Here is a 1,153,433-nt window from a genome sequence, read left to right as displayed (position 1 = left end):
GAAGGAGAAAACTTCAATTATGTTTATATTGTGGCAGGGCAGGTCACTTTGCCAGAGAATGTCCAGTAAAGCCTAAAACTCCACGAAAGGGTGCTGTTTCCTCCACCTCCTCAACTGAATCGGGAAACGATTAAGCTCGACAAGGGGAGAGGTTACTTGTTCGAGAAAACATCTTAATCAAACCTCTAATGCTGCAGCCTTCATGGTAACGTACATACCTAGACATTTCATAATTCAGGTCGTTTTAATTGTTACTACCCAAGTGAGGCATTCTCTCCCTGTCCTACTGGACTCAGGCGCGACAGGAAATTTTGTGGATAATAAGTTAGCTGAAAATTTAGGACTTCCTATGTGCCTAAAGCCTTGTCCAGAAGCAGTATGTGCAGTGGATGGGTCAGAATTGACCTCTGGATTAATCACAAAACAAACAAGTCCACTTGTTATGGTCTGTCAGAACGGGCACACAGAGGTGATTAGCTTTGATCTGATAGATACTCCTAATTTTGGTTTGAGTCTTGGGTTACCCTGGTTAACAACTCATAACCCAAAAATTGATTGGGTGAATAGAACTGTTACTTTGGATTCCTCTTTCTGTAGAACCAATTGCTATCAAGAAGCAGGTACAGAACAGAGCACAGTATTACACTGTGCTAGTCTTACACAAGATGAACCAAGTCTCCCTCCTGAATATTCTGACTTTAAAGACATCTTTGATCCAGTAAAGGCTAGTGTGCTGCCCCCACATCGGTCTTATGACTGTCGTATAGATCTTATCCCAGGGGCCCCTTTACCTAATAACAGAGTATATGCTTTGACTGACGAAGAAACCAAATACTTAAGAACCTACCTAGATGACCTACTACAGTCTGGGTTCATCCGTCATTCCACATCTCCGGTGTCATCTCCACTCTTTTTTATCCCGAAGCCGGATAAATCCCTGCGCGCGTGTATCGATTATAGAGGACTAAATAAGGCTACAATAAAGAATAAATATCCTCTTCCTCTAATACCTGTGTTGTTGGATCAGTTAAGACATTCTACTGTATACACTAAACTAGATCTGCGGGGAGCTTACCACCTGGTCCGAGTAAAAGAGGGGGATGAGTGGAAGACAGCTTTCAAGACAAAGTTTGGTTTATTTGAGTACACAGTAATGCCTTTTGGGTTATGTAATGCCCCTGAGGCCTTTCAGTTCTTTATAAATGAGGTCCTACACGAATTCCTGGACGTTTGTGTCATAGTATACATAGACGACATCCTCATTTACTCTAAGAACTCAGAAGAACATACCCAACATGTTTTTTGCAGTATTATCAAAGTTAAAAGAAAATCATCTTTTTGCTAGGTTAGAAAAGTGTACTTTTAATGTCAGCAAGGTGGACTTTTTAGGATACTGCCTGTTACCTCAAGGAATAACTATGGATGTAAAGAAAATCAGTGCTATTGCTGATTGGCCAGAACCATCCTCTGTAAAAGATATTCAGAAATTTCTGGGTTTCGCCAATTTTTATAGGAGGTTTATTGCACATTTTGCAGACATTGCGGCCCCAATAACTACCTTGTTGCGGAAAGGGCAACGATTTCTTTGGACTGATGAGGCGGCACACGCCTTTCAACTCCTAAAACAAAAATTCACTTCAGCCCCAATTCTGAAACATCCTGATCCTGACTTGCCCTTTTTTGTTGAAGCGGATGCTTCACAAGTAGCTTTAGGAGGAGTTCTCTCTCAACGAGATAAAGTAGATGGCCAGTTACATCCTATAGCCTTCTATTCCAAAAAGTTATTACCAGCTGAACAAAATTACACTGTGGCTGAAAGGGAACTACTAGCTATCAAAGTAGCCTTTTCAGAATGGAGGCAGCATTTAATGGGAGCCAAGTACCCAGTTACAATCTTTTCTGACCATAGGAATCTACAGTTTTATGGATCACTTAAAGCACTAACACCACGTCAGATGCGCTGGTTAAATTTTTTGAGCACATTTGACTTTGTAATAACCTATAGACCAGGTGCACAACAAATTCAATCTGATGTGTTATCTAGATACGGACATACCTCAGACATGAAACAAGATAAAATAGGAGAACCCATTATTCCTCCCCAAAAGTTTTTGGCACCAGTACAACAGAAGGATTTCATCACAGATCTATATAATGCACACATGCAAATAGCACCTCAGGATTGGTTAAAGGATTCCCATAACACAATACAACGAGGTTTATTGTATCATGACAACATGCTGTTAGTGCCCACCTCTGAATTACAAACACAGGTGATAATGTGGCATCACGCCTCACCGTTGGCAGGTCATCCTGGTTGGGTAAAAACCCTGGAAAATGTGCAAAAACACTTTTGGTGGGACACTATAAGAAAGGACATTAAGCAATTTGTCACTACCTGTCCAATTTGTGCAAGACATAAATCTTCTCATAAGGCCCCTGACGGCTTGTTAATACCAATGCCAACACCCAAACAACCTTGGCAAACTGTGAGCGTAGACTTTATTGTAGGTTTACCACCTGTAAAATCTTTCACAACAGTGTTGGTTATAGTGGATTTTTGATCTAAAATGGCACATTTTGTACCATTACGGAAATTACCCACGGCAGCAGAATTTGACGATATTTTTATAAGGGAAATTGTGCGTTTACATGGTTTGCCAAGCAAAGTGGTGTCAGACCGAGGGAGCCAGTTCAACTCTAGATTTTGGAAAAAATGATGTGAAAAACTGAAAATAGATGTGGCATTATCCACTGCTTTCCACCCAGAGACAGATGGACAGACTGAACGACTGAACCAAACCTTACTTCAAACGCTACGTTGTTTATTGGCTGATTATTCTAGTGAATGGTTGGAAGCTCTCCCTGTAGCAGAGTTTGTTTATAATAATACTGAGCATTCAGCTCTACTTTGCTCACCACTCTATTTCTTGCAGTGGTATCATCCAAGAGCTATACCCATTTTGTTAGAAGATTCCCTGTTACCTACAGTAACGGATAGACTAACGAGGTTAGGTGACATACAAGACAAAGCCAGGAAACATTTATTAAAGTACAAGGAAAGCATGAAAAGGCAAGCAGACAAACACAGATCTGAGGCCCCAATGTATAAAATTGGTGACAAGGTATGGCTCTCCACAAAGAACCTAAACATAGAGGGATCCCGAAAGCTGCAACCACGTTTCATTGGACCCTTTAGTATAACTGCCATAGTAAACCCGGTAACAGTAAAATTAGATTTACCAAAAGAATATCCAGTACATACTACATTCCATGTGTCCTTGCTTAAGCCGTACAACCCAAAAACCCGACCTGAACCACCACCTCCACCCATACCAATTAAGGGAAATCTAGAATATGAAGTGAAAAGCATAAAAGACTCAAAAAGAATTAGTGGACGTCTGTTTTATTTAGTAGAATGGAAAGGATATGATGAATCTGAGAATTCATGGGAACCAGCATCATATGTACATGCCCCACAGCTGATTAGACGGTTTTATTTAAAAAATCCAGGAAAACCCCGTCCTGTAGGAGGGCCTTTGAGGGGGGCAACTGTTAGGGTTTGTGCACAGCAAAGAGCATGTCCCCTCTCACTGCACTAGTGGGTTCTGTAATAGCGCCCTTTTAAACTTACTATGAAAAGCCTTTCTTGTTATCTCACCTTCCCCCCCCCAGGCTTCTGTGTATGTTGTTTAATATGCTGTTTTGTTTACACATTGGGCCTTGCTCTTACCAAGGCTTCTTTAAAACACTCCTCCCTAGGCCATGTGTTAATTCAACTCATTTGTATAATAACTGAAACTCTGCACACCTTTCAAGAACATGTGCAGCATGTGAGGACCACACCCAGCTCTTCAAACCACACCCAGCTCTGCACACCTTTCAAGAACATGTGCAGCATGTGAGGACCACACCCAGCCCTTCAAACCACACCCAGCTCTTCGAACCACACCCAGCCCTGTCTATAAAAGGCAGCCCCCGAACCTCACCCAGTGCTTGTGCTCGTCTACCTCCCGCTTACCTGAGACCAGATCCCTCGGCGCTGGCACTCCTGCTCTCTACAGACTTTCATTGGCTTCAATGGGTGCAGCTGCTGGCTCTTCTTTCCTCCGGTTTCCGGTTCCTCCTTGCCTCAGCCTCTCTCCTACAAGCAACCTGCAAAAGAGAAAGAAGACAAGGTTAGACTGATCAGTATCTCTTGTCAGCAACAAGTAAGTGCAAAACTTTTATTACCTGAAAGAACTTTGACAACAATTTCTGGATTCGTGTATAGACAATTTGAAACAAGATACCTTCCACGAACATTGTGATTCAAACTCTTTGTTACAAGAATACTTTATGGAACTTTTAAGAATCGAACAGTGGAAACCATTAACAGCAAGACAAACAGTAAATCAAGGACTTGCACAAATTACATGCTGTATTTTGATGTAAAAGTACAGTATTTGTTTTATAAAAGATTCTGGAAATATGGGAAAAGTGAGTCTGCTATTGGGAGTTTAGGCTTTAGTTATATTAAGAGGAATGTTTGATATTGGTAATTCTGATAACGGTATTTGTTTAATGTTTTAGAAGCTTTACAGCAATAGAAAGCACATCCCAGAGCAGTAACACATTCCAAACCTGGAAACTAGAGACCAGGATCCAAGAGGTACTTTTAGAAGAGAATTTCTAATAAAAAAAGGGATAGTCAGGAACCCATTTAGGAATAGGTTGTACTTATCTGTTCTTTGTTTATGTTTCATTAGGCACCAGTTTCTACAGAAGTCAGAAAGGGCCGCAGATTTGTGCAGCATTTCAACAGTGGAAACGCAAGAACGGTGTTGTCTCTCTTTTTTATTTTATCCACTTCCCCCCTTCCCTTGAGCTTCTGTTCTTAGTGCACTGTTTTAAAAACTAGTGTGCTGGAACAAGCAGTTTCAGGGTGGGGTCGGATTGTCTTCAACCTTCATCAGAACTGAACAAGGACTCAGGTGAGCTGGGCTTTGACACTGCGTCCGTTGTTGTTGTTCAACAAGACAGAGGAGTGTTGCACTCCAGGCTCAGCAAGTCGTTGGGGTCTAAACCTGGGTCTGCTCCACACTTCCCCAATTTTTGAGCAGCAACCCCCACCCAGCTGAAGGAATTTTATGAGGTCATGCACCTCATTTTTGGGCAGCCAGGCCCATCTGGAGTGGCTTTGGCCCCATGGGTGTGGTAGGAGCCCTCACTGGAACCATGCAGATGGGTTCATACTTATCCCTTGCTGGATCCAGAGCAGAGCTGCTGGTGAGACCAAAGCCTTCCTCTGCACCTGCTCCAGTGCCAATACCCCCAACACCGCTGGAACCCCTAAGCAGTGCCATCCCCATTGTCACGCCCAACTCCAACACTGACAGACCAGCAGTCAGGTCAGCCCACAATACTCCCAATACCTCTCTCCCCATCAGCCTTTGCCTCCAAACCCAGTGGGTGGAGGGATACACCATCACCTTCTCCACTTGTGAACAGTAGCATCAGACCGTTGGGTACTACAGACACTCCAAAGGGGCATCTCCCTCCCATTTGTGACAACCCCTCAACCATCCCACTAGTTTAGGATTGGTTGATGGAGGAACATCTTGCCTTGCTCTGTCAAGAAGTGTAGGCTGTCTTGGCCAAGGGAACCATAGAGAGGGTGAGTGCGTTAGATGTAGATTGTGGTTACTATCCCTGCTACTTTCTGGTGTCAAAAAAGGACAGAGTCCATCGTCCTATCCTAGATCTGTGCCTTCTCAACCTCTTCTTGAAGAAGGAGAAATTCAAAATGTTCATGGTTTGCCCAAGTTTTGTCTATCCTGGATCCAGGAGACTATACAGTAGCATTGGACTTATTTTAACATTCCCGTCCTTCCAGGCCACAAACACTATGGGCGGGTCACGGTGGGCTGCATGTACTTTCAGTTTGCTGTGTTGCTCCGGCCTTACTATTGCCCTTCGGATGTTTACCAGGGTGATGGAGGTGATCACAGCTCATCTGCAGAGGTCAGGGATTTCGGTCTTCCCCTACCTTAATGCCTGGCTGTTTAAGGTGTACTTGTCCCAGGAAGTCGTCACCCACCTTTAGACTATGGCAGACCTCCTGCACTCACTGGATTTTACTATCAACATGCCAACGTCACACCTGAGTTCCTCTCAGATACTCCCTTTCATCATAACTTTTCGGGACATGTGCAGTTTCGGGCCTATCCTTGCGAGTCCCAAGTTCAGAATATTCAGGCTGTGATACTGATGTTGGCCAAGAAACAGGTCCTTGAGGGCTTGTGGGTTCACTGTACAAGAGCTAAGGCCGTGACCACTGCACTAGCATGCATGCAGCGTTCCTCTCCTGGGTATCTGTCAGTTAGCAACCTAGGCTTCCCTGCACATGTTCACAAAAAATGACTGCCTGGACAGTAAGATCCGTTGTGACAGGCACTTTGCCCATTCGGTCCTGCAGGACTTCTTGATTTAATCAGATTCCAAAACCTACCTACGGGGAGGTATTGCTTGGGTAGCTATTGAAAGGTAAGGAATCTGCGACCAGAAGTCTTTATCAGATGAACAAGTTATTTACCTTCAGGAAAACCTCATCTGGTAGAGACTCTTATCAAGCCCCAGATTTCTTACTGATCCTCCCATCCTTCCCACTCTGCGAGCTGGTTGAGGTATAAGGATAGCCTTTTCAGGACCTTAGTCATTTCCAGACCAGTGTTTAGTTCTCATTGTGGCTCTGTGCTCCTGGTGTGGAAAGTTGTGAAAGTAACTGATGTCAGCTCACCAAGGTAGTGCCTATATATATACAGCACACATCACTTGTTGCGGATGAAGACGCTGATGGAGAGCCGAATGATGACACCTACCAGCACAGAGAAGTACTGCTTGAAAATCTTCTAACTCTAGTCTGATGACTGTAGATATTTAAGGATAAGAAATCTGCAACTAGATAGAGGACCTGACTTAGATTTTGGTGGAGAGAAATACTCCGTCACAGACATAACAGATATTCCGTAATCCATATTACAATCACTGTAGGCTATAATGGGATCACAATACAGCGGACAGAATATCAGTCACATTAGTGACGGAGTATTTCCCTCCGCCATTATCTAAATCAGGAGGCCCTACCAGATAAGGTGTTACCAAAAGTGAGTAATTTGTTCATTAGGAAGACAAGCCATCTCTTTGTATAGACCTGTCTTTGTAAATTATGATCCTCGCCAAATTGGATTAGCATCCTCCAAATAGACTATTGCTCGTTCGTTGGATTGTATCCTGTATAACGCACTGTTTTCAGTTGCCAAGTAAACCTATATCTGAAAAATCTAAAGCTCATTCCACTAGAGAAAAAATGTTGTCTGCTGCTTGAGCCAATAATTTTCCTTTTCAGAAAAATGTAACTCAGCACCTTGGAAACCAATTCATACGTTTTCTAGACATTACTGTCAAACAGAAGATTCCCAATCCGATAATCTGGGGGATCAGGCAACTGTGTGTAATTTGTTTAATTAGTTTAGCCAGAGCATATTTCATTTTTCTAAATGAATTAATTGTATATAATTGTATTTCTAATATTGACAACATCAAAGCTGAAATATGCTTGTGTTCTATTCTATATTTATGACTATAAATGACAATCCTACAATGCAGCTAGAGCAGGTTTCTAGAAAGCTATTTATTATATGGTAAATTTCTACACTAAGGGGAATATTTATACTTGCTTTGTGCTGAATTAGCATAATTTTTTTACGGTGATTCAGCGCAAACTGAACTCCATTTTATATTTTGACGCTAGACATGTCTAACTACAAAATATTGGAGTTAAAGTAATTTTTTGGATGCGTGAAACCACCTTGCATCAATAAGATGCAAGGAAGGCATTCCCGTCCAAAAAATGACTCCAAGCTCCTAGCGCCTTATTTATCCTCCAGTGCAAAAAAGGTGCTCCGGAGGGAGGCAGGCCTAAATAATGGCCTCAGCCTGCTTAGCGCCAATTTTTAACGCCTGGGTCAGGGCAGGCATTCGGGGACCTGGGGACCCATTTCCATGGACATACACCATGGAATGGGTCCACAGGTGCCCTCCCAAGCCCCATGAACACCCACACCAGAGGGACACCAGAGGATGGGGGACCCCATCCCAGGTAAGTAGGGTAAGTAGAGGTAAGTATTTTCTTCATTTTTTTAAAGTGCCATTGGGGCCCCCTACATAGCACATGGTGCAATGGCCATGCCCAGGGGACCCCTGTCCCCTGTGGTGATCATTGGGGTGGTGGGCATGACTCTTGTCTTTACAAGACAGGAGTCATATGGTATGGATGGTTTTGCGTCAGGAAATGACTCTAGCCCGGTTAAAGGCATTTTTTTTGCCTCTAACCAGCCTAATGTCATTTTTTTGTGCAAAACCCCTTCCCCCATAACGCCACCCCCACCCAGCTAACGTCATTTTCCTAGACGCTAGCCCACCCTTTGCGCCGGCTTGCGGGATTGCATTAATTTGGTACCCAGCTGGCACTCTGGAATGTCACAAGCCGGCGCTATATTTTTTGACGCATAACTGCATTTGCTCAGTTTTGCGTCAAAAAGTATAAATATCGGCTTAAATACTGCAATGCGGTTCAGAATTAGAAAATAATCTGTAATTTCTTCAAAACATGGCCAGGCACAGACATATGGAGATGACACCAAACTGTTTAACACTGAAGCAGTTACCTCCAAACTCAGAAGAATATTCCTAAAACAAGTGTACTAGGGTCCCTTAAGGCAGACAGAACAATTCTGTGTTTAAGACTTCAGTGAGAATACCTACAATAGAGAACTAGGATTACAAATAAGTAAAAATGTCCTTCTCTAGATTGATTCTAGTCAAAATAGGAGCTAAACATGAACCTAAATACAAAATGATCACATTTACTCATATGGTCTGCATGAAGAATTTAGCAGTGGCTCACCACTTGTTCATAGAAAAAATAAAGTTTGTTCAGAGTTAAATAGACTCTTTAGTATTTATATAAATATCCATACAGTCATATTTTCTCAATAAGTTACTAAGATGTTTGCCATTATTCGGAGCTCGGAAGTGTGGAGGGCACGGCCAATCACTCCTTCGCTGTCCTATGAGTCCAACCGCCCCTCTTGTAAATTATAAAAGGTGGTATAGAGTTCCCTGTCTTAGGGGATGTTAGACTTTTCATCCTTGGCGTGGTCTCCCTTAACTTTTTTGCCTCTGTTCCCCAGGTCATGATGTGTGCTGGACTCTGGTTTTGCTGTTTTTGTTACTCTGGGCACTTTACCACTGCTAACCAGTGCTAAAGTGCAAGTGCTCCTTTACAAAATGTGTATGTAATTGGCTTATCCATGATTGGCATATTTGGTTTACTAGTAAGTCCCTAGTAAAGTGCACTAGAGGTGCCAGGGCCTGTAACTCAAATGCTACTAGTAGGCCTGCAGCACTGGTTGTGCCACCCACATAAGTAGCTCTGTAATCATGCCTCAGACCTGCCATTGCAGTGTCTGTGTGTGCAGTTTTTACTGTAAATTCGACTTGGCAAGTGGACCCACTTGCAAGACCTAAACCTTGCCTTTTCTTACATGTAAGGCACCCCTAAGGTAGGCCCTAGGTAGCCCCAAGGGCAGGGTGCAGTGTATGGTTAAGGTAGGGCATATAGTAATGTGTTTTATATGTCCTGACAGTGAAATATTGCTAAATTTGTTTTTCACTGTTGCAAGGCCTGTCCCTCTCATGGGTTAACATGGGGGCTACCTTTAAATCTGATTAAAATGTAGATTCCCTTTGGGAGCGGATGGAGATTTGGAGTTTGGGGCCTGTTATCTCACAATTTAAAAATACATAATTTTATAGAGTTGATTTTAAGATTTTGTGTTTGAAAATGCCACTTTTAGAAAGTGAACATTTTCTTGCTTATACCATTTCTGTGACTCTGCCTGTTTGTGGATTCCCTGTCTGGGTCAGTTTGACAGTTGGGCTGGTTGCACCTCACACTAGACAGTGACACAAAGGGAGCTGGGGTGTAGTCTGCATTTCCTGATGAGCCATCTGTGCTAGGAGGGAGGGGAGGAGTGGTCACTTACACCTGAAAGGGCTGTGCCTGTCCTCACACAATGCTGTCTCCGACCCCCTGGTGAGCATCTGGGGCCTGGCCTGGGCAAGGCAGGATTTCACATTCCAAAGAGACTTTACTTTGAAGTAGGCCTACTTCAAAGGAGAAATTGGGTATAAGAAGGGCACCCAAATCCACAGACTTTAGAACACTTCTGGAAACAAGAGGAACCTCTCCCTGGAGAAGAGCTGAAGAGCTGAGGAGAAGTGCTGTCCTGCCTGTGACTGTGCTTTGTGGAGCAATCCTGCAGTTGCTGCTTCTGCCAGAGTAAGAGGGCAAAGACTGGACTTTGTGTGCCTTCCATCTTGTGAAGAAATCTCCAAGGGCTTGATTTAGAGCTTGCCTCCTGTTGTTTGAAGTCTTAGGGACTTCTCTCTGCCAGCACCTGGAGTCTCTGGAGAGACTCCTGCTCTGACAAGTGGTGCCCTATCCAGTTCCTGGGCCCCTGGAAGGAAAGCTGGTGGAAATCCAAGAAAATCGACTTCGGACGACTTTGGACCAACGCCGCTGCCGAATCTGGTGACACCGCCTTCGACCGACTCTGTGATCTTCGCTGGAACGCGGCAATCTTCGCAGGCCCGATGCCGCTGCAGCCCCGCTGAAGTCCGCGACTCCGTGAAAGTCACCGCACCACGTCGTGACCGACGCCGCTCGAAATGCGCGGATTCAATGTTTCGCACCGAGGCCGCGATCCCCGACTTCCCACATCGACTCGTTTTCACTCTTCACCAAAGGTACTTCACTTGGGGGTCTACGCGACTCCGTGTCCGGCGCCGCTGGTGTCGGCTTGTTGGGAACGACTCCGTCACAACGCCGTGTTAACACCTCATGGAAGCATTTTGTGTTTCTAAGCGCTATTTTTGAGTTTAATCTTCAAAAATTCATAACTTGACTTGTGTATGTAGGATTTTTGTCGCTCTGGTCTTGTTTTGTTTCGACAAATATTTCCTATTTTTCTAAAGTGGTGTTGTGTCATTTTGTAGTGTTTTCATTAAGTGACTGTGTGTGTTGGTACAAATACTTTACACCTAGCACTCTGAAGTTAAGCCTACTACTCTGCCAAGCTACCAAGGGGGTAAGCAGGTGTTAGTTGAGGGTGATTCTCTTTTACCCTGACTAGAGTGAGGGTCCTTGGTGAACAGGGGGTAACCTGACTGTCAACCAAAGACCCCATTTCTAACAGGGGAAAAAGATGGGTGAGGGAGAGAAGGATAGAAACTCTCCTGCAGGTTGGTTGTCAAAATATTTGGACTGGATTACACACAGCACAAGACAACGGATCACAAGTTAGAGCTGACCAAGTCTTTACTTATTGGTGAGAGGACAAACATCAGTAAAGTGTTCATGCTGGAGGAATCAGAAAATATACACTCAGGCAATGTGTATATATAGACTTTACCTAGTGCGACCAGTGTTGAGAGTCCTATTCAGGAACGGAACCAGGTTGGAACGTCACTGCAGCACTAGGAAGGAAGAAGCTTGGCAGAGTGAGGACAACTGACATATGCAGGCCAAAATGCAGGAAATGAGTAAATCGGCAATCAGGGAAACACAAGGGGACCGAGGGAACTGAACAAGGAGAAAACATTAACGATGATGGCAGCAAAATAGCCGGTTACATACTATAGGGAGTGTCGGATTAGTTACAACAGTCAATTTTGCTAGACAACTTGCCCCACTACCTGTGTGGTTTTATTTACTCTGTGTGCCACTACAACCTGTAAGTCAACCTTTCTGATGTTTACTTCTACCTGCAGGTTCCCCACTTTCCGAATTTCCTAGGCACCAGTCTAAATCTGAAAACTTTTTGATAGCTCTCCCACGCTGGAAGTAGCTCTATCACAGCTAGTCACTGTAGCGCTAATGTGATCCCAACTGCGTGTTAACGTAATTTCCTTTTTTTCCACATAATTTCTGCATTCCAGAGCTGGTATCCTCTCCTTAGAACTCTGTAGTTTTTTAAGTTTTCTCTTTTACCATTTCACTAAGATGCAGTTGTCTTTCATGATGTCACTGCTGAAAAGGTCCAGATTGAAAGCCTAGCAAGAATGTGACGGTTAAATGCCAATCACTTGTAGTGAATCCTAGTTCATGTTAATGGGATAACAGGAGTTAGCTTAGCCTCTGGCTTGCAAACATCGTGCCCCTGTCACCTAGTGACGTTTAACCTACTTAGCTTGCTCTGTCTTAGCCCATTTAATTATTTATTTCTTCTAAGATGGCTGCCTTGTTTGTAGATAGGCCACTTGTTATGGGTAACATTATCAGTGTGACCGCGCCAAGGCGTCAAGATCAAGCACCAAAGACAAACAAACAGTAGGTGTTCACACTTGGGGATTTTCCCTCTCTATACTTTGGAGGGATTGTTTATATTAATTGCCGTCCCACACATGTCTGTTATCTATTGTTTAGGAACACACCTACATCAGGGGTCCTTGTAGATCTGTATAAATACATCACACTTTAGAAAGATAATCAGAGGGATTCCGACCAGAGGGCATCGCCACCATCGCTGATATCGATGCTGCAGTTGTCTTGACGCTGACCCAGTCTTCGTGTCCCTGCGGAGTCTGAGATAGAGACCTCATTCCAAGGTAACGAGGGTTGGGGGCTCCTCTCATGGGCATGGCCTTGGCAGATTAGGATTAACAAACCCAGCTCTCCTTTAGGTAGGTGGTTAGGACTTACACATTAGGGTATTAGGGTATATTACATCTAATATATTTTTTTTTACGTATTGAAAGATGGTGGGGGTCTTTGTAATAATGACTCTCGCTTTCACAATTCTGTTTCTTGCATTATTCATTATCCTAATCTTTGCAGCCCATGCAACGTATCTCAAATTGCAATTATGTTAAATAAAAACTATTGAAACTCTACTGCATCTTTGTCATTGCCTGTGTTTGTATGAGACATGATATATCTGTGAGAAAGGGGTAATCTCCGTTTAACCACGACACTCCCTGAGATATCTTATTCTCGAGTCCATGCGTAACGGCTGCCATAAATCACCTTTTACTATTGCGTTTCTGGTGAGGTGCTGCTAGTGAGCCGGTAAGGTTGGGACAACAGTTGTGACTTGTTGTAGGAAAGGCGTAGTTGCCTACAAAGAAAAGCACTGTCATCCTTAATCCAGCAGTCTTTCCCGGTCGTGGACAGTCGATCTTCAGCCTGCAACAGAAGAATCAAGGAATCTCCCTTGAAGTGAAGGAGTCACTTCCCTGCTTCAGCAGCCACCCCTCTGCAGCGACGACCTGTGGCTTGGGTCCCCTCTCCTGAAAAAGTACATGGATCCAGCAGCACAGGTGGGGGCTGAAGTGGTCCCGATGGTCCTGAGGTCCAGCTGTCCAATTTTGGTGGCGGTAGGAGCTTGCCTCCCCACGCAAGACAGTACCCCCATGCACTGTGTTTTTGCAGTTGCCAAGGCTCGTTGGCATCCATCCACGAAGTTCTTCATGTACCGTGCATCTCTGGCCACCAGAACTCTATCCTACGATGCACAGCTTCCTGAGTGGTTCTCCAGCAGAATGGGATCCCTTTGTTGCAGTGCTGCGTGGGTCTCCTTTTGCACCTTCTTTGTCCCCATGCTGTGGGACTCCTGTGTGTGCTGCCTGGTCTTCTGAGGGCTCTCTGAGTTTCTGAAAGCCCCCTCTATTTCTCCCCCCGGGTAGATGCCACCAGGTCCCTCCTGGTCCCAGGCAACACCATTTTCCTCTAACCGTGACCTTTGCGTGTGCTAAGGCTTGTTGGCGGAATCCAGGCTTGTTGGCTTGTTGACTACAATCATCCATCCGGTGTGGGACATCATCTGCACCAACCAGGAACCTGCATCCGTCTTCTTGGGCGCAGTACTGACTGTTCTTCAGCGGTGGTTTCTCTTTTGCACCTTCATCCGGGTTAGCATGGGCTCCTGTTCTCCCTGGACTCTTCAGTGCTTCTTGGACTTGGTCCCCTTATTCCACAGGTCTTGAGGTCCAGGAATCCATTGTTGGTGTCTTGCATTCTCTTCTGGGTCTTGAAAAATCTTCTATCACATGTTCTTTTGTGTTCTAGGATAGTTACTGTGATTTACTCCTGCTTTCCTGGGCTCTGGGGTGGGTTCTATTACTTACCTTTGGTGTTTTCTTACACTCCCAGCGCCCCTCTACACAGTACTCTTGCCTATGTGGGAAACCGACTTTCTAATTCCACTATTTTAGTATATGGTTTGTGTTCCCCCAGGCCCATTTCTAACTATTTTGATTTTCACTTTTTGCATTGTTTTCTAACTATTTTAACAGCTATTACTGCATTCTAGTGTATATACTGTGTATATTACGGGCCTCCTAGGGGAGTATAGTCTCTAAGGTATTTTTGGCATTTGTGTCACCAAAATAAAGTCCCTTTATTTTTGTAACACTGAGTATTTTCTTTCATGTGTGTGAGTATTGTGTGCTTACAGTGGTATTGCATGAGTTTTGCATGTCTCCTAGTTAGGCTTTGGCTGCTTATCCACGCTACCCCTAGAAACCCTGGCTTCTAGACACTGTCTACATTTCACTAATAAGGATAACTGGACCTGGTATAAGGTGTAGGTACCTTAGGTACCCACTACAAACCAGGCCAGCCTCCTACAGGCAAACAAAAAGATTCAGCAAAAACATGAGGCAAGTAGGCAAAAAGTTTGGGGAGGACCACCCTAAGGCTGACAGGTCTTCAATCAAAACAGAGTAGTTGTAAGGAGACAGACCTCTTTTCTACACAATGTTGTGTCAGATTTTTAAATAAATCAAACTATTTCTATTCCTGTATTTTTCCCAATCATTCCTCTCTAGCAAAGAGATTTCTTAATTTATAAGATTTAAAAAGTACTGAAGTTTTAATTAGGTAAAACAAAAACTATCTGATAGATACTTCTAGCCACAGATTCCTTACTTTTGAAAATCCCCGGGCGTCAGATTGCAGCCAGAGGGTTTTCGAGCAGCACTCCTGCGCACTGTAGGTGGTGTCATTCGGCTCTGTGCTGTCTGCGCTGTAAGTGACACCTCGGCGTGCAAACACTAGTACTTTCCTTTCCACGCCATATACCGCTGACCTGGATTGAGCTACCCCTCATTTATTTTCTGACTGCACCTTTTTGAATTTTTGTTGGCTTTTTTCCAAGATTTCATTTCCTGGTGTGATGATGTCAGCCAAGAAACCAGCTGGTTTCAAACCATGTGAGGCCTGTCACTGGCAAATGTCGGTGACAGACCCTCTATTGGTGTGTTTGATGTGCCTGGAGCCAAGACACAACTCCAAGGTGTGTGAGGACTTCGACGCCAATCAATCAATCAATCAATCACGATATTTATAAAGCGCGCTATGTACCCGTCAGGGTTTCGAGGCGCTGGGGGGAAGGGGGGGGGGTGGAGGTGTGCTGCAGTTAGCGGTCGAAGAGCCAGGTTTTGAGGAGTCTCCTGAAGGCGAGGAGGTCCTGGGTCTGGCGTAGAGATGTGGGGAGAGAGTTCCAGGACTTGGCGGTGAGGAAGGAGAAGGATCTGCCGCCGCAGGTCTTGCGCTGGATTCGGGGGACGACGGCGAGGGCGAGGTTGGCGGATCGAAGTTGACGTGTGGGAGCGTAGAAATTGAGTCTGGAGTTGAGGTAGGAGGGTCCGGCGTTGTGAAGTGCCTTGTGAGCGTGGGTGAGGAGTTTAAAGGTGATCCTCTTCTCCACCGGGAGCCAGTGGAGTTCCCTCAGGTGAGGGGAGATGTGACATCGGCGGGGTATGTCGAGGATCAGTCGGGCGGAGGCATTTTGGATACGCTGGAGTCGTTTGATGTCTTTGGTTGGGATGCCTGTGTAGAGTGCGTCATGCACCCGAAGGTACTGAGGGAGCGATCCCTCAAGCTCCTTGCCATCTAATGTCAGTCGAATCCGCAATGTTCCAAGTCTCATTCAAGTGAGAGGAGCAGGGACTGTTCACAGATACCCTCAATACATTGAAGAAGTACAGTCACTCTTTGACCTCCCTGCGTCCGTTGTTGTTGTTCAACAAGACAGAGGAGTGTTGCACTCCAGGCTCAGCAAGTCGTTGGGGTCTAAACCTGGGTCTGCTCCTCATTTCCCCAATTTTTGAGCAGCAACCCCCACCCAGCTGAGGGAATTTTATGAGGTCATGCACCTCATTTTTGGGCAGCCAGGCCCATCTGGAGTGGCTTGGCCCCATGGGTGTGGTAGGAGCCCTCACTGGAACCATGCAGATGGGTTCATACTTATCCCTTGCTGGATCCAGAGCAGAGCTGCTGGTGAGACCAAAGCCTTCCTGTGCACCTGCTCCAGTGCCAATACCCCCAACACCGCTGGAACCCCTAAGCAGTGCCATCCCCATTGTCACGCCCAACTCCAACACTGACAGACCAGCAGTCAGGTCAGCCCACAATACTCCCAATACCTCTCTCCCCATCAGCCTCTGCCTCCAAACCCAGTGGGTGGAGGGATACACCATCACCTTCTCCACTTGTGAACAGTAGCATCAGACCGTTGGGTACTACAGACACTCCAAAGGGGCATCTCCCTCCCATTTGTGACAACCCCTCAACCATCCTACTAGTTTAGGATTGGTTGATGGAGGAACATCTTGCCTTGCTCTGTCAAGAAGTGTAGGCTGTCTTGGCCAAGGGAACCATAGAGAGGGTGCCTGCGTTAGATGTAGATTGTGGTTACTATCCCTGCTACTTTCTGGTGTCAAAAAAGGACAGAGTCCATCTTCCTATCCTAGATCTGTGCCTTCTCAACCTCTTCTTGAAGAAGGAGAAATTCAAAATGTTCATAGTTTGCCCAAGTTTTGTCTATCCTGGATCCAGGAGACTATACGGTAGCATTGGACTCAAATTTAACATTCCCGTCTTTCCAGGCCACAAACACTATGGGCGGGTCACGGTGGGCTGCATGTACTTTCAGTTTGCTGTGCTCCTCCGGCCTTACTATTGCCCTTCGGATGTTTACCAGGGTGATGGAGGTGATCACAGCTCATCTGCAGAGGTCAGGGATTTCGGTCTTCCCCTACCTTAATGCCTGGCTGTTTAAGGTGGGCTTGTCCCAGGAAGTCGTCACCCACCATTAGACTATGGCAGACCTCCTGCACTCACTGGGTTTTACTATCAACATGCCAACGTCACACCTGAGTCCCTCTCAGACACTCCCTTTCATCATAACTTTTCGGGACATGTGCAGTTTCGGGCCTATCCTTGCGAGTCCCAAGTTCAGAATATTCAGGCTGTGATACTGATGTTGGCCAAGAAACAGGTCCTTGAGGGCTTGTGGGTTCACTGTACAAGAGCTAAGGCCGTGACCACTGCACTAGCATGCATGCAGCGTTCCTCTCCTGGGTATCTGTCAGGTAGCAACCTAGGCTTCCCTGCACATGTTCACAAAATATGACTGCCTGGACAGTAAGATCCGTTGTGACAGGCACTTTGCCCATTCGGTCCTGCAGGACTTCTTGATTTAATCAGATTCCAAGACCTACCTACGGGGAGGTATTGCTTGGGTAGCTATTGAAAGGTAAGGAATCTGCGACCAGAAGTCTTTATCAGACGAACAAGTTATTTACCTTCAGGAAAACCTCATCTGGTAGAGACTCTTATCAAGCCCCAGATTTATTACTGATCCTCCCATCCTTCCCACTCTGCGAGCTGGTTGAGGTATAAGGATAGCCTTTTCAGAACCTTAGTCATTTCCAGACCAGTGTTTAGTTCAGATTGTGGCTCTGTGCTCATGGTGTGGAAAGTTGTGAAAGTAACTGATGTCAGCTCACCAAGGTAGTGCCTATATAAATACAGCACACATCACTTGTTGCGGATGAAGACGCTGATGGAGAGCCGAATGATGACACCTACCAGCACAGAGAACTACTGCTTGAAAATCTTCTAACTCTAGTCTGATGACTGTAGATATTTAAGGATAAGAAATGTGCAACTAGATAGAGGACCTGACTTAGATTTTGGTGGAGAGAAATACTCCGTCACAGACATAACAGATATTCCGTAATCCATATTACAATCACTGTAGGCTATAATGGGATCGCAATACAGCGGACAGAATATCAGTCACATTAGTGACGGAGTATTCCCCTCCGCCATTATCTAAATCAGGAGGCCCTACCAGATAAGGTGTTACCAAAAGTGAAGAATTTGTTCATTAGGAAGACAACCATCTCTTTGTATAGACCTGTCTTTGTAAATTATGATCCTCGCCAAACTGGATTACCATCCTCCAAATAGACTTTTGCTCGTACGTTGGATTGTATCCTGTATAACGCACTGTTTTCAGTTGCCAAGTAAACCTATATCTGAAAAATCTAAAGCTCATTCCACTAGAGAAAAAATGTTGTCTGCTGCTTGAGCCAATAATTTTCCTTTTCAGAAAAATGTAACTCAGCAGCTTGGAAACCAATTCATACGTTTTCTAGACATTACTGTCAAACAGAAGATTCCCAGTCCAATAATCCGGGGGATCAGGCAACTGTGTGTAATTTGTTTAATTAGTTTAGCCACAGCATATTTCATTTTTCTAAATGAATTACTTGTATATAATTGTATTTCTAATATTGAGAACATCAAAGCTGAAATATGCTTGTGTTCTATTCTATATTTATGACAATAAATGACAATCCTACAATGCAGCTAGAGCAGGTTTCTAGAAAGCTATTTATTATATGGTAAATTTCTACACTAAGGGGAATATTTATACTTGCTTTGTGCTGAATTAGCATCATTTTTTTACGCTGATTCAGCGCAAACTGAACTCCATATTTATATTTTGACGCTAGACATGTCTAACGTCAAAATATTGGAGTTAAAGTAATTTTTTGGATGCGTGAAACCACCTTGTGTCAATAAGATGCAAGGTAGGCATTCCCGTCCAAAAAATGACTCCAAGCCCCTAGCGCCTTATTTATCCTCCCGTGCAAAAACGGTGCTCCGGAGGGAGGCAGGCCTAAATAATGGCCTCAGCCTGCTTAGCGCCATTTTTTAACGCCTGGGTCAGGGCAGGCATTTGTGGACCTGGGGACCCATTTCCATGGACATACAACATGGAATGGGTCAACAGGTGCCCTCCCAAGCCCCATGAACACCCACACCAGAGGGACACCAGAGGATGGGGGACCCCATCCCAGGTAAGTAGGGTAAGTAGAGGTAAGTATTTTCTTCATTTTTTTAAAGTGCCATTGGGGCCCCCTACATGGCACATGGTGCAATGGCCATGCCCAGGGGACCCCTGTCCCCTGTGGTGATCATTGGGGTGGTGGGCATGACTCTTGTCTTTTACAAGACAGGAGTCATATGGTATGGATGGTTTTGCGTCAGGAAATGACTCTAGCCCGGTTAAAGGCATTTTTTTTTGCCTCTAACCAGCCTAATGTCATTTTTTGTGCAAAACCCCTTCCCCTATACCGCCACCCCCACCCAGCTAACGCCATTTTCCTAGACGCTAGCCCACCCTTTGCGCCGGTTTGCGGGATTGCATTAATTTGGCACCCAGCTGGCACTCTGGAATGTCACAAGCCGGCGCAATATTTTTGGATGCATAACTGCATTTGTGCAGTTTTGCATCAAAAAGCATAAATATCGGCTTAAATACTGCAATGCGGTTCAGAATTAGAAAATAATCTGTAGTTTCTTCAAAACATGGCCAGGCACAGACATATGGAGATGACACCAAACTGTTTAACACTGAAGCAGTTACCTCCAAACTCAGAAGAATATTCATAAAACAAGTATACTCGGGTCCCTTAAGGCAGACAGAACAATTCTGCGTTTAAGACTTCAGTGAGAATACCTACAATAGAGAACTAAGATTACAAATAAGTAAAAATGTCCTTCTCTAGATTGGTTCTAGTCAAAATAGGAGCTAAACATGCAACTAAATAAAAAATGATCACATTTACTCATATGGTCTGCATGAAGAATTTAGCAGTGGCTCACCACTTGTTCATAGAAAAAATAAAGTTTGTTCAGAGTTAAATAGACTCTTTAGTATTTACATAAATATTCATACAGTCATATTTTCTCAATAAGTTACTGAGATGTTTGCCATTATTCGGAGCTCTGAAGTGTGGAGGGCACGGCCAATCAGTCCTTCACTGTCCTATGAGTCCAACCGCCCCTCTTGTAAATTATAAAAGGTGGTAAAGAGTTCCCTGTCTTAGGGGATGTTAGACTTTTCATCCTTGGCGTGGTCTCCCTTAACTTTTTTGCCTCTGTTCCCCAGGTCATGATGTGTGCTGGACTCTTGTTTTGCTGTTTTTGTTACTCTGGGCACTTTACCACTGCTAACCAGTGCTAAAGTGCAAGTGCTCCTTTACAAAATGTGTATGTAATTGGCTTATCCATGATTGGCATATTTGGTTTACTAGTAAGTCCCTAGTAAAGTGCACTAGAGGTGCCAGGGCCTGTAAATCAAATGCTACTAGTAGGCCTGCAGCACTGGTTGTGCCACCCACATAAGTAGCTCTGTAATCATGTCTCAGACCTGCCATTGCAGTGTCTGTGTGTGCAGTGTTTACTGTAAATTTGACTTGACAAGTGTACCCACTTGCCAGACCTAAACCTTGCCTTTTCTTACATGTAAGGCACCTCTAAGGTAGGCCCTAGGTAGCCCCAAGGGCAGGGTGCAGTGTATGGTTAAGGTAGGGCATATAGTAATGTGTTTTACATGTCCTGACAGTGAAATATTGCTAAATTCGTTTTTCACTGTTGCAAGGCCTGTCCCTCTCATATGTTAACATGGGGGCTACCTTTAAATCTGATTAAAGTGTAGATTCCCTTTGGGAGCGGATGGACATTTGGAGTTTGGGGCCTCTTATCTCACAATTTAAAAATACATAATTTAATAAAGTTGATTTTAATATTTTGTGTTTGAAAATGCCACTTTTAAAAAGTGAGCATTTTCTCGCTTATACCATTTCTGTGACTCTGCCTGTTTGTGGATTCCCTGTCTGGGTCAGTTTGACAGTTGGGCTGGTTGCACCTCACACTAGACAGTGACACAAAGGGAGCTGGGGTGTAGAATGCATTTCCTGATGAGCCATCTGTGCTAGGAGGGAGGGGAGGAGTGGTCACTTACACCTGAAAGGGCTGTGCCTGTCCTCACACAATGCTGTCTCCGACCCCCTGGTGAGCATCTGGGGCCTGGCCTGGGCAAGGCAGGATTTCACATTCCAAAGAGACTTTACTTTGAAGTAGGCCTACTTCAAAGGAGAAATTGGGTATAAGAAGGGCACCCAAAACCACAGACTTTAGAACACTTCTGGAAACAAGAGGAACCTCTCCCTGGAGAAGAGCTGAAGAGCTGAGGAGAAGTGCTGTCCTGCCTGTGACTGTGCTTTGTGGAGCAATCCTGCAGTTGCTACTTCTGCCAGAGTAAGAGGGCAAAGACTGGACTTTGTGTGCCTTCCATCTTGTGAAGAAATCTCCAAGGGCTTGATTTAGAGCTTGCCTCCTGTTGTTTGAAGTCTCAGGGACTTCTCTCTGCCAGCACCTGGAGTCTCTGGAGATACTCCTGCTCTGACAATTGGTGCCCTATCCAGTTCCTGGGCCCCTGGAAGGAAAGCTGGTGGAAATCCAAGAAAGTCGACTTCGGACGACTTTGGACCGACGCCGCTGCCAAATCTGGTGACACCGCCTTCAACCGACTCTGTGATCTTCGCTGGAACGCGGCAATCTTTGCAGGCCCGACGCCGCTGCAGCCCCGCTGAAGTCCACGACTTCGTGAAAGTCACTGCACCACGTCGTGACCGACGCCGCTCGAAGTGCGTGGATTCAATGTTTCGCACTGAGGCCGCGATCCCCGACTTCCCACATCGACTTGTTTTCACTCTTCACCAAAGGTACTGTACTTGGGGGTCTACGCGACTCCGTGTCCGGCGCCGCTGGTGTCGGCTTGTTGGGAACGACTCCGTCACAACGCTGTGTTAACACCTCATTGAAGCATTTTTATGTTTCTAAGCGCTATTGTTGAGTTTAATCTTCAAACATTCAGAACTTGACTTGTGTATGTAGGATTTTTGTCGCTTTGGTCTTGTTTTGTTTCAACAAATATTTCCTATTTTTCTAAAGTGGCGTTGTGTCATTTTGTAGTGTTTTCATTAAGTTACTGTGTGTGTTGGTACAAATACTTTACACCTAGCACTCTGAAGTTAAGCCTACTGCTCTGCCAAGCTACCAAGGGGGTAAGCAGGTGTTAGTTGAGGGTGGTTCTCTTTTACCCTGACTAGAGTGAGGGTCCTTGGTGAACAGGGGGTAACCTGACTGTCAACCAAAGACCCCATTTCTAACAGGGGAAAAAGATGGGTGAGGGAGAGAAGGATAGAAACTCTCCTGCAGGTTGGTTGTCAAAATATTTGGACTGGATTACACACAGCACAAGACAACGGATCACAAGTTAGAGCTGACCAAGTCTTTACTCATTGGTGAGAGGACAAACATCAGTAAAGGGTTCATGCTGGAGGAATCAGAAAATATACACTCAGGCAATGTGTATATATAGTCTTTACCTAGTGCGAGCAGTGTTGAGAGCCCCATTCAGGAACGGAACCAGGTTGGAACGTCACTGCAGCACTAGGAAGGAAGAAGCTTGGCAGAGTGAGGACAACTGACATATGCAGGCCAAAATGCAGGAAATGAGTAAATCGGCAAGCAGGGAAACACAAGGGGACCGAGGGAACTGAACAAGGAGAAAACATTACCGATAATGGCAGCAAAATAGCCGGTTACATACTATAGGGAGTGTCGGATTAGTTACAACAGTCAATTTTGCTAGACAACTTGCCCCACTACCTGAGTGGTCTTATTTACTCTGTGTGCCACTACAACCTGTAAGTCAACCTTTCTGATGTTTACTTCTACCTGCAGGTTCCCCACTTTCCGAATATCCTAGGCACCAGTCTAAATCTGAAAACTTTTTTATTGCTCTCCCACGCTGGAAGTAGCTCTATCACAGCTAGTCACTGTAGCGCTAATGTGATCCCAACTGCGTGTTAACGCCAGTTCCTTTTTTTCCTCATAATTTCTGCATTCCAGAGCTGGTTGCCTCTCCTTAGAACTCTGTAGTTTTTTAAGTTTTCTCTTTTACCATTTCACTAAGATGCAGTTGTCTTTCATGATGTCACTGCTGAAAAGGTCCGGATTGAAAGCCTAGCAAGAATGTGACGGTTAAATGCCAATCACTTGTATTGAATCCTAGTTCTTGTTAATGGGATAACAGGAGTTAGCTTAGCCTCTGGCTTGCAGACTCGTGCCCCCGTCACCTAGTGACGTTTAACCTACTTAGCTTGCTCTGTCTTAGCCCATTTAATTATTTATTTCTTCTAAGATGGCTGCCTTGTTTGTAGATAGGCCACTTGTTATGTGTAACATTATCAGTGTCATCGCAGAAGATCAAGCACCAAAGACAAAGAAACAGTAGGTGTTCACACTTGGGGATTTTCCCTCTCTATACTTTGGAGGGATTGTTTATATTAATTGCCGTCCCACGCATGTCTGTTATCTATTGTTTAGGAACACACCGACTTCAGGGGTCCTTGTAGATCTGTATAAATACATCACACTTTAGACAGATAACCAGAGGGATTCCGACCAGAGGTCATCGCCACCATCGCTGATACCTATGCTGCAGTCGTCTTGATGCTGACCCAGTCTTCGTGTCCCTGCGGAGTCTGAGATAGAGACCTCATTCCAAGGTAACGAGGGTTGGGGGCTCCTCTCATGGGCATGGCCTTGGCAGATTAGGATTAACAAACCCAGCTCTCCTTTAGGTAGGAGGTTAGGACTTACACATTAGGGTATTAGGGCATATTACATCTAATATATCTTTTTTACGTATTGAATGATGGTGGGGGTCTTTGTAATAATGACTCTCGTCTTCACAATTCTGTTTCTTGCATTGTTCATTATCCTAATCATTGCATCCCATGCAACTTATTGCAAATTGCAGTTATGTTAAATAAAAACTATTGAAACTCTACTGCATCTTTGTCATTGCCTGTGTTTGTATGAGACATGATATATCTGTGAGAAAGGGGTAATCTCCATTTAACCACGACACTCCCTGAGATATCTTATTCTCGAGTCCATGCGTAACGGCTGCCATAAATCACCTTTTACTATTGTGTTTCTGGTGAGGTGCTGCTAGTGAGCCGGTAAGGTTGGGACAACAGTTGCGACTTGTTGTAGGAAAGGCGTAGTCGCCTACAAACAAAAGTACTGTCATCCTTAATCCAGCAGTCTTGCTCAGAGCAAGAGTCCAAACTACGACACAGTGATACTTATGAAATGTGTCTCTGGTGCATTGGATCCAACCATGAGGTTGATGCATGTCAAAATTGTCAGACGATGCATCCCAAAGCTCTAGATATTTATGGCTAGAACTCTAGATTATAGTCAGAGGTGCAGGAATCCACAACCAAGATCCAGGTCTCATTCTTCACCTTTGTCAAAGTCATGTTAAAGGTAATATAAGAAGAAGAAGAGGCATGAATCCCATTGTCATTCTTTGAAGGATAAGTCACTAAAGCATTCCACTTCACAGCTGATGTCAGACCAGGAGCATAAAGAGGTTTACCCAACACCAATACCATCGACTCCAGCAAGACCACCTCCCCCAGCTCCTGCTGACCTGATTCTGCATGAGTAAATGTGAACATTTTGCATTCAGTTCAGGAACCCCTCGTCTTGCTAAATATCTCTATATAGGTTTTTAATCTTTAATTGTTTCCTTAGTGGTTAAATTACTTATTTAACTCATGTAGCCTGCAATCTGTGAAGATTCTACAGACTTCCAGTGTCTCAATATACACCTTTTCCTTCTGACAATAAATTTTTGATCCTTCAGCTTTCTGGAGTCATTTGTAGTGCATTATCAAGTCTGTTGTACATAATAATAAGTGCACTTCTACCAGGAATCAGCTGACCTAATGCTAGCTCCAGATCCAAATCCTCCTGTGGTACTGTCTTCTTGGCCCCAGAATGATCAGCCGTACCCAGAACTCCTAGCAAATGGAACAGATCTGACTCAATTCCTAAATGGAATGTTCAGTATTGTTAATAGAGCTATTTGGTGCGCCGCCTGGTCCCGTGGTACCTCTGGCCTAGTCTCTGGTCAGCTTTCCAACACATTTCACTCCATTTCTGCAAACTCTACACTTAAACTAGATGACTCCGGGCCTGATTTAGATATTAGCGGATGGGTTACTCTGTCACAACGGTGATGGATTTAAAATTCGCCGAAATCTAAATCCCATTAGCTATAATGGGATTTAGAATTTTGTCAGACAGGAAATCCATCACCATTGTGACAGAGTAACCCATCCGCTAGTAACTTGTCTGCCAATATCTAACCTGACACCAGTGAAGCCAAAGGCGCTGATGCTGAAGATGATGCTGTCGCTATTGGTACTTCCCTGTTTTACTTCCGCACCAGAATTAACAGCCTCTTCGGTGCCCCAACCAACACTACAGACAGTGCCACAGATGTCTCCAATGACTTCTTGACTCCTCAAACAGCACCAATATGCCTAGTACCTTAGGATCCCCTTCCTTTGATGCCTCAATGATCCCGATGAAAAGCGCAAAGATTGAGAATGGAGGAAAGGTTTTTAATCTGGTATATTGATCCTCCTGAGGAAGCAAAGAATATCATGGGTCAGCATAAAATGAACCGTGACTTTGAAGGCTTAAGACAAGCCAGTGGCCTGGACACATCTCCCCAATAGGAATTGGTATCCCCTATTTGTCTCCCTTTGCCAGTTGCAATGTCTAACCACATACTAATAAGTAAAGCAGCAAAGATGTTAGACCTGTCTCTACCATGAACTGAAGTGAAGTTAGTTATTCTCTCTGAAGTGCTTCACTCTGCTTCCCATTCCTTAGGACCCCTTCTCCTTTTTAATGAGGCCCTGACAGAACTCATCTTGCCCATTTGAGAACAGTCAACTACTTCTAGGGCAGATTCACAACCTATTGTTCACTATTCTTGTAGTGCAGGTGTATTGCTCCCCAAACCTTACTCTGGGTTCTTTTCCATCCATACCATAAGACAAGGACTCTAAAAATATGGATCAGAGTGCCAAAGAGATGTTCCTAGCTGGCAGTATGGCTCTTAAGTATGTCAGTGCTACATGCTCCCTTGGCAGGTATTTTTATACCTTAAGGGATTATGCTTAATCAGTCATCCCTGAATGTCCTACGGACATGCTTAATTACTGAATTGTTGGTGTTGCTCAAGCTGCAGCACTGCACATAATTGCATCTGGCCTTCATACAGGAGAATTTGTTGCAAGAGCAATGGGCACATAAATTCATACTTCACTCCAGATGTCTAGGATAGTAACACCACAGCTAGGTCTCTTGGTCTGCAGTTCAAACCCAAAGACTATAGGCAGTTTAAAAAGTTTTGTGGCTTCGTAGAGGCTTCTTTCAAAGGTGTCAACAAAATGTTGCTCAACAACAGTAACAGTAGCAACAAGCAAATCACATTTACAAGAACTATACGGGCTATGGCAGAGGAAGACAAGAAGCTCTCCCAGTTTCTCCCTCTTCCTCCTCCTCCTCTTCTCCAGTTTACCAGGGGAGCACTCTTGCTTCTAACTTGTTGGAACACACTCTACTCATTGGAGAAAAGATATCCTCCTTTCCACAAGTCTGGAGGACCATTACTTTGGACCTTTTGTTTTTCCAATTTGTGGAAAAGGCTTTTGTCCTGCCCTTTCAGCAAACATCAGCTCCCTTCCCTTCAGCCACATGCACTGCCACAAGATCATCTGTGTCAACAATATGTTCACCAACAATAGTAACAGTAGCAATGAGCAAATTCCATATACAAGATCTACAGAGGATGTGGGTGAGGCAGACACAAGCCCTAACAAGCCCTCCCACTTTCTCCCTCCTTTTCCTTACCTTCTTATGCCACAGCCAGGATGCCGCTACAGCCTTAGTTCCACCTTGTTGGAAGACACATTAGCTGTTGGAGAATAAGTAACCTCCTGTCCACATCTCTGGAGGACCATAACTTCAGACCTTTAGGTTTTGCAATTGTGACAAGGGGATATGCTCAACCTTTGCAGCAATCACTTGCTCCCTTCCCCCCAGTCACACACACTGCCGCAAGACAGCCTTCTTGTCCTGCAACTGGAAGTCCAGTCCTTACTCCTCAAGGGCACAGTGGAGTTGGTTCTGGAACAGGAACCGTGTCAAAGATATTTGATAGAGACTTCTAGCCACAGGTTCCTTATCTTAGAATTATCCCCAGGCATCAGACTGGATCGTGAAAATCTAGGACTGTACCCTTGCATGCTGGTAGATGGCATTGTTCGAATCTGCACCAGATGTGATGGGCTGGGTGTCTATATTTGTATTTTGTATTTGTATTTAGTATTTGTAAAGTGCATTCCAGCCGAGGCATCGAAGTGCTAGCAAAGGTAAAGGGCACGTTTTCTGGGAGTGAGAGAAAGTCGAAGACAGCAGTTAACGTGGAAATAGCCAAGTTTTGACTAACTTCCTAAAAATTAAGAAATTATGGCCCTCATTCCAACCCTGGCGGTCATAGACCGCCAGGGTGGCGAATGACGGAAGCACCGCCAACAGGCTGGCGGTGCTTCACACGTCATTCCGACCGCGGCGGTACAGCCGCGGTCGCCCAGCCGGGTCCGGCGGTTTCCTGCCGGATTAGCCCCGGCTGGGAGAATCCTCCATGGCGGCGCTGCAAGCAGCGCCGCCATGGGGATTCCGACCCCCTTCCCGCCAGCCTGTTTCTGGCGGTTTTCACTGCCAGAAAAGGATGGCGGGAACGGGTGTCCTGGGGCATGGGCATGGGCAGTGCAGGGGCCCAGTATGCTTTTCACTGTCTGCTTAACAGACAGTGAAAAGCGCGACGGGTGCAACTGTACCTGTCGCACACCTGCAACACCGCCGGCTCCATTCGGAGCCGGCTTCTGTGTTGCAGGCCCTTTCCCGCTGGGCCGGCGGGTGCTCCCTTGGCGGGCACCCGCCGACCCAGCGGGAAAGTCAGAATGGCCTCCGCGGTCTTTTAACCGCGGAGCGGCCAATTGCTGGTTCCCGCCCGCCTAAGTTAGAATGACCCCCTATGTTCCTTCCTGATTGTTATGGGAAGCGAGTTCAAACATTTTGCTGCGGCTGCCGGAAAGGCTTTATCTCCCCATTTTGCTTTGCTAGTGCGGGGAGCCTGAATTCTTCAGGCTCCTGATGAACGAAGAGACCGTTTGGGAGTATACCAGCAAAGTTTAGAAACCAGATAATTGGAACCGATTCTGTGAACTGCTTTATGAGTCAGGCAAAGAGTTTTGAAAATATTACGATGGGCCACTGGAAGCCAGTGTAGTTGTTTTAAAGTGGCACTGGCCGAAGTTGAGCAAGGGAGGTTTAGGATAGCTGTAGCCACTGTATTCTGGATCAGCTGTAGCTTGTTCAGAGAGGATTTGTCCATGTTAAACAGCAGGGCATTGCAGTAGTCCATTTCGGACATCACCAGTGCCAGCGTTACTGTAATTCTCCATTCCCTTTGAAGGTAGGGGAAGATTTTCTTTAGCATTTTTAGGGTCCAAAAGCACGTTTTCATAATATGGTTGACATGTGGTTTAAAAGAGAGACAATTGTCAAAGATGACCCCTAAATTCCTTGTGGCAGTAATAGGGACTGGGATGGTGCCACAATCTGATGGTCACCAACGAGAATTCCACTGTTCACTTCCTAATCCAAAGCAAAGTATTTCAGTTTTGTCACCGTTTAATTTGAGCCAGTTTGATTTCATCCAACTGTAAACTGCCTGCATGCTATTATTGAAATGATCCGCCACTTCCTCCCAGTTTTTATTGACTGGGATGATCAATTTGGTGTTGTTTGCCAGGGAAGTAGGTCTGAAACCAAACGATCAAATCAAATTGGCTAACGGGGCAGCATACAGAGCTCTGAGGGACACCAAGGGTAGAAGGTAGGCTGGGGACCTGAGGTCTCCACAGCTGACCGTGGTCCACCTGTTTGTCAAGAAAGATTCCAGTAACTTAAGAGCCTGCTCTCTAATGTCTGCTTGATATAGACGGGCTAGCATAATTTGCGGAGAGATAGTATCGTAAGCCGCGGACAGGTCTAGTAGGATCAAAATAGCCCCTTGCCCTTCGTCCACAATTCTCCTAATGGAGCCCGAGGAAGTAATGAGGGCTGACTCTGTGCTATGTGCCTTTCTGTAGGCTTCTAGTCCACCAGATTCTAATAGGAAGTTTACTAATTCCCTGTTAATGTGTTTTTCAAAAATCTTCGCCAGAAAGGGAAGAAGGGCAATGGGACGCAAGTTATTAAGGTCCTGCCTGTTTCCATTTTGCTTCTTTTTCAGAGGAATAACTGTAGCCTCCTTCCAAGATGCTGGATAGACCCCAGAAGTAAGGGCCTCCTGAAAGATTGGAGCTAGGGCTGAGGAAACAAAATCAGGGGCCAATTTATAATAGAAGGGGGCAGGGGTCCAAGGGAGAGTCTGATTTGATTTAAAAAATCAGCTTATGTATTATGTCTGGGAGAAGAGGTTAAAAGTTGGATAGAATGGGGTGGCTGGCACTGGAGTCCATGTGAGCCATAACAGGTTGGTCCACTTTTTCCTCGCAGGGGATAAAGTTAGCATAAATTTGCAGGATTTTGCTTTCAAAATGCATGGCTACTTTATTGTAGAATTCCTGTGAATTCTCCAGTTCAGTTAATATTGGAAGAGAAGTTAGCGCATTAATCACCTTAAAATGTTCTTTAGGGGCATTAGAGGCCTCTTTAATTTTTTAGGTAAAGAATTCCGATTTGGCTTTGGTACTTGCTTCTTTATTGTTTTTTAGGGCAATATTTAATTTGTCTTTCTCCATTAAGGATGGATTCAATTTCCAGCGTCGCTCTTGTTGGCAGTACTTGATGTAGTGTGAATCATAGATCTTAAGGGGGGCCAATTGGTTCATAGCAATGGATATTCCCTGATTAAAACTGTCCAAAGGTGCCAGGGACAGCGGGACAGCTAGTTGGCCCTATACTATCCTTCTCCAGAGGGGGCACTAACTGCTCTTTTTTAAACACGCTGCCAGTGCCTGATCAATTTGCTATTGTGTTTAGGTACCTGGGGGAGCTGGCCAGTCATAAATGTAAAAGTCAATAAAGAATGATCAGTCCGGCTTAAAGGGGCATTCTGTAATGCCAGACGGTCCTTAATGCGGGCATAAATCCCCTCTATTAAATGTCCCGCTGAATGTGTGGCTGAGGATACCTTTAGTTCCCAATCTAGGGCCAACATGAGATTTATAAATTCTATGACAAAAGGATTATGAGTCTCATCAAAGTGAATATTGAAGTCACCTAATATGATGGCCTTAGTGGACATAACCATGGGTTCTAACAGATCTGTCCAATTCTGAAAAAAATTGGAAGGCGGTCCGGGTGGACGGTATATTAGTAAGCCTTCAAGGAGTAGCAAGTTATGCTGAGAGATTTTGAAGGACATTGCATCACATGTCTCCGAAGGGGGATTAGTACCATTCCATTGGCACTTGAAGTCTGACATGCAGATAATTGCCAATCCTCCTCTCCTACCAGTAGTCCTATCTAATCTATAGAAGTCATATCCTGAGTGAGTGGCCTCGATGAAATCAGGGTTAGAGTCCAGTTTAGCCCAAGTTTCCGTAATAAAAAGGCAGTGAATGTTGTGAGAGTCAATCATCTCCCTAATCTCCAATATGTGTTTTGGAAGAGAGCGGGCATTTATCAGGGCATAGGTTAAAGGCTTTCTGCTGACCGCCTTGTCCCGTACATGTAAGCTTCTTAACTTAGAAATCCCAGAGTTCTCAGCTCGGGTGTCCTCTAAGGTTTGGGTAGCTTGAATCTCCCAATTACAGTGCCTGCAGTTCCAAGTTGTGGAGCAGTCAGAGGCCACCTTGTGTTGGCAGGGTTTGCCTGCAAACGAGCAAAGGTATTTGCAGGCAAACCCTGGGAGAGGGCGCCAATGTTAGGTGATTGGGCATAGTCCCCGGCCCCTGGCCCCGGTCGGGCACAGACGGGCGCAGACAGGCTTGCCTTAGGCGTGCCATCGGCGCGCCGGCTGTGCAGCAGCATTAAGCGGGAATAAATGGTGCCGGGTCGTGAGCGCAAAGCTCACGTGACCCCCTGTAGGAAAGTGCCATCTTGCCTGGCATGTACCCCCATTTCTTACTTGTATGTATGTTGTTTTTGACTGAGTCACTGGGATCCTGCTAGCCAGGACCCCAGCGCTCATAAAGTGTGCCCTCTATGTGTTCCCTGTGTGGTGCCTAACTGTATCACTGAGGCTCCGCTAACCAGAACCTCAATGTTTATGCTCTCTCTAGTTTTAAAATTATCACTGCAGGCTAGTGACTAATTTTACCAATTCTCATTGGTGTAGGAGGCTGGCCTGGCTTGTAGTGGATACCAAAGGTACTTACACCTTGTGCCAGTTCCAGTTATCCCTTATTAGTAGAACAATACGCAGGCTGATAGAAGGTAGCTATGGCAAAGCAGCTTAGGCTGAACTAGGAGACATGCAAAGCTCCTACTATACCACTTATATCATATGCACAATATCATAAGAAAACACAATACACACAGTTACTAAAAATAAAGGTACTTTATTTTTATGACAGTATGCCACAAGTATCTCAGTGAGTACCCTCAGTAAGAAGGTAAGTAATATACACAAGTTATATGTACACAAACCAAAAATAGGTAAGTAAGAGTCAGAAAAGTAATGCAAACAGTGTAGAATTACAATAGGTTATAATAGGTGAACATAGGTCTAGGGGCAACACAAACCATATACTCCAAAAGTGGAATGCGATTCAAGAATGGACCCCAGACCTATGGGAGCTTGTAGAGGGTCGCTGGGACTGTAAGAAAACAGTCAGGATGTCCAAGATACCCCACCCCAAGACCCTGAAAAGTAGGAGTAAAGTACACCTACTACCCCAAAAGGACACAATAGTCGTGATAGAGGGATTCTGCAAGAACAACAAACACCAGCAGTGCACTGAAATGGATTCCTGGACCTGAGGACCTGCAAAGCAAGGGGACCAAGTCCAATAGTCGCGACAGTGTCCGGGGGGCGCAGGAGCCCAGAAAACCCCGGATGAAGGTGCAAGGAAGCTGCCTTTGGATGGAAGAAGCTTGGAGTTCTGCAAGAAAGAAGAGGTCTAGGAACTTCTCCTTTGGACAGAATATGTCCCACGTTACGATGAACCTTGCAGAGGTGTTCCCATGCAGAAATATTGCAAACAAGCCTTGCTAGCTGCAAGGTCGCAGTAGAGGTTTTTGGGTGCTGCTGAGGACCAGGAAGAACCAGGGTGTCGCCTTTTGGAGGAGGAGACAGTGGGGGTGCTCAGCAACTCAGAGAGCCCTCACAGAAGAAGGCAGCACCCACAGAAGTACCTGAACAGGCACTTGGAAGATTTGTGAACCGGAGTCCACGCAGAGTTACAAAAGAGGGTCCCACGATGTCGGAGGCCAACTCAGCGGGTTGAGCACTGCAGGACGGAGTGCTGGGGATCCAGGCTAGGCTGTGCACAAAGGAAATCCTGGAAGAGTGCACAGAAGCCTGAGCAGCTGCAAATCATGCAGTACCCAGGTTTGCAGTCTAGCGTAGGGAGGCAAGGACTTACCTCCACCAAACTTGGACTGAAGGATCACTGGACTGTAGGAGTCACTTGGATAGAGTTCCTGTGTTCCAGGGACCATGCTCGTAAGGATGAGAGGGGACCCAGAGGACCAGTGATGCAGTCTTTTGGTGTCTGTGTTAGCAGGGGGAAGATTCCGTAGACCCACAGGAGATTTCTTCTGCGCTTCTGGTGCAGGGTGAAGGCAGGCAACCCCCAGAGCATGCACCATCTGGAAACAGTCGAGAAATCCGGCAGGATTAGGCGCTACAATGTTGCTGGTAGTTGTCTTGCTACTTTGTTGCGGTTTTGCTTGCATCCTTGGAGCAGTCTTTGGTTGATCCTTGGTAGAAGTCGAAGAGGGAGATGCAGAGGAACTCATGTGAGCTCTTGCATTCTTTATCTGATAACTCCAAACTTGGCCATGTAACATGTCTAGGATCATGGAGTTGTCACCCCAATACCATTCTGGTTTTGGGGGGACAATTCCATGCATCCCCGGGGCTCCAGCATAGAGCCCGGGTACTGCCAAACTAACTCTCCAGGGGTTTCTCTTCAGCAACCTTCAGACAGGTTTCTGCCCCCCTGGGGCCTGGGCAGACCAGTCCCAGGAGGGCAGAATAAAGGATTTCCACCGAGAGAGGGTGATACACCCTCTCCCTTTGGAAATAGTTGTGAAGGGCCTGAGAGGAGTAGCCTCTTCTGGCTTCTGGCTTTGAAGGGCACAGATGGTGCCTTCCTTGCATAAGCCACCGGTTCAGGGATCCCCCAAGCCCTGCTCTGACGCGAAACTAGACAAAGGAAAGGGGAGTGACCACTCCCCTGACCAGCACATTGCCAGCAGGTGTCCTCAGAGACCCCTCCTGATAGGCTCTTACCTGGTTAGGTAGCCAATCCTCCTCTGAGGGCTATTTAGGGTCTCTCTTGTGGGTTTCTCGTCAGATAACTAATGCAAGAGCTCACCAGAGTTCCTTTGCACTTCACTCTTCGACTTCTGCCAAGGATGGATCGCTGACTGCTTCAAGACGCCTGCAAAACCGCAAAAAAGTAGCAAGAAGACTACCAGCAACATTGTAGCGCCTCGTCCTGCCGGCTTTCTCAACTGTGTCCTCATGTTGCATGCTCTGAGGGCTGTCTGCCTTCACGTGCACTGGAAGCCAAGAAGAAGTCTCCTGTGGGTCGACGGAATCTTCCCCCTGCTAACGCAGGCACCAAACTTCTGCATCACTGGTCCTCCGTGTCCCTTCTCATCTTGATGAGCGAGGTCCCTGAAACACAGGAGCTGGATTCAAGTGTCTCTGACAGTCCAGTGGCCCTTCTGTCCAAATTTGGTGGAGGTAAGTCCTTGCCTCCCCACGCCAGACAGTAATCCTGTGTACTGCATGAACTGCAGCTGCTAGGGCTTCTGTGCACTTTTGCAAGACTTCCTTTATGCACAACCTAGCCCAGGTCCCCAGCACTCTGTCCTGCATTGCCCAACTCGCTGAGTTGGACTCCGACTTCGTGGGACCCTCTTTTGTTGTGCTGAGACGACCGCCGTGCTCAGATCTTCTGAACACCTGTTCAGGTGCTTCTGCGGGTGCTGCCTGCTTCTGTGTGGGCTCTCTGTTTTGCTGAGCGCCCCCCTCTGTCTCCTCCTCCAAGGGGCGACCTCCTGGTCCTTCCTGGGCCCTGGCAGCACCCAAAACCTTCAACTGCAACTCTTGCAGCTAGCAAGGCTTGTTTGCAGTATTTCTGCGTGGAAACAACTCTGCATCCTCCAGCACACTGTGGGACATATTCTGACCAAACAAGAAGCTCCTGGCACCTTTTGTTGTTGCAGAATCTTCAGCTTCTTCCATCCAAAGGCAGCCCTTTTTCACCTTCATCTGGGGTTTAATGGGCTCCTGCCCCCCTGGACTCTTGTGTGACTCTTGGACTTCGTCCCCTTCCTTTACAGGTCATCAGGTCCAGGAATTCATCTTCAGTGCTTTGCAGTCAGTTGTTGTCTTTGAGAATCCCCTACCTCGACTTTACTGTCTTTCTGGGGTAGTAGGGTAACTTTACTCTTACTTTTCAGGGTCTTGGGGGTGGGCTATCTTGGGCACCCTTAGTGTTTTCTTACACTCCCAGCGACCCTCTACACACTACACTAGGCCTGGGGTCCATTCGTGGTTGGCATTCCACTTTTTGAGTATATGGTTTGTGTTGCCCCTCGGCCTATTGTCTCCTATTGCATTCTATTGTGTTCTACAGTGTTTGCACTACTTTTCTAACTGTTTACATACCTGATTTTGGGTTGTGTGTATATTTTTTGTATATTAATTACCTCGTAAGGGAGCATATCCTCTGAGATACTTTTGGCATATTGGTGGTCATTACAACCCTGGCGGACGGTGTTAAAGATGAGGTAATACCGCAAACAGTCAGACGGACAAAAAAAGGGAATTATGACCCTGGCGGAAACCGCCAACAAAGACAGCCACTTGAACACACGGCGGTACAGACAAGCAGCACGGCGGTCACCGCCAACAGACAGGCGGGAGACAATGTACCACCCACAGTATCACAATAGGCCAATTCGCCACCTTTTCCGGGGCGGATTCACCGTGGATAAAAACACGGCGGAAACAGCTTTTGCTATGGGAAAACGCTCACCTTCTACACATCCCACGAGGAACGACGACTCCATGGAGCCGGAACTCCAAATACTACCTGCCCTTGTCTTTCTGCTCCTTCACGACCAACAGCGACGTAGGCGCAGAAGATACCAGTGAGTACTGCACCTACGACACGGGGAGGGTGGAGGCAAAAGTTAGAGGGACACCCACCAAACACCCCCACCCCCACCCTCGCATAGTACAACATACACACCAATGCAGTCACAAAAAGAACAGTAACAACCCACAATCCCCCCGGAAGAATGCAAAGACAATGCGAATTTCGGGCAAACATTATAATGTGCCAATATACATGTCATACAAAAATATACAAATATATGTATTCCAAAATCACTCATATTTACATAAATAATCCGATAAGTATTGCAGATATGTACACAACAATGTCCGTGCACAAACAGTCCAAAAATGCATGGGCGAGGCCCACAATAGATACTTGACCAAAATCTGAGAGAACACTGCCGGGGCATCAGATAGAAACACTACAGGCACCTCAGGGGGAAGGGAAGGGGGTGCACCTCAGCCACATGAATGCAAAGCCAGATCCACGACGGGGCTCCATGCCCACTGTGCCATCCTGGGGAGTGCAAAGCCACAGTCTCTCAAGTCTCTACACTGGGTGGCTTGCCCACTGTGCCATCCTGGGGAGTGCAAAGCCACAGTCTCTCAAGTCTCTACAGTGGGTGGGTTGCCCACTGTTCAATCCTGGGGAGGGCAAAGCCACAGTCTCTCAAGTCTCTACAGTGGGTGGCTTGCCCACTGTGCCATCCTGGGGAGTGCAAAGCCACAGTCTCTCAAGTCTCTACAGTGGGTGGGTTGCCCACTGTTACATCCTGGGGAGTGCAAAGCCACAGTCTCTCAATTCGATGCAGGTCCATACTGGTACTGGGGGGTGACTGGTGCCCAGACTGGATGAGTCTCCCTGTGAAAGGTAGTGTCCTGTCACTGTCCCAGCTGCACATGGGATAAGGATGCCTGATGTGGTGGGCCATTCATTCCTACCCGGTGCATTGCCCTGTTCAGCGGTGCTTTGCCATGGCGGTCTCTGGACTGTTCAGCGGTGGTTTGCCATGGCGGTCTTTGCCCTGTTCAGCGGTGCTTTGACATGGCGGTCTCTGGACTGTTCAGCGGTGCTTTGCCATGGCGGTCTTTGCCCTGCTCATCGGTGCTTTGCCATGGCGGTCTCTGGACTGTTCAGCGGTGCTTTGCCATGGCGGTCTTTGCCCTGTTCAGCGGTGCTTTGCCATGGCAGTCTCTGGACTGTGCAGCGGTGCTTTCCCATGGCGGTCTTTGCCCTGTTCAGCAGTGCTTTGCCATGGCGGTCTCTGGACTGTTCAGCGGTGCTTTGCCATGGCGGTCTCTGGACTGTTCAGCGGTGCTTTGCCATGGCGGTCTTTGCCCTGTTCAGCGGTGCTTTGCCATGGCGGTCTCTGGACTGTTAAGCGGTGCTTTGACATGGTGGTTCTGATACGGACGTTGGTGTGTGGCATGACGATCTCCACACTGGACATTGGTGTGTGGCATGACGATCTCCATACTGGACATTGGTGTGTGGCATGACTATCTCCACACTGGACATTGGTGTGTGGCATGACGATTTCCACAATGGACATTGGTGTGTGGCATGACGATCTCCACACTGGACATTGGTGTGTGGCATGATGATTTCCACACTGGACATTGGTGTGTGGCATGACGATCTCCACACTGGACATTGGTGTGTGGCATGACGATTTCCACACTGGACATTGGTGTGTGGCATGACGAACTCCACACTGGAAATTGGTGTGTGGCATGACGATTTCCACACTGGACATTGGTGTGTGGACATTGGTGTGTGGCATGACGATCTCCATACTGGACATTGGTGTGTGGCATGACGATCTCCATACTGGACATTGGTGTGTGGCATGACGTTTCATCATTGCCCAGCGGGGCTGTGGCCTCCTGGCCCCGCCTGGGCTGTGTCTTGTGTGGTGGTCTCAGGACCAGTGACGATACTTGGGCCCTCCTGGGCTGTGTCTTGTGCGGTGGTCTCAGGACCAGTGACGATACTTGGGCCCTCCTGGGCTGTGTCTTGTGCGGTGGTCTCTGGACCAGTGACAATACTTGGGCCCTCCTGGGCTGTGTCTTGTGCGGTGGTCTCTGGACCTGTGACGATACTTGGACCCTCCTGGGCTGTGTCTTGTGCGGTGGTCTCTGGACCTGTGACGATACTTGGGCCCTCCTGGGCTGTGTCTTGTGCGGTGGTCTCTGGACCTGTGACGATACTTGGGCCCTCCTGGGCACTGACTCTGGCGGTGGGCTCTGTACCCGTTACGATACTTGGTCCCTCCTGGGCACTGACTCTGGCGGTGGGCTCTGGAACAGTGACGACGGTGCTGGCGGTTGTGTCTGGACCGCCGGAAATGATGGTGCACAACAGGCTGGGCAGACTTCCTCTGGACCTTCCCCACCTTTTTTGGAGTTACAGCTGACTCACCAATCGCCTTCGATCCCATTTCACTTGTTGTCCCACCAGGAGTCTTGACACGGTCCCGTCGTCCACTCCACAATTTCGGAGCCTTTACAGGGGGTGGGCTGCAAGTGCCTTGGCTCCGGGTCCTACTGCCTGCCCTAGTGGACGGTGCACTCCAAAAACCTGGAACACGCACCACTGGTACTTTTTGAAGCGCTACGACGGAACTGATGAATTGGAGGGGGGGTGGGGGAAAAAAGGTCAATTTGACAGAGGGACAGTTTCTGACGAACACTGGGATGGGTAGCTGGAGGGGGTCTGGGAGTGGAGGAAGAGGAGGTGGTTGTAGGAGGTGTCACTTTAGCTGTTTTGGGTGCAGGTGCAGGTACTGGAGGCTGTCGTGAGGTGGATGCATGTTGGGTGAGTGATTGCCGGTGTTTGGGTACTTTGGGAGGGGGCGTCACAGACACACTGGGAGAGGACACAGGGGACGTGTAAATGGTAGTGGGGGTGGTGAGTGCAGGTGAGTGGCGTGTGGTGCTAGGTGTCCTGGTGAGAGTCCGAGTGCCTGTAGATGTGGTGCATGCAGGTGTGTGTGTAGACGAGACTGGGAGGGAGGAGGGAGAAGAGGAGGAGGGGGACACAGTGGAGACAGTGGATGTTGCTGTGTCTGTATGGGTGTGATGCTTGTGTGAGTGCCTGTGGGATGTGTGGTGCCATTGTTTGCCAGAGCTACTTTTGTGTGTTGACTTGTGTGCATGCTGGTCTGTAGGTGTGCTTGGGATGGGCTGGGGTACAAGGGATTGGGTCTGGGTGGAGGAAGTTGGAGGGGGGAGGCTGGACACAGGGACAATTGCTGCCATCAGTGCTGAAGCCAGAGATTGCAGGGTTCGCTGAAGGACAGCCTGACCAGAATGAATGCCCTCCAGGAATGCATTACCGTGTTGCAATGCCCTTTCTACACCCTGGATGGCAATTACAATGGTAGACTGCCCAACAGTGAGTGACCTGAGGAGGTCAATGGCCTCCTCACTGAGGGCAGCAGGGGTGACTGGGCAAGGCCTGAGGTGCCTGGGGCGAAGGTGATGCCCACCCTCCTGGGTGAGCGGGCACGGGGCGAACGCTGAGGGGCTGCTGGGAGGGCGGTGCTGGTAGGGGGGGTGGCGCTGTACATGTAGAAGTGGGGTGCGCAGATGGTGCCGCCACCACAGAGGTGCTCACATCGGCGGACGAGTCTGTGTCGCTGGTTGGTGATCCGGTGGCCGACGTGAAGCTCCCCTCGCCCTCCGTCCCACTGGTGTATTCAGAGTCTGTGGTGTGGCCCTCCATGACCATGTGGGATGCAGCTCCCTCGTGCTCCGGTGCCACTGTACCTCCGCCTGTTGATGCTGATGCACAAAAGGACAGGGAGAGGAGGAAAAGGGGGGGGAGACAGAACAAAGAGAGTTTTAGTGCATGGCATACCGCTACCGTTGGCGGACAAGACAGATGCAGCAGCCCCATGCACAACGCTGCGCTCCTGCCCTCTGCACATGCAATTTCTGGGATATGGCCTACATGGCATTGGTGGAAATCTGCGCACATGGATGCCACAGGGGCAACTATACCTCAACTTGATAATTTACTGAGGTGGGATAGAGTGCCACATGGCCTACATTACGGAGGGGCCTTGCCTACCTAACTCACCCTGGCCTAGGGACACCCAGAGCCCACCTTCCCCACCCAGACACCTCCACTGCACGCAAAGTCTGCAGAATGAGAGTGTACTCACCCCCTTGTGTCTGCTGTGATGTCCTTAAGCGCCCATCCAACTCCGGGTAGGCCACCGCCAGGATCCGGAACATCAGGGGGGTCATGGTACGATGGGCACCCCTCCCACGTTGGGAGGCCATCCCCAGCTGAGCCTCCGCCGTCTTCTTGCTGCAGCGGCGAATGTCCTCCCATCTCTTACGGCAGTGGGTGCCCCGTCTCTGGTGGGCCCCCAGGGTCCGAACCTCCTTGGCGATGGCACGCCAAATGTCCCTCTTCTGGTGGTTGTGGACCTACATGACATGCACAAGGAAGGAGGAACAGTCATTACCAACTGCACCATCAATGTGAGTGGCCCCCTCCCTACTCTGACCATGTGGCCCATTTATTCCCATGCTTTACTGTAGTATGACTTCTGCCCCCTTCCCTCTTCCACCCAGCCCTGTCCACCCAGGCCTAGCCCCTACAACGTGCTCCCTGTGTACTAACCTGTTGGTCTGGAGGACCGTAGAGTAGCATGTACTGGGGGAGGACCCCATCCACAAGTTTCTCCAAATCTTGTGCAGTGAAGGCAGGGGCCCTTTCCCCAGACACAGCAGCCATCGTCGTTTCCAGACCGAGGTCACAGCAGCACTAGCAGTGTAGGTCCTCTCCTGTCGAATGTCAGGTATCTAGTGATTGAACAGATAGAAAATGGTGGTGACGTACGCGGCTGTGACATCCGCGGCAGGCCGCATCATCACCGCTGGCGCACCTGTTCATTGGCTCCTGGGACCCATAGGGTCCAATGTTAACCAATGCAGCATTGCGCCGCAGTCTACGACCGCCTACCGCGACGGTGTGCAACGCCAGCGCTGTTACCCCACAATCCCATTGTCCCAGTTTAGAGGTCAGGCAGCCGCCATTTCAGGGCCCCACATGGATTCATTTTCAACTGCGTCACACATACTGAGGCCTACACTCAACACACATACAGGAAGGGTTTTGTGCCTGCTGTAGTCTTGTGTGTAACTGTGGGTACATACCTGGAGGAATAGTGACTGGTTCTTCGCTGTTGTCCTTCTTAGGCACCGTCAGCTGGGACATATGAGAAGATGGCGGAATCCTCCGGTGTACCGACCGCTGGTGGACCTGTTGACAATGGAAGAGAGACATTTAATCGTGACCTACTGGTTTGACCGTGCTACAATCCAGGAACTATGTACCCAGTTGGAGCCAGACCTGATGTCACCAATCCGCCATCCGACTGGAATCCCCCCTGACGTGCAGGTGCTGTCAGTCATACAGCAATATTTCCAGTGAGACACAGGTGAGAACATTTTCATTTTTACCATTACATTAACTTTCACACATCTACCTCTATCCTGTACCGACATTTCACTCACAGTTTGTTAACTGAGTTGTCCCCTTCCATTTCAGTTTCACAAATGTGGTAACCTACGTGTCAACTGTTTGCATCCTTGAAGGGCTTGTGATGTGTGACATAGGTATGTCAGCCTTCCAGGTGCTATCAGTGCTCCATTTCCTTGCAAGTGGGTCATTTCAAACAACAGTGGCCATGGCATCAGGGATGTCCCAGCCTATGTTTTCCAACGTGTTGTCCAGAGTGTTGTCTGCCCTGCTGAAACACGTAAGGAGATACATCATATTCCCTGAGGTGGAGGATTTGCCTACAGTGAAATGTGACTTCTATGCCCTTGGACATATCCCCAACGCCATAGGTGCCATTGATGGGACCCATGTAGCTCTGGTCCCCCCCGCGGGACTGAACAGGTGTACAGGAACAGGAAGAGTTATCATTCCATGAATGTACAGATGGTCTGTTTGGCAGACCAGTACATCCCGCAGGTAAATGCTATGTTCCCTGGCTCAGTGCATGACGCCTACATCCTGCGGAATAGCAGCATCCCTGATATGATGGGTGAACTCCAGAGGCACCGTGTATGGCTATTGGGGGACTCTGGTTACCCCAACCTTTCCTGGCTATTGACCCCAGTGAGGAATCCCAGGACCAGGGCAGAGGAACACTACAATGAGGCCCATGGGCGGACTAGGAGGGTTATCGAACGCACCTTCGGCCTCCTTAAGGCCAGGTTCCGGTGCCTCCATATGACAGGTGGGTCCCTATTCTACTCACCGAAGAAGGTGTACGACATCATCATCGCCTGCTCCATGCTCCATAACTTGGCATTGCGACGCCAGGTGCCTTTTCTGCAGGCGGATGATACAGATGACGGTGTTGTGGCAGCTGTGGAGCCTGTGGACAGTGATGAGGATGAAGCTGAGGAAGACGAAAACGACAACAGGGAGTCAGTCATACAGCAATATTTCCAGTGAGACAGAGGTGAGAACATTTTCATTTTTACCATTACATTAACTTTCACACATCTACCTCTATCCTGTACCGACATTTCACTCACAATTTGTTAACTGAGTTGTCCCCTTCCATTTCAGTTTCACAAATGTGGTAACCTACGTGTCAACTGTTTGCATCCTTGAAGGGCTTGTGATGTGTGACATAGGTATGTTAGCCTTCCAATGGGTAACCCATTATGAAACTGTAATTGATAATACAGATTTACAAATCATAGACTGACTCCATTTGTTTTTAGTGTTTCAAGGGTGTTTATTTAAGTGCTAAAAAAATTATGGGGGGTTGTAAACTGGTGATGGGTGATGGTGGAGGAATGTCCATGGCAGAGTCCAGTCTATTAGTCTCACAGGTACATTGCACATCTGGGCATTGGAAGTGGAGCTAGGTCAGTTCCGATTTGGACAGGGTAACAAAGTGGGACAGTGGGAGGACAATCAGGGTGGTCTTATTTCCTGGCGGGGGTCTTGCCATCTTGCTCTGTCCTGTGCCTGGATCTCAAAGCCCGCTTGCGTGGTGGTTGTCCGTCTGCAGGGGATGGGGTGCTGGTGTGTTGGTCCTGTGGCGGGGCGTCCTGTCCACTAGCACCGGCGGAGGTGGTGGGCATTTCATCGTCCTGGCTAGTGTCAGGGTCCCCTTGGAGTGCCATGGTGTCCCTCAAGGTCATTTTAATGTCCGTCAGCACCCTTACGATGGTCCTGAGCTCCTCCCTGAACCCCAAATATTGTTCCTCCTGCAGACGCAGGGGCCCATATTTATACTTTTTGACGCTAAACTGCGCTAACGCAGTTTAGCGTCAAAAAGTTTTGCGCCGTCTAACGCCATTCTGAAGCGCCATGCGGGCGCCGTATTTATGGAATGGCGTTAGACGGCGCAATCAGACCGGCGCTGCCTGGTTTGCGTGGGAAAAAACCACGTAGACCAGACAGCGCCGGCGTAGGGGGAAAATGGCGCATTGGCGTCTTAAAATGGGGCAAGTCAGGTTACGTCGAAAAAATCGTCTTAACCCGACTTGCGCCATTTTTTAACGACGCCCATCCCCCATCAACATGACTCCTATCATTGTAAAGATAGGAGTCATGCCCCCTTGCCCAATGGCCATGCCCAGGGGACTTCTGTCCCCTGGGCATGGTCATTGGGCATAGTGGCATGTAGGGGGGCACAAATCAGGCCCCCCTATGCCACAAAATATTATTTAAAAAAAAAAAAAAAAAACTTACCTGAACTTACCTGAATGTCCCTGGGGTGGGTCCCTCCAGCCTTGGGTGTCCTCCTGGGGTGGGCAAGGGTGGCAGGGGGGGTCCCTGGGGGCAGGGGAGGGCACTCTGGGCTCATTTTGAGCCCACTTGTCCCTTAACGCCATGCCTGACCCAGGCGTTAAAAAGCGGCGCAAATGCGCCGTTTTTAGCCACGCCCACTCCCGGGCGTCTCTTTTGCCCGGGAGTATAAATACCACGTAAAGGCCTGGGAGTCATTTTTTAGACGGGAACGCCTCCCTTGCATATCATTAACGCAAGGAAGGGGTTCACGCTAAAAAATGACGCACATTCCGGGAACTTTGGCGCTATTCGCCTCTAACGCCATAGTATAAATATGGCGTTAGTTGGCGTTAGTTTAGCGTCGAATTTGCGTCGAAAAAAACGACGCAAATTCGGCGCAAACGGAGTATAAATACGGCCCAGGGTCTCCTGCAACTTGTCCAGGACCGTTGCCATCGTCTCCTGGGAGTGGTGGTATGCTCCCATGATGGAGGAGAGGGCCTTGTTGAGAGTTGGTTTCCTTGGCCTGTCCTCCCTCTGTCGCACAGCAGCCCTCCCAGTTCCCCTGTGTTCCTGTGCCTCCGTCCCCTGGACCGTGTGCCCACTACAACTGCCCCCAGGTCCCTGTTGTTGTTGGGGTGGTGGGTTTGCCTGGGTACCCTGTAGTGGTGGACACACCGCTGATTGACATGTCCTGGGTAGGGAGGTTTGGGCCCACTGGGTGGGTGCTGTGCTGGTGTTACCAGAGGGTGTAAGCTTGGTGTTGGGCTGTGGCTGGGCAAGGGGAACCGACTGTCCTGAGGCCCACGATGGTCCGGCCTGGTCATCAAGATCCAGTGGGGCAGAGCTGCTGTCGTCACTGTGGGCCTCTTCTGGGGTGGAGTGGTGTTGTCTGGACCCCCTGGTGTGGTGACGTTCCTTCGGGTTCCTGCGGGGGTATGAGTACATGATTATTGCATGTGTGTGTTTCATGGTGTGCAATGGTTGGGTGTTCGTGAACCCCAGTGCAGGCATTCCTGTGGGGGGGGCTTGTGTGCTGATGGTTTGGGGGTGTTGTGGGTCTGTGCAGTGGGCATGCTTTGGTGATGGGTGTCCATGCTTAGTTATGTCATGCAGGTCTTGGGGTTGGGATGGGTGGTTGGTGTCATGGGTAGATAGGTGAGGATTTGGGGTGATAGGGGAGGGTGTGATGGTGGGGGTGCGTGATATCATGCAGGTAGGGTGGAGGGTATGATGGTTAAGATTAGAATTACCAGTGTCCGTTCCTCCAACAACTCCTCCGAGGCCCTCAGGATGCAAGATGGACAAGACTTGCTCCTCCCATGTTGTTAGTTGTGGGGGAGGAGGTGGGGGTCCGCTGCCAGTCCGCTGTACCGCGATGTGGTGCCTGGATACCGTGGAACGCACCTTCCCCCGTAGGTCGTTCCACCTCTTCCTGATGTCCTCCCTATTTCTTGGGTGCTGTCCCACAGCGTTGACCCTGTCCACTATTCTTTGCCATAGCTCCATCTTCCTGGCTATGGATGTGTGCTGTACCTGTGAGCCAAATAGCTGTGGCTCTACCCGGATGATTTCCTCCACCATGACCCTGAGCTCCTCCTCGGAGAAGCGGGGGTGTCTTTGGCGTGCCATGGGGTGGTGTAGGTGATGTGTGGGGTGGTGTATGTGTTGATGAGTGTGGTGAGTGTAGTGGTATGTGGTGTTTTGTGCTTGGATGTTGCGGGGATGATGGTGTTGTGTGCCTCTGTGTGATGGGGTTGTCTGTTCTGTGCTGTCTCTCTGGCTTTCTCTCTGAATTTTTGGTAGTAGGGGTTTGTGGGTGATGTGGGTGTCAGTTTTATATAGTATTGGGTGTGTGGGAGTGGTGTGTGTATGTGTGTCAGGTGTGTGTATTTCAAATTGTCCAATGTGGCGGTGTTTTGGAGCTGTGTGTGTATTTTGAGCGCAGCGGTGTGTACCGCCAATGGAATACCGCGGTTGAAAGACCGCCGCGTGGATTCGTGGGCCGTAATGGCATGGGCGTGTTTCTGTTGGCGTGGAGGTGGAGGATGTGTTTTCGCATGTTTATCTCTGACCTTTGGTGTGGCGGTATTGTGTGGGTGTCTGAATTTCGGCGGATTCCGTGTTGTGTGTCATAATAGCTGTGGCGGTCTACCGCGGCCGCGGCAGTGTATTGGCGGTCTTCTGCACGGCGGTAAGCGCCTTATACTGCCAATATTGTAATGACCCCCATTGTCACTAAAATAAAGTACCTTTATTTTTAGTAACTCTGAGTATTGCGTTTTCTTGTGATATAGTGCTATATAATATAAGTGGTATAGTAGGAGCTTTGCATGTCTCCTAGTTCAGCCTAAGCTGCTCTGCTATAGCTACCTCTATCAGCATAGGCTGCAAGAACACTTCTAATCTACTAATAAGGGATAACTGGACCTGGCACAAGGAGTAAGTACCACAAGGTACCCACTATAAGCCAGGCCAGCCTCCTACACCCTCGGCGTCTGGGCCGCTGACCCAAGAGTTGGTGGTCCGAACCGGAAGTAGGGCTCTAACCGGCCCTACCTTCTGAGGAAAAAACAAGAAGAAAAGGAAAGCCCACGTAAAGCTCCCGTAGCAGAGGTCCGCCCCCACCAGAAAAGGTAAGTTTAAAAGTGCAAAGCTTCAAATTCAGTATCCAGCCAGTTAAAAAATATACGTTTCAAATTCAATTTCAATATGACACTGTTGAAAAAGATGAAAGTGCACAATAATAGCGTCCACGGCAAATGCGCTCACCTTTGCAGCGCGGCCGCATGAACACAGGAATAAATGGTGCCGGGTCGTTAGCACAAAGCTCACGTGACCCCCGGCGTCTGGACCGCTGACCCAAGAGTTGGTGGTGCAAACCGGAAGTAGGGCTCTAACCGACCCTAACTTCTGAGGTAAAACCAAGAATTAACGGAAAACTCACGTAAAGCTCCTGTAGCAGAGGTCCGCCCCCACCAGAAAAGGTAAGTTTAAAAGTGCAAAGCTTCAAATTCAATATCCAGCCAGTTAAAAAATACACGTTTCGTATTCAATTTCAATAGGACACTGTTTAAAAAGATAAAAAGTGCACAATAATAGCACCCGCGGCAAATGCGCGCACCTTTGCAGCGCGGCCGCATGAACACGGGAATAAATGGTGCTGGGTCGTGAGCGCAAAGCTCATGTTCCCCCAGCATCTGGACCGCTGACCCAAGAGTTGGTGGTCCAAGCTGGAAGTAGGGCTCTAACCGGCCCTACCTTCTGAGGAAAAACCAAGAAGAAAAGGAAAACCCACGTAAAGCTCCCATGGCAGAGGTCCGCCCCCACCAGAAAAGGTAAGTTTAAAAGTGCAAAGCTTCAAATTCAATATACAGCCAGTTAAAAAATACATGTTTCAAATTCAATTTTAATATGACACTGTTTAAAAAGATAAAAGTGCACAATAATAGCGCCCGCTGCAAACGCGCTCACCTTTGCTATATATGTATATAGGTGCCTCCCCAGCTCGTTGACATCAGTTCTTTTCTTTCTGCACCAGTCACTGCATATCCAAAGAGAGAGCGTTCTAAGTCCTCACACAAGGCATGGGTACAACAACCCCACTCAAGTCCTCACTCAACGCGGAGCCTGTGCCTGGGTCTGCTCCGTGCCTTCCAGAATCTCCTGGAGCCGGAGCAACACTTATCCAATTCTAAGAGTTTCATGAGGCCATACACCTCATATTTGGGCAGCCCGACTCCTCTGCAGCGCCTTCGGGCTCCATTGGTTCATGAGGGCCCCCTTCTGTATTCCCACCGGCAGGTCCACCCTCTGCCCTAGTTCGGCCCCATTGATCCAGCACTAGATCCAGAGCGAATCTGCCCACGAGGCCGCCACCTTCCACAAAGCCTTCTCCTGTTCCGCCGTGGGACTGAGCCCTTCATCATCCCCAACTCCTATAATGAGTTGGTTTGACATTGCATGACTCTGAATCCGGCCAGTACCATGTCTTCAGAGTCAGAACCAATGCCTTTTTCTTTGGATAGGCCTGGAGAGGGGAAGATTGGGAGGGGTCTGAGGACATTTATGCATTCCACCATCCCCTTGACAAATCAGAGGACAATGGGTATGAGGAACTGGTAGATGGAAGTGGGTTAGACACTTCACCTGACACTGGCTTGATCTCTCCTCCTGTGGTGGCTACAGAGGAGGGATCCTTTTTTGCACTGGTGGTTCAGAGGATGGCTGAGGTCTTGACCTTGCGCTGGCTTAGGTGGCAGTCAAGACGAATGTCTTGACGGAGGTACTTCAGCCGGGAGCCCGTGCACAGAACATCTCCTGCTATTTCATGAGTCCTTCACAGATGTCCTGCTTGGGGGCTGGTTCAAGCCCTGCACAGGGTTCCTGTACAGGACAAGTGCCACTACCATTGCCCTGCTCCTGCGGACTCCAGTTTCCTCTAATAGCATCCCATCCCAGAGAGTGATCCAAACCTGCATCTCCCGAAACCCTGGCACAGTCCTTACCACTTCACTGATTAGGGACTACAAAAGGCTGGATACTTTTGATAAAAGGATGCTCTCTTCCGTCAGCCAGCCTGGCACTGCAGTTGCCTTTTGGGATGATACATCCACACTGTCTGGTATTTGGTTGTGCTAGTGCTGCTCATAGTTTCGGAAGAGACCCAAACTTTACTCACCCAAGCCATTTCTGACTGGTGAGATGCAGCGAAGTTCATCATCGGATGTGGACTAGACACCACCGACTCACTAGGCAGAGTAATTGTGTTGTCAGTGGCACTCAGGTGCCACACCTGGTTGAGAACCACTGACTTTTTAGGGTATGTCAGACTTCCCTCATGGTCATGCCTTTTGAAGGCTCTCGCCTATAAGACAGCAGGGCCACAGCTACATTTTTGGGACTATCAATGTCTCCCCACCAGTCCTAGTCTGCGTTTTGCCTCTTCTGTGGCTACTGTAGGGGCTTCCAACCATGTCCTTTCTGACACAGCCACCAAGGTCAGCCAGCTTCCTTTCCTTTTTGGGGCAGTGGATGTGGTTCCCAGAGACCATGTGGGACCACCAGACACCAGGCAGAGGTCAGGCTAATCTACTGCCCCCAGGGCATAGACGGTAAATTGAACAACAAGTGCCCTAGGTACATTAAGAATACATTGATAATCACATTGGCAATCATCATTAGAAGCACCCTCTACACTGTTTAGCACAGCACGGGGAAGTTTGGTAAACGGATGCGAGTGCGAGCGATAGCAGCCTGCCCGGCTTGTCCCAGAGCTCTATACACAAACAGTGGGGTCAGTGAAGAACTGCAGCTGAGCATAAAATGAGGTCAGGACGGGAAAGACAAACAAATATAAGAATCAACAAGAGACTGGTGGGACTGACAGCAAAAAAGTAAAGGCAAATGCCGAAAGAGAAAATGTATCCTTAATATCACCCATCACAAGAATGTTTGATAAAGATTTTAAAGTGCCAGAAAAATGTGACTTTTTTAAGGACCCTCTAGGGATCATTTTCTCCAGCCCAAAGGAGACAAATCTACTCTCAGTACCAATTACACCAATAAAATCTAGCCCTGCACAAATGAACGAACAAGGGGGCGACGCGAGAAAGATCTGCCAGGGAAATGGTTCAAATACTGGCTTTAAGAACCAAGGAGATAAGATCAAAGAGGGCAACGTCGATAGTGTGATGCTGGGGTGGGGCTCGGTGAGTGACACCGACCTTTTATCAGTTATGCCAGAGTCACCGCCAGAGCAAAATAATAATATTAAGAACAAAACACACCAGTTGAAGAATGGACAATCAATGCCCCTATAAGTTACTGTGGAGATTATAGGGAATAAGGCAGGTGAAGTAAAGACTCAATTTATAAAATCAGATGAGATGAATAAAATGGAGAAAGTTGAAAGAAGATCAGAGGGTAACAGTCCAGTAAGTAAAAAGATTGAGTTACCCCAAAATAACTTGCTAGCAAAACAAATAGGACATTTAAAATAGGCCACACAATGCACCCTGGAAGAGATAACAGATAAACAAAATGAAAGTGGAGCTGCAGCGAATATAGTGAATGTGTGGGAAGATATATTTAAAACAGCACAATTGACTCCAATAAAATGAATGTCCAGATAGACTTACTGAACATAATGGCAACCTCAATAGCAGGCACTGATGAGAAACTGGCAGATCTAAACTCCTTGATTGTGCCGGCACAAACCCTGACAGCGACAGCAAATATAGAGTGCACATGTGCCCCAGTAGTGGACATATTAAAACAAATCCCAAATGTAATAAGTACTATTATAGAGGATATAAAATCGAATAATCTGTTAGGAAACAGAAAAACACAAACAAGTGTTGGAACCCTACAAGGGAGGTACAAACATCATGAAGATTTTGAAATAAAAGACAAGTATAAGGAAGCAGCAAGAGAAGATAGAAAAAAATGCTTCCAAAAATGATTTTTCTAAACACGAAACAAAGGGTGGAAAAAATGGTGAGAGGACACCAGCAAAGGTGCGAGTGGAGAAAGAATGTATAAAAGTCTTTCCAATATTTCAAAAGCACAAGAGAAATAACGATGATAATGCTGCAAAATCTGTAAAAGTAAAATCAACGGAAGAAACATATTGGGCAGACAGTCCAACGAAGGAAAATCAGTCCCTAACAGTTACAAACTTAGAAAAGCATAGACATTTTGGGAAAGAAATAACGAAAGTAGATCAGCAGCAAAACATAAAAAACCCAAATGACGGGGAGGGCATAAGCTCCACACAGAAGCCTAGGGACCAAAGAAGGCAACAAGTTGAAGTCTCCTTCAGTGGAGGATCCTCAAAAACCATAGAGAGCAATTGTCAATACTAGCAGACAAATAGTGATGTGAATAACAAGAAAGTGATGATGAAACACCAGGACACAAAGGTCTGTGTAACACAATTACAGAGCAGAATAGGGAAAGATATGATGTGCTGAGAAATGGTATATGATGAGGAATGATCTGGGAAGGAATATAAAGGAACAGGGAGGAACGGTCAAGAGACAAAATCAATATTAAGCGACGATCGGACGGTCTCACTGAGAGTCCAAATTTATTAAGCAAAATAATTTTTCCCCCTGTATATAAGTCTAGAGGCTCACATGACATCTTAAATCGGGGGGAACATATTAAACTTATTACATGCAATTCCAACCCTGTCCGAACTTATCTCCAACGACATAGTGTCAATTGAGTTTCTGGGTCATATTGAAGGGAGGACGCAGGAAGCCACCATGGTCTCCTTCCAAAATAACTTGTTAGTACAATCTGTAATGAGAGAAAAAGCTACATTGGCTCCCTGGGGAATTAAATGATCACCCCCCCCCTCCCAAGGTATGCATCCAGAACCATTTGAGAGGGCTAAATCCAAAATAGACATGGCAACACATGAGAAGAGGGACTAATTATATTCAACCCCTAGTTCCGCAAGAGGAAGGCCAGAAATGGTGGAGGAGATGCTGCATCCTTCAGGCCCAGAAACAAAGGAGAAAGCCAGAAAAATAAATATAGGATGGCTAACAGAGGCATTACATGGGAAATGCAGGATATGACCTGTGGAGTCTAATGCTATTAATAAACAGTCTGATGTACTAACCTTTAGTTCTTGGAACATTAATGAACCACATACAAAGTCGCCAAAGAAAGATTTTCTGTGTTGCTAAAAGGGAGTCAAATAATATGCCTCCAGGAAACATGGGCGATAGAAGCCTTTGACATAGTAGGGTATTCTGGTCATTACAGTCCTGTAGTTAAAACAAAAAATCAGGACCGGACAATAGAGGATTAGCAATTTTTATTGAAATAGCATCAAAAATTGAGGCAACAATAGTACCCATAGGTAACAATAACATTTTGGTGCTAAAATGTACTAACTGGATGGAGGACATAAACATGTCTTTATACATAATAAATGTGTATATTCCTTCAAATGCAAAAATAAAGAATTCAATACTAGGGCCCTCATTATGAACCTGGCGGTAAACACAGTCGACTGCCGTGGCGACGACCAACAGACGACTGCCATCGTGGGTGAACAGAAACCCGCCATATAATGAAACAAAATTCTGAATCCAACAAAAATCACCCTTCCACCTGTCACTGCCAGGACCCTGTCGGCGGAAATGCTGGACCTCCCACCCCGCCTCCGCCGAGCACACAAACACCCCACCCTCCAAATAATGATGCACAAATCACTGCGCGGTCAGTCGAAGGTGAACAACGATTGGCGGTGCAGACTGCCACGGGCAGCAAGTGGACCCAACAGTAAGAAGTGCACACATTGGATAAGTTAGAAACCCACACACCTGACACACATCCACAACACTATAAAACACTCACAGACATACCCCACAATCCTTTGCAACGAAAGTAGGCCAACAAAGACAGAGAACAGCAGAAGCAGACACCGAACGCCACAATCCACGATACTTACACCCAGTCACACAAGAGCACCCTCACCTAGATCCACATAAGACACCATTCACAACACTCACCATGGCACCCCCAAACACCCACGATTCACAGAAAGGGAGCTAAGGACAATGGTGGATGAGATCCTTAAGGTCGAGCCACAACTATTCGGGGCACAGATGCAGCACACACCCATCGCCAGGAAGGTGGAGCTAGGGAAGACAATAGTCAACAGGGTCAATGCAGTGGGACACCATCCACGCACCAGGGACGACATCCGCAAGAGATAGAACGACCTGCGGGGGAAGGTCAGGGCCATGGCATCTAGGCACCACATTGCTGTCCAGAAAACTGGAGGAGGACCCCCACTAACACCACCTGACTACACTGACTGGGAGGAAAAGGTACTGGCCATCCTGCACCCTGATGGCCTCAGTGGACTCACTGGAGGAATGGACTCGGGTAAGTCATCTACAATTACCCCATACCCATCACACCTGTAATGCATGCACCACCCCACCCCTCCAACGCCCACCAGGACCACTACCCCACCCAGCCCACAAGCACTTAATCCACTCCCCCTGCATGCCCACAAACCCACTAACAGATCCACATACCCCCCCCTGTGCAACCCAACCCTGCAAGGAAACACAATGCCTATAACACCCACAATGCACCTCCACATCCTAAGCTAAAAGCAATGCTAACCTCACCAAAGCATCCTGCATGGCCCCAAAGTGTGTAAGCTGCACAAACCCGCCCAGGCCTCTGTACCCCATCCGACCATACTAAGGTAACAGACATGTCCATTTCCCCCAACAGGCACCACCACCCATGCCACCCTGACGGACTGGACAAGGAGTGGCAGTGCCTCACAGGGAGACAGAGGCACCTCACAGGACACTGGATATGGAATCCTGGACACTGACGATCGGGCTGGCCCCTCACACAGTCCTGGAATGTCACCATCCAGCAGCCCCTCCCAGGATACCACTGACACCCCTACCACCCAGCCAATAACATCAGCCCACAGCAACCATCCCCACACCTGTGTAACTGTGTAACTGTGCCACAGACTGGTGGAACACAAGTACAGAGGCCACAGTCACTCCCTACCAACAGGCAGGAAGACAATGGCCCCAGTACAAGTGCCACCGCCAGACCTGTGCAGGGGACACTGGCACAGAGGGCTAGGCCCAGTGGGAGGGCATCAGTGGCACAAGGAGGAGGCCACAGGATGGATGCTGCAGCCCAGGACGTGATTTCGGAGGTCCTGGAAGCCTACCACCATACCCAGGACAGATTGGCCCAGATAGTACCCACCATGGAGCAAAGTTAGAGGATGGAGCAAGCACACCACCAAGAGGCCATGGAGCAGTGGAAACTGCACAATGCCACAATGGTCAGCATAGCAGATGTGCTGCTGCAGCTTTTCCAAACACAGCCTGAGGCCCACACAGAACAGGAAGCCCCCACTACAGCGCAGGATACAGACCGGACAACAAGAGAATCAGCATCAACTTCACATGTACTACTTTCTGAGGACACACAGGGGACATCCATCTCAACCCCTACAGGCCAACAACAGGTGCCCAAATGGACCCTCAGGCGAAGATATGGCACAGGAACACCTGCCAAGAACAAGGCCCCCTCTTAGAAGTGACACTGCAAAATGAGTGTCCCACTCAATCAACCACCAAACAGTGCCAGAAATAATACAAACTCATGTAAGTAAGGATGGACCTACCAATACTGCCAACAATGCTGCCACCATGTTGCCATTTTTGATAAACACCATTAGCCCACCCCCATCACTGTAATCTGCATGATTTTATCCCTGCACCAAATAAAATACATTTTCAACTGTTACAATGTCCCCTGTCATTAAGTTTGAACAAAGTGAAGTATGGATGCAACTGGCTGATAACTCCGTTTTTTTGTATCTGAGTAGCATGAAAAGCACCACATGCCTTACATGTTGTTGTGCCTAAATGTGTGTTGAAATAATAGACTAAATTGTAATCTGTCCTATGCAGAGATGGTCATAGTGACAATTAGTATTGACCCAACACCCCAGTAGATGACAAGGCTCCCTGACAGTATGATGCACAGACAACAATCTCATCCGATTGTCCCACTTAGTTACTGGAAGTAGAGTTGTATCAGTTGGGTCTTGGAATTTACATCTTCCCCTTCCTCATCATCAACATCACTCTCATCCACTGTCTGAGGAAGCTGGTCTGGGTATACAGCACCCTCCTCCTCCATGAGGGGGGTAGAATTTTCTACAGCCACATTGTGCAGCATGCAGCAGACCACCACTATTCTACACACCTTTTCAGGCCCACGGGCCAGTGAAACCGCCAGAGATATGTAGACAACAAAATCTAGCCTTCAGGAGACCGATTGTGCGCTCTATCACCCTCCTAGTACATCCATGGGCCTCATTGTAATTCCTCTCTACATCTGTTCCAAGATTCCTCACTGGTGTCAGGAGCCAACACAAGTTGGGATAGCTAGAATCACCTAGAAAAAGGTGCACAACACAACTTTAAATGACAATCCTCAGAGGCAGACAGCCTGGCTGTCTGCTAGATGGCAATAAGTGACAGAAACACCTACCTATGATCCACTCTCTGTCCTCTTGTAGTTGTTCCATCTTGTGTGGCACATTACTGTTCCTCAGCACAAATGAATCATGGACTGAACCAGGGGACATGGCATTCACATGTATGATGTACTTGTCTGCAGTACACACCAATTGAATGTTCATGGAATGAAAGTTCTTCCTGTTTCTGTACACCTGTTCACTGACTCTTGGGGGGATGATAGCTATGTGTGTGCCATCAATGGCACCTATCACATGGAGTATGTTGGCAAACGCATAGAAGTCCGACTTCATGGCAGGGAGGTCAGCACTTTGGGAAACCTCACATAGGACTGCAGGTGTTGTACTAATGCATTCAGGAATCTTGACAGTATAATACTAAACATTGGCTGTGAAAAACCTGCACCCATGCCGACTGTCACTTGAAATGAGCCCCTGGCCAGGAAATGGAGTGCAGAGAGCACCTGCACTTCAGTAGGGATGGCATGCTGATTACTATTTGCCGGAGACAGTGCGGGATCCAGTAATGCACAAATTTCAAGAATAGTTGCACGAGTGAGTCTGTAATTGATAATGATGTGATGCTCCACCATGGTCCGCAAATCCACAAGGGGTCTGTACACCGATGGGACACTTTCTCGCCACAAGGGTCTGTACCGAGGAGGAGTAGAAAACACATGTGAGGAACACACATAAATCGGCACACATTGGTAGTCATTCACCACTGCTGGCATGATTGTCATCAACACTAATGCATAGTGTGTGTGACATAACAGCAACTTGACCACAATGATAGATCAGGGTTGGTCAGGTGAGGTAATGTTAATTGTCACATGGCTATGGGTGTTTGGGGAACAATAGGGCCTGCATTGTGCAGATGGGAGTTTTTCAAATGCGTAGTTTTAGCCAAAATGTCTGCCCCATGAAATCCTGAACTGTCGTTGTGGAAGTGACCTTATACCGCTAGCGGTTGACGTAACAGTGTAAGGCCGTGTTTACCGCTGTGTACGAATTTGTTGGTTAACATGGATGTCAATGGGGAATCTTAGCATATCATGATCTCTGCCGGTGGTGACAGTGCACACCACCGCGGTGCGTACGCAAACTCTTCACTCCAACTTCACTTGACTCCCTGATCTTGTGCAAGCAGGTACTCCACTGAGTGTACTGCTGTGTCCTGCCTCTGGTCAAGGAAGTGTCACGTGTTGCAGGGGAAAGGGCCCCGGCCTTAACCCAAGAGGAATTGGAGAGGCTTGTGGACGGGGTCCTGCCCCTGTGTACCAAGCTCTATGGACGGCCATAGGTATTGGTGAATAGGAGGATTGGGGGCCATGGATGTGTGTAATGGTTGGTGTTGGCTGCATACATGTGCGCACCTCTGACACTGGATGGGCCAGGGTTCCTTACATGCTGCGTATGTATGTGCTGTTAGTCGGTTTGTACTGCCCGTCCCATAGTGGACGTATAGCCAGCTGTATATGATTGGCCAGTGCCTGACCTCTGTGTTACATTTCTGTCTGTCCCTTTTAGGTAAGCGCCCACCAGAAGAGGGGACTTTGGCATGCCATCGCCAAGGAGGTGCGGACCCTGGGGGTCTACAACCGGCAGAGCACCCACTGAAGGAAGAGGCCCAGCTGGGGAAGTCCTCCCAATGAGGATGGGGTGCCCGTTGGGGCACTAACCCCCCCTTATGCAATGCATCCTGGCAGTGGCTTACCCGGACCTGGATGGGCACTTGAAGGCTGCACAGCAGTTACAAGGGGGTGAGTACACATACCATATTTTTGACCCTTGATGCATGTGTGTGTGTGCATTTGGATATATGCTGCCTAGTTGCAGGGACTATGACTGATGTCCATCTATATTATGGCCCCGTGGGGAGTAGGGGGTGTTTTGGTCAGGTCTAATACACATCAGGTCCTTAAGTTATTTGGGGAATGGCTGTAGAGCAGGGTTTTGGGCACTAGTCAGGGGCATTGCCATGGGTATAGTGGTAGGTGCTGCCTGTTGGAGGGTCTTCTGGGTCGGTGTATGTGAACCACTATTGTACCTCCATTCAGCTATTTACAAGTGCCTCTCCTGTTTTGTCGCCCCATCCCTGTTGTCTTGGGTTGTCTGTGTACATCAGCATCATCTGGCGAGGGAGCTGAGGCACCAGGGAGTGGGGATGCAGCGGCCCTCGGATCCTCGGAGGAAGAGTCGGCCGATGCCAAGGGGACCATTGGGTTGGAGGGTGAGGGGAGTACCACGGGGGAGGCAACTACCACTGGAGGTAGTGACTCCGATACCTCCTCCGATGGGAGCTCCCTGGCGGTGGCAGACCCTAGGGGGCCCACATCTACCGTGTCATCTTCCGCCAACCCCCCATACCATCACCGCCCTCCCATTTCCTCCCCACTGAGTTGCCTGTGCCCGCTCACCCGGAAGGGCGGGCATCTCCTTCGCCCCAGGCACCTCTTCCCCTGCCCCAGTCAGCCCTGCTGCCGTCACGGAGGAGGCTATTGACCTCCTGAGAACCATCTCTATAGGGCAGACAACCATTGTCAATGCCATCCAGGGGCTAGCATCAGAGATGCAGCAGATCAATGCCTTTCTGGATGGCATTCATGGTGCCGTGTCTGGCCTACAGGGATCTTTTCAGGCTCTGGCCTCCTCTTGGACAGCAGCCAGTGTCCCTGGTCATTCCACCCCCCTCCAACCTCCTCTACCCCTTCCACCACCCCACTCCCTTCACCCGTCCTCAACACACAAGAAGTATATTTCAAAACACAAGCACCATACCTCCCACCACAAGCATACACACAGCCAACATACACATGCACACACACCAACATCCACTTCCCCCAGTGTGCCCACCTCTTCCGCCTCCCTGTCTATAGCCTCTACATACACACCCCCAGGTACTGCACCTTCATTCACTGTTGTTGAGCCTAATCCTGCAGTCACCACAATAGCACACATCCATACATGCACCCCAGACACCACACCTGCACTCACCACAACTACTTTAGTTGACACATGCAGCACACTCACCAGACTTGCAGACACACAGATAACATACATTCACACTGGCAGCCTGTCTTGTCCCACTGTGTCCACCCCCCCATCTCCCAAGACACTCAAATGCACCAAAACACCCACCCATCACACATCCACCACACCTCAGCATACTGTCCAGTCACCTGCACCAACATCACGCACACCTACACCACTTATGACCACCCCCTCTACCTCCACCCCCACACCCTCCTCCAGGTCCAACCCAATTGCACCAAAGAAACTTTTCCTCTCCTGTGCTGACCTATTCCAACCCACTGGCCAACCCCGCCTCGTCCCTAAACGTGCACACTGTCTTGCCCTGTCCACTCCTTCCACGTCACAGCCCGCCCCTGTCCGCCCTTCACATTCCCGTGCCCCTTCCCCAGAGAGAAAGAAGCCCTGTGCTGAGCCTGTTCCATCTGCCTCCACCCGGTCCAAGCACACTCCCCCACCTTCCAAGGCCAAACCCCCTCCACCTTCCGAACAAAAATCTAAGCCCCACCCTGGTTGTACATCCCCACCCCCACCACCCCTTTCCCCTGTTCCCTGAGGTGCCTGGATGCCGTATTATTGCCCCTATGAGGTGAGTACCGTAGCACTTGTGGGAGTCAGGTTGGGGCCATTGTGGCCCATCAGACTTGTCTTTAGACAGAGTGGCCATTGGCCTTATATCCACTTTGGTTGCTCAGTGAGCATAATAAAGGTTAATGTGTGGTCTGTGTTTATGGAGGCACATTCTAGATCCGTAGTCTCTCGTTTCATTGTTTGTGTGTGTGGGGCACATGTATGTACTTTGGACAGGATGGATTCGCCTTGTGTCGGGTAAGTACCTCTTGCTGTGGGGTGTATGGCTTGTGCTGCTGTGAAGGGTTGTGGGAGCGTGGCATGGTGGGTGAAGTGGGTGGGTATGTAACTGAGCCTTTTCTTGCCTTGTTTCGTAGGTTGCGATACTTTCCGTCGCCATCTTCGTCGGCGGTCTCGGTCGTGGAGGTATATGGCAAGGAGCAGGGCTGGCATGATCTGCAGCTCTTTATCCATGTCTGCTTCGGCGTGTTGTGTGGGCCACGGTGAGTGTTTCCTTATATTTGGTTATTTTCCGCCTGGCTTTGCATGGCTGTGGTTCCCGTCCCGGAACTGGCGGCGGTCTAGTGCTTCATTATTTGATTGGCGGGTAGGGCCTTTCCTTCGACCTGTGGTCGGGCTCTGCCATCGTTATCGGCACTCCTCTGCTGGCGGTGAGTGGTTTTCAGGATGCCTGTGTTTCAGATGGTTCATTATTTGGTGGTCCGGACCGCACGTCTAATGGCGTTTTTTACCACCAGCGGTGCGGTGTTTACTGCTGTGTTCATAATGAGGGCCTATGTGAGCTAAGCGAGGTGATAATGGCCTGCCAGAAGGAACCAAACGCACCAGATATATTAGTAACTGGGGACTTTATTATGGACCTTATGTGCCATTATGAGCGGGAAGAACAGGTAATCCAGCATGACCTCATATGGTCAATCCCCACCCAAATGACTAGGTCCCCTAAGAGAAGAATATATGACGAAAAGGCAAATTCATTAGTAAAGGACATGGAGGACTTAGGACTAAGAGTGCTAAATGGGAGGTTTCAATCAGATACTCCACTGGGGTGGACCTATCACTCAGTCACTCGGCCAAAATTGACTACACAATGGTTACGCTAACTCTCTGGGATAGGGTAAAATCTTTTAGTATAAATAAAACCCATAACAGCAACCATGGGCAGCAAAGAATCGTGCTTTCAGTGCAAGTTCAACAGTATAAACAGGCTCCCTTTTTGTTTGGGGAAGACACTACACTTAACTATTGCAGGCTAATATGGTCCAGTAACTTGGATGTCCAAAGAAAGGAACTAGCAGAAAGATTAGTTAGAGGGCATGGAAATAAAGTAAAAGAATGGGAGAATTTCCTTAATAAAATTACGGAGGAAGGAGCAGCACAGAGGGCCTGTAAATGTCCTCGAAAAAAAGGTTGATGCAGAGAATCAGGGGTAGAATAAAACTCTCCATTTCTACCCAGAAGCTACAGAAAAAGCGGAAAGAGCTGTACAAGGATATTAGGAAAGACCCACAAAATAGACACCTAAGCGATACCCTCACCAAATTAAAAAGGACCCTGTACAGACAGGTCTGGGTGGAAAAAAGGGAGGTAAATGAACATTTTTGGACCAAAGTGCTATACTTATCAAAACAAAAGAACGCAAGGCAGTTCTGGAAAGTTGTAAATAGAATAAATCGTCCAGAAAGACTAGTAGTTAATTCTAATATACCAGAACAGAGATGGGTAACATTTTTAAAGAATTATTTAGATCATCAGCAATTAGGCCGCAGGAAGGTGAACTTAACATTGAGAACATCAGGAAGGGGGCTATGGGAATAGATGCTTCTGATATAGAGAGATTCCCAGAGAAGCAGATAAGGGATATAGGCCATCATTATGACTTTGGCGGTAAATCCCACTTACAACTTCGGTGACGGCCGCCAACATACCGTCATGGAGGCAAACATCTGTTCGCCACGTTATGACACACACACACACAGTAAAACAACAGAATACTGCCACAAACACATATCCGCCAGACCAAAGGTTAATTTTAAAGTGTTGGTATGAGCTACCATACCGTCACGCCAACAAAACAACACCCTCCACATTATGACTCACGAATCACCACAGTGGACATTCAATGTTGGTAAACCATTGGCGGTAGACACCGGCGCAGTCAGAATGGCCACTCAAATATAAGACAACACAAAATTGGCCAGTACTAGAAACACACACCTGACACTGATACACACACCACATCCACCCACCCACCCACAGCACTATAAAACACACACCGACATTACCCACAACCCTTTTCCGAACATGAAAATTAGCCAAGAGATAGCCACCCAAATCATAGACACAACTACACAGACACCACAAACACCTATTCATCCGTCACGCACCCCACACCCCACCATATTACTCAACAGCCACTGCACAACACACACCACACAGCACCCATGTTCCCACAAAGGCACCCCCGTTTCACTGTTGAGGATTGCCGGTCATGGTGGAGGAAATCATCAGGGTAGAGCCACATCTGTTTGGAGCATAGGTACAGCAAATCTCCATTGCAAGGAAGATGGAGTTATGGCGGAGAATCCTGGACTGGGTGAACGCCGTGGGACAGCATCAACGAACGAGTGACGACATCAGGAAGAGGTAGAACAACCTACAGGGGAAGGTACGTTCCATGGCAGCAAGGCACCAGGTCGCCATCCAGAGGACTGGCGGTGGACCCCCACCTCCTCCCCCACAGCTGATAGCATGGGAGGAGCAAGTCTTGACAATACTGCCAAGCCCTGCATGCCATACCCACTGCAATATCCCTCCCAGCCCTGCATGTACACCCACCACCAATGCATGCACAGCATGGAGAACTAACAATCCTACAATACATCACCATTCACAAACAAAGGTGGCAGGGTAATAACAACGATATTGTCGCGCCGCTGTGCGCGGCATAAGCCGAACATTCGGCTCGGGCCGTAGCACACGTTTCTCTGACGCGACGCGCCCCCAGTCTGCTGTGTGCTTGCAGAGGCCCCAAATTGGGCATGGGACCTCGTTCTTTTTCTGTGCACCGCTTTTTTAGGTAGGTCTGACCCCCCACTCACCTGTTCTTTTCTTCTATTCTTCTTTTCTTGGACATCTGGTTGTGCCTTCCTTTATGTTTTTTACTCCTTCCCATGTTCCCTTTCTCTTCCAGTATTCCTTGTTCCCTATTCTCTATGGTTCCTAGTCCATTCTGTTCTATGTGCTTTTCCCTATCTAAGATCGTGTCCTTTTACTTCCTGTTGGTCTTTTCCTGTATGTTGGCATTTAAGGGCTGTGATTCTTTCTCTCCTTGCGCTGCAACACTTTCTGTTTGGATGGTGTCTTCGCTCCTGCTTCCTCGTATTCCTGTGCTAGTCCTCGTCAGTTCAGAATACTTTTTCCTGTATTTGCTCTTGTTGATATCTCTTCGTTTTTGTTCCTGTTTTAGGAACATTCTTTGTGGAGGTTTTTTCCCCTTTCAGCGTTTTGTCCCTCTGGCGCTACTTCTGAGGGGCACGGCCTGCTCTTGGCGTACCCATTGCCTGCAGCACCGTGGCTACCAGAAAGAGTCGCCACTACTTGGGCCAAGGCCGAACCTTCAAGAACAGGATCCACGCCACTCGCTCTGCGGCCTCTAGGGTAAAGCAGCACGTAAGTCGTGACAGATATAGGGGAAGCTAGGGATGTAGAATATGTCACAGACATGTAGCATAATACACAACTTACATCACCACAGGTGCCCCAGTCAATCCCAGTGACGAGGAGCTGCCATGGCTACCCGGTCCCCCACCAGAAGATGCCCCCAGTGATGGCAGTAACTTTGGACTTCTGGATCTGGATGAACTCCCTAGCCCATTAGGGACCACTGGTCAGTGGATACCCCAGGCCACACCCAGTTCACCACAGAGCCTTCCCCCTCAGTATCCAACACCAGCGAAGCCACCCAACATCCCCAGACCTCTGTACCCAGGACACGTCAATCAGCAGTGTGCCCACCTGCATAGGGACCTCAGTCTACACCTCACAGCCAAGACAATCAGGGTCCTGGGGTCAGTGGCAGTGGGCACACCGTTCAGGGGACACAGGCACAGGGGGGCAGGGACACTCAGAGGACAGCTGTGCGCCAGTTGGAAGACAGGTCCAGGGAACCGACTGGCCAGGAGGCACTCACTAATGTCCTGGGGGCTTACCAACAATCCCAGGACCAGATGGGTCAGGTGATAGAAATCATGCAGGAGAACCAGTGGCTGCAGGAGGAACACCACCAGGAGATCAGGCCCTCAACACCACAATGGTCTCCATAGCAGGGGTGCTGGGTGATATGGCCAACATCATGAGGGAGTACACATCACACCAGCGGGCCCCTTCCACTAGCCAGTCGACTCAACAGCCCTCCACATCTGCTGCAGCTAAATGACAGGTGGCCCTGCCACAGGACCCAGAGGCCATCAGCCCCCCTCCCCTTGCAGAAGGTGAACCACCCCGCAAACATTCCCTGCGACCCAGACAGATGGCAGAGACACTTGACAAGACCAAGACCACCACCAGGAAATGAGCCCATCCTGAATAACCCCCTTGTTTTCTACTGTGTCACCTTGTCCACTTTGAACTGCCATTGCTCCCCTTCCTATGGACCCTTGGACACTGGACCTGTGCTACAAACAGACTGGACTAATACCCTGGACTTTCCTCTACCGTCACCCCATTCCATTGCACTATTCCTTCTATATTTTTCACTTCAATAAATACCCTTGAACCCAACTTGAGTGATAGTGCTTTATGTGCTTAATAATTTTAACTGTTTTATCTTGTGCAATACTCCTGAACTTTGTGCTTCCAAACAAAAAATGGCCTGTAGCAGTTTGTAGTCATCACATCAGTACACAGTTGAAACCACACCAACATCTGCAAAATGGGATGGCATAGGTGACAGTTAGTTGGGATGCTAAGGAGGTGACTGACATCTTGCTACAGCCACACAGGAAAAAAAATAATCAGAGGAATGGTCAGTTCCACTGACTTACCTGTGTGTCATTGGAAGTTCTGCCGTATGACTGATGTCCTGTTGTCCACATCCTCATCCTCTGCCTCCTCATCCTCACTGTCCTCAGGGTCCACTGCTGCCACAGGAGCATTTTCACCCTCCTCCCCCTGCAGATAGGGTACATGTCGTATGATGGCCAGGTTGTGCAACATGCAGCACACAACAACTATCTGGCAGACCTTCTCAGGAGAGTAGCACAGGGATCCACCTGTAAGATGGAAACATCTGAACCTGGCCTTCAGGAGACCGAAGGTCCTCTCAATTATTCTCCTGGTTCTCCCATGAGCATCATTATACCTATTCTCAGCCCCTGCCCTGGCATTCCATACAGGGGCCAAGAGCCACAAAAGGTTTGGGTAGCCAGAGTCACCTGCAAGAAGTGAGGGACAAACGTTAGCCTTGCACAACGGTATGGAGGATGACTCCTGAAGCCATACATTCGGTGGGGACTCAGGCTCACCTATTTGCCATACCCTGTGCCTCTGTAGTTGTGCCATCACACGTGGGATGCTGCCATTCCTCAAGACGAAGGCATGATGCCCTGACCCCGGATACATGGCCGTGACGCTGGAGATGTACTGGTCAGCCAGGCACACCATTTGCACATTGAGTGAATGGAAATACTTCCGATTCCTGAACACCTGTTCATTGTGCCGGGGGGGGGGTGGGGCACATGTTATTGTGTTCCATCAATGGCCCCAATAACATTTGGAATGTGTCCCATTGCATAGAAACCATATTCGCATTGGCCAAATCATCCACTTGGGGGAAAGCGATGTTGGTGCACATGTGTTTGAGGAGGGCAGCCAAAACCCTTTCCAGCACTATTGAAAACATTGGCTGTGACATTCTTGCAGCCAAGCCCACTGTCACTTGGAAAGAGCCTGTTGCCAGGAAATGGAGCACTGATAAGACCTGCACAAGAGGGGGAATCCCAGTGTGTTGACGGATAGCAGATATCAGATCAGGTATCAGATCAGGCTCTAATTGTGCACACAGCTCTGAGATTTCGGCCCTGTCCAGTCTATAGGTGAGTATAATGTGCCTATCCTCTAGTGTAGCCAAGTCCACAAAGGGTCTGTACATGGGGGCTTGCCTCCTCCTCCTTTTCCTCCACAGTGGTAGGTACCTAAGGGACACAAGAGTGAGAAGGGAGTGACAAACTGAACAATGGAACCATCACTTTAGTGTACATTGACCATGTATGTAACTGGACTATGTAAATGGCAATGTATGTACAATTGACAACAATGATGCATTTTTCAATTTAAGAATGTTGACCTGCATCATAAAATGGCGTTCGCCTGTCCTGTATGTAGGGACAGGTGGAACTGATGTAACTCTGCCGGCGTTGGGCGTCATGACGGAAGGCAGTCTTGCACCGCCATACTATTCCTCATTGGCTCACATGGGGCTCTATGGAGCACAGTGTCCAATGAGGATCACTGGCGGCGGTGACGGTGTACACCACCCATTGGCGGATGTGACCGCCATTTTCTGACTATAACCTCACTTGATTCCTGACTTTCCACAGTGTGCTGCTGTGACCTGAGTATGGAACCTGCCATGGCCAGTGTGACAGAGGAAAGGGCCCCTGCCTTCACTTCAGAGGAGTTGGAGCGCCTGGTGGATGGGGTCCTAACCCTGTATGGACAGCTGTACGGGCCTCCAGACCAACAGGTGAGTACACCATGGGGACAATGCATGCAACAAGGTTGCATGGACATATGTGTGTGCTGGCAGTGTGTCATTTGGGTGGGGGGTATGGCTGGTGGTAGTGTACAGGCAGGGCTCCGGATGATATGTGTGCCATTTAAGGGGAAATGGTTTTTGTGGGCCATAAATGTAACAGGCTGGATTGTATGGTTAATGGTGTCCTCCTGTCTGTGTTCCCTCTGCAGTTCAGCACCCATCAGAAGCAGGGATTGTGGCATGCCATTGCCAAGGATGTGCGGACCCTGGGGGTCTCTAGCAGGCGGAGCACCCACTGCAGGAAATGGTGGGAGAACCTGAACGCTGGGCCCGGAAGACTGTCGAGGCCCAGCTGAGGATGGCCTCCCAACGAGGGAGGGGCGCCCGTCAGAACCTGGCCCCCCTGATGGTGTGCATACTGAAGGTGGCCTACCCAGAGCTGGATGGGCGCTTGAGGGCAGCACAGCGGCCAGAAGAGGAAGAGTACAGTCTGTGTAATACTCATCTTTGATGTCTGGCGAAGGATGCTGGTGGTGGGTTTTAGTCAGTGGGTCCCCCTTAACGGCAGCTCATATATTGCTGCATGGTCCAGATCAGGGTAAGCGGGTGAACAGCAACATCTTGTTAGCTAGCTAGGTGACATTCCAACAGGGCCTAGTAGGTCCCAAGAGAGGTGCAGATAGTGGTGGTTAGCTCTCATCTTGCTGTGGTACCTAACCAATGGAATGCCAGTGCAGTGCATAGTGCTCAATCTTGGTCCCTGTGTGTGATGGTAATGTATATGCCTTCTGTGATGTTGGTGCTGTAATTGACCCAGTGCTCCCTTTCTCTCCCCCCCTATTTTCTTCTGTCATCCTGTCCATGTGTGCATTAGCATCATATGGCGGAGGAGTAGGGGCACCGGCGAGTGAGGGAGCTGCAGCCCACGGGACCCAGGAGGCAAAGTCCACCGATGCAACCAGTAGGATGGAGGGCGAGGGGAGCACCACGGCGGGCCCGGGAAGTGACAACACTGACTCTGAATCCTCCTCCATTGGGAGCTCCCTGGTGGTGGCAGACACCTCTAGAACCACCCAAACTACAGGTACAGCTGCCACCCTCATACCAGCACTGCCCTCCCAGTAGCCACCCACTGAGTTAGCAATGTCTGCTCACCCAGGAAGGTGGGCATCTCCTTCGCCCCAGGCACCTCAGGCCCTGCCCCAGTGAGACCTGCTGCCCTCAGTGAGGAGGCTATTGACCTCCTGAGATCCATCTCTGTAGGACAGTCAACCATAGTGAATGCCAACCAGGGGCTGGCATCTCAGATGCAGCTATGCAGTGCCTACCTGGAGGGCATCCACGGTGGGTTGGCGGCCGTACAGAGATCGTTTCAGACTCTGGCCTTCTCTCTGATGGCAGCCAGTGTCCCTGGTCCTACCGTCCTCCCTCCAACTACACTTCCCAGTCCCAGTCTCCTCAACCCCAACCCATGCATACATACAGACAAGCATGCATATAAAACTTCACACAGGAGTGGCACAGCACAAGCAGCAAACTTCAAGCCACAAGCACTCACACAAACAACAGACAGTTGCACACACAAAATTGTACTACTTCCACTGTCTCCCCCTACTCCTCCTTCCTCACAGTCACATCCACACTCACACCTACATGCACTGCATCAACAGACACCACCAACATCACCACATCATGCAGCACACCCACCGCACTTGCAGACACCTCCACAACATCCATCCACATGTTCTGTTTGTCCTCTTCCACCCTGTCTGCCCCCCAAGAGACACAAACGGTTACACTCAGACACCCAACAGCCATCCACCTCACACACGCACACTGCCCATGCACCTGCACCCAAGTCCAGCAAACCTACAACCACCCCCTCTACCTCCACTCCCACCCCTCCTCCCGCCCCAAAGTCTCTTAGAAGCTTTTCCTTGCCCATCTTCACCTCTTCCCTGCCTCCACCCCCCATCCTACCCATAAGAGAAGGGTCCCAACGACCCAGCCCAGCACCTCAGCCAAACAGTCTGCTACTGCTCCCACCAAAACATCTGCTGCTGGCACTATGGGGCCCCTGAGTGTGAATGCAGCCACTCCTAGTAAGTCCACACCTCCACCTCAGAAAGGGAGGACTAGGGTGGCAACACCTAAGGGACAGAAGACCGGGTCAGTGGAGGCACCTCCTAGACCTGGAGGCAAGGACAAACAGAGCCAAGGAACCCAAAGAGCCCCCTCCACCAGCAGAGGGCAAGGAGCGCCCTCCACCGGCAGAGGGACCCAAAGAGCCCCCTCCACCAGCTGAGGGCAAGGATCCCCCTCTACCAGCTGAGGGCAAGGAACCCCTTCCACCAGCTGAGGGCAAGGAGCCCCTCCACCAGCAGAGGAACCCAAAGAGCCCCCTCCACCAGCTGAGGGCAAGGAGCCCCCTCCACCAGCAGAGTAACCGAAAGAGCCCTCTCCACCAGCTGAGGCAAAGGAGCCCCCTCCACCAGCAGAGGGCAAGGAGCCCCCTCCACTAGGAGAGGAACCCAAAGAGCCCCTCCACCATCTGAGGGCATGTAGCCCACCCTCCAGAGGCTGTGGCCTTTAACTCCCCTCCAGAGACTGTTGGGCAAGGAACCCCCTCCAGAACCAGTGGGCATATTACCCACTCCAGAGACTGTGGCCTTTCACTCCCCTCAGCCCCCTCCAGAACCAGTGGGCATGAAACCAACTCTAGCTGAGGTGTTCTCCCACTCCCCTTCCCCCTGAGGTGTCTGCCCATTTCCAACATGATGCCACTGAACATTGGAGTCCGGATATTGTCAGGAGTCAAGTTGGGGCTTGAACTATGCCCTGTGGCCATGTGGCCATGTGGCTTTTGGTACTTTGGACTGGCCAGTGGTCCAATCTGTACATTGCCATCTGCATTTTGATTTCATGATTCATTATGGTGGCTGTTGGCAGCAAATTGCAGTGTTCATACTTTAGAATTGTTGTCCTTGCATTATTTGCTTGTGGGCCCTGTGACAGTCGTTTTACTGTGCAGGCGGTTCTGTGTATAGTGTGTGTATGTATGTTGTGTGTTGTGCGTGTGTGTCACTCTCCTTTTCCCCCTCTCCCTCCCTTGTGGTCGTGGTAAAGCATCAGGAAAACTTAAAGTTCCGGTTCCATGGCGGCCGCAAAGTACTATGGGCCAGATGTAGCAAAATAAAAAATTGCGACTCGCATTTTGCGAGTTGATGCGACTCGCAAAATGCGAGTCGCAATATGTAATGCAAGAAAAAAAACTATCCGAAATAGCGACTCGCAGCCGGACTCGCAACGCAGTGTGCGTGTCCGCAGATTGCGAGGTCGCTTTTTGCGAGTATGCAAAAAACGAACTTGCAATTAGCGAGTAGGTGTCGCAAATTGCGATTACCTTGAAAATTGCTTACAGGTGCAGCAGAACACTCCAGAAACCACACCAGAACACTCTGGAAACACTTCCTGGCACATGATGATGACATCACAGCCAGGAAGTTTACCAATACACCTGGGAGGAGGGAGGACCACACCCTTTTATAACTGCCGGTTTTCACACAGCACAAACAGCAGCTGCCATGGAGGAAACCCCAAGAAAGAGGAAGCTCACATTTTCTGAGAGGGAGCTGGAGGTGCTGACAGAGGAATGCTGTCAGCACTATGATGACTTGTTTGGGAGAGCAGCCCACAATGTTCCTGAGGCCACAAAAAAACAACTCTGGCAGGACATTCAGGACAAGATCAATTCCCTGGGGGTGAGCCATAGGACCATCGAGGACATCAAGAAGAGGTGGTATGACCTCCGCTCCCGTACCAAGGAGAGGGTGGCTGAAAGGCTCCGGGAGATGAGAGGCACAGGAGGGGGACCATCGTCTGTGCCACCACCCACACCCCTGGAAGAAAGGGTGGAAGAAACATTGGAGCAGCAGGCAGTGTCTGGATTTGGGGACCTGGACACTTCAGAGCCCAGCACATCAACCGGTGAGTACCATGTGATATGCCTGTACCCCTATCAATGCCATACCCCCACCCACCATGTACACAGGGGCATGCACAACCAAAATAGCTCCATTTCAGGGTAGCAAATGCCAGAATGATGCATTATGGGAAATGTAGTCAAGTAGGCAGTTCATAGGCAAATGTTTATTAGGAAGTGTGCAATAGATAGTAGACACTGACAGTCTGTTCCCCATGTCCCACAGGTCTCCAGCAAGACACCACCAACACCCCAAGCACCCAGGCCCATGAGGACACCCCAGGACCCGCCAGCACCCCCACCTGCACGGTCAGCAGCATCCCTGCAGTAGCCACACCTGCTGCAACAATTCCGCAAGAGGCTGCCCCAGCAACATGCAGGGAGGAGACAGGTGGAAGCACAGGGCAGCCACCGCTGCGCAGGCGTCGCAGGTCAAGACCATCTGGGCTGCAGTCTGCATCCGGGATACTTCCTCCAACCACCAGTGAGGCACATCTGCTGCGTGGTCAGCGCCTGCAGAACAGAATTTTGGGCAGAATTTGTGGTGTGCTGCACCGCTTTGTGCAAAACAACCATGCCAGCATGCAGCACCTCAACACACGTATGGACATGATCTGCCAGAACACTGGGGACCTTGCCCTTGCCATGAGGGAACTGGCGGGAGGACTGCTGGCCCAGGCAGAGGGTGTGCGGCGCAGAGATTGGCAGATAATGCACAGACTGGACAGGATGGCCACATCCATCGGCAGGCTCGCCATGAATACCACAGGCCTGTCGAGGAGGACAGTTGGGCTGCAAGTGGAGATGGGCCATTTCGCTGGGGATGTGGCTAGGGGCCTGGGACGTCTCACCCACATCATCGAACTGATGGAGACACAGGAAATGTCGAGGGCCACAGGGGAAACACCCCAAGACAGTGAGGAGGGCTCAACAGTGAGCAGTGTCTCTGCCACTGACAGCAGGGTGCTCAGGAGTGGTAGGCAGAGCACCACGGAAGCAGCAGGGACCAGCCAGGCTTGCAGGAGGGGCAGAAGATCATAGAGATCACCCAGGACCATTAAATGTGGCACATGGCGTTAATGTGCCACATGACTGGTTGGCATTTTCCTGCCCATGGACAATCTCTACTTGTAAATAGTTTCTTTATTACACTAATTAAACAGTTATTTTTGTTCCACTTAACAAATGGAGTTTTTGGTTAATAGGTGAGTATGGTGTGAGTTGACACGTACCGTCCAAAATATTGTGTTGCAATGTGGTCCCGTCTCAGTCTGCCTTGATTAGCTATACTCCGATCCCCATGATGGCGATGTGGTTGTTCTTGCTCTTCATCATCATGATCTGGGTCTGCAGGGGTGAGACGTAGCCCACGTCGGGTGGCTATGTTGTGGAGGATGGCGCATGCGACCACAATTTTGAATGCGGTAATGGGGGTGTATTGGAGGGCACCTCCACTGCGGTGGAGGCATCTGAATCTTGCCTTCAGGAGTCCGAAGGTGTGCTCTATCAGGTTCCTGGTCCTCTTATGTGCACTGTTGTATTGCCTCTCTGATTCAGTGCTGGGTGTTAAGAACAGAGTCATGATCCAAGGCCTGAGAGCATATGCACTGTCACCTGTTGGGCACAAAAGTACACGGTTAGGAAGTCCAGATTGTCGTGCACAGTGACCTGTGTGTATGTCTGCAAGTGTCTGTGGCTCTACCTAGGAGGTAACCGTCTCCGAATTCCCCACGTTCCAGGCGTTGATGTATCCCACTATGCCTAAAAATGTATGAGTCATGGGTACTGCCTGGAAACTTAGCTACAATGTCGGTAATGCCATAATGGGCGTCACAAACAACCTGTATATTGAGTGAGTGGGTACACTTTCTGTTGCGGAAAATGTGTTCCAGATTTGCAGGGGGGCATATTTGAATGTTTGTCCCATCTACACACCCTATGACATGGGGAAAGTGGGCAATGCGGTAAAAGTCCAGCTTGGTGCTGTTCATTTCTGCCTCATTCCTTGGTAAGTATATGAAGTGAGACATGTGCGTGACTAAGGCATCTAGGAAGGCCCTGAGGAACCTTGACACTGCACTTTGGGATACCCCACCTGCCACAGCAATGACCCCCTGATAGCTCCCTGAGGCCAAGAGGTGCAGTGAGCATAGTACTTGCACATGCGTAGGGATGGCGCAGCCACGCAGAGTCTGGTGTTCTAGCTGTGGTTTGAGTAAATCTATTAATTCTAGTATGGCTGCGCTGCTAAGGCGGTATTTGTCATAGATCTCCTCTTCAGTTTGCTGAAAAAGAGTCTGCCTGGTTCTATATGTCTTCTCCTGTCTGTGGCCCCTCCTCCTCCTCTGCTGGGCTGCGTAGACTCTCCTCCTCACTGCTATCAGGTATATCTCCGCCATTTTGAGTAACCCAGATGCCTTCTGGGTCTCCTTTTATACTTTGCTAATGGTTACCACCTGCTCTGAGTTAGTGGTAAATGGGACATGCAAACTGGGCTTTTTGCGACTAGTCGCAATTTGAGAGTTGCAATTGCATATGGTTTGCGACTCGCAAATTGCGACTTGCTATTTGCGGGTCGCAAAATAGGGTCGCAACGGATGCGACTCGCAAACGGGTCCCATCGCTTTTTGCGAGTCGGAAATGGGCTTTTTGCATCCCATTTCCGATTTTGCACTGTCGCAAATTGCGATTCTGCCCGTTTGCGAGTCGCAAACCTTTGCTACATCTGGCCCTAAGTGTCCCTGATGGTGAGTCTTTTGTTTTCTGTACTGTGTTTCTGCTAGGATTTTGATGACTGCTCCTGGAGGGGGCTCCATGCCCACAGCGATGTCCTGGGGAGTGCAAGGCCACAATCTCTCTAGTGGGTGGTTTGCCCACTGCTGGCGGTGCTGGCTGTGGTGCAGGTGCCGGTGCTGCCAGTGGTGGAAGGAGGCTCCAGCCCTTCTCCTGCAGCCTCGGACGGCTGCCCACTGGGGATGCTCCTGCTGACAGTAGTGGTGCTAGCGGTGGTGCAGGTGGCAGTGCAGGTGGCGGTGCTTGCAGCGGGGCTGCTGGCGGTGCTGCCTACGGTGCAGGTGGCAGGGCTGGCGGTTGTGCTGGCGGGCACCTGGCCATCACCTGCAGCCTCTGACAGCTGAAGTGCCTTGTCTTGGGTTTTCTGCCCCTTCCTCACCTTGGCAGATGCTGTTGTGACCTTGGCTCTGGCAACTAGAGTTTTGGAGGAGGCCTTGCTGGGTGGGTCGTGCTCCTTACCCTTGCTGCATGCTCTCCCCTTCTTCACCTTGGCAGGTGGTGGAATGGCTTTTTCCTTTGCAGGGGTTGGTGGCACACTGGCTGGGCTGATGGCTGCCCCTTTTGAGCCTCTGTGAGTTGCAGGTACCACAGTGGACGCCATCTAGGTGTCTGAGGTGCTGGCCTGGGTTCTGGATACCCTGTCCAGAGGGGAAGAACGGGGTAAGGGACAGGTAGGGAAGAGGTCAATGTTTGCCAGGAAAAATCTTTTTAGACACACTGGGGTGGGAAGAGGGAGAAGGTTTGGGAGTGGAGGAAGAGTGAGTGGTTGTAGGAGGTGTCTGTCTGCTGAGTTTGGGTGAAGGTGCATGGGATGGATGCTGTTGTGAGGTGGATGGCTGCTGGGTGGGTGGCTGCTTTGCTTGCATTTGTGTACTTTGGGATGAGGGGTCACAGACACACTGGGAAAGGACATGTGCATGGATGTGGGGGTGGTGACTGCCAGTGATGGGTGAGTAGTGATGGGCGTGCTGGTGATGGAGGTAGTGGATAGGGATGTAGTGCATGCAGGTGTGAGTGGAGACGATACTGGGAGGGAGGTGGACGAGGAGGAGGAGGGGGACACAGTGGAGGCAGTGGATGTTGGTGTGTCTGCATGGGGATGGTGCTTGTTTGAGTGCCTGTGGGATGATGTGTGGTGCTTGTGTTTGCCTGAGCCACTTCTGTGTGTTGATTTGAGTGAATGCTGGTCTGAAGGTGTGCTTGGGATAGGCTGGGGCTGAGGGGATTGGAACTGGGCAGAGGAAGTTGGAGGGGGGAGGCTAGAGACAGGGACAATGGCTGCCATCAGTGCAGAGGCAAGAGCCTGCAATGCTCTCTGTTGGGCAGCCACGCTAGAGTGAATGCCCTCCAGGTATGCATTTGTTGGTTGCAAATGCCTCTCGACACCCTGGATGGCATTCAGAATGGTTGACTGCCCAACAGTAAGGGATCTCAGGAGATCAATAGCCTCCGCACTGAGGGCAGCAGGGCTGACTGGGGCAGGGCCTGAGGTGTCTGGGGCGAAGGAGATGCCCACCCTCCTGGGTGAGCGGGCACGGGAAACACGCTGAGGGGCTGCTGGGAAGGCGGGGCTGGCTGACGGCTGTACCTGTTGTTGGGGTGGGCACAGAGGTGTCCGCCACCACCAGGGAGCTTCCATCAGAGGAGGAGTCGCTGTCTGTGGTCTCCCCTCCTGTCCCCGTCGTGGTGCTCCCCTCGCCCTCTGTCCCACTGGTGCCCTCACCGTCGGTGGATTTAGCCTCCAGGCCCATGTGGGATGCAGCTCTCTCCATCACCGGTGCCTCTGATCCTCTGCCAGATGATGCTAATGCACACAAGGACAGGGTGACAACACAAAAAGGGGGGGGAGGGAGAGGATACACTTGGTCAATGCCAGCAACACCACTACCGTTGACGTACACAATACATAGGCCATGCCCAGCCATTTACTAAGATAGTTACCAGCCCATGGGGTTCAATGCCTAACGCTATTAGCTGCACACCTGAAACCTACAAGACCCTGCCCAGTAGTAGATGCCCACTAACACTATTGGGGTAGGAGTGCTTCAGAGCCTGCCCAACAAGGGACCGACCCTGCCATCTTCGCCCTGGTCTAGGGGCACCCATAGCCCTGATCCCCCACTCAGGTACCTCTTAACGTGTGCAAAGTCAGGATTCAGAATCTCTACTCACCCCCTTGTGGCTGCTGTGATGCCTTCAAGCGCCCATCCAACTTCAGATAGGCCACCGCCAGGCTGCGGAACATATGTGGGTCCTGCTGCGACGGGCACCCCTTCCTCGTTGGGAGGCCAGCCCCAGCTGGGACTTCTCCACCTTCTTCTTTGCCCAGCAGTGCAGGCCCTCCACCTCTTGCAGCAGTGGGTGCTCCGCCTGTCAAAGACCCCCAGGGTCTGCACCTCCTTGACAATGGCACGCCAAATACCCTTTTTCTGGTGGGCGCTGACCTGCATGGAAAAGACAGCAGAAAAAGGAATTAGTCAACCGTCCGGACCGTCACACTCATGGCCCACCATATCCCTCCCATTCCTTGACGCACATACATTGACCACCTTACATGCAGCACTCTGGCCAGGACGCCTCTGCCCCCCCTACATGTGGCTTACATACACAGCACTCCATACATTCATGGCCCACGCATCATGCTCACAGTGTACTCACAGTGTACTCACCTCTTTGTCTGGAGGACCATAGAGTAACGTGTACTGGGGTAGGACCCCATCCACCAGTTTCTCCAACTCCTCTGCAGTGAAGGCAGGGGCCCTTTCCCCAGACACATGAACCATTGTCGCTTCCAGACACAGGTCACAGCAGCACTTGCAGTGTAGGTCCTCTCCTGTTGAAGGTCAGGTAGCAAGTGAGTGAACAGATAGAAAATGATGGTGCGTACACGTCTCCGCCGGCGTAGATCACCATTGGTTCCTGGAACCCACAGGGCCCAATGATAACCGATGCGTAGTTGCCTACCACGACGGGGCACAATGTCAGCGCAATTACCTCATTTCCACTTGTCCCTCCTCACAGGTCAGGCAGCCGCCATTTCAGGGGGGCACAAGGCATGGCACCTAACTGCGTCACAGCAGGCATTGGCACAGCAACTGATTGTTGGAATCACATCTTGTTTCTGTAAAGTAAACAAATCATCATTAGTGCAATAGATGTGGGAATATGACCCTCTGCTCACCGTTTTCTTCCATAGGCATCAACCGCTGAGGCTGAATATGAGATGGCGGCATCCTCCCGCGTACAGACCCCGGTGTACCTTGCGACAATGGAGGACAGACACATTATCATACCCAACAGACTTAATTGTGCAACGATCATACAACTATGTGCACAATTGGAGCCAGCCCTGATGTCAGCTATCCTCCAGCCCACAGGTATCCCCCCTCTAGTGCAGGTCCTGTCAGTGTTCCATTACCTGGCTAGTGGTTCCTTCCAAACAACAGTGGCCATGGCATCAGGGATGTCCCAGCAAATGCTCTCCAATGTGTTGACCAGAGTGTTGTAAGCCCTGCTGCAACACATGCGCAGCTACATCGTGTTACCCCAGGTGGAGGATTTGGCCACAGTGAAAGCTGACTTTTATGCCCTGGGACATATCCCCAACATCATTGGTGCCATTGATGGTACACATGTGGCATTTCTCCCCACCCCGGAGAAATGAACAAGTTTTCAGGAATAGAAAAAGCTATCACTCTATGAATGTGCAGATGGTGTGTTTGGCGGACCAGTACATCTCCCATGTGAATGCCAAATATCCCCGCTCTGTGCATGACGCCTTTATCTAGAGGAATAGCAGCATCCCATATGTGATGGGCCAACTCCAGAGGCACTGAGTGAGGCTAATAGGTGAGCCCAAGGTCTCCACACAGTATGAGTAGGTGTCTGGGAATGGGGTTGTCCCTAAGGGTTAGAGTATGTCTGACAGTTGTCCCTTGATATTTGCAGGTGACTCTGGTTACCCCAACCTCTCATGACTACTGACCCCTGTGAGGAATGCCAGGACAAGGGCACAATGCCAGCGCAATTACCTCATTTCCACTTGTCCCTCCTCACAGGTCAGGTAGCCGCCATTTCAGGGGGGCACAGGGCATGGCACCTAACTGCGTCACAGCAGACATTGGCACAGCAACTGATTGTCGGATTCACATCTTGTTTCTGTAAAGTAAAAAAATCATCATTAGTGCAATAGATGTGGGAATATGACCTTCTGCTAACCGTTTTCTTCCATAGGCTTCAACCGCTGAGGCTGAATATGAGATGGCGGCATCCTCCCGTGTACAGACCCCTGGTGGACCTTGTGACAATGTAGGACAGACACATTATCATAATCTACAGACTTAATTGTGCCACAATCATAGAACTGTGTTCACAATTGGAGCCAGACCTGATGTCAGCTATCCAGCAGCCCACAGGTATCCCCCCTCTGGTGCAGGTCCTGTCAGTGCTCCATTTCCTGGCTAGTGGTTCCTTCCAAACAACAGTGGCCATGGCATCAGGGATGTCCCAGCCAATGTTCTCCAATGTGTTGACCGGACTGTTGTTAGCCCTGCTGAAACACATGCTCAGCTACATCGTGTTCCCCCAGGTGGAGGATTTGGCCACAGTGAGAGCTGACTTTTATGCCCTGGGACATATCCCCAACATCATTGGTGCCATTGATGGTACACATGTGGGATTTGCCCCCCCCCCCCCGAGAAATGAACAAGTTTTCAGGAATAGAAAAAGCTATCACTCTATGAATGTGCAGATGGTGTGTTTGGCGCACCAGTACATCTCCCATGTGAATGCCAAATATCCCGCTCTCTGCGTGACGCCTTTATCTTGAGGAATAGCAGCATACCATATGTGATGGGCCAACTCCAGAGGCACTGGGTGTGGCTAATAGGTGAGCCCAAGGTCCCTACATAGTATGAGTAGGTGTCTGGGTATGGGGTTGTCCCTAATGGTTAGAGTGTGTCTAGCAGTTGTCCCTTGATATTTGCAGGTGACTCTGGTTACCCCAACCTCTCATGGCTACTGACCCCTGTGAGGAATGCCAGGACAAGGGCAGAGGAATGTTACAATGAGGCACATGGGTATACAAGCAAGATTATTGAAAGGACCTTTGGCCTCCTGAAGACCAGGTTCCGGTGCCTCCATCTGACAGGTGGCTCCCTGTACTACTCACCCAAGAAGGTGTGCCAGATCATCGTTGCATGTTGCATGTTGCACAACCTGGCCTTGAGACGCCAGGTGTCTTTTCTGCAGGAGGATGTAGCTGTAGATGGTCTTGTGGCAGCGGTGGAGCCTGTGAACAGTGAGGAAGAGGAGGCAGAGGAAGAAGATGCTGACAACAGAAGGAATATAATTGAGCAGTAGTTCCAATGACACACAGGTAAGACACTGTAAGTTCACTTTACATTACAGTTTTCTGTTGGACATTGTACATGGCAGCCTGTTTATCTATGTCTATGGCCACTGACTGTACACTTTGGCATCTCTATTTTAACATTTCTGTGCCCCACTCTGGCTCCTGCTATGTGTACTTCTGCCCACCAAAGGTCATTCCAAAGTATATTTCACTGAACATTATGAGTTGCAATGCTTTGATAATGTTGTACTAATACATGTGTGAATCATTTGACAGACTCCAGATTAGTATTTGTTCCAAGAGTGTTTATTTAAGTGCTCATAAGTAGAGGGGGATGTGCAATGGGCTGGGCAATTGGTGGAGGAAAGTCCATTGTGGAGTCCAGTCTCTTGGTATCACAGGTGCATTGTCCAATGGGGCATAGGAAGGGGAGTAATGGCAGTTCAAGGTGGACAGGGTGACAGAGTGGGACAGAAGGATGACAATCAGGATAGTCTTATTTCCTGGTGGGTATCTTGGCAATGTTCTCTGGCTTCTGCCTGGATCGCAGGGAACATTTACAGGGTGGTTCTCCTTCTGCAGGGGGTGGGATGTTGGTGGCCTGTTGTTCCTGTGGCAGGGCCTCCTGTCCACTAGCGCCGGTGGAGGTGGAAGGCTGTTCATCGGCTTGGCTAGTGTCAGGCGCCCGTTGTTGTGCCACTGCCTCCCTCATGGTCTTGCCCATGCCAGCCAGCACACCTGCAATGGTGACCAGGATGGTGTAGATGTTTTTTAGGTCATCCCTGATCCCCAGGTACTGTCTCTCCTGCAGCCGCTGGGTCTCCTGCAACTTGGCCAGTATTTGGCCCATCGTCTCCTGGAAATGGTGGTATGCTCCCAGGATGTTGGAGAGTGCCTCGTGGAGAGTGGGTTCCCTGGGCCTGTCCTCCCCCTGTTGCACAGCAGTCCTCCCAGCTTCCCTGTTGTCCTGTGCCTCTGTCCCCTGAACCGTGTGCCCACTGCCACTCACCCCAGGTCCCTGATCGTCCTGGGTTTGTGGGGTTGCCTGGTGTCCCTGTAGTGGTGGACGGACTGCTGATTGACATGTCCTGGGGACAGTGGCATGGGCCCGCTGGGTGGGTGCTGTGTTGGTGTTTCCTGACGGGGGAGGCTCTGTGGTGGGTTGGGACTGTGGCAGGGGAACCGACTGTCCAGAGGTCCCGGATGGGCCAGGTTGGTCATCGTGATCCAGGCGTGCAGAGCTGCTGTTGTCACTGTCAGCCTCTTCAAGGGGGGGACTGGATGTAGCTGGTACCTTCTCTCCGGTGACGTTGAGTATGGGTCCTCTGGGGTTGCACATGCAGTATTATTGTATCTGCATGTGCCATCTTGTACAAGGGTGTGTTTCCCTGTATGATTGTGATTTCTCTGTCAGCTTGGCCTTGTGTGAGTGGTGATTTTGTGGGCTGGGTGAGTCTCTCTACTGGGCATGCTGTGGTGATGGGTGTCCATGCAGGTCTGTGTTGGGGGTCCATGCATTGGTGTTACATGCAGGGCTTGGTATTGGGATGGGTGGGTTGTGATGGTGGGGTATGTGTGAGATGGTGGAGTGATGGGGTGAGGATAGGGGTAGCAGTTTGTGATGGCATGCAGGTAGGGTGGGGGGGATAAAGTAGTAAAGATTTGACTTACCAGAGTCCAGTCCTCCTGCTACTCCTGCGAGGCCCTCAGGATGCATTATTGCCAAGACTTGCTCCTCCCAGGTTGTTAGCTGTGGGGGAGGAGGTGGGGGTCCACCGCCAGTCCTCTGTACTGCTACCTGTTGTCTTGCAACCACGGAATGCACCTTCCCCCGTAGGTCGTTCCACCTCTTTCTGATGTCATCCCTTGTTCTGGGTGCTGTCCCACAGCGTTGACCCTGACCACAATTCTCCGCCATAGCTCCATCTTCCTAGCGATGGACGTCTGCTGCATCTGTGATCCGAATAGCTGTGGTTCTACCCGGATGATTTCCTCCACCATGACCCTTAGCTTCTCCTCTGAAAATATGGGGTGTCTTTGGGGTGCCATGGATGTGGTGTGAGTGATATGTGTGAGGATGTGTGGGGTGATGTGTGGGGTGATGTGTTGGGGTGTATGCTGTGATGTGAGTGGATGGTGTATGGGTGATGGTGTTCTGTGCCTCTGATTGAGTGGGTGCTCCTGGCTAGTGTCTCTTTGTGTTGGCATTCTTGTTTTTCCTTGAAAGGGTTTTGGGTAATGTGGGTGTGTGTTTTATAGTGGTGTGAGTGTGTGGTGTGTGTGTATGTATCAGGTGTGTGTAGTTTGTCCAATGTGGTGGTGTTTTGTAAATGTGTGTGTATTTTGAGCATAGCGGTGTGTGCCGCCAATGGTTTACTGCGTTCGAAAGACTGGTGATTCGTAAGTCGTGATACTGTGGGTATATTCCTATTGGCGTAACCATGTGGGTTTTGCTAATGCCAGTTTATCACTGACCTTTGGGCTGGAGGACTTGTGTCGGTGTCTGTATAGTGGCAGAATTCTCAGTGTGCGTCATAATAGCCGCAGCGGAATATCGCCGTGGGCACAGTATGTTGGCGCCCGTCAGCACAGTGGTAGGCGGCATTTACCGCCAGTGTTGTAATGAGGGCCTTTGTGTCTCTGGACATAGCCAGAACATCAAAGCATTTTCCTGATAGTACAACATCAGGTGGGTTCACTGAACACCAGGAAAGACAAACTCTGTAGTCGATGCCTACTGGATCAAGAATGGCATCTCCATCTAGAGTTGGTACAAAGTCTCTTCTAAGACTAGGGGGAACCTTAGTTAGATCTGTTCGCCACTGCCGGGAACATACACTGGAGATTCTGAGGTGGTTATCTCTTAGAGACACTTGATTTTGAGTGGAGCTCAAGCCTCCTGTATGCCTTTCCACCAATACCACTCCTGCTCAGAGTTCGAGAACGACCAGACATGACTTACTCTTGTGGCTCCAGAATGGGCACAGAGAATTTGGTTTCCCAAACTTCTGAGCATGAGCATCGGTCCTCCGATCAGGCTGCCCCTTCAGGAAGATCTTCTGTTGCAGCAGCAGGGTCTTGAACCCGAGCCTGGGCACCCTCTGCCTTCATTGGTGGAGAATGAGCAGTGGCATTTGACAGCTTTTAACCTTCCCCCCCGAAATCTGTGTCAGCCAGGCGTCCCTCCGCCAAAATGGTATACTCCTCCTGTTGGGACATATTTGTGACAGGGGTACATCCAAGAACACTGAATCTCTTTCTTCACTCTTATAGCAAGTTTTATTGTTTTTTCTTTCTCTGGCCCAGAAAGGCTCTGCTCTGGGCATTGTTAATGGGTATTTGTCAGGCAATTAAGCTTTCTTGGGGTTGCCGGACTTACCTTTTTTTTTTCAAGCTACATGTGGCGACTCGTTTCCTTAAGGGACTAAAAAGCTGTTTCCCCCAAGGCCATTCCTTGTGCCCTAATGCAAAGGTCTTCAAACTGTGGGGCAAGCCACCTTGGAGGGGTCGTGGCTATGTTCCCAGGGAGGCACTAATGCCTTTAAGTATTTGTAAATTAAATTGTCCTAAAAAGAAGACGTTGATTTTTTGTCACTTAACATGGCTATCCCCATTTACATCCAGGGTTAGATCTGCATTAAAAAAGCATGGCAATTGTAATCCTGAACTCTGTGGTGAAAGAGGTTGCACCAATGTTTAAGTGAAAAATAGGTGCAAATTAGGATAATGGGAGAGGCACTCTTATGTAATGAAATCTCAGTTGGTTAATGCTATCACTCCAAATATCGGTCTGTGAGACCATATAGTCACAGAATTCACAGTCACAGGGCAGCTGGAATTATGTGGCAGAGGAAGACCAAATTATTAGGCAGGGTTGACTGAATTAAAGGGCAAGAAAAGGCAAATTATGTGTCATAATGCAGCACAGTTTGTGATAGTATTTTACTTTTTTGTAATTTTTTATACATTCTAGCACTGCCGGGGCACAGATTTTACCTACTCTCCGTGCACCCTCCTGTAGGAAAGTACCATCTTGCCTGGCATGTTACCCCCATTTTCACTGTATGTATATTTTTTTTTGCCCATGTGTCACTGGGATCCTGCTAGGCAGGACTCCAGTGCTCATAATTTATGCCCTGTATGTGTTCCCTGTGTGGTGCATAACTGTATCACTGAGACTCTGCTAACCAGGACCTCAGTGTTTATGCTCTCTCTGCTTTCTAAAATTGCCACTGCAGGATAGTGACTAATTTTACCAATTCTCATTGGCACACTGGAACACCCTCATAATTCCATTGTTTATGGTACCTAGGTACCCAGGGTATTGGGGTTCCAGGAGATCCCTATGGGCTGCAGCATTTTTTTTGCCACCCATAGGGAGCTCAGACATTTCTTACACAGGACTGCCACTACAGCCTGTGTGAAATAACGTCCACGTTATTTCACAGCCATTTTTCACTGCACATAAGTAACTTATAAGTCACCTATATGTCTAACCCTCACTTGGTGAAGGTTACGTGCCAAGTTACTTAGTGTGTGGGCACCCTGGCACTAGCCAAGGTGCCCCCACATTGTTCAGGGAAAAGTCCCTGAGCTTTGTGAGTGCAGGGACACCATTACACGTGTGCACTACATATAGGTCACTACCTATGTGTAGCCTCACCATAGTAACTCCGAACATGGCCATGTGACATGTCTGGGATCATGGAATTGTCACCCCAATACCATTCTGGTATTGGGGGGACAATTCCATGCACCCCCGGGTCTCTAGCACAAAACCCGGGTACTGCCAAACTGCCTTTCCGGGGTCTCCACTGCAGCTGCTGCTGCTGCCAACCCCTCAGACAGGTTTCTGCCACCCTGGGGCCTGGGCAACCCAGTCCCAGGAAGGCAGAACAAAGGATTTCCTCTGAGAGAGGATGTTACACCCTCTCCCTTTGGAAATAGGTGTGAAGTGCTGGGGAGGAGTAGCCTCCCCCATCCTCTGGAAATGCTTTGATGGGCACAGATGGTGCCCATCTCTGCATAAGCCAGTCTACACCGGTTCAGGGATCTCCAGCCCTGCTCTGGTGCGAAACTGGACAAAGGAAAGGGGAGTGACCACTCCCCTGACCTGCACCTCCCAGGGGAGGTGCCCAGAGCTCCTCCAGTGTGTCCCAGACCTCTGCCATCTTGGAAACAGAGGTGTTTGTGGCCTACTGGACTGCTAAGAGTGGCCAGTGCCAGCAGGTGACATCAGAGGCTCCTTCTGATAGGCTCTTGCCTCTCTTGGTAGCCAATCCTCCTTCCTATGTAGCCAAACCTCCTTTTCTGGCTATTTAGGGTCTCTGCTTTGGGGATCTCACCAGATAACAAATGCAAGAGCTCATCAGAGTTCCTCTGCATCTCCCTCTTCACCTTCTGCCAAAGGATCGACTGCTGACTGCTCAGGACGCCTGCCAAACCGCAACAAAGTAGCAAGACGACTACTAACAACCTTGTATCGCTTCATCCTGCCGGCTTTCTTGACTGTTTCCAGGTGGTGCATGCTCTTGGGGTAGCCTGCCTCCTCTCTGCACCAGGAGCTCTGAAGAAATCTCCAGTGGGTCGACGGAATCTTCCCCCTGCAACCGCAGGCAACAAAAGACTACATCACCAGTCCTCTGGATCCCCTCTTAGCACGACAAGCGTGGTCCCTGGAACTCAGCAACTCTGTCCAAGTGACTCCCACAGTCCAGTGACTCTTCAGTCCAAGTTTGGTGGAGGTAAGTCCTTGCCTCCCCATGCTAGACTGAATTGCTGGGTACCGCGTGATTTGCAGCTGCTCCGGCTCCTGTGCACTTTTCCAGGATTTCCTTCGTGCACAGCCAAGCCTGGGTCCCCGACACTCTAACCTGCATTGCCCAACTTGCTGAGTTGTACTCCGACGTCATGGGACCCTCCTTTGTGACTCTGAGCCGACCGCAGTCATCAGATCTTCTAAGTGCCTGTTCAGGTACTTCTGCGGGTGCTGTCTGCTTCTGTGAGTGCTCCCTACATTGCAGGGCACCTCTCTGTCTCCTCACCCAAGTGGCGACATCCTGGTCCCTCCTGGGCCACAGCAGCATCCAAAGACCCTAACTGCGACCCTAGCATCTAGCAAGATTTGTTTGCGGTCTTTCTGCGTGGGAACACCTCTGCAAGCTTCTTCACGACGTGGGACATCCATCCACCAAAGGGGAAGTTCCTAGTCCCCTTCGTTCTTGCAGAACACCAAGCGTCTTCCAACAGGTGGCAGCTTCCTTGCACCCTCAGCTGGCATTTCCTGGGCTCCTGCCCACTCTCGACACTGTCGCGACTCTTGGACTTGGTCCCCTTGTCTTACAGGTACTCAGGTCCGGAAATCCACTGTTGTTGCATTGCTGGTGTTTGTTCTTCCTGCAGAATCTCCCTATCACGACTTCTGTGCTCTCTGGGGGTAGTAGGTGCACTTTACACCTACCTTTCAGGGTCTTGTGGTGGGCTATTTTTCTAACCCTCACTGTTTTCTTACAGTCCCAGCGACCCTCTACAAGCTCACATAGGTTTGGGGTCCATTCGTGGTTCGCATTCCACTTTTGGAGTATATGGTTTGTGTTGCCCCTAGGCCTATTTCTACCTATGGCATCCTATTGTGATTCTACATTGTTTGCACTACTTTTCTTACTGTTACTTACCTGTTTTGGGTTTGTGTACATATGACTTGTGTATATTACTTACCTTCTAACTGAGGATACTCACTGAGATACGTTTGGCATATTGTCATAAAAATAAAGTACCTTTATTTTTAGTAACTCTGAGCATTGTGTTTTTTTATGATATTGTGCTATATGATATAAGTGGCATAGTAGTAGCTTTGCATGTCTCTTAGTTCAGCCTAAGCTGCTTTGCCATAGCTACCTTCTATCAGCCTAAGCTGCTAGAAACACCTCTATGCTACTAATAAGGGATGACTGGACCTGGCACAGGGTGTAAGTACCACAAGGTACCCACTATAAGCCAGGCCAGCCTCCTACACAGCTGCTCCGGCTTCTGTGCACTTTTCCAGGAATTCCTTAGTGTACAGCCTAGCCTGGGTCCCCAGCACTCCGTCCTCCGACGTCGTGGGACCCTCCTTTGTGACTCTGAGTCGACCGCTGTCCTCAGATCTTCCAAATGCCTGCTCTGGTACTTCTGTGTGTGCTGCCTGCTTCTGTGGGGGCTCTCTGAGTTGCTGAGCGCCCCCTCTGTCTCCTCCTTCAAAGGGAGACATCCTGGTCCTTCCTGGTCCCCAGCAGCACCCAAAAACCTCTACCGCGACCCTTGCAGCTAACAAGCCTTGTTTGCTGTATTTCTGCGTGGAAACACTTCTGCAACATCCAGCACGCCGTGGGACATCTTCCATCCAAAGGACAAGTTACTAGCCCTTTTCGTTGTTGTAGAATCTTCGGCTTCTTCCAACCGGAGGAAGGCCTTTTGCACATTTTTCTGGGGTTTCCTGGGCTCCTGCCCCCCCTGGACATTATCGCAACTCTTGGACTTGGTCCCCTTGCCTTGCAGGTCCTCAGGTCCAGGAATACGTCTTCAGTGCTTTACTGGTGTTTGTGATTCTTGCAGAATCCCCCTATCACGACTATTGGGACCTTTTGGGGTAGTAGGGGAACTTTACTCCTACTTTTCAGGGTCTTGGGGTGGAGTATCTGGGACACCCTGACTGGTTTCTTACAGTCCCAGCGACCCTCTACAAGCTCCCATAGGTCTAGGGTCCATTCGTGATTCGCATTCCACTTTTGGAGTATATGGTTTGTGTTGCTCCTGGACCTATGTTCATCTGTTGCATCCTATTGTGATTCTACATTGTTTACACTACTTTTCTTACTGTTACTTACCTGTTTTGGGTTTGTGTACATATAACTTGTGTATATTACTTACCTTCTAACAGAGGGTACTCACTGAGATACGTTTGGCATATTGTCATAAAAATAAAATACCTTTATTTTTAGTAACTTTGAGTATTGTGTTTTCTTATGATATTGTGCTATCTGATATAAGTGGTATAGTAGGAGCTTTGCATGTCTCCTAGTTCAGCCTAAGATGCTTTGCCATAGCTACCTTCTATCAGCCTAATCTGCTAGAAACACCTCTATTCTACTAATAAGGGATAACTGGACATGGCACAGGGTGTAAGTACCACAAGGTACCCACTATAAGCCAGGCCAGCCTCCTACAACTGGCCCACCCTGATCAACACCTACTTGGTCAGCAGTATCAAGTGACTGATGCTCATAACAACATCTCAACTGGGGGTGGGGGGTTACTGGTCCAAAGAAAGTTGTGTTAGCCACTGAATTACCTGGAGATTGCTTACTGGGCAATGATTTGGAAACATCAGCTTGGGCAGAAGTGGAGTTGGAGGCTCATGCAGCAATGCTGGGCATTCCTGGGCATATTTTTGCTTTGACAAGGGGCTCAGGACAAGATGCAAAAAGGACAGGGAAACTTGGATCCTGGAACAATGGGCCAAGTGATCCCAACAAATAGGGGTAGAAAGGGTAAACCCTGCCCACTGTCTTTCCCTCTACAGATGATTCCCCTTTTGAGGAACAGGAATCCTCTCCCTGTGCAGAACCTACACCAGTGGAGCTGGCAGCAGACACTGCTGAACGTTTGGGTGCAGGGGGGCCTGCCAGGGAATAGCTGAGTGTGGCACAGCAGACCTGTCCCACCATAGAGGGTTGAAGACAGCAAGCTGTCAAACAGCAGAATGGGGATGTCAGTGATAGCCATAGGGTGTATTGGGAAAATAACCTCTTGTACACAGAGTCAAGGGACCCTAAGCCTGGAGCTGCCAGGAGATTGGTAAATCCCTTGCAGTACAGATAGTTTTGTCTTACCCTGGCACATGAAATTCCTTTGGCTGGTCATTTGCGCCAGACGAAAACTTGGGAAAGACTTGTCCCCTTGTTTCACTGGCCTCATATGTCAGAGGACACAAAAGTGTTTTGTCACTCTTGTGTGACCTGCCAAGCCAGTGGCAAGACTGGCAGCACTCCCAAGGCCCCTCTAATTCCACTTCCAGTGGTTGGGGTGCCATTATAAAGGGTAGGGGTTGACATAGTTGGCCCCCTTGACCTTCCAATGGCTTCAGGCAATAGATTCATCCTTGTGGTAGTGGACCATGCCACTAGGTATCATGAAGCCATCCTCTTAAGGACCACCTCAGCTCCTGAAGTGGCAAAGGCCCTCCTGGGAATCTTTTCCAGGGTGGGTTTTCCTAAGGAAGTGGTGTCAGACAGAGGTAGTAACTTCATGTCTGCATACCTAAAAGCAATGTGGAAGGAGTGCGGTGTAACCTACAAGTTCACCACCCCCTACCATCCACAAAACAATGGTCTGGTTGAGAGGTTTAATACAACTCTCAAAGGTGTGATAATGTGACTCCCTGAAAAACTCAGAGGGAGATGGGATGTCCTGTTACCTTGCCTCCTTTTTGGTTACAGGGAGGTACCCCAAAAAGGAGTGGGCTTCAGCCCCTTTGAACTCCTCTTTGGACACCCTATAAGAGGTCCACTTGCTCTTGTGAAAGAGGGTTGGGAACAACCTTTAAAAGCTCCTAAACAGGACATAGTAGACTATGTACTTGGCCTAAGATCCAGAATGGCTGAGTATATGAAAAAGGCCATTAAAAACCTTCAGGGCAGCCAGGAGCTGCAAAAGCAATGGCATGACCAGAAGGCTGTCCTGACTCAGTACCACCCAGGACAGAAGGTGTGGGTATTTGAACCTGTGGCCCCAAGTGCACTCCAGGACAAATGGAGTGGACCCCATCTAATTGTTGAAAAGAAGGGTGACGTTACCTATTTGGTAGACCTAGGCACTGCCAGGAGTCCCCTTAGGGTGATTCATGTCAATCACCTAAAACCCTACTATGACAGGGCTGATCTCACCCTGCTCATGGCAACAGATGAGGGACAGGAAGAAGAGAGTGACCCTCTCCCTGATCTCTTCTCCACCACTGAAGCTGATGGCTAAGTGGAGGGAGTAGTCTTAGCAGATTGTCTTACTGCAGAACAGAAAGACAACTGTGTCAATCTCATAAGTCAGTTTTCTGACCTCTTTTCACTTGTACCAGGTACAACTTCCTGGTGTGCACATACAATTGATACTGGAGACAGCCTGCCTGTCAAAAATAAAATTTATAGGCAGCCTGACAATGTCAGGAACTGCATTAAACAAGAGGTGCAGAAAATGTTGGACTTAGGGGTGATTGAGCCTTCAGAAAGCCCCTTTGCTAGCCCAGTTGTGCTTGTACCAAAACCTCACACCAAAGATGGAAAGAGGGAGATGAGGTTTTGTGTTGATTATAGAGGGCTCAATCAAGTAACCAAGACAGATGCTCACCCTATACCCAGGGCAGATGAGCTCATAGATACACTGGCTTCTGCCAAGTATCTAAGCACTTTTGATCTAAATGCAGGGTATTGGCAGATTAGGTTATCAGAAGATGCTAAACCCAAGACTGCATTTTCTACTATTGGATGGCACTACCAATTCACAGTAATGCCCTTTGGTTTGAAAAATGCACCTGCCACTTTTCAGAGGTTGGTGAACACAGTCCTGCAAGGGTTGGGAGCTTTTAGTGCAGCATGTCTAGATGATATTGCTGTCTTTAGCTCAACCTGGGATGATCGCCTGGTCCACCTATGGAAGGTTTTGGAGGTCCTGCAAAAGGCAGGCCTCACTATCAAGGCCTCAAAGTGCCAGATAGGGCAGGGGAAAGTGGTTTATCTGGGCCACCTGGTTGGTGGAGAACAGATTGCACCACTACGGAGGAAAATCCAAACTATCATGGATTGGGTGTCCCCTACAACTCAAACCCAGGTGAGACCCTTGTTAGGCCTCACAGGGTACTATAGGACATTAATCAAGAATTATGGCTCCATAGCAGCCCCTCTTAAGGATCTCACTAGCAAGAAAATGCCTAAGAAGGTATTGTGGACAGCCAGCTGTCAGAAAGTTTTCGAGGAGCTCAAACAGGCCATGTGCTCTGCACCTGTCCTAAAAAGCCCTTGTTACTCCAAGAAATTAATTGTTCAAACTGATGCATCTGAATTAGTGGTTGTGGCAGTACTATCACAACTGAATTGTGAGGGCCAGGATCAACCAGTTGCTTTTATCAGCAGAAGGTTGGACCCTAGAGAAAAGCGTTGGTCTGCCATAGAGAGGGAGGCCTTTGCTGTGGTCTGGGCACTGAAAAAGTTGAGACCATACCTGTTTGGTACTCACTTTATTGTTCAGACAGACCACAAACCTCTACTTTGGCTAAAACAAATGAAAGGTGAAAACCCTAAATTGTTGAGGTGGTCCATATTCCTACAGGTAATGGACTATACAGTGGAACATAGACCTGGGAGTACCCACTCCAATGCAGATGGACTCTCCAGATATTTCCCCTTAGACAATGAAGACTCATCTTATCAAGGTTAGCCTTATTGTCCTTCGTTTGGGGGGGGTTGTATAGGAAAGTACCATCTTGCCTGGCATGGTACCCCCATTTTCACTGTATGTATGTTTGTTTTTGCCCATGTGTCACTTGGGTCCTGCTAGGCAGGACCCCAGTGCTCATAATGTATGCCCTGGACGCCTAATCAGTGCTGCAGGACTTTTGGTCTAATCTTTTTGCAGTCCTACCTCCAGGGAGGTATAGTTTGGGTATCTATTCTAATGTACGCAATCTGCGACTAAAAGTCTATCAGATAAACAAGTTACTTACCTTTGGTAATGCGTTATTAGGTAGAGACCCTATCTAGCCGCAGATTCCTTACTCACCCTCCCATATTCCCTGCTCTGCGAACAGATTTTATCATAGGGTCAGTCTTATGATGACCGTAGTGATGCCCCCAAGTTCACCAGCATTCTTTGTGGCTCTGTGCTTCTGGTGTGGAAATGCCCCGAACACAAAATGATGTTGGAGCGTGGGGTGGCACCTATATAGACACTGCGCATGTCATAACTGGCGCTGTCAACACCAACATGGAGCTGAACAATGCCAACTACAAGTGCGCATGGCTACTGCTCAATAATTATGGATCCAGTCTGCACCTAGGGATAATTCTAAGATAAGAAATATGCGGCTACATAGTCTCTACTGGATAAGGTGTTACCGTAGGTAAGTAGCTTGTTCTTTAGTACTAGGAAGACAGGAGATAGAAAGGGAGCTAACGCAGAGAAAGATGTGGAAAATCAGACCGTGCACCACTCATAAAAGAACTCGAATGGGGAGCGATAAAACCAATATGGACCTCACATTGCACTTTAAAAAAGACCTATTACAAGATCAATTAGGAAGAAATAAGAGCACAAATAAAGTGGTATCTCTCTCCCACTTAGGTCAGTCTGTCACTCTTTATACTTTTTATATTTCTCCACATCCAACCATAAAAAGGAGGACAGACTTCATCGCCTTGATCCCAAAAGAGTGGTCAGTTTCTACATTGACAACATGTGAGCTCAGACAGGATGATCAGGACTTTTTGGGCTGCATCAAATGAAAGGTAAAGCAGTCTACAAGCAGACACTCTTAAAATGGATTATCCTGTGCAACAGAATCTGCTACACCATGGCACACAAAGGGCATCAAAAAGGTAGATGCATTAATTCTACCAGAACCATCTATTCTGCCTCATCACCGCCAAGAGGAGTAACTCTGGCATATATTTGCAATGCTGAGACTTGGGTGGTCATTATGGACATGGCGATAAACACTGCACCGCCAGCGGTGGCGGTGACTACCGCCAACAGGCAGGCGGTCCGGACAGCCAAATAATGAAGCACATGAAAAACAAGTAGTGGTCCATCCACACACCTCCTTCTTTGTAGTCCCAACGATGAGGGAGGAGGCCGCCCAAGGGCCGGCGGAAACCTTCTACCTGCCCCCAAGTAATGAAACACAAGACCGCCATCAGTTCTGGGGCAGGAAACACGGGCAGGCAAAGTGTAGCGGAAACTAACAATATAAAAGGACAAACTCACCGGAGGTACACAGAATACGCAGACGCAGACATGGACAAAGAGTTGGAAATAATGCCAGTGCTACTCCTTGACATATAACTCCAGGACTGTGACCGACGATGAAGACGATGACGTTAATTACCGCAGCCTAGTACACATGGGAAGAAAGGGCACAGTTACACAGCCATCCCACCCACCCTGCAACACACTCCCAACCCCTCCTACATCCCAAGCCAAACATACCATAACAAAATGTACTTACCAGACACAAGCCAACAAAGACCTGCACCAAAGTACACACATTTGCACATCACCTCTCCACAGTTAAATGCAGTACACCATCATCATTTTGTGCCAACAGCACTACTGGGCACAGAAACTTTATTTACAAAGACATTACGTCAGGTCCAAATAAGGCCATTGGCCAGTCCAGTACAAATAGCCCGAAGGGCCTAAACAGGCCGAACTTGACTCACACATGTGCAAAGGGTGCTCCACTTGAAAGGGGCATCAATGGGGCAGCCAGGCACCTCAGGGAACAGGGGTAGTGGGTGGCAGGGGTGGGGACTTACGCCTGGAAGAGAGGGCTTGGGCTTAGGTTTGGGAGGTGGAGGGGATTTGGGCTTACACTTGAAAGGAGAGGGAGTGGGTTTGGAGCGGGCGTGGCAGAGGGACCAGAAGCAACATGGGGCTTCTTCTTCCCTGGGGAAGGGGCACGGGGATGGGAAGGGCGGACTGGGGCATACTTGGATGTGGGAGGATTGGACTGGGCAAGGACATGGGCACATTTAGGGACAAGACGCGGTGGGCCAGTGGGTTCGAACAGGTCAACACGAGAGAGGAAAAGCTTCTTAGGTGCAGTTGGAGGGGATTTTGAGGCAGATCTCGGAGTGGAGGTTGAGGGAGTGCTTGTACCAGGTGTAGGTGTGCCGGACGTGGATGCAGGCGCCTGTAAAGTATGCTGATGTGTGGTGGATGTGTGTGGTGTGGATGTCTGTGAATGTTTGAGTGTTTTGGGAGGGGGGTGGACACAGTGGGAGAAGACAGGCTGCCAGTGTACATGGATGTTGTTTGGGTGTCTGCAGGTCTGGTGAGTGTGCTGCAAGTGTCTGATGATGTAGTTGTGGTGAGTGCAGGTGTGGTGTCTGGGGTGCATGTCTGGATGTCAGCTTTTATAGTGACTGCATGAATGGGGCAGCAGCAGTGACTGTGGGTGCAGCGCGTGTGGGTGTGCATGGTGAGGTGACAGACAGGGTGGTGGGGGAGGTTGACGCACTGGGGGAAATGGATGTTGTTGTGTGTGTTTTGGTATGTTGGGTGTGTGCATGTTTGTGGTGGGAAGTGTGCTGCTTGTGTTTCTCAGTGTGCTTTTTGTCTGTTGATCTGTGGGTATGGCTCTCTGTATGTGTGCTTGGGATGGGTGAAGGGAGTGGGGTGCTGGAAGGGGTAGAGGTGGTGGTAGAGGGGACAGAAAGACCAGAGACACTGGCTGCTGGTCAAAGAGGAGGCCAGAGCCTGAAAAGATCTCTGTAGGCCAGACAAGGCTCATGAATGCCTTCCAGGTATGCATTGCATTGCTGCATCTGGGATGCTAGCCCCTGAATGGCATTCATGATGGTTGTCTGCCTTACAGAGATGGTCCTCAGGAGGTCAATAGCCTCCTCCGTCAGCGCAGCAGGGCTGACTGAGGCAGGGGATGAGGTGCCTGGGGCGAAGGTGACACCCACCCTCCTGGGTGAACGGGCACAGACAACTGGGTGGGGAGCAACTGGCAGGGCGGTGATGGTGTGGGGGTGGCGGAAGATGGTATGGAATGAGTGTGCCTAGTAGGGCCTAACACCACCAGGGAGCGCCGATCGGAGCAGGTATCAGAGTCATTACCTCCAGTGGTAGTTGCCTCCCCTGTGGTACTCCCATCACCCTCCAACCCACTGGTCCCCTTGGCGTCCGTCAACTCTGGCTCCTTGGAACTGTTGGCTGCTGCATCCCACTCGCTGGTGCCACTGCTCCCTCGCCAGATGATGCTGATGTACACAAAGGACAGAAGAGAACGGAGTGGAGAGATTCAATAAGGGAGAACTTTATCAAAACCTGAATATATGTACAGGTCTGGCTCACACACACTTCCATCCAGGTCACACACTTACACCTACAACATACGTCATGATTGTGCCCCTGACTAGTGGCCATTACCCCAGATGACAACACATAACCCATATGAAACACGGACCTGATACACTGTGTGGAGTACACCCATGACAGACCATGCCCAGCCAATGCACTTACCAATCCATGAGGCCACAAGGCATACCAGATGACAGAAAGGGGACCCCTCGTGGGCCTATGGAGACTGCCCAAATTAGCCCTCACACCATCCCAGGGACTTTGAGGGGGGGCAGGACTGCAGGAACACACCTGTCCAAGTGCCTGGCACCAGAATGCATACATACTACAGTACCAACTTACAGCCATCAAAGCAGTATCACAACAGTGTTGGTACTCACCCTCTTGTGGCTGCTGTGCTGCCTTCAAGCACCCATCCAAATCCGGATAGGCCACCGCCAGAATGCGTGACATTAGGGGGCTCAAGGTCCAACGGGCACCTCTTCCTCGATGGGAGGCCTTCCCCAGCTGGGCCTCTCCAGTCTTCTGGGCCCAGCGCCTCAGGTCCTCCCACTGCTTCCTGAAGTGGGTGCTCTGCCGGTTGTAGAGCCCCAGTGTCCGCACCTCCTTGGCGATGGCTTGCCACAGGCCTTTCTTTTGATGCACACTGACCTGCATGGGACACACAGAGAAAAGAAACAGACATCAGTATGTGTGCACCGAATACAGATGACATGTCATTCCCTATGGAACGGCCATTGTTGAAAGGCATCCCTTCAACTCACAGGTATTAGAAATAGGGTCTTTGGTTGGCAGCCAGGTTACCCCCTGTCCAAGCAAGGACCCTCACTCTAGTCAGGGTAAGTCACACACAAACCAAATTATCCTGTGTCCACCCTCTGGTAACTTGGCACTGACTGACCAGTCAGGCTTAACTTAGAAGGCAATGTGTAAAGTATTCGTGCAATAACTCATACAATAACACAATATAGCACCACAAAAATACAACACACACAGGGGGTCATTCTGACCCTGGCGGCCGGTGACCGCCAGGGTCACCGACCACGGGAGCACCGCCAACAGGCTGGCGGTGCTCCCGAGGGCATTCTGACCGCGGCGGTTCAGCCGCGGCCAGAAAGGGTAAACCGGCGGTCTCCCGCCGGTTTACCACTGCCCTTGTGAATCCTCCATGGCTGCGGAGCGCTCTCCGCAGCCATGGGGATTCTGACACCCCCTACCGCCATCCTGTTCCTGGCGGGTCTCCCGCCAGGAACAGGATGGCGGTAGGGGGTGCCGCGGGGCCCCTGGGGGCCCCTGCAGTGCCCATGCCCATGGCATGGGCACTGCAGGTGCCCCCGTTAGAGGGCCCCGCAAAGTATTTCAGTGTCTGCTAAGCAGACACTGAAATACGCGACGGGTGCAACTGCACCCGTCGCACCCCTGCAACTACGCCGGCTCAATTCTGAGCCGGCGTCCTCGTTGCAGGGGCATTTCCTCTGGGCCGGCGGGCGCTCTTTTGGAGAGCGCCCGCCGGCCCAGAGGAAATATCTGAATGGCCGCCGCGGTCTTTTGACCGCGGTGCGGTCATTCAGCGGCGGTACCTTGGAGGACGGCCTCCGCCGTCCGCCAAGGTCAAAATCACCCCCACAGTGTTTAGAAAAATATATAATATTTATCTGGATATTTGCAGGTCAAAATGATCAAAGATGCAATAAGTAAATGTAGAGATATCACTGAAAAGTGATATAAAGTGTCTTAAGTCTTTTAAAAGCAAACAAAGTCTCTTTTTAGCACAAAGTACCTGGTTTGTGTGAAAAATGTCCGCAATGGGCCGCAGAGGAGGAGAAGCATGGAAACAAAGGGGCTGTGCATCTATTTCTCGGGCCGCACACAGTGATGCATCATTTAGTTTTCACGCAGGGACAGCTGTGCGTCGATTTCCAGCGCTCGGTCAAGGATCCTCTTCGGGTTGCGGGGTTTTTGAGATGCCCCGGGGTCTGTGTGTGGAATCCTGGTGCGGAGTCATAAGCTCTGCGTCGTTCCAGTGGGCGTTGCATGGAAATTTCTTCCACACGGCAGGCACTGCATCGATTTCCCCTCTGGAAGTGGGGCCGTGTTGCCCCAGGTCGGCTGTGCGTCGATCCGGTGGGCTGAGCGTTGAAGTTCCGGTTGCAACGCAGGGACCGTGTCGATCTTCTCCTTGCGAAGTCAGGCTGCATCGTTCCGGTTCGGCGTGCAGTGAATTTTTCACTGCGGGGCAGGCTGTGCGTCGTTTTTAGCAAGCTGTGTGTCTAATTTTCACTGCACAAGGAGTCCAGTTGAAAAAGAGAAGTCTTTTTGTTCCTGAGACTTCAGGGAACAGGAGGCAAGCTCTATCCAAGCCCTTGGAGAGCACTTCTTCACCACAGCCAAGGAGCAGCAAGGCAGCAGGGCAACAGCAAGGCAGCAGTCCTTTACAGAAAGCAGTCAGGTGAGTCCTTTGGGCAGCCAGGCAGTTCTTCTTGGCAGGATGCAGGTTCTGGTTACAATTTTCTTCTCCAAGACGTGTCTGAGTTTGGAAGGGGCAGAGGCGCTGTTTACTGTATATACCCAAATGTGCCTTTGAAGTGGGGGAGACTTCAAAGAGTGGCTTAGAAGTGCACCAGGTCCCCTTTCAGTTCAATCCTGTCTGCCAGGGTCCCAGTAGGGGGTGTGGTAGTCCTTTGTGTGAGAGCAGGCCCTCCACCCTCCCAGCCCAGGAAGACCCATTCAAAATGCAGATGTATGCAAGTGAGGCTGAGTACCTTGTGTTTGTGGTGTGTGAGTGCACAAGGAGCTGTCAACTAAACCCAGCCAGACGTGGATTGTAAGGCACAGAAAGATTTAAGTGCAGAGAAATGCTCACTTTCTAAAAGTGACATTTCTAAAATAGTAATATTAAATCCAACTTCACCAGTCAACAGGATTTTATATCACCATTCTGGTCATAATAAATACGATCTTCCTACTCCTTTCAGATCAGCAGCTATCACTCAAACAATATATGAGGACACCCCCAATGTTAGCCTATGAAGGAAGCAGGCCTCACAGCAGTGTACAAACGAATTTGGGAGTTTTACACTACCAGGACATGTAAACTACATAGGTACATGTCCTGCCTTTTGCCTACACACCACCCTGCCCTATGAGTTACCCAGGGCATACCTTAGGGGTGTCTTATATGTAGAAAAAGGGAAGTTTTTAGGCTTGGCAAGTACTTTTAAATGCCAAGTCGAATTGGCAGAGAAACTGCACACACAGGCCTTGCAATGGCAGGCCTGAGACAAGGATAATGGGCTACTTAAGTGGGTGGCACAACCAGTGCTGCAGGCCCACTAGTAGCATTTAATTTACATGCCCTGGGCACACATAGTGCATAGTACTAGGGACTTATAAGTACATTAAATAGTTCAATTGGGTATGATCCAATGTCACCATGTTTAAAGGGAGGGTATATGCACTTTAGCACTGGTTAGCAGTGATAAAGTGTGCAGAGTCTATAAACCAGCAGAAACAGTGTCCAAAAAGTGGAGGGAGGCAGGCAAAAGGTTAGGGGTGACCACCCTAAGGCTGTCAGGTCTAACAACAGGCAGTACATGCCAGACAATCTATGGCTGGGCAGTTACACATCTAACCCACATGCATACAAGCATCTGCCACAATCATACACATCTTAGGATGACAGATGCCAACTCACCTGCTCCTCTGGTCGCCCATACAAGTTCGCATACAGGGGTAGGACCCCATCCACCAGCTTCCCCAGCACCTCCACGGTGAAGGCTGCAACCCGTTCCCCTGTAACTCTTGCCATCTCAGGGACCAGAGTCAGGACACAGCAGCACACGCAGTGGAGTACTATCATGTACGGGAATCAGGAGTCAAGGGTCTGACAGAATGGCATATGTACCGTGGCAGTGTGCACTGTCACTGCCAGCGATGATCATGATTGGCCCAGGGTCCACATTGACAAGCATGTAACCCAATGATCAGGTGCACAGCGATGAACACCGCCTACCGCCATGACGACTAATGCCAGTGGAATTAAGTTACTTCCACTCTACCATACCTGGATGGCAGGCATGGTGGTATGCTCACAGGACCTTAGATATCACCTCCTGGGCTGCTGCATTCATCCTTTGGCCACCCCCCTGGGCCACTGATGCCCTCCCACTGGCTCTAGCCCCCTGTGCCTGTGTTCCCTGCACAGGTCTGGCAGTCCCACTTGCAGTTGGTCCTTCATCATCCTACCTGTTGGTGGGTGGAGACTCTGGGCTCTGTACATGTGGGCCGCCAGCCCGTGCCCAGGAGACACTGGTGTGGGATCATTGGCCAGGGCTGATGATTGTGGCTGGGTGGTAGGGGTGTCAGTGGTATCCTGGGTGGGGCTGCTGGAAGTTGATAGTCCAGGACTATGTGATGGGCCAGGGAGTTCCTCTATTTCCAGACATCACTCTGCACTCTGGGTGGGGCCTCTGTCTTCAGGAGGGGCGCTGGCACTCCTTCACGTCTCCGTCCGTGGCATGGGTGGTGGTGCCTGTGTGGGGAAATAGACATGTGGCTGTCAGGTACTTTTCGTCAATTGCTGCACTGCTCTGCCCTGTTCGATGGTTACATTTCCCTGTTGTGACATACAAGGTCCCTTTATGTGCATTTAGTTGCATTTTATCTGGGGGGGTGGAGGTGCATTGTGGGTGCTGTAGTGCCACTGGGAATTCATGCAGGGGTAGGTGACTGTGCACAGGGGGCTGGATGGAGGTCCATATGTGGGATTGTGGGCATGCAGGGGAGTTGGATGTCGGTGTGTCGCGTAGGCTCTCATTATCCTAAGGAGACTACTGGATTTTGAGCAGCAAGATCGTCCACTATGTGGGGGACTGAGTCTGACCCACGGTGTATGACGCTTGTCACTCCAAATCGGGGTTTTGCTCCGGCTAACTAGCAGTGCCTCATCTCTCCCAAATGGTAGAGACAATTGGGCAGCTGAGCGCATGACTTATCAGTACTTCTCTGGGAAGTCGTGGCCACTCAGGTCATAACCGGTTCTCTCATACACAGTACGGTCTCATATATAAATGACTATAGAGGCAGTATAAGTTTTAAAGATTGGTTTAATAAATCGACTGCATTTTGGATAGCAAAGCGTGAACTGCAATAACCAGAACTACACAACACAGTAATATTAAAATAGTGACGATGAGAGTGAAGCACAAGAATAAGGCTATCATAGTGCCGTTAGTATCAATGGATTATTCCCTCTCTAAATTATATTTCGAGCACAGCATGTTAAGCTCTAAGCCTGCCTTTCGGGTTCCCCGGGGAAGACATCAACTATCATACCTGAGCAAAGGCCTGTACTCTGCATCAGCATCTGCAACGGGGCATTCAGCATACAGTTGTGGTTCCCTGGCTGGAATCTTCCTCTTGACGTGTACTAGGACTCGAAAGCATTTTTATAACTAACACAGAAAATGTTCTAAGAAAATGTCCCTACATAAGGATGTGTATTTTCTACAAATGTTGGAGACTAAACTTCTACCACGTTTACCGGAAATGTACCAGACTGTAGCCTTGACTGAAGCACAGTGCGATCAAGAATGCATCGTTTGAGAAAACAGTGCTGAACGAAGCTAAACAGTGTGATAGAAGAAATTAAAACAAGACTGTAGAAACTGGTTATTGTAAAATAAGAGTATGAATAAAATATATCTAGGGCAACGTGCACAGCGGCCTAGTATGTTAAACTAATGTGCATGGAGCTATACTCAAAATGGCTACACAACAGGTGATGTGGCCTGGGTAGGGGATGGGGTCCTGGTGGTAGTGAGAGGGTCGGGTGATACATGCATTATAGGCGGGTGACTGTTAAAGTATTGTAGTTGACTTACCCGAGTCCATTCCCTCAGTGAGTCTGGTGAGGCCCTCCGGGTGCAGGATAGTCAGGACCTTCTCTTCCCAGTCAGTGTATTTGGGGGAGTAGGTGGGGGGCCACCACCAGTCTTCAGTACGGCGATGTTGTGCCTGGATGCCATTGACCGAACCTTCCTGCGCAGGTCGTTCCATCTGTTCCGGATGTCATCCCTTGTGCGTGGATGGTATCCTGCTGTGTTGACCTTGTTTACTATTCGTCGCCATGGCTCCATCTTCCTGGCCATGGGTGTATGCTACACCTGTGCCCCAAATAGTTGTGGCTCGACCCTAAGTATTTCATCCACCATGGTCCTTAGTTCCCTCTCTGTGAAGCGGGGGAGCTTACGGGGTGCCATGGTGTGTGTTGTGGGTGTATTGGTGAGGGTGCTGTTGTGTGGTTGCGTGTGTGGCTTGTAATTGTGTTTGGGGTATGTATCTGTTTTGGGGAGAATTTGTGTGTGTGACTTGTGTGATGTTGGCTTCAGTGTATGTGTGTTGTGTTGTCAATGTCTATCTTGCTATTGGCGATGCAAAGGATTGTGGGGTATGTGTGTGAGTGTTTTCTAGTGTTGTAGATGTCAGGTGTGTGGGTTTCAAAGTTGCCAATGTGTTCTTTTGTTTTTGGTGGGTCCCATTGATGGCCGTGGCTGTCCGTACCGCTAATGGTCATTCGGCATTCACTATCAACATGCTGATTTGGGCATCATTATTTGGGGGGTGGAGGATGTGTCTGCATGGTGGTGGCGGGGTGGGGTGGACTGCCTTTCCACCATCATAGGCCCTGGCGATGGGTGAAGTTTGCAGGATTTTTGGAGGTTTGACTTTTTGGCAACATTATTCGGCGGTGTGTAGTCTACACCACTGGCGGTCTTCTGTTCACCGTCGACACGCCAGTCGGCGGTGATTACCGCCAAGTACATAGTGAGGGCCTTGGTCTTCCTTTCACACTTTTGCGAAACACTGTTGCTTAGATTCCAAAGTGCCGAGGTATGGTCAATTTACTTGGTATTCAGTCATGCACCCACCTCCAGGTTTGGGACTGCTTGGCCAATCTAATCAAATGTGCAGGAATCTGCAGGTAGAAATATCCATCATAATCATGTGTAATCTTCATCTCAATGAAAAATGCAGCTATATCTTTGATGTTAGTTTCATCCTTATGGCAAAAAAATTGTAAGGTAACTGACATCAAAACACAAATGGTGGAGCTTTATGGCTCCAGTGAAGTCACGCAGCCTACATGCATAGCCGTAATGGAGCCAATGTCCCCCTACCAATGTGGTGGATCTGTTGAAAAGTTTCTGGATCTATATAGGTGCCTGGGATATTGAAAAGATGAGGAATCTGCAGAAAGATACACTATGCACCAAAAAAAGTATTGCCGAAGGTAACTAACTTGTTCATATGGAACATTCCTACTATGGGCTCTTATGCTGTCATTTTTCTGGTGAGAAGGCAGTATCCCAAATGATCCTCTTCCCTCTGCAGTTTGGGCTTGGGTGGGAACTTTCTGTGAAGTTCAGTGACCTATCATGGAGTATGAATAAAAGGGGCTGGCTCCCAAGAGTAACCAGAGGCTTCAGACCCTCTCAAAGCAATCAGATACTGCAGCAGACCACTGTGCTGCTTAGAGTCCGAAATGGACTGTACCTATCACTCCGGGGTTCTCTCCACTATGGTGGGAGGGAGGTAGTGGTAATTAAGAAATGTGCTTTCTTAATTTGAGAGACATAGAGACATGGAACACAGGATGCATCCTCCTATGATTGGGAAGTCTCAGACTTACAGCTTCTAGTTCAGTGACCTTAATAATGGGAAAAAGCACTAAGAATTTAGGAGCAAACATTGGATGTGTACAAGGAAGACCGTTAGTATGTAGACAACCATTTTCTCTTATTCTAAAGGTTGGGCCAGATGTGTGGTGTTTATGAGGAAAAGACATGTCTTGCTTTTGGAAGTCTGCAGTGATTTTGAAACTGATGTAACTATAGATTATATTGTATTCTAATTTCATTTATATACCAATTACTGTCCCTGACGAGGCATTAAAGCGCTCTGTGACAGGCAGCATGCTGTTCTGGAACACAAGGATAGTGGTTTATCCATTTGTTATTATGCTTAATTGTGTGCTGTTAAGAAAACTTTTCCATTCATGTAAGTTAATGCAGATAGTTGGCGGGATAAACAGATGAGATAGAGGAGATTTTATATTGTTAGCTTGTAAATATGACTTCGGAAGAACCAGAGGTTATTGAATGACTTTTTCAAACAAAATGAGGACAATTGGCATAATTTTAACAGAAAAGATCAATGCAAACGTGTAGGCTGTGTTCAGAAAGAGGAGGCATGCAGAAGAGAGAAAGTAAGACGAAAGTCAATTGAAAGAAGGGGAGAGGAGAGTTTTTCATGAAGGATTTTGAGAATGCACAGGGGTGTTTTTTTTAGAAAGCATGTAATCTGAAGGTTAAAAAACTGTAGAAACAAACAACCTTATTTGCAAGTCAAAGCGCTGTAATTGGTACGTAAATAGACACTAGAATATGCGAACCAGTTACCACTCGACCTCTGACTTCACAAAGACAGCTAATTAGCTCAGGGACTGGAAGCATAAGTTAATGTCCGGACGTACATGTAGGAAACTATCAAGAGCTTTTGACTGAGCTTGCAGGAAGCAATATTCTAGCAATGTGCGAGAATATCATCGCAATGTGAGAGAATATACAAGGCAAATAATGCAAACACCGAAAAGGAGATTCCGCAAATAGTTGAGCGGGTACCTTCTGATACTTACCCTTAACCTTTGGCTTAGGAATGATTAGAAGAGTAAAATGGGATCCTTTTATATGTCCTGGTTTAGCATGGCACACAATGGGGTGATAACAGCTTCCCCAGAGTGTGGAAGTGCCTAACTTGCATCTGGTGACTTAAGGATGAAGATCCAGACATTCAAATTCTTTGAACACTTTCTTAACAAGGGACTGTTGATTAGACTTCCTGATTCTCCCCGAATCTCTGCCCTCTGGTATGGCTGAGGAGCTGAACTTCAGATTATGTTGTGCAACCTGTAGGGGGGCCTTTAGGTAAGCCCAACCTTTTATTGCCCTTAATTATACTTTCTGCTTGACTGATTATAGAAGTGCAGAAACCCCATACCTCTTTGTGTCTCTGTTGCGGGTGTTTCAGACGGGAGACTACCCTGATGTGAAGGGCATCACCACACAAAGGATGTGTCTAGAGAGAAGCCTGGAATGAACAGTATAAAAGAAAGGCTGCCAGGGGTGTGCCTAGCTCAGGTTTACACAGAAACATCAGCAACAATATTCTGGTTCCTTGTGCAAATGCCAGTAAGACATGAAACTCCACATGATGCAAAGCTCCCTTCTCTGGTCTATCAAGAGACATCCCCAGAACCAAGTGGAAGGATATTGCCTTGCTTTGCTTTCAACATTTGTTACCTGCATCACACTGATGAACTATAAACTGGATTAAATTAATCAGTGATGGTTGCGCATATTTGGAAGATGCCTGTCTTTGACTGACAAAGTCACATTTAAAGTGGCAATGCCTATAATTTGCTAAGTTATAAGGGGTATTTGCTTGGATTTGGGCCCATATTTATATTTTTTGATGTAAAACTGCGCGGACGTAATTTTGCGTCAAAAATTTCACCGCCGGCTAACACCATTTATTTGCCATGCTCGGGCGGCAAATTTATACTTTGACGCATGGCGGTGCAAACCACAGGTGTTAGTCATTTGTTTTTTACTCAAACCAATGCGTCACATCGTAAAGAAAAACAACGTTAACGCGGCAAAAATGGTTGTGAGCCGGTTCACAATGTCGCAAACCGGATATGCACAGTTTTTTGACGCAAAAGCGTCAAAAAGCGGCACAAACACTGCAAAATGTTCTAAGGAGAGCCAAAATGGATCCCAGAGGCTTGGAGAGACCCCAGGAAGATGACAACAGACCAGGAACCAGCCAGGAGGACCCACTCTAGACCCAGGAGAGGGAGAAGAAGAAAAGAAAGTGTCGCTTCAGTGCAAAGGAGCAGAAAAGTCTGGTGAAAGAGGTGATGGAACTCCAGCACCAACTTTTTCTCACCTTAAAGTTGCCAATCAAAAGGAGAGAGGCAATATGGCAACAAATTGTTGACAAGATAAACAGTGTGGCAGAAGTACTGCGAAGTCATCAAGTGCAAGAAATGCTGGCATGACTGCAAGCGCAGGTCCAAGGAAAAGATGGCCAGGAACAGGAAGACAGCACTGCAGACTGGAGGTGGGAGTCCAGCACCGCAGGAGGCCCTGGACTACATGGAGGAGATGGTGGCAGCTCTCATCCCTGAGGAGATCGTCACAGGGATTCAAGGACAGGACAGCGCAGACTACCAGGAGACAACACAGATGCAGGGTAAGTGGCATGGGAATTAAAATGCACAAATGTTAACTGCAAGCGGGGGTGGAACATACCTACTTCACAATGCATGGAAGTCATGATATTCAGGGAGTGGCATGGGTAAAGGGGCACAGCACAGGGGCATGGGCTGTTCAGAGGAAACCTGGGGCACAGTACTACACTGCACCAACAACATTTGCATGGGGGTATGCTGCCATGCAAGGATGTTGAAAAGGTAAAGCCAGTCCAGGAGGGTAGTGTACAACGTACAACTGGCCTGCGGTCACACGGCAGCTGGTATTCTCCCTACATGAACTAGGGCTCAATTAACAGTCTCAGGCTATATCTGCAAGTGGAATTTAACATTGACAACAGTTGCCACTACCACCTCTGCTGTGTGTGCAGGTCAAGTAGATAATGGCAGTAACGTCCCCATGGATCAAACACCCTAATTAGAGGGTTCAGGATGACAACTTTATCAATCCCCTGTAATCAATAAAAGAGTTCTAATCCTGTCAAATGTGATTGTCCATAGTTGCTACAAACATCAGTCATTGTCATAAACATTATGAAGTACACAGCACTAATGTCATACCCATGCTGCATATGTCAGAGTCCACCCTGTGCCTGGGTCACAATAGGTCCAGTGACACCATGCAATCCCCCAAATGTCATACTGCTCAGACAACAGGAGTGAGGGGAAGGAAATATGTCACCGGATAGTGAAATTCACCCTCACAGTCAGAGGAGGAACTGGAACACTGCTAGGACCATCAGTGCAATCCAATGGAGCACACATTCCCCCACATCAACATTACACACTACCAATGCTGACATCTGTAGTGTGCCATGCCAATGCTATACATAGTATATGCTAGGTCTCAGAAACATATAGCAGGATGTGAAATATCTGAGACTGGGGTAGTACCACATTGTTAAGTGTGGTGCAAGTGCCATCAGAACAACCACAGCCAGTGCAAGGCCTCACCATGAGAATGGAAGTAGATGGAGGGTTGAGTAGGACAAGAAGGTGGCAATATACAATTTGGCCAGAACCAGCACCTAGAGGATGTGATGCTGACAAGTCCCCAAACTGACCACACTACATGTGACATGCAGGTGGGGCATAGGCCTGGGAGAATGCTAATATTAAAGACAGGATTAATTAACAGGAACCAAGATCACAATGTGCAACAAATAGGAAGGCAGGCACATCATATTACAAATCCCACAACACAGACACACTAATTGTAAAATATCTCATTGCAGAGGACCATGGCTCTTCTGGGGATATGCCTGTCCTGGACTACCCTGATGACATGGATGACGAGCTGACAAACATCAGCCTGCAGTCCCTCCAAGATGTCCTTGAGACCCTTCAGGCCCCACCTTCAGTAGCTAGGAGGAGCACAGATACAGCAGCCATCACAGAGGACCCACCCACCCCCACAATTGTACAATCTGCCAGCTCCAACCCAGCTGAGGACTCTGACGACACTGGCACCAGCTTGGAGAGAACTGTAGTTGGAGTACAGCGGGAGCTGGCCAAGGAGGTGCGGTGGGGATGCAAAATATGGCATCCAGTCTAGCGGTGGTGCGTTTGTGCATGATGTCAACTGCAGAACAGGCAGCAGCCATGCAAGGGCGAATATCAATCTTGCATGAACTTGAAAAAAGTGTGAAGGAAATCAGCACAGCTGTAAGTGCTGTGGACACTCAAAAGCGTTGAGGTTTTTTTCTTATGCATCTAAATATTCTAACGCTTACAGTCTGTGCGTCATTTTGTTTTGACGCACATGATTCGAAATTACCCCGCATCCATATTTTCAGATATTTTTCATAGTTTACCAATTTCGTGGGGTACAGTGTGGGAATTACTGCTCAGGGCCAGTGGATGTGTCATGGCAGTGAGCAGCATTTGTTGACGCATATGCATCTTTTTTTACGCGGATGCATCAACATTTCTGTCTTTTACTGGGTTTAGGTCATTTCTCAAATTTTATAGTACATTGTGCATTCCGGTGTATGGGCACATGTGGAAGATCATACTACTGCGGACCATGATCCTCTAGTCGTTGTACTGGATTTGCACTCTTCACTGACGCAATAGATCCCCAAACGTGTGGAATACAATTTTCTATTATCCAGTTTGAGCAGGTTGTGCGTCAATAGAGGATAGCAAGGCTACGCAACTAAATACAGTAACTCATTGCCTGTGTGTCAATGTGTGTGAATTGGCTCTTACAAATTTAGTTGTCCCACTGTGTGAACATCACAAGATGTGTTTTCATAAATGTGCTTGTATACATGCATGTGTTGTCAATGTGGCGAACCATCAGATGCTATTCAGTGTGGAAATGAGAAAGGAAATGTGTTTGTCATACACAAATCAACAAATGCTGTGTGAACTTCCCAGATTTTTTAGGACATAAGCATCTCCAACGATAAACCATGCACAGGATAGATAGAAGACGGTTGATCATGGCAATGTTCCAAGACTAAGCCATCACATGTCCTGGAATGTTGGGTACCACTTCTTGGTCACTTGTTTGTATACTACCCATGAGTCAGGCATTGGAAAATGCTATGTGGGTATGGTGTTTGTGACACCGAGTCCCAAAACCAATCCACAAATGTAATGTAACTCCACAGTTTGAGTCGTATAAATGACCTATGTTTCTCCTGTGGCAGTGGAGGACCAGCAGACCAAGCAGCACGTGTTCACATATTTCCAGTGGTTACTTGCACAAAGGGGTCCAGTTCAAGTGTGTGGGCCCATGTATAGCCTGTATCATTATTGGGGTCCATGTTATCACAGTTACGTGCAGGTCTAGTCATGAGTCTGTGGAGCCACTCCCTGCATTAACAAAAGTATCCTTCACAGCTGAATTGAACGAAAGCCAAAGAGGAATTGAGAACACACATGGGAATAGTCTAGCTATGGCACTGCCGATCTTTTCTGAGACTGACAACAGGGCAACCTTGGTGTGCTGACAAAGTTAATGGATCAGGAATTTTAAACCAGCAGGTTTCCTCACAACATTTGTACACAGGGTGGCCTCTAAAATTCCCACTGCGTCTGGGAACATCAGTGCCTCTGTGCTGATTAATCCCACAGCTATTCACCACGCAAGCCCCATCAATATTTTGGGGGCAATGTGAATCAGTTTGTGGACCGTCAGGGTACAAACATGTGTTGACATTTCATGCACATTATCTAACGTTGTTTGTTGTGCTGGAGGCACCATACCCAATCCATGCATACAGCCATGGTACACTGTCACTATTTGTCACTCATGCATACATGAAACCCAGACAAGGGATGGGCCATGATTAGGCTATTTGAAGACAAGTTCTACCCCATGATATGATAAGTAAACTGATTATGCTATACAATGTATTTGAGTATTCATTGTAGACCTACCTGGCACAATACCCCAGGAGGAGAGTGAGGGCATGGAAAGCAACTATGAGACAAATGTAGCCACAGGGAACCTTTATGGTAACACAAAGACAGGAACCAGTCAGGCTAACAGGATGCAGGGTCAATCAGGAACAAAAATGAACAAGGCAAATACACAGTGAGCATACTGAGACTGGTCAAAGCTGGAATAACACTGTGGAAAATGTAAACTGTTTTTGTCCTGTGTGCTGCAACGTTACACAATAACCCAAGACCTGTATTACACAAGTGATTTATACGGCAATGGATAACAGTGATATACATATAATGGCAGTTTCTATGCTGTTCCAGGCAGCTGCAAGGGCAGTGCATGTTCAAATGGCTGGTCTGCATGGAGGTGCTCACAGGTGTGTGCAGCTTCAGGCTCTCACAAGTCCTGTAGGTGAGAATCAAGTTCTAAGGGCCAATAGTACTTTTCACATGGGAAGCAATGGACAGGTGATTACAGGTCCTACAGACTACAAGGCAGTGCATTATGCGACCAGAAGTCCATGCAGACAAATGAACAATGACTATGGCATACCATACTAAAGAGGGAAACACCCAGGAGTCAGAATGTGAGTCTGGGTTTGTGTAGATGAGGGATTATCTTGGTACAAATAGTCCATTTCCAAGGCCCCCTCGAGAAGGGTGGAGAGAGACAGAGAACATGGCAGTGGCAGGACTTATGACCTGCGATGGCATGTGCAGGGGATGTCTTGTGAGCAATGCTAGTCATACCTGGGGCACTCGTGCTTTCCATTTGCTGCTTACATGTATTTCTTGTCACACATACTCCTTGCAAAGAAAGCTGATGTCACACTTCCTGTTGTCAAGGGTCTGGTCATACCTTCCTGTTACCAATGCAATAGCACATCCACTGCCTCATGTATGAGGCATTTTGGGCCATATGTACGAACACTTTTTCCTATAGACACAGAATGGGTAAAAACCTTTGCTACATCTGGCCCTTTGTTCCTTAGTGAATGATGGTGTCTTAGTTGTGTGCCATATGCTGCAATGAACCATGTTGTCAACATGTATGTGTGAAATAGATGTGGTCCTCTGCTATTGCCCTTCAAATGTGAAATGGACAGGATATATGTCATTTGCAGTGTGTGTGAAGTTGGCTGTACATTCATACCCATCAAATGTGACGTGGATTTTTCAGGGTCCTAATATGTATTTCTGCAATGCTCCATGAGGCTACACTATGATTATGAATATTAGTAATAATGTGATGCAAAAATGATTACCCAGACCATGATATAGTGATTAGAATAGGTGTTTAATGACATATAGTAAGACAGTGGTGATGGTGACTATAGTTAAAAGAGGTTTTGGGCAATGTGTTGTCTCCGACGCAACCCGGCTGCTGTGTTTCGATGGTCCCCCTCATGTTGATGGACAACGTCCTCCTCTTCCTCCCCTTCAGGCATTTTTGGGTCTGGTTCATAGAGGGGAATGTTCCTACTTACACAAATGTTGTGCAGGATGGCACAGGTCAAAATGATCTTGCAGACCATTTCTGGTGAATATAGGAGGCTGTCTCCGGTGATGTCGAGGCACCTGAATCTTGACTTCAGGATGCCAAACGTTCTCTCGACTATGGTGCGTGTCCTCCGATGTGTCTCATTATAGGCACGCTCTGATGCTGTGATTGGGGTTGCAAATGGGGTCATGATCCATGGCTGGATCCCATACCCCTGATCAGCTGAAAGAGCAAATGAGTGAGAAAAGTTTGATGTTGCTAGCACCATGATTATCACTTTGCATGGCAGTTGTTATCTTGTGTTGTCTGTGACTCATCTATGTTTGTGTTATTGTGTGGAATCCTAGGCATCTAGGATGTACCATCAGCATTGGGTTGTTTCATTATCTGAACTGGTGTTTGGCTGATTGACCGGATGTCAGCTTTATTTTTTTAGAGTTGCAGTACATTGTGTACTCCCTTGCATTATGTCATGTGAAAGAGGTGTCCATGTGTCTTAACTGGGGGGTGACATGATACTTCCATACACAGAATCAATTCCACAGTGGTGGTAACACGGTTGCATCTACATGGCCTGGACATCCCATCCAATTTAACATATGCTATAGAATTTGTTAAACATCAGTGAGGCCTTTTGATTTGGCTAGGTGACAATGTACAATACATCTCCATAAGTTGTCAGCACTGACATGTTTCCAATTGACAATGCATAAATATCCCGTGTGTGACAAGTTCTCTGCAGACCTATTTCTCTGCCCTTGCCGAGTTGACTCATGTTCAAACGTGTACCTATACTACTGAACCTGGTCCAGTTCAGCTGGCTAACATGGTTGTGAGGTTGACGTTTTGAGTTTCAGAAGGTCCATATGCCTGTACATCTGTTGTGTGTGTGTGAAATTGTCTCAATCCATATGTGTAGGAATGTGCACTTTCAATATTGTCACATCAGTATGTGTTCTTAGCACAGTCCACTTGCTTATTGGTAGTGGGCAATGTCAGACCAGGAGTGATGTGAGATATTGATACAGCCTCAATGATTCCTTGTCACCTTCATTAGAGTCATCACCATCATGCCATGTGTCTCATGGTGTTTGACCTGCAGCAAAACACATTGCACACCCCTTACACAGTACTTATTGCTTGGATGGGTGTTTGATTGAGTGTTATTGATGCAATATTGAAAGATTAATCTTCCAAGTTGTACTGCCAGTTAAGGCCATGTCATTGGCATTGTGTTGTTTTAAATTGTTCCCTTGTGTCTGTGTAGTGGCATCTGTTGTTATTTAGAACTGTCATTTGTCCATAGTTGTGTATCCCATTGGGTGAGGATATAAAACATGCCTAGCAGTGTCACAACCTCAGTGACTTCCTGGCCACGTGTCAATGTAGTGGTGTAAGTGTATTGTATCCTACAGGGTTGCTATGTAGTGTGTATATAAGAAGGTTTCTGTACTTACCAACAAGTAGGCCATTTCCATATTGTCCATCCTGGAAGTATTGATTGATGGTGCAGTGGCGGAAGATGAATGAATCATGTACACTCCCAGGATACTTTGCCACGATGTTGGTGATCAATCCCCGGTGATCGACAATGACCTGCACATTGATGGAGTGTGTGCGCTTCCTGTTGCGTTATAGATGTTTGGTTGCAGCAGGTGGCACAATGTGTACATGTGTGCAGTCAATGGCACCAAGCATGTATGGGAAGCCGTTAATTTGATAGAAGCCCTGTTTGGTCTCCTGCTGCTTCTGCTGTGTGTTGGGGAAGCTGATGTGGCGGGGTGTGAGGGAGATGATGGCATCCAATACCTTGGGTAGGAAGGCAGAGAATGAGGGATGTGAGATCCCAGCAACAGGGCACCAGTGGTTTGAAATGAGCCACTTGCCAACATGTGGAGGACAGCTAGCAGCTTGGTTTCTGGTGGAATGGTGTGGGGTGTCTGCAAGTTGGGTGCCGACTGTGGCTCAATGTTGCGCAGCAGCTGCTGAATGGATTGCCAGTTAAGTCTGTACTTCTGGATGATGTCTTGTTGCCGGAGCCCCAGAAGGGTTGTCCTGGTGCGGAATATTCTCTCCTGTCTTCTGCGTTGCCTTGCTGATGTTGTGGAAGCTGCTATTGTTGGTCCTGTGCTCTGCGTCTGCGGGCATGCTGCATGAAAAGCACCTCCATGTCTTCCTTTTTGAGCTCTGCTGTTGCTTCTGTGTGCTTTCCTTAAGTAGTGGTGTGTTTGACCCATTTTAACGCCTGCCCTGACCATGCATTCTTTTTTTATGCAAATCGGGCTGTGCGCCATTTTCCGACTCCTCCTCCCAGCCGTGCGGGATTTTTGCGCGGTAGCATAAATATGGCACATGGGTGTTTAAGTCATTTTTTGGATGGGAACGCCTACCTTGCATGTCATTAACGCAAGGCTGTTTCCCGCATCCAGAAAATGACGCACACGGCGGAATTTTGACGTTCGCGGGCTCGGGCGTCATTGTATAAATATGGTGCAAGGTTTGCGCTAAATGTGCGTCAACATTTTTGACGCACATTCTGTGCAGACACATTATATATATGCCCCTAGGAATCCAATCGAGTTTCCACCAGAAAGATCATGGCCGCAGGGTGTTCCTTAAACAATCTGACCAATAACCTACCAGTTATTTCAGCTTCCGAATGTTGCCTGGTGATGCATTCTCAGTAACCATGTAAATGCGACCAGTTCAATGTTTCAATACGTTATTTCAGTATTTTGAAGTACGACTGCATTCATTACGGTTGAACAACCACTTTTTTTTTCAACATGTGTCATTGTGGTGAGATGATCAAGGCAAAAGAGAACTGTAAAAGACTTATTTTAATATGAGGCTGCAGAAATGGACAAAAGATTTGTGAAACTTCTCAGCATCGAGTGAGATGAGCTGAGTTAAACTTTAAGGCACACTTTATTAGTCCCTAAATTTAGTCCTACATCCAACAGCAAATGCAGTTTTATTACTAACTTTCTCAATGATGTTAAGAGATTATAGAGTAGCTTAGTACGTTGGAATGTTCTCTAGGTCGGATTTAAATGGCTGTAGTATTACATATGTTAATGTGGATTTGATTGGATGCATTGTTACTAGACGTTGCTTTTCTGATAAAAGAAAATAATTGACTAAGCACTTTAAATGTCAGGTTTTAAACTTGTAGCTAAGGTCTGTGAAATACGGATGGAAAGATGTAAACAGATTGATAATGTGCAATCCAAAAAAAGGTTTGAAACATATGTATTCCAAAAAGAGGTTTGAAATCAGATCTTTTATTAACCATGTTTCTGATTATGTATTAAATGCAGTGATTTGCTCCTGTGATCTAAAATTATGCTGTACAGTACAAACAAAGAAACTACATATCATGGAACATTTACTGGCTAAAGGCTATTAAACGTACATACAGCTTGCCCTGTTCCTCTGGACTATGCTGAGGAACATGCAACAGATTTTAATGCTATTTGAGTGATTAGACTATGTAATGCAATGACACCAAAAGAGAACAAGCATTTGCAATGCAATAGGTCTCGCATTTGCGAGAGTTAAGGTTATTGGCTTTGTAAAGACAATGGGCCTCATTTACAAGAATCTGATGCATTGGCTATGATGCGTCAGATTTCTTGAGCTGCCTTTCAACTCCTCAACGACACCATGGATGCACTGTTTTAACAACACTTCATGGCTCAGGTTTTCACAGATGCATCAGAAATTCTGACACATCTCTGGGGCTAAAGGCACTCATTGCTGGACTAGCGTTAAAAAAATTACGCTACTTCGGCAATGAGAGGGGGCCCCCATAGACAAAAGCCCTGCATCACTTATACTGCCTTCTCTGAGCAGGTGGTAAACTTCTGACGTGGTCAAGGCGCAGAATGACGCAGCAGTTCTGTGTGGCTTTTTGCCTTAGAATGCTTTTCTTGCATATCATTGCCGGTAGCTGCTGCCTAGAACTGAAAAGTGAAGCTGGAGGACTATAGTGTCACTTTGTAGAATTAGGGTTGTTTTAGCGCTGCTGCAGCATTAAAAATGAATTTATGCTGGGGTGGCGCAAGGGCCTTGAAAATAAGGGCCAATGTTTTTTACCCATGTGTTTTGGTTTGGAGTGGAGTAAATGTATGTGGTATGGAATGGAATTATGTGTATTGGATTGGAATTGTTAATTGTGGAATTGTGTGTGGTTGAATTGTGTGGTGTGTAGTCTATTTGTGTCGTGGAATTATGTGGCATAGTGATTAAATAGGGGTGAGAGCTGTACAGAATAGTTAGAAAGGAAGATGGAGAGGGAGAGGTAGTTTGTTCATGAAGCAGTGAATAAACTCAAGATAGGAGAGCAGAAAGAGTGTGTGAGGAAAAGAGAAAGAAGAGGAAAGCAGGGCACAGATGCATAAAGAAAAGAGCACCTGTGTATGCAGCAGATACAGCAGGAGAGAATGTGTTTGAGGGAGGGAAATCTTGAAAAAAGCAAAAGAAAGAAACTGTGCTCAAAGACCTGAAGTGAACCACAGAGAGAGACAGGAAGAGTGTGTGAGTTAGCGAAAGAGAGGGGTATGAGATGATATGAGAGAGAGAGGTATAGAGACGGACAAGTGGGAGGGACACCTGGGGGGAGGGGAGAGGAGCGGATATCATGTACAGTGCAGGTCTTAATCATGTCTCCTTAAAGTTGCTTGCACATCAGATTCAGGTTAGCCTGAAAGGGCATCAATGACAGACTTATTTGCTATGCAAATTCTTGTGCTGGCGTCAATGGCCCTATGTAGGAAAGTAGCCTCTTTTTAGCATGGTTACTCCCACTTTTTCTCTCATTACACATACAGAGAGTCAGGGAGAGAACAAATAGAACAGACCAGAAGGAATCAACCCAAACTTTCACCCTATATATAAAACCAGAAACACAAAAAGAGTATGTGGTTCTCCTATACTAAGGAGCTGCACACAAGGGAAGGTTCCCTGGTGCTCCTTAAACTCACTTAATGAGTTGATTGTGTTAAGTGCTGTGGAAGGTCGTGTAGTGATGGTGAGGGGTGTTTCCTTTACAGACTAGGTGGTCTCACACACTATGTAGTGTCATGCTTCATCATTTGACCACCTTGACCCACCCAGGTAGGACAGTGCCACCTGGGTGGACTCAACCTCACCATTAAAAGAACAGGAGGGAGTGCGTACTATTTCACTGTCTGGAAAATGTGGGATCCAGCTAAACTAGGGTAAATATAAAAACACCGAGGCAGTCACCTGTGTGAAAGTATACTTTTAATAGTGGTGTCTGCTGGTGTGATTAAGATCAGGGATGGGACACCTCTGTGAGAGTAAAGACTCTCTATAGTCACACACTAAGGATAAAGGAAAAGGGTAAAATAGGAAGGCAGTAAGTATAGAAATTACTTTTTACAATGTCATAATGAGGGGGCAGTTGTCTGGCCAAAAACAACTCTCACTAAAGAGTGAGCCAGCAATAAACTGTGCCAGGTAGCATTACCTATAGTCCCAAGAAAAAGAGAGCGGTCTATACCAAACCTGTGGACAACACACTCAGAAATCACACATAAATCACAAGTTTACATGGACTGAGCAGCCGGTTAGAGTAAAGTAAATTAAATAAATAAAATAAAATGAACCCCGCGGTGGAGGGCAAGCGGCCTGCATGGGAAATAGAAATTGAAAAGATCTTATCTGTTCCGAAGCAGGTGGCCGCCGTGTATGGAAGGAAGATTCCTGACTCACAACTCCAAAGGAGGCGCTCACTGTGCACCTAATCCGTCCCCCTCACTGGAACGCTTGAGGTAAATGGTTCAGTGTGGCGGCGGTATTTAAAGGCCAGAAAATAAGATTGATGGCGGCGAGCAGATCGCGCGTTCACCGCCGCCGGCCCGGACTGGATCCCGGGAACTGGGGCGTGGCAGGTGGTACAACATCAGCGTGCTAGAATCCCGCGACGCTGCTACGCGTACCCTGCTCTATCATAATATTCTCAGCCTGGTACCTGCTTATTCAGCTCTCCCTCATGTTTTTCTGCTTTACCTGACGAGAAGAGCAAAAACAGTTTAACAAGCTCTACACAGAAAAATACCTGCGCCACCAATGTGACGTTGTTTGAAGCTAAGCTAAGCACAAAATGGAGTCAGTGGTCAAGATGGAGCTGGTGGTTAAATACAGCTAGCATTACACCTATCTATGCTCTTTTTTTTAAAAAAGAACCAAACTTGAACCACAACCAGTCAGGTGATAGCACCCTCTAGAACACTCCCAGCAGGCAGAATTCCTCAGATTTTCTACCTCACGTTGTGTGAAGGGAGTATCTCTGAGCTCTGCTCAAATCTCCACTTTTTTTCAGTAATCTGGCACCAGATTAGTTACCAGTTTTCAGTACCTATATATTTTATCTGGACAATATGTCCCACCACACAAAAAAGGACTTTTCAGAACCTGTGACACATGTGGGAAGAAAAGGCTTCATACTGATGACCCACACAATAAATGTATATATTGCCTCCATCCGGAAAAACAAGGTGAGAGACTGTAAGATCTGTTGCACCTTTTCACATAATACTCTAAAGGACAGGGAAGGCATACTTTCACTGTGGCTGCAGAAACAAAAAAAAAGAGAGCGCCCCTCTTCTAAGGATAGTGATGCCTCTTCACAGGCTTCTCATTCCCTGAAGAGGCCTAAAGTCAAAGACAAGATTGCCTCAGAACCACCTGCAAAGGCGGCCAGCCTTCTGGACTCTTCGTCAGCAGCAAATTCTTTGTTCAATATGCAAAACTCGTCCACGTACTCCCAGGTGCCCCTGACGAGGGACCCGTAGATGATGGACCCGTTGAAGATGGCCTCGTCAAAGATGACACCGGCAGCAACACCCTCGTCAACGACACCACTGATGATACCTTTGATGACACTACTGTCGACGATGTCATCAACTACGTCTTTACTGTCATCAAAGAAACCATATGCAGGTGAACAAGACAAATTGGAAAAGATCAGGTTTCCTCCATTATTTTTTATTTCACTAAAGGGAAAATCGACATCAAAAATCTTACCAATCCATACCTTTCCAAGTAAAGTAATATCATACCTTCCTGCACACCTCTTGGATGAGGATGAAGTTGAGGGTCCTTTTGGCCAGCAGTACATCTCTGTTCCAAATTAAATGGCAAGACTTAGACGAAGATGAAGAGGAGGATCAATATCAGGATGAATACTACTCTGCGAGGGAGCATGCAGAGCCTTTTCTTCCACAGTGTATTGAACAAGATCCCTCTGTCCCAATGCCAATGTCTTTTGTGACAAACTTACAAAATATGCTTCAGGATTATTATCATAGGTTTCCACCCTCTACTTCTGCAATGACTATGACTCAAACATGTATGCCAGTTACTACTTCAAACCCTTACATCTGTACAGTCAAAGGTTATAGACACGCCGTCTGCCCCGGTACTGGAGGTAACACCTCTCTTTGCTCAACATCACTCTACAGATGACGACAGGGAGGAGGGAGAGACACATGATACTACCTCACAATCTAATGAGTGGGACGATTATTTAATATCCATCCCATCCCCACCTGTAGTTGTGCAGGTGAATTCTCTGCCAGAATACATAGGCACACAGACTGTTTTCTTTACGACTTTAAAAAGCCAGCTAAAAAGTCAGTGAGAGCTATCCTGATTGTAGAATTCATATGGCAGGAGGGACTTAAAGCCATGAAAAACCCAGCTACGGTATCCACACAGATTCCACGTTTGAGAAAAAATATAAAGCTGTTGTTTGATCAGACACCCAAAACCAGACTCCATTGTGTCACAAGTGGCGCAACGTCGCTCAAAGAATCCCTCCACTAATTTCCTCTCCCTGACAGGGATGGATATCGACTCAACAACAGTGTAAAAAATATTCCACTATGGCAGCCATGACAGTTAAGGCAGCAAATTCGCTCTCCATATTAGACCATTACGACCACCAAATGTGGTCCAATGTTTCCATATATATAGACCTGCTACCTGAAGGGGCTAAATTGGAGGCTAGGCAGATACTCCAGGAAGGGGACCGGATCGCCACCAATATCTCAACAATGGGATTCAGGCAACTTGCAGGGGCAGCAGTTCTCTGTAGACAGAGATACAAAGCAAAATACTAGATATGTCATTTGACAGTGAATCCCTCTTTGGTAAACATGTGGATGAGGCCTTACAGTCCTTCAAGGCGGACATGGATACAGCAAAATCTCTTGGCACATTACAATACAGAAAGCAGCCCTTTCAAGAAGTTAGAGGGAGAGGCACTTACTCATTTGGAGGTGGCTGTCAATCCTACAGGCAGCAATTTCAATCAGTTCAGACATCCTATCACCCGTCATATGTGCAACAGTACAGGTTACCACTAGCGGTGGTGTACAAGCACCCCACAAGAGGAAAACTTTCTACCCATAGCAGAGATGCAAATAGAAAGCAATGACCACAAAATGGAACAACCCATCCCTTCTTCCATAACTGTAATTGGAGGCCGCACTGTAAACCACTTCCATCAAAGGCCCACAACAACATCTGGCAAGTGGGTTCTAGATGTGATGTCTAGAGTGCACACCCTGGAATTCCTCCAAAAACCTCCAAATACCCCTCCAACAGGATCAACCCTCCACGGTTAACACAATTCCTCAAGGAGGTGTCTAGCATGCTAAAAAAGAAGCAATAGAGTTAGTTTTACCACTTCAGAAGGGCCTGGGGTTCTACTCCTGTTTCTTACTGGTAAGGAAACCATCGGGGAATTGGCATCCCATTCTAGACTTGCAAACATTAAACAAGTTTCTTAAGAAACAAGCATTCCGGAGGTCATATGATGTGCTGGACCTCCAAGATGTATAATTCCATATCCTAATACATGGAAACCATTGAAAAGTTTGCTGCTTCCAGGTAGCCGGTACCCATCTACAATTCAAGGTTCTGTCATTTGGAATGAAATCGGCACCAGAATATTTACCAAGATGCTGGTGCCAGTGGCAGCTCATCTAACACAGCCAGGAATCAAAGTTTTTCAGTACTTGGATAATTGGCTTATAAAGGCTTCAACACACCAACAAGCAGCAATGGACACGTCCATCTGCTTTTCGCTGTTTGAAAACCTGGGCCTCATGATCAACTATCAGAAATCACATTACCACCCCACAACAAAGCTGACGTTGTTGGGGAGGTTCTGGATATGATACAAAACAAAGCATTTCTCTCCCAGGAGAGATAACTGAAAATTCGAAAGAAAGTGCATTTTAGTACAGACCTGTAAGTCACTCATGGGAATGATTTCTTCCTACATTTCACTGATCCAAAACTGCAGCCTACAGATGTGTCCTCTTTAAGAAGAACTAGAAAAACAGTGGTTCCAAGTGCCCAGCTCTTTTGAGGATTGCATTCAGATAACATTAGAAATTAAAACAGCCATGTCCTGTTGGACAATACAGTCAAATTTATCCAAGGGGCTCTCGTATCATCAACAAAGTCCTAATTTCATCATAATGACAGATGCATCCCTGGAAGGTTGGGGTACCCACCTTCAAGATTTGCAGATTAGCGGTAAGTGGAGTCCTTCAGAAATTAAGCTTCACATCAATCAGCTAGAGCTATTTTACCCAAGATACAGAAATCAGCAGTCCTCTTACGAATAGACAATACCACCAGTATGTTCTATATCAACAAAAAGATAGGAACGAGATAATTTGCTCTATCTCATCAGACACAGCCCATTTGGAATTGGGCCTACAAAATCAAACTTCACCCAAAGCTAAACAGGTTCCGGGTGTAGGAAAGTACCCTCTTTTGCCATGGTTACCCCCATTTTCTGCCTGATGTCAGTGTGCTTGATTGTGTTCACCGGGATCCTGCTAACCAGGACCCCAGTGATTATGATCTCTGTCCCCTCTAAATTTACTCACTGCATACTGGTAACCCAGTATTTCACCCAAAATTGAGATACTAGAGCACCCTGGTAAGTATGTGGTTGCCAGGTACCCAGGACATTGAGGTTCCAAGGGATCCCTATGGGCTGAAGCATTTCTTTGGCCACCCATAGGGTGCCCATGCAAAGACTTCTACGGGACTGTCATTGCAGCCTGTGTGAAAAGGTGCATGCTCCCTTTCACTGCAATTTACACTGCACCAGGTCACTTATTAGTCACCCCTGTAGCAGGCCCTCCAGCCCTGAGGGTAGGGTGCAGAGTACCCATGTGTGAGAGCACCCCTGCACTAGCAGAGGAGCCCCCACAACCTCCAGGGCCATTTTCCCAGACTTCATCAGTGCGGGATGGCATTTTGTGCGTGTACTGGACATAGGTCACTACCTATGTTCAGCTACATAATGCTAACTCCAAATTGGTATCACACATGATGGAATCATACCCCAAGGCTTTTGCAAGCATTGGTTGTATGATTCCATGCACTCTGGGGGCTCCTTAGAGGACCACCAGTTTTGCCATTCCAGCCTTCTGAGCTTTACCAGGCAGTCCCAGCTGCTGCCACCTCTCAGACAGGTTTCTGCCCTCCTGTTGCTTGAGCAGCTCAAGCCCAGGAAGGCAGAACAAAGGATTTCCTTTGGGAGAGGGGTGTTACACCCTCTCCCTTTGGAAATAGGTGTTACAGGCTCTGGAGGGGGAGCCTCCCCAAGCCATTGGAAATGCTTTGAAGGGCATATTTGGTGCCCTCCTTGCAAAATCCAGTCTACACCAGTTCAAGGACCCCCAGTCCCTGCTCTGGCATGAAAGAGGACAAAGGAAAGGAGAGTTATCAATCCCCTGTCCATCACCACCCCAGGGGTGGTACTCAGAGCTCCTCCAGAGGGTCCCTGGGTTTTTCCATCTTGGATTTCAAGTTAGCAGGGAACTCTGGGAGCATCTGAGTGGCCAGTGCCAGCAGGTGACGTCAGAGCCCTCCCCTGATAGGTGCTTACCTGTTTAGCTGACCAATCCCCCTTTCAGGGCTATTCAGGGTCTCTCTCTTGGGTGGTTCTTCAGATTAGGATTGCAAGACTCCAGCAGGAATCCTCTGCATTCTTTACTTCACATTCTTACCAGAGAAACTGCATATGGAACCTCCAGGAACTCTACCAACTGCAACAAAGAAGCAAAGATGACTTCTGCAACATTGTATCTTCAGCTCCTGCCAGCAACTTCAACTGTTTCCTGGTTTTGCATCCTCAGAGGGTAGCCTGTCATCAGCCTGCACCAAAAGAACGAAGGAATCTCCCTTGGAGTGAAGGAGTCACTCCCCTGCTTCAGCAGCCACCTCTCTGCAACATCGACTGGTGGCGTGGGTCCCCTCTCCTGATAAGCTGTGTGGATCCTGCCTCCCGGGTGGTAGACTGAAGTGGCCCCGATGGGCCTGGCGTCCTACTGTCCAACTTTGGTGGAGGTAAGAGCTTGCCTCCCCACCCAAGACAGTACCTCTGTGAACCACGTGTTTTGCAGTTGTGCAGGCTTGTTGGCATCCTTCCATGAAGTTCTTCATGCTCCAGCCCCCAGCACTCTATCCTGCGATGCACAGCTTCCTTCGTGGGTCTCTGGCGGCGTGGGACCCTTTGTTGTGGTGCTGAATGGGCCTTCTTTTCCACCATCTTTGTCCCCGTGCTGTGGGACTCCTGTATGCACTGCCTGGTCTTCTTAGGGCTCTCTGAATTGCTGAGAGCCTCCCCTGAATCCTCCTCCTGGATAGAGTCCACCAAGTCCATCCTGGTTCCAGGCAGCGCCATTTTCCTCTAACCACAAGCTTTGCATGTGCCAATGCTTGTTGGCAGAATCCAGCGAAGCAAACCAGACTCCAATCATCCATCCGGCGTGGGACATTACTCCAGGAACCCGACTTCGTCTTCTTGGGTGCAGTAGTGACTGATCTTCTTCACTGGTGATTCTTATTTTGCACCTTCATCCGGGTTAGCAGGGGCTCCTGCTCTTCTTGGACTTTTCTGTGCTTTTTGGACTTGGTCCCCTTCTTCCACAGGTCCTCTGGTCCAGGAATCCACTGTTGGTGTCTTGCAGTTTCTTCTAGCGTTTGCACAATTCTTCTTCTAGTTTCTGTGTGTGTTCTGGGTAAATTACTGCATTTACTCCAGATTTCCTGGTCACTGGGGTGGATTCTGGTACTTACCTTTGGCATTTTCTAGTACTCCCAGCTCCCCTCTACACATTACACTTGCCTAGGTGGGAGACTGACGTTCGCATTCCAATTTCTTAGTATATGGTTTGTTCTCCCCCTAGGCCCATTTCTAACTATTGTGATGCACTGTTTTCTAACTGTTTTTACATCTGTTTCTGCATACTAGTGTATATAATTTGTGTATTACTTACCGCCTAAGGGAGTATAGTCTCTAATGTATGTTTGGTATTTGTGTCACCAAAATAAAGTACCTTTATTTTTGCAACACAGAGGCCCTCATTACAACCCTGGCGGTTGGTGATAAAGTGGCGGTAATAACACCAACAGGCTGGCGATAAATACCACCAAATTATGACCATGGCGGAAAGAGCTCAGACAGACAGCTAGTTTAACACACCAACCGCCAGGGTGGAATCAACAGGCACCACGGCGGTAACCGCCTACAGCCAAGCCGAAGCCAATGTTCCACCCACTGTATTAAGACACAGGAAACCACCACCTTTTCCGGGGCGGTACCAACAACATCAAAAGCCTGGCAGAAACAGATCTCAGAAGTCAAAGGACTCACCTGTGGAGACTCAGGGAAGAACCACGCCGCCATGGAGCCCGAGCTGCACATATTCCCAATGTTGATTTGCCTCCTGCTCCACTACGAACACCAACGACGGCGAAGACAACCACGGTGAGTACAGCCGCCTATGACACAGAGGAGGGGGGAGGAAAAAGAGAGTGACACACACACACAACACGCAACAACCCCACCCTCAACACCAGATACACAAGCAGATGCAGCAACATAACATATTTGCCCCTCAGGAATAATGCAACTCCTCAATAAATAAAAGTGAGTGTAATAAGATAAAATAGTAGCAATACGTGCATCCATATACATATGTACAAATGAAGGGACACTGCCCAGTCCTCAATGTTCGTGGGCCACAGGGGCACATTACAAAGTCCAAGGCCCCACTTTACTCCTGCAACAACACAGAGAAAACACTGCAGGGGCATCAGTTTGAAAATAGGCAGGCACCTCAGGGGGACGTGGAACGGGGGGCCCCTCAGCCGGAAGATGGTACAACGCCACTGGTCCTGGAGGGGGCAACATGCCCATTGCTTTGTCTTGGGGAGTGCAAGGCCACAGTCTCTCAAGTGGGTGACTTGCCCACTGGCTCTGGAAGGGGCAACATGTCCTGTGCTTTGTCCTGTGGAGTGCAAGGCCACAGTCTCTCAAGTGGGTGACTTGCCCTGTGGCTCCGGAGGAGGCAACATGCCCATTGCTTTTGTAGTGTGGTCAGTTTTACGTATAATTTGCGCATTAGCTTCAGGGCTTAGGCCTCTGTGCACTTTGCCCTAAATATATTTTATTCATTTGCTAACAGCTTAGAGCCTCTGTGCACTTTACTCTAAATGCTTTCTATTAGGCTTCGTACTGTTATTTTACAGAATAGCCAGTTCTACGGTGTTGTTTTTTATTCATATCACACTGTTTTGCCTACTTCAGCACTGGAGTTCTTCATAACATATTCACTCTGTGCTTTAGTCAAGGATACAGTCTGGTACATTGCCGATAGACGTGGTAGGAGTCTAGACTTGCCATTCCTGCGCAGGAACATTTTGTGATCACGATGACATGTTAGTTATAAAATCACTTCCTTGTCCCAATACATCAAGAGGGAGATTCCGACCAGGGAACCACAACTAGACGCTGACTGCCTCGTTGCAGATGCTGAACCAGATCACAGGCCTTTGCTCAGGTATGAGTGTGTCCGTCTCCCTAGTGATACAGAAAGGCAAGCTGAAAGCTTAACATGCTGTGCTCTAAATAGAACAAGCAGAGGGAGAGTAGAAACGGTTAGGAATTATGATAGCTTTATTTCTAGGTTTTACTCTCCTGGTTACTATATCAATCCTACTATGTTGTATTGTTCTGGTTATTGCGGCTCACGCCTTAATATCTAAAATACAGTTGTTTTATTAAAACATTATATAAAACGTATACTGTCTTTGTCATTTGTATATGAGACCATATTGTGAATGAGAGAGTTGGTTTGGATCTGAGTGACCACGACTTCCCTGAGAAGTTCCAAAGATGTCATGCGCTCGGCTGCCCAATCATTTCTTCCCCGTGGGAGAAATGAGGCACTGCTAGTTAGCCGGAGCAACAACCGGATTTAGGGTGACAGAGTTCCTTACACGTGGGTCAGACTCAGTCCCCCACACCGTTATCGATACTGCTGCCTAGAAATCCAGTAGTCTCATTTAGGATAATGAGAGCCCACGCGACATGGCGCCGACAACGTTTGGTCTGGCTCTAATGTTTGGGTCCGACTGACTCTCTCGGTCTCGTATATATTTTGACTCCTCGGTTCCGTATGCGGAGACGTCCGTGGGGCTGAGGGTTTCCGCCACCACAGGTTGGGTACATCCTATTACTTAGTGGTTGGTTGTTCAAGCTTGAACTTTGAAAGGAAATACCCCGATATTGGTGTGCCTTCTCTGTCCTAGAGCTATTATTGTTATACTAATGGCGAATCCAGTTGTAGTAGATATACCGCTTAATATGCGATTTCCGCTCACGGGTCATCTGATAGCACATGGACTGACGGTCCAGGGGGGTCCGGTCACTTTTGTGGTGGACGCCCATGCAGCCTATAGATCAGAACTTTTTTATTCTTGGGTCGTATTTCCAGCAGCTGATGGGGGTACAAATACTTTTCACAAATATACTGTTGCGAATGTCCCTGGACAATACAGGGCTTATGCATACTTAGAAATACCTTTATCTTATCAAGAACACCATAATTGGCTTGATGGCGCCCTCCCACATTCAGTAACACCAGTACGGTTAGGTCCGTTGAGTAATGATGGTCCGACCTGGCCTTTATTGGCTACATATACACCATATCCTGGAGTGGCAAATGTGGCAGTGGCTGAAGTGCGTCGTTTATATGTGGAATTAACTGCAACGTACAGACGATTAGTTCAGTTTGTGATGCAGACATTAAATACTAATGCAGCGCGTGCTGCTCCAGCTCATCCACATGCGGTGGTGCCGGGAATAAATCCGGCCACTGTACACTCTGTAATGGGCAAAGTACCGGCTAAACGTGAGGAGACTCCATTTTGGCTGGCGCAAAAAATTAATACGCTGGAAGCAGTATTTCCCCATACGGGACCTCAGGATAAGCATAGAATTTTGACGATGTGTTTGCCGTATGGGATGGTTCCTACGGTGGATCTTTGTAATACTTGGGGCACGGTGTTTGCCGCTCTCTATACTACAGCACACGGCACACCGACTTTGGCTAATTTGCCGGAGGTGCTTAAACAAATTCAGGATGAATATGGGGCTGCCCCTGCCTTGGATTTAGTCATGCAATTGATGGGTAATTTTGACGCGGTTTCTTCTATTATTTTGAGTAATCTCAAGGGGGAGGCTGTAGCACTACCAGCGCGAATGCGTCTTCGGGACGTTCCGCAGATTAATCAGGAGCGGGAACTTCCGAGAATAATAGCTGAAACATATTCTAGTATTGGTCGTGATAGCCTAGGGGCTCGACCGCAGAAACCACAATTGCAGGGTAAAAATAATAAGGATAATTCTAAGCAACAGCAACCGGAGGGTGCGAAAAAGCGCTGGGATAAGAAACAGCAAACACCTAAGAAAGATGGTGGGCAGTCTCCGCAACCGGAGACCCCACAAAATAAGTATAATCTCAGGAATAGGGATACTTTGAAGACACCTGATAGATATCAATATACTGATACGCGCCAATCTCGTTCCTTTCAGGATTCCTCGGAGAAAAGAAGTGAGAGAGGTGGGCGGTCAGAGCGGAGGACGGAGTACGTGAAACCGAGACAGGATTCACAACGCTCAGCGGAGGTTTCTATTAAACAAGAAGAGAAACCGCTGCAACAAAAACAGCAGTTTAAAAAGAAGAAAGTGGCAGCAGTCTCAGTTAGACATGCCGCTCAAGAAGAGAGTTCTCTTGACGAACAAGACATGGGCGTTAGCGCTGTTAGACAGTGCGGCAGAGGTCACAATAGTTCGCCGGAGTCTTCTAGAGCATCTGGAGGCGAAAGCAACTGATGACTTCATACAAGTCGAGACGGCGGATATGCGAGTCTCTGATCCTGATCAAGTATATCTTGTGACTCTACGATTAGAAGGGGACATTGACCGCGTTGTACACGCCATCTTTTGGGTCCATATGGTGAAATCATATGATGTCCTGTTGGCCGAACAAGATTGGCCACCTGACTTTGTTCGCGACTGTCCAGTTGGGGAGGAGGTTATTGCGCCTTCCTTTTCACCACTTGTTCCGAGAGAACTAGCGGAGTCATATGGTAAATCATGGGCTCTAGCACAAGCCCCCGCCCTATATAGAAATAATGTGGGGTGGGATAAACAATCACCTTATCATGTCATTCCCATTAAAGGAGAACCTCAGCCACAGCCGCAATATCCTATTAAATTTGAAGCAAGGGCATCGGTTCGGAAAATTCTTACAAAATTGGAGTACCAAGGTGTGATTGAGCCTTGTGTCTCGCCGATGAATAATCCCTTATTTCCGGTTGCTAAACCGGACCATTCCTATAGGATAGTGGAGGATTACAGACATTTGAATAGTCATACACGCACATATGCTATACAGAATTCACATAGCGCTGCGCTTATGAATAATATAGTGCGTAAAAAATACAAAACAACATTGGATATCTCGAATGGATTTTTCTGCCAGAATATAGCACCCGAAAGTCGGGACTATACCGGTTTCAGTGCGTTTGGCTCTCAGAAAAAGTTTTGTCGTTTACCTCAGGGGTATAAGAATAGCCCAGGACTGTTCTCGGCTCGTGTGACTGAACTTCTGCACGAGTTGGACCCTGAGGCGTTATCATATGTTGATGACATTTATTTGACGGACAATGAGATTCTACAACATCTCAGTCGCGTATCGCGCATTGTTGTGGGTTTTGCTGATATTGGTTATAAGTTTAATTTTAAGAAATCGAAGATTGCCTTCCTCAGTGTTATTTTCCTGGGATATGAGTTATCGAGTGAGGGCAAGAGCCTGGCGCCACATTTTTTGGAGAAATGTGCTTTACTGCAGCCTCCTAATACGGTTCGGAAGCTCCAGTCTTTGTTGGGGTTTCTGAATTTTGGCAGAACTTACATTCCTGATTATGCTACACGTATAAAACCCTTATATGAACTGATTCGCCCGAATTTTTCAAGTAGATTTTGGACAATTGAGCATACACACATACTGCGAGAGCTTCAGAATGATCTCTTAGCAGTTAAACATTTACACACGCGGGACAATAAAACTCATTTGGTCATCAGGGTGATTCCTGGGGCTCTTGGATTTACGTATGTCACCTTTAATGAAGGGGAGATAGTCCCGATAGCATACAAGTCCCACTTGTATTCTGCTGCAGAACAACGTTTTGCACAGACTGAGAAAATTCTCACTGCAGTACAGATGGCTATGATCAAAGAAAGACCGCTAGCCCAGGGCCAACGCATTATTGTCGTTTCCCCAATTCCAGCCTTGGAGGCTGTTACAAAAGCGAGTGTTCCTAATTCGAAAGCTTTACACCCGCGGTGGATACAATGGGCTACGTCTTTGACGGCCACTGATGTGGATTACATATTTGACCCTAAGCTGCAGACTCAAGAATTTCTTCAATATGAAATAGAGTACCCGGTTCCTGCTGGCACATTACCTATTGACCAATATGAAGTGGTCATGTATACCGATGGCTCTGTGCAACCGGCGGTTGGGACTAAACAACAGTATTCTGCTGCTTGTGCGGTGGTGAGCGGGACTATGGAGGGGGAAGTTTTCTGCCCCCGACATACTTATACTAAAACATTGGGAGATTGCACGGCACAGCTGGCTGAGCTCAAAGCTCTTTTGTTAGCGTTGGAGCATGCAGAGCCGGCGATATTGACCTTGCTGGTCTGTGACTCCTACTACTGTGTGCAATCCTTCAATGAATATCTGCATTATTGGAAAATGAATGGGTTCAGAGATTCTAAAGGCAACACCATTAAACATAAATTGTTGTGGGGTAAGGTTGCGGGTCTGAAAGAGACGCTTCCTAAAGTCCATGTTGTACATACACTTGGACACCAGCGGGTTGGAATACACGTTGCTGGGAATACTTTGGCTGATGAGGCTGCAAAGGCGGCAGTGACTATCGCCACTGTAGCCGCGGTAACTCGTTCGAGTTCAAAACCAGACATAGAGATTTCGGCTGCCATAAAAGCTACGGCTGATGGCACGCCATTTCCTAATGGATTCCCTTCTAAATATAGTTACTGCTTGAGTGGTGCACTAAATGCTGTTGTTAATATTCCAGGCGTTGGTGTACGTGAGTTACCGAATAAGATTGAGAGACCTCGATTAATTTCTGCAGCGCATGAAGGGGTGGCATCTGCGCATGCTGGTGTGGCTGCCACGATTTCGCTTTTACAGGCCCGTTATTGGTGGCCTGGTCTCTATAAGGAGACAAAGCAGTATGTCCTTTGTTGTGACGTCTGTCAACAAATTAAAGCATCGTCGTCTAGACGCCCGCAGCAGACTCCTCTTCTGATATCAAATAGACCATTACAGTGTGTGTACTTGGACCATTGTGGTCCACTGACACCAGATAGTGCATACAAATACATATTGGTTGCTGTAGATTCGTGCTCCAGATTTGTGTGGGTCTGGCCACAGCGCTCGACTGACGCTCGGACTGTTATTAAAGATTTGCGTATCTTTGTCGATACATTTGCAGTTGCGGCTTTTCATTCGGACCAGGGCCCTGCTTTTGCCTCTAAGGCATTCAGGGACACCATGGCTTCATTGGGGGTCCAACTCCAATTCTCGTCTCCATTTCATCCCGAGGGAAATTCTGTGGTGGAGCGTTTAAATCGTGATTTAAAGCAATCCCTAACAGCCAGGGTTATAGGTACGGGTCGTAGTTGGCTAGCCCACCTGTATGGAGTACAGAGAGCACTTAATAACTTGCCTAGAAGGTCACTGGGGGGTCGTACTTCATATGAGTGCCTGTTCGGAACACGAATGTATGTTCCTGATCTAGATGGTCCTGATGTGGAGGCGGCAGATACGCCCTTTGACATAAATGATCGTGTCACTGTTTTGCAGGATTTACAACAATTCCGTGAAGTTAACTCTTCTGCAAGTGCTGCCTCCTCTGGAATTAAGGATGAGCCAGTAACACCTACTGGTTGGATACCCAGGATTGAAGATCTAGTGCGTGAAAAGGTCGCAGTAAAGAAAGAATTTGGTCCTTCTTATCGAGCACCTGTCCAGGTGTTGGGGGTGAGCGGCACGAGAACTGTGATTTTGCCGCCGCTGCAAGGGGCCAAAGGAAATCGTTTTGTTTCCATTGATAATGTCAAGTTACAACATGTGGCCGATTCTGCACAGCAGACCAAGAGGGACACCCAGTAGTTCCGGCATCCCTCTCACTACTGGGGAAGAAGTCCCGCTGCAGGTGATTAGCACCGACCATGTTTCCTCTCCGAGCTTGGGGAGGGTGGAAGATGATCTTGCGATTGTTCCACAGTCAACAATTGATATCGATTCTTTTTCTCAAGTTGCTGTACGTTCTACTGATGTTTCTGAACATGTGATTTATAGTGTGCCTAGGAGAGAACCTCCATCAGCTTCCTTGTTCACTGTTGCACCTTTTGCAAGAACTGACTCTGGCTGCTTCAACGACGCGGATGCGGCTGTATCCAGCTCTTCGTCTTCGCTGTCTTCAATCCGAGGTCCACGTAAGCTACTAAGTTGGCTTAAACGTACATATTTTGTTGTTCCTTGGAACTATTTGTGGCTTTTTATGGCTGTACTGACTATTTTTTTATGGTTGGGATTTGTGGTTACCTTTTTTCTGGTAATACATGGTCATTTTCTTCCGGATCGATCAGACATTGAGCACGTGGAGACTGTGTTGAGACCACATTTTTCGTCTTATATGGTTCGAAGAGACTTATCCCATGTGAACATTTCTGCAATACCAATTCCGGATGGAATTGTGTGGGATAAAGTAATGTTTGAAATATATGGTCCCACTGAATTGATTCAAATACCGTATGTTCTTAAGTTATCAATGAATGATATTGTTATTCCAGGCATTGTTTCTGATGATTGGGATGTGAAGACAGTAGATGCTATGCTAAAAGATTTGCAATATTATACTGTCTATGACGATGAAGATGCTTACCAATTTAGAGATAATCATGGTGATATGTTTTGCTACACCTATTATGGACACCACTTTATTCACAAAGCGAGTAGCCCTAAGTCCATCTTTAATTATGTACAATGGGAACATTGCTCGACTCCTCCACAAGGGAGTTCGAAAACGTATATTGATAAATTTGCATATTTTTCTGGGCATGATCAGCGAAGCGCTAAGTCTTACTATTTTAAAGTGACACCGTATTCTAATAAGCAGATTTTGTTGACCGATACTAAATTACTGTATTCTAATTCGTTTGTCTCTAAACTTTCGGTCGAAGGATATGAATACTGGTTGAAGACTGTTGACTTGAAAAGTGTTTGGGGTACGAAAAATTGGCAGATGCAAGGCACAGATACATTATTTCGAGCATGCATTATCCCTGTGCAAATGATTTTCCTCAATGACACAGTACAACAGACTAGTTGTTTGGGCTTGGCGTCGATTAGAGAATTGACTTTGCCTAGCATACCTGTCCCTTCTAAATTAAATAACTGGCAGCACTATGTGAATGCTACTTTTAGTGAATTTACGCATTGGGTCCAGAATGGTACGCTTAACGCTTCATCGTTACATCCGGGCGGGTGGTTATTGTGGCCTGTAGACACTAATCAGTGTCATCAACGTTTTGTTACCTCTTCTGGGGGGTTCAGGACTAGTAGGGCAGACCCTCGTTACATTTCACCAGAACATGCAGATATAATAACTACATACAGTGTGGGGAAACTTTGTCAACAATGGTTGAAGTACTCCACGCTGGGTGCAGTTAAGTCACACCTCAAGTTACTGTCTAATGGTACTGATTTACAAGATTTCTTGTCAGGTCCCAAGGTGCCCCGGAGAAAAAGGTTCTTATACGAAGTGTATAATGAGTTTTGGAAACTTTCCCAGCAGGAGGCTGCAGCCAGGTTAAGACAGATTGATCGAGAAAATCTGCTGCAGACTTTGGGCCTGATTCTAACTTTGGAGGACGGTGTTAAACCGTCCCAAAAGTGGCGGATATACCACCTACCGTATTACGAGTTCCATAGGATATAATGGACTCGTAATACGGTAGGTGGTATATCCGCCACTTTTGGGACGGTTTAACACCGTCCTCCAAAGTTAGAATCAGGCCCTTTGTCTGTTGTTGATAATGGCATGCATACCCTTTCTGACCGTGTTTACACGATTGACAGCATTGTCTCTTCTGCTATTGACATTATAAAATCAGACATGTCTTCTTTATATCATGGGCAGAGTCAGACACGATCTATCATGCAGCTGGGTTGGACTCTTCAGACCTTGAAGGCGGGTCGCGTTCCATGGCAGCACATTCGTGCCAGAGAGATCTTTATCTCCTTTAATTTAACTCGTCAACAACAATTGATGGCTAAGAAGGAAGTGACGTATGTTATGTTAAATATTGAAAAATTGGAGAAACTGCCTTTTACGGTGGCTGAGATTCCGTCAGCTGAGTGGTTGATTCATGGGGTTATTAATTTGCCTATCTCCACTCTGCAATTTACTTCTTGTTTGAAGCACATTCCGGTGGGAAGATATGAACTATTGGGTGACAGTTACATACACGAGGTGTGGGAGCTTCCTTTTCAGTACAGATGTGTTAACTTCTGTTAGCCATTCCATGGTTTGTAAACAGCTGTCCTTGCACGGAGCGTGTAATGCTTCGATTGCTAACTTAGCTTGTTATCTGAAGGGAGTTCCGGTCCCGGTAATTAAAAACACTTTCCAGGTGCTTTCTAACGGCAGTTACATTGTTCTTAACAGCGAACGCTGCTGTGGCATGCGTGCCGGAATAGTTTACATCGTCGTTGTTAACAAGGCCGTTACGTGCTGCGGGAATGTGTTGTTTCCCCCTACTGAATTTAGGGAGGTAGCGGACATCTGGCCTCATATTGCTACTTCCAAGGTTGATTTCGACAAGTTGAGTCGGCTGAAAGCTTTATTGTTTCAAAAGCATGTGGCCCTTACATCTGCTAGCGAGACCTACGCACTTCAAGTGGCAAGGTCATCGGCGGAGATACAGTCCCTTTTGAATACTAACTTTCCGAGTCACTTCGGTGAACTTGTGGGACGTATATTTAATGCATCCAGCACTGCTGGTATTGCTCATTTTTTCAAAGCCGTTGGTGTTGGTTTCGTTCACACCTTCCCTTCCATATTCGGTTTGATACCTTCGGCTATACACTCTATTTTCGGAAGCATTTTTGGGGGTTTCCCAATTACTTTGGCTTTATTGGCTGGAGTTTTGCTATTGTTGCTATTTTTTCGCAATGGCTGTCCCGCCGCAACGAGATCCTGTATTGCTGCTCCCGTCAGCGCAGCTGTGTCGTGAACGCATGATGCAGTGTTTTGGAGCAACACTTGGAGTGTGACTGGTCTTTGTCGTTCCGACCGGTTTTGGATTGTGTGCAACCCGTGTTTCGATGCCTTTGGTGCTCGTTTGAACATGCACTGGCTTTCTGTCTCTCACTGCAGCGCTCTCCAGTGGTTGATCTTGATCTGTTGATGTTCCCGATTATGGCTCATTCCCAGACTTGTGCACTACGGTTGCGTTTGCTTCGTGAAGCGGATTATGAGATTCCCTTCCTGGAGGAAGATGGTTTTGTCTCTTTCCTTGGCACTACACGGGGTGCCGCCCTGAATGGTTTTGGGGCTTTGGAACACACCTGCTCCATGGTACTTTGTGGCGTGGATCTTCCGATATTGACATATCTCGAAGTGGAGGAGCTTCTACGTTCTATTGCTTCTGTCTGACAATTGGATTTTTTTTCTCTCTCTCCCGACTAAATTGACACTATATTGCAATTCGCTCTCTCGTCACATGTTTCCTAAATTTATGACTTTGCTGTCTTCTCATCTTGTCGAAATGTTGGGTTTAAATTTAGGTCATGTTTTTTTTTATGTTGTTAGAACCACTTGCTACCGACAAGGGGAGGGTGTAGTGTGGTCAGTTTTACGTATAATTTGCGCATTAGCTTCAGGCCTTAGGCCTCTGTGCACTTTGCCCTAAATATATTTTATTCATTTGCTAACAGCTTAGAGCCTCTGTGCACTTTACTCTAAATGCTTTCTATTAGGCTTCGTACTGTTATTTTACAGAATAGCCAGTTCTACGGTGTTGTTTTTTATTCATATCACACTGTTTTGCCTACTTCAGCACTGGAGTTCTTCATAACATATTCACTCTGTGCTTTAGTCAAGGATACAGTCTGGTACATTGCCGATAGACGTGGTAGGAGTCTAGACTTGCCATTCCTGCGCAGGAACATTTTGTGATCACGATGACATGTTAGTTATAAAATCACTTCCTTGTCCCAATACATCAAGAGGGAGATTCCGACCAGGGAACCACAACTAGACGCTGACTGCCTCGTTGCAGATGCTGAACCAGATCACAGGCCTTTGCTCAGGTATGAGTGTGTCCGTCTCCCTAGTGATACAGAAAGGCAAGCTGAAAGCTTAACATGCTGTGCTCTAAATAGAACAAGCAGAGGGAGAGTAGAAACGGTTAGGAATTATGATAGCTTTATTTCTATGTTTTACTCACCTGGTTACTATATCAATCCTACTATGTTGTATTGTTCTGGTTATTGCGGCTCACGCCTTAATATCTAAAATACAGTTGTTTTATTAAAACATTATATAAAACTTATACTGTCTTTGTCATTTGTATATGAGACCATATTGTGAATGAGAGAGTTGGTTTGGATATGAGTGACCACGACTTCCCTGAGAAGTTCCAAAGATGTCATGCGCTCGGCTGCCCAATCATTTCTTCCCCGTGGGAGAAATGAGGCACTGCTAGTTAGCCGGAGCAACAACCGGATTTAGGGTGACAGAGTTCCTTACACGTGGGTCAGACTCAGTCCCCCACACCGTTATCGATCCTGCTGCCTAGAAATCCAGTAGTCTCATTTAGGATAATGAGAGCCCACGCGACACTTTGTCCTCTGGAGTGCAAGGCCACAGTCTCTCAAGTGGATGGCTTCTCCACTGGTCCTGGACAGGGAATCGTGCCCTGCGATCTTTATCTTGGGGAGGATGGGGTGAGTGGGTGTCATCCCCACTGGTTCTGGAGGGGGCATCGTGCCCTGTGATCTTCATCTTGGGGAGGATGGGGTGAGTGGATGGCATCTCCACTGGTTCTGGAGGGGGGATTGTGCCCTGTGATCTTCATCCTGGGGGGGTTGGACTCAGTGAATGGCATCTCTACTGGTTCTGGAGGGGGCATCGTGCCCTGTGATGCAGATCTTGGGGAGTGCAAGGTCACAGTCTCTCAGGTGGGTGTCATACCCACAGGATTTGCAGGGGGCAGGCCGCACAACAGCCCATGGAGGCAGGTCTACAGAATATCCTCTGGCGGTGACGGCTGTTTAATGGTGGGAGTAGTGCTGCTGCTGCTGGCAGTGGTGGGGGAGGCCCCAGCTCATCCCCTGCAGCCTTGGGCGGCTGCTCACTGGGGCTGCTGGTGGTGGTGCTGGTGGTGGTGCTGTTGGAGGAGCTGGTGGTGGGGGAGGCTCCAGCCCATCCCCTGCAGCCTCGGACGGCTGCCCACTGGGGCTGCTGCTGCTGGTGCTAGTTGTGGGGGGGAGGCCCTAGCCCATCCCCTGCAGCCTCGAACGGCTGCCCATTGGTGCTGCTGCTGCTGGTGGGGGTGCTGGTGCTGATGGCGGAGCTGATGGTGGGGGGGAGGCTCTAGCCCATCCCCCATAGCCTCAGACGGCTGCCCACAGGTGCTGCTGCTGCTGGTGCTATTTGTGGGGGGAGGGCCCAGCCCATCCCCTGCAGCCTCGGACGGCTGCCCACTAGTGCTGCTGCTGCTGGTAGTGCGGTTGGCGGAGCTGGTGGTGGGGGAGGTTCCAGCCCATCCCCTGCAGCCTCGGACGGCTGCCCACTGGTGCTGCTGCTGCTGGGGGTGGGGCTGGTGGTGGTGCTGCTGGCAGAACTGGTGGTGGTGGTGGGGGGAAGCTCCAGCCCATCCCCTGCAGCCTTGGACGGATGCACTACCATGGTTGGTGGTGTGGGCTCTGACAGAGTCCTAGTACCAGGCCCCTTGTCCTTAATGCCTGCTGGTGCAGGCCCCTTGCCCTTCCTGCCAGCAGATGGGGATGGCTCCTTGCTCCTTTTGGCAGCAGCTGGGGGTGGCTCCTTCCCCTTCCTTCCTGCAGTTGGGGCTGGTTCCTTGCCCTTCCTTGAAGCACTTGGGGCAGGCACCCTTTCCGTCTGGCTGGCTGGTGGCTGGGATCCTTTCCCACCTGGAGTTGATGGGGACCCTACTGTGCCCGTGGACTGGGTGGCTGAGGTGCTTGTCTGGGTTTTGACCACCCTAGCCAGACATGAAGTACAGGGGGGATGAGGGGTATGGAAGAGATCAACGGTAGAGAGGAAAAGCTTCTTAGGGACATCGGGGTGGCAAGAGGGAGAAGGTGTGGGTTTGGAGGAAGAGAGAGTGGTTGTAGGAGGTGTCAGTCTGCTGTGTTTGGGTACGGGCGCATGGGTTGGATGCTGTTGTGAGGTGGATGGCTGTTGGATGTCTGAGTGCCTGCGTTTGTGTACTTTGGCAGGAGGGGCACAGACACAGTGGGAGAGGACACAGGGGACGCATGCATGGATGTAGGGGTGGTGACTGCCAGTGAGGTGTGTGTTCTGATGAGTGTGCTATGATGGTGGTAGTGGATGGGGATGTAGTGCATGCAGGTGTGAGGGAGGTGGAGGATGAGGAGGAGGAGGGGCACTATTTTTTTCTTTTTCCTCTCCGCTTCGCGCTCGTGGCAGTATGTTGTTTCTTCCTCTGGCATCTTGCTGTTTCTTTGTAGTGCACCCGACCACAAGCTGGAGGGGGATTCTTTTTTATCTATTTATATGGCTCCAACTCGACTGGAAGACTGGAGTGCTTTACATGAGCACCGGTTAAATTTTCAGCCCCATTCCTAAATTCTTCCCAAGCTTAGCAGTTGAAAGGCATACAAACAGGTGCCTTTTAAATAGGAAAAACACAACGGAAAACCTGAACACGGCTCTCCCTGGCACAGCGAGAGAGCCAATACTTCAGTATTCACTGAACACATTTTTGCCCATAACTCAGCCTGTGGTGTTCCTAGGACAATGGGACCACCACCAAAATATTCAGCACGATGTGCTCTTCTGGGTCCTCACACTAGGTTGGAGGGAGCAAAATCATACCCTCTCCCACCATTCAATGTATTTTTAAGCTCTCTCATGGTTGGAGCTTTTGCTTTACAGCTGGGTGTAGTTTGTGTTCTAAGGGTCGTGTTTGTAATAACATTCTAGAAGGCCTGCTAGGCCTGAAATGTGTAATGCACTATGATCTCTAGGGGGTGAATATATGGTTACACTGCAAGGTTCTCTGCCCTTCCTATTTCATGTGATTATGCCCCCCAGAGTACGATCCTTCGCCTACACTGCAGCAAAGAGCTGGAGCATCCTCCCCCTGCACCTCAGACAAAGCCCTTCGCTCACCATCTTCAGGAAGAACCTCAAGACGTGGCTCTTCGGATGAGACCCATCCCCGCCCCCCTAACCATCTTGAGACCCTCACGAGTGAGTAGCCGTGCTTTACCAATAAAATTTAAGTAAAGAATAGTTTATCAGCAAAAGCAGTAATCAAACAAGCATTTGCAATGCAATAGGTCTTGCATTTGATTGAGTTACAGCTATCTGCACTGTAAATTCATAACTGGACTTTTCTTGCCAAATAAATTGCTCAATCCTGCCTTTTGTCTTTTCCAGCCACATAATTCTAGTGGCCAATGATATAACTAAAGCACTTCCATTTACCTTCTTCCTCTATCAGCAGCCAAAAACGAAAATGCTTCCATCAGCATCCTAATATAAATCTGCCATGTTAATTACAATAGAATACCACTTTCACCGCTACACCATCAGAGTTGCTGGCTGGCAAACAGAATTCCCCAGAAAAAGACAAGACAGCCACAGAAGAGTAATAAGAAAAATGAACTAGAAGGGTCACTCAAACATTTCAGCAGTTTTCAAACAGTCATTGTGTAATAAGGATATTAAATTGACCTGAATCATGGTCATAAAAGGAGAGATTATTAAAACATATGCAATTATCATATAAACCCTGTCTCAGAAAAAAAAAACTTTGGCATCAGACTGTAATGCTGAAGGCAGCACCATAACAATAATATTGTTTGGAAGAAACACGGTCATGTAACCATATTGTGAGCCCCTAGAAGGGATAACCCTATGAAAATGAGCATTTGCAATGCATTAGGTCTCACACTTCTTGAGTAAGAGCTGTTGGCATTGTAAATTCATAACTGGACTTTTCTTGCCACATAAATTGGTCAACCCTGCCTCATCGTTTCATCTTTACCTGTCATAAAATTACAGTAGCCCTGCATTTAACTAAAGCACTTCCATTTACCTTCTTCCCCTAACTGCAACAAAAAATGAAAATGTTACTATTTAGAATTCTAATTCAAATCTGCCATGCTAATTCCAATAGAATACCACTTTCACCACAGCCACCATCAGAGTTGCTGGATGGCTAACGCAATTCCCCCAAAAAAGACACAAGACAGCTACAGAGGATAAATAAACTAGAAGAGTCACCCAAACATATCAAGAGTGTTCAAACAGTCAAAGTGTAATAAGGATGTTAAGTTGGCCTGAACATGGGCATGGTTAAAAGCCCACAATACTTACAACAGGTCAAAGAGTTGTGCGTTCGACCTAAAAAAGAGGAGATATAATGAGTCTTTATGGGGATGTCGATGTATAGGTGTGAAATATGTGTCTGTATATCTATTTGGGCAGTGCCGTGAACTCTAAGTAGAAGGCACAATAAGTGTTACAGGACGGACTATACTTAACACGAAGGAGCATTATATGCAGTGCAGTACTTGACGTGGACATATTGGTGTAGGCACCCAAACTATTCTGGTGTGCCAGTTTGCTGCTAAGAACTGCAACTAGCATTCCATTAACAGTACTGCACTCTTAATGGTAAGTAGCGGAAGATGCCCATTTAGAACGTTGAGAAGGTTGTCTGTGCATGGCTGTCTCTGAACAGCTGCCTCTAACAAACGTCTCTGGGGTAATGTGCCTGCTCAGATGCACAGCTGAATTTACACAGCAGTAAAGCTGATTGTGGCGGTTGTTGGTGGATGTATGTCTTGGCACATGAGTAAGGGACACTACGTGTCAGTGTAATGCTGTCAGAACATGGGTAGTTAATAACCATTGGGAAAGGGGAGTGCTGCACGTCTGTCTCCACGAGGAACCGATGGCCATGTGCCAGTGCAGAGATGTTTGAGAGTAGGGCATGTGCGTGCACTATCAAGGCCATTTCTGAGAATGGGCGGTGCTAATGTATGGCTCTGAGTGGTCGGCTGCCATATTAGTCTGGATAGAGAGACGGCTGTGTTACACTCTGAGCATTGGGTTGGGGGCATAGCGTGCTCTGTCGATTGTGCCATGCCTATGCTGCAGTGCAGAGCGAGCCAGCCTTCTGTTATGCAGCGCAGCTGTTGTACTTGTGCCAGGTGCCGTCTCTTGTGGCACCGGGTGTTGCAGAGCACACCGTTTGGGGAGGGAGGCGATGCCTGCAGCGAGAACACCGCTTTGGTACTCACAGTGGGAGGCCTCCAGGTCCCGTAACTGTAACAGTGGGGCACCTGTGTTTAACAGATGGGTCAGCACTGCGAACCCGCCAACAACTGTAGGCCTCATGGAACTAGCAATGCGGGAAGTTGCCTCTTGTTATATACCTAGAGAGATGTAATTAACCAACACCCGGCTACTTTTAGGGCTTTGGTACTCCATAGAAGTGTAACAAATGCCTTTAGTCACCTACCGCCTATGCCCCACTACCTTATTTTCAGGACAAACACGAGGAGAGACAAAAGAAAGAGTTTGCCCACTCTCAAGTATATCGGCAATCGTGTAATAATCCATGTAACAGGGGCAGTCCGCAAGGCGTGACAAAAAAAGCCTAAAGGCGGGACAAACATAAAGCATTTACCAATGACATCAAGCTATTTTTGAAAGGCAAGCCCACAAACTAGTGAAAGTGATGGGCGTGCGGTGGGCGTGGATAAAAGCCGACAATACTTGCAACAGGTCAAAGCGTTTGCGCACTCAACCTAAAAATGACAAAATAACAAAGTAATACTTTCATTAAAAAGTGCTGCACTACGCTGCAAAATTTGGCTTTTTTGCCACATTATTTACTCAACCCTGCCACATAATTTGGCCCTCCCCTACAAAATAATTGCAGCTGACCTGGTCTTACTGCAGAATGTGAGTAGGGGAATCTGAAGGCCTGATTTAGAGTACAGCAGAGAGGCTTACTTAATCACAAACGGATATCCTGCTCACCATATTAAGATCCCATTATAGCCCATGGAGATCCTAATACGGAGGACAGGATGTCTGTCACGTTTGTGGCAGACTAAGCCATCTGTCAAACTCTGAAAAAGGCCCAGTGTCTCCCATATCTTAGAGATATAAATTGGCTTTGGGTTGAGGGCCTCTTGAAAGGTTGGCGACTCACTGGGCTGCAGTGTCCTGCCCTACGACCTTTCTGCAGTCTTTTTTATAACTGCTTCGAAAAATAGTACATCAGGAGTGGAGAATCTACTGTAGGTAGAAAAGTAAAATTGTCACATAGCTGTAAAAATTGACGCTTTTAAAAAATTTCTGGCTTCTGATTGTCTCCTCAGGCTGCTTATTTTGAGCGAAGTCCCTATTGTTTCATTAAAATGGTCAAAAGAAACATTTTTCACACTGCGCACATTTTACACATGCACTCTTAATTTTTTCTCCCTTAGCACATCAGCCTTCACCAGCACTGAATTAATCATTTCAGGTTAGAAAATAACTGAGAATTGCAATATTATAAATGTTAATGCTGTCTCTGCTAATGCCATTAACTGAAGAGAGCGGTGCCCATTGCACCTGGTTTTTTACGCACCAGTTTAAGTCAGCGTCCAAGCTGCTGAGCCCATGCTGTGGAGAGTTTTCTTCAACGAAAAACAAGGTAAATGATAAGGAAAAAAAAGTAAGAATATTGTACTAGTTCAGCACAGGAATAAAACGAATATGTCAAACTGAAAATGATTTCAGACACCTAAAATCAGAGTTAAAGCAGATAGACATAAGCTGTATTTATCAGACTCTAGGCATAAATGAGGCCTGAGGGGCACTAAGCTAAACTTCCGGAAGTTGAAAAGTAATTCATTGCTTGACGGTTAAGGTGAAGCAGCTTAACGGCTTCTATTTTCAGCCGCTAACTGCACCGAGAGCACCTAAGGATTTGTTTTTAACTGAATGAAAAGCAGTTCTCTTCTCCTCTTCCCCAACCCTTTCTCCTCTTGCAGCCTGATTGGTTGTTTTCCAGCACTTTGCATATGAATCAGTGCTTTAAATGGGCCGGTACTGTCCGTACTGAGTACCGGCACTTTTTTTATTTTGCGAGGGAGAGTTCCTGCACTTTTCAAGACAAACGTAATACTTTCCATTGGAGAGTACCGACACTTCTCAAGAACAAGCAGTTACTCTGATACAGAGTACCTGCACTTCTATTTTCTCATTTCGAGCACTGCTCTACTTCACCCGAAATCTACTAAACAGCCAGTGTAAAGCAGACCCCAGTACACCCTCTCCTGATTTCCAAAGGCATATGCCCTAGATGTGCCAGGCTGAGGACTCGGCGCCAGAGCCAGGCACTGAGGACAGGAGGACTGCAAAGCTCAGCACCACCAGCAAGAGGCAGTGCTCATTAGTTACCGCTGACGGATGTGGCCGCGCGCCCTGGCACAGAAATGCCATCTTTCAAAGTGCACTCATCTCTCTTCCAGACACTCGACAGAAGCAATCCCGCCACAGCCCTGAGTGTTACATGAGCAGCTGCAAACAGGACGCGAACCAAATACAGAATGAATGATATCATAATGCATTTCTCAGAGGCAACAGCTGAAAAGCTGTAAACCTGATCACATAGTTGCGGGATAAAAAATGTCGCAGTGGTCAATCTTTTACAGTCTGTGTATGACCATATTTCACATACAGTGAGTGTGTACTGCTTGCAGCGCCGTCGCTACGTCATTTTATTTATTTCAGTAGGGTATAGTCCCATGGCAATCAGTAAAACATCTCAAGGGGATGGCGGTGGTGGCGTGAATAGGGACGGGGAAAATTACATTTAAAAAAAAAAAAAACACAAGCGAGATCGCGCTGTGTGAAACCATGAATTCGCAAAGGAGCGCTTGCATAAACAATAGAATAGAGTGGTAGTCATGCTTCCATTTTCTTACGATAATGGCATTACTCCTAGTCCTACTCCCTCGCCTTCCTTTTAACCAATGAGGCCTCCCGCCTCCCCCTAGACCCTCCCTTCCCCTTTCAAAAACCCCCCCCCACCCTTATCCCCTCCTGTACAAAAACCAAGCCCAAGCCGCAACTCGGACAGTCCGTACTGGGAGGGTGGGAGGGAACGGAAAAGGAAGGCGAGGGAGTAGGACTAGGAGTAATGCCATTATCGTAAGAAAATGGAAGCATTACCTCCCGTCCCTCCCTCGCCTTCCTTTTAACCAATGAGACATAGCAAGAAAACACACAGGAGACGGACACCGAGTTGCAAGACCTTTATTTAATATCCTGCACCAAGAACATCCCCCAACATTATCTCATAGAGGATAAGACCCGGTGACCTAGCACCGACTCCAAACTACCCAAGTCAGACAGCCTATAATGACGCACAAACGTCGAAGGAGAAGCCCAAGTGGCGGCCCTGCAAATTTCCACCACCGAAGTCCCCTGAAGCTCTGCCACCGTAGCCGCCATGCCTCTGGTAGATCTCCCCTGAATCCCTAGAGGAGGAACCACCTCTCTCAAGGAATAGGCCAACAGAATTAAAGATCGAACCCACCGACTCAAGGAAGCCGAGGAAGGCTTCTCACCTTTGCGAGCCGGACCAAAATTAACAAACAGTGAATCCCCTTTACGAAAAGGAGCCACCACCCGCAGATACTCCAACAAAACTCTACGTACATCCAACGAATGCAAACGGACCTCCTCCCTTGATGAGGGATTCGGACAAAATGAAGGAAGAATGACCTCCTGCCGGGAATGGAACGAAGAATTGACTTTAGGAATAAAAGACGGAACCGGAACCAGAACCACCCTATCGGGAAAAATCTTACAAAAAGGAAAGGAACACACCAATGCCCCCAATTCCCCCAACCGACGAGCCGAAGTAATGGCTACCAAAAAGAACGCCTTCAAAGATAGATGTTGCAAATCACAGTCCCCCAACGGTTCAAAAGGGGCCTCCGTCAACACATCCAAAACCAAGGACAGATCCCATGAAGGAAAAGAACTTACCGGGTGAGGAAATAAATTAACAAGCCCTTGAAAAAATCTAGGCATCAATCGCCCTTCATCCTGAAGATTACGCCATGGTCCTCTGAATGCCTGAATAGCCGCCCACTGTACCCGAAGAGATGCCACTGACAACCCTAAATGAGCACCATCCTGCAGGAACTGCATCACCTCAAAGATAGAAGCGCAGGTAGGATCCAACTTACGACTTAAGCACCAAGACGAAAGCACCTTCCACTGCCTACCATAAGAAAGCAAAGTGGAACGTCTCCTTGACGCCAGCAAGGTAGAACTCAAAGCCACCGGCACCCCTAGACCTGTCAACCCCCTCCGTTCAACTTCCAGGCCGTCAAGTGTAACCTCCTCAATGACCCCACTGGGAGGCAGGGAAACTACAGGGGAGACGGACAAAGAGGCAGAGGCCACATCCTCCCCTCTGCCATCAGCATCAACAATGGGAACCAATTCGCTCTCGGCCAAAGAGGCGCAATTAGGATTAACCTGGACCCCAGATCCCTTACTCGTAACAGAAATGCCCTGAGTAGTTGAAAAGGAGGGAACGCATACAAAAGGCCCTGCGGCCAAGGACATGACATCCCGTCCACCTCCCATGCTTGGGGACACCGAAACCGGGAGCAGAAGCGCTCCACTTTCGCATTCCCTACTGACGCAAACACATCCAGCACTGGAAGACCCCAAAGCCGAACCAGATGCTGAAATAGAGACTTCCAGAGAGAGAAAAGTTGGGAGGAAGGAATCACTCTGCTCAGCAGATCCGCTCGAACATTTACCACCCCCGAATGTACGTAGCCCTGAGAGAAGGAACCCACTCCTGAGCCCACACAAAAATCTCCCTGACTAGATTGAACAGAGCCCTCGACCTGGTCCCCCCTTGCCGATTGACATAAGCCTTGGCCACTAAGTTGTCCGTGCGAACCAGAACCGCGGACCCCCTCAGGGAATCCTGGAAATGGACCAGAGCCAGGAATACTGCCTGCAATTCGCGTCAATTCGAAGACCGACTCGCCTCCCGAGGGAACCAAAACCCCTGAATCTGAGCCGACTCCATCCATGCCCCCCATCCTGAGAGGCTGGCATCCGTCGTTACCACCACGGGTCTCAGAGGTGATAAAGAAACCCCTACCCTCAGGTGGGCTGCCTCCAACCACCATTGCAACTCCCTGCGAATCAATCCGGACCCTGGAACCCTGTCCTTCAGAGAACTGGACCCTGGTGCCCACCTTCTCAAGAACCAAGTCATCAAGCACAGGAGATGGAAACGTGCCCAAGGCACCAGAAAGATCACCGACGCCAAATGACCCTGCAGACGCAACCATAGAAGAGCTCGGGGAGCAGACAGTAACAATACCTTCTGTACCAAAGCCTGGAGTACACCCAACCTTTTTTCTGACACAGTCACCAACCCTAGAAGAGTCTGAAACTGAGCCCCCAGAAAAACCAGATCCTGGGACGGCACTAAGTTTGACTTCTCCCAATTGATTAAAAACCCGTGGTTTTGCAGGACCGCCAGAACTTGGACCACCTGCCTCTGCAAAAGGTCTCGTGATGGGGCATGAATCAAAATGTCGTCTAGATAAGGATGCAGAAACACCCCTTCTGAATGAAGCAAAGCCACTAGAGGAGCCAGCACCTTTGTGAAAATTCGAGGAGAAGATTTTAGACCGAAAGGCAGAACGCAAAACTGATAATGGTCCCGACCCACAGCAAACCTCAGGAACTTTTGAGAGGATCTTGCCACAGGCACGTGTAGGTAAGCATCCTGCAGATCCATTGACACCAGAAAGTCCCCTTGCCTGACCAATGGAAAAATAGTCTGAATGGACAGCATGCGGAAATGCACTGTCCTGATCCAGGTATTCACCTCCTTTAGATTGAGCACTGGTCGAAATCCCCCTGAAACCTTCTGCACAAGAAACAAGACCGAATAAGTGCCCTGACCCCGTTCGTCTAGCGGAACGTGGGAAATGGCCCCCTTGACCAGTAAGTCTCGCACTCCGTCCAATAATGCCCTTCTCCGTGACCCCTCTGAAGGCAGAGGAGTGGGACGAACCCCTGAATCTGGAGGAACCACAACAAAATCTATGACATAACCATTGGACACAATGGCCCTCATTCTGACCTTGGCGGGCGGCGGAGGCCGCCCGCCAAAGTCCCGCCGTCAGGTTACCGTTCCGCGGTCGAAAGACCGCGGCGGTAATTCTGACTTTCCCGCTGGGCTGGCGGGCGGTCGCCTTCAGGCCGCCCGCCAGCCCAGCGGGAAAGAGGCTTCCACGATGAAGCCGGCTCGGAATCGAGCCGGCGGAGTGGAAGCTGTGCGACGGGTGCAGTTGCACCCGTCGCGTATTTCACTGTCTGCGCAGCAGACAGTGAAATACATTTAGGGGCCCTCTTACGGGGGCCCCTGCAATGCCCATGCCAGTAGCATGGGCACTGCAGGGGCCCCCAGGGGCCCCGCAACCCCCCCTACCGCCATCCGGTTCCCGGCGGTCGGACCGCCGGGATCTGGATGGCGGTAGGGGGGGTCGGAATCCCCTCGGCGGCGCAGCAAGCTGCGCCGCCTTGGAGGATTCAATGGGGCGGCGGTACACTGGCGGGAGACCGCCAGTGGTGCCGGTCATCCGCGGCTTTACCGCCGCGGTCAGAATCCCCATTGGAGCACCGCCGGCCTGTCGGCGGTGCTCCCGCGGTCCTCCGCCCTGGCGGTCTTTGACCGCCAGGGTCAGAATGACCGCCAATGTCTGGTACCCAATGATCGGTTACACTGTCCTCCCAAGCTGAAAGAAAGTGACTCAATCTTCCCCCAACCGGCCCTCTGCCAGGCCCACAGTGATTGTCAGGACCCCTTCTTGAAACCACCCCGGGTCGCAGGAGCAGACTTCTTAGGCGAAAAACGCGACTGAAAACGCCGTTTCCTAAATGAAAAGGATTTAGCATCCCTAGAAGGAGAAGATCTGGAACGCTTCTTCCACCCTTTACTCGAAGAAGAGCCCCCTTTATAAGGTAAGGCATGCTTCCTCTCCTTAAATGCCTTGGAAAGCATGGATGGTAATTGATCTCCAAACAGGTTACGGCCCTCAAACGGCAGTCTCAACAAGGCCGCCTTTTCCCCTGGATCAGCCTTCCAGGAACGCAACCAGAGGGATCTACGAGCCCCAATCAAAGACCCGGATGCCAGAGCCGAAGTACGGACCACATCTGAAGACACATCAGCCAACAATCTGGCCTGCTGCTCCATGCCAGCCAGGAGCTCAGAACACTCCGCCCCTTCCTGTACAGCTACTGCCAGTTTATCAAAGTCTTGAACCAATGAGTGTGACGCATAAGCAGAATAAATCCCTGCCTTCAGCGCTAGATTCTCCGCAGCAAAAGCCCTCTTAAGACCCGAATCCACTTTACGGTCAATGGCATCCGTAGGCACACAATCCTCCGGATTGACTGCCGTCTTGCCAATCAGAGTAGCCAAAATAGAGTCCAGGCGAATAGAAGGAGGCAAAACCTCCTCACCCTCAAGTAAGTAAAGTTTCTGAAGGAATCGAGGAACCTGAGCCTTCTCCACATCCTTCCACTCACGAAACACCATATCCTTCACAGGTCCCTGGAAAGGCATGGCAAACTTCGAAGGTGTCTGATATTGAGGAAATAAATGAGAATCCGAGTTTGTAGGTTGAAACACTGGGAAACCCAAATTGTCCCGAACATGTGCCATCACATCCCACATTTCTTCTCTGGAAACATATTTTCCCCCAGATGACGTCGATGGGGCCTCATCCTCACTCTCTGATGAGGATTTCCTTGCCGCTACCGATGAGAGCGCACGCTTAGCCTGACCAGACCTGGCCACGCCAGTTTGCAGTGCCCTGGTAACAGCTACCTCAATCATATCCTGCACTTCCTCTCTAGACATGAGGGGAGTACCTCTGTCAGGAACCTGAGGGTTCTCAGGAAGAGCCATGCTATCCTCACCTCCCTCCTCCGAGGAGGAAGAAGAGACAATCCTACGTCTCTTTGCTGCAGCTTTCGGCATGGTAAACCACAAAATCACACTGACTTCATTCCCAAAAAACTGCCTATATATGGGACCATGGTCCTCCCCCCAACAGGGCTCCACCAATCCCTAAAACGGCAACATCCTTCTAAAATCCATAAAAAACCACGGGCCGAACGCCCGTCCTACCTGCATCACACACATGAAGGTCCTCGGTTCCTCGCGGCTCCGCGGCGCGGAAAACCGGAAACCAACGCCCCAGCCACAGAGGGCCGGCTGACCCCGTCAGCCGGCCCCCAGAACACGCCTCTCCAGCAGCCATGCTGCTCGTACAAGCCGCGCCCCATCCGTAGCACTCCTCGCGGAGCTCCGCGTCCCGAGGAGTGCCTCCTTCGATGACCTCCAGGCCCCGCCGTGCAGGTGAGAAAGGAAAAAGAAATACGTCTAGCGTGGGCTAGACAAAAGAACAGGAGGGGATAAGGGTGGGGGGGGGTTTTGAAAGGGGAAGGGAGGGTCTAGGGGGAGGCGGGAGGCCTCATTGGTTAAAAGGAAGGCGAGGGAGGGACGGGAGGTAATGCAAAAGCGCTCGATTACTGCCCTGCGAGATTGCACTGTGTCAGAAATAAAAACGAAAAGTAGTCCACAAACCAAGTACAAAAACATGAAATCTCGAATGTTTTCAGTACTTGGCTGTGCGCTTGAAGAGGGCTAAACACCGGAAAAGGCATGACCTATGCATGCCTTTCACTTATGAAATAAAGCGAATTGCGAATTTTAAAAGGCAAGCCCACTGACCAACGAACGTGTTGGGTGTGACACAAGCGTAGTTACAAGCCCAGCTACATACCAACACTCGGAAAAGCAGCGCTTGCGCGCTGCCATGCTCAACCTAAAAAGGAGAAAGTAATGCAGTGTAACCATGTAGTTAGCCCTTTCAAATGTAGGTTCCCTCACGCTGGCTAGAGAATCTAGGGTATGCACAGAGTCCGTTCTAAGTATAGCGCATGTCCTAAGAATTCAGTTTTCATTGTTTGAGGAGCGCAAGAGGCAATGTGTAATGGTGGTCTTTGTCACCATTACAGACTTCTGCCTCAAAGCTCGTTATATCGGCGTAGAACAGAGGTCTTTAAACATTTTAATGCTGCACCCCGCCCCCTATGAATTTAGTAATGGTGGTTGAGAGGGTATTTGAAAATCAGCAACAGGGAGGAGAGGATATAGCTGCTGGCTTTGGATCTGAGGCAGTGGGTTTGAGTTTGTGGCATCGACTAAGTTGAGTTTGCACTATAAGCCTCTGAAAAAAAAAAATCTTGGTGGCCGCCGTACTTAAAGATAAGCACGGGTGCTGTGCTGTAACAATTGAAAACTAGCCTATTCAAAGTGCCGCCGTGAGACCGGAGGAGAGACACAAAAGGGAAAAGAAGTTTGCTTGCAGTCAAAGTTATGGCAAACGTGATTATCCATGTAACAGGGGCAGTGGTCAAGGCGGTAACAAAACTGCCCAAAGGAGGGAAAAAAGTAAAGCATTTACCACCGAAAACAAATGATTTTTGAAGGGCAAGCCCATGAATGAGTGGTAGTGATGGGCATGAGGTGGGTGTGGTTAAAAGTCCAGATACATACTAACACGTCGGAAAAGCAGTGCTTGCATGCTGCCATGCTCAACCTAAACAAGGCAACTTTGTTTAAAGAACTAAGCCGTCAGTGGGAGCGTCGTACAGCTCCTGTGGTGCTCGGACTGGCACTAGCCGGGCTGCCTCTGCAAACTGACCCTGCATACATTAATCAGCTGTTATCGGAGGTTAGTTCCTGCAGCGGGATTCAGAAAGCATAAAAAAACAGACAGGTTAGTGGGAGGGAGGAGAAGAAATAGTACCTCTATCACTGTGCAAGCAGCAGACGGACACTAACTAAGTTTAATTAATCTATCCTTGGTCCCTGCTCCACTGCCAGAACTGGAAGAGACATTTGGCCAGTACTGGTCAATTAAGAAGGCTGCAGAGAAGAGGGATACTGCAGCCAACAAATGGGAAGCATCAGGCGGGCTCCAAGCTCTTTTCTAACTACGACAATGTCTCTCTAGCGATACATATGGGCTATCGCAGGCTCGACCCTAAAAAAGGAGGCGATAGAGAGCTACTCCTATTATGGATGGAATTACAAAAAAGGAGTAATCCCAGTAACCATTGGACCTGGGTATTTAACTATATTATAATAAATTCTTGGTCCTTTAGGGGGAAGTGTAGCCCTTAACTTCCACGGCAATGTTTCTGTTAATCTTTCAACACAATAAGATTGTTATCCATGCCATTTATTACAGTTCCATATTGGTTCAAAATAGGAACGTATTTCGTTTATTAAATTCTCTACAAATAACTGTGCAGTGAAAGTGATTGCTATTCCATATTCACTTATTGGTGATAAATATCAAAGTGGTAACAGTTGAAATTAGTGGTTCTCCATTGATAGCAATTGTGGAAAGAAGATAAGAAATTCTTTTTTGCCTTTAATTGGCATATCCAATAAATGAATACATAATAGCAATTTGACATCAACGAAGTGAAGAAAAATACATGTTGAAAGATACGTTCATTACACGAAGCCTGTTATATGGTTGTCTCATTCTAGGTGCTTCCTACTAAAATACCTTGTTCTGATAATGACCTGTTGTTAGAAATGGGGTCTTTGGTTGGCAGTCAAGTTGCCCCCTGTCCAAGCAAGGACCCTCACTCTAGTCAAGGAAAAGGAGAATAACACTCAGTTAACCCCTGCTCACCCCCTTGGTAGCTTGGCACGAGCAGGCAGGCTTAACTTGAGACAAGTTAAGTATTTATACCATCACACACAGTAATACAGTGAACCACAACAAAATGACACAACACAGGTTTAGAAAAATAGTAAATGTTTTATCTAAATAAAGAAGATTAAATACGATAGAAAATCCTCAATAAACCATTAAAAATATGCTCTTAGCACTTAAAAACACAAAAATAGTGCCCAGAGGCACAAATGCTGCAATTTGGTATTAAGCGGCGTCATGACATAGTCGTTTCCCGCAATGCGATGCTGCTGGCGCAGTTTACGGAGTTGTACGGACCCCCCAGGTACAGTACCTTTATAAAGCAAGTAGAAAACAGGCCGGTGCACAGAGTCGGGAGCGAGGCGTCGCTAGATCCAAGGTGGCGTTGGTTCCGGTGCTACGGGGCAGAAGAGCAGAGGCGTTGCAGAGCTGCATCCAGTCCTTACTGAAGAGAGGTGATGCAGCGTTAGTTGCGAGGTGTTGGTCCCTTGGCACCCCCGACAGATATGAAGTCCGGAAAAGTCATGATACTGCGGGGCAACCTCATGGGGTTGTGATGATGTCACAGGGCTGCAGGTGCTGCAATGGCGTCAGATGTCACGGACATCGGACTTACGACTCTCCGATTTCAGCGAGGTCACGCGGGATCAGCGGCTGCGGTGACGCAAGGCCTGCAGAGTCGTTGGGGTCGTTGCACTTCTGCGAAGTCTACAGCTTCAGGGCAGGCGGCGTTGCATGTTCCATGCAGCGGCGTCCTTAGCGTAGTCACACAGCTTCGGCCGGTGTCATTAGACAGATTTTCTCCAGAAATTCACTTCTCGGGTCCAGGAAATGGAATAGCACCCTCTGCCAAGCTAGAATCAACAGCATGTAGACTCAAAACTGGATGGTAAAGCCTTTGCTGTCCCTGAGGCTTGAAAACAGGAGGCAAGCTCTACTCCAAGCCCTTGGAGATTCTTGCCCTAGCCCGCTTACCTGACCGGGTCCTCTCCCGATACACTCCCCCTTTTTCTCTACCTCAACCACGCATTTGCGTTGTTCAGCAAATGCGTGGTTGAGGCAGAGAAAAATGGAGTCGTTATTAACGCAAGCGTGGTACCACTTGCATTAACAAAGTAATCGTTCCATAGTGGTTTTCTGGACGTTTCCTCTCTTGGAGCCTCCACTACCCACAGTGTTTTGTACTGGCAGTTGCTTCAAGGAGTTAGTCCTTTTTTTTGCCTCGTGACTGGGATACTGGAAACACACTTGTTAGAAGTTGGGGCTCTCATTTACGAGTAAATGACACAGTGTGGCACTGTAAGCCAGCTTGCTGAGCTGCACTAAGTCATTTTGAAAGTGCAGGGATGCATTGTATTGACAGAAATATGACGTATCCCTTTACTTTCCTCAGGGCTGGTACACAAACTGCTGCCTAGCACTAACACAGGCACCCTTGCACCATGGTGCAAAGGTGCCTGCATTGAAGGTATGATTGTTTATGTGCTGGAAGGGACACCTGCACATAAACAATCAATGGTGTTTTCCTTTATCTATGTGTTTTCCTCCTTCTATGTGTGCAGCACACATAGAAAGAGGACATAACAGAGAGAAACAATGTTATTTCTCCCCATTGCACCACTTTGACACCACCCCTGAGGTAGCGTAGGAATCTGACGGATTCCCAGCCTTGTAAATCAGGGAGTGCTGTTCCCACATCTCAGCCTAAGGAGTCTTTGCTGTGGCAATTTTTTTAAATGAGGCCAGGTGGGAAAAAAGTGACTGTGAAATACGTCATATAAAAAATATGCAAAAAGGAGTTCAGTGGGGCAGCCAGAACAAGCACTACAGCTTGATTACCACAGCTATGCACCCTCAATACCTTGCTCAAGCTGAGTTAGCCCGTGCTACAGAGCTTGATAATTCCCCAGAAGCATCCACGCCTTTCCAACCTGGTAACAATGTGCCTGTCCACGAATTCAACACTCAAGTAGATAACAACTTTGCTTATTTAAATATAGCCCTTTTTTGCTGCAAATTATTTTTACTGCTGAGACAAGCAGGGCTGCACAGGATAAGTTTGTCCAAGATCATAAATGCCCACCTAAGCAGTATTATTATATTTTTACATTTTTTCTAGTTTTTTTCTTCCCTTTGTTTTGAAAGAAATGTTGTTGTTTTTTTAATCCCAGTTTCTTAGATTTGTTGTGTCCTATTCAAAAAAATACAAAAAAGTTACACATGTTAAAAAAACACGAAAAAAGACACTTGTTCAAAAATGTTTATTAAAAAAGCTCTTTTCTAAGCTACCCTTTATTGTTAGAAAAGGGAGTCTGTAGTTGGCAGTGGTTTGCACCCTGTCCAAGTAGGGACTATTCTTCCTATTCAGGGTAAGGTAGTCACACACCTAAGATAACCCCTGCTCACTCCCTTGGTAGCTTGGCACAAGCAGTCAGGCTTATCTCAGAGGCAATGTGTAAAGGATTTGCACATAACACATAGTAATACAGTAAAACACTACAAAAGGACACTAAACTGGTTTTAGAACAATAGCCAATATTTATCTGTGTAAAACTATACCAAAATGAGAAACTTCCAATGTAAGATAATAAAGATATTAATTTTTCAAGATTTACTTAAAAATACAGCTCCTTGATGTCAATAGTTCAGTCTTGGTCTATTACGGCGTCATGAACAACAAATCCAACAGTTCAGGCTAACCGCAAGATCGTGGGCCAGCTTGGGTGTTGGGAAGACACGCAAACAGTACCTTGGAAATGCAGGGCGTTGTGGTTCTTGCGATGAGATCCAAAGTGCAGAGCCTCTGGTGTTGGTTCCAGAGGTCGGTGCAGGGGTCGTTGTGCCCCTGCAGTCACACGCATTGCAGATCAAGCTCCATTCTGATGCTGAAGTCAGGAGTGCTGGTGTTGATGGCATTGGGGCTGCGGTGCGAATACGGAAGATGCGACATGCAACGCCCACAGGTCACAGTGCAGACAGTGACACGGTGACAGTGTCCTGCGGCGTTGGTGAGACCAGAGATACAATGTGAAGTGGGGCAGTGCAACGTGCGGTGTCTTCAGGTCGCCATGCAGGCAATGGCGTAATTGTTGCTAAAGCACTGTCGTCAGTAGGCTCAAGGCTGCGTGTGACACGGGGTGGGCTCCTTGCGGCACCCACGGGTCATGGTGCAAACAGTGGTATCTGTTGACGATGGTGGAGTCAATGGCGCTCGCGTTGGTGGACCAGGGCTGTGGTGCGGGACAGGACAATGGCTTGTGAACCTCATGAGCGGTGCCTACAGGCAACAGTGCAGGCAGCAGTGTCAGTGTCAGCATAGAGTGTCATGGGGGATACCAGGGCTGCAGTGTGAAGTGAGGCGATGCAACATGTGGGGCCCACAGGTCATGGTGCAAGCAGCGGCTCAGTGGTGAAGTCAGGTACAATCATAGGTGACACCAGGGTAGGGGTGCTAAGCGGGGCAAGGCTCCTTTCTGTGCCGTCAAGTCACAGGGCAGGCAACAGCGCTGTTGACTGCATCGTGGTGTTTTTTGTTCTGCATTGCAGTACAAAACACACAGTTCCAAGGGCTCTAGGCAGATGAATTTGAAGTCTTTGATTTCCCTGAGACTTCCTACAGGAGGCAAACTCTACTTCAAGCCCTTGGTGAAACTTCACAAGCAGGATACACAGCAAAGTCCAGTCTTTGTCCTCTCAACAGCAGAAGCAGCAACTTCAGGCCAACCCAGTAAATCACATACAGCAAAGGGGCAGTACTCCTCCTCACAGCTCTTCTCCTTGGCAGAGGTTCCTCTTGATCCAGAAGTGTTCTAAAAGTCTGAGGTTTTGGGTTCACTACTTATACTAATTTCTGCCTTTGAAGTAGGCAAACCTCACAGGAAAGTCGCTGTTGTTCATAAGATCCTTCTTTGCCCAGGTCTGGCTCCAGGTGAACTACAGGTGTGTGTGGACAGGCACAGCCCTTTCAGGTGCAGGTTTCAGCTCCTCCCTCCCACTCTAGCCTAGGAAGACCCATCATATTCAGGACACACCTCAGCTCTCTTTGTGTCACTGTCTAGAGTGGATTCACAACCAGCCTAACTGTCAGTGTGACCCAGACATGGATGAATCAGCCAAGCAGAGGCACATGATGGTTAAGCAAGAAAATGCCCACTTTCTGAAAGTGGCATATTCAGACGGACAATCTAAAAAACAACTTCACTAAAAGATGTATTTTTAAGTTGTGAGTTCAGAGATCCCAAACTCCATATTTCTATCTGCTCTCAATGGGAAATTTTACTTAAGAGGAATTTAAATGTAATTCCCATGTTAACATATGGGAGAGATAGGCCTTTCCATAGTGAAAAATACATTTGGCAGTATTTCACTATCAGGATATGTAAAACACACTAACCTACCTTTTAAATGCACTGCACCCTGCCCATGGGGCTGCTTTGGGCCTACCTTAGGTGTTTCTTACATGTACAAAAAGGGAAGGGTTGGGCCTGAAAAGTGGGTGCACTTTCCTGGTCGACATGGTAATTCAAAACTGCACACACATACACTGCAGGTCAGAGACATGTTTACAGGGCTACCCATGTGGGTGGCACAATCAGTGCTGTAGACCCACTAGCAGCATTTGTTTACAGGCCCTGGGCACACATGGTGCACTTTACTAAGGACCTACTAGTAAATCAAATATGCCAATCATGGATAAACCACTCACCAATACAATTTAGACACATAGCATATGCATCTTAGCACTGGTTAGCAGTGGCAAAGTGCCCAGAGTCCTAAAGCCAACATAAACAGATTAGAGAAAATAGGAGGAAGGAGGCAAAAAGTTTGCGGATGACCCTGCAAAAAGGGCGAGGTCCAACACAACCCCACCAGCCTAAAGCCAGGGGAGACTAATCAATACCTTCATGGACTTCCCTGATTGGGGCAATAGTACAGGGACCCCGCAACACCAGGGGCATGTTCCAGTTCTACACCTTTCTGAACCCAGTTGGATCCTTCTGTCCATACTCTCAGGGCTCACTAAGCTTACACATGGAGGACCCCTCTCCTCACCTGCAGATACTATCTGTGCAGCACCTAACTTTGCTCACAGATGTATACCAGTGGACAGACAGTACCACCATGGCTGGCACAGTGGAATGGTCTCTCTTCTATCAGAGTTCCCTCTACTACAGCATGCACAAAAACGAATCTTAGTAAGTAATCCTACTGTTGCATGAGAAGTAACCATAGCTGCATAGCAAACTAATTGGGTTTTCCATTAACACATCTCTGTAGGATAGTGCAATTGACATACATGCATTTGTAGTATAATATTTACAGCCCCTCTATATGGAACTGTCAGTTTTACTGAGTATTTCAATAGTATAATAAACTTTAAATTAAAATAAGTATTGAGGAAAGTATCCAAAGTAACTTTAAACCTTTTTAACAATTTAACAATACAAAACTACAACAACTATATTAACAAACTATATGAACAACTATAATACAAAGAAAACAAACAACTTTAAAATACATAACATTTTTTCAAGTGCTCATAAGCAGCTGCTATACACACACCCTTTTTTAGATTTCGCCTGCACAGTGCTTGTATTTTTTTATATAAATCTTGAAAGGGGCTTACATCCTGCACTTGCTTATCATTGGTTCCTGTGCTTGCCACTTACTGTTCCTCTGTTTCCATCAGCTGTAGCATACTATTTCCTTATGTTAATTTTGTGATTTCTTTTGTGTTCTTATCAGTGTCCCATGGTCCAAGGACTCATTTCCGTCCGCTTTTGTGGAATTTATTTTGTTTTGTTTTGGCTGCATAGCGCTTGCACTGTGCTTTACCTAATATCCCCGTGGCTGCATGCATTTGAGGCGGGCTTGTCAGCTGCATGTTTTTCCCTCTTCTTTACCCTGTCCTCCTCTCGCTGTTACTCCTCCCTCTTTTCCAATGGTGACAGCAGCAGAGGGATTCACAAAATGGTGAGGAGAGGCAGCGTTGGGTTCCATTCTTTGTTAGGGGGCGACATCAGGCCCCCTTTCTCTGTCAGGCTGTGAGCTGGCCTGATTTTTAAGGTATCGCCACAGACTTGTTAGACTCGCACATTTGATATGATTTCCTGTGGTTGTTATTGGGACATGTTTTTTCTGTATCCCTTTGCTTTTCGTGCGGGCTTGTAAGCAAGGGCACATGGACAGATGCAGATAATTGCTTGGACATAGATCAAACAGCACCATCTAGTGGTCTTTCAAAGTAAAGCCTCTGGCAGCCAGTATCACTTAGAACGGGGTGCAACTTTCATCACGGCGAGGGAAGAGGCTTTCAGATGCAATGGTACGTTTAATAATTTGCTCAGCCTCACTGTAGAATAGATTACCTTTGCTTTAGCGGCGATAGCAGGATCATCACAGTGCGGCCATCTGTGTATACATTATTTATTAAGTGGACTGTTATAAACAGTTCCATTTTTAGGGTCGAGCCTGCGTTGCATGCCCTCGCGCATGCGTATCACAGCGAGACGCTTTAGTGCTTAGAAAAGGGCTTGGAGCCCTGTCAACGTCACATCAGTGTTTTTTATTGGTTCGTGGGCTTGCCTAATAAAATCTGTTTGCTTTCATTAGTCGAAGGCACTCATACGTCATGCCTTTTCCGGTGGCTAGCCCTCCTCTAGCGCAGCGACCAAGTACAGAAAACATGCAAGGCTTGCTGTTTTCCATCGGGCTCGTGGACTTCTTTTTCTCTAATTTACGAGCGCGATCTCGCTTGGCAGAAGTCGAGCGCTTTACATAGTTAATTGCACTTTTGCCAATAGGTTTCACTGTGAGCGTGATCGCGCTCCTTTTTAGGTCGAGCATTCGAGACCTCTTGTATATACTTTAGTATATAATTCTATACTTCTTTGTGGGGTCTCTGCTTTTTCACTGGTTTGTTTCAGTGTCCTTAAAAAATCCTTGCTTGCTAGTGGTCAATCCTTGCTCTTTGTCCCACCTTTTCCACAGTTGTACACTCCCCTGGAGCATGGCCCTAGTACTTGTACCCTTCCACTTGTGCTTATGTAGCATGTGGTTAGGGATTACTTTGTTCAAAGGCTAATAGCATTCGACCACAGCGCTGGATGCTTCAGTGGCCCCAGTCTGTTTCTGTTAATAGGGCTCTAGTCTATTACTTACTTTTCATCTGCAGTGATGTGTGACTTTGTTTATTCCATTCATTACTGTCCCTCTCGCACATTTTCTGTTCTTGCATTACAAATGCTTGTTCCTTTTGTCTGTCTCTGCAAGCTCTTAGCAGCACTTTGAACCGGCTGCTTATGTCAACTGTTTTACTTTTTATTTTCAGTTTGTGGCAAGAAAACGCTAATAGCTGAAACTCGAGCGAACACAAGACCAATTGCAGTTCAAATGCTTTGTTATTTTCAGCCTGTGTGACAATAAAAGTCCAGTCAGTAATTTACAACGCTATGAGCTCTAACTTGAGCAAACACAAGACTATTGCATTCCAAATGCTGTTAATCTTTTTTCGCAGCGCGATCTCGCTTGGCAGAAGTCAAGCGCTTTCCATGAGATCGACACTGTTACATAGTTAATTGCACTCATTATGGCTGAAGTGTGCACATAAAAAGCACAGACTGTAAATTGTTTTGTTTTTAGATTTTAGGGGACTCGAAGTCCCTCCCTCAGCTCAGCTCAGGTTACCAGGGAGTGTTTTTCTGAAGCGTATTTCGATGGTTGCCGCGCACAGGGAAGGACGCTCCGGCAGAGCTGTGCGAGGAGCAGCTTCCAAGCATCTGTTCACTAATATGAGTTTTCTTGGACTGTTACGACTCGGTCGTCCCATTTCCAGGGGGCGCTGTAAGGGGACTGTCAGAAGCCTGGGAATCACCTTGAACACCTATCTAGAGTCCCTTGCTGACTCCTGTTTGTTTCTCTTTTCTCCATGGTACACTTGTGTAGGACTACATTTGCTTCTTGGGACTGCAAATCCCATAATGCACAGCTTGGTAGTCAGGAAAACCCGGATTCTGTTTCCCATTGTTTTCAATGGGAGAAGTCCAGTTGCTCCTTTTCACTGGATCCTCTCCTCCAGGACTTGCAAGTGTCCGAAACCACACACACCTGAAACCTCTCCTGTGCAGCCCAGCTTGGAACTGCTTATAAGCAGCCATTTCCTCAAGCTCCCCATCGTGCATCGGACTTCAATTCCTTTGTGTTACAGACCCCTTGTCGGATGGTGTTCCAGTTTTGTTCCTGTTCTGTTCCAGCCTGATCCTGTTTCCTGTTTCTCTGCCCTGCTCCTGATTGTTCCAGCCAGAGTCTGCTCCCTACTTCTTAGCCTTGTACCTGTTTGTTTCTTCCAAAGCCTGCTCCCTGTTTCTCTGCCCTGCTCCTGCCTTGTTTCAGCCTGAACCTTCTCTCTGTTTCCCAGTCCTGTTTACTGCTCATTTCCTACTCCCTGTATTCCAGTCCTGTCCTTGCCTGTTCCAGCCAGAGCCTGTTCTCAGTTTCCCAGTCCTGTCTCTGTCTGTCCCAGCCAGAAGTTTGCGCCCTGTTTTCAAGTCCTAGTCCCGCCTTTGCTTCAGCCTGAGCCTGTTCCTAGTTCTTGCCTCTGCCTCTTTGTTTGTTCCCTTCTGTTTCTGTTTCTTCTTGGTTCTTTGTGTCTGGTAAGTGTTCTATCAGTCTTCACCAGTGTATACGTGTCCTCCTGTGTACTGGGGTTGGCTCCTGGTTTCCAGGAGGCAATTCCAGCCCCCATCCTTGTCCAGTGTTATACGTTGTATTTTGTGCCTAACAGTGACAGTGTGCTATTGCTGTTTTCTCAGGAATCGCCACTGTGTTTCCAGCTGGACCCACAAGAGCGTGTCCTGTGTATGTAAGTACTATCCTTGTTTGTGCTCTAGGGTCCAGAGACAGAATCACTTCTGCTGCCTCCTTTCTATGGGGCTGGCAGGGTGACTATCTGTAAGAGCAAACTGCACAGAGGCATTGAGATTCCCTGTCACTGTGGGAGGTTCTGCGCCTTACTCTGTGTACAACCCCAGCGTGTTTGTCCACTGGTAATCCGTTTCCTGTTTGTTCACACAAGGGTTGCTCTGCTTTTACTTTCCTGTTTCCTGTGCCTATCCATAGCTGTCCTTTCCGTGTATGCCTTTAGCTGCTCTTCTGCCCCAGTACACTACCTCTGTAGGATATTCGGTGACCTCAAGGGGTGTCCCAACCAAAGTCCTGATCAGCCCTGCCCGAAACCGTGACAGAATGCACGACCCAAACATTTCAAGCTCCCCAGGCAGCAAAGGCACACACAGACCTAAAATGTTTTCCTATCATGTTAAGACACCCCTTTCTAAGCCTATACATTCTCTGAAATCCTCTATAAAAGACCTTAGTTTAAAGGATAGACTTGTTAAAGAAAACCATAACTTGCAAGTTCAGTACTATACTGAGTGGCTTGCTAATCTTTCAATGATAGACTATTATGTTATTTGTGGCTATGACCCCCAGTCCCTGTCTGTAGAAGAATTACAAGGACGTAATGAGTTTTTGCAGTATCTATTAGCTGAAGCCAGTAAGAATGTTCATAACCGTGGAAGTGCTTTTGCTACCTCTGCACAAGACATTTACTCTCAAGAAAAGATGGTTAATTCCTCGCCTCATGCTAGTGCATCCCAAATTCACTTCCAGGACTCCGTCAAAACAAAGAACCCTGACACTGTTCAAGAAGCCACACTAGGGATTCCCTTGTTTTCTGTTGAGTGCTTCAGCCCATCTAGGCCAGTTTCTCAGAATTCAAAGTGCAGTGCTGACTCTTATAAAGACCTATCAGTCCCTCAGAGCTTTCAAGTCAGCAGGCTAGACCCTGTATCTAAGGGATCAGTAAAGACTGTGGGATTCCTTAGTTCAACTGAAATGGCTTGTGCTCCCAAATTGGATGACAGCACATCAGTCTCAATTCCTAAGTGTTGTGCTGACTCGTGTAAAGATCTACCAGTCCCTCAGTGCTTTCAAGTGAGCAGGATAGAACCTGTATCAAAGGGATCAGTAAAGACTGTGGGATTCCTTAGTTCAATTCAAAAAGCTTGTGCTCTTCCCAAACTGGATGATAATATACCAGTCTCAATCCCTAAAATCTCTGCTAAACCCTTTTCTATTCTGAGTGGGTTTGATAACAATATGGACATACACAGACTAAAAGAGCAGTTTTGGCAGATTAAAAGGCAGATATCAGACTTCTATGATGAATATGTTGTAACATACACAAGAAATCTTGCACATGGGCTCTTTTCATCAATGCATATTTCACTGTTGGCAGAACCAGACATTCTGTTTATCTGTAAGGTAGAAGAAGTAACAGAGCAGCTGATGGAAACTACTGCAAGGCAATTTGAAAACATGAAAAAAGAAAATGATCACCAGCTTTTGCTTAAAGAACAGTATGCTACCTCATGTGCCTCTCCAAAGACTGCTATAAAGCAGATTTTCCCTGCTATGAATGAATGTCAAGAGACTGCTCCAGTTATAAATATATCAGCCTCTTCTTCAGACTCTCTCTCAGCTTGCAGTTTTCCAGAGAATATCCCTGTGCAGTTGACTGAATCTCTGACATCTCTGAGAGATTTGACACCTCTTGATTCAAAGGATGGATCACAGTCTACAGAAGGAAGTGTCTCAGCCCCTCTATCAGAACAAATAAAGCCAAAGGAAGAAGAGAGTTCTGATGCAGACTCCAATAGCTGCATCTTAAGAAACCAAGATATGACTTTACTGGAGGTTTATGGCAAGTTGTGCAACAGTGTTGAAGAATCTGAATCTAATGATGACAGTGGTTCCTGCCTTGCCGTGAACAAACCTGCAGATAGTGCTGTTCAAATGGCGCACACACCAGAATTTTCAGATTGTGGGGATACTCCTGCCCTGTCAAACAATATCATAGAATTTTTAGACAATAAAGAGACAGTTCCTGTTTCAAGTGAACTAATGGATTTTTCTGACCATGAAGAAATACCCGCAATTACTAAGAATGTAATGGACTTCTCAGAAAGTTTAAAAATCTCTTCTGTGTCAAAGCAAACCGTGGAGAATTCAGACAAGGAAGAAAGCCAGCTATCTGAAACTAAACAGCCTGTCATAAGAAATGAGAGCCTTCTCCTAGAACTGGACACAGTTGCAGCCTCAACCATTGACTCTGACTTGCTGTTCCTTGCCACTGCGTTGCCTGTTTCCAGCTCAACGGTTAGTGAAGAACAGATCTCTGATCTACCGGTATCTGATTTTGATGTAAAATCAGCCACACCAACGCCACCTGCTGTGTCCCTGAAACTAAAGACTCCTGAAAACCAGCAATCTGAAACCGAAGCTCAAGTGCTGAAAGATGTAATATTTCCCACTAAAACTAAAGACTTGAATTTGAATCTTGTATTAGAAGATCTGATGATAAGTACTGTTCTTAGTGTTTTATTGCAAGAAACCATCATCAATTCAAAGGCTAGAGCTGAAAAGTTAGGTAACAGTGTAAAGGTGATTTCTGAAGAGACTCCAGTTCTATTTCTTTCCAAAGAACAACCTTTCAATGTTAACAGAGTTGAAGATGAACTACCTGTAGTAGAAACGCCTTGCAAAGAAACCATTTCTGATACCACGAACACACCACAGAGCACTTGCAATGAAGAAATCTCAGTCTTGTCAGAAGATCACCCTAAAGAATTAGTTTGTGGAACTTCTACATTTTCATATGTTAATCCAGTCTCTAAAGACATGAAAACTCTTGTTGCTCCTGAATTTGATACTCCGAAGTCATCCAAGATGAAAGAAAATTCTGACCTTTTCATGGTTACTTTGAGAACACCAGTTACCCATGTTTCCCAAGTCTCTATGCTTTGCAAGCCTCAGACCACAATCAATGTAAATACTGCTGCAGAAACAGACAAATCCTGCTTGTCAGAAGGTGTTACAGACCTGACAGTTACTAATACGCCAATTATCTCCTCCAAAGAAGACAGTACTGAACAGGGAACTAATGTCCTAAAGAATACTGCCCATGATGCAATTCCAGATCTCCTTGCTCCTGAATCCACTTCACCAGAAACCAACTCCATGCACTCCTCCCGTATCACTCGAACAATAAAGAGGAAAGACATTGGAGCCCATATGGGTATTAATACATGCTTTGCTCATTGGATGATTCATCTGTGGCAGGACTGTAAACTTATCAACCAAGGTTGGTGTTGGATTTTCTTGCTTTGGCTTTTCCTCTTCAACTTTTTTCAGCCAAAGGATCACCTTCTCTACTTGAGCGGACTGGTGGGAGGGGGTATACTGTTACGACTCGGTCGTCCCATTTCCAGGGGGCGCTGTAAGGGGACTGTCAGAAGCCTGGGAATCACCTTGAACACCTATCTAGAGTCCCTTGCTGACTCCTGTTTGTTTCTCTTTTCTCCATGGTATACTTGTGTAGGACTACATTTGCTTCTTGGGACTGCAAATCCCATAATGCACAGCTTGGTAGTCAGGAAAACCCGGATTCTGTTTCCCATTGTTTTCAATGGGAGAAGTCCAGTTGCTCCTTTTCACTGGATCCTCTCCTCCAGGACTTGCAAGTGTCCGAAACCACACACACCTGAAACCTCTCCTGTGCAGCCCAGCTTGGAACTGCTTATAAGCAGCCATTTCCTCAAGCTCCCCGTCGTGCATCGGACTTCAATTCCTTTGTGTTACAGACTCCTTGTCGGATGGTGTTCCAGTTTTGTTCCTGTTCTGTTCCAGCCTGATCCTGTTTCCTGTTTCTCTGCCCTGCTCCTGATTGTTCCAGCCAGAGTCTGCTCCCTACTTCTTAGCCTTGTACCTGTTTGTTTCTTCCAAAGCCTGCTCCCTGTTTCTCTGCCCTGCTCCTGCCTTGTTTCAGCCTGAACCTTCTCTCTGTTTCCCAGTCCTGTTTACTGCTCATTTCCTACTCCCTGTATTCCAGTCCTGTCCTTGCCTGTTCCAGCCAGAGCCTGTTCTCAGTTTCCCAGTCCTGTCTCTGTCTGTCCCAGCCAGAAGTTTGCGCCCTGTTTTCAAGTCCTAGTCCCGCCTTTGCTTCAGCCTGAGCCTGTTCCTAGTTCTTGCCTCTGCCTCTTTGTTTGTTCCCTTCTGTTTCTGTTTCTTCTTGGTTCTTTGTGTCTGGTAAGTGTTCTATCAGTCTTCACCAGTGTATACGTGTCCTCCTGTGTACTGGGGTTGGCTCCTGGTTTCCAGGAGGCAATTCCAGCCCCCATCCTTGTCCAGTGTTATACGTTGTATTTTGTGCCTAACAGTGACAGTGTGCTATTGCTGTTTTCTCAGGAATCGCCACTGTGTTTCCAGCTGGACCCACAAGAGCGTGTCCTGTGTATGTAAGTACTATCCTTGTTTGTGCTCTAGGGTCCAGAGACAGAATCACTTCTGCTGCCTCCTTTCTATGGGGCTGGCAGGGTGACTATCTGTAAGAGCAAACTGCACAGAGGCATTGAGATTCCCTGTCACTGTGGGAGGTTCTGCGCCTTACTCTGTGTACAACCCCAGCGTGTTTGTCCACTGGTAATCCGTTTCCTGTTTGTTCACACAAGGGTTGCTCTGCTTTTACTTTCCTGTTTCCTGTGCCTATCCATAGCTGTCCTTTCCGTGTATGCCTTTAGCTGCTCTTCTGCCCCAGTACACTACCTCTGTAGGATATTCGGTGACCTCAAGGGGTGTCCCAACCAAAGTCCTGATCAGCCCTGCCCGAAACCGTGACATGGACGCTTGCAAGGGAGGCGGCGCAGAGATGCTCCCCACCCTCCTGCGTGAGGGCACTCTGCCACTCCTCTTCTCCCCTCCCCCCATCCTCCCAAGGAGCAGGAATGAGAAAAGGAAGTCCATGCAGTGCTGGGCCCAGGTGCGCCGGTCTCCCGAGAGGAAAGGAGCAGACACCACTACTTTAAAATTGGGACGAGCACTTCCCATCAGTGGTCGTGTTTTGTTTTCATCCTCAATGCGTTTGTGCTTCACGATCAGTGCTCTTTACCTGGCAGCATTGTGGCAGTTTTGTGAGGCGTTCTTACTCTCGGTTGAATAAGTAACATACTTTTAAACATACCGGGGCATATTTATACTCCGTTTGCGCCGAATTTGCGTCGTTTTATTCGACGCAAATTTGACGCAAAACTAACGGCATATTTATACTTTGGCGTTAGACGCGTCTAGCGCCAAAGTTCATGGAGTCAGCGTCATTTTTTGGCGTGAACACCTTCCTTGCGTTAATGAGATGCAAGGTAGGCGTTCCCGTCTAAAATAATGACTGCGACGCAAATGCGTCGTATTTATACTCCTGGGCAAAAATCACGCCCGGGAGTGGGCGGGGCAGAAAACCCTGCATTTGCGCCTCTTTTTAACGCCTGGGTCAGGGCAGGCGCTAAGGGACCTGCGGGCTCAAAATGAGCCCACAGCTGCCCTCCCATGCCCCAGGGACCCCCCCTGCCACCCTTGCCCACCCCAGGAGGACACCCAAGGCTGGAGGGACCCATCCCAGGGACATTCAGGTAAGTTCAGGTAAGTATAATTATTTTTTTTTTATTTATTTTTTTTGGCATAGGGGGGCCTGATTTGTGCCCCCCTACATGCCACAATGCCCAATGACCATGCCCAGGGGACATAAGTCCCCTGGGCATGGCCATTGGGCTAGGGGGCATGACTCCTGTCTTTACTAAGACAGGAGTCATGTAAATGGCGTCTGGGCGTCGTTAAAAATGGCGCAAATCGGGTGGAGGCGATTTTTTTGCCTCAACCTGACTTGCCCCATTTTAAGACGCCCTAACGCCATTTTCCCCAACGCCGGCGCTGCCTGGTGTACGTGGTTTTTTTCCACGCACACCAGGCAGCACCGGTCTGCTAGCGCCGGCTAACGCCATTCAATAAATATGGCGCCCGCATGGCGCTTCAGAATGGCGCTAGCCGGCGCTAATCTTTTTGGCGCAAAACTGCGATAGCGCAGTTTTGCGTCAAAAAGTATAAATATGGCCCACAGTATCATGTCCCTTGTGAAAATGAGCGATATTTATGTTTGAGGTTCGTACATAGCACTTCCTTCATTTTTTCCCCTTGTGATTTCATTTCAACCTGCAGCATAATAGCACTTTTGGGAGGACTTTTTACTAGTCGCTTTCGCTTAGATAAATTGCTTTTTCAGCACTTTAATTTACTAACCAGGTGTGAAAGGAGCGCTATTTAATTATTGTGCATAGCCCCAACGTAATTTATTTTCCTGTGTGATTTAAAATCTTTGATGTGTTTTGTTTTCATCCCCAACCTGGCATCTGCTTTGCGACCACTGCGCTTTATCTGGCAGCATGGCAGTATGGGGACGTGTTCTTACTGTTGGTTGAATTAGTATCATACTTTGAAACAAGCAACGGTACTGTTAGAGAAATTGATTTTTCAGCACTTTAATTTACTAATTACCTGTGCGGAGTGCAATTTAATTTTTGTACACAGGGCCAGCTTTATTTTTTTCCCATGTTATTTCAAATCTTTGTTGTTTTTTCCTATAGAAAGGAAATCTCACAAACTAGGTGAACGCTTCACGAAAGCAGCCCTTTATCTTTTAGCATTGTGGCTGTTTTGGAAAGTGCTTTCATGTTCGGAAAAGAAATCAACATATTAAAACAATAACAGTCACAAACTACAGCATCATGTTTTGAGTGGAAAGGAGCGCAATTTACTTTTATAGGAACCGCTTGATTTCTTTTTGGTGTGATTACATTTCATCTTTGAACAACATTTCATCAATGCGCCTCATTAAACTACCTTGTTTTCGCTTCTGTGGGCATACGCCCACTTCTGCTTTTCTGATGCTTTCAGGGGTCTTCTGGCTCTGCCGATCTTGCTTCTCCCATCTAGAGCTGCATACCAATGTAATTTTTAAGGTCGAGCCTAAATCGCACTTTTTGTGGGGACATGTGTCTTTACTCTGTGTTTTCCCATTATTTTGTTGTCCTCATCCTCCTGCTGGGTTTCAAAACTGCCACTTTCATAAAATACATTACAGAGCATAGTAGCTGTGATACCGAATAACAAACAAAGGACATAAAATACCATTTACCTATATGCAGTGCCTAATTTGTGCTTGTTGTTTCTGGTGCAGAGCACCAGCACTTATTTTTGAGGCTGGCACTTATTTTTTTGCCTCAAGCATTTGCTGTGAGCAAAAGACACATATGGGAAAGACAAATGAAGAGAAAAATGAAAAAGCGTAAGAGAGGGAGAAATCGGAAAGCTGCAAGAGTGAGCTGAAGGAGCAGCGAGTGGCTGTAAATGGATTGAAGAGGCCTGAGATGGCTTCAGGATTACGCTGCCTCAGTATTCCGTGTTCGTACATTTAATTGCAGCAGATGACTGTTTCAGAGGGGGGCTTTGGGCCCTGACACCTTTTTTATTTAGAAATTAAGCACTGCATATATGAGGAGCACAACAGAGGCATTCTTTATTTAAACTTTACCAAATGGAAAGCTTTGTATGATGTGTTAAATATTGTAGAGGCCTTTTCTTTCAAATACATTCTATTTTTCGGTACCCTAAAAACAATATAACTCTCTCCCGCCAGACTACTTGTTGCTAATTTACTGTTGTTCAGGGTAAAAAAAAAATCTTTCCACAGATGGCTCTAAAGGTCAAATGTGTTCTTTTTCATGCCTTTAGGCTACCTTTACAATGAAAACCAATGCCCATGCACTCACATCTGTTTAGAAAGCGATATCTACCCTACATGAAAGAGCAAATGAGCCTAGCTGTAAAGGTCTGTATTGCTCCTCACATTTGGAAATGTTTTGTTGCTGTGTAAACATGGCATGAATTGCCCTGAATCACTAGCTCTAAAACTTCACAAAGAGACTGGAACGGAGTTGGCAACCTACCAAATTATATGATATACATTTCAAGCTACATTTTCTGTAACTGTGGTGGCTCTGGCGCTTAAGCAAAAATAAAACTGTCTTAAACAGAATAGCAATTGGTCCCATGTATATATAGCGCAAAACATCTTCAATGGTGTTTGTAAACTTCCTCTCTCTGTTTGCTACTTGGCTTTACTTTCTAAAAAGAAATTTAAAGTGAGAGAACCCGTCTTGGAAGGGTGCATTTGTCACTTTTTATGACACCAAACTATCTTATGTTTCTTAGAAGAAAAGCTTACAACGAGCATCATCACAATATCCGTCTTTCTCTCCAGAATACATTCTGCCCTTCTGCTTTTCTGCAACTTTCATGCTACTTACACACTACTTCTGACTGTCACAAAAAGTTAGGACCTGCTTTGCCAAGCTGCCGTTGGGTAACAGGCAGGCTTCACAGCACTTAGATTGTATATCAGTGCCTTTCCTTGCTATTTACATGAATGTGTAACCCCACTGACACCACTCATTATCCATATTTCGTTCCTGTCTTGTGTTTGCCAGCGTACATGACGGTGTAAGTGTTTTATACGTTTTTTTTCTCTTGGAATTGTGTTAGCCAGCAACTCTGATGGTGGGGTTATGAAAGTGGTTTTGTATTGAAATTAGCATGGCAAATGCTAAATGCTAAATTACAACATGTTTATTTTTTTGCTACAGATAGAAGAAGAAGGTTAATGGGAGTGCTTTACTTATATGCAGGGCCACTTGAACTCTGTGGCAGAAGAGGACTAAATTATATTTCAATAGAAGTTCAAATTAAGCATTTACAACACCAATAGCTCTAACTCTGGCAAAGGCGAGCCCTATTGCTTTGCAAATGCTTGTTTCCATTTAATGTGGCAAGAAAAGTCCGGTTGGGAGTTTAAAACTGCTAGTAGCTCTAACTGGGAGAAATGCGAGACCCGTTGCATTGTTCGCGTGAGCTAGTCTTTCAACTCGCACCCTTCTTTATTTCCCGTGCACACACCACCATATACCACCTTGCCTCAGCTTGCCATGCAGGTTTCATTCCTAGTTTTTTTATTTTCAACACTTAACAGGAGTGCTTGTGTTTTCCGCCACTCCGCGTTCCAGCGTGCAGTTTCTGCACATATACAATCTGTAAAAGAATAGAGTGGTGCTTTTGTTGCGACCACTGGCTTTACAGTATTCATTTACACATAGGGCATTCTTGGGAGTGCGTGAATGCCAGTATTCCTTTCAGCTTTGCTGTTGCTCTTACCTTCTGCCTGGGCTCATTATCTTGTAATCTCTGTTGCTCTCTGTGCTCTCACTTGTCTTTATCTAATCTCACTTCCTGGCTTCTCTTTCCTACTCCCACTTTTGTGTTGTTTCGTCAGTGTGGTCTCCCGGTCTCTTTCTGTTATCGCTCCCTTTATCTTGCATAATTTGGCACAAACCGCGACCCTTCCCCAATCCTTCCCCGTCAGCAGCGGTTTCCACTTTTTGTTCTCCACTTCATCCCTCCCCAATTTCGGTTTCAATCTCTTCTGCTACCACCGTAGTTTGTGGGACTCGCCTTTCTGTGCACCCACTGCCTACTTTATGCGCTATTTTAAAGGGACCCCTCCTAGCTTCTCTTGTTTGTCTTTGTGGTGCATCTTGACATCCATAGGAAATTGTAACATCTCTTATTTAGAGCGCTTAGAAAAGGTAAACGTGTCGTATTCAGCGCTATAAAAGTACACGTTATCATCACATTATTCATACCCTTAATCAGGTGCTTCGAAAATGAGACCCACCCCTTTCTCTAAACATTGGAACTTCTGCGGCCTGGAGCCTTTGAGAGAAACTTGTGGCGACCTGGACTTGACATTTTCGGTATTAGAAGTCTGTTTTCAATTAAGTGATGACTAATCAAATTAGCCTCAAACGCAGCGCGCACAGATGTCTTTTCTGTAGAATTGTATGATTCTGTTTAGCAGATATGTTGTTTAATCTGTACTACATGTCATGAATGTTTTCTTGAACTGCCTCTGTAAGGCTTGTAGAGCTGAGGAGCGGTTGGTCACAGAGTTGCCCCATATCACTTCTCAGACCAGCACTCATTCCTGGACTTAAGGCCAGCAGCACTTCAGTTGCTGAGAATTTGGAGCATACGATTATAATGGGGACACTCTAAACTACAAGTTCCGGAATGCCGAGCTCTGCTGGCTAAAAAGCCCAGAAAGGCTCAAGTTAGAACAGGTGACCATAGTCAGATTGACAGGTGGGCGGACACGCATTAGGATCATGTCTGGATAAGGAAATAGCTTGCCACGTGCCTATTTGGGGATATTTACATTCTTTTATCAATTACGTACTTGACCATGCATTATATCCTTTGTATAATGGTAGTTTTCCTGTGGCTTCTAAGGATAACGTTTAAATAAGTTGTGGTTCACATTTTGTGAGCAATTAGCCATTGCATGCAATTTATGTGTGGTTCTTGAGTACATCTAGCTTGTGGTGAAATTGCAGCACCACTATGGACCTGGCAATATAAAATCAATGTAAGTATGTCATTTTCTTTTCAGACTTCTAGTAACATCAATTGAAAGATAATTTAAAGCCTCACAATCCAGTGCTTATGTTCTCAACATTCTTGAAAAATAAAAATACACGGATTGATGTGTATTTTCTATGAGTATAATAAATGTTTGTAACATTGTAAAGTCTCCTTAGAGAATCAGCTGCCTCCTTTGGTGCCTGGACTCACGTTATTGGTGTTTCTCTCGGTTGAATGGGATTTCGTTCAGTTTCTCTGGTTGTTTTTTGTATCCTGTTTACTCATTTTTAGCTCAGTACAAGTGCAATTCAGATATGGGTTTCTCTGGTGAACTCTTTCGATGCATGAGGTCCAAACAGCTTCAGCTATGCATTCCACATTGACAATGTCAATAGCTCAGGCATTGCTGAGACTGTTTGGCATTCCTAATGCTTGTTTTAGGGGTGAGCGCAAAGCGCTCCGTCCACTGATGTAATCTCTCTTTGGGCTTCTAACCACACCCCTATCACACCAATCCCCTGCATTGGTTCGTGGGCTTGCCTTTTAAAATCTGCTTGCTTTTATTAGTGTAAGGCATGCATACGTCGTGCCTTTTCCGGTGTTTAGCCCTCCTTGAGCGCACCAAGCAACTACTGGAAACATATGAGGCTCCATGTTTTCTGTATAGTTTTTGGACTACTTTTTCTCTTTATTTCCCAGCGCGATCGTGCTCATTTTTTTCCCCATTTAATGTGGCAAGAAAAGTCTGGTTAGGAGTTTACAACGCTAATAGCTCTAACTCAACAAAACGTGAGACCCGTTGCATTGCAAATGCTTTTTTTATGAGCGAGCGCAAATCGCTCCGTCCCATGCTGTAATCTCTCTTTGGGCTTTTAACCACGCCAATGTCACATCAGTCACTTTCACTGGTTGCCTTTTAAAATCCGCTTGCTTTCATTTGTGAAAAGCATGCCTACGCCATTGCCTGTTCTGGTGTTTAACCCACCTACACAGCACCGGTAAACTACTGAAACCATTCGAGGCCCGATGATTTCAGCATGGTTTCCAGACTTCTTTGTCTGTTTATTTTCCATGCAGCACGATCGCTCTGGGTATTACATAGCGCAATCGTTTTTTCTGTTTTCAATTTCAGCGCAATCACACTGCATTTTACATAGTGGGATTGCGCTGTGTTTTTTTAATTGTCTCTTTTATCTCTACCCTTTGCCCTCACTGTGGCCATGGTGCTCACAGCGCCAACTCGAGCGGTGGTATCAAAGTGCTGTGTTTTCTTTTTGTTTAGGTATGTACCGTTTAATAGCTTATTATCAAAAATATGTCAACAATAAACACAGTGGCAACTAAAGATGATATCCTTTTTTTAGCATATTTGAGAGACTTGTCGTTTGTATGTGCATACAATGTACAGGTTCCATTCTCCTCACACACACTGTGACATTAATTCCTAATATTTTGTGAGATTGTTTTCGTTCTTATCTTTTTGCTGTATTTGTATCGTTATTATCAGGGCGTTTTCCCTGCCACAAGCGTTTTACTGAGGAAGGTCATCTGCTTTTAATGGACACTCTCCCAATCGCCTGTGTAAACCCCATCCAACCCAAAAGTCTAGTGTACACCTTAAAATAGAACCCTCTCTCTAAACCTCGCTTCTAGCCTACAAGCACTTTGCTTTGTGTATGTTCATCATTTTGCCAACTTGCGGTCAGGTTCCATCATGAAGGTCGGGGCAGCACCTCTTTGTGTCGGTGGTGTTGGCGTTCTGCCGTTTCTTACAGATTTTGGAACAGATTGCTGGTTGCTCGCAATGGAAGACTGTGGGATCCTTGCATCTGAACAGCTCAACTCATCCTGCCTTCTGGAAAGGTGAATCAAAACTTCAGTATCATGGCTACAATGCCGCTATGGACGGTTTTAATCTTTTAAACAAATATAGTCCGCACTGCTGAGAAATGTACACTACGTTCTTTGATGAGCTCAATATTTACATTTAGACCAGCCTACCGTGAGAAGAGGCATCCTGCAGGATTAGGATGCAGACAGCTGTGAAGGAGCTGATAGATTTTATTTATTTTATCTTGAAAGCATTTTTTCATCGCCGCCTATGTTTGTCATTTTTTTGCAATCGTATCTTTTAATTAATGGAAATTCAGGATTTTTCAGCATCTTGATTTTCAGCAGTTTCCTAATGTTCTCAAGATTAATGGAAAAATGCGCGCACGTTTAAAACAGTGCGAAACGACCTGTTAGGTCACACAAGCAAACGCATACTTTTTGAAGATTCGATCTCGGCTGATTTGTGTTTAATGTCTTTCCAACAAAGGAGGTGGAGGCGGTGTCCCGTATTTTCAGGACAGGAGCCCTTTAAACTGAACTCGCGCTCCAGCTACCGCAGGAAGCGCGTTGGCGCAGGTGGAGGCGGCGTCCCGTATTTTCAGGGCAGGAGCCCTTTAAACTGAACTCGTGCACCCGCTACCACGGGAAGCGCATTGGTGCAGGTGGAGGCGGCGTCCCGTATTTTCAGGGCAGGAGCCCTTTAAATTGAACTCGCGCACCCGCTACAGCAGGAAGCGTGTTGGCGTAGGTGGAGGCGGCGTCCCGTATTTTCAGGGCAGGAGCCCTTTAAATTGAACTTGCGCTCCTGCTACCGTGGGACGCGCGCGGGTGGCGCACAAGCAAAGCCCGGGCAAAGGGCGGGCCCCTCTTGCGCCCGTTATCGCCCGTCAGAGGCTGGGCTGGGCCACCCCTCTTTCATCTTCAGTGGAGGGTGACTATATCCACTGATATTTGGAGTATATTTTGAAGTTTTTTAGTGGGTTTTTTAATAGTTTTAATCTCTTATTTATTAGTCTGTTTTGTTTCCTTTTTTTTGCTGAAAACTTTTATAAATGGGCAAGAAAAGAGGCCCGATAACTGGTCCATTGGGGAGTGTTGGGGGTGGTAGTAGACAGGGAAGTGGCACCACTACATTGGATTCCTTCCTCGCAAGAGCTGTCAGGGTTGTAACTAAGGACATTTATCTGGCAGAGAGGAGGTTATCTATGGAACTGGAGGACTGGCGTCAGGCCCCAATAGATAGTGGTCCCCATGAGGTCGTGGATGTGGAAGTGGCTTATCTGGGGTGGTGCAAGGTGCTGTTATGGCTGCTGCTGAGCCTGCCCAGACTGAGCCAACAGAGATAATAGAGGGTTCTTGTGGCCAAGGCCCCTCCATAAGAAGTAAAAGACTTTTATTATCCTCTCCCCCGGCCTGCTCCATGGATAAATGTAGCCCTCCCCCGAGGAATAAAAAGGCCTTAAAGAAATTGATGCCCAAAACGAAAACACCTCTCTTGGGACTCCCTAAGGGTACGAGCAGTGACCCTGCACCTTGCCAGCATCTGGGTTGTGATGTTACTATTTTATTTTCAAAACTTCGCGAAATGATCCAGGAGATTGTATCCCCCGTTGTGGCAAAACTATCGGCCATAGAAAAAGCAGTTTCCCTGTTATCTGTGCAAGGTAGTCAAGGGAGGCACTGTGTAAGTGGATATGTGGCCCGACCAGGCAATCCCATCCCAGTGAGGAGTTGCTCCAGCCGGATGAAGCTGCGGGGCCGCTGTGGCCTCTGGGGAAAACTTCTCAGTCATTGGTTAATCCTGGAAATTCTGGTAATTATATGGGATCGTGTTGAGATTGCTCCGGCTGCACCTACTCCCCTATCAAGGGTAGATAGGACTGCCTATAGGCCTAGTTGTAGTAGGCAGCCTGATCCTGATTCTGTGGCAGCTGGGGGGTCGTCCAACAGCTGGTTGGGAACGACAATCTGAATCCGTCAACGACCAGGCCTTCATTGGCCTGTTTAGATCTCCCCCCAGCCTGTGCCCCTTACGTGGTGGTGCTGACGAATGTACCTGCTCTTGCTTCTGGGGCAACCAAGTCTACGGCCCAACTCATAAATAAGGCTGGATATTGGTTGAGTAAGAACTGTGATTTTCCACGTAAGGATTTCAAGGATATTCTGTTTGCCAGAAGAATTGGCTGGGTCGGGCCCAAAAATAAGGTGGGGAATGAAGATTGTATTATCATAAATGTTAGATATCCTGCCCTGGCTCAAAGGCTCCTCGCTACTTATTGTCCTGCTGTTCTTAGAGTTGGTACAATAGGTGTGGTCCCTCTGTGTTATTTTTATGACCACATGCAACTGAGTGCCGTGGTGTCTCTTGGCTTTGGTAGGGATCCCCCCATGGGTCAAAATAGCCTGCAGGCAACTAGCAGAAGAACTGTTACCAACAGTAATTTATCCTTGGAAGGGGTGGACTGACTATGCGCCGAGACCCTGGCTTTACGGGAAGAGGTGCCCCCACAGTTTAATCTTATTTCATGGAATATTGCGGGCTAAGTTATTTGATCAGGCGTGGGTTAGGTGTGTGGTTAACTATGATGTCATCATGCTTCAGGAAACCTGGTCAGAGGGGTTGTCTGTGTGGGACGGGTACGACAGATTTGCAATTCCAGCTGTGCAGTCTCTTGGTGGCTACTCAAAAGGTGGCCTGGTTACCCTAATTCGCCTCTCTAAGATAGTGGGTGCTTTTCAAATTAATTGCAACCACCAAGGTATATTACTGGTATGGGTGATTTTTTCTAATAATTTCAATATTTTGCTGGTAAACTTCTATAACACTGTGTGGGCTGAGGGGTGCTAAATTGGGGCCCTGTTCTCCGTTCTTCAGGTTCTGAAATATAGAATGGAGGAGGTGGGGCTAGAATTCTGTGCTATTGTCTCTGGAGATTTTAATGCTAAATTGGGAAGGCTCAGTACTGTGGTTAATCCCCTTATCTGGGGCTGCGAGGATTATTTAGAGGATGGTCTGCAGGACTCCAGAGGCAGGGTTCTAATTAAGGAACTCAGGAAGATGGGCCTTCTGAATTTTTGTGATATAGAAGCAGTAGGCACTCATCAACTTCCAACCTATGTGGGAAGAGGATTTGGATCCACTATTGATTATATTTTTGTGTCTCCACTTATGAAAGACCTGGTGATTGGGGGTGAGGTGCTAGGGGAGTGTTTCAGTGATCATAATCCCCTTATAGTGTCCTTTAAACTCCCTGGGGCTCTACGTAAATTAGGACGAGGTAGGCCTGTAGCAGTAAAGATAAAGGACCAGGGTAGGAGGCTTGGGTGGAAGCAAGTGGATCCCCAAAAAGTTGTAGGAAGGGTGGTGGGGGAAAAGTTACATTTATTTATGGATATACTCTTGACAGAGGCCCCTAATCCTAAGGCTGTTATGGATGCAATAACAATAGTAAATGCAGCAGTGAGAGACTGCCTTCTTTCAATAGGCAGCCACCCCAGTAAACGTAAATGTGGCTGGTATGATAAGGCCTGCTATGATGCAAGGGAAAACTTGAAGATGGCCACTAAGAAACATCCTAGAGATTGGGTCCTCGTAAATGAAGCTAGAATGAAGTACAAAAGGGTCCTGAGGGATGGCAAGCTAAAACAAAAAGATAAAGCTTGGGAAGAGTTACAGCGTGCCACAGCTCTGAAGGATCCTGGTCTGTTCTGGAAGGTGGTGAATAGAGGTGCCTTTGGAACAGTAACTTCTGCGGGCCTTGGCTGTAACATCGTCCTGGAGGCATGGGTAACTCACTTTTGTAGAATTTTTTAGGGTACTCCCCTAAGAAATAACCGGGAGAACGAGTATGATATGGCTCTGAATCTAGCAATTAGGTTTTCGCTCCAGGAGGTTATGGATGCGATACAGAGTAGTGCGAGTAGTAAAGCTCCGGGGCCGGATTTGATCCCTATTGATCTGTATAAAGCTAACCCCCAGTTACGGGCACCTATTCTCTTAAATGTCCTTAATACAGCAGTTACTGTGGGCATTCCTGCTTCTTGGAGACTGGCATGTATTGTCCCAGTGTTTAAAAAGGGCGACCGAAATGATCCTAAGTCTTATCGCCCTATTTCTCTCCTGGACTCTTCTGCGAAGATTTTGGGACGGATTATTTTAAGGCATCTGGAGGCCTGGATGATAGGAAATGATATTCTAAGCCGGGACCAGTATGGGTTTAGGGAAGGCCTCGGTACGCGAGAACAATGTCTCAACCTATTAATGATGATTGGTAAATATACGCAGGCCAGGAAAGGTACTTCTATCTTGCTTTTATGGACCTTAGCTGTGCCTTTGATAAGGTGAACCGGTCCATTCTATGGGAGAGGTTAAATCAATTAGGGTTGGATCCTAATATTGTAGAGCTGCTCCGATATCTCCATTCTGGGACGATTGCAAATGTGAGGGTGGGGCCAAATGGGGAATGCTCAGAGGCTTTTAAGCTTTCAAGGGGTGTTCGCCAGGGGTATGTTCTGGCTCCTACTTTGTTCCTCCTATATACAAATGGACTGTCTGTATTTTTGATGGAACATTGTAGGGATGTCCCAAAGGTGAATGGTATTGATATCCCTGTGCTGACGTACGCTGATGATGCGGTCCTCATGGCCCCCACTATGAATGGTCTCCGGGAAATAGTTAGAGTTTATGCCTCCTTTATGTCAGCTTTGGGGTTAGAGGTCAATTTTAAGAAATCACATTTTATGGTTTGTGGAAGACCCTTAAGCAGGGTGGGGGAGATAAGGGTGGAGGATCAAATTATTAGCAGGGTCCATGAGTTTTTATACTTAGGAGTCATTTTTGATGAGAAAGGATCTTAGAAACCCTGTATTGCCAGAAGGGGGGTACTTTTTCATGCAACAGTTGGTGCGACTTTTGACTTTGCTGTAAGGGTAGGTAGTAAACCTATCAAGCCTTTGCTTGAAATCTATAGGCGGAAATGCCTCCCTGTCCTGCTGTATGGTGCGGCACTGTGGGGGTATAGGGATACCCGAGCCCTTACGGTGGAAGAAAATCAGTTCTGTAGAAGGCTTTTGGGAGTTGGACAAAATATCCCTGGTTTTTGCCTTCATCTGGAATTGGATCTTGAGTGTGTGCAGGACACTATCCAGTTGGCTCCCCTTCTGCTATGGATCTCAATCTGGAGTAACGAACATGCCACTCTTACTAGGGATATCTTAAGGGATTGTTTGGCTTGCGATAATGCAAAGAATATTCCCTGGTTGACGCATATAAGGAAGATGGCTCATGATCTGGGGCAGCCTGATTTGTTTGACTACCCTGAGGGCCTGACTAGCTGTGATAAGAAATGGGCTAAGGACAATTTTTTGAGAATCCAGGAGACCAAGAGGGAGGGGGAGGCCTTAGGGAAAAAATAGATTTTAAAAAGGGATTTTATCATGTTGAAGAGGTGGGTGGGTCCTGAGCGCTATCTCTTAGAGATAAAGGATGTGAGGGAAAGGTCTCTTATAACTCGATTCCGTTTGGGGATCATTAGAAGTAATCTGTGCTTCCCACTAGGTCAGTATGGGGAAAAATCTATTAGACCTTGCCCCTGTGATAGGGTGTCCGAACAGACCCTGTCCCATTTTACATTGTTTTGTATTTTGTATGTACTGTTTAGAACTCGATTTCAATTACCTCTCCTAAGGCCCAAGGGTTTCGTGCAATATCGTCCCGCTTTTATGTGGTTGCAAATGGCCTCTGATGTATTGGTGTGGAAGGGCCTGGGATCATTCCTGAAGGGAGCTATTACCTGGCGTAACAATGTAGAGTTTTTACAATGATTTTACTGTTTTCTATGAATGAGGTTTTATATGTTTATATTTTTGATGGATGTTTTTACATTATATGGTTTTACTGTTATATTAACAATTGTATTGGTGTTTATTTGTTGTAATGGATGAATTTTTTTCATACCGAATAAAAGTCTTCTTCTTCTTTCCATTTCAGTTCACAGAGGGAAAGCAATGTGTACATTTGTACGAATTCAAAATTCATAAAAGTTTAATTTACGTCCATAAATCTAAGTTACTTGCACAGAATATTAAGGCAGCGTTTTGTAAAGTTGCTTCCAAGGGTGGAAAGTGACATTCAAGTGCACAAAATATATTTTTGGCGACGTAGGAAAAAATGTTCACCCACAGGGGTTAATATTTTACATGTGTGAAAAAGTTTGCATGTGCAAAATCCGTGTTACTAAATGTTTACTTCATCTCATGCAATGTACATTTACACATGTTCAAATTCTTATGTGTTTGAACACTCTTGATATGTTTGGGTGACCATTTTATTTTATTTCTCCTCTGTGGCTGTCTTGTTTTGGGAATTGTGTTAGCCAGACAGCGACTCTGATGGTGGGGTGGTGAAAGTAGTATTCTATTGGAATTAAGGTGGCAGATTTAAATGAGGATGCTAAATGGCAAGATTTTCATTTTGGCTGCAGATAGACAAAGAAGGTAAATGGAAGTGCTTTAACCCCTTCGCTGCCAGGCTTTTTCCCCCTCCTGTGCCAGGCCTTTTTTTGGCTATCTGGGGCAGTTTGCGCTTAGGCCCTCATAACTTTTTGTCCACATAAGCTAGCCAAGCCAAATTTGCGTCCATTTTTTCCAACATCCTATGGATTCTAGAGGTACCCAGACTTTGTGAGTTCCCCTGAAGGAGGCCAAGAAATTAGCCAAAATAGAGTGAAAATTTCGTTTTTGTTTTAAAAATGGGAAAAATTGGCTGCAGAAGAAGGCTTGTGTTTTTTTCCCTGACAATGGCATCAACAAAGGGTTTGCGGTGCTAAAATCACCAGCTTCCCAGCTTTCAGGAACAGGCAGACTTGAATCCGAAAACCCAATTTTTCAACACAAATTTCGCATTTTACTGGGACATACCCCATTTTTATGATTTTTTGTGCTTTCAGCCTCCTTCCAGTCAGTGACAGAAATGGGAATGAAACCAATGCTGGATCCCAGAAACCCAACCATTTCTGAAAAGTAGACAAAATTCTGAATTCAGCAAGGGGTCATCTGTGTAGATCCTACAAGGGTTTCCTACAGAAAATAACAACTGAAAAATATTGAAATTGAGGTGAAAAAAACAGCAATTTTTCTCTACGTTTTACTCTGTAACTTTTTCCTGCAATGTCAGAATTTTTTAAAGCAATATACTGTTACGTTTGCTGAACTCTTCTGGTTGCGGGGATATATAGGGCTTGTAGGTTCATCAAGAACCCCAGGTACCCAGAGCCAATAAATGAGCTGCACCCTGCAGTGCGTTTTCATTCTATACCGGGTATACAGCTATTCATTTGCTGAAATATAAAGAGTGAAAAATAGCTATCAAGAAAACCTTTGTATTTCCAAAATGGGCCCAAGATAAGGTGTTGAGGAGCAGTGGTTATTTGCACATCTCTGAATTCCGGAGTGACCATACTGCATGTGAATTACAGGGCATTTCTCAAATAGACGTCTTTTTTACACACTCTCTTATATTTGGAAGGAAAAAATTTAGGGAAAGACAAGGGGCAATAACACTTGTTTTGCTATTCTATGTTCCCCCAAGTCTCCCGATAAAAATGATACCTCACTTGTGTGGGTAGGCCTAGCACCCCCGACAGGAAATGCCCCAAAACACAACGTGGACACATCACATTTTTTCACAGAAAACAGAGGTGTTTTTTGCAAAGTGCCTACCTGTGGATTTTGGCCTCTAGCTCAGCCGGCCGGGGGGGGGGGTCAGAAATGGCCTAAAATAAATTTGCCCCCCCCCGGAGCGACCATTGCCTACGAGGTCGCTTCCCTTACGTGACATTGGCGCAAAAAAAAAAATCCCCGGGCCCAGTGGTTTCTGCCCCCTTGGGGGCAGATTGACCGGAAATCGGCCAATCTGCCACCAGAAATGGTCTAAATACAATTTACCCCCCTGGGGAGCGACCCTTGCCTAATGGGTAGCTCCCCATCTCTAAAAGAACAAAAAAAAAAAAAAAAATACACAAAAATGACATTTGCCCTGGCGCCTAGAGGTTTTGGTCTCAAATAAATTTGTCCCCCCCCACCCCCGGGAGCGACCCATTGCCTAATGGGTCGCTCCCCCTGCATGACATTGGCGCCAAAAAATAATACCCAGTGCCTAGTGGTTGCTGCCCCCTTGGGGGCAGATTGACCTAAAATCGTCCGATCTGCCCCCAAGGGGGGCAGAAATGGTCTAAATACAATTTGCCCCCCAGTGGAGCGACATTTGCCTAATGGGTCGCTCCCCATCTCTAAAAAAACAAACAAACCAAAAAAAACACAAAAACAAAATTTGCCCTGGCGCCTAGAGGTTTCTGCTTCCCCAGAGGGGGCAGAATTGGCTTGAAATAAATTCCCCCCCACCCCCTCAACCCCCCCCGGAGCGGCCCTTGCCTACGGAGTCACTCCCTCTGTGTGACATTGGTGCAAAAAAAAAAAAATCCCCGGTGCCTAGTGGTTTCTGCCCCCCTTGGGGGCAGATTGGCGTAGCACAAATCGGCCGATCTGCCCCCAAAGGGGGCAGAAATGGCCTAAATACCATTTTCACCTCCAGTGGAGCAATCCTTGTCCAAGGGGTCGCTCCCCATTTGTAAAAAAAAAAAAAAAAAAAAAAAATCCCCGGTGCCTAGTGGTTTCTGCCCCCCTTGGGGGCAGATTGGCGTAGCACAAATCGGCCGATCTGCCCCCAAAGGGGGCAGAAATGGCCTAAATACCATTTTCACCTCCAGTGGAGCAATCCTTGTCCAAGGGGTCGCTCCCCATTTGTAAAAAAAAAAAAAAAAAAAAAAAAAATCCCCGGTGCCTAGTGGCTTCTTCCTCCCTTGGGGGCAGATCGACCTAATCAAAATAGGCTGATATGTATTTTCCCCCCAGGGGAGCGACCCTTGCCTAAGGGGTCGCTCCCCTTGCGTGAAATTCACGTAAAAAAAACAACTCCCTGGTGTCTAGTGGTTTCTGTCCCCCATGGGAGCAGATTGGCCTCATAAAAATAGGCCAATCTTCCGCCAAGGGGGCGACCCTTGCCTAAGGGGTCGCTCCCCACCTCCAAAAAAAACAAAACAAACAAAAAAAATATATCCCTGGTGCCTAGAGGTTTCTGCCCCCCCGGGGGCAGATCGGCCTAATAATAGGCCGATCTGCCCCAGAAAAGGCCTTCCAAAAAAATGCCCCCCCGGGAGCGACCCTTGCCCAAGGGGTCGCTCCCTTATGCCAGTTTCATAAAAAAAAAAGAAAATCCCTGGTGTCTAGTGGGCGTTTCAAAAGCCGGATTGCAAGCAATCCGGCTTTTGAAACGCTCTGAGAGACTTCAAAGGGAAGGAAATTCCTTTCCTTCCCTTTGAAGCCTCTCTGGGCCTCCCCCACGTGATCGAAAGAGAAATGCTTTGCCCTTCCATCCCTGCCTTGGGGGGGGTGGGTGGGGAGCACATGGGGGGAGCGCCAGCGCTCCCCCCAGTTCCCGGGTGGAAGACGAGGTGATCTCGTCCAAGGCACCCGGGAACTGGTGCCCTGGACGAGATCACCTCGTCCAGGGCACTGTAGGGGTTAATTATATGCAGGGCCACTAGAATTATATGGCAGGAAAAGACCAATTTATGTGGCAAGAAAAGTCCAGTTATGAATTTACAACACCAATAGCTGTAACTCAAGCAAATGCGAGACCCACTGCATTGCAAATGCTTGTTATACCTCAGGGTCATTAGGGGCTTAAATACTGCAGGCCTCAATGCCAGATGTTCCAACTGAACCTTTTTAATTTTTTTATTGGGTAAGTTGTTATTATGAGGTTCATGGTGGGGTATTGTGACCACCTGAAAGTGTGCAAAACAAAATAAAGGAATTCCCTGGGTTGTTGTTTCACATCATCTGGTTAAATGCCATATAACAGTCAGGTATTACATTAAGGTGCTTGTCAGGTCAAGCTCGCAAGTACTTTGACCTGTTGTAATTGTAAGTATTGTGGGCTTTTAGCCACGCCACGTCACGCCCATGACTTTCACTTGTTCGTGGCCTTGCCTTTCAAAAATCACTTTATGTCATTGGTAAATGCTTTTGTTTGTCCAACATTGAGGCTGTTTTTGTCATGCCTTGCAGACTGCCCCTGTTACATGGATTATTGCACAATTGCTAACATACTTAAGTGTGTGTGAACTATTGCTTTTGTCTATCCCCTTCATACTGCATGACGGCCATGGCGCTCACAGCGTGAACAGGCACAATGGCGTGAACTTGATCAGGGGTATTCAAGCCCTGTTCATATTGTTCACAGTTACCTAATCAGAGTCAGTTCTTATGGCTCTCACCTTTAAAACACTTTCTTTTTCTTTCTTAGGCTTTATTTCAGTAATAAAAATACCATAAAAGCATAGCATACAATGCACACATTAAAAAATATATAGAAGTAATAATGTAAAACCCTCTAACTGGGTAATATTAAAAATAGGCAATTAAAATGCAAGATACAAGATTCTAAAACATGATCAAATATTGTAAAAAATCACTAGTATAAGAGTGCAATAATATAAAATCCTTCAGCTAACAAACTTAAAATGCAAAGTAAGAATACAGTATAGCAGCATTAAAATTATAGTCAAATATACAAGGAGGTCACTAAATAGTCCATAATTTCCTATAAGTACAACATATTCAATTATGTCTTCAGACTTAGACTTACTTTAGTATGATACATTGCAAACTGCCCCCAACCGTTTTGCACTAATGTGCCAAATTGCATCTAAGAATCTTGCCAATGCACATACCACAATCCCATGAGTATTTGTTTTGCAGATCCCGAGAGCTGAGAGCCGGTTGTTAATGCCCATGGATCTGCAGAGTAGTATAATCCATTTAGCCCGTTGTTTGGCATATGCGGGACAATGGAATAACACGTGAGCAATACATTCAGATGACCCACAGCCCATTGGCCATAGATCTTGTTGGTTATCCTGTTGGGACCACCTGCAAGTAAAACCGCCACTTCTCCACCAACCGCCAGGGTCGTAAATAGGGCCTATGTTCTTCAGCCGCTCCATATATAGTTACTCTGCATTATTTATTGACATTTTCTTTTTGTATGGTTATGCCCTCTAAGGGCTAACTATATAGTTACGTGGCCATGTTTCTTACAAATCCTATTTTCACTGTGGGGTCCTCTAGGGGCTGTTCTAAGCATTGCAGTCATATTAACATATTCAAATATTTGAATGCTTTGCAGGGCATTACTTTTACAAAACATTTGTGCTAATAGCTCAACCTGTGGTGGTCCTAGGACAATGGGACCACCTTCAAAACATTGATCACAGTGTGCTGTGTTAGCAAGCCAGCAACTCTGATGGTGGGGTGGTGAAAGTGGTATTCTATTGGAATTTACATGGCAGATTTTAACTAGGCTAACTGGCAACATTTTCATTTTTTGCTGCAGATAGAGGAAGGAGGTAAATGGAAATGATTTAGTTAGATGCTGGCCAACTGGAATTATATGGTAGGAAAAGACAAATTATGAGGCAGAGTTGACCAAAGTCCAGTTATGTATTTACAATGCCAATAGCTCCAATTCAAGCAAATGTGAGACCTATTGCTTTGCAAATGTTTGTTTTTACTTTTACAAATGCACTCTCTAGCAGTGCATGGGTCTGCAGCCTGTTCACCAAAGCCATCTGTCTGTGCTTTTCCAGACTCCCTCCTACCACCTCTAGTTTTGCCCAAAGTTCCCTCCCCCACACCCCTTCTTGTATTTCTTCCCTGTCCACGCCTACTTCTCCCTCCCGCTGTACCCCAGCCCCCATGAGTCCTCTAGTCCTCCCGTCCACCAAACTTGCACTGTAAAGGAGAATAGATGCTGCTGCCGTAGAGGTAGTTTCTCTAATGTGTCCTTCTGAAGTTAGGCTTGTCTGCAGTTCATAAATGTCATGCACACCACTAGACTACTGCTTCTAGTTAGTTGTTCCCACTTTGTGCAAGGACCTTTATCAAAAAAAGTTTTTTAACAGAAATCTGATTAAAGGGGGTCTGCACTTAATGTTGATCTCCAGATAGCCTACAACAGCCATTCAGTTTGTCTGTGGCTGATCTGAATATCTGTGTCATGTGATCATTTACAGCCACTCAGTTTCCGTGTAAACATGCCCGTTAGTCAGCTCCTGGCAATGAGTTTACACCAGTGCTCTGTAAAGTAGTATAAGCAAGCACAGAAAATGGAGCAAAGTGGGGTTACAAGAACTGATGAAAAGGGTGTACCTTGCTTTATATAGCGCTTCACCGCACTAATGCAATTTCTAAGCTCTGTGTCACACTCTCAGCTATCACCTCTCATCAAATCTCAGCTGTTTGTGTGTAAGGAACATGCATTTACATTGGAACCAGCAGACTGCTGTTGAGTCAGATAAACACACAAACAACTCTGAAACTGCTGTTCTTTCTAGAAGTTTATCTGTGGAGTTCAAACCCACAGGCATTACACGTCCCGATCTTCCTGCTACACCAACCCTCTTGCAGGATGTCCACAATCCATACCATGAAACCATAAACATTCTTAGAACATTCAACCCCTAACATTCTTAAAACCCCAGTTTAGGAAAGTACCCTCTTTTTGGCGTGGTTACCCCCACTTTGTGCCTGCTATCAGTGTGCTTGAACTGTTTCCACTCGGATCCTACTAACCAGAACCCCATTGATTGTGCTCTCTCCCTCTAAAATTGGTTGCCTAGCACTTTGAACACCCCATGATTGGCATACTGGTGCCCTCATATAAGTCCCTGGTATATTGTACTTAGGTACCCAGGGCATTACGACACCAGGGGTTCCCCATCGGCTGCAGCATGTATTGTGCTATCCCTGGGAGCCCATGCAAAATGTGTCTGCAGGCCTGCCATTGCAGCCTGCAGGAAAAGTTGCATGCGCCCTTTTACCACAGGTTACTGCACCATGTCACTGTAAGTCACCCCTACGGTAGGCCCTTCTAGCCCAGAGGGCAGAGTGCAGGTCCGTGTGTGAGGGCACCCCTGCATAAGCCAAGGTGTCCCTACAAACTCCAGTTCCATTGCACTGGACTTCGTAAGTGAGGGGAAGCCATTTTACCTGTGTACTGCTAAATGATGGTGACTCCAAACTTGGGCATGTTTGGTATCAAACATGTCAGAATAATTCCCCAATACTGTTGCAAGTATTGGTTGCATGAATCCATGCACTCTGGGAGCTCCTTAGATGACCCCCAGTATTGCTCCCACCAGTCTTCTGGGGTTATCTGGGCAGGCCGCACTTCTGCCACCCCTCAGACAGGTTTCTGCCCCCCTGCTGCTTGACCAGCTCAGACAGTGGAAGGCAGAACAAGGGATTTCCTTTGGGAAAGGGAGGCAACACCTTCTCCCTTGGAAACAGGTGTTGCATGGCTTGGGAGAGGTAGCCTCCCCAAGCCACTGGTATGCTTTGAAGGGCACTTTTGGAGCCCTCCTTTCATAAACTGGTTTGCACTGGTCCAGGGACCCCCAGTCTCTGCCCTGGTGCGAAACTGGACAAAGAAAAAGGGAGTGACCACTCCCCTGTCCAGCACCACCCCAGGGGTGGTGCCCAGAGATCCCCCAAGTGGTCACTTGCTTCTGCCATCTTGAAACCAAGATGTGCAAAGACCCCTGGGAACACATGAGTGGCCAGGTCAGGCAGGTGATGTCACCGACCCCTCCTGATAGGTAGTCACCTTACTAGGTGACCAAACCCCCTTTTAGGGTGATTTAGGGACTCTCTTGCAGAGGACTCCTCTGCATCACTTACTTCATCTTCTGGCCACTGGAACTGCAACTGGACTTTTCAGAAACTGTCAATCTGCAACTTCAGTGACGGTTCCGCTTTGCAACATTGTTTCTCTGCCTCCTTCCAGCAACTGCAACATTTCCACAGCTGTGCATCCTCTGAGGTCGGCGAGACTTCAGCCTGCACCAAGAAGCAAGCAGGAATCGCCCTTGAAATCACCAATTGCAATGACGATCAGCTGCATGGCTGTACTGTCCTCTGAAACCGCATGGATCCTGCATCACAGGTGGTGGTATGGAGTGGTCCCCTTGGTCCTCTCTGCCAGCTTTCTATCTTGGGAGATGGTAAGCCCTTGCCTGTCTTTGCAGGACAGTACCCCTGTGCACCGCAACTCTTGCAGCTACCAAGGCTTTTTTGTGCCGGGTCCAAGAAATCTTCAGGCTCTGAGTAGCCCCAAACCCCAGCACTTCTTCCTGCAAAGCACAGTCTCCTCTCTGCTGCTCCCGTGATGTAGGACTCCTCATCGGCTCTGCTGATTGGGCCTCACTGCAACTTTGTGTGCCTGCTGCCAGTGGGTTGCCTGTGGGGACTGTGACTGCTTCTGTTGTCTTTCCCGACTGCTGAGGGTCATCTTAGACTTCCTTGGGTCGAGTCCCCTGGGCCTTGCTGGTCGTCTTCAGCCTTGCAACTCTTATTTTGCTCCTCTTGTATTTGCGAAGGCTTGTTGGTGGTTCTCCTACACCACTGACCATCTGTGACCCGACAACCGACGTAGGACACCATCTGCACTGCTCCAAGGACTCCTCTAGGCTCCTGGGCTCCACAGCTGGTCTTCTTCCCTCGTCGACCTAGTCCTGCATCCACAGATGGTTGGATAGTGGCTCCTGCCACAACCGGACACTCCGACACGAACTGGACCTGGTCCCATTCTCTTGCATGTCCTCCTCTATCGGAATCCACTTTGGGTTTCTTCCAGTCTGGTCTGGGTCTTGCACAATCTTTTTTCTAAGTCCTTTTGTTAGTCCTTGGGAAAACTAGAAACTTCCCTTTGCTCTCCTGGTCGCTGGGGGTCACTCTGGTACTCACCTCTTGGGATTTCTAGTTCCTCTAGCTCCCTTCTAAGAACTCCTCATCCTTGGGTGGGGAACTGTATCTGGCATTCCATGTGCTTGGTAAATGGTTTGCCCCTCCGCTAGGGCCCTCACTATTTTCACTAAGCATTACCAATGCTTGTTGTTTCAATGCTAGTTATTGATTGTTATTGTGTAAATATATATATATATATATATATATATATATATATATATATATATATATATGTCCCTTTATTATCGTAACACTGTGTGGTTCTTTCATGTGTGATAGTACTGTGTGACTATAGTGGTATTGCATACGCTTTGCATGTGTCCTAGATAAGTCTTGGCTGCTCATCCACAGCTACCTCTGGAGAGCCCTGGTTTCCTAGTGTAGTAAAGTACCCTCTTTTTGCCATGGTTTCCCCAATTTTGTGTCTGCTTTCAGGGTGTTTTGACTGCTAACCAGGACCCCAGTGACTGTGCTCTCTCCAACTTCTCGTCTTTGCCAAGGCTTGTTAGTGTTTTTTTCAAACCATTGACAGACTGCGACTCTTTTTCTGATGTGGGACATCGACTGCATCACTTCTGGAACTCTTCTTCTGCTCCTGTGCTGCATAGCCGACTCGTGGTCTTCACTCTCGACCTGGTCCTCCATCTCCAGAAGGGTGGGTAGTGGCTCCTTCCCCAACCGGACACTCCAACTGGAACTGGACTTGGTCCCCTTCATTTGCAGGTCCTCCTCTATCTGGATCCATCTACTGTTTCTTCCAGTCTTGCTTGGGTCTTGCACAGTCCTTTTTACAAAGTTTCTCTGTGGGCTGGCAAAAAACAGGTACTTACCTTTTCTCCCCTGGTTGGTGGGGGGCGCCCAGGTACTTACCTTTTGGGGTTCCTAGTTCCTCCAGCTCCACTCTACAGATTCCTGTTACCTGGGTGGGAGTCTGACTTTTGCATTCCATTTTTTTGGTATATGGTTTGGTCTCCTCCTATGGTCTTTATTGTTTACTGTTATTTCATTGTTTTATATTGCTTTCTATGCCCATTCCTGATTACTAAGGTGTATATAATAGTGTGCTTACTCACCTGCCAATATAGTATTGCCTATATAGTATTTTAGTATTTGTGTCACTAAAATAAAGGGCCATATTTATACTTTTTGACGCAAAACTGCGCGGGCATTATTTTTGACGCACACTGCAGCGTCAAGTCGTAAAGCAAAACGACGTTAACGCGGCGGAAATGACTGTGGGTCGATTTACGACCCCGCAAACCGGATATGCGCCGTTTTTTGAAGCAATAGCGTCAAAAAATCCAGCGAACACTGCCATTTCACCAGAGGAGAGCCAAAATGGATCCCAGATGCCACTACAGACCCCAGAAAGATGACAACAGACCAGGAACCAGCCAGGAGGAGCCACACAAGAACCAGGACACTTATAAGAAGAAAGGAAAGTGTTGCTTCAGTGCAGAGGAGCAAGAAATTCTGGTTAAAGAGGTGACGGAACACCAGCACCAACTGTTTGTCACCTCAAAGTTGCCAATTAGTAGGAGAGAGGCTATATGGCAACAAACTGTTGACAAGATTAACAGTGTGGCTGAAGTACGCAGAACAGTCATTGAGTGCAAGAAACGATGGCATGACTGCAAGCGCAGAACCAAGTAAAAGATGGCCAGGAACAGGAAGGCAGCACTGCAGGCTGGAGGTGGGAGTCCAGCACGCCAGGAGGCCATGGACCACCTGGAGGAGATGGTTGCAGCCGTCATCCCTGAGGAGATCGTCACAGGGTTTCAAGGACAGGACAGCGCAGACTACCAGGAGACAACACACATGCAGGGTAAGTCGCATGGGGAATCCAAATGCACTAATGTTAACCGTAAGCAGGGGGGATACCGACCACAAAATGCATGGAAGTCATCAAATACATGGAGTGGCATGGGTAAAGGGGTATGGCATGGGGACATGGCCTGCACAAACAGAAGCTGGGGCACACCATTACACTACACCAACAACAGTCCCATGGGGGCATGCTGTCATGCCAACGATGGAGCAAAGGGAAATCCACGCCAGGAGGGAAGGCCACAACGTCAAACTGACATCCTGGCACACGTCAGCCACCATACCCCTACATTAACTAGCGCCCTCTTAACAACCTCTAGCCATACCGACACCTGGAATGTAACTGCGACAACAGTTGCCACTACCACCTCTGCTCTTTGTGCAGCTCAAGTAGCCAATGGCAGTAACCTCCCCATGGATCATACACACCTAAATTAGGGGGTTGAGGATGACAACTTCAACAATCCCCTGAAACAAGACAAAGGCCCCAGTACTGTCAAATGTCAATGCCCATAGTTGTTGCAAACATCAGCCAATGTAAACAACAATAGGAGCTACAAGGCACTAAGGACATACCCATGCTGCACAAGTCAGTGTCCACCCTGTGCCTCGGTCACAATGTAACATCCCAAATGTCATACTGCTCAGACAACAGCATTGGGGGGGGGCACATGTAACTGGTCACTGAAATACACCTGCACAGTCAGAGGAGGAAATAGGACACTGCTACGACAATCAGGGCAATCCAATGTACCACACATTCCCCAACATCAGCAGTACACATTACCAATGCCAACATCCATATCGTGTCATAACATTGCTATGCATAGGATATGCCACATGACAAATACATTTAAGTGGATGTGAAAGATCAGAGATTGGGGCAGGTCCAGATTGTTAAGTGTGCTGCCAGTGCCATCATAACACCCACAGCCAGTGAAAGGGCTCACCATGAGAATGGATGTAGACGGAGGCTTGAATAGGACAAGAAGGTGGCAATTCACTATTTGGCCAAAATCAACACCTAGAAGAGATGATGCCGACAAGTCTAATAACTCAATAACATCCATGAGAAATGCAGGTGGGCCATAGGCCTGGGAGAATGCCCATCTGAAGGACTGGAGCAATGAACACGAAACAAGATCACAATGTGAATTCATCACAAGGCAGGCATGTCACATCACTCATGCCACAACAGAGACACACTAATTGTCCCCTGTTTCATTGCAGAGGAAGATGGATCTCCTGCGGATATGCCTGTCCCAGATTACCCTGATGACATGGATGACGAGCCGATTAACATTCCCCAGGAGACTATCCAAAAGGTCCTTGAAACCCTCCAGACCCCACCTTCAGTCACAAGGAGGAACACAGAACAAGCAGCCATCGCAGAGGATCCACCCACCACCTCAATTGTAAGACCTGCCAGCTACAATACAGCTGAGGACTAAGACGGCACTGGCACCAGCTTTGAGAGAACTGTAGTTGGAGTACAGAGGGAGCTGGCCAAGGAGGTGCGGGTGGGGATGCAACCTATGGCAGCCAGCCTTAAGGGGGTGCGTTCGTTTATGATGTCATCTGCAGGTCAGGCAGCAGCTATGCAAGCCCTAACATCTATCTTGCAGGAACAGCAAAAAACCCAGAAGGAAATCAGCACACCTGTAATACAGTTGACCCAACAACTACAACAGCAATCCTGTCAACGCGTACACGAATGCAAAATTGAACCTCTCAGGGCCGACCTGGCTGCCTACCATCGTGATGTGGCTGCTATTCTCAAAAAACAGCAGATCCTCCTTGCTGCAGTACTGCCCTTAAGACCTTCACAGGGAGCAGCGACCGGGATGTCTGACTCCACGTCTTCTAACACTGAGGTGTGTGTTGCCCCTTCTCAACCACCAACAACAAGGACAGAGGAGGCAACACACACATCAGAAGAAGAAGACATGGAGCAGATTACATTCACCGGGAAAAGTACCCGGAAGCACTAGTCCCTGCCACATTGCCAACTATTACCAAGGTCCTGCGCTTTGTAACATGCCAGTCTTGCAACAACTCTACTTAATGACTGTTCTGCTTACCACTGTATATATCTTGTCAGCCTGCCCAGTGATTGTCTCTCTCCTACTGTGGGAGGCTGGCCTGGCTTGTAGTGGGTACCAGAGGTACATACAACTTGTGCCAGGTCCAGTTATCCATTAATAGTGTAGAAGAGGTGTTTCTAGCAGCTTAGGCTGATAGAAGGTAGCTATGGCAAAGCAGCTTGGCTGAACTAGGAGACATGTAAAGCTCCTACTATACCACTGGTGTCATATGCACTATATCATAAGAAAACACAATACACAGAAGTACTAAAAATAAAGGTACTTTATTTTTATGACAATATGCCAAAAGTATCTCAGTGAGTACCCTCAGTATGAGGATAAGTTATATACACAAGATAGATGTACACAAATCAACATTATGCAGGTAATAGCAAGAAAAGTAATGCAAGCAGTGCAAAAAAACTACAGTAGATTACAATAGGAGCACATAGGTATAGGGCCAACACAAACCATATACTCCAAAAGTGGAATGCGAACCACGAATGGATCCCAAACCTATGTGAGTTTGTAGAGGGTCGCTGGGACTGTAAGAAAACAGTGAGGGTTAGAAAAATAGCCCACCCCAAGGCACTGTAAGGTAGGTGTAAAGTGCACCTGCAACCCCCATAGAGCACAGAAGTTGTGATAGGGGGATTCTGTAGGAAGAACAAACACCAGCTACGCAACAACAGTGGATTTCCGGACCTGAGTACCTGTAAGACAAGGGGACCAAGTCCAATAGTCGCGACAGTGTCAAGAGTGGGCAGGAGCCCAGAAAATGCCAGCTGAGGGTGCAAGGAAGCTGCCACCTGTTGGAAGAAGCTTGGAGTTCTTCAAGAAAGAAGAGACCTAGGAACTTCTCCTTTGGAGGATGGATGTCCCACGTCACAATGAAGCTTGCAGAGGTATTCCCACACAGAAAGACCACAAACAAGCCTTGCTAGCTGCAATGGTTGTGTAGAGGTTTTTGGGTGCTGCTGTGGCCCAGGAGGGACCAGAATATCGCCACTTGGAGGAGGAAACAGAGGAGGCACCCAGCAAGTCAGGGAGTCCTCACAGAAACAGGCAGCACCTGCAGAAGTACCTGAACAGGCACTTGTAAGAAGAGTGAACCGGAGTCCACACGAAGTCACAAAAGGGATTCCCACGACGCCGGACGACAACTCAGAGGGTTGTGTACTGCAGGTTAGAGTGTCGGGGACCCAGGCTTGGCTGTGCATGAAAGAAATCCTGGAAGAGTGCACAGGAGCCGGAGCAGCTGCAAATCACGTGGTACCCAGCAATGCAGTCTAGCGTGGGGAGGCAAGGACTTACCTCCACCAAACTTGGACTGAAGAGTCACTGGACTGTGGGAGTCACTTGGACAGAGTTGCTGAGTTCCAGGGACCACGCTTGTTGTGCTGAGAGGGGACCCAGAGGACCAGTGATTCAGTCTTTTGGTGCTTGCGGTTGCAGGGGAAAGATTCCGTCGACCCACGGGAGATTGCTTCAGAGCTCCTGGTGCAGAGAGGAGGCAGGCTACTCCCAGAGCATGCACCACCTGGAAACAGTCGAGAAAGCCGGCAGGATGAAGCGATACAAGGTTGCTAGTAGTCGTCTTGCTACTTTGTTGCAGTTTTGCAGGCATCCTGAGCATTTAGCGGTCGATCCTTTGGTAGAAGGTGAAGAGGGAGATGCAGAGGAACTCTGGTGAGCTCTTGAATTCGTTATCTGGTGAGATCCCCAAAGCAGAGACCCTAAATAGCCAGAAAAGGAGGTTTGGCTACCTAGGAAGGAGGATTGGCTACCAAGAGAGGTAAGGTCCTATCAGAAGGAGCCTCTGACGTCACCTGCTGGCACTGGCCACTCAGAGCAGTCCAGTGTGCCACAGACACCTCTGTTTCTAAAATGGCAGAGGTCTGGGACACACTGGAGGAGCTCTGGGCACCTCCCCTGGGAGGTGCAGGTCAGGGGAGTGGTCACTCCCCTTTCCTTTGTCCAGTTTCGCGCCAGGGCATGGCTGGGGGATCCCTAAATCGGTGTAGACTGGCTTATGCTGAGATGGGCACCATCTGTGCCCATCAAAGCATTTCCAGAGGCTGGGGGAGGCTATTCCTCCCCAGCATTCACACCTATTTCCAAAGGGATAGAGTTTAACACCCTCTCTCAGAGGAAATCCTTTGTTCTGCCTTCCTGAGCCAGGGCTGCCTGGACCCCAGGAGGGCAGCAACCTGTCTGAGGGGTTGGCAGCAGCAGCAGCTGCAGTGGAGACCCCGGAAAGGCAGTTTGGCAGTACCCGGGTTCTGTGCTAGAGAACCGGGGGATCATGGAATTGTTCCCCCAATGCCAGAATGGCATTGGGGTGACAATTCCATGATCTTAGACATGTTACATGGCCATGTTCGGAGTTACCATTGTGACGTTGTACATAGGTAGTGACCTATGTACAGTGCACGTGTGCAATGGTGTCCCCGCACTCACAAGGTCCGGGGAATTTGCCCTGAACGATGTGTGGGCACCTTGGCTAGTGCCAGGGTTCCCACACACTAAGTAACATTGCACCCAACCTTCACCAGGTGAAGGTTAGACATATAGGTGACTTATAAGTTACTTAAGTGCAGTGGTAAATGGCTGTGAAATAACGGGTACGTTATTTCACTCAGGCTGCACTGGCAGGCCTGTGTACGAATTGTCAGCGCTCCCTATGGGTGGCAAAAGAAATGCTGCCGCCCATAGAGATCTCCTGGAACCCCAATACCCTGGGTACCTCAGTACCATATCCTAGGGAATTATAAGGGTGTCCCAGTATGCCAATGTGAATTGGTGAAATTGGTCACTAGCCTGTTAGTGACAATTTGGAAAGCAGAGAGAGCATAACCACTGAGATTCTGGTTAGCAGAGCCTCAGTGAGACAGTTAGGCATCACACAGGGAACACATACATATAGGCCACAAACTTATGAGCACTGGGGTCCTGGCTAGCAGGGTCCCAGTGATACATACCAAAAACACTGACAACATAGGGTTTTCACTATGAGCACTGGGCCCTGGCTAGCAGGATCCCAGTGAGACAGTGAAAACACCCTGACATATACTCACAGACAGGCCAAAAGTGGGGGTGACAAGGCTAGAAAGAGGCTACTTTCTCACAGTCATTCAAGCATAAATGAGACCCAGACAAGGGATGGGCCATGAATTTTGCTTTTCACAGAGGATTTTACTCAAATGGTACAGTTAAAAGGCAGATGATGCTATACATTGTATTTGGGTATGCATTGAAGAAGCCCATGCCCAATACCCCTTGATGAATGAGAGGTTTGCTAACGCAAGTGTGGTACATATGTAGACACAGGGATAATTTAGTGTGACACACAGACAGATGCCAGCCAGGCTGACAGAATGCAGGGTGATTCAGGATCCAACAATTTGACAAGTTACATAATCAGTGGTCTGACTCAGACTGTTTGGAGGACGAACTAGACAGTTGACATGTCAAACTGTGTATGTCCTGTGTTTTTGAAGGTGACAAATGAACCCAAGGGTTGTGTTACACGGCTTAATTAGTATCAATGCTTAACAGTGTATTTGACATAATGGCAAGTCCTATGGTGTTCCAGGCATCAGCAGGGGCAGTGCTTGTTGAAATGGGTGGTGTGCGTGGAGGTGATCACAGGTGCGGGCTACATCTGTTTCTCACAAGTCCTGTAGGTGAGATTTGCATTCTAATGGCCATCAGACTTTTTCACACGGGAAGCAATCTACAGGTGCTAACAGGGCTTAGAAACTAGAAGCCAGTGTATTAATTGACCTGACGTCCATGCAGTCAGATGTTCTATGACAATAGCATACCATAGGAAAAGGTGTAGCACACTGGATTGCTATTGTTAGTCTGTGTGTGTAGAGGAGGGAATATCAGGGTACACATCTTAGTATTCCAGGGACCTCTTCAGACAGGTGGGTTGTGATCAGGTGCATGGGTGTGTCAGGAGTTAGGAAATGGGCTGACATGTACATGGAATGTCATGTGCGCAATGCTGCTCATATGAGTGGCACATGTGTTGTCTATGTTCTGCTTCTATGGAACTCTGGTCACAGATAGTCCTTGCAAATATTGGATGCAGTTGGACTTGCTGCTGTCAAGAGTCTTGTCAGACATTCCTGTTACTGATGCAAAAGCACATCGACTGCCTCATGTATGAGGATTGTTTTCCCCTTATTGAGTGATGGTGTCTTAGTTGTGTGCCATATGCTGCGTTGGACCTTGATTTCAACATGTATGTGTGAAATAGGTGTGGTCCTTTGCCATTGGCCTTCAAAGGAGAAATTTACATGATATATGTAATTTACAGTGTGTGTGTGTATGTAACCATTGTATGTTACGCATCACATTAGCTCTGGGATTTTCAGTGTTCTAATCAGTATATCAGCAATGCTTCATGAGGCAACACTCTTATTCGGATAAGTGGAGATGAAGGTGTGCAAAAATGATTAGCCAGACCATGATATGGTGATTATTATAGGTGTTTATTTAAATTAGTTCATTAAAGTGGTGATGGTGATTATATTTAAAAGAATTGTTGACAATATGTTGCCGCCTGCGCATACCAACGGCCGTGTTCTGTAGTTCCCCCTCATGTTGCAGGCCAGCATCCTCCTCTTCCTCCTCTTCAGGCATGTGTGGCTCTGGTTCCAGGAGGGGAATGTTCCTTTTGATGCAAATGTTGTGCAATATTGCACATGTTAGGATGATATCACAGACCATCTCCGGGGAATATAGGAGGCTACCACCAGTGATGTCGAGGCACCAGAACCTTGACTTGAGGATGCCGAAGGTCCTCTCGACTATGGTGCGTGTCCTCATATGTGCCTCATTGTAGGCACGCTCTGCTGCAGTACTCGGGTTGCCAATAGGTGTCATTATCCATGGCTGGATGCCATACCCAAGATCAGATGCAAGAGAAAATTAATGGGATCATGTTGATGTAGCTGGCCCTATTAAAATTACTTTTCATGGCAGTAGTTGTCTTGTGTTGTCTGTGACTCTTTTGTGCTATAATGTTGCATCCTAGGCTTCTCGGATGTACCATCTGCATTGTGTTGTTTCCTTGGCTGAACGAGTGTTTGTCTGCTGACCGTTTGTCAGCAGTATGTTTTGAGGATTTGCAGTACAGTGTGCCCTCCCTAGCATTGTGACTTGTGATACAGGTGTCCCTGTGTCTTCACTGGGGGTGAGATGATAGTTCCATAAACAGGTTACATTTGACAGTGTTGTTAACACGTTCATATCAATGTACCCTGGACATCCCATACCTTTAAGACTTATGCAATGGATTAATGTAAACGTCATTGGGACACTTACAATTTGCAAGGTGACATTTAGGCAACCCACTCCACACGTTGTGATCATTGACCTCTTAACATTAGACTGTACACTAATTTCAGATGTGTGACAGGTTCACTGCAGACCTATGAAACATGGCTAGTAATGTCATGACCTCAGTGTGTTCCTGTTCACATGTTGCTGTTGTGGTGTATGTGTTGTGTGTCCTAGAGGGTTGCTGTGCAGTGTATATATAAGTAGGTTTTTGTACTTACCAACAAGTAGTTCATTGCCATACCGTCCATCCTGGAAGTGTTCATTGATGGTGCAGTGACGGAAGATGAATGAGTCATGGACACTCCCAGGATATTTAGCCACGATGTGTGTGATCAATCCCTGGTGATCGACAATGGCCTGCACATTGATGGAATGTGTGTGCTTCCTGTTGCGGTAGAGGTGTTCAGTTGGAGCAGGTGGCACAAGGCATACATATGTGCAGTCGATTGCACCAAGGACGTGTGGGAAGCCACTAATGAGGTTGAACCCCTGTTTTGTTTCCTGCTGCTTCTGCAGTGTGTTAGGGAAGCAGATGTGACGGGGTGTAAGTCCAATGATGGCATCCAGTACTTTGGGCAAAAAGGCAGAGAATGATGGTTGTGATATTCCAGCAACCAGGGCACCAGTTGTTTGAAAAGAGCCACTTGCCAGCATGTGAAGTACGGCAAGCAGCTTTGTTTCTGTTGCGATGGTGAGGGGTGTCAGCAAAGTGGGTGTCAACTGCTGTTCAATGTTTCGCAGCAGCTGCTGAATGGCCTGCCAGTTCAACCTGTACCTCTGGATGATGTTGTGTTCCCTGAGGCCATGAAGGGTTGTTTTGGGGCGGAATATCCTCTCCTGCCTTCTGCGCTGCCTATGGGGTCCCTGCTGGTGTTGTTGCAGATGCTGTTGTTGTTGCTGGGCTCTGCGTTTGTGTGCACGCTGGATAAGAATCACCTCCATGTCTACCTTTTGCTGCTCTGCTGCTGTGCTGTTGCTTCTGTGTGTTCTGATTAAATACAGGTGTGTTTGCCCCATTTTAACGCCTGCCCTGACCCAGGCGTTAAATTTTGATGCAAATCGGGCTATGCGCCATTTTCGGGCTCCGCCTCCCGGCCGTGCGTCATTTTTGCCCGAAAGCATAAATACGATGCACGGCCGTTTAAGTCATGTTTTGGACGGGAACGCCTACCTTGCATATCATTAACGCAAGGCGGTTTGCCGCATCAAAAAAATGACGCACATGGCGGAATTTTGTCATCCGCGGGCTCTGGCGTCAAAGTTTAAATACGGGGCAATGTTTGCGCTGAATGTGTATCAAAATTTTTGACGCACATTCGGCGCAGACAGAGTATAAATATGCCCCAAAGTACCTTTCTTTTTGTAACTGTGTGGTTCTTTCATGTGTGTAAGTGCTGTCTGACTATAAGTGGTATTGCATGAGCTTTGCATGTCTCCTAGATAAGCCTTGACTGCTCATCCACAGCTACCCCTAGAGAGCCTGGCTTCCTAGACACTGACTACACCTCACTAATAGTGGATACCTGAACCTGGTATAACCCCATAGCTGCTCACCACACACCAGGCCAGATTCCTACATATAGGTGCTTCCTACACGTAGGCACTGCCTACATTTCACTAATAGGGGATACATGTACCTGGTATAAGGGGATAACACCATAGGTGCCCATCACCCACCAGGCCAGCTTCCTGTGCCTAGAACATTCCTATTTCAAACCAAACAACATCCACTTCATTCATCTGTTATTTTTAGGTGGACCACCAACAACAGCACATAAAATCAAAGGAAGAAGAGACCTTTCTAAGCCTCCTTAAATTCTGGTGAGAAAAGTTTGGGTTAACCGAGTGTGTGAACAATGTGCATCATTGCTTACACAATAAAGGCATACTGGAAACATATATTTCAATATTGTTCAAAATTATTTTGTGTTTGTAAAACAAATTAAATAAACTTTTCAGTTTTGAGAGCCAGTAGGTGGTGTATTTGCTACTGGTGTGTTTTTAAGTAATATGTATCCATAGGAGTGGGGGATTTGTGGATACACTTTCTGGTATTCATCTAACAGCAGACTGCTTTTATTAAATATTTAGGTTTTTGTTACCTTTTTAGGTAGAACCTCACTAGACATAGGCTGTTGATTCAACTACACCATGTTGTCTTGATTATTTAATAGCGCTGCTATGCTTGACTGGTCACTGGACACGCTAGTGAGGAAATCATTTTCTAGGCGTCAATGTACCAGAATTAAATATGTTAATTCACTTCTGTGACATAATTCCTGAGAAAAGCAGATCTAGCATGTGGAATGCCAATGAAAGAGTGTAGGCCCAATTTTAAGAAAAGTGGAACTGTATTATATGCAGTGCCACTTTTCTTGCACCCATCTGCACCCACTAAAGCCACCAAGTGTGCGCCGTATTAAACATGCGTAGGTTAGGGGCAATAGCTAATGTAGTACATTGCAGGATTCGTGCCAAAAATGTTGGCGCTAATTCTTCAAGGTACATTATGGCCCATTATAATTAATGGTGTGCCCCCTTTTAGCGCCTGTTCTGTGCAGACGTTAAAAATAGCCGATAAAAATGGTGCAGTGGAATCTTATAGATTTCACTGTGCCTTTTTTACGGTCCACCTAATGGAGGAAAATCCCCTCCCTTGCATACATTATGCCTAGCGCAGGCATAATGTGGTGCAAGGGGTTACAAAGTGGCACAATGCATGCATTGCTCCACTTTGTAAATATGGTGCAGCGAATTCGACCTCGTTGGGCCACATTAATGTCCGAAAAAATGACGCTAATGTGGTGGAAGGAAGTGCTACGTCCTCTTAAATTTGGCCCGTAGACTTTTAGATGTCCTGTATGCCTTATTTTAATATGTACCCGTGCCTTAAAAGCATGTCATAGTCTGAGTAGATGCTGCCCATCTGTGATTACAACAATCTGCCTTCTCTTTGATTGAAGTCTATGGAAATGAAGTGTGGCCTAAAAATTGCAATTTTTTGTTTTTGGTATGTATTTCCTGTATTAAGTGATAGAATTACCCACTGGGATGAATACTAAAGACTAAATATGCAAAAAGAATTCAGAGGAAATGCTTTATTTTTAAGATGCAACATAAATGCTTAATTTGATTACTATATTAATAACACTCCTAAACACTGCAGCCCAGATTCTCAATGGGTTAACGTTGGTTTAGTGTCGCTTTTTTATCACTAAACCAATGCAAAACCTTTTTAGGCATTCACAAACCACCGCAAATAGGTATTTGCATTGGTTTGTGTGGCAAAGTAACACAAAGCAGCACAAAACGCTGCTTTGTGTTAGTTTTCGTCAACGGGGCGTTACATGGGTGGTACATGGGCGTACACGTGCTACCACCTTGGCTTTTTGACGCTAAACCCTATTCTGAAAGATCAGAAGAAAGGGTTTAGCACCAAAAATTAACGCCTTTTAAAAGGAGGCATAAAACAGAGAAATATTTTAATTTCTCCCTGTTTTTCCAACTTTGCATGTGTGCTGCACTGTAGAGCACACATACAAAGTGGGTTAAGCATTTGCATTTGTCTAGGCATAGCATTTTGTACAGGTAGGATACCCTTCCTGTACAAAACCTATGCTAGAGTCATACACACACCTTAGCACTATTGTGCTAAGGTGTGTGGGTGGTACACAGCAGCTGAAATCAGCGCCGGACCTAGGGAAAGTGGAGGAGAGTGTCATTTCTATGTGAAAATGGCACGCTCCTGCTCTCTCCTTGTCATGCAGCACAGATTTTTTGGATGCTGCACTTTGCTGTGTGACACCTACCAGAATCTGGGCCTTCATGTCTAACATTTCCGAGCGCTGTAGATAACATGTCACCATAAACATTGCAATGTGTATTTCTCTTCTGTCACAATAAGTACCCCAGCACACAGAGATAATGGGAACAGTGTCCCAGTTGCGCATGCTAGGTTGAATGCCTTAAATTCAAGACAGCTGGATCAGGGACACACCATGCCAGCACAGAGGTCCCAAATGCTGCTCACAATTTTTTTGTCCTAGCGAGTGACTATTGCTATATGTATTCATTCAAATTTATATGTGCCATCAAGAGGAGCCATTATGTCTTTGATAACTTCCTGCCTATTTGTTATGAATTAGTTTTTGCTTTCCTATCTATTCACGTACCCTCTCTACATACTTTCTCTTCCACCTCTCTGCTCTTCTACAGTGATCCGTGTTTTATTTCCCACCCCTCCTCCTCCGGCTGACTGTCCTCCTCCTCCTCTATTGTGTTGCTTGTTTATTTAGTTTGCATTTTTACACAGCGTGAAATCGACCTGAAGGTATCAGAGAGCTTTGCATAAGCACCAGTTGCATTACACAAGGTCACGTTGCCCTGAAGCCAGCGGGGAGAGGCTTTTCTTTTGTTTACTGTTTTACACAGCACGAAGTTGACCCAAGCTCGTCAGACCGGCATCTCGAATGATGTCCTCTAAAGCCAATTGGCTTGACGAGTGCAGCCACCGAGGGCTACTGGAGGAAAGCTCGCCCTCATCCTGAAGCAGTACTTGTTAAACCAATGTTAGCCTGCGCCTCTTTCTTCCCAGCCAACCCAAAACAAACATTTCCAATGCAATGGGTCTCGTGTTTGCTCGAGTTAGAGCTATTAGCATTGTAAATTCCTAAGTGGACTTTTCTTGCCACATAAATTGAAATTAAAAAAACAAAACAGTCGATATACGCAAGCCGATTCAAAGCACCACGGCTACCATGAGCAAGAGCTCGAAGGAGAGACACAAAAGGAAAAAAAAGTTTGCTCGCAGTCAAACGTATCGACAATCTTACAATTATTAATGTAACAGGGTCAGTGGCCAAGGCAGTAACAAAACTACCCCAAGGAGGGACAAATGTAAAGTATTTACCAATGATGACAAAGGATTGTTGAAAGGCAAGCCTGTGAGAGGAGGTCTCTTTTTGCATGGTTAGCCTCCACTTTTTGCCTCGTGTTGATGTGTACTAGAAGTTGTAGTGCCCAGGGCATCCTGCTAACCAGGTTCCCTGGGCCAGAATTATTTCCCTAAATCTGTTGTGATGCTTGGCACAATTGGATACACTCTTACATATCACTGTAAGTCCCTAGTAAATGGGTACCCTAGTACCCAGGGCATGGGATATTAAAGGTAGGCTCCTGAAGGCAGCCGCTCTGATTGTGCCACCCTCTAGGACCCTGCACCCAGATGCACCCAGCACTGCCATAGCAGGCTGAGTGTACTAATGTTATGGGTAAGCCGCCCCTTGCTAGGCAGGGTGCACCATACTATATATGAGAGCATAATTGCAAGAGCAATATGCCCCTACTGTGTCCTTGCCAAAATTGGGACATGGTGTGTGAAAAGAGCAGCTATTTTAAGAACATGTATGGGACACTGGTCAAACACAAATTCTCCAGTTACATGATGACCACTATGCACCCTGGGTTGTTTGGTATCAAACATCTCAGAATAATAAATCCAAACTGATATCAGTATTGGATTTATCCCTAACTGAACCCAGGGGTCACCTTAGAGGTGCCCCCTGCAAAAGCTAACCTAACTGGCATGGTTGCTGAGTGTTTCTATCCAGCATGCCACCTCCAGACAGCCAATATACAAACCTGGGGGAGAGCCCTGGCTCTCTGGTGTGTAAAACAATGCCCTTCCTGGGTGGAAGAGCTAACACCCCCTCCCTCAGGAATGTGCACTCTCCTGGCGGTGGGCTTCAAAGGGCTACCACCCTTGAAACTCAAGCCCCCAGGCCTGCTTCTAGCAGCAGATGGCTTCCCCCTTGGTCAAACCCCACTTTTGGTGGAAGCAAAGGCAGGAAACCACACAAAGGGTAGGAGGAGGAGTCTTCAAACGAAACACGTGTTGGCTGTTTTGCTGTATGGACTTATTGTTACATTCGAACATCCTATTGTAACTTTGACCATTTATCACCATCTGGCTGCTCTGGACACATGGTCATTTTGTACAACGCAGTCTTTTGATTGAGATTTCTACTTTCTACCTGCACTTATTATAAATATCTACACATCATCTTCCAAGAACGAACTTTCTATTTATTCTTGAACATTATCAGGATCAGGATTCATGCTATTGGTGTGCCCTGGCCACTCTTCTTTCAATATTTAGGCAACCACCCACTCTTCAGTGTGTGGCCCTCCGACACCTGTGGTGGAAGGTGTTCGGTCTAGCCTGGCACCCAACACCATATTGTTAAAATTTTATGACTTTGCTCGGATTTTACTATTGACATACGCTTTGCAGATGTGCAAGCACTCTCTGGCATCCGCCACCTTCTTCGCCTGACTTATTTTATTTTTTCTGTTAATGCTTTAGTTGGTTATCCAAAAAGGGGAATCTTAAATTCTGAAAAGGTCCCAACTTTAGTAGGATAAAGATGTCAGAAGTAGAGTCCAGAACACAGGAGCTCAACCTGGAACCTTATGAGGCATACAGCTATGACCAATTGAGGAGACTCTGCAAGCTATACAAGATTGAAACTGGAAAAAAACCCAACACAGAGAAACTTATGTTTCGGGTGGCCCAGTATGAAAAAGAGCATCCCCCAGCTGATAATGATGATGAGACATCTGAGGTGGATGAAGATCTTGTGGATAATGGGGATGAGGGTAGCTCCTCTTCTCTCAGAAGTTCTAGAGCACCCACAGACACAAACCTGGACATTACCAGGCTGACCAAAAGACTGGCTTTAGAGAGCAAGCTTTTGAAGATAAAGAAACAAGAAAAGAGTTGGGTTTGGCACCCATCTCTGGTGGCAGGATAGGTTTTGGAAGAGAAAGCTTTCAACATCAAACTCCCAAAAGGAGTTGTCTCTCCCTTCACTGAGGGGATGACATAGTGAAATGGTTTTCTACCTTTGAAAGAGTGCAGAGGTGCCCTCACGCACAGGTACTTTGCACCATGCTTTCAGGGCTGGAGGGCCTGTCAGAGGGGTGACTTATAAGTGACCTGTGCAGTGTAAATGGCAGTGAAAAGGTGCAGGCACCTTTTCATGCAGGCTGCAATGGCAGTCCTGGAGAAGCCTTTGCATGGGCTCCCTATGGGTGGCAAAATATATGCTGCAGCCCCTAGGGATACCCTAGAACCCCAATGCCCTGCATATCTAGGTACCATATACTAGGGACTTATAAGGGGGCACCAATATGCCAATTGAGAGTGAAATACAGAACTTTAGGAGAGAGAGCATAATGTCTTGGGTCCTGGTTAGAAGGATCCCAGTGAACACAGTCAAGCACACTAACATCAGGCAGAAATTGGGGGATGTAGGAGGCTGGACTGGCTTGTAGTGAGTACCAAGGGGTACTTGCACCTTGCACCAGGCCCAGTTATCCCTTATTAGTGTATAGGGTGTCTAGCAGCTTAGGCTGATAGATAATGGTAGCTTAGCAGAGCAGCTTAGGCTGAACTAGGAGACGTGTGAAGCTACTACAGTACCACTTAGTGTCATATGCACAATATCATAAGAAAACACAATACACAGTTATACTAAAAATAAAGGTACTTTATTTTTATGGCAATATGCCAAAGTATCTTAGAGTGTACCCTCAGTGAGAGGATAGGAAATATACACAAGATATATATACACAATAGCAAAAATATGCAGTATAGTCTTAGAAAACAGTGCAAACAATGTATAGTTACAATAGGATGCAATGGGGAAACATAGGGATAGGGGCAACACAAACCATATACTCCAAAAGTGGAATGCGAACCACGAATGGACCCCAAACCTATGTGACCTTGTAGAGGGTCGCTGGGACTATTAGAAAATAGTGAGAGTTAGAAAAATAACCCTCCCCAAGACCCTGAAAAGTGAGTGCAAAGTGCACTAAAGTTCCCCTAAGGACAAAGAAGTCGTGTTAGAGGAATAATGCAGGAAAGACACAAACCAGCAATGCAACAACTGTGGATTTCCAATCTAGGGTACCTGTGGAACAAGGGGACCAAGTCCAAAAGTCACAAGCAAGTCGGAGATGGGCAGATGCCCAGAAAATGCCAGCTGCGGGTGCAAAGAAGCTTCAACTGGACAGAAGAAGCTGAGGTTTCTGCAGGAACGAAAAGGGCTAGAGACTTCTTCTTTGGTGGACGGATCCCTCTCGCCATGGAGAGTTGTGCAGAAGTGTTTTCCCGCCGAAAGAACGCCAACAAGCCTTGCTAGCTGCAAATAGTGCAGTTAGTGTTTTTGGATGCTGCTGAGGCCAAGGAGGGAGCAGGAGGTCGCAAATTGGACCAGCAGAGAGAGGGGACGTCGAGCAAGACAAGGAGCCCTCTCTGAAGCAGGTAGCACCCGGAGAAGTGCCAGAAACAGGCACTACAAGGATGCGTGAAACGGTGCTTGCCGAAGTTGCACAAAGGAGTCCCACGTCGCCGGAGACCAACTTAGAAAGTCGTGCAATGCAGGTTAGAGTGCCGTGGACCCAGGCTTGGCTGTGCACAAAGGATTTCCGCCGGAAGTGCACAGGGGCCGGAGTAGCTGCAAAGTCGCGGTTCCCAGCAATGCAGCCCAGCGAGGTGAGGCAAGGACTTACCTCCACCAAACTTGGACTGAAGAGTCACTGGACTGTGGGGGTCACTTGGACAGAGTCGCTGGATTCGAGGGACCTCGCTCATCGTGCTGAGAGGAGACCCAAGGGACCGGTAATGCAGCTTTTTGGTGCCTGCGGTTGCAGGGGGAAGATTCCGTCGACCCACGGGAGATTTCTTCGGAGCTTCTGGTACAGAGAGGAGGCAGACTACCCCCACAGCATGCACAAGCAGGAAAACAGTCGAGAAGGCGGCAGGATCAGTTTTACAGAGTTGCAGTAGTCGTCTTTGCTACTATGTTGCAGGTTTGCAGGCTTCCAGCGCGGTCAGCAGTCGATTCCTTATCAGAAGGTGAAGAGAGAGATGCATAGGAACTCGGCTGAGCTCATGCATTCGTTATCTAAAGTTTCCCCAGAGACAGAGACCCTAAATAGCCAGAAAAGAGGGTTTGGCTACCTAGGAGAGAGGATAGGCTAGCAACACCTGAAGGAGCCTATCACAAGGAGTCTCTGACGTCACCTGGTGGCACTGGCCACTCAGAGCAGTCCAGTGTGCCAGCAGCACCTCTGTTTCCAAGATGGCAGAGGTCTGGAGCACACTGAAGGAGCTCTGGACACCTCCCAGGGGAGGTGCAGGTCAGGGGAGTGGTCACTCCCCTTTCCTTTGTCCAGTTTCGCGCCAGAGCAGGGGCTAAGGGGTCCCTGAACCGGTGTAGACTGGCTTATGCAGAATTGGGCACCTCTGTGCCCAACAAAGCATTTCCAGAGGCTGGGGGAGGCTACTCCTCCCCTGCCTTCACACCATTTTCCAAAGGGAGAGGGTGTCACACCCTCTCTCAGAGGAAGTTCTTTGTTCTGCCATCCTGGGCCAGGCCTGGCTGGACCCCAGGAGGGCAGATGCCTGTCTGAGGGGTTGGCAGCAGCAGCAGCTGCAGTGAAACCCCAGGAAGGGCAGTTTGGCAGTACCAGGGTCTGTGCTACAGACCACTGGGATCATGGGATTGTGCCAACTATGCCAGGATGGCATAGAGGGGGCAATTCCATGATCATAGACATGTTACATGGCCATATTCGGAGTTACCATTGTGAAGCTACATATAGGTAGTGACCTATATGTAGTGCACGCGTGTAATGGTGTCCCCGCACTCACAAAGTTCAGGGAATTGGCTCTGAACAATGTGGGGGCACCTTGGCTAGTGCCAGGGTGCCCTCACACTAAGTAACTTTGCACCTAACCTTTACCAGGTAAAGGTTAGACATATAGGTGACTTATAAGTTACTTAAGTGCAGTGTAAAATGGCTGTGAAATAACGTGGACGTTATTTCACTCAGGCTGCAGTGGCAGGCCTGTGTAAGAATTGTCAGAGCTCCCTATGGGTGGCAAAAGAAATGCTGCAGCCCATAGGGATCTCCTGGAACCCCAATACCCTGGGTACCTCAGTATCATATACTAGGGAATTATAAGGGTGTTCAAGTAAGCCAATGTAAATTGGTAAATTGGTCACTAGCCTGTTAGTGACAATTTGTAAAGAGAGAGCATAACCACTGAGGTTCTGGTTAGCAGAGCCTCAGTGAGACAGTTAGGCATCACACAGGGAACACATACATATAGGCCACAAACTTATGAGCACTGGGGTCCTGACTAGCAGGGTCCCAGTGACACATAACAAACATACTGAAAACATAGGGTTTTCACTATGAGCACTGGGCCCTGGCTAGCAGGATCCCAGTGAGACAGTGAAAACACCCTGACATACACTCACAAACAGGCCAAAAGTGGGGGTAACAAGGCTAGAAAGAGGCTACTTTCTCACAGGGGTAACCATACCCAGAAAGAGGGTACTTTCCCACACAGGCCTCCCCTCCCCCAGATGAGGGACAATAAGGCTAAACTGGCCCAGATGATTCTTTATTGTCTATGTGGAAATATCTGGAGAGTCCATCTGCATTGGAGTGGTTACTCCCAAGTCTATGTTCCACTGTAAAGTCTATACCCTGTACGGAAATGGACCACCTCAGCAATTTTGGGTTTTGTCCTTTCATCTGCTTGAGCCATAACAGAGGTTTGTGGTCTGTCTGAACAATTAAGTGAGTACCAAAGAGGTATGGTCTCAACTTCTTCAAGGCCCAGACCACACAGCAAAGGCCCCCCTCTCGGTGGCTGACCAACTCTTTTCTCTGGGGGTCAAACTTCTGTTGATGAAAGCTACTGGTTGATCCTGGACCTCTGTATTAGGCTGTGAAAGAACTGCCCCTACCTCTGAAGCATCAGACTGAACTATGAACTTCTTAAAGTAGTTTGGGCATTTTAGGGCAGGTGCAGAAGACATGGTCTGTTTAAGTTCCTCAAAAGCTTTTTGACAGCTGGCGTTCCATAATACCTTCTTAGAAATCTTCTTTGAGGTGAGGTCCTTAAGAGGGGCAACAATGGAGCCATAGTTCTTATTGAACCTCCTATAATACCCAGTGAGACCTAGAAAGGCTCTGACCTGGGTCTGTGTGGTAGGGTGAGTCCAATCTAAAATAGTTAAGATTTTCCCCTGCAGTGGCTGAATCTGTTCTCCACCTACTATGTGTCCCAGATAATCCACCTTCCCCTGCCCTAACTGGCACTGTGAAGCCTTGATAGGAAGGCCTGCTTTTTGCAGAGCCTCCAAAACTTTTCATAGGTGGCCCAGGTGGTCATCCCAGGTGGTCATCCCAGGTGGAGCTAAAGACAGCTACATTATCTAGATATGCTTTACTGGAGGCTTCCAAACCTTGGAGGACTGTATTCACCAACCTCTGAAAAGTGGCAGGTGCATTTTTCAAACCAAAGAGCATAACATTAAATTGATAATGCCCTCTAATGGTTGAGAATGCTGTTTTTGGTTTTGCATCCTGTGACAATTTGGTCTGCCAATACCCTGCAGTCAAGTCAAAGTGCTTAGATACTTGGCAGATGCCAGTGTATCTATTAGCTCATCTGCCCTAGGTATACGGTGAGCATCAGTCTTAGTGACTGTATTGAGCCCTTTATAATCTACACAGAACTTCATCTCCTTTTTCCATTTTGTGGGTGAGGTTTTGGTACCAGCACCACTGGGCTAGCCCAGTGGCTGTCAGAGTGCTCAATCACTCCTAGGCCAAGTATCTTCTTCACCTCTGCTTTGTTGGAATCCCTTACATGATCAGGTTGCCTGTAGATTTTACTCTTAACAGGCAGGCTGTCTCCTGTATCAATGGTGTGTTCACACCATTTGGTTTGTCCGGGTGTAAGAGAAAACAGTTCTGAGAACTGTTCTAGGAGATTTCTGTAGTCTTCTCTTTGAGAATGAGAAAGGCAATCTGCTAAGACCACTCCCTCAACTGAACCATCAGCTGCAGAATTAGAAAAGAGGTCAGGGAGAGGGTCGCTCTCTTCTTCCTGTCCCTCATCAGTGGCCATAAGCAGGGTAAAGCCAACCCTGTCATAGTAGGGTTTTAGGCGGTTCACATGAAGTACTCTGAGAGGACTTCTTAGAGTGCCAAGGTCAACTAAATAAGTGACCTCCCCCTTTTTCTCCACTATGATGTGTGGTCCACTCCATTTGTCTTGGAGTGATCTTGGTGCCACAGGCTCTGGGACCTACACTTTTTGCCATGGTTGGTACACTGTCATGACAGCCTTCTGCTCATGCCATTGTTTTTGCAATTCTTGGCTTGTCTGAAGGTTCTTACTGGCTTTCTTCATATACTCAGCCATCCTTGATCTGAGGCCAAGTACATAGTCCGCTATGTCTTGTATAGGGAGCTTCAGGAGCTGCACCCAATCCTCCTTCACAAGAGCCAATGGACCCCTAACAGGGTGACCAAAGAGAAGTTCAAAGGGGCTGTAGCCCACTCCTTTTTTGGGGTATCTCCCTGTAGGCAAAAAGGGACATGGTAACAGGACAACCCATTTCCTTCTGAGTTTTTCAGAGAGTCTCATAATCATGCCTTCGAGTGTTTAGTTAAAACGCTCAACCAACCCATTTGTCTGTGGATGAAAAGGTGTAGTGAATTTATATGTTACACCACACTCTTTCCACATTGCTTTTAAGTATGCAGGCATGAAGTTTCTACCCCTGTCTGATAAAACCTCTTTAGGGAAACCCACACTGGAAAAGATTGCCAGTAAGGCTTTGGCCACTGCAGGCACTGTAGTGGTCCTAAGAGGTATGGTTTCTGGATACCTGGTGGCACGGTCCACCACTACCAGAATAAATCTGTTTCCAGAAGCTGTGGGAGGTTCAAGGGGCCCAACAATATAATCCCTTACCCTTTCAAAAGGTAACCCAACCACTGGCAGTGGGAATAAGGGGGCCTTTGGAGTGCCACCTATCTTGCCACTGGCTTGACAGGTGACACAGGAGCTATAAAACTCCTTGGTATCTTCAGACATGTGAGGCCAGTGAAACTGAGGGACCAGTCTGTCCCATGTCTTACTTTGCCCCAGATGTCCAGAAAGGGGAATGTCATGTGCCAAGGTCAACAACAATTCTCTGTATTGCAAAGGGGTGACCAATCTCCTGGTGGCACCAGGTTTGGGTTCCCTTGATTCTGAATACAAGAGATTGTTTTCCCAGTACACCCTGTGGGTGCCACTGACATCCCCTGCTTCTTCTTTGATAGCTTGCTGGCTCAAACCCTCAAGCGCGGGGCATGTCTGCTATGCCACACTTAACTCCTCCCTGGCAGGCCCCTCTGCTCCTAAGAGTTTTTCAGGTGTAGGTTCTGTCCAGGGAGTTGACTCCTCCTCCTCAAAGGGGGAATCATGAGTGAAGGGAGGGATAGGGGATAATTTCTTACCCTTTCTAGCCCTGCTTTTGGGAAATTCTTGGTCCATAGTTTCGGGATCCAAGTTTCCCTGTTCTCTTTGCTTCTTGGCCTGAGCCCTGGTTAAAGCAAAGATATGCCCAGGAATGCCCAGCATTGCTGCATGGGCCTCCAGCTCCACTTCAGCCCAAGTTGACATCTCCAAGTCGTTCCCCAGTAGACACTCTACAGGTAGGTCTGTGGACACCACAACATTTTTAGGACCAGTAACTCCCCCCCACCAGTTGAGATCAACGTCTGCCATGGTCCATATGGGCGTCAGTCACTTAGTACTGATGACCAAGCAGGTGTTGCTCAGGGGCCACCAGTTGTTTAGTCACCAAGTTGACACTGGCACCTGTGTCCCAGTAGGCCTCAACCTGAACACTATTTATTAGGGGTTGTTGCTTGTATTTAAGCATATTAAGGGGAGAAGCAATAAGGGTGGCAAGGTCAATGCCACCATCAGAGACTAAAACAGCCTCAGTGATTTCCCTAACTAAACCAACCCCCACTACATTTCCCAGAGTGAGCCCCGCCACACCCTTGGACTGACTATTTGTAGTATTAGTTTTCCTACCACCACTGCTATTGCTAGGGGAACTAGTTGTAGCAGTGGGGGTAGTGGTGGTGGGAGGTTTGGTGTTTTTCTTAGGACAAGAGCTGTCTCCTGCCCTATGGCCTTTGTGTCTACAAATATAGCACCAAGACTTTTTGTTCTGATTGTGGTGAAAAGAGGATTTAGACCCACCCCCAGAAGAGTTTTATGGGCCTGATGAAGACTCTTTGTTATTATCTTTGTCATGTGACTTACCATCCTTCTTCTTGTCCTTGTCACTCCCTGTTTGAGCTTTTCTCTTCACCCTTGTTCTGACCCATTTGTTTGCCTTCTTTCCCAATTCTTAGGGAGTGGTCAAATCTGAACCTACCAAGTATTGGTGCAACAAGTCAGACACACAATTATTTAAAATATGCTCTCTCAGCAACAGATTATACAAGCCCTCATATTCAGACACTTTGCTGCCATGTAACCAGCCTTCTAAAGCTTTAACAGAACAGTCCACAAAGTCAACCCAATCCTGTGAGGCCTCTTTTCTGGTCTCCCTGAACTTAATCCTATATTGTTCAGTGCTGAAACCAAAACCTTGTAAGAGTGCTGTTTTGAAAATACTGTAGTTGTCTGCATCCTCTTCTCTGACAGTGAGAAGTCTATGCCTCCCCTTGTCAGAGAAAGACAACCAGAAAATAGCAGCCCACATCCTTTGAGGGGCTCTCTGAACTTTGCAGGCCCTCTCAAGTGCAGCAAACCACTTGCATATATCTCATCCCCCACGTTGTATGAGGGAACACGTTTGTGCAGGTTTCTGGAATATTTGGCGTCCTCCTTGACTCTATAATCCCTGACACTGCTGCCACCATGGGGTGCTAACCCCAACCCCTGCCTCTCCCTCTTCATTGCCAAGGCCTCCCTATCTAGGGCTAGCTGTTTCTGCTGCAGCCTTAGCCTGGCCTCCTCCAGTCTCAGCTTTCTCAGCTCTATAGAGGCATCCCCTGGAGTTGTGCAGTGTGAGACCTCAGACACTGAAGTGACATGAGAATGGGCAGAAGTGGATCTTTCCCTTGTCTAGGTAACTCTAGCTACCTCTCCTCTGGGTGTAAAGGGAGACCTACCTGAGTGACGTCCACTCCCACTACCAGCTACATTAGTTTGTCTACTAGGTACTAGATCCTTGGAAGAACCTTCTCCTGAACCTGGAAAATTATCGTCTAACTCAAGAGGGTTAGAATCTCCCTCCTCATCCTCCTCCTGGCTACCAGCATGTTCTTGGTCATCCTGAAGAAGGAGGCTCAAAGGAAACTCTTGTTAGGATTCTTCCCCATGTCTAGCTTCCTCTCTTAACACATCCCCTTCAATTCCTTGAAGGTCATGCCCTCATACAAAGAGTCCATGACCTCAGAGCTAGGTCTAGCTGCAGCCATAGTGTGTGTTTGTTAGGGTAGTGTAGGTTGTACCTAACCTACCTAACCTCTAGTCTCTTAGAAAGAAGTTTAGAGACTAGATTCCTGCACTCAGTACTATGTATTGTCTCTAGGTACAGAGCAGGCTTTCCTGTGGAAGTCACCAGGTGACAGAGTGCTAAGGCAATTGCAAGTACTTATCCCACCTCTGCACCATCAATGTAGGAGGCCGGCCTGGTATGTAGTGGGTACCTATGGTACTTACACCTTATACCAGGTCCAGTTATCCATTATTAGTGAAATGTAGGCAGCGTTTAGAAGCCAGATTCTCCAGAGGTAGCTGTGGATGAGAAGCCAATGCTTATCTAGGAGACAAGCAAAGCTCATGCAACACCACTGTAGTTACACAGTACTCACACACATGAAAGAAAGTACTCAGAGTAACAAAAATAAAGGTACTTTATTTCGGTGACACAGATACCAAAAATACCATAGAGACTATACTGCCTTAGGAGATGAGTAATACACAAATTATATACACTAGTATGCAGAAATAGGCATAAAAACAGTCAGAAAACAGTGCAAGGAGTGAAAATCACAATAGTTAGAAATGGGCCTCGGGGAGCACAAACCATATACTAAGGAAGTGGAATGGGAAAGTCAGTCCCCCACCCAGGCAAGTGTAGTGTGTAGATGGGAACTGGGAGTACTAGAAAACTCCAAAGGTACTAGAACCAACCTAGGGACCAGGAAAGCAGGAGTAAATCACAGTACATTTCCTAGAACACACACAGAAACTAGAAGAATTATTCAATACCCAGAAGAGACTGCAAGACACCAACAGTGGATTCCTAGTCAAAAAGACCTGTGGAAGAAGGGGACCAAGTAGCACAGAAGAGTCCAGGAAGAACAGGAGCCCCTGCTGTCCTGGATGAAGGTACAAAAGAAGAACCACCGGTGAAGAAGAACAGTCAGTACCGCATCCAAGAAGATGAAGTCGGGTTCCTGGGGGATGCAAGTGATGTTCCATGCTGGGTGGTGGATTGCAGTTGGGTTTGCCTCGTTGGAGTCCGCAAACAAGCCTTAGCACAAGCAAAGCTCACGGTTAGTGGAAAATGGCACTGCCTGTGACCAAGAAGGACCATCTGGACTCTACCCAGGAGGAAGAGTCAGAGGGGGCTCTAAGCAACTCAGAGAGCCCACAGAAGACCAGGCAGCGCACACAGGAGTCCCACAGCACATGGACAAGAAAGTTGCAGATGAGCCCCACGCAGCGCTACGGCAATGGCTACCAGGCCGCTGGAGAACCACTCAGGAAGCTGTGTGTCGCGGGATAGAGTGCTGGGGGCCAGAGCTACTTAGAGAAAGGATGCCAACAAGCCTTGGCAAATGCAAAACACTAAGGCCCTCATTCTAACTCTGGCGGGCGGCGGTTGCCGCCCGCCAGGCCGGAAGCGCCATTTGGCCGCCACACGGCCAAAATAACGCTTCCCGCATTCTGACATTCCTGCTGGGCCGGTGGGAATGAGGGCCGCAACACAGGAGCCGGCTCCGAATGGAGCAGGCGGTGTTGCGGCAGTGCAACGGGTGCAGTTGCACCCGTCGCGCTTTTCACTGTCTGCTAAGCAGACAGTGAAAAGCCGCCCTGGGCCCTGTTAGGGGGCCCCTGCACTGCCCATGCCAGTGGCGTGGGCAGTGCAGGGGCCCCCAGGGGCCCCAGGACACCCGTTCCCGCCAGCCCCTTCCTGGTGGTGAAAACCACCAGAAACAGGCTGGCGGGAAGGGGGTCAGAATCCCCAAGGCAGCACTGCTTGCAGCGCTGCCCTGGCGGATTCGCCCAGCCGGGGGTAAACCGGCGGGAAACCGCCGGCCCTGGGTGGGCTAGGAAGCATCGCCAGCCTATTGGCGGTGCTTCCATCATTCGCGAAAGACCGCCAGGGTCGGAATGACCCCCTAAGTGCACAGGGGTACTGTCTTGCATGGGGAGGCAAGCTCTTACCTCCACTGAAGTTGGACAGTTAGACGCGAGGACCATCGGGACCACTTCAGTCCACCACCTATGATGCAGGATCCATGCAGCTCAGCAGGAGAGGAGATCCAAGGAGCTGGTTGTTGTTGCAGTTGGTGCCTGCAGAAGCATGGGAGTGACTCCTTCACCCCAAGGGAGATTCCTTCGCTCTTCTGGTGCAAGCTGAAGATGGGCTGTCCTCAGAGGATGCACGACCAGGAAACAGTTGCAGTTGCTGGCAGGAGCCAGAGATACAATGTTTCAGAAGGCATCTTGCTTCTTTGTTGCAGCTTGTAGAATTCCTTGAAGGTCCAGATGCAGTTTCTTCAGTGAGAAGTCGAAGTGGAGGATGCAGAGGATTCCTGCTGGAGTCTTGCAATCTGAATCTGAGGAACCACCCAAAGGAGAGACCTTAAATAGCCCTGAAAGGGGGATTGGTCACCTAACCAAGTAAGCACCTATCTGTGGAGGAGTGTGACGTCACCTGCTGGCAGTGGCCATTCAGATGTTCCCAGAGTTCCCTGCCAACCTTGAATCCAAGATGGGAAAACCCAGGGACCCTCTGGAGGAGCTCTGAATACCACCCATGGGTGGTGATGGACTTGGGAGTGGCCACTCCCCTTTCCTTTGTCCAGTTTTGCACAAGAGTAGGGACTGGGGGTCCCTGAATCAGTATAGTCTGGTTGATGCAAGGAGAGCACCAAATGTGCCCTTCAAAGCATTTCCAGTGGTTTGGGGAGGCTACCCCTCACAAGTCTGCAATACCTATTTCCGAAGGGAGAGGGTGTAACACCCCTCTCCCAAAGGAAATCCTTTATTCTGCCTTCCTGGGCTCGAGCTTTTCAAGCAACAGTAGGGCAGAAATCTCTCTGTGAGAGTGGCAGCAGCTGGAGCTGCCTAGAAAACGCCAGAAGGCTGGAATAGCAATACTGGGGGTCCTCTAAGGAGCCCCCACAGTGCATGGAATCAAACAACCAATGCTTGCAAAAGCCTTGGGGTATGATTCCAATGTGTTTGATACCAAACATGGCTATGTTCGGAGTTACCATTATGTAGCTGGACATAGATAGTGACCTATGTCCAGTATAAGCGTAAAATGACGTCTCCACACTCATGAAGTAGGGAAACATGGTCCTGGAGGTCATGGGGGCACCTCTGCTAGTGCAGGGGTGCCCACACACCCAGGTACTTTGCACCCTGCTTTCAGGGCTGGAGATCTGCCACATGGGTGACTTATAAGTGACCTGAGCAGGGTAAATGGCAGTGAAAAGGTACGTGCACCTTTTCATGCAGGCTGCAATGGCAGTCCTGCAGAAGCCTTTGCATGGGCTCCCTATGGATGTCAAAATATATGCTGCAGCCCATAGGGATTCCCTGGAACCCGAATGCCCTGGGTTCCTAGGTACCATATACTAGGGACTTATAAGGGTGCACCAGTATGCCAATCGATAGTGAAATACAGTATTTTGGGAGAGAGGGAGCATAATCACTGGGGTCCTGGTTAGCAGGATCCCAGTGAACACAGTCAAGCACACTGACATCAGGCAGAAAATGGGGATAACCATGCAAAGAAAGAGGGTTCTTTCCTACTCTCATGAAGAGTACCCTGATTTACGGCTTTAGATTTACAACTGAAGAGTACAAGATAAAGTTCTCGAAGGCTTGAAAATCCCAGAGCCAGACCTGGGTTGACTTTGTGGACTATTCAGTGAAAATGCTGGGTGGTTGGTTAACTGGGAACAAGGCACAAGATTATGATGGGCTGCGCAAGTTGTTTGTGAAAGAGCATCTGCTGAGTAAATGTTCCAATGATAGGCTACATCAACATCTGGAAGACCTGGGTCAATTTTCCTCTCAAGAGTTGGGGAGGAAGACAGACCAAGGGTGACCAAAGCTACCACTGGTGGGGGAGACCAAAAGAAAGAGGCCAAAAAGCCCCCCCCCCACAAGGAAAGATGGGAGCCAGGGTAAAACAAAGAATCTTCTCAAGGCTCCAAAATCAAAAATCTGCACAGGAGGGTGGGCCCAGAGGCTACTCACAGTCCAGGGGTGGGTTCAAAGGGAAAGACTTTACCCCCAGCAAGGCTTGGTGCCAAGATTGCAGGACCAAAGGGCACCAAACTGGGGACTCTGGTTGTAAAAACAAAAAGAATGCCTCTAGTCAACCTGCAGTAAATGCAGGATCCAATATCCGGATGGGGCCAGCGGTGTGGCTTGACCATGTCAGTGTCCCCACAGAGGCAACATTAGTCACTGAGCGTGGGGTAGATTTATCCTGTACTGCCCGACCAAGTAACATAAAAAATAACAGGCAGCACCCTCTGATTCATGGGGAGAAAACAGAAGCCTTGAGCGTTACAGGGGCTAGTATCACTATGGTATCTCAGCACCTGGTTCCCTCAATTCAGTTCCTTGTAGGGAGGTCTTATCATGTCACCATACTGACAATGAAACCAAGCTCCACCCCATGGCTATGGTAAATTTTGAATGGGGAGAAAGAAGTGCTTGTTTCTTCATCCATCCTTGTAGATTGCCTATTTAGTAATGACCTGGAACATTCCCTCTGGGCTGAGGTAGGGCTAAAGACCCATGCAGCACTGCTTGGGATCCTTGACTGGGCTTGTGTCAAGTCTAGGGCACAGAGCAAACTTCAGAGAGAAAAAGGAGAGGTGGATCCTGAAATAGTAGACCAGCCTCCCAAGAGAAAAGGCAAATAGGCTGTGGAGCCAGCTTCAAAACAGATCCCAAGAAAGAACCCCTCCTCTCAGGAGGAGGAGTCACCCATCTTAGAGGGAACCGAGCCTGCAGAGCTTGGGCCTTACCACCCAGAGCTCCTGGGCCCAGGGGGACCCTTTAGGGAAGATCTGTGCCAGGGACAAAGAGAGTGTCCTACTCTTGAAGGCCTGAGACAGCAAGCTTCTCAGGAGGGGTTAGGCAATGTCAGTGGTACCCTTAGGGTCTACTGAGAGGAGGGGCTCCTGTTCACTGAGGCCAGAGACCTCACGCCTGGTGCAACCAGGAGCGTGGTAGTGCCACAGACATTCAGGGACTTCCTTCTCACTTTAGCCCATGACATACCCCTAGCAGGGCATCTGGGCCAGAATAAGACATGGAGTAGGTTGGTTAACCACTTCTACTGGCCAGGTATGTCTCAAAAAGTGAAGGACTTTTGTCAGTTCTGTTCCTCCTGCCACGCCAGCGGCAAGGCAGGTGGGCACCCAAAGGTCCCTTTAATACCACTATCTATGGTTGGTGTGCCCTTTTAAAGGGTAGGGGTTGACATTGTTGTCACCCAACAGTATCAGAACATAGATATATCTTAGTGGTAGTGGATCATGCCGCTAGGGCCCCTATTTATACCTTGATTGCAATTAATTAGCGTAATTTTTGTTTTTAAGCTAATTTAGCACAAACGTAACTCCTTATTTATATTTAACTTCTTAGTCTAACGTCCAAATAATGGAGCTAAAGTCATTTTTTGAATGCGTGAACCCACCTTGCGTCAATGAGATGCAGGGTGGGCGTTCCCATCCAAAAAATGACACCAAAGCCCTAGAGCTTTATGTATCCTCCCTTGCAAAAATTGTGCACAGGACAGAGGCAGGCCTAAATAATGGTGGTAAGCCTGCTTAGCAGCATAATTTAATGCATGGGTCTTAGCAGGGGACCTGTGAACCCATATCCATGGTCAAACACCAAGGAAAGAGGCCACAGGTAACCTCTCCAAACCCCAGGAACACCACCACCCACACCAGAGGGACACCACAGGATGGTATAGGTGAATAGAGGAAAGTATTTTACTTTTTTTTAAAGTGCCATTAGGGGCCCTGAAATAGGCCCCCCTACATGGCACAGGGTGCATTGGCCATGCCCAGGGGACCCTTGCCCCCAGTGCTGGCTGTTGGGGTGGTGGCCATGACTTCTGTCCTTTCTAAGACAGGAGTCATGTGGTATGGATGGTTTTGCGTCAAGAAATTATGCTAGGCTGGTTAGAGTCATCTTTTTTTACTTTGACCAGCCCAACGTAATTTTTTGATGCAAAACCCCGTTCTCGCATACTGCCACCCCCACCCGGCTAACATCAATTTCCATTACGTTAGCCCACCCTTTGCGCCAGATTGCGCCATTCCATAGATTTGGTGCCTAGCTGGTGTCCTGGAATGGCTCAAGCCGGAACTATACTTTTTCACACAAAACTGCGTTTGCACAGTTTTGCATCAAAAAGTTTAAATCTGGGCCTAGCCATCCTAAGGCTATTCTCCTTAGGACAATCACTGCACCTGCAGTTGCAAAAGCCCTCCTGAGTATTTTTACCAGGTCTGGGTTCCCTCACGAGATAGTATCAGACAAGAGGTCAAACCTCATGTATGCATACTTAAAACACATATGGCAGGAGTGTGGAGTGACTTATAAATTCCCTACCCCTTACTATCCACAAACCAATGGACTGGTAGAAAGGTTCAACCAGACCCTAAAAGCCATGATTGGAACACTCCCTAAAAAACTCAGAAGGCGATAGGATGTCCTACTTCCTTGCCTGCTTTTTGCCTACAGGGAAGTGCCACAAAAGGGAGTAGGTTTTTCTCCTTTTTAACTTTTGTTTGGTCACCCTGTTAAGGGACCACTGAATCTTGTCATGGAAGGCTGAGAGAGACCTCTCAAATAGCCCAAACAGGATATTGTGGACTATGTTCTTGGCCTACGTTGTAGAATGGCTGAGTACATGGAGAAAGTCAGTGTAGGAAAGTAGCCTCTTTCTACCTTGTTACCTCCAATTTTCTGCCTGTTTTCAGTGTGTTTGACTGTGTTCACTGGGATCCTGCTAACCAGGACCGAAGTGACTATGCTCTCCCCTCTAACTGTGGTTGCTACTAACTTTTTCTCCCCACAATTGGCATACTGGTGCACCCATCTAAGTCCCTAGTATGTGGTACCTAGGAACCCAGGGCATTGGGGTTCCAGGAAATCTCTATGGACTGTAGCAGTTATTCTGCCACCTACAGGGAGCCCATGCAAAGGGTTCTGCAGGCCTGCCATTGCAGTCTGTGTGAACCGGGTGCACGCACCCGGTTTCACTAAAGGTCACTGCACCAGGTCATTGTAAGTCACCCATGTGGAAGGCCCTCTCAGTCCAGAGGGCAGGGTGCAGGTACCCTGTGTTTGAGGGAACCTCTGCACTAGCAGAGTTGCTCCTACAAACTCCAGTCCCATTTTACGGGACTTCGTCAGTGCAGGGATGCCGTTTTATATGTGTACCGGACATAGGTCACTACCTATATCCAACTACAAAATGGTAACTCCAAACCTGGGCATGTTTGGTATCAAACATGTTAAAATCATACCCCAATACTGTTGCAAATATTGGAAGTACGATTCCATGCACTCTGGGGGCTCCTTAGAGGACCCCCAGCATTGCTACCACCAGTCTTACAGGGCTTTCCGGGCAGCCCAGCTGCTGCCACCCCTCAGACAGATTTATGCTTTCCTGCAGCTTGATCAAGCCCAGGAAGGCAGAACAAAGGATTTCCTTTGGGAGAGGGAGGCAACACCCTCTCCCTTTGCATATAGGTGTGATTGGCTTGGGAGAGGTAGCCTCCCAAAGCCACTGGTTTGCTTTGAAGGGCACATTTGGTGCCCTCCGTGCATAAACCAGTCTGTACCAGTTCAGGGACCCCCAGTCCCTGTTCTGGGGTGAAACTGGACAATGGAAAGGGGTGTGAGCACTCCCCTATCCATCACCAGCCCAGGGGTAGTGCCCAGAGCTCCTCCAGAGGGTCTATGGGTTCTGCCTTCTTGATTCAAAGGTTGGCAGGGAACTCTGGGAGCATCTGAGTGGCCAGGCCAGGAAGGTGATGTCAGAGGCACCCTCTGATAGGTAATTACATGGTTAGGTGACCAAGCCCCCTCTTTGGGCTATATAGGGTCTTCCTCTGCGGTGGGTCCTCAGATTCGGCTTGCAAGCTTCCAGGAGGACTCCTCTCCAACCTCTGCTTCAACTTCTGGCCTCTGGAAACCTGACTGGACCCTCCAGAAACATATTAGCTGCAGATCCACGAGGACAACTCTTCTGCAACATTGTATCCAGACTTCCTGCCATCTTTGCAACATTTCCCCGGCCATGCATCCTCGGAAGACAGCTACTCTTCAGCCTGCACAAGAAGAAGAAGGAATCTCCCTAGGGGTGAAGGCATCACTCCCCTGTAACCATAGGTACCTGGCTGCAGTGATGGCTGGCTGCATGGCTCTCCCCTCATCCTGAATGGCGTGGGTCCTACGTGACGGGTTGTGGTCCAGAGAGTCTCCCTTGGCCTCTCTACTAGCTGTCGCACTTTGGTGGTTGTAAGTCCTTTCCACTCCACGCAAGACAGCACCCCGTGCACCACGTCATTTGCAGCTGCCAATGCTTGTTTGCTTCACCTCTAAGGGGAACTTCAGGCAACGTGTAGCTCCAGCCCCCAGCGCTCTCTCCTGCAAATCCTGGGCCTCTGCATGGTTCTCCGGCGACGTGGGAGAAACCTCTGTGTCCCTGTCCTGTGGGACACTTGTGGGTGCTGCCTCTGCTCCTGTCGGCCTTCTGTGACGCGGAGAGTCCCCTGCGACTCCCCCTCCTGGGTAGAGTCCTCCTGGGCCTTGCTGGTCCCCCTGAAGCACCTCTTTTCCCCCAACTGCAAATTTCCCTTTACCAGAGCTTGTTGGTGGGAATCCTTTACCGACACCCATCTGCAATCCAGCTTCCATTGTGGGAGAACTTTTGCATGCATCAGGAACTCTTCCAGTGCTGACCTGTCTTCCTTCCTCGTCGACTCAACTCCAAAAAGTACCTCTGGGTGGGTAGTATCTCCTACTCCCCCTGAACTCCACAGACACTTCTGGACTTGGTCCCCTCTCTCCACAGGTCCTCATCTTCGGTAATCCATCACTGATTTCTTGCAGGATGTTCTGGGTGTCTTCTTTTTCTTCTTTTCATCCTTTGGGGTGGTTTTGGGGAAATCCATTGTTTTACTCCTACATTCCTTGTCGCAGGGGTGTTCTGCATTACTTACCTGTGTGGTTTCCTAGTACCCCCAGCTCCAACCACACGATTTAATTACCCAGCATTCCACTTTCTTAGTAGATGGTTTGGGATCCCCTAAACCCTTTTTATGAGCTGATGTGACCATGCTCATGGTTACAGATGAGGGACAGGAAGATGAGAGTTAGCCTCTTCCTGATCTCTCCAGCAATACCCAATATGGTTCCGTATATGAAGCGGTCTTTTCAGACACCCTTTCAGGACAACAGCAGACTGATTGCACGCAAGTCTTCAACCAGTATGCTGGGCTATTTTCTCTGATTCCTTGGAATACAAATTGGTGTACCCATGATGTGGACACTGGTGACAGCCTGCCTGTCAAAAACAAAATCTACAGGCAGTCTGACCATGTTAGAGAAAGCATAGAAGCTGAAGTCAAGAAAATGTTGGCTTGGGTGGCATTGACCCCCCAAGGAGCCCCTGGGCTAGCCCAGTAGTGTTAGTCCCCAAACCTCACTCCAAGGGTGACAAGAAAGAAATTAGGTTTTGTGTGGACTACAGGGGCCTCAACTCAGTGACCAAGACAGATGCACACCCAATCCCAAGAGCTGATGAGCTCATTGACATATTAGGGGCAGCCAAGTACCTGAGTACTTTTGATTTAACATCAGGATACTGACAGATTGACCCAATGACACACTAATGACAGCCCAGATGAGTCCTACAAGTGTGCCAACTTTGGTGGCCCAGCACCCTCCCATGGCTGAGTTATGCCAATACCCCAGCTGTCAGTGCACATCAGACACCACTAAAAACAGCTCACGTAGAGCTGCAACTGGACCAGGAGCAAGCCCCAGTCGAGGGACTTCAGAGACACCCAGACCTCCCACTTGAGTGCCCTCGTTGTTCTGCCGGGCCCCCAAAAGAAGACTTTGTAGGAGGCTGGCCTGGCTTATAGTGGGTACCTTATGGTACTTACACCTTGTGCCAGGTCCAGTTATCCCTTATTAGTAGATTAGTAGTGTTCTAGCAGCTTAGGCTGATAGAGGTAGCTATAGCAGAGCAGCTTAGGCTGAACTAGGAGACATGCAAAGCTCCCACTATACCACTTATATCATATAGCACTATATCATAAGAAACACAATACAAAGGTACTTTATTTTAGTGACAATGTGCCAAAAATATTTCAGAGGATATACTCCTTTAGGAGGTAAGTAAAATACACAAAATATACACCAACCAAAATCAGGTAAGTAAACAGTTAGAACAGTGGTGCAAACACTGTAGAATACAATAGGATGCAATAGGAGACAATACACCTAGGGGCAACACAAACCATATACTCCAAAAGTGGAATGTGAACCACAAATGGACCCCAGGCATAGTGTAGTGTGCAGAGGGTCGCTGGGACATGCATGCATAGACATACTGACAGATGTAGACAGATGTGCATATGCACAAAGAGAGACATACTGCTTCATATATAGACAAATAGCTACACACGAGGCAATAAAACACTAAGGGTGTCCAAGATACCCCACCCCAAGACCCTGAAAAGTAGGAGTAAAGTTACCCTACTACCCCAGAAACACAGTAAAGTTGTGATAGGGGATTCTGCAACAACTGACTGCAAAGTACTGAAGACAGATTCCTGGACCTGAGGACCTGCAAAGGAAGGGGGCCAAGTCCAAGAGTCACGCAAGTGTCCAGTGGGGGCAGGAGCCCACTAAACCCTGTAAACCCTGGATGAAGGTGCAAAAGGGCTGCCTCTGAGTGGAAGAAGCTGAAGATTCTGCAACAACGGAAGATGCCAGGAACTTCTCCTTTGCACAGAAGATGTCCCACGGCATGCTGGAGAATGCAGAGTTGTTTCCACACAGAAAGACTGCAAACAGGCCTTTCTAGCTGCAAGAGTTGCAGTTAAAGAAAATGGGTGCTGCCCGGGCCCAGGAAGGACCAGGAGGTTGCCCCTTGGAAGAGGAGACAGAGGGACCACTCAGCAGCGCAGAGAGCCCACGCAGAAGCAGGCAGCACCCACAGAAGCACTTGAGCAGGCATTCAAGAAATCTGAGCACAGTGGTTGTCTCAACACAACAAAGGAGGGTCCCACGAAGTCGGTGGTAAACTCAGAGAGTTGAGCAATGCAGGATGGAGTGATGGGCACCTGGGCTATGCTGTGCATGAAGGATTCCTTGCAAAAGTGAACAGAAGCCCTAGCAGCTGCAGATCACGCAGTACACAGGATTACTGTCTGGCATGGGGAGGCAAGGACTTACCTCCACCAAATTTGGACAGAAGGACCACTGGACTGTCAGGGTTACTTGGATCGAGCTCCTGTGTTCCAGGGACCACGCTCGTCAAGATGAGAGGGGACCCAGAGGATTGGTGATGCAGAAGTTTGGTGCCTGCATTAGCAGGGGGAAGATTCCGTCGACCCACAGGAGATTTCTTCTTGGCTTCCAGTTCAGGGTGAAGGGAGACAGCCCTCAGAGCATGCACCACCAGGAAACAGTTGAGAAAGCCGGCAGGATTAGGCGCAACAGTGTTGCTGGTAGTCATCTTGCTACTTTGTTGCGGTTTTGCAGGCGTCCTGGAGCAGTCAGCGGTCGATCCTTGGCAGACGTTGAAGGTCTGGTGAGCTCTTGCATTCGTTATCTGAAAAGAAACCCACAGGAGAGACCCTAAATAGCCCTCAGAGGAGGATTGGCCACCTAACCAGGTAAGCACCTATCTATCAGGAGGGGTCTCTGACATCACCTGCTGGCACAAGCCACTCAGAGGCCTCCATTGTGCCCTCACATCTCTGCATTCAAGATTGCGGAGGTCTGGGACACACTGGAGGAGCTCTGGGCACCTGGGGTGGTGATGGACAGGGGAGTGGTCACTCCCCTTTCCTTTGTCCAGTTTCGCGCTAGAGCAGGGGCTGGGGGATTTCTGAACCGGTGTAGACTGGCTTAATCATGGAGGGCGCCATCTGTGCCCTTCAAAGCAGTTCCAGAGACTAGGGGAGGCTACTTCTCCCCAGCCCTTAACACCTAGTTCCAAAGGGAGAGGGTGTAACACCCTCTCTCAGAGGAAATCCTTTGTTCTGCCTTCCTGGGACTGGGCTGCCCAGACCCCAGAAGGGCAGAAACCTGTCTGAGCTAGTTTGGCAGTAACGGGGTCCATGCTGGAGCCCCAGGGATGCATGGGATTGGCACCCCAAAGCCAGACTTGGCATGGGGGGACAATTCCATGATCTTAGACTTGTTACATGGCCATATTCGGAGTTACCATTGTGAAGTTACATATAGGTATTGACCTATATGTAGTGGACGCGTGTAATGGTGTCCCCGCACTCACAAAGTCCGGGGAAATTGTCCTAAACAATGTGGGGGAGCTTGGCTAGTGCCAGGGTGCCCTCACACTTAGATACATAGGTGACTTATAAGTTACTTAAGTGCAGTGTAAAATGGCTGTGAAATAACGTGGACGTCATTTCACTCAGGCTGCAGTGGCAGTCCTGTGTAAGAATTGTCTGAGCTCCCTATGGGTGGCAAAAGAAATGCTGCAGCCCATAGGGATCTCCTGGAACCCCAATACCCTGGGTACCTAGGTACCATATACTAGGGAATTATAAGGGTGTTCCAGTGTGCCAATCATAATTGGTGAAAATGGTCACTAGCCTGCAGTGACAATTTTAAAAGCAGAGAGAGCATTAACACTGAGGTTCTGGTTAGCACAGCCTCAGTGATACAGTTAGGCACCACACAGGGATCACATACAGGGCATACTTTATGAGCACTGGGGTCCTGGCTAGCAGGATCCCAGTGACACAGGCAAAAACAAACATACATACAGTAAAAATGAGGGTAACATGCCAGGCAAGATGGTACTTTCCTACAGACACTTACAAGTCTAAGTTCATGGGCATAGGCAGCCCACCGTTGGGGGTTCAAGGCAACCCCAAAGTTACCACACCAGCAGATCAGGGCCAGTCAGGTGCAGAGGTCAAAGAGGTGCCCAAAACATGTAGGCGCTTATGAAGAACAGGGGTGCTCTGGTTCCAGTCTGCCAGCAGGTAAGTACTGGCGTCCTCGGAGGACAGACCAGGGGGGTTTTGTAGAGCACCGGGGGGGGGGGGGGCACAAGCAGGCACACAAAACAAACCCTCAGCGGCATAGGGGCGGCCGAGTGCAGTGTGCAAAGTAGGCGTCAGGTTTTGTATTAGAATCAATGGAGGGACCATGGGGTCACTATAGCGGTGCAGGCAGGGCACAGGGGGGCTTCTCGGGCCAGCCATTGACTGGGCTAGGCAGAGGGTGGCCTGGTGGTCACTCCTGCACTGAAGTTTGGTTCCTTCTGGTCCTGGGGGCTGCGGGTGCAGTGTTTGGTCCAGGCTTCGGGTTCCTTGTTACAGGCGGTCGCGGTGAGGGGGAGCCTCAGGATTCTCTCTGCATGCGTCATTGTGGGGGTCCAGGGAGGTCGTCTCGGGTTACTCACGAGGTTGTAGTCGCCTGGGAGTCCTCCATGTAGTGTTAGTTCTCTGGAGCTTGAGCCAGGGCGTCGGGTGCAGAGGGTGAAGTCTCACGCTTCCGGTGGGAAGAGTGAGGTCTTTAAAAGTTGTAAGAAAGTTGCAAAGTTGTTGCTGTTGTTGAACAGAGCCGCTGTTGAACCGAACCTCAGTGCAGGAGTCACCCCCAGTTGGTGGCTGGCCGGAGAAGCCCCCCTGTGCCCTGCCTGCACTGCCAGAGTGACGCCCGGGTCCCTCCATTGATTCTAATACAAAGCCCGATGCCTGCTTTGCATTTGCACACTGCACTCGGCCGCTCCTGTGCTGCTGAGGGTGTGTTTTGTGTGCCTACTTGTGTCCCCCCCAGTGCTCTACAAAAAAACCCTGGTCTGCCCTCCGATGACACGGGTACCTACCTGCTGGCAGACTGGAACCGGAGCACCCCTGTTCTCCTTAGGCGCCTATGTGTTTTGGGCACCTCTTTGACCTCTGCACCTGACCGGCCCTGAGCTGCTGGTGTGGTAACTTTGGAGTTGCCTTGAACCCCCAATGGTGGGCTGCCTATGCCCAGGAACTTAGACTTGTAAGTGTCTTACTTACCTGACAAAGTAACCATTACTTACCTAACCCCAGGAACTGTTGATTTTTCCACTGTGTCTACTTTTAAAAGAGATTATTGCCATTTTAACAAAGACTGTACATGATATTGCTTTTATTCAATGTTCTTACCTGTGTGAAGTACCTTGCATTTTATGTGTTTACTTCAAATCTTGAACCTGTGGTTCTTTAAATAAATTAAGAAAATATATTTTTCTATATAAAAACCTATTGGCCTGGAGTAAGTCTTTGAGTGTGTGTTCCTCATTTATTGACTGTGTGTGTACAACAAATGCTTAACACTACCCTCTGAGAAGCCTACTGCTCGACCACACTACCACAAAATAGAGCATTAGAATAGTCTAATTTTGCCACTATCTTACCTCTAAGGGGAACCCTTGGACTCTGTACACACCATTTCTTACTTTGAAATAGTGTATACAGAGCCAACTTCCTACACCGTGATTTACTTTTTTCACATTGTTTGATTTTTGTGTGCATCTATTGCTTAAATATAGAGTTAAATATTCAAATTAAGAAGTTTAGGAAGTGTTCTAGTTATATACAGGGCCACTGGAATTATATGGCAGGAAAGGGGGAAATTATGAGGAAGGGTTGACCAGTTTATGTGGCAAGAAAAGTCCAGTTCTGAATTTACAATGCCAATAGCTCTAACTCAAGCAAATGCAAGACCTATTGCATTGCAAATGCTTTTGTTTAAACTCCTCCATATACGATCTTGCGAGACTCCAGCAGAAATGTAAAATACCCCATGGCAGGCCTCGTAATTTTCCATGCGAATCTCGTGAGAGGTTTGCAGGATCGTAAACACCTTGTGGGAGTCTCACGGTATGCTCGTGAGATCTAATGAATCCCATAAAAAATACCCATCTGCTCAACCCAGTAACTATCTCTAACACACTTTCTCTCAAAACAAAATAAGCACCTCAATATGCATTTCTGCTAATGGAGTATACTGAGAACTCATCTATTTCTTTTTGCTATTCGCAAGATCGTAAAAATGGGTTAAAAACAATATACATTTATTTTCTTCACAGTAGTTAGCCCTTGTACACCTTCTCTATAAATTTAGGGGGACAGCATGCCTTTCTGATACGCTTTATATAGCTTTTTTATTTTATTTCCAAAACACCTCCTATTTTTCACATTTAATAGTAATGACAGCCATTTCATTTCTAACATTCCAACAGCCAGCCAATCAGAGTGCTCACTCTTGCGGGAGGCTTCCGCGAGAGTGTGAAAGCTCACGGGAAAACAAGCCTCTCAACCAAACACAGGGCTCCATTTTTCAGATTGCACTCTCACAGGAGGCTCTCTGGACTCTAGCGAGCCCAACCATCGAAATCTGCAATTATTGTTAACCGTTAATTTCTTGAAAACTACAGAACGTATTTAGACCGAAACACAAAAAGCACAATCTCTGGACCAACATCTAGCTTCCTGACGAATGTGGTGTATATCCCTTCAGCAGTTTTGGGCTGTAACTGTGTCTAAAGAAGCCTGTAGAAAATGCATGGAGATTTTACATTTTGGGGATCCCCGTTTTTTCTTGGCCCTCGTTTGACGGATCACCCCAAATGTTCTCAGGAAGGAACTGAGGTGAATGAACAACTTTTTTTGGAAAGTTTCTTGAAGGATCTTCAAACAGGGCTGAAGTTATTACCATACCAAAAAATTATCCTTATATGGAAGGGCAGACAATACTATAACTACCTACTGGAGACTGAAACTATGTAATACACCTGCTAACCAATATAGTTGTTTTTAATTTTTTTTATAGTACAATGTTTTTTTAGCTAGTTGTAGGAAAGTACCCTTTTTCTGGCATGGTTACCCACACCTTTTGCCAACTGTCAGGGTGTTTTGACTGTGTTCACTGCGATCGTGTTAACCAGAACCCCAGTGATTGTGCTCTTTCCCTCTAAATTTGGTTGCTTAGGACTTTACAAACCCCACAATTGGCATACTGGTGCCCCATATAAGCCCCTAGTATATGGTACCTAGGTACCGAGGGCATTAGGGCACTAGGGGTTCCCCACGGGCTGCAGCATGTATTGTGCACCCATGGGAGCCCATACAAAATGTGTAGGCCTGCCATGGCAACCTGCATGAAAAGGTGCATGCACCCTTTCACTACAGGTCACCAGGTCACTGTAAGTCAGCCCTATGGCAGACCCTCCTAGCCCAGAGGGCAGGGTGCAGGTACCTGTGTGTGATGGCACCCCTGCATGAGCAGAGATGCCCGTATAAACTCCAGCTCAATTTTCCTGGACTTCGTAAGTGAAGGGAAGCCATTTTACCTGTGTACTGGAAACAGGTCACTCACTATCTGTGGTCTAGCTACATAGTGGTAACTCTGAATCTGGGCATGTTTGGTATCAAACATGTCAAAATCATACCCCAATACTGTTGGCAGTACTGGTTATATGATTCCATGCATTCTGGGTGCTCCTTAGAGGACCCCCAGCATTGCTCCTACCAGCCTTATGGGGTTTGCTGGGCAGCCTCCTGCTGCGACCCCTCAGATAGGTTTATGCCCTCCTGCTGCTTGACCAGCTGAAGCAGAGGAAGGCAGAACAAAGGAATTCCTTTGAGATACGGAGGCAACACCCTCTCCCTTTGGAAATAGGTATTACAAGGCTTAGGAGGGGTAGCCTCCCCAAGCCACTGGTATACTTTGAAGGGCACATTTGGTGCCTTCCTTGCATAAACTGGTCCCTGCTCTGGCATGAAACTGGACAATGGAAATGAGAGTGACACTCCCCCGTCCATCACCACCCCAGGGGTGGAGACCGGAGCTCCTCCAGGTGACCACTTGATTCTGCCATCTTGAATCCAAGGTGGGCAGGGACCCCTGGGAGCATCTTTTTTTTGATAAAGACATTTTTATTGATTTGCATAGAATTAAAACATTGATATTTACATACATGAAACTGGGTGGCAACGGGCACTTAACGGGTGGTCAACCCCAATGTCTCGGCCAACACAGTAGAACAGGAATTTGCACTGTTTTGTTAGAGTGGTCCGGCGGGTGACCCTCACCGGCTAGGGGGGAAGGATAGGCCCACGCCAACCCTCCCCGATGTAATATTGTTCGGGGATGTGGGAAGGATTCACACTGCGGTCTCCCACTTCCCCCAAACCCTATTATATTTGTTCAGGCAGTCTCTGGCTTCATACACCAGTTTTTCGCGCTGTGCACACCAGTCCACCCCTCATCGCCATTTAGTCAAAGCTGGTGGGCCTCTGGCTTTCCAGTCAGCTGCTATATCTCTTTTGGCCACTAGGCAAGACACCCCAGGGAAAATTCGGTCTGGTCTCATCAACCCAATATCTCCCATGATCCCCAGCAAGGAAGGCCCATGCGCAATCTCTATGTTTTTCTGCAAGACCCCGGAGATTTCTAGGATGACCGCCCTCCAGTAGGCTGCTATAACTGGGCACATATAGACCATGTGATAGAAATCGGCTTCCGGATTTGTGCATCGGGGGCAGTTGGCTGTGGGCCGAAGACCCGCTCTGTACAATGTGGTAGGTGTAAGGTAAGCTGTATGGAGGTAGTAGGTTTGTATCAAGCGGAAGCGAGAAGCCATTGTTAAGGTTCGTGGTGCCATTAGAGCCTCCTCCCAGTCCCCATCTCCCATAGAACCCATCCATCCCTCCCACTTCCTACGAAGCCCCTCCAAGGAACAAGCAGTATTGGCCACCAAGGTGCGGTATATCTGGGAGACACCCCCCTTGCCCAGGTTCCCCATCAGTGCCTTAGCCTCCATAGGGCTGTACTCAGGTATATTGTCCCCTGCTTGGACATGTACTAGTAAGGCGTGGCGAAGCTGGAGATATTTGTGAAATTGTGTCTTGTTTAGTGAAAAGAGTTTCTGGAGGTCCTCAGAGGATCGAAGATGTGACCCGTCCCAAACGTCACCCAGTGTGGAAATACCTATGTTGTCCCATTTCTGGAATCCCTCTAGTCTCGCCACCTCCACCAAGTGTCTCCCGTGCCAAAGCGGGGTCTGCCGGGTGAGGCGTCCCCACCACCTCAACACCCTCTGGGCCGCACGCCATCCTAGGAAAATTACCTTGGTCTCATCTGGGACCTCTCAGGAAATTGGGCCTCCGTACAGGGTATCAAAGATCCGAGGGTAGCTCAACGTCTGGAGCTCTAGTCGAAATGCCGGGTCCGACCATCCACCCCCCATCCAGTCATTAATCACGAGCAGGTGCATGGCAAGGTAATAATAATGGATGTTGGACTTGCCTAGTCCCCCGTCGTAGACATCTCTCTGGCAGGTTTTAAGTGCCAGCCGGGGGCGGGTGCCGTTCCATATGAATTGGCGCGCTGATGAATCTACCTCCCTGAAACACCTCATGGGGATAGGATGTGGGAAGTTTTGTAATAAGTAAAGGAGCCTGGGAAGGATCATCATCCTATAGAGTGCTATTCTTCCAAGCAAGTTGAGGGGGAGGGTCCTCCACCGCTGGAGGTCGTTCTTGATTCTTCTAGTTAGTGGTGTGATGTTGAGTTTCCATGCTAAATCAGGGAGTAGTGAAACGTGTATACCCAAGTATTTAAAACTATTCCTGCGTACCGGGATGTTTTGTTGCCAGTCCACACAGTCTCTGGAGTGGTGGAGGGGGACCAATAAGGACTTGCTGGGGTTCAGGACCAGGCCCGAGGCCTCCGCGAAGAGGCCCAGGATCTGAAGAGTGCGGGGGCCACTCTTGGCTGGGTTAGAGATGTACAGTAGGACATCATCTGCGTATAATGCCACACGATCCTCTGGGCAGGCAGGCCAGGACCAGCCCTCAATCACGGGGTCTCCTCGCAGAAGTATCGCCAAGGGTTCTATTGTGAGTGCGAAGAGTAGAGGGGATATCGGGCATCCCTGTCGGGTGCCACGGCCAATGGAGAAGGGGTCAGAGACCAACCCATTCACCTGAACCCGAGCCATCGGATTAGAGTAGAGTAGCCTCACCAGACCTCGGAATTTAGGCCCAAGTCCGTTTTTTTGTAGCACGAGTTCAAGGTAGGACCAATCTACTGTGTCAAAAGCTTTTTCGAAATCGAGTAGGAGCAGAGCCAGGGGGGTACGGGACAGGGTCTTGTGGTGTGCCAAGGCCAAATGTAGTCGCCTAATGCAATGCCTAGTGCTGCGGGTGGGCATGAAGCCAAATTGGTCAGGATGCACCAGTGTGGGCATTGCCTCCCTCAGTCGGGAGGCAAGGATTAAGGACAGGACCTTGATCTCGGTGTTTAGAAGTGAGATGGGCCGATATGTCGAACAGTGTCGCGATGGGGGTTGGGTCTTGGGGATCACTACAATTGTAGCCTGGTCAATCCCAGAGGGGAAGCGGCCTTGTCGCTCAGCTTCCTCGTACATAGTGAGCAGGTAGAGACCCAGAATATCACTGCATTTATTGTATAATTCTGCTGGCAATCCATCCGGCCCTGGAGTCTTGCCCGAGGCCAGGCTGGTAATTGTGCTGGCGATTTCCGCGAGGCTGATAGATTTGTCCAACCTGTTCCTAGTCGCTTGGGAAACTCTGGGAAGGGTTATATCATTTCGAAAGGGGGATTCCCTTTCAACGGTGGGTCGGGGTGCTCCGCGTATAAGTGTGCGTAGTAGGAAGCAAAGCTTTGTGCGATTTCGATGGGAGTTTTGGAAAGGGAACCAGAGACCTCTATGATTTCAGGTATAATTCTATTAGCCAGAGCATGGGTGGCCAGCCAATGTAAAGGTTTCCCATTTTTATCCCCCCATCCATATACTCGGGCAGCTGAGGCCCTCCACATAGGCTTCGTAGACTCTAGCACTAGTTGCTTGATTTCTTCTCTAACAATGTCTCAGGTTAGAGGCCGACGTTGAGGTCGTTTGCTGGTGCTCCAGGTTTAGCGCCCTAGCCTCCAAGTCAGATACTCATGAATTTCGAGCACGTTCATGCGAGCGGAGGAGATATTTGGCGTGTCCCCTGAGAGTGGCCTTGCAGGCGGCCCATACTGTACCTGGAGAGTGGACCGATCCCAGATTTAATTCAAAATATTGAGTAAGGTGGTCCCTAACCTTGCGGGTGTACTCATCGTCCTGTAGGTACCATGCGTTCAGGCGCCACACTGGGCGCCTGGTGGGATCCGCCCCGCCCAGCCGGACTTGCACCGGTGCATGGTCTGAGAACACCCGGGGTAGTATCTCCGCCCCGGTGACATTGATGATGTCTAGGGCGGGCATAAAGACGAGGTCAATTCTGGAATGTGACAGATGGGCAGCAGATGTGTGTGTATATTGGCGTTTCCCAGGATGCCAGGCCCTCCACACCTCCCATACTGTACCTGGAGAGTGGACCGATCCCAGATTTAATTCAAAATATTGAGTAAGGTGGTCCCTAACCTTGCGGGTGTACTCATCGTCCTGTAGGTACCATGCGTTCAGGCGCCACACTGGGCGCCTGGTGGGATCCACCCCGCCCAGCCGGACTTGCACCGGTGCATGGTCTGAGAACCCCCGGGGTAGTATCTCCGCCCCGGTGACATTGATGATGTCTAGGGCGGGCATAAAGACGAGGTCAATTCTGGAATGTGACAGATGGGCAGCAGATGTGTGTGTATATTGGCGTTTCCCAGGATGCCAGGCCCTCCACACCTCCCATAGGCCAAGACCCTCGGCCCAATTACCAAGACTCGAGGCCCGGCTGGATCTACCAGTAGTAACATCGCCAGATACATCAAGTCTGGGGTTGAGAACGGCGTTGAAATCCCCTCCTACCAGGGTGGTTCCCTGGGGGAGTCCCGCAACTACCTGGCAGAACGAGTGTAAGAAGGTATCAAGTCCCGCTGGGGGGGGCGTATGCGCATTCAAGATTTAGCAGCGATCCATGGAGTAGCCCTGTGACCACCACAAATCTGCCCTGTGCGTCGGACTGCGTGGCTGTGATCACCATGGGTAGGGAGCGGTGAAGTAGAATGGCCACCCCCCCAGAGCCTCTGGAGAAGCCTGTGTGGTAAACCCTGTCGTATCCCCCTCGCGCGAGCATAGGGCATCTAGACCCAAGGAGGTGGGTTTCTTGAAGTAGGACCAGTGATGGGGAATATCTACAGAGAGTACTGAATACTGCAGATCTCTTAATCTTATCCAACAGGCCATTTACATTCCATGAGATGATCTATGTCAATGAGGGCCTGGCGTGGGTAATGTGGGCGTTACAGATTGCCAAGTGTTTGCCAGTGGACATAGGGATGACCATTTTGAACATAACCATGAGATGTTAAAATAACACAAACAAATTATCAACACATTACTATCTAACCCCCCAACCACCCTCCTCCCCATACTCCCACCCAGGAAGCATCTGTCGCCCAAATACCCAACCAGAACAGGACAGCCAGAAGGACTGTCATTGGAGTGGAGTGGTGGACCCCTCCTTTGAGTCGGATCATCTGCAATCAACGGTCAAAAATCAAGCCATGAGTGGCAAACGTTAAAGAGGCGCCGAGACACCAGTGGGGCACCCACTGGGAACCGCAGGTGCGAACCAGGCGGCCACAGTCACCTCCAGTACACCCCCCCAACGGGGGCCGTGTGTCTTATCTCAGCCGAGCACCGGGGATTGACTCAGGCGATTGTCATCTGCGGGTCGTGCCAGGTCCTGCTCCTCCGGGGACCCGCCGGGGGACCCCTCCATCCGGGAACCAGTGTCCCCAGTCACCTCTCTGTCCATAAGAGTGTCTGGGTCTTTCCTCATTCACCCTCTGAGATCTAGTACGCCTCCGGCTCCTCCGGGGGCTCCCTAAGGGGAGGGAGACCGTCACGGGAGGGTTCTCCTGTGTGCCTCTGGGGGCCCCTCCGAGCTCCAACGCCCTCCTCGGTCACCCAGTCCCATGCTTCCTCCGGGGAATCAAAGAAAAACGCCTTTCCAGCCATAAGGACTTTGAGCTGTGCGGTAAAGAGGAGCATGTATGAGAGTTGCATTGCTCTAAGCTTTTGTTTGACATGTTCATATGACCGGCGACGGATTTGGACTTCGCGGGTGTAGTCCGGGAATATTAAGATCTTATGATTCTCCCATTGAAGATCTTCAGAGCGCCTGGCTTCCTTGAGGATGTTGTCACAGTCTTTGAAGTTGAAGAAGCGTGCAATCACTGGGCGATTTGGCCCACCCGCCGGGGGCGCGGAGCAAGGGCCCTATGGGCATGTTCAACTGCGAACCAAGGTGAAAGAATACGATCTGGCATCCAAGATTTGATCCAACCCTCCAAGAATTCAGAGGGCTTGTTGTCTTCTGCGCCCTCCGGGAATCCAATAAAGCGCAGGTTGTCACGTCTTGATATGTTTTCTGCATCCTCCGCACGGCGGTGCAGCTCACCAGTACGAGTCTGCAACTGGGCCACCTTGGTTCTAAGGTCTGCTAAATAGTCTTCAGTTTGGGAGACCCGGCTCTCCACCTTGGTAATTCGGTTCACAGCATTTCTGAGATCTTGCCTAATAAGGCCCACATCCTCTCGGACCTCCCCAATCCTGGTCTCCACGGCGGATTGTGAAGATTGAATTGCTTGTAGGATGGCACCCCCATTAGCCGCGTCTCCCTCTTCCCTGGGGCCTGCCGGCGTCGTGAACTGGTCGATTTTTTGCTGGGAGGCCGGGGGTTGTTTGTGTGCTCTGTCCTTCCCCATCTTGTCCCACGGAGCAGGGGTAGACTTGTGTTGTCCTCTGTGGCGATCCTGCTCAAGCTCTGGTGATTCAAGCACTCACGCGCCACCGGGGACCCGAGGGGAGGGGGGTATCTCAGAGGAAGGCCGTCGAAGGTCCCAAATCTCCCCTTGGAACCGGAGGGAGGGGAGTCCCTGGAAGGCCACCCAGGTCTGTGCAGGACTCCGTCTGGAGCTACTCGTTCAGGCTCACCAGGGGTCCCCGGATGTCAGGGGAGGAAAGACGAGGGACGGGGTGCCCCTTTTCGCCGGTGCCCCACCAGCTTGGTCTGGCGCACGGGAATCCAGCTCCCTACCTCCTCTGGACCAGGTGTGCCCCCCTTAGGCCCGCACTCATCTCCATCAGGTCACAGATCATTTCAGTTAGAGTTGGTGCTCAGTCAATCCTCTCTCTAATGGGCTGGGCCAAGGGCGGCACCACGTCCAGAGCCCAGCCGCAATAATAGTCAGGAGCAAGTCTCGTCGGTAGGGGAATCAGGGCCACCAGACCCACTTAACCCGTCTTCCTTCTGATGTCCGAGGGTGCCAGATTTCCTCTGTTTGCTTCTTTCCTCCTCCTCACCCCTCCTCCTCACTCAAGGGGGGGGTCCTTGCGCTCACCCGGAGAGCCTCCCTGCTCCGATCAGCGCGATGCAGCCCGATGAACTGGGTCGCTCCCGGCGCCGGGTGCGCCTCCAGTGCGCTGTCCACGCCGACCCGAACACAGGGGGCCAGCGGCCGTAGGCACGCGTGCCCTCTGCGCAGCCGCCTCGCCGCCTGCTTGAAGCCAGGGAGTCCCCTCTCTAGGTGGCCTGCGGACCGCCTCTCTCCCTCAGCCAGCTGCAGCAGAACCTCTGCACCCGGCACCCCGGGATGGGAGGGCAGAGACGGCCCGGCCGCCGGAGATCCCGCCCCGCGGGTCGAGGCCGCGCCGCCTCCCCAGACCACGGGGGCTCACGCCTCAGCGCGCAATGTTGGCTCCTTCTGTGCCGTCCATGGCGTCTCGGGTCTCGGGCGGCAGCCTCAGAGGGCCAGGGGCATAGCCTCAGCACGGCCGCCACGTTAGCTCCTGGGCCTATCGCGCACCGACTGGCACCCTGGGCACACCTCTCGCCGCCAAACCCCTCAATAGTATCTGCAGGGGGCAGGGAGTCCACGGGGACAACTAGCGCAGCGCCACCAGGATGAAGGACCGCAATTTCTTTGGGCGCATGATGGAGGGGTCCAGAGCACTCTCAGACTGCGACCGCCATCTTGACGCCCAAAGCCACCCCCCCCGGAGCATCTTAGTGGCCAGGTCAGGAAGGTGATGTCACAGCTCCCTCCTGATAGGTGGTCACCCTGCTAGGTGACCAATCCCGCTTCCTGGGCTATTGAGGGTCTTCCTCGCAGGTGGGTCTTCGTATTTGGCATGCACGATTCCAGCAGGACTTCTCTGCATCGTTTACTTAATCATCTGGCCACTGGGACTGCATCTGGATCCTCCTGGAACCGACAGTCTTCAACTCCAGAGATGACCCTGCTCTGCAACATTGTTTCTTCAGCTACTTCCAGCATCTGCAACATTTCCTTGACTGTGCATCCTCTGAGGGAGACGAGTCTTCAGCCTGCTCAAGAAGCAAGAAGGAATCTCCCTTGGAGTGAAGGAGTCACTCTCCTGCATCCACAGGAATTAACTGCAATGACGACCGGCTGCATGGATCCTCCCTCCTCCAGAACTGCGTGGATATTGCGTCACAGGTGGTTATCTGGAATGGTCTCCTTGGTCCTCTCTACCAGCTGTTCAAGATCGTAAGCCCTTGCCTCTCCTCGTAGGACAGTACCCATGTGCACCACAACACTTGCAGCTACCAAGGCTTGTTCAGTCCTCCTCCAGAGGAGCTTCAAGCTCCTTGTAGCCCCGGCCTCCAGCACTCTTACCTGCAAAGCACAGTCTCCTGCTTGCTACTCCAGCGACGTCGGACTCCAATCGAGGTGTGCTGAGTGGGCCTCACAGCAACTCATATGCCTGATGCCTGTAGGTTGCCTCCTCTTCTTGTGACTCTCCCAAATGCTGAGGGTCACCTCGGACTCCCTGCCTTGGGTCGAGTCCCCTGGGCCTTGCTGGTCCTCTTCAGCCTTGCAAAAAACCTTCTTCTAAGACTCTTGCATTGGCCAAGGCTTGTTGGTGGTTTTCCAGCACCACTGACTGACTGCAACACGGCCGCTGATGCGGGATATCACTTGCATCACTTCTAGAACTCCTCTTCTGCTCCTGTGCTGCAATGCTGACTTTCTTTATCCACTGTCGATCTGGTCTTGCATCCACAGAAGGGTGGGTAGCGGCTCCTGCCACAGCCGGACTCTCCAACTCTAACTAGACATGATTTCCTTCTTTTGCAGGTCCTCTTCTGTCAGGATACGCCTTTGGCTTCTTCCAGTGTTGTCTGGGTCTTGCACAGTCCTTTTTCAAAGTTCTCCTGTGGGTGTGGGTAAAAAACAGGTATTTACCTCTTCTCTCTGGGTCACTAGGGGCACCTTACCTTTTGGGGTTCCTGGTTCCTTCAGCTCCCCTCTACTGATTTCACTTCCTTGGGTGGGGGACTGCCTTTCACATTCCACTTACTTAGTATATGGTTTGGTCTCCCCCTAGGGCCATCATTATTTTCTATTGTCTTATGATTTGCTATTGCTTTCTATGCTAATCACTGACTTCTTATGTGAATACAATACGGTGTTTAGGCTGGTTTATTCAAAGTAGCCCTAACAACAGAAACCTTTTGGAATTAAGAACTTTAGGTTTGATTTAACTTTCATAATTAGATTATTGGTAAAAGAGGGAACAAGGATGTGGGCCAATGCAATGGATTTATGTAATTCTGTGGCAACAGTGATAAACGAAAAAGTATGGATGTACTGCATTTGACTAAACAGGGCAGGGAGTTCGTCATTATGGACTAGCAACTCATTGGTGGATGACTACCAGGTTTTCTAATATGAAATATTATATGGTGAAACTTCATTTTTGATTCCGTGCTTTGGAATGTAGTTGATTTACCTAGAAGCTTGCACCTCTTCGCATGGCTGCCAAGATACATTCAGTATCCACCTCCTCTGATGCACTACAAAAATAAAGGCATAGCACAATTATGATACACAGAACTTTGGTCTGAATGCCAAAGTAACAAATGCTACTAATGTATTAATCCTTACATTGACAAGTTGTTACACAGAGATTTACATAAGTAAGTATATTTATGAAAGAAACAGCACAAGAGAACCTGTCATAGAGCGCTGTAACTTTGTCATTTGTTTTGCAGCAGTTCATTGAGTCTTATCAATTTAAGTTCCGATACACCCAAAAGGGACCCCGGATGGATATCGGCAGGTAAGTATGCTCTTTGTGGAATTTTGTCACAGAAGGGAATAAAAAGCATAGAAAACATGAGAAAGGTGTATATGTGCTATCTTAAGAGGGGGAAGAGTTCTTGCTGAAATGTAATCTTTTGTTTGTGTTCATCTTGATAAGTGAAAATGCAATGGCGTTGTGAATGTTTTGTAAATTCATATGTTTCCTAATGTTGTGATATAGCTAATTTGTGTAATGCATTGTAAAAACGAACAAACTTCAGACAAGACAAATGATTAACCGAAGCACCAGATTTACACAAAAGTTGTTAATAACGTTATAGGTCTTGTTTCTAACAGAAAGTGTTTGGATGCTTCCTTCCATTCAGTATTCACCCACCAGTCTACGCGCACCGATGCGCATTTGTACATTCAGTCACTCATCCATTCACTTTTATCATTCACCATTCAAATTGGCTTCTTGTTTTCACCCACCTGCCCTTACAACATAACACACATAAAAACTGACAAATCAATGAAGATGCTTTTTCAGTGGGGAGCCGGGGTTTTTGCTTACTTTTTTGCTACTTTTTGAGGAGTATTAGGGGGGCACCCGTAGTGAATGACTGCCAGCTATTAGGTTTGTGTTTTTATTGCCAGTCCCTGCCTACTAATCTCTGAGTGTTGCACGAGTGCTTCTGGTAGAGTATGACTAGTTTCTGAGGGTGGTGAGGGTATTGTTGGTGGTGTAAGACTGCTGTTGTTATGTTTGACTGCTAGTGTTCGAACAATTAGGTATATAAATCCCTAGCCCCACCTTGCGTCACATTTGCGTCATTTTTTTTATGCAAATGTAGGGTTAAGGTGGCATTTGCCCTGTGCCATGTTTACAATCACGCCTGCGCCAGGCATAATGTGTGCAAGGCGGGGCCTTCCGGCACTAGGAGGCCTAAAAAAATGGCGCAGTGAAATTTAACAGATTTCACTGTGCCATTTTTTCCATCATTTTTAACGGCTACTCAGAGAAGGTGTTAAAATAGCACACCGATTAAAATCAATGGGCATCCTTGCAGTTTGCTACAATAGAACCAAAACCTTTGACGCCAGTTTAGCAAAGTGCCACAGTAGCATCAAAAATGTTGACACTATTGTTCTAACTACCACTATGGTGCGCCGTATATTGAATACGGTGCAACCATTGTGTTGTTAGGTGCTGGTAGGGGGGCGCAGAGATAGTGGCACATCAGAGCTGATGCGCCACTTTTTCATAAATCTGGGCCAATGTGAGAATGGTGTCTTTAGTGGGAGATTCATAGATTTTGTGGAGTATAAGAGTGCTGTCAGTAGAGTGAGAGAATTAGTCTGTGGGGTCCTTGGAGCCACATGGGTCAGATTTATAACTCTCTGATGCAAGGATTTAGGGGCACATGTACGTACAATTTTGCATGTCACAAATGGCGAATCAGGCCATTTGCGACATGCAAAATGCACTGTCCCAACCATTTTTGTGATTCAGTAAACATTTTACTGAATCGCAAAAAGGGATTGCGACTCACAATTAGAAAGGGGTGTTCCCTTCCTAATTTGCTACTCTCAGTCCCATGTAAGATTGTTTTGTGACCGCGGTCGCAAAACAATCGCAGTTAGCACCAGTGTCACACTGGTGCTAACCCATTCTGAAACAGGAAGGGGCCCCGGCCCGCATGGGACCCCTTCCCCTTTGTGAATGTCAGTCAAAACATATTTTCAAAGCAGGTAGTGGTCCTACAGACCACTGCCTGCTCTGAAAAATTGAAACGAAAACGTTTCATTTTTTACTTTTGAAATGCATCCCGTTTTCAGAAAAACGGACTGCATTTGAAAAGAAAAAAAAACACTGCTTCATTTAAAAGCAATCACATACATGGTGGTCTGCTGTGCTCTGACTCGCAATTTGCAAGTTGCAAGACCGAAGGTGGATACATGTAGCCCTTAGTTCACTGCTTCAACATTGAATTAGAAAGTCAGTTGGACTAAAGCACTAAGGGGCATATTTATAATGCCCTGGCACCACTTTGCGCCACATTAACGTCAATATTTTTTACATTAATGTGGCCCAACGAGGCTGAAATCCCCACAACGTATTTACAGGGTGGCGCAATGCATGCCTTGTGCCACTCTGTTACTCCCTAAGCCAGGCATAATGTATGCAAAGGGGGTATTCCCCCATTAGAGGAGCCGGAAAAATGGCTTAAGGAAATCTATGAGATTTTTTTCCCCCATTTTTTACAGCATTTTTAAAAGGGGGCCTCCATTCTTAGAATAGGACCGTATGTACTCTGCAGGACTAGTGCCAGTATTTTGGTGCTACTCCTGCAGAGTATCAATAGCGTCATGAGAAGTGACGCTATTGCCCCCTACGCTGCACCATGGTGCACCATATTTTAAATATGGCGCACACATGGTTGCGGTAAGGAGGTGCTAAGGGGCGCAGGGAAAGTGGCGCTGCACTCAGTGCAGCGCCATTTTCCATAAATCTGCCCCTAAATACAACCTGCTGAACGATCCTGCACATGCAGAGTTTTCAGCTCCCTCAGATGCCTTCATAGACAGAGTGGAAATCCATGCAATCTTTCCTTTGTGAATAACATTCAAAGATAGTGCTAGGACACTGAGATATGTTGTTTAAATTGTGTATTGTAAAATCCTCACTCTAGTGCATAAAATACAGTAACCACACAGAAGGCAAAAGTAAAAGCATGTAACAGTCAGCAAAAAAAAGAAAAATGTTTCATTGTTAGCAAATTTCTGACATCCTACTGCCTTAAAACCATTTCAGATGCTACACTAAACCTTAGCTAAACTATTAAATAACAAATCTGCCATGCGAGTTTCTTTGGATGAATAGCACAGCATTCTTTTGAATAGCTGACTGCATCTATACCTCATCAGACTACTGCTGCAGAAGCATAATAATGTGCTTACCTGAAAGACACCTTCTACACAGCTTCTGGAATTAACTCTGGCCTGATCGCTGGCAATAATTCTGGTGCAAAGACCTTCAATCAATGGTCAAATCCTATGATTTATTACAAAAGAAAACAGGTTTTTGAGATCCAAAGGCTGCTGGCAGACTAAATAAACATGGGACAAAACGCTGACACATATTCACATTAAGCATCTTTGTAGACAATCATTTTACACTGTAAGGGGCCATATTGTGAGGGCTGCACCCATTAACGTAAACAAAATAATGTCAGAGTTGCCGGCCATTATGAGATCAGTATTTTTTGGATATGTCTTACGAACATCACCCTTTCTTTTTAAATACGGCACACACCTGGTGGTGGTAAGGGGGCGTTAAGGGGTGCAGGGAAAGCGGCGCTGCACTGAGTGCAGCGCCGCTTTCTATAAATCTGCCCCTAAAGTTTTGAATGTCCATCTGTCACTGGAAAACCTAGTGATGCAAGTGTGATCCTGCTCCAAGCAGAACCCTGTCTCAAACTCTACAGTGTCTCTGGACTGTAAGTCTAAAAGGAAGAAGTCAGTGGGAAAAAGTCCTCCTCTGGGAATCTCACTCTCCTCTCTTGTCATCCATTGTGAATTGTGTCCTTGCATGATATTCTCATGCTTCATGATAAAAGGGATAGATCATTGTGCCTATAATCATTGATCACTTGAGGGTTCATTTAGCTGCTCAATTAAGATACATACAGGATAAGGCCAAACAATTGGGCACGAATTTGACGCAGTTTAGTAAGTGGCGTGATTAATGGGCTCATCTGTCGCCACCCGGTGTTATGCTTGGGTCACACCGCTGGATTTTCAGGACAGTTCCAGGCCAACTGTGTTGAAATATCATTGAATAGTTCCCGCTTGCTTGGAAAGAAGACTGACTCACTTTTGGAAAGGTTAAAGCAGGAACAGGCTATGGATTGTTCATCGGGGCTGGCATCGCCTGCCTGACAATTCCACAGACATTACTGCAAATTTAGTGGGTTTCCAAAGTTAAAACCACCCATACATCAGCCAAACTAATTTCTGCACCAGCACAGATGGTATGGTGGCTGAAAATCACTAGGTCCTTCATTTGTATGAATTCTTCTTTCCAATCACTTCAAACTCTTCCGAAATATCGCATGAGCATGCATTCTGGCTCCGTCAGGATTTTCTGACAGTGATTCATGCTATAATCTGGGGCGAAGGACATTTCTATCTACGTGGCCACTTGATGAGCTTTTTATGCTGTTGTTCACAGATCTTATCTGATATGGGGAATTTTTGATTTCTAACATAACATATCCTGTGTGCATCAATATGTTAGTCTTAGACTCAATAACTTAAACAGACATACGTCAGTTCTGACTACATTGTTTATGTTATTAGTGTGAGCTGATCTTGAAATATAGATAGCAAAATGCTTGTCCCAGACTGGTGTCACATTAGGGCGCTGATTTATACTTTTTGGTGCAAAACTGCACTAATGCAGTTTTGCACCAAAATGTTTAGCACCAGCAAAGGGTAGGCTAGCGTCACAAAAAATGACGTTAGCCGGTGGGGCTGGCAGTATGAAAGAAGGATGTTTTGCACCAAAAAATGACGTTAGGCAAGTAGGGAGACATATTTTTACTCTGTTTGCGCCGGATTTGCATCATTTGTTTTCACGCAAATCCGGGGCAAACTTAACTCCATATTTATATTTTGATGCTAGACATGTACCCTTCCCTACCCCCAGGGCCACCCACACCGATCCACACCTGGAGGACACCATCCCAGGTAAGTCCAGGTTTCAGGGCCCTCAATGGCACTTTAAAAAATTATACATATATATACTTACCTGTACTTACCTATACTTACCTGGGATGGGGTCCCCCATCTTCTGCTGTACCTCATGTGTGGGTGGGGGTGTCCCTGGGTCCTGGGGAGGGCACCTGTGGGCTTATTCCATGGTGTGTCACCATGGAAATAGGCCCACAAGTCCCCTAACGCCTGCCCTGACCCAGGCATTGAATAATGGTGCAAAGCAAGCTTTGCATCATTATTTGACCCCTCCTCCCCGTGCATGATTTTAGCACGGGGTAAATATGGCGCTTAAACCCATTGTCATTTTTGGCACAGGAACGCCTACTTTGCATCTCATTGATGCAAAGTAGGTTTACACATCCTAAAAATTACTTTAACTCCATAACTTTAGCACTAGACAGGTCCAGCGGCAAAGTATAAATATGGAGTTAGTTTTGCACCGAATTTGTGTAAAACAAATGACGTAAATTTGGCACAAAACAAGTATACATATGCCCCTAGGTATCTTATCAATGTCACTGTCTGGATAACTTGACACCTTTACAGGTTTCTTTGGAAAGATAAGGACTAAGGGAATCTATATCAAAGGTAGACATGTCGATGATCAGCCAGAAAATAGAGTCTCTGCCTGTTCAAAATGGAGTCTGACCGTAGGATTATTACGTTGTTCCTGGCTTGCATGTCTGAATATGATGTATTTGGAGCGATTACATGATTTTATTTGCTTTTCTATAAATAATCCAGGTTTTCAAAAAAGAAAGACATACAATTCTATATCTAAGATAGTTTTCATAACACTCAACATAAACATTAAGGGCCAGATGTATAATGCTTTTTTCTGGTCGCAAATGGCCTGATTCGCAGATTCCAGCCTTCTGCAACCAGAAAAAAAGCATTTCTGGATGTACAGACCCCATTTTGTAATCCATTACCGAACCACAAAATGTTTTTGTGAGTTGATATTAAGATGGGGCATGCCAAGGTCGTCCCTTCCTAATATCAAGTCGCAGGGCCATCTAAGATTGTTTTGCGGCTATGTATGTGGTTTGCAAACAATTGCAGTTACCACCAACTTCAAGTTAGTAGTAACCCAGGCGCAAACGGGAAGGGGTCCACACAGGACTCCTTAGCCTTTGTGAATGCAAGCAAAAATATTTTTTCAGAGCAGGTAGTGGTCCCACAGACCAATGCCTCCTCTGAAAAAATAAAAAGACAACTTTACATTTTTTTGTTTGAAATGCATCCAGTTTTCCTTTAAGGAAAACAGGCTGCATTTAAAAACAAAATGCTTTATTGAAAAAGCAGTCACAGACATGGTGGTCTGCTGTCCCCAGCAGGCCACCGTCCCTGTGATTGTGGCCATTCCCAATGGTGTTACCAGTTTCAACCTACCTCATGAATATTAATGAGGTAGGTCATTTGTCACCCCTTTGGGACTCGCTAAATGTGTCTCAGACACACTTGTACATTTCATTTTGCGAGACTCGCAAAATGAAATGGTCGTACATCTGGCCCTAAATGCATATATGTAAAATGTCATAAAAGATATGATAGCATAAAATGTCATAAAATATTGCCATATGATTTGCATGAATCATTTTCTCATGCTTTACATGTTTCAGGTGACAAGAAGAGATATTTGAAACGTTACAGTGTATAAAAGATATTATAAAATATATTATTAAATAAGTATAATATACCTTGATGGCTATTAAGAGAAATGTGTTTATTGATTAAAAAGGTCAGAAATGGTAATGAATATGCAAAATTAGATAAAAAAATGTGGAACAAAATTATTTTGTCGAAATTCTCTTGCTTCACGGCACAGTCTTTGTACTATATACAAGATCCTGTGCATATTTCCTGTTGAATCATGAGTTACTCCTTAAGTCATCTGAGGATATTTCAATAACACACGCAAGGTACATGTGTTCATGGAGCAAAGCAGCAAATATGTTCATGTTGCTGTTAGCTCATGAACTGGATGGACCCGGAAGCACTTGTGGTTCTGAGGCTGGTGAGAGTACTTAGGGCCTGATTTATACTTTTTTAGCACCGCATTTGTGTCATTTTTTGACTCAAAATCGGTGCAAACGTACAAAATTAAATTATATTTTGTAAGTTTGCGCTGCATTTGCATAAAAAAATTACACAACTACGGCACTAAAAAGTATAAATCAGGCCCTTAGTTTAGAGGCTTGAACCTAGCAATGATGCTAGTCAATCTTCAGGAAGCTTATCAAAGAGTGAAACCGGTGATATTGATCCATCATAACGAGCATCTTGCAGTAGTGACAGATTCATTTCTAGACATTGTCTCTGGTGAGATTCTAACAGTTGCAGGAGCATTTCCACATCTAGGAAAGCCACTGGGGCTGCTCTAGATGTAGATCCAAAATTATTTCAGCTGGACAGTTCATCCATTTCACATAAAAACAACATCCAGTTTTCTCTATTTGGAAAGCCAAGCATGTCCCAGACAGCATGATGTGGTTTCTCAACACTTTAGTTCAGACCTATATGTTACTCCATAATGTGATGTCCTTGTCGGATCAGGAGAAAAATGGCAATCCCACAACCGATGAGCAGAAGGATGGTCAGAAATCCTCCATAAAGTATGGAGAACAAAGAGAGAAAAAGTAATGGTATCAGTCCAATCACAGCTTTAAATTCAAACACCAAACCAGATCCGATATTCTTAAAAAAGTGCACAATACGAGATGATGTAGATGCATTGAAGATTGCATAAATTATATTAGTTGTTAGAAGTTGGTTGGGTAATGTGTTTGCAACAGCCTCAGATCTCTGAATCATTTCTGATTGTCTGTAAGTTATAGTTCTTTGCTGCAGAAGTCAAAGGGACTTCTGTTTGTAGTAACACTGCAACAAATTTGCTAAGTTGGTAAAAATGCAAACCCCACAAATCAATGCTAGGATTTCATATTGGGTCTACAAGGTTCTTCCACAACACTGTATTACACTGTATTACATTAGAAGTGTTAATCTCATATGGTTTGCCAAGTTCCAAACCACAGCAACTAATGTTAGTTAACATTAAATAAGAACTGTTGCTCAACAGTTCATGGTGAGCGGGATGGATGAGATGGGAGTAGCGGGTAGGACACAAATCATTCCAGGCATCAAAGCATTACACATGCCATGCAACAAAATTGAATCACACAGTAGTGCAGCTGGAAACACCTATAAACACAGGGTTGTCTTCATTTAAACACATTTAAGAAAGGGGAATTTTCCACAAATGGAATCAATTTGAAATGTACATTTGTTAGTAACAACACAAAGAAGTATACTTCTGACAATCATAAAATTAATAAGTTTCAATTGGCAGGGAAATGACTGTTCATGATAGGTGGATTTCCACGGACTAAAAATGGTGTTTCTTCCATTTCTTTAATACTTAATAATGTGCATGTGATTTTTTTAGCCATTGTTTTCTGTGTCAGTGTTAAATTGTAAGACTCAAAAATTTGGGGGCAGATTTAAGAAATGTTGAGCTGCATCCAATGCAGTGCCACTTTTCTTGTGCCCACTTGCGCCACCCTTACGCCACTATGTGCGCCATATCTAAGATACAGCGCACCATGGTGGTAGTTAGGGAACAAGCTTCAAAAATGTTTACGCTAGTTTGGCGCTATGCAGGATTAGCATAAAAAATGTTGACGCTAATCCTGCAAAGCACATTGAGGCCCATTATAAATAATGGTGTGCCTCCAATTAAACCCTGCTATGTGCAGGTGTTAAAAATGCAGCAAAAAATAGCGCAAATAAATCTTTTAGATTTCTTATGCCTTTTTTTCGTCCCCCCTAATGGCCAGGCTTAATGTGGTGCATAAGGGTTACAAAGTGATGCAATGCGTACGTTGCGCCACTTTGTAAATCTGGTGCTGCAATTTTGGCCTCTTTGGGCCACATTAGCATGAAAAAAAATGAAGCTAATGTGGCCCAAGGAGGCGCTAGGCCCTCTTAAATCTGGGCCCTGATGTTTAATTTAGAAGTCACCAGGGCAAATAACCAGATTGCAGATTTTGTAATGCCCAACTTTATTGTATAATAGCTCTTAAATGAGCATGGCCATGTTGTAAAAAGACCTAGGTCTCCTTTAATAAGGTCTCAGGCTGAAGACATGATGTCATTTAGAGAATACATTATTTTGGATACTATTGTTGACAGCTTTAACAACTTTCTGAAGGTTTTCTTTATCTATTTGTGAAATTATATCTTCAGCTTGTTGTTCTGAGTATGTATTCCATTCATTCTAATTAGCATATATTCCTGTTGCTATAAATCGTTTACTTCTATTGTGGCCTGGTCCCTGGAGAAAATCGGAAAAATCCATGTTCTCCTTAATTAAGGAAAAATCCTCCATCACAGCCTGAAAACTGGAATGTTGTGAGAAACCAGTACTTTTTGCAGTGTCACCACACTTTTTGCCCCCATTTTTGACTATTAGATGCTGGTTTTCTGACTTTGAGGGTGTCTGATCAAATGTATATGGTAATAACTTGTAATTGCAATTGGCATGACAACCTACCTGTAAGTCTGTAGTATATGGAAGGGCATGTAGGTTTAGAGGCCCAGTAGTTTTAATGCACTTAAGTGTGCACTGCAGTGGTGCCTGCTGTCATTTTAAAAGTAGCCCTGCTTTGCAGGTTGCTTTTATAATTAAATTATATGTAAATTCAACTTTTAAGTTAAAGGTACTTTCAAAGTCTTAAACTACCTTATTTGTACATATAAAGTACACCTAAAGTCTCCCCTAGGTGCCCCACAGGTAGGGTACCATGTAACTATAAAAAGGGATATTATAAAATAAGGAGCATATTTATACTCTGTTTGTGCTGGATTTGCATCATTTGTTTTACACAAATCTGGCGGAAACTCAACTCCATATTTATACTTTAGCGCTAGCCCCGTCTAGCGCCAAAATCCATGGAGTTTGAGTAATTTTTTAGTGTGGACACCTACCTTGCGCTAATGATATGCAAGGTAGGCGTTCCCGCCCAAAAATGACTCTAAGGCCTGTGCGCCTTATTTATCCTCCCGCGTCATTTTGCTGTATGGGAGGAGGTGGGCCTTAAAAAATGGCTCCCAGCCGGATTTGCACCTGGGTCAGGGCGGTCGTTAAGGGACCTGTGGGCTCATTTCCATGGTCTCCGACCATGGAAGCAGTCCACAGGTGCCCTTCCCTGCACCCGAGGACACCCCCTGCCACCCTAGCCCACCCCTGGAGGACGCCCATGGATGGGGAGACCCTTCCATGGTGAGTGCAGATAAGTGCAGGTAAGAATATTTTTGTTAATTTCTTTTTAGTGGCTTGGGGGGGGCCTAACCTGGGCCTCCTATATGCCACTGTACCGAATGGCCATGCCCAGGGGACAAAAGTCCCCTGGGCATGGGCATTGGGCATGGGGGCATGACTTTTGTCTTTGCATTTCAATATTTTTGACTCTAACCTGACTTGCACCATTTTTTGATGCACAACCCCCAGTCTTCCCTACGCCTCCGCTGCCCGGTCAGCGTCATTTATTTTGACACTGACCGGGCCGCTGCGCAGGCTACTGTCATTCCTTAATTATGACGCCTGGCTGGCGCATTGGAATGGCGGTAGCCGGCATTAATATTTTTATGCAAACCAGCGCTGGCGCAGGTTTGCGTCAAAAAGTATAAATATGGGCCTAAGTTTTATATGGCATGGTGAGGGAAAAACTGACAATTGTGTTTTTCCCCGTTGTAGTACATTAGCCACATAGGCTAACATGGGACTAATTTATTAAAGTATAACTATTGATAGGAATCGACTAAAATTTTATTCAAAGACTTAACATGCTAGTTAGAATAAATCCAACAACTTGCCACTTCAGATTTATTATAACTATCACAGAAAATAAATTATAGAATTTGCTTTTCTTTTGAGCCAAAATGCAGTCTTCCGGTAGCCCTTCTCTGAGTGCCCAGCCTCTGCCAGGCTGAGCCAAGCTAGCTTAAAGAGGTGTGAAGTGACCTGCATTGAGACAAAGGGACATCTGATGGGAGGAGATCTGCAAACTGGAGGGGGGGCTGCGTAGCCAAACTGGGCTTCAAAGAGGGAATGACAGGACAGGGCATAGGCTCACCCCCACTTCCTGCCACCCCAGCCAAATGGGAGCCCCAGTAAATAGATTAGCAGAGAGGCTGGAAGGGAAGTGTTAAGGAAATCTAACCACACCAGTCGGATGGCTTAACCAGATCTTAACCTCCGGGACAGAGTTTCTCCATTTTGGATCTGAGGCAAAAATATGCCACACTTTGAAGAAAGTTGTCATGCTTCTGGGTGTCACCCTGCACCCCATTAGTCAGTGTTGTCCCCCTGCTTGTCACCCAAAACACCAGATAAATATGGTAGAGTTGCACAGCAACTCAGATACCTACTTGTTACAAGAAGAACAAGAAAAAGGACTACCCTGTTGAACCCCTGATCTACATCAATAAGGACTACACTCACAAGGACTGCACCTGCTGCACACTTGTTGCTTCGCAAAAGAGGACTTTGCCTGGCTTCTAAAGGATTCAGGAGTGGACTCCCTGTAAGTGTAAAGAAGCAACCAAGAGTCATCTGCATCAAGTCCTGCCAGAAGAGCCTGGCTGGAGTATTCAGTGGACTTTTAAGGATCTAGCCAGGTGCATTGTGGGAATTAGAATCCCAACATTCCAAGGAGCAACTCAGAGATTCTGGAATTTGGACAAAGACCCAGAAGAAACACCTGGAGAGCAAGGACTGCTCTGCTGGACTCTTGGGCTGCACAAGAGAGGACTGCTGTCATAAGGATTGCACCTGCTGTACCTACAAGGCTTCACAACAAACAGACTTTGCCTGTCTTAAAGGATAAGGAGTGGACTCCCTGATCAGCAACAGGTAGAAAAGACCTGGAAGAGCTACCTGCAACATCAAAATGAGTGCAAGTCCAGCTGAGAAGCATCATCTGGATTTTATTTGAAAAAAACAGGTGCATTGTGGGAGTTTTAGTCCCAGACCCCAAGAGGCAAACCAGAGCTTGAATGGTGCTGTGGGCTACTTTTCTGCATCACAAAATACTTTTGTAAGTAAGTGTAAAAGTGTTACATTGTGGGTGGCCTGAACTTTTCACTTTGCCCCAGTCCACCACAACATTTTGTAACCCTTTGAGTGCTATGTTCTTCCAAGCACTAGTTTTTCTTTTAGGCCCAGTGCTAGACCTGGCATCCTTGCATGGTCTCCCTGTCTTTTTTGCCTCTGCTTCCCATGCTTAGACTGTGTGCTAGACTCTGCTTTTGCTGTTTTTGGTACTCTGGGCACTTTACCACTGCTGACCAGTGCTAAAGGGCAAGCACTCATGTGTAAATTGCATGTGTAATTGGCTTTTCCATGATTGGCATATTTGATTTACCAGTAAGCCCCTAGTAAGGTGCACCAGAGGTGCCCAGGACAGGTAAATCAAGTGCTACAAGTGGGCCTGCAGCACTGGTTGTGCCACCCACGAGTAGCCCTGTAAGTATGGCTCAGATTTGCCACTGCAGTGTGTGTGTGCAGTTTAACCTGTCAATTCGACCTGGCAAGTGAACCCACTTGCCAGGCCCAAACATTCCCATTTTGTATATGTAAGGCACCCATAATGTAGGCCCTAGGTAGCCCCATGGGCAGGGTGCAATGTGTGTTAAAGGTAGGACATTTAATGATGTGTTTTACATGTCCTAATAGTGAAATACTGCCAAATTCGTTTTTCACTGCTGCAAGGCCTATCTCTTTCATAGGTTAACATGGGGGCTGCCTTTAAATATCCTTAAAGTGCAGTTTCCTTTTGAGAGCAGACAGAGGAATGGACTTTGGGGTCTGTGGACTCACAATTTGAAAATACACCTTTTGGTAAAGTTGTTTTTTAAATTGTTTGTTTGAAAATGCCACTTTTAGAAAGTGGGCATTTCCTTGTTTAAACCATTCTGTGACTCTACCTGCTTCTGTCTTCTATGTCTGGGTCAGACTGACAGTTGGGTTGTTTGTGAATCCCCTCTAGACAGTGACACAAAGGGAGCTGGGATGTACCCTGCATATCCTGATGAGCCATCTGAGCTAGAGTGGAGGGAGGACTGGTCACTTACACCTGAATGGGCTGTGCCTGCTCTCACACAATGCAGCCTCCAACCCCCTGGTGTGTGTCTGGGGCCATTCCTGGGCAAGGCAGGGTCTTGTTAACAGTGGAGACTTTCCTTTAAAGTTTGTCTGATTCAAAGGCAGAAAGGAGTATGAGTACCCCAAAACCCAGATTTTTAGATTACTTCCGGAACTAAGAGGAATCTTGCCAAGGAGAAGAGCTGAGGAGTGCTGCCTGTGAGTGTGTTTTGTTGGGCTATCCTGCAGTTGCTGCTTCTGCCTGTGAAAGGGTGCAAAGACAGGACTTCAGAAGAATCCCCAAGGGCTTGGATTGAGCTTTCCTCCTGTTTTGTCTCCTGTTTTGAAGTCTCAGGGCCATCAAAGACTTCTTCTGCCAGCACCTGGAATCTCTGCTGAGACTCCTACCCTGCAAAGTGGTGCCCCATCCAGTCCCTTGGCCCTTGAAAGGTGAAGGTGGTAGAAAAGGGACGGAAATCCACGCACAGGAAGCCGTGGGGGGGAAATTTAATGCTTCACCTGCAGCACGGCTGAAAGTGACGCCCCACCTGCATCGCAGCTGGAAATCAATGCATTGCGGCTGGAGAAACGACGCAACACCTGCTTGCGACTGCTGATAACGACGCAAACCCTACACAGCGCGGTTTCCCAACAATGTACAACCGAATTTCCCATGCATCATTGCTGGGCTTCAAAGTCATTGTGACCCTGTGTTGATCTGAGGTGCCCTGTCCAGAAATCGACACATCATTCTCTTGCAGGAGAGGAAAACGACTCAGTGCCTACCCGACTGAAGAAGAAACAACGCACTGCCTCACTTACGAGTAAAGAATTGACACACGCTCTCCCATGCGGCTTTATTTTTGACGCAAACCAGGTACTTTGTGTAAAATCAATGTTTCCATCGTGTTTTTTATGGAGTAAGGCTCTTTTTACTTGGAATCTTCATATCTTGACTTGTGTATGTTGGATTTTTCCCATTTTGGTCTTGTTTGACTTCAAGAAATATTACCTATGTTTCTAAACTGATGTGGTGTCCATTTTGTAGCGCTTTCACTATTACTGTGTGTTTCGGCACAAATACTATACACACTGTTTTTGAGATAAGCCTGACTGATTGTGTCAAGCTACCGAAGGGGTGAGCAGGAGTTATTTAAGTGTGTATCTCCTTTGCCCTGACTATAATGAGGGTCCCTACTTGGACGGAGTGCAAACTGACTGCCAACCAGAGACCCTATTTCTAACACCCTGATTCTGGTAGGTGACATGCAACACAGCACAACACCCAAAGTTGCTGTGCTGCGTTGCCTGACAAGGAGAGAGCAGAAGAGTGCCATATTCTCATAGAAATGGCACTCTGCTCAACTTTCCCTAGCACCAGAGCTGTTTCAGCTGCTGTGCGCCAGACACACCTTAGCATCATAGTGCTATGGTGCATGTGTGCAGTGCAGCATACATGCAAAGTTTGAAAACCAGGGAGAAATGAAACATTTCTCTGTTTTGGATTGTCTTTTCGAAGAAGTTAACTATTGGCGCTAAACCCTTTCTTCTGATGTTTCAGAATCAGGTTTACTGTCAAAATGCATGGGTGGTAGCACAGGTACGCCCATGTACCACCCATCTAACACGCCCCTGCCTCTGCACAAACACATATTTGCATTTCTTTGTGTATGCCATAAAAAAGTTTAGCAACGGTTTAGTGTTAAAAAAGTAATGCTAAAACTTTGAGAATCTAGGCCCTAATCTTTAAAGAATCATATCTCTGGTTCCCAACATTTTCCTTTTTTTCATTTCGTGTCATTTTACTCATAAAGATATTTCCTATTTGTATAACTTGGTGTTGGATTTTTATTGTGTATTATGTCGTACTTTCTTTTTTGTGTTGTAATTTTTTATTACGTAAAGTAGCAGGTAAAATACAGTATAAAATACAGTATAACACAGCCTCATGGGGCAAATAAATAAGCCATAAGGATAAGGCTAACAAACAGCAGTTCTTGCACAACAACGCAAGAATATTGCCTGAGGTGAGACTGTAAAAACATGGCATATGCATTATTATCAATATAACTAAACAGGGTCGGGGAAAGAGAAAGAAAAGAATATCAGAGGGAAATGACAGGGATGGGGGCGACCAACGACAGGGAACGGATTGGTCAGTACTAAGAGACGGGAGGGGGAAGGAAACGACTGGCTGAGGGAGGTGAGCGGGGGATGCAAGCCTTTCAGAAATCTGCTGACAAAGAAGGGGGGGGGAGGAGATCAGCCAAAAGATTTGGACAGTATTCTGAAATGTATCCGTCGCACATGGTCCCTACATCTCTGTGTATCATCTCCTCCTTCATTAAGGATTGATGTGAGTAAATATGCATGCACTTGTTGCAAGCAGAATCCGTCTTGCAGCAGAGGCTATCGGACAGGGCATATGTGGGGACAAGGGAAGCCCTCCATGACAGTTGGACATTTCGAAAGCAAGAGTTGCGGAGGCAGGTGTGGTAGACGGGTAGGATATCCAGGTCTTGCAGAGTTAATCGGTAGATGGATAGAGAGGAGAAAAGAGCAGGGGAAAAAGGAAGGAAAGGGAACTGGTGTCGAAGAAAAAGAGAAAAGGGAGAACATTGAATTAGAAATACATATAGGTGGGAGGGGAGGGGTGGGGGAGGAGTGAGGGCGGAGAGAGAAACCAGACGGCCAAGTGCAGTGGTCCTAGGGCTAGGAGAACAAAGAAAGGGAAGGTATGAAGAGGGAAAAAGATGGAGGGGGGGAATGGGTGGGAAGGGGGGAAGGGAGAGGAAAGTGAGAAAGAGAAAAGAGAAGGTGCATGAGGTTAGCTGGGGGCAGCAGTGGTGAAAATGGTATAGTCTAGACATCAGTGAGGAAGTGAGGAAGGGAGCTCATACCTGAGCAAAAATGGCGGTCTGGTCCTGAAGGTTATAAATGACTCTCTCATGTGTGGCTATGCTAATCATAGCCACAATCCATTCCTCAGGCGTAGGGGAGTTTCGGATCTCCAGTGCCGTAGAATACATATTTTTGCAGTTGCCAAGGCTATATGCAAAAGTCTTTTTTGCAGTCATGATAAAGCCATGAGGGAGGCCGTACCATGCAGCATGACTAATGAAGGAGGTGTAGGAGGCTGGCCTGGCTTATAGTGGGTACCTTGTGGTACTTAGTTATCCCTTATTAGTAGATTAGTAGTGTTCTGGCAGCTTAGACTAATAGAGGTAGCTATAGCAGAGCAGCTTAGGCTGAACTCAGAGACATGCAATGCTCCTACTATACCACTTGTATCACTTAGCAATGTATCATAAGAAACACAATACTCAGAGTTACCAAATATAAAAGTACTTTATTTTAGTGACAATATGCCAAAAGTAGCTCAGAGGATATACTCCCTTAGGAGGTAAGTAATATACACAAAATATACACACAAACCAAAATCAGGTAAGTAAACAGTTAGAAAAGTAGTGGGAACACTGTAGAACACAATAGAATGTAAAAGGAGACAACAGGCTTAGGGGCAACACAATCCATATACTCCAAAAGTGCATTGCAAACCACAAATGGACCCCAGGCATAGTGTAGTGTGTAGAGGGTCGCTGGGAGTGTAAGAAAACACTAAGGGTGTCCAAGATACCCCACCCCAAGACCCTGAAAAGTAGGAGTAAAGTTACCCTACTATCCCATAAAGACAGTAAAGTCAAGATAGGGGATTCTGCAAAGACAACAACTGACTGCAAAGCACTGAAGATGGATTCCTGGGCCTGAGGACCTGTAAAGAAAGGGGACCAAGTCCAAGAGTCGTGCAAGTGTCCGGGGGGCCAGGAGCCCACTAAACCCTGGATGAAGGTGCAAAAGGGCTGCCTCTGGGAGGAAGAAGCCAAAGATTCTGCAGCAACGGAGGGTGCCAGGAACTTCTCCTTTGGTCAGAAGATGTCCCATGGCATGCTGGAGGAGGCAGAGTTGTTTCCACGCAGACAGACCGCAAACAAGCCGTGATAGCTGCAAGAGTCGCGGTTGAGGATTTTGGGTGCTGCCAGGGCCCCGGAAAGACCAGGAGGTTGCCCCTTGGAGGAGGGGACAGAGGGGGCACTCAGCAAAAGCAAGAGCCCATGCAGAAGCAGGCAGCACCCGCAGAAGCACCTGAACATGCATTCAGAAGATCTGAGCATGGCGGTTGTCTCAGCACAACAAAAGAGGGTCCCACGAAGTCGGAGATCAACTCAGCGAGTTGGGCAATGCAGGACGGAGTGCTGGGGACCTGGGCTGTGTTCATGCAGTACACAGGATTACTGTCTGGCGTGGGGAGGCAAGGACTTATCTCCACCAAATTTGTACAGAAGAGCCACTGGAATGTCGGGGACACTTGGATCCTGCTCCTGTGTTACAGGGAACATGCTCATCAAGATGAGAGGGGAACCAGAGGACCGGTGATGCAGTAATTTGGTGCCTGCATTGGCGGTAGATTTCTTCTTGGCTTCCAGTGCGGGTGGAGGCAGACAGCCCTCAGAGCATGCACCACAAGGAAACAGTTGAGAAAGCCGGCAGGATTAGGCGCTACAATGTTGCTGGTAGTCTTCTTGCTACTTTGTTGCGGTGTTGCAGGCGTCCTGGAGCAGTCGGCGGTCGATCCTTGGCAGAAGTCGAAGAGAGAAGTGCAGAGGAACTCTGGTGAGCTCTTGCATTCGTTATCTGGTGAGAAACCCACAGGAGATACCCTCAGAGGAGGAGTGGCTGCCTAACCAGGTAAGAGCATATCAGGAGGGTTCTCTGACGTCACCTGCTGGCACTGGCCACTCAGAGGTCTCCATTGTGCCCTCACACCTCTGCATTCAAGATGGCAGAGGTCTGGGACGCACTGGAGGATCTCTGGGCACCACCCCTGGCGTGGTGATGGACAGGGGAGTGGTAACTCCCCTTTCCTTTGTCCAGTTTCGTGCCAGAGCAGTGGTTGGGGGATTCTCCTCTCAACTGACCCTAAAGATGGCTCAGCAGACGGAGTTGTCTACTCTAACACCCTCTCTGACCAAAAGCAAGCTGACTGCAGGAAGGTCCTCCAGCAGTTTGCTGACCTCTTTCCTTTGACCCCTGGCCAGACACACCTGTGTACCCATGATGTGGACACAGGATACAGTTTACCTGCCAAGAATAAAATATTCAGACAGTCTGACCAAGTCAAGGAAAGCATCAAAGTGGAAGTCCACACAATGCTGGAATGGGGAGTGATAGTGCACTCTGATAGTACCTGTGCTAGCCCAGTGGTCTTGCTCCCCAAACCTCACACCAAGGATGGAAAGAGAGAGATGGCGTTTTGTGTGGCCTACAGAGGGCTCAACTCTGTCACCAAGACAGATGGTCACCCCATACCAAGGGAAGATGAATTGATTGACAAATTAGGTGCAGCCAAATTCTTAAGTAGCTTTGACTTGACAGCAGGGTACTGGCCATTCAAAATGGCACCTGGAGCAAAATTAAATACAGCATTCTCTACACCTGATGGGCATTATCAGTTTACTGTTATGCCTTTTGGCTTAAAGAATGCCCCTGCCACTTTCCAAAGGTTAGTGAATCAAGTCCTTGCTAGCTTGGAGTCCTTTAGTGCAGCATTTCTAGATGATATTGCTGTCTTTAGCTCCAACTGGCAGGATCACCTGTTCTACCTGAAGAAGGTTTTGCAAGTCCTGCAAGCAGCAGGCCTCTTTATCAAGGCATCTAACTGTCAGATAGGGCAAGGTACAGTGGTTTACTTGGGACACCTTGTAGGTGGTGGACAAGTTCAGCTACTCCAATCCAAGATCCGGGCTATCTCTATTCTGGACTGGGAAGCTCCAAAAACCCAGACTCAAGCCAGGACATTCCTTGGCTTGACTGGCTACTACAGGTGGTTTGTGAAGTGATATGGATCCATAGTGACACCCCTCACAAAACGTACCTCCTAGGAAATGGAAAGAAAAGTTACCTGGACCTTGGACTGTCAAAAGGCCTTTGACACCCTGAAAGAAGCTATGTGCTCAACACCAGTTTTGAAAGCTCCAGATTATTCAAAGCAGTTAATTGTGCAGACTGATGCCTCTGAGCATTGGATAGGAGCAGTCCTATCCCAAATCAATGATGATGGCCTTGACCAGCCTGTTGCTTTTATTAGCAGGAGGCTATTCCCCAGGGAGCAGCGTTGGAGTGCCATTAAGAGGGAGGCCTTTGCTGTGGTTTGGTCCCTGAAGAAGTTTAGACCATAACTGTTTGGTACTCACTTCAAAGTTCAAACTGACCACAGAACTCTCAGATGGCTTATGCATATGGAAGGAGAAAACCCTAAACTGTTGAGGTGGTCCATATCCCTACAAGGAATGGACTTTGTTGTGGAACCTGGGACTGCCCATGCCGATGCAGATGGCCTTTCCAGGTTCCTACACTTAGAAAATGAAGACTCTCCTGGGAAAGGTTAGTCTCATCCTCTTTCGTTTGGGGAGAGGGGGTTTGTAGGAAAATGCCTCTCATGGCATGGTTAACCCCTAACCTTTTGCCTTTTGTTGATGCTAGTTATGATTGAAAGTGTGTTGGGACCCTGCTAACCAGGCCCCAGCACCAGTGTTCTTTTCCTAAACTGTACCTTTGACTTCACAATTGGCACAGCCCTGGCACACAGATAAGTCCCTTGTAAGTGGTACTCCTGGTACCAAGGGCCCTGTGGCCAAGGAAGGTCTCTAAGGGCTGCAGCATGTATTATGCTACCCTGGGGACCCCTCACTCAGCACATGCACACTGCCTCACAGCTTGTGTGTGCTGGTGAGCGAGATTCATAACTCCCGACACATTACTCTGTGTCAATATTCCATTCCGGTAAGCGGGGTATTCTACATCTGCTAGTTAGCTGTGGATACTCACGATAGTATTCTTACAATTATTATATATATATATATATATTTCTCTGTCACTCTTATTTTAGATGCTTTAAAGGGTATATTTCCTCACACGCCTTAAGGTGATTACACAATGAAACAGGGAGTGCAGTACTAAACTCCCGATACAGACTTTCAGTCTTTTCATGTTGGTAGGTTGAATTTTAGATCTTTTGTAGCAGATTGAGTGATAAACCGATAGGCTTCACACTTGTAACTAAACTTAGTGGTTACTAATTTTTTCAGACTATTTTCAACAGAACCTTTGGGAAGTATAAAAATTAAATACTTTCACACCGTTATCTGTGATCGACCATAAATCGTTATCTGAGGTATGACTCACCACAACTTCATTTAACCTCTTTTGTCACTTGGGATCCGACTGCCTTAAATCTTGAGGCAGTTGGGAGCATGGCTCTATTTGATATTTGGTTATTATCTTGGATTGTGGTGTTTTCTCTTTCATTATCTGACCTATTATATCCAATTCATATTCCTTTTCACGTGCGTATCATGACCGGCTATTTTATATAGATTCATACTTGACAATCTCGATAATATTGAGACACTTTTTGCATATTTACATTATTCTGGTTTACATTCATAACTCATGAGTGTGGCTCCATGCACTGATGACAGTCTTAGTGTTGTCACATTTTTCAATTTGGGTATTTATATAATACTGTTCACTACAAATGTCACTTGGTGTTGGTGATGGAGTTTGGCTATTAAACTTGCCAAATGCTAATTATCAGTATAACATGGGAAATATGCTTGTAAATTGGTCATAATTATATCTTTCACAGCCCTGAAGAAGTCAATGAGATTATTCTCTCAAAAGACGAAACACGTGTTGGCTGTTGTTCTGTTGACCATTCATGAAAAAATAATTTCAAGAATAAAGCAAACATGGATGCAAAGCACTGACTTTGGACAACGTGACTTACAGTGAAACTGAATAATTGAAGAAACCAACTCTATCATACTTAAATATGAACTTTTGAGTATACATCATTCCACAAGTGCCTTGGTTTTTGGAATTGTACTTTGTACACTGCCCCCAGCCTCCCCTGTGCCGCTGAGGGTACATTTTGTGTGCCTGTTTGAGACCCCACCAGTGCTCCACAAAACCCCCCTGGTCTGCTCCCCGAGGATGCAGGTACTTACCTGCTAGCAGACTGGAACCGGAGCACCCCTGTCCTCCATAGGCGCCTATGCTATTTGTGCCCTAGTTTGACCACTGCATCTGACCGGCCCTGTGTTGCTGGTGCTGGAAGTTTGGGGTTGACTTGAACCCCCAACGGTGGGCTGCCTATGCCCAGGAGACTGAACTTTTAACTGCTTTACACACCGGAGAAACTAACCAACACTTACCTCCCCCAGGAACTGTTGATTTTTGCACTGTGTCCACTTTTAAAATAGCTTATTACCATTTTTGCCAAAAGCGTGTACATTACTGTTTTAATTCAAAGTTCCATACTTACCTGTGTGAAGGACCTTTCAATTTATGTACTTACTAGAATTCTGAATCTTGTGGTTCTAAAATAAATTAAGAAAATAATATTTTTCTATATAAAAACCTATTGGCCTGGAGTTAAGCCTATGAGTGTGTGTTCTCATTTATTGCCTGTGTGTGTACAACAAATGCTTAACACTACCCTCTGATAAGCCTACTGCTCAACCACACTACCACAAAAGAGAGCATTAGTATTGTCTAATTTTGCCACTATCAACCGCTAAGGGTAACCCTTGGACTCTGTGCACGCTATCTCTCACTTTGAGATAGTTTATACAGAGCCAACTTCCTACAACAGACAACTAACCCGCTTCCCCGAGGAGAACAGCACCCTGGACCCTTCCCAATCGAGATTCCCCAGCAAGCGCAGTACCGAAACTGCCCTCATCACTGCCACTGATGGCATCAGAAGCATACTGGACAACGGCAAAACTGTGCCCCTCATCCTCCTGGTCTTCATGGCCACGTTCGACACCGTCTGCCACCACACGCTATGCACACGCCTCAGCAATGCAGGAATCTGCGACAGAGCCATGGACTGGGTCACCTCCTTTCTCACTGGCAGAACCCAGAGAGTCCGCTTCCCCCCTTTCAGCTCCAAAGCCACCAAAATCATCTGCGGCATACCTCAGGGTTCGTTCCTCAACTCGACGTCTACATGGCCCGCTCGCTAACATCGGCCGATCCCACAACCTCGACATCATCTCATACGCCGATGACACCCAGCTGATCCTCTCCCTCACCAAGGACTCCGCCAAGACCAACCTCCACAAAGGAATGAAGGCCATCACCAAATGGATGAAGAACAGCTGCCTCAAACTCAATTCTGAGAAGATGGAAGTCCTCATCTTCGGTTCCACCCCCCTCCGCATGGGATGACTCCTGGTGGCCTGCCACTCTCGGATCCGCTCCGATTCCCACCGACCACGCACGCAACCTAGGATTCATCTTGGACTCCTCATTATCCATGCCCCAGCAAGTCAGCACCATCTCCTCCTCCTGCTTCAACACCTTCCGCATGCTCTGAAACATCTACAAATGGATCCCCACTGAAACCAGAAGAACAGTCACCCAAGCCCTCATAAGCAGCACACTGGACTACGGCAATGCCCTCTACGCTGGAACCACACCAAACTCCAAAAGAGGCTGCAACGCATACAGAATGCCTCCCCACGCCTCATCCTGGACATCTCCCGCCACTGCCACATCACAAGCGATCTGAGAGACCTGCACTGGCTCCCAGTCAACAAGAGAATCACCTTCAAACTCCTTACCCACGCTCACAAAGGACTGCACAACACCAGACCAGAATACCTCAACAAACGGCTCTCCTTCTAAACACAGACCCGGCATCTCCGTTCCGCTGACCTCACCCTAGCAACCGTCCTACACATCCGCAGAACTACAACCGGCTGCAGATCATTCTCACACCTCGCCGCCAAGACGTGGACCACTCTTCCCACCCACCTGCGTCAGACCAAAGACCTCCTTACCTTCAGGAGACTTCTCAAGACCTGGCTGTTCAAGCACTAGCAGCACCTCGCCCCTCGTAGGCACCTTGAGACCCTCACTGGTGAGTAGTATGCTTTACAATTCCTGATTGATTGATTGCGTTCTTAAACAAGACACTTCTTTCACTCTGTGCTTTTCTCAAGGCTGCATTAAGATAGGTTGCCGGTAAATGTTGTAACGCTTTGTCTCTAGTGTTCATAGAAACATACACATTCTTACGTAGGGACATATCCTCAGAACATCAGCTGTTTTATTACAAAATCACTTCTCTGTCCTATACATGTTAGAGGGAGAATCCAGCCAGATGACCACAACTGTATGCTGACTGCTGAACGCTTCGCTACAGCTGCTTATGTACACTATAGGCTACAGACTGTTGCTCAGGTATGAGGGATGATGTCTTCCCAGGGGAACCTGAAGGGCAGAACTAGATCTTAACATGCTGTGCTCTAACATAGCTTAGGTAGGAATTATTTTAACAATTTTACGGCCAGATGTAGGTATATTCCAATTTGCGACTTGCAAATTGCGAGTCAGAGCGACTTGCAATTTGCGAGTCGCAAATTAGAATGTAGGATGGTGTACCTGACACCATCTGCGACTCGCAAAGGGGTCACAAAGGCCCACCTCACTAATATTAATGAGGTGGGTCGCAATTTGCGATCCCCTTGCGAGTGGTGGCATTCACATAGATGGTGGCCTGCTGCGGACAGCAGACCACAATGTCTGTGACTGCTTTTTAATAAACAGTTTTTTTTTGTAATGCAGCCCCTTTTCATTAAAGGAAAACGAGATGCATTACAAAAGCGAAAAATGAAACGTTTTCGGTAAATTTTTTCAGAGCAGGCCTGAAATGGGTGCAAACTGCGATTGCTTTGCGACTGCGTTCGCGGTCACAAAGCAATCTGGCATTGCACTGCGACTCGCAATTAGGAAGGGGACTCCCCGTCCTAATTGCGACTCACAAACTTGTTTTGCGATTCGGTAACCAGGTTACCAAATCGCAAAATGGGTTTTGTGCATTGCAAAGTGCAGTTTGCACGTCGCAAACAGAAAAATTCGCTGTTTGCGACGTGCAAACTGTTATGCTACATCTGGCCCTTAGTGACAATATGGTAGCGTTATTTTTATGCTTTACTCTCCTCGTCACAATTTTAATCATGTCATGCTTTAACATCCTGGTTATTGCAGTACATGTTTTATTACCTAAGATGCAGTTGCTTCATTAAAACCTTATTGAAACATCTACTACCTCTGATTGTCCTTGTATATGCAAGACTAATGCAACTGAAAGAAACGGATGCGATCTGAGTAACCATGATTTCCCTGAGGAATCAATTGTGTCATGTGCTCGGCTGCCCAATCATCCTTGCTCTTGGGTGGAGATAAGGCACTGCTAGTTAGCGGGAGCAAAACCCAGATTAGGCCGACAGGTGTCACCTGTAGTGGGTTAGACTCAGTCCCCACAGTGCAGGTGATTCTGTCGCCTAAATCCAGTTGTCTCATTAGAATAATGAGAGCCTGCGCGACATGGCGCTGCCAACGTTGCTCTAATTTTGGGGTCCTCCTGAGTATCTCTGTCTCACTACATACAAAGACACCTCAGTACTATATACGGAGACGTCCGTGGTATTGAGGATTTTCCTCCTCAGCTAAGTAGGGAGTACCTAACAAACGCTGTAGGTTGTTCAAACTTGAACCATTAAAGGATAATCCCCATTTGGTGTGCATATCTCTGAACAAAATTTACCATTCATTATGGCGAACCCGCAACGGGTAGGAATTGCAGTTAATATGCAACCACCCCTTACTGCACATTTATTGGCACAAGGCCTAACGGCCCAGGGGGGTCCAGTCACATTTGTTGTTGAGGCTCATCCAGCCTATAGAACCAAATTCTTTTATTCTTGGGTCACATTGCCAGCAGTTGATGGGAACACAAATACATTTCACCACTATACACCTGTAAATATACCTGCACAATAGAGAGAATATGCATATCTAGAAATACCTCTATGTTATCAAGAACATAATAATTGGCTTGATGGTGCCCTACCCCATGCAATTCTACATGTTAGGTTAGGTCCTCTAAGTAATGATGGTCCTACATGGCCTTTATTGGCCGCATATACACCGCACCCTGATGCAGCAACCTTGACGGTAGCTGAAGTCTGCCGCTTATACGCTGAGCTGATGGAAATATATAGACGATTAGTACAGTTTGTAATGCAAACATTAAATACAAACACAGCACGTGCTGCTCCAGAGAAGAGTGCCAAAGTCTACAACCAAACCAAAATATGTATCGGATTTGAATTGGCTTGGTGTATACCATTGGTACTCATGATGCCCATTGGATTGACCGCCATGAGTACCAGCTTCAGGAAATGGTAACTGCCTGTCCTGTATGCAGGACAGGTGGAAGTGACCTCGCTCCCCCGCAGTTTGGCATGATGGCGTGGGGCGGTCTGTGTCGCCGTGCAACTTCTCATTGGTTAACATGGAAGTCTATGGAGCACAGGGGTCAATTATGATCACCGGCCGCAGTGACAGAGTTCACCGGCACGGACGTGACGGCCATTTTCTGTATCCCACTTCACTTGATTTCTAACTCTCACCATAATAAAACCTCCACTGCGTGTGCTGCTATGTCCTGTGACTGGAACCCACAATGGCCCATGCTACAGGGGATGGGGCCCCAGCCTTCACATCTGAAGAACTTGAGAAGCTTGTGGATGGGGGTCCTACCCGTGTAAGGACAGTTGCATGGGCCTCCAGATCAACAGGTGAGCACCTTTTGGGTACCTTGAATGTGAGATGGCTGTATGTAGATGTATGTGTGTGCATGCTGTATGTCATTTGGGGAGTGTATTTATGCTGCATGCAGTGTGTACGCAGAGGTACGAGTAATGTGTAAGGTTAATGTGGGAGCTATGCAGTATGTATGCTGTTGCTGTAACAGTATGAAGTGTGGCATTCATGGTGTCCTTCTGCCTGTGTTCCCAGCGCCCAGCAGGAGAAAGGGTTTTGCATTCCATTGCCAAGGACTTGTGGACCCTGGGGATCCAATCTGGCGGAGCAACCACTCAAGAAAGAGGTGAGAGGACCTGCGACTCTGGGCCCGGAAGACCGCAACAGCCCAGCTGGGGACCCAACATGGGAGGGGTGCCCGTCCGACCCTGACCCCCTAATGGCCCAGATACTGACAGTGGCCAATCCGGAGTTGGATGGGCGCTTGCAGGCAGCACAGCAAGCACAAGGGGTGAGTACACACTGTGTTGACCTCTTTACTGCTATCTGCCATGGTGCTTGGGGGAAAGGTTGTAGTCAGTGCATGGCCCTAAATGCCTGTGTCGCTAATCTTGTTGAATCCTGCTTGGCAATGGCTAGTGGTATATACATTTGGTATTGGCAATTGGCTGGTAATCCATCTTCATCTGAGGCCTACATCCTGGCTCACCGGTGTTTTTGTGATGTTCTGATGTGGACTGCCTAGGTGGTGTGACCTGGCAATTGCACGTTGTGCAGTCACTTGGTCGGAATTGTGAGGCTGTGCCTTTGTTAACAGACAGGCATGGCTTAGTGAGTCCCAGTAGGTGTGCAGATGGTAGTGTTTGAGTACATTTCAGCTGTTGTGCCCAGATAATGGTTTGGTATTATGGTTGTTATTGCACAGTGTTAGTTCCAGTGAGTCATTGTGATGTGTATGCCATATGTGCTGTTATTGCTGTGATTGACCGTGTGCTCCCTTTCTTTCTCCCCCACCCACTGTCCTTTTCTTCTTCTGTTCTTGTGTGCATTAGCATCAGTTGGCGAAGGAGCAGGGGCACCGGCGAGTGGGGGAGGTGTAGCCCACAGGACCCAGGAGGCTGTGTCAACCGACGTCGAGGGGACCAATGGGTTGGACAGCGAGGTGAGCACCACAGGGGAGACAGGAGATACAATTACTGACTCAGATACCTCCTCTGATCGAAGCTCCTTGGTGGTGGCGGACCCCTCTGGGACCACTCCAGATACATCATCTTCCACCACCCTGTACCAGCACTGCCCTCCCATTAGCCCCGCACCCAGTTGCCCATGGCCACTTGCCCAAGAAGGTGGGCGTCTCCTTCGCCGCAGGCACCTCAGCCCCTGCCCCAGTCAGGCCTGCTGCCCTTACTGAGGAGGCTATTGACCTCCTGAGATTCATCTGTGTAGGGCAGTCAACCATAGTGAATGTCATCCAGGGGCTGGCATCCCAGATGCAGCAATGCAATGCCTACCTGGAGGGCATTCACTTTGGCTTGGCTGCCCTACAGCGATCGTTTCAGGCTCTGGCCTCCTCTTTGACAGCAGCCAGTGTCCCTGGTTCTTCCACCCCCCTTCCAGCTACTTGTTCCCAGTCCCAAAGCCCTCTCCCCCAACCATTCCAAGCACACATTCAGAACAGCATGCAACCAGGATAACAGACAGAACTCGCAAAGACAAACACAAGCACCACAGATCACACCACAAGCATACACACGACCAACACACAGAAGCACACACAACAACAGCCACTGTCTCCCCCTCCTCCTCCTCCCTCACAGTCACATAGGCACTCACACCTGCAAGCACTGCATCCTCAGTCCCAGATCCTGCGATCTGTACAGCCTTGCCCGCAGTCACCACAACAGCAGACATGCAGACTAGCACCCCATTCACCACATGCGCAGTCACCACCACCACCATCACAACCACACGCAGAACACCTACCTCACTTGTAGACACTACCATAACATACATGCACACAACCTGTTTGTCCTCTCCCAACCTGTCTGACCCCCTCCAAAGAAACATAAATGCTCTCACTCAGACACTCAACAGCCATCCACCTCACACACACAGACACAGTACATGCACCAGCCACCCAGTCCAGCATACCTACTCCTCCTACAACCACTCCCTCTACCTCCACGCTTAAACCTCCTCCTATAGTCTGCCCCACCGTACCGAAGAAGATTTTCCTTGCCCGCAATGACCTCTTTCCTCCTCCTGACCCACCCTGTCTTGTGCGGAAAAGGAAGGTCTTGCTCCCCTAACCCAGTACCTCCCGCTTAGAATCCCCTCATGGCCCCCTGGTGTGACATATGTCCCTCCCCCGCTGAGATACCTCCCACTACAAGCCACAGGACAGCCACTCCGACCCCCTGCTCCAAGCACACTCCTCCAGCCCCTAAACAGAGGAGCAAAGGCCCCCCTCTCCCAAACTCAAATCCAAGGACCACCCTTCCAAGAAAAGCCCCCTGCCTCCTAAGGTGCTTGCCTTCAACGTCGGTGTCCCTGCCCAGTGGAGTCATTTGGGCTGTCAGGAGTCAAGTTAGGCCTCGCATGGTGCCATGTGTAGTGGCATGGACACTTTTCGACTGGCCAATGGCCCTTTGTGTATATAGCTCGATTTACTAATTGTGATCGTGGGTCCCACCGAATTACAATGGTTTGACCAAAGATATTTGTCCTGGTATCTTTTTCTTTTTTTTTACTTGTATTGCTGTTGTTCTTTTCAGCTGATTGTTTTTCATGTGTGGTATGTGTATGTGGTGTGTGTTTTGCATGTAGGTGTGTCACTCTCCCCTCTCTTCCTTGTGTGCTAGGCGGTTGTACTCATAGGGGGTCATTACAACCCTGGCGGACGGTGTTAAAGCAGTGGTAATACCTCAAACAGGAGGGCTGAAAAAAAAAGGAAATTATGACCGTGGCGGAAACCGCCAACATAGACAGCCACTTTAACACTCCGACCGCCACGGCGGTACAGACAAGCAGCGCGGCGGTCACCGCCAACAGACAGACGGAAGACAAAGTACCGCCCACAGTATTACAACAGGCCAATCCGCCACCTTTTCCGGGGCGGATTCACCGTGGATAAAAACACGGCGGAAACAGCCATTTCAATGGGAAAACGCTCACCTTAACACACTCCACGAGGAAGGAGGGCACCATGGAGCCGGAACTCCAAATACTCCCTGCGATAGTGTTCCTGCTCCTCTACGAACATCAGCAATGCCGACGTCGAAGACAACGATGAGTACTGCACCTACGACATAAGGGAGGGGGGAGGCAAAAGTCAGGGACACACACATGCAACACCCCCACCCCGACCCTCGCACACTACAACACACACACCAATGCATTTCCAAACATCACAGTAACAACCCCCCCGGAAGAATGCAAAGACAAAGGGAAATGAGTACAACCATTGTAATGTATCAAAATACAGTAAGCTAATATATACAGAAATATATACACATTCCAAAAATATACATCACGATTAGTAGTGCAGGTATGCACCATTCAATTTCCGTGGACCTCTGGGCCCAAAATGCATGGGTGAGGCCCACACACAATACCTGTACAGAAACGGAGAGAACACTGCAGGGGCATTAGATAGAAATACAACAGGCACCTCAGGGGGAAGGAAAGGGGGGGCACCTCAGCCGGATGACAGCACCACGCCAGATCCACGATAGGGCTCCATGCCCATTGATGTATCCTGGGGAGTGCAAAGCCACAGTCTCACAAGTCTTTGCAGTGGGTGGTTTGCCCACTGTACCATCCTGGGGAGTGCAAAGCCACAGTCTCACAAGTCTTTGCAGTGGGTGGTTTGCCCACTGTACCATCCTGGGGAGTGCAAAGCCACAGACTCTCAAGTGGATAACAGTCTCCACTGGTTCTGTAGGGGGACTGGTGCCCAGAGTGCTTCATCCTGTTAAGAACTGAGGTAGTGGATGCTGCTCTCCACTGGTTCTGGAGGGGGACTGGTGCCCAGAGTGCTTCACCCTGTTAAGGACTGAGGTAGTGGATGCTGTTCTCCTCCACTGGTTCTGGAGAGGGACTGGTGCCCAGAGTGCTTCATCCTGTTAAGGACTGAGGTAGTGGATGCTGTTCTCCACTGGTTCTGGAGTGGGACTGGTGCCCAGAGTGCATCACTCTCCCCGTGACGGTCCCAGTTCCATCACTGCCCCTGCCGCACATGGGCTAACGATGCTTGCCATGGCGGTCTTTGCCCAAGTTGAGCGGTGCTTGCCATGTTCAGCAGTGCTTGCCATGGCGGTCTTTGCCCTGTTCAGCGGTGCTTGCCATGGCGGTCTTTGCCCTGTTCAGCGGTGCTTGACTTTGCTGTCTCTGACCTGTGCAGCAGTGTGTGCCATGGCGGTCCCTCATTGCCCAGCGGGGCTGTGGCTGCCGGGGCCCTCCTGGGCACTGACTCTGGTGGTGGTCTCCTGACCAGTGACGATTGTGCTGCCCTCCTGGGCACTGACTCTGGCGGTGGTCTCCGGACCACTGACGATGGGGCTGGTGGTGGCGTCCTGGGCAGCGGGGATGATGGCGGCTTTCTCCGCCGTGCTGCTCTTCCCAGACTTTGGCGACTTCTTCTGCCCCTTCCCCACCTTGGAAGGAGTCACAGCTGACTCGACAATCCCCCGTGACCCTTGTGAGCGGCTTTGCCGGCAGGAGTCTTCACCCTCTCCCGTTGGGCACTGTCCAACTTCTGGTTCTTGACAGGGGGGGGACTGGCTGTGTTTTGGCTCCGTGTCACACTGGCTGCCCTGGTGCCCGGTGCACTCCACATACCTCTAACAGGCACCACTGGTACAGGACGTTTTTTGGCTGAGGTGCTACTACGGGACCTATGAATTGGAGGGGGGTAGTGGGAAAGAGGTCAACATTGCTCAGGAAAAGTTTCTGACGAACACTGGGACGGGTAGCTGGAGGGGGTCTGGGAGTGGAGGAAGAGGAGGTGGTTGTAGGAGGTGTAACTTTTGTTGATTTGGGTGCAGGTGCATGTTCTGGAGGCTGCCGTGAGGTGGATGGATGTTGGGTGTGTGTGTGCCCGCGTTTGTGTACATTGGGAGGGGGCGTCACAAACACTCTGGGAGAGGACACAGGGGACGTGTAAATGGTAGTGGAGGTGGTGAGTGCAGGTGAGCGGGGTGTGGTGCTGGGTGTTCTGGTGCGAGTCCTAGTGGCTGTAGTGATAGTGCATGCAGGTGAGAGTGTAAATGAGACTGGGAGGGAGGAGGGAGACGACGAGGAGGGGGACACAGTGGAGGCAGTGGATGTTGCTGTGTCCGTATGTGGGTGATGCTTGTGTGAGTGCCTGTGGGATGTGTGGTGCCTATGTTTGTCTGAGCTGCCCTTGTGTGTTGACGTGTGTGCAGGCTGGTCTGATGGTGTGCTTGGGATAGGCTGAGGTACAGGGGATTGGGTCTCGGTGGAGGAAGTTGGAGGGGGGAGGCTAGACACAGGGACGATGGCTGCCATCAGTGCTGAGGCCAGAGATTGCAGGGTTCGATGATGGGCAGCCTGACCAGAACGAATGCCCTCCAGGAATGCATTAGTGTGTTGCAACTCCCTTTCTACACCCTGGATGGCATTCACAATGGTAGACTGCCCAACAGTGAGTGACCTGAGGAGCTTAATGGCCTCCTCACTGAGGGCAGAAGGGGTGGCAGGGGCTGAGGTGCCTGGGGCGAAGGTGATGCCCACACTCCTGGATGAGCGGGCACGGGGCGAAGGCTGAGGGCGGTGCTGGTAGGGGGTGGCAGCTGTACCTGTAGAAGTGGGGGGCACAGATGGTGCCGTCACCACAAGGGAGCTCCCATCAGAGGACGAGTCCGTGTCGCTGTTTGCTGATCCGGTGACCGCCGTGAAGCTCCCCTCGCCCTCCGTCCCACTGGTGTATTCAGAGTCCGTGGTGTGGCCCTCCATGGCCATGTGGGATGCAGCCCCCTCGTGCTCCGGTGCCACTGTACCTCCGCCTGATGATGCTGATGAACAAAAGAACAGGGAGAACACAAAAAGGGGTGGGGAAACAGAAGAAAGACAGGTTGAGTGCATGGCTTACCGCTACCGTTGGCGGACAATACAGACACAGCAGCCCCTTGCACTACGCCGCGCTCTTGGGCTCTACAGATGGAGTTCCTGGGATATGGCCTACATGGCTATGGTGGACATCTGCACACATAAATGACACAGGGGCATGTATACCTGTACTTGGCACTCTACAGAGGTGGCGTGGAGTGGCACATGGCCTGCATTACGGAGAGGCCTAGCCTACGGAACTCGCCCTGGCCTAGGGAAACCCACAGCCATCCTCCCCCACCCAGACCCCTCCACTGCGCGCAAAGTCAGCAGAATTAGAGTGTACTCACCCCCTTGTGTCTGCTGCGATGCCCTCATGCGCCCATCCAACTCAGAGTAGGCCACCACCAGGATCCGGAACATCAGGGGGGTCATGGTGCGACGGGCACCCCTCCCACATTGGGAGGCCATCCCCAGCTGATCCTCCGCCGTCTTCTTGCTCCAGCAGCAAATGTCCTCCCATCTTTTACGGCAGTGAGTGCTCCATCTCTGGTGGACCCCCAGGGTCCGGATGTCCTTGGCGATGGCACGCCAAATATCCTTCTTCTGGTGGGCGCTGACCTACATGACATGTACAGAGGAAGAAGAGAAGTCATTACCAACTGCACCGTCGAAATGAGTGGCCCACATCCCCGCCCTTGCCATGTGGCACATGCATTCACACTACTTCATGCTCGCAGAACTCTGCCCCCTTCCTTCTTACATCCAGCCCTCTCCACCCAGGCATAGCCCATACAACTTGCACCCTATGTACTCACCTGTAGAGTAGCGTGTACTGGGGGAGGACCCCGTCCACGAGCTTTTCCAGCTCCTGTGCAGTGAAGGCAGGGGCCCTTTCCCCAGACGCACGTGCCATTGTCTCTTCCAGACCGAGGTCACAGCAGCACTTGCAGTGTAGGTCCTCTCTTGTCGAAGATCAGGTATCGAGTGATTGAACAGATAGAAAATGGCGGTCACGTCCGCAGCGGTGACGTCCGTGGTGGTGCATATCATCGTCATTCGTCATTGGCTCCTGGGACCCATAGGGTCCAATGTTAACCAATGCAGCATTGCGCTGCGGTCTACGACCGCCTACCGCGACGGTATACAACGCCAGCGCAGTTACCTCACATCCCATTGTCCAAGTTTACAGGTCAGGCAGCCGCCATTTCAGGGGCCCACATGGCTTCATTTTCAACTGCGTCACACATACCTAGGCCTGGACTCAACACACTTACAGACAACTTTTTGGATTTTGTTTTGTGTTCTCTGTAGCTGTGGGTATATACCTCTGAATTGCTTGACTGTGTGGTCGCTGTTGTCCTTCCTAGGCACCGTCAGCTGGGACATGTGAGGAGATGGCGGAATCCTCCGGTGTACCGACCGCTGGTGGACCTGTTAACAATGGAGGAGCAACATTTAATCATCACCTACAGGTTTGACCGTGCCACAATCCAGGAACTGTGTACCCAGTTGGAGCCAGACCTGATGTCACCAATCCGCCATCCCACAGGAATCCCCCCTCAAGTGCAGGTGCTATCAGTGCTCCATTTCCTATCAAGTGGGTCATTTCAAACAACAGTGGCCATAGCATCAAGGATGTCCCAGCCTATGTTTTCCAACGTGTTGTCCAGAGTGTTGTCTGCCCTGCTGCACATGAGGAGCTACATCGTTTTCCCTCAGGTGGAGGATTTGGCTACAGTTAAAGGTGACTTCTATGCCCTGGGACATATCCCTAACATCATAGGTGCCATTGATGGGACCCATGTAGCTCTGGTCCCCCCCACAGGAGTGAACAGGTGTACAGGAACCGTAAGAGTTATCATTTGATGAATGTACAGATGGTATGTTTGGCAGACCAGTACATCTCGCAGGTAAATGCTATGTTCCCTGGCTCAGTGCATGACGCCTACATCCTGTGGAATAGCAGCATCCCTTATGTGATGGGTGAACTCCAGAGGCACCGGGTGTGGCTATTAGGGGACTCTGGTTACCCCAACCTATCATGGTTATTGACCCCAGTGAGGAATCCCAGGACCAGGGCAGAGGAACTCTACAATGAGGCCCATGGGCGGTCTAGGAGGGTGATCGAACGCACCTTCGCCTCCTGAAGGCCAGGTTCAGGTGCCTCCATATGACAGGTGGTTCCCTATTCTACTCACCAAGGAAGGTGTGCCAGATCATCATCGCCTGCTCTATGCTTCACAATCTTGCTTTGCGATGCCAGGTGCCTTTTCTGCAGGAGGATGGTCCAGATGACGGTGTTGTGGCAGCTGTGGAGCCTGTGGTAAGTGATGAGGAGGAAGCAAAGGAAGAAGACATTGACAACAGGGACTCAGTCATACAGCAATATTTCCAGTGACACACAGGTGAGAACACTTTCTTTCCTAGTACATTTACTTTCACACTTCTACCTCTATCCTGTCTGTCAATTTGAAGCAGTATTTGGTAACTGAGTTGTACATTTCCATTACGGTTTCTCAGGTGTGGTTACCAACGTGTGTCATCTGCTTGCATCCTTCATGGACTTGTGATGTGTGACATAGGTATGTTGACATTACATTTTCGAACAGATTTTGTCATTGTCATAGCTAATACACATTTTAAAAATCACAGACTGACTCCAGATTGTTATGTGGTTCAAGGGTGTTTATTGAAGTGCTAATTATTGGAGGGGGTGGCAAAATGGTGATGGGTGATGGTGGAGGAATGTCCATGGCAGAGTCCAGTCTATTAGTCTCACAGGTGCATTGCCCATATGGGCATAGGAAGTGGAGCTGGGGCAGTTCCAATATGGACAGGGTTACAAAGTGGGACAGTGGGATGACAATGAGGGTGGTCTCATTTCTTGGCGAGGGTCTTGCCATCGTGCTCTGTCCTGTTCCTGGATCTCAGGTACCGCTGGTGGTTCTCCGTCTGCAGGGGGTGGGGTGCTGGTGTGGTGGTCCTGTGGCGGGGCGTCCTATCCACTAGCGCCGGCGGAGGTGGTGGGCAGTTCATCATCCAGGCTAGTGTCAGGGGCCCCTTGGAGTGCCACGGTGTCCCTCATGGTGTTCTGTATGTCCTTCAGCACCCCTACGATGGTGCCCAGGGCGGAGCTGATGGTTCGGAGTTCCTCCCTGAACCCCAAATACTGTTCCTCCTGCAGGCGCTGGGTCTCCTGAACCTTGGCCAGGACCATAGCCATCATCTACTGGGAGTGGTGGTATGCTCCCATGATGGAGGAGAGGGCCTCGTGGAGAGTGAGTTTCCTTGGCCTGTCCGCCCCCTGTCACACAGCAGCCCTCCCAGTTCCCCTGTGTTCCTGTGCCTCTGTCCCCTGGACCGTGTGCCCACTACCACTGCCCCCAGGTCCCTGTTGTTGTTGGGGTGGTGGGTTATCCTGGGTTCCCTCTAGTGGTGGACACACAGCTGATTGACATGTCCTGGGGACAGAGGTATGGGCCCGCTGGGTGGGTGCTGTGCTGGTGTTACCAGAGGGTGGAAGGTCAGTGTTGGGCTGTGCCTGTGCGAGGGGAACCGACTGTCCCGAGGCCCACGATGGTCCGGGCTGGTCATCTGGATCCAGTTGGCCAGAACTGTCATCACTGTGGGCCTCTTCTGTGGGTGGGGTAGAGGTGTATGGACCCTCCTGTCTGGTGATGTTAGGTAGTGGTCCTGCAGGGGTATAAAAGCATGATTATTGCATCTGTGTGTGTCATGGTGTGCAATGGGTGGGTGAGCGTGTACCCCAGTGCTAGCATTCCTGTGTGGGGGTTTGTGTGGTGATGATTAGGGGTTGTTATGGGTATGTGTAGTGGGCATGCTTTAGTGCTGGGTGTCCATGCTTTGTTGTGTCATGCAGGGCTTGGTGTTGGGATGGGTGGTTTGTGTTATTAGTTCATTAGTGAGGAGTTGGAGTGATAGGGGAGGGGGTGAGGGTGGGGGTGTGTGATAGCATGCAGGTAGGGTGGGGGATATGATAGTTAAGATTTGACTTACCAGTGTCTATTCCTCCACCGACTCCTCCGAGGCCCTCAGGATGCATAATGGTCAAGACCTGCTCCTCCCATGTTTTTAGTTGTGGGGAAGAGGTGGGGGTCCGCCACCAGTCCGCTGAACCGCGATGTTGTGTCTGGAGACCACGGAACGCACTTTCCCCGGTAGGTCGTTCCACCTCTTCCTGATGTCCTCCTGATTTCTTGGGTGCTGTCCCACTGCGTTGACCCTGTCCACGATTCTCCGCCATAGCTCCATCTTCCTAGCTATAGAGGTGTGCTGCACCTGTGATCCAAAAAGCTGTGGCTCTACCAGTACGATTTCCTCCACCATGACCCTGAGCTCCTCCTCCGAAAACCTGGGGTGTTTTTGGCGTGCCATGTGGTGGTGTAGGTGATGTGTGGGGTGGTGTATGTGGTGATAAGTGTGGTGATGTGTAGTGGTGTGGGGTGGTTTGTGCGTGGATGTTGTGTGGGTGATGGTGTTGTGTGCCTCTGTGTGGTGGGGTTGTCTATTGCTGTGCTCTTCCTCTCGCCTTCGTCTCAAATTTTTTGTCGTAGGGGTTTATGGGTGATGTGGGTGTGTGTTTTATATTGTGTTGGGTGTGTGGGAGTGGTATTTGTATGTGTATCAGGTGTGTGTATTTTGAATTGTCCAATGTGGCGGTGTTTTGGAGATGTGTGTGTATTTTGAGCGCAGCGGTGTGTACCGCCAATGGAATACCGCGGTTGAAAGACCGCCGTGTGGATTCGTGGGTCGTAATAGCATGGGCGTGTTTCTGTTGGCATGACAGTGGAGGTTTTGTTTTCGCCAGTTTATCACTGACCTTTGGCGTAGCGGACTTGTGTGGGTGTCTGAATTTTGGCGGATTCCGAGATGTGGGTCATAATAGCTGTGGCGGAATTCCGCGGCCGCGGCGGTGTATTGGCGGTCTTCTGCACGGCAGTAAACGGCTTTTACCGCCAATGTTGTAATGACCCCCATAGTCTTCATCTTTGTTAGCGCTGCTGCTCCTGTACTCCCATTGCATGGTACAGCACCAGCAAGGCTTCCAGTTCGGGTTCCATGACAGCTGCGGACTCCTCTGTGTCCCTGGAGGTGACTGTCCCCTTTTATAAAGGCCGTTTCCGCCAGGCTTTTCGTGGCAGTGGCCCCACCCTGGAAATCTTGGCCGTCTGCCTTGTCATAATATGGTGGGCGGTGAATGGGTACCTCCGGCCTGGAGATGGCAACCGCCGTGGTCGGTGGGCGGATGGCACTGGCGGTTGAGGCGGTGCATTGGCTGTATATGGGAGGGGTCACCGCCGTGGTCATAATATGGTGGTTGTCCCCACCAGCCAGCGACGGTAATACCGCCATCACTGGTGTGGCGGTCAGAGGGCCACAGTGAGCAAGGCACGGGTAGCTGTAGGTGTCCGATCTTATCGCTGAATCAGCCCCCAGCAGTGTACATTCAATAGGCAGCAGGCAAAGGCTACATGAAACAGTCCCCTTCTTAATTGAAATAAACATTTCCCATCTCCCAAACCCCAGGACAAACAGCGTGACCCATTCGCCCAAACAATCCAACAAGCAATGATCACACATGTCCGTGCCGCTAACGCTCAGGCTACAATCTGCGGGGGGTAAGTCAAGCAGTCTGCGGCCTCGGGCCCCTGACATCTCAGATGCCTGCCCGACTCCCAAAATCATGTATCATAGAAAAACCAATATTAATCATGCCATAAGAGACATATTATTACATTAGAAGAATCAGGTCATTTGGAAACAGGCTTTTCCACCAACTCCATTGTTTCCGGGTAGGTGCCCACAGTGGCACTGGAGCAGACTACTACATGAGCTCATTAGCAGTTCCCTAGGTGACCACCAGGAGAATCATATTGGAAGGCAGCGAGGTAAGTGATTCTCTGTCTGACTCAGATCCTTCCTCATTTGCTTCTTGTGATGGGGACATGGGGTCTGGCAACGACTGACCCAGGAATGCAGCTGCAGCTATCACCTTCCGATGCTCTCTCTCCAGACCTCCTCCTCAGTGGGTGGCGCAGCCGGTCTCCTTCGATGAGAATGGGGTCGGCATTTCCTTTTCTGTGTCTGGGGTAGGTCGCTCGGGCCTTGTTAGGTTGCCTCTCCGTTCAGGCCCATTCATCCTGAGGGGCAGAAAAGAACTGTACCCCTGTCTGTGTCACCACTTGAAGTCGTGCATGGAACTGCATGGAATACGCTAGCCCCAGTTCCCAGAGTTTTCTCTTCACAGTACTGAATGCGGGCCTTTGGAGCTGCACCGCCCTGGAAAAGTCTGAAAATAATTGAACTTTATTCTCCACCACATGGTTTCTGCGTATCCGAGCCTACTGCAGAATGTAATCTCGGTCCTTAAGGTGAAGTAACCTTGCCACCACCAGCCTTGGGGGTGCCCAGGGGAAAGGGCCAAGCTAGCACCTTTGGGCTCGCTCCAGGGCAAAGAAGGGGGAGAGACCCTCCAGGGCCACCTCACTCCTGAGCCAGTCTTCCAAGTAGCGCACTATGTTCGATCCCTCAATTTGTTTTGCGGAGCCCCACCACTGTAATAGAGTTGTGGCGTGAACAGTTCTCTGCATCTTCCTCTCTACTCTCTAGGGCCAGGAGGCGAGATTCCACTGAGTCCATGAGTCCCCCCACCGCAGCCAATGCGGGGGTCGTCTCAGATATCGCCCTCTTAGTCGCGGTGACCCTCTCTATCAACCGGTGGTGGTTGTCGTACAGTAGTCCCAAATCAATGCTTAGCGTATCAATTTTGACCTCTAGGGCCTCTCTGGATGCCTCTATGGCTTGTAGTACATCTTGAAGTGTGGGGGTAAACGACACTGCCACCATCATTGCAGCAATGTTTGCTCCAAACACCTGCCAGCATCCCTTATGTGCTGGGAGCCCCCCAGGTCTCCGTCCTTCTTTTTGAGGACCTTACCCATGTTGCCCTCTTGTCACTTGTAGCTTAGTTTTGGGTGTTCCAGATTTTTCTGATGTGAGCAATCACTATATTTCAGACACCACTCACTTCTGACACCGGCTCATCCTCTTGGTCCCCGATAGGCAGACGGATCTAGCTGATGATCTTAGGATCATTTCAAATTGTTTCTGCATGTTCCTATTCAAGCAAATGCATTCAGTTGGCCCCTCTACTGTTGTTCCCCTCAGCAGCCGCTCGGGGTAACTATGTGATGGAAATGGCACCCTATCAACTGCTGGTAGGCCGCTGTACCAGAGAGCTGCTCGCTGGACATATAGAGTTTGTTGCCACCAGGGCCCTCACCTCGACCCCGGTATATCTGGTGCTGCTTGTGTCCGCACTGGTCGTGGTTAGTTGTTTCTGCTACTGTAGGCAGCTATTGGGCCACCGCAAGGTATTTTGTGTTAGGCGGAAGCATGGCCATCGTCCAAGGCAGTCTGTTGCTGTTCAGTCTCTTCCTGTGTTCGGACGTCGGGGACTGCCAGGTTTTCGAAGGGTTGCAGGTTTGTCAGTGCTCTGCCCCAGCACTTGGCAGAATGCTCCCGGGTGGGCTGTTGCGGATGTCAGGCTGAGCTGATCTACAGTCTGAGACCTCCTATAATGTAAAGTTTCTTTAACTGGGGTCCATAGCGGGCAGCAGGTAATCAGTACTTAAGGATTAATATTGATTCCAAGCCCCAAGATCAGGAGTTCTCAATGTATGCGTCTGTCATTGCTGGCTGTTAGCCACGCCCCCCCATGTTTAAATGCTCTTACAGTGTCTACAGTATGAAAGCTAATTTCACTGTAGGAAGTCTGACTGGCCCATAGAAAAAACACTGGAAAGCAATACTAAATTCTAATACTGAATCTCGGGAATGGAACCAGCTAGACAAATAATGAATCAGCTATTTTAAACAATTATTTTAAAAAAACAAATGATGCTGAAATTGGATTTTTAATCAATTTTAAGAAGAAATAACTTTTATAAAATTGCCCCTTTTCCCTGCCTGAAGTCCCTGGAGCTAATTTGGTTAGGCTCTCTAGCTTCTCCTGGCCAATAATTAGCCTTAAATAAGTGTAAATATGTGTGAAATGCCTAACAGGAGCAAACAATAGGCTGACCTCAATGGGCAGAGAGAACTACTCTGAACTCCACAGAATATGCAGGGTGGGGCTTGTAGACATCCTTTCTGACACTACAGTGTCAAATCCTGATTTAAATGTATCTTGGGTTCACACATAACACTTAAGGCTCACTTGAAAAGTGAAAGGACCGGATGTCAAGGCAATTATTGTACATGCACTGTCTGGGTGCTGAATGAACTCTGCTTTTGTCCTACCAGACTACTGTCTCTGGGTTTATTGTGAGTACAGAGGCTGCCTCAAACTGGGTTTTAGTGTTAGAAGTTGTCAGACGTCAAACTTCAGAGATACAACAAGTTACAAAAGCCCTTTTCCTTGAAGTGCTCAGATGAACAATGGCACCTGGAACTTGACTGGACCTAGCTGTTGGCCTTTACTTGACACACCGCAAGTCTGTTAAGTACCTCCGCTGAAGTCATTGGAATCTTTACACGTAAATGAATAAGGGACGAGTTTGGCAAATAGAATTTGTGCTTCCACCATGGCAGCATACTTTACTCCTGCCACGATGAGGGTACTCTGCCCATCAAATTTACAGCTGTCCTCCAGCCTAGCGGACATTTCTTTAATGTCCTGGAACCCTTATCATGGCAGTGTCTGAAAATGCATTAAAAGTTAAGTCCCAAAGCAAGATTTTGTTTTAGAAAATAAAAAAAATGACCTTCCCCCTCACCAGTCATGGAAATTTTCTCACATAGCAGCGGGGTCATTTTTCCTTTTTCATTGGTGCTTACTCCCAGGTTTAATCTGGCAGTGCAGGACAGTGAAAACCTGCCATTTGTCCATCTGGTGGGCCATTGGAGTTATATATCAGCGGTGGAGATGGAGTAGTCTTTGCCAACGACTTACTGAAGTTCCACTTGACTTTAAATGATGCAGGCAGACCCTCAGTTAGGCAGAGTTGGTACTCTGGCACCGTTGGAATGGAGTACCCCCTTCCAAACTCTAAATTGGGCTCTAAGTCAGAAGGTAAAATCTTTGACCAGGACCCACCTGGTTGGTATATCTGACCCTTATCAAATGCGGTTAGCCTCATATTACACCTAGGTCTTTGTCTACCACAACCACTGACTATTGTTAGAAACAGGGACCCTCACTGTAGTCAGGGCAAGGGAGTCACACAGTTAAGATAACCCCTGTTCGCCCCCTTGGTAGCTTGGCACAAGCAGTCAGGCTTATCTCAGAGGCAATGTGTAAAGTATTTGTACCCACACACAGAGTAACACTGTGAAAATGCTACAAAAGGACTCTACACCAGTTTAGAAAACTAGCCAATACGTTTCTGAATAAAACAAGACTAAACTGACAAAAACCCAACATACACAAGCAAAAACACACATTTTTAAAGATTAAATCTTAGTATAGCTCCAACTGGGGCTATCTGACGTCTTGTCAGAGTTGTTCCCAACAGTCCGACGCCACTTGTGAGGGAGTGCGGGCAGGTCATGGAGCCGCATGGACCCCAGGTACAGTACCTTCGGAGAATGAGGAAGCAAAGATGTTGCACAGAGTTAGAGAGGTGAGGCATCGCTGGAGCCGGTCCAGCATCGGTTCCTTACTGCTGCTGGGGAGGTGAGGCGTTGGTTCCTTACTGTTGCAGGGGAGGTGAGGCATAGGTCCCTTACGGTTCCAGGGAAGGTGATGCAGTGTCTGTGGCAAGGCGTTGTTTCCTTACGATCCAGCAGTCTTTGAATCCAGCAGGACAAGATGTGAGGTGTTGACTTTGTGATGTTACGTTCACACCATAGGGCCTCAGGTGCTGTGGCGGACTCAAGCGTCACAGACGTTGGTGACATGGCATTTTGGTCTCACGATGTGGTGGGACTTCAGAGGTGCTGTGGCAGCGTCGGGCCTATAGCATCGGTCGCCCTCGTTGCACTCAGTAGGGACCACAGCTCCTCATGCAGGCAGCGGCGCTGAGACGGATAGCAGCACCAGTTCCGAAGTCGCTGAGGAGCCAATGTGCTTATTTCTTCTTGGTTACACCAGAACTCACTCCTAATGGACTAGGAACTACATTTTGCACCATTTGGCAAGTCAGGGTCTCAGCAAGAGCACACAGGAGCTGGCTTATGAAGTCTTTGATGTCCCTGAGACTTCTAACAGGAGGCAAGCTCAGTCCAAGCACTTGGATAACCTTTGGAAGCAGGATGTAGACAGCATAGTCCAGTCTTTTCACCCCCAGGACAGAAGAAGCAAGTAGCAGGCCAGCACAGCAAAGCAACAGGCAAAGTGGCAGTTCCTCCTACAGCATACAGCTCTTCTTCCTTGTCAGTCCAGAAGGATTTATCTTTGTGGGGTCAGGGTCCAGTACTTATACCCATTTCTAACTTTGAATTAGGCAAACTTAAAAGAAAAGTCTTTGTAATGCACAAGACCCTGCCTTTCCTGCCCTGTCCCTAGACACACTTCAGGTGGTTAGAGACTGCTTTGTGTAAGGAAAGGCACAGCCCTATTCAGGTACAAGTGTCAGCTCCTCCCACCACTCTAGCCCAGGAAAACCCACCAGGATATGCAAGGCACACCTCAGCTCCCATTGTGTGACTGTCTAGAGTGAATTCACTCCCCCAAATGTTATCCTGACCCAGACGTGGATTCCACAGCCAGGTAGAGACACAGACTGAGTAAGCAAAAAAATGCCCACTATCAGGACATGTAAAACACACTAGTACATGTCCTACCTTTTAAATATACTGCACCCTGCACTTTGGGCCCACCTTAGGGGTGAGTTACATGTAGTAAAAGGGAAGGTTTGGGCCTGGCAAGTAGGTGCACTTTCCAGGTTGAACTGACAGTTCAAAACTGCACACACAGACACTGCAGTGGCAAGTCTGAGACAGACTTACAGGGCTACCCGTGTGGGTGGCACAATCAGTGCTACAGGCCCACTGGTAGCATTTGGTCGACAGGCCCAGGGCACACATGGTGCATTATACTAGGGATTTACTTGTAAATCAAATATGCCAATCATGGATAAATCAGTCACTAATACCATTTATACAGAGAACACATGCACTTTAGCACTGGTCAGTAGTGGCAAAGTGCCCAGAGTTCTAAAGTCAGCAACAATGAAATTCAGCACAGGATCAACAACAGGAGGTCAGAAGTCAAATATATTGGGGAAACTACGCCAAGAGGTGACAGGTCTAACAACTACCATTGACGTTTTGTGCTTTTTCAGGGTTACTTCTTCTATAAGACATTCTCTGGTTCACCTTATTGCAATTTTGACATTTCTGAGTCATTCTGGTTATTAAATTTTACTTTGTTGTTCTAATCCATAATTTTGTTTGGTATTCTCATTATTTTACATTTTGACTCTATTGTTGTTTTATTACTGCATAAATACATTACACTTTTCCCTGTCTGCTCCTGTGCCATAGATACTAGGAGACTGAGCGCAGATTAATTTCAGTGACTAAGAGGGTTCACTAGGGCAAGAGTTGTGAGTATACCTTGAGATTGGTAGCAACCCACCCTAAATAATATTCCAATTTCTTACAGTCATATCTAAACTAAAGTGTTTGACATGGTGACCTATTAACCCTAATACAGAGATGTCAGTGGTGTTAGGGATTGTATTCTCCTCAGGGGTATAGAAAACACCCACATTTGTCTGTAGGTTGTTCAGGCTTAAACCTTAAAAGGATACAACACTTTAGTAATTTCCTTCTCTGAATTCCTTTATTAAAAATAGAAAATGTGGTTGATATTCCTGTCAATTGCAGACATGCTGTTACACAACATTTACTTCAAAATGGAATAGTTAATAAGGGTGGAGATGTTACCTTTGTAGTTGAGGCACATGATGTGTACAAAACTGAAATTGTTTATTCTTGGTTACTTTTCCTGCAGTCGATACAAATACATTGCATACATACACAGTGGCCAACCCACCAGGCCAATACAGAACATACCATCATTTAGAAATAGCCTTAATATGTCAGGAACACGAAAACTGGTTCAAAGTCACCCTACAACATGTTGTAGACAACTTTAGATTGGGTTCCTTCTGCAATTACAGGGACACATGGACAATTGTAACTGCACAACATATCCAAACATACAAAATTTAGCAGCAGGCAATCTTCGCCATTTACATAATAATCTAGTTTGAGTATACAGGTGTAACACACTTTGTTAGGCATACCGTAACAACTGCCCCAGTGAGGGCTGCTCAAGCTGTCCAAACACAGTTGGCTACCCATGGAAATAAACCCAGTAACAATTAATGCTATTATGGGTAAAGTACTCACCAGACAGGAGAAGATTCCGCTCTGAATTGCTCAAAAAACAAATCAGCTTGAAGCAGTGTTTCCCTAATCAGGACCCCAAGATAAACATAGAATCCTCACAATGTGCTTTCCAGTTGGAATGGTACCCTCAATTAACGACTGTGCCACATAGGGTACAGTCTTTGCTGCAATACACACCATAACCCATGGTACACCATCTCTTGCTGTTTTACCCGATATGTTAAACAGATACAAAAAGCATACAAGGCTTTCCTGGACCTGTCCTCGGGGATGAAACTAATTGGCAACTTTGCCATAGTCTCCTCAATGACTGTAAACATTATTAAAGGGGAAGCAGCAGTACTGATGGTTTACCAAGCCCACACACAGGTTCTATTAATAGCCCCAAAATTATTGCTAAAACCTATCCATCTAAAGGTTCTGATAATCTATGGGCCAGACCAAACAAGCCACAGTTTAAAGGTTATCCTGAAAAGGATAATACTAAAAAAAGCACCAGAGTCATCTAAAAAACCATTGGATAAACAAAGAAATAATAAAGAAAAAACAAAATTACAGGGAGAATCTCTGCAGTCAGAGAGCTCTGAAAAATGTTATACTTTATACAACTGTGATACTTTGAAACAACCTGATAGATGTCAGTACACTGATACACACCCTTCTCGTTCCTTTCAGGACTCATCTGACAAATGGGCTGAGAGAGCGGGTCAGTACGACTTATTCAACGATGGTCAAATAAAAACCTACGAGGCACTGGATGCCGCTCACAACCCAGGGCGAGGCGACTTCGTAACGTTTGGAGCGGTGCGACAATTAATACGGGCTACATGGAATTGCGGTAACAAAGAGCCCGCAGTGGCCCCAATCCTACATGAACTATTAAATAGCCCGCAAAACCCATTGAATATCTCAGGAACATATAGAATCTTGACCACACAATTTACACAAGGCCAAGAACAAGCTAAAAACAAATGGGACCAGACACTCGCCAACACTCTCTCACAACACGAGTGGAATCAGGCTGTAACATTGACACACACAGGGCCATATTTATACTTTTTGACGCAAAACTGCGCTAACGCAGTTTTGCGCCAAAAAAATTAGCGCCGGCTAACGCCATTCTGAAGCGCCATGCGGGCGCCGTATTTATTGAATGGCGTTAGCCGGCGTTAGCCGACCGGCGCTGCCTGGTGTGCGTGAAAAAAAACACGTACACCAGGCAGCGCCGGCGTAGGGAAAAATGGCGTTTGGGCGTCCAAAAATGGGGCAAGTCAGGCTGAGGCAAAAAAATCGTCTTAACCCGATTTGCGCCATTTTTTTTGGGCGCCCAGACGCCATTAACATGACTCCTGTCTTAGCAAAGACAGGAGTCATGCCCCCTTGCCCAATGGCCATGCCCAGGGGACTTATGTCCCCGGGCATGGTCATTGGGCATAGTGGCATGTAGGGGGGCACAAATCAGGCCCCCCTATGCCACAAAAAAAAATAAATAATAATACTTACCTGGACTTACCTTAATGTCCCTGGGGTGGGTCCCTCCAGCCTTGGGTGTCCTCCTGGGGTGGGCAAGGGTGGCAGGGGGTGTCCCTGGGGGCAGGGGAGGGCACCTCTGGGCTCATTCTGAGCCCACAGGTCCCTTAACGCCTGCCCTGACCCAGGCGCTAAAATCCGGCGCCAATGCGGGTTTTTAGACCCGCCCACTCCCGGGCGTCATTTTTGCCCGGGAGTATAAATCCGACACATATGCATCGGAGTAATTTTTTAAGACGGGAACGCCTACCTTGCATATCATTAACGCAAGGAAGGTGTTCACGCAAAAAAATGACGCTAATTCCATGAACTTTGGCGCTAGACGCGTCTAACGCCAAAGTATAAATATGGAGTTAGTTTTGCATCGAATTTGCGTCGAAAAAAACGACGCAAATTTGGCGCAAACGGAGTATAAATATGCCCCACAGTATCACGCAACCCCAGGCTACGATATACACAGCTCAACTATTTACATCAGACAGCTATCACCACACCGACTCGCACGAATGTTCCCTCAATCAACTCAGAAATGCCCAAGATGCAGAACCATTGAAGCCACCTTCTATCACATGACCTGGGAATGTCCCCCGATCTTGAATGCTTGGAGCGACATAATATCTCAAATAACTGAATGGCTTGATACTCCATTGTCTTCCAGCCCAGCGCTATGTTTACTGGGAATAAGAGAAAGACCTAAAGGCAAAAAGCAAATACACAAATGCATAGATTTAGCGTTAGTCTTGTACAGACGATTAATAGTTATGCACTGGAAGGCCCCCAACTTACCAGGGATGACACTTTGGCGCACGGAACTATTGCGCTGGCATATACACTGCAGTCGCTGCAGGACAGAGGGATCAAAGTGAAGGGCGCAGTAACCTGGAACTACTTTGTCACAACACTTGAAAGTAAAGACGATAAGCGCCCCCCGCTGAGTACAAAATCATTCAACATTGAACAAGTAAATAATAACAGAAACAGCAAGCAGTGCATAGCCTACACAAATCACGAAACACACCCCGCACACCCACTAACCAAAAGAAATCAAAAGAACACCGCTGATAACACTGGAGCTGAGCCACTAGGCTCCCTATATCTGCCCCTTTCCTAGTATTCTCCCACTATTGAACTTAGGGCCATATTTATACTTTTTGATGTAAAACTGCGCTAACGCAGTTTTGCGCCAAAAAAATTAGCGCCGGCTAACGCCATTCTAAAGCGCCATGCGGGCGCCGTATTTATTCAATGACGTTAGCCGGCGTTAGCCGCCGGCGCTGTCTGGTGTGCGTTAAAATAAAACGACGTACACCAGGCAGCGCCGGCGTAGGGGGAAAATGGCGTATGGGCGTCCACAAATGGTGCAAGTCAGGCTGAGGCAAAAAAATCGCCTCAACCCGATTTGCGCCATTTTTTTACGACGCCCAACCCCCATTGAAATGACTCCTGTCTTAGCAAAGACAGGAGTCATGCCCCCTTGCCCAATGGCCATGCCCAGGGGACTTCTGTCCACAATTTTTTTTTTTTTTTAAATGCTTACCTGGACTTACCTTAATGTCCCTGGGGTGGGTCCCTCCATCCTTGGGTGTCCTCCTGGGGTGGGCAAGGGTGGCAGGGGGTGTCCCTGGGGGCAGGGGAGGGCACCTCTGGGCTCACAGGTCCCTTAACGCCTGCCCTGACCCAGGCGCTAAAATCCGGCGCTAATGCAGGTTTTTTAGACCCGCCCACTCCCGGGCGTCATTTTTGCCCGGGAGTATAAATACGACGCATATGCATCGGAGTAATTTTTTAAGACGGGAACGCCTACCTTGCATATCATTAACGCAAGGAAGGTGTTCACGCAAAAAAATGACGCTAACTCCATGAACTTTGGCGCTAGACGCGTCTAACGCCAAAGTATAAATATGGAGTTAGTTTTGCGTCGAATTTGCGTCGAAAAAACGACGCAACTTCGGCGCAAACGGAGTATAAATATGCCCCTTAATGTCTCTCTTTCAGCTCCTATCTTCTTCTTTTTATTCAAACTATCTCCAAGAATACCAGCAGTAAGCGCCAAATTAGCCATTAGTATAAGATAGCAGATCACAAGGACGTGACTGCAACATTGGTGCAATACATAAGTGTGCACTTTTTAGAGGTATTCACATTGTGTATGGAGCTCGTTTCTCTTTTTGCTATTTTGCCTATCCCTGAGTGTAATGTTAAATAAATACAAATAAAAAGATGTTAAAAAAAAGAGAGCGGGTCAGTCAGAGTGCAGACAATAAGAGTGCATGAAACTGAAAAAGCACTCACAGCACTCGTCTGACATCATCATGAAAAAGGAAGAGAAGCTTCCACAACAAAAAACGGAATTTAAAAAGAAGACAGTTTCAGGAATTCGGTAAAATATAGCGTCCATACTGAGAACATTACTTCAGAAAAGGACATGGGCAGTGACTCTGCTGGACAATAGATAGAGATCACAATAGTTCACCTGAACCTTCGATAGTTTGTGGATGCAAAAGCAACTAGCGACTACTTTGAAGTCAAAACCCCAGATCGGGGAGTAGCTCCTCTAGCCTGTGTTTATACATTGAACATACAGATTGAGGGGGACATAAAATGCAGAACTCAAGTAATCTTCTTAGAAACATTAACACTCAGGCCCTCATTACAAGTTTGGCGCTCTTTTCAGAAGACCGCCATAGTGACAGGCGCCAAAAGACCGCCAGTGTTGGCAGTATTCTGACCACCATATCACGAGTCAAATACAGAAGACTGCGCACAAACAGTCACAAATCTGAGACCAACAGGCTGACCAAGGGCGGGGGAGAGGCGGTCCTACCACTAGCCCCACCACGCTGACAATGTCCTGCCCTCCATATTACGACCCACATATCAGCACAGCGGTTATTGCACAACGGAAAACCATTGGTGGTGCGAACCACCACGCTCAAATTGTCACCTCCACCAGAACCCAACACAACATTTGACAGTATGAATACCCCACACCTGACACATATAGCCACACTACACACTCCCACACCCACCACTATAAAACACCCCCCACACAACCCACAATCCTTTGCAAACAAAACCACAGACAGGCAGCGAGGAGCCACAAACCCATCACCTATCACTTATACTTCATAGGCAGATATAGACTATACAAATCATGCAGCATACATCACACAACTGCAACATGAATACCATACACACAGCACAACTGCACACAAACACCACAACACAGAGCACACCAAACTAAGCACCCCCACACCCCTTCAAGCCCCAAACACCCCACCCTTGCACATGACACCCCCCAAATCATATGACAACCACCATGTCCCCTCAAAAGCACCCGCGATTCACAGACGAAGAGTTGAGGGTCATGGTAGATGAAATCGTCAGGGTACAGCTGCAACTGTTGGGAGCACACACCTAGCAAACATCCATAGCCAGGAAAATGGAGCTATGGGGGAGGATAGTTGACAGGGTCAACTCAGTGGGCACCCATCCCTGCACAAGGGAGGACATCAGGAATATGTGAAAGGACCTGCGGGGAAGGTGCGTTCCATGGCTTCACAACACCAGATTGCCATCAACAAGACTGGCGGTGGACCCCCACCTCCTCCCTCAGAGTTCACATTGTGAGAGGAGAAGATCTTAGACATCATGCATCCAGAGGGCCTGACAGGGGACTGGACTCTGGTAAGTCAACAACCCTCCTCTGGCACCTACGACTCCTGTACAGCATGCGTCCCCACCACCCTATCACTCCCCAATTCACCCAAACTCACATTTCTGCACCCCCCCTTTCACCTTATGCCCCTCCCCTGCATGCCACCCCACTCCACTGCCACTGTCCCCACACAGTCCCTCCCTTGTGCACGGACAACACTCACAATGGCAAGCACTACAACTCCCACAGTGCCTTACTCCCTACACATGAAAAGCTGCAATACCCACTTCACAATGGAACACCTGCACATAAAACCATTGCACCAGCTACACCAACTGGATGTGTCGACTGCATGCTATTACATGGCAATGACAGCGATGCTATACACTATCCACAACCCTCAATGGAACATGGAACCAATGTCACAATCTTTTACCCACAAACAATGTCTGCAGTACTGCATCTGTCATTGCCGTCACTAGGAAGCAAGTCAAACCACTGTATGCACCACACTATGTAAGAACAAAGTACACCTCCACAATGTAACTCTCTTCTTCTCCACCTACAGGTACCCCTCCCACTGCCACCCTGCAGAGGATGCCAGAGGCAGCCATCCCTCTCCAGGATGAAGGCCCCAGTGGTTGTCTGGACTATGACGACTTACCTGGCCCATCTGGGACAACTGGTCAGTCAACCACCACCAGACCCACCCTAACCACATCTGAGTCCCCTACCCAAGTGGCAACAACAGCACAGCCAACCCCTCATCTCCAAACCTGTGTTCTAAAGACTGGTCAATCAGCAGTGTGCCCCACAGTACAGGGACCATAGTCAACCCCTCACACCCAAGACAATGAAGGTCTTGGTGTAACTGGGAGTGGGTACACTGTGCCAGGGGCACAGGCAAAGGATTCCAGGGGCAGTTGGAGGGCACCTGTGGGCCAGGGAATGGGGCCCCTAAGGAAAACAACTGGCCAGAAGGTAATTTCCAAAGTCCTGGGAACATACCAGCAATCCCATGGCAAGATGGGCCAGATCCTCTCAACCTTGCAAGAGAACCAGAGGCTGCAGAGGGAATACCACCAAAAGGCCATGCTGCAGTGACAGGCTCACAATGCCACCATGACCTCAGATGCAGGGGGGCTTAAGGAACTTACTACCATCCTGCGTGCGTCCTCCACCTACCAGCAGGCCCGTTCCACTAGCCACATACCAACTGAGCCATCCACTTCTGCCGCAGCTAGTGAAATGGAGACCCTGCCAGAGGATCCACAGGCCACTAGCGCCCCTCCCTCGGTAGCTGTGGAACCCCCCACGCAAATGAGGTTGTCCATCCATACATCCTGTAGGACCTGATGCCAAGACCAAAACTACTGCCAGGAAGTGGCCTTCTTATGAATATTCTCCCTTGTGTGCCAATGAGCCGCCCTCTTGACTGTCCTGTCTCCATGTTCCCATGGCCCCCTGGCCCCTTGGATACTGGAACTGGACTAATCATAGCTGGTCCTACTATTCTGAGGATGTCATCCACCATGACCCCACTTATCACCCATTGCACTTGTGTATCACAATAAACAGCATTAAGCACAGCTAATGCTTACCTGTCTTTATTGTAACAAGTAAGATTGACTGTTGTACAAAATGTAATTACATTGAACACATTGACCATTAAAAGTCTAGAAGATGGACAGAAGGGGGTGCAATGTGCAGGGAGTATGACAGTAGAACAGACATATTCTGAAATCTTGTGTCAATAGAGCTACCAGTCAAGCTAGGAACCAGAGTAGCACCACCCAAAAGACCTGCAAATAGACCAATACAGGGACAACCATCACAATAGGAGTTAATGTTGCAACCAACACAAATGCAGTACATTGTCGAGCTCCCTAGTGCGGATAGGGAAGTGGAATGTTAACACATATTACAATGGCAGACCCACATGTTCCAGACATGCATTCCCAATGGTAAATTCCTCACAGCTGACATTACTCCACTAAAGGCAAGTCCCACTGTCAGTAAAGGTGATGTTCCATAAACGTCTATTGTGTACAGTGAGGATAGGTAGCAATACTGATACCTACAATATGTGTGGCAGTCCAATTGCAGTGGGGATAGCAATATAGGGAACATACAACATGCTGAAGTCATTGCAGATGTGTTGCTAGACTACAGCATAGTAAAAATAGCTCTGACAACAGAACAGTAACACCTCTCCTGATGGCCAACATGTTGTCTCCAACCCCACCAAGTAGGATAGCTGCACGTGACACCTCCACCGATGGCACAAATCAGGAGGAGCAATGTCACAAGGCAGACAGCAGTACAGTACACATATAACAGAATAAACACATACCTATATGTCATAGGAAGTATTGTTGGATCAATTCTGTTCTAGTGTCAGCTGCATCCTCATCAGACGCCTCCTCATCACTATCTATGTCACCATCATCAGCCACTGGTCCAGCTGCCACCTCCTCAACATACAGTAATTGGATGTGATGTCTCATGGCGAGATTGTGAAGCACCCAGCAGGTAACAAGTATCTGCCAGGCTTTTAGTGGTCTGTATTCACCGGAATCTGGCCTTCAGTAGCCCAGTGGTCCTCTCGATGACACACCTCGTCCTGCCGTGGGCATCATTGAAACGGTCTTTCTCATCTTTGGTTGGGTATCTCACTGGTGTCAGCAGCCACGGCACGTTAGGATGGCCAGAGTCACCTGTGTGCACAAAGATTGGACACATCACAACACTGGTAAAGACAGAGGGCAGAATATGAAGAGAAGTTAGATAAGAGATGCACATATACAATTGGATACATACCAATGTGCAAGTCTCTCTCTCTGTAGTTCTGCCTTCATGTGTGGGTCATTGCTGTTCCTCAGAATTAAGGAGTCATGCACAGAACCAGGAAACCTGACCATCACCTGGGAGATATACTGGTCAACGAGACACCCCACCTGGACATTTATGGAGTAAACATTTTTCTCTGTTCCTGTGCACTTGTTCATTGGCCGAGGGAGGAACCAAAGCAATGTAGGTGCCATCTATGGCCCTTATCATGGGAGGGACATGGGCCATATCATGGAAGTCAGCTTCAACAGTGGGCAAATCTGCACGTTGGGTGAACCTGATGTAGCTGTCCAGATTTTGGAGTAAAGCACACAGTACATCCTTCAACACATGACTGAACATGGGTTGTGACATTGTAGGAGGCTGGCCTGGCTTGTAGTGGGTACCAGAGGTACTTCAGTTCACACAAGCTTTATTCGGTCTGAATAACCATCAAAGCAATAACTTACAACAATAAAATCATGATCTGTACATAATAAATATATAACAACAAAGTTAAAAGGTAGGTAGTAAGGATAAGATAAAAATACTATAAAATGAGGGATCTGCAAATGTACAAAGAGAAACAATTAAAATAAATCTTCTCATATGTATCCAGTCCTATAAGTAAGGGGGAAATGTCAAAGTTCCTTTTGTTGGCTGCTTTTAACTTCCTCATCGGTAATTTGTAATAAATTAAATGAATAAAACAATTGGGTAGAATAAGGTAAAATCAGGGATCAATTAATATCAAATCACTATAATCCTTTGTTAAAAAGTGTGTACGTATATGCCAAGCGGACGCAAGAAACTTGCTGACCGCACAAGTTAGGAGAGAGGAGCAATCTCTCAACATCAGCCTGAGGGCATCTCTACACGTTCTCAACCCCATGTTTCTACAAACGGGACGAAGCCATTTCCGCCGGACAATGCCATAAGCAGGACAAATAAACATAAAGTGCACTACAGTTTCCACAGAACCATTACAGCAAGGGCATTTATCGGATAGCAGGGTGGAGCTCCATGAACTAGAAAAGGACTTCAGAGGGAGGCATCCATACCTAAATCGAGCATACAAACTTTTACTTAGTTGATCGGTAATTAAGTCCAGGAAGGGTTCGAAGTGGGGAAACCACTTATAATCGAGGAAAAGAGACGTCAACCTACCATGTGAGGTACAGAGCAGATATTTTTCCCTAACATGGGACCAATAAACAGATTTCAGGTGGTCCTTGTGAGCCCTCCTTAAATTATTGGGCTGGCCCCAAAAGTGACTGAGTCCCAAGGTATGGAACCATTCTGAAATGTGCTTGAACCAAGGGATAGAAAGTACGTTTGGTCTATCCAATAAGTCTTGCAAAGATTCCTTGTAAGTGACTAATTCAGGGATAGTCCAGATACAAACCCCAAAAATTAAAGGCCTTAAAGCTATTACATCAGAAATGCGAGGGAACCCTAGATCCAAAAACACTGGAACGAGGGGCGTACTACGAGGGCGTGCCAAGAGTGATCTTGCAAAATTAATTTCCCCCACAGATAACTTGCTAGATTTAGAGCAACCCCAGACCTCAGCACCGTAGACCGCGGCACTCTGAGCCTTAGCTAGATCAATTTTAATAGCTGGGGAAACAACTTTCTCGATATTAGACATTTGAAGACGCAAAATTGCCCCTGACCTATGTGCTAGGAGGGCTGAGCTTTTCCCTACCTGGGCCTGCCAGTTCATATCATTGCTGATTCTCACCCCTAAATAATCAATAGAGCATACCTTGCTCAAGGGAACCTCATTATACAGAATGTTACATTGTTTTGAGCTACCAGGACCAAAGATAATAAGTTTTGTTTTACTAGAGTTAAGTTCAAATCCATGATCAGCACAAAACACACTAAACCTATCCAGGAGGACCTGAAGGCCCATAGGTGTTTTAGAGATCAAGAGGGAGTCATCAGCAAATAAGAGAATTGGAACTTTTGAATTATTCAAGGAAGGGGCATCGTTTTGGCAGTCAGTTGCAACTTGCACTACTTCATTGATAAACAACGAGAAGAGAGTAGGTGCCAGGACACAGCCCTGGCGTACTCCCAGCCTGATATTAATGCGATCAGTAAGTTCCCCCTGACTGCCCCATCTTACTCGAGCATAAGTGTTCTTGTGTAATCTTTGGATTAGATGCACCAAGTTCATCGGGACACCAATTTTCTTTAGGACTTCCCACAATTTCTGCCTTGGAACAATATCGAACACGGACTTAAGGTCAACAAAAGCAACACACAAGTTTTGTTTGGCCAAGGTAGCATATTTCCAAAGTAACAAAAAAAATCTAAAAACTTGGTCCATAGTGCTAATTTTTTAATGAAACCCAGCCTGAAGGGGAGATACAACCTGGTTAGCTTGGACCCAGTCCATTAGCCTGTCTAGAACTTGCTTAGAAAAAATCTTTTGAAGATTATCAATGAGGCTAATCGGACGGTAATTGGCTGGCAGTCCCACATCTCCTTTTTTGTGAATAGGGATAATTTCGGCTCTGAGCCAAGAGTCCGGAATGGGGCTACCTGCTGCGATGGCATTTGATAAAGTATTAATGTACCACACTCAAATAACGGGTTCAGACTTAAACAGGTCCCCCGGTATCTTATGGGGACCAGGAGCCTTAGCGGGTATCAAAGAATTAATAGCTGCTGTGGTTTTAGCAATTGTAAAAACAATGCCCTCCATGGGACCCTCAATGAGAGGTCTGCATTTGCCACCCGCATAGGCCTCGTGATACTGTTGCACAGATGAGGCATAAATCTCGGAAAAATGAGCCACCCATCTTTCAGGCTGGATGTGAAAATTAGGAATAGCATTACCCTCTCTTTGCCTGTGAGTCAACAACCTCCAAAAAGAGCCCTCGTCTCGATTTTCGACTGCCTCCAGCAACTTCTGCCAGATCTCAAATTCCCAGTTTTTCTTCGCTAGATTCAGGGCCTTAGTGTAGCTAACTCTAGCGGTCCTGATCTCCTCCTGTGAGTGCTTGCGGAGGGCCAATTTAAGATTGAGCCTAGCAAGGTTGCAGTCATTGTTGAACCATTCCTTGGATCGGATAGCATCTGGAACATGTCTCACAGTGGTTTCTTTATAAAAAATATTCTGTAGAAAATTTATCAATTCAGCAGGAATTTTCATGATTGGAAGACTATCAACCTCTTGCTTTTCAAGACCGGAGAACAGCTGTAGAAAGGAAGAATAAATTAGTTTAACCAGAAGTGGGTTGGATATAACTTTTGGCCAGCTAACACAAGTTTGCCTGGAGTTTAGGGAAGGGATCGGAACATTAGTGATCTCTAGGTGTTGAGTTCTCCCAAATGCTTTATTGAATAGAGTAAGACATAGAGGGTAGTGATCACTATCATGACGGAGTTCAACCTTCATGTCCAGAATGTGTGACCAAAGCCTGATGTCAACAAAAAAATAATCAATAGTGCTGGACGAACACCCCCGCTTAAAAGTGGGGGCATGATTAAGATCAGATCTAGTCCGACCGTTACATTCCCTGAGTCCATGGCGTAGGCAAAGGGAAGCCATCTGTGTAGCGGCACAAGAACCAATGCTAAGAGAATCATCCTTCACTTGGGGAATACCCTAGGAGTCATCTTCTTCAGTTGTTAAATTGCCTACGAGGTTATTGAATACAAAAGAACAGTTTATATCGCCCCCTATCACCAGAAGGTTAGAGGGATGCAAAGATTCCATATGCTCAACTAGCTGGGCAAGTAACCTTGATTCCATATTGGGGGGACGAACCTCGCGTACACGTTGACCAAGGTCACTGTGAAACCAGGGTGAAATATAAGTCTGACACCCATTAGATATAATGAGTTAAGGGGTAATACAGAGTGGTCGCATTGCAGTTTCTTATTTACTAAAATCATGAGCCCACCCATAGGCCTACCAGAGCCTCCAGAGGCAGGCTGAGCTCCGACAGAATAAGTTGTAAACCCCTCAACATATATTAGTTCTTCCGCCCAGGTTTCCTGAAAGAGGCATAAGTCTTGCTTAGAGATGAAGTTAACCCATCCAGGATCTCCCATCTTTTTCCTTATTCCAGCCACATTCCAAGATAAAATGTTAAGTATAGAGGGCACAGGTGTGGGTCTAGCTCTCTGGGATATGATTGAGTTCAGAACCCTTGATCGTTTACCTCTATAAAGCATAGCAACTGAGGTGGGGAACACTGAGGGAGAGACGTTGTTTAGTCAATCTAAATCAGATAACCGGGGGGAGCGGATCTTGGTCAAAGCTGATCGATTGCTATTTAGTGGACCTAGAGCCCTTCCCTCATGAGTATTGGAAGGTCTATCAGTCCTCCGTGACTCCCCCCCGGGAGAATACGTGCAGAGGTACTTACACCTTGTGCCAGGTCCAGTTATCCCTTATTAGTGTAGAAGAGATGTTTCTAGCAGCTTAGGCTGATAGAAGGTAGCTATGGCAAAGCAGCTTAGGCTGAACTAGGAGACATGTAAAGCTCCTACTATACCACTGGTGTCATATGCACAATATTGTAAGAAAACACAATACACCGAAGTACTAAACATAAAGGTACTTTATTTTAATGACAATATGCCAAAAGTATCTCAGTGAGTACCCTCAGTATGAGGATAAGATATATACACAAGATATATGTACACAAACCAAAATTATGCAGATAATAGCAGACAAAGTAATGCAATCAATGTAAAGTTACAGTAGACTGCAATAGGAGCACATCGGTATTGGGGCAACACAAACCATATACTTCAAAAGTGGAATGCGAACCACGAATGGACCCCAAACCTATGTGAGCTTGTAGAGGGTCGCTGGGACTGTAAGAAAACAGTGAGGGTTAGAAAAATAGCCCACCCCAAGACCCTGAAAGGTAGGTGTAAAGTGCACCTACAACCCCCAGAGAGCACAGAAGTCATCATAGGGGGATTCTGCAGGAAGAACAAACACCAGCAATGCAACAACAGTGGATTTCCGGACCTGAGTACCTGTAAGACAAGGGGACCAAGTCCAATAGTCGCAACATAGTCGAGAGTGGGCAGGAGCCCAGGAAATGCCAGCTGAGGGTGCAAGGAAGCTGCCACCTGTTGAAAGAAGCTTGGAGTTCTGCAAGAAAGAAGAGAGCTAGTAACTTCTCCATTGGATGGAAGATGTCCCACGTCACGATGAAGGTTGCAGAAATGTTCCCATTCAGAAATACCACAAACAAGCCTTGCTAGCTGCAAGCGTCGCAGTAGAGGTTTTTGGGCGCTGCTGAAGACCAGGAAGGACCAGGATGGTCCCCCTTGGAGGAGGAGACAGAGGGGGCGCTCAGCATTGAGCCCCCCCCAGAAGCAGGCATCACCCAAAGAAGTACCCAAAAAGGCACTTAGAAGATTTGTGAACCGGAGCTGGCTCAGAGTCACAAAAGAGAGTCCCAGGATGCTGGAGGACAACTCAGAAGGTTGTGCACTGCAGGAAGGAGTGCTGGGGACCCAGGCTTGGCTGTGCATGAAGGAAATCCTGGAAGAGTGCACAGGAGCCGGAGCAGCTGCAAATTACGTGGTACCCAGCAATGCAGTCTAGTGTGGGGAGGCAAGGACTTACCTCCACCAAACTTGGACTGAAGAGTCACTGGACTGTGGGAGTCTCTTGGACAGAGTTGCTGAGTTCCAGGGACCACGCTTGTCGTGCTGAGAGGGGACCCAGAGGACCGGTGATGAAGTCATTTGTTGCCTGCGGTTGCAGGGGGAGATTCTGTCGACCCACAGGAGATATCTTCAGAGCTCCTGGTGCAGAGAGGAGGCAGGCTACCCCCACAGCTTGCACCACCTGGAAACAGTCGAGAAAGCCAGCAGGATGAAGCGATACAAGGTTGCTAGTAGTCGTCTTGCTACTTTGTTGCGGTTTTGCAGACGTCCTGAGCAGTCAGCGGTCGATCCTTGGCAGAAGGTGAAGAGGGAGATGCAGAGGAACTCTGGTGAGCTCTTGCATTCGTTATCTGAAGAATTCCCCAAAGCAGAGACCCTAAATAGCCAGAAAAGGAGGTTTGGCTACCAAGGAAGGAGGATTGGCTACCAAGAGAGGTAAGAGCCTAACAGAAGGAGCCTCTGACGTCACCTGCTGGCACTGGCCACTGAGTACCCGAGTTCTGTGCTAGAGACCCGGGGGATCATGGAATTGTCCCCCCAATGCCAGAATGGCATTGGGGGGACAATTCCATGATCTTAGACATGTTACATGGCCATGTTCGGAGTTACCATTGTGACGCTGTACATAGGTAGTGACCTATGTACAGTGCATGCGTGTAATGGTGTCCCCGCACTCAAAAAGTCCATTGAATTTGCCCTGAACGATGTGGGGGCACCTTGGCTAGTGCCAGGGTGCCCTCACACTAAGTAACTTTGCACCCAACCTTCACCATGTGAAGGTTAGACATATAGGTGACTTGTAAGTTACTTAAGTGCAGTGGTAAATGGCTGTGAAATAACATGGACGTTATTTCACGCAGGCTGCAGTGGCAGGCCTGTGTAAGAATTGTCAGAGCTCCCTATGGGTGGCAAAATAAATGCTGCAGCCCATAGGGATCTCCTGGAACCCCAATACCCTGGGTACCTCAGTACCATATACTAGGGAATTATATGGGTGTACCAGTATGCCAATGTGAATTGGTAAATTTAGCCACTAGCCTGTTAGTGACAAATCTGGAAAGCAGAGAGAGCATAACCACTGAGTTTCTGGTTAGCAGAGCCTCAGTGAGACAGTTAGGCATCACACAGGGAACACATACAGGGCACATACTTATGAGCACTGGGGCCCTGCTTGGCAGGGTCCCAGTGACACATAGACTAAAACAACATATATACAGTGAAATATGGGGGTAACATGCCAGGCAAGATGGTATTTTCCTACACCTCCTAAGGGAGTATATCCTCTGAGATACTTTTGGCATATTGTCACTGTAAGGAAATGCCTCCTTGGCCTGGTTACCTCCTGACTTTTTGCCTTTGCTGATGCCAAGTCATGATTTGAAAGTGTGCTGGGACCCTGCTAACCAGGCCCCAGCACCAGTGTTCTTTCCCTCAACTGTACCTTTGTCTTCACAATTGGCACAACCCTGGCACCCAGGTAAGTTCCTTGTAACTGGTACCCCTGGTACGAAGGGCCCTGATGCCAGGGAAGGTCTCTAAGGGCTGCAGCATGTTTTATGCCACCCTGGGGACCCCTCACTCAGCACATATACACTACTTGCCAGCTTGTGTGTGCTGGTGGGGAGAAGATTACTAAGTCGACATGGCACTCCCCTCAGAGTGCCATGCCAACCTCACACTGCCTGTGGCATAGGTAAGTCACCCCTCTAGCAGGCCTTACAGCCCTAAGGCAGGGTGCACTATACCACAGGTGAGGGCAAATGTGCATGAGCACTATGCCCCTACAGTGTCTAAGCAAAACCTTAGACATTGTAAGTGCAGGGCAGCCATAAGAGTATATGGTCTCGGAGTCTGTCAAACACGAACTCCACAGCACCATAATGGCTACACTGAAACCTGGGAAGTTTGGTATCAAACGTCTCAGCACAATAAATGCACACTGATGCCAGTGTGCACTTTATTGTAAAAATACACCCAGAGGGCATCTTAGAGATGCCCCCTGAAAACATACCCGACTTCCAGTGTGGGCTGACTAGTTTTTGCCAGCCTGCCACACACCAGACATGTTGCTGGCCACATGGGGAGAGTGCCTTTGTCACTCTGTGGCCAGGAACAAAGCCTGTACTGGGTGGAGGTGCTTCTCACCTCCCCCTTCAGGAACTGTCACACCTGGCGGTGAGCCTCAAAGGCTCACCCCTTTGTTACAGCACCACAGGGCATCCCAGCTAGTGGAGATGCCCGCCACTCCGGCCACTGCCCCCACTTTTGGCGGCAAGGCTGGAGGAGATAATGAGAAAAACAAGGAGGAGTCTCCAAAGGCTTGCGTAGTTTTCCCGGGTCTGAGAGGAGGGGGAACACTTTTCTAAGGGTGGCTCAGGGCTTCAGAGAATTAGATTCTTTTCTGCCTGACTTCGGACTGTAACTTGGCGCCAGTTGCCAGTCTCCCGTGTGGGTAGATAAATCTCTTTCTCGCAGTTGACAGGAGTCATCAACTTGCAGATCCCAGAAAGATGAAGCTGTAAACAGTTTCTCACACGGTGAAGTATTTGTTTTGCTTTGCATTCAATATCTTATAAATATAACCTGCTGTGTACATTGCAAATATATTTTGTTTTCATTGAACGTATGCTTGAAATCTATTAATTCGTCTCTCACGAACTTGTGGGTGGGGAAGAATTAACAACAATAAAAGTCTTCTTTGAACTCAGAAGTGCATTCCTGATATGTTCTGTAAGCTCTGAAAACGAGATAAGAAGGAAAGCAGGACACCCCCCAGTCAGGACAGCCAAAAGTGGGGGAGGTAAGTAAATGTTAAGTTCACAGGTAAATAAAACACTTACAGGGTTCAAAGTTAGGTCCAAGGTAGACTACCGTTGGGGGTTCAAGGCAACCCCAAAGTTACCACACCAGCAACTCAGGGCCGGTCAGGTGCAGAGGTCAAAGTGGTGCCCAAAACACATAAGCTTCAATGGAAATAGGGGTGCCCTGGTTCCAGTCTGCCAGCAGGTAAGTACCCGCGTCCTCGGAGGGCAGACCAGGGGGGTTTTGTAGGGCACTGGGGGGGACACAAGCAGGCACAGAAAGTACACCCTCAGCGGCACAAGGGCGGCCGGATGCAGAGTGCAAACAGGCGTCGGGTTTTAGAGAGGAATCAATGGGGAGATCCGGGGGTCTCTTCAACGATGCAGGCAGGCACAGGGGGGGCTCCTCGGGGTAGCCACCACCTGGGCTAGGCAGAGGGTCGCCTGGGGATCGCACCTGCACTGGAGTTCGGTTCCTTCAGGTCCTGGGGGATGCAGGTGCAGTGCTGGTTCCAGGCGCTGGGTTCCTTGTTAAAGGCAGTGTAAAAAATGAAAGTGTCCACTTTTAAAATAGCTTATTGCCATTTTTGTCAAAACTGTACATGCTATTGTAATTATTCAAAGTTCCTAGAATACCTGAGTGAAATACCTTTCATTTAAAGTATTACCTGTAAATCTTGAACCTATGGTTCTTAAAATTAACTAAGAAAATATATTTTTCTATATAAAAACCTATTGGCCTGGATTAAGTCTTTGAGTGTGTTTTCCTCATTTATTGCCTGTGTGTGTACAACCAATGTTTAACACTACCCTCTGATAAGCCTACTGCTCGACCACACTACCACAAAATAGAGCATTAGAATTATCTCTTTTTGCCACTATCTTACCTCTAAGGGGAACCCTTGGACTCTGTGCACACTATTTCTTACTTTGAAATAGTATATAAAGAGCCAACGTCCTACAGTCACTAAAACAAAGTAACTTTATTTTTAGTAACTCTGAGTATTGTGTCTTCTAATGATATAGTGATATAAGTGGCATAGTAGGAGCTTTACATGTCTCCTACTTCAGCCTAAGCTGCTCTGCTATAGCTACCTCCATAGCCTAAGCTGCTAGAACACCTCTAATCTACTAATAAGGGATAACTGGACCTGGCACAAGGTGTAAGTACCCCAAGGTACCCACTATAAACCAGGCCAGCCTCCTACAACCACACACGACAAGATCGTCCTGTCCCAGTCTTTCATTTTTCACATACACCTATGCGGTGCTGAGACCTAGCACCACACCATGCATGCAATTTCCATGAGACAATGCACGTGTTACCATTGGTAGTTTTGCATGTTGATGTTTGAGTATGTGTGCTACATTGCATTGCACTGATGGACCTGGCAGAGTTCAGTTTCCTCTTGTGACCGTGCGGGTGTGTTTGCCTTCCTACACACATATATCCTCCCACTCAATGCAGTTGTCTTTGCACTATGATACCTGAGATGTTGCATGGTGGCATTGCCGCTATTGTGACACAGGCACAGGGGTAAACTCAGGGATGGCCAGCATGAGATTACTGATGTGTACATTTTTATGTATGTGACAGTGCCTGATGGTTACCAGTTGACAGGAGTTGCACTTGGAAAGGGATTGATGTGGATTGATCATGTAGTCATACTTAACCCTCATTTCGAGTGTGTTTGTTCCATGGGCACCTAACTGGCATTTCCTTATTGACCAGCACACACAGCACAGGTAGGTGTGGCAAATGGGGAATGCCGTTTGAGCCAATGGCCTGAGAATGGGCATTGTCCTCTAGTTTACATTCTGACAATACCAGCTGTCTTGTGACACCGGACCAGTTTTACATTCTACCCTAGCCTCCTGGTCTGCTTCAGCATTTCCACCAGCTTTGGCATGGCAGTGTATCCCCATGCAAAGGTCGTAGGTGTTGTGTTGTGTTGTGCCCCTGGATGTCCCTGCTCAGCCCATGCACCTGGCATGGGCAGTGCAGGGAGCCCCATGCCCTGCCTCTTTGCCCTTTCCACTGCCTGATTTGCAGGGCTGACATACTTTGTGCATTAGGTATGGGCCTCCCAATTCTTGACTTGACATTTTGGCATTTTGGTCCCCCATGCAACTTACCCTGCATATGTGTTGTTTCCTGTTAGTCTATGCTGTCCTGCCCTGCGATACCAGTGTCGATTTCCTCGAGGATGACGGCTGCAGCCATCTCCTCCATCTCGTCCAGGTCCTCTTGTGGTGCTGGACTCCCACCTCTGGTCTGCAGTGCTGCCTTCCTGTTCCTTGCAATTTTCTCCTTTGTCCTTCGCTTGCAGTCATGCCAGTGTTTCTTGCACTCAGTAACAGTTCTCCTGACCCCTGCCACACTGTTAATTTTGTTCACAATCTGTTGCCGAATTGCCTCTCTCCTTCCAATTGACAATTTAGAGGTGATGAAGAGTTGATTCTGGTGCTCTGTCACCTCTCTCACCAGTATTTCATGCTCCTCTGCGCTAAAGCGACACTTCCTCTTCTTCTTTTCTCTCCCCTGGGTCTTGTCTGTGTCCTCCTGGATGGTTCCTGGTTGTCTGGGGTCTCCCTGGGGTCTCTCCCTGTTTTGTGGATCCATCTTGCCTCTCCTTTGCGCTGTCTCCTCCGTTTGCGTTGCTTTTTGACAGTATTGCAGGCAAAAATTGCACATTTCTGTTTTGCGATGTGTTTACATATCATAAACCGGATTAGAGTCATTTTTCCTGCGTTAACATAATTTTGCCTTACAAGAAGGCGCAATGGTGAGCGTCAGGAATAATGACTCTAACCTATTCTTAGCGCCACCCAACGTCATAGTATAAATATGACGCACGGGTGGCATTAAGAAATGGCGCTAGACAGCGCTAAACTTTTTGACACAAAACTGCGTTAGCGCAGTTTTGCGTAAAAAAGTATGAATCTGGCCCTTGGTGGGGCATTTTTGCCAACATAGCTGCACATTAACGTAAAAAAATGACACTTCTTAAATTTGGGCCTAAAGGAGAAGGTCCTAGAGCTTTAAGATTATGAACAGAGTTCCTCACTATTTAGCATCCAGCTCATAAAAAGAACTATTCTTTAAGAGTGCCTTCCCACACACAAGTTACAAAAATTCAGCTGTATGTGTAACCACTGATTTCTCCAGAATACACGTTTTTAAGTTACACAGTAGTGGAGGTTGTGGGGTGTTTAGAGTACTACATAGCCAGAAATGAAAATATTTGCTCTGTAAATCATACAACAAACATCATGCGAAATCTGAAAAAAGTCTCTTTAGTGAACTGAGAGGCAAAGCAGCTATCGTGCACACCATGCACACGGCCCAGATTATTATAGAACAACATTATAGGCTATTAAATTCAACACAATAGATTATAATACAACTGATAGTGTGAAATCATAATTGAAAGCACCTGCATACCCGACAATGAAGAAAGCAGTCTTGGTGACATAAAATATTGCTCAAACTGGAGAAACGCTACAGACTAGTGCAGAGTGAGGAGCTAGTCGCATGGTGTGTGGAACACTATGGTAACAGATGCGTGCCTTTACTGGCAAAGAGACGTGGCTATGTCTCAGCCTTTGTGCCACCGTTCCTCGGTGCCATTTTCTAGCACAGCAGAAGGCAAAACGCAACCGAAGGACAAAAATAATCCCTGCATGTTATGTGTTTTTCTAAGCATTTGGATTGTGGGAACTCACTCCTTACCCATGTTTGGAAGGCTTTCATTGTCTCGCCATTATTTCGGTTTATCGAGGGTTGGTCTGCGTATTTAGGGGCATATTTATACTCCGTTTGCGCCGAATTTGCGTCGTTTTTTTCGACGCAAATTCGACGCAAAACTAACTCCATATTTATACTTTGGCGTTAGACGCGTCTAGCGCCAAAGTTCATAGAGTTAGCGTCATTTTTTGCCGTGAACACCTTCCTTGCGTTAATGAGATGCAAGGTAGGCGTTCCCGTCTTAAAAAATGACTCCCAGGCATGTGCGTGGTATTTATACTCCCGGGCAAAAATGACGCCCGGGAGTGGGCGGGGCAAAAAACCCCGCATTTGCGCCTCTTTTTAACGCCTGGGTCAGGGCAGGAGTTAAGGGACCTGTGGGCTCAGAATGAGCCCAGAGGTGCCCTCCCCTGCCCCCAGGGACACCCCCTGCCACCCTTGCTCACCCCAGGAGGACACCCAAGGATGGAGGGACCCATCCCAGGGAAGAAAAGGTAAGTTGTGGTAAGTATTTTTTTTAATTTTTTTTTGTGGCATAGGGGGGCCTGATTTGTGCCCCCCTACATGCCACTATGCCCAATGACCATGCCCAGGGGACAGAAGTCCCCTGGGCATGGCCATTGGGCAAGGGGGCATGACTACTGTCTTTGCTAAGACAGGAGTCATGTTAATGGCGTCTGGGCGCCCCAAAAAAATGGCGCAAATCGGGTTAAGACGGTTTTTTTTGCCTCAGCCTGACTTGCCCCATTTTTGGACGCCCAAACGCCATTTTTCCCTACGCCGGCGCTGCCTGGTGTAAGTGGGTTTTTTTCACGCACACCAGGCAGCGCCGGTCGGCTAACGCCATTCAATAAATACGGTGCCCGCATGGTGCTTCAGAATGGCGTTAGCCGGCGCTAATTTTTTTGGCGCAAAACTGCGTTAGCGCAGTTTTGCGTCAAAAAGTATAAATATGGCCCTTAATTTTAATAACAATGCCCAACCTCAAGTAGTTCCCCCTACTAGCGTGAAAAGCTGGTCGTTTAAAATAAACGGATATCATTAGGGTACGTGACTCATATGTGAGCCTCGGTGTTCTGCTTGAACTGTTAGTTGGCTGGCTCGATGCGAAAGTGTGCTGTTGAAACAACATGCTGCAGATTCTTTCGCACATGAAATATAGTAAAAGTAAAAATTTTAAAGGCCAGTTTCACTGTTTGACAATGCTATTTAGTAAGGTGAAGTTCCATGATTTATTCCACAATTTAGAAACAAAAGCTCGCAATCAATATAGCACTCTGTTGGTACACTGGAGAGCGTTTCTATGTTTTAAGCAACAAGAGTTCGAGATTTGGGAGCATACCAGTAAAAAACACACTTGTAATATAGTTATTAATAGCTAGCTATTTATATATTTATTCATCTTCTTCTTAGTGATATGTTACTTATTATCATAGTATGCCCCTACTCCCCTTTTCCCCCAATGTGTTAGTGCATTCCAGGAGTTCAGAAGCTTGTGTTAGAATGTTGAGGTGGGGCATTGTCTGTGAGAAGATGGAGCAGGGGAAATGGAAAAGGAGCTGTATGTTGGAGACCTTATTCATTATAATTTTAATACTGGTGACGAGTTGAAGTGTGTAAGGGGACAATTCCATCTCTACCCCTTTCTTATATTCTATTTCCTTTTGCGGAAGTGTTCTACACGAACTAAGAAAAAGGTATTGTACTATTTTATTGCCTTGATTTCCCTGCGCATTTAAGCGTCCTCACTCTTTAAAATTTTTCACGCCTTCGGTGTTAACTTCATTTTCCATCTGCCCGATAATGCGAAGTTTCCTAGCTAACGTGAAGGAAAGTTTCAATTCTATTAAGGACACGGAGGCGAGGATCATGTAGATCTTTCTTCACTCTTTATTATACAGCAGTTCAAAGTTCAACAGAAAACGAAAACTGAACTACAAATCCCATGAGCGTTTCCACGACGACCGTAGAACACCGGCTCCATTAACATATGTGTATAAAATGTCTATTGCACGTCACATCCCCCTCGACTTCACTGCGAAGGGACCTCCAACTCTTCACGTGGACGCTGCCTCCATTCCTATAATAAACATACCAACGTAAGTCATGAAGCCACAAAATAATAACAGGTAAAACTGTCCTGAATCAATGTAAGCAAAACTGCAGTTATGAGAAACAACAATGAAACATTGTCAGAGCATCAAACACAACAAGTGCAATACAATACACAAGAGCATGAATATACCAGTACAAAGAGTAACAATCAGTACATGAGCATGCATATATAAATAATAAGAATACCACCATTGTGCCGAATCCAAACCATAGCTTCTGAGTGGGTAGTACATGGAATACGTGTAGGGAGGGATAATCCTCGCCTCCGTGTCCTTAATAAAATTTAAACTTTTCTTCACGTTAGCTAGGAAATTTCGCATTCTATGGCAGGACAGGAGGTGAGGATTATGCAAGTTCAACGCTTACTCACCACCAAGGAAGCCGCTTCATGGATCGGTTTGAAGTAAAATCTTTTAAAAACTGACTCCGAGGACCAATCTGCCGCATTCATGATGTCCTCCAACCTACTTCCAATTTGGACCGCTTTGGAGGCCATGGCCCCCCTTGTCGAATGGGCACCAAAACACATATGTCAATACCTGCCTCTGCTAGGATTCATTGGACCCATCGTGCAATGGTTAGGGAAGAGACCACTTTAAAGGGCTTCTTGATCGCAATCAACAATTGGTCTTCGCCCACGGGACGGAAACCCACAGTCACCTCCTCATATGCCTTCAAGCAACGTACAACGCACAGTTTAGGAGCAAAAGGGAACGCCGGATAAGATTCCGACCTGGTATTACATTTGGTCCTACGGGCCACTTTAAAGGTTACGCCCAGAGCCCAGACATCTGAAACCCTTTTGCAAGAAATTAGGCAGAGTGACATCGCCAGTTTAGCTGACAATTCCTTCTGGGACAGAAGATGATTATCCTGCCATGATGAAAATAGACGTAAAACCAGATTGACATCCCATAATTCCGAATACCTTGGTTCCGGAAGACGGTAAAGCCTAATACATTTAAGAAGTTTACACACCCAGGGATGAGCTCCCACCGGCTGATTGTCCAGAAGGGGGTGACCCGCCGAAATAGCCGATCAACAAGAATTCACTGTGCAATAAGATAGACCAGCTGCAGCCAGTTCCGCTAGGAAATTTAGGATGTCAGTAACGTGGGCCCCCATGGGATCTGTATGCCGGTCCATACACCAGCGAGCCCATCGAGCCCAAGCCGATCTGTATCGCTTGCCAGTCCCTGGAGCCCAGGCCTGGGCGATGAAACTCTGAGCTTCCTGCGAAAGTCTGCGATCAAGCTAGCAAGACCTGAAATCTTCCAGGCCACCAGATGCAGATGTCCCTGGAGAACCAGAGGATGGAACTGGCCCAGCGGATCCCGAAGGATTGCAGAAGAAGTTGGAAGCCGAAGAGGAAAGTCGCACGAGAGTTCCAGAAGAATGGTGAACCAAGCCTGGGAGCGCCATAGGGGCGTCAGTAGAATCACGGTCGCTGCCTGGCGATGGACTTGGGCTGACACCCTAGAAATCAGCAGGAAGGGGGGAAAGGCATAACCCCGAATCTAGCTCCAGTCCTGAAGGAACGTGTCCACTGCCTCCGCCCCCCGGCTCTAAACGCCAGCTGACGTACCGGGGAAGTTGAGTGTTCCACCTGGACACAAAGAGATCCCGAAGGAGTCTGGAGTTCCAATACGCAAGAGCGTTTTGGGAGCCAGGCAGATACTCCGCCGTCACCGCGATCTGGTTTGGGAGGCAAAAATTGCAAAAATCCATCGCCAGATCCTCTAGGGCCCTCGACCAAGTGCCCCCCAGACGATTGATATACTGGACCACCGATACGTTGTCCATCCGAAGGAGAACCACACAGGAGACCCGGTCCCGGGTCAAGGATTTGATTGCAAATGAGCCCACTAACAGCTCTAGGCAATTGATATGCATATCGAGTTCCTGCGGGGTCCAACGTCCCCCAAAGGACACATCCCTATGCAGCGGGCTCCCCAACCATGATGGCTGGCATTCGACTCTCTGACTAGGTCGGGGCATGACCCGAAGATGGCCCTGCCATTCCATGCCTCCATGTGGTCCAACCACCATTGTAACTCCGTCTGTGCCTCCGAATTGAGAAAAATCAGTTCTGAATGCGTCAGCCCTTGGCGCAGGTGATGAGCCTTGAGCCGCTGCAAAGCTCTGTAATGAAGGGGGCCTGGAAAAATGGCCTGGATCGACGAGGAAAGTAACCCCAACACTCGGGCTAATTGACGTAGTGAAATTCTGTTGCGCCTCAGGACTATCTGTAACTCCTTCTTGATCTTGGAGATATTTTGCAGTGGAAGACTGAGGGATGCGGCCTGGGAGTCTATGAGAAACCCCAAGGAGCTGACGATAGACCGAACGGGAGAGAGGTGAATTTGAACACCTGACCCCTCCAAAGAAACTGCGGAAATCTGCGATGAGGGGGAAAAATGGGATCCGTTAGATACACATCCTTGAGGTCCAGATGGACCATCCAATCCCCCAGCAGGAGGATATCCCGAAGCATGTGTATACCCTCCATCTTGAAGTGCCGATAAACAACCGAATCGTTGAAAGAACGAAGGTTGATCACCGGATGAAAACCTTTGTCTTTTTTCTCCACGACAAACAGGTTGCTGATGAACCATCTGGGGTGAAGAGAGGAAAGATAAATGGCCCCTTTGCTCAGAAACTCCTGAACCTCTGCGTCTATAAGATCGGCGTCTGAAACTGAAAAACTTAAGGGTCTGGGGAGATCCTGCTGTACCAGAGTTCCCCAAAACTTTATGTGGAAACCCGATACTGTCTGTAGCACCCACGCGTCAGATGTAATGAGTTCCCAGTTCTGTATGAAAAGGCGCGGCCTCCCTCCCAATTCTAGAGGGGAAAAAGGAGTACTCCTTACCCGCAGTGCCTCCTGGTGCATTGGAAGCTCCTCTGGCGATCCTGCTCGCTCTGCCTCTCCCTTTTCCCCTGTTGGGGAAGAAGGTTCCATGGTGGCCATCTTGCCATCCTGACTGTCTGTAGGATGTAGGGACTTGTTGGGACTGGCTGCCGGAAGAGCGACCCTTGCCTCGTCCGGCCCGCCAAAAACCTTGCCTGGGAAAATCTTTTTTATGGAGGACTGAGCCTTATCCAGGGCCGAAAAAGTGCCCACAAATTTCCCGAGCTCCTTCACAAAAGGATCTCCAAACAACTGGCCTTGAGCCACTGCCCCTACTCCGAGAGTTCCCGTAGCTTAGGGTCTATCTTAATCAGCAAGGAGCAGCGCCTCTCCGCCAAGATGGCACACTTGGCGTTGCCAAGAAGAGAAAATAGCCCTCTGTGCCCATCCTGCCACAACCTCGGTTTGTCGCGTTCCACCAACTGAATGATTTGGGTCAGAGGCCCTACCACGTCCAGGAGCTTGTCCTGGCATGCCCGCCAGAAACGGTCTATCCCCTTCTTAGGATCCCTCATATATTTAGCAAAAAAGGTGCACATCTTGGGATCAAGCTCCGGGGTGGCTGCCACCTTGTCAGGCAGGGTAGGACGAGGACACTCGGCCTTCAACCTGGCCTCAACCTCCTTATCCAAAGGCTGGCGGATCTTGCTCGCCACAGAGTCTGCCACCTTGCTATCCAAGCACCATTCTGAGGAGCGATGGTGATAGCTCCCTTCCGGCTCAAACATATCAGAATCCGAATCACCTGGATCCTGAGTATCCGGTAATGAGGCCACGTACGCCAGGGACGGCCAGATTCCACTTCCTCAACGGAGGAAGAGTCTCCCTCAGAATCCCCTGCTAAGCTCGGTTGTGACCCCACAAGGAGGCCCAATTTATGGTGGAGCTTCCCACCGTTTTCTCCAGGTAGAGAACCCTCCCGGCAGGGTAGTAGTCTGCGCTTGCACACTCTTGAAGGGTAGCTCAAAAAGGGGGTCAGGATCCCCAAGCTGTCCCGAGGCACGCTTGCGTGATACCTTGGAAGAAGCACCAGGTGCAACCCCCGTTGTCCCAAACATGCCCGGCCCTCTGGAAACTTGCTCCGCAAGCTGCGCCTTGCTCTCCTTGATGGGAGCGAGAGCCAGCGCAATAGCTTGCGACAGCAACACGTCCACCCCAGGGGGTAGGACGCGATGAGAAGGGCCTTCACCAGGGGACATGATAGGGAAAGAGTCATGCTCTTGTGCGGGCTGCATACTGGGACCCCGAAGATAAGGAAAGAACACACCCAAGAATAATAGGGTAGCCCTCCCCAAGTCTGTCCAATAAGCCCACTAGGTCCAAGACCTTAAAATATATGTAAATAGATATATCGGGCCCTCTCAGCACGTGAGAAATTATTGACAGGAGCGTCTTTCCACTCCGGGGTGCAGTCAGACGGCAACGCGGTGTTGATTGGGGGCTTGGAGGGGATAAAAAAGAGCCTGAGCCCTAAAAACCCCTAGTGCACAAAAATCCAGAAGCGGCGGGCGCAAAGCGACCCGTGCACAAAGAAAATGCGTAGAAAAAGAACGCGCGCCCTTTAGAGGGCCCGACGCACCACCGCACTCAAGCGCTGGAGTTTCAAAGCCTCCCACGCGCGGTAACATGTCTTAGCAACAAGGTTGCTAAGAAGATACTGCCGCTGAACAGCGCGATCGAAAAACACACGAATCCAGTAAAAAAAACCACACTTCAAACACAAGCATGCAGAGCAGAAAAGGCACTTATCTGTCCTTTGAGCAGTGAAGAAAGAGCGGGATGTGACGTGCGATGGACATTTTATACACATATGTTAATGGAGCCGGTGTTCTACGGTCGTCATGGAAACGCTCATGGGATTTGTAGTTCAGTTTTCGTTTTCTCATGAACTTTAAACTGCTGTATAATAAAGAGCGAAGAAAAATCTGCTTAATCCTCGCCTCCGGTCCTGCCATACAACACAATCTTCAAGCGATTCTTTCTTTCAAGAAGCCTAAGTAACTATTGGTGCTGCAATAGGTGACTTCGCAGTGGCAGGCACATCAAGAGTTGTCAGAAAGCATTCTTCTGCTACCAGGCACAGAATTTATTGACACAGAATCGTTCCTACCTGCTTAAGTCCAACATTTCTGGAGTATAGGAGATTTTGTCAGTCTTCCCAGGCATAGGTCAGTTCCCCAGTGAGCGGCGGTGTGGCAGACATTCCACAATTTCTGAACAGCAGTCTGACAGGCACAGCCTCTCCCGAGCCTGTCATTTTCCAAGCGAGTGGTGCAGCAGCGCTGACAGACTCAGCCTCTCACTAGCCTGTCAGTGTTACGTGTGTCTCCACTGACAGGCACAGCTTGTTCGATGACCTGTAATTCACCAGCGTTCGCCGATCAGATGTTCAGTAAATTCCTGTCAGGGAGTTTTGTCTTCGCGCTGACGGGCACAGCATTTCAGGATCTGTTTTTTAACGGTTTGTTCCCTCACTGCACCCCTCTCCCACTTTATCGCCCTCATTACGACTGCCGCCCGCCAAGGTCTGACCGCCGGGCGGCCGCAAATGCAGCCGTACTCCCGCCGCGGCCATGAGGAGATCCCCGCTGGGCTGGCAGGCGGGCCCTGCGACTCCCTGTACCGCCAGCCTTTTCCTGGCGGTTCAAACTGCCAGGATAAGGCTGGCAGTAGGAGGACTCGTAATCCCCTGGGCAGCGCAGCAAGCAGCTCTGCCCTGGCGGATTAAAACCGCCGGGACCACTGTGGCGCTTCTGCCGCGGTCGTAATTCCCTTTGAAGCACCGCCAGCCTGGTGGCGGTCCTTCCTCCGAAACAGCCCTGGCGGTCATGGACCACCAGGGATGTAATGACCCCGTATGTTTGCTTGACTGAAATGTTACGCTGACAGGCACAGCTTGTTCGAGGGCCTGTCATTTCTTGTTTCTATTAGTTTTTCGCACAACTGGCCCCTTCTGGACTCTTTCTCATTATATAAAAAGAAAAAGAAAAAAAAAAAAAAGCTAGACTGTGTTTACAAGGCAATTTACTTTCAACTATTTTGTGCATTTATTACTTGGTCAAGTTGATGGTGTTCTAAACATTTCTTGAATCTATTTTGTTATAGTTGTCCTGTTCCCATGCAATCCCTAACTATATTTATGGGCATTATCTAATTATTTATGAGTGTAACTGTGTGTTCGTAGGCACCCTCTTAGAGTTTCCAGTGTTGTAATTGTTCTCATTTACTTTTTTTCTCATATGAATGTACTTATTTGCTAAAAGTGTTCTCAATTTACATAACTTTTTCTTTTATTTGATGTTTTCTACATAGTCCTAAATAGTAGCATTGGCATTTGCATTCATTATGGCTGCTGCTGGGATTTCTCAACCTATTCCATTTTTTAAAGAAATAGGGGAGCCAAATATTCCTTGGAAGGAGTGGGTGAACATTTTTTAGTCCAACCTCATAGCTATAGGAGGGGGCAAATTTAGCCCTGTTAGAAAACAACACATTTTATTACACAACTTAGGGACTCTTGGCAGGAAAATGTATGAATCCTTACCAGAACCGGAACTTCCAGAAGGTAATCATGATGAATATTCTGTCACATATACTGTATTAAATTGGATAAACAATTTGGTGATGGAATAAATATCGTTTTAGAATGTCATAAATGTTTCGGTTGCACGCAGGGCAAACAAGAAAGTGTAACCAATTACATAGGTGCATCAAGAGGTTCGACCACTTTGTGTAACTTTGGGGATCCTAATGATTCTCTCATCCACATTCAATTAGTGAGATGTACTAATAACACAAAAATACAAGAAAAATTGTTACAAAAACAACCCGGTTTACAAAAGGCTATTGAGATTGCAAAATCTATTGAACATACTGTTCTTTGTTTACAAGAAATCAGATCACCGCCCTCCTGTGAACAAGGTTCCGAAATTAAAGAAAATAAGGCAGATGTCAGTGTGTTCAAAATAAAGAATATTGACAAGTTACACCAAAGAAATGACAATTCCAATGTTAATTTAAAATGCTATTGTTGCAGAAGCAGTAATCATCTTGATATTTCGATCTCCTGCGAGCCAGAACTGACACATGTATAAAATTCAGTAAAAAAGGTCACTTTGCAAGGGTATGCAGGGATTTGACCAGAACTGATAAACCATTTGACAGTAAGAAAATAGAAGAGAACCCTCAAGAAGTTAAGAGGATTGTTTTACAAATAAAAAACAAAGAGGCCTCTTCCTCTCAATACCCTGAGTGTACAATATACATTGATGATAAGCCTGTCAAAGTATTTGCTGACTCTTGTTCTCCTTTTACCCTCTTAAATGTGTCAGATTTTAGAAAAATGGTTGACTTGGAGTCTTTAAAGTTACTCGATCGTGACATCAAGTCCAAGGGATACAATAAATACTCCATACCGCTCAAAGGGATGTTTAAATCTCTTGTAAAATTCAGAAAACGTACCATAGGGGCGTGGCTTGGCTGCCATCGAACATGGCTGCCTAGAAGAGGAGCTCCGTGCCGTAGCGAAGCGAGGGCTACGGGAGCGGACTCCATTGACAAGGGGGCTGTTGCGGGGGTTCCTTAAGTGTGCTGACCAAGACACCAGGCCGTGGGGGGGCTCTCTAGCCGCGAGGAAGCACCGACAGGACCGCGAAGGAGACGTGGCCTGTCCCGGCACATGAGGTGCCGGAGAGCATTGGAGCGCTTCGCACGGTACAGCGGATTGCCCCGTCAGCGGGGGGTGAATGTTCTACGTCCAGTTCAGGAGGAGCACAGAGGATGAGGTGAGGGCCCCTGCAGCTCCAGAGGGGCCCAAAGCGGGAGAAGTGACCAGGAGGGCGCACTGGGGCGCGGTATCCGTTGGGGAGGCGTGCCCCACCGGTGGGGTAGGGCGTCCGGCGTCCGCCCGGGTGGGGTTGGGGACCACTTCCCCCCCATAGCCATGCAGAGGGTGCGGTGAGGAACCCTACAGCACTCGAGGGGCCGGATAGAAGCGAGGAGACCAGGTGGGAGCACTGGGGCACGGTGGGCAATGAGGAGGCTTGCCCGGTCAGCGGGAGGGAGTGATCGGCATCCCGCCCAGAAGGACTGAGAACCCCTTCCACCCATGGCCAACCAAAACATGCTGTGAGGACTTCTGCGGCTCCCGGGGAGCCCAGAGAGAGGAGACTAGACCAGGAAGGCCCACGAGGAACTGCTGGGTGAAGAGGTCCCCCTAGTCCAGGTCCCTTCACCGTTACTTGGGACCCTGATACCAACACTGGGACCAGTTGCACGCACAGCGGTGCACCCGACCTGACTCTGGTCTTCTGCCCTCACGTTGTAACATGGACGGCGTGGAGGATTGTGGATCCAGTGAGTGACATCTCCCCTCTATCCGTCAGGCTACGCGTCTTATATTCTGGAATCCTAGCCGAGCAGGCTGCATCGTGGAAGAGCGCCGGTCCCCCTATATGCCACATTGTCAAGTGGGGTGGTCTGGAACGGGGAAAGGACTCTCCCAAACAGAGGAGTTATCCCGCAACCGCAACCTGGAGCAGTCCAATCTCTCTGTGTGGATCGTATACCCTCAGGCGGCAAAGAGACATAAGCCTGGGTGACACTGGTACGGCTGCCTCCCGGCCCGGGACGACGACCATCCTCTTTGGAGCTGTGTGGCTGGGCCTCCCTGCCAGTCCCACACCCCCGGATAGCCTCTGATGGTGACAGAGCAGGCATCTTGGCTCACAGGCAGCAGGTATAACTTCACCGCCAACAAACTCTGGCCTGATCCCTCTAGGATTCTCCATCATCGACGGCAATGCCCAGTGGAAAACCTTCAGGCAAGCACTCCCATCAATTGCTCTTCTCCGAGGCCATAGCCCAGCCTAAGGTCATGGCTGCCCAGCAGTCCTCCTCCAACCAAGCGCCTGTCTCCACGGAATCTCGAACACTGGATGCCTCTGACTGAATTTTGCAGGAGAGTACGGCAGTCGGACGGCGCCTGGAAGCGATGGACTTGAAGATTACTGAATTTTCTGGGCCTCTGCTTCCATCAGGACAGATATAGCCTGCTTCAGTGAGAAGGTAGCGGATCTGGATCAACGCCTCTCAACTGTAGAGGACCACATTGGGATGCTGCCAGAGCACGATGCTGAGCTACAATCTCTGAGGGAAAAGATCACTGATCTAAAAGACCGAAGTCGTAGAGACAACGTCCGCTTCTTTGGCATACCAGAAAAAAGGGAAAGCACCGATATCAAACTATTCCTTCAAATTCTACTGCCTGGCCTAACCGGTCTGACCTTCTCGCCACCACTCAAATTTCAGAGAGTACACAGGGTCGGCCCTCCTCGCTCCATATCCTCGGGGCAGCCCAGCCCGATCATTGTGTGCTTCCTTCGGCATGAGCAGGCTTGGCAGGTCCTCCTGAAAGCACGGTCCCAGGGCCCATTCCTGTTGGAGGATCAAGAGATCAGAGTGGCAGCAAATTTTTCCAAGGTCACAAATGAAAAGTGCAAGGTGTTTTTGGCTCTTCGGCCCCAACTTCGTAAGCTAGACATTAAATTTGGACTATTAGAACCAGCAAGAATGTGGATCACATACAACGGCAAGCAAAGGGATTTCCTGGAGCCCATAATTCTTGGCTCATTCCTGGACAACATTGCACAGCGATCCGTGGACTGCACTCCTGCACCCTCGGGCCTGGATCCCCTTGATGGGAGAGACACCTCTCTGGCCCCCACTGCTTTCTCTCATCCTCCTGCTGTCTCGCAGAAGAGAGGACGGGTGTACGATCGACCACCTAAAGTGCAGCATGGGCGGGATCATGCACTGCAAGCAGTGATTGCATACACGCAGGACCAGGGCAGAGACAAGTCTCAATCCCCCCTTAAAACCGGTGACCGTTGACCACACCTGATGTTCTCATGGCGCTTTTGTGGTTCAATTAGAACTGGGGTCTTCAGACGAGACCATCTGCGATGGACAGCTAAGTGATCTGGATATTGACCTTTCTTGTGTTTCCTTAACTACTGGGGGAGGGCAAGCGGGGGGTTATACACGTTATGGTATTAATGTTTCAGTGTGCTGGTAATGTTTTAGTGTTACCTCTGGAGATTGCTGGGTTTATCTTTGGGCCGTCTACTTGTAGGCCCCGGGGGACACATAATGAGGGTGGTTCCCTTGCTCTAACATGTTTCCTTGTTCAGCGATAGACCCACATGCTCCATTGCCTCGATCCGATCGATCCTTTGCACTCTTCTTCCCCACGGTCACTGTCCAGCTGGGTCTTCCCACCTCTAATTTGATACTCGATGCATGACCATACCATCTTCTTGTCCCTTGGCTTTTGCCGTGTAGGGTGATGGCCACCCCGCTCTGCACTCTCCCTCCCCTTTCTCCCATTTTGTTCCCTGCACTATCAATGTACCGCGTACCCAGTAACCCCCTCACAGGGGTTATCAGACGGCCCATATCAATGAATCATACTCCTTTACTTGTCCACCCCGCCCATCTGCGTTAGCTCGGCGTGCGGACCATGTCGGCGCCGACCCGCGGTTTAACAGCACTTCTGGAGGCGAGGACACTTTCCGTACTTTTCACAGGTATTGCCTTGTGATTTGTGCCTCCTTTTTTCTTAATATATATATATATATATGTATATATATATATATATATATATATATATATATATATATATATATATATTTTTTTTTTTTCTTCTGGTATCTGTTAGTTTCTTTCATCGCTCTCCTTCGGCCTTTCTTCTCTATTGGTTGGATCTCCTCCTCTTCTCCGGCCGAGGACCCTCCATACATCTTTCCTCCCCCTCTTTCGATAGACCCTTACTGCAGCACTCATCTCCGGTGTCTTAGATCGCTTTCCCTATATTCTCTTCAGTGAGCATATTCCCCACCCAGCGATTCTGCATATCTTCACACAGCTGCGCCCTTGATACCTACCAATAAGCTCCACTACACCACTAAAGATTCTTTCCTGAAATGTCCACGGTGTGACCCATTATATTAGGCGACAGAAGATTCTGTCCTATCTCAGATCCAAACACGCTGATATGGCTCTTTTGCAGGAAACTCACCTATCCTCCTTGGAATCAGACAAGCTGTGTAGGGACTGGGTGGGTCGGGTGCTTCACAGTGGATCACCATCGGCACGAGATGGCATACAGGGCACAGGTCGTAAGTGTGGTGTGGCGTTTCTCATTCGTCAATCATTGCCGTTTAGACTCCTCAGGACGTGGAGCGACTCAGAAGGATGCTATGTCCTTGGCAAGTTAGTCCCGGGCTCCTCTATGGTATGCGTAGGATCTAGCTATGCCCCAACAGGCTCTAAACGCTCCTTCTTCCTATCTCTCTATAGAATACTGACCAAGATTGGTGTAGGAGGCTGGCCTGGCTTATAGTGGGTACCTTGTGGTACTTACACCCTGTGCCAGGTCCAGTTATCCCTTATTAGTAGAATAGAGGTGTTTCTAGCAGCTTAGGCTGTTAGAGGTAGCTATGCCAAAGCAGCTTAGGCTGAACTAGGAGACATGCAAAGCTCCTACTATACCACTTATATCACATAGCACAATATCATAAGAAAACACAATACTCAGAGTTACTAAAAATAAAGGTACTTTATTTTAGTGACTGTAGGAAGGTAGCCTCTTTTTAGCCTTGTTACCCCTACTTTTGGCCTGTTTTTGAGTATATGTCAGGGTGTTTTTACTGTCTCACTGGGATCCTGCTAGCCAGGGCCCAGTGCTCATAGTGAAAATCCTACGTTTTCAGTGTGTTTGATATGTGTCACTGGGATCCTGCTAGCCAGGACCCCAGTGCTCATATGTTTGTGGCCTATATGTGTTCCCTGTGTGGTGCCTAACTATATCACTGAGGCTCTGCTAACCAGAACCTCAGTGTTTATGCTCTCTCTGCTTTCTAAAATTGTCACTGCAGGCTAGTGATTAATTTTACCAATTCTCATTGGCACACTGGTACACCCATATAATTCCCTTGCATATGGTACTTAGGTACCCAAGGTATTGGGGTTCCAGGAGATCCCTATGGGCTGCAGCATTTCTTTTTCCACCCATAGGGAGCTCAGACAATTTTTACACAGGACTGCCACTGCAGCCTGAGTGAAATAACGTCCACGTTATTTCACAGCCATTTTCACTGCACATAAGTAACTTATAAGTCACCTATATGTCTAACCCTCACTTAGTGAAGGTTAGGTGCCAAGTTACTTAGTGTGTGGGCACCCTAGCACTAGCCAAGGTGCCCCCACATCGTTCAGGGCAAATTCCCCAGACTTTGTGAGTGCGGGGACACCATTACACGCGTGCACTATACATAGGTCACTATATATACACTATGTATAGCGTCACAATGGTAACTCCGAACATGGCCATGTAACATGTCTATGATCATGGAATTGTCACCCCAATACCAGAATGGTATTGGGGTGACAATTCCATGATCCCCCGGGTCTCTAGCACAGAACACGGGTACTGCCAAACTGCCTTTCCGGGCTTTCCACTGCAGCTGCTGTTGATGCCAACCCCTCAGACAGGATTCTGCCCTCCTGGGGTCTGGGCAGCCCAGTCCCAGGAAGGAAGAACAAAGGATTTCCTCTGAGAGAGGGTGTTACACCCTCTCCCTTTGGAAATAGGTGTGAAGTACTGGGGAGGAGTAGCCTCCGCCAGCCTCTGGAAATGCTTTGATGGCCACAGATGGTGCCCATCTCTGCATAAGCCAGTCTACACCGGTTCAGGGAACCCCCAGCCCTGCTCTGGCGTGAAACTGGACAAAGGAAAGGGGAGTGACCACTCCCCTGACCAGTACCTCTCAGGGGAGGTGCCCAGAGCTCCTCCAGTGTGTCCCAGACCTCTGCCATCTTGGATACAGAGGTGTTGGGGCACAATGGACAGCTTTGAGTGGCCAGTGCCAGCAGGTGAAGTCAGAGACCCCTCATTATTGGTGCATTCCTTTTTCGGTAGCCAATCCTCATCCGTGGGATATGTAGGGCCTCCCCTTTGGGCTATTTCTCAAATAACGAATGCACGAGCTCACCAGAGTTCCTCTGCACTTCCCTCTTCGACTTCTGCTAAGGATCGACTGCTGACTGCTCCAGGACGCCTGCAAAACTGCAACAAAGTAGCAAGACGTCTACCAGCAACATTGAGCGCCTCATCCTGCCGGCTTTCTCAACTGTTTCCAGGTGGTGCATGCTCTGAGGGCTGTCTACCTTCACCCTGCACTGGAAGCCAAGAAGAAATCTCCTGTGGGTCGACAAAATCTTCCCCCTGCTAACGCAGCCAACAAACTTCTGCATCACCGGTCCCCTGGGTCCCCTCTCATCCTGACGAGCATGGTCCCTGGAACACAGGAGCTGGGCCCAGGTGTCTCCCACAGTCCAGTGGCCCTTCTGTCCAAATTTGGTTTGGTTTGCCTCCCCACGCCAGACAGTAATCCTTTGTACTACGTGATCTGCAGCTTCTTCCTTTGTGCACAGCCTAGCCCAGGTCCCCAGCACTCCGTCCTGCATTGCCCAACTCGCTGAGTTGAACTCCAACATCGTGGGACCCTCCTTTGTGACTCTGAGTCGACTGCTGTCCTCAGATATTCTAAGTGCCTGTTCTGGTACTTTTGTGGGTACTCTGAGTTGCTGAGCGCCCTTTCTGTCTCCTCCTCCAAGGGGCGACCTCCTGGTCCTTCCTGGGCCCTAGCAGCAGCGAAAAACTTCAACTGCAACTCTTGCAGCTAGCAAGGTGTGTTTGCAATCTTTCTGTGTGGAAACAACACTGCATCCTCCAACATACCGTGGGACATCTTCTGACCAAAGGAGAAGTTCCTGGCACCTTCTGTTGTTGCAGAATCTTTGGCTTCTTTCACCCAGAGTCAGCCCTTTTGCACCTTCATCTGGGGTTTAGTGGGCTCCTGCCCCCCCTGGACACTTGTGTGACTCTTGGACTTGGTCCTCTTCCTTTAAAGATCTGCAGGTCCAGGAATCCATCTTCAGTGTCTTGCTGGCAGTTGTTGTTCTTGCAGAATCCCCTATCTCAAATTTACTGTCTTTCTGGGGTAGTAGGGTAACTTTGCTCCTACTTTTCAGGGTCTTGGGGTGGGGTTTCTTGGACACCCTTAGTGTTTTCTGACACTCCCAGCGACCCTCTACAACCTACACAAGGCCTGGGGTCCATTCGTGGTTCGCATTCCACTTTTGGAGTATATGGTTTGTGTTGCCCCAGGCCTATTTCTACCTATGGCATCCGATTGTGATTTTACATTGTTTGCACTACTTTTCTTACTGTTACTTACCTAATTTTGGTTTGTGTACATATAATTTGTGTATATTACTTACCTCCTAAGGGAGGGTATCCTCTGAGATAATTTTGGCATATTGTCACTAAAATAAAGTACCTTTATTTAGGTAATTCTGAGTATTGTGTTTTCTTATGATATAGTGCTATATGTTATAAGTGGTATAGTAGGAGCTTTGCATGTCTCCTAGTTCAGCGCCTAAGCTGCTCTGCTATAGCTACCTCTATCAGCCTAAGCTGCTAGAACACCTCTATTCTACTAATAAGGGATAACTGGACCTGGCACAAGGTGTAAGTACCACAAGGTACCCACTATAAGCCAGGCCAGCCTCCTACAGAGTAAAGTACTACTTTTTCCCCAGAAACACACTAGAGTCATGATAAAGGATTTTGCAAAGACCGCAACAGACTGCAAAGCACTGAGGATGGATTCCTGGACCTGAGGACCTGCAAAGGAAGGGGACCAAGTCCAAGAGTCGCAAAAGTGTCCAGGGGGAGCAGAAGCCCACTAAATTCCAGATGAAGGTGCAAAATGGCTGCCTCTGGATGGAAGAAGCTGAACCTTCTGCAACAACGGAAGCGGCTAGGCACTTCTCCTTTGTGAAGAGGATGTCCCTCGGAGTGCTGGAGCATGTAGAGTTCTTTCTTTGGCAAAAGACTGCAAACAAGCCTTGCTAGTAGCAAGAGTCACGGTTGAAGAAAAAGGCTGCTGCCTGGGCCCAGGAAGGACCAGGATGTCGCCACTTGGAAGAGGAGACAGAGCGGGCCCTCAGCAACGTAGAGAGCCCATGAACAAGAACGTAGCCCCCACATAAGTAGTTGAACATGGGTTCAAGACGTCTGAACATGGTAGTCATCTCAACACTGCAAAAGAAGGTCCCACAAAGCCGGAGATCAACTTAGGGAGCTGAGCATCATAGGATAGAGTGATGGGGACCTAGGCTTGGCTGTGCAGGAAGAATTTCATGGAAATGTGCACAGAAGCCCTAGCAGCTGCAGTTCACACAGTGCACGGGATTACTGTCTGGAGAGGGCAGGCAAGGATTTACTTCCTCCAAATTTGGACATTTGGACCACTGGACAGTCTGGGTCACTTGGGTCTACCACCTGTATTCCAGGGGCCACGCTCACCAGGATGAGAGGGGTACCAGAGTACTGGTGACACTGAAGTTTGTTGCCTGCTGAAGCAGGGGGAAGATTCCGTCGACCCACAGGAGTTTTCTTCGTGGCTTCCAGTGCAGGATGAAGGCAGACAGCCCCCAAAGCATGCACCACCAGGAAACAGACGAGAAAGCCAGCAGGATTAGGCGTTTCAATGTCACTGGTAGTCTTCTTGCTACTTTGTTGCCATTTTGCAGGCGTCCTGTAGCAGTCAGCGGTCGATCCTTGGCAGAAGTCGAAGCTAGAGGAGCAGAGGAACTCTGGTGAATTCTTGCAAGTCGTTATCTGAGGAAAAGCCCACAGGAGAGACTCTAAATAGCCCTCAGAGGAGGATTGGCCACCTAGTCAGGTAAGCACCTATCAGGAGATGTCTCTGACGTCACTTGCTGGCACTGGCCACTCAGAGGTCTCCAGAGTGCCCTCACACCTTTGGATTCAAGATGGTAGAGGTCTGGGACACACTGGAGGAGCCCTGGCACCACCCGTGGGGTGGTGATGGACAGGGGAGTGGTCACTCCCCTTTCCTTTGTCCAGTTTCGCACCAGACCAGTGACTGGTGGTTTCCTAAACTGGTGTAGACTGACTTATGCAACAAGGGCACCATCTCTGCCCTTCAAAGCATTTCGAGAGGCTGGGGGAGGCTACCCCTCCCCAGCCTTTAACACCTATTTCCAAAGGGAGAGGGAAATTCTTTGTTTTGCCTTCATGGGACTGGGCTGCCCAGACCCCAGGAGGGCAGAACCTTGTCTGTGGGGTGGCAGCAGCGGTAGCTGCGGAGAAGACCCCAGAGAGATGGTTTGGCAGTACCCGGGGTCCATAGTGGAGCCCAGGGGATGCATGGGATTGGCACCTCAATTCCATATTTGCCATGGGGGGACAATTCCATGTTCTTAGACATGTTACATGGCCATATTCGGAGTTACCATTGGGTAGCTACATATAGGTATTGACCTATATGTAGTGCATGCATGTAATGGTGTCCCCACACTTACAAAGACCGGGGAAATGGCCCTGAAATATGTGGGGGCACCTTTGCTAGTGCAAGGGTGCCCGCACACTTAGTAAGTTTGCACCTAACCTTCAGCAAGTGAAGGTTAGACCTATAGGTGACTTATAAGTTACCTAAGTGCAGTGAAAATGGCTGTGAAATAACATGTGCATTATTTCACTCAGGCTGCAGTGGCAGTCCTGTATGAAGGTTTGTCTGAGCTCCCTATGGGTGGCAAAAGAAATGCTGCAGCCCATAGGGATCTCCTGGAACCCCAATACCCTGGGTACCTAGGTACCATATACTATGGAATTATAAGGGCGTTCCAGTGTGCCAAATGAAATTGATAAAAGTGGTCACTAGCCTATAGTGACAAATTTAAAGGCAGAGAGAGCATAAGTGTAGGAGGCTGGCCTGGCTTATAGTGGGTACCTTGTAGTACTTACACCTTGTGCCAGGTCCAGTTATCCCTTATTAGTAGAATAGAAGTGTTCTAGCAGCTTAGGCTGATAAGGGTAGCTATAGCAGAGCAGCTTAGGCTGAACTAGGAGACATGCAAAGCTCCTATTATACCACTTCTATCATATAGCACTGTATCACAAGAAAACACAATACTCAGAGTTACTAAAAATAAAGATACCCTATTTTAGTGACAATATGCCAAAAGTATCTCAGGGGATACCCTCACTTAGGAGGTAAGTAATATACACAAATTATATGCACACAAACCAAAATCAGGTAGGTAACAGTAAGAAAAGTAGTGCAAACAATGTAGAATCACAATAGAATGTAATAGGTAGGAATAGGCCTAGGGGCAACACAAACCATATACTCCAAAAGTGGAATGCGAATCACAAATGGACCCCAGGCCTATGGTTGGTTGTAGAGGGTCACTGGGACTGTTAGAAAACACTAAGGGTGGCCAAGATACCCCAGAAAGACAGTAAAGGCGAGATAGGGGATTCTGCAAGGACAAGAACTGCCAGCAAAACAATGAAGACGGATTCCTGGCCCTGAGGACCTGTAAAGGAAGGGGACCAAGTCCAAGAGTCATGCAAGTGTCCAGGGGGGGCAGGAGCCCACTAAACCACGGATGAAGGTGCAAAAGGGCTCCTTCCAGGTGGAAGAAGCCAAAGATTCTGCAACAACAGAAGGTGCCAGGAACTTCTCCTTTGTGAAGAAGATGTCCCACGGCGTGCTGAGGATGCAGAGTTGTTTCTACGCAGAAAGGCCGCAAACAAACCTTGCTAGCTGCAAGCGCCACGGTTAAGGATTTTGGCTGCTGCTGGGGACCAGGAAGGACCAGGATGTCACCCCTTGGAGGAGGAGACCGAGGGGGCGCTCAGCAATTCTGAGAGCGCCCGCAGAATCAGGCAGCACCCGCAGAAGTACCGGAACAAGCACTTAGAAGATCTGGGGACAGCGGTCGACTCAGAGTCACAAAAGAGGGTCCCACGACGTCGGAGTTCATCTCAGCGAGTTGGGCAGTGCAGGACAGAGTGCTGGGGACCTGGGCTAGGCTGTGCACAAAGGAAGCCTTGGAAAAGTGCACTGAAGCCCAAGCAGCTGCAGTTCACGCAGTACACAGGATTACTGTCTGGCATGGGAAGGCAAGGATTTACCTCCACCAAATTTGGACAGAAGGGACACTGGACTGTGGGAGACACCGGGACCCAGCTTCTGTGTTCTAGGGACCATACTCGTCAGGATGAGAGGGGAGCCAGAGGACCGGTGATGCAGAAGTTTGGTGCCTGCATTGGCAGGGGGAAGATTCTGTTGACCCACCGGAGATTTCTTCTTGGCTTCCAGTGCAGCGTGAAGGCTGACAGCCCTCAGAGAATGAACCACCTGGAAACAGTTGAGAAAGCCGGCAGGATGAGGCGCTACAATTTTTCTGGTAGTCGTCTTGTTACTTTGTTGCGGTTTTGCAGGCGTCGTGGAACAGTCAGCGTTCGATCCTTGGCAGAAGTCGAAGAGGGAAGTGCAGAGGAACTCTGGTGAGCTCTTGCATTTGTTATCTGAGGAATATCCCAGAGGAGAGACCCTAAATAGCCAGAAAAGGAGGTTTGGCTACCAAGAAAGGAGGTTTGGCTACCAAGAGAGGTACAAACCTATCAGGAGGGGTCTCTGACGTCACCTGCTTGCACTGGCCACTCAGAGCAGTCCAGTGTGCCCCCAACAACTCTGAATCCAAGATGGATTTCCTTTGTCCAGTTTCACGCCAGAGCAGGGATGGGGGATCCCTGAACCGGTGTAGACTGGCTTATGCAGAGAGGGCACAATCTGTGCCCATCAAAACATTTCCAGAGGCTGGGGAGGCTACTCCTCCCCAGCCCTTCACACCTATTTCCAAAGGGAGAGGGTGTAACACCCTCTCTAAGAGGAAATTCTTTGTTCTTGTCAGAGTCACCAGATGCTCGGGGTCTGTGCACGTTCCCAGCACTTCCACCACAAGACAATCCAATACTCTGATTAGATTTGTCACAGAGTCTAAGAGAGTCCAAGTGGGGAAAAGGGGATTAGGAAGGGAACAGCTGGGAAGGAGACCTGTAGGAAGCAAAAGGTTAAAACACACAACATCAAAATTACATCTCATGAAATCAATACTAGGCTATGACTCTAAGCATTGTAATTCTGAAAACATGAAGAACCTAAGAATAGACTTAAAATGACTAGGCTTCAAGATGACTGGATACCTGTGAGGGAATCAAAAGAGGTTAAATGAAACTTTCAAATTCAAGTACTTTCCTTTGCATGAGAATCAGGAAAACCATCTGAATAAGTACTGAACCATCATATGAATCCTTTTTGAGAACCCATATTAGGAACACACAACATTACATCTTAAAAACACTAGCCTTTTGTTTCTCTCAAAATGTTGGAACATGAATTGCGCAAATTGCAGATTTTCACATAGTAGTAAACACCATAGAAGCATTGTGCACCATGAATAACACAACGTATATTCAAGGAATAAATCATCCGACTTGTCATCTCGAGCACTACCAAGTAAATGCCTTAGAATGGTAGCGCACAATGAAGAACATGAATTAAGTACGGGGAAAGAATCGCGCGTCTTGCCGATTCGATTGCCACCATGTACCTGTCAAGAAATGGTAGCGCACAATGAATATCAAGGGTTAAACATGAGAAAACGAATTGCGCATCTTGCCGATTCGAAGGTCTCCATGTAACTGTCAAGAAATGGTAGCGCACAATGAATGTCAAGGGTTAAACACGAGAAAACGTATCACGCGTCTTGCCGACTCTAGTAATAGCGTGCAAATGCCACAAAAACGCCCAAGCACACATTCACACGTGCAAGAGTAATTTGTTTATCATGCAAGAATTAGGCCCAAGAGTTCGAGCGTCCTCGAATAACGGGGTCGAGGGACCAGCCCAACCTCCGACTTACTGCCCTGATTAAGGATCACCAATGTACTAAGAAGGGCAGAGGCCTGGAAGATCAAAGTAGGCCACTGGAACAGGAGCTCAGGAAGCTGCTGCTGGTCTGCACCGGGACCTCTGAATAGTGAGCACATGGAGCTGGCTGGCTCCCTTTTATAGAGTATTGGCCCAGCCCACAACCACACCCAGGCATTCTGCCGGGAAAGCTTCTAGAAGGCCCTGGAAAGGGACCACACCCTGACACACTGAAAGCCTGCAGCAATACATTGCAAATGAACAGTATTTATAAGCACCTTAAAAATAAGTCTTCAGGATTGAACTCTGCAATGCAAAAGGTTAAATAACAACATATCAGCAAAATGCATAAATTACGTTATCTTGAGAGTGCTAGGTTTTTGCATTCTAGTCGCCCGTAGAGCGAGCACTGCCCATGTGTTGACAGTTCTGCCTTTCTGGGACCAGGCTGCCCAGGCCCCAGGGGGACAGAAACCAGTCTGAGTGGTTGGCAGCAGCAGCAGCTGCAGTGGAGACCCCGGAAAGCAAGTTTGACAGTACCCGGGTTCTGTGTTAGAGACCCGGGGATGCATGGAATTGTCCCCCCAATACAAGAATGGTATTGGGGTGACAATTCCATGATCCTAGACATGTTACATGGCTATGTTCGGAGTTACCATGATGACGCTACATATAGGTATTGACCTATATGTAGTGCACATGTGTAATGGTGTCCCCGCACTCACAAAGTCCGGGGAAATTGCACTGAACAATGTGGGGGTACCTTGGCTAGTGCCAGGGTGCCCACAGACTAAATAACTTGCCACCTAACCTTCACCAAGTGAGGGTTAGACATATAGGTGCCTTATAAGTTACTTATGTGCAGTGTAAAATGGCTGTGAAATAACGTGGACGTTATTTCACTCAGGCTGCAGTGGCAGTCCTGTGTGAGAATTGTCTGAGCTCCCTATGGGTGGCAAAAGAAATGCTGCAGCCCATAGGGATCTCCTGGAACCCCAATACCCTGGGTACCTAGGTACCACATACAAGGGAATTATAAGGGTGTTCCAGTGTGCCAATGAGAATTGATAAAATTAGTCACTAGCCTGTAGTGACAATTTAAAAAGCAGAGAGAGCATAAACACTGAGATTCTGGTTAGCAGAGCCTCAGTGATACAGTTAGGCACCACACAGGGAACACATATAGGCCACAAACTTATGATCACTAAGGTCCTGGCTAGCAGGATCCCAGTGATACATATCAAACACACTGACAATATAGGGCTTTCACTATGAGCCCTGGGCCCTGGCTAGCAGGATCCCAGTCAGACAGTAAAAACACTCTGACATATACTCACAAACAGACCAAAAGTGGGGGTAACAAGGCTAGAAAGAGGCTACCTTCCCACATACTCCTACTTTCCAGGGTCTTCGGGTGGGGTATCTTGGACACCCTTAGTGTTTTCTTGCATTCCCAGTGGCCCTCTACACACTACACTAGCCTAGGGGTCCATTTGTGGATCGCATTCCACTTTCATGGTATATGGTTTGTGTTGCCCCTAGGCCAATTGCATCCTATTGTATTCTACAGTGTTTGCACTATTTGCTAACTGCTTTACTTACCTGATTTTGGTTTATGTATTTTGTGTATTTTACTTACCTCCTAAGGGAGTATATCCCCTGAGATATTTTGGCACATTAGGCCAGATGTAGCAAAAAGCCAATTTGCGAGTTGCAAATTGCGAGTCCCTGCGACTCGCAATTTGCAACTCGCAAATTGGTATGCAGAACGGTGTCTCAGACACCGTCTGCGAGTCGCTATGGGGTCACAATGACCCACCTCATTAATATTAATGAGGTGGGTCGCAAATTGCGGCCCCATAGCGAGTCTAGGCACTCGCAAACATGGAGGCCTGCTGTAGTCAGCAGACCTCCATGTTCGTGACTGCTTTTAAATAAAGCAGTTTTCTTTTTTTTAAGTGTAGCCCGTTTTCCTTAAAGGAAAACGAGCTGCACTTTAAAAAAAAAACGAAACCTTTAGTTTCGGTATTTTTTCAGGGCAGGTAGTGGTCCCTTCGACCACTACCTGCCCTGAAAAAATAGTTTTGGGTCCATTCACAAAGTGGAAGGGGTCCCATGGGGACCCCTTCCAATTTGCGAGTGGGTTACCATCCACTTGAAGTGGATGGTAACTGCGACACCATTTGCGACCGCATATGCGGTCGCAAATGGTATTGCATACCACTCCGAATCGCAAATAGGAAGGGAACACCCCTTCCTATTTGCGATTCTGAAATGCATATTGTGAGTCGGTCCCGACTCGCAATATGCATTTCTGCATTGGAAACTTGAATTTGCGACTCGCAAACGGCATTTTTTGCCGTTTGCGACTTGCAAATAGTTTCCTGCATCCGGCCCATTGTTACTAAAATAAAGTACCTTTATTTTTAGTAACTCTGAGTGTTGTCTTTCTTATGATATAGTACCTATATGATAGAATTGGTATAGTAAGGGCTTTGCATGTCTCCTAGTTCAGCCTAAGCTGCTCTGCTATAGCTACCTCTCTCAGCCTAAGCTGCTAGAACACTACTAATCTAATAATAAGGGATAACTGGACCTGGCACAAGGTGTAAGTCCCATTGGTACCCACTATAAGCCAGGCCAGCCTCCTACACCTGTGGAGTGGCATCTGCTGCAGCGGTGTTTCAAAAAATCATGCAGCGCATCTTAAGTGGGGCTCCCAAAACTCCATCGTTCCAATATGATATTCTAATTTATGGAGCCACAGTAAAAGAACACGAAATGTATTTTAAAACTGTCCTAAACAATTTGAAAGCAGGACTCGCGTTAAAGAAAGAAAAATTTCAAATTGGAGTGAGTACGATGGAATGTTTAGGGCACACCATTTCTAAAGATCAGTTCAAACCAAAATTTTGCTTGCTGGAGGCAGTCAGAAAAGCGAATGTACCCATGAACAAAGATGAACTCAAGTCATTTTTGGGTCTAGCTGAGTTCATGTCAAAATATGTCAAGAACTTTTCTGAACGAATGCACAATTTAAGAGACCTACTTAAAAGTCACATTCCTTATAAGTGGTCAGTAGCCCATCAAGCTACTTTCCAAAATGTAAAATTTTATCAGCTCTGTACCTTTGCAGCCTTGATCACAAAAGGAAAAGTATCCTTACTACAGATGCTAGCAGCAAGGGATTAGGTGCCATCCTATATCAAATCATAGGGGTTAAGGAAAGAGTTGTGGCTTTTGCCTCCAGATCCCTCAGTAAAGCAGAATTCAATTACTATGTGGTAGAAAAAGAAGCGTTAGCTTGTTTTTGGGCGGTTAAACACTACAAATTCTTTCTTTGGGGCATACAATTTGACATTTGTACAGACCACAAACCACTGGTATACATGTTTTCCACAGAAGGGTCTTACACTAGCACTCTAAGTATCGCCAGATGGATCCTGGGTCTGGAAAGTTATTGTTTCAAAGTATAATATGTTCCTGGTAATGATAACACAGCAGCTGACTTTTTATCCAGAGCTCCTTTAGATATAAAGGAAGATTACGAAACACCAGAGTATCACATCATGATTGTGAGTACAGCTTCTATCACTAAGGAGGAATGGGATTCTGCTAATCTGCAAGATGAATCGCTGTCCATGCTGAAAAGGTATGCCTAACGTGGTTGGCCTATCTCTAGAAATTAAGCTGAAGATCTCATTAAATGCTACTGGGAGAAAAGATTTGAAATCAATAAAAACAACAATTTCGTGTACAGGAATTACAAAATCATACCTCCTTTTAATTTATGAAATAAAAACATTGAGCTTGCCCACGAGGGTCATCTCGGGAGAAGCATGACCAAATAACGTGTTAGAGAACAGTACTGGTTCCCTAATATGGATTCAATGATTGAAGCCAAGGTCAAGAATTGCTCAAATGTGCAAAGAATGACAGATCTAAAGTAGCTCGCAAAGTCCCTATTTCACCAGTGTCCATTTAGGATAAACTCTGGGAAAAGTTAGGCCTTGATATAATTCGGCCTATTAATTTGTCAGGAGTGGTAAAACGCTTTGCATTTGTGACTTCCATTCACACTGGGTTACCGTAAAAATGATTAATCAAATAACAAGTGAGTCTCTCATCATTTTTCTAAAAGACATTTTTGCAACTGAGGGCATACCTGCCACTTTAGTTACTGACAACAGTGTTCAATTAACGTAATCAGCAATGGCTGATTTTCTCACTCACCTCAACATTACTCACCTTACCACTGCTTTGTATTGCCCACAGGCTGGTCTAGTTGGAAGAGTTAACTGCATGGTCAAGGAGTGTATTCAACTAGGCAGCATAAATCATATAAATGTAGAGAATGTGATTAGAAACATGCTATTGGCTTACTGCACCACTCCTAACTCCATAACTAAAATATGCTTGCTCTAAAAGGCAGGAAACCCAGCACCAAAATGTTTCCCTCTTGGTTAGGTGGAGGGCATAGAATGGTGTGTAGTTTTCCCCTTACAAAAGATAAAATCGCATTACATCAAAATAGATATAAAAGATATTGGGCCAGATGTATGAAAGCATTTTGCATTTGCAAAGGGTGCGAATGCAAAATGCCATTTCAGAATGTATGAAATACATTCTGAACACAATTTTAAGGAATCGCTTAAAAAGCGATTCCTTAAAATTGCGACCCTGTTTAGAGAGTCGCAAATTGTGACTCTCTAAATTAGAAATCGCAGATAAGGATTCCTTATTTGCGATTCCTTAGCACATGTACGAAGCAATTCCTAAATGCGATTATGGCATTTAGGAATCGCTAATTACCACCAAGTTGAACTTGGTGGTAACCATGTGCAAAATTTAAAAATGCATTTAAAATGCATTTTTAAATTGTACATTTAAAGCACACATGCCGTTTTGGCATGTGTGCAACTTACATATCCCCCAAAAAAAATTGGGGTGCAGCAGAGGGGGCCTGGGGTTTTGCATTTCCAAAATTGCGATTTCTGGTTAAGAAATCGTAATTTTGGAAATGCAAAAAATTTGCAGATATAGGCCTACAGGCCCATAGGTGCGAATGGGGACAGATTATCTATTTGCAATTTGGTAATAGCATTTGCGATTTTTAAGAAATTGCTATTACCGAATCGCAAAAATCGTACATACCTTTTTGCATTTCTGAAATAACGATTTCTTAAAAATCGCTATTTGAGAATCGCAAATCGGTTGTAAGATACATCTGGCCCATTATGACTTAAAATTTGGCACAAAATGTCAACAGTGGTAAGTGTGGGAGAGGGTATATGTAAAAAAAGCAGTGGGGAAGGCAGAAACTGGTACAAATTATTTGGGACCTATACGTAGTGCCAATGTCAAACATAGGTGGTCATAACAACCCTGGCGGACGGTGTTAAAGCGGCGGTAAGACCACCAACAGGCCGGCGGTAAAAAAATTGCAATTACGACCGTGGCGGAAATCACAAACAAAGACAGCCACTTTAACACTCAGACCCCCACGGCGGTACAGACAAACAGCGAGCGGGCACCGCCAACAGACAGGCGGGAGACAATGTACCGCCCACACTATTATGAAAGGCCAATCCGCCACCTTTTCCGGAGCGGATTCACCGCGGATAAAAACACGGCAGAAACAGGAATTTCGAAGGGATAACGCTCACCTCTACACACTCCACGAGGAACGAGGACACCATGGAACCGGAACTCCAAATTCTCCCTGCGATAGTCTTCCTGCTCCTCTACCAGGAGCACGAACGCCGGTGGCGAAGACCACGGTGAGTACAGCACCTACGACACAGGGGAGGGGGAAGGCAAAAAACAGGGACACACACATGCAACAGCCCCACCCTCACCCACCACAACACACACACTAATGCATATCAATACATCACCGTTATACCCCCCAAACCCCCCTGGAAGAATGCAAAGACCAAAGAAAATGAGTGTAACCATCAGAATATATTAAAAACAAGTAGGCAGAACTATATATATATATATATATATATATATATATATATATATATATATATATATATATATATATATATACACAATGTACAAAATAAATACCAGGCATAGTAGTCCCGGTATTGCACAAAGAAAGTCCGTGGAACACTGGGACCACACGGTATGGGCGAGGCCCACACAAGATCCCCGACCATGACAGAGAACACTGCAGGGGCATCAGATAGCAAGAAAACAGGCACCTCAGGGGGAGGGAAAGGTGGGGCACCTCAGCCGCTTGAGTGCACGACGCCAAATCCACGAGGGGGCCACATGCCCTCTGTTCAATCCTGGGGAGTGCAAAGCCACAGTCTCTCAAGTCTCTACAGTGGGTGGCTTGCCCACTGTTCAATCCTGGGGAGTGCAAAGCCACAGTCTCTCAAGTCTCTACAGTGGGTGGCTTGCCCACTGCCATATACTGGGGAGTGCAAAGCCACAGTCTCACAAGTCTCTACAGTGGGTGGCTTGCCCACTGCCATATCCTGGGGAGTGCAAAGCCACAGTCTCTCAAGTTTTTACAGTGGGTGGCTTGCCCACTGTTCAATCCTGGGGAGTGCAAAGCCACAGTCTTTCAAGTGGATGACAGTCTCCACTGGTTCTGGAGGGGGACTGGTGCCCAGAGTGCTTCATCCTGTTAAGGACAGAGGTAGTGGATGACAGTCTCCACTGGTTCTGGAGGGGGACTGGTGCCCAGAGTGGTTCATCCTGTGAAGGACAGAGGTAGTGGATGACAGTCTCCACTGGTTCTGGAGGGGGACTGATGCCCAGAGTGCATCACTCGCCCCTGCCGCTCATGGGCTACTGGTGCTTGAGATGGCGGTGCCCTGTGCAGCGGTGCTTGAGATGGTGGTGCCCTGTTCAGCGGTGCTTCAGATGGCAGTGCCCTGTTCAGCGGTGCTTCGGATTGCGGTCTACATTGCAGGGTCTCAGCTGCTGGCGGTCCTTCATGGCCCAGTGGGGCTTGTGCTGGTGGTCCTTCATGGCCCAGTGGGGCTGCTGCTGGCGGTGGCCTCCTGGGCAGCTGGGCTGGGGCTGGCGTTGGCATCCTGGGCAGCTGGGCTGGGGCTGGCGGTGGCCTCCTGGGCAGCTGGGCTGGGGCTGGATGTGGCCTCCTGGGCAGTTGGGCTAGGGCTGGCGGTAGCCTCCTGGGCAGCTGGGCTGGGGCTGGCGGTGGCCTCCTGGGCAGCTGGGCTGGCGATGGCCTCCTGGGCACCGGGGATGATGGCGGTCTTCTCCCCGCCGTGCTGCTCTTCCCAGACTTGCCGGGTTTCTTGTGGCCCTTCCCCACCTTTGAAGGTGTCACAGCTGACTCCACACTCCCAACGGGACACCTGGGAGCGGCTTTGGTGGCTGGAGTCTTCCCCATCTCCTACCGGGCACTGGCCAACTTCTGATGCTTCACAGGTGGGGGACTGTCTGTGCTGTGGCTCCGTGCCACACTGGCTGTCCTGGTGGCCGGTGCACTCCACATACCGGTGATTACAGGCACCACTGGTCCCAGGGATGTTGTGGCTGAGGTGCTACTTCAGGACCTATTAGATGGACGGGGGTGGTGGAGGTGTGGGAAAAAGTTCAAGGGTGGACAGGAAATGTTTTTTGGACACACTGGGACGGGTAGCTGGAGGGGGTTTGGGAGTGGAGGAAGAGGTGGTGGTAGTAGGAGGTGTACGTTTGGTGACTTTGGGTGAAGGTGTATGCGCTGGAGGCTGTCGTGATGTGGATGGCTGTTGGGTGGGTGTGAGCCTGCATTTGTGTATCTTGGGAGGGGGCGTCACAGACACACTGGGAGAGGACGCGGGGACGTGTGAATGGTAGTGGGGGTGGTGACGTGAGCGGGGCATGCTGGTGGGTGTGCTGTTGAGGGACGTAGTGGCTGTAGAGGTAGTGCATGCAGGTGTGAGTGTAGACGAGACTGGGAGGGAGGAGGGAGACGAGGAGGAGGGGGACACAGTGGAGGCAGTGGATGTTGGTGTGTCTGCATGTGTGTGTTGCTTGCGTGAGTGCCTGTGGGATGTGTGGTGCTTATGTTTGCCTGAGCTTCCCTTGTGTGTTGAGGTGTGTGCAGGCTGTTCTGATGGTGTGCTTGGGATAGGCAGAGGTACAGGGAATTGGGTCTGGGTGGAGGAAGTTGGAGGGGGGAGGCTAGAGACGGGGACAAGGCTGCCATCAGTGCTGAGGCCAGAGTCTGAAAAGCTCGGTGAAGGGCCGCCTGACCAGAATGAATGCCCTCCAGGAATGCATTTGTTTGTTGCAACTGCCTTTCTACACCCTGGATGGAATTCAAAATGGTAGACTGCCCAACAGTGAGGGACCTGAGGAGGTCAATGGCCTCATCACTGAGGGCAGCAGGGGTGACTGGCGCAGGGCCTGAGGTGCCTGGGGCAAAGGTGATGCCCACCCTCCTGGTTGAGCGGGCACGGGGCAAAGCCTGAGGGGCTGCTGGGAGGGTGGTGCTGGTAGGGGGGGTGGCAGCTGTACCTGTAGATGCAGGGGCACAGATGTTGCCGCCACCACAGGGGAACTCCAATCAGAGGACGAGTCCGTGTCGCTGGTCTTAGCTCCTGTCCCCGCCGTGGAGCTCCCCTTGCCCTCCGTCCCACTAGTGAATTGAGACTCCGTAGTGTCGCCCTCCATGGCCATGTGGGATGCAGCTCCCTCGTGCTCCGGTGCCACTGCTCCTCAGCCTGATGATGCTAATGCACACAAGAACAGGGAGACCACAAAAAGGGGGGGGAAACAGAAGAAAGACATGTTGAGTGCATGGATTACCGCTACCATTGGCGGACACGACAGACACAGAAGCCCCATGCACTACGCCGCGCTCTTGGGCTCCACTGTTCAATTCCTGGGAAATGGCCTACAAGGCTATGGACGACATCTGCACACATGGATGACACAGGGGCATGAATAGCTGTATGTGGCACTCTACAGAGGTGGGGTGGGGTGCCACATGGCCTGCCTTACGGAGGGGCCTTGCCTACGGAACTCGCCCTGGCCTAGGGAAACCCACAGCCCTCCTCCCCCACCCAGACACCTCCACTGCGCGCAAAGTCAGCAGAATGAGAGTGTACTCACCCCCTTGTGTCTGCTGTGATGCCCTCAAGCGCCCATCCAACTCCTGGTAGGCCACCCCCAGGATCCTGAACATCAGGGGGGTCATCCCCAGCTGAGCCTCCGCCGTCTTCTTGCTCCAGCGGCGAATGTCCTCCCATCTTTTCCGGCATTGGGTGCTCCGTCTGTGGTAGACCCCCAGGGTCCGGACGTCCTTGGCGATGGCACGCCAAATATCTTTCTTCTGGTGGGCGCTGACCTACATGAAATGTACAGGGGAAAAAGAAAAGTCATTACCAACTGCACCGTCAAAGTGATTGGCCCCCATCCCTACCCTTGCCATGTGGCACATGCATTCACCGTCTTTCATGCACGCAGCACTCTGCCCCCTTCCTTCTTACATCCAGCCCTCTCCACACAGGCATAGCCCATACAACATACTCCCTGTGTACTTACCTGTTTGTCTGGAGGACCATAGAGTAGCTGGTACTGGGGGAGAACCCCGTCCACGAGTTTCTCCAACTCCTCCGATGTGAAGGCAGGGGCCCTTTCCCCAGACGCACGAGCCATTGTCTCTTCCAGACCAAGGTCTCAGCAGCACTTGCAGTGTAGGTCCTCTCCTGTCGAAGATCAGGTATCTAGTGATTGAACAGATAGAAAATGGCGGTCACATCCGCAGCGGTGCATACCGTCACCGGCGGCGTACATCGCCATTGGCTCCTGGGACCCATAGGGTCCAATGTTAACCAATGCAGCACTGCGCCGCGGTCTTTGACCGCCTACCGCGACGGTGTGCAACGCCAGTGCAGTTACCTCACATCCCATTGTCCCACTTTAGAGGTCAGGCAGCCGCCATTTCAGGGGCCCACATGGCTTCATTTTCAACTGCGTCACACAGACCTAGGCCTAGACTCAACACACATACAGGCCACCTTTTGTGTATGGATGGTGTTCTATGTAAACTGTGGGTACGTACCTCTGAGTTTGTTGACTCTATGCTCGCTGTTGTCCTTCATAGGCACCGTCCGCTGGTACATGTGAGGAGATGGCGGCATCCTCCGGTGTACCGACCGCTGGTGGACCTGTCGACAATGGAGGAGCGACATTTGATTATCACCTACAGGCTTGACCGTGCCACAATCCAGGAACTGTTTACCCAGTTGGAGCCAGACCTGATGTCAGCAATCCCCACCCCACAGGAATCCCCTCTCAAGTGCAGGTGCTGTCAGTGCTCCATTTCCTTGCAAGTGGCTCATTTCAAACAACTGTGGCCATGGCATTGTCTGCCCTTCTGAAACACATGCAGAGCTACATAGTTTTCCCTCAGGTGGAGGATTTACCCACAGTGAAAGGTGATTTCTATGCCCTGGCACATATCCCCAACATCATAGGTGCCATTGATGGGACCCATGTGGCTTTGGTCCCCCCCCACAGGAGTGAACAGGTGTACAGAAACCGGAAGAGTTATTATTCTATAAATGTACAGATGGTATGTTTGGCAGACCAGTACATCTCCCATGTGAATGCCATGTTCCCTGGCTCAGTGCATGGCGCCTACATCCTGCGGAATAGCAGCATCCCTTATGTGATGGGTCAACTCCAGAGGCACCGTGTGTGGCTATTACGTGAGCACCTGGAAGCAAGTCATTGGGAATGGTTGTCTGGGTCTGGGGTTATCCCTACAGGCTAGTGTCTGTCTAACAGATGTCCCTCGCCATTTTCAGGTGATTCTGGTTACCCCAACCTTTCATGGCTACTGACCCCAGTGAGGAATCCCAGGACAAGGGCAGAGGAACGCTACAATGAGGCCCAAGGGCGAACTAGGAGGGTGATCGAGCGGACCTTCGGCCTCCTGAAGGCCAGGTTCAGGTGCCTCCATATGACAGGTGGATCCCTATTCTACTCACCAAAGAAGGTGTGCCAGATCATCGTGGCCTGCTGCATGCTTCACAACTTGGCTTTGCGACGATCGGTGCCTTTTCTGCAGGAGGATGGTCCAGATGGCGGTGTTGTGGCAGCTGTGGATCCTGTGGACAGTGATGAGGAGGAACCAGAGGAAGAAGACATGCACGACAGGGACTCAGCGATCCTGCAATATTTCCAGTGAGACACAGGTAGGAATACAAACCTGCCTACTACATGTACTTTAACACTACTACCTCTCTCCTGTCTGTCGTTTTCACCCAGTGTATGGTCACTGAGTTGTCACTTTCCCTTACGATTTCACAGATGTGGGTCCCACTGTGTGACATCTGCTTAGATTCCTCATGGACTAGAGCTGTGTGACATAGGTATGTTGACATTACTATTTGAAAAACATTTTAGCACTGTAATTGCTAATACACTATTTCGAAATCACAGACAGACTCCAGATTGTTTTGTCCTTTCGGTGTGTTTATTTAAATGCTCAATAATGGAGGGGGTAGTGAAATGGTGAGGGGTAATGGCGGAGGAGTGTCCATGGCAGAGTCCAGTCTATTAGTCTTACAGGTGCATTGCCCATATGGGCATAGGAAGTGGAGCTGTGGCAGTTTAATTATAGACAGGGTGACAAAGTGGGACAGTAGGATGACAATCAGGGTGGTCTCATTTCTTGGCGGGGTCTTGGCATCGTGCTCTGTCTTTGTCCTGGATCTCAGGGACCGCTTGCGGGGTGGTTCTCCCTCTGCAGGGGGTGGGGTGCTGGTGTGGTGGTCCTGTGGCAGGGCGTCCTGTCCACTAGCGCCGGCGGAGGTGGTGGGCAGTTCATCGTCCATGCTAGTGTCAGGGGCCCCTTGTAGTGCCACAGTTTCCCTCCTGGTGTTGAGTAGTTCCTTCAGCACCCCTACGATGGTGCCCAGGGTGGAGCTGATGGTTTTGAGTTCCTCCCTGAAGCCCACATACTGTTCCTCCTGCATGCGCTGGGTCTCCTGAAACTTGGCCAGTACCCTTGCCATCGTCTCCTGGGAGTGGTGGTAGGCTCCCATGATGGAGGAGAGGGCCTTGTGGAGAGTGGGTTCCTTGGCCTGTCCGCCCCCTGTCGCACAGCAGCCCTCCCAGTTCCCCTGTGTTCTTGGGCCTCCAACCCCTGAACGGTGTGCCCACTACCACTGCCCCCAGGTCCCTGTTGTTGGGGTGGTGGGTTATCCTGGGTTCCCTGTAGTGGTGGTCACACTGCTGATTGACGTGTCCTGGGGACGGAGGTATGGGCCCGCTGGGTGGGTGCTATGCTGGTGTTTCCAGAGGGGGGAAGGTCTGTGGTGGCCTGTGCCTGTGTGAGTGGAACCGACTGTCCAGAGGTCCCCGATGGTCCGGGCTGGTCATCTAGATCCAGTTGGACAGAGGTGCTGTCATCACTGTGGGCCTCTTCTGTTGGTGGTGTGGACCCTCCTGTCCGGTGACGTTGGGTAGGGGTCCTTCAGGGGTATAAAAGGATGTTTATTAAATCTGTGTGTGTAATGGTGTGCAATGGGTGGGTGACCATGTACCCCAGCATTCCTCTGGGGGAGTTTGTGTGATGATAGTTTAGGGGGGTGGATGGGTATGTGCAGTGGGCACGCTTTGGTGATGGGTGTCCATGCTTTGTTGTTGCATGCAGGGCTTGGTGTTGGGATGGGTGGTTTGTGATTTTGGGACATATGTGAGGAGTTGGGGTGCTGGGGGTGAGAGTGGGGGTATGTGATAGCATGCAGGTAGGGTGGGGGATGTAATAGTAAAGCTTTGACTTACCAGAGTCCATTCGTCCACCTACTCCTGCGAGGCTCTCAGGATGCAGAATCGCCAAGACCTGCTCCTCCCATGTTGTTAGTTGAGGGGGTCCGCCGCCAGTCCGCTGAACCGCCAGCTGGTGTCTTGAGACCACGGAACGCACCTTCCCCCGTAGGTCGTTCCACCTCTTCCTGATGTCCTCACGATTTCTTAGGTGCTATCCTACTGCATTGACCCTGTCCACTATTCTTCGCTATAGCTCCATCTTCCTTGCAATTGAGGTGTGCTGCACCTGTGATCCGAATAGCTGTGGCTCTACCCGGACGATTTCCTCCACCATGACCATGAGCTCCTCCTCCGAGAACCTGGTGTGTCTTTGCCGTGCCATGGGGTGGTGTAGGTGATGTGTGGGGTGGAGTGTGTGGTGATAAGTGTGGTGATATGTAGTGGTGTGTTGTGTGAGGTGCATGGAAGTTGTGTGGGTGATGGTGTTGTGTGCCTGTGGATGCTGTTGTTCTTGCTGGTGGTGTCTCTCTCTGGCCTTCTTTTGGAATTTTTTGTTGTGGGGGTTTGTGGGTGATGTGGGTGTGTGTTTTATATTGTATTGGGTGTGTGGGAGTGGTGTGTGTATGTGTATCAGGTGTGTGTATTTTGAATTGTCCAATGTTGTTGTGTTTTGTAAGCGTGCGTGTATTTTAAGCGCGGCGGTGTGTACCGCCAATGGAATACCGCGGTTGAAAGACCGCCGCGTAGATTCGTGTTTTGTGATAGTGTGGGCGTATTTCTGTTGGCGTGACGGTGTCGGTTTTGTTTTCGCCAGTTTATCACTGACCTTTGGTGTGACGGACTTGTGTGGTTGTCTGACTTTTGGAGGATTCCGAAATGTGGGTCATAATAGCTGTGGTGGATTTCTGCAGCCGCGGCGGTGTGTTGGCAGTCTTCTGCACGGCAGTAAGCGGCTTTTACCGCCAATTTTGTAATGACCGCCATAATGTAGTTGTCTTGAACAATGGGCATTGCTGGGGTATGGATAGACTGTTCAACCACAAACCTCCTTCTAACCCGAATGGAGTAGACACCGCTGGAAACCGATATGGAAAGGAAGACACATCCAAACAAAGAAATGAAGGAGTCTGTTTTAAAATTTAAAAGAACAAGTGGTTGACAAATCCGTGCTCTCTTCTGGCATGAGGACTTTGACATGGGTATGTAAACCTTAGGAGTACAATTGTAAAACTGTTGAAAGACCAATTCTTGCTACTATGTTAATTTCGTTTTTGATATTGCAGTAAAGGATACACTTTATCTAATGAAATCTTTATTATTATTTAGGTGGGAAGATGTGTTGTAATATAATTAATAATAGCTCATTATTTATATTTATATTTTTATTTATCTTCTTATTAGTGATAAGTTGTTATTTATAATCATAGTATGCCACTACTCCCCTTTTCCCTCAATGTGTTAGTACACTCCAGGGGTTGAGGAGCTTGTGTTAGAATGTTGAGGTGGGGCATTGTCTGTGAGAAGATAGAGCAGAAATAAAGGTTTCTTCTTGAAGGAGCTGTATGTTGGAGACCTTATTCATTATAACTTTAACAACACTCCTTTCCCTTCTGATCATCTATGGAGTCTGCAGCAGTTTTTAAATCTCATATTTTCAGATTTGCCCATTTCGATTGCCAGAACTGACAGAAAGAGATTGCAGAAATTGGGGCCAGATTTACAAGGCCCCAGCCCCTCTTAGCGCCACATTAGCGCCATTTTTTTGCACTAATGTGGTGTTAAGGAGGCCATTCTTCTTCGCCATATTTACAAAGTGGTGCAATGCTTGCATTGGGCCACTTTGCGCCCCCTTGCACCACATTACGCCTGCACCAGCATAATGTATGCATAAGGGGCTTTCTGGTGCAGGGAGGCTCGTAAAAATCTGTCCCTTATCCCTTTCTTCTCTGACCTGTGTTACGTATTCATGCTATACAATCTAATAAATTACTTTCTGTAGTTCATCCTTTTGCTATAATATTTAGAGAAGTGACATTTAGCAAGTTATATGTCATTTACTGACAAAGATGAACAAGTTTGCGACGAGCGAAGTTAGGAAAAACCAAAAATGATGGATATTGGTTGTTGCAGTCATTTCAATTAAACTTAAACAACACATTTAAATTTGTTATTGAAACATACCTAGTAAAAATAGGCAGTAGCAAGACACTGACTTTTCAAATATGGGACACATATCAGAGATTTGTTAAGAGGTGTTGAAACACTTACTTGTACCATGACATCATGTGAACAATTGATAGAGATTGAAACCTGTAATCTTAACTTCACATAATATACTCTCCTACACACAAACACTGTAGCAAAAAATGTTAATCATGGAGGTAAAAAACACATAGGGGGTTATTCTAACTTTGGAGGAGGTGTTAATCCGTCCCAAAAGTGACGGAAAAGTGACGGATTTACCACCAGCCGTATTACGAGTCCATTATATCCTATGGAACTCGTAATACGGCTGGTGGTATATCCGTCACTTTACCGTCACTTTTGGGACGGATTAACACTCCTCCAAAGTTAGAATAACCCCCATAGAGCCTCATTACGAGTTTGCTGATCTTTCGACAAGGCCACTGATGTGGTGGCTGCCAAAAGATCACCATGTTGGTGGTAATCTGATTGCCGTATTAAGAATCACACTGTGAAGACCACCAAATAACAGCCAAGACACTAGAGGGCGGGAAAGAGGCAGTCCAGCACCGCCAGCCTGACAAAAATCCACTCACCAGAATACGAGCCACAAATCACCACAGCGGAACTTCCATGGCGGAAAACTATTGGTGGTGCGAACCACTGTGGTCACAATTAACTGCTGTCAGAACACCACACCACATTGGATATTTCGAATACCCCACATCTGACACACATCCATGCACTTGACACAGCTACTCATTGCACTATATAACACACTCCCACACAACCCACAATCCTTTGCAACCAAAACGCCAATCAAAGACACTGAGAGCAGGCACTAATATTGAGATAGCACTCACACACTTATTGAGATAGCACTCATACACTATAGGCACACATACACATCACACTGAGCACACACCACACACCAGCACAACTAACACACTACACACGTAACGAGCACACACAATCTACAACAACCATCTTGCCCTCATAAAGCAGCACCTACACCACACCAGTCACCCAACACTGCACCCTTACACTCTCAGCACCCCCACACACTGTATACATAACCACTACCGTGTTCCCTCAAAAACACCCACGTTTCACTGACGACGAGTTGGTGGATGTCCAGCAAACATCGATTGCCAGGAAAATGGAGCTGTTCCAAAGGATAGTCGTCAGTTCAGTAGGCAGCCATCCATGCACAAAGGATGTCATCAGAAAGAGGTGGAACAACCTACGGGGAAAGGTGCGTTCTATGACATCATGCCACCAGATTGCCGTGCAGAAGACTGGCATTGGGCCCTCACCTCCTCCCCCAGAGTTCTCATCTTGGGAGGCAAAGGTCTTGGACATACTGCATCCAAAGGGCCTGACTGGAATACCTGGGGGACTGGAGTCTGGTAAGTACCCACAACATCCATGTCAAATATTTGTCTTGTCCTGCATGCTTCCTCACCACCCAAACACACCCTAATTAACTGAATGTCCCACTACACCTACCACCTAATCACCCAATGCACCCTCTTCTGCATTCCACCACCCCACTCATCCAACTGCCCACACAGCCCTCGGCAAAGGCACGTCAACTACTGGCTAATCATATCACTACGACTCCCAGAATGCACTAACCCATCGATGTGAAAGCCTGGCATGGGCACAACACATCACATGTAATGCATGTACGACTAAAGTATGAGCCATATCATCTAGATTATTCTAGTAAGGCCCAGTACATGGAAATGACAGCAAAGCAATGGCACACTCACAATAGCAACCAAGGCAAAACACAGCTACAGCTCAGTGACCATTCCTAATGGCCACAGATTCATATCCCCAAGCCTGAAATAGACTGACCTGGTCTAGAAATTAAGATGTCAGACTCGATGCACATGCACAACATACAGAGACAGGGCTATTACACTTGCTTGCTCACATACTGTGTTCCCACTAGGACACCATTGTGCAATGTGCAGCTATAATGTTTGACATCTACCAAGCCTGATTATTCACTAGGTAACAGAGCTAAACAGGCATGTCAAGTGTCAAACAAAACCAGAACCCATCCACAGTGCTATATGTATCAAACTTGAATGACACCTCCCAACATGGACTATGGAAATCAAGTCATAGAGTTGTATGTACAACAAAGGTATGCTGTGCAGCATCAGTCAATGTAATTGCAGGGAATCATGTTAATCTACTGTCTCCATCTCACAAAGAGCTAACCAAACACACTTTCTAACCTGAACTCTCTCCACAGGTAACCCTGCCATTGCCACCATGGAGAGGAAACCAAAGATTGCCAGTCCCCTCAGAATAAAGGTCCTGTGAGGAGAGCACACCTGTGTGTCTGGACAGTGATGAACAACCTGGCCTATCTGGGACACCTGATCAGTCAAAGACTCCCTGCCTCACCCTGCCCACAACAACACCTCCCACCACTGGGGCATCCACATCACAGCCAACCATTTGCCCCACACCTGTGTCCCAAGGACTGTTCAATTAATAGTGTGCGCCTCAGTACAGGGACCTGAGTCGAACCTTGACACCCCAGACAATGAGGGGCCTGCTACCACTAGAAGTGGGCACACTGTGCCAGGGGCACAGGCACCTAGGGGCAGAGTGCATTGGAGGGATGCTGTGGGCCAGAGGTTGGGGCCGCCAAGGGACTCCACTGACCAGTAAACCATCTCTCAAGTCTTGGGAGCATACCAAAGTTACCAGGACAGGATGGGCCAAATTATCACATGTTGGGGGAAAATCAAAGGCTGCAGAGGGAATACCACCATGAAGTCATGCAGCAGTGGCAGGCCCAAAATGCCCTATGGCTACCGTTGCAGGGGCACTGAGGGATATCAACACCACCATGTGTGGTTTCTCAATACACTCTTAGGTCCCTTCCACTAGCAATGTAACATCTGCCCCATCTACATCAGTGGCAGCTATTGGAATAGAGGTGCTGCCAGGGGAACCACATGCCCCAGGCACCCCTCCCTCTGTAGCTGAAGAACCACCTCACAAACATGGTCATCTACCCAGACATCTGGCTGGAGCAGATGCCAAGACCACACCCACTGCCAGGAAGTTAACTTCTCCTGATTTGTCACCCTTGTGTGCCACTGAGATACTCTGTTGACTGTTTTGATTCATAACTCCATTTTCCATTGTACAAGGACACAGGACCTGTGTGACCAACATTTGTAGCAGCTACTCTGATGAATCCATCTACCATGGCTTCACTCATCACCTTTTTGTTCATTTATTCACCTTTAATGTACTCTTTTCTATTCTGAAATGCACAATAAATCACATTTGGAAACATCACCTGTATATGTGCCTTTAATGATACAACAACAATAGAGATGCTTGCCAACTGTGGCCTGTTAATGCCTCCCTGAATCTAACAGGCACATGTTGGGGACATGTTTTGTTGGTATTGTGTGGTGTTTGTGTTGACATGTGTTATTTGCTGTGTTGTGTGCCTTTGTGTGGTTGTACTGTGGGCATGAGTGTGCTTAGGGATTGGTATGTCTGATCAGTTTTAATGTCTGTTTGCCCGGTATGTGGTATGGCTCCTTAGGATGTGTGATTGTGTGTGTTTGTTCTCTGGTGTTATTAAGTTGTGTATGATTTGTCAAGTGGAGGTGTGCATTGTGGGTGCTTAACGATATTCTGTGGTGTTGCGGTTGTGGTGTAGTTGTGTCATTTGGTGATGTTGTGTGTGACCATGGCGGTGATGTGTATCAGGGGGTTAGTGTGTGTTTTTGCGTGTGTGATGACTACATTGTGTGCACTGTGTATGTGTGTGTGTGTGTGTGTGTATGCGGCTGTGTGTGTGTGCCTGTTTAAGGAAATGCCTCCTTGGCATGGTTACCCCCTGACTTTTTTGCCTTTGCTGATGCCAAGTTATGATTTGAAAGTGTGCTGAGGCCTGCTAACCAGACCCTAGCACCAGTGTTATTTCCCTAACCTGTACCTTTGTTTCCACAATTGGCACACCCTGGCATCCAGGTAAGTCCCTTGTAACTGGTACCCCTGGTACCAAGGGCCCTGATGCCAGGGAAGGTCTCTAAGGGCTGCAGCATGTCTTATGCCACCCTAGGGAACCTTCACTCAGCACACACACACTGCTAGCCAGCTTCTGTGTGCTGTTGGGGAGAAAATGACTAAGTCGACATGGCACTCTCCTCAGAGTGCCATGCCAACCTCACACTGCCTATGGCATAGATAAGTCACCCCTCTAGCAGGCCTTACAGCCCTAAGACAGGGTGCACTATACCGTAGGTGAGGGCATAAGTGCATGAGCACTATGTCCCTACAGTGTCTAAACAAAACCTTAGACATTGTAAGTGCAGGGTAGCCATAAGAGTATATGGTCTGGGAGTCTGCATACACAAACTCCACAGCACCATAATGGCTACACTGAAGACTGGGAAGTTTGGTATCAAACGTCTCAGCACAATAAATGCACACTGATGCCAGTGTAAATCTTATTGTAAAATACACTCCAGAGGGCATCTTAGAGATGCCCCCTGAAAACATACCTGACTTCCAGTGTGAGCTGACTAGTTTTACCAGCCTGCCACACACCAGACATGTTGCTGGCCACATGGGGAGAGTGCCATTGTCACTCTGTGGCTAGTAAAAAAACTGTAACCGGTGGAGGTGCTGCTCACCTCCCCCTGCAGGAACTGTAACACCTGGCGGTAACCCTCAAAGGCTCACCAGTATTTAGGGCCCCCCAGAACCTAGGAAACTAGATTCCTGCAACCCAAGACGAAGAAGGACTGCTGACCTGAAAGCCCTGCAGAGAAGGCAGAGATACCAACTGCTTTGGCCCCAGCACTACCGGCCTGTCTCCCCACTTCAAGAAAAACTGCAACAGCGACGCGTCCCTCAGGGTCCAGCGACCTCTGAAGCCTCAGAGGACTACCATGCATCTAAAAGGACCAAGAACTCCAGAGGACAGCGGCTGTGCTCCAAAGAAGATACAACTTTGCAACAAAGGAACAACTTTTAAAGGACTGAACATTTCCCGCCGGAAGCGTGAGACTTTCCACTCTGCACCCGACGCCCCCAGCTCGACCTGCGGAGAACCAACACTACAGGGAGGACAACCCGGCGACTGAGACCCTGTGAGTAGCCAGAGTTGACCCCCCTGAGCCCCCCCAGCGACGCCTGCAGAGGGAATCCAGAGGCTCCCCCGGACCGCTACTGCCTGCTTCTAAGAACCGGATGCCTGGCAAAGACACTGCACCCGCAGCCACCAGGACCTGAAGGATCCGACCTCCAGTGCAGAAGCGACCCCCAGGTGGCCCTCTCCCTTGCCCAGGTGGTGGCTACCCCGAGGAGTCCCCCCCCCCTTGCCTGCCTGCTTCACTGAAGAGACCCCTGGGTCTCCCATTGAACTCTATTGCAAACCCGACGCCTGTTTGCACTCTGCACCCGGCCGCACCGTGCCGCTGAGTGTGTACTTTTTGTGCTGACTTGTGTCTCCCCCCGGTGCCCTACAAAACCCCCTGGTCTGCCCTCCGAAGTCGCGGATACTTACCTGCTGGCAGACTGGAACCGGGGAACCCCCTTCTCCATTGAAGCCTATGCATTTTGGGCACCACTTTGACCTCTGCACCTGACTGGCCCTGAGCTGCTGGTGTGGTAACTTTGGGGTTGCCCTGAACCCCCAACGGTGGGCTACCTTGGACCCAGCTTTGAACCCTGTAGATGGTTTACTTACCTGAAAAACTAACAAATACTTACCTCCCCCAGGAACTGTTGAAATTTGCACTGTCTAGTTTTAAAATAGCTTATTGCCATTTTTGTCAGAACTGTGCATGCTAATTTGATGATTCAAAGTTCCTATGATACCTGAGTGAAATACCTTTCATTTAAATTTCATTGATTGTAAATCTTGAACCTGTGGTTCTTAAAATAAACTAAGAAAATATATATTTTTCTATATAAAAACCTATTGGCCTGGAATTGTCTTTGAGTGTGTGTTCCTCATTTATTGCCTGTGTGTGTACAACAAATGCTTAACACTACCCTCTGATAAGCCTACTGCTCGAGCACACTACCACAAAATAGAGCATTAGAATTATCTCTTTTTGCCACTATCTTACCTCTAAGGGGAACCCTTGGACTCTGTGCATGATATTTCTTACTTTGAAATAGTATATACAGAGCCAACTTCCTACATTGGTGGATCAGCGGTGGGGTACAAGACTTTGCATTTTCTGGACTACTCAGCCAATACCTGATCACACAACTAAATTCCAAAAATTGTCATCAGAAACTGATTTTTGAAATTTGAGCTATTTTTCTAAATTTTTAAAAGTCCTGCTAGGGCCTTGTGTTAGTCCCTGTTAGCATTTCTTTTAGAGTTTAAAAGTTTTGTAAAAGTTTGAATTAAGTTCTAGAGATAGTTTTAGAGTCCTAAAAAGTATTCCAACTTTTAGAAACATAGGGGCTCATTACAACATTGGCGGTAAAAGGCGCTTACCGCTGTGCAGAAGACCGCCAATACACCGCTGTGGCAGCGGAAATCCGCGACAGCTATTATGACACACATCCCGAAATCCGCCAAAATTCAGACACCCACACAAGTCCGCCACACCAAAGGTCAGTGATAAACTGGCGAAAACAAAACCGACACCGTCACACCAACAGAAATACGCCAATGCTATCACGACCCACGAATCCACGCGGCGGTCTTTCAACCGCCGTATTCCATTGGCGGTACACACCGCCGCACTCAAAATACACACACATCTCCAAAACACCACCACATTGGACAATTCAAAATACACACACCTGATACACATACACACACCACTCCCACACAATCAATACTATATAAAACACACACCCACATCACCCACAAACCCCTACGACCAAATATTCTGAAAGAAGGCCAGAGAGAGACAGCACCAGCAAGACCAACAGCATCCACAGGCACACAACACCATCACCCACACTACTTCCACGCACAAAACACCACACACCACTACATATCACCACACTTATCACCACATACACCACTCCACACATCACCTACACCACCACATGGCACGGCAAAGACACCCCAGGTTCTTGGAGGAGGAGCTCAGGGTCATGGTGGAGGAACTCGTACGGGTAGAGCCACAGCTATTTGGATCACAGGTGCAGCACACCTCCATAGCTAGGAAGATGGAGCTATGGCAAAGAATAGTCGACAGGGTCAACACAGTGGGACAGCACTCTAGAAATCAGGACGACATCAGGAAGAGGTGGAACGACCTACGGGGGAAGGTGCGTTCCATGGTCTCCAGACACAACATCGCGGTACAGCGGACTGGCGGCGGACCCCCACCTCCTCCCCCACAACTAACAACATGGGAGGAGCAGGTCTTGACTATTATGCACCCTGAGGGCCTCGCAGGAGTCGGTGGAAGAATGGACTCTGGTAAGTCAAATCTTAACTATCATATCCCCCACCCTACCTGCAAGCTATCACAGACCCCACCCTCACCCCCTCCCCTATCACTCCAACTCCTCACATATGTACTACTAACACAAACCACCCATCCCAACACCAACCCGTGCATGACACAACAAAGCATGGACACCCATCACTAAAGCATGCCCACTGCACATACCCATAACACCCCCCTCAACCATCATCACACAAGCCCCCACACAGGAATGCTAGCACTGGGGTACACGGTCATCCACCCATTGCACACCATGACACACACAGATGCAATAATCATGCTTTTACACCCCTGCAGGACCACTACCCAATGTCACCAGACAGGAGGGTCCAGACATCTCTACCCCACCCACAGAAGATGCCCACAGTGATGACAGCAGCTCTGTCCAACTGGATCCAAATGATAAGCCCGGACCATCGTGGGCCTCGGGACAGTCGGTTCCCCACACCCAGTCACAGGCCACCACAGACCTTCCACCCTCTGGTAACACCAGCACAGAACCCACCCAGCGGGCCCATACCTCCGTACCCAGGACACGTCAATCAGCTGTGTGTCCACCACTACAGGGAACCCAGGATAACCCACCACCCCAACAACAACAGGGACCTGTGGGCAGTGGCAGCGGGCACATGGTCCAGGGGACGGAGGCCCAGGAACACAGGGGAACTGGGAGGGCTGCTATGCGACAGGGGGTGGACAGGCCTAGGGAACCCACTCTCCACGAGGCCCTCTCCTCTATCATGGGAGCATACCACCACTCCCAGGAGACGATGGCAACGGTCCTGGCCAAGTTTCAGGAGGCCCAGCGGCTGCAGGAGGAACAGTATTTGGGGTTCAGTGAGGAACTCAGAACCATCAGCACCACCCTGGGCACCATCGTAGGGGTGCTGAGGGAGATACTTAACACCAGGAGGGACACCATGGCACTCCAAGGGGCCCCTGAAACTAGCAAGGACGATGAACTTCCCACCACCTCCGCCAGCACTAGTGGACAGGAGGCACCGCCACAGGACCACCACACCAGCACCCCCCCGCAGAGGGAGAACCACCCCGCAAGCGGTCCCTGAGATCCAGGAACAGGACAGAGCACGATGCCGATACCCCGCCAAGAAATGAGACCACCCTGATTGTCATCCCACTGTCCCACATTGTAACCCTGTCCATATTGGAACTGCCCCAACTCCACTTCCTATGCCCATATGGGCAGTGCATCTGTGAGACTAATAGGTGGTCATTCTGACCTCGGTGGTAAAAGGCGCTTACCGCCAGTCAGAAGACCGCCATAACACCACCGCGGTCGCGGTAAACCGCCACGGTCATTCTGACCCACTACTTTAAAACCTCCAAAAACCCGACATCCACAAAAGTCCGCCACACCAAAGGTCAGCGAAAAAATGGCGATGACCAAACCTCCACCGTCACGCCAACAGAAATACGCCCATGCCATTCCGACCCACGAATCCACGCGGCGGTCTTTCAACCGCGGTATTCCATTGGCGGTACACACCGCCGCGCTCAAAATACACACACCCTTACAAAACACAACCACATTGGACATTTTGAAATACACACACCTGATACACATACACACACCTGATACACATACACACACCACTCCCACACACCCAATACAATATAAAACACACACCCACATCACCCACAAACACCTACGACCACAATTGCGAATCAAGGACAGAGAGAGACAGCACTGCTTAGAGTAGACCATCACACAGAGGCAAATCACAACATCACCCACACAAATACCACGCACAAAACACCATACACCACCACACACATCACACTCTACAACACATACAACATCCCTCACCTCATCCACACCACCCCATGGCACCCCAAAGACACCCCAGGTTCTCTGACGCAGAACTCAGGGTCATGGTGGAGGAAATAGTTCGTGTAGAGCCCCAGCTCTTCGGGGCACAGGTGCAGCACACCACAATTGCTAGGAAGATGGAGCTATGGCAAAGGATAGTGGACAGGGTCAACGCGGTGGGACAGCATCCACGCAATCGGGAGGACATCAGGAAGCGATGGAACGACCTACGGGGGAAGGTGAGTTCCATGGTATCAAGGCACAACATCGCGGTGCAGAAGACTGGCGGCGGACCCCCACCTACTCCCCCAGAATTTACAGCATGGGAGGAGCAAGTCTTGCACATCCTGCATCCTGACGGCCTCGCAGGAGTATCTGGAGGAATGGACTCTGGTAAGTCAATTCTTAACTACTACTTCCCACCTGCATGCCAGCACATACCCCCACCCTCACCCCCACCCCCATCACACCAACTCCTTGCAAATGGCTCACCATCACAACCCACCCATCCCAACACCAAGCCCTGCATGCAACCACAAAGCATGGACACCCATCACCAAAGCATGCCCACTGCACACACACATCACCCCCACAAGCCACCCTCACAAAAGCCCCCACAAGGGAATGCCTGCACTTGGGTACACGGCCACCCACCCATCACACGAAATGCCACACACAGAAGCAATAACCATACCCTTATACCCCTGCAGGACCCGAACGCCACCACACCGCCACGGAGGGTACAGAGATGTCCATCCCACCCCCAGAAGAGGCCCCCAGCGATGACAGCAGCTCTGTCTCCCTGGACCCAGATGACCAGCCCGGCCCATCGGGGACCTCTGGACAGTCGGTTCCCCACAGACAGCCACAGGCTACAGCAGACCTAACCCCCTCTGGGAACACCAGCACAGCTCCCACCCATCGGGCCCATGCCTCTGTCTCCAGGACACGTCAATCAGCGGTGTGTCCGCCACTACAGGGCACCCAGGTTGACCCACCACCCCAACAACAACAGGGACCTGGGGGCAGTGGTAGTGGGCACACCGTCCAGGGGACAGAGGCCCAGGAACACAGGGGAACTGGGAGGGCTGCTGTGCAACAGGGGGGGGACAGGCCCAGGGAACCCACTCTCCAAGAGGCCCTCACCACCATCATGGGAGCCTACCACCACTCCCAGGAGACGATGGCTACGGTACTGGCCAGGTTCCAGGAGATCCAGGCACAGCAGGAGGAACGGTACATGGGGTTCAGAGAGGAACTGAGGAACATTGGTTCCGCAATGGGGACCATCGTCCTGGCCCTTAACCAGATAGTCACCACATTGCGGGACCATGTGGCACCCCAAAGGGTCCCTGTTACTAACCCAGACCAGGAACAGCCTACCACCTCCGCCGGCGCTAGTGGACAGGAGGCCCCCACACAACGACAGGCCACCAGAACCCCACCTCCTGCTGAAGAAGAACCACCCCGCAAGCGGAACCTGAGATCTCACAAGAAGACAGAGTAGGATGCCAAGACCCCCGCCAGCATAAGATACCCCCTGATGTCATCCCACTGTCCCACATTGTCACCCTGTCCAACCTCTAACTGCCCCTGCTCCATCCTTCCACAGGCATATGGACAATGCACCTGTGAGACTGAGAACTGGACTCTGCCATGGACATTACTCTACCCCCACCCATCACCCTTTTACAATCATGTACCTATATGTAGCACTTAAAATAAATCACTTATTGCACTTAAAATAACAGGAGTCTGCTTGTATTCTTAACAAATGTATTACCCATAACGGTGCAATAATGTTCAGTTATATTGTGATGACAACATACCAATGTCAATAAGCTTTAGTCCATGGGCAAACAAAGCAGAAGTCACGCAGTGGGTCATACAGCTCTGAAAAGGGAAGGGAAAGTCACAATTCAGTTAAAAGGAACTGGGGGGAAACACAGACAGTAGAGACGCAGGAGGCCTTAAGTAAATGTTAAATGGCGTGGGTGATTCTTACCTGTGTGCTACTGAAAATATTGTTGTATGACTGTATCCCTGTTGTCCGTGTTGTCCCCGTCGTCTTCCTCCTCTTCACTCTCCACAGGCTCCACAGCTGCTACAACACCACCATCTGGACCATCCTCCTGCACAAAAGGCACCTGGCGTCGCAAAGCAAGATTGTGAAGCATACAGCAGGCCACGATGATATGGCACACTTTTTTTGGTGAGTACATTAGGGATCCACCTGTCATATGCAGGCACCTAAACCTGGCTTTCAGGAGGCCGAAGGTCCTTTCTATTTACCTCCTAGTCCGCCCATGGGCCTCATTGTACCGTTCCTCTGCCCTGGTCCGGGGATTCCTCACTGGGGTCAATAGCCAGGAGAGGTTGGGGTAACCAGAGTCACCTAATAACCACACACGGTGTCTCTGTAGCTGTTCCATCACATAAGGGATGCTGCTATTTCGCATAACATACGCGTCATGCACTGACCCAGGGAACTTGGCATTTACATGGGAGATGTACTGGTCAGCCAAACAGACCACCTGGACATTCATAGAATGATAACTTTTTCTGTTTCTGTACACCTGCTCACTTTCTTTGGGGGGAACCAAAGCCACATGGGTCCCATCAATGGCACCAATGATGTTGGGGATATGTCCAAGGGCATAAAAATCACCCTTCACTGTAGCCAAATCCTCCACCTCAGGGAAAACAATGTAGCTCCGCATGTATTTCATCAGGGCAGACAACACTCTGGACAAAACCTTAGAAAACAGAGGCTGAGACATTCCTGATGACATGGCCACTGTTGTCTGAAAAGACCCACTTGCCAAAAAATGGAGTACTGACAGAACCTGCACCAGAGGTGGAATCCCTGTGGGTTGGCGGATGGGGGACATCAGGTCTGGCTCCAGCTGGGCACACAGTTCCTGTATAGTGGCTCTGTCAAGCCTGTATCTAAGTATAATATGTCGTTCTTCCATTGTCGACAGGTCCACCAGCGGTCGGTACACGGGAGGATTAATCCTTCTCCTCGCAAGTCCCAGCGGACGGTGCCTAGGAAGGACAACATGGAGCAGAAAGTCAAGCAAACCACAGGTTCGTTCACACAGCTTGCACAGTAAAAGAATTGCAATGCATTGAAAGGCATGTCTGAGTGGCAATGCACGGCCTAGGCCTGTGTGAGGCAGTTGAAAGTATGCCATGTGGGGCCTTGAAATGGCGGCTGCCTGACCTGTGAAGTCTGACAGTGGGATGTGAGGTCAATGCGCTGGCGTGGCACACCGTGGCGGTAGGCGGTCGAAGACCGCGGTGCAAAGCCGCATTGGTTAACATTGCACCCTATGGGTTTCAGGAGGCAATGACGATGTGCGCCGGTGGTCGCGGTACGCACCGCCGCGGTACCCACCGCCGCGGACGTGACCGCCATTTTCTATCTGATAAATCACTCGAGACCTGATCATCCACAGGAGAGGACCTATACTGCAAGTGCTGCTGTGACCTCGTCTGGGAGATACAATGGCTGCTGCGACTGGGGAAAGGGCCCCTGCCTTCACATCTGAGGAATTGGAGAAACTTGTTGATGGGGTCCTCCCCCAGTATGCGCTCCTCTACGGTCCTCCAGACCAACAGGTTAGTACACAGGGTGCACGTTGAATGGGCTATGCCTGTGTTGAGTGGGGTGGATGTAAGATGGTGGGGAGGGGAGCGAATGAGGAGTGCAACGCACGACAGATGAGAGCATGTGCCACAGGGCAAGGTTGGGGAGGGGGGGCCACTCACATCTACCATGCAGAAAAGTGATGATATTTCCTTTCCCACCCTGTACATGTCACATAGGTCAGCGCCCATCAGAAGATCGACATTTGGCGTGCCATCGCCAAGGTCGTCCGGGCCCTGGGGGTCCACAACAGACGGGGCACCCACTGCCGAAAGAGGTGGGAGGACATCCTCCGCAGGACCAGAAAGACCGCCGAGTCTCTGCTGGGGATGGCCTCCCAACGTAGGAGGGGTGCCAGCCGCCAATTGACCCCCCTGATGTCCCGGATCCTGGCGGTGGCCTACCCCGATTTGGATGGGCGCGTGAGGACATCACAGCAGCCACAAGGGGGTGAGTATCAGCACATTCTGCTATCTTTGCGCGCAGTGGAGGTGTCTGGGTTGGGGAGGAGGGCTGTGGGTATCTCTAGGCCAGGGCGATTTCGGTAGGATAGTCCCCTCCGTTAGGCATGGCCCTGTGCCCCCGCCCCCCACCTCTGTATGGTGCCAAGTACAGCTATCCATGGTCCTGCCTCACCCATGTGTGCATTTGTCGTCCATAGACCTGTAGGCCTAGTCACAAGAACTGAGTAGTGTACCCCGATTGCGCGGCCTAGTGCTGGGGGCTTCTGTGTCTGTCCTCTCCGACAACGGTGTTGCCAATGCATGCACTCAACCTGTCTTCATTTCTCCCCCCACCCATTTTCTTTTTCTTCCTGTTCATGTGTGCATTAGCATCATCAAGCGGAGGAGAATTGGCTTCGGCGCACGAGGGAGCTGCATCTCACATGGCCCCGGAGGGCCATGCAACAGACTCCGAGTACACCAGTGAGACGGAGGGCGAGGGAAGCTCCACAACGGGGACCCGTGGAGACGTCAGCGACACCGACACGTCCTCGGAAGGGAGCTCCCTTGCGGTGGCGGCAACATCCGTGCCCACCGCCACAACAGGTACAGCCGCCACCCAGCGCACCAGCCCCGCCCTCCCAGCAGCCCCTCAGCCTTCGCTCCGTGCCCCCTCGGCCAGGAAGCCAGCCATCTCCTTCGCCCCAGGCACCTCAGGCCCTGCCCCAGTTACCCCTGCTGCCCTCAGTGAGGAGGTCATTGACCTCCTGAGGACCATCATTGTTGGGCAGTCTACCCTTTTGAATGCCATCCAGGGGGTAGAAAGGGAGGTGCATCGTAGCAATGCATACCTGGAGGGCATTCATTCGGGTCAGACTGCCCATCAGCGATCGTTCAACGCTCTGGCCTCAGCACTGACGGCAGCCATTGTCCCTGTCTCCAGCCTCCCTCTTCTAACTGCCTCCACCCAGTCCCAGTCTCCTGTTCCTCAGCCTATCCCATCTACACCATCAGACCAGCCTGCACACACCTCAACACCCAAGGGCAGCTCATCCAGACATAAGCACCACAGATCCCACAAGCATTCACCCAAGCAACATCCAGATGCAGACATGCCAACAGTCACTACCACCTCTGTGTCCCCCACCTCCTCGTCTCCCTCCTCCCTCCCTGTGACGTCTCCACTCACACCTGCATGCACACCACCATCAGCCAGTACTTCCATCACCAGCACACCCTCCAGTACAGTCCGCACACGTGCAGTCACCACCCCCACTGCCATTTACACGTCCCCTGTGTCCTCTCCCAGTGTGTCTGTCACCCCCTCTTCCAAACCACACAAACGCAGGCAGCCACCCACCCAACAGCCATCCACCTCACGACAGCCTCCGTCACAAGCACCTGCACCCAAAGACAGCACACTTGACTCTCCTACAACCAAATCCTCTTCCTCCACTCCCATACCCACTACACCTACCCGTCCCTGTCTTTCTAAATTGCTTTTCCTTTCCAACCTTGACCTCTTTCCAACCACTGACCCACCCCCTCCATCTGGTAAGAGTCCAAAGAGCACCTCAGCCACCACCAGCCCTGCTTCTACTATGACCATAGTGCAGGGCTATTGGAGTCCACCAGCTCCTAGGGCAGGAACATCGGCCAGCAGCAAGGGGACAGCCAGCCCACCCCCTGGGAAGAGGACAAAAAAAAATAAGGGCCGGTGCGACAAGCCTGAGACGGCTGCCACCAAGGACAGTAGCCTTGCCCCGTCACCTGCCACATCATCCAAGGGAGGCAAGGGCCACAGAGCTTCAGTGAAGGAGGGCAAGGGCAGCAGGATGGAGAAGTCAGGCAGCAGGCGAGCTGACCAGGAGGGCCCCACCAGCCCCATTCCGGGTGTGACGGACGACACCCACGGGCCCAAGACTTCATCACAGGAGGGCACCGCAAGGTCAGAAGGCGACTGAGCGGGAAGTCTTGGCCAGGTCTGGCTCCCTAGAAACACAGGACAAGCACCGCTGAACAGGGCCCCGCCGTGTCAAGCACCGCTGAACAGGGCCCCGCCGTGAGAAGCACAGCTGAACAGGGCCCCGCCGTGAGAAGCACCGCTGAACAGGGCCCGCCGTGTCAAGCACCGCTAACCAGGGCCCCGCCGTGAGAAGCACCGCTGAACAGGGCCCCGGCGTGAGAAGCACCGCTGAACAGGGCCCCGCCGTGTCAAGCACCGCTGAACAGGGCCCCGCCGTGAGAAGCACCGCTGAACAGGGCCCCGCCGTGAGAAGCACCGCTGAACAGGGCCCGCCGTGTCAAGCACTGCTGAACAGGGCCCCGCCGTGAGAAGCACCGCTCCGCTGGGCCCTTCCTGTCAAGCACCGCTCCGCTGGGCCCTGCCGTCTCAAGCACCGCTCCGCTGGGCCCTTCCTGTCAAGCACCGCTCCGCTGGGCCCCGCCGTCTCAAACACCGCTCTGCTGGGCCCTTCCTGTCAAGCACCGCTCCGCTGGGCCCTTCCTGTCAAGCACCGCTCCGCTGGGCCTCGCCGTCTCAAGCACCGCTCCGCTGGGCCCTTCCTGTCAAGCACCGCTCCGCTGGGCCCCGCCGTCTCAAGCACCGCTCCGCTGGGCCCTTCCTGTCAAGCACCGCTCCGCTGGGCCTCGGCGTCTCAAGCACCGCTCCGCTGGGCCCCGCCGTCTCAAGCACCGCTCCGCTGGGCCCTTCCTGTCAAGCACCGCTCCGCTGGGCCCTTCCTGTCAAGCACTGCTCCGCTGGTTCTCGCCGTCTCAAGCACCACTCCGCTGGGCCCTTCCTGTCAAGCACCGCTCCGCTGGGCCCTTCCTGTCAAGCACCGCTCCGCTGGGCCTCGCCTTCTCAAGCACCGCTCCGCTGGGCCCTTCCTGTCAAGCACCGCTCCGCTGGGCCCCGCCGTCTCAGGCACCGCTGGCCCATTGACAGTGCCGGTTCTGTGTCGAGCAGGTCTTCACAAAGCACTCTGGGCACCATGCCTCCTCCATTACCAGTGGAGTCGGTCATCCATCTGATGGACTGTGGCTTTGCACTCCCCAGGATGGCACAGTGGGCAACCTTCCCACTGTAGAGACTTGAGAGACTGTGGCTTTGCACTCCCCAGGATGGTCCAGTGGGCAACCCTCCCACTGTAGTGACTTGAGAGACTGTGGCTTTGCACTCCCCAGGATGGCACAGTGGGCAACCCTCCCACTGTAGAGACTTGAGCGACAGTGGCTTTGCACTCCCCAGGATGGTACAGTGGGCAACCCTCACACTGTAGAGACTTGAGAGACTGTGGCTTTGCACTCCCCAGGATGGTACAGTGGGCATGGAGGCCCCTCGTGGATCTGGCGTTGTGGACTCATGTGGCTGAGGTGCCCCCCCTTCCCTTTCCCCTGAGGTGCCTGTAGTTTTATCATCTGATGTCCCTGCAGTGTTCTCTCCAATGGTATCCGGTCTCCTGTGTGGGCTTTGCCCATGTGTTTGTACACATTGGCCCACGGACTATGGAAATTTAACTAAATGTGCAGGACTTATTGCCTATGTTTATATTTTTCACTATGTTCATTCTTTATTTTGTATATTTCATATTGCATATTTACCATGACTTCAATGAACCTCTTTTGGACATAAATTTGAACGTTCATTTTAATTATGTCTTTGCATTATTCCAGGGGGTTTGGGGGGGGTCACTCTGAGTTGTTGCTCTGCATTGGTGTGTAGGTATTTGGGGGGGGGTGGGTGTATGGCGTATGTGTGTGCCCGTAAGCTTTCCTCCTCCCCCCTCCCCTGTGTCGTAGGTGCAGTACTCACCGTTGTCGTCTGCGCCGGCGTTCGTACTCCTGGTAGATGAGCAGGTAGACATTAGCTGGTAGGATGTTTAATTCGGGTTCCATGCTGTCCTCCTTCCTCGTGGAGTGGGTTTCGATGAGCGTTTTCCCGTTTGTAGTCTGTTTCCGACGTGTTTTTATCGGCGGGGCTCCCGCCCCGGAAAAGGTGGCGGATTGGTGAGTTGTGATAGGGTGGGCGGTACATTGTCTGCCGCCTGCCTGTTGGCGGTGACCGCCAACCTGTTTGTCTGTCCCGCTGTGGCGGTCGGTGTGTTAAAGTGGCGGGCTGTGTTGGCGGTTCCCGCCAGGGTCAGAATTCCATTTTTTGGACCGCCTGCCTGTTGGCGGGTTGGCCGCCGCTTTATCACCGACCGCCAGGGTTGGAATCACCCCCATAGACTGGACTCTGCCATGGACATTCCTCCACCATCACCCCTCACCATTTTACCACCCCCCCTCCTATATTTAGCACTTCAATAAACACCCTTGAACCACAAAACAATCTGGAGTCAGTTTGTGATTTTGAAAATGTGTATTAGCAATGACTGTGACAAAATCCGTTCTCAAATGTAATGTCAACATACCTATGTCACACATCTCAAGTCCATGAGGAATGTAAGCAGATGACACACGTTGGTAACCACACCTGTGAAACCGTAATGGAAATGTACAACTCAGTTACCATATACTGGTTGAAATCGACGGACAGGATAGATGTAGAAGTGTGAAAGTACTTGTAGTAGGCAGGAATGTGTTCTCACCTGTGTGTCACTGGAAATATTGCTGGATAACTGAGTCCCTGTTGTCAATGTCTTCTTCCTCTGCTTCCTCCTCCTGTCCACAGGCTCCACAGCTGCCACAGCACCGTCATCTGGACCATCCTCCTGCAGAAAAGGAGGCCACTGCCAGAGTCTGTGCCCAGGAGGGCAGCCCGATCGTCACTGGCCAGGAGGCCACCGCCAGAGTCAGTGCCCAGGAGGGTAGCCCGATCGCCACTGGCCAGGAGGCTACCACCACAGCCCAGCTGCCCAGGAGGGCCCCGGCAGCCACAGCCCATCTGCCCAATGAAGGACCACCAGCCCCAGCCCAGCTGGGCAATGAACGACCGCCATGGCAAGCTCTGCTGAACAGGGCAATTACCGCCATGGCAAGCACCCCTGAACAGAGCAAGCACCGCTAAACAGGTCAGAAACTGCAACCTCAAGCACCGCTGAACAGGGCAAAGACCGACATGGCAAGCACCGCTGAACAGGGCAAGCACTGCTGAACAGGTCAGAAACTGCAAACTCAAGCACCGCTGAACAGGGCAAAGACCGCCATGGCAAGCACCGCTGAACTGGGCAAGCACCGCCATCGCAAGCACTGCTAGCCCATGGGCAGCAGGGGCACTGACGCAACTGGGACCGTCACGGGGTAAGTGATACACTCTGGGCACCAGTCCCCCTCCAGAACCAGTGGAGACATGCATCCACTCCATCTGTCCTTCACAGAATGAAGCACTCTGGGCACCAGTCCCCCTCCAGAACCAGTGGAGGCTGTCATCCACTCCATCTGTCCTTCACAGGATGAAGCACTCTGGGCACCAGTCCCCCTCCAGAACCAGTGGAGACTGTCATCCACTCCATCTGTCCTTCACAGGATGAAGCACTCTGGGCACCAGTCTCCCTCCAGAACCAGTGGAGACTGTTATCCACTTGAGAGACTGTGGCTTTTGCACTTCCCAGGATGGTAGAGTAGCCAACCCACCCACTGTAGAGACTTGAGAGACTGTGGCTTTTCGCTCCCCAGGACGGTACAGTGGGCAAACCACCCACTGTAGAGACTTGAGAGACTGTGGCTTTGCACTCCCCAGGATGGTAGAGTGGGCAAGCCACCCACTGTAGAGACTTGAGAGACTGTGGCTTTGCACTCCCCAGGATGGTACAGTGGGCAAACCACCCACTGTAGAGACTCGAGAGACTGTGGCTTTGCACTCCCCAGGATGGTACAGTGGGCAACCCATCCACTGTAGAGACTCGAGAGACTGTGGCTTTGCCCTCCCCAGGATGGTACAGTGGGCAACCCACCCACTGTAGCGACTCGAGAGACTGTGGCTTTGCACTCCCCAAGATGGTACAGTGGGCAACCCACCCACTGTAGAGACTTGAGAGACTGTGGCTTTGCACTCCCCAGGATACATCAATGGGCATGGAGCCCCCTCATGGATCTGGCGTGGTGCACTCATCCGGCTGAGGTGCCCCCCTTCCCTTCGCCCTGAGGTGTGGTGAATCCGCCGCGGATAAGGTGGCGGATTGGTAGGTTGTGATACTGTGGGCGGTACATTGTCTCCCGCCTGTCTGTTGGTGGTGACCTCCAAGCTGTTTGTACCGCCGTGGCGGTCGGAGTGTTATAGTGGCTGTCTTTGTTGGCGGTTTCCGCCACGGTCATAATTCCTATTTTTTTACCGCCGGCCTGTTGGCGGTCTTACCGCCGCTTTAACACCATCCGCCAGGGTTGTAATGACCCCCATAATGTCTACTACAGAAGAGATTGTGATGGAACTCAACCTCACCCCTTACCTGCATCTTAGGATGTCAGAGTTAAGGTCTCTCTGTAGAATCAAAAAGATAAAGACTGGTTCAAACCCTACCAAAGTACAGCTCCAGGAGCTCTTGGCAGAGTTTGTTAAAAACAACCCCTCTGATAATGCCCTCACAGAGAGGGACACTAGTGAGTTGGAGGAACTCCCACCTCCAATCCTAGATAGGGAGACCAGGGTTTCTCCAACCTTGACTCCAAATGTGATAGTCAGAGATGCTGCTTCTCTCATAGGAGAGTCCAGCAACTCTGGAAGCATTGAGGAAAGCCTCAATGAAGATGACCTCCTGCTAGCCAGGTTGGCCAAAAGATTGACTTTGGAAAGACAGATCCTAGCCTAGAAAGGGAAAGACAAGAGATGGGCTTAGGTCCCATCAATGGTGGCAGCAACATAAATAGGGTCAGTGATTCTCCTGACATGCTAAAATTCCCTAAAGGGATTGTAACTAAATATGAAGATGGTGATGACATCACCAAATGGTTCAGAGCTTTTAAGAGGGCTTGTGCAACCAGAAAAGTAAACAAGTCTCACTGGGGTGCTCTCCTTTGGGAACTTTTCACTGGAAAGTGTAGGGATAGACTCCTCACACTCTCTGGAAAAGATGCAGAATCCTATGACTTCATGAAGGCTACCCTGATTGAGCGATTTAGATTCTCCACTGAGGAGTATAGGATTAGGTTCAGGGGGGCTCAAAAATCCTCGAGCCAGACCTGGGTTGATTTTGTTGACTTCTCAGTCAAAACACTAGATGGTTGGGTAACTGGAAATGAAGTGCATGCTTTATAATTTGTTTATGAAAGAACACATTTTAAGTAACTGCTTCAATGAAAAGTTGCATCAGTATCTGGTAGACCTAGGTCCAATTTCTCCCCAAGAATTGGGAAAGAAGGCAGACCACTGGGTCAAGACTAGGGTAACCAAAACTTCCACTGGGGGTGACCAAAAGAAAGGGGTTACAAAGCCTCTCCAGGAGAAAGTGGGAGACACTAGAAAGAAAGAAAGAGTCCTCTGTAGGCCCCCAAAAACCAGACCAGGTGGGTGGGCCCCAAGACACAACCCAAAACAAAGGTGGGTACCATGGTAAGAACTGGGATGCCACTAAGGCATGGTGCCAAAACTGTAGACAGACAGGGCACCACACCAAGGACACTTCCTGTCCCAAAAACAAACCCCTTAGCAAAATCCCAGGGGTGACCAGTATAGCCATTGGGGATGACTCCTCAGATGAGGAGGTCTTCATAGCCTTCAACTGGAAAAAGGGCCCAACAGGTGAGTTGGAGATTCCAGAGGGAAGTAGACACTTCCACCACCTATTGGTGAATGGAATCCCAGCCACTGCCCTGAGAGACACTTGTGCCAGTCACACTACTGTGCATGACAGGCTGGTGTTCTCAAACCAGTACATCCCAGGTGAGACTGCCAGAGTAAGAGTTAGCCCAGACAGGGTCACTGATAGGCCTGTGGCTTTTGTGTCCATAGAAGTGGGTGGGACTTTTAGCTGGAGAAGGGTGGTAGTCAGTACAGACCTCCCCCTTGATTGTCTCCTTGAAAATGACTACCCAGAGGTTAGTCAGAGCCCAAGAGAGGAACTGGTCCAGTGCCAGTCCTCTCCCAGGGACTCTTGAGGTGCTACCCATGCAGTAACTGCAAGTAGGCCCCAGAAGAAAAAGAAAGGAAAACAGAGTAGGAAAGGTGGACAACCTTTAGCCAAAGTTCCAGCAAGCCAAGGAGATTCTGCTCCAGTAGGGGAGAACCCCAAAAATGGCACTGGTAAAGTCCAACCTGACCCACAAGAAGTCCTGGCTAGTCAGGCAACTGTTAAACCTGAGCGGGTGGCTCATCAGTTAATAGAAGAAATAGTGGATGAAGGGTTTTTACTACAAGATGTAGTGACCCCCCACTCTAACAAAGCAGACAGGCACCCTGAACCCAAAGAAGCCTGTAACATAGCCCCTTCCCTTGTAGGTGAAGAGCTAAAGGTGTGGTTCTGGGCATTGACAGCTGTCAGTTGCCTCTGCTGGGTGTTAGCCTTTATGGCTGCACTATCCTTGGCATGGTGGTCTGACCCCATGCCAAATAGCAAGTTAGGCCTCCTGACCCTATTCGTCATGGTGGGGTTACTCCAGCTCTGGGTAACCTCTTTGGGTAAGCTAGGGGTGACCCTGGCTAAGATAAGATTAGCAGAGGTGGATACCTCTAACCCCAAAATAGAGAGAATGGGTGAAGACATTAAAAGCACAGACAAGAGGCAATTCAGACTAGGTCCTATCACTGTGGAAGTGGGTCAGTTCCCCAGAGGGAATGACCTGAACAGGAGGATGTAAAGCAGAGTAGGACCGGCAACAAACCAGCCTATTTCCTCTACTCTTCCTCGCCTGACAGACTAGGAAGACTCTCCTAGCTTTGGCTGAGTCTCCTTGCCTGTGGGCTGGGGGGGGCTTGTGTAAGGAAATGGCTCCCTGTTACAATTACCCCCCACTTTTTGCCTGATACTGACGCTGACTTGACTGAGAAGTGTGCTGGGACCCTACTAACCAGGCCCCAGAACTAGTGTTCTTTCACCTAAAATGTACCATTCTCTCCACAATTGGCACAACCCTGGCACCCAGGTAAGTCCCTTGTAACTGGTACCCCTGGTACTAAGGGCCCTGATGCCAGGGAAGGTCTCTAAGGGCTGCAGCATGTCTTATGCCACCCTAGGGACCCCTCACTCAGCACAGACACACTGCTTAGCAGATTGTGTGTGTTGGTGGGGAGAAAAAGGCAAAGTCAACATGGCATCCCCCTCAGGATGCCATGCACACAAAATACTGCCTGTGGAAAAGTTAAGTCACCCCTATAGCAGACCTTACAGCCCTAAGACAGGGTGCACTATACCACAGGTGAGGGCATAGCTGTATGAGCAATATGCCCCTACAGTGTCTAGGCCTATTCTTAGACATTGTAAGTACAGCTGTGGCCATATTAAGTATATGGTCTGGGAGTTTGTCAAAAACGAACTCCACAGCTCCATAATGGCTACACTGAATACTGGGAAGTTTGGTATCAAACTTCTCAGAATAATAAACCCACACTGAAGCCAGTATTGGATTTATTAAAAAATGCACACAGAGGGCATCTTAGAGATGCCCCTTTTATTTTACCCAATTGTTCAGTGCAGGACCTACTAGTCTGTGCCAGCCTGCTGCTGAGAGACGAGTTTCTGACCCCATGTGGTGAGGGCCTTTGTGCTCTCGAAGGACAGAAACAAAAGCCTGCTCTGGGTGGAGGTGCTTCACACCTCCCCCCTGCAGGAACTGTAACACCTAGCAGTGAGCCTCAAAGGCTCAGGCTCGTGTTACAATGCCCCAGGGCACTCCAGCTAGTGGAGATGCCCACCCCTGGACACAGCCTCCACTTTTGACGGCAAGTAGAGGGGAGATAATGAGAAAAACAGGGAGGAGTCACCCACCAGTCAGGACAGACCCTAAGGTGTCCTGAGCTGAGGTGACCCCTGCCTCTAGAAATCCTCCATCTTGATTTTGGAGGATTCCCCCAATAGGAATTGGGAGGAGGAGGGAGGAGGCACAAAGAGGATGTAGCCACCCTCAAGGACAGTAGCCATTGGCTACTGCCCTCCCAGACCTAAACACACCCCTAAATGCAGTATTTAGGGGCTCCCTAGAACCTAGCAAACTAGATTCCTGCAACCTAAGACAAAGAAGGACTGCTGAGCTGAAAAACCTGCAGAGAAGAGGGAGACACCAACTGCTTTGGCCCCACCTCTACCAGCCTGTCTCCCCACTTCTAAAGAAACTGCTCCAGCGATGCGTTCCACAGGGTCCAGCGACCACTGAAGCCTCAGAGGACTACCCTGCATCTAGAAGGACCAAGAACTCCAGAGGACAGCTGCTCTGCTCCACAAAGACTGCAACTTTGCAACAAAGAAGCAACTTTGAAACAACACACGTTTCCCGCCGGAAGCGTGAGACTTTGCACTCTGCACCCGACTCCCCCGGCTCGACTTGTGGAGAACAAACACTACAGGGAGGACTCCCCGGTGACTGCGAGCCCGTGAGTAGCCAGAGTTGACCCCCCACAGCGACGCCTGCAGTGGGAATCCCGAGGCTCCCCCTGACCGCGACTGCCTGCTTCAAAGACCCGACGCCTGGTAAGGACACTGCTCCCGCAGCCCCCAGGACCTGAAGGATCCGACCTCCAGTGCACGAGCGACCCCCAGGTGGCCCTCTCCCTTGCCCAGGTGGTGGCTACCCCGAGGAGCACCCCCCCTTGCCTGCCTGCATTGTTGAAGAGCCCCCGTGCCGCTGAGGGTGTAATTTTTGTGCTGACTTGTGTCCCCCCGGTGCCCTTCAAAACCCCCCTGGTCTGCCCTCCGAAGTTGCGGGTACTTATCTGCTGGCAGACTGGAACCGGGGCACCCCCTTCTCCATTGAAGCCTATGCATTTTGGGCACCATTTTGGCCTCTGCACCTGACCGGCCCTGAGCTGCTGGTGTGGTAACTTTGGGGTTGCCCTGAACCCCCAACGGTGGGCTACCTTGGACCCAACTTTGAACCCTGTAGGTGGTTTACTTACCTGCAAAACTAACAAATACTTACCTCCCCCAGGAACTGTTGAAATTTGCACTGTCTAGTTTTAAAATAGCTTATTGCCATTTTTGCCAAAACTGTACATGCTATTTTGCTGATTCAAAGTTCCTATGATACCTGAGTGAAATACCTTTCATTTAAAGTATTGATTGTAAATCTTGAACCTGTGGTTCTTAAAATAAACTAAGAAAAGATATTTATTTCTATATAAAAACCTATTGGCCTGGAATTGTCTTTGAGTGTGTGTTCCTCATTTATTGCCTTTGTGTATACAACAAATGCTTAACACTACCCTCTGATAAGCCTACTGCTCGACCACACTACCACAAAATAGAGCATTATAATTTTCTCTTTTTGCCACTATCTTACCTCTAAGGGGAACCCTTGGACTCTGTGCATGCTATTTCTTACTTTGAAATAGTACATACAGAGCCAACTTCCTACAGCCTGTGAGTGTAAGGTTACATGTGTGTGTCGCCCTCATTACCCATCCCTGATGGGTATGTTGTGGGTGCATAGGTACATTGGCATTTTCCAACAGTGACAGATAGGTGTGTGTACTCACGGTTATTGTTGTCACCATCGTCGTTGCTGGTTCTGAAGTCGTTGGGCGAGCATGAGCAGAGGGAAGACATGAGGTTGAGGTTCCATGACAGCTCCAGACTGGTATGTATTCTTGAAGGTGGGTGTCTCCTTTCATAGAGTTGGTTTCTGCCAGGGTTTCCGTGGTGATGCGACCGCAGTGGAAACCTTAAAGGTGTGCAGCCTCGTAATCTGTCCAGTGGGAGCCTGGTCTCTGGTGGCCTGAAGGTGGCTGCTGTCATCCGTGGCGGACTGATTGCACTGGCGGTGCTGGCAGTGGATTGGCTATATTCTGTTGGAAAGACCACCATGGTCACAATTTGGCAGTCTTCTCTGCCTGCCTGTTGGTGGTACAACCACCACCACTAAACTTGTGATGACCCACATATTGAGAAAACATTTTTACTATCAGTTGAATAAGATAAACAACAATCATGCTACAAATTTCCTACATTAAGCAAAAAATATATTTATTTATAGTTTATATGTATGTAAAAGGTGGAAAACACATTATCCACAGCTAAATTAAATACAAAAACGAGATGTAGTTTTAGTGAGGCATTCAAAATATACCTTTCTGATGGATACAACTACCTGTGGATTCCTCACCTATAGAATTTCCCCCCACGCCCCAGCTTTCGACATATATTTTCTTCTAGCTCTGCACGTCGATGATGACATCACAATTGCCCGACTCCCATGCGACGCTGTATTATGTCATCCTGGCAATAAAAGGTCCTCGTCGATGTGCAGACGTCAGTTCCCTTTTTTCCGCCTTGAGTAACGTTTTTTTCTTCAAGGCTACCAGGGGCTACAGTTTCACTTCGGTGTAACAATGTCGCAGCCTAGGAAGTCAGGTTTTAAACCCTGTAAACAGTGGGGAGGTCGGATGTCGGTCATGGACCCACATGACAATTGCTTATGGTGTCTTAGTTCCGACCACGAAGTCGAGGCGTGTGGTTCATGTCAACGCACGAATCCAAAGGCCCTGAAAGAACGGGAGGCCAAGGTATTTCTGGCTCGGTCCAAGAAGAAGAAGGAGCAGCATCACCACAGAGAATCTTCTTCTAAATCCTACAGGTCTCATCGGCGTCATCTGGACTCTCGGCGCTGGCATGGATCACAGTGCTGCTCGAAATCACCATCGGCTCGGCGCCGACCGACGTGGGAGGTCAGCCCAACTGTTACGCCTCCACCTCCGATGACTCCAGCTTCACCGGCGTCTCCTCTGTCAGTGTATGAAGTTGATCCGCATCTGGAGCCGAGGACTTCTCTGGAGCAGGAGAGACCTGAGCCGACGCCGGCTTCACCCCAAGCACTGGCTCCTCAAGCTTATCCGGCGTTCCCGGGGCGGGGCACGGATCCGGCAGTATTTCTTACTGCTATGTTTAATATCTTCGCCACCATGGTGCCTGGAGGTGTGCATGCGGGGCCGTCAGGCCCTTTGGCCTTTGACATGGGTGTTCCGGCTTCTTACAGGCCGACACCCTTCATGCCCTTTCTTCCTTCGGGAAGTACTGCTTTGGTACTGATGCCTACGGCGTCGCCCAGAAGACCGGTGACGCCGACGACGCCCACTGTCCTGGCGCCTATGGATTCACCACGGATCCAATCCACCTTAAAGATGCCTGTGGCACTGAGGGATCCGGCGTCGGATGCCTCCATGGATCGACGCCATCCAAGGTCTTCGGCGTCGGCTGATACCTTATTGATGCCGGGCATCGAGTACAGGCTCCGCTCCAGAAGGTTGGCTCTGAGGCTGCTGGAAGAGCAGGAATATGAGAAGCAGCACTTGGAGGAAGGGGAGATCATGGAGCCGTCAGGAGATCTGCAGGGTTTGGACACAGCAAGCGGTCTAGACACTTCCCCGGAGTGGGACTTGGCTTCTCTGGGGGAGTATACAGAGGAGGCTGCCTCTTTTTATGCAGTGGTGCGGAAGACAGCAGACTTTTTGGACCTTCCTCTTCCAGCTGCGGAAGTTAAGACCAACATCCTTACTGAGGTGTTGCATCCGGCATCAGCTGTGGTGGAGCCGCTTCTTCCATTCAATGAGGCTCTTATGGACCCTATTAGGGAAGTTTGGAAGAAGCCGGTGACTTCGACTGCTGTGAACAGGTCGGTGGCGAGACGATATCGAGTGGCCCCAGGTGATCCAGGATTATTGTCCAAGCACCCGACTCTGGAGACCATTTCCTGGAGTTCCCGCGGATAGGGAGTCTAAGAGAATGGACAACTCAGCTAAAAAGGCCTTCTCGTCATGTAGCATGGCTTTGAAATCCACAAATGCTACTTGCATTTTAGGACGTTACATTTATGCCCTTATGGACGAGGCTAAGGGGCACCCTGGAGTGTCGCAGGAGGTGCAGAACCTTTTGCCGGACGCTCAGGCGGCGACCCAGGTGATTCAATCTGGGATGGATACCTCGGACTCGGTGGCCAGGGCTATGGGAACGTCCATACCGAAGAGGCGGCATGCCTGGCTTCGATCGTCAGGGTTTTCTCCTGATGTTCAGACCACACTGCTTTGATTTGCCATTTGATGGAGACAAACTTTTTGGATCGAAAGGCGACTCTGCCTTGGAGCGGTTTAAGGAGAGTAGAGCCACGGCAAGATCCATCGGACTGCAAGCAGCCACCTCCTCTTCTTTAAAATCATTTAGGAGGTTTAGAGGATTTGGTCGTGGTGCTTCCTTTCGTGGCAGGCTCCATGCGGCAGGACAGCAACCTTCAAGAGCTCTCCCTTTTAGATCCTTCAGGGGCAGGGGTAGAGTACGCACTAGAGGGGCCGCCCAGCAGCACTCTGCCTCTTCCTCTTCCTCCTGAGGGGTGCAGCAGGGAAAGCAACCTTAGTTCTCCATCACTCCCTGTTCACACTTCTCCTGTAGGGGGGATACTATCTTACTTTCTTCGCATGTGGGAGTCAATAACATCAGACTCCTGGGTCACCGATATTGTGGGGAAAGCTTATTCTCTTCCCTTTTGGAAGTTTCCTCCTCCCATCCCTCCCCGCCCATCCTTCTGATCGGAAGACCATCTTCTCTTACTGCAACAGGAGGTGATATCCCTTTTGTCGAAAGACCCAGTGGAGTTGGTCCCAGAGCAGGAGAGGGGTCAGGGCTGCTATTCAAGATACTTACTGATCCCCAAAAAGGATGGTCGGTTGAGGCCAATCCTGAACCTGAGGATTTTAAATTGGTTCTTCAAGCAGGAAAAGTTCAAGATGCTGACCCTGCCACAGGTTCTTTTGGCATTGAACGAAGGAGACTGGATGGTGTCCGTCGACTTTCAGGATGCCTACTTCCATATTCCGATCCTCAAGTCGCACAGGAAGTATCTCCGGTTTGTGGTGGGGTCGCAACACGATCAGTTTGCGGTCCTTCCATTTGGTCTTACTTCGGCACCTCGAGTCTTCACGAAGGTGATGGCGGTGGTTGCAGCGGAGCTCAGAAGGAAGGAAATAGCAGTATTTCCTTATCTAGACGATTGGTTGATCAAAGCCAAGTCTCCGGAGATCTTGCGGCATCACTTGCAGTCGACAACTCAGTTGTTGTTCGATCTGGGCTTTTCGGTGAACGTGCCCAAGTCTCACCTAGAGCCCTCTCAACGCCTCCTGTTCATAGGGGCAGTACTGGACACAACATTGAGTTGGGCCTTTCCTTCGCAGCGGATTCAGCACATTCAGGCGTTGATTCCAATGTTTCAAAATGGAGCGGTCGGTCCAGTCCTCAAGGTCCTTCGGCTGCTCGGTCTGTTCGCTTCTTGCATTCTGCTGGTCACTCATGCACGTTGGCACATGAGGGCTCTTCAGTGGTGCATCCGCAGGCAGTGGTTTCAACACAAAGGAGATCTCGAGGACTCGATAAGGATCTCCAGAGACGTTGCAGCGGATCTTCAATGGTGGGCTGCGGTCGGCAACCTTTCGCAAGGAAGGACGTTCTCGCTACCTCCTCCAGTGGCCACAGTGGTAACCACTCTAGGGTGGGGAGCTCATCTGGGGGACCTGGAGATCAAAGGTTGTTGATCTCCAGTGGAACAGAGTTTTCACATCAATCTGTTGGAAGTGCGAGCGATACGTCTGGCTCTCAAGGCCTTCCTCCCTTTCCTTCGCGGTCAGTGGGCTCAGGTCCTGACGGACAATACTACCGCAATGTGGTATATAAACAAGCAGGGAGGAGTGGGGTTGTATCTTCTCTGCAGAGAAGCTCTTCGGCTCTGGTCTTGGCTTCAGGACCATCGGATTTGCTTGGTAGCAAATCATTTGGCCGGAGTTCTGAACGTGCGTGCTGACAGTCTCAGTCGGCTCATCTCGACCGATCATGAGTGGCGTCTTCATCCAGATCTGGCACTTTACATCTTTCAGAGGTGGGGATATCCACAGATAGATTTGTTTGCCACTTGGGAGAACGCGCACTGCCCGTTGTTTTGCAGCCGCCAGTATCCGATGCAAGGAGCTTTAGGGGACGCGTTTCAGATGTCCTGGAAAGGTCAGATGCTTTACGCGTTTCCCCCCATACCCTTGATTCCTCGGGTTCTGAGGAAGATCCGCCAAGATCGGGCCCAAGTCATCTTAATAGCCCCGGATTGGCCAAGAAGGGTATGGTACTCGGATCTTCTCTAACTCTCTCTGCCCTCCGCTCCGTCTCCCGTACAGGGCAGACCTCCTCTCGCAGTCGCAGGGGCAGGTTCTACACCCCCACCTCCAGAGCCTGCACCTTCATGCCTGGAGATTGAACGGGGCAATCTGAGTTCCTTTTCTCTCCCGCCGGAGGTGGCGGAAGTTATTTTATCGGCCAGGCGACACTCCACCAAATCGATCTATGCAAGCAGGTGGGCCTGATTTGTGCGTTGGTGTGGTGAGAACAAAATTGATCCCTTGAGGGCCCATTTTTCTGACGTATTGTTTTTTGCTCTATCCTTGGCACAGAGGGATTGTACAGTTGCCACAGTTAAGGGTTTATTTATCAGCCCTTCGGCTTTTCTGTGCCTTCCAGATCAAAAATCCTTGTTTAAATCGCCCATTGTCTTAAGGTTCCTTAAGGGCCTCACTAATAAGTTTCCGCCCACTCCGTTTGTGATGCCACAGTGGGATCTTAACTTGGTACTGACCTTTCTTATGGGATCGCCATTTGAGCCAATGCACTCTTGTCCATTGAGGCTTCTAGTTTTGAAGACTGTTTTTCTGGTGGCCATAACATCGGCTAGGAGAGTGAGTGAGCTCCAGGCTCTTAGCGTAGAACCCCCTAATATATCCTTTTACAGGGACAAAGTGGTGTTAAGGACCAAGGCGTCTTTCCCTCCGAAGGTTGTTACACCCTTTCATTTGAGACAGTCCATTACTCCCTCTTCTTTCTATCCTCCACCTCATCCATCTAAGGAGGAAGAGAGGCTTCATCGGTTGGATCCACGAAGAGCGTTGAGCTTCTTCGTTGACAGGGCGAAGGAGTTCAGGGAAGATGATCAGTCTTCTTTGGTTACGTGGGGAAGAGGAGAGGCAAAGCTGTCCACAAGAGAACGCTGTCCAGGTGGGTCATTCTTTGCATCAAGTTATATTATTCTTTGGCAAAGAAGGAACCTCCTGTAGGGCTACGAGCCCATACTACTAAGGCTAAGGCTGTTTCTTCGGCCTTGGCTGGAGGTGTTCCTGTGGTTGACATCTGCAAGGTGGCAACTTGGGCATCCCTCCACACTTTTGCCAAGCATTATTGTTTGGACTCTAAGGTTAGGAGGGATGGCCATTTTGCACGCTCAGTGCTGCAGGATTTCTTGGTTTGACCATCCAGGCACCCACCCCTGGAGGTGGTACTGCTTTGGGACTCTATTCCTTAGGTGAGGAATCCACAGGTAATTGTATCCATCAGAAGAACAAGTTACTTACCTTCGGTAACGTGCTTTCTGGTGGATACACTGGCTACCTGTGGATTCCTCATGGTCCCACCCGCCTCCCCGTTGCCTGATTGGTCCTACCAAGAATTCCTTGGGTGACTGCCCGTATATTGTATATATGTTTAGGCTGATGCAAGTTTTGTGTATATATATAAAAGGAAACGTGTGCATTTGTATATATATTTATGCATATATTTCGTGTTGTTTATGTCTACTAGTTACTTTTCATATTATTGGAATAAAAGTTTCATTGATGTACACATCTGTAATGTCAATGTTCACCTGTTCGCCTCAAAGGCACATAAAAAAATATGATAACTGACGTCTGCACGTCGACGAGGACGTTTTCTTGCCTGGATGATGTCATATGGCGTAGCGTGGGAGTCGGGCCATTGTGATGTCATCGTCGACGTGCAGAGCAAGAAGAAAATTTCCGTCGAAATCTGGCACATTTGGGGAAAATTCTTTAGGTGTGGAAACCACAGGTAGCTAGTGTATCCACCAGAAAAGGTGTTACCGAAGGTAAGTAACTTGTCCGTCTCCACTCTACCAGGGATTACTGTCAAGCCTTCAAGATGTAGAATCTGCAAGACCCTCTCCAGCAAAATAGTTGTAAGGGAAGGCTGGGAGAACTACCACCAGTCCTTTGGGCCTCCAGTTGAGGCTTGGAGGTCAGGGAACGGGCTCTCCACAGCAGGTCATTCTGCCTAATTTCCTCCTGTGTGCACAGTTAGTTTGCTACAGCATTCACTCTGCCAACTATTCTGGTCCACATTTGTCTTTTCTGTGCTGTAGTTGTATTTTGAACTTGTGCTCCAAGAAACTCTGGCTCCACTGTAGGAATTTCATCCACCATGACTGACAGTTGTCTTTCTGTAAAACAGAGATTTGTCCTTCATGCCATTAGGAGTAAATAAATTAAATTAATTAAAGGACCTACAAGTTAAAGAACAAAAAAACACACAGATGAACAATAAGCAGATGCAGCAAAAAAACCTGACTTCTGTGTGGCAATTTGCACATCAAAATGGCGTGCTGGAGTGGAATGGCAAAAGAGCATGGTCTGAAATGTAGTGTGTTTTATAATGTGGTATGCAGGTAAAAACAATTAGCCAAAGCACATTAGGGGTGTGATGCCAGTATCTATCCAAAAGCCACAGGTATAGTACTATGTTCAGTGCGTCCCGCGATGAAATCCTGCCATCAGGAATCCACCTCTAGAACAACGGCAACACAACTGTGATATCTAAGTACGCTGAGTGCAATCCCGCCACCCTGACGGATACGGAGTAATATTCACCAGCAGAGGAGTCCATCGCGTCTGTAGCAGTGAGTCGCTTGCACAATGGAAAACACTCTGTTGAGGTGGAAGAAGATTCAGCCAGCACACATCTAAACACAGTGGGTGGGATTCTGTCAGCTTGGAAGAGTACTAGTAAACTCTGCCACTGAGGGACGATGGGAATCCCACGAACATCTAATTCGGAAGGTAAATATTTTCACAGTGGCTTCGTTCCATGGCTATCCAACAATGAAACTTCTTTCTTGTACATTTCCCCAGGCTTGCCCTGCTGAACGTCTACCTTCTCAGAAATCTTCTCTACCAAGTTTTTGTGCGAAGGTAATTGCTGACTGGGCCCAACCCACTTCTTATGTGTGAACCATGCTCCATCACGTTCGGCATTAATTCTTGATTTTTCTGCAGTTTAGTGTGACTAGATGTCTGTGGTTGGCACTTTTATCTTTTAGGCACTATTTTGAACCTTAAGTTTTAAAAATTAGTAACTCCGGTTCCACTGACTGGATTTTTGTCTTTTTGTTGTCAGATAATTACTAAGGTTTACTCTATTTTTCTAAATTGGTTTGGGATGTTTGTTGTGTTGTATTTTCACGTTATTATTGTTTTTGTTCTGTATACATACTTTACACATTGCCTCTAAGTTAAGCCTGAATGTTTTTGTGCCAAACTACCAAGGGTTAAGCACAGGTTAATTTTGGGACTTTTTGTAGTTCACCCTGCAAGGGATTGTGGCTATTGCTTTACCACTGCTCACACCCTAGTCAACCAAAAGCCACCTTTCTTGGCAGAAAGGATCCATACATAGGATCCCAACCTTGGAAATCAGAACTGGGTGTTATTCCTGTTATTTCCTAGTGCTAGAAAAAGGTGGAGGCCTTTACCCTATATTAGATCTTCAACCACTCAATTTCTTCCTGGAGAAGATACTCACCCTGGTCAAGGTTCTCTGTGCCCTGGATCTGAAAGAAACACCAAATTAAATCACATGTGGGCAAGAAAAGCATTATCTGTTAGGACTTTCATCCTAAATCTCCAAAGAGGTATTCTGGGTCCTAGCAATTTGAGCTTAAGAGTAAAGAACAACATGGAGTAGTTGAGAGAAGCTTGATACATTACAGGTCCAAATAACTCAGCGTCGTCTCTCCGACTCATCATATAGCCTACTCTACTTAGGGTAACATGCACATGTGAGTGATACACTTGACTGCTGGATTTGTATGTCTCCCAAATTTATTTTAAACAAAAATCTGTTGTAACATTTGTAATTGCTGCTTCCAAACCAGACTTCTGCCTCTGTCTGGGGATGTGTTTGTCCAGTTGCCAGTTCCCCACACTGTTAATAGTCTCTGGCCAAAATAAATCTAGCATCCACAAATAGAGAAGCAGCCTTCATTAGGGAAGTAAAAAATGTTTTATTGTCCGCATTTAAATATTCACTAGGCCTGTCTCCACACTATCTAAAATCCCAAATACAATGACATATCTCTGTTGCAAGTCCGTTATGTCCTCCTGTCATTTAAAGTGGACCACCAAAGCCATCCATGCCAAGACCCATCTTGAATAGTTAGAATAGCTTGGATCAAATACATGACCTCTCCAATTTTTTCCCAATAGTGTTATTTCATAATAAAGTATGTGGGTCTTTTGGAGAACAGCAATTTGAACCCTATATCATTTTCAATAGGAGTTAATGTTGTATCATTTAGGTAAGTCATTAAACATTCAAAGTTATTAGTGCTTTTTGAGTACTGCCCATCGTGTGTAAGGGCCAAAGTGCTAAACACTGCTGATACAATACATTATAGATTCCGTGGCATACTTACTTATATTTAACGCAACCCAGCAAGACAACTTGCTGTGCTGCCTCAAATTCAGAGAGCAGGAATGTGCCTTATCTACTAAAATATGGTGCATTCCTGGTCTCCCGCAGCGCGGGTGCACTTGTGACTGTTAAGAGCCTCTATAGGCACTCTTACACCATGGTGCAAGGGTGCCTGTGATGCATTCCCATGTTTACTAGTGTTAGTAAATCTGGGAATACCCCAAAAATGGATGCATGGTAACACCCAGGCTCCACCCATAGAATGCCTTCCCAGGTCAGATAGGCAGCAACCTGCGCTACCTTGCGTTACTCCAGATTTACTATGCCATGCAGAGCCACACAAGGCATAGTACATCTCTCATAATGGTGTGATTGCCCTTGCGTCACCTTGAAATCCCTTGATAAATCTGGGCCGCATTATGGGCCAGATGTATCAAAGATCCATTTTGCATTTTTTAAATAGCGAATTTTAAGAAATCGTTATTTAAGAAATGCAAAATGGGATGTATGAAATTTGCGATTCGGTAATAGCGATTTCTTTAAATTCGCAATCGCTATTACTGAAACGCAATTAGAAAATTGGGACTCCGTTCATCCCTATGGGCCTAGGTGCAAATGGTTTTCTATTTCCCAATTTGCGAATTCCAGTTAGGAATTCACAAATTAGGTAATACAAACCCCAGGGTACTGGGGGCTAAAGGCCCCTCTGATGCACCCCAAAATAATAATTGCGGACACGTGAAGCACACACATGCCCTAGGGGCATGTGTGTGCTACATGTCATTTTAAAAAATGCATTTATAATGCATTTTAAAAATTACACATGCTTCCCACCAAATTGGATTTGGTGGTAATTGCATTTCCTAATTGCCCAATTCCCATTTAGGAAATGCTTGATACATGTCCTTTGGAAATAGCAAATAATAATTCCCTATTTGCGATTCTTTAAATGGGGTCACAATTTTAAGGAATCACTATTTTAGCAATTCCTTAAAATTGCACAGCGAATGCCTTTCATACATCTTGAAAGGCATTTTTGCATTCGCAAACGGCTGAATTTTGCGATTCGCACCGTTTGCTAATGCAAAATTGCTTGATACATCTGGCCCTATGTATATGCTCAGCAGTGTAATACCTCTCATGACTGACGCTTTTTTGTGTGTCCATTCAGATGTTCTATAATACTTCCCAACCATATCCAATACCCCTATAGTAAACAAATTAACCTACCTAATTTCTCCCTCTGGGCAGTTGCAAAACAGTATCACTTTGCACCCACCCAGGTGTACTTGAGCCCCTGCAAACTACAAAGCAGCCATTTATAAGTACCCCAACCTTCAACAAAAAATAAGCCCACATTCTCTTCTAAACAATGCTCCAATCCATAGACAGCTTTCTTCCAGCCTAAAGATCAGTCCAAAAAAGATGGACCCCCAACTAGTGGAAGTCTACCAATGTTTCCACTTCCAAATGTCAGGTAGTATAGTCTGTAACCTCTTCCCCAAATTTCAAGACCCATTCTCAATGCAACATTACCTTCTGTTTTTGTGTTTCTTGTTTGTATTACATCATACTAAGTCTACTCCCAAAGTCAGAATGCCAAAGTTATATCAACATTCTTGCACCGCCAACATGTTTGTATTTTTGCTTGAAACCCCTGTAGAAGTTTCTTGGTGATACAATGCAGGTATATCATAATGTTATGATTTTCAAATTGTGACTTAATTGCCACTTTAGTAACCCTGAGGATACACTTCCTAGTTCTATACATAAATATTTGTGATAATGGTGGCGCTCCAGGTGCTGGTCGAGGGGTCAATGTCCTATGACCTCTTCCTACCCTTACAATGGCTCAAATATCTTGGGCCACAACTCATGTTGGATATATTCTTTCAGAAACTGAAATTCAGAGGAACCCTCTGCCTTCTCAGAACTCTTATTTATGACAATGGGGGACCTCAGTGTGCTCATCTGTATTTTCTAACATTTTGGACATCATTTTTATTTTGCCTATTTGCTCTTTAAGTGCAATCACCTCTGTCTGTAGTTCATTAATTGTGCCCTCTGCTGTGAGAACTCTATCCACCACTCTTCTATTTTTCCCTCAAGAGCTTTTTAAGAGCTCAGGATAGCAGCAACGAAATTCACTCTGGAGGGCTCTTCAATTAGGGTTTACGGGTCACCAGCCCATTTTGTGCTGATCTGTCCTATAGTCCCGTGGGACAGGCTCTGCAGGGTTGTATACTACATAACTGTGTTGCCCTATGAAGGCATGGAATCCTAGTCCTTGACCATTTCTCCTATCACTGTTTGTCTCTCCTGCACCTCCCCTTGCCTAGGCTTGTCATCCACCTGCTGCTCCTGCTCAGCAGGTGCCCACTCCTGTAAGCATACCCCACTGTAAATAGATTTTCACAGATGGTGCCGAACCCCATGGGCAACTCAAAAAGTAGGATCCCCACAGCAACCCTAGTGCTCAGGCAGCCCGAGTTTATGCCCACATTTCCTTACGCAGCCCAAGGTTCATTCACCACAACAGCACTCAACCCGCAGGCTCTCCGGGGCTTCACTCAGTCCTGCCTCAGAGAGTTCCCATCATCCTGGACCCCGATGGCCCAAACAGTTCCATTTAGCACCTTGCACCAGCACATTAACAAAGCGGGGTGAGGAGGGGCAGTATCTGCTCTTTTATCTTTCGGAGTGAACCTCTTCCCTTTCTCTACCTGGAACCACAGTGCAGACCAGCCTTGTCTCCACCTATCCATCTGCCTCACCATACAGTCTGCACCCCAGCTGGCCCCCTCCACTCCCATTTCTCATTGGAGTTTCAGCTAGGTGCTGCTTCTTTCCTCTAGTGCCCGGCCATACCACATGCAGGTAGAGGTAAGAGGGGTGCCATGCCATACCACACGAAGGAAGAGGTAAGAGGGTTACCATGCCAAGTCTCCCTTTCAGTCAGGCAAGTTCACTTACGCAGCTTTAGGCCTCAGCACTTCCCCAGGCTTTTGGCATGTTGCTGCTCTGGGTCACTGTAGGCTGAGGAGGCCGAAAGGCATACATGGTCGTATCCACCTTTCTCTTCCAGGGGATCCTCATCAAAGTCATAAACATTGAATATTCCCGCCCTTGTGCGGGGACCCCGGAGCATATATATATAAAATACATACATATTATCATGTGTAAAACAGCAATGCAGGCTATAATCATAAATAGGCTAAAATGCTTTATTTTATGCAACTTTTTTTTTTTTTTTTTTTTTTATTATAAAATCACAATAGATCATAAATATCTACCTAAGCCCCAAAAACTGGACTTAGGGAAGTAAACAGCAGTAAATATCAGAGAAAAATAGAAAAAAACACATTGAAAAACAATGAAGCATTCTTAGCCAATAGGCTGCATGCAGGTTAACACAGGAGAACCATAAAAACTTTGGCACCGTGCCTTTAAGACCCTGAGCACCTCCAGTATCCCACCATGCCTCAGGGGTGAAGGGAAGGTGACAGTTGGTTCACAGTTAGGTCAGTTCTTTTTTCCGGCTTCTTCTGAGAGGATCCTGGAGCATTGAGCTCTCAGTTTTTCTGACTTTTTCTTCAGAAAAATCCTTAAAAATAGTGTTTTTCCTATTTACTCGACAGATAACATCTTTTGTCTGAGTTTGGAAGTCTTTTTTGACAGAAAATGCCATCTCTTTTTGTAAAATGTCCTTCTTGTGGGAAGAAGAAAGCCCAGTCAGACCCACACTCTCTGTGTATTGTCTGCCTGCCACAGAGTCACTGTCCTGACACCTGCAAGTATTGTAAGAACATGTCAAGGAGGACTCTCAAAGACAGAGAGAAGATCAGGCTACATGGGCTTCAGGAGAGGAAAAAGTCAACATCCTCTTCACTTCCCAGACCTACAGCAGAAGGAATGGCCCGATCGACGTCGACAGGTAGGATTGTACCTGTTTGTTCTCCATCGACGTCATCGGCACCACCGTCTCACCGGCATAGATCGCCGTCGACGGCGACCAGACCGACGTCGAGGGACAAAACGTCGAAGCATGGACACAGGGGTACATCTCCGTCGACGGCAGGCCGCCGTTCGGCGTCGAGTCATCTCCGGCGCTCCCGTTCGCCGTTGAGAACGTCTCACCCCTTGGCGTCGAAGGACACGACACCAAAAACACCTCGACGGCATGAACATCCGCCGTCGACCACTCGCCACTCAACGTCGAGACACACGACGGCGAGTAGGTCCAGGTCCCGCGATAGGCGATCGGCGTCAAGACACTCGACGGCAAGACCTCCGACGTCAAGACCTTCGACGTCGAGAACAGATCAACCATCGCAACCTTCGACGTCGAGGATACAATCGACGTCGACACAACCTTCAGCTGTGTCACAGGCAGTAGAGCCAGCGGACAAAGCTCCCTCACCGGTGGTCTCTATAAGGAGTGCATCATCCCATTCCAGAGCATCGGGGCATGTTTCTCCCATCACAGCATCCCCGGATTCACAATACTCTAGGATGTATTCTCCTACTGCCTCATTACCGAGAACGCCATCGCCTACAGCTAGAGCAGGACGGGCTCGTTCTGCTTCTCGTCAGCCGACCACAAGACCTGCACACTCTGCTACAGCCTCTCGGAGCAGGTCCCGTTCCCGAAGGAGAACCAGGTCACGAACACCACGCAGAAGATCATCTTCTTGGTCTTCTTCAGGATCGTCTGTTGGGCGCTACTCCCCCACACTCACAGATTCTCCACCTGCTAGGATTTCCCCGGTGGATGATATCACCACTTTTAATGAGGTTCTTCTAAGGGGAGCGCAGAAGCTAAATATTGAGGTACCGGAGCCGGCCACCTCATCCTCAGTTATCTTTGAGACCCTACAACACAGATCAGTCTCGAGAAAACTGCTGCCACTAGTACCGGGTTTGCTGCAACCGACTATGGACACTTTTCTGTCTCCAGCCACTCTCAAGTCTGCCCCGGCTAGGATTCAAAAGAAATACAAAGCTCCGGAACAAGATCCTTTATTCCTGCGGAAGGATCCGCCACCGGACTCTGTGATCTTAGCCGCAGCCAGAAAAACACACTCTGTGGCATCATCTTCCACAGTCCCCCCGGATAAGGAGAGCAGACACCTAGACTCTCTGGGGAGAAAGATGTGTGGTACGGCGGCATCTGCTATGAAGGTCTCCAGCGCCTCAGCACTTCTGGGCAGATATGACCGCTCTCTGTGGGACTCACTCCACAGATTTACAGAAAAGTTGCCCAGGGAAGATAGACAGGACTTCCAGGAAATCTTGCAGGAAGGGGGCCTAGTATCTAACCAGGTCATCAGCGCGGCGGCGGACGGGGCGGATTTGGCTGCGCATGGGTATGCGCACGGAATCTGCGCTAGGAGGTCTTCCTGGCTACGGCTCACGGGTCTGAAACAGGAAGCACAGCAGCGCATTTTGAACCTCCCATTCAGCGGGAGTTCGTTGTTCGGTACCCACGCGGATGAAGAGATGGCCCGAATGAAAACGGAAGTCGACACGATGAGGGCAGTGGGCCTGGAACGTAAAAAAGACTTCAGGCGGAGGTACAGGCCGTATGACAGACGACCATTCCAGCAGAGGGTTCAAACCCCTCACTGGTCTCAAAGGCCACAACAACGACAGGGACGTCCCCTGTTTCAGGCACGTAGACCCACAAGAGACAGAGGGTCAAGTAGACCTCAACAGTCTACAGCAAAGACACCATCAAAGCAATGAGGCATTGCTTCCCTCAGCACTGTGCACCACTCCGGTGGGGGGAAGTGTTACGCATCATCTTCGCGAGTGGCACTCAATCACAAAAGACAAATGGGTGCTCAATATTGTCGAACATGGCTATTCTCTCCTTTTCAAAAAACCTCCTCCACACTTGCCGCCAGCAAGGTGTTTTCCTTCTCATCTCAGCCTGCTACGCAAGGAAGTTCTCGCACTCCTACAAAAGAAAGCTGTAGAAAAGGTTCCTCCGGCACAAAAAGGAAAAGGGGTGTACTCCCGTTACTTTCTGGTGGCGAAAAAAGGTCAACAGGGCCTCTTCAGACCAATTCTGGACTTACGGCTCCTGAACAAGTACATAAGAAAACAAAAGTTCAGGATGCTAGCCCTTCACCAGATTGTCCCGCAACTGCATCAGGGAGACTGGATGTGCTCCATCGACCTACAGGATGCATATTTTCACATCCCAATAGCAACCAAACATCGGAAATTTTTACGTTTCCAGATAGCGTCACAGCACTACCAATTCAGAGTCCTTCCATTCGGCCTGAAGTCTGCACCCCGAGTCTTTTCAAAATGTGTAGCAGTGGTAGCGGCACACCTTCGAAGACAAAAAATATTCGTCTACCCCTACCTGGACGACTGGCTAGTGAAGGCCTCATCTCCGGATCAGGCGAGAAAACATCGAGATATCGTTCTAAGAACTTTCGAGTCTCTAGGTCTTCAAATCAACCACGACAAGTCAACCTTGATTCCAACACAAAACCTCCACTACCTGGGAGCGATACTAAACACAGAGCTCCAAAGAGTGTATCCTTCGGAGGAACGACTTTTATCAATCCACAGGAAGTGTCAACATCTATTAACAGCCGATGCACCTACAGCTCGTCAGGTGACATCGCTTCTGGGCTCCATGGCTTCATGCATCTTCATTGTCCCGAATGCCAGGCTACGCATGAGGCCCCTTCAGGAGGCATTAGAGAACAATTGGAGCCAAAAGACTGGTCACTGGGAGGACAGAGTCCGACTACCAGCAGTGGCTTTTCAATCACTACAATGGTGGATGCACAGACCTCACCTGTCGATAGGTTCTCCGTTTCACCAGACAATTCCAGTCGACACTCTGGTAACGGATGCGTCTCTTCAGGGTTGGGGTGCTCATCTGGGTTCCTTCCAAGCTCAGGGTCTGTGGTCCGACAAGGAAAAGAACTATCACATAAATCTACTGGAACTCAGAGCAGTCCATCTGGCTCTCAAATCTTTCTCTCCATTGGTTCAGGGGAAATCTATCCTAATTCAGACAGACAATACAACCACAATGTATTACCTGAACAAACAGGGGGGAACAAGATCACTACCTCTGTCTCGAGAATCCCAAACGATATGGCATTGGCTCCTGGCCAGGGGAATGTCTATCACAGCGGTACACCTGCCAGGTCAGCAAAACGTAGAGGCAGATTTCCTGAGCAGACATCTGGAAGACGCGCACGACTGGGTGCTACACGACGAAGTCGTCGAGGACATCTTCGGTCAATGGGGTCGACCTCAGTTGGATCTCTTTGCAGACGAAACAAACAAGAAATGCCCAGACTTCGCATCCAGGTTCTGCCGTCCGGGATCTCAAGGGAATGCCCTGTTGATCAACTGGTCAGGGACTTTTCTCTACGCCTTTCCACCGATTCCCCTCATACCGGCAGTAATCAACAAATTTTACAACTCCAGAACCAGAATGATTCTGATAGCGCCACAATGGCCCCGCCAATTCTGGTACACGGACCTACTCAACTTATCGGAAAGACCTCACAGGAGGTTGCCGTGCAGACCGGATCTCCTGAGCAGAATGGAAGGCAGAATCCTACATCCCAACCTTCCCTCTCTGAGCTTGACAGCATGGCTCCTGAATTCCTACAGTATGGGCACCTAGGGCTCTCACAGGAGTGCATGAGCATCTTGAAAGAGTCAAAACGACCTTCCACGCGGCGTTCTTACGCTTTTAAGTGGAAGAGATTTTACATCTGGTGCTCTCAACAAGGTATAAATCCCATACGAGCTCAGGAGGACGTCATACTATCCTATTTACTTCATCTGGCGAAGTCTGGTCTGCAGGTATCTTCTATTAAGGTTCATTTGTCTGCAATTACAGCGTATCGTAAGTCGCCTTCTCAGGAATCCTTCTTTACGATACCTGTAGTCAAGGATTTTTTAGAAGGCTTGAAAAAGGTTTTTCCTCCCATTCGGAGACCTTCTCCTCCATGGGAACTGAATGTAGTCCTGTCAAAACTTATGGGCCCTCCTTTTGAACCTATCCACAAGGCCTCTTTACAGCACCTTACGTGGAAGACGGCTTTTTTGGTGGCCATTACTTCAGCGAGGAGGGTCAGCGAAATTCAGGCTCTGTCTTGCAGAGAACCGTACACGGTTTTTCACGATAATAGAGTGGTTCTGCGAACTCACCCATCTTTCCTTCCGAAGGTGGTGTCAGAATTCCATATCAATCAGACTATATCTTTACCGACTTTCTTTCTCAATCCGGAGACTCCGGCTGAGAAAGCATTGCATTCTTTAGACTTAAAAAGAGTGCTGAAATTCTATTTGGACAAAACAAAACCGATTAGACATTCTAACCATTTGTTTCTGAATTATGGTCATTTAAGAACAGGAGAGGCAGCGTCTAAACGAACGATATCAAGATGGATTGTGTCTTGTATTGTTAACACTTACCAACTGGCTAATAAGCAATTACTGGCTAGGCCAAAAGCGCATTCCACAAGGGGAAAAGCGGCTACTGCTGCCCTCCTTAACAATGTACCAATTTCCGAGATTTGTAAGGCTGCTACATGGAAGTCTGTGCATACCTTTACTAAGCATTACTGTTTAGACTCGGATGCAAGAGCGGATGCCCAGGTGGGGCAGGCCTCTCTTAGAAATCTATTTGCATGAATATGTATTCTTTCCTGCACTTCTTTCGGACAGTCCGCAGAGTTTAGGGATGGGCTTGCTAATCTATTCAATGTTTATGACTATTGATGAGGATCCCCTGGAAGAGAAGGATTAGTTACTTACCTGTAAATCCTAGTTCTCTTCCAGGGGTATCCTCATCAAAGTCATAAACAACCCACCCTCCTCCCCGGACTTAAGTCTCCTAGAAGTGCAGGACAGATTATCTTTCTGATCAGTTACACAGATTGTCACCGTAAAAAAGTACTGACCTAACTGTGAACCAACTGTCACCTTCCCTTCACCCCTGAGGCATGGTGGGATACTGGAGGTGCTCAGGGTCTTAAAGGCACGGTGCCAAAGTTTTTATGGTTCTCCTGTGTTAACCTGCATGCAGCCTATTGGCTAAGAATGCTTCATTGTTTTTCAATGTGTTTTTTTCTATTTTTCTCTGATATTTACTGCTGTTTACTTCCCTAAGTCCAGTTTTTGGGGCTTAGGTAGATATTTATGATCTATTGTGATTTTATAATAAAAAAAAAAAAAAAAAAAAAAACTTGCATAAAATAAAGCATTTTAGCCTATTTATGATTATAGCCTGCATTGCTGTTTTACACATGATAATATGTATGTATTTTATATATATATGCTCCGGGGTCCCCGCACAAGGGCGGGAATATTCAATGTTTATGACTTTGATGAGGATACCCCTGGAAGAGAACTAGGATTTACAGGTAAGTAACTAATCCTTCCTGCCTCCTCCCCGTGGATGAGTTTAGTTCTTTTGGCACTAGCTTCGTAATCAGCTCCACTCTCACCTTTCCATTCTTTCTGGTCAGTGTGTCCACAGGCTTCTTGTGAAAGGCTGCACTGTATCATGCACGTTTCAGTTCACCATCGTGCTTCCATTTCTTGCAAGGTCCAGAGGCGATCAATGGATTATGTAACCATCACTATGTTGAAGGATTTCATGGGACTTTGACCTGGCAGTCGGGAGCCCCTCAGCAATGCAAGCGGTTGCCAATGTTGCTGGGCCACACATCAGACTTCAGACGGCTTGACGGCCCATTCCAGCAGTGCCAAGACAGCTACCACTACGTCAGTATGTGAAGTTCTCATCCTGGATATTTGTCAGGCTGCAACGTACGCATCAGTGCACAAGTTAATTAATTGACCTACCACAGGCAGGTACTGGTTCAGTATCTATTCTAAATGTAAGGAAACTGCAGTTAGAAGTATCCATCGCTAATGCTATTCCTGGCTATACAGGCAGGTACTGGTTCAGTATCTATTCTAAAGGTAAGGAAACTGCAGTTAGAAGTATCCATCGCTAATGCTATTCCTGGTGGTACTCTATAAAACCGCACATTCCCCGCTGTCCTCCCACTTCCTTTCTATGGAATGGACTGTTTTATATCTAATAATTTCCCAAATTGGAGAGCTGACACAGACACAAAGAATTAATTTTTGGGCTCTTCTTCCAAGGGTGCTGATAATGAGCAGAAAGAAACAAACATCAGCACGTTTGGTTGCCGCCTATAAATGGCTCTAGTTGTAATGAATGCAACGTGATGACAGTTAGTGGCAAGCAAGGGCTATAATGCTAACTCTTCCAGCTCTAGTCTGGCACCTGTGGATATTCCAAAGATGAGGAATTTGTGGTTAGAGTAGCAACATAAAATAACATAAAATAACATTACCAGAGATACATAACTTGTTCTTTAACATTCCAGGAGGTTCTGCTACACCTTATGTCTTGTACTGGCTTATGGACTCCAACAGTCAGTTCTTTTTTTCTAGAAATTTCTCACAGTATGTAATCTTTCTTGTTTTCACTCAACTTATTTAAACACCTACTAGAATCTAAAACATTTTTCTAAATTTTTGTGGCTTTTTTCCCATTTAGTATGACATCTTTATTTTTCAAGTGTCATGTGGGAAGAAGAAAGCTGCTTCGTGTTCATCTAATATCTGTGGGTTGTAATTTCCCTTTTCTTACTCTGTGAAAGGGTGTGAATTTTGCCAAAAAGTGTAGAAAAGGACACTTTAGGACAGGGATCAAAAGCTCTGTGCAGTGCCTGACGCCTTTGGACCGAAACAATGGAAGAAGCAGGCGGCATCATTCCCCAGCCAGTTTAGGACAGCAGCACAGCAGGTGAAGCCAGGATTCTTTGTGGTAGTTGCATATGCTTCATAAAATAGACTCCACCCGGCAGGCCCAGGTGGGTCAAAGTCCGAGATTGGTAAAGCAAAAAGCTGCATGTAGAGGATTTTGCTACGAGCGTGGCCTGAGAGTGAATGATAGAAATTAGAGTGTGCCTTCGCCGGGGTGTAAGATGCATCCATCGCCTCAGTCATGGGGCTGGCATGAAGTCTTTTGGTGTCCAGATCAAATGAAGATCTTGTCACCTGCTTATTCATGGCTCGTTTCCAAGCCGAGAATGGTATTTCTTGGATGCGCAGGCTTTTGGCCTTGATCTTCAAACTGCTGATTACCTTTGCTAACTATATTTGCCAGCGAGAATCCACCTCCTCAGAGACTGTCTTCAAGTGGTATATGAGGCTGGTCTTTGGGTCTCGCCGGACCCTGAGCTAATATTTTATTGCATCCACCTGGCATGCAAGGTCTGGACTCCTGAGGCTCAGCTCCTGTTTCAGCCTTGATCTTTTGGTTTGCCGTGGAGTGAGCAGAACTTTCTTATACGTCTTCATCTGGGAGTTTATAGAAAATGTATCAGGGGCACCTGGAAAAGCCAAACAGCCATAGTTGAGAGCCAGGATTCATTTTGCTTTCAAGACAGTCAACATTGGCTCAGCAGATAAAGTATGTAGATGGTTGGTCAAACACTTCAGTGAATGGTCAAAACTGGTGGACTTAGATCTAAGGTGACTTAAGTGTACAGCTTGCTTGGCCCCTTTTGTTAACCAGACACCAAGATATTTGGAAGCTGGTGCTGTAGCTGTTTGTAGGGCTCCCAGCCATCAGTGAATCTGTGTTTTGTAGAGATACTTGTGAAAGACAACAGTCTTGATTTTACACTTGTTCACAAGCAAACTGTTTACCTGGTTGTAGTGATAGAGTGCTTTGAGGGCTCTCTGTAAACTGTTTCTGGTGTAGTCCATGGTTACAGTATCATCTGCGTACTGCAAGATGGGAAGACATGTTCTGCCCAGCTCTGACGTAACTAAGCAGGTGCCTCCCAAGCAGCTAACAGGTCCGCAGTGTAGAGATTAAAAGGAGGTGGGGCAACAATACAAAGCCCTGTTGGAGCCCATTGTAGGTCAACACTCTGGCAGTAACTGTGGCGGGGCTTGTTTTTACCCAAACCCATGTTTGCTCTGAGCAAGGATGATATTTCCCATGCTGTTAGCTTGCACCACAGGTTGCCTCATCCTAACTGCTCAGTAAGCGCATGTTTCTAATTCCGTCAAAAGGATGTGCATAGGCTTTGGCTTCGAGATCGAGCAGGGCAACAATCCAATCATTTGCTGGGTTGGAGCAATCATCTTTTTTACAAGTGGGGTATAAAATTGAACCACTCCAGGAGAGCAGTATTGTTGCAGTGGTAAATGTGTAATTAAAGAGTGGTGTAAGGATATTAGCCCACAAGTCTAGCTCTGTTTTAAATACAACAGCAGGAATCCTGTTGGGAGCTGGGGGCCCGCATTCCTCATTTTCTTGATTCTATCTCTTACTGCAGCTTCTCTAATGAGTGAGCTCTGCTGGACCCAAGGCTCTGGAAGAAGTGGGGGAGAGGAGGCGGTTGCTTCCACCTCTTGATCAGTTGTGTATAGCTTTTCAACATGGTTTATCCAATCCTTTTCCACCACTCCATTCTCCTTAGTCTGCCCTGGGTTGCCTAAACGAATAATGTGCCTCCACAGGCGAGAGAGATTTTTGTCTTTTAGTAGAGTGAAAATTCTAAGTCACCCCCCTTCAATGTGCTCTCTTTTGTGCTGCCATACTTCCTGCTTATAAGCTGCCCTAAGTGCAATGATAGATTGGTTGTCTGCTGCCTTGCTGCCTCTTCTGGATTCAGCTAGCAGTTGGTTAGCGGCCCTTTAATGAGCAGGGCTTGGAGGGTGTGCGATTTGATGGGAATTTCTGAGGCCACTATTTTTTGAGTGTGTTGAATGAAAATAGAAATCCCCCCAGACATCCGGCCAAATGTATTACGTTCTATGGCCATGGTGGGAAATTTGTAATAACCTACAAGCAGCATGGTTTCTGTGGCCCACGTCGCATGGAATATAGTATGTCGCCTTTGAAAAGGTAATTAAGAGCTGACTTTCCCCTAAGAGTTTCTTGAGACCTGCCATGTTCCAAGAGATAATTGTCAGTTGTTGACTGCAACCTTCCTCCTTATTGGAATTCCTTACTATCTGACTGAGCCCGATGTTAGGAGTGATGCCTGTTGGAGCTATGACCCACAGCGGAACCTGCCTTTGATGACCAAAAGCACGCAGTCCATTGGTTGACTGTACATGGTATTCTGGGAGCCAAGAGGGCCTTGAGCCATGTTGGGAGGGTTTGGGCACAGTAGCTGTTACTATTTGTGCCACGCAAGACTGATAGGACCCACTTATAAAGGAGTAAAGGAAGTGTGGGTATTTCTACAATCGAAGGATAGATGTCAACTCCCCATTCTGCTAATAATGGCACTTCCTTGAGCACTGCAAGTTGGAGATGCTGGCGGCGGAGACCCAACAAAGTTGATTCGCCATGGGAAGAGCTTTGAATCCCACCCACATAAGGTCATCTGAATGAATACTCACAAAGGATGGTGTATGTTTAAATAATAGAATGTTACTCCTGTTCAAAATATCTTGTGAGCCTTTAATGCAAAATCTGGGAGTGAACATTACCTCATACACGCAGGAAGCTTTGTTTGAGAATGGATACGCTCCTGAAATCAATTTAGTCGATTGGGGTGGAATTCGAGGGCTGATATCAGGTGGATCAGTCATGTGATTTCCATTTTATCTGATGGCCGTCAATTCTATGTCAAGATGCTGCCTATTAGGCAAGGAGGACGGTGAAGGCAAGCGTGGAGGGGTCCCTACTCATTGCTTAAGTGGTGCGTACTTTGGTCATATGGCAGAATAACCTGAGTGCTGGCAACCATATTTAACTCATTGGGCACATGTTCATGTGCGGGCTCAAGGGCGGGGTTTGCCTTGAATAGTGCAGTGCTTAAATAATTTGCCAGAATGGCCTGAGTGCTGGCAAGCGTCTTTGTTTTAGTGAGCACTTGTTCATTTGTGAGCTCAGGGACAGAGCTTGCCACAACGAGAGCCTTGGAGTCCTGTATGTCCATGCAAGGGAGAAGAGTCTTCGGGCTTTGAATAGAGTTCTGAATGGAGTACTCACACAATGAAAGTTTATTAGCGCTCAGTTTGGAGGTAAAGATTGGGTATAGCAGAGCAGTCTTTAACTCCCAATGTATAGCGGTTTGAGTGGAGTTACTGCTGCATCGCTCTTTTCAGTTTAATTTGTTATGCTGCTTCCTGAGCTTCTTATTGGCCCTCCGAAACAGAAGGGACCCTGAAAGTGCAGGGCTCGATGGTGACTCTTTATTCTTGATCCCTTTGAGCGCAACTCAGAATGGGAACTAGGGCCCATACTTATACTTTATTTTGCGCCGAATATGCGTCATTTTCCGATGCGAAAGCAGAGCTAACTTACAAAATACAATTATGGTCCATATTTATACTTTTTTTGCGCCGCATTTGCATAATGTTTTTACGCAAAAGCGGCGCAAACTTGAAAAATACTATTGTGTTTGTCAGTTTGCGCCATTTTTGTCTCAAAAAGCGGCGCAAATGCAGCGCTAGAAAAACTATAAATTTGGGCCTATATTTTGTAAGTTTGCACCGTTTTTGCATAAAAAAATGACGCAAATGCAGCACAAAAAAGTATACATATGGGCCTAGGTCCTGTTTGTGAATGATGCAAATTTGACCCAACAACAGAGGTCAGGGGACCCTGATTGGGCATGAAGTCATCTACTAGATTTATTTTTGTGTCGAGGGGTATACCCACCCTGCTTGCGTCATCAGGGATGAGACTACGATGGGCTCTTCGGCTAAGAGGTGCAAAAGTACAACACAGTTGCCGGGCTGCAGAGAGCCTGCACAGGCTCCCAATCTGCCTGGGTGCTCCAAGCCAATCCTGACGCTACTTTGAGCAGAGTCAGGATTGTCCGCAGGGCAGGCTGGGAGCCTGTGCCTGCGTTCAACCAGCCAGCAGGGAAGAGGAGTGGGGCGCAGGATGGCATCGAAAAGGTAAGTGGTGTTTTTATTTTATTTTAATTTATTTCAAAGTTTATTACCCCCCTGCACCTCGACCCCTCTCCCGCATGCCACACCGCCCCTTCCTCAACCCGTGAGCCGCTCCTGCCTTAAACATATACTGCGCCCTGCCCACACTGCACCCTCTCCATGCAGCTACCTAGGGACTACCTTAGGGGTGTCTAACATGTACAAAAAGGGAACGTTTAGGCATGGCAAGTGGGTACACTGGCCAAGTCGAATTGGCAGTTAAAACTGCACTCAGAGACACTGCAGTGGTAAGTCTGAGTCATGTTTACAGAGCTACTAATGTGGGTGGCACAACCAGTGTTGCAGGCCCACTAGTAGCAGTTGATCTGCAGGCCCAGGGCACCTCTAGTGCACTGTGCTGGGGACTTACCAGTAAATCAAATATGCCAATCATGGAAAGCCAATTACACATACATTTTACATAGGAGCACTTGCACTTTAGCACTGGATAGCATTGGTAAAGTGCCCAGAGTAACAAAAACAGCCAAAAGAGAGACCAGCACACATCAATTTAACAGGAAACAGAGGCACAAATTAAGGGGAGACTACGTCAAGGATGCCAAATCTAACAGTGGCAAGTTACCATTTCACCCAAATGAAGAAACAGCAGAAACTAGCAATTGAGCCAGTACTATCCCTCCTCAAAGGAAAGAGAATATAGTCATGGTACGTCCTCATCCAGAAAAAAGGCCTGAAGAGAAAATTTAAACCAATATTGGATCCACAAAATTTCAATAAATGGATTGAGAGTGAAATTTTGAATGCTGTCCATCCATCAGATCTTCCCTCATTTTAAGCACATACGCAATAGTTCTCCACCATGCATATTATAACATCACCATCAACAAACCTCACAGAAAATACGTGAGAATTATTGTAGGGAGAGTTCATTAGCAGTTTGCAGTTGGTGCCCTTTGGTCTGGAAAAATGCTAGAGAAAGGATAAAACTCCTAGGTGGATTCCAGTTAACTGGCACAGCCAGTGCTGGGACTGTAAGTGCTGTCACTGTCAGACTACCCACCACTGAGTCAGAGACAAACCAAAAGCAGCCCTTAAGGGTCCAGTGCATATGCATAATGCATGTGCGGAGATATTCGTCCTGACTGTAGAGTGTCCACAGTCGCAAACTTTCCATTAGATCCCCATTTTTTGAATACCAAAAAGGAGTAAACTCAAACAAACGTGTAAATTTACCTTTGTAAATCAGGCCCTGAAAGGTTAAGAAAGGTTGGGACGGTGAGGAATGATAGACTGCATAGCCAACCTGAGAGACCAGATTAGACTGGTGTGGTAAGACTGGGCACAGGGTTTGCTGGTTGCTGACCTAGACCCTGGAGCTTTTGTGCAGTCACTGGGCAAGCACAGAGTCATACTAAAAAATAAGAATAGCTCAACCGCTCTACAATTAGAAGGACATTTCATAAAGCACCCAGTCGAGGAGCACCAAGGGGCATATTTACAAGAATGTGGCACATCAATTCTGATGCACTACTTTTTTTGTATTGCCCTGCGCTCCCCTAGCGTCACTGTGGTAGCGCTGTTTTTAATATTCAGTGCACCATGGCACACATTAGCACAATATCGTAATTATTTATGATGCTATTGTGGTGCTTTGCTGAATTAGTGTCATAAATCATGGCACTAGTCTAGCAAAGCACAAGAAGGCCATAGGTTATCATGGGAGCATCACTTTAACGCCTGTCCTAAGCAGGCGTTAAAAATGACAGAAAAAATAGCAAAGTGAAATCTTGTAAATTTCACTGTGCCATTTTTTGTGCCTCCCTGCAAGGGAACAACCCCCCCTTGCATACAATATACCTGTTGCAGGTATTATGTGGAGCAAGGGGTTTCAAAGTGCTGCATTGCATGCTTTGTGTCACTTTTTAAATATAGGCTTGGTGGCAGCCTCCTTAACGCCTCCTTAGCGTAAAGAAATGACGCTAGGGCAGCACAAGGAGATGAAAGGGGCTTGTAAATATGCCCCCAAGTGACCCGACACTCATGGGCACTAATAACACAAAACACAAACAGCGGCCAGCAAGGCCTTTACAACCCAAAAGGACAAAAACTGAAACTCTGCAGGAGAATATTACTCCTACACCAAGCGCCTCACAACTGCCACAGTGCCTCAGCACTGCAGGGTTACAACACAAATGATGACTACAAGTAACAATAAGATTAATTTTTAATGACCTATTTAACAGGCCAATGCCAGCCTCATCGAAGCAAGCAACAAGAGGAGCCCCAAACAGAGACTCATCCTGCAACCTGCAATGCAAAGAGAAACAACCAATCATCAGACGATAACCAGAGGAGATATTTCATACTTCCCTGTATGCCAACCTGAGACAAGGTCTACAAGGTGTCAGGAAAAATATCATTGACGTTATGGGGACAGTCTTCAATTTAGAAGCAACTAAATATACTGCAAATATACACCAAAGCAAAGCCAGGAAGATTTCCTCTCCCACAGTCCAAATACTCAGAGTCTGCCTCAAGTAACCTCAGGCAGTGATGATATTAGGTGGGACGAGGCATCAATAGATTCATAAGGAAGGAAGCACAGTGATTCCTTCAGATAACTAATAAGATAGTGTGAGTACTAGAGAAAAGGTGAAAAGAGACTATTTACTCTTCTCTGCCTCCCATATTTCATGAGGCTGGCATCCCTGACAGTCTGAGGAGATTTGGTGGAATGTGATATGTAATACATGAGGCAAGGTGCTGTTGAAACCTGAAGCTGCCGCTCCCATTGCTCAGTCCAGGAGTAGGACACCAGGACCGTGAATCTAGCCACGAGGTGAAGTGAGATCAGGTCAGCTGTTCAGCGTGGGTCTCCGTTTATTGCCCACAAGTAAACCAGGCAACGTGGTTAACTCGGATCATTGATTTAAAAAAAATAAGTTTACCCACAAACAACAACCGTTGGCTGACCGCTGGTTGAGGGTGCTTACCATGTCATTCCAGTTTGGACCCAATCATATGCAAATCTGTCTTGACCCTGCTCCCCATTGGAACAGTCCAGCCCAAGCCCCTGCACTGAAAACAAGCACCCTGGGTCTGGTTTCAGATTATCATCCCTCATCAGCCAGGCTATCTTGAATCCAGTGGCACAGTGAGCCTAGGACCCTCATCTAGGCATATCTGGCACACTTAGGGCGTCAAATTAAAAATCAACAAGGTGATGGTTGGAATGCTTGAAGGAATTTCAGCCACTGGCAATAGCTCAGGGCCACATACCAATGCACTGTTTTTTGCCAACCGTGCCACCCGAGTTTAAACCTAGCCTAAACATGCTAATCTGTCTTGACCGTGCTCCCCATGAGAACCATCCAGACAGAACTGCCAGGCTATCATCTTTCTCATCATCATCATTATTATCATCTGTTCTTTTTGCATTTGTCGCCCGAAGTGGAGATGGTATGCCTAGGCATGGCTCCCCTGCTTTCTATGCCACCAGATTCAAGCTATTCTGGCTGATAAAGGGTGATACCCCAAAACCATCACCAGGATGTCTGCTTCTGGTCCAGGGAGGACCTGGCCTGGCAGTTTTGGCTGGACTGTTTCCATGGGGAGCAGGGCCAAGACTGATTTGCATATGACTGGGTCCAAACTGGAACGGAATCGCAAGCAAAAACAATGTATTTGATCCAGATCTGTGACGGGAGGTGAATGTTTGATTAGTTCAGCATTCTATCCATCATCTGTTCTTTTGGCATGATGGTTTTTAATGAGATCATCAGACTGCAGTGGATACCTCAATCCCAGCAGCTCATGGACACTGTCACGGTTTAGCTTCACACTGCTCATTCTGGCTCAGACTCACAGGGCTGAAGCCTGAAGCTAGCACTGGATCTTGAATGTCCGTTTTTCAGGGAACACTTTGTTTGGTTATCATGCTGATGATGAGATGTTTTACATGAAGTCATAACTCAAAGCTCTTTGTGTTGTAGGGCTGGAGAAAAAGAAGGAATGTAGAACACATTCATATAAGCCTTAGGACCCCAGATATTTCCAACAGAGTGTTGAAGCCTTGGTTTGGAAAGGAACTCCAACTGCAGCAGAAGCATCAACAGCAGAGGTGTCAGTCAAGAGGCAGAGGAGGTCCACAGCAAGCTTCCCATGCCACTAATTCAACATGTGGTGGAAAGCAATGAGTTTCTTCTTCCCCCTCCTTTTTTACCCACTCCGATAGGGGGAAGCATAGCCTCTTACCTGGAGGAGCGGAAAAATATAACCAGAGACGAATGGGTTCTGAATATTGTGGAAAACAGATACTGTCGCAGATACACGTGTCCTCCACTAACAATAGTACCAAATAAATCATCCCCATTCCACAGGGAAGAACTATGGCAAGAACTTTCCATCCTTTTTCAAAAACAAGCAGTTCCAAACTCCGGCCACAGAAATGGGAATTTACACCTGTTACTTTCCCGTGAAGAAGAAAGGGCCAAAAAAACAAGTTCAGACCCATTTCAGACCTGAAATAAAGTAAACAAGTGGGTTTGCAAAAAGAAGTTCAGTACATTGACTCTCCATCAACTCCATCAAGGGGCTTGGCTATGCTCAATAGATCTTCAAGAGGCCTATTTTCACATTCCGATAGCCGTTAAACATTGTAAGTTCCTGAGGTCCAATTAGGAAGCAACAGCTACCAATAGAAAGTTTTTCATTTTGCTCTCAAATCTGCACCACGGACCTTTCCCAAATGCATTGCAGTCATTACAGTTCACTTCAGGAAGTTGAATATATTTGTCTACTCATATTTAGATGACTGGCTCATCAAGGCATCTTCTTACCAACAAGCGTGTCACCATTATCAGATGACAGTTTTAACTCTCATTCGACTGGGACAACATGTAATTTATGAGACCAGTACCAGTTCAATCCCTACATTATCTGGGAGAGGTCTTAGGCACAATGCACACAAAAGTGCTTCCTTTGGAAGAGAGACAATTATCTATACTTCATAAATGTCACAGTTTGAGGAGAACGGCCCTTCCAACAGAGATGCAAATATCCTCTCTTCTAGGATCAGTGGGATCATGTATCTTTCTGGTCCCGACCACGCATCTCTACATGAGACCTCTGCAAAAGTGTCTGGAGTATCAGTTGGGTGAACTCAGGAAGATGGTAGGACAAATTGATTCTGACAACTCATGCGAAACAATCACGCAAGTAGTGGTCTCACCCAGAATTTTTTGTCAAGGGTATAAGTTTCCATCAAGACATAGTGACGGATGCCTCCCTTTTCTGGTTGAGTTTCTCACAAGGACAACTTCAGATTGAAGGCATATAGGCCCTGATTTATACTTTTTGACGCAAAAACTGCGCTCACGCAGTTTTGCATCAAAAAGGTTAGCGCTGACTAGCGCCATTTTTTAATGCCACTCGGGCGTCAAATTTATACTTTGACGCTGGGTGGCGCTAAAAAATGTTTAGAGTCATTTTTTCCCACGTTCACCATTGCGTCTTGTTGTAAAGCAAAATGACGTTAACGGAGGAAAAATGACTCTAATCCAGTTTACGACATGTAAACGTCGCAAAACAGAAATGCACCATTTCTGCCCACAATAGCTTCAAAAACAGACGCCAATGGAGCAAACAGCCCCAGAATGGATCCCAGAAGCCAGGAGAGACCTGAGTGAGACCCCATTCACCCAGGAACCAGCCAGCAGGACACAGACAAGACCCAGGGGAGGGAGAAGAAAAAGAGGAAGTGTCATTTCAGTGCAGAGGAGTATGAAATACTGATGAGAGAGGTGACAGAGCATCAAAATCAACTCTTTGTCACCTCTAAATTGCCAATTGGAAGGAGAGAGGCAATCTGGCAGCAGATTGTGGATAAGATCAACAGTGTGACAGAGGTCAGGAGAACTGTGACTGAGTGCAAGAAACACTGGCATGACTGCAAGAAAAGAACCAAGGAAAAAATGGCACGGAACAGGAAGGCTGCACTGCAAACAGGAGGTGAGAGTTCAGCACCGCAAGAAGACATGGATGAGATGGTTGCAGCGGTCATCCTGGAGGAAATCGTCACAGGGATACAAGGACAGGACAGCACAGAATACCAGGAAACATCACAAATGCAGGGTGAGTTGCAGGGGGGAAATATATGCTTACATATCAAGTGCAAGAAGGGGGAGGCACATAGGACTCACACAATGTATGACAAAGGAGCGCAGAGGGATACAATGCACACTAAGCAAGTTGCACCATGCCAACATAAGCTTACCCATGTACCTATGCCTTGGGAGTACCATGCACCACTGACACATACACAACCTGGACATATTAAGAACACGAGGCCTAAATACCTACATGTACAAATGCAGCACATAGGAAGGATGGCATGTATAAACACTGTGCCACTGGTTGTGACATTACAATATCCCTTGCATGTAGTCACATCAACACCACTAACACGACCAAGAACTCAGAGACCAGGTAGTCAGTCAACACAATTCTTCGGGTTACTACATAGTGGTGTCCCTTGCTGTAACATTTTGCAACAGCCTTGCCTCATAGCCCCAAAACATGTGTGCTGCATCTCACAGTCACACTAGTCATTGCAACTGTCCCAACAATACCCAGACATGTGCCGGCAGCACCACCACACCACACTTAGACAACACAGCCACATGAGGCAGCCATCCCTACATCACGCAGAGTGTCCCCTGGGTGCATGGAACAATTAACACAACAGGTGATGGGGGAAAAGCAGGCTGGACTGGTATCGTTGATAACATACCACTACCCAGACCAACTAAACTGAAATTGATGCTGAACTGAAATGTGCCACTACAGAAAATTTGTACCACAGATAGCAAACAGTAGGTCACAACAGTCACAGGCTGAGCCAACAACTATTTGGACACAACCATGTCAGACAAATGGGAATGGGGAAATAAACACACACATAAAACACATGGAGTATGGATGTCACATAATGGCGGTTAATTCCACATCAACGGGCGGGGGATGGTGCATGGGCAAGTCCGGTGTTGGTAAGACTGCCAGTGAGGTGTATCCATTGCACTTGGCAGTATGAGTCACATGTTGGGATGGTGGCTGGTAATATGTCTGCACATGGTACCTCTGTGGGGCACTCACAACACATTATAAATGGACCAAATAGAGTCAGTGCTTGGTTTGGCGTGCATTGGGTGTAACAGGACACAGTGCACTCAGCCCTGCAAATCAGGCAGTGGAAGGGGCAAAGGGCCAAGGTATGGAACACCCAGCATTGCCCATGCCAAGTGCATGGGCTGTGCAGGGGACCCCAGGAGCACACCACACCACTTCACCATCAACCATTTCATGGGGGTTACACCGCCATTCAAAGGCTGGAGAAAATGTGGAAACATATTTGGAGGGTAGTGTTGAACGTATGATGTCACAGGACAGATGCTATAGCCAGTCTGTAAGCTGCTGGTAACCTGCTATGTCCGGGCCATTGGCCCATGGGGCATTACACATTGACAACAGTTGCCACTACCACCTGTGCTGTAGGGGGTGAACAATTACACAGTAGCAGCCAGGCTCCCCTTGGATTGATGCACATGAAGTATGAACTTGCCTCAGGCCCTGACCTAAGTACAACTCCTGTGAATTGGCAATGTCCATAGACACATTTACCATCAGGCACTGTCACATACAGAATGATGTACATAGCAGAAACGTCATACACATATTGTCCATCCCTGGGTTCAACCCTGTGCTTTGGCACATGAGCTGTACTGTCACCATGCTGCACTCATGTATCATAGTGCAAGGAGGGCTGCATTGAGGGGTGGACTTAGGTGCTTAGTAAGGTAAACAACCTACACAGATAGGAGTTGAAACAGTGCTCTGCCAGGTCCATGAGTGCTATGCAAAGTAGCACACAAACACAAATGACAACATGAGGAGACATCAATGGCAACAAGAGCACAGTGTCCTGACTATGCCATCCCTGGGGTAGTGCTGCTGCCGTAGGCTCTCAATATCTTAACGAGACTACTGGATTTTGAGCAGCAAGATAATCCACAATGTGGGGGACTAAGTCTGTCCCACGGTGGATGACGCTTGTCACTCCAAATCCGGGGTTTGCTCCGGCTAACTAGCAGTGCCTCATCTCCCCCAAATGGCAGAGACAATTGGGCAGCCGAGCGCATGACATATCAGTACTTCTCAGGGAAGTCGTGGTCACTCAGGTCACAACCGGTTCTCTCATACTCAATGCGGTCTCATATATAAATGACAATAAAGGCAGTATAAGTTTTAAAGATTGGTTTAATAAAACAACTGCATTTTGGATACCAAAACGTGAGCTGCAATAACCAGAACTACACAACACAGTAATATTAAAATAGTGACTATGAGAGTGAAACACAAGAATGTGGCTATCGTGGTGCAACTATTTTATTCTCTCTCTAAGTTATATTTTGAGCACAGCACGTTAAGCTCTAAGCCTGCCTTTCAGGTTCCTCCGGGAGGACATCAACCCTCATACCCGAGCAAAGGCCTGTAATCTGCATCAGCATCTGCAACGGGGCACTCAGCATACAGTTGTGGTTCCCTGGCTGGAATCTCCCTCTTGACGTGTACTAGGACTAGAAAGTGTTTTTATAACTAACGCGCAGATGTTCTAAGAAAATGTCCCTATGTGAGGATGTGTATTTTCTACGAATGCTGGAAACTAAACTTCTACCACGTTTACCGGCAATGTACCAGACTGTAGCCTTGACTGAAGCACAGGGCGATCAAGAATGCATTATCTGAGAACACAGTGCTGAACTAAGCTAAACAGTGTGATAGAAGAAATTAAAACAAGACTGTAAAAACTAGTTATTGTAAAAGTGCAAAGATGAATAAAATATATCTAGGGCAAAGTGCACAGTGGCCTAGTATGTTAAACTAATGTGCATGGAGCTATATATAAAATGGCTACGCAACTGTGCACAGCATGGGTGTATGTGAAACATGTAAGATTGGGACAGGTGAAAATTGCCATGTGTAGTGCTGTGGCATGAGCACAGCAATACACATTGCAAGGCCTCACCATGCAAATTGATGCAAAGGGAGGGTAGAACAAGATAAGAGGGCATCAAGACACAATACCGATAGACAACACACTTAGAAGATATGACAAAGCCAAAAATGGCAACTAGGCTTCCATTCATGTGACATGCAGGTGGGTCATAGGGCTGTAGACTGCAGCTATGATGTACTGTACCAATCCTTTGGAACTAATGCATAATAGGCCCCTAGCACCACTGGAGCATCACTTCCAGTGATGCTCATGTGGCGCTAAGCACTGCACTGTATTGACAAGGTAGTGTTAAGCCACTTTTTGTGGCATTATGTCACCTTGTAAATACGTAGTCTCCTGATCATGACTGTGAATAGAAGGTGGTGCAATGGGTGTTGCTGTGGGCATGCCACAGCAACACATTATATTTAGATGCTGCCTCAGATAAATGGAATATTGTAAACTTGAGGTAGGGCCAAACTTATTATGTCAGCCCCAGGGGTGACATTAGCAGGGCGCAAACGAGGAGGAAAATATTAATACTGCCTTCATTTCTGTTTTTCCAACGTGTGCTGCATTCTCCATCAAACATAGCAAAATGCCAGAAATGATTGTTTATGAGCGTGAAAGTGTTCCTTCATGCACATAAATAGTCATATGTAAATGACGATTTGGCTCTTCTGAGAGTTCTGCATTCTACAGCTCACACAGAAGTGCCAAAGCACTATTGGTGATTCCTAATGTGCAGGAAGGGACACCATCACGCACATAAACAGTCACACCCCTCAATGCATACATCCTTGCACGATTGTGCAAGGATGCCTGCGATGATGCTGGCAGCTGAATCTTGCACCAGCATGGAAGACAACACAGGGGTGGCCTGTATTCACTTGCATATGGTGCATCCTTGTGTCATCAAAGTGAAGCAGTGTGGTGCTGATTATTTTTGCACAGCACCGTGCTGCACCACATTTACATCAATATGGGCCTTTTATGACAACGAGCCTCAAATATTAAGTCAGTGATGTGACTTGTCAACTGCCACAACACAGATAGACTGATTTTACACCATCTCATTGCAGAGGGTGATGGCTTTCCTGCGGATCTACCTGTACTGTAGTACCCTGATGACCTGGATACCCAGCTGGCAACGATCAGCCAAGAGACCCTCCAAGAATTCCTTGTGAACCGGCAGACATCCCACAGGCCCCACTTAGCACCCCAATAGTACAACCTGCCAGCACCGCCACAGCGGAGGACTACGAGGACGCAGGCACCAGCTTTGAGAGGACAGTGGTAGGAGTCCAGCGTGAGCTGGCCAAGGAGGTGCGGGTGGGGATGCAAACGATGGCAGCCAGCCTTGAGGGGATGCAGATGTGCATGGTCACGGCAACAGAACAGACTGCAGCCAACCGACGCACACACTCCCTAATAGGGGGAGTCTAAGAGTGTCTGAGGGACATAGCTGCTGCCATGAGGGAGAGGCCACAACAACTGCCCTCCCAAACTGGCAGCAGTGTTCCTGAGGACAATAAGGGCTCCATGCACTGGGAAATGGTCTCCCTCATGGGCAGACATGGCTGCCTACCACAGGGATGTTGCAGCTATACTTAAAACCCAGGAGCTTCTCTTTGCTGCAGTGATGCCATATGTAGTGCCACAGATGGCTGCTGCCAGGAATTGGGAGTCCACATCTGCAACCCCTGAGGTGTGTGTAGCCCCCTCTACCTCCCCACTACCACCATCGAGTTATAGGAGGCACCATACACATCGGAGGATGAAGATGTGGAACAGATCATCTTCACCCCCAGGAGTTACTGGTAGCACCAGCCTATGACACATGGGCAGTGTTTTCGTTAGTACGGTAGATGACATCATACCGGTGTTAGCACTCTGGCAGATATGCGCTCCTCCTCAACACAATGCTATTGTCCCTAACTTTCCATTTGGAAATTTATGTGCTCCTGTACTGAAAGACACTTTACCCAAACATGTCCCATGACATGTCCCTCCACCCTGGACTTGTGTTGTGTCCCAATTGGATGGTTTCAATGAATGGGGTCACAGACCTGGACATTGTATATACTTAGCATTGTTACACTTGTAAATAAACACCACCTACACAACCATCATGTTGTTTGTTGTAGCAGTTCTACTATGCCTAGTGTTTGTGATGTGTGTAACATGTCTCAAGTCACATAGGCCCTCAATAAGACATTGGCGGTAAATGCCACTTACTGCCACACTGATGGCTGCCAGCATACCGCCGCGGTGGCGAATATCCGTTCGCCATATTATGACACAGACACACCAATCCAACAGAATACTGTCACAGTGCAAAAGTGGCGGTCCCAACACCCATAGCGTTACACCAACAGAACAACACCCATCACATTATGACCCACGAATCACCACGGTGCACATTCATCAACGGTACACTATTGGCGGTACATACCGCTGCGCTCAGAATGGACTCCCACCTACAAAACAACACTACATTGGCCAATTCGAAAAGCACACACCTGACACTCATACATACACCACACCCACACCACTATAAAACAGACACCCACGTTACCCACAAACCTGTACGAATACAAATCACTGCACCAGCCCGACACCAAGACCACTTAGACAACTAGACACACACCACTTACACCCATACATCCCCCACATTATACACCCCACCACATTCTTCAACAAACTCTCACCAAAACACACCAACAAAACACCCATGTCCCCACAAAGGCAACCCAGTTTCACTGAGGAAGAGTTAAGGGTCATGGTGGAGGAAATTGTCAGGGTAGAGCCACAGCTGTTTGGAGCACAGGTACAGCAAATATCTATTGCAAGGAAGATGGAGCTATGGCGGAGAATCGTGGACAGGGTGATTGCCGTGGGACAGCATCCAAGAACAAGGGACCACATCAGGAAGAGGTGGAATGACCTACGGGGGAGGGACGTTCCATAGCATCAAGGCACCAGCACGCAATACAGAGGACTGGTGGAGGACCCCCACATCCTCCCCAATAGCTCACAGCATGGGAGGAGCAAGTTTTGGCAATACTGCATCCTGAGGGACTCACTGGAGTAGCCGGAGGACTGGATACTGGTAAGTCAACAATTAACCCTTACTAAGCCCCATACCTGCATGCCATCTCACACCCTCACCCTCACTCCCATCACTTCACTCCATCCCACACACCGCGCAAACACAGATGATTAACCGCAATGCCAAGCCCTGCATGCCATAGCAATGCATGGACAGCCCTCCCAGCCCTGCAGGGATGGATATCCATCACCAAAGCATGCACAACATAGAGGAACTAACAATCCCACAATACATCACCATACACAATCAAAGGTGGCAGGGCAAATGCAATCATAGAGGGGAGGATATAAATGTACAATATCTCACAGGCATGAAGCATAATACATCTCTTACATATCCACAGGTGCCCCAGCCTATCTCAGTGGAGAGGAGGTGCCACGACTATCCAGTCCCCCAACAGAAGATGCCCCCAGTGATGACAGTAACTCTGGACTTCAGGATTTGGACCAACAACCTTGCCCATCAGGGACCACTGGACAGTCGGTCAACCCAGCCCGCTCACAGACCACCACAGAGCCTCCCCCGTCAGGATCCAACACCACAGCACCCACCCATTGTATCCACACCTCTGTCCCCAGGACAGGCCAATCAGCAGTGTGCCCACCTGTACAGGGACCCCAGGCCACACCTCACCCCCAAGACAATCAGGGACCTGGGATCAGTGACAGTGGGCACATCGTTCAGGGGACAGAGGCACAGGCCAACAGGGAAACTGGGAGGACTGCTGTGCGCCGGGGGAAGGCAGGACTAGGGAACCGACTCTCCAGGAGGCACTCTCCGAGATCCTGGGAGCCTACCAACATTCCCAGGACACCATGGGCCAGATCCTTGACAACGTACAGGAGAACAGGCTGCTGCAGGAGGAACAGTGTCAGGGGATCAGGGAGGACTTGCAGGCCTTCAACACCACCTTGATCTCCATAGCAGGGGTGCTGGCAGACATGGCCAACATCATGAGGGAGGCAACAGCACAGCAGCGGGCCCCTACCACTAGCCAGTCCATTAACCAGCCCTCCACTTCTGCTGCCGCTAGTGGCAGGAGGCCCTGCCACAGGACCCACAGGCCACCAGCATCCCTCCCCCTGCAGAAGGTGAACCACCTTCCTTGTTACCCAGACAGAAGCCAGAGGCACTTGCCAAAACCCCCGGCAGGAAATTAGACTCTCCTGATTGTGCCCCTTGTGTCCCACTCATTCACCTTGCCCACTTTGAACTGCTGTTGCTCCCCTTCCTATGGCCCCTTGAACACTGGACCTGTGCTACAAACAGACTGGAACAATACCCTGGACTTTCCTGCATCATCACCTCATTCCATTGCACCTTCCCCTAAATTTCTTAGCATTACAATAAACACCTTTGAACACAACTCGACTACTTGTATGCCATGTGTTGAAAATGTGTATTTATGGAAACAGTTACATTCATTGCAAATGAACTATACATTGTGAGAGCATGGAAATAATGACCTGTAGCTGGCTGTAATCAGCACATCAGTACACAGTTGTGATATCACCAACATCTGTAAAATGACAAACCATAGGTGACAGTGAGTAGAGGTAAAAGGAAGTTAATGCTATCATGCCACAGCAACACAGAATACACCAATAGTCATAGGAATGTGCACTTGCACTGTCTCACCTGTGTGTCATTGGAAGTACTGACGGATAACTGATGTTCTGTTGTCCTCATCCTCATGCTCAGCCTTTTTATCCTCACTTTCATCAGGGTCTACTGCTGCCACAGGGGCATCTCCTGTCTCCTCCGCCTGCAGAAAGGGTACATGGCGAATGAGGGCAAGGTTGTGCAATATGTGGCATGCCACTACTATCTGGCAGACCTTCTCTGGTGAGTGGGACAGGGATCCACCTGTCATATGGAGGCACCTGAATCTGGCCTTCAGTAGGCAAAAGGTCCTCTTGATGATCCATGTGGTTTACCCATGTGCCTCATTATAACGTTCTTCAGCCCTTGTCCTGGCATTCCTCACAGGGGTCAGCAGTCACGATCGGTTTGGGTAGCCAGAGTTACCTGCAAGTATTGAGGGACAACGTTTAGCCACACACAATCCTATGGGGTTAACACCAGAGGCATACACCAACATGCAGGGGACCAAGGCTCACCTATTAGCCACATCATGTGCCTCTGTAGTTGGCCCATCACATTTGGGATGATGCTATTCCTCAGGACAAAGGAATCAAGCACTGACCCAGGATACTTAGCATTTCCGTGAGAGATGTACTGGTCCGCTAGGCACACCATATGCACATCCAGTGAGTGGAAACTCTTATGATTCGTGTACACCTGTTCATTCTGGTGGGTGGGGACAAACGCAATATGTGAACCGTCAATTGCCCCAATAAAACTGGGGATATGTCCCATTGCATAGAATCCGGCCTTCACAGTGGCCAAATCTTCCACCTGGGGGAAAGCAATGTAGCTGCACATGTGTTTTATCAGGGCAGCCAACACTCTTGCCAGCACGATTGAGAACATTGGCTGTGACAATCCTGCTGCCAAGCACACTGTCACTCAGAAAGAACCTGTTGCCAGGAAATGGAGCACTGATAGCACTTGCACAAGACGGGGGGATCCCAGTCGGATGACGGATAGATGAGATCAGGTCAGGCTCCAACTGGGCACACAGCTCTGTGATTGTGGCCCTGTCCAGTTTGTAGGTGAGTATAATGTGCCTGTCCTCCAGTGTAGCTAAGTCCACCAGGAGTATGTACACGGGTGTGTCTCCACCTCCTATTCATCTGCAGCAGTAGGTGTCTAAGGGACACAAGAGTGAGTAGGCTGTCACAATTGGAACAACAAAACCACAACTGCAGTCCACATGAGGCACTTGTGTAGTGGGACAGTGTGAATGGCAAAGTATGTGCCAATCTAATCTGTGATGCAGCAATTGTCGATATGCCTGTTTCCCCCTCCCTGAAATGGCGACCGCCTGTCCTGTATGTAGGGACAGGTGGAAGTGAGGTAATTTCGCTGACGTTGGCTGTTGTGGCGGAAGGCGGTCTTGCACCGCTGTGCAATACCTCATTGGATAATATTGAGCTCTATGGAGTACAGTGACCAATGGGGATCTATGCCGGCAGTGACAGTGTACACCGCCTCGGACTTGACTGCCATTTGCTATCTGATTCCTCACTTGTTTCCTGACCTTCAACAGGAGAAGACCTACAATGTGTGTGCTGCTGGGATCTGTGTCTGGAATGGTCTGTGTGACTGGGGAAAGGGCCCCAGCCTTCACTTCGGAGGAGCTGGAGCGACTGGTGGATGGGGTCCTACCCCAGTACCGACAGCTGTAGGAGCCTACAGACCTACAGGTGAGTACACTTTGGGCACGATGCATGTGTGAAGGATGCATGTAAGGGGTGGGGGAATGTCTTGTGGCGGTGTACATGGTGTGCACTGGGCTATGTGTGTGCCAATGGTGATGGAAATGGGTATGGTGGGCCATTTGTGTGACAGGATGGACTGTTTGTTTAATGGTGTTCTCCTGTCTTTATTGCCTCTGCAGGTAGGCGCCCATCAAAAGAAGGGAATATGGCGTGCCATCGCCAAGGACGTGTGGACCCTGGGGGTCTATGGCAGGCGGAGCACCCACTGTCAGAAACGGTGGAAGGACCTGAAACGATGGGCACGGGAGACCGTGGAGGCCCAGCTGGGGATGGCCTCCCAACGAGGAAGGGGTGACCGTCGGACCCTGACCCCCCTGATGGACTGCATACTGGCAGTGGCCTACCTTGAACTCAATGGGCGCTTGAGGAAATCACAGCAGCCACAAGGGGATGAGTACAGTGGGTATCATTACATATTTTGGCTGGTGGGGTGGTATCCTGGTGGTGGATGTGAGTTAGTTGGTGCCCCTAAGGCCAGGCCAGACATTGCAGCGTGGGTCATCTGAATGGTAAGGGGTGTATGGCAATTACAGATAACTTAGCTTTAGAAATCCATTTCAGCCAGGGCATCGTGGGTCCCGGGGGTGCTGTAGTTGGCGGTGTGTGGTCCTCATCTTGCCTTAGTGACTAGCCATATCCATGGTAGTGCAATGCACAGTGCTTAAGCCTGTTCCCTGTGTGTGACAGTGATGTGTATGCCAGTAGTGATGTTGGTGCAGTCATTGACCAAGTATATCCTTTGTTTCTCTTCCCCCTTTCTTGTTTTGTCATCCTGTCCTTGTGTGCATTAGCATCATCTGGCGGAGGAGCAGGGGCACCAGCGACAGATAGAGCTGCATTAAACAGGACCCAGAAGGCAGAGTCCACTGACGCCGAGGGAACCAGTGGGACGGAGGGCGAGGGGAGCACCATGGCAGACACTGGAGGAGACAACACAGGTTCAGATACCTCCTCCAATGGGAACTCCCTGGTGGTGGTGGACACCTCTGTGACCACCCCAGCTGGAGGTAAAGCCGTCACCCCTGTACCAGCACCACCCTCCCAGAAGCCCCTCAGCAACTTGCCCGTGCCTGCTCACCCAAGCTGGTGGGCATTCCTTCGCCCCACTCACCTCAGGCCCTGCCCCAGTAAGCCCTGCGGCCCTGAGTGAGGAGGCTTTTGACCTCCTAGGATCCATCTCTGTAGGGCCATCAACCATTCTGAATGCCATCCAGTGGCTGGCATCCCAAATGCAGCAATGCAATGCATTCCTAGAGGGCATTCACGGTGGATTGGCGGTCCAACAGAGATTGATTTAGTCTCTGGCCTCCTCTCTGATGGCAGCCATTGTCCCTGTTTCTACCATCCCTCCTCCAACTTCCACTTCCCAGTCCCATTGTCCTCAACCCCAACCCATCTCAGACATACATACAGATGAGCATGCACACAAGATTACACCCAAGAGTGTCACAGGCAAACACAAGCACCACACTTCATCCCACAAGCACTCACACAAACACCATACAGTTGCCGACACGACAACATCAACTGCCTCCACTGTCTCCCCCGCCTCCTCCACCTCCCTCCCAGTCACGTCCACACTCATACCTGCATGTACTACATCAACATCCACCACCAGCATCACCAAACCAAGCACAACGCACACCTCACTGGCAGATACCTCCAGAACAGCCATGCATGCGTCCCCTCTGTCTTCCCCCACCCTGTCTGCCCCCCCCAAAGGACACAAATGCAAGCACTCACACAGCCAACAGCAATCCACCTCACATCAGCATACAGCATACAGCCCATGCACCTGCACCCAAATCCAGCAGACATACACCTCCTACAACCACTCCCTCAACCTCCACTCCCATCACTCCTCCCTCCTCTTGCCCCACCGTCACTAAAAACTTTTCCTTTCCCAACTTGACCTCTTCCCTCCCCCTCACCCCTGTCCTGCCCTTATGAGCAGGGTCCTGCTGACCCAGCCCAGTACCTCAGCCAAACAGTCCACGGGAACAGTGGTAGCACCACCTACTCATGGTGGTAAGGATACCACACCTCCATCGAAGAAGGGGAATGAGGCTGCATCAGGCAAGAAGAGGAAGGAGCCTGCACCTGCATCCAAGAAGAGGAAAAGGCCATTCACCCCTGCAAGGAATGGTAAGGTATCCACGCCCCATGTAATGGATGAGATGAAGCCGTCTACTCCAGCGGAGGCTATCAGGGTGACACCTCCACCACCACCAGCTGTCATGGGGCCCCCACCGCCAGCTGATGAAGTGCAGCCATCAGCAATTGCAGAGGCTGCCCAGGAGGCGCCTCCATCCTCCACGACACTGCAGCCATCAGCAACTTCAGAGGCTGCCCAGGAAGCACCTCCATCTGCCGACACATTGCAGCTGGAACTGCCAGGGGATGCCATGTAGGGCACCCTCCAGGGGCTGGTGTACGAGTTGCCCCCTCCACATCCAGTGGGAAAGACACTCATTCCAGAGGCTGTGGTCTTGTACTCCCCAGGATAGAGCAATAGGCAAGTTCCCTCCCCCCCAGAACCAGTTGGAAAGTCACCCACCTGAGAGACTGTGGCCTTGCACTCCCAGGACAGAGCAATGGGCCAGTTGCCATCTCCAGAACCAGTGGGAAAGTCACCCACCTGAGAGACTGTAGCCTTGCACTCCACAGGACAGAGCAATGGGCAAGTTGCTATCACCAGAACCAGTGGGAAAGTCACCCACCTGAGAGACTGTGGCCTTGCACTCCCTAGGACAGAGCAATGGGCAAGTTGCCATCTCCAGAACCAGTGGGAAAGTCACCCACCTGAGAGACTGTGGTCTTCCACTCCCCAGGACAGAGAAATGGGCATGGAGCTCCATCCTAAACCAGTGGGGTTGTTCCCACATCCAGCTGAGGTGCCTCCCCCCATTCCCATGAGGTGCCTGCCCATTTGAAAACTGATGCCCCTGCAGAGTACTATCCGGATGAAATCAGGATTCGAGTTTGGCCTTAGACTGTGCCCTGTGTCCATGTGGGCCCTTTGAACATTGGACTGGGCAGTGTCCCTTTGTGTACATGTGTACATATCTGTTTCATCGACAAATCAATAAAGTTTTTTAGATATTGATTTGATTACAATCACTTTTGTCCATTCCTGTTGTCCTTGCATTATTCTGCTGTGTTTCGGGGAAAAGATGTTTTTCATGTGCAGCTGGTTGTGTGTATGGGGTGTGTGTTGGGTGTGTGTCGGGCATGTGTGTGTCACTCTCGTTTGACTCCCTCCCTCCCTCCCTTGTGTGTTAGGTGGCTATACTTACCACCGTCGTCTTCGTCAGCATTGGTGTTCCAGGTGGAGCATAAAGTAGAAGATCATCGGGAAAACCGGCAGTTCGGGTTCCATGGCGGCGTTGTTCTTCCCTGTGTCTCCGATGGTGAGTCCTTTCTCTTCTGTGATGCATTTCCGCCAGTGTTTTGATGGCGTTGGTCCTGTCGTGGAAAAGGTGCCAGATTGCAGTGTCAAAATATGGTGGGTGTTTCTTTGTCTTCCGCCTGGCAGTTGGCGCCACCGCTGTGGTGAGTGTTGTTTCCACCCTAGCTGTTGGTGTGGTACATTGGCTGTCTATAGGGGTTATCACCGCCATGGTCATAATTTGGCAGTACTTACCACCAGCCTGTTGGCGGCATTACGGCCACTTCATCACTCACCGCCAATGTCATAATGGGGGCCATAGGGTCAGTACAAGTTTGCATGAATATGTGGGCACATATTTATGCATATGGTACCTACATGTTGTACGTTGATGTTGTCCTCCTCTCCTACAAGCAATTCATTGAATATGTGATACATGTTGAACACATGTATGCTACACCCACTACATACTGCAAGAATGGGTGTGAAACAGTAATTGTGCAGTATCATCAGCTGGGAATACCAGTAGAACACATTGGTGTGAAACAGAGGGACTCAAACTCATCCATTATTGCCACTGGTCAGTTTAACAGGATAGGAATGATATGTAGGCAGTTGTAAAATGGCCCACAGTGCCCAGCATTCCAAAACAAAACCCATTCAATGTCAGCTGAATTCCCACACCTATCCTGTCCTATACATGGTCAACATATTCAGCTTGAATGGTGGGAACACTGAATGGCAGGTGCACAGGTAAGTAGATGTGTTGTATCTGCCAATGTGACAGCTGAGTTACGAGGAGGTGTTGAACATGTCAAGAGAGGGATATGGATGCAGGATGGAGTACAACCCACAATTTGCACTGTACACCCACAGCAAGACCCTGAGACCCAAGCATATGACACATGAAGTAGGGGAGTACCCAATAATATTTATTATGAAAAAACGAAATAAATTAAAAAAAATAGTTATTAACACCTATCCTAATCTAATCTATCCTAGCTATATATAACCCACAACAGACCTAACTACTCTATGTTACACTTACCTAACGCATTTAACGACATACTCTTAACATTCCCCTCCCCACCCTGCTTATATCACAGGACACATGCAGGACACAATACACTAAACTACACATTTACTAACTATGATTAAACAAATACATATATTTTTTTGTATTTTATCTTTTTATAATTGTTTGTATTTTTATTTTTTTATAAACATATAATAGCCCCAACATCGCCTCCCAACATAGTAAAACATTAGAAATAGAAAACCCACCGCCAAAGCTACTTATCCTAACTAACCCACTAACCTATTCTAACCTACAACTAACCCACACAAAAACTAGAAAAAAGAGAGGGGGGAGGGAAGGGAGTTAACTTGGGAGGAGTTACATAATGCCATTCAGAGGTTGGCCCTTTTTAGTCTTTTCTTAATGTTCTCGAGGGCCTTAGTATTCTTGGCCACCCCTTTTTCAATGGAGTCCAACTTTTAAAGGACCTGTTGTACATCCCCCTGTATATATGTTATGGCACTCATGTCCATGGCAGCAGATGTGGTTGGCTATGGGATGGTACTAGAGGGTGCAGCAGCTGGAGCAATATTTATGTTGGCAGCTGTGGGCCCCTGCACAGCTATGGTGCATGGTCCAGCCTGTGTGGGCAGTGTGGGTCCCCATTGGCTGAATGCCCGCCACTTACCAGTGGATCGCTCTGAGCAATAGCTGCGTGCCATCCTCCTGAACCCAGATTCCATTGCCAATATTTGCCTTTAGCACACTGCCCTCTTCTGAAAGGCATGGAGTTGGTCGTTATTCATGTTGGCAGCTGTTGAAATGACACAGGCAACCATCAGTGTCAGCACTATGTTGAGTATGTACAGTAAATTATCTTACTCTCTACAGCGAATTGCACATGCACTCCTACTCACAATCCGAATGATACAATGGATCTGATGGAGGAAAAGACAACACTGCCTTAGCACCACTTCCTTTACACCATAGCCACGCACAACAAGATTAGGTAACAAACAAAATTAGATCTGCTTAGACTTTGTACCATGTGTGACTATGCTAAGGCAGTGTCAAATTCACATTGATCAGGGCCACTGTTCCTCTTCATATGTATCAAATTGTGTAACATACATCAACTGAAACTTTTTTCTGTTATTGAGAGTATGGGATGCTGTTGTTAACCATAAGGGTTCAGTGTTGATAGGTACACATGCAAGCCTGATCAATATGACTGTTACCTACACTGTGAGCATCACATCTACCTACTATTTTGTTGTCCCCACCCCCTGTGCCTCAGGGGGTATGGCCATGTAGCATCTCACTGTTCAAGTCATCCACCAATGCATGCCCACTCATACATAGAGTCAGGGAGTGGACCATAAGTTAGGTGATGACAAAAATGAAGCTGGTATCCACAGGTCTATCACTTCTAAATTCATGTGTCCAGGTGTAGACACCCATCAATACCTGATCAGCAAATACTGTTCCTCACAGACCCATAACCATGCCAGCACACGATTGGCCTTGACCTGCATGCACATCTATTACATCCATATAAGTCTCACGTAAGTGGACCACTAAATTAATAGCACCATGCTGGGGGACAAATGCCCGCACAATTGTACATGTACATTACATCACAGGGATGCACCAATTTGTCTACAAAATGGTGCATCACTGTGTTGTGGTAATTATGGTGTGTTCCAGTGCCATTATATACACAACGGTGCACATCTAAGTCACAAATGGCACTACATGTGGCTTGTCATCATCTTGTTTACACAGTGCTGGCCATTGAGCGCCAGAAGCCTCTCAAGATATGACTCTCTGCACGTGCATGGTGAACCACTTAAATGTGACACAGTGTCACCATCCAGCCTACTTTAATTTATGGTCATTTTACAACTTATCACTTCCAGCATTGGGTGAAAACTCATGACTCACTCAACACTACACAGGACAGACAAAATCACACTAACTGGATGTAGGAGGCTGGACTGGCTTGTAGTGAGTACCAAGGGGTACTTGCACCTTGCACCAGGCCCAGTTATCCCTTATTAGTGTATAGGGTGTCTAGCAGCTTAGGCTGATAGATAATGGTAGCTTAGCAGAGCAGCTTAGGCTGAACTAGGAGACGTGTGAAGCTACTACAGTACCACTTAGTGTCATATGCACAATATCATAAGAAAACACAATACACAGTTATACTAAAAATAAAGGTACTTTATTTTTATGACAATATGCCAAAGTATCTTAGAGTGTACCCTCAGTGAGAGGATAGGAAATATACACAAGATATATATACACAATAGCAAAAATATGCAGTATAGTCTTAGAAAACAGTGCAAACCATGTATAGTTACAATAGGATGCAATGGGGAAACATAGGGATAGGGGCAACACAAACCATATACTCCAAAAGTGGAATGCGAACCACGAATGGACCCCAAACCTATGTGACCTTGTAGAGGGTCGCTGGGACTATTAGAAAATAGTGAGAGTTAGAAAAATAACCCTCCCCAAGACCCTGAAAAGTGAGTGCAAAGTGCACAAAAGTTCGCCTAAGAACAAAGTAGTCGTGTTAGAGGAATAATGCAGGAAAGACACAAACCAGGAATGCAACAACTGTGGATTTCCAATCTAGGGTACATGTGGAACAAGGGGACCAAGTCCAAAAGTCACAAGCAAGTCGGAGATGGGCAGATGCCCAGGAAATGCCAGCTGCGGGTGCAAAGAAGCTTCGACTGGACAGAAGAAGCTGAGGTTTCTGCAGGAACAAAACGGGCTAGAAACTTCCCCTTTGGTGGACGGATCCCGCTTGCCTTGGAGAGTCGTGCAAAAGTGTTTTCCCGCTGGAAGGACGCCAACAAGCCTTGCTAGATGCAAATCGTGCGTTTGGCGTTTTTGGACGCTGCTGGGGCCCAGAAGGGACCAGGAGGTCGCAAATTGGACCTGAAGAGAGAGGGGACGTCGAGCAAGACAAAGAGCCCTCACTGAAGCAGGTAGCGCCCGGAGAAGTGCCAGAAACAGGCACTACGAGGCTGCGTGAAATGGTGCTCGCCGAAGTTGCACAAAGGAGTCCCACGTCGCCGGAGACCAACTTAGAAAGTCGTGCAATGCAGGTTAGAGTGCCGTGGACCCAGGCTTGGCTGTGCACAAAGGATTTCCGCCGGAAGTGCACAGGGGCCGGAGTAGCTGCAAAGTCGCGGTTCCCAGCAATGCAGCCCAGCGAGGTGAGGCAAGGACTTACCTCCACCAAACTTGGGCTGAAGAGTCACTGGACTGTGGGGGTCACTTGGACAGCGTCGCTGGATTCAAGGGACCTCGCTCGTCGTGCTGAGAGGAGACCCAAGGGACCGGTAATGCAGCTTTTTGGTGCCTGCGGTTGCAGGGGGAAGATTCCGTCGACCCACAGGAGATTTCTTCGGAGCTTCTGGTGCAGAGAGGAGGCAGGCTACCCCCACAGCATGCACAAGCAGGAAAACAGTCGAGAAGGCGGCAGGATCAGCGTTACAGAGTTGCAGTAGTCGTCTTTGCTACTATGTTGCAGGTTTGCAGGCTTCCAGCGCGGTCAGCGGTCGTTTCCTTATCAGAAGGTGAAGAGAGAGATGCAGAGGAACTCGGATGAGCTCTTGCATTCGTTATCTAAAGTTTCCCCAGAGACAGAGACCCTAAATAGCCAGAAAAGAGGGTTTGGCTACCTAGGAGAGAGGATAGGCTACTAACACCTGAAGGAGCCTATCAGCAGGAGTCTCTGACGTCACCTGGTGGCACTGGCCACTCAGAGCAGTCCAGTGTGCCAGCAGCACCTCTGTTTCCAAGATGGCAGAGGTCTGGAGCACACTGGAGGAGCTCTGGACACCTCCCAGGGGAGGTGCAGGTCAGGGGAGTGGTCACTCCCCTTTCCTTTGTCCAGTTTCGCGCCAGAGCAGGGGCTAAGGGGTCCCTGAACCGGTGTAGACTGGCTTATGCAGAATTGGGCACCTCTGTGCCCAACAAAGCATTTCCAGAGGCTGGGGGAGGCTACTCCTCCCCTGCCTTCACACCATTTTCCAAAGGGAGAGGGTGTCACACCCTCTCTCAGAGGAAGTTCTTTGTTCTGCCATCCTGGGCCAGGCCTGGCTGGACCCCAGGAGGGCAGCTGCCTGTCTGAGGGGTTGGCAGCAGCAGCAGCTGCAGTGAAACCCCAGGAAGGGCAGTTTGGCAGTACCAGGGTCTGTGCTACAGACCACTGGGATCATGGGATTGTGCCAACTATGCCAGGATGGTATAGAGGGGGCAATTCCATGAACATAGACATGTTACATGGCCATATTCGGAGTTACCATGGTGAAGCTACATATAGGTAGTGACCTATATGTAGTGCACGCGTGTAATGGTGTCCCCGCACTCACAAAGTTCAGGGAATTGGCTCTGAACAATGTGGGGGCACCTTGGCTAGTGCCAGGGTGCCCTCACACTAAGTAACTTTGCACCTAACCTTTACCAGGTAAAGGTTAGACATATAGGTGACTTATAAGTTACTTAAGTGCAGTGTAAAATGGCTGTGAAATAACGTGGACGTTATTTCACTCAGGCTGCAGTGGCAGGCCTGTGTAAGAATTGTCAGAGCTCCCTATGGGTGGCAAAAGAAATGCTGCAGCCCATAGGGATCTCCTGGAACCCCAATACCCTGGGTACCTCAGTACCATATACTAGGGAATTATAAGGGTGTTCCAGTTAGCCAATGTAAATTGGTAAAAATGGTCACTAGCCTGTTAGTGACAATTTGGAAAGAAATGAGAGAGCATAACCACTGAGGTTCTGATTAGCAGAGCCCCAGTGAGACAGTTAGTCACTACACAGGTAACACATTCAGGCACACTTATGAGCACTGGGGCCCTGGGTTACCAGGGTCCCAGTGACACATACAACTAAAACAACATATATACAGTGAAAAATGGGGGTAACATGCCAGGCAAGATGGTACTTTCCTACACAACCCCCCCCAAACGAAGGACAATAAGACTAGCCATGACCTGATGAGTCTTCATTGTCTAAGTGGAAATATCTGGAGAGTCCATCTGCATTGGAGTGGCTACTCCCAGGTCTATGTTCCACTGTATAGTCCATTCCCTGTAGGGATATGGACCACCTCAACAATTTAGGATTTTCACCTTTCATTTGTTTTAGCCAAAGTAGAGGTTTGTGGTCTGTCTGAACAATGAAGTGAGTGCCAAACAGGTATGGCCTCAACTTCTTCAGAGCCCAGACCACAGCAAAGGCCTCCCTCTCAATGGCAGACCAACGCTTTTCTCTAGGGGTCAACCTCCTACTAATAAAAGCAACAGGTTGATCCTGGCCCTCAGAATTAAGTTGTGATAGGACTGCCCCTACTCCTAATTCAGATGCATCAGTTTGGACATAGAATTTTTTAGAGTAACAAGGGCTTTTCAGGACAGGTGCAGAGCACATGGCCTGCTTCAGCTCCTCAAAAGCTTTCTGACAGCTTGCTGTCCATAATACCTTTTTAGGCATTTTCTTGGAAGTGAGGTCATTAAGAGGGGCTGCAATGGAGCCATAGTTCTTAATGAACCTCCTGTAATACCCAGTGAGGCCTAGGAAGGCTCTCACCTGAGTCTGAGTGGTAGGGGGAACCCAATCAATAATAGTTTGGATTTTCCCCTGAAGTGGTGCAATCTGTTCCCTACCAACAAGGTGTCCCAGATAAACCACCTTACCCTGCCCTATCTGGCACTTTGAAGCCTTGATAGTGAGGCCTGCCTTTTGCAGGGCCTCCAAAACTTTCCATAGGTGGACCAGGTGATCATCCCAGCTGGAGCTAAAGACAGCTATATCGTCCAAATATGCTGCACTGAAAGCTTCCAGCCCTTGCAGGACTGTGTTCACCAACCTCTGAAAAGTGGCAGGTGCATTTTTCAAACCAAAAGGCATTACAGTAAACTGGTAATGTCCTCCAATGGTAGAAAATGCAGTCTTAGGTTTAGCATCTTCTGACAATTTGATCTGCCAATACCCTGCAGTCAAATCAAAAGTGCTTAGATACTTGGCAGATGCCAGTGTATCTATGAGCTCATCTGCCCTGGGTATAGGGTGAGCATCAGTTTTGGTTACCAAGTTGAGACCTCTATAGTCTACACAAAACCGCATTTCTTTCTTTCCATCTTTAGAATTGGGTTTTGGTACCAGTACCACAGGAGAAGCCCATGGACTGTCAGAGTGCTCAACCACTCCTAGTTCCAACATTTTCTGAACTTCATTCTTTATGCAGTCCCTGACATGGTCAGGCTGCCTATAGATCTTACTTTTGACAGGTAAACTGTCTCCAGTATCTATAGTGTGCTCACACCAAGAAGTGGTGCCTGGCACAGTAGAGAAGAGTTCTGAAAATTGTCCTAGGAGATTTATGCAATTGTCTTTCTGCTCAGCAGTAAGACAATCAGCCAAAACTACACCTTCCACAAGAGCATCTTGTTCTGTGGAAAAGAAGAGATCAGGTAGAGGATCACTGTCTTCTTCCTGTCCCTCATCAGTTGCCATGAGCAGGGTGAGATCAGCCCTGTCATAGTAGGGTTTCAGGCGGTTGACATGGAGCACCCTAAGGGGACTACTGGCAGTGCCTAAGTCAACCAAGTAGGTGACTTCACCCTTCTTTTCAACAATTGTGTGGGGTCCACTCCATTTATCTTGGAGTGCTCTTGGGGCCACAGGCTCCAAGACCCACACTTTCTGCCCTGGTTGGTACTGAACCAAAACAGCCTTCTGATCATGCCATTGCTTCTGGAGCTCTTGGCTGGCCTGAAGGTTTTTACTAGCCTTTTTCATGTACTCAGCCATCCTTGATCTGAGGCCAAGTACATAATCCACAATATCCTGCTTAGGAGCTTTTAAAGGTTGTTCCCAACCCTCCTTTACAAGTGTGAGTGGCCCCCTAACAGGGTGTCCAAAAAGAAGTTCAAAGGGGCTGAAGCCCACTCCTTTCTGGGGTACCTCCCTGTAGGCAAAAAGGAGGCATGGTAGAAGGATATCCCATCTCCTGCGGAGTTTTTCAGGGAGACCCATAATCATGCCTTTGAGAGTTTTATTAAATCTCTCCACCAGTCCATTTGTTTGTGGATGATAGGGTGTTGTGAACGTGTACGTTACACCACACTCCTTCCACATGGCCTTTAAGTATGCAGACATGAAATTGCTTCCTCTGTCTGATACTACTTCCTTTGGGAAGCCCACCCTGGAAAATATTCCCAGGAGGGCCTTTGCCACTGCAGGTGCTGTAGTGGTCCTTAAAGGAATAGCTTCAGGATATCTCGTGGCATGGTCCACTACCACTAAGATAAACCTATTGCCTGAAGCAGTAGGAGGGTCAAGGGGGCCAACTATGTCAACCCCTACCCTTTCAAAGGGAACCCCAACCACAGGCAGTGGAATAAGGGGTGCCTTTGGGGTGCCACCTGTCTTGCCACTGGCTTGACAGGTTTCACAGGACTTAGAAAATTCCTTTGTGTCCTCAGACATCCTAGGCCAATGAAACAGGGGAACAAGCCTGTCCCAAGTTTTCATTTGTCCTAGGTGCCCAGCTAAGGGAATGTCATGTGCCAGTGTTAGGAGGAACTTTCTGTACTGCTGAGGAATCACTAATCTCCTGGCAGCTCCAGGTTTAGGATCCCTATGCTCAGTGTACAAGAGGTTGTCCTCCCAGTAAACTCTGTGAGAGTCACTGACATCCCCATTAGCCTGTTTGACAGCTTGCTGTCTGAGACCCTCTAATGTGGGACAGGTTTGCTGTGCCACACTCAGCTCCTCTCTGGCAGGCCCCCCTTCACCCAAAAGCTCAGCAGTGTCTGCTTCCAGCTCCTCTGGTGTAGGCTCTGCACAGGGAGGGAATTCTTCTTCCTCAGAAGTAGAATCCACTGTAGAGGGAGGGATAGTAGGAAGTGGTTTGCTTCTACTAGCCCTAGCTTTAGGGAGCACTTGGTCCATTGTTCCAGGATCCAAGCTTCCCTGTCCTTTTTGCTTTTTGGCCTGAGCCCTTGTCAAAGCAAAAATATGCCCTGGGATGCCCAGCATTGCTGCATGGGCCTCCAACTCCACATCTGACCAAGCTGATGTCTCCAAATCATTCCCTAATAGACAGTCTACAGGTAAATCTGAAGCTACCACAACTTTCTTTGGACCAGTTACCCCCCCCCAGTTGAGATTTACAACAGCCATGGGGTGGCTTTGTGTTATGTTGTGAGCATCGGTTACTTGGTACTGGTGTCCAAGTATGTGTTGTTCAGGGTGCACCAGTTTCTCAATCACCATTGTGACACTGGCACCTGTGTCCCTGTAGGCCTGGACCTCAACACCATTTATTAGGGTTAGTTGCTTGTACTTCTCCAAGTTATGGGGGCAAGCAACCAAAGTGGCTAAATCAATAGCCCCTTCAGAGACTAAAGTAGCCTCTGTGGTCTCCCTAATCAGACCAACCCCAACTAAATTACCAAAAGTGAGCCCAGCTACTCCCTTGGATTGGCTATTAGTAGGTTTGCTCCCACCACCACTGCTATTAGTAGGGACACTAGGTGTAGCAGTAGGGGTTGTAGTGGTAGGAGCTGTGGTGCCTTTCTTTGGACAACTGGGATCTGTTGTCCAATGGCCTTTTATTTTACATAAATAGCACCATGGTTTCTTTTCCTTGTTCTGATTAAAGGAGGATTTGGACCCACCACCCCCACCAGAGTGTTTTTGTGGGCCTGATGAAGACTCATTTTTAGATTTGTCCCCACCCTTGTCAGAAGACTTACCATCCTTCTTTTTGTTGCCATCTTTGTCACCCCCTGTATGAACTTTTCTGTTCACTCTTGTTCTGACCCATTTGTCTGCCTTCTTTCCCAATTCTTGGGGAGAGGTCAGATCAGAGTCCACCAAGTACTGGTGCAACAAATCAGACACACAATTATTAAGAATATGCTCTCTCAGGATCAAGTTATACAGGCTGTCATAATCAGTAACTTTACTGCCATGTAACCACCCCTCCAAGGCCTTCACTGCCTGGTCAATGAAATCAACCCAGTCTTGTGAAGACTCCTTTTTGGTCTCTCTGAACTTTATCCTGTACTGTTCAGTGGTTAAGCCATAACCATCCAGGAGTGCATTCTTAAGAACTTGGAAATTATTAGCATCATTTTCTTTCACAGTAAGGAGCCTATCCCTACCTTTTCCACTAAATGATAGCCATAGGATAGCAGCCCACTGCCTTTGAGGGACATCCTGTACAACACAGGCCCTCTCAAGTGCAGCAAACCACTTGTTAATGTCATCCACCTCCTTATAAGGGGGAACTATCTTGTGCAGATTCCTGGAATCATGCTCTTTTGCAGGATGACTATGGGGAATACTGCTGCTGCCACCATGGGTATCTAAACCCAACTTCTGTCTTTCCTTCTCTAATTCAAAAGACTGTCTATCCAAATCCAGCTGTTGCTTTTTAAGCTTCAGTCTGGTTTGTTCCACCCTCAACTTATTGAGTTCCCTCTCTAACATTCTGTCATCAGGGTTGGTGGGAGGGACATTTCTAGAAACAGAGCTATGATGGGAATGAACAGAAGGAGACCTGTCCCTTACAGAAGCCAACTTAACAGCTTGGTTTACAGAAACATTACTACCAGTATCGTGAGAATAAATGCTTTTGCTATGATGTGAGACAACACTATTTATTTGGTGTGGCTCATCATCATTACCATCTATGCTAGATTGTCTAGTAATGGGCAGGCTAGGAAGTTTCTTTCCTGAATCTTTTCCTGGGGGAGTCCCTGAATCAGATTGGGAACTATTAGGTACTTTTTCAACAGATGGGGCACCTATGGCCTTATCCTGTTCTCTAAGCATGTTTAGTAACAGTTCCAAGGAAGGATTCTTCCCTACACTCAAACCTCTCTCTATACAGAGACTCCTTGCTCTTTTCCAGCTAAGGTTGTCATATGCAAGTTTGGACAGATCAACACTTTGGCCTGTGCCAGACATTTTTTAGAGAGAGTTAAAGTGATAGAAAAAGAGAAAAAAGTTTTCAGAACTTTTTGGAAAGACAGAAAAAAACTTTTTAAACTTTTAAGAACTTTTTGAAAGTTTAGGAGTACTTTTCAGCACTTAGAAAAGAGTGAAAAGAGGAAATGCAAAACTTTTTGGCTATGTGTATATACACTGACCTTGTTTTGTATATTTTTCTCTTATGAAAAGTACAATGACAAGAGTGGTAAGTAGTCTCAAGCACTTATCCCACCACTGCACAACCAATGTAGGAGGCTGGACTGGCTTGTAGTGAGTACCAAGGGGCACTTGCACCTTGCACCAGGCCCAGTTATCCCTTATTAGTGTATAGGGTGTCTAGCAGCTTAGGCTGATAGATAATGGTAGCTTAGCAGAGCAGCTTAGGCTGAACTAGGAGACGTGTGAAGCTACTACAGTACCACTTAGTGTCATATGCACAATATCATAAGAAAACACAATACACAGTTATACTAAAAATAAAGGTACTTTATTTTTATGACAATATGCCAAAGTATCTTAGAGTGTACCCTCAGTGAGAGGATAGGAAATATACACAAGATATATATACACAATAGCAAAAATATGCAGTATAGTCTTAGAAAACAGTGCAAACCATGTATAGTTACAATAGGATGCAATGGGGAAACATAGGGATAGGGGCAACACAAACCATATACTCCAAAAGTGGAATGCGAACCACGAATGGACCCCAAACCTATGTGACCTTGTAGAGGGTCGCTGGGACTATTAGAAAATAGTGAGAGTTAGAAAAATAACCCTCCCCAAGACCCTGAAAAGTGAGTGCAAAGTGCACAAAAGTTCCCCTAAGGACAAAGTAGTCGTGTTAGAGGAATAATGCAGGAAAGACACAAACCAACAATGCAACAACTGTGGATTTCCAATCTAGGGTACATGTGGAACAAGGGGACCAAGTCCAAAAGTCACAAGCAAGTCGGAGATGGGCAGATGCCCAGGAAATGCCAGCTGCGGGTGCAAAGAAGCTTCGACTGGACAGAAGAAGCTGAGGTTTCTGCAGGAACGAAAAGGGCTAGAGACTTCCCCTTTGGTGGACGGATCCCTCTCGCCTTGGAGAGTCGTGCAGAAGTGTTTTCCCGCCGGAAGGACGCCAACAAGCCTTGCTAGACGCAAATTGTGCATTTGGCGTTTTTGGACGCTGCTGGGGCCCAGGAGGGACCAGGAGGTCGCAAATTGGACCTGAAGAGAGAAGGGACGTCGAGCAAGACAAAGAGCCCTCACTGAAGCAGGTAGCACCCGGAGAAGTGCCAGAAACAGGCACTACAAGGATGCGTGAAACGGTGCTCGCCGAAGTTGCACAAAGGAGTCCCACGTCGCCGGAGACCAACTTAGAAAGTCGTGCAATGCAGGTTAGAGTGCCGTGGACCCAGGCTTGGCTGTGCACAAAGGATTTCCGCCGGAAGTGCACAGGGGCCGGAGTAGCTGCAAAGTCGCGGTTCCCAGCAATGCAGCCCAGCGAGGTGAGGCAAGGACTTACCTCCACCAAACTTGGGCTGAAGAGTCACTGGACTGTGGGGGTCACTTGGACAGCATCGCTGGATTCGAGGGACCTCGCTCGTCGTGCTGAGAGGAGACCCAAGGGACCGGTAATGCAGCTTTTTGGTGCCTGCGGTTGCAGGGGGAAGATTCCGTCGACCCACGGGAGATTTCTTCGGAGCTTCTGGTGCAGAGAGGAGGCAGGCTACCCCCACAGCATGCACAAGCAGGAAAACAGTCGAGAAGGCGGCAGGATCAGCGTTACAGAGTTGCAGTAGTCATCTTTGCTACTATGTTGCAGGTTTGCAGGCTTCCAGCGCGGTCAGCGGTCGTTTCCTTATCAGAAGGTGAAGAGAGAGATGCAGAGGAACTCGGATGAGCTCTTGCATTCGTTATCTAAAGTTTCCCCAGAGACAGAGACCCTAAATAGCCAGAAAAGAGGGTTTGGCTACCTAGGAGAGAGGATAGGCTACTAACACCTGAAGGAGCCTATCAGCAGGAGTCTCTGACGTCACCTGGTGGCACTGGCCACTCAGAGCAGTCCAGTGTGCCAGCAGCACCTCTGTTTCCAAGATGGCAGAGGTCTGGAGCACACTGGAGGAGCTCTGGACACCTCCCAGGGGAGGTGCAGGTCAGGGGAGTGGTCACTCCCCTTTCCTTTGTCCAGTTTCGCGCCAGAGCAGGGGCTAAGGGGTCCCTGAACCGGTGTAGACTGGCTTATGCAGAATTGGGCACCTCTGTGCCCAACAAAGCATTTCCAGAGGCTGGGGGAGGCTACTCCTCCCCTGCCTTCACACCATTTTCCAAAGGGAGAGGGTGTCACACCCTCTCTCAGAGGAAGTTCTTTGTTCTGCTATCCTGGGCCAGGCCTGGCTGGACCCCAGGAGGGCAGATGCCTGTCTGAGGGGTTGGCAGCAGCAGCAGCTGCAGTGAAACCCCAGGAAGGGCAGTTTGGCAGTACCAGGGTCTGTGCTACAGACCACTGGGATCTTTGGATTGTGCCAACTATGCCTGGATGGTATAGAGGGGGCAATTCCATGATCATAGACATGTTACATGGCCATATTCGGAGTTACCATGGTGAAGCTACATATAGGTAGTGACCTATATGTAGTGCACGCGTGTAATGGTGTCCCCGCACTCACAAAGTTCAGGGAATTGGCTCTGAACAATGTGGGGGCACCTTGGCTAGTGCCAGGGTGCCCTCACACTAAGTAACTTTGCACCTAACCTTTACCAGGTAAAGGTTAGACATATAGGTGACTTATAAGTTACTTAAGTGCAGTGTAAAATGGCTGTGAAATAACGTGGACGTTATTTCACTCAGGCTGCAGTGGCAGGCCTGTGTAAGAATTGTCAGAGCTCCCTATGGGTGGCAAAAGAAATGCTGCAGCCCATAGGGATCTCCTGGAACCCCAATACCCTGGGTACCTCAGTACCATATACTAGGGAATTATAAGGGTGTTCCAGTTAGCCAATGTAAATTGGTAAAAATGGTCACTAGCCTGTTAGTGACAATTTGGAAAGAAATGAGAGAGCATAACCACTGAGGTTCTGATTAGCAGAGCCTCAGTGAGACAGTTAGTCACTACACAGGTAACACATTCAGGCACACTTATGAGCACTGGGGCCCTGGGTTACCAGGGTCCCAGTGACACATACAACTAAAACAACAAATATACAGTGAAAAATGGGGGTAGCATGCCAGGCAAGATGGTACTTTCCTACACTGGATACATCTGTGTTTTCAAATCTTGCCACTTTGCCTATGGTGTAGGGGGGAGGTCCACCTGAAATGTATGGATGGAAAACCATGGTAAGTATCCAATCATTGTCACTACTAGTGTATAGCATATGGCAGTATGTACTATTTCAGAAGAGTGAGGTAATTATCCAGGTTGTGGACAGTGCAACAGACACACCACTGCATACTCACAATGAGACTGATACTCTGGTGAATGAGAGCCATACATCTGCACTCTTACACTGCACCTGAGACTCATATAGTGCTACACCCTGCAACAACCATGTGTGGCCAATCTGTAAAAGATGGAACTCCATGAAAATGAGGGGGAGTTGGGTGACAGATAAATGACACGATGTAATGTTTTGAGTATTGACCACTGATGTTGTGTCACACTGCTTTGCACCTGACTTAACTGCCTATTGGTTTAACGTGGTGTTAGACATTACATTTTGTATTCTGTTTAGCTGCCTATTGGCTTTAAAGTGGCATTAGACATTTTGTATTCAGTTTAGCTGCCTTTTGGCTTTAACGTGGCATTAGACATTTTGTATTCAGTTTAGCTGCCTATTGGCCTTATCGTGGCGTTAGACATTGCAGTTGAGACATTGCAGATGAGCTGTGTTTTTTCACATGGTAAACTAAGCTTGTGTTTTTCTCCCACCGAACACTAGCATGATAAGAAAGCACATATTTTGGTGGTCATTACAACCCTGGCGGCTGGTGTTAAAGCGGCGGTAAGACCGCCAACAGGCCGGCGCTAAAAAAATTTGCACTTAAGACCGTGGGGGAAACCGGCAACAAAGATAGCCACTTTAACACTCCGACCGCCACGGCGGTACAAACAAACAGAGCGGCGGTCACCGCCAACAGACAGGCGGGAGACAATGTACCGCCCACACTATTATGACAGGCCAATCCACCACCTTTTCCGGGGCGGATTCACCACGGATAAAAACACGGCGGAAACAGGAATCCCGAAGGAAAAACGCTCACCTCTACACACCCCACGAGGAACGAGGATGCCATGGACCCGGATCTCCAAATTCTCCCTGCAATAGTCTTCCTGCTCCTCTACCAGGAGCACAAACGCCGGCGGCGAAGACCACGGTGAGTACTGCACCTATGACACAGGGGAGGGAGGAGGCTAAAAACAGGGACACACACACGCAACACCCCCACCCCCACCCTCACCCACTACAAAACACACACTAATGCATATCAATACATCACAGTTACACCCCCCAAACCCCCAGAAGAATGCAAAGACAATAGAAAATTAGTGTAACCATTGTAATATATTAAAAGCAAGTAGGCAGAAATATATATATATATGTATACACCATGTACATAATATACTGTATACCAAGCATAGTAGCCCAGGTAGTGCACTAAGAAAGTCCGTGGAACACTGGGACCACCCGTTATGGGCGAGGCCCACACAAGATCCCCGTCCATGACGGAGAGAAAACTGCAGGGGCATCAGAGAGCAACTAAACAGGCACCTCAGGGGGAGGGAAAGGGGGGCACCTCAGCCGCTTGAGTGCACAACGCCAAATCCACGAGGGGGCCACATGCCCACTGTTCAATCCTGGTGAGTGCAAAGCCAGTCTCTCAAGTCTCTACAGTGGGTGGTTTGACCACTGCCATATCCTGGGGAGTGCAAAGCCACAGTCTCTCAAGTCTCTACAGTGGGTGGTTTGCCCACTGCCATATCCTGGGGAGTGCAAAGCCACAGTCTCTCAAGTCTCTACAGTGGGTGGGTTGCCCACTGCCATATCCTGGGCAGTGCAAAGCCACAGTCTCACAAGTGGATGACAGTCTCCACTGGGTCTGGAGGGGGCATGGTGCTCAGAGTGCTTCATCCTGCCAAGGATTGGGGTAGTGGATGCTATTCTCCACTGGTTCTGGAGGGGGCTTGGTGCCCAGAGTGCTTCATCCTGCCAAGGATTGGGGTAGTGGATGCTTTTCTCCACTGGGTCTGGAGGGGGCATGGTGCCCAGAGTGCTTCATCCTGCCAAGGATTGGGGTAGTGGATGCTTTTCTCCACTGGTTCTGGTGGGGAATTGGTGCCCAGAGCGCATCATTCACCCCGTGACGGACTCAGGTGCGTCAGTGCCCTTGCCGCTTATGGGCCAGCGGTGCTTGAGACGGCGGTGCCCTGTTCAGCGGTCCTTGAGATGGCGGTGCCCTGTGCATCGGTGCTTGAGATAGCGGTGCCCTGTGCAGCGGTGCTTTAGATGGCGGTCTCCATTGCAGGGTCTCAGCTGCTGGCGGTCCTTCATGGCCCAGCGGGGCTTTTGCTGGCAGTCCTTCATGGCCCAGCGGGGCTTTTGCTGGTGGTCCTTCATGGCCCAGCGGGGCTTTTGCTGGCGGTCCTTCATGGCCCAGCGGGGTTTTTGCTGGCGATACTTCAAGGCCCAGCGGGGCTAGTGCTGGCCTCCTGGGCAGGTGGGCTGGTGCTGGCGGTGGCCTCCTGGGCAGCTGGGCTGGTGCTGGCGGTGGCCTCCTGGGCAGCTGTGCTGGTGCTGGCCTCCTGGGCAGGTGGGCTGGTGCTGGCGGGGCCTCCTGGGCAGGTGGGCTGGTGCTGGCGGTGGCCTCCTGGGGAGCTGTGCTGGCGGGGGCCTCCTGGGCAGCTGGGCTGGTGCTGGTGGTGGGCTCCTGGGCAGCTGGGCTGGTGCTGGCCCCCTGGGCAGCTGGGCTAGTGCTGGCGGTCCTGTCCTGGGCAGCTGGGATTGTGCTGGAGGTGGGCTCCTGGGCATCGGGGATGATGGCGGTCTTCTCCGCCGTGCTGCTCTTCCCAGACTTGCCGGGTTTCTTGTGGCCCTTCCCCACCTTGGAAGGTGTCACAGCTGACTCCACACTCCCACCAGGACCCATGGGAGCGGCCTTGGTGGCTGGGGTCTTCCCCCTCTCCCGCCGGGCACTAGCCAACTTCTGATGCTTCACAGGTGGGGGACTGTCTGTGCTGTGGCTCCGTGCCACACTGGCTGCCCTGGTGGCCGGTGCCCTTCAGATTCCGGTGACTTCAGGCACCACTGGTCCCGGAGATGTTGTGGCTGAGGTGCTAGTTCGGGACCTATGAGACGGATGGGGTGGGGGAGGTGTGGGAAAGAGGTCAAGGTTGGACAGGAAAAGTTTTTTGGACACACTGGGATGGGTAGCTAGAGGGGGTTTGGGAGTGGAGGAAGAGGTGGTGGTTGTAGGAGGTGCACGTTTGGTGACTTTGGGTGAAGGTGCATACGCTGGAGGCTGTCGTGAGGTGGATGGCTGTTGGGTGGGTGTGTGCCTGCGTTTGTGTATCTTGGGAGGGGGCGTCACAGACACACTGGGAGAAGACACAGGGGACGTGTGAATGGTAGTGGGGGTGGTGACTCCACGTGAGCGGGGTGTGGTGGTGGGTGTGCTGGAGAGGGACGTAGTGGCTGTAGAGGTAGTGCATGCAGGTGTGAGTGTAGATGAGACTGGGAGGGAGGAGGGAGACGAGGAGGAGGGGTACACAGTGGAGGCAGTGGATGATGTTGTGTCTCCATGTGTGTGATGCTTGCGTGAGTGCCTGTGGGATGTGTGAAGCTTATGTTTGCCTGAGCTTCCCTTGTGTGTTGACGTGTGTGCATGTTGGTCTGTAGGTGTGCTTGGGTAGGCTGAGGTACAGGGGATCGGGTCGGGGTGGAGGAAGTTGGAGGGGGGAAGCTAGAGACGGGGACAATGGCTGCCATCAGTGCTGTGCCCAGAGTCTGAAAAGCTTGCTGAAGGGCCGCCTGACCAGAATGAATGCCCTCCAGGAATGCATTGGTTTGTTTCAACTGCCTCTCTACACCCTGGATGGCATTCAAAATGGGTGACTGCTCAGTGAGGGACCTGAGGAGGTCAATGGCCTCCTCACTGAGGGCAGCAGGGGTGACTGGGGCAGGGCCTGAGGTGCCTGGGGCGAAGGTGATGCCCACCCTCCTGAGTGAGTGGGCACGGGGCAAAGGCTGAGGGGCTGCTGGGAGGGCAATGCTGGTAGGGGGGGTGGCGGCTGTACCTGTAGATGCGGGGGGCAGAGATGTTGCCACCACCACAAGGGAGCTCCCATCAGAGGACGAGTCCGTGTCGCTTGTGTCAGCTCCTGTCTTCGCCGTGGAGCTCCCCTCGCCCTCCGTCCCACTGGTGAACTCTGAGTCTGTAGTCTCGCCCTCCAGGGCCATGTGGGATGCAGCTCCCTCGTGCTCCGGTGCCTCTGCTCCTCCGCCTGATGATGCTAATGCACACAAGAACAGGGAGACCACAAAAATGGGGGGGAAGAAGAAAGACATGTTGAGTGCATGCATTACCGCTACAGTTGGTGGACACGACAGACACAGAAGTCCCCTGCACTACGCTGCGCTCTTGGGCTCCACTGTTCAATTCCTGGGAAATGGCCTACAAGGCTACGGACGACATCTGCACACATAGATGACACAGGGGCATGACTAGGTGTACTTGGCACTCTACAGAGGTGGGGTGCCACATGGCCTGCCTTACGGAGGGGCCTTGCCTACGGACGTCGCCCTGGCCTAGGGATTCCCACAGCCTACCTCCCCCACCCAGACACCTCAACTGTGCGCAAAGTCACCAGAATGAGAGTAAACTCACCCCCTTGTGGCTGCTGTGATGCCCTCAAGCACCCATCCAACCCCCGGTAGGCCACCGCCAGGATCCTGAACATCAGGGGGGTCATGGTGCGACGGGCACCCCTCCCACATTGGGAGGCCATCCCCAGCTGAGCCTCCGCCGTCTTCTTGCTCCAGCGGCGAATGTCCTCTCATCTTTTCCGGCAGTGGGTGCTCAGTCTGTGGTAGACCCACACGGTCCGGACGTCCTTGGCACTGGCACGCCAAATATCTTTTTTCTGGTGGGCGCTGACCTACATGAAATGTACGGGGGAAAAAGAGAAGTTATTACTGCACCGTCAAAGTGATTGGCCCCCATCCCTACCCTTGCCATGTGGCACATGCATTCACCGTCTTTCATGCACGCAGCACTCTCCCCCCTTCCTTCTTACATCCAGCCCTCTCCACACAGCCATAGCCCATACAACATGCTCCCTGTGTACTTACCTGTTTGTCTGGAGGACCGTAGAGTAGCATGTACTGGGGGAGGACCCCATCGACAAGCTTCTCCAACTCCTTTGATGTGAAGGCAGGGGCCCTTTCCCCAGACACTCGAGCCATTGTCTCTTCCAGACCGAGGTCACAGCAGCACTTGCAGTGTAGGTCCTCTCCTGTCGAAGATCACGTATCGAGTGATTGAACAGATAGAAAATGGCGGTCACGTCCGCGGCGGTGCGTACCGTCACCGCCGGCGTACATCGTCATTGGCTCCTGGGACCCATAGGGTACAATGTTAACCAAACCAGCATTGCGCCGCGGTCTTCGACCGCCTACCGAGACAGTGTAGAATGCCAGCGCAGTTACCTCACATCCCATTGTCCCACTTTACAGGTCAGGCAGCCGCCATTTTAGGGGCCCACATGGCTTCATTTCCAACTGCGTCACAAATACCTAGGCCTAGACTCAACACACATACAGGCCACCTTTTGTGTATGATTGGTGTTCTGGGTAAACTGTGGGTACGTACCTCTGAGTTGTTTGACTCTGTACTCGCTGTTGTCCTTCATAGGCACCGTCCGCAGGTGAGGAGATGGCGGCATCCTCCGGTGTACCGACCGTTGGTGGACCTGTCAACAATGGAGGAGCAACATGTGATTATCACACACAGGCTTGACCATGCCACAATCCAGGAACTGTGTACCCAGTTGGATCCAGACCTGTTGTCAGCAATCCGCCATCCCACAGGAATCCCCCCTCAAGTGCAGGTGCTGTCAGTGCTCCATTTCCTTGCAAGTGGGTCATTTGAAACAACAGTGGCCATAGCTTCAGGGATGTCCCAGCCTATGTTTTCCAACGTATTGTCCAGAGTGTTGTCTGCCCTTCCGAAACACATGCGGAGCTACATCGTTTTCCCTCAGGTGGAGGATTTGCCTACAGTGAAAGGTGATTTCTATGCCCTGGGACACATCCCCAACATCATAGGTGCCATTTATGGGACCCATGTGGCTTTGGTTCCCCCACAGGAGTGAACAGGTGTACAGAAACCAGAAGAGTTTTCACTCTATGAATGTACAGATGGTATGTTTGGCAGACCAGTACATCTCCCATGTGAATGCCAAGTTCCCTGGCTCAGTGCATGACGTCTACATCCTGCAGAATAGCAGCATCCCTTATGTGATGGGTCCACTCCAGAGGCACCCATTGTGGCTATTAGGTGAGCACCTGGAGGCAAGTCAGTGGGAATGGTTCTCTGGGACTGGGGATATCCCTCCAGGTTAGTGCATGTCTAACAGTTGTCCCTCACCATTTGCAGGTGACTCTGGTTACCCCAACCTGTCATGGCTACTGACCCCAGTGAGGAATCCCAGGACAAGGGCAGAGGAACGCTACGATGAGGCCCATGGGTGAACTAGGAGGGTGATCGAGTGGACCTTCGGCCTCCTGAAGGCCAGGTTCAGGTGCCTCCATATGTCAGGTGCATCCCTATTCTACTCATCAAAGAAGGTGTGCCAGATCATCGTGGCCTGCTGTATGCTTTACAACTTGGCTTTGCGACGACAGGTGCCTTTTCTGCAGGAGGCTGATCCAGATGGCGGTGTTGTTGCAGCTGTGGAGCCTGTGGACAGTGAAGACGAGGAAGCAGAGGAAGAAGACATGAACAACAGGGACTCAGTGATCCAGCAATATTTCCAGTGAGACACAGGTAAGAGTACAGACCTGCCTACTACATGTACTTTAACACTACTACCTCTATACTGTCTGTCGTTTTCATACAGTGTATGGTCACTGAGTTGTCACTTTCCCTTACGATTTCACAGATGTGGGTCCCACTGTGTGACATCTGCTTAGATTCCTCATGGACTAGAGCTGTATGTTGACATTGTAATTGAAAGAGCATTTTGTCACTGCAATTGATAATACACTATTTCAAAATCACAGACAGACTCCAGATTGTTTTGTGCTTTAAGTGTGTTTATTTTAGTGCTCAATGTTGGAGGGGGTAGTGAAATGGTGAGGGGTGATGGCTGAGGAATGTCCATGGCAGAGTACAGTCTATTAGTCTCACAGGTGCATTGCCCAAATGGGCATAGGAAGTGGAGCTGGGGCAGTTTAAGGATGGACAGGGTGACAAAGTGGGACAGTAGGATGACAATTAGGGTAGTCTCATTTCTTGGCGGGGGTCTTGGCATCGTGCTCTGTCTTTGTCCTGGATCTCAGGGACCGCTTGCGGGGTGGTTATCCCTCTGCAGGGGGTGGGGTGCTGGTGTGGTGGTCCTGTGGCGGGGCGTCCTGTCCACTAGCGCCGGCAGAGGTGGTGGGCAGTTCATCGTCCATGCTAGTGTCAGGGGCCCCTTGTAGTGCCACAGTGTCCCTCCTGGTGTTGAGTACTTCCTTCAGTACCCCTACGATGGTGCCCAGGGTGGAGCTGATGGTTCTGAGTGCCTCCCTGAAGCCCAAATACTGTTCCTCCTGCAGGCGCTGGGTCTCCTGAAACTTGGCCAGTACCGTTGCCATCGTCTCCTAGGAGTGGTGGTAGGCTCCCATGATGGAGGAGAGGCCCTCGTGGAGAGTGGGTTCCCTTGGGCTGTCTGCCCCCTGTCGCACAGCAGCCCTCCCAGTTCCCCTGTGTTCCTGGGCCTCCGTCCCCTGGACCGTGTGCCCACTACCACTGTCCCCAGGTCCCTGTTGTTGTTGGGGTGGTGGGTTATCCTGGGTTCCCTGTAGTGGTTGACACACAGCTGATTGACGTGTCCTGGGGACGGAAGTATGGGCCCGCTGGGTGGGTGCTGTGCTGGTGTTTCCAGAGGGGGAAAGATCTGTGGTGGCCTGTGCCAGTGTGAGGGGAACCGACTGTCCTGAGGTCCCCGATGGGCCGGGCTGGTCATCTAGATCCAGTTCGACAGAGGTGCTGTCATCACTGTGGGCCTCTTCTCTTGGTGATGTGGACATGTGTGGACCCTCCTGTCTGGTGACGTTGGGTAGGGGTCCTGCAGGAGTATAAAAGGATGGTTATTACATCTGTGTGTGTCATGGTGTGCAATGGGTGGGTGACTGTGTAACCCAGTGTTTGCATTCCTGTGTGGGACCTTGTGTGATGATGATTTAGGGGGCATGCTTTAATGATGGGTGTCCATGCTTTGTTGTTGCATGCTGGGCTTGGTGTTGGGATGGGTGGTTTGTGATGTTGGGACATATGTGAGGATTTGGGGTGCTTGGGGTGAGGGTGAGGGTGGGGCTATGTGATAGCATGCAGGTAGGATGGGGGATGTAATAATTAAGATTTGTCTGTCCATTCCTCCAGCTACTCCTGCGAGGCCCTCAGGATGCGGAATCGCCAAGACCTGCTCCTCCCAGGTTGTTAGTTGTGTGGGAGGAGGTGGGGGTCCGCCGCCAGTCCGCTGACCCGGCAGGTGGTGTCCTGAGACCACGGAACGCACCTTCCCCCATAGGTCGTTCCACCCCTTCCTGATGTCCTCCCGATTTCTTGGGTGCTGTCCCACTGCGTTGACCCTGTCCACTATTCTTTGCCATAGCTCCATCTTCCTTGCAATTGAGGTGTGCTGCACTTGTACTCTGAATAGCTGTGGCTCTACCCAGACGATTTCCTCCACCATGACCCTGAGCTCCTCCTCGGAGAACCTGGGGTGTCTTTGCCGTGCCATGGAGTGGTGTAGGTAATGTGCGGGGTGATAAGTGTGCTGATATGTAGTGGGGTGTTGTGTGAGGTGCGTGTAAGTTCTGTGGGTGATGGTGTTGTGTGCCTGTGGATGCTGTTGTTCTTGCTGGTGGTGTCTCTCTCTGGCCTTCTTTCGGAATTTGTGGTTGTGGGGGTTTGTGGGTGATGTGGGTGTGTGTTTTATATTGTAATGGGTGTGTGGGAGTGGTGTGTGTATGTGTATCAGGTGTGTGTATTTTGAGTTGTCCAATGTGGCTGTGTTTTGTAAATGTGTGTGTATTTTGAGCGTGGCGGTGTGTACCGCCAATGGAATACCACGGATGAAAGACTGCTGCGTGGATTCATGTGTCGTGATAGTGTGGGCGAATTTCTGTTGGCGTGACGGTGTCGGTTTTGTTTTCGCTAGTTTATCACTGACCTTTGGTGGGGCGGACCTGTGTGGGTGTCTGAATTTTGGCAGATTCCGAAATGTGGGTCATAATAGCTGTGGCGGAATTCCACGGCCGCGGCGGTGTGTTGGCGGTCTTCTGCGCGGCAGTAAGCGGCTTTTAACGCCAATATTGTAATGACCGCCTTTGTGTTTTTCTTAAGTGCAGCCTTAGGAAAAACAAGCCTTGAGGACTTGGCCAACCTTTGACGCTTGTTTTCTTCCAACTCTGACCTACAGTAGCCAGCATTTTTTTAAATAATTCCCCCCTAAGAGGGAGGGCTTTCTAGAAAGTTCTCTCGTAATTATTCAAAGATATAAAAAGATGACTCTGTTCAGTAGCGATGAATTCCGAGACTTCAGTCAGGAGCGGAGGTCAGCTGCCTGACCTGTCCTGTGGGGGTGGAAAATCTCTTTCTCGCAGTTGAACAGGAGTTGTTCTTCTTGCTGGCATGAGAAAGATGAAGCATTTTGTGAGCCCTACTATGGTGATGAATTTTTATACATTATTTGCTTTGCATTGCATATGAATATATATCTATATACCAATATATAAGTGTTTGTATCATTGTATGTATATATTTGCTTTTTATAGATTGGAGACTTTTTATACATAGTCTCACGTTGTGGTTGCACATTTTGGAAGTACACTTTTTACTAATCAAACCTTCCTTCACGAACCTTGCAAAAAGCTATAATAAATGTCATCTTCAGTTTAAGAAGTGCATTCCAGAGAACCTTTTCGACTACTTTCAGTGTGCATATCTTGGCTCAGTCGAAAGTAGAGCAAAACACACGACCCTTGTGCTCTGCAAGACAACTGATTCAGGTATTCTGGTTTGTCCTTCAAGGCACACAGAGGCACTTTGTAGAGGATAAGCAGCTAAATAGACTGCAATTTCCATGCATTGAGTAATCCATGACTGATGTGCCACAGTTGGGTGATGGCATCAAATGGCCCATTGCCAGTGCCCCTTAAGGTAGGTATGCCCCCTTTGTACATAATGACTGGGATGATGTATGTGAAAATCTGACATTATTACAACATTCATGGAATGTCGTGCTTTGTCATCACAATCTACTTACAAATGGTATGCTGGCAGTGTCTTGGCTTGTCATACACGACACAATGCTGGGGCACAGATGTTGCCATGGCCCCTGAAATGTGTGACTTAGCGATGGATGTGCAAGACTCTCATAACATCTGATTTGCTTTGGTAAAATGGTAGGATATGTGAAGCCAATGTCTATACTGGCACAGCCACACTCCATTATGGTTGCATGCAACTTGTCCACAAGCATTGCATGCAGCACGGCGACACATCTGCTTCTATCATTCAAATGCAGTGAACAGTAATTAGTTAGCCAATGAGGTGCTCACCAAAGGGGCCACCAATCACCACACTAAGATGGTCCAGAAGATCCTGCTCCCTGGCCAAAAGATCAGCCCAGTGATGCTTCAGCTGATGGTTGTGGCGACTGCTGTGGTACACCCTCTTCGGGTGTTGGGGCACCTTGCCCCACTTCAGCCGCCTCACCTCCATATGGCAGCCAAATAAAGCCTCCCAGCTCCTCCTCCCCCAGTCTGGTCTGCCTCCCCCTGCCAGACATTGCACTGGGGTACAGGTTGAAAACATGTAAAATGTTGTATAAAGAAACAGAAATAATGTAAGGAAACTTAACACCCAAAAATTCTCGAACCCAACTAACCCACTTATAGAACTAACCCACACACACGCCATAGCACAGGTACAAGATAAAACACACTAGGCACACACATTCACAGACACTGGGACTAATAACAATCAAATACAACAGAAAACACAACAGGAGGAACACCACAAGATACAATAAAGAGCAAGAAGACGCCACCAACTCCAAAACACAACCACACAGTCAAAAGAGGAACAGACTGTAAAGAGAAAGTGAAAGTACACCCACTGTACCATGGCTGTAAACAGGATTTCCTATTACATCACTTCCTGTGCCCTTGTGTCATGATTTCTGGTATGAATGTATTTTTTTGATGCATGTGATATTTGCGTGAGTATTTCAGATGCATTACTTACGTGCGTCTTTTTATATTGATGCATTGCTCGTATGTGTTGAATTAACAGTAAATCGGCATTAAGATGAGTGAGGAGGTGGAAAATACGCTAAGGGCCCATGGGTCATGTACTTTACATTTGTGGATATTTTCTACGCATTTGAGTCATTTTTTTTACTCTATTCCTCATTGCGTGTTTTTTAAATTTTTTCATGTTTGCATCCTCTTTCAACATCCACATTGTAGGTGCTGGGCTGAAGTATGGCATTTTGTGTATGGCCACATGTGGTAGTCCATTGTACAATATGATTTGTGTGTGATTGGTGTATTACACCAATGTGTGTGTTACAGAATCAACAGCATGCAAATGTATTCACGTCATGCATATGGCTGTATGTGTGACAACAATGTATCCACATATGTATGGCACCCAGTACTATGCAAGAGTCATGGTATGTGATTGTGATTTGCGTTCACTTATGTGCTGTGTGTAGTTGTCTTACAGAGCGTCACAACATTGACAGCTCAGGCGTTGTTGATGATGGCTGATGAATGCAATCTGGCAAATGTTACCTGACAAATGTCTCCATATGTTGATCCTGAGTATTTGGATGACTTGTGTGTGGACTACATATATATCTGACATGTGTACATCTTTGCTACATACTGTGATTGACACGCTCTGCCTACATTCCAACCATATCATGTTTTGAACACAGTATACAGTTGAAAATCATAAATTGTGGTTTCTAATTACAATTACTTTGTGGCATTCCATAGACATGTCTGTGCAAAGTGTGAGGTCATGTGTACCATGTGACAGGATTGGTCCCCATGGCAGGGATAGAAGTGATTTCCAGGAATGTACTGTGCATGCTCCATATCTCACATCGCTTGTCATACCTGGGCTAATCATGTTGAGCATTGTCACTAGTGATGTCCCCACCTTGTCACACATGCTCCATGCAGCCTTTGCAACTCTCACACTCAGTTGTTTTAGTTGTCTGTTCAAACATTACAGTCTCACCATATTTTGACATCCAGTGCCTCATGTGTGGGCCCCTTATTTAGCTCATTTTTAGACATGTTGTTGTTGTGTGTGATGAGCTATTGTTATACAAGTTGGCAACATGGATGTAATTAACATGTTGTGGTACATAAACTGTGTCCTTCAGTTGTCACATTCAAGTGATGGGGCTAATTGTGATGTGTGTGATGGTAGCAGTTCAATCTTATGCTTCATCTGTGATGTTGCTACAGTACTCTTCAGATATATTTGTGACATGCTCCCTGAGGTTAGACTCATAATCCTAAAGTATATGTTTAAGAGATTGAAGACACTAAAGCTGGATTGTGTGAATAAGTGAGATGTTTATTGACTAAATGTCCAAGGTGAGTTACGTGATGATTATGTGAAGAAGTGCTGTACAATGTGCAGTCTGTGGCGTGTTCCAGCAGCTGTGTTGTGGTCTTCCACCTCATTTTCTTCTCCACCGTCCTCCTCCTCAGGCAGGTCATCAACCTGCTCATATAATGATACATTCATCCGTACACATATGTTGTGCAGGATAGCACAAGTCAATATGATCCTGCAGATCAGTTGTGGGGCATATAGGAGACTGCCTCCTGTGATGTCCAGGCACCTGAATCTGGACTTCAGGATGCCAAATGCCCTCTCCACAATGATCTTTGTCCTCCGATGTCCCTCATAATAAGCACGCTCTGCTGCTGTGCTTGGGTTGTGAAATGGAGTCATTATCCATGGCTGTATGCCATAACCCAGATCCGCTGCAAAAGATTACAGGAGTAATTTCTGTTAGGGCTTGCAACAGGTAAGTCATGTAGCATGGCACTTGATATCAGGAGCTGGTTGTGGCTCATATGTATTTGTGTTTTGGTGTGAGTTCCTATCCTTGTGTGATCTTTCCTCAGCACTAGGTTGTTGGACATGACAATCTTGTGTTTGGGTCAAGGACCTGGAACATTTGATTTGGATTCCACGCTGATAATCATTATGTATGTACCATGCGTTGTGTAGTGCACCTTTGTATAAGTGTGCTATCACTAGAGGGGACATGACACATCCTAACAACACAATGGGGTCAGATGTGGTGGCAACATGGTAGCACTAGTGTCTGGACATCCCTTTTAACATGTGTCATTGCAGATGAGATGTGACACTTAGGGGCTATGAAATTGGTTAGTGTGAATGTTTATATGTCTCCTAAATTGGCTTCTATGTCCTGCAACATTTCAACTATGCAAAAATGCCCCATGCGTGACATGTTACTTGGCAACCCTTTGTTGTCCCCTGCGCCAGTTGCTCATGTGTATTCGTGCACCAATGCTGCCTCCACTACACAAGGCTACTTGGCTATCTGCCTTGTGGAGGTGGATGTATCTGTGAAGGACGGTACACCGCCCTGGACATATGCTTTTTTGAGTTCATTGCACAGTCTACTTCCTTTTTGCAACCTGCATACTGCACCCCTGGAGTTGTATTTGTTGTTGGCACTTCCTCAGGTTGTAGGGGACAGCTACATGTGAGTCTGCACCATCATGCGATGTATCTTGTGGTGACAGACCTGCAGAGAGAAACATTGCACACCCCTTCCACGCTGCATACAGCATGGGAGGGTGGCCAATTTGCAATGTGGCTTCAAGTAATGATGAAATGGTCATCTGCCAAGATGTACATACAGTGCAGGCCATGACTATGGAACTGTGTATCCCATTGTCACAGGATGATCAACATCACTAGCAGTGTCTCTCCTATCTTCCAAAACATTAATGTGCATTTCTACTGTTGACACATGCACAGTGCAGGCTATGGGATGAAGCTCATCTACTTAGCAAATGTGTTCCTTGGCACAGTGCATGTGAGGTCAGTGATGTCCTGTTGTCTTCCCCCTTTTTCAGACTGAAAATACACCAGCCATGCAATATCTGAAAAAATAGTGAGAAATGAGACCCACACATCTGTCCCTGAAGGCACAAACAATCTGGAAATGGTTAGTCTCCAGGGATCTCAATATTACAGCTGTCCATCAACCATGCTCAAGTGGACACTCTGAGCAGAGCCATTCAAGAGAAGCATGAATAGATACAAAACAACACCACCTTCAGAGACATCTTTTGCAGCTGGGGCTTCCATCAGAAGACCTCCTTGCAGATGGAGAAAAAATGAAATTCCCAGACTTCGCCTTGTGGTTTTACCAGCAAGGCACATTGGGGAATACCCTACGGAACAATAGGCCAGGCAAGTTTCTTTAAGCTTTTTTTCTAATTCCTCTAATACCAACAGTAATTCTAATTGCCCCAACAATGGTGGTTCATAGACATTCTTTACTTCATGGAGCATTCGCACTGGAGGATGCCATGCAAAGCGGGCCTTCTTCACAAATTCTGAGGCCAGATTCTACACCCCAACCTTTAACCATTTTAACTCATGCAATATGCTTATCTAAACCTTCCTCAGGAGTGCGTGGACATTATGAGAAAGATCATATACTAGAAAATCCTATTCTTTTAAGTGTGCTCAAAATAATTGAATTCCTCTCCTCTGCTAGGAAGTGGCATTTCTCCATACCTTCTTGATTTGGCTAAAGTAAAGCTGCTCTGTTAAAGTCCATATTGCAGCAATCACGACCTATTGAAAATGTCCTTCACAATGTCATTTTTTCAAAATACCTATCATTAGCTATTTCTCTCAGGAAACCATTTCTTCCATGGCAGATGAATATTATTCTTTCTTGCCTTGTGGGTTCTCCCTGCATGTAGAGTTAACAAAATGCAGGCTCTCAGGCCCTGATTTATACTTTTTGGTGCAAAACTGCACTAACGCAGTTTTGCACCAAAAAGTTTAGCACCGGCTTGCACCATTTCTGTGCACCAGCCAGGCACCATATTTGTGGAATGGTGCAAGCCGGTGCAAGGGGTAGGCTAGATTAAAAAGAATAGGTGGGGGTGGCGGTATGGAAGAAGGGGGTTTTGCACCATAAAAATGACATTAGGCAGGTTAGAGTAAAATAAAAATGACTCTAACCTGCTTAGATTAATTTTCTGACGCAAAACCATCCATACCACATGACTCCTGTCTTAGAAAAGACTGGAGTCATGCCCACCACCCCAGTGGCCAGCACAGGAGACCAGGGTCCCCTGGGCATGGCCATTGTACCCTGTGCCATATATGGGGGCCCATTTCAGGGCCCCCTTTGGCACTTTAAAAAATAAAATAAAATACTTACCTGTACATACCTGGGATGGGATCCCCCATCCTCCGCTGTCCCTCTGTTGTGTGTGGGGGTGTTCCTGGGGCCTGGTGAAGGCACCTGTGGGCTTATTCCATGGTGTTCTACCCTGGAAATAGGCACACAGGTCCCCTAACGCCTGCCCTGACCCAGGTGTTAAAAACAAGCAAGCTTTGCACCATTTTTTTACCCCTCCTCCCTCCCGTGCACCATTTTTGCACAGGAGTATAAATATGGCGGTGAGGCCAAAGAGTAATTTTTTACACGGGAACGCCTACCTTGCATCTCATTAAGGCAAGGTAGAGTTCCATGTCTAAAAAATGTGCACCGAATTAGAGTAAAAAAAATGACGCTAATTCAGTGCAAACCGAGTATAAATATGCCCCTATGTTTCCACAAAACGTACACCGTATTTCACAGTAAAAGAGCAGGACAGTGATGAGGGCCCATACAAACTTTCTCCCTAAAGCAGTGTTTAGATTTTCATGTCGATCGAGCTCTATCTTTACCTACCTTTTTTCAAAACCTCACATCTGCAGGAGGTCTCTCGGTGCTGTTGATGTTTGGAGGGTGTTTAAGTTTTATCTAAATAAGACTAAGGTGGTCATTACAACCCTGGCAGTCGGTGTTAAAGCGGCGGTAAGACCGCCAACAGGCCAGCGGTAAAAAAATTGGTGGTGGAAACCGCCAACAAAGACAGCCATTTTAACACTCCGACCGCCACGGCGGTACAAACAAACAGCTTGGCGGTCACCGCCAACAGACAGGCGGGAGACAATGTACCGCCCACACTATTATGACAGGCCAATCCGCCCTGGAGTTTCCAGGGTGGATTCACCGCGGATAAAAACGCGACGGAAACAGGAATTTCAAAGGGAAAACGCTCACCTCTACACACCCCACGAAGAACGAGGACAGCATGGACCCGGAACTCCAAATTCTACCTGCAATAGTCTTCCTGCTCCTCTACCAGGAGCACGAACGCCGGCGGCGAAGACCACGGTGAGTACTGCACCTACGACACAGGGGAGGGGGGAGGCAAAAAACAGGGACACGCCACACGCAACACTCCCACCCTCACCCACTACAACACCCACAAATGCATATGAATACATCACAGTTACACCCCTCAAACCCCCCAAAAGAATGCAAAGACAATAGAAAATGAGTGTAACCATTGTAATATATTAAAAACAAGTAGGCAGAAATATATATAAACAGCATGTACAAAATATATACCAAGCATAGTAGTCCAGGTAGTGCACTAAGAAAGTCCGTGGAACACTGGGACCACACATTATGGGCGAGGCCCACACAAGATCCTCGACCCTGATGGAGAGAACACTGCAGGGGCATCAGATACCAATAAAACAGGCACCTCAGGGGGAGGGAAAGGGGGGGCACCTCAGCCGCTTGAGTACACGGCGCCAAATCCACGAGGGGGCCACATGCCCACTGTTCAATCCTGGAGAGTGCAAAGCCACAGTCTCTCAAGTCTCTACAGTGGGTGGCTTGCCCACTGTTCCAACCTGGGGAGTGCAAAGCCACAGTCTCACAAGTCTATACAGTGGGTGGCTTGCCCACTGTTCCATCCTGGGGCATGCAAAGCCACAGTCTCACAAGTCTCTACAGTGGGTGGGTTGCCCACTGTTCCATTCTGGGGAGTGCAAAGCCACAGTCTCACAAGTGGATGACAGTCTCCACGGCTTCTGGTGGGTTCATGGTGCCCAGAGTGCTTCATCCTCTTAAGGACAGAGGTAGTGGATGACAGTCTCCACTGGTTCTGGAGGGGGCATGGTGCCCAGAGTGCTTCATCCTGTTAAGGACAGAGGTAGTGGATGACAGTCTCCACTGGTTCTGGAGGGGGCATGGTGCCCAGAGTGCAGCATTCACCCTGTGACGGACTCAGTTGCGTCAGTGCCCCTGCCGCTCATGGGCTAGCGGTGCTTGAGATGGCGGTGCCCTGTGCAGCGGTGCTTGAGATGGCGGTGTCCTGTTCAGCGGTGCTTGAGATGGCGGTGCCCTGTTCAGCGGTGCTTGGGATGGCGGTGCCCTGTTCAGCGGTGTTTGAGATGGTGGTGCCCTGTTCAGCGGTGCTTGAGATGGCGGTGCCCTGTTCAGCGGTGTTTGAGATGGCGTGCCCTGTTCAGCGGTGCTTGAGATGGCGTGCCCTGTTCAGCGGTGTTTGAGATGGTGGTGCCCTGTTCAACGGTGCTTGAGATGGTGGTGCCCTGTTCAGCGGTCCTTGAGATGCCGGTCTCCATTGCAGGGTCTCAGCTGCTGGCGGTCCTTCATGGCACAGCGGGGCTGGTGCTGCCGGTCCTTCATGGCCCAGCGGGCCTTTTGCTGGCGGTCCTTCATGGCCCAGCAGGGTTGGTGCTGGAGGTGGCCTCCTGGGCAGCTGGGCTGGTGCTGGCGGTGGCCTCCTGGACAGCGGGGATGATGCTGGCGGTTGGCTCCTGGACAGCTGGGCTGGTGCTGGCGGTGGCCTCCTGGGCAGCTGGGCTGGTGCTGGCGGTGGCCTCCTGGGCAGCTGGGCTGGTGCTGGTGGTGGCCTCCTAGGCAGCGGGGATGATGGCAGTCTTCTCCGCCGTTCTGCTCTTCCCAGACTAGCCGGGTTTTTTGTGGCCCTTCCCCACCTTGGAAGGTGTCACAGCTGACTCCACACTCCCAACGGGACCCCTGGAAGCAGCTTTGGTGGCTGGAGTCTTCCCCCTCTCCCGCCGGGCACTGGCCAACTTCTGATGCTTCACAGGTGGGGGACTGTCTGTGCTGTGGCTCCGTGCCACACTGGCTGCCCTGGTGGCCGGTGCACTCCAGATTCCGGTGACTACAGGCACCACTGGTCCCGGAGATCTTGTGGCAGAGGTGCTAGTTCGGGACCTATGAGACGGACGTGGTGGGGGAGGTGTGGGAAAGAGGTCAAGGTTGGACAGGAAAAGTTTTTGGGACACACTGGGACGGGTAGCTGGAGGGGGTTTGGGAGTGGAGGAAGAGGTGGTGGTTGTAGGAGGTGTACGTTTGGTGACTTTGGGTGAAGGTGCATGTGCTGGAGGCTGTCGTGAGGTGGATGACTGTTGGGTGGGTGTGTGCCTGCGTTTGTGTATCTTAGGAGGGGGCGTTACAGACACACTGGGAGAGGACACAGGGGACGAGTGAATGGTAGTGGGGGTGGTGACTGCACGTGAGCGGGGTGTGGTGTTGGGTATGCTGGAGAGGGACGTAGTGGTTGTAGAGGTAGTGCATTCAGGTGTGAGTGTAGACAAGACTGGGAGGGAGGAGGGAGACGAGGAGGAGGGGGACACAGTGGAGGCAGTGGATGTTGGTGTGTCTGCATGTGTGTGATGCTTGCGTGAGTGTCTGTGGGATGTGTGGTGCTTATGTTTGCCTGAGCACCCCTTGGGTTTTGAGGTTTGTGCATGTTGGTCTGTAGGTGTGCTTGGAATAGGCTGAGGTACAGAGGATTGGGTCGGGGTGGAGGAAGTTGGAGGGGGGAGGCTAGAGACGTGGACAATGGCTGCCATCAGTGCTGAGGCCAGAGTCTGAAAAGCTTGCTGAAGGGCCGCCTGACCAGAATGAATGCCCTCCAGGAATCCATTGGTTTGTTGCTGCTGCCTCTCTACACCCTGGATGGCATTCAAAATGGTAGACTGCCCAACAGTGAGGGACCTGAGGAGATCAATGGCCTCCTCACTGAAGGCAGCAGGGGTGACTGGGGCAAGGCCTGAGGTGCCTGGGGCGAAGGTGATGCCCACCCCCCTGGGTGAGCGGGCACAGGGCAAAGACTGAGGGGCTGCTGGGAGGGAGGTGCTGGTAGGGGGCGTGGCGGTTGTACCTGTAGATGCAGGGGCACAGATCTTGCCGCCACCACAAGGGAGCTCCCATCTGAGGACGAGTCCGTGTCGCTGGTGTCAGCTCCTGTCCCCGCCGTGGAGCTCCCCTCGCCCTCCGTTCCACTGGTGAATTCAGACTCTGTAGTGTCGCCCTCCAAGGCCATGTGGGATGCAGCTCCCTCGTGCTCCGGTGCCACAGCTCCTCCGCCTGATGATGCTAATGCACACAAGAACAGGGAGACCACAAAAAGGGGGGGAAGACAGAAGAAAGACATGTTGAGTGCATGCATTACTGCTACTGTTGGCGGACACGACAGACACAGAAGCCCGCTGCACTACGCCGCGCTCTTGGGCTCCACTGTTCAATTTCTGGGAAATGGCCTACAAGGCTATGGACAACATCTGTACACATAGATGACACAGGGGCATGACTAGGTGTAATTGGCACTCTACAGAGGTGGGGTGCCACATGGCCTGCCTTACGTAGGGGCCTTGCCTACGGAACTCGCCCTGGCCTAGGGAAACACACAGCCCACCTCTCCCACCCAGACACCTCCACTGCGCGCAAAGTCAGCAGAATGAGAGTGTACTCACCACCTTGTGGCTGCTGTGATGCCCTCAAGCGCCCATTCAACTCCGGGTAGGCCACCGCCAGGATCCTAAACATCAGGGGGGTCATGGTGCGACGGGCACCCCTCCCACGTTGGGAGGCCATCCTCAGCTGAGCCTCCGCCGTCTTCTTGCTTCAACGGCGAATGTCCTCCCATCTTTTCCGGCAGTGGGTGCTCCATCTGTGGTAGACCCCCAGGGTCCGGACTTCCTTGGCGATCGCACGCCAAATATCTTTCTTCTGGTGGGCGCTGACCTACATGAAATGTACAGGGGAAAAAGAGAAGTTATTACCAACTGCACCGTCAAAGTGATTGGCCCCCATCCCTACCCTTGCCCTGTGGCACATGCATTCACCGTCTTTCATGCACGCAGCACTCTCCCCCTTTCCTTCTTACATCCAGCCCTCTCCACACGGGCATAGCCCATACAACATGCTCCCTGTGTACCTGTTTGTCTGGAGGAACGTGGAGTAGCGTGTACTGGGGGAGGACCCAATCCACGAGCTTCTCCAACTCCTCCGATGTGAAGGCAGGGGCCCTTTCCCCAGACACTCGAGCCATTGTCTCTTCCAGACCGAGGTCACAGCAGCACTTGCAGTGTAGGTCCTCTCCTGTCGAAGATCAGGTATCGAGTGATTGAAGAGATAGAAAATGGCGGTCACGTCCGCAGCAGTGCGTACCGTCATCGCCGGTGTACATCGCCATTGGCTCCTGGGACCCTTAGGGTCCATTGGTGACCAATACAGCATTGCGCCGCGGTCTTCGACCGCCTACCGCGACGGTGTACAACGCCAGCTCAGTTGCCTCACATCCCATTGTCCCACTTTACAGGTCAGTCAGCTGCCATTTCAGGGGCCCACATGGCTTCATTTCCAACTGCGTCACACATACCTAGCCCTAGACTCAACACACATACAGGCCACCTTTTGTGTATGATTGGTGTTCTGTGTAAACTGTGGGTACGTACCTCTGAGTTGTTTGACTCTGTGCTCGCCGTTGTCCTTCATAGGCACCATCCGCTGGGACATGTGAGGAGATGGCGGCATCCTCCGGTGTACTGACCGTTGGTGGACCTGTTGACAATGGAGGAGCAACATTTGATTATCACATACAGGCTTGACCGTGCCACAATCCAGGAACTGTGTACCCAGTTGGAGCCAGATCTGATGTCAGCAATCCGCCATTCCACAGGAATCCCCCTGCAGGTGCTGTCAGTGCTCCATTCCGTTGCAAGTGGGTCATTTCAAACAACAGTGGCCATAGCATCAGGGATGTCCCAGCCTATGTTTTCAAACGTATTGTCCAGAGTGTTGTCTGCCCTTCTGAAACACATTCGGAGCTACATCATTTTCCCTCAGGTGGAGGACTTGCCTACAGTGAAAGGGGATTTCTATGGCCTGGGACACATCCCCAACATCGTAGGTGCCATTGATGGGACACATGTGGCCTTGGTACCCCCCCACAGGAGTGAACAGGTTTACAGAAACCGGAAGAGTTATCATTCTATGAATTTACAGATGGTATGTTTGGCAGACCAGTACATCTCCCATGTGAATGCCAAGTTCTCTGGCTCAGTGCATGACGCCTAAATCCTGCGGAATAGCAGCATCCCTTATGTGATGGGTCAACTCCAGAGGCACCGTGTGTGGTTATTAGGTGAGCACCTGGAAGCAAGTCAGTGGGAATGGTTGTCTGGGTCTGGGGATATCCCTCCAGGTTAGTGCGTGTCTAACAGTTGTCCCTCACCATTTGCAGGTGACTCTGGTTACCCCAACCTGTCATGGCTACTGACCCCAGTGAGGAATCCCAGGACAAGGGCAGAGGAACGCTACAATGAGGCCCATTGGTGGATTAGGAGGGTGATCGAGCGGACATTTGGCATCCTTAAGGCCAGGTTCAGGTGCCTCCATATGACAGATGAATCCCTATTCTACTCACCAAAGAAGGTGTGCCAGATCATCGTGGCCTGCTGTCTGCTTCATAACTTGGCTTTGCGACGACAGGTGCCTTTTCTGCAGGAGGATGGTCCAGATGGCGGTGTTGTTGCAGCTGTGGAGCCTGTGGACAGTGAAGACGAGGAAGCAGAGGAAGAAGACATGCACAACAGGGTCTCAGTGATCCAGCAATATTTCCAGTGAGACACAGGTAAGAATATAGACCTGCCTACTACATGTACTTTAACACTACTACCTCTCTACCATCTGTCAATTTCACCCAGTGTATAGTCACTGAGTTGTCACTTTCCCTCTTTCCCTTACGATTTCACAGATGTGGGTCCCACTGTGTGACATCTGCTTAGATTCCTCATGGACTAGAGCTGTGTGACATAGGTATGTTGACATTCAACTTGAAAGAGCATATTCTCACTGTAATTGCTAATACACTATTTCGAAATCACAGACAGACTCCAGATTGTTTTGTGCTTTAAGGGTGTTTATTTAAGTGCTCAATATTGGAGGGGGTGGTGAAATGGTGAGGGTGATGGTGGAGGAATGTCCATGGCAGAGTCCAGTCTATTAGTCTCACAGGTGCATTGCCCAAATGGGCATTGGAAGTGGAGCTGTGGCAATTTAAGTATGGACAGAGTGACAAAGTGGGACAGTAGGATGACAATCAGGGTGGTCTCATTTCTTGGCGGGGGTCTTGGCATCGTGCTCTGTCTTTGTCCTGGATATCAGGGACCATTTGGGGGGTGGTTCTCCCTCTGCAGGGGGTGGGGTGCTGGTGTGATGGTCCTGTGACAGGGCGTCCTGTCCACTAGTGCCGACGGAGGTGGTGGGCAGTTCATCGTCCATGCTAGTGTCAGGGGCCCCTTGTAGTGCCACAGTGTCCCTCCTGGTGTTGTGTAGTTCCTTCAGCACCCCTACGATGGTGCCCAGGGTAGAGCTGATGGTTCTGAGTTCCTCCCTGAAGCCCATATACTGTTCCTCCTGCATGCGCTGGGTCTCCTGAAACTTGTCCAGTACCGTTGCCATTGTCTCCTGGGAGTAGTGGTAGGCTCCCATGATAGAGGAGAGGCCCTCGTGGAGAGTGGGTTCCCTTGGCCTGTCCGCCCCCTAGCGCACAGCAGCCCTCCCAGTTCCCCTGTGTTCCTGGTCCTCCGTCCCCTGGACTGTGTGCCCACTACCACTGCCCCCAGGTCCCCGTTGTTGTTGGGGTGGTGGGTTATCCTGGGTTCCCTGTAGTGGTGGACACACTGCTGATTGACATGTCCTGGGGACGGAGGTATGGGCCCGCTGGGTGGGTGCTGTGCTGGTGTTTCCAGAGGGTGGAAACTCTGTAGTGGCCTGTGACTGGGTGATGGGAACCGACTGTCCAGAGTTCCCAGATGGGCCGGGCTGGTCATCTAGATCCAGTTGGACAGAGGTGCTGTCATCACTATGGGCCTCTTCTGTTGGTGGTGTGGACATTTATGGATCCTCCTGTCCGGTGACATTGGGTAGGGATCCTGCTGGAGTATAAAAGGATGGTTATTACATCTGTGTGTGTAATGGTGTGCAATGGGTGGGTGACTGTGTACCCCAGTGTTTGCATTCTTGTGTGGGACCTTGTGTGAGGATGGTTTAGGGGGTTGGGATGGGTGGTTTGTGATGTTGGGACATATGTGAGGAGTTGGGGTGCTGGGGGTGAGGATGAGGGTGGGGGTATGTGATAGCATGCAGGTAGGGTGGGGCTGTAATAGCTAAGATTTGTCTTACCAGAGTCCATTCCTCCAGCTACTCCTGCGAGGCCCTCAGGATGCAGAATCGCCAAGACCTGCTCCTCCCATGTTGTTAGTTGTGGGGGAGGAGGTGGGGGTCCGCCTCCAGTCCTCTGAACCGCCAGTTGGTGTCTTGAGACCACGGAACGCACCTTCCCCGTAGGTCGTTCCACAGGTTCCTGATGTCCTCCCGATTTCTTGGGTGCTCTCCCACTGCGTTGACCCTGTCCACTATTCTTCGCCATAGCTCCATCTTCCTTGCAATTGAGGTGTGCTGCACCTGTGGTCCGAATAGCTGCGGCTCTACCCGGACGATTTCCTCCACCATGATCCTGAGCTCCTCCGACGAGAACCTCGGGTGTCTTTGCCGTGCCATGGGGTGGTGTAGGTGATGTGTGGGGTGGAATGTGTGGTGATATGTGGTGTGATATGTAGTGGTGTGTTGTGTGAGGTGCGTGGAAGTTCTGTGGGTGATGGTGTTGTGTGCCTGTGGATGCTGTTGTTCTTGCTGGTGCTCTCTCTCTGGCCTTCTTTCAGAATTTTTTGTCGTGGGGGTTTGTGGGTGATGTGGGTGTGTGTTTTATATTGTAAGGGGTGTGTGGGAGTGGTCTGTATGTGTATCAGGTGTGTGTATTTCGAATTGTCCAATGTGGCTGTGTTTTGTAAGAGTGTGTGTATTTTGAGCGCAGCGGTGTGTACCGCCAATGGAATACTGCGGTTGAAAGACCGCCGCGTGGATTCGTGTGTCATGATAGTGTGGGTGTATTTCTGTTGGTGTGACGGTGGAGGATTTGTTTTCACCAGTTTATCACTGACCTTTGGTGTGGCGGACTTGTATGGGTGTCTGAATTTTGGCAGATTCCGACATGTGGGTTATAATAGCTGTGGCAGAATTCCGCGGCGGTGTGTTGGCGGTCTTCTGCACGGCAAGCGGCTTTTACCGCCAATGTTGTAATGAGGGCCTAAATCTTTGAGAAAGTCAAAGCAATGGTTAGTAAACTATGGTCCTTTACTAACGAACAGGATTTGCCACCTCTAAATAATCCTTGTCTACATGAATATTCTCCTGCAATATCCTGTGGTACAACAAAGCCAGCAAAGCCTTACCTGGAAACCTAAAGCCCTTTTCACCACAGGTAAAGTGGCTACTGCTGCATTACTTAGAAATTTTGCAGCACCTAAAATCTGCAAAACTACATCTCGAATATCTGTTCACAGCTTTACAATAGGCTATTTTCTTGATTCGGAGATGAGAGCCCAAATAGGGAATCCCTCTCTAAGAAATCTCTTTGCTTAAAAATCATACCAAGTTTAATACTTCCCTCGTGGGTTCCATGGTGTGGTTTTCCCCCAAACTTTGTTCCCTCATGCCCCCTATTTTGCTGAATTTGTTTTTGTTGACCTTCGGACTCTGCACACTTTACCACTGCTAACCAGTGCTAAAGTGCTTGTGCTCTCTTTTTTAAACATTTTAATATTGACTTACACTCAATTGGGACATTTAATGTACTTATAACTCCCTAGTAAAGTGGCTACGGGTGGGCCTGAAGCACTCATTGCACCACACACTAAAGTAGCCTTTTAAAATATGTCTCAGGCCTACCATTGCTGCCTGTGTGCAGTTTTAAACCACCATTTCGACCTGGCAATATCAAACATTTGCTGGGCTTACACTTTCCTGTTTTAATACATATGAGTCATTCCTTGGGTAGACCCTACGTAGCCCATTGTGCAGGGTGCCGTTCATTTAAAAAGTTGGACATGTGCTGTTAAGTTTTACATCTCCTGAGAGTGAAAAACTCTTAAATCGTCTGCAAGGACTACCTCTCTCATAGGATGACATTGTGTTACCTTATTACATTTAGGGCCAGATGTAGCAAAGTCCCGAATTGCGACTTGCAATTTGCGAGTCCCTGCGACTCGCAAATTGCTAGTCGCAATTTGGGATGCAGAAAGGTGTCTCAGACACCTTCTGTGAGTCGCTATGGGGTCGCAAAGACTCACCTCATTAATATTAATGAGGTGGGTCGCAATTTGCGACCCCATAGCGATTCAGGGCACTCACAGGGATGGAGGCCTGCTGGGAACAGCAGACCTCCATGTCCGTGACTGCTTTTAAATAAAGCAGTTTTTTATTTTCAAAGTGCAACCCGTTTTCCTTAAAGGAAAACGAGCTGCACTTTGAAAAATAAACTGAAACCTTTTGTTTCGGTATTTTTCAGGGCAGGTAGTGGTCCATTGGACCACTGCCTGCTCTGAAAAAGTATTTTTTAGGCCAGACACAATGGGGAAGGGGTCCCATTGGGACCCCTTCCTGTTTGCGACTGGGTTACCATCCACTTCAAGTGGATGGTAACTGCGAGTCCATTTGCGACCGCTTTCGCGGTCGCAAATGGAATTGCATACCAGTGCGACTCGCAAATAGGAAGGGAACATCCTTTCCTATTTGCGACTCGGAAATGCATTTTGTGAGTCGGTTCCGACTCGCAAAATGCATTTCTACATACCAGATGGGCTTTAGCGACTCGCAACTGGCGTTTTTCGCCGTTTGCGAGTCGCTAAAGCTTTCCTACATCTGGCCCTTAATGTGTAACAACTTTTGTTTGGGAACAGATTGAAGTATCATGGTTTCACTACAATGAATTAGAATTCAACCCTCGTCTTTACTGGTAGTCAGATATTTTGTCACAATTCTGAAAAAGCCACATTGAAAAAGCTAGCATATTCTTGTTTTAACTATTTGGGCCCGTATTTATACTCCGTTTGCGCCGAATTAGCGTCGTTTTTTTCGACGCAAATTCGGCACAAAACTAACGCCATATTTATACTTTGGCGCTAGACGCGTCTAGCGCCAAAGTATGGGCAAATAGCGTCATTTTTTTGCGTGAACGCCTTCCTTGCGTTAATGAGATGCAAGGAAGGCGTTCCCGTCTAAAAAAATGACGGCGACGCAAATGCGTCGTATTTATACTCCCGGGCAAAAATCACGCCCGGGAGTTGGCGGGTCAAAAACCCCCGCATTTGCGCCACTATTTAACGCCTGGGTCAGGGTAGGCGTTAAGGGGCCTGTGGGCTCAAAATGAGCCCACAGGTGCCCTCCCCTGCCCCCAGGGACCCCCCCTGCCACCCCTGCCCACCCCAGGAGGACACCCAAGGATGGAGGGACCCACCCCAGGGACATTCAGGTAAGTTCAGGTAAGTATAATTTTTTATATTTTTAATTTTTTTTGGTGGCATAGGGGGGGCTTATTTGTGCCCCCCTACAATCCACTATGCCCAATGACCATGCCCAGGGGACATAAGTCCCCTGGGCATGGCCATTGGGCAAGGGGGCATGACTCCTGTCTTTACTAAGACAGGAGTCATTTAAATGGCATCTGGGCGTCGAAATAAATGGCGCAAATCGGGTTGAGGCGATTTTTTTGCCTCAACCTGACTTGACCCATTTTTAGACGATCTAACGCCATTTTCCCCCTACGCCGGCGCTGCCTGGTCTACGTGTTTTTTTTCCACGCACACCAGGCAGCGCCGGTCTGCTAACGCCGGCTAACGCCATTCCATAAATACGGCGCCCGCATGGCGCTTCAGAATGGCGTTAGACGGCGCTAAATTTTTTGACGCTAAACTGCGTTAGCGCAGTTTAGCGTCAAAAAGTATAAATATGGGCCTTGGTGTCTGCAGCTTGTATCCTGGGTCACATCACTGGGAGTCATCTTTGTGTATCCCCCATAGACAATGAGACAAAAAGGGGTTAGGTACTGTCAGGATGGGCTATCCTGTAAGGATGAAAGGACAGAGCTTTTCCCTGCCCTAGTTACATTTCACAGGGCCTGCCTCAGCATAGTTACAAAGTACTTCACACTAGTCTGCCATCACCCCAGACCTATTGGGAGCATGGCAGGAGAAGGAAGGAAATTCCAGAAGCACACTGTATTTTTACTAACTCTGAGTATTGTGTTTCTTATGATACAGTACCTATATGATATAAGTGGTATAGTAGGAGTTTTCATGTCTCCTAGTTCAGCCTAAGCTGCTCTGCTATAGCTACCTCTATTAGCCAAAGGTTCTAGAACACTACTAATCTACTAATAAGGGATAAATGGACCTGGCACAAGGTGTGAGAACCATCAGGTACCCACTATAAACAAGGCCAGCCTCCGACACCCCCCTCTTGTGCAAGTGCTATCAGTGCTCCATTTCCTGGTAACTGGCTCTTTCCAAGTGACAGTGGGCTTGGCAGCAGGAATGTCACAGCCTATGTTTTCAATAGTGCTGACCAGAGTGTTGTCTGCCCAGATAAAACACATGTGCAGCTACATCGTTTTCCCCCAGGTGGAGGATTTGGCCACAGTGAAAGCTGATTTCTATGCTATGGGACATATCCCCAACATTATTGGGGCTATTGATGGAACACATATTGTATTTCCCCCCCCCCCCGGCCAAATGAACATGTGTTCAGAAATCAAAAGAGCTTTCACTCCATGAATGTGCAGATGGTGTGCCTGGTGGACCAGTACATCTCCCACGTCAATGCAAAGTATCCTGGGTCTGTGCATGATGCCTTTATCCTGAGGAATAGCAGCAACCCAAATGTGATGGCTCAACTTCAGAGGCACAGGGTCTGGCTAATAGGTGAGCCATGGTTCCCACCCAGTGGATGCTGGTGTATGGGTATGGTGTGGGCCTAAGGGCTAGTGTGTGGCTAACAGTTGTCCCTCGATATTTGCAGATGACTCTGGTTACCCCAACCTCTCATGGCTACTGACCACTGTGAGGAATCCCAGGACAAGGGCTGAGGAACATTATAATGAGGCACATGGGTGAACAAGAAGAATTATAGAGGGGACCTTTGGCCTCCTGAAGGCCAGGTTTCGTTGCTTCCATCTAACTGGTGGATCCCTGTTCTACTCACCCAGGAAGGTCTCCCAGATCATTGTGGCATGCTGCATGTTGCACAACCTTGCCTTGCGTCGCCAGGTGCCTTTTCTGCAGGAGGAGGAGGATGGAGATGGTCGTGTGGCAGCAGTGGACCCTGTGGACAGTGAAGATGAGGAGGCAGAGGATGAGGATGAGGACAACAAAAGTGCAATTATTTGTCAATACTTCCAATGAGACACAGGTAAGACAGTGTTGATACACATATAATTGATGGTTTGATGTGGGACATTGTCACTGACAGGCTGTGTATTCCTACTTCTATACCCACTCTCTGTACCCCTTGGCATCTCTTTTTGCAGATATTGGTGCCCCACTATTGCTCCTGGTGTGTACAGTGCAGCCAACTACAGGTCTTTCCAATGTAAACATTACTGTACAGTTCAATTGCATTCTTTGAACCTTTCTTAAACGAATACATTTTGAAAAATCTGACATATGCCATACTTGTGTTATATGAAAGTGTGTTTATTGCATTGCTCTGAAGAAGAGGGGGTAGTGCAATGGGTTGGGGTGATGTTGGAGGAAAGTCCAGGATAGTGTACAGACTATTTGCATCACAGGTGCATTGTCCAAGGGGACATAGGAAGGGGAGCAATGGCAGTTCAAGGTCGACAGTGTGACAGAGTGGGACAGAAGGGTCACAATCAGGAAAGTCCCATTTCCTGGCAGGGGTATTGGCAATAGTCTCTGGCTTCTGCCTGGATCGCAGGGAATGTTTGCGGGGTGGTTATCCTTCTGCAGGGGGAGGGGTGCAGGTGGCCTGTTGGTCCTGTGGTGGGGCTATTCGGTGGTTTGGCTAGTGTCAGGGGCCGGGGGTGTGCCATTGTCTCTGCCAGCACCCCTGCAATGGTGACCAGGGTGCTGTTAATTTCCTTCAAGTCCTCCCTGACCCCCAGGTACTGTCCCTCCTGCAGCCGCATGTTCTCCTACAACTTGTCCAGTATCTGGCCAGCGTATCCTGGGAATGTTCGTATGCCCTCAGGATCGTGGTGAGTGCCTCCTGGAGGGTCGGTTCCCTGGGCCTTTCCTCCCCCAGTCGCACAGCAGTCCTCCCAGCTTCCCTGTTGTCCTGTGCCTCTCTCCCCTGGACCGTGTGCCCACTGCCACTGACCCCAGGTCCCTGATTGTCCTGTGTTTGTTGGGTGGCCTAGGGTCCCTGTAGTGGTGGACACACTGCTGATTGACGTGTCCTGGGAAGAGAGGTATGGGCCCGATGTGTGGGTGCTGTGCTGGTGTTTCCTGAGGGGGAGGCTCTGTGGTGGATTGTGACTGTGCCTGGGTAACAGACTGTCCGTAGGTCCCTTATGGGCCAGGTTGGTCATCCAGATCCAGGTGACCAGAGTTGCTGTCATCACTGTGGGCCTCTTCCGGGGGGGACTGGATGTTGCTGGTACCTCTTCTCAGGGGACATTGGCTGGGGTACCTGTGGGGAGGTAATAGCAGTGTTATTGCTTCTGTGTGTGACATTATGTGCATGGGTGTGTTGCCCTCTATGGTTGTTATTGGCTTGGCATCTTTGGCTTGTGTGAGTTGTTATTTGGTGGACTACGGGATTTTCCCTAGTGTGCATGTTGTGGTGTTGGGTGTCTATGCAGGTCTGTGATGGGTGTCCATGCACCGGTGTTGCATCCAGGGCTTGGTATTGGGATGAGTGGGTCGTGATGTTGGGGTATGTGGGAGGTGGTGGAGTGATGGGAATGAGGGTAGGAGTGGGAGTATGTGATGGCATGCAGGTCGGGGGTGATAGTAGTAAAGAGTTGTCTTACCAGAGTCATGTCCTCCTACTCCTGTCAGACCCTCAGGATGCACGATTGCCAAGACTTGCTCCTCCCATTTTGTTAGTTGTGGGGGAGGAGGTGGGGGTCCACCGCCAGACCTTTGTACAGTCAGTTGGTGTCTTGCTGCAATGGAACGTGCATTCCCCTATAGGTCGTTCCAACTCTTTATGATGTCATCCCTTGTTCTGGGGTGCTTTCCCTGGCGTTGACCCTGTCCATGATTCTCCGCCATAGCTCCATCTTCCTAGCAATAGATATCTGCTGCACCTATGATCCAAATAGCCTAGACTCTACCCAGAGGATTTCCTCCACCATGACCCTTCGCTCCTCCTCAGAGAATTTGGGGTGTTGTTGTGGTGCCATGGGAGTGGTGTGGGTGAGGGTGTGTAGGGTGATGTGTTGGGGTGTGTGATGTAAGGTGTGTGGGTGGTGTATGGGTGATGGTAATATGTGGCTCTGGTTGTGTGGGTGCTCTTGCTGACTCTCTGGTGGCAATTGTAGTCGTAAAGGGTTGTGGGTAATGTGGGTGTGTGTTTTATAGGGGTGTGAGTGTGTGGTGTGTGTATTTGTGTCAGGTTTGTGTAGTTTAAATCTACAAATTGTTGTTGTTTTGTTTGAGTGTGTGTATTTTGAACGCTGCAGTATGTACCACCAATGGTTTACCCCAACTGAATGTCCGCTGCAGTGATTCGTGGGTCATAATGTTGTGGGTGTTGTTCTGTTGGTGTAATGGTGTGGGTTTTGCTACCTTTGGGCTTGCGGACTTGTGTGTGTGGCTGTATAGTGACGGATTGGTATGTGTGTGTCATAATATGGTTGGCGGTTAACTGCTGTGGCGGTGTTATGTTGACGGCAGTCGGCAGTTGGCATGGCCGTAAGTGGGATTTACCGCCAATGTCATAATGAGGGCCTATATGTCCTACCTTAACCATACACTGTACCCTGCCCTTGGGGCTACCAAAGGCCTACCTTAGGGGTGTCTTACATGTAAGAAAAGCGAAGGTTCAGGCCTGGCAAGTGGGTACACTTGTCAAGTCGAATTTACAGTTAAAACTGCACACCCAGACACTGCATTGGCAGGTCTGAGACATGATTACAGGGCTACTTATGTGGGTGACACAACCAATGCTGCAGGCCCACTTTGATCATTTGATATACAGGCCCTGGGCACCTCTAGTGCACTTTGCTAGGGACTTACTAGTAAGTCAAATATGCAATCATGGATGAGCCAATTACATACACATTTTGTATAGGAGCACTTTCACTTTAGCACTGGTTAGCAGTGTTAAAGTGCCCAGAGCAACAAAAACAGCAAAAACATCAACAACTGGGGGAACAGAGGGAAAAAGTTAAGGGAGACCACGCCAAGGATGAAAAGTCTAACACATCTCCAAAATCAGCGGGAAACATGCTGGTTCAGTAAGCTCTTCATCTTCCAGGGAAAATGGTGGGGGAAGATGTTGCATATCACTAATGTCTATAGAGTGGGGCCAAAGGGGCAGGTTGTCTAAGTTTACATACTTGCAGTTTTTAAAAGTTTAGAACACAATCTATGGTCTCAGCAGCATATTACAAGAAAGAACCCGCTCTTCACAGACACTACATGAAACATTGTGCTTGAAAAAAGCAAGGATGCATACACCTTCATCAAGGATTACAGGGAAGTGTTTACTTTTAGGGGACAGAGGGGGAGACAATGAGAATTGGTAAAATTAGTCACTAGCCTGCAGTGACAATTTTAAAAGCAGAGAGAGCATAAACACTGAGGTTCTGGTTAGCAGAGCCTCAGTGATACAGTTAGGCACCACACAGGGAACACATACAGGGCATACTTTATGAGCACTGGGTTCCTGGCTAGCAGGATCCCAGTGACACAGGCAAAAACAAACATACACACAAGTAAAAATGGGGGTAACATGCCAGGCAAGATGGTACTTTCCTACAGTTTGTGTTGCCCCTAGGCCTTTTGCATCCTATTGTATACTACAGTGTTTGCACTACTTTCTGACTGTTTTACTTACCTGAGTTTTGTTTGTGTGTGTATATTTTGTGTATTTTACTTATCTCCTAAGGGAGTATATCCCCTGAGATATTGTTGGCACATTGTCACTAAAATAAAGTACCTTTATTTTTAGTAACCCTGATTGTTGTGTTTCTTATGATATAGTACCTATATGATATAAGTGGTATAGTAGGAGCTTTGCATGTCTCCTAGTTCAGCCTAAGCTGGTCTGCTATAGCTACCTCTATCAGCCTAAGCTGCTAGAACACTACTAATCTACTAATAAGGGATAACTAGACTTGGCACATGGTGTAAGTACCATCAGGTACCCACTATGAGCCAGGCCAGCCTCCTAGAATGGGGGACCAAAATGCCTAAATGTCAAGTGCAAGAAGGAGGAGGCACATACCTACTACACAATGCATGTCAGCCCCGCAAATCAGGCAGTGGAAAGGGAAACGGGGCACAGCACAGGACTCCTTGCACTGCCCATGCCAGGTACAATGGGTGTGCAGGTGCATCCAGAGCACAGCACAAGACAACACCAACAACCTTTGCATGGGGGTACACTGCCATGCCAGGGCTGCTGGAAATGCTGAAGCAGACCAGGAGGGTAGGGTAGAACGTAAAACTGGTCTGGTGTCACAGGACAGCTGGTATTTTCAGAATGTAAACTAGAGGACAATGTCCAGTCTTAGGCCATTTGCTCAAGCGGCATTCATCATTGACAACAGTTGCCACTACTACCTGTGCTGCATGCGCTGGTCAATTAGGAAATGTGTGTTAGGTACACATGGCACAAACACACTCAAAGTGAGGATTCAGTAGGACTGCGTGATCAATCCCCATCAATCCGTATCCAAGTGCAACTCCTGTCAACTGCTCATGTCCATAGATTCAATAACCATCAGGCACTGTCACATACATAGTGATGTACACAGCAGTAATCTCATACTCATTCTGCCCATTCCTGGGTTTACCCCTGTGCCTGTGTCACAATAGCTACAATGCCACCATGTAACATCTCAGGTGTCATAGTGCTAAGACAACTGCATTGAGGGGGAGGACATATGTGTGTAGGAAGGCAAACACACCTGCACAGTCAAAAGAGGAAATGGAACTCTGCCAGGTCCATCAGTGCAATGCAATGTAGCACACATACGCAAACATCAGCATGAGAAACTACCAATGGTAACACCTGTATTGTCTCATGGAAATGCCATACGTGGTGTGGTGCTAGGTCTCAGCACCGTAGAGGTGTGGGTAAAAAATGATAGACTGGGACAGGACCATATTGTCATGTGTGGTGCTGTGGCATCAGCACACCAACAATCATTGCAAGGCCTCACCATGCAAATGGAAGCAAAGGGAGGGTTGGTGAGGACAAACCACAATTTGGACAGAACCCACACCTAGAAGATGTGACACAGACTATCGCCCAAACTGCCCACGCTACATGTGACATGCAGATGGGGTATAGTGCTCAGAAACTGCAAACATTAATGACAAGAACAATGCATGGGAACCAAGATGACAATATACCACCAATAGGAAGTCAGTGATGTCACATTACAACTGGCAGAACACAGACACACTAATTGTACAATATCTAATTGCAGAAGACTATGGCTCTCCTATGTATCTGCCTGTCTTGGACTACCCTGATGACCTGGATGACCAACTGATAACCATCAGCCAGGAAAACCTCCAAGATGTCCTGGGCACCCTCCAGACACCACCTACAGTTGCAAGGAGGAGCATTCATGTAGCAGCCATCCCAGAGGACCCACCTACCATGCCAATAGTACGACCTGCCAGCTCAAACAAAGCTGAGGACTCTGATGACAGGGACCACCTTTGAAAGGACAGTAGTGGGAGTACAGCGGGAGCTGGCCAAGGAGGTGCGGGTGGGGATGTAAACTATGGCAGCCAGTCTTGAGGGGATGCGCATGTGCATGGTGACGTCCACAAAACAGAAAGCAGCCAAACAAGTCAGACAATCCCTACTGCATGGAGTTCAACAGTGTGTGAGGGACCTAACCACTGCTGTGAGGGAGTTGCCACAACACCTGCCCTCCCAATCTTGCTGCTGCATGCATGACAACAAGCAGGACTCCATGCACCAGTAACTGGCCTCCCTCTGGGCAGACATGGCTGCGTTCCACAGGGATGTTGCTGCCATACTTGAAAATTAGCAGCTCACTTTGCAGCATTTATGCCATATGTAGCTCCACAGATGGCAGCTGCCGCTAATTTGGTGTCCACTTGTCCATCCACTGAAGTGTGTGTTGTCCCCTCAAACCCACCAGCACCACCATCAGAGGATGAAGATGTGGAACAAGGTATCTACAAGATGAAATTCAATGCTGGCCACATCCCCTAAAAGCAAGTTATTGTGTATGTGACATTTCCTTTAAAACATACATGCCTTACCAACAACATACAGCAGGAATGGCTGGGTGTGTAAGAGTGTTTGGCCAATAATGTCAGCTGGGAGTACAAGTAAAACACATTGGCGTGACATTTTTATACTTGACCTCATCTAAAATTTGCACTACTCAGTTTAGCAGTGTTGACATGAACTTCAGGCTGCAGGCAGACGCCCCATAGTGCCCAACATCACAACACAGGATCAAAACAATTACAGCTTAAAAAGCACACCTACCTGTCCAATACATGGGGACCATGGTCAGGTTGAGTAGTGGGTACAAGGGATGGCAGATGTATTGAGATTTAGATTTGTTGTGTCTGCCAATGTGACAGCTCAGTTGGAAGTGGGAATTAACATGTCAAGAGAGGAATGTGGATGCAGGATGGAATCCACAGGCCAACAGACAATTGGCACTGTACACTCATGCAAAGACCCTGAGCCCCAAGCATATGACACATGCAGTGAGGGAGTACCTAAATCTTTAATAACTATGTATGAAACAGAACTTAAAACTATGTAACACACCTATATTAACCTAATCTATCCTAACTATAAATTACCCACAAGTGGCCCTAACTACCCTAAGCTTAGCTTACTTACCACATTTAAGAACACACTCTAAACATTTGCCCCCCCACCGCCTCTTATATGACGAAACACATGTAGGACAACATATACTAACCTAAACATATACTACCTAATGATCAACATCAGGACAGTGTGCCCTCTATGGGCAACAAAAATGCAAAAACACAGTCTTTAAGCAAGATCATAATTCTTGCATTGTGTTTCTATGCAGTTTGTTAACCTTTTGCATTGCAGAGTTTTACCTTGAAAATACTATTAATGATGTTTGCAATATCTTGTTCATTGGCAAGGTTTGGCTGCAGGATTCCTGGCATGGTTAGGGTGTGGTCCCTATTCTAAGACTTTCTAGAAGCCTTTCCTGCAGCATGGCTGGGTGTGGCTCGTGGGCGGGGTTTGACTTTGACTGACTGTTTTAACAGAGTCAGCCCAGCTCCGCATGCTAACTATTCAGAGGTCCCGGTGCAGAGCAGCAGCAATCTCCTGAGCTCCTGTCCCGGAGACCTTCCAAGATATTTCCAGGCCTGCCCTCATTCTTTTGGTGTTCCTTGAGCAGGGCGGTAAGGCGGCGGTCAGGTTAGGCCATCGACCCCTGTTTTTAGAGACATTCGATATTTGGGCCTAACTTGAAAATCTAGCGTGTGTGATTGTTTGTTCATGGCATTTGCATATTCATGTTCGAATCTGCAGTGTGCGCGATTCATTCCTAGCATTTGATTCTTGGCATTCGGATCAACAACAGTGTGCGCTATCATTTCATGGCATTTGCATATTCATGTTCGAATCGGCAGTGTGCACGATTCATTCCTAGCATTGGATTCTTGGCATTCGGATAGGCAACAGTGTGCGCGATCATTTCATGGCATTTAACCCTTGATGTGCAGTGTTGATTGAGGTGCACATAATTCCTGAGCTTTTGAATGTTGGAACAGTTAATCAGAGTGCGACATTTCAGTGCTATTCAAGCTTCTAGTACATTTCATGTTATGCAGAGAATAACCAGGATGCAATGACTATTCAAGAACTATTTGGAGAGCGATTATTGTTCTAAGTATGATATGTTATTTCTGAAATGTTCATATGAAAACTTTTGCATAACCTTTTCTTGACCTCCAGGCATTTAGATTCTTGAGGCCTAGTTATAGAAAAGCCTTAGGCCTTTTTCTGTTTTCAGTATTCTTGATCTTTGAATCTAAGTCTATTGAAAGTCATTGTGATTTTATCTTGCCATTGTGTTGTTTAACTCTTGCCTCCACAGGTCTCCTTCCCTGCTGTTCCCTACCTGTAACCCCATTCCCCCGCTTGGCCATACTGTAACTCTGTGCTATATTAACGGAGTATGGAACTTCCGAGAGGTAGACATATTGGGAACATGTGCGGACCCTGAGGATCTGGTCTCCCTGACACCTAATACCTTACAAATATATATTTTTTGTATTTTTTTTCAATTTTTTTTTTTAAATATACATAAGCCCCAACATTAAAGCCCCCAGCCAAAAACTAACATCTAACAATATGACACCCCAATCTACTTATCCTATATAAACAACTACCCTACTCTAACCTGTCACTAAACCCCTTAAACCCAATACAAAACAGGATGAGGAGGGAGGGGACTGAATTAGAGGTGAGGGGAGGCAAGAATTCATAGGTCTGCCCCCTCAGTGTCTTTTTAATTGTCTTCAGCCTCCGTGTATTTTTGTCCACATCCTTCTGTACTGTGTCAAGCTTTTTTAACACCTTCTTCATGTCCCTCTGGAGCTCAGCAATTGTGGCCATGTCCATTGCAGCAGGTGTGGTGGTCTGTGTTGCAGAGGTTGATGGCGGTGTATTCTCCTGTGGCTTGTACTCTCTGATAGTGTCTTGCCATCCTTTGGTACCCAGACTCCACATCCAAGATGAGTCTGTATCTCAATGCCCGCTTCTGGAAAGCCCTGTTTTTGGCTTTATCCATATTGGCAGCTGTAAAAATGAGACAGGCAACCATAAGTGTCATCACTGTGTGATGCATGTACAGATGATAATCTAACACTGTGCCTCAATTTGCACATGCAGTCCAAATCACAGTCCAGATGATACAATGTCCCTGATGAATGTAATGGCAACGCTGCCTACCCATCATGTCTTTTACACCACAGAAAAGCACAACAAGTCATGGACCAAATAAAGTGATTTGTACATTGATGTAGTGCAATGTGTCACAAGGCCAAGTCAGCAACTACTACACATAGGTCAGGCCGACTAATCTTTATCATCAGAGTCAACTTCAAGGCACACAAGACCAGTGATTTGCAGATGTAATTGGCAGGATGGTATGCAGTTGCTAATCATAAGGGGTCAGTGTTGTTTGGGACACATGCATGCTTGAATGAGATGACTCTCATCTACACTGTGACCATCACATCTACCTACATATATGTTGTTCCCCTACCCCTGTGCCTCAGAAGAAATGGGCATGCAATACATCATCACAACTGTTGAGGACAAATACGAAGGAATGTCCACTTGTACATTGATTTAGTGAGTGGAACACATGTGAGGAGGGCTGGCACCTAGGAATAAGGTATCCATAGGTCATTCACATCTACATTCATGTGTCCACCTGATCTTCCAACACAATTCCCAAAACACCCACATTGATGCCAGCACACGTCTGAAGTTGACCTGCATGCATGCCTAATGCATACCATATAAGTGTCAAGTAAATGGAGTACAACTTATGGGGCTAGATGCTGGGTGACAGCTACTCATACAGTCCTACATGTACAGGGATGCACAATTGTGTGCGAAAAAATGATGCATCACTGTGTTGTGTGAATGAGGGTATGACCCAGTGCAAATATACTGACACTGGAGCACTTCCAAGTCACATGTGGGCCTACATGTGGCTAATTATCACATTGTTCACATGCTGCTTCCTATTGCCCAGCACAAGACTCCCAAGATATGACTCTCTGCCTGTAAATGTCTAACCCTTTCACTGAACATTATGTCAACATACAGTGAAGTAATATATCAGATCACGTGCCAGCTCATCATATCTTGCAATGAGTGCAACACACAAGTCACTCACGCAACAGTTGCAATCACTACACAGGACAGACATTATCACACTTACTGGATATGTCTGGGTCCTTATATCGAGCCACTTCCCCGATGGTATGGGGGCAGGTCCACCTGTAAGGCATGGAAAGAAAATATATGCTCAATGTCAGATCACTGTACAAACGTGTGGACAACATATCACAGTGTGTAACATTTTACATGAGTGAGCTGGTGATCCTGCATGTAGACACTCCAACAGACATACCACTGCAAACTCACTTTGACACTGACACTCCAGTGAGTGATAGCCACATATCTGCACACATGCACTGGGCCTAACAATCATGTGGTGCAAAACCCTATGACAACCATATGTGGCTAATCCATTTTAGATGGTACTACATGGCATGATTTGTATTTGGGTGAAAATTTCAATGGTACTTCCATGGTGCACTGCAATAGAAGTGACCCAGGTATTGTGGTTTGTGCATCAAGGGGCACTGAGTGACAGTGTGATGGACATGTGGCTCAATTTTCAATCTGCAATTATCATGCATTCAGTGGTCAATGAACGATGTGACACAGTTGTATGTAGGTAACAAATGCCCCACTGACAGTGTCCCCTAAGCCAGTTATGCCCCCTTTGCTAACATAATGGCAGGAATCATGTGTGTGTAATGATGACAATGTAGCGTTAAACATGGATTGCCCACTTTGCTGTCCGGACACAGTGAAATGTGGTATACTGACGGTGTCTTACCTGATCATCATTGACAGAATGCCTGGGCACCGGTGTTGCTATAGCACCAGAAATGTGTGACTAAGGGCCACATGTACGAAGATCAGGTTTTGTGAGTCGCACATTGCGAGACTTAGCAACTCGCAATTTGCAAGTAGGATTATCTGATGTACAACACTGTCAATGACACTGTTTGTAAATCACAAATGGGGTAGCATATGACCTACCTCATGAATACTCATGAGGTAGGTCTCATTTTGCACACCCCTTGGGAATGGCGGCACTCCCAGGGATGCTGGCCTGATGGGATCAGCAGACCACCATGTCTGTGACTGCTTTCAAATAAATCTGTATTTTCTATTTTTAAATGCAGACTTATTTCATTAAGGGTAAACAGAAAGCACACCAAAAACAAATATTATAACTTTTATTTTTATTTTTTTCAAGCAGACAGTGGTCCGTGGGACCACTGCTTGCTCTGAAACAATGTTTTTGCATGCATTCACAAAGTGGAATGGGACCCTTTCCCTTTTGTGAATGGGTTAGCACCAGCTTGAACCTGGTGGTAACTGCAATTATTTTGTGATGGCATTCGCGATCACCAAACAATCATACATCGGACTGCGACTCACAAATAGGAAGGGAACACCCATTCTCTTTCTTGACGTAAACGCGCAAATTCAGAAAACTAAACAGTTTGTGACAATACAAAATACTTTTGTACCTGTGCCCCTAAGTTATAGTCGTACATGACTCAACAAACCTCAGGCCTGCATTGTTAACATGTATGGACATGTGGACTCCATATCTCAGTACTGGGACACTAACACTTTGTTCTGCTTGCATTCAGCCTGGCCACAAACATTGCATGTAGCACGTCAACACATCTGATACTGTCACTCAGGAGCATTCTAATGTACACATTAGTCAATGTGATACTCACCAACAGGGTCACCGATCACCACACCCAGGTGGTCCAACAGATCCTGCTCTCTGGCCTCCAGGTCAGCCCAGCGATGCTTTAGCTGGTGCTCATTCCTGCTTTTATGGTAGACCCTCTTGAGGCGGTAGAGCACCTTGCCCCACTGCAGCTGCCTCACCTCTGTGTGATACCCCTGTATCACCCGCCCACCCATCTCCAGTATCATGGGTAGGAAGTGGCACACCAGCCCCACAAAGCCCCCAAGCTCCTCCTCCCCCATGCGTGTCAGCCTCGCCCTTCCCGGCATGTCCCTGAACAACAAATCCAAACAGAAAATGTAGAAAAAAAGAGGGATTGAAATGGAAATAAAGGAAACTTACAGCCCAAACCTAAGAATCCCAACTAACCCAACTAATCTAACCCCCAGACAGACACCCGACAGTACAAATACAATATGAAAGACACTAAACTACACAAAATCACATGCACAGGCACAATAAACAAACAGAATTCACAAAAGACACAACAAGAAAGAATCCACAAGATACAATAAATGCAATCGAGATACGAGCAACACCGAGACACAGCAACACAGTCAAGAAATAACACAGACAGTAAAGTGAAAGTAGAAGTACACCCACTGTACATGCCTGTAATCAAGATTTCCTATTACATCACTTCCTGTCCCCTTTGCGGCCCGTTTTCCATCATGCGTGTATTTTTTTGATGCATACGTTGTTTGCGTGAATATTTTCAATGTTTTACCTATATGTGCTGCAAAATACCACACATTACCTCTATACTTCAATTTCAAAGGATATTTGCATGCATGTGGTGCACAGGTGGAATTGACGCTAGGGGCCCATGCATTGTTAGTTCGTGTTTGCGGGATTTTTTGACGTATTTGCGTCAACATTTTTGACTCTATCTGTAATTGCGTGATTTTCTAATATTTAACATGAATGCACCCTGTATCAACATGAAGGTAGGATGGTATGGCCTGCAGTGTGTATTATAGTGTTTGGCCACGTTTGGTAGAGCATGCAACTTTGTGTTTTGGGTGTGAAGGATCGGTAAGAATGATGTGTGTGTTTCTGAAGGAACGGCATGCAATACTTTGGACGTCATGCAAATGTATGAATGTGTTCCAAATGTGTATCTACAACTGATGGCAATCAGTTATCTACACAGTCATGGTATGTGATTGTAACATGGGTTGACTCATGTGATGTGTGTAGTTGTTTGACTTGGGGACATTACATTTCAAACGACAAACAAAACTCAAGGATCATTGAGGATGGCTGATAAGTGCTATGTAGGATATGTTACCCCTCATATGTCTGTAATTCTTGGTTACGACTTCAAGGTGACTTGTGTGTGGACTACACAAATGTCTGACATGTGTACATGTTTGGTACGTACTGTGTTTGAGACACTGCACCTTGATTCCACCCATAAAATGTTTGGTAAACGTCATTTTGACACATTACAATTACCTATGTTACTTGTGTTGCTGTGGTGGACCTGCTACCCTGGCTGCATGTGTTTGCATAATTACAGATGTGCATCCCACAGAAGTGTCCAGTTCAAATGTCTGGGCATGTGTACCCTGTGTCAGGATTGGGCTCATGGTGTCACAGTTTCGGGCGGTGTAGGAAGTTGGCTCTGTATATAGTATCTCAAAGTGAGAGATAGTGTGCACAGAGTCCAAGGGTTCCCCTTAGAAGTACAATAGTTGCAAAAATAGTTAATTTTAATGCTCTATTTTGTGGTCGAGCAGTAGGCTTATCAGATGGTAGTGTTAAGCATTTGTTGTACACACACAGGCAATAAATGAGGAACACACACTCAAAGACTTAACTTCAGGCCAATAGTTTTTCTATAGAAAAAAAAAATATTTTCTTAATTTATTTTTACACAGGTATGTTAGGAACTTTGAATTAGAGCAATAGCATACACAGTTTTAGTAAAAATGGCAATAAGCTATTTTAAAAGTGGACACAGTGCAAAACTCAACAGTTCCTGGGGGAGGTAAGTAATGGTTAGTTTGTCAGGTAAGTAAGACACTTACAAGTCTAAGTTCCTGAACATAGGCAGCCCACAGTTGGGGGTTCAAGGCAACCCCAAAGTTACCACACCAGCAGCACAGGGCCGGTCAGTTGCAGAGGTCAAACCGGTGCCCAAAACCCATAGGTGCCTATGGAGAACAGGGGTGCTCCGTTTCCAGTCTGCAAGCAGGTAAGTACCTGCGTCCTCGGAGGGCAGACCAGAGGGGTTTTGTAGAGCACTGGGGGAGAAACACGTTGGCACACAAAACACACCCTCAGCGGCATGGGGCGGCCGGGTGCAGTGTGCAATGCAGGTATTGAGTTTTGTATTAGATACAATGGAGGGACCCGGGGGTCACTCTAGCAGTGCAGGCAGGGCACAGGGGGACTTCTCGGGCGAGCCACCAACTGGGCTAGGCAGAGGGTCACCTGATGGTCACTCCTGCGCTGAGGTTCGGTTCCTTCTGGTCCTGGGGGCTGCAGGTGCAGTGCTTGGTCCAGGCGTCGGGTTCCTTGTTATAAGCAGTCGCGGCCAGGGGGGGGAGCTTCTGGATTCTCTCTGCATGCGTCTCTGTGGGGGCCTAGGGGGGTCTTGTCTGGTTACTCACGAGGTTGCAGTCACCTGGGAGTCCTCCCTGTAGTGTTGGTTCTCTGGAGCTCGAGTCGGGGGCATTGGGTGCAAAGGGTGAAGTCTCACGCTTCCGGCAGGAAGAGTGAGTTCTTTCAAAGTTGCTTCTTTGTTGCAAAGATGTTGCAGTGGGTGAACAGTGCCACTGTTCTCAGGAGTTTCTTGGCCCTTCAGGTTTCAGGGCAGTCCTCTGAGGCTTCAGAGGTCGCTGGTCCCTGTCGGATGCGTCGCAGTGCAGTTTTCTTTGAGTCAGGAGACAGGCTGGTAGGGCTGGGGCCACAGCAGTTGTCTTCTCCGTTTTCTCTGCAGGGATTTCTGATCAGCAGTCCTTCTTCTTGTTTCAGGTTGCAGGAATCTGATTTCCTGGGTTCTGGGGTGCCCCTAAATACTGAATTTAGGGGTGTTTTTAGGTCAGGAGGGCAGGAGCCAATGGCTACTGTCCTGGAGGATGGCTACACCTTCTTTGTGCCTCCTCCCTGAGGGGAGGTAGGACACATCCCTAATCCTATTGGGGGAATCCTCCAATCTCAAGAAGGAGGATTTCTGAAGGCAGGGGTCACCTCAGCTCAGGGCACCTTAGGGCTGTCCTGACTGGAGGGTGACTCCTCCTTGTTTTTCTCATTATTTCCTCCAGCCTTGATGCCAAAAGTGGGGTTAGTGGCCGGAGGGGCAGGCATCTCCACTAGCTGGGATGCCCTGGGGTGCTGTAACAAAAGGCACAAGCCTTTGAGGGTCACCGCCAGGTGTTACAGCTCCTGCAGGAGGAGGTGAGAATCACCTCCACCCAGTGCAGGCTTTGTTTCTGTCTTCAGAGAGCACAAAGGCTCTCACCCCAGGGGGGCAGAAACTCATCACAGTGGCAGGCTGGCACTGACCTGTCAGTCCTGCACTGAAGGATTGGGTAAAATACAGGGGGTATCTTCTAAGATGCCCTCTGTGTACATTTTGTAATAAATCCAACACTGGCATCAGTGTGGGTTTATTATTCCGAGAAGTTTGATACCAAACTTCCCAGTATTCAGTGCAGCCATTATGGAGCTGTGGAGTTTGTTTTGACAAACTCCCAGACCTTATACTTAATATGGCCACACTGTACTTACAATGTTCAAGAATAGACTTAGACACTGTAGGGACATATTGCTCATGCAGCTATGCCCTCACCTGTGGTATAGTGCACCCTGCCTTAGGGCTGTAAGGGCTGCTAGAGGGGTGACTTACCTAAGCCACAGGTAGTATTTTGTGGGCATGGCATCCTGAGGTGGATGCCATGCCGACTTTGCCTTTTTCTCCCCGCCAACAAACACAATCTGCAATGGCAGTGTGCATGTGTGAGGTGAGGGGTCCCTTAGGGTGGCACAACAGAGCCTGCAGCCCTCAGGGACCTTCCCTGGTCACAGGGCCCTTGGTACCACTGGTACCTTTAACAAGGGACTTATCTGTGTGCCAGGGATGTGCCATTTGTGGAACAATGGTACATTTTTTGTGAAAGAACATTGGTGCTGGGGTCTTGTTATCAGGGTCTCAGCACACTTCTCAGTCAAGTCAGCATCAATATCAGGTCAAAATTAGGGGTAACTGCAACAGGGAGCCATTTTCCTACAGGCGGGTCTAGTCAGGACTCTGTTAGGGGCACCCCTTGATTTCACAGATTATCTCACAAGGAGGTAGTGTACGAAAGCAGAAGAGCAGCCAAAGGCATACAAGGGGAAAGGACAGCTACGGTGAGCAGGGAAAACAGGAAAGTGAAGGCAGAGCAACCTTGGTGTGAACAAATATGGAACGGGTCAGTAATGGACAAACATGCTGGGGTTATCACTAAGGTTTACACAGGATAGGGCAAACAGGGAAAGTCAATGCCTCTGTGCAGATTACTCTTACAGATAGTCACCATGCAAGCTCCATAGAAAGGAGGCAGCAGAAGGGGTTCTGTCTCTGGACCCTTAGGGCAGAAACAAGGCTTGTACTTACATACACAAGACTGGCCCTTGTGGATCCAGCTGGAGACACAGTGGCAATTCCTGGGAAACAGCCCTAGCACACTGTCACTGACAGGCACTAAAGACTACATGCAACACTAGACAAAGAATGGGGGCTGGATTTGCCTCCGGAAACCAGGTGCCAACCCAAGTACAAAGGAAAACACTTTTTCACAGGTGAGGACTGATAGTACATTTACCAGACACGATAACCCAAGAGGAAACAGAAACAGAAGTAACAAACTAGGAGGCAAAGCCAGGAACAGGGAACAGGAACAGGCTCAGGCTGACGCAAAGGCAGGAACGTGGCTGGTAAACAGAAAGCAGGCTCTAGCTGAAACTAACAGGAGCAAGGCTGAGAAACAGGGAGCAGCCTCTGACTCGAACAAGCAGGAACAGGACTGGGAATACAGAGAGCAGGTTCAGGCTGCATCAGGACTGTAACACAATCCAATAAGGGTTCCAATGAACAATGAGGAGCTTCAGGGAATGGCAGCTTATAAGCTGTTCCAAGCAGCATCAAGGCCAGGGCAGAGTCACATGGCTGGGCTGCACAAGAGAGGTCACAGGTGTGTGCTTCTTCTGTCTCTCACAAGTCTTGGAGGAGAGAATGCAGTATAAAGGGACAACTGGACTTTTCCCATAGGAAGCAATGGACAGAAGATTACAGGTCCTACTGACTACCAAGCAGTGCTTTATGGGACCCGAAGTCCTTGGAAGCTAATGTAGTTCTTCTATAGCATGCCATATGGAAAAGGGAAGCAAACAGGAGTCAGAAAGGGACTCTGGGTGAGTGTTAACGATGTTTCCCAGGGTACAGATATTCTGTTTACAGTGCCCCCTAGAGATGGGAGGGCAGCAACGTAACACATGGCAGTGGCAGGATTGATTTCCAAGGATGGACTCCGCAGAGCATGTGTTGTGAACATTGTTTGTCATATCTGGGACAATCATGCTATTCATTTTGATGCCCCCATTGTCATACAAGGTCCTTGCAGAGATTGCAATTGTCACACTTACTAATGTCAGGGGTCTGTTCATACATGCCTGTTTACACTGATATTTCACATCCACTGCCTTATGCATGGGGCACTTATTTACCTTATGATTGGAAATGTCATAGTTGTGTGTCATGTGCTACAGTAGACCATGTTGGCAACGTGGATGTGAGTCATATGCTGTGGACCATTGATTTTGTCCTTCATATGTGAAATTCGAGAGATGAGTATTTTTTATGTGTGTGATGTTTGCTGTACAATCATACGCATCACATGTGATGTTGCATCAGAAGCAGTCAGATTTGTCTTTGTAACATGCTCCCTGAGATAATACTCACATTCCTAAGGAACATGTGATGGAGAATGAAGAAACCAGAGCAGGATTGTGTGATCAAGTAAGGTGCCACACATTCCTTCAGCTGTGTTCTGCTGTTCCCCCTCATTTTCCCTACCACCATCCTCCTCCTCCTCCTCCTCAGGCAGTTCATGGCCTGGCTCATATAATGGGATGTTCCTCCTCACACAAATGTTGTGCAGGATAGCACAGGTCAGTATAATTTTACACACAATGTGTGGGGCATATAGGAGTCGGCCTCCTATGATGTCCGGGCATCTGAATCTGGACTTCTGGATGTCAAAGGTCCTTTCCACATTGGTCCGTGACCTCCAATGTGCCTCATTATAGGCACACTCTGCTGCTGTGTTTGGGTTGGGTAATGGGGTCATGATCAATGGCTGGATCCTGTAACCCTGATCCGCAGCAAAAGACAATAGGAGTGAGTATTTTGTTAGTGCTTGAAACAGGAATGTCATGTAGCATAGCAGTTGATATCTTGTGTCGTCTGTGACTCATATGTGTTTGTAGTATTGTGTGAGACAACTGCTGGTCAGTATGTATGTACCATGCGTTATATAGTGTATAACATGTTTTAGTGTGCTTGCCCTGGAGGGGACATGATACTTCTACACACACAATAGATTCCGATGTGGTGGTAACATGGTTGCACTACATGGCCTGGACATCCCATCCAATTAGACATATGTCATTGCAGATGAAATGCAACAGTGAGGCCCTTTGATTTGGCTAGGTGACAATGCACAACACATCTCCATAAGTTGGCAGTACTGAGGTGTTCAGTATTGACAATGCACAATTGTCCCATGCGTGACTTGGTTCTAGGCAAACCTTTGTTGTTCCCTCTGCCAGTGGCTCATGTGCAGCGAAGCACCTACACTACCAAACTTGCTCCAGGTAACCTTGGTAACTGCCTTGTGGAGGTGGATGTATCTGTGCAGGGAGGGTCATATCCCTGTACATATGTTATTTTGATGGACAATCTCAGGATGTCATTACCTGTTCACCCCAGTCTCTGTATATACGTCAACATGTTTCGCCCGTTTTTTCACTGCCCCCTTGGGCCAATCAGCCTTCATCAGGAACTCTACAGTTCCCCGTTACAATTCTCCCCTACCTGTCATTGATCAGGATTTGTATCCTTCTGTTATTAATGGATAGTAAGCTCTTGAGTATGTTTCAACAAAAGGTCAATTCATTTATTTGGGCACAGAAGGGGTCTAGGATTGCATGGAAGAAACTGCGTAGAAGGAAGGAGAAAGGAGGCCTCACACTTCCTGATTTACAATATTATGCATGGGCATTCCATCTGAGGAATGTAAGAATGTTATTTAGTGATCCAGATTACTCGGCGGTTGGAGAAATGCTTAATTGTATGTTAACAACAGTTAAAGGCGCATATAGTTATTTTTTATAATTTCGGGGATCCCAAGTTTTTTAAGAAAGTGAGACTGAAGATATTGCAGGATGTGGCTAAAGTGTAGTATAGGGTGCGGCAACTGGCAGGTATTGAGTATTATAGTTTTGGGGCACCGGTTTGGGAGTCCCAGGTGACTAGTTGATAGTGGTTTGTTATTATCTTGGGAAGATCTTACGGAACGGACTGGTCAAAGTTTATCAAGCCTGAAATATATACAATAGAGGAATTGGTCTCAGAAGGTTATAGCTAGGTTGGGTGCTGAAAACCAGTTTTTAGACAATGTAATAAATAACCATATAAGTTTAGTAAAGGTCTCTAGTTGGAACTGGGCCCTGGTGGAGGTGCAGGATGGGGACTTCAACTTGCCGCACTCTCTTTGGGGGGAAGTTATGCCTGTAGATCAAATGCAAAGATGGTGGGGAGACTCAATGTGTATTGTATATAAAGAAGTTAAGTTAGCATAATTATTGAGGAACCACCTTTTTACCTTGCATAGGGTCTTTTTTACACCATCAAAGATGAGAGGAGGAGGCCCAGTCAAATGTGCAAAATGTGGCTTATTGAGAGCATCAGACATTCATATGTTCTGGGATTGCCCATTGGTACAAAGCTTTTGGGGAGAAGTGTGTAAGGTTATTACAAAGGTTGTGCAACAACTGATTTTGCCAAGTCTCTTTTTAGTGATTTTTAGTGTCCCGAACGAAGGTGAAGTTAAGAGTAGGTTGAAGAAGAGAGTAATTTGTTTTGCGATAATTCTGGCTAGGCGGGAAATATGTTGTAAGTGGACTTCCTCTTTCTCTCCGTCATGTACGGACTGGTTGGGGACACTTAAGGGGATTTCTAGGCAGGAGGTAATAATTAAGGATGCGGATAGGGAAGGGAAGGTGGAGGTATGGTCATGTTTATGGGTCACTGCTGTACAGGACACCACTGCTTAATAGATATTTTCATAAATGTAAGTCTTGTCCGATGATGAAAGGCTAGGATAATTGAACTCTCGAGTGGTCTGTTATAGAGATCAAATGGGAGAGACCCAATATATGTAAGTGGGATTGTTTATTTATTTCGACAACATGAAGCTGATCCAATTAGGGGTGTATGAGGACAAAAAAAAAAAAAAAAACACTATCACAGGCCATCGAAGCTCATGTTGTCGAGGGAAGTCCCATCGTCGTTCCACCATCGCTCAATTTTAGTGCAGGACAAATTTTCGTCAACTACAGATCTCCAGTTGACGTTGAGGCAAGTACACCTGACAGACACTTTGTCGATGGCCACCGATTGCCGTTGAACATCGGGGCATACTACGGCAAAGACTCCATCGACAATGTCCCTTCACTGCTCGACGTCGAGACATACTTCACCAAGGCAGTCTCCATCAGCAGTAACCGGACGCCATAAAACGTTGAGAAATATTTCTCCATCAGCAGCAGTCAGGTGCCACTGGATATTGAGGCAGACATCTCCATCAGTGGCAAACAGGCCCCACTTGACATTGAGACAGATTTTTACGTCAATGGAAACCTGGCGCCTCTTGACATCAAGACAGATTTCTCCATCAGTGGCAACTAAGCATCAAGAAACATCGAGACAGACACCTTCTAGGCAGTCTCCATCAGTGGCAGCAAGGCACCGTTAATCGTTGAGGCCTCACTCACTGCATAAGCATTGTGCACCGTCTGCAAGACCACCGTCACAGGGAAGAGCTTAAACTGTCTCCTCAGGAGCTTCCACCCACTCCTCTTCTTGGGGAAAAAGACAACCAGACCAGATGCTCCTTCGACCTCTAGTCACTTCTCTCACAATAGCTGGTAAGTGCTCACTACTGGCTTGTTCCACACAGTCTGGATTCACAATACTCACTGACATAGTCACATTCAAGGCTCCCCCCCGGACACTGTCTCCGAAGACAACTGCATGAGTCAAGACTCCTCTAGCCCATTTGGCAGAAGCCAACTCTCCTAGGTCCCCGACAGCATCCAGATTCCCTAGGAAGACAATTCCTTGATGCAGACCACGTCAGGGACAAGGAGTTGATCTTGATGCAGGACCAGAACAAGATCCTCTACACCTGCCCAAAGATCTCGAAGGTGGCAATCATGCCACCACACACATAGATCCCCTACATGGTATATGTCCACAAGATCATTGAAGAGGAATTACTCACCAACACTTATGTACACTCCACCATTGAGAGCATCCCCAGTAGACACCCTGAATAAGTTTAATGAGGTGTTGGTTAGAAGAGCTGCTAAGCTGAACATTGATATTCCAGCACCCGCTACAACCTCATCACTCATTTTTAAAACCTTACATCATTGGTCTTCCTCAAATCCACTGCTGCCTTTCGTCCCAGGTCATCTACAACCAGTGATGGACATTTTTCTTACCCCAGCCTCCCTTTGAGTGGCTCTAACATGAATTTTAAAGAAATATAATGCTCCTTATCAAGACCCTTTATTTCTAAGAACTGACTCACCACCAGACTCGGTTATTATAACTGCAGCCAAGAAGACGGACTCCATTGCAGCTTCATCACCTGTCCCTCCAGACAAAAAAAGTAAACAAATAGATTCCGTGTGCAGGAAAATATGAGGTTCATCAGCCTCATTTATGAAGGTATCTAGCGCTGGAGTATAGGTCTCTCTGGGACTCACTGGCCAAATTTACAGAAAAGCTGCCCAGGGAAGACAGACAGGACTTCAAAGACATCCTGCAAGAAGGTTTGGTCATTAACCAGGTAATTAGCACTGCACACTGCTCTGACCTGTCGGCGCACGGATATTCACATGGGATATGTGCCAGACGCTCATCATCGCTTCATCTTACAGGTCTTAAGCCAGTGGCGCACCAGCACATCCTGACTCTTCCTTTCACTGGCAACTCATTGTTTGGGTCACACGCAGAGGACATGTTGGCAAAGATGAAATCTTAGTTGAACACTCTTAAGGCTGTAGGCCTAGAGAAATGGAAAGAATTCTGTCAAAGGTACAGGTCTTATGAATAGGACAAACTGCAGACTGCTCTTGACATAGCAGTGGAGGCTGCTGTTTGGGACCCAGATTCCTCTGGCACTAAAGCCTCCTCAAAGTCACCTTCATTTTCCTTCACATCTCGTTCCCTTGCTCCTGTTGAGGTAGCTTGGAGCAGGTGTACTTCCTCCCAACTGCTGAGGGCAATCCAGTAGCCATCCTCCCTGCCTTCTCTCACCAAACTTTGGGCCTCTCCTTGCACATCTTCCTCAGCTCTGCCATGCTGAGACTCTCCATGTTGCTCAGATCCACCTACATTCTTTAAAAAATCACAGGTGCAAAATAGCAGGTAGGAATGATTTTAGGAAAATGTAAAATGACTAATCAAAAAAAGTCATTAAAAAAAAATCCTGCATTATTTTGATGTCAACTTAAAAAGAAATTTGTAACTTCATCTTCCCTCACTGAGTGGCACTGCAAAACACAAGTCCTGGATCCCACTGCTGAACAATAATGTAAGCATAGGAGTTTTGGTTGAGGCTGTAATGCAATTGTAATAAGGCAGCCAGTATCATTTGTCTGCCAATCTTTAAGGCAAGCCCCCTGTGACAGACTACAGCCTGCAATATTTAGAGTTCTCCTTCTCCCCGGTGGATGTCTCTGAGCCTTCAGTGGAGATGCTGCTATAGCCATTTTTTGCACCTCTGTGAACTCCGAAATTACAGAACAGAAACCAAAAAATAATTGATTACCACACTGACCTTTGTGGAACCAACTGTGTTTATCATTTCAAATGCATATTCTTGATTGATCATATTCTTTCCTTGTTTTCTTTGTAAATACTGCCAATTGAACGGGCAGATCATACTATTTTAATCTATGGTGTTGTGCATTCAGTTCTTTGTTAACTTTCCAGATGTGGAATGATAGGCAGTCCTGTTGATAGTTTTTTTAATGCATCCATACAGCATTCTGATATATGAGAACAGGTTGTTGGTTGGCTATAGAAAAGGGCACTAGGACAAGAGGACCACTGTTCCTTAGTCATTGGGTCAAAAAAGATGCATTGCCTATTTTAGCTCCAATAGAAAATGTTGGCCTTCACTAGTGTAAAAACTGCTCAATGATTTTATGCCAAATTTGGCATGCAAGTTGAACATCCCTCAGAAAGTGTGTGTGTTTTTTCCATTGGTGTAAATTAGATCAATAGCTTTTGAGATATTTGAATGTATAAAATGTTTAGGGTGGGCATCAAAGAGTTAACATTTAGGTGGTCATTATGAACATGGTGGGAATCACTGCACCGCCGGCGGTGGTGGTAACTACCACCAACAGTCTGGCGGTCCGGACAGCCAAATAAAAAAGCACATGAGAACCAAGGTGGTCATTATGAACATGGTGGGAATCACGATACCGCCGGCGGTGGTGGTAACTACCGCCAACAGGATGGCGGTCTGGACCGCCAAATAATGAAGCACATGAGAACCAAGTAGCGGTCCAGCCACACACCGTCAGCATTGGAGTGCCGACGGGGATGGAGGAGGCCACCCACAAGCTGGCAGAAAGGTCCTTCCCGCCCACCAAATAATGAAGCACAATCCCGCAGACAGTTCCGGGGCAGCAACCAAGTGGCAGAAACAAACTAAATAAAAGGAAACACTCACCGAAGGTACACACAAGTAGATATCGGGAGAGAGTTGCAAATAATGCCAGTGCTGCTCCTTGCCAAATACCTCCACGACCGTGACCACTGACGAAGACAACAACGGTAATTACTGCAACTTAGTACACAAGGGAAGAAAAGGCACAGTTACACAACGACCCCACCCACCCCACAACGCACTCCCAACCCCTCACACTATCCCACACCATACACACCAGAACAATCAAGGCAACAAAGCCCGGAACCGAACTTTAATAGAAGTAGAACAATGTAATGTCCGAATAAGGCCATTGGCCAGTCCAAAACGAATACCCTGAAAATAGGCGGGACTTGACTCCCACATGTGCACAGGGTACTCCACTGTAAAGGGACATCAATGAGGCATCCAGGCACCTCAGGGAACAGGGTCAAGGGGTGGCGGGTGGGGAATTATATGTGGAAGGGGGGTCTTGGGTTTAAGTTTGGGATGTGGAGGGGGTTTGGGTTTGGGTTTGCCCTTGGAAGGTGGGGGAGTGGGCTTGCACAAGGGGTGAGCGAGGGACCTGGGTCAACACTGGGCTTTTTCCTCCCTGGGGAAGAGGCACAATAATAGGAGGGGTGGACTGGGGCGGACTTGGGCGTGGAAGGAGTGGACTGGGCAAGGAGATGGGCACATTTAGGGATGAGACGGGGTGGGCTAGTGGGTTCAAACAGGTCAACACGGGAGACGAAAAGTTTCTTAGGTGCAGTTGGAGTGGATTTGGAGGAAGGTGTGGGAGTGGAGGTAGAGGGAGTGCTTGTACCAGGTGTAGGTGTGCCGGACGTGGATGCAGGTGCCTGAACAGAATACTTATGTGTGGTGGATGTGTGTTTTACATTGTAGTTTGTATTTGAAAAATAAACAACATATGCTTGCCATATGACACTTTTATAACTTCAAGGCTGCTTTGCTTTCAGGCCACCTGATGTGTTCAAGTAGTATGCAGAATATACTCTGTCAAATGGATTATTTAAATTAATTTCCATACTCATTCTGACAATGTTCTGGACAGCTGCTGATGGTGTAAGGTCCAATAGATGGCCACCCCTCTGCATCTAGCCAAACCCACGCCACGCACGGCCTTCGGCCAGACCCTGCAGCCAATCCCACTCATGCAGCCAACCCCATATTGAGCACTACCTTGGTCTGTGTGCGGCAGGGAGTTTGCCACAGGGCCAGGACCCTCCCTTTTCTCATTCCACTTGACGAATCACCCCAAACCTTTCAAGACAGCAGCTGAAATGAGGGCAAACTAGTTTTAAAAAAGATCTGCCAAATGTCACCAAAGTTATTACCATAACAAAAACCGCTCTGCCTATGGAAACTAGGGGGCATATTTATACTTTGTTTGCGCCAGATTTGCGTCATTTTTTTTTACGCAAATCCGGCGCAAACTTAACTCCATATTTATATTTTGACGGTCGACCCGTCTAGCATCAAAATATTGGAGTTAACGTGTGTTCGAAGTGTTCAAATTTATTCTTGATGCGTAATTAATAAAAATCAATACATCGATACATCACATCATTCTATAAAAAATAAATATACGATACACTTGTATTACTTTCTACAATAGATATAATAAAAAACATGCCAAAACGTATTATTATCTAAAAGGGGTTTCCGCACTCCTGTGCAAAGATTTTATATATTAGTTGTGCTCAAACATTAAAAGTTTTTGTGATACCAAGCGTGAAAACGTCTAAAATTTTGCATTTAAAACAAAGTCCAGCGGTTTGAGGCAGGCAATCACTGCTTGCCGGCAAGACCGTATACCCCTCTGATTAAATAATGACTTCAATAAAAGGTTGCGTTCGTTTCTTAAAACGTTACAAATACAAACTAAATGAATTATATCTTCATGTCCGTTTCCACATAGCCCACACTGTGGGATTTTCGGAGAGCGTTCCCATGGGACTAGTTGTGCATTGCCCGGAATAATCCCAGATCTATATTTGATAAAAAGGTCTTTATCTGCCTTCGTCCACCCTGCCTCCAAATACGGCTGAAGCTTTAAAAGTTTGTAATCATTAATGATCATCCAGGAGTGCGATCTAGTAGCCAGTAAATGCTTGTCCATGATTAATGATCTTTTTTTTACAATCCGATTTAATTTTTTAAAAAAAGAAATGTAAGAGCTATTTGAATCCCATAACTCCACTGCCCCTAGGTCGATTAATGCCTGGTCTAGGTACTGGCGCCCAATGGCTGCGGTGTTTGAGCTGACCTCTTTCCAAAGGGCACGACAGAGGGGATTTTCCATTGACAGCTGTAGCTGTTTCCAGGCTTTGATGTAGCTGGCTTTTCTGTCTGTGCTTTGTTTACGTAGCCAAACTCCAGCCTCATTTGTGCTAATGAGGTGTGTCCCAGTAGCTGAAATAGGGACCTAAAGACTTTTCTAATGATTTTATATAGGATAGTAGCGTCTTGCCCACACAGAGCTTTGCTTCCATATCCTAAAGTTGGAATTAGTTTGGCTGCAATGACTTTAAGCAGAGGCCGATAGCTGGGGCCGGTAAGGAATTTTTTAAGAGTTTGGAAAGCGAATAATAGCACATGACCTTTTCTATATAACTCCTGTTTCTGGGAAAAAAAGGAACTGAGTTCGTCAAAAAGTACACCAAGGTATCTGTACTGATTTACTTGCTCCAAAGGGCCCCTTTGTGAATTCCATTTAATTTTTAAGGATTTTTTTACTGATTCTCATTACTTTAGTTTTATTCTGGTTAACTCCCATTACACTCTGCTCTGCGTATTCAAATCTCTTAACAATGAGTCGCTGTAGTCCTACTTTAGTTTGCCTCAGGAGAACTACATCATCGGCGTATAGCAGATTTGAAATAGTCATATCGCCGAGCTTTGGAGAGTGCCCGTTAACCCTGTTTAATTCCACAGATAAGTCAGATAAGAAGAGATTGAAAAGGTATGGTGCCAACACACAGCCCTGTTACAATCCCTGCTTTGTCATAATTTTCCATGAGAGGAAGGAGCCATCCCCTGCCTTGACTCTTACCCACGTGTCTGTATGTAGCTGCTGTATGGCTTAATAGAATCTCCGGTATTCCCCAGGAAGCTAGTTTCTCCCATAAGAGAGGTCGCAGGACCAGATCAAAAGCTGATTTAAAGTCCACAAAACACAGATACAAGGGCTGGTTTTTTTGTTTGCATTTGTCAATGACCATTGATAAGGTTAATATATTTGCAGCGGTGCCTAGGCCCTTTACGAAACCTTTCTGATTAGGAGGGATAATACTATTCTCTGTTGCCCAGCTGCAGAGGTGTTCCAGTAAAAGAGCAGCGTAGTATTTGGCTTCTACGTCTATTAGAGTTATTAGTCGGTAATTCTTGGGTTTTGTTTTGTTACCTCCTTTAAATTTTGGGTGAATTATCGCTCCTTTCCAGGATTTGGGAATACTTCTTGACAATATACAATGATTGAAAATAGGGGCAAGATTTTCACCCCAATAAGTCGAATCTAGTTTAAACAGATCATTCGGGATCCCATTTGGGCCGGGAGCACCCCCATTTCTGCTTTTTTTTATTAGGTTGCTAACTTCTGGTGCTGAAAAAGTTATTTCTTTAATTTCCTTTTGGACAAAAGGGGATTTTAATATAATTTTCCCTGGACTTGGTTTTTCTGTGGCCACTTCTAAGATTTTATCAACTAGCTTGGATTCATCAAAGTGTTGATTTAAATAGTCAACCCAGACGGGTTCTGGGATATTTGAGCTAAACAAAGTGCTCAGGGCCTTATTCAAATCATTGACCATTTTCCAAAAGCCCTGAGTATTTTGTTTTTTACTTAGGAATAAGGCTTTTGCCCAGAGGTCTTGATGTTTCTGGTGTTTATGTTCCCATAATTGTTTCCGATATGCATTATTTAGATTTTTTAAGTCTGCCTTAATACAGCCATTTGTCGGGTCCTTATTGTATAATTTTAATACTTTATTTCTTTCTTTCCTTAATTTAATAATATGCGCTGAATAGTTTATATTTATGTTTGTATTTGCACCACGCGCCCTGTTTCAATATCTCTTTGTGGTTGATCTACAAGAAGGCTAACCACAAAATAGTTTAGGAAAAACTATCAAATTTCTATTGGGTCCCTGGTTATGTCCATGTTGCATTGTGCAAATATTGCCCTTGATTGGGCCCTTGTAGGTTCCTTTAGTTTTTGAGACCATCTGAGTTTTTTATAATTTGTTGTAGTGACATCTCCTGGCATGGTTAGTTCAGAGTTATAAGTAGGAGGATCGCATCCTATTTCCAGGCATTGCTGACCATGATCACTCATATCTGATTTTATGATGAAAAACTTTGTAATTAATGTAAGCAAGAATAGTGTGACCATGTTATAGTCAATTATTGTGTGGGTTTGGGTAGCATAGCAGGTAGATGCTGGAGGAGTATCCTGAGGGTATCTCCCATTTAGGATTCTAAATAGGGACCTAAAGACTTTTTTAATGATTTTATTTAGGATAGTAGCGTCTTGCCCACACAGAGCTTCGCTTCCATATCCTAAAGTTGGAATTAGTTTGGCTGCAATGACTTTAAGCAGAGGCCGATAGCTGGGGCCGGTAAGGAATTTTTTAAGAGTTTGGAAAGCGAATAACAGAACATGACCTTTTCGATATAACTCCTGTTTCTGGGAAAAAAAGGAACCGCGTTCGTCAAAAAGTACACCAAGGTATCTGTACTGATTTACTTGCTCCAAAGAGCCCCTTTGTGAATTCCATTTAATTTTTAAGGATTTTTTTTACTGATTCTCATTACTTTAGTTTTATCCTGGTTAACTTCCATTACACTCTGCTCTGCGTATTCAAATCTCTTAACAATGAGTCGCTGTAGTCCTACTTTAGTTTGCCTCAGGAGAACTACATCATCGGCGTATAGCAGATTTGAAATAGTCATATCGCCGAGCTTTGGAGAGTGCCCGTTAACCCTGTTTAATTCCACAGATAAGTCAGATAAGAAGAGATTGAAAAGGTATGGTGCCAACATACAGCCCTGTTTCAATCCCTGCTTTGTCATAATTTTCCTTGAGAGGAAGGAGCCATCCCCTACCTTGACTCTTACCCACGTGTCTGTATGTAGCTGCTGTATGGCTTAATAGAATCTCCGGTATTCCCCAGGAAGCTAGTTTCTCCCACAAGAGAGGTCGCAGGACCAGATCAAAAGCTGATTTAAAGTCCACAAAACACAGATAAAAGGGCTGTTTTTTTGGTTTGCATTTGTCAATGACCATTGATAAGGTTAATATATTTGCAGCGGTGCCTAGGCCCTTTACGAAACCTGTCTGATTAGGAGGGATAATACTATTTTCTGTTGCCCAGCTGCGGAGGTGTTCCAGTAAAAGACCAGCGTAGTATTTGGCTTCTACGTCTATTAGAGTTATTAGTCGGTAATTCTCGGGTTTTGTTTTGTTACCTCCTTTAAATTTTGGGTGAATTATCGCTCCTTTCTAGGATTTGGGAATGCTTCTTGACAATATACAATGATTGAAAATAGGGGCAAGATTTTTACCCCAATAAGTCGAATCTAGTTTAAACAGATCATTCAGGATCCCATTTGGGGCGGGAGCACCCCAATGTCTGCTTTTTTTTATTAGGTTGCTAACTTCTGGTGCTGAAAAAGTTATTTCTTTAATTTCCTTTTGGACAAAAGGGGATTTTAATATAATTTTCCCTGGACTTGTTTTTTCTGTGGCCACTTCTAAGATTTTATCAACTAGCTTGGATTCATCAAAGTGTTGATTTAAATAGTCAACCCAGACGGGTTCTGGGATATTTGAGCTAAACAAAGTGCTCAGGGCCTTATTCAAATCATTGACCATTTTCCAAAAGCCCTGAGTATTTTGTTTTTTAATTAGAAATAAGGCTTTTGCCCAGAGGTCCTGATGTTTCTGGTGTTTATGTTCCAATAATTGTTTCCGATATGCATTATTTAGATTTTTTAAGTCTGCCTTAATACAGCCATTTGTCGGGTCCTTATTGTATAATTTTAATACTTTATTTCTTTCTTTCCTTAATTTAATAATATGCGCTGAATACTTTATATTCATGTTTGTGTTGCACCACGCGCCTTGTTTCCATATCTCTTTGTGGTTGATCTACAAGAAGGCTAACCGCAAAATAGTTTACGAAAAACGACCACATTTCTATTGGGTCCCTGGTTATGTCCATGTTGCATTGTGCAGATATTGCCCTTGATCGGGCCCTTGTAGGTTCCTTTAGTTTTTGAGACCATCGGAGTTTTTTAGAATTTGTTGTAGTGACATCTCCTGGCATGGTTAGTGCAGAGTTATAAGTAGGAGAATCGCATCCTATTTCCAGGCATTACTGACCATGATCACTCATATCTGATTTTATGATGAAAAACGTTGTAATTAATGTAAGCAAGAATAGTGAGACCACAGTATAGTCAATTATTGTGTGGGTTTGGGTAGCGTAGCAGGTAGATGCAGGCGGAGTATCCTGAGGGTATCTCCCATTTAGGATTCTAAATAGGGACCTAAAGACTTTTCTAATGATTTTATTTAGGATAGTAGCGTCTTGCCCACACAGAGCTTCGCTTCCATATCCTAAAGTTGGAATTAGTTTGGCTGCAATGACTTTAAGCAGAGGCCAATAGCTGGGGCCGGTAAGGAATTTTTTAAGAGTTTGGAAAGCGAATAACAGCACATGACCTTTTCTATATAACTCCTGTTTCTGGGAAAAAAAGGATCTGCGTTCGTCAAAAAGTACACCAAGGTATCTGTACTGATTTACTTGCTCCAAAGGGCCCCTTAGTGAATTCCATTTAATTTTTAAGGATTTTTTACTGATTTTCATTACTTTAGTTTTATCCTGGTTAACTTCCATTCCACTCTGCTCTGTGTATTCAAATTTCTTAACAATGAGTCGCTGTAGTCCTACTTTAGTTTGCCTCAGGAGAACTACATCATCGGCGTATAGCAGATTTGAAATAGTCATATCGCCGAGCTTTGGAGAGTGCCCGTTAACCCTGTTTAATTCCACAGATAAGTCAGATAAGAAGAGATTGAAAAGGTATGGTGCCAACACACAGCCCTGTTTCAATCCCTGCTTTGTCATAATTTTCCTTGAGAGGAAGGAGCCATCCCCTACCTTGACTCTTACCCACGTGTCTGTATGTAGCTGCTGTATGATTTAATAGAATCTCCGGTATTCCCCAGGCTGGTTTTTTTGTTTGCATTTGTCAATGACCATTGATAAGGTTAATATATTTGCAGCGGTGCCTAGGCCCTTAACGAAACCTGTCTGATTAGGAGGGATAATACTATTTTCTGTTGCCCAGCTGCGGAGGTGTTCCAGTAAAAGACCAGCGTAGTATTTGGCTTCTACGTCTATTAGAGTTATTAGTCGGTAATTCTCGAGTTTTGTTTTGTTACCTCCTTTACATTTTGGGTGAATTATCGCTCCTTTCTAGGATTTGGGAATGCTTCTTGACAATATACAATGATTGAAAATAGGGGCAAGATTTTTACCCCAATAAGTCGAATCTAGTTTAAACAGATCATTTGGGATCCCATTTGGGCCGGGAGCACCCCCATTTCTGCTTTTTTTTATTAGGTTGCTAACTTCTGTTGCTGAAAAAGTTATTTCTTTAATTTCCTTTTGAACAAAAGGGGATTTTAATATAATTTTCCCTGGACTTGGTTTTTCTGTGGCCACTTCTAAGATTTTATCAACTAGCTTGGATTCATCAAAGTGTTGATTTAAATAGTCAACCCAGACGGGTTCTGGGATATTTGAGCTAAACAAAGTGCTCAGGGCCTTATTCAAATCATTGACAATTTTCCAAAAGCCCTGAGTATTTTGTTTTTTAATTAGAAATAAGGCTTTTGCCCAGAGGTCCTGATGTTTCTGGGGTTTATGTTCCCATAATTGTTTCCGATATGCATTATTTAGATTTTTTAAGTCTGCCTTAATACAGCCATTTGTCGGTCCTTATTGTATAATTTTAATCCTTTATTTCTTTCTTTCCTTAATTTAATAATATGCGCTGAATAATTTATATTTATGTTTGTATTTGCACCACGCGCCTTGTTTCGATATCTCTTTGTGGTTGATCTACAAGAAGGCTAACTGCAAAATAGTTTAGGAAAAACGATCAAATTTCTATTGGGTCCCTGGTTATGTCCATGTTGCATTGTGCAAATATTAGCCTTGATCGGGCCCTTGTAGGTTCCTTTAGTTTTTGAGACCATCGGAGTTTTTTACATTTTGTTGTAGGGACATCTCCTGGCATGGTTAGTGCAGAGTTATAAGTAGGAGGATCACATCCTATTTCCAGGCATTGCTGACCATGATCACTCAGATCTGATTTTATGATGAAAAACTTTGTAATTAATGTAAGCAAGAATAGTGAGACCACAGTATAGTCAATTATTGTGTGGGTTTGGGTGGCATAGCAGGTAGATGCTGGCGGAGTATCCTGAGGGTATCTCCCATTTAGGATTCTAAGCCCAAGAGCCTCAAAGTCTTTTACTAAAGTGAGTGCTGGCGTACCGGCTTTTCCTCTCTCGATTTCCCCCAGAGATTGTTGTGGTACTGCCCATAAGTGATCTTGCAAAATAGTTTGTATATCCCTTTCAAAGGGATTTCATCATTTTTTATTGAAATTCCCAGTTCTTAAAAGCTCCAGGGGGCCTAGGTCTTGATGGGCAGTTACGATTATATCTATCAATTTTGATGACATGTTTTTTGGATTGGGCATCTGGGTGGATGTAAACATTGATTAGGAGGAGGGGGCTTGAATGGTCCCTATGCCACCTGTCTAGCTTCACTACCAGGAAATCTTTGTTTTCAACATATATTCGAGTACACAATAATTTTAGACCTGTTGAAATGAAAGTAGCAAGGCCCCCCTTTGAATGGCCGTACTTTTTCTCCTTTATTGCTGGGGAGAAGAACCCCATGTATCCATCAATTTCAAAAGGGCTAGTAGCCCAAGTCTCCTGAAGGAGGATGATGAGGAAATTCTTCAATAGGATTGATAGATCTTTTTGGTTTGTGTTCGGTCTGACCCCATTTATATTCCATGAGCAGACCTGAAAGGGGGTATTATATCGGTTTGTTAGCATGTTGTGCGCCCTGCTGCTTACTAGTCAGTGACGTTTTTCTAAATAGGTTAGTTCTGATATCTGGCCTAGTTCAGAGTGTACCAAAGGATCCATATTAAAAGGAGTGCCCCCTGGAGGGTAACCCTCGGTTTTTCCGATTGCCGACCTAAGGACTGAAAAGGGTTTGCCCGACTCTTTTATTATTTGTTGATTTGATGAGTTTTTATGTTCCTCTAATGGATCAGGATAATCAGTTTGCTTGGGGGTGCTGAGCTTAATTCCCCATTTTAGAAAGGCACATTTTTCATCAGCCACTCTTTTTACTAGAAGTGGTGTCCTCCAGGTTACCAAGGTTGCTTCGTTAGGGGCTCCTTTATTTGTCTTTTCCATTGAGACGAATTCTATAGAGACCATATCAGTGGATTTAATATCTTTTAGTATAGGAGTGACTTGTAGTAGCTTCAGTATGTTTTCCCTGTTTAACATGTTAAATCGCCACCTAGACTGGTATTGAGGTTCCAGTAGTAGTTGTAAACAGTCATTTGACATACCGGAGTCGGGCTGCCTATTTCGTCCTCCTGTTCACCAAGTTTGGCGGGCCTTGGGTCTTCTACTACTCTGTCAGGCCGTTTCTACTCTATGGTCATTTGCTTTGTTATTGATCTGTTTTAGTAATCATCCTTCTGAGATGGTTTTGACATTTCTCTTTTTTTTTCCTGGTATTCGGCTGGTTGGGTTTCAATTCGAGCCCCTTTGGGATAAACATATCTCAAGTTGATGACCCTGATTATTGTGCCGTCATCTTCAAATGACCTCCTGCTTATTTTAGGAGTCAGGCTTTTTTTGTCTTTGTTCTCCTGCTGGTATAGGTTTGTGACCTGAGAACCAGTTCTGATTGGCTTAATTCAGATAATATTAGTGTAGTTTGCTGATCATTAATTATCATATCCCCCTCAATAGAAGCTTGTGCGTTTTCATTTTTTCCTTTTAAATTTTGGGTCATTCGTGTGGTTAGGCCCTCTCTGATATTAAATATTGGAAAAGGTTTATTTATTTGTGATATTCCCTTTGTAGTTGTCGAGGAGTCATTTAACCTGGACATATCATCTCCTATGTCCAGGCTTGAGGTGGGACGCAATTTTTTTGCCATTAGACCAGGTAGAATAACTGCTTTTTTGTTTCTCGCTTTTCTTTGTTGTTTCTTTTGTCTTTTTGTAAGAGACTTTACTGGCTGAGACAGAGTCCCTACTGATTCGGGGAGAATAGAGGGGTCTGTATAAACCTTATGGTCTCCGACCTGATCACATTTAAGTTCCTCCTGGGCTTGCGCCGCTTTGTCAGTTTGTTTCCTCAGGCACCCATATGCTCCGTCTCCCAAGTTTTTACATTCCCTTATTTCCCTCTGGTTCAGGGGTGGCGCTTCGGTTGTGGTTTGTTCATCAGTTCTCATGTTTAGATTGTCTTTGAGGTTTCGTAATCAACAAGTTTAAGGCTTTTGGAAGGGAGGCCAACTTATTGATTATAGACTCACAGGTACAGTCATTTGTTGTCATTTCAGCAAAATTTTGAGCTCTCTTAATCAGGTGATTTAGATTTGCCAGTTTCTGATCAATGCCTGCTATGGATTTGGCCATAGTATTCAGTATGTCCACCTGGACATCCATTTTTGAAGACTGGTAGGCTAAAGCATCCAGCGTTAGCTGTGAGGTTTTGAAAAAGATGTCCCATACCGCATTTTGATCCAGTCGGTTCTGGGTGTTTGGTGGTGGGGGGGTGTTTTCGTTGTCGTCCTCCTCATCTTCCCTTATTTCCTTTTTAATATAAGAGATGCATTTGGGGATCTGGCTCTAGAAAGAGAAGTGTTCATTTTGATTTCTGAGGTTCCAGTTGTATATTCTTGCGGGAGCACCCCCATATCATAATTGCAAGGCTTATTACAATTGAGCATGGTAGAGCTCAGATCCCGATCTTGACATTGATGTTTTTCCAGGTCATATTTGGATTCTAGGTAATGATTCATTGTGTTTGTTTTGCTATGGCCTTGTAGCTCTGGGGAAGATTCACTTTGAAAAAAATCAGCTGCTCCTTTAATAATAATGTTTACCTCCAACTGGGGTTTAAGATCTAGATGGGGGAAATCGGTTTGGTTTTCCAGTAGTGGTAAATTGGAGGTATCAGGGGAAGGTGAGGATGACCAAGGGTCAGTAACTCCAAGTCGTTTAGTGATCCCTAGTCATTTTCTTTGATGTTATCTTCCATTTGGTTAGTTTTGTCTCCCGAGGTAGTCTTCTCCGTCCACTCTTTTTCTTTGAGTCTGCTTTTGTCATCCTGCTCATGTAGCAGACTACATTCGCTTTTTATGGGGGAAATTGGGTGGGGTAGTGTCACAGCACCATTGGGTAGGGAGAAAATTACATCCAAGGGATCTTTCAGAAAATCGGTTCTGTTATAAACATTTCCTGGTCTTTGTTTCCTAACAAAAAAAGGGACTGTGGGGGAGATCAAGGATTGGTGTTTTGTCTTTGACCTCCCTTCCCCTTTTAGAGTTGAAGGTGAAGAGGAAAGTTTGTTTGATTTCTTGTTTTTCTTAAGTTGAGGCTGAAGAGCCCTTTCTTTCCCGGACCTCATCCTCCCGTTATGTAGATTTTTGTCTTTCTTTTTGTTATTCCTCCTTACTTTTTCAAAGCTGAAGATGCCTCCGTGTCTTTCAAATGAGGGGCCTAGGAGCCAGCAGCCCTTTCTTTTCTTTTTCCTGGCCAAATAGACACGCCGCCACATCTCGAGTTTGAGGGGCACGAGCACGTGTGGCCCTCCTCTAGTATTTCCTCAGTCAGATTATTGGGCCCAGGGGCCTATTTTGGAGCCAATATTACAGGTGGTTCAGGTAATACAGGTTACTTAAAGCTTAAGCTCGAATCTCCGTTGCATAAACGGGCACCTCAGGCGGCCCGACCTCCTTCCTGGTCCTCAAAAGGGCCCTCGGACCCTTAGACCCTTGGACCTGGCCCAGTCCACTGCCATAGCTGCCGCGTGGTTTTGGCGCAAGTTTACTTCCCTCAAGCCTCCACCCCGGCCCCAGCCCGGCCCCCTACTTGGTGTTCAAAAGTTCACTCAGGCTGGTCGGGGCTCGTTGGGGCGGCTCAAGGCCAAGATGAATCGGGGCCAGGCAGGCCTGGGAATCCAGAGGGTTCAGGGGGGACCAGGGGAGAGCGCGCACAGATTCCACCGCCAGCCGCACTCGGGCGTTTGAGCACAGGCCCCGTCTCCTCGCGTACTTACGTCTCCTCACGTCACAGCGTCTCCGACAGCTCCGTGGGCATACATATTGGAGTTAACGTCACTTTTTTCCTGCAGAAAACTACCTTTCGTCAATGAGATGCAAGGTAGGCATTCCCGGGTGAAAAATGACTCTAAGGCCTTTGTGCCTTAATTATCCTCCCGTCCAAAAATCACACACAGGGGGAGAAGCGCCTTAAATATTGGCACTAAGCCTGTTTAGCGCCATTATTTAATGCTGGGTCAGGGCAGGCGTTAGGGGACCTGTTGGCCATTATCCATGGTCAGAGGCCATACAAACAGCCCACAGGGGCCATTCCCTGCACCCAGGAACACCCCCACCTACCCCCACCCACACCTGGAGGACACCTAAGGATGGGGGGACCCATCCCAGGTAAGTCCTGGTAAGTTTTTGGTATTTTTTTTAAAAGTGCCATAGAGGGGCCTAACTTGGGCCCCCCTACATGGCACTGTGCCCAATGGCCATGCCCGGAGAACATAAGTCCCCTGGGCATGACCATTGAGCAGGGGGCATGACTCCTGTCTTTACTGAGAACGGAGTCGTGTCCATGGGGGTTGCGTGTCAAAAAATTACACTAGTCAGGTTAGAGTCATTTTTCGGACTCTAACCTGACTAGCACCATTCTTTGACGCACAACTTCCTGTTTCCCCTGTCTCCCCTATGCCTCCCCCACCCGGTTAGCGTCATTTATTTTGATGCTGATCGGGCCTTACCACCAGGTAGTGTCATTCCTTAAATATGACGCCCGGCTGGCATCTAGGAATGGTGCTAGCCGGCGGTAAACGTTTTAACGCAAACGCGTCAAAAAGTATAAATCAGGGCCTAGGTCTTTACTATAACTACCTACTGGCAAGCGCCAGTAGGTATCAGTAGGTGATTTATGCAATTTTGTAAAATATACATATTTAATGAAAAGCAAAAACTAATTATATCCCTTCTCCCCTCTTGCGCGCTCTCTCTCTCTATATATAGATATATATCAATGTATGTATATATATATATATATATATATATATATATATATATATATATATATATATGATATAGATGTATATATTCACTTAACATTTTAAACATGCAAAACCATAGAAATTCACCTGCTATAGTTAGAGTTAACTCAAGTAACAACAACTCATACCCTAACGTAACTATAACTCCCAATATGCACAGTTTTTCCTCAAACTTTTTTACTGCAAATATTACATTGATATTATCAAGGATGTAATGAAAGATTTCATGAGTGCCGTAATTTGTCTGGTAATTAGCAGTGCACGGCGAGGCCGCGAGTTATAGTTACCTTAGGGCACAAGTTATAGTTACTTGAGATAACTCTAACTAGAACTGGTGAATTTCTATGGTTTGGTACGTTTAAAATGTGAGCCTAACTATAAGGTCCCTGTAACCTTTTTTAAAAAAAAGGAATTTCTATGTTTTTTTAAACATATAGTAATTTTCATTACTATATGTTAATCCAACCATCGCCATACATGCCGGGCATGGCCTGCGGCCAGGTCCTTCAGCCAACCTCTATATCCTCCTTAACCCGCACTGCACACAGCCTTTGGCCCTGCTTAAATATAGAATTTTTATGAGGGAGGGAGGCTGAGTGCCCCCCACGGCCGATCTTGGCCCCTGGGGTTCCCATCCCCCAGAGCCCAGCATAAACATTTAATTTTGTCTGGGGAAGTGGGGGCATGTGGCCCCCCTCCACAGGCTGGTCTCAGCCCTAGGGACTCGATCCCCTGAGGCCTGGCCTAATTGTTTTTGCCCTGCAGCTTCACTCCCTAGGCCCATATTGGCCCCGGGGACCCTATCCCCTCGAGACATGGCCTAATTATGCATTTTTTGGGGGGGCAGTATTGCTATCACATGGAGTGAGTTGCTAAAGTAGCTCCCTCTCTCTAAGAGCAATTGTTTCCTCTGTCTCCCTGCCTGCATCTGTTTGACAGCTCTCCCTCGCTGTGAGTGTTTGCTGTGACTTGGCTGCGGCTGTCAAATCTGCAGCCAAGCCACAGCAAACAGCTATGCCCACACAGCCCCCGCATAATAGTTGTGTAAAGTCCTGGGGAGGTGGTGGTCCCCTAGGCTGCTGGGTCGGGGGGCATGATCTCCCCGAAATGTGTTTATTCAATGCCCTGGGGAGGTGGTGGCCCCCCGGGGCTGCAGGGGGAGCCGGGTGCCCCCCGCATTGTTTTCATTCAATGCTCCTGGCAGGTTGTGATCCCTGGGGCAGCAGTGAGGGGAGAGGGCGCACAGCCCCCTTGCATAATATCGGTAGTGGGCCCAACAGAGGTGGTGCTCCCTGGGCTGCGGGGTGGGGGCATGCAGCCCTCCCCACCATAAACATATAGATGTCCTGGGACTTGGCCCACCCGGGGGCTTCTGAATAACATTTTAGTTTTTGGAACTTTCGACGGATCATGGCATACATGTAAAAAAAAAAATGCATGTCCGTACCCTGGCCCCTTTTGTGAAGCTGAGTCCCAACATGGCTTCCAACATTTCTTTGTGTTGAAGTGTTGTCAGCCAGTCAGATTTCAGCATGAGATCGGGAAGGGCTGTGAATCCTTCAAATACAAATTTAGATTTCCGTTAATTTCTCTAAAACTACTCAATGGATTTACACCAATTAGTAAAAAAGCTCATTCGTGGACCAAGAGCTACCTTTCTGCCAAATATGGTGCAAATGCGTCCAGTGGTTTTGGCGCTATAGCTGTTTAAAATCACTATGGAAAAATGAATGGGGAAAACGTATTTTGGGACCCCCCCCTTCATGAAGATTCCTCAAATGATGCTAAAGTTATTAGCAAAACTAAAAACACCTTTCTATTGAAAAGAGGTCCTAACTATAACTACCTAGTGGTGACCGTCACTATATATATATATATATACTTGTATTCACTGAAAAAAACAAAGGTTACACAGATGCTACAATTAGGTTCTGATTTTAACCATAAGAAAGCAATAGAAATTCAGCAGTTATACTATGTTAAGAAATTATAACTTGTAACCTACAGTTACTTAACGGTACAAGATATAGGTGGTCATTACAACATTGGCGGTAAAAGCCACTTACTGCCGTGCAGAACACCGCCAACACACCGCCACGCCCGCGGACATCCACCACAGCTATTATGACCCACATCACGGAATCCGCCAATATTCAGATACCCACACAAGTCCGCCACACCAAAGGTCAGTGATAAACTGGCGAAAACAAAACCTCCACCGTCACGCCAACAGAAATACGCCCACACTATCACGACCCACAAATCCACGCGGCGGTCTTTCAACCGCAGTATTCCATTGGCGCGTATACACCGCCACGCTCAAAATACACACACATTTACAAAACACAACCACATTGGACAAATCAAAATACACACACCTGACACATGTACACACACCACTCCCACACACCCAATACTATATAAAACACACACCCACATCACCCACAAACCCCTACGACCAGAATCACTGAGAGAAGGCCAGAGAGAGACACCAGCATCCACAGGCACACAACACCATCACCCACAGAACTTCCACGCACCTCACACAACACACCATTACATATCAGCACACTTATCACTACACACACCACCCCACACATCACCCACTCCACCCCATGGCACAGCAAAGACACCCCAGGTTCTCGGAGGACAAGCTCAGGGTCGTGGTGGAGGAAATCGTCCGGGTAGAGCCACAGCTATTCAGATCACAGGTGCAGCACACCTCCATTGCTAGGAAGATGGAGCTATGGCGAAGAATAGTGGACAGGGTCAACGCAGTGGGACAGCACCCAAGAAATAGGGATGACATCAGGAAGAGGTGGAACGACCTACGGGGGAAGGTGCGTTCCGTGGTCTCAAGACACCACCTTGAGGTTCAGCGGACTGGCAGCGGACCCCCACCTCCTCCCCCACAACTAACAACATGGGAGGAGCAGGTCTTGGCGATTCTGCATCCTGAGGGCCTCTCAGGAGTAGCAGGAGGAATGGACTCTGGTAAGTCAAATCTTAACTATTGCATCCCCCACCCAACCTGCATGCCATCACATACCCCCACCCTCACCCCCATCACTCCAACTCCTCACAAATGTCCCAATATAACAAACCACACATCCCAACACCAAGCCCTGCATGCAACAACAAAGCATGGACAACCAACACCAAAGCATGGCCACTGCACAAACCAATACACCACCCTAAACCATCCTCACACACGGTCCCACACAGGAATGCAAGCACTGGGGTACCCAATCAACCACCCATTGCACACCATGGCACACACAGATGCAATAATCATGCTTTTACACCCCCGCAGGACCCCTACCCAACGTCACCGGACAGGAGGGTCCAGACATGTCCACACCACCAACAGAAGAGGCCCACAGTGATGACAGCATCTCTGTCCAACTGGATCTAGATGACCAGCCCGGCCCATTGGGGACCTCGGGACAGTTGGTTCCCATCACAGTCACAGGCAACTACAGAGCTTCCCCCCTCTGGAAACACCAGCACAGCACCCACCCAGCGGGCCCATACCTCTGTCCCCAGGACACGTCAATCAGCAGTGTGTCCACCACTACAGGGAACCCAGGCTAACCCACCACCCTAACAACAACAGGGACCTGGGGGCAGTGGCAGTGGGCACACCGTTCAGGGGACAGAGGCACAGGAACACAGGGGAACTGGGAGGGCTGCTGTGCGACAGGGGAGGACAGGCCAAGGAAACCCACTCTCCACTAGGCCCTCTCCAACATCATGGGAGCCTACCACCACTCCCAGGAGATGATGGCAACAGTACTGGCCAAGTGTCAGGAGACCCAGCGGCTGCAGGAGGAACAGTATCTGGGCTTCAGGGAGGAATTCAGAGCCATCAATTCCACCCTGGGCACCATCGTAGGGGTGCTGAAGGAAGTACTCAAACAAGGGGCCCCTGACACTAGCCTGGACGATTAACTGCCCACCACCTCCGCCAGCGCTAGTGGACAGAAGGCACCGCCACAGGACCACCACACCAGCACTCCACCCCCTGCAGAGAACCACCCCACAAACGGTCCCTGAGATCCAGGACAAAGACAGAGAATGATGCCAAGACCCCCGCCAAGAAATGAGACCACCCTGAATGTCATCTTTCTGTCCCACTTTGTCACCCTGTCCATCCTCAAACTGCCCCAGCTCCACTTCCTATGCCCATTTGGGCAATGCACCTGTGAGACCAATAGACTAGACTCTGCCATGGACATACCTCCACCATCAACCCTCCCCATTTTGCAACCCCCTCCAATATTGAGCACTTAAATAAACACCCTTGAAGCACAAAACAATCTAGAGTCAGTCTGTGATTTTGAATTAGTGTATTATCAATTACTGTGGCAAAATGCTCTTACAATTGTAATGTCAACATACCTATGTCACACAGCTCTAGTCCATGAGGAATCAAAGCAGATGTCACACAGTGGGACCCACATCTATGAAATCGTAAGGGAAAGTAACAACTCAGTGACCATACACTGGGTGAAAACGACAGACAGTGGAGAGGTAGTAATGTTAAAGTACATGTAGTAGGCAGGTTTGTATTCTTACCTGTGTCTCACTGGAAATATTGCAGGATCACCGAGTCCCTGTTGTCGATGTCCTCTTCTTCTGCTTCCTCGTCTTCACTGTCCACAGGCTCCACAGCTGCAACCACACCGCCATCTGGACCATCCTCCTGTAGAAAAGGCACCTGTCGTCGCAAAGCTAAGTTGTGAAGCAGACAGCAGGCCACAATGATCTGGCACACCTTCTTTGGTGAGTAGAATAGGGATCCACCTGTCATATGGAGGCACCTGAACCTGGCCTTCAGGAGGCCGAAGGTCCGCTCGATTATCCGTCGTGTTTGCCCATGGGCCTCATTGTAGCGTTCCTCTGCCCTTGTCCTGGGATTCCTCACTGGGGTCAGTAGCCATGACAGGTTAGGGTAACCAGAGTCAACTGCAAATGGCGAGGGACAACTGTTAGACACACACTAACCTGTAGGGATATCCCCAGACCCAGACTACCATTACAGCTGACTTGCTTCCAGGTGCTCACCTAATAGCCACACACGGTGCCTCTGGAGTTGCCCCATCACATAAGGGATGCTGCTATTCCGCAGGATGTAGGCGTCATGCACTGAGCCAGGGAACTTGGCATTAACATGGGAGTTGTACTGGTCGGCCCAACATACCATCTGCACACTCATGGAATGATAACTCTTCCTGTTTCTGTACACCTGTTCACTCCTGCGGGGGAGACCAAAGCCATATGTGTTCCATCAATGGCACCTATGATGTTGGGATATATGTCCCAGGGCATAGAAATCACCTTTCACTGTAGGCAAATCCTCCACCTGAGGGAAAACAACGTATCTCTGCATTAGTTTCAGCAGGGCAGACAACACTCTGGTCAACAAGTTGGAAAACATAGGCTGGGACATCCCTGATGTTATGGCCACTGTTGTTTGAAATGACCCACTTGCAAGGAAATGGAGCACTGACAGCACCTGCACTTGAGGGGGCATTCCTGTGGGATGGCGGATAGCTGACATCAGGTCTGGCTCCAGCTGGTTACAAAGTTCATGGATTGTGGCACGGTCAAGCCTGTATGTGATGATCACATGTCTTTCCTCCATTGTCGATAGGTCCACCAGCGGTCTGTACACCGGAGGATGCCGCTATCTCCTCACATGTCCCAGTGGACGGTGCCTATGAAGGACAACAGCGAGCACAGAGTCAACTAACTCAGAGGTACGTACCCACAGCTTACACAGAACACAAATCATAATCCGAAAAGTGGCCTGTATGTGTGTTGAGTCTAGGACTAGGTATGTGTGACACAGTTGGAAATGAAGCCATGTGGGCCCCTGAAATGGCGGCTGCCTGACCTGTGAAGTGGGACAATGGGATGTGAGGTAACTGCGCTGGCATTGTACACCGTTGGGGTACGCGGTCGAAGACCGCGGCGCAATGCTGCATTGGTTAACATTGGACCCTATGGGTCCCAGGAGCCAATGACGATGTACGTCGGCGGTGACGGTACGCACCGCCGCGGACGTGACCGCCATTTTCTAACTGTTAAAATCACTCAATACCTGATCTTCGACAGGAGAGGACCTACACTGCAAGTGCTGCTGTGACATCAGTCTGGAAGAGACAATGGCTCGTGCATCTGGGGAAAGGGCCCCTGCCTTCACATCGGAGGAGTTGGAGAAACACATGGATGGAGTCCTCCCCCAGTACATGCTACTCTATGATCCTCCAGACAAACCGGTAAGTACACTGGGAGCATGCTGTATGGGCTATGCCTGTGTGGAGAGGGGTGGATGTAAGAAGGAAGGGGGGAGAGTGCGGGGTGCATGAAACGACGGTGAGTGCATGTGCCACACGCCAAGGGTAGGGATGGGGGCCAATGACTGTGACGGTGCAGTTGGTAATAAGTTTCTCTTCCCCCTGTACAAATCATGTAGGTCAGCGCCCACCAGAAAAAAGATATTTGGCGTGCCATCGCCAAGGACGTCTGGACCCTGGGGGTCTACCACAGACAGAGCACCCACTGCCGGAAAAGATGGGAGGACATTCGCCGCTGGAGCAAGAAGACAGTGGAGGCTCAGCTGGGGATGGCCTCCCAACGTGGGAGGGGTGCCAGTCGCACCATGACCCCCCTGATGTTCAGGATCCTGGCGGTGGCGTACCCGGAGTTGGATGGGCGCTTAAGGGCATCGCAGCAGCCACAAGGGGGTGAGTACACTCTCATCCTGCTGATTTAGCGTGCAGTGGAGGTGTCTGGGTGGGGGAGGTGGGCTGTGGGTTTCCCTAGGCCAGGGCAAGTTTAGTAGGCAAGGTCCCTCCATAAGGCAGGCCATGTGGCACCCCACCCCACCTCTGTGGAGTGCCAAATACACCTAGTCATGCCCCTGTGTCATCCATGTGTGCAGATGTCGTCCATAGAAATATGTGCAGCTCTGGTTCCATGGCGTCCGGATTCCTCGTGGGGTGTGTAGAGGTGTGCATTTTCCCTTCGAAGTCCTGTTTCCGCCGTGTTTTTGTCCGCGGTGAATCCGCCCCAGAAAAGGTGGTGGATTGGTAGGTTGTGATACTGTGGGCGGTACATTGACTTCCGCCTGTGTGTTGGCGGTGACCGCCAAGCTGTTTGTCTGTACCGCTGTGGCGGTCGGAGTGTTAAAGTGGGTGTCTTTGTTGGCGGTTTCCGCCACGGTCATAATTCCAATTTTTTTACCCCCGGCCTGTTGACGGTCTTACCGCCGCTTTAACACCGTCCGCCAGGGTTGTAATGACCACCATAGTTTCTTCAGATAAATATAACTATAAATGCTGAAATTCTATGGTTTAATGTGGGTAAAACATGTACCTAACTATAACATCCGTGTTACCTTTGATTTTTTCAGTGAATTTCTATGCTTTTTTTTAATGGAAAGTAATATATAATTACTTTACACTAATACAATCACCACTGAAAATTTTGTTAAGATTCATCAAATGGTGCCAAAGTTATTGGCAACACAAAAAACTCTTTGTCTGTGGAAACTAGGTCCTAACTATAGTACCTACTGGTGACTGTTATATATATTTTACTTTAAAAAAAAGGTTACAGGGACATTATAGTTAGGCTCACATTTCAAACTTACAAAACCATAGAAATTCAGCAGTTAGAGTTATTTCAAGTAACTATAACTTGTGCCCTAAGGTAACCATATCTCGCGCCCCTGCCAAGCACAGTTTCCTAATCAATAAATTTCTTGGAAATGTTGTAGTGACGCCATAGAAGATGTCATGACTGATGTAATATATGAGTTAGCTAGCAGTGTATGATGAGGGCTGCTTTCTTTATATATGTTAGTGCTTTGAGTGCAGGTTTAATTTCTTTGAAAGAAGCATTGTGCCATTGTGTATTTATCCACTGTTTTTTTAAAAACTTGTCGGGGACTGTGGAGGAGTCCTCAAGGCACCCTTGGTCCTAGTAGGCTCTCCGCTTTCTGTGGAAGCTGGCATTGCTCCCACATGCAGGAAGCTGCTGGAAAGGCAGCTCCCTGTGTGTGAGAGTAATACTTTCACCTGCTTCCCTGCCCGCATGTCTGCCCTCAGGGAGGGTGGGCACCTCAGGAGACAGCAGGAGTCGGCCCTGGGGTGTGGTGGTTCCCAGGGCCTCCTTTCTGTTGCTTAGGTAGGCCTCAGGGAGGTGGTTGTCCTGGGGCCTGGGGTTCCGCATGGACCTCCTGCTTTACATTCATTTTAGCCCCTGGGAAGTGGTGGTCCCGGGGCTTCTGAAAGCCCGAGAAAGGGGGTCCGTGTGGCCCTCCTCCTTTTTCTCATAAAGCCCTTGTGAGGTGGTGGGCCCAGGTGGGGTCCACACCGCCCACTATATATATTTTTGCACACCCCTCCTTTATATACTATGGGGGTGATTTTAACCTTGGCGGACGGCGGAGGCCGTCCGCCAAGGTACCGCCGCCAAATGACCGCACCGCGGTCAAAAGACCGCGGCGGCCATTCAAACATTTCCTCTGGGCCGGCGGGCGCTCTCCAAAAGAGCGCCTGCCGGCCCAGAGGAAATGCCCCTGCAACGAGGACGCCGGCTCAGAATTGAGCCGGCGTAGTTGCAGGGGTGCGACGGGTGCAGTTGCACCCGTCGCGTATTTCAGTGTCTGCAAAGCAGACACTGAAATACTTTTGGTGCCCTCTTACGGGGGCCCCGCGGCACCCCCTACCGCCATCCTGTTCATGGCGGGTTTCCCGCCATGAACAGGATGGCGGTAGGGGGTGTCTGAATCCTCATGGCGGCGGAGCTCGCTCCGCCGCCATGGAGGATTCACTGGGGCAGCGGTAAACCAGCGGGAGACCGCCGGTTTACCCTTTCTGACCGCGGCTGAACCGCCGCGGTCAGAATGCCCTCGGGAGCACCGCCAGCCTGTTGGCGGTGCTCCCGTGGTCGGTGACCCTGGCGGTCACCGGCTGCCAGGGTCAGAATGACCCCCTATATGTGCATGGCCCCAGGAACTGGCCCTCCCCAAAGCTACGTTGAGAACAAGCGATGGAGACTGACCTTTTTAAAAAAAACAAAATCAGCAGATCCACGGATCCTCTGCTGATTTTACCCCCCAAAAAATTAAAATGCTCTTTTGCTATAGCCGGATGCTCGATAATGGCTGTCAACAGGTCTCAGCACGAGATCTCTGGGATCTGCTGAGCCTCCGCGTCACTAGAGATCTATATTTCTTTGTCCTTTAATATCTCTAAAACTACTGAATGGATTGACACCAAAAATCACTTTTTGCAGACCAAAAGCTTGCTTTCTACCAAATTTGGTGTAATGCCGTCCAGCAGTTTGGGCAGTTGGCGTGTTCAAAATCCCTATGGGAAAAAGCATGGGGAAAATGCGTTTTCTCGCTTGACGGATCACCCAGAAACTTTCAAGACAGCAGCTGAACAGACTCTCGTATTAGTTTTGAAACTTTGGTGAAAATTAATTAAACTGCGCCAAGGCTATTGACAAAATAATAAAACACTTGTCCTATGGAAACTAGGGGGCATATTTATACTTATTTTGAGCCGAATTTGCTTAATTTTTTTTTTTACGCAAAGTCGTTGCAAAGCTAACTCCATATTTATACTTTGGCGCTAGACCCTTCTAGCTCCAAATTTATGGAGTTAAAGTCATTTTTTGGACGTGGAAACCTACTTTGCGTCAATGAGATGCAAAGTAAGCGTTCTCATGCAAAAAATGACTCTACGGCCTTAACGCCATGTCTATCCCCCCATGCTAAAATCACGCACGGGGGGAGGACGGGTCAAATAATGGTGCAAAGCTTGGGTCAGGGCAGGGGGGACCTGTCGGCCTATTTCCATGGTGGAACACCTTGGAATAAGCCTACAGGTGCCCTCCCCAGCCCCCAGGCACCCCAGCCCAGTTAAGTATAGGTAGGGACAGGTAAGTATTTTTTTTAAGTGCCATTGGGGGCCCTGAAATTGGCCCCTCATATGGCACTGGGTGCAGTGGCCATGCCCAGGGGACCCTGGTCTCCTGTGCTGGCCTTTGGGGTGGTGGGCATGACTCATGTCTTTTCTAAGACAGGAGTCATGAGGTATGGATGGTTTTGCTTCAGAAAATGACGCTAGGCTGGTCATTTTTTGGTGCATACCACCAGCCCCTTCTTTCATACCGCCAGCCCCTTCTTTCATACCGCTAGCACCACTGGGCTAACGTCAATTGTTTTTACACTAGCCTACCCTTTGCACTGGCTTGCACCATTCCATAAATAAGGTGCTCAGAAATGGTGCAAGCCGGTGCTTAACTTTTTGGTGTAAAACTGCATTTGTGCAGTTTTGCACCAAAAAGTATAAATCAGGGCCTAGTTCCTAACCATAACTACCTATACATATATATTACTCAGTGGGTTAGTTGTAGTTAGGATTGCTTTTGTTTTTTATGGTTTGCTAATAACTTTAGTGTAGTTTGACAAATCTTTATAAAACTTTCCCAAAAAAATATAACACATTCAATTCAGCTCCTTTCTGGTGATCCAGTCAGCAGGAGCCAAGAAAACAGGATTGTCGAAAAAGCAAATTTCACTATGCATTTTCTATAGACATCTTTAAGAAGTTGTACCACAATAACTACTGAAAGGTAATACACCAAATTTTGCAGGAAGCTAGATCTTGGTACGCAGTTTATGCTTTTAGCTGTAAATCCATTCAGTAGTTTCTGAGAAATTAAGGTTAAAAAATATTTGTGTATCTGTACCGTTGGGTTTGAGGGACTCACAAGAGTTACTTGGGCACACTCATTTCAGCTTGGGCCTGCAGCATTTGCTCTTTTACCTACTTATATGAATAATCTCAATTATTCATTTTAAATTAGTTTTAATTTTATTTTAATTCAATTTAGCATGGCTTGCCTTTAGTGGGGATGTTTTATTTTTCTAATTGGATGTTATTCTGCAAAAGTGTTGTTATCACTTCCCTTGCACAACATTTCACTTTGGACCTCTGCTCAAGGCTGTACATGATAGTTTAATTAGTATTTCTGTCACAAGAGTGAGAAGCCAGCCTTCGACACTCAGACGCAGTCCCAAGTCAGACCTGATTCTCAGAATACAACACATTTTGTTTTAAAAATATCACACAGGCCAAATAAGGTTAGAGAGGTCATTCCAAACAGAGGAGCCATTCTATACTGTGTGCCCCTTCATTGCCACCTTCCTGACCTCAGCCCTGTCCCTCCAATCAACCAAGGAGATGACGGGCAGGCCCCTGTCTTCAGTTATGGGCATGGGTGTTCCTTCCATATACTTGTATGGGCAGAGAAGGGCTATCACTGCTATGCTCTCATGTAGACACTAGAAGTATAGGTAGGGATTTGTAGGCACATGTTTATTCCAATATGCTGGGATTATTTGTTCCACATTTATGACCGCAGTTCTAACTGTAATATGTTTTATCTTCCTAACAACCACAGTCCATACCAGCTTATCATAGATTGCAGTCTTTTTCTGACTTTTCTGGGGAGTCAGAGTGCCAAGCATCAGGGTGCCGCAAATCACTTTACTTTACATATTTGGGAGAGGTGCTGCTAACTAGCTGAATGGGTTTGGCCGTCAGCTACCAGTCGGGGATGGATAGACTCAGTTACCTACACATGTTGGTGCTGCCACCCAAAAACAGCAGTCTTACCTCCATGGTAAGAGTCCTACAACAGTTCTGGTGTTGTTCTGACAGCTGTTTCCTGACATAGGTAATCCTTTGAGGGAGGCATTTAGCATTGTGCTATGCCTGTGGCTATGGACTGGATGCTAGCAGCACACACCTGATATACTGTGGTTATATGTGTCCACCTGCATACCACACTATACAACACACTATTTATACTTTTTGGTGCAAAGCTGCGCTAATGCAGTTTCGCATCAAAAGGTTTACCGCCGGCTTCCGTCATTCCAAAGTGCCAGCCGGGCACCAAATTTATGGAATGCCATAAGCCAGCGCTAAGCTTGGGCTACCATCGAAAAAAAGATTCTAGCCAGGTGTGGTGGCAGTAGAGGAGATGGAGATTGAGCAGCAAAAAATTACGCTGGGCTGGTTAGAGGTGAAAAAATGCCACTAACCAGCCTAGCGTCATTTCCTGACGCCCAACCATCATAATAAATGGCTCCTGTCTTATGAAGGACAGGAGTCATGCCCACCACCCTAATGGCCAGCACAGGGGACCAGTGTTCCCTGGGTATGGCCATTGCAGCCAGTGTCATGCGGGGGGGCCATGACAGGACACTTACATTTTTTTTTTCAAATACTTACCTATACTTGCCCTACTTAGCTGGGATGGGGTTCCCCACCCTCTGGTGTGGGTGGGGGGGGTGTTCTTGGTGTTTGGGGGGGCACCAGTGTGCCCATTCTATGGTGTTTAGCCATGGAAATGGGCCCACAGGTCCCCTAACGTCTGGTCTCACCCAGGCATTAAATAACGGCGCTATGCAAGTGTAGTGCCATTATTTGGGTCTGCCTCCCACCCGTGCGTCATTTTAGCACAGGGGGATAAATATGGCGCTATGAGGATTTTTGGGATGGGAATGCCTACCTTGCATCTCATTAACGCAAAGTGGTTTCACGCATCCAAGAAATGGCGCAAACTCCAATATTTTGATGCTAGACATGTCTGCAATATAAATATGGAGTTACGTTTGTGCTGCATTTGCATAAAAAGAAAAATATGCGAATGCGGCAAAAAGTATAAATATCCCCCTCAGGGCACACCATGATCCTTTGCCATTTTACCACAACACAACATTTTAATGCAGAAAAAACACAACGTAACACAATCAAACACACAATACACTATTGGCCCTAAACCCACACACACCACAACCACACCGACCATCACAATAACACAATCATCTAAACCAACACACTGACACAAAAAAAAACAGTCTGAAAAAAAAAAAACACAACTCACCTGGAAATCACACACCACCAAACTATCACACAGCCAAACACATACAACACTAGACCCTGATGCAACAACTAAACATACAGACACAACCACATCATCCATGCTAGCTTCCTATACCACAAGCAGCCAATCCTTAGAAACCCCTCGTACCCTTATGTCTCCTTCCCTGTTCTCAGACTACCTTGCCTGACCCCTATCACACCCATTCCCACCCCTCCCAAGTAAAAGCCTGGAGGTACCTGATATGTGCCCAATAGATGCCTCTTAATGAGGACACATCACCCACTCTAGCTCCCTCTACCTCAACCAGCCAATCACCTGACACCCCTCACACTCTTACTACTCCTTTCCAGTTTTTAAACTACCTTGCCTGACCCCTACCACACCCACCCATACCCCTCCCAAGTAAAAGACTTGAGGTGCCTGATATGTGCCCAATAGATGCCCCTTAATGAGGAGGTTATCCCTGGACTATAGGCATATACATTATATATTGCACTGGCATATATGTGTTACATTGTCAAAATAATATACATGAGAGAAGTATTACATGAATGATTTAGTTCAACTTTCACAAAATCTGTCCCATGCTGATTATTGATGTACAATTCACTGGGTTAACAGTGAGATACCTGTCCTGACTCACTTTCACAACTGGAAATACATTTCACATTGGAAAAGTTCAGATATTGACATAGTTTCCAGTTGTGATGGACTTTGTGAATTTGGTGCAAGCATTAATTTTGGATATGAATACTTACACCCAAAAATATATTTTTAAAATTTATCAATAGGTGTTGACCGGGGTGTGTTTCATTTTATTTCTGACACAACTAGTTTAAACAACTAGTTTAAACACATATGCATTAAACAAGTATTTTATAATACTTTGTAATAGGACATGCATGTAAAAGCACGGGTTCCTCGCCAATGGTAAGTGACAATTCAATGTTAACAAGTAGTATAGAATGCTCACCTTCGAGTCAGACGATAAAAGGGTGGTTTTCCTTACAAGTGGCAGTGCAAGGGCAGGACTTGTCTGATCCGGTTCCAGTCAAAAATGGAAGTAGAAAAGGGAAAAAGGGAGGTTTTTACCTCACATCCCTTCCAATCTGCCAACTTAGGTGTGGATGTTTCCCCACCACAGTTGCCTTGGCAGGAAGGCACATTGTGATTGGCTCGGCGGTAATATTGGCTGTTGTCCCATTGCCAGTTGCTTTTTTTCCGTGGCGCCGTCGGTTATTAAGGTCTGGCAGAGTCGGCAGGACTCAGTGGTCTTTCATCTATGGGTCTGCAGCATCTAAATAGAGCTGATGGACCGCCAAGTCAGCTGACAGATTTTCGGATGGAATAGCGATGCAGGACCAATTCTGCCAAGATCTAAATGAGACCTTTAGGCCCTCATAACAACCACAGGCGGTAAATGCCGCCTACCGCCGTGCTGACAGCCACCAACATTCCGTGACCACAGTGGTATTCCGGTACGGATATTATGGCCCACACAAAGAAATCTGCCACTATACAGACACCAATACAAGTCTGCCACACCAAAGGTCAGTGATAAACTGGTGATAGCAAAACCCACACCGTTACGCCAACAGGAATATGCTCACAGAATCACGACCCATGAATCACTGTGGTGGTCTTTCAACCGTGGTAAACCATTGGCGGTACACACCGCTGCGCTCACAATACACACATACTTACAAAACACCACCACATCGGAAAATTCAAAATACACACACCTGACACACATACACACACCACACCCACACACCCAATCCAATATAAAACACACACCCACAGTACCCACAACCCTTTCAACTAAAGAAAAGATAGCAAGCAGAGAGAGACAAGCCAGGAGCACCCAATCAATCAGAGGCACAAAACATCATCACCCATACACCATCAACGCACCTCACAACACATCACCCCACACATCCTCACACATATCACTCACACCACATCCATGGCAACCCAAAGACACCCCAGGTTCTCAAGGGAGGAGCTAAAGGTTATGGTGGAGGAAATCATCCTGGTAGAGCCTCAGCTATTCGGATCACAGGTGCAGAAGATATCCATTGCTAGGAAGATGGAGCTATGGTGGAGAATCATGGACAGGGTCAATGCCGTGGGACAGCACCCCAGAACAAAGGATGACATCAGGAAGAGGTGGAACAACCTTCAGTGGAAGGTGCGTTCTTTGGTTGCAAGACACCAGGTAGCCGTACAGAGGACTGGCGGTGGACTCCCACCTCCTCCCCCATTACTAACAACATGGGAGGAGCAAGTCTTGGCAATAAAGCATCCTGAGGGCCTCGCAGGAGTAGCAGGAGGACTGGACTCAAACCTTTACTACTATCACCCCCCAACCTGCATGCCATCACATACCCCCACCCTCACTCCCATCACTCTACCACCTCACACATACCCCACTATCACAACCCACCCATTCCAATACCAAGCCCTGCATGACACAACAATCCATGGACCCCATCACAGACCTGCATGGACACCCATCTCCACAGCATGCCCAGTAGAGAGAATCACCCAGCCCACAAAATCACCACGCACACAAGGCAAAGCTGAAAGGGAAATCACAATCATTCAGGGAAACACAGACCATGCACAAGATGGCACACACAGATACAATAACACTGCATTTGCATCCCCACAGGACTCCTATTCAACGTCACTGGAGAGTAGGTGCCAGCTACATCCAGTCCCGCCCCCAGAAGAGGCCCACAGTGATGACACCAGCTCTGCATGCCTGAATGACGATGACCAACCTGGCCCATCTGGGACCTCTGGACAGTTGGTTACACTGCCACAGCCCCAACCCACCACAGAGCCTCCCCCCCTCAGGAAACATCATCATTGCACCCACCCAGCGGCCCATGCCACTGTCCCCAGGACACGTCAATCAGCAGTGTGTCCACCACTACAGGGACCCCAGGCAACCCGACAAACCCAGGACGATCAGGGACCTAGGGTCAGTGGCAGTGGACACACGGTTCAGGGGACAGAGGCACAGAACAACAGGGAAGCTGGGAGGACTCCTGTGCGACAGGGGGAGGACAGGCCCAGGGAACCCACTCTCCAAGAGGCACTCACCAACATCCTGGGAGCATACCACCATTCCTAGGAGACCACGGGACAGATACTGGCCAAGTTGCAGGAGACCCAGCGGCTGCAGGAGGGACAGTACCTGGGAATAAGGGAGGACCTTAAACACATCTACACCATCCTGGTCACCATTGCAGGGGTGCTGACTGGCATGGCCAACACCATGAGGGTGGCACAACAACGGGTCCCTGACACTAGCCACACAGAAGAACAGCCTCCCCCTCCACTTGCACTAGTGGACAGGAGGCCCCGCCACTGGAACAACAAGCCACCAGCACGCCACCCTCTGCAGAAGGAGAACCACCCCACAAACGGTCCCTGCGATCCAGGTAGAAGCCAAAGAATATCACCAAGACCCCCGCCTGGAAATAAGACTCTCCTGGTTGTCACCCTTCTGTCCCACTCTGTCGCCCTGTCCACCTTGAACTGCCATTGCTCCCCTTCCTATGCCCCATTGGACAATGCACCTGTGATACCAAGAGACTGGACTCTAACTGGATATTCCTACACCATCACCCCAGCCAATTGCACATCCTCCTTTACTTATGAGCACCTAAATAAACACCCTTGGAACAAATCCAAATCTGGAGTCTGTCAAATTATTCAAATATGTATTAGTACAACATTATCAAAGCATTGCAAGTCATATGTACAGTTAAATATACATTGGAATGACCTGTAGTGGGCAGAAGTACACATACCAGGAGCCAAAGTGGGACACAGAGATCTGTAAGTAGAGATGCCAAAGGGTACAGTAAGTGGCCATAGACATAGGGAATCGGGCTGCCATGTACAATGTCCAACAGAAAACTGAAAAGTAAAGTAAAGTCACAGGCCCTGATTCTAAGCTTGGCGGGCGGCAGTAGCCGCCCGCCAAGCGGGAACCGCCAGAAGACCGTACCGCGGTCAAAAGACCACGGCGGTCATTCTGTGTTTCCCACTGGGCTGGCGGGCGACCGCCAAAAGTCCGCCCGCCAGCCCAGCGGGAAACACCCTTCCCACGAGGAAGCCGGCTCAGAATGGAGCCGGCGGAGTGGGAAGGTGCGACGGGTGCAGTTGCACCCGTCGCGAATTTCAGTGTCTGGAAAGCAGACACTGAAATTCTTTGTGGGGCCCTCTTACGGGGACCCCTGCAGTGCCCATGCCATTGGCATGGGCACTGCAGGGGCCCCCAGGGGCCCCACGACACCCCATACCGCCATCCTGTTCCTGGCGGGCGAACCGCCAGGATCAGGATGGCGGTATGGGGTGTCAGAATCCCATGGGCAGCGGAAAGTCGGCGGTACACCGCCGGCTTTCCGCTTCTGGCCGCGGCTGTACCACCGCGGTCAGAATGCCCGGCGGTGCTACCGCCAACCTCCGCCATGGCGGTATTTACCGCCAGTGTCAGAATGACCCCCACAGTGTCTTACCTGTGTGTCACTGGAAGTACTGCTGTATTATATTACTTCTGTTGTCAACATCTTCTACCTCTGCCTCCTCTTCAAGACTGTCCACAGGCTCCATCGCTGCCACAAGATCATCTCCAGGCACATCCTCCTGCAGAAAAGGCACCTGGCGTCTCAATGCCAGGTTGTGCAACATGCAACATGCAACGATGATCTGGCACACCTTCTTGGGTGAGTAGTACAGGGATTCACCTGCCGGATGGAGGCACCGGAACCTGGCCTTCAGGAAGCCAAAGGTTCATTCTATAATCCTCCTTGTACGCCCATGTGCCTCATTGTAACATTCCTCTGCCCTGGTCCTGGCATTCCTAACTGGGGTCAGTAGCCATGGGAGGTTGGGGTAACCAGAGTCACCTGCAAATATCGATGGACAACTGTTAGACACATACTAACCCTTAAGGACAGCCCCATGCCCAGACACCTACTTATACTGGGTGGGGACCTTGGGCTCACCTATTAGCCACACCCGGTGCCTCTGGAGTTGGCCCATCACATGCTGCTATTCTTCAAGATAATGGCATCATGCACAGAGCCAGGATACTTGGCATTCACATGGGAAATGTATTGGTCCGCCAAACACACTATCTGCACATTTATAGAGTGATAGCTTTTTATATTCCTGAAAACTTGTTCGTTTCTCCTTGGGGGCGGGGTGGACAAATGCCACATGTACCATCAATAGCACCAATGATGTTGGGAATATGTCCCAGGGCATAAAAGTCAGCTTTCACTGTGGCCAAATCATCTACCTGAGGGAATACGATGTAGCTGTGCATGTGTTTCAGCAGGGCTGACAACACTCTGGTCAACACATTGGAGAACATTGGCTGAGACATCCCTGATGCCATGGCCACTGTTGTTTGGAAGGAACCACTTGCCAGGAAATGGAGCACTGACAGGACCTGCACTAGAGTGGTGATACCTGTGGGCTGGCAGATAGCTGACATCAGGCCTGGCTCCAATTGGGCATACAGTGCTTGGATTGTGGTCCGATCAAGTCTGTAGGTTATGATAATGTGTCTGTCCTCCATTGTCACAAGGTCCACCAGGGGTCTGTACACTGGGGGATGTCGCCATCTCATATTCATCGTCAGTGGTTGAAGCATATTGAGGAAAACGGTGAGCAGAGGGTCACATCTATTGCACTAATAATGCATTTTTTCCTTTACAGAACCAGTATGTGAATCCAAGAATCAGTTGCTGTGCCAATGTCTGCTATGACACAGTTAGGTACCATGCCTTCTGCCCCCCTGAAATGGCAGCTGCCTGACCTGTGAGGAGGTACAAGTGGAAATGAGGTAATTCCGCTGGTGTTGTGCGCTGTTGCGGTAGGCGGTCAAAGACAGCCGCGCAACTTCGCAGTGGTTATCATTGGGCCCTATGGGTTCCATGAGCCAATGGTGATGTATGCTGGCGGTGACAGTATGGACTACCGCGGACGTGACCGCCATTTTCTCTCTGTTCACTCATTTGCTACCTGACCTTCAAGAGGAGAGGGCCTACACTGCAAGTGCTGCTGTGACCTGTGTCTGGAAGCGACAATGGCTCATGTGTCTGGGGAAAGGGCCATTGCTTTCACTGCAGAGTAGCTGGAGAAACTGGTGGATGGGGTCCTACCCCAGTACACGTTACCCTACTGTCCTCCAGACAAACAGGTGAGTACACTGTGAGCATGATGCGTGGGCCATGAATGTATGGATTGCTTTGTGTGTAAGCCCCATGTGGGGGGGGCTGAGGCATCCTGGCTAGAGTGCTGCATGTATGGTGGTCAATGTATGTGTGTCAGGGGATGGGAGGGATGTGATGAGCCATGAGTGTGACAGTCCAGACGGTTGACTAATTCCCTTTTCTGCTGTCTTTTCCATGCAGGTCAGCGTTTATCATAAAAAGGGCATTTGGCATGCCATCACCAGGAAGGTGCAGACCCTGGGGGTCTTTGACAGGCGGAGCACCCACTGCTGCAAACAGTGGGGGGACCTGCGCTGCTGGGCAAAGAAGACGGCGGAGGCCCAGCTGGGGCTGGCCTGCCAATGAGGAAGGGGTGCCCATTGCACCCTGACTCCCCTGATGTTCCACATCCTGGCGTTGGCTTATCCTGAGTTGGATGCATGCTTGAAGGCATCACAGCTGCCACAAGGGGGTGAGTACAGATTCGTAATCCTGACTTTGTGTGCATTAAGGGTTAACTGGGTGGGGGATTTGGGCTGTGGGTGCCCCTAGGCCAGGGCGAACATGGCACGGTAGGTCCCTTGTTGGGCAGGCTCTGAAGCACTCCTACCCCAATGGTGTAAGTGGGCATCTACTACTGGGCAGGGTCCTGTGGGTGTCAGGTGTGCAGCTAATTGTGGTAGGCATTGTACCCCATGGGCTGGTGACTATCTTAGTCACTGGTAGGGCATGGCCTAGTGGATTGTGCTGCTCCCTCTGTGTTGTTTACGCCAACGGTGGTGGTGTTGCTGGCATTGACCAAGTGTATCCTCTGTCTCTCCCCCCCTTTTTGTTTTGTCACCCTGTCCTTGTGTGCATTAGCATTGTCTGGCAGAGGAGCAGAGGCACCGGCGACAGAGGGAGCTGCATCCAACATGGGCCCGGAGGCCGAATCCACTGACGGTGAGGGCACCAGTGAGACGGAGGGTGAGGGGAGCACCACAACGGGGAGTGGACGGGAGACCACAGACAGCGACTCCTCCTCCGATGGAAGCTCCCTGGTGGTGGCAGACACCTCTGTGGCCCCCTCAAAAACAGGTACAGCTGCCACACCCCCTACCAGCACTGCCCTCCCAGCAGCCCCTCAGCGTGTTTCCCGTGCCCGCTCACCCAGGAGGGTGGGCATCTCCTTCGCCCCAGGCACCTCAGGCCCTGCCCCAGTCAGACCTGCTGCCGTCAGTCAGGAGCCTATTGACCTTCTGAGATCCCTCACTGTTTGGCAGTCAACCATTCTGAATGCCATCCAGGGTGTCGAGAGGCATTTGCAACAAACAAATGCATACCTGGAGGGCATTCACTCTGGTGCGGCGGCCCAACAGAGAGCATTTCAAGCTCTGGCCTCCTCCCTCATGGCAGCCCTTGTCCCTGTCTCTAGCTTCCCCCTCCAGCTTCCTCTACCCAGGTCCCAATCCCTTCAACCCCAGACTATCCCAAGCACCCCTTCAGACCAGCATTCACCCAAGTCACCACACAAAAGTAGCTCAGGCAAACACAAGCACCACACTTCATCTCACCGGCACTCACACAAGCACCATCTCCATGTGGACACACAACATCCACTGCCTCCACTGTGTCCCCCTCCTCCTCGTCCTCCACCTTCCTCCCAGTAGCGTCTCCACTTACACCTGCATGCACTATATCCTCATCCACTACCTCCATCACCAGCACACCCATCACAACACACCCCTCACGGGCAGTCACCCCTCCCACATCCATGCACATATCTCCTGTGTCCTCTCCCATTGTGTCTGTGACCCCTTCTCCCAAAGTACGCAAACACAAGCACCCACCCACCCAACAGCCATCCACCTCACAACAACATCCAGCCCATGCACCCAAACTCAGCAGACAGAAACCTCCTACAACCACTCCTTCTTCCTCCACTCCGAAATCCTCTCCCTCGTCCCGCCCCAGTGTCTCTAAGAAGCTTTTACTGGCAAACATTGACCTCTTTCCTACCCCTCTGCCCGTCCTTCCTCTTGGGCCAGGGTGTCCAGAACCCAGGCCAGCACCTCAGCCACAAAGTCGACATCCGCTGTGGTTCCAGCAGCTAACAGAGGCTCAAAGGGGGCACCCGTCAGACTAGCCAGTGTGCCTCCAACCCCTGCCAAGGACAAAAGCATTCCGCCACCTGCCAAGGTGAAGAGGGGGACAGCATGCAGCAAAGGGAAGGAGTAGCAACCACCCAGCAAGGCCACCCCAAAGACTCCAGCTGCCAGACCCAAGGTGACACTACCATCTGCCAAGATGAAGAAGGGGCAGAAAATATCAGGCAAGGCACTTCAGCCCTCTCTGCACTCCTTTTGGGTCCCGGGTACCCCATTCCCCAGGTCTGTGAATAATATTGCAGCCCCCTCCCAGAGCCTTGAAAGGCCCCAGGGTCCTCATCCCCTCAGGTAGATTTCATTAAAAAAGGGAGGGGTTACTGTGTGACTTCCTCTACCTGAGCATTTAAAGGCCCCAGAGACCCCATTCATTGGACACTGTAGTTTCACTGCCCACAGCAGGGAAACATTTGTTTTCCCTTCTGGCGGAATAGTTTTAAAATCTCCCACCAAATGGGAGTAAACATAAAAGTCTGCTCCCTGCTGGCAGGAGATTTAATCATGCTCCTGCCGCCTTGGAGCAGATTTGTGTTTTGTTTACGTGCCCTTACTCCTGTGGGCAGTAAAAAAAACACAATTTGCTCCCACCCAGAGGCAACAAGCAGAAAACAGCTGCTCCCTCCAGATGGGAGCAATGCCAACGTGAGCTTTATGCAGGGAGCAGGTTGTGGCTGTGGTGGCCCCGGGGCTCCTACATGGCCCCCAACTTGTTGCACCCACTTATAATTGATGCAGGGCCTAGAAGATCAGGCTCCCTGAGCCGAAAATAGGCTGAGGGGGGTGGTGCCACAAAGCCCTATTTTCTTGTTTAAAATATTTGGCCCCAGGGGATTAGTTGCAAGGTCTGAATGTGCTAAAGATCATACTACCTGCAACCTTCATCCTGTGCTGAAAACTTTACAGATAACTCATTCTTTGATGCTAAACAAGCATGTGTGAATGGATTAGTACCTGGTGCACACAGTCGACAATCTTATGTAGAAATTGTCATGCTACAAAAATGTTTGCTTAAAACTTTCTGCTGCCTTACAATACTTAGGGCCTCATCACGAGTGTGGCGGTCTGACTGGCCAATTACAACCCTGGTGGGTGGACCCGCCAGGAGACCGTAGTCCCAACCGGCAACATGGTTCCCAATGGCTGAACTCAGCACTGCCTGGCTGATTACAACTCTCCTCTCCGCTAGTCTTTCCATGTTGGTTTCGCGGACATGGTAAAGCTGGCGGTGAGGGTTTTCTGGTGGCCCAGGGCATGGGCAGTACAGGCCCCCCTGCCCAGCAACATCGGAATGCACACTGTCTACTTTCTGAGGGTGCTGGCCGGCCCCCTCTGTGCTACATGATAGCTCAAACCCAGAAGCACTCATCCCTTGCAGAGTCACCATACCTCAGATTTCTTACTGCACTTTTGGACAGATTTACAAGGCCCTTGCACCCCTTAGCACCACATTTGCGACAACATTTTCACCACAAATGTGACGCTAACAGGCCACTATCATAGTGCCATAGTTACAAGGTGGCACACACTGTGTTTGCACCACCTAGTGAACCCTTTGTGCCACATCATGCATAATGTATGCATGATGTATGCAAAGGGGGCGTTCTCTCATTAATATAGCGCTGCCATGGTGGCGTTAGGGAACACAAGGGGACCACAAGAAAAGCACTGCATCTTTAGTGATGCGGCATTTTCTTGTAAATATGATCCATAGCATGTTAGGGAGTCTTCCTGAGCTCTGCTCAGTTACAGTGTTTCACTGCTAAACCTATGACATACAGCTCTTCAGTTTGTCTTCAAATCTCCAAAGAACGTCTTAGGTACAGGTTGGTAGTGTGTCTATCTGTTTGTGACAGAATGTCTGAGGCTAAAAAAGGCTATTCAGGCCTTGTAAGACTTCTTGAAAGTCCATGCTCTTTTCTTAGAACCCCCACAAAGAGCCTTTATATTGTCTTTACCCTTAACATAAGCCTAAAGACAGCAAATACTGCGGTACTTTTTCTGCTAAAACCCTCAAAGATTTGGAGGGTAGTTTGCCCCTGTGGCTGTAAAACAAACAGAAGACACACTTGGATTCTGAGTGTGAGGAGAAGGATCATGCCTTCTCAAAAACAAGAAAAGAATCGGGTTTTTCATCTTCAGACAGACTCTCTAAAATATCCAGGTCTCGAACTAGGAAGATCAGTATTGAAAGAAAAAGAATCTAAGAGGCAGATGGTCCTAACCTCGCTCATACAAGGTCTATTTCACCATCCTTATCTGTTCCTGATACTCCTTTCAAGGAGCAATCTACAAAGAAAATTCATCTGTCAATGGAACCATGGGGCGAGGGTGCCTGCATTGGCAGTAGATAGCATTTTGTGCACCAGTGTAGGGGGGGAGGAGAGAAATACACTGTATCTTGTAGATAAAGCGCATTTCTGCACTTTCCTGGTGGCGCAAGGCACGCTGCACCATGGGCCTCGCAAATAAGGCCTGTTGTATATATCTAGTAACAGCATGACCTCCTCGGCCTCAGGATATTGCAAAGATCTCACCCCTGTCTCCAGCACATTTACTGGAGTTTCAGGAACTTGGGGATGAAGGTCTTTTTGGTCCTGTGTATAGCCCCTCCTGATTAAATGTTAAGTGTCAGGAGACTGAGGATGAGGAAGCGGACCATGACCAATCAGTATAACTTGAGGGCAAATATTCCTTTTGACAGGGGTCATCAATCTGCCGAGGAATATGGTACATTCCAAGAACACTGTCTGTACGGAGAGCAACAGGAAGAGTCAGATCAGGTGCAAGGGGAGGCTATTGAAATCCCTGTCACACTAGTTACAGACTTGTGCATGATGATAAGAGACTATTACAAGAGGTTCCCATTAGGCTAATGCCACTAAACGGCCTATATTTAGGCAGGAAGCCCCTGAGACCACTCCTGACCCACAGAGCACAATAGGGAGAGAGCTAGTTGGATCCTTGTGACCATCCTGAGTGAAATGATTATGCCAGCATCTCCTACTCTTACAGTGGACTCTCCACCAGTGGACATTGATAGTTTCTATGACCTGCTTGAAAGAGCATCCATGTGCTTCAACCTTCCTCTGCCTGCAAAACAGATGGAGTCCTTCCTCTATGATTTTAAGGCAGGAGCATGTGCTATCCCTATTGTTGACTTTATCTGGCAAGAAGGCATAAATCTAAAGAAGACCCCAGCATCAGTAGCGGCTATTATCCTGAAGTTGGATAAAAATAAACAGCTCTGGAGAATTCACCTACATGCGCCATTGGTTGACCTATACCGGACTCGCTCATTATGCAGGCCGCTCAGAGAACAGCAAAGAACCCTTTCCATGCCATGCATGGCTCCCCTTGATAAAGAAGGTCCAGGCTTGATAATATCGGAAAGAGGTTCTCTGCCATGGTGCCTACTTCAATAAGAGCCTCCAATTCCCTAGCCATCCTTTGGAAAACATAAGTTTCTTGGGTGTCCGTTCTGTATAAATCAAACTGAATAAATTCAGAGTTGCTTGTGTATCTTTTTAAATGTTTATTTTAATTATTCTTGTGAATTTCACACAGATTTCATAGTTTCCACAAATCACTTCTCTGTAGAATAGTATTTCCAAAGAATACTTGATGAAGGTTTGAATATACAAGAGCTTCAGTAGATAGTCATTCCACAAATCACATCTCTTTAGAATATAAATTCAAGGTATGATGTTCAAAATTCCAGACATACATAGACTTCTTTCTGAGATGAATTTCCAAGGTAAAATCTTGAACATATATGATGTGATCTGAGATTTCATCTCTTTTGGAGTATCTCTCAGAGGACAAAAAGAAGGAGGCCTAGGAAACCCTAATGGAAGGAGTAAAGGCCTTGTCTCATATCATGAATGTGACCATGGATGTTTCTTCCACAGCCTTTAGGCAATTGGCTGGAGCAGCAGTATTGCGGCGCACAGGATGGCTATAAATCAACTGCATTTCGCACGGAAGTGCAAGCCAAAATACACAACATGACTTTTCAAGGGGAGAGCCAATTTGGGAAACATGTTGATGAGGATTTGCAGTCTTTAAAGGCAGATACAGAGACTGCTAGATCGCAGGGCACCTTGCAGCAGAGGCATTTCCAACCCTTTCAGGTCCGGAGTATAGGCCAATTTAATACCTGACTACAGCTCCATCAGGGGTTTCAGCCCTACTCACAGCAGTGCTTCCAAACACAATATTCAGCCCAGTCCCACAGCCCAACATTAATGTCTTCGCTTCTGGACAGCGAGTGTGTCTCTGTCCTTTGGCAGAAGAAGGACACAGGATACTACCATGAGGCAATGATGTGAAGCAGGTTATTGTCACCTCAGTCTCCATTTCAATTCGGTAATCCTTTTTCCAAATTCCGACAGAGAGGTGTTAGTAGTAATCCAACATGGTCACACCCTAGAATTCGTTAAAAAGCCTCTTAATCCACCTCAGCGCAAGGCATCTCATTATTATCTTCCCATTCTGAAGAAAGAAGGTAATGGTTGAGGTGCCATTCAATCAGCCCAACCAAGGTTTCTGCTCCAGCTTCTTCCCCATCAAGAGGAAGTCAGGAAAGTGGAGACAGGTGATGGATCTGAGACTCTTAAACAATTTCTTCAATAAACAGCCCTTCAGGATGCTATGTATTCAGGAGATTTTGCAACCAGTGGATTCAGGAGACTACCTGTCCTTTCTAAATCTACTGGATGCATATTTCCATACTCCGATACATCAGAAGCACCAAAGGTTTCTCAGGTTTGAGGTGGCAGGGTGCCATTACCAGTTCAAGGTACTCCCTTTCGTACCTGGGTGACTAGTTTACAAAGGGTTCCACTTTTCATTTAGTAAAGAAATACAAAGAGGCTTGTCTGCAGCTGTTCCAACCCTTAGGCCTCAAACTCAACAAAGAAAAATCCTCAATCATTCAATCTAGGTGGGCGGTGTTCCTATGAGCGATCCTGGACACAAGGCTATCAAAAGCTTTTCCCACTGACGAAATGATTTCTCGCTTACAAGCCCTCACGCAATCCCTCTCTTCAGAAGAATTCACATCTCTAAGAACATACAAGTCCTTGTTGGGGGTGATGTCATCCTGTCTCCCATTGATTTTGAATTGCCACCTTTGCATGCAGCCTCTTCAGCAACAGTTCAATGCCGCAAATCCTTCGAGGACAGGATTTCAATCACTACAAAGATGAGGTTAGCGATGTCTTGGTGGACTATTGGAAACAATGTCTCACAGTGTCTCTATTTCCTTCCTGTGATACCACAGGTGGTGATGACAACGGTCGCCTCCCTAGAATGATGGGGAGCTCACCTGCTGGACTCAGAGGGTCATGAGAAGAAGACCAGTCAGAAAGCATTGTCTCACACAAGCTTTTTAAAGCTGAAGGTGGTATTTCTAGGCCTTCAGGCCTTTATTTCCAGAATCTGCACCACTACAGTACTGGTGAGAACAGACAACACTACCACCACCTGTGTGAGATGAAATCACAGATTCTGTCAGCTCAAGCACAACAGATATAGAAATGGTTGTTACCCACCAGCATCTCATTGAAAATAGAGCATGTTCCAGGAGCACATAACGAAAGGGCGTATTCCATCAGCAGAAAAGACAAGCAAAGCCATGAGTGGGAGCTGAAGCAGTCAGTTATGGAAGGTTTTGCAGTCTTGGGGTTATCCAACTCCAGATCATTTCGCCATTTTACTCAACAAAAAGTACACATTTTTTGGTAGCATATACCCTCTACCAGGATTTTGAGCCAACACCTTCCATTTCTCTTGGATAAGGACATTTGCTCATGTGTTTCTCCTGTTTCCACTCATTCGAAAGATCATACAAAAAATAAAAAGAGAACCTTGCCATCTCATTGCCCTGGTGTGGCCAAGACAGTATTTGTTCACCATCCTTCTTCGTCTGTCAGAGTGCGTGCACATTTTCCTCCAACTGAAGAAGAATTTCCTATCAATGTACCAGGGACCAGTGGTTAACCCACAGACTCAAACTCTCAACTTGTTGGCCTGGCTCATCACTTTCTCTGAGGAATGTGCTTCAATTCTCCATAATGCTTGTGCTCCTTCTACAAACAGATGCTACTCTGCAAAGTGGAAAAGATTTTGTTCATGGTGTGCTTCTCAGACTCTCCACTATCTAAAGCATCTAGACAAATCATGTATCAAGCATGCATCCATTCGGGTTCATCAAGCTGCAATTCTTAGATTCAGACGGCACTCTGGACAATTATCTTTATGGTCCAGTAGACTGATGAAGGAGTTCATGAAAGTTATATTCTGGGCTTACCCTCTAGTCATGCCCCCTCCTGTTCTTTATCAGGTAAACAGTCTTATCACAACTTATGAGATCTCCTATTGAACCCATTCACAAGTCTGAATTGGAATTCCTCTCTTGAAAAGTGGTCTTTCTGTTGGCTATCATGTTTGCCAGGCAGATAAGTGAACTTCAGGCTTTCATAATCAAAGAGCCTTACCTAGAGTTTCAAGAGGACAGAGTCATCCTGCACACTAATCCATCATTCACCCCGAAAGTGCCAACAGCTTTTCATCTTTATGAGCCCATCATTTTGCCTTCTTTCTTCTCTGATCCTTCGTTACCTGCAGAAAGAGCCTTACTTTCTCTGGACATTAAACGCTGTTTGAAATTCTACCTACAAAGAACAAAAGCTTTCCCGAAGTCAAGTCAACTGCTCATGTCCTTCTCATCACCAACAAAGGGTTACTTCTTATTGCTGGCTAGCATTGCTCACTGGTTCTTGGCGATTTTAGCGTTCTGTCATGAAAAGGCCGTCCGTCCGATTAATGCTAAAGTGAAGGCTCATTCAACCCAAAAGGTCGCAGTGTCTTCAGCCCTGTTTGTTGGAATGTCACTTCCCCACATCTGCAGTGCAGCAACATGGGCTAATTCCCACACCTTCACAAAGCACTATTGCTTGGATTTCTGGAGTAAAGCTGATGTGGCAGTTGGACAGGCTTCTCTGCAACACCTGCTTTCGTAAGTTATGCAGCTTTTAATTTCAAGCGATATCTGTTATTCCGTCTAATGTTTTCTCAAATGTTTAAATTAGTATTGTTATAACTTGCTGCTGTGCTTCTTCTTCAATGCCTCTTTACAGTTTCAATGTGCTTGGTTTTACTCTTCTTATTTAAGTTCTTTCATGGTTGGATGGTTTTCCTTGCCCACCGTTATGATTAAATTGATACTGCTAACTAGTCTGATTCAATCATGTGAATCTATAAAAGATGCAAAACTAGAGAAAAAAACAAGTTACTTACCTGTACCCTGTGGTTTTCCAGTATTGATATTTTTACAGATTCACATACTCGAAATCTGAGGTATGGTGGCTCTGCAGGGGATGAGTGCTTCTGAGTCTGAATTCTGATTGGTTGAAGTTAGGGTGTATTAAAACAATGCAGAGCTTGCGGTCTCCCCACCTGTCCTATTACAACTTTCCCACTGGGCTGGTGGGCGGGAACCAAGGTGCCGGCCTCATAATTGGGCCCTGAGGGCCAGATGTAGGTAGCTGTTTGCATGTCGCAAACTGCGAAAAACGCAGTTTGCGCCATGCAAACAGCCTAACGCAATGCACATCCCCAAATTGCGAGTCGTACTGACTCGCAATTTAGGGATGCAACTCGCAAATAGGAAGGGTGTTCCCTTCCTATTTGCCACCGCATCGCCATGCTGAGTTGCTTTGTGACCTCGAATGCGGTCGCAAACCAACTCGCAGTTACCACCCACTTGAAGTGGGTGGTAACTCATTCGCAAAAGGGAAGGGGTCTCCATGGGACCCCTTCCTCTTTGTGAATGCCGAAAAAAAAGTTTTTTCAGAGCAGGCAGTGGTCCTATGGACCACTGCCTACTCTGAAAAAAACGAAACCAAATGGTTTCGGAAGTTTTTCTTTTTGCAACTCGTTTTCCTTTAAGGAAAACGGGCTGCAAAAAGAAAAAAAAAACTGCTTTATTAAAAAAGCAGTCACAAACATGGAGGTCTGCTGTCTCCAGCAGGCCACATCCCTGTGAGTGAATGGACTCGCTATGGGATCGCAAAATGCAACCCACCTCATTAATATCCATGAGGTGGGTCTTTGCGACCCCATAGCGAGTCGGAGAAGGTGTCTGAGACACCTTTCTGCATAAAATTTTGCGAGTTGCAAATTGCGATTCGGTATGACTCGCAATTTGTAACTCGCAAAATTTTACTTTGCTACATCTGGCCCTAAGTCTTTAGCACTGCTTCAGGTACTGTTACCCTGGGGCTCCCATCATGATGACAGGGAAGATTCAAGCATGTGAATCTAGGAAAGATCTCAATACTGGAAAACCGCAGTGTTTTTTACTTTCATCATACTCACCTTATAGGTCATATCACACTGTCATCTTCAGTAGCTCTAGGGAATCATTGGTAACTTTTTGATAGGGCAAGTCATTACTTGTTGTGTACAGATGTAGAATGTAAACTACTTGTGTCTTTTGGTACTTTGTATCTTGTTCTCATACAACACATACAGAGTTACAGAAGCATTGAAATGTGTGTTTACATTAAAGTCTACTACTAATGCATGTGTATGTAAATACCAGCATTTATTTGCATTGTGTGTGGCTACATTATTTCCTCTGAATTAAGTTTTCTGACCCATATTGAACACAAGATGATTTGAATTGTAATTTAAGGGAGTGTAGATGTCAACACAATTTCTTTTAATATTTCTCTTAATTTTTTTGATGCAAATAAAAATCCTTGTTTACAATCAAATAACTGAATGTTTCATATAAATACTGGGAATTGGATAATGTAAATATTGTTAAGGTTTAATTTAATACACATAACCTCATTTTAGAATGAAGTGTATCATCCATTTTTTCATTATCTAACATATAGGCCTGTAGAGTCATAGACATGTGTTGTCTTACAGTCTTTGATATGCTATGATCGGATAGAGACTTCTAGTTGCAGATTCTTTAACTTAGAATTATCTCCAGGTGTCAAGCTGGATCTGGATTTTTTTTTTGAGCAGTAACCCCAGGTGGCGTAGTTCAGCTCTGCATAGCCTCAATAAGTTCAAAGTGACATTTGCGGTGTCTATGTTGGCTCCACCCAGGCGTGCTGATATCATCTTCTTTTCACAACTTGCCCAGGCAGGAATGCGGAGCCACAAAGAATGCTGGCCACTAGTATTGAAAACTAGGGCAGAGCGGTGAGGATCGGTGGGTCAATAAGGAATCTGCAACTAGATGGAGTCTCGAACAGATAAAATGTCACCAAAGGTAAGTAACTTGTTCATCTGTTTGAGACTTCTAGCCGCAGGATCCTTACCTTAAAATAGACACCTTCACCGGAGGTAGGTCTGCAGAACAATTTCAGATGAGCAAGTCCTACAGGAAGAAATGGGCAAAAGGCCCATCCTGAAGGACCTGGCTTTCCAGGCAGTAGTGCTTTGTGAAAGTGTGCAAGCACATATTGCTGCCTGGCAGCTGTCCAGAACTGGAACTCAATGTACTAATGCAGTGCTCACTGCTTTAGCTTTAACTCTAGTGGAATGAGCATGCAAGCGCTCTGGGGGGTTTGCTTCTTGCCCAGTGCATAGCAGATCTTGATACAGAATATCATACATCTACGTCTGGACATGGTCTGCATTGTTTACGTCCACAAATATTAACCATCAAGAGAAGGCACTAAAGGAACTATGAAATGTTTTTATGTGTACTTTTTACTTAAATAAAACATCAATTTTCTTTTTTGTTTTGCTTTACAAAAGAAGAAAATACATTTACTTAAACAATATATTTTCTGGCATAGAATAAACAAGTGCGATGTAAAGAAATTATGAGGGTAAAGACAGTTACTTAGGCCCATATTTATACTTTTTGACGCTAAACTGCGCTAACGCAGTTTAGCGTCAAAAAGTTTTGCGCCGTTTAACGCCATTCTGAAGCGCCAAGCGGGCGCCGTATTTATGGAATGGCGTTAGACGGCGCAATCAGACCGGCGCTGCCTGGTTTGCGTGGGAAAAAACCACGTAGACCAGACAGCGCCGGCGTAGGGGGAAAATGGCGCATGGGCGTCTTAAAATGGGGCAAGTCAGGTTACGTCGAAAAAATCGTCTTAACCCGACTTGCGCCATTTTTTAACGACGCCCATCCCCCATCAACATGACTCCTATCATTGTAAAGATAGGAGTCATGCCCCCTTGCCCAATGGCCATGCCCAGGGGACTTCTGTCCCCTGGGCATGGTCATTGGGCATAGTGGCATGTAGGGGGGCACAAATAAGGCCCCCCTATGCCACCAAAAAAAAATATAAAAAATAAAAAATTATACTTACCTGAACTTACCTGAATGTCCCTGGGGTGGGTCCCTCCATCCTTGGGGGTCCTCCTGGGGTGGGCAAGGGTGGCAGGGGGGGTCCCTGGGGGCATGGGAGGGCACCTGTGGGCTCATTTTGAGCCCACAGGCCCCTTAACGCCTGCCCTGAGCAGGCGTTAAAAAGTGGCGCAAATGCGCCGTTTTTAGCCACGCCAACTCCCGGGCGTCTCTTTTGCCCGGGAGTATAAATACCACGTAAAGGCCTGGGAGTCATTTTTTAGACGGGAACGCCTCCCTTGCATATCATTAACGCAAGGAAGGGGTTCACGCTAAAAAATGACGCACATTCCGGGAACTTTGGCGCTATTCGCCTCTAACGCCATAGTATAAATATGGCGTTAGTTGGCGTTAGTTTTGCGTCGAAATTGCGTAAAAAAAAACGACGCAATTTCGGCGCAAACGGAGTATAAATATGGCCCTTAGAGTCCATGTCCACAATATATATTGTTCTCCCAAGACAAATATGTGGAGGAAATTGTCCAACAATGAAAGGATGTGGTTCTCAGTTGGAAATTCATGCTTTTGCCTCTTTTGATGGTAGTCTTTGTGGAATCCTTTACCACTTGTTCAGACGAATAATTACCCCTAAGGGGGACTGTTGTCTCCGCAGTTATAGACTCTGAGGTATTAATAGGTGTTTCTGAGCTTTGTGGGTCTGGCTTCCTCTGGAGGCGCCTGGTTGGATGTTAACTGTTGAAGAAGGTTCACAGCAAGGAAAGGGGTAGATGATTCCCTCGTAGACTTACATATGTCCTTAAAATTATCCAGCATCACCCCAGAAACGGAGCACAAGATAAAAATCTGATGCTTCATTGTGCTCCTTCTGCAACTGATTTTGCTCTCCCAGGAAGTAATTGTGTGTGAAGGAGCCCAGAGGCCCATCTAGTCTTCATGTCTGGAGGATGCATCAATGATTTTCTGGCCCATAGTTATGTGAAAACTATGGGCATCATTGGCCTCGCTCAACTTTGTCAGTGCTGGCCTGTTGTTACCCTCACTACCCTGTCATCTTTGCAAGGTGTGCACCGTAACAGTGGGTCGTAACTCAGCTGCAGATGTTGTAGGTGTTGGCAACACTGGAGCCAGGACTTGGGTGCAAACTAGCCAGGTACTGATGGACGTTTGTCCACAGGGAGCAAGAGCAACTATAGGCTGCACTAGATTACTTGTTGTAAGATATATAAGCTGATTGAGACTCACCCCTGTATCCTGACTAGAGAAACCTGACTGACAAGGATGCTAATTGTCACAATCCACATCAGCAGGGAATGTGTTTCCACTGTAGGCTTCAGCAGGAATAAACGTGGTGGTTGAGATATTTGCAGAGGGTTGCTGGACTTTACTTCTGGCTGACGGCCCTACAATGTTAAAGATAAGAATGAATAATATAACATATTAAATCATTCTAGAAAATTTAGATAAATTATGTTTGGTTAAGAATGCTTTCTCCAGAAGTTAACATCCTATTTCTTTTTTTTTTATTGAGCTCATACAAGAAAAAACATTAATCAAGGAGAATATATATCTTGCAGGGTAATGCAAAACCGTACTGAACAACTACTGAAAATCAGATGTAATATACATATTTTGTAATTTGCGGAAGACAAACTGAAAATAGGAGAGGAGCGATACAATAGGCAGCAGAGAAAAACCTGTTGTAAAGTGCTATTATAGATCTCAATATCCTTCTGAAATAAAAACATATAGGCCCTCATTATGACATTGGCAGTGACTGTTAAAGTGGCGGTAATACCGCCAACATGCTGGTGGTAATTACTGCCAAATTATGACCATGGCAGGGATAACTCCCATAGACAACCAATGTACTACACTGTAAGTCTTCCCGATGCTCTTCTGCGCCATGCTCCACCTGGAACACCAACGAAGACGACGATTGTGAGGGCAGCTGCCTAGCACACAAGGGAGGGAGGGAGGAAAAGGAGAGTGACACACACATGCACAACACACTAGACACACACACCAGACACACAACCAGTTTCAGACGTAAACCAGTGGCACCCAACGCACGGCATAATATTACAAGGACTACAGCTCGGCAGTAATGACATTGTAATAGCAAGGCAACACCCACCATCTGAACCCATTTTAGAACAAAGATACATGAACAACTGTCCAGAAAGGGCCAATGCTCAGTCCAAAGTACATAAGGCCCACATTGCCACAGGGCACAGTCCAAGCCCCAACCTGATCCGATGAACTTCGCACAACACTCTGCAGGGGCAACATCTCACAGTGGACAGGCACCTCAGGGGAAACAGTGGTGGGGGGCTCCTCAGCTGAAGTCAGGAACTTGCCCACTGCTTCTGGAGGGGGCTCCATGCCCATTTTCCAATGCTGGGGATTGTTAGGTCACAGTCTCTGACGTGGGGAACTTGCCCACTGCTTCTGGAGGGGGCTCCATGTACAACAGTCCCTGGAGGGTGGCCAACATGCCCTCTGCTGGAGGTGAGGGGAGCATTGTCTCTGCTGGGGAAGGTGTATCCTGGGCAGCTTCTGCTGGAGGTGACGGCTGCATTGTCTTTCCTTGGGGAGGTGTCTCCTGGGCAGCCTCTGCTGGAGGTGAAGGCTGCATTGTTTCTGCTGGGGGAGGTGTCTCCTGGGCAGCCTCTGCTGGAGGTGAGGGCTGTGTCATCTCTTGTGGGGGAGGTGCCTCCTGCGCAGCCTCTGCTGGAGGTGAGGACTGTTGTGTTCCAGCTGGAGGTGAGGGCTTCTTCCCTGTCATTGGTGGGTGAGTGGGAACATCTTCTGTCATTGGTGGTTGAGTGGGAACCTTTTCTGACATTGGTGGTTGAGTGGAACATCTTCTGTCATTGGTGGTTGACTGGGAACCTTTTCTGTCATTGATGGTTAAGTGGGAACCTTTTCTGAGATTGGTGGTTGAGTGGGAACCTCTTCTGTCATTGGTGGTTGAGTGGGAACCTTTTCTGTCATTGGTGGTTGAGTGGGAACCTTACCCCTCCTGGCTGGTGGAGAGGGATCCTTCCCTTTCCTGGCTGGTGGAGTGCGATCCTTCTCTTTCCTGGCTGGTGGAGTGGGATCCTTTCCTGTCCTGGTTGGTGGAGTGGGGTCCTTTCCTTTCCTGGCTGGTAGAGTGGGATCCCTCACTGTGTTGCCTTTACGACTAGGAGGTTCCTCCACTGTCCCCATGGACTGTTTGGCTGAGTTGCTGGGCTGGGTCGTTGGGACCCTGCTCTTATGGGCAGAAGGGGGCGGAGGGGGACGGAAGAGGTCAAGTTGAGCAGGAAAAAGCTTCTTACGGTCGGTGGGGGGGGATGAGGGAGAAGGGATGGAGTGGAGGTTGAGGGAGTGGTTGTTGGAGGAGTACGTCTGCTGGACTTGGGTGCAGGTGAATGGGCAGTGTGCTTATGTGAGATGGATGGCTGTTGGGTGTCTGAGTGCCTGCATTTGTGTCCTTTAAGAAGGGAGGGACAGACAAGGTGGGAGAGGACACAGGGGACGCATGGATGAATGTGGTGTAGGTGTGTCCTACTTAGTGTGGTGATGCTAGTGGTGGCTGTTTAAGCAGTGCATGCAGGTGTGAGTGTGGAGGTGATTGTGAGGGAGGTGGAGGAGGAGGAGGGGGAGGCAGTGGAAGCAGTGGATGTGGATGTGTGTGCAACTGTCTGTTGTTTGTGTGAGTGCTTGTGGCCTGAAGTGTGGTGCCTGTGTTTGACTGTGCCACTCTTGTGTGATGTCTTGTGTGCATGCTCATCTGTATGTGTGCATGGTATCGATTGAGGACTGGGACTGGGAAGTGGTAGTTGGAGGGGGGACAGGAACAGGTACAATGACTGTCATCAAAGAGGAGGCCAGAGCCTGAATCAATCTCTGTTGGGCCGCTAATCCACTGTGGATGCCCTCCAGGAATACATTGCATTGCTACATCTGGGATGCCAGCCACTGGATGATATTCACAATGGTGGACTTCCCTACAGAGATGGATCTCGGGAGGTCAATAGCCTCCTCAATCAGGGCAGCAGGGCTCACTGGGGCAGGGCCTGAGGTGCCTGGGGTGTAGGAGATGCGCACCATCCTGGGTGAACGGGCATGGGCAACTTGCTGAGGGGCTACTGGGAGTGTGGTGCCGGTATGGGGCTGGCAGCTGTACCTGCAGCTGGGGTGGTCACAGAGGTGTCCCCCACCACCAGGGAGCTTCCATCGGAGGAGGTATCTGACTCAGTGTTGTCACCTCCTGTCTCCGCTGTGGTGCTCCCCTTGCCCTCCGTCCCACTGGTTCTCTCGGCGTCAGTGGACTCTGCCTCCTAGGTCCTGTGGGATGCAGCTCCCTCTGCCACTGGTGCCCCTGCTTCTCTGCCAGATGATGCCAATGCACACGTGGACAGGATGGCAGAAGGAGAAAGGGGGGGACGGAGAGAAAGGGAGCACTGGGTCAATTACAGCAGCAACACCACAGTTGGCATATACAGCACCATCACACACAGGGATCAGGATTGAACACTATGCACTGCACTAGCATTCAATTAGCTAGAAGCCACAGCAAGATGAGGGCCAAACACCACCAACTGCACACCTCCTGGGACCCACAAATCCCCAACTGACATGGAATGCAAACGAGCTAGGTTACCTGCATTTGCCATAGACCCATTACCCTTGAGCTGGATCACGCTGCAATGTCTGTCAAACTAACTCACAACCACCATCCGGATCCCATGCCACCTACCAATTATTGTAGTAATGCCCACTGTACTCACCCCCTTGTGGCTGCTGTGACGCCCTTAAGTGCCCATCCAGCTCTGGGTAGGCCACTGCCAGTATACAGGCCATCAGGGGGGTCAGGTTCCGACGGGCACCCCTTCCTCTTTGGGAGGCCATCACCAGCTAGGCATCCACAGTCTTCTGTGCCCAGCGTCTCAGGTCCTCCCAACGTTTCCTGCAGTGGGTGCTCCGCCTGCTGTAGACCCCAAAGGTCCGCACGTCTTTGGCGATGGCACAATCCCTTCTTTTGATGGGCACTGATCTGCAGAGGTAATACAGACGTGAGGACAGCATTACACATACAATCCAGCCTGTCACACATATGGCCCCCAAACCCGTTTACAAATCCATTGGCACAAACATCGCCCGGCGCACACCATGTACACTACCACCAGACATACCACCCCACATATGACACAATGCCTGCACACACATCTCCATGTAACTCTCCCACATGCATTGTGCCCAAGGTGTACTCCCCTGTTGGTTTGGAGGCCCATACACCTGTCCATACTGGGATAGGACCCCATCCACCAAGCGCTCCAACTCCATCGAAGTGAACGCAGGGGCCCTTCTCCCAGTCACACGGGCCATGGTAGGTTCCAGACACAGGTCACACCAGCACACGCAGGTGTTGTCCTGTGGAAAGTCAGGAATTAAGTGAGGTTATAGAGAGAAAATGGCTGTCACGTCCGCGGCAGTGTACACCTTCACCGCCGACGCTGATCCCCATTGGCCACTGTACTCCACAGAGACCCATACGTCGGCGGAGTTACCTCACTTCCACCTGTCCCTAGATACAGGACAGGTGGTCGCCATTTCATGGTGGTGGACTACATACAGATCTTCCATAACTGCGTCATTTCTGAATGTACATACATTGAGATTCCCACTGTCCCATTTCATTAATGCTGTATGCACACTGAGGTGGTGGTTCCATTGTTCAAATTGTGACAGCCTACTCACTCTTGGTTCTGTTTGTAGATACCTACCACTGCGGATGAATAGGAGGAGGAGACAAACCCTTTTTTACAGACCCCTTGTGGACTTGGCTACACAGGAGGACAGGCACATTATATACACCTATAGACTGGATAGGACCACAATCACAGAGCTGTGTGCCCAATTGGAGCCTGACCTGATATCAGCTGTCCGTCATCCCACTGGGATCCCCCTCTTGAGCAGGTTCTATCAGTGCTCCATTTCCTGGCAACTGGTTCTTTCCAAGTGACGGTGGGCTTGGCAGCAGGAAGGTCACAGCCAATGTTCTCAATCGTGCTGGCAAGGGTATTGTCTGCCTTGGTGAAACACATGTGCAGCTACATTTCTTTCCCCCAGGTGGAAGATGTGGCCACTGTGAAAGCAGGATTTTATGCAATGGGACATATTCCCAATATTATTGGGGTGATTGACGGTAAACATACTGCGTTCGTTACCTCGCCAGAATGAACAGGTGTTTAGGAATAGGAAGAGTTTCCACTCACTCAATGTGCAAATGGTGTGCCTGGCGGACCAGTACATCTCCCATATTACTGCCAGATATCCTGGGTCAGTGCTGAGGAATAGCAGCATCCCAAATGTGATGGCCCAAGTACAAAGGCACAGGGTGTGGCTAATAGGTGATCCAGAGTCCTCATCCACTGTATGTCAGTGTATACCTTCGAGTGTTATCCCCATAGCATTGTGTAAGGCTACATTTTGTCCCTCAATACTTGCAGGAGACTCTGGCTACCCAAACCTATAATGGCTCCTGACCCCTGTGAGAAATGCCAAGACAGGGGCTGAGAACCGTTATAATGATACACATAGGCAAACTAGGAGAATAATCAAAAGGACCTTCGGCCTCCTGAAGGCCAGGTTCAGATGCCTGCATCTGACAGGTGGATCTTTGTGCTACTTACCTGAGAAGGTCTGCCAGATAATAGTGGCATGTTGCATGTTGCATGTTGCACTACCTGGCCCTCAGATGACATGTGCCGTTTCTGTAGGAGGAGGGGACTGGAGATTACCCTGTGGCAGCAGTGTACCCTGAGGACATTGAGGATGAGGAGGCAGAGGATCAGGATGAGGTCAACTGAATATCAGTTATACGACAATACTTCCAATGACACAAAGGTGAGACAGTGGAACTAACCATTACTCTGACTATTGATGTTTTCTGTGTGGCTGTATAATGAAGGCATTCACTTCCTTTGCATCTCGACTTACTGCCACCTATGGCTTGTCATTTTACAGATGTTGGTGATATGACAGCAGTGCCCTGATGTGTTTACTGCAGACAGCTACAGGTCATTATTTGTATGCTATCACAGTGTTCAGATAATTTTCTCTAGATGTGACTGTTCCCATAAATAAACTTTTTCAACACATAAAACAGTGTCACTCATGTTGTGTTCAAGGTTGTTTATTTAAGTACAAATAATTGGCTAAAAAGTGCAGTGCAATGGGGTGATGGTAGAGGAAAGTCCATGGTATTGTTCCAGTCTGTTTCTAGCACAGGTCCAGTGTCCAAGGGGCCATAGGAAGGGAAGCAAAGGCAGTTCAAATTGGACAAGGTGCCAGGATGGGACACAAGGGGGACAATCAGGAGAGTTTAATTTCCTGTTGGTGGTTTTCCTGTCAAGTGTCTCTGGCTTCTGTCTGGGTCACAGGTAACGTTTTCAGGGTGGTTCACCTTTGGCCGGGGAGGGGTGCTTATGGCCTGTGAGTCCTGTGGCGTGGCCTCCTGCCCACTAGCTGCAGCGGACCTGGAGAGCTGGTCAATTCACTGGCTAGTAGCAGGGGCCCACTGGTGGGCTGTCGATTCCCTCATGATGTTGGCCATCTCTGCCAGGACCCCTGCTACGCAGATCATGGTGGTGTATAGAGCCTGCAAGTCCTCCCTGATCTCATGATGGTGTCCTTCTGCAGCTGCTTGTTCTCCTGCATGTTGTTAAGGATCTGCCCCATCGTGTCCTGGGACTGTTGGTAGGCCCCAGGATCTTGGTGAGTGCCTCCTGGAGAGTCGGTCCCTGGGCCTGTCCTCCCCCCCAGAGTCCCTGTTCCCCTGTGTCTCTGTTCCCTGAATGGTATGCCCACTGCCACTGACCCCAGGTCCCTGATTGTCTTGGGGGTGAGGTGTGGACTGGGGTCCCTGTATAGGTAGGCACACTTCAGATTGACGTGTCCTGGGGACAGAGGTGTGGGGTCGCTGGGTGGGTGCTGTGGTGTCGGATTCTGACGTGGAGGCTCTGTGGTTGAATGTGAGTGGGCTGGGGTGACTGACTGACCAGTGGTCCCTGATGGGCCAGGTAGTTCATCCAGATCCAGAAGTCCAGAGTTACTGTCATCACTGGGGGCATCTTCTGTTGGGGGACTGGTTTGTTGTGGCACCTCCTTTCGCTGACATTGGCTGGGGCACCTGTGGGGATGTAAATTATGTATTATGCTTCATGTCTTTGACATATTGTACATCCCTATCTTCCCCTCTGTCGTTGCTGTTGCCCTGCCACCTTTGTTTGTGTCTGGTGATGTATTGTGTAATTGTTAGTTCTCCATGCTGTGCATGCTTTTGTGATGGGTGTCCATGCATTGGTATAGCATGCAGGGCTTGGCATTGGGGTTAGTCATATGTGTAGGTGCAGTGTGTGGGATAGAGTAAAGTGATGGGAGTGAGCGTGAGGGTGTGAGATGGCATGCAAGTATGGGGGTTGATAAGTGGTAAATGTTGACTCACCAGTGTCCAGTCCTCCGACAACTCCAGTGAGTCCCTCAGGATGCAGTAATGCCAAGACTTGCTATTCCCTTGCTGTGAGCTGTGGGGGAGGAGGTAGGCGTCCTCCGTCAGTCCTCTGTATGGCGTGCTGGTGTACTTTCCGCCGTAGGTGGTTCCACCTCTTCCTGATGTCGTCCCTTGTTCTTGGATGCTGTCCCACAACGTTCACCCTGTCCACGATTCTCCGCCATAGCTCCATCTTCCTGGCAATGGATATTTGCTGTACCTGTGCTCCAAACAGCTGTGGCTCGACTCTATTTACTCCACCATGACCCACAACTCCTCCTCTGTGAAACGCGGGTGCTTTTGTGGGGACATGGGTGTTGTGTGGTGTGTGTTGTGCAGAGGGTGTTGAGTGAAGTGGTGGGGTGTGGGATGTGTGACAGATGTATGGGTGTTTGTGGTGTGTGCAGTTGTCTCAGTGGTCTTCATGTTAGTCTTGTGGCACTTATTGGTATTCTTAAAGGGTGTGTGTGATGTAGGTGTGGGTGTGTGTGGTGTGTGTATGAGTGTCAGGTGTCTGTGTTTAGTTTTGGCCAATGTTGTGTTGTTTTGTATTTGGGTGTCCATTCTGACCACGCCGGTGTGTACTGCCAATGGTTTACCGCCATTGAATGTCTGCTGTGGTGATTTGTGGGTCATAATGTGATGGGCGTTGTTTTGTTGGCGTAACGGTATGGGTGTTCGTATCAACACTTTTCCACTGACCTTTGGGCTGGCGGATTTGTGTTTGTGGCAGTATTCTGTCAGTTTAGTGTGTGTGTGTGTGTTTTAATATAGCGAACAGATATTTGCCACTGCAGCGGTATATTGGCGGCTGTCACTGTGGCGGTAAGCAGGATTTACTGCCAATGACATAATGCCTAGCAGTACACAGAATGCAGCATTTTGGATGATTTCAAGCTTTGTTATCACGGCCTCTGGGCTCCCTAAATAGAGGGTATTGCCATAATTCAAGTGGGAAAGGATCAGACCTTGAATCACCAACCTTTGTGATTCCATTGGAGCCACCTAAGTACCTTTTTCAAAGCTCTCGGAAGGCCAAAGCTGCTCCTGGCCACCTATTTTCATTTGTGAGGCCATGGGTAACTGATCATCTGAGATCATCGCTTGTGCTTTAGTGACTGGCCTTTCTCGTAATGCCGTGGCCATGTGATCTGATCCCAAAGTGATGGCTTCTGTCTTATCACCAGATCCACAGTTTTCTCTCCATTCAGCTTTAGGCAGCTCTCTTTCATCCACTCAGAGACCTTCTCTAGGCATATATTTAAGCTTAGGGAGTGGACACTACATCTGGTGACAGCGTGACTACCATCTGTGTGTTGTCTGCATAGGATACCATCTTGAAGCCAAAAGAAAAGATGATCTCTGCTAAAGGGCGGACATAAATATTAAACCGTGTGGGGCTCAGGGACGAGCCCTGTGGGACTTTCGCACTTCAGCTGATAGCATGACAAGCAAAATCGTCTTTCATTGCCCACCTACACACCTTCCCTGTGATGCCTACCTCTTACAGTCTCTCCAAAAGAACAGAGTAGGAGACCATATAAAAAGGTGGTACTGATCCACCCTGGTCTGTAGTCATTGTAAGATCTTTGGTGGCACTTAAAAGAGCAGTCTCTGTACTGCATTATGCCAAGAAACCCATACGGATCAGTGAAGAATGTTATTACTTTCCAGATAGTCTGTAAGATGCCTGTTAATTATTTTCTCTATGATCTCACTAACTCCAGGCAGAAGAGAGACAGGTATGTAATTCCCTATCACCTCAGGTTCAAGGATGGATTTTATTTAGTAACAGGTGAATGATGGCATGTTTCTATTCCTGTGGGACACTGCACTTTTCTAGAGAGATATTAAACAAATCTGTCAAAGTGCGAAACATCACACTGCCCCCACCTCTGTAAATATCAAATGGGGCAGGGTCCAGCGAAGAACCAAACTTCACTGAGGTTGCCACAGCCCTCACTTCCTCTTCCGTCAGAGGCAGAAAGCTGGAGAGCATTAGATTACTGTTCCCAACTCTTGGGCAGTTGTTCCCATTTCCCATGCCATCTGCTGACTCTGAGAGGGCCTCACAGATGTCTCCCTTTCCCAAGAAACGATTTGCTAAATCTTCACATCACGCTATAGAAACGGTAGGACCACTCTCTAAGGTGTCATGGTTCAGAAAAGAGTTTACTATATGATAAACATCTCCTGAGGAATTGGCAGCTTGCTCAATCCTTTCTGCAAGATCATTTGTGCATGCTCTCTGAATTGCATGATGGTATTTTCTCAGAGATGCTTTATATGTCTGTTTGCTTAATTGATCAAATTGAGCTCTCCACTTCCTTTCCTTTTTTCTACATTCTGTTTTTAATTGTTTCAACTTCTGTGAAAAAAACACAGAATTGTCTTGCAAAAGATGCAATGAATTGATATTTGTTGATCCTTGAAAGACATTAACCATAATATCCAAGATTTGTTGATAAGAGTTTCTTTGTTTTTATTTAACATATGGGTCCTTAGAAATATTCAAATCCAAGTAAGAAATGTTCAACACCAAGTAAGACGAATAGATTCCATAACATATCACAGCTTCATTTCTAACACTATGTTTGATATCTATATAGTAACTATATTGTTATATTATACTATTTTGCTTGGGTATCTGTAGGAAAGTACCATCTTGCCTGGCATGTTACCCCCATTTTTACTTGTATGTCAGTTTGTTTTTGCCTGTCTCACTGGGATCCTGCTAGCCAGGACCCCAGTGCTCATAGTTTGTGGTCTGAATGTGTGTCCCTGTGTAGTGACTAACTGTGTCACTGAGGCTCTGCTAATCAGAACCTCAGTGCTTATGCTCTTTCTGCCATTAAAATTGTCACTATAGGCTAGTGACCATTTTCAACAATTCTAATTCGCACACTGGAACATCCTTATTATTCCCTTGTACATGGTACCTAGGTACCCAGGGTATTGGGGTTCCAGGAGATCCCTATGGGCTACAGCATTTCTTTTGCCACCCATGGAGAGCTCAGACAATTCTTACACAGGACTGCCACTGCAGCCTGAGTGAAATAACGTCCACGTTATTTCACAGCCATTTTACACTGCACTTAAGTAACTTATAAGTCACCTATATGTCTAACCCTCACTTGGTGCAAAGTTACTAAGTGTGAGGATACCCTGGCACTAGCCAAGGTACCCCCACATAGTTCAGGGCAATTTCCCCAGACTTTGTGAGTGTGGGGACACCATTACACGCGTGCACTACATATAGGTCAATACCTATATGTAGCTTCACAATGGTAACTCCAAATATGGCCATGTAACATGTCTATGATCATGGAATTGCCCCCCCTATGCCAAATCTGGTATTTGGGTGCCAATCCCATGAATCCCCGGGGCCCCAGCATGGACCCCGGGTACTGCCAAACCAGCTCTCTGGGGTTTTCTCTGCAGCTACCACTGCTGCCAACCCTCAGACAGGGTTCTGCCCTCCTGGGGTCTGGGCAGCCCAGTCCCAGGAAGGCAGACCAAAGGATTTCCTCTGAGAGACGGTGTTACACTCTCTCCCTTTGGCAATAGGTGTTAAGGGCTGGAGAGGAGTAGCCTCCCCCAGCCTCTGAAAATGCTCTGAAGGGCATAGATGGTGCCCTCCTTGCATAAACCAGTCTACACCGCGTCAGGGAACCCCCAGTCCCTGCTCTGGAGCGAAACTGGACTAAGGAAAGGGGAGTGACCACGCCCCTGTCCATCACCACCCCAGGGGTGGTGCCCAGAGCTCCTCCAGTGTGTCCCAGACCTCTGCCATCTTGAATCCAGATGTGTGAGGGCACAATGGAGGCCTCTGAGTGGCCAGTGCCAGCAGGTGACGCCAGAGACCTCTCCTGATAGGTGCTTACCTCACTAGGTGGCCAATCCTCCTCTGAGGGCTATTTAGGGTCTCTCCAGTGGGCTTTTCCTTAGATAACAACTTGCAAGAATTCACCAGAGTTCCTCTGCATCTCCCTCTTTGACTTCTGCCAAGGATCGACCGCTGACTACTCCATGACGCCTGTAAAACTGCAACAAAGTAGCAAGATGACTACTAGCAACATTGTAGTGCCTAATTCTGTCGGATTTCTCAACTGTTTCCTAGTGGTGCATGCTCTGGGGGCTGTCTGCCTTCACCCTGCACTGGAAGCCAAAAAGAAATCTCCTGTGGGTTGACTGAATCTTCCCCCTGCTCCAGCAGGCCCCCAAACTTCAGTGTCACTGGTACTCTGGGACCCCTCTCATCCTGACAAGTGTGGTCCCTGGAACACAGGTGGTGGATCCAAGTGACCCGGACTGTCCAGTGGTCAAACTGTCCAAATTTGGAGGAGGTAAGTCCTTTCCTCCCCTCTCCAGACAGTATTCCTGTGTATTATGTGAATTGCAGTTGCTAGGGCTTCTGTGCACTTTTGCAAGGAATCCTTCATGCAGAGCCTAGCCCAGGTCTCCAGCACTCTGTCCTACATTGCTCAACTCACTGAGTTGACCACTGGCTTCATGGGACCCTCTTTTGTAGCATTGAGATGACTGCCATATTCAGTTTTCTTGAACCCGTGTTCAAGTACTTCTGCGGGTGCTGCTTTCTTGTGTGTGGGCTCTCTGTGTTGCTGAGGGCCCCTTCTGTCTCCTTGACCAAGTAACGACCTTCTGGTCCTTCCTGGTCCCGGGCAGCATCCATTTTCTTCAACCGCGACCTTTGCAGCTAGCAAGGCTTGTTTGCAGTCTTTCTCCAAAGAAACAAAACTACATCCTCCAGCACTCCGTGGGACATCTTCTGTGCAAAGGAGAAGTTCCTGGTATCTTCCGTTGTTGCAGAATCTTCAGCTTCTTCCACCCAGAGGCAGACATTTTGCACCTTCATCCGGGGTTTAGTGGGGCTCCTGCCCACCCCTGGACACTTTTGTGACTCTTGGACTTAGTCCTCTTCCTTTACAGGTCCCTTGGTCCAGGAATCCACCTTCAGTGCTTTGCAGTCTGTTGTGGTCTTTGCAGAATCTCCTATCATAACTTTAGTGTATTTCTGGGGAGCTAGGGTCACATTACTCCTACTTTTTCAGGGTCTTGGGGTAGGGTATCTTGGACACCCTTAGTGTTTTCTTATACTCCCAGCGACCCTCTACACACTACACTAGGCCAGGGGTCCATAAGTGGTTTGCATTCCAATTTCTTAGTATATGGTTTGTGTTGCCCTTAGGCCTACTGCATCCTATTGTATTCTACAGTGTTCGCACTACTTTTCTAACTGTTTACTTACCTGGTTTTGGTTTGTGTGTATATTTTGTGTATTTGACTTACCTCCTAGGGGAGTATATCCTCTGAGATATGTTTGGCACGTTGTCACTAAAATAAAGTACCTTTATTTTTAGTAACTCTGAGTATTGTGTTTTTCTTGTGATATAGTACCTATATGATTTAAGTGGTATAGTAGGAGCTTTGCATGTCTCCTAGTTCAGCCTAAGCTGCTCTGCTATAGCTATCTCTTTCAGCCTAAGCTGCTAGAACACTACTAATCTACTAATAAGGGATAACTGGACCTGACACAAGGTGTAAGTACCACTAGGTACCCACTATAAGCCAGGCCAGCCCCCTACTGTAACATATGTATGGTGATGGTGCAAGCGATGAGTCAACGTTGCAGAACAAGAGTCAGCACTGCACCCAAGAAGACAAAGTCGAGTTCCTGGAGGCTGCAGGTGATGTTCCATGTTGGAAGGAGAATTGCAGTCGGATTCCACCATCAAGCCTTGGCACACACAAAACTTGCGGTTAGCGGAAAGTGGAGCTGCCGGGAACCAGGAAGGACCAGGTGGACTCTACCCAGAAGGGGGAAGTAGAGGGGGCCCTCAGCAACATAAAGAGTCCACAGAAGACTAGGCAGCACCCACAGTAGTCCCACAGGACGATGACAGCAATGTCACAGAAGAGGCCCACGCACCACTGCGATAAAAGGCTCCCACACTGCTGGAGAACCACTCAGGGTGCTGTGCGTCGCAGGAAGGAGTGCTGGGGGCTGGAACTTCAAGATGCCTGAAGATCTCATGGAAATTATACCAACAAGCTTTGGCAGCTGCGAAGGATGTGATGCACGGGGGTACTGTCCTGCATGGGCAGGCAAAGGCTTATCTCAACCCAAGTTGGACAGCTGGAAGAGAGGACCGTCGGAACCACTTCAGTCCACCACCTGTGATGCGGGATCAATGCAGCTCTGAAGGAGAGGGGATCCACGCAGCCGGTCAGCAATGCAGTTGGTGCCCGCAAAAAGCAGGGGAGTGACTCCTTCACCACAAGGATGATTCCTTCTTTCTTCTTATGCAGGCTGAAGACGGGCTATCCTCAGAGGATGCTAGACCGGGGAAATGTTGCAGTTCTGGAAGGAGCCAAAAATACAATGTTGCAGGAGGCGTCTTGCATCTTTGTTGCAGCTTGTAGGGTCCTGAAGAGTCCAGATGCAGTTTCTTTGGTCAGAGGTTAAAGTGGAGGTTGCAGAGGAATCCTTCTGGAGTCTTGCAATCTGAATCTGAGGAACCACCCAAGAGAGAGACCCTGAATAGTCCTGAAAGGGGAGCTGGTTACCTAGCTGGGTGACCACCTATTAGGAGGGGGCTCTGACATCACCTGCTGGCACTGGCCACTCAGATGTTCCCAGAGTTCCCTGCCAACCTGGAATCCAAGATGGCAAAACCCAGGGTCCCTCTGGAGGAGCTCTGAGCGCCACTCCCCTTTCCTTTGTCCAGTGTCGCGCCAGAGCAGGGACTGGGGGTCCCTGAACCAGTGTAGACCAGTTTATGCAAGGAGGGCACAAAATGTGCTGTTCAAAGCATTATCAGTGTCTTAGGGAGGCTACCCTTCCCAAGCCTGTAACACCTATTTCCAAAGGAAGAGGGTGCACCACCACTCTCCCAAAGGAAATCCTTTGTTTTGCCTTCCTGGGCTTGAGCTTCTCAAGCAACAGGAGGGCAGAAACCTGTCTGGGAGGTGGCAGCTGCTAGGCCTGTCCGGAAACCCTCAGAAGAATGTAATAGCAATACTGAGGGTCCTCTAAGGTGCCCCCATAGTGCATGGAATCACAACCAATGCTCGCAAAAGCCTTGGGGTATGATGCCAACATTTGGGATGTCAAACATGCCTCTGTTTGGAGTTATTATTATATAGCTGGACATAGGTATTGACCTATGTTCAGTACACACGTAAAATGGTGTCCCCGCACTCACAAAGTCCATGAAAATGGACCTGGAGTTCGGGGGGCACCTCTGCTAGTGCAGTGGTGCCCTCACACACAGGTACTTTGCACCCTGCCCTCTGGGCTAGAGGGCCTGCCATAGGGGTAACTTATAAGTGACCTGGTGCAGTGTAAAATGGCAGTAAAAGGGTGCTTGTACCTTTTCACGCAGGCTGCAATGGCAGTCCTGCAGAATCCTTTGCTTGGGCTCCCTATGAGTGTCAAAGTATATGCTGCGGCCCATAGGGATCCCGTGGAACCCCAATGCCCTGGGTACATAGGTAACATGTACTAGGGACTTATAATGGGGCACCAGTGTGCACGTTGTGGATGAAATACAGAGCTTTGGGAGAGAGAGCATAATCACTGGGGTCCTGGTTAGCAGGATCCCAGTGAGCACAGTCAAACACACTGACATCAGGCAGAAAAAGGGGGTAACCATGCCAAGAAAGAGGGTACTTTCCAACAGTTGGCACTTCGAGATTCTTGCTCTTAGAGTGGCATTATTTGATATTTGGAGCAAGACATAGAAAAGAAGACATTGTAAACACTGTATAGATCTAGGGTTGGCAGTGTCAAAAAGGGATGTCACCAAGAAATGGGATGTTACATTAACCCTTTTGGTAAGGCAATGGTGAAAGAACATGGACTAGTGCATGGAGACCTACAAAATGATATTTTGGGCTGTCCACATCAGTTTAGGAAAATATAGAGGTCATGGAACCAAAACCTTAAACAACTTGATGTAATTGTCAGCAGTGTTATAAATAGTGCCTACCAGCTGTAATGAGGTGTAAAGTGGGGGAAGTATATATGTTGTAGAGTATTCTTTCAGGTGGGACTACATTAATTAAATGTGTCTATAAGATTGATACAGAAATGTTAGGAATGTTTTGTTAAGGGGGGATAAGCTGAACATACATTGATTAAAAATTTAAACTTTAAAAATAAAATGAAAATGTTAAAAATTAAAACCCAACAAAGAGTTCATATCTGGCAACCTTACAATAATCACCACAAAATGATGATGATACTTTGGCCTCTTTATCTCCTTAATCTTGCTTTCTCCTATGTCTGCTGCCATTCAATAGAGTATCATACCCATTTATAGTCCAGCCAACATTTCTCTTTGGGTGCAAAGGTACTGGTTTAAACTTTTCATGGTACCTAACATTTAATCTGATGGTGCTTGTGCTGTGCTTGTGAAATCAATTGTGTTGGATATGAATCTTAAATGGGGCTTACATCTCTAACCCTTGATTTACTGCCTTTTCATTGGTTGCTGTGGTTCCACTTATTTTTCCTTTGTTTCTATTGGCTATAGCATATTGTTTTCTGTTCTTTCTCATGTTGTTCCTCATGTGCTATTTTTATCAGTTTCCTGTTGACCATGACAGTATCCATCCGCTTTTGTGGAATGATTTTTTAAAAGTTTTGCCTGCACAGCGCTTGAGCTGTGTTTGTTATGAGCACAGAATCTCTTCATCTGTCATTATGTCGCGCAATTTCAGACCAGTGATTATTTGCTCAGAACCTCCATAGGGCAATATTTAAGAGGTTTCTTTCAATTAAGGGCGCAGCTCTTCAGTTTAGCGAGCCAGGAACCACGGTTCAGTTTACACATTTATGTAAAATTTGGAAAAAAAAAAAAATTGGCCCTCATTATAACATTGGTGGTAAGTCCTGCATACTGCCATGGTGATTGCCGCCAACTTACTGCTACAGCGGCGGTATACCGCCACCCATATTATGACACACATAAAAATCTGTCACTATACAGCCACACACACAAGTCCGCCAGCCCAAAGGTCGGTGATAAACTAGGGGTATCCAAACCCACACTGTTACGCCAACAGAACAACGCCCATAACATTATGACCCACAAATCATTGCAGCAGACATTTAACCACAGTAAACCATTGGTGGTACATACCACTGCGCTCAAAATACACAAACAAAAGAACACCACATTGGACAATTCAAAATACACACCTGATACTCATACACACACCACACCCACACACCCACACCACTATAAAACACACACCCACATTACCCACAACCCTTTATGACTAACACAAATTTACAACTGAGAGAGAGACACACCAAGAGCACCCGCACAACCAGAGCCACACAACACCATCACCCATACACCATCCACACACCTCACAGCACACACCCCAACACATCACCCCACACACCCTCACACACACCACTCACACTATACCCATGACACCACAAAGACACCCCAGATTCTCAGAGGAGGAGCTAAGGGTCATGGTGGAGGAAATCAACCAGGTAGAGCCACAGATATTCAGATCACAGGTGCAGCAAGGAAGATGGAGCTATGGCGGAGGATCGTGGACAGGGGCTACGCCGTGAGACAGCACCCAAGAACGAGGGATGACATCAGGAAGAGGTGGAACGACCTACGGGGGCAGGTGTGTTCTGTGGTTGCAAAACACCAGATAGCTGTAGAGAGGACTAGCAGTGGAACCCCACCTCCTCCGCCAGAACTAACAACATGGGAAGAGCAAGTCTTGGCAATACGGCATCCTGAGGGCCTGGCAGGAGTAGCAGAAGGAATGGGCTGTGGTAAGTCAAATCTTCAATACTTACAACCCCCTACCTGCATGCCATCACATACCCCCACACTCACCCTCACTCCCAGCACTCCACCACCTCCCATACACCTTACCGTCACAACCCACCCATCCAAATACCAAGCCATGCATGCAACACCAATGCATGGACCCCCATCACAGACCTGCATGGACAACCATCACCACTGCATGCACACTAGGGACAATCACTTAGCGAACCAAATAACAATTCACACAAGGCAAAGCTGCCATGGTAATAACAAGCATTGAGGGCAACATACCCATGCACAAGATGTCACACTCAGAAACAATAACACTGCATTTACATCCCCACAGGACCCCCACACAACGTCACTGGAGAGGAGGTACCAGCAACATCCAGTCCCCGCCCCAAAAGAGGCCCACAGTGATGAAAGCAGCTCTGTACGCCTGGATCTGGATGACCAACCTGGCCCATCAGGGACCCCTGGACAGTTGGTTACCCTGGCACAGTCCCATACCACCACAGAGCCTCCCCCCTAAGGAAACACCAGCACAGCACCCACCCAGGGGGCCCATACCTCTGTCCCCAGGACACGTCAGTCAGCAGTGTGTCCACCACTACAGGGATTCCAGGCAACCCCACAAACACAGGATGATCAGGGACCTGGGGTCAGTGGCAGTGGGTGTAGGAAAGTACCATCTTGCCTGGTATGTTACCCCCATTTTCACTGTATGTATGTTTGTTTTTGCCCTTGTGTCACTGGGATTCTGCTATGCAGGACCCCAGTGCTCATAATGTATGCCCTGTATGTGTCCCCTGTGCGGTGCCTAACTGTATCACTGAGGCTCTGCTAACCAGAACCTCAGTGTTTATGCTCTCTCTGCTTTCTAAAATTGTCACTGCAGGCTAGTGAATGATTTTACCAATTCTCATTGGCACACTGGAACACCCATATAATTCCCTTGTATATGGTACCTAGGTATCCAGGGTATTGGGGTTCCAGCTGCAGCATTTCTTTTGCCACCCATAGGGAGCTCAGACAATTCTTAAACAGGGCTACCACTGCAGCCTGAGTGAAATAACGTCCACTTTATTTCACAGCCATTTTTCACTGCACATAAGTAACTTATAAGTCACCCATATGTCTAACTCTCACTTGGTGAAGGTTAGGTGCCAAGTTACTTAGTGTGTGGGCACCCTGCCACTAGCCAAGGTGCCCCCACATTGTTCAGGGTTGTAGGAAGTTGGCTCTGTATGTACTATTTCAAAGTAAAAAATAGCATGCACAGAGTCCAAGGGTTCCCCTTAGAGGTAAGATAGTGGCAAAAAGAGATAATTCTAATGCTCTATGTTGTGGTAGTGTGGTCGAGCAGTAGGCTTATCAGAGGGTAGTGTTAAGCATTTGTTGTACACACACAGGCAATAAATGAGGAACACACACTCAGAGACAATTCCAGGCCATTAGGTTTTTGTATAGAAAAATATATTTTCTTAGTTTATTTTAAGAACCACAGGTTCAAGATTTACAAACAATACTTTAAATGAAAGGTACTTCACTTAGGAACTTTAGGAACTTTGAATTAGCAAAATAACATATACAGGTTTCACACAAATGACATATAGCTATTTTAAAACTAGACAGTGCAATTTTCAACAGTTCCTGGGGGAGGTAAGTGTTTGTTAGTTTTTGCAGGTAAGTAAACCACCTACGGGGTTCAAAGTTGGGTCCAAGGTAGCCCACTGTTGGGGGTTCAGGGCAACCCCAAAGTTACCACACCAGCAGCTCAGGGCCGGTCAGGTGCAGAGGTCAAAGTGGTGCCCAAAACGCATAGGCTTCAATGGAGAAGGGGGTTCCCCGGTTCCAGTCTTCCAGCAGGTAAGTACCCGTGTCTTCGGAGGGCAGACCAGGGGGGTTTTGTAGGGCCCCGGGGAGGACACAAGTCAGCACAAAAAGTACACCCTCAGTGGCACGGGGGTGGCCGGGTGCAGTGTGCAAACAAGCGTCGTGTTCGCAATAAGTTTCAAAGGGAGACCAAGGGGTCTCTTCAGCGATGCAGGCAGGCAAGTGGGGGCTCCTCGGGTAGCCACCACCGGGGCAAGGGAGAGGGCCACCTGGGGGTCGCTCCTGCACTGGAGGTCGGATCCTTCAGGTCCCGGAGGCTGCGGATGCAGTGTCTTTACCAGGTGTCGGGTCTTTGAAGCAGGCAGTCGTGGTCAGGGGGAGCCTCTGGATTCCCTCTGCAGGCGTCGCTGTGGGGGCTCAAGGGGGTCAACTCTAGCTACTCACGGTCTCGTAGTCGCCGGGGAGCCCTCCCTGTGGTGTTTGTTCTCCACAAGTCGAGCCGCGGCGTCAGGTGCAGAGTACAAAGTCTCACGATTCCGGCGGGAAACGTGTGTTGTTTCTAAGTTGCTTCTTTGTTGCAAAGTTGCAGTCTTTGTGGAACAGAGCCGCTGTCCTCGGGAGCTCTTGGTCCTTATAGATGCAGGGTAGTCCTCTGAGGCTCAGAGGTCGCTGGACCCTGTGGAACGCGTCGCTGGAGCAGTGTCTTTAGAAGTGGGGAGACAGGCCGGTAGAGCTGGGGCCAAAGCAGTTGGTGTCTCCGTCTTCTCTGCAGGTTTTTTCAGCTCAGCAGTCCTTCTTCGTCTTAGGTTGCAGGACTCTATCTTGCTGTGCTCTGGGAGCCCCTAAATACTCAATTTGGGGGTGTGTTTAGGTCTGGGGGGATAGTATCCAATGGCAACTAGCCTTGAGGGTGGCTACACCCTCTTCGTGCCTCCTCCCTGAGGGGAGGGGGGCACATTCCTATTCCTATTGGGGGAATCCTCCATCTGAAAGATGGAGGATATCTAAAAGTCAGAGTCACCTCAGCTCAGGACACTTTAGGGGCTGTCCTGACTGGCCAGGGACTCCTCCTTGTTTTTCTCATTATTTCCTCCGGCCTTGCCGCCAAAAGTGGGGCCGTGGCCGGAGGGGGCGGGCAACTCCACTAGCTGGAGTGCCCTGGGGTGCTGTAACAAAGGGGGTGAGCCTTTGAGGCTCACCGCCAGGTGTTACAGTTCCTGCAGGGGGAGGTGAGAAGCACCTCCACCCAGTACAGGCTTTGTTACTAGCCACAGAGTGACAAAGGCACTCTCCCCATGTGGCCAGCAACATGTCTGGTGTGTGGCAGGCTGCTAAAACCAGTCAACCTACACGGGTAGTCGGTTAAGGTTTAAGGGGGCACCTCTAAGGTGTCCTCTGGGGTGTATGTTACAATAAAATGTACACTGGCATCAGTGTACATTTATTGTGCTGAGAAGTTTGATACCAAACTTCACAGTTTTCAGTGTAGCCATTATGATGCTGTGGAGTTCGTGCATGACAGACTCCCAGACCATATACTCTTATGGATACCCTGCACTTACAATGTCTAAGGTTTTGCTTAGACACTGTAGGGGCATAGTGCTCATGCACTTATGCCCTCACCTATGGTATAGTGCACCCTGCCTTAGGGCTGTAAGGCCTGCTAGAGGGGTGACTTATCTATACCTGTAGGAAGTGTGAGGTTGGCATGGCACCCTGAGGGGAGTGCCATGTCGACTTAGTCTTTTTATCCCCACTAGTACACACAAGCTGGCAAGCAGTGTGTCTGTGCTGAGTGAGGGGTCCCCAGGGTGGCATAAGACATGCTGCAGCCCTTAGAGACCTTCCCTGGCATCAGGGCCCTTGGTACCAGAGGTACCAGTAACAAAGGACTTACCTGGATGCCAGGGTGTGCCAATTGTGGAAACAAAAGTACAGGTTAGGGAAAGAACACTGGTGCTGGGGACTGATTGGCAGGCCTCAGCACACTTTCAAATCATAACTTGGCATCAGCAAAGGCAAAAAGTCAGGGGGTAACCATGCCAAGGAGGCATTTCCTTACACAACCTCCCCCCCCAAACGAACGAGGATGAGACTAACCTTTCCCAAGAGAGTCTTCATTTTCTAAGTGGAAGAACCTGGAAAGGCAATCGGCATCGGCATGGGCAGTCCCCGGTCTGTGTTCCACTATAAAGTCCATTCCCTGTAGGGAGATGGACCACCTCAACAGTTTTGGATTTTCACCTTTCATTTGTATTAGCCATCTGAGAGGTATGTGGTCAGTCTGAACTACAAAGTGAGAACCAAAGAGGTATGGTCTCAGCTTCTTCAGGGACCAAACCACAGCAAAGGCCTCCCTCTCATTTTCACTGCAACGCTGCTCCCTGGGGAGTAACCTCCTGCTAATGAAAGCAACAGGCTGGTCAAGGCCATCATCATTTGTTTGGGACAAAACTGCCCCTATCCCATGTTCAGAGGCATCAGTCTGCAAAATGAACTGCTTGGAGTAATCTGGAGTTTTGAGAACTGGTGCTGTGCGCATTGCTTGTTTCAGGGTGTCAAAGGCCTGTTGGCATTCTACAGTCCAGTTTAACTTCTTGGTCATTTTCTTGAAGGTAAGTTCTGTGAGGGGTGTCACTATGGATCCATATCCCTTCACAAACCTCCTATAGTACCCAGTGAAGCCAAGGAATGCCCTGACTTGAGTCTGGGTTTTTGGAGCTGCCCAGTCCAGAATAGTCTGGATCTTAGGCTGGAGTGGCTGAACTTGTCCTCCACCTACAAGGTGTCCCAAGTAAACCACAGTTCCCTGCCCTATCTGGCATTTGGATGCCTTGATAGAGAGGCCTGCTGCTTGCAGAGCCTTCAAAACCTTCTTCAGGAGGACCAGGTGATCCTGCCAGCTGGAGCTAAAGACCGTCAAGATAAGCTGCACTAAAGGACTCCAAGCCAGCAAGGGCTTGATTCACCAACCTTTGGAAGGTGGCAGGGGCATTCTTTAAACCAAAAGGCATAACATTAAACTGATAATGCCCATCAGGTGTGGAGAATTCTGTCTTTTCTTTTGCTCCTGGTGCCATTTTTATTTGCCAGTACCCTGCTGTCAGGTCTAAGACACTTAAGTATCTGGCAGCACCTAGTTTGTCTATCAATTCATCTGCCCTTGGAATGGGATGGGCATCTGTCTTGGTGACAGAATTAAGTCCTCTGTAGTCCACACAAAACCTCATCTCTCTCTTTCCATCTTTGGTGTGAGGTTTGGGGATTAAGACCACTGAGCTAGCCCAGGGGCTGTCAGAGTGCTCAATGACTCCCAATTCCAGCATCTTCTGGACTTCCACCTTGATGCTTTACTTAACTTGGTCAGACTGTCTGAATATTTTGTTTTTGACAGGCATGTCGTCTCCTGTGTCCACATCATGGGTACACAGGTGTGTCTGACCAGGGGTTAGGGGAAAGAGCTCAGCAAACTGTTGCAGGACCATCCTACAGCCAGATTGCTTTTGGCCAGAGAGGGTGTCTGAATAGATCACTCCATCAACTGAACCATCTTTTGGGTCTGTGGAGAGGAGATCAGGGAGAGGTTCACTCTCAGCTTCCTGGTCCTCATCTGTTACCATCAACAGATTTACATCTGCCCTGTCATGGAAGAGTTTGAGGCGTTTCACATGGATCACCCTTTTGGGGGTCCTGCTAGTGCCTAGGTCTACCAGGTAGGTGACCTGACTCTTCTTCTCTAGCACTGGGTAAGGGCCACTCCATCTGTCCTGAAGTGCCCTGGGAGCCACGGGCTCCAGAACCCAGACTTTCTGCCCTGGCTGAAATTCAACCATAGCAGCCTTTTGGTCATACCAAAACATCTTGAGCTGTTGGCTGGCCTCAAGGTTTTTACTTGCCTTTTACATATTCTCTGCCATCCTAGAACGTAGGCCTAGTACATAGTCCACTATATCTTGTTTAGGCTCATGAAGAGGTCTCTCCCAGCCTTCTTTCACAAGAGCTAGTGGTCCCCTTACAGGATGGCCAAACAGAAGTTCAAAGGGGGAAAACCCTACTCCCTTCTGAGGCACCACTCTGTAGGCGAAAAGCAGACATGGCAAGAGGACATCCCATCTCCTTTTGAGTTTTTCAGGGAGCCCCATGATCATGCCTTTCAATGTCTTGTTAAATCTTTCAACAAGACCATTGGTTTGTGTATAGTATGGTGTGCTGAATTTGTAAGTCACCCCACACTCATTCCACATATGCTTCAGGTATGCTGACATAAAGTTGGTACCTCTGTCAGACACCACCTCCTTAGGAAAACCCACCCTGGTAGAAATACCAATGAGTGCTTTGGCTACTGCAGGGGCAGTAGTCGACGTAAGGGGAATTGCTTCAGGGTATCTAGTAGCATGTTCCACTACTACTAGTATGTATTGGTTCCCTGAGGCTGTGGAAGGTTCAAGTGGACCCACTATGTCCACAGTCACTCTTTCAAAGGGGACCCCCACCACTGGAAGTGGAATGAGGGGGGCCTTTGGGTGCCCACCTGTCATACCACTTGCTTGACAGGTGGCATAGGAGACACAAAACTCCTTGACCTTCTGGGACATGTTGGGCCAATTGAAGTGGTTGACTAATCTCTCCCCTGTCTTGGTCTGTCCCAAATGCCCAGCAAGAGGAATATCATGAGCTAAGGTCAGAATGAACTCCCTAAACTCCTGAGGCACTACCACTCTCCTAGTGGCACCAGGTTTGGGATCTCTTGCCTCAGTGTAAAGGAGCCCATCTTCCCAATAGACTCTATGTGTTCCTGTTATTTTTCCATTGGACTCTTCAGCAGCCTAAGGCCTTCAAAAGAGGGACAGGCTTCTTGCCCCTTACACAACTGCTCCCTTGAGGGTCCCCCTGGACCTAGGAGCTCAACCTGATAAGGTTCTAACTCCAGGGGCTCAGTTCCCTCAGAGGGCAGAACTTCTTCTGAGGAAGAGAGGTTCTCTTTTTCTTGTTGTGTTAAAACTGGTTTCCCAGTTTTCTTTCCTTTTCTCTTGGAGGGTTGGGCCCTTTTTCCGGGCTCCAGCACCACTTTTTCACCCTGAGCCTTGCACTGTGCCCTTGTCTTGACACACACCAGTTCATAGATACCCAGCATGGCTGCATGGGTTTTGAGTTCTACCTCAGCCCATGCTGAGGACTCCAGGTCATTTCCAAGCAAACAGTCTACAGGGATAGTTGAGGATCCCTGTAGACCACCACCTGTTTCAGGCCATTGACCCCTCCCCACTCTAAAGTTACCATTGCCATGGGATGTACTTTGGTCTGATTGTCAGTGTTGGTGACTGGATACGTTTGTCCAGCCAGGTATTGACCAGGGGAAACCAGTTTCCCTGTCACCATGGTGACACTGGCACCTGTATCCCTCAGGCCTTCTACACTTGTCCAATTAATTATGAGCTGCTGCCTGTATTTTTGCATGTTAGGGGGCCAGGCAGCCAGTGTGGCTAAATCCATCCCACCCTCAGAGACTAATTTAGCTTCAGTGTGAACCCTGATTTGCTCTGGGCACACTGTTGATCCCACATGGAGACTGGGCATTCCAGTGTTAGCTGGAGTAGAGTTAGAAGTGGAACCTTTTTTGGGAAAGGCCTTGTCTCCAGTTTGATGTCCTTGCTGATTACAGCTACGACACCAGGCCTTTTTGGGATCAAAGCTTTTACCCTTGTACCCAAAATTGGATTGTGAAGAGGCTCTGGACCCTCCTTCCTGAGCAGGTTTTTGGGGCCCTATAGAAGACTCTTTACTTTTCCCTTTGGATGTCTCAACACTCTTCCCCTGGGGAGGCTTTGTGACCCCTTTCTTTTGGTCACCCCCTGTGGAAGTCTTGGTCACCCTAGTCTTCACCCAATGGTCCGTCTTCTTTCCCAATTCTTGGGGAGAAATTGGTCCTAGGTCTACCAGATGCTGATGCAGTTTATCATTGAAACAATTACTTAACAGGTGTTCTTTCACAAATAAATTGTACAGCCCATCATAATCATTTACACCACTGCCTTGAATCCAGCAATCCAGTGTTTTCACTGAGTAGTCAACAAAATCAACCCAGGACTGTCTCGAGGATTTGTGAGCCCCCCTGAACCTAATTCTACACTCCTCAGTGGAGAATCCAAAGCCCTCAATCAGGGGAGCCTTCATGAGGTCATAGGATTCAGCATCTTTTCCAGAGAGTGTGAGGAGTCTATCCCTACACTTTCCAGTGAACATTTCCCAAAGGAGAGAACCCCAGTGAGATCTGTTTACTTTTCTGGTTGCACAAGCCCTCTCAAAAGCTGCGAACCATTTGGTGATGTCTTCACCATCTTCATATTTAGTTACAATCCCTTTAGGGATTTTCAACATGTCAGGAGAATCTCTGACCCTATTTATGTTGCTGCCACCATTGATGGGACCAAAACCCATCTCTTGTCTTCCCCTTTCTAGGGCTAGGAGCTGTCTCTCTAAAGTCAATCTTTTGACCATCCTGGCTAACAGTAGGACATCTTCACTGAGGCTATCCTCAGTGATTCCAGAGGTGCTGGACTCTCCTGTGAGAGAAGCAGCATTTCTGACTATCACATTTGGAGTCAGGGTTTGAGGAGCCCTGGCCTCCCTAACTAGGACTGGAGGTGGGAATTCCTCCACTTCACTAGCTTCCCCCTCTGGGAGGTCATCCTCGGAGGGGTTGTTCTTGACAAACTCTGCCAAAAGCTCCTGGAGCTGTGCTTTGGTAGGGTTTGAACCAGTTCTAATCTTTTTTGTTTTGCAGAGAGACCTTAACTCTGACATCTTAAGATTCAGGTAAGGGGTGATGTCGAGTTCCATCACAATCTCTTCTGCAGCACACATTATGTTTCTAAAAGTTGGAATACTTTTTAATAATCTAAAACTATCTCTAGAACTTAATTCAAACTTTTACAAAACTTTTAAACTCTAAAAGAAATGCTAACAGGGACTAACACAATGCCCCAGCAGGACTTTTTAAAAATGTAGAAAAATAGCGCAAATTTCAAAAATCAGTTTCTAATGACAATTTTTGGAAGTTAGTCGTGTGATCAGGTGTTGGCTGAGTAGTCCAGCAAATGCAAAGTCTTGTACCCCACTGCTGATCCACCAATGTAGGAAGTTGGCTCTGTATGTACTATTTCAAAGTAAGAAATAGCATGCACAGAGTCCAAGGATTCTCCTTAGATGTAAGATAGTGGCAAAAAGAGATAATTCTAATGCTCTATTTTGTGGTAGAATGGTCGAGCAGTAGGCTTATCAGAGGGTAGTGTTAGGCATTTGTTGTACACACACAGGCAATAAATGAGGAACACACACTCAGAGACAATTCCAGGCCAATAGGTTTTTGTATCGAAAAATATATTTTCTTAGTTTATTTTAAGAACCACAGGTTCACGATTTACAAACCATACTTTAAATGAAAGGTACTTTACTTAGGAACTTTAGGAACTTTGAATTAGCAAAATAGCATATACAGTTTTCACAAAAATGACATATAGCTATTTTAAAACTAGACAGTGCAATTTTCAACAGTTCCTGGTGGAGGTAAGTGTTTGTTAGTTTTTGCAGGTAAGTAAACCACCTACTGGGTTCAAAGTTGGGTCCAAGGTAGCCCACCGTTGGGGGTTCAGGGCAACCCCAAAGTTACCACCCCAGCAGCTCAGTGCCGGTCAGGTGCAGAGGTCAAAGTGGTGCCCTAAACGCATAGGCTTCAATGGAGAGAGGGATGCCCCAGTTCCAGTCTGCCAGCAGGTAAGTACCCGTGTCTTCGGAGGGCAGACCAGGGGTGTTTTGTAGGGCACCGGGGAGGACACAAGTCAGCACAAAAAGTACACCCTCAGCGGCACGGGGTGGCCGGGTGAAGTGTGCAAACAAGCGTCGTGTTGGCAATAGGTTTCAATGGGAGACCAAGGGGTCTCTTCAGCGATGCAGGCAGGCAAGTGGGGGGCTCCTCGGGTAGCCACCACCTGAGCAAGGGAGAGGGCCACCTGGGGGTCGCTCCTACACTGGAGGTCGGATCCTTCAGGACCTGGAGGCTGCGGATGCAGTATCTTTACCAGGTGTCGGGTCTTTGAAGCAGGCAGTCGTGGTCAGGGGGAGCCTCGGATTCCCTCTGCAGGCGTCGCTGTGTGGGGTCAGGGGGGTTAACTCTGGCTACTCACGGTCTCGTAGTCGCCGGGGAGCCCTCCCTGTGGTGTTTGTTCTCCACAAGTCGAGCCGGGGGCGTCGGGTGCAGAGTGCAAAGTCTCACGCTTCCGGCGGGAAACGTGTGTTGTTTCAAAGTTGCTTCTTTGTTGCAAAGTTGCAGTCTTTGTGGAACAGAGCCGCTGTCCTCAGGAGCTCTTCGTCCTTCTAGATGCAGGGTAGTCCTCTGAGGCTTCAGAGGTCGCTGGACCCTGTGGAACACGTCGCTGGAGCAGTGTCTTTAGAAGTGGGGAGACAGGCCGGAAGAGCTGGGGCCAAAGCAGTTGGTGTCTCCGTCTTCTCTGCAGGTTTTTTCAGCTCAGCAGTCCTTCTTCGTCTTAGGTTGCAGGAATCTATCTTGCTGTGTTCTGGGAGCCCCTAAATACTTGATTTAGGGGTGTGTTTAGGTCTGGGGGGTTAGTAGCCAATGGCTACTAGCCTTGAGGGTGGCTACACCTTCTTTGTGCCTCCTCCCTGAGGGGAGGGGGGCACATTCCTATCCATATTGGGGGAATCCTCCATCTGAAAGATGGAGGATATCTAAAAGTCAGAGTCACCTCAGCTCAGGACACCTTAGGGGCTGTCTGACTGGCCAGGGACTGCTTCTTGTTTTTCTCATTATCTCCTCCGGCCTTGCCGCCAAAAGTGGGGCCGTTGCCGGAGGGGCGGGCAACTACACTAGCTGGAGTGTCCTGGGGTGCTGTAACAAAGGGGGTGAGCCTTTGAGGCTTACCGCCAGGTGTTACAGTTCCTGCAGGGGGAGGTGAGAAGCACCTCCACCCAGTACAGGCTTTGTTACTAGCCACAGAGTGACAAAGGTACTCTCCCCATGTGGCCAGCAACATGTCTGGTGTGTGGCAGGCTGCTAAAACCAGTCAGCCTACACAGGTAGTCGGTTAAGGTTTAAGGGGGCACCTCTAAGGTGCCCTCTGGGGTGTATGTTACAATAAAATGTACACTGGCATCAGTATGCATTTATTGTGCTGAGAAGTTTGATACCAAACTTCACAGTTTTCAGTGTAGCCATTGTGGTGCTGTAGAGTTCGTGCATGACAGACTCCCAGACCATATGCTCTTATGGCTACCCTGCACTTACAATGTGTAAGGTTTTGCTTAGACACTGTAGGGCCATAGTGCTCATGCACTTATGCCCTCACCTATGGTATAGTGCACCCTGCCTTCGGGCTGTAAGGCCTGCTAGAGGGGTGACTTATCTATACCTGTAGGCAGTGTGAGGTTGGCATGGCACTCTGAGGGGAGTGCCATGTCGACTTAGTCTTTTTATCCCCACTAGCACACACAAGCTGGCAAGCAGTGTGTCTGTGCTGAGTGAGCGGTCACCAGGGTGGCATAAAACATGCTGCAGCCCTTAGAGACCTTCCCTGGCATCAGGGCCCTTGGTACCAGAGGTACCAGTTACAAGGGACTTACCTGGATGCCAGGATGTGCCAATTGTGGAAACAAAAGAACAGGTTAGGGAAAGAACACTGGTGCTGGGGCCTGATTGGCAGGCCTCAGCACACTTTGAAATCATACCTTGGCATCAGCAAAGGCAAAAAGTCAGGGGATAACCATGCCAAGGTGGCATTTCCTTACACAACCCCCCCAAACGAAGGAGGATGAGACTAACTTTTCCCAAGAGAGTCTTCATTTTCTAAGTGGAAGAACCTGGAAAGGCCATCTGCATTGGCATGGGCAGTCCCAGGTCTGTGTTCCACTATAAAGTCCATTCCCTGTAGGGAGATGGACATCCTCAACAGTTTTGGATTTTCACCTTTCATATGCATTAGCCATCTGAGAGGTCTGTGGTCAGTCTGAACTACAAAGTGAGTATTAAAGAGGTATGGTCTCAGCTTCTTCAGGGACCAAACCACAGCAAAGGCCTCCCTCTCATTGGCACTGCAACGCTGCTCCCTGGGGAGTAACCTCTTGCTAATGAAATCAACAGGCTGGTCAAGGCCATCATCATTTGTTTGGGACAAAACTGCCCCTATCCCATGTTCAGAGGCATCAGTCTGCACAATGAACTGCTTGGAGTAATCTGGAGCTTTGAGAACTGTGCTGTGCACACTGCTTGTTTCAGTGTGTCAAAGGCCTGTTGGCATTCTACAGTCCAGTTTAACTTCTTGGGCATTTTCTTGGAGGCAAGTTCTGTGAGGGGTGTCACTATGGATCCATATCCCTTCACAAACCTCCTATAGTACCCAGTGAAGCCAAGGAATGCCCTGACTTGAGTCTGGGTTTTTGGAGCTGCCCAGTCCAGAATAGTCTGGATCTTAGGCTGGAGTGGCTGAACTTGGCCTCCACCTACAAGGTGTCCCAAGTAAACCACAGTTCCCTGCCCTATCTGGCATTTGGATGCCTTGATAGAGAAGCCTGCTGCTTGCAGAGCCGTCAAAACCTTCTTCAGGTGGACCAGGTGATCCTGCCAGCTGGAGCTAAAGACAGCAATATCGTCAAGATAAGCTGCACTAAAGGACTCCAAGCCAGCAAGGACTTGATTCACCAACCTTTGGAAGGTGGCAGGGGCATTCTTTAAACTAAAAGGCATAACAGTAAACTGATAATGCCCATCAGGTGTGGAGAATGCTGTCTTTTCTTTTGCTCCTGGTGCCATTTTGATTTGCCAGTACCCTGCTGTCAAGTCAAAGGTACTTAAGTATCTGGCAGCACCTAGTTTGTCTATCAATTCATCTGCCCTTGGAATGGGACGGCATCTGTCTTGGTGACAGAATTAAGTCCTCGGTAGTCCACACAAACCTCATCTCTCTCTTTCCATCTTTGGTGTGAGGTTTATGGACTAAGACCACTAGGCTAGCCCAGGGGCTGTCAGAGTGCTCAATGACTCCAAATTCCAGCATCTTCTGGACTTCCACCTTGATGCTTTCCTTAACTTGGTCAGACGCTCTGAATATTTTGTTTTTGACAGGCATGCTGTCTCTTGTGTCCACATCATGGGTAAACAGGTGTGTCTGACCAGGGGTTAGGGAAAAGAGCTCAGCAAACTGTTGCAGAACCTTCCTACAGTCAGATTGCTGTTGGCTAGAGAGGGTGTCTGAATAGATCACTCCAACAACTGAACCATCTTTCGGGTCTGTGGAGAGGAGATCAGGGAGAGGTTCACTCTCAGATTCCTGGTCCTCATCTGTTACCATCAACAGATTCACATCTGCCCCATCATGGAAGAGTTTGAGGCGGTTCACATGGATCACCCTTTTGGTGGTCCTGCTAGTGCCTAGGTCTACCAGGTAGGTGAACTGACTCTTCTTCTCTAGCACTGGGTAAGGGCCACTCCATCTGTCCTGAAGTGCCCTGGGAGCCACAGGCTCCAGAACCCAGACTTTCTGCTCTGGCTGAAATTCAACCATAGCAGCCTTTTGGTCATACCAAAACTTCTGGAGCTGTTGGCTGGCCTCAAGGTTTTTACATGCCTTTTCCATATACTCTGCCATCCTAGAACGTAGGCCTAGTACATAGTCCACTATATCTTGTTTAGGCTGATGAAGAGGTCTCTCCCAGCCTTCTTTCACAAGAGCTAATGGTCCCCTTACAGGATGGCCATACAGAAGTTCAAAGGGGAAAAACCCTACTCCCTTCTGAGGCACCTCTCTGTAGGCGAAAAGCAGACATGGCAAGAGGACATCCCATCTCCTTTTGAGTTTTTCAGGGAGCCCAATGATCTTGCCTTTCAATGTCTTGTTAAATCTTTCAACAAGACCATTGGTTTGTGGATGGTATGGTGTGGTGAATTTGTAAGTCAACCCACACTAATTCCATATATGCTTCAGGTAGGCTGACATAAAGTTGGTACCTCTGTCAGACACCACCTCCTTAGGAAAACCCACTCCGGTAAAAATACCAATGAGTGCTTTGGCTACTGCAGGGGCAGTAGTCGACCTAAGGGGAATTGCTTCAGGGTATCTAGTAGCATGATCCACTACTGCAAGTATGTATTGCTTCCCTGAGGCTGTGGGAGGTTAAAGTGGACCCACTATGTCCACACCCACTCTTTCAAAGGGGACCCCCACCACGTGAAGTGGAATAAGGGGGGCCTTTGGGTGCCCACCTGTCATACCACTGGCTTGACAGGTGGCACAGGAGACACAACACTCCTTGACCTTCTGTAACATGTTGGGCCAATAGAAGTGGTTGACTAATCTCTCCCCAGTCTTGGTCTGTCCCAAATGCCCAGCAAGAGGAATATCATGAGCTAAGGTCAGAATGAACTCCCTAATCTCCTGAGGCACTACCACTCTCCTAGTGGCACCAGGTTTGGGATCTCTTGCCTCAGTGTAAAGGAGCCCATCTTCCCAATAGACTCTATGTGTTCCTGTTATTTTTCCATTGGACTCTTCAGCAGCTTGCTGCCTAAGGCCTTCAAGAGAGGGACAGGCTTATTGCCCCTTACACAACTGCTCCCTTGAGGGTCCCCCTGGGCCTAGGAGCTCAACCTGATAAGGTTCTAACTCCAGGGGCTCAGTTCCCTCAGAGGGCAGAACTTCTTCCTGAGAAGAGAGGTTCTCTTTTTCTTGTTGTGTTGAAACTGGTTCCCCAGTTTTCTTTCCTTTTCTCTTGGAGGGTTGGGCCCTTTTTCCAGGCTCCAACACCACTTTTTCACCCTGAGCCTTGCACTGTGCCCTTGTCTTGACACACACCAGTTCATAGATACCCAGCATGGCTGCATGGGTTTTGAGTTCTACCTCAGCCCATGCTGAGGACTCCAGGTCATTTCCAAGCAAACAGTCTACAGGTATATTTGAGGAGACCACCACCTGTTTCAGGCCATTGACCCCTCTCCACTCTAAAGTTACCATTGCCATGTGATGTACTTTAGTCTGATTGTCAACGTTGGTGACTGGATAAGTTTGACCAGCCAGGTATTGACCAGGGGAAACCAGTTTCTCTGTCACCATGGTGACACTGGCACCTGTGTCCCTCAGGCCTTCTACACTTGTCCCATTAATTAAGAGCTGCTGCCTGTATTTTTGCATGTTAGGGGGTCAGGCAGCCAGTGTGGCTAAATCCACCCCACCCTCAGAGACTAATGTAGCTTCAGTGTGAACCCTGATTTGCTCTGGGCACATTGTTGATGCCACTTGGAGACTGGCCATTCCAGTGTTAGCTGGAGTAGAGTTAGAAGTGGAACCTTTCTTGGGACAGGCCTTGTCTCCAGTTCGGTGTCCTAGCTGATTACAGCTACAACACCAGGCCTTTTTGGGATCAAAGTTTTTACCCTTGTACTCAAAATTGGATTGTAAAGAGGCTCTGGACCCTCCCTCCTGAGCAGGTTTTTGGGGCCCTATAGAAGACTCTTTACTTTCCCCTTTGGATGTCTCAACGCTCTTCCCCTGGGGAGGCTTTGTGACCCCTTTCTTTTGGTCACCCCCTGTGGAAGTCTTGGTCACCCTAGTCTTCACCCAATGGTCTGCCTTCTTTCCCAAGTCTTGGGGAGAAATTGGTCCTAGTTCTACCAGATGCTGATGCAGTTTATCATTGAAATAATTACTTAACAGGTGTTCTTTCACAAATAAATTGTACAGCCCATCATAATCATTTACACCACTGCCTTGAATCCAACCATCCAGTGTTTTCACTGAGTAGTCAACAAAATCAACCCAGGACTGGCTCGAGGATGTTTGAGCCCCACTGAATCTAATTCTATACTCCTCAGTGGAGAATCCAAAGCCCTCAATCGGGCTAGCCTTCATGAGGTCATAGGATTCAGCATCTTTTCCAGAGAGTGTGAGGAGTCTATCCCTACACTTTCCAGTGAACATTTCCCAAAGGAGAGCACCCCAGTGAGATCTGTTTACTTTTCTGGTTGCACAAGCCCTCTCAAAAGCTGTTAACCATTTGGTGATGTCATCACCATCTTCATATTTAGTTACACTCCCTTTAGGGATTTTCAACATGTCAGTAGAATCTCTGACCCTATTTATGTTACTGCCACCATTGATGGGACCAAAACCCATCTCTTGTCTTTCTCTTTCTATGGCTAGGAGCTGTCTCTCTAAAGCCAATCTTTTGACCATCCTGGCTAACAGTAGGTCATCTTCACTGAGGCTATCCTCAGTGATTCCAGAGGTGCTGGACTCTCCTGTGAGAGAAGCAGCATCTCTGACTATCACATTTGGTGTCAGGGTTTGAGGAGCCTTGGCCTCCCTAACTAGGACTGGAAGTGGGAGTTCCTCCACTTCACTAGCTTCCCCCTCTGGGAGGTCATCCTCGGGGGGGTTGTTCTTGACAAACTCTGCCAAAAGCTCCTGGAGCTGTACTTTGGTAGGGTTTGAACCAGTTCTAATCTTTTTTGTTTTGCAGAGAGACCTTAACTCTGACATCCTAAGATTCAGGTAAGGGGTGATGTTGAGTTCCATCACAATCTCTTCTGCAGCACACATTATGGCCCGTATTTATACTCCGTTTGCGCCGAATTAGCGTCGTTTTTTTCGACGCAAATTTGGCGCAAAACTAACGCCATATTTATACTTTGGCGTTAGACGCGTCTAGCGCCAAAGTATGGGCAAATAGCGTCATTTTTTTGCGTGAACGCCTTCCTTGCGTTAATGAGATGCAAGGAAGGCGTTCCCATCTAAAAAAATGACGGCGACGCAAATGCGTCGTATTTATACTCCCGGGCAAAAATCACGCCCGGGAGTTGGCGGGTCAAAAAACCCCGCATTTGCGCCACTATTTAACGCCTGGATCAGGGTAGGTGTTAAGGGGCCTGTGGGCTCAAAATGAGCCCACAGGTGCCCTCCCCTGCCCCCAGGGACCCCCCCTGCCACCCCTGCCCACCCCAGGAGGACACCCAAGGATGGAGGGACCCACCCCAGGGACATTCAGGTAAGTTCAGGTAAGTATCATTTTTTATATTTTTAATTTTTTTTGGTGGCATAGGGGGGCCTTATTTGTGCCCCCCTACATGCCACTATGCCCAATGACCATGCCCAGGGGACATAAGTCCCCTGGGCATGGCCATTGGGCAAGGGGGCATGACTCCTGTCTTTACTAAGACAGGAGTCATTTAAATGGCGTCTGGGCGTCGAAAAAAATGGCGCAAATCGGGTTGAGGCGATTTTTTTGCCTCAACCTGACTTGCCCCATTTTAAGACGCCCTAACGCCATTTTCCCCCTACGCCGGCGCTGCCTGGTCTACGTGGTTTTTTTCCACGCACACCAGGCAGCGCCGGTCTGCTAGCGCCGGCTAACGCCATTCCATAAATACGGCGCCCGCATGGCGCTTCAGAATGGCGTTAGACGGCGCTAAATTTTTTGACGCTAAACTGCGTTAGCGCAGTTTAGCGTCAAAAAGTATAAATATGGGCCTATGTTTCTAAAAGTTGGAATACTTTTTAAGAATCTAAAACTATCTCTAGAACTTAATTCAAACTTTTACAAAACTTTTAAACTCTAAAAGAAATGCTAACAGGGACTAACACAAGGCTCTAGCAGGACTTTTAAAAATGTAGAAAAATAGCGCAAATTTAAAAAATCAGTTTCTAATGACAATTTTGGGAATTTAGTCGTGTGATCAGGTATTGGCTGAGTAGTCCAGCAAATGCAAAGTCTTGTACCCCACCGCTGATCCACCAATGTAGGAAGTTGGCTCTGTATGTACTATTTCAAAGTAAGAAATAGTATGCACAGAGTCCAAGGGTTCCCCTTAGAGGTAAGATAGTGCCAAAAAGAGATAATTCTAATGCTCTAATTTGTGGTAGTGTGGACGAGCAGTAGGGCTATCAGAGGGTAGTGCTAAGCATTTGTTATTCACACAGGCAATAAATGAGGAACACACACTGAGAGACAATTCCAGGCCATTAGGTTTTTGATTAGAAAAATATATTTTCTTAGTTTATTTTAAGAACCACAGGTTCAAGATTTACAAACAATACTTTAAATGAAAGGTACTTCACTTAGGAACTTTAGGAACTTTGAATTAGCAAAATAGCAAATGCAGTTTTCACACAAATGACATATAACTATTTTAAAACTAGACAGTGCAATTTTCAACAGTTCCTGGGGGAGGTAAGTGTTTGTTAGTTTTTGCAGGTAAGTAAACCACCTAGGGGGTTCAAAGTTGGGTCCAAGGTAACCCACCGTTGGGGGTTCAGGGCAACCCCAAAGTTACTGCACCAGCAGCTCAGGGCCGGTCAGGTGCAGAGGTCAAAGTGGTGCCCAAAACGCATAGGCTTCAATGGAGAAGGGGGTGCCCCGGTTCCAGTCTGCCAGCAGGTAAGTACCCGTGTCTTCGGAGGGCAGACCAGGGGTGTTTTGTAGGGCACCGGGGAGGACACAAGTTAGCACAAAAAGTACACCCTCAGCAGCACGGGGGTGGCCGGTTGCTGTGTGCAAACAAGCGTCGTTTTCGCAATAGGTTTCAATGGGAGACGAAGGGGTCTCTTCAGCGATGCAGGCAGGCAAGTGGGGGGGCTCCTCGGGTAGCCACCACCTGGGCAAGGGAGAGGGCTACCTGGGGGTTGCTCCTGCACTGGAGGTCGGATCCTTCAGGTCCTGGAGGCTGCGGATGCAGTATCTTTACCAGGTGTCGGGTCTTTGAAGCAGGCAGTCGTGGTCAGGGGAGCCTCGGATTCCCTCTGCAGGCATCGCTGTGGGAGCTCAGGGGGTCAACTCTGGCTACTCACAGTCTCGTAGATGCCGGGGAGCCCTCCCTATGGTGTTTGTTCTCCACAAGTCGAGCCGGGGGCGTCGGGTGCAGAGTGCAAAGTCTCACGCTTCCGGCGGTAAAGGTGTGTTGTTTCTAAGTTGCTTCTTTGTTGCAAAGTTGCAGTCTTTGTGGAACAGAGCCGCTGTTCTCGGGAGGTCTTGGTCCTTCTAGATGCAGGGTAGTCCTCTGAGGCTTCAGAGGTCGCTGGACCCTGTGGAACGCGTCGCTGGAGCAGTGTCTTTAGAAGTGGGGACACAGGCCAGTAGAGCAGGGGCCAAAGCAGTTGGTGTCCCCGTCTTCTCTGCAGGTTTTTTCAGCTCAGCAGTCCTTCTTCGTCTTAGATTGCAGGAATCTATCTTGCTGTGTTCTGGGAGCCCCTAAATACTCGATTTAGGGGTGTGTTTAGGTCTGGGGGGTTAGTAGCCAATGGCTACTAGCCTTGAGGGTGGCTACATCCTCTTTGTGCCTCCTCCCTGAGGGGAGGGGGGCACATTCCTATCCCTATTGGGGGAATCCTCCATCTGAAAGATGGAGGATTTCTAAAAGTCAGAGTCACCTCAGCTCAGGACACCTTAGGGGCTGTCCTGACTGGCCAGGGACTCCTCCTTGTTTTTCTCATTATCTCTTCCGGCCTTGCCGCCAAAAGTGGGGCCGTGGCTGGAGGGGGCAGGCAACTCCACTAGCTGGAGTGCCCTGGGGTGCTGTAACAAAGGGGGTGAGCCTTTGAGGCTCACCGCCAGGTGTTACAGTTCCTGCAGGGGGAGGTGAGAAGCACCTCCACCCAGTACATGCTTTGTTACTAGCCACAGAGTGACAAAGGCACTCACCCCATGTGGCCAGCAACATGTCTGGTGTGTGGCAGTCTGCTAAAACCAGTCAGCCTACACGGGTAGTCGGTTAAGGTTTCAGGGGGCACCTCTAAGGTGCCCTCTGGGGTGTATGTTACAATAAAATGTACACTGGCATCAGTGTGCATTTATTGTGCTGAGAAGTTTGATACCAAACTTCACAGTTTTCAGTGTAGCCATTATGGTGCTGTGGAGTTTGTGCATGACAGACTCCCAGACCATATTCTCTTATGGCTACCCTGCACTTACAATGTCTAAGGTTTTGCTTAGACACTGTAGGGGCATACTGCTCATGCACATATGCCCTCACCTATGGAATAGAGCACCCTGCCTTAGGGCTGTAAGGCCTGCTAGAGGGGTGACTTATCTATACCTGTAGGCAGTGTGAGGTTGGCATGGCACTCTGAGGGGAGTGCCATGTCGACTTAGTCTTTTTATCCCCACTAGCACACACAAGCTGGCAAGCAGTGTGTCTGTGCTGAGTGAGCGGTCCCCAGGGTGGCATAAGACATGCTGCATCCGTTAGAGACCTTCCCTGGCATCAGGGCCCTTGGTACCAGAGGTCCCAGTTACAAAGGACTTACCTGGATGCCAGGGTGTGCCAATTGTGGAAACAAAAGTACAGGTTAGGGAAAGAACACTGGTGCTGGGGCCTGAATGGCAGGCCTCAACACACTTTCAAATTATAACTTGGCATCAGTAAAGGCAAAAAGTCAGGGGGTAACCATGCCAAGGAGGCATTTCCTTACACAACCCCCCCCCCAAACGAAAGAGGATGACACTAACCTTTCCCAAGAGAGTCTTCATTTTCTAAGTGGAAGAACCTGGAAAGTCCATCTGCATCGGCATGGGCAGTCCCACGTCTGTGTCCCACTATAAAGTCAATTCCCTGTAGGGAGATGGACCACCTCAACCGTTTTGGATTTTCACCTTTCATTTGCATTAGCCATCTGAGAGGTCTGTGGTCAGTCTGAACTACAAAGGGAGTACCAAAGAGGTATGGTCTCAGCTACTTCAGGGACCAAACCACAGCAAAGGCCTCCCTCTCAATGGCACTCCAACGCTGCTCCCTGGGGAGTAACCTCCTGCTAATGAAATCAACAGGCTGGTCAAGGCCATCATCATTTGTTTGGGACAAAACTGCCCCTATCCCATATTCAGAGGCATCAGTCTGCAAAATGAACTGCTTGGAGTAATCTGGAGCTTTGAGAACTGGTGCTATGCACATTGCTTGTTTCAGGGTGTCAAAGGCCTGTTGGCATTCTACAGTCCAGTTTAACTTCTTGGGCATTTTCTTGGAGGTAAGTTCTGTGAGGGGTGTCACTATGGATCCATATCCCTTCACAAACCTCCTATAATACCCAGTCAAGCCAAGGAATGCCCTGACTTGAGTCTGGGTTTTTGGAGCTGCCCAGTCCAGAATAGTCTGGATCTTAGGCTGGAGTGGCTGAACTTGGCATCCACCTACAAGGTGTCCCAAGTAAACCACAGTTCCCTGCCTTATCTGGCATTTGGATGCCTTGATAGAGAGGCCTGCTGCTTGCAGAGCCGTCAAAACCTTCTTCAGGTGGACCAGGTGATCCTGCCAGCTGGAGCTAAAGACAGCAATATCGTCAAGATAAGCTGCACTAAAGGACTCCAAGCCAGCAAGGACTTGATTCACCAACCTTTGGAAGGTGGCAGGGGCATTCTTTAAACCAAAAGGCATAACAGTAAACTGATAATACCCATCAGGTGTGGAGAATGCTGTCTTTTCTTTTGCTCCTGGTGTCATTTTGATTTGCCAGTACCCTGCTGTTAAGTCAAAGGTACTTAAGTATCTGGCAGCACCTAGTTTGTCTATCAATCATCTGCTCTGGGAATGGGATGGGCATCTGTCTTGGTGACAAAATTAAGTCCTCTGCATTCCACACAAAACCTTATCTCTCTCTTTCCATCTTTGGTGTGAGGTTTGGGGACTAAGACCACTGGGCTAGCCCAGGGGCTGTCAGAGTGCTCAATGACTCCCAATTCCAGCATCTTGTGGACTTTCACCTTGATGCTCTCCTTAACTTGGTCAGACTGTCTGAATATTTTGTTTTTGAAAGGCATGCTGTCTCCTATGTCCACATCATGGGTACACAGTTGTATCTGACCAGGGGTTAGGGAAAAGAGCTCAGCAAACTGTTGCAGGACCTTCCTACAGTCAGATTGCTGTTGGCCCGAGAGGGTGTCTGAATAGATCACTCCATCAACTGAACCATCTTTTGGGTCTGTGGAGAGGAGATCAGGGAGAGGTTCACTCTCAGCTTCCTGGTCCTCATCTGTTACCATCAACAGATTCACATCTGCCCTATCATGGAAGAGTTTGAGGCAGTTCACATGGATCACCCTTGTGGGGGTCCTGCTAGTGCCTAGGTCTACCAGTTAGGTGACCTGACTCTTCTTCTCTAGCACTGGGTAAGGGCCACTCCATCTGTCCTGAAGTGCCCTGGGAGCCACAGGCTCCAGAACCCAGACTTTCTGCCCTGGCTGAAATTCAATCATAGCAGCCTTTTGGTCATACCAAAACTTCTGGAGCTGTTGGCTGGCCTCAAGGTTTTTACTTGCCTTTTCCATATACTCTGCCATCCTAGAACGTAGGCCTAGTACACAGTCCACTATATCTTGTTTAGGCTCGTGAAGAGGCTCTCCCAGCCTTCTTTCACAAGAGCTAGTGGTCCCTTACAGGATGGCCAAACAGAAGTTCAAAGGGGGAAAACCCTATTCCCTTCTGAGGCACCTCTCTGTAGGCGAAAAGCAGACATGGCAAGAGAACATCCCATCTCCTTTTGAGTTTTTCAGGGAGCCCCATGATCATGCCTTTAATGTCTTGTTAAATCTTTCAACAAGACCATTGGTTTGTGGATGGCATGGTGTGGTGAATTTGTAAGTCACCCCACACTCATTCCACATATGCTTCAGGTATGCTGACATAAAGTTGGTACCTCTGTCAGACACCACCTCCTTAGGAAAACCCACTCTGGTACAAATACCAATGAGTGCTTTGGCTACTGCAGGGGCAGTAGTCGACCTAAGGGGAATTGCTTCAGGGTATCTAGTAGCATGATCCAATACTACTAGTATGTATTGGTTCCCTGAGGCTGTGGGAGGTTCAAGTGGACCCACTATGTCCACACCCACTCTTTCAAAGGGGACCCCCACCACTTGAAGTGGAATGAGTGGGGCCTTTCGGTGCCCACCTGTCTTACCACTGGCTTGACAGGTGGCACAGGAGACACAAAACTCCTTGACCTTCTGTAACATGTTGGGCCAGTAGAAATGGTTGACTAATCTCTCCCACGTCTTGGACTGTCCCAAATGCCCAGCAAGAGGAATATCATGAGCTAAGGTCAGAATGAACTCCCTAAACTCCTGAGGCACTACCACTCTCCTAGTGGCACCAGGTTTGTGATCTCTTACCTCAGTGTATAGGAGCCCATCTTCCCAATAGACTCTATGTGTTCCTGTTATTTTTCCATTGGACTCTTCAGCAGCTTGCTGCCTAAGGCCTTCAAGAGAGGGACAGGCTTCTTGCCCCTTACACAACTGCTCCCTTAAGGGTCCACCTGGGCCTAGGAGCTCAACGTGATAAGGTTCAAACTCCAGGGGCTCAGTTCCCTCAGAGGGCAGAACTTCTTCCTGAGAAGAGAGGTTCTCTTTTTCTTGTTGTGTTGAAACTGGTTCCCCAGTTTTCTTTCCTTTTCTCTTGGAGGGTTGGGCCCTTTTTCCAGGCTCCAACACCACTTTTTCACCCTGAGCCTTGCACTGTGCCCTTGTCTTGACACACACCAGTTCATAGATACTCAGCATGGCTGCATGGGTTTTGAGTTCTACCTCAACCCATGCTGAGGACTCTAGGTCATTTCCAAGCAAACAGTCTACAGGGATATTTGAGGAGACCACCACCTGTTTCAGGCCATTGACCCCTCCCCACTCTAAAGTTACCATTGCTATGGGATGTACTTTAGTCTGATTGTCAGCGTTGGTGACTGGATAAGTTTGTCCAGCCAGGAATTGACCAGGGGAAACCAGTTTCTCTGTCACCATGGTGACACTGGCACCTGTGTCCCTCAGGCCTTCTACACTTGTCCGATTAATTAAGAGCTGCTGCCTGTATTTTTGCATGTTAGGGGGCCAGGCAGCCAGTGTGGCTAAATCCACCCCACCCTCAGAGACTAATGCAGCTTCATTGTGAACCCTGATTTGCTCTGGGCACACTGTTGATGCCACTTGGAGACTGGCCATTCCAGTGTTAGCTGGAGTAGAGTTAGAAGTGGAACCTTTCTTGGGACAGGCCTTGTCTCCAGTTCGGTGTCCTGGCTGATTACAGCTATGACACCAGGCCTTTTTGGGATCAAAGTTTTTACCCTTGTAACCAAAATTGGATTGTGAAGAGGCTCTGGACCCTCCCTTCTGAGCAGGTTTTTGGGGCCCTATAGAAGACTCTTTACTTTTCCCTTTGGATGTCTCAACACTCTTCCCCTGGGGAGGCTTTGTGACCCCTTTCTTTTGGTCAACCCCTGTGGAAGTCTTGGTCACTGACTATTCTTGACCCAATGGTCTGCCTTCTTTCCCAAGTCTTGGGGAGAAATTGGTCCTAGGTCTATCAGATGCTGATGCAGTTTATCATTGAAACAAGTATTTAACAGGTGTTCTTTCACAAATATATTGTACAGCCCATCATAATCATTTATACCACTGCCTTAAATCCAACCATCCAGTGTTTTCACTGAGTAGTCAACAAAATCAACCCAGGACTGGCTCAAGGATTTTTGAGCCCCACTGAACCTAATTCTATACTCCTCAGTGGAGAATCCAAAGCCCTCAATCGGGGTAGCCTTCATGAGGTCATAGGATTCAGCATCTTTTCCAGAGAGTGTGAGGAGTCTATCCCTATACTTTCCAGTGAACATTTCCCAAAGGAGAGCACCCCAGTGAGATCTGTTTACTTTTCTGGTTGCACAAGCCCTCTCAAAAGCTGTGAACCATTTGGAGATGTCATCACCATCTTCATATTTAGTTACAATCCCTTTAGGGATTTTCAACATGTCAGGGGAATCTCTGACCCTATTTATGTTGCTGCCACCATTGATGGGACCAAAACCCATCTCTTTCCTTTCCCTTTCTATGGCCAGGAGCTGTCTCTCTAAAGCCAATCTTTTGACCATCCTGGCTAACAGTAGGTCATCTTCACTGAGGCTATCCTCAGTGATTCCAGAGGTGCTGGACTCTCCTGTGAGAGAAGCAGCATCTCTGACTATCACATTTGGAGTCAGAGTTTGAAGAGCCCTGGCCTCCCTAACTAGGACTGGAGGTGGGAATTTCTCCACTTCACTAGCTTCCCCCTCTGGGAGGTCATCCTCAGGGGGGTTGTTCTTGACAAACTCTGCCAAAAGCTCCTGGAGCTGTACTTTGGTAGGGTTTGAACCAGTTCTAATCTTTTTTGTTTTGCAGAGAGACCTTAACTCTGACATCCTAAGATTCAGGTAAGGGGTGATGTTGAGTTCCATCACAATCTCTTCTGCAGCACACATTATGTTTCTAAAAGTTGGAATACTTTTTAAAAATCTAAAACTATCTCTAGAACTTAATTCAAACTTTTACAAAACTTTTAAACTAAAGGAAATGCTAACAGTGACTAACACAAGGCCCTAGCAGGACTTTTAAAAATGTAGAAAAATAGCGCAAATTTAAAAAATCAGTTTTTAATCACAATTTTGGGAATTTAGTAGTGTGATCAGGTATTTGCTGAGTAGTCCTGCAAATGCAAAGTCTTGTACCCCACCGCTGATCCACCAATGTAGGAAGTTGGCTCTGTATGTACTATTTCAAAGTAAGAAATAGCATGCACAGAGTCCAAGGGTTCCCCTTAGAGGTAAGATAGTGGCAAAAAGGGATAATTCTAATGCTCTATTTTGTGGTAGTGTGGACGAGCAGTAGGGCTATCAGAGGGTAGTGTTAAGCATTTGTTATAGACACACAGGCAATAAATGAGGACCACACACTCAGAGAGAATTCCAGGCCAACAGGTCTTTGATTAGAAAAATATCTTTTCTTAGTTTATTTTAAGAACCACAGGTTCAAGGTTTACAAACAATACTTTAAATGAAAGGTACTTCACTTAGGAACTTTAGGAACGTTGAATTAGCAAAATAGCATATGCAGTTTTCACACAAATGACATATAGCTATTTTAAAACTAGACAGTGCAATTTTCAACAGTTCCTGGGGGAGGTAAGTGTTTGTTAGTTTTTGCAGGTAAGTAAACCACCTAGGGGGTTCAAAGTTGGGTCCAAGGTAGCCCACCGTTGGGGGTTCAGGGCAACCCCAAAGTTACCACAGCAGCAGCTCAGGGCCAGTCAGGTGCAGAGGTCAAAGTGATGCCCAAAACGCATAGGCTTCAATGGAGAAGGGGGTGCCCTGGTTCCAGTCTTCCATCAGGTAAGTACCCGTGTCTTCGGAGGGCAGACCAGGGGGGTTTTGTAGGGCACCGGGGAGGACTCAAGTCAGCACAAAAAGTACACCCTCAGCAGCACGGGGGTGGCCGGTTGCAGTGTGCAAACAAGCGTCGTGTTCGCAATAGGTTTCAAAGGGAGACCAAGGGGTCTCTTCAGCGATGCAGGCAGGCAAGTGGGGGGCTCCTCGGGTAGCCACCACCTTGGCAAGGGAAATGGCCACCTGGGGGTTGCTCCTGCACTGGAGGTCGGATCCTTCAGGTCCTGGAGGCTGCGGATGCAGTGTCTTTACCAGGTGTCGGGTCTTTGAAGCAGGTAGTCGTGGTCAGGGGGAGCCTCGGGATTCCCTCTGCAGGTGTCGCTGTGGGGGCTCAGGGGGGTCAACTCTGGCTACTCACAGTTGCCGTGGAGCCCTCCCTATGGTGTTTGTTCTCCACAAGTCGAGCAGGGGGCGTCGGGTGCAGAGTGCAAAGTCTCACATTTCAGGCGGGAAACGTGTGTTGTTTCTAAGTTGCTTCTTTGTTGCAAAGTTGCAGTCTTTGTGGAACAGAGCCGCTGTCCTCGGGAGCTCTTGGTCCTTCTAGATGCAGGGTAGTCCGCTGAGGCTTCAGAGGTCGCTGGACCCTGTGGATCGCGTCGCTGGAGCAGTGTCTTTAGAAGTGGGGAGACAGGCCAGTAGAGCAGGGGCCAAAGCAGTTGGTGTCCCCGTCTTCTCTGCAGGTTTTTTCAGCTCAGCAGTCCTTCTTCGTCTTAGCTTGCAGGAATCTATCTTGCTGTGTTCTGGGAGCCCCTAAATACTCGATTTAGGGGTGTGTTTAGGTCTGGGGGGTTAGTAGCCAATGGCTACTAGCCTTGAGGGTGGCTACACCCTCTTTGTGCCTCCTCCCTGAGGGGAGGGGGGCACATTCCTATCCCTATTGGGGGAATCCTCCATCTGAAAGATGGAGGATTTCTAAAAGTCAGAGTCAACTCAGCTCAGGACACCTTAGGGGCTGTCCTGACTGGCCAGGGACTCCTCCTTGTTTTTCTCCTTATCTCTTCCGGCCTTGCCGACAAAAGTGGGGCCGTGGCTGGAGGGGGCAGGCAACTCCACTAGCTGGAGTGCCCTGGGGTGCTGTAACAAAGGGGGTGAGCCTTTGAGGCTCACCGCCAGGTGTTACAGTTCCTGCAGGGGGAGGTGAGAAGCACCTCCACCCAGTACAGGCTTTGTTACTAGCCACAGAGTGACAAAGGCACTCTTCCCATGTGGCCAGCAACATGTCTGGTGTGTGGCAGGCTGCTAAAACCAGTCAGCCTACACGGGTAGTCGGTTAAGGTTTCAGGGGGCATCTCTAAGGTGCCCTCTGGGGTGTATGTTACAATAAAATGTACACTGGCATCAGTGTGCATTTATTGTGCTGAGAAGTTTGATACCAAACTTCACAGTTTTCAGTGTAGCCATTATGGTGTTGTGGAGTTCATGCATGATAGACTCCCAGACCATATAGTCTAATGGCTACTCTGCACTTACAATGTCTAAGGTTTTGCTTAGACACTGTAGGGGCATACTGCTCATGCACATATGCCCTCACCTATGGTATAGTGCACCCTGCCTTAGGGCTGTAAGGCCTGCTAGAGGGGTGACTTATCTATACCTGCAGTGTGAGGTTGGCATGGCACCCTGAGGGGAGTGCCATGTCGACTTAGTATTTTTATCCCCACTAGCACACACAAGCTGGCAAGCAGTGTGTCTGTGCTGAGTGAGGGGTCCCCGGGGTGGCATAAGACATACTGCAGCCCTTAGAGACCTTCCCTGGCATCAGGGCCCTTGGTACCAGAGGTACCAGTTACAAGGGACTTACCTGGATGCCAGGGTGTGCCAATTGTGAAAACAAAAGTACAGGTTAGGGAAAGAACACTGGTGCTGGGGCCTGATTGGCAGGCCTCAGCACACTTTCAAATCATAACTTGGCATCAGCAAAGGCAAAAAGTCAGGAGGTAACCATGCCAAGGAGGCATTTCCTTACACAACCCCCACACAAACGAAAGAGGATGAGACTAACCTTTCCCAAGAGAGTCTTCATTTTCTAAGTGGAAGAACCTGGAAAGTCCATCTGCATCGGCATGGGCAGTCCCAGGTCTGTGTTGCACTATAAAGTCCATTCCCTGTAGGGAGATGGACCACCTCAACAGTTTTGGATTTTCACCTTTCATTTGCATTAGCCATCTTAGAGGTCTGTGGTCAGTCTGAACTACAAAGTGAGTACCAAAGAGGTATGGTCTCAGCTTCTCTAGGGACCAAACCACAGCAAAGGCCCCCCTCTCAATGGCACTCCAATGCTGCTCCCTGGGGAGTAACCTCCTGCTAATGAAATCAACAGGCTGGTCAAGGCCATCATCATTTGTTTGGGACAAAACTGCCCCTATCCCATATTCAGAGGCAGCAGTCTGCTCAATGAACTGCTTGGAGTAATCTGGAGCTTTGAGAACTGGTACTGTGCACATTGCTTGTTTCAGGGTGTCAAAGGCCTGTTGGCATTCTACAGTCCAGTTTAACTTCTTGGGCATTTTCTTGGAGGTAAGTTCTGTGAGGGGTGTCACTATGGATCCATATCCCTTCACAAACCTCCTATAGTACCCAGTGAAGCCAAGGAATGCCCTGACTTGAGTCTGGGTTTTTGGAGCTGCCCAGTCCAGAATAGTCTGGATCCTAGGCTGGAGTGGCTGAACTTGGCCTCCACCTACAAGGTGTCCCAAGTAAACCACATTTCCCTGCCCTATCTGGCATTTGGATGCCTTGATAGAGAGGCCTGCTGCTTGCAGAGCCTTGAAAACCTTCTTCAGATGGACGAGGTGATCCTGCTAGCTGGAGCTAAAGACATCAATATCGTCAAGATAAGCTGCATTAAAGGACTCCAAGCCAGCAAGGACTTGATTCACCAACCTTTGGAAGGTGGCAGGGGCATTCTTTAAACCAAAAGGCATAACAGTAAACTGATAATGTCCATCAGGTGTGGAGAATGCTGTCTTTTCTTTTGCTCCTGGTGCCATTTTGATTTGCCAGTACCCTGCTGTCAAGTCAAAGGTACTTAAGTATCTGGCAGCACCTAGTTTGTCTATCAATTCATCTGCCCTTGGAATGGGATGGGCATCTGTCTTGGTGACAGAATTAAGTCCTCTGTAGTCCACACAAAACCTCATCTCTCTCTTTCCATCTTTGGTGTGAGGTTTGGGGGCTAGCCCAGGGGCTGTCAGAGTGCTCAATGACTCCCAGTTCCAACATCTTGTGGACTTCCACCTTTATGCTTTCCTTTACTTGGTCAGACTGTCTGAATATTTTGTTTTTGACAGGCATGCTGTCTCCTGGGTACACAGGTGTGTCTGACCAGGGGTTAGGGAAAAGAGCTCAGCAAACTGTTGCAGGACCTTCCTACAGTCAGATTGCTGTTGGCCAGAGAGGGTGTCTGAATAGATCACTCCATCAACTGAACCATCTTTTGGGTCTGTGGAGAGGAGATCAGGGAGAGGTTCACTCTCAGCTTCCTGGTCCTCATCTGTTACCATCAACAGATTCACATCTGCCCTGTCATGGAAGAGTTTGAGGCAGTTCACATGGATCACCCTTTTGGGGGTCCTGCTAGTGCCTAGGTCTACCAGGTAGGTGACCTGACTCTTCTTCTCTAGCACTGGGTAAGGGCCACTCCATCTATCCTTAAGTGCCCTGGGAGCCACAGGCTCCAGAACCCAGACTTTCTGCCCTGGCTGAAATTCAACCATAGCAGCCTTTTGGTCATACCAAACCTTCTGGAGCTGTTGGCTGCCCTCCAGGTTTTTACTTGCCTTTTCCATATACTCTACCATCCTAGAACGTAGGCCTAGTACGCAGTCCACTATATCTTGTTTAGGCTCATGAAGAGGTCTCTCCCAGCCTTTTTTCACAAGAGCTAGTGGTCCCCTTACAGGATGGCCAAACAGAAGTTCAAAGGGGGAAAACCCTATTCCCTTCTGAGGCACCACTCTGTAGGCAAAAAGCAGACATGGCAAGAGGACATCCCATCTCCTTTTGAGTTTTTCAGGAGCCCCATGATCATGCCTTTCAATGTCTTGTTAAATCTTTCAACAAGACCATTGGTTTGTGGATGGCATGGTGTGGTGAATTTGTAAGTCACCCCACACTTATTCCACATATGCTTCAGGTATGCTGACATAAAGTTGGTACCTCTGTCAGACACCACCTCCTTAGGAAAACCCACTCTGGTAAAAATACCAATGAGTGCTTTGGCTACTGCAGGGGCAGTAGTCGACCTAAGGGGAATTGCTTCAGGGTATCTAGTAGCATGATCCACTACTACTAGTATGTATTGGTTCCCTGAGGCTGTGGGAGGTTCAAGTGGACCCACTATGTCCATACCCACTCTTTCAAAGGGGACCCCCACCACGTGAAGTGGAATGAGGGGGGCCTTTGGGTGCCCATCTGTCTTACCACTGGCTTGACAGGTGGCACAGGAGACACAAAACTCCTTGACCTTCTGTAACATGTTGGGCCAAGAGACGTGGTTGACTAATCACTCCCACGTCTTGGTCTGTCCCAAATACCCAGCAAGAAGAATATCATGAGCTAAGGTCAGAATGAACTCCCTAAACTCCTGAGGCACTACCACTCTCCTAGTAGCACAAGGTTTGGGATCTCTTGCCTCAGTGTAAAGGAGCCCATCTTCCCAATAGACTCTATGTGTTCCTGTTATTTTTCCATTGGACTCTTCAGCAGCTTGCTGTCTAAGGCCTTCAAGAGAGGGACAGGCTTCTTGCCCCTTACACAACTGCTCCCTTGAGGGTCCCCCTGTGCCTGGGAGCTCAACCTGATAAGGTTCTAACTCCAGGGGCTCAGTTCCCTCAGAGGGCAGAACTTCTTCCTGAGAAGAGAGGTTCTCTTTCTCTTGTTGTGTTGAAACTGGTTCCCCCGTTTTCTTTACTTTTCTCTTGGAGAGTTGGGCCCTTTTTCCAGGCTCCAACACCACTTTTTCACCCTGAGCCTTGCACTGTGACTTTGTCTTGACACACACCAGTTCATAGATACCCAGCATGGCTGCATGGGTTTTGAGTTCTACCTCAGCCCATGCTGAGGACTCCTGGTCATTTCCAAGCAAACAGACTACAGGGATATTTGAGGAGACCACCACCTGTTTCAGGCCATTGACCCCTCCCCACTCTAAAGTTACCATTGCCATGGGATGTACTTTAGTCTGATTGTCAGCGTTGGTGACTGGATAAGTTTTTCCAGCCAGGTATTGACCAGGGGAAAACAGTTTCTCTGTCACCATGGTGACACTGGCACCTGTGTCCCTCAGGCCTTCTACACTTGTCACATTAATTAAGAGCTGCTGCCTGTATTTTTGCATGTTAGGGGGCCAGGCAGCCAGTGTGTCTAAATCCACCCCACCCTCAGAGACTAATGTAGCTTCAGTGTGAACCCTGATTTGCTCTGGGCACACTGTTGATGCCACTTGGAGACTGGCCATTCCAGTGTTAGCTGGAGTAGAGTTAGAAGTGGAACCTTTCTTGGGACAGGCCTTGTCTCCAGTTTGGTATCCTGGCTGATTACAGCTACGACACCAGGCCTTTTTGGGATCAAAGTTTTTACCCTTGTACCCAAAACTGGATTGTGAAGAGGCTCTGGACCCTCCCTCCTGAGCAGGTTTTTGGGGCCCTATAGAAGACTCTTTACTTTTGCCTTTGGATGTCTCAACACTCTTCCCCTGGGGAGGCTTTGTGACCCCTTTCTTTTGGTCACCCCCTGTAGAAGTCTTGGTCACCCTAGTCTTGACCCAATGGTCCGCCTTCTTTCCCAATTCTTGGGGAGAAATTGGTCCTAGGTCTACCAGATGCTGATGCAGTTTATCATTGAAACAATTACTTAACAGGTGTTCTTTCACAATTAAATTGTACAGCCCATCATAATCATTTACACCACTGCCTTGAATCCTACCATCCAGTGTTTTCACTGAGTAGTCAACAAAATCAACCCAGGACTGGCTCGAGGATTTTTGAGCCCCCCTAAACCTATTTCTATACTCCTCAGTGGAGAATCCAAAGCCCTCAATCAGGGTAGCCTTCATGAGGTCATAGGATTCAGCATATTTTCCAGAGATTGTGAGGAGTCTATCCCTACACTTTCCAGTGAACATTTCCCAAAGGAGAGCACCCCAGTGAGATCTCTTTACTTTTCTGGTTTGCACAAGCCCTCTCAAAAGCTGCGAACCATTTGGTGATGTCATCACCATCTTCATATTGAGTTACAATCCCTTTAGGGACTTTCAACATGTCAGGAGAATCTCTGACCCTATTTATGTTGCTGCCACCATTGATGGGACCAAAACCCATCTCTTGTCTTTCCCTTTCTATGGCTAGGAGCTGTCTCACTAAAGCCAATCTTTTGACCATCCTGGCTAATAGTAGGTCATCTTCACTGAGGCTCTCCTCAGTGATTCCAGAGGTGCTGGACTCTCCTGTGAGAGAAGCAGCATCTCTGACTATCACATTTGGAGTCAGGGTTTGAGGAGCCCTGGCCTCCCTAACTAGGACTGGAGGTGGGAATTCCTCCACTTCACTAGCGTCCCCCTCTGGGAAGTCATCCTCGGAGGGGTTGTTCTTGACAAACTCTGCCAAAAGCTGCTGGAGCTGTACTTTGGTAGGGTTTGAACCAGTTCTAATCTTTTTTGTTTTGCAAAGAGACCTTAACTCTGACATCCTAAGTCAGGTAAGGGGTGATGTTGAGTTCAATGCACAATCTCGTCTGCAGCAGACATTATGGGGGTCATTACTACATTGGTGGTAAAAGCCGCTTACCGCCGTGCAGAAGACCGCTAATACACCGCCGCGGCCGCGGAATTCCGCCACAGCTATTATGACACACATCTCGGAATCCGCTGAAATTCAGACACCCACACAACTCCGCCACTCCAAAGGTCAGTGATAAACTGGCGAAAACAATTCCTCCACCGTCACGGCAACAGAAACACGCCCATGCTATCACGACCCACGAATCTACGCAGCGTTCTTTAAACCGCGGTATTCCATTGGCGGTACACACCGCCGCGCTCAAAATACACACACATCCCCAAAACACCACCACATTGGACAATTCAAAATACACACACCTGATACACATACAAACACCACTCCCACACACCCAATTCAATATAAAACACACACCCACATCACCCACAAACTCCTACGACCAGATATTTTGAGGAATCCGAGAGACAGAGAGCACAGCAATTGAGAACCCGCCCTCACAGAGGCACACAACACCATCACCCATTCAACATTTCACGCACAAAACACCACACACCACTACACATCATCACACACATCAACACATACACCACCCCACACATCACCCACACCACCCCATGTCACGCCAAAGACACCCCAGGTTTTTCCGAGGAGGAGCTCAGGGTCATGGTGGAGGAAATCCTACGGGTAGAGCCACACCTATTTGGCTCACAGGTGCAGTACACCACCATAGCCAGGAAGATGGAGCTATGGCGCAGAATCGTGGACAGGGTCAACGCTGTGGGACAGCATCCAAGAAATCGGGAGGACATCAGTAAGAGGAGGAACGACCTACGGGGGAAGACGCGTTCTGTGGTCTCCAGGCACAACATCGCGGTACAGCGGACTGGCGGCGGACCCCCACCTCCTCCCCCACAACTAACAACATGGGAGGAGCAAGTCTTGACCATCATGCATCCAGAGGGCCTCGGAGGAGTCGGTGGAGGAATGGACACTGGTAAGTCAAATCTTAACTATCATATCTCCCACCCTACCTGCATGCTATCACACAGCCCCACCCTCACCCCCTCCCCTATCACTCCAAATCCTCACTAATGTACTAATAACACAAACCACTCATCCCAATACCAAGCCCTGCATGACACAACTAAGCATGGTCACCCCTCACCAAAGCATGCTCACTGCACATACCCATAACAGCCCCCTAACCATCATCACACAAACCCACACACAGGAATGCTTGCACTGGGGTACACGCACACCCACCCATTGCACACCATTACACACACAGATGCAATAATCATGCTCTTATATCCCTGCAGGACCACTACGGGACGTCACCACACAGGAGGGTTGTAGGAAAGTACCATCTTGCTTGGCATGTCACCCCCATAGTTCACTGTATATATATTGTTTTAGTGTATGTGTCACTGGGACCCTGCCAGCCAGGGCCCCAGTGCTCATAAGTGTGGCCTGTATGTGTTCCCTGTGTGATGACTGTCTCACTGAGGCTCTGCTAACCAGAACCTCAGTGGTTATGCTCTCTCTGCTTTCCAAATTGTCACTAACAGGCTAGTGACCAATTTCACCAATTCACATTGGCATACTGGAACACCCTTATAATTCCCTAGTATATGGTACTGAGGTACCCAGGGTATTGGGGTTCCAGAAGATCCCTATGGGCTGCAGCATTTCTTTTGCCACCCATAGGGAGCTCTGACAATTCTTACACAGGCCTGCCAGTGCAGCCTGAGTGAAAGAACGTCCACGTTATTTCACAGCCATTTACCACTGCACTTAAGTAACTTATAAATCACCTATATGTCTAACCTTTACTGGTAAAGGTTGGGTGCTAAGTTACTTAGTGTGTGGGCACCCTGGCATTAGCCAAGGTGCCCCCACATTGTTCAGGGCAAATTCCCCGGACTTTGTGAGTGCGGGGACACCATTACACAATTGCACTGTACATAGGTTACTACCTATGTACAGCGTCACAATGGTAATGGTAACTCCGAACATGGCCATGTAACATGTCTAGGATCATGGAATTGTCACCCCAATGCCATCTTGGCATTGGGGAGACAATCCCATGATCCCCCGAGTCTCTAGCACAGACCCGGGTAGTGCCAAACTACCTTTCCCGGGGTTTCACTGCAGCTGCTGCTGCTGCCAACCCCTCAGACAGGTTTCTGCCCTCCTGGGGTCCAGCCAGGCTTGGCCCAGGAAGGCAGAACAAAGGACTTCCTCAGAGAGAGGGTGTCACACCCTCTCCCTTTGGAAAAAGGTGTCAGGGCTGGGGAGGAGTAGCCTCCCCCAGCCTCTGGAAATGCTTTGATGGGCACAGATGGTGCCCATCTCTGCATAAGCCAGTCTACACTGGTTCAGGGATCCCCCAGCCCTTCTCTGGCACGAAACTGGACAAAGGAAAAGGGAGTGACCTCTCCCCTGACCTGCACCTCCCAGGGGAGGTGCCCAGAGCTCCTCCAGTGTGCTCCAGACCTCTGCCATCTTGGAAACAGAGGTACTGCTGGCACACTGGACTGTTCTGAGTGGCCAGTGCCAGCAGGTGACGTCAGAGACTCCTCCTGATAGGCTCTTACCTGTGTTGCTAGCCAATCCTCCTTCCTAGGTAGCCAAACCTCCTTTTCAGGCTATTTAGGGTCTCTGCTTTGGGGAATTCTTTAGATAACTAATGAAAGTGCTCATCAGAGTTCCTCTGCATCTCTCTCTTCACCTTCTGCCAAAGGATCGACCGCTGACTGCTCAGGACGCCTGCAAAACTGCAACAAAGTAGCAAAGACGACTACTGCAACCTTGTATCGCTGATCCTGCCGCCTTCTCGACTGTTTTCCTGGTGGTGCATGCTCTGGGGGTAGCCTACCTCTTTCTTTCACCAGGAGCTCTGAAGAAATCTCCCGTGGGTCGATGGAATCTTCCCCCTGCAACTGCAGGCAACAAAAGACTGCATCACCGGTACTCTGGGTCCACTCTCAGCACGACGAGCGTGGTCCCTGGAACTCAGCAACTCTGTCCAAGTGAATCCCACAGTCCAGTGACTCTTCCGTCCAAGTTTGGTGGAGGTAAGTCCTTGCCTCCCCACGCTAGACTGCATTGCTGGGTACCGCTGGATTGCAGCTGCTCCAGCTCCTGTGCACTCTTCCAGGATTTCCTTAATGTACAGCCAAGCCTGGGTCCCCGACACTCTAACCTGCAGTGCACAACCTCCTGAGTTGTCCTCCGGCGTCGTGGGACTCCCTTTTGTGTCTTCGGGTGAGCTCCGGTTCACTCCTCTTCGTAGTGCCTGTTCTGGCACTTCTGTGGGTGCTACCTGCTTCTGTGAGGGCTCTTTGACTTGCTGGGCACCTCCTCTGTCTCCTCATCCAAGTGGCGACATCCTGGTCCCTCCTGGGCCACAGCAGCATCCAAAAACCCTAACCGCGACCCTTGCAGCTAGCAAGGCTTATTTGCGGTCTTTCTGCATGGGAACACCTCTGCAAGCTTCTTCACGATGTGGGACATCCATCCTCCAAAGGGGAAATTTCTAGCCCTCTTCGTTCTTGCAGAATCCACAGCTTCTACCATCCAGTGGCAGCTTCTTTGCACCCTCAGCTGGCATTTCCTGGGCATCTGCCCAATCTCGACTTTGTCGCGACTCCTGGACTTGGTCCCCTTGTTCCACAGGTACGCTCGTCCGGAAATCCACTTTGGTTGCATTGCTGGTGTTGGTCTTCCTTGCAGAATTACCCTATCACCACTTCTGTGCTCTCTGGGGAACATAGGTGCACTTTATACCTACTTTTCTGGGTCTTGGGGTGGGCCATTTTTCTAACCCTCACTGTTTTCTTACAGCCCCAGCGACCCTCTACAAGCTCACATAGGTTTGGGGTCCATTTGTGGTTCACATTCCACTTTTGGAGTATATGGTTTGTGTTGCCCCTATATCTATGTGCTCCTATTGCAATCTACTGTAACTTTACATTGCTTGCATTACTTCCTTTTGCTATTACTGCATATTTTTGGTATTGTGTACATATATCTTGTGTATATTGGGCATCCTCATACTGAGGGTACTCACTGAGATACTCTTGGCATATTGTCATAAAAATAAAGTACCTTTATTTTTAGTATATCTGTGTATTGTGTTTTCTTATGATATTGTGCATATGACACCAGTGGTATAGTAGGAGCTTTGCATGTCTCCTAGTTCAGCCTAAGCTGCTCTGCTATAGCTACCTTCTATCAGCCTAAGCTGCTAGAAACACCTCTTCTACACTAATAAGGGATAACTGGACCTGGTACAGAGTTTAAGTACCGCTTGGTACCCACTACAAGCCAGGCCAGCATCCTACATTGGTTGTGCAGCGATGGGATAAGTATTTGCAACTACTTACCACTTTGTCATTTTGCACTTTTCATAAGAGAAAAATATACAAAACAAGTTCTGTGTGTGTACATCTAACTAAAAAGTTTTGCTTTTCTTCTCTTACTCTATTTTCTTAGTGCTGAAAAGTACCTCTAAACTTTCAAAAAGTTTCTAAAAAGTTGAAAAAGTTTTTTTTCTGTTTCCTTAAAAAGTCCTGAAACTTTTTCTTTCTTTTTTCTGTCCCTAAACCCTTTTCTATCATGTCTGACACAGGTCCTACTCTTGATCTGGTCAGCTCAAATTATGACCACCTTAACTGGAAAGGTTTGAGGAGTCTCTGCATTGATAGAGGTTTAGTGGTAGGGAAGAATCCCTCTAGAGAACTGTTATCTAACATGCTTAGTGAAAATGATAAGGCCTTAGCTGGCACATCAGTTGAGAAGTTAGGATATGGTCCACACTCTGTCTCTGGGGCACCCCCAGTAAGAATGTTAGATGGTATCCTTCCCAACCTGCCCCTTAGCAGACCACCTAGCATAACTAGTAATAATGTGAGCTCTCATCACAGTAGGGATGTTATTCCTGCAGGCCAGGTTGTTAGAGTGCCAACTGTTAGGGACAATTCACCCTCTGTTCATTCACATCCTTCTTCTGTGTCAAAGCATGCCCAACCCACCCACCCTGATGACAGAATGTTAGAACGGGAGCTCAATAGATTGAGAGTGGAAGAGTCCAGGCTGAAGCTTAAACAGCAACAGCTGGCTCTAGACAGGGAATCTTTAGACTTAGAAAAATAAAAAAGACAGAGGTTGGGGTTTGGATCCCATGGTGGCAGCAGCAGTATTCCAGATAGTAATCCTGTGAAAGAGCATGATTCTAGGAATCTGCATAAGATATTTCCCCCTCACAAGGAGGGGGATGACATTAACAAGTGGTTTGCTGCACTTGAGAGGGCCTGTGTTGTACAGGGGGTCCCTCAAAGGCAGTGGGCTGCTATCCTATGGCTATCTTTCAGTGGAAAGGGTAGGGATAGGCTCCTTACTGTTAAGGAAAGTGATGGCAATAATTTTACAGTTTTGAAGAATGCACTCTTGGATGGATTTGGCTTAACCACTGAACAATACAGGATTAAGTTCAGAGAAACCAGAAAAGAGTCCTCACAAGACTGGATAGACTTTGTTGACTATTCAGTGAAGGCCTTGGAGGGGTGGTTACATGGCAGTAAAGTTTCTGACTATGAAAGCCTGTATAATCTGATCCTGAGAGAGCATATTCAGAATAACTGTGTGTCTGATTTGTTACACCTATATCTAGTTGACTCAGATCTGACCTCTCCCTGAGAATTGGGAAAGAAGGCAGACAAATGGGTCAGAACAAGAGTGAGCAGAAAAGTTCATACAGGGGGTGTCAAGGATGGCAAGAAGAAGGATGGTAAGTCTTCAGACAAGGGTGGGGACAAATCTAAAAATGAGTGTTCATCAGGCCCACAAAAACACTCTGGTGGGGTGGTGGGTCCAAATCCTCTTCTAATCAAGTAAAGAAACCATGGTGCTCTTTATGTAAAGTAAAAGGCCATTGGACAACTGATGCCAGTTGTCCAAAGAAAAGCACCAAGCCTCCCACTACCACAACCCCTACTGCTACACCCAGTGCCCCTAGTAATAGCAGTGGTGGTGGGAGCAAACCTACTAATAGCCAAACCAACGGAGTAGCTGGGCTCACTTTTGGTAATTTAGTTCGGGTTGGTCTTGTTAGGGAGACCACAGAGGCTGTGGCAGTCTCTGAAGGTGCCATTGATTTGGCCACCTTGGTTGCTTGTCCCCTTAATATGGATAAGTACAAGCAACTTCCCCTAATAAATGGTGTTGAGGTTCAGGCCTACAGGGACACAGGTGCCAGTGTTACCATGGTAATAGAGAAACTGGTACACCCTGAACAACATCTACTTGGTCACCAGTACCAAGTGACTAATGCTCATAACAACACACTTAGCCACCCCATGGCTGTTGTAAATCTCAACTGGGGGAGGGTTACTGGTCCAAAGAAAGTTGTGGTTGCCTCAGATTTACATGTAGACTGTCTACTAGGGAACGATTTAGAGACATCAGCTTGGGCAGAAGTGGAGTTGGAGGCTGATGCAGCAATGCTGGGCATTCCAGGGCATATTGTTGCCTTGACAAGGGCTCAGGCCAAAAAGCAAAAAGGACATGGTGACTTGGATCCTGGAACAATGGACCAAGTGCTCCCTAAAGCTAGGGTTAGTAAGGGTAAATCCCTACCTACTATCCCTCCCTCTACAGATGATTCAACTTCTGAGGAAGAAGAATTTCCCACCTGTGCAGAACCTTCACCAGAGGAGCTGGAAGCAGACCCTGCTGAGCTTTTGGGTGGAGGGGGGCCTGCCAGGGAGGAGCTGAGTGTGGCACAGCAAACCTGTCCCACATTAGAGGGTCTAAGACAGCAAGCTGTCAAACAGCAAAATGGGGATGTCGGTGACTCACACAGAGTTTACTGGGAGGACAACCTCTTGTATACAGAGGCAAGGGACCCTAAACCTGGAGCAGGCAGGAGATTGGTCACTCCCCTGCAATACAGAGAGTTCCTCCTAACTCTAGCCCACGACATCCCCTTGGCTGGACATTTAGGGCAAATTAAAACATGGGAAAGGCTTTTCCCCCTGTTTCATTGGCCTAGAATGTCAGAGGACACAGAAGATTTTTGTAAGTCCTGTGTCACCTGTCAAGCCAGTGGCAAGACTGGTGGCTCCCCAAAGGCTCCCCTTATTCCACTGCCTGTGGTTGGGGTTCCCTTTGAAAGGGCAGGGATTGACATAGTTGGCCCCCTTGACCCTCCTACTGCTTCAGGCAATAGGTTTATCTTGGTGGTAGTGGACCATGCCACAGGATATCCTGAAGCAATTCCTCTCACAACCACTACAGCACCTGCAGTGGCAAAAGCCCTCCTGGGAATATTTTCCAGGGTGGGTTTCCCAAAAGAGGTGGTATCAGACAGGGGTAGCAACTTTATGTCTGCATACTTGAAGGCCATGTGGAAGGAATGTGGTGTAACATACAAATTCACCACACCTTATCATCCACAAACAAATGGACTGGTGGAGAGGTTTAATAAAACTCTCAAAGGAATGATAATTGGACTCCCTGAAAAACTCAGGAGGAGATGGGATGTCCTGTTACCTTGCCTCCTTTTTGCTTACAGGGAGGTAGCCCAGAAAGGAGTGGGACCCTTTGAACTCCTATTTGGGCACCCTGTAAGAGGTCCTCTAACACTTGTAAAGGAGGGTTGGGAACAACCTTTAAAAAGCTCCTAAGCAAGAGATAGTGGACTATGTACTTGGCCTAAGATCCAGAATGGCTGAGTATATGAAAAAGGCCAGTAAAAACCTTCAGGCCAGCCAAGAGCTCCAAAAGCAATGGCATGACCAGAAGGCTGTTCTGATTCAGTACCAACCAGGACAGAAGGTGTGGGTCTTGGAGCCTGTGGCCCCAAGAGCACTCCAAGACAAATGGAGTGGACCCCACATTATTGTTGAAAAGAAGGGAGAAGTCACCTACTTGGTTGACTTGGGCACTGCCAGGAGTCCCCTTAGGGTACTCCATGTCAATCGCCTAAAACCCTACTATGACAGGGCTGATCTCACCCTGCTCATGGCAACAGATGAAGGACAGGAAGAAGAGAGTTACCCTCTCCCTCATCTCTTCTCTTCCACAGAACAAGATGCTCTAGTGGAAGGGGTAGTTTTAGCAGATTGTCTTACTGCTGAGCAGCAAGACCACTGCATAAATCTCCTGGGTCAGTTTTCTGAACTTTTTTCTACTGTGCCAGGCACCACTTCTTGGTGTGAGCACACTATAGATACTGGAGACAGCATGCCCGTCAAAAGTAAGATTTATAGGCAGCCTGACCATGTCAGGGACTGCATAAAACAAGAGGATCAGAAAATGCTTGAACTGGGAGTGGTTGAGCACTCTGAAAGTCCATGGGCCTCTCCTGTGGTGCTTGTACCAAAGCCTCACTCTAAAGATGGGAAAAGAGAGATGAGGTTTTGTGTAGATTACAGAGGTCTCAACCAGGTAACTAAAACTGATGCTCACCCTATACCCAGGGAAGATGAGCTCATAGATACACTGGCATCTGCCAAGTATCTAAGCACCTTTGATTTGACTGCAGCGTATTGGCAGATCAAGTTATCAGAGGATGCTAAAGCAAAAACTGTATTTTCGACTATTGGAGGGCACTACCAATTCACAGGAATGCCCTTTGGTTTGAAAAATGCACCTGCCACTTTTCAGAGGTTGGTGAATACAGTCCTACAAGGGTTGGAGGCTTTCAGTGCAGCATATCTAGATGATATAGCTGTCTTTAGCTCCACCTGGGGATGATCACCTGGTCCACCTATGGGTAGTTTTGGAGGCCCTGCAAAAGGCAGGCCTGACTATCAAGGCTTCAAAGTGCCAGATAGGGCAGGGGAAAGTGGTTTATCTGGGACACCTGGTAGGTGGAGAACAGATTGCACCACTTCAGGGGAAAATCCAAACTATCATAGATTGGGTTCCCCCTACAACTCAGACCCAGGTGAGAGCCTTCTTAGGCCTCACTGGGTATTACAGGAGGTTCATAAAGAACTATGGCTCCATAGCAGCCCCTCTTAATGACCTCACTTCTAAGAAAATGCCTAAAAAGGTATTGTGGACAGCTAGCTGTCAGAAAGCTTTTGAGGAACTGAAACAGGCCATGTGCACTGCACCTGTCCTAAAAAGCCCATGTTACTCCAAGAAATTCATTGTTCAAACTGATGCATCTGAATTAGGGGTAGGGGCAGTCTTATCACAACTCAATTCTGAGGGCCAGGATAAACCTGTTGCTTTTATCAGCAGGAGGTTGACCCCTAGAGAAAAGCGTTGGTCTGCCATAGAGAGGGAGGCCTTTGCTGTTGTCTGGGCACTGATGAAGTTGAGGCCATACCTGTTTGGCACTCACTTCATTGTTCAGACAGACCACAAGCCTCTTCTTTGGCTAAAACAAATGAAAGGTGAAAACCCTAAATTGTTGAGGTAGTCCATATCTCTACAGGGAATGGACTATACAGTGGAACATAGACCTGTGAGTACCCACTCCAATGCAGATGGACTCTCCAGATATTTCCACTTAGACAATGAAGACTCATCAGGTCATGGCTAGTCTTATTGTCCTTCGTTTGGGGGGGGTGTTGTGTAGGATAGTACCATCTTGCCTGGCATGTTACCCCCATATTTCACTGTATATATGTTGTTTTAGTGTATGTGTCACTGGGACCCTGCCAGCCAGGGCCCCAGTGCTCATAAGTGTGCCCTGTATGTGTTCCCTGTGTGATGACTAACTGTCTCACTGAGGCTCTGCTAACCAGAACCTCAGTGGTTATGCTCTCTCTGCTTTCCAAATTGTCACTAACAGGCTAGTGACCAATTTCACCCATTCACATTGGCATACTGGAACACTCTTATAATTCCCTAGTATATGGTACTGAGGTACCCAGGGTATTGGGGTTCCAGGATATCCCTATGGGCTGCAGCATTTCTTTTGCCACCCATAGGGAGCTCTGACAATTCTTACACAGGCCTGCCAGTGCAGCCTGAGTGAAATAACGTCCACGTTATTTCACAGCCATTTACCACTGCACTTAAGTTACTTATAAGTCACCTATATGTCTAACCTTTACCTGGTAAAGGTTGGGTGCTAACTTACTTAGTGTGTGGGCACCCTGGCACTAGCCAAGGTGCCCCCACATCGTTCAGGGCAAATTCCCCGGACTTTGTGAGTGCGGGGACACCATTACACACGTGCACTGTACATAGGTCATTCCCTCTGTTCAGCGTCACAATGGTAACTCCGAACATGGCCATGTAACATGTCTAAGATCATGGAATTGTCACCCCAATGCCATCCTGGCATTGGGGAGACAATTCCATGATCCCCCGAGTCTCTAGCACAGACCCGGGTAGTGCCAAACTACCTTTCCCGGGGTTTCACTGCAGCTGCTGCTGCTGCCAACCCCTCAGACAGGTTTCTGCCCTCCTGGAGTCCAGCCAGGATTGGCCCAGGAAGGCAGAACAAAGGACTTCCTCAGAGAGAGGGTGTCACACCCTCTCCCTTTGGAAAAAGGTGGCAGGGCTGGGGAGGAGTAGCCTCCCCCAGCCTCTGGAAATGCTTTGATGGGCACAGATGGTGCCCATCTCTGCATAAGCCAGTCTACACTGGTTCAGGGATCCCCCAGCCCTGCTCTGGCGCAAAACTGGACAAAGGAAAGGGGAGTGACCACTCCCCTGACCTGCACCTCCCAGGGGAGGTGCCCAGAGCTCCTCCAGTGTGCTCCAGACCTCTGCCATCTTGGAAACAGAGGTGCTACTGGCACACTGGACTGCTCTGAGTGGCCAGTGCCAGCAGGTGACGTCAGAGACTCCTCCTGATAGGCTCTTACCTATGTTGCTAGCCTATCCTCCTTCCTAGGTAGCCAAACCTCCTTTTCTGGCTATTTAGGGTCTCTGCTTTGGGGAATTCTTTAGATAACGAATGCAAGTGCTCATCAGAGTTCCTCTGCATCTCTCTCTTTACCTTCTGCCAAAGGATCGACCGCTGACTGCTCAGGACGCCTGCAAAACCGCAACAAAGTAGCAAAGACGACTACTGCAACCTTGTATCGCTGATCCCTGCCGCCTTCTCAACTGTTTTCCTGGTGGTGCATGCTCTGGGGGTAGCCTACCTCCTTCTTGCACCAGGAGCTCTGAAGAAATCTCCTGTGGGTCGACGGAATCTTCCCCCTGCAACCGCAGGCAACAAAAGACTGCATCACCGGTCCTCTGGGTCCCCTCTCAGCACAACAAGCGTGGTCCCTGGAACTCAGCAACTCTGTCCAAGTGACTCCCACAGTCCAGTGACTTTTCAGTCCAAGTTTGGTGGAGGTAAGTCCTTGCCTCCCCACGCTACACTGCATTGCTGGGTACCACGTGATTTGCAGCTGCTCCGGCTCCTGTGCACTCTTCCAGGATTTCCTTTGTGCACCGCCAAGCCTGGGTCCCCGACACTCTAACCTGCAGTGCACAACCTCCTGAGTTGTCCTCCGGCATCGTGGGACTCCCTTTTGTGTCTTTGGGTGAGCTCCGGTTCACTCCTCTTCGTAGTGCCTGTTCCGGTACTTCTGCTGGTGCTGCCTGCTTCTGTGAGGGCTCCCTGACTTGCTGGGTGCCCCCTCTGTCTCCTCATCCAAGTGGCAATATCCTGGTCCCTCCTGGGCTACAGCAGCATCCAAAAACCCTAACTGCAACCCTTGCAGCTAGCAAGGCTTGTTTGCGATCTTTCTGCGTGTGAACACCTCTGCAAGCTTCTTCACAACGTGGGACATCCATCCTCCAAAGGAGAAGTTTCTAGCCCTCTTCATTCTTGCAGAATCTACAGCTTCTACCATCCAGTGGCAGCTTCTTTGCACCCTCAGCTGGCATTTCCTGGGCATCTGCCCAATCTCGACTTTGTCGCGACTCTTGGACTTGGTCCCTTGTCCCACAGGTACTCTCATCCGGAAATCCACTTTGGTTGCTTTGCTGGTGTTGGTCTTCCTTGCAGAATTCCCCTATCACGACTTCTGTGCTCTCTGGGGAACATAGGTGCACTTTACACCTACTTTTCTGAGTCTTGGGGTGGGCTATTTTTCTAACCCTCACTGTTTTCTTACAGCCCCAGCGACCCTCTACAAGCTCACATAGGTTTGGGGTCCATTCGTGGTTCGCATTCCACTTTTGGAGTATATGGTTTGTGTTGCCCCTATACCTATGTGCTCCTATTGCAATCTACTGTAACTTTACATTGCTTGCATTACTTCCTTTTGCTATTACTGCATATTTTTGGTATTGTGTACATATATCTTGTGTATATTTGGCATCCTCATACTGAGGGTACTCACTGAGATACTTTTGGCATATTGCCATAAAAATAAAGTATCTTTATTTTTAGTATATCTGTGTATTGTGTTTTCTTATGATATTGTGCATATGACACCAGTGGTATAGTAGGAGCTTTGCATGTCTCCTAGTTCAGCCTAAGCTGCTCTGCTATAGCTACCTTCTATCAGCCTACGCTGCTAGATACACCTCTTCTACACTAATAAGGGATAACTGGACCTGGCACCGAGTGTAAGTACCCCTTGGTACCCACTACAAGCCAGGCCAGCCTCCTGCAAGGTTCCAGACATCTCCACTCCACCCACAGAAGAGGCCCACAGTGACGACAGCAGCTCTGCCCTACTGGATCCTGATGACCAGCCCGGACCATCATGGGCCTCAGGACAGTCGGTTCCCCTTGCACAGGCACAGCCCAACACTGACCTTCCACCCTCTGGTAACACCAGTACAGCACCCACCCGGCAGGCCCATACCTCCGTGCCCAGGACACGTCAATCAGCGGTGTGTCCACCACTACAGGACACCCAGGATAACCCACCACCCCAACAACAACAGGGACCTAGGGCAGTAGTAGTGGGCACACGGTCCAGGGGACGGAGGCCCAGGAACACAGGGGAACTGGGAGGGCTGCTGTGCGACAGGGGACGGACAGGCCAAGGGAACCCACTCTCCACGAGGCCCTCTCCTCCATCATGGGAGCATACCACCACTCCCAGGAGACAATTGCGACTTTCCTGGACAAGTTTCAGGAGACCCAGCGCCTGCAGGAGGAGCAGTATTTGGTGTTCAGGGAGGAGTTCAGAACAATCAGCTCCGCCCTGGGCACCAACGTAGGGGTGCTGAAGGACATACAGAAGACCATGAGGGACACTGTGGCACTCCAAGGGGCCCCTGACACTAGCCTGGACGATGAACTGCCCACCACCTCCGCTGGCGCTAGTGGACAGGACGCCCCACCACAGGACCACCACACCAGCACCCCAACCCCTGTATGCGGAGAACCACCCCCCAAGCGGTCCCTGAGATCCAGGAACAGGACAGAGCAAGATGGCAAGACCCCCGCCAGGAAATGAGACCACCCTGATTGTCCTCCCACTGTCCCACTTTGTTACCCTGTCCATACTTAAACTGCCCCAGCTCCACTTCCTATGCCCATATGGGCAGTGCACCTGTGTGACCAATAGACTGGACTCTGCCATGGACATTCCTCCACCATCCCCCATCACCATTTTACAACCCCCCTCCATTTTTGAGCACTTAAATAAACACCCTTGAAGCACAAAACAATCTGGAGTCAGTCTGTGATTTGGTAAATTTGTATTATCAATGACAGTGTCAAAATGCGTTTTCAATTGTAATGCCAACATACCTATGTCACACATCACAAGTCCATGAAGGATGCAAGCAGATGACACACGTTGGTAACCACACCTGTGAAACCGTAATGGAAAGGTACAACTCAGTTACCAAATACTGCTACTAAATGACAGACAGGATAGAGGTAGAAGTGTGAAAGTGAATGTAATTGTAAAATAAAATGTTCTCACCTGTGTGTCACTGGAAATATTGCTGTATGACTGACTCCCTGTTGTCTATGTCTTCTTCCTCAGCTTCCTCCTCATCACTGTCCACAGGCTCCACAGGCTCCACAGCTGCCACAACACCGCCATCTGGACCATCCTCCTGCAGAAAAGGCACCTGGCGTTGCAAAGCAAGATTGTGAAGCACCGAGCAGGTGATGATGATCTGGCACACCTTCTTTGGTGAGTAGAATAGGGAACCACCTGTCATATGGAGGCACCTGAAACTGGCCTTCAGGAGGCCGAAGGTGCGCTCGATCACCCTCCTAGTCCGCCCATGGGCCTCATTGTAGCGTTCCTCTGCCCTGGTCCTGGGATTCCTCACTGGGGTCAATAGCCATGACAGGTTAGGGTAACCAGAGTCCCCTAATAGCCACACACAGTGTCTCTGGAGTTGACCCATCACATACGGGATACTGCTATTCCGCAGGATGTAGGCGTCATGCACAGAGCCAGGGAACATAGCATTTACCTGGGAGATGTACTGGTCTGCCAAACATACCATCTGTACATTCATAGAATGATAACTCTTCCGGTTCCTGTACACCTGTTCACTCCTGCGGGGGGGGGACCAGAGCTACATGGGTGCCATCAATAGCACCTATGATGTTGGGGATATGTCCAAGGGCATAGAAGTCACCTTTCACTGTAGTCAAATCCTCCACCTGAGGGAAAACGATGTATTTACTTACGTGTTTCAGCAGGGCAGACAGCACTCTGGACAACACGCTGGAAAACATAGGCTGGTACATCCCTGATGCCATAGCCACTGTTGTCTGAAAAGACCCACTTGCAAGGAAATGGAGCACTGACAGCACCTGCACGTCAGGGGGGATTACAGTGGGATGGCGGATTGGTGATATCAGGTCTGGCTCCAACTGGGTACATAGTTCCTGGATAGTGGCACGGTCAAACCTGTAGGTGATGATTAAATGTCGCTCCTCCATTGTCAACAGGTCCACCAGCTGACGGTGCCTAGGAAGGACAACAGCTACCACAGAGTCAACAAATTCCCAGGTATGTACCCACAGATACACAGAACACGACACCAAACACAAAACTCTTCCTGTTTGTGTGTTGAGTGTAGGCCTAGGTATGTGTGACGCAGTAGTAAATGAAGCCATGTGGGCCCCTGAAATGGCGGCTGCCTGACCTCTAAACTGGGACAATGGAATGTGAGGTATCTGCGCTGGCGTTGTACACCGTCGCTGTAGGCGGTCGTAGACCGCGGCGCAATGCTGCATTAGTTAACATTGGACCCTTTGGGTCCCAGGAGCCAATGATGAAATGCGCCGGCGGTGATGATACGCACCGCCGCGGACGTCACCGTTGCGGACGTGACTGCCATTTTCTATCTGTTCAATCACTCGATACCTGATCTTCAACAGGAGAGGACCTACACTGCAAGTGCTGCTGTGACCTCGGTCTGGAAGAGACAATGGCTGCTGCGTCTGGGGAAAGGGCCCCTGCCTTCACTGCTCAGGAGTTGGAGAAGCTCGTGGACGGGGTCCTCCCCCAGTACATGCTACTCTACGGTCCTCCAGACCAACAGGTAAGTACACAGGGAGCACGTTGTATGGGCTATGCCTGGGTGGAGACAGCTGGATGTTAGTTGGAAGGGTCAGAGTTCAGGGAACATGAAGGACTGTGAATGCATGTGCCACATGGCAAGGGTAGGGATGGGGGCCATTCACATCGACGGTTCAGTTGGTAATGACTTCTCTTCTTCCCCTGTGCATGTCATGTAGGTCAGCGCCCACCAAAAGAAGGACTTTTGGCGTGCCAAGGGCGTCCGGACCCTTGGGGTCCACCAGAGACGGGGCACCCACTGCCGGAAAAGATGGGAGGACATTCGCCACTGGAGCAAGAAGATGGCGGAGGCTCAGCTGGGGATGGCCTCCCAACGTGGGAGGGGTGCCCGTCGCAACCTGACCCCCCTGATGTTCCGGATCCTGGCGGTGGCCTACCCAGAGTTGGATGGACGCTTGAGGGCATCACAGCAGACACAAGGGGGTGAGTACACTCTCATTCTGCGGACTTTGCGCGCAGTGGAGGGGGCTAGGCCCCTCCGTAATGCAGGCCATGTGGCACTCCACCCCACCTCAGTAGAGTGCCAAGTACAGGTATACATGCCCCTGTGGCATCTATTTGTGCAGATGTCCACCATAGCCATGTAGGCCAGATCCCAGGAATTGCATCTGTAGAGGCCAAGAGCACGGCGTAGTGCAGGGGGCTGCTGTTTCTGTATTGTTCGCCAACGGTAGCAGTAAGTCAGGCACTCAACCTTTCTTTCTTCTGTTGTATCCCCCCCCTTTTTGTGCTCTCCCTGTTCTTTTGTCCATCAGCATCATCAGGCGGAGGTACAGTGGCACCGGAGCACGAGGGAGCTGCACCCCACATGGCCATGGAGGGCCACACCACAGACTCTGAATACACTAGTGGGATGGAGGGCGAGGGGAGCTTCACGTCGGTCACCGGATCACCAAACAGCGACACGGACTCGTCCGCCAATGGGAGCCCCCTTGTGGTACCGGCACCATCTGTGCCCCCCACTTCTACAGGTACAGAAGCCACCTCCCCTACCAGCACCGCCCTCCCAGCAGCCCCTCAGCGTTCGCCCCGTGCCCGCTCACCCAGGAGGGTGGGCATCACCTTCGCCCCAGGCACCTCAGCCCCTGCCCCTGTCATCCCTGCTGCCCTCAGTGAGGAGGCCATTGACCTCCTCAGGTCACTCACTGTTGGGCAGTCTACCATTGTGAATGCCATCCAGGGTGTAGAAAGGGAGTTGCAACACGGTAATGCATTCCTGGAGGGCGTTCATTCTGGTCAAGCTGCCCTTCATCGAACCCTGCAATCTCTGGCCTCAGCACTGATGGCAGCCATTGTCCCTGTGTCTAGCCTCCCCCCTCCAACTTCCTCCACCCAGACCCAATCCCCTGTACCCCAGCCTATCCCAAGCACAACATCAGACAAGCATACATACACCTCAACACACAAAAGTAGCTCAGGCAAACATAAGCACCACACAACCCACAGGCACTCACACAAGCATCACCCACATACAGACACAGCAACATCCACTGCCTCCACTGTGTCCCCCTCCTCGTCGTCTCCCTCCTCCCTCCCAGTGTCGTCTACACTCTCACCTGCATGCACTACATCTACAGGCACTAGGACTCGCACCAGAACACCCAGACCCACACCCCGCTCACCTGCACCCACCACCCCCACTACCATTTACACGTCCCCTGTGTCCACTCCCAGTGTGTCTGTGACTCCCCCGCCCAAAGTAGAGAAACGCGGGCACCCACACACCCAACATCCATCCACCTCACGACAGCCTCCAGTACGTGCACCTGCACCCAAATCACCTAAAGTTACACCTTGTACAACCACCTCCTCTTCCTCCACTCCCAGACCCCCTCCAGCTACCCATCCCAGTCTTCGTCAGCAACTCTTCCTCAGCAACGTTGACCTCTTTGCCCCCACCCCCACCCCTCCAATTGATAGGTCCCGTAGTAGCACCTCAGCCAAAAAAAGTCCAGTACCAGTGGTGCGTGTTAAAGGTGTGTGGAGTGCACCGGCCACCAGGGCAGCCAGTGTGACACGGAGCCAAAGCACTGCCAGTCCACCCTCTGTAAAGCACCTCAAGTTGGAAAGTGGCCGACGGGACAGGGTGAAGACTCCTGGCAGCAAAACTGCTCTCAGGGGTCCCAGGGGGAGTGCAGAGTCAACTGTGACTCCTCCAAAGGTGGTGAAGGGCCAGAAGAAGTCTGCACAGTCTGGGAAGAGCAGCATGGCGGAGAAGGGCGCCATCCTCCCCGGCGGCAGGGACGCCACCGCCAGCACTGTCGTCACTGGTCCGGAGACCACCGCCAGAGTCAATGCCCAGGAGGGCAGCACTGTCGTCACTGGTCCGGAGTCCACCGCCAGAGTCAGTGTCTAGGAGGGCAGCACAGTCGTCACTGGTCCGGAGACCACCGCCAGAGTCAGTGCCCGGGAGGGCAGCGCTGTTGTCACTGGTCCGGAGACCACCGCCAGAGTCAGTGCCTGGGAGGGCAGCGCTGTCGTCACTGGTCCGGAGACCACCGCCAGAGTCAGTGCCCAGGAGGGCAGCACAGTCGTCACTGGTCCAGAGACCACCGCCAGAGTCAGTGCCCAAGAGGGCAGCACTGTCGTCACTGGTCCGGAGACCAACGCCAGAGTCAGTGCCCAGGAGGGCAGCACAATCGTCACTGGTCAGGAGACCACCACCAGAGTCAGTGCCCAGGAGGGCCCCGGCAGCCTCAGCCCCGCTGGGCAATGAGGGACCGTCATGCCACACACCAATGCAAGGGTCAGAGACCGCCATGGCAAAGCACCGCTGAACAGGGAAAACACAGCCATGGTGAAGACCGCTGAACAGGGCAAAGCACCGCTGAACAGGGCACAGCACTGCTGAACAGGGCAAATCACAGCTGAACAGGGCAAAGACCGACATGGCAAGCACCGCTGAACAGGTCAGAGACCGCCATGGCAAAGTACCGCTGAACAGGGCAAAGCACCACTGCACAGGTCAGAGACCGCCATGGCAAAAGCACCGCTGAACAGGGAAAACACCACCATGGTGAAGACCGCTGAACAGGGCAAAGCACCGCTGAACATGGCAAAGCACCGCTGAACATGGCCAGAGACCGCCATGGCAAAGCACCGCTGAACAGGGAAAACACCGCTGAACAGGGCAAAGACCAACATGCCAAAGCACCGCTGGACAGGGAAAAAAACGCCACATCAGGCATCGTTATCCCATGTGCAGCTGGGACAGTGACGGAACAGGAACCGTCACGGGGAGCCTGATGCAGTCTGGGCACCAGTCCCCCTCCAGAACCAGTGGAGACTGTCATCCACTTGAGAGACTGTGGCTTTGCACTCCCCAGGATGTAACAGTGGGCAACCCACCCACTGTAGAGACTTGAGAGACTGTGGCTTTGCACTCCCCAGGATGTAACAGTGGGCAACCCGCTCACTGTAGAGACTTGAGAGACTGTGGCTTTGCACTCCCCAGGATGTAACAGTGGGCAACCCACCCACTGTAGAGACTTGAGAGACTGTGGCTTTGCACTCCCCAGGATACATCAATGGGCATGGAGTCCCGTCGTGGATCTGGCGTGGTGCTGTAATCCGGTTGAGGTGGCCCCCCTCCCTTCCCCCTGAGGTGCCTGTTGTATTTCTATCTGATGCCCCTGCAGTGTTCTCTCCGTTTGTGGACAGGTATCTAGTGTGGGCCTCGCCCATGCATTTTGGGCCCAGTGGTGCACGGACATTGATATGTGCATACCTGCACTACTTCTCGTAATGTATAAAATCTGGAATGTGTATATATCTGTATATATTTGGTAACTGTATTTTGATACATTAAAATGTTTGAACTGATTTCATTTTGTCTTTGCATTCTTCCGGGGGGGGGGGGTTGTGGGTTGTTACTGTGCTGTTTGGACATGCATTGGTGTGTGTGTTGTAGTGGGTGAGGGTCAGGTTGGGGGTGGGGGTGTTGCGTATGTGTCCCCCTGACTTTTGCCTCCCCCTCCCCTATGTCGTAGGTGCAGTACTCACCATTGTCTTCGGCGTCTGCGTAGATGGTGATCGTAGAGGAGCAGAAAGACAAGCGCAGGAAGTATTTGTAGTTCGGGCTCCATGGTGGCCTCCTTCCTCGTGGAGTGTGTTAAGGTGAGCGTTTTCCCACTGCAAAAGCTGTTTCCGCTGTGTTTTTATCCACGGTGAATCCGCCCTGGAAAAGGTGGCGGATTGGCAGGTTGTGATACTGTGGCCGGTACATTGTCTTCCGTCTGTCTGTTGGCGGTGACTGCCGCGCTGCTTGTCTGTACCGCCGTGGCGGTCAGAGTGTTAAATGGCTGTCTATGTTGACGGTTTCCGCCACAGTCATAATTCCCTTTTTTTGTCCACCGGCCTGTTTGCGGTATTACCGCACCTTTAACACCGTCCGCCAGGGTTGTAATGACCACCTTTGTTTCTAAAAGTTGGAATACTTTTTAAGAATCTAAAACTATCTCTAGAACTTAATTCAAATTTTTACAAAACTTTTAAACTCTAAAGGAAATGCTAACAGGGACTAACACAAAGCCCTAGCAGGACTTTTAAAAATGTAGAAAAATAGCTCAAATTTCAAAAATCAGTTTCTAATGACAATTTTTGGAATTTAGTCGTGTGATCAGGTATTGGCTGAGTTGTCCAGCAAATGCAAAGTCTTGTACCCCACCACTGATCCACCAATGTAGGAAGTTGCCTCTGTATGTACTATTTCAAAGTAAGAAATAGCATGCACAGAGTCCAAGGGTTCCCCTTAGAGGTAAGATATTGGCAAAAAGAGAAAATTCTAATGCTCTTTTTTATGGTAGTGTGGTCGAGCAGTAGGCTTATCAGAGGGTAGTGTTAAGCATTTGTTGTACACACACAGGCAATAAATGAGGAACACACACTCAGAGACAATTCCAGACCAATAGGTTTTTTATATAGAAAAATATATTTTCTTAGTTTATTTTAACCTCTCGCATGCCTTGGACAAGGTGACCTTGTCCAAGGCAGCGGTTCCCGTGTGCCTTGGACGAGGTCACCTCGTCCAAGGCACGGGAACTGGGGGAAGCACTAGCGGTCCCCCCCCTGTGCACCCCACCCACCCCCCCAAGGCGGGGATTGAAGGGGAAGCCCTTCCCCTTCCACCCAACCCCCCCCGGCAATCTGATGACGTCAGCGCACGCACAGCGCACCAACGTCATCAAGTGTTGCTGGGACGTGCTGGAAGCCATTTGCTTCCAGCGCGTCGAGGGAAGAGGACTTGTATGGGTAAGTCCTTCCCTTTTTAGGGGTTTTGTGGGGGGGAAACAGACACGGGGAAAGGAAAGGGTTTTTCCTTTCCCCCGTGCCTGTTTTCACTAGATTCCTGCTCCACGATCGCGGCAGGGCCCGTGATCGTGGAGCAGGAATCTCCACTAGACACCAGGATATTTTGGGGTATGTTTATTTTGGGGGCGACCCCTTGGGCAGGGGGCAATTTTTTTTGTATTTCGCCCCCCCGGGGGCAGATCGCCAATTTTTCGGCCGATCTGCCCCCGGGGGGGGGGGGGGGCGAAATCCACTAGACACCAGGGATTTCTTTATTTATAAGTTTATTTTGGGGGCTATTTTATTTAGTATTTCGCCCCCCGCCCCTGGGGGCAGATTGCCGTTTTTTTGGCCGATCTGCCCCCGGGGGGGCCAAATCCACTAGACACCATGGATTTTGTTTTTATTGTTTATTTTGGGGGCGACCCCTTGGGCAAGGGTTGCCCCCTGGGTCTATTTTATTTATTATTTCGCCCCCCCCCCCGGGGGCAGATTGCCGATTTTTCAGCCGATCTGCCCCAGAGGGGGAGGGCGAAATCCACTAGACACCCGGGATTTCTTTATTATAAGTTTATTTTGGGGGCAACCCCTTGGGCAAGGGTCGCCCCCCCAAAGTGGGGAAAGTTCGTATTGGCCATCTCTGCCCCCAAGGAGGGCAGAAACCACCAATACGCCAGGGATTCTTTTTTTTTGTTCCCTTTTTTTTGGGTTGTGCTGGGGGTGCCCCCTTTGGGAAGGGTCGCCCCCTAAAGGGGGCACAAAGCTGTTGCCCATTTCTGCCCCCCTTGGGGGCAGATCGGCCAATTTTTTTAACGTCCATTTGCCCCCAAGGGGGGCAGAATCCACTTAGGTACCAGGGACAATTTCTAATTTCTTGGTGGTGGGGTGTTTGTCAACTGGCGAAGTATTTGTATCTGTGATTATAACAATTCATTTCTTCTTTTTCTTCTAGTTCAGCGCTTTTGCTTCCTTTGCTGTGGATCCTTGCGGTTTTGGCAGTAGTTGTCCTGCGGTTTGCATAGTTGCATGTTTTAGGTAAGTGAAAGCAATTTACTCCAAAGGAGTATTGTTGACATGCATGAATGACATGTTTGTAGGTGGTGTACTAAATGCAGTATTGTGCGTGAAATTGTCCTTAGATTTGAGCACAATGATATTTGTGTTGTCATATGTCTAATTTGCTTTTTGCTTTTTTCTTTTTAGTGGGATATCATTGGTGATTGCTGTGTCTGTGCAGAGTAGTTGCTTGGTGAGTAGCTTTGCTTTTTCAGGCAAGTGAGTGGTATAGTTTTTTAGTACATAACTCTTTGTGATAAAGCTACACTTTGTTTATTACTTATTTTAGTGCTAGTTGTTGTTGGCAATCCATTTGTTGTTATTGAGGATCAAGGCTAGCCGCAGAGTGACCGCTCAGCAGGTTGTTGGCATGCTCTTTGAGTCGTCTTCAGACCATGATTACGAGACTGACTCTGCATCTGAGGCAGAGGAGGAAGTGGGAGATTCTGGAAGTGAGTTTTCTGTCTGAGAGTATTCTTCTGATGAGGAAGCTACTCTCAGTGGAGATGAAGGGCCTGTTGTAGAGGAGGACATTGGTGTGCCAAGAGTGCAGCAGCCTGGGGCTGAAGGGTTTCCCATTAGAAGACCTGACACCTGGATTGCCCCAAACATGGAGCAGCCACAGTTACCTGCATTTACTGGTCTCCCAGGGTGTAGAGTCAATACGGAAAACTTTTTGCCTGTCCATTTCTTTCACTTGTTTATGGACGATGTATTTTTGGAAGAGATTGTGGAGCAGACTAATTTGTATGCAGAGCAATATTTGAGGGACAACACTGCCAGACTTAAGCCTCAGTCTAGAGCTACTCAGTGGGTTTCCACATATCTGGAAGAGATGAAAAAGTTTTTAGGTTTGACTTTTTTGATGGTGTTGATCAGGCAGCCATCACTGGCTTCTTATTGGTCTACTAGTCCCTTGATGGCAATGGCTATATTTCCTGCAACTATGACACGTAATCGGTATTTGCTTCTTCTCCGTATGCTGCCTTTTGTAGACGATGCTTTAGCCTTGCCACAAGATCACCCTGTTTGTGACAGTCTTTTTAAGATTAGGCCTGTCCTTGATCATTTTGTAGATAGGTTTTCAGAGGTCTATGTTCCAGGCAAAGAGATAAGTGTGGATGAGTCTTTGGTCCTTTTCAAGGGGCGTTTAGTTTTTAAGCAGTACATTCCTAGTAAGAGGGCACGGTATGGGATTAAATTGTATGTGCTGTCAGAAAGCAGTACAGGGTATGTGTATAATTTCCGGGTCTACACTGGTAGGGATTCCAGTATTGACCCTCCTGGTTGTCCGGCCACTTTTGGAGTTAGCGAAAAAATTGTGTGGGAACTTGGTAGACGGCTGTTTAACAAAGGTCACCATTAGTACGTAGATAATTTCTACACTGGAGTGCAGTTGTTCAAGGAGTTGTTTAGAGTGGACACTGTTGCTTGTGGCACAATCCGTTCTAACCGGAAAGGCTATCCAAGGGAGCTTGTCTGTAAAAAACTTGAGAGGGGACAGTGCAGTGCCTTGTGGAATAATGAGCTGCTACCTCTGAAATTTTCAGACAGGAGGAATGTGTACATGCTGTCTGCCATCCATGATGAGAGTACTTCCCCTGTGACTGTTTGGGGTCAGGTTGCGGAAGTGCGCAAACCTGCGTGCATTTTGGACTACAATAGGCACATGGGTGGTGTTGATAGAGCAGATCAGAGGTTGGAACCTTACACTGCTCTTCGTAAGTCTTACGTGTGGTATAAAAAGATGGCCGTGCATTTATTTCATTTGGCAACTTTTAATGCTTTTATTGTATTCAAGGATTGTTCACCTGAGTCAAGGATGACATTTGTTGAATTTCAGGAGTCGGTGATAGAAAGCCTTATTGTGGTGGAACAGGCAAGAGTTCCTAGAGTAGAAGTGGTGGAGGATGTGGCTAGATTGAAAGATCGGCACTTTCCAGATCACATTCCTCCCACTCATCCGGAAGGAGAGCCGGATGTACTGCCCCGAATGCCCTTCAAAGCCTTGAGTTTCACGGTTGGCATCACTGTCATGTATTTAGTTAGACCTTTTGTGTTTGAAGTTTTGTGCTATTTTATAATTAGTTAGTGGTTTCTTTGTTGTTTATAAACAAAAATAAAGTGATGGCGGTATGCGTGGGGTGGCGCTTGGCTGGCGGTGTGCTTGGGGTGGCGCTTGGCGGGCGGTATGGGTGGGGTGGTGCTTGGCTGGCGGTGTGGGAGATGGCGTTTGGCTGGCGGTGTACTTGTGGTGGCGCATGGCTGGCGGTGTGCGTGGGGTTTGGCTGGCGGTGTGCGTGGGGTGGCGCTTGGCTGGCGGTGTGCGTGGGGTGGCGCTTCGCTGGTGGTGTTCGTGCGGTGGGGCTTGGCTGGCGGTGTGGGTGGGGTGGCGCTTGGCTGGCAGTGCCAGCCAAACGCCAGTCCACACACTCATCAGCTGGTGTGATTGCTGTATCAGGCATGTGGGCGTATGAAAGTGATGGGCCCTTGACTGGCGCTGTCTGTCGATGTGAGTCTTGTAATGCAATTGGCCCTTGGCTGGTGGCGTGAATGGTCTTGTGCATGTCATGTATGAAAGGTGTGTGAATGGACTGTAAAGCGGTTGGTGCATTCTCGTGGCTTTACAGCTCACGAGCTGTGAGTCATTGGTTCAGTTTTTTGGCCTTTCAGTTATTACCAGTGCATTTCACTTTTGTGAAACCTCTTTTTAATAAAATTTGATCTACTGAACCATCACTCACCCTCGTGCCAAATCCAACCAGTATGTGTGGTACAAATGACAAAACCTGCTCCGCTGTAATCAGGCGTCGCAGCACACTTGAGAAACGCTAGGTGTCTCAGGTGGGACCCCGATGATGAAGCATGCCACCAACTTGGTTGGTGGGTGAGGGGTCTTTTTCTCATAACCTAAGTGCGTTTCTTTTCACAATTTTAGTGTTTGGCACATCAAAGACGTATGTGGACTCATCAAAATGACATATTACAAAACTACCTGTTTTTGGGGGGGAGGGGCCACCTATGTTTTTGGTCCTGGGTGCGGCCTTCATCTAGGGAAACCTACCAAACCCATTTTTTAAAACTAGACATCCCAAGGAGCGCAGGGAGATGTGGCTTGCGTGGATCCCCCAACATTTTCTTACCCAGACGCCTCTGCAAACCGCAAAATTGGCTTAAAAAAGCATATTTTTCTGACTTTTGTTTGTACGATCACCGCTCCAGCACAAAATTCCTACTCCCCAGCGGTCCCCTCAGTCTCCCAAGTAAAATGACACCTCACTTGTGTGGGTCCCCAAAGCAGAGTCAGCCTAAAGATGTATAAAAGAAGAATATGTCCTTATCAACTCGCTGTGCTATCTCTATATCTCTACCAGTTTTTGGCCTTATTCTGTTGCAGGCACCTAGCCAACCCATACAAGTGAGGTATCATTTTTATCGGGAGACTTGGGGGAATGCTGGGTGGAAGGAAATTTGTGGCTCCTCTCTGATTCCAGAACTTTCTGTCACCAAAAATGTGAAGAAAACATGTTTTTTTAGCCAAATTTTGAGGTTTGCAAAGGATTCTGGGTAACAGAAACTGGTCAGAGCCCCACAAGTCACCCCATCATGGATTCCCCTAGGTCTCTAGTTTTAAAAAATGCACAGGTTTGGTAGGTTTCCCTAGGTGCCGGCTGAGCTAGAGGCCAAAATCTACAGGTAGGCACTTAGCAAAAAACACCTCTGTTTTCTTTAAAAAAAATTGATGTGTCCACGTTGCGTTTTGGGGCATTTCCTGTCGCGGGCGCTAGGCCTACCCACACAAGTGAGGTATAATTTTTATCAGGAGACTTGGGGGAACGCTGGGTGGAAGGAAATTTGTGGCTCCTCTCTGATTACAGAACTTTCTGTCACCGAAATGTGAGGAAAATGTGTTTTTTTAGCCAAATTTTGAGGTTTGCAAAGGATTCTGGGTACCAGAACCTGGTCAGAGCCCCACAAGTCACCCCATCTTGGATTTCCCTAGGTCTCTAGTTTTCAAAAATGCATAGGTTTAGTAGGTTTCCCTAGGTGCCGGCTGAGCTAGAGGCCAAAATCTACAGGTAGGCACTTTGCAAAAAACACCTCTGTTTTCTTGCAAAAAATGTGATGTGTCCACGTTGCGTCTTAGGGCGTTTCCTGTCGCAGGCGCTAGGCCTACCCACACAAGTGAGGTATAATTTTTATCGGGAGACTTGGGGGAACATAGATTAGCAAAACAAGTGTTATTGCCCCTTGTCTTTCTCTACATTTTTTCCTTCCAAATATAAGAGAGAGTGTAAAAAAGACATCTATTTGAAAAATGCCCTGTATTAGTATGGTCACGCCAGAATTCAGAGATGTGCAAATAACCACTGCTCCTCAACACCTTATCTTGTGCCCATTTTGGAAATACAAAGGATTTTTTTATAGCTATTTTTCACTCTTTATATTTCAGCAAATGAATTGCTGTATACCCAGTATAGAATAAAAACGCACTGCAGGGTGCAGCTCATTTATTGGCTCTGGGTACCTAGGGTTCTTGATGAACCTACAAGCCCCATATAACCCAGCAACCAGAGGAGTCCAGCAGACATAACGGTATATGGCTTTCGAAAATCTAACATTGCAGGAAAAAGTTAAAGGTAGAGAAAAATTGATGTTTTATTCACCTCAATATCAATATTTTTCTTGTTCAGTTGTTATTTTCTGTAGGAAACCCTTGTAGGATCTACACAAATGACCCCTTGCTGAATTCAGAATTTTGTCTACTTTTCAGAAATGTTTAGGTTTCTGGGATCCAGCATTGGTTTCACGCCCATTTCTGTCACTGACTGGAAGGAGGCTGAAAGCGCAAAAAATAGTAAAAATAGGGTATGTCCCAGTAAAATGCCAAAATTGTGTTGAAAAATTGGGTTTTCTGATTCAAGTCTTCCTGTTCCTGAAAGCTGGGGAGATGGTGGTTAATGCCATTTTCAGGGGAAAAATCACAAGCCTTCTTCTGCAGCCCTTTTTTTCGATTTTTTTTTTTAAAAAAATGAAATTTTTGCTGTATTTTGGCTAATTTCTTGGTCTCCTTCAGGGGAACCCATAAAGTCTGGGTATCTCTAGAATCCCCAGGATGTTGGAAAAAAAGGACGCAAATTTGGCTTGGCTAGCTTATGTGGACAAAAAGTTATGAGGGCCTAAGCGTGAACTGCCCCAAATAGCCAAAAAAAGGCCTGGCACAGGAGGGGGAAAAGGCCTGGCAGCGAAAGGGTTAAGAACCACAGGTTCAAGATTTACAATCAATACTTTAAATGAAAGGTATTCCCCTCAGGTATCTTAGGAACGTTGAATCAACAAAATAGCATGTACAGTTTTGGCAAAAATGGCAATAAGCTATTTTAAAACTAGACACTGTGCAATTTTCAACAGTTCCTGAGGGAGGTAAGTATTGGTTAGTTTTGCAGGTAAGTAAACCACTTACAGGGTTCAAAGCTGGGTCCAAGGTAGCCCACCGTTGAGGGTTCAGGGCAACCCCAAAGTTACCACACCAGCAGCTCAGGTGCAGAGGTCAAAGTGGTGCCCAAAACGCATAGGCATCAATGGAGAAGGGGGTGCCCCGGTTCCAGTCTGCCAGCAGGTAAGTACCCGAGACTTCGGAGGGCAGACCAGGGGGGTTTTGTAGGGCACCAGGGGGGACACAAGTCAGCACAAAAGGTACACCCTCAGCGGCACAGGGGCGGCCGGGTGCAGAGTGCAAACAGGCGTCGGGTCTGTAATAGGTTTCAATGGGAGACCCAAGGGTCTCTTCAACGAAGCAGGCAGGCAAGAGGGGGCTCCTCGGGGTAGCCACCACCTTGGTAAGGGAGAGGGCCACATGGGGGTCGCTTCTGCACTGGAGGTCGGACCCTTCAGGTCCTGGAGGCTGAGGATGCAGTGTCTCTACCAGGCTTAGTGTTCTTTGCAGTCAGGGGGAGCCTCTGGATTCCCTCTGCAGGCGGCGCTGGGGGGGGGCTCAGGGGGGTCAACTCTGGTTACTTACAGGGTTGCAGTCGCCGGGGAGTCCTCCATGTAGTGTTGTTTCTCCGCAGGTCGAGCCAGGGGCGTCGGGTGCAGAGTGGAAAGTCTCACGCTTCCAGCGGGAAACGTGCAGTCCTTTAAAAGTTGTTTTTTTGTTGCAAAGTTGTAGTTTCTTTGGAACAGGGCCGCTGTCCTCTGGAGTTCTTGGTCCTTTTAGATGCAGGGTAGTCCTCTGAGGCTTCAGAGGTTGCTGGACGCTGGGGGACCCGTCGCTGTTTCATTTTTTCTTGAAGTAGGGAGACAGGCCGGTAGGACTGGGGCCAAAGCAGTTGGTGTCTCCGTCTTCCCTGCAGGGCTTTCAGGTCAGCAGTCCTTCTTCGTCTTCAGGTTGCAGGAATCTTTCTTCCTCGGTTCTGGGAGCCCCTAAATACTCAATTTAGGGGTGTGTTTAGGTCTGGGGGTTAGCAGCCAATGGCTACTAGCCCTGAGAGTGGCTACACTCTCTTTGTGCCTCCTCCCTGAGGGGAGGGGGGCACATCCCTAATCCTATTGGGGGAATCCTCCATCTGCAAGATGGAGGATTTCTAAAAGTCAGAGTCACCTCAGCTCAGGACAGCTTAGGGGTTGTCCTGACTGGCCAGTGACTCCTCCTTTTTTTCTCATTATCTCCTCCGGCCTTGCCGCCAAAAGTGGGGCCTTGGCCGGAAGGGGCAGGCATCTCCACTAGCTGGGACGCTTTGTGGTGATGTAACAAAGGGGGTGAGCCTTTGAGGCTCACCGCCAGGTGTTACAGCTCCTGCAGGGGGAGGTGAGCAGCACCTCCACCCAGTAGAGGCTTTGTTACTAACCACAGAGTGACAAAGGCTCTCTCCCCATGTGGCCAGCAACATGTCTGGTGTGTGGCAGGCTGGTAAAACTAGTCAGCCCACACTGGAAGTTGGGTATGTTTTCAGGGGGCAGCTCTAAGATGCCCTCTGTGTGTATTTTACAATAAAATGTACACTGGCATCAGTGTGCATTTATTGTGCTGAGAAGTTTGATACCAAACTTCCCAGTTTTCAGTGTAGCCATTATAGTGCTGTGGAGTTCGTGCATGACAATCTCCCAGACCATATACTCTTCTGGCTACCCTGCACTTACAATGTCTAAGGTTTTGCTTAGACACTGAGGGGGCATAGTGCTCATGCACCTATGCCCTCACCTATGGTATAGTGCACCCTGCCTTAGGGCTGTAAGGCCTGCTAGAGGGGTGACTTATCTATGCCATAGGCAGTGTGAAGTTGGCATGGCACCCTGAGGGGAGTGCCATGTCGACTTAGTCATTTTCTCCCCACCAGCACACACAAGCTGGCAAGCAGTGTGTTTGAGCTGAGTGAGGGGTCCCTAGGGTGGCAGAAGACATGCTGCAGCCCTTAGAGACCTTCCCTGGCATCAGGGCCCTTGGTACCAGGGGTACCAGTTACAAGGGACTTACCTGGATGCTAGGGTGTGCCAATTGTGGAGACAAAGGTACAGTTTTAGGGAAAGAACACAGGTGCTGGGGCCTGGTTAGAAGGCCTCAGCACACTTTCAAATCATAACTTGGCATCAGCAAAGGCAAAAAGTCAGGGGGTAACCATGCCAAGGAGGCATTTCCTTACACAACCCCCCCCCCCCCAAACGAAAGAGGATGAGACTAAACTTTCCCAAGAGAGTCTTCATTTTGTAAGGGGAAGAACCTGGAAAGGCCATCTGCATTGGCATGGGCAGTCCCAGGTCTGTGTTCCACTATAAAGTCCATTCCCTGTAGGGAGATGGACCACCTCAACAGTTTTGGATTTTCACCTTTCATTTGCATTAGCCATCTGAGAGGTCTGTGGTCAGTTTGAACTACAAAGTGAGTACCAAAGAGGTATGGTCTCAGCTTCTTCAGGGACCAAACCACAGCAAAGGCCTCCCTCTCAATGGCACTCCAACGCTGCTCCCTGGGGAGTACCCTCCTGCTAATGAAATCAACAGGCTGGTCAAGGCCATCATCATTTGTTTGGGGCAAAACTGCCACTATCCCATGTTAAGAGGCATCAGTCTGCACAATTAACTGCTTAGAGTAATCTGGAGCTTTTAAAACTGGTGCTGTGCACATAGCTTGTTTCAGGGTGTCAAAGGCCTGTTGACATTCTATAGACCAGTTTACCTTCTTAGGCATTTTCTTAGAGGTAAGTTCTGTGAGGGGTGTTACTATTGATCCATATCCCTTCACAAACCTCCTGTAGTAGCCAGTCAAGCCAAGGAATGCCCTGACTTGAGTCTGGGTTTTTGGAGCTACCCAGTCCAGAATAGTCTGGATCTTGGGTTGGAGTGGCTGAACTTGGCCTCCAACTACAAGGTGTCCCAAGTAAACCACAGTTCCCTGCCCTATCTGACATTTGGATGCCTTGATAGAGAGGCCTGCTACTTGCAGGGCCTTCAAAACCTTCTTCAGGTGGACCAGGTGATCCTGCCAGCTGGAGCTAAAGACAGCAATATTGTCAAGATAAGCTGCACTAAAGGAAGGTGGCAGGGGCATTCTTTAAGCCAAAGGGCATTACAGTAAACTGATAATGCTGATCATGTGTGGAGAATGCTGTATTTCCTTTTGCTCCTGGTGTCATTTTGATTTGCCAGTACACTGCTGTCAAGTCAAAGGTACTTAAGTATCTGGCAGCACCTAGTTTGTCAATTAATTCATCTGCCCTTGGAATGGGATGGGCATCTGTCTTGGTGACAGAATTAAGTCCTCTGTAGTCCACACAAAACCTCATCTCTCTCTTACCATCCTTGGTGTGAGGTTTGGGGACTAAGACCACTGGGCTAGCCCAGGGGCTGTCAGAGTACTCAATGACTCTCAATTCCAGCTTCTTGTGGACTTCCACTTTGAAGCTTTCCTTAACTTGGTCAGACTGTCTGAAAATGTTGTTATTGACAGGTATGCTGTCTCCTGTCTCCACATCATGGTACACATGTGTGTCTGACCAGGGGTTAGGGAAAAGAGCTCAGCAAACTGTTGTAAGACTTTCCTACAGTCAGATTACTGTTGGCCAGAGAGGGTGTCTGAATAGATCTCTCCATCTACCGAGCCATCTTTAGGGTCTGTGGAGAGGAGATCAGGGAGAGGTTCACTTTCAGCTTCCTGTTCCTCATCTGTTACCATCAACAGATTCACATCTGCCCTGTCATGAAAGAGTTTGAGGCGGTTCACATGGATCCCCCTTTTGGGTGTCCTGCTAGTGCCTAGGTCTACCAGGTAGGTGACTCTTTCTCTCTAGCACTGGGTAAGGGCCACTCCATCTGTCCTGAAGTTCCCTGGGAGCCACAGGCTCCATAACCCAGACTTTCTGCCCTGGCTGAAACTCAACCATAGCAGCCTTTTGGTGATACCACATCTTCTGGAGTTGTTGACTGGCCTAAAGGTTTTTGCTTGCCTTTTAAATGTACTCTGCCATCCTGGAACATAAGCCTAGTACATAGTCCACTATGGGGGTCATTCTGACTTCGGCGGTAAAAGGCACTTACCGCCGGTCAGAAGACCGCCATAACACCGCCGCGGCCGCGGAAAACCGCCAGGGTCATTCTGACCCGCAACTGGCAAACCGCCAAAAACCCGACATCCACAAAAGTCCGCCACACCAAAGGTCAGCGGGAAACTGGCGATGACCAAACCTCCACCGTCACGTCAACAGAAATACGCCCACACTATCACGACACACGAATCCACGCGGCGGTCTTTCAAACGCGTTATTCTATTGGCGGTACACACCGCCGCGGTCGAAATACACACACACGTACAAAACACAACCACATTGGACAATTCAAAATAAACACACCTGATACACATACAAACAACACTCCCACACACCCAACCCAATATAAAACACACACCCACATCACCCACAAACCCCTTCGACCAAAAAAACCGACAGAAAGCCAGAGACAGACAGCACTGCTTAGATAACACCATCACACAGATGCAAACCACACCATCACCCACACAATATCCACGCACAAAACACCACACATCACCACACTCACCACACTCTACAACACATACACCCCCCCACACATCATCCACACCACCCTATGGCACCCCAAAGACACCCCCGGTTTTCATACGCCGAACTCCGGGTCATGGTGGAGGAAATAGTTCGGGTTGAGCCCCAGCTCTTCGGGACACAGGTGCAGCACACCAGCATTGCCAGAAAGATGGAGCTATGGCAAAGGATAGTCGACAGGGTCAACGCTGTGGGACAGCATCCACAAAATCGGGACGACATCAGGAAGCGCTGGAACGACCTACGGGGGAAGGTGCGTTCCATGGTATCAAGGCACAACATCGCGGTGCAAAAGACTGGCGGCGGACCCCCACCTACTCCCCCAGAATTTACAGCATGGGAGGAGGAAGTCTTGCACATCCTGCATCCTGAAGGCCTCGCAGGAGTATCTGGAGGAATGGACTCTGGTAAGTTAAATCTTAACTACTTCATCCCCCCCCACCCCACCTGCATCCCAAATCATACCCCCACCTCCATCACACCTACTCCCTGCAAATGTCTCACCATCACAACCCACCCGTCCCAACACCTAGCCCTGCATGCGTCCACAAAGCATGGACACCCATCACCAAAGCATGGCCACTGCACATGCACATGCACATCTCCCCCACAAGCCACCCTCACAAAAGCCCCCACACAGGAATGCCAGCCCTGGGGTACACGAGCACCCACCCATTGCACGATATGGCACACACTGAAGCAATAACCTTACCTTTATACCCCTGCAGGACCCGAACGCCACCACACCGCCCAGGAGGGTCCAGAAATGTCTATCCCACCCCCAGAAGAGGCCACCAGTGATGACAGCAGCTCTGTCTCCCTGGACCCAGATGACCAGCCCGGCCCATTGGGGACCTCGGGACAGTCGGTTCCCCTAACACAGCCACTGGCCACAGCAGACCCAACCCCCTCTGGCAACACCAGCACAGCTCCCACCCAGCGGGCCCATGCCTCAGTCTCCAGGACACGTCAATCAGCGGTGTGTCCACCACTACAGGGCACCCAGGTTAACCCACCACCCCAACAACAACAGGGACCTGGGGGCATTGGTAGTGGGCACACCGTCCAGGGGACAGAGGCCCAGGGAAACAGGGGAACTGGGAGGGCTGCTGTGCGACAGGGGGGGGACAGGCCAAGGGAACCCACTCTCCACGAGGCCCTCTCCTCCATCATGGGAGCATACCACCACTCCCAGGAGACGATGGCGACGGTACTGGCCAGATTCCAGGAGATCCAGGTCATGCAGGAGCAACAGTACATGGGGTTCAGGGAAGAACTTAGAAGCAACAGTTCCGCAATGGGCACCATCGTCGGGGCACTCAACCAGATTGTCACCACATTGCGGGACCATGTGACACCACAAAGGGCCCCTGTCACTAGCATGGACCAAAAAAAGGCTACCACCTCCGCCGGCGCTAGTGGACAGGAGGCCCCCACACAACAACAGGCCACCAGAACCCCACCTCCTGCAGAAGAAGAACCACCCCGCAAGCGGGGCCTGAGATCTCAGAAGAAGACAGAGTAGGATGCCAAGACCCCCGCCAGCAAAGGATACCCCCTGATGTCATCCCACTGTCCCACATTGTCACCCTGTCCAACCTTTAACTGCCCCTGCTCCACCCTTCTACAGGCATATGGACAATGCACCTGTGAGACAGAAAAGCAGGACTCTGCCATGGACATTCCTCCACCATCACCCATCACCGATTTGCAACCATGTCCCTAAATTCAGCACTTTAATAAAAACACTTATTGCACAAAAATCATCTTGAGTCTGCCTGTATTGTGAACAAATGTATCAGACATAACGCCGCCAAAATGTCCTGTTACACAGTGATGAGAACATACCACTGTCACACAGCTGTAGTCCATGGGGAAACCAAGCAGAGGTCACTCAGTGGGGGCCACATCGCTGAAATTTAAAGGGGAAAGTCACAAATCAGTCAACATACACTGGGGGAATAGGACAGACAGTCGAGAGGCAGGAGACTGAAAGTAATTGTAAAATGCCGGTGTTGAATCTTACCTGTGTGTTATTGAAAATACTGTTGTATCACTCTGTCCCTGTTGTCTGTGTCGTCCCCGTCGTCTTCCTCCTCTTCACTCTCCACAGGTTCCACCGCCGCCACAACACCACCATCTGGACCATCCTTCTGCAGGAAAGGCACCTGGCGTCGCAATGCCAGGTTGTGAAGCATACAGCAGGCCACGATGATATGACACACCTTCTTTGGTGAGTACATTAGGGATCCACCTGTCATATGCAGGCACCTAAACCTGGCCTTCAGGAGGCCGAAGGTCCGCTCGATCACCCTCCTAGTAGGCCCATGGGCCTCATTGTACCGTTCCTCTGCCCTGGTCCTGGGATTCCTTACTGGGGTCAGTAGCCAGGACAGGTTGGGGTAACCAGAGTCACCTATTAGCCACACACGGTGTCTCTGTAGCTGTTCCATCACATAAGGGATGCTGCTATTTCGCATGATGTAGGCGTCATGGACTGACCCAGGGAACTTGGCATTTACATGGGAGATGTACTGGTCAGCCAAACAGACCAACTGGACATTCATCGAATGATAACTTTTTCTGTTCCTGTACACCTGTTCACTTCCTCTGGGGGGAACCAAAGCCACATGGGTCCCATCAATGGCACCAATGATGTTGGGAATATGTCCAAGGGCATAGAAATCACCCTTCACTGTAGCCAAATCGCCCACCTCAGGGAAAACAATGTAGCTCCGCATGTATTTCATCAGGGCAGACAACACTCTGGACAACACCTTTGAAAACATAGGCTGGGACATCCCTGATGAAATGGCCACTGTAGATTGAAATGACCCACTTGCCAAAAAATGGAGTACTGACAGAACCTGCACTAGAGGGGGGATCCCTGTGGGTTGGCGGATGGGTGACATCAGGTCTGGCTCCAGCTGGGCACACAGTTCCTGTATAGTGGCACGGTCAAGTCTGTATGTAAGTATGACATGTCTTTCTTCCATTGTCGACAGGTCCACCAGCGGTCTGTACACCGGAGGATTCCTCCATCTCCTCGCAAGTCCCAGCGGACGGTGCCTAGGAAGGACAACATGGAGCACAGAGTCAATCAACCCACAGGTACGTTCACACAGCTTGCACAGTACACGATTCTCTATGCAGTGAATGGCTTGTATGAGTGGCAATGCAAGGCCTAGGCCTGTGTGACGCAGTAGAAATTAAGCCATGTGGGCCCTTGAAATGGCAGCTGCCTGACCTGTGAAGTGTGACAATGGGATGTCAGGTCAATGAGCTGGCGTGGCACACCGTGGCGGTAGGCAGTCGAAGACCGCGGTGCAAAGCCGCATTGGTTAACATTGAACCCTATGGGATCCAGGAGCCAATGAGGAAGTGCGCCGGCGGTCGCGGTACGCACCGCCGCGGGCGTGACCGCCATTTTCTATCTGCTTAATCACTCGAGACCTGATCATCCACAGGAGAGGACCTATACTGCAAGTGCTGCTGTGACCTCGGTCTGGAAGAGACAATGGCTGCTGCGACTGGGGAAAGGGCCCCTGCCTTCACTTCAGAAGAGTTGGAGACACTCGTGGATGGGGTCCTCCCCCAGTATGCGCTATTCTACGGTCCTCCAGATCAACAGGTAAGTACACTGGGACCATGTTTTGTGGCCAATGGCTGGGTTGTGTGGGGTGAATGAAAGATGGTGGGGAGGGGAGCGAATGAGGCATGCATCGCACGACAGATGAGAGCATGTGACATATGGCAAGGTTGGGGAGGGGGGGCCACTCACATCGACCATGCAGAAAATGATGATATTTATTTTCCCTCCCTGTACATGTCACATAGGTCAGCGCCCATCAGAAGATCGACATTTGGCGTGCCATCGCCAAGGACGTCCGGACCCTGGGGGTCCACAACAGACGGGGCACCCACTGCCGAAAGAGGTGGGAGGACATCCGCCGCGGGAGCAGTAAGACCACGGAGGCTCTGATGGGGATGGCCTCCCAACCTAGGAGGGGTACCACACGGCAATTGACCCCACTGATGTCCCGGATCCTGGCGGTGGCCTACCCCGATTTGGATGGGCACGTGAGGACATCACAGCAGACACAAGGGGGTGAGTACCAGCAAATTCTGCTATATTAGCGCACAGTGGAGGTGTCTGGGTGGGGGAGGAGGGCTGTGGCTATCTCTAGGCCAGGGCGATTTCTGTAGGCTAGGCCCCTCCGTAAGGCATGGCCCTGTGCCCCCGCCCCCCCACCTCTGTAGGGTGCTAAGTACAGCTATCCATGGCCCTGGGTCACCTTTGTGTGCATTTGTCGTCCGTAGGCTTGTAGGCCAAGTCACAATAATTGAGTAGTGTACACCGAGTGCGCGGCGTAGTGCAGGGGGGTTCTGTGTCTGTCCTCTCTGCCAACGGTGTCGCCAATGCATCCACTCAACATGTCTTTGTTTCTCCTCCCCCCCTTTTGTTGTGGTCTTCCTGTTCATGTGTGCATTAGCATCATCAGGCGGAGGAGAAGTGGCATCGGAGCACGAGGGAGCTGCATCTCACATGGCCCCGGAGGGCCATGCAACCGACTCCGAGTTCACCAGTGAGACGGAGGGCGAGGGGAGCTCCACAACGGGGACCCGTGGAGACGTCAGCAACACAGACACGTCCTCGGAAGGGAGCTCCCTTGTGGTGGCGGCAACATCCGTGCCCACCGCTACAACAGGTACAGCCGCCACCCAGCGCACCAGCTCCGCCCTCCCCGCAGCCCCTCAGCGTTCGCCCCGTGCCCGCTCGGCCAGGAAGGCGGGCATCTCCTTCGCCCCACGCACCTCAGGCCCTGCCCCAGTTACCCCTGCTGCCCTCAGTGAGGAGATCATTGACCTCCTCCAGACGCTCATTGTTGGGCAGTCTACCCTTTTGAATGCCATCCAGGGTGTAGAAAGGGAGGTGCACCGGAGCAATACATACCTGGAGGGCATTCATTCGGGTCAGGCTGCCCATCAGCGATCGTTCAACGCTCTGGCCTCAGCACTGACGGCAGCCATTGTCCCTGTCTCCTGCCTCCCCCCTCCAATTTCCTCATCCCAGTCCCACTCCCCTGTTCCTCTGCCTATCCCAGCCACACCTACAGACCAGCCTGCACACACATCAACACCCAAGGGCAGCTCATCCAGACATAAGCACCACACATCCCACAAGCATTCACACAAGCAACATCCACATGCAGACATGCCAACAGCCACTGCCTCCTCTGTGTCCCCCTCCTCCTCGTCTTCCTCCTCCCTCCCTGTGACGTCTCCACTCACACCTGCATGCACACCACCATCAGCCAGTACGTCCATCACCAGCACACCCACCAGAACACTCCGCACACGTGCAGTCACCACCCCCACTGCCATTTACACGTCCCCTGTGTCCTCTCCCAGTGTGTCTGTCACCCCCTCTTCCAAACCACACAAACGCAGGCAGCCACCCACCCAACAGCCATCCACCTCACGACAGCCTCCGTCACAAGCACCTGCACCCAAACACAGCACACTTGATTCTCCTACACCCACATCCTCTTCCTCCACTCCCATACCCACTGCACCTACCCTTCCCATTGCTCCTAAAAAGTTTTTCCTCTCCAAAATTAACCTCTTTGCATCACCTGACCCACCCCCTCCATCTCGTAAGAGTCCAAACAGCACCTCAGCCACCACAAGCCCTGCACCTACAAGGACCATAGAGCAGGGCTATTGGAGTCCACCACCTTCTAGGGCAGCAACATCGGCCAGCAGCAAGGGGACAGCAAGCCCACCCCCTGGGAAAAAAAACAAAAAAGGGAAGGGCCAGCGCGAGAGGCCAGAGACGCCAGCCCCCAAAGGCACTACCCTGGCACCGTCACCTGGCACATCCACAAAGGGAGGCAAGGGCCCCAGAGAATCGGAGAAGGAGGACAAGGGCAGCAGGGCGGACAAGTCCGGCAGCAGGCGAGCTGCCCAGGAGGGCCCCACCAGCCCCATTTCGGGTGTGAAGGAGGACACCCATGGGCCCAGGACTCCTGCACTGGAGGGCCCCGCAAGCGAAAGGTCGGATGGGGACTGAGCAGAAAATATTGGCCCGATCTGGTTCCCTGGGAACACGTCAAGCACCGCTGAACAGGGCCCCGCCGTGAAAGCACCGCTGAACAGGGCCCCGCCGTGACAAGCACCGCTGAACAGGGCCCCGCCGTGACAAGCACCGCTGAACTGGGCCCTTCAAGACAAGCACCGCTGAACAGGGCCCCGCCGTGACAAGCACCGCTGAACAGGGCCCCGCTATGACAAGCACCACTGAACTGGGCCCTTCAAGACAAGCACCGCTGAACAGGGCCCCGCCGTGACAAGCACCGCTGAACAGGGCCCCGCCGTGACAAGCACCGCTGAACAGGGCCCGCCGTGACAAGCACCGCTGAACTGGGCCCTTCAAGACAAGCACCGCTGAACAGGGCCCCGCCGTGACAAGCAGCGCTGAACAGGGCCCCGCCGTGACAAGCACCGCTGAACAGGGCCCCGCCGTAACAAGCACCGCTGAACAGGGCCCCGCCGTGACAAGCACCGCTGAACTGGGCCCTTCAAGACAAGCACTGCTGAACAGGGCCCCGCCGTGACAAGCTCCGCTGAACAGGGCCCCGCCGTGACAAGCACTGCTGAACAGGGCCCCGGCGTGACAAGCACCGCTGAACTGGGCCCTTCAAGACAAGCACCGCTGAACAGGGCCCCGCCGTGACAAGCACCGCTGAACAGGGCCCGCCGTGACAAGCACCGCTGAACAGGGCCCTCCAAGACAAGCACCGCTGAACTGGGCCCTTCAAGACAAGCACCGCTGAACAGGGCCCCGCCGTGACAAGCACCGCTGAACAGGGCCCCGCCGTGACAAGCACCGCTGAACAGAGCCCCGCCGTGACAAGCACCGCTGAACAGGGCCCCGCCGTGACAAGCACCGCTGAACTGGGCCCTTCAAGACAAGCACCGCTGAACAGGGCCCGCCGTGACAAGCACCGCTGAACAGGGCCCCGCCGTGACAAGCACCGCTGAACAGGGCCCCGCCGTGACAAGCACCGCTGAACTGGGCCCTTCAAGACAAGCACCGCTGAACAGGGCCCGCCGTGACAAGCACCGCTGAACAGGGCCCCGCCGTGACAAGCACCGCTGAACAGGGCCCTTCAAGACAAGCACCGCTGAACTGGGCCCTTCAAGACAAGCACCGCTGAACAGGGCCCCGCTGTGACAAGCACCGCTGAACAGGGCCCCGCCGTGACAAGCACCGCTGAACAGGGCCCCGCCGTGACAAGCACCACTGAACTGGGCCCTTCAAGACAAGCACCGCCGAACAGGGCCCCGCCGTGACAAGCACCGCTGAACAGGGCCCCGCCGTGACAAGTACAGCTGAACAGGGCCCAGCCGTGACAAGCACCGCTGAACTGGGCCCTTCAAGACAAGCACCGCTGAACAGGGCCCCGCCGTGACAAGCACCGCTGAACAGGGCCCCGCTGTGACAAGCACCGCTGAACAGGGCCCCGGCGTGACAAGCACCGCTGAACTGGGCCCTTCCTGTCAAGCACCGCTCCGCTGGGCCCTTCCTGTCAAGCACCGCTCCGCTGGGCCCTTCATCTCAAGCACCACTCCGCTGGGCCCTTCATCTCAAGCACCGCTCCGCTGGGCACCGCCGTCTCTGCACCGCTCTGCTGGGCCCTTCATCTCAAGCACCGCTCCGCTGGGCACCGCCGTCTCTGCACCGCTCCGCTGGGCACCGCCGTCTCTGCACCGCTCCGATGGGCCCTTCCTGTCAAGCACCGCTCCGCTGGGCCCTTCCTGTCAAGCACCGCTCCGCTGGGCCCTTCATCTCAAGCACCGCTCCGCTGGGCACCGCCGTCTCTGCACCGCTCCGCTGGGCACCGCCGTCTCTGCACCGCTCCGCTGGGCCCTTCATCTCAAGCACCGCTCCGCTGGGCCCTTCCTGTCAAGCACCGCTCCGCTGGGCCCTTCATCTCAAGCACCGCTCCGCTGGGCACCGCCGTCTCTGCACCGCTCCGCTGGGCACCGCCGTCTCTGCACCGCTCCGCTGGGCCCTTCATCTCAAGCACCGCTGGCCCATTGGCAGGGCCGGATCTGTGTCGGCCAGGGCTTCACGAAGCACTCTGGGCACCATGCCTCCTCCAGAACCAGTGGAGTCTGTAATCCACTTGATGGACTGTGGCTTTGCACTCCCCAGGATGGATCAGTGGGCAACCCACCCACTGTAGAGACTTGAGAGACTGTGGCTTTGCACTCCCAGGATGGATCAGTGGGCAACCCACCCACTGTAGAGACTTGAGAGACTGTGGCTTTGCACTCCCCAGGATTGAACAGTGGGCATGGAGGCCCCTCGTGGATCTGGCGTCGTGGACTCAACTGGCTGAGGTGCCCCCCCTTCCCTTCCCCCTGAGGTGCCTGTAGTTTTACTATCTGATGTCCCTGCAGTGTTCTCTCCAATGGAATCGGGTCTCGTGTGTGGGCTTTGCCCATGTATTTAGGCCCATTGGCCCACGAACAATGGATGAGAGCCAATATGGGCCGGACTTTTGAGCTATGTATATATTGTTAATTATGTAATATATTTTATTTATATATTTCATATTTCACTTAACTTCAAATATGCTATAATATACTTCAATTTTAATGATCATTTTCTTTTGTCTTTGCATTCTTCCGGGGGGTTTGGGGGTGTCACTCTGAGTTGTTGCTCTGCATTGATGTGTGTGTTGTAGTGGGTGGGGGTGGGTGTGTGGCGTATGTGTGTCCCCGTAATTTTTTCTCCTCCCCCTCCCCTGTGTCGTAGGTGCAGTACTCACCGTTGTCGTCTGCGCCGGCGTTCGTGCTCCTGGTAGAGGAGCAGGAAGACAATGGCTGGGAGGATGTGTAGTTCCGGTTCCATGCTGACCAGATTCCTCGTGGAGTGTGTAGATGTGAGCGTTTTCCGTTCGAAAAGTCTGTTTCCGCCGTGCTTTTATCGGCGGGGCAACCGCCCCGGAAAAGGTGGCGGATTGGTGGGTCGTGATAGGGTGGGTGGAACATTGTCTCCGGCCTGTCTGTTAGCGGTGTCCGCCGCGCTGTTTGCTTGTCCCGCCGTGGCGGTCGGAGTGTTAAAGTGGTGGGCTGTGTTGGCGGTTCCCGCCAGGGTCGGAATTCCATTTTTTGGCCTGCCAGCCTGTTGGCGGGTTGGACGCCGCTTTAATACCGACCGCCAGGATTGGAATGACCCCCTATATCTTGTTTAGGCTCATGAAGAGGTCTCTCCCAGCCTTCTTTTACAAGAGCTAATGGTCCCCTTACAGGATGGCCAAACAGAAGTTCAAAGGGGGAAAACCCTACTCCCTTCTGAGGCACCTCTCTGCAGGCGAAAAGCAGACATGGCAAGAGGACATCCCATCTCCTTTTGAGCTTTTCAGGAGCCCCATGATCATGCCTTTCAAGGTCTTGTTAAATCTTTCTACAAGACCATTGGTTTGTGGATGGTATGGTGTGGTGAATTTGTAAGCCACCCCACACTCATTCCACATATGCTTCAGGTATGCTGACATGAAGTTGGTACCCCTGTCAGACACCACCTCCTTAGGAAATCCCACTCTGGTAAAGATAGCAATGAGTGCTTTAGCTACTGCAGGGGCAGTAGTGTACCTAAGGGGAATTACTTCAGGGTATCTAGTAGCATGATCCACTACTACTAGTATGTATTGGTTCCCTGAGGCAGTGGGAGGTTCAAGTGGACCCACTATGTCCACACCCACTCTTTCAAAGGGGACCCCCACCACTGGAAGTGGAATGAGGGGGGCCTTTGGATGGCCAGCTGTCTTACCACTGGCTTGACAGGTGGCACAGGAGACACAACACTCCTTTACTTTCTGGGACATGTTGGGCCAATAGAAATGGTTGACTAACCTCTCCCAAGTCTTGGTTTGTCCCAAATGCCCAGCAAGTGGAATATCATGAGCTAAGTTCAGAATGAACTCCCTAAACTCCTGAGGCACTACCACTCTCCTAGTGGCACCAGGTTTGGGATCTCTTGCCTCAGTGTAGAGGAGCCCATCTTCCCAATAGACTCTGGTGGTCATTACAACCCTGGGGGATGGTGTTAAAGCGGCGGTAAGACCACCAACAGGCTGGCGGTAAAAAAATTGCAATTACGACTGTGGAGGAAACCGCCAACAAAGACAGCCACTTTAACACTCAGACTGCCACGGCGGTACAAACAAACAGCGCAGCGGTCACCACCAACAGACAGGCGGGAGACAATGTACCGCCCACACTATTATGACAGGCCAATCCACCACTTTTTCCGGGGCGGATTCACCGCGGATAAAAACATGGCGGAAACAGGAATTTCGAAGGGAAAACGCTCACCTCTACACACTCCATGAGGAGCGAGGACACCATGGAACCGGAACTCCAAATTCTCCCTGCAATAGTCTTCCCGCTCCTCTAACAGGAGCACGAACGCCGGCGGCGAAGACCACGGTGAGTACAACACCTACGACACAGGGGAGGGGGGATGGAAAAAACAGGGACACACACACGCAGCACCCCCACCCTCACCCATCACAACACACACACTAATGCATATCAATACATCACAGTTACACCCCACAAACCCCCCCGGAAGAATGCAAAGACCAAAGAAAATGAGTGTAACCATCGGAATATTAAAAACAAGTAGACAGAAACATATATATATATACACAATGTACAAAATAAATACCAGGCATAGTAGTCCAGGTAATGCACAAAGAAAGTCCATGGAACACTGGGACCACACGGTATGGGCGAGGCCCGCACAAGATCCCCGACCATGACGGAGAGAACACTGCGGGGCATCAGACAGCAAGCAAACAGGCACCTCACGGGGAGGGAAAGGGGGGGCATCTCAGCCGCTTGAGTGCACGACGCCAAATCCACGAGGGGGCCACATGCCCACTGTTCAATCCTGGGGAGTGCAAAACCACAGTCTCTCAAGTCTCTACAGTGGGTGGCTTGCCCACTGTTCAATCCTGGGGAGTGCAAAGCCACAGTCTCTCAAGTCTCTACAGTGGGTGGCTTGCCCACTGTTCAATCCTGGGGAGTGCAAGCCACAGTCTCTCCACTGGTTCTGGAAGGGGACTGGTGCCCAGAGTGCTTCATCCTGTTAAGGACAGAGGTAGTGGATGACAGTCTCCACTGGTTCTGGAGGGGGACTGGTGCCCTGAGTGCTTCATCCTGTGAAGGACAGAGGTAGTGGATGGATCTCTCGACTGGTTCTGGAGGGGGACTGGTGCCCAGAGTGCTTCTCCCTGTTAAGGACAGAGGTAGTGGATGGATCCCTCCACTGGTTCTGGAGGGGGACTGGTGCCCAGAGTGCTTCATCCTGTGAAGGACAGAGGTAGTGGATGTATCTCTCCACTGGTTCTGGAGGGGGCCTGGTGCCCAGAGTGCATCATCCTGTTAAGGACAGAGGTAGTGGATGGATCTCTCCACTGGTTTCTAGAGGGGGACTGGTGCCCAGAGTGCATCACTCACCCCGTGACGTACCCAGTTGCGTCAGTGCCCCTGCCGCTCATGGGCTAGTGGTGCTTGAGATGGCGGTGCCCTGTGCGGCGGTGCTTGAGATGGCGGTGCCCTGTTCAGCAGTGCTTCAGATGGCAGTCTACATTGCAGGGTCTCAGCTGCTGACAGTCCTTCATGGCCCAGCGGGCCTTTTGCTGGCGGTCCTTCATGGCCCAGCGGGGCTTGTGGTGGCGGTCCTTCATGGCCCAGCGGGCCTTTTGCTGGCGGTCCTTCATGGCCCAGCGGGCCTTTTACTGGCGTTCCTTCATGGCCCAGTGGGGCTTGTGCTGGCGGTCCTTCATGGCCCAGCGGGCCTTTTGCTGGCGGTTCTTCATGGCCCAGCTGGGCTTGTGCTGGCGGTCCTTCATGGCCCAGCGGGCCTTTTGCTGGCGGTCCTTCATGGCCCAGCGGGGCTTGTGCTGGCGGTCCTTCATGTCCCAGTGGGGCTTGTGCTGGCGGTCCTTCATGGCCCAGCAGGGCTTGTGCTGGCGGTCCTTCATGGCCCAGCGGGGCTTGTGCTGGCGGTCCTTCATGGCCCAGCAGGGCTTTTACTGGCGGTCCTTCATGGCCCAGCGGCGCTTTTGCTGGTGGTCCTTCATGCCCCAGTGGGCCTTTTGCTGGTGGTCCTTCATGGCCCAGCAGTGCTTGTGCTGGCGGTCCTTCATGGCCCAGTGGACCTTTTGCTGGCGGTCCTTTGTGGCCCATTGGGGCTTGTGCTGACGGTCCTTCATGGCCCAGTGGGGCTGGTGCTGGCGGTGGCCTCCTGGGCAGCTGGGCTGGGGCTGGCGGTGGCATCCTGGGCAGCTGGGCTGGCGGTGGCGTCCTGGGCAGCTGGGCTGGGGCTGGCGGTGGCCTCCTGGGCAGCTGGGCTGGGGCTGGCGGTGGCGTCCTGGGCAGCTGGGCTGGGGCTGGCGGTGGCATTGTGGCCTCCTGGGCAGCTGGGCTGGGGCTGGCGGTGGCGTCCTGGGCAGCGGGGATGATGGCGGTCTTCTCCGCCGTGCTGCTCTTCCCAGACTTGCTGGGTTTCTTGTGGCCCTTCCCCACCTTGGAAGGTGTCACAGCTGACTCCACACTCCCAACGGGACCCCTGGGAGCGGCTTTGGTGCCTGGAGTCTTCCCCCTCTCCCGCCGGGCACTGGCCAACTTCTGATGCTTCATAGGTGGGGGACTGTCTGTGCTGTGGCTCCGTGCCACACTGGCTGTCCTGTTGGCCGGTGCAATCCACATACCGGTGACTACAGGCACCACTGGTCCCGGAGATGTTGTGGCTGAGGTGCTACTTCAGGACCTATGAGATGGACGGGATGGGGGAGATGTGGGAAAAAGGTCAAGGGTGGACAGCAAAAGTTTTTGGGACACACTGGAACGGGTAGCTGGAGGGGGTTTGGGAGTGGAGGAAGAGGTGGTGGTAGTAGGAGGTGTATGTTTGGTGACTTTGGGTGAAGGTGCATGCACTGGAGGCTGTCGTGATGTGGATGGCTGTTGGGATGGGTGTGTGCCTGTGTTTGTGTATCTTGGGAGGGGGCGTCACAGACACGCTGGGAGAGGACACAGGGGACGTGTGAATGGTAGTGGGGGTGGTGACTGCACATGAACTGGGTGTGCTGGAGGGTGTGCTGGGGAGGGACGTAGTGCCTGTAGAGGTAGTACATGCAGGTGAGAGTGTAGACGATACTGGGAGGGAGGAGGGAGGCGACAAGGAGGGGGACACAGTGGAGGCAGTGGATGTTGGTATGTCTGCATGTGGGTGATGCTTGTGTGAGTGCCTGTGGGTTGTGTGGGGCCTATGTTTGCCTGAGCTACTTTTGGGTGTTGAGGTGTATGCATGCTTGTCTGATGGTGTGCTTGGGACAGGCTGGGGTACAGGGGATTGGGTCTGGATGGAGGAAGTTGGAAGGGGGAGACTAGAGACAGGGACAATGGCTGCCATCAGTGCTGAGGCCAGAGATTGCAGGGTTCGATGATGGGCAGCCTGACCAGAATGAATGCCCTCCAGGAATGCATTAGTGTGTTGCAACTCCCTTTCTACACCCTGGATGGCATTCACAATGGTAGACTGCCCAACAGTGAGTGACCTGAGGAGGTCAATGCCCTCCTCACTGAGGGCAGCAGGGGTGACAGGGGCAGGGCCTGAGGTGCCTGGGGCAAAGGTGATGCCCACCCTCCTGGGTGAGCGGGCACGGGGCGAACGCTGAGGGGCTGCTGGGAGGGCGGTGCTGGTAGGGGAGGTGGCGGCTGTACCTGTAGAAGTGTGGGGCACAGATGGTGCCGCCACCACAAGGGAGCTCCCATAGGCGGACGAGTCCATGTCGCTGTTTGGTGATCCGGTGAACGACGTGTAGCTCCCCCGTCCTCTGTCCCACTGGTGCATTCTGAGTCCGTGGTGTGGCCCTCCATGGCCATGTGGGATGCAGCTCCCTCGTGCTCCGATGCCACTGTACCTCCGCCTGATGATGCTGATGCACAAAAGAACAGGGAGAGCAGAAAAAGGGTGAGGGGAAGACAGAAGATAGACAGGTTGAGTGCATGGCATACCGCTACCGTTGGCAGACAATACAGACACAGCAGCCCCCTGCACTACGCCGTGCTCTTGGCCTCTACAGATGCAATTGCTGGGATATGGCCTACATGGCTATGGTGGACATCTGCACACATGGATGCCACAGGGGCATCTATACCTGTACTTAGCCCACTACTGAGGTGGGGTGGAGTGGCACATGCCCTGCATTACGGAGGGGCCTAGCCTACGTATTTCTGCCTGGCCTAGGTACACCCACAGCCCTCCTCCCCCACCCAGAACCCTCAACTGTGCGCCAAGTCTCCAGAATGAGAGTATACTCACCCCCTTGTGTCTGCTGTGATGCCCTCAAGCGCCCATCCAACTCCGGGTAGGCCACCGTCAGGATCCGGAACATCAGGGGGGTCATGGTGCGACGGGCACCCCTCCCATGTTGGTAGGCCATCCCAGCTGAGCGTCCGCCGTCTTCTTGCTACAGCGGTGAATGTCCTCCCATATTTTCCGGCAGTGGGTGCCCCGTCTCTGGTGGACCCACAGGGTCCGGACTTCCTTGGCGATGGCACGCCAAATGTCCTTCTTCTGGTGGGCGCTGACCTACATGACATGCACAGGGGAAGAAGAGAAGTCATTACCAACTGCACCGTCGATGTGAGTGGCCCCCATCCCTACCCTTGCCATGTGGCACATGCATTCACAGTCCTTCATGTTCCCTGAACTCTGCCCCCTTCCCTCTTACAACCAGCCCTCTCCACCCAGGCATAGCCCATACAACGTGCTCCCTGTGTACTTACCTGTTGGTCTGGAGGACCGTAGAGTAGCGTGTACTGGGGGAGGACCCCGTCTACTAGCTTCTCCAACTCCTGAGCAGTGAAGGCAGGGGCCCTTTCCCCAGACGCAGCAGCCATTGTCTCTTCCAGACCGAGGTCACAGCAGCACTTGCTGTGTAGGTCCTCTACTGTCGAAGATCAGGTATCGAGTGATTGAACAGATAGAAAATGGCGGTCACATCTGCGGCGGTGACGTCCGCGGCAGTGTGTATCATCACCACCGGTGCAGTTCGTCATTGGCTCCTGGGACCCATAGGGTCCAATGTTAACCAATGCAGCATTGCGCTGCGGTGTACGACCGCCTACCGCGACGGGGTACAACGCCAGCGCAGTTACCTCACATTCCCATTGTCCCAGTTTAGAAGTCAGGCAGCCGCCATTTCAGGGGCCCACATGGCTTCTTTTACTACTGCGTCACACATAGCTAGGCCTACACTCAACACACATACAGGAAGAGTTTTGTGTTTGGTGTTGTGTTCTGTGTATCTGTGGGTACATACCTGGAAATTTGTTGAATCTGTGGTCGCTGCTGTTCTTCCTAGGCACCGTCAGCTGGGACATTTGGGAAGATGGCGGAATCCTCCAGTGTACCGACCGCTGGTGGACCTGTTGACAATGGAGGAGTGACATTTAATCATCACCTACAGGTTTGACCGTGCCACTATCCAGGAACTATGTACCCAGTTGGAGCCAGACCTGATGTCACCAATCCGTCATCCCACTGGAATCCCCCCTGACGTGCAGGTGCTATCAGTGCTCCATTTCCTTGCAAGTGGGTCTTTTCAGACAACAGTGGCCATGGCATCAGGGATGTCCCAGTCTATGTTTTCCAACGTGTTGTCCAGAGCGTTGTCTGCACTGCTGAAACATGTAAGGAGATACATCGTTTTCCCTGAGGTGGAGGATTTGGCTACAGTGAAAGGTGACTTCTATGCCCTTGGACATATCCCCTACATCATAGGTGCTATTGATGGCACCCATGTAGCTCTGGTCCCCCCCCACAGGAGTGAACAGGTGTAAAGGAACCGGAAGAGTTATCATTCGATGAATGTACAGATGGTATGTTTGGCAGACCAGTACATCTCGCAGGTAAATGCTATGTTCCCTGGCTCAGTGCATGACGCCTACATCCTGTGGAATAGCAGCATCCCTTATATGATGGGTCAACTCCAGAGGCACCGTGAGTCTATTAGGGGACTCTGGTTACCCCAACCTTTCCTGGCTATTGACCCCAGAGAGGAATCCCAGGACGAGGGCAGAGGAACGGTACAATGAGGCCCATGGGCGGACTAGGAGGGTGATCGAACGCACCTTCGGCCTCCTGAAGGCCAGGTTCAGGTGCCTCCATATGACAGGTGGTTCCCTATTCTACTCACCAAAGAAGGTGTGCCAGATCATCATCGCCTGCTCCGTACTTCACAATCTTGCTTTGCGACGCAAGATGCCTTTTCTGCAGGAGGATGATCCAGATGGCGGTGTTGTGGCAGCTGTGGAGCCTGTGGGCAGTGATGAGGAGGAAGCAAAGGAAGAAGACATTGACAACAGGGACTCAGTCATACAGTAATATTTCCAGTGACACACAGGTGAGAAAAACGTTTTTTCACATTACATTCACTTTCACACTTCTACCTCTATCCTGTCTGTTATTTAATAGCAGTATTTGGTCACTGAGTTGTACCTTTCCATTACGGTTTCACAGGTGTGGTTAGCAACGTGTGTCATCTGCTTGCATCCTTCAAGGACTTGTGATGTGTGACATAGGTATGTTGGCTTTACAACTAGGAACGCATTTTGACACTGTCATTGATAATACAGATTAACCAACTCACAGACTGACTCAAGATTGTTTTGTGGTTCAAGGGTGTTTATTTAAGTGCTCAAAATGGAGGGGGTTTGTAAAATGGTGATGGGGGACGGTGGAGGAATGTCCATGGCAGAGTCCAGTCTATTGGTCACACAGGTGCACTGCCCATATGGGCATAGAAAGTGAAGCTGGGGCAGTTTAAGTATGGACAGGGTAACAAAGTGGGACAGTGGGAGGGCAATCAGGGTGGTCTCATTTCCTGGCGGGGGTCTTGCCATCTTGCTCTGTCCTGTTCCTGGATCTCAGGGACCGCCTGCGTGGTGGTTGTCCATCTGCAGGGGGTGGGGTGCTGGTGTGGTGGTCCTGTGGCGGGGCGTATTGTCCACTAGCGCCGGCGGAGGTGGTGGGCAGTTCATCGTCCATGCTAGTGTCAGGGGCCCCTTGGAGTGCCACGGTGTCCATCATGGTTTTTTGTATGTCCTTCATCACCCCTACGATGGTGCCCAGGGCTGAACTGATGGTCCTGAGCTCCTCACTGAACCCCAAATACTGTTCGTCCTGCAGGCGCTGGGTCTCCTAAAACTTGGCCAGGACTGTCACCATCGTCTCCTGGGAGTGGTGGTATGCTCTCATGATAGAGGAGAGGGCCTCATGGACAGTGGGTTCCCTTGGCCTATCCGCCCCCTGTCGCACAGCAGCCCTCCCAGTTCCCCTGTGTTCCTGTGCCTCCGTCCCGTGGACCGTATGCCCACTACCACTGTTCTTGTTGGGGTGGTGGGTTATCCTGGGTGCCCTGTAGTGGTGGACACACCGCTGATTGATGTGTCCTGGGTACGGAGGTATGGGCCCACTGGGTGGGTGCTGTGCTGGTGTTACCAGAGGGTGGAAGGTCGTTGTTGGGCTGTGCCTGTGCAAGGGGAACCGACTGTCCTGAGGCCCATGATGGTCCGGGCTGGTCATCAGGATCCAGTAGGGCAGAGCTGCTGTCGTCACTGTGGGCCTCTTCTGTGGGTGGAGTGGAGATGTCTGGACCCTCCTGTGTGGTGACGTTCCTTAGTGGTCCTGCAGGGATATAAGAGCATGATTATTGTATGTATGTGTGTAAGGGTGTGCAATGGGTGGGTGTTTGTGTACCCCAGTGCAAGCATTCCTGTATGTGGGTTTGTGTGATGATGGTTAGGGGGTTGTTATGGGTATGTGCAGTGAGCATGCTTTGGTGAGGGGTGACCATGCTTAGTTGTGTCATGCAGGGCTTGGTGTTGGGATGTGTGGTTTGTGTTATTAGTACATTAGTGAGGAGTTGGAGTGATAGGGGAGGGGGTGAGGGTGGGGGTGTGTGATGGCATGCAGGTAGGGTGGGGGATATGATAGTGAAGATATGACTTACCAGTGTCCATTCCTCCACCGACTCCTCCGAGGCCCTCTGGATGCATGATGGTCAAGACTTGCTCCTCCCATGTTGTTAGTTGTGGGGGAGGAGGTGGGAGTCCGCCGCCAGTCCGCCGAACCGCAATATTGTGCCTGGAGACCACTGAACGCACCTTCCCCCGTAGGTCGTTCCACCTCTTCCTGATGTCCTCCCGATTTCTTGGGTGTTGTCCCACTGCTTTGACGCTGTCGACTATTCTGCGCCATAGCTCCATCTTCCTGGCTAAGGATGTGTGCTGCACCTGTGTGCCAAATAGCTGTGGCTCTACACGTAGAATTTCCTCCACCATGACCCGGAGCTCCTACTCGGAAAACCGGGGGTGTCTTTGGCGTGACATGGGGTGGTTTGGGTGATGTGTGGGGTGGTGTCAGTGTTGATGTGTGTGGTAATGTGTAGTGGTGTGTGGCGTATTGTGCGTGTAATATTATATGGGTGATGGTGTTGTGTGCCTCTGTGTGGTGGGGTTCTCTGTTGCTGTGCTCTCTGTCTCTCTGGCCTTCGGTCGTGACTTGTGGTCGTAGGGGTTTGTGGGTGTTGTGGGTGTGTGTTTTATATTGAATTGGGTGTGTGGGAGTGTTGTTTGTATGTGTATCAGGTGTGTGTATTTTGATTTGTCCAATGTGGCGGTGTTTTGGAGATGTGTGTGTATTTTGAGCGCGGCGGTGTGTACCGCCAATGGAATACCGCGGTTGAAAGACCGCCGCGTGGATTTGTGGGTCGTGATATCATGGGTGTGTTTCTGTTGGTGTGACGGTGGAGGTTTTGTTTTTGCCAGTTTTACACTGACCTTTGGTGTGGCGGACTTGTGTGGGTGTCTGAATTTCGGCGGGTTCCGAGAAGTGGGTCATAATAGCTGTGGCGGAATTCCGCAGCCGCAGCGGTGTATTGGCAGTCTTCTGCACGGCGGTAAGTGCCTTTTACCGCCAATGTTGTAATGACCCCCTAAGTAACTTTGCACCTAACCTTCACTAATTGAGGGTTAGACAAATAGGTGACTTATAAGTTACTTAAGTGCAGTGTAAAATGGCTGTGAAATAACGTGGACATTATTTCACTCGGGCTGCAGTGGCAGTCCTGTGTAAGAATTGTCTAAGCTCCCTATGGGTGGCAAATAAATGCTGCAGCCCATAGGGATCTCCTGGAACCCCAATACCCTGGGTACCTAGGTACCATATACTAGGGAATTATAAGGGTGTTCCATTGTGCCAATCAGAATTTTTAAAAGTAGTCACTAGCCTGCAGTGACAATTTTAAAAGCAGAGAGAGCATAAACACTGAGGTTCTGGTTAGCAGAGCCTCAGTGATACAGTTAGGCACCACACAGGGAACACATATAGGCCACAAACATATGAGCACTGGGGTCCTGGCTAGCAGGATCCCAGTGACACATATAGAACACACTGACAACATAGGGTTTCCACTATGAGCACTGGGGTCCTGGCTAGCAGGATCCCAGTGACACATTAAAAAAACCCTGATATATACTCACAAACAGGATAAAAGTGGGGGTAACAAGGCTAGAAAGAGGCTACCTTCCTACAAGCAGCACAGGGATCAACCTGTCAGATGCAGGCACCTGAACCTGACCTTCAGGAGGCCAAAGTTCCTTTCAATTATCCTTCTGGTTCACCCATGGGCCTCATTGTAACTTTCCTCTGCCCTTGTCGTGGCATTCCTCACTCGGGTCAGTAGCCATGAGAGGTTGGGATAACCAGAGTCACCTGCAAATATCGAGGGATACCTGTTAGCCAGACACTCACGCTTAGGGCCAACCCCACACCCATATACCTACATCAACTGGGCGGGGGCCAGGGCTCACCTATTAGCCACACCCTGTGCCTCTGGAGTTGAGCCATCACATATGGGATGCTGCTATTCCTCAGGATAAAGGCATCATGCACAGACCCAGGATACTTAGCATTCACATGGGAGATGTACTGGTACATCCAGGCACACTTCCTGCACATTCATAGAATGAAAGCTCTTTTGATTTCTGAACACCTGTTCATTTCTCCGAAAGGGGGACAAAGGCAATATGTGTACCATCCATTGCTCCAATGACTTTGGGGATATGTCCCATTGCATAGAAGTTAGCCTTCACTGTGGCCAAATCATCCACCTGGGAGAAAACAATGTAGCTGTGCATGTGTTTCATCAGGGCAGACAACACTGGTCGGCACGTTTGAGAACATTAGCTGAGACATTCCTGCTGCCATGGCCACTGTCGCTTGGAAAGAGCCACTTGCCAAGAAATGTAGCACTGATAGGACTTGCACAAGAGGGGGGATCCCAGTGGGGCGACAGATAGCTGAGATCAGGTCTGGCTCCAATTGGGCACACAACTCTTGGATTGTGGCCTTATCAAGTCTGTAGGTGAGGATTATGTACCTGTCTTCCATTGTTGCCAGGTCCACCAGAGGTCTGTACACAGTGGTATGTCTCCATCTCCTATTCATCCTCATACTCAGCAGTTGTACTCTAGTGGGAAAAACAATAAGCATCTGCTCAGTTTACAACATTACCTCATTGTACAATGCATTGCAATTTGTGTAATAAACAGTACGTTTATGTTGAGTCCAAAAATGTGCCTATGCCGGCTGTGTCGCAGTTAGGTTCCTTGGCCTGCTGCCCCTGAAATGGCGGCCGTCTGACATGTGTGGATGGACAAGTGTATATGGGGTAATTCTGCTGACGTTGTGAGCCGTTGCGGGAGGCGGTCAAGGACCTCTGTGTAACTCCTCATTGGTTACAATTGGGTCCTATGGGTTCCATAAGCCAATGGTGATGTACGCAGGCAGTGACGGAACGCTCCGCCGCGGACATGACTGCCATTTTCTACCTGCTCACTCACTTGCTACCTGCCCTTCTACAGGAGAGGACCTACACTGCAAGTGCTGCTGTGACCTGTGTCTGGAAGCGACCATGGATCGAGTCTCTGGGGAAAGGGCTGCCAACCCATACCAGCACCGCCCTCCCAGCAGCCCCTCAGCGAGGTTCCTGTGCCCGCTCACTCAGGATGGTGGGCATCTCCTTTGCCCCAGGCACCTTAGGCCCTGCCCCAGTGAGCCCTGCTGCCCTGAGTGAGGAGGCTATTGACCTCCTGGGATCCATCTCTGTAGGTCAGGCAACCATTGTGAATGCCATCCAGGGGCTGGCAGCTCAGATGCAACAGACTAATACATTCCTGGAGGGCATTCACACTGGCATGGCAGCCCAACAGAGATCAATCCAGGCTCTGGCCTCCTCTCTGATGGCAGCCATTGTTCCTGTCTCTAGACTCCCCCCTCCAACGTCCTCTACCCAGTTCCATCCCCCTCAACCCCAGCCTATCCCAAGCACACCATCAGACCAGCATGCACTCAAAACAACACACAGAAGTGGCTCAGGCAAACACAAGCACCACACTTCATCCCACAGTTCCCCTCCTTCTCGTCCTCCACCTCCCTCCCAGTAGCTTCTCCACACACACCTGCATGCACTACATCCTCATCCACTGCACCCATCACCATCACGCCCATCACTACACGGCCCTCACTAGCAGTCACCACCCCACATCCATGCACATGTCCCTTGTATCCTCCCCCACTGTGTCGGTGCCCCCTCCTCCCAAAGTACCCAAATGCAAGCACTCAGACACCCAAAAGCCATCCACCTCACAACAGCAGCCAGCCCATGCACGTGCAACCAAACACAGTAGACAGCCACCTCCAGCCACCACTCCCTCTTCCTCCACTCCCAAACCTTCACCCCCTTCCAGCACCAGTGTCCCTAAAAAGCTTTTCCTCTCCACCCTTGACTTATTCTCTGCCCCCCGTCCTTCACGTCAGGCCAGGGTGGTCAGGACCCAGCCTAGCACCTCAGCCACCCAGTCCACGGCCACTGTAGTTTCTGCAGCTACTGCAGTTGTTAGAGGCTCCAAGGAGACAGTCGTCAGCACGGCCACTGTGCCTGCACCAGCTGCCAAGGCCAAAAAGTGACCACCTGCTTGCAAAGCCAAAAAGGGAGCACCAGCTGGACAAGGCAAGGAGGCACCATCAGCTGCCACAGGCAAGGAGGCACCACCAGCTGGCAAAGGAAAGAAGGGGCCACCAGCTGGCAAATGCAAGATGGGGCCAGCAGCTGCCAAGGGCAAGAAGGGATCACCAGCTGCCAAGGGCAATGACAAAGGCACAGACGCCGCAGGCAGGATGGATATGGAGCCTGGCGCTTGAGCAGCATCTGGGCAAACAACATCAGCCATGGTACTTCAGCCACCCGTGGCTGCAAGGGAAGGGCTGGAGCTTTCCCCTACCACTGCCAGCACCGCCACCGGCACCACCACCTCCACCGCCACCAGCACCACCACCTGCACCACCACCAGCACCACTGCCAGTAGCCCCAGTGGGTAGCCGTCCGAGGCTGCAGGGGAAGGGCTGGAGCCTCTCCCCACCACTGGCAGCACCGTCACCTGCACCGCCACCAGCACCACTGCCAGCAGCAGCAGCCCCATTGGGCAGCCGTCCAAGGCTGCAGGGGATGGGCTGGAGCTTCCCCCCACCACCACCTGCACCGCCACCAGCACCACTGCCAGCAGCAGCAGCCCCAGTCGGCAGCCATCTGAGGCTGCAGGGGAAGAAATGGAGCCTACCTCCACCACTGGCAGCACTGCTGCCAGCACCGCCATCTGCACTGCCACCAGCACTACTGCCAGCAGCAGCAGCCCCAGTGGGCAGCCGTCCAAGGCTGCAGGGGAAGGGCTGGAGTCTCCCCCCACCACTACCAGCCCCGACACCAGCCCTGTCACTGCCACCACTGAGCAGCCGTCACCGCCAGCGGGCAGTATGCAGTTGTGCCTCCATGGACTGTAGTGTGCTCTGGCCCATGCAAATCCTGTAGGTGTGACACCCAGGTGAGAGACTGTGACCTTGCACTCCCCAAGATCTGCATCATAGGGCACAAGGCCTCCTCCAGAACCAGTGGAAGAAGGCATCCACTCACCCACTCCTTGCCAGGATGAAGCACACTGGGCACAAATCCCCCTCCAGAACCAGTGGAAGAAGGCATCCACTCACCTCCTCCTTGCCAGGATGGAGCTGACTGGGCACAAGGCCCCCTCCAGAACCAGTGGAAGAAGGCATCCACTCACACCCTCCTTGCCAGGATAAAACAGACTGGGCACAAGGCCCCCTCCAGAACCAGTGGAGAAGCCATCCACTCACCCCCTCCTTGCCAGGATAAAGCAGACTGGGCACATGCCCCCCTCCAGAACCAGTGGAAGAAGGCATCCACTCACACCCTCCTTGCCAGGATAAAACAGACTGGGCACAAGGCCCCCTCCAGAACCAGTGGAGAAGCCATCCACTCACCCCCTCCCTGCCAGGATGAAGCACACTGGGCACAAGGCCCCCTCCAGAACCAGAGGAAGAAGGCATCCACCCACCCCCTCTTTGCCAGGATGAAGCACACTGGGCACAAAGCCCCCTCCAGAACCAGTGGAAGAAGGCATCTACTTGACAGACTGTGGCCTTGCACTCCCCAGGACCAAGCAGTGGGCAAACCACCCACTTGAGAGACTGTGGCTTTGTACTCCCCAGGACCAAGCAGTGGGCAAACCACCCACTTGAGATACTGTGGCCTTGCACTCCCCAGGACCAAGCAGTGGGAAACCACCCACTTGAGAAACTGTGTCTTTGCACTCCCCAGGACAGAGTGGGGGCATGTGGCCCCTTCTAGGAGCAGTGGAGTTGTACCATCTTCTGGCTGAGGTGCCCCCCATTCCCCTTCCCCCGAGGGTCCTGTGTTATTTCGATCTGATGCCCCAGCAGTGTTCTCTACGTATTGAGGCAGGAGTCAAGTTGGGCCTTGGCCTATGTGATATGGCCCTGTGGCCCACGGACGTTATGGACTGGGCAGTGTCCCTCCATTTGTATATATTTGTAGATACTGTTTAAGGACACATTTCTAGTACTTTATATTATTACACTCACTTTGATCACTTCCGTTTGTCCTTGCATTATTCCGGAGGGGAACGGGGTGGATATGTAAAGTTGTTGCATCTGTTTGTGTATATATGTTGTTGGGGGTGTTGCGTGTTGCATGTGTGTGTCACTCTCTTTTTGCTCCCCCCTTCCCTTGTGTGCAAGGTGCGGTACTAATCATGGTCGTCTTCACCGGCGTTGGTATTTCTGGTGTAGGAGGAGGTAAACCAGCATGGGTAACACCTGTAGTTTGGGCTCCATGGCTTCGTGGCTGTTCCCTGATTGTCCAGAGGTGAGTCGTTTCCCTTCTGTGTACTGTTTCCGCCATGCTTTTGATGGTGTTGGTACCGCCCTGGAAAAGCTGGCGGATTGGTGTCTCATAATAGGGTGGGCGGAACCTTGTCTTCCGCCTGGCTGTTGGCGGTTACCGCCGTGGTGCTTCTTTCTACTGCCGTGGCAGTTGGTGTGTTAAAAGGGCGGTCTATGTTGGTCGGTTTCCGCCGTGCTCATAATTCCATTTTTTGTTCTGCCAGCCTGTTGGCGGTCTTACTGCCGCTTTATCACGACTGCCAGGGTTGTAATGAGGGCCATTGTCTTTTCCTACCATCTGGCTGTGAGGACAGATGGCCCCCGGGGAACCATAACCTGTAGGAAGTATCAAGGTACTGACGTTACACACTGCAGAAGCGACAGACAGTTTTTATTGGAGCGAGTGAGAGAATGGGAAGATCCATTTATCACGGCAAGCCTTGCAGCATCGAGTTGTGCATCCTTCATGAGGTTGCCCACTGTGCGCTGAGCAAGCCGTGTGTGTCTGAGGTCAAGCAATGAAGAGCTGAGGACAAGTGGTGTTTCGTTGAAGAACGCTTGCAAAATACCTGTGATGTTGAGTGATGCACATTGATAAGAATTACTGAGGCACCATTCATGTGGTTCTGCAGTTTACCACAGCTGAGACAAGTAATGCACTGCTGATGTGTTAGATTGGATGTTCCATGGAGGACAAGCATTACACTATTGACAAGTTGAGTGGCACACCATTTATGATTTCTTGCAATGCATTTTTGAACAATGCCTCTAGAGATCCACCACTGATAAGGTAATAGGAGAGGGAGTGATGCTCCGTTGATGTGGGCGAGCTGTGCAATATTAAGGGCCGAGCGATGCACCATTGATGGAAGCGGGTGATGCACCATTGATTCTGTATTAGGGCTTCACCTAAGGCCAACTTCAGGCACTATCCGGGTTTGCAAAATGAGAGTCATCCTCAGGCAGGCCAAGGGAGTGCCACATGGCCCACTGTCATAGCCGGGTCGATAAGCCTGTAGATAAATATAGATTCCTTTTAGTCTGATGTTAAGGAGGTACCTTTAAAAGACAAGGACCAATATGGTAACACTAGGCTGAGAGAATTCTCTCTAACTAAAATGCCAGTGTGACTGAAGAAGAGTCATTCTTGTGACGGGTGGACGTGACCTTAGACTGACAAATTCTAAAAGGATATTTGGGTTGTGACAATGTTAGGCATTCCCCAGGGCTGTTTTGCATCCTGCTGCTTGTCATCACATGTTTTACATCTACCCAGATCTTGGTAGTATGGAGTAGGTATATAAAATAAGTGGACACCCACTTGTCCTACCAGGACATCCCTATATTTGTTTACAAGAAAGGATATAGTATCCTTTACTTAGATGGACTCTTGCACACATACAGTTGTGTGGTATGCTTCATTATGAGTCCAGGTCAACCTGATATGGAAGAACTAATATACTACAGTCACATTACTCTGTGTTTTTAACCTGCCTAAAGTCCCCAGAGATTAATTAAGGTTGTTAGTTTGAAACAATTTTAATCTATATCAGGATCCCAGAAAAATAATATCAAAATGCTCCCGCCAAAAGTGTGGTTCAGCCCTTCCAGAGGTGTTAAGTGTGCTGGGTGTGGACTCTAGGATGAAGAACACTACATAGCCACATGTTTATGAGAGTAGAGTCCTTCTAAATAAAACAAATATTCATAGGGGCATATTTATACTCCGTCTGCGCCTATTGTGCGTCAAAAACTTTTTTGACGCACAATCAGCGCAAACGTTGCCCCGTATTTAAACTTTGACGCCCGAGCCCGCGGACGACAAAATTCTGCCGTGTGCGTCATTTTTCGGATGCGGCAACCCGCCTTGCGTTAATGATATTGAAGGTAGGCGTTCACGTCCAAAAGATGGCTTAAACGGCCGTGCGTCGTATTTATGCTTTCGGGCAAAAATGACGCACGGACGGGAGGCGGAGCCAGAAAATGACGCACAGCCCGATTTGCATAAAAAATTAACGCCTGGGTCAGGGCAGGCGTTAACATGGGGCAAACACACTTGTATTTAATCAGAACACACAGAACAAACAGCAGAGCAGCAGAGCAGCAGAGCAGCAACAGGGAGCCATGGAGGTGATTCTAATCCAGCATGCACGCAGACGCAGAGTCCAGCAGCAACAACAGCAGCTACCACAACACCAGCAGGGACCCCAAAGGCAGCGCAGAAGGCAGGAGAGGATATTCCGCCCAAGAACAAGCCTTCAGGGCATCAGGGAACACGACATCATACAGAGGTACCAGTTGAACTGGCAGGCCATTCAGCAGCTGCTGCGAAACATTGAACAGCAGTTGGCCCCCACTTTGGTGACACCCCACACCATCCCAACAGAAACAAAGCTGCTTGCCGTGCTTCATATGCTGGCAAGTGGCTCTTTTCAAACAACTGGTGCCCTGGTAGGCGGAATATCACAACCATCAATCTCCGCATTTTTGCCCAAAGTACTGGACGCCATCATTTGACTGACACCCCGCCACATCTGCTTCCCTAACACACTGCAGAAGCAGCAGGCCACTAAACAGGGGTTCTACGCAATCAGTGGCTTCCCACAATCGACTACACACATGTACGCCTTGTGCCACCTGCTGCAACTGAACACCTCTACCGCAACAGGAAGCACACACATTCAATCAACGTGCAGGCCATTGTCGATCACCAAGGAATGTTCACCAACATCGTGGCTAAATATCCTGGGAGTGTACATGACTCATTCATCTTCCGTCACTGCACCATCAATCAACACTTCCAGGATGGATGGTATGGCAATGGACTACTTGTTGGTAAGTACAAAAACCTACATATATATACACTGCACAGCAACCCTCTAGGACACACAACACATACACCACAACAGCAACATGTCAACTGGAACACACTGAGGTCCTGACATCACTAGCCATGTTTCTTAAGTCACCATTGAACCTGTCACACATCAGAAATTACTGTACAGCCTAATGTTAAGACAATAATGAGTGTGGTTGCCGAAATGTCACCTTGCAAATTGTAAGTGTCCCAATGACCTTCACATTAATACATTGCATAAGTCTAAAGGTATGGGATGTTCAGGGTACTTTGATATGAACGTGTTAACAACACTTTCAATTTTAACTCTGCATGGAACTATCATCTCACCCCCAGTGAAGACACATGGACACCTGTATCACAAGTCACAATGCTAGGGAGGGCACACAGTACTGAAAATCCCAAAACATACTGCTGACAAACGGTTAGCAGACAAACACTTGCTCAGCCAAGGAAACAACACAATGCAGATGGTATAGCCTACAAGTATAGGATGTCACATTAGTACACAAAAGAGTCACAGACAACACAACTACTGCCATTAAAGGTCTTTTCAATAGTGCCAGCTACATCAACATGATCCCATTCTTTTTCTTTTGCAGCTGATCAGGGGTACAGCTGCAGAGCATGCATACAACGAGGCCCATAGGAGGACACGCAGCATTGTCGAGCGGACCTTCGGCATCCTCAAGTCAAGGTTCCGCTGCCTCGACATCACTGGTGGTAGCCTACTATGTTCCCCCGAGATGGTCTGTAAGATCATACTAACATGTTCCATCCTGCACAACATTTGCATAAGAAGGAACATTCCCCTCCTGGAACCAGACCCATACATGCCTGAAGACGAGGAAGAGGAGGATGCTGCCCTGCAACATGAGGGGGAACAACCAAACACGGCTGCTGGAGTGCGAACAATTTCTTTTAAATATAATCACCATCACCACTTAATGAACTATTGTAAATAAACACTGATAAGAAACACCACATCATGGTCTGGCTAATCATTTCTGCACACCTTTAGCTCTAACTATCAGAAGAAGAGTGTCGCCTCATGGAGCATTGATAATATAATAATCAGGACACAGAAAATCCCACTACAAATGTGATGCCTATCATACAACGGTCACATACACACACAATGTAAATGACTGACATCCTGTACAGTTCACCTTTGAAGGGCAATAGCTGAGGACCACACCTATTACACACATACATGTTGGAAACATGGTTAATCGCAGCATATGGCACACAACTAAAACACCATCACTCAACTAGGGGAAAACAGGCCTCATACATCAGGCAGTTGACATGCTTTTGCTTCAGGAACAGGAATGAATGACCAGACCCTTGACAGCAGTAAGTCCAACTACATACAATCTTTGCAAAGACTATCTGTCACTAGAGTTACACATAAGCAGAACATACACAGCACAAGTGCCACACATATGACAAGCATCCAGCACATTACATCCCATCTACATGTCAGCCCTCTTCTAAAATCCTGACACACCCATGCACCTGGTCACACCCCACCTGTCTGAAGAGGTCCCTGGAATACAAATATGTGTACCCTGATATTCCCTCATCTACACACACACACTAACAAGAGTCATCCAGTGTGCCACACCCTTTCCTATGGTATACCATTGTCATAGTACTATCTGACTGCATGGACGTCAGCTCAAATAATACATTGGCTTGGAGTTTATAGGGCCTGGTATCACCTGTAGATTGCTTCCCGTGTAAAAGGTACTGTAGGACATTTGAAAGCAAATCTATTCCGACAGGACTTGTGAGACCCTGATGGAGGCCACACCAGTGATCACCTCCATGCACACCACCCACATTTACATGCACCGTCCCTGCTGATGCCTCCTACAGCATAGATGTTGACATTTTGGCAAATACACCGTTAAGCATTGCTACTAATGTAGCCGTGTAACACTGTATCTGGGTTCATGTGTCACCTTCAAAACAACACAGGACATACTCAGTTTGACATGTCAACTGTCTACTGCTCCCTCCGACCAGTCTTAGTCAGACCACTGATCATGTCAATTGTGAAAGAGCTGGATCCTGATTGACCCTGCATCCTGTCAGCCTGACTGGCACCTGTCCGTGGGTCACCCTAAAGATTCCCGGGGGCCACATATGGACCACACTTGCTGTTCAAAACCTCTTTTCTCAGAGGCTAATTTGTCATTTGCCTCATCAATGTATACTCAAATACATTGTATTGCATCATCTGACTTTTATTTGTATCATATTTGTTACAGTGCCCTTGAATAGCTAAATCATGCCCCATCCGTTGTCTGGGCCTCATTAATGCCTAAACTACAAAGTGTGACAGTGTACCTGGGCCATAGCCTGGGATGGTGTACGTGGCCTCCAGCAGAACCAGCAACCTCAGATAATGTCCTTGAAAAGTCTACACATTTTAGGACCCTGACAATTCACACGCTGAGTAACATTGTCCAAATAATAGAGATGGCCCATGTGTAGTGAATACCAGCCATATTATTCTGCACAGAGGCTATGATGTTCCCAGATGCATTTGCATCCACAGAGGCCAACTTGAGTACAAATGTTGCAATGACACATGCCGGATCCTGACACCTGAGACATTCTCTCACTCAGCACACCAAGGTTGCCCAGTTGAAAGTCTCATTACACTTCTTCAGTGACAGGGTGGGACCATCCGCGTGTAGGTTACCATGTCCTCAATGACTGTACTCACATTTATCTCCAAGGGATACTCATTAGATACACGATTAGCTGCCACTAACTCATGATGAGACCTGGACGTAACAGTGACAACATACACCTTAACAGTTGATACAGGATCAACATTGGACCACACACATGTACATGTACTACCAATCACCAAAGTGGTTGCAAGCAGCCTATCACAGTAGTGTCCCAATTGTAACCTAGCATGAAGATTGAAACATGCCACTAAACCAGGTAATGCATTAAGGGCCACATGCATCAAAAACCTATTTGCTATTATAACATATGGAACTTTAAGAATTTGCAATTAAATCAATGCTAAATGGTATGTCTGATTTTTCTAAAGAAGTAATAGGGCAAACTTCAAATGGGCAAATGGTATTACTGATTTGCAAAAAGAGAATCATACTCAATTTGCATCTATGGGCCTGCTGACAATGGTTTAGCATTACAGAAATTGGGAAAACCGTTGATTAAGTCGCAAGTCAGGAACAGCAAATCCCAGGGTGCTGGGGGCCTAAGTCCCCCTCTGCTGCAGCCCAATTAAACACTTTTTACGGACACGTGAAGCACACACATGCTTAAGGGGCATGTGTGCGCTACATGTCTATAGTAAAACATTTTTTTGCTAAATTAACTGGTAATTAGCACATGGGTACCACCAAAAATTGTTTAGGCGTCAATTGCATTACCTAAATGGCCATTTTGCAATTTGGAAAAGCTTTATACATGTGCTCACCAATTAGCTAATAAAGACATCCTGTTAGCTCTTTCATATTTGGAGAGTTGCAATTAGCAATTATCTACATGTGTGAGCAATTATGAGTAATCTCCATTTTGGCCAATCCTTACTATTGCACTGTGAATGCCTTCCATACATCCTGTAAGGCACATTTGCTTTCGCTAAGCCCAGTATTTAGCATTTAGCACCGTTAGGTAAAGCAAATTTGCATGACTCATTTGGACATAAAAAATACATAATTTGCATTATGCGTCATATTTACACGCAAACAGCTTGTGCGTCATATTTTTTGACGCACAGGAGTGAAAATAATGCTTCATCCAAATATTATTAATAATTGGTAAATAATATTTGGATGCAGCATATTTTTCACCTCTGGAAGTGAAAATTATGCTGCATCCAAAATATATTTACCATTTATTAATAATATTTGGAGGCGGCATTAATTTCACTCCTGTGCGTCAAAAAATATGACCCACAAGCTGTATGCGTGAAAATATGACGCATAATGGAAAAAAATGGCGGCCATGTTATGCAGGATGTGATGTAATAGGATATCCTGTTTACAGATTCTGTACAGTGGGTGTACTTTCACTTTCACTTTCACTTTGCAGTCTGTGATTATTCTAGACTGTGTGGCTGTGTGCAGAGTGCTGTCCTGTGATTTTGTGCTTTTGTGTCCTGAGTGCTATCTTACTTGTTGTTTTGTCATTTAAATATTGTTGTAGAATACTGTCTGAGTGTGCGTTGTTTACATTTGTCCAGTCCAGTGTTGTATTTATTGTCTCGGGGAGTCTGTTGTGGGTACTGTTATATAGGGGATAGTTGGGCTCTTCTAATTGTTAAGTTTACTTTGTATTTCCTTACTCCTACTTTCCCCATTTTCGCCTTTCTTCTTTTTTTCCACTACATTTTCCCCTTTTCTGTGCAGAAATGTAGGGTAGGCCACGTCTTTCCAGGATGGGTGAGGAGGAATTGGGGGGGTTCATATGGCTGGTGTGCCATTTCCTCCCACTGATGCTCGAGGCTGGGGGTAGGGTGATACAGGGGTATCACACTGAGGCCCGAAAAGTCTGGTGGGGGAAGGTGCGCCATCACTTGGTGCGTCTGTATGGGAGCCAACGCAATGACCACCAGCTGAAGCACCGCTGGGCTGACCTGATCTCCAGGGAGCAAGATTTGCTGGACCACCTGGGAATCATGATTGGTGGCCCTGTTGGTGAGTACAGATCATGTAAATGTGCACAATTAAAAGCTGGGTAGTGACATGAGATGATTGGTACACAATCTGGCAGATAAGTTGCTGACTGTGTGTAATGCTGAGGAAACATACAGGGTAATTGATGCACTATGTGAAGGATGACAAATACTAGCAGTCAGGCAGCTCATGCTCTGCAAACTTACAGGTTGCTTGTTGCTTAATGTAATTTAGTGCCGCCTTTGTGTCAGACAAGCTAAACATTAATGAGGCAATCATGACTCTACAGGTCACAATTGCCAGTGAAGTATGGATGTACTAACATCATACCTACATATGTTGACGCTATAGCTAGACTGACATTGGAAACCCTACATGATGCTGAAAATGAGTACTGCCTTCACGTCAATTGATGATAGCAATGTGGCCCAGACATATGTCTCATGTGTGTCTGGTGAGTGTGTAAGGAAAGTGTTCACGGAAGTGCTATGCCTGTTAGGGATTAATGTGCTCCTTCATATTTTATTGATACCTGCCAGATCTGAACATGAACCATTTTTGGAAAGGAGTCAGGTGCCCTCAGCTAACATCTTAGACAGGTATTTTTTGTTTCTTGTGCCAAAATCCGATTAGGGATGGCAGTCCATCTAGGGTAAAAATATCTATGTTTGGTGCCAATCACCATTGTTGGGACACGTCAATTTATGAAACTGTAACAACATGAGGTATTGCCAAGGTCCCTGCCCCTCTGTACAATGTACCTATCTGTCACAAGTGTGTCATGACCACATAGGCTGTTTGACAGGTCATGCAGTCCTCAAGTAACCAGCCTTTGGATGTCTCTCTTGGATGCACATGATGAGACGAATACACACCAATATTGTTGCTGCTCACTAATGGAGGTGCATGTTTGCCACCACATGACAGTCAGGGCCACTGCATGTGTGTAGAAGTGTGTGTAACTGTAGCAGGAGACCCATCCTATGTAAATGTTGGCCGTGAAATATTCCATGCAGTATGAGCATGTCTGAAAGGGTTTCATTACCTATGTCAGCTTACACATTGTTTTTGTAATTGAAATTGTTTGTCAGTGCACTGATTCTGAGCACATTCTTCCTTCCATGCTTTACAGGTGGACCTGCACCGTACACAGTGGGAGCGGTGGCTCGTTTTGAGGACCCCGACACCTACAGTGAGTGTTGATATGTGTGTTATGTTTTGTGTTTGCTGGTGATGTGTGATGGACTCTGTGTGTTGAACACATTGCAAGGGTGATGCGCTGCCCAATCATTAGTCTTGTTCCATTAGTGGGATTTCAGTTCTTAGAAAATTTTGAGTTGACCAATGCTTATCCATTTGTCTGATCTAGGGTTTGTAGACCATTCCTGTAGGGCCCGCTATGAGAACTGGGGTGAGTCATGTGGAATACACTAGTTACAATAAGAGTTGCACTGGGACTTGTCTCAGACTGAGTCTGCATGTCAGACTCACATTCTCCCAGATAGCTTCTGCAAATGGCTTTTTTGAAGACTGCTGCTTCCCTATTCACCGATGTACTGAGTACACTGAAGGTTGAACCTTCTGGGAGCATGTACTTCCACATGTTGTACTACAAGTGTGTGAAACTAGAGTGCAAAGGCCTAGGTGTGCATGCTATTCATGATCATGGGTGTTCTTGCTACTCTGTGTCTGTTGAAAATAATGCCTCACTGGAAGTATGTGATGTTGACCTAGGTCAGTACATTCTGACATGTGTGGGCCTTGGATAGGACAAGGTTTAGCTGACTCCGATTTGTTGATAGCCCTTACTGGTGGTGTGTGTGTAGAGCCAAACACATGTTGAGCTTTCTATACACTCCTGCGTGTGCATGTAGTTTGGAATTGTTTGTTGTTCTTCCCCTTCCTGAAACACAGGCATGGGTTTATGAATAGGGTACCTAGGACTGAAGCAACCAGTATGTTACACATACTTGTGACTATTTGAAAGTTTGTTTTGAACCTAGTGTACATACTCAGGTATGGCACATGAGTACTGTACTAGCAAATCCTATTACAAATAGCAGACCTTGTAGTTTGTGATTATCATCACATACACTGACATATGTAGTCCAGGCAATAGGCGGAGGATGTGCAGCATGATTGTTAGCGGACAACTGTCAGTACTTTGATGACAAGTTATTGCCAGTTGTTACCCATCATGTAGGTTTTGGATGTGCTATGTGTGAGAGGACCTTTGTAGGCAGGCTTTCCATGTACTTCCTCTGAGACTTTCAATGATCTGTAAGGTGATATGGGGTGTTACAAGCACAGTAGATGTATTGTAAGATTGACCACTTGTGCTATTTCACACAATGCAGTTCCTATGGTAAATAGTTGCCCTTTGTCTTCACAGCTGCAAACATGACACCCGCCTAGAAGCATGAATTTGAGAGGCGCGCCATGAGGTACAGACACATCCTGCAGGTGCAGTCGGGGTTCTGAAGAATGGCCCGTACATACCAGTCAGATCAGGCCTCCGGAGCATGGTTGGCTTCACCACAGGGTGGCCCAACGTTGCCCACTACAGCCACCACCACCACAACCACCGGTTCTCCCCAGGTGGCCCCACCCACAGCGGGGACAGTTGTCCCTACATCTGCAGCACACCCAGGCCCCAGCAGTGTGACAGCTGCAGGACAGTCCAGTGGGCTAGGCTCCACACGGCTACAGAGCACCTCGGCCGGGACACAAATGGCACCAGCACCAACAGTCGACCAAGCGGCATTCATGGCTTTGGAACATAAGATGGACCGAGTTTTGAAGAGGGTGAACAATCTTAACCAGGAGGTCAGCTACATAAAGAAGTGGGTCAAATCGATCAGGCAGACCCTCCGGAGGGCCAACCTCTAGAAATATCTTTTTGCAATGGACATGATTCCCTCCCCTCCCTCCTCTTTCCTTGTTCTCATGATTAGTGGGCTTGGGGGATTAGTGTTAGGTTAGTATAGGTTGTTAGTTTAGTTAGTGTTAGGGAGGGGGTGGGAGGTCCTGATTCTTTCTACTTTTACTTATTAAGTGTGTGGGTGGGTGGGGGGTCAATGTTGGGGTTCCTGTGTGTTTCAATAAAAAAAAAATATATATGAACAAAAAAAAATACAAACAAATATATGATTGTTTAGGATAGTATAGTATGTGTGTAGGTTAGTATTTGTTGTCCTCCATGTGTCCTGTCTCATAATGGCGGGTGGGGGGTTGATGTTTAGAACGATTCGTTATATGTGATGAGTAAGTTTAGCTTAGGTTAGTTAGGGACAGTTGTGGGTAATGAGTAGTCAGGTTAGATTAGGGTAGGTATGACTTTTCCCTTAGTTTCCTCTTGTGTGATTAGTTTTGAATAAATATATAGATAACCCTTTACATTATGTGTTAACTGCTACTTGATCATGGCCTTGGCATCAGTGTAGATCATTGTTGTTCTATGACATTTGTGTCCTATGCTACAAACAAATACAAACTGAGGTGTAAAATGGCAGCTACCCCAGAGCTACCTTGGTAAGAATCCACCATTTGTTTGAACCACCAATCGGAGTTGACATGGATCACAAAGGATTTTTGTCGATGAGTATGTTTTCTACGTCACAAAGTGTGCTTCCAGACTTGGTATTGGGGGGACAGTTTTAGGTCTGACTGCAGTGTGATGTTCAGGGACCCCTTCTAAGATGAGTTCTTGTAAACACTCTTGTATTCTTGTCTTCATAAATGACATAGATCATTTGTGTCAATATTCAGCATGATTACCTATTTGGATGTTAACTCAGAAACATTGATTCATGCTGTGTTTTGTAGTGTTTGCTTAGATTAGACTGCACAGTTCTATGTGTTAGTATTGCATGGTGACAACATTTATCAGCCACTATTAGTTGACTTTGATATCCCTTGAGGAAGCATTATTCTGTCCAACACAGCATGATGGTGTGTGGTTTCTCACTTCATCAGTAATTCTCCACAGGATGGGCAGGCTATGATGCAATCCTGGGCACTGTGCAGATGTATCTGACTACATGATGTCAGGACAGTTGTATTGACAAGCTACATGATTGGAACACAGGCACATTTGTATTATCTACTGCACAGTTGATGTGTCAAATTACACAGAGACATATTTGCTGTGAAAGTGCTATTTATTGAAAAGTGCTGTAGTGCAATATGTACATTGTCCATGTTTGATGAGTCCGTTCTAGTGAAATCTTACATTGTGATCCTACAGAAGGGGTGTAGGTAATGCTACTGACATGCTGGGGTGATGTTACAGACAGTGCAGAGGGACAGGATTTGCCGATTAGTAGGAGAGAGACATTAACAGGGCATGCTGACAAGATATACAGTGGTTAGCAGAACAGTCATTGAGTAGAGTTGTTCTAAGACTGGCATTTGACAAAACGTAGGACCTTGGTAAAAGTAGGCCATGGTGCAGGAACTAGTGCTTCCGGGTACTCTTCCGTGTGAATGTGATCTGTTCCATGTCTTCTTCTTCTGATGTGTGTGTTGCCTGCTTCGTCCTTGTTGTTGTTGGTTGTGAAGGGGCAACACAAACCTCAGTGTTAGAAGACATGGAGTCAGACATCCCGGTCGCTGCTTCCTATGAAGGTCTTAAGGGCAGTACTTCAGCAAGGAGGATCTGCTGGTTCTTAAGAATAGCAGCTACATCATGATGGTAGGCAGCCAGGTCGGCCCTGAGGGAGTCATGATTGCATTCGTGCATGCAGTGGAAGGTTTGGGGTGCGAGGTGTTGTGGCAACTCCCTTACTGCAGTGGTGAATTCCTTGACAGTTTCTTGTAGTCCTTGCAGTATGGATGTTAGGACTTGCATAGCTGCGGCCTGATCTGCTGATGACATCATGCACGAACGCACCCCCTCAAGGCTGGCTGTCATAGTTTGCATCCCCACCCGCACCTCCTTGGCCAGCTCCCGCTGTACTCCAACTACAGTTCTCTCAAAGCTGGTGCCAGTGTCGTCTGAGTACTCAGCTGTATTGGAACTGGCAGGTCTTACAATTGGGGTGGTGGGTGGATCCTCTGCGATGGCTGCTTGTTCTGTGCTCCTCCTTGTGACTGAAGGTGGGGTCTGGAGGGTTTCAAGGACCTTTTGGATGGTCTCCTGGGGAATGTTTATGGGCTCATCATCCATGTCATCAGGGAAATCTGGGACAGGCATATCGGCAGGAGATCCATCTTCCTCTGCAATGAAACGGTACAATTAGTGTGTCTGTGTTGTGACAATTTTGACGTGACGTGCCTGACTTTTGATGAATTCACTTTGTGATCTTGTTTTGTATTAATATCTGCAGTCCTTCAGATGGGCATTGTTTCAGGCCTATGGCCCACCTGTGTGTTAGATGTATGTTATTGAGTTATCAGACTTGTCAGCCTCATTGCCTCTAGGTGTTGCTTTATGCCAAACAGAGAATAGCCACCTTTTTGTCCTACTCGACCCTCCGTGTATATCCATTCTCATGGTGAGACCTTTCACTGGCTGTGGGTGTTCTGATGGCCCTGGCAGCACACTTAACTATCAGGACCTGCCCCAATCCCTGATCTTTCACATCAACTTAATTGTAATTGACATGTAGCATATCCTATGCATGGCAATGTTATGATGTGATATGGATGTTGACATTGTTGATGTGTCCTGCTGCCGTTGGGTATTGTGTGTTACATTGGATTGCCCTGATAGTCGTATCAATGTCTTATTTCGTCCTCTGACTGTGCAGGTGTATTTCAGTGACCAGTTACATGTGTCCCCTCCTCAATACTGTGTTGTCTGAGCAGTATGATATTTGTGATGTTGCCTTGTTAGCCAGGCACAGGATGGACCCTGACATATGCAGCATGGGTGTGTCCTTAGTGCTGTGTCACTCCTATTGTTGTTTACATTGGCTGATGTTTGCGACAACTATGGGCATTGACATTTGAGTGTACTGGGGCCTTTGTCTTGTTTCTGGAGATTGTTGCAGTTGTCATCCTCACCCTCCATGGGGAGGTTACTGCCATTGGCTACTTGAGCTGCACACAGATCAGAGGTGGTAGTGGCAACTGTTGTTGCAGTTACATTGCAGTTGTTGGTTTGGCTAGAGGATTGCTAATAGGGCCCTAGTTAATGTAGGAGATATGTTGGCTGACGAATGCCAGGATGTCAGATTGACGTAGTGGCCTTCCCTCCTGTCATGGCTTTCCCTTTGCTCCATCGTTGGCATGACAGCATGCCCCCATGGGACTGTTGTTGGTGTAGTGTAATGGTATGCCCCAGCTTATGTTTGTGCAGGCCATGCCCCCCTGCCATGCCCCTTTACCCATGCCACTCCATGTATATGATGACTTACATGCAATGTGTAGTAGGTATTTCCACCCCGCTCACAGTTGACATTCTTGCATTATAATTCCCCATGCGACTTACCCTGCATGTGCGTTGTTTGCTGGTAGTCTGCGCTGTCCTGTCCTTGAATCCCTGTGACGATCTCCTCAGGGATGACGGCTGCGACCATCTCCTCCATGTGGTCCAGGGCCTCCTGGTGTGCTGGACTCCCCCCTCCAGTCTGCAGTGCTGCCTTCCTGTTCCTGGCCATCTTTTCCTTGGTCCTGTGTTTGCAGTCATGCCAGCGTTTCTTGCACTCGGTGACTGTTCTGCGTACTTCTGCCACACTGTTAATCTTGTCAACAATTTGTTGCCATATAGCCTCTCTCCTACTGATTGGCAACTTTGAGGTGACAAACAGTTGGTGCTGGTGTTCTGTCACCTCTTTAACCAGGATTTCCTGCTCCTCTGCACTGAAGCGCCACTTTCTTTTCTTTCTATAAATGTCCTGGTTCTTGTATGGATCCTCCTGGCTGGTTCCTGGTCTGCTGTCATCTTCCTGGGGTCTGTAGTGGCATCTGGGATCCATTTTGGCTCTCCTCTGGTGAACTGGCAGTGTTTGCGTTTTTTTTTTACGCTATTGCGTCATAAAACGGCGCATATCCGGGTTGCGGTGTCGTAAATCGACCCACAGTCATTTCCGCCGCGTTAACGCCGTTTTCCTTTACGACTTGACGCCGCGGTGTGCGTCAAAAATAATGACTCCCACCTGTTGTTTGCGCCGCCATGCGTCAAAGTATAAATATGACGCCCGCACGGCGCAGCGAAATGGCGTTAGCCAGGCGGTAATTTTTGGGACGCAAAACTGTGCCAGCGCATATTTGCGTCAAAAAGTATAAATATGGGCCATAGTGTTTCCTTTATTGAAGACAGACGAAGGGATACAGAGGTCCTGTTTGGACGGGTAGAAGTCCTCTTATTGTATGTACCCTACTTGTCTTCTAGGGAAGATTAGGTGACCTGCTCTCAACCTATTTGATGTTAGTATGTATGGAGCAGCTAAACTAGGAACCACTAAAGCACCTGTACCCTAAAGCACCACGACAGACCTGCTGACAACCACCTCAGCTGCATCCTATTCAACACCTGCTCCATCCACAAACACGCAATTGAACTCTGGGACCTACTGACCTCAACCACACCGGACATCGCCTTCCTAACCGAAACCTGGAAACACTCTGCCTCAGAACCCGACATAGCCATAGCCATCCCTGAAGGCTACAAAATCACCAGAAGAGACCGCACCCACAAACCAGGAGGAGGAATCGCCATAGTCCACAAAAACACCATCAAAGTCTCAAGCAGCACCCATGATACCTTCAACCTCACCGAGCACCTCCACTTCAGAATCCACATCAATGCCAACACCACCTTCAAAGGAACTCTGATCTATAGACCCCCAGGCCCCCGCTCTCAATTCTGCGAAGCCATCGCCGACATCATCAGTACCAACGCCCTCAACTCCACAGAGTACATCCTCCTCGGCGATCTGAACTTTCACCTAGAAAACAACAACGATGCCAACACCACCAACCTGCTAGACAACCTCGCCAACCTTGGCCTCAAACAACTCGTAACTTCACCCACCCACTCTGCAGGCCACACACTCGATCCCGTCTTCTCAGCCAGCAAGCATGTCTTTATCAGCTACACCACCAAACTCAGCTGGACAGACCACAGCTGCATCCACTTTCCCTACCAGAAACCAGTCACCCACCACCACCGCACACAACCCCCCGACGCAACTGGAGCAAAATATAAATAAACTGTTTTCCACACTCGCCCGGGACCCACCCCGAGACCCCGGACCCCAACACAGACGCCACCAACCTGACTCGCTGGATAGAGGACTGCGCCAACACCCTCGCACCGCTCCCCAAAAAAACAAACACCCTCCACTGAATCAAGGCCAGCTGGTTCACCCCAGACCTACAGGAATACAAACGGCGATGCCACAGAATGGAAAAAACCTGGCACCATGAACCTACCATCTCCAACCACATCGCGTTCAAGGATGCCATACGCAAACATCACCAACTGATCCGCACCACCAAAAGGACCCACTTCAAAAACCGCATTGACACCAACGCTCATAACAGTAAAGAGCTCTTCAGCATCATCAAAGAGCTCTCCACTCCCAAAACCTGCTACAACGAACCCCCACCATCACAGGAGTTCTGCAACTCACTCACAACCCACTTCTGTCGAAAGGCAGAAGAAATCCACAACAGCTTCAACCCCCAGACCCACCAGCTGACTACAAACACCCACGAACCCAACACCCCAAGCAACACCCACCTCCTCCACACCTGGACCCCCCGTCAACAAAGAAGACACCGCCAACACCATGGCCTCCATCCCCTCTGGATCACAATCGAACCCCTGCCCACACCATATCTTCAATAAAGCAAATATCATCATCGCTCCCCATCTCTGCAACACCATCAACAGCTCCTTCAAGTCAGCCACCTTCACAGAAAGCTGGAAGCACGCAGAAGTCAACGCCCTGCTGAAGAAACCCAAGGCAGACCCAGACGACCCGAAGAACTACCTGCCGATCTCCTTCCTCCCATTCCCAGCCAAAGTCATCGAAAAAATCGCGAACAGCCAATTATACCGATTCCTGGAAGAAAGCAGGGCACTCAATCCGGATTCCACAAACATCACAGCACCGAGACAGCACTCATTGCTGCCACAGACGACATCAGGACGATGCTCGACGAAGGAGAAACAGTAGCACTCACCCTCCTGGACCTCTCCACAGCCTTCGACATGGTATGTCATCACACTCTCCACACACGCTTCCAGAACGCTGGAATCCGCGATAAAGCACTCGACTGGATCTCATTATTTCTTTCAGGCAGAACCCAGAGAGTCCGCCTTCCACCGTTCCTAACATAAGCCTCCAGAATCATCTGTGTCATCCCCCAAGGCTCGTCACTCAGCCCCACGCTCTTCAGCGTTTACATGGCCCCACTCGCCAACATCGCACGAACACACCACATCAACATAGTTTCCTGCGCAGACGACACTCAGCTAATCCTCTCCCTCACGAAAGACCCTACAGCTGCAAAAAAACAACCTCCACAACGGACTTCAAGCCATCGCCAGCTGGATGGAATCAAGCCGCCTCAAATTAAACACAGACAAGACAGAGATCCTCATCTTTGGAGCCAACCCCTTAGCATGGAACGACTCCTGGTGGCCCACCTCCCTAGGATCCGCACCATCTCCCACCACCCACGCACGTAACCTGGGATTCATCTTCGATTCCACACTCAGCATGACTCAGCAGTTCAACACCATCTCCTCTTCTTGCAACAACACCCTCTGCATGCTCTGCAAAATCTTCAAGTGGATTCCCGTCAAAACCAGGAAAACTGTCACCCACACCCTGGTCAGCAGCCGACTGGAATACGGAAACTCCCTATATGCAGGAACAACAACCAAACTCCAAACAAAGGTTCAAAGAATCCAGAACGCATCCGCCTGCCTCATTCTTGACGTCCCATGCCGCAACCACATCAGCCCCCCACCTCAGAGACCTACACTGGCTACCAATACCAAACAGGATCACCTTCAAACTCCTCATCCACGCACACAAGGCCCTCCACAACACAGACCCAGCCTACCTCAACGACAGACTCACCTTCCACACCCCCACCCGCAACCTCTGCTCTGCCAGCCTCGCCCCGTCTCCGTTCCCCACATCCGCCGCACCACCGCCGGAGGAAGATCCTTCTCCCACTTGGCCGCTAAGATCTGGAACTCCCTACCGCTCCACCTTCGCCAGACTCAAGACCTCTTAACTTTCAGGAAACGCCTAAAGACATGGTTTACGACCAGTAGCTTCCTCCCCTCAGCACCTGAGACCCTAACAGGTGATTCGTGCGCTTTATAAATCCTGTGATTGATTGATTGATTGCTTAAACGTCTTACTAGCCTTAACTGGTTGCTGTGAAAACATATCTCAAACAAATGCCTTCCTTCGCTTACACGTGATCAGCAGTCAAAGCCTGATTTCTGTAGTAGATTGAAGGTCTGTACCAAATGTAATACAATGCAGTTCATTCATTCATTCCTTTAGTCGGTACAAAAAGACCATAAAAGACATCAAATAAATAAAACACACAAATTTCTCAATCATAAAAATTTCTAAAAAACGTTATTCATACATTTTCCGAATACCATGAGCAGCATATATGAAATTTAACACAGCCTGAATTATGTCCATATTTCCCAGATTATGTAAGTGGGAATAAGCAAGCTGGCTAGTTCTAATACTGTTAGACAAAAATAGCGGACGTAAAAACCTTTTTCTCGGAACAGCATATAAAGTGCAAAAAAGCATAAAATGTAATGTACTCTGAGGTGTCTTTCCATCACAGCGACAAGGAGGGAGGTTCTTGAACCAGGTTCCACATACTCGAAATGCTACCAGGTAGTGTAAAATATTTAAACATAGCCTTGTGAGTAAAAAGCTTTGTTGCTCGTGATTGAGAATGGTCAGATACAGCTTTGGTTAAAGTTGTTGTGTCTCATGCCTCATCCATAATCTCATTACACCAGAGGCTGGCTCCATGGCCTGGTTTTTCTGCCAGAATATGTCTTTAACCTTCTTAATGTCCTGTCTTGTTAAAGTATCTGGTTTAAGAAAACATTCTCCTAATCCTAATGATAGGAGAGAGAGATAAACATATCTAAGCCAGGGTATATCCAGAAATCGTGACAAGAGGAGACAATCCTGTATCACCTTTCTACATAAAAATGCTTCTGGCTTAGTCCAGATTTTTACCCACAATATTACAGGTTGAAGTTTTATATAGCTAGATATGTATCTCAAACCTACTTCTTTATGACAGAACATTACTGGTGTAGATTGGGGGACTGCTAATAACCTTCTTAAAAATTAATTTTCTATAGTCTGAAGTCCTGTACATTCTGCATGCCCCCAAACCCCGGCTCCAAATGTCGCAATATAAAGACACTTAAAGGAGAAAACAGTCATCATTTCCTTAACAGGTTTGTGTCGGAGTCTTTTCGCAAACCTACAAACTGCTTCAATGGCTTTTTGGAATTGTACTGAACGTATATTAACTAAAAATTTCCAATTAAAATCTACATCAATGGGGACCCCCAGATACGTAAAATGTGGGACCTTGAGTATCTAATGCCCATCGAAAACAATTTATTTTGTTTTTGCTAATTTGGGTCCGGTCTTCATCACAAATGACTTAGGGGGTCATTCTGACCCTGGCGGTCATGGACCACCAGGGCCAACGACTGCGGGAGCACCGCCAACAGGCTGGCGGTGCTCCCATGGCATTCTGACTGCGGCGGTACAGCTGCGGTCAGATACGGGAAACCGGCGGTGTACCGCTGGTTTCCCGCTGCCCAAGGTAATCCTCCATGGCGGCGCTGCAAGCAGCGCCGCCATGGGGATTCCGACCCCCTTACCGCCAGCCTTGTTCTGGCGGTTTTGACCGCCAGAACCTGGCTGGCGGTAACGGGTGTCATGGGGCCCCTGGGGGCCCCTGCAGTGCCCATGCCAAAGGCATGGCGACTGCAGGGGCCCCATACCAGGGCCCCACCAAGATTTTCAGTGTCTGCCACGCAGACACTGAAAATTGCGACGGGTGCAACTGCATCCGTCGCACCCCTTCCACTCCGCCGGCTCCATTCGGAGCCGGCATCCTCATGGAAGGGGGTTTCCCGCTGGGCTGGCGGGCGGCCTTCTGGCGGTCGCCCGCCAGCCCAGCAAGAAACTCAGAATTACCGCGGCGGTCTTTTGACCGCACAGCGGTATTCTGCCGGCGGGACTTTGGCGGGCGGCCTCCGCCGCCCGTCAAAGTCGGAATGACCCCCTTAGTTCTGTTAATTTTAAGACCGAGATTCCCCATAAAAGTATTAAAAGAATTTAATAAAATCTGGAGGCCATTTGCTGTCCTTGAAATGAGTACAGCATCGTCCGCTTACAAGAGTACAGGGATTGGAGAATTATTGATGACTGGGGAATCCTTCCCTGATTCACAAAGAAATTTCTCTAACCCGTTTATATACAAGAGAAAAAGAAAAGGGGCAAGGACACAACCCTGTCTAACCCCCTTTCATGAGGGAAATTTCTCTGTCATACATCCCTCCCGGGAATAATGGACCCGAGCCTCTGTACAGGCGTGAAGTTTGCTAAGTAAGATGACTATGGGGGTCATTACAACCTCGGCGGTCTTCTACAACATTTCCAACGGAGAGCCGCCAACAGCCATATTTGCGGGCGGCGGGGAAGTGGAGGTTGCTCCACCTCCACCGCCACGCCAACAGAACACCGCCCAGCTAATCACGTCCTGTGATTCTGCCCGGCGGTGTTCTGTTGGCGGTGTGGTGTCGGCGGAGCTGCCCCCATGGCTCCCGTCGCCTCCCGGTGGATCAACGGAACAGGTAAGTCAATCGTCCGTTGGGGGGGTGGGGGGGTGTTGTGTGTTGTGTGGGTGCATGGGGGTGTGCGTCTGTGTATGTAGGGGGTGTGTGAGTGCGTGTATGCTTGCGGAGGTGTTGCGTGTTTTGGGAATTAGTGCGTGTATGTCTGTAGGTATGTCTGTATGGATGTGTGCGTGAATGTTTGATTGTGGGTGTGCGTGTCTGACTGTGTGTGTGGATGTTGGCATGTATGTTGGTGTGTGCACGTGTATGTGTGTTGGTGGTGCCTGCGTGCATGTCGGGTGTGTATGTGTAAGGTAATGTCGAGGGTCGGAGTGGGGAGGTGGGCCCTGCCACCTTTGGGCGGTGGCAGGGGTGGTGGGGGGTGTAGGGGAGGGAGTTGGGGTGGGGATGGGGTATGGGGGAGACCCCTATCAGTGCCCGGGAAGGAATTCCCTGGCACTGATAGTGCTTACCGCCATGGATTTCATGGCCGTTCCTACCGTTGGAAATCCACGGCGGTAGCCGGGTCAAAATACCGGCAGCGGTATTGTGACGCCCGCCGGGCTGGAGACCCAGGTCTCCAGCCCAGCGGTCGTCTCCGCCATGGCGGGCAGAACGGAGAACCGGCGGATGACCATGGCGGTAACCGCCATGGTCATAATTCCACAAAGTAAGACCGCCAGCCTGTTGGCGGTCTTACCGTCGGTTTAACACCGACCGCCAGGGTTGTAATGACCCCCTATATCTTTATCCACGCCCATATCCAGCATTACAATCCACAATTTCTCCCTATTAACTGTATCAAAGGCACAGGACAGATCCATGAATGCTAGATGTATACAGCCCCTTTTGACTTTGGTATACTTCTGGACTATGAGGGTCAAGTTAAGAGTTTGTTCTATTGTGCCCACACCTGGCCAAAAGCCAAATTGTATTTCTGAGAGGGAGTGAGTTTCAGTCGCCCATTTTTCTAGCTTATTTAGGATCACTCGGCCTAAAATTTTGACTGAACTATCCAATAAAGAGATTGGGCGATAGCACAAGGGATTTGCCCTATCTCCCTTCTTAAAAATCGGGACGATGATCGCCTCTTTCCAAGAATCTACTGAAGAGCCTACCACAGCCGATATCAGGACATTGGTAAGCAGTGGTCCCCAGAAATCTGGAAGTGCTTTATATAAATCGGCAGGAATTCTGTCTGGGCCAGGGGCTTTCTCACAGGGGCAGTCTTGAATGGCTTGTTTAACATCGTCCACACTTATAATATTGCTAAAGGCCAGACTTTGCTGATCATTTCCTGCAAGCTTCAGACAGTTTGACATTTCTGATTGAACATTTGTCTCTGTGGCGAAAGTTTTTTTGAAGTAATCCACCCAAGTCTTGGCTGAAATGACAGTATCCATGGACGTCTCATGTTTATCATTCAACAATGAAGAGTTAACCACATGCCAAAATGCAGTTGTGTCTTTAATTTTACTTGCATCCATCAATTCCTCCCACGCAGATTCACTTAGTTCGGCTTTCCTTTTGGCAAGTGCTTCTTTATAATTTTTCCTAGCAATTTTAATTGCTTGTCGATCTTGGGGAGAAGCATTGATTATTTTCTTTAACTTGCTTAAGGATGTGGTACATGCGTGGTTAAACCATCTTGAGCCATTGACTTTGTTAGTGCGAGAGGGCTGTAATTTCTCCGCCATATACTTTGTCAAAGAGGAAAATGCACGGACAATTTCATGGGGTGCCCTATCTTCATCCAGGGATGTCATAACATCTGACCATTTATTCAGGAATAGGTCTTTAAAGAAGATATTACTATTTATCTTTCCCTATTTGATTGTGAGTCCTTTTTGGGATGAGAGCTTCATAGCAGGGTGTTGCTTCCCTCTTCTTGAATCGCTCGTCAGGTCCAAGTTAATCACACTAGATAAGGGGTTATGGTCACTAATACAGGTCGGGGTCACCCTGAATTGTCCTGCAATAGAGGATAATTCTCTAGAATAAATAACATAATCAATAGTAGTATGAGTATCCCCCCTTACAAATGTTGGTATCCCTCTAATAATGGGGAGAAAAAGAGAATTTGCTGTTATCAGAGAGTTAAGAGCATTCCCATATTGGTAGTGTTTAAAATGTTGAATGGGGTTATCATTTTCGTCCAAAAGTCCACAGCAATCCAAGAACTCTGGCTCACACAGGTGGGCATTAAAATCACCAGCCCAGACTATTCGTAGGTCCTTTTTGCTAATAGTTGTTACCTTATGTATTAACGTCTCCAAACTACTAACCACACTTATATCAGAATTGTCAAAGGTATTATTATAATAGTTGATCAGTAGTATATCAAATGGCTCTACTAGTTTCAAAGATAAAGCCAGAAAAAAAGGAGATGTGCCCACAACACGTGCTTCCATCCCTCCGGCCTCTACAGATAGTAAAGTAACCAGGCCGCCCTTAGCTCTACCTGTGGAGGCCTTAGTTGCAGGAACACTATGGGGGTTATTACAACTTTGGAGGAGGTGTTAAACTGTCCCAAAAGTGACGGTAAAGTGACGGATATACCACCAGCCGTATTACGAGTTCCATTGGATATAATGGACTCGTAATACGGCTGGTGGTATATCCGTCACTTTACTGTCACTTTTAGGACGGATTAACACCTCCTCCAAAGTTGTAATAACCCCCTATATGTGGTATAATCATTAATATGCGGGGATTCTGTGAGCCAGGTCTCCTGGCAGCAGATAAAAAGATTTTCCGTCACTAATTTTATCCAGTCAGGGTTTCCAATTTTTTATTTTAAACCTGCAACGTTCCAGGAAATAATCCCTAGGGCTGTCATACCCTGTGTGTCATATATATCGGGGGCTCCCTTGGATTGCGAGAAGGACTGTGACCGTATATTTGTCTCCAGAGGGCCTTGCAATAAAGGCTCAATTATTGATGCTCAATCTAACTGCTCCAGTGAGGCCAAAGGCTCATACCTGTTAGACAATGTCAAGACAGTATCAGGGAAGTTAGAGGGACCAGGGTTGCTGAAATTCTGATTCCCAGGACGAGTTGGATCAGGATAGCATGGATTTAATGTCAGGAAAATAAACTTAGTCAAACGTTGTACTCTTATAGGCCCTACAGATGGTCCCATAGTCGAAAGATGGTGATACAAAGCATTGACAGTCCAGGGACTCCTAAAGTTTATTATAATACAATCCCCAGGTGATGCTTTAGGGGATGAGCCAACCCAAGGGACCCTTCTTACAGTTAAAATGTCCCTATAGAAATCTACCCGCCCTCCCGAATGCTTTCCTACCCAGTGTGTCACTTTGTTTAACAGTGACACATGGGACTCGTGGTGAGTATTTTCTAGTATAGGGACATTTTCCAGGATTAAAATATAGGGGGCACATACCAGCGGAATCCTCGGGCAGGCTATTTGAGTTCTTGTAATCTCATGACCCACTAAGCCTTCCCGTTTCGTTGTACCCCACTGAGACTGTAAATTTGTAGAAATCCTGGAATACCTCTGAATTCAGAGGTTTTTGGGTTGGGTTCTGGGCAGGAGTCAATCTATAGTTTTGGTGCTGGTGAATGGGCGGAGCTGGTAAACATTCAGGGACGGAATGATTATTCTGAGGTTCTGCCCTCAATGGTATAGGGTTTATGTTTATTATAAGCTCAACCTTCTGCTCGAGGATAGCCACTCTCTCCAGAACTGATGAACACAGCTTTTTTATATCTCTAAGTTGATCTTCAATCTGAGAAAAACAAGTTATAATTGGATCCGGATTTTTACAATCTTTTGGCTATTTCCCTATAATTTGTTTTTTTAGAGGGTTAGATAGACATTTCCTCTTGTTCTTCTTTGTTCCTGTTAGGGGCTTTCCAAAGTCATAACTGTCTGCAGGAGATCCAACTTGATCTATGGGGGTTAAAGCAGTATGGGGGGGAATTACTTGCCTACTTTTTTTGGGGGGCGGACTCTCTGGAGTTGTGGGAGTAATTAAATCAATTTCAGTTGTTACACAAGAGTTTCCTGTCTTAGTCTTGCTTAATGAAGATATTACAGGCAAAGTCCTTCCCTCCCCCCTCCCTTTCCTGCTTTCTCAAGAGATGACTCTAGAGTGGCTTCTACTCTCCCTATCTCCGTCTCAATGGCGCCCATTACTGAAGTTAGGTAGCTTGTTATCAACCTAGGTGGGGGGGCCTCCTGAATGGGATGCCTTCCCCCATTGTCTCCTTTACGTTTTCCAATTAAGGCAGGATAATCCTTTATCCAAGAAAGAGGCGCTGTATATTTCTTTAATAGGTGTGTTGGTCTCAGTGCCCCAGGCTAGGGAGAAGTGAAGCCGAATTATACTCAGGTCCTATCCTCTGTCTTGGGGGAAATTGTCCAACCACAACCTCCTGCCACACCAAACCCCCTCAAATTGTAGCACAGTAGGCCTTGCTGTCGCCTTGCGCGTATGTAAATCAGCAGGGTACAAAGGACGAACTAAATTAAAATAAGTTTTAAATACCCAAGTCACAGATGGCGAAGACTCCTCTCTGCCTTCCTTAAATCATCAGCTTTCCATAAAACCAGAGCCTCCAGTAGATAAAGAAAAAAAGAAAGGGAGGGGGCCCAGCCCAGTCTCTTCCTGGCGATGATGGGCGAAGGACGGGCCCGCCTTTGGCCCCGGCTTCGCCCGGGCACCGCCCGCGCGCGGACGCGTCCTCCAAATTTAAAGGGCTCCTACCCTCCCTCCTCGCAGCAGCACCAACAACGCGCGCGTCCCGCGAGGCGGGAACGCGTCCTCCAATTTAAAGGGCTCCTGCCCTCCTCCTAGCAGCAGCACCAACAACGCGCGTCCCCTTCAGCTTATAGGAAGTGAAGTACGCATGAATTCAAAGCATGCAATGTTGCAATCAACATTATAAATCTTGTGTCCTTCCAATGTGCTCATTCCCAAAATGCATAGCGCTGTCCTAATCAAGTGTAATCTTTAAAATCGTAAGGGTCTGGAATCAGCAAACGGAAATCTAAAACTCCTCATGCAATCCTTTACTAGAGCTCCACACACTTAGTAGTCGCCAGATAAATCCCTTTCTTGTGAGAAAGCAAGCCATCATATTCCCCAAATAAAACCAAACAGAACTGTCTTCGATGATGGGAGCCCCTCAAACCCACACGGTGGTTTCAGCAAACGAGAACAATACAATGCAGTTATTACCATAGTCAGTGTGTATGAATTTCCACTCAGAGCTTTTACTTACAAAAATAAGGCATGTGGAAGAAAACGAGTAGTTTCTAACCTTAACCTGGTGAGTGAGAGTTTTGGGCTGTGCAGGTTCCCACCTTTAAGCTCATCTCCATTTCACCTTACTGTTACAATATTTAGGGCCTTATTTATACTTTTTGGTGCAAAACTGCACTAAGGCAGTTTTGCCCCAAAAAGTTTTGCACCGGCTTGCACCATTTTTTAGCACCAGCTGGGCACCATATTTATGGAATGGTGCAAGCCGGTGCAAAGGGTAGGCTAGCTTAAAAAAAAATGACGTTAGGCAGTTTTGAGTCAAAATAAATGATTCTGACCAGATTAACATCATTTTTTGACGCTAAGGGGCATATTTATACTCGGTTTGCACTGAATTAGCGTCATTTTGTTTTACTCTAATTCAGTGCAAAACTAACTCCATATTTATACTTTGGTGCTAGACCCGTCTAGCACCAGATTTATGGAGTTAAAGTCATTTTTTGGAAGTGGAAACCTACCTTGCCTTAATGAGATGCAAGGTAGGCGTTCCCGTGCAAAAAAATGACTCTATGGCCTTAACACCATATTTATACTCCCATGTAAAAATGGTGCAAGGGAGGGAGGAGGGGTCAAAAAATGGGGCAAAGCTTGCTTTGCCCCATTTTTTAAGACCTGGGTCAGGGCAGGTGTTAGGGGACCTGTGGCCCTATTCCATGGTGGAACACCATGGAATAAGCCCAGAGCTGCCCTCCCTAGGCCCTAGGGGCACCCCCATCCACACTAGAGGGACTGCGAGGATGGGGGTCCCCATCCCAGGTAAGTACAGGTAAGTGCATTTTATTTTTGAAAGTGCCATAGGGGGCCCTGAAATGGGCCCCCATACATGGCACCGGGTGCAATGGCCATGCCCAGGGGAACCCTGTCCTCTGTGCTGGCCACTGGGGTGGTGGGCATGACTCCTGCCTTTTCTAAGTCATGTGGCATGGTAGGTTTAGCACCATAAAATTACGCTAATCTGGTTAGAGTCATTTTTTTTTACTCTAACCTGCCTAAAGCCATTTTTTGGTGCTAAACCCTCTTCTTCCATACTGCCAGCCCCACCCGACTAAAGTCATTTTTTAAAACTCTAGCCTACCCTTTGCACCGGCTTGCACCATTCCATAAATATGGTGCCCGGCTGGTGCACAGAAATGGTGCAAGCCGGTGCTAAACTTTTTGGTGCAAAACTGAGTTAGTGCAGTTTTTCAGCAAAAAGTATAAATAAGGGCCAATATTTTGTAAGTTTGCGCCACTTTTGTGTCATAAAATGACGTTAATGTGGTGCAAAAAAAGTTTAAATCAGGGCCTTGGTGCTAGATGGGTCTAGCACCAAAGTATAAATATGGAGTTAGTTTTGCACCAAATAAGAGTAAAAAAAAGATGACACTAATTCGGTGCAAACAGAGTATAAATATGCCGCAGAGTATAAATATGCCCCTAAATATGGCGTTATGGCCATAGAGTCATTTTTTGCACGGGAACGCCTACCTTGCATCTCATTAAGGCAAAGTAGGTCTCCACTTTCAAAAAATGACTTTAACTCCAGAAATTAGGTGCTAGAGGGGTCTAGCACCAAAGTATAAATATGGAGTTAGTTTTGCACTGAATTAGAGTTAAAAAAAATGACACTAATTCGGTGCAAACAGAGTATAAATATGCCCCTTAATACTTGAATGTCAGCTGTTGCCTCTTTGAACCCAGTCATAAAAAAAAATTTTATACTTACGTATGAAATATCGAGTTTGAAAATCTAGAGACTGATGCACGCTCTGCAGGCAGTATGAAAATGTCTCAAAATGTTTAGGGAATAAGAAACCTGCACAATGGGCAGTATATTCTGTGCTACAGATGTAGACTCGTCTTATGACTTCAAACAAGTGGACTGATATAATACTGCGCGCATAAGATAATGTTATCCTATGGGGGGAGATCACATTTATACAATGTATAGTGCTGCCCATATTGACTCCAATTTCATTATAAATGTTTGACACGTAGGCAGCCTGCGAGGCTCATGAGAAGGGAAGGGCCTTGCAACTGCAGTGCTTTAGCATTAGGAGTGTGTATTTTAGGAGGAGGGATCGGCAGAAGCGAGGGCAGCAAGCAAGCTTGGTGTTTGTGGCTATGGGTTCTTGAATGGTGTTGTCAGCAACAGTGGCTCCTCCGCTAAGGAGGAGAAGCGTTGTCCCCGCTTGATTTTAGCAAAAGGAAAAATAAAATGATAATAATGCTATGTTCTTATAATTTTATTTTTACCTGAGAGTAAGGGGGTGGGGCAGGGTTGATATGGAGAGGGCTGGAGGAGGGTATGTGCACTATGCACTATAAAGTGAGTATGTCTGTTTTGCCGGCCGTGTTGGGCCGGCTAAACAGACATGTGCACTTTGCATGTTCTCTACCTGGCTGTATTGCACAGCCGAGTGGAGAACACGCACAGGCTTCCACTCCTAATCTGAGCGTTGAAGCATGCCTTGCAGACCAATCACAATGCTGCTGTCATGCTGGATACAGCAGCATTTTGATTAGCTGGGAGCCTGTGTGCTGCTGGGAAGATGGTGAGGACGGAGGGGACAGTGTTTTTTAATTGTTTAAAAAAAATGTTTGAACTCCCGCCCATCTGAGGTTTGTGGTCTTCCCTGAAATAGTAGTGGGGGGATGGTTAGTCAAGAAAATGGGGTGTAATAATAGGGGATTGATGGCGCTCAGGGTACTATTAGGCCAATTAAATCATTAGGGGTTGCCTACACAAGGGAAAACACCCATCCCTCGAAGGTTCATGATAAACCCAACAAAAATTAAAACAAAGTGAGGCCCCCCTTGCCGAAATTTTTACATGCACAAAATAAATATGTCAAAAATCAAGTGAGTACAGTTCAAACCAAGCAAGTCAACATTCAAGTGAGTAAAGTTCAAAGGAATGCAATCAAGAAGTTTCACATCAATCAATACAAAGTCCAATCCAGTCCAGAAATTTAATAGGTCACAACTTTAAAGTTTACAGCATCAATGGAAGTACACTCCGAGTCGAGCCAACACGTGTTTCGTCAAGGGGAATTCTTCTAGTCCCCAGCGACTTCTTCAGGGCTCTATATTTATAAGCAAATAATTGGTATTAGAAACCAAAATGCTCAGACTATATGATGATAAGTATAATATATAGAAAGCGTTCCCCTTAAAACCCACAGAAAAACAATTAACTAAAATGTGAGAGGAAAGAAGAATTCACTGGTGATAGAATCCAATATTTGACAATCCTACATTTAGAACCCCCACATCACCAATTCTAACGAAAAAAGTGCTACTTAACCAAAATTACTCCTTACTATCATCAAAACACCACGTAAGTATTTATCCAAGCACCAAACCAAGTGAAATGATAGTGAAAAGTTAGTGAAAAGCCACAACTAGTTTGTCTTGGATGGCATTGTCACCTAATAATACCTTATAAGCTTCTGATTCCAAAATAATGCAAGTCACTCCAAAAAGTAGGTACTGTATCAAATTTCACTGCTCAATATCAAACAATATGCCTGTTACCGCAAGAAGAAAAGCACAACATTCAAATAAATATCTCGCTACTAACCGTAATTTCAAAAGCATGCGAATAAGTGTAGGTTATATATCTTACATTTAATTCCAAGATTGTTGTATCCTCAATATTTGTGAGGCCGTTACATTCTAGGCAAAATAAATAAAAGAAGTTAAGTCTATAATTCACGTTAAAGTCCAGCCAGTGAAGAAAATATTCAAATAACCCTCTGCTTTCTTACCTATACAATTGCCCGCTATCCAAAACGGCGTCTAATCACCAAATGACGCCATGTTGCGAGTACGCACACACGCGTCTCCCGCTTCCGGAGATTAAATCACCTCCGGGAGCGCGGTATCACCTCGCGCCAACAACAGAAAAAACGAACTGTAGTCCATTATTCAAGCACACTATGTTGCGGAGAGTAGCAACATATCACAGATTCTTCAGAAAATACCATCAAACAAGGAAAACGGACTATAGGTGGGGTTAAAATAATCGGAAAGCATATTTCGTTAAAAAAAAAACAACAAAAAAAACCACTAGATAGTGCTCATACAAAAATAATAACTGTACCTCAGAGAGATAAAAAATGCTCATGTCTTGTACAAGCAAGTATACAGTACCCAAAACATACAAAATAATACTGTGACAATCACCAAACTATTATTGCAATCTGAAAAGGAAACAACTTACACAAAATAATGGCCACTATTAAGTGTATTGGCTAATATAGGTTAAGCCACCAGGTGGTATGAAAAAAACCTGTGTAAATTAGCACATGCTGTCATCCTAATTGAAATCTGGGCAATTACCCTGAAAACATGTGAATATGAGAATATAGCAAATTGAAAGAATAAAGATAAAGGTAAGAAGATTAATGATCAATTAAAAGTAGAAAGCCCAAATATCGATCAATGGTAAAGCAGTCTTCAAGTGTGAGAATTTTGGTTAATAATTACAATATTTGTCCACATAAATTGAAACGTGAAACAAACATATCCATATTTTGTACACATAAAAATGACTGGTTATTATCACATTTGCATTACCTGCGATCCCCCAAAAAGAACTCTAACTCCCTGTCAGAGTTAAGGCCCAATTCCACAGCCTTTAATCTCATTATCCATGTTGCCTCTTTCCTACGTAGCATTCATTCTCTGTTGCCCCCTCTCGGGTTACGGGGAACATGTTCTAGTCCAAAAAATTTAAAATTCTTATGAATCGATTGTGAATTACAGGATAGAATATGGGCAACTATTGGATATCTCGTATCACCATTTTTAAGCATCCGCATATGTTCACCAATTCTAGCCTTTAGTGGGCGTATGGTACTCCCTACATAAATACGTGTACATTTGCATTGTATTATGTAAACAACATGAGTAGTGTTACAATTGATCATAGTACAAATTTTGTAAACTTTCCCTTCCAAGGAGAATTCTTTAATCCCATGGCATGCCCAACGACACGTTCCACAGTTACCACATTTGAAAAAACCAATCGTTTGTGCGGGTAGCCAAGTTCTGTTAGGAGAAAAAGTAGTGAAACTGGGACTCAAAATATTTTTCAGAGTTTTACCTTTTCGGTATGTGGTGGGAATTCTTTCTGGTATTATATTTTTGATTGACTCATCTTGTGAAAGTAAATGCCAATGTTTAGCCATAAATTTAACCAAAATCAAAGAAGCATCATTAAAATCTGTTGTAAGGCGTACCTTATTAGATTCATCTAACATGTTCTTACGATTTCCGGTTCTCAAGGTATCAATCCTGCTGACATTTCTACTTCTTAGTTGTACCTTCTTGATCATTTTTTTGGAGTAGCCACGTGCTCTAAATCTTTTACCCATATCATTCACATGATATAAGAATTCATCATCCAAACTGCAATTTCGTCGTGCCCTCACCATTTCACCAAAGGGAATAGAAGCTATTTGATGTCGCGGGTGCGCACTCGCAGCATGTAAAATAGAGTTGCAAACTGTGGCTTTCCGGAAAAGTCTACTTTGGATTTTGTTATCCGCAATAAAGACCTCCACGTCTAAAAATACAATCTTCTCAGCGTTGTACTGGTATGTGATTTCAACGTTCATGGCGTTGGAGTTCAAAAAAGTGCAAAATTCTAACAATTTTTGTTCTCCACCAGTCCAAATCATGAAGCAATCGTCTATAAATCTACCCCAAAACAAAATATCAGTTTGCCACTGAGTGGATTCCGAGCCCCAAACCCAATTATGTTCAAACCAGCCCATGAACAAATTTGCATAGGAAGGAGAGAATTTGGAGCCCATGGCAACACCCTGTTTCTGTCTAAACCAGTCGTTATTGAATAGAAAGAAATTATTAGAGAGAATTACATCAATCATTTCAATTATCATTACAGTATGTTGCCAAGGCTTGCTGACCTTTTGGTTAGAAAGAAACGAATAGCTTCCAAACCTAGTTCGTGTTTGATACAAGTATAAAGGGATACTACGTCAAATGACTAACAGCATGTTCCTATCCCATTCAACATCATTTAAAATACTTAGAATATGAGTAGTATCCTTAATAAAAGATGGGAGATTACATACTATCGGTTGTAAAAAACAATCAACAAATTCAGAAAGTTTTTCAGTTGGACCATGTAAACCTGAGACAATAGGTCTACCTGGTGGAAAAGGCAGACCCTTATGAACCTTGGGCAGTGTGTATAGACATAGATATCTAGGATGAGCAACCTTCAAGTATGAATATTCATCTCTATTCAATAATCCCTCTTGTTGCCAGGTACATAATTTTTTATTTATCAGATCAACCAGGTTGGGGATAGGGTTGCCAACAACTCTCTCATAACATGCCAAATCATTCAGTTGTGACATTATCTCATTGTCATAATCTATTTTATTCATAAGAACAACATTCCCACCTTTATCGGCTTGTCTGACAATGATATCCTTGTCTTGTCTAAGTCTTTCCAATGCAAATAATTCATCTGGACTCAGGTTTTTAGATAATTGTCTGTATTTGTTCTTTGTCATGTAATTATCATAGTCTTGACAAACCAGGTCAAAAAATCTATAAAAAATGCTCATACCACAAGATTTCGGAATCCAGCCAGATTTTCTTTTTAAACCACTAGAAATGGTTCCACTGTAATCTAAATCCAGATCATGTAGTATCCTAGAACAAATATCTGGATCCTCATCCCGTTCTGCTAGAGAAAGTATGAGTGCTGTGTCTTGCACCTCCTTAATAGACAAGGTACTTAGTGGAGAGACCAACTCATCCGAAGTTGTATTCTCAATTTGATTCATCTGAAAAAATCTTTTTAGTTTGAGTTTACGCATGAATTTAAAAAGGTCAATCTTAGATTTGCAGGGATCCCCAAAAGTTTTAGGACAAAAATGTAGTCCTTTAGCTAAGAGACTACTCATCCCCGATGTTAATTCAATTTTAGATAAGTTGATCACATTTATAGTTGAAAATTCTTCCACATCTAATTTTTCTTGTCCCAAGATCTCGTTTTCACACCCTCTTGATCCTTTGTTTTGACCACCTGATCCTCTAATACCCCTCCTGTTTTTTTTGTATGGGGTATTCCTTTGTTCTGAGTAAATTTGCCTCGTCTCATTCTTATTAACTCCTGTAAAAAAATACTGCCCTCCGGGACGTCACTACCCTGGGCAGAAGTACTCGGACCACTTTCCACCTCACTATCACTAGTGACCGAGGTACTAATAGATGTTGAGTCTGAAACGTTGGACAAGCTAGATCTCCTAGAGGCCAACTTTGTGTGAACTAGATGATCATATTTGCTAGAAAACGTGAAAATCCTGCCTGTCAGATAATCCTTTTCATCACGTTTCAATTTACGGGCTTTTCTTTGTATGATTTCTTCCTGAAACTTGAGTAGTATTTCTTCTAAAATCTTGTAATTTTTATCAGTAGCTTCCTTAAGACTCAAATTGACTATTTCCTTTTCTAAAACCTCAATTTCTTTTTGTAATTGGGTCACTTTCCTCTCAGAGTTAATAATCAAAATATCCATAAGTTTAATTGAGCTGGGATGGTTAGTCTCCTAAAGAGATCACAAATTTGGTGAGAGAAATTGGTAAAGGCTAATGTTGGAAGGTGGGTCATTAGTTGTGTGGCCTGCACAAGTAACGAGTCCGCACACGACCGCCACTGGGAACCAAACACCCCATTGTAGCGCTTGACTCTCATAGGGTAGCGTTGCAGAGCAGTCCAAGGCTTACTCAAGGGAGGTGGTGTGGGCTAGTAATCCCCCTTCTCAAGCACACAAGCATGACTCTCAATAAATGAATGTCCAGTCTGTGCTTTTTCTTTTGATAAAGTAAAAGTACATTTATTATTCACACACACTACTCAATACTATGCAACAATCTACAAATATATACAAAGTGATAGAATCACTCTGGGCAAACATTATGTAATCTCTCAGGTCTCCTCAAGGAAGAATATAATCCAACAATCCACATGGCAAAACAATCCCAGTGCCCCCCTTGCAACATTTGAACATTTTGACAGTATTCAACAGTACAGTGCAATGATGACACCTACATTTGTGATTAAATACTTTCATCTTGCCAAGAGATGACTGTCAGTATCATTATTCAGATTAGCATAATCAGGGAACATAAGAGACCAAATTCTAGCATTATAACCATCAGGATTACTCCTAATTAACCATAAAATAACAGTAGAATACAGAGGACCATACCAACCTACACCTATGGTAGGCACCCTTGCACAAACAGGAAAAAAGTTCACTGAAGCTTGTACTTCAAATATCCATCCAACCCTTGAGGGGTTGTCTCTCATGTGTCCCACCCTACCTAGTCGTCCTCTTCTCGGGGCCCTGGGATGGGGTCCGGGGCCCCTCTTCTCTTCGGTGGGGGAGCGCAATGGCACTCCCCTAGGGCCTCTTCTGCTCGGGTCCCCGGGATGGGGTCCGGGGCCCCTCTGGCCACTTTCACAGGGAGCGCGATGGCGCTCCCCGACTTCCGCTAGGGGTGCGCGACAGCGCACCCCCACTCCTGCCTCTTCACGGGCCCCAGGATGGAGTCCGGGGCCCCATTTGGCCTTCTTCACCGGGGCGCAACGGCGTTCCCCGACTTTCCTTTAGCGGGGGTGCGCGACGGCGCCCCCCCATTCCTCATTCCTTCACGGGGAGCGCAACGGCGCTCCCCGGCTTGTCTTCGCCACCGAGGGCCCCGGGATGGGGTCCAGGGTCCCCTTTCCACAGCGGCAGGTGGTGCGCGACGGCACCCCCCCCCATTTGAGAACACCAAAAATGAACGAGGCTTCATGGGGCCCCTTCCTCTTCTGCGAGGGGGAGTGCGACAGCACCCCCCTTGCTCCTCTTCCTCCTGGGCAGCCCCCAGGCCCTGGCCCACCCTGGGGGCACAGTCTCAAGCAGCTGCGGAGCTCCACGCGCTTCGTAGCTGCTTTTCCAAAGGTCAAAGGTCGCCATCCTTTGTCCTGTGATATCTCGGGCCCCCAAGGGCCGATTTTCATCATTCTTGTGTCGTTCCGCTCCTGGTTACAAGCCTTTGCCACCAGGAGCACTCTCCTTAGGCCTCCTGGCCTGGAAGGGTCCCAGATCATCAGGGAGCCAGTCCCACTGACTCCTGCGCCAATCTTTCCTCTGGGTTCCCTCTTTTACTTCTGGGCAGCGTGCTCTCCTTGCGCTAGCCCAGTTCTTCCCCCAACTAGTCCTCTGGGGGGGTAAGGGGGCCAGCTTGCCTGGCCCTGGCATTCGCCTCGCTGGCCTGGAATCCTTCAGGGGCAGAGTCCCTGCCCCAGAGGCAGTCAGGAGGTTCTTCCTTCCAGTTGTCCATGACACCCGTCTGCAGTCCCAGTGTCCAGCAGTGAAGCACAGCCAAGAGAGAGAGCTCTCCCCTGTGCAGGACCTTTTAAGTGGGGGCGGAAGTGTCCAGCAGGTCTGCACCTCTGGCCTATCCAGATGTGCCACATCACTTCCTTGCCCCCATCCCCTCCTTCTTGCACAGTCTTCTGGGATAGCTCAAGATGGCATCCTCCAGGAGTTAGTTGCCACATGTGCTCTGTAAGTCTCAGCCCCTCCTTCCTGACATTCCTCGCAGGGCTTCTCCAGCCTGCTCCTGGCACGGAATGACAGCTGGCTGATTGATGCTACGCCCTGCTCCAGCAACTGGACAGAGCAGTAATTGGCCCTAATCCTGAGCTGAGTCAGAGAAAGATGACATCCCTGGATGACCCATAAGTTGAACAACTATGCTCTTGTAGCCTACTGCATCATTCTTTTCTTACAGGTTACAGTGTACTTTGGTGTGACTCTGGTCTCGGTGGACCCCAGAGAACTGGAGTTGCACCCTAGGCCCTCCTTTCCCATTGACATTCAATGGAGTATCCCCCCAATGCAAATATCTTAAGCACCCTGACATTGGCATTGAACTGGGTGTCCCTACAGTGAAAAGACAGTAAGCACACTGACTCTCCCTCACATGTATACACCCCTCTCATGAGACCTACTCCAGGTCACCACCCACTCTGCATAGTTCCTCCTGCACCAGGACCACCTAAGTGCAGTTCTTGGGCTGCGCACATTAGGAATCCTCCTCCCACAGCCCTCACATGGGTGCACATCCATGCGCACACATGATCACATGTAACCTGCCCGGGGCCTCCTGCCCTGGCTGCGCCACAGCAGCCTTTCCTTACCACGGCGACACCAGTGGTAAACACGCGCAGTCCATTTTACCATGTGTTTATTGTGCGGGAGTCACCTCATAGGAGGCTTCCTCACAGTAAACAGTCAAAAACCAGGTGGTCAAAAATCGAAAAATCAGGGCAGACCTGATGGTCAGAACCGTCCTCTAACAGCTAAGATTTTCAGATTCAATGATACTAATTGGAGAAAAAATGGCACCCTAAAAATGTGACTTTCCTGAAACCTTGGAGCTTGCCAATGTTTGTTTGTGGATGTTCTCTGCATTCTAGTGACAGAGTGAATTGAATAGGTTTTGCGCTTGCACAGCTTAAGCAAATCGCAGGTGAATTGGGATGTATGTAAGGTTTAGGGAGTTTGCGTACTCCAAATGAAGTTGTTGAAGGGGTTTGTATATTCAGAACAGTGAGAGTAGGGAAGTCGTCGAACTTCACGTATGACGCTTTGTGCTAAAAAATTGTCCATGTGGTTGTTGGTATACGGACCTTTCATGGTCCTAGACTCCAGAGTATTGAGAAGTGTATGAGACACTTGGGGGCATATTTAACTATGTTTACGCCACATTTGTGTCATTTTTTCGATACAAATTCAGGACAAACTTAACTCCATATTTATATTTTGTTGCTAGACACGTCTAGCGTCAAAATATTGGAGTTAGCACCATTTTTTGGATGAGTGCACCTACCTTGCATCAGTGAGGTGTAAGGTAGGCATTACCATCTAAAAAAACGTTCTAACCCCATATCTATCCCCCCCTACTAAAATGACGCATGGGTGGGAGGAGGGGCTCAATAATTGTGCAAAGCTTGCTTTGCACCATTATTTAACGTCTGGGTCAGACCAGGAATTAGGAGGCCTGTGGACCCATTTCCATGGTTAAACACCATGGAATGGGCCCACAGGTGCCCACCCCAAGCTCCAGTAACACCCCCACCCACACCAGAGGGACACCAGAGGATGCGGGACCCCATCCCAGGTAAATATAGTTAAGTATTAAAAACAAATGTAAGTACCATTGGGGGCCCTGACATGGACCCCCTGCATGGCACAGGGTGCAATGGCCATGCCCAGGGGACCCTGGTCCCCTGTGCTGGCCATTGGGGTGATGGGCATGACTCCTGTCTTTTATAAGACAGGAGTCATATGGTATAGATGGTTTTGCATGAGGAAATGACGCTAGGTTGGTTTGAGGCATTTATTTTGCCTCTAATCAGCCAGGCTTAATTTTTTGAGGCAAACCCTCTTCCCCCGTACTGCCACCCCCACCTGGCTAACGTAATTTATCCTGACACTAGCCCACCCTGAGCACCGGCTTGCTGGATTCCATAAATTTGGTGCCTGGCTGGCGCTTTGGAATGATGCAAGCTGGTGCTATACTTTTTGCCACAAAACTGGATTTGCGCAGTTTTGCAGCAAAAAGTATAAATATGGGTCTTAGTTTTTGTTCTAATTTGTCTGGTTAATAGGTCAATCAGGTGTGGTTGACAAGTCAAGAGTGCGTGTTAAAGAGAGTGAAAGGCTTGTCGACTGAGATTTGACGAGTCCTATTTGCATTAGGACAGACCCAATGACCAGTTGAGTGTGAAATTTGCGGGTCGTATTTTACTTGCGAATCAGGGAAAGTGATAAAAAAAGAGTAGCTGTTAGAGCGAAAAGACAGTCACTGAAAAATCTGTAAATCCTCTGAAGCAATTGTGTAATGCTACCTGTAGTAAGCAGACAAATTGGTTTTTGGTTTTTCTTAATGTTTGCAATATTTTGCATGAGTTTGACAACCCGAAATACTTTGGCAGCCACTCTACGTGTGATGTCATTGGAGCTGTGCTGGGATAGGTTGGTTATTGAGAAGGGTCGCGCACGGAATGGCGGACAACCTTGACGCGCAATTGGTTGAGAAGGTCGGCAAAAAGGATTTTGGGATTAAAAGTCACTTCTTAATTTGACTGAAGCTAGCAAAAACTTACCAAAAATGATATTTTTCAAAGCGTTAAAAAGGTCCCCCAGGGGAGATATGTTTATTCAAACTAGGATAAGAGAAGTTACATCGCCAGGGGGTGCATCCGCCTATGTCGTATTGGAAGATCAGGGTGCTGCGCCATGTCTTTGGCTGAAACAATGGAGCAAAGAGACAGAGGCCCATATTTATACTTTTTGACGCAAAAAAATGTACCGCCGGCTAACGCCATTTTGTTGCGCCGTGCGGGCGTCATATTTATACTTTGACGCACAACAGGTGGGAGTCATTATTTTTGACGCACACCGCGGCGTCAAGTCGTAAAGGAAAACGATGTTAACGCGGCGGAAATGACTGTGGGTCGATTTACGACACCGCAAACCGGATATGCGCAGTTTTTTGACACAATAGCGTAAAAAAAAAACAGTGAACACTGCCAGTTCACCAGAGGAGAGCCAAAATGGATCCCAGATGCCACTACAGACCCCAGGAAGATGACAGCAGAGTTGCCACAACACCTCGCACCCCAAACATTCCACTGCATGCACAAATGCAATCATGACTCCCTCAGGGCCGATCTGGCTGCCTACCATCGTGATGTGGCTGCAATTCTCAAGAACCAGCAGATCCTCCTTGCTGCAGTACTGCCCTTAAGACCTTCACAGGGAGCAGCGACCAGGATGTCTGACTCCACGTCTTCTAACACTGAGGTGTGTGTTGCCCCTTCACAACCAACAACAACAAGGACAAAGCAGGCAACACACACATCAGAAGAAGAAGACATGGAACAGATCACATTCACAAGGAAGAGTACCCGGAAGCACTAGTTCCTGCACCATGGCCAACTTTTACCAAGGTCCTACGTTTTGTCAAAGGCCAGTCTTACAACAACTCTACTCAATGACTGTTCTGCTAACCACTGTATATCTTGTCAGCATGCCCAGTGAATGTCTCTCTCCTACTAATCGGCAAATCCTGTCCCTCTGCACTGTTTGTAACATCACCCCAGCATGTCAGTAGCATTACCTACACCCCTTCTGTAGGATCACAATGTAAGATTTCACTAGAACGGACTCATCAAACATGGACAATGTACATATTGCACTACAGCACTTTTCAATAAATAGCACTTGCACAACAAATATGTCTCTGTGTAATTTGACACATCAACTGTGCAGTAGAAAACACAAATATGCCTGTGTTCTAATCATGTAGCTTGTCAATACAACTGTCGTGACATCATGTAGTCAGATACATCTGCACAGTGGCCAGGATTGCATCATAGCCTGCCCATCCTGAGGAGAATAACTGATGAAATGAGAAAACATACACCATCATGCTGTGTTGGACAGAATAATGCTTCCTCGAGGGAGATCACGTCAACTAATAGTGGATGATAAATGTTGTCACCATGCAATACTAACACATAGAACTGTGCAGTCTAATCTAAGCAAACACTACAAATCACTGCATGAATTAATCTTTCTGAGTTAACATCCAAATGGGTAATCATGCTGAATAGTGACACAAATGATCTATGTGAGTCATGAAGACAAGAGTGTTTACAAGAACTCATCTTAGAAGGGGTCCCTGAACATCACACTGCAGTCAGACCTAAAACTGTCCCCCCAATACCAAGTCTGGAAGCACACTTTGTGACGTAGAAAACATATTCATCAACAAAAATCCTTTGTGATCCATGTCAACTCTGATTGGTTGTTCAAACAAATGGTGGATTCTTACCAAGGTATCTCTGGGGTAGCTGCCATTTTACACCTCAGTTTGTATTTGTTTGTAGCATAGGACACAAATGTCATAGAACAACAATCATCTACACTGATGCCAAGGCCATGATCAAGTAGCAGTTAACACATAATATAAAGGGTTATCTATATATTTATTCAAAACTAATCACACAAGAGGAAACTAAGGGAAAAGTCATACCTACCCTAATCTAACCTGACTACTCATTACCCACAACTGTCCCTAACTAACCTAAGCTAAACTTACTCATCACATGTAACGAAACGTTCTAAACATCAACCCCCCACCCCCCATTATGAGACAGGACACATGGAGGACAACACATACTAACCTACACGCATACTATACTATCCTAAACAATCATATATTTTTTGTTTTTTGTTTTTTTCATATATTTTTTTTAAAAAATGTTATTTTTTTTGTTTTTTTAATGAAACACACAGGAACCCCAACAGTGCCCTCCAGCCACCCACTCACACACTTAATAAGTAAACGTAGAAAGAATCAGGACCCCCCACCCCCCTCCCTAACACTAACTAAACTAACAGCCTATACTAACCTAACACTAATCCCCCAAGCCCACTAATCATGAGAACAAGGAAAGAGGAGGGAGGGGAGGGAATCCTGTCCATTGCAAAAATATATTTCTAGAGGTTGGCCCTCCAGAGGGTCCGCCTGATCGATTTGACCCGCCTCTTTATGTAGCTGATATCCTGGGTAAGATTGTTCCCCCTTTTCAAAACTCGGTCCATCTTATGTTCCAAAGCCAGGAATGCCACTGGGTCTACTGTTGGTGCTGGTGCCGTTTGTGTCCTGACCGAGGTGCTCTGTGGCCGTGTGGAGCCTAGCCCACTGGACTGTCCTGCAGCTGTCACACTGCTGGGACCTGGGTGTGCTTCAGATGTAGGGACAACTGTCCCCGCTGTGGGTGGGGCCACCTGGGGAGAACCGGTGGTTGTTCTGGTGGTGGCTGTGGTGGGCAACGTTGGGCCACCCTGTGGTGAAGCCCACCATGCTCCGGAGGCCCAATCTGACTGGTATGTATGGGCCATCCTTCGGAACCCCAACTGCACCTACAGGATGTGTCTGTACCTCATGGCCCGCCTCTCAAATTCATGCTTCTGGGCGGGTGTCATGTTTGCAGCTGTGAAGACAAAGGTCAACTATTTACCATAGGAACTGCATTGTGTGAAATAGCACAAGTGGTCAATCTGACAATACATCTACTGTACTTGTAACAGCTCATATCACCATACAGATCATTGAAAGTCTCAGAGGAAGTACATGGAAAGCCTGCATACAAAGGTCATCTCACACATAGCACATCCAAAACCTACATGATGGGTAACAACTGGCAATAACTTGCCATCAAAGTACTGACAGTTGTCAGCTAACAATCATGCTGCACATCCTCCGCCTATTGCCTGGACTACATATGTCAGTGTATGTGATGATAAACACAAACCAGAAGGTCTGCTATTTGTAATAGGATTTGCTAGTACAGTACTCATGTGCCATACCTGAGTGTGTACACTAGGTTCAGAACAAACTTTCAAATAGTCACAAGTATGTGTAACATACTGGTTGCTTCAGTCCTAGGTACCCTATTCACAAACCCATGCCTGTGTTTGAGGGGGGGGAAGAACAACAAACAATTCCAAACTACATGCTCACCCAGGAGTGTATATAAAGCTCAACATGTGTTTAGCTCTACACACACACCACCAGTAAGGGCTATCAACAAATCGGAGTCAGCTAAACCTTGACCTATCCAAGGCCCACACATGTCAGAATGTACTGACCTAGGTCAACATCACAAACTTCCAGTGAGGCATTATTTTCAACAGACACAAAGTAGCAAGAACACCCATGATCCTGATTAGTATGCACACCTAGGCCTTTGCACTCTAGTTCCACACACTTGTAGTACAACATGTGGAAGTACATGCTCCCAGAAGGTTCAACCTACAGTGTACTCAGTACATCGGTGAATAGGGATGCAGCAGTCTTCAGAAAAGCAATTTGCAGAAGCTATCTGGGAGAATGTGAGTCTGACATGTCCCAGTGCAACTCTTAGTGTAACTAGTGTATTCCACATGACTCATCCCAGTTCTCATAGCGGGGCCTACAGGAATGGTCTACAAACCCTAGATCAGACAATTGGATAAGCATTGGTCAACTCAAAATTTTATAAGAACTGAAATCCCACTATTGGAACAAGACTAATGATTGGGCAGCGCATCACACCTTGCAATGTGTTCAACACACAGGAGTCCATCACACATCACCAGCAAACACAAAACATAACACACATGTCAACACTCACTGTAGGTGTCGGGGTCCTCAAAACGAGCCACCTCTTCCACTGTGTACGGTGCAGGTCCACCTGTAAAGCATGGAAGGAAGAATGTGCTCAGAATCAGTGCACTGACAAACAATTTCAATAACAAAAACAATGTGTAAGCTGACATAAGTAATGAAACCCTTTCAGACATGCTCATACTGCATGGAATATCTCACGGCCAACATTTACATAGGATGGGTCTCCTGCTACAGTTACACACACTTCTACACACATGCAGTGGCCCTGACTGTCATGTGGTGGCAAACATGCACCTCCATTAGTGAGCAGCCACAATATTGGTGTGTATTTGTCTCATCATGTGCATCCAAGAGAGACATCCAAAGGCTGGTTACTTGAGGACTGCATGACCTGTCAAACAGCCTATGTGGTCATGACACATTTGTGACAGATAGGTACATTGAACAGAGGGGCAGGGACTTTGGCAATTCCTCATGTTGTTACAGTTTCATAAACTGATGTGTCCCAACAATGGTGATTGGCACCAAACATAGATATTTGTACCCTAGTCCATACCGTGGGACTGCCATCCCTAATCGGATTTTGGCACAAGAAACAACAAATACCTGTCTAAGATGTTAGCTGAGCGCACCTGACTCCTTTCCAAAAATGGTTCATGTCCAGATCCGGCATGTATCAATAAAATATGAAGGAGCACATTAATCACTAACAGGCATAGCACTTCCGTGAGCACTTTCCTTACACACTCACCAGACACACATGAGGCGTGTGTCTGGTCCACTTTGCTATCAACAATTGACGTGAAGGCAGCACTAATTTTCAGCATCATGTAGGGTTTCCTATGTCAGTCTAGCTATAGCGTCAACATATGTAGGTGTGACGTTAGTACATCCATACTGCACTGGCAATTGTGACCTGTAGAGTCATGATTGCCGCATTAATGTTTAGCTTGTCTGACACAAAGGCGGCACTAAATTACATTAAGCAACAAGCATCCTGTAAGTTTGCAGAGCATGAGCTGCCTGACTGCTAGCATTTGTGATCCTTCACATAGTGCATCAATTACCCTGTATGTTTCCTCAGCATTACACACAGTCAGCAACTTATCTGGCAGATTGTGTACCAATCATCTCATGTCACTACCCAGCTTTTAATTGTGCACATTTACATTATCTGTACTCACCAACAGGGCCACCAATCATGATTCCCAGGTGGTCCAGCAGATCTTGCTCCCTGGAGATCAGGTCAGCCCAGCGGTGCTTCAGCTGGTGGTCATTGCATAGGCTCCCATACACATGCACCAAGTGATGCTGCACCTTCCCCCACCGGACTTTTCGGGCCTCAGTGTGATACCCCTGTATCACCCTACCCCCAGCCTCGACCATCAGTGGGAGGAAATGGCACACCAGCCATATGAACCCCCCCCAATTCCTCCTCACCCATCCTGGAAAGACATGGCCTACCCGACATCTCAGCACAGAAAAGGGGAAAATGTGGTGGAAAAAAAGAAGAAAGGCGAAAATGGGGAAAGTGGGAGTAAGAAAATACAAAGTAAACTTAACAATTAGAAGAGCCCAACTATCCCCTATATAACAGTACCCACAACAGACTCCCACAGACAATAAATACACCACTGGACTGGACAAATGTAACCAACACATACTCAGACAGTATTATACAACAATATTTAAATGACAAAACAACAAGTAAGATAGCACTCTGGACACAAAAGCACAAAATCACAGGACAACACTCTGCACACAGCCACACAGTCTAGAAGAATCACAGACTGCAAAGTGAAAGTGAAAGTACACCCACTGTACAGAATCTGTAAACAGGATATCCTATTACATCACATTCTGCATAACATGGCCGCCGTTTTTTTCCATTATGCGTCATATTTTCATGCATACAGCTTGTGCGGCATATTTTTTGACACACAGGAGTGAAATTAATGCCGCCTCCAAATATTATTAATAAATGGTAAATATATTTTGGATGCAGCATAATTTTCACTTCCAGAGGTGAAAAATATGCTGCATCCAAATATTATTTACCAATAATTAATAATATTTGGATGCAGCATAATTTTCACTCCTGTGCGTCAAAAAATATGACGCACAAGCTGTATGCGTGTAAATATGACGCATAATGCAAAATATGTATTTTTTATGTCCAGATGATTCATGCAAATTTGCTTTACCTAACGGTGCTAAATGCAAAATACTGGGCTTAGCAAAAGCAAATGTGCCTTTCAGGATGTATGGAAGGCATTCACAGTGCAATAGTAAGGATTGGCCAAAATGGAGATTACTCATAATTGCGCACACATGTAGATAATTGCAAATTGCGACTCTCCAAATATGAAAGCGCTAACAGGGTGTCCTTATTAGCTAATTTGTGAGCACATGTATCAAGCTTTTCCTAATTGCAAAATGGCCATTTAGGTAATGCAATTGACGCCTAAACAATTTTTGGTGGTAACCATGTGCTAATTACCAGATAATTTATAAAACAAATGTTTTACTATAGACATGTAGCGCACACATGCCCCTTAAGCATGTGTGTGCTTCACATGTCCGTAAAAAGTTTTTAATTGGGCTGCAGCAGAGGGGGACTTAGGCCCCCAGCACCCTGGGATTTGCTGTTCCTGACTTGCTAATTAATCAACGGTTTTCCCAATTTCTGTACTGCTAAACCATTGGCAGCAGGCCCATAGATGCAAATTGAGTATGAATCTCTTTTTGCAAATCAGTAATACCATTTGCCAATTTGAAGTTTTCCATAGTACTGCTTTAGAAAAATCAGACATACCATTTAGCATTGATTTAATAGCAAATTCTTAAAGTTCCATATGTTATCATAGCAAATAGGTTTTTGATGCATGTGGCCCTTAATGCATTACCTGGTTTAGTGGCATGTTTCAATCTTCATGCTAGGTTACAATTGGGACACTACTGTGATAGGCTGCTTGCAACCACTTTGGTGATTGGTGGTGTATGTTCATATGTGAGACATCATACTGCAGCTGACAATGCACCACTACTTCCTTAGCTGGAGTTTGACGGTTGGCTGACGCACTAGTTGACCAAATGTCTGGGCTACATATATGTCTTGCAGATTTTGGCCATGTTTGCCATCATGAGAAGATAGCAGTGTAACGTACATGGGTACGATACCTCAATGCCTATGGCTCACTGTGTGTGCAATGGCCACTAATGTAGTTGTAGGCCCAATGTGTGTGCATCACAAGATGCATTATAGCAAATTTGCTTGTAGTATGTGTAGTCAATGTGTCCATACCATAGATGCAAGTCAATGTGGAAATGTGTTAGGACATGTGTCAGTCATACATGTGGCAACATACATTGTGTGACCTACCAAGGTTTGGGGTAAGGTAGTCACCACAAATGGGAAAACATGCACCAGATGGATGGCTGACATTTGGTAAGGAGAATTTCCCACAGTCGGACCTTCCTATTGTCCTGGATATTTGTAAACTGCTTCTAGGGCACTTGTTAGTGACTCTAACAGTAAGTCAGGGAAAAGCCTTGACGAAGTGGGTACCTTGTAATTGTGCCAGAGAGCCAGAAGTGGAGCAGAGATGTATTATGAGGCCACAGTTGATGACATATAACTGAGCCACACCTCTCTAGTGGCTGTGGTGTACCAGCATCCGAGGAAGCCCGTGTCCACATATTTCCTGTGATCAATTGCACAGAGGTGTCCTGTTCAAGTGTGTGGTCCAATGTTGATCCTGTATCAACTGTTAAGGTGTATGTTGTCACTGTTACGTCCAGGTCTCATCATGAGTTAGTGGCAGCTAATCGTGTATCTAATGAGTATCCTTTGGAGATAAATGTGAGTAAAGTCATTGAGGACATGGTAACCTACACGTGGATGGTCCCACCCTGTCACTGAAGACGTCTAATGAGACTTTCAACTGGGCAACCTTGGTGTGCTGAGTGAGAGAATGTCTCAGGTGTCAGGATCCGGCATGTGTCATTGCAACATTTGTACTCAAGTTGGCCTCTGTGGATGCAACTGCATCTGGGAACATCATAGCCTCTGTGCAGAATAATATGGCTGCTATTCACCACACACGGGGCCATCTCTATTATTTGGACAATGTTACTCAGCGTGTGAACTGTCAGGGTCCTAAAAGGTGTAGACTTTTCATTGACATTATCTGAGGTTGCTGGTTCTGCTGGAGGCCACGTACACCATCCCAGGCTATGGCCCAGGTACACTGTCACACTTTGTAGTTTAGGCATTAATGAGGCCCAGACAAGGGATGGGGCATGATTTAGCTATTCAAGGGCACTGTAACAAATATGGTACAAATAAAAGTAAGATGATGCAATACAATGTATTTGAGTATACATTGATGAGGCAAAAGACAAATTAGCCTCTGAGGAATGAGAGGTTTTGAACAGCAAGTGTGGTCCATATGTGGCCACCGGGAATCTTTAGAATGACCCACGGACAGGTGCCAGTCAGGCTGACAGGATGCAGGGTCAATCAGGATCCAGCTCTTTCACAATTGACATGATCAGTGGTCTGACTAAGACTGGTCGGAGGGAGCAGTATACAGTTGACATGTCAAACTGTGTATGTCCTGTGTTGTTTTGAAGGTGACACATGAACCCAGATACAGTGTTACACGGCTACATTAGTAGCAATGCTTAACGGTGTATTTGCCAAAATGTCAACATCTATGCTGTTGGAGGCATCAGCAGGGACGGTGTATGAAAATTTGGGTGGTGTGCATGGAGGTGATCACTGGTGTGGCCTCCATCAGTGTCTAACAAGTCCTGTCGGATGAGATTTGCTTTCAAATGGCCTACAGTACCTTTCACACGGGAAGCAATCTACAGGTGATACCAGGCCTTATAAACTCCAAGCCAGTGTATCATTTGAGCTGACGTCCATGCAGTCAGATAGTACTATGACAATGGTATACCATAGGAAAGGGTGTGACACACTGGATGACTCTTGTTAGTGTGTGTGTGTAGATGAGGGAATATGAGGGTACACATATTTGTATTCCAGGGACCTCTTCAGACAGGTGGGGTGTGACCAGGCGCATGGGTGTGTCAGGATTTTAGAAAAGGGCTGACATGTAGATGGGATGTAATGTGCTGGATGCTTGTCATATGTGTGGCACTTGTGCTGTGTATGTTCTGCTTATGTGTAACTCTAGTGACAGATAGTCTTTGCAAAGATTGTATGTAGTTGGACTTACTGCTGTCAAGGGTCTGGTCATACATTCCTGTTCCTGAAGCAAAAGCATGTCAACTGCCTGATGTATGAGGCCTGTTTTCCCCTACTTGAGTGATGGTGTTTTAGTTGTGTGCCATATGCTGTGATGAACCATGTTTCCAACATGTATGTGTGTAATAGGTGTGGTCCTCAGCTATTGCCCTTCAAAGGTGAACTGTACAGGCTGTCAGTCATTTACATTGTGTGTGTATGTGACCGTTGTATGATAGGCCTCACATTTGTAGTGGGATTTTCTGTGTCCTGATTGTTATATCATCAATGCTCCATGAGGCGACACTCTTCTTCTGATAGTTAGAGCTAAAGGTGTGCAGAAATGATTAGCCAGACCATGATGTGGTGTTTCTTATCAGTGTTTATTTACAATAGTTCATAAAGTGGTGATTATATTTAAAAGAAATTGTTCACAATGTGTTGGCGCCTACGCACTCCAGCAGCCGTGTTTGGTTGTTCCCCCTCATGTTGCAGGGCAGCATCCTCCTCTTCCTCATCTTCAGGCATGTATGGGTCTGGTTCCAGGAGGGGAATGTTCCTTCTTATGCAAATGTTGTGCAGGATGGAACGTGTTAGTATGATCTTACAGACCATCTCGGGGGAATATGGGAGGCTACCACCAGTGATGTTGAGGCAGCGGAACCTTGACTTGAGGATGCCGAAGGTCCGCTCGACAATGCTGCGTGTCCTCCTATGGGCCTCGTTGTATGCACGCTCTGCAGCTGTACTCGGGTTGCCAAAATGGTGTCATAATCCATGGCTGGATGCCATACCCCTGATCAGCTGCAAGAGAAAATGAATGGGATCATGTTGATGTAGATGGCACTATTGAAAAGACCCTTAATGGCAGTAGTTGTCTTGTGTTGTCTGTGACTCTTTTGTGTACTAATGTGACATCCTATACTTGTAGGCTATACCATCTGCATTGTGTTGTTTCCTTGGCTGAGCAAGTGTTTGTCTGCTAACCGTTTGTCAGCAGTATGTTTTGGGATTTTCAGTACAGTGTGCCCTCCCTAGCATTGTGACTTGTGATACAGGTGTCCGTGTATCTTCACTGGGGTGAGATGATAGTTCCATGCAGACTTAAAATTGAAAGTGTTGTTAACACGTTCATATGAAAGTATCCTGGACATCCCATACCTTTAGACTTATGCAATGTATTATTGTAAAGGTCATTGGGGCACTTACAATTTGCAAGGTGACATTTCGGCAACCACACTCATTAATGTCTTAACATTAGGCTGTACAGTAAAATCCGATGTGTGACAGGTTCAATGGTGACTTAAGAAACATGGCTTGTGATGTCAGGACCTCAGTGTGTTCCTGTTGACATGTTGCTGTTGTGGTGTATGTGCTGTGTGTCCTAGAGGGTTGCTGTGCAGTGTATATATATGTTGGTTTTTGTACTTACCAACAAGTAGTCCATTGCCATACCGTCCATCCTGGAAGTGTTGATTGATGGTGCAGTGATGGAAGATGAAGGAGTCATGTACACTCCCAGGATATTTAGCCACGATGTTGGTGAACATTCCTTGGTGATCAACAATGGCCTGCACGTTGATGGAATGTGTGTGCTTCCTGTTGCAGTAGAGGTGTTCAGTTGCAGCAGGCGGCACAAGGCGTACATGTGTGCAGTCAATTGCACCAAGGATGTGTGGGAAGCCACTGACTGCGTAGAACCCCTGTTTAGTTTCCTGCTGCTTCTGCAGTGTGTTAGGGAAGCAGATGTGGCGGGTGTCAGTCGAATGATGGCATCCAGTACTTTGGGCAAAAAGGCAGAGAATGATGGTTGTGATATTCCTCCTACCAGGGCACCAGTTGTTTGAAAAGAGCCACTTGCCAGCAGATGAAGTCCGGCAAGCAGCTTTGTTTCTGTTGGGATGGTGTGGGTTGTCACCAAAAGTAGGGGCCAACTGCAATTCAATGTTTCCCAGCAGCTGCTGAATGGCCTGCCAGTTCAACCGGTACCTCTGTATGATGTTGTGTTCCCTGAGGCCCTGAAGGGTTGTTCTTGGGCGGAATATCCTCTCCTGCCTTCTGCGCTGCCTTTGGGGTCCCTGCTGGTGTTGTTGTAGCTGCTGTTGTTGTTGCTGGGCTCTGCGTCTGTGTGCACACTGGATTAGAATTACCTCCATGGCTCCCTGTTGCTGCTCTGCTGCTCTGCTGTTTGTTCTGTGTGTTCTGATTAAATACAGGTGTGTTTGCCCCATTTTAACGCCTGCCCTGACCCAGGTGTTAATTTTTGATGCAAATAGGGCTGTGCGTAATTTTCTGGCTCCGCCTCCCGGCCGTGCGTCATTCTTGCCCGAAAGCATAAATACGACGCACGGGCGTTTAAGCCATTTTTTGGACGGGAAAGCCTACCTTGCATCTAATTAACGCAAGGCGGGTTGCAGCATCCAAAAAATTACGCATAGGGCGGAAGTTTGTCATCCGCGGGTGTCAAAGTTTAAATACGGGGCAACGTTTGCACTGATTGTGCGTCAAAATTTTTGACGCACAATCACCGCAGACGGAGTATAAATATGCCCCAGAGCTTGATAGGAGCTTAGTATTTCCAGCACACAGAACATTTAATTTGAGGATTTTAGAGAATTTGAGAAGAGAGCTGTATTATTTGAAACCTTCTCTGAGACCAGCACAGTTCGAGGCATTAGCTATTTGGAGACTGGTAGCCAGACAGCAACAGCAAATTAAATTTGAGAGAAGAATGAGGAAGGCTGAGAAGACATTAGCAGAGGCTAGATGTGCTAGCGATCAGAAATTTTGGCCAACTGAGACTTTACAGGGAATTAAGTTGTTTCCTGCAATCACACAGGAAAGCAGAAACAAGGCTAGAAAGAGCACTAGGAAGAGAGATTCTTACCCTTCAGATGAGAGAGAACAGAAATCAACAGAGTCTAGAAAGACTTTGACACACAATGAGGAGTCAGATTATGACTAGTTCATTTTACAGTTACTGAGAAATCGTCCCCCACCATATGCAGCACATGAGAGAAGCTCGAACACCAGTATAGACCCTGCAGACCCGATATAGGAAAGTGGCCTCTTACTAGCATGGTTAACCCCACTTTTGACCTATTTGTCAGTGTGTTTGACTGTGTCTACTGGGATCCTGCTAATCAGGACCCCAGTAGTTACGCTCTTTCCTCCAAATTATGTCTGTAGGATATTGGTAATCCAGTATTTCACCTACAATTGGCATACTGGTGCGCACTTATAAGTCCCTGGTATATGGTACTTAGGTATCCAGGGCATCGGGGTTCCCGGGGATCCCTGTGGGCTGCAGCATATCTTTTGCCACCCATAGGGAGCTCATGCAAAGGCTTCTACAGGACTACAATTGAAGCTTGTGTGAAAAGATGCATGCACCCTTTCACTGCCATTTACACTGCACCAGGTCACTTATGAGTCACCCCTATAGCAGGACCTCTAGCCCTGGCGGCAGGGTGCAGATTACCTGCAGACGACCTTGAGGACCATTTTCCCAGACTTTGTGAGTGCAGGGACACGTTTTTACGTGTGTACCGGACATAGGTCACTACCTATGTCCAGCTATATAATGGTAACTCCGAACAGAGGCATGTTTGGTATCAAACATGTTGGAATCATACCTTAGAGGACCTCCAGTATTTCCATTCCAGCCTTCTGAGGTTTTCCAGGCAGCCCTAGCTGCCTCTACCTCTCGGGCAGATTTCTGCCTTCCTGTTGCTTGAGCAGCTTAAGCCCAGCAAGGCAAAACAAAGGATTTATTTTGGGAGAGGGGTGTTACACACTCTCCCTTTAGAAATAGGTGTTACAGGCTTGAGAGTGCATAGATGGTGCCCTCCTTGCATAATCCGGTCTACACCGATTCAGGGGCCTGGCAATCCCTGCTCTGCACAAAATTGGACAAAGGAAAGGGGAGTGACCACTCCCCTGTCCATCACCACCCCAGGGGTGGTGCTCAGAGCTCCTCCACAGGGTCCCTGGGTTTTGCCATCTTGGATTCCAAGTTGGCAGGGTGTTCTGGGAGCATCTGAGTGGCCATTACCAGCTGGTGATGTCAGAGCCCGCCCCTGATAGGTGCTTACCTGTGTAGCTGACCAACCCCCCTTTCAGGGCTATTTAGGCCCTCATGACAACCTTGGAGGGAGGCGGAGACAGCCCGCCAAGGTTGAACCGCCGAGCAGCCGCCTATGCGGCCGCAAACCCAGTGGCAGCATTACAACATCCCCGCTGGGCCGGCGGGTATGTCGGCCATAACATTGCAGCCGGCTCCTGATGGAGCCGGCGGTGTTGCGGCTGTGCGACGGATGCAACTGTCTCGCTTTTAACTGTCTGCTGTGCAGACAGTGAAAAGCAGGGTGGGGCTGTGTCTGGGGGCCCCTGCACTGCCTATGCCAAGTGCATGGGCAGTGCAGTGGCCCCCAGGGGCCCAAGACTCCCCTTCCCGCCAGCCTTTCCATGGCGGTCTCTACCGCCATGGACAGGCTGGCAGGAAGGGAAGTCATAATCCACAGGGCAGTGCTGCCCTGGCGGATTAAAACCGCCGGGACAACGATGGCGGAAAACCGCCGGTCCCGGCAGTGCAACTGAGGTGGTAACGCCGCGATTTCTACCGCCAGCCTGTTGGTGCTACGATCGCCAAAACAACCCGGGCGGTCTTTGACCGCCAGGGTTGTAATGAGCGCCTTAGTGTCTCTCTCTTGGGTGGTTCTCCAGATTCAGATTGCAAGATTCCAGCAGGAATCCTCTCCATCCTTTACTTCAACTTCTTACCGAAGAAACTGCATCTGGACCCTCCAGGAACTCTACAAACTGCAACCAAGAAGTAAAGACGACTTATGCAACATTGTATCTTCAGCTCCTGCCAGCAACTGCAATTGTTTTCAGGTCGTGCATCCTCCAAGGACAGCCTGTCTTCAGCCTGCACCAGACGAACAAAGGAATTTCCTTTGGAGTGAAGGAGTCACTCCCCTACTTCAGCAGACACCCCTCTGCAGCGACAACCGGTGGCGTGGGCCCCCTCTCCTGAAAAAGTGCATGGATCCAGCATCACGGGTTGTGGACTGAAGTGGTCCTGACGGTCCTGATGTCCAACTGCCCAACTTTGGTCGAGGTAAGAGCTTGCCTTCCCACGCAAGACAGTACCTCCATGCACTGTGTGTTTTGCAGTTACCAAGGCTAGCTGGCATCCTTCCACGAAGTTCTTCGTGCACTGTGCAGCTCTGGCCCCCAGCACTCTATCCTGTGATGCACAGCTTCTGCGGGCCGTGGGAGCCTATGTTGTGCACCTTCTTTGTCCCCCATTCTGTGGGACTCCTGTGCATGCTGCCTGGTCTTCTGTGGGCTCTCTTGAGTTGCTGAGAGCCAACTCTGACTCCCCCTCCTGGGTAGAGTCCACCAGGTCCCTCCTGGTCCCAGACAGCGCCACTTTCAGCTAAACTCCAGCTTTGCGTGTGCCAAGGCTTGTTGGCATAATCCAGCGACGTAAACCAGACTGCAATCATCCATCCGGCGTGGGACATCTTCTGCACCAACCAGGAACTCGCATCCATCTTCTTAGGTGCAGTACTGACTGTTCTTCTTCACCAGTGATTCTTCATTTGCACCTTCATCCGGGTAAGCAGGGGCTCCTGTTCTCCCTGGACTCTTCAGTGCTTCTAGGACTTTGTCCCCTTCTTCTGCAGGTCTTCAGGTCCAGGAATCCATCATTGGTGTCTTGCGGTCTCTTCTGGTACTTGCATAATCTTCATTTTCATGTTTCTGTGTACTTTAGGAAAGTTACTGTACTATACTCGTACTTTCCTGGGCTCTGGGGTGGGTTCGATTGCTTACCTTTGGTATTTTCTAGCACTCCCAAAGCCCCTCTACACACTACACTTGCCTAGGTGGGAAACCAACATTCGCATTCCACTATTTTAGTATATGGTTTGTGTTCCCCTTAGGCCCATTTCTAACTATTGTGATTTTCACTATTTGCACTGTTTTCTAACAGTCTTTACAGCTATTTCTGCATACTAGTGTATATAATTTGTGTGTTACTTACCTCCTAAGGGAGTATAGTCTCTATGGTATTTTTGGCATATGTATCACCAAAATAAAGTACCTTTATTTTTGTAAAACTGAAGGCCTGATTTATACTTTTTAGCGTGCATAATTTTTTTATGAAAAAGCGGCGCAATCTTACAAAATTAAATTATATTTTGTAAGTTTGCGCCGCTTTCTTTAAAAAAAATTACCCAAATGCAGCACTAAAAAGTATAAATCAGGCCCTGAGTATTTTCTTTCATGTGTGTGAGTACTGTGTGACTACAGTGGTATTGCATGAGCTTTTCATGTCTCCTAGCTGGCCTTGGCTGTCCATCCACACTAACCCAGGACAGCCTGGCTTCTAGACACTGTCTACATTTCACTAATAAGGGATATTTAGACCTGGTATAAGGTGTAAGTACCTTAGGTACCCGCTACAAACCAGACCAACCTCCTACAGGCATTACACTAGATAAGCATATCATGTTGCTCTGATAGTGATGCTCATGACTTCCAGCAAGGCCCCGTTAGCAGTTGGTAATTCCTGCTCCCATGTCTAGACACATGGGCAAAGACGCCATTACAATATAGATTGTGTTTTTGGAGGAACAGAAAATATTTGTTTTGCTCTTACGCTTTTCATTTAAGCTAATAACAACCATTGCTGAATCCAGTAGTCATTGACAGTCATATCACAAGAGATAGTAAGCCGCCAACAATTCGGGGCATTATTCTTTTAAAAAGCAGGTACATATGCGTTACATTTTTCCATAGTGAAAGATGTATGAGAGTCTTGGAAACTGAGACCAACAAAGAGAATACAAGGTATATACACAGTTAGAGGACATTTGTATTTCTGCCTAAAAATTCAATTAGAAAAGTAATTGCCATGAGAGGTTTTATAGGTATCTTATTTGAGGTAGCCAATTGCTCACTAATCGACACATTGAAATTATTATGTTTGATACTTTATGCTTTTGTTTTATACAAAGTTTACAGAACTGTAGTACTCAGTGTCTGGTATCATGCCCAAGACCAATCTGCTCTTTCTCTTGCCATCAAGCAATGAGAATGATTTAATAACGAACTACAGCACAGAAGACATTAAGAAAGCCTCCATCACTCTCATCCGCAAACTCTTCCTACTGATGAATAATCTGGGATCCCTACCCAATGATGCCTTGCTCACCATGAAGCTGTTCTATTATGATGAAGGTCAGTAGATTAATCTAACCTTAGAAAACAAATGTGTTAGAAGCTGACTGTTTACCTAGCTAACGTTATTTCTGTATGTTATTGATGTTAAATGTTGTATTGTGCCTATAATGAGAGAGGAGTTCTACGCCTTTCTAAAAAATAATCACTGGAAAGTTTGTGACAAAAGGAAAAGTTCCTCCACTTTAATCCTGGTTCTCTTCCAGGGTAATCCTCATCAAAGCCATCAGCAATGAATAATCTCACTGGTGGGCGGCGATCCAAGTGCACTTTGAAAAACATACATATGTGCATATTTGACTTTGTACAATAATATACTACATATACGTTTGCAGCCTAAAATTGCCATATTTCAATGATTTTTATTTAAAAAAAGAAGGCAGTTACATAAAATAAGTCACTGGGGCCTTGATTAATACTTTTTGGTGCAAAATTGCAGTTTTGCACCAAAAGGTTTAGCACCAGCTTGCACCATTTCTGTGCACCAGCCAGGCACGATATTTACGGAGTGGTGCAATCCAGTGCAAAGGGTGGGCTAGCTAAAAAAAATGACGTTAGTCAGGTGGGGCTGGCGCTATGGAAGAAGGAGGTTTTGCACCAAAAAATTACATTAGGCAGGTTAGAGTAAAAAAAATGACTCTAACCTGCCTAGAGTCATTTTCCGACTCCAAACCATCCATACCACATGACTCCTGTCTTAGAAAAGAGAGGAGACATGCCCACCACCCCAATGGCCAGCACAGGGTATCAGGGTCCTCTGGGAATGGCTTTTGCACCCAGTGCCATGTAGTGGGGACCATTTCAGGGCCCTCTATGGCACTTTAAAAAATAAAATAAAATAAAATAAAATACTTACCTGTACTCTCCTGGGATGGGGTCCCCCATTCTCTGCAGTCTCTCTGGTGTGGGGTGGTGGGTGTCCCTGAGGCCTGGGGAGGGCACCTGTGGGATTATTCCATGGTGTTCCACCATGGAAATAGGCCCACAGCCCCCCAACACCTGCCCTGACTCAGGCATTGAAAAATGGGGAGCGCAATCTTTGCACCATTTTTTGACCCCTGCTCCCTCCCGTGCACCATTTTTGCACAGGAGTATAATTATGGTGTTAAGGCCATAGAGTCATTTTTTGCACAGGAATGCCTACCTTGCATCTCATTAAGGCAAGGTAGGTTTCCACTTCCAAAAAATGACTTTAACTCCATTAATTTGGCGCTAGACGGGTCTAGCGCCAAAGTATAAATATTGCGTTAGTTTTGCACCCAATTAGAGTAAAAGAAAATGACGTTAATTCGGTGCAAACAGTGTATAAATATGCCCCTCTGTTTTATGAGGCAAGGTGTCACTGTGATAAGGCACCTCCGAAAGCATTAAAACCAGGAAATACAAATAAAATAGTAAATGGAATAAATAGAACGGACCCACTCAATAAATTAGTTCCATATTGATAGAAAGTTAAAGGATTCTATTACAGAATTCAAAAGTAAAGCAGTGCAGAGTCAATGCAATGAAGCCTCTAAATGAAAGTTATACAGGGAAAGCAAACATCAGAATAAGTCCCAAGTGGACTGAAAAATTGTGAAAGAAAAGGACCGTATCCCTAGTAGAGTAGGAACGTTTTCTGGCTCACCTATAAAATCACTAGTTTTTATACATTATTTTTGCATGTAAAAAAGAATCTACAGTCTCATTGTGGTGTGAGCAAATTACACATTTCATCAGCAAATGTCAGCACAATAAAAAAAAAAATACTCAAGCAATATGTCACTTCATGAATAATTATCCGTACATGCTAGAACACTACTAGATACTAAAAGAATAATGTGTATATGAATGAATAGGCACAAAGAACTAGCAGAAGAACCTTGGTAGTATATCAGCTTGTGACTGAAAGTTCATTGAGAGCCGAACAACAGTGAAAATAAACCAATGCCTCTTTGCTTGATTGTGTACTGCAGTTTTTGCAGAGGGAAAAGGTGGGCAGGAGAAAAGAAACATGAGTGACGTGACTTTTATCTTGGATAAGATGGCTTTTATGTCTAAACTGGGGCCTAGTTAACAGGTAGCAAGTAAAGCACACTTCTAGATATCATAGAGAATTTGGTTCGAAGCCACCAATACTATTTCAGTGTATATACATGTGAAACTGAGCTTGAAAATGCACTCTCCACATTGTTGAGGATGCACAAAATGTGAATGGAGAAAATGTTTCACTCTTTTATTAGTCTCACAACACACACAACAGCCCATCATGGCCCACAGGAGACAGGTCAATTACTTTTCGAGCTCTTTGCAACAGGATCTTGAGGCACTGAGCCCTGTCTTTTTGGAAAAAAGATCATTGGAAATCTTTCCAAAACATTGAGTTTTATTGAATGTCTTTGAAGACATGGAGGACAGTTACACCTTTTTCTGACAGGAAAATAATATATTTTCCTGTCAAAAATGTCTTCACGTCTTGTGAGCTATCCTACCTGTGGGAAGAAGATAAATAGAGGAGACTGACGTTTATCCTTAACATAGGCTAGAATGATGGCTACATTAAGGCGGTTAGGCTCCTCCACAGTCCTAAAGTGCTGAGCAGAAGCAGTTTATCCATTTCAGTTCCTCATTCTGCTAAGAATCTCATGATAACATCATAAGTTAAGAAATTTTTAATACTACAAAAAAATCTCTTCGCCTTAGTTTGAAAGTAAGTTTAATTATTCTAGATTTATTCACACCAGTTTTTTCTTCTGTTGTCATTTTGACAATTGTACCTCTTGCTGCACGAAATAGTTAAAGAAAGACAATCGTGCAGTCTGATAGTCACTGTGTTGAAAGATGGTGATTTTGTCTAGCAATGTCATGAATGATTTTGAGGCACAGGGGGCCAGATTTATACTTTTTGATGCAAAACTGCGCTAACATAGTTTTGCGTCAAAACATTTAGCGCTGTCTAGCGCCATTTCTTAATGCAACCCGTGCTCCATATTTATACTTTGACGGTGGGTGGCCCTAAGAAGAGGTTAGAGTAATTTTTCCTGATGCTAACCATTGCGCCTTGTCGTAAGGCAAAATGACTTTAACGCACGAAAAATTACTCTAACCCGGTTTACGACATGTAAACTTGTAGCAAAACGGAAATGTGCCATTTTTCCCTGCAGTAGTGTCAAAAAGCGACGCAAACGGAGCAAACAGTGCAAAGGAGCCCCAAAATGGATCCCAGAAGCCAGGAGAGACCCCAGGGAGACCCCAGACAACCAGGAACCAGCCAGGAGGATACAGAGAAGATCCAGGGGAGAGACAAGAAGAGGAAGGGAAGTGTCACTTAAGGCAGAGGAGCATGAAATACTGGTGAGAGAGGTGACAGAGCATCAACTCTTCATCACCTCTAAAATGTCATTTGGAAGGAGAGAGGCAATCTTGCAACAGATTGTGGACAAGATTAACAGTGTGGCAAAGGTCAGGAGAACTGTCACTGAGTGCAAGAAACGCTGTCATGACTGCAAGCGGAGGACAAAGGAAAAAATGGCAAGGAAGGCAGCACTGCAGATCGGAGGTGGGAGTCCAGCACAACAAGAGGACCTGGACGATAAGGAGGAGATGGTTGCAGCTCTCATCCCGGAGGAAATCGACACTGGTATCGCAGGACAGGACAGCGCAGACTACCAGGAAGTAACACCAGTAAGTTGCATGGGGGACCAAAATGCCAAAATGTCAAGTGCAAGAAGGGGGAGACACATACCTACTACACAATGCATGTCAGCCCTGCAAATCAGGCAGTGGAAAGGGCAAAGAGGCACAGCAAGGTCTCCCTGCACTGCCCATGCCAGGTGTATGGGCTGAGCAGGGGCATCCAGGGGCACAGCACAACACAACACCAACAACCTTTGCATGGAGATACACCGCCATGCCAAGGCTTCTGGAAATGCTGGAGCAGACCAGGAGGGTAGGGTAAAACGTAAAACTGGTCTGGTGTCAAAGGACAGCTGTTATTGTCAGAATGTAAACTAGAGGACAATGCCCAGTCTCAGGCCATTGGCTCGAGCGGCATTCCCTATTGACAACATTTGCCACAACTACTGTGCTGGTCAATTAGGAAATGTCAATTAGGTTTCCATGGAACAAACACACTCGAAATGAGGGTTCAGTATGACTACGTGAACAATCCTGATCAATCCCTATCCAAGTGCAACTCCTGTCAACTGGTCATGTCCATAGACTCAATAACCATCAGGCACTGTCACATGCATATTCTCATACCCATGCTGGCCATCCCTGGGTTTACCCCTGTGCCTGTGTCACAATAGCTGGATGCTACCATGCAACATCTCAGGTATCATAGTGCTAAGACAACTGCTTTAAGGGGGAGGATGTGTGTGTAGGAAGGCAAACACACCCACACAGTCACAAGAGGAAACGGAACTCTGCCAGGTCCATCAGTACAATGCAATGTAACACACATACCTACACCGGTATCAGCACCGCATAGGTGTATGTGAAAAATGATAGACTGGGACAGGGCCATATTGTCATGTGTGGTGCTGTGGCATCAGCACACCAACAATCATTGCAAGGCCTCACCATGCAAATGGAAGCAGAGGGAGGATTGATGAGGACAAGAAGGTGGCAAGTCACAATTTGGACAGAACCCACACCTAGAAGATGTAGCACAAACAATTGTCCAAACTGCCCTTCAATATATGTGACATGCAGGTGGGGCATAGGGCTGAAAGACTGCAAACATGAATGACAGGATCAATGCATGGGAACCAAGATGACAATGTACCACCAGTAGGAAGTCAATGACGTCACATTACAACTGGCACAACACAGACACACTTGTACAATATCTCATTGCAGAGGATGATGGCTCTCCTGTGGATCTGCCTGTCCTAGACTATCCTGATGACCTGGATGACCAGCTGACAACCATCAGCCAGGAAACCCTCCAAGATGTCCTGGGAACCCTCCAGACACTACCTCCAGTCGCAAGGAGGAGCACACATGTAGTAGCCATCCCAGAGGACCCACCCACCATCCCAATAGTATGACATGCCAGCTCAAACACAGCTGAGGACTCTGATGACACAGGGACCACCTTTGAGAGGACAGTAGTGGGAGTACAGCAGGAGCTGGCCAAGGAGGTGTGGGTGGGGATGCAAACAATTGCAGCCAGCCTTGAGGGGATGCGCATGTGCATGATAACGTCTGCTGAACAGACAGCAGCCAAACAAGTCACACAATCCCTACTGCGTGGAGTCCAACAGTTTGTGAGGGACCTAACCACTACAGTGATGGAGTTGCCAAAACACCTGCCCTCCCAATCTTGCTGCTGCATGCATGACAACAAGGCAAACTCCATGCACCGGGAACTGGCCTCCCTCAGGGCAGACATGGCTGCCTACCACAGGGATGTTGCTGCCATACTCAATAATCAGCACCTCTTCCTTGCTGCAATGATGCCATATGTAGTTCCACAGATGGCAGCTGCTGGGAATTTGGTGTCAACTTCGCCAACCACTAAAGTGTGTGTGGCCCCCTCAAACCCACCACCACCACCATCAAGGGCAGAGGAGACGACACACACTTCAGAGGATGAAGATCATCTTCACCCGTAGGAGTACCCGGTAGCACCAGCTCATGCCATATGGGCAGTGTTTTCCCTTTGTCCTGTGCTTGACAACATGCGAGTGTTGCTACAGTTGGTGACATGCACTCGTCACCAAAACACTGTAAACCTTTCCACTATGGACTGCAATTGTCTCTCACTACTCCATTGGCAATTCATGTTCCCCTGCACTGAACAACACTTCACCTCAGCATGTGCAATGACATGTCCCTCAACCTTGTACTTGTGTTGCGTCATAATAGAATGGTTTACACTAATGGGGTCACAGACCTGGACTATGTAAATATTGCACAACAGCAGTTTAAAATAAACAGCACCTACTCAACCACTTTGTCTCTGTGTATTGTGACACATCTACTTTGCTGGAGATTTGTGATGCGTGTAACATGTCTATGGTCACAGAGTGTCAACACAAAAGTGCAGAAATAAAGTGGGCAGATATCTACGAACAAGGTATCTACATGATGAACGTCAATGCTGGCCACATCCCCTACAACTACAAGCAAGTCACTGAGTGTGTGACATTTGCATGAAAACATACATGCCTCATCCACTACATACAGCAGGAATGGCTGAGTAAGAGTACTCTGCCAATAACGTCAGCTGGGAGTACAAGTGAAACACATTGGCATTAAATTTGTATACTCAACCTCATCTGAAATTGGCACTACTCAGTTTAGCAGTGTTGACATGAACTTCAGGCTGCAGGCAGACATCCAACAGTGGCCAACTTCACGACACAGGGTCCAAATATTTACAGCTTAAAAAACACACCTACCTGTCCAATACATGGGAACCTTAGTCACATTGAGTGGTGGGTACAATGGATGGCAGATGCATTAAGATTTAGATTTGTTGTAGCTGCCAATGTGACAGCTCATTTAGATGTGGGAATAAACATTTCAAGAGAGGGATGTGGATGCAGGACAGAATTTACAGGCCAGCAGACAATTGGCACTGTAAACTCATGCGAAGACCCTGAGCCCCAAGCATATGACACATGCAGTAAGGGAGTACCTACATTTGTATTATCTATGTATGGAACTGAACTTAAACCTATGTAACACATCTATACAAACCTAATCTATCCTTACTATACATTACCCTCAACTGGCCCTAACTACCCTATGCTAAGCTTACTTACCACATTTAACAACATACTCTAAACATTTGCCCCCTACCCCCTTTATATGACGAGACACATGCAGGACAACATACATATACTACCTAATACTAAACAATTTTTTTTATTTTTTATTACTTTAAATATATTAAACTAGGGTTGAGGGGAGGCAAGAGTTCATAGGTTGGCCCTCCTCAGTGTCTTTTTGATGGACTACAGTCTCCTTGTGTTCCTGTCAACATTCTTCTGAATGCTGTCCAGCTTTTTGAGGACCTTTCTCATGTCCCTCTGAAGATCCACAATTGCCCACATGTCCATTGCAGAAGGCGTGGTGGGCTGTGGTGCTGAGGTTGATGGTGCAGCAGGTGGGGCAGATGTGACGGTGGCCGCTGTGGTCACCTGTGTACGTGTGGTGATGGCTACACACTTTGTGGTCAATGCGTGTCCCCCTTGGCTGAAGGCCCGCCATTCCCCTGTGGCTCGCTCTCTTTGATAGCGTTGTGCCACCTTGCGGTACTCAGACTCAACATCCAAGATGTGGCGATATCACACTGCCCACTTTTGGAAAGCCCTGTTTTCCGCCACATCCATGTTGGCAGCTGTGAAAATGAGACAGGCAACCATCAGTGTCATCACTGTGTGATGCATGTACAGATGATAATCTAACACTCTGACTCGATTTGCACATGCAGTCTGAATCACAGTCCACAGTCACATAATACAATGTCCCTGATAAATGTAATGGCTACACTACCTACCCATCATGTCATTTACACCACAGCAAAGCACAACAATAGTTGACCAAATAAAGTGATCTGTGCATTGATTTAGTGCAAAGTGTCACAATGTAAAGGCAGCAACTACTTCACATGGGCCAGGCCCACTAATCTTTATAATCTGAGTCAACTTCAAAGCACACAAGACCAGTGATTGGTAGATGTAATTTAGATGTAATTGGCAGGATGGTATACAGTTGCTAATCATAAGGAGTCAGTGTTGTTTGGGACGCATGCATGCTTGAATGAGATGACTGTCATCTACACTGTGACCATCACATCTATCTACATATATGTTGTTCCCCTACCCCTGTGCCGCAGGGGTGATGGGCATGCAATACAGCATCACAAATGTCGAGGACAACCATGAAGGCATGTCCGCTTATACATGGATTTAGTGAGTGGAACACATGTGAGGAGGGCTGCCATCTAGGAATAAGGTATCCATAGGTCACTCACATCTGCATTCATGTGTCCAGTTGTGGACAACCATCAACACCTGATCTGCCAACACAATTCCCAAAACACCCACACTGATGCCAGCACACATCTGGCCTTGACCTGCATGCACGCCTATTGCATTCCACATAAGTGTCATGTAAATGGAGTATTACTTATGGGGTTAGATGCTGGGGGAGAGTTACCCATACAGTCCTACATGTACATTACTATACAGGGATGCACGATTTTATGTGGAAAACTGATGCATTACTGTATTGTGAGAATGATGGTATGACCCAGTGCAAATATACTGACACTGGTGCACTTCCAAGTCACATTTGGGCCTACAGGTGGGTACTAATCACCTTGTTCACACACTGCTGTGTATTGCGCAGCACAAGACTCCCAAGATATAACTCTCTGCTTGTGAATGGGTAACCCTTGCACAGAACACTATGTCACCATCCAGTCTAGTAAGATATCAGATCACGTACCAGCTCATCATATCTTGCAACACACAGAAGTCACTCACGCAACAGCAGCAATCACTACATGGAACAGACATTATCACACTTATTGGATATGTCTGGGTCCTGAAATCTTGCCACTTCCCCGATGGTATGGGGGCAGGTCTACCTGTAAGACATGAAAAGGAAATATATGCTCAAAGTCAGGTCAGTGTACATATGTGTGGACACCGTATCACAATGTGTAACATTTGCATGAGTGAGCTGGTGATCCTGCATGTAGACAGTACAACAAACATACCACTGCAAACTCAAATTGACACTGACACTCCAGTGAGTGATAGCCACACATCTGCACACACGCCCTGGGCCTAACAATCATGTGGTGCAAAACCCTACTACAACCATATGTGGCTAATCCATTTCAGATGGTTTTCCATGGCATGATTTGAATTTTGGTGAAAATGTAAATGGCACTTCCCTGATGCACTGAAATACAAGTGACTGTTGTGGTTTGTGCATCAAGGGACACTGAGTTACAGTGTGATGGACATGTGGCTCAATTTTAAGTCTGCAATTATCATGCGTTCAGTGGTTCATGACAGATGTGGCACAGTTGTATGTAGGTAACAAATGCCCCATTGGCAGTGTCCCCTAAGCCGTGTATGCCCCCTTTGCCAACATAATGGCAGGGTGTAATGGTGTGTGTAATGATGACAATGTAGCGTTAAACATGGGTTGCCCACTTTGCTGTCCGGATACAGTGAAATGTGGTATGCTGACGGTGTCTTACCTGATCATCATTGACAGAATGCATGGGCACAGATGTTGCCATAGCACCAGAAATGTGTTACTAAGGACCACATGTACGAAGATCAGTGAGTCGCACGTTGCGAGACTTAGCAACTGGCAATTTGAGAGTAGGATAATCTGATGTACAAAACTGTCAATGACACTGTTTGCAAATCACAAATGGGGTAGCAAATGGCCTACCTCATGAATATTCATGAGGTAGGTCTCATTTTGCAAACCCCATGAGAATGACAGTACTCACAGGGATGCTGGCCTGCTGCGCTTAGCAGACCACCATGTCTGCGACTGCTTTCAAATAAAGCTGTATTTTCCATTTTTAAATGCAACCTTCTTTCATTAAGGGTAAACAGAAAGCATGTCAAAAACGAATATTATAACTTTTATTTTTATTTTTGTAAGCTTGCTCGGAAACAATGTTTTTGCATACATTCACAAAGGGTAAGGGGTCCCCTTCCCTTTTGTGAATGCATTAGCACCAGTTTGAAACTGGTGGCAACTGCAATTGTTTTGTGACGGCATTCACAGTCACCAAACAATCATACATCGGACTGCAACTCGCAAATAGGAAGGGTACACCCCTTCCTAATTGCCACTAGCAAACCCTGTTTTGTGATTTGGCAATGGTATTGCAGAATGGCAAAATTGGGTATGTGCATTGGAATAAACAATATTTCTTGACGTAAACGTGCAAATTCAGAAAACTAGGCCGTTTCTGACAACACAAAATACCTTCGTACATGTGGCCCTAAGTGATAGTCGTACATGACTCAACAAACCTTGGGTCTGGATTGTTAACATGTATAAACATGTGGACTCCATCTCAGTACTGGGACACTAACACTGTGATACTCACCAACAGGGCCACCAATCACCGCACCCAGGTGGTCGAGCAGATCCTGCTCTCTGGCCACCAGGTCAGCCCAGCAATGTTTTAGATAGTGCTCATACCTGCTTGTATGGTAGGCCCTCTTGAGGTGGTAGAGCACCTTGCCCCACCGCAGCGGCCTCACCTCTGTGTGATACCCCTGTATCACCCACCCATCTCCAGCATCAAGGGCAGGAAGTGGCACACCAGCCCCACAAAGCCCCCAAGCTCCTCCTCCCCATGCAGGTCAGCCTTGCACTTCACAACATGTCCCTGAAAAACAAATCCAAACAGAAAATGTAGAAAAAAAGAGGGAAATGGAAATAAAGGAACCTTACAGCCCAAACCTACGAACCCCAACTAACCCAACTAATCTAACCCCCAGACAGACATCCAACAGTGCAAATACAATATGAAAGATACTAAACTACACAAAATCACATACACAGGTACTATAAACAAACAGAATTCACAAAAGACACAATAAGAGAGACATCACAAGATACAATAAACGCAATTGAGACACCAGCAACACCGAGACACAGCCACACAGTCAAGAAATAGCACAGACTATAAAGTGAAAGTGAAAGTACACCCACTGTACCATGCCTGTAAACAGGATTTCCTATTACATCAGTTCCTGTCTCCTTTGCCCGTTTTCCGTCATGCGTGTATTTTTTTGATGCAGATGTTTGCGTGAATATTTTTGATGCATTACCTACATGTGTGGCAAAATAACATGCATTACCTGTGTACTTAAATTTCAATGGATATCCACATGCATATGGTGTGCAGGTGGAAATGATGCTAAGGACCCATGGATGGTTAGTTTGAGTTTGTGGGATTTTTCAACACATTTTCGTCAAAAGGTTTGACTATCTATAATTGCAGCATTTTCTAATATTTAACATGATGCACCCTGTATCAACATGAAGATAGGATGGTATGGCCTGCAGTATGTAATATAGTGTTTGGCCACATGTGGTAGAGCATGCAACTTTGTGTTTTGGGTGTGAATGATCGGTAACAATGATGTGTGTGTTTCTGAAGGAACGGCATGCAATACTTTGGACGTCATGCAAAGGTATGAATGTGTACCAAATGTGTTTCTACATCTGATGGCAATCAGTGATCTACAACAGTCATGGTATTTGATTGTAACATGTGTTGACTCATGTGATGTGTGTAGTTTTTTGACTTAGGGGACATTACATTTCACACAACAAACAAAACTCAGGTATCATTGAGAATGGCTGATCAGTGCTATGTAGGATATGTTACCCCTCATATGTCATTAAATGTTGGTTACGACTTCATGGTGACTTGTGTGTGGACTACACAAATGTCTGACATGTGTACATGTGAGGTACTTACTGTGTTTGAAACACTGTGCCTTAATTCCACCCATAAAATGTTAGGTACATGTCAATTTGACGCATTACAATTACCTATGTTACTTGTGTTGCTGTGGTGGACCTGCTGCCCTGGCTGCATGTGTTCACATATTTTCAGATGTGCATTCCACAGAAGTGTACAGTTCAAGTGTGTGGGCATGTGTACCCTGTGACAGGATTGGCCTCCAAGGTGTCACAATTTCGGGCGGGTCTAGTCAGGACTCTGTTAGGGGCACCCCTTGAGTTCACAGAGTATCTCGCAAGGAGGTAGTGAACCAAAGCAGAGGAGCGGCTAAAGGCATACAAGGGGAAAGGACAGCTATGGTAAGTCAGAGAAAACAGAAAAGTGAAGGCAGAGCAACCTTGGTGTCAACAAATATGGAACGGGTCAGTAATGGACAAACACGCTGGGGTTATCACTAAGGTTGTACACAGGGTAGGGTGCAGAACTTCCCACAGCAACAGGGAACGTCAATACCTCTGTGCAGATTACTCTTACAGATAGTCACCACGCAAGCCCCATAGAAAGGAGGCAGCAGAAGTGATTCTGTCTCTGGACCCTTTGGCTGAACAACTAATTTTAAGGTAAGGTTTTCCTTTTGGTTTTTATGGTTTATTAGTTGTTTAGAATATATATATATATATATATATTAGTTGTTCAGGCAATTGTTATTCAGACACAGTAGTTGTTCAGACAGTAGTTGTTCAGTACTTAGTTGTAGAGACTTTTTAGTTGTTTAGCAGTAGTGGTTTAGGTTATAGTTGTTTAGGGCCTAGTTGTTCTGTCACATATTCCTTCTGCACAGGTGAGGTCTGATAGTAGACTTACCAGATACGATAACCCGAGAGGAAACAGAAACTGAAGGAACAAACTTGGAGGCAAAGCCAGGAACAGGGATCAGTCTCAGGCTGACGCAAAGGCAGGAACTGGGCTGGCAAACAGAAAGCAGGTTCTGGCTGAAACTAACAGGAACAAGGCTGAGAAACAGGGAGCAGACTCTGACTCGAACAAGCAGGAACAGGACTGGGAAAACAGAGAGCAGGTTCAGACTGAATCAGGACTGTAACACAATCCAACAAGGGGTCTGGAACACAAAGGAATCGTACTCCAATGCACGACGAGGAGCTTCAGGGAATGGCAGCTTATAAGCAGTTCCAGGCAGCAGCAAGGCCAGGGCACAGTCACATGGCTGGGCTGCACAAGAGAGGTCACAGGTATGTGCAGCTTCAATCTCTCACATGACCTGGAGGAGAGAATCCAGTTTAAAGGGACAACCGGACTTTTCCCACAGGAAGCAATGGACAGAAGATTAGAGGTTTTACCGACTCCCAGGCAGTGAATTATGGGACCTGAAGTCCATGGAAGCTAATGTAGTTCTTCTATAGCATGCCATATGGAAAAGGGAAGCAAACAGGAGTCAGAAAGGGACTCTTGGTGAGTGTTCATGATGATTCCCATGTTATCGATAGACCGTTTACAGCACCCCCTAGAGATGGGACAGCAGAGACGTAACACATGGCAGTGGCAGGACTGATTTCCATGGATGGACTGCACAGGGCATGCGTTGTGAACATTGCTTGTCATACCTGGGACACTCATGCTATCCATTTTCACAAATTGTGCCCCCCTTGTGTCACACTTACTAATGTCAGGGGTCTGTTCATACATTCCTAGTTCCACTGATATTTCACATCCACTGCCTCATGTATGGGGCGCTTATTTACCTTATGATTGGAGATGTCATAGTTGTGTGTCATGTGCTACAGTAGACCATGTTGGCAACATGGATGTGAGTCATATGCTGTGGTCCATTGATTTTGTCCTTCATATGTGAAATTCAAGAGATGAGTATTTTTTATATGTGTGATGTTTGCTGTATAATCATACGCATCGCATGTGATGTTGCATCAGAAGTTGTCAGATTTGTCTTTTTAACATGCTCCCTGAGGTAATACTCACATTCCTAAGAAGCATATGATGGAGAATGAAGAAACCAGAGCAGGATTGTGTGATCAAGTAAGGTGTTTATTTACATATCTTAACAAGGTGTGTAGGGTGACTAGTAAGTGAAAAAGTTGTGTACAATTTGCTGCCTGCGGAGCATTCCTGCAGCTGTGTCCTTCTGTTCCCTCTCATTTTCCCTACCACCATCCTCCTCGTCCTTCTCCTCCTCCTCAGGCAGTTCTTGGTCTGACGCATATAATGGGATGTTGCACCTCACACAAATGTTGTGCAGGATAGCATAGGTCAGTACATTTTTACACACAATGTGTGGGGCACATAGGAGGCTGCCTCCTGTGATGTCCAGGCATCTGAATCTGGACTTCAGGATGCCAAAGTTCCTTACCACAATGGTGCGTGTCCTCCGATATGCCTCATTATAGGCACGATCTGCTGCTGTGCTTGGATTGAGGAATGGGGCCATGATCCATGGCTGGATCACATAACCCTAATCCGCTGAAAAAGATAATAGGAGTGAGTATTTTGTTAGTGCTTGCAACAGGAATGTCATGCCGCATGGCAGTTGATATCTTGTGTTGTCTGTAACTCATATCTGTTTGTGGTATTGTGCGAGATCCTGTGCTTTTGTGAGGTTTTATCTGCACTGGGTTATATCACATGAATGTAGGAAGGTAGCCTCTTTCTAGCCTTGTTACCCCACTTTTGGCCTGTTTGTGAGTGTATGTCAGGGTGTTTTTACTGTCTCACTGCTAGCCATGGCCCCAGTGATCATAGTTTGTGGCCTGAATGTGTTCCCTGTGTGGTGCCTAACTGTGTCACTGAGGCTCTGCTAACCAGAACCTCAGTGCTTATGCTCTCTCTGCTTTTAAAATTGTCACTGCAGGCTAGTGACCATTTTCACCAATTCTGATTGGCACACTGGAACACCTTCATAATCCCCTAATATATGGTACCTAGGTACCAAGGGTATTGGGGTTCCAGAAGATCCCTATGGGCTGCAGCATTTCTTTTGCCACCCATAGGGAGCTCAGACAATTCTTACACAGGACTGCCACTGCAGCCTGAGTGAAATAACGTTAACGTTATTTCACAGCCATTTTACACTGCACTTAAGTAACTTATAAGTCACCTATATGTCTAACCCTGACTTAGTGAAGGTTAGGTGCAACGTTACTAAGTGTGAGGGCACCCTGGCACTAGCCAAGGTGCCCACACATAGTTCAGGGCAATTTGCCCGGACTTTGTGAGTGCGGGGACACCATTACCCGCGTGCACTACATATAGGTCAATACCTATATGTCGCTTCACAATGATAACTCTGAATATGGCCATGTAGCATCTCTAAGATCATGGAATTGTCCCCCCATGCCAAATCTGGCATTGGGGTGCCAATCCCATGCATCCCCGGGGCTCAAGCATGGACCTGGGTACTGCCAAACTAGCTCTCTGGGGTTTTCACTGCAGCTACCGCTGCTGCCAAGCCACAGACAGACTTCTGCCCTCCTGGGGTCTGGGCTGCCCAGTCCCAGGAAGGCAGAACAAAGGATTTCCTCTGAGAGAGGGTGTTACACTGTCTCCCTTTGCAAATAGGTGTGATGGCTGGGGAGGAGTAGCCTCCCCCAGCCTCTGGAAATGCTTTGATGGGCACAGATGCTGCCCATCTCTGTATAAGCCAGTCTACACCGGTTTAGGGATCCCCCAGCCCTGCTCTGGCGCGAAACTGGACAAAGGAAAGGGGAGTGCCCAGAGCTCCTCCAGTGTGCCCCCGACCTCTGCCATCTTGGAAACAGAGGTGTTGCTGGCACACTGGACTGCTCTGAGTGGCTAGTGCCATCAGGTGACGTCAGAGACTCCTTCTGATAGGCTCTTACCTTTCTTACTAGCCTATCCTCCTTCCTAGGTAGCCAAACCTCCTTTTCTGGCTATTTAGGGTCTCGGCTTTGGGGAATTCTTCAGATACCGAATGCTAGAGCTCACCAGAATTCCTCTGCATCTCCCTCTTCACCTTCTGCCAAAGGATCGACCGCTGACTGCTCAGGACGCCTGCAAAACCGCAACAAAGTAGCAAAGACGACTACTGCAACCTTGTATCGCTTCATCCTGCCGGCTTTCTCGCCTGTTTCCTGGTGGTGCATGCTCTGGGGGTGGCCTGCCTCCTTCTTGCACCAGGAGCTCTGAAGAAATATCCTGTGGGTCGACGGAATCTTCCCCCTGCAATGCAGGCAACAAAAGGCTGCTTCACCGGTCCTCTGGGTCCCCTCTCAGCACAATGAGCGTGGTCCCTGGAACTCAGCAACTCTGCCCAAGTGACTCCCACAGTCCAGTGACTCTTCAGTCCAAGTTTGGTGGAGGTAAGTCCTTGCCTCCCCACGCTAGACTGCATTGCTGGGTACCGGGTTATTTGCAGCTGCTCCGGCTCCTGTGCACTCTTCCAGGATTTCCTTCGTGCACAGCCAAGCCTGGGTCCCTGACACTCTAACCTGCAGTGCACAACCTTCTGAGTTGTCCTCCGGCGTCGTGGGACTCCCTTTTGTGACTTCGGGTGGACTCCGGTTCACTCCTCTTCTAAGTGCCTGTTCTGGTACTTCTGCGGGTGCTGCCTGCTTCTGTGAGGGCTCCCTGACTTGCTGAGAATCCCCTCTGTCTCCTCATCCAAGTGGCAACATCCTGGTCCCTCCTGGGCCACAGTAGCATCCAAAAACCCTAACCGCGACCCATGCAGCTAGCAAGGCTTGTTGCGGTCTTTCTGCGTGGCAGCTTCCTTGCACCCTCAGCTGTCATTTCCTAGGCTCCTGCCCACTCTCAACACTGTTGCGACTCTTGGACTTGGTCCCCTTGTCTTACAGGTACTCAGGTCCGGCGCGAAACTGGACAAAGGAAAGGGGAGTGCCCAGAGCTCCTCCAGTGTGCCCCCGACCTCTGCCATCTTGGAAACAGAGGTGTTGCTGGCACACTGGACTGCTCTGAGTGGCCAGTGCCATCAGGTGACGTCAGAGACTCCTTCTGATAGGCTCTTACCTTTCTTACTAGCCTATCCTCCTTCCTAGGTAGCCAAACCTCCTTTTCTGGCTATTTAGGGTCTCGGCTTTGGGGAATTCTTCAGATACCGAATGCAAGAGCTCACCAGAATTCCTCTGCATCTCCCTCTTCACCTTCTGCCAAAGGATCGACTGCTGACTGCCCAGGACGCCTGCAAAACCGCAACAAAGTAGCAAAGACGACTACTGCAACCTTGTATCGCTTCATCCTGCCGGCTTTCTCGCCTGTTTCCTGGTGGTGCATGCTCTGGGGGTAGCCTGCCTCCTTCTTGCACCAGGAGCTCTGAAGAAATATCCTGTGGGTCGACGGAATTCTCCCCCTGCAATGCAGGCAACAAAAGGCTGCATCACCGGTCCTCTGGGTCCCCTCTCAGCATGATGAGCGTGGTCCCTGGAACTCAGCAACTCTGCCCAAGTGACTCCCACAGTCCAGTGACTCTTCAGTCCAAGTTTGGTGGAGGTAAGTCCTTGCCTCCCCACGCTAGACTGCATTGCTGGGTACTGGGTTATTTGCAGCTGCTCCGGCTCCTGTGCACTCTTCCAGGATTTCCTTCATGCACAGCCAAGCCTGGGTCCCTGACACTCTAACCTGCAGTGCACAACCTTCTGAGTTGTCCTCCGGCGTCGTGGGACTCCCTTTTGTGACTTCGGGTGGACTCCGGTTCACTCCTCTTCTAAGTGCCTGTTCCGGTACTTCTGCGGGTGCTGCCTGCTTCTGTGAGGGCTCCCTGACTTGCTGGGAACCCCCTCTGTCTCCTCATCCAAGTGGCAACATCCTAGTCCCTCCTGGGCCACAGTAGCATCCAAAAACCCTAACCGCGACCCTTGCAGCTAGCAAGGCTTGTTGCGGTCTTCCTGCGTGGCAGCTTCCTTGCACCCTCAGCTGTCATTTCCTGGGCTCCTGCCGACTCTCAACACTGTTGCGACTCTTGGACTTGGTCCCCTTGTCTTACAGGTACTCAGGTCCGGAACTCCACTGTTGTTGCATTGCTGGTGTTGGTTTTCCTTGCAGAATCCCCCTATCACAACTTCTGTGCTCTCTGGGGGATGTAGGTGTACTTTAAACCTACCTTACAGGGTCTTGGGGTGGGCTATTTTTCTAACCCTCACTGTTTTCTTACAGCCCCAGTGACCCTCTACAAGCTCACATAGGTTTGGGGTCCATTTGTGGTTGGCATTCCACTTTTGGAGTATATGGCTTGTGTTGCCCCTGTACCTATGTGCTCCTATTGCAATCTATTGTAACTTTACACTGCTTGCATTACTTCCTTTTGCTATTACTGCATATTTTTGGTATTGTGTACATATTTCTTGTGTATATTTGGCATCCTCATTCTAAGGGTACTCACTGAGATACTTTTGGCATATTGTCATAAAAAATAAAGTACCTTTATTTTTAGTATATCTGTGTATTGTGTTTTCTTATGATATTGTGCATATGACACCAGTGGTATAGTAGGAGCTTTGCATGTCTCCTAGTTCATGCCTCCTGTAACACCGACCGGTAGGGTTGTAATGAGGGCCAGTGTCTCTTGTTCTGTTTGAGCTTGTATTAACTGGGAGGTATAAGTCTCCCAAGATGGTGGAATTGTTGAAGTGTATGGATGAGTTAGCCATCCGAGAGTTAATTAATGAACGAAGATGAGATGGAAGGAGGCAGTGAGAACTGCAGAGAGCGGAAAGTGACATGATAGTAGCTTCATCGATTTGAGTGCTGCTTGCTTACATCACATGCAAGACCAGAAGTACTTATGGGTGAATCCTCCTTTCCTCTTACGTATGCAGAGTAAACGATGGATGCTGCAGATTGTGGGCAAAGGTTGAGGGTGTGTGATAATGTGGGGGTGAATCATATTTCTGTAATAAAGAGGGTGTCAAGCTTGTGGTTAATGATAAGGGATGAGGGATAGATGTGGAGGTAGATAGCATGTTGGCTTCTGATTTCACAGAGTAGTGTAGTATAGTGATCATTATACAGAAGCAATGAATGCACAAAAGATGGAGTTTGTGAAGGGCATGAGGAAACAATCACTTATGGTGGCTTTTAAAGAGTGTGTTAAAAATCCTATTAATGGATCGGTTGATGTTGACAGACACTAGAAGGTGTAGGAGGCTGGCCTGGCTTGTAGTGGGTACCAGAGGTACTTATACCTTGTGCCAGGTCCAGTTATCCCTTATTAGTGTAGAAGAGGTGTTTCTAGCAGCTTAGGCTGATAGTGGTAGCTATAGCAGAGCAGCTTAGACTGAACTAGGAGACATGCAAAGCTCCTACTATACCACATATATAACTTAGCACTATCTCATAAGGAACACAATAATCAGAGTTACTAACAATAAAGGTGCTTTATTTTAGTGACAATATGCCAAAAGTATCTCAGAGGATATACTCCCTTAGGAGGAGGTAAGTAAAATACACAAAATATACACACAGACCAAAATCAGGTAAGTAAAACACTTAGAAAAGTAGTGCAAACACTGTTGAACACAATAGAATGCAATAGGGAAAAATAGGCATAGGGGCAACACAAACCATATACTCCAAAAGTGGAATGCGAACCACGAATGAACCCCAGGCCTAGTGTAGTGTGTAGAGGGTCACTGGGAGTGTGAGAAAACACTAAGGGGCATATTTATACTCCGTTTGCGCCGAATTTGCGTCATTTTTTCGATGCAAATTCGACGCAAAACTAACTCCATATTTATACTTTGGCGTTAGACGCGTCTAGCGCCAAAGTTCATGGAGTTAGCGTCATTTTTTTGCGTGAACACCTTCCTTGCGTTAATGAGATGCAAAGTAGGCGTTCCCGTCTAAAAAAATGACTCCGATGCATATGCGTCGGATTTATACTCCCGGGCAAAAATGACGCCCGGGAGTGGCCGGGGCAAAAAACCCTGCATTTGCGCCTCTTTTTAACGCCTGGGTCAGGGCAGGCGTTAAGGGACCTGTGGGCTCAGAATGAGCCCAGAGGTGCCCTCCCCTGCCCCCAGGGACACCCCCTGCCACCCTTCCCACCCCAGGAGGACACCCAAGGATGGAGGGACCCATCCCAGGGAAGAAAAGGTAAGTTGTGGTAAGTATTTTTTTTTATTTTTTTTTGTGGCATAGGGGGGCCTGATTTGTGCCCCCCTACATGCCACTATGCCCAATGACCATGCCCAGGGGACATAAGTCCCCTGGGCATGGCCATTGGGCAAGGGGGCATGACTCCTGTCTTTGCTAAGACAGGAGTCATGTTAATGGCGTCTGGGCGCCCCAAAAAAATGGCGCAAATCGGGTTAAGACGATTTTTTTGCCTCAACCTGACTTGCCCCATTTTTGGATGCCCAAACGCCATTTTTCCCTACGCCGGCGCTGCCTGGTGTACGTCGTTTTTTTTTACGCACACCAGGCAGCGCCGGTCGGCTAACGCCATTCAATAAATACGGCGCCCGCATGGTGCTTCAGAATGGCGTTAGCCGGCGCTAATTTTTTTGGCGCAAAACTGCGTTAGCGCAGTTTTGCGTCAAAAAGTATAAATATGGCCCTAAGGGCCTTATTTATACTTTTTGGTGCAAAACTGCACTAAGGCAGTTTTGCCCCAAAAAGTTTTGCACCGGCTTGCACCATTTTTTAGCACCAGCTGGGCACCATATTTATGGAATGGTGCAAGCCGGTGCAAAGGGTAGGCTAGCTTAAAAAAAATGACATTAGGCAGTTTTGAGTCAAAATAAATGATTCTGACCAGATTAGCATAATTTTTTGATGCTAAGGGGCATATTTATACTCTGTTTGCACTGAATTAGCGTCATTTTTATTTTACTCTAATTCAGTGCAAAACTAACTCCATATTTATACTTTGGTGCTAGACCCGTCTAGCACCAAATTTATGGAGTTAAAGTCATTTTTGGGAAGTGGAAACCTACCTTGCCTTAATGAGATGCAAGATAGGCGTTCCTGTGCAAAACAATTACTCTATGGCCTTAACACCATATTTATACTCCCATGTAAAAATGGTGCAAGGGAGGGAGGAGGGGTCAAAAAATGGGGCAAAGCTTGCTTTGCCCCCTTTTTTAAGACCTGAGTCAGGGCAGGCGTTAGGGGACGTGTGGCCCTATTTCCATGGTGGAACACCATGGAATAAGCCCAGAGGTGCCCTCCCTAGGCCCTAGGGGCACCCCCACCCACACTAGAGGGACTGCGAGGATGGGGGACCCCATCCCAGGTAAGTACAGGTAAGTGCATTTTATTTGTGAAAGTGCAATAGGGGACCCTGAAATGGGCCCCCATACATGGCACAGAGTGCAATGGCCATGCCCAGGGGACCCCTGTCCTCTGTGCTGGCCACTGGGGTGGTGGGCATGACTCCTGCCTTTTCTAAGGCAGGAGTCATGTGGCATGGTAGGTTTAGCACCATAAAATGCCGCTAATCTGGTTAGAGTCAATTTTTTTTTACTCTAACCTACCTAAAGCCATTTTTTTAATGCTAAACCCTCTTCTTCTATACTGCCAGCCCCACCCGAATACAGTCATTTTTTTAAACTCTAGCCTACCCTTTGCACCAGCTTGCACCATTCCATAAATATGGTGCCCGGCTGGTGCACAGAAATGGTGCAAGCCGGTGCTAAACGTTTTGGTGCAAAACTGAGTTAATGCAGTTTTGCAGCAAAAAGTATAAATAAGGGTCAATATTTTGTAAGTTTGCGCCACTTTTGTGTCATAAAATGACGTTAATGCGGTGCAAAAAAAGTTTTAATCAGGGCCTTGGTGCTGGATTGGTCTATCACCAAAGTATAAATATGGAGTTAGTTTTGCACCGAATTAGAGTAAAAAAAAATGACACTAATTCGGTGCAAACAGAGTATAAATATGCCGCAGAGTATAAATACGCCCCTAAATATGGCGTTAAGGCCATAGAGTCATTTTTTGCAAGGGAACGCCTACCTTGCATCTCATTAAGGCAAAGTAGGTCTCCACTTTCAAAAAATGACTTTAACTCCATAAATTTGGTGCTAGAGGGGTCTAGCACCAAAGTATAAATATGGAGTTAGTTTTGCACCGAATTAGAGTACAAAAAAATGACACTAATTCGGTGCAAACAGAGTATAAATATGCCCCTAAGGGTGTCCAAGATACCCCATCCCAAGACCCTGAAAAGTAGGAGTAAAATTACCCTACTACTCCAGAAAGACAGTAAAGTCGAGATAGGGGATTCTGCAAGGACAACAACTGACTGCAAAGCACTGAAGACGGATTCTAGGACCTGAGGACCTGTAAAGGAAGGGGACCAAGTCCAAGAGTCATGCAAGTGTCCAGGAGGGGCAGGAGCCCACTAAAGCCCGGATGAAGGTGCAAAAGGGCTGCCTCTGGGTGGAAGAAGCCAAAGATTCTGCAACAACAGAAGATGCCAGGAATTTCTCCTTTGGTCAGAAGATGTCTCACGGCGTACTGGAGGATGCAGAGTTGTTTCCACGCAGAAAGACTGCAAACAAGCCTTGCTAGCTGTGAGAGTCACAGTTGAGGATTTTGGGTGCTGCCACGGCCCAGGAAGGACCAGGAGGTCGCCCTTTAGAGGAGGAGACAGAGGGGGCACTCAGCAACATGGAGAGCCCACAGGCAGCACCTGCAGAAGCACCTGAACAGGCAATCAGAAGATCTGAGCACAACAGTTGACTCAGCACAACAAAAGAGGGTCCCACGAAGTCAGAGTCCAACTCAGCGAGTTGAGCAATGCAGGACAGAGTGCTGGGGACCTGGGCTAGGCTGTGCATGAAAGAAGTCTTGCAGAAGTGCATAGAAGCCCTAGCAGCTGCAGTTCACGCAGTGCACAGGATGACTGTCTAGCGTGGGGAGGCAAGGACTTACCTCCACCAAATTTGGACAGAAGGGCCACTGGACTGTCGGGGACACTTGGATCCAGCTCCTCTGTTCCAGGACCCATGCACATCAAGATGAGAGGGGACCCAGAGGACCGGTGATGCAGAAGTTTGGTGCCTGCATTGGCAGGGGGAAGATTCGGTCGACCCACGGGAGATTTCTTCTTGGCTTGCAGTGCAGGGTGAAGGCAGACAGCTCTCAGAGCATGCACCAACAGGAAACAGTAGAGAAAGCTGGCAGGATGAGGCGCTACAATGTTTCTGGTAGTCTTCTTGCTAATTTGTTGCGGTTTTGCAGGTGTCCTGGAGCAGTCATCGGTCGATCCTTGGCAGAAGTTGAAGAGAGAAGTGCAGAGGAACTCTGGTGAGCTCTTGCATTCGTTATCTGAAGAGAAACCCACAGGAGAGACCCTAAATAGCAGTCAGAGGAGGATTGGCTACAGAGAAAGGTAAGCACCTATCAGGACAGGTAAGAGCCTATCAGGAGGAGTCTCTGACGTCACCTGCTGGCACTGGCCACTCAGAGGTGTCCATTGTGCCTCACAGCTCTGCATCCAAGATGGAAGAGGCCTGGGACACACTGGAAGAGCTCTGGGCACCTCCCCTGGGAGGGGCTGGTCAGGGGAGTGGTCACTCCCCTTTCCTTTGTCCAGTTTCGCACCAGAGCAGGGCTGGGGGGATCCCTGAACCGGTGAAGACTGGCTTATGCAAGGAGGGCTCCATCTGTGCCCTTCAAGGCATTTCCAGAGGCCAGTAAAGGCTACTTCTCTCAGGCCCTTCACACCTATTTCCAAAGGGAGAGGATGTAACACCCTGTCTCAGAGGAAATCCTTTGTTCTGCCTTCCTGGGAATGGGCTGCCCAGGCCCCAGGGGGGCAGAAACCTGCCTGAGGGTTGGCAGCAGTGGTAGCTGCAGAGAAAACCCCGGAGAGTTAGTTTGGCAGTACCCAGTCTCTATGTTGGAGCCCCAGGGATGCATGAAATACCATTATGGTATTGGGGGGACAATTCCATGATCCTAGACATGTTACATGGCCAAGTTCGGAGTTACCATCGTGACGCTACATGTAGGTATTGACCTATTTGTAGTGCACGTGTGTAATGATGTCCCCGCACTCATAAAGTCCGGGGAAATTGCCTGAACAATGTGGGGGCACCTTGGCTAGTGTCAGGGTGCCCACACACCAAGTAACTTTGCACCTAACCTTCACCAAGTGAAGGTTAGACATATAGGTGACTCATAAGTTACTTAAGTGCAGTGTAAAATTGCTGTGAAATAACGTGGTAATTATTTCACTCAGGCTGCAGTGACAGTCCTGTGCAAGAATTGTCTGAGCTCCCTATGGGTGGCAAAAGAAATGCTGCAGCCCATGGGGATCTCCAGGAACTCCAATACCCTGGGTACCTAGGTACCACATACTAGGGAATTATAAGGGTGTTCCAGTGTGCCAATAAGAATTGGTAAAATTAGTCACTAGCCTGCAGTGACAATTTCAAAATCAGAGAGAGCATAAACACTGAGGTTCTGGTTAGCAGAGCCTCAGTGATACAGTTAGGCACCACACAGGAAACACATAAAGGGCATACTTCATAAGCACTGGGGTCCTGGCTAGCAGGATCCCAGTGTCACAGGCAAAAAAAAACATACATACAGTAAAAAATGGGAGTAACATGCCAGGCAAGATGGTACTTTCCTACAGTGGGTGGGTGCTTGCGTTTGTGTACTTTCGGAGGAGGGTTCACAGACACACTGGGAGAGGACACAGGGGATGTGTGCATGGATGTGGGGGTGGTGACTGCCAGTGAGGGGTGAGTAGAGATGGGCGTGCTGGTGATGGAGGTAGTGGATGAGGATGTAGTACATGCAGATGTGAGTGGAGACACTACTGGGAGGGAGGTGGATGACGAGGGGGACACATTGAAGGCAGTGGGTGTTGGTGTGTCTGCAAGGGGATGGTGCTTTTGTGAGTGCCTGTGGGATGATGTGTGGTTCTTGTGTTTGCCTGAGCCACTTCTGTGTGTTGTTTTGGGTGAAAGCTGGTTTGAAGGTGTGCTTGGGATAGGCTGGGGTTGAGGGAATTAGGACTGGGCAGAGGAAGTTGGAGGGGGGAGGCTAGAGACAGGGACAATGGTTGCCATCAGTGTGGAGGCCAGAGCCTGAAATGATCTCTGTTGGGCCGCCACACCAGAGTGAATTCCCTACAGGTATGCATTTGTTTGTTGCAAATGCCTCTCGACACCCTGGATGGCATTCAGAATGGTTGACTGCCCAACAGTGAAGGATCTCAGGAGGTCAATAGCCTCCTCACTGAGGGCAGCAGGGCTGACTGGGGCAGAGCCGGAGGTGCCTGGGGCAAAGGAGATGCCCACCCTCCTGGGTGAGCGGGCACGGAAAACATGCCAATGGGCTGCTGGGAGGGCGGTGCTGGTAGGGGGATGGCTGCTGTACCTGTTGTTGGAGTGTGCACAGAGGTGTCCGCCACTGCCAGGGAGCTTTCATCGGAGGAGGAGTTGCTGTCTGTGGTCTCCCCTCCTGTTCCTGTCGTGGTGCTCCCCTCACCCTCTGCCCCACTGGTGCCCTCACCGTCGTGGATTCGGCCTCCAGGCCCATGTGGGATGCAGCTCCCTCCATCACCGGTGCCTCTGCTCCTCCACCAGATGATGCTAATTCACACAAGGACAGGGTGAAAAAAAAAGGGAGGGGAGACAGAGGATACACTTGGTCAATGCCAGCAACACCACTAGCTTTGGCGTACACAACACACATGGAGCAGCCCTATGAACTAGGCCATGCCCAACCATTTACTAATATAGTCACCCGCCCATGGGGTACATTGCCTAACGCCATTAGCTGCACACCTGAAACCCACAGGAGCCTGCCCAGTAGTAGATGCCCACTAACACTATTGGGGTAGGAGTGCTTCACAGCCTGCCCAACAAGGGACCTTCCCTGCCATCTATGCCCAGGCCTAGGGGCACCCATAGCCCACACACACCACCCAGGTACCTCTTAACGCTTGCAAAGTCAGGATTCAGAATCTATTCTCACCCTCATGTGGCAGCTGTGAGGCCTTTAAGCACCCATCCAACTCCGGATAGGCCACCGCCAGGATGCAGAACATCAGGGGGGACATGGTGCGATGGGTCCACCCTCCTCATTGAGAGGCCAGCCCAGTTGGGCCTCCGCTGTCTTCTTTTCCCAGCGGTGCAGGTGCTCCCACCTCTTGCGGCAATGGGTTCTCCGCCTGTCAAAGACCCCCAGTATTCACACCTCCTTGGCGATGGCATGCCAAATACCCTTTTTCTGGTGGGCGCTGACCTGCATGGAAAAAACAGCAGAAAAGGGAATTAGTCTACCGTCCGGACCGCCACACTCATGGCCCACCATATCCCTCCCATCTCCTGACGCACATACATTGACCTCCTTACATGCAGCACTCTGGCCAGGACTCTGCTGCCCCCCCCCACATGTGGCTTACACACACAGCACTCCATACATTTATGGCCCACGCATCATGCTCACAGTGTACTCACCTGTTTTTCTGGAGGACCATAGAGTAACGTGTACTGGAGTAGGTACCCCATCCACCAGTTTCTCCAACTCCTCTGCATTGAAGGCAGGAGCCTTTTCCCCAGACACATGAGCCATTGTCGCTTACAGACACAGGTCACAGCAGCACTTGCAGTGTAGGTCCTCTCCTGTTGAAGGTCAGGTAGCAAGTGAGTGAACAGATAGAAAATGGTGGTGACGTCCACGGTGGTGCATACCGTCACCGCAGGAGTACGTTGCCATTGGCTTCTGGAACCCATAGGGCCCAATGATAACCAATGCGAAGTTGCGCGGCGCACAATGCCAGCGCAATTACCTCATTTCCACTTGTCCCTCCTCACAGGTCAGGCAGCCGCCATTTCAGGGGGGCACAGGGCATGGCACCTAACTGCGTCACAGCAGACATTGGCACAGCAACTGATTGTCGGATTCACATTTTGTTTCTGTAAAGTAAACAAATCATCATTAGTGCAATAGATGTGGGAATATGACCCTTTGCTCACCGTTTTCTTCCATAGGCTTCAACCGCTGAGGCTGAATGTAAGATGGTAGCATCCTCCCGTGTACAGACCCCTGGTGGACCTTGCGACAATGAAGGACAGACACATTATCATAACCTACAGACTTGATCATGCCACAATTATGTAACTGTGTGCACAATTGGAGCCAGACCTGAGGTCAGTTATCCGCCAGCCCACAGGTATCCCCCCTCTAGTGCAGCTCCTGTCAGTGCTCCATTTCCTGGCAAGTGGTTCCTTCCAAACAACAGTGGTCATGGCATCAGGGATGTCCCAGCCAATGTTCTCCAACGTGTTGACCAGAGTGTTGTCACCCTGCTGAAACACATGCGCAGCTACATCGTGTTCCCCCAGGTGGAGGATTTGGCCACTGTGAAAGCTGACTTTTATGCCCTGGGACATATCCCCAACATCATTGGTGCCATTGATGGTACACATGTAGACAGATGGTGTGTTTGGGGGACCAGTACATCTCCCATGTGAATGCCAAATATCCTGGCTCTGTGCATGACACCTTTATTTTGAGGAATAGCAGCATCCCATATGTGATGGGCCAACTCAAGAGGCCCCGGGTGTGGCTAATAGGTGAGCCCAAGGTCCCCACACACTATGAGTAGGTGTCTGGGTATGGGGTTGTCCCTAAGGGTTAGTGTGCGTCTAACAGTTGTCCCTCGATATTTGCAGGTGACTCTAGTTACCCCAACCTCTCATGGCTGCAGGGAGTGGGGTTCTGGCGGCCTGTTGTTCATGTGGTGGGGCCTCCTGTCCACTAGTGCCGGTGGAGGTGGAAGGCTGTTCATCGGTTTGGCTAGTGTGAGGCGCCAGTTGTTGTGCCTCCGCCTCCCTCATGGTCTTGCCCATGTCAGCCAGCCCCCCTGCAATGGTGACCAGGATGGTGTAGATGTTTTTGAGGTCATTCCTGATCCCCAGGTACTGTCCCTCCTGCAGCCACTGGGTCTCCTGCAACTTGGCCAGTATCTGGCCCATCGTCTCCTGGGAATAGTGGTATGCTCCCAGGATGTTGGAGAGTGCCTCGTGGAGAGTGGGTTTCCTGGGCCTGTCCTCCCCCTGTTGCACAGCAGTCCTTCCAGCTTCCCTGTTGTCCTGTGCCTCTGTCCCCTGAACCCTGTGCCCACTGCAACTAACCCCAGGTCTCTGATCATCCTGGGTTTGTGGGGTTGCCTGGGGTCCCTGTAGTGGTGGACACATTGCTGATTGACGGGTGTTGGGGACAGTGGCATGGGCCCGCTGGGTGGGTGCTGTGCTGGTGTTTGCTGAGGGGGGAGGCTCTGTGGTGGGTTGGGACTGTGGCAGGGGAACCGACTGTCCAGAGGTCCCGAATGGGCCAGGTTGGTCATTATTATCCAGGCGTGCAGAACTGCTGTCGTCACTGCGGGCCTCTTCAGGGGGGGGACTGGATGTAGCTGGCACCTCCTGTCTGGTGACGTTCAGTATGGGTCTTGTGGGGATGCAAATGCAGTGTTATTGTATCTGCCTGTGCCATCTTGTGCATGGGTGTGTTTCTCTGTACGATTGTGATCCCCCTGTCAGCTTGGCCTTGTGTGAGTGGTGATTTTGTGGGCTGGGTGAATCTCTCTACTGGGCATGCTGTGGTGATGAGTGTCCATGCAGGTCTGTGTTGGGGGTCCATGCAGTTGTGTTACATGCAGGGATTGGTATTGGGATGGGTGGGTTGTGATGGTGGGGTATGTGTGAGGTGGTGGAGTGATGGGGTGAGGGTAGGGGTAGGAGTTTGTGATGGCATGCAGGTAGGGTGGGGGGGATAAAGTAGTAAAGATTTGACTTACCAGAGTCCAGTCCTCCTGCTACTCCTGCGAGGCCCTCAGGATGCATTATTGCCAAGACTTGCTACTCTCATGTTGTTAGTTGTTGGGGAGGAGGTGGGGGTCCACCGCCTGTCCTCTGTACTGCTACCTGGAGACTTACAACCACGGAACGCACCTTTCCCCTTAGGTCGTTCCACCTCTTCCTGATGTAATCCCTTGTTCTGGGGTGCTGCCCCACGGTGTTGACCCTGTCCACGATTTTCCACCATAGCTCCATCTTCCTAGCAATGGAAGTCTGCTGCACCTGTGATCCGAATAGCTGTGGCTCTACCCGGATGATTTCCTCCACCATGACCCTTAGCTCCTCCTCTGAAAACCTGGGGTGTCGTTGGGGTGCCATGGATGTGGTGTGAGTAATATGTGTGAGGATGTGTGGGGTGATGTGTTGGGGTGTATGCTGTGATGTGCGTGGATGGTGTATGGGTGATGGTGTTCTGTAGCCCAGATTGAGTGGTTACTCTTGGCTTGTGTCTCTCTGGGTTAGCAATCTTGTTTTTCATTGAAAGGGTTGTGGGTAATGTGGCTGTGTGTTTTATAGTGGTGTGAGGGTGTTGGTGTGGTGTATGTATATGTGTCAGGTGTGTGTAGGTTGAATTGTTCAATGTGGTGGTGTTTTGTAAAAGTGTGTGTATTTTGAGTGCGGCGGTGTGTACCACCAATGGTTTACCACGTGTGAAAGACCGCCACGGTGATTCATGGGTTGTGATACTGTGGGCATATTCCTTTTGGCATAACGGTGTGGGTTTTGCTATCGCCAGTTTATCACTGACCTTTGGACTTGCAGACTTGTGTGGGTGTCTGTATAGTGGCAGATTTCTCTGTGTGGGTCATAATACCCGTAGCGGAATACCAACACGGGCACGGTATGTTGGCGGCCGTAAGAACGGCGGTAGGGGGCATTTACCGCCACGGTTGTAATGAGGGCCACTACTGTCTCTTGGCCAACACACTCCAAAGTCAACATAGTCAACTTCATCTTTTCTACATTATCAACAATCCAGTGCAAATCACCTATACTTCTGGGCTAGATTGACCGCTACTTCTATTTACCCGCTCAGCATTCTGCAAATTAGAAGGGAAGACTAAACCTTCAGATCCATCAGACTTCACCATTGACTGTGGTGAAGAGCACATTAGGACCATTGCTGAGTCTTCATTTTGGATTGCACATTTTAATTTGACACATTTTATTGATGGTGACTTTTTACAAGTACTGAGACACAATGGCCCTCATTTCAACCCTGGCAGTCGGTGACCGCCAGTGCAATAGTGGCGATAGTACCGCCAGCAGGCTGGCGGTACTCATCACCTTATTTTGACCACTGCAGTTCCGCCACGGTAAGACTGTCGGTGCCGGCGGTATACCTCAACGGCGGTCCCGGCGGTCGTAATTCACCAGGGCAGCGCTGCAAGCAGCAGTGCCCTGGGGATTTCGTCAACTCTTACCGCTGGCCTGTCCGTGGCAGTAAACACGGCCATGGAAAGACTGGCAGTAAGGGGACTTGGGGGTTCTGGGGGCCCCTGCACTGCCCTTGCACTTGGCATGGGCAGTGCAGGGGCCCCCAGGCACAGCCCTATTGCGCATTTCGGGCAGTGAAGTGCGCGACAGGTGCCACTGCACCCACTGCACATCAACATTGCAGCCGGCACTATTATGTGCCGGCTGCAATCTTGATGTGACGTTTCCGCTGGGCCAGCGGACAGTAACATTGTTACCGTCCGCTGGCCCAGCAGAAAAGTCCAAATAGAGAGCCAGTGATACTGCCAACACTGGCGGCATACTGGCGTCCACAGCCTCAGCGGTCTTTGGAAAAGACCGCCGAGGTTGTAATGAGGCCATATATATGCAGCTTACTCCTAGTAAGCTTTGCTGCCATGTAGTCTGTACACTCTGTCGAAGACTACACACATCATTCTCAACACCGACGCGAACCGGCACGGTTTCATTGAGTTAGTCAGTCTTATCAGGGCCTTTGTCATTCCTTACCTTTGGATTACCCTTAGCCGGACTAGGCTGGATCCTCAATTCTGCCCTGGATGGCTGAACTTCACTCTAATAATTCAAACACTTTTTGTTCTAGACCTTATCAGCCTTGACAAAGTCTAGGAGACAAAACATGTGTCGGCTTTTTGCTGTTTATCTGACGACTCGTTGTACATTGGATTGTTGCCTGGACATTGGCCTTACCTATGCACATTGTCAAATAAACTCCACTTGCACCTATGTCACTGCATTCAACTTTGATTGAACGACCACTTGGATTCATCAAACAGGATTCTCTCTGGTGTGCCCTGGTATTCTGTATATTCATTCGTCAGTACTGACTACCCTTACTCAGTTACTCTGGACACCTGTGGTGGACAGGTGGACCTACCGGGTTGGCACCCACCCTATTTCTGACACTTGCTGTCACTAAGGACCTTCCTCAATAACATTGTTCTCACACATAGTTGGCTGTGTGAGCGCCTTTGGCATTCTCCACCCTTGTTGTTTTGTGTAGCACATGGGATGCGATTCCCTTCTGTCATGAGTGTCCATTACAGACAGCTCTAATGCTCCAGGCAAACCATTGCATCAGCTCTGCACCTTTGACACAGTGTGATATGAAAAGTGCCTTTTATTTTATAAACTGCCTCTTTGATACATTTGGCAGAGGTGCACTTTTGCTGGGATTATCCTGGAACACAATGCACTGTAACTGAGATGCCGTTGTGCTGAAAATTTCCTCCAGTCTGCAAAGGACAAAAGCCTGCACTCAATCAGACTGACTTCCTGGCACTTATTACCCAGGTATTAACGGGGTAGGCTTTCCCAATGGATCTGGCAGAGGGTACTCCCTCTATGCTTTCAATAGTGTGGGTAGTGGCAGACATGAGTGACATCATTTTGTAACATTACCAGCTTTGAATTGTTTATCCTTTTTACAATTCTCATAATGCTGGTTACAATGCTTTGTTTCATCTGCCTAATAATCGCAGCTCATGCTTTCTATACAAGAATATGATTGTTTCAATAAATGCCTGAAAAGCCATTTTTGTATTGGTCTTGTGTCTTACCTTGGGCATGCAAAGTAACAACAAAAGGGTAGATCAGTTTCCACAATTTCACTGGGAATCACAGTGGTCATGCTTGTGGTTGCTGATAGCTTCTGGTACTCCGGTAAGGTTAGGGATTCTAATAGGGCACTGTGAGCTACTGAGGAATCGTGTCAACATTTCTTGATGGTGTAGATGGACCCAGTCCCTAAACCCTGACATTTACGTTGACCGAATACACAGTCCTACTTAATTGGTAGGAACTTATAACATGGCATTGACTCATCTCTCGCCCTTCCAGCTCTACATCCAATATCTTTACCCTTATAAACAACGTCAGTGATTTTGTTTTCAAACTATGTGAACATCCACGCTCCAACCAGAACACACAAGGGCAAGTCAAACTCTTCAGCAATATTGTGCCATGAAGACCATGCTGATACTAAACACTCCATCAGCAGACAGGTAAAAATGGAAGAAAAAATTGCAGAAATCCAGATTACCTCCTGATACTGAAGTCCTTCTGCACATCACACATATAGCTCATCACATCAGCCAAAGCAAAGTACTATAACAAAAGTAGGGTAGGAGCAAATTGCCTCACATCCCAACATTCAACTCATTCAATTTGCCTCAATGCATTATGGTGAATGTAGTACACGTTCAGGCTTACTTCAGTGGTAGTCTGTAGTTTTTCTCTCTAGTTTGTGCAGCTAGTGCTGTATATCTCTAGACATGTGTTCGCAGATTTCGTCCTTGAGCAGTAGAGAGCGTTGAGAGCAGCAGGCTTTTTTCTTTCTAGGTTTGCTGTAAATGTTGCACAAGTCTTCTCAGGACTCAGTACCACTCAGTGGCACACAGGTGGATCAACCAGAGCTCATCACAGCTCATTTGCTCAATGGGGGCTTTTTTAAAGAGAAGGAGGGTGGGAGCATACTGCCTCACATCCCAGCATTCAATTCGTTCAATTTGACCCAATGCATTTTGGTAAATACAATACAAGTTCAGGCTTACTTCAGTAGTAGTCTGCAGTTTTCACGCTTGTTAGTGCAGCTAGTACTGTATATCTCTAGACATGTTTCTAGATGTAGTCCTTCATCAGTAAAGAGCAGCGTGTTTTTTTTCTTTCAGGGGTTGCTGGAAATGCTGCCAAAGTCTTCTCAGGTCTCTGTACCACTCACTGGTACATGGGTGCATGAGCCAGAGCTCAGCAGTGTGCTCCCACCCTCCTTCTTCAAGGCTTCTTTTGTCTGAGTACTCAAGTCTTGTGTTTTTGAATCTGGCTTAATAGTGCAGCTGTTGCCAGGCTTTATGTGATCAACTTAAAAAAGGCATCTGATAGAGACTTCTGGACACAGATTCCTTGCCTTTGACTTTACCCAGGCATCAGACTAGATCCAGAAGTTTTTTCATGAGCAGTACCCCTATTCTCCTGCAGATCGTGTCGATCGGCTCTGCGTGCATCATCGGCGGCATCCGTGTTGGAAGTGATACGGCAGTACTGATATAGATGCCACCTAGGTGCACCAACATCAGTTCTTTTCTTTCTGCACCAGCTAGCGCTGATCCAGAGAAGAGCTACCACTCAGTCACTTTTTGACTGGATTTTTTCAATGTTTTGTGGAGTGTTTTTGAGGTATCCTCCTAGTGGGATAGGATGTTGTAGTGAAATGTATGTTTTGACCACTGCCTTCTTGTTGCACCACTTTGCACCTGGCTTAGCTGTACAGTGATCACCAGTTACAGACTTCATTTTGTATTCAGTTTAGCCTTAGCTTCATTCTGCCTATTCACTTTATCGTAGCATTAGACACTGCCATGTTAAAGGCTGCCCGTAATTTTCCACATTGTAAACTGTGCATTATGTCTTGTTCTCATATTGATTCCCACCAAGGGCTTTGGCTGATAAGAATGTACTCAGAGAGCAGGGAACGACCTTGCTTTGACTTGACATCTTGGGATTGAGGCCAAATCCCAACGTGCTATTTTCAAAGCATACCTAAACTAGCCAGCATGTTTGTATACTTCTTGGGCAACTTGAGGTTTTTTCCAGAAAGCTCCTTCCTCAGTTTCTAAGATATAAAAGAGACCCAGATCAACAGTAGAAGATGGAGACACCTCAATCAGGATTCAGTCGTCGGATTCCTGATATAGATTTTCTATGAGGGTAGAGATCTGTCTTTCTCTTTAGCAGTTGAAAGGGGTCATCGGCTTGCTGGCAGGAGAAAGATGAAGCACCTGACATGCCCTACGGTAATGCATTTTTATTAGTGATTTGCTTTGCATTATAATATAGATACATATGTTTGCTGTGTATATTGCAGGGGAGAATCAGTTGTGTATGTTTTCATTTCATTGTTGTGACTATTTTTAAACGTGTGCTTTGAACATGATAATCTCCTTTTAGGAACCTTGTGTAATGAAATAATAAATGTCTTCTTTGGACTAAGAAGTGGATTGCAGAGATTTTGTGTCAGTGCATGAGTATTTCAGCTCGGTCATTAGTGAAAAGCAAAACAGATGTCCTCTAGGAAGACAGGATTCAAGCCTGGGGAGCCTGTCATTGGACAGTGTCAGTGACGGATCCGCACCTTCTCTGCCTATCGTTTTTGGAACACGACCACAACCTGAAGTTATGCTCCAATTGCTGCACAATGCATTGCGATGCATCCGAAAACTTTAAGCTAACTTCCACAGATGCATGATGAATGTAGCAGACTGGATGAAGGACAACTGTCTCAAACACAACACCTAAAAATGGAAATCCTGATCTTTGGGACCAACACCTCACCATGGACTGACACATGGTGGCCCACAGAGTTCAGCACGCCCCCTGTCCCTAGAGACCACACCTGCAACCTCAGCATCATCCTGGATAGAAAACTGTCCATAAAGAAACAAGTTGACACAGTCTCCACTGCCTGCTTCAACACCCTTCTCATGCTCCACAAGATCTTCAGGTGGCTTCCCGCAGACACCTGAAAGATGCAGGGCTTCATCACCAGAAGACTGGACTATGGAAACACGTTTTACATAGGAATCACAGCACACCTCTTGAAGCAACTCCAGATAATACAGAACTCAGAGGCAAGATTCGTACTTGACCTCCCCAGAAAGACCCACATCAAATCCCATCTCAAAAAACTATACTGGCTCCTGATTCAGAAAAGATTTCAGTTCAAGATGCTGACCCAGGCCTACAAGGCCCTGCACAATGAAGAACCAGCATACATCAACAAATGCCTGACTTTCCACCAACCGACCAGACACCTATCAGCTTCCCTCTTCCTTGCAGCCCTCTCCTTCACAGACACCCCACGGATCCATTGAGCCAACAGCAGAGGGTGCACCTTCTTGCACCTGACAGCTAAGGCTTAAAACAACCTCCCCCTGCACCTTAGGATGGCACCGTCACTGCAACAATTCACAAGAGAATTAAAGACCTGGATGTTTGAATGATCATTCCTCAATGCAGCAGCATACAGCTCCAGCGCCTCAAGAACCTCATGGGTGATTTGCTGCGCTATATAAATGATTGAGTGATTGATTGAGGGAGTGGTCCCTAATGCTCAAGGCAGCCAGGCATGTGAATTCATGCAAATCGAGGTCCTAGTCAATAGAAAGTCCCGGGACCAGTCTGGGAGCCCGGAGTCATCATTGTCCCACTCTAAGTCCTCTAGACAGTCGGATAAGTTGAGGCACAAGCCTTGACATCCCAAGGTGCGTTCCCTAGCATCCCTCCGGATAAGGATTGCAAGAGTCTGGACTCTTTGAGTAAGAAGTTGTTTTCTACCTCCAGCCTTGCATTGCGGTCTGATCAAGCACATGTCTTTTGCGATGTTACTCCCACACTTTGTGGGACACGGTTGCACAAATACTGCCACAGGTCCCGGTGGAGGCATGTTGCCGATGGGAGATGTAGGAGGCTGGCCTGGCTTATAGTGGGTACCTAGTGGTACTTACACCTTGTGCCAGGTCCAGTTATCCCTTATTAGTAGATTAGTAGTGTTCTAGCAGCTTAGACTGATAGAGGTAGCTATAGCAGAGCAGCTTAGGCCCAACTAGGAGACATGCAAAACTCCTACTATACCGCTTAAATCATATAGCATTATATCATAAGAAAACACAATCCTCAGAGTTCCTAAAAATAAAGGTACTTTATTTTAGTGACAATATGCCAAAAGTATCTCAGAAGATATACTCCCTTAGGAGGTAAGTAATATCCACACAATATACACACAAACCAAAATCAGGTAAGTAAAACACTTAGAAAAGTAGTGCAAACACTGTAGAACACAATAGAATGCAATAGGGAAAAATAGGCCTAGGGGCAACACAAACCATATACTCCAAAAGTGGAATGCGAACCACAAATGTGTAGAGGGTTGCTGGGAGTGTAAGAAGGGTGTCCAAGATACCCCACCCAAGACCCTGAAAAGTAGGAGTAAAGTTACCCTACTACCCCAGAAAGACAGTAAAGTTGAGATAGGGGATTCCGCAAGGACTACAACTGACTGCAAAGCACTGAAGATGGATTCCTGGACTTGAGGACCTGTAAAGAAAGGGGACCAAGTCCAAGAGTCACAAAAGTGTCCAGGGGGGGCAGGAGCCCACTAAACCCCGGATGAAGGTGCACAATGGCTGCCTGCGGGTGGAAGAAGCTGAAGATTCTGCAACAACGGAAGATGCTAGGAACTTCTCCTTTGCATAGAAGATGTCCCACGGTGTGCTGGAGGATGCAGAGTTGTTTCCTCGCAGAAAGACCGCAAACAAGCCTTGCTAGCTGTAAAGGTTGCGGTTAAAGAAAACGGGTGCTGCCTGGGCCCAGGAAAGACCAGGAGGACGCCCCTTGGAGGAGGAGACAGAGGAGGCACTCAGCAGCACAGAGAGCCCATGCACGAGCAGGCAGCACCCACAGAAGCACTTGAACACACATTCAAGAAATCTGAACACAGTGGTCATCTCAACACTACAAAGAAGGGTCCCACGAAGTCGTGGTCAACTCAGCGAGTTGAGCAATGCAGGACAGAGTGCTGGGGACCTTGGCTATGCTTTGCACGAAGGATTCCTTGCAAAAGTGCACAGGAGCCCTAGCAGCTGCAGTTCACGCAGTACACAGGATTACTGTCTGGCATGGGGAGGCAAGGACTTACCTCCACCAAATTTGGACAGAAGGACCACCGGACTGTCGAGGTCACTTGGATCCAGCTCCTGTGTTCCAGGGACCACGCTCGTTGAGATGAGAGGGGACCCAGAGGACTGGTGAAGCAGAAGTTTGGTGCCTGCATTAGCAGGTGGAAGATTCCGTCGACCCAATGGAGATTTCTTCTTGGCTTCAAGTGCAGGGTGAAGGCAGATAACCCTCAGAGCATGCACCACCAGGAAACAGTTGAGAAAGCCGACAGGATTACTCGCTAGATGTTGCTGGTAGTTGTCTTGCTTCTTTGTTGCGGATTTGCAGGTGTCCTGGAGCAGTCAGCGGTCGATCCTTTGCAGAAGTCGAAGAGAGAGATGCAGAGGAACTCTGGTGAGTTCTTGCATTCTTTATCTGAAGAGAAACCCACAGGAGAGACCCTAAATAGCCCTCAGAGGAGGATTGGCCACCTAACCAGGTAAGCACCTATCAGGAGGGGTCTCTGACGTCACCTGCTGGCACTGGCCACTCAAAGGCCTCCATTGTGCCCTCACACCTCTGCATTCAAGATGGCAGAGGTCTGGGACACACTGGAGGAGCTCTGGGCACCACCACTCGGGTGGTGATGGACAGGGGAGTGGTCACTCCCCTTTCCTTTGTCCAGTTTTGCACCACAGCAGGGGCTGTGGGATACCTAAACCGATGTAGACTGGCTTATGCAAGGAGGGCACCATCTGTGCCCTTCAAAGCATTTACAGAGGCTGGGGGAGGATCTAGTCTAATTTTGAGAATCAGAAATAGCGACTTCATGCGAAACGCTATTTCCGACTCGCAAAACTAAATGCAAGAAAGACTCGCGATACCAAATTGCGAGTCGCAGAGGTGTTGCACCGCATTGTGCGACCTCCGCTTTTAGCAAGGTCGCAATTTGCGACCTCGCTAAAAGCGAGATCGAAATTTGCAAGAAGGGTGTCGCAAATTGCGACTGACTCGCAAATTGCCTGCAGGTGCACCACAACAGTTGGGAAACCCACTTCCTGGCTCTTGGTGATGAAATCAGAACCAGGAAGTCATCAAATAGACCTGGGAGGAGGAAGGACCACACCCATCTCAAACTGCTGAGCCACACCCAGGGGAGAGGAGCTGCAGCAACCATGGAGGAGACAGGCAGTGATGACAGAAGGAGAAAGATTACATTTTCAGACAAGGAGCTGGAGGTCCTTACAGAAGAATGCTGCCTGCACCATGATGAACTCTTCGGAAAGGCAGCAATGAGTGTCCCTGACACTCAGAAGAAAAGATTATGGAACCAGATAAAACAGAAAATCAATGCCATTGGATTAAGCCACCGCATCCTCGAGGAAATCTGCAAAAGGTGGGACGACCTGCGCTGCAGGACCAAGGAGAGGGTTGCAGAGCACACGAGGGAGATGAGGGGCACCGGAGGAGGCCCATCCACTGTATCACCACCCACAGCCATGGAAAGCATGGTGGAACAGACACTGGAGCCAGAGGCTGTACTGGGCATGGGAGAATTGGACAGTTCAGCGCCTGGGACATCAAAAAGTGAGTACCATTAGACATGCTTTGACACCCAAAAATGCAGTATACACACTATCCCAGTACACAGCAGCATGCACCACCAGACCAGCTCCATTCCAGTCTAGCAACCTCTAGAATAGTGCATTATGGGCAACATAGTACAGTAGTCCAAATATAGGCAAACGTTTATAATGAGGCTTAAACCAGATGTGCGAGACTGACAGTGTATCCCCTATGTCCCACAGGTCACCCACAAGACACCCCAGCAGCGAACAAAGGCAGGGAGAGGTACATGGGCCAGACCCGCTGCAGGAGGCTGCCGGTGACATAGCAGGGCCCAGCAGAACACCACCAGGGTCCATGGAAGATCCAACGCAGGACATGGAGGCAGCAGAAATAGCACCAGGGCCCAGCCCCACAGAGAGGCGCACAGAGCCACAAGCTGCAGCAGTGTGCAGATGCCAGCGCAGAGTTCAGTCTGTGCCCCAGGATGATGTGTCAGAAGTGGAGTTTGCAGGACTGGAGACCTCACTGATTCAGGGTCAGCACCTGCAACACAGACAATTAAGGGCAATTAACAGAAGCCTGAATAGACTGCAGACCACAATGACACATGGGATGGCAAATGTGAGCAGTCAGTTTAACCACATGAACCATCATCTGGGGAACTTAACACAGGCCATTGAACATTTGGTGACTGAACTTGTGGCATACAGGGCACAGGCAAGGAGCAGGGAGTGCAACACTGCTGCACGCTTTGACAGACTGGCAGCATCTATCTTGCCAATAATACCACATGCCTGTGAAGGCGTACAGTCAGCCTCCAGGTTGAACTTGGGCATTTCGCAGGGGATGTGGCACGAGGACTTGGCCGCATCAGCCATGCGGTGGACCTAATGGAGAGCAGGCAGGCTGCAAGGGGCACAGGGGATACCCCGCAGGACAGCGAGGAGGGGTCGACCATTAGTAATGTTTCTGCCGGCGATTCCCGTGTGCTGCGGAGTAGCAGTGCACAGCAGGGGTCAGGGGACCCACCAGGAATGAGCCATGGTGGCCGCAATAGGAGGAGGGTGTGAGCCACCAAACTGTACTGTGAATAAGGCACATGAATTTAATGTGTCTTAAATGACAATTGGCAATTCAAGACTGTGGCATACAGCAATATTCTATCTTTTACATAGAGTAGAAATAAAAAGGTTTTGTTTGTTCCACTACATAACTGGGCTATGTGTGTCTGACATTAGTGAGTGTGGTGACGGTTGCCACGTACCTGCCAAAGTAATGGGTTGCAATGTGGTTCCGTCTCTGTCTACACTCATTTGCGATGCTTCTATCCCCAGGCTGTCAGTGTGGTAGCTCTTGCTCCTCATCCTCCGTGTCTCTGTCTTCAGGGGTGAAATGTAGCCCACGTCTGATGGCAATGTTGTGTAGGATGGCACAGGCTGCAACTATCTTGCATGCTGTTTCTGGGGCATACTAGAGTGCACCTCCAATTTTGTGGAGGCGTCTGAATCTTGCCTTTAACAAGCCAAAGGTCCTCTCCACTACAGTTCTGGTCCGCCAATGTGCACTGTTATATCGCCTCTCATTCTGATTGCCAGGTGTTAGGTACGGGGTGAGTATCCATGGTCTCAGGGCATATGCACTGTCACCTGTTTGAAAAAAAAGGCAAATTTAGCAGGGTATCAATGGGTTACACAGTGACCTGTATGTATGGCTTCAGGGTATAGTCAGCAATACCTAATAGATATCCGTTTCCAAACTCCCCATGTTCTAGGAGTTGGTGTATCCGACTGTGCCTGAATATGTATGAGTCATGTGTACTCCATGGATATTTCGCTACAATGTCAGTAAGGACATTATGGGCGTCACATACCACCTGGATGTTTAGTGAGTGGGTACATTTCCTATTGCGGAACACATATTCCAGATTTGCAGGAGGGCAAATTTATATATGTGTCCCATCCACACACCCTATTACATGGGGAAGTTGGCAATTCTGTAGAAGTCCAACTTGGTGCTGTTAATTTCTGCCTCATTCCTGGGCAGGTATATATATCTGGACATGTGTGTGAGTATGGCATCTAGGAAACCTCGAGAGAGTGCACTTTGGGATACCCCACCTGCCACTGCAATCACCCCCTGATGGCTACATGAGGCCAAGAGGTGCAGTGAGCATAGCACTTGCACATGTGTAGGGATGGCGCTGCCGCGCATTGTCTGTCGTTCAAGCTGAGGATTCAGTAGTTCAATTAATTCTAAGATTGCAGCACTGCTCAGTCTATATTTGTCATAAATCTCATCCTCAGTTCGTTGAAATAGTGTCTGCCTGGCTCGGTATATCCTCTCCTGTCTCTGCCTCCTCCTCCTCTGCTGGGTGACCTGGACTCTCCTCCTCCATGCTATCAATTACAGTTCAGCCATTTTGAGTCACCCAGATGCCTTCTGGGTCTCCTCTTATACTTTGGTTCTGGTTACCACCTGCTCTCAATCAGTGGTAATCTGGATGTGCAAAATGGGCTTTTTGCGAATAGTCGCAATTTGCAACTGGCTTTTGCATATGGTTTGCGACTCGCAATTTGTGACTTCCTATTTGTGGGTCGCAAAATCAGGTCGCAATTTTTGCGAGTCGGTAATGGGTCGCATCGCTATTTGCATTTCGGAAATGGGATTTTTGCATCCCATTTCGGATTTTGCGAGGTCGCAAATAGCAAATCACAAAACTTTGCTACATCTGGCCCTAAGGCCCTCATTATGACATTGGCAGTGAGTGATACATTGACGGTAATACCGCCAACAGGATGGCGGTAATTACTGTCAAATTATGACCATGGCAGACAAAACTTCCATAGACAGTCAATGTACCACACCAACCGCCAGAGCGGTAACAACACTCACCAGGGCGGTAGCCGGCAACAGCCAGGCTTAAGACAAAGTACCGCCCACCATATCATGACACAGGAAACCGCCAACATTTCTGGGGCGGTACTGCTATCAAAAGCCTGGTGGAAACACATCACAGAAGTGGAAAGACTCACCATCAGAGACACAGAGAAGAACAAAGCCGCTGTGAAACCGGAACTGCAAGTCTTCCCCATGCTCATCTACGCATATGCTCTACCTGGAACGCCAACGTCGACGAAGACAACATTGGTGAGTACAGCCGCCTAGTACACAAGGCTGGGAGGGAGAAACAGGAGAGTGACACACACACACACAACACACACCATACACACACACACCATACAGACAACCAGCTGCAGACGAAAAACAATGGCACACAACACATGTCATAATAATGCAAGGACAACAAGAATGCAGTAATGAGAATGTATTGATTGTGAACAGCTACCAAATGAACCAATTGTACGAAAAACACATATGTACAAATGTACACAAAGGGCCAATGCCCAGTCCAAAGTACTAAGGGCCCACATGGCCACAGGGCACAGTCAAAGGCCCAACTTGAATCCTGACATCAACCAGATAGAGCTCTGCAGGGGCATCAGTTTGCAAGTGGGCAAGCACCTCAGGGGGATGGGGGGTCGGTGCCACCTCAGCCGAATACAGGAACATGCTCATTGGTTCTGGAGGGGGCTCCAAGCCTATTTCCCTCTGCTGGGGAGTGCACAGTCACAGTCTCACAGGTGGCTGACTGGCCTACTGCTTCTGGAGGGGGCTCCATGCCCATTTCTCTGTGCTGGAGAGTGCAAGGTCACAGTCTCTCAGGTGGCTGACTTGCCCACTGCTTCTGGAGGGGGCTCCATGCCCATTTCTCTCTGCTGGAGAGTGCAAGGTCACAGTCTCTCAGGTGGCTGACTTGCCCACTGCTTCTGGAGGGGGGTCCATGCCCATTTATCTCTGCTGGGGAGTGAACGGTCACAATCTCTCAGGTGGGGAACATGCCCACTGCTTCTGGAGGGGGCTCCATGCTCATTTCTCTCTGCTGAGGAGTGCATGGTCACAGTCTCTCAGGTCGGAAACATGCCCACTGCTTATGGAGGGGGCCTCTTGTACAGCAGTCCCTGGGGGGTGGCCTACATGCCCTCCGCTGGAGGTGAGGGCTGTACTGTGTCAGCAGGTGAAGGTGCCTCCTGGGCAGCCTCTGCTGGAGGAGTGGGCTGCACTTCCTCAGCTGGCGGTGAGGGCTCCATGACCACTGGTGGTGGTGGAGTCACCATGACAGCCTCTGCTGGAGGTGAGGGCTGCACTGTGTCAGCAAGTGAAGGTGCCTCCTGGGCAGCTTCTGCAGGAGAAGTGGGCTGCGCTTCCTCAGCTGTCGGTGAGGGCTTCCTGATGGTGGTGGCGGTGTCACCCTGACAGCTTCTGCTGGAGTCAAGGGCTTCTTCCCCTTCATGGCAGGTGGTGCTGGATCCTTATCCTTCCTGGCATTTGTTGAGGGCCTCTTCCCCTTCATGGCAGGATGTGCGGGCTCCTTAGCCTTCCTGGCAGGAGTTGAGCTCTTCTTCCCCTTCATGGCAGGAAGTGCGGGCTCCTTCCCCTTCATGTCAGGAGTTGAGGACTTTTTCCCCTTCATGGCAGGAGGTGTGGGATCCTTAGCCTTCCTGGCTGGTGGCATGGGATCCTTCAATGTCTTGCCACCACCGCTAGGAGGGGCCTCCACTGTCCACATGGACTGTTTGGCCGAGGCGCTTGGCTGGGTCATTGGGACCCTGCTCTTACGGGCAGGACGGCGGGGAGGGGTAGGGAAGAGGTCAAGTGGGGCAAGGAAAAGCTCATTAGGGACGGTCGGGCAAGTTGAGGGAGGAGGGATGGGATGGAAGGTTGAGAGAGTGGTTGTTGGAGGTGTATGTCTGCTGGACTTGCTTGCAGGTGCATGGGCAGTGTGCTGATGTGAGGTGGATGGCTGTTGGGTGTCTGAGTGCTTGTGTTTGTGTCATTTAGAAGGGGCGCAGACAGGGTGGGAGAGGACACAAGGGACGCATGGATAGATGTAGTGGAGGTGTCTGCTAGTGAGATGTGTGTGATGCTTGGTGTGGTGATGCTGGTGGTGGATGTTGATGCAGCGCATGCAGGTGTGAGTGTGGACGTGACTGTGAGACAGGTGGAGGAGGAGGAGGGGCAGACAGTGGAGGCAGTGGATGTGGTTGTGTCTGCAACTGTCTAGTTTTTGAGTGAGTGCTTGTGGGATGAAGTGTGGTGCCTGTGTTTGACTGTGACACTCTTGTGTGTTGTCTTGTGTGCATGCTTGTCTGTATGTGTGCATGGGATGGGTTGGCGTTGAGGAAAATGGGACTGGGAAGTGGTAGTTGGAGGGGGGACGTAGGAACAGGGACAATGGCTGCCATCAGAGAGGAGGCCAGAGCCTGAATTGATCTCTGTTGGGTCGCCAATCCACTGTGGATGCTCTCCTGGAATGCATTGCATTGCTGCATCTGGGATGCCAGCCCCTGGATGGCATTCACAATGGTTGACAACCCTACAGAGATGGAGCTCAAGAGGTCAATAGCCTCCTCACTCAGGGCAGCAGGGCTCACTGGAGCAGGGCCTGAGGTGCCTGGGGAGAAGGAGGTGCCCGCCCTCCTGGGTGAGTGGGCACAGGCAACTCGCTGAGGGGCTACTGGGATGGTGGTGCTAGCACGGGGTGGCGGCTGTACCTGCAGCTGGGGTGGTCAGCCACCACCAGGGAGCTTCCATCGGAGGAGGTATCTGAGTCTGTATTTGTTACGTCCTGTCTCCGCCGAAGTGCTCCCCTCGCCCTCCGTCCCACTGGTTCCCTCGGGGTTGGTGGACTCTGCCTCCAGGGTCCTGTGTGATGCAGCTCCCTCGGTCGCCCGTGCCCCTAGTCCTCTGCCAGATAATGCCAATGCACACATGGACAGGATAACAGAAGTAGAAGGGGGGGGAGAGGGAGAAAGGAAACACTGGGTCAATTACTGCACCAACACCACAGTTGGCATACACAGCACTGTCACTCACAGGAATCAGGATTGAGCACTATGCATTGCACTGTCAGTTATTTGGCTAGATGCCACGGCAAGATGAGAGCCACACACTGCCAACTGCACCCTTCCTGGGACCCACAAAGCCCTGACTGACATGGAATGCTAACAAGCTAGGTTACCTGCATTTGCCATACACCCATTACCCTTGAGCTTGATCACTCTGCAATGTCTGACCTGGCATTAAGGAGCACCCACTAACTCACACCCACCACCCCGATCCCATGCCACCTTCCAATTATAATTGTAACGGCCACTGTACTCACCCCCTTGTGGCTGCTGTGATGCCCTCAAGTGCCCATCCAGCTCTGGATAGGCCAACGCCAGTATGAGGGCCATCAGGAGGGTCAGGTTCCAAGGGGCACCTCTTCCTTGTTGGGAGGCCATTCCCAGATGGGCCTCCACTGTCTTCCGTGCCCAGCGCCTCAGGTCCTGTTACTGTGTCCACCAGTTGGTGCTCCGCCTGCCATAGACCTCCAGCATCCGTACCTCCTTGGCGATGGCATGCCATAATCCCTTCTTTTGATGGGCGCTGACCTGCAGAGGTAATACAGACAGGAGAACACCATTACACATACACTTCAGCCTGTCACACGTATGGCCCACCAATCCTATTTCCATCACCATTCACCCGGCACATACCATGTATACCACACAAGACATCCCCCGATGACACAATGCTTGCACACACATCTCCATGTATCCTTCACACATGCATCATGTCCAAGGTGTACTCACCTGTTGGTCTGGAGGCCCATACAGCAGTCCGTACTGGGGTAGGACTCCAGCCACCAATCGCTCCAACTCCTCCGCAGTGAAGGCAGGGTCCCTTTCCCCAGTCACACGGGCCATGGTCAGTTCCAGACACAGGTCACAGCAGCACACGCAGTGTAGGTGTTCTCCTGTTCTCCTGTTGAAGGTCAGGAAACAAATGAGGAATCTGATGGAAAATGGCGGTCACATCCGTGGCGATGTACACTGTCACCGCCGGCGCTGATCCCCTTTGGCCACTGTACTCCATAGAGCCCCATATTATCCAATGAGGAATTGCACGGCAGTGCAAGACCGCCTTCCTCCACGACGCCCAGCTCCGGCGGAGTTACCTCACTTCCACCTGTCCCTACATACAGAACAGGCATTTCATGATGGTGGACAACTATCATAACAACCTTAACTACGTCACAGCCTAGATTAGCACATACCTCGCTTTTCCCACTGCCCCATCACATAAATGCACTATGTATACTGAGGTGGAGGTTCCATTGGTCAAGTTGTGACAGGCTACTCACTCTTGTGTTCCCTTAGATACCTAGTGCTGCAGTTGAATAGGAGGAGGAGACAACCCCTGTGTTCAGATCCCTTGTGGACTTGGCTACACTGTAGGACAGGCACATTATACTCACCTATAAACTGGACAGGGCTGCAATCACAGAGCTGTGTGCCCAACTGGAGCCTGACCTGATTTCAGCTTTCCGTCATCTGCCTGGGTTCCCCCCTCTTGTGCAAGTGCTATCAGTGCTCCATTTCCTGGCAACTGGTTCTTTCCAAGTGACAGTGGGCTTGGCAGCAGGAATGTCACAGCCAATGTTTTCAGTCATGCTGGCAAGAGTTTTGTCTGCCCTGGTGAAACACATGTGCAGCTACATAGATTTCCCTCAGGTGGAAGATTTGGCAACAGTGAAGACCAGATTCTATGCAATGGGACATATCCCCAATATTTTTGGGGCGATTCACTTGACACATATAGCGTTTATCCCCCCGCCAGAATGAAGAGGTGTTCAGGAATCGTAAGAGTTTCCTCTCAATGAATGTGCAAATGATGTGCCTGGCGGACCAGTACATCTCCCACATCACTGGCAAGTATCCTGGGTCGGTGCATGATGCCTTTGTCCTGAGGAGTAGCAGCATCCCAAATCTGATGGCCCAACTACAGAGGCAGAGGGTGTAGCTAGTAGGTGAGCCAGGGTCCCCACCCACTGTATGTTAGTGTATGCCTTCAGGTGTCATCCCCATAGCATTGTGTGAGGCTAAATGTTGTGGCTCCTGACCCTGTGAGGCATGCCAGGACAGGAGCTGAGAATCATTACAATGATGCACATGGGTGAACCATAAGGATCATCGAGAGGACCTTCGGGCTCCTGAAGGCCAGGTTCAGGTTCCTCCATCTGACAGGTGGATCCCTGTGCTACTCACCCAGAAAGGTCTGCCAGATTGTAGTGTCATGCTGCATGTTGCACAACCTGGCCCCCAGAAGGCATGTACCTTTTCTGCAGGAGGAGGAGACTGGAGATTCCCTGTGGCAGCAGTGGACCCTGAGGACAGTGAGGATGAGGAGGCAGAGGATGAGGATGAGGACAACAGAACATCAGTCATACGTCAATACTTCCAATGACACACAGGTAAGACAGTGCAACTGACCATTCCTCTGACTATTGATGTTTTCTGTGTGGCTGTAGCATGAAGACATTAACTCCTTTGCATCTCAACTTACTGTCACCAATGGCTTGTTATTTTACAGATGTTGGTGATATAACAACTGTGTACTGATGTGATGACTACAGACAGCTTCAGGTCATTATTTCTATGCTCTCACAGTGTTCAGATCATTTGCACTAGATGTGACTGTTTCCATAAATACATTTTCAACACATAAAATACTAGTAGTTACGTTGTGTTCAAGGGTGTATATTTTAGTGCTATGAAACTGAGGGAAAAGTGCAATGGAATGGTGTGATGGTGAAGGAAAGTCAAGAGTATTTTTCCAGTCTGGTAGTAGCACAGTTCCAGTGGCCATAGGAAGAGGCGCAAAGGCAGTTCAAAGTGGACAAGGTGACAGTGTGGGGCACAAGGGGGACAATCAGCAGAGTCTCATTTCCTGGCAGCGGTCTTGGCAAGTGTCGCTGTCTTCTGTCTGGGTTGCAGGGAAACTTGTGGGGTGGTTCACCTTCTCCAGGGGGAGGGGTGCTGGTTGCCTGTGGGTCCTGTGTTGGGGCCTCCTGCCCACTAGCTGCAGCGGATGTAGAAGGCTGGTCAATGGACTGGCTGGCTGTAGGGGCCCGCTGCTGTGCTGTTGCTTCCCTCATGATGTTGGCCATGTCTGCCAGCACCCCTGCTATGGAGACCAAGGTGGTGTTGATGGCCTGCAAGCCCTCCCTGATCCCCTGATACTGTTCCTGCTGCAACCACCTGTTCTCCTACACGTTGTTAAGGATCTGGCCCATCGTGTCCTGGGAATGTTGATAGGCTCCCAGGATCTCTGTGAGTTCCTCCATGAGAGTCAGTTCCCTGGGCCCGTCCTCCCCATGGCACACAGCGGTCCTCCCAGTGTTCCTGTTGCCCTGTGCCTCTGTCCCCTGAACGGTGCGCCCACTGCCACTGACCCCAGATTGTCTTGCGGTCAAGGTGTGGACTGGGGTCCCTGTACAGGTAGGCACACTGCTGATTGACGTGTCCAGGGGATAGAAGTGTAGGTACGCTGGGTGGGTGCAGTGGTGTTGGATACTGATGGGTGAGGCTCTGTGGTGGACTGTGAGTAGACTGGGGTGACTGACTATCCAGTGGTCCCTGATGGGCCAGATTGTTGATCCACATCCTGAAGTCCAGAGTTACTGTCATCACTGGGGGCATCTTCTGTTGGGGGACTGGCATCTCCTCTCCGCTGACATTGGATGGGGCACCTATGGGGATGTAAGTGATGTATTATGCTTCATGTCTGTGATATATTGTATCTCCCTGGCTTCCCCTCTATCGTTGCTGTTGCCCTGCCACCTTTGTTTGTGTATAGTGATGTATTGTGGGATTATAAGTTTCCCAATGCTGTGCATGCTTTAGTGATGGGTGTCCAGGCAGGGCTGGGAGTGCTGTCCATGCATTGGTTTGGCATGCAGGATTTGGCATTGGGGTTAGTCATATGTGTAGGTGCAGTGTGTGGGATGGAGTGGAGTGATAGGAATGAGGTTGAGGAGGTGTGATGGCATGCAGGTATGGGGGGTGATAAGTAGTAAATATTGACTCACCAGTGTCCAATCCTCCAGCTACTCCAGCAGATCCCTCAGGATGCAGTAATGCCAAGACTTGCTCCTCCCATGCTGTGAGCTGTGGGGGAGGAGGTGGGGGTCCACCGCCAGTCCTCTGGATGGCGAACTGGTGCCTTGCTGCCACGGAACGCACCTTTCCCCGTAGTTCTTTCCACCTCTTCCTGATGTTGTCCCTTGTTCTTGGGTACTGTCCCAAAGCATTCACCCTGTCCACGATTCTCCCCCATAGCTACATCTTCCTGGCAATAGATATCTGCTGTACCTATGCTCCAAACAGGTGTGGCTCTCCCTGACTATTTCCTTCACCATGACCCTTAACTCCTCATTAGTGAAACAGGGTACCTTAGTGGGGACATGGGTGTTTTGTGGTGTGTGTTGAAGAGAGTGTGTTGAGTAATGTGGTGTGGTGTGTGATGTGGGATGCGTGAGGGATGTATGGGTGTATGTGGTGTGTGTGGTGTGTGTGTCTAGTTGTCTCTGTGCTGTCTGTGTCAATCTCCTGGTGGTAATTGTTGTTCGTAAAGGGTTGTGAATAATGTGGGTGTGTGTTTTATGGTGCTGTGGGTGGGTGGATGTGGTGTGTGTATGAGTGTCAGATGTGTGTTTTTGGTATTGGCCAATGTAGTGTTGTTTTGTATTTAGTGTCCAATTTGAGTGTGGCGGGATGTACCGCCAGTGGTTTACCGCCATTGAATGTCCGCTGTGGTGATTTGTGAATCATGATGTGGTGGGCGTTGTTTAGTTGTCAAAGCGGTATGGGTGTTGGTACTGACAGTTTACCACTGATCTTTGGGCTTCTGGATTTGTGTATGTTTGAGTATTCTGTTGGATTGGTGTGTGTGTGTCATAAAATGAGGAACGGATATTCGCCACCGCTGCAGTATAGTGCCGGCCATCACAGTGGCGGTAAGCAAGATTTACTTCCAATGTTAAAATGAGGGCCTATATCTAGCTGCAGATTCCTTACCGACCCACCCATTCCCCCTGGTCTGCAAACAGATTTCTAAGGACAGGAACTGACCCTTCTGGGCCCTATCTGTTCACACCAGTGGTCATACAAATCCATGGCAATTCACTTCTGGTGTGGAAGGCTGTGCCTAAGTGGCATCTATATAGGTACCACAATGTCACTTCCAGCACAGACGACGCATGCAGAGCCAATCAACGGCACCTACCTACCAGGTCAGGGGTACTACTCACAAAAAATCTTCTGGATTCAGTCTGATGCCTTGGGAAATTCAAAGGTTAGAAATCTGCAGCTAGATGAAGGCTCTAGCAGATAAGGTGTTAGGGAAGTTTAGTGACTTGTACTTTAAGAAGCACTTCCCAAAAAGGAGCTTTAGTTTCTCCCACATGTTGATAGCTAGCAATACATGTTTACATTTAGCTGAAGTTGGTTTGCTTCCTCAAAAGAAGTGCCTGCCCCCTATGCACCTGTAATCATTTTGTTTATTTATCTAACTGCATGAGGTTGAACTTTCAGGGGCAAGGAACGCACATGACACTTCTATTGACGTGTCTCAGGTAACTTGATATTTTACATGTTGTTTTTTTCTCTGGCAGCAGCACAGATGGGAAGAAGGCAGTCATTAACTTTAGGCTTCAGAGAGCATTTAGTCAAGGGCATGGACACTCTTGTTCCTGAGGTCACTCATGGGAACATTCCAAATCTAAGTTGCAGATCTCAGCTGAGTGTGGATATCCTATAAAAAGCATTGGAAGTTGAAGACTATGGGGGTCATTCTGACCCTGGCGGTCAACCACGGGAGCACCGCCAACAGGCTGGCGGTGCTCCCAAGGGCATTCTGACCGCGGTGGTTCAGCCGCGGCCAGAAAGGGAAAACCGGCGGTCTCCCGCCGGTTTTCCGCTGCCCTACAGAATCCTCCATGGCGGCGGAGCGCGCTCCGCCGCCATGGGGATTCTGACTCCCCCTACCGCCATCCTGTTCCTGGCGGGTCTCCCGCCAGGAACAGGATGGCGGTAGGGGGTGCCGCGGGGCCCCTGGGGGCCCCTGCAGTGCCCATGCCAATGGCATGGGCACTGCAGGGGCCCCCGTAAGAGGGCCCCACGTAGTATTTCAGTGTACACTGAAATACGCGACGGGTGCAACTGCACCCGTCGCACATACCCACTCCGCCGGCTCCATTCGGAGCCGGCTTCCTCGTGGGGAGGGGTTTCCCGCTGGGCTGGCGGGCGGCCTTCTGGCGGTCGCCCGCCAGCCCAGCGGGAAAGCCTGAATGGCCTCCGCGGTCTCAATCAGAATCAGGCCCTATGTTGTGTGATGCCCTGGATACCTCCAGGCCACATAAAGAGTTCCAGCAGGGTTCCCGCTCTGATTCCCCATTAAGTTGACTACCATAGGGCCAAACTCCATCAGCTGAGAAAGGCTGCGAAGAAAATATTTGGCAGTCCACCAGATTCTGCTGGAGCACCTGCGGGCCCCAAAGATGTCAGTCGGGACCTCATCACCAAATCCAGCCCCAATGCCGACCAGGCAGCCTGGTGGTGGGTGAGGGCTGCCTATGGCGGCCCTCCATGGCTTCATTATGTGGAGGTGTGGGTCGCCCTGCCGGCTGGTGGGATTTCCAGCCACCGCCGGCATGGCGGCCCACACTGCCATGTTCATAATGAGGGCCAAAGTCTTTTGCCATTTGTACAGCAAAATCTTTAAGCACAGGATTGACACAGTGTCATCTTTGCTGACCCTGTAAAATGACGAAAGCCATTTACCACTTCAGGCACAGTATTACAGCTTTGGAATGGTCAAATACTGTCCAAGCCAACCTGGAACGTGTAAACCAACCCCTGACACGTGTTTCACTCTCATTAGAGCTCTTCAGAGAAGTTTAGCTTGACTCACATGACTCGTACATCTTTCGCCACAGCGGGATTCACACAAGGTTGCTAGCTGGGGAGTTTGGTGAAGGATATCTACAAGTTAATTCAATAGTTTACAATGTTGCATTGGTGTAAGTGTGATGTCAGATATCACAAGTACTCATTTTACTCTCTGTGCATTCAGGAGACAGTGCCTACACAGTGTGCACCTATATGCTGATGTCCTACCTGAGCCCTGCAACACCAGCAGAGAGGAGGTACAGTGCTGCCCACAGGGCAACCTGCAATGTGGTGGAGCGCACTTTCGGCTGCTGAAGAGCTGCTTCAGGTGCATCCATAAGAGTGGAGGTGCACTACAGTACAGCCCAGAGACGACATGCAAAATTGTGGACACATGTGCTATCTTACACAACATAGCAACCACCAGGGGCACACCAGTGGAAATCACAGAGCCGAACTCAGATGAGGATGATGATCCCTTACCACCCCTTCAACCAGCAGACAGGAGCAGTGCAGCAGAGGGCAGGCAAAGACGTGCTGACATCACGCGCAACCATTTCTGATGTAAGTAATGATAACACCACTTCAATAATATGTATTTCTGTAGTTAGCATCTTTATTACCTTGACTTCAGTTAACATATATGTCAATAGGACATAGCTATGCACTATAGGCAGACATAAACAATTAACAGTGCCACACTATTAGCATCATAGTATAACTGTATTGCTACATGTTAAGGTAGTCCCATTGTAGTGAATCCTAGTTCGTTTTAATGGGATAACAGGAGTTAGCTTAGCCTCTGGCTTGTAGACTCGTGCCCCCGTCACCTAGTGACTTTTAACCTACTTAGCTTGCTCTGTCTTAGCCCATTTAATTATTTATTTCTTCTAAGATGGCTGCCTTGTTTATAGTTAGGCCACTTGTTATGGGTAACATTATCAGTGTCACCGCGCCAAGGCGTCAAGATCAAGCACCAAAGACAAACAAACAGTAGGTGTTGACACTTAGGGATTTTCCCTCTCTATACTTTCGAGGGATTGTTGATATTAATTGCCGTCCCAAGCATGTCTGTTATCTATTGTTTAGGAACACACCTACGTCAGGGGACCTTGTAGATCTGTATAAATACATCACACTTTAGACAGATAATCAGAGGGATTCCGACCAGAGGGCATCGCCACCATCGCTGATACCGATGCTGCAGTCTTCTTGACGCTGACCCAGTCTTCGTGTCCCTGCGGAGTCTGAGATAGAGACCTCATTCCAAGGTAACAAGGGTTGGGGGCTTCTCTCATGGACATGGCATTGTCAGATTAGGTTTAACAAACCCAGCTCTCCTTTAGGTAGGAGGTTAGGCCTTTGATATTAGGGTATTAGGGCATATTACATCTCATATATCTTTTCTACGTATTGCAAGATGGTGGGGGTCTTTGTAATAATGACTCTCATCTTCACAATTCTGTTACTTGCATTATTCATTATCCTAATCATTGCAGCCCATGCAACCTATCGCAAATTGCAGTTATATTAAATAAAAACTATTGTAACTCTACAGCATCTGTGTCATTGCCTGTGTTTGTATGAGACATGATATATCTATGAGAAAAGGGTAATCTCCATTTATATCTTATTCTCGAGTCCATGCGTAATGGCTGCCATAAATCACCTTTTACTATTGTGTTTCTGGTGAGGTGGTGCTAGTGAGCCGGTAAGGTTGGGACAACAGTTGCGATTTGTTGTAGGAAAGACGTAGTCGCTTACAAACAAAAGTACTGTCATCCCTAAACCAGCAGTCTTGCTCAGACCAAGGGGGTCATTCTGACCTCGGCGGTAAAAGGCCCTTACCGCTGGTCAGAAGTCCGCCATACTACCGCCGCGGCCGCGGTCGACCGCCACGGTCATTCTGACCACCAACTGTGAAACCGCCAAAAATCCGACATCCAAGGAAGGCCGCGGAAAACTGGAGATGACCAAACCTCCACCGTCACGCCAACACAAACACGCCCATGCCATTCTGACCCACGAATCCATGCGGCGGTCTTTCAACCGCGGTATTCCATTGGCGGTACACACCGCCGCGCTCAAAATACACACACAGCTCCAAAACACAGCCACATTGGACAATTTGAAATACACACACCTGACACACATACAAACAACGCTCCCACACATCCAATCAACTATAAAACACACACCCACATCACCCACAAACCCCCACTAGTTGGAAATCGGAGCGAAGGCGAGAGCGAGAGATAGCGATAGCGAGCACAGCATTAGAAAACCCCAACACACACAGGAACACAACTTCATCACCCACACCACATCTACGCACACATCACCACATATCACCACGCACATCACCACAAACACCACCCCACACCTCATCCACACCACCCCATGGCACCCCAAAGACACCCAAGGTTTTCGGACCAAGAACTCCGGGTCATGGTGGAGGAAATCATGAGGGTTGAGCCCCAGCTCTTCGGCACACAGGTGCAGCACACCACCATAGCAAGGAAGGCTGAACTATGGCAAAGGATCATAGACAGGGTCAACGCTGTGGGACAGCATCCCAGAAATCGGGAAGATATAAGAAAGCGATGGAACGACCTACGGGGGAAGGTGCGCTCGATGATCTCCAGGCACAACATCGCTGTGCAGAAGACTGGCGGCGGACCCCCACCCACCCCACCCCAATTCACAGCATGGGAGCAAGAGGTGGTAAACATCCTGCATCCTGATGGCCTCGCTGGAGTACAAGGAGGAATGGACTCCGGTAAGTAGAATCTCAACCACTTCACCCCCCCCAAACACCAGCATGCCAACCCCCCCCTCACCCCCAATCTCACCCCCCAGCACATAACCTCCCTGCCAATGTCTCACCAGCACAACCCACCCTAAACAACACCAACCCCTGAATGCCAACACAAACCATAGACAGCCACCACCAAAACATTGACCATTGCACATACCCATACACCCCCCCCAAAGCCTCACAACACCTCCCACAAGGGAATGCCAGCACTGGGGGACAAGGGCACCCAAAATGCACGCCATGGCACACACAGAAACAATAACCATACTCCTTTACCCCTGCAGGGCCCGAACGACAACACTCTGCCACGGAGGGTCCAGAGATGTCCATCCCACCCCCAGAACAGGCCCCCAGCGAGGACAGCAGCTCTGTCGACCTAGAACCTGACGACCAGCCCGGACCATCGGGGACCTCTGGACAGTCGGTTCCCCACACACAGGCCACAGCAGACCCAAACCCCCCTGGGAACACCAGCACAGCTCCCACCCAGCGGGCCCATGCCTCTGTCCCGCGGACGCGTCAATCAGCGGTGTGTCCGCCACTACAGGGCACCCAGGCTGACCCAACACCCCAACAACAACAGGGACCTGGGGGCAGTAGTAGTGGGCACACCGTCCAGGGGACAGAGGCCTGGGGAAACAGGGCAACTGGGAGGGCTGCTGTGCGACAGGGGGGGGAGGACAGGCCCAGGGAACTGACTCTCCAAGAGGCCCTCACCACCATCATGGGAGCGTATCATCACTCCCAGGAGACGATGGCGACGGTACTGGCCAGGTTCACCGAGATCCAGGCACAGCGGGAGGAACGGAACATGGGGTTCAGCAATGAACTCCGGGCCATCGCTACCGCAATGGGGACCATAGTCCAGGCCCTAAACCGCATTGAAACCACATTGCGGGACCATGTGGCACCGCAAAGGGCCCCTGTCACTAGCCAGGAACAGCCTACCACCTCCGCCGGCGCTAGTGGTCAGGAGGCTCCCACAGAACGACGGGCCACCAGAACCCCACCTCCTGCTGAAGAACAACCACCCCGCAAGAGGAACCTGAGATCTCAAAGGAAGACAGAGTAGGATGCCAGGACCCCCGCCAGTCTAATATCCCCCCGGATGTCATTCCACTGTCCCACAGTGTCACCGTGTCCAACCTTGAACTACCCCTTCTCCATCCTTCCACTGCCATATGAACAATGCACCTGTGCGACCGGGAACTGGACTCTGCCATGGACATAACTCCACCCTCACCCTTCACCGTTTAATATCATGTACCAAAATATAGCACTAAAAATAAATCACTCATTGCAAATACATCATTCTGGAGTCAGCCTGTATTATTTACAAATGTATAACACATTACTTATCAATAATGTTCTGTTATATATGTGTGGACAACATACCGATGTCAATAAGCATTAGTCCATGGGCTAACCAGGCAGAAGTCACGCAGTGGGTCATACAGCACTGAAAAGGGAAGGGAAAAGTAAACTTCAGGTTAAAAGAACTGGGGGGGCAATGCACAAAGTAAAGATGCAGGGGGCATTCACTAAATGGTAAATGGCGTGGGAGATTCCTACCTGTGTGCTACTGAAAATACTGTAGGATAACTCTGTCCCTGTTGTCTGGGTCGTCCTCTTCGTCTTCCTCCTCTTCACTCTCCGCAGGCTCCACAGCTGCTTCAACACCACCATCTGGACCATCCTCCTGCAGGAAGGGCACCTGACGTCGCAATGCCAGATTGTGAAGCAAACAGCAGGCCACGATGATCTGGCACACCTTCTTTGGTGAGTACATCAGGGATCCCCCTGTCATATGTAGGCACCTAAACCTGGCCTTCAGGAGGCCAAAGGTTCTTTCAATGACCCTCCTAGTTCGCCCATGGGCCTCATTGTACCGTTCCTCTGCCCTGGTCCGGGGATTCCTCACTGGGGTCAATAGCCAAGGCAGGTTGGGGTAACCAGAGTCACCGATTAGCCACACACGTTGTCTCTGTAGCTGTTCCATCACATAAGGGATGCTGCTATTTCGCATCACCTACGCGTCATGCACTGACCCAGGGAACATGGCATTCACATGGGAGATGTACTGGTCAGCCAAACAGACCACCTGGACGTTCATCGAATGGTAACTTTTCCTGTTTCTGTACACCTGCTCATCGTCTTTTGGGGGTACTAAAGCCACATGGGTCCCATCAATGGCACCAATTATGTTGGGGATATGTCCAAGGGCATAAAAATCACCCTTCACAGTGGCCAAATCAACCTCCTCAGGGAATACAATGTAGCGCCGCATGTGTTTCGTCAGGGCAGACAACACTCTAGACAAGATTTTTGAAAACATAGGCTGAGACATTCCAGATGACATGGCCACTGTTGTCTGGAATGAGCCACTTGCCAAAAAATGGAGGACTGACAGAACCTGCACTAGAGGGGGAATTCCTGTGGGTTGGCGGATGGGGGACATCAGGTCTGGCTCCAGCTGGGCACACAGTTCATGTATAGTGGCTCGGTCAAGCCGGTATCGTAGTATTATGTGGCGTTCTTCCATTGTCGACAGGTCCACCAGCGGGCGGTACACGCGAGGATTCATCCTTCTCCTCCGCAAGTCCCAGCGGACGGTGCCTAGGAAGGACAACATGGAGCACAGAGTCAAGCAAGTCACAGGTACGTTCACCACTGCATGCACAGTACACGAAAAGGTATGGATGGCTATGTTTGGATGTGTGGCAATGCAAGGCCTAGGCCTGTGTGACGCAGTTGAAATTAAGCCATGTGGGCCCTTGAAATGGCGGCTGCCTGACCGGTGAAGTGGGACAATGGGATGTGAGGTCAATGCGCTGGCGTGGCACACCGTGGCGGTAGGCGGTCGAAGACCGCTATACAAACCCGCATTGGTTAACATTGAACCCTATGGGATTCAGGAGCCAATGACGATGTGCGCCGGCGGTCGCGGTACGCACCGCCGCGGTACGCACCGCCGCGACCGCCATTTTCTATCTGCCTAATCACTCGATACCTGATCATCCACAGGAGAGGACCTATACTGCAAGTGCTGCTGTGAACTCGGTCTGGAAGTGACAATGGCTGCTGCTACTGGTGAAAGGGCCCCCGCCTTCAGTTCAGAAGAGTTGGAGAAGCTCGTGGACGGGGTCCTCCCCCAGTATGCGCAACTCTACGGTCCTCCAGACCAACAGGTGAGTACACTCAGTGCACATTGAATGGGTTATGCCTGTGTGGAGGGGGGGGATGTAAGTTGGTGGGGTGTGGAGGGAATGAGGAGTGCAACGCACGACAGATGAGAGAATGGGAACCATGACAAGGTTGGGGAGGGCATGTACTCCAAACATGCAGATATGTGACGGTTTCTCTTTCCCACCCTGTACATGTCAAACAGGTGAGCGCCCACCAGAAAATCGATATTTGGCGTGCCATCGCCGAGGAAGTTCGGAACTTGGGGGTCCACAACAGACGGGGCACCCACTGCCGCAAGAGGTGGGAGGACATCCGCCGCGGAACGAGGAAGACCGTAGAAACACTGCTGGGGATGGCCTCCCGACCTAGGAGGGGTGCCAGTCGCACCATGACCCCCCTGATGTCCCGGATCCTGGCGGTGGCCTACCCTAATTTGGATGGGCGCTTGAGGACAGCACAGCAGACACAAGGGGGTGAGTATCCGCACATTGTCCTATCTGTATGCGCATTGGAGGCGTCTGGGTGGGGGAGGAGGGCTGTGGGTGACATTAGGCCCGGGCGCTCTCTGTAGTGTAGTCCGTTCCCTTAGGCATGGCCCTGTGCCCCCGCCCCCCACCTCTGTAGGGTGCCAAGTGCAGCTACCCATGCTCCAGCATCACACATGTGCGCGTGTGTTGTCCCTAGACCTGTTTGCCTAGTCAGAAGTACTGAGTAGTGTACCCCAAGTTCGCGACTTAGTGCACGAGGCACCTGTGTCTGTCCTCTCCGCAAAGGGTATTGCTAAGGCATGCACTCAACTTTGTTTCATTTCTCCCCCCACCCTAAATCTTTGTCTTCTTGTGTTTTAGCATCATCAGGCGGAGGAGATTTGGCGTCGGAGCAGGAGGGAGCTGCAGGTCACCAGGCCCCGGTGGGCACTGACACAGACACCGAGGGCACCAGTGATCCGGAGGGCGAGGGGAGCACCACAACGGGGGCCGGTGGAGACACCAGCGACACGGACACGTCCTCGTTTGGGAGCTCCCTAGCGGACGGTGCCTAGGAAGGACAACATGGAGCACAGAGTCAAGCAAGTCACAGGTACGTTCACCACTGCATGCACAGTACACGAAAAGGTATGGATGGCTATGTTTGGATGTGTGGCAATGCAAGGCCTAGGCCTGTGTGACGCAGTTGAAATTAAGCCATGTGGGCCCTTGAAATGGCGGCTGCCTGACCGGTGAAGTGGGACAATGGGATGTGAGGTCAATGCGCTGGCGTGGCACACCGTGGCGGTAGGCGGTCGAAGACCGCTATACGAACCCGCATTGGTTAACATTGAACCCTATGGGATTCAGGAGCCAATGACGATGTGCGCCGGCGGTCGCGGTACGCACCGCCGCGGTACGCACCGCCGCGACCGCCATTTTCTATCTGCCTAATCACTCGATACCTGATCATCCACAGGAGAGGACCTATACTGCAAGTGCTGCTGTGACCTCGGTCTGGAAGTGACAATGGCTGCTGCGACTGGGGAAAGGGCCCCTGCCTTCACGTCTGAAGAGTTGGAGAAACTAGTGGATGGGGTCCTCCCCCAGTATGCGCTACTCTACGGTCCTCCAGACCAACAGGTGAGTACACTGAGTGCACATTGAATGGGTTATGGCTGTGTGGAGTGGGGTGGATGTAAGTTGTTGGGGTGGGGAGAAAATGAGGACTGCAACGCACGACAGAGGAGAGAATGGGCCACATGGCAAGGTTGGGGAGGGGGGGGCATGTACTCCAAACATGCCGAAAATTCACGTTTTCTCTTTCCCACCCTGTACATGTCTAACAGGTGAGCGCCCATCGGAAAATCGACATTTGGCGTGCCATCGCCAAGGAAGTCCGGGCCCTGGGGGTCTACACCAGACGGGGCACCCACTGCCGCAAGAGGTGGGAGGACATCCGCCGCGGAACCCGAAAGACCGCCGAGTCACTGCTGGGGATGGCCTCCCGACCTAGGAGGGGTGCCAGTCGTACCCTGACCCCCCTGATGTCCCGGATCCTGGCGGTGGCCTACCCTGATTTGGATGGGCGCTTGAGGACATCACAGCAGACACAAGGGGGTGAGTACCTGCACATTCTGCTATCCTTAAGCGCAGTTGAGGCGTCTGGGTGGGGGAGGAGGGCCGTGGGTGACACTAGGCCAGGGCACTTTCTGTAGTGTAGTCCCCTCCCTTAGACATGGCCCTGTGCCCCCGCCCCCCACCTCTGTAGGGTGCCAAGTACAGCTATCCATGGTCCTGCATCACCCATGTGCGCGTCTGTTGTCCCTAGACCTGTTGGCCTAGTCAGAAGTACTGAGTAGTGTACCCCAATTTCGCGGCTTAGTGCATGAGGCACCTGTGTCTGTGTCCTCTCCGCCAACGGTATTGACAAGGCATACACTCAACTTTGTATTATTTCTCCCCCCACCCTTATTCTTTGTCTTCTTGTGCATCAGCATCATCAGGCGGAGGAGAATTGGCGTCGGAGCACGAGGGAGCTGCAAGTCCCAATGCCCCGGTGGGCACTGGAACAGACACCGAGGGCACCAGTGATCCGGAGGGCGAGGGGAGCACCACAACGGAGACCGGTGAAGACACCAGCGACACAGACACGTCCTCGTTTGGGAGCTCCCTAGCGGGGGCGGCAACATCCGGGCCCCCCGCCTCCACAGGTACAGCCGCCACCCAGCGCTCCAGCTCCGCCCTGCCAGCAGCCCCTCAGCCTTCGCTCCGTGCCCGCTCGCCCAGGAAGGCGGGCGTCTCCTTCGCCCCAGGCACCTCAGCCCCTGCCCCAGTTACCCCTGCTGCCCTCAGTGCGGAGCTCATTGACCTCGTGAGGACGCTCATTGTTGGGCAGACTACCCTTTTGAATGCCATCCAGGGGGTGGAAAGGGAGGTGCATCGGAGCAATGCCTACCTGGAGGGCATTCATTCGGGTCAGGCTGCCCATCAACGATCGTTCACTGCTCTGGCCTCAGCACTGACGGCAGCCATTGTCCCTGTCTCCAGCCTCCCTCTTCTAACTGCCTCCACCCTTTCTCTGTCTCCTGTCCCTCAGCCTATCCCATCCACACCATCAGACCAGCCTGCACACACCTCAACACCTCAACACCCAAGGCCAGATCATCCAGACACAAGCACCACAGGACACACAAGCATTCACCCCAGCAACACCCAGATGCAGACATTCCAACAGTCACTACCACCTCTGTGTCCCCCTCCTCCTCGTCTCCCTCCTCCCTCCCTGTGACGTCTACACTCACACCTGCATGCACACCACCATCAGCCAGTGCTTCCATCACCAGCACACCCTCCACTACAGTCCTCACACGTGCAGTCACCACCCCCACTGCCATCTACACGTCCCCTGTGTCCTCTCCCACTGTGTCTGTCACCCCCTCTTCCAAGACACATAAACGCAGGCAGACACCCAAACAACAGCCAACCACCTCACGACAGCCTACGCCTCAGTCACCTGCACCCAAAGACAGAACACCTGACTCTCCTACAACCACATCCTCTTCCTCCACTTCCATCACCACTACTCCTACCCTTTACCTTGGTCCTAAGAAATGTTACCTCTCTAATCTTAACCTCTTTCCCTCCCCTGACCCACCCCCTCCATCGGTTAAGAGTCCCAAGAGCACCTCAGCCACCACCAGCCCAGCATCGAGGGTCCAAGTGGTGCATGGCTTCTGGAGTCCACCCTTTGGCGGCAGTGACACTTCACTGAGCAGCAAGGGGACATCCAGCCCACCCCCAGGCAAGAGGACACGTAAAGTGAAGGGCCGCCGTGAGAGGACTGAGACGGCTGCCCCCAAGGAGCCAACAACGGCCACTTCACCTGCCACAACAGCCAGGGGAGGCAAGGGCTCGAGAGCCCCATCTAAGGAGCGAAAGGGCAGCAGGGCGGAGAGGTCATCCATCAGGAGCGCGGAGCTGGAGGGCCCCGCAAGCCCCATCCCGCCTGCAAGGGACGACAGCAAAGGGCCCAGGACTCCGTCCCCACTGCACATTCGGAGGGCGAGTGATCAGGGTGTCCAGCCCAGGTCTGGCTCCCTAGACTTTCTGGAAGAGGACCGCTGAAGAGGGCACCGCCGTGCAGAAGAGCACCGCTGAACAGGGCCCCGCCGTGCAGAAGAGCACCGCTGAACAGGGCCCCGCCGTGCAGAAGAGCACCGCTGAACAGGGCCCCGCCGTGAAGACAGGCACCGCTGAACAGGGCCCCGCCGTGCAGAAGAGCACCGCTGAACAGGGCCCCGCCGTGAAGACAGGCACAGCTGAACAGGGCCCCGCCGTGCAGAAGAGCACCGCTGAACAGGGCCCCGCCGTGAAGACAGGCACCGCTGAACAGGGCCCCTCCTGTCAAGCACCGCTCCGCTGGGCCCTTCCTGTCAAGCACCGCTCCACTGGGCCCCGCCGTCTCAAGCACCGCTCCGCTGGGCCCTTCCTGTCAAGCACCGCTCCGCTGGGCCCCGCCGTCTCAAGCACCGCTCTGCTGGGCCCCGCCGTCTCAAGCACCACTCCGCTGGGCCCCTCCTGTCAAGCACCGCTCCGCTGGGCCCCTCCTGTCAAGCACCGCTCCGCTGGGCCCTTCCTGTCAACCACCGCTCCGCTGGGCCCCTCCTGTCAAGCACCGCTCCGCTGGGCCCCGCCGTCTCAAGCACCGCTCCGCTGGGCCCTTCCTGTCAAGCACCGCTCCGCTGGGCCCCGCCGTCTCAAGCACCGCTCCGCTGGGCCCCGCCGTCTCAAGCACCGCTCCGCTGTGCCCCGCCGTCTCAAGCACCGCTCCGCTGGGCCCCGCCGTCTCAAGCACCGCTCCGCTGGGCCCCTCCTGTCAAGCACTGCTCCGCTGGGCCCTTCCTGTCAAGCACCGCTCCGCTGGGCCCCTCCTGTCAAGCACCGCTCCGCTGGGCCCCGCCGTCTCAAGCACCGCTCCGCTGGGCCCTTCCTGTCAAGCACCGCTCCGCTGGGCCCCGCCGTCTCAAGCACCGCTCCGCTGGGCCCCGCCCCGGAAAAGGTGGCGGATTGGTGGGTCATGATAGTGTGGGCGGTACATTGTCTGCCGCCTGGCTGTTGCCGGTGACCGCTGCGCTGTTTGTCGGTCCCGCCGTGGCGGTCGGAGTGTTAAAGTGGCGGGCTGTGTTGGCGGTTCCCGCCAGGGTCAGAATTCCATTTTTTGGGCCGCCGGCCTGTTGGCGGTTTGGCCGCCGCTTTATCACCGACCGCCAGGGTTAGAATCACCCCCCAAGAGTCCAAACTATGACATGGCGCCACCAACGATGGTGTTTAGGCAATTTACGGATACCCTGACTATCACTGTCTCACAGACAACAGGGACCCTGAGTACCATTATACGGAGACGTCCATTGTCTTTGGGAGAATCCTCCTCAGCTGAAAAGGTAACACCTGATTAAGCTGTAGGTTATTCGAGCTTGAACTCATAAAAGGACAATACTTCCCCTATCTGATGTTCCATTTCTCTAAACAAATATGGCTGATGCCATAGCGATTCCTGAAAATGCTAGTCATGCACTAACACAACATTTATTAATGCATGGCCTTACAGATGAGGGCGGGATGTTACTCTGATAATAGAAGCTAATGAAGGATACCAAACAGAAACATTTTACTATTGGGTCACCTTTCCCTGAGGTTAACCAAAGAACGCACACATTTCACACATATGAAGTTGCAAACTTACCTTTACGGTACCAAGCATACCAGTATCATGAAATATCGCTCACATACCAGGAGCATCAGAACTGGTTCGAAAGCACCCTACCACATGTACTACAAAGAGTGAGGTTAGGTCCCTTAAGTAATGATGGACCTACGTGGCCTATGTTTGCCACATACACACCTCACCCAGGCTTACAAAATATGCTGATAGCAGATTTACATATTTTATATAATGAATTAGTGGCATTATATAGACGATTAGTGCAGTTCGTACTGCGAACATTAAATGCAACACCAGCGCGTCCAGCACCGCCAGTAGCTGGTGGATATCAATTGGCTACTGGGATTAATCCACAAACAGTGCATACTATTATGGGTAAAGTGCCCACGGAACGGAAAAAAATACAGTTCTGGATTGCCCAGAAAACGAATCAGCAGGAAACTGTGTTTCCCCTTACGGGACCACAGGAAAAACATAGGTTGCTCACTAGGGGGCATATTTATACTCAGTTTGCGCCGAATTTGCGTCGTTTTTTTCGACGCAAATTCGACGCAAAACTAACTCCATATTTATACTTTGGCGTTAGACGCGTCTAGCGCCAAAGTTCATGGAGTTAGCGTCATTTTTTTGCGTGAACACCTTCCTTGCGTTAATGAGATGCAAGGGAGGCGTTCCCGTCTTAAAAAATGACTCCGATGCATATGCGTCGGATTTATACTCCCGGGCAAAAATGACGCCCGGGAGTGGGTGGGGCAAAAAAACCCGCATTTGCGCCTCTTTTTAGCGCCTGGGTCAGGGCAGGCGTTAAGGGACCTGTGGGCTCAGAATGAGCCCAGAGGTGCCCTCCCATGCCCCCAGGGACACCCCCTGCCACCCTTGCCCACCCCAGGAGGACACCCAAGGATGAAGGGACCCACCCCTGGGACATTAAGGTAAGTTCAGGTAAGTATTTTTTTTTAAAAATGTTTGTGGCATAGGGGGGCCTGGTTTGTGCCCCCCACATGCCACTATGCCCAATGACCATGCCCAGGGGACATAAGTCCCCTGGGCATGGCCATTGGGCAAGGGGGCATGACTCCTGTCTTTGCTAAGACAGGAGTCATTTCAATGGGTGTTGGGCGTCGTAAAAAAATGGCGCAAATCGGGTTAAGGCGATTTTTTTGCCTCAGCCTGACTTGCACCATTTTTGGACGCCCATACTCCATTTTCCCCCTACGCCGGCGCTACCTGGTGTACGTCGTTTTTAAAAAAAAGTATAAATATGGCCGTATGTGTTTGCCTTTTGGGATGGTTCCCTCAGTAGATGACTTTGCCACATGGGGTACAGTCTTTGCTGCCATATATACTACCACACATGGTACCCCGACACTTGCCAACTTGCCGGAAGTGTTAAAACAAATACAAAATGAGCATGGGGCTGCACCAGCCCTGGATTTGGGGATGAAATTAATGCATAACTTTGACGCTGTATCCTCAATAATACTCAGTAATATTAAGGGGGAAGCAGTAGCACTGGCAATTCGCCAGCGTCTCCGGGAAACTCCACACCAGGAACAAGAGAGACAGTTATCGAAAATAATTTCCGATACCTATACTAGTATAGGACGGGATAGTTTGGGAGCCAAACCTAAAAAATTGGAAATACAAGGTACCACGCACAAGGAGGGTACAAAGCAGGCACAAGAGGGCTCAAAGAAGCGGTGGGACAAACAAAAAGATTTCAAAGAAAGAAGGAATAAGAGATCTGATTCTCCACACCCGGAGAACTCCAAAAGGAGATATAATCTCAGAAATAGGGAGAACATTAAAACTCCAGACAGATATACTGATTCACGTCCCTCTCGTTCCTTTCAGGACGCACCGGATAGACGCAGCGAGAGAGGGGGCCGTCAAGATCGACGTCCGGAATACGTGAAAGAGAAGAAAGACTTGCAATAGTCTACCATTAAAAAAGAAGAAGAGACTCCCCAGCAAAAGCCACAGTTTAAAAAGAAGAAGGTGGCAGCTCTGACAGTTAAAAATGCCAGTAAAATTGAGAACGTTGTTGAGGAACAAGACGTGGGCAGTGACTCTGTTAACAGTGTGGCAGAAGTCACGATATGTCGCCTGACTCTGAAAGATCATCCGGATGCGACAGCAACAAGCGATTACATCGCGGTTGAAACAGCGGATGGCCGCGTTCTCCCCCGATAGGGTTTATGATTTAAAAATTCAGATAGAGGGAGACGTGGAGAGCATTATTAGTGTGATATTTTGGGATGAACTTACTAGTGATATCCTATTGGCCGAAAGAGATTGGCCACCTGAACACGTCCGCAAGCTCCCGCATGGGGAAGTTGTCATCTTGCCTTCTTTCTCCGATCTTGTTCCAGAAACAGATAAAGAAGCCTATGCTTCTGAATGGGCTTTAGCGCAGGCACCTGCACTATATCGCAATCATGTGGGTTGGGACAAGGAGTCTCCTTGTCATATTATTCCTGTTAGGTCTACACCCCAACCGCAGCCGCAATACCCTGTTAAACATGAAGCGAAAGCTCCGGTGAAGGAGAGCCTATCACAACTTGAGTACCAGCGAGTAATTGAGCCCTGTACATCTGCAATGAATAATCCGTTATTCCCCGTGGCAAAGCCAGACCATTCATATAGAATAGTGGTTGATTATAGACACTTAAATAGTCATACACGCACGTATGCTATACAAAATTCACACAGCACAGCAGTGATAAACAATATAGTGCGTAAAAAATATAAAACGACATTAGACATATCTAATGGATTCTTCTGCCAGGATTTAGCACATGAAAGTCGGGACCTAAGTGTATTTTCATTTGGCTCTCAGAAACGCTTTTGTCGTTTACCTCAAGGCTATAAAAATAGCCCAGGCCTGTTTTCAGCCCAGGTAACATCAATATTACATGATATTGATTCCGAGGCATTGTCCTATGTGGATGACATATATCTCACAGATGAAGTCCTCAACATTCATCTTGCGAGGGTCGATCGGATCATTTTGGGGTTTGCAGACCTCGGTTAAAAATTCAATTTTAAGAAAAGCAAGATAGCCTTTTTTAGCGTATTATTCCTCGGATATGAGCTATCAAACGAGGGGAAGAGTCTGGCCCCGCACTTTCTGGAGAAATGTGCTCAACTACAGCCTCCAAACACACTTAAGAAATTACAGTCATTACTGGGTTTCTTCAATTTTGGCAGAACATACATTCCAGATTATGCAGAACGCATCAAGCCACTGTATGACTTAGTTCAGCCCAATTTTTCTAGCAGACGCTGGACAATTGAACACACGCACATCCATAGGAACGTGCAACGGGACATGCTAGAAGCTAAACACTTACACACACGTGACAATAAAACAAACTTGGTCATCAGAATAATTGCTGGTGCCCTTGGGTTTACTTATGTCACTTTTAATGAGGATGACACGGTACCCATAGCATATAAATCACATTTATACTCAAATGCTGAGCAATGTTTTGCACCTACAGAGAAGATTCTAACGGCAGTTCAGATGGCCGTCATGAAGGAGAGGCCACTTGCCCAGGGGAAAAGTATAATTGTTGTCTCCCCGGTGCCGGCCTTAGAGGCTGTCACCAAAGCAAGCGTTCCTAACGCAAAAGCATTACATCCATGTTGGATTTAATGGGCAACGTCTCTGACCACGACTGATGCCGATTATATATTCGATCCCAAACTTCAGACATAAGAATTTTTCCAATATGAACAAGAGTACCCCGCTCCTCCGCAGCCGTGAGCGGAGTGATGGAAGATGGAGTTTTCCACCCTCACAAAAGCTACACGCAGACCTTAGGGGACTGCACGGCACAGTTGGCTGAGCTTAAAGCTCGTTTTCTAGCGCTCGAACATACTGAGACAGGAAGGCAGACTTTGATAGTCTGTGACTCATATTACTGCATCCAGTCATACAATGAATATCTCAATCATTGGAAATTGAATGGGTTTAGAGATTCTAAAGGGAACACCATTAAACACAAGACATTGTGGAGGAGGGTGGCTGATCTTAAGGATAAGCTACCATGTGTCCATGTAGTCCATACATTGGGACACCAACGTGTAGGAGTACACGTTACCGGTAATACATTGGCTGATGAAGTGGCCAAAGCATCAGTAGCTACGGCTTCTGTGGCTGCAGTGACTCGTTCTCGGACGAGATTGGATAATGAAATACTGATTGCTGTCAAAGCTTCGGCTGCAAACAAGTCCCTTCCGAAAGGATACCCTACAAACTATACTTACCATATCAGTGCACAGAATGTTGCTTACACAATAATTCCGGGGGTTGGAGATCGAGTGATCCCCAATGAAGATCAGAGATTGTATCTAATTAAAGCAGCGCATGAGGTTGTTGCTTCTGCGCATGCTGGTATACAGGCCACGATAACACTCCTACAGCAACGCTTCTGGTGGCCCGGTCTATGCAGATGAACAAAGCAGTATGTCCTTTGCTTTGACATTTGCCAGCAGATCAAGGGCTCTAATATCAACCGCCCACCGCAGACATCCCTCTTAGTGTCCAACAGGCCACTACAGTGTGTGTACCTGGACCATTGTGGTCCCTTACATCCTGATGGTGCATACAAATACATTTTAGTCTCTGTAGATTCTTGTTCTAAATTCCTGTGGGTATGGCCACAGCGGTCGGCTGACGCCCGGACTGTTATACAAGACTTGCTGATCTTTATCGGTACATATGCGGTTGCAGCATTCCATTGGGACCAGGGCCCTGCATTTGCCTCTAAGGCGTTCAGGGACACCATGGGAACGATGGGTGTTGAACTCCATTACTCCTCACCATACCATCCTCGGTCGTGGAAAGGCGGAATTGTGATCTAAAGCAGTCCTTAACAGTTTGAGTATTAGGTTCAGGCCGCATTTGGTTACACCACCTATATGGGGTCCAGAGAGCACTGAATAATCTGCCAAGACGGTCCTTGGGAGGATGCTCTCCATAGGAGGTTCTCTTTGGGATACCTATGTATGTCCCAGATCTTGATGCCCCCCTATGGTGGCAGCTGAAACACCATTTGACATAAAAGAACGTCTCACTGTTTTACAGGACCTTCAACAATTTTGTGATGATAAATCATCTGCAAGTGCTACCACCTTAGGAATAAGGGATTTGGCGAAAACTTCAACTGGCTGGATTCCTAAAGTTGGGGATCTGGTTTGGGAAAAGATCGCTGTGAAGAAGGAGTTCGGTCCATCATACAGAGCACCTGTACCAGCCTTGGAAATACAAGGCACCAGGACTGTCATCTTACCACCGCTGTCTGGTTCTAAGACCAACAGATTAATCTCTATTGATGACATCAAATTACACCATGTGGCCGATCCTTCACAGTAGACCAGGAGGTCCCTTGGGTGGTTCCTGATCCCCTCTCACTACCCAACAGGACATCCATCTACATAATTGGATGAACATCACTACTACAGACTATGCAACAATGTCAACTGCTGTTCCAGACACCTCCTTGAACAAGTGGAGAGCGGAAAATGAACTCTTGTTGGTTCCAATCACATCTTCAATGACCACCCGCTTCAAGATTTAGCTGTATTTTACACAAACACTTCAACGACAGATGACGTTGTCTACCAAGAGCCTCCACGTGCAGTGGATCAGAGTATGCCGACTCCTGTGTTTGCAGAGACTACCTCTGGCTATTTCATTGACATTGATGATTTTTCTTCAGATTCATCCACTACTGTGATTGACAATGTTTCAAAGAGTAGTAGGCTGTATTGATGGCTTAAAAATAACTATTTGAAATACCCATGGAACTACTTGTGGTTCTGTTTGTCATTTTTTGCATTATTTTTATGGATTGGTTTTGTGACTGTTTTCTTTTTGCTTATAAATGGTCACTATATTGCTGAACGCTCCTCAGTGGAGCCCGTTCACGAAGTTTCAACACCACATCATTCCTCACATAAGGTCCGCAGAGATTTGTCCCCTGTAAATATTACAGAATTACCGATTACTGATGGGATTGTGTGGGACAAAGTTCTATTCGATATATACGGGCCTACAGAAATTATTCAAATACCATACGTGTTCAAAATTTCAATGACTGATGTAATTACACCTAATGTTGTTTCTGATGATTGGGATGTCCAAACAGTTGATTCCATGATAACTGAAAGGAAGACTATTCCGCTTTTGAAAGTGATGATGTATATGATTATACACTGAATTATGGGGAAATGTTCTGCTATAACAATTGGGGACATCACTACCTACACCGTGCCACTAGATACAGGCCAGTATGGAACTACACACAGTGGGAACACTGTTCTACACCACTGGTGGGGAGTCCAAAGTATTATAGCGATAAATTTACATACTTCTCTGGGCATGATACAAGAAAATCAGAGTCATATTACTTTAAAATACCTCCGGCACAAATTAGAAATTTTTTGCTAACTGGTACAAAATTGATTTATTCAGATCCCTTTGTTTACCGGCTCGCAATTGAGGGTTACGAATACTGGAAGAACACTATTGACTTGAAAAGTGTATGGGGAACACAAGATTGGCAAATACAGGGTAGTGAGGCTTTATTTCAAGCATGCCTGATTCCTGTGCAAATGAATTTTTTAAATGACACTATTCAGCAGACATCGGGCCATATTTATACTTTTTGACGCAAAACTGCGCTAACGCAGTTTTGCGTCAAAAAAATTAGCGCCGGCTAACGCCATTCTGAAGCGCCATGCGGGCGCCGTATTTAATCAATGACGTTAGCCGGCGTTAGCCGCCGGAGCTGCCTGGTGTGCGTGGAAAAAAAACGACGTACACCAGGCAGCGCCGGCGTAGGGGGATATGGAGCTTGGGCGTCAAAAAATGGTGCAAGTCAGGCTGAGTCAAATTTTTCGCCTCAACCCGATTTGCGCCGTTTTTTTCGACTCCCAACCCCCATAGAAATGACTCCTGTCTTAGCAAAGACAGGAGTCTTGCCCCCTTGCCCAATGGCCATGCCCAGGGGACTTCTGTACCCTGGGCATGGTCATTGGGCATAGAGGCATGTAGGGGGGCACAAATCAGGCCCCCCTATGCCACAAAAAAAATTAAAATAAATACTTACCTGAACTTACCTTAATGTCCCTGGGATGGGTCCCTCCAGCCTTGGGTGTCCTCCTGTGGTGGGCAAGGGTGACAGGGGGTGACCCTGGGGGCATGGTAGGGCACCTCTGGGCTCCTTCCGAGCCCACAGGTGCCTTAACGCCTGCCCTGAGCAGGCGTTAAAAAATTACGCTAACGAGGGTAGACGTAATTTTTTTTGACCCGCCCACTCCCGGGCGTCATTTTTGCCCGGGAGTATAAATACGACGCACCTGCCTCGGAGTAATTTTTTAGTAGGGAACGCCTACCTTGCATATCATTAACGCAAGGAAGGTGTCCACGCTAAAAAATGACGCAAACTCCAAGATCTTTGGCGCTCGACGCGTCGAACGCCAAAGTATAAATATGGAGTTAGTTTTGCGTCGGATTTGCGTAAAAAAAAACGACGCAAATCCGGCGCAAACAGAGTATAAATATGCCCCATCATGTCTGGGGTTAGCGAAAATTAAGGATCTAAACACGCCCAGTATCCCTAGTCTGGCAAGGTTTAAAGATTGGCAACACTTCCTTAATATCACAGAGGAAAGGCTGGATGCAATGGTTAAGGCTGGTACCTTTAATTCTTCACTTTTCAGTCCAGGCGGGTGGTTAATATGGCCTACTGACACTAATGAGTGTCAAGTGCATTTTTTGAACTCTTCAGGGGGCTTTTCAATTAACAGGCCAGACCCTCGCTTTATATCGGGTCAACATACAGGTATAGTTACAACATACAGTGTGGGTAAGCTATGCCAGCAATGGGTGCAAACGAACATGTTAGCCACAGTTAAGAAACACTTGAACACTCTTTCTGACAATATAGACTTGCATGATTTTCTGCTGGGTCCTAGGAAACAGTGCTCGAAAAGGTTTTTATATGCTATGTACAATTAAATTTGGAAACTTTCCCAGATTGAGGCTGCTGCGCGTTTAAGGAAACTAGATAAAGAAAACTTAGAAAAAACATTAGCTGTTGTTGACAATGGCATGAATACACTGTCCAACAGGATTTATTCATTGTCAAATATAGTGTCATCTGCTATCGATATCACTCAGACAGACTTGTCCCGGTTATATCATGGGCAAACACAGCTACGTTCAATCATGCAGCTAGGTTGGACATTACAGACACTAAAAAGTGGCTACATTCCATGGAAGTATATTAATGGGAGTGAATTCTTCACTGCTTTTCATTTTTCCAAGGAACAAGTGACAATGGCTAAAAGGGAGGCTAGTTTCACCCTGCTTCAAGTAGAGAAGTTAGATAAGTTGCCCTTCACGGTAGCAGAGGTCCTTCAACTATCTGGCTCTTACATGGCATTATTAATTTACCGATTTCGACCTTTCGTTTCTCGAGCTGCCTGAAACATCTTGCAGTGGGAAGGTATGAGCAACTAGGAGATAGCTTTATTAAGGAAGAGTGGGAGTTGCCCTTTGACTATAGATGTCTGAACGGCAAAAAGGAAGTCTTTCTTAGCGGAAGCGAATGTGAGACTGCTGTTCGTCATTCTATGATATGCAAGCAGGTGTCTCTTCACGGTCTTTGCAATGCGGGGGTCACGAATTTGGCCTGTTTTCTGAAGGGTACTCCCGTCCCTTTGATTTGCCCGGTATTTCATGTACTTTCCAATGGAAGTTATGTGGTACTGAACGATCAAAGTTGTTGCGGCATGTGACCTGGAATTGCCTACGCAATCTCGGTCACGAAGGTCGTTACGTATTGTGGACATGTTTTGTTTCCCCCCCACATGAGAGATTAAAGTATCTGACATGTGGACACACATAGATACTATTAATGTGAACTATGACAAGCTGAGTAGGCTAAAGGCGCTATTGTTTCAAAAACAGGCTGCCTTGACATCCGCAAAGGAGACTTATGCTCTCCAGATTGCTAGATAATCAGCTGAGATACAATCCCTTTTAAATGCCAATTTCCCCAAACACTTTGGAGAACTGGTATCCAGAATATTCAATGCTTCGAGCACCACTGGGATTGTTCATTTCTTTAAGACTGTCGGGTCTGGTTTCGTGTCCATCTTCCAGGCTGTCTTTGGAGTCATCCCATCAGCCATCCATTCTCTCTTTTCAAGTGTCTTTGGTGGCTTTCCAATTATTTTGGATTTGATTGGCGGACTACTACTACTATTTCTTCTGATTCGCAGTGGTTGTTTCTTTCCAGCATCACAGAGCAATGGAGCCGCTCCCACCAACTCCACTGTGCCATGAGCGCATGGTTCGGATCTTCGGTGCACCCTTGCTGGTGGATCTGGAGCTTGACTGGTCGTTGTCATTTCGGCCCCTTCTCTAGTGTGTACAACCAGTCTTCCGCTGCATATGGTGTCTCTTTGAACATCTGCCTATGGGCTCTCTTGCAGTAGCACCGACATCTCCTGTGGACCACGAACTGCTGATGTCCCTGATGAGGGTTCATACATGGTCATGCCCCTTGAGACTGAGGTTGCTCCGCGAGGCCACCTATGAGCCTTCCGTTGTGAGATCTACCATGGATGAGAACGCTGCAACGGATAACGATACACCAGGAACTACGGCTCACTTCTGCTCTGTGGATCCGTTTGTCCGCCCAGCACTCGACTTAACATCGGACGATGTTGACTCATTTTGAGGTCCTTGGTTGGTGACTTCGATGAAATTCTTCAAGATCATGCATATAACAAATAATTTGATAAATTGACTTGCCATTCCCGATTCCAAATTATGCATTTAAATTGACATTTGCTGTTGAACGCTGTGCTTGTCATGGTTGACATTAACATCTCTGTATGTTTTTTAACAGATTTGTTTTAACATATTTTTAACACATGCTAGAGTTTCTTTTAGCATGTTTTTTGCTTTTAGCTTTTAGCTCAGAAGCAATTTTTAGCATTTGGGTTCCTATACCTTCATCATACCTGTTACGGCAATGGGGAGGGTGTAGGGAATCCTAGTTCATTTTAATGGGATAACAGGAGTTAGTTTAGCCTCTGGCTTGTAGAATCGTGCCTCCGTCATCTAGTGACTTTTAACCTACTTAGCTTGCTCTGTCTTAGCCCATTTAGGCCCATATTTATACTTTTTGACGCAAAACTGCGCTAACGCAGTTTTGCGTAAAAAAAATTAGCGCCGGCTAACGCCATTCTGAAGCGCCATGCGGGCGGCGTATTTATTGAATGACGTTAGCCGGCGTTAGCCGCCGGCGCCGTCTGGTGTGCGTTAAAAAAAAACGACGTACACCAGGCAGCGCCGGCGTAGGGGGATATGGGGCTTGGGCGTCAAGAAATGGGGCAAGTCAGGTTGAGGCAATTTTTTCGCCTCAACCCGATTTGCGCCATTTTGTTTCACTCCCAACCCCCATAGAAATGACTCCTGTCTTAGCAAAGACAGGAGTCATGCCCCCTTGCCCAATGGCCATGCCCAGGGGATTTATGTCCCCTGGGCATGGTCATTGGGCATAGTGGCATGTAGGGGGGCACAAGTCAGGCCCCCCTATGCCACAATTTTTTTTTATAAAAAAAAACGTACCTGAACTTACCTTAATGTCCCTGGGATGGGTCCCTCCGGCCTTGGGTGTCCTCCTGGGTTGGACAAGGGTGACAGGGGGGGGTCCCTGGGGGCATGGGAGGGCACCTCTGGGCTCCTTCAGAGCCCACAGGTCCCTTAACGCCTGCCTTTTGCAGGCGCTAAAAACGGCGCAAAAGCGGCCGTACGTCATTTTTTTTTACCCGCCCACTCCCGGGGGTGAATTTTGCCCTGGAGTATAAATCTGACGCACATGCCTCGGAGTCGATTTTTTAGACGGGAACGCCTACCTTGCATATAATTAACGCAAAGTAGGTGTCCACGCTAAAAAATGAAGCTAACTCCATGGACTTTGGCGCTAGACGCGTCTAACGCCAAAGTATAAATATGGAGTTAGTTTTGCGTTGAAATTGCGATTGCAATTCCGGCGCAAACGGAGTATAAATATGCCCCTTAATTATTTATTTCTTCTAAGATGGCTGCCTTGTTTATAGTTAGGCCATTTGTTATGGATAACATTATCAGTGTCACCGCTCCAAGGTGTCAAGATCAAGCACCAAAGACAATCAAACAGTAGGTGTTCACACTTAGGGATTTTCCCTCTCTATACTTTCGAGGGATTGTTGATATTAATTGCCGTCCCAAGCATGTCTGTTATCTATTGTTTAGGAACACACCTACGTCAGGGGACCTTGTAGATCTGTATAAATACATCACACTTTAGACAGATAATCAGAGGGATTCCGACCAGAGGGCATCGCCACCATCACTGATACTGATGCTGCAGTCTTCTTGACGCTGACCCAGTCTTCGTGTCCCTGTGGAGTCTGAGATAGAGACCTCATTCCAAGGTAACGAGGGTTGGGGGCTCCTCTCATGGACATGGCATTGGCAGATTAGGTTTAACAAACCCAGCTCTCCTTTAGGTAGGAGGTTAGGCCTTTGAAATTAGGGTATTAGGGCATATTACATCTCATTTATCTTTTCTACGTATTGCAAGATGGTGGGGGTCTTTGTAATAATGACTCTCGTCTTCACAATTCTGTTTCTTGCATTATTCATTATCTTAATCATTGCAGCCCATGCAACTTATTGCAAATTGCAGTTAAATTAAATAAAAACTATTGTAACTCTACTGCATCTGTGTCATTGCCTGTGTTTGTATGAGACATGATATATCTGTGAGAAAAGGGTAATCTCCGTTTAACCACGACACTCCCTGAGATATCTTATTCTCGAGTCCATGCGTAACGGCTGCCATAAATCACCTTTTACTATTCTGTTTCTGGTGAGGTGCTGCTAGTGAGCCGGTAAGGTTGGGACAACAGTTGCAATTTGTTGTAGGAAAGATGTAGTCGATCACAAACAAAAGTACTGTCATCCCTAAACCAGCAGTCTTGCTCAGAGCAAGAGTCCAAACTACAACACCCTGTAGCCCTCAACATCACTTCTTACATCCACGCACTCCACTTGAGTGCTCAGTGCCCTCGCTGGCACCTCTTGTAGCGGGTTCACAGGCAGTACTGTGTCTGGCACTGCAACGCCTAGGATCCATCAAAGGAGCTCTAAGACTGCTGAGGCTAGAGGACTCCTCACTATCCTGAACACCCAGTTCACTGGTTGTAGCACTGCGTGCTGTCTGCATTGCATCCAGAACGTTGGGTTTTTGCACCAATCCCTGTGCAACGTCCCAACTGCAATGTGCCATCTCTACCTGTAAGGTCACAGCATGCTGTAATATCAAGGCAGTTGAACTAGTGAGCCGATTAACGTATCTGCAGAACCCATTAAACCTTCCCATAAATTGGTGATGGCGCCTGCGGTGGATGACACACTTCTGATTAATCTCAGTGCAGAGTTCCCTAATGGCGTTTGTCAACTCCTTTGTATTTTCTGCTGCTTTTTGCTGTCCCTCATTCAGAGACTCCAACTCTTGTGCAATACTCCCATATTGTCATTGTGAGACTCAAACTGCCTGTGCATTGTGCCCATGTTATGATCGATTGACACCAACTGCCTGTGCATTAACCTCATGTGTTTGCATTGCAGGTGCTGCACTTTCAGCACTGAAGCTTCAAAGACGCCAAAGATTGATGGGCCCTCTCCTCATCTGTGCACCGTCTGCCTGCTTTGTGACGCCTCCTGAGGGGAGTTGACTGAAGCTGGGCAGGGACTGCTTTCTTCCTGTGGATATAGCTTCTGGGGGTGGTGTGGGGACTTCCTCAGGCATTTCATCTGAGTGCAGGTTATACTTTGGGAGAGGTAACACCCTTTCCCTACGTCTAGTTGGTGCAATACTGAAAGACTCACTGGTGTTTGAGTCGGACTGTGCCAGTGTTTCGACATCCCCCACATTTTCACATTCTGCTGAAGCAGGGCCTGAGATATCTGCAACGACAATGGGCAGCATGTCATTTATGAATGCATCACAAAATGTTGCACAATAGAAATAAATGTACACTTACATTGTATCACTGTGAGTTCTGTGTGTTGTTCCTCTGTGTGGCTGTACACTTGCGATTTATGTGGTAGATACACTTTAGGGGGTGTGGACTACCACTCTGATAATGCATTGTTGTGTTGTATGTAAAATATGGCTTGGACTACTTATCACATTGCATAGTGTGATAGATATTTTCTAAGGGCCATTTGTACACGCACATATGGGGAAACACATCATTACTGCCCTTACCTTTGCTGGTGCTGGGTGTGCCTGAGGTGTCAATGTCAGTGACCCGACTGACAGCTTCAGGGAGCATTGTGGACTCCACCATGTCCTCCAGTGGTGTAGGCGGTGTCTGGGTGGGTGGTCCTCCTCCGGTGCTCCATGTCTCCTTTAGCCTGATGGCTACCCTTTCTTTGGCACGGGAACACATGTCATACCATCTCTTGCGTAGCTCCTCCACAGAGCGCTGCGCAACACCCACTGAGCATATTTGTGTCTGGATTTCCAATCAGAGTTTCCTTTTCTCACTTTCAGGCACCTGTAGTGAGTTCTTTCCAAACAGTTTGTCATGGTTCCTGACAACCTCCTCAGTGAGTACCTCCAATTCCTGCTCACTGAATTTGAGCTTGCGCTTCCTATCTCCTTTGTCTTTCTCCTTCCCATCATTGGCCATGTTGCAGTTTGGTCCTGGCAGGCTCACAAAGCTGGTTCCCTGGTGCTGGGCTGTGTCTCCCTGCCTGCTCCTGTGGGTGTGGCTCCTGGAAACAGCATGGGCTGGCTCACTTCCTGGTTGTGATGTCATCAGGCTGTTCCGGTTTGCTTTTTTTGCAATTTGCGATTTTCAAATACCAAGGCCCATATTTATACTTTTTGACGCTAAACTGCGCTAACGCAGTTTAGCGTCAAAAAGTTTTGCGCCGTCTAACGCCATTCTGAAGCGCCATGCGGGCGCCGTATTTATGGAATGGCGTTAGACGGCGCAATCAGACCGGCGCTGCCTGGTTTGCGTGGGAAAAAACCACGTAGACCAGACAGCGCCGGCGTAGGGGGAAAATGGCGTATGGGCGTCTTAAAATGGGGCAAGTCAGGTTACGTCGAAAAAATCGTCTTAACCCGACTTGCGCCATTTATTTTCGACGCCCATCCCCCATCAACATGACTCCTATCATTGTAAAGATAGGAGTCATGCCCCCTTGCCCAATGGCCATGCCCAGGGGACTTCTGTCCCCTGGGCATGGTCATTGGGCATTGTGGCATGTAGGGGGGCACAAATCAGGCCCCCCTATGCCAAAAAAAATTATAAAAAAAAATAAAAAAAATACTTACCTGAACTTACCTGAATGTCCCTGGGGTGGGTCCCTCCAGCCTTGGGTGTCCTCCTGGGGTGGGCAAGGGTGGCAGGGGGGGTCCCTGGGGGCAGGGGAGGGCACTGTGGGCTCATTTTGAGCCCACTTGTCCCTTAACGCCATGCCTGACCCAGGCGTTAAAAAGCGGCGCAAATGCGCCGTTTTTAGCCACGCCCACTCCCGGGCGTCTCTTTTGCCCGGGAGTATAAATACCACGTAAAGGCCTGGGAGTCATTTTTTAGACGGGAACGCCTCCCTTGCATATCATTAACGCAAGGAAGGGGTTCACGCTAAAAAATGACGCACATTCCGGGAACTTTGGCGCTATTCGCCTCTAACGCCATAGTATAAATATGGCGTTAGTTTGCGTTAGTTTAGCGTCGAATTTGCGTCGAAAAAAACGACGCAAATTCGGCGCAAACGGAGTATAAATACGGCCCCAAATCCCTATTTTTTTTGCAATTCGGTATTTGCAACTAGCAAATTGCATTTGCGAATTTTAAGAAATCGCTATTACGGACTAGCAATTTTGAATCATCCCATTTTGCATTTGTTAAAATTTGCTATTTAAGAAACGCAAACCGGAATCTTGATACATCTGGCCCTTTGTCCCTATCTAGTTCTGCGTGGATAGCACTGTGCTGATCCGATGCTTAAAAACTTTGCTAGATAAGCACACATTTGAGATGAACAAATCTAGTGTGTTGCTGGTGTTGCAGAGCGCTCCTTACTGGAGCTGCTCTCCACCTAAATTTGGGAACTACCCAGAGTTGTCTCTTGTTTTTTGCATAATTTATGCATCAATCTAACTCTGAAAGGGCCTTTTTTTTACTTAAACTGAGTGCCCCCTTGTGTCTGGATAAAGCTAAATGCCTCTGAAGAGCTCTAATGAGAGCGAAACATGTGTATGGGGAGTTTGCGTCATTGTTTAATGTGAACACCTACCTTGCGCTAATGATATGCAAGCTAGGCGTTCCCATCCACAAAATGACTCTAAGGCATTTGCGCCTTATTTATACTCCCGCGTCAAAATGACACACAGGAAGAGGTGGGCCTTAAAAAATGGCGCTTAACCGGAATAGAGTAATTTTTTAACACCTGGGTCAGATCAGGCATTAAGGGACCTGTGGGCTCATTTCCATGGTGGGGGACCATGGAAGCAGTCCACAGGTGCCCTTCCCTGCACCCTGGGACGCCACCCTAGCCCACCTCTGGTGGACACCCATGGATGGGGGGACCCATCACAGGTAAGTCCAGGTACGTATTTCATTTTTATTTTTTAAGTGGCATGGGAGGCCTAACTTAGGCCCCCCTACATGCCACTGTGCGTAGTGACAGAAGTCCCCTGGTCATGGCCATTGGGCATGGGGGCATAACTCCTGTCTATTTTTAAGACAGGAGTCATTTCCATGGGGGATGTGTGTCATAAAATGACGCTAGTCAGGTTAGCGTCAGTATTTCTGACGCTGTTCTGACTTACATCATTCTTTGACGTACAACCCCCATTCTTACATACGCCTTCGCTGCCCGGATCGCGTCATTTATTTTGGCGCTAACTAGGCCACAGCGCCGGCTAGCGTAATTCCATAAATATGACGCCCGTCTGACGCGAGCGGTAATCTTTTTGACGCAAATCTGTGCTAGCGCAGGTTTGCATCAAAAGGTATAAATATGGGCCTTTGTCCTTATCTAGTTCGGCGTGGATAGCACTGTGCTGATCCTGTAGTTAAACACTTCGCTAGATAAGCAAACATTTGAGGTGAGCAAATCTAGTGTCGCTGGTGTTGCAGAGTGCTTTTTACTGGAGCTGTTCTCCACCTAAATTTTGGAAGTACCCAGAGTTCTCTCTTGTTTTTTGCATATGTATATATGTATATATGTATGTATGTATATGTATGTGTATATATATATATATATACACATACATATATAGGCCATATATAGGCCGCCCGCCAGAGTTCCCCCGCCAGAGCACCGCTCCGTGGTCCGAAGACCGCCGCGGTGATTCTGTGTTTCCCTCTGGGCTGGCGGGCGACCGCCAGAAGGCCGCCCGCCAGCCCAGCGGGAAACCCCTTCCCACGAGGAAGCCGGCTCCGAATAGAGCCGGCGGAGTGGGAAGGGTGTGACGGGTGCAGTTGCACCCGTCGCGAATTTCAGTGTCTGCTAAGCAGACACTGAAATTCTTTGAGGGGCCCTCTTACGGGCCCCCTGCAGTGCCCATGCCATTGGCATGGGCACTGCAGGGGCCCCCAGGGGCCCCACGACACCCCATACCGCCATCCTGTTCATGGTGGCCGAACCGCCAGGAACAGGATGGCGGTATGGGTGTCGGAATCCCCATGGCGGCGCAGCAAGCTGCGCCGCCATGGAGGATTCCTTAGGGCAGCGGAAAACCGGCGGGAGACCGCCGGTTTTCCCTTTCTGACCGCGGCCAAACCGCCGCGGTCAGAATGCCCTTGAGAGCACCGCCAGCCTGTTGGCGGTGCTCTCGCGGTCGTTGACCCTGGCGGTCAATGACTGCCAGGGTCAGAATGACCCCCAAAGTCTTTTGCCATTTGTACAGCAAAATCTTTTAGCATAGGATTGACACAGTGTCATCCTCGCCGAGCTGTAAAATGATAAAAGCTATTTACCACTCCAGGCGCAGTATTATAGCTTTGGACTGGTCAAATACCGTCCAAGCCACCTGGAATAAGTAAAGCAACACCAGACACATGTTTCGCTCTCATTAGAGCTCTTCAGAGGGGTATAGCTTTGTCCAGACACAAGGGAGCACCCAGTATAAGTCAAACCAAGGCCCTTTCAGGGTTAGAGTGACTCATAAATTATGCAAAATACAAAGAAGAACTCTGGGAAGTTCCCAATTTTAGGTAGAGAGCTGCTCTAGTAAGGAGCACCCTGCAACACTCTAGATTTGCTCACCTCAAATGTCTGCTTATCTAGCAAAGTTTTTAAGCATAGGATCAGCACAGTGCTATTCTCGCTGAGCTAGATAGTGACAAAGTCTTTTGCCATCTGTACAACAAAATCTTTAGGCATAGGATTGACACAGTGTCATCCTCGCCAAGCTGTAAAATGACAAAAACCATTTACCACTCCAGGCACAGTATTACAGCTTTGGACTGGTCAAATACCGTCCAAGCCATCTGGAATCTGTCTGGAATGAGTAAAGCAACCCCTGACACGTGTTTCGCTCTCATTAGAGCTCTTCAGAGGGGTATAGCTTTGTCCAGACACAAGGGCGCACCCAGTATAAGTCAAACCAAGGCCCTTTTAGGATTAGAGTGACGCATAAATTATGCAAAATACAAAGGAGAACTCTGGGAAGTTTCCAATTTTAGGTGGAGAGCTGCTCTAGTAAGGAAATTGGGTAAAATTGGGAACTTCCCAGAGTTCTCCTTTGTATTTTGCATAATTTATGCGTCACTCTAACCCTAAATAGGCCTTGGTTTGACTGTTCCCATTGGGAACAGCATCAAGACTGATTTGCATATGGCTGGGTTCAAACTGGAATGGCATGGGCAGCAAAAAAAAAAACGATGGATTAAACCCAGATCTGTGACAGGGGGTAAGTGTTTGCATTGTCAGCACTCTGTCCATCATCCTTTTCTGTTGCTAATGTTGCCCTAAGCGGGAAGGGTATGCCCAGATGTGGGTCCTGTGCGTCCCATGCCACTTGATGTAAGTTAGCCTGGCTGGTGAAGGGTGAAACCCCGAAACTGGTCCCAGGATGCTTGTTTTCGGTCCATGGAAGACCTGGCCTGGCAATTCGGGCTGGACTGTTCCCATTGAGAACAGGGTCAAGACTGATTTGCATATGGCTGGGTCCAAACTGGAATGGCATGGGCAACAAAAAAATGATGGATTAAACCCAGATCTGTGACTGGGGGTGAGTGTTTGCATTGTCAGCACTCTGTCCATCATTCTTTTGTGTTGCTAATGTTGCCCTAAGTGGGAACGGTATGCCCAGACGTGGGTCACGTGCTTCCCATGCCACTGGATTTAAGCTAGCCTGGCTGATGAGGGGTGAAACCGAGAAACCGGTCCCAAGATGCTTGTTTCCAGTCCAGGGAGGACGTGGACTGGCCGTTCGGGCTGGACTGTTCCCATTGGGAACAGGGTCAAGACTGATTTGCATATGGCTGTGTCCAAACTGGAATGGCATAGGCAGCAAAAAAACAATGGATTAAATCCAGATCTGTGACTGGGGGTGAGTGTTTTCCTTGTCAGCACTCCGTCCATCATCCTTTTGTGTTGCTAATGTCGCCCTAAGTGGGAAGGGTATGCCCAGACGTGGGTCCTGTGCTTCCCATGCCACTGGATTTAAGCTAGCCTGGCTGATGAGGGGTGAAACCCTGAAACCGGTCCCAGGATGCTTGTTTCCAGTCCAGGGAAGACCTGGCCTGGCCGTTTGGGCTGGACTGTTCCCATTGGGAACAGGGTCAAGACTGATTTGTATATAGCTGGGTCCAAAATGGAATAGCATGGGCAGCAAGAAAACGATGAATTAAACCCAGATCTGTGACTGGGGGTGAGTGTTTGCATTGTCAGCACTCCGTCCATCATCCTTTTGTGTTGCTAATGTTGCCCTAAGTGGGAAGGGTATGCCCAGACGTGGGTCCCGTGCTTCCCATGCCACTGGATTTAAACTAGCCTGGCTGATGAGGGGTGAAACCCCGAAACCGGTCCCAGGATGCTTGTTTCCAGTCCAGGGAAGACCTGACCTGGCCTGGCCGTTCTGGCTGGACTGTTCCCATTGAGAACAGGGTCAAGACTGATTTGTATATGGCTGGGTCCAAACTGGAATGGCATGGGCAGCAAGAAAACAATGGATTAAACCCAGATCTGTAACTGGGGGTGAGTGTTTGCATTGTCAGCACTCCGTCCATCATCCTTTTGTGTTGCTAATGTTGCCCTAAGTGGGAAGGGTATGCCCAGACGTGGGTCCCGTGCTTCCCATGCCACTGGATTTAAGCTAGCCTGGCTGATTAACGGGTGAAACCCTGAAACCGGTCCTAGGATGCTTGTTTCCAGTCCAGGGAAGACCTTGCCTGGCAGTTCGGGCTGGACTGTTCTCATTGGGAACAGGGTCAGGACTGATTTGCATATGGCTGGGTCCAAACTGGAATGGCATGGGCAGCAACAAAACTATGGATTAAACCCAGATCTGTGACTGGGGGTGAGTGTTTGCATTGTCAGCACTCCGTCCATCATCCTAATGTGTTGCTAATGTCGCCCTAAGTGGGAAGGGTGTGCCCAGACGTGGGTCCCGTGCTTCCCATGCCACTGCATTTAAGCTAGCCTGGCTGATGAGGGGTGAAACCCAGAAACCGGTCCCAGGATGCTTGTTTCCAGTTCAGGGAGGACGTGGCCTGGCCGTTCGGGCTGGACTGTTCCCATTGGGAACAGGGTCAAGACTGATTTGCATATGGCTGGGTCCAAACTGGAATGGCATGGGCAGCAAAAAAACGATGGATTAAACCAAGATCTGTGACTGGGGGTGAGTGTTTGCATTGTCAGCACTCCGTTCATTATCCTTTTGTGTTGCTAATGTCACCCTAAGTGGGAAGGGTATGCCCAGACGTGGGTCCCGTGCTTCCCATGCCACTGGATTTAAGCTAGCCTGGCTGATGAGGGGTGAAACCCCGAAACCGGTCCCAGGATGTTTGTTTCCAGTCCAGGGCAGACCTGGCCTGGCCGTTCGGGCTGGACTGTTCCCATTGGGAACAGGGTCAAGACTGATTTGCATATGGCTGGGTCCAAACTGGAATGGCATGGGCAGCAAAAAAACGATGGATTAAACCAAGATCTGTGACTGGGGGTGAGTGTTTGCATTGTCAGCACTCCGTCCATCATCCTTTTGTGTTGATAATGTTGCCCTAAGTGGGAAGGGTATGCCCAGACGTGGGTCCCGTGCTTCCCATGCCACTGGATTTAAGCTAGCCTGGCTGATTAACGGGTGAAACCCTGAAACCGGTCCTAGAATGCTTGTTTCCAGTCCAGGGAAGACCTGGCCTGGCAGTTCGGGCTTGACTGTTCTCATTGGGAACAGGGTCAGGACTGATTTGCATATGGCTGGGTCCAAACTGGAATGGCATGGGCAGCAAAAAAACTATGGATTAAACCCAGATCTGTGACTGGGGGTGAGTGTATGCATTGTCAGCACTCCGTCCATCATCCTTTTGTTTTGCTAATGTCGCCCTAAGTGGGAAGGGTATGCCCAGATGTGGGTCCCGTGCTTCCCATGCCACTGGATTTAAGCTAGCCTGGCTGATGAGGGGTGAAACCCCGAAACCGGTCCCAGGATGCTTGTTTCCAGTCCAGGGAAGACCTGGCCTGGCAGTTCGGGCTGGACTGTTCCCATTGGGAACAGGGTCAAGATTGATTTGCATATGGCTGGGTCCAAACTGGAATGGCATGGGCAGCAAAAAAACGATGGATTAAACCCAGATCTGTGACTGGGGTGAGTGTTTGCATTGTCAGCACTCCGTCCATCATCCTTTTGTGTTGCTAATGTCACCCTTGGTTTGACTTATACTGGGTGCTCCCTTGTGTCTGGACAAAGCTATACTCCTCTGAAGAGCTCTAATGAGAGTGAAACACGTGTCAGGGGTTGCTTTTCTCATTCCAGGTGGACACACTGTGTCAATCCTATGCTTAAAGATTTTGCTGTACAAATGACAAAAGACTTTGGGGGTCATTACAACCCTGGTGGACGGTGTTAAAGGTGCGGTAATACCGCAAACAGGCCGGCGGACAAAAAAAGGGAATTATGACCCTGGCGGAAACCACCAACAAAGACAGCCACTACAGATATACAGTATATATATACATATATATATATATATATATATATATATATATATATATATATATATATATATATATATAAAGTTACATGTGCTGGAAAACAGGTAATTTGACTAGACAAATCTCTTTCACAAACCTTTTCTTAAAACATTAAGATAGTGTTGTTCCATAGACTGCTCTGACGTGCGGGTGGAAATAGCTCTGCACCTTTAAGGGCCCAGAGACCACCAGTATCCCAATATTCCCAGCAGGTGGCAGTTGCTTTCAATTTTTTGGCTCCTGGTGACAGCATCTCGGAGCACTGAGCTCAGCCTTTTAAACTTTTTTCATCAAAAAGCTCACTAGAGACTTTTTGTCATCTGTTGTAACTCGTGGATTTTATCATTTCCAAGATTTTTTGTGCCTTTTTATCACAGAATTTTTCCTTTGTCAGATAAAAAGCCATCTTTATTTGACAGGTGCACAGCTTGTGGGGGCAAGAAGGCCCAATAAGACCTTCATGATGTCTGCATCATCTGCCTTCCTGAGATGCATGTTCCTGACAGATGTCCACACTGCAGGAAGTTTTCCAGGCACACTCATGGTACATGGTACTGAGAACTGACGCAAGCAGCAGGTGCATTCTGAAGGTGGGACCTCGAGAGGGCGAGGAGAAGGTCAGTCCTCTACCAGAGCTCTTCCACCTTCCTCTGAGGACTCCATGTATGGGAGATCCAAAAAGAGAAGCCCACCTCAAAAACAACTTCGTTCCAGGTTGATGTCAAGAGCATCGATGTTGAGACAAGATATAATATCTACTTTTTTTACCGTTGAGGGCTGGGTCAGAAGCGAAGAAGCGAAGAAGGTTGACGTCAAGACATAGAAGTTCGACATTGAAGGAGACTATAATGTTGAGACACAGAAGAAGATCAAGGAGTTTGCCATATTTACGGCACAGGAGGCACGGAACGTGAAGGAGTCTATCGACATCAAGACCATCCAGAGATGTGTAGAAGGCCAAAAAATCCAGGCCAAGCCATCTACCATCATCCCTGGATTCTGATTACTTAGGGGTATATTCTTCTATGTCGCCTAGATTGCTGCCAGTCTTGCCTTCTCCTCCTGTTCCTCTGTTTCTGCCTCCTCATGTAGCACCTCCTCCAGCGCCTAATTTAACGTCAACACCAGTACCTCTTCAACAACCGCTTGTGAATGCTCCTCCTCCAAGGCCTCTAACTTCTACATGAAGATTACATTCCATATCTCAACATCATTCACACCATGCCAGAGATCGTCACAGTTCTCGACATTCCTCATCTTGACCTTCCTCCAGATGCACACATCACCATCATGCGCCAATGTACAGGTCAAGAACACAGTCACAACATCATTAATCCTATTACTCTCCATCTTCTTCTCCAAGTGTTTGCAAATATACACTGACAATTTCTGATTCCCCTCAACCAAGGGTCTCTCCAGTGCATGATATAAACACCTTTCAGGAGGTTCTAGTGAGAGACTCTTCAAAATTTAACATCTGAGTGTCAGCTCCCACACCATCTACATCTGTCATTTTGAGATGCTTTACCACAGCTCGTCGTCCAAACCTCTTCTGCCATTAGTTATGGGCCTACTGGAGCCAGCCATGGAGCTGCTCCTCACACCAGACTCAGCCCACTCTGCTCCGTCAAGGCTCAAAGAAATATAGACCTTCACAGCTGGACCCACTGTTTCTCCGCTCTGACCCTCCTGCTGATTCTGTAGTTATCCTTGCAGCAAAAAAACAACATTCCACCCCTCTTCATCTACAGTACCACCAAACAAGGACAGTAAAAAATTAGATTCAGTAGGGTACAAGGTTTGTGGTCTGGCTGCTACCACCATGAAGGCTACTAGTACACAGGCTCTCCTGGGCAGATGTGACAGAGCTTTGTTGGAGTCTTTACAGAAATTTGCAGAAGACCTACCAGAGATATACAAGAGAATTTCCTTGAAGTAGTTAACAAAGGCATGATGGTCTCTAACCAAATAATTAGTGCTGCCATGGATTCCTCATCATTGGAAGCCTACCAATACTGTCATGGTGTAGCATTGAGATGGCATTCTTGCTTTGACTAACCGTCCTTAAGCACAAATCTCAACAACAGATTCTTCTTCCGCCATTCTTGGGATACACCTTATTTGGCAGACATACGGATGAAGAAATTAAGCGGATGAAGTCTGAAATTGAGGCCCTGAAGGTCGTAGTTCTCGGAAAACAAACAGATCAACGACAAGCCTTACCAACAATGTTTTTACCCACATAGGGTACAAACCCCTTAATAGTTTCAAAGTTGCCAACATAACCAACCACAAAGACCTTACCAACAGCAATAGCATCAATATAGAGGAAGAACTCCCGAACAATCTTCTCAAGAGGTAAAGCTTGTAGCAGTCTCTAAACAATGAATCCCTAATTCCTCTTCTTCCGTTACCCACTCTGGTAGGGGTAAGTATCTTCTTTTTTTACTGGCAGAGTAGAAATCCATCAAGAAACATTCCTAACTTGTCAATATTTTACAGAATGGGTCTTGTCTCAGGGTTAGCAGTCCTCCCCCAAACATTCCACTAAAACCATTCAATCAACATCTGCAAATGCTGCGCTCGGAAGTCAAAATCCTTCTGTACCAACAAGCGGTGGAGATCGCCTCTCTTAAATAATGAGGCCTGGGGATTTACTCCTCTTATTTTTTTATCAAAAAGCAGGGCCCCAAAAATTAATACAGGCCCATTCGAGATTTGAACACAGCCAACAAGTGGATTCAGAAAGACAAATTTCAAATGCTTGCTCTTCATCAGCTTTATCTCCAAACCCATCAAGGGGACTGGATCTGTGCAATAGACCTCCTAGACCCATATTTTCACATTTCAATAGCCAGCAAAGACCACAAATTCATGTGGCTTGTTGTAGGTCAGGATCACTACTAGTTCAAAGTGCTTCCTTCTGGCCTCAAATCAGCCCTCAGAACCTTCTCGAAGTGCATGCCAATGGTTGCTGCATAGCTTTGAAACCTCAGAATATTCGGTCACCCATAGCTAGATGACTGGTTTGTCAAAGCCTCAACACCACAAGAGGCTCACCGTCACTATCAGTTGACAAGCATTCTTCTCCACCAAATAAGCCTGCATGTCATTCACAGCAAATCAACCTCCTCTACTCCAGTCCTGCCTCTACATTACTTAGGTGCCACCGTCATTTTTATTTTTTGTCCTCATTCCACCACCCTCGCTTTGGTAGAGAGAGAAAAGAAAAAGAGCCAAAAGGCCTCTGATGTATGCATCCAAGAGCGAAGCCCACAATACCTCTGGGCCACACCACCTGTCTTACACGCACCAATTTTCCCCCTGACTGCCATCGGCCACATCTTACTGTTTTACTAAGGCTGTGGTCATACCAAAGCAACACCCATTTAGGTGGAGGGAGTTTTAATCAATGGACTTAATTTTTAAGAGGAGGAAACAAAAGAAAACAAAAAAGAAATTAAACATCTAAACATACTCCAAACTTATTTACTACTGGTAAGTATTTTCCCAATCCACCCAAAAATCATCTCTTCTAGTAAGAGGGCCAATTTGTTCCATATTACATAACCGTTTTACTGATGATTGCCAGTCCTGAACAAAGGGAGGTAATGAGTTCACCCATTTACAATGTATTTCCCGTCTAGCCAAAAGCATTAATACAAACAACAAATGCTCTTGCTGCACAGTCACTTTCTGAACCTTTAAATCTGGATCGCATACCACAAACATTACCATAAGAAGATTTATTCTTAAGTTATCACCAAAGATTACACTAAGAATACTTCCTATATCCTCCCAATACTTACTCAAACTTGGACATTGCCAAAACATATGAACATCATCTGCGTTAACATCCCCACACCATGGACAATTTTTGTTAACTTTCCCAATAGCCGTTAATCTAGCTGGTGACCAGTATACCCTATGTAACGTAAACAGATGGTTCTTCTTCAATTCCGCCGATTTAATAGCACACCACAACTCAGAACATGACTTTTGCCATAGAGAGGTAATTTCTAGAGTAGGAAAAATCTTCCCCCATTTCAACACAGGGAGAGAAAAAACATCTTCTACTACTTCCAACTGCGCATGATACCAAAGGGCAATCTCCTTCTTAATAAAAGTCTGATTTAGTATCCCCTCCCAAGAACTCCTCCCTATTTCTCCTACTTGGCGAGACTTAACCCAGCTAGATAATTGGAGATACTTAAACTTGGAAATTGTCTCACCTGTACACTCCTAGAGTGCAGACCAAGATATTAATTCGTAATTCGCATAATCTGCCCCCATTTTACCACACCATTAACTCTCAGTGGAATTGATAACTTATCCATAAGACAATCAGGAGTACCTGGTGAATCCCAAATGGGAGCAGAGCTGCAATAATAAGCTATCCCTAACACCTTTCGAAATTGCATCCAGACCTTACAGGCATGTCTGGTGATCTTCAAGCGAACCTTCTTAAAAAACTTTGGATGCCCAAATTTATATAGAAAATTATCAGCTCCTTCCGCAAGATGCGCCGTCAAGGCTCTCCAGACCGGCAAATAATCTGACTTCTTATTCAATAACACTCTAATATTCTTTAGTTGAAAAGCCAGATAGTACCTATAAAATCTGGAGATGCTATGCCCCCCCACTCCTTCTTTCTACATAGCTTCTTCCATGATATACTTGTTCCCTTAGAAGCCCAAACAAATGTAGATAAGTCCCCCTGTAGTTTTTAAAACCAGCCCGACTTGAATTCCAAAGGAATAGTATTAAATAAGAAAGTAAACTTTGGAAGAATGCACATCTTTAAAATATTAGATCTACCAATTATAGAAAGTGGAAGAGCGGTCCATGCCTTTAGAAGTTTTTTAGTTTCCATGTAAGTTCTGTCAAAGTTAACCCTGGCCACATCACTAAGATCAGCCGTAAACTGGATTCCCAAATATTTAATCTCCTGTTTAACTAACAGAGAAACATAGACCATATTCCAACACATGATTTCCGTCTTCTCTGTATTTATACTATAACCTGAAATTCCACCGAACTGCTCTATCAATGTATTAATAATAGGTAGGGAGCCCGCCACATCACTAGTATACAGCATCAAATCGTCCGCGTATAATGCTACTTTCTTTTCCCAACCCCCACTCCAAAAAGGGGGGATATCCCTGCAGGCCCGTAACAAAATTGCCAAAGGTTCAATGTATAAATTAAAAAGCAACGGTGACAAAGGACAACCCTGTCGAGTACCTTGACCAATCCTAAATTCTTGAGACAACAAACCGTTAACCAAGATTCTCGCAGTTGGGTGTCTATACAGTTCCCTAATAGCCCTGATAAAAGAAATTCCCAGTCCACCTGAATCCATCACAACCTGCAAAAAGAGCCAGTTAACACGATCAAATGCTTTGGCTGCATCGAAAGTCAAAACTGCCAAGGGAGCCTTTTCCTGTGACGCCAAATCTACTGCGGCAAGTAAATCATGAGTTAACTCATAAAGCTGTCTACCTTTCATGAAACCCTTTTGATCTGGGTGAACCAAGTTACCTATAACTTTCCCTAATCTTCTGGAAAGGATCCCTGTATACATTTTATAATCTGAATTTAGTAATGAAATAGGTCTATACGATGAACATAACATTGAATCCTTGCATGGTTTTAACAATAAACAAATTATAGCTTCGTTCCATGATTTAGGTACCTGTGCCCCCTCTAGAAGCATAGAATTAAATAATTCCAGTAAAATTGGTATAAGTTCCTCCCCCAGTACCTTATATAACTCATTTGGTAGACTATCAGGCCCAAATGCCTTCCCTTTCTTCAAAGCTTTTATAGCTTCAACAAGCTCTCCCCCGCTTATCTCACTACCAAGTAACTGCCTTGCTGAGTCATCCAAAACAGGAAGATGGGCTTCTTTAAAAAATGCTTTGATCTTCTCGTCTGAGTTTTCAAGATTCTCCGTATATATTTCTTGAAAAAACGACACAAAGGCTTTCTCTATTTCTGACTGCTCAACACAAGGCTGACTTACAGTGTCCAATTTGATCGATGAAATGTACCTATTTGAATAATCTAACTTGACCTTCCAAGCTAACAGTTTGCTGCACCCTTCCCCATATTCATAGTGCGCGTACCGGCTACTTTCCCACTTTAATCTATTACGATTCTCCAGACAGAAATCTAACTCCAGCCGTACTTTTTCCTCTTGACGCACCAATTCCTCTAGTTGCCCCTCCTTCCCTTCTCTTCGTGCATTGTGCATTAATACCTGTAAGGCATTTATAGATGTGTCAATACTTCCCAACTTCTCTTTTTCTTCTCGACACCTATAGGCCGCCAAACTAATACGTTTCCCTCTAATATATGGCTTAAAAGCATCCCATACACACCATAAACTTGCTGAGCCACGATTCAAATCAAAATACTCTCTCGTATCTTTCTTTAGCACCTCCACTATTGAATCATCTAAAAATAAAGAGCGATTTATTGTGCACCTAGGACCAGGATTCTCCACCTTAATACCCAGATGTAACTTTAAAGCTGAATGATCCGAGAGGTGTGCTGGTATATGAGCTACTTTTATCACATCTGTACACAAGCTGTTATGTATTAAGAAGAAATCTATTCTAGATTTATGGCCATATTTTTTATTATAGAATGTATATCTAGATCCTTCACCCCCTTTCCAATGCCAGATGTCTACCAATCCTAAATCTAGCATAGCCTGCTTCACCTGTGACCGAGTTTTAGATGAGTTAACAGTACCCCGAGGGGTGGATTTATCTAGAGCAGGATCCAACAGTATATTGAAATCGCCTCCTAACACCACCGGATACCTAGCTAAGAGTAGAATATTATATAATTCTTGGAATGGTGTTGGATCATCTAAATTTGGGCCATAATAACCTGCCACTGTGACCCAGTATCCATATGCACTCACTTCCACCACTACCCATCTACCCCTGGAATCTACTTGCACATTACCTACCTTAAACCTTATAGACTTTTTAAACAAAATTGCCACACCTTTAACTACACAAAATTGAGTAGAGCATGCACTATATACCACCCATTTAATTCGTTTAAGCCAATTTTCCCACTCCTCTCGTTGTAAGTGAGTTTCCTGCAGTATAATTATCTCTTCCTCGGCCAATCTTAAATACTCAAAAATCTTCCTCCTTCTATGCATCACCCTTAAACCATTAACATTCCATGAGAGAATCTTTAACTGTGATCTTCCGTACTTAGCCATTTTCAAAAAAAGAAATCTGAACACTATCCTTCCCCCTCCTATGTAAATAGATTATGAGGACTCTCTTATTTTTATATTTTTGTACACACATGCCCCTAAACCCAGTGCAAAGCCACCCCTTCAGCCACCAAACCACCACCCAACCCAAACCCCACCCCAGGGGAACCCTCCCTGCTTCTTGTAGGATAACCATCATGCTATCCTTATTTGAGCTCTCCGTCGGACATCATTTCCCATTTCCTACTGAGACGCCTTAATCTGCTCTATAAAAGCCCTAACCTCCCCCGGATCTCTCATATTGTGCATTTTATTTCTCCACATGATACGTAAAGCAGCTGGAAACCTTAACTGTACCATGGCCCTAAGAGATCGAAGCTCTTGCATGAAGTTCCCCAATTCCCACTGCCTATCCAACGTCGCTCTAGACACATCCGATCTCACACGAAAAGACCAATCTCCTTTAGAGAAAGTTCTGACTTTAAGGGCTTTGTACAGGATTTTCTCCTTAATTGTATATGTAGCAAAGTTTATCAAAATCCTCCTGGGGTTTTTCCTTCCGGGGTTCTTCCTAAATGGATCCCGATGGACTCTTTGGATATCCTCTTCCAAATTCAAAGAAGCTAAGCTCGGAAAGGCCTCCCTGATCAGTGAAATCACATACCCTTTAGTATCCTCCCCTTCCAAGCCCTCAGGAACTCCCAGCAGCCTAATATTGTTTTTTCTCATATTGTTCTCCAACGACTCCAACTTATCCTGCAACATTTTTTCTCCAAGTTTTAGCTGTGAGATATCCTTAGTATGCACCAACAACCGCTCCTCCCGGGCCTCCACCACAGCTTCCAGCTTACCCAACCTATCAGTTAATAAATTAATTTTACTCTCCAACACTTCACAGGCTTCCCGAATTTTAACTTGATTGTTTTCTGAGATCTCGAACTTCTCCCTAAACTCTTTAGTGAGAGAAATGAGCAAATCCTGCACGTCTGAGCTATTAGTCGCAGAAACAACTGAGGGAGTAAACTCTACCTCTGCCAAAGTTGGTGTGGTCGAACCTCCATTTGTCCTACTGGGTCCTCAGCTGGCTGGTCTAGCATATTACTATCAGGGCCCGTGAATTGTTGTGTTGACCCCAGACCACCTAAAGAAAATCGAACGTCAGCGGTGCCCTGCGGGGGGAGGGTTGTATTCTGAAAGTATCTAGTAATCAAATACTCACTTTTCCCCGCAGGACCAGGCCGACCCTTCTTTCAAAAAAATTGGGAACCCTCCAGGGGTAGTTCCGTAAGTTCAGCCCCCCTCCTCTCTGCACCTTTGCTGCAAATCTCAAATCCACTTTCACCTCTATTTTTGTTTGTAGCCGTTAGTAATACTCGCCCCCAGGGGGCCAGGCTTACCTTTCATTACGCTCTCCAACTCACCGACCTCTGCCCGGGTGCCCCTGGGGCGACGCTTGACCGGCGACATGCATTGTGACGCTCTTGTGCGGTCTCCAACTCCTCTCCTCCAACTTCCACCCAGGGTTTTCCTGAGAGAAAGCCCAGGAGTTTCTGGTAATGCTCCACGAAGAGATCAGTGAGAGGTATAGCGTCTCCCACGGTGCACACCCCTCGCAGCCTCTGCCCATATGCTGGAATCCGAAGCGCGCTTCCAACACCGCTCCTCGTCAACCATCGCTGGAGTGCGCGTCTTTCTCACCCGCTGTATTTTTTTTTTTATGACCCGTCCAGGGCTGAAAAAAGGTGCAGCTTGAGAACTCCTTGCGGCTCCTCTCTCGCACGCTCCGTTTCCTCGATCCAGACTCTCTCCCTGATGCCTGCGCCGCAGCGTCACAACGCCTCACCTCGCATCCGACGGAGAGCTCGCGGACCAGCTCTCTAACTGGCCGCCATGTTCCCCCTTAGGTGCCACCATCATTACCTACCAAGCAAGAGTGTATCCTTTGGAGGAGAGACTCTTATCAATCCATCTGAAGTGTCACACTCTCTAGAAAGTCTCTCATCCCACGGTGAGAACAGTGTCGTCTCTCTTAGACTCAATGGCTTTTTCCATTTGTCTAACTCCAAATACCCGTCTCCACATGGGGCAACTTCAGGAGTGTCTGGAGGATAAGTGGGAGCAATATTCAGACAATTGGGAGGACAAGACCACTCTTTCTCCCAAGGCAAAACAGTCCCTGAATTGGTGGAGCTATCCAACAACCTACTTCAAGGGATGCCATTTCATCATGAGATACCATCTCAGACGATAGTCACAGATGCCTATCTATCAGGCTGGGGAGCGTATATGGATCACCTACAAATTTAGGGAACATGGTCTCCGAGGAAGGTGACCTCTCACATCAATCTCCTCGAGTAGCAAGCAGTTCACTTAGCATTGAAGGCCTTCCACCCATTCTTCAAAGACGCAGTTCTTGTTCAACATGACCACCATGGACTACCTTAACAAGCAGGGAGGGATAAGGTCCAGACCGTTGTCTCACAAAGCCCAGAAAATTTAGAATTGGGTGATAGCCAGGACCCCATGGATCACTGCAGCCCATGCCCCAGGTATCAAAATGTTCAAGCAGACACTCTTGAATAAAACCACAAATGTGTCCTTCACAACTATGTCGTACAAAGCATTTTCAACATGTGGGGAAATCCCCATATAGACTTGTTCGCCACCACAGAAAACAAATAATGCCCAGACTTCATCTCAAGATACTATCAACCAGGTGCTCTTTGAAATGCCCTGTGGAGCGACTGGTCAGGCAAATTTCTCTATAACTTTCCTCCTATGTTTCTCATTCCGCAGTCCTTATCAAACTGTCTTACTTGATTGCCAGAATGATCTTGATAGCTCCGAAGTGGCTTCAACAGCGGTGGTCCACAAACCTTATCCACCTGTCGGAGTGTCCACACATGAGGCTGCTGTGAAGTTTTACCAATCCCTTTACGACTCTCAGTGTCAACCAGTCAATTGCAGCTCTTTTCCTTCATGTACGTAAATCAACACAATGACTTGCTGCAACAACACACATAAACGAAAAAATAAATCTTGTGTGCTCAATCTAATTAGAAAGGAGAAAAAGTAAACTATGGAAATCTGTCTTGCAAATCTATACAATCAGAAGCAGTACCTTTGTGGCACCTGTCATTCACAAATTCACCATAAGGCAGATTCTTGTTCACTGGTTATCAAGCCCTGACTAGCACATTAGCACATTTACTCCTATGCACCAAACAATAAACAACCAACCACCAACATAGGAAAGAACAGATTCAAACTAAAAGCTCTAATTATTACAAAAAATCCCTTTTTCAGGGTGTACGTGAAGCCTCACAAAACACATTACCCTGCAAACAAGTTCAACAATACATCTCAAGATCTTGGATTACCACAAATCCATTTACTTTAACCAACAATGAACATTGAAAATCCAACAGCTTTTTTAGATGCAAATACAAAATCAGCCTATTTTTATTTGAACGTATGCAATGACAAATCCTGTCTGAATCACAGATACGACAGAAAGGTCAATACTACAATAATCAAGACCCCCATTCAACCACAGATCAGAAGCCCATAAAAAAAATCTCAGATGCAGTATAATTCATGATCACAATGCCACAATGTTCGCACCCTACTGCTGGAGTGTAATTTTTATAATCAGTATTAACATGAAAAGCTTGCAAAATAATGTCTATTGAAGCTGCATAGAAAACGTGATAGAAGAAAATTTTATGTATGTGTTTGAAATGTGCCCACGGGGAGTGGCCATCAATGTATACCATGATTAATGAAACTGACTAATAATGAATTAATAATGTACTCATGTATGCTTCTGTATTTGCACTATGAATTTTGTATTAAGGTTTTGCTGAATTAATCACTAGGCCTTAGTTAGCAAGGGTCTGGGCCTAGTGGCCTGGTCTCAAATTAAATGTGTTTTTCTAACATGCAATGTGCTGTCTTCCTAAAGGACGTGAAAACTGTACTTTTCCAGAAGCTAGAGATGTGTGTGTAAGTGTAGTAAATTCTTTCTCATGAGACCCGACTTGCTCAAGGAGACATTCTTGCTGAATGCAACAGTGTAATTCGCAACAGGTACAAGGTCGCCTAAACCGGTAAAGACAATGGAACTACTGACTAGAGCCAGGAGTGTAACTTTTCTTACCTGACATTCTACCCTCTGAAGATGTCAATCACTGGAACCAATAAACTGCATGAGAACTGTCTTAGGTGAAAATTCAAATAAATTGATCAACAGATTATTGGACAGAGATAACGATGCACCAAATATTGCCCAATTGGAAATTAGAGACTTGTTCGACAGATTCGATATAACAACGTGACACAGGGAGAAATCAGCCATTCTTGGCATTCTTCCTCGCCACTTTGATGCCATTACCTAGCCATTACGTGCCTTTTACTGGGGACACTCTTGCTGTGGTACCCTGCTTTTGGACTTTGTTGTTCTGATACCCTAAACCATCCTCATCCTCTCTTTGCTCCATAACGCACTTTCTTCCTTATGAGGGAAGCATTCCTTCTCACCCTATCTTGCTGAGACTTTGCTGCTTATCCTGGCTGATGGCGAATCAACTGCTGTCCTGAGGACAAATACTGACTCTGTATGCTGACCTATTATGGAGGGTAACTATATGATAATGAATTGTAATTATCTGTTTGCCTTTTCTTTCTAGGTACCAACTGCTCTTTTGATAAGGACCATAGTTAGATGTTTTCTAAATTTATGTTACTAAATTGTTTTGCATGAAGCCCAACATGCTGATGCTAATTAGAGGTTAGTTGAGGAATTCACTAATATTGGGTGCAAACAGACAAATGACTGAATCTTTGCTTTGTTGAATACTGTGTTAATGATACTCTGCTAAAGTTGATTCATGTGGACATCGTGCTTTGTTCTGATGTTTCTGAATTTTGCTTTGATAAAGTCTTATCAAGTTGCCATATTATAATGCTTTTGATGTGCTTATTGATATTGAGACTAATAAACTTGACCTTAGAATTGTAACTAATAGGGAATAACAATCTTAACCTTTATTAGCGTTGCGTGATCACTTACTGGCTGGAAAGTCATGGGCCCTCATTCCAACCCTGGCGGTCTATGACCGCCAGGGTGGAGGGACACGGAAGCACCACCAACAGGCTGGCGGTGCTTCAGTGCCCATTCTGACCGTGGCGGTAAAGCCGCGGTCAGAAAAGGGGATCCAGCGGTTTTCCGCCGGATTACCCCTGGCTGGGCTGAATCTCCATGGCGGCGCTGCTTGCAGCGCCGCCATGGAGATTCCGACCCCCTTCCTGCCATCCTGTTTCTGCCGGTTTTTACCGCCAGGAACAGGATGGCGGGAACCGGTGTCGTGGGGCCCCCTAACAGGGCCCCACCATGATTTTCACTGTCTGCTTAGCAGACAGTGAAAATCACGACGGGTGCAACTGCACCCGTCGCACCCCTGCAACTCCGCCGGCTCCATTCGGAGCCGGCTTCATTGTTGCAGGGCCTTTCCCGCTGGGCCGGCGGGCGCTCCTTTGGCGGGCGCCCGCCGGCCCAGCGGGAAAGCCAGAATGGCATCCGCGGTCTTCTCACCGCGGAGCGGGCATTTGGCGTGACCGCATAGCGGGACCGCCGCCCGCCGCGGTCAGAATGACCGCCATGGTGTTTTAGTCTTATGAGAGGGTATTGGTAAAGCGAATCGATTAGTTATTGTGAATATTGAAGAAGTGATTGATCTGTTGATTGAAATGCCAAATAGCTATCTCGTCTTAAGGAGTCCCCAATCAAGGTCAAAAGATTCATTGGCCTAAAACGAGTCCCTGTATAAATAAATTAGCTAGGTCAGGACGCGTTATCACTACTAATGCTTACACTTCTTTGCTCCGGAACTAAACAAACTGCACATTTTTTTGCTTGCAGGGTCAAATGAAAGAATATAAAAAAACGTTTATTATGAGACAGTAGCAGTTCCCTTTTCCAAGCTGGAGTCAAGACCAAGTTAAGCATACAAGTAAACAAGTGTACTTTGAACAGTCTCAGGCCCATATTTATACTTTTTGCCGCTAAACTGCGCTAACGCAGTTTAGCGTCAAAAAATTTTGCGCCGTCTAACGCCATTCTGAAGCGCCATGCGGGCGCCGTATTTATGGAATGGCGTTAGCCGGCGCAAGCAGACCGGCGCTGCCTGGTGTGCGTGGAAAAAAACCACGTAGACCAGGCAGCGCCGGCGTTGGGCAAAAATGACGTTAGGGCGTCTTAAAATGGGGCAAGTCAGGTTGAGGCAAAAAAATCGTCTTAACCCGACTTGCGCCATTTTTTAACGACGCCCATCCCCCATCAACATGACTCCTATCATTGTAAAGATAGGAGTCATGCCCCCTTGCCCAATGGCCATGCCCAGGGGACTTCTGTCCCCTGGGCATGGTCATTGGGCATAGTGGCATGTAGGGGGGCACAAATCAGGCCCCCCTATGCCAAAAAAAATTATAAAAAAAAAAAAAAAAAATACTTACCTGAACTTACCTGAATGTCCCTGGGGTGGGTCCCTCCAGCCTTGGGTGTCCTCCTGGGGTGGGCAAGGGTGGCAGGGGGGGTCCCTGGGGGCAGGGGAGGGCACTCTGGGCTCATTTTGAGCCCACTTGTCCCTTAACGCCATGCCTGACCCAGGCGTTAAAAAGCGGCGCAAATGCGCCGTTTTTAGCCACGCCCACTCCCGGGCGTCTCTTTTGCCCGGGAGTATAAATACCACGTAAAGGCCTGGGAGTCATTTTTTAAGACGGGAACGCCTCCCTTGCATATCATTAACGCAAGGAAGGGGTTCACGCTAAAAAATGACGCACATTCCGGGAACTTTGGCGCTAGACGCCTCTAACGCCATAGTATAAATATGGCGTTAGTTGGCGTTAGTTTAGCGTCGAATTTGCGTCGAAAAAAACGACGCAAATTCGGCGCAAAAGGAGTATAAATACGGGCCTCAATGTTTTAATGTGAATTGCAGTAGAATCATTTAAATGCAGGCCTATTATATAATGTGCTGACCGCTGAGTCTCTGCAGTAGTAAACTTGCTATTAACTCAGAGTTTATGAATAGCAAATCAATAGTAAGCTTTCCCCTTTGTGAGTTAGGCCCAAAATACCCACTTCAAGAGTGTGAGCACGTTCTCCACTAGAATCATGGATATAACAGCTGCACTCTATGCCGGAGTGTCTTTGCAGGACATTTGGCATGTAGCCACATGAAAGAGCATGCAATGCAGCATCCAACACAACAGTGATACAAGCAGTTCTTCACAACCTGTTTGAATAAGATGACCCTGTTTCGGCTTTATTTAAATGTTCTTTACTGCTTAGTATTATGAATCAAGCAATTGAATATATGAAATATTCAATAGTGGACAATTTTTTTTCCATTTCTCTGGTGTTGCTATCTATTTAAATACAAACAGCTCCCCTCCAATCAGAGGCTCACTGCAAATGTGTACTCTTCACACTTTTGCTATGACATCTGAGCCATGGTTAAATATAGGGAGAATTGAGCGCTCAGCACTCACCTCATAGACTAGAGTTCCGCATGTTTCAAGCGAGGTTGATATCCTCCTAAGACGGTAAATTTACCGGGGTACTGCTATTAAAAGTTACTATGGATTCACAGCCTGACTCAAGTGATTCAAGTATGTGAATATTTAAAAGATACCAATGCTGGAGAACAGGAATTACAGGTAAGTAACTAACTTAATCCTACACAATCTTCTGTCTAGGTTTTAATGAAGAAGTGCAACCAGTATGATTTATACTAGAGTCCTTTATAATTTCCAGTGTTTAGCCTCTTTGCAAAATATGTGCCCATGGACTCCCCCTTTTCCAACATTGCCTCTCCTATGCTGAAATGTGCCTATGAGGAACACAGTCTCCTGCAGATGCAGTCCGTGAGACAACTACTTTAACGAGGCTGTGTCATTTTCCAGAACGTTGATGGTGGTATGCCCTTCTACATCCTGATATCAATAATCCTGCACAGAGGCTCCCAGGGCTCATGTCGAAGCACCTCTGCATTACATGGAATTAGAAAGGTATAAGCCTCAGTGCCAGCACCAGTGGTTTCCAAGCACACCACTAGAAGGACATTCATGTCTTCCTCACTTTGGAGGTAGGGCGAAGTACATGGAAATCGCTTCCTCCACACCCAGGGGGTTAAACTGTGCATGGCTGTATTAATTTCTTAGGACCTCATTACAGGTCAGGAAGAGTAGTGTGAAGTGTTTACCACACATGGTAAGTACCATTACCCTGAAGTGAAATATTTACCATGCGTTAAATTATCTACTGTTCTGAGTTTTTAACTTGTGAAAGAGACATACCATGCAAAATCAATATTTTACTCACCAAATTTTGCATGCGTTGCGTTTTTTATTGCCTTCTTCCTGAGAAATTTCAGCAGGTTTGATTTGCCGGAATATTAGACCTTCATTACAAGTTTGACAGAATGGTGGGTGGTATTTACCATGTGTGGTAAATACCATTACCTCAGGCAGTGGTGTGGAATTTATTAAAATATCTACTTGCCCATGGGACAGGCTGCTTCATAAATCTATATGTCCTGTAAATAAATCCACTTGTCCCTTTGATGCCAATTAGTGCTGTGACACATTATGATAGCAATTTCATTATATAAAAGCTCTGATATTGGCCTCTCTGATTATGCTGGGACTGTTACTATAGTAGTGTTTTATTTCTAGCAATTCCCTGTTTTTTGCCACCTTTCTACAAATCTACATGCTGGGCTAGATTGTACCGTTCAGCCACAGTTCTAGAGTTGGAATGCCCTTTGAGTCTGTGCAAACCTACTTAAGTGCATGTTTTTGGGGCTTTAGCCAGCTCTGCTTTAATCTTTTCTCATACTGAGAAAGGTTGGAAGTTTACTCCTGACAAAGGCAGGTAAAAAAAAGTATTTGGGGGGGAAGAGAACTAGTAAATGCTCAACATATTTTTCGCCTGAGCAAATCTACACATGCATTCCTGATAATGCTAAAATGCAGTTCACAAATATTTTCTGGGAGTTTGATTTCCTGGCCTACTTCCGTAAATGTTTGTGAATTCATGAAAGCTGTAATCTGCACTAATTCAAGGACATGTCCCATGGGTGAACGTTTGTGACTTTCTTCAGAAATTTGGCCCCTTATTAGGTCTGGAGTTAACCAAGACCTTTTGTTTTCATTAAAACTCTATCCCTCTATCTGTCTATCGATTGGCTTTGCTCTTTCACAAGGAGCATATTGGTACACAGAGTAGGTTTTTTTCAGTATCAGGTCCACTGTATCAATGTGTGCTTTTTGGGACAAAACATGTTAGTGCTTTTTGCCAATGTTTGTTATAATCGTGAGAGCCAAGCAGCTCCCATAAAAACAAAGTTTTACAAAAACCATGACAAAAAAAGACGCATTGACAAAACCAACCCTTTTTTTTACAACCTTTATTTTTCAGTTTTATTGTGAACAGTACATCAGCTTTGGGTGACAAAATAGGCATACAGGTAAGCATCAGTGCTGCAGGTAAACTTAATGATGACCCAGCAAGCCTTATAGAGTTGTTTCCCACAACCCCCAGCACATAAGCCTCTGAATTACCATGAACCGTTAACAAGATCCAACACCACCTCTACGGGTGACCCTCCCTAATCATTACTTGCCCATCGCTCTCCTCAGCCTCAACACCCTCACTGTCTGAGGAAGTCAGTACCACCCACGGAACTAGAAAGATGTACCATTAATCATTCCAGTCTGCTATATCCTCCACTGCTTTATCATCACATGGACTTATCCTCATGGTGGATTCCTTGGCTACAGACCATTCCAGCACATCGCCCTGCCAGCGATCATAATCTGGCGCTCTCGATCCAATCCATGTTATAGCTATCCTACGTCTGGCCAGGACTAGCACCAGGTGCAAGAACCTGTACACCATCTTCCTGTCCTTTGGGCATTTAATATTGTCCAGGAGCAGCACTGGGGCATCAGCACCAAGTTTATCCGTACAGTCCTCTGTATAAAAGGTAGCTGAAAAGATAGTCAACGCCCAACTGTCTCACTTCTTAGAAGAAAACAACATACTCAACGACTTCCAGTCTGGATTCCGCAAGGACAACAGCACTGAGACCGCCCTCATCGCCTGCACAGACAATATCAGGACCAGAGTGGACAAGGGCGAAACCGTCGCCCTCATCCTCCTAGACATCTCCGCAGCTTTCGACACTTCATGACACCAGACCCTCCGCGCATGCCTTTTTGATGCCGGAATTCGACACAAGGCCCTGGACTGGCTCACCTTCTTCCTCGCTGAAAGAACCCAAAGAGTTTGCCTCACTCCCATCCGGTCTCCTGCCACCAAGATCATCTACAGGGTCCCCCAAGGATCCTCCCTCAGCCACACCCTCTTCAACATCTACATGGCCCCCCTCACCAACATCCTCCGCCCCCACGGAATCACCATCATCTCTTATGCAGACGACACCCAGCTCATCATCTCCCTCACCAAGAACCCAGCCACGCCAAGATAAACCTGCACACCGGACTCCTCGACATTGCCAAATGGATGACAGCAAGCCACCTCAAACTTAACTCAAACAAAACAGAAATCATCATCTTCGGCCCCAACAAGACAGCATGGGACGACTCTTGGTAGCCCACCACCCTCAGACCACCTCCAACACCCACCACCCACGCACTCAACCTTGCCATAGTTCTAGATGCATCTCTTTCCATGGCCCAGCAAGTCAACACCATATTGTCCTCCTGCTTCAATACCCTTCGCATGCTACGCAAGACTTTCAAATGGATTCCTTTAGAAACAAGAATGGTCACCCATGCCCTCATCAGCAGCAGACTGGACTACGGCAACGCCCTCTATGCAGGGACCACAGCCAAACTTCAAAGAAAACTCCAGCGAATTCAAAACACAGCCGCACGACTCATCCTCAACCTCCCTCGCCACGAACACATATCCACCCACCTCAGATCCCTACACTGGCTGCCCATCAGCAAAAGGATCATCTTCAAAGTCCTCGTCCACGCTCACAAAGCCCTCCACGACACTGGACCGGCCTACCTCAATGAACGAGTAAACTTCCACATACCAACTCGACCGCTCCACTCCGCTGACCTTGCCCTCGCTACAGTCCCCCGCATCCAACGCACCACCTCCGGTGGCAGATCCTTCTCCCACCTCGCCGCCAAGACCTGGAACTCCCTCCCCACCAACCTACACAAGACCCAGGACCTCCTAACTTTCAGAAAGCACCTCAAGACATGGCTTTTTGAGCCGTAAGCGGCACCTCGCAACCCCCGCCCACAGCGCCTTGAGACCCTAATGGGTGAGTAGTGCGCATAAGAATGTTTTTGATTGATTGATTGATATTTCCGCTACCACCCTGTGAGAAGATAGCCTCTTTCTAGCATTGTTACCCCCACTTTTGGCCTGTTTGTGAGTATATGTCAGTGTGTTTTTACTGTCTCACTGGGATCCTGCTAGCCAGGACCCCAGTGCTCATAGTGAAAACCCTATTTGTCAGTGTGTTTTAGCTGTCTCACTGGGACCCTGCTAGCCAGGACCCCAGTGCTCATAGTTTGTGGCCTAAATGTGTATGCCTGTGTAGTTCCTAACTGTGTCACTGAGGCTCTGCTAATCAGAACCTCAGTGCTTTCAATTTGTCATTATAGGCTAGTGACCACTTTTACCAATTTCAATTGGCATACTGGAACACCCTTATAATTCCCTAGTATATAGTACCTAGGTACTCAGGGTATTAGGGTTCCAGGAGATCCCTATGGGCTGCAGCAATTCTTTTGCCATGCATAGGGAGCTCAGACAAACCTTTACACAGGACTGCTGTTGCAGCCTGAGTGAAATAAAGCACATGTTATTTCACAGCCATTTTCACTCCACTTAAGTAACTTATAAATCACAAATTGGTCTAACCTTCACTTGCTGAAGGTTAGGTGCAAAGTTACTAAGTTACTAAGTGTGAGGGCACCCTTGCACTAGCAAAGATGCCCCCACATAGTTCATGGCCATTTCCCCGGACCTTGTGAATGATGGCCAAGTAACATGTCTAAGATCATGTAATTGTCCACCCATGCCAAATCTGGTATTGGGGAGCCAATTCCATGCATCCCCGGGGCTCCACTATGGACCCCGGGTACTGCCAAACCAGCTCTATGGGGTTTTCTCTGCAGCTACTGCTGCTGCCACCCCACAGACAGGGTTCTGCCCTCCTGGGGTCTGGGCAGCCCCGTCCCAGGAAGGCAGAACAAAGAATTTCCCCTGAGAGAGGGTGTTACACCCTCTCCCTTTGGAAATAGGTGTTAAAGGCTGGGGAGGGGTAGCCTCTCCCAGCCTCTAGAAATGCCTTGAAGGGCACAGATGGTGCCCTCCTTGCATAAGCCAGTCTACACCGGTTTAGGGAACTTCCAGTCCCTGCTCTGGTGCAAAACCGGACAAAGGAAAGGGGAGAGACCACTCCCCTGTCCATCACCACCCCAGGGGTGGTGCCCAGAGCTCCTCCAGTGTGTCCTAGACCTCTGCCATCTTGGATCCAGAGGTGGGAGAGCACTCTGGAGGCCTCTGAGTGGCAAGAGCCAGCAGGTGATGTCAGAGACCCCTCCTGATAGGTGCTTTCCTGACTAACTGGCCAATCCTCCTCTGAGGACTATTTAGGGTCTTTCAAGTGGGCTTTTCCTCAGATAATGACTTGCAAGAATTCATCAGAGTTCCTCTGCACCTCTCTCTTTGACTTCTGCCAAGGATCGACCGCTGACTGCTGCAGGATGCCTGCAAAACTGCGACAAAGTAGCAAGAAGACTACCAGCGACATTGTAGTGCCTATTCCTGCAGGCTTTCTCAACTGTTTCCTGGTGGTGCATGCTTTGGGGGCTGCCTGCCTTCATCCTGCACTGGAAGCCACAAAGAAATCTCCTTTGAGTCGATGGAATCTTCCCCCGGCTTCAGCAGGCACCAAACTTCAGCGCCACCGGTACTCTAGGACCTCTCTTATCCTGACAAGCATGGCCCCTGGAACACAGGTGGTAGATCCAAGTGACCCAGATGTCCAGTGGTCCAACTGTCCGAATTTGGAGGTGGTAAGTCCTTGTCTCCCCTCTCCAGACAGTAATCCTGTGCACCCGGTGAAATGCACCTACAAGGGCTTTTGTGCACATTTCCACAAAATCCTGCATGCACAGCCAAGCCGAGGTCCCCAACACTCTGTCCTGTGATGCTCAGCTACCTGAGTTGATCTCCGGTGTCGTGGGACCCTCTTTTGCAGTGTTGAGACGACCACTGTGTTCAGACTTCTTGAACCTGTGTTGAATGACTTCTGCAGGTGCTACCTTCTTGTGCATGGGCTCTCTACATTGCTGAGGGCCCCCCTCTGTCTCCTCTCCCAAGTGGCGACATCCTGGTCCTTCCTGGGCCCGGGCAGCACCCTTTTTCTTTAACCACAACTCTTGCAACTAGCAAAGTTGTTCGTTGTATTTTGCCAAGAAAACAACTCTGCATCCTCCAACACTCTGTGGGAAATCTTCTGCATGAAGGAGAAGTTCCTAGCACCTTTTGTTGTTACAGAATCTTCAGCTTCTTCAATCCAGAGGCAGCCATTTTGCACCTTCATCCGGGGTTTAGTGGGCTCCTGCCCCCCTGGACACTTTCACAACTCTTGGACTTGGTCCCCTTCCTTTGCAGGTCCTCAGGTCCAGGAATCTGTCTTCAGTGCTTTGCAGTGTGTTGTGGCCTTTGCAAAATCCTTTATCACGACTTTAGTGTATTTCTGGGGAAATCGTAGTACTTTACTCCTACTTTCCCTACTTGGGGTGGGGTATCTTGGACACCCTTAGTGTTTTCTTACACTCCCAGCAACCCTCTACACACTACACTAGCATAGGGGTCCATTCATGGTTCCCATTTCACTTTCTTAGTATATGGTTTGCGTTGGCCCTATTGCATCCTATTGTATTCTAGTGTTTGCACTACTTTCTGACTGTTTTACTTACCTGATTTTGGTTTGTGTGTATATTTTGTGTATTTTACTTACCTCCTAAGGGAGTATATCCTCTGAGATATTTTTTGGCACATTGTCACTAAAATAAAGTACCTTTGTTTTTAGTAACTCTGTGTATTGTCTTTCTTATGATATTGTACCTATATGATGTAAGTGGTACAGTAGGAGATTTGCATGTCTCCTAGTTCAGCCCTGGCTGCTCTGCTATAGCTACGTCTATCAGCCTAAGCTGCTAGAACACTACTAATCTACTAATAACGGATAACTGGACCTGGCACAAGGTGTAAGTACCATTGGTACCCACTATAAGCCAGGCCAGCCTCCTACACACCCAAGCCCAGTAGTTCTGTACTTCCCAGCATTGCCAGGCTAAGTGCAAGAAATCTGCCCCACCACTGCCATATTGTGGGCAAATATCTGAAAGAAGGGAGAATATATGGTGTAAAGTCTTTTGGTGTGAGATATGTCCTGTGCAAAAAATTATAATGTACTAGTTTAGATCTGGAGTTACAGGAATTAGTATGTGTGAGGTTGATGACTCTCATCCAGTCCCCCTCAGTGAGTGGAGTGTCCAGATCTATGTCCCTGGCCACACGTGCCTGTGGAGGAGGGTCCTCTACATCAGAACACATGGCTCTGTACAATAGCAAAATCAAATGACATCCTGCACCGGAAATCAGGAGCACCCTGAGTGTGTGTGTGGATTTAGGAGCTGCCGGATAGGTGGCCAGGCTTCCCTTGCTATTTTTACCTAGCCTGCATGATGTAGAAACTGGCTTGATCCAAGGGAGAAAATGTGCTGGGCCCCTCCAAATGAGAGGAAGGTCTTGCCTGGTTATAAGTCCCCGAGAAGTTCACATACTGTCCATCATGCGTCTAACAGTGTTTAATATCCAGAGCAGTAGTTTTCAATGGAACGGGACTCATTTCAGAACAGTCCGAACCAACCTGTGACAAATTTCAGCAGGTTTGACCTCACCATGACTTATCTCACAAGCCATGGTTCTTATTGGAAATTAGCCATGAACTTGTGAAAGTGCCTCAGGACTCAATGAAAACAATTTAAATATTTGCAATCACAGCACCATAATTGTCATTGTGCTTGCACTACCCTAATGATTGTGCAGTGCTCCAAAATCCATTATTTGTGATCTGTGTCATTTTCTGGTGTTCTCAAGCATTTTCTAAAATATGCAGCGCTCCTGTATGTGCAGAAGAAAGTTACATTTTGGCTTCTTTATCAGGAATATCTAAGAAAATTAACAAAACTCAGAAAGGCATCAAGAAATGGAAATGTCACAATGCCATTCGAAGTTGGTGACATTTCATTCAGTGGTTTATGAGTTTTGCATGATTTATTTTGCTATTGAAAAAGTAATATGTTTTGGGCTCAACTTATAATTGTTTAACTGCTTATCCAATCCGTGCTAAATTTGCCATGTTTAAGGCTTGAACCCTCTGTCAATAGGGGACAAATTCAATTAGGATGCATACATGAGTTAATATGTAGAATGAGAGTTATTATTAATTTACTTTTCTGTTGGACCTGGCCCTCTCTGCAGGCTCACCCCCAAACGTTTTGCCTTCACCTCTCCTGTTTTCTGTACCCATTTTTGTTCACTTTTAGGACTCTGTTCAATCTACCACTACTAACCAGTGCTAAAGTGCATGTGCCCTCTCCTATAAACATGGTAAAATGGCACTAAATTGGCGCATTTAATTCACCTATATGTTCCTAGCAAAGATCTAGTATATGAAGCTAGGGGCTGTAAATTAAATGCTGCTACTGGGCTAACAACACTCTTGTGCCACCCACTTAAGTTGCCTTTTTAAACATGCATCAGGTCTGCTATTACAGGGTCTGTGTGCAGTTTTAGTCTACCCTTTTGACCTGGCAAAATAAATGTAGGTAAGTCCTAAATAGCTCATAGGGCAAGGTACGCTGCATTTAAAAAGTTAGACATGTACTTTAAGTAAGTACGTTTTACTTGTCCTGGTAGTAATAGACTCTCTAATTTGTTTTTCACTATTGCAAGGCCTACTCTTGCGTAGGATTCCATTGTGTTACCTTATTATTTAATAAGTGATAACTTTTGTGTTGGAGCAGGTAGGAAGGTCAAGTTTGGTGTCTGAAGACTGTAATTTAAAACTCTTTGTAATGGTAAAATCCGATTTTAAGTCACAATTCTGAAAATGCCATTTTAGAAAGTTGTCATTTTCTTTTCCTGATCATTTGGTGTCTGCAGTCTGGATCCTGGGTCACATGAGTAGGTGTAGGTGGCTGTTTGCCTTGGTGCGTTCCTCCCAGACAGTATCACAATGAAGGGTCTGGGTGTTGGTAGGATGGGCCATCCTGACTTAATGGAGGACAAAGCTGTCACATACCACACTTGCACTTCAAAGACACTGGTCCAGCACACTCAAAAAGGGCTTCACACTATCCAATTGTGCCTCCAGACAAACTGGGAGCAAGGCAGGTAATGCCTGTCATCTCTGTGGGGGAAAATCCAGAAACTTCTCTGGTGAGCACCAGGTACAGAGGACCCTGAAGCCCACTCTTCAGTACACTCCTGTACCTGGGGATACTGCAGAAGGACGCCCTGCTGCTTGAGGCCGGCCCTGCTTACTGAGAAGGAATATTGGATCTGCACCCTTCATCCCAGGCTGAAGTCAATCAAGTCTGATTTGTAAAGCGCAGCTTGTCACCCAGGAGGGTCCAGACGCTCGCTGCAGGTCTCAGTTAAAGAGCCAGGTCTTGAGTTCCTTCCTGAAGAGGGTCGGAGATGGTGTGGTGCAGAGGTGGAAGGAGAGGATGTTCCAAGCTGTGGCAGCAAGATGAGAAAAGGAGCCTCCTCTGGAGCATTAGAGGTGTATGCGCGGTGTCTGTGCGAGGGTGAGGTATGCAGAGCGGAGGTTCCTGGGACATAAGTACAAGTGCAGGGGGTGGTTCATGTATACAGGCCCTTGGTAATGGAGGGCTTTGTATGCATGGGTCAGGAGCTTGATTTGGCTGAGGGCCAGTGGAGGTCCTTCAGATGTTGGGTGATATGGGTTCTCTTGGGTAAGTTGAGGATCTGTCTAGGGGCTGCGCTTTGCACCATTTTTAACCTTTGCATGAGTTCAGAGGTGGTGCCTGTATAGAGTGTGTTGCCATAGTCCTGTTGGCTGGTGATGAAGGCCTGCATCACCGTGTTCCTGGTGCTGATGGGGAGCCATTGAAAATTTTTAAGAGCTTGCAGAGTGTGTGGAAGCAAGCTGAGGAGATGGCGTTAACCTGACATTTTTTGTAGAGTTTGCTGTCAGGGATGATGCTAAGTTGCAGGGATGTTCTTTTGGCATGGGAGTTGGTCAGAATACTGACGGCCACCATGAGCTGTTCCAGAGGGCAGTGTGTTTGCCAAAAATCAGAACTTCAAGCAGTTGTCCTTCATCCAGACAAAAATATTCCTCATACAGTTGGGAAAGTTTGTCTTTGTTGTGGTGGAGTCGGCTGAGGGCAAGATGACGAGTTGCATGTTGTCGGCATAGGAGATGATGCTTGTGTTGTGTGATTTGATGATGTCTAAGAGTGGTGTCATGTAGACATTGATGAAGGTTGAGCTGAGGGGTGAGCCTTGGGGAACACTGCAGATAGTGTGCTAGGGTTGCAAGATGAAGGGGGGAAGTGGTGCATCCAGTGAGAAAGTAAGCAATCCAACTAAGTTCATAGTCAGTGATACCAATCTGATCTAGGTGCATAATGAGCGTGTGGTGGGAGACCGTGTTCATGTGGAGAGATCAAGCAGTATCAAGATGGCTAATTCTCTTCTGTCAAGTAGGGAGAGGATGCTGTCTGTTGTAGTGATCAGGGCTGTGTCGGTGCTGTGGTTGACTCTGAAGCCTGACTGGGAAGGGGTCCAGTAGGTTGCTTCTTTCCAGGTTTTCAGTTAGTTGGAGGTTGATGGCCTTCTCCATGATTTTGTCGGGGAATGGGTGCAGTGAAATGGGCAGGGGGCTGCTGAGGTTTTTTTTTAGGAATAGTCTGACCTCTGCATGTTTCTAGGTGTCAGGAAAGTTGGCTGTGGTCATTGAGGCATTGAGGATGGTGGTGAGTTGGCGGCTGGTTTTGTCATTATCTAGGCTGAAAAGTCAGTGGGTGCAGGGGCTGGAGGGTGCTCCCGAATGCAGTTGTGTCCTCCGTGCTGAGTTGTTCACGGTGAGCAGGTGATCGACGGTGGTGTTCAGTGGGATGTTGAGAAGGTTAGATCATTGCGGATGAAGTTTCTGTAGATGGTTGCTATCTTGTAGTGGAAGTGGTTGGCGAGGACGTTGCAAAGTTCCTGTGAGGATAGGTTTGAGTTTTCAGTGGCTGGTGGGTTGATGAATTTGATGATGGTGAAGAGTTCATTGGCTTGGTTGGTGCTGGTCCTGATATGGTTTTGCAGTTTTGATCTGATGGTGGTAGTCGTTGAGGGTTGATTTGCAGATGGCTCTGTCAAAGTGGTTCCTGTTGTTGCACCATCTACTCTCCAGTTGTTTGCATCTGCGTTTCAACGTACTGAGTTCCGGGATGTACCACCTGGCTAATTGGAGGGTCTGTGTATTTTGGCTGGTTTGGTTAGAGCGACTAGGTCAGCAGCGCTGGTGATCCAGTCGTTGAAGTTCTGTACTGCCAGCTCCAGGTTGGTGGAGCCGTTAGGCTGTGTGGTGGTGAGGGCATTGGCTCATTGGTGCTGAGTGATCTTGGTCCAGCTGCAGAAGGGGGTGCTATGGCGGTTGAGGGCAGTACAAGCACATCCCTCGAGGGTGAAGTGTACAATAGCGTGATCCGACCAGGTGAGTTTCAAGGTGTGGCTGTATCTGATTCTCTTGCTGGACGTGAAGATGGGGACCTGTGTGTGACATGCTTTGTGTGTGAGGTCTGTGATTAGCTGCTTGAGGCCAATGTTGGCCAATCTTTCTAGAAGGTTGATGGAGTAGGTGTCAGTATATTTGTCCAGGTTGAATTTGAGGTTTGCAGGAGGACGTAGTGTTTGGATTCAATGGCGAGTGTGGTGATAAATTTGGTGCCTGTTGGTGTGGTTGTGGTGTTTCATCTTGTAGCCAATGGGTGTTGTTGTGACAGTGTTTGGGGTTGATGTGGAGGTGAGCTAGGTCTCTGTACTGAAGGTCACGTGGGGGACAAGGATGGAGATGGTGTCCCAGATTTCGGTGGCATGTTTACAAACTGATCAGGTATTGATTAGGAGGCAGCTGAGTTGTTTGGGGGGGTTCTCGGACTTTGGGGTTATTGAGGAGCTGCCCTAGGGTGGAAGTGAACAGGCAGTGAAAGCAGATGAGGAGTCTCGCTGTGGAGCATGGTGATGCAAGGCAATAGTTGTTGCGTCCAGGGCATGAAGGTCGGTGGCGTAGTATCTGTGGGAGAGCAGAGGGCCTTGGTTCCTGGCGCTGGGCATGGTCCAAGCACAGACAGGCTTGCTTTGTTGTCCTGGGAGGTGGGAGGGGAAGGCAGGGAGGCGGGAGGGCATGGAGCAGGAAACCTGGGGTGGGGAAACCTAGGTGAAAACAGTGGGAGCGGGAAGGGGCAAGGCTACAAGAAGCTGCTTTCTCTCTAACAGGCAATGCAAATAGCAAGGGGCCAAAAATAAACAATAGCAGTTAGCTGATTGGCCTCCTGTTCTGAACTGTAGTAACATAACAAGCTCCAGAGACATCTCCACACCTGCCCAGCTGACATGCTGCAACTGGACCTGCAACAGGACCTACCTGTGCTTTGCTGGCCTTTGCTGGCCTTTGCTGGAGTGAGTTCGTGATGCCCAAAATTTGCCTCCTGGTACCTTGGTATGGCAAATTTGAATTCCTTCTCAATGAAAAGAAGAAATCCTAAAGTTTTATGATCTTTGTAACCACAAACGGAACAGTTAGTGCCAAGATCTTGCTTTTCACACCGACCAGCAACATGAAGCTCCATGAAACCTGCATCTTTGCGCTACAGTGACTGTCGGTGACAGCTGGCAAAAGGAGAGCTTCACAATGTGCTACAGCATTGACAGCCAACACAAATCTCCAGCAATGACCGTCTGCGACACCTAGCAAGCTCTTTGTGTTATAGCGATGACAATCACAATGCTCTCCCTGCTCCTCGCGGCCTTCTCCACTGCGATCCGAACGCTTTGCAATGGATTTTAGAAGGTAACATTTTCAGTGAGACTAACCTGGTCCCTGAATCTGGCCCCTGCTCCATCAAGGTTGGCCTGAACTTTCACTTGGTCTCAGACGAGCAGATAGCCTCAAGTGGTGGTTTGACCTTTTAGGCACTATACTTACCTGAAATCTTTTAAAGTTTATATCTCCTGTTCTACTATTTGAATTTTTGTTGTTCTGGTGTCAAATAATTTATTAAAATGTACTCTTTTTTTCTAAACTAGTGTGGGATTTTTCTTGTGTTGTGTTTTCAGTTTATTACTGTTACGCTACAGGCCATATTTATTAAAAATGTACACACCGCTGGGCAGCAAGCAAAGCTGCAGCACTACATTGCATTAACAGGAAAGAGCTAAGATGTGTCTCTCTTCAGGTGTTCCCCTACGTTGGTGCAATTGAGGTTGTCTATCGCCAACCCAGGTACTCATGAACAGTGGGGCAAGAGGGTCTCCTTTAAGGGCAAGATTGGTTTTGTGCAGGAAAGAACACCTTCCTACAAAGCAACAATCCTTAAAGGCATACTCCTCTTCCCCTGTGTGCTGCAGAATGCAGCACATGGAAAGACAAAGTACTGGGGAGAAATGAATATATTTCTCCTCTTTATGCCTTTGTTGGGTAGGCACACCATTTTTTTGCAAACCCAGGTATACAAGTCTCTATTCTGCAGCATGCATTGAAAGAGGAAATCATGGGGAGAAATGCATGTATTTCTCCTCTTTACATCTTTGTCGGGTAGGCACACCATTTTGGTGCAAACCCAGGAATACAAGTCTGTAAATCTGGATTTGTGTCAAAATACATGGGTATATGCATGGGAATACATATGCACCACCCATGCAATGCTCACTCACCAGACATGGAATGTCTACCCAATGCGAAGTAAAGCAAGGCAGCGGTGTAAGCCATGAAAATAGACCTTACGTGGCCTCACGTGGCCTCACGTGGCCTGGTAAATGCCAAAAAGGATTTTGCATCAGAGGTGCACTACAAAAGTGACATAACTCTGATGCAAAATCATAGTAAATATGGGACTACATTTCACTATGACTGACACTCAGTTTATAACACATGGGCAGTTTGTAATTATCTGAAATATTTGCTTAAGATTTTGACTCCTAGTGTGTATTGTGATATAAGTGTATATTTGTAGACTTTGTATGACACTTTTATACTGATTTCTATATTTTATCCTGTGCTTTATTGTACAGTGTTGTACAGCTAAAGGAAATAAAGCAACAAAAATAAATATACTACTTCTGTCTCAGTGCATTAGTCATGGTTAATCATCCCGTTTTCTGGCCTTTAGGTCTTGTCTACAGATAGCTTGTTCGACAATATTAACATACATAACAAGGGATTTAGTTCAGCCTGTTTCTAATGATTTGTTAGCTTTCTTGTTTATCTCAGCACCAGGTTCCTTATTCAAAAGCTTTTCTCCCTGTTCTTGTATTTGTCCAGTTCAAGTAGCATTTTTTTCTTTATTATGTTTCAGATTGGATGAATAGTATTTTCCCCTGCTTATGTGAGAGAACTATTTTTTTGTCCTTTAGCACTCCATGGGAGTGCATGACTTTCCTTACTCTCTTCCCTCTCCCTACTTTTATTTTTCATTTTTTTTCCCTTTATTGTGGCCCAGTAGCTGAACCCCGCTACCAGGCTGTTCACATTATACCATTTCTCCTCCATTACCACCTTCACCATTCCTTGTGCTTCCCGCTCTTCCTTTTTTGTCTTGCTTTTTCCTTTTTTAATTATGTTTTGGTGAGGGGACTCCACAACTTGGAATGGTGAACTGAAAATTAAGAAAATTGTTGCAAAATGGCCAGTGTATGAGCATACATGCACCGGTGTCAATCTTTGAATGATTTTTGCTATATTTCTTAAACAAATCCAGGATGGTTGCCCACACAAACCCTTGCATATTCACACATGGCGGCTTTCTTGGAATTATTCTCTAAAGTTAAAATATATATATATATATTCCAAAATGACCACTAGTGTGTGCACATATGTGCATGCATTCAAATGTATAGTAGGCCATCTTGAAGGGGTTTTGGCTAGAAACGATGCCAAAACTAAAAAGCATTGTCAAAGCAAATCTTTCTATACCTGCATTTAAAAGATGATACCCTGTTGGCTTTGCAAATACCGTTTTTTTGTTGATATACAAATTTACAGTGAGCTAGCCATCTGCAAGTATTGTTCTCTGACTACCAAATCAGAAACATTGTTATGCTACTTCTGCCTCATTAGGTTGAGAGGTTAAAAAACGGTATATTCATAAGACCTTGTAGCACCATCCTCGTTTGATAGCCTACGCTTCTTAACGTGTGACTCCAAAAAAAAGTACTCATACAGGCATCGGAACTATTCCTACTGCTAAGAAGACTGAGAAGTCAATACATTGTCAATATAAGCTTCTGTTTTCCAAGAACACAGGGGCATATTTGTACTCTGTTTGCGCTAAATTTGCATCAAATTTTTTTACCAAATTCGGCGCAAACCTAACACCATATTTATAGTTTGACGTCCGACCCAGCGAACGTCAAAATTCAGCAGTGTGCATCATTTTCTGGATGCGGGAAACTGCCTTGCGTTAATGACATGCAAGGTAGGCATTCCCGTCCCAAAAATGACTTTAAAGCCTGTGCGCCTTATTTACACTCCAATGTCATTTTGACGCACAGGAGGGGACGGGTCTTAAAAAATAGCGCCTAGCCTGATTTGTGACTTTTTTAACGTCTGGGTCAGGACAGGTGTTAAGGGACCCGTGGGCTAATTTCTATGGTCTCTGACCATGGAAGCAGTCCACAGGTGCCCTTCCCTGCACCCAGGGGCACCCCCTGCCACCCTCGCCCACCCCTGGAGGACACCCATGGATGGGGGGACCCATCCCAGGTAAGTACAGGTGAGTAGAGGTAAGTATATTTTTTATTTTTTTAAAGTGGCATGGGGGGCCTAACTTGGGCCCCCCTACATGCCACTGTGCCCAATGGCCATGCCCAGGGGACAGAGGTCCCCTGGGCATGGCCATTGGGCAGGGGGGCATGGTACCTGTCTTTGCTAAGACAGGAGTCATTTCAATGGGAGTTCTGCATTAAGAAAATGGCGCAAGTCCGGTTAGAGCCATGATTTTTTACTCTAACCTGACTTGCACCATTTTTTGACGCACAACCCCCATTCTTCCCTACGCCTGCGCTGCCTGGTTAGAGTCATTTTTATTTTACTCTAACCAGCCCGCAGCGCCAGCTAACGTCAATCCATAAATTAGTACGCCTGCTTGGCGCATTGGAATGGCGTTCGCCAGCGGGACATTTTTTGATGCTGGCCTGCGCCTCATCAGCGAGAAGACTCAAATATATATGGCTCATGCAAAGTGGTCTAGTACAAACCTACGGATATGGACATTTTTAATGTCCTTACAAGGTATAAATCTAAATCACAGGCCGCAGTCTTGAAATAGTATTGGGAATGGGCTTGTTGGTAATTAGTAAAAAGAGGGGAACAGGCTTGTTGGTAATTAGTGAAAAGAGCGAAAATGCTGGAGAAATAGAATTAACATTACAGGAAACATGATGCTGTTTCTCATCTCTTTGCCCCATTTAGTTACCCCTGCTTCCTACCAGCCTCCTGGATTCAAGGAAGGAGTGTCTGACTGTATTCTATTTGATGGACTACCAGTTCATGTCAAGGTGGCAGATGTAGAAACTTCTTTCCACGTGTTAAAGGTTCGCGTCACAACAGAGAAGGCGAAAATGGAATTTATGAACAAGCAAGGAATTCTGAAAGAAGAAGGAAATAACAATCAAGAGAAAGAACTACCCACAAGTGTGAGTATTTGTCTACATTTTTTTTATTTATGGCTTTCAAGTTCAATAAGGCACTCCACTGAGCCTTTTGTTTTAATAATTAAGTATATTTTGATCCACTTTTCTGCATTGTAATTTCATTTTTCTTGTATTAATCTCACTCATATCTGCTTTATAAATGTTTTTTAAAAGCATGTTAACCTGATAGTGGGTGTGAATGAACGGCACTGTCATCTCTGGCGATACTAAAAAAAAAAAACAGAAACCAATATGCTGAGGTAAGCAAGTGTGAGAAAGTAGCCTCTTTATAGCATGGTTCCCCCACTTTTGGTCTGTTTGTGAGTGTGTGTCAGTGTGTTTTTACTGTGTCACTGGGATCCTGCTAGCCAGGACCCCAGTGCTCATAGATAAAAACCTATATGTCAGTGCGTTTTGCCTGTCTCACTGAGATCCTGTTAGCCAGGGCCCCAGTGCTCATAGTTTGTGGCCTAATGTGTGTGTTGTTAGTAGTGCTTGACTGTGTCACTGAGACTCTGCTAACCAGAACCTCAGTGCTTATGCTCTCTCTGCTTTTAAATTTGTCACTGAAGGCTAGTGACTTAATTTACCAATTTCAATTGGCACACTGGCCTCCTTTATAAGTCCCTAGTATATGGTACCTACATACCCAGGGCATTGGGGTTCCAGGAGGTCCTTATGGGCTGCAGCATTTCTTTTGCCACCCATGAGGAGCTCAGACAAACCCTTCCACAGGCCTGCCATTGCAGCCTGCGTGAAATAGTGCACACACTATTTCACAGCCATTTCACTGCACTTAAGTAACTTATAAGTCACTTGTATGTATAACGTCACTTGCTGAAGGCTAGGTGCAAAGTTACTAAGTGTGAGGACAACCTTGCACTAGCAAAGGTGCCCCCACATAGTTCAGGGCCATTTCCCCGGACCTTGTGAGTGCGGGGACGCCATTACAAGAGTGCACTACATATAGTTAAATACCTATATGGAGCTTCACAATGGTAACCCCGAATATGGCCATGTAACATGTCTAAGATCATGGAATTGTCCCCCCATTCCAAATCTGTTATTGGGGAGCCAATTCCATGCATCCTCAGGGCTCCGCTATGGACCCCCAGTACTGATAAACCAGCTCTCTGAGGCTTGCACTGCAGCTACAGCTGCTGCCACCTCACAGACAGGATTCTGCCCTCCTGGGGTCTGGGCAGCTCAGTCCCAGGAAGGCAGAACAAAGCATTTCCTTTGAGAGCAGGACGTTACACCCTCTCCCTTTTGAAATAGGTGTTACAGGCTGGGTAGGGGTTGCCTTCCCCAGCCTCTGGAAATGCTTTGAAGAGCACAGATGGTGACCTCCTTGCATAAGCTAGTCTACACCAGTTCAGGGACCCTTGTCCCCAGCCCTGGTCAGAAACTAGACAAAGAAAAGGGGAGTGACTACTCCTCTGTCCATCACCACCCTAGGGGTGGTGCCCAGAGCTCCTCCAGTGGGTCCCAGACTTCAGCCATCTTGCTTTGCAAGGTGTGGGGGCACTCGGGGGGGGCTCTGAGTGGCCAGTGTCAGCAGGTGACGTCAGAGACCCCTCCTGATAGGTCCATACCTGATAAGGGAGACAATCTCCTATGGGTTCTCTTCAGATTCTACTTGCAAGTTTCCAGCAGGAATCCTCTGCAACTACTACTTCATCCTCTGACCTCGGATCAACCGCAGCCTGCTGCAGGAACCACTGTAACAGCAAACAGTATCCACAAGGGATACTTTTCTTCTGCAACCTCAGCTCGAGCAAGCAACTGCAACAGTTTCCACGGTGTGCACACTCTAGGGACTCCATGTCTTCATCTTGCACCAGAAGGACCGAAGAAATCTCCCGTGGGGTGACGGAGTCACTCCCATGCTCAGGTAGGCACCTTCCAAGTCGATAACCGGTACTCCTGGACTCCTCTCACAGCGACGAGCGTGCTCCTAAAAACACAGAGGGTGGACCCCATCGACACAGACTGTCTTGAGGTCCTGCTGTCCCAATTTGGAGGAGGTAAGACCTTGCCTTCCCCAAGAGCGACAGTACCCCTGTGCACTGCATCTTGTTCATCTCCTGAGGCCTCTGTGCACTATTTGCAAAATTCCTTTGTGCACAGCCTGGCCCAGGTCCCCAACACTCCATCCTGTGATGCTCAACTCGCTGAGTTGTTCTCCGGCGGTGTGGAACCTTCCTTTGTTGTGCTGCATCAACCTCATTTTGCACCTCCTTTGTCCCCATGTCCTGGGACTCCTGTGGGGGCTGTCTGGGATCCTGAGGGCTCCCTAAAGTGCTGAGAGCCAGCCCTCTTCCTCCACACACAGAGTTGAGGCCCCCAGGTCCCTCCCAGGTCCAGACAGCGTCAATTTGACAGAAAACGCACATTTGTCGTAGCCAAGGCTTGTTGGCGACATCCAACACAAAATCACATCTGCATCAATCTTCACATCGTGGGACATCTTCTGCATCATGCAGGAACACGCTGGCATCTTCCTAGGGTGCCCTCCTGCAGTCTTCGTCCAACCGGGGACTCTCCTTTTGCACCCTCTTCTGGGTTGGCAGGGGCTCCTACCCTTCCTGGAACTTCTTTCGACTTCTGGACTTGGTCCCCTTCTTTTGCAGGTTTTCAGGTCCAGGAATCCAGCAGTTGCTGTTTGAAGACTTGGTGGGTTACTGCAATATCCCAACCACGAGGTGTAGTATGTCCTAAGAAAACTTGCAATACTTTACTCCTGCTTTTCTGGGCTCTGGGGTGAGGTAATTTACTTACCTTTACTGTATTCTTACTCTCCCAGTGATTCTGCACACACTACAATTGTCTAGGGGGGAATTCATGACTCGCATTCTACTTTCTTAGTATATGGTTTGTGGTGCCCCAAGACCAATTTTGTCTCATTACATTCTATAGCATTTCCTATTGTTTGCACTATCTTATCTCTAATTACTTACCTTATTTTGGTGTCTAGTGTATATATTGTTTATAATACTTCCCTCCAGAAAGAGTATTGCCTCTAAGATATTTTTGGCCTTGTGTCACCCAAATAAATACCTTTATTTCTTATGGACACACCTACCTGTGGATTGCTTACCTTTTGAATTCTCCCAGTACGGCAGCATTCGACGGAAAATCGTTTTCCCAGCTCTCCACGTCGATGAGGACGTCACAATTGTACAGCTCCACACGACTCCGTTTGACGTCACCGTGCCAATAAGAGGTCCTCGCTGGCGTGCTAAGGTCAGTTCCCTTTTTTCCGTGCCTTCGACGCTAACGGTTTTCTCCTAGCTCTTGCTACTGTTGAAGGTGTTCCATCTTGTTTCTGGGTACAATGTCTCCTCCTAGGAAGTCGGGGTTTAAACCTTGTCGAGAGTGTGTGGGTCGCATGTCAGTTACTGACCCTCATGATGATTGCCTTTGGTGTTTAATTTCTGTGCATGACGTCGAGGAGTGTGTATCCTGCCAGAGCATGAATCCGAAGGCGCTGAAGGAGAGAGAAGCCAAACTCTTTTTGGCTAAGGTGAAGAAAGGACATAAAAGCCATCATAGATCATCTTCTCACACTTGTCGAAAAAACATAAGAAGCAGCGTCGTCACGACTTTTAGCGTAGTTCGTCTCTAAGCCGTTCAAGATCCAGGTCTCCATCTAGACAGTGCCGTGTAACATGGGAGGTTAGTCCTACGGTGACTCCACAGCCTCAAAGCCCTCAGGCTTCTTCGGCGCCGTTGGTCTTCCAGGTGGTCGCGCATCAAGAGAGTCCTAGCTTTTCACCTGCGGTGCAGGATTCAGATGCTCAGCCGGCACAAGTGCTGCATGGAGACCAGCGGTATCCTGCCTTTCCAGCTCCTGGAGCGGATCCGGAGGCATTTTCAAATGCCATGTTTAGTATGTTTAATTCTATGGCCTCTTCTGGTGCAACGGCTTGTCCCACGGGTCCTTTGGCATTTACGCTGGGCTCCCCGGCTCCTTACAAAGCGGCGCCGTTTATGCCCTGTTATCCAGCTGAGGGTGCCGGATCGGCGCCAATGACATCGCCTCAAAAACCTGTGGCGCTGATGACTTCGGCTTATAGACCTGCGGCGCTGATGACATCACCTTACCAGTCGATGCCGATGACGGAGCCTCAGGTGACTACGGCGCCGATAGGAGTCGCTCCGGCACCAGATGGGTCTGGATTAAACCATAGTCAGCCTTCTTCTCCTTGTCCGCGTCTTTCAGTCCTGAAGCCGGTTTCATTGACGTCGGCTAATTCTAGGTCGACGCCAAGGTTAGAGGCCAGGCTGAGGTCGCGCAGGAAAGCTTTAAGGCATTTGGAGGAGCAGGAGTACCAAAGGTAGCTGCTGGAGGAAAGAGAAATTGCGGAGCCCTTTGGGAAATATCAAGGACTTGACTCAGCCAGTGAGCTAGACACTTCCCCAGAGTGGGACCCTTCTTCTCCAGGGGAACTTACGGAGGAAGCGGCCTCTTTCCATACTGTGGTCAGGAAGGCAGCAAATTTTGGGGATCTTCCGTTGCCTGCTGAGGAGGTGAAAACGAATATTATAACTGAGGTCCTGCATCCTTCTTTAGTTTCAGCAGAACCATTGCTCCCGTTTAATGATGCTCTTGCGGAACCTATTTTAGAGGTATGGAGGAAGCCTGTGTCGCCCCAGCTGTCAACAGATTTGTGGCAAGAAGGTATAGGGTGGCTCCTAGAGATCCGGGATTTTTGTCGAAACATCCTACCCCGGAGAGTCTAGTAGTTCAGGCCTCCTGTTCTACACGGTCTGCACTAGGCTCCTTCCCTGTGATTCCTTCACACAGTGAGTCCAAGAAGATGGAGCAGTCAGCGAAGAAGACTTTTTCTTCCTTTAGTATGGCCCTCAAATCAGCAAACGCTACTTGTGTATTAGGTAGATATGTGCACACCCTGATGGACACAGCTAAGGCTATGATTCCAGACCTGCCGCAGGAGATGCAAGGACAATTTGGTGAACTCCTGTCAGATGCTCGGGTGGTGGCTACATAGATTATCCAGTCTGGTCTGGATTCTAGAGATTCGGCGATGGGTACCTCTATCGCTACAAGGAGGCATGCATGATTGAGGCCCTCTGGCTTTTCTTCAGATATCCAGACTACTCTCTTGGACTTGCCTTTTGATGGGGAAAAGCTTTTTGGTGCTAAAGCTGATTCTGCCTTGGAGCGTTTTAAGGAAAGTAGGGCCACAGCAAAGCGTCTTTGGGTCTGCAGGCTTTCACTTCTACCCCTTTCAGGTCCTTTCAGAGGTTCAGGGGGTTTGGGCGTGGAGCCGTTTACCGTGAGAGAACCCAGTCCACAGTCCAACAGCCTTGCAGCCTCCCATATAGATCCTTTTGAGGGTGGGAGAGGGTTCGGACAAGAGGGGCCACTCAACAGCACCCTGCATCATCCTCTTCCTCTGGAGGATAACAACAAGGGAAGCAGCGCTAGTTTTCTGCCCATTTTCAGCCATACTTCTCCTGTAGGGGGAAGATTACGTCTTTTTCTCTGGGAGTGGGAGTTAATTACATCAGACTCCTGGGTTGTAAATATTGTGAGAAAAGGATATGCTCTTCCTTTTCAGGAGTTTCCCCCTCTCACCCCTCCCAGTCCCTCGTTTTGTTCCAAAGACCATCTCCTGTTGTTGCAGCAGGAGGCTCAAATCCTGTTATCAAAAGGTGCAGCGGAGTTGGTTACAGAGCAGGAAAGGGGTCAGGGTTGTTATTCGAGATATTTCCTGATTCCCAAGAAGAATGGTTGATTGAGACCAATCCTGGACCTGAGGATTTTGAATTGGTTCCTTAAACAGGAGAAATTCAAGATGCTGACTCTAGCGCAGGTACTTCTGGCGTTGAACAAAGAGGATTGGATGGTGTCTGTCGACTTGCAGGATGCTTACTTTCATATCCCTATTCTTAAGTCGCACAGGAAGTATATCCGGTTTGTGGTGGGGTCGCAACACTACCAGTTTGCGGCCCTTCGGTTTGGTCTTACTTCAGCACTTTGGGCCATATTTATACTCCGTTTGCGCCGAAATTGCGTCGTTTTTTTTGACGCAATTTCGACGCAAAACTAACGCCAACTAACGCCATATTTATACTATGGCGTTAGAGGCGAATAGCGCCAAAGTTCCCGGAATGTGCGTCATTTTTTAGCGTGAACCCCTTCCTTGCGTTAATGATATGCAAGGGAGGCGTTCCCGTCTAAAAAATGACTCCCAGGCCTTTACGTGGTATTTATACTCCCGGGCAAAAGAGACGCCCGGGAGTTGGCGTGGCTAAAAACGGCGCATTTGCGCCACTTTTTAACGCCTGCTCAGGGCAGGCGTTAAGGGGCCTGTGGGCTCAAAATGAGCCCACAGGTGCCCTCCCATGCCCCCAGGGACCCCCCCTGCCACCCTTGCCCACCCCAGGAGGACCCCCAAGGATGGAGGGACCCACCCCAGGGACATTCAGGTAAGTTCAGGTAAGTCTAATTTTTTATTTTTTATATTTTTTTTGGGTGGCATAGGGGGGCCTTATTTGTGCCCCCCTACATGCCACTATGCCCAATGACCATGCCCAGGGGACAGAAGTCCCCTGGGCATGGCCATTGGGCAAGGGGGCATGACTCCTATCTTTACAATGATAGGAGTCATGTTGATGGGGGATGGGCGTCGTTAAAAAATGGCGCAAGTCGGGTTAAGACGATTTTTTCGACGTAACCTGACTTGCCCCATTTTAAGACGCCCATGCGCCATTTTCCCCCTACGCCGGCGCTGTCTGGTCTACGTGGTTTTTTCCCACGCAAACCAGGCAGCGCCGGTCTGATTGCGCCGTCTAACGCCATTCCATAAATACGGCGCCCGCTTGGCGCTTCAGAATGGCGTTAGACGGCGCAAAACTTTTTGACGCTAAACTGCGTTAGCGCAGTTTAGCGTCGAAAAGTATAAATATGGGCCTTTGAGTCTTCACGAAGGTGATAGTGGGGGTTGCAGCAAGTCTCAGAAGGAAGGGAATATCGGTATTCTCTTACCTGGGCGACTGGTTGATCAAAGCCAAGTCTCTGGAGCGTGTGCTGCATCCCTTGCAACTGACAACTCAGTTGCTGTTCAGTCTGGGTTTTTCAATAAACGTGCCCAAGTCTCACCTGGAGCCCTCGCAGCGCCTCCTGTTCATAGGGGCAGTACTGGATACAGCATTGAATCAGGCCTATCCTCTGCCTCAGCGGATTCAGGACATCCAGGCGTTGATTCCAATGTTTTAAAATGGAGCGGTTGTTCCAGTCCTCAAGGTCCTATGCCTGCTCGGTCTGTTCACTTCTTGCATTCTGTTGGTCACTCATGCACGTTGGCACATGAGGGCTCTCCAGTGGTGCCTCCGCAGGCAGTGGTTTCAACACAAAGGGGATCTCAAGGAGTCGATATTGATCTCCAGCGACACTGCAGCGGTTCCCGATGGTGGGCTGTGGACGGCAACCTCTCCTTAGGCTAGGCCGTTTTCACTGCCTCCTCCGGTGGCCACGGTCATAACGGATGCTTCCACTCTAGGGTGGGGAGCTCATCTGGGGGACCTGGAGATCAATGGTCTTTGGTCTCCAATTAAACACACTCTTCATATCAATCTTTTAGAATTGCGGGCGATAAGTCTGGCTCTCAAGGCCTTCCTCTCATCCCTTCGCGGTTAGTCAGTTCAAGTCTTGACGGACAACACTACCGCCATGTGGTACATCAACAAGCAGGGAGGAGTAGGGTCATACCTTCTCCACAGAGAGGCTCTGCGGCCCTGGTCCTGGGTTCAGGACCATCGGATTTGCTTGGTAGCGAATCATCTGGCCGGAGTGCTCAACGTATGTGCGGACATTCTCAGTCGACATTTCTCGGCCGATCACGAGTGGCGTCTCCACCCGAATCTGGTCCAGTCAAATCTTTCAGATGTGGGGTTCTGCGGGGATAGATCTGTTTGCCGCTCGGGAGAACGCGCACTGCCCATCGTTCTGCAGCCTCCAGTATCCGGTACAAGGAGCTTTAGGGGGTGCGTTTCAGATGTCCTGGTGCGACCAGTTGCTTTAGGCGTTTCCCCCCATACCCTTGATTCCTCGGGTTCTAAGGAAGATTTGCCAAGATCGGGCTCAGGTCATTTTATTAGCTCTGGATTGGCCGAGAAGGGTGTGGTACACGGACCTTCTCCAACTCTCACTGTGCCCTCTGCTCCGTCTCCCTCTCAGGGCAGATCTCCTCTCGCAGTCGTAGGGGCAGGTTCTACACCCCCACCTCCAGAGCCTGTACCTACATGCCTGGAGATTGAACGGGGCAATCTGAGTGCTTTCTCTCGCCCACCAGAGGTAGTGGATGTTATTTTATCAGCCAGGCGACACTCCACTAAGACTGTTTATGCCAGCAGGTGGGCAAAATTTGTAGCTTGGTGTGGAGAGAAACAAATTGATCCTTTGAGGGCCCATCTGTCTGAAGTTCTCTTGTTTGCATTAGCTTTAGCACAGAAGGGTTGTGCAGTTGCAACTGTTAAAGGCTATTTGGCGGCACTGTCAGCCTTTTTTTGCCTTCTGGATCAACCATCCTTGTTTCAATCACCTATTGTTATTAGGTTCTTAAAGGGTTTAACGAAAACATTTCTTCCCTCTCCCTTTCTTATGCCTCAGTGGGATGTGAATCTGGTTTTTAATGGGTACACCATTTGAACCTATGCATTCTTGTCCGTTAAGGTTTTTAGTTCTTATGATGGTTTTTGCCTGATAGCTATTACGTCTGCTAGGCATGTTGGTGATCTTCAGGCCCTTAGTGTTAAAACTCCCTTTACTTTATTCTTTCCTGACACAGTGGTGCTGAAAACCAGGGCAGCTTTCCTACCTCAAGTTGTCACTCCTTTCCATATGGGGCAGACCATTACCATTCCATCTTTCTACCCTCCTCCTCATCCCTCAAAGGAGGAAGAGAGATTCCATTGTTTGGACCCCAGAAGGGCTCTCAATTTTTATACTGAGAGGATGAAGGACTTTCGGTTAATAGACCAGATATTCGTGGGATATATAGGAAAGAGGAAGGGCAGAGCAGTCCATAAAAGCACTATATCCAGGTGGGTCATTCTTTGTATTAAGGTCTGTTACTCTTTGGCAAAGAAGGTTCCCCCTGAGGGTATTAGAGCCCATTCGACCAGGGCTAAGTCTGCCACTACAGCCCTGGCTAGAGGGGTTCCAGTGGTGGATATTTGCAAGGCAACAACTTGGGCGTCCCTCCACACCTTTGCAAAGCATTATTGCTTGGACTCGGAGGTTAGTAGGGACGGCCATTTTGCACGTTCTGTATTGCAGGATTTCTTGGTGTGACCAGTCAGGCACCCACCTCCGAGTGCGGTACTGCTTTGGGACTCTCTTCATAAGGTGAGGAATCCACAGGTAGTTGTATCCATCAGAAGAACAAGTTACTTATCTTCGGTAACTCTTTTTCTGGTGGATACATTAGCTACCTGTGGATTCCTCACAGTCCCACCCGCCTCCCCATTGCCTGGCTGGTCATACCAAGACCTTTGTTTACAAAGTGTATATATGTTTTGGTAATTTTATGTATATATAAATGATGGTTATATGTGTATTTGTTTGAGCTATTGGGAGGCCGGTTTTTACCTGTTTGCCTCAAAGGCGTGTAAAAAATGGGTGAAACTGACGTCAGCACGCCTGCGAGGACCTCTTATTGGCACAATGACGTCAGACGGAGTCGTGTGGAGCCGTGCAACTGTGACGTCCTCATCGACGTGGAGAACTGGGAAGAAGATTTTCCGTTGAATGCTGGCGCATTGAGAGAATTCATAAGGTGAGGAATCCACAAGTAGCTAATGTATCCACCAGAAAAAGCATTACCGAAGGTAAGTAACTTGTTCTTTTGGTAACACTGAGTACTGTCTTTACTTGTGCATAAGTACTGTGTAACTATAAGTGGTATTGCAGGAGCTTTCCATGTCTCCTAGTTCAGCCTAAGCTGCTCTGCTATAGCTACCTCTATCAACCTAAGCTGCTAGAACAGTACTACTTCACTAATAAGGGATAACTGGAACTGGTATAAGGTGTAAGTACACAAGGTACCCACTACAAACCAGGCCAGCCTCTTACAGCTGGGTAAGCAGGTCACAGCAATACCCTAAATGGGTGAGGAAGTGCCTAAAAAGAGAAACTGAAACACACTGAGATAGGTCCAATGGAAGGAATTATTTGAGCTTTACTTAACGGATGTGATTTGCTCAAATTTGAGAGTGAACTGTAGGAAAACCTTTACTTGCTTTGAGATCAGGGAGTAGGACCTTTAATATTGGCTTTCAATTTAGGGAACTTAAACAAAGAAAACATAACCTACCCCATGTTATGCAGCATTTGACTTTATTTTTCAGAGAAGCAGCCAGTTAAAAAAATGTCACAACTGAAACCATTAGACTGAAACTATTATCCTACAAGAACTTGGTTCTACAAACTGATATTGTGAGTGTTTGTTGTGGAAAAACATAAAAACAATGGTATTAACACATTAGGCATTCTTCAAGGATATTCTCTTTGTGTTAACATTCTTCTTCATGGTCAAGGAGAAAAATATAGGTGGTCATTATGAAATTGGCGGTGACTGTTAAAGTCACCAGTCACCAGCCAACAGGCTGGCGGTAATTACCACCAAATTAAGACCATGGCGGTGATAACTCCCATAGACAGCCAATGTACCACACCATCCGCCAGGGCGTTAACACCACTGACCATGGCGGTAGCCGTCAACAGCCAGGCCAAAGACATGGTCCCGCCCACCATATCATGACACTGCAATCCGCCATGATTTCTGGAGTGGTACCAGCGCCATCAAAAGCCTGCCGGAAACACATCATAGAAGACCAAAGACTTACCAACAGAGACACAGAGAAGATCAATGCCGCCATGGAACCAGAACTTCAAGTCTTCCCGATGCTCTTCTCTGCCATGCTCCACATGGAACACCAGCGTTGCCGAAAACGATGACGGTGAGTACAGCCGCTTAGCACACAAGGGAGGGAGGAGGAAAAGGAGAGTGACACACACACGCATGACACACACCATTCACACACACACTATACACACAACCAGCTGCAGATGTAAATCAGTGGCACAGGACACACAGCAAAATAATACAAGGACCACAGGTTGGCAGTAATGAAATTGTAATTGCAAGGCAAAAGCCACTATATGAACCGATTTTATAACAGAGATACATAAACAATTGTCCAGAAAGAGTGAATGCCCATTCTAAACTCCATAAGGCTCACGTGGCCACAGGGCACAGTCCAAGCCCCAACTTGATCCTTGCTGGTGGAGTGGGATCCTTTCCTTTCCTGGATGGTAGAGTGGGATCCTTCCCTTTTCTGGCTGGTGGGGTGGGATCCTTCCCTTTCCTGGCTTGTGGAGTGGGATCCTTCACTGTCTTGCCTCCACGACTAGGAGTTGCCTCCAATGTCCCGGTGTGCTGTTTGGCTGAGATGCTGGGCTGGGTCATTAGGACCCTGCTCTTACTGGCAGGACGCGGGAGAAGGAGGAGGGAAGAGGTCAAGTTGGACAAGGAAAAGATTCTTGGGGACGGTGAGGCGGGATGAGGGAGGAGGGATCGGAGTGGAGGGAGTGGTTGTTGGAGGAGTACATCTGCTGGACTTGGGTGCAGGTGCATGGGCAGTGTGCCAAAAGTATCTCAGAGGATACACTCCCTTAGGAGGTAAGTAATATACACAAATTATATACACACAAACCAAAATCAGGTAATTAACCGTAAGAAAAGTAGTGAAAACAATGTAGAATCACAATAGGTAGACATAGGTCTAAGGGCAACACAAACCATATACTCCAAAAGTGGAATGGGAATCACAAATGTACCCCAGACATATGGGAGATTGTAGAGGGTCGCTGGGACTGTGGCAAAACAGTAAGGGTGTCCAAACTACCCCACCCCAAGACCCTGAAAAGTAGGAGTAAAGTAACCCCACTACCCCAGAAAGACACAATAGTCGTGATAGGGGGATTCTGCAAGAACCACAAGCACCAGCAAAACACTGAAGACGGATTCCTGGAACTGAGGACCTGTAAAGGAAGGGGACCAAGTCCAATAGTCATGCAAGTGTCTGGGGGGGGGCATGAGCCCACTAAACCCCGGATGAAGGTGCAAAAGGGCTGCCTCTGGGTGGAAGAAGCCAAAGATTCTGCAACAATGGAAGGTGCCAGGAACTTCTCCTTTGGATGGAAGATGTCCCACGGCGTGCTGAAGGTTGCAGAAGTGTTCCCACGCAGAAATACCATAAACAAGCCTTGCAAGCTGCAAGGTTGCGGTAGAGGTTTTTGGGTGCTGCTGGGGACCAGGAAGGACCAGGATATTGCCCCTTGGAGGAGGAGACAGAGAGGGCTCTCAGCAACTCAGAGAGCCCCAACAGAAGCAGGCAGCACCCGCAGAAGTACCCGAACAGGCACTTAGAAGATTTGTGAACCGAGTCACAAAGGAGAGTCCCATGATGCCGGAGGTCAACTCAGAGGGTTGAGCACTGCAGGACAGAGTGCTGGGGACCCAGGCTAGGCTGTGAACAAAGGAAATCCTGGAAGAGTGCACAGGAGCCGGAGCAGTTGCAAATCACGAAGCACACAGGTTTGCAGTCTAGCGTGGTGAGGCAAGGACTTACCGCCACCAAATTTGTACATAAGGGCCACTGGACTGTGGGAGACACTTGGACCCAGCTCCTGTGTTCCAGGTACCACGCTCGTCAGGATGAGAGGGGACCCAGGGGACCGGTGATGCAGAAGTGTGGTGCCTGCGTTGGCAGGGGGAAGATTCTGTCGACCCACAGGAGATTTCTTCTTGGCTTCCAGTGCAGGGTGAAGGCAGACAGCCCTCAGAGCATGCACCACCAGGAAACAGTCAAGAAAGCCGGCAGGATGAGGCGCTACAATGTTGCTAGTAGACTTCTTGCTACTTTGTTACATTTTTGCAGGCGTCCTGGAGCAGTCAGCAGTCGATCCTTGGCAGAAGTCGAAGTGGGAAGTGCAGAGAAACTCTGGTGAGCTCTTGCATTGGTTATCTGGTGAGATGCCCACAGGAGAGACCCTAAATAGCCCACACAGGAGGATTGGCTATAGAGAAAGGTAAGCACCTATCAGGAGGGGTCTCTGACGTCACCTGCTGGCACTGGCCACTCAGAGCTGTCCATTGTGCCCTCACACCTCTGAGATGGCAGAGGTCTGGGACACACTGGAGGAGCTCTGGGCAACTCCCCTGGGAGGTGCTGGTCAGGGGAGTGGTCACTCCCCTTTCCTTTGTCCAGTTTTGCACCAGAGCAGGGCTAGAGGATCCCTGAACCGGTGTAGACTGGCTTAAGCAGAGAGGGCACCATCTGTGCCCTTCAAAACATTTCCAGAGGCCAGGAGAGGCTACTCCTCCCAGGCCCTTCACACCTATTTCCAAAGGGAGAGGGTGTAACACTCTCTCTCAGAGGAAATCCTTTGTTCAGCCTTCCTGGGACCAGGCTGCCCAGTCCCCAGGGGAGCAGAAACCTGTCTGAGGGGTTGGCAGCAGCAGTAGCTGCAGTGGAGACCCCGGAAAGTTAGTTTGGCAGCACCCGGGCTCTATGCTGGAGACCCAGGGATGCATGGAATTGTCCCCCCAATACCAGAATGGTGTTGGGGTGACAATTCCATGATCCTAGACATGTTACATGGCCATGTTCGGAGTTACCATTGTGACGCTACATATAGGTATTGACCTATATGTAGTGCACACGTGTAATGGTGTCCCCGAACTCACAATCCGGGGAATTTGCCCTGAACAATGTGGTTGCACCTTGGCTAGTGCCAGGGTGCCCACACACTAGGTAACTTTGCACCTAACCTTCACCAAGTGAGAGTTAGACATATAGGTGAATTATGAGTTACTTATGTGCAGTGTAAAATGGCTGTGAAATAACTTGGAAGTTATTTCACTCAGGCTGCAGTGGCAGTCCAGTGTAAGAACTGTCTGAGCTCCCTATGGGTGGCAAAAGAAATGCTGCAGCCCATAGGGATCTCCACTTGCTACCTGACTTTCAACAGGAGAGGACCTACACTGCAAGTGCTGCTGTGACAGTGCTGTGACCTGTCTGGAACAGACCATGGCTCAGGTGTCTGGGGAAAAGGCCCCTGCCTTCACTTCAGAGGAGATGGAGAAACTGATGGATGGGGTCCTACCCCAGTAACCTTTACTCTTTGGTCCTCCAGACTAACAGGTGAGTACACTGTGAACATGATGGGTGGGCCATGAATGTATGGATTGCTGTGTGTGGAAGCCTTGTGTGGGGGGGGTGCTGAGTGATCCTGGGCAGAGTGCTGCATGTATGGTGTTCAATGTACGTGCGTAAGGCGATGGGGGGATATGTTGGGCCATGAGTATACTAGCCCGGATGGTATGATTAATAGCTTTTTCTGCTGTTTTTTTTCTGCAGGCAGCACCCATCAGAAAAATAGTATTTGGTGTGCCATCGCCAAGGAGGTGCAGACGCTGGGGGTCTTTGACAGGCAGAGCACCCACTGCTGCAAACGGTGGGAGGACCTGCGGTGCTGGGCAAGGAAGAAGGCAGAGCCGTCCCGACGAGGAAGAGGTGCCCATTGTACCCTGACCCACTGATGTTCCACATCCTGGCGGTGGCCTATCCGGAGTTGAATAGGTGCTTGAAGGTATCACAGCAGCCACAAGGGGGTGAGTACAGATTCAGAATCATGACTTTGCGCGCTTTAAGGTATTCCCTGGGTGGGGGATGTGAGCTGTGGGTGCACCCAGGCCAGGTCGAACATGGCAGGGTAGGTTCCATGATCGGCAAGTTCAGATGCACTTCAACGCAATAATGTTAGTGGGTATCTACTACTGGGCAGGGTCCTGTGGGTTTCAGGTGTGCAGCTACTGGTGTCAGACATTATACCCCATGGGCTGTGACTAGCATTGTAACTGGTAGTGCATGGCCTAGTGCCGAGGGCTGTTCCCTGTGAGTTGTGTACGCCAACGGTGGTGTTGTTGTTCGCATTGACCAAGTGTATCCTCTGTCTCCCCCCCCATTTTTGTTTTGTCACCCTATCCTTGTGTGCATTAGCATTATCTGGCGGAGGAGCAGAGGCACCGGTGATGGAGGGAGCTGCATCCCACATGGGCCGGGAGGCCGAATCCACCGACGGTGAGGGCACCAATGGGACTGAGGGCAAGGGGAGCACCACGACAGAGACAGGAGGGGACAGTTCTGACAACGATACCTCCTCCGATGGAAGCTCCCTGGTGGTGGCGGACACCTCTGTGCCCACCCCAACTACAGGTACAGGCGCCACCCCCGTACCAGCACTGCCCTCCCAGCAGCTCATCAGCGAGTTTCCCGTGCCTGCTCACCCAGGAGGGTGGGCATCTTAGGCCCTGCATCAGTCAGCCCTGCTGCCCTCAGTGAGGAGGCTATTGACCTCCTGAGATCCCTCTCTGTTGGGAAGTCAACCATACTGAATGCCACCCAGGGTAAAGCAGGGCATTTGAAACAAACAAATGCATACCTGGAGGGCATTCACTCTGGGGTGGCGGCCCAACAGAGAGCATTCTAGGCTCTGTCCAAGTCACTGATGGCAGCCATTGTCCCTGACTCCAGTCTCCCACGTCCAACTTCCTCTACCCAGTCCCAATCCCCTAAACCCCAGCCTATCCCAAGCACACCTTCAGACCAGCAATCACCCAAATCAACACACAGAAGTGGCTCAGGAAAACACAAGCACCACACTGCATCTCACAGGCACCCACACAAACAACATCCAGAATCAGACATGCCAACATCCACTGCCTCCACTGTGTCCCCCTTCTCCTCCTCGTCCACCTCCCTCCCAATAGTGTCTCCACTCACACCTGCATGCACTACACCCTCATCCACTACCTCCATCACCAGCAAGCCTATCACTACACGCCCTCACTGGCAGCCACCACCCCCACATCCTTGCACACGTCCCCTGTGTCCTCTCCCACTGTGTCTGTGACTCCTCCTTCTAAAGTACCCAAAAGCAAGCACTCAGACACCCAACAGCCATCCACCTCAAGACAGCATCCAGTCCATGCACCTGCACCCAAACACAGCAGATTGACACCTCCTACAACCACTCCCTCTTCCTCCACACCCAAACCTTCACCCTCTTCATGCCCCAATGTCCCTAAGAAGCTCTTCCACGCCAACATTGACCTATTCCCTACCCCTTCCCCTGTCCTTCACCTCGGGCCAGGGTGGCCAGAACCCAGCCCAGCACCTCAGCCACCCAGTCCACGGTCACTGTTGGTTTCTGCAGCACCTGCAGGTGTGAGAGGCTCCAAGGAGGCACCTGTCAGCCTAGCCAGTGTGCCAGCACCACCTGCCAAGGCCAGGAAGTGTCCGCCACCTAGCAAGGGCAAGAAGGGGACACCAGCCAGCAAGGGGAAGGAGGCACCACCAGCCAGGAAGGTCAAGAAGAAGACACCAGCAGGCAGAAGCAAGGAGGCACTACCATCTGCCAAGGGCAGGAAGGGGTACACAACACCAGCCATGGCACTTTAGCCGTCCCAGGCTGCAGGTGAAGGCATGGAGGCTACCACCACCACTGCCAGCACTGCCACATGCATCACCTCCAGCAGCATCATGGCCAGCAGCAACAGCCCCAGTGGGCAGCCGTTCGAGGCTGCAGGTGAAGGCCTGGAGGCTATCACCACCTGCACCGCCGCCAGCAGCACCACTGCCAGCAGCAGGAGCCCCAGTGGGCAGCCGTTCGAGGCTGCAGGTGAAGGCCTGGAGGCTGCCAGCACAGCCACCTGCACCGCTGCCAGCAGCACCACTGCCAGCAGCAGCAGCAGCCCCAGTGGGCAGCCGTCCGAGGCTGCAGGTGAAGTCCTGGAGGCTACCACCACCACTGCCAGCACAGCCACCTGCACCGCCGCCAGAAGCACTAATGCGAGCAGCAGCAGCTCCAGCGGGCAGCCGTCTGAGGCTGCAGGTGAAGGCCTGGAGGCTACCACTACCACTGCCAGCACCGCCACCTGCAGCGCAACTGGCATCCACTGAGCACTGTCACCGCTGGCGAGCAGTGTGTAGTTGTGACTACATGGGCTGCAGTGTGTCCTGGCCCCTGCAACACCTGTCAGTGTGACACACAGGTGAGTGACTGTGACCTTGCCCCATCCAGAATAAAGCAGGATGGGCACAAGTCCCCCTCCAGAACCAGTGGAAGAAGCCATCCACTCAGCCCCTATTTGCCAGGATGAAGCAGACTGGGCACAAGGTCCCCTCCAGAGCCAGTGGAAGAAGCCATCCACTCACCCCCTCCTTGCCAGGATGAAGCAGACTGGGCACAAGGCCCCCTCCAGAACCAGTGGAAAAAGCCACCCACTTGAGAGACTGTGGCCTTGCACTCCCCAGGACCAAGCAGTGGGCAAACCATCCACTTGAGAGACTGTGGCTTTGCACTCCCCAGGGCCAAGCAGTGGGCAAACCACCCACTTGAGAGACTGTGGCTTTGCACTCCCCAGGGCCAAGCAATGGGCATGTATCCCCCTCCAGGCCAGTGGCATTGTCCCATCTTCCGGCTGAGGTGCCCCCCCCATTCCCCATCCCTCTGAGGTGCCTGTGTGTTTTCAACCTGTTGCCCCTGCAGTGTTCTCTCTGTATTGAGGCAGGAGTCAATTGTGGCTTTGGCCTATGTGTTCTGGCCCAGTGGGCCACTGACATTTTGGAGTGGGCATTCTCCTTCCTTTTGTATGTATTGTATGTGTTGTATATACTGTTTATTGTTTAAAGACAAATTTATCTTAAATTGTACCATTACACTCATTTAACTCCATTCCTTTTGTCCTTGCATTATTCATGAGGGTTACGGGGTGTATATGTAATGTTGTTGCATCTGTTTGTGTGTATGGTGTTGGGGATGGGGTGGCGGTGTTTTGTGTTGCGTGTGTGTGCCACTCTCTTTTTCCTTCCCTCTCCCTTGTGTGCTAGGTGCAGTACTCACTGTGGTCGTCTTCGCCAGCGTTCGTGTTCCTGGTGTATGAGGAGGTAGACCAGCATTGTGAAAAAGTGCAGCTCGGGTCCATGACTTCGTGGTTTTTCCTTGAGTGTCCAGAGGTGAGTCGTCCATTCAATGTTCTGTTTCCGCCGTGCTTTTGATGGCATTGGTACTGCCCCCGAAAAGCTGATGGTTAGGCGTGTTGTGATGCTATCGGCGGTACATTGTCTTCCGCCTGGCTGTTGGTGGTTACCGCTGCGGTGTTTGTTGATACCGCCATGGCGGTCGGTGTGTTAAAGTGGCTGTTTCTGTTGGTGGTTTCCACCGTGGTCATGATTCCATTTTTTTTACCGCCGGCATGTTGGCGGTGTTACCGCCACTTTATCACCGACTGCCAGGGTTGTAATGAGGACCATAATTTCATTTTAGCCTTTTAGGTCAATGGAATAGGATATGTTGTTCTGCCCAAAAAAACATTTTTATGTCGAGGGAAGCAAGGGTCATATATACTTTTAAGTTAAAATTGGTTAAAGTGGGGACCCTTGCCCATTTAACATCTGTCCCCAGCCATTCAGGCATCATGTAGTAATTAAGTGATGGCTAGGACCTATTTTCATTAGTACTGTCTGGGGGCTTCGGGCTTTCCATTTTGTATTTTATTATAATGATGAATTATTGTTTTAATATTGGGTATTGCTTGACATCTTTGTACTGCACTTTATCAATGTCAGCATAACAGACTTGTATGCCAACTGTGAGGATTTATTTATTTGTATGGGCGGGTTAATAGGCAAGAATACTTAGGGCACAGACAAACGTCTGCTCCTCCTCAGATAAAACTTGATAAAGTTTGGAAGTATCTTATTTAACATTTTCCCCTAGCCCATTAGGCACGGTGAAGTCATAATATGGTGGACAGGACGACCTGTATAGTTGCTTGGTTTCAGGCATTTTTACTGTGATGTGTTTTTATCATGATTGTGTTTTGTTTGACAGTTTTGCACTGCACTTTATCCAGCACAATTTCTTTGTAAGATGGCTATGGGTGGGCGAATGGATAAGAATACTTCTGGTACTGGTCTGTTTTTTCTCGGAATGAGGTGCCATGATTAGATGTTTTATAGTTTTTATTAACTAATAGAGTATTTTTTTAACCTAACCATTAAAAAAAAGTAGTTTTCTCAGCTTTTCTCATTCTTCTCTCAAATTTCTGTTGCTGTTGCTGGTTGGCCACTAACTCCCAAATAGCTAATGCTTCAAATTGTGCAGCTCTCGGAGGTTTTTTTTAATCATACCTTACTCTCCTCATGTTCTCTAAGATTCTCAAATTAAAGGTTCAGTTAGCAGGAAACGCTAAGCTCCCTTTCTTCTCTGTATCTTTGCACCATTGTTTAACCAAAAACATGGCGCAGCACCTTGTTGTTCCAACACAATATTGGCGGATGTACCTTCTGATGGTGCAATTTCTGTTACTCTAACTGGAATTAATGCATCTCGCCTTAAGGCACTCTTTAATGCTTTGAAAAACTTAATTTCTGTATGTAAGCTATGCTTCGATCGAATCAGGAAGTCAGTTTCAGTCCCAAAATCCTTTTAGTTTACCTTCTCAACCAATGACGCTTCACAGTTGTCCACCACTTGCTGCTTTTCTCACCAACCAACCTAGCCCAGCGCAGACATAGTGATGCCACACTCTCAATCAGCGGCTGACAAAGCCCTCCGGCTTGTCTTCCTCAACGCAGATTCATGCCAAACTAAATGCAAATATCGTGAGCACTAAATAATAATCAACACTCCAAATTTGTCTTTCTACCACAGGTAGGTAACACAATCGCTTCCGAAACCTTAGTGAATTTTCAACTGCAGCTTTTAGCTCTAACAGATACTTCTTCTATCTCAGTTTCACTGAGTCGCAAGCAAAATTTGACCAGCAAATTTTACCCTCAACTGATCATCAGATCCTCCTGGTACACTTAGGATTCACCAAATCTCCGTCAAAACTAACACTCGCTTTAACACACACTCTGAATTTGTCAACCATGCATTAAATAGACACATTACAGACAAATTACAGCATAAACCAAGTTTCTTCTACACTTGTACAATAACCAATACTCAATATTCAATACTCCGGACTCTTAGACCACGCAGGGTCCATATACCAACAACCATGTGGGCAATGGTTTAGCACAAAGCGCCATACACATGTGAAGTTCAATGACTTCCTTACACACACCCTTTGGAGTATGCACACTCCCTAAACAAACATATTGGAGTATGCAAACTCCCTATTCCTCACAAACATCACAATTCATCTTTCAAGCACAAAACCTATTTCAATCACAATCTCACTAGGAACACCGAGAACACATTAACACATTAACCAAGCATTGGTGAAGTTCAAGGTTTTGGGAAAGTCGTGGTAGGCTCCTAGGGAGACATAACTTCAGTTTCTTATCTATAACTGGGAAATCATGGTGGCCTCCTTAGGAGAAGTAACCATCCATCTCTGCTACCAAAATCTGTGAGTGCGTCTGGCCATATGTGGTCTTTGGTAATTTATTTATAAGGGGATGCCTTAGAGGTTTGAGGGACCTCTGGACCACGCTTAGAGTGATTCCACCATAGCCGCAAACTTTACTCATGGGCTAACCAGCAACAATATAACCTGTCTAATAAATCAAACATCAGAAGCTTTGAGTCAGTAATCTATATGCACCATGACCCATGTGGCCATGAATAATCACACCTTTTAGTAAAGTTAGAAAGTTTATTTCCCTAGATTAACAATGCTAATATCACGTAAATTAATCTCAGAACCAAATGATATGCACATACAAACAACACAGGCTGACCAAAGCGGTGAAAGAATCTCAATTTAACCAAAGCATTTATCATTAGACATTCAAGAGTTTCAGTGCAGATTAATAACATCAGTAACTGAACAATAGAGATGGCATGCATCGAGACTTAACAGATGAATACAATCAATTCTTGGTTAATAATATTTATTAGCATGGGACACACTAACAAAATCAATTCTTTGTTAATGATAAAAGTTATTAGCACGGGACACACTAACTAACCCTCCAATTTGAATGCATGTTTGGGCTTCATGCAAAAGTAACTTAGTTAAAAATCTATTTGGAAAACATCCAACTAGGGTTCTAATAAAATAGCGGCTGATACCTCAAAGAAAGAACAAAAATCTATAACACAAACAATGGCATTTTGTTATACCTCTCCTGAATGGATCAGCAAGTTGTGATTTCTTCGTCACTTGGATATCCGTATGGTCAGCATTGTCAAGGGAAAGTGAAGGGGATCGACTCAGCCACAATTGGGGCTTTTAGTTAACTGAATCAACCTAAAAAGGGCATTAAGCTAAGGAAACAGCATCAATGACATTAACAAAATTGTACAATGAAGCTAAAGCTAGGAAGAAAAGGCATCAGGAACTGCTTTGCTCCTCAAACGGGACCGCTAAAGGCTAGAGAATGGGATAGACTGAACGTTTTTGCAAAATGTAGTCTGGATATACTAAAAATCCATAAAGCATGTTCCCACGTCGTCATTGGTCAGAATATTGTGCGTTCACATTAGAACTAATAAACATTAATTCCTAAGTCTGTGATATAGATAGACAGTCTTTCACACATTGATCTTTGGCTCCTCTTCTCCCCTTCCCATCACCAGGCCCACAATTTCACAATTTTTCATGCCTAATATATTTAAGCAAATACATTTCATTAATATATTAAAATTAGTATGATTCTCCAATACATTTTATTCTACATGAGCACATTATTTAAATGATTAATGTAAATTCCTCATTAATGTCGTATAAGGTATGTTGGCCACTTAAGTGGGCACATTTTCCAATAACTCGATTTCTCTACATTAGCAAATTTCATGTAAATCCTTAGCCATTAATCAATGCAAATGTATTAGTAATTCATTCAGCTTTCACAAATTTGCCACTTCTGCTTTGGCTATAGGTGTTCCTGCTGTTGACATTTGCAAGGCAACAACTTGGACTTCCCTCCACACTTTTGCAAAACATTACTGCTTAGACCTGGAAGTGAGGAGGGCCAGTCATTTTGCCCATTCAGTGCTACAGGATTTCTTGGTGCAGCCAGGCAGGCTACACCAAGTGTGGTACCACCGAGTGTGGTACTATTTTGGGACTCTATTCAAAGGGTGGAGAATCCACAACTAGATATCTCCATCAGAAGAACAAGTGACTTACCTTCGATTATGCTTTTTCTGGTGAAAACTGTATCTACCTGGGGATTCCTCACAGTCCCACCCACCTCCACATTGCCTGTCTGGTTATACCAAGAATGATATTAGTTGTATATATATATATTGTATACATGTATTTCTGGAGTGTGTGTATATATATTCAAAATGAATGTTTATAAAAGGATGTATACAAATATATATTTAAATTCTTGTATTGAGTTTGCGCATGTTGTGATGTTGGTGTTCACCCATTCTCCTCGAAGGCACGGTAAAAGAAGTGGGTGAAATTGACATAAGCATGCCGGTGAGGACTTCTTATGACTCAAATGACATCAGATGGATTTGTGTGCGTATCCATTCCATTGTGATGTCCTCGTTTACATTGAGAGCTAGAAAGAAATACTTTCTGTAAAATGATGGTGCATTGGAAATATTCTAAAGTATTCTAAAGGTGAGGAATCCACAGGTACATACTGTATCCACCACAAAAAGTGTTACCTAAGGTAAGTAACTTGTTCTTATGATCACTTGAGTATGTAAACCAAGTAACAAATATATAACTAAAACTATAGATAAAACAAAAGAAATCACATTAAATCTGGTTGCCACAGCTATAGTTAGTATTACCAAAGATAAGAATTCCTCAGATATTACCTCTCTAATACCTTTCCACCCCTTTGGTGAATTGTTAAGGGGGTGCAAAGATAAAAGGGGCTCCCAAAATGCGTTTTCCCTCAAATGCATTTTCAATAAACTATTGCATTTGACGTAGCATGAAAATTGTTGAATGGATTTTCATGAAATTTAGCAGGATTTGGCACAACGTGCATTAGAGGGATGTGTACATATTATCATGCAGAGATGATGCTTTTTGGGTATTGCATTTAAGTAGGGTAGTTCAATTTTCAGGCATTTAAACTTTTGCAGAATTTCACTAAATTGTGAAACTGTTGCAGAAATATATTTTGAATATATAAAAATATATTGAAAAAATATACATTAATTTCCATACTTATCACCACTTTAATAAAGTGGTAGTAGTTAGGGACCTGCCACTACTATCTAAGGCCCTAACACCGAACACAGTCAAAGTCTAGTAAAAGCAATATGACTGCCTTTTTATTCTAAAAAAAAGCCATTACCCAATTATATACTGGCTTGGTAAACCATGGGCCAAAATATAATTAAGGATTATCTGTATTATTGGATTCGGTATCCCCGCGTCACTCATGGTGTTGCATGGGCAATGCAATACTAAGGTAGATTTTCAAAGGAACGCAAGGCCACCATGCGTGGCCCTGCATTGATTGTAAATCTGGAGAAACACAAAGCAGCGCAATGCCAACCATATTCTACATTGCTGCTAAGTTTCACAGTGGCACACCACCATAGCCACTCCACTCTACACCTCCACTCTACGATATTACGATGTATGCAACACCAGTGTATGCCACTTCAGTCTACATCTCTCCACTGAATGTAATTCCACTGGCGCTTGTAGGAAAGTGGCCTGGTGTGTGGTGTGTACCTATGGTACTAACACCTTATACCAGGTCCATGTATCCCCTATTAGTGAAGTGTAGGCAGTGTCAAGAAGCTAGGCTCTCTAGAGGTAGCTGTGGATGAGCATTCAAGGCTTCTCTAGGAAACATGAAACTGCTCATGCAATACTATTGTAGTCATATAGCACTTACACACATGAAAGAAAACACTCAGGCAATACTCCCATAGCGGTAAGTAAACACACTATGGGCCTGATTCTAACTTTGGAGGACGGTGTTAAACCGTCCCAAAAGTGGCGGATATACCACCTACCGTATTACGAGTCCATTATATCCTATGGAACTCGTAATACGGTAGGTGGTATATCCGCCACTTTTGGGACGGTTTAACACCGTCCTCCAAAGTTAGAATCAGGCCCTATATATGTAGAGTAGCAATCAGAAATAGACATAACAAGCAAGAGAAAACAGTGAAAAGCAGTAGGCATTACTGAATGCCTGGGGAGGACAAAACCATATACTAAGAAAGTGGAATGCGAATGTCGGGTCCCCACCCAAGGAAGTGGAATCGGTAGAGGGGAGTTGGAGGAACTAGGAAACCCCAAAGGTAAGTACCCGAGTGTCCCCAGCAGCCAGGAAAGAGGTAAGTTATTGGATTTCCCCCAACCCACCAATAGGACTTCAGAGAAGATTATTGCAAGACCCAGACAAGACTGCAAGAAACCAGAGGTGGATCCTAAAAGAGGAAGACCTGGAAAAGAAGGGGACCAAGTCCAGTTGATGTTGGAGTGTCTGGTTGTGGCAGGAGCCACTAACCACCCATCTGTGGATGCAGTAATCGGTCGACGGGGAGACGAAGATGGTCAGCACTGCAGACGTGGAGTCTGTGAAGAGTTCCTGGAGGATGCAGTCGACGTCCCACGCTGGATGAAAGATTGCAGTCAGTCTGTGGTGTGGAAAAACTACCAACAAGCCGTGGCAAAGGACAGTGTTACTGTAGACAAAAAGTGGAGCTGCAGGGGACCAGCAAGGTCCAGGTGACTCAACCCATTGAGGGGAGCCTGAGCGGACCCTCAACAGTGCAGAGAGTACACAGAAGAGGAGGCAGCCCCCATGGAAGACTCACAGGCAAGGAGCCCAGGAGTTGCAGAGCAGCCCACTCAGCACACCTGAAGAAAGGTCCCACATTGCATGAAAAGCATGCAGAGGGCTGTGCGTTGCTGAAAAGAGTGTTAGGGACTGGGGCTATACAGAGCCTGACGATCCCTTGGAGGAGATGCCAACAAGCCTTGGTAGCTGCAAGAGATGCTGTGCACGGGGCACTGTCTTGCGTGGGAAGGTAAGGGTTCTCCTCTCCAAAATTGAACAGCTGGCAGAGAGGACCAAGAGGACTACCACCCATGATGCACGATCCACGCAGCTCAGAATGAGAGGCGGTCCATGCAGCAGGTCGTCATTGCAGTTGGTGTCTGTAGATGCAGGGAGTTTCCTTCTTGCTTCTTGGTGCAGACTGAAGGCATGCCACCCTCAGAGGATGAACAACCGAGGAAATGTTGCAGTTGCTGGAAGGAGCCAGAGAAACAATGTTGCAGAGCAGAGTCGTCGCTGTAGCCGCAGATTGTAGGTACCTGTGGAGTCGAGATGCGGTTCCAGTGGCCAGAAGTTGAAGTAAACATTGCAGAGGAGTCTTGCTGGAGTCTTGCATGTCGAACCTGAGGACCCCCCCCCAAGAGGGAGACCCTAAATAGCACTGGAAGGGGGATTGGTCACCTAGCAAGTTGAGCACCCATAAGGAGGGGGAGGTGACGTCACTTGTCTGACCCGGCCCCTCAGATGCACCCAGAGGCCTCTGCCTGCCTTGGATTCAAGATGGCAAAATCAAGGAGCCATCTGGAGGAGCTCTGGGCACCACCCCTGGGGTGGTGATGGACAGGGAGGGGAGTAGCTACTCCCCTTTATATTGTCTTGTTTCTTGCCAGAGCAGGGGCTGGAGGCCCCTGAACTAGGGGCAGACTGGGAGAGCACCAGATGTGCCCTTCCAAGCATACCAGTGGCTTGAGCAGGGTTCCCCTCCCAAGCCTAGTAACACCTATTACCACAGGGAGAGGGTGGTGCCTCCCTCTCCCTAAGGAAATCCTTTGTTCTGCCTTCCTGGGCTTGAGCTGCCTGAAAACCCCCAGAAAGCTGGTAGGAGCCATGCTGGGGGTCCTCTAAGGAGCCCCCAGAGTGCATGGACATCCAATACTGGCAACAGGTTTGGAGTTACCATTATGTACCTGGACATAGGTAGTTAACCTATGTCCAGTTCACGTGTCATATGGTGTCCCCACACTCACGAAGTCCAGGAAAACGGTGCTGGAGTTCATGCGGTACCTCTGCTCTTACATGGTTGCCATCACACACAGGTACCTGCACACTGCCCTCTGGGCTAGAAGGGCCTACCATAGGGGTGACCTTACAATGACCTGGTGCAGTGACCTGAAGTGAAAGGGTGCATGCACCTTTTCATGCAGGCTGCAATGTCAGGCCCGCTGACACATTTTACCTGGGCTTCCATGGGTGGAATAATATATGCTGTAGTCCATGGGAAACCCCTGGTGCCCCAGTATGCCAAATGTGGGGTGTATGTGGTCCAAATAAACACATTTACAGGGTGAGAGCATAGTTACTGGGGTCCTGGTTCGCAGGATCCCAGTGAACACAGTCAAAACATACTGACAACAGGCAAAACATGGGCACTCCACTCTGCGCCACATCATTCTATGCTGTTTGATTGGCACTTAGCTGGCATGGAATTACCTGTCATATTGCCTTTGTATACATAATGCACCAAGAGAACAAATAGGATGGTGATATAATACCCAGGGTACTGATGTTGTAACTTCCTAATCTACGACAAGTTAACATTCCTTTATTCACTCTGGTATTGGACCTATGATGGAAAATGCTTTGAGATTCATTTTCAAACTTGGTAACCATCCTCTATTCAATGTGAAAATATAGGCCCTCATTATGTCTTTGGCGGTAATAACAGCCTACCGATGCGGCGATGGCCGCTAAAAGACCGTCGCTGCTGCTAACATCCGTCCGCCATATTAAGAACACAGCCGGATTTCCGCCACAAGAAGGGTGGAAATCCGGCTGTGGTCATACTGGTGGACGTGTTAAGGTGGCGCTGCTACCACCAGCAGCACCACAGCAGTAGACCGCCACCAGCCGTATTATGAGAAATAATATGGCCTGGCGGTGTTCTGCTGGCGTCCCCTGCCTGAAGACCCCCTGGATTCAGGTAAGTTGGGTTTCCGACAGGGGAGTGGGGTGGGGGTGTTGTGTGTGTGTGTGTGGGTGTGTGCATGAGTGTGTGCATGAATGAGAATGTATGTGTAGTGTTGTTTGCGTGCGTATCTGCATGTGTGAGAATGCGTTTAAGTATGGATATGTGAATGCGTTTGTTCGTGTCAGTGTGAATGTGGTGCGGATGTGTGCATGAATGAATGGATGCATGCGTGTATGCCTGTGTGAGTGGGTGTGTGTATGCATGGAGCGTGTCTGCGTGTGTATGTGAGGGGGTGTGGGGGATTGGAAGGGGGGAGTGTGGATGGAGGAGGGCGGTCAGAGCCAATGTCATAATGTGGCCGTATGTACCGCCAGCCTGTTGGCGGTAGTACCGCCACATTACAACTGACCCCCATAATATTGTTCTTATTCAGTTTTTACATAACACAGGACTACCATTCACATAATGCCACCTTAATGGTAATAGATGGGCTGAGGTATATATAGGCTCATGGAGAAAGGACAAATGTACAGTGAACAAGACTTGGATGAGTCAAAATGCATTGGTCTGTGTGGTGTGCGGTGTCTATGAAATACAGTATTGGAAGTTAAGAAAATACGGAGTCCTTGGAGTGCAGCATGGTTTCTGATATATATATATATATATATATACACATCCTTTCTGGCAGTCGACACTAGGTAGTTATAGAGTTATAGTTAGGTCAGACATTCCATAGGAAATGTGTTTTGTGTTGTTAATAAAGCCCTATTTGACGAATCTTCATGAACCTTTGCAAAAAAATGCTCTTTTTTACCTACTTTGTGCATGGAAAGTTTCAGAGTGTCTGTCAAAAGGGGGATCCAAAAACAAATAAATCCCCGTGCATTTCCATAGACTTCTTTAGACAAGGCTACAGCAAAATCCGCTGAACGGAATTACACTAAAGTTGTCTGGATGGTGGATTTTGATCTGCAGATTGTGCTTTTTGTGATTTGGTGTAAATCCGTTGAGTAGTTTCTGAGAAATTTAGGGGCATATTTATACTCCGTTTGCGCCGGAATTGCGTCGTTTTTTTGACGCAATTCCGACGCAAAACTAACTCCATATTTATACTTTGGCGTTAGACGCGTCTAGCGCCAAAGTCCATGGAGTTAGCGTCATTTTTTTGCGTGGACACCTACTTTGCGTTAATTATATGCAAGGTAGGCGTTCCCGTCTAAAAAATCGACTCCGAGGCATGTGCGTCGGATTTATACTCCCGGGCAAAATTCACGCCCCGGAGTGGGCGGGTCCAAAAAAATGACGTACGCCGCTTTTGTGCCGTTTTTTAGCGCCTGCAAAAGGCAGGCGTTAAGGGACCTGTGGGCTCTGAAGGAGCCCAGAGGTGCCCTCCCATGCCCCCAGGGACACCCCCTGTCACCCTTGCCCACCCCAGGAGGACACCTAAGGCTGGAGGGACCCATCCCAGGGACATTAAAGTAAGTTCAGGTAAGTGTTTTTTTTTATTTTTTTTGTGGCATAGGGGGGCCTGATTTGTGCCCCCCTACATGCCACTATGCCCAATGACCATGCCCAGGGGACAGAAGTCCCCTGGGCATGGCCATTGGGCAAGGGGGCATGACTCCTGTCTTTGCTAAGACAGGAGTCATTTCTATGGGGGTTGGGAGTGAAAAAAAATGGCGCAAATCGGGTTGAGGCGAAAAAATTGCCTCAACCTGACTTGCCCCATTTCTTGATGCCCAAGCCCCATATCCCCCTACGCCGGCGCTGCCTGGTGTACGTCGTTTTTTTTAACGCACACCAGACGGCGCCGGCGGCTAACGCCGGCTAACGTCATTCGATAAATACGGTGCCCGCATGGCGCTTCAGAATGGCGTTAGCCGGCGCTAATTTTTTTGACGCAAAACTGCGTTAGCGCAGTTTTGCGTCAAAAAGTATAAATATGGGCCTTAGTGTGAAAAATAATTGTATATCGGTATGATTGGGCTCATGAGAGTCCTGCAAAAGCGCAAACTCAAAAATTGAGCTTTGCAACTGGTCGAAAGACCCATTATTCCTCTGAGCATTCATGCTCCCCAAGTAAAGCGAGATCAAGCAGTCTAATTGGTGAACTTAGAAATTAAATGGCCGCCATTACTGTTTGCTGTGCAAAAATGCAGGTGCTGTGGAAATGAAGTAGAAAAGGCTTTGTAAGGGGGACAGGAAAGAGGTATTTATATCCCTAGAACTGAAGAGGAGGTTTATAAGGCATAACTACTGTGATGAAATAAATATTTATTGTTTTTTTAAAATATTTGCAATCTTGTGAGATTCTTGCAGGATTGTGAATAGTAAAAGGGAGTAGGTGAGTTGTCAATACATTCTACTGGGATAAATGGATAGTGTTTCCCATATGAGTGAGAGGTGTGTGACATTATAAGTACTGTGGGAGTTTATTCTTTTTTTAAAAGAAGGCACAATCTTGCTAGTCTTTTGCAGGATAGCGAAAAATGGAGAAGAGTAGATGATCTTTAAATACACTGTGGTATGGACACTGTAGGAAAGAGTGTTAGTGGGCATGGTGTTTTTCAGAGTCTACTATTTAGACACATTGGCTTAGGAAGAGTTCCGAGTAGATAGTTAAGGCTCTCCCCACACCCTACTACGTACAGTTGTCATAAAATACAGGGGTTTCAGTAGAGAGGACAGTTCCTCCACACTTTCTACTATGGATATCTGTCATCTGAAAGAGATTTTGTTACGGAAAGGCCAATCCCTCCATATACTTTACTATGCACACGTGTTATCCAGGAGAGATGACTCAAGGGAGATGCTAGTCTCTTTCCACAACCTACTATGCACACTTGAAATTCGAGAGGGAGATTTCAGCGTAGAGACCAGTCCCTCCATACACACTACTTTGCTCACCCATCATCTGAGACACTGGTCTCTGTGGAGAGCCAGTCCCTTTCCATACTCTATTAAGCACACCTGTCATCCAAGAGAAAGGCCTTACTGAAGAGGCAAGTCTCATCCCACACTATACTATGCACACTTGTCTTTCAAGAGGGAGATTGCAGCAGAGAGGCCAGTCTCTCCCCACACCTTGCTATGCACACTTGAAATCCAACAAAGATGTCTTAGCAGAAAGGTGAGTCCCTCCTTACACATTAATGTGCACACCTGTCTTCGAGATAGAGGTCTCTGTGGAGAGGCTAGTCCCTCCTCATATTATGCACACCCATTAACAAAGAGAAGGTACAGGCTGAAGAGGCCCACTCAACTACTCATACCCGTTGTTCAAGAGAGGGGTCTCAGCAGAGAGGCCAGTTCTCCCCCCCCCACAAAATGAAAGTGGAGCGCTGTCGCCTGCTCCTAATATCTTCCAGGTTGCCTAGGTGACTGGCTCACAGAGCTTTTCCTACTATCAGAATCCAGACCCATTTGCCTGTCAACACCACTAACACTTTTAACAATGAGCCAAGGCCAGGACCCCCATCCAGACCTGACTTCTCTCCACTTATGCACATCACTCCTGAATTCCATGAATTCAGAGATCTAAATATTCCTCAGGACTGAAGGGATATTCTCTCGAAGGCAAGGGTGGAAGCCACAATCAAAACATACAAGCTGAAATGAAAGTGTTTCTGCTTATGGTGCCAGAAATCAAACCTCCAACTTTTACAGACTTCAACAGAGCAGATAGAACCTTATCTCTTCTCGCTAACTCAGTCAGAATTGGTGTATACATCTATTTAGGTACATTTCGCTGTGATATCAAGATGTAGATGTTCTTCACACTCTCTGTGCTCGACCAGAATCATCAAGCAGTTCATGAGAGGATTGTCCAGAGTTTTTCCTCGGGTAAGGGCTCCTCCCCTGGAATGGCACCTGAACATAGTTCTGTCTCAATTCATGAAGGCTCTATTCAAACCTATTCACACAGCAGATCACAAATTGCTCACATGGAAGGTAGCTTTGGTGTTAGCACTCACTTAGGCCAGAAGGGTAAGTAAGATACAGGCTTTCACAGTGCAGGAACCCTTTTTACGCTTCACAGACGATTCTGTAATTCTCAGAACCAACCCAAAGTTCATGCCCAAGGTCCCATCGGATTTCCATCTTAATGAACCTATTACATTACAGTCTTTCTTGACAAATCTGACATTCCAGCAGAAAGGTCTCTTCATATGCTTGACATCAAAAGATGTCTGAAATTCTACCTAAGTTGCACTGAACAGCTTATAATGACTGACCACCTGTTGGTCTCATATGGGTACACTCGAAAGGATGCTTCAGTTATAAAGCAACTATCACTCAATCGATTGGCCTCCCCACTAAGATCTCTCTCTCAGAAGGCAGGTGTGCGTAACATTGTATGGGGATGGAGTGGCCTCTATGCTGAGACTTTTTTATTGGATAACAGAAGTATGCAGTAGTGTTTAGAATGGGATTGGCCTCTCTGTTGAGACCTCTCTCTTGGATGATAGAAGTGCATGGTAGTGTTTAGGATGGGACTGGCTACTCCTCTGAAACCTCTGACTTGGATGACGTGGGTGCGTAGTAAGGTGTATGACAGACTGCCCCTTTGCTCAGACCTCTCTCTCTCAGATAATGCCTTTGCATAGTAGTGTGAGGAGGGACTGCAGAGACCTCTCTCTTGGATTTCAAGTGTGCATAATATGGCGTGGGGAGAGACTAGTCAGTCCTCTCTCCTGGATAACAGTTGTGATTAGTATTGAGTGGCCTTTGTATGAGAGGAATGGGGGAAAGCGTATGCATGAATCCCAGACCATCTGATCAAAAAGGCATTCCCCTAAGATCCTGGGAGCGAATACTGACTTGCATAGAACTGGCATTTGTCTGTTCTCGTGTGTTGCAAAGAGATACAATGCTGGTTTCCACCAGAGAATGAAGATCCTGTCCAGCGCCGACTGATCCAGTTCCCATTCGTGACACCTGTCCTTGTTTCTGATAAGCATGTTCGCAAAGAGATTGCTTGTTCCAGGAACATGCTTGGCCTGCAGAGTGATCTTGTAAGTTGTCAGCCAACTCCAGAGTTCTTGAGATTCCTTCAAGAGCATCAACTTTTTTATACCTTGCATGTTCATTTAGAGCATGCTGGTGGGATTGTCTGTGCACACCAGCACTGAAGATCCTGCTATCCTTAGCAGGAAAGCTTGGAGGGTGAGATATATGGCTTTGAGTTCAAGGTGGTTGATATGCATGCTCTTCTGGAGCATACAGCACTTTCTGTGAATTTGAAGGTCCTGCAGATGACCTCTAGGGAAGTATCCCTGGTTATGACAAAGTCTGGTACTTGAGGTAAAATGTAAGGCACTCTGCCAGGAGGTGAGGTCTGGGACCACAATGCTAGCGCTTCCATCATCCCTGGTGTGATGTTCACAAGGTCCTTGAATGATCCTACTGTTTGAATCCATTGTTTTTGTAGCTCTTCCTGTAAGGGTCTCATTTTTAGATGAGCAAGAGGGATGAAACTGATTGTTGAGGACATCATGCACAAAAATATTTTAAATGGACGCATTGAAACAAACTTTTTTCTTGACAGTTTGATAGCCAGTTCCCTTAGCCTTTGTTGCCTGTCCTGGGAGAGGAAGGCTTTGTCTTGGACTGTATCTAAGGCTGCATCTGGACACCTTATCCTCTGGGATGGAGTAGTTGACGATTTCTGGTAATTCATGGGGAGACCTAACTGGTGAAACAACTTTAGACAAGCCTCTGTAGCCTTAGATGCTTGAGGTGCTGTCAGGGTATTTATCAACCACTCGTCGAGGCAGGCGAATACCTGATGACCGTCCTTCCTGAAAGAGGCTGCTAACGGTGCTAGGCATTTGGTGATAATGTGGGGAGCTAATTTGTAGCCAAATTATAGGATTTTGAATTGGTAATGGGTGTCGGCAATAGTGAAGCAGCGGTATTTGCAAAGTCTGGGATGTATGGGGATGTGGAAGTATGTAGCCTGTAAATACAGAGTTGTCATGTAGTCTCCGTGGTTTAGGAGATGCAGGATGTTGGAGAGGGTGACCATGCAAAAGGACTGTTTTCACAGATACTTGTTTAACTTCCTGAGGTATAAGATGGGTCTCCATTCCCCTGTTTTCTTTTCAATGAGGAAAAAATGGGAGGAGAAACCCATGCCCTTCTAGGGAAAGGTAACATTTTCTATTGCTCCTTTGGCAAGCATAGTGAGGGCTTCTTTTCTGAGTAAGTGAGGACGAGGTGGGTGCGCTGTCTTTGGCTGAGTGGTTGTCAGCCTCACAACAAACCCCAAGGTATGACCGTGGGCGATAAGACTGAATACCCATCTGCCTGATGTTATTTCCACCATTGCAGGAGGTAGCCGGTAAGTTTGGCACCTAGAGTTTGGGATCAGCTGGAGGTAGCCTGTACCTGGTTGAGGTCACTGTTTGCGGCTGGGGTCTGTACCTGGTTGAGGTCACTGTTTGCGTCTGGGGTCTAAACCCTGGGGGTGGGTCTGAATCCATCTAGGCACTTGTTTGGTGTATGCCACTGTGGGTAGCTGACCATATGGCTGTTGTTGGCAAGAGGACCTATATTGCTATTGGAAGGGATGGTACTGTTGGAAGCGCTGGTATCCTCATCTGTAAGTTAAGAAACCTCTTCCATGTGGCCCTTGAAAGGGCAGCTTTCAGAATTGTAAAGAGCTGAGAGATTTAGTAATATCTGGGTCTATTTTGACGGCTATAGAAACATCATCTATGTACTTGACAAAGGCTGTTTCCCCATTGTAGGCCATATCCAAGTTTTTGGATTGCATCTTTGGTTGGAAAGGTGGCACTTTGAGCCAACCTTGTCTTCTTAACCCTGTAGCTCCGGCTAGCCACTGAAAGCGAATAGATGCTATGTCCATTGCGCAGTTTATGATTTCTGATGACGTGCGCTTGCCTTCCTGCAAGGTCTTCCATGCCTTTAATTTCCTGTCCTCAGGCACCAGGCCAATGAGGGTGCTGATGTCAGACCACATCTGCCTATCATAGTGACTTAGGATGGCCAGGGACTTTGCTGCACAAACCATGATGGCAGACATGTTGGAGGATCACTTCCCTATATTGTCCAAGCGCCTGCCCTTCTTGACGGGTGGAGCATTGAGCTGTTGGTGAAATCATAGAGTCCGGCTTGGGATGTGTTATGAGGCATACAGGAGAATCCTCAAAGACCATGTATTTTTTATCTATGTGCAGCAAAACCGTTGCCACAGTTGGTGGGTTCTCCATTTGTGCCCTCCTCCTATATGTAGTTTATAAGGTGGCTGACTGTCACTGATTTATTTGTTTGTTCCTTAAAATCATAGAGGAATCAGTCAGAAATCAGTCATTTGAATATGGTTGCAGCTCACTGCATTAATTTGTGAAATCATTCTATGTCCTCCAGAGAAGAGTCCACATGTTGTGGTGTAGGAGGTGATGGAGTGGAGATGAGATAATTGTTCCATTCGTCATGGGCGGCTGGTTGTAAGGAATTTTTCCTTCATCTTGGTCATCATCTGATGATGATAGATCATCCCTGGGGGTGCTGCTGTGTTTGATGTAGGCATCATCCTGGGTGTTATAGGTGGAGGACTAGGCCTTCGAGCTCTGGGAGACATAGGTGGAGGCGTGGGTTGTTCCTGTGGAGTTTCAGGAAACATTTTGTGGTAGTCTATCAACATTGCCTGTAGCTCTTGAAAGAGAGACATAGGCACTTGAATGTCACCCTCTCTGGAAAGTGATTCAGCATAATACTGGTACTGTCCTTCATAATGCCTAGGCTTGTCAGGATATAGAGCCTTTGGGACTCCTCCACATCCAGAAGGTGGCTTGGGGGGAAGAGGAGAGACCTTGCTGGGAGAGGTGTGTTCAGGTAATAGAAAAGTCTTTACAACTTTTAATGTCACTATTGTTAACCCTGAATTTTTACTAATAAATATTAATGTATCTCCATAGAAAATAAGTTAATATAGAAAATAAGGCACAACTGTGAAAATTTGCCTACTTGAATGGCCGCCTGTAATCACGAAGTGTCCTTATTAATTGCTTATTAATATGAAATGATGTGCTTAAGTTTAAATTAACGTAGTAGTATGTTATATTGATGATTCCGTACTTTGTATTTGCTTTAATAACTGTAGGCCTTCAGTTACCAAGGTCGTGGGCCTAGTTGCACAGCCTCATGTTTAGCTGCATTGTTTAAATAAATCACATAAAATGGCTGCGTAGAGAAATAATTATTTCTGTTTTCCACTGCGTTCACCAAATGCTAGTAAACAATTTTCTTTTTCATGAGAACTGCTTGCTAGAATTTACTGTATTAGCTATTGATACATTGTAGACTTTAGTGTGTGTGAAAGAGATGTTCCCAGGAGATACCAATGGATGTACTGACTGGAGGACAGAGAAAAACAAAATTGTTACCTGAGGAGTCTGACAATAGGAACAGGAGAAGAGGAGCCAATCATGGACATGTGAAATACAGTTTAGTTATATCTTAGATTTGAGGTTATACTTTCATTGGACAAATGTAAACGTAAGATTCTTGGACCAATAGCAATGTGGGAAGAGGCCCAGAGAACTTTAATGTAGCCCGACCACACAGGGAGAAGAGAGCTCACTTTTTCTCAATCTTTTACTAAAAAACACCATTCCAACTATCCCCATTACTTGAGAGACATTTTCCCGATTCCCTTCTTCACCGATGAGGTGTATTCGTCTTGATTCTTTAGTTAGAGAGAATCCTATCTAGAACTTCATTGCCAAATTCCGATGCTGAGGGAACAGATGTCCAGTTGACAAAGACAGTCACAGCTTGCTGATCCATACAGAGGAGAGGTATATCAGAATGTTATTGTTCTTGAGGTAATTTGTCTTTTGTCCCCAGGTACCAACCGCTAATTTTGATAGAGCCATAGCTAGATGTTTTTCAAATTTCTGTTGACTAAATTGTTTTGCATGAAGCCCAAACATGCTATTCTAATCAGAAGGTTAAGTAGGAGACTAGCAGAAGATTTTGTTAATTATTAACAACAGTTGATGTAATTCCTTTGCTGAATCTAAATGAATGCTATTTCTATAGCGCAATTATTCTTGCTATTGAGTTGTAGTGTAATCCTAGAATACGTACCCATACATGCTTTGATTAAATTGAGACTCTTTAGGAGATTTGTTCAATCAGTGTTGTTTCTGTATGTTTATCATTTGATCTTGAGATTATGGGCCAGATGTAGCAACAGAACATTTTGCTAGTTGCAAATTGTGAGTCATACCAACTTGCAATTTGCAACTCGCAAAATGGTATGCAGAAAGGTGTCTCAGACACCTTCTGCGACTCACTATGGGGTCGCAAAGACCCACCTCATGAATATTAATGAGGTGGGTCACAAATTGCGATCCCATAGCGAGTCCCTGCACTCACAGGGATGGTGGCCTGCTGGAGACAGCAGACCTCCATGTATGTGACTGCTTTTTTTAATAAAGCAGTTTTTTTTTATGAATTGCATCCCGTTTTCCTTAAAGGAAAACGAGTTGCAATTCAATAAAATAATGAAACCATTTGGTTTCATTTTTTCAGAGTAGGCAGTGGTCCATTGGACCACTGCCTGCTCTGAAAAAATATTTTCCGCGACATTCACAAAGGGGAAGGGGTCTCATGGGGACCCCTTCCCATTTGCGAATGAGTTACCACCCACTTCAAGTGGGTGTTAACTGCAAATTGCTTTGCGACCGCTTTCGCGGTCACAAAGCAATTCTACATCGCGGTGCGAGTCGCAAATAGGAAGGGAACACCCCTTCCTATTTGCGAGTCGGATTCACATTTTGCGAGTCGGTACCGACTCGCAAAATGTGAATCAGCATCACGATGGCCGTTTTGCATGTCGTAAACTGTGTTTTTCACAGTTTGCGACATGCAAACCGGTTGCTACATCTGGCCGTAAGTTACATGATATTAGCATTGTTAGTATAGGGAAATAAACATTCTAACGTTTACATAAAGATGCGGTTATTCATGGCCAAAGGGTTCCTGGTGCGTGGAAATTACTGACTCCCAAGATTATTGATTATAGTGATTGATCTTGTTATTGATTGGTATTGAAATTGGGTCCGATGGTAGGAACTACTCTAAGCGCAGTCAAAAGGTCCATAGAACCTCTAACATTTCCCCTTATAAACTAAAGATAAAAAGCCAAATAAGGTCAGACCCGCGAACAGATATGGTAGCAAAGTATGATGGTTAGTCTTCTTAAGAGACCATCATAAACATTTCTCCCTTTGAGAAATATCTGGTCCCCAGAGATTGTAGTGGGGTTATGGTTATTCCCCTAAAAAGAAAATAATTCACAGATGGGATAAGAGTAAAATAAAATTCAGATTTTTCAGATTTGATGACACAAAGTGGAGAGAAAATGTGTCCCTAAGAACTTAAAATGACTTTCACAGAACCTTGGAGCTTGCCAATGATTGTTTGAGGAAGTTCTCGGCATTCTAGAGACAATGTGATTGGAATAGATTTTGCACTTGCACCACTTCTGCAAATCGCAGATGAATTGTGATGTTTGTGAGGGTTTATGGAGTTTGCGTACTACAATCAAAGTTGTTGAAGAAGTTTGCGTACTCCGAAGTGTGAGAGTAGGGAAGTAATCGAACTTCACATGTGTGTGGCGCTTTGTGCTAAAATATTGTCCATGTGGTTTTTTGTATATGGGCCTTGTGGGGTCTAAGACTCCGGAATATATTGAAAAGTGTATGAGACACTTGGTTTTGTTGTAATTTGTCTGGCTTAATAGGTCAATCAGGCGTGGTTGACAAACTCGAGAGTCTGTGTTAAAGTGAGTAAAAGGGTTTTTCGACTGAGATCTGGCGAGTCCTATGTGCACCAGGACAGAACCACTGATCAGTTGAGAGTGAAATTTGGGGGTCAAATTTTGCTTGCGAATCAAGGAAACTGAGAAAGAAAGAGTAGCTACTAGAGCAAAAGGCTGTCAGTGAAAAATATGTAAAGGTTCTGAAGCAATTGTGTTACCCTACCTGTAGTAAATGGACAAATCGGGTTTTGATTTTGTTTAGTGCTCGCATTAATTTTGCATTAGTTTAGTGTGAATCTGAGTTGAGGAGGACAAGTCGAAAGACTTTGTCAGCCGCTGTACGTGTGAGTGTGACGTCAGTGGAGCAGCACTGGGATAGGTTGGTTAGTGAGAAGGGTTGCACATGGATTGGCAGACAACCGTGAGACTCTATTGGTTGAGAACATCGGCGAAAAGGATCTTGGGATTGAAAGTTACTTCCTGATTTGATTGAAGATAGCATGAAATTTGCAGATATTACATTTTTCAAAGATTGAAAAAGTGCCCTATGGGGAGATACGTATATTTCAACAAGTATAGGAGAAATTACACTGCCAGAAGGTACACCCACCTGTATTGTATTCAAAGAGAAGGGTGCTGCGCCATGTCTTTGGCTGAAACAATGGTGCAGACTGACAGAGAAAGTACTGGAGTTTAGCGTTTCCTGCCCATGGAACATTTAATTTGAGAAGCTTAGAGAATTTAAGGAGGGTACTGTATGATTTGAAACCCCCTCCGAGACCAGCACAGTTCGAGGCATTAGCAATTTGGGAACTAGTAGCCAGACAGCAACAAAGATTTGAGAGGAGAATGAGAAAAGCTGAGAAAACACTATCAGAGGCTAGATGGGACAGTTATCAGACATTTTGGAGAACCAAGAATTTACAGGGAATTAAGTTGTTTCCTGCAATTACACAGGAGGGTGAGAACGAAGCTAGAAAGAGTACTAGGAAGCGGGATTCGTATCCTTCCAATGAAAAAGAGCAGAAATCCACAAGGTCTAGGAAGTCTCTGACATATGATGAAGAGTCACATGATGATGAATTCATTTTACAGTTATTGAGAAATCGTCCCCCGCCATATGCAGAGCACCAGTGTAGATCCTACAGCCCTGATATCAGTTGGATCAACCCAAAGCCAGACACAGGTTAGCCATAATTCTCCGGTTACTTCTGCAGAGAAGAGGCCTATGCCGCAAATGGATATACCAAGAATTTTCCCTGATGTACTCATTTTAAATCTGCAACAAACTTGACAGTGTCGACAGGACAAGATTACCAGAAGCCAACTTGGTACAGATCGAGTCCACCCTAAATCTGATGTCCCCGATACAGTCACAGACAGTTCGACGATACACCCCTATAAAAGGAGCACAGACAGAAATGTTCACCTTGACAAATCAGAATACAGGCTAGTGCACACACGAGAGCCAAATGTCAGACCAGGTGCAGTGTCAGTACCACGGGTCCGGTCATACCGTTGTTTTCCTAGGAAAATAATGAGAACAGTGAGCAGAAATCTCTCAACCCGAGCGTAGAAAGGGAGAGATACAATGCAAATACAAGAATGACAACTCCCATGAGACTAACGTTTGATAGAACAGGTATGTTAATTGAATTAAGTCCTTTCAGGACTCCTCCAAATAATGAGGTGAGATCATACATAAGTCCAAATCCAAGGGTGGTAACACAACAAATGAAACCCCGAATCTGCCAGTACAGCAAATGCCAGATGTGAATCGCTGCAACGTTACGTTACAGGGATTGACAGCTGAGTGGCTAGAGGGATTGAATAGCACACAAATTATTATCCCAGGTTGAGAGTGAAGCCAGTAGAATGGTATCACAACTTACACCCATACATCCCTCACACACCCCACATCACACACCCCACCACATTCCCAAATACACTCTCACCAACTCACACCACTCAACACCCATGTCCCCACAAGGCACCTCCGTTTCACTGATGAGGAGTTAAGGGTCACGGTAAAGGAAATTGTCAGGGTAGACCCACAGCTGTTTGGAGCGCAGGTACAGCAGATATCCATTGCCAGGAAGATGGAGCTGTGGCGGAGAATAGTGGACAGGGTGAACGCTGTGGGACAGCACCCAAGAACAAGGGACAACATCAGGAAGAGGTAGAACGACCTACGGGGGAAGTTACATTCCATAGCAGCAAGGCACCAGCTCGCCATACAGAGGACTATCGGTGGACCCCCACCTCCTCCCCCACAGCTCACAGCATGGGAGGACCAAGTATTGACATCACTGCATCCTGAGGAACTCGCTGGAGTAGCCGGAGGACTGGACTCTGGTAAGTCAACATTTACTACTTATCACCCCCATACCTGCCCGCCATCTCACACCCTCACTCTCACTCCCATCACTCCACTCCATCCCACACACTGCACCTACACATATGACTAACCACAATGCCAAGCCATGCATACCATACCAATGCATGAACACCCCTCCCAGCCCTGCATGGACACCATAACCAAAGCATGCACAGCAAAGGGAAACTAACAATCACACAATACATCACCATACACAAGCAAAAGTTGGCAGGGCAACAGCAACAATAGAGGGGAAGCCAGGGATGTACAATATGTCACAGACATGAAGCATAATACATCACTTACATCCCCACAGGTGCCCCAGCCAATCTCAGTGAAAAGGAGGTGCCACAACAAACCAGTTCCCCAACAGAAGATGCCCCCAGTGATGACAGTAACTCTCTACTTCAGGATCTGGACCAACAAACTCGCCCATCAGAGACCACTGGACAGCCGGTCACCCAAGCCCACTCACAGTCCATGACAGAGCCTCCCATCAGTATCCAATACCACAGCACCCACCCAGCATACCCACACCTCTGTCCCCAGGACAAGTTAATCAGCAGTGTGCCCACCTGTACAGGGACCCCTGGCCACACGTCATACCCAAGACAATCAGGGATCTGGGGTCAGTGGCAGTGGGCACACCATTCAGGGGACAAAGGCACAGGCCAACAGAGACACTGGGAGGACTGCTGTGCACCTGGGAGAGGACAGGGAACTGACTCTCCAGGAGGCGCTCTCTGAGATCCTGGGAGCCTACCAACATTCCCAGGACATGATGGGCCAGATCCTTGACAACGTGCAGGAGTACAGGCAGGAGGGACAGTATCAGTGGATCAGGGAGGACTTGCCGGCCATTAACACCACCTTGATCTCCATACCAAGGGTGCTGGCAGACATGGCCAACATCATGACATCAGCACACCAGCGGGCCCCTACCTCTAGTCAGTCCATTGACCAGCCCTCTACCTCCTCTGCAGTTAGTGGACAGGAGGCCCCACCACAGGACCCAAAGGCCACCAGCACCCCTCCCCCTGCAGAAGGTGAACCATCCCGCAAATGTTCCCTGCGAACCAGACAGAAACCAGAGACACTTGCCAAGACCACCGCCTGGAAATTAGACTCTCCTGATTGTCTCCCTTGTGTCCCACACTGTCACCTTCTCCACTTTGAACTGCCTTTGCTCCCCTTCCTATGGCTCCTTGGACACTGCACCGGTGCTATATACAAACTGGAACAATACCCTGGACCTTCCTCCATCATCACCCCATTCCGTTGCACTTTTTCCTCAATTTCATAGCACTACAATAAACACCCTTGAACACAACTTGACTACTAGTATTTTATGTTTTGAAGATGTGCATTCATGGAAACAGTCACATCTAGTGCAAATGATCTGAACCCTGTGAGAGCATAGAAATAATGACCTGTAGCTGTCTGTGGTCAGCACATCAGTACACAGTTGTTTAATCACCAACATCTGTAAAATGACAAGCCATAGGTGACAGTAAGTTGAGATGTAAAGGAAGTTAATGCCATCAGGCTACAGCCACTCAGAATACACCAATAGTCATAGGAATGGTCAGTTGCACTGTCTCACCTGTGTGTCATTGGAAGTATTGACGGATAACTGATGTTCTGTTGTCCTCATCCTCAGCTTCTTCATCCTCACTGTCCTCCGAGTCTACTGCTGCCACAGGGGCATCTCCAGTCTCTTCCTCCTGCAGAAAGGGTTCATGTCATCTGAGGGCCATGTTGTGCAACATGCAGCATACCACTACTATCTGGCAGACCTTCCTGGGTGAGCAGCACAGGGATCCACCTGTGAGATAGAGGCACCTGAACCTGGCCTTCTTGAGGCTGAAGGTCCTCTTGATGATCCTTCTGGTTCGCCCATGTGCCTCATTATAACATTCCTCTGCCCCTGCCCTGGCATTCCTCAGAGGGGTCAGCAGCCATGATAGGTTTGAGTAGCCAGAGTCACCTGCAAGTGTTGACAGATCACATTTAGCCTCACACTATGCTATAGTGATGACACCTGAAGGCATACACTAACATACAGTGGTTGGGGACCAAGGCTCACCTATTAGTCACACCCTGTGCCTCTGTAGTTGGGCCTTCACATTTGGGACGCTGCTATTCCTCAGAACAAAGGCATCATGCACCGACCCAGGATACTTAGCATTGACTTGGGAGATGTATCTGTCCGCAAGGCACACCATTTGCACATTCAGTAAGTGGAAACTCTTACGATTCCTGAACACCTGTTCATTCTGGTAGGGGGTGAAAAAACGCAATATGTGTTCCGTCAATCGCACAAATAATATTGGGGATAAGTCCCATTCAATAGAATCCGGCCTTCACTGTGGACACATCTTCCACGTGGGGGAAAGAAATGTAGCTGCACATGTGTTTTACCAGGGCAGACAAAACTCTTGCCAGGGCGATTGAGAACATTGGCTGTGACATTCCTGCTGCCAAGCCCACTGTTACTTGGAAAGAACCTGTTACCAGGAAATGGAGCACTTGCACAAGATGACACAGATCCCAGTCGGATGACTAATAGCAGATATCAGGTCTGGCTCCAATAGGGCACACAGCTCAGTTATTGTGGCTCTGTCTAGTCTATAGGTCAGTATAATGTGCCTGTCCTCCAGTGTAGCCAAGTCCACAAGGGGTCTGTACACTGGGTTATGTCTCCACCTCCTATTCATCCGCAGCGGTAGGTATCTAAGGGACACAAGAGTGAGTAGGCTGTCACAATTTGAACAGTGGAACCACAACTTCAGTGTACATAGTGCATTTATGCTATGGGATAGTGGGAATGTCGAGGTATGTGCTAATCTAGGCTGTGAGGCAGTTAATGTTGATATGACCGTTGTCCTCCCCCATGAAATAGCGACCGCCTGTCCTGTATGTAAGGACATGTGGAAGTGAGGTAATTCTGCCGATGCTGGCCGTCGTGGCAGAAGGCAGTCTTGCACCGCTGTGCAATTCATCATTGGATGATAAGGGGCTCTATGGAGTATAGTGGCCAATGGGGATCTGCGCCGGCAGCGATGGTGTACACCGCCACAGACGTGACCGCCATTTTCTATCTGATTCCTCACTTGTTTCCTGACCTTCAACAGGAGAACACCTGCACTATGTGTGCTGCTGTGACCTGTGTCCCGTGTGACCGGGGAAAGGGACCGTGCCTTCCCTTCAGAGGAATTGGAGCGTTTGGTGGATGGGGTCCCACCCCAGTAAGGACTGCTGTATGGGCCTCCAGACCAACAGGTGAGTACACTTTGGTCACGATGCATGTGGGAAGGATGCATGGAGATGTGTGTGCAAGCATTGTGTCATCGGGGTGGGGAAATGTCTTGTGGTGGTGTAAATGGTGTGCACCAGGCGATGTGTGTGCCAATGGAGATGGAAATGGGATTGGTGGGCCATATGTGTGACAGGCTGGATTGTATGTGTAATGGTGTTCTCCTGTCTATATTACCTCTGCAGGTCAGCGCCCATCAAAAGAAGGGATTGTGGCGTGCCGTCGCCAAGGACGTGCGGACGCTGGTGGTCTATGGCAGGTGGAGAACCCATTGTTGGAAATGGTGGGAGGATCTGAGATGCTGGGCCCGGAAGAACGCGGAGGCCCAGTATGGGGATGGCCTCCCAAAGAGAAAGGGGTGCCTGTCGGAACCTGACCCCCCTGATGGCCTGCATACTGGCAGTGGCCTAGCCAGATCTGGATGGGTGCTTGAGGAAATCAAAGCAGCCACAAGGGGTTGAGTACAGTGAGCATTATTAAAAAATTTGGCAGGTGGGATGGGATCCGGGTGGTGGATGTGAGTTAGTGGGTGCCCCTAAGGCCATGCCAGACATTGCAGCATGAGTCAACTCTAGGGTAATGGGTGTATGGCAAATGCAGGTAACGTAGCTTGTTAGCATTCCATTTCAGTCAGGGCTTTGTGAGTCCCAGAAGGGTGCAGTTGGTGGTGTGTGGCCCTCATCTTGCCATGCCATCTAGCCAAATCATTGTCAGCGCAATGCATAGTGCTCAAGCCTGATCCCTGTGTGTGACGGTGCTGTGTATGCCAACTATGGTGTTGGTGCAGCAATTGACCCTGTGTTTCCTTTTTCTCTCTCCTCCCCTTTTTTCTTCTGTCATCCTGTCCATGTGTGCATTAGCATCATCTGGTGGAGAAGCAGGGGCACCGGAGACAGAGGGAGATGCATCCCATTGTGAATGGCATCCAGGGGCTGGCATCACAGATGCAGCAATGCAATGTATTTCTGGAGGGCATCCATGTGGATTGGCGTCCCAACAGAAATCGATATAGGCTCTGGTCTCCTGTCTGATGGCAGCCATTGTCCCCCCTCCAACTACCACTTCCCAGTCCCAGTCTCCCCATCTCATATACACATATAGACGAGCATGCACACAAGACAACACCCAAGAGTGGCACAGGCAAACACAGGCACCACACTTCATCCCACAAGCACTCACGCAAACACTAGACAGTGGAAGACACAACCATGTCTACTGCCTCCACTGTCTCCCCCTCCTCCTCCTCCTCCACATCCCTCACAGTCATATCCACACTCACACCTGCATGCACTGCATCAACATCCACCACCAGCATCACCACACCAAGCATCACACACACCTCACTAGCAGACACCTCCACTACATCCAACCACGCGTCATCAGTGTCCTCTCCCAACCTGTCTGTCCCCCTCTCCTAAAGGACACAAAAACAAGCACTCACACACCCAACAGCCATCCACTTCACATCAGCATACTGCCCATGCACCTGCACCCAAATCCAGCAGACATACACCTCCAACAACCACTCCCTCAACCTCCACTCCCATCCCTCCTCCCACCTCACCGTCCCTAAGAAGCTTTTCCTTGTCCAACTTGACCTCTTCCCATCTGCTCCCCCTGTCTTGCCCGTAAGGGCAGGGTCCCAATGACCCAGCCCAGCACCTCAGCCAAACAGTCCACGTGGACAGTGGTGGCACTACCTAGTCGTGGTGGCAAGTCAGTGAAGGATCCCATTCCACCAGCCAAGAAGGTGAAGCATTCCACATCTCCTGCTACAAAGGGGAATGAGCTTGCACCTCATGCTTTGAAGGGGAAGAAGCCCTCGACTCCTGCCCGGAATGCTAAGGAATACGCACAACCTGCCATTAAGGGTAAGGATTCCACGCCTCATGCCATGAAGGAAAAGAAGTCATCGACCACCAGTGGTCACGGGGCCCCCACCGCCAGCTGATGAATTGTATCCCTTACCACCAGCAAAGGCTGCCCAGGAGGCACCTTCACCTGCCACCAGTGTTCAGCCCTCACCACCAACAGAGGCTGCCCAGGAGGTACCTTCACCTGCCACCACAGTTCAGCCCTTGCCACCAGCAGAGGCTGCCCAGGAGGCACCTTCACCTGCCACTGCCGTTCAGCCCTCACCACCAGCAGAGGCTGCCCAGGAGGCACCTTCACCTGCTACCACAGTTCAGCCCTCGCCACGGCAAAGGCTGCCCAGGAGGCACCTCCACTTGCTACCACAGTTCAGCCCTCACCTCCAGACGACACAGTGCAGCCATCACCTCCAGCGGAAGCCTTGTAGGCCACCCTCCAGGGGCTGCAATACGAGGGGCCCCCTCCAGGAGCATTGCGCATGTTCCCCACTCCAGAGACTGTGGCCTTGCACTCCCCAGGACAGAGAAATGGGCATGGAGCCCCCTCCAGAACCAGTGGGCAAGTCACCCACTCCAGAGACTGTGGCCTTGCACTTCCCAGGAGAGGGAAATGGGCATAGAGCCCCCACCAGAACCAATGGAAAGTCACCCACTCCAGAGACTGTTGTCTTGCACTCCCCAGGACAGAGCAATGGTCGTGGACCCCCCTCCAGAAACAGTGGACTTTTTCCCATATTCGGTTGAGGTGCCGCCAACCCCCATCCCCCTGAAGTGCCTTCCCACTTGCAAACTGATGCCCCTGCAGAGTTCTATCTGGATGAAGTCAGGATTCAAGTTGGGCCTTGGACTGTGCCCTGTGGCCAGGTGGGCTCTTAGTACAATGGACTGGGCATGGCCCTTGTGTACATTTGTACATATCTGTTTCACGTACGATTGGATTATTTATTAGCTGTTTATATCAATACATTCTTATTAGTGCATTCTTGTTGTCCTTGCATTATTCTGCTGTGTATCGTGTGCCATTGTTTTTCATCTGCAACTGGTTGTGTGTATTGGGTGTGTGTTTCGGATGTGTGTCATACGTCTGTGTGTCACTCTCCTTTTCCTCCCTCCCTCCCTGGTGTGCTAGGCGGCTGTACTCACCGCCGTCGTCTTCCTCGAGGTGGAGCGTGACGTAGAAGAACATCGGGAAGACTTGCAGTTCCGGTTCCATGGTGGCGTTGTTTTTCCCTGTGTCTCTGATGTTATGTCCTTTCTCTTCTGTGATGCGTTTCCGCCAGGCTTTTGATGGCGTTGGTATCGCCTCAGGAAGCATGGCAGATTGATGTATCAAAATATGGTGGGCGGTACTTTATCTTCCGCCTGGCTGTTGATGGCTACCACCATGGTGAGTGTTGTTTCTGCCCTGGCAATTGGTGTGGTACATTGGCTGTCTATGGGAGTTATCACCGCCAGGTTCATAATTTGGCGGTAATTACCGCCAGTCTGTTGGTGGTATTACTGCCACTTTATCACTCACCACCAGGGTCATAATGAGGGCCTAAGAGTCTTAATCCTTAGAAAACAGTGAGAACGCTGTTAGTGCACAAAAGTACCTGGTTAGCGTCAACATAAAGCCGCATGGCAAGCGTTTGTTGAAAAAGGCCAGTGATGCGTTGATTTCTCACCCGCCAGGGAGAACGTGTGTTGTTCCTCCTTCAGTCGGATCGGTGTGTGTTGTTTTTTCTCTCCCACAAGATGCGTCGATCTGGATGGGCACCTCGGATCAGGGCAGGCTTTGCGTTGATTTTCTGCACCCAGCGACGTTGTGTTGAAATCCGGTTGCGCTGCATTAGGACTTGTGTTGTTAACAGCAGCGACTGCGGGTGTTGTGCATCATTTCTCCACCTGCATTGCATCGATCTTCCAGCCGCAATGCAGGTGGAGTGTTAATTTAAGCCGCGAGGCCGGCGGCACGTCGTTTATCAGCTGTGAGGTGGGTGGTGCATCGAAAGTTTCCCCGCATGGCGGTCTTTGCGTGGATTTTCAGTTCTTAGCTGCCAGCTTCACCTCTCAAGGGCTTAGGGACTGGATAGGGCACCACTTGGTAGGGCAGGAGTCTCAGCAGAGAGTCCAGGTGCTGGCAGGGGAAGTCTTTGATCATCCTGAGACTTCAACAACAGGAGGCAAGCTCAGTTCAAGCCCTTGTAGATTGTTCTCAAGCAGGAATGCACAACAAAGTCCAGTCTTTGTCGCCTTTCACAGGCAGAAGCAGCAACTTCAGGATGGCCCAACAAAGCACAGTCACAGGCAGGGGCAGCACTTCTCCTCAGCTCTTCAGCTCTTCTCCTTGGCAAAGGTTCCTCTTGATTCTAGAAGTGATCTAATTTGCAGGGGTTTTGGGGGCTCTTCTTCTGCCTTTGAAGTAGGTGAACTTCAAAGAAAAGTCTCTCTTGTTTGTAAGATCCTGCCTTGCCCAGGCTAGGCCCCAGACACACACCAGGGGGTTGGAGACTGCATTGTGTGAGGACATGCACTGCCCTTTCAGGTGTGAGTGACTACGCAGGCTAAACCCCAGCTCTTTTTGTGTTACTGTCTAGAGAGAGGTGCAATCATCCCAACTGTCAAATTAACACAGACAGGGAATCCACAAACAGGCATAGTCACAGAATGGTTTAAGCAAGAAAATGCCTACTTTCTGAACGTGGCATTTTCAAACACACAATCTCAAAACAAACTTTACTAAAAGATGTATTTTTGAATTGTGAGCTCAGAGACCCTAAACTCCACATTTCTATCTGCTCCCAAAGGGAATCTGCACTTTAAAAAAGTTTAAAGGCAGCCCCATGTTAACCTATGAGAGAGAAAGGCCTTGCAGCAGTGAAAACTGAACTTAGCAGTATTTCATTGTTAGGACATGTAAAATGCATCAGTACATGTCCCTCCTTTAACATGCACTGCACCCTGCCCACAGGGCTACCTAGGGTCTACCTTAGGGGTGCCTTACATGTAGGAAAAGGGAAGGTATAGGACTGAAGTGGGTACCCTTGCCAGTTCGAATTGGCAGTGCAAGACTGCACACAGACACTGCAGTGCCAGGTCTGAGCCATGTTTACAGGGCTACTCATGTGGGTGGCACAACCAGTGCTGCAGGCCCACTAGTAGCATTTCATTTACAGGCCCTGGGCAACTCTAGTGCACTTTACTAGAGACTTTCTACTAAATCAAATATGCCAATCAGGGTAAAGGCAATCAACAATGCAATTTACACACAGAACATGTGCATTGTAGCACTGGTTAGCAGTGGTAAAGGGTCCTGAATCCTAAAGCCAACAACAACAGGTCAGACAAAATAGGAGTAAGGAGGCAAAATGATTGGAGATTACCCTGCAAAAGTTAAAAAGTCCAACATTCAGCTTTAAACATTGAGCAGAAGTTGCATTGTAGCTACCGACCCTGAAGCATCAAGACTTGTGGAACAGATGAATGGTACTTTGAAATCAAGAATGGCAAAAATGTGTGCGTCCACTAATCTGAAATGGCCTGACGCACTACCATTAGTTCTGATGACAATGAGGAACACACCCGACAAGAAGACAGGACTGTCACTGCATGAGTTCCTCATGGGCAGAGCAATGAGGTTGCCAGCGGTTCCTGCAAATGCTCTTGTGAACATAACAGATGATATGGTGTTGGTCTGCTGCTAAGGTCTGGCTGATGTGGTTCGGTCTTTCTCTCATCAGGTGGAAGCCACCACACTGCAACGGTTTCAATGTGATCAGAAAGCACATGAGGAAGATGTGTTTGGAGCCTCGGTAGAGTTCCGAACTGAATCAACGCAAGCCATAGGAGGAAAGTGTCATGTCCATTGGACAATGAAGAGGAGTTGTTGAGAGTGCCAACAACGTCCAGACCAACTCCAGAACTGGAGAGGAGAGAAGGAGAAACTGAGAAGGAGTCTGAACAAAACGAAAGCAGTTCAGCCACTCCTGTGAGACATGAAGGAGAAGACCCACAGGAAGGTGGAAGTGAACCAGTCTCAACTGAGGCAGCAGGAGAGTCACGTCACAGGAGGGCTCTCCCAGAAGCAAACAGTCTTGAGAGACAAACAGAGCTACATTTTTCTCTTCTACTTTCTGATTCTTTACAGATCATGAGTAACCTTAGCCAGCAGGGTAGGAAGAATAGGTCTGTAAATACATGATGTGACGGGCCGGACTGGGCCGACCCGCACACCGCACCAACTTGTTCTGTCGCTGACTCTAGTGAACTGTATGCACCTTCTACTTTCTCCAATCCCAACCTCCCAGAGCTGTCCCGGCGGGAACCCAGGTGTTTAAAGGGACCGCTGATTCTTCCTGGGTTGTTGGCGTCCGGAAGTGCTGCAGAGGAGAGGAAGACAGCCGACAGAGAGAAGAAGGAAGGCGAGGACCACGGGGAATCCAGAGCCATATCCAGCGGCAACTCAAGCTGGGCGGGGGCGACCGCACCATCAGCCGGTCACAGCCAAGAGGAAAACACCAAGAAGCCGGTGGTCCCATCCAGGGACGAAGGAGACAACCTCCAGGAAGCAGAACGCGAGTGCCAGCCACGCTTCAGGAGAAGCGTGGCAGACACAGGTGCATGGGGCTTTCGGGGGTAGGGGTTTGGGAGGAAGGGAGGAAACGTAAATAAAAGGGTGAAGGGCACAGGTACACTGAGATTGCACGAGGGAGGGTACACGGAGAGAAGGAGAGAGAGAGTAAAGGACCAGAGGGAATGTGAAGAAGCACAAAAGATGGAAAGACAGGAAAGAGAGAAAAAAGAGACATAGAAAAGCAAGGTGAAATTACATGTAAAAAAGGAAAAGAAATGGTAGCAAAGAAACGAGAACAACAGTCAGTTAATAAGACAACGAAATAGCGAAACCAAAGAGGAAAAAGAAAACAGAGGTAGGGCACAGACAATCACAGGAAAGGAAAGGAGGCACAAAGACCAAGAGATAACAGAGTGTGACTCAGGGAAAGACAGCGGCAGGAAGAGATAGGAAGGGAAAACATGAAACACTTACCGGGTGTATTCTTCTTTCCACATGTGCTTCCCAAGAGACCTAGAAGAAAAGGAAAGAAGAAGACGAAGGTCATAAAGACAGCCAGAAGACAAGTCACGGAGAGCATGAATACAACATATCAAACCCAACTAACCATTACAAACTGCACTATACCGTCAATAAAAAGACCACTTACATATAGAGTTGACGAGTACCGAGTGATCATTGGCGTCCATCCTGTAACAAGTGGTGTCAGAAGTGGGATCTAAAGGGACACGGCAAGATGGAAGAGAAACTCACCATGGTAGACGTCATTGCGCAGCTAGCAGAGGGAGAGCGGCACCTACAGCTAATGTGGGAGCAACAAATGAAGGAAGCCAGGGAGGAATGAGAGGCTTTACAGACCGCACTCAAAAGCCAAGCCAGTATTATGGCAAACAATCAATTGGTACATTAAACGGCCCTGGGAAAACTCACAGACACCATAGCACACACAAAGGTGCTTCCCAATGTACCAAGCAGCCTCTTACAAAAATACCAGGAACAAGAAGACCCAGATTCATTTTTTACCAACTTTGAGAGTGGCAAGTACGGCAAGCTGGCCGGAGGAGAAATGGGGACAATACATTGCCCCCCTACTAACCGGCCACCTCCAAACCACTTACCAAGCGATAAACCCCAGTGGCACACTCCCATATAAAGACATCAAGAAAACAATACTGGAATGGGTAGGACTTGATAGTGAAAGTTACTGGTACCATTTCCGACATACCAGGTGGCAACAGCAGGAGAATCCCCGGACACTCTATTACAGGGTTCAGCATGCAGCGGGAAGATGGTTGCATCCAACAGAAAAGACGAGGGAGGAGATGTTTTATGTGATAGTCCTAGAACAATTTTTTGATGCCTTACCCAGTACTACCCATAACTGGGTGAGGCAACATCCTGGGCTGACTAATGAAACAGCTGTTGAACTTGCCTGTGCATACCATAGGGGTACGGATTTCAAGGCCACTCCCAGTAGACACCCAGTGCCATCCCCTGTACGTCCGATGGTAGCCAGAGGAACCACTCCCAGACCTCTGGCGTGGGGGAACCAGAGCGCATGGTACCACATAACCCCACATACCCACACACGGGACCACAATGCTACAATTGCTCAGAGTGGGGTCACATAGCGAGATATTGTCCACAAAAGAAGGATACGGAGGAGCCCATGGAGATTGGAGTAGCCAAAGGAAGAGTCTTCTGGGCTGGTGGGGATTGACCTACATACACTCTCCCTATTCTTCTCAATGGAAGAGAAAAGCCGCATTAATCGATTCAGGCTGTAGCCAGAGTGTGGTACGACAAGAGCTGGTCGCCCCAGGACAGGGTATACCCCAGACACAGGTTTGGATGGCTTGTGTCCATGGGGATCAGAAATATTACCCAGTATCCCAGGTACACCTACAATGGAAAGGGGAGAAAGAACTGCTCAAAGTGGGGGTGCTGCCCCACCTGGACGAGGATATCATTATTGGTACCGATTATGTAGACTTTCCCACGTTGCCAATAAAAGCAAGCCAGGAACACGTACTGAAATCTTGGTGGGAGGAAGTCCCCTTTGAAGCCGGTGTGGGACTCAGTCGGGACCCCAAGGTACCCCTTACTAGACGAGAGAAAGGGTACAACAACAACAATATAGGAACATCAGCTAGACCCAACCTAAAAATGATACAGCAGTAGCGAGCAAGGTGTGTACAGTGGCCGGGGACTTTCGACAGAGTCAACAAGATAACCCCTTCCTATGACATGCATGGCAACAAGCCATGAACCCCGAGGAACGGCCGGTAGATCCCCAATTTTGTATCCAAAACAACCTCCTATATAGAATACCAAATGTAACTGAGGGGCGACCTAAACAACTGATTATACCCAGAAGCCACAGACAGCAGGTATTAAAACTAGCTCACGGGGATAATGGAGAGGGAAATCTCGGGAGGGAGAAAACTGAGGAGGCGTTACTCCGGCACTTCTATTGGCCAGGAATATATGGGGATATAAGTAGACATTGCTCCGAATGTCTCAAATGTCAATTGTTTAATCCGGCTCCACACCCACCTGTACCACTCCAGCCCCTACCTGTCATAGAGACCCCGTTCTCACAGGTAGGCATGGATATTATAGGCCCACTCTCTCCATCCAATAGAGGACGACAATACGTCCTTGTGCTTGTGGATTACGCCACCCAATACCCCGAAGCAATCCAACTCCCTAATATGCACACAAAAGTAGTCGCCCAAGCAATGATTGATTTCTTTTCCAGGGTCGGTTTTCCCAAAGAAATATTAACGGACCAGGGAACCCCTTTTATGTCTAGGCTCATGGTGGAAGTGAGCAAAACACTAGGGATAAAACAGATCAGAACATCAGTGTACCACCCGCAAACTGACGTGCTTGTAGAGAGATACAGTAGGACAATCAAATCCCTGCTCCGGAAAAGCATCAAAGAGGGGGGGTAGAGATTGGGAAAATAAATGACCCCTTGTACTGTACGCCATTCGCACGCACATTCAATCATCACTAGGACATAGCCCGTTCGAGTTGTTGTTTGGGCGGCCACCTAGAACTCTCCTCGAGATGCTGGCGGAGCAATGGGAGGAGACGGATAGCGAAGAGAAAGTACTCCTGGCGTCTACTCAGGAATTGAGGGATACCCTTCATACGGTATGAGAAGAAGCCCACAGCACTTTACAGGAGGCACAAGAGAAACAAAAGAAATGCTACGACACCAAAAGTGTATTTCGTAGCCCAAAGATAGGGGACAAGGCCTTAATACTCCTCCCTACTTGTGACAATAAATTATTAGCCCGATGGCAAGGTCCCTATGAAGTGATTGGGCAAGTGAACCCCACTACGTATAGATTAGCACTTCCCCGCGATAGGGAACAGATATATCATATCAACTTATTAAAGAAATGGCAAGAACATGTAAAGGTGCACCCGGTCCAGTTTATCACTAATGTGGTCACTGACGCAATCCATTATCCATCTTTTCATAGGCAGTTCCCCAGTATGGATCCCCTACCACACACAAATCCCCCCCTTACCGAGACCCACCGTAAAAAACTAAAACAGGTAGTGGAGAAATATGCGGATGTTTTCTCAAAACGACCAGGACATACGCAGCTAGTAGAACACTCGATACCAAGAATGAGACAGTATCCCGCCAACGCCCTTACCGGGTTCCAGAAGCGAAAAAACAAACTATAGAGCAGGAAGTCCATACGATGTTGGAGGCTGGTAATATACAACCATCCACCAGTCCCTGGTGTTCCCCAGTGGTGTTTGTGCCCAAGCCAGACAGGAGTACTCGATTCTGCATAGACTATAGACTCGTCAACGAGCTAACGTACTTTGACGCGTATCCCATGCCCTGCATTGATGAGCTCTTAGAAAGATTAGGGCAAGCAAAATGTAGGAAGATGGCTCTGTATGTACTATTTCAAAGTAAGAAATACCATGCACAGAGTCCAAGGGTTCCCCTTAGAGGTAAGATAGTGGCAAAAAGAGATAATTCTATTGCTCTATTTTGTGGTAGTGTGGTCGAGCAGTAGGCTTATCAGAGGGTAGCGTTAAGCATTTGTTGTACACACACAGGCAATACATGAGGAACACACACTAAAAGACAATTCCAGGCCAATAGGTTTTTGTATAGAAAAATATATTTTCTTAGTTTATTTAAAGAACCACAGGTTCAAGATTTACAATCAATACTTCAAATGAAAGGTACTTCACTTAGGTATCGTAGGAACTTTGAATCAGCAAAATAGCATGTACAATTTTGGCAAAAATGGCAATAAGCTATTTTAAAACTAGACAGTGCAAATTTCAACAGTTCCTGAGGGAGGTAAGTATTTGTTAGTTTTGCAGGTAAGTAAACCACCTACAGGGTTCAAAGTTGGGTCCAAGGTAGCCCACTGTTGGGGGTTCAGGGCAACCCCAAAGTTACCACACCAGCAGCTCAGGGCTGGTCAGGTGCAGAGGTCAAAGTGGTGCCCAAAACACATAGGCTTCAATGGAGAAGGGGGTGCCCCGGTTCCAGTCTGGCAGCAGGTAGGTACCCTCGTCTTCGGAGGGCAGACCAGGGGGGTTTCATAGGGCACCGGGGGGGACACAAGTCAGCACAAAAAGTACATCCTCAGCTGCACGGGGCGGCTGGGTGCAGAGTGCAAACAGGCGTCGGGTTTGCAATGGAGTTCAATGGGAGAACCAGGGGTCTCTTCAGAGAAGCAGGCAGGCAAGGGGGTGTTCCTCGGGGTAGCCACCGCCTGGGCAAGGGAGAGGGCCACCTGGGGGTCGTGTCTGCACTGGAGGTCGGATCCTTCAGGTCCTGGGGGCTGCGGGTGCAGTGTCTTTACCAGGCGTAGGGTTCTTAGAAGCAGGCAGTCGCGGTCAGGTGGAGCCTCTGGATTCCCTCTGCAGGCGTCGCTGTGGGGGTCCAGGGGGGTTAACTCTGGCTACTCACAGGGTCGCAGTCCTCCCTGTAGTGTTGATTCTCCGCAGGTCGAGCCGGGGGAGATGGGTGCAGAGTTTTTTTTCTTTTTGCAGCCCGTTTTCCTTAAAGGAAAACGAGCTGCAAAACGAAAAACTTCCGAAACCATTTAGTTTCGTTTTTTTCAGAGTAGGCAGTGGTCCTTAGGACCACTGGCGGCTCTGAAAAAATATTTTTTGGGGCATTCACAAAGGGGAAGGGGTCCCATGGGGGCCCCTTCCCTTTTGCAAATGTGTTACCATCCACTTCAAGTGGATGCTAACTGCGAGTTGGTTTGCGACCGCATTCGCGGTCACAAACCAACTCAGCATGGCGATGCAGTCGCAAATAGGAAGGGACACCCCTTCCTATTTGCGAGTCACAGCCTCAAATTGCGAGTCGATACCGACTCGCACTTTGAGGTTGTGCATTGCATTAAGCCTTTTGCGTCTCGCAAACTGCGTTTTTCGCAGTTTGCGAGGCGCAAAAGGCTTCCTACATCTGGCCCTTGGTGTCTCTGTCTTCTCCACAGGGCTTTCAGGTCAGCAGTCCTTCTTCGTCTTCAGGTTGCAGGAATCTGGTTTCCTAGGTTCTGGGAGACCCTAAATACTCAATTTAGGGGGGTGTTTAGGTCTGGGAGGGCAGTAGCCAATGGCTACTGTCATCGAGGGTGGCTACACCCTCTTTGTGCCTCCTCCCCGTGGGGAGGGGGGCACATCCCTAATCCTATTGGGGGAATCCTCCATCTGCAAGATGGCGGATTTCTAAAAGTCAGAGTCACCTCAGCTCAGGACACCATAGGGGTTGTTCTGACTCCTCCTTGTTTTTCTCATTATCTCCCCTGGACTTGCCGCCAAAAGTGGGGGCTGTGTCCAGGGGGCGGGCATCTCCACTAGCTGGAGTGCCCTGGGGCATTGTAACACGAAGCCTGAGCCTTTGAGGCTCACTGCTAGGTGTTACAGTTCCTGCAGAGGGGAGGTGTGAAGCACCTCCACCCAGAGTAGGCTTTTGTTTCTGTCCACAGAGAGCACAAAGGCCCTCACCACATGGGGTCAGAAACTCGTCTCTCAGCAGCAGGCTGGCACAGACCAGTCAGTCCTGCACTGAACAATTCGGTAAAATACAGGGGGCATCTCTAAGATGCCCTCTGTGTGCATTTTTTAATAAATCCCACACTGGCATCAGTGTGGGTTTATTATTCTGAGAAGTTTGATAGCCATTATGGAGCTGTGGAGTTCACAAAAGTGAGGATCATATTCTGGCATAGTTGGAGACATATTTGGAGAAATAATTCCTTCAGTAGGAGTTCTGAATTCATTGAAAATTTTAAGTTGTCTACAATTGTGAATAACATGCTGCAAAAAATTTCAGGAGCCATGATCCTAATGGATACAAAAATGGCTGCAGTAAGATCTATGACTCTTCAGAACCGCCTTGCGTTAGACAAAGGATGGTGGAGTTTGCAAAATGTTAACCCCTTCGCTGCCAGGCCTTTTTCGCTCAGGTGCCAGGCCTTTTTTTTGGCTACTTGGGGCAGTTCGCGCTTAGGCCCTCATAACTTTCTGACCACATAAGCTACCCATGCCAAATTTGCGTCCTTTTTCTCCAACATCCCAGGGCTTCTAGAGGTACCCAGACTTTGTGGGTTCCCCTGAAGGAGACCAAAATATTAGCCAAAATACAGTGAAAATTTAGTTTTTTTCACAAAATGGGGAAAAAGGGCTGCAGAAGAAGGCTTCTGTTTTTTCCCTGAAAATGGCATCAACAAAGGATTTGCGGTGCTAAAATGATCAGCTTTCCAGCTTTCAGCAACAGGCAGACTTGAATCAGAAAACCCAATTTTTAAGCACAATTTTGGTATTTTACTGGGACATACCCCATTTTTACTATTTTTGTGCTTTCAGCCTCCTTCCAGTTAGTGACACAAATGGGTATAAAACCAATGCTGGATCCCAGAAAGCTAAACCTTTCTGGAAAGTAGACAGAATTCTGCATTTAGCAAAGGGTAATTTGTGTAGATCCTACAAGGTTTTCCTACAGAAAATAACAGCTGAAATAAAATAATATTGAAATTGAGGTTAAAAAAAAGGCATTTTTCTCAACATTTTAATCTGTAACTTTTTCCTGCAATGTCAGATTTTTTAAAACAATATACCGTTACGTCTGCTGGACTCTTATGGTTGTATGGATTTATAGTTCTTGTAGGTTCCTCAAGAACCCTAGGTACCCGGAGCCAATAAATGAGCTGCACCTTGCAATGGATTTTCATTCTATACCGGGTATGCAGCAATTCATTTGCTGAAATATAAAGTATCAAGAAAACCTTTGTATTTCCAAAATGGGCACAAGATAAGGTGTTGAGAAGCAGTGGTTATTTGCATATCTCTGAATTCCAGGGTGCCCATACTAGCATGTGAATTACAGGGCATTTCTCAAATAGACTTCTTTTTTACACAATGTCTTACATTTGGAAGGAAAAAATGTAGAGAAAGACAAGGGGCAATAACACTTGTTTTGCTATTCTGTGTTCCTCCAAGTCTCCCGATAAAAATGGTACCTCATTTGGCGGGTAGGCCTAATGCTCGCAACAGGAAACACAACATGGGCACATCACAATTTTACATTGAAATCTGACGTGTTTTTTGCAAAGTGCCTAGCTGTAGGTTTTGGCCTCTAGCTCAGCCGGCACCTAAGGAAACCTACCCAACCTGTGCATTTTTTTAAACTAGACACCTAGGGAAATCCAGGATGGGGTGACTTGTGGGGCTCTCACCAGGTTCTATTACCCAGAATCCTTTGCAAAACTGAACATTTGCCAAAAAAACACTTGTTCCTCACATTTTGGTGACAGAAAGTTCTGGAATCTTAGAGGAGCCACACATTTCATTTACACAGCGTTCCCTCAAGTCTCCTGATAAAAATGGTACCTCGCTTGTGTGGGTAGGCCTAGTGCATGCGAAAGGACATGCATCGAAACACTATGTGGACACATCAAAATTATCAAATACAAAACTACCTGTTTATGCGGGGGAAGCACCTGCGTTTTTGGGCCTGGGCTCAGCAGCCATTTCTGAAAACTAGACACCGAGGGAGTCCAGGGAGGTGTGACTTGTGTGGATCCCCTAGTGTTTTCTTACCCAGAATCCTCAGCAGACCTCAAATTTAGCTAAAAAAATCAAATTTTTCCCACATTGCTGTGTGGCATCACAGCACTGGGAGAAATTTCCACCACTCAACGTTCCCCACACTCTCCCAGTAAAAATTATACCTCACTTGTGTAGGTGGGCCAAAGTGCCTGTGACAGGAAAGAGCCAAAAACATGTTGGAATTGAGGGGGAACCAAAGCGGGTCCAAAAGGGCAGTTTGAAAAAAAAAATGTTTAGGCTGACAAGTGGGGTAGAATGTTTATGGGTATACATGCAACAATGCTGGGTGGTAGGAATTTTTTGGATTCCTGCAAATTCCGGAAGGTTCCATCACAAAAATGTGGGAAATATGTGTGATTTCCAACAAAGTTGAAGGCTTGCAGGGCATTGTGGGTAAGAAAATGGTGTGGGGTGCATGTGAGCACACCACCCTGGACTCACCCAGATGTTTAGTTTTCAGATGTGTCTAGGTCTTGTGGATTTTTCTACATGGCATCGCCCCAAAACCCAAAAAGTGCAGCCCTCACAATTCCAAGTGGGACGATTTTGAGAGTTAAACAAGCTCTTGTGGCTCAAATGTAAACCCAAAACCTATAATAATCAAATGTCCTCTTGCTTACAGTGGGATAAGATGTTTCAGTGTGCGGGGAGAGCTGAAAGACTGTTACCCCCTTCAGATGGAGCAGGGGTATAACAATGCCCATACTGGTTGGTAGCCACCACCCCACTATTTTGTTTTAATTTCCTGGCATCTAGTAGGCTTTCTGCCCCCCCCCCGGTGGTTGAACGAGTGTAATTGCCCCATCTGCCCACCAGTGGGCAGAACAACTTTGGGCGCCTTTATTTGGGGTAATTTAAAAAAAAAATCTTCCATAGTCTCTGCTGGGCTTTCTGACACCTTTGGGAGGAGATGGGCCTTCCAAAAATATGCCAATTTGCATGGCCAACAGTAATGTGCCCCCATGGGGAGCGACCCTTGCTCCAGGGGCTGCCCCCCAAACAAAACACACACATACACACACATCAATCCCTGGTTCCTAAGTGGTTTCTGCCCCCCGCGGGGCAGATCCTCCTAATAGAAATTGGCCAATCTGCCCCCAAGGGGGGCAGAAATAGCTTAAAATAAAATTGCCCCCCCAGGGGAGCAACCCTTGCCTAAGTGCCTAAGGGGTTGTCCCCTTGCGTGAAATTGGTGCAAAAAAAAATCCCTGGTGCCTAGTGGCTTTTGCCCCCCCTGGGGGCAGATTGGCCTAATAAAAATAGCCCGCTCTGGCCCCAAGTGGGGGAGAATTGGCCTCAAATAAAATTGCCCCCCATGGGAATGATCCTTGCCTAAGGGGTCACTCCCCTTGCATGAAATAGACACAACAAATTAAAAATCCCTGGTGTCTAGTGGTTTCTGCACCCCTTGGGGGCAGATTGCCCTAATACAAATAGGCTGATCTGCCCCCGGGGGGGCAGAAATGGCCTAAAGCAAATTTGCCTCACCCAGGGAAGCAACACTTGCCTCAGGAGTCGCTCCCTATGTGTATCCAAAAAAAAAGGATCTCTGGCATCTAGAGGTCTCTGCCCCTCATGGGGGCAGATCGGCCTAATACCAATAGGCCGATCTGCCCCCGGGGGGGGCAGAAAAGGCCAGAAGAAAAAATGCCCTTCAGTGGAGCGACCACAGCAGCAGACATAACCAGATCGTCCAGGGCACCAGCGGTGTTAATGACATTCGGTTTACTAGCTTATTCACATCATTGAAAAAGACCCAAAGTCCAGCCAGTCGGGTGACAGTTCCCATAAGAACTCTCATCACAAAGGGTCCATTTCCCCAGATTTTCCAGCACAAGTGTAATAAATACGTATGGACGGTACAGGGAGACTCTATGGGGAGGAGGGTGGATACCATGTGAATCCATAAAAGACACCAACACTAGAGAACTGAAGTTACAGGTAAATAACTCACTGTCTTCTCCAGTATTGGATCTTTCATAGATACACATGGTGGAATCAGTGTACCAAGCAGTTACTGTAGAACCACAACCGTCTTTCATACATATATATATATATATATATATATATATATATTTATATAAATATAATATACAATTTGCGCATGGTGGGCAACAGATCTTACGTAGACACTGTTAAACAAGTTATTGCATAACAGAAATATAGAACAACAGAGATACGAAACTATAAAATCAATGGAGGCTCACTTTAGTGAAATAGATGACAAAGTAGTGCTTGACCAACAACTGCATCATGGCACTGAGCTGATTCTATTGCTGCGTAAATGAATGAATGCTCTTTCAAGTCACAGTCTGGCATATTTTGTGAAACGGCACTCTGGTAAACAGAGCTGTTGATGTGGAGACTGCTCTGGTTGAGTGCGCTTTGACTTTGTTTTATAAAGGCTTTTCCACCTTTGAGTGGCAAAACTGGATTACAGCTGTAATACATTGAGCGATGGTTGCTTTAGTCACAGGGGCACCTTTGAGAATGTGATCATAGGATACCAGTAGCTGAGTTGTCCTGCTGATATCCTTTGTGCGATGTAAGTAAAAGTTAAGGCACCTTTTGAGATCCAGCGTGTTCAAGGATCTTTCTGCCAGTGATGTTCGATTTGGGAAGAAACTTCTCAAAATTATATGCTCACTTAGATGAAACTCCAAGGGCACCTTAGGGATGAACCTTGGATTGGTCCTGAGTACTGCAGCTTCATCTGTAAAGTACAAGAAAGGCAAAAGCTTAAATCTTGCTAAATATTCTGGTGATTGTCAGAGCCAAGAGTAAAGCGATCTTCTAGGCGAGAGTGAGAAACTTGAGGTCTGCTCTGTGTATGGGTTCAAAAGGCTGTTTCATTAACTGAGACAATAATATGCTTAGGTGCCATTCCAGCAGAAGAGCCCTCACTGAATGGAAGAGTTTCAACAATCCTTTCATAAAATTGTTTGATGATCCTGTTGGAGCAAAATTGAATGCTCTGGACACGTCTAACTGGAAATCACAGGTAGGAACACTTTCATAGGGGAATGAGCCAAACCTGACTGAGCCAATGAAAGGAGATATGGCAGAACCTGCTCAGGCGATATTTGGAGACGGTGTAAGTTTGACGTCTGACACCAAATGCAGAACCTTTTCTATCTTATTCTGAATGTCTTTGATGTGGTAATCTGCTTGTGCCTTAGAGAGAATCTTCAGACACTCCTGAGAGATGTTTACGTTTTAGAATTCATTGAATTCAAGATCCATGCACATAAGTAGTGAGAATTCGGGTATGGATGATGGACCTGGCCTCTGTTCACTGTCAAAAACACTTGTAATGCTCTCAGATGAATGTGAGTGGTCTCGGAGAGAAGGAGGAGTTCTGTCAATTAGTGTTGCTTGAGCCACTTGAGAGCTATGAGGATGATGCAACACTTCTCTGTTTTTGATCTTGCTAAGAACCCTTAGGAACAGCGGTATCAGGAGGAAAAACATTAGCAAAGATCCCAGATTATCTGATTGAAAAGGCAAAGAAACTGCAAAGAATTGAAATTTGCGGTTCACTTGTGTCGTAAAAAGATACAAGTCTGAGTTGCCCAGAGAGAGAATGTCTCCTCAAGTGTGGACTAGTCCAGCTTCCATTCATGGCAACTTGACTTCATCATGCTCAAGCTCTCCATTAAGGTGGTATTGTCTGTACGTATCAACACTGAGGCGCCCTTTATTCTTGGCAGGAGATAAATCACTCTGAGCTCCAACTGATTAATCTCCATAGCCCTCTGAGTTGTGGACCACTTCCCTTGAATTTCTAAATTTTGCAGACGTCCTCCCCACCCATTTGGGGAAGCATATGTGGTAATAATATAGCCGGAAACCAGAGGCAGGAATGAACGACCTTTGAAAAGACAGTGCTGCAAAGACCACCATTTTAGAGCTGCTATCGTCTGAGGCGTAATCCTTACTAGGTCGTCTGAGGTTCCACCTGTTTACAACAACTGCTTGTTGTGCTCCTCTTGTAAAGGCTTCATATTTAAGTGGGTGAAAGTAATCAGTTCTGTGGATGAGGACATCATCGTTAGGAGTGACTTGTACAGACGAAATGAAACAATCTTTTTTGTTTGGAGTTTCAGTGCTAATCATTGTAGTCTCTGCTGCCTGTCTTGTGAGAGAAAGGCTTTGTTCTGCATGGTTCTGCATGGTATCCAAAGTTTCTCCTCGGAACTCTAAGTACATTGATGGTGTAGTTGATGATTTGAGATGATTGATCGTGATCCCCAATTGGCTGAACAACGTCAGGGAAGCTGAGGTGTCTTCCACTGCTTGATTGGATGTAGATCCCTTTATCAGCCAGTAGTCGAGGTATGGAAATATGTGATATCCAGCGCTTCTCAGTGATGCTGCCACAGAAGTGAAAAGTTTTGCAAATATGCGCGGCGCTCACTTGAGACCAAAGGAAAGAACCTTCAGTTAGTAATGAGTGCCGGCTACTGTAAATCTGAGGAATTTTCTATGCTTGGGATGTATGGGGATGTGGAAGTACACTTCCTCAAATCCAGGGTTGTCATATAGTCTCTGTGATTTAGGAGCCTCAGGTTGTCCGGAAGGGTGATCATACTGAAGGATTGCTCGTGGAGGAATTTGTTTAGCTTCCATAGATCCAGAATTGGTCGCCATTTCCCTGATTTCTTTGAAATTAGGAAAAAACTGGAGTAGACACCTATTCCCTTTTGAGATGGGGGAACTTTTTCTATTGTTCCTTTCCTTAACATGATGTGGGCTTCTTTTCAAAGTAAGTGGGGGAGTTCTAGGCAGTCTATTGATGAATTCTAGGGTATGTCCATAGGTGACAAGTCCCACTACCCAGTTGCCAGTTATTTCTCACCAAACATGGGAGTAATTGGAGATGTTTTCACCCACTGGTAGTGATGGATTGGGTGTAGCTGATACTCAAGATAGGTCATTGTTTCCTGCTGGACTCTTTCCCCTGAGAGAATTGTTTTCTGTGGGCCCTTGCTTGCTCGTAGGCTGCTGCAGGGAGTGGGCAATAGCACTGCTGTTGGTAATACGGCTGGTATTGTTGCTGATACAGCTGTTGGAAACACTGATAGCTACCTCATTACGTGAAGAGTCCTCTACCATGTGATCCCCAAAGGGGCAATTTATGGAATTGTAGATTGCCTATTGACTTTATAGTTTCTGTATCGGCCTTGATGGACTGCAATGCGTCATCAATATGCTTCCCAAAAAGGGCTTTTCCTTCGAAGGCCATGTCCAATATTTTTGCCTGGACTTCAGGTCTAAACAAGGTGGACTTTAACCACCCCTGGCATCTCAGGACAGCAGCCTCTGCTAAGTGGCGGAACTCAGTAGATGCAATGTCCATTGCACAGTTGATTATTTCAGAGGAACTTCTTTCTCCCTCCTGAAGTATTTTTCTTGCTTCAGTCATTTTGTTCTTGGGCACCAGATCAATCAATCAGTGCCCCAATATCTGACCACATCTGTCTATCGTATCAGGGCAAAATAGCAAGGGCATTAGAGGTGCGTACTGTAATGGCAGACATTGAAGAAAAACATTTGACTATGTTGTCTAGGCATCTGCTATCATGATTAGGAGGAGCAGAAACAGGTGTAGAGGGGTTTTTAGAGTCCCATTGCGCAAAAACAGAATCTACTTTTGGATGGCCCACTAAACAGGCTGGTGAGTCCTCTGGGGCCTTGTACTTTTTGTCAATCCGAGGTAGGGAAGCAGCCACTAAAGCGAGATTCTGCATTATTTTTATGCCTTCCTGCCAGATGTAATCTGTGATATGGATACCACACACAGATTTTCTTGCTGCCTCCTTGAAGTCATACAAGAAACAGTCCACAATTTGACAGTCATTGGGAGCTGAAATCTCTTTGCAGCCCTCTCCATGAGGTTGTGAAATCCTCCTATATCATCAAGAGGAGAATCTACTGGTTTGGGGGGGTGGAAGAAACGGCATGGGAATTAAGTAATCATTTCATTCCTGGTTTGATCGATCCTCAAGAATCCCTCCTTTCTCTTGGTCTTCCTCCAATGAGGAAGGGTCATCTATTGTGTGAACCGCAATGTTAGTTACCGGGGTCATCCTGGACATCACTGATGGTGGAATAGGTTCATTCATTTTTGGCACCGGAGAAGGAAGAGGAACTGTGAAACGCTCAGGAGAAGGTGCACGAGCATGTTCAGGAAACCTCCTTTTAGCATGCCCTGTAGGTCCTATAATAATGAAAGAGGCACTTGTAACATGGCATGTTGTGTATGAGACTGATCCAGGTGTTGGTAGTGCTCTTCCTGAAGTGCGGGTCTATCAGCAAACCTGGACTGTTGGTAATATTCATCGTAGTATTGGTTATCTTCCTCTTCTTCTTCAAAATCTTGGCACTTAGCATTGAGGGTCTTTATGCTGTCACAAATGGTCCCTCCACCTTATCCAAAAGGTGGCTTGAGAAATATTGTGACACCTTACTGGGAGAGGTGTGGTCTGGACGCAGAACGTTTTTGAAATTGTTATGATCGTCTTCGGTGTCACTGTTGAGCCCCTCATTACAGATAGTGATGGTAGAATCTTCGTCGATGAGTCAATCATCAACGCGGTCGTCATCGAGGCCTTCGTTACTAAGGTGTCTATGGTGGGACTGTCAGCGGTGGAGTTGTCATCAATGGCAGCTTTGGCGGTGTCAACACCGGTTTCATCTGCGAGATCTTCATTGTCAGAATGGGTGCCGATGCAAAACTGTTAGGTGGTGTCTTTGTAATCGTCGATGAAGTTGTCAATGTCAAAGTAGCGCGTATCCTTATCATCGATGGTGCCATAGACAATGAACTCATCGACAAGAGTTTTGGAGTGTTTTTTGCAATTGATGGTTGTGAGGAAGATCTTGAAGACTGTATTACAGATTTTCTTGGAGGGGTTAAAGGATGAGAACTACTGTGCTAGGAGGATATTTTTTCTTTTTTCTCACCTTTGTGACAGTGTCTTTTAAAGACTCATGGTGAGACTGTTTTAAGGCCTCTCCAGATTTCTCTGTTGGTTCTTTGTATCTTTCCCTCTTCCTTTACCCTTCTGTGAGAGGTCGGCAAAGTGTCACTGTCCTCTTCAGAACTGACAGTTATTTTATATTTAGACAGCTGAAGCCACAAAAGAAGCCTATCCTCATGGTCTTTCAGTGGGGTTTTGTAGAAAATGTGCAACCGATTTTACAGTCTTTCGCCTTATGTTGATAGTGTAGGCAGCAAATACAATCCTGGTGTGGGTCATCCGCATGTATTCTTTTCTTCCCACAAGAATTACAGGGTGTAAATAACCCTTTTTTAGGTGTTTCAGACATATTGCCAATAAAGTAAGAAAACTCACAACTGAGCAGAGCTCAGGGAGACTCCCTTCTTATGACATGTGGCAGAACATCTGAGGGAATGGACCCTTTGTGATTAGGGTTCTAAAGGGAACTGAACTGTGTCTGATTGGCTGGACGTTGTGTCTTTTCTAATGACGTGAAGAAGCTAGCAAAGTGAATGTCATTAACATTGCTTTCTATGTAGACATTCTACACTGCTATTTAATGGCACGATGGGACTCCCACTTTGACGACGGGGCTGATTCAAACAGGTGAATTTATGAAAGATCCAATCCTGGAGAAATAATATTCCATTAACTCACTTCACTGCCTCAGGGCATATCCAGTGAACAGTCACCTCTATTTGACTCTGGGAAAGGATGGTCTTTTAGCGACCCATGCCTGCAGTGCTTTGCCTGGAATGTTAACTGCTTGTGACTCTAGGGCTGGGCTTGGACAGCTTTAATACGATGATTCAAGACTTTGTCAGAAAACAGAGGTTGGAGCACTAAAACAGGCGGGTTCTATCGGTTTGGTGTTCATGGGGCATACTCTCCACCCATGGAAGGTTCTTCTCCTTTTTCTGTTCTGCGTAAAGGACTTTGCAGTTCTATAAACTGTCACCCATCTCTGACTCACTTTTTTAGTTATGTCTACCAGAAATGCTTCTCCCTGTGATACTGTGATTTTAAAGCACCAGGTGTAGGTTTCCAATAGCTGCATCACACTGTAGGCAAGAGTTCACAGCTGGAAACCAACCCATAGTGAACCTGAGTAAGATTAATCACAGAGTTATTCTGACATGTTACATAGTGTAGGAAGTTGGCTCTGTATGTGCTATTTCAAAGTAAGGAATAGCATGCACAGAGTCCAAGGGTTCCCCTTAGAGGTAAAATAGTGGTAAAAATAGATAATACTAATGCTCTATTTTGTGGTAGTGTGGTCGAGCAGTAGGCTTATCCAAGGAGTAGTGTTAAGCATTTGTTGTACATACACATAGACAATAAATGAGGTACACACACTCAGAGACAAATCCAGCCAATAGGTTTTTATATAGAAAAATATCTTTTCTTAGTTTATTTTAAGAACCACAGGTTCAAATTCTACATGTAATATCTCATTCGAAAGGTATTGCAGGTAAGTACTTTAGGAACTTCAAATCATCAAAATTGCATGTATACTTTTCAAGTTATTCACAAATAGCTGTTTTAAAAGTGGACACAGTGCAATTTTCACAGTTCCTAGGGGAGGTAAGTATTTGTTAGGTTAACCAGGTAAGTAAGACACTTACAGGGCTTAGTTCTTGGTCCAAGGTAGCCCACCGTTGGGGGTTCAGAGCAACCCCAAAGTCACCACACCAGCAGCTCAGGGCCGGTCAGGTGCAGAGTTCAAAGTGGTGCCCAAAACACATAGGCTAGAATGGAGAGAAGGGGGTGCCCCGGTTCCGGTCTGCTTGCAGGTAAGTACCCGCGTCTTCGGAGGGCAGACCAGGGGGGTTTTGTAGGGCACCGGGGGGGACACAAGTCCACACAGAAATTTCACCCTCAGCGGCGCGGGGGCGGCCGGGTGCAGTGTAGAAACAAGCGTCGGGTTCGCAATGTTAGTCTATGAGAGATCTCGGGATCTCTTCAGCGCTGCAGGCAGGCAAGGGGGGGATTCCTCGGGGAAACCTCCACTTGGGCAAGGGAGAGGGACTCCTGGGGGTCACTTCTCCAGTGAAAGTCCGGTCCTTCAGGTCCTGGGGGCTGCGGGTGCAGGGTCTCTCCCAGGCGTCGGGACTTTAGGTTCAAAGAGTCGCGGTCAGGGGAAGCCTCGGGATTCCCTCTGCAGGCGGCGCTGTGGGGGCTCAGGGGGGACAGGTTTTGGTACTCACAGTATCAGAGTAGTCCTGGGGTCCCTCCTGAGGTGTTGGATCGCCACCAGCCGAGTCGGGGTCGCCGGGTGCAGTGTTGCAAGTCTCACGCTTCTTGCGGGGAGCTTGCAGGGTTCTTTAAAGTTGCTGGAAACAAAGTTGCAGCTTTTCTTGGAGCAGGTCCGCTGTCCTCGGGAGTTTCTTGTCTTTTCGAAGCAGGGGCAGTCCTCAGAGGATGTCGAGGTCGCCGGTCCCTTTGGAAGGCGTCGCTGGAGCAGGATCTTTGGAAGGCAGGAGACAGGCCGGTGAGTTTCTGGAGCCAAGGCAGTTGTCGTCTTCTGGTCTTCCGCTGCAGGGGTTTTCAGCTGGGCAGTCCTTCTTCTTGTAGTTGCAGGAATCTAATTTTCTAGGGTTCAGGGTAGCCCTTAAATACTAAATTTAAGGGCGTGTTTAGGTCTGGGGGGTTAGTAGCCAATGGCTACTAGCCCTGAGGGTGGGTACACCCTCTTTGTGCCTCCTCCCAAGGGGAGGGGGTCACATCCCTAATCCTATTGGGGGAATCCTCCATCTGCAAGATGGAGGATTTCTAAAAGTTAGAGTCACCTCAGCTCAGGACACCTTAGGGGCTGTCCTGACTGGCCAGTGACTCCTCCTTGTTATTCTCATTATTTTCTCCGGCCTTGCCGCCAAAAGTGGGGCCTGGCCGGAGGGGGCGGGCAACTCCACTAGCTGGAGTGTCCTGCTGGGTTGGCACAAAGGAGGTGAGCCTTTGAGGCTCACCGCCAGGTGTGACAATTCCTGCCTGGGAGAGGTGTTAGCATCTCCACCCAGTGCAGGCTTTGTTACTGGCCTCAGAGTGACAAAGGCACTCTCCCCATGGGGCCAGCAACATGTCTCGGTTTGTGGCAGGCTGCTAAAACTAGTCAGCCTACACAGATAGTCGGTTAAGTTTCAGGGGGCACCTCTAAGGTGCCCTCTGTGGTGTATTTTACAATAAAATGTACACTGGCATCAGTGTGCATTTATTGTGCTGAGAAGTTTGATACCAAACTTCCCAGTTTTCAGTGTAGCCATTATGGTGCTGTGGAGTTCGTGTTTGACAGACTCCCAGACCATATACTCTTATGGCTACCCTGCACTTACAATGTCTAAGGTTTTGTTTAGACACTGTAGGGGTACCATGCTCATGCACTGGTACCCTCACCTATGGTATAGTGCACCCTGCCTTAGGGCTGTAAGGCCTGCTAGAGGGGTGTCTTACCTATACTGCATAGGCAGTGAGAGGCTGGCATGGCACCCTGAGGGGAGTGCCATGTCGACTTACTCGTTTTGTCCTCACTAGCACACACAAGCTGGCAAGCAGGGTGTCTGTGCTGAGTGAGGGGTCTCCAGGGTGGCATAAGACATGCTGCAGCCCTTAGAGACCTTCCTTGGCATCAGGGCCCTTGGTACTAGAAGTACCAGTTACAAGGGACTTATCTGGATGCCAGGGTCTGCCAATTGTGGATACAAAAGTACAGGTTAGGGAAAGAACACTGGTGCTGGGGCCTGGTTAGCAGGCCTCAGCACACTTTCAATTGTAAACATAGCATCAGCAAAGGCAAAAAGTCAGGGGGCAACCATGCCGAGGAGGCATTTCCTTACACAACCCCCCCCCAAACGAAAGAGGATGAGACTAACCTTTCCCAAGAGAGTCTTCATTTTCTAAGTGGAAGAACCTGGAAAGGCCATCTGCATTGGCATGGGCAGTCCCAGGTCTGTGTTCCACTATAAAGTCCATTCCCTGTAGGGAGATGGACCACCTCAACAGTTTAGGATTTTCACCTTTCATTTGCATCAGCCATTTGAGAGGTCTGTGGTCAGTTTGAACTAGGAAGTGAGTCCCAAAGAGGTATGGTCTCAGCTTCTTCAGGGACCAAACCACAGCAAAGGCCTCCCTCTCAATGGCACTCCAACGCTGCTCCCTGGGGAGTAACCTCCTGCTAATGAAAGCAACAGGCTGGTCAAGGCCATCATCATTTGTTTGGGACAAAACTGCCCCTATCCCATGTTCAGAGGCATCAGTCTGCACAATGAACTGCTTAGAATAATCTGGAGCTTTGAGAACTGGTGCTGAGCACATTGCCTGTTTCAGGGTGTCAAAGGCCTGTTGGCATTCCACAGTCCAGTTTACTTTCTTGGGCATTTTCTTGGAGGTGAGTTCAGTGAGGGCTGTCACAATGGATCCATATCCCTTCACAAACCTCCTGTAATACCCAGTCAAGCCAAGGAATGCCCTGACTTGAGTCTGGGTTTTTGGAGCTACCCAGTCCAGAATAGTCTGGATCTTGGGTTGGAGTGGCTGAACTTGGCCTCCACCTACAAGGTGTCCCAAGTAAACCACAGTTCCCTGCCCTATCTGGCATTTGGATGCCTTGATAGAGAGGCCTGCAGATTGCAGAGCCTTCAAAACCTTCCTCAGGTGGACCAGGTGATCCTGCCAGGTGGAGCTAAAGACAGCAATATCATCAAGATAAGCTGTGCTAAAGGACTCCAAGCCAGCAAGGACTTGATTCACCAACCTTTGGCATTCTTTAAACCAAAGGGCATAACAGTAAACTGATAATGCCCATCAGGTGTGGAGAATGCTGTCTTTTCTTTTGCTCCAGGTGCCATTTTTATTTGCCAGTACCCCGCTGTCAAGTCAAAGGTACTTAGAAATTTGGCAGCACCTAATTTATCAATGAGCTCATCAGCTCTTGGAATTGGATGGGCATCTGTCTTGGTGACAGAATTGAGCCCTCTGTAGTCCACACAAAACCTCATCTCTTTCTTTCCATCTTTGGTGTGAGGTTTGGGGACTAAGACCACTGGGCTAGCCCAGGGGCTGTCAGAGCGCTCAATTACTCCCAATTCCAGCATCTTGTGGACTTCCACCTTGATGCTTTCCTTAACATGGTCCGACTGTCTAAAGATTTTGTTCTTGACAGGCATGCTGTCTCCTGTGTCCACATCATGGGTACACAGGTGTGTCTGACCAGGGGTTAAGGAGAAGAGTTCAGGAAACTGTTGTAGGACTCTCCTACAATCAGCTTGCTGTTGGCCAGAGAGGGTGTCTGAGTAGATCACTCCATCTACTGTCCCATCTTTTGGGTCTGATGACAGAAGATCAGGGAGAGGTTCACTCTCTGCTTCCTGATCCTCATCTGTTACCATCAACAGATTCACATCAGCCCTGTCATGGAAGAGCTTAAGGCGGTTCACATGGATCACCCTCTTGGGGCTCCTGCTTGTGCCCAGGTCCACCAAGTAGGTGACCTGACTCTTCCTCTCTAGTACTGGGTAAGGGCCACTCCATTTGTCCTGGAGTGCCCTGGGAGCCACAGGCTCCAGAACCCAGACTTTCTGCCCTGGTTGGAACTCAACCAGTGCAGCCTTTTGGTCATACCAAAACTTCTGGAGCTGTTGGCTGGCCTCAAGGTTTTTGGTTGCCTTTTCCATGTACTCTGCCATTCTAGAGCGAAGGCCAAGTACATAGTCCACTATGTCCTGTTTAGGCTCATGGAGAGGTCTCTCCCAGCCTTCTTTAACAAGGGCAAGTGGTCCCCTTACAGGATGACCAAACAGAAGTTCAAAGGGTGAGAATCCTACTCCCTTCTGTGGCACCTCTCTGTAGGCGAAAAGCAGACATGGCAAGAGGACATCCCATCTCCTTTTGAGCTTTTCTGGGAGCCCCATGATCATGCCTTTTAATGTCTTGTTGAATCTCTCAACCAAGCCATTAGTTTGTGGATGGTATGGTGTAGTGAATTTATAAGTCACTCCACACTCATTCCACATGTGCTTTAGGTATGCTGACATGAAGTTGGTACCTCTGTCAGACACCACCTCCTTAGGGAAACCCACTCTGGTAAAGATACCAATGAGGGCCTTGGCTACTGCAGGGGCAGTAGTCGACCTAAGGGGGATAGCTTCAGGATACCTGGTAGCATGATCCACTACTACCAGGATATACATATTTCCTGAGGCTGTGGGAGGTTCCAGTGGACCAACTATGTCCACACCCACTCTTTCAAAGGGCACCCCCACCACTGGAAGTGGAATGAGGGGGGCCTTTGGATGCCCACCTGTCTTACCACTGGCTTGACAGGTGGGGCAGGAGAGGCAAAACTCCTTAACCATGTTGGACATATTGGGCCAGTAGAAGTGGTTGACTAACCTCTCCCACGTCTTGGTTTGTCCCAAATGTCCAGCAAGGGGAATGTCATGGGCCAATGTTAGGATGAACTCTCTGAACAGTTGAGGCACTACCACTCTCCTAGTGGCACCAGGTTTGGGGTCTCTGGCCTCAGTGTACAGGAGCCCATCTTCCCAATAGACCCTATGTGTTCCATTTTTCTTGCCTTTGGACTCTTCAGCAGCTTGCTGCCTAAGGCCTTCAAGAGAGGGACAGGTTTCTTGTCCCTTACACAGCTCTTCCCTTGAGGGTCCCCCTGGGCCTAAGAGCTCAACCTGATAAGGTTCAAGCTCCAAAGGCTCAGTTCCCTCAGAGGGCAGAACTTCTTCCTGAGAAGAGAGGTTCCCTTTCTTTTGCTGTGTTGCAGTTGGTTTCCCAACTGACTTTCCTGTTCTCTTGGTAGGCTGGGCCATTCTTCCAGACTCCAGCTCTACTTGTTCACCCTGTGCCTTGCATTGTGCTCTGGTTTTCACACACACCAGTTCAGGGATGCCCAGCATTGCTGCATGGGTTTTTAGTTCTACCTCAGCCCATGCTGAGGACTCCAGGTCATTTCCAAGCAGACAGTCCACTGGGATATTTGAGGAGACCACCACCTGTTTCAGGCCATTGACCCCTCCCCATTCTAAAGTAACCATTGCCATGGGATGTACTTTTCTCTGATTGTCAGCGTTGGTGACTGTGTAAGTTTTTCCAGTCAGGTATTGGCCAGGGGAAACCAGTTTCTCTGTCACCATGGTGACACTGGCACCTGTATCCCTCAGGCCCTCTATTCTAGTCCCATTAATTAAGAGTTGCTGTCTGTATTTTTGCATGTTAGGCGGCCAGACAGCTAGTGTGGCTAAATCCACCCCACCCTCAGAAACTAGAGTAGCTTCAGTGTGGACCCTGATTTGCTCTGGGCACACTGTTGATCCCACTTGGAGACTAGCCATACCAGTGTTACCTGGATGGGAGTTTGGAGTGGAACCTTTCTTGGGACAGGCCTTGTCTCCAGTTTGGTGTCCATGCTGTTTACAGCTATGACACCAGGCCTTTTTGGGATCAAAGTTTTTACCCTTGTACCCATTGTTTTGTGAAGAGGTTCTGGGCCCACCCTCCTGTGCAGGTTTTTGGGGGCCTGTAGAAGACTCTTTACTATTTTTAGTTTTGGTTGTCTCATCACCCTTCCCCTGGGGAGTCTTTGTGACCCCTTTCTTTTGGTCACCCCCTGTTGAAGTCTTGGACACCCTTGTCTTGACCCAATGGTCCGCCTTCTTTCCCAATTCTTGGGGAGAAATTGGTCCTAGGTCTACCAGATGCTGATGCAGTTTATCATTGAAACAATTACTTAACAGGTGTTCTTTCACAAATAAATTGTACAGCCCATCATAATTACTTACACCACTGCCTTGAATCCAACCATCTAGTGTTTTCACTGAGTAGTCAACAAAGTCAACCCAGGTCTGGCTCGAGGATTTTTGAGCCCCCCTGAACCTAATCCTGTACTCCTCAGTGGAGAATCCAAAGCCCTCAATCAGGGTACCCTTCATGAGGTCATAAGATTCTGCATCTTGTCCAGAGAGGGTGAGGAGTCTATCCCTACACTTTCCTGTGAACATTTCCCAAAGGAGAGCACCCCAGTAAGATCTGTTCACTTTTCTGGTTACACAAGCCCTCTCAAAAGCTGTGAACCATTTGGTGATGTCATCACCATCTTCATATTTAGTTACAATCCCTTTGGGGATTTTCAACATGTCAGGAGAATCTCTGACCCTATTTATGTTGCTGCCACCATTGATGGGTCCTAGGCCCATCTCTTGTCTTTCCCTCTCTATGGCTAGGATCTGTCTTTCCAAAGCCAATCTTTTGGCCATCCTGGCTAGCTGGATGTCCTCTTCACTGGGGCTATCCTCAGTGATTTCAGAGGTGTTGGTCTCTCCTGTGAGGGAACCAGCATCTCTGACTATTATTTTTGGAGTCAGGGTTTGAGGGACCCTGTTCTCCCTAGATAGGACTGGTAGGGGGGAATTTTCCTCCAAGTCACTATCCTCTTCCTCTGAGTTGCCACCCTCAGAGGGGTTGGCCTTTTCAAACTCTGCCAAAAGCTCCTGGAGCTGTATTTTGGTAGGTTTGGGGCCCATTGTTATTTTCTTTATTTTACAGAGTGACCTTAGCTCCCTCATCTTAAGATGGAGGTAAGGTGTGGTGTCGAGTTCCACCACAGTCACATCTGTGCTAGACATTTTGCTTCTAAAAGTTGGAATACTTTTTAAGAATCTACAACTGGTTCTAGAATCTAATTCAAACCTTTACAAACTTTTAAACTCTAAAAGAAATGCTAAACAGGATCTAACACAAGGCCCTAGCAGGTCTTTTAAGAATTTAGAAAACTTTTCAAATTGCAAAAATCAATTTCTAATGACAATTTTGGAATTTGTCGTGTGATCAGGTATTGGCTGAGTAGTCCAGCAAATGCAAAGTCTTGTACCCCACCGCTGATCCACCAATGTAGGAAGTTGGCTCTGTATGTGCTATTTCAAAGTAAGGAATAGCATGCACAGAGTCCAAGGGTTCCCCTTAGAGGTAAAATAGTGGTAAAAATAGATAATACTAATGCTCTATTTTGTGGTAGTGTGGTCGAGCAGTAGGCTTATCCAAGGAGTAGTGTTAAGCATTTGTTGTACATACACATAGACAATAAATGAGGTACACACACTCAGAGACAAATCCAGCCAATAGGTTTTTATATAGAAAAATATCTTTTCTTAGTTTATTTTAAGAACCACAGGTTCAAATTCTACATGTAATATCTCATTCGAAAGGTATTGCAGGTAAGTACTTTAGGAACTTCAAATCATCAAAATTGCATGTATACTTTTCAAGTTATTCACAAATAGCTGTTTTAAAAGTGGACACTTAGTGCAATTTTCACAGTTCCTAGGGGAGGTAAGTATTTGTTAGGTTAACCAGGTAAGTAAGACACTTACAGGGCTTAGTTCTTGGTCCAAGGTAGCCCACCGTTGGGGGTTCAGAGCAACCCCAAAGTCACCACACCAGCAGCTCAGGGCCGGTCAGGTGCAGAGTTCAAAGTGGTGCCCAAAACACATAGGCTAGAATGGAGAGAAGGGGGTGCCCCGGTTCCGGTCTGCTTGCAGGTAAGTACCCGCGTCTTCGGAGGGCAGACCAGGGGGGTTTTGTAGGGCACCGGGGGGGACACAAGTCCACACAGAAATTTCACCCTCAGCGGCGCTGGGGCGGCCGGGTGCAGTGTAGAAACAAGCGTCGGGTTCGCAATGTTAGTCTATGAGAGATCTCGGGATCTCTTCAGCGCTGCAGGCAGGCAAGGGGGGGATTCCTCGGGGAAACCTCCACTTGGGCAAGGGAGAGGGACTCCTGGGGGTCACTTCTCCAGTGAAAGTCCGGTCCTTCAGGTCCTGGGGGCTGCGGGTGCAGGGTCTCTCCCAGGCGTCGGGACTTTAGGTTCAAAGAGTCGCGGTCAGGGGAAGCCTCGGGATTCCCTCTGCAGGCGGCGCTGTGGGGGCTCAGGGGGGACAGGTTTTGGTACTCACAGTATCAGAGTAGTCCTGGGGTCCCTCCTGAGGTGTTGGATCGCCACCAGCCGAGTCGGGGTCGCCGGGTGCAGTGTTGCAAGTCTCACGCTTCTTGCGGGGAGCTTGCAGGGTTCTTTAAAGTTGCTGGAAACAAAGTTGCAGCTTTTCTTGGAGCAGGTCCGCTGTCCTCGGGAGTTTCTTGTCTTTTCGAAGCAGGGGCAGTCCTCAGAGGATGTCGAGGTCGCCGGTCCCTTTGGAAGGCGTCGCTGGAGCAGGATCTTTGGAAGGCAGGAGACAGGCCGGTGAGTTTCTGGAGCCAAGGCAGTTGTCGTCTTCTGGTCTTCCGCTGCAGGGGTTTTCAGCTGGGCAGTCCTTCTTCTTGTAGTTGCAGGAATCTAATTTTCTAGGGTTCAGGGTAGCCCTTAAATACTAAATTTAAGGGCGTGTTTAGGTCTGGGGGGTTAGTAGCCAATGGCTACTAGCCCTGAGGGTGGGTACACCCTCTTTGTGCCTCCTCCCAAGGGGAGGGGGTCACATCCCTAATCCTATTGGGGGAATCCTCCATCTGCAAGATGGAGGATTTCTAAAAGTTAGAGTCACCTCAGCTCAGGACACCTTAGGGGCTGTCCTGACTGGCCAGTGACTCCTCCTTGTTATTCTCATTATTTTCTCCGGCCTTGCCGCCAAAAGTGGGGCCTGGCCGGAGGGGGCGGGCAACTCCACTAGCTGGAGTGTCCTGCTGGGTTGGCACAAAGGAGGTGAGCCTTTGAGGCTCACCGCCAGGTGTGACAATTCCTGCCTGGGAGAGGTGTTAGCATCTCCACCCAGTGCAGGCTTTGTTACTGGCCTCAGAGTGACAAAGGCACTCTCCCCATGGGGCCAGCAACATGTCTCGGTTTGTGGCAGGCTGCTAAAACTAGTCAGCCTACACAGATAGTCGGTTAAGTTTCAGGGGGCACCTCTAAGGTGCCCTCTGTGGTGTATTTTACAATAAAATGTACACTGGCATCAGTGTGCATTTATTGTGCTGAGAAGTTTGATACCAAACTTCCCAGTTTTCAGTGTAGCCATTATGGTGCTGTGGAGTTCGTGTTTGACAGACTCCCAGACCATATACTCTTATGGCTACCCTGCACTTACAATGTCTAAGGTTTTGTTTAGACACTGTAGGGGTACCATGCTCATGCACTGGTACCCTCACCTATGGTATAGTGCACCCTGCCTTAGGGCTGTAAGGCCTGCTAGAGGGGTGTCTTACCTATACTGCATAGGCAGTGAGAGGCTGGCATGGCACCCTGAGGGGAGTGCCATGTCGACTTACTCGTTTTGTCCTCACTAGCACACACAAGCTGGCAAGCAGGGTGTCTGTGCTGAGTGAGGGGTCTCCAGGGTGGCATAAGACATGCTGCAGCCCTTAGAGACCTTCCTTGGCATCAGGGCCCTTGGTACTAGAAGTACCAGTTACAAGGGACTTATCTGGATGCCAGGGTCTGCCAATTGTGGATACAAAAGTACAGGTTAGGGAAAGAACACTGGTGCTGGGGCCTGGTTAGCAGGCCTCAGCACACTTTCAATTGTAAACATAGCATCAGCAAAGGCAAAAAGTCAGGGGGCAACCATGCCGAGGAGGCATTTCCTTACACATAGTATTAGTATTTTGAATGTTTTTGTTACCTTTTTTGAACAGCGGTTTAGAAACAAGCGTTAGAAAAGTCAATAGCTTAACAATTGCTTTATAATGCAAAACCTATTGGATTTACCAATGTTTTTTTTCAATACTGCTGGCCACCATGCCTGATGCATGCCTGATGCACTGAGGTGACCACTGCTGATAATCTTATTTTTAGTGTCCCCAAATGTAATCTCCTCTTAAGTGATCATTCTTACTAAACTAATAATAATAGTAGCTTGGAATCATTTTCATTGAACAAAAGTAGCTCCTATTACAGGAAAGTTTGGAGACCTCTGCATTATATGTTTAATACATAATACCCATAGCTGCAATGCCCTTACCACCAGAGTAATGTTCTCTCCCAGGGGGTCTCCAGTGAAATGATAAGCACTCAATAGTCCTGCACATGTACAGGAACCCAGGAGCAGTCCTTTCAAAGTCACATTTTTACAGTATCTTCACCTTACTTCGGAAAGGCTAAGGAGGTACATGTGAAACCAATATAAAATGTGCAGTCTTAAGACAGGCTATATTGCCAATACCACTAATTTACTTTAAAAGAAGGAAGAACGTGTTCAGCCTTATAAAGTCACTAAACATTAGTAAAAGTGACTTTTTAAAACTTCCTTCACAAACTCTTTTTACCTTCTTTTAAATTGAATAACAGGGAAAAATAGGGAAATGTAACTGCATAGGCTGCAGCACTGAAAACAATTAGAAATCAATACTGTTAAGGGCTCCCTGGCCTCCACTGTCCCATCATCATACCCTGAAGATGACTGATTAGCCAATTATTTTTTCCAGCTTCTGTTGATAGAATCACGGAGCAGAGCTCTGCTCTTTGAAGGCTTTTTCACTTAGACTTTTCCACAAAACCATTTCATAAGTGGTTTACTTGACATCCTCTAGGGGTAAGAGTAGTTTCTGATATTTCCCTGAAAGGAAAATGCCATCCCTTTTTGACTAATTCCCAGATTATAGTGCAAAAATGGCTTAAACAGACCTGTTCATGATCTATATGTTCTGTTTTCCAGATTCACATGACCCCAAGATATGTCATCATTGAAGGGCCCTCTCCAAACATACTTTGAGAGTGAGGGAGAGAGAAAAGGCACCCGCGTGGTCAAGTGGAACTCCAAAGAACACAACATTCGCTAGCTAAAGAGACATCTGAGGTGTGAGGAGAATCTCTTCTACCAGTACCCCTATCTCACTCTTTGAGGACTCTAGCAGGGTGAAATCCAAAAGGAGACAATCTAATGGGAAATGAAGTTCCCTTTCAACATTGACAACATCAATGTGGAGAATAGGTACAGCACCTACTTGGTTGCCATCAAGGGCTGGTTCTCTGTCAAGGACACATAAGATATACATTTATTCAGGAGGCTTTCATGGGTGAGAGGTAGTTCAACTTTGAGACATCAGTGGACACCAAGAACTTCGACATCCAGACATGGTTCGACATTGAGACGTCATCCCACCTTCAAAGGTAACAACGGCAGAACGGTTTTTAGCACATGAAGTCTTGTAAGCTCCAATCAGACTCCGAATACTCCAGAGTCTACTCTCGATGCAGACTGGCTTCCCCAATCATACTGGATTCTCCATGGCCCATGCCTTTTACTCACTCTCAAGTTTCAGGGGAGTCTTCTCCTGCCCCTCTTCGTACTAATCCTTCTTCTCTCCCACACCCAGTTATTCCTGCAGTAACCCCACCACCAAATCTGCCAGCCACTCCTTTTTGGCTACCATAGTCACCTGTATCAGTGGCACCTCCACTGAAGCACTCTAGATCTCACTCATGTCACACCAAACCTCACAGCAACAGGTCACCCAGATGATCATGCTAAAGGTGAAGATGGTATTTTTCATCCCGATGAAGGTCCTCATGATCACATCACTCAACCTTGTCTTCTAGTTTACTTTCTCCTACCCTACGTTATCAGACTTCCCACCAGTGAGGATCTTGCCTGTCGATGATATGAACACTTTTCAGGAGGTTCATATCAGGGTGCCAACAAATTAAATATTGACTTACCGACTACCGTACCCACAGAATTGGTAATCTTTGAGACACTGCACCAACAGTCCATCTTCAGTCCATTGCTTCCTCTGGTTCCGGGTCTCATAGTACTAGCCATGGATTTATTCCTGACACCGGCTGCACCATACCGCCAACAGAAAATGTATTCACCTCCAGATAATTATCCGTTATTTCAGCGTACGCATCCCACACCAGAATCAGTCATCCTTTTAGCTGTCGAAAAACTGCATGCCACAGCCCCTTCTTCTACTGTTCCTCCTGATAAGGAAAGCTAGAAGTTAGGTTCCATGGGTAGAAAAGTGTGTTGCACTTCTGCTGTCACTATAAAGACTGGAAGCTCTCAACACCGAATTCTAAACCTCCTTTTTTCAGGGAATGCTTTGTTTGGTTCTCATGCTGATGATGAGATATCTTGCATGAAGGCAGAAATGAACAATTTTCAGTTGGAAGGACTGGACAAAATGAAAGAATATAGGAAACATTCTCATAAGCCCTTCAACCGATAATATTTTCATCAGAGGATTCAATCCCCTCATTAGCCTCAGGGGGGCATCTAGAACAGCCTCAGCAGAGAAATCAACAACACAGACATCAGTCAAAAAGCAGAGGAGAACAACAACCATCTGACCCAGCCACTAAACTAAACATCAATGGCAAACAATGAGTGCCTTTCCTCCCCCTCCTCCCTTACCAGATCAAGTAGGAAACAAACTTTATCTCCTCCATCAGAGAGGGTTGTTATGATTTCAATTGAGCTTGCACTAAAGGAGAACTAGGATTACATGTAAGAAACCTTTCCTTCTCCTTCAGGGCATCTTCATTGATAATCATAAATACTGAATGAAATAGCTAGCTTTTCCCCTAAGCTGCAAGGAAAATATAAAGTTATAAAAAACTAAGCAAAGAGATTTCTTAAAGATGCTTGCCCTACTTGGGTATTTGCCCTAGAGTCTGAATCAAGACAATAGGGCTTTGTAAAGGCATGAACAGATCTACTGGTTGCTGCCTTTCAGATCTCTGAGATTGGAATGATTTTTAATAATTCAGTGATAGCCGTTTTACCTCTGGTTGAAATGGCTTTTGGCTTTACCTTTTTTTACAGGTAATGTTGTGTTAATGTTTTGGTAGCATAGGAGTATACAATAGACTATGGCCCATATTTATACTTGGATTGCGCTGAATTAACGTCATTTTGTTTTTACGCTAATTAAGCACAAACCTAACTCCATATTTATACTTTGGTGCTAGACACATCTAGCGCCAAAGTTATTGAGTTAATGTTGTTTTCTGGATGTGAAAACCTACCTTGCATCAATGAGATGCAAGGTAGGTGTTCCCGTCCAGAAAAGGATGATATGGCCTTAGCACCATATTTATCCTCCATGCTAAAATCCAGCACGGGGGCCTTAAATAATTATTTAACGCCTGGGTATCGGCAGGTGTTAGGAGACCTGTAGGCATATTTCCAAGGTCAGAGACCATGGAAAGAGCCCACAGGTGCCCTTTTATGGCCCCATTGACACCCTCACCCATCCCCACACAAACGAGAGGGACACCACAGGATGGGGGACCCATCCCAGTTAAGTCCCGGTAAGTATTTTTTTTGTTCATGCTCGATGGCCCTCACTTGGGGTCCCCTGCATGGCACTGGCTCCATTGAGGTATAAATTTGGGCCTTTATATCTAGATAAGAATTGTTTGAATATGGCAAACCCGTTCCGCAATGGACCAAAGTTTACTATAATTGTTTAGACTAACTGAAGTGCTTAGTTTTGTCCAAATCAAACTTTAACACCCTTCTCAAATCAAGCGTGCGGAAGGACCTCTCTGCTGGAGAAGAGGGATTCTGAAAAAGGAAGGTTAATTAATTACGTGATTGACATGAAAGTCTGATACAACTTTGGGGAGGAGTTTGGAGGGTCTTCTCAACACTACTCTATTACTGTAAAACAACTGTGTAAAGTTTGTGATAACAAAGAGTCTGAATTTAGCTAACCCTGCACGCAGAGGTTATAGCAACTAAGAAAAAAGCTTTCCATGATAAGTGTCATGATTTTCTTAAACGGTTCTTCTCAGAATGTCCCCTTGCATATTCTGGATGCATGGTAGATGGACAGCATAATGCTTAGATTCTTGGACACTAGCCCTTTCCAGATTGTTTGAGCTTCCAGTTACGGTGCTGAGGATCTTGCTTGTCCCTGCATGTTCAGATAATTCCTGGTCATTGTACTGTCTGGATAAGCAGGGCTTTATCTTGAAGGATGAAAGGAAAGCCTTCAGAGATAGATGTAGCACACTTAACTCTAGGAGGTTGATGTGGTATGTTTGTTCTTTTAGAGAACAAGTCCCATATTCATATTTTTTTACCGCCACATTTGTGCCGCTTTTTAACACAAAAGAGGTGCAAACTTACCAAATACAATTGTATTTGTAAGTTTGTGCTACTTTTGGGTCAAAAAATGACCCAAATGCGCTGCTAAAAAAGTATAAATATGGGCCCAAGATGGCCATACATAAGCATTTAAGCACCCCAAGATGGGCGTCCATTACCATTGTCTGCATTGAGAAGTCTAAATGAAAACTCACTTCCCTGAACAGAGTCTCTGAAAGGCACCCCCTGCAGAGCAAATGTGTCTGCATGTGTTGTTAGGTTCAGTTTGTCCTTTTTTCTCAGAGCTGGGTTCATTCATGCTCCAGAGATTGTTACAGAGGTCTCATTTTCAGAAGTGTATTTGGTATCAGGAAGATTCAGGGTGCCATTGATTCCAGGAGAAATTATATGTGGCGCACTGTTGGATAGGCTGTTTTCTTCAGTTTATGACATTTCTGAAGGATACGTGAATGTCTGTCTTCGGAAGAAAACACTTTTGTATTTACTGTGAAACTCCTCCAGGTAATGAAGGAATTATAATGGGATAGAAATACGTTTTGGGATTTACATACAGTCCCTGTTCGTTGAGAGCAGTAACAAATATGTTGTAATGTTGGCACAGTTGCTGGAGCATTGAACCTCTAATTTCTTCAACCTCCTGTGATATGCTGTAATGGACACCATGCATTTTGAAAAGCTCCTGAGTGCAGACTTGAGGCAGCAAGGAAGAACGTTGTATCGGTAAAGGGTGCTTCACACTATAAAAATCTGGAATTTGCAATGTTTTTTGGCTTTTGGTATGTGGAAATAAGGATCTTGCCAATCTATAGAGCATAGCCAATCCCACTGATAGACTGGGGGTAGATTTAATGCATCAGCACCAACATTCTGAACTTTTTCTTGCAAGTCCACTTCTCCACTTTCAGATCTAGAATGGGTGTAAACTCATTCTTTAGTCCTTTCTCCTGCATGAAAAAGAAACAAGAATATATTTCAAAGGAATTAGGACCATTTCCACAGCATGATTTTGCAAGAGGATGGAGACTTCTTGCTGAAGTTGCTCCTGATGAAAAGGGGGTGACTTCTTTGGTAGAATTATTGGTGGAGGATACTTCAATTCGAGACAATATTCTACACAATATTCAGGACTCGGTTTGTCAGTGGTTATGGTTTTCCTCTCTTCCAGGTAAGGTGTAATACTTCCCCCACTATAGTGGGTAAAGGTAGAGGGGGAAGTGAGCACTCAAAGTTTTCCACCAGTGGCAGGTTTAGTGGCAAGGACAGACTGTGGGTGACCTCCTCTGCATCTGGATTGACTTTTCTTCTGTTGATGCCTCAGCTGTTGTTTTTGTTGACTTTGAGGGCACTTAGGGATTTTATCCCTCTGAAGGTAATATCAGCAATCATAGGGTTTAAAGGAATGTTTCCTGCATTCCTTTGCGTTCTCCAATCCAACCTCCCACAGTGTCTAGTTCTGTTTCCATATGAGATATCTTGTTATCAGCATGAGATCCAAAGAATGTGTTCCTTGAGGACGGGAGATGCAAAATCCTGTATAAAAATGCCTTAGCATCACGCATTGAGTCAAGTTACAATAACAGCAAAGAACTCTTCAACATGGTCAAAGAATTCTCCAACACCTCAGCTGCAACAAGCAACAAACAACATTACTCCCTTACAGAAACTCTGTGACAACCTTGCAAACCTTTTCCACAACAAGATCGCCAACATCTACAGAAACTTCAACCCAAGCCCAAGGCCACTGACTTCAAGGACCAGAATGACCCCGCTACCACCACAGACATCCAATTAACTGAATGGAGCCATCTTGCCCCACAGGACTTCACTTCCATCATGAACTCAGTCCACTTAGGGGCCCCAACTGACCCATATCCTCATCACATGTTTGACCTAGGTGTAGCTAGAATCTTCCACCTTGTTCAACACCTCAATTGCCATGGCCACCGTCCCCGAGGACTGGAAACACACAGAAGTCAATGCCCAACTAAAGAAACCATCAGCAGACCCTAGAGAACTCAGCAACTACCGACTAAGCTCCCTTTTCCCGTTCCTGCCAAAGTATTAGAAAAAGCCATCAACCAACAACTCTCCTCACATTTAGAACGGAACCTCCTCCTCAACTACTCCCTGTCCGGATTCCGCAGCAACTGCAGCACAAGGACAGCCCTCATTGCAGCTACTGCCAACATCTGAGCCCTACTCTACTGAGCAGAGACTGCGGATCAGATCCTCCTAGACCTCTCGGCAGCCTTCTATATGGTCTCGCATCACACACTCATCACACAGCTGCACAACCTAGGCAAACAAGGAGCTGCCCTCAGATGGATTGCCTCTACCCTCACTGGAAGGACACAAAAAGTCTAACCCATCCTCCCCTTCACCTCCGAACCCAAAGAAATCATCTGTGTAGTACCCCAGGGAACCTCGCTTACCCCACTTATATGACACCTCTAGCAAGCATCGCCAAAGGCCACATACTCAACATCATATCATATGCCAAAGACACACAACTCATTCTCTCCCTCTCTGAAGACACCACAGCACCATGACCAACTTCCACAACTGCATGACAGATGTTGCCAACTGCATGAAGGAAAACTTCCTGAAACTCAGCACTTACATGACAGTGGTACTGATTTTCGGAAACAAAAGCTCCCCATGGGATGCATCCTAGTGGCCCTCAGAACCCGGACCTAGTCCTTCCTACCCCCCATTGACCACTCTAGTAACCCAGACATCATTCTGGACAACAAGCTAACCATGACAACTCAGGTCAAATCCGTCTCCTCCTCCTACTTCTTCATCCTCTGCATGCTTCATAACATAATCTAATGACCACCCCGAACCTACACATGCACCATTACCCAGGCCCTCATCTGCAGCCGCAGCACACAACTGTGGACCTGTCTACTTAAACCACTTCCTGAACTCCCATAAGCTCACCAGACACCTCTGCTCCATGTCCCTTTCTTTAACCCTCACCCCCACATCTGCCATAGCAGATGCAGAGGTTGCTCCTTCTCCTTCCTAGGAGCGAAGATATGGAACAAGCTACCCTTTCATTTACAGAGCTCCCCATCTCTACTACAGTTCTAAAAGTCCCAAAGACCTGTCTTTTTGGCTAATTAATTGGCCTGCGCCTGGATGCCCTCACCGGTTACAAGCAGCGCTCTACAAAGCTACTGATTGATTGAATGTGTAAGGTCTTCACGTCTGTCTCCTAGCAGGACCACTATGAACTGTTGCAGTGAGTCACAGGGTGACTTATCGAACTCCTTAGGACTACAGAAGCACACGCTGTTTTCAAATTGGCCGGTGTGCCACTTACTTTCCGTCCTGCTGAATCTGGTACATCCAAATACATCTTGGAGTTATATTTGAATGCCTAAATTTAACTAAAAGAGGTCTATAGGCTGATTAACAAGGTACTGAAGAGTTGTATAGCCTGAGTTCCCCTGAAGAAGTAATGGTTTCTTACTTTTAATTCTTGTTCGCCTTAAGGGCAATCTCTATTGAAATTATAACCAACCGTCTCTCCTCCTCGATGGAAGAGATAACGTTCAGTTTATACTTTCCTGTACCTAGAGTGTCAAAATCAACTGAATCATCTTCCACCTACAGGGGAGATAGGGAATCTGGAAGTAAGGGAGATCGTAAAGGTGCAGTATTCTATTTTTATTTTTACATTGCTGCAGCCTATACTTTTACATTACCCTATCTTTCCCTATAATTCACTTTGAAAGAAAACGAAAAGGCTTTGTGAAGCATGTGTTTAAACTATCACGTTTCTTTAATTCAGTGTCCTTTGTAAGGTGTGATGTATTTTCTTCCACCTTTCAAATTATATCAATGTAATTGGCAATATAGCCTGCTAATGGGCTGCTATTTTGTTGCCACATTTATCCCTGCGTGTGGGAGAGATCATTAATTCAGTGCCCATATCTGAAGGAGAACTAGTATCACAGGTATAAAACATTCCTCCTCATTCAATATTAAGAAACTTGTTTTTAGGGGTAAGTTGTTAAATAGATACTTTGGAACACAAAGGACGTTTAGAATGAAGTAAATGAATAATGCTGTGTACCTTCTGTGCTATAAAATATCAATATAATTATTGTTTCTATACTGGAAGGTACTTGACTGTTTTGAAGAAGTTGCACAGGATGCAGAAAGAGCTTCTGGTAAGCGATTCCACTGATACATGTTTGTACTTGGGTTGTGTGCATGACATTATCATCCTAATCATATTACTGTGACCTTTATATAATAAAATCAAATGATAGTAAGTGTCTCAAGTTATAAATTGTATTAAAATACATCTCATAGTTATACACAAATGCCTACATTTAAATAAAACGGGTAAATTTTTTGGGATACAAAGTACTGATAGTTAATCCTGCTTCAGTTTGATAAAAGTACGAGCTTTGTGGTCCAGACATGGAATGTGTAACCTTTATGCACAAATATAATGACCACATGCCTAATTGTTTTGTCAAGTGAAGTTAAATGATGCGGTATGGACATTCCTCCTATAATGCTACTAAGGGCAAATTTATACTTTTTGACGCAAAACATTTATCGAATGGCGTCAGCCAGCGCTGAGGCCCTGTTAGCATCCTTGTAAAGGCATAGGGGTACCGGGGCTTGTGTGCCAAATTATGGCGCTGCACTGTTTAGAGGCAAGAAAATTGCCTCTAGGCAGTGTAGCGCCATTTTCTGTCACACAACCCATGGACATGGGTCCTGTCTTAGTAAAGACAGGAGCCATGCCCACCACCCCAATGGCCATGCCCAGGGGACAAATGTCCCCTGGGCATGGCCACTTGGGCCAGCACTGTGCATGGGGTCCCATGTCAGGGCCCGAGCAGTGTTTGGCAAAAAAAAAAAAATACTCACCTGGACTTACCTTGGATGGGTACCCCATCCTTAGGTGACCTCCTGGTGTGGGTAGGGGTGGGTAGGGGTGTCCCTGGGGACAGGGAAGGGCACCTGTGGGCAATTTCCATGGTCTCCGACTCGTCGTCTCTGGTATTCATCAACAAGACAAGGGCGAGTATTGTTCTTTTCACAATTTTTGTATGTGCTTGGCCAATGCAGTTTGCATGACAATATGCCATTTGTGCTATTGGTGAACTTGTATAGGACTTGTAAACAGAGAAAATGCTACTTCCAAAAGTCAGGTAATCTGATTGCTAGACTTTCTGAGAGAGACTATCAAATGAGGAAATTTGAGCAAGCCAGAAAAAGAGCTTGGGGCCAAATTTACGAACCATTTTACTGGTCGCTACCGGTAAAATGCATTTTGCTTTTGCGATTGGTATTAGGAAAGGGCGTGTTTAGGGCGTCCCTTCCCAAAGCCTAATAGCACTGGCAAGTATGAATGTTTTGCAACCTTGAATGCGGTCACAAAACATAAGCAGTTAGCACCAACTTCAAGTTGGTGGTAACCCATTTGCAAATGGGAGGGGGTATGGGACCCCTTCCCCTTTGTGAATGGGGACGAAAAACTTTTTTCGGAGCAGGCAGTGGTCCCATGGAAAATGGGCTGCATTAGAAAAAAAAACCTGCTTTATTCAAAAAGCAGTCACAGACATGGTGGTCTGCTGTCCCCAGCAGGCCACCATCCCTGTGAGTTTGGCAATTCTTAATAGGGACGCAATTTTGATTTTGAGGTAGGTCATTTGCAACCCCATTGGGAATCGCAAACTGGGTGCTTTACACTGTTGTACTTTTTTTTGCGACTCAAAATTTACAATTCCCAAAAGGATAGCAAATTGTGAGTCGCAAAACAAAGGCCCTAATTATGAGCTTGGCGGATGGGAACACCCGTCCACCAAACTCCTGAGAGAGTGACCACCACTGTAATGGTGACCTCCCCGCCAGCCCTATTATGACTTTCCCGCTGGGCTGACAGGCAAAAATTAAGCTTTCCATCTGTCAGCCAGGAGGGAAACTGGTGGCAGCATTGTCTCCGGCTCACAATTGAGCCGGCATCAATTCTGCTGCCTGCAGGGGGCACCAGCACCCTTGTAATGCGCACTGTCGGCAGAGCAGACAGTGCGCATTACCAGGGTGCTGGCCAGGGGGACCCCTCCACTGCCCATGTAAAGTGCATGGGCAGTGCAGGCCCCCAGTGGCCCGCCAGCCTTTTCATGGCAGTGAACCCGCCATGAAAGGTTGGCGGAGAACCAGGTCGTAATAAGTAGGGTGTTGCTGCATGCAGCGTCGCTCTGGCTGATTGCAATCTGCACCTGCTGTCAACTTGTCAGGATCATCAAAGACGGCGAAACCCTGGCAGTCAGACTGCCAGGGTCATAATGTGGGAGACAGAGACCACCACAGCAGCACCGGTCCTGATGGCCACCACGACTCTGTCAGGCAAGTCACTACCAGGCTCGTAATGAGGCCCAAAATGTCACACATCTGGCCTTGGTTTCTTCCACAAGGAGATTACTGATGCCTAAAACCAAGCAATTTGGCATGGACTATTTAATTTTCGTAAGCACATATAATCCTGAGGAAGACTGATGAACAAGGTTTTTAAAACACATTGATAAATACTCAGCAGTATGGACGATTCTTGGTCTAAACTGTTGCTCGCCTTCTAGTGAGATACATATATCTATATTTTGTCAAATCTATGTTGCCCATACAAATACACCCACCCACACTACACAGGGGTCAGCCATCTGTGATTGAACATTTCAAATGTGGTAAGAGCATAACGAGCGCCTTCACATTTGCACTTTAAAATACTTCTAAGAAGTCACATGCCATGTAATTCCCAAAATGTAACTTATGGTATTTGGTGTACATGTGATAAGTTGACCCTATGGAAAGTGAAAGACACTACAGCATAGGAGCTGTATAAGATGCAGTCACCTCCTTATTTCATTAAACAATACATCACACTACAGAATTCCCTATACTAAGGGCCTAATTACGAGTTTCACAGTGACAGTCAGACCGCCACAGTCCTGGTGGTCCAATTACCGGATTACGACTGCCAGGGGCCCGCCACCACCACCATGATCATGGATCCCGACGGGTTGGTGGCATTCGAAGCATTGGTCAGCCACAGCGGTGCTGATCACGATTTTTCTTCTGCCAGCCTTTTCATGGTGAAATCCCCACTATGAAAAGGCTGGACCCCCTGCCCAGCACCTTTGTAATGCTCACTGCATGCTCCGGCAGACAGTGCGCATTTCGATGGTGCTGGGGGCACCCTCTGTGCAACAGCACTGGCCTCGCTCCCCGAGGACCCAAGGCCGATGCAGCTGCACTGTTTCCACTGAGCTAACCGGCGGAAACCTCCTAATGTTGAGCTGATGCAGGGGAGTGACTCCTTTACTACAGGGGAGATTCCTTCTTCCTTCTCATGCAGACTGAAGACCTCAGAGGATGTACAGTCAGGCAAAAGTTGCAGAAGCTGGAAGGAGCTGTGGAAACAATGTTGCAAGCAGAGTCTTTGTTGTGGATGCAGATTGTCGGTTTCTAGAGGGTCCAGTCGCAGTTTTAGTGGCTAGAAGTCAAAGTAGAGGTTACAGAGGATTCCAGCTGGAATCTTGCAAGCCGAATCTGAGGGGGAAACAACCTGAACAACTATGTTTGAATTACTACTTGCTTTAACAACGAATCTTGAAGAACTACTGGGTCTTAAAAACGAAGTTTTGAACAACTACTGGTTTAACAAAATTTTTACCTTAACAACTAGTGCTAGAACATCGAATTTTAAGGTAAGTGAATTATTTTTTGATGAATTTTAAGGTGAGTTTTGTGTTTTGTTTTTTATTTGTTTAGGGTTTAATTATTATATGTTTAATTTTTTAAAGTATATTGTGTGGATTAAGTAATGGATTCTATGGGTTGTGGGTGTAATGGGTGGGGAATTGTATTAATACTCAGGTATTATTTTAAGTACTTTTGTTTTTTTATATGTTGTAATTTATGTTGTGGGTTTAGGGGCGGGATATATGGGATGTAGGGGTTATGGGTGGGGAAGTGTATTAATACTCAGGTATTAATTTAAGTACTTGTGTTTTTTTATATGGTGTAATTTATGGTGTGGGTTTAGGGGCGGGATATATGGGATGTAGGGTGATGGGTGGGGAAGTTTATTAATACTCAGGTATTAATTTAAGTACTTGTGTTTTTTTATATGGTGTAATTTATGTTGTGGGTTTAGGGGCGGGTTATATGGGATGTGGGGGGGGATGGGTGGGGAAGTGGATTATTACTCAGGTATTAATTCAAGTACTTGTGTTTTTTATATGTTGTAATTTATGTTGTGGGTTTAGGGGCGGGATATATGGGATGTCGGGGTTATGGGTGGGGAAGTGGATTAATACTCAGGTATTAATTCAAGTACTTGTGTTTTTAAATATGTTGTAATTTATGTTGTGGGTTTAGGGGCGGGATGTATGGGAGGTAGGAGTTATGGGTGGGGATGTGTATTAATACTCAGGTATTAATTTAAGTACTTGCATTTTTTTACTATTGTAGTTTATGTTGTGGTTTTAGGTGCGGGATATATGGGATGTAGGGCTTAAGGGTGGTGAAGTGTATTACTTATCGGGTGTTAATTTACATAGTTGGGTATTTTTATTTTGTTTTGTGAAATCGGTGTGGGGTAGTGTATTCATATTTGAGTACTTTTGTTAGGACTTTGAGTATTTTTTTATATTTTATTAAGGGTATATTGTGGATTCATTTTTGGAATGTATGGGTTGTGCTTGGTATGGGTGGGGAAGTGTGTTAATACTTGGGTATTAATTTAAGTAATTGTATTTTATTAAATTTTATTATTTATGTTGTGGGTTTAGGGGTGGGATATATGGGATGTAGGGGGAAAGTGTATTAGTAATTGAGTATTATTTTATATGTCTTTTTAGGTTATTTTGTGAAATCAGTGTGGGGAAGTGTATTAATCCTTGGGTATTAATTTAATTCTTGTATTTTATAACATTTTGCAATTTATGTTGTGGGTTTTGGGGTGGGATATATGGGATGTAGGGGTTATAGGTGGGGAAGTGTATTAATACTTGGGTATTAATTTAAGCAATTGCATTTTATTAAATTTGGGCATTTATGTTGTGGGTTTAGGGGTTGGGATATATGGGATCTAGGAGTTATGGGTGGGAAGTATATTAGTAGTCTGGTATTATTTATTGTATTTGGTTAATTGTTAAAAAAAAATTAATGAAAGTATATTTAGGGTTTATGGTTGGGGTATTGTTTTTATGATTATTTTTTTTGTATGTTTGAGTTTTTTTTCTATTTATGTTATTTTTTTTTTTGGGATGCAATTTGGTTTATTGGTGGATCATGATTTGGACATGTATTGATAGTTTATAATTTTTTGTTATGGGTGAATTATTTTTTTGTGTTATTTTTTTAGGTTTTGTATTTTATTTTGTTGTTATTAAAGGTGTAAAAATAATTTTGTTTTAAAATAGTTATGTTTAAAAATTTATATTAGAATTTTTAATAGTATAGTAGTTGGTATAGTAGATTTTGGAATATAATAATGTTACTTTTTTGTATATTTATTAGTTTTTAATTTGTTTTTGTGATTTTTACAATTTGTTAAAATGTTTTTTATTTTTTATTTTGATTTTTTTTTTTGATCTGATGTATTTAATATCATTCATTTTTTTAAATTATTTTTTTGGATGTATAATTTTATATGTATATTAATTTGTCTTAATATTATTTCTAAAAATTAATTATGAAATAATTATGTGTAGATTATATAAAGAATTATTTTATTTTTTTAGGTGTTAGAAATTTTTTCATTTGCAATAATGCTTTTTTTCATGCAAATTTAATTTAAAAAAAATAAAAATACAATTAATTTTTTTGTAATTTTTCTTGTTTTGAACATAATCAAGTTTAAAAAATGCTTTTTTTTTTTTTAATTATTATATGATATTTAGAGATTTTTAGAAAATTTTTACTTATTTTTTTTATATTTCTTTATCTATTTTCTGTGGTATTTTCTTATTTTCCCTATTATAGTCTATGAGTGAAATAGTCAGTTTTCTATTTTTAGTGCTCTTCCATGTTTACGTTGTTTGACTTCTTCTGTTTTCAGTCGGAGGAGCGTCGCGGTCAAGATAGGACGGAAGCGGAGACCTCGTTCAGGTAAGTTGGATTATAATTTTTTTTACAGTATGTAGTAGGGTATTTTGATTACAGAAATAGTTGTCGGAGGTAGTTTTAAGGTAGGTAGTAGATTTTCGGTGTTTGCTATGTTTCTTATGTTTAATTATTTGTTTTCGTATATTTTTGTATACGATAGTGGTTTCGTAAAAGTAAACAAATTTGTTTAGCAGTGTTTTATCTTACAAATGTTTATACTGCTTTTGTAGTAGTTGGAAAGGATTGTATATTTTTTTGATAAATTTAGTTTTGGTATTTTTGAGGGAGTCAGTTGTTCGAGTTATGAAAAAAGAATTTGGTTCATTGTAATAGGTTTTGTGATTCATTTTTTCTTTTGTGTTAGTAGTATCCTTTATTTTGTTTTCATGTCTTTTTCTTGATAGTTAATGTTTTAATTAATGATGTGGCTTTGGTTAGTATGTGATTCATTTTTGAATTTTTTTTTTGGTAAGAAAATGTATATTTGGTATTTTACATTTTTTAGATATTTTTCGAATGTCTGGTTTGGTAAAGTATTATATTTTATTTCTTGGATTGTTTTTATAGTATATACAGTAGAGTTGTTTTTTTTATCATTCATTTAATATGAATATTTTTTTAATTGTTTTTGGATAATTAATGTTTTTTTTTTTTTTTAAGTATGAGATGCTTCTTCTATATTAATGAAGAAGATTTATTCAGCAACACGTGTTTGGATAAAGACATGAAAACTTGAAAGGTAGGAACAATTTATGTTGTGTAAATTTAGTGTAAAACAAAATTGAAAAATGCAAATTTAATTGATGGTATTTGTTTTTTTTAGAACTGACAAGTAATTTTTTAGTAGGTTAGTGGTTGTTAGTAATGTAGAATATATGCTAGACTGTTGAGGTAGTCTGATGGTGTTATTGTATCAAATTGTTGTATTTTTGCCAAAATTCTTTTGGTAATTTCTTTGTTTTTTTTACTTGTGCGTGGGTTCAGGCTACCTGAGAGTGATTGAGCAAGTCTCATTTCTTGGAAACTTTGTTCCTTTTTCAAAATTTCTATGAAATGATACAGGTTTGGGTGGGGTTTACCTATTACTTTATTGAAGGCGTTGTGCCATCCTTCTATGGCATTATTAGTTTTTGCACCACCTTCTAAACAGGTTTGGTAGCAGTTCCACCATTCTATTGGGAATCTTGTTTTTCGTCTGCGACCAGATCTGTTTAGGTGTCCAATCCAGGTTTCTTCAAAGTAATTTAGTAAGGGTACTAATTTGTCTTCATTTTGTGTATAATAGTTAGTGTCTGTTATTGCAGTGTAATACTCATCTACTTTTGTAGGTGGTACAAAGCATAATGCTGTGAGTTTTTTTAATTCAAATTGTAGTATGCAATCTGAGAAATATTCTCTACTTAGGGATGATTTTTGTATTCTACGCCAATATGCTTGTGAAAAGTGGAAAAAGCATCCTTGAATTTGGGTTTGTGGATATATTTTTAGTAGTGTATTTATCATTGATAATTCAAAATCTAGTATTACTTTTCTAGGTGTTTTATTTAATGTTTTGTTTTTGATTGTTGATAAAAATTCACTGTAAGTAGAGGAATGTTTATCAGGCACTAGAGGGAATGTAGTGTTATTTTTTGTGGCATGTATGGTGTAAATCTGAGTGAATGGATAGGGTGTAGAGTTTAAGGTTCCACCCATCATCCAAATTTCACTATTTTATAGGATTAGTAAATTGGATGTTGTGCTAAATATTAAAATTCTTTTTTTGAGGGTTTTCGTTGTCGTGAATGAGGAAAGTTTCTTTGGAGAAGGTAATTGTTAGTTCTGGGGGGATGTTAATGTCTTCATAGGTTTGTGGTGTTATATGTTGGGGATTACTTGCCAGTCTTTCTCGTTGAAATATTCTACTAAGGTTTGGTAAAGAAGGCATGCTACCGGAAATCTGAATTGGAATATTTTGTACTACCTCCCTTATAACCTGTCCGCAGGAGTCATTGGAGTTGTGTGCAATGTTTTTTATTTTTTGTATGTTTTCTCTTATCTCAATTTCTATTGCAGAGTCAGAGTGGTTGTGATCTGTTGTCTTAACAACGGTGTTTTCTAGAGTTACAGCTCTGCCTCTACAATGTGAAGAGTAGAATTGTACACACCTCCAATGGCTCCTGAGGTTGACAACCTTGTCTCTGCAATAAAGATAACCTACTTTAGTAGCTTTTTTCCGGTTCTTGAGGTTATGTAACTTGCTTCTCCTTGCGATGCCATTTGTGAAATATCTGTAAATAATATAAGAAAAATAGGTTAAAAGAAGTTTGCAGTTTTTATTATTAAATTTGTGGTGGATTTCGTTTACCACTTAGTAAGTTAATTAATATATAATATGTCCTATTTGTAAGTGTTTGGTGTAGGTGGTTTGTTAACTTTTATATTTGGTGATTGTGTGTTATTTATTGAGGTAAGTAATTTTTACTTTTAGATTTGTATTTGAGGGTCTACTGTGTTCCTAGTTTATGTTATGAGGTAAGTAGTTAGTGGAGTTGTAATAGTATATTATTTGATAGTTATTCTGCAGCACCTATGTTAATGTAAGTATCTAGTGAAGTTGCTTTGGATATTTTGTAATGTTCTGAGTATTTGTAATGTGATATGAGGTAAGTAGTTGGTGGAGTAGGAATAGTAATTTTAGTGCTATTTACTGTGTAGCAGCTGCTGTGATGTAAGTATGTGGTGGAGTTGTCATAGTACATTTTGGGAAACATCCTTTATTATGATGTTTTATTTACGAAGTTGTGGTTAATGAAAGTGTAACAATGCTTTTTTTAACCATGAATCCGTTATTTTGTGACTTAACTGTGTATGTTCTGAATAATGAACATGTGTGGTTAAGGTACAAAGAAGGGAGTTGGTGAAGGAGGACGATGCAGTTAAAAAGGGGTTTAATAAGGTAAGTGGGGGGTTATAGGTTTTGGGGAGGGGTGAGGGGTAGGTGGTTTTTGGTTTAGGGGAGGGGGTTGGGGTGAGGGGGTTTTAGGTTTTGGGGTGGGTTTGGGGGGGTGGGGTGTTTTTGGTTTTGGGGAGGGGGTGGAGGGTCAGGGGGTTTTAGGTTTTGGGGTGGGGTTGGGGGGGTGGGGCGTTTTTGGTTTTGGGGAAGTGGTGGAGGGTGAGGGGTGTTAGGTTTTGGAGTGAGGTGGGGGGTGGGGCGGTTTTGGTTTTGGGGAGTGGGTGTGGGGTCAGGGGGTTTTAGGTTTTGGGGCGGGGTTGGGGGGTTGGGCGTTTTTGGTTTTGGGGAGGGGGTGGGGGTAGGGGGTTTTAGGTTTTGGGGTGGGGTTGGGGGGTGGGGCATTTTTGGTTTTGGGGAGGGGGTGGGGGTCAGGGGGTTTTAGGTTTTGGGGTGGGGTTGGGGGGTGGGGCGTTTTTGGTTTTGGGGTGGCAGTGGGGGGTTAGGAGGTTTTAGGTTTTGGGGCGGGGTTGGGGGGGTGGGGGTTTTTGGTTTTGAGGAGGGGTGAGGGGTTAGGGGTGTTTAGGTTTTGGGGAGGGGTTGGGGGTGGGGTGTTTTTGTTTTTGGGGAGGGGTAAGGGGTGGGGGGTCAGGGGGTTTTAGGTTTTGGGTTGGGGTTGGGGGGTGGGGTGAGGTATGTAGGGTGAATGGTGCCTATTAGTAATGCTTTTATCAAGAATGCTTTTACAATGAAATGTCTTTGTTAAGGCATTTGTGGTAATGTTATTAGTAGTAAGAACAAGGTTAGTGTTCTGTCCTCGTTGTTAACGCACTAGGGGGCATATTTATACTCTGTTTGCACCAAATTAGTGTCATTTTTGTTTACTCTAATTCGGTGCAAAACTAACTCCATATTTATACTTTGGTGCTAGACCCCTCTAGCACCAAATTTATGGAGTTAAAGTCATTTTTTGAAAGTGGAGACCTACTTTGCCTTAATGAGATGCAAGGTAGGCGTTCCCGTGCAAAAAATGACTCTATGGCCTTAACGCCATAATTAGGGGCATATTTATACTCTGCGGCATATTTATACTCTGTTTGCACTGAATTAGTATCATTTTTTTTAACTCTAATTCAGTGCAAAACTAACTTCATATTTATACTTTGGTGCTAGACCCATCTAGCACCAAGGCCATGATATAAACTTTTTTTGCACCGCATTAACGTCATTTTATGACACAAAAGTGGCGCAAACGTACAAAATATTGGCCCTTATTTATACTTTTTGCTGCAAAACTGCACTAACTCAGTTCTGCACCAAAAAGTTTAGCACCGGCTTGCACCATTTCTGTGCACCAGCCGGGCACCATATTTATGGAATGGTGCAAGCTGGTGCAAAGGGTAGGCTAGAGTTTTAAATAATGACTGTATTCGGGTGGGGCTGGCAGTATAGAAGAAGAGGGTTTAGCATTAAAAAAATGTCTTTAGGCAGGTTAGAGTAACAAAAAAAATGACTCTAACCAGATTAGCGGCATTCTATGGTGCTAAACCTACCATGCCACATGACTCCTGCCTTAGAAAAGGCAGGAGTCATGCCCACCACCCCAGTGGCCAGCACAGAGGACAGGGGTCCCCTGGGCATGGCCATTGCACTCTGTGCCATGTATGGGGGCCCATTTCAGGGTCCCCTATGGCACTTTCACAAATAAAATGCACTTACCTGTACTTACCTGGGATGGGGTCGCCCATCCTCGCAGTCCCTCTAGTGTGGGTGGGGGTGCCCCTAGGGCCTAGGGAGGGCACCTCTGGGCTTATTCCATGGTGTTCCACCATGGAAATAGGGCCACACGTCCCCTAACGCCTGCCCTGACCCAGGTCTTAAAAAATGGGGCAAAGCAAGCTTTGCCCCATTTTTTGACCCCTCCTCCCTCCCTTGCACCATTTTTACATGGGAGTATAAATATGGTGTTAAGGCCATAGAGTCATTTTTTTGCACGGGAACGCCTACCTTGCATCTCATTAAGGCAAGGTAGGTTTCCACTTCCAAAAAATGACTTTAACTCCATAAATTTGGTGCTAGATGGGTCTAGCACCAAAGTATAAATATGGAGTTAGTTTTGCACTGAATTAGAGTAAAAAAAAAATGACGCTAATTCAGTGCAAACAGAGTATAAATATGTCCCTTAGCGTAAAAAAATAATGCTAATCTGGTCAGAATCATTTATTTTGACTCAAAACTGCCTAACGTCATTTTTTTTTAAGCTAGCCTACCCTTTGCACCGGCTTGCACCATTCCATAAATATGGTGCCCAGCTGGTGCTAAAAAATGGTGCAAGCCAGTGCAAAACTTTTTGGGGCAAAACTGCCTTAGTGCAGTTTTGAACCAAAAAGTATAAATAAGGCCCTAGTTGTTTTGGAAGTTGGTGTTTTGGCATAACATTTATTTATGTTTATTGTCCAGCAGCTGTTTAGAGGTAAGTGTTTGGTGGAGTTGTAATAATTATTTTTTGTATATAATATATGTACTGTGTTTGTGAAGTGTTTTTAATTTTATTGAATTTATGTGTGTTTGGTGTTAAGTTAAGGGGTATTTGAATAAGAATGTTTGTTTAGTTTTATTTAATTAGAAGATCTGGTTGTATGTTATAATGAAAATATTATACTTACTTTGAGTTTTTTTTCTTATTTTAGATGTTATTTTTTTTTAAATTGATTTATTTCACTTTTTTTATGTCTTCTGGTGTTGTTTTGGGTTCCTTGGAGTCTGTAAGAAATAAGAAAGAGTGTATTATTTAGTTTATTATTTTGTTTTATTAATTATTTAGTTTTTTTGATTTAGAAGTAATTTTTTTAGCAGGTTTGAAATTTGGTGAATAATATTTGTTTTTTTGTTAAATTTATGAGGTGAATACATTTTGGGCCATATTTATACTCCGTTTGCGCCGAAATTGCGTCGTTTTTTTTGACGCAATTTCGACGCAAAACTAACGCCAACTAACGCCATATTTATACTATGGCGTTAGAGGCGAATAGCGCCAAAGTTCCCGGAATGTGCGTCATTTTTTAGCGTGAACCCCTTCCTTGCGTTAATGATATGCAAGGGAGGCGTTCCCGTCTAAAAAATGACTCCCAGGCCTTTACGTGGTATTTATACTCCCGGGCAAAAGAGACGCCCGGGAGTTGGCGTGGCAAAAAACGGCGCATTTGCGCCACTTTTTAACGCCTGCTCAGGGCAGGCGTTAAGGGGCCTGTGGGCTCAAAATGAGCCCACAGGTGCCCTCCCATGCCCCCAGGGACCCCCCCTGCCACCCTTGCCCACCCCAGGAGGACCCCCAAGGATGGAGGGACCCACCCCAGGGACATTCAGGTAAGTTCAGGTAAGTATAATTTTTTATTTTTTATATTTTTTTTTGGTGGCATAGGGGGGCCTTATTTGTGCCCCCCTACATGCCACTATGCCCAATGACCATGCCCAGGGGACAGAAGTCCCCTGGGCATGGCCATTGGGCAAGGGGGCATGACTCCTATCTTTACAATGATAGGAGTCATGTTGATGGGGGATGGGCGTCGTTAAAAAATGGCGCAAGTCGGGTTAAGACGATTTTTTCGACGTAACCTGACTTGCCCCATTTTAAGACGCCCATGCGCCATTTTCCCCCTACGCCGGCGCTGTCTGGTCTACGTGGTTTTTTCCCACGCAAACCAGGCAGCGCCGGTCTGATTGCGCCGTCTAACGCCATTCCATAAATACGGCGCCCGCATGGCGCTTCAGAATGGCGTTAGACGGCGCAAAACTTTTTGACGCTAAACTGCGTTAGCGCAGTTTAGCGTCAAAAAGTATAAATATGGGCCTTTGTTTTTAAACTAATTTGTAGTTCTAATATTTTATATATATATATTTTAATTATATTATGGTATTCGTTATTTAACAATTTTTTTAATGCAATTGTTTATGGTATAGTGAAATTGTTTTTGAATAATGGTAATGGTTTACCTTTGATGGTGAAGGTGTGGTGTTTATCTTTTTGGTCAGATTCTTGATATGTATGCCTGTAACAAAATAGTACGAAAGTTTCATTAATTATATATTATTTTAGCTCTGGTATAGGTTAGTAAATTTCTTTATATTTATTTATGGATATTTTACCTTGTTATCTCAGTAGATGGCGGTGTTGGATAAATTATATTTTAATTCTTTTCCGTAGTGATATGCTTGTTTTCTCTGTAAGTTGTTTGGTGTAGTAATGAGTAGAAAATGGAGGTCGTTGGTATATATATGTGTTTTTGTAAGTATTGTTTTATTTGTAAATTGAATGTGTTGTGGATGTGTTTTTTATTGTGAATTTGTTTGTGATGTTAAATATATATAATTGTGGAGTGTATTTGTTTTGTAGTTTGTATTTTTTTTTTATGTTCGTTCTCGTTTGTTCAGTAGAAGAAGTACTTCCTGGGTCATGTAGGAAGTGTTGTAGGACTATCGTGTTATGTACGTTTTTTTTTTGTGTTGTGTTTGTTTTATAATTATTTAAGTATTATTTATTTTGATTTAAAACGGTGTTTATATGTTTTGGATTTTTGTGATGTTTTGTTTCTTGTATGTAGGAAAGATATTGTTATTTTCGATTTCATTTATTTTTTAAGTAGTACTGTAGTGGTTTTAATATTTAATTTATTAATCGTTATTGTTTAGTTGTGATATTAATTATTAGTATTTTTCATTGTTTGGAGTTCGTTTTAAATATATTAGGTGTTTAGGTGTTTTCGGTGGTGGGTAGTATATGTTTGGGTGTTCGTTGTTTGGCTAGTCGTTTGTTTGGGTAGTAGTTATTTTAGGATTCGTTGTTTAAGTACTCGTTGTTTGGGTAGTAGTTTGTTTGGGTATTAGTTATTTGGGGAGTCGTTATTTAGGTAATTTTTGTTTGGGTAGTCGTTGTTTAGGTAGTAGTTATTTGGGAAGTCTTTGTTTAGGTAGTCGTTGTTTACATTGTAGTGGTTTAGTGGAATATTCGTGATTTAGTGGTTTTCATAGTCGTTAAATAGGTGTTCGTTGTTCAGGAATAATTTAGTTAATGTTTTTTTTCGTTGTTTAGACTTCGTTGTAAAATAATTCGTTTTATAGGTTTTCTCGGTGTTGGGAAATCATTGTTTAAGTAGTAGTTGTTTAGGTAGTAGTAGTTTAGTGTCATATTCAATCTGAGGACCCACCCAAGAAAGAGACCCTAAATAGCCCTGAAAGGGGGATTTCTCACCATAGCCACTTAACCACCTATCAGGAGGGGGCTCTGGCATCACCTGCCTGACCTGGCCACTCAGATGCTCCCAGAGGTCCCTGTCAACCTTGGATTCAAGGTGGCAGAATCCAGGGACCCTCTGGAGGAGCTGTGGGCACCACCCCTGAGGTGGTGATGGACAGGGGAGTGGTTACTCCCCTTTCCATTGTCCAGTTTCACACCAGAGTAGGGACTAGAGGTACCTGAACCAGTGTAGACTGGTTTATGCACAGAGAGCACCAAATGTGCCCTTACAAGCATACCAGTGGCTTGTGGAGCCTACCCCTCCCAAGCCATGTAACACCTATTTCCAAAAGGAGAGGGTGTTACCCCCTCTCCTAAAGGAAATCCTTTGTTTGACACCAAACATGCCTAGGTTTGGAGTTACTATTATATAGCTGGATAAAGGTAGTAACCTATGTCCAGCACATGGATAAAATGGCGTTCCCCGCACTCACAAAGTCTATGAAAATGTAACTGGAGTTTGTGGGGGCACCTCTGCTAGTGCAGAAGTGCCCTCACACACAAGTACTTGCACCCTGCCCTCTGGGCTGGGAGGGCTTGTCATAGGGATGACTTATAGTGACTGGGTGCAGTGACTTGTAGTGAAAAGGGTGCATGCACCCTTTCATGCAGGCTGCAATAGCAGGCCTGCAGATACACTTTGCATGGGCTCCCCATGGTGGCAAAATACATGCTGCAGCCCATTGGGATCCACTGGTACTCCAATGCCCTGCGTACCTGGGTACCATGTACTAGGGACTTACATAGGGGGACCAGTATGCCAAATGTGCGGGTAAAATGGTACAAGTTACCAAGTTAGAAGGGAGAGAGCAAAATCACTGGGGTCCTGGTTAGCGGAATCCCATTGAACACAGTCAAACACACTGATATTAGGCAGAAAATGGGGGTAACAATGCCAAGAAAGAGGGTACTTTCTTCTCCCTCTGCTTTGCCATCCTGTGCCCCACCAATCAATGCTAAAATACCTTTTCACAATGTCCTTGGAAGAGGTGCTTCTAAGCTGAATATCCATTTTGAGGCTTCACAACCAGTGGTGTCAGTGATCTTTTAAAACATTACAACAAGAAGCCCCTTCTAAGCCTGTCTTATAAATGATACCAGGCTTTCTGCTTTGATTTGGAGGAGACGTTTCTCCTCCACTGGAGACAGGTAAGACAACAAAACCATGCATTATTTAACAAAAATTACAGATTCATCCCAATGGGATACCAAGGGGCATATTTATACTCCGTTTGCGCCGAATTTGCGTCGGTTTTTTTGACGCAAATTCGACGCAAAACTAACTCCATATTTATACTTTGGCGTTAGACGCATCTAGCGCCAAAGTTCATGGAGTTAGCGTCATTTTTGGGCGTGAACACCTTCCTTGCGTTAATGAGATGCAAGGTAGGCGTTCCCGTCTTAAAAAATTACTCCCAGGCATGTGCGTGGTATTTATACTCCCGGGCAAAAATGACGCCCGGGAGTGGGCGGGGCAAGAAACCCCGCATTTGCACCTCTTTTTAACGCCTGGGTCAGGGCAGGCGTTAAGGGACCTGTGGGCTCAGAATGAGCCCAGAGGTGCCCTCCCCTGCCCCCAGGGACACCCCCTGCCACCCTTGCCCACCCCAGGAGGACACCCAAGGATGGAGGGAGACATCCCAGGGAAGAAAAGGTAAGTTGTGGTAAGTATTTATTTCAAATTTTTTTTGTGGCATAGGGGGGCCTGATTTGTGCCCCCCTACATGCCACTATGCCCAATGACCATGCCCAGGGGACATAAGTCTCCTGGGCATGGCCATTGGGCAAGGGGGCATGACTCCTGTCTTTGCTAAGAAATGGCGCAAATCGGGTTAAGACGATTTTTTTGCCTCAGCCTGACTTTCCCCATTTTTGGACGCTCAAACGCCATTTTTCCCTACGCCGGTGCTGCCTGGTGTACGTGGTTTTTTTTCACGCACACCAGGCAGCGCCGGTCGGCTAACGCCGGCTAACGCCGGCTAACGCCATTCAATAAATACGGCGCCCGCATGGCACTTCAGAATGACGTTAGCCGGCGCTAATTTTTTTGGCGCAAAACTGCGTTAGCGCAGTTTTGCATCAAAAAGTATAAATATGGCCCCAAATTCCTGAAATCAGACCCAAAACAATATTCGGTCATTTGGGACATCACTAAGACTGCGACATGCTCAGCACTATAGGCAACAACTCCTCTGGAGAGAGATAAAGAGACTTGTGGCACCTGTTCAGGAAAGTATGTGGGGTGGCAGTTCTTCATCAGCATGTCTTACCATAATATTGGTTCAAAAATATTGGGGAATACAAATATTCTGTCATAAGTACTGTATTGTGAAGACTATCATGGGACCAAATATCGCAGGTAAGAATATTTTTTTTATTAAAGGTATTTTTTAGTATTGTTCTTAAAAATATTTATATTTTTAATAGCGGAATGAATATCTTTTTATATGAACGTAGTGTATGCTTTATTGTTTTAAAATATTCTTTTAATTGCTGAAATGTATGTTATATTTTTATTATAATTTTAGTAGTGGGATGTTCGGTTTGTAGTAGAACAGAGTTGGGAGTAGCATACTTTTTAAATTTCTTTTCTTATTTGTAATATTTTTGCTGGATATAAATGCGATTTTTAGGGGTTAATGATATTTAAAAATATAGGTATGATGTTTATATAATTCATTTTACTTGCTTTTTATTTTTTTTTGTATTTTGTTTTATTGGCATTTTTTTTTTTGGGTGTTACAGATGTCATAATTAAGAATGTTGAGTACCTTTATTATTTTGGTTACCTTTCCAATCATTTTAAAAACTATGTTTTAAAAATATATAATTTTTCTCCCCAGTTCTACGTGTTTATGTAAAAATATTGTCCTTTTTAAAATAAATGTATTGTTTCCAAGTGGTTAGTTATGTTTATGCACATTTTTAAAAAAACAGTTTAAAAAATATTAATTATATTCAATGTATAAATACTTTTTAAAAAAAAATTTTAAAAAAATATTTCATTTTTGAAATTTTGCTATTTTTTAGTTTGAGAGATACTTGTTTTTTTATGAGATATGGGTTGTATATACATTAAGAGGCATATTTATACTCCGTTTGCGCCGATTGTGCGTCAAAAATTTTGACGCACAATCAACGCAAACGTTGCCCCGTATTAAACTTTGACGACCGAGCCCGCGGACAACAAAATTCCGCTGTGTGCGTAATTTTTTGGATGCGCCAACCCGCCCTGCGTTAATGATATGCAAGGTAGGCGTTCCCGTCCAAAAAATGGCTAAACCGGCCGTGCGTCGTATTTATGCTTTCGGGCAAAAATGACGCACGGCTGGGAGGCGGAGCCAGAAAATGACACACAGCCTGATTTGCGTCAAAAAATAACGCCTGGGTCAGGGCAGGCGTTAAAATGGGGCAAACACACCTGTATTTAATCAGAACACACAGAACAAACAGCAGAGCAGCAGAGCAGCAACAGGGAGCCATGGAGGTCATTCTAATCCAGCGTGCACGCAGACGCAGAGCCCAGCAGCAACAACAGCAGCTACAACAACACCAGCAGGGACCCCAAAGGCAGCGCAGAAGGAAGGAGAGGATATTCCGCCCCAGAACAACCCTTCAGGGCCTCAGGGAACACAACATCATACAGAGGTACCGGTTGAACAGGCAGGCCATTCAGCAGCTGCTGCGAAATATCGAACAGCAGTTGGCACCCACTTTGGTGACACCCCACACCATACCAACAGAAACAAAGCTGCTTGCCGTACTTCACATGCTGGCAAGTGGCTCATTTTTAAACAACTGGTGCCCTGGTAGGCGGAATATCACAACCATCATTCTCCGCATTTCTGCCCTAAGTACTGGATACCATCATTCGCCTGACACCCCGCCACATCTCCTTCCCTAACACACTGCAGAAGCAGCAGGAAACTAAACAGGGATTCTACGCAATCAGTGGCTTCCCACACGTCCTTGGTGCAATCGACTGCACACATGTACGCCTTGTGCCACCTGCTGCAACTGAACACCTCTACCGCAACAGGAAGCACACACATCCAATCAACGTGCAGGCCATAGTCGATCACCAAGGAATGTTCACCAACATTGTGGCTAAATATCCTGGGAGTGTACATGACTCGTTCATCTTCCGTCACTGCACCATCAACCAACACTTCCTGGATGGACGTTATGGCAATGGACTACTTGTTGGTAAATACAAAAACCTACTTATAAATACACTGCACAGCAACCCACTAGGACACACAACACATACACCACAACAGCAACATGTCAACAGGAACACACTGAGGTCCTGACATCACTAGCCATGTTTCTTAAGTCACCATTGAACCTGTCACACATCGGAATTTACTGTACAGCCCAATGTTAAGACATTAATGAGTGTGGTTGCCGAAATGTCACCTTGCAAATTGTAAGTGTCCTAATGACCTTTACATTAATCCACTGCATAAGTCTAAAGGTATGGGATGTCCAGGGTACGTTGATATGAACGTGTTAATAACACTTTCAATTTTATCTCTGCATGGAACTATCATCTCACCCCAAGAGAAGACACACGGACACCTGTATCACAAGTCACAATGCTAGGGAGGGCACACTGTACTGAAAATCCCAAAACATACTGATGACAAACGGTTAGCAGACAAACACTTGCTCAGCCAAGGAAACAACACAATGCAGATGGTATAGCCTACAAGTATAGGATGTCACATCAGTACACAAAAGAGTCACAGACAACACAAGACAACTACTGCCATGAAAGGTATTTTCAATAGTGGCAGCTACATCAACATGATCCCATTCTTTTTCTCTTTCAGCTGATCAGGGGTATGGCATCCAGCCAGGGATAATGACACCATTTGGCAACCCGAGTACAGCTGCAGAGCGTGCATACAACGAGGCCCATAAGAGGACACGCAGCATTGTCGAGCGGACCTTCGGCATCCTCAAGTCAAGGTTCCGCTGCCTCGACATCACTGGTGGTAGCCTACTATATTCCCCCGAGATGGTCTGTAAGATCATACTAACATGTTCCATCCTGCACAACATTTGCATCAAAAGGAACATTCCCCTCCTGGAACCAGATCCATACATGCCTGAAGATGAGGAAGAGGAGGATGCTGCCATGCAACATGAGGGGGAACAACCAAACACGGCTGCTGGAGTGCGTAGGCGCCAACACATTGTGAACATTTTTAAAAAAAAATTATCACCATCACCACTTAATGAACTATTGTAAATAAACACTGATAAGAAACACCACATCATGGTCTGGCTAATCATTTCTGCACACCTTTAGCTCTAAATATCAGAAGAAGAGTGTCGCCTCATGGAGCATTGATGATATAACAATCAGGACACAGAAAATACCACTACAAATGTGATGCCTATCATACAATGGTCACATACACACACAATGTAAATGACTGACATCCTGTACAGTTCACCTTCGAAGGGCAATAGCTGAGGACCACACCTATCACACACATACATGTTGGAAACATGGTTCATCGCAGCATATGACACACAACTAAAACACCATCACTCAACTAGGGGAAAACAGGCCTCATACATCAGGCAGTTGACATGCTTTTGCATCAGGAACAGGAATGTATGATCAGACCCTTGGAAGCAGTAATTCCAACTACATACAATCTTTGCAAAGACTATCTGTCACTAGAGTTACACATAAGCAGAACATACACAGCACAAGTGCCACACATATGACAAGCATCCAGCACATCACATCCCATCTACATGTCAACCCTTTTCTAAAAACCTGACACACCCAAGCGCCTGGTCACACCCCACCTGTCTGAAGAGGTCCCTGGAATACAAATATGTGTACCCTGATATTCCCTCATGTACACACACACACACTAACAAGAGTCATCCAGTGTGCCACACCCTTTCCTATGGTATACCATTGTCATAGTACTATCTGACTGCATGGAAGTCAGCTCAAATAATACACTGGCTTGGAGTTTTTAAGGCCTGGTATCACCTGTAGATTGCTTCCCGTGTGAAAGGTACTGTAGGCCATTTGAAAGCAAATCTCATCCGACAGGACTTGTGAGACACTGATGGAGGCCAAACCAGTGATCACCTCCATGCACACCACCCAAATTTGCATGCACCGTCCCTGCTGATGCCTCCTACAGCATAGATCTAGTCATTTTGGCAATTACACCGTTAAGCATTGCTACTAATGTTGCCGAGTAACACTGTGTCTGGGTTCATGTGTCACCTTCAAAACAACACAGGACATACACAGTTTGACATGTCAGCTGTCTACTGCTCCCTCTGACCAGTCTTAGTCAGACCACTGATCATGTCAATTGTGAAAGTGCTGGATCCTGATTGACCCAGCATCCTGTCAGCCTGACTGGCACCTGTCGGTGGGTCACCCTAAAGATACCCGGTGGCCACATATAGACCACACTTGCTGTTCAAAACCTCTCTTTCCTCAGAGGCTAATTTGTCATTTGCCTCATCAATGTATACTCAAATACATTGTATTGCATCATCTGACTTTTATTTGTCTCATATTTGTTACAGTGCCCTTGAATAGCTAAATCATGGCCCATCCATTGTCTGGGCCTCATTAATGCCTAAACTACAAAGTGTGACAGTGTACCTGGGCCATAGCCTTTGATGGTGTACGTGGCCACCAGCAGAACCAGCAACCTCAGATAATGTCCATGAAAAGTCGACACATTTGAGGACCCTGACAGTTCACACGCTGAGTAACATTGTCCAAATAATAGAGATGGCTCATGTGTGGTGAATACCAGCCATATTATTCTGCACACAGGCTATGATGTTCCCAGATGCATTTCCATCCACAGAGGCCAACTTGAGTACAAATGTTGCAATGACACATGCCGGATCCTGACACCTGAGACATTCTCTCACTCAGCACACCAAGGATGCCCAGTTGAAAGTCTCATTACACATCTTCAGTAACAGGGTGGGACCAAACACGTGTAGGTTACCATGTCCTCAATGACTTTACTCACATTTATCTCCAAAGGATACACATTAGATACACGATTAGCTGCCACTAACTCATGATGAGACCTGGACGTAACAGTGACAACATACACCTTAACAGTTGATACAGGATCAACATTGGACCACACACATGTACATGTACCATCCAATCACCAAAGTGGTTGCAAGCAGCCTATCACAGTAGTGTCCCAATTGTAACCTAGCATGAAGATTGAAACATGCCACTAAACCAGGTAATGCATAAAGGGCCACATACATCAAAAACCTATTTGCAATTATGACATAAGGAACTTTGAGAATTTGCTATTAAATCTATGCTAAATGGTATGTCTGAATTCTCTAAAGAAGTAATAGGGAAAACTTCAAGTGGGCAAATGGTATTACAGATTTGCAAAAAGAGAATCATACTCAATTTGCATCTATGGGCCTGCTGCCAATGGTTTAGCATTACAGAAATTGGGAAAACCGTTGATTAATTTGCAAGTCAGGAACAGCAAATCCCAGGGTGCTGGCGGCCTAAGTCCCCTTCTGCTGCACCCCAATGAAACACTTTTTACGGACACATGAAGCACACACATGCTTAAGGGGCATTTGTGCGCTACATGTCTATAGTGAAACATATCTTTGCTACATTAACTCATAATTAGCAGATGGTTACCCCCAAAAATTGTTTAGGCGTCAATTGCATTACCTAAATGGCCATTTTGCAATTTGGAAAAGCTTGATACATGTGCTCACAAATTAGCTAATAAAGACTTCCTGTTAGCTCTTTCATATTTGGAAAGTCGCAATCAGCTATTATCTACATGTGTGCGCAATTATGAGTAATCTCCATTTTGGCCAATCATTACTATTGCACTGTGAATACCTTCCATACATCCTGTAAGGCACATTTGCTTTCGCTAACCCCAGTATTTATCATTTAGCACCGTTTGGTAAAGGAAATTTTCATGACTCATTTGGACATATAAAATACATATTTGTCATTATGCATCATATTTTCATGCATACAGCTTGTGCGTCATATTTTTGGATGCACAGGAGTGCAAATAATGCTGAATCCAAATATTTTTAATAATTGGTAAATAATATTTGGATGTGGCTTAATTTTCACCTCTGGAAGTGAAAATTATGCCGCAACCAAATATTATTTACCAATTATTAAAAATATTTGGATTCAGCATTATTTGCACTCCTGTGCGTCAAAAAATATGACGCACAAGCTGTATGCTTGAAAATATGATGCATAATGGAAAAAAACGGTGGCCATGTTATGCAGGATGTGATGTAATAGGATATCCTGTTTACAGATTCTGTACAGTGGGTGTACTTTCACTTTCACTTTGCAGTCTGTGATTATTCTAGACTGTGTGGCTGTGTGCAGAGTGTTGTCCTGTGATTTTGTGCTTTTGTGTCCAGAGTGCCATCTTACTTGTTGTTTTGTCATTTAACTATTGTTGTAGAATACTGTCTGAGTGTGTGTTGTGTGTTTGTCCAGTCCAGTGTTGTATGTATTGTCTGTGGGAGTCTGTTGTGGGTACTGTTATATAGGGGATAGTTGGGCTCTTCTATTTGTTAAGTTTACTTTGTATTTCCTTACTCCAACTTTCCCCATTTTCCCCTTTCTTCTTTTTTTACCACTACATTTTCTCCTTTTCTGTGCATAAATGTTGGGTAGGCCACGTCTTTCCAGGATGGGTGAGGAGGAATTGGGGGGGTTCATATGGCTGGTGTGCCATTTCCTCCCACTGATGCTGGAGGCTGGGGGTAGGGTGATACAGGGGTATCACACTGAGGCCTGAAAAGTTCGGTGGGGGAAGGTGCGCCATCACTTGGTGCGTCTGTATGGGAGCCAACGCAATGAGAACCAGCTGAAGCACCGCTGGGCTGACCTGATCTCCAGGGAGCAAGATCTGCTGGACCACCTGGGAATCATGATTGGTGGCCATGTTGGTGAGTACAGATCATGTAAATGTGCACAATTAAAAGCTGTGTAGTGACATGAGATGATTGGTACACAATCTGCCAGATAAGTTACTGACTGTGTGTAATGCTGAGGAAACATACAGGGTAATTGATGCACTATGTGAAGGATTACAAATGCTAGCAGTCAGGCAGCTCATGTTTTGCACACTTACAGGTTGCTGAATGTAATTTAGTGCCGCCTTTGTGTCAGACAAGCGAAACATTAATGAGGCAATCAGGACTCTACAGGTCACAATTGCCAGTGAAGTATGGATGTACTAACATCATACCTACATATGTTGACGCTATAGCTAGACTGACATTGGAAACCCTACATGATGCAGAAAATGAGTGCTGTCTTCTCGTCAATTGATGATAGCAATGTGGCCCAGACATATGTCTCATGTGTGTCTGGTGAGTGTGTAAGGAAAGTGTTCACGGAAGTGCTATGCCTGTTAGGGATTACTGTGCTCCTTCATATTTTATTGATACATGCCAGATCTGAACATGAACCATATTTGGAAAGGAGTCAGGTGCCCTCAGCTAACATCTTAGACAGGTATTTTTTGTTTCTTGTGGCAAAATCTGATTAGGGATGGCAGTCCAAAGGTATGGACTAGGGTACAAACATCTCTGTTTGGTGCCAATCACCATTGTTGGGACACATCAATTTATGAAACTTTTACAACATGAGGTATTGCCAAAGTCCCTGCCCCTCTGTACCATGTACCTATCTGTAAAAAATGTGTCATGACCACATAGGCTGTTTGACAGGTCATGCAGTCCTCAAGTAACCAGCCTTTGGATGTCTCTCTTGGATGCACATGATGAGACGAATACACACCAATATTCTTGCTGCTCACTAATGGAGGTGCATGTTTGCCACCATATGACAGTCAGGGCCACTGCATGTGTGTAGAAGTGTGTGTAACTGTAGCAGGAGACCCATCCTATGTAAATGTTGGCCATGAAATATTCCATGCAGTATGAGCATGTCTGAAAGTGTTTAATTACTCATGTCAGCTTACACATTGTTTTTTTAATTGAAATTGTTTGTCACTGCACTGATTCTGAGCATATTCTTCCTTCCATGCTTTACAGGTGGACCTGCACCATACAGAGTGGGAGAGGTGGCTTGTTTTGAGGACCCGATACCTACAGTGAGTGTTGACATGTGTGTTATGTTTTGTGTTTGCTGGTGATGTGTGGATTGCAAGGTGTGATGCGCTGCCCAATCATTAGTCTTGTTCCATTAGTGGGATTTCAGTTCTTAGAATATTTTGAGTTGACCAATGCTTATCCATTTGTCTGATATTGGGTTTGTACGCAATTCCAGTAGGGCCCGCTATGAGAACTGGGGTGAGTCATGTGGAATACACTAGTTACAATAAGAGTTGCACTGGGACTCGTCTCGGACTGAGTCTGCATGTCAGACTGACATTCTCCCAGATAGCTTCTGCAAATGGCTTTTCTGAAGACTGCTGCTTCCCTATTAACCGTTGTACTGAGTACACTGTAGGTAGAACCTTCTGGGAGCATGTACTTCCACAAGTTGTACTACAAGTGTGTGGAACTAAAGTGCAAAGGCCTAGGTGTGCATGCTATTCATGATCATGGGTGTTCTTGCTCCTTTGTGTCTGTTGAAAATAATGCCTCACTGTAAGTATGTGATGTTGACCTAGGTCAGTACATTCTGACATGTGTGGGCCTTGGATAGGACAAGGTTTAGCTGACTCCAATTTGTTGATAGCCCTTACTGGTGGTGTGTGTGTAGAGCCAAACACATGTTGAGCTTTCTATACACTCCTGGGTGTGCATGTAGTTTGGAATTGTTTGTTGTTCTTCCCCCTCCTCAAACACAGGCATGGGTTTGTGAATAGGGTACTAGGACTGAAGCAACCAGTATGTTACACATACTTGTGACTATTTGAACATTTGTTTTGAACCTAGTGTACACACTCAGGTATGGCACATGAGTACTGTACTAGCAAATCCCATTACAAATCGCAGACCTTGAGGTTTGTGATTATCATCACATACACTGACATATGTAGTCAAGGCAATAGGCGGAGTATGTGCAGCATGATTGTTAGCTGACAACTGTCAGTACTTTGATGACAAGTTATTGCCAGTCGTTACCCATCATGTAGATTTTGGATGTGCTATGTGTGAGATGACCTTTGTAGGCAGGGTTTCCATTTACTTCCTCTGAGACGTTCAATGATCTGTATGGTGATATGAGCTGTTACAAGTACAGTAGATGTATTGTCAGATTGACCACTTGTGCAATACCACACAATGCAGTTGCTATGGTAAATAGTTGCTCTTTGTCTTCACAGCTGCAAACATGACACCCGCCCAGAAGCATGAATTTGTGAAGCGGGCCATGAGATACAGACACATCCTGCAGGTGCAGTCGGGGTTCCAAAGGATGGCCCGTACATACCAGTCTGATCGGGCCTCCGTAGCATGGTGGGCTTCACCACAGGGTGGCCCAAGGCTGCCCACTACAGCTACCACCACCACAACCACTGGTTCGCCCCAGGTGGCCCCACCCACAGCGGGGACAGTTGTCCCTACATCTGCAGCACACCCAGGCCCCAGCAGTGTGACAGCTGCAGGACAGTCCAGTGGGCTAGGCTCCACATGGCCACAGAGCACCTCGGCCGGGACACAAACGGCACCAGCACCAACAATCGACCCTGCAGCATTCCTGGCTTTGGAACATAAGATGGACCGAGTTCTAAAGAAGGTGAACAATCTTAGCCAGGATGTCAGCTACATCAAGAAGCGGGTCAAATCGATCAGGCGGACCATCCGGAGAGCCAACCTCTAGGAATATCTTTTTTCTATGGACATGATTCCCTCCCCTCCCTCCTCTTTCCTTGTTCTCATGATTAGTGGGCTTGGTGGATTAGTGTTAGGTTAGTATAGGTTGTTAGTTTAGTTAGTGTTAGGGAGGGGGGTGCGGGGGTCCTGATTCTTTCTACTTTTCCTTATTAAGTGTGTGGGTTGGGCAATGTTGGGGTTCCTGTGTGTTTCAAAAAAATAAAAAAATAACAACAAAATTTAAAAATATGAAATAAATCACAAAAAATATATGATTGTTTAGGATAGTATAGTATGTGTGTAGGTTAGTATGTGTTGTCCTCCATGTGTCCTGTCTCATAATGGTGGGTGGCGGGTTGATGTTTAGAATGATTCGTTATATGTGAAGAGTAAGTTTAGCTTAGGTTAGTTAGGGACAGTTGTGGGTAATGAGTAGTCAGGTTAGATTAGGGTAGGTATGACTTTTCCGTTAGTTGCCTCTGGTGTGATTAGTTTTGAATAAATATATAGATAACCCTTTACATTATGTGTTAACTGCTACTTGATCATGGCCTTGGCATCAGTGTAGATGATTGTTGTTCCATGACATTTGTGTCCTATGCTACAAACAAATACAAACTGAGGTGAAAAATGGCAGCTACCCCAGTGCTACCTTGGTAAGAATCCACCATTTGTTAGAACCACCAATCGGAGTTGACATGGATCACAAAGGATTTTTGTCGATGAGTATGTTTTCTACGTCACAAAGTGTGCTTCCAGACTTGGTATGGTGGGTACAGTTTTAGGTCTGACTGCAGTGTGATGTTCAGGGACAGCTTCGAAGATGAGGTTTTGTTAACACTCTTGTCTTCTTGTCTTCATAACTGACATAGATCATTTGTGTCAATATTCAGCATGATTACCTATTTGGATGCTAACTCAGAAAGATTGATTCATGCTGTGTTTTGTAGTGTTTGCTTAGATTAGACTGCACAGTTCAATGTGTTAGTATTGCATGGTGACAACATTTATCAGCCACTATTAGTTGACTTTGATATCTCTTGGGGAAGCATTATTCTGTCCAACACAGCATGATGGTGTGTGGTTTCTCACTTCATCAGTTATTCTCCTCAGGATGGGCAGGCTATGATGCAATCCTGGCCACTGTGCAGATGGTTCTGACTACATGATGTCAGGACAGTTGTATTGACAAGCTACATGATTGGCACACAGGCACATTTGTGTTATCTACTGCACAGTTGATGTGTCAAATTACACAGAGACATATTTGTTGTGCAAGTGCTATTTATTGATAGGTGCTGTAGTACAATATGTACATTGTCCATGTTTGCTGAGTCCGTTCTAGTGAAATCTTACATGGTGATCCTACAGAAGGGGTGTAGGTAATGCTACTGACATGCTGGGGTGATGTTACAGACAGTGCAGAGGGACAGGATTTGCCGATTAGTAGGAGAGAGACATTAACTGGGCATGCTGACAAGTTATACAGTGGTTAGCAGAACAGTCATTGAGTATAGTTGTTGTAAGACTGGCATTTGACAAAACGTTGGACCTTGGTCAAAGTAGGCCATGGCGCAGGAACTAGTGCTTCCGGGTACTCTTCCATGTGAATGTGATCTGTTCCATGTCTTCTTCTTCTGATGTGTGTGTTGCCTGCTTCGTCCTTGTTGTTGTTGGTTGTGAAGGGGTAACACACACCTCAGTGTTAGAAGACGTGGAGTCAGACATCCCGGTCGCTGCTCCCTGTGAAGGTCTTAAGGGCAGTACTGCAGCAAGGAGGATCTGCTGGTTCCTGAGAATAGCAGCCACATCACAATGGTAGGCAGCCAGGTCGGCCCTGAGGGAGTCATGATTGCATTTGTGCATGCAGTGGAAGGTTTGGGGTGCGAGGTGTTGTGGCAACTCCCTTACTGCAGTAGTGAATTCCTTGACAGTTTCTTGTAGTCCTTGCAGTATGGATGTTAGGGCTTGCATAGCTGCTGCCTGATCTGCAGATGACATAATGCACGAGCGCACCCCCTCAAGGCTGGCTGCCATAGTTTGCATCCCCACCCGCACCTCCTTGGCCAGCTCCCGCTGTACTCCAACTACAGTTCTCTCAAAGCTGGTTCCAGTGTCGTCTGAGTCCTCAGCTGTATTGGAGCTGGCAGGTCTGACAATTGGGGTGGTGGGTGGATCCTCTGCGATGGCTGCTTGTTATGTGCACCTCCTTGTGACTGAAGGTGGGGTCTGGAGGGTTTCAAGGACCTTTTGGATGGTCTGCTGGGGAATGTTTATGGGCTCGTCATCCATGTCATCAGGGAAATCTGGGACAGGAATATCGGCAGGAGATCCATCTTCCTCTGCAATGAAACAGGGTACAATTAGTGTGTCTGTGTTGTGACAATTTTGACGTGACGTGCCTGCCGTTTGATGAATTCACTTTGTGATCTTGTTTTGTATTAGTATCTGCAGTCCTTCAGATGGGCATTGTTTCAGGCCTATGGCCCACCTGTGTGTCACATGTATGTTATTGAGTTATCAGACTTTGTCAGCCTCATTGCCTCTAGGTGTTGGTTTATGCCAAATAGAGAATAGCCACCTTTTTGTCCTACTCGACCCTCCGTGTACATCCATTCTCATGGTGAGACCTTTCACTGGCTGTAGGTGTTCTGATGGCCTTGGCAGCACACTTAACTATCAGGACCTGCCCCAATCCCTGATCTTTCACATCGACTTAATTGTACTTGACATGTAGCATATCCTATGCATGTCAATGTTATGATGTGATATGGATGTTGACATTGTTGATGTGTCCTGCTGATGTTGAGTAATGTGTGTTACATTGGATTGCCCTGATAGTCTTATCAGTGTCTTATTTTGTTCTCTGACTGTGCAGGTGTATTTCAGTGACCAGTTCCATGTGTCCCCTCCTCAATGCTGTTGTCTGAGCAGTATGACATTTGTGATGTTGCCTTGTTAGCCAGGCACGGGATGGACCCTGACATATGCAGCATGGGTGTGTCCTTAGTGCTGTGTTACTCCTATTGTTGTTTACAATGGCTGATGTTTGTGACACCTATGGGCATTGACATATGAGTGCACTGGGGCCTTTGTCTTGTTTCAGGAGATTGTTGCAGATGTCATCCTCACCCCCTAATTTAGGTATTTATGTTCCATGGGGAGGTTACTGCCATTGGCTACTTGAGCTGCACACAGATAAGAGGTGGTAGTGGCAACTATTAGTGCAGTTACATTGCAGTTGTCGGTTTGGCTAGAGGATTGCTAATAGGGCCATAGTTAATGTAGGAGATGGGTTGGCTGACGAGTGCCAGGATGTAAGTTTGACATAGTGGCCTTCCCTCCTGTCGAGGCTTTCCCTTTGCTCCATCGTTGGCATGACAGCATGCCCCCATGGGACTGTTGTTGGTGTAGTGTAATGGTGTGCCCCAGCTTATGTTTGTGCAGGCCATGCCCCCCTGCCGTGCCCCTTTACCCATGCCACTCCATGTATATGATGACTTACATGCAATGTGTAGTAGGTATTTCTCCCCCCTGCTTACAGTTGACATTATTGCATTATAAATCCCCATGCGACTTACCCTGCATGTGCGTTGTCTTGTGGTAGTCTGCGCTGTCCTGTCCTTGAATCCCTGTGACGATCTCCTCAGGGATGATGGCTGCGACCATCCCCTCCATGTGGTCCAGGGCCTCCTGGTGTGCTGGACTCCCCCCTCCAGTCTGCAGTGCTGCCTTCCTGTTCCTGGCCATCTTTTCCTTGGTCCTGCGTTTGCAGTCATGCCAGCGTTTCTTACACTCGGTGACTGTTCTGCGTACTTCAGCCACACTGTTAATCTTGTCAACAATTTGTTGCCATATGGCCTCTCTCCTACTGATTGGCAACTTTGAGATGATAAACAGTTGGTGCTGGTGTTCCGTCACCTCTTTAACCAGGATTTCCTGCTCCTCTGCACTGAAGCAACACTTTCTTTTCTTTATATAAGTGTCCTGGTTCTTGTATGGATCGTCCTGGCTTGTTCCTGGTCTGCTGTAATCTTCCTGGGGTCTGTAGTGGCATCTGGGATCCATTTTGGCTCTCCGCTGGTGAACTGGCAGTGTTTGCGTTTTTTTTTACGCTATTGCGTCAAAAAACAGCGCATATCAGGGTTGCGGTGTCGTAAATCGACCCACAGTCATTTCCGCTGCATTAACGTTGTTTTCCTTTACGTCTTGACGCCGCGGAGTGCGTAAAAAATAATGAGTCCACCTGTTGATTGCACTGCCGTGCGTCAAAGTATAAATATGACGCCTGCACAGCGCAACGAAATGGCGTTAGTCAGCAGTAATTTTTTGGACGCAAAACTGCGCCGGCGCAGTTTTGCATCAAAAAGTATAAATATGACCCTTAGTGCCTCATTACCAGGCTGGCAGTCCAAGGACCACCAGTCTTGCGGCGAGAGCCAGACCACTGCAACTGTGGCAGTCTGACTGTCACATTACAACCCAGGAGGGTGAACCCACCAGTGGACCCTCATCTCCGCCAGCAATGTGGTTTCAGATGGGGTGACGGCGGTCTGAGTTCTAATCAGCCAGGGCGGCTCTAAGTTCAGCACCACCTTGCTGATTACAATGCAGCTTTCCTTCCGCCTTCTCATTGCGAGGTCCCTGCCATGAGAAGTGTGGTGAAGAGCCAGTGCCTGGGACCACAGAAGGGCCCCTGCCCAGCACTCTCGGAATGTGCTCTTGCTGCTTTGCAGACAGTGAGCATTCCAAGGTGCTGTGTGCTACGGTATTGGCCTCAGCTCCCTTAAAGGAACCTGAGCCAATATCGTAGCACCGTTTCTGACGCTCAGCTTGGTGGTAACACGTATTGCAAGGTTCCCACCGGTCAGCTCGGCTGGAACATTGTAATACACTTGGGTATAGCGGTGGGACTGCCAAACTCATAATCAGGCCCTAAATATGTATTTTTTATTTTGCATGTGTAATTTTATCTATGTATTATTGTACTATGTATGCTTGGATTATTTTATTTTTATATATTTTGTCAGTGTTATTTATTTAATTTTAAATTTTTTTAGTTGATCAGTTGGGTGGTGGAATTTTAAATCTAGTCCCACATCCATCAAAATCCAAAATGTTCCCCATAATAAATAATGTGGAGTGGGACTAGTATATCTGATCTCCTCAAAGTCCAGCACTTTCCTCTATGAGGGTAAGTTTTTAGTGGGAAATCAAAATGTAACCGTTCAGCTTGGATCTCTTTGAAGGGTCACCCCCAAACGTTTTGCCTTCCTCTCCTCCTGTTTTCTAAACCCGTTTTTGCTGACTCTTAGGACTCTGAGCACTTAAACACAGTTGACCAGCGCTAAGGTGTTTGTGCTCTCTCCTTTAAACAATGTAGAATTGGCTTACACCCCATTGGTACATTTAATATATGTATAATTCCTTAGTAAAGGGGTACTGCATGTACCCAAGGCCTGTAAACTATATGCTACTAATGAACCTGTAGCACTGATTGTGTCACCCATTAAAGTAGACACACACGTCTAAATCCTGCCATTTGCAGCCTGTGTGTACTTTAAACTGCCAGCTTGACTTGGCAAAATAAACCCTTTGCCAAGCCTAAAACTCCTTTTTGATACATATACTTCACCACTAGGGTAGGCCCTAAACAGCCCATAGGGCAGTGTACATTGTATTTAAAAGGTTGGAAGTGTACTTTTATCTTTTACATGTCCCAGTAGTGAAAAACGAACACAATATTTTTTCCCTATTATGAGGCCTACCTCTCCCATACAATAACATTGAGTTACCTTATTACATTTATTAAGTGTTAACTTTTGCTTGGGAGCAGGTAGAAATGGCATGGAAATATCTGATTTTAAGTCCCAATTCTGAAAGTGCCACTTTTGCAAAGTTTGCATTGCCTTGTCCTAAACATTTGATGCCTGCAGCCTGTTTCCTGGATCACATGACTAGGTGTAATAGGCAGCTGCAACACAAAAGGATGATGACGGAGTGTTGACACTTTTCAAACACTTATCTCCAGTTACAGATATGGGTTTAATTCATCATTCTTTTGCTCACAATGCCACTCCAGTTTGTACCCAGCCATATGTAAATCAGCCTTGACTCCCAGCCCGAACTGCCAGGCCAGGTTCTCCCTGGACTGGAAGAAAGCATCTTGGGACCGCTTTTGGGGAATCAACCCTCCTCAACCAGGCTAGCTTGAATTCAGTGGCACAGTGAGCAAGGGACCCACGTCTGGGCATACCCTGGCCACTTAGGGCAACTTTAGCAACACAAAAGGCTAATAGACGAAGTGTGGAAACTTTTTAAACAGTCACCCCCGGTCACAGATTTGGGTTTAATACATTGTTCTTTTGCTTACCATGCCACCCCAGTTTGGACCCAGCCATATGCAAATCAGTCTTGACCCTGTCCCCATGGGGACAATCCAAACCGAACTGCCAGGACAGGTCCTCCCTAGACTGGAAACAAGCATCCTGAATCTGTCTTCGGGGTGTCACCCCTCGTCAGCTAGGCTAGCTTGATTCCAGTGGCACAGTGAGCAAGGGACCCAGATCTGGGCATGCCCTGGCCACTAGGCAGTTGTCCTTTATGTAGTCTTCCCAGACAGCCACACAATAGCGAAACTGTGTGGTAGCAGGTTGGGCCTCTTTTGCAGGTTGGGGGCAAAGCCATTGTAACTCTAGACATCCTGGGACTAGGGCAGAGGGGCTGGAAACTCCTCACACGTCAAGGGGGAGTGGACTCCAAAAGTTTCTTCTAAGCCGCACCAGGTATGGAAAATAGGACCCTCAGATCCAGTCTTCAGTTCACTCCTGGGCCTGTGGAAGATTCAGAAGGACTGTCTTTTGCCCTACTGCCAGAAGGACTACCCTGCTGCCTGACTTGCGGCCCTGCTGACTGAAGAAGGACTGGACCTGCACCTTGAATTCAGGCCCAGCAGAGTGACTCTACAGGTTAGTTGACTGGCTTCCTGTTCTGAGCTACAGTAAAATAACAAGCTCCAACACCATTGAACCCTGTACCTGGACTCTGCCTAAAGTAAGTCCTGCTTCCCCCTCGCCAAGTGGTGCACCCCAGTTGCAGACCCTTGGAAGTGAGGCTAAAGATGCTATACTGTTTTTCCCTGGAATTCCCTGGCACTGATAGTGCCTACCGCCATGGATTTTGTGGCGGTTCCAAACCACCCAAAATCCATGGTGGTATGCAGGGTCCTGATACCACCGGCGGTCTGGTGACGGCCACCGGGCTGGAGACCAAAGTCTCTAACCCAGCGGTCATCACCGCCCTGGCAGCCAGAGTGGAGAAGTGGCGGATGACCATGGCGATAACCGCCATGGGCGTTATTCCTTTTTTTTTTCGCCCGCCTGTTGGCGGTACTACCACCACTTCTCCCCCGTCCGCCAGGGTCGTAATGAGTTCCTTAGTGTTTTGTGGCACTATTTTCACTAACAAATTTAAACTTGCATAACTCTGGTTCTACCAATTAGGATTTTGTTGTTCTGGAGTCAAATATTTTATTAAATTGTACTCTATTTGTCTAACTTAGCATAAGATTTTTTTCTGTTATATTTCCACTTTATTACAATTTGTGTTCTGCTTACAACCTTTACACATTGCTTCTTAGTTAAGCCAGACTACTTTTGTGCCAGACTACCAGAGGGTTAAGCACAGGTTAATTTAGTGACTTTTGTGGTTCACCCTGAAAAGTATTGTGACTGTTGCTTGAAAAGAGCTCACATTTTCCTAAACTAGCAACCCAGCTTCTCACAATAACCTCTTCAGAGTCCAACAATTTCACCAATGTGGCTATATTTAGGATGGAAATAAAAAATATGAACTACTTAAAGTCCAACACTTTCCGTATGTTGTTAGGTTTGTAGTAGGAATAGTAAATCTGCCCTCCTGCAAAGTCTAATTCTTTTCCACTGAGCCTAGGTTTGGAATGGGAATAGTAAATATGCCCCCTAAATCTAATAATTTCCACAAAGTCCAGCACTTTCCCCAAAGCTGTTAAGTTTGGCATGGGAATAGTAAATGTGATCCTTCAAAACTCCAATACATTTCGCAATGTGGTTACACATTTGGAGAGGGAATGGTGAATCAAAACCCCTCAAAGTCCAACAATTCTCCAGTGTGGTTACGTTTGAAGTGGGTATTGTAAATGTGATCCCTCAAAGGTCCAACACATTTCGCAGTGTGGTTACATTTGGAGAGGGAATGGTAAATCTGAACCCTTCAAATTCCAAGACTTTCTCCAATGTAGGAGTTAGGAGTGAAAGTAATAAACTTGACCCACCACCCCCCGAAGTACTTTATGTTTTGAAGTTAGGATTGAGAATAGTGTTTTTTGTGTGTGTTTGAATGAATGTAGGATTGTTTTTAGAGGTTATCTTTTTTGCTGTATTTTATATGCAGGTTTCAAATGTAGCTTAGGCTGTTTTATTTTGGATATCGAATAAGTAAGTGTTGGGGTATGCCTATTTCTTAGTATCTTTTAGGATCTACTGGTGTTTCACCTAATGTTCTATGTGCTCTGGCAACTACTATTTTTCGGTTTGGTACACCAGAAGTTGCCCTTGTATCTGTTCAGGAACATTGAAATAAACGTTTTGAAGTATTATTTTGAAGTATCATTCCTGTTATCCAGTATTGGATCTTTCATAGATTCATATGCTTGAATCTTCCCCGCCGTCGAAGTGGGACTCCCACAGTATCCTATAAAGCAGTATATAATAATAACCATAGAGCCTACAATGCAAGTAGGCCTAAATTTGCTAGTCTGTCCATGTCATTTTTTTAAATGGACCAAATTGAATCATAACCAATGAGGCGACAGCACCCTCTAGAACACTCCTAAGAGAAGCTCCCTTCCTCAGATTTTCACTGCTCAGTTCTTTCCACAGATTTCATCAGAAAAGGTTTGGACTTTCATTTACATCCAATTATTTCTGATTCTAAAGGCCTCTTTCGTCCCTGCAAGACCTGTGGGAAAAAGAGAGTTCATGTGGATCATCCACATAAAAACTGTATTTATTGCCTTCACCCATCTCATAAGGCAAAAGAATGCAAAATATGTCGCACTTTCCCACCAGAAACTCTTAAAGACATAGAAGTCAGACTGTTGCTGTGGCTATACTGTAGAAAACTAAAGCCCAAAAAACATCCTCTGATGAGGAAAGTGACTCTGTCCCTAAATATCACGAAAGGGCTAGATCTCTAGAGGGAACTTCTGAGGAGAGCAGAAAATCTCTCAAAATTCATCATCAGTCTAAAGAGTCAAAAAAGAGAGATTAGCTTCATCTGCTCCAGCTACCCCCGTAAGCCGCTAAAGTAAAGGGGACAAAAATCTCCTGTTGTCTTGTCATCGACGATGAAGCCACTGTGGACGGCAACATCGTTGATGACCACGGTCAGCACTATATCGTCAACAAGACCACCTGCATCGACAACGACAACAACATTTTCCATGCAGGCTCCAATTTCATCTACGAGAACCTTGGAGACATCTAAGACTTCGGCGACAGCACCGTCAACAGCATCACCATCAGTGATGCTTCCATCGTCGAAGCTCCCATCGTCAATGCTCCCATCGTCAATGCTTCCACTGTCGATGCCTCCATCATCGACAATTTCACCGCCGATGGCCCCACCATCTACGGTTCCACCGTCGACGATACAATCGACAAAAACACTGTCAACAAGGATAAAAATAAAAACTCCCCATAAACCCATCATGGCATATTTGGCAAACATTTCACCTCTACTTCCAAGTCACCTTTTAGACATGGAGGACCCAGATGATGAAGGACATTTTGGACAGGCTCATAGTCCTTCCGAACTCCATGTGAAATATCAGGAAGAGGAAGAAGAATATTATGAGGATGATCAAAGTCAGCATGTTGATGGATACTATCGCACACCCTCTACTCAGAAATACACTAAGCACCACTATTATCCGGAGTTCCATCGTCCACAGGAGCATGCATTTATGCCTCCTTCACTGATAGAGGATCTTCAGGTCATGATGTCAGATTACAGGCAGCGCTTTACTCCACAGACAGAGGTACCACCATCTACTCCGCCACATACAGCTTCTGTTCCAGCATCAGATATTTCACCTCCAATAACGCCCAGGATGACACTGCCACCACATGCTGTCCTCCCGCCTATGGACAATACTTCCACATTGGAAGATGAAGCAAGGGAAGAAGGTGAACTATCATCTCAAACAGACGACTGGCAGGATTACGTTATTCCTACTCCATCTCCTCCTCAATACCCTCCAGCTGATTCCCCTCCTGAAGACATTGGGGGGTTTCATTCTATTATACAGAGGGCGGCTGAAAGATTTCACCTACCCATCACAGTGAAGCATTCCGATTGTTTCTTATATGATTTCAAAGATCAGGTGCAGAAATCAGAAAGGTCCAATCCTATCATTGACCACTTATGGCAGGAAGGTGTCAGACTTATGAAGAACCCCGCTATGGTGCCAGAAGTCCTACCATGTACTGACAAGAAATACAGGGCTCCGGATGATTTGTCTGCATGTCTCAGGGACATCCTAGGCCAGATTCTGTAATCTCACAAGCTGCGCAGAGACGATCTAGAAATCCAGAAGCTCCTATCTCAGTACCACATATAGATAGAGACGGTCGACGCCTTGACACTATAGGCAGAAGATTTTCCCTCATGTCGGCCATTACAGTGAGAGCTGCTAATGCTTTAGCTATCCTAGCATGCTATGATAGGCAGATGTAGTCCGACATCAAACCTATGATTGATCTCATCCCTGAAGAGCAAAGGCAGGAAGCAAAGAAGATCTTGCAAGAAGGAGAACACGCCTCCTCTGAGATCATTGACAATGCCATGGATGTAACCTCAACGGGGTTTAGGCAATTGGCAGGCGCTTCTGGTCTGAGGCATCAGGGCTGGCTAAAAGCCACTTCATTTCAACATGAAGTGCAAACAAAGATTTTAGATATTGCATTTGATGGGGATATATTCTTTGGCAAGCACATAGATGAAGCCCTTCTTGCCATTAAAACAGACACTGACACAGCTAAATCCCTAGGCACTTTACAGTATAGAAGGCTGCCTTTCAGAGGGGCAAGGGGACATGGCTCTTCCTCCTACAGAGGGTCTTCCTTCTGTTCCCAACCATTTCAACCTTACCAGCAATACAGAACATCACAGTTGTATTGTCAACCAACTACGGCTGGTTTCTTAGACAAGGAGCTCACTGGAGAACGTCACATCAACCCAGAGACACAGGACGCAAGCAATGACCTAGTCAAAGTACCAGCTACTCAACGTTCCCAGCATCAAGTAGGGGAAAATATATCCAAATATCTCCACAACTGGAAAACTATCACCTCTTATCAATGGGTATCGGACATAGTAGCTTATGGCTACACCTTAGAATTCACATTAAAACCACTAACGAATCTCCCAAAAGGGACGCATTCCCCGCATCTTCACCTACTCAAAAAAGGCGATGCTTCTCAAGGGAGCAATAGAAAAAGTTCCAATGGCTCAAAAAGGGAAAGGATTCTATTCCTGTTTTTTCCTCGTGCGAAATAAAAAAGAGGAATGGAGACCTATTCCAGATCTCCAGCATCTCAACAAGTACCCACACAAACAAACTTTCAGAATGATCACTCTTTCAGACGTATTAAGGCCCTCATTATGACATTGGCGGTAAGTCCCCCTTACCGCCATGCTGACCACCGCCAACATACAGCGACTGCAGCTGTATACTGTGTAGGAAAGTAGCCTCTTTCTAGTATAGTTACCCCCAATTTTGTACAGTGTTACACCCTCTCCCTTTGGAAATAGGTGTTACAGGCTGGGGAGGGGTAGCCTCCCCCAGCCTCTGGAAATGCTTTGAAGGGCACAGATGGTGCCCTCCTTGCATAAACCAGTTTACACCAGTTCAGGGACCCCTTCTCCCCTGCTCTGGCAGGAAACTGAACAAAGGAAAGGGGAGTGACCACTCCCCTGTCCAGCACCACCAGAGGGGTGGTGCCAAGAGCTCCTCCAGGGTGTCCCAGACTTCAGCCATCTTGCTTTGCAAGGTGTGGGGGCACTCTGGAGGGCTCCGAGTGGCCAGTGCCAGCAGGTGACATCAGAGACCCCTCCTGATAGGTCCATGCCTGATAAGGTAGCCAATCCCCATCTCAGGGCTATTTAGGGTCTCTCCTGTGTGTTCTTGTAGTGAGGTAGCATCTTTCTAGCCTTGTTACCCCCACTTTTGGCCTGTTTGTGAGTATATGTCAGGGTGTTTTTACTGTCTCACTGGGATCCTGCTAGCCAGCAGGGCCCAGTGCTCAAAATGAAAACCCTATGTTGTCAGTGTGTTTGATATGTGTCACTGGGATCCTGCTAGCCAGGACCCAAGTGCTCATATGTTTGTGGCCTAGATGTGTTCCCTGTGTGGTGCCTAACTCTATCACTGAGGCTCTGCTAACCAGAACCTCAGTGTTTATGCTCTCTTTGCTTTCTAAAATTGTCACTGCAGGCTAGTGACTAATTTTACCAATTCTCATTGGCACACTGGCACACTCATATAATTTCCTTGTATATGGTACTTAGGTACCCAGGGTATTGGGGTTCCAGGAGATCCCTATGGGCTGCAGCATTTCTTTTGCCACCCATAGGGAGTTCAGCTAATTCTTACACAGGACTACCACTGCAGACTGAGTGAAATAACGTCCACGTTATTTCACAGCCATTTTTCACTGCACATAAGTAACTTATAAGTCACCTATATGTCTAACCCTCACCTGGTGAAGGTTAGGTGCCAAGTTACTTAGGGGGTCATTCCAACCCTGGCCGTCGGTGTTAAAGCGGCGGCCAACCCGCCAACAGGCAGGCAGTCAAAAAAAATGGAATTCTGACCCTGGCGGGAACCGCCAACACAGACCGCCACTTTAACACTCTGACCGCCACGGCGGGACAAACAAACAGCGCGGCGGTCACCGCCAACAGGCAGGCGGTAGACAATGTACCGCCCACCCTATCACAACTCACCAATCCGCCACCTTTTCCCGGGCGGGAGCCCCGCCGATAAAAACACGGCGGAAACAGACTACAAACGGGAAAACGCTCACCTCTACACACTCCAAGAGGAATCTGGACAGCATGGAACCCGAATTAAACATCCTACCAGCTATTGTCTACCTGCTCCTCTACCAGGAGCACAAACGCCGGCGCAGAAGACTACGGTGAGTACTGCACCTACGACACAGGGGAGGGGGGAGGAGAAAAGGTTACGGGCACACACATATGCGACACACCCACCCCCCCAACTATCTACACACCAATACAGAGCAACAAGTCAGAGTGACACCCCCCAAACCCCACGGAAGAATGCAAAGACAAAATAAAATGATCATTAAAATTGAAGTATATTATAGCATATTTGAAGTTAAGTGAAATATGAAATATATAAATAAAATATATTAGAACATGAACAATATATACATAGCTCCAAAGTCCGGCCCATATTGGCTATCATCCATTGTTCGTGGGCCAATGGGCCTAAACACATGGGCAAAGCCCACACACGAGACCCGATTCCATTGGAGAGAACACTGCAGGGGCATCAGATAGCAAAACTACAGGCACCTCAGGGGGAAGGGAAGGGGGGGCACCTCAGCCAGATGAGTCCACGACGCCAAATCCATGAGGGGCCTCCATGGCCACTGTTCAATCCTGGGGAGTGCAAAGTCACAGTCTCACAAGTCTCTACAGTGGGTGGGTTGCCCACTGTTCCATTCTGGGGAGCGCAAAGCCACAGTCTCTCAAGTCTCTACAGTTGGTGGGTTGCCCACTGTTCCATTCTGGGGAGTGCAAAGCCAGAGTCTCTCAAGTCTCTACAGTGGGTGGGTTGCCCACTGTTCCATTCTGGGGAGTGCAAAGCCACAGTCCATCAAGTGGATTAGAGACTCCACTGGTTCTGGAGGAGGCATGGTGCCCAGAGTACTTCGTGAAGCCATGGCCGACACAGATCCGGCCCTGCCAATGGCCCTGCGGTGCTTGAGATGAAGGGCCCAGCGGAGCGGTGCTTGAGAGGAAGGGCCCAGCGGAGCAGTTCAGAGACGGCGGTGCCCAGCGGAGCGGTGCTTGAGAGGAGGGGCCCAGCGGAGCAGTGCTTGAGATGAAGGGCCCAGCGGAGCGGTGCTTGAGATGAAGGGCCCAGCGAAGCAGTTCAGACAGAGGTGCCCAGCGGAGCAGTGCTTGAGATGAAGGGCCCAGCGGAGCAGTTCAGAGACGGCGGTGCCCAGCGGAGCGGTACTTGAGAGGAAGGGCCCAGAGGAGCAGTTCAGAGACGAAGGGCCCAGCGGAGCGGTGCTTGAGATGAAGGGCCCAGCGAAGCAGTTCAGAGACGGCGGTGCCCAGCGGAGCGGTGCTTGAGAGGAAGGGCCCAGCGGAGCAGTTCAGGTACGGCGGTGCCCAGCGGAGCGGTGCTTGAGATGAAGGGCCCAGCGGAGCGGTGCTTGAGAGGAAGAGCCCAGCGGAGCGGTGCTTGAGAGGAAGAGCCCAGTGGAGCGGTGCTTGAGAGGAAGGGCCCAGCGGAGCGGTGCTTGAGAGGAAGGGCCCAGCGGAGCGGTGCTTGAGAGGAAGGGCCCAGCGGAGCAGTTCAGAGACAAAGGGCCCAGCGGAGCGGTGCTTGAGATGATGGGCCCAGCGAAGCAGTTCAGAGACGGCGGTGCCCAGCGGAGCGGTGCTTGAGAGGAAGGGCCCAGCGGAGCAGTTCAGAGACGGCGGTGCCCAGTGGAGCGATGCTTGAGAGGAAGGGCCCAGCAGAGCGGTGCTTGAGAGGAAGGGCCCAGCGGAGCAGTTCAGAGACGGCGGTGCCCAGCGGAGCGGTGCTTGAGAGGAAGGGCCCAGGGGAGCGGTGCTTGAGAGGAATGGCCCAGCGGAGCGGTGCTTGAGATGAAGGGCCCAGCGGAGAGGTGCTTGAGAGGAAGGGCCCAGCGGAGCAGTTCAGAGACGGCGGTGCCCAGCGGAGCGGTGCTTGAGAGGAAGGGCCCAGCGGAGCGGTGCTTGTCACGGCAGTGCCCTGTTCAGCGGTGCTTGTCTTGAAGGGCCCAGTTCAGCAGTGCTTGTCTTGAAGGGCCCAGTTCAGCGAGCTTGTCTCGGCGGGGCCCTGTTCAGCAGTGCTTGTCACGGCGGGGCCCAGTTCAGCGGTGCTTGTCTTGAAGGGCCCAGTTCAGCGGTGCTTGTCACGGCGGTGCCCTGTTCGGCGGTGCTTGTCTTGAAGGGCCCAGTTAAGCGGTGCTTGTCACGGCGGTGCCCTGTTCAGCGGTGCTTGTCTTGAAGGGCCCAGTTCAGTAGTGCTTGTCTTGAAGGGCCCAGTTCAGCGGTGTTTGTCACGGCGGGGCCCTGTTCAGCCGTGCTTGTCACGGCGGGGCCCAGTTCAGCGGTGCTTGTCTTGAAGGGCCCAGTTCAGCGGTGCTTGTCACGGCGGGGCCCTGTTCAGCAGTGCTTGTCTTGAAGGGCCCAGTTCAGCGGTGCTTGTCACGGCAGGGCCCTGTCCAGCGGTGCTTGTCACGGCGGGGCCCTGTTCAGCGGTGCTTGTCTTCAAGGGGCCTGTTCAGCGGTGCTTGTCTTGAAGGGCCCAGTTCAGCGGTGCTTGTCACGGCGGGGCCCTGTTCAGCGGTGCTTGTCACGGCGGTGCCCTGTTCAGCTGTGCTTGTCACGGCGGGGCCCTGTTCAGCGGTGCTTGTCTTGAAGGGCCCAGTTCAGCGGTGCTTGTCACGGCGGGGCCCTGTTCAGCGGTGCTTGTCACGGCGGGGCCCTCTTCAGCGGTGCTTGTCTTGAAGGGCCCTGTTCAGCGGTGCTTGTCTTGAAGGGCCCAGTTCAGTGGTGCTTGTCACGGCGGGGCCCTGTTCAGCGGTGCTTGTCACGGCGGGGCCCAGTTCAGCGGTGCTTGTCTTGAAGGGCCCAGTTCAGCGGTGCTTGTCACGCCGGGGCCCTGTTCAGCGGTGCTTGTCTTGAAGGGCCCTGTTCAACGGTGCTTGTCTTGAAGGGCCCAGTTCAGCGGTGCTTGTCACGGCGGGGCCCTGTTCAGCGGTGCTTGTCACGGCGGTGCCCTGTTCAGCGGTGCTTGTCACGGCAGGGCCCTGTTCAGCGGTGCTTGTCTTGAAGGGCCCAGTTCAGCGGTGCTTGTCACGGCGGGGCCCTGTTCAGCGGTGCTTGTCACGGCGGGGCCCTGTTCAGCGATGCTTGTCTTGAAGGGCCCTGTTCAGCGGTGCTTGTCTTGAAGGGCCCAGTTCAGCGGTGCTTGTCACGGCGGGGCCCTGTTCAGCGGTGTTTGTCACGGCGGGGCCCAGTTCAGCAGTGCTTGTCTTGAAGGGCCCAGTTCAGCGGTGCTTGTCACGGCGGGGCCCTGTTCAGCGGTGCTTGTCTTGAAGGGCCCAGTTCAGCGGTGCTTGTTACGGCGGGGCCCTGTTCAGCGGTGCTTGTCACGGCGGGGCCCTGTTCAGCGGTGCTTGACATGTGGTCCCAGGGATCCAGATCGGGCCAATATTTCCCGCTCAGTCGCCATCCGACCTTTCGCTTGCGGGGCCCTACTTGCTGGAGTCCTGGGCCCGTGGGTGTCCTCCTTCACACCCAAAATGGGGCTGGTGGGGCCCTCCTGGGCAGCTCGGCTGCTGCCGGACTTGTCCGCACTGCTGCCCTTGCCCTCCTTCGCTGATTCTGTGGGGCCCTTGTCTCCCTTTGTGGATGTGCCAGGTGACGGGGCCAGGGTAGTGTCTTTGGGGGCTGCCGTCTCAGGCCTCTCGCGCCGGCCCTTCCCTTTTTTAGTTCTTTTACCAGGGGGTGGGCTGGCTGTCCCCTTGCTGCTGGCCGATGTTGGTGCCCTAGGAGCTGGTGGACTCCAATAGCCCTGGACTATGCTCCTTGTAGGTGCAGGGCTTGTGGTGGCTGAGGTGCTGTTTGGACTCTTACGGGATGGAGGGGGTGGGTCAGGTGATGCAAAGAGGTTAATTTTGGAGAGGAAAAACTTTTTAGGAGCAGTGGGAAGGGTAGGTGCAGTGGGTATGGGAGTGGAGGAAGAGGATGTGGTTGTAGGAGAGTCAAGTGTGCTGTCTTTGGGTGCAGGTGCTTGTGACGGAGGCTGTCGTGAGGTGGATGGCTGTTGGGTGGGTGGCTGCCTGCGTTTGTGTGGTTTGGAAGAGGGGGTGACAGACACAGTGGGAGAGGACACAGGGGACGTGTAAATGGCAGTGGGGGTGGTGACTGCACGTGTGCGGAGTGTTCTGGTGGGTGTGCTGGTGATGGACGTACTGGCTGATGGTGGTGTGAATGCAGGTGTGAGTGGAGACGTCACAGGGAGGGAGGAGGGAGACGAGGAGGAGGGGGACACAGAGGAGGCAGTGGCTGTTGGCATGTCTGCATGTGGATGTTGCTTGTGTGAATGCTTGTGGGATGTGTGGTGCTTATGTCTGGATGAGCTGACCTTGGGTGTTGATGTGTGTGCAGGCTGGTCTGTAGGTGTGGCTGGGATAGGCAGAGGAACAGGGGAGTGGGACTGGGATCAGGAAATTGGAGGGGGGAGGCAGGAGACAGGGACAATGGCTGCCGTCAGTGCTGAGGCCAGAGCGTTGAACGATCGCTGATGGGCAGCCTGACCCGAATGAATGCCCTCCAGGTATGCATTGCTCCGATGCACCTCCCTTTCTACCCCCTGGATGGCATTCAACAATGAGCGTCTGGAGGAGGTCAATGATCTCCGCACTGAGGGCAGCAGGGGTAACTGGGGCAGGGCCTGAGGTGCCTGGGGCGAAGGAGATGCCCGCCTTCCTGGCCGAGCGGGCACGGGGCGAACGCTGAGGGGCTGCTTGTAGGGCGGAGCTGGTGCGCTGGGTGGCGGCTGTACCTGTTGTAGCAGTGGGCATGGATGTTGCCGCCATCACAAGGGAGCTCCCTTCCGAGGACGTGTCTGTGTCGCTGATGTCTCCACGGGTCCCCGTTGTGGAGCTCCCCTCGCCCTCCGTCTCACTGGTGAACTCGGAGTCGGTTGCATGGCCCTCCGGGGCCATGTGAGATGCAGCTCCCTCGTGCTCCGATGCCACTTCTCCTCCGCCTGATAATGCTAATGCACACATGAACAGGAAGACCACAACAAAAGGGGGGGGGGAGAAAGAAAGACATGTTGAGTGCATGCATTGGCGACACCGTTGGCGGAGAGGACAGACACAGAAGCCCCCTGCACTACGCCGCGCACTCGGTGTACACTACTCAATTATTGTGACTAGGCCTACAAGCCTATGGACGACAATTGCACACATAGGTGACCCAGGGCCATGGATAGCTGTACTTAGCACCCTGCAGAGGTGGGGGGCGGGGGCACAGGGCCATGCCGTACGGAGGGGCCTAGCCTACAGAAATCGGCCTGGCCTAGAGATAGCCACAGCCCTCCTCCCCCACCCAGACACCTCCACTGTGCGCTAATATAGCAGAATTTGCTGGTACTCACCCCCTTGTGTCTGCTGTGATGTCCTCACGCGCCCATCCAAATCGGGGTAGGCCACCGCCAGGATCCGGGACATCAGGGGGGTCAATTGCCGTGTGGCACCCCTCCTAGGTTGGGAGGCCATCCCCAGCAGTGGCTCCGCAGTCTTTCTGCTCCCGCGGCGGATGTCCTCCCACCTCTTTCGGCAGTGGGTGCCCCGTCTGTTGTGGACCCCCAGGGACCGGACGTCCTTGGCGATGGCACGCCAAATGTCGATCTTCTGATGGGCGCTGACCTGTGTGACATGTACAGGGTGGGAAAAGAAATATCATCACTTTTCTGCATGGTCGATGTGAGTGGCCTCCCCTCCCCAACCTTGCCATATGGCACATGCTCTCATCTGTTGTGCGATGCATGCCTCATTCGCTCCCCTCCCCACCATCTTTCATTCACCCCACTCAACCCAGGCATTGCCCACAAAACATGGTCCCAGTGTACTTACCTGTTGGTCTGGAGGACCGTAGAATAGCGCATACTGGGGGAGGACCCCATCCTCGAGTGTCTCCAACTCTTCTGAAGTGAAGGCAGGGGCCCTTTCCCCAGTCGCAGCAGCCATTGTCTCTTCCAGACCGAGGTCACAGCAGCACTTGCAGTATAGGTCCTCTCCTGTGGATGATCAGGTCTCGAGTGATTAAGCAGTTAGAAAATGGCCGTCACGGCCGCGGCGGTGCGTACCGCGACCGCCGGCGCACTTCCTCATTGGCTCATGAAACCCATAGGGTTCAATGTTAACCAATGCGGCTTTGCACCGTGGTCTTCGACCGCCTACCGCCACGGTGTGCCACGCCAGCGCATTGACCTCACATCCCATTGTCACTCTTCACAGGTCAGGCAGCCGCCATTTCAAGGGCCCACATGGCTTAATTTCTACTGCGTCACACAGGCCTAGGCCTTGCATTGCCACTCATACAAGCCATTCAATGCATAGATAATCGTGTACTGTGCAAGCTGTGTGAACGTACCTGTGGGTTGCTTGACTCTGTGCTCCATGTTGTCCTTCCTAGGCACTGTCCGCTGGGACTTGCGAGGAGATGGAGGACTGTTCCCGTGTACAGACCACTGGTGGACCTGTCGACAATGGAAGAACAACAAGTCATACTCACATACAGACTTGACCGAGCCACCATTAATGAACTGTGTGCCCAGCTGGAGCCAGACCTGATATCACCCATCCGCCAACCCACAGGGATTCCCCCTCTAGTGCAGGTTCTGTCAGTACTCTATTTTTTGGCAAGTGGATCATTCCAAACAACAGTGGCCATTTCATCTGGGATGTCTCAGCCTATGTTTTCTAAGGTTTTGTCCAGAGTGTTGTCTGCCCTGATGAAATACATGCGGAGCTACATTGTTTTCTCTGAAGTGGTCGATTTGGCTACAGTGAAGGGTGATTTCTATGCTCTTGGCCATATTCCCAAAATCATTGGTGCCATTGATGGGACCCATGTGGCTTTGGTACCCCCCAGAGGAAGTGAACAGGTGTACAGGAACAGAAAAAGTTATCATTCGATGAATGTCCAGGTGGTCTGTTTGGCAGACCAGTACATCTCCCATGTAAATGCCAAGTTCCCTGGGTCAGTGCATGACGCGTACATCATGCGAAATAGCAGCATCCCTTATGTGATGGAACAGCTACAGAGACACCGTGTGTGGCTAATTGGTGACTCTGGTTACCCCAACCTGTCCTGGCTACTGACCCCAGTAAGGAATCCCAGGACAAGGGCAGAGGAACGGTAAAATGAGGCCCATGGGCGTACTAGGAGGGTGATCGAGCGGACCTTCGGCCTCCTGAAGGCCAGGTTTTAGGTGCCTGCATATGACAGGTGGATCCCTAATGTACTCACCAAAGAAGGTGTGTCATATCATCGTGGCCTGCTGTATGCTTCACAACCTGGCTTTGCGACGCCAGATGCCTTTCCTGCAGGAGGATGGTCCAGATGGTGGTGTTGTGGCAGCGGTGGAACCTGTGGAGAGTGAAGAGGAGGAAGACGAAGAGGACGACACAGACAACAGGGACAGAGTGATACTACAGTATTTTCAATAACACACAGGTAACAATCAACACCGGCATTTTACAATTACTTACAGTCTCCTGCCTCTCTACTGTCTGTCCTATTCCCCCAGTGTATGTTAACTGAGTTGTGACTTTCCTTTCAAATTTCAGAGATGTGGCCCCCACTGCGTGACCTCTGCTTTGTTTACCCATGGACTACAGCTGTGTGACAGTGGTATGTTCTCATCACTGTGTAACTGGACATTTTGGCAGCGTTATGTTTAAAACATTTGTTCACAATACAGGCAGACTCCAGATTGTTTTTGTGCAATAAGTGTTTTTATTAAAGTGCTGCATTTAGGGACATGGATGGAAAATCGGTGATGGGTGATGGTGGAGGAATGTCCATGGCAGAGTACAGCTTTTCAGTCTCACAGGTGCATTGTCCATATGCCTGTGGAAGGTGGAGCAGGGGCAGTTAAAGGTTGGACAGGGTGACAATGTGGGACATGTGGGATGACATCAGGGGGTATCCTTTGCTGGCGGGGGTCTTGGCATCCTACTCTGTCTTCTTACGAGATCTCAGGCCCCGCTTGCGGGGTGGTTCTTCTTCTTCAGGAGGTGGGGTTCTGGTGGCCTGTTGTTGTGTGGGGGCCTCCTGTCCACTAGCGCCGGCGGATGTGGTTGCCTGTTCTTGGTCCATGCTAGTGACAGGGGCCCTTTGTGGTGCCACATGGTCCCGCAATGTTGTGACAATCTGGTTGAGTGCCCCTACGATGGTGCCCATTGCGGAACTGATGCTTCTAAGTTCTTCCCTGAACCCCATGTACTGTTGCTCCTGCATGACCTGGATCTCCTGGAACCTGGCCAGTACCATCGCCATCGTCTCCTGGGAGTGGTGGTATGCTCCCATGATGGAGAAGAGGGCCTCGTGGAGAGTGGGTTCCCTGGGCCTGTCCCCCCCCTGTTGTACAGCAGCCCTCCCAGTTCCCCTGTTTCCCTGGGCCTCCGTCCCCTGGACCGTGTGCCTACTACCACTGCCCCCAGGTCCCTGTTGTTGTTGGGGTGGTGGGTTAACCTGGGTGCCCTGTAGTGGTGGACACACCGCTGATTGACGTGTCCTGGAGACAGAGGCATGGGCCCCGCTGGGTGGGAGCTGTGCTGGTGTTCCCAGAGGGGGGTGGGTCTGCTGTGGCCAGTGGCTGTGTGAGGGGAACCGACTGTCCCGAGGTCCCCGATGGTGCGGGCTGGTCATCTGGGTCCAGGGAGACAGAGCTGCTGTCATCACTGGTGGCCTCTTCTGGGGGTGGGATGGACATTTTTGGACCCTCCTGGGCGGTGTGGTGGCGTTCGGGTCCTGCAGGGGTATAGAGGTATGGTTATTGCTTCAGTGTGTGCCATATCGGTCAATGGGTGGGTGCCCGTGTACCCCAGGGCTGGCATTCCTGTGTGGGGGCTTTTGTGAGGGTGGCTTGTGGGGGAGATTTGTATGTGCAGTGGGCATGCTTTGGTGATGGGTGTCCATGCTTTGTGGACGCATGCAGGGCTAGGTGTTGGGATGGGTGGGTTGTGATGGTGACACATTTGCAGGGAGTAGGTGTGATGGGGGTGGGGGTGAGGGTGGAGGTATGATTTGGGATGCAGGTGGGTGGGGGTGGGAAGAAGTAGTTAAGATTTGACTTACCAGAGTCCATTCCTCCAGCTACTCCTGCGAGGCCATCAGGATGCAGGATGTGCAAGACTTCCTCCTCCCATGCTGTAAATTCTGGGGGAGTAGGTGGGGGTCCGCCGCCAGTCTTCTGCACCGCGATGTTGTGCCTTGATACCATGGAACGCACCTTCCCCCGTAGGTCGTTCCACCGCTTCCTGATGTCATCCCGATTTCGTGGATGCTGTCCCACAGCGTTGACCCTGTCGACTATCCTTTGCCATAGCTCCATCTTCCTGGCAATGCTAGTGTGCTGCACCTGTGTCCCGAAGAGCTGGGGCTCTACCTGAACTATTTCCTCCACCATGACCCGGAGTTCAGCATCTGAAAACCGGGGGTGTCTTTGGGGTGCCATGGGGTGGTGTGGATGAGGTGTGGGGTGGTGTATGTGTTGTAGAGTGTGGTGAGTGTGGTGATGTGTGGTGTTTTGTGCGTGGATATTGTGTGGGTGATGGTGTGGTTTGCATCTGTGTGATGGTGTTATCTAAGCAGTGCTGTCTGTCTCTGGCTTTCTGTCGGTTTTTTTGGTCGAAGGGGTTTGTGGGTGATGTGGGTGTGTGTTTTATATTGTGTTGGGTGTGTGGGAGTGTTGTTTGTATGTGTATCAGGTGTGTGTATTTTGAATTGTCCAATGTGGTTGTGTTTTGTACGTGTGTGTGTATTTCGACCGCGGCGGTGTGTACCGCCAATAGAATAACGCGGTTGAAAGACCGCCGCGTGGATTCGTGTGTCGTGATAGTGTGGGCGTATTTCTGTTGGCGTGACGGTGGAGGTTTGGTCATCGCCAGTTTCCCGCTGGCCGTTGGTGTGGTGGACTTTTGTTGATGTCGGGTTTTTGGCGGTTTGCCAGTTGCGGGTCAGAATGACCGTGGCGGTTTACCGCGCCGCTGCTGTGTCATGGCGGTCTTATGACCGGCAGTAAGCGCCTTTTACCGCCGAGGTCAGAATGACCACCTTAGTGTGTGGGCACCCTGGCACTAGCCAAGGTGCCCCCACATCGTTCAGGGCAAATTCCCTGACCTTTGTGAGTGCGGGGACACCATTACACATGTGCACTGCACATAGGTCACTACCTATGTGTAGCGTCACCATGGTAACTCCGAACATGGCCATTTAACATGTATAAGATCATAGAATTGTCACACCAATACCATTCTGGTATTGGGGTCTGGTATTCGGGGGACAATTCCATGATCCCCTGGGTCTCTAGCACAGAACCCGGGTACTGCCAAACTGCCTTTCCGGGGTTTCCACTACAGCTGCCAACCCCTCAGACAGGTTTCTGCCCCCCTGGGGGCTGGGCAGCCCTGGCCCAGGAAGGCAGAACAAAGGATTTCCTCTGAGAGAGGGTGTTACACCCTCTCCCTTTGGAAATAGGTGTGAAGAGCTGGGGAGGAGTAGCCTCCCCCAGCCTCTGGAAATGCTTTGTTGGGCACAGATGGTGCCCATCTCTGCATAAGCCAGTCTACACCGGTTCACGGATCTCCCAGCCCTGCTCTGGTGTGAAACTGGACAAAGGAAAAGGGAGTGACCACTTCTCTGACCAGTACCTCCCAGGGGAGGTTCCCAGAGCTCCTCCAGTGTGTTCCAGACCTCTGCCATCTTGGATTCAGAGTGTTGGGGGCACACTGGACTGCTGCCAGCAGGTGACGTCAGAGACCCCTTCTGATAGGTTCTTACCTCTCTTGGTAGCCAAACCTCCTTTCTTGGTAGCCAAACCTCCTTTTCTGGCTATTTAGGGTCTCTTCTCTGGGGTATTCTTCAGATAACGCATGCAAGAGCTCACCAGAGTTCCTCTGCACTTCCCTCTAAGACTTCTGTCAAGGATCGACCGCTGACTGCTCCAGGATGCCTGCAAAACCACAACAAAGTAGCAAGATGACTACCAGCAACATTGTAGCCCATCATCCTGCCGGCTTTCTCAACTGATTCCTGGTGGTTCATGCTCTGAGGGCTGTCTGCCTTCACCCTGCACTGGAAGCCAAGAAGAAATCTCCCATGGGTCGACGGAATCGTCCCCCTGCTAACGCAGGCACCAAAAGACTGCATCATCAGTCCTCTGGGTCCCCTCTCATCCTGACAAGCGTGGTCCCTGAAACACAGGAGCTGGATCCAAGTGACCCCCACAGTCCAGTGATCCTTCAGTCCAAGTTTGGTGGAGGTAAGTCCTTGCCTCCCCACACCAGACAGCAAACCTGTGTACTGAGTGATTTGCAGCTGCTCCGGCTTCTGTGCACTTCTCCAAGGATTCCTTTGTGCACAGCCTAGCTCCGTTCTGCAGTGCTCAACCCTCTGAGTTGGACTCCAATGTCGTGGGACTCTCCTTTTGTGACTCCAGTTCACAAATATTCTAAGTGCCTGCTCCAGTACTTCTGCGGGTGCTGCCTGCTTCTGCGGGGGCTCTTTGAGTTGTTGAGTGCCTCCTCTGTCTCCTCCTCCAAGGGGTGACATTCTGGTCCTTCCTGGTCCCCAGCAGCACTCAAAAAACTCTAACGCGATCCTTGCAGCTAGCAAGGCTTGTTTGCGGTATTTCTGCATGGAAACACTTCTGCAACATCCAGCACACCGTGGGACATCTTCCATCCAAAGGAGAAGTTCCTAGCCCTTTTCGTTCCACCCAGAGGAAGCCCTTTTGCACCTTCATCTGGGGTTTCCTGGGCTCCTGCCCTCCCTGGACAATACAGAGACTCTTAGACTTGGTCCCCTTAGTTTGCAGGTCATCAGGTTCAGAAATCCGTCTTCAGTGTTTTGCTAGTGTGTGTGGTTCTTGCAGAATCCCCCTATCACGACTATTGTGTCTTTCTGGGGTAGTAGGGAAACTTTACTCTTACTTTCTAGGATCTTGGGGTGGGGTATTTTGGGCACCCTTACTGTTTTCTTACAATCCCAGCGACCCTCTACAAGCTCCCATAGGTCTGGGGTCCATTTGTGATTCACATTCCACTTTTGGAGTGTATGGTTTGTGTTGCTCCTAGACCTATGTTCACCTATTGCATCCTATTGTGATTCTACATTGTTTGCACTAGGTTTCTTACTGTTACTTACCTGTTTTGGGTTTGTGTACATATAACTTGTGTATATTACTTACCTCCTAAGTGAGGGTATTCTCTGAGATACTTTTGGCACATTGTCATAAAAATAAAGTAACTTTATTTTTAGTAACGCTGAGTATTGTGTTTTCTTATGATATTGTGCTATATGATATAGGTGGTATAGTAGGAGCTTTGCATGTCTCCTAGTTCAGCCTAAACTGCTTTGCCATAGCTACCTTCTATCAGCCTAAGCTGCTAGAAACACCTCTATTCTAGTAATAAGGGATGACTGGACCTGGCACAGGGTGTAAGTACCACAAGGTACCCACTATAAGCCAGGCCAGCCTCCTACAGTTCTCTTCAGATTCTGCTTGCAAGTTTACTTCAGGAATCCTATGCAACAACTTCAGCATCCTCTGACCTCAGATCAACCACAGCCTGCTCCAAGAAATGCTGTAACTGTAACAAAGTATCTACAAGAGACACTTTTCTTCAGCAACCTCAGCTCCAAGTCAGCAACTGCAACAGTTTCCACGGTGTGCACACTCTGGGGACTCCCTGTCTTCATCCTGCACCAGAAGAACCGAAGAACTCTCCCATGGAGTGACGGAATCACTCCCCTGCTCCAAGCAGGAACCTTCCGAGGCGAAGACTAGTACCCTGGGACTCCTCTCACGGCAACGAGCATGCTCCTAAGGACACAGAGGGTGGACTTCATCAACATAGTCTTTCCTGAGGTCATGCTGACGCAATTTGGAGAAGGTAAGACCTTGCCTTCCGCAAGAATGACAGTACCCCTGTGTTTTGTGTCTTCTTCGCCTCCTGAGGCCTCTGTGCACTCTTTGCAAAATTCCTTTGTGCACATCCTGGCCTAGGTCCCCAGCACTCCGCCCTGTGACGCTCAACTCACTGAGTTGTTCTCCGGTGGCATGGGATCTTCTTTTGTTGTGCTGCATCAACTGTGTTTTCCACCTCCTTTGAACTCAGATCCTGCAGCTTCTGGGGGTGCTGGCTGGCATCTTGAGGCCTCTCTAAAGTGCTGAGAGCCCCCTCTTCCTCCTCACACAAAGCTGAGGCCCCCAGGTCCCTCCTGGGTCCATCCAGTGCCATTTTGATGAAAAACATACTTTTGCCGTAGCCAAGGCCTGTTGGCGCCTTCCTACACGAAATCTCATCTGCAACAATCTTCATGCTGTGGGACATCTTTTGCATCATGCAGGAACATGCTGGCATCTTCCTTGGGTGCATTTCTGTAGTCTTCTACTAACAGGGTACTCTTCTTTTGCACCCTCTTCTGGGTTGGCAGGGGCTCCTGTCCTTCCTGGAGCTTATTCGACTTTTGGACTTTGTCCCCCTCCTTTGCAGGTCTTCAGGTCCAATAAACCAGCAGTTGTTCTTTGCAGACTTGGTTGACTGCTGCAAAATCCCAAAAACGAGGTGTAGTGTGTCCTAAGGAAACTTGCAGTACTTTACTCCTGCTTTTCTGGGCTCTGGGGTAGGGTAATTTACTTACCTTTACTGTATTCTTACTCTCACACCCTCCATTTGTCTAGGGGGGAATCGTGATTCACATTCCACTTTCTTAGCATTTGGTAAGTGTTGCCCCTAGACCTATTTTCTCCCATTGCATTCTATAGGACTTCCTACTGTTTGCATTGTTCTATGACTATTTACTTGTCTAATTTTGGTGTCTAGTGTATATATTGTGTATAATACTTACCTCTAGAAGGAGTATTGTCTCTAAGATATTTTTGGTACTGTGTCACCCAAATAAATGCCTTTATTTTTGGTAACACTGAGTATTGTCTTTACTTGTGTATAAGTACTGTGTAACTAAAAGTGGTATTGCATGAGCTTTGAATGTCTCCTAGTTCAGCTTAAGCTGCTCTGCTATAGCTACCTCTATCAGCCTAAGCTGCTAGAACACTACTACATTCACTAACAAGGGATAACTGGACCTGGTGTAAGGTGTAAGTACCCAAGGTACCCACTGCCAACCAGGCCAGCCTCCTACATACCGCCACCCATATTATGACACACACATAGAAATCCGTCACTATAGAGACACACACACAAGTCTGCCAGCCCAAAAGTCGGTGATAAAATGGCAGTATCCAAACCCACACCGTTACGCCAAGAGAACCATGCCCATCACATTATGACCCTTGAATCACTGCGGCAGACATTCAACCACGGTAAACCATTGGCGGTACATACCGCCGCTCTCAAAATACACACAACCTAACAAATCAACACCACATTGGACAACTCAAAATACACACACCTGACACTCATATACTCACCACACCCACACCACTATAAAACACACACCCACATTACCCACAACCCTTTACGACTAACAAAAATTTACAACTGAGAGAGAGACACACCAAGAGCACCCGCACAACCATCACCCATACACCATACACGCACCTCACCCCACACACCCTCACACACACCACTCACACTATACCCATGGCACCACAAAGACACCCCAGGTTCTCAGAGGAGGAGCTAAGGGTCATGGTGTAGGAAATCATCTGGGTAGTGCCACAGATATTTGTGTTACAGATGCAGCAGACATCCATGCAAGGAAGATGGAGCTATGGCGGAGGATCGTGGACAGGGTCAACGCCGTGGGACAGTACCCAAGAATGAGGGATTACATCAGGAAGAGCTGGAACAACCTACGGTGGAAGGTGCATTCCATGGTTGCAAGACACCAGATAGCTGTACAGAGGACTGACAGTGGACCTCTACCTCCTCCCCCACAACTAACAACATGGGAGGAGTAAGTCTTGGCAATACTGCATCCTGAGGGCCTGGCAGGGGTAGCAGGAGGAATGGACTCTGGTAAGTCAAATCTTTATTACTTATAACCCCCCTACCTGCATGCCATCACAAACCCCCACCCTCACCCTCACTCCCAGTACTCCACCACCTCCCATATACCCCAACATCACAACCCACCCATCCAAATACCAAGCACTGCATGCAACAGCAATGCATGGACCCCCATCACAGACCTGCATGGACAACTATCACCACTGCATGCACACTAGAGACAATTACCTAGCCAACCAATTAAATATTTACACAAGGCAAAGCTGCCATGGTAATAACAACCATTGAGGGCAACATACCCACAAGCAGAAACAATAACACTGAGTTAGCATCCCCACAGGACCCCCACACAACGTCACCTGAGAGGAGGTGCCAGCAACATCCAGTACCCCCCCAGAAGAGGCCCACAGTGATGACAGCAGCTCTGCATGCCTCGATCAGGATGACCAACCTGGCCCATCAGGGACCCCTGGACAGTTGGTTACCCAGGCACAGTCACATACCACCACAGAGCCTCCCCCTTCAGGAAACACCACCACAGCACCCACGCAGCGGGCCCATACCACTGTCCCCAGGACACATCAATCAGAGCTTTGTCCACCATTACAGGGACCCCAGGCAACCCCACAAACACAGAATTATCAGGGACCTGGGGTCTGTGGCAGTGGGCACACGGTTCAGGGGACAGAGGCACAGGACAACAGGGAAGCTGGGAGGACTGCTGTGCAACAGGGGGAGGACAGGCCCAGGGAACTGACTCTCGACCAGGCAGTCACCAACATCCTGGGAGCATACCACCTTTCCCAGGAGATGATGGGCCAAATACTGGCCAAGTTGCAGGAGAACCAGTGGCTGCAGGAGGGACAGTACCTGGGGATTAGGGAGGACCTGATTGACATCCACACCACCCTGGTCACTATTGTAGGGGTGCTGGCAGACATAGCCAACACCATGAGGAGGCAGTGGCACATCAATGGGCCCCTGACACTAGCCACACTGATGAACAGCATTCCACCTCTGCTGCCCTAGTGGACAGGAGGCCCCGCCACAGGAACAACAGGCCACCAGCTCCACACCCCTGCAGAAGGAGAACCACCACGTAAACGGTCCCTGCGATCCAGGCACAAGCCAGAGAACATTGCCAAGACCCCCGCCAGGAAACAAGACTCTCCTGATTGTTACCCTTGTATCCCACTTTGTCACCCTGTCCACCTAGAACTGCCATTGCTCCACTTCCTATGCCCCATTGGACAATGCACCTGTGATACTAATAGACTAGACTCTGTCCTGTCTCCACCATCACCCAAGCACATAGCACATCCCCAATTACTTCTCAGCACTGAAATTAACACCCTTGGAAAAATACAATTATGGAGTATTTAAAATGATTTAAGTATGTAGGCGTTTAACAATCTGTAGACTGTATAGTTATGTAAACATAGGTGTGACCTGTAATGTGTTGCAGTCAATACACCAGGATCCACAGTAGGGTACAAAGATCTGCAAATAGCCATGTGAAAAGGTACAATAAGTGGCCATAGTAGTGGGAACAGCAGCCAGCCAGAGAAAATTCAGTACACAAAACAGCAATGGAAAGTCAGATTACAGTGTCTTACCTGTGTGTCACTGGAAGGACTGTTGTATGATAGTTGATCTGTTGTCCACATCATCTTCCTCTCTGCCTCCTCTTTGTCACTGTCCACAGGCTCCATCGCTGCCACACGCCCATCTCCTCCTGCAGAAAAGGCACCTGGCGTCTCAAGGCTAGGTTGTGCAACATGCAACATGCAACATGGAATGATGATCTGGCACACCTTCTTGGATGAGTTGCACAGGGATATACCTGTCAGATGGAAGCACCTGAACCTGGCCTTCAGGAGGCCAAAGGTCCTTTCAATTATCCTTCTGGTTCGCCCATATGCCTCATTGTAACGTTCCTCTGCCCTGTCCTTGTTCCTCACTGGGATCAGTAGCCATGAGAGGTTGGGGTAATGTAGGAGGCTGGCCTGGCTTATAGTGGGTACCTAGTGATACTTACACCTTGTGCCAGGTCCAGTTATCCCTTATTAGTAGATTAGAAGTGTTCCAGCAGCTTAGACTGATAGAGGTAGCTAGAGCAGAGCAGCTCAGGCTGAACTAGGAGACATGCAAAGCTCATACTATACCACATATATCACTTAGCACTATATCATAAGAAACACAATACTCAGAGTTACCAAAAATAGAGGTACTTTTTTTAGTGACACCATGCCAAAAGTATCTCAGAGGATATACTCCCTTAGGAGGTAAGTAAAATACACAAAATATACACACAAATCAAAATCAGGTAAGTAAAACACTTAGAAAAGTAGTTCAAACAATGTAGAAAACAATAGAATGCAATAGGGGAAAGTAGGCCTAGGGGCAGCACAAACCATATTCTCCAAAAGTGGAATGCGAACCACAAATGGACCCCAGGCCTAGTGTAGTGTGTAGAGGGTTGCTGGGAGTGTAAGAAAACACCAAGGGTGTCCAAGATACCCCGCCCCAAGACCCTGAAAAGTAGGAGTAAAGTTACCCCACTTCCCCAGAAAGACAGTAAAGTCGAAATAGGGGATTCTGCAAGTACAACAACTGACTGCAAAGCACTGAAGACGGATTCTTGGACCTAAGGACCTGCAAAGGAAGGGCACAAAGTCCAAGAGTCACGCAAGTGTCCAGAGATAGGGCAGGAGCCCACTAAACCCCGGATGAAGGTGCAAAAGGGCTGCCTCTGGGTGGAAGAAGTCAAAGATTCTGGAACAACGGAAGATGGCAGGAACTTCTCCTTTGGTCAGAAGATGTCCCACGGTGTGCTGGAGGATGCAGAGTTGTTTCCACGGAGAAAGATCGCGAATAAGCCTTGCTAGCTGCAAGATTAGTGGTTGAGGATTTTGGGTGCTGCCAGGGCCCTGGAAGGACCAGGAGGTCGCCCCTTGGAGGAGGAAACATAGGGGGCACTCAGCAACATGAGCATCCCACGCTGAAGCAGGCAGCACCCGCAGAAGTACCTTAACAGACGTTCAGAAGATCTGAGCATGAAGGTTATCACAGCAGAACAAAAGAGGGTCTGACGAAGTCGGAGTCCAACTCAGTGAGTTGGGCAATGCAGAACGGAGTGATGGGGACCTGGGCTGTGACGTGCACGAAGGAAGTCTTGCAGAAGTGCACAGAAGCCCTAGCAGCTGCAGTTCACACAGTACACAGGATTACTGTCTGGCGTGGGGAGGCAAGGACTTACCTCCACCAAATTTGGACAGAAGGGCCACTGGACTGTCGGGGACACTTGGATCCAGATCGTGTGTTCCAGGGACCATGCTCGTCAAGATGAGAGGGGACCCAGAGGACCGGTTATGCAGATGTTTGGTGCCTGCGTTGGCAGGGGGAAGATTCCGTCGACCCACGGGAGATTTCTTCTTGGCTTCCAGTGCAGGGTGAAGGCAGAGAGCCCTCAGAGCATGCACCACCAGGAAACAGTCGAGAAAACCAGCAAGATGAGGTGCTACAATGTTGCTGGTATTCTTCTTGCTACTTTGTTGCGGTTTTGCAGGCGTCCTGGAGCAGTCAGCGGTTGATCCTTGGCAGTAGTCAAAGAGGGAAGTGCAGAGGAACTCTGGTGAGCTCTTGCATTCGTTATCTGAAGAGAAACCCACAGGAGAGAGCCTAAATAGCTCTCAGAGGAGGATTGGCTACAGAGAAAGGTAAGCACCTATCAGGAGAGGTCTCTGACATCACCTGCTGGCACTGGCCACTCAGAGGTGTCCATTGTGCCCTCACACCTCTGCATCCAAGATGGCAAAGGTCTGGGACACACTGGATGGACTCTGGGCACCTCCCCTTGGTAGGTGCTGGTCAGGGGATTGGTAACTCCCCTTTCCTTTGTCCAATTTCATGCCACAGCAGGGCTGGGGGGATCCCTGAACCGGTGTAGACTGGCTTATGCAAGGAGGGCACCATCTGTGCCCTTCAAAACATTTCCAGGGGCCAGGAGAGGCTACTCCTCTCAGGCCCTTCACTCCTATTTCCAAAGGGAGAGGGTGTAACACCCTCTCTCAGAGGAAATCCTTTGTTGTGCCTTCCTGGGACTGGGTTGCCCAGGCCCCAGGGGGTAGAAACCTGTCTGAGTGTTGGCAGCAGCGGTAGCTGCAGAGAAAACCCCAGAGAGTTAGTTTGGCAGTACCCGGGCTCTATGCTGGAGCCCCGGGATGCATGGAATTGTCCCCCCAATACCAGAATGGTATTGGGGTGACACTTCCGTGATCCTAGACGTGTTACATGGCCATGTTCGGAGTTACCATTGTGACGCTACATATAGGTATTGACCTATATGTAGTGCACGTGTGTAATGGTGTCCCCGCACTCACAAAGCCCGGGAAAATTGCTCTGAACAATGTGGGGGCACCTTGGCTAGTGCCAGGGTGCCCACACACTAAGTAACTTTGCACCTAACCTTCACCAAATGAGGGTTAGACATATAGGTGACTTATAAGTTACTTAAGTGCAATGTAAAATGGCTGTGAAATAACGTGGATGTTATTTCACTCAGGCTACAGTGGCAGTCCTGTGTAAGAATTGTCTTGGCTCCCTATGGGTGGCAAAATAAATGCTGCAGCCCATAAGGATCTCCTGGAACCCCAATACCCTGGGTACCCAGGTACCATATACTAGGAATTATAAGGGTGTTCCAGTGTGCCAATCAGAATTGGTAAAATTAGTCTCTAGCCTACAGTGACAATTTTAAAAGCAGAGAGAGCATAAACACTGAGGTTCTGGTTAGCAGAGCCTCAGTGATACAGTTCCACACAGCGAACACATACAGGGCATACTGTATGAGAACTGGGGTCCTGGCTAGCATCCATATACCTATAATAACTGGGTGGGGACCAGGGCTCACCTATTAGCCACACCCTGTGCCCTATTCCTCAGGATAAAGGCATCATGCACAGACCCAGGATACTTTGCATTCACATGGGAGATGTACTGGTCCGCCAGGCACACTACCTGCACATTCATAGAATGAAAGCTCTTTCGATTTCTGAACACCTGTTCATTTCTCCGTGGGGGGAACAAAGTCAATATGTGTACCATCAATTGCTCCAATGACGTTGGGGATATGTCCCGTTGCATAGAAGTCAGCCTTCGATGTAGGTGCGCAAGTGTTTTCATCAGGGCAGACAACACTCTGGTCAGTACTATTGAGAACATTGGCTGAGACATTCCTGCTGCCATGGCCACTGTTGCTTGGAAGGAGCCACTTGCCAAAAAATGTAGCACTGATGGACCTGCCCAAGAGGGAGGATCCTAGTGGGGTGACGGATAGCTGAGATTCGGTCTGCTTCCAATTGGGCACACAGCTCTTGGATTGTGGCCCTATCAAGTCTGTAGGTGAGGATAATGTGCCTGTCTTGTTCCCAGGTCCACCAGGGGTCTGTACACTGGGTTGTCTCCATGTCCTATTCATCCTCAGCGGTCGAACTCTAGGGTGAAAAACAGTGAGCAGAAGCTCATATTCACACATATTTCAACATTAATATGCAATTTTTGCTTTACAGAAACAGTATGTGAACTCGGTTGTAGTCTAGTGGGAAAAACAATGAGCATCTGGTCAGTTCTTATAATTTCCTCAATGTGCAATGCATTGCATGTTGTGACAGAAACAGTGGGGGTCATTACGACCCTGGTGGAAGGCGGAGAACCGGCGGTAAGACCGCCAACAGGCTGGCGGTCTTACCTTGTGGAATTATGACCACGGCAGTTACCACCATGGTCATCCGCCGGTTCTCCGTTCCGCCCACCGGGCTGGAGACCTGGGTCTGCAGCCCGGCGGCCGTCACTATACCGCTGGCGGTATTTGGACCCGGCTTACCGCCGTGGATTTACAGCGGTTTGAACCGCCATGAAATCCATGGCGGTAAGCACTATCAGTGCCAGGGAATTCCTTCCCTGGCACTGATAGGGGTCTCTCCCATCCCTCACCCCCACCCCGACTCCCTCCCCTACATCCCCCACCACCCCTGCCACCCCCCAAAGGTGGCAGGGCCCCCCTACCCACCCCGACCCCCAACATCACATAACTCACACACACCCGACACGCATGCAGGCACCCCCAACACACACACGCACACACCCCGACATACATGCCAACATCCACACACACAGTCAGACACGCACACCCACATTCAAACATACACACACACATCCATACAGACATACCCACAGACATACACGCACTCATTCCCAAACACGCATCACCCCCACAAGCATACACGCACTCACACACCCCCTCTACATACTCAGACGCACACCCCCATGCACGCACACAACACCCCCCACCCCCCTCCCCTAATGGACGATCGACTTACCTGGTCCGTCGATCCTCCGGGAGGGGACGGGAGCCATGGGGGCAGCCCCGCCGACACCACACCGCTAACAGAACACCGCCACGGCGAATCACAGGCCGTGATTCGCTGGGCGGTGTTCTGTTGGCGTGGCGGTGGAGGTGGAGCAACCTCCACTTCCCCGCCTCCCGCCAGTATGGCTGTTGGCGGCTCTCCGTCCGTAAAGGGACAGAGAGCTGCCAATGGTCATAATAGGCCAAGCGGCAAACCGCCTCCACTGGCGGTCTTCCGCACAGCGATCCACCGCTGAGGTCTAAATGACCCCCAGTATGTTTATGTTTATTCCTAAAATGTGCTTATGTCGGCTGTGACGCAGTGAGGTGCCATGGCCTGCTCCCCCCTGAAATGGCGGCTGCATGACCTGTGCGGAGGGACAAATGGATATGGGGTAATTCCGCTGACGTTGTGCGCTGTTGCGGGAGGCAGTGGAGGACCGCCGTGCAACTCCTCATTGGTTACAATTGGGCCCCATGGGTTCCATGAGCCAATGGTGATGTATGCCAGCCGTGACGGTACGCACCGCCGTGGACGTGACCGCCATTTTCTACCTGTTCACTCACTTGCTACCTGAACTGCAACAGCAGAGGACCTACACTGCAAGTGCTGCTGTGACCTGTGTCTGGAAGCGAGTATGGCTCGAGTCTCTGGAGAAAGGGCCCCAGCCTTCACTTCGGAGGAGTTGGAGAGACTAGTAGATGGGGTCCTACCCCAGTACCGTTTAGTTTATGGACCTCCACATCAACAGGTGAGTACACTTTGAGCACGATGCATGGGGCATGAATGCATGGAATGCTGTGTGTGTAAGCTTCGTGTAAAGGGGAAGGTGGCTGAGGGGTCCTGGGCAGAGTGCTGCATGTATGGCGGTCAATGTATGTGCGTAAGGGGATGGGAGGGATTGGTGGACCATGAGTGTAACAGGCCGGACGGTATGGCTGATACCTTGTTCTATGTATCTTTCTCTGCAGGTCAGCCCCCATCAGAAAAAGGGTATTTTGCGTGCCCTCGCCAAGGACGTGCGGACCCTGGGGGTCTACGACAGGCAGAGCACCCACTATCGCAAACGGTGGGAGGACCTGCACCATTGGGCAAGGAAGATTGTGGCGGCACAGCTGGGGATGGCCTCCCAACGAGGAAGGGGTGCCCGTCAAACCCTGACCCCCCCTTATGGCCCGCATACTGGCGGTGGCCTATGCAGGGTTGGATGGACGCTTGAAGGCATCACAGCAGCCACAAGGGGGTGAGTACAGTCTCAAATACAGCAAATTGCGCGTGGTGGGGTGTTATCTGGGTGGGGGATGTGGGCCTGTGTGTGCCCCTAGGCCAGGCCTTACATTGCAGGGTAGGTCCCATGTTGGGCAGGGGCTGATTAACCCCACCTCCTACAAAGCTAGTAGGCATCCACTTCTGGGCAGGGGTCTGTGGGTGTGGGCTATGCTGCTATTGGAGTTTGGTATTCCTGTCCTTGGACTGTTGACTAGCATTGTGACTGGTGGTGCATTGCAAAGTGCGTAGGCCGTCTCCCTGGGTGAGGATGCTGTGTACGCCAACTGTGGTGTTGGTGCAGCCATTGACCAAGTGTATCCTTTGTCCCCCGGCCCCATTTTTGTTTTGTCACCCTGTCCTTCTGTGGATTAGCGTCATCTGGCGGAGGAGCAGAGGCACCGGCGACAGAGGGAGTGGCATCCCACATAGCCAATGAGGCCAAATCCACCGCCGGTGAGAGCACCAGTGGGACGGAGGGCGAGGGGAGCACCACGGGGGAGACAGGAAGGGAAAGTTCTGACAGTGATACCTCCTCCGAACGAAGCTCCCTTGTGGTGGCGGACACCTCTGTGAACACCACAACTACAGGGACTGCCGCCACCCCATAACCAGCACCACCCTCTCAGCAGCCCCTCAAAAGCCAAAAATGGGGCACCAGCTGGCAAAGTCAAGGAGGCACCACCAATTGGCAAAGGGAAGGAGGCACCACCAGTTGGCAAAGGCAAGGAGGCACCACCAGCTGGCAAAGGCAAGAAGGGGCCAACAGCTGCCAAGGGCAAGACAGGACCGCCAGCTGCCAAGGGCAATGACAAAGATACAGATGCCGCAGGCAGGATTGATATGGAGCCTGGTGCTGAAGCTGCATCTGGGCAAACAACACCAGCCATGTGTTCCACTGGTTCTGGAGGGAACCTTCTGCCCAGTCTGCTTCATCCTGGCAAGGAAGGGGTGAGTGGATGCCTTCTTCCACTGGTTCTGGAGGGGGCCTTGTGCCCAGTGTGCTTCGTGCAGCCCTGCCCAACACAGATGCGGGCCTGCCCCTTCCGCTAATGGGCCAGCGGTGCTTGAGATGAAGGGCCCAGTTCAGCGGTGCTTGACATGAAGGGCCCAGTTCAGCGGTGCTTGAGATGAAGGGCCCAGTTCAGTGGTGCTTGAGATGAAGGGCCCAGTTCAGCGGTTCTTGAGGCGGCGGTGCCCAGTTCAGCGGTGCTTGAGATGAAGGGCCCAGTTCAGCGGTGCTTGAGATGAAGGGCCCAGTTCAGCGGTGCTTGAGACGGCGGTGCCCTGTTCAGCGGTGCTTGAGACGGCGGTGCCCAGTGCAGCGGTGCTTCGGATGAGTGCCTAGCTCAGCGGATCTGGCCATGGCGTGGAGGTCAATAGCCATCTGACCTGTGGCTGGCGGTGCCTTCCTGCCCATCTGTCCTGTGGCTGGGGGGGCACTCCTGGGCTGCAGTACCGGGCCTGTTGGTGTCCTCCTGCCCACCTGGGATGGGGCTTGCGGGGCCCTCCTTGGCTGCAGTACCGGGCCTGTTGGTGTCCTCCTGCCCACCTGGGATGGGGCTGGCAGGGCCCTCCTGGCCTGCTGGGCTGCTGGCGGTCTTGTCAGGCGTGCTGCCCTTCCCAGCCTTCCCTGTTCGCCTGTGGCCCTTCCCCACCTTTGGCGGTGTGCCAGCTGGCACCACACTTCCTGCCGGAGCCATGGTAGGGATTTTGGTCCCTGGTGTCTTCGGCCTCTCGCGCCGGCCACTGACAATCTTCGGATGTTTTACCGGGGGTGGGCTGGCCGTGCCTTGGCTCCGGACTGTACTGGATGCCCTTGAGGGTGGGGGACTCCACAGTCCATGGCAGACTGTCATCAAAGGGCCCGCTTTTGTGGTGGCTGAGTTGCTTACTGGAGTCCTATGAGATGGACGGGGTGGGGGAGTTGTAGGAAAGAGGTCAAGTTTGGAAAGGAAAAGCATTTTAGGAACAGAGGGACGGGTAGGTGAAGTTGGTATGGGAGTGGAGGAAGAGGTTGTGGTTGTAGGAGTTTTCAGTCTGTTGTCTTTGGGTGCAGGTGCTTGGGCTGGAGGCTGTTGTAAGGTGGATGGCTGTTGGGTGGGTGGCTGCCTGCGTTTGTGTAGCTTGGAAGAGGGGGTGACAGACACACTGGGAGAGGACACAGGGGACGTGTGAATGGTAGTGGGGGTGGTGACTGCACGTGTGCGGGGGGTTCTGGTGGGTGTGCTGGTGATGGACGTAGTGGCTGAAGATGTTCTGCATGCAGGTGTGAGTGGAGACGTAACAGGGAGGGAGGAGGGAGACGAGGAGGAGGGGGACACAGTGGAGGCAGTGGGTGTTGGTATATCTGCATGTGGATGTTGCTTGTGTGAATGCCTGTGTGATGTGTGGTGCTTATGTCTGTCTGAGCTTCCCTTGGGTGTTGAGGTGTGTGCAGGCTGGTCTGATGGTGTGTCTGGGATAGGCAGAGGTACAGGGGATTGGGTATGGGTGGAGGAAGTTGGAGGGGGGAGGCTAGAGACAGGAACAATGGCTGCCATCAGTGCTGAGGCCAGAGTGTTGAACGATCGCTGAAGGGCAGCCTGACCAGAATGAATGCCCTCCAGGTATGCATTACTCTGGTGCACCTCCCTTTCTACACCCTGGATGGCATTCAAAATGGTAGACTGCCCAGCAGTGAGCTTCCTCAGGAGGTCAATGACCTCCTCACTGAGGGCAGCAGGGGTGACAGGAGCAGGGCCTGAGGTGCCTGGGGCGAAGGAGATGCCCACCTTCCTGGGTGAGCGGGCACGGGGCAAACGCTGAGGGGCTGCTGGGAGGGCGGTGCTGGTGCGCTGGGTGGCGGCTGTACCTGTTGTTGTGGGGGGCACAGATGTTGCCGCCACCACAAGGGAGCTCCCTTCAGAGGACGAGTCGCTGTCACTGACATCAGCACGAGTCCCCGCTGTGGAGCTCCCCTCGCCCTCTGTCTCACTGGTGAATTCCGAATCCGTTGCATGGCCCGCCATGGCCATGTGAGATGCAGCTCCCTCGTGCTCCGATGCCACTTCTCCACCGCCTGATGATGCTAATGCACACATGAACAGGAAGACAATAAAAAAGGGGGGTGGGGAAAAATAAAGAAAGGTTGAGTGCATGCATTGGCGACACCGTTGGCGGACAGGACAGACGCCCCCTGCAGTACGCCGCGCACTTGGGGTCGACTACGCAATCCGTGGTACATGGCCTACAAGCCTATGGGCGACATCTGCACACATAGATGACACAGGGCAATGAATAGCTGTACTTGGCACCCTACAGAGGTGGGGGGTGGGAGCACTGGGCCTTGCCTTACGGAGGGGCCTATCCTACAGAAATTGCCCTGGCCTAGGGATACTCACAGCCCTCCTCCCCCACCCAGACACCTCCACTGCGCGCAAAGTCACCAGGATTGGAGTGTACTCACCCCCTTGTGTCTGCTGTGATGTCCTCACGCGCCCATCCAAGTCGGGGTAGGCCACCGACAGGATCCGGGACATCAGGGGGGTCAAAGTCCGACTGGCATCCCTCCAACGTTGGGAGGCCATCCCCAGCTGAGCCTCCGCCGTCTTCCTCCTCCAGCGTCGGATGTCCTCCCATCTCTTCCGGCAGTGGGTGCCCCGTCTCTGGTGGACCCCCAGGGTCCGGACGTCCTTGGCGTTGGCACGCCAAATATCAATTTTCTGGTGGGCGCTGACCTATGAGACATGTACAGGGAGAGAAAAATATTCATCACCTTCTGCATGCTCGATGTGAGTGGCCCCCCATCCCCACCCTTGCCATGTGGCACATGCTCTCATCTGTCGTTTGATGCATGCCTCAATCGCTCCCCTCTCCACCATCTTTCATCCACCCCACTCAACACAGGCATTGCCCACAAAGCATGGTCCCAGTGTATCTACCTGTTGGTCTGGAGGACCGTAGAGTAGTGCATACTGGGGGAGGACCCCATCCACAAGTTTCTCCAACTCCTCCGATGTGAAGGCAGGGGCCCTTTCCCCAGTCGCATGAGCCTTTGTCTCTTCCAGACCGAGGTCACAGCAGCACTTGCAGTGTAGGTCCTCTCCTGTCGAAGATCAGGTATCGAGTGATTAAGCTGATAGAAAATGGCGGTCAGGCCCGCGGCGGTGCGTACCACAGCGGTGCGTACCGCGACCTCCGGCGCACATTGTCATTGGCTCCTGAAACCCATAGGGTTCAATGTTAACCAATGCTGCTTTGCGCCGCGATCTTCGACCGCCTACCGCCACGGTGTGCCACGCCAGCGCATTGACCTCACATCCCATTGTCGCACTTCACAGGTCAGGCAGCCGCCATTTCAAGGGCCCACATGGCTTACTTTCTACTGCGTCACACATACCTAGGCCTTGCATCGACACTCATACTTGCCATTCAATACATTGGGAATCATGTTATGTGCAAGCTGTGGGAACGTACCTGTGGGTTGATTGACTGTGTGCTCGCTGTTGTCCTTCATAGGCACCGTCCACTGGGACATGCGAGGAGATGGAGAAATCTTCCTGTGTACAGACCTCTGGTGGACCTGTCGACAATGGAGGAAAGACATGTCGTACTGACATACAGGCTTGACCGAGCCACTATTCATGAACTGTGTGCCCAGTTGGAGCCAGACCTGATGTCACCAATCCGCCAACCCACAGGGATCCCCCCTCTAGTGCAGGTTCTGTCAGTACTCCATTTCTTAGCAAGTGGGTCATTTCAATCAACAGTGGCCATATCATCAGGGATGTCCCAGCCTATGTTTTCTAAGGTGTCCAGAGTGTTGTCTGCCCTGCTGAAACACATGTGCAGCTACATCGTTTTCCCTGAGGTGGGGGATTTGGCTACAGTGAAGGGTGATTTCTATGCCCTTGGACATATCCCCAACATCATAGGTGCCATTGATGGGACACATTTTGCTTTGGTCCCCCCCAGCAGGAGTGAACAGGTGTACAGGAACAGGAAGAGTTATCATTCCATGAATGTACAGATGGTGTGTTTGGCAGACCAGTACATCTCCCATGTGAATGCCAAGTTCCCTGGCTCAGTGCATGACGCCTACATCCTGCGGAATAGCAGCCTCCCTTACGTGATGGGTCAACTCCAGAGGCACCGGGTGTGGCTATTAGGGGACTCTGGTTATCCCAACCTGTCATGGCTACTGACCCCAGTGAGGAATCCCAGGACAAGGCAGAGGAACGGTATAATGAGGCCCATGGGCGGACTAGGAGGGTGATCGAGCAAACCTTCGGCCTCCTGAAGGCCAGGTTCAGGTGCCTCCATATGACAGGTGGATCCCTATTGTACTCACCAAAGAAGATGTGCCAGATCATCGTGGCCTGCTGTATGCTTCACAACCTGGCTTTGCGACGCCAGGTGCCTTTTCTGCAGGAGGATGGTCCAGATGGTGGTGTTGTAGCAGCTGTGGAGCCTGTGGAGAGTGAAGACGAGGAAGCCGAAGAGGACGACATAGAGAACAGGAACACAGTAATACAGCAGTATTTTCAATGACACACAGGTAAGAATCGCCACCGGCATATTACATTTACTTAAAGACTACTCCCTCTCTACTGTCTGACCATTTCCCCCAGTGTATGGTAACTGAGTTGTGACTTTCCCTTCCGATTTCAGAGCTGTGGGCCCCACTGCGTGACATCTGCTTTGTTTACCCATGGACTACAGCTGTGTGACATTGGTATGTTGTCATCACAATGTAAATCACCATTTTGACACGGTCATGTCTAATGCATTTGTTTCAAATCACAGCCAGACTCCTGATTTTTTGTGCAATAACTGTGTTTATTACAATGCTCTATATTGGTGGATGGTTGCAAATTGGTGAGGGGTGATGGTGGAGGAATGTCCATGGCAGAGTCCAGAGTATTAGTATCACAGGTGCATTGTCCAAATGCCTTTGGAAAGTGGAGCAGGGGCAGTTTAAGGGTGGACAGGGTGACAATGTGGGACAGTGGGATGACAATCAGGGAGGTATCCTTTCCTGGCGGGGGTCTTGGCATCTTACTCTGTCTTCTTCCTGGATCTCAGTGCCCGCTTGCGGGGTGGTTCTCCTTCTGTAGGGGGTGGGGTGCTGGTGGCCTGTTGGTCCTGTGGCGGGGCCTCCTGTCCACTAGCGCCGGCAGAGGTGGTAGGCAGTTCTTGGTCCATGCTAGTGTCAGGATCCCTTTGTCCTGCCACAGTGTCCCGCAATGTGGTGACTACCTGATTCAGAGCCCCTACGATGGTGACCAGGGCGGAACTGATGTTTCGTAGTTCCTCCCTGAACCCCATATACTGTTGCTCCTGCAGGAGCTGGATCTCCTGAAACCTAGCCAGTACCGTTGCCATCGTCTCCTGGGAGTGGTGGTATGCTCCCATGATCGAGGAGAGGGCCTTGTGGAGAGTGGGTTCCCTGGGCCTGTCCCCCCCTGTCGCACAGCAGCCCTCCCAGTTCCCCTGTTTCCCTGTGCCCTGTCCCCTCGACCGTGTGCCCACTACCACTGCCCCCAGGTCCCTGTTGTTGTTGGGGTGGTGGGTTTGCCTGGGTGCCCTGTAGTGGTGGACACACCGCTGATTGACGTGTCCTGGGGACAGAGGTATGGGCCCGCTGGGTGGGTGCTGTGCTGGTGTTTCCAGAGGGGGGAAGGTCTGTGGAGGCCTGTGACTGGGTGAGGGGAACCGACTGTCCCGAGGTCCCCGATGGGCCGGGCTGGTCATCTAGATCCAGGTCGACAGAGTTGCTGTCCTCACTGTGGGCCTCTTCAGGGGGTGGAGTGGACATTTGTGGACCCTCCTGCACGGTGACGTGGCGTTCGGGTCCTGCAGGGGTATAAAAATATGGTTATTGCATCTGTGTGTGTCATGGTGTGCAATGGGTGGGTGCCCGTGTATCCCAGTGCTGGCATTCCCGTGTGGGGGCTTCAGTGACGATGATTTGGGGGGGGGTGGGTACGTGCAGTGTGCATGCTTTGGTGATGGGTGTTCATGGTTTGTGGTCGCATGCAGGGTTTTGTGTTGGGATGTGTGGGTTGTGATGGTGAGACATTTGCAGGGAGTAGGTGTGATGGGGGTGAGGGTGAGGGTGGGGGTATGAGTTGGCATGCAGGTGGGGTGGGGGGAATGAAGTAGTGAAATATTGACTTACCAGAGTCCATTCCTCCAGATACTCCTGCGAGGCCCTCAGGATGCAGAATCGCCAAGACTTGCTCCTCCCATGTTGTGAATTCTGGGGGAGGAGGTGGGGGTCTGCCGCCAGTCCGCTGCACTGCGACGTTGTGCCTGGATACCATTGAACGCACCTTCCCCCGTAGGTCGTTCCACCGCTTCCTGATGTCGTCCCTATTTCTTGGGTGCTGTCCCACAGCGTTGACCCTGTTGACTATTCTGCTCCATAGCTCCATCTTCCTGGCAATGGTGGTGTGCTGCACCTGTGTCCCGAAGAGCTGTGGCTCTACCCGTACAATTTCCTCCACCATGACCCTGAGTTCATTGTCAGAAAACCTGGGGTGTCTTTGAGGTGCCATGGGGTGTTGTGGGTGATGTGTGGCGTTGATTGTGTGGTGCTAAGTGTGGTGATGTGTATTGTTGTGTTGTGTGAAGAGCGTGCTAATATTGCTGGGTGACAGTAAAATGCGCGTCTGGGTGCTCGGATGTCTTTTCTCTGTGCGTGTTCACGATTCTGTTGGCGTGGAGGTTTGTGGGTGATGTGGGTGTGTGTTTTATATTGTATTGTGTGTGTGGGAGTGGTGTGTGTATGTGTTTCAGGTGTGTGTATTTGTAATTGTCCAATGTGGCGGTGTTTTGGACCGCCAATAGAATACCGCGGTTGAAAGACCGCCACGGGGATTCGTGGGTCGTGATGGCATGGGCGTATTTCTGTTGGCGTGACGGTGGAGGTTTGGTCATCGCCAGTTTCTCGCTGACCTTTGGTGTGGCGGACTTTTGTGGATGTCTGTATTTTGGCGGTTTGCCTGTTGTGGGTCAGAATGACCATGGCGGTTTACCGCGGCCGTGGCGGTGTTCTGGCGGTCTTCTGCACGGCGGTAACCGCCTTTTACCTCCAAGGTTGGAATGACCACCACAGTCTTTAGACTCTGGTCCTTGAGATCTCCTAAGTGCATTTTCCCATTTTGGAATGCTCCACGTTTTATTTCTTGCCTTGTTATGCGTAGCGAGGTTATCTAGAATACCATCAATCAATACCATTTTAGAATAGACAAACTCTTCTTTCCTTTTACTCCCTCCATAATTCAAGTTCTTATAGTTTCATAAAGTGCAACATGCCAACCAGTTCATCCCCTAAACAGCTCTAAAAGAGCTCCATCCATACTTTATCATAAAGTGTTTTTTTTCTCAATAAAGTGCTCTCCATATTATTTCTTGCCTTCTCCTAGCATAGAAGATTTCCTTAAATACCATCAACCAATATAATAGTAATCAATTATAACATTTAAAACTCTACATTCTGCATTATACCCTACCTTCTATCAACCCCTATAAATCTGAATATTGCCCTTCTTAAATCGTTTAAAAATAGGCCCAATGCACAGGTTACATTTAAAAATCTCATATCAAGAAGTAGCCTAAGCGCTTGGTCCCGATTAATAATATTATGGGCCTGATTACAACTTTGGAGGAGGTGTTAATCCGTCCCAAATGTGATGGATATACCACCAGCCGTATTACGAGTTCCATAGGATATAATGGACTCGTAATACAGCTGGTGGTATATCCGTCACTTTACCGTCACTTTTGGGACGGATTAACACCTCCTCCAAAGTTGTAATCAGGCCCTATGGGGGTCATTACAACATTGGTGGTAAAAGGCGCTTACCGCCGTGCAGAAGACCGCCAATACACCGCCGCGGCGGAATTCCGCCACAGCTATTATGACACACATCTCGGAAACCGCCGAAATTCAGACACCCACACAAGTCCGCCACACCAAAGGTCAGTGATAAACTGGCGATAACAAAACCTCCACCTCCACGGCAACAGAAACACGTCCATGATATTACGACCCACGAATCCACGCGGTGGTCTTTCAAGCGCGGTATTCCATTGGCGGTACACACCGCCGCGCTCAAAATACACACACATCTACAAAACATCGCCACATTGGACAATTCCAAATACACACACCTGACACACATACAAACAACACTCCCACGCACCCAACGCAATATAAAACACACACCCACATCACCCACAAACCCCTACGACCAAAACGAAGGCCAGGGACACAGCACAGATCAGACAATCCCACCACGCAGAGGGACACAACACCATCACCAACACAACATCCACACATAAAACACCACACACCACGACACATCACCACACACATCAACACTCACACCGCCCCACACATCACACACACCACCCCATGGCACGCCAAAGACACCCCCGCTTTTCCGAGGAGGAGCTCCGGGTCATGGTGGAGGAAATCCTACAGGTAGAGCCACAGCTATTTGGCTCACAGGTACAGCACACATCAATAGCCAGGAAGATGGAGCTATGGCGAAGAATAGTGGACAGGGTCAACGCTGTGGGACAGCACCCAAGAAATAGGGAGGACATCAGGAAGAGGTGGAACGACCTACGGGGGAAGGCGCGTTCAATGGTCTCCAGGCACAACATCGCGGTTCAGCGGACTGGCGGTGGACCCCCACCTCCTCCCCCAGAACTAACAACATAGGAGGAGCAAGTCTTGACCATAATGCATCCAGAGGGCCTCAGAGGAGTCGGTGGAGGATGGGACACTGGTTAGTCAAATCTTAACTAACATATCCTCCACCCTACCTGCATGCTATCACACACCCCCACCCTCACACCCTCCCCTATCACCCCAAATCCTCACTAATGTACTAATAACACAAACTACACATCCCAACACCAAGCCCTGCATGACACAACGAAGCATGGACACCTATCACCTAAGCATGCCCACTGCACATACCCAGAATAACCCCCTAACCATCATCACACAAGCCCCCACACAGGAATGCGAGCACTGGGGTACACGCTCACTCACCCATTGCACACCATGACACATATACATGCAATAATCATGCTCTTATGCCACTGCAGGAACACGAAGGACCGTCACCACACCAGAGGGTCCAGATAACACCACTCCACCCCCAGAAGAGGCCCACAGTGACGATAGCAGCTCTGCCCTACTGGAGCCTGATGACCAGGCCGGACCATCGTGGGCCTCAGGACAGTCGGTTCCCCTCGCACAGGCAGAGCCCAACACTGACCTTCCACCCTCTGGTAACACCAGCACAGCACCCACCCAGCGGGCTCAAACCTCCCTACCCAGGACAGGTCAATCAGCGGTGTGTCCACCACTACAGGGAACCCAGGCTAACCCACCACCCCAACAACAACAGGGACCTGGGGGCAGTGGTAGTGGGCACACAGTCCAGGGGACGGAGGTACAGGAACACAGGGGAACTGGGAGGGCTGCTGTGCGACAGGGGGCAGACAGGCCAAGGGAACCCACTCTCCACAAGGCCCTCACCTCCATCATGGGAGCATACCACCACTCCCAGGAGACGATGGCCACGGTCCTGGTCAAGTTTCAGGAGACCCAGCGCCTGCAGGAGGACCAGTATTTGGGGTTCAGGGAGGAGCTCAGGACCATCAGCTCCGCCCTGGGAACCATCGTAGGGGTGCTGAAAGACATACAGCAGACCCTGAGGGACACTGTGGCACTCCAAGGGGCCCCTGACACTAGCCAGGACGATGAACTGCCCACCACCTCTGCCGGCGCTAGTGGACAGGACGCCCCGCCACAGGACCAACACACCAGCACCCCACCCCCTGCAGATGGACAACCACCCCGCAAGCGGTCCCTGAGATCCAGGAACAGGACAGAGCAAGATGGCAAGACCCCCACCAGGAAATGAGACCACCCTGATTGTCCCCCCACTGCCCCACTTTGTTACCCTGTCCATACTTGAACTGCCCCAGCTCCTCTTCCTATGCCCAGACGGGCAGTGCAACTGTGAGACTAATAGACTGGACTCTGCCATGGACATTCCTCCGCCATCACCCATCACCATTTCACAACCCCCTCCCAATTTTGAGCACTGCAATAAACACCCTTGAAACACAAAACAATCTGGAGTCAGTCTATGATTTGTTAAAATGTAATATCAATGACAGTGTGAAAATGCGTTGTGCGATGTAAAAGCAACATACCAATGTCACACATCAAAAGTCCTTGAAGGATGCATGTAGATGACACACGTTGGTAACCACACCTGTGAAACCGTAATGGAAAGAAACAACTCAATTACCAAATAATCCCAAGTAATTACACACAGGATAGAGGAAGACGTGTGACAGTGAATGTAATGTAAAATCTTAAAATGTTCTCACCTGTGTGTCACTGGAAATATTGCTGTATGACTGACTCCCTGTTGTTGTTGTCTTCTTCCTCAGCTTCCTCCTCATCACTGTCCCCAGGCTCCAAAGGCTCCACAGCTGCCGCAACACCATCATCTGGGCCATCCTCCTGCAGAAAAGGCACCTGGCGTCGTAAAGCCAAATTATGAAGCATCGAGCAGGCGATGATGATCTGGCACACCTTCTTCGGTGAGTAGAATAGGGAACCACCTGTCATATGGAGGCACCTGAACCTGGCCTTAAGGAGGCCGAAGGTGCGTTCGATCACCCTCCTAGTCCACCCATGGGCCTCATTGTAGCGTTCCTCTGCCCTGGTCCTGGGATTCCTCACTGGGGTCAGTAGCCAGGAAAGGTTGGGGTAACCAGAGTCCCCTAATAGCCATACACGGTGCCTCTGGAGGTGACCCATCATATCAGGGATGCTGCTATTCCACAGGATGTAGGCGTCATGCACAGAGTCAGGGAACATAGCATTAAGCTGGGAGATGTACTGGTCTGCCAAACAGACCATCTGTACATTCATAGAATGATAACTCTTCCTGTTTCTGTACACCTGTTCACTCCTGTGGGGGGGGACCAGAGCTACATGGGTCCCACCAATGGCACCTATGACTTTGGGGATATGTCCAAGGGCATAGAAGTCACCTTTAACTGTAGGCAAATACTCCACCTCAGGGAAAATGATGTATCTCCTTACGTATTTCAACAGGACAGACAACACTCTGGACAAGACGTTGGAAAACATAGGCTGGGACATCCCTGATGCCATGGCCACTGTTGTCTAAAACGATCCACTTGCAAGGAAATGGAGCACTGACAGAACCTGCACGTCAGGGGGGATTCCAGTGGGATGGCGGATTGGTGACATCAGGTCTGGCTCCAACTGGGTACATAGTTCCTGGATTGTGGCACGGTCAAACCTGTAGGTTTCGATTACATGTCGCTCTTCCATTGTCAACAGGTCCACCAGCGGTCGGTACACCGGAGGATTCCTCCATCTTCTCACATGTCCCATCTGACGGCACCTACGAAGGACAAGAGCGACGATAAAGTCAATTTCATCCAGGTATGTACCCACAGTTACACAGAACACGACACCACACACAAAACCCTTCCTGTATGTGTGTTGAGTGTAGGCCTAGCTATGTGTGACGCTGAATTAAATGAAGCCATGTGGGCCCCTGAAATGGCGGGTGCCTGACCTCTACACTGGGACAATGGGATTGTGGGGTAACTGCGCTGGCATTGCACACCGTCGCGGTAGGCGGTCGTAGACCGCGGCGCAATGCTGCATTGGTTCACATAGGACCCTTTGGGTCCCAGGAGCCAATGAACAGGTGTGCCGGCGGTGATGACACGCACCGCTGCGGACGTCACTGCCATTTTCTATCTGTTCAATCACTAGATACCTGACCTTCGACAGGAGGGGACCTACACTGCAAGTGCTGCTGTGACCTCGGTCTGGAAGCGACGATGGCTGTTGCGTCTGGGGAAAGGGCCCCTGCCTTCACTGCTCAGGAGTTTGAGAAACTGGTAGACGGGGTCCTCCCCAGTACACGATACTCTACGGTCCTCCAGACCAACAGGTTAGTACACAGGGAGCACGTTGTATGAGCTACGCCTGGGTGGAGAGGGCTGGGTGTAAGAGGGAAGGGGGCAGAGTTCAGGGAACAGTAATGCATGTCAATGAATGGGCCACATGGCTAGAGTAGGGATGGGGGCCACTCACACTGACGGTGCAGTTGGTAATGACTTCTCTTCTTCCCTTGTGCATGTAATGTAGGTCAGCGCCCACCAGAAGAGGGACATATGCTGTAAAAGATGGGAGGACATTCGCCACTGCAGCAAGAAGACGGCGGAGCCTCAGCTGGGGATGGCCTCCCAACGTGGGAGGGGTGCCCGTCGCACCCTGACCCCCCTGATGTTCCGGATCCTGGCGGTGGCCTACCCGGAGTTGAATGGGCGCTTGAGGGCATCACAGCAGACAGAAGGGGGTGAGTACAACCTCATTCTGCGGACTTTGCGTGCAGTAGAGGGGTCTGGGTGGGGGAGGAGGGCTGTGGGTGTATCTAGGCCAGCCAGGAATGCGTAGACTAGGCCCCTCTGTAATGCAGCCCATGTGGCACTCTACCCCACCTCAGTAGAGTGCCAAGTACAGGTATAGTTGCCCCTGTGGCATCCATGTGTGCAGATGTCCACCATAGCGATGTAGGCCATATCCCAGGAATTGCATATGCAGAGGCCAGGAGCACGGCGTAATGCAGGGAGCTGCTGTGTCTGTCTTGTACGCCAACGGTAGCGGTATGCCATGCACTCAACCTGTTCTTCTTCTGTCTTCCCCCCCCCTTTTTGTGCTCTCCCTGTTCTTTTGTGCATCAGCATCATCAGGCGGAGGTACAGTGGCACCGGAGCACGAGGGAGCTGCATCCCACATGGCCATGGAGGGCCACACCACGGACTCAGAATGCACCAGTGGGACGGAGGGCGAGGGGAGCTTCACGTCGGCCACCGGATCAACAAGCAGCAACACGGACTCATCCGCCGATGGGGGCTCCCTTGTGGTGGCGGCACCATCTGTGCGCCCCACTTCTACAGGTACAGCCACCACCTCCCCTACCAGCACCGCCCTCCCAGCAGCCCCTCAGCGTTTGCCCCGTGCCCGCTCACCCAGGAGGGTGGGCATCACCTTGGCCCCAGGCACCTCAGGCCCTGCCCCAGTCACCCCTGCTGCCCTCAGTGAGGAGGCCATTGACCTCCTCAGGTCACTCACTGTTGGGCAGTCTACCATTGTGAATGCCATCCAGGGTGTAAATCGAGAGTTGCAACACGGTAATGCATTCCTGGAGGACATTCATTCTGGTCAGGCTGTCCTTCAGCGAAACCTGCAATCTCTGGCCTCAGCACTGATGGCAGCCATTGTCCCTGTGTCTAGCCTCCCCCCTCCAATCTCCTTCACCCAGACCCAATCCCCTGTACCCCAGCCCATCCCAAGCACACCTACAGACCAGCATGCACACAAGTCAGCACACACAAGTAGCTCAAGCAAACATAGGCACCACACAACCCACAGGCACTCACGCAAGCCTCACCCACATACAAAAACAGCAACATCCACTGCCTCCACTGTGTCCCCCTCCTCCTCTTCTCCCTCCTCCCTCCCAGTCTCGTCTACACACACACCTGCATGCACCACATCTACAGGCACCAGGAATCGCACCAGGACACCCAGCACCACAAGCCGCTCACCTGTACTCACCACCTCCACTGCCATTTACACGTCCTCTGTGTCCTCTCCCAGTGTGTCTGTGACGCCCCCTCCCAAAGTACACCAACGCGGGCACCCACACACCCAACATCCATCCACCTCACGACAGCCTCCAGTACCTGCACCCAAACCACCTAAAGTGACACCTCCTACAACCACCTCCTCTTCCTCCACTCCCAGACCCCCTCCAACTACCCATCCCAGTGTTCGTCAGAAACTGTCCCTGTGTAAAGTTGACCTTTTTGCTCCCACCCCCCCTCCAATTCATCAGTCCCATCTTAGCGCCTCAGCCAAAAAGCTTCCAATACCAGTGGTGCCTGTTCAAGGTATGTGGAGTGCACCGGCCACCAGGGCAGGCAGTATAACCCGGAGCCACGGCACTGGCAGCCCACCCCCTGTAAAGGCTCTGAAATTGGAAAGTGGACGACAGGACTGTGTGAAGACTCCTGGTGGGAAAACAACTCACAGGGGTCCCAAGGGGATTGGAGAGTCAGCTGTGACCAGGTGGGGAAGGGCCAGAGGAAGTCTGCGTAGCCTGTTGTGAGGGTCACGGCAGAGAAGGGCGGCATAATTCCCGGTGGTCGAGACGCCACCGCCTGCACCGTCGTCACTGGTCAGGAGACCACCGCCGGAGTCATTGCCCAGGAGGGCCCAAGTATTGTCACTGGTCAGGAGACCACCGCCGGAGTCATTGCCCAGGAGGGCCCAAGTATCGTCACTGGTCAGGAGACCACCGCCGGAGTCATTGCCCAGGAGGGCCCAAGTATCGTCACTGGTCAGGAGACCACCGCCACCTCCAGAGTCAGTGCCCAGGAGGGACCCGGCTGCCACAGCCCCGGTGCGCTATGAAGGAACGTCATGCCTCACACCAATGCCCAGTCTAGGTATTGTCATGCCACACACCAATGCCCAGTCCATGGAACGTCATGCCACACACCAATGCCCAGTCTTGGGATCATCATGCCACACACCAATGCCAGTTACAGAGACCGCCATGGCAAAGCACCGCTGAACAGGGCAAGCACGGCCATGGCAAAGCACCGCTGAACAGGGCAAGCACGGCCATGGCAAAGCACCGCTGAACAGTCCTAAACCGCCATGTCAAAGCACCACTGAACAGGGCAAGCACGGCCATGGCAAAGCACTGCTGAACAGTCCTGAACCGCCATGTCAAAGCACCACTGAACAGGGCAAGCACGGCCATGGCAAAGCACTGCTGAACAGTCCTGAACCGCCATGGCAAAGCACCGTTGAACAGTCCAGAACCGCCATGGCTAAGCACCGCTGAACAGGGCAAGCACGGCCATGGCAAAGCACCACTGAACAGTCCTGAACCGCCATGGCAAAGCACCACTGAACAGGGCAAGCACGGCCATGGCAAAGCACCGCAGAACAGTCCTGAACCGCCATGGCAAAGCACCGCTGAACAGTCCAGAACCGCCATGGCTAAGCACCGCTGAACAGGGCAAGCACTGGGTAAGAATGTAAAGACCCCCACATCAAGCATCCTTATCCCATGTGCATCTGGGAAAGTCACAGGACAGGAACTTTAACGGGGAGACTGATCCAGTCTGGCTACCAGTCCCCCTCCAGAGCCACTGGCGGATGTTATCTACTTGAGAGACTGTGGCTTTGCACTCCCCAGGATGGAACAGTGGGCAAGCCACCCACTGTATAGACTTGAGAGACTGTGGCTTTGCACTCCCCAGGATGGTACAGTGGGCAACCCACCCACTGTATAGACTTGAGAGAGTGTGGCTTTGCACTCCCCAGGCTTGAACAGTGGGCAACCCACCCACTGTTATCGACTTGAGAGACTGTGGCTATGCACTCCCCAGGATTGAACAGTGGGCAAACCACCCACTGTAGAGACTTGAGCGACTGTGGCTTTGCACTCCCCAGGATTGAACAGTGGGCAACCCACCCACTTGTGAGACTTGAGAGACTGTAGCTTTGCACTCCCCAGGATACATCAATGGGCATGGAGCCCCATCGTGGATCCGGCTTTGCAGTCATCCGGCTGAGGTGCCCCCCCTTCCCTTCCCCCTGAGGTGCCTGTAGTATTTCGATCTGATGCCCCGGCAGTGTTCTCTCTGATTGAGGACAGGTATCTTTTGTGGGCCTCACCCATGCATTTTTGGACTAGTGGTGCACGGACATTGCTATGTGCATATCTGCACTACTTCTCGTAATGTATATATTTCAGGCTGATTTTCGTATATATCTGTATATTTTTGACGGACATGTATATTGATACATTACAATGTTTGAACAGATTTCGCTTTGTCTTTGCATTCTTCCGGGGGGATTGTGGGTTGTTACTGTGATTTTTTTTGGATGCATTGGTGTGTATGTTGTAATATGTGAGGGTGGGGGTGGGAGTGTTTTGTGGGTGTCCCCCTAACTTTTGCTTCCCCCCTCCCCCATGTCGTAGGTGCTGTACTCACCGTTGTCTTCGGCGGGCCCCGCTGTTGGTCTTCGTAGATGAGTAGGAATACAAGGGCCGGAAGAATGTGTAATTCGGGCTCCATGGAGTCCTCGTTCCTCGTGGGATGTGTTGAGGTGAGCGTTTTCCCACTGTAGTAACTGTTTCTGCCGTGTTTTTATCCATGGTGTATCCGCCCCAGGAAAAGGTGGCGGATTGGCGGATTGGAGGATTGGTGGGTTGTGATACTATGGGCGGTACAATGTCTTCCGCCTGTCTGTTGGCGGTGACCGCCGCGCTGCTTGTCTGTACCGCCGTGGCGGGCGGTGTGTTAAAGTGGCTGTCTTTGTTGTCGGTTTTCGGCAGGGTCATGATTCCCTTTTTTTCTCCGCCGGCCTATTTGTGGTATTACCGCCGCTTTAACACTATCCGCCAGGGTTGTAATGACCCCCTATATTCCTTAAAAATTGGTTTTAAAAACTTCTTGCACACTCCTAAAAACCATTGACAATCCACAAGTAAGTGTTGCATGGTATATTTCTGTTGTAAGCCACATGTACACAGACCCTGGCTATCCTTAAGAAATACTTTTGGATCCATATATGCAGGGTTCAGTTTTGCACTGAAATAAACACCCTTGAATCACAAAACAAGCTGGAGTCAGTCTGTGCTTTCACAAATGTGTATTTGCAATAACTATGGAATATAATAATGTTGATTATATTGTCAACATACCTTTATAAATAGCTCTAGTCCATGAGTTAATATAGCAGAGGTCACACAGTGGGACCCACATCTGTGAAATGGAATGGCAAAGTGACAAGTCAAGGTCCATACACTGGGTGAAAGTGACAGACATATGATGGGTCTAACAATTGTATGAGAGGTTTGAGGCAGTGACATCTTCTTAACTGTGTCTCACTGGAAGTATTGCTGGATAACGTTGTTTCTGTTGTTGATATGCTCTTCTGCTACCTCCTCTTCTTCACCGTCCACAGGCTCCACAGCTGCTAAAGGACCTCCATCTGGACCATCCTCCTGCAGAAAAGGCACCTGTCGTCGCAAAGCCAGGTTGTGCAGCATACAGCAGGCCACGATGATCTGGCATACCTTCTTTGGTGAGTAGTAGAGAGAACCACCTGTCATACGGAGGCACAGGAACCTGGCCTTCAGGAGGCTGAAGGTCCTTTCGATCACTCTCCTAGTTCGCCCATGTGCCTCATTGTAGTGTTCCTCTGCCCTTGTCCTGGGATTTCTCACTGGGGTCAGTAGCCATGACAGGTTGGGGTACCCAGAATCACCTGCAAATTTCGAGGGACAACTGTTAGACACACACTAACCTTTAGGGACAACCCTAGACCCAGACAACTATTCACAGGGTATGGGGTCCTTGTCCTCACCTATTAGCCACACACGGTGCCTCTGGAGTTGCCCCATCACATAAGGGATGCTGCTATTTCTCAGAATGTAAGCGTCATGCACTGAGCCAGAAAACTTGGCATTCACATGGGAGATGTACTGGTTGGCCAAACACACCATCTGCACATTCATTGAATGGTAGCTCTTCCGCTTTCTGTACACCTGTTCACTCCTGCAGGGGGGTACCAAGGCCACATGTGTCCCATCAATGGCACCTATGATGTTGGGGATATGTCCCAGGGCATAGAAGTCACCTTTCACTGCAGGCAAATCCCCCACCTGAGGGAACACGATGTAGCTGCGCATGTATGTAAGCAGAGCAGCCAACACTCTGGACAACACGTTTGAGAACATAGGCTGGGACATCCCTGATGCAATGGCCACTGTAGTTTGAAAAGACCCACTTGCCAGGAAATGGGGTACTGACAAGACTTGCACTAGAGGGGGGATTCCTGTGGGATGGCGGATTGCTGACATCAGGTCTGGCTCCAGCTGGGCACACAGTTCATGGATTGTGGCACGATCAAGTCTGTAGGTGACTATTATGTGTCTCTCTTCTGTTGTCGACAGGTCCACCAGCGGTCTGTACACTGGAGGATGCCGCCATGTCACCACCTGCCCCAGCGGATGTGCCCTATGGAGGAAAACACAGAGCAGAGAGTCAGCCAACACTGAGGTATGACTAAATGTCATTAGCAAACATTTGTAAATCCGCAATCTGCCTGTTACTGTGTGTATGCAAGGCCTAGATAGATGTGACACAGTTAATATTAATGCCATGTGGCCCACTGAAATGGCGGCTGCCTGACCTGTAAGGTGGGACAAGGGGATATGAGGTAACTGCGCTGGCGTTCTACACTGTCGCAGTAGGCGGTCGAAGACTGAAGGGCAATCCTGCAATGGTTAACATTGGACCCTATGGGTCCCAGGAGCCAATGATGATGTATGCTGGCGGTGACGGTACGCACCGCCGCGGACGTGACTGCCATTTTCTGTCTGTTCACTCACTTGATACCTGACCTTCGACAGGAGGGGACCTACACTGCAAGTGCTGCTATGACCTCAGTCTGGAAGCCACGATGGCTCATGCGTTTGGGGAAAGGGCCCTGACTTCACTTCGGAGGAATTGGAGAAGTTAGTGGATGGGGTCCTCCCCCAGTACACGCTACTCCACGGTCCTCCAGACAAACAGGTGAGTACACTGTGAGCATGCTGCATGGGCAATGCCTGTTTGGAATGATGCGGATGGAAGTTACGTGGGGGGGACTGAGGCCTGCATGTGCAGACGGTGAGTGTATGTGCGTCAGGGCAAGGGTGGGAACGTGGGCCAATGACTGTGACAGTGTGGATGGTTAAAGTTTTTCCTTTTCCCCTGTACTACACCTCTAGGTCAGCGCCCATCAGAAGATGGATATTTGGCGTTCAATCGTCAAGGATGTCTGGACCCTGGGGGTCCCGCATAGACGGAGCCCCACTGACGGAAAAGATGGGAGGACATTTGCCACTGGAGCAAGAAGATGGCGGAGGCCCAGCTGGGGATGGCCTCCCAACGTGGGAGGGGTGCCTGTCGCACCTTGACCCCCCCGATGTTCCGGATCCTGTCGGTGGCGTATCCGTAGTTGGATGGGCGTTTGAGGGCATCACAGCAGCCACAAGGGGGTGAGTACCGTCACATCCATCTGACTGCATGCATTACGAGGTGTCTGGGTGGGGAAGTTGGTCAGTGGGTTACCCTAGGCCGGGGCGAGTTTTGTAGGCAAGGACCCTTTGTGAGGCAGGCTATGTTGCACCCCAACTGCACCAGTGGTAGGAGCCTTCTACACCTAGTAAGGCTCCTGTGACTTCCATGTGTGCAGCAATCAGGCATAGGCCTTGTACCCCATGGGCATGTGATTGATCTAGGAACTCTGAGTGCATGGCGTAGTGCAGAGGGCTGATGTGTCTGTAGTGTCCGGCAACAGTAGTGATATTGCATGCACTTAACATGTCTTTCTTCTGTCTGTCCCACACCCTTTTTGTGGTCTCCCTGTTCTTGTGTGCAATAGCATCATCAGGCGGAGGAGCAGTGGCACCGGAGCAGGAGGGAACTGCATCCCACTTGGCCCTGGAGGGCGAGACAATGGAGTCTGAAGCCACCAGTGGGACGGAGGGTGAGGGGAGCTCCACATGGGGACAGAAGGTGACATCAACGACAGCGACTCCTCCTCTGATGGGAGCTGCCTTGCGGGGGTGGGCCCCTCTGTGCCCCCCACATCAACAGGTACAGCCGCCACCCCCCTTACCAGCACCACCCTCCCAGCAGCCCCTCAGCGTGTGTCACGTGGCCGCTCATCTCCTTCGCCCCAGGCACCTCAGTCCCTGCCCCAGTCAGCCCTGCTGCCATAAGTGAGGAGGCTATTGACCTCCTGAGATCCCTCACTGTTAGGAAATCTACCATTGTGAATGCCATCCAAAGTGTCGAGAGGCATTTGCAACAAACAAATGCATACCTGGAGGGCATTCATTCTGGCCAGGAAGCCCAACAGAGAGCATTTCAGGCTCTAGCCTCAGAACTGATGGCAGCCATTGTCCCTGTGTCCAGCCCCGCCCTCCAACTTCCTCCACCGAGACCCAATCCCCTGTAACTCAGCCTATCCCAAGCACACCATCAGACCAGTATGCACACACCTCATTACACAAGGGTGGCTCTGGCAAACATAAGAACCACACATCCCACAGGCACTCATACAAGCATCATACCTATACAGACATACCAACATCCACTGCCTTCACTGAGTCCCCCTCCTCCACGTCGTCCTCCACCCTCCCTGTCTCATCTCCACTCACACCTGCATGCACAACATCTTCAGCCTTTACCTCCATCACCAGCACACCCATCATCACACACCCCTCACGTGCACTCACCACCCCCACTACCCTTCACACATCCCCTGTGTCCTCTACCAGTGTGTCTGTGAGCCCTCCTCCCAAAATACACAAACGCAGGCACACACCCACCCAACAGCCATCCACCTCACAACAGCCTCCAGCCCATGCACCTTCACCCAAATTCAGCAATCGTACACCTCCTACAACCACTACCTCTTCCTGCACTCCAAAACCCACTCCATCTACCCTTCCCAGTGTGTGTAAAAGAAATATCCTGGCTAACATTGACCTCTTCCTTACATCTTTCCCCCCCGTCCGTCCCCTAGGGCCAGGCTTTTCAGGTCCCAACCCAGCACCTCAGCCACCACATCACCGGGCACAGTGGTCCCAGCAAAAGCGGGCTTTTGGAGTGCGCCAGGCATCAAGGCAGCCGGTGTGCCATGGAGCGAGGGCAAGGACATTCCACCACCTGCAAAAGTAAAAAAGTTGCCCAGATCCCAGAGGGAGAAGGTGAAAACACATGCCACCAAGGGCTCAGGGAAAACAAAAGGGGATAGTGGCAAGATAGCTGCGCCACCTTCCAAGGTGGGGAAGGCCCAGAAAATCAAGGGCAGGTCAGGAGAGGGCATGGTGACACCGACTATGGAACCAGTGGAGAAGACCGCCACCTGCACCTCCACATGCACCGCCACCACAGAGCCTGCCGCCAGCACCAATGCCACAGAGCCCGCCGCCAGCACCGATGCCACAGAGGACGCTGCAAGCACCGCAGCTACTGACACCGCCGCAAGCACCGCCAGCGGCCCCACGACTTCCTGGGCCAGTGGCACCACCACAGACATGGCTGCCATCACCAGTGGTCAGTCGACCAAGCCTGGTGGTCAGTTCCAGGAGCCTGGGCTGCTTCCATGATGCAACACCTTCAGTGGAGAAAGGCATCCACTACCTCAGTCCTTGGCAGGATGAAGCACTCTGGGCACCAAGCCCCCTCCAGAACCAGTGGCGTATCACATCCAATACCTCAGTCCTTGGCAGGATGAAGCACTCTGGGAACAAAGCCCCCTCCAGAACCAGTGGAGAAAGGCATCCACTACCTCAGTCCTTGGCAGGATGAAGCACTCTGGGCACAAAGCCCCCTCCAGAACCAGTGGAGACTGTTATCCAATTGAGAGACTGTGGCTTTGCACTCCCCAGGATGAAGCAGTGCGCAAACCACCCCTGGAGAGACTTGAGAGACTGTGGCGTTGCACTCCCCAGGATGAAGCAGTGGGCAACCCACCCACTGAAGAGACATGAGAGACTGACGCTTTGCACTCCCCAGGATGAAGCAGTGGGCAACCCACCCACTGGAGAGACTTGAGAGACTGTGGCTTTGCACTCCCCAGGATAAAGCAGTGGGCAAACGCCCGACTGCAGAGACTTGAGAGACTGTGGCTTTGTACTCCCCAGGATACAGCAGTGGGCATGGAGCCCCTCGTGGAGCAGTGGCGCCGTGCACTCATCTGGCTGAGGTGTCCCCACTTCCTTTCCCCCTGAGGTGCCTGTTTCATTTTGATCTGATGCCCCTGCAGTGTTCTCTCCGTTTGATGTCTGGTATCGAGTGTGGGCCTCGCCCATGCATTTTGGGCCCAGTGGTCCACGGACAATTATTGCTGCACTATCCGGACTGGTATAGTTGGTGTAGATAATTGTATATACTGTATTTTGAGTTTTGACTACTGGTTTTTTCATGATTACAATCGTTCAACTCATTTCCTTTTGTCCTTGCATTTTTGAAAGGGGGTGGGGGGGTGGAAGTGTAATGTTGCAGAATGTATTTGTGTGTATGGTGTTGTGGGTGAGGGTGGGGGTGTTGCATGTTGCGTGTGTGTGTCACTCTCTTTTCCCTCCCCCCTCCTCTGTGCTGTAGGTGCAGTACTCACTGTGGTCGTCGCCGCTGTCTTTGTTGCTCCTAATAGAGGAGCAGGAATACCGTCTCAAGGAGTATTTGGAGTTCTGGCTCCATGTTGTCCTGGTTCCTCGTGGGGTGTGGAAAGGTGAGTGTTTTCCCTTCCAAGTCCTGTTTACGCTGTGTTTTGTTCGCGTTGGTTCCGCCCCAGAAAAGGTGGCGGATTGGCCTCTCATAATAGTGTGGGCGGTACATTGTTTCCGCCTGTCTGTTGGTGGTGACAGCCACGCTGTTTGCTTGTGCCGCCCTGGCGGTCGGAGTGTTAAAGTGGCTGTCTATGTTGGCGGTTTCCACCACGTTCGTGATTTCATTTTTTTTCCGCCAACCTGTTGGCGGTATTACCGCCGCTTTAACACCGACCGCCATGGTTAGACTTGGAGAATGCTTATTTTCAATCCCCATTCATCCGAAGCATCGCAAATATCTTCGATTCACAGTGGCTGGTACTCGCTATCAGTTTCGAGTCCTTCCCTTCAGGCTCAGATTCGCTCCCCGCATATTCACCAAGTGTCTAGCCCCAGTAGCAGCTGCTCTCAGAAAGCAAGGTCACCAGGTCTTTCCATACCTAGACGACTGACTACTGAAAGCTTGAACTCCGCAAGGAACATTGGCAGCGACAAAAGATTGCATGGCACTTTTTCAAAAACTAGGTCTCACAGTCAATGTAAAAAAATCTTGCACAATACCCACTCAGAGGATGACCTTTCTCTGAGCTATCCTGGACACGCAGCTGACCAAAGCTTTCCCTACACAGGAAGGACAAAATCGGCTAGCATCTCTGGCCAAAGCAATATCAAAAAGAAGGTTCATTTCAGTGAGGCTGATGCATATCAACAGCCTAGAAGTCAAAGCCATCTTTCTCACGTTGCAGGCATTCCTCCCGAGGATAAAAGGGTCTCGAGTGCTGGTGCAGTTAGACAACATAACCAGTATGTATTATATAAACAAACAGGGAGGCACAAGGTATTTATCGCTCTCACAGGAAGCTCAGGTAGTATGGGATTGGCTCACAAAACACAATATCTCTCTGAAGGCCGAGCATGTTACAGGAGTGCGCAACATGCTGGCAGATGCCTTCAGCAGGACCAACAGTGATTGTCACAAATGGGAACTGAATCAAGCCCAACTAGACAAAATATTTGCAACATGGGAGAGGCCAACTCTAGATCTCTTTACAACGAACTACAATACCAAATGCTGCTTTTACGCAAGTCTGTATCCCATCCCAGGGTCTTGGGGGAATGCCCTTTCAATGTGATGGTCCAGGATCTATGCGTACGCTTTTCCCACATCCCATTGATTCCCAAGGTCACAGCCAAGATGAAGACGGAGTCTTGTCCCCTGACACTAATCGTTCCCAGATGGCCCAGACACTACTGGTACACGGAGCTTCTCCTAATGTCGGAAATCACACTGATGCTCCTTCCTCCAACTCCAATGCTACTTTCAATGCGTCAAGGGGAGATACTACATCCAGATCCAACGTCACTGCACTTGCATGCATGACTCCTGAATTCCATGGGTTCCAGTATCTCAGGATCACCCCAGAATGTAGAAACATACTTTCTAAAGTGAGAGCAGAAAGCACGAACAAAACATATTGACTTAAATGGAAACGGTTCCGTTGTTGGTGTCAGCAGCACAACTTACACCCTTATGAGTTCTCTCCGGAACAAATATTACCTTACCTGTTAATGCTGGCAAAATCCAGTCTTGTGCGTTCCTCAGTGAAAGTGCATTTGGCAGCAATCTTCGACATACAGACGTTCTTTGAACATGGCCTCACTTTGTTCATCACGTCTAATGAAACAATTCATGAGAGGTTTATTCAGGGCCTTTCCTCCAGTAATGTTGCCTCCTCCTGAATGACACTCACAAATTTTGAAATCCCCGTTTGAACCCATACACAATGCAGACCTCAAGTTCCTTACATAGAAGGTAGCTTTCCTTCTATCAATCACTTCCACCAGGAGAGTCAGTGAGATCCAAGCTTTCACTGCACAAAAGCCCTTTCTGTGTTTTACTGAGGATTTCGTCATTCTCGAAACAAATTCAAAATTAATTCCTTAAGTTCCTTCTCAATTTCATCTAAGTCAACCCGTTATTCTCCAGACATATTTTCCCAATCCAACATCACCAGCAGAAAAATCCCCCCACACATTGGATGTGAAGAGATGTCTTCAGTTCTATCTTCAACAAACTAAGGCCCATTTTCATACTTTTTTAGCGCTACATTTGCGACAGTTTTTTATGCAAAAGCAGCGCAAACTTGCAAAATACAATTGTATTTTGTAAGTTTGCGCCATTTTTGGAAAAAAATGCGGCACAAATGCGGCACTAAAAAAAGTATAAATAGGGGCCTAAAACTTTTCGCAAATTTGATCAATTATTTCTCTCCTGTGGACCTACGCGCCTGGGTTCTGCAGTAACAAAGTCAACAATAGCAAGGTGGCTAACAGAAACTATTCAGTTCTACCATTCTGCAGCAGGAAAACCTCTACAAAAACAGCCTTGAGCACATTGAACAAGGGCAGTTCCTACCTCCGCAGCTCTGTTTGCTGGGGTTCAGCTAGATCAAAATGCTGTGCTGCTACTTCAAAGAGTACCCACTCCTTCACAAAGCACTACTGCCTTCAGGCCACCCATAGGACTGGTGCAGCCATGGGCCAAGCAGTTCTACGACACCTGTTCCAGTAAGGTTCAAGTTAAACATCTCTACATACAGTATTGTGTTACTTTGACTGCTATGTATAATTGATTATATGAATTTTTTTTTTTAAAGAAGAAGAAACAAAATACTTTAATTCCCACCATCCGCTTCAATTCTATTATACTGCTTGTTATTCAGATTCAAGCATGTGAATCTCTGAAAGATCCAGTTACTTTCCTGTAACTGCAGTTATCCAGTATTGATATCTTTCATAGATTCACATGCGACACGCTCTCCTCCCCTTAGAGGTACATTTTTACTGGCTCAGGTAGCATAGTTCACGCTCACGCTGAAAATCTGAGGAAGGGAGCTTCTCTTGGGAGTGTTATAGAGGGTGCTGTTGCCTGATTGGTGATGGTTCAAGTTTGGTCAATTTTAAAAAAATGACATGGACAGACTAGCAAATTTAGGCCTATTTGCATTGTAGGCGCTATGGTTATTATTATGTACTGCTTAATAGGATACTGTGGGACTCCCACTTCGACGACAGGGAACATTCAAGCATGTGAATCTATGAAAGTTACCAATACTGGATAACTGCAGTTACAGGTAATAACTAATTTCTTACATTTGAAGAGATCATACTGGCCTCTTTCAGGGCTGTAAGGCATTCCTCACTTCTATTTCAGTAATATTTGGGGAGATGATCATCTTTCCTAAACTTTTCAACTATATCATTTATAGTGGTAGCCTGCAATAGCAAGTGTTTGAATAATATTAGATGCATTTTGAGTGGTATTTTTCCACTGCTGATTCTCTTCTTACTACAAGTATGACCTTCATAACTTAATAACAGCTTCCCTTTTTGAGATTTGATCTATTTTGTTTCTGACATTTTAGCTGGGTTAGACAGTATCCAAATTATATATCAATATTTGTTATATATATTACGTGTTTTAATATGTATTTGTTATATTTTTACACTGTAGCTGAACATTTTTACTTACATTTTTCATTATTTTCTTTACATTCTATTGCAGTATTTGATTTTGTAGGGCTGTTTACTTCAGATTTAGGTAATGACTGGCATTTGTTACAGTCTGTTGACAGGGAGAAATATATTAATTATGTCTGTTTATTTTTTACTCTTATTTCTTATTCTGAGTTTCGCCTTTTTTCAGCTTTAAATCATGCTAAATCATAATTTTTTGTTTGCATTTGTCCCTCTTGGACTCGTAACTTTTATTTTAAATTTGTTAGTTTTAATTTAGTCTCACAATAAGGGCCTGATTATGGCTTTGGTAGTCTCACCGCCACACCACCGTAGCGGCAGTCCCAAGACGTCCGCTAAGCCGACGAGCTCCCGCCCACAGTATTACAATGTATGCGGTCTGAATTGCCAACTGCATTGACGGAGTAGTTACCGCCAGCAGCAGGCTGCAATGTTGGTCGTACGTACTCCATTGCTGTAAGGGCCACAACTTATCGTTGAGCCTCTTACGAATACACAGTTGTGCTGCTGATGGGTCCTTTGTGGCTGTTTCCCAACGGTGATAGGCCGTCAGTACGCTCTCAGCAAAGCACCAGACAATATCCATGATTGAAAAACAACACAGCTGAAATCTATTGGCCAAGTGGACACACCTGCAAATCCCACTATAAGACACAGCCCATCCCAGACCATGATCTTTTGCCCCTCCACTGCAGCACAGCAAGACAGAGACCAGAATTTTCTTTTTTGTGAGATAAGGCAGCCTTTTTTCCCTATTTCATTTAACACTTTCCACACACTTTTTGCTTTTTCCTAATATCCCCTGTTTTTAAGTTATTGTCACCCACTATAAATAAGAGTTATGTCACAACAACAAAAAAAAGGCCAAAAGAATGGCGGTGATCCTCCCCGCACTCCATTAAAACTCTTTCCCTGTGAGGAAAAGGTCTTGCCCATCCTGCATTCTAGGGCTTGACAGGAATAGCTTGGGGAGCAGAGTCTGGTAAGTTATACCTCACTTTCACAATACCTCAATGTCATGTATGCTCTCATCTCAGCTTTTGCTATTGTATTCTCTATCTACTTTCCTAATGTGCAATACTTAAAGTTCCAGAGATGTTTGATTATCTTTGTCAATGTGTATTGTTGCATATAAGATCACATGTATCAATCTGAATTACATGCCACATGTTGGAATGGGGTCTGCAGTTGTTGTCACTAGTAAATTATCATCCCAGGACCCATGATATGTGTCATTATGTAAATGTATGGTCCAGCCCAGCTGCATTTTGGCAACAGGTATGTAAGACTAACCATTTGTCAAGTGCTGGAAGTAGAAGTAGAGAGCGACATGACTAAAACTACCATGAGGCTCTGTTTCTGTAGCAGAAAACAAGATGCAATTGTCATTGTGTCCCTTTTCACTGGTCTGACATGTCACAGCTGATGTTCATTTCTCATGGAGTTTACCATGTCTGGTGTAGGGAGGTAGAAAGTGACATGACTACAACTACCATGAGGCCCTATTACTGTAACAGAAAACAAGTTGCAATTCTTTATTTGCCCACTTTCACTTATCTGACATCTTACAACTGATGTTCATTGTTCATGGAATGAGCAATCTACATATAATGCTCTCCACGAAAATATGTCTGCCTACTTAGCTTGATGTTGTCCTGGTCTCCTCTGCTGAAACTGTTGATGTCATGAGTGACACCATACCAAGTGTGTACATCAATTATTTGTAAGACATTAGGCTAGGTCAGCAAATTGGAAGTGGCAGGTTAAGATTGACTCTGCACTGCTCCATGATGACTAATGCTGCATTACAGCCACGTTGAGTGTCCACCTGTATCATACACAATTAGGCATTGGAATGGTCAAATACATATGTGAATTTTCCACTTTGTTGTCTTCAAATTTTGTGAGATGTCATGTTCATTCATTAATTTAAAATGCAACATTTCAGCACATCTAATGAGATGCTCAATTCAAATACATGTTTTTAACATATACAATTGCCTTGCTACCAAGTTCAGTACCATGGAAATATATGGCCTAAAATAAATTTGCCCCCCCACTCCACCAATCCCCCCCCCCTCCGGAGCGACCCTTGCCTACGGAATCGCTCCCCCCTGCGTGACATTTGCGGGGGAAAAAAAAATCCCCGGTGCCTATTGGTTTCTGCCCCCTTGGGGGCAGATTGACCTAACATCGGCCAATTTGCCCCCAAGGGGGGCAGAAATGGTCTAAATACAATTTGCCTCCCAGGGGAGCGACCCTTGCCTAATGGGTCGCTCCCCATCTCTAAGAAAACAAACAAAATAAAAAATGTGCCCTGGCGCCTAGAGGTTTCTGCCCCCAGGGGGGCAGAAATGGCCTAAAATAAATGTGCCCCCCAAGCCCCCCCCCCGGAGCAACCCTTGCTTACGGGGTTGCACCCCCTGCGTGACATTGGCGCCAAAAAAAAAATCCCTGGTGCCTAGTGGTTTCTGCCCCCCTTGGGTGCAGATTGGCGTAGCAAAAACGGCCGATCAGAAATGTCCTAAATACAATTTTCCCCTCCAGGGGAGCGACCCTTGTCCAAGGGGTCGCTCCCCATCTGTAAAACAAAAAAAAATATAAAATCCCCGGTGCCTAGTGGTTTCTGCCCCCCTTGGGGGCAGATCGGCCTAATCAAAATAGGCTGATCTACCCCCCAGGGGGGGAGAAATGGGCAAAAATAATTTCCCCCCCAGGGGAGCGACCCTTGCCTAAGGGGTCGCTCCCCTTGCGTGAAATTCACGAAAACAAAAAAACTCCCTGGTGTCTAGTGGTTTCTGCTCCCCTTGGGGGCAGATTGGCCTCATCAAAATAGGCCAATCTGCCCACAAGGGGGGCAGAAATGGCCTAAATATAATTTGCCCCCTAGGGGAGCGACCCTTGTCTAAGGGGTCGCTCCCACCTAAAAAAAAAAAAACTAAACCAAAAGAAAGAAAAAAAAAATGACCCCTGGTGCCTAGAGGTTTCTGCCCCCCCATGCGCGGATCGGCCTAATAATAGGCCGATCTGCCCCCCTGGGGGCAGAAAAGGCCTTCCTAAAAAATGCCCCCCATTGGGAGAGACCCTTACCCAAGGGGTCGCTCCCTTATGCCAGTTTAAAAAAAAAAAAAAAAATCCCTGGTGTCTAGTGGGCGTTTCAAAAGCCGGATTGCAAGCAATCCGGCTTTTGAAACGCTCGGAGAGACTTCAAAGGGAAGGAAATACATTTCCTTCCCTTTGAAGCCTCTCCGGGCCTCCCCCACGTGATCGAAAGAGAAATGCAAAGCATTTCTCTTTCGATCGTGCTGGAAGCTGAGCTTCCAGCGCGATGGGGGAGGCCCTGTGACAAATCAGCGCGCGCTCGCGCGCTGACGTCACAGGGGGGAGGTTGGGGGTGCCTTGGTGGGGTGGGTGGGGAGCACAGGGGGGGAGCGCTAGTGCTCCCCCCAGTTCCCGTGCCTTGGACGAGGTGACCTCGTCCAAGGCACACGGGAACTGGTGCCTTGGACGAGGTCACCTCGTCCAAGGCACGGGACAGGTTAAACATACTCCTCACATCATCCCAGCAAGAGTTGCTTTAATAGGCAAAGTCATGACATCTCATAACATACTTATATTCATGAGAAGAATTTGTTGATGAAATCTTGACGCAAGTCAGCTCCTTCTTCTTCACCACTATCATCATCATTTGGCATTTCAGGATCCTCACCCGCCCGGATGCGCTTCAGGCTCTCCATCCTCTTCAATATAAGGGATGTTTCATCACAGGGCTATGTTATGGAGCATGAAGAAGGCCACAGCGATTTGGCACACCTTCCCGGGTGAGTAGAGGAAGGCTCCCCCAGTCTTAACCAGACACCAAACTCTGGCCTTCAGGAGCCTAAAAAGCCTGCTCCACTGGCCGCCGTGTTCTTCCATGGGCCTCATTGAAGCAAACTTCCCTTGGTGTAGTTGGATTCCTCAGCTTTGTCATCAACCATGGACAGTTGGGATAGTCTGAGTCTCCTGTTTTGAACAAAGACATAAGTGCGACTTAAGTCACACACTTACCTGACATTCCAAACATGAAGTTAGAACAGGTCATACTTACCAACAAGCCAGGCCCTCTCCTGTAGTAGTGTGACAATGGCTGGGATTCGGTGCTGTTCCTCAGTATGAAGGAACCATGGGCTGAACCTGGGAACCCAGCACACATGTTTGAAATCCATCAATGTGCAAGTTATCTGCTTGCCAGATTTGTATAATGGAAGTTCTTCCTGTTCTGATAAACTTGTTCACTGTCTTGCGGTGGTATAATGCAATATGAGTGCCATCAATGACTCCAACTACATATGGGAGGCAACCAAGTCTATAGAAAGTAACCTTCACATTGGCTAAATCTTCACATCTGGGGAACCTGATATAACTGTCCATGTTTTTCTTCATTGGTGAAACACGTCTAGTAATACACATAAGATGTGACATACCACCAGATATAGCCACTGTATATTGAAAGGATCCTGTGGCCAGAAAATGCAATACTGCCACAAGTCTCACAATTGGTAGGATACATGTGGGTTTAGTGTTTTGAGGCAGGAGATCAGGCTCCAACTGGATACATAAATCCTGTATTTTCTGCCTATTGAAATTAAACTTCTTGATTACATCCCGTTCTTCCATGGTCTGAAGGTCTGTAAATGGATCGTACACTGGAGGCTGTCATCTCCTTCCTCTCCCATGGTACCTATGTGTGAACTGAAAACAGTCTGTTAACATTTGCCCCAATGTCCACAGTAACATATGTTAGTTGTATGCTGTCTAACATACAACAGTAATCCCCATTGTGGCCTTCACATGTGTCTGTAACATAAAAGTAAAAATTATACATTCTTTAATTTATTCTTTGCACAAATAATGTTAATTTAAAGTGAAAAACTGTCAACCGTGGTGTACCATTCACTACGCATATTTTGCCTTTATGCACAGTGATGCACTACACTGATGATTTGTTTCGTGGAAATCAAATGGTAATGGAGTGGTCCATATTTAAACATCTTATGCCTCATTTGGAGTGGTTGTGTCTCACTTACCAGTCACCAATACTGTATTTCCAACCTCTAACATGGTGGATGCCTGAGCTCACAAATTGGACATTTAGAACCTGCCACCGCCAGCGGAAGTCGACCACTCAGTGGCAGGTTTCATCCACGACAGAAACAGCCATAGGCTAACATGTTGATTGTGACGGTAGAGGGCCAATGGATATGTCCGTCTAGGCCGATGACTGCATATGTGGTGCACATGTACGCCGTGGTTTGAAAAATAACTCACTTGCCTCATGACAATGCTGCTGTCAACAACAGAATTCTGCTTACGTTTGTAACATTTGTATGGCCACAAGATGTACTTTTAGGTTTTGAAGTGATAGAAATGTGATGTTCATGTGGGAATAGTATGCCCAGCCCTCATAAAGCAAGACCTGAGAATGGGTTTTGCTCAGTATGGGCCTTGGCCTGTTGTAGGGATCTCATTGTACCAGCGAGACTGCTTTATGTTAGGTGGCAACACCACCAAGCATGGAGGACTGAGTCTGATCCCACACTGTGTGACAGCTGTTGGCTTAACCCTTTCAGCTAGCTAGCAACACCTCACCAGAACCCGAGAGTAAAGGTGATTTGTGGGAGCCTATCACTCTGACATTCAGGGAAGTCATGGTGGTACAGATCATACCCCTTTCTCTCAGTTATACACATCTCATATATGCAAAGACAGACAGAAGCAGGGTTTGGTTCAATAAATTTATTGAAGCCTCTGTATTCTATGTAAAAAGGCATGAATTGTGATTATTAGGACAATGAAACAACATACCATTAGAATGGTGAATAGGAAAGTGAAACAGATGAAGAGTCCCACCATACTGTCACAATAGTGATTCTCAAATCCCTACCTGCTCTACTAAGATTCTACATAAGAGCAAATGCAGTGTTAGCTCCAATCTACCCATCTAGTCTTCAGAAGGAGACCCCATTCCCATACCTGTACCAAAGGCAGAGAAGAGGTCTGTTGGTTTGCTGGGAGTCCTCCCACATAGATGAAGAGAGGGCGCAGAGTTTCAACAGAAACTGCAACAATAACATGCAGCATGAGAAGACAAGCTAGCTGGAATGTCCCCTCTAAGGTGGTGGGGACAGAGTGGTGTTTCATAATAAAAAATCAGATGTTTCAAAAACTGCCCAGACGTGACAACACATATTTTGCCTCTGTAGGGGAGACATTGTACTCTTTCTACGGCAATATCCAGTAAGCTATCATGTGCAGTTTTGGGTTGTGCACAGGATGAAAATATGATGCAAACAAATGAATAACAAATTCTGTCTTAAAGGGAAACTGATAAAAAATAATAAAACATCTCCACTAAAATGAAGCTGTGCTAAAGTAGTAAGAGGAGTAAAATGAAATGCAGATAGGTGGAAGGGCACAGGCCACAGGCCTAAAGCTAAAATAATGTGCCTGTGAAAATGCTAAAATAACCTAATTGTCGGTGCAAAGGTGTAGAGGTATGCAATCAAACAAAAGAATAAAATGACTATTCCTACAAGACTGATAAAAGCAAACTAAAATACAAATAAAAGAGATACAAATATACAATGTTGACAAGCAGGACAGACCAAAGTTGAGCTAAATAAAAAAAAGATCAATTTAAAATTTCACAAAAACTTTGATGCAAATTAAGACCAAATGACATGAGATCAACTTTAATCGTGAGCCTTTAATAAACCGCCAATGTCATCAATTGTTATGGATTCCAGGAAAGACCCCACTTTGCAGGATTTAAACTAACCAAGTTTTTTACAAGGAAAGCAATGGAGTACTCATGTTCCATTGACTCAGCTTTAGCTCCAGCCAAAGCTGCGACATCCTGTGCAGTGTCAAGTGCTGTAGCACAAAGAGACACTTGATCCACAAAGGGCAGCTTATAGGAAGCTTCTTGCAGCAACCACAATCTCAATGTGCACGTCTGGTAATGAACCCTCATCAATAACACCAACAGACATGCGTCCAAGGAAGGTGCGCGCTGCATAGCAAGACGCTTCCTGTGCATGCTTGAATGGGCACCACAAACATCAAAAGATGAGCTGCATGCAATTCAGTACCGGTCTGAATGATAAAGACCAGTCAGACTCCAGTTCGTCCAGGAGTGGTGCTTCAAAATACTGCATCATGCATTTATAACACAATTGGGCTGGTGAAAGCACCATCAGTCCTCCTTGTTGAGACGGGGCAGCCATTGTGAAAGAAAAGCAGCAACAGCAAAATGCTGCAAATTAACGCCCAAGTAACAGGGAATCCCCAAAAAACACTTGAAAAAATTGAGGTTAGGGTGAAGGTATTATGCCAAAGATAGAAGAGAAGGCACACTGGAAAAAACAGAACTGACAGGCTTAAGAAATGAAAAATCCCATAGGTGTTAGACACATTGAAAATGCAACTTATAAGTTCACTGAAATGTTTTGGAAAGTTGTTATTAAAAGGGACTGTATCTTGGCAGTTGACCTTGCCACTTGGACAGCAAAGGTCTCATGGGCAGATGTAAGTGTCATATGTTTCTTAAACAAAAAAGCCACCTCAGCTTGTCAAAATGTACTTTTGAAGTAGCAATATGAGGCCAAATTTCTGCTACTTTTATCTCTCGTCTTGAGAGACCGTAACTACATAGGCAATTCAGGCTTGCATTCCACAACAGCTTTCACAGTTGAGCTTCACATAACTCCCATTTGAGAGCACTTGGAATGCTGGATGAATCAAAGAGACAGAAACACCCATCAGATAACATCCTAAATTTGTAGCTGAAGCATTACATGCTCCGTGGAAGGACAGCTGTTTACAAATAGAATGGCTCACAGATGTCTTCCATTTGATTTCGCTAAGAAAGACCTCTTTCATGCAGTTGATACATCTGTGCTTAAAGGGTAGCTCCACACCTCATGGATGTAGCGTAGCTATCTCCTAACTTCTCAAATCTGCCTACAGGAATGTGCTTCAAGCATGAGGTGCACTGAAGTGTTGAAATGGGCAGATTAATAACCCTGTGTATTAACCAGACTGCAGATGGTATTTAAGGCAACTTTTCTAACTTTTCAGCCTCAAGCATAATATAAGTAGCTTCTTTCTCAGCCATTATTTGTTGCTGTCGCGTCAAGTTAAATGCGGCTAATAAGTCCCTGGATCTGACATGTTGCCAGGGCACGCGACCATTTTTCAGAACTTGTAGCGTCCAAGCAAACTGCATTATGGACCTAAGTTAACCCTGTCCATGGTGTAAAAATGACATATTGATTTGTATGATGTCAATTGCAGATGAAACAATCTTGTTAAGTGTGTATATGCAGTTGGACAAAGTGTTCATACCATTATCCACAACAACTAAACTTTCTGCAAATCCTGATCTATCTGCCCGGGTGGCTGCTTCCATTTGGGATAATTTCATTATATATTCCATATAAGAAGCGCTTTGTGAATGGTTTTCTTGGGCCTAACAGAAAATCGTGTAAATCTGTGTTTCCTGACAGGAGACTAAGGTTTTCTTTGATGGCTGTTAATCTGGAAGATTTCAACCATTGTTGACATAGTTTGCCCACGCTATATGTGGTGATGATGTCAGAGTGTTGGAGTGAGATATAACGAGGGTCAGGTGGGCTCACTTTAAAAACCAGAGTGGAGTTTACAAAACATGCATGAGAACGATTTATGTCTATTGGCCACAATAACCACCCGTTAAGAACTGAAAGTGTTGAATTGAATGTTTCATTTTGGACACTCCATTTGAGCTGTTCTTCAGTGACATTTAAAATCATTCGCCATTTATCAGATTTAGCTGGTGACAGAATACTGGGCACATTGAATTCCTTAAACAAACCTAAACAAATTGTTTGCTGTACAGTTTCATTTAGAAATAAAGGGGCAGATTTATGGAAAGTGATGCTGCACCGAGTGCAGCGCCACTTTCCCTGTGCCCCCTAGCACCCTCCTACCGCCATCATGTGTGCGCCGGATTTAAAATCCGGCGCACCAGGGTGCAAGGTAGGGGGAAAAAGCGTCATTTTTCATGACGTTATTGATGTACTCTGCAGGAGTAGCACCAAAATATTAGCTCTACTCCTGCAGAGTACATTGGATCCCATTCTAAAGAATGGAAGTCCCCTTTTAATGCCTGCTCTTGAGCAGGCTTTAAAAGTACAGTAGAAAATGGCACAAGGAAATCGCATAGATTTCCTTACGCCATTTTTCTGGCTCCCCTAACGGGGGAACACCCCCTTTGCATACATTATGCCTGTCACAGGTGTAATGTAGCACAAAGGGTTGTAGAGAAGCGCAATGCATGCATTGTGCCACTCTGTAAATATGGCACGAGGATTTAGGCCTTGTTGGGCCACATTAACATAAAAAATATTGAAGTTAATGTGGCACAAGTTGGCGCTAGGGCATTATAAATATGCCCCATAATTTGTAATAATGAAATAAGACATGCTTTAAACAAAGCTTCCCTTCCTTGTATTTGCTAGTTTCTAGTTCCCCACAAACTCTTTAAGTCAACCGACTTCAACCAATAGTCATAGACTTCTATAACCAAATGGGAAACAAAGGAATCAGAATAAATTAATGTGTTATCTGTTTATAGAATATTCTGCAGTTTAATTGGTGGAAATTTAAATTAGGACTCAACATTCTTGATAGCATGCCCAGTAAAATATGCACATTTATCAAAATATGTTTGGGAACATGGCAATGTTTCCATTGTGTATAACTATCATCATAAACTTTATTTCAACATCCAGTGGCATAAAGGTCACATCACACCACAATAAATAATAACTTAAAATTCATAAAATTAAACTTGGCTATAAATACATAAAACATGATGATGCACAAAATGCAGTACAATAAAAGAGGAGTGTGGGAAAACACAGTTCCGGGATACAGTAATGGTGCAGAAACTGACATGTAAGACTGTCGGGACATAGGGTTAGGCCGTCTTAGTCAATTTCCTTCTGATGCACCACATTCCTCTGAGAAATTTGTCAACTGCAATGGCAATGGGCAGACTGGAGTCTGATTTTAAAATTCTCATGGCTGCAGCGTGATCTCAGGTCCCAAGCCATTTGCAGGTTGACTTGAGTCATTTCCTTCGTAGGGGAGCGTAGAATGGGCCTGCAAAGAGGACATGGGCAGTTGACTCCTGGTGCAGGTTGCAGAAGGGGCATAACTTATTCTGCCATCTTTTGGTAAAGGTTTTGAGAGGGAGGGTACTGAATCTGAATTGCATATAGAGCTTCCTATCGATTGGATCAAGAATGCTATCCAGGTGAGGGTCTAGCAACCAGGTAGACTTGAAGTCCAGAAACTCGATAGTTAGTCGCCCTAATGAGAGTGAGAGAGATATAGGCCCTCATAATGAACACAGCAGTAAACACTGTCGACCACCGTGGCGACGGCGAACAGAAGACCGCCATTGGCGGTGAACAGAAACCTGCCATAATATGATGCAAAAATCAGAAACCAACAAAAATCTCCCTGCCACCAGTCACTGTCAGGACCTTGTCGGCGGAAATACTGGACCTCCCACCCCGCCACTGCCGAGCACACAAACACCCAGCCCTCCAAATACTGAAGCACAAATCACCGCGGCGGTAAGTGGAAGCCAAACTACCATTGACGGAACAGACCGCCATGGGCGGCAAGTGGACCCAACAGTAAGAAATGCACACATTGGCAAGTTTGAAACACACACATCTTACACACATCCACAACACTATAACACACCCACAGCCACACCCCACAATCCTTTGCAACAAAAGTAGGACAACTGATACAGATAACCCCGAAAGCAGACACCGAATGCCACGATACACAATACATACACCCAGTCACACAACAGAACCCTCACCTAGATCCACACAAGACACCATTCACTTCACACACCCTGGCACCCCCCAAACACCCACGCTTCACAGAAAGGGAGCTAAGGACCATGGTGGACAAGATACAGAAGGTCGGGCCACAAATATTCGGGGCACAGGTCCAGCACACACCCATCACCAGTAGGATGAAGCTATGGCAGACACTAATGAACAAGGTCAATGCAGTGGGACACCATCCACGCACCAGGGACAACATCCGCAAGAGATGGAAGGACCTGCGTGGGAAGGTCAGGTCCATGGCATCCCGGCACAACATTGCAGTCCAGAAGACTGGAGGAGGACCTCCACCAACACCACCCGACTACACTGACTGGGAGGAAAAGGTACTGGCCATCCTGCACCCTGAGGGACTCACAGGACTCACTGAAGGAATGGACTCGGGTAAGTTGTCTACAATTACCCCATATCAATCACACCTGTAATGCATGCCTCCAAAATCCACCAGGACCATTACCCCACTCAGCCCAAGTTCACAACATCCAGTCACCGTGCATGCCCACAAACCCACTAACAGGCCCATATCCCTCCCCCTGTGCAAAGCCACCTACCCCTGCAAGGAATCACAAAGGGACTATACCACCCACAATGCACCTCCACATCCAAAGCAAAATGCAATATAAACCTAACAAAGGCACCCTGCATGGCCCCAAAGTATGAAAACCTGCAAAAAACAGCCCAGTCCTGTGCACCCCATCCAATCATGCAATTGTAACAGACATGTCCATTCCCCCCAACAGGCACTACCACCCATGCCACCCTGACGTGCAAGACAATGAGTGGCAGTGCCCCACAGGGAGACAAAGGCACCTCCCAGGACACTGGAGATGGAACCCTGGACATTGACGAACACCCTGGCCCCTCACACAGTCCTGGACTGTCATCATCCAGCAGCCCCACCCAGGACACCACTTATACCCCTACCACCCAGCCAACAACATAAGCCGAGGGCAACCGTCTCCACACATGTGCATCCAGGCCACAGACTGGTGGAACACATGAACAGAGGCCACAGTCACCCCCTATGAACAGGCAGGAAGAAGATGGCCCCAGTACAAGTGGTACCACCAGACCTGTGCAGGGGACACAGGCACAGGGGGTTGGGCCCAGTGGGAGGGCATCACTGGACCGGGGGGAGGCCACAGGATTGATGCTGCAGCCCCGGACGTGATCTCTGAGGTCCTGGGAGCATATCACCATACCCAGGACAGATTGGCCCAGATAGTGTTCTCTCTGTAGCAGAGTCAAAGGATGCAGGTAGCACAGCACCAAGAGTCCATGAAGCAATGGAAACTGCACAATGCCGCAATGGCCACCATAGCAGGTGCGCTGCTGCCCCTTGTCCCAACACAGCCTGAGGCCCACACAGACCAGGAAGCCCCTACTACAGGCAAAGATACAGACCGGCCAACAACATCAGCAGCAGCAACTGGACATGTTCCACCATCTCAGGACAGACAGGAGACATGCATCTCAACCCGTACAGGCCAACACCAGGCACCCAAACAGTCCCTCAGGCCCAGATATGGCACAGGAACACCTGCCAAGACCAAGGCCCCCTCAAAGAAGTGACTCTTGCAAGAACTGTCCTCCAAGTGTCCCACTGAACCAATGACCAAACCATGTAAAAACAACACCAAACACTGGAAAAAATAGATGGATCTACCTCTACTGCCAACAAATGCTACGACCAGGTTGCCATATTGTACAGCCACCAGTAGCCCACTCCCATCACTGTAAACTTCATGATGTAATCCCTGTACCAAACAAAACACCAGTTCACCAATTACAATGTCCCCTGTCATTATGTAGAAACAAATTGAAGTATGGATGCAACTGTATTATAAATCATTTATTCTTATCTGAGAAGCAGGAATTGCACCCCACGCATAACATGTTGTTGTGCCTACAGAATTGTCGAACTATCATACCATTATGTTACATGTCCTATGCAAACCTGGTCACAGTGGCAATGTCTATTGACCCAACACCCCCTAGATGAAAAGGCACACTGACAGTATGCTGCACAGACAGCAGTCTCATTGATTAGTCCCACATAGTTACTAGAAGTAGAGTTGTATCAGTTGGGTCCTGGAATGTACATCTTCCCCCTCCTCCTCATCACCATCACTCACATCCACTCTCTGAGGAAGCAGGTCTGGATATACAACACCCTCTTCCTCCAAGAGGGGGATAAAATTCCTCACAGCCACGTTGTGCAGCATGCAGCAGGCCACCACTATTCTATACATCTTTTCAGGCCCATAGGACAGGGAACCGCCAGAGATATGTAGGCAACAAAATCTAGCCTTCAGGAGACCTATTGTGCGCTCTATCACCCCCCTACTCCGTCCATGGGCCTCATTGTAATTCCTCTCTGCATCTGTCCCAGGATTCCTCACTGGTGTCAGGAGCCAATGCATGTTGGGGTAGCCAGAATCACCAAAAATAAGGGGGCAAAACAGGACTGTCAATGACAACCCTCATTGGCAGACAGCCTGGCTGTCTGCTATGTGGCAATACGCATCAGACACACCTACCTATGATCCATCCTCTGTCCCCTTGTAGTTGTTCCATCTTGTGTGGCACAGTACTGTTCCGTAGCACAAAAGAATCATGGACTGATCCAAGGAACATGGCATTCACATATAAGATGTACCGGTCTGCATTACACACCAATTGAAAGTTATTCCTGTTTCAGTATACCTGTTTACTGAATCTTGGGGGATGAGAGCTATGTGGGTGCCATCGATGGCACCTATCACATGGGGTATGTTGGCAAAGGTATAGAAGTCTGACTTGATGGCAGGGAGGTCTGCACTTTGGGGAAACCTCACATAGGACTGCAGGTGTCGTACAAATGCATTCAAGAATCTGGACAGTATAATGCTAAACATTGGCTGTGAAAAGCCCACACCCATGCCCACTGTCACTTGAAATGAGCCCGTGGCCAGGAAATGGAGTGCAGAGAGCACCTGTACTTCAGTAGGGATGGCATGCCGATTACAATTAGCCGGTCCCAGTGCTGGATCCAGTAATGCACAAAGTTCATAAATAGTAGCACGAGTGAGTCTGTAATTGATAATGATGTGATGATCCACCAGGGTCCGCAAATCAACAAGTGGTCTGTACACCCATGGGGCCCTCCTTCGCCACAAGGGTCTGTACCTAGGAGGAGTATAGAACACATGTGAGGAACACACATACATCTGCACACTATTCAGCACTGCTGGCATGGATGCCGACGACACATATGCATTGTATGTGTGACATTATAGCAACATGACCACAATGATATATCAGGACTGTTCAGGTGAGCTAATGTATATTGTTTCATGCCTATGGGTGTTTCTGCATGGTGCAGATGAGGATTTTACAACTGCGTAGTTAAGGCCAAAATGTCTGCCCCCTGTAATCCAGAAGTGTTGTGGTGGAAGTGACCTCATACCGCTAGCGATTGACGTAATAGCGTAAGGTGGTGTTTACCGATGTGCGCAAATTCATTGGTTAACATGGTTGTCAGTGGGCATTCTTAGCGTATCATGATCGCCGCCAGTGGTGACGGTGCACACCGCTGCGGTATGTACGCAAACTCGTCACCCCAACTTCACTTGACTCCAGGATCTCGTGCATGCAGGTACTCCACTGAGTCTACTGCTGTGTCCTGCCTCTGGTCATGGAAATGGCACGTGTGGCAGGGAAAAGGGCCCCGGGCTTCACCAGCGAAGAATTGGAAAAGCTTGTGGACGGGGTCCTGCCCCTGTACCCCAAGCTCTACGGTTGGCCAGCGGTACAGGTGAATAAGAGGATTGGGCTGCATGGATGGGTGTAATGGTGGTAGATGTGTGTATACATGTGTGCATGTGTGACACTGTATAGTCCTGGGTTCCTGACATGCTGCGTGTGTGTGTGCTGTTAGGCTGTTTAAAATGCCCATCCCATAGTGGACGTATAGCCAGCTGTATATAATGGCCATTGTCTGACCTCTGAGTTCCTTTTTCTGTGTGTCCCACATAGGTAAGCAACCATCAGAAGAGGGGACTTTGGCAGGCCATCGGCAGGGAGGTGCGGACCCCAGGGGTCTACAACCAGCAGAGCACACACTGCAGGAAGCAGTGGGAGGACCTTTGGCGCTGGGCCAGGAAGACCTGCGAGGCCTAGCTGGGGAAGTTCTCCCAACAAGGAAGGGGGCCCGCCGGGTACTAACCCCCCCTTATGCGACGCATTCTGGCGGTGGCATACCCAGACCTGGATGGGCACTTGAAGGCTGCACAGCAGTCACAAGGGGGTGCGTATAAATGCCATACTTATGCTCCTTGATGGATGTGTGTGTGTGCAGTCATATGTATGATGTCTAGTGACAGGGACTCTGATTGATGTCCATCTACATAATGGCCATCGTAGGGAGTAGGGTTGTAAGGGACAAGTCTGCAGTACGTCAGGTCCTTCAGTGCTGTGGGGAATGGCTGTAGAGCAGGGTTGTGGCCACTAGTCAGGGGCATAGCCATGTGTATAGCGCTAAGTGCTGCCTGGTGAAATATTTTCTGGGTGGGTGTTTGTGTGAACCAGTTATGTACCTCCATTCAGCTATTTACAAGTGTCTCTCCTGTTTTGTCTCCCCATCCCTGTTCTCTTGTGTTGTCTGTGTACATCAGCATCATCTGGCAAGGGAGCTGAGGCTCCGGCAAGTGGGGATGCAGCGGCCCACGGTTCCACGGATGTAGAGTCGTCCGACTCCAAGGGGACCAGTGGGTTGGAGGGCAAAGGGAGTACCACGGGGGAGGCAACTACCACTGGAGGTAGTGACTCTGATACCTCCTCCAATGGGAGCTCCCTGGCGGTGGCGAACCCTAGTGGGCCCACCCATTCTATGTCATCTTCCGCCACCCCCTATATCATCACCGCCCTCCCATTTGCTCCCCACTGAGTTGCCCATGCCTGTTCACCCAGAAGGGTGGGCATCTCCTTCGCCCCAGGCACCTCCTGCCCTGCCCCAGTTTGCCCTGCTGCCCTCACGGAGGGGGCTATTGACCTCCTGAGAACCATCTCTGTAGGGCAGACAACCATCATGAATGCCATCCAGGGGCTAGCATCAGAGGTGCAGCAGACCAATGCTTATGTGGATGGCATTCGCGGTGCCGTGCCTGGCCTATCGAGATCTTTTCAGGCTCTGGCCTCCTCTTTGATGGCAGCCAGTGCCCCTCCAACATCCTCCACCCCTTCCAGCACTCCACTCCCTTCACCCGTCCAAAGCACACAATCTGACACGCAGGCACACACTTCAACACACAAGAAGCACACTTCAAAACACAATCACCACACCTCCCACCACAGCCATACACACATCCAACATATACATGCACACACACCAACATCCACTTCCCCCATTGTGTTCACCTCTTCCGCCTCCCTGTCTGTCCCCTCTAAATGCACACCCACAGGCACTGCACCCTCATTCAGTGTTGCAGACCCTATTCTTGCAGTCACCACAATTTCAAACATCCATTCATGCACCCCAGACACCACACATGCACTCACCACAATGACTTTAGTTGACACATGCAGCACACTTACCAGACTTGCAGACACCCAGACAACATACATTTACACTGGCAGCCTGTCTTGTCCCACTGTGTCCCCTCCTCCCAATACACTCAAACTCACCAAAACACCCACCTGTCACACATCCACCACACCTCAGCATACTCTCCAATCACCTGCACCCACGTCACGCACACCTACACCTGTCACGTCCACTCCCTCTACCTCCACTCCCACGCCTTCCTCCAGGTCCACCCCAATTGCCCCTAAGAAACTTTTCCTATCCTGTGTAGACCTATTTGAACCCACTGGCCCACCCCATCTCGTCCCTAAACGTGCACACCTCCTTGCCCTGTCCACTCCTCCCACATCACAGCCCACCCCTGTCCGCCCTTCCGATTCCAGTGCTACCTCCCCTGTGAGAAAGAGACCCCGTGCTGGCCCTGGAACATCTGCTGCATCCAGGCCAAGTCTGCTCCACCAGCTGCAAGCACAAAACCTAAGACCCCTTCCCCTTCCAAATGTAAATCAAAGCCCCCCCTCCCAGTCATATGTCCCCACCCCCACCACCCCCTGCCCCTGTTCCCTGAGGTGCCTGGATGCCCCATTGTTTTCCCTATGAGGTGGAGTACCTTTGCACTTGTGGGAGTCAAGTTGGGGCCAATGGCCCATCGGGCTATGTACACTGGACTGGCCATTGGCCTTATGTTGCATTTACATTGCTCATTGAGCTGAATAAAAATTCATGTGTGGCCAGTGTTTTATTGGCACACTCACGATCTGTGGTTCATCGATTCATTGGTTGGGGGTGTTGGGCACATGTGTGTGCTTTGGGCAGGTTGGATTTGCCTTGTTTCGGGTAAGTACCTCTTGCTGTGAGGTATATGGCTTGTGCTGCTGTGAAGGGTTGAGGGAGCATTGCGGGGTGGGTGGAGTGGTTGGGTTTGAAACTGTGCCCTTTCTTCCCTTTTTTAGTAAGTTGCGGTACTTACCGTCATCGTCTTCGTCAGTGGTCTCGGTCATGGAGGTATATGGCAAGGAGCAGGGCTGGCATGATCTGCAACTCTCTATCCATGTCTGCTTCGGCGTATTGTGTGGGCCTCCGGTGAGTGTTTCCTTTTATTTGGTTCGTTTCCGCCTGCCTTTGAGTGGCGGTAGTTCCTGCCCCGGAACAGACAGCGGTCTAGTGCTTCATTATTTGATGGGTGGGTAGGGCCTTTCCGACGGCCTTTGGGCGGGCTCTGCCTTCATTGTCGGCACTCCTCTGCTGGCGATGAGTGGTTTTCAGGCTGCTAGTGTTTAAGGTGGTTCATTATTTGGCGGTTCAGACCGCACCTCTGTTGGTGGTTGTTACCGCCACCGGTGCGGTGTTTACCGCTGTGTTAATAATGAGGGCCATAGACTGGGTTACCCACTCCCAGTAGCAGGACTTCACTCTTGCTTTGGTCGGTGATGGCCCTGTGTAAGAAGAGTTCCACGAGTCTCCCATCCCAATGGCAATTAATACTGTCTTAACTGAATGGATCCACCAGATCTTATTGGAGGTGTCTAAGGAACAAACTTCCCTAAACTCAGTGGCATAGGAGGAAAGTTCGGGAGTTGCCATGATTCTCCTCCAAAACAACAGTGGTCTGAGACCAACTATGGCAGCTAGTGGTTTGCAGGCCAGTTCCAAGTGCAAAGAAAGAAGCGGAATGCTCGGGGGCAGGGAGGTGAGCTTTCTCATAAACATATTCTCAGTATGGGTAAGCTCCTTTGCATCCTCAAAGCCCCAGAGTTTGGCCCCGTAAAGTGCTGCACTAACAGACTTCATATTATAAATCACAACAACTACACAAGCTATTGGTCGTGTAGTTGATGCAAGGTGCTCCCTTAGAAGGACGCCCACTAGCTGGCTAAGTTTTAATGATGCAGAGTTGATATGAGCTTTCCAAGACATTGAGTCAGATAGTTTAATTCAAAGTTGTTAACTTGTTCTAATTTAGACCCGCCTAGGGAAAGGTTCCCCCATATGACCTGTTAGGGTTAATGACCATGAACTTGGTTTTAGGGGTGTTTATTTCTAAGCCTCTCTTGGAGCAGAAATCGTCAAATCGATTCAGCGAGGATTGGAGGCACATCAGGGTTTTGGATACTATCAGGGTGTCATCTGCGAATAAAGGTGTCACAATCTTTTCGTTGCCTAGGGCTGGTGTGTCAGAGGGATGCAAGGTGAGGTGTTGGATGACCTGATTCAAATGAGGGAGAAGAGAGTTGGAGCTAGTCCACTGCCCTGCCGAATGCCCCTGACTACTTTGATCGAATCGGTGAGATCACCCCCGTTCTCCCAGCGTATTTTAGCATAGTTGGCCTCATGTAGTCGAATTGTTGTGGTCAGGAGCCCTGGAGGCATACCAATCTTGTTGAGTACCTCCCAAAGTTGACCTCAAGGGACCAGATCAAATGCAGATTTAAGGTCTATGAAGGCTACATAAAGACTCCCCTTCCCTATCACTACAACCTTCCAATACAAAAGCAGAAACCTAAACACCGCTCTATGGTGCTTGTTTTAGACCTGAAGCCAGCCTGGAATGGTGATAGGGTGTCATTCTCAGAAATCCAATCTTGTATTTTCGATAGTAGGGCACTGCAAAATACCTTTTGTGATGTATCTATGAGGCTTATGGGCTCATAGTTGGTGGGTAGGGACCTATCGCCTTTCTTGCAAATGGGCATTTCCTCAGCACCCCTCAGGACTCGGGAATGAGGGTTCAACTAACAATTGCGTTGGATAAGAGAAGGATGTACTCAGCCCATTTATCAGTGTTGTGAAGAAAAAGGTCACCAGGAATGCCATTGGGGCCAACGGCTTTCAGTCAAACTATATTGTAATTGCATCTCAGCTATCTCCCAAGTTGAACAAACCATCCCCGTGGGTGGTATTCAGCTGTGGTGGAAGTGGAAGGACAGAGATGGTTGCGGCTTGGCTTTTGACATTATAGAGAGAGTTGAAGTGTTGGAACCAGTCTGAGGGCAGGATATTGTTGCCAATTGCTGGAGCTTCCTTTTGGATTCTTTTGCTTACCGTAAGCAAAAAGGATCTGGAACCCCTGCATTCACATGCAACCTTCAAGAGTCTCCATCTTTCCTCATCCCAGTCCTTCCTGGCCTTTTTCTGCATCTGCTTGTACAGATTCTGCAGAGTCCTAACTCGGCGACATCCTTTTGTTTGGTTGCACTGATTAAATTTGTTCGTACCATCCGGCAATCTCAATTGTACCAGTTATCACCATCACGGTGAGGAGCACTGCCAGTGTTGTGGGCAACTGGCAAAGATAGTAGCTGCTCCAATCTTTTGAAAAACTTGGTGTGTACTTCGATTAGAGAGGAACTGTTTCCCACGTCTTCTCCCATCATGGATATCAATGCTACGCCATGTGTCAGGTCTAAATCGATGAATGTCATTTTGCAGGATCACCTTGCTCCATCTAAGTCGCCGTCTGCTGTTCTCAGCCTGGACTACCTTGGCTACTTTGGCAGTGGTTGATGCAATGGGTGCCCTACCCCACGGTGGCTCTAAAGTAAGACAGAGTGGATTGTGGTCACTGTCCAATTGGATCCCAACTATACCGTAATCTACCAAGTGCCAGTATCTAAGGTCCATCTGTATATATGTGATGCAGCTCTTCGCTGTGTGCCAGTGAACGTGTGAGTGGCATGCTTGTTAGATTTGGTTCTTCGTTTTACAGCCCTCAGACCATGGCTGAGGGTCAGGGCGTTTAGTTGCAGGGCAGCCGAGTGCCACTTCTTGATGGGGGGAAGCTCCAGCTGTGCCATATATTATCTTCTTCCCTGAAATCGCCCATGTGGTCCAGACCAAGGGATTCGAAGGTGGTATTGAAGTCCCCCGCTACAATGAGGGCATGTTTGGAGGGTCTTTCACACAATTGGGTCTCTAGAAACTGAAAGGTGCCAGAGTGGTTTGGCCCCCTTGCTCCCCTAACATAGATGTTGAAAATGTTGGTGACTGTGGACCCTGTTCCCTTGAGATTGATACCAAGAATATCAGGGCTATCGGTGGGTATCAGTTTCACTACGCACTGTAGTGCAATATTCACCCATATTAGGAGGCCCCCCCCATGGACGGCCCGCCTTGATGGGAACAGGGGGTATGTGGTATGTTCCATAGACAGGTTTGTGGGCAGGTTTGATTAGCCAGGTCTCCTGAAAGAAACATATCCCATGGTGGTTGATAAAGGTGTTCCAATGAGGCAACAGGAGTTTGGATTTCCAGGAGGCAATCTTTACTTTACAACCGGTGGTCATGGGGCTGGGCGTTGGGAGCAGGTTTGCCTGGCGATCTAGGGTGGCTGGTGCAATGATATTGAGAGAAGCGGTGGGGGCCATCCTTATTCTCTGATCGGAGATGTCTGCTGGGTGGCTGAAGGTGCGGAGGCAATTGTCAGAGCTTGTGCTACTATCAGGTCTATCATAGGAAGCCTGCACCTTGGGGTCTGTTAGTCAATCTATCTTGGGACAGACAGTAGCATCATCTAAAGCCCCTTGGGAGGGTGGCACACAAAATGGGATGGGTGACTTGAGTTTGAACTGTATAGTGGACCTGTCTGGGGGGGCTAGTTCTTTGGCTACTAAATCATAGGCTAGCTGCGTGTTGTCTAGGAGAAGCTTGATGTAGTCAAACGGAGTGCTCAGAGACCTGTGCGGTCTGGCCCTAAGAATATCCTTCCTAATTTCTGAGAGACATCCTCTACTGGGTCAAATCCAGTGGGTGACTTTGTTAATCATGCAGTCTTCCCCTTCCCTCCCCCCTGAGAGTTAAATCTGGGCACGTTGGTCATAAAGATTTTCCGAGGAGGAAGAGTGGTGATCTTGGGAACATGCGTACTGCCAAGGTGACAACCCACCCCTAGTGTGAGAGGTGTGAAATTGAAACTTTTGTTCTGGGGGTTGGTAAAGGGAGATTCAATTTGCACACCTACTGGTGTACTGGGACCCGATGTATGGTCTCTGACCAAGGTACTAGAAAAGGAGTCCCCACGTAGTAGACCTGGGTGGCCTCCATGGTGTTTTGTATGATGGAGCATGGTAGAAACAGATGGTGCCAGAGCGGCGACGTTGGTCAGAACTGGGGTGGCGGCACTTTCCCTAGCTATTCACCCTCTCTCTTCCATAAGTCACCCCATTTTAAGCGCAGGGTCGCCTATCATACACTTATGGACTGCTATTTCTGCCCTGAGTGTTTGTGTGCAACCTACCAAGTCGTCCTTTGGGAGGGGGGAATTTGGCTGGTTATTAGGGAAACTGCCAGCCCTAGCCTGCGCAGGTGGATCTGTGAGATCCTGAGTTGTAGGTGGGTCTGATGGACGTAATAACTGTAGAAAGCTATTGGTACAGGTGATGGGTGAGGGAGGAAGCACAAATTGCTGAGTAATGAGGGCAGCCGGAACTAGGAACTGGGTCTGAGGGTTTATGCGGCGCTGTGCTGATCTCAGTCCTCATCCTTACCCTGGCTTTGTTAAACATATTAGACATGCTTTCCTGCTTGCTGGTTGGGTTGTGGGGCACAGTTTGGAACTCAATGGTTGGTCTGCACCGGATGGTAGAACTAATATTTCACCGCAATCAACTAGGAGGTTATCAATACGGTCAAGTATTTCGTTGCAGCCCGACTTCTTGGAATTTTTCTTGTGCTTTTTTCCCCCCACCACAGCCTCGCCCTCGGTTGCTTTTCTTTTGCCCATATCTATGGCAATGTATTGGGACGGGACAAGGGGCCTGGGATGGTGTTAGGGGGAGTGAGGGAGGGATACAAAAACTATTCAGGGTTGCAGAAAAAGAGAGCCAGACTCAGGGGGTTGGCTCTGCCCAGCCTCAGTCGGACGCGGATGGGCGCAGAAGGGCCTGTCCTTGGCCTGGGCTTTGCCTGGGCGCGTCCCGCGCTGCAGTATGCCCGCTCGCACTTTATAGCGCTCGTTGGATCTGGCAAGTGGGAGCAGGTGATGCACAAGATGGCTGCCTCCTGGGGCCACAAAGCAGTCTGGGATATGGAGCCCCTCTGGTCCTGGTCAGCACGTTCCACTAATCTGGTGTCATCATTTGCATGCCTTTTAGCAGCTGTGCTCAGAGGGCGGTTCCGCTGTCACATTGCGTATAGTTATAAAGACTTCTCAGGTGATGGCTATATGAATAAAATGTTGTCCGAAATGATGATAGCAGAACATTTCCATATAATTTGCAGTTGTTTGATAAACATCTTCACTTTCAAACACAGTGTAATATTCAAGCTCAGAAAGCATGGAGTCAACTGTTTTTACATTTCGATCATCAGAAACAACACCTTGTGTTCTTATATAATTTATAGAGACTTTGAATACATATGGAATTTGGATCATTTCCATTGGTCTGAATATATCGAATGGCACTTTATCCCAAACAATCGCATCAGGAATCAGAGTAGCTGAAATGTTCACTAGGGACAAGTCTCTTTGGGCCTTATGTGAGGATAGGTAAGGTTTCAAAACCTTATCCACCAGTTCAACAGTAAAGCATTCAGGAAGAAAATGACCATGTGTCAGTAAAAGGAAAACAATGACAAAACCAGTCCAGAGGAGGAAGGCAAGCCAGAAGACGTTTGTGCAAACATTGGAGCTGATGTAGGAGAACAACTGGCAGATGTATCCCTTGGTGGTTCATAGTAAACAAATTCCATTCATTTGTGTAGAATTTGAATAAGATAGCTCAGAACTATGGACATTTCTTGTCACAGATGCAGTGATAGGTACTAATGAAAGTTAATTTCCCACCCTCCCCAGGCTCGGAGAAATGTCATCACTGTTGCCTAAGGTTTGTGGAGGCACATCCTGGCTGGCTGTGAGAGGGGATCGGGAACTACCCAGAAGTCCTTGTGATCTACTGTGAAGGACTGGACACATGGTGTAACTTGATATTGTCATTTGAAACAAAGCAGTTTTCTTTGGAACCAGGCATCTGTGGTAGGATGGCAGTTCTGGTACTCTGTATTCCCAGGACTGGAACCAGTGCTCGAAATGGAGGACCAAATTCCTTTTTTAGAACAATCTTTTCTTGCACTAGATCTCCAACTTTTGGAATTGAGCCGGTTGTTGTTGGTGAATCCGTCATTCGCAAGGTGGCAGCACATGTCAAATTTTCATAATGGAACTGTTGTAATTCCTGCAAGACAGTGACACGTTCATTTATGTCAAAAGGTGTGTCTGCCACCACCGTGCCAGAGCCATCAAGATCAAGGACATATAAAGGTATGCTGAACAGCACCTCATATGGGAAACACCCTCCCAAAGTCTTTCTGAGCAGATTATTAAGTGCTCCCAGGACTTCATGCAAGTGGTTAAGCCAACTATGACCCATACCTAGTACTCTTGCTGTTAAGGATTGTTTTAAGTCTCAGGTTTTCCTCTCCACAACTGTTTTTTCCTCTGAATGGTAGGGAGATGAGAAATGGAGTTTGTCACCCATTATCACCATGGTGTCTCTGAATGTGCTGGAAGAAAACGCAGGGCCCTGGTCGGAATGGAATGCCACAACTCCATATTTCCCTGATGAAGACTTGCAAATCTTTAATAACAGTGAAAGCATCAGCTGATAATTGTGGCCATACCCACAGAAATCTGGAGCAAGAATCAACAGTGACTAAGAATTATTTATGCATACCATCAGCTTTTAATGGGCCACAATGGTCCTGATACACATAACGTAGCAGTTTGTTGGAAATAAGGAGGGGTGTCTCCATTGGGCCATTAACGGTGGACGCTCTTATTTGTTGACAGATGTCACAACAGAGGACATACTGTTTGGTCTGTTTGTATAGAACTGGCCAACAGTAGCGTTTTTGCATTAAGGAAATAACAGCTGCCACACCTACATGGGCAGAAGTAACCCCCTCATGTTCTGCTTTTATGAGATCTAGGGGCAGATTTAAGAAACGTGTCGCTGCACCCAGTGCAAGGCCACTTTTCTTGCGCCCCTTAGCGCCCCCTATCGCCACCATGTGTACTCCGTATTTAAAATACAGCGCATCATGGCGAAGGGTAGAGGGCAATAGCGACATTTTTTTTGTGCTATTGATGTACTGTTCAGGGTTAGCGCCAACATTTTGGCGCTAACACTGAACAGTACATCGGGCCCATTGTAACCAATGGTCTGCCGCTTTTTATCGCCTGCTCTGACCAGGCATTAAAAATCCTGAAAAAAATGGCGCAAATCTAAAAGATTTCTTTGAGGCATTTTTTCACCCCCATGGGGGAACGCCCCCCTTCCATACATTATGCCTGGTGCAGTAAAATGTGGCGCAAGGGGTTACAAAGTGGTTAAAAGCATGCATTGCGCCACTTTGTAAAGCTTGCGCCTTGATTTTGGCCTTGTTGGCCAACATTAGCATAAAAATAAATTACTCTAGTGTGGCGCAAGGAAGCACTAGGCCTTCTTAAATCTGGGTCCTTATCTTTGTTCTTGGTTGGGGATCACACAATCACCTACCCCTGTTATGGTTGCAAATGCAACATTTTGAGCGCTTAGGTGGTAGGAATATTTGTCAGGATACGCCTTTGGCAGGCACTTTCCTTCAGCTGTCACATAGATAAAGAGAAGTCACAGAGTTTCAGCAGAAACTGCGACAACGTGCAGTAAGAGACAACATCCCCTCTAAGGTGGTGGGGATATAGTGGTGTTTTGTAATAAAACATCTGATGTTCCAAGAACTGCCCACACGTGACAACACCTATTTTGCCTGTGTAGGAGAGACATCATGATCTTTTTATTTATTTTTTAAATATTTTTTATATATTTTTATTGAGTTTTGCATGATACAGAACAAGCAATAACACAAACGGACCCCCACATTATAGCAGCAAACTGTACATACTACAACCCTCCTCAACTTCAGCATTATCTTTGCCCCAGCAATACCCAGTAAACTATAATGTGCAGCCTTGGGTTGCACACAGGATGAACATGTTGTGCAAAGAAATGAATAACAAATTCTGCATGAAAGGGTAATTGATAAAAACAATAAAACATTTCCACTGTAATGAAGCTGTGCCAAAATAATAAGAGGAATAAAATGAAATGCAACTAGGTGGAAGGACACAGGCCACAGGCCTAGAGACTGGTGCACAGTTACTATGGTTATAAAGCTGATTCTGACATTCCCAAAACATGTTTCTGAACTAATAGTAGCCCTGATTGCTTTCACATGGACTACATTTGGAATGGTGAATGAGGTAACCCTCCTGATCTGATACTTCTTTACATTGACCAAAATTGGAAATGTGTGTCATTTACTTATGACATGCCCCTTACTCTACAGGTTGGTTGTGACTTTTCCATAAGTCATGCTTGCGCTGTACAGGTCTACTGCAATTGTGACACAATAACAGTGCAGACCATTGATATGTGACTCACCAGCTTAGTTACATTAAACTAAAAAAACAATGAAAACAATGGTATGTTGATATCATCCCTGTTAAAGTGTCACATATGGCAATCGGTGTGTCCAGTGATGGTAAGACATACCACACAAACTCAGACAAGGTATGATATCCCATTAATTAGTCCACATGTCCACACATCCAAAGAGTGAAAGCTCTCAGTGATACACATGCCAACCCTTTCTTTGTCACCTAAGCCTAAGGATGTACTGTATGCTATGGTAGCAGTCTGCATGGACCATATGCATTGGCTCAGTGGGCCTGGCTCTAAAGGTGTCTATACAATTATACAAAAGTGGTTTACCCTTCAAAAGGTCACAGTGGCTTGTTGTGTTTCATAGTAGCTCACATCACAGTACATGTAGAAAGGCCCTGAGGTGCACGATGTTAGTGGGCTGGCTTAGTTAGTGTAGGACATGACCAGGGTTGAAGTTAGTCAGCAGATGACTCCAAAAGTGTGTATTCACGTTTTTGTACTGATCAGCCACTGAGAACTATACACGTAGTGTATTCACTAATGACTTGGGCTTGTGCTGCATTTATGTAAACTTTGTCTCAACCACATAGATATCCAATAACTTGTAGTTATAATCAGAGTATCCATCTATTGTGTCCATACATGTCAACACCCATTAGAAGCAAACCATTTGATAAGCCATCGCCCAGAAGGTGTGGAACCGATGCAGTGTCCATTGGCGGAAGAGATTGGAGGACCTGAGATGCTGGACCCAGAAGATCACAGAGGCCCAGCTGGGAATGTGCTCCCAACATTGACGGGGTGCGCGCCTGACCCCCTCCCCCAATGGCCTGCAAACTGGTGGTGGCCTATTCAGAGGCTGATGGGCAGTTGAGAGTCCGACAGCCGCACAAATGGTGTGAGTCATGGCCAGAGTCATACATGTTACAATGCAAACTTTGAGTACTACAAGCAGGCATTTCACCTTCAACATTGGTGGTGGTCTATGTGCAACACACAAGAAGAGATACTGTTTCTGTAGGTCTGGTAGTGGATGCATGCTAATGTGCTGTGCCTATTGTCTTTATGACCAGGAACACAGCAGAGTCCAGTCCATTATCAATTTAATGTCTTGATCAGACACATGGCTGAGTGAAATGATAAATCATCTCATGTTCTTTGATGTTCTAAGTCAGTGGTTCCCAACCTTTTGATTTCTGTGTACCCCCACTTTAACATTAATGGAACCCAGGGACCCCCACTGAATCATCATGGAAATCCGGGGACCCCCGCCTGAGTCATTACTGGAAGCTCGGGACCTAATTTATCAATATTTGTTAATATTTTTTAATTTTCTAGGCTCTCGTGGACCCCGTGAGAAGGCTTTGCAGACCCCCAGGGGTCCCCAGACCACAGGTTGGGAACCAATGTTCTAAGTGATAATTGTACGAAACAGGTGACTTGTCTTCCTTCTGTAAGGATTGATGTTCCCTCAGTACTATCTCTCATGTCATGGTGGCCCTATTACATGTGACATGGCATACAGTGCACTTTTTATGCAGTGACTGGACAACATTTCCCATTTGCAAGTTGGGATTCAAAAGTTACATGAGTGTGCAAACATCACTGCTTCCATCTGCATTTGTGTCTACATGTTGCCTAGTTTACATTTCCCTTCAGTTCTTTTGCAATAGTGTTTCTAGATTCATTCACTGATTGATGCCATGCATCAGGGAGTGAGATGTAGAAATGTAGAGATCATTTGTAACTGTCTATACTCCTCTTTAAAATGCAATTTGTGTTTGCTATACCAAATTGTGCAGTGATGTGCCGTACCATTTGGAGTATAGTGATTCCACATCTTCATGTCATAGATGTTCACAGACAACAACCTTCTAAGGTGTATTGGCCTGTACTAATGCAATCTATGAATCACCTGTACCAAGCTGGATTGGTGATGGTCATATGGCTATAAGTAGGCTTGTGCTATGTGCATTTTGAGAATCTATGTGCGTTTTGAGAATCTATCTCCCAAAACGTTGGCTCTCAATGTCTCCAGGCTGTTTTCCTATGCTACATGTGATGCCTAGCTAAACTGCTTGAGTACAGCTTTCATAGGACTTTTTAAAAGTTTCAAGTCAAAAATGTTAATTAGTGTGCAATGAGCATTTGTGACATGAGCACTGTGACATGATTTTGTCTACAACATTTATTGTTGGTACATCGGTCTTTGACTTGACCTTCATTATATCATGATGTGTTGTAAGCTAACATTTTGTGAAATCTGGGCCTTGTCTGAACATTATAGAAATATATACTTTGTAGCCGTCCTATTTGGTAACATCATTTTATTAAGGTATACTACAAATCCCAAAGTATACAAGGTGATCAACTATCCTAGTATGGAAATAATAATGGAGTGTAGACAAGTACATCATTTACATTTGGAGCTGTCTGGTTTATGACATAACTAGAACCTGTTTCCAGGTTACATAGCATGCATGTATTCATGCTAATTTAGAATCCTATATAGTGAGCCATGAGGCTGGTGTGATATGTGCACTTCATAAATGTTTTCTGTTGATATATGATGGTGAGGCTTTAAACCAATTTTACACGTCATTTCAGACATTGTTGGGGACACAGCTGGTTACAGAGGGTCAGGACCTTACAGTTCAGAGGGACCCAGTGACCAGGAGGGTGCAGGGAGTGCCACCGAGAACACAAGCTCAAGTTCTACAGACAGCGAGTTATCCTCCAGTGGAAAATCCAGAGTAGTGGCGAACCCAACAGTATTAGTTAAACCGTCATCCTTATCCACAAGCCCAAGATCCATCACCACCCTCCCTGTTGTTCCCCAAACAGTTGGCTTGGCCTGTTCCCCTAGAAGGAGAGCCATCTCCTTCACTCCAGGCACCTCAGTCCCTGCCCCTGTGTCCCCCTATTGACCTCCTGAAAAACATCTCTGTTGGTCATACTGCACTCCTGAATGCCATCAGGGGCAAGGCACCCATCTGCATCAGATGGTGGCCTACCTGGAAGGCATTCACAGTACCATGTCTGGCTTACAGAGATCTTTTCAGGCTCTGGCCTCCTCACTCATTGCAGCCTCCCATCCACCCCAACCTTGTGTTCTTCCCCATGGCCCATACCCATCCAAATACCCTATTCCCAAACCTGTCCAAAGCACATGCACACATTGCCATGCTCCCACCATGCAGACCCAAGCAGCGCACACACACCCAAAAACACACATGCATCCACACCACAAGATGAAATGACACACTTCCAAATGTACAGACCCCATGCCCACCAATGATAGCACCACACTCACATACTCACACCACTCCCCCATCACATCTCCATACAGCACAGGAGAGAAAACACACCCATGCACACACCTCATCCCCACCCAGGACACACAACACAGACATTCACACCCACAGTCACCACCACACCAAGTCACAACACATATACCCGGCACTTCCACTGCACCAACATCTACAAACACATCACTCAAACTTTACCCACCTAAAAACCTTAGACTTAAACAATCTTGCACCCAACAGGCAACTGAGAAACAACACACACCCATACTTGCAGCACATACACCTGACATACATGCACCTGCAATACTCCAAACTACACCAGAAATCGACCCTCCCTCTATTTCCAAGCCCCCCTCACTCCCAAAGCACTTCCCAAGTTCCCCACTGAGGATCCTACCTTTTACCTGTCCCTCTGCCCTCCCAAACCATTTACCACACTACCCAAAAGGTTTCTAACCCCTGTCACACCCAGACCCACCCATTCAGCCTCCAAATCCACCCCTAGACCAGACCCATCCACCCCTTCCTCTAGCAAGGTTCCACAATCCATTTAAATGACCAGCCCTTCAGACTCCAAACTCCCCTCTTAAATGTCAATCCATACCCTCCTCTTCCAAACTCCCACCTTCCAAACCCAAAGACACCATTCCCAAACATCCCCACCCCAATTAAGATCTTCGAGGTACCTGCCATGCCTAATAAATGCCCCTTTGTGAGGAGGTTCCCCGTCAGTGTCAATATGGGCAAGTGTAGTTGCACATCAGTGTGCTTGGCCACACAATTTTGATATTTAATATGGACTGGCCATTGGCTTTTGGTTTATTAAATCTGTTTAGGTACAATTAAAGATTTGCTTTGTTTGGACCACATTAGGGTATTGAGGTTCCAGGAGATCCCTATGGGTTGCACCATTTCTTTTGCCACCCATACGGAGCTCAGACAAATCTTACACAGGACTGCCACTGCAGCCTGAGTGAAATAACGCACACGTTATTTCACAGCCATTTTCCCTGCACTTAAGTAACTTATAAGTCACCTATATGTCTAGCCTTCACTTACTAAAGGTTAGGTGCAAAGTTACTAAGTGTGAGGGTACTAGCAAAGGTGCCCCCACATGGTTCAGGGCCATTTCCCCAGACTTTGTGAGTGTGGGGAACACCATTACACGTGTGCACTACAAATAGGTCAATACATATATGTAGCTTCACAATGGTAACTCCGAATATGGCCATGTAACACGTCTACGATCTTGGAATTGTCCCCCCATGCCAAATCTGGTATTGGGGTACCAGTCCCATGCATCCCCGGGGCTCCACTATGGACCCAAGGTACTGTCAAACAAGCTCTCTAGGGTTTTCTCTGCAGGGTTCTGGACAGCTCAGTCCCAGGAAGGCAGAACAAAGAATTTCTTCTGAGAGAGGATGTTATACCATTTCCCTTTGGAAATAGGTGTTATGGGCTGGGGAGGAGTGGCCTCTCCCAGCCTCTGGAAATGCTTTGAAGGGCACAGATGGTGCCCTCCTTGCACAAGCCAGTCTACACCAGTTCAGGGAACCCCCTGTCCCTGCCCTGGGGTGATCACCACCCCAGGGGTGGTGCCCAGAGGTCCTCCAGTGTGTCTCAGACCTCTGCCATCTTGGATCCAGAGGTGTGAGGGCACTATGGAAGCCTCTGAGTGGCCAGTGCCAGCAGGTGACATCAGAGACCTCTCCTGATAGTTCCTTACCTGTCCAGGTGGCCAATCCTCCTCTGAGGGCTATTTAGGGTGTAGGAAGTTGGCTCTGTATGTAATATTTCAAAGTAAGAAAATAGCATGCACAGAGTCTAAGGGTTCCCCTTAGAGGTAAGATAGTGGCAAAAAGAGATAATTCTAATGCTCTATTTTGTGGTAGTGTGATCGAGCAGTAGGCTTATCAGAGGGTAGTGTTAGGCATTTGTTGTACACACACAGGCAATAAATGAGGAACACACACTCAAAGACAATTCCAGGCCAATAGGTTGTTATGTAGAAAAATATATTTTCTTAGTTTATTTTAAGAACCACAGGTTTGAGATTTTCAAACAATACTTTAAATGAAAGGTATTTCACTCAGGTGTCTTAGGAACTTTGAATCATCACAATAGCATGTACAGTTGTGGAAAAAATGGCAATACGCTATTTTAAAACTGAACACAGTGCAAAATTCAACAGTTCCTGGGGGAGGTAAGTATTTGTTAGTTTTTCAGGTAAGTAAAGCACTTACAAGGTTCAACGTTGGGTCCAAGGTAGCCCACCGTTGGGGGTTCAGGGCAACCCCAAAGTTACCACACCTGCAGCTCAGGGCCGGTCAGGTGCAGAGGTCAAAGTGGTGCCCAAAACGCATAGGCTTCAATGGAGAAGGGGGTGCCCCAGTTCCAGTCTGCCACCAGGTAAGTACCCCTGACTTCAGAGGGCAGACCAGGGGAGTTTTGTAGGGCACCGGGGGGGACACAAGTCAGCACAAAAAGTACACCCTCAGCGGCACAGGGGCGGCCGGGTGCAGAGTGCAAACAGGCGTTGGGTTTGCAAAATGTTTCAATGAGAGACCCAGGGGTCTCTTCAGCGATGCAGGCAGGCAAGGGGGGGGCTCCTTGGGGTAGCCACCACTTGGGCAAGGGAGAGGGCCACCTGGGGGTCGCTCCTGCACTGGAGGTCAGATCCTTCAAGTACTGGGGCTGTGGGTGCAGTGTGTTTCCCAGGCGACGGGTTCTTTGGAGCAGGCAGTCGCGGTCAGGGGGAGCCTCTGGATTCCTTCTGCAGGCGTCGCGGCAGGGTTCAGGGGGGTTAACGCTGGCTACTCACAGGGTCACAGTCACCGGGGAGTCCTCCCTGTAGTGTTGGTTCTCCGCAGGTCGAGCCGGGGGCATTGGGTGCAGAGTGGAAAGTCTCACGCTTCCGTCAGGAAACGTGTGGTCTTTAAAAGTTGCTTCTTTGTTGCAAAGTTGCAGTTTCTTTGGAACAGGGCCACTGCCCTCGGGAGTTCTTGGTCCTTTTAGATGCAGGGTAGTCCTCTGAGGCTAGCTGGGCCCTGGGGGACGCGTCGCTGTTGCAGTTTTTCTTGAAGTGGGGAGACAGGCCGGTAGGGCTGGGGCCAAAGCAGTTGGTATTTCCGTCTTCTCTGCAGGGCTTCAGGTCAGCAGTCCTTCTTCCTCTTCAGGTTACAGGAATCTGGTTTCCTAGGTTCTGGGGAGCCCCTAAATACTGATTTTAGGGGTGTGTTTAGGTCTGGGAGGGCAGTAGCCAATGACTACTAGCCCTGAGGGTGGCTACACCCTCTTTGTGCCTCCTCCCTGAGGGGAGAGGGGCACATCCCTAATCCTATTGGGGGAATCCTCCATCTGCAAAATGGAGGATTTCTAAAGGTCAGAGTCACCTCAGCTCAGGATACCTTAGGGGTTTTTCTGACTGGCCAGTGACTCCTCCTTGTTTTTCTCATTATCTCCTGCGGCCTTGCCGCCAAAGGTGGGGCTGTAGCCGGAGGGGGGGGGCATCTCCACTAGCTGGGATGCCCTGTGGCACTGTAACAAAGGGGGTGAGCCTTTGAGGCTCACCACCAGGTGTTACAGTTCCTGCAGGGGGAGGTGTAAAGCACCTCCACCCAGTACCGGCTTTGTTACTGGCCACAGAGTGACAAAGGCACTCTCCCCATGTGGCCAGCAACATGTCTGGTGTGTGGCAGGCTGGTAAAAACTAGTCTGCCCACACTGGAAGTCGGGTATGTTTTCAGGGGGCATCTCTAAGATGCCCTCTGGGTATATTTCACACTAAAACGTACACTGGCATCAGTGTGCATTTATTGTGCTGAGAAGTTTGATTCCAAACTTCCCAGTTTTCAGTGTAGCCATTATGGTGCTGTGGAGTTTGTGAATGACAGTCCCAGACCATATACTCTTATGGCTACCCTGCACTTACAATGTCTAAGGTTTTGCTTAGACACTGTAGGGGCATAGTGCTCATGCACCTATGCCCTCACCTGTGGTGTAGTGCACCCTGCCTTAGGGCTGTAAGGCCTGCTAGAGGTGTGACTTATCTATGCCATAGGCAGTGTGAGGTTGGCATGGCACTCTGAGGGGAGTGCCATGTCGACTTAGTCATTTTCTCCCCACCAGTACACACAAGCTGGCAAGCAGTGTGTATGTACTGAGTGAGGGGTCCCCAGGGTGGCATAAGACATGCTACAGCCCTTAGAGACCTTCCCTGGCATAAGGGCCCTTGGTACCAGGGGTACCAATTACAAGGGACTTACCTGGATGCCAGGGTGTGCCAATTGTGGAGACAAAGGTACAGGTTAGGGAAAGAACACTGGTGCTGGGTCCTGGTTAGCAGGCCTCAGCACACTTTCAAATCGCAAAAAGTCAGGAGGTAACCAACTGACTGCTCCAGGACGCCTTCAAAACTGCAACAAAGTTGCAAGAAGACTACCAGCGACATTGTAGTGCCTAATCCTGCTGGCTTTCTCAATGTTTTCCTGGTGGTGCATGCTTTGGGTGCTACCTGCCTTCACCCTGCACTGGAAGCCACAAAGAAATCTCCTGTGGGTTGATGGAATCTTTCCCCTGCTTCAGCAGGCACCCAACTTCAACATCAACTGTACTCCGGGACCCCTCTCATCCTGACAAGCGTGGACCTTGAACACAGGTGGTGGACCCAAGTGACCCAGACTGTCCAGTGGTCCAACTGTCCAAATTTGGAGGAGGTAAGTCCTTGCGTCCCCTCTCCAAACAGTGATCCTCTGAACTGCGTGAACTGTAGCTGCTAGTGCTCGTATGCACATTTCATGGAATCCTTCATGCACAGCCAAGCCCAGGTCCCCAGCACTCTGTCTTGCATTGCTCAACTCCCTGAGTTGACCTCCAGCTTCGTTGAACCCTCTTTTGCAGTGTTGAGATGACCGCCGTGTTCAGACTTCTTGAACACGTGTTCAAGGACTTATGCGGGTGCTACCTTCTTGTGTGTGGGCTCTCTACTTTTCTGAGGACCCTCTCTGTCTCCTCCCCCAAGTAGCGACATCCTGGTCCTTCCTGGGCCTGGGCAGCACCATTTTCCTTTAACCACAACTCTTGCAGCTATTTTGCAAAGAAACAACTCTGCATCCTCCAGCGCTCTGTGGGACATCTTCTGCATGAAGGAGAAGTCCCTAGCACCTTTTGCTGTTGCAGAATCTTCAGCTTCTTCCATCCAGAGGCAGCAATTTTGTACCTTCATCCGGGGTTTAGTTGGCTCCTGCCCCCCATGGACAGTTTCATGACTCTTAGACTTGGTCCCCTTCTTTTGCAGGTCCTAAGGTCCAGGAATCCGTTTTCAGTGCGTTGCAGTCTGTTGTGGCCTTTGCAAAATCCTCTTTCACGACTTTAATGTGTTTCTGGGGAAATAGTAGTATTTTACTCCTACTTTACAGGGTCTTGGGGTGGGGTATCTTGGACACCCTTAGTGTTTTCTTACACTCCCAGTGACCCTCTACACACTACACTAGCCTAGGGGTCCGTTCGTGGTTCGCATTCCACTTTCATAGTATTTGGTTTGTGTTGCCCCTAGGCCTATTGCATCCTATTGTATTCTACAGTGTTTGCAATATTTTCATAACTGTTTACTTACCTGATTTTGGTTTGTGTGTATATTTTGTGTATTTTACTTACCTCCTAAGGGAGCATATCCTCTGAGATATTTTTGGCACATGGTCACTAAAATAAAGTACCTTTATTTTTAGTAACCCTGAGTATTGTGTTTCTTATGATAGAGCTGCATGTCTTCCCCATAGTCTTCTACGTGCTGCTCTACCACGAACACTAACGACGGTGAAGACAACTACGGTAAGTACAGCTGCCTAGCACACAAGGGAAGGAGGGAGGAAAAAGAGAGTGGCACACACACGCACAACACCCCCACAAACACCATACACACAATCAGCTGCATTAATAAAATATGCTTACACAGTACTTCAGATGAATAATGCAAGGCAAAACGTTTTAGAAAAAGTGAATGTAATGAGAGCAACACATCATGATACATAAGTGAGACAACATAATAGATATATGCATATGTACATATAGAGGGACACAGCCCAGTTCACAATGTCTGTTGTCCACATGGCCGAAGGCCAAAATCCAAGGCCACACATGGCACCTGCCTGAACACGGAGAGAACACTGCAGGGGCATCAGTTTGGAAATAGGCAGGCACCTCAGGGGGACAGGGGACGATGGGGCACCTCAGCCGGGAGATGGAACAACACAGCTGGTTCTGGAGGGGGCAACATGCCCATTGCTTTGCCCTAGGGAGTGCAAGGCCACAGTCTCTCAAGTGGGTGACTTTCCCATATGCTCTGGAGGGGTAACATGCCCTGTGCTTGGTCCTGGGGAGTGCAAGGCCACAGTCCTCAAGTGGGTGACTTGCCTACATGCTCTGGAGGGGGCATCGTGCCCTGTGCTCTTGATCCTGGGGAGACTGGGGTTGGTGGGTGTCTTACCCACTGGTTCTGGAGGGGGCATTGTACCCTGTGCTCTTGATCCTGAAGAGGCTGGGGTTGGTGGGTGTCTTACCCACTGGTTCTGGAGAGGGCATCTTGCCCTTTGCTCTTGATCCTGGGGAGTGCAAGGTCACAGTCTCTCATGCAGGTGTCATACCCACTGGATTTGCAGGGGGCCGGCTGCACAGAAGCCCATGGAGGCAGGACTACATACCGTCCTCTGGCGGTGACAGCTGCTCAGTGGTGTGGTGGTGCTGCTGCAGCCGCTGGTGGGGGGAAGCTCCTGCCCATCCCCTGCAGCCTCGAATTGCTGCTCAGTGGTGGTGGTGGTGCTGCTGCTGCTGGTGGGGGGAAGCTCCTGCCCATCCCCTGCAGCCTCGGATGGCTGCTCAGTGGTGGTTGGTGGTGGGGGCTCTGTCACAGTTCCATCCCCAGGCCCCTTGCTCTTCCTGCCTGCTGGTGCAGACTCCTTGCTCTTCCTGGCAGCAGCTGGGGCAGGCTCCTTAACCTTCCTGGCAGCAGCTAGGGTAGGCTCCTTGCTCTTCCTAGCAGCATCTGGGGTGGGCTGCTTAGTCTTCCTGGCAGAAGTTGGGGCAGGCTCCTTGCTCTTCCTGGCAGCAGCTGGGGCAGGATCCTTGCTCTTCCTGGCAGCAGCTGGGGAAGGCTCCTCAGTCTTCTTGGCAGCAGCTAGGGCAGGCTCCTTTCCCTTGAGGCTGCCTGGTGCAGGCTCCTTCACCCTCAGGACATGTGCCCTGGCTCCTTTCCCACCACCACTGGGTATGGTGATGACTGGGCCTGTGGACTGGGTGGTTGAGGTGTTTGGCTTGGTTTTTGCCACCCTGGCCAGACCTGCAGGACGGGGGTGGAGGGGAGGGGTCTGGAAGAGGTCAATGGTGGATAGGAAAAGTTTTTTAGGGGGGTCTGGAGCCTGAAGAGGGAGAAGGTTTGGGAGTGGTTGTAGGAGGTGTCCGTCTGCTGATTTTGGGTGCAGGTGCATGGGCTGGATGCTGTTGTGATGTGGATGGCTGTTGGGTGTCTGAGTGCTTGCGTTTGTGTACCTTGGGAGGGGGGGACAGACACAGTGGGAGAGGACAAAGGGGATGTGTGCATGGCTGTTGTGGAGGTGTCTGCCAGTGAGGTGTGTGTTCTGCTAGGTGTGGTGGTGATGCTAGTAGTGGATGATGGTATAGTGCAGGCAGGTGTGAGTGTAGACGGAACTGGGAGGGAGGTGGAGGAGGAGTAGGAGACAGTGGAAATAGTGGATGTTGGTATGTCTGCATCTGGATGGTGTTTGTGAGAGTGCCTGTGGGATGAAGTTGTCGTAGTTTGGACTCTTGCTCTGAGCAAGACTGCTGGTCTCAGGATGACAGTACTTTCGTTTGTAGGTGACTAAGTTTCTTCCTACAACTAGTTGTAACTGTTGTCCAAACCTTACCGGCTTACTAGCAGTACCTCAACAGAAACACAATAGTAAAAGGTGATTTGTAGCAGTCGCTTACGCATGGACTCAAAGTAAGATCTCTCAGGGTTGTCGTGGTTAAACGGAAATTACCCTTTTCTCACAGATTTATTATGTCTCATACAAACAAAGGCAATAACACAGATGCAGTAAAGTTATAATAGTTTTTATTCAACATAACTGCAATTTGTGATAAGTTGCATGAACTGCAATGATTAGGATAATGAATATACCAAGCAATATTATTGTGAAGAAGAGAGTCATTGTTATAAAGACCCCCACCATTATGCAATATATGAGAAAAATATATGTATATGTATAAGATGGAATAAGCCCTAATACTCTAAGGAGAATAGGTCTAACCTCCTACCTAAAAGGAGAGCTGGGTTCGTTAAACCTATTCTGCCAAAGCTGTGTCCATGAGAGGAGCCCCCAACCCTCGTTACCTTGGAATGAGGTCTCTATCTCAGACTCCGCAGGGACACGAAGACTGGGTCAGCGTCAAAATGACTGCAGCATCGGTATCAGCGATGGTGGCGATGCCCTCTGGTCGGAATCCTTCTGATTATCTGTCTAAAAGTGTGTTGTATTTATACAGATCTACAAGGTCCCCTGACATAAGTGTTATTCATAACAATAGATAACAGGCATGCTTGGGACGGCAATTAATATCAACAATCCCTCGAAAGTATAGAGAGGGAAAATCCCTAAGTGTGAATACCTACTGTATGTTTATCTTTCGTGCTTGATCTTGACGCCTTGGCACAGTGACACTGATAATAAAACCCATAACAAGTGGCCTAACTATAAACAAGGCCGCCATCTTAAAGGAAATAAATAATTAAATGGACTAAGACAGAGCAAGCTAAGTAGGTTAAAAGTCACTGGGTGACGGGGGCACGAGTTTACAAGCCTACGGCTAAGCTAACTCCTGTTATCCTGTTAAAACAAACTAGGATTCACTACACCCTCCCCATTGCCGTAACAGGTATGATGAAGGTAAAGCAACCCAAAATGCTAAAAAAGCTGCTACTGAACTAAAAGCCAAAAAACAAAAACGAAAACTCAAGCTAAAAAATGTACTCAATGACAAAACAAATTCTGTGTGTAAAAATTCCTTTAAAAAACATACAGAGATTTTAATATCAACCATGACAAGTATAGCAAACTTTCAGTATAATTGCATATTTTAGAACCGGGAACTGGTAAGCAAATTCATCAAATTATGTGCTATATGCAGGATCTTGAAGAATGTCATCGAAGTCACCATTCAAGGATCTTAAAAACGAGACAACATCATCTTAAGTGAAATCGAGAGCTGGACGGACAAACGGATCCACAGAGCAGAAGTGAGCCATATTCATCAGTGTATCGACACTCGCTGCAGCGTTCTCATCCATGTTAGATTGTATAACAGAAGACTCATAGGTGGCCTCACGGAGCAACCGCAGTCTCAAGGGGCATGACCGTGTATGAACCCTCATCGGGGACATCAGCAGTTCGTGATCCACAGGAGATGTTGGTGCAACAGCAAGACAGACCATAGGCAGATGTTCAAAGAGACACCATATGCAGCGGAACACCAGTTGTACACACCAGAGTAGAGGCCGGAATGACAATGGCCAGTCAAACTCCAGTTCCACCAGCAAAGGTGTACCGAAGATCCGAACCATGCGTTCACGGCACAGCGGGGTTGACGGGAGCGGCTCCATTGCTCTGTGTCGCTGGAAAAAAACAACCACTGCGAATCAGAAAAAATAGCAGTAGCAGTCCGCCAATTAAAGCCAAAATAATTGGAAAGCCACCAAACACACTGGAAAAGAGAGAATGGATGGCTGATGGGATGACTCCGAAGACAGTCTGGAAGATGGATACGAAACCAGACCCGAAAGCCTTAAAGAAATGGACAATCCCAGTTGTGCTTGAAGCATTGAATATTCTGGATACCAACTCTCCAAAGTGTTTGGGGAAATCGGTATTTAAAAAGGATTGTATCTCGGCTGATGATCTCGCAATCTGGAGAGCATACGTCTCTTTGGCGGATGTCAAGGCGACCTGTTTTTGAAACAATAGCGCCTTTAGTCTACTCAACTTGTCATAGTTCACATTAATAGTATCAATGTGGGGCCACATTTCAGATACTTGTATCTCTTGTGTGGGGGGAAACAAAACATGGCCACAACACGTAACGACCTTCGTGACTGAGATTGTGTAGGCAATTCCAGGTCGTAAGCCGCAACAGCTGTCATCGCTCAGTAGAACATAACTTCCATTGGAAAGTACATGAAACACTGAACAAATCAAGGGGACGGGAGTACCCTTCAGAAAACAGGCCAAATTTGCGACCCCCGCATTTCAAAGACCGTGAAGAGACACCTGTTTGCATATCATGGAATGACGAACAGTAGTCTCACATTCACTTCCGCTAAGAAAGACCTCCTGTTCACCGTTCAGACATCGATACTCAAAGGGCAACTCCCACTCTTCCTTAATAAAGCTATCTCCTAGCCGTTCATATCGTCCCACTGCAAGATGTTTCAGGCAGCTTGTGAAACGAGAGGTCGAAAACTGTAAATTAATTATACCTTGTAAGAGCCAAATAGTTGAAGGACTTTCTACTACCGTGAAGGGCAACTTATCTAATTTTTCTACTTGAAGCAAGGTGAAACGAGCCTCCCTTTTAGCCATTGTCTCTTGTTCCCTGGAAAAATTAAAAGGAGCGAATAGTTCACTCCCATTAATGTATTTCCATGGAATGTGGCCACTTCTCAGTGTCTGCAATGCCCAACCCAGCTGCATGATGGAACGTAGCTGTGTTTGCCCATGATATAACCGGGACAAATCAGTCTGAGTGATATCAATAGCAGATGACACTATATTCGACAGTGAATAAATCCTGTTGGATAGCGTGTTCATGCCATTGTCGACAGCAGCCAATGTTTTTTCCAAATTCTCCTCATCAAGTTGCCTTAAACGTGCAGCAGCCTCAATTTGAGAAAGTTTCCAAATTTCATTATACATAGCATATAAAAACCGTTTTGAACGTTGTTTCTTAGGACCTAATAGAAAATCTTGTAAATCTATGCTGTCAGAAAGAGTGTTCAGGTGTTGTTTTACCGCTGTTAAAGTGTTTGTCTGCACCCATTGCTGGCACAGCTTACCCACACTGTATGTTGTGATTATACCAGTATGTTGACCCGATAGAAAGCGAGGGTCTGGCCTATGAATGGAAAAAAACCCTGACGAGTTAAAAAAATGCCTCTGACACTCATCAGTGTCGGTGGGCCATACCAACCATCCCCCGGGACGGGAAAGTGAAGAATTATAAGCACCAGCCTTAACCAATGCATCTAGCCTGTCCACTGAAACATTAAGAAAGTGTTGCCAATCTCTAAATTTTGTCGGTGTAGGAATATTGGGCATGTTTAGATCTTTAATTTTCGCTAAACCCAGACATGATGGCCCTCATTCTGACCCTGGCGGTCGGTGATAAAGCGGCGGCCAACCCGCCAACAGGCCGGCGGTACAAAAAATGCAATTCTGACCCTGGCGGGAACCGCCAACACAGCCCGCCGCATTAACACTCCGCCCGCCACGGCGGAACAAACAAACAGTGCGGCGGTCCCCGCCAACAGCCAGGCGGCAGACAATGTACCGCCCACCCTATCACGACCCACCAATCCGCCACCTTTTCCGGGGCGGGAGCACTGCCGATAAAAACACGGCGGAAACAGACTACGAACGGGAAAACGCTCACCTCCACATACTCCACGCGAGATTCCGGCAGTATGGAACCCGAGTTACAGGTCATCCCCGCACTCCTATACCTGCTCCTGTACCAGGAGCACGCCCGGCGGCGCGGAAGACATCGGTGAGTACTGCACCTACGACACAGGGGAGGGAAAAGATTACCGGCACACACCCACCCACCCACACCCACTACAACACACACATCAATGCATTCCCACAGATCACTGTCACAACCCACAAACCCCCCCCTCCGAAATAATGCAAAGACCAAAAGAAGAGATCTTAAACGGGCAGATATATTGAAAAATGGACAGCAGTAATCCAAATAAATAAATAAACTATGTACAAAATATATACATCTACTATATGTAGTCCAACCACTGTCCGTGGACCACAGGGGTCCTGAGCAAAGGGGCAAGGCCCAGTCCCACCACAAGAACTCCACGGAGAGAACACTGCAGGGGCATCAGAAAGAAAAAAGGACAGGCACCTCAGGGGGAAGGGAAGGGGGGGCACCTCAGCCACTTGAGTACACGACGCCAGATCCACGAGGGGACTCCATGACCACTGGGCCATCCTGGGGAGAGCAAAGCCACAGTCCATACAGTCCATACAGTGGGTGGCCTGCCCACTGGGCCATCCTGGGGAGTGCAAAGCCACAGTCCACACAGTCCATACAGTCGGTGGCCTGCCCACTGGGCCATCCTGGGGAGAGCAAAGCCACAGTCCATACAGTCCATACAGTGGGTGGCCTGCCCACTGGGCCATCCTGGGGAGTGCAAAGCCACAGTCCATACAGTCCATACAGTGGGTGGCCTGCCCACTGGGCCATCCTGGGGAGAGCAAAGCCACAGTCCATACAGTCCATACAGTGGGTGGCCTGCCCACTGGGCCATCCTGGGGAGTGCAAAGCCACAGTCCATACAGTCCATACAGTGGGTGGCCTGCCCACTGGGCCATCCTGGGGAGAGCAAAGCCACAGTCCATACAGTCCATACAGTGGGTGGCCTGCCCACTGGGCCATCCTGGGGAGAGCAAAGCCACAGTCCATACAGTCCATACAGTGGTTGGCCTGCCCACTGGGCCATCCTGGGGAGAGCAAAGCCACAGTCCATACAGTCCATACAGTGGGTGGCCTGCCCACTGGGCCATCCTGGGGAGTGCAAAGCCACAGTCCAAACAGTCCATAACAGACTCCACTGCCACTGGAGGAGGCATGTTGGCCAGAGGACATCCTGCAGCCCTGCCCGAGACAGATCCTGCCCTGCCACGTCTGCCAAAGGGCCAGCGGTTCTTGCCTGGAAGGGCCCAGTTCAGCGGTTCTTGAGACGGCGGTCCCCAGCGGAGCGGTGCTGGAGACGGCGGGGCCCAGTTCAGCGGTTCTTGCCTTGAAGGGCCCAGTTAAGTGGTTCTTGCCTTGAAGGGCCCAGTTCAGCGGTTCTTGAGACGGCGGTCCCCAGCGGAGCGGTGCTGGAGACGGCGGCCATTCTATGGCCAATTGCTCATTGCCTGGTGGTGCCCTCCTGGGCAGCGGGGATGGTGCTCCTTCAATGCCCACCTGGGCTGTGGGTGGTGGGGCCCTCCTGGCCAGCTGGGCTGGGTCCTCCCTGGGCAGCGGCTATGGGGGTGGTGGGCTCTCCCTGGGCAGCTGTGACGGTTCCTCCCTGGGCAGCGGCTATGGGGGTTGCGGGCTCCTCCTGGGCAGCTGTGACGGGTCCTCCATGGGCAGCAGGGCTGCTGCCTGACTTCTCCGCCTTGCTGCCCTTGCCCTCCTTAGTCGGGAGTCTGTGGCCCTTTCCTCCCTTTGGAGCTGTGGCTGTTGACGGTGGCTGGCTAGTGTCCTGGGGGGATATAGAACCCGGGCTCCTGCGGCGGCCCTTCCGCCTTCTGCTCCTCTTCCCAGGGGGTGGGCTGGCTGTCCCCGTGCTGCTGGGCGAAGATCCAGACCTGCGGGCTGGTGGGCTCCAATACCCCTGCACCCTTGTCAAGGGGGCTGCAGGGCTGGTGGTGGCTGAGGTGCTCTTCTTACCCCGACGAGAAGGAGGGGGGGGCTCAGGGTCAGGAAAGAAGGTAGCAGTAGAGAGATAGATTTTCCTGGGACAATGGATAGTGGTAGGTACAGTGGGTATGGGAGTGGAGGGAGAGGATGTGGTTGTAGGCGAGACAAGTTTGCTGTCTTTGGGTGCAGGTGCAGGAGCGGGAGGCTGTCGTGAGGTGGATGGCTGTTGGGTGGGTGGGTGGCTGCGTTTGTGTGGTGTGGAAGAGGGGGTGACAGACACAGTGGGAGAGGACACAGGGGACGTGTAAATGGCAGTGGGGGTGGTGACTGCACGTGTGCGGACTGTACTGGAGGGTGTGCTGGTGATGGAAACACTGGCTGATGGTGAGGTGAATGAAGGTGTGAGTGTAGACGTCACAGGGAGGGAGGAGGGAGACGAGGAGGTGGGGGTCACAGAGGTGGTAGTGACTGTTGGCATGTCTGCATCGGAATGTTGCTTGTGTGAATGTCTGCGTGATCTGTGGTGCTTATGTTTGGATGTGCTGCTCTTGGGTGTTGAGGTGTGTGCAGGCTGGTCTGATGTGGGTGGGACAGGCAGAGGAACAGGAGACTGGGAGGAGGGAGTTAGTAGAGGGAGGCAGGAGACAGGGACAATGGCTGCCGTCAGTGCTGAGGCCAGAGCCTGGAACGATCGCTGATGGGCAGCCTGACCCGAATTAATGCCCTCCAGATACGCATTGCTGCGATGAACCTCCCTCTCCACCCCCTGGATGGCATTCAAAAGGGTAGTCTGCCCAACAATGAGCGTTCAGAGGAGGTCAATGACCTCCTCACTGAGGGCAGCGGGGGTAACAGGGGCAGGGCCTGAGGTGCCTGGGGCGAAGGAGATGCCCGGCTTCCTGGCAGAGCGGGCACGGGGCGAACGCTGAGGGGCTGCTGGGAGGGCGGAGATGGTGCGCTGGGTGGCGGCTGTACCTGTAATGGCGGGGGGCACGGATGGTGCCACCCCCGCAAGGGAGCTCCCTTCCGAGGACGTGTCCGTGTCGCTGCAGGGTCCAGTCGTCTCCGTTGTGGAGCTCCCCTCGCCCTCCGTCTCACTGGTCCAGTCAGACTCTGTGGCATGGCCCTCCTGGGCCATGTGAGATGCAGCTCCCTCCTGCCCCGATGCCACTTCTCCTCCGCCTGATGATGCTGATGCACACAAGCACAGAAAGACAAACAAAAAGGGGGGGGAGAGAGAAATAAAGAGATTTTGAGTACATGGATCACCGGTACAGTTAGCGGACATGACAGACACAGATGCCCCCTGCACTAAGTTGCGCACTTGGGGTCCCCTACGCATTCCGTGGAACATGCCCTACACGCCTAGAGTTGACAACTGCACCCATGGATGACACGGCCCAGGGATGGCTGTACTGGCACACTACTGAGGGTGGTGGCTGGGGACAAAGGGGCTTACGGGGGTGCCCAGCCTACAGATATCGCCCTGGCCTAGGGGGACCCACAGCCCTCCTCCCCCACCCAGACACCTCCACTGCGCGACAACAGAGTAGACTATGCTTGTACTCACCCCCTTGTGTCTGCTGTGCTGCCCTCACGCGCCCATCCAAATCAGGGTAGGCCACCGCCAGGATCCGGAACATTAGGGGGGTCAGTTGACGGCAGGCACCCCGCCTACGTTGGGAGGCGGTCTTCTTGGTCCCGCGGCGGATGTCCTCCCACCTCTTGCGGCAGTGGGTGCCCCGTCGATGGTGGACCCCCAGGGTCTGGACTTCCTTGGCGATGGCACGCCAAATCCCGATCTTCTCATGGGCGCGGACCTATGTGACACGTACAGGGAGGGAGAAATACCACGTTCAAGTTTGTCTGCATTTTCGTTGCCAGTGGCCCAACGCCCCCCATCCCCGCCAGGCCCCCCGCCAGGCCCCCCGCCAGGCCCCCCGCCAGGCCCAACATGCCCCCCATCCCCGCCAGGCCCCCTGCCAGGCCCAACATGCCCCCCATCCCCGCCAGGCCCCCCGCCAGGCCCAACATGCCCCCCATCCCCGCCAGGCCCCCCGCCAGGCCCAACATGCCCCCCATCCCCGCCAGGCCCCCCGCCAGGCCCCCAAGCCAGCCAGTGGCCCCAAATCCATATTGAATTAAACTCACTTGTTGGTCTGGAGGACCGTAGAGTAGCGCATACTGGGGGAGGACCCCATCCACAAGTTTCTCCAACTCTTCTCCAGTGAAGGCAGGGGCCCTTTCCCCAGGCGCAGCAGCCATTGTCCCTTCCAGACCGAGGTCACAGCAACACTTGCAGTATAGGTCCTCTCCTGTGAAAGTTCAAGTCGCGAGTGAATAAGTAGATAGAAAATGGCGGTCACGCCCGCGGCGGTGCGTACCGCGGCGGTGCGTACCGCCACCGCCGGCGCCCTTCGCCATTGGCTCCTGAAACCCATAGGCTTCAATGTTAACCAATGCAGCTTCGCGCCGCGGTCTTCGACCGCCGACCGCCGCGGTGTGCCACGCCAGCGCATTGACCTCACATCCCATTGTCACACTTCACAGGTCAGGCAGCCGCCATTTCGAGGGTCCACATGGCTCAATTTCAACTGCGTCACACAGGCCTAGGCCTTGCATAGCCACTCAGACACGCCATTCACTGCATAGAGAATCGTTTACTGTGCAAGCTGTGAGTACGTACCTGTGGGTTGCTTGACTGTGTGCTCCATGTTGTCCTTCCTAGGCACCGTCCGCTGGGTTTGGCGAGGAGACGGATGAATCCTCCCGTGTACAGGCCGCTGGTGGACCTGTCGACAATGGAAGCACGCCACATTATCCTGACCTACCGGCTTGACCGTGCCACTATACATGAACTGTGTGCCCAGCTGGAGCCCGACCTGATGTCCCCCATCCGCCATCCCACAGGGATTCCCCCTCTGGTGCAGGTCCTGTCAGTACTCCATTTCTTGGCAAGTGGGTCATTTCAGACAACAGTGGGAATTGCTTCTGGGATGTCTCAGCCCATGTTTTCGAAGGTGTTATCCAGAGTGTTGTCGGCCCTGATGAAATACATGAGGAGCTACATCCTTTTCCCTGAGGTGGGCGAATTGGCTGCAGTGAAGGGTGATTTCTATGCCCTTGGACATATTCCCAACGTCATTGGTGCCATTGATGGGACCCATGTGGCTTTGGTTCCCCCAAGAGACAGGGAGCAGGTGTACAGGAACAGAAAAAGTTACCATTCCATGAACATCCAGGTGGTGTGTTTGGCTGACCAGTACATCTCGCATGTAAATGCAAAATTCCCTGGGTCAGTGCATGACGCCTACATCCTAAGGAATAGCAGCATCCCTTACATGATGGAACAGCTAGAGAGACACCGTGTATGGCTATTGGGGGACTCTGGGTACCCCAACCTGTCGTGGCTACTGACCCCAGTAAGGAATCCCCGGACCAGGGCAGAGGAACGGTACAATGAGGCCCATGGGCGTACTAGGAGGGTGATCGAACGCACCTTCGGCCTCCTAAAGGCCAGGTTTCGGTGCCTGCATATGACAGGTGGATCCCTAATGTACTCACCTAAGAAGGTGTGTCACATCATCGTGGCCTGCTGCATGCTTCACAACCTGGCTTTGCGCCGCCAGGTGCCTTTCCTGCAGGAAGATGGTCCAGATGGTGGTGTTGTGGCAGCTGTGGAACCTGTGGAGAGTGAAGAGGAGGAAGACGACGGGGATGAAACAGACAACAGGGACAGAATCATTGCACAGTACTTCCAATAGGACACAGGTAACAATTCAAACATAATTTTGTAAATGTAAAATACTCTCCTGCATCTCTGCTGCCTGTCTATTTGCCCCAGTGTATGATGACTGAGTTGTGGCTTTTCCCTCCCTATTTCAGATCTGGGGTCCCCACTACGAGTCCTGTTCTTCGTTTCCCCATGGACTACAGCTTTGTGGCAGCTGTTTGTTGACTTCACTATGTACAAGGACATATTTGCACTGTCATGTCAATTACAATATTTTGAATTCACAGCCAGACTCCAGATAGTTTTGTGCAAAATAGGTGTTTATTTCAGTGCTCAAAATGGGATGGGTGGTTTCAAGTGGGTGGGGGCTATGGTGAAGGAATGTCCATGGCAGAGTCCAGAGTAACAGTCACACAGGTGCATTGTCCATAGGCCTGTGGAGAGATGGAGCATGGGCAGTTCAAGGATGGACAGGGTGACAATGTGGGACAGTGGGATGACATCAGGTGGTATCCTTTGCTGGCGGGGGTCTTGACATCCTACTCTGTCTTCTTGCGAGATCTCAGGGCCCTCTTGCGGGGTGGTTCTTCTCCTGCAGGAGGTGGGGGTCTGGTGGGCTGCTGTTGTGCGGGGGCCTCCTGTCCACTAGCGCCGGCGGAGGTGGTTGGCTGTTCTTGGTCCAGGCTAGTGGCAGGGGCCCTTTGTTGTTGTTGAGTGTCCGTCCTGGTGTTGATGAGTTCCTGCAGCAGCCCTACCATGGTAACCAGGGTGGAGGTGAGGGCTCTGATGTCCTCCCTGTACGCCCAATAGTGTTCCTCCTGCAGTACCTGGATCTCCTGGAACCTGGCCAGTACCGTCGCCATCGTCTCCTGGGAGCGGTTGTATGCTCCCATGATGGTGGTGAGGGCCTCGTGGAGAGTGGGTTCCCTGGGCCCGTCCCCCCCCTGTCGCACAGCTGCCCTCCGAGTTGCCCTGTTTCCCTGGGCCTCTGCCCCCTGGCCGGTGTGCCCACTACCACTGCCCCCAGGTCCCTGTTGTTGTTGGGGTGGTGGGTTATCCTGGGTGCCCTGTAGTGGTAGACACACCGCAGATTGACGCGCCCTGGAGACAGAGGCATGGGCCCGCTGGGTGGGAGCTGTGCTGGTGTTCCCAGAGGGGTTTGGGTCTGTAGTGGCCTGTGCCTGTGTGAGGGGAACCGACTGTCCAGAGGTCCCCGATGGTCCGGGCTGGGCATCAGTGTCCAGGTCGACAGAGCTGCTGTCATCGCTGACGGCCTCTTGGGTGGGGGGTGTGGAGAATTCTGGGCCCTCCGTGGCGGTGTGTTGGCGGTCGGGTCCTGCAGGGGTATAGAGGTATGGTTATAGTTTCAATGTGTGCCATATGGGTGTATCTGTGGGTTCCCGTGTCCCCAAGTGCTGGCATTCGTGTGTGGGGGCTTTGGTGAGGGTGGCTTGTGGGGGGGATGTGTATATGCATTGGGCATGCTTTGGTGATGGGTGTCCATGCTTAGTGGACGCATGCAGGCCTAGGTTTTGGGATGTGTGGGTTGTGATGGTGAGACATTGGCAGGGAATAGGTGTGCTGGGGGTGGGGGTGAGGATGGTGGTGGGGGTGAGGATGGTGGTGGGGGTGAGGGTGGGGGTGAGGATGGGGGTGGGGGTGAGGGTGGGGTTCGAGGATGGGGGTGAGGGTTGGGGTATGATTTGGCATGCGGGTGGGGGGGAAGCAGTATTGAAGCTTCAACTTACCAGAATCCATTCCTCCGCCGACTCCTGCGAGGCCGTCAGGATGCAGGATGTTCAAGACTTCCTGCTCCCATGTTGTAAATTGTGGGGGTTGAGGTGGGGGTCCTCCGCCAGTCTTCTGCACGGCGATGTTGTGTCTGGATACCATGGAACGCACCTTCCCCCTAGGTCGTTCCATCGCTTCCTGATGTCTTCCCGATTTCTGGGGTGCTGTCCCACAGCGTTGACCCTGTCGACAATCCTCTGCCATAGCTCCGTCTTCCGGGCAATGCTGGTGTATTGGATCTGTGTGCCTAAGAGCTGGGGCTCTACCCGAACGATTTCCTCCACCATGACCCTGAGTTCTACGTCTGAGAAGCGGGGGTGTCTTTGGGGTGCCATGGAGTGGTGTGTATGATGTGTGGGGTGGAGTATGTGTAGTTAAGTGTGTTGAGTGTGGTGGTGTGTGTTGTTTTGTGTGTGGATATTGTGTGGGTGATGGTGTAGTGTGCCTCTGTGTGATGGTGTTCTATGATCGCTGCTGTGTCTCTCAGTGCTTCTTTTTGGATTTTGGTCGAAGGGGTTTGTGGGTGATGTGGGTGTGTGTTTTATATTGTATTGTGTGTGTGGGAGTGGTGTGTGTATGTGTATCAGGTGTGTGGAATTCAAATCGGCCAATGTGGCTGAGTTTTGTTCGTTTGTGTGTATTCTGACCGCGGCGGTGTGTACCGCCAATGGAAAACCGCGTTTGAAAGACCGCCGCGTGGATTCGTGGGTCGTAATGGCATGGGCGTATTTCTGTTGGCGTGACGGTGGAGGTTTGGTCACCTCCACTTTTCCGCCGACCGCTGGTCTGGCGGTCTGTTGTGGCTGTCGGATTTTCGGAGGTTTGGCTGCTGCGGGTCAGAATGACCGTGGCGGGTTACCGCGACCGCAGCGGAATTATGGAGGATTTCTGACCGGCGGTAGGCGCCTTTTACCGCCGAGGTCAGAATGACCACCGATGTCTGCTCAACAGTGTCATTCAAAAAAAATCATTTGCACAGGAATTAAGCAAACCCGAAACAAAGTCTCCCTACCCTGTATTTGCCAATCTTGTGTTCCCCATACGCTCTTCAAATCGATAGTGTTCTTCCAATATTCATATCCTTCAATCGAGAGTCGGGAAACAAAGCGATCTGAATAAATCAATTTTGTATCTGTGAGCAAGAGTTTTCTAAATTGTGTTTTAGGTAATTTAAAATAATAGGATTCAGCTTTCTTCGTATCATGCCCAGAAAAGTATGTGAATTTGTCACTGTAATACTTTGGACTCCCTACCCGTGGTGTTGAACAGTGTTCCCATTGTGGGTAGTTAAAAGGAGGCCTATATCTATTTGCACGGTGCAGGTAGTGATGTCCCCAATTATTATAGCAGAACATTTCCCCATAATTCATTGTATAATCATATACATCATCACTACCAAAAGCGGAGTAGTCCTTCATTTCAGTTAGCATGGAATCAACTGTGTAGGAAGTTGGCTCTGTATGCACTAGAGTCCAAGGGTTCCCCTTAGAGGTAAGATAGTGGCAAAAAGAGATAATACTAATGCTCTATTTTGTGGTAGTGTGGTCGAGCAGTAGGCTTATCCAAGGAGTAGTGTTAAGCATTTGTTGTACATACACACAGGCAATAAATGAGGAACACACACTCAGAGACAAATCCAGCCAATAGGTTTTGTTATAGAAAAATATATTTTCTTAGTTTATTTTAAGAACCACAGGTTCAAATTCAACATGTAATATCTCATTTGAAAGGTATTGCAGGTAAGTACTTTAGGAACTTTGAATAATTACAGTAGCATTTATACTTTTTACATAAAACACAAATAGCTGTTTTAAAAGTGGACACAGTGCAATTTTCACAGTTCCTGGGGGAGGTAAAGTATTGTTAGTTTTCACAGGTAAGTAAGTCACTTACAGGTCTCAGTTTTTGTTCCAAGGTAGCCCACCGTTGAGGGTTCAGAGCAACCCCAAAGTCACCACACCAGCAGCTCAGGGCCGGTCAGGTGCAGAGGTCAAAGAGGTGCCCAAAACACATAGGCTTCAATAGAGAGAAGGGGGTGCCCCGGTTCCAGTCTGCCAGCAGGTAAGTACCCGCGTCTTCGGAGGGCAGACCAGGGGGGTTTTGTAGGGCACCGGGGGGGACACGAGTCAGCACAAAAAGTACACCCTCAGCAGCGCGGGGGCGGCCGGGTGCAGTGTGTAAACACGCGTCGGGTTCTCTGTTGATTTCAATGGGAGACCAAGGGGTCTCTTCAGTGGTGCAGGCAGGCAAGGGGGGGGCTCCTCGGGGTAGCCACCACCTGGGCAAGGGAGAGGGCCTCCTGGGGGTCACTCCTGCACAGAAGTTCCGTTCCTGCAGGTGCTGGGGCCTGCGGGTGCGGGGCTTTTCCAGCCGTCTGGACTTTAGGTTCAGGCAGTCGCGGTCAGGGGGAGCCTCAGGATTCCCTCTGCAGGCGTCGCTGTGGGGGCTCAGGGGGGACAACTTTGGTTACTCACGGTCTCGGAGTCGCCGGAAGGTCCTCCCTGAGGTGTTGGTTCTCCACCAGCCGAGTCGGGGTCGCCGGGTGCAGTGTTGCAAGTCTCACGCTTCTTGCAGGGATTTGCAGGGGTCTTTAAATCTGCTCCTCTGTAACACAGTTGCAGTTCTTTTGGAGCAGTGCCGCTGTCCTCTGGAGTTTCTTGTCTTTCTTGAAGCAGGGCAGTCCTCAGAGGATTCAGAGGTCGCTGGTCCCTTGGAAAGCGTCGCTGGAGCAGGTTTCTTTGGAAGGCAGGAGACAGGCCGGTAAGTCTGGGGCCAAAGCAGTTGGTGTCTTCTGTTCTTCCTCTGCAGGGGTTTTTCAGCTCAGCAGTCCTCTTCTTCTTGTAGTTTCAGGAATCTTAATTCTTAGGTTCAGGGGAGCCCTTAAATACTAAATTTAAGGGCGTGTTTAGGTCTGGGGGGTTAGTAGCCAATGGCTGCTAGCCCTGAGGGTGGGTACACCCTCTTTGTGCCTCCTCCCAAGGGGAGAGGGTCACAATCCTATCCCTATTGGGGGAATCCTCCATCTGCAAGATGGAGGATTTCTAAAAGTTAGAGTCACTTCAGCCCAGGACACCTTAGGGGCTGTCCTGACTGGCCAGTGATTCCTCCTTGTTATTCTCATTATCTCTCCTGGACTTGCCGCCAAAAGTGGGGGCTGGGTCCAGGGGGCGGGCATCTCCACTAGCTGGAGTGCCCTGGGGCATTGTAACACGAAGCTTGAGCCTTTGAAGCTCACTGCTAGGTGTTACAGTTCCTGCAGGGGGGAGGTGTGAAGCACCTCCACCCAGAGCAGGCTTTGTTTCTGTCCTCAGAGAGCACAAAGGCTTCACCGCATGGGGTCAGAAACTCGTCTCTCAGCAGCAGGCTGGCACAGACCAGTCAGTCCTGCACTGAACAATTGGGTAAAATTCAGGGGGTATCTCTAAGATGCCCTCTGTGTGCATTTTTTAATAAATCCAACACTGGCATCAGTGTGGGTTTATTATTCTGAGAAGTTTGGTACCAAACTTCACAGTATTCAGTGTAGCCATTATGGAGCTGTGGAGTTCGTTTTTGACAGACTCCCAGACCATATTCTCTTATGGCTACCCTGCACTTACAATGTCTAAGGTTTTGCTTAGACACTGTAGGGGCATAGTGCTCATGCACCTATGCCCTCACCTGTGGTATAGTGCACCCTGCCTTAGGGCCGTAAGGCCTACTAGAGGGGTGACTTACCTATGCCACAGGCAGTGTGAGGTTGGCATGGCACCCTGAGGGGAGTGCCATGTAGACTTAGTCATTTTATCCCCACTAGCACACACAAGCTGGCAAGCAGTGTGTCTGTGCTGAGTGAGGGGTCCCCAGGGTGGCATAAGATATGCTGCAGCCCTTAGAGACCTTCCCTGGCATCAGGGCCCTTGGTACCAGGGGTACCAGTTACAAGGGACTTACCTGGATGCCAGGGTGTGCCAATTGTGGAAACAATGGTACATTTTAGGTGAAAGAACACTGGTGCTGGGGCCTGGTTAGCAGAGTCCCAGCACACTTCTCAGTCAAGTCAGCATCAGTATCAGGCAAAAAGTGGGGGGTAACTGCAACAGGGAGCCATTTCTTTACAAACTGTTTGGACATCCCAATCATCAGAGACAACATTATGTGAAATAACATCAGACATAGATATTTTAAACACGTATGGTATTTGAATTATCTCAGTAGGCCCGTATATATCGAATGGAACTTTGTCCCACACAATCCCATCAGGAATTGGAATAGCTGTAATATTGACAGGGGACAAATCACGTCGGACCTTATGTGATGAATGATGTGGTGTTAAAATTACATCAACAGGCTCCACTGAGGAGCGATCAGCAATATAGTGACCATTAATTAGTAAAAAAGAAAACAGTCACAAAACCAATCCATAAAAAGAATGCAATAAATGTCAAACAGAACCAGAGATATTTCCATGGATATATAAAATAGTTCTTCTTAAGCCATTGATAGAATTTGCAACCTCTCGAAAGTTTGTCAGTCTCAGTTGAGGATGAATCTAAAGAAAAATCATCATGGTCTACAAAATAACCAGAGGAATTCTCCACAAACACCGGACCCATCGAATTCTCATCCACTGTTCGTGGGAGTTCTTGATAGACAACGTTATTAGTCGTGGAAGTGTTCGTGTAGAATACAGCCAAATCCTGTAGCGGGGTGTTCTCCGAAGTTGTTACTGGAACCAACAAAAGTTCATTTTCCGCCCTCCCCATGGTCGAGGAAGTGTCCGGAACAGCAGCTGACATAGTTGCATAGTCAGTAGTAGCGATAGTCATCCTACTATGTAGAGGGATGTCCTGTTGGGTAGTGAGAGGGGATCGGGAACTACCCAAGGGACCTCCTGGTCTACTGTGAAGAATCGGCCACATGGTGTAATTTGATGTCATCAATGGAGATGAATCTGTTTGATTTGGAACCAGACAACGGTGGAAGGATGACAGTCCTGGTGCCTTTTATTCCCAAGACCGGCACTGGTGCTCTGTACGATGGACCAAACTCTTTTTTCACAGCGATCATCTCACGAACCAGATCCCCAACGTTAGGAATCCAGCCAGTCGAAGTTTTCGCCAAATCCCTTATTCCCAAGGTGGCAGCGCTTGCAGATGATTTATCATCGCGGAATTGTTGAAGCTCCTGTAAAACAGCAAGACGTTCTTTTATGTCAAATGGTGTTTCTGCTGCCACCATACCAGGGGCATCAAGATCGGGGACATACATAGGTGTCCCAAAGAGAACCTCATATGGAGACTTTCCCCCCAAGGACCGTCTTGGCAGATTATTCAGTGCTCTCTGGACCCCATACAGGTGATGTAACCAACTGCAGCCTGAACCTAATACTCGAGCTGTTAAGTACTGCTTTAGAGCACGATTCCGCCTCTCCACGACCGAATTTCCCTCGGGATGGTATGGTGAGGAGTAATGGAGTTCAACACCCATCGTCCTCATGGTGTCCCTGAAAGCCTTAGAGGCAAATGCAGGGCCCTGGTCTGAATGGAATGCTGCAACCGCATATGTACCGATAAAGATCAGCAAATCTTTTATAACAGTCCGGGCGTCAGCCGACTGCTGTGGCCATACCCACAGGAATCTACAGCCACCAAAATGTATTTGTATGCACCATCAGGTTGCAAGGGACCACAATGGTCCAGGTACACACAATGGAGTGGCTTGTCTGACACTAAGAGAGATGTCTGCGGAGGGCGTCTGATATTTGAGCCCTTAATCTGCTGACAAATGTCACAGCAAAGGACATACTGTTTAGTCCGTCTGCATAGACCAGGCCACCAGTACCGTTGTTGTAGAATGGTGATAGTGGCCTGTATACCAGCATGTGCAGAAGCGACACCCTCATGTGCAGCTGTAATCAGTTCCAATCTTTGGTCTTCATTTGGGATCACTCGATCACCAACATCAGGAATTGTTGCAAAAGCAACATTCTGTGCACTGATATGATAGGTATAGTTCGTAGGGTATCCTTTCGGAAGGGTTTTGCCTGCAGCCGAGGATTTAACGGCAATCAGTATTTCATTATCCAACCTCGTCCGAGAACGAGTCACTGCAGCCACAGAAGCCCTAGCTACTGATGCTTTGGCTGCTTCGTCAGCCAATGTATTACCGGCAACATGTATTCCTACACATTGGTGCCCTAATGTATGAACTACATGGACACATGGCAGCTGATCCTTAATATCAGCCACCCTTCCCCACAAAATTTTGTGTTTAATAGTGTTCCCTTTAGAATCTCTAAACCCGTTCAGTTTCCAATGATTGAGGTATTCATTGTACGACTGGACGCAGTAATACGAATCACAGACGATCAAAGTCTGTGTTCCTGGCTCTGAATGTTCGAGCGCTAGAAGAAGAGCCTTAAGCTCGGCCAACTGGGCTGTGCAGTCCCCTAAGGTCTGAGTGTAGGTATTATGAGGATGGAAAACTCCGTCTTCCATCACCCCGCACACGGCTGCGCAAGCTGCCGAGTATTGATGTTTAGTACCCACAGCCGGTTGTGCCGATCCGTCAGTATAAATGACGGTATCATAACTGTCTATTGGCAATATATGTAGAGGAGCGGGGTACTCCTGTTCATACTGGAGAAATTCCTGCGTCTGAAGTCTTGGGTCAAACACATAATCAACATCAGTGGCGGTCAGAGATGTTGCCCATTGAATCCAGCGTGGATGTAATGCCTTAGCGTTTGGAACGCTCGCTTTAGTGACAGCCTCTAAGGCCGGCACCAGGGAGACAACAATGATGCACTTCCCCTGGGCAAGTGGCCTCTCCTTTATAATGGCCATCTGAACTGCTGTCAGAATTTTTTCAGTAGGAGCAAAACGTTTCTCCGCATTGGAGTACAAATGTGATTTGTATGCTATCGGCACTGTGTCACCCTCATTAAAGGTGACATAGGTAAAATCCAAGGGCACCAGCTATTATTCTGATGACCACATTTGTTTTATTGTCACGTGTGTACAAGTGTCTAGCTTCCAGCATGTCCTGTTGTATGTCCCTAAGGATGTGTGTGTGTTCAATCGTCCATCGCCTGCTAGAAAAATTGGGCCGAATTAAGTCATAAAGTGGTTTGATGCGTTCAGCATAATCTGGAATGTATGTTCTGCCAAAATTAAAGAAACCCAGTAATGACTGTAATTTCTTAAGCGTGTTTGGAGGCTGTAGCTGAGCACACTTTTCTAGGAAGTGCGGGGCCAGGCTCTTTCCCTCGTTTGATAGTTCATATCCTATGAACAATAAACTAAGAAAGGCTATCTTGCTTTTCTTAAAAATAAATTTATATCCGAAGGCAGCAAATCCCAGAATTATCCGATCGACCCTTGCAAGATGAATGTCAAGGGTGTCATCAGTGAGATAGATATCATCCACATAGGATAATGCATTGGAATCAAGCTCGTGCAAGATTGATGTCACACGGGCCGAAAACAGTCCTGGGCTGTTTTTATAGCCTTGGGGTAAACGACAAAAGCGTTTCTGAGAGCCAAAGGAAAATGCACTTAGGTCCCTACTTTCATGTGCTAAATTCTGGCAGAAAAACCCATTAGATATATCCAATGTAGTTTTGTATTTTTTACGCACTATATTATTAATCAGCGCTGTGCTGTGTGAATTTTGTATAGCATATGTGCGAGTATGACTATTTAAGTGTCTATAATCAACCACTATTCTATATGAATGATCAGGTTTCGCAACGGGAAATAGTGGATTATTCATTGCCGATGTACAGGGCTCAATTACTCCCTGGTATTCAAGTTGTGACAGTATCTCCGTCACTGGAGCTTTCGCTTCATGTTTAACAGGGTATTGTGGCTGCGGGTGTGGTGTAGACCGCACGGGAATAACATGACAAAGAGAGTCCTTGTCCCAACCTACATGATTATGGTATAATGCAGGTGCCTGCGCTAAAGCCCATTCAGCAGCATAGGCTTTTTTGTCTGCCTCCGGAACAAGATCGGAGAAAGAAGGCAAAATTACATCTTCCCCATGTGGGAGCTTGCGGACATGTTCAGGTGGCCAATCTCTCTCGGCCAACAGGATATCACTAGTAAGTTCATCCCAGAATATTACACTAATAATGCGTTCCACGTCTCCCTCTATCTGAATTGTTAAATCATAAACCCGATCCGGTGGGAGAACACGGCCATCCGCCTTCTCAACCGCGATGTAATCGCTAGTTGCTGTCGCATCCAGATGATCTTTCTCTGGCGACATATCGTGACCTCTGCCGTGCTGTTCAACAGTGTTCTCAATACTACTGGCATTTTTAACGGTCAGTGCTGCCACTTTCTTCTTTTTAAATTGTGGTTTTTGCTGAGCAGGCTTTTCTTCTTTTTTAACGGTAGACTCCGGCGAGTCTTTCTTTTCTTTCACGTATTCCGGACGTCGATCTTGATGGCCCCCTCTCTCGATACGTCTATCCGGTGCGTCCTGAAAGGAGCGAGAAGGACGTGAATCAGTATATCTTTCGGGAGTTCTAATGTTATCCCATTTCCTGAGATTATACCTCCTTTCGGAGTACTCCGGATGTGGAGAATCAGCTCTTTTATTTCTCCTATCTTTGAAATCTTTTTGTTTGTCCCAGCGCTTCTTAGAGCCCTCTTGTGCTTGCTTCGTACCTTCCTTATGGGCAGTACTCGGTATGTCCAATTTTTTACGTTTGGCTCCCAGACCATCTCGTCCTATACTAGTATAGGTATCAGATATTATTTTCAGTAGCTGTCTCTCCTGTTCCACATGTGGAGTTTCCCGGAGACGCTGGCGTATCGCCAGTGCCACCGCTTCCCCTTTAATATTACTTAGTATTATCGAGGAGACGGCGTCAAAGTTACGCATCAATTTAATCCCCAGATCCAGGGCCGGTGCAGCCCCATGCTCATTTTGTATTTGTTTTAACACTTCCGGTAAATTGGCAAGTGTAGGGGTACCATGTGTGGTAGTATAAACGGCAGCGAAGACTGTACCCCAAGTGGCACATTCATCCACCGAGGGAACCATCCCAAATGGCAAGCACATAGTGAGCAATCTATGTTTTTCCTGTGGCCCCGTATGGGGTAACACAGCTTCCAGCTGATTTGTTTTCTGAGCAATCCAGAACGGTATTTTTTCTCGTTCCGTGGGCACTTTACCCATAATGGTATGCACTGTTTGTGGATTAATCCCAGTAGCCAATTGATATCCACCAGCTACTGGCGGTGCTGGATGCGCTGGTGTAGTGTTCAATGTTCGCATTACGAACTGAACCAATCGTCTATATAATGCCACTAATTCATTATATAATATTCTTAAATCTACAATCGGCATAGTCTGTATGCCTGGGTGAGGTGTATATGTGGCAAACATGGGCCATGTAGGCCCTTCATTACTTAAAGGACCTAGCCTCACCCGTCGTAGTACATGTGGTAGGGCGCCTTCAAACCAGTTCTGATGCTCTTGATATGTGAGCGATATTTCATGATACTGGTATGCTTCGTATCGTATGGGTACATCCGCAATGTCATATGTGTGAAATGTGTGCGTCCGTTGGTCAGCCTCAGGAAAGGCAACCCAACAGTAAAATGTTTCTGTTTGGTAGGCTTCACTCGCTTCTATAATCAGAGTAACATCCCCGCCCTCTTCGGTAAGGCCATGCGCTAATAAATGTTGTGTAAGTGCATGTCTAGCATTTGCAGGAATGTCTATGGTATTAGCCATAGTTGTTTAGAGAAACGGAACACCAAAAAATAGGGGAAGTTTTCCTTTTGTGAGTTCGAGCTCGAACAACCTACAGCCTAATTAGGTGTTACCTGTTTGGCTGAGGAGGATTCTCCCAAAGACCACGGACGTCTCCGTATAATGGTACTGAGGGTACCTGTTGTCTGTGAGACAGTGATAGTCAGGGTATCCGTAAATTAGTGCCTAAACACCATAGTTGGTGGCGCCATGTCGTAGTTTGGACTCTTGCTCTGAGTAAGACTGCTGGTCTCAGGATGACAGTACTTTCGTTTGTAGGTGACTAAGGGCCTGATTCCGACTTTGGCGGGCGGCGGAGGCCGCCCGCCAAAGTCCCGCCGACAAATGACCGCACCGCGGTCAAAAGACCGCGGCGGCCATTCTTACATTTCCGCTGGGCCGGCGGGCGCTCTCCAAAAGAGCGCCCGCCGGCCCAGCGGAAATGCCCCTGCAACGAGGATGCCGGCTCTGAATGGAGCCGGCGGAGTTGCAGGGGTGCGACGGGTGCAGTGGCACCCATCGCGTATTTCAGTGTCTGCATTGCAGACACTGAAATACTTTGTGGGGCCCTCTTACGGGGGCCCCTGCAGTGCCCATGCCATTGGCATGGGCACTGCAGGGGCCTCCAGGGGCCCCGCGGCACCCCCTACCGCCATCCTGTTCCTGGCGGGAGGCCCGCCAGGAACAGGATGGCGGTAGGGGGTGTCAGAATCCCCATGGCGGCGGAGCGCGCTCCGCCGCCATGGAGGATTCTGTAGGGCAGTGGTAAACCGGCAGGAGACCGCCTGTTTACCCTTTCTGGCCGCGGCTGAACCGCCGCGGTCAGAATGCCCTTGGGAGCACCGCCAGCCTGTTGGCGGTGCTCCCGTGGTCGGTGACCCTGGCGGTCACCGGCCGCCAGGGTCAGAATGACCCCCTAAGTTTCTTCCTGCAACTAGTTGTAACTGTTGTCCAAACCTTACTGGCTTACTAGCAGTACCTCACCAGAAACACAATAGTAAAAGGTGATTTGTAGCAGTCGCTTACGCATGGCCTCAAAGTAAGATCTCTCAGGGTTGTCGTGGTTAAACGGAAATTACCCTTTTCTCACAGATTTATTATGTCTCATACAAACAAAGGCAATAACACAGATTCAGTAAAGTTATAATAGTTTTTATTCAACATAACTGCAATTTGTGATAAGTTGCATGAACTGCAATGATTAGGATAATGAATATACCAAGCAATATTATTGTGAAGAAGAGAGTCATTGTTATAAAGACCCCCACCATTATGCAATATATGAGAAAAATATATGTATATGTATAAGATGGAATAAGCCCTAATACCCTAAGGAGAATAGGTCTAACCTCCTACCTAAAAGGAGAGCTGGGTTCGTTAAACCTAATCTGCCAAAGCTGTGTCCATGAGAGGAGCCCCCAACCCTCGTTACCTTGGAATGAGGTCTCTATCTCAGACTCTGCAGGGACACGAAGACTGGGTCAGCGTCAAGATGACTGCAGCATCAGTATCAGCGATGGTGGCGATGCCCTCTGGTCGGAATCCCTCTGATTATCTGTCTAAAAGTGCGTTGTATTTATACAGATTTACAAGGTCCCCTGACATAAGTGTTATTCATAACAATAGATAACAGGCATGCTTGGGACGGCAATTAATATCAACAATCCCTCAAAAGTATAGAGAGGGAAAATCCCTAAGTGTGAATACCTACTGTATGTTTGTCTTTCGTGCTTGATCTTGACGCCTTGGCGTAGTGACACTGATAATAAAACCCATAACAAGTGGCCTAACTATAAACAAGGCCGCCATCTTAAAGGAAATAAATAATTAAATGGACTAAGACAGAGCAAGCTAAGTAGGTTAAAAGTCACTGGGTGACGGGTGTACGAGTTACCAAGCCTACGGCTAAGCTAACTCCTGTTATCCCATTAAAACAAACTAGGATTCACTACAAAGTGTAGTGCTTGCATTTGCCTGAACCACTCTTGTTTGTTGTCTTCTGTGCATGCTCATCTGCATGTGTGCTTGGGATAGGTTGGGGTTGAGGAGATTGGGATTGAGAAGAGGAAGTTGGAGGGGGAGGGTGGACACAGGGACAATGGCTGCCATCAGAGAGGAGGCTAGAGCCTGGATTGATCTCTGTTGGGCTGCCAAGCCAGTGTGAACACCCTCCAGGAAGGCATTAGTCTGTTGCATCTGGGCTGCCAGCCCCTGGATGGCATTCACAATGGTTGACTGCCCTATAGAGATGGATCTCAGGAGGTCAATAGGTAAATCCTCACTCAGAGCAGCAGGGCTCACTGGGGCAGGGCCTGAGGTGCCTGGGACGAAGGAGATGCCCACCCTCTTGAGTGAGCAGGCACAGGCAACTCGATGAGGGGCTGCTGGGAGGGCGGTGCTGGTACGGGGGTGGCGGCTGTACCTGTAGCTGGGGTGGGCACAGAGGTGTCCGCCACCACCAGGGAGCTTCCATCGGAGGAGGTATCTTTGTCAGAACTGTCCTCTCCAGCCTCTGCCATCGTGCTCCCCTCGCCCTCCGTCCCACTGGTGCCCTCAGCGTCGGTGTACTCTGCCTCCTGGGTCCTGTGGGAATCAGCTAACTCCGTCGCCAGTGCCTCTGCTCCTCTGCCAGATGATGCTAATGCACATAAGGACAGGGTGACAAAACAAGACGGGGGAAAAGACAAAGAATACACTTGGTCAATGGCTATACCAACACCACTGTTGGCGTACACAGCATCCTCACACACAGGGAATAGGCCTACGCACTATGCATTCCACTACCAGTGGTATTGCTAGCCACCAAGGCATGGGGAGAGGCACACACTGCCAAATCAAGCACACCTGGGACCCACTCAGCCCTGACCAGTAGTGGATGCCTACGAGCTAGGTAGCAGGACTATCCCTTCAAAACCCTAGCCAACAGGGGACCTACACTGCAATGTCAGGCCTGGCCTAGGGGCACCCACTGACACACATTCAAAACATGGATACCACCCCACCAGGCATTAGTAGTAATGGTGGGCACTGTACTCACCCCTTTGTGGCTGCTCTGATACCCTTAAGCACCCACCCAGCTCTGGATAGGCCACTGCCAGTATGTGGGCCATCAGGGGGGTCAGGGTTAGACGGGCACCTCTTCCTCATTGGGAGGCGATCCCAGCTGGGCCTCTGTCATCTTCTGTGCCTAGTGTCTCAGGTCCTCCCACCATTTCCGACAGTGGGTGCTCCACCTGCCGTAGACCCCCAGGGTCCACACGTCCTTGGTGATGGCATGACATATACCCTTCTTCTGATGGGCACTGACCTGCAGAGGCAATACAGACAGGAAAATAGTATTAGTCAGAGAGTCCTGCCTGTTACACTTTTGGCCCACCATACCCCTTCACATCACCATTTGCACACATATGGGCCAGCACACAATCAATATGCCGCCCAGAGGACATCCACCCACCCCCCTTACACAAGGCCTTCACACACACCACTCCTTGCATTCATGCCACATGCATCGTGCCCACAGTGTACTTACCTGTTGGTCTGGAGGCCCTGTAGGAGGATGGCCTGGCTTATAGTGGGTAACAATGGTACTTACACCTTGTGCCAGGTCCAGTTATCCCATATTAGTAGATTACCAGTGTTCTAGCAGCTTAGGCTGATAGAGGTAGCTATAGCAGAGCAGCTTAGGCTGAACTTGGAGACATGCAAAGCTCCTACTATATCACTTATATCATGTAGGTACTATGTCATAAGAGAGACAATCTTGAGGGTTACTAAAAATAAAGGTACTTTATTTTAGTGACAATGTGGCAAAAATATCTCAGAGGATATACTCCCTTAGGAGGTAAGTAAAATACACTGAATATTCACACAAACCAAAGTCAGGTAAGTAAAACAGTCAGAAAGTAGTTCAAACACTGTAGAATACAACAGGATGCAATATGCCTAGGGGCAACGCAAACCATATACTAAGAAAGTGGAATGCAAACCACGAATGGACACCTAGGCTTGTGTAGTGTGTCGCTGGGAGTGTAAGAAAACTCTAAGGGTGTCCAAGATACCCCACCCAAGACCCTAGAAAGTAGGAGTAAAGTACTACTATTTCCCCAGAAACACACTTAAGTTGTGATAGAGGATTTTGCAGAGACCACAACAGACTGCAAAGCACTGAAGTTGGATTCCTGGACCTGAGGCCCTGCAAAGGAAGTGGACCAAGTTCAAGAGTCGTGAAAGTGTCCAGGGGGGCAGGAGCCCACTAAACCCCGGATGAAGGTGCAAAATAGCTGCCTCTGGATGGAAGAAGCTGAAGATTCTGCAACAACGAATGGTGCTAGGAACTTCTCCGTCATGCAGAAGATGTCCCACGGAGTGCTGGAGGATGCAGAGTTGTTTGCTTGGCAAAATACCACAAGCAAGCCTTGCTAGCTGCAAGATTCGCGGTTGAAGAAAAAGGGTGCTGCCCGGGCCTGATTGACAAGGGTGACAATCAGGAGAGTCTTATTTCCTGGCGGGGGTCTTGGCAATAGTCTCAGGCTCACGGTGAGTGCCTCCTGGAGGTTCAGTTCTCTGGCCTGTCCACCCCTGGCGCACAGCAGTCCTCCCAGCTTCCCTGTTATCCTGTGCCTCTGTCCCCTGAACCGTGTGCCCACTGCTACTGATCCCAGGTCCCTGATTGTCCTGTATTTGTGGTGTGCCCTGGGGTCCCTGTAGTGGTGGACACACTGCTGATTGATATGTCCTGGGGACAGAGGTATAGGCCCGCTGGGTGGGTGCTGTGCTGGTGTTTCCTTAGGGGGAGGCTCTGTGGTGGTGTGAAAGTGTGCCTGGGTAACCGACTGTCCGGAGGTCCCTGATGGGCCAGGTTGGTCACCTAGATCCAGGCGACCAGCGCTGCTGTCATCACTGTGGGCCTCTTCTGTGAGGGGACTGGATGTTGCTGGCGCCTCTTCTCCAGTGACATTGGCTGGGGTACCTGTGGGGATGTAAATGCAGTGTTATTGTTTCTGTGTGTGACATATTGTGCATGGGTGTGTTGCCCTCTATGGTTGTTATTGCCATAGCAGCTTTGCCTTGTGTGAGTTGTTATGTGGTGGGATAGGTGATTCTCTCTAGTGTGAAAGCTGTGGTGATAGGTGTCCATGCAGGTCTGTGAATGGTGTCCATGCATTGGTATGGCATGCAGTGCTTGACAATGGGATGAGTGGATTGTGATGGTGGGGTGTATGGCAAATGGTGGAGTGATGGGAGTGAGGGTGAGGGTGGGGGTATGTGATGGCATGCAGGTAGGGGGTGATAATAGTAAAGAGTTGACTTACAGGGTCCAGTCCTCCTGGTACTCCTGCCAGGCCCTCAGGATGCATGATTGCCAAGACTTGCTCCTCCCATGCTGTTAATTGTGGGGGAGGATGTAGGGGTCCACCGCCAGTCCTCTCTACAGCAAGTTGGTGTCTTGCTGCAATGGAACACACCTTCCCCCATAGGTCATTCCACCTCTTCCTGATGTCATCTCTTGTTCTGGGGTGCTGTCCCAAGGCATTGACCATGTCCACAATCCTCCACCAAAGCTCCATCTTCCTAGCAATTGATATCTGCTGCACCTGTGCTCCAAATATCTGTGGCTCTACCCAAATGATTTCCTCCACCATGACCCTTACCTCCTCCTCAGAGAATCTGGGGTGTCGTTGTGGTGCCATGGGGGTAGTGTGAGTGGTGTGGGTGAGGGTGTGTAGGGTGATGTGTTGAGGTGTGTGGTATAAGGTGCGTGGGTGGTGTAGAGGTGATGGTGGTATGTGGCTCTGGTTGTGTGAATGCTCTTGCTATCTCTCTCTGCTGTCAATTGTTTTAGTCATAAAGGGTTGTGGGTAATATGTGCGTGTTTTGTAGTGGAGTGGGTGTATGGGTGTGGTGTGGGTATGTGTGTCAGGTGTGTGTAGTTTTAATTGTTCAATGTGGTGTTGTTTTGTTTGAGTGTGTGCATTTTGAGCGCGGTGGTATGTACCGCCAATGGTTTACCGGCAATGAATGTCCGCTGTGGTGATTCGGGGATTTTAATGTTGTGGGCGTTCTTCTGTTGGTGTAACTGTGTGGGTTTTGCTACTGCCAGTTTATCACTGACCATTGGTGTGGTGGATTTGTGTGTGTGGCTGAATATTGACGGATTGGTGTGTGTGTCATAATATGGTTAGCGGATATCTGCTGCAGCGGCTGTATGTTGGTGACAGTCGGCATGGCCGTAAGTGGAATTTACCGCCAATGTCATAATGAGGGCCTATGTGTGTACTTGACGAGGAGGTGCTGTTATGTGACACAATTTAGTACAACATCACTATCTCTGATTATGATATGTAAACACATGTCGATTTTTGTAAATTGTGTCTGAACAATTCTGAACAGGGGTCCAGAAAACATGTTTTGGCTCAGGGACCACTTACCCCTTGCCAAGCCCATGGAGAGGCATCTATTTGCAAAGAAATTGATGGGAATGGTAAGAGTGTAGCTTACCGCCGGTTGCATCCAAGATGGTGTCTGTTTTAGACATCATCAAGTATCACCAGCAGCAGCAGGACATGTACCATCAGCTGCATGGCAGCACAGGATGTGTGAAGCTGAGCACAGGCGAGTTTCAGCCTTATGTCCCTCCCTTTATGCCAGCACAGATGTGGTAGTTGTACCACCACAGTCACTTTGGCGGCAAGGCACTTCACAATTGGGCTGGCGGTAACACTAGGGGTCCACTCTCCAACAGACTCCTTGACCTATCCCACCACCACTATGGTCGAAATTTCCTGATGGTGGGCCCACAGTGGTCTTTTGTCAATGTAACCGCATACATCGTAATAGGGTGGTCGGACCGCCAATGGTGCGCGATATTCCGACACCACTGCAACGGCAGTACCAAGACCGGCACATTTGTAATCAGGCCCTAAGGCATAACATTTTGTTTACTTTAAATGTTAATTTTTTACCCTAGCTATGTTTGTCTTATGTTTGCAGTGTGTGTCTTTCTTGTATTTGTGATTTTCACTTGTCTGTGGCTTGATTGTTTTGCGCTTTTGTAGAGGAGGGACCCGTGTGTTTTGGAGATATAAATATACATTATAGTTTGAGTTATTTGTTATAATTATTTAATTATATTTGTTTGTACTTAATATCAGGTTACTTTTTTATTACTTACTCTGTCATTTGTATATAGTGGGTCTTTAAATTTTTGTATTTTTTGGGGGTTTCAATCTGGGAGAGTGATGCTGTCATGCTTTGGGTTGTTTTGTAATTGGACCAGGTTTCTATTTGCTAACATTTTTAAGTTTAATGTTGTAGGTTGTTTGGAGAGTGGTTATAATTTTTCACCATTTGTGATAAATGCTATGTAGTGCTTCCATTTTAAAAATACTTTACATTCATGTTATTTATAATTTTGAATGTGTATTTATATATTTTATGTCTGATTGAATACCTGCATTTTAATTATGTGGATTGTCTGGCGTTCGATATTTTATGTTTTTTTGGTTATTGTTATGTTGCATTAAAGTTAGAGTACTGACTATTTAGTATTTCTTTGTTGTAGCTTTCAATATTGTTATATTCTTAATTTTCTTAAATTATATTTTTGTCAATATGTGTGGTTTTATTGTTATGGGTTGCGATATGTAGGTTACCAATATTATTTTGGTGATACTATGGCCCTCATTTCGACCTCAGCAGTCTTTTTTAAAGACCGCCGAGGTACTGCCGTGCTGAAGACTGCCAGTGCAGGCGGTTTCCCGCATGGCGTATTATGACTGCTGGCAGCCTTCTGTCCTTTTTCGACTGGCAGTCGGCGGGGAAGTGGAAGTTGCTCCACCTCCACCGCCCCGTCATCAGAACACCGCCCATCGAATCACGTCCCATGATTCGGTGTGGCGGTGTTCTGGTGACAGGGTGCTGGTGGCGGAGCAGCCCCCATGGATCCCGTCCCCTCCCAGAGGATCAATGGACAAGGTAAGTTGATCGTCCGTTAGGGGAGTGGGGTAGGGGGGTGTTGTGTGTGCATGGGGGTGTGCGTGCGAGTATGTAGAGGAGGTGTGTGAGTGCGTGTATGGAAGCGGGGGGTGTTGTGTGTATGGGAAATGTGTGCGGGTCGGTCTATGTGCATGTCTGTTTGTATGTGTGCGGGTATGTGTTGTAGTGTATGTGTGCGTGTGGGGGTGTGTGTATGTGCATGTTGGGGGTGGGGGTCCTGCTACCTTTGGGGGGTGTGGGGGGGAGGACTCTGGGGTGGGGGAGACCCCTATCAGTGCCAGGGAAGGAATTCCCTGGCACTGATAGTGCTTACCGCCATGGATTTTGTGGCGGTTCCAAACCACCCGAAATACATGGCGGTATGCAGGGTCCTGATACTGCCGGCGGTCCAGTGACAGCCGCCGGGCTGGAGACTGAAGTCTCCAGCCTAGCGATAGTCACCGCCCTGGCAGTCGGAGTGGAGAAGTGTCATTTTTTTTTCCGCCACTTCTTCCCCATCCGCCAGGGTTGTAATGAGGGCCTTTGTGTTTTAATATGATTTTTATATAACAGCTCACTTTAGGAGAACAATTGCAGCTGCTCTACTAGGCAGGTGTCAAAAGGTTGTATGGGAAGGAATGAGATTCTTCATTGATGACCTGCTTAAACACTGGCAGTAGGACTGCTAAGTGAGTAACTGTTAACTGAGGGTTCTTTAGTCTCAAATCAAGTAAATCCCTGGCTTTAGCTGAGCTATCTGCGACACGATACAGCCACTGTGTATCCCTATCAAAAGACGCCCGAGCTTTGTTTAACCACTGAACCAAAAAGCTCAGCTAAAGATTATTAACCTTCCTTACTCTGGATCCGCCTTGCTTGGACAGAATAGTGAAGAAGCAATGCCCAAGTTGAAAAACAAGGCAGTGAATTTGAAGGCTATTGCCCTGGAGTAACGTAAGACATATTACCAACAATACAAGGCCAGGGGCAGGAGATACTTTCCTCGTAGTGTAAATCCCCTTTGGTGCCCCTACCAGCCACAATACCAGCACCAAAGCCAAAGCTATCATATCAAAATCAGCAAGGTACTCCAAGCCAAAATGCACACCAACAAAACCTTCCAATTCTAGATGGAGATGTTCCTTCAGAAACAAGCAGTGACTACCTAATACCCCCCCCCCTCTGATAGAGAGCGGAAAGGAATTAGGAAGTCTACATTAGAAAGACAAGCAAGGGCTAAGGCCCATATTTATACTTTTTGACGCTAAACTGCGCTAACGCAGTTTAGCGTCCAAAAATTTTGCGCCGTCTAACGCCATTCTGAAGCGCCATGCGGGCGCCGTATTTATGGAATGGCGTTAGACGGCGCAATCAGACCGGCGCTGCCTGGTTTGCGTTGGAAAAAACCACGTAGACCAGACAGCGCCGGCGTAGGGGGAAAATGGCGTATGGGCGTCTTAAAATGGGGCAAGTCAGGTTACGTCGAAAAAATCGTCGTAACCCGACTTGCGCCATTTATTTTCGACGCCCATCCCCCATCAACATGACTCCTATCATTGTAAAGATAGGAGTCATGCCCCCTTGCCCAATGGCCATGCCCAGGGGACTTCTGTCCCCTGGGCATGGTCATTGGGCATAGTGGCATGTAGGGGGGCACAAATCAGGCCCCCCTATGCCACAAAAAAAATAAAAAAAAATACTTACCTGAACTTACCTGAATGTCCCTGGGGTGGGTCCCTCCAGCCTTGGGTGTCCTCCTGGGGTGGGCAAGGGTGGCAGGGGGGGTCCCTGGGGGCAGGGGAGGGCACTGTGGGCTCATTTTGAGCCCACTTGTCCCTTAACGCCATGCCTGACCCAGGCGTTAAAAAGCGGCGCAAATGCGCCGTTTTTAGCCACACCCACTCCCGGGCGTCTCTTTTGCCCGGGAGTATAAATACCACGTAAAGGCCTGGGAGTCATTTTTTAGACGGGAACGCCTCCCTTGCATATCATTAACGCAAGGAAGGGGTTCACGCTAAAAAATGACGCACATTCCGGGAACTTTGGCGCTATACGCCTCTAACGCCATAGTATAAATATGGCGTTAGTTGGCGTTAGTTTAGCGTCGAATTTGCGTCGAAAAAAACGACGCAAATTCGGCGCAAACGGAGTATAAATACGGCCCTAAATGTCATGTGTCAATGATACTGTTACTGTCTATATTGCAAAACCAGTCAACTGCCTGTGCATCCGAAACCAACATTGAAGCAGTAGATTTCCATCTTGAGAAACAAACTATGGCCCAGACTTTCATGCATCATAGCGAGAGACCCTGCTAAGCTATGCTGCGTGAAAGGTAGAGGGCAAGAATGTGCCATATCTATTAAAATTAACATTCTTGTCATGGTTCCAGTGTTTCAGGCAGGATTGTTTTTGTGAAAGAAGGGACACCTTCCTTCACAAAAAAAATGCTTTGAGGCTTTTAACTCTTTCTATATGTGCTGCAAAATGATGACACCTTCCGAAGTCTACCACTCATGGTAAATCGAGGAATGCAACAAAATCCATGGGTGGATTCATCAGAACACCCACACTGCACACATGGAACACCTCCCTGGGGCTGAGTAACACAAGTACGTGATTTCTCTGACTTGCTTTACTCTAGATTTACCAAGCACCACATGGCCACACAAGGTGGCCTTGCATGGCTGAGTAAATCTTGACTTTGAAAATGTATTGCCCTTGTTTTGCATTTCGTGATGCAAGGGCAATGCAATACTTTGATAAATCTAGCCCCGAATTGTAGGAAAGTACCATCTTGCCTGGCATGTCACCCCCAATTTTACATGTATGTCAGTTTGTTTTTGCCTGTCTCACTGGGATCCTGCTAGCCAGGACCCCAGTGCTCATAGTTTGTGGCCTGAATGTGTATACCTGTGTAGTGACTAACTGTCACTGATTCTCTGCTAATCAGAACCTCAGTGCTTATGCTCTCTCTGCCTTTACATTTGTCACTATAGGCTAGTGAACACTTTTACCAATTTCAATTGGCACACTGGACCGAACACCCTTATAATTACCTAGTATATGGTACCTAGGTACCCAGGGTATTGGGGTTCCAGGGGATCCCTATGGGCTGCAGCATTTCTTTTGCCACCCATAGGGAGCTCAGGCAAACCTTTACACAGGACTGCCACTGCAGCCTGAGTGAAATAACGCGTTATTTCAAAGCCATTATCACTGCTCTTCAGTAACTTATAAGTCACCTATATGTCTAACCTTCACTTGCTGAAGGTTAGGTGCAAAGTTACTAAGTGTGAGGGCACCCTTGCACTAGCAAAGGTGCCCCCACATAGTTCAGGGCCCTTTCCCCAGACTTTGTGAGTGCTGGGACACCATTACACGTGTGCACTACATATAGGTCAATACCTATTTTTAGCTTCACAATGGTAACTCCACATATGGCCATATAATATGTCTAAGATCATGGCATTGTCCCCCATCCCAAATCTGGTATGGGGTGCCACTTCCATGCACCCCCGGGGCTCCACTACGGACCCCGGGTACTGCCAAACCATCTCTCTGGGGTTTTCTCTGCAGCTACCGCTGCTGCCACCCCACAGACAGGGTTCTGCCCTCCTGGGGTCTGGGCAGCCCAGTCCCAGGAAGGCAGAACAAAGTATTTCCTCTGAGAGAGGGTGTTACACCCTCTCCCTTTGGAAAGAGGTGTTAAAGGCTGGGGAGGGGTAGCCTCTCCCAGCCTCTGGAAACGCTTTGAAGGGCACAGATGGTGCCCTCCTTGCATAAGCCAGTCTACACTGGTTTAGGCAACCCCCAGTCCCTGCTCTGGCGTGAAATTGGACAAAGAAAAGGAGAGTGACCACTCCCCTGTCCATCACCACCCCATGGGTGGTGCCCAGAGCACCTCCAGTGTGTCCCAGACCTCTGCCATCTTGGATCCAGAGGTGTGAGGGCACTCTGGAGGCCTCTGAGTGGCCAGTTCCAGCAGGTGATGTCAGAGACCCTCCTGATAGTGCTTACCTGACTAGGGGGCCAATCCTACTCTGAGGACTATTTAGGGTCTCTCCAGTGGGCTTTTCCTCAGATAACGACTTGCAAGAATTCACCAGAGTTCCTCTGCACATCTCTCTTCGACTTCTGCCAAGGATCGACCGCTGCCTGCCCAAGGACGCCTGCATAACTGCAACAAAGTTGCATGAAGACTACCAGCAACATTGTAGCGCCTAATCCTGCCGGCTTTCTCGACTGTTTCCTGGTGGTGCATGCTTTGGGGACTGCCTGCTTTCATCATGCACTGGAAGCCATGAAGAAATCTCCTGTGGGTCAACGGAATCTTCCCCCTGCCTCAGCAGGCACCAAACTTCAGCATCACCAGTACTCTGGGACCCCTCTCGTCCTGAAGAACGTGGGCCCTGGAACACAGGAGGTGGACCCAAGTGACACTGACTGTCAAGTGGTTCAACTGTCCAAATTTGGAGGAGGTAGGTCCTTGCCTCCCGTCTCCAGACAGTAATCCTGTGCACAGCGTGATCTGCAGCTACAAGGGCTTCTGTGCACATTTCAACAAAATCCTGCATGCACAGCCAAGCCTAGGTCCCCACCACTCTGTCCTGCGATGCTCAGCTCCCTGAGTTTATCTCCGGTGTCGTGGGACCCACTTCTGCAGTGTTGAGACAACCGCCATGTTTAGACTTCTTAAACCTGTGTTGAAGGACTTCTGCAGGTGCTTCCTTCTTATGCATGGGCTCTCTACATTGCTGAGGGCCCCCTCTGTCTCCTCTGCCAAGGAAAGAACTTTGCATCCTCCAGCACTCCGTGGGACATCTTCTGCACAAAGGAGAAGTTCCTAGCACCTTTCGTTGTTGCAGAATCTTCAGCTTCTTCCATCAGGAGGCAGCCATTTTGCACCTTCATCCGGGGTTTAATGGGCTCCTGCTCCCCTGGACACTTTTACAACTCTTGGACTTTGTCCCCTTCCTTTGCAGGTCCTCAGGTACAGGAATCCGTCTGCAGTGCGTTGCAGTCTGTTGTGGTCTTTGCAAAATCGTCTATCACAACTTTAGTGTGTTTCTGGGGAAATAGTAGTACTTTACTCCTACTTTCCAGGGTCTTGGGGTGGGGTATCTTGGACACTCTTAGTGTTTTCTTAGACTCCCAGCGACCCTCTACACACTACACTAGCCTAGGGGTCCATTTGTGGTTCGCATTCCACTTTCTTAGTATATGGTTTGTGTTGGCCCTAGGCCTATTTCATCCTATTGTATTCTACAGTGTTTGCACTGCTTTCTGACTGTTTTACTTACCTGATTTTGGTATGTGTGTATATTTTGTGCATTTTACTTACCTCTTAAGGGAGTATATCCTCCGAGATATTTTTGGCACATTGTCACCAAAATAAAGTACCTTTATTTTTTAGTAACTCTGAGTATTGTCTTTCTTATGAAATAGTACCTATACGATATGTGGATTAGTAGGAGCTTTGCATGCCTCCTAGTTCAGCCTAAGCAGTTTTACTATAGCTACCTGTATCAGCCTAAGCTGCTAGAATACTACTAATCTACTAATAAGGGATAACTGGACCTGGCACAAGGTGTAAAGTACCATTGGTACCCACTATAAGCCAGGCCAGCCTCCTACACGTATATCCTGCTAAGAAAAAGTGCAATAGAGAAGATACTACCCCAGGAAAACGATCCAGGAGTTTACTCCAGGTATTTTCTGGTTCAGAGTAAAGGTCCAAAGGAGGAACAACTCGGTTTTAGATCTTCAGTTCAAAATCAAATTAATCAACAAAGAAAATCTTTGGATGTTTGCCCTTCAACAGATATAAAACCAAGACCATATGAGAGAATGTGTGCAAGATGCGTACTTTCACATCGCTGTGGGGAGGCTTCACAGAAAGTACCTTAGATTTGAAATAGGATCCAAACATTATCAATACTGGTTTCAGCCTAAAATCAGCTTCACATTCTCCAGCTGTATTACTGTAGTAGCAACTCACCTGGGAAGCAAGGGAATCTTCATCTATCCTTATCTACACGACTGCTTCATCAAAGCACTCAGTCAGTCAAAGGTGGAACAAGGTTTCAAGACAACCTCTAAGCTGTTTCGTGGACTAGGCCTCCAAATCAATCTTCAAAAATCTGTCTTAAGGCCAGGTCACATTCATATCTAGTCATAGGCAGGAGCATCACTTGCCTACTTAAAATAAATGCCTATCTTTCATAGGAAAGAATGTCATCCATTCAAGACAAGTGCCATTTTGTGCAGTACCACCAGTCCAACGGCTGGACATACATCCTCCATACTCTGTTCTATGGCCTCTTGTATCTACATTGTCCCGAATGTGAGGCTACATATGAGACCAGTGATTGGAGAACCATTGGTATCAGCAATGGGACAGTTGGCAAGATAGACTGCAAATATTTATCTCTGTGAAGCATTCCATTGCATGGTGGTTAAAGAGTCAAAACCTATTCAAAGGAGTTCCCTTTCAAATGGAAAAACCACCACAAACTATTAGAACAAATGCATATCTGACAATATAGAGAGCTCATCTAAACCATCTATCAGTTCAGGGATGATGGAAGGACAAGAAATGTTCATACCACATCAGTTACCTGGACCTGAGAGTGGCCCGTCTAGTTCACAAGTTCTTCATGCCATCCCTGATGATGAGGAACAGTCTCATACAGTCCAAGCAGTTATTAAATGATTATACCATTGAATGTTGAGAGAAATCACTAACATCCCTTTTGACCAGGGAATCCTTTTTTATTTGTAAAAGGACTCTTACCAAATAGAGTTTACTAGTGGCATGCTCCATCATCAAGTTGTGTCTTGGTGGGCTTGACCTTACAAAAAAGGAGCTCTTCTTAGATTTGTTTCCTATAGTGAGATCCCTGCTAAATATAACATTGTCTCAGATTCCATCTGTACAATTTATTATGTTTCACGGTGCTTAGACAAGATTAAAAACAAGGCTGAAGGTTTTGGGAGACAGTGATCCCTTGCATCTAAAATGGGTTTGTATGTTTCAGCCACCCTATTTCAGCCCAAGAAGGTGTGCTCGAGACCTGTAATAGATGATTCATGCCAAACACATACAATCATGCAAGTCACACTTCCAGACCCCTAGGGGTCCGAGGTCCCTTTGATATTACGGTTAAGGAGAAAAAACAGAAGAGGCATTCATAATTCCAGGTTATGTTGTATGTGAAACAAGGGCTATCTCGCCCATAGGGAGCACTGCAAACACTATTGAAAGAAGGATCATCCGGTATACTTTGGAAAACAATCACAGTGTAATAGGTGTCAGTCATTAGGGTTACATTGTGTTGATATACATTGTACACCTTTTCACTTAAAAAAAACAAAGGTTACTGGGACGTTATAATTAGGCCCACATTTGTAACATACCAAACCGCAGAAATTCACCTGTTATAGTTATAGTTATCTCAAGTAACTATAACTCGTGCCTTCGCCATGCACAGTTTTTTTCCTCAAACAGTTTACGGCAAATATTACATTGGTATTATCAATGATGTCATGAGCAGCGTAATTTGTGGGGTAAGTAGCAGTGAGTGGTGAGGGCGTGAGTTATAGTTACCACAAGGCACGAGTTATAGTTACTTGAGATAACTCTAACAGGTGAATTTCAATGGTTTGGTACTTTTAAAATGTGAGCCTAACTATAACATGCCTGAAATCCATGCCATCTACTCCAATGTTGCTTCGGCATTCTCACACCCTCTCTTCAGTCCATTCTGCTCCTTCCTCCCAGTTGAAAAAAATCACATTTTCTTTTCTTTTTAGTTCGTAATGATAGTGCGCTCATAGCTAGATTTCAGTCAACTTACCCCCTCCTACTTCCACGAGGCCTCTCCTCACCTCTGCACACTAGCCCAGCAGCAACTCTTTCCTGTGCCATGCACCTCCTCACCACTGCAGAACGCCTAGAGGGTCTCCATGCTGCTGCCATGAGCCCTGCTGCCTCTCTCCTCATCACAGTAGAACGCTCTGTGGTTTCGCTATATAGCCATTGTACGCCACCGCCTTCCACCCCAGTTTGCCCCTCATCCCTTCTGAGCACCTGGCAGTAAATGTGAGAGTAATCAGTCCCTGTTCTTAAAATAAATATTGTGAGTTTATTGTGATTTAACCCCTTTTTAGCCCTCAAGTGCCAGGCCTTTTTTTGGCTATTTGGGGCAGTTCGCACTTAGGCCCTCATAACTTTTTGTCCACAAAAGCTACCCATGCCAAATTTGCGTCCTTTTTTTCCCAACATCCTAGGGATTCTAGAGGTACCCAGAGCTGGTGGGTTCCCCTGAAGGAGACCAAGAAGTTAGCCATAAGAGAGCAAACATTTTGTTTAAAAAACAAAGAAAATGGGACAAAAGGGCTGCAGAAGGAGGCTTGTGGTTGTTACCTGAAAATGGCATCAGCAAATGGTTTGTAGGGTTAAAATTACCATCTTCCCAACTTTCAGGACCAGGCAGACTTGAATCAGAAAACCACATTTTTCAACACAATTTTGGCATTTTACTTGGACATACCCCATGTTTACTATTTTCTGTGCTTTTAGCCTCCTTCCAGTTAGTGACAGAAATGGGTGTGAAACCAATACTGAATCCCGGAAAGCTAAACATTTCCCAAAAGTAGACAACATTTTAAATTCAGCAAGGGGTCATTTATGTAGATCCTACAAGGTTGTCTTGCAGAAAATAACAGCTGAAATGCAAAAATATTGAAATTGAGACAAAAAAACAGGCATTTCTCTCCACGTTTTACAATGTAACTTTTTTCTGCCATGTCAGATTTTCAAAAGCGATCTACCCTTACGTCTGCTGGACTCTTCTGGTTATGGGGACATATAGGGCTTGTAGGTTCATCAAGAACCCTAGGTACCCACAGCCAATAAATGAGGTGCACCTTGGGTTTTTATTTTATGCAGCAATTTATTTGGTACAATATAAAAAGTCTAAAATAGGTATCAAGGAAACCTTTGTGTTTCCAAAATGGGCACTAGATAAGGTGTTGAGAAGCAGTTGTTATTTGCACATCTCTGAATTCCAGGGTCCCCATACTAGCATGTGAATTGCAGGGCATTTCTCAAACAGATGTCTTCTTTACACACTGTCTTACATTTGGAAGGAAAAAATGTAGAGAAAGACAAGGAGCAATAAATCCTGTTCTGCTATTCTGTTTTCCCCGAAGTCTCCCGATAAAAATGGTACCTCACTTGTGTGTGTAGGCCTAAGGCCCGCGACACGAAACACAACATGGACACATCACATTTTCCCACAGAAAACTGACCTGTTTTTTGCAAAGTGTCTAGCTGTAGATTTTGGCCTCTAGCTCAGCCGGCACCTAGGAAAACCTAGCAAACCTGGACATTTCTAAAAACTAGACACCTAGGAAAATTCAGAATGGGGTGACTTGTGGGGCTCTCACCAGGTTCTGATACCCAGAATCATCTGCAAACCTCAAAACCTGGAAAAAAAAACCCCACTTTTTCAACATATTTTGTTGATGGAAAGTTCTGGAATCTAAGAGGAGCCACACATTTCCTTACACCCAGGGTTCCCCCACGTCTCCCGATAAAAATGGTACCTCATTTGTGTGGGTAGGCCTAGTGCCCACAGTAGGAAATGCTCCAAGACACAACGTGGACACATCATTTTTTCCTAAAGAAAACTGACCTGCTTTTTGCAAAGTGCCTAACGGTGGATTTTGGCCTCTAGCTCAGCTGGCACCTAGGAAAACCTACCAAACCTGGACATTTCTAAAAACTAGACACCCAGGGGAATTTAGAATGGGGTGACTTGTGGGGCTCGCACCAGGTTCTGGTACCCAGAATCCTTTGCAAACCTCAAAATTTGGCAAAAAAATACTTTTTCTGCACATTTCGGTGATGGAAATTTCTGGAATCTAAGAGGAGCCACACATTTCTTTCTGTCCAGCGTTCTGCCAAGTCTCCCGATAAAAATGGTACCTCACTTGTGTGGGTAGGCCTAGTGCCCACAACAGGAAAGGCCCCAAAACACAACGTGGACACATCACATTTTCCGAAAGAAAACTGACCTCTTTTTTGCAAAGTGCCTAGCTGTGGATTTTGGCCTCTAGCTCAGCCGGCACCTAGGAAAACCTACCAAACCTGGACATTTCTAAAAAGTAGACACCTAGAGGAATTTAGAATGGGATGACTTGTGGGGCTCTCGCCAGGTTCTGTTACTCAGAATCCTTTGCAAACCTCCAAATTTGGCAAAAAAAAAAAAAAATTCCTCACATTTCGGTGAGGGAAAGTTCTGGAATCAGAGAGGAGCCACAAATGCTTTCCACCCAGAGTTCCTTCAAGTCTCCCGATAAAAGTGGTACCTCACTTGTGTAGGTAGGCCTAGTGCCCGCGACAGGAAATGCCCTAAAACACAATGTGGAAACATCAAAATGATCTATTACAAAACTAGTTTTGAAGAGGGGGGCCTCTGCGTTTTTTGGTCCCAGGTGTGGCGTTCATCTAGGGAAACCTACCAAAATTAGACACCCGGAGGAGTCCAGGGAGAAGTGGCTTGCGTGGATCCCTCAACATCTTTCTACCCAGACTCCTCTGCAAACCTCAAATATAGCCCCAAAAAATCACATTTTCAACACTTTAATTCGTAGGATCACTGTGGCGGTACACATTTCCAACCATCTAATGTTCCCCTCGGTCTGCCAATAAAAATTATACCTCACTTGTGTGGTTGGCCCAGGTGCCTGCAACAGAACAGATTGAGGGGATGGCACAAAGAGTTGATAAGCACATATTTTTCTTTTATACATCTTTAGGCTGACTCTGCTTTGCGGACTCACACAAGTGAGATATCAATTTACTTGGGAGATGGAGGGGAACGCTGGGTGGTAGAAAATTTCTGCCGGAGCGGTGATCCTACAAAGAAAAGTGAGGAAAATATGCTTTTTTAAGCACATTTTGAGGTTTGCAGAGGAGTCTGTAAGAAACTGTTGGGGGATCCATGCAAGCCATACCTCCCTGGACTCATCTGGGTGTCTACTTTTCAAAAATGTCTGGGTTTGGTAGGTTTCCCTAGATGAAAGACGCACCCTGGACCAAAAACCTAGGTGCCCCCCAAAACACAGGTAGTTTTGTATTAGATCATTTTGATGTGTCCACGTACTTCTGTGATGTTCCAAACACTAAAATTGTGAAAAGAAACGCACTTAGGTTATGTTAAAAAGATCCCTCACCCATCAACCAAGTTGGTGGCATGCTTTGTTATTGGGGTCCCACCAAGATACCTAGCATGTCACGGGTGTGCTGCGATGCCTGATTACAGCAGAGCAGGTTTTGCCATTTTTACCACACATACTGGTTGGATTTGGCATGAGGATGAGTGATGGTTCAGTAGATCAAATTTTATTAACAAGAGATTTCACAAAAATGAAATGCACTGTTAATAACTGAAAGGCCAAAAAACTGAACCAATGACTCACAGCTTGTGAGCTGTAAAGCTGCAACAATGCACCAACCGCTTGACAGTCTATTCACACCCCTTTTATACATGACATGCACCAGACCATTCACGCCACCAACCACTAGCCCAGCACATTACAACACTCGCATCAACAGACAGCGCCATTCAAGGGCCCATCACTTTCATATGCCCATATGCCTGATACAGCAATGACACTAGCTGATGGAAGTGTGTGGACTGGCTTTTGGCTGGCACCGCCAGCCAAGTGCCACTCCACACGCACCACACAAGCCAAGCGCCACTCCACACACACCACCAGCCAAGCGCCACTCCACACACACCACCAGCCAAGCGCCACTCCACGCACACCACCAGGCAAGCGCCACTCCACGTACACTGCCAGCCAAGCGCCACTCCACACACACTGCCAGCCAACCGCCACCCATGCACACTGCCAGCCAAGCACCACTCCGCACACACCGTCGGCCAAGCGCAACTCCATGCACACCACCATCACATTTGTTTTGTTTTTAAACAACAAAGAAACCACTAACTAATTATAAATAAGTACAAAACTACAAATGCAAAAGCTCTAACTGACTACATGACAGTAATGCCAAGCATGAAACTGAACATATGAACATGTAAACCGGCAGTTTGGGCTCACAGTAGTTCCCAGTAATTCTTCTGTGTGTGATAACTCCTGAAACAGCCAGCCACACACAGCCCAGGCTGTGAAGGACAGCCTGGGCAGTACATCCAGCTCTCACTCCAGACAGCTCTTTGGGCACAGACTCTACATTTCTTAGTGCCCTTTGGGGCAGATGGGCCTACAAATAATAGGCAGAAATGGCTAACAGTTCTGTGTCCCCCCACACCAAACACACACACAGACACACAAACAAGATCCCTGGTGCCTAATGGGCCTAAATAAATAGGTAGATCTGCAGAAATGGCCAACAGTTCCATGCCCCCTTTGGGGAGCGACCCTTGCCAAAGGGAGCGCTCCTCAACAAAATAAAAACAAAGGGGGAAAAAAAATCCATGGCATCTTGGTGGCTTCTGCCCCTTTTGGGGGCTGATGGGCCTAAAACAAAATAGGCCAATCTGCCCCTAGTGTGGTACTGAAAATTCTGGACCCGTGTTATAAACGTCGTCGTATCACAACGATTTTGGTATCAGCAGACCAGGAATGATTAGAACAGTATGCACAAGCATTGTATTCATATTCGGGTAACAAAATCACCCGAATATCAGAGTTTCCGTCCTGAACCCTCATGTTCCATTTAAACGACAGCCATTTTATGATTGCCCTCACATAGGCCAATGTCTAATGCTGAAAACGAGTCTGAAGGACACATACACCTTTGCTGACTCCTCTGTGACCTGGGCAAGCTGACTCCACTGCCTGAAGCCAATCCTGTTCGGCCAGTTTCTTTCCCAGTGGCCAAATGAGATTAGTATCAAGGCACAACACATCATAAACCTTTCATCACACACAAACCATGCCTAATCTTACACACACCTGTCCCTGTTTCTTTCTTTATGACTTGCTTTACAAGGAAGAGGTGCCCGTTTATATTGGGGGTCCGTCGATATCTGATGAAAGTACTAAGCCTTGCCGGGTAATTGATTGAGGGCTGGACAAACTGAAATATGGGCTTGTCATCATAAACCTGCTATTTCTTTGTAGTGAAAATATGTGAATGATCAACTGTAATCCTGTTAAAACCCCAAAGGCTACTCACATGTTGCCTCTCTAGCTTTTCTCATTTGTTTAGGAATGTGACTGATACAGCCCCCTTGCATGCCTAGGGCATAATAAATGATATAAAAGGTCTGACCTAAGACCATTTCTGGAGACTGCCTCTTTCAGTTGATATAGGTCAGCTTCTGGGAGACGTAGTCTCACTCATTTGAGTTTATTAAAGATGTCTTTTCATATTTCAGCTTCTTTGCCAAGTTCTTTGTTATATTACCCTGAGAATGAAAATCTCTAGTACTTCACTAGGGGGGTCAGAAATGGCCATCCGTAATGTGCCCCCTTTGTGGGGGCAACCCTTACCAAAGGGCCGCCCCCACACAAAACAAACACACACAAGATCACTGGTGCCTAAGTGGATTCTGCCCCCCTTGGGGGCAGATGGGCCTAAAAAAGTAGGCCGATCTGCTGCCATGGGTGGCAGAAATGAGCAACAGTTCTGTGCCCCATTTGGGGGCGACCCTTGCGTAAGGGGTGTCCCCAAGATACAAAAAACACACAAACACACACAACACAATCCCTGGGGCCTAGTGGTTTTTGACCCCCCCCCGGGGGCAAGATCGTCCGAAAACATAGCCGATCTATCCCCAGTGGGGGCCAAAATGTAGAAATAATCTTGCCCCCAGGGCAATGCCAGCCAAGTGCCACTCCACGCACACCGCGAGCCAAGCGCCACCCCACGCACACAAGCAGCCAAGCGCCACTCCACGCACAAAACCAGGCAAATGCCACTCCATGCACACCGCCAGCCAAGTGCCACTTCACGTACACTGCCAGCCAAGCGACACTCCACACACACTGCCAGCCAAGCGCCACCCATGCACACTGCCAGCCAAGAGCCACTCTGCACACACCGCCAGCCAAGCGCAACTCCATACACACCGCCATCACATTTGTTTTGTTTTTAAACAACAAAGAAACCACTAACTAATTATAAATAAGTACAAAACTACAAACGCAAAAGCTCTAACTGAATACATGACAGTAATGCCAAACGTGAAACTGAACATATGAAAATGTAAACTGGCAGTTTAGGCTCACAGTAGTTTCCAGTAATTCTTCTGTTTGTGATAACTCCTGAAACAGCCAGCCACACACAGCTCAAGCTGTGTAGGACAGTCTGGGCAGTACATCCAGCTCTCCCTCCGGATAGCTCTTCGGGCATAGACTCTACATTTCTTAGTGCCCTTTGGGGCAGATGGGCCTCCAAAAAATAGGCAGAAATGGCTAACAGTTCTGTGCCCCCCCACACCAATCACAGACACAGACACACAAATAGATCCCTGGTGCCTCATGGGCCTAAATAACTAGGCTGATCTGCCCTCAAGGGGGGTAAAAAAGGCCAACAGTTCCATGCCCCTTTTGTGGGGTGACTCTTGCCAAAGGGAGAGCTCCCCAACAAAATAAAAACAAAGGGGGAAGGAAATCCCTGGCGTCTTGGTGGCTTCTGCCCCCCTTGGGGGCTGATGGGTCTAAAAAAAAAATAGGCCAATCTGCCCCCAAGGGGAGCAGAAATGGCCATCCGTAATGTGCCCCCTTTGGGGGGGCAACCCTTACCAAAGGGCTGCCCCCACACAAAACAAACACACATAAGATCCCTGGTGCCTAAGTGGATTCTGCCCCCCTTGAGGGCAGATGGGCCTAAAAAAATAGGCTTATCTTCTGCCAAGGATGGCAGAAATGGTCAACAGTTCTGTGCCCCCTTTGGGGGTGACCCTTGCGTAAGGGGTGCCCCCCAAGATACAAAAAACACCAAACACACACACAACACAATCCCTGGGGCCTAGTGGGTTTTGACCCCCCCAGGGGGCAAGATCATCCAAAAACATAGCCAATCTAGTCCCTGTTGGGGCCAAAACATATAAAAATCTTGCTCCCAGGGCAGCGAACCTAGACAAAGGGGTCGCTGCCCTAAAACATTTTTATGAACATAATCCCAGGTGTCTAGAGGGTTTCGAACCGCCCGGGGGGGTAGAAACAGGAATATAATTATGCCCACAGGGGAGCGACCCTTGCCTAAGGGGTTGCTCCCCAAAAATAAATGAAAAAAAAATCCCTGGTGCCTAGTGGTGGATTCCTGCTCCACAATTGCATACCTTGCCCGCAATCGTGGAGCAGGAATCCATTGAAAATAGGCACAGGGGGAAAGGAAAAACCCTGTCCTTTCCCCCTGTGTCTGTTTCCCCCCCAAAAAAAACTCCAAGGAGAAGGACTCACCTTTTAGACGTCCTCTCTCTCCACGCTCTGATGTCATCAGATTGCTGGGGGCACAGTAGGCGGTGGAGTGATTCCCCTTCCATCCCTGATGGGGGTGTGGGTGGGAGGCCCATGGGGGGAGCGCTAGCTCTCCCCCAGTGGGCCGGGTGCAGGATGAGCTGGTCTCGTCCCCGGCACACAGGAACCGAGGGCCAGCTCATCGCAAGCACCCAGGGAGTTAAGATGGTTCTGGTGTCAAGATTCTTATTGCATAGCTATTCCTGTCTCTCGCCGTGTTTGGTTTATTTGTACAAGACACAGGAATTACTGCACAACGTGCAACCATGTACCGCCTCCTCCCAGTTCACTTCCTGATAGCTGCGGGGACTGCAGTAATTATTGATTGCAAAATTAATCCTTATTTCAAGAACAGCCATTCTGTGCCACGTGCCCAAAATGAGCAATTTTAACAGTATGTCTTGGCTAGTGTTAGCCTGCTGTATGGCTGTGGAAAACGTTTTTGTGGATATGTTGGTAACTGACCTGGAAAGTGCAACTCTGTGTATTGCTTTCCATTGCCTTTTTGGCACTTTTATCTTCTTGCTTTCTGTTTGATGGTTTATTTCTGTTTATTAGTTTGAGCTTGTACATCTCCTATTTGTCCCTCCCCTGCAGCATAACTTGTTTACCACTCTCTGAATGGAAGATTCTACGCTTCCACAAGTGTCTGCTTTCCTTTTTTGGAGAAATACTCCAGGAGAGTGCATGTGTTTCCAGCTGTTCCTTCTGTTTTTTCCCCCACTGCTCTTTACTTTGCTTTTGTTTGCCAACCACACTTCTTAATGGGCAGAGTGAGGGATGTTTTGTAAACAGATCACAATTACTAACCACAGAGTGTAGTTCACACTCCACTCTGTGCCTTATTCATGTGAAGGAATTAGTCTTGACTATGCTGGAAAGAAAGCTGGAATCTTGAGAAAATTACCTCACCAGGTGAGGAACAAAATATAAGGATCCTTTTGTTTTAAGGTGCTTGACATTAACCAGCACTGTAAGTGTGTAACAGCCGTTGGCATAGTTGAAGTGATCAATTTGTTTTGATTGTGGAAGCAGACATGATCCAGCACGCAAGACATGGGTAAATCGTTTTCAGACGCGAGGACATAGAAACCTAGATTATCCTGGTCTAACACTACTTAGATAATTTCCTTGCTCTGCTGCCCGTCTGTTTCATGTTGCACACTCTTCTCATGGGAGGTAGCTGCATGTTGTCTCATGTGATAAAGCAAATTAGGTCAAGCATAGCAGCGCCCAAGTGCTGCTTTTCCAATTCCTTGGTATCTATGTGGGTTTTAGCACCCACCTCATACCCATCACTATCACTCATACATGAGCTTGCCATTCAAAAATCCTTTGTTATCATTGGTAAATGCTTTACTGTTTGTCCCTCCTGGAGGTGGTTTTGTTACCACCTTGGGGACCGACCCTCTTACAAGGATAATTACACGTTTGGCAATGTGTTATATTGCGAGCAAACATCTTTTTCTTTTTGTGTCTCTCCTTCGCGCATGCGCTCATGGCAGCTGTTGTGCTTTGACTCGGCTTGCTTAGGTCAACTGTTTTACTTTTCATTTTTAAGGTATGTGGCAAGAAAAGTCCAACTAGGAATTTACAACGGCAATAGTGCTAACTCGAGCAAACGCGAGACCCATCGCATTGCAAATGCTTGTTTAATATTTGCCCTGGGGAAGTGGTGGTCTCTGGGGCTGCAGGGGGGCCATGCCGCACCCTCATACAATTAGACAAATGCCTCAGGGAGGTGGTGGTCCCCAAGGCTTTGAGGGGGCCATCGTCCCCCTAATTAAATCAGATCTGTGCCCCGGGGAGGTGATAGTCCCCGGGGCTGCGAGGAGGGTTGGGTGGCCTCCCGCATTTAGTGTAATTAGATTAGAGAGAGTAGGTGGCGGTCCCCGAGGCTGTGGGGGGGTCTGGAAGATACCCCCTCGCACAGAAATATTAAATGACCTTGGGACTTGGCCCACCCAAGGGCTTGATAGAAAACAAGCGGGGGAGCCTGCACTTCTTTTTTTTAAAAATGTTGCCCATATTTGCTACCCCGTCGCCAATTTGCAGCATTTTTTTTTTAGAAACTGGCTTTTTAGCCCTGGGGGGTCCCTTTAGAAACCCAGTTCTCAGCATGAGATCAGGATGAGTCACAAATCCTTCACGTCCCTATATGTCCAAATTTAGATTTTTGCTATTTTCTCAAAAACTACTCAACAGATTTACTAAATAATGAAAAGGCTTCTTTGTGGACCAAGAGCTACTTTTCTGTCAAATTTGGTGTAAATCCGTCCAGTGGTTTTGGCATTAATGCTGTTCAAAATCCCTATGGAAAAATGAATGGGGAAAATGCGTTTTTCGGCCCCCTCTTTTTCTGGGCCCCCACTTGACGGATCACCCTGAAACATTCCAGACAGCTAGCTGAAGTAACCACTGTTGTTTTTTTGAAAATTTCATGAAGATTCATCAACTGGCTCCAAAGTTATAAATTAAACAAAAAATGCTTTTTCTGTAGAAACTCGGTCCTAACTATAACTACTCAGTGGTGACCGCCGCTAGGTCTTATATATATATATATATATATATATATATATATATATTTATATATATATACATACATATAAATATATATATATATATATTTCCCCAATGTGGTCAATCCAACATAACGCGCTTCGCAGCTGGGAGGGGAAACAGTACCCCTCAAATTCAATTGCAGTCCAAAGAAATTCACACCCCACTCCGTGAACTCTTTAATTCTTTATTGCTGTAATACGATGAAACTGCACCAACACGTTTCAACCAAACCAGTCTTTTTCACGGTTAGTGAGTCCTATCACTATGTTTACCTTTTATACCATTTGTCCATTTTACACATTATAAGGCATTCAGGACCCGTAGTATACATTTAAAATCCAAATATATTGATCAAAATAGTAAACAAAATGCTGGATCTTTCTTAGTCCTATCAATATAAAATGAATAACGAATACACAGTTTTATTAGCTCAACTATTTGATCTCTGTGCCATATTGTAATACTTAATAACAATTAGCACCACATTCTAACTTATATCTTAATTATCTGATTCCTTGTATAGTACAGTAACAAATATGTACATTGTCACATATAATGCCAATTGGTAATGAATGTCCTTCAGTGTCCAATATTCATATAGGACCAAGCCATAATATTAAAATGAAATTCATTTACAAATGAACGTAAAGCTCCTCACCATAATTCAAACCAGATGGGATCTTAGTTTGCAATTCAATAACGTATTTTGACTCAAGCTGAGGCACTTCTTATGTCCTGCCTCCTGCCCTTACATGATCCAATACATTGTCTTAGGCATAATATCTCAGCATTTTCCAATTGCTCATCTCATGTGTTCGTGAATGTTTAGCCACTGCATACGTCTTGTCATTATGTGTGATTGCCCGATATGCTCCAAGAGCCTCTTCCTAAGCATGCATGTGGTGCTTCCTATGTATGACACCATATTGGCAATCAATGACATATACTATAAATTTGGCCTCACAAGTTATTCTATGTTTGATATAATTTTCAATTTTATTGTCTGCCATGAATGTTTTAGTATTTCATCCAATTTTGCAAGCTTTACATTTGTTACATTTAACAAAACCCTTTTGTTGTACAGTTTGGTCGAAACGCGTTGGTGCAGTTGCAATGTGTTTTGGCAATAAAGAATTACAGAGTTCACGGAGTATGGTGTGCATTTCTTTGTACTGCAAATATATATATTTTATATATATATATATATATATATATACTATATATATATATATATATATATATATATATATAAATAAAAATAAGCGTTTATTAACTTGCCTATATCTTTGGCACTGTTTGACTAATCTTCACAAAAAATTCCCAAAAAGTTCCCCAGTGATTCTTATTGGGCACGGAAAGTTTTGGGGTGATCCATCAAGCCGGGGCTGAGAAAAAGGGTGGGTCAAAAAAGTTGTATTTCCCATGCTAATTTCCATAGGACCTTTGGACATGACTACAGCCCAAACCACTGGCCAAAATTACACCAAATATGGCAGAAAGCTAGCTTTCGGTAAGCAGATTGTGCTTTCGCTTAGTTGGTGTAACTCCATTCAGTAGTTTTGGAGCTATTAAAGGAAAATACATTTAGATATCTCTGGCCACAACAACTTTTCGAATAATGACAAGCTTGTGCAGGGAAACGCACAGCTCTGATTGTCTGTCCACACTTCAAACCAGGAAGTGTTTGCCGTCATATTGGGACTCGGCTTCAGTGCCCCGCCAACACACACAGCCATGCCTATTATTAAGTTGTAAAAGGCATGGTGGTGTTGTGTTGACCTGGCGGTGCCAGCAGAGCAACCTCCACTGCACCCCCAACCGCCAGTATGACTGCTGGTGGCTCTCCATTCAGTTTACGGCAGAGAGCTGCCAGCAGTCATAATATGGCAGTCTGATGACTGCGATCACTGGCAGTCTTGTGGCTGGCAGGACTTCGGCGGTCTGCGTTATAGACTGCCGAAGTCATAATGAGGGCCTTTATCACTATCTATCTTGGCACGGATAGCACTGTGCTAATCCTATGCTTAAATACTTTGCTATATAAACAGACACTTGAGGTGAGCAAACCTAGAGTGTCACTAGTGTTTCAGGGTGCTCCTTACTGGAGTTGCTCTCTACCTAAACTTGGGAACTACCCAGAGTTCCCTCTTCTTATATATATTCACTAAAAAAAACAAAGGTTACAGGGACATTATAGTTAGGAAACAGAATTTTTTTAAAACATAGAAATTTGCTGAAAAAAACAAAGGTTACAGCAACGTGATAGTCAGGCTCACATTTTAAACATACAAAACCATAGAAATTCACATATTATAGTTAGAGTTATCTCAAGTAACTATAACTCATATCCTAGGGTAACTATAACTTGTGTCCCTGCCATGCACAGTTTTTTCATCAAAAATGTTTCTGCAAAAATAACATGGATATTATCAGTGATTCTAGCGAAGATGTGATAAGTGCCGTAATTTAGGGGGTTATTAGCAGTGCCTGACGAGGGTGCGTGTTATAGTTACCTTTGTTTATTTCAGTGAATTTCTATGTTTTTGAAAATTCTATTTCCTAACTATAATGTCCCAGTGAATTCCTATGTGTTTTTTTCGGCTGGCGTGAGCAGTGCGGGGGCCTCCGTGCAGGCCCCTGTCGCACATGTCACTGCCCAATTTATGAGCAGTGACATGCGCGACGGCTGCTGCTGCACCTGCCGCACACCAACATTGGCACGGCTCCTAATGGAGTCGCCCTCAATGTTACGGCCGTGTTCCCCGCTAGGCCGGCGGGTGGAGTCACTGGCACTCATTACAACATTGGCAGTAAATGCCGCTTACCGCCGTGCAGAAGACCGCCAACACACCGCCGCAGGCTCGGAATTCCGTCACAGGTATTACGACTCACAGCTCGGAATCCACCAAAATCTAGACACCCACACAAGTCTGCCACACCAAAGGTCAGTGATAAACTGCCAATAACAAAACCAACACCACCACGCCAACAGGAATACTCCCACACTATCTCGACCCATGAATCCACGCGGCGGTCTTTCAACCATAGTATTCCATTGGCGGTACACACTCAAAATACACACACATCTACAAAACACTACCACATTGCACAAATCCAAATACACACACCTGATACACATACACACACCACTCCCACACACCCAATACAATGTAAAACACACACCCACATTACCCACAAACCCTTACAACCAAAACTTTTGATGAAGGCCAGAGAGACAGCACAGCAAAGCCAACACCAGCATACAGAGGCACACAACACCATCACACATACTCATCCACTCACAAAACACCACACACCCCTAAACATCACCCCACACATCACAACACACACTACCTCCCACATCACCCACACCATCCCATGGCACCGCAAAGACACCCCAGGTTTTCTGAGGAGCAGCTAAGGGTCATGATGGAGGAAATCATTCGGCTATTCGGATCACAGGTGCAGCATACCACTATAGCTAGGAAGATGAAGCTATGGTGCAGAATCATGGACAGGGTCAACGCAGTTGGACAGCATCCAAGTACACGGGATGACATCAGGAAGAGGTGGAACGACCTACGGGGGAAGGTGCGTTCTGTGGTCTCAAGACACCACATCGCGGTTCAGAGGACTGGCGGCAGACCCCCACCTCCTCCCCTACAACTAACAACATGGGAGGAGCAGGTCTTGGCTATTCTGCATCCTGAGGGCCTCGCAGGAGTAGCAGGAGGAATGGACTCTGGTAAGTCAAATCTTAACTATTACATCCCTCACCCTCCATGCATGCTATCGCATACCCTCACCCCGTCACTCCAACTCCTCACAGATGTCCCACTATCACAAACCACACATCCCAACACCAGGCCCTGCATGCAACAACAAAGCATGGACACCCATCACCAATGCATGGCCACTATACATACCCACACAGACCCCTAAACAATTAGCACACAAGGTCCTGCACAGGAACGGAAGCACTGGGGTACGGGGTCACCCACCCATTGCACACCATGGCACACACAGATGCAATAATCATGCCTTTACACTCCTGCAGGACACCTACCCAACGTCACCGGACAGGAGGTTCCAGACATGTCCACTCCACCCACAGAAGAAGCCCACAGTGATGACAGATGCTCTGTCCATCTGGATCTAGATGACCAGCCCGGCCCATCTGGGACCTCAGGACAGTCGGCTCCCCTCACACTGGCACAGGCCACCACAGAGCCCCCCCCTCAGGAAACACCAGCACGGCACCCACCCAGCAGGCCCAAACCTCTGTCCCCAGGACACGTCAAGCAGCAGAGTCCACCAGTGCAGGGAACCCAGGCTAACCCACCTCCCCTAGAACAGCAGGGACCTGGGGGCAGTGGTAGTGGGCACATGGTTCAGGGGACAGAGGCCCAGGAAAACAGGGGAACTGGGAGGGCTGCTGTGCGACAGGGGGAGGACAGGCCCAGGGGACCCACTCTCCACGAGGCCCTCTCCAACATCATGGGAGCCTACCATCATTCCCAGGAGACGATGGCAACGGTACTAGCCAAGTTTTAGGAGACCCAGCGGCTGCAGGAGGAACAGTATTTGGGGTTCAGGGAGGAACTCAAATCCATCAATACCACCCTGGGCACCATTGTAGGGGTGCTGAAGGAACTTGTGAACACCAGGAGGGACACTGTGGCACTAACAAGGGGCACCTGACACTAGCCTGGACAACGAACTACCCACCATCTCCGCCGGTGCTAGTGGACAGGAGGCACCGCCACAGGATCACGACACCAGCACCCTACCCCCTGCAGATGGAGAACTACCCCGCAAGCAGTCCCTGAGATCCAGGAAAAAGACAGAGAACAATGCTAAGACCCCTGCCAAGAAATGAGACCACCCTGATTGTCATCCTTCTGTCCCACTTTGTCACCCTGTCCATCCTTAAACTGACCCAGCTTCACTTCCTATGCCCCTTTGGACAATGCACCTGTGAGACTAATAGACTGGACTCTGCCATGGACATTCCTCCACCATCACCCCTGACCATTTTACATCACCCTCCACTATTTAGCACTTAAATAAAGACCCTTAAATCACAAAACAATCTGGAGTCAGTCTGTGATTTCACCAATGTATATTTGCAATAACTGAGGGAAATAGCAATGCCCATTGTATTGTCAACATACCTATGTCACACAGCTCTAGTCCATGAGGAAACATAGTAGAGGTAACACAGTGGGACCCACATCTGTGAAATCGAAAGGGAAAGTGACAAATCAGGGTCCATACACTGGGTGAAAGTGACGGACAGATGAGAGGTAGAACAAGTGCATCAGATGTAGGAGGCAGTGATGTCTTCTTACCTGTGTCTCACTGGAAGTATTGATGGATCACGGTGTTTCTGTTGTCTATGTCCTCTTCTTCTGCCTCCTTTTCATCACTGTCCACAGACTCCACAGCTGCCACAACACCTCCTTCTGGACCATCCTCCTGCGTAAAAGGCACCTGTCGTTGCAAAGCCAAGTTGTGCAGCATACAGCAGGCCACGATGATCTGGCACACCTTCTTTGGTGAGTAGTATAGGGAACCACCTGTCATTTGGAGGCACCTGAACCTGGCCTTCAGGAGGCCAAAGGTCCTCTCTATAACCCTCCTAGCTCGCCCATGTACCTCATTGTAGCGTTCCTCTGCCCTTGTCCTGGGTTTCCTCACTGGGGTCAGTAACCATGACAGGTTGGGGTACCCAGAATCACCTGCAAATTTCGAGGGACAACTGTTAGACACACACTAACCTTTAGGGACAACCCTAGACCCAGACAACTATTCACAGGGTATGGGGTCCTTGTCCTCACCTATTAGCCACACACGGTGCCTCTGGAGTTGCCCCATCACATAAGGGATGCTGCTATTTCTCAGAATGTAAGCGTCATGCACTGAGCCAGAAAACTTGGCATTCACATGGGAGATGTACTGGTTGGCCAAACACACCATCTGCACATTCATTGAATGGTAGCTCTTCCGGTTTCTGTACACCTGTTAATTCCTGCAGGGGGGCACCAAGGCCACATGTGTCCCATCAATGGCACCTATGATGTTGGTGATATGTCCCAGAGCATAGAAGTCACTTTCACTGTAGGCAAATCCTCCACCTGAGGGAACACGATGTAGCTGCGCATGTGTTTCAGCAGGGTAGACAACACTCTGGACAACAGGTTTGAGAACATTGGCTGGGACATCCCTGATGCTATGACCACTGTAGTTTGAAAAGACTCACTTGCCAGGAAATCGAGTACTGACAGGACCTGCACTAGAGGGGGGATACCTGTGGTCTGGCTCCAACTGGGCAGTCTTTAGGTCACTATTACATGTCGCTATTCCATTGTCGACAGGTCCACCAGCGGTCTGTACACCGGAGGATGCCGCCATCTCCTCACCTGCCCCAACAGACGTGCCCTATGGATGAGAACAGCGAGCAGAGGGTCAGTCAACACTGAGGTACGAAAACACAACTTTATTGCACACATTTGTCAATCCTCTATGTGCCTTTCTTAGTGTGTATGCAAGGCCTAGATATGTGTGATGCATTTAAAATTAATGCCATGTGGCCCTCTGAAATGGCGGCTGCCTGACCTGTAAGGTGGGACAATGGGATATGAGGTAACTGCCCTGGCGTTGTACACCATCGCAGTAGGTGGTTGAAGACCGCGGCGCAATCCTGCATTGGTTAACATTGGACACTATGGGTCCCAGGAGCTAATGACGATGTACACCGGCGGTGACGGTAAGCACCACCGCAGACGTAACCGCCATTTTCAGTCTGTTCACTCACTTGATACCTGATCTTCGACAGGTGAGGACCTACATTGCAAGTGCTGCTGTGATCTCAGTCTGGAAGCGACAATGGCTACAGTGTCTGGGGAAAGGGCCCCTGCCTTCACATCGGAGGAGTTGGACAAACTAGTGGATGGGGTCCTCCCTCAGTACACGCTACTCTACATTCCTCCAGACAAAAAGGTGAGTACACTGTGAGCATGCTGTATGGGCAATGCCTGTTTGGAGTGGTGTGGATGGGAGATAGGAGGGGGGGGGGAATGAGGCGTGCATGAAACAACGGGGGGTGTATGTGCATCAGGGCAAGGGTGGAAACGTGAGCCAATGACTGCGATGGTCCGGACGGTTATATTTTCTCCTTTTCCCCTGTACTATTCCTGTAGGTCAGCGCCCACCAGAAGAAGGATATTTGGCGTGCCATAGCCAAGGAAGTCCGGACCCTGGGAGTCCACCACGGATGGAGCACCCACTGCTGGAAAAGATGGGAGGACATTCGCCGCTGGAGAAAGAAGACGGCGGAGGCCCAGCTGGGGATGGCCTCCCAACGTGGGAGGGGTGCCGGTCGCACCATGACCCCACTGATGTTCCGGATCCTGGCAGTGGCATATCCGGAGTTGGATGCGCGCTTGAGGGCATCACAGCAGCCAGAAGGGGGTGAGTACACCCTTCTGTACACTTGTTGTTTTTGCGTGAGTACACTCTAATTCAGCTGATTCAGCGCGCATGGGAGGTGTCTGGGTGGGGGAGGTGGGCAGTGGGTTACCCTAGGTCAGGGCTAGTTTTGCAGGCAAGGTCCCTTCGTAAGGCAGGCTATGTGGCACCCCACCCCACCATTGTTAAGAGCCATCTACCCCTAGTCAGGCTCCTGTGACTTCCATGTGTGCAGCAATCGGGCATAGGCCATCTACCCCATGTCCCTGTCATTAATTAGGGAACTCTAAGTGCATTACGTAGTGCAGAGGGCTGCTGTGTCTGTAGTGCCCGCCAACAGTAGCGGTATTGCATGCACTGAACATGCCTTTCTACTTTCTTTCACCCCCTTTTTGTGGTCTCCATGTTCTTGTGTGCATTGGCATCATCACGCGGAGGATCAGTGCCACTGGAGCAGAAGGAAGATGCATCCCACAAGGTCCTGGAGGGCCAGACTACGCACTCCGAATTCACCAGTAGGACGGCGAGGGGAGCTCCACGGCGGGGACAGGAGCTGAGACCAGCGACACCGACTCCTCCTCTGATGGGAGCTCCCGTGCGGTGGCGGGCCCCTCTGTGCCCACCGCATCTACAGGTACAGCCGCCACCCCCCCAACCAGCACTGCCCTCCCAGCATTCCCTCAGCGTGTGTCTCGTGGCTGCTCAACCAGGAGAGTGGGCATCTCCTTCGCCCCAGGCACCTCACCCCTTCCCCTGTCAACCCTGCTGCCCTCAGTGAGGAGGCCATTGACCTCCTCAGATCCCTCACTGTTGGGCAGTCTACCGTTCTGAATGCCATCCAGGTTGTAGAGAGGCAGTTGCAACAGAAAAATGCATACCTGGAGGGCATTCATTCTGGTCAGGCTGTCCAACAGCGAGCTTTTCAGACTCTGGCCGCAGCACTGATGGCAGCCATTGTCCCTGTGTCCAGCCTCCCCCCTCCAACTTCCTCCACCCAGACCCAATCCTCAGTACCTCAGCCTATCCCAAGCACACCATCAGACCAGCATGCACGCAGCTCAACACACAAGGGTAGCTCTGGTAAACATAAGCACCACACATCCCACAGGCACTCACACAAGCATCATACCCATGCAGACATACCAACAGCCACTGCCTCCACTTTGTCCCCCTCCTCCATGTCACCCTCCTCCCTCCCTGTCATGTCTCCACTCACACCTGCATGCACTACATCTTCAGCCACTACGTCCATCACTAGCACGCCCATCACCACACACCGCTCATGTGCACTCACCACCCCCACTACCATTCACACATCCCCTGTGTCTTCTCCCAGTGTGTCTGTGAGCCCTCCTCCCAAACTACACAAACGCAGTCACACACCCACCCAACAGCCATCCACCTCACGACAGCCTCCAGCCCATGCACCTTCACCCAAAGTCAGCAAACGAACACCTCCTACAACCACTACCTCTTCCTCCACTTCCAAACCCCCTCCATCTACCCATCCCAGTGTGTCTAAAACACTTTTCCTGTCAAACCTTGACCTCTTCCCTACAACCCCCCCACCCGGTATTTCTTAAAGCCTCCATTTTATATCATTTTCATGACTCTCTTTGTTAAGCATTTTTGGAAGGCGGTCAAGTTGTTCAAGCACATCAGGAGTTGCATAGTGCAAAGGGCTTCATGGGCCGGACGTGCAGCGGATTTTGAGACCTGACAAAGGTATTCCCTAAACCCAGGTCCTATTGAGTATTTATTTGATATTAGACTGTTGTTTTATTGTTTTATTTTATTTTAATCTGTTCTGCCACACCCGTGTTTAGAGGCGGATGGGAGACTCACAGCACTTTACATATTTGAGGCAACGTGAGCCTCAAGTCTTTCACTTTTATTTTGGCCTATTGCTCACCTTTTCAATTCATTGTGCGCTGCCTGCATACCGTGCTGAGTCCTCCCTCATTGCCGCGCCAATATTTCTTAAAGACAAAATTTTTCATCCTTTTCACAAATCGATTTCTTCCGCCATTTTGGTACTCACTCTAGTTGTTCAAATGCATCAGGAGTTTCCAAGTATAAATGACTTCATTAGCCGGGCACGCAGCGGATTATGAGATCCGACAAAGGCATTCCCTGAACCCAGGACCTATTGAGTATTTATTTGATATTAGACTGTTGGTTTACTGTTTTATTCTATTTTAATTTGCTCTGCCTACTCCCGTATTTAGAGGCAGAAGGCAGAGTCACAGCACTTTACATATTGAGGCAACGTGGGCTTCAAGTATTTTGCTTTTATTTTGACATATTGCTCAACTTTAAAAATTCATTGTGCGCTGCCTGTATACCGAGCCGTGGCCTCCCTCGCGGCCATGCCGATATTTCTTAGAGCCTTTATTTTTTATCCTTTTCACAACTCCCTTTCTTCCTCCATTTTGGTAGGCAGTCTAGTTGTTTAAACGCATCAGGCGTTGCCCTGCTGAAAGGACTTCATGCGCCATGCGTGCAGCGGATTATGAGATCCGACAAAGGTATTCCCTAGACCCTGGACCTATTGAGTATTTATTTATACTGTTGTTTTATTCTATTTTAATCTGCTCTGTCTACGCCCTTGTTTAGAGGCGGAAGACAGACTCACAGCACTTTAGATATTCAAGGCAACATAGGCCTCAAGTCTTTTGCTTTTATTTTGGCATATTGCTCACCTTTGCAATTCATTGCACGCTGTCTGTATACCGCACCGCGTCCTCCTTTACTTCCACGCCAATATTTCTTAAAGCCTCCATTTTTTATCATTTTCACGTCTCCCTTTGTTCTGCTATTTTAGTAGGAGGTCTAGTTGTGTAAACGCATCAGGAGTTGCCCAGTATAAAGGGATTCATGCGCCGGGCACGCAGTGGCTTATGATATCTGACAAAGGTTTTCCCTGATCCCTGGACCAATTGAGTATTTATTTGATATTAGACTGTTGTTTTATTGTTTTATTCTATTTTAATCTGCTCTGCCTATGCCCTTGTTTAGAGGCGGAAGGCAGACTCACATCACGTTAGATATGCGAGGCAACTTGGGCCTCAAGTCTTTTGTTTTTATTTTGGCATATTGCTCACCTTTGCAATTCATTGCGCACTGTCTGTCTACCACGTCGTGTCCTCCCTCACTGCCACGACGATATTTCTTGCAGCCTCCATTTTTTATCCTTTTCATGACTCCCTTTCTTCCGCCATTTTGATAGGTGGTCTCGTTGTTCAAACGCATCAGGAGTTGCCCAGTATACAGGGCTTCATGCGCCGGGCGCACAGCGGATTATGAGGTCCGGCAAAGGTATTCCCTAAACCCAGGCCTGACTGAGTATTTGTTTGATATTAGACTGTTGTTCTCTTATTTTATTCCATTTTAATCTGCTCTGCCTACGTCCCTATTTAGAGGCAGACTCCCAGCACTTTACATATTCGAGGCAACGTGGGCCTCAAGTCTTTTGCTTTTATTTTGGCATATTGCTCACCTTTGCAATTCTTGTGCACTGCCTGTATACCGCTCCACGTCCTCCCTCACTGCCACGCCGATATTTCTTAAAGCCTCCATTTCTCATCCTTTTCACTCCTTTCTTCCGCCATTTTGGTACGCACTCTAGTTGTTCAAACGCATCAGGAGTTGCCCAGTATAAAGCGCTTCATGCACCGGGCATGCAGCTGATTATGAGATCCAACAAAGGTATTCCCTAGACCCAGGACCTCACTTTTGCAATTCATTGCATGCTGCCTGTATACCGCACCCTCCCTTACTACGACGCCGATATTTCCTAAAGCCTACATTTTTTATCCTTTTCGTGACTCCCTTTCTTCCGCCATTTTGGTAGGCGGTCTAGTTGTTCAAATGCATAAGGAGTTGCCCAGTGTAAAGGGCTTCATGGGCCGGGCTCACAGCGGATTATGAGATCCAACAAAGATATTCCCTAAACCCAGGACCTATCGAGTATTTATTTGATATTAGACTGCTGTTTTATTGTTTTACTGTACTTTAACCTGCTCTGCCTACGCCCGTGTTTAGAGACGGACAAGAGACTCACAGCACTTTAGATATTCAACGCAATGTGGGCCTCAAGTCTCTTGCCTTTATTTTGGCATATTGCTCACCTTTGCAATTCATGCATGCTGCCTGTATACCGCGCCCTCCCTCACTACCACGCCCATATTTCCTAAAGCCTACATTTTTTATCCTTTTCGTGACTCCCTTTCTTCTGCCATTTTGGTAGGTGGTCTAGTTGTTCAAATGCATAAGGAGTTGCCCAGTATAAAGGGCTTCATGGGCCGGGCGCACAGCGGATTATGAGATCCGACAAAGATATTCCCTAAACCCAGGACCTATCGAGTATTTATTTGATATTAGACTGTTTTCATTGTTTTATTCTATTTTAATCTGCACTGCCTACACCCTTGTTTAGAGGCAGAAGGCAGACTCACAGCACTTTACATATTCGAGGCAACGTGGGCCTCAAATCTTTTGCTTTTATTTTGGCATATTGCCCACCTTTGCAATTCATTGTGCGCTGCCTGTATACCGCGCCACGTCCTCCATCACTGCCACGCAGATAATTCTTAATGCCGCCATTTTTTATCCTCCTTTCAACTCCCTTTCTTCCGCCATTTTGGTAGGTGGTCTGTTTGTTCAAACGCATCAGGAGTTCCCCAGTATAAAGGGCTTCATGCGCCGGGGCGTAGTGGATTATGGGATCCGACAAAGGTATTTCCTAAACCCAGAACCTACTGAGTATTTCTCTGATATTAGACTGTTGTTTTCTTGTTTTATTCTACTTTAATCTGCTCTGCCTTTGCCTATATTTAGAGGCAGACGGCAAACTCACAGCACTTTACATATTCGAGGCAAAGTGGGCCTCAAGTCTTTTGCTTTTATTTTGGTATATTGCTCACCTTTGCAATTCACTGCTCGCTGCTTGTATACCGCACATCGTCCTCCCTCACTGCCATGCCGATATTTCTTAAAGCCTCCATTTTTGATCCTTTTCACAACTCCCTTCCTTCCTCCATTTTGGTAGGCAGCCTTGTTGTTCAAACGCATCAGTAGTTGCCCAGTATAAATGGCTCCATGCGCTGGATACGCAGCGGGTTATGAGATCCGACAAAGGTATTCCCTAAACCCAGGACATATAGAGTATTTATTTGATATTAGACTCTTCTTTTATTCTATTTCAATCTGCTTTGCCTATGCCCGTGTTTAGAGGCGGACAGCAGACTCACAGCACTATACACATTTGAGGCAACATGGGCCTCAAGTCTTTTGCTTTTATTTTGGCATATTGCTCACCTTTGCAATTCATTACGTGCTGCCTGTCCACCGCGAGGAGCCCTCCGTCACTGCCATGCCGATATTTCTTAAAGCCTCCATTTTTTATCCTTTTCACAACTCCTTTCCTTCCGCCATTTAGGTAGGCAGTCTATTTGTTCAAACGCATCAGTAGTTGCCAGGTATAATGGGCTACTAGCACCGGGCGAGCAGTGGATAATGAGATCCGACAAAGGTATTTCCTAAACCCAGGACCTATTGAGTATTCATTTGATATTAGACTGTTGTTTTATTGCTTTATTCTATTTGAATCTGCTCTGCCTACGCCCGAGTTTAGAGGCAGACGGCAGACTTACAGTACTTTACATATTCGAAGCAACGTGGGCCTCAAGTCTTTGGCTTTTATTTTGGCATATTGCTCACCTTTGCAATTCATTGCGTGCTGCCTGTATACCGTGCCACGTCCTCCATCACTGCCACGCTGATAATTCTGAAAGCCTCAATTTTTTGTCCTTTTCACAACTCCTTTTCTTCCGCCATTTTGATAGGTGGTCTAGTTGTTCAAACGCATCAGGCGTTGCCCAGTATCAAGGGCTTCATGAGCTGCACGCGCAGCGGATTATGAGATCCGAAAAAGGTATTCCCTAAACCCAGGACCTATTGAGTATTTCTCAGATATTAGACTGCTTTTTTATTGTTTTATTGTTTTATCTATTTTAAGATGCTCTACCTATGCCCGTGTTTAGAGGCAGACAGCAGAGTCACAGCACTTTCAATTTTCAAGGCAATGTGGGCCTCAAACCTCTGCTTTTATTTTGGCATATTGCTCACCTTTGTAATTCATTGTGCGCTGCCTGTATAACGCGCTGCATCCTCTCTCACTGCCACGCCGATATTTCCTAAAGCCTACATTTTTTGTCCTTTTCACAACTCCCTTTCTTTCGCCATTTTGGTAGGTGGTCTACTTGTTCAAACGCATCAAGGGTTTCCAAGTATAAAGGGCTTCATGCTCCGGGCGTGCAGTGGATTATGAGATCCAACAAAGGTATTCCCTAAACCCAGGACCTATTGAGTATTTTTCTGATATTAGACTGTTCTTTTATTGTTTTATTCTATTTTAATCTGATCTGCCTACGCCTGTGTTTATAGGCGGACGGCAGATTCACAGCACTTTGCATATTCGAGGCAACGTGGGCCTCAAGTCTTTTGCTTTTATTTTGGCATATTGCTCACCTTTGCAATTCATTGTGCACTGCCTGCATCCTGCGCCCTCCCTCACTACCACACCGATATTTTCTAAAGTCTAAATTTTTTATCCTTTTTGCGACTACCTTTCTTCTGCCATTTTGGTAGGAGGTCTAGTTGTTCAAATGCATAAGGAGTTGCCCAGGATAAAGGGCTTCATGGGCCGGGCGCAAGGTGGATTATGAGATCCGACAAAGATATTCCCTAAACCCAGGACCTGTCGAGTATTTATTTGATATTAGACTGTTTTTTAATTGTTTTATTCTATTTTAATCTGCACTGCCTACACCCTTGTTTAGAGGCGGAAGGCAGACTCACAGCACTTGTTCGAGGCAAGGTGGGCCTCTTTTATTTTGGCATATTGCTCCCCTTTGCAATTCATTGCATGCTGCCTGTATACCGTGCTGCATCCTCCCTCACTGCCACGCCGATATTTCTCAAAGCCTCAATTTTTGATCCTTTTCACGACTCCCTTTGTTCCGCCTTTTTGGTAGGCGGTCTAGATGTTCAAATGCATCAGGAGTTGCCCAGTATAAAGGGCTTCTTGCGCCGGACACGCAGCTGCTTATGATATCCGACAAAGGTATTCCCTGAACCAAGGACCTATTGTGTATTTATTTGATATGATACTATTGTTTTATTGTTTTGTTCTATTTTAATCTGCTCCACCTACGCCCTTGTTTAAAGGCGGAAGGCAGACTCACAGCACTTTACATATTCAATGCAATGTGGGCCTCAAGTCTGTTGCTTTTATTTCGGCATATTGCTCACCTTTGCAATTCAGTGCACGCTGCCTATATACAGCGCCCTCCCTCACTACCACGCGGATATTTCTTAAAGCTAAAATTTTTTATCCTTTTCATGACTCCATTTGCTCCGCCTTTTTGGTAGGTGGTCTAGTTGTTCAAACACATCAGGAGGTGCCCAGTATAACGGGCTTCATGTGCCGGGCACGCAGCGGATTATGAGATCCGACAAAGGTATTCTCTAAACCCAGGACCTATTGAGTATTTATTTGATATTAGACTGTTGTTTTATTGTTTTATGCTATTTTAATCTACTCTGCCTCTGCTTAGAGGCGGAAGGCAGACTCACAGCACTTTATCATTTTGAGGCATCGCGGGCCTCAAGTCTTTTGCTTTTTTTTTTGGCATATTGCTCACCTTTGCAATTAATTGCGCAATGCCTGTATACCGCGCCGCATCCTCCCTCACTGTCACGCCAATATTTCTTGAAGACTACATTTTTCATCCTTTTCACGACTCGATTTCTTCTGCCATTTTTATACGCACTCTAGTTGTTCAAACGCTTAAGGAGTTTCCAAGTATAAACGGCTTCATGAGCCGGGGGCGCAGCGGATTATGAGATCCGACAAAGGCATTCCCTAAACCCAGGACCTATTGAGTATTTATTTGATATTAGACTGTTGTTTTATTGTTTTATTCTATTTTAATCTGCTCTGCCCATGCCCTTGTTCAGAGGCAGAAGCCAGACTCACAGCACTTTACATATTCGAGGCCACGTAGGGCTCAAGTCTTTTGCTTTTATTTTGGCATATTGCTCATCTTTGCAATTCACTGCGCGCTGCTGTATACTGCGCCGCGTCCTCCCTCACTGCCACGCCGATATTTCTTAAAGCCTCCATTTTTTATCCTTTTCATGACTCCATTTGCTCCGCCTTTTTGGTAGGTGGTCTAGTTGTTCAAGCACATCAGGAGTTGCCCAGTATAAAAGGCTTCATGTGCTGGGCACGCAGCGGATTATGAGATCCGACAAAGGTATTCCCTAAACCCAGGTCCTATTGAGTACTTATTTGATATTAGAGGGTTGTTTTATTGTTTTATTCTATTTTAATCTACTCTGCCTCTGCTTAGAGGCGGAAGGCAGTCTCACAGCACTTTATATTTTCGAGGCATCGTGGGCCTCAAGTCTTTCGCTTTTATTTTGGCATATTCCTCATCTTTGCAATTCATTGCGCGCTGCCCGTATACCGCGCTGAGTCTTCCCTCACTGCCACACCGATAATTCTGAAAGCCTCAATTTTTTATCCTTTTCACTACTCTGTTTGTTCCGCCTTTTTGGTATGCGGGCTAGATGTTCAAACTCATCAGGAGTTGCCCAGTATAACGGTCTTAATGCGCTGGGGGTGCAGCAGATTATGAGATCTGACAAAGGTATTCCCTAAACCCAGGATCTAGCGAGTATTTATTTGATATTAGACTGTTGTTTTATTGTTTTATTCTATTTTAATCTGCTCTGCCTACGCCCTTGTATAGAGGCAGAAGGCAGACTCACAGCACTTTACATATTTGAGGCAACGTGGGCCTCAAGTCTTTTGCTTTTATTTTGGCATATTGCTCACCTTTGCAATTCATTACGCGCTGCCTGTATACTGCGCGTGTCCTCCCTCACTACCACGCCAATATTTCTTAAGGCCTCCATTTTTTATCCTTTTCATGACTGCATTTGTTCCGCCTTTTTGGTAGGTGGTCTACTTGTTCAAGAACATCACGAGTTTCCCAGCATAAAGGGCTTGATGAGCCGGTAACGCAGCGGATTATGAGATCCGACAAAGGTATTCCCTAAACCCAGGTCATATTGATTATTTATTTGATATTAGACTGTTGTTTTATTGTTTTATTCTATTTTACTCTACTCTGCCTATGCTTAGAGGTGGAAGGCAGACTCACTGCACTTTACATATTCGAGGCAACGTGGTCCTCAAGTCTTTTGCTTTTATTTTGGCATCTTTGCAATTCATTGCACGCTCCCTGTATACCGTGCCGTGTCCTCGCTCACTGCCACACTGATATTTCCTAAAGCTTCCATTTTTTATCCTTTTCACTGCTCCCTTTGTTCCGCCATTTTGGTAGGCGGTCTAGTTGTTCAAACGCATCAGGAGTTGCCCAGTATAACGGTCTTCATGCACCGGGCGCGCAGCAGATTAGGAAATCCGACAAATGTATTCCCTAAACCCAGGATCAAGCGAGTATTTATTTGATATTAGACTGTTGTTTTATTGTTTTATTCTATTTTAATCTCCTCTGCCTACGCCCGTGTTTAGAGGCGGAAGGCAGACTCTCAGCACTTTACTTATTGAGGCAACATGGGCCTCAAGTCTTTCGCTTTAATTTTTGCATATTGCTCACCTTTGCAATTCATTGAGCGCTGCCTGTATACCGCGCCGCATCTTCCCTCACTACCACCCTGATAATTCTTAAAGCCTCAATTTTTTATCCTTTTCACGACTCCCTTTCTTCCACCATTTTGGTAAGTGGTCTAGTTGTTCAAACGCATCAGGAGTAGCCCAGTATAAAGGGCTTGATGCGCCGGGCGTGCAGTGAATTATGAGATCCGACAAAGGTATTCCCTAAACCCAGGACCTATTGAGTATTTCCCTAATATTAGACTGTTTTATTGATTTATTTTATTTTAATCTGCTCTGCCTATGCCCGTGTTTAGAGGGGGACTGCAGACTCTCAGCACTTTACATATTTGTGGCAATGTGGGCCTCAAGTCTTTTGCTTTTATTTTGGCATATTGCTCACCTTTGCAATGCATTGTGCACTGCCTGTATACTGCGCCTCGTCCTCCCTGACTGCCACGCCAATATTTGTTAAAGCGTCCATTTTTTATCCTTTTCACTGCTCCATTTGTTCCTCCATTTTAGTAGGCGGTCGAAGTGTTCAAATGCATCAGGAGTTTCCCAGTATAAAAGGCTTCATGCACCGGGTGCACAGCGGATTATGAGATCTGACAAAGGTATTCTCTAAACCCACGACCTACTGAGTATTTATTTGATATTAGACTGTTTTATTCTATTTCAATCTGCTCTGCCTATGCCTTTCTTTAGGGGCAGAAGGCAGACTAACAGCACTTTACATATTCGAGGCGACTTGGGCCTCAAGTCTTTTGCTTTTATTTTGGCATATTGCTCACCTGTGCAATTCATTGCGTACTGCCTCTGTACCGCGCTGCTTCCTCCCACATGGCCACGCTGAAATTTCTTAAAGCCTCCATTTTTTATCCTTCTCACGACTCACTTTCTTCTGCCATTTTGGTAGGAGGTCTAGTTGTTCAAACGCATCAGGAGTTGCCCAGTATAAAGGGCTTAATGTGCCGGGCGCGCAGCGGATTATGAAATCCGACAAAGGTATTCCCTAAACCCCCGATCTAGTGAGTATATATTGATATTAGACTGTTGTTTAATTATTTTATTCTATTTTAATCTGCTCACGCACCGGGCACACAGCGGATTATGAGATCCGACAAAGGTATTCCCTAAACCCTGGACCTACTGAGTATTTATTTGATATTAGACTGTTGTTTTATTCTATTTAATCTGCTCTGCCTACGCCCTCGTTTAGAGGCAGAAGGCAGACTCACAGCACTATACATATTGAAGGCAACGTGGGACTCAATTCTTTTGCTTTTATTTTGGCATATTGCTCACCTTTACAATTCATTGCATGCTGCCTGTATACTGCGCTGTGTCCTCCCTCACTGCCACACCGATATTTCTTGAAGCCTCCCTTTTTAATACTTTTTATGACTCCCTTTCTTCTGCCATTTTGGTAGGCGGTCTAGTTGCTCAAACACATCAGGAGTTGCACAGTACAAAGGGCTTCATGCGCTGTGGTGCAGCGGATTATGAGAACCAACAAAGGTATTCCCTAAACCCAGGAAATACCGAGTATTTATTTGATATTAGACTGTTGTTTTATTCTATTTAATATGCTCAGCCTACGCCCTCGTTTAGAGGTAGAAGGCAGACTCACAGCACTTTACATATTCAAGGCAACTTGGGCCTCAAGTCTTTTGCTTTTATTTTGGCATATTGCTCACCTTTGCAATTCATTGCGCACTTCCTGTATACCGCGCCGCGTCCTCCCTGATGGCCACGCTGATATTTCTTAAAGCCTCCATTTTTTATCCTTTTCACAACTTCCTTTCTTCCGCCATTTTGGTAGGTGGCCTAGTTGTTCAAACTCATCAGGATTTGCCCCGTATAAAGGGCTCAATGTGCCGGGCGCGCAGCGGATTATGAAATCCGACAAAGGTATTCCTAAAATCCAGTATCTAGCGAGTATTTCTTTGATATTAGACTGTTGTTTTATTATTTTATTCTATTTTAACCTGCTCTGCCTACGCTCTTGTTTAGAGGCAGAACGTAGACTCACAGGACTTTACATGTTCGAGGCATCGTGGGCCTCAAGTCTTTTGCTTTTATTTTGGCATATTGCTCACCTTTGCAATTCATTGTGCGCTCCCTGTATACCGCGCTGCATCCTCCCTGACTGCCATGCCAATATTTCTTAAAGCCTCCATTTTTTATCCTTTTCATGACTCCCTTTGTTCCGTCATTTTGGTATGCAGCCTAGTTGTTCAAACGCATCAGGAGTTGCCCAGTATAAAGAGCTTCATGCGCTGGGCGCGCAGCGGATTATGAGATCCGACAAAGGTATTCCCTAAACTCAGGACCTATTGAGTATTTATTTTATATTAGACCGTTGTTTTATTGTTTTATTCTATTTTATTCTGCTCTGCCTTCGCCTTTGTTTAGAGGCGGAAGGCAGACTCACAGCACTTTATATTTTCAAGGCAACATTGGCCTCAAGTCTTTTGCTTTTATTTTGGCATATTGCTCACCTTTGCAATTTATTGCACGCTGCCTGTATACCGTGTCGCGTCCTCCCTTACTACCACTCCGATATTTCTTAAACCCTCCATTTTTTATCCTTTTCACGGCTCCCTTTGTTCCGCCATTTTGGTAGGCGGTCTAGTTGTTCAAACGCATCAGGAGTTGCCCAGTATAAAGGGCTTGATGCGCCGGGCGCGCAGTGAATTATGAGATCCGACAAAGGTATTCCCTAAATCCAGGACTAATTGAGTATTTCTCTGATATTAGATTGTTTTGTTGATTAATTCTATTTTAATCTGCTCTGCCTATGCCCATGTTTAGAGGCGGACTGCAGACTCTCAGCACTTTACATATTTGAGGCAACGTGGGCCTCAATTCTTTTGCTTTTATTTTGGCATATTGCTCACCTTTGCAATTCATTGCATGCTGCCTGTATACCGCGCCGCATCCTCCCTCACTACCACACTGATAATTCTTAAAGCCTCCATTTTTAATCCTTTTCACGACTCCCTTTCTTCCACCATTTTGGTAAGTGGTCTAGTTGTTCAAACGCATCTGGAGTTGCCCAGTGTAAAGGGCTTGATGCGCCGGGCGCGCAGTGAAGTATGAGATCCGACAAAGGTATTCCCTAAACCCAGGACCTGTTGAGTATTTCTCTGATATTAGACTGTTTTATTGATTTAGTCTATTTTAATCTGCTCTGCCTATGCCCGTGTTTAGAGGCGGACTGCAGACTCTCAGCACTTTACATATTCGAGGCAACGTGGGCCTCATGTCTTTTGCTTTTATTTTGGCATTTTGCTCACCTTTCCAATTGATTGCGCGCTGCCTGTATACCGCGCCCTCCCTCACTGCCACGCCAATATTTCCTAAAGCCTACATTTTTTATCCTTTTCGCAACTTCCTTTCTTACACCATTTTGGTAGGCGGACTAGATGTTCAAATTCATAAGGAGTTGCTCAGTATAAAGTGCTTCATCAGCTGGGCGCACAGAGGATTATGAGATCCGACAAAGATATTCCCTAAACCCAGGACCTATCGAGTTTTTATTTGATATTAGACTGTTTTTTAATTGTTTTATTCTATTTTAATCTGCTCTGCCTACACCCTTGTTTAAAGGCGGAAGGCAGACTCACAGCACTTTACATATTTGAGGCAACGTGGGCCTCAAGTCTTTTGCTTTTATTTTGGGATATTGCTTACCTTTGCAATTCATTGCTCGCTGCCTGTATACCGCGCTGCGTCCTCCCTCACTGCCACGCTGATATTTCATAAAGCCTGTATTTTTTATCCTTTTCACTACTCCTTTTCTTCTGCCATTTTGGTAAGTGGTCTAGTTGTCCAAATGCATAAGGAGTTGCCCAATATAAAGGGCTTCATGAGCCGGGCGAGCAGCGGATTATGAGATATGACAAAGGTATTTCCTAAACACAGGACCTATTGAGTATTTCTCTGATATTAGACTATTGTTTTATTGTTTTATGGATTTATTCTATTTTAGTCTGCTCTGCCTACACCCTTGTTTAGAGGCGGACGGCAGACTCTCAGCACTTTCCATATTCGAGGCAACGTGGGCCTCAAGTATTTTGCTTTTTTTTTGGCATATTGCTCACCTTTGCAGTTCATTGCGCGCTGCCTGTATACCGCGCCCTCCCTCACTGCCACGCCGATATTTCCTAAAGCCTACGTTTTTTATCCTTTTCACAACTCCCTTTCTTCCGCCATTTTGGTAGCCAGTCTAGTTGTTGAAATGCATGAGGAGTTCCCCAGTATAAAGGGCTTCATGGGCCTGGCGCACAGCAGATTATGAGATCCGAAAAAGATATTCCCTAAACCCAGGACCTATCGAGTATTTATTTGATATTAGACTGTTTTTTAATTGTTTTATTCTATTTTAATCTGCTCTGCCTACACCCTTGTTTAGAGGCGGAAGGCAGACTCACAACACTTTACATATTAAAGGCAATGTGGGCCTCATGTCTTTTGCTTATATTTTGGCATATTGCTCACCTTTGCAATTCATTGCATGCTGCCTGTATACTGCGCCCTCCCTCACTACCACACCCATATTTCCTAAAGCCTACATTTTTTATCCTTTTCGTGACTCCCTTTCTTCCGCCATTTTGGTAGGCGGTCTAGTTGATCAAATGCATAAGGAGTTGCCCAGTATAAAGGGCTTCATGGTCCGGGCGCACAGCGGATTATGAGATCCGACAAAGATATTCCCTAAACCCAGGACCTATTGAGTATTTATTTGATATTAGACTGTTTTTTAATTGTTTTATTCTATTTTAATCTGCACTGCCTACACCCTTGTTTAGAGGCGGAAGGCAGACTCACAGCACTTTACATATTCGAGGCAACGTTGGCCTCAAATCTTTTGCTTTTATTTTGGCATATTGCCCACCTTTGCAATTCATTGTGCGCTGCCTGTATACCGCGCCACGTCCTCCATCACTGCCACGCAGATAATTCTTAATGCCGCCATTTTTTATCCTCTTCACAACTCCCTTTCTTCCGCCATTTTGGTAGGTGGTCTGTTTGTTCAAACGCATCAGGAGTTCCCCAGTATAAAGGGCTTCATGCGCCGGGGCGTAGTGGATTATGGTATCCGACATAGGTATTTCCTAAACCCAGGACCTACTGAGTATTTCTCTGATATTAGACTGTTGTTTTCTTGTTTTATTCTACTTTAATCTGCTCTGCCTATGCCTATATTTAGAGGCAGACGGCAAACGCACAGCACTTTACATATTCGAGGCAAAGTGGGCCTCAAGTCTTTTGCTTTTATTTTGGTATATTGCTCGCCTTTGCAATTCACTGCTCGCTGCTTGTACACCGCACATCGTCCTCCCTCACTGCCATGCCGATATTTCTTAAAGCCTCCATTTTCGATCCTTTTCACAACTCCCTTCCTTCCTCCATTTTGGTAGGCAGTCTTGTTGTTCAAACGCATCAGTAGTTGCCCAGTATAAACGGCTCCATGCTCTGGATACACAGCGGGTTATGAGATCCGACAAAGGTATTCCCTAAACCTAGGACATATAGAGTATTTATTTGATATTAGACTCTTCTTTTATTCTATTTCAATCTGCTTTGCCTATGCCCGTGTTTAGAGGCGGACAGCAGACTCACAGCACTATACACATTTGAGGCAACATGGGCCTCAAGTCTTTTGCTTTTATTTTGGCATATTGCTCACCTTTGCAATTCATTACGTGCTGCCTGTCCACCGCGAGGAGCCCTCCGTCACTGCCATGCCGATATTTCTTAAAGCCTCCATTTTTTATCCTTTTCACAACTCCCTTCCTTCCGCCATTTAGGTAGGCAGTCTATTTGTTCAAACGCATCAGTAGTTGCCAGGTATAATGGGCTACTAGCACCGGGCGAGCAGTGGATAATAAGATCCGACAAAGGTATTCCCTAAACCCAGGACCTATCGAGTATTCATTTGATATTAGACTGTTGTTTTATTGCTTTATTCTAATTGAATCTGCTCTGCCTATGCCCTTGTTTAGAGGCAGAAGGCAGACTCACAGCACTTTACATATTCAAGGCAACGTGGGCCTCAAGTCTTTTGCTTAGAATTTTGGCATATTGCTCACCTTTGCAATTCATTGCGTGCTGCCTGTATACCGCGCTCCGTCCTCCCTTATTACCACGAACATATTTCTTAAGGCCTCCATTTTTTATCCTTTTCACGGCTCCCTTTGTTCCACCATTTTGGCAGGCGGTCTAGTTGTTCAAACGCATCAGGAGTTGCCCAGTATAAAGTGCTTCATGCGCCGGGCACTCAGCGGCTTATGATATCCGACAAAGGTATTCCCTTAACCCAGGACCTATTGAGTATTTATTTGATGTTAGACTGTTGTTTTATTCTTTTATTCTTTTTTAATCTGCTCTGCCTATGCCCTTGTTTATAGGCGGAAGGGAGACTCACAGCACTTTAGATATTCGAGGCAACGTGGGCCTCAACTCTTTTGCTTTTAATGTGGCATATTGCTCACCTTTGCAATTCATTGCGTGCTGCCTGTATACCACACTGCGCCCTCCCTCACTGCCACGCCGATATTTCTTAAAGCCTCCATTTTTTATCCTTTTCCTGACTCCCTTTCATCCGCCATTTTGGTAGGCGGTCTAGTTGTTCAAATGCATCTGGAGTTGCCCAGTATAAAGGGCTTCATGCGCCATGCGCAGCGGATTATGAGATCCGACAAAGGTATTCCCTAAACCCAAGACCTACTTAGTGTTTATTTGATATTAGACTGTTGTTTTATTGTTTTATTCTATTTTAATCTGCTCTTCCTACACCCGTGTTTAGAGGCAGAAGGCAGATTCACAGCACTTTACTTATTGAGGCAACATGGGCCTCAAGTCTTTTGCTTTTATTTTGGCATATTTCTCACCTTTGCAATTCATTGCGCGCTGCCTGTTTACCGCGCCACATCCTCCCTCACTGCCACGGCAATATTTATTAAACACTCTTTCATGACTCCCTTTCTTCCGTCATTTTGGTGGGCGGACTAGTTGTTCAAAAGCATCAGGAGTTGGCCAGTATATAGGGCTTCATGCGCTGGGCACGCAGCGGGTTATGAGATCCGACAAAGGTATTCCCTGAACCAAGGACCCATTGAGTATTTATTTGATATGAGACTCTTGTTTTATTGTATTTTAATCTGCCCTTCCTATGACCGTGTTTAGAGGCTGACAGCAGACTCACAGCACTTTAGATATTTGAGGCAACATGGGCCTCAAGTATTTTGCTTTTATTTTGACAAATTGCTCACCTTTGCAATTCAGTGCGCGTTGCCTGTCTTGCGCGACGCATCCTCCCTCACTGCCATACCGATATTTCCTAAAGCCTCCATTTTTTATACTTTTCACGACTCCCTTCCTTCTGCCATTTTGGTAGGCAGTCTAGTTGTTCAAACGCATCAGTAGTTGCCCAGTAGGATGGGCTACAAGCGCCGGGCGTGCAGAGGATAATGAGATCCGACAAAGGTATTACCTAAACCCAGGTCCTATTGAGTATTCATTTGATATTAGACTGTTGTTTTATTGTTTTATTCTATTTTAATCTGCTCTGCCCACGCCCGTGTTTAGAGGCAGACGGCAGACTCACAGCACTTTAGATATTCCAAGCAACGTGGGCCTCAAGTCTTTTGCTTTTATTTTGCCATATTGCTCACCTTTGCAATTCATTGCGCGCTGCCTGTATATCGCGCCGCGTCCTCCATCACAACCACACTGATAATTCTTAAAGCCTCCATTTTTATCCTTTTCACGACTCACTTTCTTCCACCATTTTGGTAGGTGGTCTAGTTGTTTAAACGCATCAGGAGTTGCCCGGTATAAAGGGCTTGATGCGCCGGGCGCGCAGTGAATTATGAGATCCAACAAAGGTATTCCCTAAATCCAGGACCTATTGAGTATTTCTCTGATATTGGACTGTTTTATTGATTTATTCTATTTTAATCTGCTCTGCCTATGCCCGTGTTTAGAGGCGGACTGCAGACTCTCAGCACTTTACATATTTGAGGCAACGTGGGCCTCAAGTCTTTTGCTTTTATTTTGGCATATTGCTCACCTTTGCAATTCATTGCGCGCTGCCTGTATACCGCGCCACATCCGCCCTCACTACCACACTGATAATTCTTAAAGCCTCCATTTTTAATCCTTTTCATGACTCCCTTTCTTCCGCCATTTTGGTAAGTGGTCTAGTTGTTCAAACGCATCAGGAGTTGCCCAGTGTAAAGGGCTTGATGTGCCGGGCGCGCAGTGAAATATGAGATCCGACAAAGGTATTCCCTAAACCCAGGACCTGGTGAGTATTTCTCTGATATTAGACTGTTTTCTTGATTTAGCGTATTTTAATCTGCTCTGCCTATGCCCGTGTTTAGAGGCGGACTGCAGACTCTCAGCACTTTACATATTCGAGGCAACGTGGGCCTCATGCCTTTTGCTTTTATTTTGGCGTATTGCTCACCTTTGCAATTGATTGTGCGCTGCCTGTATACCGCGCCCTCCCTCACTGCCACGCCAATATTTCCTAAAGCCTACATTTTTTATCCTTTTCGCAACTTCCTTTCTTCCGCCATTTTGGTAGGCGGACTAGATGTTCAAATGCATAAGGAGTTTCTCAGTATAAAGTGCTTCATCGGCTGGGCGCACAGTGGATGATGAGATCCGACAAAGATATTCCCTAAACCCAGGACCTATCGAGTATTTATTTGATATTAGACTGTTTTCTAATTGTTTTATTCTATTTTAATCTGCTCTGCCTACACCCTTGTTTAAAGACGGAAGGCAGACTCACAGCACTTTACATATTTGAGGCAACTTGGGCCTCAAGTCTTTTGCTTTTATTTTGGGATATTGCTTACCTTTGCAATTCATTGCTCGCTGCATGTATACCGCGATGCGTCCTCCCTCAATGCATGCCAATATTTTTTCAAGCCTCCATTTTTTATCCTTTTCACAACTTCCTTTGTTCTGCCTTTTTTGTAGGTGGTCTAGTTGTGCAAACGCATCAGGAGTTGCCCAGTATAAAGGGCTTCATGCGCCAGGCCCGGAGCGGATTATGAGATCCGATATAGGTGTTCCATAAACCCAGGACCTATTGAGTATTTCTCTGATATTAGACTATTGTTTCATTGTTTTATTGATTTATTCTATTTTAGTCTGCTCTGCCTACACCCTTGTTTAGAGTCGGACGGCAGACTCTCAGCACTTTCCATATTCAAAGCAACGTGGGCCTCAAGTCTTTTGCTTTTTTTTTTGGCATATTGCTCACCTTTGCAGTTCATTGCCCACTGCCTGTATACCGCGCCCTCCCTCACTGCCACGCTGATATTTCCTAAAGCCTACATTTTTTATCCTTTTCACAACTCCCTTTCTTCTGCCATTTTGGTAGCCAGTCTAGTTGTTGAAATGCATGAGGAGTTGCCCAGTATAAATGGCTTCATGGGCCTGGCGCACAGCGGATTATGACATCCGAAAAATATATTCCCGAAACCCAGGAGCTATTGAGTATTTATTTGATATTAGACTGTTTTTTAATTGTTTTATTCTATTTTAATCTGCTCTGCCTACACCCTTGTTTAGAGGCGCAAGGCAGACTCACAACTCTTTACATATTCGAGGCAACGTGGGCCTCAAGTCGTTTGCTTTTATTTTGGCATATTGCTCACCTTTGCAATTCATTGCTCACTGCCTGTATACCGCGATGCGTCCTCCCTCAATGCATGCCAATATTTTTTCAAGCCTCCATTTTTTATCCTTTTCACAACTTCCTTTGTTCGGCCTTTTTTGTAGGTGGTCTAGTTGTTCAAACGCATTAGGAGTTGCCTGGTATAAAGGGCTTGATGCGCCGGGCGCGCAGTGAATTATGAGATCCAACAAAGGTATTCCCTAAACCCAGGACCTATTGAGTATTTATTTGATATTAGACTGTTGTTTTATTGTTTTATTCTATTTTAATCTGCTCTGCCTATGCCCTTGTTCAGAGGCAGAAGGCAGACTCACAGCACTTGACATACTCGAGGCCACGTGTGGCTCAAGTCTTTTGCTTTTACTTTGGCATATTGCTCACCTTTGCATTTCATTGCACGCTGCCTGTATACCGCGCTGAGTCCTCCCTCACTGCCACGCCAATATTTCTTAAAGCCTCCTTTTGTTAGCCTTTTCACGAATCTCTTTGTTCCACCTTTTTGGTAGGCGGTCTAGATGTTCAAACTCATCAGGAGTTGCCAATATAACGGTTTTCATGCGCCGGGCGCGCAGCAGATTATGAGATCTGACAAAGATATTCCCTAAACCCAGGATTTAGCGAGTATGTATTTGATATTAGACTGTTGTTTTATTCTATTTTAATCTTCTCTGCCTATGTCCTTGTATAGAGGCAGAAGGCAGACTCACAGCACTTTACATATTCAAGGCAACATGGGCCTCAAGTCGTTTGCTTTTATTTTGGCATATTGCTCACCTTTGCAATTCATTGCTCACTGCCTGTGTACCGCACTGCATCCTCCCTTACTGCCATGCTGATAATTCTTAAAGCCTCCATTTTTTATCCTTTTCACGACTCTCTTTCTTCCGCTATTTTGGTAGGCAGTCTAGTTGTTCAAACGCATCAGGAGTTCCCTAGTATAAAGAGCTTCATGCACCGGGGGCACAGCGGATTATGAGATCCGACAAAGGTATTCTCTAAACCCAGGACCTACTGAGTATTTATTTGATATTAGACTGTTGTTTTATTCTATTTTAATCTGCTCTGCCTATGCCCGTGTTTAGAGGCAGAAGGCAGACTCAAAGCACTTTCCATATTCAAGGCAACTCGGGCCTCAAGTCTTTTGCTTTTATTTTGGCATATTGCTCACCTTTGCAATTCATTGCTCACTCCCTGTATACCGCGATGCGTCCTCCCTCAATGCATGCCAATATTTTTTCAAGCCTCCATTTTTTATCCTTTTCACGACTTCCTTTGTTCTGCCTTTTTTGTAGGTGGTCTAGTTGTTCAAACACATCAGGAGTTGCCTGGTATAAAGGGCTTGATGCACCGGGCGCGCAGTGAATTATGAGATCCAACAAAGGTATTCCCTAAACCCAGGACCTATTGAGTATTTATTTGATATTAGACTGTTGTTTTATTGTTTTATTCTATTTTAATCTGCTCTGCGTATGCCCTTGTTTAGAGGCAGAAGGCAGACTCAAAGCACTTGACATACTCGAGGCCACGTGTGGCTCAAGTCTTTTGCTTTTACTTTGGCATATTGCTCACCTTTGCATTTCATTGCACGCTGCCTGTATACCGCGCTGCGTCTTCCCTCACTGCCACGCCAATATTTCTTAAAGCCTCCTTTTGTTAGCCTTTTCACGAATCCCTTTGTTCCACCTTTTTGGTAGGCGGTCTAGATGTTCAAACTCATCAGGAGTTGCCAATATAACGGTTTTCATGCGCCGGGCGCGCAGCAGTTTATGAGATCTGACAAAGATATTCCCTAAACCCAGGATTTAGCGAGTATGTATTTGATATTAGACTGTTGTTTTATTCTATTTTAATCTGCCCTTCCTATGCCCGTGTTTAGAGGCGGACAGCAGACTCACAGCACTTTACATATTTGAGGCAACATTGGCCTCAAGTCTTTTGCTTTTATTTTGGCATATTGCTCACCTTTGCAATTGATTGCGTGCTGCCTGTATACCGCGCCCTCCCTCACTGCCATGCCAATATTTTCTAAAGCCTACATTTTTTATCCTTGTCGCAACTTCCTTTCTTCCGCCATTTTGGTAGGCGGACTAGATATTCAAATGCATAAGGAGTTGCTCAGTATAAAGTGCTTCATCGGCTGGGCGCACAGTGGATTATGAGATCCGACAAAGGTATTCCCTAAACCCAGGACCTATCGAGTATTTATTTGATATTAGACTGTTTTTTAATTGTTTTATTCTATTTTAATCTGCCCTGCCTACACCCTTGTTTAAAGGCGGAAGGCAGACTCATTTTTTATCCTTCTCACGACTCCCTTCCTTCTGCCATTTTGGTAGGCAGTCTAGTTGTTCAAACGCATCAGTAGTTGCTCAGTATGATGGGCTACAAGCGCCGGGAGTGCAGCGGATAATGAGATCCGTGAAAGGTATTACCTAAACCCAGGTCCTATTGAGTATTTATTTGATATTAGACTGTTGTTTTATTTTTTTATTCTATTTTAATCTGCTCTGCCCACGCCCGTGTTTAGAGGCAGTAGGCAGACGGCAGACTCACAGCACTTTACATATTCCAAGCAACGTGGGCCTCAAGTCTTTTGCTTTTATTTTGCCATATTGCTCACCTTTGCAATTCATTGCGCGTTGCCTGTATATCGCGCCACGTCCTCCCTCACATCCCCACTGATAATTCTTAAAGCCTCCTTTTTTATCCTTTTCACGACTTTCTTCCACCATTTTGGTAGGTGGTCTAGTTGTTCAAACGCATCAGGAGTTGCCCAGTATAAAGGGCTTGATGCACCGGGCGACCAGTGAATTATGAGATCTGACGAAGGTATTCCCTAAATCCAGGACCTAATGAGTATTTCTCTGATATTAGACTGTTTTATTGATTTATCCTATTTTAATCTGCTCTGCCTATGCCCGTGTTTAGAGGCGGACTGCAGACTCTCAGCACTTTACATATTTGAGGCAACGTGGGCCTTAAGTCTTTTGCTTTTATTTTGGCATATTGCTCACCTTTGCAATTCATTGCGCGCTGCCTGTATACCGCGCCCTCCCTCACTGCCACGCCAATATTTCCTAAAGCCTACATTTTTTATCCTTTTCGCGACTCCTTTTTTTCTGCCATTTTGGTAAGTGGTCTAGTTGTTCAAATGCATAAGGAGTTGCCCAGTATAAAGGGCTTCATGAGCCGGGCGAGCAGCGGATTATGAGATATGACAAAGGTATTTCCTAAACCCAGGACCTATTGAGTATTTCTCTGATATTAGACTATTGTTTTATTGTTTTATTGATTTATTCTATTTTAGTCTGCTCTGCCTACACCCTTGTTTAGAGGCGGACGGCAGACTCTCAGCACTTTTCATATTCAAAGCAACTTGGGCCTCAAGTCTTTTGCTTTTTTTTGGGGGCATATTGCTCACCTTTGCAGTTCATTGCCCACTGCCTGTATACCGCGCCCTCCCTCACTGCCACGCCGATATTTCCTAAAGCCTACATTTTTTACCTTTTTCACAACTCCCTTTCTTCCGCCATTTTGGTCGCCAGTCTAGTTGTTGAAATGCATGAGGAGTTGCCCAGTATAAAGGGATTCATGGGCCTGGCGCACAGCGGATTATGAGATCCGAAAAATATATTCCCTAAACCCAGGACCTATCGAGTATTTATTTGATATTAGACTGTTTTTTAATTGTTTTATTCTATTTTAATCTGCTCTGCCTACACCCTTGTTTAGAGGCGGAAGGCAGACTCACAACACTTTACATATTCGAGGCAACGTGGGCCTCAAGTCGTTTGCTTTTATTTTGCCATATTGCTCACCTTTTCAATTCATTGCTCACTGTCTGTATACCGCACTGCATCCTCCCTTACTGCCATGCTGATAATTCTTAAAGGCTCCATTTTTTATCCTTTTCACGACTCTCTTTCTTCTGCCATTTTGGTAGGCGGTCTAGTTGTTCAAACGCATCAGGAGTTGCCTAGTATAAAGAGCTTCATGCACCGGGGGCACAGCGGATTATGAGATCCGACAAAGGTATTCTCTAAACCCAGGACCTACTGAGTATTTATTTGATATTAGACTGTTGTTTTATTCTATTTTAATCTGCTCTGCCTCTGCCTGTGTTTAGAGGCAGAAGGCAGACTCACAGCACTTTCCATATTCGAGGCAACTTGGGCCTCAAGTCTTTTGCTTTTATTTTGGCATATTGCTCACCTTTGCAATTCATTGTTCACTCCCTGTATACCGCGATGCGTCCTCCCTCAATGCATGCCAATATTGTTTCAAGCCTCCATTTTTTATCCTTTTCACGACTTCCTTTGTTCTACCTTTTTTGTAGGTGGTCTAGTTGTGCAAACGCACCAGGAGTTGCCCAGTATAAAGGGCTTCATGCGCCGGGCCCGCAGCGGATTATGAGATCCGATATAGGTATTCCCTAAACCCAGGACCTATTGAGTATTTATTTGATATTAGACTGTTGTTTTATTGTTTTATTCTATTTTAATCTGCTCTGCCTATGCCCTTGTTTAGAGGCAGAAGGCAGACTCACAGCACTTTACATACTCGAGGCCACGTGTGGCTCAAGTCTTTTGCTTTTACTTTGGCATATTGCTCACCTTTGCATTTCATTGCACGCTGCCTGTATACCGCGCTGCGTCCTCCCTCACTGCCACGCTAATATTTCTTAAAGCCTCCTTTTGTTAGCCTTTTCACGACTCCCTTTGTTCCGCCTTTTCGGTAGGCGGTCTAGATGTTCAAACTCATCAGGGGTTGCCAATATAACGGTTTTCATGCGCCGGGCGCGCAGCAGATTATGAGATCTGACAAAGATATTCCCTAAACCCAGGATCTAGCGAGTATTTATTTGATATTAGACTGTTGTTTTATTGTTTTATTCTATTTTAATCTGCTCTGCCTATGCCCTTGTATAGAGGCAGGAGGCAGACTCACAGCACTTTACATATTCAAGGCAAAGCTGGCCTCAAGTCTTTTGCTTTTATTTTGGCATATTGCTCACCTTTGCAATTCATTGCACGCTGCCTGTATTTATTTGATATTAGACTGTTGTTTTATTCTAGTTTAATCTGCTCTGCCTATGCCCGTGTTTAGAGGCAGAAGGCAGACTCACAGCACTTTCCATATTCGAGGCAACTTGGGCCTCAAGTCTTTTGCTTTTATTTTGGCATATTGCTCACCTTTGCAATTCATTGTTCACTCCCTGTATACCGCGATGCGTCCTCCCTCAATGCATGCCAATATTGTTTCAAGCCTCCATTTTTTATCCTTTTCACGACTTCCTTTGTTCTGCCTTTTTTGTAGGTGGTCTAGTTGTGCAAACGCACCAGGAGTTGCCCAGTACAAAGGGCTTCATGCGCCGGGCCCGCAGCGGATTATGAGATCCGATATAGGTATTCCCTAAACCCAGGACCTATTGAGTTTTATTGTTTTATTCTATTTTAATCTGCTCTGCCTATGCCCTTGTTTAGAGGCAGAAGGCAGACTCCCAGCACTTTACATACTCGAGGCCACGTGTGGCTCAAGTCTTTTGCTTTTACTTTGGCATATTGCTCACCTTTGCATGTCATTGCACGCTGCCTATATACAGCGCTGCATCCTCCCTCACTGCCACGCTAATATTTCTTAAAGCCTCCTTTTGTTAGCCTTTTCACGACTCCCTTTGTTCCGCCTTTTCGGTAGGCGGTCTAGATGTTCAAACTCATCAGGAGTTGCCAATATAACGGTTTTCATGCGCCGGACGCGCAGCAGATTATGAGATCTGACAAAGATATTCCCTAAACCCAGGCTCTAGCGAGTATTTATTTGATATTAGACTGTTGTTTTATTGTTTTATTCTATTTTAATCTGCTCTGCCTATGCCCTTGTATAGAGGCAGAAGGCAGACTCACAGCACTTTACATATTCAAGGCAAAGCGGGCCTCAAGTCTTTTGCTTTTATTTTGGCATATTGCTCACCTTTGCAATTCATTGCACGCTGCCTGTATTTATTTGATATTAGACTGTTGTTTTATTCTAGTTTAATCTGCTCTGCCTATGCCCGTGTTTAGAGGCAGAAGGCAGACTCACAGCACTTTCCATATTCGAGGCAACTTGGGCCTCAAGTCTTTTGCTTTTATTTTGGCATATTGCTCACCTTTGCAATTCATTGTTCACTCCCTGTATACCGCGATGCGTCCTCCCTCAATGCATGCCTATATTGTTTCAAGCCTCCATTTTTTATCCTTTTCACGACTTCCTTTGTTCTGCCTTTTTTGTAGGTGGTCTAGTTGTGCAAACGCACCAGGAGTTGCCCAGTATAAAGGGCTTCACGCGCCGGGCCTGCAGCGGATTATGAGATCCGATATAGGTAGTCCCTAAACCCAGGACCTATTGAGTATTTATTTGATATTAGACTGTTGTTTTATTGTTTTATTCTATTTTAATCTGCTCTGCCTATGCCCTTGTTTAGAGGCAGAAGGCAGACTCACAGCACTTTACATATTCAAGGCAACGTGGGCCTCAAGTCTTTTAGTTAGAATTTTGGCATATTGCTCACCTTTGCAATTCATTGCGTGCTGCCTGTATACCGCGCTCCGTCCTCCCTTACTACCACGAACATATTTCTTAAGGCCTCCATTTTTTATCCTTTTCACGGCTCCCTTTGTTCCACCATTTTGGTAGGCGGTCTAGTTGTTCAAACGCATCAGGAGTTGCCCAGTATAAAGTGCTTCATGCGCCGGGCACTCAGCGGCTTATGATATCCGACAAAGGTATTCCCTTAACCCAGGACCTATTGAGTATTTATTTGATATTAGACTGTTGTTTTATTCTTTTATTCTTTTTTAATCTGCTCTGCCTATGCCCTTGTTTATAGGCGGAAGGGAGACTCACAGCACTTTAGATATTCGAGGCAACGTGGGCCTCAACTCTTTTGCTTTTAATGTGGCATATTGCTCACCTTTGCAATTCATTGCGTGCTGCCTGTATACCACACTGCGCCCTACCTCACTGTCACGCCGATATTTCTTAAAGCCTCCATTTTTTATCCTTTTCCTGACTCCCTTTCATCCGCCATTTTGGTAGGCGGTCTAGTTGTTCAAATGCATCTGGAGTTGCCCAGTATAAAGGGCTTCATGCGCCATTGTACTGCCATTAGTTAAATTTTGTTTTGACCAATGACTTTGTGTTTCACCACTGCGCATATTAGTTGCTCAATGTTCACCAGTAGCACATGGTATGTTTTGTTCAGTTTAGCCGCCTATGGGCTTTGACATTGCATTAGTCATTACATTCTGTATTCTGCCTATTGGCTTTGACATGGCATTAGCCATTACTTTCTGTATTCAGTTGAGCCGCCTATGGGCTTTGACATTGCATTAGCCATTACATTCTGTATTCTGCCTATTGGCTTTGACATGCTGTATCCAGTCTAGCCGCCTATTGGCTTTGACATTGCATTACATTTTGTATTCAGCTCCGCTGCCTATTGGCTTTGCCATGATGTTAGACATTGCATTTTGTATTCAGCTCAGCTGCCTATTGGCTTTGACATGATATTATATATTGCATTTTGTATTCAGCTCAGCTGCCTATTGGCTTTGACATGATATTATACATTGCATTTTGTATTCAGCTCAGCTGCCTATGGGCTTTGACATGATATTATACATTGCATTTTGTATTCAGCTTAGATGCTTATTGGCTTTGACATGACACTAGACATTGCATTTGATACTTAGGTTAGCTGCCTATTGCCTTTAACGTGGAGTTGGATCTTGCAGTTGAGAATCCAAGCTGTATTTTTCCAAGCTGTGTTTTTGCACCAGAGAACCAAGATGTTTTTCTCTCAGTAGACTAGACATGATAAGAGAGAGTACATGGGTGTTGTTTTCTTCGCTTGAGCTTGGGAACAGGAGTAGTCTTGGAGACCTGGCCAGTCTCCAAAAGGCTTGCTCAGTTTCCCAGGTCTGAGAGGAGGGGGCACACCTTTGTAACGAATGTAACAGGCTGCAGAGGGTCAGATTCGAATCTGCCGGACCTCGTGCTGGAGCTTGGCGCCAGCTGCCAGCAATCCTGTGTGGGTAGATGAATCTCTTTCTCGCGGCTGACAAGGGGTCATCAGCTTGCAGACCTTAGAAAGATGAAGCTGTAAATAGTTTCCCACACGGTGAAGTATTTGTTTTGCTTTGCATTCAATATCTTATAAATATAACCTGCTGTGTATATTGCAAACTGATATATTTTGTTTGATTAACGCGGGCTTGAAAGCTACTAATTCGTCATACATAAAAATTGTGGTCGGGGAAGAATTAACAACAATAAAAGTCTTCTTTGAACTCAGAAGTGTATTTCTGGTGGTTTATGTATGTGCTTAGAAACTAGATAAGAGGAAAGCACTACAGCCATGCGCAGCGGATTATGAGATCCGACAAAGGTATTCCCTAAACCCTAGACCTACTGAGTGTTTATTTGATATTAGACTGTTGTTTTATTGCTTTATTCTATTTTAATCTGCTCTTCCTACACCCGTGTTTAGAGGCAGAAGGCAGACTCACAGCACTTTACTTATTGAGGCAACATGGGCCTCAAGTCTTTTGCTTTTATTTTGGCATATTTCTCACCTTTGCAATTCATTGCGCGCTGCCTGTTTACCGCGCCACATCCTCCCTCACTGCCACGCCGATATTTCTTAAACACTCTTTCATGACTCCCTTTCTTCCGTCATTTTGGTGGGCGGACTAGTTGTTCAAAAGCATCAGGAGTTGGCCAGTATATAGGGCTTCATGCGCTGGGCACGCAGCGGGTTATGAGATCCGACAAAGGTATTCCCTGAACCAAGGACCCATCGAGTATTTATTTGATATGAGACTCTTGTTTTATTCTATTTTAATCTGCCCTTCCTATGCCCGTGTTTAGAGGCTGACAGCAGACTCACAGCACTTTAGATATTTGAGGCAACATGGGCCTCAAGTATTTTGCTTTTATTTTGGCATATTGCTCCCCTTTGCAATTCAGTGCGCGTTGCCTGTCTTGCGCGACGCATCCTCCCTCACTGCCATACCGATATTTCCTAAAGCCTCAATTTTTTATACTTTTCACGACTCCCTTCCTTCTGCCATTTTGGTAGGCAGTCTAGTTGTTCAAACGCATCAGTAGTTGCCTAGTAGGATGGGGTACAAGCGCCGGGCGTGCAGAGGATAATGAGATCCGACAAAGGTATTACCTAAACCCAGGTCCTATTGAGTATTCATTTGATATTGGACTGTTGTTTTATTGTTTTATTCTATTTTAATCTGCTCTGCCTATGCCCGTGTTTAGAGGCGGACTGCAGACTCTCAGCACTTTACATATTTGAGGCAACGTGGGCCTCAAGTCTTTTGCTTTTATTTTGGCATATTGCTCACCTTTGCAATTAATGCGCGCTGCCTGTATACCGCGCCACATCCGCCCTCACTACCACACTGATAATTCCTAAAGCCTCCATTTTTGATCGTTTTCATGACTCCCTTTCTTCCACCATTTTGGTAAGTGGTCTAGTTGTTCAAACGCATCAGGAGTTGCCCAGTGTAAAGGGCTTGATGTGCCGGGCGCGCAGTGAAATATGAGATCCGACAAAGGTATTCCCTAAACCCAGGACCTGGTGAGTATTTCTCTGATATTAGACTGTTTTATTGATTTAGCGTATTTTAATCTGCTCTGCCTATGCCCGTGTTAAGAGGCGGACTGCAGACTCTCAGCACTTTACATATTCGAGGCAACGTGGGCCTCATTTCTTTTGCTTTTATTTTGGCATATTGCTCACCTTTGCAATTGATTGTGCGCTGCCTGTATACCGCGCCCTCCCTCACTGCCACGCCAATATTTCCTAAAGCCTACATTTTTTATCCTTTTCACAACTTCCTTTCTTCCGCCATTTTGGTAGGCGGACTAGATGTTCAAATGCATAAGGAGTTTCTCAGTATGAAGTGCTTCATCGGCTAGGCGCACAGTGGATAATGAGATCCGACAAAGATATTCCCTAAACCCAGGACCTATCGAGTATTTATTTGATATTAGACTGTTTTCTAATTGTTTTATTCTATTTTAATCTGCTCTGCCTACACCCTTGTTTAAAGACGGAAGGCAGACTCACAGCACTTTACATATTTGAGGCAACGTGGGCCTCAAGTCTTTTGCTTTTATTTTGGGATATTGATTACCTTTGCAATTCATTGCTCGCTGCATGTATACCGCGATGCGTCCTCCCTCAATGCATGCCAATATTGTTTCAAGCCTCCATTTTTTATCCTTTTCACGACTTCCTTTGTTCTGCCTTTTTTGTAGGTGTTCTAGTTGTGCAAACGCACCAGGAGTTGCCCAGTACAAAGGGCTTCATGCGCCGGGCCCGCAGCGGATTATGAGATCCGATATAGGTATTCCCTAAACCCAGGACCTATTGAGTATTTATTTGATATTAGACTGTTATTTTATTGTTTTATTCTATTTTGATCTGCTCTGCCTATGCCCTTGTTTAGAGGCAGAAGGCAGACTCACAGCACTTTACATACTCGAGGCCACGTGTGGCTCAAGTCTTTTGCTTTTACTTTGGCATATTGTTCACCTTTGCATTTCATTGCACGCTGCCTGTATACCGCGCTGCGTCCTCCCTCACTGCCACGCTAATATTTCTTAAAGCCTCCTTTTGTTAGCCTTTTCACGACTCCCTTTGTTCCGCCTTTTCGGTAGGCGGTCTAGATGTTCAAACTCATCAGGAGTTGCCAATATAACGGTTTTCATGCGCCGGGCGCGCAGCAGATTATGAGATCAGACAAAGATATTCCCTAAACCCAGGCTCTAGCGAGTATTTATTTGATATTAGACTGTTGTTTTATTGTTTTATTCTATTTTAATCTGCTCTGCCTATGCCCTTGTATAGAGGCAGAAGGCAGACTCACAGCACTTTACATATTCAAGGCAAAGCGGGCCTCAAGTCTTTTGCTTTTATTTTGGCATATTGCTCACCTTTGCAATTCATTGCACGCTGCCTGTATTTATTTGATATTAGACTGTTGTTTTATTCTAGTTTAATCTGCTCTGCCTATGCCCGTGTTTAGAGGCAGAAGGCAGACTCACAGCACTTTCCATATTCGAGGCAACTTGGGCCTCAAGTCTTTTGCTTTTATTTTGGCATATTGCTCACCTTTGCAATTCATTGTTCACTTCCTGTATACCGCGATGCGTCCTCCCTCAATGCATGCCTATATTGTTTCAAGCCTCCATTTTTTTATCCTTTTCACGACTTCCTTTGTTCTGCCTTTTTTGTAGGTGGTCTAGTTGTGCAAACGCACCAGGAGTTGCCCAGTATAAAGGGCTTCACGCGCCGGGCCTGCAGCGGATTATGAGATCCGATATAGGTAGTCCCTAAACCCAGGACCTATTGAGTATTTATTTGATATTAGACTGTTGTTTTATTGTTTTATTCTATTTCAATCTGCTCTGCCTATGCCCTTGTTTAGAGGCAGAAGGCAGACTCACAGCACTTTACATATTCAAGGCAACGTGGGCCTCAAGTCTTTTGCTTAGAATTTTGGCATATTGCTCACCTTTGCAATTCATTGCGTGCTGCCTGTATACCGCGCTCCGTCCTCCCTTACTACCACGAACATATTTCTTAAGGCCTCCATTTTTTATCCTTTTCACGGCTCCCTTTGTTCCACCATTTTGGTAGGCGGTCTAGTTGTTCAAACGCATCAGGAGTTGCCCAGTATAAAGTGCTTCATGCGCCGGGCACTCAGCGGCTTATGATATCCGACAAAGGTATTCCCTTAACCCAGGACCTATTGAGTATTTATTTGATATTAGACTGTTGTTTTATTCTTTTATTCTTTTTTAACCTGCTCTGCCTATACCCTTGTTTATAGGCGGAAGGGAGACTCACAGCACTTTAGATATTCGAGGCAACGTGGGCCTCAACTCTTTTGCTTTTAATGTGGCATATTGCTCACCTTTGCAATTCATTGCGTGCTGCCTGTATACCACACTGCGCCCTCCCTCACTGCCACGCCGATATTTCTTAAAGCCTCCATTTTTTATCCTTTTCCTGACTCCCTTTCATCCGCCATTTTGGTAGGCGGTCTAGTTGTTCAAATGCATCTGGAGTTTCCCAGTATAAAGGGCTTAATGCGCCATGCGCAGCGGATTATGAGATCCGACAAAGGTATTCCCTAAACCCAAGACCTACTGAGTGTTTATTTGATATTAGACTGTTGTTTTATTGTTTTATTCTATTTTAATCTGCTCTTCCTACACCCGTGTTTAGAGGCAGAAGGCAGACTCACAGCACTTTACTTATTGAGGCAACATGGGCCTCAAGTCTTTTGCTTTTATTTTGGCATATTTCTCACCTTTGCAATTCATTGCGCGCTGCCTGTTTACCGCGCCACATCCTCCCTCACTGCCACGCCGATATTTCTTAAACACTCTTTCATGACTCCCTTTCTTCCGTCATTTTGGTGGGCGGACTAGTTGTTCAAAAGCATCAGGAGTTGGCCAGTATATAGGGCTTCATGCGCTGAGCACGCAGCGGGTTATGAGATCCGACAAAGGTATTCCCTGAACCAAGGACCCATCGAGTATTTATTTGATATGAGACTCTTGTTTTATTCTATTTTAATCTGCCCTTCCTATGCCCGTGTTTAGAGGCTGACAGCAGACTCACAGCACTTTAGATATTTGAGGCAACATGGGCCTCAAGTATTTTGCTTTTATTTTGGCATATTGCTCACCTTTGCAATTCAGTGCGCGTTGCCTGTCTTGCGCGACGCATCCTCCCTCACTGCCATACCGATATTTCCTAAAGCCTCCATTTTTTATACTTTTCACGACTCCCTTCCTTCTGCCATTTTGGTAGGCAGTCTAGTTGTTCAAACGCATCAGTAGTTGCCCAGTAGGATGGGCTACAAGCGCCGGGGGTGCAGAGGATAATGAGATCCGACAAAGGTATTACCTAAACCCAGGTCCTATTGAGTATTCATTTGATGTTAGACTGTTGTTTTATTGTTTTATTCTATTTTAATCTGCTCTGCCCACGCCGGTGTTTAGAGGCAGACGGCAGACTCACAGCACTTTAGATATTCCAAGCAACGTGGGCCTCAAGTCTTTTGCTTTTATTTTGCCATATTGCTCACCTTTGCAATTCATTGCGCGCTGCCTGTATATCGCGCCGCGTCCTCCCTCACAACCACACTGATAATTCTTAAAGCCTCCATTTTTTTATCCTTTTCACGACTCACTTTCTTCCACCATTTTGGTATGTGGTCTAGTTGTTTAAACGCATCAGGAGTTGCCCGGTATAAAGGGCTTGATGCGCCGGGCGCGCAGTGAATTATGAGATCCAACAAAGGTATTCCCTAAATCCAGGACCTATTGAGTATTTCTCTGATATTGGACTGTTTTATTGATTTATTCTATTTTAATCTGCTCTGCCTATGCCCGTGATTAGAGGCGGACTGCAGACTCTCAGCACTTTACATATTTGAGGCAACGTGGGCCTCAAGTCTTTTGCTTTTATTTTGGCATATTGCTCACCTTTGCAATTCATTGCGCGCTGCCTGTATTCCGCGCCACATCCGCCCTCACTACCACACTGATAATTCTTAAAACCTCCATTTTTGATCGTTTTCATGACTCCCTTTCTTCCACCATTTTGGTAAGTGGTCTAGTTGTTCAAACGCATCAGGAGTTGCCCAGTGTAAAGGGCTTGATGTGCCGGGCACGCAGTGAAATATGAGATCCGACAAAGGTATTCCCTAAACCCAGGACCTTGTGAGTATTTCTCTGATATTAGACTGTTTTATTGATTTAGCGTATTTTAATCTGCTCTGCCTATGCCCGTGTTTAGAGGCGGACTGCAGACTCTCAGCACTTTACATATTCGAGGCAACGTGGGCCTCATGTCTTTTGCTTTTATTTTGGCGTATTGCTCACCTTTGCAATTGATTGTGCGCTGCCTGTATACCGCGCCCTCCCTCACTGCCACGCCAATATTTCCTAAAGCCTACATTTTTTATCCTTTTTGCAACTTCCTTTCTTCCGCCATTTTGGTAGGCGGACTAGATGTTCAAATGCATAAGGAGTTTCTCAGTATAAAGTGCTTCATCGGCTGGGCGCACAGTGGATGATGAGATCCGACAAAGATATTCCCTAAACCCAGGACCTATCGAGTATTTATTTGATATTAGACTGTTTTCTAATTGTTTTATTCTATTTTAATCTGCTCTGCCTACACCCTTGTTTAAAGACGGAAGGCAGACTCACAGCACTTTACATATTTGAGGCAACGTGGGCCTCAAGTCTTTTGCTTTTATTTTGGGATATTGCTTACCTTTGCAATTCATTGTTCTCTGCATGTATACCGCGATGCGTCCTCCCTCAATGCATGCCAATATTTTTTCAAGCCTCCATTTTTTATCCTTTTCACAACTTCCTTTGTTCTGCCTTTTTTGTAGGTGGTCTAGTTGTGCAAACGCATCAGGAGTTGCCCAGTAATAAGGGCTTCATGCGCCAGGCCCGGAGCGGATTATGAGATCCGATATAGGTATTCCATAAACCCAGGACCTATTGAGTATTTCTCTGATATTAGACTATTGTTTTATTGTTTTATTGATTTATTCTATTTTAGTCTGCTCTGCCTACACCCTTGTTTAGAGGCGGACGGCAGACTCTCAGCACTTTCCATATTCAAAGCAACGTGGGCCTCAAGTCTTTTGCTTTTTTTTTTGGCATATTGCTCACCTTTGCAGTTCATTGCCCACTACCTGTATACCGCGCCCTCCCTCACTGCCACGCTGATATTTCCTAAAGCCTACATTTTTTATCCTTTTCACAACTCCCTTTCTTCCGCCATTTTGGTAGCCAGACTAGTTGTGGAAATGCATGAGGAGTTGCCCAGTATAAATGGCTTCATGGGCCTGGCGCACAGCGGATTATGACATCCGAAAAATATATTCCCTAAACCCAGGACCTATTGAGTATTTATTTGATATTAGACTGTTTTTTAATTGTTTTATTCTATTTTAATCTGCTCTGCCTACACCCTTGTTTAGAGGCGCAAGGCAGACTCACAACTCTTTACATATTCGAGGCAACGTGGGCCTCAAGTCGTTTGCTTTTATTTTGGCATATTGCTCACCTTTGCAATTCATTGCTCACTGCCTGTATACCGCACTGCATCCTCCCTTACTGCCATGCTGATAATTCTTAAAGCCTCCATTTTTTATCCTTTTCACGACTCTCTTTCTTCCGCCATTTTGGTAGGCAGTCTAGTTGTTCAAACGCATCAGGAGTTCCCTAGTATAAAGAGCTTCATGCACCGGGGGCACAGCGGATTATGAGATCCGACAAAGGTATTCTCTAAACCCAGGACCTACTGAGTATTTATTTGATATTAGACTGTTGTTTTATGCTATTTTAATCTGCTCTGCCTATGCCCGTGTTTAGAGGCAGAAGGCAGACTCACAGCACTTTCCATATTCAAGGCAACTCTGGCCTCAAGTCTTTTGCTTTTATTTTGGCATATTGCTCACCTTTGCAATTCATTGTTCACTCCCTGTATACCGCGATGCGTCCTCCCTCAATGCATGCCAATATTTTTTCAAGCCTCCATTTTTTATCCTTTTCACAACTTCCTTTGTTCTGCCTTTTTTGTAGGTGGTCTAGTTGTTCAAACGCATCAGGAGTTGCCTGGTATAAAGGGCTTGATGCGCCGGGCGCGCAGTGAATTATGAGATCCAACAAAGGTATTCCCTAAACCCAGGACCTATTGAGTATTTATTTGATATTAGACTGTTGTTTTATTGTTTTATTCTATTTTAATCTGCTCTGCGTATGCCCTTGTTTAGAGGCAGAAGGCAGACTCACAGCACTTGACATACTCGAGGCCACGTGTGGCTCAAGTCTTTTGCTTTTACTTTGGCATATTGCTCACCTTTGCATTTCATTGCACGCTGCCTGTATACCGCGCTGAGTCCTCCCTCACTGCCACGCCAATATTTCTTAAAGCCTCCTTTTGTTAGCCTTTTCACGAATCCCTTTGTTCCACCTTTTTGGTAGGTGGTCTAGATGTTCAAACTCATCAGGAGTTGCCAATATAACAGTTTTCATGCGCCGGGCGCTCAGCAGATTATGAGATCTGACAAAGATATTCCCTAAACCCAGGATTTAGCGAGTATGTATTTGATATTAGACTGTTGTTTTATTCTATTTTAATCTGCTCTGCCTATGCCCTTGTATAGAGGCAGATGGCAGACTCACAGCACTTTACATATTCAAGGCAACGTGGGCCTCAAGTCTTTTGCTTTTATTTTGGCATATTGCTCACCTTTGCAATTCATTGCGCGCTGCCTGTATACCGCACTTCATCCTCCCTTACTACCACGACAATATTTCTTAAGGCCTCCATTTTTTATCCTTTTCACGGCTCCCTTTGTTCCGCCATTTTGGTAGGCGGTCTAGTTGTTCAAACGCATCAGTTGTTGCCCAGTGTAAAGTGCTTCATGCGCCTGGCACTCAGCGGCTTATGATATCCGACAAAGGTATTCCCTTAACCCAGGACCTATTGAGTATTTATTTGATATTAGACCGTTGTTTTATTCTTTTATTCTTTTTTAATATGCTCTGCCTATGCCCTTGTTTATAGGCGGAAGGGAGACACACAGCACTTTAGATAGTCGAGGCAACGTGGGCCTCAACTCTTGTGCTTTTATTTTGGCATATTGCTCACCTTTGCAATTCATTGCGTGCTGCCTGTATACCACACTGCGCCCTCCCTCACTGCCACGCCGATATTTCTTAAAGCCTCCATTTTTTATCCTTTTCCTGACTCCCTTTCATCCGCCATTTTGGTAGGCGGTCTAGTTGTTCAAATGCATCTGGAGTTGCCCAATATAAAGGGCTTCTTGCACCGAGCGCAGCAGATTATGAGATCCGACAAAGGTATTCCCTAAACCCAAGACTTACTGAGTATTTATTTGATATTAGACTGTTGTTTTATTGTTTTATTCTATTTTAACCTGCTCTTCCTACGCCCGTGTTTAGAGGCGGAAGGCAGACTCACAGCACTTTACTTATTGAGGCAACATGGGCCTCAAGTCTTTTGCTTTTATTTTGGAATATTGCTCACCTTTGCTAATTCATTGCGCGCTGCCTGTTTACCGCGCCACATCCTCCCTCACTGCCACGCCGATATTTCTTAAAGACTCTTTCACGACTCCCTTTCTTCTGCCATTTTAGTGGGCGGACTAGTTGTTCAAAAGCATCAGGAGTTGGCCAGTATATAGGGCTTCATGCGCTGGACACGCAGCGGGTTATGAGATCCGACAAAGGTATTCCCTGAACCAAGGACCTATCGAGTATTTATTTGATATTAGTCTCTTGTTTTATTCTATTTTAATCTACCCTTCCTATGCCCGTGTTTAGAGGCGGACAGCAGACTCACAGCACTTTACATATTTGAGGCAACATTGGCCTCAAGTCTTTTGCTTTTATTTTGGCATATTGCTCACCTTTGCAATTGATTGCGTGCTGCCTGTATACCGTGCCCTCCCTCACTGCCACGCCAATATTTTCTAAAGCCTACATTTTTTATCCTTGTCGCAACTTCCTTTCTTCCGCCATTTTGGTAGGCGGACTAGATATTCAAATGCATAAGGAGTTGCTCAGTATAAAGTGCTTCATCGGCTGGGCGCACAGTGGATTATGAGATCTGACAAAGATATTCCCTAAACCCAGGACCTATCGAGTATTTATTTGATATTAGACTGTTTTTTAATTGTTTTATTCTATTTTCATCTGCCCTGCCTACACCCTTGTTTAAAGGCGGAAGGCAGACTCATTTTTTATCCTTTTCACGACTCCCTTCCTTCTGCCATTTTGGTAGGCAGTCTAGTTGTTCAAACGCATCAGTAGTTGCTCAGTATGATGGGCTACAAGCGCCGGGCGTGCAGCGGATAATGAGATCCGAGAAAGGTATTACCTAAACCCAGGTCCTATTGAGTATTTATTTGATATTAGACTGTTGTTTTATTGTTTTATTCTATTTTAATCTGCTCTGCCCACGCCCGTGTTTAGAGGCAGAAGGCAGACGGCAGACTCACAGCACTTTACATATTCCAAGCAACGTGGGCCTCAAGTCTTTTGCTTTTATTTTGCCATATTGCTCACCTTTGCAATTCATTGCGCGTTGCCTGTATATCGCGCCACGTCCTCCCTCACAACCACACTGATAATTCTTAAAGCCTCCTTTTTTATCCTTTTCACGACTCACTTTCTTCCACCATTTTGGTAGGTGGTCTAGTTGTTCAAACGCATCAGGTGTTGCCCAGTATAAAGGGCTTGATGCACCGGGCGACCAGTGAATTATGAGATCTGACGAAGGTATTCCCTAAATCCAGGACCTAATGATTATTTCTCTGATATTAGACTGTTTTATTGATTTATCCTATTTTAATCTGCTCTGCCTATGCCCGTGTTTAGAGGCGGACTGCAGACTCTCAGCACTTTACATATTTGAGGCAACGTGGGCCTTAAGTCTTTTGCTTTTATTTTGGCATATTGCTCACCTTTGCAATTCATTGCGTGCTGCCTGTATACCGCGCCCTCCCTCACTGCCACGCCAATATTTCCTAAAGCCTACATTTTTTATCCTTTTCGCGACTCCTTTTCTTCTGCCATTTTGGTAAGTGGTGTAGTTGTTCAAATGCATAAGGAGTTGCCCAGTATAAAGGGCTTCATGAGCCGGGCGAGCAGCGGATTATGAGATATGACAAAGGTATTTCCTAAACCCAGAACCTATTGAGTATTTCTCTGATATTAGACTATTGTTTTATTGTTTTATTGATTTATTCTATTTTAGTCTGCTCTGCCTACACCCTTGTTTAGAGGCGGACGGCAGACTCTCAGCACTTTTCATATTCAAAGCAACTTGGGCCTCAAGTCTTTTGCTTTTTTTTTTGGGCATATTGCTCACCTTTGCAGTTCATTGCCCACTGCCTGTATACCGCGCCCTCCCTCACTGCCACGCCGATATTTCCTAAAGCCTACATTTTTTTATCCTTTTCATGACTCCCTTTCTTCCGCCATTTTGGTAGCCACTCTAGTTGTTGAAATGCATGAGGAGTTGCCTAGTATAAAGAGCTTCATGCACCGGGGGCACAGCGGATTATGAGATCCGACAAAGGTATTCTTTAAACCCAGGACCTACTGAGTATTTATTTGATATTAGACTGTTGTTTTATTCTATTTTAATCTGCTCTGCCTATGCCCGTGTTTAGAGGCAGAAGGCAGACTCACAGCACTTTCCATATTCGAGGCAACTTGGGCCTCAAGTCTTTTGCTTTTATTTTGGCATATTGCTCACCTTTGCAATTCATTGTTCACTCCCTGTATACCGCGATGCGTTCTCCCTCAATGCATGCAAATATTGTTTCAAGCCTCCATTTTTTATCCTTTTCACGACTTCCTTTGTTCGACTTTTTTTGTAGGTGGTCTAGTTGTGCAAACGCACCAGGAGTTGCCCAGTATAAAGGGCTTCATGCGCCGGGCCCGCAGCGGATTATGAGATCCGATATAGGTATTCCCTAAACCCAGGACCCATTGAGTATTTATTTGATATTAGACTGTTGTTTTATTGTTTTATTCTATTTTAATCTGCTCTGCCTATGCCCTTGTTTAGAGGCAGAAGGCAGACTCACAGCACTTTACATACTCGAGGCCACGTGTGGCTCAAGTCTTTTGCTTTTACTTTGGCATATTGCTCACCTTTGCATTTCATTGCACGCTGCCTGTATACCGCGCTGCGTCCTCCCTCACTGCCACGCTAATATTTCCTAAAGCCTCCTTTTGTTAGCCTTTTCACAACTCCCTTTGTTCCGCCTTTTCGGTAGGCGGTCTAGATGTTCAAACTCATCAGGGGTTGCCAAAATAACGGTTTTCATGCGCCGGGGGCGCAGCAGATTATGAGATCTGACAAAGATATTCCCTAAACCCAGGATCTAGCGAGTATTTATTTGATATTAGAGTGTTGTTTTATTGTTTTATTCTATTTTAATCTGCTCTGCCTATGCCCTTGTATAGAGGCAGAAGGCAGACTCACAGCACTTTACATATTCAAGGCAAAGCGGGCCTCAAGTCTTTTGCTTTTGTTTTGGTATATTGCTCACCTTTGCAATTCATTGCGCGCTGTCTGTATACCGTGCCGTGTTCACCCTCACTGCCACGCCAATATTTCTTAAAGCCTCCATTTTTTATCCTTTTCACTGCTCCCTTTCCTCCACCATTTTGGTAGGCATTCTAGTTGTTCAAACTTATCAGGAGGTGCCCTGTATAAAGGGCTTCATGCGCCGGGCGTGCAGCGGATTATGAGATCCGACAAAGGCATTCCCTAAGCCCAAGATCTAGCGTGTATTTATTTGATATTAGATTGTTGTTTTATTGTTTTTTTCTATTTTAATCTGCTCTGCCTACGCCCTCGTTTAGAGGCAGAAGGCAAACTCACAGCACTTTACATATTCGAGGCAACGTGGGCCTAAAGTTTTTTGCTTTTATTTTGGCATTTGGTCACCTTTGCAATTCATTGCACACTGCCTGTATTTATTTGATATTAGACTGTTGTTTTAGTCTAGTTTAATCTGCTCTGCCTATGCCCGTGATTAGAGGCAGAAGCAGACTCACAGCACTTTCCATATTCGAGACAACTTGGGCCTCAAGTCTTTTGCTTTTATTTTGGCATATTGCTCACCTTTGCAATTCATTGTTCACTCCCTGTATACCGCGATGCGTCCTCCCTCAATGCATGCCAATATTGTTTCAAGCCTCCATTTTTTATCCTTTTCACGACTTCCTTTGTTCTGCCTTTTTTGTAGGTGGTCTAGTTGTGCAAACGCACCAGGAGTTGCCCAGTACAAAGGGCTTCATGCGCCGGGCCCGCAGCGGATTATGAGATCCGATATAGGTATTCCCTAAACCCAGGACCTATTGAGTATTTATTTGATATTAGACTGTTGTTTTATTGTTTTATTCTATTTTAATCTGCTCTGCCTATGCCCTTGTTTAGAGGCAGAAGGCAGACTCACAGCACTTTACATACTCGAGGCCACGTGTGGCTCAAGTCTTTTGCTTTTACTTTGGCATATTGCTCACCTTTGCATTTCATTGCACGCTGCCTGTATACCGCGCTGCGTCCTCCCTCACTGCCACGCTAATATTTCTTAAAGCCTCCTTTTGTTAGCCTTTTCACGACTCCCTTTGTTCCGCCTTTTCGGTAGGCGGTCTAGATGTTCAAACTCATCAGGAGTTGCCAATATAACGGTTTTCATGCGCTGGGCGCGCAGCAGATTATGAGATCTGACAAAGATATTCCCTAAACCCAGGCTCTAGCGAGTATTTATTTGATATTAGACTGTTGTTTTATTGTTTTATTCTATTTTAATCTGCTCTGCCTATGCCCTTGTATAGAGGCAGAAGGCAGACTCACAGCACTTTACATATTCAAGGCAAAGTGGGCCTCAAGTCTTTTGCTTTTATTTTAGCATATTGCTCACCTTTGCAATTCATTGCACGCTGCCTGTATTTATTTGATATTAGACTGTTGTTTTATTCTAGTTTAATCTGCTCTGCCTATGCTCGTGTTTAGAGGCAGAAGGCAGACTCACAGCACTTTCCATATTCGAGGCAACTTGGGCCTCAAGTCTTTTGCTTTTATTTTGGCATATTGCTCACCTTTGCAATTCATTGTTCACTCCCTGTATACCGCGATGCGTCCTCCCTCAATGCATGCCTATATTGTTTCAAGCCTCCATTTTTTATCCTTTTCACAACTTCCTTTGTTCTGCCTTTTTTGTAGGTGGTCTAGTTGTGCAAACGCACCAGGAGTTGCCCAGTATAAAGGGCTTCACGCGCCGGGCCTGCAGCGGATTATGAGATCCGATATAGGTAGTCCCTAAACCCAGGACCTATTGAGTATTTATTTGATATTAGACTGTTGTTTTATTGTTTTATTCTATTTTAATCTGCTCTGCCTATGCCCTTGTTTAGAGGCAGAAGGCAGACTCACAGCACTTTACATACTTGAGGCCACATGTGGCTCAAGTCTTTTGCTTTTACTTAGGCATATTGCTCACCTTTGCATTTCATTGCACGCTGCCTGTATACCGCGCTGCGTCCTCCCTCACTGCCACGCTAATATTTCTTAAAGCCTCCTTTTGTTAGCCTTTTCACAACTCCCTTTGTTCCGCCTTTTTGGTAGGCGGTCTAGATGTTCAAACTCATCAGGAGTTGCCAATATAACGGTTTTCATGCGCTGGGCGCGCAGCAGATTATGAGATCTGACAAAGATATTCCCTAAACCCAGGATCTAGCGAGTATTTATTTGATATTAGACTGTTGTTTTATTGTTTTATTCTATTTTAATCTGCTCTGCCTATGCCCTTGTATAGAGGCAGAAGGCAGACTCACAGCACTTTACATATTCAAGGCAACGCGGGCCTCAAGTCTTTTGCTTTTATTTTGGCATATTGCTCACCTTTGCAAATCATTGCACGCTGCCTGTATACCGCGCTATGTCCTCCCTCACTGCCACGCCGATATTTCTTAAAGCCTCAATTTTTTATCTTTTTCCTGACTCCCTTTCATCCGCCATTTTGGTAGGCGGTCTAGTTGTTCAAACGCATCAGGAGTTGCCCAGTATAAAGGGCTCCATGCGCCGGACGCGCAGTGGATTATGAGATCCGAAAAGGTATTCCCTAAACCCAGGACCTAATGAGTATTTCTCTGATATTAGACTGTTGTTTTATTTTTTTATTCTATTTTAATCTTCCCTGTCTATGCCCGTGGGGAGAGGCGGATGGCAGACTCACAGCACTTTGCATATTTGAGGCAACGTGGGCCTCAAGTCTTTTGCTTTTATTTTGGCATATTGCTCACCTTTGCAATTCATTGCCCGCTGCCTGTATACCGCGCCCTCCCTCACTGCCCGCCAATATTTCTTAAAGCCTACATTTTTCATCCTTTTCGCAACTCCCTTTGATTCGCCATTTTAGTAGACAGTCTAGTTGTTCAAATGCACAAGGAGTTGCCCAGTATAAAGGGCTTCATGCGCCAGGCGCGCAGTGGATTATGAGATCCGACAAAGGTATTCCCTAAACCCAGGACCTAATGAGTATTTCTCTGATATTAGACTGTTGTTTTATTGTTTTATTGTTTTCTTCTATTTTAATCTGCTCTGCCTACAATCTTGTTTAGAGTTGGAGGGCAGACTCACAGCACTTTACATATTCGAGGAAATGTGGGACTCAAGTCTTTTGCTTTTGTTTTGGTATATTGCTCACCTTTGCAATTCATTGCGCGCTGTCTGTATACCGTGCCGTGTTCACCCTCACTGCCACGCCAATATTTCTTAAAGCCTCCATTTTTTATCCTTTTCACTGCTCCCTTTCCTCCGCCATTTTGGTAGGCATTCTAGTTGTTCAAACGCATCAGGAGGTGCCCAGTATAAAGGGCTTCATGCGCCGGGCGTGCAGCGGATTATGAGATCCGACAAAGGCATTCCCTAAACCCAAGATCTAGCGTGTATTTATTTGATATTAGATTGTTGTTTTATTGTTTTTTTCTATTTCAATCTGCTCTGCCTACGCCCTCGTTTAGAGGCAGAAGGCAAACTCACAGCACTTTACATATTCGAGGGAACGTGGGCCTAAAGTTTTTTGCTTTTATTTTGGCATATTGGTCACCTTTGCAATTCATTTCACACTGCCTGTACACTGCGCCGCGATCTCCCTCACTGCCACGCCAATATTTCTTGAAGCCTCCATTTTTATCCTTTTTATGACTCCCTGTCTTCCGCCATTTTGGTAGGCATCCTAGTTGTTCAAACGCATCAGGATTTGCCCAGGATAAAGGGCTTCATGCACTGGGCCCGCAGCGGATTATGAGATCCGATATAGGCATTCCCTAAACCCAGGACCTACCAAGTATTTATTTGATGTTAGGCTGTTGTTTTATTCGATTTCAATCGGCTCTGCCTACGCATGTGTTTAGAGGCAGAAGGCAGACTCACAGCACTTTTCATATTCGAGGCAACTTGGGCCTCAAGTCTTTTGCTTTTATTTTGGCATATTGCTCACCTTTGCAATTCATTGCGCACTGCCTGTATACCGCGCCACGTCCTCCCTCATGGCCACGCTGATATTTCTTAAAGCCTCCACTTTTTATCCTTTTCACGACTTCCTTTCTTCTGCCATTTTGGTAGGCGGCCTAGTTGTTCAAACGCATCAGGATTTGCCCAGTATAAAGGGCTCAATGTGCCGGGCGCGCAGCGGATTATGAAATCCGACAAAGGTATTCCCTAAATCCAGTATCTAGTGAGTATTTCTTTGATATTAGACTGTTGTTTTATTATTTTATTCTATTTTAATCTGCTCTGCCTACGCCCTTGTTTAGAGGCAGAACGTAGACTCACAGGACTTTACATATTCGAGGCATCGTGGGCATCAAGTCTTTTGCTTTTATTTTGGCATATTGCTCACCTTTTCAATTCATTGTGCGCTGCCTGTATTTATTTGTTATTAGACTGTTGTTTTAGTCTAGTTTAATCTGCTCTGCCTATGCCCGTGTTTAGAGGCAGAAGGCAGACTCACAGCACTTTCCATATTCGAGGCAACTTGGGCCTCAAGTCTTTTGCTTTTATTTTGGCATATTGCTCACCTTTGCAATTCATTGTTCACTCCCTGTATACCGCGATGCGTCCTCCCTCAATGCATGCCTATATTGTTTCAAGCCTCCATTTTTTATCCTTTTCACAACTTCCTTTGTTCTGCCTTTTTTGTAGGTGGTCTAGTTGTGCAAACGCACCAGGAGTTGCCCAGTATAAAGGGCTTCACGCGCCGGGCCTGCAGCGGATTATGAGATCCGATATAGGTAGTCCCTAAACCCAGGACCTATTGAGTATTTATTTGATATTAGACTGTTGTTTTATTGTTTTATTCTATTTTAATCTGCTCTGCCTATGCCCTTGTTTAGAGGCAGAAGGCAGACTCACAGCACTTTACATACTTGAGGCCACATGTGGCTCAAGTCTTTTGCTTTTACTTTGGCATATTGCTCACCTTTGCATTTCATTGCACGCTGCCTGTATACCGCGCTGCGTCCTCCCTCACTGCCACTCTAATATTTCTTAAAGCCTCCTTTTGTTAGCCTATTCACGACTCCCTTTGTTCCGCCTTTTTGGTAGGCGGTCTAGATGTTCAAACTCATCAGGAGTTGCCAATATAACGGTTTTCATGCGCTGGGCGCGCAGCAGATTATGAGATCTGACAAAGATATTCCCTAAACCCAGGATCTAGCGAGTATTTATTTGATATTAGACTGTTGTTTTATTGTTTTATTCTATTTTAATCTGCTCTGCCTATGCCCTTGTATAGAGGCAGAAGGCAGACTCACAGCACTTTACATATTCAAGGCAACGTGGGCCTCAAGTCTTTTGCTTTTATTTTGGCATATTGCTCACCTTTGCAATTCATTGCACGCTGCCTGTATACCGCGCTGTGTCCTCCCTCACTGCCACGCCGATATTTCTTAAAGCCTCCATTTTTTATCCTTTTCCTGACTCCCTTTCATCCGCCATTTTGGTAGGCGGTCTAGTTGTTCAAACGCATCAGGAGTTGCCCAGTATAAAGGGCTCCATGCGCCGGACGCGCAGTGGATTATGAGATCTGAAAAGGTATTCCCTAAACCCAGGACCTAATGAGTATTTCTCTGATATTAGACTGTTTTTTATTTTTTTATTCTATTTTAATCTTCCCTGTCTATGCCCGTGGGTAGAGGCGGATGGCAGACTCACAGCACTTTGCATATTTGAGGCAACGTGGGCCTCAAGTCTTTTGCTTTTATTTTGGCATATTGCTCACCTTTGCAATTCATTGCCCGCTGCCTGTATACCGCGCCCTCCCTCACTGCCCCGCCAATATTTCTTAAAGCCTAAATTTTTCATCCTTTTCGCAACTCCCTTTGTTTCGCCATTTTAGTAGACAGTCTAGTTGTTCAAATGCACAAGGAGTTGCCCAGTATAAAGGGCTTCATGCGCCAGGCGCGCAGTGGATTCTGAGATCCGACAAAGGTATTCCCTAAACCCAGGACCTAATGAGTATTTCTCTGATATTAGACTGTTGTTTTATTGTTTTATTGTTTTCTTCTATTTTAATCTGCTCTGCCTACAATCTTGTTTAGAGTTGGAGGGCAGACTCACAGCACTTTACATATTCGAGGAAATGTGGGACTCAAGTCTTTTGCTTTTGTTTTGGTATATTGCTCACCTTTGCAATTCATTGCGCGCTGCCTGTATACCGTGCCGTGTTCACCCTCACTGCCACGCCAATATTTCTTAAAGCCTCCATTTTTTATCCTTTTCACTGCTCCCTTTCCTCCGCCATTTTGGTAGGCATTCTAGTTGTTCAAACGCATCAGGAGGTGCCCAGTATAAAGGGCTCCATGCGCCGGGAGTGCAGCGGATTATGAGATCCGACAAAGGCATTCCCTAAGCCCAAGATCTAGCGAGTATTTATTTGATATTAGATTGTTGTTTTATTGTTTTTTTCTATTTTAATCTGCTCTGCCTACGCCCTCGTTTAGAGGCAGAAGGCAGACTCACAGCACTTTACATATTCGAGGCAACGTAGGCCTAAAGTTTTTTGCTTTTATTTTGGCATATTGGTCACCTGTGCAATTCATTGCACACTGCCTGTACACTGCGCCGCGTCCTCCCTCACTGCCACGCCGATATTTCTTGAAGCCTCCATTTTTATCCTTTTTATGACTCCCTGTCTTCCTCCATTTTGGTAGGCATTCTAGTTGTTCAAACGCATCAGGAGTTGCCCAGTATAAAGGGCTTCATGCACAGGGCCCGCAGGGGATTATGAGATCCGATATAGGTATTCCCTAAACCCAGGACAATATTAGACTGTTGTTTTATTCGATTTCAATCGGCTCTGCCTACGCATGTGTTTAGAGGCAGAAGGCAGACTCAAAGCACTTTACATATTCGAGGCAACTTGGGCCTCAAGTCTTTTGCTTTTATTTTGGCATATTGCTCACCTTTGCAATTCAATGCGCACTGCCTAAATACCGCGCCACGTCCTCCCTCATGGCCACGCTGATATTTCTTAAAGCCTCCATTTTTTATCCTTTTCACGACTTCCTTTCTTCTGCCATTTTGGTAGGCGGCCTAGTTGTTCAAACGTATCAGGATTTGCCCAGTATAAAGGGCTCAATGTGCCGGGCGCGCAGCGGATTATGAAATCCGACAAAGGTATTCCCTAAATCCAGTATCTAGTGAGTATTTCTTTGATATTAGACTGTTGTTTTATTATTTTATTCTATTTTAATCTGCTCTGCCTACGCCCTTGTTTAGAGGCAGAACGTAGACTCACAGGACTTTACATATTCGAGGCATCGTGGGCCTCAAGTCTTTTGCTTTTATTTTGGCATATTGCTCACCTTTGCAATTCATTGTGCGCTCCCTGTATACCGCGCTGCATCCTCCCTGACTGCCATGCTAATATTTCTTAAAGCCTCCATTTTTTATCCTTTTCATGACTCCCTTTGTTCGGTCATTTTGGTATGCGGCCTAGTTGTTCAAACACATCAGGAGTTGCCCAGTATAAAGGGCGTCATGCGCTGGGCGCACAGCGGATTATGAGATCCGACAAAGGTATTCCCTAAGCCCAAGATCTAGCGAGTATTTATTTGATATTAGATTGATGTTTTATTGTTTTTTTCTATTTTAATCTGCTCTGCCCATGCCCGTGTTTAGAGGTAGAAGGCAGACGGCAGACTCACAGCACTTTACATATTCCAAGCAACGTGGGCCTCAAGTTTTTTGCTTTTATTTTGGCATATTGGTCACCTTTGCAATTCATTGCACACTGCCTGTACACTGCGCCGCGTCCTCCCTCACTGCCATGCCGATATTTCTTGAAGCCTCCATTTTTATCCTTTTTATGACTCCCTGTCTTCCGCCATTTTGGTAGGCATTCTAGTTGTTCAAACGCATCAGGAGTTGCCCAGTATAAAGGGCTTCATGCACCGGGCCCGCAGCGGATTATGAGATCCGATACAGGTATTCCCTAAACCCAGGACCTACCGAGTATTTATTTGATATTAGACTGTTGTTTTATTCGATTTCAATCGGCTCTACCTACGCATGTGTTTAGAGGCAGAAGGCAGACTCACAGCACTTTACATATTCGAGGCAACTTGGGCATCAAGTCTTTTGCTTTTATTTTGGCATATTGCTCACCTTTGCAATTCATTGCACACTGCCTGTATACCGCGCCGCTTCCTCCCTCATGGCCACGCTGATATTTCTTAAAGCCTCAATTTTTTATCCTTTTCATGACTTCCTTTCTTCTGCCATTTTGGTAGGCGGCCTAGTTGTTCAAACGTATCAGGATTTGCCCAGTATAAAGGGCTCAATGTGCCGGGTGCGCAGCGGATTATGAAATCTGACAAAGGTATTCCCTAAATCCAGTATCTAGTGAGTATTTCTTTGATATTAGACTGTTGTTTTATTATTTTATTCTATTTTAATCTGCTCTGCCTACGCCCTTGTTTAGAGGCAGAACGTAGACTCACAGGACTTTACATATTCGAGGCATCGTGGGTCTCAAGTCTTTTGCTTTTATTTTGGCATATTGCTCACCTTTGCAATTCATTGTGCGCTCCCTGTATACCGCGCTGCATCCTCCCTGACTGCCATGCTAATATTTCTTAAAGCCTCCATTTTTTATCCTTTTCATGACTCCCTTTGTTCCGTCATTTTGGTATGCGGCCTAGTTGTTCAAACACATCAGGAGTTGCCCAGTATAAAGGGCTTCATGCGCTGGGCGCACAGCGGATTATGAGATCCGACAAATGTATTCCCTAAACTCAGGACCTATTGAGTATTTATTTTATATTAGACTGCTGTTTTATTGTTTTATTCTATTTTATTCTGCTCTGCCTACGCCTTTGTTTAGAGACGGAAGGCAGACTCACAGCACTTGAAATTTTCAAGGCAACATTGGCCTCAAGTCTTTTGCTTTTATTTTGGCATATTGCTCACCTTTGCAATTTATTGCATGCTGCCTGTATACCGTGCCGCGTCCTTCCTTACTGCCACTCCGATATTTCTTAAACCCTCCATTTTTTATCCTTTTCATGACTCCCTTTTTTCCGCCATTTTGGTAGGCGGTCTAGTTATTCAAACGCATCAGGCGTTGCCCAGTATAAAGGGCTTCATGCGCCGGCCACCCAGCGGATTATGGAATCCGACAAAGGTATTCCCTAAACCCAGAAGCTATTGACTATTTATTTGCTATTAGTCTGTTGTTTTATTGTTTTATTCTATTTTAATCTGCTCTGCCTATGTCCGTGTTTAGAGGCAGACTGCAGACTCACAGCATTTTACATATTGGTGGCAAAGTGGGCCTCAAGTCTTTTGTTTTTATTTTGGCATATTGCTCACCTTTGCAATTCATTGCACGCTGCCTGTATGCCCCGCTGCATCCTCCCTCACTGCCACGCCGATATTTCTTAAAGTCTCATTTTTTTATCCTTTTCACGACTCTCTTTCTTCCGACATTTTGGTAGGCGGTCTAGTTGTTCAAACGCATCAGGAGTTGCCCAGTATAAAGAGCTTCATGCACCGGGGGCACAGCGGATTATGAGATCCGACAAGGGTATTCTCTAAACCCAGGACCTACTGAGTATTTATTTGATATTAGACTGTTGTTTTATTCTATTTTAATCTGCTCTGCCTATGCCCGTGTTTAGAGGCAGAAGGCAGACTCACAGCACTTTCCATATTCGAGGCAACTTGGGCCTCAAGTCTATTGCTTTTTTTTTGGCATATTGCTCACCTTTGCAATTCATTGTTCACTCCCTGTATACCGCGATGCGTCCTCCCTCAATGCATGCCAATATTTTTTCAAGCCTCCATTTTTTATCCTTTTCACGACTTCATTTGTTCTGCCTTTTTTGTAGGTGGTCTAGTTGTGCAAACGCATCAGGAGTTGCCCAGTATAAAGGGCTTCATGCGCCGGGTCCGCAGCGGATTATGAGATCCGATATAGGTAGTCCCGAAACCCAGGACCTATTGAGTATTTATTTGATATTAGAAGGTTGTTTTATTGTGTTTTTCTATTTTAATCTGCTCTGCCTATGCCCTTGTTTAGAGGCAGAAGGCAGACTCACAGCACTTTACATACTCGAGGCCACGTATGGCTCAAGTCTTTTGCTTTTACTTTGGCATATTGCTCACCTTTGCAATTCATTGCGCGCTGCCTGTATACCGCGCTGCGTCCTCCCTTACTACCACGACAATATTTCTTAAGGCCTCAATTTTTTATCCTTTTCACAGCTCCGTTTGTTCCACCATTTTTGTAGGCAGTCTAGTTGTTCAAACGCATCAGGAGTTACCCAGTATAAAGAGCTTCATGCACTGGGGGCACAGCGGATTATGAGATCCGACAAAGGTATTCTCTAAACCCAGGACCTACTGAGTATTTATTTGATATTAGACTGTTGTTTTATTCTATTTTAATCTGCTCTGCCTATGCCTGTGTTTAGAGGCAGAAGGCAGACTCCCAGCACTTTCCATATGCAAGGCAACTTGGGATTCAAGTCTTTTGCTTTTATTTTGGCATATTGCTCACCTTTGCATTTCATTGCACGCTGCCTGTATACCGCGCTGCGTCCTCCCTCACTGCCACGTCGATATTTCTTAAAGCCTCCTTTTGTTAGCCTTTTCACAACTCCCTTTGTTCCGCCTTTTTGCTAGGCGGTCTAAATGTTCAAACTCATCAGGAGTTGCCAATATAACGGTTTTCATGCGCCGGGCGCGCAGCAGATTATGAGATCTGACAAAGATATTCCCTAAACCTAGGATCTAGCGAGTATTTATTTTATATTAGACTGTTGTTTTATTGTTTTATTCTATTTTAATCTTCTCTGCCTTTGCCCTTGTATTGAGGCAGAAGGCAGACTCACAGCTCTTTACATATTCAAGGCAACGTGGGCCTCAAGTCTTTTGCTTTTATTTTGGCATATTGCTCACCTTTGCAATTCATTGCGCGCTGCCTGTATACCGTGCTGCGTCCTCCCTTACTACCACGACAATATTTCTTAAGGCCTCCATTTTTTATCCTTTTCACGGCTCCCTTTGTTCCGCCATTTTGGTAGGCGGTCTAGTTGTTCAAACGCATCAGGAGTTGCCCAGTATAAAGTGCTTCATGCGCCGGGCACTCAGCTGCTTATCATATCCGACAAAGGTATTCCCTTAACCCAGGACCTATTGAGTATTTATTTGATAATAGACCATTGTTTTATTCTTTTATTCTTTTTTAATCTGCTCTGCCTATGCCCTTGTTTATAGGCCGAAGGTAGACTCTCAGCACTTTAAATATTCAAGGCAACGTGGGCCTCAACTCTTTTGCTTTTATTTTGGCATATTGCTCACCTTTGCAATTCATTGCGTGCTGCCTGTATACCACACTGGGCCCTCCCTCACTGCCACGCCGATATTTCTTAAATCCTCCATTTTTTATCCTTTTCCTGACTCCCTTTCATCCGCCATTTTGGTAGGCGGTCTAGTTGTTCAAATGCATCTTGAGTTGCCCAGTATTAAGATCTTCATGCGCCGAGCGCAGCGGATTATGAGATCCGACAAAGGTATTCCCTAAGCCCAAGACCTACTGAGTTTTTATTTGATATTAGACTGTTGTTTTATTGTTTTATTCTATTTTAATCTGCTCTTCCTACTCCCGTGTTTAGAGGCGGAAGGCAGACTCACAGCACTTTACTTATTGAGGCAACATGGGCCTCAAGTCTTTTGCTTTTATTTTGGCATATTGCTCACCTTTGCAATTCATGGCACGCTGCCTGTTTACTGCGCCACATCCTCCCTCACTGCCTTGCCGATATTTCTTAAAGACTCTTTCATGACTCCCTTTCTTCCGCCATTTTGGTGGGCGGAGGGCGGACAAGTTGTTCAAAAGCATCAGGAGTTGGCCAGTATATAGGGCTTCATGCGCTGGGCACGCAGCGGGTTATGAGATCCGACAAAGGTATTCCCTGAACCAAGGACCTATCGAGTATTTATTTGATATTAGACTCTTGTTTTATTGTATTTTAATCTGCCCTTCCTATGCCCGTGTTTAGAGGCGTACAGCAGACTCACAGCACTTTACATATTTGAGGCAACATGGGCCTCAAGTCTTTTGCTTTTATTTTGGCATGTTGCTCACCTTTGGAATTCAGTGCGCGTTGCCTGTCTTGCGCAACGCATCGTCCCTCACTGACATACTGATATTTCCTAAAGCCTCAATTTTTTATCCTTTTCACGACTCCCTTCCTTCCGCCATTTTGGTAGGCAGTCTAGTTGTTCAAACGCATCAGTAGTTGCCCAGTATGATGGGCTACAAGCGCCAGGCGTGCAGCGGATAATGAGATCCGACAAAGGTATTACCTAAACCCAGGTCCTATTGAGTATTTATTTGATATTAGACTGCTGTTTTATTCTATTTTAATCTGCTCTGCCCACGCCCGTGTTTAGAGGCAGACGGCAGACTCACACCACTTTACATATTCCAAGCAAAGTGGGCCTCAAGTCTTTTGCTTTTATTTTGGCATATTGCTCACCTTTGCAATTCATTGCGCGCTGCCTGTATATCGCGCCGCGTCCTCCCTCACAACCACACTGATAATTCTTAAAGCCTCCATCTTTATACTTTTCACAACTCACTTTCTTCCACCATTTTGGTAGGTGGTCTATTTGTTCAAACGCATCAGGAGTTGCCCAGTATAAAGGGCTTGATGCGCCGGGTGCGCAGTGAATTATGAGATCCGACAAAGGTATTCCCTAAATCCAGGACCTATTGAGTATTTCTCTGATATTAGACTGTTTTATTGATTTATTCTATTTTAATCTGCTCTGCCTATGCCCGTGTTTAGAGGTGGACGGCAGACTCTCAGTACTTTACATATTTGAGGCAACGTGGGCCTCAAGACTTTTGCTTTTATTTTGGCATATTGCTCACCTTTGCAATTCATTGCGCGCTGCCTGTATACCGCGCTGCATCCTTCCTCAGTAGTACACTGATAATTCTTAAAGCTTCCATTTTTGATCCTTTCCACGACTTCCTTTCTTCCACCATTTTGGTAAGTGGTCTAGTTGTTCAAACGCATCAGGAGTTGCCCAGTGTAAAGGGCTTTATGCGCCGGGCGCGCGGTGAATTATGAGATCCGGCAAAGGTATTCCCTAAACCCAGGACCTGTTGAGTATTTCTCTGATATTAGACTGTTTTATTGATTTAGTCTATTTTTATCTGCTCTGCCTATGCCCGTGTTTAGAGGCGGACTGCTGACTCTCAGCACTTTACATATTCGAGGCAACGTGGGCCTCATGTCTCTTGCTTTTATTTTGGCGTATTGCTCACCTTTGCAATTGATTGCGCGCTGCCTGTATACCGCGCCCTCCCTCACTGCCACGCCAATATTTCCTAAAGCCTACATTTTTTATCCTTTTCACAACTTCCTTTCTTCCGCCATTTTGGTAGGCGGACTAGATGTTCAAATGCATAAGGTGTTGCTCAGTATAAAGTGCTTCATCGGCTGGGCGTACAGTGGATTATGAGATCCGACAAAGATATTCCCTAAACCCAGGACCTATCGAATATTTATTTGATATTAGACTGTTTTTTAGTTGTTTTATTCTATTTGAATCTGCTCTGCCTACACCCTTGTTTAAAGGCGGAAGGCAGACTCACAGCACTTTACATATTTGAGGCAACGTGGGCCTCAAGTCTTTTGCTTTTATTTTGGGATATTGCTTACCTTTGCAATTCATTGCTCGCTGCCTGTATACCGCGCTGCATCCTCCATCACTGCCACGCTGATATTTCTTAAAGCCTGCATTTTTTATCCTTTTCGCGAATCCTTTTCTTCTGCCATTTTGGTAAGTGGTTTAGTTGTTCAAATGCATAAGAAGTTGCCCAGTATAAAGGGCTTCATGAGCCGGGCGAGCAGCGGTTTATGAGATATGACAAAGGTATTTCCTAAACCCAGGACCTATTGAGTACTTCTCTGATATTAGACTGTTGTTTTATTGTTTTATTGATTTATTCTATTTTAGTCTGCTCTGCCTACACCCTTGTTTAGAGGCGGACGGCAGACTCTCAGCACTTTCCATATTCAAAGCAACATGGGCCTCAAGTCTTTTGCTTTTTTTTTTTGGCATATTGGTTACCTTTGCAGTTCATTGCCCACTGCCTGTATACCGCGCCCTCCCTCACTGCCATGCCGATATTTCCTAAAGCCTACATTTTTTATCCTTTTCACAGCTCCCTTTCTTACGCCATGTTGGTAGCCAGTCTAGTTGTTGAAATGCATGAGGAGTTGCCCAGTATAAAGGGCTTCATTGGCCTGGCGCACAGCGGATTATGAGATCCGAAAAAGATATTCCCTAAACCCAGGACCTATCCAGCATTTATTTGATATCAGACTGTTTTTTAATTGTTTTATTCTATTTTAATCTGCTCTGCCTACACCCGGAAGGCAGACTCACAACACTTTACATATTCGAGGCAACGTGGGCCTCAAGTCGTTTTCTTTTATTTTGCCATATTGCTCCCCTTTGCAATTCATTGCTCACTGCCTGTATACCGCACTGCATCCTCCCTCACTGCCATGCTGATAATTCTTAAAGCCTCAATTTTTTATCCTTTTCACGACTCCCTCTCTTCCGCTATTTAGGTAGGTGGTCTAGTTGTTCAAACGCATCAGGAGTTGCCCAGTATAAAGGGCTTCATGCGCCGGACGGGCAGTGGATTATGAGATCCGAAAAGGTATTCCCTAAATCCAGGACCTAATGAATATTTCTTTGATATTAGACTGTTGTTTTATTGTTTTCTTCTATTTTAATCTGCTCTGCCTATGCCCGTGTTTAGAGGCAGAAGGCAGACTCACAGCACTTTCCATATTCAAGGCAACTTGGGCCTCAAGTCTTTTGCTTTTATTTTGGCATATTGCTCACCTTTGCATTTCATTGCACGCTGCCTGTATACCGCGCTGCGTCCTCCCTCACTGCCACGCCGATATTTCTTAAAGCCTCCTTTTGTTAGCCTTTTCACGACTCCCTTTGTTCCGCCTTTTTGGTAGGCGGTCTAGATGTTCAAACTCATCAGGAGTTGCCAATATAACGGTTTTCATGCGCTGGGCGCGCAGTAGATTATGAGATCTGACAAAGATATTCCTTAAACCCAGGATCTAGCGAGTATTTATTTGATATTAGACTGTTGTTTTATTGTTTTATTCTATTTTAATCTGCTCTGCCTATGCCCTTGTATAGAGGCAGAAGGCAGACTCACAGCACTTTACATATTCAAGGCAACGTGGGCCTCAAGTCCTTTGCTTTTATTTTGGCATATTGCTCACCTTTGCAATTCATTGCGCGCTGCATGTATACCCCGCTGCACCCTCCCTCACTGCCACGTCGATATTTCTTAAAGTCTAAATTTTTTATCCTTTTCACGACTCTCTTTTTTCCACCATTTTGGTAGGCAGTGTAGTTGTTCAAACGCATCAGGAGTTGGCCAGTATAAAGCGCTTCATACGCCGGCCGTGCCACTGGCGCACCAAAGTCATGCTGATCTGCACCCGTCCGCACACAGCAGAGACCAGAGGCCAGTCATGCTGCCCAAAACAACAGAAAGAGATTAGTCTATTCCGGAGAACAGCTGGTAGCCTGGATTAGCCCTTTGCTCAATGCAACCCACTCTGCTATATCTCCTGACTCTCTCAACATAGCCTGCAAGATCTGCACCTGGACCCCTCAACCCATACTACCACCCCCAAAGAACAACTCATTAAATTTTTACTGGTCAACTGTTGCTCTTTACCAGCGCACAATTTACAAATTCTCTCATTATTAGAAGTATATACCCCAGACACCTTGTTTCTAATAGAAACCTGGCTCAATGAGGAGTCTTCTCCCGAGGTAGTAATGGCACTCCCCCAGGATTACCCAATCAGCCGTTTAAATAGACCTCAAGCTAGAGGTGGGGGGATTGCAATAATCCATAAGAACTCAATCAAATGTTCTGCCACCCCTTTAGATATTCCTGACTGTGAAAGCCTGCTTTAACTTTGAATGCCGCCTTCACCTTTTCTGGAATACTTATCTACAGCCCTCTGGGTCCATATGGGAGAGTTCTACAAGCCCTATCTGATTTAGTGGCCGACATGTCCTGCAAAACCCCAAACTTTACCATTATTGGTGATTTTAACATCCACACAGATGACATTTATTGCCTCTCGACTAAAGCCCTACTCTCCGATTTGGCCTCACTAGATCTGATACAGCTGATCAAAGGACCCACACATATTAAATGCCACACCATTTATTTAGTTTTCAGCAATCTTCCTGACCTATTCTCCCATACCCCGCTCCTTCTGATCTGGATGGATCATTACTTATTATTACTTACGCTCTCTTATCCTTTTCTTCCCCCCATCAAACTTCTATAAAGACAACTACTCTCCAATGGTCTAAATTGAACCACAGAGAATGGGGGGATACACTACATATCTTTTTTCCTATCTATGTCATCAACATAAAAAAAGGTGCAAGCAACTTGAAAGAAGGTGGAGAAAGGACTATGACATCGCCTCTAAGTCACAATATTGGGAGGCGATCAGAACATTTCATGCAGAAATCAAACTAGCTCATGCAGCATTCTACACATCTAGAATTGAACAGTGTGCAAATTCCCCAAAAAAGATCTTTACGATGTCTAAAGAACTTACCCTGGTCCCCTCAACTGACATCCCTATAGAGGCCTCCATCACCCATAGTAATAATCTGGCAGGCTTTTTCCAAAATAAAGTTTTAGATATTTATGCCACCTTCCCTTCCGATGCCCTTCAAGAGATTGATCGGTATACACATAACGATCTTCAATCTCCGATAGTTTCACTTCCGTTTTTTCAACCTATAAGAGAGGCTCTAATCACTAAACATTTGCACACTATAAAATCGGGATCCCCCTTAGATCCCCCCTCCTCATATATTAGCTTTGGCGTCTAACTTAATCTCACCTATTAACAAATATTCTGAATCAATCCCTAGCCTCTGCTCTTGTACCTCAGCTCTGGAAGCATGCTATTGTTAAGCCCGTATTAAAATACTAAACTTGACCCAACTCTTCTGAGCAATTATAGAACTATTGCTCTCCTTCCCATTTTGGTGAAGGTAGCTGAAAAACACATTGGTAATCAACTTATGTGTTTTCCTGAAGACCATGAACACTTACATCCCTCACAAATGGAATTTAGACCACAGCACAGTACAAAATCAGCTTTATTAGCCATTATGGAAATGCCTACCAATTATTAGATCGAGGTGGACATGCAGCTATCCCCTTATTAGACCTCAGTGCTGCATTTGCTACTGTAGACCACAGCACACCACTTCAAAGACTTTTATCCATAGGAATAGAAGGTACTACACTAAGATGGTGTTCCTCCTTCTTGAAAAGATAGAACTTTTCAAGTTCTTGACAACTCCTTCTTTTCCAACACATTTTCCCTCACTTGCAGAGTCCCTCAGGGCTCCTCGCTGAGCCCCACTCTTTTTAATATTTATCTGTCCTCCTTACCTAAAATTGTTGAATCACATGGCCTTTCCTTGATATCACATTGCATCGGTGGGATAAGTACTTGCAGGATCAGGATGTAGAGGTGGGTGTTCCCAGATAGTTTCAGTGGAGGTCCCTGTGGACTCTGGGGAGGGTACTTCAAAAGACCTTTCAGTTAACAGGCCACCTAGTGAAGCTGGTAGTGGGAGGTATCCCAGAAGGTAGTGGGCTTCAGGCCCTTTGAACTCCTCTTTGGACACCCTGAAAGAGGTCCCCTTGCTCTTGTGAAGGAGTGTTGGGAACAACCTTTAAAAGCTCCCAAGCAAGACATTGTGGACTAAGTACTTGGCCTCAGATCTAGGATGGCTGAGTACATGAAAAAGGCCAATAAAAACCTTCAGGCCAGCCAAGTATCTAAGCACTTTTGACTTAACTGCAGGGTATTGGCAAATTAAGTTGTCAGAAGATGCTAAACCTAAAACAACATTTTCAACCATTGGAGGGCACTATCAGTCCAATGTTATGCCCTTTGGATTGAAAAATGCACCTGCCACTTTTCAGTGGCTGGTGAATACAGTTGTCCAAGGATTGGAAGCCTTTATTGCAGCATATCTAGATGATATAGCTGTCTTCAACTCCACCTGGGATGATCACCTGGTCCACTTGTGGAAAGTGTTTGGGGCCCTGCAAAAGGCAGGCCTCACTATCAAGGTCTCAAAGTGTCAAATAGGGCAGGGGACAGTGGTTTATCTGGGCCACTTAGTAGGTGGGGAACAGATTGCACCACTGCAGGGGAAGATCAAAACCATTATGGAATGGGCTCCACCTACAACTCAAACCCAAGTGGGAGCCTTCCAAGGCCTCACTGGGTACTATAGGAGGTTCATCAAGAATGATGGCACTATAGCTGCCCCTCTTAATAACCTCACATCAAAGAAGATGCCTAAAAAGGGATTATGGACACCTAGCTGTCAAAAGGCTTTTGATGAGCTCAAACAGGCCATGTGCTCTGCACCTGTCCTTAAAAGCCCTTGTTACTGCAAGAAATTCATAGTTCAAGCTGATGCTTCTGAATTAGGGGTGGGGCAGTTCTATCACAGCTTAACACCGAGAGCCAGGATCAACCTGTAGCTTTTATCAGCAGAAGGTTGACCGCTAGAGAAAAGCGTTGGTCTGCCATAGAGAGGGAGGTTATTGCTGTGGTCTGGTCCTTGAAAAAGTTGAGACCATACCTCTTTGGTATTCACTTTATTGTTCACAAAGACCACAAACCTCTATTATGGCTTAAACAAATGAAAGGTGAAAACCCTAAATTGTTGAGGTGGTCCATCTCCCTACAGGGAATGGACTATACAGTGGAATATAGACCTGGGAGTACCCACTCCAATGCAGGTAGACTCTCCAGATATTTCCACTTAGACAATGAAGACTCATCTGGGCAAAGTTAGCCTTATTGTCCCTCATTTGGGGAGGGGGGGTTGTGTAGGAAAGTACAATCTTGCCTGGCACGTTACCCCCATTTTACATGTATGTCAGTTTGTTTTTGCTTGTCTCACTGGGATCCTGCTAGCCAGGACCCTAGTGCTCATAGTTTGTGGCCTGAATGTGTATACCTCTGTAGTTCCTAACTGTGTCACTGAGGGTCTACTAATCAGAACTGCAGTGCTTATGCTCTCTCTGCCTTTAAATTTGTCACTATAGGATAAAGACCACTTTTACCAAATTTTAATTGCCACACTGGAACACCCTTATAATTCCCTAGTATATGGTACCCAGGCACCCAGGGTATTGGGGATCCAGGGGATCCCTATGGGCTGCAGCATTTCTTTTGCCACCCATATGGAGCTCAGATGAACCTTTACACAGGACTGCCACTGCTGCCTGAGTGAAATAAAGCACACATTATTTCACAGCCATTTTAACTGCACTTAATGACTATGGTGGTCATTACAACCCTGGCGGATGGTGTTAAAGGGGCAGTAATACCGCAAACAGTCCGGCGGAGAAAAAAAGGGAATCATGACCCTGGCGGAAACCGCCAACAAAGACAGCCACATTAACACACCGCCCGCCACGGCGGTACAGACAAGTAGCGCGGCGGTCACCGCCAACAGACAGGCAGAAGACAATGTACCGCCCATAGTATCACAACCCGCCAATCCGCCACCTTTTCCGGGGCGGATTCACCGTGGATAAAAACAAGGCGGAAACAGTTTCTGCAATGGGAAAACGCTCACCTTAACACATCCCATGAGGAAGGAGGACACCATGGAGCCGGAATTACAAATCCTACCGGCCCTTGTATTCCTACTCATCTACGAAGACCAACGCCGGCACCGGCGAAGACGACGGTGAGTACTGTACCTATGACATGGGGGAGGAGTGAGATAAAAGTCCGGGACACACAAACGCAACACCGCCAACCCCACCCCCACCACCACCCCCACCCTCGCATATTACAACACACACACCAATGCATTTATAAACATCACAGTAACAACCCACAACCCCCCCGGAAGAATGCAAAGACAAAACTAAATCAGTTCAAACATTGTAATGTATCAATATACATGTCTCAAATATATACAGATATATTATAAAATAATTCAAAAGTATATACATTACGAGAAGTAGTGCAGATAAGCACATATCAATGTCCGTGCACCACTAGTCCAAAAATGCATGGGTGAGGCCCACACAAGATACCTGTCCACAAACGGAGAGATCACTGCCGGGGCATCAGAGAGAAATACAACAGGCACCTCAGGGGGAAGGGAAGGGGGGGGGGGCCCTAGCCGGATGAGTGCAAAGCCAGATCCACGACGGGGCTCCATGCCCATTGATGTATCCTGGGGAGTGCAAAGCCACAGTCTCTCAAGTCTCTACAGTGGGTGGTTTGCCCACTGTACCATCCTGGGTAGGGCAAAGCCACAGTCTTTCAAGTCTCTACAGTGGGTGGGTTGCCCACTGGACCATCCTGGGGAGTGCAAAGCCACAGTCTCTCAAGTCTCTACAGTGGGTGGGTTGCCCACTGGACCATCCTGGGAAGTGCAAAGCCACAGTATCTCAAGTCTCTACAGTGGGTGGTTTGCCCACTGTACCATCCTGGGGAGTGCAAAGCCACAGTCTCTCAAGTCTCTACAGTGGGTGGGTTGCCCACTGGACCATCCTGGGGAGTGCAAAGCCACAGTCTCTAAAGTCTCTACAGTGGGTGGGTTGCCCACTGGACCATCCTGGGGAGTGCAAAGCCACACTCTCTCAAGTCTCTACAGTGGGTGGTTTGCCCACTGGACCATCCTGGGGAGTGCAAAGCCACAGTCCCTCAAGTAGATAACAGCCTCCACTGGTTCTGGAGGGGGACTGGTGCCCAGAGTGCTTCATCCTGTGAAGGTCAGACAGAGTGGATGGATCTCTCCACTGGTTCTGGAGGGGGACTGGTGCCCAGACTGGATTAGTCTCCCCGTGACAGTTCCTGTCCCGTCACTGTCCCAGTTCCACATGGGAAAACGATGCTTGATGTGGCAGTCTTTTCCTTCTTCAGCAATGCATGCCCTGTTCAGCGGTGCTTGCCCTGTTCAGCGGTGCATGCCCTGTTCAGCAGTGCTTTGCCATGGCGGTCTCTGGACTGTTCAGCGGTGCTTTGCCATGGCGGTCTCTGGACTGGGCATTGGTGTGTGGCATGACGTTCTCTGGACTGTTCAGCTGTGCTTTGCCATGGCGGTCTCTGGACTGTTCAGCGGTGCTTTGCCATGGCGGTCTCTGGACTGTTCGGCGGTGCTTTGCCATGGTGGTTCTGGACTGTTCAGCGGTGCTTTGCCATGGCCGTCTCTGGACTGGGCATTGGTGTGTGGCATGACGTTCTCTCGACTGTTCAGCGGTGCTTTGCCATGGCGGTCTCTGGACTGTTCAGCGATGCTTTGCCATGGCGGTCTCTGGACTGTTCAGCGGTGCATTGCCATGGCGGTTCTGGACTGTTCACCGGTGCTTTGCCATGGCGGTTCTGGACTGTTCAGTGGTGCTTTGCCATGGCGGTTCTGGACTGTTCAGCGGTGCTTTGCCATGGCGGTCTCTAGACTGGGCATTGGTGTGTGGCATGACGTTCTCTGGACTGTTCAGCGGTGCTTTGCCATGGCGGTCTCTGGACTGTTCAGCGGTGCTTTGCCATGGCGGTTCTGGACTGTTCAGCGGTGCTTTGCCATGGCGGTTCTGGACTGTTCAGCGGTGCTTTGCCATGGCGGTCTCTGGACTGTTCAGCGGTGCTTTGCTATGGCGGTTCTGGACTGTTCAGCGGTGCTTTGCCATGGCGGTCTCTGGACTGGGCATTGGTGTGTGGCATGACGTTCTCTGGACTGGGCATTGGTGTGTGGCCTGACGTTCTCTGGACTGGGCATTGGTGTGTGGCATGACGGTCCCTCATTGCCCAGCGGGGCTGTGGCTGCCAGGGCCCTCCTGGGCAATGACTCTGGCGGTGGTCTCCTGACCAGTGACGATACTTGGGCCCTCCTGGGCACTGACTCCAGCGGTGGTCTCCTGACCAGTGACGATACTTGGGCCCTCCTGGGCACTGACTCCGGCGGTGGCGGTGGTCTCCTGACCAGTGACGATACTTGGGCCCTCCTGGGCACTGACTCCGGCGGTGGCGGTGGTCTCCTGACCAGTGACGATACTTGGGCCCTCCTGGGCACTGAGTCAGGCGGTGGCGGTGGTCACCTGACCAGTGACGATACTTGGGACCTCCTGGGCACTGACTCCGGCGGTGGTCTCCTGACCAGTGACGATACTTGGGCCCTCCTGGGCACTGACTCCAGCGGTGGTCTCCTGACCACTGACAACGGTGCTGGCGGTGGCGTCCCGGCCACCGGGAAGGATGCCACCCTTCTCCGCCGTGATGCTCACACCAGGCTGTGCAGACTTCTTCTGCCCCTTCCCCTCCTTTGGAGGAGTCACAGCTGACTCTGCAATCCCCCTGGGGCCCCTGTGAGTTGTTTTGCCTCCAGGAGTCTTCACACGGTCCAGTCGTCCACTTTCCAACTTCAGAGCCTTTACAGGGGGTGGACTGGCAGTGCCTTGGCTCCGTGTCACACTGCCTGCCCTGGTGGCTGGTGCACTCCACACACCTGTAACACGCACCACTGGTACTGGAGGCTTTTTGGCTGAGGCGCTACAACAGGACTGATGAATTGGAGGGGGGGTGGGGGCAAAAAGGTCAACTTTGCAGAGGGACAGTTTCTAACGAACACTGGGATGGGTAGCTGGAGGGGGTCTGGGAGTGGAGGAAGAGGAGGTGGTTGTAGGAGGTGTCACTTTAGGTGTTTTGGGTGCAGGTGCAGGTACTGGAGGCTGTCGTGAGGTGGATGGATGTTGGGTGTGTGGGTGCCCGCGTTTGTGTACTTTGGGAGGGGGCATCACAGACACACTGGGAGAGGACACAGGGGACGTGTAAATGGGAGTGGAGGTGGTGATTGCAGGTGAGCGGGGTGTGGTGCTGGGTGTTCTGGTGCGAGTCCTGGTGCCTGTAGATGTAGTGCATGCAGGTGAGAGTGTAGACAAGACTGGGAGGGAGGAGGGAGACGATGAGGAGGGGGACACAGTGGAGGCAGTGGATGTTGCTGTGTCTGTATGTGTGTGATACTTGTGTGAGTGCCTGTGGGATGTGTGGTGTCTATGTTTGCCGAGCTACTTTTGTGTGTTGAGGTGTGTGCATGCTGGTCTGATGGTGTGCTTGGGATGGGCTGGGGTACAGGGGATTGGGTCTGGGTGGAGGAGGTTGGAGGGGGGAGGCTAGACACAGGGACAATGGCTGCCATCAGTGCTGAGGCCAGAGATTGCAGGGTTCGCTGAAGGACAGCCTGACCAGAATGAATGCCCTACAGGAATGCATTACCGTGTTGCAACTCCCTTTCTACACCCTGGATGGCATTCACAATGGTAGACTGCCCAACAGTGAGTGACCTGAGGAGGTCAATGGGCTCCTCACTGAGGGCAGCAGGGGTGACTGGGGCAGGGCCTGAGGTGCCTGGGGCAAAGGTGATGCCCACCCTCCTGGGTGAGCGGGCACAGGGCGAACGCTGAGGGGCTGCTGGGAGGGCGGTGCTGGTAGGGGAGGTGGCGACTGTACCTGTAGAAGTGGGGTGCAAAGATGGTGCCGCCACAACAAGAGAGCTCCCATCGGCGGACGAGTCCGTGTCGCTGGTTGGTGATCCGGTGGCTGACGTGAAGCTCCCCTCGCCCTCCGTCCCACTGGTGCATTCTAAATCTGTGGTGTGGCCCTCCATGGCCATGTGGGATGCAGCTCCCTCGTCCTCCGGTGCCACTGTACCTACGCCTGATGATGCTGATGCACAAAAGAACAGGGAGAGCATAAAAGGGGGGGGGAGACAGAAGAAAGACAGGTTGAGTGCATGGCATGCCGCTACCGTTGGCGGACAATACAGACACAGCAGCCCCCTGCACTACGCTGTGCTCCTGGCCTCTGCAGATGCAATTTCTGGGATCTGGCCTACATGGCTATGGTGGACATCTGCACACATGGATGCCACAGGGACATGTATACCTGTACTTGGCACTCTACTGCGGTGGGGTAGAGTGCCACATGGCCTGCATTACGGAGGGGCCTAGCCTATGTATTTCTGCCTGGCCTAGGTACACCCACAGCCCTCCTCCCTCAGCCAGCCCCTCCACTGCGCGCCAAGTCCCCAGAATGAGGTTGTACTCACCCCCTTGTGTCTGCTGTGATGCCCTCAAGCACCCATCCACCTCAGGGTAGGCCACCGCCAGGATCCGGAACATCAGGGGGGTCAGACGGACACCTATCCCACGTTAGGAGGGCATCCCCAGCTGAGTCCCCCCTGTCTTCTTGCTCCAGCGGCGAATGTCCTCCCATCTTTTCCGGCAGTGGGTGCCCCGTCTCTGGTGAACCCCCAGGGTCCGGACGTCCTTGGCGATGGCACGCCAAATGTTCTTCTTCTGGTGGGTGCTGACCTACATGACATGCACAAGGGAAGAAGAGAAGTCATCACCAACTGCACCGTCAAAGTGAGTGTCCCCCCTCCCTACCCTAGCCATGTGGCACATTCATTCACATGCACTAATGTTCCCTGAACTCTGCCCCCTTCCCTCTTCCAACCAGCCCTCTCCACCCAGGCCTGGCCCATACAACGTGCTCCCAGTGTACTTACCTGTTGGTCTGGAGGACCGTAGAGTAGCGTGTACTGGGGGAGGACCCCGTCTACCAGTTTCTCCAACTCCTGAGCAGTGAAGGCAGGGGCCCTTTCCCCAGACGCAGCAGCCATCGTCGCTTCCAGACCGAGGTCTCAGCAGCACTTGCAGTGTAGGTCCTCTCCTGTCGAAGATCAGGTATCTAGTGATTGAACAGATAGAAAATGGCGGTGACGTCCGCGGCGGTGACGTCCGCGGCGGTGCGTATCATCACCGGTGGCGCACTTGTTCATTGGCTCCTGGGACCCATGGGTCCAATGTTAACCAATGCAGCATTGCGCCGCGGTCTATGACCGCCTACCGCAACGGTGTGCAACGGCAACTCAGTTACCCCACAATCCCATTGTCCCAGTTTAGAGGTCAGGCAGCCGCCATTTCAGGGGCCCACATGGCTTCATTTACTTCTGCGTCACACATAGCTAGGCCTACACTCAACACACATACAGGAAGGGTTTTGTGTTTGGTGTCGTGTTCTGTGTAACTGTGGGTACATACCTGGAAAAAAGTTGACTCTGTGGTCACTGTTGTCCTTCCTAGGCACCGTCATTTGGGACAATTGAGAAGATGGCGGAATCCTCCGGTGTACCGACCGCTGGTGGACCTGTTGACAATGGAGGAGCGACATTTAATCGTCACCTACAGGTTTGACCGTGCCACTATCCAGGAACTATGTACCCAGTTGGAGCCAGACCTGATGTCACCAATCCACCATCCCACTGGAATCCCCCCTGACGTGCAGGTGCTGTCAGTGCTCCATTTCCTTGCAAGTGGCTCTTTTCAGACAACAGTGGCCATGGCATCAGGGATGTCCCAGCCTATGTTTTCCAACGTGCTGTCCAGAGTGTTGTCTGCCCTGCTGAAACACGTGAGGAGAAACATCATTTTCCCTGAGGTGGAAGATTTGGCTACAGTGGAAGGTGACTTCTATGCCCTTGGACATATCCTCAACATCATAGGTGCTATTGATGGCACCCATGTAGCTCTGGTCCCCCCCACAGGAGTGAACAGGTGTATAGGAACCGGAAGAGTTATCATTCCATGAATGTACAGATGGTATGTTTGGCAGACCAGTAAATCTCTCAGGTAAATGCTATGTTTCCTGGCTCAGTGCATGACGCCTACATCCTGCGGAATAGCAGCATCCCTGATATGATGGGTCAACTCCAGAGGCACCGTGTGTGGCTATTAGGAGACTCTGGTTACCCCAACCTGTCCTGGCTATTGACCCCTGTGAGGAATCCCAGGACCAGGGCAGAGGAACGCTACAATGAGGCCCATGGGCGTTCTAGGAGGGTGATCGAACGCACCTTCGGCCTCCTGAAGGCCAGGTTCAGGTGCCTCCATATGACAGGTGGTTCCCTATTCTACTCACCGAAGAAGGTGTGCCAGATCATCATCGCCTGCTCGATGCTTCACAATCCTGCATTGCGACGCCAGGTGCCTTTTCTGCAGGAGGATGGTCCAGATGACGGTGTTGTGGCAGCTGTACAGCCTGTGGACAGTAATGAGGAGGAAGCTGAGGAAGAAGACAACGACAACAGGGAGTCAGTCATACAGCAATATTTCCAGTGACACACAGGTGAGAACATTTTCATTTTTACCATTACATTCACTGTCACACGTCTTCCTCTATCCTGTGTGTAATTTCATAGGATTATTTGGTAACTGAGTTGTTCCTTTCCATTACGGTTTCACAGGTGTGCTTACCAAAGTGTGTCATCTGCATGCATCCTTCAAGGACTTGTGATGTGTGACATAGGTATGTTGCCTTTACAACTAGAAACGCATTTTGACACCGTCATTGATAATACATTTTACCAAATCATAGACTGACTCAACATTGTTTTGTGGTTCAAGGGTGTTTATTTAAGTGCTCAAAAATGAAGGGGGGTTGTAAAATGGTGAGGGGTGATGGTGGAGGAATGTCCATGGCAGAGTCCAGTCTATTAGTCTCACAGGTGCACTGCCCATATGGGCATAGGAAGTGGAGCTGGGGCAGTTTAATTATGGACAGGGTAACAAAGTGAGACAGTGGGAGGACAACCAGGGTGGTCTCATTTCCTGGCGGGGGTCTTGCCATCATGCTCTGTCCTGTTCCTGGATCTCAGGGACTGCTTGCGTGGTGGCTGTCCGTCTGCAGGGGGTGGGGTGCTGGTGTGGTGGTCCTGTGGCGGGGTGTCCTGTCCACTAGCGCCGGCGGAGGTGGTGGGCAGTTCATCATCCATGCTAGTGTCAGGGGCCCCTTGGAGTGCCACAGTGTCCCTCAAGGTCTGCTGTATGTCCTTCAGCACCCCTACGATGGTGCCCAAGGCGGAGCTGATGGTCCTGAGCTCCTCCCTGAACCCCAAATACTGGTCCTCCTGCAGGCGCTGGGTCTCCTGAAACTTGACGAAGACCGTCGCCATCGTCTCCTGGGAGTGGTGGTACGCTCCCATGATGGATGAGAGGGCCTCATGGAGAGTGGGTTCCCTTGGCCTGTCCGCCCCCTGTCGCACAGCAGCCCTCCCAGTTCCCCTGTGTTCCTGTGCCTCCGTCCCCTGGACCGTGTGCCCACTATCACTGCCCCCAGGTCCCTGTTGTTGTTGGGGTGGTGGGTTATCCTGGGTTCCCTGTAGTGGTGGACACACAGCTGATTGACCTGTCCTGGGTACGGAGGTTTGGGCCCGCTGGGTGGGTGCTGTGCTGGTGTTACCAGAGAGTGGAAGGTCAGTGTTGGGCTGTGCCGGTGCAAGGGGACCCGACTGTCCCGAGGCCCACGATGGTCCGGGCTGGTCATCAGGATCCAGTAGGGCAGAGCTGCTATCGTCACTGTGGGCCTCTTCTGTGGGTGGAGTGGAGTTGTCTGGACCCTCCGATGTGGTGACGGTCCTTCGTGATCCTGCAGGATCATAAAAGCATGGTGATTGCACATGTGTGTGTCTTGGTGTGCAATGGGTGGGTGTGCGTGTACCCCAGTGCAAGCATTCCTGTGTGAGGGCTTGTGTGATGATGGTTAGGGGTTGTTATGGGTATGTGCAGTGATCATGCTTTAGTGATGGGTATCCATGCTTAGTTGTGTCATGCAGGGCTTGGTGTTGGGATGTGAGGTTTGTGTTCTTAGTACATTAGTGAGGAGTTTGGGTGATAGGGGAGGGGGTGAGGTAGGGGGTGTGTGATAGCATGCAGGTAGGGTGGGGGATCTGATGGTTAAGATTTGACTTACCAGTGTCCATTCCTCCACCAACTCCTCCGAGGCCCTCTGGATGCATGATGGTCAAGACTTGCTCCTCCCATGTTGTTAGTTGTGGGGGAGGAGGAGGGGGTCCGCCGCTAGTCCGCTGAACCACGATGTTGTGCCTGGAGACCGCTGAACGCACCTTCCCCCGTAGGTCGTTCCACCTCTTCCTGATGTCCCCCCGATTTCTTGGATGCTGTCCCACAGCGTTGACCCTGTCGACTATTCTACGCCATAGCTCCATCTTCCTGGCTATGGATGCGTGCTGCACCTGTGAGCCAAATAGCTGTGGCTCTATCCATAGGATTTCCTCCACCATGACCCGGAGCTCCTCCTCGGAAAAGCGGGGGTGTCTTTGGCGTGACATGGGGTGGTGTGTGTGATGTGTGGGGCGGTGTCAGTGTTGATGTGTGTGGTGATGTGTAGTGGTGTGTGGTGTTTTGTGCGTGAATGTTGTGTGGGTGATGGTTTTGTGTGCCTCTGTGTGGTGGGATTGTCTAATCTGTGCTGTCTCTCTGGCCTTCGTGACTAATTTTTGGTTGTAGGGGTTTGTGGGTGATGTGGGAGCGTGTTCTATATTGAATTGGGTGTGTGGGAGTGGTGTGTGTATGTGTATCAGGTGTGTGTATTTGGAATTGTCCAATGTGGTGGTGTTTTGGAGATGTGTGTGTATTTTGAGCGCGGCGGTGTGTACCGCCAATGGAATACCGGGGTTGAAAGACCGCCGCGTGGATTCGTGGGTCGTAATAGCATGGGCATGTTTCTGTTGGCGTGGAGGTTTTGTTTTCGCCAGTTTAACACTGACCTTTGGTTTGGCGGACTTGTGTGTGTGTCTGGATTTCGGCGGATTCCGAGATGTGTGTCATAATAGCTGTGGCGGAATTCCGCGGCTGCGGCGGTGTATTGGTGGACTTCTGCACAGCGGTAAGCGGCTTTTACCGCCAATGTTGTAATGACCACCTATATGTCTAAGCTTCACTTGCTAAAGGTTAGGTGCAAAGTTACTAAGTGTGAGGGCACCCTTGCACTAACAAAGGTGCCCCCACATAGTTCAAGGCCATTTCCCCGGACTTTGTGAGTGCGGGGACACCATTCCACGCATGCAATACATATAGGTTAATACCTATATGTAGCTTCACATTGGTAACTCCGAATATGGCCATGTAACATGTCTAAGATCATGGAATTGTCCCCCCATGCCAAATCTGGTATTGGGGTGCCAATTCCATGCATCCCCGGTGCTCCACCATGGACCCCGGGTACTGCCAAACCAGCTCTCTCGGGTTTTCTCTGCAGCTACAACTGCTGCCACCCCACAGACAGAATTCTGCCCTCCTGGGGTCTGGGCAGCCCAGTCCCAGAAAGGCAGAACAAAGAATTTCCTCTAAGAGAGGGTGTTACACCCTCTCCCTTTGGAAATAAGTGTTAAAGGCTGGGGAGGAGTAGCCTCTCCCAGCCCCTGGAAATGCTTTTAAGGGCACAGATGGTGCCCTCCTTGTATAAGCCAGTATACACCAGTTTAGGGAACCTCCAGTCCCTGCTCTGGCACGAAACTGGACAAAGGAAAGGGAGTGACCACTCCCCTGTCCATCACCACTCCAGGGGTGGTGCCCAGAGCTCCTCCAGTGTGTCCCAAACTTCTGCCATCTTGGATCCAGAGGTGTGAGGGCACTCTGGAGGCCTCTGAGTGGCCAGTGCCAGCAGGTGACATCAGAGACCCCTCCTGGTAGGTGTTTACCTGACTAGGTGGCCAATCCTCCTCTGAGGGCTATTTATTGTCTCTCCAGTGGGCTTTTCCTCAGATAACGACTTGCAAGAATTCACCAGAGTTGCTCTGCACCTCTCTCATTGACTTCTGCCAAGTATCGACCTCTGACTGCTCCAGGACGCCTGCAAAACTGCAACAAAGTAGCAAGAAGACTACCAGTGACATCGTAGCGCCTAATCCTGCCTGCTTTCTCGACTGTTTCCTGCTGGTGCATGCTTTGTGGACTGCCTGCTTTCATCCTGCACTGGAAGCCATGAAGAAATCTCCTGTGGGTAGACTGAATCTTTCCCCTGCTCCAGCAGGCACCAAATCAAGCGTCACCGGTACTCTGGGACCCCTCTCATCCTGACGAGTATGGCCCCTGGAACACAGGTGGTGGACCCAAGTGACCCAGACTGTCCAGTGGTCTAACTGTCCAAATTTGGAGGAGCTAAGTCCTTGCCTCCCCTCTCCAGACAGTTATCCTGTGTACTGTGTGATCTGCAGCTACAAGGGCTTCTGTGCACATTTCCACAAAATCCTGCATGCACAGCCATGCCTGGGTCCCCAGCACTCTGTCCTGTAATGCTCAGCTCCCTGAGTTGGTCTTCGGTGTCGTGGGACCCTTTTTTACAGTGTTGAGATGACCAGCATGTTCAGACTTCTTGAACATGTGTTCAAGTACTTCTGCGGGTGCTACCTTCTTGTGCATGGGCTCCCTACATTGCTGATGACCCCCTTTGTTTCCTCGCCCAAGTGGCGACATCCTGGTCCATCCTGGGCCCGGGCAGCACCCTTTCTCTTTAACAGCAACTCTTGCAGCTAGCAAGGCTTGTTTGTGGTATTTTGCCAAGGAAACAACTCTGCATCCTCCAGCACTCCGTTGGACATTTTTTGCACACAGGAGAAGTTCCTAGCCCTTTCGTTGTTGCAAAATCTTCAGCTTCTTCCATCCAGAGGCAGACATTTTGCACCTTCATCCGGGGTTTAGTGGGCCCGTGCCCCCCCTCAACACTTTTGTGACTCTTGGACTTGGTCCCCTTCCTTTGTAGGTCCTCAGGTCCCGGAATCGATCTTCAGTGCTCTGCAGGCTGTTGTGGTCTTTGCAAAATGCTCTATCACGACTTTAGTGTGTTTCTGGGGAAATAGTAGTACTTTACTCCTACTTTCCAGGGTCTTGGGGTGGGGTATCTTGACACCCTTAGTGTTTTCTTACACTCCCAGTGACCCTCTACACACTACACTAGCCTAGGGGTCCATTTGTGGTTCGTATTCCACTTTCTTAGTATATGGTTTGTGTTTCCCCTAGGCCTATTGCATCCTATTGTATTCTACAGTGTTTGCACTACTTTCTGACTGTTTTACTTAACTGATTTGGTTTTCTGTGTATATTTTGTGTATTTTACTTACCTCCTAAGGGAGTATATCCTTTGAGATATTTTTGGCACATTGTCACTAAAATAAAGTACCTTTATTTTTAGTAACTCTGAGTATTGTCTTTCTTATGATATAGTTTCTATATGATATAAGTGGTATAGTAGGAGCTTTGCATGTCTCCTAGATCAGCCTAAGCTGAACTGCTATAGCTACCTCTTTCAGTCTAAGCTGCTAGAACACTACTAATCTACTAATAAGGGATAACTGGACCTGGCACAAGGTGTAAGTACCATTGGTACCCACTACAAGCCAGAGCAGCCTTCTTCAACAGGCAGATGCCATTTTGGGGGGGAGGGGTACAGGCCAATGGATTAATGCTGCATCACAGGACAAATAGGCACATACTTCACAAACTACACTGTCCCATTACATGCTTGCACATTGCGGACTACTGTTGTGGCTCCATTGTTCAGTTTGTGACAGGGTCCTCACTCTTTTGTCCCTTAGATGCCTACCGCTATGGGTGAATCGAAGATGGAGACATACCCCCGTGTACAGACCCGTGGTGGACCTGGCTACACTGGAGTCCATGCACATTATACTCACCTATAGACTGGACAGGGCCACAATCACAGATCTGTGTGCCCAATTGGAGCCTGACCTGAGATCTGCTATCCGTCACCCCAAAGGGATCCCCCCTCTTGTTCAAGTGCTATCAGTTCTCCATTTCCTGGCAACTTGTTCTTTCCGAGTGATAGTGAGCTTGGCAGCAGGAATGTCACAGCCAATGTTCTCAAATCTGCTGTCTGCTCTGATGAAACACATGTGCAGCTACATTACATGCCACCTAGGTTGAGGATTTGGCCACTGTGAAGGCTGGATTCTATGCAATGGGAAATATCTCCATTTGTGCAATTGACAGAACACATATTGTGTTTGTTCCCACCCCGCCAGAATGAACAGGTGTTTAGGAATCGGAAGAGTTTCCACTCCATGAATGTACAGATGGTGTACCTGGCGGATCAGTACATCATCCACGTCAGTGCTAAGTATCCTGGGTCAGTGCATGATGCCTTTGTCTTGAAGAATAGCAGCATCCCAAATGTGATGGGCCAACTACAGAGGCACAGGGTGTGGCTAATAGGTGAGCCCTGGTTCCCACCCAGTATATGTTGTTGCATGCATATGGTGTTGGCCATATAGGATAGTGTATGGCTAAATGTTATTCCTCAATATGTGCAGGTGACTCTGGTTACCCAAACCTATCATGGCTGCTGTCCCCTGTGAGGAATGCCAGGACAAGAGCAGAAGATGTTATAATGAGGCACATGGGCGAACCAGAAGGATCATTAAAAGGACCTTTGGCCTCCTGAAGGCCAGGTTCCGGTGCCTCCATCTAACAGGTGGATCCCTGTGCTACTCACCCGGGAAGGTCTGCCAGATAGTAGTGGTATGCTGCGTGTTGCACAACCTGGCCCTCAGATGGCATGTACCTTTTCTGCAGGAGGAGGACACTGGAGATGCCCCTGTGGAAGCAGTGGGCCCTGAGGATAGTGAGGATGAGGAGGCAGAGGATGAAGATGAGGACAACAGAAAATTGCTAATACGTCAGTACTTCCAATGAAACACAGGTGAGACAGTGCAACTTTACATTTCTATGACTTTGGTTGTATTCTGTGTGGCATTGGCATACTGGCATTTCCCACTTCTTTGCCCACTTACTGTTACCCCTGGTTATTCATTTTGCAGATGTTGGTGATTTGACAAATACTCCTGGTGTGATCACAACAGCCAGCTACAGGTCATTAATTCTATGCTCATTCTATGTACAGTCTATTTGCAATGGTTGTAGCTGTTTCAAACAATTCATATTTCAAATACATGACATACCTGAAGTAGATTTTTATCCAAGGGTGTTTATTGTAGTGCTAAGATATAGAGGGAAAAATGCAATGGGATGGGTTGATGATGGAGGAACGTCCAGGGTATTGTTCCAGTCTGTTTGTTGCACAGGTGCATTGTCCATGGGGACATAGGAAGGGGAGCAATGGCAGTTCAAGGTGACTGAGTGGAACACATTGGGGACAATCAGGAGAGTCTAATTTCTTGGCGGTGGTCTTGGCAAGTTTGTCTGGCTTCTGTCTGGGTCGCAGGGAACATTTGCGTGGTGGTTCACCATCTGCAGGGTGGGGGGCGCTGGGGGCCTGTTAGCTCTGTGGTGGGGCCTCTTGACCACTATCAGCAGCAGAAGTGGAGGGCTGCTCAGATGACTGGCTAGTGGCAGGGGCCCGCTGGTGTGACACTGCTTCCCTCATGATGTTGGCAATGTCTTCCAGTACCCCTGCTATGGAGATCAGGGTGTTGTTGATGGCCTGCAAGTCCTTCCTGATCCCCTGATACTGTCCCTCCTGCAGCCACCTGTTCTCCTGCACGTTGTCTAGGATCTGGCCCATCGTGTCCTAGGAATGTTGGTAGGCTCCCAGGATCTTAGAGCGTGCCTCCTGAAGAGTAGATTCCCTGCACCTGTCCTCCCCCTGGCGCACAGCAGTCCTCCCAGTGTCCCTGCTGGCCTGTGCCTCTGTCCTTTGAATGGTGTGCCCACTGCCACTGACCCCAGGTCCCTGCTTGTCTTGTGTGCGAGGTGTGGGCTGCGGTCCCTGTACAGGTGGGCAAACTGCTGATTGACGTGTCCTGGGGACAGAGGTTCGAGTGCGCTGGGTGGGTGCTGTGGTGCTGGTTCCTGATGGGGGAGGCTCTGTGGTGGTCTGTGAGTGGGCTTGGGTGACCAGCTGTCCAGTGGTCCCTGATGGGCCAGGTAGATCATCCAGATCCTGATGACCAGAGTTACTGTCATCACTGTGGGCCTCTTCTGTTGGGGGACTGGTTAGTGATGGCACCTCCTCTCCAGTGACATTGGCTGGGGTACCTGTGGGGATGTAAATGATGTATTATTATTCGTGTGTATGACATATTGTACATCCCTGGCTTCCCCTCTATGGTGCTTGTTGCCCTGCCAGCTTTTACTTGTGTATGTTGGTGTACGGTGGGATTGTTAGTTTCCCTATGCTGTGCATGCTTTAGTCCATGCAGGTTTGTGAGGGGTGCCCATGCCTTGGTGTGGCATGCAGAACTTGGCATTGGGATTAGTGTGATGTGGTGGTAGAGTATGTGAGATGGAGTGGAGTGATGGGAGTGAGGGTGAGGGTGTGTGATGGTATGCAGGTATGGGGGGTGATAATTGTTCAGAGTTTACTTACTAGAGTCCAGTACTCCTCCAACTCCGGTCAGGCCCTCAGGATGCAGTATTGCCAGTACCTGCTCCTCCCATGCTGTGAGTTGTGGGGGATGAGATGGGGGTCCACCGCCAGTCCTCTGTATAGTGAGCTGGTGTCTTGCTGCAATGGAACGTACCGTCCCCCCTAGGTCGTTCCACCTCTTCCTGATGTCGTCCCTTGTTCTGGGGTGCTGTTCCATGGCATTGACCCTGTCCACGATTCTCCGCCAAAGCTCCGTCTTCCTTGCTATTGATATTTGCTGCACCTGTGCTCCAAATAGCTGTGGCTCTACCCTGACGATTTCCTCCACCATGACCCGTAGCTCTTCCTCAGTGAAAAGGGGTTGCCTTTGTGGTGCCATGTGTGTTATTTGATGTGTGTTGGTGAGGGTGTGTTGGGTAATTTGTTGGGGTGTGTGATATAGAGTGCATGAGGGGTGTATGGGTGTGAGTGGTGTGTGGCTCTGGTTGTCACAGTGGTCTTGGTGTCAGTCTCGTGCCAATGATTTGTATTCATAAGGGGTTGTGGGTACTGTGGGTGGGTGTCTTACAGTGGTGTGGGTGTGGTGTGTATAAGGGTGTCAGTTGTGTGTTGTTTGAATTATCCAGTGCATTGTTGTTTTGTATGTGGGCGTCCATTGTGAGTGCAGCCGTATGTACCGCCAATGGTTTACCGCCATTGTATGCTTGCCGTGGTGATTCATGGGTTAGAATGTGATGGGAGTTGTTATTTTGGTATAACAGTGTAGGTTGTGGGACCGTCAGTTTATCACTGACCTTTGGTCTGGCGGACTTGTATATTTGGCTGTATTTTCGAATTGGTGTGTGTGTGTCATAATATGGTGAACGGATATCCACCACCATGGCGGTAAGTTGGCAGCTGTCAACGTGGCGGTAAGTGGGATTTACTGCCAGTGTCATAATGAGGGCCAAAATGTCAGCAGTTTTGTGCATTGGCGCTTCCAAGGCGATTTTTGTTCGGAGCAGCTTTTTGTCTTGAATGGAACTCAGACCTCCTGTATACCTTTCAGCCCATACCACTCCTGTCCAGAGTTCTCAAGAAGATCAGTAAAGACAGGTCCCAAGTCATCCTTGTGGGGGCGGACTGGGTGCAAAGAGATTGGTATCCAGAGCTACTGAGCATGTCCATCGATCTTTCAATCAGACTGCCTCTTTGGGAGGATCTTCCGTAACAGCAGAGATGGAAAGTTCTTCACCCAAACCTGTCCAGTATCCACCTTCTTTTGTGGAGATTGACCAGAAGCAGTTGACAGCTTTTGACCTTCCTCCTGAGAGTGTAACACCATCTAGGCAACCAGGTCTCCCTCCACCAACATTCTATACACCTGACATTGGAAGAAATTTGTGGCATGGTGTGTAGAGAAATCTGATGATCCCCTTTTACCCCTCTTTATAAGGTTCTACGTTTCATTATTTCCATTTCCCAGCAGGGCTTTGCTTTGGGAACTCTTGAGGGATATTTATCTGCCATTTCTGCCTTCTTGTGGTTGCCAGATCAACCTTCTTTGTTCAAATACCCAATTTGTACATGAGTTCCTTGAAGATGTTACTCATATCTTTCCCCCTCCATTCATTTTGCCCCAGTGGGACCTTAACAAGGTTCTAAAATGTTTGATGTGTGCAACTTTCATACCTCTCCACAATGGTCTCATCAGGCACTAACACTAAAACAGCCTTCCGTGTAGAAATTACTTTTGCCCACCTAGTGAGTGAGCTGCAGCCTTTTTAATCTAAGCCACCTTACCTCTCTATATTCCCTGACAAACTGTTGCTTTGGACCCAAAAAAACCATCAATGTTCTACCTTGACCGCACCCAGGAGTTTCGGGTGGATGACCAACTCTTTTAGGGGTATGTGAGTGCAAAGAAACTTCGGGCGGTGCAGAAGCAAACCATTTCTTGCTGGGTCGTACTCTGCATCAAGACCTGCTATGCACTGGCCAAAAAGCAACCTCCTGAAGGTTTGTGAGCTCATTCCACTCGAGCTAAAGCTGCAACCACTGCGGTAGCAGGCAGAATTCTGGTTCTGGACAATTTCCAGGCAGCAACATGGGCGTCCTGCACACATTTACTAAACATTATTGCCTGGACTGTCAGGCCTGTAGGGATGGGCATTTTGCGCGTTCGGTCCTGCAGGACTTTCTTGTTTGAAATTGGTTCACAGACCCCCACTCCGGGGATGGTATTGCTTGGCATCTATTGAAAGGTATGTAATCTGCAGCTAGAAGTCTCTGTATTTACTCTCAGTAATACCTCATCTCATAGGTCTTATATCTAGCTGCATGTTGCTTACTTACTCCCATCCTCCCCACTCTGCAAACAGGTTTCTAGGGACAGGGTTACTCCTTTTAGGGCCCTCGTTTTGACACACCAGTGGTCAGTGTCTTTCATGGCTCTGCACTTCTGGCTTGGAAAGTAATGAAAAGAAACTGACATTTGTGCGCCTAGGTGGCACCTTTATAGGTACCACAGTATCACTTCCTGTGCCGAATGTGGAGTCAATCAACACCACATACCCGTGAGCAGAGGTATCGCTCACAAATATTTCCCAGGTTCAGTCTGATGCCTGGGGAGAATTCAAAGTTAAGGAATCTTCCGCTAGATATTCTCTCTACCAGATGAGGTAGATCTGAAGCTGTTCCCTCTGGTTGAAAGGCTACCGGTGAGAAGACATTTTCCTGTCACCGGAAGACGACTCCCCCAACGCCCCTACAATTCCAATGCCCCCACCCCCTTCCATGACAGCACCCCCTCCCTCAACCCCCCTTCCATGACAGCACCCCCTCCTGCACCCCTTCTGTAAGAGCACCCCTCTCCAATGCATACACGCGCACACACACCCACAGGTACCCCGCATACACCAATTCACCAACATTTACATACACGCATTCACTCACATACATGCATACATGCATTCACTCACACGCATTCACACAAACATTCAAACACATACTCACTTCAACAATCATACACACATTAAAACTTCCATACACACATGCATGCACACACGCATACACAGACACATTTAAAAACACATTCAAACACCCATACACACATGCATACACACATGTATTCAAACAAGCATTCAAACACCCATACACACACGCATACACACATGCATTCAAACATGCATTCAAACAGCCATACACACTTACATTCACACACGCAGACATCACCTACTCACACACACACACAAAACCCCCTTCTTTCCCATCCCTCTCCCCTGTTGGACGATCAACTTACCTTGTCTGGCGAGGAGGTCATCCGCCAGGGAACGGGAACAGGAGCTTCCACTGACTAAAGGCGCAACGCCATCAGGACACCACCAGGCTGTATTACAGGTCGTAATATGGCTGGCGGAGGCCTTTTGGCGGGGCGGGCTGGTGGTGGAAGCACCTCTGCGCCTCCAACCACCAGCACGACTTCTGGCTGAAATCCTTCGGTATGTTGGTCTTCTGGCACCCGTGGCTTCAGCGGTCTTATCAAAAGACCACCGAAGTCATAATGAGGATTAAATGTCTGGGAGTGCTTATGTTTCAATCTCTTTCTATAGGATATCTTCAGCTGTCTCCAAAGTAGTGACTTGTGGAGAGGCTGGTAATAAGCTGTTGTGGGTACACTAGCACATCCAAGAGCTCGATTACAGTAAAGGTGCTGTTGCGTGCAACATTTAGACTTATATTGGTATATACATTACGTCCTTGAATATCAAGTTTGCAATAACCAATGCTTGTTAAATGTCTCATTTATTGTAATCAATGATTATACACATTGTATTTCACCTGCTAAACAGGTGCCATTTGTAACTGCCATTGAATATGTGCCACAAACAGGAGCATAATTGCAAATTTCCTTAACAAGCAACCAACTACCTTTCCACCTGCTCTAACTATAACTGCCAAAACATGTGCTCTTCACAATGTGATTTGTATTGAACATGTGCCACTATCAGGAGGGTAATTGCTCATTTCCTCAACAAGCAATCAACTGCCAAAAAGCACATGTGCACATTTGCTTATTTAAGGATGCTTGTGAGTGTGAAGCCTTGCTTGGCTTCGTACCTAGTGCTCTGCTCACCTGTTTCCACTCAAGTTCATTGACCACCAGCCTGCTTCCAAGGGAGCTCCAGGTCAAGTTCCTTCTCCTCCAGCCTGCCTTCCAGTGAAGTTTCAGTGTTCCTCGTTATCTGACGAGCTTCCACTCAAGTTCCAGCATTTCTCTTTCTCTGGACAACCTCCAGTCGAGTTCCAGCAATCCTCACCCTCTGGTCAGCTTTCTGCAGAGTCACGGTTATCCTCTTCCATCTTCTGCCTACGATCCTGTATTTCCTGTAAAAAAGAGAAAATAAGAAAGGTGAAAAAAAACCAGTTTGAAATTATCATGCAAATAACTTGTTTTCATGGTACAGAAATATTAATTGCTTAAATGAAACAAAACAGAGCTCTGTCTTTTAAATAATTACGACAATAAGAACTAGTGTGATTTATCATTTGGGTGGGAATCCAAGATAGCGCTAAATAGACATTAAGGAAAGACATATTTTATGCAACAAGCTCACCCCTGACAATCGGAAATAGAGCAAGTTTATCTAAACTATTATTGGCAAGAGATTACGTCAGAAACCAAAGAAGCCCTTTAGTCAAGTAGATTGTTTTTGAGTTTGGACATTGCTTCAGAGACTCTGAAAGTATTGTAAAATGAGGAAGAGGCTTGTTCAGCCTTGTAGAAATGTATGCACGATGTGTGAACAATAACTGACATTTTTCAATAGTTTATGCAAATTCAATTTATTAATGAAGTAATTCTTTTGCAGCCCAGTATCCTAAAAACCAAGAATCCATTAAGTTCTGACGCCCAACTCGACTCACAGAACAGGGCCCAGTAGTCTACGAAGCTAAAGCTGGTATTTTCTCTTTTTCTCTTCCCAAAAACCCCTTCCCCTTAAGGACTTGCAAGAGGGCAATGTGCTCTTCATCGTGGTCACATTAGTCCTCACGGGGATTGGGGAATTGCCATCGCCCCATCGGAACCCATGGAATTCAGGTGAGTGACTCACACAAAATATAAGCTCTCTATATCAAGACCCACCAGTAGGATGTGTGAAGGATCAAAGGTCACATCTTGTAGTAACATCAAACGGTAGGTATAAACTGTACAATTGACCTCATCAAGAAATCACTAAACTCTGACAGACTATTAGGCGTCTCAGTGGAGGGATTTTTTTCTTGGGGATCTTCAGGAGTATAGCGAAATAGGGGGTGATTGCATCCTTGTTCCTGAGGAAGTCAGCTCTTTTTTTAGGCATCCACTATCCAATTTTTGCTTCCTCCATAATCCTATATATGACCATCATCAATCTTGCTGTAGGATCCTCTGTGATCATCCTATAATGCTTGCTATTCACCACTAATCTTCTGCATTCTGACAGGTAGTCAACTTGTGGTCAATAGGCAAATACCACCCCCTTTGTTTTCAAGTTTTATAATGTTAGTGTCACTGCAAATGTTTTTAGGGCCACTCTCTTCTCCAGTGATGTTATAGAAGGTTCTGATTTCTTTAAAGATTGCTTGCTCAAAGGCTTGAATCTCAGTGGGGACAGTCAATGTGAGTGGGCAAAAAGTCAATTTTGTTTGTAGGCCTATGTTAGATGGTTTCATGTTGATCATGGAAGAAAGCACAGTGTAATCTTACTAGAGAACTCCACTAACTAAGTGTAGTTGGAACCGTTCAAATATAGGGTTAGGGACAAAGCCCCATTCCTTATTCAGAACCTTAGTTTGACTTGGTTTTAGTTCCTTCCTAGAAAAATTAGGTATGCTTGTGCTGATCCTCAGTGTCCAGTCCTTGGCATGCTTTTTGTCTGCAGTCTTTGTTTCGCATCTTCTCACTGTACCCCATTCTTTTTTCTTTTCATCTGTGGTCCCTGACCTCTCTCTAAAAAAGACGGTTTGAACATGGGGGACGGGGATATCTCAGAAGTTGGCTAGAAATATGTGGGTTCATCCAGGTACCATATTATGCTCCTGGTTAGTGGGAAAATAGTAGTTGCCCACACCCTCACCCTCACTCTTGGCACGGTTAAGACCAAGGTCTTCCAGCTACGTCTACCCCTTCATCTGCCTTTGTTGCCTTCTATACTGTTCCATCCTTCTGATTTTGTTGATCCCACATCCGTGGAGTCATTGACAGTTATATTAATATCCTGGTTCCTGGGTGGAGAGAAATCCGATGTTGAGTACGGGTATACTTTCTCATGTGGAAATGTTTAAATCTTTCCTTAATTTCTGCATTTTAGTTTGGGTGAGGAACTCCTTCATCTTGGTCATTTGCTTAGTGATTTCATCCAATCTGTGTTAAAACATGGAACTCTGTACCATGGATTTCAGTTGGTTCTTACTGATCTGTGTTGTTATGGTTAGTGCATCTGACATGTGTCTTTTGCCATCTTTATTATTTATACTAGTCAGTTGTGAGTGCTCCACCGGGCCATTAATGACCAGTTTTTTCTGATAGTATTGTCTTCCAGAAACATTTGGGGTGTATTACTTACCCACAATCTCCTTGATGCCGCATTGGTCAGTAAATATTCAGTCAAGCAGGGATTGGTATAGGTATGGGCTTTTCCTATTATGTGCACTAATATTGATTTTTGGCCTGCATGATTGTTGACTACACCAACACTCTATACCACTATACGTATGGTTTTTATTCTTAAAGTGTTGATTTCCTTAGTCCTGATGAAAACCCTGCACACATTGGCATAAGGATTGAAGTGTGAGTAGTTGTAATGCTCTTCATTGAACCTTGAGTGGACAAATGCTAAATGCCTAATAATTTGCTCCTGCAAAGGCATAACGAACATTTAATTACAACAGCCAGAGATTCGTAATACTGCTTTTTCAGATATATTTTCATGTTTCTGATTGATGCTTCTAACCACAAATACCTTACTCTTTGAATTTCCCTTGCCTCCAAACTGGATCTGAAAATGTTTTTTCAGCAATTGCTCTACACCGCAATAGGTGGAACCATCATATTTCCCAGCATCCTTTTCCCACCTCCAGAACTGACATCGCAGAACCATACATAGGCACCACCCATGTCGATTGTTACATAGTTTATCCTGAAACCACAATCATCACGATTGTGAAAGGTTTTCGCGATTAGGGGGAGTATTACAGGCTCAAGATAAACTGATATGATTATTAAAAAGGACTTAAAATATTTGCAAATGTGCATCACAAGAGAAAAAACTAAATGATACTCCCATAACCTATAGGTAGTGATAGAAAGGTTTAGCTCTTCCCAGCCATCGTCCAAATTCAGTCCTTCAAATTGGCATCAATGACATAATATCGACAGCAACTATATTCATTCACAAAAATATCAGAAAATAAATATCATTCACCAAATTATTGCCTTCCTATATTTATTTAACTAATATGAACACAAATATTGATAATCAAAATATTGCAGTTCAAAATGATCTATTGATAAAAATATCGAGAAACAAAAAGATCTTTACTTTTAAACAAACATATAAATTGTCAAAAATATTGCAACATTCAATATCAACCTCAGTAATATTGTCAAAAATACATTAATTTCATTACAAAACATTAAAAGAATATCATCTTATGTTAACCAAAAAAAATAAACTTCAGATAATGCATGTCAATTCTATGACAATTTCATTCCATTAAAATAAACCTAAACCATTCAAAAGAGTATACATTTCAAGACATCAAAGTACTATTAAAAAATCTTTTTACAAGTACTGACACATAAAGATTAAACACAAAGAATTCAAAATATATAAATAGATGATACATCCAAAATGAAACATATATAGAGGATCCCTAACTAATAAACATAAACCATAAAGAAAAGTAGCCAATAAAATGATACAGTCAATTAAAATAACAATTTAAAAGGCACACAAAATGTGACAACCTACTACACCAAAAACTACGAAAGCTGCAAGACGATGCTACTCAGTTGGATGTGCCAAAGACGATCTGAAAACAAAAGGGGAAGAATGCATAACACCACCTTCCAAAAATGAGTAACACATTTATTTAAACCAACGTAAATTAGTTGACAAATGTAAATTGATAAGTAATTAAAAAAATACTCCACCTATTTTATATATTAAACTGTAGATACTACAGCAAAATTACTACACCACTGAGAGACTACTAATCTTCCGTAAACGTACAAACTTCACATACCTGGGAAAGGCACACAGTAAATATTTTTGCAGAACACTGAAGATAAAATGAAACTGTCTCAGCTCCCACAGGTTACCAACAAATAAATGTTTGAAATAAAACAAAAGCAAATTTATATCCAATACAAAGTAGCCACTTCGCTCAAATCACAACCTCCCCAAAAAACAGAAAATAAAGACTATTACCAACAAGAACACATAGGTCAGTCTAAAATAGAAAACGAGTACCATAACTTTTTATGTCAATAACAAATGTAAGATAAATATTTTATCATTTAATTATGTGTGTTATTACACTAACTTTAGACATAATGACAGAAAGAGCAAGATGCATTACATCACTGAAAGGGACACTGTTACTCTGTCACATTGGCTACGCTTACAGCCAAGAAAGTGCAAGCATACTGTAGGAATGTACCTTCTTTCTTGGCATGGTTCCCCCCCCCTTTCTGCCCGATGTCAGCATGTTTGACTGTGTTCACCTAACCAAGACCTCAGTGATTATGCTCTCTATCCCAAAAGTCTGTATTTCACCCACTGTTGGCACAATGGTGCCCCCTTATAAGTCCTTGAAATATGGTACATAGGTACCCAGGGTATTAGGGATCCAGGGGATCCCTATGGGCTGCAGCATATATTTTGCCACCCATAGGGAGACCATGCAAACACTTCTGCAGGACTGCCATTGCACCCTGCGTGAAAAGGTGCAAGCACCCTTTCACTGCCATTTTTCACTACACCAGGTCGGGAAACACCCGGAACAACAACATCGAAACCACGAAGTTGTGAAAAACGAAAGCAAAACAACGCTTTCGTTTTCCACGACTTCCTGGTTTTGGTACCTTAACCACGCATGTCTGAACCACGTACATGCGTGGTTAAGATACAGAAGAAGGGAGTCGGAGTCAATGCGGTGAAGGAGGAGGTAAGTTGGGCTGGGACTGGGGCTGTTTTTTTTAGGGGGTGGGGTGAGGGGCTCGGGGTGATTAAGGTTTGGGGAGTCAGGGTTTAGGTTTAAGGGGTGGGTTGGGGTGGTTAGGTTTTAGGGGCGGGGATGGGGGCTGGGGGTGGTTAGGGTTTAGGGGGTCAGCGTTTAGGTTTAAGGGGTGGGTTGGGGGTTGGGGTGGTTAGGTTTTATGGGTGGGGTGGGGACTCTGGGTATTTATAGTTTTTGGGGTGGGGTGGGGGGCTGGGGTGATTAGGGTTAGGGGAGGGGAGGTCAGGGTTGAGGTTTAAGGGATAGGTTGGGGTGGTTTAGGTTTTAGGGGAGGGGGTTGGGGTTCTGGTAATTTTGGGGGTGGGGGTTGCGGTAGTTGTGGGGGTTGCTTGGTCGCAGTAATTTGTGGGGGTGGGGGCTAGGGGGGAAGCATGCTGGAACCATGCATGCTGATCGCTAATGCCTTTACAAGGAATGCGTTTACAACTGTAAAATTGCTGATTTGTGATAAACGCATTCGTGATCAGAACGAGGTCATTCTTCCGACCTCATTGTTGAGCCGCGGGTGCTTGAAACACCCGTGGTTCCGTCATAGAACCACCAGGTCACTTATAAGTCACCCCTTCGGTAGGCCTTCTAGCCCAGAGGGCAGGGTACAAAGTACCTGTGTGTGAGGGCACCCCTACAATAGCAGAAGTGCCCCCACAAACTCCAGGCCCATTTTCGCAGACTTTGTGAGTGTGGGGATGCCATTTTACGCGTGTACTGGACATAGGTCACTACATATGTCCATCTACATAATGCTAACTCCGAACATAGGCATGTTTGATATCAAACATGTTGGAATCATACCTCAAGGCTTTTGCAAGCATTGGTTGTATGAATCCATGCACACTTCCTTAGAGTATTCCCAGTATTGCCATTTCAGCCTTCTGAGGGTTTCCAGGCAGCCCAAGCTGCTGCCACATCCCAGACAGGTTTCTGCCCTCCCGTTGCTTGAGAAGCTCAAGCCCAGGAAGGCAGAACAAAGGATATTACACCCTCTCCCTTTGGAAATAGGTGTTACATGCTGGGGAGGAGTAGCCTCCCCAAGCCACTGGCAATGCTTTGAAGGGCACATTTGGTGCCCTCCTTGCATAAACCAGTCTATACCAGTTTAGGTACCCCCAGTCCCTACTCTGGTGCAAAACTGGACAAAGGAGAGGGGAGTGACCACTCCCCTGTCCATCACCACCCCAGGGATGTTGCTCAGAGCTCCTCCAGAGGGTTCCTGGGTTTTGCCATCTTGTATTGAAGGTTGGCAGGGAACTCTGGGAGCATCTGAGTGGCCAGTGCCAGCAGGTGACATCAGAGCCCCTCCTGATAGATGGTCACCCAGCTAGGTGAAGAATCCCCCTTTCAGGGCTATTTAGGGTCTCTACTTTGGGTGGTTCCTCAGATTCAGAATGCAAGACTCCAGCAGGAATCCTCTGCACCCTCCACTTCTACTTCTGACTGAAGAAACTGCATCTGAACTCTTCAGGACCCTACAAGCTGCAAAAAAAAAGCAAGATGTCTTCTGGAACATTGTATCTCCAGTTCCCTCCAGCAAGTGCAACACTTCCCAGGTCGTGCATCCTCTGAGGACAGCCCGTCTTCAGCCTGCACCAGAAGGAAGAAGTAATCTCCCTTGAGGTGAAGGAGTCACTCCCCTGTTTCTGCAGGCACCAACTGTGACGACGACCAGCTGCGTGGATCCTACATTACGGGTGGTGGACTGAAGTGGTCCCAATGGTCCTCCCTTCCAACTATCCAGCTTCCGTGAAGGTAAACCCTTGCCTGCCCACGCAGGACAGTAACCCCCATGTGCTGCATCAGTTGAAGCTGCCAAGGCTGGTTGGCATCATTCCTCCAAAACTTTCGTGCATCTTGTGTAGGAAGCTGGCCTGGCTTATAGTGGGTACCAGATTGTACTTACACCTTGTGCCAGTCAAGTTATCCCTTATTAGAAGATTAGTAGCTATAGCAGAGCAGCTTAGGCTGAACTAGGAGACATGCAAAGCTCCTACCATAGCACTTATATCATATAGCACTATATCATAAGAAACACAATACTCAGAGTTACAAAAAATAAAGGTACTTTATTTTAGTGACAATATGTCAAAAGTATCTCAGACGATATACTCTCTTAGGAGGTAAGTAAAATACACAAAACATACACACAAACCAAAATCAGGTAAGTAAACAGTTAGAAATGTAGTGCAAACACTGTAGAATACAATAGGATTCAATAGGACACAATAGGCCTAGGGCAACACAAACCATATACTCCAAAAGTGGAATGCGAACCAAGAATGGACCCCAGGCCTAGTGTAGTGTGTAGAGGGTCACTGGGAGTGTAAGAAAACACTAAGAGTGTCCAAGATACCCCACCCCAAGACCCTGAAAAGTAGGAGTAAAGTTACCCTACTACCCCAGAAAGACAGTAAAGTCGAGATAGGGGATTCTGCGAAGGCAACAACTGACTGCACAGCACTGAAGATGGACCTGAGGACCTGCAAAGGAAGGGGACCAAGTCCAAGAGTCACGCAAGTGTACAGTGGGGGCAGGAGCCCACTAAACCACAGATGAAGGTCCAAAAGGGCTGCCTCCAGGTGGAAGAAGCCAAAGATTCTGCAACAACGGAAGGTGGCAGGAACTTCTCCTTTGGACAGAAGATATCCCAAGGCGTGCTGGAGGATGCAGAGTTGTTTTCATACAGGAAGTCTGCAAACAAGCCTTGCTAGCTGCAAGAGTCGCGATTGAAGATAATGGGTGCTGCCCGGGCCCAGGAAGGACCAGGAGGTCACCCCTTGGAGAGGAAGACAGAGGGGGCACTCAGCAACAGAGAGAGCCCATGCAGAAGCAGGCACCACCCGCAGAAGTACTTGAACAGGCGTTCAAGAAATCTGAGCTTGCGGTCATCTCAACACAACAAAAGAGGGTCCCACGAAGCCGGTGGTCAACTCAGTGAGTTGAGCAATGCAGGATAGAGTGCTGGGGACTTGGGCTGTGCTGTGTATGAAGGAATCCTTGCAAAAGTGCACAGAAGCCCTAGCAGCTGCAGATCACGCAGTACACAAGATTACTGTCTGGCGTGGGAGGCAAGGACTTACCTCCACCAAATTTGGACAGAAGGACCACTGGACTGTTGGGGACACTGGGATCTAGCTCCTGTGTTCCAGGGACCATGTTCGTCAAGATGAGGGGGGATCCAGAGGACTGGTGATGCAGAAGTTTGGTACCTGCATTAGCAGGGGGAAGATTCCGTCGACCCACGGGAGATTTCTTCTTGGCTTCCAGTGCAGGGTGAAGGCAGACAGTCCTCAGAGCATGCAGCACCAGGAAACAGTCGAGAAAGCCCGCAGGAATAGGCGCTACAATGTTGCTGGTAGTCATCTTGCTACTTTGTTGCGGTTTTGCAGGTGTCCTGGAGCAGTCAGTGGTCAATCCTTGGCAGAAGTTGAAGAAAGAGATGCAGAGGAACTCTGGTGAGCTCTTGCATTCGTTATCTGAAGAGAAACCCACATAGGAGACCCTAAATAGCCCTCAGAGGAGGATTGGCCACATAACCAGGTAAGCACCTATCAGGAGGGGTCTCTGACATCAGCTGCTGGCACTGGCCACTCAGAGGCATCCATTGTGCCCTCACACTTCTGCATTCAGGATGGCAGAGGTCTGGGACACACTGGAGGAGGTCTGGGCACCACCCCTGGGGGGGTGATGGACAGGGGACTGGTCACTCCCCTTTCCTTTGTACAGTATCGCACCAGAGCAGGAGCTGGGGGATCCCTGAACCTGTGTAGACTGGCTTATGCAAGTAGGGCACCATCTGTGCCCTTCAAAGCATTTCCAGAGGCTGAGGGAGGCTACTCCTCCCCAGCCCTTAACACCTATTTCCAAAGGGAGAGGGTGTAACACCCTCTCTCAGAGGAATCCTTTGTTCTGCCTTCCTGGGACTGGGCTGCCCAGACCCCAGGAGGGCAGAAACCTGTCTGAGGGTGTAGTGTGGTTAGTTTTACGTATATTTTGCGCATTAGCTTCAGGCTTTAGGCCTAAATGTATTTTATTCATTGGCTGACAGCTTAGAGCCTCTGTGCACTTTGCTCTAAATGCTTTTTATTAGGCTTCGTACTGTTATTTTACAAAATAGCCAGTTCTAGGGTTATGTTTTTTTATTCATATCACACTGTTTTGCCTACTTCAGCACTGGAGTTCTTCATAACATATTCACTCTGTGCTTCAGTCAAGGATACAGTCTGGTACATTGCCGATGGACGTGGTAGGAGTTTAGATTTGGCATTCCTGCGTAGGGACATTTTGTGATCACGATGACATGTTAGTTATAAAATCACTTCCTTGTCCCAATATATGCAAGAGGGAGATTCCGACCAGGGAACCACAACTAGACGCTGACTGCCTCGTTGCAGATGCTGAACCAGATCACAGGCCTTTGCTCAGGTATGAGGGCGTATGTCTCCCTAGTGATTCAGAAAGGCAAGCTAGAAGCTTAACATGCTGTGCTCTAAATAGAACAAGCAGAGGGAGAGTAGAAAATAATAATATGCAATATGATAGCTTTGTTCTTGTGTTTTACTCTCCTGGTGACTATTTCAATCCTACTATGTTGTATTGTGCTGGTTATTGCGGCTCATGCCTTAATATCTAAAATACAGTCGTTTTATTAAAACATTATATAAAACTTATACTGTCTTTGTCATTTGTATATGAGACCATATTGTAAATGAGAGAGTTGGTTTGGATCTGAGTGACCACGACTTCCCTGAGAAGTTCCAAAGATGTCATGCGCTCGGCTGCCCAATCATCTCTTCCCCATGGGAGAAATGAGGCACTGCTAGTTAGCCGGAGCAAAAACCGGATTTAGGGTGACAGAGTTCCTTACACGTGGGTCAGACTCAGTCCCCCACACCGTTATCGATCCTGCTGCCTAGAAATCCAGTAGCCTCATTTAGGATAATGAGAGCCCACGCGACAAGGGTTGGCAGCAGCGGTAGCTGCACAGAAAACCCTGGAGAGCTCGTTTGGTAGTACCCGGGGTCCACGCTGGAGCCCGGGGATGCATGGGATTGGCACCCCAATACCAGATTTGGCATGGGGGGACAATTCCATGATCTTAGACATGTTACATGACCATGTTTGGAGTAACCATTGTGAAGCTACATATAGGTATTGACCTATATGTAGTGCATACGTGTAATGGTGTCCCCGCACTCACAAAGTCCGGGGAAATTGCCCTGAACAATGTGGGGGCACCTTGGCTAGTGCCAGGGTGCCCTCACACTTAGTAAGTCTGCACCTAACCTTCACCAAGTGAGGATTAGACATATAGGTGACTTATAAGTTACTTAAGTGCAGTGTAAAATGACTGTGAAATAATGTGGACGTTATTTCTCTCAGGCTGCAGTGGCAGTCCTATGTAAGAATTGTCTAAGCTCCCTATGGGTGGCAAAATAAATGCTGCAGCCCATAGGAATCTCCTGGAACCCCAATACCCTGGGTACTTAGGTACCATATACTAGGGAATTATAAGGATGTTCCAGTGTGCCAATCAGAATTGGTGAAAATAGTCACTAGCCTGCAGTGACAATTTTAAAAGCAGCGAGAGCATAAACACCTAGGTGCTGTTTAGCAGAGCCTCAGTGATACAGTTAGGCACCACAAAGGGAACACATATAGGCCACAAACTATGAGCACTAGGTTCCTGACTAGCAGAGTCCCAGTGACTCATATCTAACACACTGACTAATAGGGTTTCCACTATGAGCACTGGGGTCCTGGCTAGCAGGATCCCAGTGAGACAGTAAAAACACCCTGACATATACTCACAAACAGGCCAAAAGTGGGGGTAACAAGGCTAGAAAGAGGCTACCTTCCTATATCTTGCAGCTCCAGCCCCCAGCACTCTTCCTGAGATGCACAACTCCCTGAGTTGTTCTCCGGCGGCGTGGGAGCCTTTCTCGTAGTGCTGTGTGCGCCTCTTCAGTGACTTTCCTGTCCTCATCCTGTGGGACTCCTGTGGGTACTGCCAGGTCTTCTGTGGGCTCTCTGTGCTGCTAAGGGCCCCCTCTGACTCTCCCTCCTGGGTAAAGTCCACCTGGTCCTTCCTGGTCCCCGACATGGTTATTTTCCACTAACCGCAACCTTTGCGTGGGCCAAAGCTTGTTGGCGTACTCTGACGACGCAAACCCAACTCTAATCCTCCATTCGGCTTTGACATCACCTGCACCCTCCAGGAACCCAACTTTGTCTTCTTGGGTGCAGTGCTGACTCTTCTTCCTCACCGGTGGTTCACTCTTGCACCTTCATCCTGGTGGGTTGGGGCTCCTGCCCTTGCTGTACTCTTCTGTTCTTCTTAGACTTGGTCCCCTCTCGCCACAGGTCCTCTGGTCCAAGTATCCACTGTTGGTGTCTTGCATTCTCCTCTGGGTTTTGCAATATTCTGTTCTTCTTAGTGTGTGTTCTAGGAAACTTACTGTGGTTTACTCCTGCTTTCCTGGTCACTGGGGTGGGTTGTGGTACTTACCTTTGGGTTTTCTAAGTACACCCAGCTCCCCGCCACACACTACACTTACCTAGGTAGGGGACCGACTTTCGCATTCCACTTTCTTATTATATGGTTTGTGGTCCCCATAGGCCTATTTCTCTCTATTGTGAGTTTCACTAATTGCACTGTTTTCTAACTGTTTGTATGCCTATTTCTGCATACTAGTGTATATAATTTGTGTATTACTTACCTCCTAAGGGAGTATAGCCTCTATGGTATTTTTGGTATTTGTGTCACCAAAATAAAGTATCTTTATTTTTGTAACACTGAGGCCCATGTTCATACTTTATAACATAAAACTGCGCAAATGCAGTTTTGCATCAAAATGTTTAGCGCCGGTTTGCGTCATTTCAGAGCGCCAGCCGGGCACCAAATTTATGGAACCCCGCAAGCCGGCGTAAAGGGTGGGCTAGCGCCTTGGAAAATGACATTAGCCGGGTGGGGGTGGCGGTATGGGGGAAGGGACTGTTGCATCGAAAATTGACGCTAGGCTGGTTAGAGGCAAAAAAAAAATGCCTTTAACCAGCCTAGCGTCCTTTCTTGATGCAAAATCCCCTACAACATGACTCCTGTCTTATAAAAGACAGGAGTCATGGCCACAAGGGTCCTCTGGGCATGGTCATTGCACCCAGTGCCATGTAGGGGGGCCCATTCCAGGGCCCCCAGTGGCACTTTAAAAAATATTTAAAGTACTTACCTGTGCTTACACTAATTACTTGGGATGGGGTCCTCACATCCTCTGGTGTCCCTCTGGTGTGGGTGGGGGTGTTCCTGGGGCTTGGGGTGGGCACCTGTGGGCTCTTTCCATGGTGTTTGACCATGGGAATGGGTCCACAGGTCTCCTAACCCCTGCCCTGACCCAGGAATTAAATAATGGCTCTAAGCAGGGTTAGCGCCATTGTTTAGGCCCGCCTCATCCTCCCCACGGGAGGATAAATAAGGAGTTGGGGGCTCTGGGTTATTTTTTGGACAGGGACGCCTACCTTGCATCTCATTGATGGAAGGTGGTTTCACGCATCCAAAAAATAACTTTAACTCCAATATTTTGACGGAAGACGGATCTAGAGTCAAAATATAAATATGGAGTTCAGTTTGGGCTGAATTTGCGTAAAAAAGAAATTACGCAATTTCAGCGCAAACAAAGTATAAATATGCCCCTGAGTGTTTTCTTTCATGTGTGTGAGTACTGTGTGACTACAGTGGTACTGCATGAGCTTTGCATGTCTCCTAGATAAGCCTTGGCTGCTAATCCACAGCTACCTCTTGAGAGTCTGGCTTCTAGGCACTGACTATACTACACTAATAAGGGATAACTGGACCTGGTATAATGTTTAAGAACCGTAGGTCCCCACTACACACCAGGCCAACCTCCTACACACACACTCACACTCAATTCCAAGTATACTAAATATTACACCAATGTTTACTATGGGAAAGTGAATACTAAATATGTTATTAATGTTGGAGAACACAAACACTCCCAAATGTCATTGCAATCTAAATAAGGCATGGACTACAAGATTCAAGAGAGGAATTAGCACTAGCCCACAACTAAAATACTAAAAGATATTCTACCTAAATTTTCTGAACACATCACAGGCCAGCTACACCCACTGTAGAACAATAGCATGACCCTAGAAAATACCAAGATATCCAAATTCCTGAACAATTAACCACCACACAGTATGAGGAACCCTTTTTCTTATATGATATCCGTAACAATGAAAAATGCATTATAACATTTATTACAGCAGTTAACTCATTAAAACTAGGCAAATGTCAAACATGGACGATGGACGGGACCTTAAAAATGTACCCTAAACCATTGACTCAGATATGCATTGTGCATGGCAAATATCAAAACACTGATATTCCTTTAGTATGTGCCCTGCTACTGAAGTACTGGGTTTTTCAGAACCCAGTGGTGCCAGGGAACACACCCTAAGACTTCGAGTCCTTCCTGTTTCAGACTACAGAAACACAGAGTCTTCTTGGTGAAGTCAAATATCTTGTTTATTGGCTGCAGCCAGTAACAGGTATCCTAGAAGTACAACACAGTGTATATTCTCAGGAGACTGCTCCCCTTGCAAAGCTAACCTTCTCTTTTATACAAAATATTATGCTTTAGGCAAACATTCCTTATTTTACAGTTGACCATTCACATATTTTCACTACAAAGAAATAGCAGGGTTATGATGACAAGCCCTATTTCAGTTTGTCCAGCCCTCAATCAATTACCCGGCAAGGCTCAGTACTTTCATCAGATATCGACAGACCCCCAATATAAACAGGCACCTCCTCCTTGTAAAGCAAGTCATAAAGAAAGAAACAGGGACAGGTGTGTGTAAGATTAGGCATGGTTTGTGTATGATTAAAGGTTTTATGATGTGTTGTGACATGATACTAATCTCATTCGGCCACTGGGAATGAAACTGGCCGAACAGGTTTGGCTTCAGGCAGTGGAGTCAGCTTGCTCAGGTCACAGAGGAGTCAGCAAAGATGTACGTGTCCTTCAGACTCGTTTTCGGCATTAGTCATTGGCCTATGTGAGGGCAATCACAAAATGGCTGTCGTTTAAATGGAACCTCAGAGTTTCAGGACGGAAACTCTGATATTCGGGTGATTTCGTCACCTGAATATGAATACAATGCTTGTGCATACTATTCTAATCATTCTCGGTCTGCTGATACCAAAATCGTTGTGATACGACGATGTTTATAACACGGGTCCAGAATTTTCAGTACCACAGACCCTCCTTTTGCCCTTACATAGGCAATAACTCATACTCACGCTAATCTGAGTCCAGGTCTATATTCATAAAGTCGCTGAGATGTTGCTGTAGCATCATCCTATTACTTAGCTCGTCTTTTGATACAGGTTTCCTTACACACGATGTAGCACAGAGGCCACATATTGCAGGAGCACACTGTACACACAAACAGGACAGGAAAAGAATGGCTAAGATCATCCCAATGACTACCAGAGTCTTTCATCCCCAGGCGGATATCAGCTCCCAGAACCACACCATCAATGACCAATCTCCTTTATCCACGTGAATAGATTCGGAGATCTTATGCAGTTTGGAAATGGCCTGGTAGACTGTTGGAGCGTTATCTGGGATGAAAACACAACAACTTGATTGGATCACTTTACATACCCCACCTCGGTCTGCAAGTATGACGTCTAATGCGACCCTGTTCTGAAGAGTCATAAGGCGATCCGACTGGAGCTCAGCAGTCAAATTACTAAGGGCACCGGCGGTTTCAACTACCGGGGATTCAACCACCCTTGTCAATTGCCTTATGTTCCTGCTGTTAAACATAGGACCCCAAAACGGCAGAAAACCCTTTACGAAATCTCCAAATTCTTGTCCTGTAGTGTCTTCTTTACTTATGACACCTCTAACTATCCTTGTCTTATGGTAATCTGCCGCGGCCGTATAGGTGGGAGGTAACAGGAACTAAACAAAACATGTGCCTGAGAAGTCACGGGGCAACCATGTATAGGCTCTATTATGGCAGATGAAATAGGTACCCTTAGCTGCTAAGAACGAAGGAGAAGTCTGAGACGCAAAAACATATGTTTCAGTGCAGATACTTTTCCCTAACTGAGCTCTGGGATTCTTGCCATTACCTTGCAGACATAGGTGACCCTGATGGGGTACAATCCAAATCAGGGAGAATCTCTTTGCTCGCTGGTTCCCACTCCGAGTAACTCCATATCCTGTTATGTTCCATCCAATATATGCTAGTGTCTCATCTCTCTGGATAGTCTCATAGGAAATATCTTCCCTAATCATATCTACTATACCCTTAGCTAGAGCACTATTCTTAGGATTATCTTTCACAGAACGTAGGGGGTTGGCTTTATACGCGTATATGAACACCGTTCTATATGCACACACAGAACCATTATGGCTGAAAGGCAGGACCAGATAAGGGATACCTTTATCAGTAGTATGAGGCATAAGACCACACACCCAACAGTTAGTTGTGTTCACTACTAATTGGTGTTGGTGTAGAAGCTGAATGAATGAATTGTTGACAAATTCTAATCTTCTGGCAGACTCGTGTTCAGGCAGGGGGTGAAAAGAATGCGAGGAAACAGTAGAAGGAGGTATGGGCTGTGTAATGGGTGCAAATGTCACTTGAAAAGAGAATAAAACATATCCTATTAAAAACATCATTACACTGAGCAACATGAAAATACATAGGGCCTTATTTATACTTTTTGGTGCAAAACTGCACTAAGGCAGTTTTGCCCCAAAAAGTTTTGTACCGGCTTGCACCATTTTTTAGCACCAGCTGGGCACCATATTTATGGAATGGTGCAAGCCGGTGCAAAGGGTAGGCTAGCTTAAAAGAAAATGATGTTAGGCAGTTTTGAGTCAAAATAAATGATTCTGACCAGATTAGCATCCTTTTTTGACGCTAAGGGGCATATTTATACTCTGTTTGCACTGAATTAGCATCATTTTTTTTTAACTCTAATTCAGTGCAAAACTAACTCCATATTTATACTTTGGTGCTAGACCCGTCTAGCACCAAATTTATGGAGTTAAAGTCATTTTTTGGAAGTGGAAACCTACCTTGCCTTAATGAGATGCAAGGTAGGCATTCCCGTGCAAAAAAATGACTCTATGGCCTTAACACCATATTTATACTCCCAGGTAAAAATGGTGCAAGGGAGGGAGGAGGGGTCAAAAAATGGGGCAAAGCTTGCTTTGCCCCATTTTTTAAGACCTGGGTCAGGGCAGGTGTTAGGGGACCTGTGGCCCTATTTCCATGGTGGAACACCATGGAATAAGCCCAGAGGTGCCCTCCCTAGGCCCTAGGGGCACCCCCACCCACACTAGAGGGACTGCGAGGATGGGGGACCCCATCCCAGGTAAGTACAGGTAAGTGCATTTTATTTTTTAAAGTGCCATAGGGGGCCCTGAAATGGGCCCCCATACATGGCACCGGGTGCAATGGCCATGCCCAGGGGACCCCTGTCCTCTGTGCTGGCCACTGGGGTGGTGGGCATGACTCCTGCCTTTTCTAAGGCAGGAGTCATGTGGCATGGTAGGTTTCGCACCATAAAATGACGCTAATCTGGTTAGAGTCATTTTTTTTTACTCTAACCTGCCTAAAGCCATTTTTTGGTGCTAAACCCTCTTCTTCTATAGTGCCAGCCCCACCCGACTAAAGTCATTTTTTTTAACTCTAGCCTACCCTTTGCACCGGCTTGCACCATTCCATAAATATGGTGCCCGGCTGGTGCACAGAAATGGTGCAAGCCGGTGCTAAACTTTTTGGTGCAAAACTGAGTTAGTGCAGTTTTGCAGCAAAAAGTATAAATAAGGGCCAATATTTTGTAAGTTTGCGCCACTTTTGTGTCATAAAATGACGTTAATGCAGTGCAAAAAAAGTTTAAATCAGGGCCTTGGTGCTAGATGGGGCTAGCACCAAAGTATAAATATGGAGTTAGTTTTGAACCAAATTAGAGTAAAAAAAAATGACACTAATTCGGTGCAAACAGAGTATAAATATGCCGCAGAGTACAAATATGCCCCTAAATATGGCGTTAAGGCCATAGAGTCATTTTTTGCACAGGAACGCCTACCTTGCATCTCATTAAGGCAAAGTAGGACTACACTTTCAAAAAATGACTTTAACTCCATAAATTTGGTGCTAGAGGGGTCTTGCACCAAAGTATAAATATGGAGTTAGTTTTGCACCGAATTAGAGTTAAAAAAAATGACACTAATTCGGTGCAAACAGAGTATAAATATGCCCCATAATATCAAAAATCGTTCCTTTGCCATTATTATAGACATTCTGGCTTTAAAATCCATCTGTTTGGCAGGTCTCTCATTCTTGAAAAACTCCATCCTCTCTAATTGCTGCTCGCGGTGGTAGGGTGTTCTATGCTAGGGAATGCTTCTGTCAGTCCAGGGCAACTCCCTTAGACTGACCAGAACTGTCGACCTAACGTCTTCAGCTGCACTCCAAAGACTTGGGCAACCACGACCCTACAGCTGAACCCGGATGGCGGTTCGAAAAGAAAAAAAACAAAAATAAGAAAGTTTCTCAGATGAGAGAGGCGCACTTTAAAAAAAAATAGCAAAGGAACGGGAAAAAAATTATTTGTCCTTAGTTCTTGGTCTCAAATTATAACGGCTTTTTCCAGGTACTGGCTGGTTCTGGAACAAGAGTTCAGGCTCTGTAGTGTTCAATCGAATTGACGGTGGCACAGCTTCTTGCAAATTATTGTCACTTTCTCGTTCAGAAATTGTTCCTTTTACACGTGCATCGCTAAATGGCAAAAAACGAGGCACAGTCTCAGTCTCAGAGTCAGCGATCCCCTCCTGGACCCACCGGTCGTACGGTAGAGGAAAAGGGACCCTCTTGCAGTGTACGCCATGGATCCAGTTCTTTTTCCCTTCCACTCGAACAGCTGATCTTGTTGAGAGAAGGACGAGGTGGGGGCCGGTCCAACGGGGCTGGTCATTCTTTGTCCGCTGAAAGTTCTTGACCAGCACCCATGATCCAGGATCAATAAGATGTCCTGGAGCTTCAGAGACCTGAGGCAGAGTATCGTGAACCTGTTGGTGTAGAACACGCAATTTAGCCGTCAATTCATACAAATAATCAAGCAGTACAGGGTGTTCGATCTCACTGAATTTTGTTGGTCTTGGCACTCCCCATATGTTGGCCGGGCGGCCGAACACAATTTCATAGGGACTAAGTCCCACTCGCGAATGCACAGTCATTCTTGTTGATAGGAGTGCTGAAG

The sequence above is a fragment of the Pleurodeles waltl genome, chromosome 4_2, assembly GCF_031143425.1.
Source record: "Pleurodeles waltl isolate 20211129_DDA chromosome 4_2, aPleWal1.hap1.20221129, whole genome shotgun sequence".
Taxonomy (NCBI): domain Eukaryota; kingdom Metazoa; phylum Chordata; class Amphibia; order Caudata; family Salamandridae; genus Pleurodeles; species Pleurodeles waltl.
Note: the sequence above shows the minus strand (reverse complement) of the source record.